General features: G+C 37.7%; 24 protein-coding genes across 35 annotated transcripts; 10 read left to right on the top strand and 14 right to left on the bottom strand.

Moving 5' to 3' along the window:
- The first annotated feature begins 15923 nt into the window (after positions 1 to 15923).
- On the top strand, positions 15924 to 17513 carry LOC126371592 (catalase-like). Its single transcript, XM_050016911.1, has 2 exons — positions 15924 to 15971; positions 16092 to 17513. Exons 1-2 carry the CDS (start codon positions 15924 to 15926, stop codon positions 17511 to 17513), a joined length of 1470 nt encoding a protein of 489 aa, XP_049872868.1.
- Positions 17514 to 24571: 7058 nt separating this feature from the next.
- LOC126371507 (secretory phospholipase A2 receptor-like) lies at positions 24572 to 30021 on the bottom strand. The gene is made up of 6 exons (XM_050016822.1): positions 29881 to 30021; positions 28336 to 28458; positions 27531 to 27668; positions 26514 to 26708; positions 25690 to 25941; positions 24572 to 24968 (listed from the first exon to the last, which is right to left on the bottom strand). Exons 1-6 carry the CDS (start codon positions 29915 to 29917, stop codon positions 24736 to 24738), a joined length of 978 nt encoding a protein of 325 aa, XP_049872779.1. The 5' UTR covers positions 29918 to 30021; the 3' UTR covers positions 24572 to 24735.
- Positions 30022 to 55924: 25903 nt separating this feature from the next.
- LOC126371591 (uncharacterized) lies at positions 55925 to 59943 on the bottom strand. The gene is made up of 3 exons (XM_050016910.1): positions 59908 to 59943; positions 58031 to 59389; positions 55925 to 56803 (listed from the first exon to the last, which is right to left on the bottom strand). The coding sequence occupies exons 2-3, from the start codon at positions 59384 to 59386 to the stop codon at positions 55925 to 55927; spliced, it is 2235 nt and encodes a 744-aa protein (XP_049872867.1). The 5' UTR covers positions 59387 to 59389; positions 59908 to 59943.
- A 164067-nt stretch (positions 59944 to 224010) lies between these two features.
- On the bottom strand, positions 224011 to 228674 carry LOC126371494 (cAMP-dependent protein kinase catalytic subunit 1). The gene has a single exon (XM_050016806.1). It carries the CDS (start codon positions 228331 to 228333, stop codon positions 227272 to 227274), a length of 1062 nt encoding a protein of 353 aa, XP_049872763.1. The 5' UTR covers positions 228334 to 228674; the 3' UTR covers positions 224011 to 227271.
- Positions 228675 to 234082: 5408 nt separating this feature from the next.
- On the top strand, positions 234083 to 237916 carry LOC126371556 (protein IWS1 homolog). Its single transcript, XM_050016884.1, has 3 exons — positions 234083 to 234240; positions 235438 to 235637; positions 236506 to 237916. Exons 1-3 carry the CDS (start codon positions 234215 to 234217, stop codon positions 236634 to 236636), a joined length of 357 nt encoding a protein of 118 aa, XP_049872841.1. The 5' UTR covers positions 234083 to 234214; the 3' UTR covers positions 236637 to 237916.
- Positions 237917 to 238222: 306 nt separating this feature from the next.
- Positions 238223 to 284856, top strand: LOC126371449 (ionotropic receptor 25a). Of its 2 annotated transcripts, XM_050016747.1 has the most exons (14): positions 238223 to 238280; positions 238692 to 238828; positions 238913 to 239062; positions 239489 to 239791; positions 239871 to 240285; positions 240584 to 240698; positions 241030 to 241269; positions 241494 to 241882; positions 268206 to 268409; positions 269842 to 270027; positions 277543 to 277761; positions 279820 to 279933; positions 283817 to 284057; positions 284703 to 284856. In XM_050016747.1, exons 1-14 carry the CDS (start codon positions 238240 to 238242, stop codon positions 284820 to 284822), a joined length of 2874 nt encoding a protein of 957 aa, XP_049872704.1. In that variant the 5' UTR covers positions 238223 to 238239; the 3' UTR covers positions 284823 to 284856. The 2 variants fall into 2 exon arrangements, with proteins under 2 accessions (XP_049872704.1, XP_049872705.1); XM_050016748.1 differs by lacking the exon at positions 238692 to 238828 and having other exon boundaries at positions 238224 to 238280.
- Positions 258966 to 260337, bottom strand: LOC126371534 (uncharacterized). Its single transcript, XM_050016861.1, has 3 exons — positions 260126 to 260337; positions 259713 to 259778; positions 258966 to 259299 (listed from the first exon to the last, which is right to left on the bottom strand). The coding sequence occupies exons 1-3, from the start codon at positions 260335 to 260337 to the stop codon at positions 258966 to 258968; spliced, it is 612 nt and encodes a 203-aa protein (XP_049872818.1).
- Positions 284857 to 285675: 819 nt separating the features above from the next.
- LOC126371481 (leucine zipper putative tumor suppressor 2 homolog) lies at positions 285676 to 406278 on the bottom strand. 2 transcript variants are annotated; one of them, XM_050016792.1, is made up of 7 exons: positions 406051 to 406278; positions 388310 to 388416; positions 305390 to 305516; positions 298656 to 298773; positions 288661 to 288771; positions 287083 to 287302; positions 285676 to 286673 (listed from the first exon to the last, which is right to left on the bottom strand). In XM_050016792.1, the coding sequence occupies exons 2-7, from the start codon at positions 388394 to 388396 to the stop codon at positions 285969 to 285971; spliced, it is 1368 nt and encodes a 455-aa protein (XP_049872749.1). In that variant the 5' UTR covers positions 388397 to 388416; positions 406051 to 406278; the 3' UTR covers positions 285676 to 285968. The 2 variants fall into 2 exon arrangements, with proteins under 2 accessions (XP_049872749.1, XP_049872750.1); XM_050016793.1 differs by lacking the exons at positions 388310 to 388416; positions 406051 to 406278 and adding an exon at positions 347244 to 347490.
- A 215-nt stretch (positions 406279 to 406493) lies between these two features.
- Positions 406494 to 414582, bottom strand: LOC126371465 (uncharacterized). Of its 3 annotated transcripts, none has more exons than XM_050016771.1 (4): positions 414423 to 414582; positions 413616 to 413979; positions 413187 to 413275; positions 406494 to 412194 (listed from the first exon to the last, which is right to left on the bottom strand). In XM_050016771.1, the coding sequence occupies exons 3-4, from the start codon at positions 413268 to 413270 to the stop codon at positions 410308 to 410310; spliced, it is 1971 nt and encodes a 656-aa protein (XP_049872728.1). In that variant the 5' UTR covers positions 413271 to 413275; positions 413616 to 413979; positions 414423 to 414582; the 3' UTR covers positions 406494 to 410307. The 3 variants fall into 3 exon arrangements, with proteins under 3 accessions (XP_049872728.1, XP_049872727.1, XP_049872729.1); XM_050016770.1 differs by having other exon boundaries at positions 413616 to 413982; positions 414423 to 414581; XM_050016772.1 differs by lacking the exon at positions 413187 to 413275 and having other exon boundaries at positions 413616 to 413982; positions 414423 to 414581.
- A 1530-nt stretch (positions 414583 to 416112) lies between these two features.
- On the bottom strand, positions 416113 to 429933 carry LOC126371455 (mitochondrial proton/calcium exchanger protein). The gene is made up of 7 exons (XM_050016758.1): positions 429776 to 429933; positions 428082 to 429304; positions 427133 to 427415; positions 423573 to 423720; positions 421439 to 421712; positions 418381 to 418554; positions 416113 to 417216 (listed from the first exon to the last, which is right to left on the bottom strand). Exons 1-7 carry the CDS (start codon positions 429819 to 429821, stop codon positions 417061 to 417063), a joined length of 2304 nt encoding a protein of 767 aa, XP_049872715.1. The 5' UTR covers positions 429822 to 429933; the 3' UTR covers positions 416113 to 417060.
- Positions 429934 to 435877: 5944 nt separating this feature from the next.
- On the top strand, positions 435878 to 621523 carry LOC126371530 (probable oligoribonuclease). 3 transcript variants are annotated; one of them, XR_007567053.1, is made up of 4 exons: positions 435878 to 436029; positions 436107 to 436345; positions 437044 to 438113; positions 621514 to 621523. XR_007567053.1 is itself a non-coding variant. In XM_050016856.1 (3 exons), the coding sequence occupies exons 1-3, from the start codon at positions 435954 to 435956 to the stop codon at positions 437407 to 437409; spliced, it is 681 nt and encodes a 226-aa protein (XP_049872813.1). In that variant the 5' UTR covers positions 435878 to 435953; the 3' UTR covers positions 437410 to 438787. The 3 variants fall into 3 exon arrangements, 1 of the variants encoding a protein (XP_049872813.1); XR_007567054.1 differs by lacking the exon at positions 621514 to 621523 and adding an exon at positions 619700 to 619709; XM_050016856.1 differs by lacking the exon at positions 621514 to 621523 and having other exon boundaries at positions 437044 to 438787.
- Positions 450973 to 455267, bottom strand: LOC126371589 (BTB/POZ domain-containing protein KCTD12). The gene is given in 3 exon segments (XM_050016909.1): positions 450973 to 454536; positions 454539 to 454610; positions 455228 to 455267. Coding segments are annotated over 3 exon segments (852 nt in total). The 3' UTR covers positions 450973 to 453796.
- On the bottom strand, positions 455697 to 460044 carry LOC126371555 (acylphosphatase-2-like). Of its 3 annotated transcripts, none has more exons than XM_050016882.1 (4): positions 460003 to 460044; positions 459792 to 459882; positions 457673 to 457782; positions 455697 to 456166 (listed from the first exon to the last, which is right to left on the bottom strand). In XM_050016882.1, exons 2-4 carry the CDS (start codon positions 459852 to 459854, stop codon positions 456049 to 456051), a joined length of 291 nt encoding a protein of 96 aa, XP_049872839.1. In that variant the 5' UTR covers positions 459855 to 459882; positions 460003 to 460044; the 3' UTR covers positions 455697 to 456048. The 3 variants fall into 3 exon arrangements, with proteins under 3 accessions (XP_049872839.1, XP_049872840.1, XP_049872838.1); XM_050016883.1 differs by having other exon boundaries at positions 459999 to 460017; XM_050016881.1 differs by lacking the exon at positions 460003 to 460044 and having other exon boundaries at positions 459792 to 459992.
- On the top strand, positions 460227 to 461608 carry LOC126371540 (succinate dehydrogenase cytochrome b560 subunit, mitochondrial-like). Its single transcript, XM_050016866.1, has 4 exons — positions 460227 to 460285; positions 460365 to 460418; positions 460500 to 460735; positions 461225 to 461608. Exons 2-4 carry the CDS (start codon positions 460396 to 460398, stop codon positions 461509 to 461511), a joined length of 546 nt encoding a protein of 181 aa, XP_049872823.1. The 5' UTR covers positions 460227 to 460285; positions 460365 to 460395; the 3' UTR covers positions 461512 to 461608.
- LOC126371460 (transferrin) lies at positions 461542 to 491778 on the bottom strand. Its single transcript, XM_050016764.1, has 15 exons — positions 491673 to 491778; positions 490142 to 490244; positions 485840 to 485979; positions 480142 to 480260; positions 475028 to 475187; positions 471417 to 471574; positions 468756 to 468960; positions 468274 to 468436; positions 466537 to 466663; positions 464909 to 465093; positions 464594 to 464681; positions 464370 to 464448; positions 463182 to 463283; positions 462086 to 462348; positions 461542 to 461777 (listed from the first exon to the last, which is right to left on the bottom strand). The coding sequence occupies exons 1-15, from the start codon at positions 491731 to 491733 to the stop codon at positions 461685 to 461687; spliced, it is 2046 nt and encodes a 681-aa protein (XP_049872721.1). The 5' UTR covers positions 491734 to 491778; the 3' UTR covers positions 461542 to 461684.
- LOC126371523 (probable E3 SUMO-protein ligase RNF212) lies at positions 492663 to 502148 on the top strand. Its single transcript, XM_050016844.1, has 8 exons — positions 492663 to 492855; positions 496955 to 497019; positions 497780 to 497899; positions 498320 to 498449; positions 499172 to 499281; positions 500152 to 500235; positions 501311 to 501375; positions 501947 to 502148. The coding sequence occupies exons 1-8, from the start codon at positions 492750 to 492752 to the stop codon at positions 502095 to 502097; spliced, it is 831 nt and encodes a 276-aa protein (XP_049872801.1). The 5' UTR covers positions 492663 to 492749; the 3' UTR covers positions 502098 to 502148.
- Positions 506522 to 512297, bottom strand: LOC126371588 (spidroin-1-like). The gene is made up of 5 exons (XM_050016908.1): positions 512285 to 512297; positions 511838 to 511870; positions 509488 to 510201; positions 508598 to 508890; positions 506522 to 506668 (listed from the first exon to the last, which is right to left on the bottom strand). The coding sequence occupies exons 1-5, from the start codon at positions 512295 to 512297 to the stop codon at positions 506522 to 506524; spliced, it is 1200 nt and encodes a 399-aa protein (XP_049872865.1).
- On the top strand, positions 572765 to 762573 carry LOC126371473 (serine proteinase stubble). 3 transcript variants are annotated; one of them, XM_050016785.1, is made up of 10 exons: positions 572765 to 572900; positions 599050 to 599135; positions 680082 to 680165; positions 755763 to 755927; positions 756225 to 756644; positions 756913 to 757170; positions 757625 to 757817; positions 758611 to 758908; positions 759125 to 759274; positions 761670 to 762573. In XM_050016785.1, the coding sequence occupies exons 2-10, from the start codon at positions 599114 to 599116 to the stop codon at positions 761808 to 761810; spliced, it is 1731 nt and encodes a 576-aa protein (XP_049872742.1). In that variant the 5' UTR covers positions 572765 to 572900; positions 599050 to 599113; the 3' UTR covers positions 761811 to 762573. The 3 variants fall into 3 exon arrangements, with proteins under 3 accessions (XP_049872742.1, XP_049872741.1, XP_049872740.1); XM_050016784.1 differs by having other exon boundaries at positions 680082 to 680180; positions 756225 to 756638; XM_050016783.1 differs by having other exon boundaries at positions 680082 to 680180.
- Positions 762574 to 785600: 23027 nt separating this feature from the next.
- On the bottom strand, positions 785601 to 832437 carry LOC126371513 (uncharacterized). Of its 2 annotated transcripts, none has more exons than XM_050016833.1 (2): positions 832008 to 832437; positions 785601 to 786624 (listed from the first exon to the last, which is right to left on the bottom strand). In XM_050016833.1, the coding sequence occupies exon 2, from the start codon at positions 786611 to 786613 to the stop codon at positions 785714 to 785716; it is 900 nt and encodes a 299-aa protein (XP_049872790.1). In that variant the 5' UTR covers positions 786614 to 786624; positions 832008 to 832437; the 3' UTR covers positions 785601 to 785713. The 2 variants fall into 2 exon arrangements, with proteins under 2 accessions (XP_049872790.1, XP_049872789.1); XM_050016832.1 differs by lacking the exon at positions 832008 to 832437 and adding an exon at positions 791369 to 791473.
- A 13548-nt stretch (positions 832438 to 845985) lies between these two features.
- On the bottom strand, positions 845986 to 846861 carry LOC126371587 (uncharacterized). Its single transcript, XM_050016907.1, has one exon. It carries the CDS (start codon positions 846859 to 846861, stop codon positions 845986 to 845988), a length of 876 nt encoding a protein of 291 aa, XP_049872864.1.
- Positions 846862 to 848846: 1985 nt separating this feature from the next.
- LOC126371514 (uncharacterized) lies at positions 848847 to 860042 on the bottom strand. Its single transcript, XM_050016834.1, has 6 exons — positions 859871 to 860042; positions 856855 to 857012; positions 854768 to 854902; positions 852313 to 852517; positions 851315 to 851459; positions 848847 to 850292 (listed from the first exon to the last, which is right to left on the bottom strand). The coding sequence occupies exons 1-6, from the start codon at positions 859956 to 859958 to the stop codon at positions 850127 to 850129; spliced, it is 897 nt and encodes a 298-aa protein (XP_049872791.1). The 5' UTR covers positions 859959 to 860042; the 3' UTR covers positions 848847 to 850126.
- A 45239-nt stretch (positions 860043 to 905281) lies between these two features.
- On the top strand, positions 905282 to 906942 carry LOC126371551 (uncharacterized). The gene is made up of 2 exons (XM_050016876.1): positions 905282 to 905416; positions 906468 to 906942. Exons 1-2 carry the CDS (start codon positions 905365 to 905367, stop codon positions 906836 to 906838), a joined length of 423 nt encoding a protein of 140 aa, XP_049872833.1. The 5' UTR covers positions 905282 to 905364; the 3' UTR covers positions 906839 to 906942.
- A 58727-nt stretch (positions 906943 to 965669) lies between these two features.
- Positions 965670 to 974438, top strand: LOC126371511 (GATA zinc finger domain-containing protein 14-like). Its single transcript, XM_050016828.1, has 3 exons — positions 965670 to 965759; positions 966050 to 966186; positions 972824 to 974438. The coding sequence occupies exons 1-3, from the start codon at positions 965696 to 965698 to the stop codon at positions 973529 to 973531; spliced, it is 909 nt and encodes a 302-aa protein (XP_049872785.1). The 5' UTR covers positions 965670 to 965695; the 3' UTR covers positions 973532 to 974438.
- Positions 974439 to 990405: 15967 nt separating this feature from the next.
- On the top strand, positions 990406 to 1058290 carry LOC126371483 (uncharacterized). Its single transcript, XM_050016795.1, is given in 10 exon segments — positions 990406 to 990557; positions 1028296 to 1028584; positions 1033446 to 1033484; positions 1033487 to 1033548; positions 1039601 to 1039809; positions 1043721 to 1043861; positions 1047501 to 1047703; positions 1049335 to 1049519; positions 1054294 to 1054417; positions 1056163 to 1058290. Coding segments are annotated over 9 exon segments (1284 nt in total). The 5' UTR covers positions 990406 to 990557; positions 1028296 to 1028374; the 3' UTR covers positions 1056274 to 1058290.
- Positions 1058291 to 1129163: the final 70873 nt, after the last annotated feature.

Below are 1129163 nucleotides of genomic sequence, written 5' to 3'. Positions count from 1 at the left end.
TCACGCTTATGAACTTGTCAATAAACATGGTGAACGATGGTACGTGAGATTTAATTACAGAACCGAACAAGGTTTGAGAAATCTCACTACTGAACGGGCATCAGTAATACAAAGTACCGATCTTGACTACTTTTCTAGAGACATGTATAACAACATTGAAAACAAAAATTACCCATCGTGGTTACTGGAGATGGATGTTTTGTCTTTGGAAGAGGTGCAAAAAGTTGATTTCAATCCATTTGACACCACTGTCTTCTGGAAACCAGGCCGCTATATTACTGTACCGATAGGGCGTTTAACGTTCACCAGGAATTCTGACAACCAGTTCAGAGATCAAGAACAAGCATCGTTTAACCCTGGCACTTTGGTGCCAGGTATTCCAGGCCCAGTGGACACATTAATGATGGGCAGAAGGGTAGCATACCGAGATGACTCAAATTATCGTATTGGACGTAACCATTTGAAGGCTGGAGTAAATGCACCGTTATACGCGAAGACTTATCTCCGTGACGGACATCCTCCGCTTGGGGATAATGGTAGAGATGCTCCAAACTATTATCCGAACTCTTTCAACGGGCCGGTGCCTTATGTGGATGATCGAAGACCACGTGAGCAATTGGAAGTTCTCCATACAAACGCGGTAGACTTGCAGTATATGGCAGATTTTTATAATCAATGGCTTGATGATGGCGGCAGGACGCGGCTGGCTGGGAATATTGCATTGGCTCTGCAAATTGTTACTGAGCCAACTCGAAGCAGGATGATCAGAATGATATCCCTCATTGACCCAGATCTACAAAGTCGACTCGCTGCAGCATTGACTCTAGTAGCTCTTCAGCAAGCAAGCAGTGGATAGCTTATACAAATATAACATTGTCGTAATATTTCTTGGCTCCTTATCGGTTTTGCTATTTCTTATTTAAGTATATTAATTTGCAACAACCAAAATGATATGAACTTTTACTTTTTAAGAGGTCATTTTCTGGAAATACACATAAATCTTATCTCCATAATTTCTCGCAAATCTCGCAATATAATTGACTTGGTAAAATTGATTTTGTTTGTAATGCACATAGTAACCATGTTCTCGTTACTCAAGTCTGCAGCTTAGAAAAAACGTAAGTACCTATATACATATTATATTATATAAAGTTTATACATATATAGGGTTAGGGGCGTGATTTATGTATATATAACATACCCTAACCCTAACGATCTGGAGGTTAATGTGAACGTATGTAAGTAGTTATATTCTTTACAAAGCAACTACATGCAAGTATTCTTTCACACAGCCATCCGTTTTGCAAGCCGGTTTTCATCGTATACGTTTTTTTTATATGGTGTAGGCCATCATACATATATAATAGTCGTATGAGCGTGTCCAGAAAATATATAAATAATTATTTGAAAACTAAAACTTATCCGAAAAAATGGACCTTGAAAATGGATCACTATAGCAAAGCGCAAATTAGAAAACTACTTAGTTAGAAAGATACGTTTGATATGAGTCTTCAGATGCACAAAATAGTACGGGAAAGGTAGGTATAGGTACAAAATGATTCCTTTAAGAGACAATGCTTAGTAGGTAGTTTAAGTTAAGAATGAGAGAAGCAAAACTACAAATTTTCGAATAATCTTGGATGGAACTTCCTTGACCATTTCAGTACACAAAGACAAGGACGCTACTATGCGTCAGAAAAGGATTCCGTTAAGAAAAAAAAGAGAAAGAAGGATTTTATATCAATATTCGAATACTCTCTGGTTAAAAAGTTTTTATGACCGACGTGACGTTGTTAATTCGTCACATATTCCGTGAAAGATATTAAAACATTTTTTATTATTATTCTCTTTCTGATTAATAAAAGTTTCCTCCGCTAATACTACACCCCGACCACAGGGTCGATTAATTCTTTCAAATATTTTTCCTCTCAGACGACGCCCTGAGCCGAGGTTCGCGCCCAACTGGGCACCCTCAGGCCCGTTGTCTTAAACATTGTACCGAGTGAGAGCCTTCTGCGCTCGCCATTTGTCCGGCCAAGTAGTTAATGTCATCTGCGGCAAATCTACAATAAGTTACGTTAAAAAAAAAGAAAAGACAGGCAAACATAGAGTGACACGAACCTCCGACGGACCGGAGCGGACAAGTCACCACTGGCACGCGTATTTACTTCTCCCTTTCATAGTCCGGTCAATAAAGGAGTCGTAGAGTGCGTGAGAGGAATCCTAAGATTTTTCGTCAGCAATGTGTTCAAGGTGTTTAGAGAATTAACATACTAAAACTCTTCTGAGTCTTTGTAGCATTTGTTAACAGAACTATAATGAATCGAACTAGTGAGAACAAAGGTCAAGCTAGAGCCAGGGTTTGAAAGCGGTCACTTTACCATACTAAGGACCAATCGGTACCGTAATTTCCTACTGGTATATAAGCCGGAATTATTAAACTGTAGCCTAACCTTAACTGTTTTCAAGCCCCAGCTACATCTAAATACTCAACAAAGAATGGAATCAATAACATTGCTGGCTTCAAATTACGATTCGACACTAAGATTTTTGTAATTATTTACAACTGCCTTCTCAGTTGTGGTAAGTATTTTGGAAGTGTTAGGTATCTACAAAGAAAGACTTATAGACACAAAACAGCCTGATGAGGAATGGTATCTGGGGCTTAAAGATTTATTATAAAATGCTGATTACTAAATAAAGACAAAGCTATAACTGACGAAAATAGTATTTTATGCAACAGTTGTATAAGAAGGGTCAAAAAATGCGAGTGGCGTGAGTTGCGATGTGAGCCTTGGCGAACATCGCAATAAGAGACGCCACGAGCATTTTTTGACCTAGTTATACAACGTTGCATACAATACTTTTTCTACGACGACGGAATTTTAAATGAAACAAAAATTATACAAAGAAAAATTTTATTTATAAAAATTATTTTCCAACGCGCGGGAAAATGGCGGCAAATGTATACTTTTTTTATAGTATATCTATGGCACCAAACAAAGTAAAGGTGCCAGTTTCCAGGTCAAAAAAAAAAACAACAACAATGCTTTTTTGGCGACATTATAGTACAGTTACACTTTGTAAACAATGCTTTTATAGGCCATAGAGCGTACACTTTTTCAAAGAGTTTAATTATGTATGTACTATAAGAGCGACCATAGTACACCCTAAACTACGAGGCCCTTGCTTCCCTGCGTGTACGTCCCTTCCCGGTGCGCGGGCGGTAGGGTTCAGCCTACAGTGTTCAGTTCCGCAACGTCGAGCGGCGCTACCGCGTGACCTATTGACATTTTTTGTAAATTCTTAAGTTATTCGAAATAAACTAAGTGAATACAAGTTCTCGGTGTTTCCCTTAAAGTTCAGAAGTGAGATGAAGTCATGCTTACAAGTTAAAATTCGATTATAGTGCTAGAAACATGAAAATACATGTTCAGGAGTATCTATTTATTTTGTCGTAAGGTCGCGCGAGCTGGCAACATCGCGCGCGCGGTTCGATTACTTGATTTGTGTGTGCTCGTTGGTACCTAACACGTGCTTGTGCGTTTTATGAGTGAATTACAGTTTGTTTTCCACTTAATTGTGTTTCTGCTTAAATAAAAACAATTGTTTTAATATTAAAAGAGTGTATAGTGAGTGCGGAAATATGAGAAGTCGTGATACAAGTGAGGAGCGTGAAAATCAGCTCCGTAGACGATTATTGTTCGAATTAGAGACTCGCCGGTTATCGAGACGAATACAAGAATTGGAAAAGGAGATATTTAGCGTTCGTGAGACCTGGGGTAGGTCGGTGCCTGTGGCTGACGCCGGTAATCAACAGTATGTGGATATTCAGCAATCGCCGCCGTCGCCACTTCGCGCGGGGTCTGGCCCCGGCGCGGGCGGCGCGGGCGTGGTCTCTAGTCCGGCGCGGGCTGGCGCGGGCAAGGATTTCGACCGCGAGGCAGGGACGCCACCACTACCTACGGGTTGGACTGCACCAACTCAAGGAGTTAAGGGATATTTCACCGCTCCTCTGTTCGAGTCAACGCGGCTGTCGAGCGCGCCGCTGCGAGCGCCTACGATGAACGCGGTTGCGCCGCCGTCTGCTCCGGAGGGAGCGACGGAGGCTCTGCCGGCCTCTGTGTGTGTGTCGGCGAATGCTGCGCCGTGTCCGCATATCTCCGTGCGCGACGCCGCCGGCGGGCCGGTGCCGTCCGCCGCTGGGAGCAGCGCCGCGCCGCCGGCGCCTGCGGTTCATCCAGGTTTTTCTGGTATTGGACTTTCTGGGTATGTCGAAAATTCAACTAATTTGCCGTCACTTAGATATGTCGGTCGTAATGACCCTATACCGGAGTTCGATCCTAAAACATCTATGATTACTATGGAAATGTGGATACGTAAAGTAGAAGGAATAGCCAGTATGTATAGTTGGGACGAAAAGACAGTCATGTTTAACTGTTTGTCGAAACTAAAAGGTTACGCCCGTCAATGGTACGATCAGTTGCCTGCAAATGACATGAATACGTCATGGCCCGACTTCAAAACAAAGCTTTTGACTGCCTTTCCGTCCCACAAAAGTAAATTAAATATGATGCGTGATTTAGTGAATATTGTCAGGCAACCCGACGCCGATTACCTGCAATTTTATTACGATAAATTAGCGCTGGGGAATGCATGCGGTATTCCGTCGCCTCTGATAACCGAGGCGATTATTGGGACAATTGGTAGCGATCTCGTAGAGGTTGGGGCGGTGTCCGCGGGCTGTACCGACCCTAATAAACTATTAAATTACTTGTCATCGCTGAGGGCGACTATGCGTGTTACAAACCGATACGGTGGCTCTTACAGCACTAAAAATGAGAATGTCATCAAGTGTCATAACTGTAAAAAACGTGGACATACTGCGGCTCGTTGCACGTATAAGATTCGCGACAAATTAGCTTCAGTCTGTAATTTTTGTGGTAGAAAGGGGCACCAAGAAAATAATTGTTTTACAAAAATGCGTAAGTGCTCTTACTGTAACAAAATGGGACACGTTAAAGAAGATTGTTTAAAATTGAAAAGCCGTAGGTCTTCCGCTGCGAATACTGATGCAGGGCAATCGACACATACAGTGCGTGTTATTCAGGATGCGTCAGGTGGTTCAAAATATTATACGACGGCGAAAGTGAACAACGTGTCTGTTTACAGTTTCATTGATTTTGGTAGCTCATGCGTCACTATAACCGAAACCATTGCGAAGCAGTTACATTTAAATGTCAATGAGTGCAATGGTGTCAATGTGATTAAGGGTTTCGGCGGTTCACAAATAACACCAATAGGTGAGAGTTTGATTAACGTGACGGTAGACGAGGCTACTTGCGAGGGTATTAAGGCGTATGTTGTTCCGGATTATGCACAGGATTTGGGCCTGATTATCGGTCAACCTTTTACGGAATACTACAACGTTTACGTACTAAAGACACCTACTTCTTTGAAAATATATAATGCTAATTACTTACACGAATTACCGAAATCAAATATCTGTGAAGATAATGAACGCGTTAAGTTGTGTGCGCAAGAAAACATTCAATTGCAGCCTGGTGTGAATAAGATAGTCCTGTGTTGCACCGATGTATCAGGTCCCATTTCAATAAACAACACTGAGACTTCGAAACCAAGGTCTGAGTATATTATACCGGAGAGTATTTCAGAAATAATTGAAGGTCGGTTGGTCGTAAACGTAATTAATGAAGGGAATGAGGTGGTAATGATTCCAAACGGTAGCTGTGTTGCACGTGCGACTGTCGCGACGGGTGATCTCCAGTCATATAAAGTAGGATCAGACTTGGAACCTTCTGTTGTTGCGACCCTTGAAGACATTCTTCAAGAGTTTTCGGAATGTTTTTCGGGTGATGAGAATAAAATAGGGAAATGCGCCGTTAAAATGAAAATAGAATTGACTGATAATAAGCCTGTATATTATCGTCCCTATAGAATGTCCCTTGAGGATCGTCAGCTTGTACGTAAGATGGTATCAGAACTCTTAGACAAAGGCATTATAGAAGTTTCAAACTCACCTTACGCCAGCCCTGTCCTTCTAGTGTCTAAGAAGACAGGAGAGAAGCGCATGTGCGTTGACTACCGCGCTCTAAATAAGATAACAAAGAAAGAGCGCTACCCGCTCCCGTTAATACAAGATCAGCTAGACCGCCTGTCAAATCAACGAGTATTCTCTTGTTTAGACGTTACGTCCGCGTATCATTGCGTACAGATTGATGATGATAGTAAGGAGTACACAGGATTTATTACACCCGATGGACACTTCCAATATACTCGAATGAGTTTTGGTTTGGTCAATGCCCCATCCGTCTTTCAAAGAGCGATGGACGATATATTAGGACCGCTTAAATTCAAATTCGCTACCGCTTATCTTGATGACATAATTATTTACGCCGAGAATAATGCCGATGCTTTGGACCGTCTGCGATCGGTTCTAGAGAGGATTCGCGAGGCTAATATGACTCTGAGATTGGACAAATGCTCTTTTCTTGTGTCAACTGTCGAGTATTTGGGTCACGAGGTGAGCAACGGTGAGGTAAGACCTGCCCAGCGCAAGTTGAATGCTGTACGCGATTTCAAAGTTCCTGAAAATGTGCACCAGGCGAGGCAGTTCATGGGGCTCGCGAGTTATTTTCGAAAGTATGTCCGTAACTTTGCATCTATTGCGCGTCCCATCACATTACTCACAAAGAAAGATCAGCCTTGGGCTTGGGGTCAAGGTCAGCAACAGGCGTTCGACGAATTAAAATCAATTTTAATCAGTCGTCCAGTATTAGCACTATTTAATCCTGAGTATCAAACTCAGGTACACACAGATGCCTCTAAAGTCGGTCTTGGTGGGATTCTTCTCCAAAAGCAACCGGATGAGTCTTGGAAACCTGTCGCTTACGCCAGTAGGCAGACCACCCCAGCTGAGCAAAAATATCACAGCTATGAGCTGGAAACGTTGGCGGTGGTTATGAGTCTCCAAAAATTTAAAGTGTACGTCAGCGGTATAAAGTTCACAATCATGACAGATTGCAACGCTTTGCGTTGGACGTGGACCAAGCGCGACTTAAACCCTCGTATCGCCAGGTGGTGGCTCGAAGTACAGGGTTATAATTTTGATGTTGAATATCGAGCCGGTAAATCTATGGCGCACGTTGACGCGTTGAGTCGTAACCCCGTAGAATCAGTCATGCGTTGTGTAGAGAAAGACTTAGTTGAAAGTTTACAAAGAGGTGACGACTCAATACGATCAACTATCGAACAGTTACAGGACGAACTCTCAAAGAACAATACTAGTGGTCTGGCTCGAGATTATGTCGTTGAAAACAATGTTTTGTTCAGAAAGGTTAATGGCGAAAATAAGGTTGTCGTACCGCGGTCAACGCGTTGGTCACTCGTACAGACTTTTCATGACAATAATGGGCATGTAAATTACAATAAGACGTACGATGCAATGAAAAGTAAGTACTGGTTTAGTGGCATGCGCCATTTTGTACAAAAATATGTTCGTGGTTGTATCTCCTGCCAATACGCTAAAAAGCCTACAGGTCGTCAAGTGGGACTTTTACATTCGATTGAAAAGGTTGCAGTTCCTTTTCACACAGTACACGCTGACCATCTCGGTCCTTTTTGCAAAAGCCCAACGGGCAAGATGTATATCTTAGCCATCATTGATGCGTTTACCCGCTACATTTGGATCGAGGCGGTGCGTGATACTAGCTGTGAGAAGGTATTGCAAACATTTGATCAGTTCATAAAAACTTTTGGTCTGCCGACCCGCATCATCACAGACCGTGGTAAAGCGTTCGATTGTCATGCTTTCAAAAAGTATTGTGTTGACAGGCAAATAAAGCACGTAATGACAGCTGTTGCTAGTCCTAGGGCGAATGGGCAAATTGAACGTTTCAATCGCACCATTTTGGATGCTCTAGTGGCCTACGTTGGGGACGATGATCAAGGCAATTGGGAAAAATATCTGCCAAAGGTTCAACTAGGCATAAACTCCAACCAAAATAATACCACACGTAAATCGCCCATGGAGTTGCTGTATGGTTTCCGCCCGCGTCTTTCGGGTGACATTGTCGTACCTACACGTAACGATATGTGTGAAATGAGGGAGACTGCCGCTACTCGTTCACGGGAGGCGGCTTACCAAGCGAAACAGCGTTTTGATAAAACTAGACGTGTAGAAAAGTCGTTTAAGGTCGGAGACCTCGTGCTTGCTGAACGTAAGATTATCCGTAAGGGTCTTCGCAGTGGCAAATTGATACCACGATTTGATGGACCATATGTTATTGTTAAAGTTTTGCCTCACGACAGATATGTACTTAAGAGTACAAATACTCGTGGTCGCCCTTACGAGAACGTTTTCGCAAGAGACAAACTAAAGTCTTTCCGTTCGTCTAGTGCCGATTCAGATTAATTTAGCACTTAAGAGTGATCGGGTTGCCAATCTCTAATTTGTGATTATGTTGTACTCGGATTAAGAACCGAACCACTTTTGTTTGATTGATTCATTATTAGAGAAATTGTCTAATAATTTGTTATTAGAGTAATGATGATTTTGTGTTATTAAATTGTCTATGATCGATCATCATTAATTATCATAACCGTTTACCAGGCCTGTACTCACCGTTAAGAGGTAGTGAGTTGAGATGACAATGAAAGTGGTACATAGACGTCACCTTAAGAGGTGGTCGTTTGTAAGTCATCTGGATACGTGCGCACGATAAAAAGACAATAAGATAACCGAAGAGGTTTTCCTGTAATATACGCATGCGGCCTTTCAGAGGGCAAGACTTTTACGACGGGATGCTAGAGGTGAGACCTTCAGAGGTGGACCATCTGTTGCTAGCTTGCTGTTCGCTGGCCTTCGGAGGCTAGTAACCTTCAGAGGTTTGTTGAACGATCACGAGAATGAAGTGAATATTACCCGTCCATTGTCAGCCTTCAGAAGCTGACTTCACCCAACTGTCAATGTTGGATCCCAACCTTCGGAGGTTTAATCATCTGCTTTCAGAAGCCTACTGTTCCCAATCTTCAGAGATTGGTGAGGCCTTTGGAGGCTGTATAAGATTTCCCTTTAGGACTTCTGCGCGGGACGCGCAGATATCAGGATGGCCGACTATAAGAGCGACCATAGTACACCCTAAACTACGAGGCCCTTGCTTCCCTGCGTGTACGTCCCTTCCCGGTGCGCGGGCGGCAGGGTTCAGCCTACAGTGTTCAGTTCCGCAACGTCGAGCGGCGCTACCGCGTGACCTATTGACATTTTTTGTAAATTCTTAAGTTATTCGAAATAAACTAAGTGAATACAAGTTCTCGGTGTTTCCCTTAAAGTACTTATATTAGACTTTTTGGTTATTTAAATGCCAGATTAAAGTAGAGGAGTAGAAAAACATTTTTTTCTATTTAAAACTTATTTATGAATTTTCATCAAGGATTTATCACGTTTTTCTATGACGTCACAGTGTGCTTTTACGTACAAATTCCATAGTAATTTCGTGTTTCGACGTTTAGTTAAAAGTACTGATTTGGCTAGTTGGAAACTAGCCTATTGCTGTCAGTTTATCATTAAAAAAATAGCTCCCTTGATGAGGTTTTCTTTTTAATTTACCCATTAATTCGCACTAAATCCAATTTGCACAAGTAAGCGTGACGGCATATATCCGGAGCTAGACGTACCTATATGCTTACTTGTGCAAATAAGAATTTGTGTAATTACTTAAAATTGTGCGTGCAGCGGTTCCCAGGTATGTTGAGGTTTTGTGTTTCGAATTATCACTCAAGAATGTAGTGAGAGCCGGTTTTTTGGTGGTTTTTTTGTGTTGCATATCAACATTACAACACACACATTATATCACACATTACATTCACTCGCTCTTTGCACTAACATGATAATCTTTGCATCTAATAAATTAAAAAAATAAGTTGGCGGTACTTGAGCCGTGGTATTCTAGTTGGAAGAACGGTTAACTCTCTTTGTAAGGTCGCAGGTTTAAATCCATCACGACGCTAAACCAATGACTTTCAAATTCATGTTTTGATTTTAAATTATTATCAAATGCTTAGCGCTAAAGGCAAACATCGGGAAAAAATCCACATATTTATTCAGGAAATTTGCATCAATATTTTCCAGTAAAAAGCCAGAATTAGCAATCAGTACACATTACGAGTATCTAAGATATTAGTGGTGCTATTTCCTGTAGACACCATCTAATTTTATTTTTAGACCTGTCATTTTCTTATCCGCCGATAACAAAAATGGCGGGCGATTGATAGCTGTTAATTTTATAATTGAATTAGTAAATGAATGAATAGCCCAGGCGAATAAAATGGGTATCTCGCTAATATGCAACCCGACTAACGTGTGCAGTTAACTTAATTTTATCGGGTTTTTGGCGTACAGAAAATTTTTTGAAAGTTGTTTTAGATTTGTGCCAAAAATTGACGTGTGTTCCATACATTTTATGCATGTCGATTACCATTCCCTTTTCTTTTCGGCGGATATGAAAATGACAAGTATAACTTAACTAAAGCACATAATAACGGGTCCTTACCGCGTGTAAATGCGGATATGTGACTGTGAGTATAACTTAAAATAAAATGTTATGGTATTGACGAGTGTTGTATTATTTATCTATTTTATACACTACAGAACTTCTAATCATGGATAAGGACACGGCGTATTTACTAATAAGGTCTAATTACATAAATTGTACCTATCATACAATATTAAAAATATATAAAATTAAAACTTCCTTTGATTTCTCTGCTAAGCGTAGATTTCCTTGTAATGCCACAGCTAAACTAAAATTTTTGCTTTTTAGTAATACCTAACTATTTTCTAATCTCTAATCCCTATGAGTACCTAATTAGAAAATAACCTTCAGCCACTGCACTGTTGACAGGAAGTCCAAAGATTAAAATATAGGGAACTGAATTATGACGGGTGATAAAACCAGCATCGTCGATAGAGTCGAGAGAAAATTAAATCTAAAACAAAATCTGACACGGACGGGATGGGCTCTTGTCAAGCCGGCATGAGCGTGTTAACCATCACACCACCGGGTCGTCCTCCTGTCCATACGAGATTCGTTTTAATTTTCTCTTTGTGAGTTTCCCTAAGAACATGTGAGTGCTGCATCCCCAGTCACTAAGCTGCTGAACATAATCTATACGTATTTCATTACCTTCCAGTCCAGTAGAAAACGTACACATTGATAATAGAACATATAGGCTTGCCCCCTATTACATGGGACATAATATACATGGCTCTCGCGGAGTAGGGTATTAGTGATATCGTAACCAAACTTTTGACGGATGATTCTGACCACGATCGCAAAAGTATGGACTGAAAATTATTAAAAAGAAATACTAACATTTTCATGAATTTTCTGACGGGAAATTCGACTTTATATAATGGCATATATTGTATGGCTACCTGTAAGTGCTTTTACGGCGTGGAAGTGTCATTGTAACGAATACTGAGGGGCATCCCCCTCAGTTATCATTGAGCCCCTTATTCTGAGTTAATATCAGGTGAAATTTTCCATCGCAAAAGTAAAGAATTGAAAAAAATACATGAGTTATGCGACGGAAAATTCCACTTGATATTAACATCAAATCATGGCCTGATTCATTCCCTTCCAATATTCGTTACGATTTCACTAACAACCTGTATACTATACACCTCAGCCTACCCGTCGGGGATACAGGCATGATGTTTTAAAACCGAAATAAGGCAAAGTATATTAACTTTTTATAGTTTAAAAGTAACATTAACATGCAATGAAGTTCCTGTATACTCGGAAACGAGTTAAAATGCATCAAGTAAGAAACTGTTTCTTTCATATACTGATCAGAACCATGGCGCAAGCTGGTCTTTTGGTGTGTTTATTAATAATAAATTATGCTGCAGGATATATTCAGAACAACTCATCCCTAGCGCCAACAGAAACACAACTGCTGGATTTCAAACTACGACACCCGGTAAGTGTACCCTACTTTATATTCTAATTCAACCAGAAGGTCACATCAAAGCAATTCATCTAAAAAAGCAATATTGCTATTTGACATTTGTTGACTTTGCGCACTTACTTTCTTTTAGTGTCGCTTTTTTAGACCCCAACGGTTGCGGTATACGGTGTACTTACCGATTTGATGGACCAATAGGAAATCGGTACACCTTAACCGCTTTCAAGCACTTTGAACATCTCACAAATCACAGATCCGGAAAATTGGTACAAGTGAGCCATTAGGTACTTATTTAGTATGAAGCCGCAAACAAAATTCCACTTTTCCTGTTTTCTCGGCTCTGTGAGCATCAAGCTTATTAAATAATTTGTAAGAGCAAAGGACGATGAGTCAAAACGTCTCCCTCCACCAACAGATTCAGACATATCTCATTCGAAGCGTCTTAGCAGTAGTAAGAATACCTCCACCAATCCGGAGTGGAGCAGCGTGGTGGAATATTATGCTCCATACCCCCTCCGGTTGAATGAGGAAAGTCTTGTGCCCAGCAGTAGGATGTATAGGGGCTGTTTATTTTATGTCGAAATACGTTTAGCCGGAATACGGTTTTTACATATGATTTTATTTGTGATTGTATTTTGTTTTAGAAACCAGTCGGGCTACTTACACTGGGCTCCGGATCAGCAGTCGATGTTCGCGACTTGGTCAGTATCAACTCAGACCTGCTCCGAGCTGACTACTTCTTTGACTCCCAAACTCACATTGGCGGAGAAAGAGTACCAGCAAGAGTTGTTCACCCTAAAGGAACCGCTTACTGGGGGTACTTTGAAGTGACAAATGATGTCTCCAAGTACACATGCGCTGATGTATTCAACGGTATTGGAAAAAAGACCCCAGTGCTAGGAAGGCTTTCTGTAGGCATCCCTGAAGCTGGTGGCACGGACGTATCAAGAGATCTCAAAGGCTTCGTCTTGAAATTCTACACTAAAGAAGGAAATCTCGATTTTCTTAATCTACAACTGCCTATGTTCACTTTCAATGATCCCATAGATTTTGCGCATATAACTCACTCAATTCGTGCAAATCCACGAACTAATATCATAGAATCCTTCCCCACTTCACTTATGGATGTTCTGAGTTTGCGGCCCGCTGCATTGACCGGACTACTTTATTTATTTTCGGATTACGGACTTCCTGATGGCTGGCGCCACATGGATGCCTTCCCCATACATACTTATGAACTCTACAACAAACACGGTGAAAGATGGTACGTCAAATTTAACTTCAGAACTGAGCAAGGCTTGAAGAACCTGACAGCTCAAGAGGCAGCGCAGATACAAGCTACTGAACTCGACTACTTTATCAGAGATATGTACAATGCCTTAGAAACTAAAAATTATCCATCTTGGAGGCTAGAAATGGACATCATGTCTTTAGATGAAATTCAAAGTCAAAGTTACGATCCGTTCGAAGTTACAGGTTTCTGGAAGAAAGGGACATACCACACGGTACCAATAGGTCGCTTAGTATTTACTAGAAATTCTGAGAATCAGTTTAGAGATCAAGAGCAGGCTGCGTTTGATCCATCTAATTTGGTGCCAGGTATACCAGGGCCCGTAGACGGGTTATTTAGAGGCAGGAGAATTGCTTATAGGGATGATCACAATTACCGTATTGGCCGCAATCATAAGAAAGTTGGAGTGAACGCGCCATTGTACATGAAGTCATACAATCGTGACGGACACCCTCCAGTGTGGGACAATGAACGGGATGCTCCCAACTACTACCCGAACTCTTACAATGGACCAGTACCCTTCGTTAACGATATTAGGCCTCGAGACCAGATGCAGATATTACAACCCAACGCGGTAGATCTGCAGTATGCTGCAGATTTTTATAATGAGTGGAATGACGCAGCAGGGAAACAACGTTTGGCTGACAACGCTGTCACCGCACTATTAACCGCAACAGAACCAGCACGCATGCGCCTAATCAAATACTTTGAACTCATCGACAGTGATTTAGGTCATAGAGTCATCAAGGGCTTGAAACGAGCCCTCAAAAGAAACCGTGGATAATGATTTATATACATATAAGTAACATATTTGACAATATGGCTGAAGACAATACCAAGTTTTCTACAAATCGCTTTTCAATTTGATCTTTTTTCTATTTTATGTTTTACTGCACTATTTTAAGGATGTTGTTTGTGTTACTAAAAAAGGTTTTAAACAGCTTACCTGCTTGTTTTTATTTTCAACAATCGTATACATATATTTTGAGGTATTCAAAATGAGCCTTTCGAGTATATTATACCTACTTCCGGCATACCCAGAGCACTAGTAAAACTATCCCACCCAAATTGGAAAATATTTCACTACGGTGACCAGTCAAACTCATTTAAATCAAACATGAAGAAACGAAGAAGGCTGCAGAAATCCCTTACTGTAATTATGACGTAGTTCTTTTTCGTCATCTCTCTATCTCTCTGTCATGTGTCATAATGAAACATTCAATTCATTTTATCAAACATCTCGTATGAAACTAACGACTTATGATTTGCAATAAGTTGTGGACTTCGTCTCTAGCAGCTGCAAGTTGTTTTTGGATTACTTGTCTGCCCACCCCATCAGAAACTATGGGCGTAAGTTTATGTATGCAACTTACGTGTTTATCTAGTCAAAGCAACAAAGTGAATTGGTTTATTTCATTAAATTCTGATATCGTATCCATCGCAGTACGGTGGGTCATCCCAGTGGATTATGTAAATAGCGTTCTATAAGCGTGGGTTATTCCATGCCCGTTGTTTTGGAAAATCTCCGCCCCGTACGCTTGCTGTCCTATCCCTCTCATATCTACAATAATACATACACATATCTACAATAATATCTACATAAACTTACAACCAGTCTCTCTTGAAATAATTATAGCCTTCGTTTTCTATTGCTGAAGCGTGAGTACTCTCTTCTTTTCGTGTAGGTGGTTGACCAACCTCAGTATCCCCAGCGTCAGGGGTTATAATTGCGCCTCCAAAAGCCTCTGGCTCATGTACCGATTACATACTAACTTAAGTAAATAGTAGCAGGGGCCGACTGCTTAACGTAATTTTACATTCGGACAATTGAGTGATCAGCCTAGAGTGTCCTAATAAAAGTAGGGATTCCAAAGTCACCATTGAAAATTTTTTTTTCCATTGTTTTATAATGACAAACTGTACAGTCAAACCACATAATGATGTTCTAAGATACAATGCTGGTTTAAGTATATCTACTTGTGTTACAGTATAATTGATTACATCCTTCGATTTCCCTCTAACTGTATCCAGCAAAGTAATTACAGTGTTACCGATAAAGGTCAGTCCTCGAAATTTAGTAACAAGCTAAAACAGATGCAACTCACTGCCTAATGTAAACATCAAGACAGGTTGCAGCCACTATTCAAATTGGAGACCTAACTGTGATGAATCATAAAGTGACCAATTGTCAATCCAGCGCTTATACTTCTTCTGAAGCAGCTTTGTGTGTGCAAAGGCTGTATATCACTAGGATATAAACGCTGCCTCACCTACATACACTTTAGTGGTGGCGTGAATGTAGGGGTGCCACAATGGTGTTCTAGTGAGATTGTCATAATGACCCTTAATCACTGAATAAAACAAATATTTTCTGTTAAAGGCCCATCTGCCTAAAACTTCTTTTCTCAGTCCAACAATGATATTGCAGATTTTAAATTTAGAAGCAGCATTAATGGTTGGTATATTTAACAGAGCATACAATTATCTAGGTAAATAGACCATTCTAATTATCTAGATGAACTAGATGAAAACGTATCAGCAATCAGTTACTTAGTTTTTTAACATGGCTCCACTTGGTGGTCTGGTGGTGGTGTGTTTTTTATTTCTAAAATGCGCCTCAGAACGAATTCTTAATAATTCATCTATGTTACCAACGGAAACACAACTATTAGAATTTAAACTGGAACATCCAGTAAGTACCTAAATTATTTTTACTGATTCAGTGTAATTAAAATTAATTTGCCGAAACTTTGATTACGAAAAATAATTGTAAATACTTAATTAATTACTTTTGTTTTGTGGTTTGTTTTAGAAACCGATTGGGTTACTTACTCTGAGCTCCGGATCACCAGTCGATGTACGAGACATAATCAGTTTTAACTCTGATCTATTGCGGCATGACTTTTTCTTTGATTCTCAAACTCATACCAGTGGAGAGAGAGTGCCGACACGAGTTGTTCATGCGAAAGGAACAGCTTACTGGGGACACTTCGAAGTCACACATGATGTATCAAAGTACACGAGCGCTGATGTGTTCGATGGTATCGGGAAAAAGACTCCAGTCTTGTCAAGGCTGTCTGTTGGCAATCCAGATCCAGGAAGCTCCGACGTAGCAAGAGATCTGAAAGGTTTTGTCCTAAAATTTTATACAGACGAAGGAAATCTTGACTTTTTATGTCTTCAACTTCCCGTTTTTGCTTTCAATGATCCCATAGACTTTGCTCATTTTACGCGTGCAATTCAAAGGAATCCACGAACCAATGTCCTTATTCCTACCCAACTATGGGATATAGTTTCTTTAAAACCAAAAGGATTACTCACTGCTTTCTATTTGATGTCAGACTACGGAATTCCGAATGGTTGGAGATACATGGATGCCTTCCCTATTCATGCTTATGAACTTATCAACAAGCACGGTGATCGATGGTATGTCAGATTTAACTTCAGAACTGAGCAAGGGTTAAGGAATCTTACGACTCTAGAAGCAGGAGCTATTCAAGCCACTGAACTTGACTACTTTATCAGAGATATGTATAATGCCATAGAAACTAAAAATTATCCTTCTTGGAGGCTAGAAATGGATGTTTTATCTATCAATGACGTTCAAAAACTTGATTACAATCCTTTCGATGTGACAAGTCTTTGGAAAGAAGGCACGTACAAGACCGTACCGATTGGCCGTTTAACATTAACTAGGAATTCTGACAATCAGTTCAGAGATCAAGAACAGGCGGCATACAATCCAGCCAATTTAGTTCCAGGTATTCCAGGTCCTGTGGACGCGTTATTTAGAGGCAGAAGATTCGCATATAGAGATGATCATAACTATCGTGTTGGACGTAACTTTGACAAGGTCAGTGTTAATGCGCCTAAATACTCGAAATCATACATTCGTGATGGACACCCTCCAGTTTGGGACAATGAAAGGGATGCCCCCAACTATTATCCGAATTCATACAACGGACCGGTACCTTTTGTAGACGATTTGAGGTCAAGAGAACGTTTGCGAGTGCGAGAGAGTAATGCAGCGGATTTACAAATGGTCTCTGATTTTTATAATCGGTTGGACGAGCCTGCTAAACTACGATTAGTAGGGAACGTTGTTCTGGCGATGAGTCAGGCAACAGAACCTACTGTGAGCAGGGTCGTGAAACTGTTTGAGCTCATTGACGGTGACTTAGCTAGTCGGCTAATTGCAGGTTTGGTAACCTCACGCAATCAGAACAATGGTTAATGATAACACAAACTGCAAAACTGACATTTCAGATATTTTTATTGTTAATTGATCCTGTTCATATTCAATACAAAGTTGCTGATGTATAACAAAGAAATGTTTCGTTACCAATTTCATGCACATTAATAAAGAAACTTTTGTTGACGCGTGCAATACAAACGTGGAGGTAGCTTATTACACGCATTCGTATCTTCAAAGCATGTGTGAGTAGTTTTATTGCGACTCATTAATATACCTACTTGGTCAACGGTTACTGCTTTGGTTGTGCTCAGACAATTTCAGCCGAAGTCATACTTATATAAGTAATTATGACATTTCATGATACTGATTTGAACAATTTCGGTTCTTCGATAACAAATCATCGTAAGTATGAATAAATGCATTAGGATAGTTATTTAACTGAGCGTGTCTTAGAGCACAATTTACAAAATTATAGTTTTTACTTCGAACTTATTTTAATTTTCCTGCGGCTGCAAAGTAGCTAAGAATAATGATACATAAAAGGTGCTCCCTCATCGGGAGTATTCGCCTGTAATGTAACATTTATGATTCGAGTTTGATTATTCATTTCATTAATGCCTCACTGAGTGACATTAAAAAATTTGTTTCTCCCCCCTCGCTGATCGATTCTATTGCGTTACATTACAGGCTCGTAAGGGAGCACCTTTATAGTCCGCTCAACGAACTTCATAAACACGCTGCTTATTTAAAAGGCAAAAATGAAATGAAATTATTAATAATAAACACGAACCCTGGAGTTGTTGTGGGATGTACTCTCATAGTGCACACATGGATAGTCATCGGTTGGCCTACCATCACCTTTACATATTTTTTTTTTTTGGAGAATACTGCGTTTTATTTAGTGTGAGCCGTGGTAGCCCATTTGGTAGAACGCTGATTATAAATGATTATCACGTGCTCAGCGGTGAAGGAAAACATCGTGAGGAAACCCACATTCCCGAGAAATGCATTTTCGGAGGTATGTGACCTAACCTGTATTGGGCTATTTTCCCTTTGTTGGAAGGTAAGACTTCTGTAAAAAACCGGTCAAATCTTCAGGTTAGGTAAACGGACCTGTGAAAAACAGATGATGGTGACTCTACATGTTAGCTTCCACGTCGAATTCGAGAAAGGAATGTCCGCCTTTCTGTGTCAACGTAAGTTACATGGACTTCTAACAAACGGACAATACTTAAACTGTTTATATTTATAACCCAGCCCATCATAGATAAAACGTAACGTAACGTAGAGCTGCCTGTAGGCTTTGACGATTTTTATAACATCACTGGCTTTTGCCTAATGTACCAATTTTTAGCTTCCTACTTTGAAAATTGGGAAAAGTTCCATATAAAAATCCACCCCCTCTTTGAAGGGGTTGGAGGCAGATTACAAAAAAAAATGATGCACGATTTTTTTGTTGGTCACAAATACGCCGCATACCAATTTTTAGCTTTCTACTTTGCGGAATGCTCCATACCAACTTCGTCCCTCCATTTGAGGAAAGTGGGAAGGTTAGAAAGAGATAAAAAGTAGGTACCCTATGTAACTCCCCATTCCTTCAACTATCTCCACTTAAAAAAACACGTCAATTCGTCGCTCCGTTTTGCCGTGAAAGATGGACAAACAAACAGACATACACACTTTGCCATTTATAACATTAGTATGGATTCTGGAGCTAGGGTCGAGACTGCAATTTCCATTCCTAACGATCATTTCACAGCTGAAGAAATTACGGCGGATAACTTGATTTGTCCGCTTTCTTTGATTAATTCCCTCTAGTCGACTTGATGAAGTTCCATCCAATCCTGTTTGAAATTTTTATGTTCTAACTCAGCGGATTCATCGTTACGTCTCTAATCCGTATTCAACTGGAGCGATTGTTTACTTTCTAACATAATAGGCAACAGCCTCCGTGGTATGGTGGTTAGAACATGTGTCTCTCGATCTGGAGGCCCCGGGTTCGATTTCCCGGAGAAAAAACAAAAATCACCTTGTGATCTCTAGTTTGGTTAGGACATTGCAGGCTGATCACCAGATTGACCAAAAGTGAGATCTGTGCGTCAGAGGGCACTTAAATCAGTCGTTCCCGACTACTATTTAATTGTCTTGGATCTTTGGCGTTTCAATTGTAACCCTCACACCAGGGTTGTTGAGATCGACCCCACAACATGAGAGAAGAACATAATGGGCAATGGGTTGATCAATTATCACTATACGATTCATAGCGATAACAAAAGAACAGGATTTTAAAGAATTAAAAAGATTGACTTTTGTAAAGAAAGTGAACTAAAATCGATCTTATTTCTGTAAAGGGGTGTTAAAAGGGCCACATCGAAGCAATTCATTGAAAAAACAAATTTGCTTTATGACATTTGTTCACTTACTTTTTTAAGTGTGCAGTGCAATTTTAACATTAAGTAATTGGCTCCGCCATTTTGACGCTAATGTCGTGCAGTGGCACCTGACCCGCTGGAATTTGATGTATTTTCAGATCTACCTATCTTGTTCTTCTATTTGGGTTGTGAGATTATTGATCAACCTCAGCAACTCTGGCTTTAGGGTTTTTATTAAGGCCATAGGCAACTGACATGGCTCATGTAGTCGAGACCAACGGCTTGACATATCCGAAGCACGAAATACTGACCATCACATGATTTCGGTCTGCAATGCCCTTACTAAGCTAGAGACAAAGCGATTTTTTGTTAAATTGGCCCTCACCGGGAATGAAACCCTGGACTTTCGACTCCTTCGCCAGTAGACGAACGAGATCTACACCTATTAAATAAGTCCTTACATGGATAATGATAAATCATATTAATATATAGATATAGGTACTATTATGTTGTTTTTCGATATGATTTACAAGATATTGTATCCGCAAATGTCAAACTGCAATATTGCTTTTTTTATGAATTGCTTCGATGTAGCCTTTTTAACCCCACTGTACAGCCTATTACTAGTATATAAACCAAATTATCCTTCGCTTAGTTCGTCATATTTCCGAACTAAGTAGTTTTGTAATCACTTTGAGTCGCGCCATCAATCAAATATATTGAACCACGCCTGGTAATCCTAATGACAGTTTGATTGTTGGATCTTACTGCGAAGATATTACATTCCGAAATTGTGATTGAGGTATAGAATGTGGTTTAGGAGACGGCAATACATGAGATCACGCCAATTTCCCATAGCGGTACGTACAGACTTGGTGGAAGATGGCTCGCGTACCTGTGTTTCTCCTTGTACTGGAAGGCGCACAATGGTGTTTTACCTGAAGGTAATCCAGCTGCTCCCCCAAATGATTTCTTCTATTGTGTGGGTTGTAAGAGAAAGTCCAAAGTAGCACGGATCATCTTACCTCTGGAAACATCGGTGATCAGCATGTAATGTCCTAACCAAACTATGAATCACAAAGTCAACAACATCTCTCTAGCATTATCCCGTTTTTCACAGGGCCCGTTTTACCCAACCTAAAGACTTGACAGGTCCGGTTTTTTACAGAAGCGACTGCCTGTCTTACCTTCCAACCCGCGAAGGGAAAACTAGAACAATATAGGTTAAGTCATATACCACCGAAAATGCATTTCTCGGGAATGAGGGTTTCCTCACGATGTTTTCCTTCACCGCTGAGCAAGTGAAAATCATTTATGATCCAAACATGAACTAGAAAACGAATTTGACAATAGCCTACCATTCTACTACTGGCTTACGGAGGTCGTTAATACACTGAAGGACAATGAAAACAAACAAGCACAACAGACGGCACTGAAAGAAAAAAATCGTGCATACTAAAATCTCGTTCTTACTGTGTACGTATAAGTGCGAGCGGAATACAGTCCTGAAGTAAGATCCAGAGAGGGTGAGGTCACCGTTCAAAATGAATTGGACGGGGGAGAGAGTTACCGTTCTATACGTAGTATCATTCATTATTCTGTGGCGAACCACAGACTTAGCCAATAAAAGTTTACCATCTCCCATAGATTTCAATTCACCGTCACATTTATTCGAGTCTCCCTTTAACCCTTAACGTTTATTTGAATTTCCCTTTGAGCCCCAACGTATTCCACACCCGTTTATCTTGCAAGGGAGGGCTATTAATTCTTAGATAGCATAATACATCGCATCTAAGATTCAAGCTCAGTAGGTAGCACGCTGACAACATAATTAAAGCACATAATAACGGGTTCTTACCGCGTTTAAATGGGGATATGAGACTCCCGACATTTCGACACTGTTGCAAGTGCCATGATCACGGGATGACTGATGAGATTGGAGTGGAGTGTTGGTGGCACTTGCAACAGTGTCGAAATATCGGGAGTCTCATATCCCCATTTAAACGCGGTAAGAACCCGTTATTATGTGCTTTAATTATGATAATAACCGCGTAAACTTAAAACAACGCTGACAACATATCCTGAGAATTTAATTTAACTGGTATAATCCAAACCAGAGTAATGCCCCTTGCGCTTCGCTTTGCTCGTCGTCGCGGGAGCACTCCCGTGCCCCAGATCGTCACAGGTTAGAAAACAAAACATCAACATGATGGATCACATAAGTAGTGAAATATTTTATCATCAAAAATACAGTACCTATCACGAGTGCAGATTTGCCTTCTTGGTTTCAATAAATTCACCGTAGAATACGAATTCACTACAAAAGCCTATGACGTCAGTCGGTGTTTATTTCAGGGTTAGACAAAACGAATGGAGGTGCGGCGATAAACATTTGAAATGCTAAGCAATGCCCGCTGGTTGTCACCGGTATTTCTGAGCGAGGGTCAACATTCGGAATTCACGGTAGGTATGTATAGAGGGTTGGTATTTATACGATACAGTTCGCAAAATTCATAATTATTTTTCAGTTTTTTTTTTTAATTATGTTCAATTCTATACTTTTGCGATGGAAAATTCCACTTGATCTATCCGTATCCGTTACGATACTGAGAGGGACTCACTTACACCCCTTACAAGAACATACAGGTAGCCATAAAAGTAGATCTGCGTGTTGCCATGACCATGATTCTGAGTTGATATCAAGTGGAATTTCCTGACGGAAAATTCGTGAAAATTCCACTTGATATCATCTCAGAATCATGTTCTGAACTATCCCTCAAAGTTTTCGTTACGATACCTATGACTTAAACGTTTGACTCTGTATAATAATTATTCTTCAACAATAAGATGCTTCTAGCTAAAAATTTCACAAGCAGTTCACTACGAGTCATCACACAAGTCACCAAGTTATTTATCATGAATAAGGCTCACGAGCCGGGGCTCCCGGGTTAAAATCCCGTTGGAGATACATCACAAAAATCACTTTGTGATTCCTAGTTTGGTTATAGGACATTAAGCTGATCAATTGATAGTCCGATAGAAAGATGATCCGTGCTTGGAAAGGCACGTTAAGCCGTTGGTCCCGGTTACTACTTACTCATGTAAGTTAGTAGTCGTATCGGGGCCTTTGGCAGCTCATTAGTAACCCTGACACCAGGGTTGATGGGGTTGGTTATCCGCTTCACAACCCACATGATAGCAGAAGAAGAAGACCCTTTTCCATATTTTATCACCGTTGTAACCTTCGCTGGACTTCCTCGGATATTTCAAGCCTAAAATTCGCTAAATCGGTTCAGCCGATTTCGAGTTTTAGGGAGACTAACGAACAGCAATTCATTTTTTCATCTAGATTTTAAATAGGCACTTCAAAGACAAAGGGGAAGTTAGCTAAAAGCTAATTAATCTTCATAGTGGAGTTAATAAAACCGGAGCTTCCTAACTAACTTCTTATTTGCCAGGAACAAGTCCGATTTTGATGGGATTTTTCTTTTGTACGGGTAGTTTTAGGTAGGTAGCAAGGTAAGTGAACCCTGTGAAAAACGGCATAAAACACTAGGGAGATAGATAGTTTAACCTTATATAAAGGTTTATTGTTAGATATGCGAACAACCTTTTGATCACCTACCTTGAAAAGGATCTAATTTTATTTTTAAATAAAGATTCATAATTTAGGGCTTTCAGTGAAACATGGACCTTTTTCTAAAAATAGTTCTTTTGACCGACGAGGCTGATGGAAAGTAGCGACGCGGTTGGCAAGCCACGAGAATGGAATGGCCTAGGTATTTTACTTATTATGTAAAATAACAACCACAAATATAACAATGTTTTATAGAATTCTTTCGTGCGGGTGAGGTGGATTACCAACCCCATAAACCCTGGTGTCAGTGTTACTACTGAGCCGTCATAGGCCCCTGACATAACTCATGTAACGACTACTGAAGTCCTTGAATAGGCTCCGGACACAGGTTGGCCGCTGCAAGGATAATATCTGCAGGTGGGGATACCTGGTTAATGGTCGTGATGCGAGTGTGGCGTATCACCACAAACTATGGCTCACCTTTTATGATGTCCTTAATACCCTAATACCTGCACTATTAAAGACCTTCACGAAGCCACTGACAATGCCGTAAGCGTGGCCAATTATTGGTCAGAAAAAATGTAACATCGATCGCCATCGACTCGCAAAGAAGAAGAAGAAGAACGACTACTTACTTACATCAGTAAGTAGTAACCGGGACCAACGGCTTAACGTGCCTTCCGAAGCACTGATCATCTTACTTTCGGACAATCAGATGTTTTATGGTATAGCAGTGATTCGACATGAGTAGGTATAATCACACCGATATGAACTCATCCTCGTTAAGCACAGTTTTCACCCAATGCCTATTTGTATTATTATTCTTTATTCTACGCCTGTAGTCTTCTTGGAAACTAATACAGATTATAACATAAACATTTTCAGCGATTCTCAAGTTTAATTCGAATAAGCAGAGGACAAACTTTCTCTCATTCTCATCTCTTATCCCATATACAGTCATGAGCAATATTATAATGTACCCACTTTAGGACTCTGTCGCACGAACATATTTGACATTTAGTGAGACTTACAGTTCAATTTGTCAAAAAAGTTAATGTGACATGGTACCAAAGTGTATACATAATATTAATGCTCGTGACCGTACTGATTAGCAGAAATCCGTTTAATAATTAAAAAAGAATTATAAATGTTGTTTCTGCATCCCTTGTCACAAATATTATTTATTACACACGATATAAAAAACAATTAAACATATACAATGAAGATCATAATATAATCCGCCCGCATATAACAGCAATTTCTTCCAACCGACTAGTAGTGGAAGGTAATAGTAAAATTATGTAAGTAATTGTTACTGTTGGCACACATTAAGGTCTTGGTACTGTGATTCGTCAGATATCATTTGGGCCGTCTTTTCGCAGATGAATGCGAATTTGACGTCACACCAGATATCATCCAATAGTGCTGTCCGGAATATGGCACCACAGAAGGTCTCGAACTGAACAGGTTTATTGGCAGGATGGCCAGAGTGATCAGGTTGTCCACCAGACCACTTATCGTACCCAGCTGCCTTCAACGACTGTCCTGAAAAGGTTATTAAAGGGATTAGACGGTTCCGCAAACTATAGCCACTAGCATAGAATAAGGAATAATACTACGCCACTAGGGAGTTACGCCCTCAGCACTAAATTAGACGAGTCACCTGTTAACTCACATCGGCGTGTGAAGCGGTCGCACCAAGACTTTCTTTATGAACGTCTACCTTTTTACTCCATTTTCATTAGAACATTTGTTAAAATCCATACACACACACACACACAATGGCTCCGTGGTTCAGTGGTTGAGCGTTGGGCTCACGATCCGGAGGTCCCGGGCTCGAATCCCGGTGGGGACATATCACAAAAATCACTTTGTGATCCCTTGTTTGGTTAGGACACTACAGGCTAATCACATGATTGTCCGAAAGGAAGATGATCCGTGCTTCGGAAGGCACGTTAAGCCGTTGGTTCCAGTCACTCTTTACTGATGTAAGTATGTAGTCGTTACATGGACCATGTCAGGGGCCTTTGGCGGCTCAATAATAACTGACACCACGGTTGATGAGGTTGGTAATTCACCTCACAACCCACACGATAAGAAGAAGAAGATTAGGACATTCTTATGAGCAAAACCCGTCATATCATGACGATAAAGCTTATGATGTTTATTATGATAAGGCTTAAGCACAGACGTCTGTGCGTAAGCGTCATGATGATGATGAAATTTAAAAAAACTGATTTCAATTTAATAAAGCAAATAAACCTACCGTTTATAGTCAACCATCCGCCTTTTTTGCCCCAGTCCAGGAATCCGATCATGGCGGAATCTTTGAATTGCGAGTCGATTTCTGATTGAGGGTGCTTCGCAAACAAGTCGTGTAACACTTTAGCTTCCTCTTGGCTATTAATGACTGTCAATTGTGCGCCTTCCCCTGCGCAAATACCGGCTGCTTCATGCCAGGTCCTGCCTTCTTTATGGAACTTGTAACAGCTGCCAGTTGCACTTTCGAACCCATACCCTGAAGGAAAATATGCAATATTGGTGAAGCAAAGGTAAAGCCAGGCGCGCACTACGAGTTTTTCGCCGCGCGGCGGAAAAAGCAGCCGTCAAGTGCGCGCAATACAATTTAAAATGTTTGGTACAGTTTTACAGTGCGACACTATGCCGCTGCTGTTTTCTGCCGCGCGGCGAAAAACTCGTAGTGAGCGCCTGGCCTAAGGCAATGTTTAAGATCAATCTCTAGAATCTTGTTCATGAATTACACTAGCTGATAAGATTTACATTGTAAATGTACAAGTTTATTTTGTATTCACTCCCATTTTTAGGATAAATGTGACAGATCCCTTTGAAGGTATCTTAATCAAAAGTACATTTCCCAAGAAACCATAATGTGATTCTTAACAATTTTTACAAATACAAAATATACTTTATTGCACCAAAATAAAATGAAATATTTACAAAAGACTCTTAACTAGATACGTGGCAATTTTTTGTTGTCGTTTATAGAATTTTGTTGTTTTGTGGTGCGTTTGTGTAGGTGTTAATGGAAAATAATATAAGCAAAGACAAAAACATCTATGACTAACGTACCTTTGTCTGAAGTTCCACATAGACTGTTGTAAGGGATGTTCTCGTATTTCTTATAGCAAAAGTAGGGGTGTGCGTTACTCCTGTTGGTCATATCGATAGAACCATCAGGCAGCAACATGTAGCTGTCACCGATCTCTTCAGTGCATTTTCCCCGTTTCACATGCCACTTTGAAGGGATCTTAGTTAGTGGTACTCCTGAAAAAAAGTACACCTTCAATTAATGTTTTGTTTTTGATAATGAAACTTGTTGTTAGTTAGAAAGTAAGTCAAGAAAAACTGTGCTAGTGTATAAAATAATTACTGAGAATTTTCACCCCTACTTATTATACGGGTGTGTAGAGGCGGTCTAAGCAAAATATTTTGGTGGTGCTAGACCTCACAGTGGCGCCGCTCAAAATACAGTCTTTTTCGATTAGTTTACGGCCACTGAAAAATACCTACTTAATTAAATCTTTTAAAAATGTCGTTTACGGCCATTAAATGTATGAGTTGTATGTGCCCGCTAAAAGGTCTAGTACGGTCACGAGCATTAATATGTATACACTTTGGTACCATGTCACATTAACTTTTTTGACAAATTGAACTGTAAGTCTCACTAAATGTCAAATATGTTAGTGCGACAGAGTCCCAAAGTGGGTACATTATATTGCTCATGACTGACAAGGTTGTACACAATTATGGCGATACTCACACGACGCACCTACATGGCAGGCACGTCATCATTACCAGCCCATGCCCTATCGATGGATAGGGAGATCGGCCCTTAAACCATCACGCGGGCCCAGTGCGGATTGGTGGTTATTAACGACTGCTAGTGCAGCCGGGGCCAACGGCTTAACGTGCCTTCCGAAGCACGGAGGAGCTCGAGATGAAAACTCCTTTTTTTGTGGTCACCCATCCTATGACCGGCCTTTGCGAAAGTTGCATAACTTCAACAATCGCAGGTACATGGACAGCAGGCAGGCAGGTGCATCGTGTGAGAATTGCCTATACTTCTGACGATAAAGACATACATACCTGAAATGGAATAGAAGTAACCCTCAGAGTACGTGTCATGAAACCCGGTGAACACACCGCAGTGGACATTATTCCTGTTAATCATCACAGTCATCGTTTCCAACATCTCAGCGTCTTCAGGAGATGCTAGTTCTGCACCTAGAAGAATAAATACAAGGTGTTAGTGTCATCATCACTAAAACTGGGATGGTTCAGACCCTGTTTCTTTTGCGACGGAAAATCACTTGATATCAACTTAGAATCATGGTCTGAATCATCCCCCTCACACTCCTAATTAATCTTTAATCTAAATTACTATAAAATATATTTACTTTATTTTGAGTTTTGTTTATTTGTTTGAGTTTTATTTAATTTTGTTTTTCTTTCATATTTTTGTTCTGTAACTGTTTTGTTTATGGTGTAAATAAAGTTTTATTTTGAAATAAAATAATATAATACAACAAAACAAGGTATGCTCAAAAGTAGCACATTTCAAGGTTAGCCGCGCCAGCCTCACCCTCCGTTGCCATTTGAAATTTCAATACATCATCAATTTATACTTACGTTATTTAATTGTTAGAGGGACATATTTAAATATTAATATATATTATAATATATATTTCTTGAAAAGAGAGAGCCTAAGATCGGGGGAATGGAAGAAAGGGAGAGAGATATTTGCCCTGCAGTGGAATAGCGTAAACTATAAATTTCAATAATAATATAATGTAAGGCTTCGGCCCTATGCACTCATTCCAAAAATCCGGGACTCCATAGTCCCGAGATATGGAAATGTAATACCAAGCATACGTAAGAATTATGAACTAACCTTCACTTTGACACCTCATTCGCGCTGTCTCCCAGTTTGCCGGTATACGATGGAGTTTCAACCAGCCATTGATTCCGTCGAAGTATTTGTAGCCCGTCCGCCATTCTTTCGAGCCGGTTACAACTGTAGTGTAAAATAATATCCCACAATTATAAGGCTAATACACAACTACAAACAAAAATACAAGGAAAATAACCCTAATCAGGGTTTCACGAACTCCGTAGTTGCTACTAAGAATCGTCTCCTTATAGCGAAGACCACGGAATAGAAGAAGAGGTTGAAAAGATCCTAACCTGATTTTGTATGAGAACCCCTGTCACCGATTCAACCCCACTCCGTTTTACTACTTACTACTCCTGCAAACATCTACGATAGCTCTACTGCTTCTCAAATTCCATTGCTACTTTACCTTTATCCTTTATGTGATAGGCTGCAATGTTATCATTTCGTAAGTTACTGCTTACAAAAGGACTTTTTGGATAAATAGCCGATTATACTAAGGTTTTTAGCTTTTCTGTGATAAGGAGAGATCTCCTTGCATGATAGTCGATATTTAATTTTTGCCCCGCAGGTTATTTTACCAACTAAAAAAAGGGATGAGTGGGTTGCAAAGTTGGAGTAGTCGCGCCCACTTAGCCTTTTCTTCTATTTCCGGCCAAGTAGTTAAAAAAACCTTTCTTCAATTCCATGGTGAAAACCACAAAAGCGCCTCTTTGTAAAATAACACTCGGACATGAAAATGAACGAAATGAAATCGAGGTTTTATTGAAATAATCACATCAGAATGTGACTTTTCCATATTATGACACTTACGTGGTGTGTTTACTATAGGACTATACATATATCACTCTTATAATAAATAATACTAGACTTTATAATCCCTGGATATGGATGTTCGAATCCTCACATAAAATAATGTGGCAACACTAGATTTCAGTTTTTAATTCGACCACAAGATGGCCATTCTATCAATTTTTACTTCAACCTCTTTACTTACTCACTCAACATGTAACTATAATATTATTAAATACAGTCCAAATTTAACTTTTATGTGCAATTTTATTTAAATTAACTCCAGCTCCGCACAATGGAAATAAATTATAATAATAATTACCCATTTATTTCAGGCTATAAAGGCCCGAACAATAAACAGGTTAACTTAAGTACCTATACATTAAATAAACTAGCTAGCGGCCAGCGACTTCGTCCGCGTCATGATTTTAACTTTAAAAATGACAAAGTTTCATACATACTTTAAACCCCTTGGGGGTTGAATTTCGCAAAGTCCCGTCCTAATGAGAACCGACGTCCTAAAAGGAACTTCCATGCAAAATTTGAAACTAGGAAAATTTGTATTTTATGAAATTTCTTGGATTTATCAGTGAGTTCGCTTTAATAGATGATCAACTAAAAAATAGTTTCTGCATGTCGGTTCAGAGTAGGTCGTACTAAATCTTTTTAAGGGCATCCCCAATTTGGATAATATACGTCCTTCTAGGTCTTTCTCTGCCAGTCCTACCATAACATTCAAAGAAATTTACTTACTTGTAAGACAAAGCAAAATCGCACTGTATTTTAACATTTTAGTAATAATAACTATTTAATTACCACAATTTATCAACACATTCAGTTAAGGAAAATATATCGTTAATTCTTTCTTATAGACTGGCACGTCAAGCAATCGAGTACGCCTTATAAACTGGATTTTATCATATTATGTGGTTGTTTTCTATATGTAAATGTTCATACGTATGTTGGTATATAGTCTGTCATTACGATCATTCACAGGTTCACCTCAAAACTCAGTAACTTAAAAATCAAAACTTTTTTGGATTTAAAATACTGTACGGTAAGAACAATTGATGCAGATTTTTTATACAACTTGACCCCTGTCATGGGGGTCATGGCCCTGGTTGACAGGTTGGATCATGGATGGCCAGTGCAATATTATCTACGGAGATGGGTTATCTGCAACCCGGTGACAACCCCCCCCCCCCCCCCTCTAACATAAAAGCTGGATATCCCTCTGTATAGGTCACTAGGGTCCATTAATTATTTCAAATTATTATTATAATCACTTAATGTTTTAAGGTTTCAATAACGATACTTACATAAATCGAAAGAATTTCGCAAGGACAGGAGGGCTGCGGATTCAAATTCCATCCGAGTATTTTTTTTTTCGATTTAATTTTCTCTTTGTGAGTTTCGCTAAGCACGAGTATGAGTGCTATAAAAACAAAATAATAAGTCACGCCGAAAAAAATCCACTTAAAATGGATATGTACTGGATATTATAAAGATTTAAGATACACACTTTGCCTCGAGTGTCGCTTCTCAATAGTTACCTATAGTTATGAGGATATTAACATCTGACAGGTTAGTCCCTCACGAAACAAGTTAACGCATCAACATGAAAAAAGTAGTTCTGGTTTTCTAATGAACTTGAAAACGCGAACTGTTTTTATACAAAAACAAATTGCCAAGATACTTAATAAATACCTAAGTGAATAAAAAATGTCAAATAGCAAGTCTAGTTAGTGGCTTCCTCTTTGGAAGTTTAGCGTAGTATATTTGCCCCAAAATAAATGTAGAGATTTTACGTCGAAAGGATAGCAATTAGTGATGTAACGAATATTCGTATTCGCAAAAAGCATCAGAAAAAATACCTTTTTAAGGTAAAAAGTCACCATCTTTGTATTTGTGAATCTTTTCTTTTTACACTCGGTAAATATCATTGAAAATATCGTAGACCGAAAAACCTCCACAGATTTTAGGTTGAATTTAGTGTAGTGTAAAATTAACTTCGAAAGACGTGCTAACCAATATCATTTTTGGCAAGTTGTCCAAGTTTATGACAAAAAACGACATGGTTCAATAAATAAATAGATAGCTGCGCACAATATCCCACGTTGTGGGAGCAAAATAATATATTACACAAAAACGGCAGACCAAATCCTTAAATGGAATAAAATAACAATAACATTTGGATAAGTAGATCACGTGGCGAATATAGAAGATAATTTTGGGAAAAAGGAGACCAACTCGACCTTGAAGTAACAATATTCCTGTACAGGTATATAAAATCATAGTCACATTTAAATAGGCTGTCACCTAGGAACCTCCACCTAAAAGGGACTCTCGCCAGAACAAGCAGAACTGGTTATAAAAGTAACTACTTAGCTGAAAAACAAACACTTAGATTGACATGTGACGCCGCATGAAACTGTTGTTTTCTCCCATAGGCATATTCCAAATAGAATTGTTAATTTATCAATTCGTATTTGTTAATGTTGTCTATGTTAACATTGTCAACATTTGCAATTAAAATTAAAATGGCTTGTTATATTCTGTTGAAATTCAGATTTAGACAAACCCGTATTTGAGCAAAATGATTTTTTGTCTTTATAAAGTTATAGGTAAAAATCCTTATGAATATTTTATGTCTTATCCTTATCGGTTATCGTAATTATAAGTATTATCAAAAAATACTGAAGTTAGTGAAGTGTGAGTGAGTGTGAAGTGAAGTGAGTCTGAAGTGAAGTAAGGGAGTGGGTTTCATATCAAAAGTGAAGTCTGAACACGTGCGGCTTTCATATATCTCCAAACCCAGTCCTCTGAGTACAGCCCTGGTGTTTGTTTACTTAAATAAAATACTCAAGTGTCACAATCGAGCCTATAAATGATGAAAAGTCTTTAAATAAGGGCAAATCCTTAGAAAGTCACCTTTCAAAACTTGGTTTTTCGGAGCCTTTGTTTACCCTAGCCTTTACACCATAAGGTAGAGTTATTTTTAGCAATGACGTTGGCTCCCGTGGGTAATAATAGACTTGTTTTTATAGGGTAAGATGCCCCACCTGTTAGAAGTTTAGGAGTGGTTTATTAGCGTCGCGTGTTAAACAAAGCTTGAGTTCTAAATGGACAGATTTATTTATACAATGAGAAGGGTTATTTAAGAATGTATTTATTTTTATAATTTTATTTACAGCAAAACAGTAAATGACTGGTTGAAAAATAAATTACAAAATTTTAACAGCCGGTGTAAAATTAACCAACAATTATTTTTTTTTCGACTTAATTATTTACTTAATTTATTTCAAATTTAAGGACTATGTAAAAATGATGCCAACGTTTGATCACAGTACATACTTATTTAATAATCTCTAGTTTGACCATGTTTATTGATGACGTCATAACATAATTTTCGTTTTGTTGTTTAATAAAAAGTATCTCATTTGACTACATGGGTTCTCATCGAGTCTAATCTGTAGTGACTAACTAATTGGTCTGGAATCCGGTTGCCTAACATAATAATAAAAAATGTAAAATAATAATTTATCCGCACTGGGCCCGCGTGATGGTTTAAAGCCCGATCTCCCTATCCATCCATAGGGAAGGCCCGTGCCCCAGCAGTGGGGACGTTAATGGGCTGATGATGATGATGAATAATTAATAAGACGTCATAAGAACCACCTGAAGGGTATGGATTTTTCCTTTTTAACCGTACGCACTACTTTGGGGTACACATACATACATCGGGTCCTAACTGTTAATATTGTTGATAAAGCATATTCGTGAGCCGCGGTAGCCCAGTTGGTAGAACGCGTGTCTCTCATTTTATGGTCACAGGTTCGAATCTAGCACAGACCTAAACCAAAGATTGTCGAATTTGTTTCCAAATTCATGTTTGCTTAGTGGTGAAAGAAAAACATCGTGAGGTAACCCACATTCCCGAGAATTGCATTTTCAGAGGTCTGTGACCAAACCTGTATTGGGCTGGTTTTCCCTTCGCGGGTTGGAAGCTCATACAGGCAGTCGCTTCTGTAAAAATCCGGACCTGTCAAATCTTCAGGTTAGGTAAGCGGACCCTGTAAAAAACGGGATAACGCTAGGAAGAGAGGAGAAAGCTTAATATTCTTTCTTGCAGCTTCTTTTCTGGCTATACAGGTTGTGAGAAGCTGCAGTAGTTATGTAAAAATTGGCAATTCGAAGTGTGAATTTGAATTTGAATTCGTCCCACTGCTGGGCACAGGCTTCCCCTCATTCAACCGGAGGCAGCATCAACGATATTCCACCACGCTACTCGTAGGTGTGCGGAGTGGTTAAACAATCAAGCAGCACAAAAGACATACCCACTGGCACCTTATTTACGACCAAAGAACCTCTATCTGTGTACGATGTATTTGCTGACACTCCAATGGAATATCTCATAAGGACCTTCCTCACAGAGCGATGTCTTATTATATATTGTTCTTGAATATATATTGTTTCTGTTTTATTTAAAAATATATACTCTGCAATTTTACAAAAATTATGTTTCGCCAAACTGCAAAACAGTTTGTTGGCGAGCTTAAGCACCCAATATAAATTAAGCAGCTTATCTATACTTCTATATCTAGTCTATTCTAATATTTATAAAAAGGTGAATTTTGTGAGGTTACAGTATGTTTAACAAAAAGGTCTCAAAAACATTTCATAAAAACAGGTTTACTTATATTCGCAAAATCGATCAGTTGAGCCAATTTAATTTATTGTCAATTGTGAGCCCCAGATGTTTTTGTGTGAGCCCCAAAATTTTTGTTAGTTTGCGAAAATAATACACCTAAATATTACTATTTATCGGTTTTAAAACAATATTCCTCTATCCGTTTTCCTGTAGTAGTGCATCAACTTTTGTATGGAAAACGGATCACCTTAAAGAGTTTCTACAACAGGATAATTCCCAGGCAGACTGCTTAGGATTATACTTGTGTGTTTGGAGTTTTTCGTCGAGCTCTTTCAGACGATTTTCTTGGATGGTAAGTATATTGAAATCGTCAACTGTTTTTATATTGCACGAATCGCGACGCACTGCGAGGAGGGTCGCATTATGTACACATGAAGGATGCCTCTACAATATAAGGTTGAGGGGGAAGAGGCGACATTTAAACGAAATAAAATTTCCCTCGAGGCCTCCCCTCCAGTTTTCTCTCAACCTGTAACCCGAGAAGCGCTTTTTACGAGAGTTTCTTTTTCGGATATAATTTCTATGTGCGATAGAATTTTCCTATTTTATGAGACTTGAGACAAATGTGCGTATCCAGCTCTAGTGTTATTTTATGTTTATTGTTCCGTCGTTAGTTTAAGTTGTTTATTTTCTACGATGGATGTGTATGTGTAAACGTTATTTCTTTATGTACGATAATCCTTAAAAAAAAAACAGAGTATCGATACGGTAGAAGAAGACTTACACAATTTGCATATACGTAAATATGAAATATTCCGTTGCGCCGTTGGTCCCGGGGTATTAGCCCTCCAACCCACCAACACGCACTAAAGTAGCGTGGAGGAGTATGCTCCAAACCCCGTCCGGTTGATTAAGGGGAGGCCTGTGCCCAGCAGTGGCAGGTATATACAGGCTGATATTGTTATGTTATGAAACATTAATGTAGGAAAGTGAAAATACTATGGAAAGATAATGAATGGGAATTGGATTGTTTATGGTATGAAAGGAGGATGGTTAATAAATGGGACGTAAGGCAGTTTTAAAAATAAGAAAGGAGAGTCTATGTGCAATGTCGGTCGGGTTAGAGGATTTTGTTAAAATATAAGGATTAAAGATATTAAAATATCCCGTGTTATTTCTATATCCCACATTCATCCATTTATTAAGTAAGGAAGAATATCAATTTAGATAAAAATCAGACTTTCCCTAAACCACCAGAATTAGAATTGGGTATACTGCACCAATTAGGCTAGTTGCCAAACAGAATAGATGTTAGATAGTACTGACCAAGGCAAAAAGTTAGAAGTAGGCACTCGTATAACCATGGTCACATAACTACTTACATATTGACCAGCCATTCTCACAATCTTCTTCTATCATGTGGGTTGTGGGCTGAAATACCAACCTCATCAACCCTGGTGTCAGTTATTATTGAGCCGCAAGGCCCTTGACATGGCTCATGTAATGACTACGTACGTCAGTAAGTACCAACGGCCAAAAAAACCGGGACCAACGGCTTAACGTGCCTTCCGAAGCACGGATCATCTTACTTTCGGACAATCAGGTGATCAGCCTGTAATGTTCAAACCAAACTAGGGATCACAAAGAGTGAGCGAGGTGATTTTTGTGATAAGTCCCCACCCCGGGACCTCCGGATCGTGAGCCCAACGCTCAACCACTGGACCACGGAGGCCGTATTCTCACAATGATATTCTTAATTTTTCTTTAGAGAAGTGCTTCTAAAAGCACCACGCCTATATGTCCAAAAGTATAGGCAGCAGTGTACTTAATAGGATATTTGACAAACATAAATTAAAAATTTCTAATCTAGAAATAAAAGCCAGTCTAAGATGATCAAAAATCAATCTCATTTTACTTTCCGACTTATATCCGAATTTTATTTTATGAATTAAATAACAATGAGTACGACGTTTGACCGCTTTTATTGATGACGTCACAGGAGAGTATTTCCATACAAACTCCAAAGGAAACTTTCGTTTTCACGTTTCGTAAAAATTATCTCATTTGTCTAGGTTGTCAAGTATCTTTAGTACACCCATTCCTCGCTAGAGTTATGTTCGTAATAATGTAAGTGATTTAACTTCAGTGAAAACATAACAGTAACAATGATTTCTTAATGAAATGACGTTGAAATGACATTATTTTATTTGCTGAAACAATGGTGTAGTGTATTCGCCTCAATCTAAACCGCTTAAACGCTTGAAATTTGGCATGCAGGTACCTTAGTTAACTTAAAGCTTAGTTGCAACAGGATATTGCAAAATTCCCACGGAAACGGGAGTTAGCGGGAAAAAAACATTTGTATGAAAAAATCGAAACCGCGTAAGATAGATGTTTTCAATCTAGCATGCATGCATACCTTAGTAAATATAAAGTTTAGTTATTTTGAAAAATGGGAGTTAGCGGGAAAAAAAATTGTATGAAAAAATCTAAACTGCATAAGTTAGATGCTTGAAATTTGATATGCACTCCCACACACACAAAGATCTCTCTTTTATTGTTATAAACGTGGCGTGTTCGCCACGCGGACGAAGTCGCGGGCAAAAGCTAGTATAATATATTATTATAATTTAAATATCAGCTCGCTGCCACACACTACGTCTTCACTCCAAGTCCGTACCGTCTCGAGTACTAATATGTATACACTTTGATACCATGTCACATTAACCTTTTTGACAAATTAAACCGTAAGTCTCATTAAATGTGAAATATGATAGTGCGACAGGGTTCCAAATTTGGTACATGATATTATATTGCTCATGACACATTCACCAGTACTGTTCACTTTTAAAAGTGTAGCCATCGCGTAGTACATTACCCGAGTTGACAGAATAATAATTTGAATCGATAATATCGATTCAAGTATTTTAAATTATATATTTAATTTTACGTGCATGTAGTATTTTATTGCATAACATTTAAATTGTTATTTGTAAGTAGAACAATTATTAACTCGCTCAACGATATTATTCGCAGAGCACTCGTTGCGGCCAATGTACCAGCGGTGCGGGAGCCGAATGGCATATTCCGTTCGGATGGTAAGCGTCCAGATGGAATGACGCTGATCCCTTGGAAGTTTGGCAGATCTTTGGTATGGGATGCCACTTGTGGCCACTGGCGTCGTCGCATCTGGACGGTACTTCGTCTCGCCCCGCGGCAGCGGCTATTGCGGCTGAGTCCTTGAAGAGGAGGAAGTACTCGGGTCTGGCGGGATCATTCCTTTTTGTCCCATTTGCAGTTGAAACGATGGGTCCTTGGGGTCCAGAAGCAAAAATATTTGTTAAGGATCTCTCAATGCGTCTTATTGGGGCTTCGGGAGATGCTAGGGCTGGTAGTTATTTCTGTCAGAGAATTAGCCTGGCGATTCAGAGGGGTAATGCTGCCAGCCTGTTGGGCACCTTGCCTCGATGTGACGCATTGGAGGAGGTGTTTTATTTATAAGATGTGTTTGTTTTGTTTTTAATTGTTTGATGCATTTTAATATTATTATGTATTTGATTTTTTAAAGGTAAACTATCACACAAGTATGATATGGAATATTTAAAGTTTCTTTTATATTATCATCATTATGTTTTGGAATCAATTGACTACTTGGCAGTTTACGGAAAAGTATTTAAAAATTACAAATGATTATTAATATGAAATTATTAAGTAAATATTTTCTTTGTAAATATGTTTTTCACTTCTATAAGTACTAAGTATACATTTTACGCTTTACAATGTTACATTCAAGTACATTTTTTTAGAAGTTTTTTCATCATTTTTCTCAAGATTCCCATTGGCATTCAGAATTTACTTTTGAATAGTTTTAAGACAGTAATTTAACTGAAACTTTGTAAAAAAAATTATTAAGGTTAGTAATTATTTAGAGGATACAAAGGCATGGGATTATCTGTCTGGAAACTGATATTAGGTAGCCTAATTATTAAATTGTATAACAATATTTTATGTTTTTTTTAAAGAATGTTTAGGGCCCTCTACCGAGTTTTTTTCTTGCAGATTCTTTTTCCGGGCTATGCAGGCTGTTAGAAGCTATAGTAGTTTATGGCAGAAGAGACGTTCGTTTTTTTAAAAAAAAAACGATTCAAAGTGTTGCTATGAATTAGTATGTGGGTAGTAGCTATAGCAACAGAAGGATTAATTTCATCCTGGTAAGTGCGAGGTTCCGTTGTAGGCATAGCCGATCAGGTCTACAAACCTCTCGAGGCGACCTTGAAAGGACGTTGAACTTGGAATTAGACGCACTAGAAGACGCATCTAATGCTCTTATTAATGTATAATTTTATTGTGCTCTGTAACTGGTTGGACTAAGACTGTTGGACATATTAATAATAATAAAAAAATACTTTTAAAAATGGAACTCGCGCATAAATATTATCTACGGCAATACAAATGTCACTTCGGCAAACGAATACGCATTCAAATCTTTTTAAACGTTGGGAATTAAACGTTGCTGGTAAGGAGTGGATGTCTCTACTATATATCTTCGGGGACACAGTGTGGTGCTGTTGTTTTTAATACGCATATCTGCAGACTGTAGTGCCGTTTCTTTCAGCCTCCGGATTAGTTACAGGGGATCCGTTTTATAGCTTTTTTTTGTAGTATTGAACACAGCGCCATCTCGCCTTGTTCGATGTAAGGTCCGTGAGCATCGACTTGCTATCGTTGGGCTCCGCAGTCGACGACTTTCCACCAGTAGCCGGAAGATGGCGTGTGCCGATATTATACGGAAGGCTATATCTTGGAGTCCCTTGTCAAGTAGCTGCTGAAGAATGTTGGTGTCAATATTTAACACACGTCGGGAATTTTCGGTGTCTCCTGTCCTTGGACTTGTTAATAACTTGCATTTTGAGTGTGCGACGGCGGCGTCATCTAACGGACGATTGAGGTCGTACTAGCTTTGTCCGTGACGTAGGCGTTGAATTGGGCGATTTATATAGTCCTGCGCCTGCGAGCTGCCGCATTCCCCAGACAGCGCTCCGCCGAGCGGGTGTGTCCACACCTTCGATTTTTAGTGTGAATTTCGGGTGAGAATTTGTCTTTATAATGCGTTATACTTAGCATTTTAATCGTAATTATCAGTATCGATATATGTTGTCATTGTTTTTCTTTTAGGCGGTTTATAAGCGTGTGACCGGTGGCCCGCAACTCCGTCGCACGCGCCGCCAAATCTTCGTAAATTTTTATTCTGGTAAGTAAGTTATACATTTCTGTCATCTGTCGTGACTCGTGAGGGTTAGTGTTTGCGGTCAGGATTCTAATGTGCGATTTGTTCCGAATAGGTGTGGTTTTGGTGTCCGTGGCGTGGACACGTTGCTCCGCCATTTTGTCCCAGCGTCGTGGCATCGACGTCATCGTACGTTGGCCGCATACGTGGCTTCTCGACCTCCGACAGGTGAGTCTTTTTATACGATTTTGGGGAGTTAGTAGGTTGTGCCTCCGCCCCTAGAGGTTTAATTTACCCCTGTGCGTTTTGTCCGCAGGAGGTGTTTTGGGGTGGCTGTTTTGAGACGTCTGTTTTGAGATGGCTGTTTTGAGATGGCTGTTTTGGGGAGGTGTTTTGCGAAGCTGTTTTGCGAAGGTGTTTTGGGGTGGCTGTTTTGAGATGGCTGTTTTGCGAAGGTGTTTTGTGACGGCTGTTTTACGAAGGCTGTTCTGTTCTATGACGGGTGTTTTGTACAGCTGTTCTGCTACAGCTTATTGGTAGCTGCTCCTAGTCGGCTCGGCTTCCTTCCCGCCGCCGAGGGCAAACGAGCTAGGGAGGTTTTTATAATACCTTTCTTATTTTTTTTAATAATGCTTAACGAATGACCAGTGGCCTTGAATACCTGGAATGAACCCTTAGGATTTAAAAGTTCCAAATACCTATTTATATTTTTGTGTAACTTTGGTTTTCTTAGTGATTAATAAATTTGAGTAAACCCATTTGCTTATTTCTTATTTCATACATCCATTCTTCTTCTTCTTTTCATCATCATTCTTCTATCATTAAATTTTAAACATTACATGGCGCCCGATTACTGAGGTCTAAAGGTTCAGGGTACGCCCCCGGTCTTCGGTCTTTCGCTCGAGGATCGGCTGGTCATTCGTTGTGTATTTTTTTGGTAACGTGTAAAAAGAACAAATTGTGTGGTGGTGGTGTTTCTTCATTTACCCCCTAGTGAATAAGATTTATCGTGTTCATATTGATGTGTGCTTTAAACGAAACAAGTTAATTTACATATACCTACTATTTTGTATAACTGTGTTTTTAAATTTACATTTGCATTATATATTTCTTTTGCTTTGCATACTTTTAAAGTTTGGACTTTGAACTCGTATAGCATTTTATAACATCACATTGTTAAAAAAATTTATACTGCGTTGCAGCTATTTTTCTGTATTATTAAACTTCTTTAATTGTTTCTTAAAATTTTGAGCTTACTTTTTTGTTTTTATCACAAATTTGCTTTTATAAAACAAAACATTATATACCCTACAAAGGTTTTATTTTAATGTAACTTTAAATTTTTAACATTCTTGAGTAAAATTATTATTGTTGCTAGTTTACTGCTTAGCTTTGCTATACAGCTTTTTTCTTCAAAATTTTATGAAACTTGGCGTGAGTTTAGAATTATATTTTTGTTTTATACCCTCAAGGTTTATTTACAATTTGTAAATTCTTTCAAATTATGCAACAATTCATAAAATCATTTCGGCCTAATTTAAATTAAACATTTAACTTGCTGTCTAGTAAAATTATAGTTCTTGGTTGTATAACCACGGCTATACATAAGTACCTACATGCTTGTTATCTGTCTTGCATTCCTTTTGAGCTTATAGCAAATAAACTGGTTTTGTTTTTTTATACGCTCGTTAGTATTACGTGGTACAATCTTTTATTGTTGAGCTATTGTTTGCTAAATAGTTTTGTATTCTATTACCGGATAATTTCTAATCTTTTCAATTGGATTAAATACGATATATAAATAACATTTATACATTGTTAGTTTTACAAATAACTTACTTTTTTACATTTGCATTTTGTTTATTTGCATTTATTTTTACTTTTCACGTAGGTATTTAGTTAATGAAAATATACTTTGATTATTTTTTCTTTAAAACTTAGTACTTAGTTAAATCTTTGTTAAAGTACATTGGTCATTCATTTTTTTTAAACATGGCATTGGAAGAACGTTCAATTAAATTGCATCTATTACGTAAAGATGAAATAGTTTACGAGGTATTATTTCGTGGTGCAGGGCCACCACTTGTACTATACATCTTCACATTTTGAAGGTGTGGGTACACCGGCAGCGTTGGGGAATCACTTAGGTTAGGTTGTCTTTTAGGTTACTTGTTGTAGGAGCCGATTTACTGGTGGACGCGCGGCCGCTGTGGGGCTCGCCGCGTCGCCACTGGCGAATTGTGGCCTATTATATTGTTGACGGTGAACGTGTGGGTATTCCCTAGGTTCCCCACACTGCCACTGTCGACATATCCAGTTATTATTATTATTTTTTTTTATTTTTTTTTCTTCTTTATAACTTTATTCCCGAGCAGCTTGCGGGTGGACGCGCGGCCACACCGGCGGCACGCCGCGCCGCCATCAACAAGTTGGGTCGATTTTTTTATATTTTTTTTTTTTTTCTCTTTTTTTTGTTTCGCGTTAGGTAGGGATTAGTACCTAATCGTGTGGTTTGTTGATGGTTGGGGTCGAGCACTCACCAATAGTAAGGTGAGGTCACTTCCCCGCCGTTTTAGGATGTTGAGGGAGTGGTAGTTGTGACTGATGGCTGTTGAAGTCATTAGTGTTTATTGATGGTTGGGGTCGAGCACTCGCCAATTGTAAGGTGAGGTCACTTCTCCACCATTTTGAGATGTTGAGGGAGTGGTAGTTGTGACTGATGGCTGTTGAGTCATTAGTGTTTATTGATGGTTGGGTTCGAGCACTCGCCAATTGTAAGGTGAGGTCACTTCTCCACCATTTTGAGATGTCGAGAGAGTGGTAGTTGTGACTGATGGCTGTTGAAGTCATTAGTGTTTGTTGATGGTTGGGGTCGAGCACTCGCCAATTGTAAGGTGAGGTCACTTCCCCACCATTTTAAGATGTTGAGGGAGTGGTGGTTGTGACTGATGGCTTTTGAAGCCGTTAGTGTTCGTTGGTGGACGTAGTTATTGCTACGGACACGTATTGTTGTTGTAATGAGTCATTGCGACTTGCTTACCGACATGTTTTTGGCGCTCGTATGCGCGCTATTGATGCGATTTCTTGGATGCGAAGTATTTCTTGGATGCGAAGTATTTCTTGGATGCGAAGTATTTCTTGGATGCGAAGTATTTTTTGGATGCGAAGAATTTCTTGGATGCTATCAGATGTTGTTGTGCTCATGGTGAGCACGAGTGGTTTATGTGCCGTCTCGGCAAGTTTTTAAGTTGTGCGGCCTCTGCCGGCAATGGCATTTTTGCCTTTATTTTTTTTTCTATTCTTTTTAAGTTTTTTTTTGTATTTCTAGGATTTTCTTTTTACTGTTTGTACTGAATGGCATTTTTTTGCCTTTATTTATTTTCATTGCTATAGTTTTACTTTTTTATTTTAAATTATTTCCCTTTCAAGTTAAACTTGAATATTTTTGTTGAGGTTTGAGTTTTGGTTTGTTTGAGGGATCAGCTGGAGGGCCAGCTGGGATTTCCTCGTTTGTTTTATTTTTTTAATTATTTTTTTTCACTCGGAAATCCTTTTGGGTGGGGAGGTATTGTAGTGCCGTTTCTTTCAGCCTCCGGATTAGTTACAGGGGATCCGTTTTATAGCTTTTTTTTGTAGTATTGAACACAGCGCCATCTCGCCTTGTTCGATGTAAGGTCCGTGAGCATCGACTTGCTATCGTTGGGCTCCGCAGTCGACGACTTTCCACCAGTAGCCGGAAGATGGCGTGTGCCGATATTATACGGAAGGCTATATCTTGGAGTCCCTTGTCAAGTAGCTGCTGAAGAATGTTGGTGTCAATATTTAACACACGTCGGGAATTTTCGGTGTCTCCTGTCCTTGGACTTGTTAATAACTTGCATTTTGAGTGTGCGACGGCGGCGTCATCTAACGGACGATTGAGGTCGTACTAGCTTTGTCCGTGACGTAGGCGTTGAATTGGGCGATTTATATAGTCCTGCGCCTGCGAGCTGCCGCATTCCCCAGACAGCGCTCCGCCGAGCGGGTGTGTCCACACCTTCGATTTTTAGTGTGAATTTCGGGTGAGAATTTGTCTTTATAATGCGTTATACTTAGCATTTTAATCGTAATTATCAGTGTCGATATATGTTGTCATTGTTTTTCTTTTAGGCGGTTTATAAGCGTGTGACCGGTGGCCCGCAACTCCGTCGCACGCGCCGCCAAATCTTCGTAAATTTTTATTCTGGTAAGTAAGTTATACATTTCTGTCATCTGTCGTGACTCGTGAGTGTTAGTGTTTGCGGTCAGGATTCTAATGTGCGATTTGTTCCGAATAGGTGTGGTTTTGGTGTCCGTGGCGTGGACACGTTGCTCCGCCATTTTGTCCCAGCGTCGTGGCATCGACGTCATCGTACGTTGGCCGCATACGTGGCTTCTCGACCTCCGACAGGTGAGTCTTTTTATACGATTTTGGGGAGTTAGTAGGTTGTGCCTCCGCCCCTAGAGGTTTAATTTACCCCTGTGCGTTTTGTCCGCAGGAGGTGTTTTGGGGTGGCTGTTTTGAGACGTCTGTTTTGAGATGGCTGTTTTGAGATGGCTGTTTTGGGGAGGTGTTTTGCGAAGCTGTTTTGCGAAGGTGTTTTGGGGTGGCTGTTTTGAGATGGCTGTTTTGCGAAGGTGTTTTGTGACGGCTGTTTTACGAAGGCTGTTCTGTTCTATGACGGGTGTTTTGTACAGCTGTTCTGCTACAGCTTATTGGTAGCTGCTCCTAGTCGGCTCGGCTTCCTTCCCGCCGCCGAGGGCAAACGAGCTAGGGAGGTTTTTATAATACCTTTCTTATTTTTTTTAATAATGCTTAACGAATGACCAGTGGCCTTGAATACCTGGAATGTACCCTTAGGATTTAAAAGTTCCAAATACCTATTTATATTTTTGTGTAACTTTGGTTTTCTTAGTGATTAATAAATTTGAGTAAACCCATTTGCTTATTTCTTATTTCATCAATCCACTTTCTTCATCATCATCATCCCCTTAAATTTTAAAACATTACAAGACACACATATACCACAAAGAGAAAAGAAATCTGACTAGGAGGAGACTTGAACCCGTAGCTCTGGTTAAAGCGGGACGAGTATGTTAACTATTACACCACCGGGTCCTCCTCCTGTTCATGCGAAATACTTTTGATCTATGTATCATGATTAAGCCTTCGCCAACTATTTCTGAGTTTCCCTAAGTAGGTGTGTGCTATAAAAAACAAAAATGGGGTGAGTAGAGCCACAAAGAATCAGAAAACATTTGGTAGACGATTTTAATACGCAGTCCAAAGGTAGATTATAATGAACCGTATGGTGGCAGACAGAGATAGGCGATCAGCCTATGGAAAAATGTCAATGCCTCTGTCAGTTTTTGCAATATGCCGGAAAGACAAGTAGGTGAGGATCTATGAAGGCCACATTGAAGCAATTCATCTTAAAAAGTAACATCTATTTATTGGTTTTTGACATTTTGTTGCGCACTTAATTTTATATGCGCCAATGTCAAATTGCAAAGTTGATTTGTAGATGAATAGGCTAGTTTTCAACTAGTCCAATCAGTTACTTTTTACTAAACGTCAAAACACGAAATTACTATGGAATTTATATGAAAAAACCCGATGCGACGTCATAGAAAAACGTGATAAAATGTCGGACTTTATTATTATGTTTTTCTTGATTAAAATTAATACTTACCTAAATAAGTAGGAAAAAGAAAATGTTTTTCGTTGGTTTTAGATCTGTCTTTATTTAGTAATCAGGATTTCATAAATTATCATAAACCAAGTACACGACCCAATTGTTTCTTCGATCCCCTAAATAACGTTTCGGTTTTTTGTTCACTGTCAGTCTATCAGAAGCGAATGTAAGCTTTTCAATAAAAATAGTCAACCCTGATACCAGGGTTTATGAGGTTGGTAATCCATCTCACAACCTACACGATAGAAAAATAAAAATAGTGAAGAATTGTCAACTTACTGCTTTATCCTGTATCCATCCGTTCACACAGAGACGAGCAGCACGAGTTTGTGTCTGTCTGTGGATGTCACTTCTAGTGAAATTAACTTCGGGGTCCGTGCGTGACGTAGGCGTGGGGGGGAACCTCTCCCGGGACACTTCTGTTCGTGCGTTAGTTACTTCTGCTCTTTCATGAAGTTTCCCAAACTATGGGTCGTGAACCACCGGTGACCCACTGACCCGTGATAGCCCTGTTTGGAAAACGTGTGACTTACATATAAGTGACCTGGGTTCGAATCCCGGTTCGGGCTCTTAACCACTTAATTCGAATTTGTGAGTTTAAATTCATGTTTGGATCGTAAAAAATTGATTTCACGTTGTTTCCAGGATTCGTGTCCGCTGAATGGCAATAGGCTTTTGTCCTCTAATAAATGGGACTTAAACATAGCTGGGAACACATCCAGGTGTATATACAGGGTGTTAGTGACATCGTAACGAAAACTTTGAGGGGTGATCGAGGCCATGATTCTGAGATGATATCAAGTGGAATTTTCCGTCGCAAAAGTATGGAATGAAAATAATTAAAAAAAAAACACAAAAAAATTCAGGAATATTCAGACTGAAAATTCCACTTGATATCAACTCAGAATCATGGTCTGAACCATCCCCCTCAGTATTCGTTACGGTGTCACTAACACCCATACCTACTTGTATGGCTACCGTATGTACTTGTGTGGGGTGTAAGTGACATCGTAACGATTACTGAGGGGGATGATGCAGCTGATTATTCTGAGTTAATATCAAGTGGAATTTTTCATCGCAAAAGTATAGAATTGAAAATAATTTAAAAAAACTAAAAAAAAAACATGAATTTTGCGACGAAAAATTCCACTTGATATTAACTCAGAATCATGGCCTGAATCATCCCCCTGAGTATTCGTTACGATGTCACTAACACCCAGTATTATACACCTTTGCCTACCCCTTCAGGGATACAAGCGTGATACTATATAAGCAAGTAAGTACCTGACATGGATCTCTTGACTTGTGGAAAACTACGAGATAGAGATAGTTCAGAGAGTAAATGAAAAGCGGTCTCCCGGGACCCTAATGGAATGTTTATTTGCTCATACACTTTAGTTAAGTGGTTTCATGGTTGATTCTCTCATACAGTTGTTTATTTTGTTTTTCAAGGTGCTTTATTGGTTATAATAATTATAAATGTTGACTCATAAAACATAGCGAGAAACAAAACATCAATTTAACATCTCTGGGCTCTCACCCGGTACAACGTTTAAGACAACAGGCCTGAGGGTGCCCAGTTGGGCGCGAACCTCGGCTCAGGGCGTCGTCTGAGAGAATTAATCGATAGCGATAAGCGCTGATTGAGGGAAATCGTCGACCACGCCGGCTTTTATGAATATGTGGAGTATATAAACCTACGTGTATACTGGAATTGCGCTCTTTCATAATAATATTTCTGCCATATTTTCTATACCGTAAACTGTGTAAACATTCCAGCTCTTTGAACAAATAGGTCACCTTTTATAAACAAGCGAGACGGTGTAGTACATTTCGCACTCGGTTTCTAAAGGGGTAAGGCGAGTAATTTATAACTGTGTACGTATTTTTGTATAATATACCTATTTATCAGTTTAATAAGCACTACACAGAGGCGGGATTTCTAGGGATTTTATTAATCTGTATTATAGCAATCTATACTGTGAGCAAAACAAAATGCGATCGCGCATGTAAGCATGCTATAGCGTGCTAACAGAATAGATGCGGTTCAACCCTAAAAGACATTAATGTATAATATACGTTACCATAGTAACTAAAAGGACATTCGGCCTTCCGACTTTAAATAATTCAAATAGAGCACATTCTTTTGTTTTTATTTCAGTTTAGTATCCTGACGACCCGATTACTCTAGCCATACGAGCAGAGCCCAATCAGCTCGCGACAGAAGACACATTTCTTGCCGCTTCTCTCCAACATAAGTTATCTTGAGCCCTGAACCAAGGTTTGCTCAAGAGACAGTCTTCATGCATACATATAATTATAATAATAACATAACACAGCACTGCTCATTGTCTGCCTTTCTGTGAAGTACGTGCTAACCTTGACACCCGTGGTAACTTTGAACTATTTTTTCAAACACATAATGCCATGAAAAAGTATTGTTTTAATCACTTTCACGGTTTTCGCGAATAATCAATCTTCTAACAATCGCTAGTAACAAAGTTGATTCCCCACAGTGAATGGAAACCGAAGAAAATCCACAATCACTACTATGGTCACGTCACAAAAAATGCTATGAGCTGATTGCCAACAACTTTTCAACCACAGACCATGGCATAAAGAATGGCGTCTGAAAGCCTCATAAGAACAATTTACTTATCCTTCGAAATATTAACAAGATCAAAACATGTCAAGGTCGCGTGTCAAGCCAAGTTCAAGAAACAGAACTGGCGAGCCGCACCGTGTGTAATATTACACGAACCATTTGGAGCCACTTTTGACCCCCTCATAAATCAAAAACTATTTCACATAAACGTATCAAATTTGGCTTATATATTGAGACTAACGAAATACATATGTGTTATAAATTTCATAAGTTTATCTCAAACGGTTATTTAGATATTAATGTCCAAAAATCCTCATTTTTATCATTGACTGACTGACTGACTGACCTATAGATCAAAATTCTAACCCAGTTCCAGATGACCTAGAGAGTTAAAATTTGGCATGCAGATAGGTAGTTAGATGAATACAAAGGAAAAAATATAAAACTGGCAATTTTTAAATATTTAGATTCTATTATGAACGCTTAACTAAAATACCTAATGAAGAATGTTACTAAGTATGCCAAATCGCTTGAAATGATATCTCAGTAAAGTCTGTATGTATACATGTGGGAGAATACTATTTTATTATTTTAAATCATTATTATTTAACATTTTACATTTAAAAAATATATCGAACGGAACGTTGAAACGTTCGACGTGTGGGGTGTTCCCCCACCACTCCCATTCGTGCCACTCCGTCCGTGCACTTGCTGCGACCAGTCAGTCTACGTTTGGTCGCCGGCGAAGCAGGTTGTGTTCACTTCATTGTGTTGTCAGGTGTGATGTACAACTTACTATATTTTTAAGACGTAATAGTTACTTTATAAATTCTACATTATTATTACGTATAACTGAATTATTTCGCTTTAATGATTTATAAATGTCTAAGCTTTTGCTTTATTGTCATAATTCTATTTAAAAATTATTCGTATGAGTGATTTTGAAAAATATATAGATATTCAAGATATTTTTGGTTTTCCTTTTCCTTTATCTCACATCAGAAGTGGGATATTGATAGAAATACATTATTAACCACGTGCCCTTTCGAGTTTCAGGAAATCATAAAGAACCATTATGGCAACCAACAAGGATTCTGCAAGGGAATGTATGAGAGTTTCGGATACTTCGAGAACCGAGATTACCATGAACTCGCCACCCTCGCCTATCCTGCAACTACGCTCTGTGCCGCCGCCGCCGCTGCAACCAAGCGTTTCAGTGGTCGAAGACGACGCTGGCCAGGAAGAAGCTGCTGCCTCAACTTCTAATGAAAAGGGCGGTAACTTTGTTCCTTTAGAATTTATGAAATCCATGATGACCGAAATGATGAATACGATTGTTCAAACTACCTCGAGGGCATTTTCTACACCGGCTGCTGTGCCACCATTGCCCCGGGCTAGGAATCTAGAACATATTTATTTACCGATATTTGACCCCGATGATCGTACCGACACAGTACAAGTTTGGTGTCGGCATGTAGAAGAGTTAAAACTTGAATATCAACTTAACGAGCGCGAAACCCTAAATTTGGCTCGAAAAAATTTGAAAGGTCGAGCCGCAGGCTGGGCTCGCCGCAATTACACCACGTTAACAACATGGCAGGAGCTAAAACAAAGTCTTGTTGAAACCTTTGCAGATGAAACCCGATTCTATGATGACCTGACTGCATTTATGGACTATACGAGCGACAAAGCTAGCAGCCTGACGGAGTATGCTACTCGAAAATGGGAGCTTGCAAAAAAGGCTGTTGGCATTGAGGTGACCGAGCTGCATTTAGTTGAGGCCGTGATATCAGGTATGTCAGACTTTCGTATTAGATCAGATTTGTTGCGGCTGACACCTAAGACATTACCACAACTTATTCAAAGTTTAAAATCATATAAGCGAAAACACCCAATTTCTGATTCCGAACATAATATACCTCACAAAAAAGCGAAGTTTAATACTTCTGATTTCAAACTTCGACGTTGCCAACGATGTTTCAAATTAGGACATGTACAAAGGGACTGTCGGATTGTTTTAAATGAAACAAGTCCATCATCAAACCCATCAACCTCCGCTTCTCGACAACCCAATGTACAACCGTCTAATGTACAGTCTTCCAACAATCAAAGTCGACAAAACGACAGGGGCTCTAGGCCAAATGTGATTTGTAATTTTTGTAAAAAACCGGGTCATAAATTTGAAAACTGTTTTCAACGCCTTGGTAGACAACCGCAAAAAGAAAAAGCAATAAACTCTTTGAAAATCGGTTCCAATCGTACCATACTGGCTAAAATAGATAATCGTGATTTTTTATCCCTCGTGGACAGCGGTGCCGAGTGTTCTTTAATGCGTGAGAGTATTGGAGAGTCAATTAGTGGCAAAATTGCTTATGAAACTACCTTGCTCCGTGGTGTTGGAGAAAATGCATTCTGTTCTACGCGTAAGAAAACTTGTCTGACCTGCATTGATGATTTGAATCTGGAGCTTGAATTCGTGTTGGTACCGGATCACTACATTCAGTATGATGTTTTACTTGGCGATAATCTTTTTGACATTCCTGGAATTCAAGTAGTTTTCTCTAAGACTGGAACAAAAATTACTAAAACAAGTTATACGATCAATTTTGTAGAAAAGTTGGACTTAATTACCAATATAGATACTGATGTCAACCCCAAAGCAAAAGAACAACTGATTGTTCTTTTGAATTCCAACTCTGATCTTTTTACCACGGGTAATTCAGTTAAGGAGGTTACTACTGGACAGTTGTCAATTCGGCTTAAAAACCCCGACAAGACTGTTCAACGGCGACCCTACCGCCTCGCGCCTATTGAAAGGGAAAATGTCAAGAAGATTATTCAAGACCTAAAAGAAAACGGTATTATCCGCGAAAGCAAGTCACCTTTTGCCAGTCCGATCCTATTGGTTCGCAAAAAGGATGCTTCATACCGCCTTTGCGTGGATTATAGGGAACTGAATACTAATACTGTACGTGATCATTTCCCTCTTCCAATAATAGATGACCATATTAGCAAACTTGTAAATGCAAAATATTTTACGGTGCTGGATATGGCTGCTGGTTTCCACCAGATCCCAGTGGCTCCGGATTCCGTGGAGAAAACTGCATTTGTCACGCCCGACGGACAGTATGAGTTTTTACGAATGCCGTTCGGGTTGTGCAATGCTCCATCTGTGTTCCAGAGAGCCATCAATGCAGCTCTTAAACCATACATTGATAATTTTGTTCTCACTTATGTTGATGATGTGATAATTTTCTCCAACACTATTGAAGAGGCTTTAGAGCAACTGAAAAAGGTTCTTGACGCCTTAAAACACGCCGGATTTTCTCTCAATGTCAAAAAATGTAAATTTCTTAAAAATGAAATTGAGTACTTAGGCCGCATTATTTCAAACGGTACCGTTAGGCCCAGTTCTGGTAAAGTTCAGGCTCTTATCAACTCTCCTGTCCCTACAACGGTGAAACAAGTCCGACAGTTTTGCGGTCTTGCCGGTTATTTTAGAAAATTTGTTCCTAACTTCTCACAGACAATGAGCCCTTTATATGATCTAACTAAAACCGATTCCAAGTGGAGCTGGACATCAGAACAAGAAGCAGCTAGACAAAAGATTATTCAAATTCTGTCTGCTGAACCAACGCTGGCATTATTTGACCCAACTAAAGCTATTGAGCTTCATACTGATGCCAGCTCTGCGGGCTTTGGAGCGGTTTTACTGCAGAAACACGACGATGGACTCAAGGTCATTGAATATTATAGTGCGCGAACGACAGACGCTGAAAGGAGGTATCACTCGTACGAACTTGAAACTTTGGCTGTGGTCAAAGCTATAAAGCATTTTAGACATTATCTATTTGGCCGAAGTTTCAAGCTTGTGACTGATTGTAACTCCTTAAAGGCGTCCCGCAGTAAGAAAGAGTTGTTACCGCGTGTGCATCGATGGTGGGCGTACTTACAATCATTTGACTTTGAGATTGAGTATCGTAGAGGAGGGCGTATTCCTCACGTCGATTTTTTAAGTCGGAACCCGGTTATAATTAGCATCAACAATGTCCTAAATTACAACGAATGGCTGGAAGTTGCACAAAAAGTGATGCCGAATGTAAACAACTTATTGAATCAATCGAGGACTGCACTGCTGATCAAAAATCAAATTATGAAGTGCGTGACGGGCTTCTTTATCGTATTTACAGTACAAAAGATAAAAAAATCAAGAAATCACTGTTTGTCCCTAAAAGTTACCGATGGCATATGATTCAAATTTATCACGATTCTCTTAAACATCTTGGATGGGAAAAAACATTAGAAAAAATCCGCGAGCAGTTTTGGTTTCCAAACATAACAAAAAATGTCAGGAAGTTTGTCAATAATTGTCTTATTTGCAAGGTTAACAAAAGTCAATCCGGTGCCCGACAAATATCATTGCATCCCATTGATAAAATAGCCGTACCCTTTCACACGGTGCATATGGATACAACGGGGAAGTTAAGTGGTGCTAAACTCAATAAACAGTATGCCGTAGTATTTATTGACGCGTTTTCAAAATACTGTTTCATAAAACCGGTTACAAATCTCTCGGCAGCTGCCACGTTAAAATGTCTAAGGGATTTAATTTATACTTTTGGTACGCCAAAAAGACTAATATGCGATCAAGCTGCATCATATACTGGAAAGGAATTGCGTGATTTTTGTAAACTTTGGTCAATTGATTTACATTTTATAGCAAGCGGTGTCAGTCGAGCAAATGGTCAGGTCGAAAGACTCATGAAGGTTTTGACGGATTGTTTCACGGTTCACGAGAATACAACCAGGAGAGGCTGGAAAGATGCTGTAGGAGAAATTCAGTTGGCAATCAATAGTTCTTTTAACAAAAGTACCGGTAGCACTCCTTTCCAGCTTCTCATGGGCTGCAACCGGTCACCTCCTGCAATCTCTGCTATTGTGAATGACATTGAACGCTTGGACTTAGATGTTTGTCGAGAGTTGGCTAAGAAAAAAATGGATGTTTGCGCTGCACAACAAAAAGAACGTTATAACAAAAATAAAGCCAACATTGTTCCTTTTAATATTGGTGATACTGTCGTGATCAAACAAAATCCGCGATCAATTACCAAACTTGACAGCAAGTTCAGGGGTCCATGTGTCATCACCGAGGTTCACGATAATGAGAGGTATACCGTAAGGGTACACAATACTGGGAATACATTATATGTTTCACATGACAATTTAAGACTCGTCTCTCATGATATGGGAAACGAACTCGCAGAATATTTAGAAAGCGAGGATTAAACACAACTGGGTTATGAAGTCGTTTGATTGCGTGGTATACCTCAGAGTGCTGGCCAAACTTTTGAGGGATACTAAACAATTAATACTTCACCTCTAACCTCGAACTTTGACCGCGCCCATGTAGCTTTTTACCGAGGTCATTAGACTGTGCTCATGTGGTTTTTACCGAGGTCATTCATATTGTGCAGACCGTGTCCATGTGGCTTTTTACCGAGGTCATAAGACTGCGCCCATGTGACTTTTTACCGAGGTCATAATTATTGCACGTGCCGTGTCCAATGAGGATTTTTACCGAGGCATTAATGAATATACTTTTCAATAGTCATGCCATGCAGTGATGGCTTTTACCACAACTTATTTGAATTAATGATGGTGATTGTATTATTTTACTCTATCAATTATTTTTGTATATTCGCGAGCCCTTGGCTGCTTGTCAGAATGGCCGTGTGGGAGAATACTATTTTATTATTTTAAATCATTATTATTTAACATTTTACATTTAAAAAATATATCGAACGGAACGTTGAAACGTTCGACGTGTGGGGTGTTCCCCCACCACTCCCATTCGTGCCACTCCGTCCGTGCACTTGCTGCGACCAGTCAGTCTACGTTTGGTCGCCGGCGAAGCAGGTTGTGTTCACTTCATTGTGTTGTCAGGTATGATGTACAACTTACTATATTTTTAAGACGTAATAGTTACTTTATAAATTCTACATTATTATTACGTATAACTGAATTATTTCGCTTTAATGATTTATAAATGTCTAAGCTTTTGCTTTATTGTCATAATTCTATTTAAAAATTATTCGTATGAGTGATTTTGAAAAATATATAGATATTCAAGATATTTTTGGTTTTCCTTTTCCTTTATCTCACATACAAATACACTGGTTTTTGTTGCAGTCAAAAATACTTAGAAGTTTTGATTTTATAGGCACTCAAAGTTTCGAAAAATACCGAGTCCCGCTAACAGTCACGTGACCGCTTGTGACGTCACAACGCGTCAAAACTAGCCAAGACAGACCTTAGGCTACAATACATTATCTCATGTTATAAGAAGATATTTTATGTTATACTGTTACTTATAAATAAATTCAGGACTGACCATTGAACTTGGCACCCATTTAGATCTCACTTCTTTTGTCGTTGAAGTCAACAATCAAAGCATTTATATCATTGTATTGAACTTGGCTGTCATTTCACATTTATGTTTTTGATTGGATATATTTCTCACAATTTCTTGAGTTATGAAAAAACTACTCTTCGGCAAAGTGCGAAAACTTATCTTAAATTATAATGTTTAGAATAATCGAGTAAGAAAAACAACTATTTTTAGACTGTGCGTTGAGTCTAGACATAAGGGTGGTGGCACACGAGTGATTTAAAATACCTAATAGCTGACACCCACGTCTATGGGAAGCTCAAGCGTAATTAAACATCTGTTGGTTACAAGAAAACCTTCACCCTCGTAGTTCGAACTAATAATTATCCATGTACAAATTACTTTGTCAGTCCGTTTATCCTTCATGACATGTAGGTAGATATATTAAAACCCAGAGACCGACGTAGGGATGTATTTAGGAACGGAAAATTCCACTTGATATTAACTCAGAATCATGTGTTGATTCATTCCCCTCAGTGTTCGTTATGATGTCACTAACACCCTGTGCAAGTAACTACTACAACGGAAAAGTACACAATTAGTTTACTATTTTCGTAGGGAATTTCGCCACACTTGAGTTCCTTTCCTAAGATGAATATAGAAGCGTTTTTCCCCCGAAGGGTAAAAAACGTATATTTAGGTTTCAGCCGTAAGGCTTGACCCACTGTGAGATAACCCTTTTGAAACATCAGCGCCATCTAGTAGTTTATCGTGGAAACATACGGGTGTATCCGCTTCCGGCGGCGAGTCAGCGCAGTGGCAGGGAACGTCAGTTTAATTCCTCAGTACAAGTTTGAATTGAGGCGAGAAGGCAACAGCCGGCAAGTAAATTAATATGTGGGTCAAGCCTTACGGCTGAAACCTAAATATACGTTTTTTACCCTTCGGGGGAAAAACGCTTCTATTTAGGTGTTCGAGCCTTCGGCTTGACCCACTGTGAGATGTTTAATATCTGCCGGTGCTGACTCTGCGTACTGTGACTTAAATGATTATTAGATTTAGATTCAGTTGACAGGAGTAATTGAAATGCATCATGAATAGTAAAGTACATATATAAGTTTAATCAACAAATTAGGTAACAAAAAGTACTTAGTAAAAACAATAAATTATTTCAAAATAAACTCAGTCAGTCTTATGATAATTTGTACTAATTAGTAATCACATGAAAAGTTTATCAGTCGATCCTATATAGGGGTAAAAGACCGTGACATGCTTGCAAAAGGCGTGGAAACAGTGTTCTCCCTTGGTTCAATATTTTTGAAATAATGATTCAAGAATGTCTGCGCACTACGCCAATTTCCTTTGCGTAGAACCTCATCCATATCCAAATTTCTGTTGGTCCAGTTATCTGTAGCCACAGCCGATCTGAAGCTACCTGGGGAACCCCTGATTTTGGCGTCTCTCAAGATTGATCTTAGCCAGCCAGCTATGACTGATCTCGATGCAGCTTTTACTCTGCCTCTTGTTGTAATAAACAAGTTTGTTAAAGTCGCGTCCGCTCTTCGACGATGATTGGATACTCTCATGAGTATAGGTATCCAGTGGCAAAGGTTGAAATTGAGTTCATCATGCTTCGAGAGGCTCCAGCCCGACTGCCGATAGTTACAGTTATCGGTTTTTGAGCCAAAACGTGGCCAGAAAATAATTTGACTTTCTGCGATGTGACAGTGGTCTGCATCTATATGCAATAGTGTTAAGTCGTGTATGCGTCGCCCCGATGCTAGAAGTAGTAAGGTAGCTACACGTTGAGATACCTGGAACAGATTTGCGTCGTCTATGCGTGTTTGTGAAATCCAGCGCAAAAGATCTTCTACGTTCCATGTTGAAGGCGCTCTTTCCGGTGGTCTTCGTAACAGAATAGCTTTGATTGTCTTCTTCACTAGCGGATGATCGCTCAATGGTGCTGTCAGACTGGGTTTTGTAAAGGTAGCCACCGTGGACTTGTGAACAAGTATAGTTTTGGGTGCTAATTTTTTAAACTCGTGCAAGAAGATTAAATATCGGGCCAAATCGCTAGGACTAGGCGTTGATGAGGATACATTTTTGTCTGCACACCACAAGAGCCAGTTCTTCCATGCTGGGCGATAGGTCTTCATCGTAGACTTCCTCCAAGCTGTTTGTAAGAATTCACGTTCACTGTCGTTCCAGCCTATTATTTCGTCGGACCAGCCCGTATTCGCCAGGCCTCTAAACACATGTTCTGTACGTTGCGAGGTGGTAGGTTGGTTCGAAGATCTATCAGATGAGCTTTGAGATTCCGGATCTGGTAAGGTGCTCGTACTGCACGCTTTTTCACCTCTGCTCTCCAGAATGCTTTCTCCCATTTCGGTGCTATTAGTATATAGTGGCCGAGGGAAGCATTCAGGTGTTGCAGTACTCGAGGAATTAGAGCCGGGGGGGGAAAAACCCAACCCAGGTCGTAATTCCACGGTCTGCTGAGTGCGTCCGTGAACTCGCTCATGGTGTCTTTCTGGTCCTCGCTTACGTATCTGGGGACTACTGCGGACGCGTTTGTCGCAAACAGGTCGATTGTCGGAAGCCCCATCCTTTGGAAAATTGCTTGCTGGGTCATTGAATCGAGGTGCCACTCCTGTTGAGTTTTCAGTCTGGATAAACTGTCGGCAAGACCGTTGTACCTGCCCGGTAGATACTTTGGTACTATTGTGATCTCGTGCAGTAGGGCTAAGTTCAAAATTTTGGTTGCGATGTTCAGGAGAGTCATGGATTTTGTACCACCTTGTTTTCGTATATACGAGGCTGCAGTCCGGTTGTCTGTTTGAAACAAAATGGTTTTCCCTCGGAGTTGTTCCGACTCTCTTTGCAGTACTTCTAATAGTGTCCAAAGCTCTTTTCGATTGCAGTGCCAATGTACCTGAGAGCTGTTCCAGCAACCTGACAGATGTTTGTTGTCCACTATTGCGCCCCAGCCGATGTCCGAGGCATCGGTGGCTACGAAGGCTGATGGTGGGGCAGTTTGTATTGTCGACGTTTTTGTCAAATTTTGAAGCCACCAGCGCAGTTCCTGTTTTACCTGGTGTGGTAATTGAAAACTCCTGTATTTTTCTGTGTCTGGTAGAGATTTTGCTGCGATCTGGATAAGTCTGCAATGAAGGAGACCCAGTGGGATTACATTGGTCGCAAAGTTTAGTTTACCCAACAGCTGTTTTGCCTCCATCCAGCTCCATTTGTCTTTGCGCAGCGTGTTTAAAATGGATGATTCTATATTAATAATTTTAGACAGTGGCAAAATCTTTTGATTTAATAAGGTATCCCAGTCTATACCTAAGTATTCTATTCGAGTCTTAGGCTGTAGATCAGTTTTATCTGCGTTGATGTGCCAACCCAGATCTTTTAGAAATTGAACGGTCCAGTTCGCCTGGTTCGCTAACAATGTAGCGTCGTTATTCATAAGTAAAAAGTCATCGAGATATACGATAACTCTGATTCCCCTTTTACGGAGTAGTGAAGCTACCCAGTTACTAATTTTACTGAAGATAGATGGAGCGCTTGACAAGCCAAAGGGTAGGCAGTTCATGTTGTAGATTTTACCATTGAATGCCAAGGATAGGTATCGCCTGTGTGATTTGAGTATGGGGATGTGGTAATAGGCGTTTGAAATGTCTATTTTTACCAGGGAGTCTCCTTTTTGTATTACTTGGGAGAGCTTCCTAAGGCTTATTAGTCGAAACTTTGGGGGATGGACAAAGGAATTTAGGCGTTTCAGATTAAAGATCAGTCTGTGAGAACCGTTAGGTTTTTCTCTTAAGAATATAGGTGATAAGTAACCACTCTTAAAAATGTTTAAGGAAATCGCACCCATGTCGGTCAGTTTGGAAATTTGTTGGGTCATAGCGTTCGACGCCCTGTTTTGAAATTTTTTCCCATTTTTAGACGATAACGTCGTATGTGGCGGTTTACAAATAAAGGGTATACGGTAGCCTCTAACGACACTGAGGATCGTTTCTGAAGCGCCTAACGATTCCCACAGACTAATCCTTTCTCCGAGCCTCCCTGCGCGAAATACCTTAGATTTAGGGTTTTTTCGTTGAGTTTTGATTTTGACCTGTTCTAGGTTTGTTGTTGTTTCCTGAGGTTTCTTGTTTTGGCCGAAAATTCTTCATCGGTGGCTGCTTCCTATTGTAAGCTTTCCCGTTTTGAGATTTACTTTGACCCTTTGAAGTGAAAGGTTTCTTTCCGGTTTTGAAGCCGGGAGTTGTCTTCCTGGGGAAGAACTTGTGTGCCCCCCCTGATTTTTCACCACTTCTGATAGTTTTTCGTCATCGAAGAGGTGTGTATCTGAAGGCGGGATGTCATGTAATATCTCGTTAAGAATCTTGTTCGGTGATTTGTAAATCTCCCGTCGCAGCTGAATTATTTCGGCCCTCCGGCCACATGTGTACTGAAGGAGACCATCGGAGATTTTCCGAAAAGTGCTGTCGGGAGCCAGGAGGTGCTTCTGTATATCCTGTTGAGCCTTTGCATCTAATGTTTTACAGATCTCTTGGAACGCTTTCCTCTGTAGGAGCAATCCGTGTGTTATTGCACCTAAAGTGAGATCTGTTTTTTCTAATTGTGCAGTTGAGTTCCACGAAGGCGTTGATGTAGCCAGGAGGTTGTTAACCTTGAGTGCTCCAAATACTGGGGTAGCGTGGAACGTTTTTTGTACTTCGGCGTAGCGTACATTTTTCCAACCCTCGTCATTAAGTCGTTGGCATCTACGCCCCTGTTCGACTAGCCGATGGTCAGCCTTTGCTAATTTTGGTTCTGCTTCAACTGTTGATGGTGTGAAGTCATAATTGAATAAATTTTCGACACTGCTAGCTGCTTTTAATGCTGCTAGCTTTTTTTCAGCTTCTGCAATTTGTGTTGTCAGCAGTGCTTCCTGTGTGTCTTCGGCGTCAACGGCACTTTTTGGGATAACGTTAAGCGACGGTGCCGAAAAATTTGTATCAGAAAGTGTGCTTTCGGCATCTGATTCGGATTCATCCGCGATACTTTGCTCGCTTCTTGACGATAGGGTAGAAATCTGAGCGGCAATGCCTTCGATTGCCTGAGTCTGATTTGCGAGAAGGTCTACCATTTTTTCAAAAAATGACTGCTGTAGTTGGGGATCACTGGGATCTGATTCGCGGCGAGGTGTTTTGGCAGCCGACGAGCAGCCAGGTTGAGGTGACAACGAGCTCCGTTTTCTTGGGGAGTTCCCTCTTACAGAGGTAAGCTGGGGTTTCAGTGTTTTTACTGTATGCATGAAGACATCATACGACTCTTGATGAATTTCCTCCATAATTTTGTGCGGAGCGTACAGAAGCGCTCGTCCTAGTGGCCACTGAAGCATCATCCTTTTGATTATGCGGTATTTTTTCTCGGAGAGGGAACAGTCATCCGGTGAGTATGCCAGAGCTAGCCTTGCGGTAGGGACGGCGAAGCGTAATTTTGCTTCAACAGCCGGTGAGATTGATTTTCCGAAGAGGTCTGAATAGGATACATTTTTCACCCCCCATGAACGCCAGCCGTCCGGGTATGTATCATCAAGGATATCGACGGTTCGTTGAAAAAAATCCTTTCGATCTTGAGGGATTAGCTCACAGAGAGCACCCATTGTTGTTAGATCCATGGCCTGAGAAAACAAATGAAACACCATTTGTAAGAGTTTACTTTAGGTTTGTCGAATCATCGTGTGATGTATGATGCGACTAAGTGGCCTTATTTAATGCGAGCCGTCGTGCCATCTAGTGCCTCCAGTCGCATCATTTGACGCGACCTGGTCGCGCCATATTATGCGACCAGTCGCACCCTCTAATGCGTCCAGTCGCATCCCTTAACGCGACCCGGTCGCGTCATATTGTGCGACCGGTCGCACCATCTGATGCGTCCCAACAATGATTGTTGCATTATGGAGTGCATACGTTCTGATACGACTAAAATTCGTAATCAGGTTGTCGTTCGTTGCGAGCCGACAACAACGTTGGGATCATAAATGGGTAGCATGTGCCGAGGGCGACATGTATGTAATTATGTATGCACAAACAATCTTTTGTTTTTTTCTTTTTTCTTTGTAGGTTATTTCCCTAATAAACTAGGGACACCCACGAGACGGTAAGTAGATGTGTATATTTCATTATAATTTCTATTTACCTGTGATATTTCGATGTCGTCCTGTGAAGTAGTACTCACTACCGACGACGCCGAGATTCAAAAGCGTACTGAGGAATTAAACTGACGTTCCCTGCCACTGCGCTGACTCGCCGCCGGAAGCGGATACACCCGTATGTTTCCACGATAAACTACTAGATGGCGCTGATGTTTCAAAAGGGTTATCTCACAGTGGGTCAAGCCGAAGGCTCGAACACCTAAATAATAAATTATGATCTAATAACTCTTCACCTAAAAACAATTTTTGCTCAAAGTAAGCCAATAACGTGGGAAACGGGCAAACCACTGAAGGCCTGTTCCATTCATATTGATTCCACCCACGACACGAAGCTTAGTCGGTCTTGCTTACTTTTATGAGGCTTTTGACACAGTACACACACTGACTGGCAATGTGGTAACTTGTTTGTGTTTTTGACGTATTAGTAACCACAGTACGCCTGGGAAACATTGGCGCTATCACGTTGGGGGAATTAAGTTGAGCTACTTCAAACAGCTTCAACCTCGCCTTCTGGTAACTTGTCGCGCTGTTCACTCTGACTGGGATTACGGGCGTGAGTTACATCGTTGTTATTTAAAATTTTGCAATGTTATATTGTACCATACACCTACAGTAACACCTGGCAGAACGATGCCCAAGACAGGGAGGGTTGGAAAGAGAAGGGGGAGGCCTTTGCCCAGCAGTGGGACATCAATTAAGCTACAGAAAAAAATGAAAATATTGTGACGTGTATGTGTGTGTGTGTATCTCTGTGTGTGTGGGGCGAAAACCTCACCCCATACGAGTCCCCATACGGGTCTCTATACGGGTCTTACTTCGTCCTAAACGGTCATAAGCCGCTAAGAAGTAAGGGGAGAGCGGACAGTGTCTCGCTCGCCTTGCACGTTAGGCGGCGGAAAGACCCCAACAAAATCTTACAACTTACCAATAAATCTTAGTTCCGGCTTTTACTGTTATTTTGTTTAATGTTTTTTTTTTATTGACGTGACTTATTGTAGATTTGCCGCAGATGGCATTAACTACTTGGCCTGACAAATGGGGAGCGCTGAAGGCTCTCACCCGGTACAACGTTTAAGACAACAGGCCTAAGGGTGCCCAGTTGAGCGCTAACCTCGGCTCAGAGCATCGTCTGAGAGGGAAAATATTTGAAAGAATTAATCGACTCTAGTGGGTCGATATCGGGATCTTGATAGTTTAATGTCAATAGCATATTAATCTGAGACTCAAAAACAAGCTAAGTTACCGTTTCTCTACACGTGTTATCCTTTCGGCTATAAATAAAGTAACTAGACATTTCCCTAAGGAATGGACGAGTTATTTTAGGCTGTAATTGCCGATTTTGGGATAAGCCTTCAGATTATATTTTTCTGTAACAGAACACGGGAACTTCCAATAACGAGTTGTAATTACTTAACGGAGAATAAGTATTTGCTGAGAAAATATGGATTATGTAATAGGTCGTGAACACAGTGGTGAGCTGTTCCCAGGAGTAGAAAAAGAGTTTTATTACCTATGCAAATCTCTTCTTCTATCTTCTGGTGTCAGGGTTACAATTGAGATGCTAAAGCCCCCTGATACGGCTCACGTAACAACTACTTACTTATATTAATAAGTAGTAACCGGGACCAACGGGTTAACGTGCCTTCCGAAGCGGGTCATCTTAGTTTCGGACAATCTGGTAATCAGCCAGTAATGTCCTAACCAAACTAGGGACCACAAAGTAATTTTTGAGTTATGTCTCCACCGGGAATCGTACTCGGGACCTCCGGATCGTGAGCCCAACGCTCGACCACTGGCCCACGGATGTCGTTATGCAAATAGGAACAAAGTACAAGATAAAACAATTGAAAGAAAATGAGCAAGTGTCCTTACTATTAAAGAGTTTTTACAACGAGAACATTCCCGCAATCATTTATCGTAAATGTGAGCACTAATATTCAGGGTGTTAGTGACATCGTAACGAATACTGAGGGGGATGATTCAGTAGTTCATATCAAGTGAAATTTTTCATCACAAAATTCCATATTTATTTTATGCATTTTTTTAATTGTTTTCAATTCTATACTTTTGCGATAGAAATTTTCACTTGATAATAATTCAGACTAATCAACTGAATCATCTCTCTCAGTATTTGTTACGATGTCACTTACACCCCATACAAGTATGGGTGTTAGTGACACCGTAACGAATACTGAAGGGGATGATTCAGACCATGATTCTGAGTCGACATCAGTGATCATCTTACTTTCGGACAATCGGTTGTCCTAACAGATCACAAAGTGATTTTTGTGATATTTGTTTTGGGAACCTAACCCGGAACCTCCGGGTCGTGAGGAAAACGCGCTTCATGTCCACGAAGGCAATTTACCAACGTCATGAAAGCACGTGTGCTTGTTGAATATACGTTTTATTATTGCTATAATGAATAGAGCCTTCATTTTTAGAATATTCCATCTATTTAAAGGGATAATGGACGTTTGTTAAAACCATTATGTTATAATTCCGACTAGAGTATGTAATCAAAGTAATTTATCACTTGTAAAGAATAATAGATAACTTTTTAAATAGATTGCTAGGCACGTGGAACTGAGCCATTAAATAATAATAAAACCATATAATAATTCATCAATCTTCGTCACTTATTTAGTTTCAGACACTCTAATTCAAGCATCTTTTTTTACCCGACTGCGGCGAAGCAAAAAAGAGGGTTATGCAAAACGGAATAAACTGAATTGAAGTTCTTACACCACGGCGTCTATTTCATCCCCTACTTAATTACATTTACCACGTTGTCCCTAACTTTAGCAGTTAAATCAATTAATCACAAAGTTCACCCCTCTGTGAGGACTATGTAACTTTTTCAAGGTTCGCCATACTTCAGGGTTTTTAGTCCTAATAACATAACATATATGTAGTTTATGTAGTCGAAAGTGTATTTTTATATGTACAAGTATTCCCATGCTGCACTATCCCGCTATATTATAATATTCAATATCTCCTATACTTAAAGGTTGCCTGGAAGAGATTGCTACTTAGCAATAAGGCCGCCTATTGTACTAACTCTATTTCTCTTTTGTTTTGTATTTTCCTGTTTGTGCAATAAAGTATTTGTTATGTTTGTTATGTCATAAGCAGCTTTTTCCGTCCTATCGCCGGGCCTAGGTGAGATTTCTGATCATGCCTATTTCCCGTTGAGGTAGGCAGAGATCAAATTCCACTTACTACGATTCTGACTAAGAAAAAATATATCGAAAAAAAATCACAGTACTCACACCCTGTACAAGTACATACAGGTAGCCGTACAAGTAGGTATTGATGCTAGTGACAGCGTAACGACTACTGAGGGGGATGATACAGACCATGATTCAGAGTTAATATCAAGTGGAATTTCCTGTCAGAAAATTCATGAAAATGTTAGTGTTTTTTAAATATTTTCAGTTTCATACGTTTGCGACGGAAAATTCAACTTGATATTAACTCGGAATCATGGTCTGTATCATCTCTCAAAGTTTTCGGTACGATGTCACTAACACCCTACTCATGTGTTTATGTATGTACTTACAGCTTTTTATGATTACGTACGAAAATAATGTCACTTTTCCCGCTATTTTTTTCCAAATAAAATTTCTTTTTATTTCATAACCAGCTAACAAATGAAGCCTAATAAAAACTGCGAGAACAAGGCATTAAAGGCGGGAGTCCTTTGCAGTTACGCAAGAAAAACAAGTTACATGTCGCCAGCGCGGGAGTATCGATCCTGGCATTAACCTTGGAACCCGGGATCAACATCATTGGCGCTTCACTAGTGGATGCTTTTGAGACAATTGCTAGATTATTAGTAAGGCTTGCTTAGTAATTATTACCTAATCTGTGGTAAGGCGCAATATACATTTAAAATCCAAACGAGATTTTTATATATGCTATTGTGTCTGGAAATCTAGGGCTGGCGAGGTCGCAGATTTACCACAGATTAGGATCATAATCATAAACGTAAGAACTTACTATATACCTGCTTGAATTTTCATCCATAATTGGATCGTGTACTAGGTTCAAGATAAATTATGAAATTCTAATTACAAATAAACACAATTCTAAAACAAACGAATTTTTTTTTCTATTTAACTTATTTATGAATTTAAATCAAAAAAGCGTAATAATAAGTCCGACATTTTTAAGTTTTTCTACCTCTGATATCATAGTGCGCTTTTTCGTACAAATTCAATGGTAATTTCGTGTTTTGAAGTTTAGTAAAAAGTTACTGTTGGTAGGAAACTAACCTATTTTACACATTTTTTGAATAAAGAATGAATGGAATATAATTTAAATACAGAATTCTACAGATATTTAAATGAAGAATGAATGAAAAGTTGTAAATACAGATTGTCATGTTTACTAAAAGTCACCAGACAAGTGATTTGCAGCCACACTTGGTATGAAGTCCTAAGATCAAAAATAAATAAAACATAACATAAATAAGACAGATACATTATAAATATTATATAGTCCTAAGATGGACATGATGAACTATAATGGTGACAGCACAAATTTTTCAGTCCAGCAATTGGTAAGTAAAACAAAGGAGATTGACCAAAAGTGGTCCAAATGTCCACCACCAACGAGCGTTATGTACCAAATAGACCTCTAAATACCGAGTAATAAATACCAAACCGCTGTCAAAAATATGCTGTCAGTAAAAAGTTATGGCTAAATGAAGAATCAAGTCTTTTAACCTTTTCATAGGAAAATATTTTCTACAACTTTGGTCAATGTCCTTTTTCAAAAAGATCTGTCCATTATCCTTTAAGCACATGTTTTTTATCAATTCACTTAAAAAGCTCAGAAGTATTTGCTGTCTTGTAATAAGAACTGTTCAAAAGGGCACGTTTCCCTATGTCTTGTAGTCTAAAAATACATTTACGGGGCGTAAAAGAAGATATAAAACTATAGTAAGTTTTGTAGGTGAGAATAAAAACGAATTGGCTCGTTTTGGCTTATTTGTCACCGAGGATATGGCCTCGAGAATCGGCGGCTATATTGGAAAATTATAAAGGTAAGTACTTACATAGCTTGCAATGTCGCCGGAATTTTCATTCCTCTTCTCGTTTCTATTTGCAGTTATTTGTCCGGCCAAGTAGACTATGCCATCTGAGGCAAAACTACAATAACAATAAGTCAATATAATTGTGATAATGCTACTGCTCTCAGGTGGGGAGGTGCTCGTAATCAAACAATTCAGAAATTCACTTGAATAATGTTATATTTTTATGAACAATGTTCTCTAACTCTCCAACTTATCATAGCAGATTCCCGCAGCCGAACAAAATTCGCGCGACCGGCTTTTTAAAAAGCAGAAAAACGATCCCGTTCAAAAAAGAAGAATTCAAAAATAAAAACAAAAGAAATGATATTCCAGTTCGAAATAAAAAATAAAAAAGTCGTGACACAGATTCACGACTTTATTCCGTCTGCTATTAAGTTATAAAATCTAATAATAATTAAATAAACATTACTGATCCTATCAAAATTTATGAAAACATTTAAATTTTATGTCCGCAAAAATGTATCTCTCCTTCCGAGAAACTGTCAAAGATATACAATACAAGGAACAAAAATAAAATTGATACCCAAAATTCTAGATTAACTAAATTATTTCGAATTTGTTAGAAAATAAATTTAAAGCTCATGTGAAGCTTACTTTATGTAAAAAGCTTATTATATAAGATAAACCCTAAATGATAAAATGCCTGGTATTAAATGTGTTCCTCCATCTATTAAATAACTTGGAATGTATACCTACATTGATTTAAAAGATGTGTTACTGTTTTAGTTTCTTGTCATTTCTTCTCCTCAGCCATAACACCTTGCGAAATTGACCTTCAACAAGTTTATCTATGATAATTACGTTGAATAAATGATTCTGATTTCTGAACCAGGTGCAAAAAATCGATGCAGTAACATAGGGAAGTGAAATTGGGTCGCAAACGATCGGATGACAGTCGCTTCTGCTAAAAACGGTCTAGTAGAAAACTTCAAGTCTTCTTCTATTGTGTGGGTTGTGAGGACTACCAACCTCATCAACCCTGTTGTTAGAGTTATTATTGAGCCGCCAAAAGCCGCTGTCACTGATGGTACCTAATCATAACTAGTAACATACATGTGGGATTCGGGTTTGCTCAATTAAACAGTATGCATTTTAAACACTTGTTTTATTTCTTCGAGTACAATAATTCACACCATCATCGTCTACAATCCGCCATCGTCTATCTCTCTCTTCTCCTTCCCTTCTCACTCTTTCTATCACTCTCTAACTCATTGCATCCCTTTTATACTCTATGCCTTCAGAGGGATTAAAAAGGCCACATCTAAAAAGCAATAAGTATTGCAATTTGACATTCGCGCATATCAAAGTAAGTGTAGTAAGCTGAGCTGTAGGCCATCTACGGGGTCCGCTGCGAATATAAAAATAAACAGTCCCCGACCAAACAGCGGCAGGATTAGCAGAACGTAGCGGGTAGCTCACTGGGAGGAGTAACCTATAAAATGCTACTTAGGTTCTATGACGAACTTGTGACGTAGCGAGTAGGCACCGCTACTTCAAAAGCGCACCCCTGATGCCGGGCAGCAGCGGTATCAATACTGGTTGGAGGCCGTGGAAATGGATTCTGGTAGGGCTCTAGCTAAAACATCACCGATTGAGAAATTGGTCGGTGTACTGCGGAACGGAAGGCGATTAGGGCAACCACCGTTCTACACGCCCTATCTATCATGGAGTAATGAAAATGGAGGCGATTTTTCCACAGACAAGAGCGCAGCTCTTAAATAAAGAAAGAGAGAGCGCAATGCTAACAAATGTCAAAAAGCAATATTGCTTTTTTGGATGAATTGTGTGGCCTTTTTAACACTGCTGTACTACTCATGTCACTCGTCTACTTCTCACACAACCATCTCAACTCACCTATCACTCACTCAGCCAAATGCCCACATACAGGGTGTTAGTGACATCGTAACGAAAACTTTGAGGGATGATTGAGACCATGATTCTGAGATTATATCAAGTGGAATTTTCCGTCGCAAAAGTATGGAATTGAAAATAATTAAAAAAAAAAACAAAAATTTTCATGAATTTTCCGACTGAAAATTCCACTTGATATCAACTCAGAATCATGGTCGGAATCATCCCCCTCAGTATTCGTTACGGTGTCACTAACACCCATACACCTACTTGTATGACTACAGTATGTACTTGTGCGGGGTGTTTTTCATCGCAAAAGTAAAAAACTAAAAAAAAACATGAATTTTGCGACGAAAAATTCCACTTGATATTAACTCAGAATCATGGTCTGAATCATCCCCCTGAGTATTCGTTACGATCTCACTAACACTCTGTATATGCCTATACATCCAGTCTTCTTAAAAGTCCAACATTATAATTTCTATCTCCAGCACATTCAACGTTTGACTCGCGCACGGCGTCAAAAGAATATATTCCGGCTCCTGCGATGAAAGCCACCTTTGTAATGTGGTCGGCTAGACGGTTTCTCCGGAATATTTAAACGAAGCCTACCTGCTTGCATAATAGGAACATACATAGATAATTAGGTACTTTCCTAGGTCAAAGATAAATTATGAAATTCTGTTTACAAAATAAAGATATCTAAAGGTGACAAAAAAACGTTTTCTTTTTTCTGTTTAACTTCATCATCTCTAACTAGCATTATCCCGTTGTTCACAGGGTCCGCTTACCTAACTTGAAGATATGACAGGTCCGGTTTTTTACAGAAGCGACTGCCTGTCTGACCTTCCAACTCGCGAAAGGAAAACCAGCCGAATACAGGTTAGGTCACATACCTCCGAAAATGCATTTCGCGGGAAGTGGGTTTCCTCGTTTCCGCTGAGCACGTGATAATCATTTGAATTTGAAAACAAATTCGAGAATCATTGGTTTCGGCCTCTGCTAGATTCGAACCTGCGATCTCAAAGTGAGAGGCAAGCGTTCTACCAATTGGGCTACCACGGCTCCCACGGCTCCCACGGCTCCACGGCTTTTTCTATTTAATTTATTTATGAATATTAATCAAGAAAAATTTATAATAAATGCGACATTTTGTCACGTTTTCCTATGACGTCACAGGTTGCACCAATCAATTACTAATCGCGTCAGTTCGTTGCTCCGTTTTGCCGTGAAAGACGGACAAACAAATTCAAATTCAAATTCAAAAATATCTTTATTCAGTAGGTAACATAGTTACACTTTGAATCGTCAATTTTTACATAACGAACGTCTCATCCGCCTAAAACTACTGCAGCTTCTCACAACCTGTATAGCCGGGGAAAAGAAGCTGCAAGAAAAACCTCGGCACAGGGCCCTAGACGTTCTTTAAAAAAAAAAAAACATAAAATATTGAGTAATTTAGCTGCCTAATATCAGTTCTCAGACAGTTAATCCCATGCATTCATATCTTCTAAATAATTACTAACTTTATAATAACCTTTTTTGTAAAGTTTTTGTTTAACTACTGTCTTAAAGCAGTTGAAAGGCAAATTCTGAATGTCAATGGGAATCTTATTGTAAAAACGTATACATTGCCCCTTAAAAGATTTAGTAATCTTATGTAATCGACTGACTTGTAAAGCAAGTTTATTTTTATTCCGGGTATTAACAATGTGCCGATCGCTATTTTTTGCAAATAATCCTATATGTTTTTTTACACAAACAAACAAACAAACACTTTCTCATTGATAATATTTGTATAGATGATTATCTCTCTATTTGGTCGTTCTATATGTTTATATTCACATAGGTCCCTACTAGTCTAACTATGTAGGTAGGTACTACACAAGGACACAAGCCAATCTAGTGCCCTTGGCCTAATTTCGCACACTCTAAATGAAACGTCACCAGAATAACTTAAGGTCCGGTTTCGAATGAGTTCACCCGTTCCGTTGGTTCATTTGAACTAGTTAATTTGGGTTCTAAATTGCAGATACTTAGTTTAACATCAATTGTCAAAATAACAACAAACTTACTTATAAATGTTTTTTTTTGACGTGACTTATTGCAGATTTGCCGCAACTGACATTAACTACTTGAGTGGAATAGATAATATGAAAGGGTATAAACTACAGACTACAAACTACAGTAGTTTGAGCGTTGGGTTAACTATCCGGAGGTCCCGGGTTCAAATCCCGGTGGGGACATATCACAAAAATCACTTTGTGATCCCTAGTTTGGTTAGGACATTACAGGCTGATCGCCTGATTGTCCGAAAGTAAGATGATCCTTGCTTCGGAAGGCACGTTAAGCTGTTGGTCCCGATTATTACTTACTGATGTAAGTAAGTAGTCGCTACATGAGCCATGTCAGGGGCCTTTGGCGGCTCAATAGTACCCCTGACACCAGCCTACTAGTGTGACGTCAGTGTGATGTCTGACGCCTTCCGATTCAAGTCTAAACTATGTTCGAGGGAGGGTGAGGTAAACCTAGCTCAGACGCTGGTGGGGAGCAGAGAGTTGCCGTTCTAACAACGACCTGGGATAGACATTTAGAAGTCGCCATCGCCGGACACGGCTTGTACGCATGATGATGAGTATTTCCTTATTATATGATTAAGTATTGACTTATAAATAGTGACGTAAATAGTAGCCGGGACCGAGTAATGCGTCCTCCAAATCACAGATCATTTTCATTTCCGACAATTGGGTGATTGATTAGCGTGCAATTTCCTAACCAAACTAGGACCTAGCGGGCCGTTATCCGATATTGTATTAACAAAATGTCTCGTAAAATATACGAAATAGGGCTCACATCGCACAAATAATAACCTTTATATTAAACATCGTCACTGGAAAGGCATAACTTACATAAGCTCCAAAATATCCTAAAATAATAGTCCATGTTATGATATCTATTGCTTGACATAGAAATTGAAAAAAAAGCAATATAATCTTACGTTATGTATGATAAAAAACGAAAATAATACTTTAAACGGCTTTTTATTCAAATAGCATTTTGGCGTTTACATATTTTCGCCTTTTCAGTGACGACATGATTATAACATTTTGCACGTGTCGAAAGATGTCTATTAGGACTCGTTTCCATTATGGCATCGTTATTACGACGGAGAGACTGGTGAGAAAAGACCATCCTGCATCAAGTGGGTGGGCAAAAACCTTACTCGCTGATCCGCAGCGGGTCGGTGTAGAAATTTTACGTTTTAGATCTCTCAGTTACCTCTACGACAAAAATAAATTCCCTCATTCAGCGCTTATCGCTATCGACCCACTAGGGTCGATTAATTCTTTCAAATATTTTTCCTCTCAGACGACGCCCTGAGCCGAGGTTCGCGCCCAACTGGGCACCCTCAGGCCTGTTGTCTTAAACGTTGTACCGGGTGAGAGCCTTCAGCGCTCCCCATTTGTCCGGCCAAGTAGTTAATGCCATCTGCGGCAAATCTACAATAAGTCACGTCAAAAAAAAAAAAAAAAAGACAAAAATAAACCAGATCACTGTTTTCAAAATAAAACATTTTTACTTAGAGATGTAACAAACAGCCTCCGTGGTCTAGTGGTTAGAGCGTTGGACTCACGATCTGGAGGTCCGGGTTCGATTCCCAATGGGGACATTGTCGAAGTCACTATGTGAGACTGTCCTATGTTGGGTCCGAAAAAGTAAGATGATTTCGTGCTTCGGAAGGCACACTACCCATTGGTCCCGGGCTACTAGCCCAAACTCCTGCACCAACCCGCAGTAAAGCACCCCCTCCAGTTGATTGAGGGGAAGTCTGTGCCCAGTAGTGGGAAGTATATAGGCTGTTTATGTTTATGTAGAGATGTAACGAAGCGAAAGTGTATCTAGTGCAAACCCGCCATCTTTGATCTTTGCATATTTTCCGCTACGCACCTTGGTTGCCTGGTAGAAATCGCTTTAAGCAACAAGGCCGCCAATTGCCATATATTTATTTAAGTCTTTTGCAAGTCATTAATTTGAACAAAAATGAATATGGAAAGATTATAATTTTAAATATGATTATGATCACAGACTAATAAGAAGATACGACGATTATGATGTACCAGTGTTCGAAACAGCTTTCCGTAATGTCCGCCTGCCCTTACGGATATTTCTCGTAGGGATATCGTGACGTCATTCTGTTCTTATCTGCAAAATAAACGGACCTCCAGTTACGAACAGCTGTTGTCTATCTAGCTTATAAATGGCAATAATAAATTTGTATTTTGTTATACGAACTTTTGGGCGATTTAGTGAAATATTAGTCAAAAGTTCTGTACATAAATCAAACTATATAGGTCACTTAAATTTGCACGAGGCGTACGCCCGTAATCCCTAATGGGGTGGGCAGAGCCAAAAGCAATCAAAGACACTGTTGATATCAAGTCCTAGTATGGATATGATAAACATTGTTTAACCCCGATACCGACCCCGCCGGCGTGGTCGATGATTCACCGATTATCGCTATAGACCCGCTAGGGTCGATTAATTCTTTCAAATATTCTTCCTCTAACACAACGCCCTGAGCCTAGGTTCGCGACGCGAGGCGACGTACTTACTTATATAAAACATTTAAATTCTGGTTTTTCAATACTGCTTAAACTAAGGTTCTGTAAAATATAGAAATATCATTATTCTTATATCGTGTGGGTGTGGTAGAATAACCACATCATTATCATATCATAATTAAAAGTACTTAACTACTTATCATAACGAGCTCTTTCAAAACTAATTATTATAATTAGTTAAAGTTTTAATGTAAGTCTTGCCTCTTCGTTACTTTATCTATAAAAATGGTAAGTGCTTTCTTACCGAGCGCAAAAGTATAATTTCTTTTTAACGAACCTGTGAAAAGGTCGTTAAACATTGTAATAACGCTCGTAGCGACAAAAACTTCCCTATGCAATTATTACAGAAATTAAAACGGAGACAATTTACTCCCTCTCAATGGAAATGGGTTCTGATCAAAATAAAAAATATATAAGTAGGTACAATGGTGCTAATTCCTGTAAACACCATCTAATTTTATTTCATTTATACCTGTCATTTTCTTACCCGTTGAAAAAGAAAACGACGGATAATCTTCTTCTATCGTGTGGGTTGTGTGGTGAACTACTAACCTCATCAACCCTGGTGTCAGGGTTATTATTGAACCGGATAATCGACAGGCATACATTTTATAGAACACACATCAATTTTAGGCAGAAATTAAAAAAAAAACACTTCCATAAACATATTTGCATATGAGCGAGAAGCCTATTTTATTCACCCGGGTTAGGGTCGTAAACCGAGATTTCCAGACACAATAGTTAAACAATGGGGTTTGGATAAGACCCTAAAGCAGTGATAACTTTTAGGTTGTAGCCACATTAGCAATAGCTATTTTAACGTAACATAATATATAGAAACTTATGCCCGTAATCCCTAATGGGGTTGGCAGAGCCACAAGCAATAAAAGACAACTTGCAGCCACAGTTGATACGAAGTCCTAGTATGGATACGATGAACATTGTTTAACTCCGATACCGACCCCGCCGGCGTTGTCGACGATTTCCCTCATTCAGCGCTTATCGCTATTGACCCGCTAGAGTCGATTAATTCTTTCAAATATTCTTCCTCTAAGCCGATGTCTGAGCCGAGGTTCGCGCCCAACTGGGCACCCTCAGGCCTGTAGTCATAAATTTTGTACCGGGTGAGAACCCTCAGCGCTCCCCATTTTGTCCGGCCTAGTAGTTAATGCTATCTGCGGCAAATCTACAATAAGTAACGACAAAAAATAAACAACATACACATACATACATAAACTCACGCCCGTAATCCCTAATGGGGTGGGCAGAGCCACAAGTAATCAAAACAACTTGCAGCCACTGTTGATACGATGTCGTTAGCTGGATATGATGAACCTTATGGTGATAAGGGATCAGCCTATCGCCCATAACATTAGTCCATCATGTTAGAGGACACAATCCCTCTGTCGGTTTTTACGACATGCCCGGGAAGACAAGCAGCTGAACGTTTTCTATGTTTTTTATTTGCTCCCAGAACAGCATAGAAGCAAAAAATAAACAAAAAGATGAACATTGTAGCATAACGTGACAAACAAATAATCCAAGGCAGATCCAATTATCTTCCGGAAGATAAATGATCAATTTGGTAATTTTGACGCAGTTGAAATCAATTTATACCTACCATCATAACCTCAGCAATACCTACCAAAACACCCATTAACCTGGATCAGTTTTCATACCTATCAAAATCATATTCAACTACAAATTGTCTATGAGGAACTTTCCAATCAGCGTTCCCCAAAAACACGATAGATGGCGTTGTTAAGTTTTTCAACTTCTAATTCCATGGAACACAGACATTTATGCAACTTTCATTTTTGTTTTTAGGTATAAATAATGACCCTTTCTATTATACCAAGGTACAATTACAACTTCCACCACACCACTTATTATTCTGATCAAAATAAAGAAAAGCAATGTAGGTAACAACATCATTCTATACATAATGTGATCCAAATATCAAGCAACGATTACTTTTATATATACTTCTACCACTACAATACATTTCTGAATAATGATGTACCACCCTATTACTCTAGCCATAGAGGCAGCCAATCAGCTCGCGACACCAAACACTTCAGGACCCCGATACCGACCCCGCCGGCGTGGTCGACGATTTCCCTCATTCAGCGCTTATCGCTATCGACCCACTAGGGTCGATTAATTCTTTCAAATATTTTTCCTCTCAGACGACGCCCTGAGCCGAGATTCGCGCCCAACTGGGCACCCTCAGGCCTGTTGTCTTATTGTCTTAAACGTTGTATCGCGTGAGAGCCTTCAGCGCTCCAATCTACAATAAGTCACGTCAAAAAAAAAAAGATGTACCCCAGCGATGAGAAAATAGGCAATTATCACGTTAAAAGTGAACAACACCATCTATCGTGTGTTTGGGGAACGTCGATTGGAAAGTACCTCATGCATCTTTTAAGACTTCCCCCATTCTACTACGAACTAAACACTTTCTAAACTAAATTAAGATAATGTGCCAGTTTCCAACTAATCAAATCAGTTACATTTTACCAAACATCAAAACACGTAATTACTTTTTTTATGAAAAAACAACCTGTGACGTCATAGAAAAACGTGATAAAAAGTCGCACTTATTATTACATTTTTCTTCTTATAATTCATAAATAATTTAAATAGAAAAAAGAAAACGATTTTTATCGCCTTTAGATCTGTTTTTAGTAATCAGAATTTCATATTTTATCTTTGACCTAAGGGCCTTATCTCACTAGGACTCCATGGTGGCACAACCACTGTCGAGTCAACAAAATGTATGCAGTTGTATAAACGCCTGTTGTTGTACACGTAACACAATCAACTGCATACATTTTGTTTATTTTGTGTGGTGACGTCACCATTGTGTTCTAGTAAGATTAGTCGTTTCGTCTCTTACACGTGCTGGAGACACCCCTTGTTAGTATAACATAAATCAGTCTTTACGATCAAGGTTAAAGGAACTATAAGAGAAAAATCCCCAAATAGATACGTCTTTCGTTTCCCTAATCACAGCGCGGAACACTAAAAACTGAAGCCGAATCTGAGGCCGTATTGGTCGGCCTTGATCTTGTGACGTCACTACCCCCTCCCTTGCGTAAGGGGTTCAAGGGGGAGGGGTAGAAACCCCCCGCACCTGCGCTGCCGAGGGTCGGATACGGATTACCGGATTTGGTATATTGTACTAAGTCGCATACGTTTTCCTTTGGGAATCCAATTTTGTACCTTTTTATTCAAATTAGACAATTTATGTGCTTTATAAAGATACCAACTCTTTTTGTGATTAGATCGGGATGTTAGTTTTATTACTGTGTTGTAAGGGAAAAGAGGCCAATATTGAGAGTTATTGAGGACAGAAGAGGCAAGATGATTGGACACTTAATAAAACACGACGTATTTATAAAAACATTGTAGAAGGAAAGCTACAAGGTAAAGAGGGAAGACCAAGAAGAGCTTATATGGAACAGATTAAAGAGAAGGTGAACGTCATGTCTTATAAGGAAGTGAAGGAATTGATAGACAAGAATTGAGAATGCTACACCGATAAGAGAGTGGCTCTTATTAGTCAATGTAAGAATAACACAAGCAAGCACACATCAACGAAAAAAAAATTAAGTTTAAGCATACAACTGTAAGTGAAGATTTCCATTCATTCATAATACACAGGTATCTAGTATACATACCCACTCCTCGCCAGCTATGTTTAAGTTCCATATAAGGGTATGAGCCTATTGCCATTAACCAGACACATATCCTGAAAACCACGTGATATCAATAATATTATGATTCAAACATGAATGGCAGTGGTGTGTGTATAGAATCTCTCTCTCTCTCTCTCTCTCTTTATTTAAGAGCTGCGCTCTTGTCGGTGGTGTAATCGCCATTCCTCTCTTCTTCCCGCCAAAACCTTCACCTCCTGATACGACACGACCTGCACCTTCTCTTTTATTTGTTTCATAAATGTTCTCCTAGGTCTACCCCTTCCTTTCTTCCCTTCAATTTAATTATAGAAGGTATATAGAATAGCAATCCAAAATAAGTCCAAATATGTCCATCTGTAAATCCTTTTAAACAGACAAAGCCCGAATGCGGATTAAAAAGCGACAATACAAAAAGCCCGATAAACTTTTCGATCGAGGTGCCGAAGTTAAATGAAGACGTTTCCAAGGAAAACCTTTTTTGACCGGGAAAATTTAATCGTAATAATTGCGTCGCTGGGAAGGCTTTTTTGTCCTGCAGTTGGCATTTACATATCGCTTCTTTCTGTCGCGGCCAGATTGAACACTGTCTGTTTTCAGTATGGTGAAAAAAATCATATCAGTCATTAAAAATAATGTAGTGTGGTGATTATGTACATAAACTGCCTATATACGTCCCACTGCTGGGCACAGGCCTCCATCAATCAACCGGAGGGGGTATGGAGCATACTCCACCACGCTGCTCCACTGCGGGTTGGTGGAGATTATGTATAACGACGAAATAGAAGAAAGTGGTTGGAAGGGCCAAGTGAGTGCGAAACGCGCGCCATACAAGTATGGGCAAAATAGTTCATACTTCAACTTCGCACTATTCGTCCGCAAACTTAACGACCCACGGAGCTCCGCGATAGTAGGTATATTAAAAGGTCGTCTTTGCATTAACCAGCAGGGCAAAAAATCAAATATCAGGTATTATGCAAGGAGATCCCACCTTATCACATGAAACATAAAAAACCTTAGTATGATCGGCTATTTATTTTACTCTAGCCATAGAGGCAGCCAATCAGCTCGCGACACCAAACACTTCTGGACCCCGATACCGACCCCGCCGGCGTGGTCGACGATTTCCCTCATTCAGCGCTTATCGCTATCGACCCACTAGGGTCGATTAATTCTTTCAAATATTTTTCCTCTCAGACGACGCCCTGAGCCGAGGTTTGCGCCCAACTGGGCACCCTCAGGCCTGTTGTCTTAAACGTTGTACCGGGTGAGAGCCTTCAGCGCTCCCCATTTGTCCGGCCAAGTAGTTAATGCCATCTGCGGCAAATCTACAATAAGTCACGTCAAAAAAAAAGGCTATTTATTCAAAAAATACTTTTGTATACAGTGTCTTACGAAAACTAATGATACAATTGCTATCATATTATATATTCAAATTCAAATTCAAAAATATCTTTATTCAGTAGGTAACATAGTTACACTTTGAATCGTCAATTTTTACATAACGAACGTCTCATCCCCCTAAAACTACTGCAGCTTCTCACAACCTGTATAGCCGGGGAAAAGAAGCTGCAAGAAAAACCTCGGCACAGGGCCCTAGACGTTCTTTAAAAAAATAAAAATAAACATAAAATATTGGTATACAATTGAGTAATTTAGCTGCCTAATATCAGTTCTCAGACAGTTAATCCCATGCATTCATATCTTCTAAATAATCACTAACTTTATAATAACCTTTTTTGTAAAGTTTTTGTTTAACTACTGTCTTAAAACAGTTATAAAATATACATTGCCGGTAAAGTGGCTATGGAATTTGAGAAGCAGTAGAGCTATCGTAGTTATCAGTTTGCAGGAATAGTAGTAAAAGAGAGTAGGATTGAACTGGCGATAGCGGTTCTCATATAAAATGCGCGTTAGGGCCTCTCTCTTCTACTCCGTGTGTATAATACTACTTAAGTCATATAATGCTAAGCTAAGTACAGGGTATGTGCGTAGGTCGTACCCAATGGATGGGAGGTCTTACAGTGATTTATAACCCGTCCAGTGCGCAAACGCCAACCTGTCGAGAAAAATCCCTCCAAATTAGTTTCCTTGCACGATATACTAAGTACTTTCGTATTATGCGTCGTAATACTTGTACGTGATATGTTTAAGAACATTACTCCAGTGGAATAAAAAAGATACGGATACTACATTACGAATACATAATTTTACACAACATAAGGTCTCGACTGTATTTATTTATTTCAATAGGTATCTTTTCACGGCTTAACGTGCCTTCCGAAGCACAGATATCTTACTTGATTTTATAACTTAAAAATATGTGTAAGTTATACCAACAGATACCTATTGAAATAAATAAATATAGTCGAAAGCTTATGTTTTGTAAAATTATGTATTCGTAATGCGTAGTATCCGTATCCGTTAAGCCGTTGGTCCCGGTTACTACTTATTGATGTAAGTACGTAGTCGTTACATGAGCCATGTCAGGGGCCTTTGGCGGTTCAATAGTATAGTGGTACTCCACCACTCAACCCACACGATAGAAGAAGATAAAATTAAAAAAAAAAATCAAGTCTTAGGTTATTTCTTGTACTTAAATGTGCTCCAATTACAGATACACATGGCATTCACAATTACAACAACAAAACGTAATGTATATGAGTATATAATAAATATGTATGAAACTTAAACAGAAATTATCTTATGAAAACAGCCATAAATCTTCATAACAAACATAAGAGTTAAAATATATCGTAAACATCATTCATCATCATTAACAGCCTATATACGTCCCACTGCTGGGCACAGGCCTCCCTTCAATCAACCGGAGGGGGTATGGAGCATACCCCACCACGCTGCTCCAATGCGGGTTGGTGGAGGTGTTTTTACGGCTAATAACCGAGACCAACGGCTTAACGTGCCCTCCGAAGCACGGAATCATCTTACTTTTTCGGACAATCAGGTGATTCAAGCCTGAAAAGTCCTTACCAAACAAAGGACAGTCTCACAAAGTGATTTCGACAATGTCCCCATCGGGAATCGAACTCGGACCTCCAGATCGTGAGCCTAACGCTCTAACCACTAGACCACGGAGGCTGTCGTAAACATATGTAACAAAAATAAGTCTTGTTGGAAACAAAAGAATTAAAATTAAAAATGCAAATGGAAAAATGATCATTATGTACTTAATGATGATACAATTTTCCCAATTGGGGCGATACATACGGTCACGAGCATTAATATGTATACACTTTGGTACTATGTCACATTAACTTTTTTGACAAATTGAACTGTAAGTCTCACTAAATGTCAAATATGTTAGTGCGACAGAGTCCTAAAGCGGGTACATTATATTGCTCATGACTACATCGCATCATGAAAAAAGCACCCACACTTCACCGAGTTATATGTTGTTATACCAACATGATGGTGCGCCACCGAATCGTCGTCTATATTGACTCATTGGTAATAGGGTAGTTTCCAATTATTCCAATCAGTTACTTTTTACTAAACGTAAAACCACGAAATTGTCTCCTATTTCAGGTAATTTGTATACATTTTTCAGACATTCTCTATGGACAAGTGTCTTTTCTATACTTGACCCTGGCAGTAATGGTTGTCTACTATACGACGTCCGGTTGTCATAAACCATGAATATTTTAGATAAGACACTTTTATAAAGGACTTGAAATAAAGAACATTGATAAATACTCACACAAGACGTGGCTTCGGCTTTATTAAGATTTGGACATGACAAAAAAAATACATTAGACGACGGCTGCACGGCTTTGCCTTTGCCTTTCCCCAAAGGGATAAAAAAGTTAAAAAAAATAAGTTTATATTTATATAAAAAACGTTGGTTTTTTAGCAACGTCATAAAAAAAACCTGAGAAAATGTCGCACTTATTATTACATTTTTCTTTATTAAAATTCATAAATAAGTTAAGTAGAAAAAAGAAAACGTTTTTGTCACCTTTGGATCTGTCTTTATTTAGTAATCCGAATTTCATAATTTATCTTTGACCTAGGAAACTACCCAATTCCCCGATTGAGAAGCAAGCCGTTGTACCCGTTGTACCACAGGACCACAGTGTGTTTATTATCTTATTATTGTATGTCGTTTCCATATCTCGGGATTATGGAGTCCCGGACTTTTGGAAGGCGTGCGTGGGGCCGAAGAAAACACGTGGAGGCCCCTTAAGACAATTTAATCTAAATATTGTGTGACACAAACCGGTGATTATCCCTGTATGCACTATGGGAGTGCACCCAAAGACAATCCCCGGTTCGTGTAGGACTATTGCAGATTATGGGAACAAAGGGAACTGGGCTATTGGGTTGAGGGTTACTGGACCGGGACACTGGGGTTATGTGGGCCTATGGCGCCAGCTCGACCAATGTTGGTAAACATGGATAAAATGAGCAGGCGGTGACTCGCCTCTCACTGGATGTGCCACCCATCTTATTATTATTAAGTAACTAAAACACACCATTGCAAAAATATACACAGACCACGTTTGCTCAATAAATTAAAGATATTATATCTAAGAATTTCGTTGAAAAAGCTCATTCCATTACGCGTAACGTAAATGAAAAACCTCCGTTTTGCTCACAATTCATTACGTGCTCGTCTAATTTCCTTAGCACAATACCCTTAGGGTCCGTACGAGCATTTTCAAAAGAATGCCACCTCCATATTTCAAGAGGCTTAAGCTAAATTTATTAATTTGACACTTGGTAGGTAAGTATTTGTTTTATCAAATGGAAATATGAATTTGAATAATTATAACAGGCTACTTACTTGACTTTTTAGGAAACGTCAAAACGAATGTTTTCTTATGAATCTGTATGGAAATACTATCCTGTGACGTCATCAATAAAAGCGGTCAAACGTCGTACTCATTGTTAATCAATTCATAAATAATATTCGAAAATAAGTCGAAAAGTAAAATGAAATTGATTTTTGATTATCGAAGACTGGCTTTTATTTCTAGATTAATATTTTAGAATTTATCTTTGACCCAGTCAAATACCCTATTGTCTAATAGCAATACTTATGACTACTTTTGCTCCCTTCCATACGTAGGAAGTAACGTAACATGACATATATAGTCTAATAATCGTACGTACCAACTCCCACTGCTGGGCATAGGGGAGTCTCAATCAACCTGAGGGGGTATGGATCATACTCCACCAAGCTGCTACAGTGCGAGTTGGTGGAGAGATTTGGGTTAGTAAAAGGCTTAACGTGTCTTCCAACACGGAATTCATCTTACTTTTTCGTAAGTACAATTAATCCATACGCAGTCATCATCATCACCAGCCCATTAACGTCCCCACTGCTGGGGCACGGGCCTTCCCTATGGATGAATAGGGAGAACGGGCCTTAAACCACCACGCCGGCCCAGTGCGGATTGGTGGTTATTTACGACTGCTAATGCAGCCGGGACCAACGGCTTAACGTGCCTTCCGAAGCAAGGAGGAGTTCGAGATGAAAACTTTTTTTTTTGTGGTCACCCATCATATGACCGGCCTTTGCGAAAGTTGCTTAACTTCAACAATCGCAGACCGAGCACGTTGACCATACGCAGTATTATAGTTTATTCTTTGTTAGCTTATACGTTTCTGCCTTACATCACCGCTTCACTGAAAACCATTATAAGATTTTAATAGACCTTTTAAAAGTATGAAAAAGGTTGTTCACAGAAAAATAGCGTGCGAAGGTCTTTTGTGTGAACCACTTCGCGCATCAGAGTTTGCTGAGCACTCATCTCGGAGAACTATAATCGATGTGTGTAATACAAGACGGAATCGATTCTTGTATCGATAATAATATTATGTGTTTTACGTAGGTAAGTACATACATACTTATAGCTGCTTACTGGCCGATGTAAAAGCTTTTACTGCCATTGAAATAATGAAAATTTGCCGCAAGTTGTCTTTTGATAACTTGTGGCTCTTTCGGACAATGGATCTTGTGGGAGTCGAACTCAGGACCTCCAGTCGCTCAACTACAGGACCAAAGGGGCCGCTAAAATAATAAGCCTGTGATCTTCTTCTTCTTATCGTGTGGGTTGTGAGGTGGAATACCAGCCTCATCAACCCTGGTGTCAGGGTTACTATTGAGCCGCCAAAGGCTCCACACCAAAGGAGCCACATCAGGGGCCTTTGGCGGCTCAATAGTAACCCTAACACCAGGGTTGATGGGGTTGGTAATCCACCTCACAACCCACACGATAGAAGAAGTCGTTATTATTCAAATGCCACTTTGAAACGTGTTATGTCAGAAAAGCAAGTTAGAACTTCGTATTATTAATAAAACAAAGCGAAATAATATAAGAGAGGGGAATGGTTCACATAGAAGAGCAGAGCGATTGGAATCTTTCGGATCGTGGGATTTGAATCACTCTTTTAGCTCAGCAGATAGCACTTTTAGTTCAGTAACATATAAGCCTTATGGTGTTAGCGGACATTATAACATAAACAGTCTATATACGTCCCACTGCTGGGCAGAGGCATCCCCTCAATCACCCGGAGGGGGTATGGAGCATGCTCCACCACGCTGCTCCAATGCGGGTGTTTTTTACCGGCTAATAGCCGGGACCAACGGCTTAACGTGCCCTCCGAAGCACGAAATCATCTTACTTTTTCGGACAATCAGGTGATTCAAGCCTGAAAAGTCCTTACCAAACAAAGGACAGTCTCACAAAGTGATTTGGACAATGTCCCCATCGGGAATCGAACCCGGACCTCCAGATCGTGAGCCTAACGCTCTAACCACTAGACCACGGAGGCTGTTAAAGCGGACATTATAAAATACATATTATCCAGTAGTTCTTCCTTACAAGCTACATCGAGCGTAGCTATCGTTCTCGCTCACTCTCTTGCGTGTATATATTGTCGTCTCTGTCGATTAAAACACTTAAGCGCGCGAAGAACCGCGTGATTTTTAAAGAGATATACGCTCGGCGATGAGCCAGTGAGAGAAATAGTCACTGAAGATATTATTCAAATAAATATTATAACAATATTCATTGTCAGCACCCTCAATTTTGGCTTTCTGCATACAACTCTTGGATGGTAGCTGGTATCCTTAGCTCAGTTTTAAAACTTTTAGGGATAACAGCTGTAACTACATACTTATAAATGTAAACTAATATTGTCATATATTTAAGGCTTTAAAAGATACAAGTACAAATAAAGATATTATGTTATGTTAGCTTACTCAGTTAAATCGCTCACACGCTCTGTACCCATCACTAAATTAAATGCCTCGCTTCTGACTCGCTGTTTTAAAGCATGAAACACGTTCCCGCCGACTTTGCACAAAGTTGTACATAACTTATTATAATAACCATAAAATGGCGAGAGAAGTTCCCCCTTTACAATACGGGGTGGTTTAGGAATGTGCTGGAACGTGACGGGTTCTTGGAAACTTGTCGTACACTCGCCATGGGGACAAGGGAACCAAGTTCCCGTGAACTTCCATAAAGAAGTTTGTTGTTAACGTTTATAAAATCGACAGAAAAAGAAACGTTTATTGATACTTTCAATTTCCATGAGACGTTATAAAATTCATATCATCAGTGAGTAGAACCAAAACTTCTAACTCAAACTTAATAAATACCATATATATTTCCATACATTGGAGGAGCTCGGTGTCTCAGCGGAAAACGCGCTCGATCTGCGATTGTTGAAGTTAAGCAACTTTCGCAAAGGCCGGTCATAGGATGGGTGACCACAAAAAAAGTTTTCATCTCGAGCTCCTCCGTGCTTCGGAAGACACGTTAAGCCGTTGGTCCCGGCTGCATTAGCAGTCGTTAATAACCATCAATCCGCACTGGCCCGATCTCCCTATCCATCCATAGGGAAGGCTCGTACCCCAGCAGTGGGGACGTTAATGGGCTGGTGATGATATTTCAAACTCCAAAGAAAACTTTCGTTTTGACGTTTCGTTAAAGTATCTCATATGATTAGGTTGTCAAGTAGCCTATTGCTAAAGGAGGTAAGTATTATCGCCCTCCATATAGTAAGGGACCGGTGTTTAGTTCGGGAGGAAACTTCTCAAAATTGCTTTTAGGTTAAGATCTGGGCATATTCCATTAAAGAGCTTGGCTTACTTAATGAAAAAAACCTCTTCCCCAAACTGCGAAGTTTGTGGGAAGAGGGAAGATACGTACCATATCTTATATGAATGTACTCGGAATGTCTCACAAAGGCTGTTTTTATTTAAACATCTAAAAATTAGGAGTCAGAATAGTGATATAGGTATCTTGGAGGCCTTTTTATCAGAACCTACGAGCAGAGAATCATATTTGATTTATGTTTTCATTCACAACAGCATCACATCTTAGGCTGTTGTGGGTGGAGGCATGAATTAAATATGATTTTTTATCAGTTTTAGTCAGTCTTGATCGATGGGGCTGGCATAACAAATTTTGTTAAAAGCCCAAAAAAAAAAAATAATAATAAGGGACCTTCCAGGCTATGGTTTCCAAGAACAGAATAGATGGCGTTGTACAGATTTAACGTAAAATTACCTGTTTTCTCATTGTTCAAAAATATAATGTAACGGCATAGGTTTATATGAAAATAATTGCTTGATATTTGGATCAGATATAGTAGGTATAGAATTATGTTGCTACGTATATTACTTCTGTTTAATTTGATCAGAATAATAATGGGTGGAAGATATATTGAGCCTGGGTGTAATGAGTGGGTGTCGTTTATACCCAAAAACAAAGATAAAAGATGTATATGTACGGTCACGAGCATTAATATGTATACACTTTGGTACCATGTCACATTAACTTTTTTGACAAGTTGAACTGTAAGTCTCACTAAATGTCAAATATGTTAGTGCGACAGAGTCCTAAAGTGGGTACATTATATTGCTCATGACTGTATGTCTGTAGTCCATGAAATTAGAAGGCTAAATGAAGGCAACTCTGTACAGTTAAATAAAGACCATCTATATCTTTGGGGAGCGTATCTTGGAAAGTCGCTCGAGGAAAGCTTTAGCTCTTGTCTGAATGGAATATTTCAATATTGACAATGAAATATGTTCAGTAGGAAAGCAATCAACTAAATTCATTCAACAGGACATACCTATACTTACAGTATTACTAAAACTGTTAGGTAGTGTCAGCAGGACCACATGCTTGAAGCCACATTGATACAACACTTGTATTACGCACTTTAAAAAAAACATAGACAGTCCATCTACATCTCACTACTATGGGGGCGGTGTCATAGGGGTCATGACCCCCGCGTTGGCGACAGGTTGAGTCATGGGTGGCAACTGCAATGTTACAATGTTATCAAATTCTCTACGTAGATAGGTTGTCTGCCACCTGGTGACACCAACCCCCCCATAAAAGCTGAATCCGCTCCTACAATCACCCAGAGCGTATGTTTGTAGTAACAGGTTAGTAGAAACACATTTCTTACTTTGCCTTTTTGTAATAATCAAAAAACTTATTTACAAAAACAAAACAGTATCTATAACCTAATCGAAGAGCGCCTTGTCCAAGCTTGATAGGTATCGAATCGCAAATCCATCCATCTTCTATATCAACAACACTAACATTACAATCTTCATTTAGACTGAGAAATGTAAATAACATGCCCTACGCGCGCCCTTTAACAAGGTCAAGTGCGCCGTAGTAATTTAAACCAGCCTTCAGTGCCTGGAAGATTACATTATCCAAACGCTCTGGCTAGCAATCGCTCGGAACAAAACAACAGGCGATAAAACACACGCTTCCATGCGTTACTTGAAGCCATAGCCGTCTAATGGAGGAGACAGTCTTTATGGGTGGAACATAAACTGCCTATATACGTCCCACTGCTGGGCACAGGCCTCCCCTCAATCAACCGGAGGGGGTATGGAGCATACCCCACCACGCTGCTCCACTGCGGGTTGGTGGAGGTGTTTTTACGGCTAATAGCCGGGACCAACGGCTTAACGTGCCCTCCGAAGCACGGAATCATCTTACTTTTTCGGACAATCAGGTGATTCAAGCCTGAAAAGTCCTTACCAAACAAAGGACAGTCTCACAAAGTGATTTGGACAATGTCCCCATCGGGAATCGAACCCGGACCTCCAGATCGTGAGCCTAACGCTCTAACCACTAGACCATGGAGGCTGTTTATGGGTGGAAAGTTCTCCCTTATTATAATATATTACACCTAAGAGCGTAATCCGTGTGTCTTTTTGTTGTTATACATGGACTTGAAGGAATAAAAGAGTACCTAACTACCTACTTTGTTTAACCCTGAGGTGACATACAAGATATAGGTACTTAAGTACCTTGTTAATCGACAGACGAGAAATATGTCTCTCTCGCACTTACGGTATACAACTTAGTACGAAAGAGACAAAAGATACAAACAAACACTATACACAAAACAGAACAGCAAAGGACTGGTGCTATCTGCCGTCGTCTTTTTCCAACTCGTTATAATCTGGGATTCTTCAAGGCTAGAGTGAATAGGCTTTTGTTTGGTAAGCGTAATCCACCCTAGACCACATCCTCAGTTACCATCAGCGAGCTTATATTTAACAAAAATGTATAATGTCACTCATACACACAAAATAATTCCATTCATTTATTCATTCATTCATTCATTACAATTTCGTTGTCGCATTGGAGCAGCGTGGTGAAGTATGCTCCATACCCCCTACGGTTGATTGAGGAGAGGCCTGTGCCCAGCAGTGGGATGTATATAGGGTGTTTATGTATGTATGTCACTCTAATCATTTCACTTTTTATAGGGTATACGTCCAACTCTAACCACGGTAACGATACCCTACCTGGGCAAACTCTACCACACTATTCGGTGGGCAAGTGAAATAAATTCTATTATCTAAGAGACAACTTATAAACTGTCGTCTCCAAAATTGTACCGGCCGAAAATCGAACTTAAGACCTCTATTATAGATAATCATTTCACTTTTTATAGGGTATACGTCCAACTCTAACCACGGTAACGATACCCTACCTGGGCAAACTCTACCACACTATTCGGTGGGCAAGTGAAATAAATTCTATTATCTAAGAGACAACTTATAAACTGTCGTCTCCAAAATTGTACCGGCCGAAAATCGAACTTAAGACCTTTATTATAGATAATCATTTCACTTTTTATAGGGTATACGTCCAACTCTAACCACGGTAACGATACCCTACCTGGGCAAACTCTACCACACTATTCGGTGGGCAAATGGAATAAATTCTAATATCTAAGAGACAACTTATAAACTGTCGTCTCCAAAATTTTATCGGCCGAGAATCGAACTTAAGACCTCTATTATAGCTAGACACGTTATAATAAACGAAATGAAATAACATTGCGTCAGCTTCGTACCCAGTTATTCTCAAAACAAAAAGAATAAATTTCCTTTTGCTGACTATACCTACATTCAATAGAAAAGGCTCTATTTCAAGAATCGATCTGGAATCATGAATAATAGATGCAGAGGATTTGTATCGAGTGTGGCAACACTGACAACCAATACTTAGCCGAGTATGTTCGACGATATTCCATTACAAGTTTATAGTCTATGATTCTCGTAGGTTATTTCGTAAGTAGGTAATATGTTTTGACAAAGAGAAATTTAAATCGAAAACAATTCTGACTCGGACGGGGCTTGAACCCGCAGAACATACAACGATACTGATGATACGGTCACGAGCATTAATATGTATACACTTTGGTACCATGTCACATTACCTTTTTTGACAAATTGAACTGTAAGTCTCACTAAATGTCAAATATGTAAAAAAGGCGAAAGATTTATACGTTTTGATGGGAAACAGGGTCCTAAAGTGGGTACATTATATTGCTCATGACTGAACATAGATCGAAGAGTGTCGCATGGTCAAGAGGAGGACCAGGTGGTGTAATGGTTAACACCCTCGTCCTGGCTTGATAAGAGTTGCGGGTCCAAGCCCCGTCCGAGTTAGAATTTTTTTCGATCTTAACTTTGTTAATTTCTCTAAGCACACGTTAGTGCTATATGTATAACAAATTGCTATATGTACATATGTACAGTGCTATATGTACATAAATTCTTAAATTGTATTCTTATTCTTATTCTTAAATAAACATAAATAAATAAATAAACAAAAATCCTTTAATACTTATGTTTTTTTTATTATATTAGTTACTTTGTATTTCGAAGAAAATAAGATTATCTTTATTAACACGGCTTGTGGAAGAGCCGTGGTAGCCCAGTTGGTAGAACGCTTGCCTCTCACTTTGAGGTTTCAGGTTCAAATCCAGCACAAGCCTAAACCAATGATGCTTATAAAAAGCACATATGCAAAGAAAACAAAACAACTGACGTAGCCTTAATAACAGGAACTTGTAAGAATATTATCTTCAAATGATTAAAAGAATTCTTCAGACTGGGATTCGATGACATCCCCTTAAATAAGATAAGAAAACGTCTACACAGGCAAAATATCTTAGGTATCCTTGGTCGACCTTTAATTTTTTAGGATTTTTATTTTAAAATAGGGTGCTGATTGGGTTTGATAATACGAGTAGATAGATTGATGAATAGATAAAATACTTTATTGAGCACAATGGACACAAAATACAGAGATAAGGACAACATAATTATACAGAAAAGCACAACAGGCGGCCTTAGGTTACAGGAAAATAGGATCTGTTTCTTAACTTTCTGATGACTGTCTGAGGAGAAAAATACGTGATAACCCTGTTCAGAGATCGCGTGGCTTACATCGTAGAGTCACAGGTTCGAATTCTGGTTACGATAAAAAAATATGAAGTTTAATAAGCACCACAACTGCTTACCTAGGTATATTTTATTGGTGGCGCGGTGGTGTTCTAGTGAGATATGGCCCTTAGGTCATCACTAATTTAAGAGCCACGCTCTAGTCGGCTTAGCATTCCTTGCTACTTTTTAGGGAAAAATAGAGCAGTGGTTTCCCTCTTGCATTCCGCCCCGCAATACTCTATCTGACGCGAGTGGAATGGCGTCCAGAGCAGTAAATTTCAAAGCCGTACCAAGACTCCTGTCCTCCGCCACTGAATAGTACTGATAGTTACTGCTTCCCTCTATCAGGTTCTAAGTTACAGTCCCTGGGATTACCTTTCTGTGGCCCTTAGGTACCTACACAAAATTACTATAGACCAGGTACCTACATCATCATGCCTCACTAAAATTATAAAGCAAACGATCTCTTTTGTACAATATTACCACTTTCTTGTTTTTCTTTACTTCTTTTTTTTCTGTACAGTGTAAATTCTAAACATTTGACCATTTATTGAAAAAAAAAGGCAAACAATATGTCGTCTCTACCAGTTCACTTGAAGTTTAGAACCTTTCGAAGAATCTTTAAAGTAAAACGAACCCGGCTGGACAAGGGTTAAGAGTTTATTAAAACTTGGGAAAGCTGCTCATTGGAATCGGCTTTAAAAGTGAAATACCGCACGGAAACTCTCAGACTGTGACTCTAGTAAAAATATTGCTATAACTTCTACACAGGATTAGAAGTAATTAAAAAACACGTAAGTTGGCACTTAGAATGCGTCCAGCTGTTTTTCGTTTCGAGTCTTCTTTCGTGTAGGTTGTGAGCAATGTGAGGTCAATGACCGACTTCATCACTCACGTTCTTGACATGGCTCACGTAACGGCTACATACTTACTTAAGTAATCAGCTGGAACCGACTGCTTGACGTGCCTTGTGTACTGGTCATCCTACTGTCAGACAATCGGGTAACGTCCTTAAATTTTTTTGTGATATGTTCTCCCCTGAATTCCTATCCAGGACCTCCCGATCGTAAGCCCAACGCTCAAGTACTGCACTTAGGCCGTTCGTCTTTCTTCTAGAGTCAAAGGTCGTTTAAGGAATTGTGTTTTCAACACAAATAAAATAGACCTATACATTTTCACTCTACGTGACTTACGAGGAAGGTACAGACCTCCGACTTCCGACAACACATAAGTAACTCAAGTAGATATTTTGTTTTTATTGCACGCTTTCGGGCTTACGGAAAACTCAGTGTGAAAATATCGAGTCCAATATTTGTCTATTCGTATCTACCCTGATTGTGACGACAAACCATTCCAAAATTGACTAGAAAACAGAAACCAATAAGTTCTGAACCTGCTAAAAGATATCTAGTAATCCATCAACCTTCATTTCGCTACGGTAATGACAGATAAATGGAATTCAGTCGTTTATGCCACAATTGGAAAGCTTTCCATTCCATTAGCAACGTCCAGCAGTAATTGCACCCATGGCGTGTCATTGGGAAAACAAACCTTCTACTCGTCACATCGACGGGTGGGCGCTGCCAGTGACAGGGTTTATGCAAGCTATCATATTATATACCAGTGATATTTTTAGTGTTTCCTGATAATCGACTTTATATTGATTATTTTCTAAATAAACTAGCATTATCCCGTTTTTCACAGGGTCTGCTTACCTATCCTGAAGTTTTGACAAGCCCGGTTTTTTAAAGAAGTGACTACCCGTCTGACCTTCCAACCTGCGAAGGGAAAACCAGCCCAATACAATTTAAGTCACCTCCGAAAATGCATTTCTCGGGAATGTGGGTTTCCTCACAATGATTTCCTTCACCGTGTCGTTCCAGCACGTGATAATCATTTGTAATCTAAACGTGCATTAGAAAACAAATTAGACAATCATTGGTCTAGGCCTGTGCTGGATTCGAATCTGCGACCTAGCAAGCGTTTTACAATTATATTGAACTAGCGACCCGCCCCGGGTGCAATGCGGAGGAAAAAAAATGAAATTATTTACGACATCACAATAAAAACCTCAAAAATAACAGTATTTCTTCAATATTTAATGGATATTATTATACATATAAACCTTCCTCTTGAATCACTCTATCTATTAAAAAAACTGCATCAAAATCCGTTGCGTAGTTTTAAAACTTTTTTGATATCTGAAATCTTTAAAACTAATTTATATCCCTATATAGGGACAGAAAAAGAGACTTTGTTTTATACTATGTAGTGATATCTAATAATTGCTAGATATAAACGATTATATCGATAGCATTGCAATTATTTTACATTCAGTCTATAATTATTAAGTGCACCCAGGTGGCCACATTGGATTTTAAAATTTTCCTTCATAGAATAAATTTCTTTGTTTCCTTTGTTCTTTGCCGCCTTATTAAAATTTTTATCGCGTCTTCTTTTAAATAATATTTTAAACTGTGCACCGGTAGAAACAGACACATAATTAAGTAGTGTTGAAACACGGTCCACCAATGAGGCGTGACACGTGAAATTTATTTAAAACCGTAACGTGAATTTGGTGCAGAATATTAATTACTTACAGTACATTTGCGGAAACATTTTGCTTTATTGACTCTTTTTACTTTGTTTCTAAAGTTTACGAAGTAATAAATATTACTAAAAACTTGTAAACTCCCTTAAAAACACACACTTGGAAAAAAAAGACTTTTCGACTTTATGAATGGCCCGAACATGATTTTTAAAGTGTACTTACTTATATGAAGAAATAAATATGAAGTAGACTGTTATTGATATCAGTTGGTTTCCAGGATACAATAGGCCTGTGTGGATTGGTGCCTGGTACATTAGGCTCGCCCCCTACTACATAGGACTTAAACACAGCTGGCGAGGACGTAAGTACTATTCACCTCTTCCTACTCCTTCAGGAATACAGGCGTGATTGATGTTACAATTATGACGCAATACATAATCATTATCATTAATTTAAGAGCCACTTGTCGGTCTAGCATTCTCCATTCTTGTCTATCAAATGCCAATTAAAAAATAATAATAATAATAATAAAGTTTATTCAGGTAAAATCAACGACACACATATACATTTACAACATTAAAATATACACACATTGACATTAATCATAATTAAAGCACATAATAACGGGTTCTTACCGCGTTTAAATGGGGATATGAGACTCCCGATATTTCGACACTGTTGCAAGTGCCATGAAAATTATGGATCTACCTACTCCACTCCAATCTCATCAGTCATCCCGTGATCATGGCACTTGCAACAGTGTCGAAATATCGGGAGTCTCATATCCCCATTTAAACGCGGTAAGAACCCGTTATTATGTGCTTTAATTATGATAATAACCGCGTAAACTTAAAACAATGTATTGACATTAATATTCAGTTAGAAAACATAAAGGTATATGGGTGCCGCAGCTCACCAAAAAAGGCCAGGGTTCAGTGAAAATTTACCCAGAGGGCAACACTGATTCAATTCAATTTTTTGAGGGCAATTCTTTCACGACCTTCGCCTTCTTTTTAATCTGTTCCAAGTAAGCTCTTCCTTGTCTTCCCCTTCCTCTCTTTCCTTGTAGCATCATAGAAGGGAACTTTGCTTCATAGAAGTTCCCTTCTATGATGTTAACGCAATACATAAGGAAGCAAAATAAGCATTCTTTCAGATACTGTTGTTTCTATTGCCCTTCACAGGGGTCATGGGACTAAAAGCCATTTTCTGTTTCTGTCGGCCGTATCTCGAGAGCTTTAGGACAACATTTGTTGCATGCGAAGGTCCTTCCTAATAATAAAATAAATCTGAGTACTCGCAAGGATCTCTATGTACAAGAGAAGCTTTCCTGGATACTTTCACCAAAAACAGTATAGATGGATATATGGATGGATGGATGTAAGTACGTAGTCGTTTTATGAGTCATGTCAGGGGCTTTTGGCGGCTCAATAGTAACCCTGACACCAGGGTTGACGAGGTTGGTAATCCACCTCACAACCCACACGATAGAAGAAGAATATAGATGGCGCTGTTCAGTTTTAACGTGATAATAACCTATTTTCTCATTACTCTCGGGTACATAATTATTCCAAAATACATTGTTATGGCAGAAGGATATATAAAAATAATTGTTGCTTGATATTTCGATCATATTATGTAAGTATAGAATTATGTTGCTACTAGTCCGATCAATAAAGTGTTTCTAGAGTGCGTGGGATCCTATAGTTTTTTCTTCAGGAATGTGTTCAAGGTGTTTAGGGAGATAACATACTAAAAATCCCCGCGTCTAGGGGGCGAGCCGGAGTGGGGGAGGGGGAAAAGGTCCCACTTTTGGGTTTTTCGCTTATATCTCAATAATGGTGCGTCCTAGAGAAAAAAGTTCTACCATTGAATAAAAGGTCATAAAATTATCTAAAACATTGTCATTATACACTTTTCTAAATTCCCACCCGTTTTCGAGCTACGGGCTCCTGAAGTAAGTAAGTAAGAAGTAAAAAAGTAAGTAAGTAAGCAAAGGTAAGGAAAAGGGTACCTTTATCCAAAAAGGTGTAAATAGTTTTTGTTGCGAGCTGATTGGCCGCCTCTATAGCTAGAGTAATTGGGTCGTGAGGTATAGTGTCAATATAGTGTTATCAGTAAAAGCAACGTCAAGGATGTTGTTCAACACCTACAATAAAGCAAAGGTCATGGGAATTACCGGAGTTTATTGTTTTTCACCTATCTTATTAATCCCACTGCGATATGAGATAAGTTAGTCAAAGTCATTGTGCGTTTTCGATTGAAAAGAATAGTAATGCGGGTGTTGTAAAAATGTACTTACATTTAAGTGATTATTCATTTGGTATTTGTGTGTGTTATGAAACAAATAAAAGAGAAGGTACAGGTCGTGTCGTATCGGGAGGTGAAGGTTTTGGCGGGAAGAAGAGAGGAATGGCGATTACTCCACCGACAAGAGCGCAGCTCTTAAATAGAGAGAGAGATTTGTGTTGGGACATATTAAAAAGCAATAGGGGGCGGCCCAAAGAGACCGGACGACGTTCGGTTGACCGAGACTTAAAAATTCTTGGCATATCATGGGAGCAAGCTACAGAGGCTACAAAAGATGGCGAGGAGTGGAAATCTGTTATTCGAAAGTAATTAAAAGATAACTGTACAACTTCTGTTGGGCTGAAGGGCTGGTGTGTGGTGGAAGTACGATTGAAGAAGACCACGATTTGTTGGTAGCACTTTCACGTATAATTTTATAATTATTTTGAGTACAATGCGAACGATGTTCGATAAATCAATACAGCGAAATTATATTTAAAAAAATTATGACAGCTATAAAAAAAGGAGTTGGTTGTCAAATTGACAGCCAAAATTACGTTGGTAATGTTGGTGTTTCCAACAATAACTTGCAGCCATTTTGATATGAAGTCCTCAGATTAAATTATGAACCGCATGGTAACAGATGCCGAACCCATCACACAAAATTCGTTTACATTATTCATCGACTTTCCACGCTGCGTTCCTTAAAAACAATATAGATGGCGTTGTACAGAGTTTCCTTCGTTTAACCTTCTAATTTCATGAATAACAAACATTGCATTATTTTTTATTACACAGGCACAATTACAACTTCCACCCATTATTATTCTGATCAAAATAAAAGCAATGTAGGTAGCAACATAATTCTATACAATAATGTAATCCAAGTATCAAGCAAAAATTATTTTTATATATGCTTCTGCCTATTACTTACATTGTATTTTGTAATAATTATGTACCCGAGTAATGAGAAAATAGGTAATTATCACGTTAAAGCTGTACAGCGCCATCTATATTGTTTTTGGTGAACGTAGCCTGAATATTCCCTCATTAACTAAAGTGATCTATTAAGGTAAACGAAGCTCGGTCCACGCTCGTATTGGTATGGTACGGGGCCGAGAGGGACCCTTTTACTTATACATTCATCATCATCAGCCCATTAACGTCCCCACTGCTGGGGCACGGGCCTTCCCTATGAATGGGTAGGGAGATCGGGCCTTAAACCACCACGCGGGCCCAGTGCGGATCGATGGTTATTAACGACTGCTAATGCAGCCGGGACCAACGGCTTAACGTGCCTTCCGAAGCACGGAGGAGCTCGAGATGAAAACTTTTTTTTGTGGTCACCCATCCAATGACCGGCCTTTGCGAAAGTTGCTTTACTTCAACAATCGCGCACCGAGCTCCTCAACACAACTTCTACGTACATTATATAGTAGTATTTGTTTATTCTCTTCCCTCAATCAGCGCTTATCGCTATTGACCCACTAGGGACGATTAATTCTTTCAAATATTTTTCCTCTCAGGCGACGCCCTGAGCCAAGGTTCGCGCCCAACTGGGCACCATTAGGCCTGTTGTCTTAAACGTTGTACCGGGTGAGAGCCTTCAGCGCTCCCCATTTGTCCGGCTAAGTAGTTAATGCCATCAGCAAATCTACAATAATTCACAATTAATTCACGGAAACCACATGATATCGCGAGTCTATTGCCATTTACCGGGCACAAATCTTGGAAACCACATGATATCAATTATATATGAATTCAAACTGATATAGTCGAATTCAATGCCGTAGAGCCCTAGCCGGGAATCGAACCCGCGACACTAAAACGTAAGCCGCGTGTTTGTGTATGTGGATGTAACCAGATTCAACTCTCCAGTTACCTACTGACGGACTAAAAATTTTACTCGTCAATTAAATTTAAAAATAGTAAGTTATAAACCGCTCTGGAAGATAAACGCAAATTATTTATAACTGTGTGCTAAAAGATTACACAACTCTATATTTAGAGAGATATGCAATCGTAAACATGACGAAGGTAAACTTTATATTTCAGTAAGTACGTTGTTATAATTAGAAAACGTATTTATCATGCTTCACAGGGGGTTAGTGACATCGTAATGAATACTGAGGGGGATGGTTCAGACCATGATTCTGGGCTGATATCAAGTGGAATTATCCGTCGCAAAATGCATGTTTTTTTTTGGGTGTTTTAAAATTATTTTCTTTTCCATACTTTTGTGACTGAAAATTCCACTAAAGTAAAGTAAGCAAGTAAGTTTAGTATAAAGTAAGTACCTGATTTGACTAGTTGGAAAGTAGCCTATTTCCGTACCACCATAGGAACTCTACACAGGGAGTTAGTGACATCGTAACGAATACTGAGGGGGATGGTTCAGACCATGATTCTGAGTTGATATCAAGTGGAATTATACTTCGCAAAATTCATGTCTTTTTTTGGGTTTTTTTAAAATATTTTCTTTTCTATACTTTTGTGACTGAAAATTCCACTAAAGTAAGCAAGTAAGTTTAGTATAAAGTAAGTACCTGATTTGACTAGTTGGAAAGCAGCCTATTTCCGTACCACCATAGGAACTCTACACAGGGAGTTAGTGACATCGTAACGAATACTGAGGGGGATGGTTCAGACCATGATTCTGAGTTGATGTCAAGTGGAATTATACTTCGCAAAATTCATGTCTTTTTTTTTTGGGTTTTTTTTAAATATTTTCTTTTCTATACTTTTGTGACTGAAAATTCCACTAAAGTAAGCAAGTAAGTTTAGTATAAAGTAAGTACCTGATTTGACTAGCTGGAAAGCAGCCTATTTCCGTACCACCATAGGAACTCTCGGCTTCAAAACTAATAACAATTAATTGTACAAAAACAACGGTTTCTCAAAAGAAACTACGGGCCAAGGACACAAACGAAGTAAATGAGGTGAACGTACCAGTTTCAGGGCCGATAAGGGCGGGGCACACGATAAAGGCCAATTCAAGGCCTGACAGAAATACTTGTATAACTACTTTATTTCTGGTAATTTCAACAGGTGTCGCTACTGTCGCGAGAAGTAAACTAACTAGGTACTAATACATAAACTCAAGCATGGGACCGCAAGTTCTGAGTAAACTATGTGAAATAACTTTTGATACTAAGTGACATGAATGATAAATTGTTTATATTGCCCATAGCCCAATTTAATCGTCACACTTGAATTTCGTTTTAACAAAGAATTTGAATTTGGAACATTAATTACAAGATTAAAATTACTTTTATTTTTTACTATTTATTATTAAAGAACAATAACCTTCAATATCAAATTTCCAAAAGTTTCATAATTTTAAGGCAACTTTTTCTAATATTCGCACACCTGCCGAACGCAAACTTTTTCCTAGACGAAAATATTATAATGTCTGTATGTTGGTACCTACGTAGTTTTTAACGATAAATAAAGTTCATACCATGTAAAAGGTTTATATTTTATGCTGCCAAATAAACAACACACGGAAACAGTTTCTTTGACTGTAATGTTATTTACTTATTACCAACTCTTTATTAAAAAAAGAATATTTTTTATTAAGAAAACTTGCTCTAGTGGCCGTGGTGCTAAGACATAGTCTCCTGAAGGACCTATTCTACTACTCCTACTAATATTATAAAAGCGATTTAATGTTTGTTACTCTTTCACACTCAGATCATCTTGCGATGGATATCTGGGGACACGGTAGAGCCCCAGTCAAGACAAGCAAAGCGAAGCGCAAAGGCATGGCAGAACACTACCTATCTTATCTAAAAACTTTTCGCCGATTTTTTTAACCCTCATAACTCAGGTTTGGTTTAGACTTACTGATTTTTAGATGAATTGCTTCTATGTGGCCCTTTTAGACCCCTAGTTCATTCAAAAGCGACTGCCATGCGACACCGAGCTCTCTTTACTTGATATCTCGAGCCTAAAATAGTTGCAGTAGAATGAAATGAATGGCGATCCGTGTCCAGCAATAGACATGTAATGTGTTTACTATCAAATCCATGAATAGACCGAGCCCATGCATCGCCGACACAACCGAATAGACGCCTTATTACAAACGAAGACTAAAGTTAATACCAGGTTTAAAATATAATCCGCCCCACAAAAGAAATCACAAGACAAGAAACAAGAAACATTTATTGAGAAACTGTGTAGGTACATACATGCAGGTGTCGAACATTATAAAATTGTCTCAACAGCATGTCCATGTCTGATGTAGGACGTAGACACAGACTCCGTATTAAATGAAGAATAAGAATAACATAATTTTATTGCCAGTAACTATTTACAATTGTTATAAGAACTAGGTAATTATGAATATTACGAATACGGGCAAAAGGAAATGGCTCAGCTCGTGCTGTGATGGAGCCATGCTATGGCGCCATCCAGCGCTGGTTTTCAGTAATTTCCTCTTCCTGGGATATTGTCTGGAAGTAATTGTCAAAGGACTTTCCTAACTACGTGCACTAAAAACAATACAGACGCCGATACGGCTTCAACGTGATAATTGCATATTTTCTCAATACTCGGGTACAATGATGTGATGATGTGATCCAGCCGATTTCGGCTACGGCGACTGCTTCAACTCCGACGTTCATGTGCATGGCTTATATAGCCGATCTTATTGGAAAAGATCCTCGCACATAGTGGGCATGTGAGTACACCATTTAAATATGCATAATTGATCGCCGTAGGCGGTCGGGCTTTCAATTCATCGCGCTTGGCGTCAAGCTCTAAGCGCCGTCGATGTTCAAATTCATAAACTTTGGTGTGAACCAAAGCTCTCCATTCCGGGCGATTAGCGGCTAGATTTTCCCACTGACATGGCTCAATGCCGCAATCATTCCAAAATACAATGTAATGGCAGAAGTATATATAAAAATAATTGTTGCTTGATTTTTGGATCAGTTTATGTATCTAATTATGTTGCTACCTATATTGCTTCTCTTTATTTTGATCGGAATAATAATGGGTGGAATAAGTATATAATTGTGCCTGGGTGTAATAAAAAGGGTCATCATTTGTACCCAAAAACAAAGATAAAAAATGCATATGTCTGTTATCCATAAAATTAGAAGGTTAAACGAAGAAAAATCTGTACAGCGCCATCTATATTGTTTTTGAGAAACGTAGCCTGGATAGGCCCTCATTATTAGGCGTTGTCAATTAGTTCCATTAAGATCCGTGGACCTCTTTTGTGGCGCTTCTCTACTCTTTAGCCTTCATTTTGTAATGAGGCGGCTAATGTTTGACTTTTCGCATAGAATCAATTCCATTACTTATTTTACTTCATCATCACCAGCCCATTAACGTCCCCACTGCTGGGGCATGGGCCTTCCCTATGGATGGATAGGGAGATCGAGCCTTAAACCACCACACGCGCCCAGTGCGGATTAGTGGTTATTAACGACTGCTAATGCAGCCTTCTGAAGCTTGGAGGAGTTCGAGATGAAAACTTTTTTTGTGGTCACCCATCCTATAACCGGCCTCCGCGAAAGTTGCTTATCTTCAACAATCGCAGACCGAGTGCGTTTACCGCTGCGCCACCGAGCTCCTCATTTTACTTACCTACTTACTTTTATTAACTAGCTGAGGCAATGGGGGAGGGAGAAAAGTGCACCTATTCGTGACGCTTACGGTACGGTCATGAGTACTAATATGTATACACTTTGAAACCATGTCACATTAACTTTTTTGACAAATCAAACCGTAAGTCTCATTAAATGTCAAATATGATAGTGCGACAGGGTTCTAAAGTGGGTACATGAGATTGCTCATTACTGTACAAGCGATCGCGATTAATCGAACTTTGTCGGGTGGTAATTTATATCTGATCTATTTGTCATATGTATAGCAGAACCCGTTCATATGTTGTTAGTTACTCGTCTAGAGATTGTATGGTTGATGATGCCATGTTTTAATGAATAACAATGACGTCACATCACATGTCTGTCCGCAATAGGCGAAACATGACAAGTCGTGGGCGTAGGTGTTATTGGTAGGAACACTCATATTTATCCCAAAATATATTTTAATTTAAAGGTCACGTACGGTAAGGTTGACACCCTTAAAAGATATACACGCATGGAAGATTCTTGGAAAAAGATCGACCTTTTTATTGTTAGCTTCGCAAGACAGGGAATAACAGAACATAAGCTTACGACTAAACCCAACTACACACACACTAGTCTGGACTATATAGAGCCCTGTGCCGAGGTTTTTCTTGCAGCTTCTTTTCCCCGGCTATACAGGTTGTGAGAAGCTGCAGTAGTTTTAGGCGGATGTGACGTTTGTTATGTAAAAATTGTCGATTCAAAGTGTAACTATGTTACCTACTGAATAAAGATAATTTTGAATTTGAATTGAATATCCCAACGGGACAGTGAGAGGGATCTATCGCAGGATGATCTAAGTACCCACACGTCAGCGAACATTCTGTTAGACCAACGTAATACGTCGACGGTCGACACACATTTAATGGTCTGGTTACTGGTAAAGCAGAGAATATTTTTAAATAAAACCAGTTTCTGTTTTATTAAATTATTATAGCTTAAGTAATGTTTGTAGTACGATGAAAGAAAGAAGAAAGAAAATCATTTATTTTAGAAAAAAATAGGTAACAGTAAGTATAGAGGAGCGAACAAAATAATTTTAAACCCTATCTCTAAAAAGGGACATCAGCTCAGCAAAATGTTGGAGCGCTCCAACATTGAGGGTGTGTTCAACGCTGATTTTGAAGCTGTGTTGAAAAAAAATACTAATATATAAAAAAAAATGCTATTGATAGGAAATACTTGTGATTGGTATTCACCTCAGTTAATCTTGCGATGGATGTACCTCGAGTACTCGGGAGCTTACGTTATATTATGTTGAAATTATACAAAGCTTTAAAATAGTTTTTTGTTACGCAAATACTTAGTCTCAGTTTGTTTTAGGGTAGACACCCGTAGGTACTTTATATAACAATAATATACAAAATTTTCACGACAAAAGTACTACGGAAAATAAAATGTTCTTTCCGAACGTGTTTTATAACAGATTTTTTTTATTTTATTTTTCTATTTGATTGATTTTTTATTCGAAAATTCAAAAATTTCAAGCCATTTTTGAAAAACAATCCATATCTCACAAAGAAAAAGCTGTCAAAAATGTGCACATAACTATGACGTCTGTTCTCATTTTCGTTGACGAAGCCATATACAGGGTGTTAACACCGGACCGATTACTGAGGGGGATGATTTTCCATCGACGGAAAATTCCATACGATATTAACTCAGAATCATGAGCTGAATCTGTATTCGGTACAGTGACACCACGGAATAGAAGGAAGAGGTTGAAAATATCCTAATGCGCTTTTTGTATGAGAACCCCTGTCACAGATTCAACCGTACTCTCTTTTACTACTACTCCTGCAAACAGATAACTACTATAGCTATACTGCTTCTCAAATTCGCACTTTATCAGCAACATAAATGTTATGTGATAGGCTGCACTTTCATCCTTACTTTTACTACGGCATACAAAAGTATTTTTTTTTATTTTTTCGATCATAATGTTTTTAGCTTTCCTGTGACAAGGAGGGATATTCTTGCATGATAATCGATATTTGACTTATTGCCCTGCAGGTTATTGTAAACACGACGACCTTTTAATATTATTTTCGCGGAGCTCCGTGAGTCGTAAAATTTGCGGACGAGTGGAGTGAAGTATGAGCTATTTGCTCATACTTGTATGCCATACTTGTATCACTCACACCCTATAGATAAGTATGTACCTACTACGTCAACCGTGTTGATTCCTTCTACGCACATTGGACCCCAAGGTTTACCTACTTGGATTTCAAATCGATACATAATTCATACTTGGCTAAGCATTTGCTTATCGTACCGAACCTTAAATAGAATAGGCACAATAGTAGGTACCTACTTCTGAAAAGGAATGTTAGGACCGCACCCATACGATTATATCTCTATACTTTAATTGAGAGTGATTTCCGCTTACCTAACCTAAAGATTGGCAGGTCCGGTTTTTTACAGAAGCCACTGCCTGTCTGACCTTCCAACCCGCGAAGAGAAAACTAGCTCAATACAGTTTAGGTCACATACCTCCGAAAGGTATGTCTCTATGTCGGTTTTCCTCACGATTTTTTCCTTCACCGCTGAGCACGTGATTATCATTTATGATCCAAACATGAGTTCGATAATCATAGATTTAGACCCGTGCTGGATTCGAACCTGCGACCTTACAGTGAGAGTCAAGCGTTCTTCCAACTGGGCTACCACGGCTGCTTATAAATTTTAATCAAGAAAAACGTAATAATAACATTTTATCACGTTTATCTATGAAGTCACAGTGTGCTTTTCCATGGTGATTTCGTATTTTGACGTTTAGTAAAAAGTAACTGTATTGATTAGTTGGAAAGTACCCTATTAGGGGTCTAATTCATACCATAAGGCCAGGTTTGAATCGAATGATCTTCAGGCGGCTATTGAGATCTGTATCGAGTCGAACTTATGAAATAAATTATGCTCCACTACACACGTGGACGGAGCGTACTTACTTACGCACTTACTTCTATATGCGCAAATGTCAAATTTCATTTACTTTAGATGAATTGCTTCAATAATGGGGGGTTTTTGGACCTCTAAGTATTCCCGCCGAGTAGTTAATAACATCTGCTGCAAATCTACAATAAGTCATGCCTTCTTCTTCTATCGTGTGGGTTGTGAGGGGGATTACCAACCCCATCAACCCTGGTGTCAGGGTTACTATTGAGTCGCCATAGGCCCCTGACATGACTCATGTAACGACTACGTACTTACATCAGTAAGTAATAACCGGGGCCAACGGCTTAACGTGCCTTCCGAAGCACGGATCATCTTACTTTTGGGCAATCAGGTGATCAGTCTGTAATGTCTTAACCAAACTAGAGATCACAAAGTGAGTTTTATGATTTGTCCCCACCAGGATTCGAACCCGGGACCTCCGGGTCGTGAGCACAACGCTCAACCACTGGACCACGGAGGCCGTCAAAAAACAGAAGATGGGAATATCAACCATAGAGCAACACGGGCATTTATATCCAGGCGTTGCGTTGCGGTGAGCTTATATCAAGATTAAGGGAGCGATTATTTCGGTCGCGACACGTAGAGGGCTTAAATAGATCGTAGACACGACATGTTTATCGCATCTGTCTTCCGGGTACACTAATAATCTCCCTTAATATATTTATAATCCGTTATATTGAGTAGCTTTTATAAATGAAATCATATGTACTTACTTCATTTTTCTTTTTTCTTACAGGCTCGGGCTTGAAACGTCTGAACTCGAGTTTGGATCGTAGATAATTTATATCAAGTGGTTTCTAGGTTTCATGCCCGGTTAATAACAATATATTCGCCGTATAATTTACCATAACTGACGTAGAGTACCTCATCGGAACGCTCATCGGAATGCTTTTAAAACCAGCCCTGGTTATAACCACAAATAGTAGTAACCGAGCCTAGTAAGTAACCTTGGTTCTAACAGCTGCTGGCTACTAGGTCAAAAGGCTCTACCGCAGTCGAGTAGCTTGGTTTGTAAAATGGCTCTTGTAATGTCAGAACTGTGCCTAGTGGCAGAATGTTATGTAATTATACCTACATAACATAACATACATACATAAACAGCCTATATACGTCCCAGTGCTGGGCACAGGCCTCCCCTCAATCAACCGGAGGGGGTATGGAGCATACTCCACCACGCTGCTCCAATGCGGGTTGGTGGTGATAGTTGGTAATTATACCTATGAAAGAAATAATCATTTTCTCCAGAAATAAAAAATAATTTAATTTATATCGTCGTTGCCAATTTAAAATCTATGATGTGCAATTGAGTAAATTTTATAGAAATTAAAAATCTTTCGCCTGATTTTTTTTTGTATGACTGTGTGTTAAAAATATTAAAAAATAACAGATATTTACGTACATAAGAGTTTGTACTAAATGTTTTAGGAGCAAAATAATATTCGATCATGACAACAAATAAATTTTTGAGGGCGACGACACATCATCATCAGCCCATTAACGTCCCCACTGCTGGGGCACGGGCCTTCCCTATGGATGGATAGGGAGATCGGGCCTTAAACCACCACGCGGGCCAGTGCGGATTGATGGTTATTAACGACTGCTAATGCAGCCGGGACCAACGGCTTAACGTGCCTTCCGAAACACGGAGGAGCTCGAGATGAAAACTTTTTTTTTTGTGGTCACCCACCTGTAATATACAGAAGACACATAAGAAGCTTTAAATTGGCAACGACGTTATATAGAATAACGCTTAAATATCTAACGCTGAAATCTCTTAAAAACTCACTGACTCACTCCTCACGAAATCTCATCAAGTGCCAGGGGTCCCAAATTTTACACGGGGAACCCCCATGGGGAACCCTCTTAGAACGTAGGTGCTTAATAAAACAGGATTTTGCGAAATTAATCCCCTAAAGGGGTAAAAAGGGGTGACAAAGTTCGTACCTATTGTTTTAATAGAACCGTTTCCAAATTACGAGAAAATACTCATTACTTAAAGATTATTAAAATGTATTTAATTATATTTTCACAAACACGCTCCGAGGTCCGAGTTCGATTCCCGACGGGGATATTGTCGAAATCACTTTGTGAGAGTGTCCTTTGTTTGGTAACGACTTTTCAGGCTTGATAAAATAAGATGTTTCCGTGTTTCGGTGGGCACGTTAAGCCGTTAGTCCCGGCTATTAGCCGTAAAATCACTTCCACCAACCGGCAGTGGAGTAGCGTGGTGGAGTATGCTCCTTACTCCCTCAGGTTGATTGGAGGGCCGCCTGTGCCCAGCAGTCGGACGTGTATAGGCTGTTTATAATTAAAACACATAATAACGGGTTCTTACCGCGTTTAAAGTAGGGATATGAGACTCCTGATATTTCGACACTGTTGCAAGAGACACAGGATGACATCCCGTCTCATATCCCTACTATAAACGCGGTAAGAACCCGTTATTATGTGTTTTAATTATGATAATAACCACGTAAACTTAGGCTGTTTATGTTATGTTCTATTAATTATATTTTTAACAATCGTTACACGTCCATTATTGTTTCACCTATCTGTCTGTCCTAAAATGGTATGATGCGTAAAATATACTGATATACTTTCATCACTCACAAATAAATCAATAAATGGTGTCTAAATATCATGGAAATCTGTGCCCAACAGGGCTAACAATTTAATTTAACAATTTATTACGTCGCGCACGTAATTAAATTATCAATCGATTCAATAAATTTTGTTCAAATCAATAAGTTTATTTCCCTAACATGCGTGGCACGTGATTTTGTTCGTATTTTGACAGAACGACATGACTTATTTGGGTCCACATATTGGTACCAATTGACAAAACGACATAATGTTATATCGTCAGAATCGAAAAAAATACCGTGGTTAGCCCTGCTGATCGCTATTAGATTTTTAATGGCCAACCGCAACACGGACCTCCGTTGCCTTATAGTGAACACCAGATAAGCCCATTTCTGATGTGATTTTTGTTAACAAAACCGTAAGGTTTTGTCTGTTGTAAAACAGACACGCTTTTTTCAAACCAGGTATTTTTGTTGTTTTCATTTTTACCCGGAATGAAATATAATAATAAAAATAAAGTTTTGCGTAATAATATTATATCAAGATATGATAAACACATTTGCGGAAAACCTACAATAAGTCACGTCCAAAAAAATGTGACAGGGCGACGAAATGTGGGAGTATTATAAGGAGAAGCCACATAGAAATAAGATCACTTCGGTGTAATTGAAATGGTCTATAAAACTTGTATACGTATGACGTAATGCAAACCTTATTTTCTACTTTTAAAGTGTTACGGATACTTATGCAGCTTCAGTTGACTCTTATACATGCAAGCGATTACCGCGCCCTAAAGCGGTTGAAATTCCTGGTAGGGATTATGCTGATATTTTAGAAGAACATAACACAAAACATAAACAGCCTATATACGTCCCACTGCTGAGCACAGGCCTCCCCTCAGTCAACAGGACAACCGGAGAGAGTATGAAGCAAACTCCACCACGCTGCTCCACTGCGGGTTCGTGGAGGTGTTTGGGCTAATTGCCGGGACCAGCGGCTTAGTGTGTCTTCCGAAGCATGGAATCATCTTACTTTTTCGGAAAGAATTTATTTGCTAAATCTTCGATCTAAGGTTGTTCACAAACGCAGCGTTGTTCTAGCGTTTTATATCCGACGTGTGAAAGTCGTCTAATGTATAAACATGTGTTGCGTCAACCGAAAGAAGCGGGTCACGCCGCGTTATAGTGACGGTCTAATTGGAACACAACGTACACCTCGCACAACCATTCCCTCGCCACACACTGCTTTATTCAAAACACATAAGGTCCAAGGTTGGAAAGGACGAAGTTGCGAATAAGTAAATTATAAAGTTGTACTTTGCAAATCGTGTAAATTGAGAAGTTGCTTAGTAATGTGTGACGTGACAAAAGCCTACGTTTTGCAGGATTCGTTGGGATAAGAAGAGATTTGACACGAATAGGAGCCATGCCAATGGATAGTAGGTACTTATTTGCAAAGTTTGTTACTCTGGTAAGACTTACAGTAAGTTCAAGCACAAAAGTACATACATATATCAAGCCTATTTCCCACCGGGGTAAGCAGAGACTATAGAATTCCATTTGCTTCGATCCTGAGACACTTCTCTTGCTTCCTCCACGTTCATCAACCGCTTCATACACGCACGCCGTTTCAGAGTACTAAACATTTTCTAAGACATCTCCAATTTGGTCAATGTAAATCCTTCTATGTCTTCCTCTGCCAGCCCTACCATCAACTTTCGTTTTATATACCTACCGCCTAAGCACAAAAGTAGCAACTCCAATAAACAAAGATAAAATTAAAACAAAATTAAATGTTAAAAGTACCTGAGTATGAAATAAAATGGCATTTCAATTTAAATTTAATTTACAGCAACAATTTTACTTTTCGAATCTCGGCATAATTAAATAGCAATTGAAAAAATCTAAACGATTCTATTTATGACAGTAATTTTGTCCTTCGCATATTTGAGCAAATTAAAACAATTTAATTCAAACTTATTTTCATACTTCACAGGTACGCAGTCCACTTAAAATTTACAACTGGGAAAGTCAATTACGTCAAAATGAACACCGTGATTCGACTCCAAATTCAAATTAACAGTCACTCGAAAATGTTCCATTCATTTCTCAAATTCATTTTCATTCCATTCAGGCGGCTCACGTCACGCTCTTTCAATTTTAAATCTGGTATTGCCTCGATTTAATGTGTTGATATCGATATAATCGACTCTTTTTGTCATTAATTTGTTTCAATATAAATGGTGGTAAAATTATATCTGCGATACCACAGTTTTAAAACTCACTCGTTGTTAATAGTCACTCTTATTTGCGGATTTTGGTTATAGTAGAGCGAGAAAAAAGTGAGAACGTTTATGGCGAGGTACCGCCGGGACAAAGGTATGCAAAACTCATTAATATTCAAGTTGCCAAACCAGCTACTCGTATATAGAAAGATACTCAAACTGACGACCTTTGGAGGTCGACTGCTCCGGCGGGCATTAAAGTGGCACATGACATTTGCTAACATAACTATTCCGATTTAACAGTCTTTATTTATTCAAACTTCAATCCGTCGCATCGTATATATCCACGTCAAATATTTGGTTTGATTAATTGAAACGTTTTATTTACACGCATATTTGTTGTTTTACTGGGTCAATGTGTTTTATATGTAGGTAAAACCTACGTCATGGGTAGTAAATAACAATGATCATTCTTAACAACAAAATATTAGCATTCCAATTCGCCTTCTGGTGACAAAGTGCGCTCTTATGGAGAGCACTCTGCTATATCCTTACGAAACCGTCTTGAAGATCTTGACGCCAAACGCCAGATCCGAAAACCTCGACCCAAGCCCTCCTACCAACACTTATAACTCAAATGGGACTCTCTATTGTGCTTCTTGCAACAGGACTTTCAAAACTAAATTTGGTTTTGCTAGTCACGCCCGCGCCCATGCAAGAGCCCAGCATGCTCTCTTGCTGCTCTTGCATGGGCGCCCTTAGGTGTCGCCGTCGACGGACGACGGATACGTCTGGGAGGACATCATCATCATCATATCCTTGCAAGGAAGTTACTGTAGCATTTTAAGAGTGAGCATTTTGGCAGTTACGCAATTATGGTGAATTACAAGTGCATTTTTCACTAACACAGTTGGTTCGACCATTATAGACGGCGGTAAGGCCTATCACGTTGGTTTAACAGAAAGCTCGATGAGGCGTGGGTACGTATTTAGTTCATTTTGCAATTGATGTACCTACATCTGACTACCCCGATTGGAATATAGTCGTGAGCTTATGATATGTTATATTATATTAGACTTCGAATCATGAAAATGATAAGACATAACAGCTTATGTGACCGACTCATATCCCGGAATACGACTGATATGCCACCCGCCCAGAATTTTCTGCATTTTTTTGTCGGTTAAAACACGGGTTTTTTAAAATGTAAGTACCCAAAGTGCTAATTGGTTGAAGCGCCAAAAAGTAGCTTCGATTAATCTGAAACCTAGATCAGTCGACGCGGAAAAATTCGCTGATTCCGAATATATTATATATAAGTCAATTTCGCCCAAAATGTCGCTTAAACCCATTTGCCTTTTAACCCTCTATAATATATATATTATAAATAAAAATACTGTTTTAAAGCTGTCTGGTATACAAATATTATTGCTCTTCTATAGAAAATGTCATTACTTGAACATGGTTTAATTTCATGCGTTTTGTTAGAAGTCGTGAGCCACAGGCTAAAAGTTAACTAGCATATATGCAGTGTTTCTGAGAACTGTTGTTGTTTAGTTTCAATCTCCTTTAACTATAATTACTGTGTTATTGCAGAAGAATAGTTACTTATCACATTACTAATTTAAGAGCCACCCTCTTGGCGGTGTATCATTCTCCATGCTACTTTTTTAGGATAATATAGAGCAGTGTAGTGTAGTCTGTGTGTGTGTGTGTGTGTGTGTGTGTGTGTGGGTGTGTGTGTGTACTGTGTGACCTTGTGAACAACGGGATAATGCTAGGGAGATATTGATGATGATATTATTATAAACTAACTTAACAACAAAACCTTATGTATGTCACAACATAATTAGGAGTACAAAATGACACATCAGTAATAGTTGGGATTATAAATATCCCGTAGGTTCATATATCTCTAAGTATCATGTACCAAACATCACCATTTTCGTTCACAAAATGTATATTTATACATACATATCGAGGGTTGAAAGGCAAATGGGTTTAAGCGACATTTTGGGCGAAATTGACTTATATATATATTCGGAATCAGCGATTTTTTCCGCGTCAAATGATCTTGGTTTCAGATCAATCGAAGCTACTTTTTGGCGCTTCAACCAATTAGCACTTTGGGTACATTTTTAAAAACCCGTGTTTTAACCGACAAAAAAATGCACAAAATTCTGGGCGGGTGGCATATCAGTCGTATTCCGGGATATGAGTCGGTCACATAAGCTGTTATGTCTTTTCATTTTCATGATTCGAAGTCTGTTAAAGCGTTTTCCCTGACAGTGTTTTGTTATAGATAAGTCGGTTAAATCATTTGTCCTTAGACGAAACGAAAATAGATTTGGCGCTTAAATCTTTTTGTTTTAATCCAGATTTTATAAATATTGTCGCTTCAACCGTTTTGCCTTCGACAGTTTAAAAGTAAAATTGGCACTTGAACTGTTTTGCCTTTACCGAAAATATTCATAGAATTTGACTTCAGCTATTTATGCTACATTTTTTTAATTTTTTGTCGTATAAAACAATTATCATTTTCTTTTGAAAGGACTTAAAACGTTTTTCCAAAACAAAAAAGAAATAATGTTAACATTTCAGTCATCGCAATTTTGTATGAAATCTTGTGCCCGCATCACTTCAACATATCAAAATAAGTATGGGCAGGTCCTGGTTGGGCAGTTCACACAGCTAAAAATTACGATTGGGAAGACCGGGAGTGTGCGTGTCATCATGTCACCCAAGCCGTATCCGTTGATGGTGACTTCTATTTGTGTCTATCCCAAGTCGTTGTTGTGGTAGACTTTGACGTGGCTAGCGGAACCGAACTTCGAATTGAAGATCTGGTCACATGGCATACAATCAAGCTGGCCAGCCGAGTTTACCGTGTAATTGTAGGAAGGTTTCCGTTGAGTTTTCCGTATTTGGCGTCTTGGACTAAGATTTTTGAGGACTATATCACGCGCCATTCCAGGTTCAGACACGCTCATCCCAACTATCAGTTGTCATGTTGAAAGCCACATGGTTGCGCTTGAGTACGTCTTTGTACCGCAGGTATTGTCCACCTTGTTTACAGTTCCATCTAGACACCTCGAGATAGAAAACCTTTCTGTCATCCATTCGCATGACGTGACCGCACCATCTTAGGTGATGTTTTATGATGAGAGCTTCTATTCCGAATATGCGAGAACGACGTAATACTTCTCTTATTGGAAAACCATCTTGCCGCTTTATGCGAAGAATGGACCTTAGACATTTAAAGTGTTACGTATCAAGTACGCCGCTGAGACTTTTTACACTAATATTTTAAGTTTTCCAAAGGCTGCCACCGCACCTGTTATCCGGGCTGGCTACTCCGATGACTTTAGAGTCATTTCATATTTGAGAACCCAAATATTTTAATTTTGAAACTTCCTCCAGCTCAGCGCCCTTTAAAGCAACATTGGAAGAAGCTACATCCCCGGAGCATCCTCTGGATGGTTATTTTAAAAGGGTTTTGCACAAAACTATGAATATTCTGGTGTGTGACTTAATTGAATCGGCCATTCCTCGGCAAGTTTGGTTAACTGACGCATAGATGTGAGACGTGAGAGATCAAAAATGATCTTATTCATTTTAGCCTTAATTTTAATTAAGCTATAAATAACAATTCCACAGAGCATCCCACTTATGCGTGATACAGAAGCGATATATAAAGAAAATAGACTAGGAACCATGGCTCCATGTGTTATGACATAGCCTTGTTTCGCGCCGTAGGTAACGACGAATAGCTCTGAAAAGTTACTTCTAAATCAAACTGTCGTCATCATGTCGTCATGAGATTGTCGTATCAGGATAAGTCATAACTTTTCAGGACAATCTGTTTTCTTTAGAGCAATCCACAAGCCGCGTGAAGCCTCACGCAGCACATAACAACGGCCGATGTTGTTCAAGCCTTTTTGCCTGAATCTGTTTAATAACAAAACCGTACCCCCATATCTCTGTCCGGACAAAATCATCATTGGGTTTCCGGAAGTACCATTTCTGCATCACGGGATAGAATAACGTTAAGGCTAAAATTTAATATCGATCGCCATCGCTTCGCAAAGAGGAAGAAGGTTAAAATCATTCTAGCAGCTGACTCCCATATCTTCAGGATGAGTTTGTATAACCAGTTATTAATGTGTAGGCATATTATACAGTTCAGATGGTATTTTTGATGTGTTGGTATTCGTCATCCTTCTTAGCGCGGTAAGAAGTTCTTTAAAGGTCGGGGGTGCCGCTAGATCTTAAGCGAAACCCCTGACCTTGTTGTAACAAACTCGACCGATTTGTTGTAACAAACAAGTCAGTGGTATTACTATTGGGATTTAAAACATCGTTAAAATGTGCCTAAAGCGCTGCTAGTAAGTCTTTCTGATCAGTGAGACGTTGGGTCTTTTCCTTGTTGTAGATTGAAACTCTCTTCAAAGTTTGTGGCCGAAAACAGTCTTGAAGCTGTCGAAAATCTACCGGAACTGGATTGATAGGAATCAGCATAGAGCTGAATTTCACAAGCTTATTCCACCCGGCATTTGTTTTTGAGACATATGGTGACAGAAAAGCCCGCCTGTAGTGCCCCACGAGCTGATTTTTACGTTGGAACCATTGCACCAATCTTAGTTTTGCGGTCTGGTTTACCAACCAATAACTTCGGTAGAGCAGCGCACAGCTATGCAAATGCTCGGTAAAGGAACACCATCTATATAATAATAATATTATTATCATCTATATTATCTCATCGACAGATGTGTCTGCTGCGATGTCCGACGTATCTCGGTTCTAAAAGCATGATCGAGTTCTGTTATTGTTTGTCGCGACTTCGACGGTATCTTATGGCCAGCTCGACGTGGAGGTCTTAGGCGCAAATGTAACAGAAATTTTGATCAAACAAGTCGCTGATCAGTCCATCCCTGGCCGCCTCTTAATATGAGAGCAATCAGTACTTCACTGAAGTCTCTCCTAAGACCGCGTACCATCTAGTAGGAGCCAGTGCTTGGAACTTGCATCCAGGCACGTGGTCTTAAATTTTTCAGTAAATCGGAAACAGGTTGTGATAGTGAGATTAAACTCAGCACAGAGTATAAGCATATTAAGACTTTTTCATAAGCTTTCAGTTGGTGACAGTCATCTGTCATCCGCCATCATACACGGTTTACCATTTGTTTAAAAAGTCGAATTAAGCATGTGTAACAATCTTTATGATTATAGTCTAGATCCTGTTTCTTAATGAAATCGATTTAGTCATTATATCCGCCATGATATTTCCTAATATTGTAAGGTACAAATATCTGTAAATGCCTGGCCCGAATAAAATCTCTCCCAGGAAAAACGGCTTAAGGACCGACTTTATTTCCGATCTTACTAATATTTGGATTTCATACAATTGAAATTAGTAGCGGATGGTCACTTAAGATATTTTCCTTCCCTGTCATACAACCTTTTATGGAGTTTAAGCTGCTTTGCCTCTAGTCTTCTTTTTTTTAAGAAGTCGTTTAACTCATTTAGCTTTAGTCAAACTAATAAGTGAGAGGTTTCTTAAAGCATTTTGCTTCTAGCCAATATTTGGCTCTAGTGGATATCAACCGTTTTTCCTTCAACTGTAATTTAGTTCAATTGGGGCATTTTGTATTAAGCGACTTCTAAAATCCATAACTGATGTGTTTTTCGAACCAAATAAATACAGAATTGTGCAACGTTTAATTTAAAATCATTCTTAGTATTTTGAACACTTTTGATTCAGTAGTTTTTTTTATATGAATTTTTTTCGAAAAAATAAAACTTTAAATGGCTCTCCTGTAAAGTTCACAAAATGTCGCTTAAACCCATTTGCCTTTCAACCCTCGATATTCACACACAAGCATTGTAGAGGCGATAGGCAGAGTGGCAAACTATCTTATGAGCAAGACAATCCACAAGCACTTTAGCCCCCGCGGCACAGCAATCGCATCGCGCGCTATGTTATATCGACGGCTTCGACCAATATCCGTACAACGTTTATCTGCGCAGATGGCATTCGCTGCCTTTATTGGTCAAAGCCGTCGATATAAATAGAGCGCGACGCGATTGCTGCGCCGCAAAATGACAGGTTTCAGCCAAATGTGAGTCTAAAAGGTCAAATTGATGCAATTCATCTAAAAAGGAATATTGAAAGAAAGAAAAAGAATGAGAGAAAGAAACGTTTATTATAAAGGGACGCCACAGTAACAAATATAAAACAAATAACAAATATATAAATTCATTTATTGCAGATTAACATATCCATATCTAATAAATTAAATTAATACAATTAGCATTCAAATTTATGATTAACAATTTAAAAAAAACTACTATATAAAATTAAAATCCAAGATGGCGGCCTCTACAAATATATAATATAAAACACGGAGTAACACATAACTTACAATTAAAAAACATAATAAAAACAACTTACACGAGAAATACAAATAATTGAGTGTATGGACTGGTCAACGATGGTGGTGGTGTCCTTTATAAAAGGGCCTCATTCAGCATATATATTTATATATTGCACTTTGACATTTGTGTATAAAGTAAGTACATATAAATTTATCGATGATACCTTTTTAACCCCATAGTCTCTTATTTTGGAGAGTACGTTTATGATTAGGTAACTACACCATTACAATTTAATGGTATAGAAATGACCATTTTCCAATCAGTTTAACTTAACCTGTTTCAAAGGCAAGCTATTAAACGGGCTATATTCCATTGTTACAACGAACAATTGCTACAGCAACCATTGATGTATATTATGTTACTATAGTAACACCTAGCTACCGTGTTGGGCTGATTTTCGGGGAAGCCTGTGCAAAATTTGACATTCCCATGGCAACCGAAGCTGAATATAAAAAAGAAAACGTTTTTTTCACCTTTAGATCTGTCTTTATTTAGCACTTAATCAGAATTTAATTTTATAATTTATCTTTGACCTAGGAAACTACCCAATAGGCTAGTTTCCAACTAATAAAATCAGGTACTTTTTACTAAACGTCAAAACACGAAATTACTATGGAAGTTGTATGAAAAAGCAACATGTGACGTCATAGAAAAAAAATACAATATGTCGCGCTTATTATTACATTTTACTTTATTAAAATTCAAGTAATCAGAATTTCATAATTTATATTTAACCTAGGAAACTAGGTACTCGATTTTAATTGAACGGAAAACAATAGACTTCCTTCAATAAATAGAGTTCATAAAACACTGTAGTCTATCGTCGTCTAAGGCTGCCTGTCCATTTAAGCGGAGCGAGCTTGCGGAGCGGTGAAAGGGATAAATATTAACCAATAGGATTAACCAATCTCTGTCCACTGCAGCTGAGCGGAGTTTTTATGCAATCCTATTGGTTAATATTTATCCGTTTCACCGCTCCGCAAGCTCGCTCCGCTTCAATGGACAGGCAGCCTTATAATGAAAACCACGTAAGCGCTTTTTTAAATCACATTCAAAACCTTTATACTTTTTTTTACTTGATACATCCGGGTAAAAAATGAAACCACCAATTTTTACTTGCGTATTACTAGAAATGTGATTCTTCAAAAATCACATGATTAGAGTGACATATCTGTCGTCTCTTTCACACTAGGCGATTACTATATCTCTGTCCTGCTGTCTAATCTACTTACTTACCTTGCCTACAGACTGTTTGTGACATATCATAACATCATTCACTATTATATAAGCTATGGTCTGAGCACCCGCCACCTCACGAATCTTCATATCCATCTTAGGACTACGTATAAAAAGCGACTGCAAGTTGTTTTCCAAATGCTTGTGGCTCAGTCCACTCCACTAGCGATTACGAGTGTGAGTTTAAGTATGCATGCATCAAAGCATATTGCTATATAGAAGCAATCAGAAATCAAAAATCAGAATCATTTATTCAACGTAATTATCATTGATAAACTTGTTGAAGGTCAATGTAACATTTTTGAATTAACGTCATTTTGCAAGGTGTTATGGCTGAGGAGAAGAAATGACTAGAAACTGCAACAGCAACACATCTTTTAAATCAATGAGAGTACATTATACAAGTTATTTAATAACTAGAGGAACACATTCAATACCAGACATTTTTACCATTTAATCTTTATAATAATGGGTGAATTGCAAAAGCGAAAAAAAAACTTGTCTTGGCTGAGAACGGTAGTGCAAAGTTCTGCTAAATGATTTTGAATATTTTTTCTGGGTAAAGTAAGTAGTCCTCTACCTTGGCAAAAAAAATTATTCAGTTTCAGCAACTGTAACACGCTGAAAAAATTTTTTAAAGTGTCATTTTATCATTTCGGTAGCTTGTCCGTAACCCATTATCGCTTATAAAATGTCTTGCTCTACAATTATTTTCTATTATTGGGATTTAAATTGATAGAATTTCGTTAAATTATTAAATAATCTAACAACAAAAACTATTTCTGTCTGTTTACCTTCCTTCTCATAAATTTGACAGGCAGTTAAATTTTGTCCGAAAAAAAGTTATCATTTCAGAGGACAGTAAGTTTTGATAGAATAACTCCGTCAACATTGCGTCTATGACACCTCCTTACCTGCCAACACCTCGCATTGGTTCGGCTCGACCGCTAGACGTGAACATACCCGTCACAGCGTGTAATGGTTTCCCGCCAAAAAAAGAAATTTATCATTTCGGTGATAGGGGGACAAAAAAAAATCAGTAAAAAATCATTTCGGTAGCCATTATAACTCGTGTTAGATTAGTTCAATTTATTTCATATTGATGTGTTAAATCGGCTGCAAGTACTGTTTTGTTTGAGAAGTGTCGATTTTTCGATAGTTATTTAAATTCACAGTTTATACAAAAATAACCTGTTTTTTATCATCTCGGTGTTATCATTCCGGTGGATTCGGTGGACTGAAATGCCAATAACAGTCCATGGGAATGATAAGTAACACTGAAATGATAAAACCGTTAAGTTTTAGAGATCCGTGTGTTAAATTTTAGTTTCGAATTAGGTATTGTTTTAAGGGCCTTTTTAACAGTTCTGTGGAGCTATTTTATTTTTTCTCGAGATGATCTCATGGTTTTCCAAAACCATTCTGGGTGATTGGAAAACGTCATATAACCTATCAAACTCCTCTTTCTGCTTTTCTCGGTAACCTTGAATACCCAGACTTATCCATTCTTTAGATCCTGGTGGACACTGGCCTGGATAAAATAGTTTACACCAGTGTCTACCGATCGCACAGCGGTAACTCTGAGACAACCAGGTTATTCACCTACCTCAGTAGGACAGTGGAGTTGGCACGGCGGAGGTATCTCTCAGCGCAACTTGTTCTTCTCCGGGACTCCAACGCCCACCAGCAAGAGTGGTTGTTCCCATTCCAGAAGACCAACCATGCTGGCAAAGAGGCGCAGGCTTTTGCCATGTGTGGCAAAATCTCTCACATCTGGTGAATTGCGTTACAAAGATACCTAACGTTGCTAACTATAGCGCCAACTGCTTGGACCTTTTGCTGATAACTGATCCGGACCAATATCAATCTCTATCAGTGACTTCCCCCTTGGGGACATCCGACCATTGTCTGGTGAGATATGTGTCTGTCTATTCCCCACCTGATTCTAGCCCCAGACGATCGAGGCAAATATGGTGACACACGCTAGCAGATTGGGATGAGATGCGGCACTTCTTCGCATCCTATCCTTGGCGTGAGGTTTGCTTTTCTTCAGAAGACTCGACGAGCTGCGGAGATGCCATATTAGTTGTCAGGCAATGGAATACTCTATCCCATTTTCTGACATATCATCTGACGATAAGGCTCGCTCATGGTACATCGCGGAGTATGCTAGTGCAGAAGCTCTAATCAATCCGAATACCGGATGTGGGCTGAAGTTAGCTCCTAACCTGCGGGCTCTGAAAAAATCCCTGAATACCGCTGCAAAGTCTTGCAAGAAGACAATGCGCAGGGCACGTTTCGACAATATTGGCCAAATTGATGCCAAACTGACTGAGCTGGTAGTAAAACCTTTTAGCCGCTAGTCAAATCGGTCGAAGCAAACTTCTGCCGTATAAAAATGCTTCGCACTCTAGACGTGAATAAGGTCAGTAGTCCTGATGACATCCCAGCAATAGTACTGCGGAACTGTGCACCTGAATAGTCTCCTACTGACACGCCTCTACCTGCTCTCTCTGGGTTCAGGACAATTCCCGAAACCTTGAGCGAATCCTGAACAACCGCCTCCTGGCGTACCTTGAAGCCAACAATTTACTCAGAGATAGGTCAACTGATGTTCTTCTTGTGTATGCTACACGCTTATGGAGTGAGGCAATCTAGAATCAAGGCGAGGATCTTGTTGTGTCCCTTGATATATTCAGGATCCCTTCTAGCCTATGTAATTGGATAGATAGGGATAGATTGATTCGGGTAGTAGTTGATGGGTGCTTGTCTGATCTACATGCTATTAATGCCGCAGTCCCTCAGGGATCTGTTCTCTCCGCCACGTTTTTTCTATCAATGATCTGCTGATTATGCCCGGTATCTTTAGGCATGCAGACGATAGCACAATGACGGAGAGATACATGTCCAATGCACGCGTAAGCACCAGATATGATAGTGCCCTCAGAGAGGATCTTGTGAATCGTGTGAAACTGCCCCTTAAGTCCGTCTCAGACTGGGGTGACAACAAGTAGGTTGGACTCAACGCTTCCAAGACCCAGGCGTGTCTGTTCACCGCAAAACGGAGTCCTTTCCTCCTGACTGGGACTTTCCGGAGTGAATTACCAACTATCTCGAGCTCTTGGGTATGGATATAACTTCCAACTCGTTATAATCTAGGAGACTTCAAGACTAGGGTGAATAGGCATTTGCTAGGTAAGTGTGATGCACCCTAGACCACATCGTCATTTACCATCAGGTGAGATTGTGGTCCTACGTGAACCTATATTATTTAAAATAAATTTTAGGTAAGTAATAAAGAAGCAATGACAATAGCCACAAAAAAGACATATTGACAATAAGCATCATCCCCCTAGCATTATCCCGATTTTTCACAGGGTCCGCTTACCTAACTTGAAGATTTGCCAGGTCCAGTATTTTACAGAAGCGACTGCCTGTCTCACCTTCCAACCCACGAAGGGGAAACCAGCCCAATGCACATTAGGTCACATACCTCCGAAAATGGAATTTTCGGGAATGTGGGTTTTATGACGATGTTTTTCTTCACCGCTGAGCATGTGACAATCATTTCTGATATAAACATGAATTTGAAAATAAATTCGACAATCACTGGTTTAGGCCTGTGCTGGGTTCGAACCTGCGACCTCAAAGTGAGAGGCAAGCGTTCTACCAACTAGGCTACCACGGCTCCACATATTGACAACAACTAAATGCAACGAACAACAATCTATTACTATTAGTAAATAGTATTAAACTATTTTTTATTTAGCAAGTATTGAAGTATTTATCTAAGAATGTATAAATCGATCTCCAACCCGCAGTGGAGCAGCGTGATGGAGTATGCTCCATACCCCCCCCCCCCCCCCCCCCGTTAACTGAGAGTAGGCCTGTGCCCAGCAGTGGGACGTATATAGGCTATTTATGTATAAATCGAACTTCACTTTGTACGGAACCCTAGCTAAGCAGCACAATTTTTCTTGACTGTATCATTTCGGTGGGTTAATTTCATTCCAGTGGACTCATTATCATTTCAGTGTACATTTATATCATTTCGGTGTACATTTATATCATTTCAGTGGGTACTTATCATTTCAGTGGACTCATAAAAATTCAAATTTAAATATCTCAGTAAGTTTCGATCGTATTTAATGCCCACTCACGCACATAATTCAAAATGGGTTAAAGTTTTATTTGTCGTCAAATATGTGAAGAAAAGTATTAAAATAAAAAATCTCACCGAAATGATAAAAAAATGAGACTTGTTGAAATTCACCCTAATAAGCTTTTTTACATAAAGTAAGCTTCACGTGAGCTTTAAATTTATTTTCCGACAAATTTAAAATATTATCTGGTATTTTATTGTAAAAACGTATACATAACCCCAAAAAAGATTAATTTAATTTACTTAATCTAGAATTTTGAATAGTAATTTTATTTTTATTCCTTGTATTTTAAATATGCCTTTCACAGTTTCTCGGAAGGAGAGATAAATTTTTACGCTATTTTATGTAAACATAACATAACATAAGCTGCCTATATACGTCCCACTGCTGGGCACAGGCCTCCCCTCAATCAACCGGAGGGGGTATGGAGCATACTCCACCACTGCGGGTATTATGTATTTTGTGTAAATACATAATATTTTCATAAATATATTGACTTGCAATTAACCCATACAAGCAGTTTTACATTGGCGCATATAAAAGTAATGTCGACAAATGTTAAATAGCAAACTTGCCCTGAATCCTAAAAGTTGATAATGGTTAGTATAAAATCCATTGGACACGAGACTTGGCAGTTCCATTTTGTTATTTGAAGAAAATCTTTCCTTTTTGTAACGGACTTGAGTGTACAACGCTTTGCAATGCAAATGGATTTCTAACAAAGACTAATGGTGTGAGTGCAGGGTACCAGAATAGTTTGGAGTTTTAAATTTCAACCGTCCGTCTGTTGTTTCTGACCTACAGAAAATGACCTGGATTGTTCACTAACCTTGAAGCTGGACTGGCAGCGAATAAAAAACAAAGAAAATGCTAAATATATGGTCTCCCAGGTTCATCATGTTTCTTTCTACACTGGAATAAATCATAGTGAAAACCGTGCGCCATTTTGAAAAATCACGTAAAAATTGAGTCCACAATTTCTGCAGAGACATCCTAATTATAATTTAAGTAATACCTGTCATTTTCGTATCCGTAGAAAAGGAAAGGGACGGATGATTGACAACTTTTAAAATGAATGAATAACCCGGGCATATAAAATAAGCATCTCGCTCATATGCAACCCGTTTGACATGTAATTCTGCCAGGTTATTAGCCAAATGTAAAATTTAGGATGGGTTTCTTTTTTTTAATTTCTGCCTAAATTTGACGAGTGTTCCATACATTTTATGACCGTAGATTATCCGTCCCTGTCTTTCTCAGCAGATAAGAAAATGACAGGTAAAACTTAAAATTAAATTAGATGGTGTGTACTGGAATCACATGATGATGATGATGAATGAGGAGCTCGGTGGCGCAGCGGTAAACGCGCTCTGTCTGCGATTGTTGAAGTTAAGCAACTTTCACAAAGCCGGTCATAGGATGGGTGACCACAAAAAAAAAGTTTTCATCTCGAGCTCCTCCGTGCTTCGGAAGGCACGTGAAGCCGTTGGTCCCGGCTGCATTAGCAGTCGTTAATAACCATCAATCCGCACTGGGCCCGCGTGATGGTTTAAGGCCCGATCTCCCTATCCATCCACAGGGAAGACCCGTGCCCCAGCAGTGGGGACGTTAATGGGCTGATGGTGGTGGTACTGGAATCAGCACCTAAAACTAGCGTGTCTATTCCGAGCTTTTGTTAACAAAAGTCATAAAAACGAATGTGATTTTTGAAAGACACTATAAGGCATATATTTACATAAGCTCTTAGTATTTTAAGCAACATTGCTATACTTATTATTACTTATTGCTCGGTGAGGTATGGGTCCCCCGCTGGCGTGGTCCACGACTTCCCTCAATCGGCGCCTACTAGGGTCGATTAATTCTTTCAAATATTTTTCCTCTCAGAGAACGCCCTGATCCGAGGTTCGCGCCCAACTGGGCACCCTCAGGCGTGTTGTCTTAAACGTTGTTCCTTCAGCGCTCCCCATTTGTCCGGCCAAGTAGTTAATGCCATCTGCGGCAAATCGACAATAAGTCACGTCAAAAAAAAGGTGAGGTATGGGTGCTTAATTTGACCTCTGACTACCCTAATTGGGATATAGCCGTGAGCTGTTATGCTATACTTACAGCGACGAATATAGATGGGAATGACTGGAAAGCACTCGGCTATCGATTTTCCGCCAAACAAAATAAACTTTTCCCATTTAGTCTTACCAGTGTAAAGATTGTAATCACAATTGTTTTCCTTTTAACTAAGTATAGGTACTTATGTTTGATTATATTATATTGCCTACGTAAAGTTCTATTTTGTGACCTTTCAAGGTCACTCACACGCTGTAATATGTATCTACCTACAGGCTTTTGTATGTGATTATGATTGAAGTCCGAAATGGTATAGTTAATTTATTCATCTTCGTCTTCCTACCGTTATCGCGTTTTCACAGGGTTCGCTTATCTAACTTGAAGATTTGACAGGTCCGGTTTTTTACAGAAGCGTCTGCCTATCTGACCTTCCAACCTGCGAAGGGAAAACCAGCCAAATACAGGTTAGGTCACATAATGTGGGTTAACTCACAATGTTTTCCTTCACCGCTGAGCACGTGATAATCATTTATGATCCAAACATGAATTCGAAAACAAATTCGACCATCATTTGTTTAGGTCTGTGCTGGATTCGAACCTGCGACCTCAAAGTGAGAGTCAAGCGTTCCACCAACTGGGTTACCACGGCTACTCTGTTTCTAAATTAGTATTCATAGCAATTCGAAAATGGACGGTTCGGATGGTAGAATAGATGGATGGATGGCCCAGTAGGGTTCATCCCTTCCAATTCCGCTCAAATGGACGCACAAACTAAGTCTGCAGAGTAAGAAAAGTTAGGTAAACATAATTAAAGATGCTTAAGGAGCGGCTAAAGTGTTTAATCAACGCGGGAGAAGTTTGCTTCATTAGGACGTGTTCACTCATTTACAGCGAACGTGATCTAATGAACCTGCCCTATTTATTATCACGCTAATATATTATGGAGTAACAATAATAATATCTTTATTTTACTGAAAAGGCCTTAAATATTTTGATCGCGTTAAATTTGGGGTTCGGGGGATTTCGGGGGGGGCTCGCGTCAGACAGAATAGCGGGGCGAAAGATAAGAGGACCACTGCCTAAAAAGTAGCATGAAAAATGCTACACCGACAAGAGCGTGGCTCTTAAATTAGTGATGTGATGAAATTCGGGGTGACACGGTTCCCCATTCGTAGTCTACCAATTTTTACATTTTGGTGGTGCCTCAGTGGTGCTTCGGCGGGGACACATCACAAAAATCCCTATCCCGATCCCTAGTTTGGTTAGGACATTACTGCTGATCACCTGATTGTCCGAAAGTAAGATGATCTGTGCTTCGGAAGGCCGTTGGTCCACGTTACTACTTTCTGATGTAAGTACGTAGGTATTACACGAGTCTCAATAATAACCCTGATAGCAGGGTTGATGAGGTTGGTAAACCACCTCACAACCCACACGATAAGAAGTTGTGTCCTAGTGATAAAAATGACGATGATGATGTCATTCATATTAACGTGTGTTTTGTGTTGTTATTGTTACTACTTAATGATTCAAGTTAATAGTCGTTACATGAGCCGTGTTAGGGGCCTTTGGCGGTTCAATAGTAACCCTAACACCAGGGTTGATGAGGTTGGTACACCAACAACCCACACGATAAGAAGTGGTGTCCTAGTGAATTAGGGCTTTTATTCCCTTAGTCGACTTCTATGATACACCTAAGATGGTATATGTATAAGCGACTGAACGTATTCTATGTTTCTTCTCAGTGTTTATTTTGTTCTACCAACCCTGTAAGATATACACTAAAGTAGTTTTCAGTACTAGGTGCCTTACCCACTCTACAGCCGGAGGCACAAAGTTTGCTTCATTAAGACCGTGTTCAGCTGGGAACTTCCTCGGCTTCTGATTATTCAAGACGTGAACAAGTTCCGTTATTTATCACCTCACCACGTGACTTGCAGGGGAGGCAGTATGATTAAGGAATAGTTTTATGAACCAGTAATGTTATAATAGTTCTCTCTCTTTATATAAGAGCTGCGCTCTTGTCGGTGGAGTAATCGCCAACGCCAATCCTCTTTTCTTCCCGCCAAATCCTTCACCTCCTGATACGACACGACCTGCACTTTTTATTTGTTTCATAAAAGTAAAATAATGTATAATGGTTATCTCTGTCGAAATAGGCAGAGGCAAACTTTGCAGACAGATTTGGTATTTCAATTTTTAGATGCATAAATAAACCCCTCCCTTTTCTCCTTTACTCCATTTTGAAGTGTTTGTTGTCGCTGATTGGCCGCCTCTACGGCTATAGTAATCACCGATACTTTTCATTACCATCCCTAAACGGGATTCATTCGCAAGGGAATAGGTACCAGCGAATTTCGGTGGTGCGGACCCAGTCCAGCATAGAAACATATATACATTACTACTTATGTAGTAAACCTTGACTACCATCAGCCCCACGACCACGATCTATTTTGGTCACTGTTGTTATCTAATTTGAGTTACATTTATATGTTCCAAAGTCAAGGGCACGTGGAATTGGACACGTAATAAAGGTTGAAACAAATGCTGTAGTCAATATCAAATAGGCTATTATCTAATAACCTTAGACGTATTGTTATGTAACTTGTCGAAAAGATACGAACGAACACGAACATTTGGTTCATAAATAGGGACAAGGTAAGGTATTTATTGCTTTCCTGATGATTTTACGGAGGTCTTAAAAGCAGAGGAAAGTACCCCTGTGTGTGTGTGTGTATGTGTGTGTGGGAGGTACCCTGCAAGGGCACTACGCCATAGTCAACACAAGTAAGTTTAATTAACTTAAAATTTAATAAGGACATAACGAAAACAGAAAAAATGACATAAACAATAATTTACCTATATACGTCCCACACCTGGGTACAGGCCTCCCCAGGTTGGTGGAGGTGTTTTTACGGCTAGTAGCCGGGACCAACGGCTTAACGTGCCCTCCGAAGCACGGAATCATCTTACTTTTTCGGACAATCAGGTGATTCAAGCCTGAAAAGTCCTTACCAAACAAAGAACAGTCTCACAAAGTGATTTCGACTATTTCCCCAACGGGAATCGAACCAGGACCTCCAGATCGTGATCCTTGTGCTCTAACCACTAGACCACAGAGGCTCAAAGTCGCATTAAATTCTAGAAATATTATAACTACAAGAAAGAACTTGGGCTACCGAAATTGCCAACTGTGTCAAGGTCGCAAAACCGCCAAAACGACTACATATGTTGCCAAAAAGGAAAGAATATTTCGCTAATGCTGTAGTTTCCAGTAAGTACATCAATTCCTGGCATTGTCAACTATTTAAAATACATACAATACAAGGAACAAAAATAAAATTGCTATCCAAAATTTCTCCACGACGATCGGTCCCGCGCTGCCCGCATCCAACGGCTTCCCGGAGATCCTTGGGGGAGGCCTATGCCCAGCAGTGGGCGTCGTACGGCTGATGATGATCCAAAATTTTTGGCTAAGTACCTAATTAATTATGTTTACGTTTACAATAATATACTAGACAGTATTTTTAATGTGTCAGAAAATAAATTTAAAGCTCATGTGAAGCTTACTTTATGTAATGATTAAAATTCCTAGTATTAAATATGTTTCTCTAGTAATTAAATAACTTGAAATGTTTACCTACATTGATTTAAAAGATGTTCCTTTTGCAGTTTCTAGACATTTCTTCTCCTCAGCCACACCTTGCGAAATGACGTAGATTCAAAAATGTTAAAGTGACCTTCAACAAGTTTATCTATGATAATTACGTTAAACAAATGATTCTGATTTTGAATAAAAGAAATTAACAAAAACACCAATTATAGAGCCTCTCACACACACACACTACACACTGTTTATGTATACACTTTATGGCACCAAAACAAAAGAAAATAGTTACAAAAGAGACTTACCTAAGTAACTAGGTTACATGGCAAATGACGGATATATACGCTTAAAGCGAATATCGGTCGGGGAATCCAGGTACCTAGCAACTTCGAAGTGTTATTAAAACATGTGACGTATGCCGTCCCGAAGGGTTCCGTCCGTACCATTGACTAGGTAAACAACAGTAGGTATTAATATCGAGCAAACAATTGCGGTAATTGAAATCCCATTATGTGTTTCTTTTATTTTGGTTTTAGGGCCTATTTGATGTAATATCGGCAACAAATACATATAATAATATAATTTGTCAAAATTTCAACTGTCTCGCTATCGTGATTCAAGTAATACAGACTGGTGACAGACGGACGGACAAACAGACAACGAAATCTTAGTAATAGGGTACCGTTTTTATCTTCCGGGCAGGGAACTGTAAAAAAATTTAACCTAACACAGATGGCAACAATCCTTTTAACATTCCCTAAGATGTACCCATTTATGTGTCCACTTGTCATTCCACAGTCGTAACAAAAAAAAGAAAAAGCAGAAAGTTCTTAGTATTTTGAAACTCCACGAAGAAAATAGAGTTGAAACTGTTGAAAGGTCAAGGTCAAACAACATCCACATTACCGATAAACGTACTTAATACTTGTTAATAAAGGCATTTTTTTCTCCTTTCAGAAATATTCGACTTTCGTGTCACATGAATATTGGTATTGAAGTAGCTACTAGCTACTCATTACAAACGCGATAGTATGTCTGTTTGTTCTACTTTCACGAACTCTTCGAAAATATCTTTATTCAGTAGGTAACACAGTTACATTTTCAATTGTCAATTTTTACATATCGAAAGTCTCATCCGCCTAAAACTACAGCAGCTTCTCACAAACTGTATAGCCGAAGAAAAGAAGCTGCAAGAAAAACCACGGCACAGGGTCCCCGACGTTCTTAAAAAATTGAATGAGAAGTGATATTATAAAGTCTACGCGCGCAAAGTCACGGCCAAAAAACTAGTTTAATATACAGGGTGTGTTAGTGACATCGTAACGAATACTGAGGGGGACGATTTAGACCATGATTCTAAGTTTATATGAAGAGGAATTTTCCGTCACAAAATTCATATAGAGGTATTTTTTAATTATTTTCAATTCTATACTTTTGCGATTTAAAACTCCACCTGATTAACTCAGAATAAAGGGCTGAATCATCCGTTACGATGATTCAAACTATGATTCTGAGTTGATATCAAGTGAAATTTCCTGTCGAAAAATTCATGAAAATTTTAGTGAATATCAACACAGAATCATGGTCTGAATCATCCCTCAAAGTTTTCGTTACGATGTTACTAACACCCTGTATAGTTCTAAGTTAGCGTAAAGACTCGTGAGAAAATAAATTCATGAGGTATTAGTGGGAAGTGTGATGTGAATAATATTACGTTATCGAGGTCAAAGATTAACTTACAATGTGTCTATGCCTATATTATATTCTCAGTTATATTGTCGAAGTCAATTTAGGGATTTCGATATGCCTTGATATCGTGTTCACTGTATTACATCTAAAACATTATTTTACAGGTACTATTAGTACCATATACATTACTTATGTACAATCAAAGAGCAAAAGTTCAGTCCTGCGCCCAGCGAATTATTTGTAAATAGTGGTGAAATTATGAAGCATTCGTTGATGAGGAGCTCGGTGGCGCAGCGGTAAACGCGCTCGGTCTGCGATTGTTGAAGTTAAGCAACTTTCGCAAAGGCCGGTCATAGGATGGGTGACCACAAAAAAAGTTTTCATCTCGAGCTCCTCCGTGCTTCGGAAGGCACGTTAAGCCGTTGGTCCCGACTGCATTAGCAGTCGTTAATAACCATCAATCCGCACTGGGCCCGCGTGATGGTTTAAGGCCCGATCTCCCTATCCATCCACAGGGAAGGCCCGTGCCCCAGCAGGGGGGACGTTAATGGGCTGATGATGATGAGTTGTCATAATTATAAAATTTATGATTTTGTAGGTGTTTTTGGTCTATTACAGAAAAGACATGCCATTAGGCTCTGTACTGTAACCGCGCCGTACGGTCTGTACGGTTGTTTTATAAATCCATATTTAGATTTGCTAACGTCTTAACCAGTTACGTGTCGTTACCGAAAATATTCCCACTTTTAGAATGTTCGCGACCGTAAAAATGTAAAAAGATTAATTATACTTAATACCTTACCTTTAGGCACATAAAACCAGAGTACAAGAAAGAACAATTTGAAAAAGAAAAGCTGGCAGTGTCCTTACTGTTCAAGAGATTTTACAACGGGAACATTCCCTCTTTGGGAACTTTCCTCACTAGTCTAAACTCTGTCTATCCAAAATTAGTTGACCCTTATATCTCAAGCTCTTAACCTGTAGCAAAGTAGAACTGGACTATCGATTAGGTCTAAACTGAGGTCAGTTTGAATCTCGAAACTTACCAATTCAAATACTAAAATGAACTTTGCCATTTCATAGTGGCATATATAAAAAGTAGATAATAATTATCTTCTAACAAAAAACACTTTTAGAGACTGTCCTTTGTTTTGGTATTACATTTCAACCCACATAATAAAACCTATCATGACGCTCTTTTGTTTTGATTGGGCTTGCTTATATATTTACGATTAGCATTTATATTACGTCATAAACATTATTTATATTATAGACGTTATAAATTATCATAATAATATTATGAAGGAAAGAGAGGAAGGGGAAGACCAAGAAGACCTTACATGGAACAAATTAAAGAGAAGACGAACGTCGTGTCTTCTAACAAGGAAGTCAAAGTGCCTATGCTAGACAAGGGTGGAGAATGCCACACCGAAAAGGGCGTGACTCTTAAACGAGGGACTTTTCAGACCACGTCCTCCAAGAAAAATACAGATGGCGCTGTTCAGATTTAACGTGATAATTACCTATTTTCTCATTGTTCGGGGTACATAATTATTTAAAAATATAATGTAATGGCTGAGGCATATACAAAAATGATTGTTGCTTGATATTTGGATCAGATATGTATAGAATTATGTTGCATGCTAGTTATATTGAATGTTAAAGTTAGTGATTATTTAGAAGATATGAATGCATGGGATTAACTGTCTGAGAACTGATATTAGGCAGCTAAATTACTCAATTGTATACTAATATTTTATGTTTATTTTTATTTTTTTAAAGAACGTCTAGGGCCCTGTGCCGAGGTTTTTCTTGCAGCTTCTTTTCCCCGGCTATACAGGTTGTGAGAAGCTGCAGTAGTTTTAGGCGGATGAGACGTTCGTTATGTAAAAATTGACGATTCAAAGTGTAACTATGTTACCTACTGAATAAAGATATTATTGAATTTGAATTTGAATTTGCTTCTCTTTATTTTTATCAGAATAATAATGGGTGGAGGATGTTGCGCCTGAGAGTGTAATAACAAGGGCCATACCCAAAAAACAAAGATAAAAGATACATATATGTCTGTTATCCGTAAATTTAGAAGGTTATACAAAGGCAAATCTGTACAGCGCCATCTAAATTTTTTTGGGGAACGTAGCATGGAAAGTCCTTCACTAATGATGATGAAATTATCGAAGGCATTTGCTGCTGTTTTTCATCATAATGCCGACACGAAAATATTAAAGGAAAAAAAGACGCATTACGTAATACTCGAAAACATAGAGTCTATGTCATCCTTAGACAAAAAATACTTAGCCTTTTCAAAAATGCTCATTGAAAAGAATTCCAACTGAGTGCACCTATCGTCATTCCCTTAGCGTTTTCCCCCTTTTCACAGGGTCCGCTTACCTAACCTGAAATTTTGACAGGTCCACTTTTTTTATAAAGGCGACTGCTATTCTTACCTTCAAACCCGTAGGGCAAACCAACCTATTATAAATATAGGCTAGGTGACATACCTCCGAAACGCATTTCTCGGGACCACTCCATTAGGCATCACTATCGAGAGTATAATCATCATCTCCATAGCGTTATCTAGTTTTCACTGGATCCGCCTACTTAACCTGAAAATATGACAGGTCCGATTATTTACAGAAGCGACTGCATGTCTGACCTTCGAACCCGCGAAGGGAAAACCAGCCCAATACAGGTTAGGTCGCATACCTCCGAAACGCATTTCTCGGGAATGTGGGTTTCCTCACGATGGTTTCCTTCACCGCTGAGCACGTGATAATAATTTATCATCCAAACATGAATTCGGAAATCGGTTTAGGCCAGTGTTGTGATTCGAACCTGCAACCTCACAGTGGGAGTCACCCATTCTTCCAACTGGGCTATGGGTCTTTTAGTATTGAGCACCTCTGAAATATTAAATATTCAGCTTTTAAAGACGAGTCCAAACTAATTACTTGCCAAGTCAATGGTCTTGTTCCGTTAAGTGGAAATTCATAAAACGGTAATTAAATCCCTTTACGAGAATTATTTGGAAAGGATCTTAATGTACAAAAAGCATTTATGGCGTTACGAAATTGCTGTTGCATGAGATAGGTATTTTATTATAGAAAATAATATATGTTTCAGAAACGGTCAATTTATTGTACATATTGTTTAGTTTCGTGAAAGTGTCCCACTGCAGGAAAAAAGAAAAGAAAGTAATAAATTGGTGACACACAACAGCCTCCGTGGTTTAGTGGTAAGAGCGTTAGGCTCACGATCTGGAGGTCCGGGTTCGATACCCGATGGGGACATTGTAGATATCACTTTGTGAGACTGTCCTTTGTTTGGTAAGGACTTTTCAGGCTTGAATCACCTGATTGTCCGAAAAAGCAAGTTGATTCCGTGCTTCGGAGAGCACGTTAAGCCGTTGGTCCCGGCTATTAGCCGTAAAAACACCTCCACCAACCCGCAGCGGAGCAGCGTGGTGAGAGGAGGCCTGTGCCCACCAGGCCTCCTCTCAATCCTCTAAATGTGGGACGTATATAGGCTATTTATGTTATGTTTTATGTTAAATTGGTGAAATCAAAAGGACTCGAAATTGTTAAAGTGTTACATTGTACGTTTTCTTTTTATATTTTCTTTAAAGATAAGATGGCTACCATAAATTATATTCATACATACGATCACGCGTATTTCCCGTTGTGGTAGGCAGATACCACGGAACCCTGGTGTCAAGAGTTATTATTGAGCCGCCGAAGGCCCCTGATATGGCTCATGTAACGACTATTTATTTACATCAGTAAGTAGTAACCGGTACCAACGGCTTAACGTGCCTTCCTAAGCACGAATCATTTTACTTTTTGGACTGTCAAGTGATCAGCCTGTAATGCCCTAACCAAACTAGGGTTCACAAACCGGGATTCGAACCCGGGACCTCCGGATCGTGAGCCCAATGCTCATCCACTGGACCACGGAGGTCGTTCTTGCTAACATGATGTAGCTGGGGTGATCACCAGTCACCATATCCATCTTAGGACTTCGTACCAAATGTGGCTGCAAGTTGTCTTTCCACACTTGTAGCTCTGCCCACTCTATTAGGGATTACGGGCGTGAATTTATGTATAGATGTCATGTAGGCATGGCTCTAATTTTTTTTTTCCAAGAGTATTCACATGCTCATATAAATCAACCCGCGTTTCCTGACTAGAGTAGATTTCTATGAAAATATACGCAACAGCCCGAATAAATTGGAATTGATTTATAGGTGAAAAATACGTGTGGCTACAAAATAACCTTACAAATTACACGGACTGGTGAAGGAAAATGTTGTGAGGAAACTTTAGATTGAAGGTGAAAGGGGAGATTATTAGATACTTCGAAAAGTTTCATTTACCTTTAACGGATACGGTGTGTTCACAGCTGTACACCGTACCATATCACATTAACTTTTTTGAAAAAATATCTGCAAGTCTTTAAATGCTAAATATGTTAATGCGACAGGGTTCTGAATTGGGAAGGAGTGGAATTCTCTGCCGTTTTCTGTATTTCCGAATGCATACAACGCGGGTGCTTTCAAGGCCAGAGTGAACCACCTTCTGGGCGAACTCGTTTCATTCAGGCCTCGTCAATGCCTTCGGGCAAGTCTGGGACCTAGAGCAAACCCATCAAAGGTAAAAAGAAAACATGGTTTTGCTCATGACTGTACTGGTACAGTCATGAGCAAAACTGTACCAGTACAGTCACAATATAAATAAGTGAGTACAAGAACTTTCAAGCCGTCGCTCATATGCTTAATGGTCCATTATGTTATAAGACAATTTTTTTATGACTTGCCCTGGAAAATAAGCAGCAGATCGCGCTGTTTTTGTTCGCTCCCAGTCCAGCAGTCTGCAAGTTTTAGAAATTAATATAAATACTTTCTTACCTAAATCAAAAAATTCACACATACAGACAGGCAGTCGCTTTTTAGATTTGTAAAAGTCCAGGAGGATTAAAAAGGCCATATCGAAGCAATTCATCTAAAAAACGAACAACCGTAAACAACAACAATAAACGAACAATCGTAAACAACAACAATAAACGAACAACCGTAAGCAACAACAATAAATGACAAACGTGAACAACAAACGCAATAAACGTTTTATTATAATTATTAAAGGAATATTGCAATTTGACATTAGTAAGTATTCTTTTTTTGACGTGACTTTAGTATCGTAGATTTGCCGCAGATGGCATTAACTACTTGGCCGGACAAATTAGGAGCCCTGAAGGCTCTCACCCGGTATAATTATAAGTGGGCATGAAAGTAAGTGCGCAACACTAACAAAGTCTAAAAGCAATATTGCTTTTTAGATGAATTGCTTCAGGTTAGGTAAGTGGACTCCGTGAATAATGGGATAACACTAGGCAAATGAAATTAAAACAAGAAATTATTTTGGGCTCTTCAGTAAATTAAAATATAATGTCTATAATCCACGCGTGAGTTCGGCGATCGCTCGTTCCCTCAAGGTCTTAGATTTCATTAGCTGCCTGACCTTCCGGCACGCGTTCAATACTCAACTGACCGATAGAATTTGTATTAGTATAGCTTTCTTTACTATGGGGTTTTCACATAGCTAGAACGGCAACTTGCATAAAAATTTGATAAAGAATTCTATTGAACTGCATCAGGTGATTGTAATGGTAATGATAACTCATTTGATAAGAAAATAACAATATTACAGTTGTTTTTGTTGTTATAGGTAAATAGTACAGCAGTCTCAGTCACATTATTGTGACATGCAAAATCATTTATCATCATCTAAATATACTTTACCAAATTCACCATCTATTTTTTAATGTACCTATTTAGGCAATCATCGTTTTTCCGAATACAAACGAATGATATCTTTTTAAATCAGAATTAGTCGGAACAAATAAATTTCGTGAGCGTAGGAATGACAACGTTCTTTAATAAATAGAATAATATTATACTCGTTCTTATTTTGAATGCCCAAGGCATTTTGTAGTTATAATAAATACCACAGAATATATTTTACTTTAGAGACGTCTTTAATGTTTTTGATACCTAGCCTATCTATGTTCTTATTTTAAATTGAAAATTATCAAGTTTAGGGCTTTGCTTATACCTACTTAATATTTATCCCCACTGGGACCAAAATAAACTAACGAGATAAGTAGTTAATATTAAAGGCAAGTTAATAGATATCATATTAGTTACTATTTAATACGATTGTATCTTCAATTTTGTACATCATCATTGAATAAAGAATAATACTACGTACGGTCACGAGCATTAATATGTATACACTTTAGTACTATGTCACATTAACTTTTTTGACATTGAACTGTAAGTCTCACTAAATGTCCATTATGTTAGTGCGACAGAGTCCTAAAGTAGGTACATTATATTGCTCATGACTGTACTTATAGAACGGTAACTCTCCGCCCCGTACCAATTAACGGGCGCTTACCTCACCCCCTTCGGGGACATTTCATACAAAACACCTCGTTTTACACGGATACTACACATTGACGTTATCGTACACGTGCACCTGTGAGTGTGACATCTGACGCCATACGATTGAAGACTAAAGTAAGACCGAGGGGAATGAGGTAAACCTAGCTCAGCCGCTGGTGGGGAGCGGAGAGTTGCCGTTATATACGTAGTATTATTCCTTATTCTATGTTAAGCTGATAAAGGAATAAGGGGGATAGCGCGGATTGTGGTGTTGATTCCATTAAGTACACACAATTTAAGTTTATTTTAAGTTATACCTGTCATTTTCTTATCCGCCGAAAAGAAAAGGGACAAGTAATCGACAAGCATAAAATTTATGGAACACACTTCAACTTTTAGGCAGAAATTTTAAAAGCCCTCCCAAAATTTTATATTGGCCACGTCAATCGATTGCATAATATGAGCGAGATGCCTATTTTATTCGCCCAGGTTATTTTTTCATTTTAAAATTTACAGTTGTCAATCATCCGTCCCTTTCCTTTTCGGCGAATAAGAAAATGACCGGTATAACTTAAAATAAAATTAGATGCCTGCAGGAATGGCCCTGATTCCTTGTGTCTCGCTTTTTACACTTCTAATTTACATTAAGTCTAAATTAGACATCAAAACTCTTAGAACACTAAACTTCCTTAAAACGTTCTTTTCAATACTTCGGCAGTAGGTACAAACTCTCTTGCACTGCATTTCATTATCGCGAAGAAGAGATCTGATTAAAATTTCATTAAATTTCTAACATTATAGCGAGAGCGGAAACTGCTGAATGTTTTATCTACCAAGGACTTTTATTCCATTCCCAGATTACCCCAGTAGGTAGACACCACTAAACTGGCGGCCAACGATTTACTACACATACAATATAAAAACTCTTTATTGCACTTAAAACATATTAAAAATACATTGGTTCTAATTCCTACAGACGCCATCTAATTTTATTTTAAGTTATACCTGTAATTTTCTTATCCGCTGAAAAAAAAAGGGACGGGTAATCGATAGGCATAAAATTTATGGAACACACGTCAATTTTAAGCAGAAATCCAAAACAACCGTCTAAAAATTTTACATCGGCCAATAACCCGACAGAGTTACGTTTCACAGCACGTCAAACGGATTGCATACCAGCGAGATGCCTATTTTATTCGCCCGGGTTAATCATTCGTTTTCAAATTAACTTGTATTGGATACTACGTAGGTATCTACCCTAATATAAAAACAACTCTTCAATGACATCAGAGCATTTTATTGTGAAATGGCCAATCAGATCGTTTTATGACCAACATTTACATAAACATAAACCCTGTTCGTCCCACAGGCCTCTCCTCTATCAACCGGAAGTGGTATGCATACTCAACCACGCTACTGGTTCAGTACGGGTTGGGTGTGGTGTTTTTACGGCTAGTAGCCGAAACCAGCAGCTTAAGATGCCGTCCGAACACCGAATCATCTTACTTTTCCGGACAATCAGGTAATTCAGCCTACAATGTCCTAGTCAACCAAACTAATGACAGTCTCACAAAGTGATTTCGACATTAACCCCATCGGTAATTGAACCCGAACCTCCAGATCGTGAGCTCATCGCTTTAACCATTATACCACGGAGGCTGTTAAAAATACTTAAACCTCGTAAAAAAGTTGAATACTATGTCGCTAGGCTGCATTTTATACAGGGTGTTAGTGACGTCGTATCGAACACATTCAGGAATGATTCAGGCCATGATTCTGAGTTGATATTAAGTGGAATTATCCAAAAGTATGGAACATAAAATAATTTGAAAAAATACTAAAATTTTCATGGATTTTGCAACAGGAAAATCCACTTGATGTCAACTCAGACTCATGGTCAGAATCATTCCCCTCAGTATTTTTTTAAGATGTCACCAACATCTTATCTACTTGTATGTACATCGTAAGACAGCTCATTATTCTGAGTTAATATCAAGTGGCATTTTCCATCGCAAAAGTATAGAACTGAAAATAATTTAAAAAACACAAAAAGTACGTGTTTTTCTGTATTTGCGACGAAAAATTCCACTTGATATTAACTTAGAATCATGGGATGAATCACCTCCCTTAGTATTCGTTACGATTTCACTAACTCCCTGTATTTTTGATCTACTATCATTACCTATAAGTATATTACGGTGTCTACTGGAGGTAATCTGTGATTTCAACCCTTAACCACGGCGGCTGTTAAAGTATGGATTAACTAGAAGCTATTTCGAGACTCAGTTTCATTAAATTTTATTTGACGATAATCCAAGCGAAAGAAAATTACGGTTTTGTACCCAACGTTAGCGAAACCAGACGCCGCCGCCAGGTAAAAGGTAAGAACGCAATTATTTCAGTTACAAATAAATTGAGAGCCCTCAACCCTACCTATGGTTTGGCTAAGTAGTAGTACGGTAACGAGCATTAATATGTATACACTTTGGTACCATGTCACATTAACTTTTTTGACATATTGAACCGTAAGTCTCACTAAATGTCAAATATGTTAGTGCGACAGAGTCCTAAAGTGGGTACATAATATTGCTCATGACTGGACTTACTTACTTACCAATCTAAATGGCGAGTTGAATCTTTATTAGTAGTATACATATGAAAGTAGGAGTTAAAAGGCCACATCGAAGGATTTCATCTAAAAAAGCAATATTGTAATTTGACATTTGCGCATATAAAAGTAAGTGCGCAATGCAAATAAGAGACGAACTTAAAAGACTTACACTGATAAACGATGATCTTCTTCTATCGTGTGGGTTGTGAAGTGGAATACCAACCCCTCAACCCTGGTGTCAGGGTTATTATTGAGCCGCTAAAGGCCCTTGACATGGCTCATGTAAGGACTACTTACATCAGTAAGTAGTACCCGGGACCAACGGCTTAACCAACGGCTTAACGTGCCTTCCGAAGCACGGATCATTTTACTTTTTGGACAATCAAGTGATCAGCCTGTAATGCCCTAACCAAACTAGGGTTCACAAACCGGGATTCGAACCCGGAACCTCCGGATTGTGAGCCCAACGCTCAACCACTGAACCACAGAGGCCGTTAAGTACTTACACTGATAAACAACGTTTACGCGTACGATATCGTATGTGGAAAAATGCAATAAAAGTCACGTCAAAAGGTAATACTTAGAAAGCTCAGACTCGCCCACTTTAACGCCAGGAGGCTAGATTAATAAAGCGTAGGCAAGTGTTCACAAAGTTCCTGGCTTCTGTGAGGGTAAGGGAGTGGGTCCGGCTGAACAATAGCCTCGACAGGGAACGGACACAAAAGCTTTGCATCTTGTGAGTAGGGCAACCACACGATGTATTACATATTACAATGTTTATTTTATTTATATTAATCTTGTAATATTGTATGGCTCAGGGGCCTATGGTGGCTCAATAATAACCCTGACACCAGGGTTAATGGGGTTGGTAATCCACCTCACAACCCACACAAAAGAAGAATATTGTATGATTTTTTTTTACATTTAATTTTTTTTCAACATTTCTAGTAAGTACCTACGTCACCCTTAGTTTCGTTGTAAGTGGAGTCTTACAGAGTGTATTTTATCCTTTGTTACCTATTTTAATTATATTTTGATCATTTCAATTTAGTTTTAACGTTATCAGTAATTCTCCATATTTTGTCCTGAACGGAGACTTAGATAGTACTTACTGTTGTTAATGAACGTAATGAGCATGATTCTTACGATACAGGCTTTGCCTAGTGTGTGAGTATGTGTTAGTTTGTAGATATTGTCTGTGAAAAACGTAAACTCAGTAAAAATTATAAACATACACTTAAAATGTAATGCTGCTTATGTAAAAAATTGTACCTTTTTTTCTGAATAAATATTATTATTATTATTTTATTATTATTTATATGTCGAAACAGTCCTACTGAATAGAGATATTTTTAAATTTGAATTTAGAATTTTTTGAATAGACAATCCCGATGGTCACCCTAAATTCTCACCTCAGGCGAGTGGTGCCCCATATTCCGCGTCGCATGCGCTATTTTTGCGTGCCCCTCTTAACGCCCACAAAAGCCTTCCTATTAAACGTACCTCTTTTGATACACAGTCACCCTATTTTCGCTTTCAAGCTTACACAAGACATGTGTCATACAGTTATTCTTTTAAATAATAACTACTGAAATAGTAATGCTTTGATCCACGGATCTTCAAGCTACCTTAAATAAAGCAGAAGTCCTAGAATATATTACGCCACTGCTGAGCACAGGCCCGAAAGGTATGGAGACTATAATAAACAAGTAAAAAACTAAATACAATTTATTGTATTTTGCTGTGCAATAACAGAGGCTAAAATACAATAACCTATAGTTTTTTACTCAAATGCAACGAGGGACTTTCTAGGCTAGGTTCCTCAACAATATATAGATGGAGCTGTACAGATTTGCCTTCGTTTAACCTTCTAATTTCATGGATTACACTTTATTGCACAGAACTTAATTTTAACAATCAGACATAACACATGAATGTACGGTGACTCTTTTACCGTGCAGGCCGTCAAACTGTGGAACGGGCTACCCAGGGTCACTCGGGAATGTGACACGGTGGGTAGTTTTAAAAGGAACTTGAAGGATTATTATCTGAGTCTTGCTTGAGTTGAATTAGCCGTATTTGTATGCATTTACTTATTTATTTAGGTATATATATTGTATATAGTGTGTATATTTATAAACCAATATAGAAAGTATATAATATGTTTATATTATATTTATGAAATATATATTATATAATATATAATTTATTTAAATGTGGTTTGTAGGTTTAGGTTAATATGTTGTTTTGTATTAGTAAGTAATTTCTAAATAATTTGTACGCGTATGTATGTCTATCTATATAATATTATACGTTGAAAGTCTCTCTTGTCATACGTGACAGCTGACCTACGGGTCAGCTGGAAGAAATCTCTTTGTTTAGAGATAAGCTTGCCTGTACTATCTGTTTTCTTTGTATGTTTCTTGTGTCTGTTTTATTGTGTACAAATAAATAAATGAATACAGTACAGTTTGGCGGCCATTATTGCTCTAGAGAAATCTCTTCCAGGCAACCACTACCAGGGAAAAAATCATTTACTAAACTTGGACGCGGGATGGTGTAACAAGAAATACATTTTAAAAGTACTTAAGCTAGAATTAATATAGCATTGTCAGAGCTTCTTATAAAAAATATGTGTTGTTTTATACTTAGTGCTTAATTTAAAATGAACCTCATCTCGAAATAAGATATTTCTTTAATTAAATTGTTCCGATTGTTTGGTAACAATCACAATTCTATTTATACATTTTTGAATAAAGATTTTTACCTTTTGTACAGGAAAAGCGATTGTAATTTCCATTTTCAATTATTCCCTTTTTTGAAAAGCTTCAAAAGTTTTGTGCATGTTGACTTTTCCCTTTTCAGAAAATGGCACGTGAAGAATTTGTGCGGATTAAACCAGTTTCGTAAGACATACCTACTCAGCTTTTTTGTTTGTACAAGTTTCTAAGAACTAACAAAGTGTTCGGTAAGCAATTCATTTCAATAGCAAGTGTTATAGCTGGAAACAGCCATTAATTTCACACTCACCGGGTCGGGGCAAAAATACTTTAGGAAATAATTTATGGTACTGGAGAAACTTTATAATATCTAAAGTTGATAAGTAGTTTAAATACTGCGAAAATTACGGGACAATTTAAAATTATTGGATTATATGAAGCTATTCTCTTAATCATTTTATGCTATACCCTCGTAAGCCCTGGGGTCCTCTGAGAAGGACCAAATAATTGTAGTCATAAAGGCCGAAGGTTTTGAAATAGTTTGTTCTAATAATCAACGAAAGTACTTTTAAAAGTACCAAAACTTTGCCTGACAATTTAATTCAAACCTTTGCGCCGAGTGAGAAAAAAAATATTTTGTCTATGAACTAGTTCATTCAATTTCGTGAATAGGTGGCTTTAATAAAAAAGAAGTATGTATAACTTGTCGTAATTTGTCATTTTATTGGTAAAGATGGTGCGCACACGGCGATGAGGTAAAAAAAAAATCAAGTTAATAATCGAATTTCGTAGTTTTTCATACACATTATTTTCAGAAATCGCAGGTAATATAATAATCAACAACATGACATAGTTATTTTATCAATTTCGTTTCGATATCGTTAGCAATATGAAAGCAAACTTTTTTAGTCCTTTGCAAGGGACTTTAGGTGTCATGTCCGGATATTTTTCAAATACTTTTTTAAATTGTTATATGTGATTAAATCATACCGATATAGACTGACTTGCTTACGTGATCTTATTATTAAAAAAAACTACCGTCTTCATTTTATTTCCTTTTTCCTTCTAATGATGATCAAAACTGACACCATGAATTAATTTCTTTCCTAATAATAAAAACCTAATGTACTTCCAGAGGGACTAATCACAAACTACATCATAAAAACTAAAACTCGTTACTTATTTTATATTTAAATATGTAAGTATATACACATATTTATGATGTACAAATAGGTATGTATGTTAATGAAAAAATACATAACCCTTTATAATAATAATATTTTTAGATTTTACTAAAAGTAGTGACTTAAACCGGGAGTCCTTCTGGAAGAACTAAAAAAAAAACCTACTTTTTTCAAAAATGTCTTCTATTCATCCTTACATAGGCCTCCACTTAATTTGAACCCGATCGGATAACTCTAACACTTTAAAATTTGTACTTGAAGTGCTCGGCCTTTACGACTACAAAAATTTGGTCCTTTTCAAGGTACCACCGTCGTTTATTACTTCGAAATCGTAATTATGCTTCGGCGTTACGAGGCTATGGTAACTTTTTTTCAACACGACGAAAAAAACATAAGACATGGCTGTATGGGCATAGTTCCCTTTGCCTTGCCATTCGGGGAAAACCAGGGATCACAAAGTGATTTTTCTGATATGTCCCCACCGGGATTCGAACCCGGGACCTGCGGGTCGTGAGCGCAACGCTCAACCACTGGACCACAGAGGCCGTTAGTATAATAAGTAATTGATCTGAAATCATTTATTAAAGATAGTTTATTATGAACATCTCATTCTGCCTCTGATCATAAATATTTAAATACTTAATAGAAAGAGTGTGAATAAATCACTCTGTCACACGAATGACACACATGTTATTTATGTAGGAAAGTGAGAATACTGTGGAAGGATAGTTAATGGCAATTTGATTGTTTAGGGTATGAAAGGAGGATGGATAATGAATGGAACGTAAGACAGTTTTAAAAAGTAAGAAAGGGGAGTCTTTGGTGCGTCTGAGGATTTTGTTAAAATGTAAGGAGTAAAAATGCTTAATAAGGAGTAACGATATTTAAAATATCTTATTGTTATTTCTTCCCACATTTATATTATTTTGGGGTCTTATTTATTAAGACAACGAGCTCCGATACATGTTTTATGCAAGATTTGGAGATAAAATCTATCCGGAACATGTCTGAGCAGTCATTTTATCAATTCAACGTAATTATCGTGTATATACAAGAAATACTACATCATATACATACATACATGGCGGTTAAACACATAACCCTCCTTTTTGCTTCGCCGAAGAAGGGTAAAAAGATTATGCAATCAGCAGAAAAAAATATAAATCCAAAACTTAGTTCTTGAAGAGGCTACCCACAGTTCGCAGAGGGAATTCTGAGTTAATTCACTAACTCTAAGTGGTGCACTCACAGCTTATCAAATTCAACTTAGCTAAAAGCTGTATTACGTAGATGTAGACTTGAAGCTGCAATGCATCCGTAAGTAATTACATCGTAAAGGGAGTACTATACTCACTAGGCCCAGCGAAGACGAGGCATAAGCATTGATATACAATTACAATGTTTATACCATGATAATATGCACAATGTAATGACTTAAAAAAAAGAAATAAAAAAGGAAAAGGTTGAAAAGGTTTAATACGATCTACTCTGAACCGGCGTGCGTGTATGAAGCGATTGATGAATGTGGAGGAAGCAAGAGAAGTGTGTCAGGATCGAAGCAAATGGAATTCTATAGTCTCTGCTTACCCCGGTGGGAAATAGGCGTGAGTTTATGTATGTATGTATGTATGTCATGACTTAGCAGAAATATGATATTTGAGCTTCTATTTTTGCAACTTTTTACCACGCACTTCCCCATGTTGCCAGGTTGGCGTCAAATCGCGCACTGCGGAAAAGTACTGTCAACGTCGCTATATTAACAGTAACTTTCCCGCTTTTTGAGCGCTAATGTTCAATCTACGGTAGTTGTATATCAAGGGCATAACATAAGCTCACGACTATATCCCAATTGGAGTAGGCAGAGGCACATCCATCGCAAGATGAACTAAGTACCCACACCTCACCGAGCTTTCTGTTACACCAACGTGATAGGTGGTAAACCGTAGCGCCGTTTATAATGGACGAGAGGACGAGGTATTTAGGTCAAAACGAGCGATATGCGATCGATCTTTGTGGTGTAACGGGTCTAGCCTAAGATACCCAAAAGTAAATTACTAATTTACACAATTTCCAAATGCAATCATCATCTCCCTAGCATTATCCCGTTTTTCACAGGGTCCACTTACCTAACCTGAAGATTTGACAGGTCCGGTTTTTTACAAAGGCGACTGCCTGTCTGACCTTCTAACTTTGGTTGGTAAGGACTTTGATTGCGCGTAAAAGTAAGATGATTCCCTGCTTGAGAGGGTACGTTAAGCCATTGGTGCCGGCTATTAGTCGTAAAAACACGTCCATGCCCCCTCCGATTGATTGAAGGGAGGCCTAAGCCCAGCGGTGGGATGTATATAAGCTGTTTATGTGTTATGTGTAAGTATCAAGAAGCGTATATTACACTCCACTACAACTTTACCAAGATGTTATCGCTATATAACTGGAGGTCGTCCTTCACAGTTACATAATCGCTCCAGTTAACTCTAATAATGAGAACTTGCACAGATGTGACTGTGAAGATGTATTGATAATCTTGAAGTCTTTCAAGGGATGATTTCATTTTCAAGGCCGAAAGAAGAATGCATTTGCTTTCGGTAACACAATGGTAGGTTATGCGTAGTATCCATAAATGACGCGTAAGTAGTAGAAAATTACTTAAGAGATATCAGATGACGGATATCGGATGACGGATATCGGATGACGGATATCGGATGATGGATATCAGATGGTGGATATCGAATGACGGATATCGGATGACGGATATCGGATGTAGTGCATAAGCTGCCATACAAATAGTTCTACGACCTAATCAGATCCGTCATTTACATTCACGACCTCGAAATCGTCGAAAAAGACGTAGTTAGTGTGGCCGCATTATCGATTAATCGATTATTTCATCATCAATTTAAGAGCCACGCTCTTGTCGGTGTAGCATTTCACCATGCTACTTTTTTAGGGAAAAATAGGGCAGTGGTTTCCCTCTTGCCTTCCGCCCCGCAGTACTCTGTCTGACGCGAGTGGGATGGCGCCCAGAGTAGTCTATTACAAAGCCATACTAGGACCCCTGTCCTCTGCCTCTGAATAGTACTGACAGTTACTGCTGCCCTCTGTCAGGTTCCAGGTTACAGTCCCTGTGACATGCCCCTTCCGTCCTGCATTGCCGTACCGATGGCTCCCATCGATTATTTACCTCTAAATAATTTATTTATGTGTAAATATAAATAAACTTACTTGTAAAATATATTTTTAAGTGCAATTTTCACTAACACAGTTGGTTCGACCATTATAGAGGGCGATGCGGCTCACCACCTATCAGGTTGATCGAATAGAAAGCTCGGTGAAATGTGGGTACTTAGTTCATCTTGCAATGGATGTACCTTTGCCTACCCTTATTGGGATATAGTCGTGAGCTTATGTTATGTTGTTTTTTACAGCAGACTTGAGAAAGTGACATTTAACGAGGAGACGGCTAGCGTAATAAAAAAAATCATAATAATAAACTAATAATAATAATAATACCAACATACCAACATTGGTCAAGCAGGCGCCATAGCCCCCCTAGCTCCAGTATCCCGGTCCACTAACCCCCAACCCAATAGCCCAGTTCCCTTTGTTCCCATAATCTGCAATAGTCCTACACGAACCGGGGATTGTCTTTGGGTGCACTCCCATAGTGCATACAGGGATAATCGCCGGTTGGTGTCAAATCACATTTAGATTAAACTTTCTTAAGGGGCCTCTACGTGTTGGCTTCGGCCCCACGCACGCCTTCCAGTCCGGGCCTACAATAATATACTTATAATAATAATATATATTTGCAATAGACTCGGGCCAAGTCTAGGAAGTTTTGAAAGTAATTTATGCGTCCGATTGTAGCAATTGGCCCATTGTTGTAATCTTCGTGATGAGCAGCCATCTTAATAACGACCTGAATTAACCGGGGAGGATTAATAGGCTAAACAGCTGATGGATGCTGTCAGCAAAAAAAGAATGTTTCAGATGAAACTGGATTATATAGAAGTTTTTCACAGAATACCATCGTCGCGGCATAAGCTGAGTGAGGTACTTTTATTCGGGACACCATCCACTACACATGAGTAGGCCGACATGACATCACATTTAATTTAGGTATGACTTTCTGTTGTTTTTTTTTTCTTTATTCTTATTATTATTAGACTGTTTTGTTTTATTTTTGTTTTTTTTTATATTTATATATAAAAAATGTGAAGTGTGTGTAATTCGATAATTCGACAATCAGGTTTAGGCCTGTGATGGATTCGAATCTGTAACCTCAAAGTGAGAGGCAAGCGTTCTACCAACTGAGCTACCACGGCTCACTCAGGCTTTGAAAAACTGCAAGAAGAATTGGAGTTCTTTCTGAGAATGTTTTTAAATAAAATATAACCATAACAATGTTTTTGCAGACTCTACTGTCGCTACGTGAAATGTCTGGTTTAAACCGGTCTATAAATTGTGAATTAATTGCAGATTATACTCTGTTCGTAAACGTGACCTTCAAAATAATAATTTAAAAATTCAAAATTCAAAAATATTTATCTTTCAAATTAGGTTACAAAGTTAGCGCTTTTTGAACGTCAAAAATTAAATTAAGTACATAATTATATTATGTAACTAGCTGTAAAACTAACTCCTGTCAATCTGGTGTGTAGTATACTCCACCTTGCTGGTCCACTGCGTTTTTTTTTAAAGAGACTTATTGTAGATTTCCCGCATTTATAGTATTAACTACTTGGCTGAATACTTCTGCATTGAGAGTTGGTAGTGAAACACTCTTACATGCAAAAATTCACGCCTATCTCCAACCGAGGAAAGCAGAAACATCCACAATTTATCGATTATCCTTACACATACACACATTAAACCAAGTCACTGCTTCTATCGTGTGGGTTGTGAGGTGAATTATCAACCCCAAGGCCCCTGACATGACTCATGTAACGACTACGTACTTACAACAGTAAGTACGTAGTAACCGGGACCAACGGCTTAACGTGCCTTCCGAAGCACGGATCATCTTACTTTTTGGACAATCAGGTGATCATCCTGTAATGTCCTAACCAAACTAGGGATCACAAAGTGATTTTTGTGATTTGTCCCCACCGGGAATCGATCCCACTGGACCACGGAGGCCGTCATCAAGTCACTGCCAGTCATACTCGAAACTATCTTTATTCATAGATACACCCATACAAAAGTTCACTCCCGTAATCCTTAATGGGGTGGGCAGAGCCACAAGTAGTAAAAAGATAAAACAAGTAGATGCGAAGTCGTAAGATGGATATGATGAGCCTTATGATGACAAGGGATCAGCCTATCGCCCATAACATTAGTCCATCGTGTTACATTATCTTTATGTGTAAATAGCAACGGAAATAAAAAGAAAACTAAAGGAATATCATTTATACTAAAAATATACACAACGAAAAAGAAAATAAGTACATAAAAGCAAAGCAAAAATAAAATAAATTAAAAATCAACGACCGATCTTGGTGACAGCGAAAATTTTAGAGAGAAAACATAAGACAATCACACCATAATAGAAGAATAAGATAAAGAAATTCTTATATACGTACTAAGGAGATTATATATAATTTATAAAAAGTAAAAAATCCATTTAAAGAATGTTCGTGCGTCGTTTACATTATGAATGCATGGAATTAGCTGTCTGGGAACTGATATTAGGCAGCCAAATTACAAAATTGTATAACAGTATTTTGAAAAAAGAACGTCTAGGGGCCTGTGTCGAGGCTTTTCTAGTAGCTTCTTTTCCTCGGCTCTACTCACAGGTTGTGACATGCTGCAGTAGGTAATTTTAGGCATTTTCCTTTTCAGGCGGTGGGAGGGTATGCGGTAGGCATTTCCCCGAGAGTTTTAGGCGGATGAGACGTTCGATGTGTAAAAAAGACGATTCAAAGTGTAACAACTATGTTACCTACTGAATAAAGATATTTTTGAATTTGAATTTGGATTCAGTTGGCAAATAATATAATGGTTAAATAAAAACATCCTAATTAGAATCAGGATCTTTTACAAAAATATTTTAGTAGGTTTGTCTACTCACGGGTATGGTTATTTTTATATTTAAAATTCATATAGGTACTTACTTTCTCATTCATATCTACTTCAGGCAGTTTAAAAACTGCGCAATTCCTTTCAGAGCGACCCTTTTCTTCAAAGAATCTCATCCAAAAGCTGTGAGATTATACCAGCTCTATCCAGAGCGAACCAGTTTGCCCGCAGTCTGTTTGCCTGAACTAGTTCAATCTAGCTGCAGGTGGCTCCTACGAGCTAAACGCAGCTTTTTTTTTGACGTGACTTATTGTTTTGCCGCAGATGGCATTAACTACTGGGCCGGACAAATGGGGAGCGCTGAAGGCTCACACCCGGTACAACGTTTAAGACAACAGGCTGGGTGCCCAGTTGGGCGCGAACCTCGGCTCAGAGCGTCGTCTAAGAGGAAAAATATTTGAAAGAATTAATCGACCCTAGTGGGTCGATAGCGATAAGCACTGATTGAGGGAAATCGTCGACTACGCCGGCGGGGTCGGTATCGGAGTCCTGAAGCCGTAGCAGCATTTTGGGCTGACAAACTATAAATTAGGTAAGTACGTTGTTCGACTTGTCATCGACACGAAAGAATAAGGTTGTCAAGTAGCCTATTTAAGACCTGGTTTCATACATAATTCTTGCAAAAACTCAATTCATGGCTGCCATTTAATATAAACATTTACATACATATCATCATCCTGAGCAAGTAGTAACACCGTTCACACTATATCACCAACTAAACAATCACCCCTATTACTGTGCTATTAAAGAACAATACGATTTCAATTACAATTCACTCCATGCAAATTTACAGCATTACCTAATGGGTCATACTAACATTCGCAATTCGCAATGTTGCAGGCACGTATTTAGGATTTTGAAAGGATCGCACAGTGTTTGCTTCTAAATAGGTTGATTTACGTACAATTAGATTCACCTGGGTGTCTATAAGGCCACATCAAACCAATTCATCAATTAAAAGCTATATGGTAATTTGGCTGTTGCGCATATAAAACTAAGTGCGCACTGTCAACACATATCAAATACTTATCAATATTGCTTTTTGATTGCTGTGGTCTACGAATAGATACTTATACAAAATAACTACTACTTACTTATAATTGGAAGCAACGATGGTGAATACCGGTGTACGGACAAACCAAAATTGGTTTTTGTTGCACCGTCAACTGTAAACAATTGAATTAAGTACTGTACTTATTTTTAATAAATAACTAATAATAATACGTATATAGCCCTAATTACGTTTTATGTTTTGTGCTCATTCCATATTTTATTTTTTACCTTTAATTACCTACTTACCTTTTATTGTGAATGTTATGTACGCTGTAATTGTTACCTATTGTATAAATAATGTTATAATATATGTGGTTGTACTTTAATAAATATACAAATAGATAGATACATAAGTACAATACAATCTCATTGTCACAGAGTCCGTTTACCTATCCCGAATACAGCTCAAACACTCCGTACTAAAATCTCGTTTTTACATAGATAGTGGCCCCGATTCCTGGAGACACCGCCTAATTTTATTTTAAGTTATATCCGTCATTTTCATATCCGTCGAAAGGAAAGGGACGGATGATTCACAGCTCTTAATTTTAGGAAGAATGAGTAAATGAATGTGTCGGGTTATTGACTGATGTAAAATTTTTAGACGGTTGGTTTAGATTTGTGCTTAAAATTGACGTGTGTTCCATAAATTTTATGCTTGTCGATTACCCGTCCCTTTCCTTTTCGGCGGATAAGAAAATGACAGATATAACTTAAAATAAAATTAGATGGTATTTACAGAAATTAGCACCAGTGTGCGTGGTATTAACCTAAACAGGCAGTCAAGCAAGGGCAAAAGTTTCTTCTACACGTAATAATATATTGTTTATTCTATGCCGAAGGGAAAATCAGCCCAATACATGCCAAGTCCGTCGGGCCTATTGAACTGGCCCAAAATCTCCCTAAATACGTTCAACCAATCTTGCTACCTCTTAATTGAGTCATTCATTGATCAGGTTCACCAATAAAAAATACGTCAGACTGTAAATTATATCAATTCGTTGACAACAATAGGATTTTTAATCGAATAGTGGTGGAAATTAATCTCGGTCCGTCCGACGCTGTAGGCGGGTGTCAGAGAGGCAATTATTGGCGTCATTGTAGGTTTGACGTCAGTATTCTTGTTAAATACTTACTAGGTATGCTCTGTTACCATTATGTGTATTATACAATACAATACAATACAAATACACTTTATTGCACCAAAATAAAAAGAAATAATTACAAAAAGTCTCTTAACTAAGCACATGGCAAATGGCAAATTATAGGTAGCTTGTGGAACCCACATTCCCGAGAAATGCGTTTCGGAGGTATGTGACCTAACCTGTATTGGGTTGGTTTTCCATTTGCGGGTTGAAGGGTCAGACAGGCAAAGTGTAAAAAACTTGTCAAATCTTCAGGTTAGGTAAGTGGACCCTGTGAAAAACGGGATAATGCTTATTGTAGATTTGCCACAGATGGCATTAACTACTTGGCCGGACAAATGGGGAGCGCTGAAGGCTCTCACCCGAGGGCCGTAGCTATTAGCTCTATGTTTAGTTCATTCCTCTTCCATTCATATCTGTCTGTCGTTATCTTAGTATTACACATACCTATCCTTCTTCGCAGAATCTATCCACACGTTCTTGGGTCATTCCCGGATTGCTCCTCAATCGAGGACCGACGGTTCGAACACCGGTACCGGACTTGCACTTTTGAAATTTATCTTAAGTACTGTTTTCACTAACACAAAACCGGGTGAGAGCCTTCAGCGCTCCCCATTTGTCCGGCCAAGTAGTTAATGCCATCTGCGGCAAATCTACAATAAGTCACGTCAAAAAAAAAAAAAAAAAAAAAAAAAAAAAAAAAAAAAAAAAAAAAAAATTTGGCGTGGCCATTATAGACGGCGATACGGCTCACCACCTATCACGTTCGTCAAACAAAAAGCTTGGTGAGGTGTGAGTACATAGTTCATCAGTTCAAATCGATACAGTCGAAGCTAAAATTAAAACCGTTGCATTGTTAAATGGCGGCATATAGGCTTGTTTCAAACACGGTTTCAAAATAAATATCGAATCTGAAATTGGGTTACGGCGTGAGTGCTATCTACTGGTGATTTTAATCAAAAAAATATATAATTTTAAAAACTTAACCCGACTACGGAAAATTCACGCTCTAAAAAAATATAGAAAATATTTCTCTGAAATTCTTCCGAATAGTGATGTTAAGGAGATATCCGTTATGGTTTCACGCGCGACATGTATATCCTAAATGTTATACTTAACTACCCTATATTCTTTCCCAAGGTATAACCTATCTCTGTGACAAATTTCATCGAAATCGGTTTAGTAGTTTTGGCATGAAAGCGTAACAGAGAGAGTTACTTTCGCATTAATAATATTAGTAAACATAAGTATACATTGATATTGAAATGAATAATCGTATATTAACGTTGCCTGCCGCATATCGCAAATCCGTTCCGATTATAGCGCAAAAAGGGATTTAAAGATTTCGCACCGTCTGCATTACTCGCAGAACGAGAAAAGTGCTGAATGAAAATGTTTTATCCATCTCACGTTTGAAACTTCGCTATCTTGCATTTCCAATTCTACACCAATATCTTCTTTGCCGTCTTTAAAAAATGTAAACTGTAGTTCATCTTTTAAGCTGTTTCTATTGCTAAACTGGAGAATAAAATACATAGAAAGCATTCAGTTAAAAACATAGCTTCATTAACTTACGACTGTAATCCCTAATGGATAACTGGCAGCTTTTGATACGAAGTCCTAAAATCGGAAACAAACATCGCGAAGCATATGCTCTGCCATGATATAAGAAGACCAGGTATGCTCAATCCTATGACAAGCTATCTCTTTGATGACGTAAGTTTTACCACTGTGTTACCATTAAATTGGTGTCTCCAACATTCCAAGGACGTAAATGTTATTATTGAAAATTAAGTGAATTACTGACTAATATATTTAATTACTATTACTCGTCACATATGTAAATAACATTAAAACTGTATGTAAATGTTTTACTAAAGTTCAAAATTTCCTTGCACAGCATAAAAACATTGGTCGTGGGTAATTTATTCTTTAGAAAATGGCAAAGCAGGGTGGGATGACGTAAGCTGGGCTAACCTTGAAATGTTAGCTGTCACTTTTGAGCATACCTGGTTTTCTAATACCATGTGCTCGGCATGCCATGCGCCGCACGCCTCGCAATTTGTGTACTTACCTACATATTCGTGGCGAGGCATGTGATATTTTGTAAGGCGTGCGGCGCACGGCGTGCGGGGCACATGCTTAGCTATGTATATTAAAGATGAATAACGATAAGAATCCATGTAAAAAAAATACATAATACCTCTGTCGACTTTACGACACACCCGGGAAATTCCATCCGGAATAGATTGGACATTACATTCGATTTTTGATTCTAAAAATGTAAATAATATCTTCCTTGACAGGTTAAATAAAAGCATAGTTCTTCTGTTGGAAGAGATCGAGATTCCGGGACGACTAGGTATAACTAGGACACATCTAGTTTTAGACACGTGTCATTTCTAAGTTGTAGCAGTGTGTCGATAAATAGTGAATGGACGCAGCTGGCGATGCGTGGATGTCAGTGTTCATATTTACACACCCATTGTCTACTCATTAAAGTTTTGTATGTAAGTATTATGACTTTGTGACATCTTGATCTTGGCCGCGCTCTAAGTAGGTCAAGAGCTATGATATTACATTATATACTAGTAGGTAGATACAGTTACTAAGCTCTTCCAGGCGTTTCATCATCGCGGTGAAAAAAGGTGCCCATATTGAAGCTATTCACCTAAAAAGCAATTTTGCTATTTGCCATTTATTGTCATTGTATTACGCAATATACGTAATTGTCAAAATGCAATATTTGCCTTTAACACGATTTAGTTTGATAGCCTTTGAGTGTTTATTTTAGGGGTTAAAAAGGCCACATCAAAGCAATTCATGTAGAAAAACAATATTCCAATTTGACATTTGCGCATATAAAAGTAAGTGCGCAATTCAAACAAATGTCAAATAGCAATATTGCTTTTTTAGATGCATTGCTTTAATGTGGCCTTTTTAACCCCGCCCCAGATCTGTCTTAGAATTCGTCTATATCAGAATGGTTACAAGTCGCTGCCTTACAGTGGATTAGTGAAAACTAAATACACATTCAGATTTGATTTTCTTCAACAAAACCTCATTTCAATACTCAACTTTAAAAACCGACACCATCACATTCGTTTACTTAAGATCGGTATATATATGTAAAAAAACATGCAAAGGACAATTTACTACCTTACGTTATAACATTACAAGCGTATACAACATTCAAGTAAAATATTAAATAAGTAATAAAAAACATGTACACCACGTTTGAGGTAACTAAAAATTAGAATTACATCATCACAGCCTAGATTAATTCTTTTATTTCGCAATTGTTATCTGCCAAGAGAAACTATATTGATTTTAAAGACGTGAGGTCGTCTCATGCCCCAGAACACATTTGTCTCAGAGCAAGGTCACTAAATCATACAACTGAACTGACAAAAATGTAAGGTGAAAAGTTCAGAGACAATATGACTGGCTGGTAGCCAAGATATGCAAGTTATTTGGTGAACAGAATTCACCCATTTATCGTGAAATCTAAGTAACATAGTACCTATATCTGTATAATGATTTATCATTATCCATGTAAGGACTTATTTAATAGATGTGGGTCTCGTTCGTCTACTGGTGGAGGAGTCGAAAGTCCTGGGTTTCATTCCCGGTGGTAAATTCTAACAAAAAAAAAACGCTTTGTGAGACTGTATCTGGTTTGGTGAGGGGACGGCAGGCCGAAATCATGTGATTGTCAGGAAAATAATACGATTCCATGCTTCGGACACGACAACCCGTGGATCACAACTAGTATACTAGTTATATGAGCCATGTCACTTGCCTATGGCCTCAATAATAACCCAGAAACCAGAGTTGCTGAGGTTGATCAATAATCTCACAACCCAAATAGAAGAACAAGATAGGTAGATCTGAAACCACATCAAATTCCAGGGTCAGGTGCCACTGTACGACATTAGCGTCAAAATGGCGAGATGAATCAATGTTGAAATTGCATATTGCTACATATACTACCCATCCAGTACTATTTGGTACCGAAACTAAAAAGTCTAGTACCTTTCTCATTCAAAAGTATAACACTGTGACAAACATTTACAAAATGTACGTCAATCAGACAAACAGTCGCTTTTGTAAAAAACAATAAAAAAAAACCCGACCAAAAAAAGTACTCAATTATTATGACAAAAGATTAAAAATTCTAAACCCTATAAAAAGCAAAAAATAACTTATCCCACATATTCTTGCAAGAAAAGTGAGCTTGTAACATTCCAATCACACTTAACAAACGACCTGAGGACTTTGAAGACCTGAACCGATTTCCACCAAACATAGCTAAGAACAGTCTCGACTGATATACCTTCCAAACAAAAAAAACGCATTAAAATCGGATCATCCGTTTGGGAGCTACGATGCCACAGCAGACACATACACATTTAGACACACACACAGACACGTCAAACTTAAAAATCGGTCCTGTCACATCTTCAGGTTAGATAAGCGGACCCTGTGAAACACGGGACAATGCTAGGGAGTTGATGATGATGTTGCTTATGTGTAGTTTTTTTTTTAAATATATTTGGTACTTATATAAAATCTTCAAATTTACACACACACACACACACAGTGTTTCGCACAGTGTTTGCTTCTAAATAGGTTGATTTACGTACAATTAGATTCACCTGGGTGTCTATAAGGCCACATTAAACCAATTCATCAATTAAAAGCTATATGGTAATTTGGCTGTTGCGCATATAAAACTAAGTGCGCACTGTCAACACATATCAAATACTTATCAATATTGCTTTTTGATTGCTGTGGTCTACGAATAGATACTTATACAAAATAACTACTACTTACTTATAAGTACTTATAATTGGAAGCAACGATCAGCGTTACCAACCCTACTGTTTTAACAGTAGATTTGCTGTTTTCACATTGATGACCATGTTTTTACAGGCCAAGTCCGTCGGGCCTATTGAACTGGCCCAAAATCTCCCTAAATACGTTCAACCAATTTTGCTACCTCTTAATTGAGTCATTCATTGCTCAGGTTCACCAATAAAAATTACGTCAGACTGTAAATTATATCAATTCGCTGACAACAATAGGATTTTTAATCGAATAGTGGTGGAAGTTAATCTCGGTCCGTCCGACGCTGTAGGCGGGTGTCAGAGAGGCAATTATTGGTGTCATTGTAGGTTTGACGTCAGTATTCTTGTTAAATACTTACTAGGTATGCTCTGTTACCATCAAACTCCATCCATCCCACACGTCTCCATCAGACACGTCAAACTTAAAAATCGGTCCTGTCACATCTTCAGGTTAGATAAGCGGACCCTGTGAAACACGGGACAATGCTAGGGAGTTGATGATGATGTTGCTTATGTGTAGTTTTTTTTTAAATATATTTGGTACTTATATAAAATCTTCAAATTCTAGCGATCGAGAGACGTCTCAAACTGCATATCTAATGCACGCCCCCGGGAGCGACTGATCTCGTTACGATGCTGACTTATTCATGAGCGCAATCTAACTGTGCAGCCTCCGAACTAGGGCGAGATTTCAAATTCACACATCCCGATTTGTAAGCAAGATTAGGCTACCTTCATAACTGGCACTCAGGTGAACTGGTATGTTGTGACTAGGGAATGCAATCCCGACTCGAGATTTCAAATTCGAGATCCCGCGGGATTGGAAATATCAATCCCGCGAGATCCCTAAATCTTCGGGATCTCGTCTAGTTCATAAAAAAATATAAAGTTAGGATGGCTAAAAACGATGAAAACTGAGGATAGTGATAGTGAGGTTAATTTAAACAAAATATTTTTTGAAAGAAAACTAAAGCCTTTATTCTCAATATTACTAACTAAATAATTATGTTTTCTTTGGAAATCAGCATAATCAAAACAAAGAGTATAACTCAAGGATATCCGCCCAATCCCGTCAATCTCGAAATGGAATCTCATCATATTATGCTTCGGGAATGATCACGAAAAATTTTACGAGATCCCTCGACATCGCGATTGCATTCTCTAGTTGGGACTGTTTAAAGTATTGTGACCTCTTGGGTATGTTAGAATATGCAGATATAATTGGTGATGTGAATATCCAGTGCGGCTGCAAGTTGCATTGTGGCTCTCGCCATAACTCGGACACTCCATACAAAAAAACGCGTTCTTCCCATGTGGTTTTACATCGTGCGCGCTCCCTTACTCCTTGACGGCTTATCTACAGCTTAAAGAAACCAAAGGGGTGTAAATCAAGCCCGTATTGGTGCAGAGCGGAGAGTGCTTCTGTACATAGTATTACATTGTTAATACTCGGAATAAAAATAAACTACCTTTACATGCCAGTCAATAAGATTGCTATTGACATTTTGAATGTTATGAAACATTTGAACAGAAACTTGTAAGAAAGCTTATTACCTGTATATATACATAAACTGCCTATATATGTCCCACTGCTGGGCACAGGCCTCCCCTCAATCAACCGGAGGGGGTATGGAGCATACTCCACCACGCTGCTCCAGATCGTCGGTCCAACTTGTAGCGGGCCTACCCACTGAGCGTCGTCCGACACGTGGTCCAGAACCCTTCCGTCCCAGCGGCCATCGGTTCTCCTCGCTATGTGTTCTGCCCACTGCCACTTCAGCTTTGCAATTCTCCGACCTATGTCGGTGACTTTAGTTCTCCTGCGGATCTCCTCATTTCTGATTTGATCGAGCAGGGAAATACCGAGCATAGCTCTCTCCATTGCCCGCTGAGCGACACCGAGCCTCCTCACGAGGCACTGAGGTATTTTGGACTCGACTCATAGGCAATTCATATTTAATTTGTATTTTGTTGAAACCAATAGACAGCGATATAGTTGCAGTCCGTTAGTTTTATTTGCCTATCAAGGATCCTAAACACCGTGTGTTTGGTAAACTGGTTACAATATTTTTTTCCCAGCTAACTATAAATTTAATTTGTCAATAAATAACTAAATGCGACTTGGTTCTAAACTGGACAAATATGTTATCAGATTCATAATCAATTATTGCTTAAATCAATACTTAGCTGGTCTAAATCATAATAGGTATTCTTCGTTTTCATTCGTCCCCTTTCAGCTTTCGTCAACAAAGTAAAAATCTTCAAAAAAAAAACCAACATTATATTCTTTTAAAATAACTCTTAAGAAGCGAATCTAGATTCTTCATAAATTCAGTTAAGATAGTTCTTCCCCTCCGGTTTCCCTTAGGGGATATTCCGTGGCCTGGTAAAATATAGGTCAAGCGTGAACTGTTCAAATAGAGGCCCTTTGAGACGACGAATGAAAAGAATTACAGACTAAGTAGACCAGTGGTACCGCTGTTATAAATAGTATAAAAAATTATCGACTGCATAGGTCACTTTTGCACGCTTTTTTAATTATGTGATATGGGCACTTCTTCAAATGAAACCAAATCGAAAAAAATACACTTTATCGCACAGAACTGAATTTTAACAATCAGACATTACACATGAATACAGTACAGTTTGTTCGGCCTTATTGCTCTAGAAAAATTCTCCTATCGTGTGGGCTGTTAAGTGAATTACCAACCTCATCAACTTTGGTGGTATTATTGAGCCACCAAAGGCCCCTGACAAGGTTCACGTAACGATTACTCACTTACATCAGTAAATAGTAACCGGGACCAACGGCTTAACGTGCCTTCCGAAGCACGGATCATCTTACTTTCGGACAATCAGGTGATCAGCCTGTAATGTCCTAACCATAACCATACCCGGGGCCCGATGACCTATAATACAGGTTTCCACCTAGTATAGGCATCGGCCCTCCACAAAGAGATGCTGTACTCTTAACTATAAGTCAATTGTTACTGTATTTGTCTTTTTGTGGATTCTAATAATAAACTTTACTTTACTTTACTATATAAAAAGTCTAAATCATGGGCATAAAGTCAATAACATTAAATCAAAATATGCCAGTAACGTTTGCATGAGCGAAGGTTGAGCTACGATGCAATTAGGACTTAATTACATGGCACTATCGTCATTATTTCTATTGCCTACCTCAATCATGCGAACCTATTTATTTATTATTTTTATTTTTTATAATAATGCAGTGCTAAAGATTAAGTAGAGTTTTGAGAAAGAACTATTTAACGTTAAAGAAATGCCATCTAAAGAAAATCTACAATTCATTACGTCAAAAAATGCAAAATCGAGATCCTTTCAAATGAAGAATGAAAAGAACTAGAAACTACGTGCCAAATACAAGTACCTCTATAGTGTATAAAACTGTCGACTGACTGAATAGTCACTTTTGCGCGGTTTTTAATTACGTAGCGTGGGAACTGGAAAGAGGACTTTTGTGTCACGAAAACGTGAAAAACCTAGCGTGACACAGTTGTACTTCACTACTAAACTGAGAGTGAAGAAAAAAACAGAATTCATTTAACTGCAACATCCCGAGCTTATGGTAAAAATTTACTTAAGGTTTCAAACATTGCATGTTCTCCGCACGCCATGCGCCGCATGCCTCGCTATGTGTGTACAGTCATGAGCAATATAATGTACCCACTTTAGGACTCTGTCGCACTAACATATTTGACATTTGGTGAGACTTACAGTTCAATTTGTCAAAAAAGTTAATGTGACATGGTACCAAAGTGTATACATATTAATGCTCGTGACCGTACCTTCGCGAGGCATGTGCTACGACCATAAAACACAAAGCAAAGCGCCTGGCGTATGACGTATAGCGTCCATCTCATGATTTCGTTCCGGACACTTCATACAAAAATAACTCGCCTAACACGAAAGGCAGACTGTCCGCTCGAGCTCCCTTTCTCCATAGCGGATTATGGCCATTTACACTTAAATGAAGCGCTCGAATGAGGAGTTCGGTGGCGCAGCGGTAACGCGCTCGGTCTGCGATTGTTGAAGTTAAGCAACTTTCTCAAAGGCCAGCCATAGGATGGGTGACCACAAAAAAAAAGTTTTCATCTCGAGCTCCTCCGTGCTTCGGAAGGCACGTTAAGCCGTTGGTCCCGGCTGCATTAGCAGTCGTTAATAACCATCAATCCGCACTGGGCCCGCGTGGTAGTTTAAGGCCCGATCTCCCTATCCATCCATAGGGAAGGCCCGTGCCCCAGCAGTGGGGACGTTAATGGGCTGGTGACGAGACTTAAATAAGACCCAGCGGGGCGTGAGGTAAATCTAGTTCCGAACCGATACGAATTGGTGCGGGGCGAAGAGTGTCCGTGTTACATACATACATACATAAACTCACGCCCATGTTCCACAAATAATCAGTAGACTATTTCCAGCCACTTTTGATACATAGTCCTAAGATGGATAATGATGAACCGTATGGTGATAGGAGATCAGCCTATCGCCCATATACGTAGATTCATCATTTTTGGTATTTTCGGTAGTGTCCGTGTCTCACACATTATACTTATTATTCTTTATTTATATATTTATACTTATTATACTTTTTGGCTTTGCCCAGAATGGTAAAGATTGTATTACGTCCATGTTTGGCCTATCAGATACTTCAGAAAACACAATGGAACATTCAAAATTTCTTGGAATGACACCAGACAGGTTTACGGCCTACCCCATTAAGAACAATACGTTCGTACCTCGGTGGATTATTCCGTTACTACCCACACATATTGTTTAAAATAACAAACGGCAACTTCATAGCGACACAGTCCTGAATTGTCAACAGACACCTGATAACCGTAGCCCTTACCGCTGGAACTCACTTGAAACTCACTGTATTCATTTATTTTCAATAGCGCTAACCACAGCCCGACCGTGACCTCTAGAACAACAACATGAGTAAAAACAAGGTACTGCTCTACATTTCGATAAAAAACTAAACTACAATTTGATAAACACCTTTCCGACAGCCCCGACAATCAATCAATACTAATTCAAAGAAAACAGAGCCAATCTGTCCAAAGACTTTGCTTACCACGGCATACGACCACGGCTATATACTAAACATTACTATTCGGAAGAATTTCAGAAGAATATATACCTATTTTTTTGATTAATACTTTTTAGAGCGTGATGATCTTCCGTTTTTCTTAAGAAAATTATTTTTCGCCCTCAGTTTATGACCTCTAGAGGGCGCCACATTACATTTAGCGTGACGTCACATAACCGGACAATTAGGACGCTTCTAGTGACACCTCATTTGTTACATTTTGACAGGTGATTCAAAGTACGGTTGGAACAGACGTGCACACACACATACATACATAGCGGTCAAACACATAACCGTCCTTTTTACTTCGCGGTAGTCGGGTAAAAATATGCGGAATTAACATGATAATTAATCCCTCACCTCAACACGTCATGGCAATCCCTCGGATTAATCCCATACATTTAATCACTGTCACAGTCGCTTTCCGAAATCGTTTGGAACTTGGCTGGGCCCCTTTAGAATTTCGGTGCGTAAAATTCGAATTGTCTTATATTAGACAAATAGTAGGGGATAGATTGGCGCCCGCGACATTAAAAGAACTCGACGTAAACAGAGTGGAAAACAATTATTTTGCAGATAAACGTTGTGGTTAGTTAATGAATCGCCGGCTTTTATAATTACTCTTCTTTTATTAAGAATAATGAATAGTTTCAAATAATAATTATTTATTATTAAAGGACGCTACACACATAGCAACAATGCAATGGCATCAGGAGAACAAAAACACTTACACAAAATTACTGAATTATAAAAGATATACTCTCCCAGTCCCAAACTAAATGAAAAGACCTCACTCAGCATAAGCCGCGGCGTGACCCACGACGACGCTGGTATTCTATGGACTCTGCTGAGTGAGCCACGAACATCGCGCTCCATACGCTCTAACTATACAAACCCTGAGTTCCACGTTAGGCAAAATATGGGGATTGCTCGTTTCGTTACTATCATGGTATAAGAAGAAGAGAAGGTATGCTCAATCCTATGACAAGCCGCCAATGTAGCCCTTTGATGACGTAAGTGGTACCACTGTGTTACCATTAAATTGGTATTTCCAACATATCAAGGACGTAAATTTTATTATTGAAAATTAAGTGAATTTTGACTAATGTATTTAATTACTATTACTTGTCACGTACATAAAAATCATTAAAACAGTAAGTAAATCTTTTACTAAAAGTTCAAAATTTCCTGGCAAAGTAAATATAAAAACATTGGTCAAGGGTAATTTATTTTTTACAAAATGGCAACGCAGGGTGGAATGACGTCAGCTGGGCTAACCTTGAAATGTTAGCTGTCACTTTTGAGCGTACCTGGGGGGTTAAAAAGGCCACATCAAAACAATTCACCACAAGTGCAAGTACACAACAGTGCAAGTATACAAGTGGAAATTCAATCAACGAGGAATGAAAATAATTTAAAAACACCAAAAAGAAATCATGAATTTTCGACGGAAAATTTCACTTGACATTGACTCAGAATTATTGTTTGAATCACCCTTCAAAGTTTTCGCTACAATGTCACTAACACCCTGTATACTTACGTACAATTAGGTACTTACATGTGTAATCTATGATATGCGGGGTGAAAACGGCCAAATCGACGTAATTCATCTTAGAAAGCAAAATTGCAATTTGACATTGTGAAAAAGTAAGTGTGCAATGGCCTGAATCCCCCCCTCAGTATTCGTTACGATGTCACTAACATCCGGTATAGATACCTACATACTCTCTTTGTGTATATAGGCGTCTATAAAGATAATAACGAATCTTAAATTCGTGGCCTTCAAGTATCGATTTCGTCAACGCGTTGATCCAACTTGATAATTTATGAATAAATACAGAATCACACGTTTGCATACGTTATTAAGTTCTACAGACGTTCTAGTAGATACGACACGTGATTGGTGATTTGTATGACACGATTTCTCAATTTCCAATAATATAGCTATAAAAAAAGAAGTAAAATAAATTGAATCGAATTGAAAGCATAAATACTATAGTTGCTTTTGTGTTGGACGGGGATTGAATTAAAAAAATAATTATTTTTATTATTATTAATATATAGCGTTAGGCTCACGATCTGGAGGTCCGGGTTCGATTCCCGATGGGGACATTGTCGAAATCACTTTGTGAGACTGTCCTTTGTTTGGTAAGGACTTTTCAGGCTTGAATCACCTGATTGTCCGAAAAAGTAAGTTGATTCCGTGCTTCGGAGGGCACGTTAGCCGTTGGTCCCGGCTATTAGCCGTAAAAACACCTCCACCAACCCGCAGTGGACCAGCGTGGTGGAGTATGCTCCATACCCTCTCCGGTTGATTGAGAGCAGCAGTGGGACGTATATAGGCTATTTATGTTTATGTTATGTTATATTATTAATAAGTAGTATGAGGTATTCTTTATTCTATGCTATTAGTGGTCCAATAGTTGAGCGTTGGGCTCACGATCCGGAGGTTCGATTCCCGGTGGGGACATATCACAAAAATTACTTTGTGGTCCCTAGTTTGGTTAGGACATTACAGGCTGATCACCTGATTGTCCGAAAGTAAGATGATCCGTGCTTCGGAAGGTGCGTTAAGCCGTTGGTCACGGTTACTACTTATTACTGATGTAAGTAGTCGTTACATGAGCCATGTCAGGGGCCTTTGGCAGTTCAATACTAACCCTGACACCACGATACGATAGAAAAAATATTACGAGTGTGAATTTATTTATATATGCAACAAATAATAGCAAAAAACCTAACTCTGCAAACAAGCAAATTCATGTACCTACCAAACATTTCTATGAAAATAACCAAAGAATAACAAATGTTCGTGTACTAAATGAAAAATGTTTCGATTCAGAAATACCTATTCTATAAGTGACTGACCTTTAACGACTTTGAAACTATACGTCTGAGTATAGGTACTAGTATCTAGACATTAGAACTCAACGGGAGAGATTCAGACAATACACTATAGACAATAAATCTGCCACTTCCTCTCTTTATAACTCTCTATAACAAATGCCCGTGACTTCACTTCACTTTTAGTGCTGCTGATTTCTGTACTCACCATCAAATTTTTCATCTCAGGTTAGTTTCCAACTAGTTAAATCAGTTACTTTTTACTAAACGTCAAAACACGAAATTACTACGAAAGTCTGAAAAAGCACACTGTGATGTGATGTCATAGAAAAACGTGATAAAATGTCGGGCTGTTACGTTTTTGTTGACTAAAATTCATTAAAAAGTTAAATAGAAAAAAGAAAATGTTTTAAGTCAAATCTGCCTTTATTTAAGTAGGTAATCAGAATTTCATAATTTATCTTTTAACCGATTAACCGATCCCAAGGACTTTATACACCCGTAGGGCATGTGGGTGTGTCACTGTGACACCTCCTAGAACATGTACACTTTCGCACGCGCACACACACGCATATGTATGTATATGTGTGTGTGTGTGTGTGTGTATGTGTGTGTGTGTATATGTGTGTGTGTGTGCGCACGCGCGTACACATGTGCATGAGTATATATATGTGTATGAATATATATGTCACTCATAGTGCTATGGGCAAAAATTTGATAAATTTGATATTTCGTTTTGTTTTACTCTGAAAATCTTTAGATTACACCTACTTAATTATGTGTTTTCTTTATAGAAGTCATATTTGTTTATTACTTATCTTAACTCACAAACTGTACCTACCCCTTGGGAATTGCGAGACATTCCCGCCACAAGTATCCTAGGATTACTTAATGGGAGGTCTCGGCCACGATGTAACTAAAATTTGTGAAATAAAGAATATTTTTTCTTATCTTTGATATAAGAAACTACCACAATAAATCACATAAAAAAGCGACTACATTCTCAATGAAGAACTTTCCCGCTTCCGTTCTTTAAAAATCACATAGATGGCGTTGATCAGTTTAGGAAGTTGTATGGTTATAAAGTTATAAAATAAATAAAGTCCCTCATTGGACTAGACAGAGGTACATCATTTCTCTTAGCCTGTTAGACCAACATGATCAGGCCAGCTGTTTCGCCGTGTATGACACAAACAAACAGTTATTACGATTTTGTTCTTAGTACTTCAAATAATAGCTGACAATGGCCCCGATTCCTGCAGACACCGCCTAATTTTATTTTAAGTTATATCCGTCATTTTCATATACGTCGAAAAGGAAAGGGACGGATGATGCACAGCTCTTAATTTTAGGAAGAATGAGTAAATGAATGAATAACCCGGGCGAATCAAAAGGTACGTCGCTGGTATGCAATCCGTTTGACGTGCTGTCTACTTAACTGTGTCGGGTTATTGACGGATGTAAAATTTTTAGACGGTTGGTTTAGATTTGTGCTTAAAATTGACGTGTGTTCCATAAATTTTATGCTTGTCGATTACCCGTCCCTTTCCTTTTCGGCGGATAAGAAAATGACAGATATAACTTAAAATAAAATTAGATGGTATTTACAGGAATTAGCACCATTGCCTTTGATAGTTCGTGGTGTGGGGTGATGCGGTTTGACAAGCAATTTGACAATTACTAGGTTCGAACCCACTGTCAGTTCTGGAGTCCAAAGATTCAATTACTTCGGGTCGGGGTTTGGGACACGGCGAGGAGAGATGAGAAACACAGCCCGGTCTGTATAGTTTATACCAAAATGTTACATACGCTCTCGAGTACATATTAGGGAAGTCAGAGGTACATTCATCGCAAGATGAACTAGTAACTCTTCACCGAGCTTTCTGTTAAAACAACGTGATAGGTAGCCGTATCGCCGTCTACAGTCGAGCCAACTGTGTTAATAATAACTGTTCTTGTACTAAATTCGCGTTAAAGCCTTTCCAACTTTTGTCTTCTATTAGGTACATTGGTATAGGTATGTCTTTTGTAAAAACTGACAGAATTTCCAATAAACGTAGTAGGTACTAGGGTGGTACGCTCACGAGTACTAATATGTATACACTTTGAAACCATGTCACATTAACTTTTTTGACAAATTAAACTGTAAGTCTCATTAAATGTCAAATATGATAGTGCGACAGGGTTCTAAAGTGGGTACATAATATTTCTTATGACTGTACTAGGTATAGGGAGAGCGATATTGGAGGACTAGTTGGATCGACGTATTTGAAGAGCCAGTGAGCTGTAAAATGAAATAGGCTTTGTATGGCCATCGTCCATAGTACGATGTGATGAACCAACCGAATGAAAAATTGCACAAGGATTGGAATGCTATTTACAGATATATATATTGTTTTGTTAAACGAACCAGGTGGACTACGGTGACGTGCATTAATATGTATACACTTTGGTACCATGTCACATTAACTTTTTTGACAAATTGAACTGCAAGTCTCACTAAATGTCAAATATATTAGTGCGACAGAGTCCTAAAGTGGGTACATTATATTGCTCATGACTCTACATAGATATTTAATAAGTCATTGCGTAGGTATTTTTCTTTCCTGTCGAAACCATGAGTTCCCTGTCTATGAGATAAAATATATAACAGCCTCCGTGGTCTAGTGGTTAGAGCGTAAGGCTCACGATCTGGAGGTCCGGGTTCGATTCCCGATGGGGACATTGTCGAAATCACTTTGTGATTTCTGACTGAGACCGTCCTTTGTTTGGTAAGGACTTTTCAGGCTTGAATCACCTGATTGTCCGAAAAAGTAAGATGATTCCGTGCTTCGGAGGGCAAGTTAAGCCGTTGGTCCCGGCTATTAGCCGTAAAAACCAGTGTTCGGAAAACCCATTTAAAAAGTTAACCGATATAAAAGGTTAACAGATTCAATCGGTATCCTTTTATTACGGTAACACGTTAATCTGTTAACCTATTGAAACCTGTTAACACATATCAAGGGTTAACCTCGGTTTTATAGGTTATTACTAACGAAGAGTAAAATATTAAAACAAACTCAGCTGGAAAGAGAAAGATGGGTATAAACGGGAAACAAGCGTTTTTGAAGAATCGGCTATATTCGACAAAATTTAATGGAATCGGCTAAAATCGTCTGGATTCGAGTAAAATTTACAAAATTGATTGTAATCGATAAGGATGGCTAGATTCCACTTCACTCGACTGGATTCCAGGTTATTCACCTACCTTAATGACACATCGGAGTTGGCAAAGTGGAGTTGGTAATGCGGAGTATAGTATCCCTCAACGCAACTTTTTCTTCTGAGGGACTTCAACGCCTACCATCAAGAGTGTTTGTACCCGTTCCAGCAGACCGACCATGCTGACAAAGGCTGACAAAGAGGTGCAGGCTTTTGCCTTGTCACTAAGTTTCTCACAGCTGGTAAATTGCGCTGCAAGGGTACCTGACGTTGCCAACCATACCGCCAACTACTTGGACCTTCTGCCGACAACTGATCCGGACCGATATCAAGTATCAGTGACTTTCCTTTAGGAACTTCCGGCCATTGTTTGGTGAGATCTCTATCTGTCTATCCCCCATCTGATCTTAACCGCAGAGAATCCAGGCGAATATGACGATACAAGTTAGCAGACTGGGATGAGATGCGGCACTTCTTCGCGTCCTATCCTTGGAGTGAGGTATGCTTTTCTTCAGAAGACCCGACGAGCTGCGCAGACTCGCATACCGGGTGTGGGGTGAAGAATATACCTGCAAAGCTCCTAACTCTGAAGAAAACTCCGAATAACGCCGCCAAGTCTTGCAAGAGGACAATACGCGGAGCTCGTTTCGACCATATAAGTAGGCCAAATCGGTGCGAAACTGGCTAAGTACCCAACTGGTATTTATCTAGCTAATTTCTGCTGTCTGTTGTTGCCGCCATTGCTGAAACCTGATGGATCGCTGACCTATACCGCGCACGAGAAGGCAAATTTATTTATCTCCTCACCTGCGACTCTCGTCTAGATGCTGAGAACAATATTCCACCTAGTGTACCTCCTTGTGATCTGGCAATGGCAATACTGGGCTGAAAAAAATTTGAATGCCATCGAAACTACAAGAAGAAGAAGAATGGCAGAGATCTGTATCCGGCAACATGAGGTCCTAAAAATGCTTCACATTCTAGACGTGAATGAGTTCCGTGGTCCAGATGGTATTCCAGCAATCGTACAGCAGAACTGTGCACTTGAGTCGTCTCCAGTACTGACACGGCTCTACCGGCTCTCTTTGGGTTCAGGACTAGTCCCGAACCCATGTAAGATTGCCTATGTGCAGCCTGTGTCCAAAAAAGGTAGTCGTGCCGTGCCGACCCTGCTAACTACCGCCCCATTTCAGCGAACTTGAACAATTCCCTTCTAGCGTACCTTCACCAACGATCTATTTAGTGACCGCCAATTTGGTTTCCGCCGTAATAGGTCAACTGGCGAATTCTTGTGTACGCTACACACTTGCGAGGCTCTTGCCGTGTCCTTTGATATCACAAAGGTTTTTGATAGGGTTTGGGAGAGTCTTATTGGAAATATAGCCATAGGCTTATTGGAAAGCTTCCGGCATATGGGATCCCTTCTAGCCTGTGTAATTGGATATCTGACTTCCGGAGGAATAGACGGATTTGGGAAGTCGTCGATGGGTGCTCGTCTGATTTACATGGTATTAGTGCCGGAGTTCCTCAGGGATCTGTTCTCTCTCCCACTATCTTCCTGCTCCAGATCAATTATCTGCTGATTTATGTCCTATGGGTATGCAGACGATAGCACAGTGACGGAGAACAAGCACCAGGGATGTCAGCGTTATCAGAACTTGTTATCATAATCTTATGAATCGTGTGAATTTGACCCTTAAGTCCGTCTCAGAACGGGGTGACAACAACTTGGTCGAATTCAACGCTTCCAAAACCCAGGCATGTCTGTTCACCGCGAAACGAATCTGGCTCCAATGTTCCGGAGTGTACCCATTAGTGATGTACTTAACGAATATTAGCATTCGCGAATATTTTTTGCAGATATTCGTATACGCATTCGCGAATGTCTAAAAATTTACATTCGTTACACCATCACTAATATCTACGTCAATTACCAACTATCTCGAGCTCTATGGTATGGACCTAATTGCCAACCTAAACTTCGGCTGCTACACCGAGTCGATAACAAAATTGCAGCCAAAAATCAGACATCCTTTCTAAAGTCAGATGATACTTCCCCTCAGAGCAGTTGCTCGATCTATACACAGCAAAGGTTTGTTGTTGTATGGAGTACTGCTGTCACCTTTGGCAAGGCTCTGCCAGCTCTCGGTTGGCCGCTCTCGACTTGGTGGAGCGTTGAGCATTAAAGCTCGTAGACAATGAGTCGTTAGTGAAGACTCGACTCCAAAGTCTAAAACACAGACGAAGGGTAGCGGTTTTTTATAGGATACACTTCGGTGTGCGGTTTAGTGTGTGCAGGAACTTCATGAGTTAATTCCACCCACACTATTCCATCTTCGAACAACTAGTCGTCGGCAGACATTTCATGTTGTTGATATACCACCAATCCGCACTAAGCGTTTTGCCTCTTCCTTTTTGATGCGAATAGCAAAGGACTGGAACTCTCGTCTGCATTTCCAACTCGTTATAATTTGGCATTCTTCAAGGCTAGGGTGAATAGGCATTTACTAGGTAAGCGTGATTCACCCTAGACCACATCGTCCCATACCACCAGGTGAGACTGACGCGGTTTTCAAACGCGGTCAAACGTGAGCCTATACGTATATTATTAATAAAAAACTGTCGATTTCAGTCGTTTCCAGGCGATTTTGTGGAATCCAGTCTAGTGGAGTGGATTCAAGTCATTTGTGTCAGTTTAAGTCCATTCAAGCTGATTGTGACGATTCTAGGTGCTTGTCAAATCCAGTCCATTTTAATCGATTCTAGTCGAATCCAGTCGATTCCTCGACTAAAAACTAGACTCGATTCAAATCTTTAAATTAATATACGCATCATACAAAACCGTAACGTACCATACGCCTAAACCATGCGACACGGACTTCATCCTATGGCTACATATTAAGATGCATCCCAATTCCATCTCAGATCAGAGTAATATTCAAGATCACTCAAACAAGTGAGTTAGAGAGCGTTATTATATTGTCTAGATTCCATGACGACTACCTTCCGACTTCATACTAGTAACCACATCTTGCGTCATTTTAAAATGGAGTTCCTATAACCATCTGGTTACCATCAGATCTTGAATACTAACCAGAGCTAGAATGCTCGTCAAGGCAAATTATTTTAACATCGAGTTTCTAAGTTGACAATACAAATGACCACCTGGTCATCATCACACCCTGAGTATCAACCAGCAACAACCACCTAGAGTCAGAGTTCTCATCAAGACAAATCAAACAAACCCAAACTTGGAGGTCTTGCGTCATTTAAATTTCGAGTTCCTACCTTTTGGTTATCATCCAATCCTAAATACCAACCACCAATAAAGTTCTCATCAAGACAATTCAAACAAGCTCAAACTCGAAGGTTACGCGTTATTATAATATCGATTTCCTAACTTATGACCACCTGGTCATCATCAGACGCTGAATACCAACCACCAAAGCCAAGTATAGCTAGAAGGCTCATCAAGACAAATCAAACAAGCCCAAACTCGGAGGCCTAGCGTTATTTTAATATCGAGCTCCTATCCTTATAACCACCTGGTTATCATCACACCCTGAGTATCAACCACCAACAACCACCTAGGGTCAGAGTGTTCATCAAGACAAGTCAAACAAACTCAAACTCGGCGATCTTGCGTAATTTTTTTGTCGAGTATATATAATAACTAGATGTCGCGTGGTTCGCTCGCAGCAAGCTGCTCGCGTGTCTTGTTTTCCCGCCATTTTTTTACCGCGATAGAATTTGACCAAGACTAAAATAGGTCTCGTGAAATCAAAAAAGTTCTAGGTGCTATAGTTTTGCCAGGCCGTAGGGTGTCTCCCTGATGCGGAGCAGTTTTCCAAGATGACGTTCCGATCACACCCCTATACATCAATTTTAACTCTGCGACATTTTCTGCAAAAAACAAAATTTTGTATGGCGGCCATCTTGTTTTTCCGCCATTTTGTTTTTTTTGTCACTGGCGATTGGATTTGACCAACAATTAAGTAGGTTTCGTGAAAAAAGAATCGTTCCAGGTGCGATAGATTTGCCAGGCCGTAGGGTGTCTCCCTGATGCGGAACAGCTTTCGAAGATTGAGAAACTTTTCCGTACTCGACAAGACACTCCGATTACATTCCCACACATCAGTTTTACCTCCGGGACATTTTCTGGAAAAACAAACTTTTGTATGGCGGCCATCTTGTTTTTCCGCCATTTTGTTTTTTTTTTCACCCACGATAGAATTTGACCAAGATTAAGTAGGTATTGTGAAAAAAGGATCGATCCAGGTGTGATAGTTTCGCCAGACTGTAGGGCGTCTCCCTGATGCGGAGCAGTTTTCCAAGATCTGGAAGTTTTCCCATACTCACCGGAAGATTTGGATCACACCCCCATACATCATTTTCACCCCCCGACACTCCTTCTGGGAGAACAACTATGTCAGTCAGTCAATAGGTACATGGGTTTGTAGCTATATAATATAACCTGGTCATCATCGGACCCTGGATCTTTCCGTCATGTCTACAAATCTTCTCGTAATTATCACCTATCAAACAAAAAAAAACGTAACCAAATCGGATCATGCGTTCTGCAACTACGTTACGACCTTTCCGCGTAGCGTCGCTGGTTAAAAAGTAAACGTCGAAATAGTAAAAAACAAAGCGCGTGGAACGATTAAACGACGCCGACAAGTGCCTGCAGGTTACTTGGCGCAGCGTTGCCAGCATTCGTTTCGCACGACGGAATGGCAACATGCAAAAATAACCGTTTGTAAAGCGGTTAACCTATCATTCCTGTTAACCTTTAATTTCTGTTAACAGTGTTCGCATTAACCCCCTTGATAAAGAATACCGAAATGTTTCGGTATACGCCTGTACTGTTAACACATATTTATTTCGGTTAATAACCGAATTATTTCTGTTATTAACCCTAACCGGAGGAACACTGGTAAAAACACCTACACCAACCCTCAGTGGAGCAGCGTGGTGGAGTATGCTCCATACCCCCTCCGGTTGATTGAGGGGAGGCCTGTGCCCAGCAGTGGGACGTATATAGGCTGTTTACGGGATAAAATATGACTTAGAATAATATCATACATTAAAAATAAACATATGCAAAATACTGGCCTGAAGAAATCTGAATTCCATCGAAACGACAACAAGAAGATATCATTCATTTATTCACTGAGATCCTATGGTTCAGTGGTCCACCGGCTTGCTTCTAACGGGGAACGCCGATTCGAACTCCACCAACGGACTCACCGGACTTGCACCAACGAGTTATTAATATATCTAAGGTGCAGTTTTCACTAACACAGTTAGCTCGACCATTATAGACGGCGATACGGCTTACCACTTATCGTTGGTCTAACAAAACGCTCAGTGACGGGTGGGTACTTAATTCATCTTGCTTAGTTCACCTCTGACTAAAGTCTACCTAGCATAAATTGCATGTTATATAAAACTGTGATTATTGAATGTGTTGGAGTTGGAGACTCCCGCGGACGCGTTCCCAGGCGGAGAGATACTGTGCTACTGTCATAGAATGAAGAATAATACTACGTATAGAACGGCAACTCCCCGCTCCCCACCAGTGGCTGAGTACCTCCCCCCCCCCCCCCTCGAAAATAGTTTAGTCTCTTACTTCAGTCTTCAATTGTATGGGCGAGACGTATCTGTGACGTATCACACACACAGAAGCGCGCGTACGGTCACGAGCACTAATATGGTATACACTTTGATACCATGTCACATTAACTTTTTTGACAAATTAAACTGTAAGTCTCGTTGAATGTCAAATATGGTTGTGCGACAGGGTTTTAAAGGGGGTACATGATATTACTCATGACTGTACTATAACGACAATGTGTAAAGGGGGTGTTTTGTTTGAAGTGTCCGGGGTGTACTATTAAATGGATCGATTTATACTCCATAATACTCAATAATTCTGTATACGTGACTATTATATCTCAAAATTAAGCCGATATATTAATAATATCTTCAGTCGCCTTTATATTATTATACCATTGTTGGGCATTTCATATCTCTGTAGATTATTTGGTGGCCGTGACTTTATACCGAATTAGTGTTGATTATCTATTCACAATGTTATTGAACGCAACAATATTGTGAATATATCGTGGTAGACACTTTTACTTCTTAATATTTCTAATTTCAGTTTCATTACTTCTATCTGACAGCCTACACAAAACTTAACTGGCCACTTATCCGGCATATAACTCAGGTTCTTCTTCTTCTTATCGTGTGGGTTGTGAGGTGGAATACCAACGTCATCAAACCTGGTGTCAGGGTTATTACTGAGCCGCCAAAGACCCCTGACATGGCTCATGTAACGACTACATACTTACATCAGTAAGTAGTAACCGGGATTAACAGATTAACGTGCCTTCCGAAGCACGGATCATCTTACTTTTTCATTATTTTATTTTTGTTTTATTATTACGCACTAATACAAAGAAACAGCCATACTCTCACGTTCACTAACACAAACACGCTAACTCACACACACATTCATACATACACACGCACACATGCATACACAAAAATACGTTGAAATTTATTATTATACTTTCTTTAATTTTACTTTTTTACTGTATTATTTACTAATTACTCTGCAAATTTTTCATAATTGTAAATTTAACTGTTTAATATCTGGAGGTGGAGACCTGGTGTCCTATATGACAGGTTTTACCTAGTTTAGGCACCAGCCTCTTCTCAAAAATTGTATGCACAAACCAAATGTCTTTTGTTATGGATTCTTTTTGTAGAGGAAATAAACTTTTTACTTACTTACTTTACTTACTTACTTTTGGACATTCAGATGATCAGTCTGTAATGTCCTAACCAAACTAAGGATCACAAAGTGATTTTTTGTGATGTGTCCCCACCGGGATTCGAACCCGTGTATCAGTAGAAAAGGGCAATTGCGAATCGGATTTGCATGCGGAGTGTCCCGCGCACAGAAAAGTTTGTAAATATCTGCGCACCACCCAAAACAACCTGTAAGTAGGCTAAAGGAAATTTTTATTGCGTAACCGAAGTAAGACGAGTTGACTAAGTAGGTAGGTATTAAGGAAAGTTATTTTGACCGGACGAGTATTCTCACCATAAGGGTTCCTTTTTACCATTTCGATCATCATCATCATCACCAGCCCATTAACGTCCCCACTGCTGGGGCACGGGCCTTCCCTATGGATGGATAGGGAGATCGGGCCTTAAACCACCACGCGGGCCCAGTGCGGATTGGTGGTTATTAACGACTGCTAATGCAGTCGGGACCAACGGCTTAACGTGCCTTCCGAAGCACGGAGGAGCTCGAGATGAAAAATTTTTTTGTGTGGTCATCCATCCTATGACCGGCCTTTGCGAAAGTTGCTTAACTTCAACAATCGCAGACCGAGCGCGTTTAACGCTGCGCCACAATTATCAGCAAGTGATGAAACAGTTAGCTCTTCTTTCTGACGGAAGTGACCTAGTGACAGTGTTAATGATTAATCAACATCACAATATTTGTAAATATTCTTAAAACAAAAATACTTAAGTACTTAATCAATATTTTTTATATAAGTTACTTAAAATAAGATAGCTCAAGTTTATCTACTCACGGGAGGTTATCTTGGAAAAATAAACCGATACTAAAAATAAATCGATATAAGGTATGAAGCACTACCTACTGATCGATAAGTCGATCATTGACCTAACAACCTACACGAGAAAACAAGACGAAAGGAGTCCTTACCTTTGCCCAGTGTCATAGAATAAGGAATAATACTACGTATGAGGCGGAGCTTAACAGCCTCTGTGGTCTAGTGGTTAGACCGTTACGCTCACGATCTGGGTGGGTGGGTCTGGGTTCGATTCCCGATGGGGACACTGTCGAAATCACTTTGTGAGACTGTTCTTAGTTTGGTAAGGACTTTCCAGGCTTGAATCACCTGATTGTCCGAAAAAGTAAGATCATTCCGTGCTTCGGAGGGCACGTTAAGCCGTTGGTCCCGACTATTAGCCGTAAAAACACCTCCACCAACCCGTAGTGGAGCAGCGTGGTGGAGTATGCTCCATACCCCCTTCGGTTGTTTGAGGGGAGGCCTGTGCCCAGCAGTGGAACGTATATAGGCAGTTTATGTATGAGGCGGAGGACAGGAGTCCTAGTACGGTCACACTCCGGACACTTCATACAAACAACCTCGTTTCACACAGACACTACACATTAACATTATCGTACACGCGCATCTGTGTGTGTGATATCTGACATACGATCAAAGTCTAAACTATGTTCGAGGGGGGGTGAGGTAAACCTAGCTCAGACGCTGGTGGGGAGAGGAGAGTTGCCGTTCTACACGTAGTATTATTCTTACTCTATGCTACGGCTTTGAAATAGACTACTCTGGGCGCCATCACACTCGCGTCAAACAGAGTACTGCGGGGCGGAAGGCAAAAGAGGAACCACTGCTCTATTTTTCCCTAAAAAGTAGCATGGAGAGTGCTACATCGACAAGAGCGTGGCTCTAAATGAGTCGACGTATGAACGGCAACTCTTCGCTCCCCACCAGCGGCTGAGCTGGGTTTACCTCAACCCCCTCGGTCTTGCTTTAATCTTCAATCGTATAGCGTCAGACGTCACAAGCACAAATGTGCGCACACGATAACGTCAATGTGTAGTGTCTGTGTAAAACGAGTTTTTTTGTCTGAAGTGTCCGGGTTGTGGTATAGACCAAGTTACCGTAGTAACATTACCATACAGGTCCAGTGGTTGAGCGTTGGGCTCACAATCCGGAGGTCCCGGGTTCGAATCCCGGAGGGGACATATCACAAAAGTCACTTTGGCATCCTTAGTTTTGTTAGGATATTACAGGCTGATCAACTGATTGTCCAAAAAGTAAAATGATCCGTGCTTCGGAAGCCACGTTAAGCCGTTGGTCCCGGTTACTACTTACTGATGTAAGTCATGTCAGGGGCCTTCGGCGACTCAATAGTAACCCTGACACCAGGGTTGATGAGGTTGGTCATTCACCTCACAACCCACACGATAGAAGAATAAGAACCGTTTATGCTAAAGATGCAACAGATGTTTTCCCATACAAACAAAATTGAAAATTGATTCGTGTAATGCTTGACGTAATCTGTGTCATTTGTTTCCATTGCTCTGACGTCTCGTGACGTACGCGTCAGCAAATTATGACAAGTAATAAATCAATGGCACATCGTTGACAGTAATTCGTGCATTGTCTGTATAGAATAGTTTGTGGTCGTCAGCTGTCGTGTTTCCATAATTTATATTTTAAGTAGTGCGTTTCATTCATAGTTATGGAAAAACATTCTTTGGTATTGACATAAAATGTTAAACGTGCTTTTATTCAGTAGCTAAACGGCCCCCATAGTCCAGTGGTTAAGCGTTGGGTTCACGATCCGGAGGTCCCGGGTTCGAATCCCGGTAGACACATTTTACAAAAATAACTTTGTGATCTCCCAGTTTCGTTAGGACATATTACCCGAATGTCCGTAAGTAAGACGATCCATGCTTCGGAAGGCACGTTAAGCCGTTGGTCTCGGTTACTACTTACTAATGTAAGTTAGTAGTCGTTACATGAGTCATGACAGGGGCCTTTGGCGGCTCAGTAATAACCTTGACACCAGGGTTGATGATGTTGGGACTCCACCACAGCCCACACGATAGATGAGATTCAGTAGCTTCTAGCTACTTACTTGCAAGTAAGTTACTACAGTATTAAATTAGTAGTTAGTAGTTGCGTCATAAGATTTAAATTCATCATCATCAGCCCATTAACGTCCCCACTGCTGGGGCACGGGCCTTCCCTATGGATGGATAGGGAGATCGGGCCTTAAACCATCATGCGGGCCCAGTGCGGATTGATGGTTATTAACGACTGTTAATGCAGCCGGGACCAACGGCTTAACGTGCCTTCCGAAGCACGGAGGAGCTCGAGATGAAAACTTTTTTTTTGTGGTCACCCATCCTATGACCGGCCTTTGCGAAAGTTGCAGCCCGAGCGCGTTTACCGCTGCGCCACCGAGCTCCTCCAGATTTAAATTAAATACTTATTATGAACAACTCATAGTCTGAATACTTTGTTTAGTTTGAATGAGGGACTTTCCAGACTAAGTTCCTCAAAAACAATATAGATGGCGCTGTACAGATTTTCCTTCGTTTAACCTTCTAATTACACGGATAACAGACAATGCATCTTATATCTTTGTTCTTGGGAACAAATGATAACCCTTTTTATTACATCCAGGCACAATTTCATCTTCCATACATTATAATTCTCATCAAAATAAAGAGAAGCAATATAGGTAGCAACATAATTCTATACATAAATGTGATCCAAATATCAAGCAACACTTATTTTTATATACAGGGTGTTAGTGACGTCGTAACGAAAACTTTGAGGGATGATTCAGACCATGATTCTGAGATGATATGAAGTGGAATTTTCCGTCGCAAAAGTATAGAACAGAAAATAATAAAAAGAAAAACAAAAATTTTCATGAATTTTCCGACTGAAAATTCCACTTGATATCAACTCAGAATCATGGTCTGAATCATCCCCCTCAGTATTCGTTACGGTGTCACTATCACCCATACCTACTTGTATGGGTACAGTATGTACTTGTGCGGGGTGTAAGTGACATCGTAACGAATACTGAGGGGAATGAAACAGCTGATTATTCTGAGTTAATATGAAGTTAAATTTTTTATCGCAAAAGTATAGAATTGAAAATAATTTAAAAAAAACTAAAAAAAATCATGAACTGAATCATCCCCCTCAGTATTCGTTACGATGTCACTAACACCCTGTATATAATTAAATACCCGAGTAATAATAAAATAGAAAATTAACACGTTATGGCTCAACAGCGCATTACAACAGTAGCAATTGGCAACATAGCAGGAGAATTATTTTTTTATCCATGGTAAGCGAAGAAACAAGAACAAAATCTATAATGCCTTGTATTCGTGTTTTCGTAAGTAATGTAAGATGAACTATGTACAACGACATGATTGCTGATATAAAAACACCTGTATCTTTTATCTGATATGTAATCGTATCTACTTATGTTTTTTGTACATTTTAGACTTTGATGCTTCTCATGTCCGCGAAACCAATAATGCCTACATTGAAAAAAAAAATATCACGGAACTATGTCACATCACTAATTTAAGAGACATACTCTTGTCGGTGTAGCATTCTCCATGTTTGTCTATCAAAGGCCAATTCTTTCGCCTTCTCTTTAATCTGTTCCATGTAAACGCTGCTTAGTCTTCCCCTTCCTCTCTTTCCTTGTAGCTTCCGTTCTAAGTTTTTAATAAATTCGTTGTGTCTTATTAATTGTACAATCATCTTGTTTCTTCTGTCCTCAGTAACTCCCAATATTTGTTTCCTTTCCCTTACATACTAGCACTTCTTCATTAGTAACCCTTTCCGTCCAATAAGTTGGACTTTCCATCGTCCTCCAACACCACCACCCCAACTCTGTCGCGGGAAATAATAAATAACGACATAATAACACAAATATTACAACTTTTTTTTCTTTATTACAAACTGCTACCAGCATTTTTCCAATCCAAACCCAGCATTTTTATGGTGTTTGATGGAACTATGCATTAGGGGATTATTACACGACACCACAAACCGACGGGGTTGGCGGTGAAGTGGTTTGTTGGTTACATTGACTTGCATGTAATATATTCATTCCTAACAAACGAGCTTCGGCTGTTCGCACGGACGAGACACACTAAGCAAACAAGTGCAAAGTAAGCCGTGTTGTATCTGAAAATCAGCTTTTGTTCGTAAGAGCAAAAACTTGCGCTGAGCTATGACCGATTTGCGCTGCTGCAGCACACATACAGTCATGAGCAATATAATATACCCACTTTAGGACTCTGTCGCACTAACATATTTGACATTTAGTGAGACATAAAGTTCAATTTGTCAAAAAAGTTAATGTGACATGGTACCAAAGTGTATACATATAATGCTCTTGAGAGCTTCGTCTCTGTTGATTGGTTGTCTGTATCTAATCTTTTTCTTTTTGTAATCATGTGTGTCTGTTGATCAAATAAATGTTTTTATCTATCTATCTATCTAAGTTAATGCAAGTGCACGCGATACTTGACCTACGACATACTTCCTTACCGCGAGGATCACTGTCAGCTGCGCATGGCCGGATCGTGAATTTGTGGGGCCCTGGGCTGAAACTACTTGGGGGCCTATCTTAATACTCAACTAATAGCAAAAAATATTTTAACAGAATTTTTTTTTCAAATTATGGTCTACTTTTTAGCGGGATCTGGGGGCCCCTTGTAACCCCGGGGCCCTGGGCTGCAGCCCAATCAGCCCATAGGTAGATCCGGTCATACAGCTGCGGCACGGATGTAATGATCATTATCTATCCGCGCGGATAGGCGGTAATCCGTGCGGTCAAGCGTCGCTGCGCCTAGCATCGCTACAAAATCCGCTTAACCGCGGCGTCGTGTGGGAGTCTCATTATCTGCTAGTAACATAACTGTTTCATAACTGTTGTTGTGTTTGTCTGTTGAACTTTTCAGGCTTGAATCACCCGATTGTCCGAAAAAGTAAGAAGATTCCGTGCTTCGGAGGGCACGCTAAGCCGTTGGTCCCGGCTATTAGCCGTAAAAAAACACCTCCACCAATCCGCATTGGAGCAGCGTGGTGGAGTATGCTCCATACCCCCTCCGGTTGATTGAGGGGAGGCCTGTGCCCAGCAGTGGGACGTACATAGGCTGTTTATGTAACATAACTGCTTAGTTCACAAATAATAATCTTTGATAAAACATTACAAAACATAATACCTACATAATAATCACTTATATTTTGTAAACAATAGTTAACATGTTTTTCAGTGCAATTTTATACGCATAAATCACATAGCTTAGATCTTCAAAAAATGTTTAAATCGTGAAACATGATAAGTATCACCTTAGGTAAGTACCTAAGCCCATAATCCTTATCGGGGTAGATGGGCCACTGGTCAACTTGTTGAAAAATACATATTACCAAAACTGAATGATTTTAAAATTATGTTCCGATGAGCATTTTCATATTGCTTCTTTGTTGGCCTGAGATAGAAATAAAATTTTAAAAAACGCTACTTATCTTTTCGAACATGTAAAAATCGACCGAGGGATTATATTATTATTTTTATGACCATGGACTTACCTACCACCAAACGGCAAATTCATGTTAAAAAAACTTTGCATGTTTTGAATGAGAATGAAATTTGGATGTGAGTTTATATATGTATGTATGCTTACTAATTTAGAAATAACATAACATCTGCTCAGGATTATATCCCAATTGGCATAGTCAGAAGTACATGGGAAAATGAAGTAAGTAGTAAACGCCTCACCGAACTTTTCCTATATAGAAACTACATATTCTTATATGTGTCTGTGTATTCTTGTATGTCCTGTACAAAACTTTCTTAAGTTTTGTACAGGTTTATTTGTAACAAAAATACAGAAACATAGTATACACTTTGGGAATGTATAATTATTTAATCAGTAATTTAAAGAAAATACATTAATATTTTACCTCTTATAGCAGAAATAAAATAAAGTCTCAGAAATAATGGTATGAGAAAAAGACTAAATTATTTACGTTTTACACTGAATCCGCTACACGTACGCTTTCTAGGTATCGGATATAAACTGACTAGGGAACATACGCTCTTAAAACAGCACACACAAACAACAAAGTTTGTTTGTAAAACAGTTTCTGTGTTTACTTTTGTGTTTCTGTTTTTTGTGTGTCTTAATCTAGAGACAACTTTTTATAATTCCCTCAATCTTTGGCCTTGGTCGTTGTACGTTGAGCCTTCAGCGCTCCCCATTTGTCCGGCCAAGTAGTTAATGCCACCTGCGGCAAATCTACAATAAGTACGTCAAAAAAAATTGGCCTTGGTCTACATTGTTCAAATGTTCAACACAAAGAGTCACTCATCTCCATAACCTTGTGCTTATGACCGACTCTCAGACTTTTCAGTCTTACACATTTACATTAATACAATTCAAATTGACTACTCCCTACGTAACAGTTACTTCAAAATGGGACGAGTTACTTAGAAATTTCATGATATTTCAGCTAAAAGTAGGCTTCGGGGTCTCATAACGAGGGGAACAAAGTATTTTTTACAGAAACTCCGTTTATATATGATGATGATGTTTTTAGAATTATTCCGGGAAATATTGAAGTTCTGGGGGGTTAAAATGGCCACATCGAAGCAATTCATCTAAAAAAGCAATATTGCAATGTGACATTTGCGCATATATATAAAAGTAATTGCGCAATGCAATCAAATGTCAAATAGCGATATTGCTTTCTTAGATGAATTGCTTCGATGTGGCCATTTCAGCCCCCCAGATCCTAAAAGTTTGAAACAATATAAGTACTTATTATGTAACGAATAGGAGAAAATAAAATCGCATTCTCATGATGTAAACAATATGACATGATAATGATTGACAGACGACGTCTCATTGTGTCAGTTCCCAAAGGGATTCTCATAATTGTAACACGTGCATAATAATCTTATAGCATTGCGTATGTAGACAAAGAAGAAATATATACTGCACTGAATCCCACACCAATCTGCTTTTCCTACTGCCGCTTAAAGGAACAGTTCGAACTCGCTTGGCTCTTATCATCATCAATCAGTCCACATCGTCCTCCTTTTTGCACCATCCTCTCCGGTGCTGCGCTAACCTCATCCACAACTTTCCCGCCATTACAACGTTGTCGCCTATCATCATCATTAATTTAAAAACCACGCTCTTGTCAGTGTAGCATTCTCCATTCTTGTCTATCAAAAGCCAATTCTTCAAAGCCAAAATGACTTCCTTAAACACGACGTTCGTCTTCTCTTTAATTTGTTCCATGTAACCTGTTCTTGGTCTTCCCTTATTCAATTTCCTTCTGTTTTCCCTTCTATGATGTTTTTAATAAACTGGTCGTCTTTTATTAAGTGTCCAATCATCTTATCTCTTCTATCCTTAATAACTCTCAATATTTGTCTCTTTTCACTTAGTCTTACTAGCACTTCTTCATTAGTGACCCTTTCCGTCCAACTTATTCTTCCCATCCTCCTCCAACATCACTACCCCGACTCTTATAACGGAAATAATAAATAACGACATAATAACACAAATATTACAACTTTTATTACTAACTGCCAGCATTTTTCCGATCTCAACCCTGTGGTTTAGTAGTTAGAGCGTTAGGCTCACGATTTGGAGGTCCAGGTTCGATTCCCAATGGGGGACACTGTCGAAATCACTTTGAATTACCTGATTGGCATATTAAGCCGCTAGTCCCGGCTATTAGCCGTAAAAAACACCGATAGTATAGACAAAGATATCCACCGAATGATTGTTTGAATGATTTAGGAAGAATTATTGATTGATTGATAGTCGTTTTTTGGCATCACTAGTTAGCTGCTAGTGTTACAACGCCGGAGCAGAATTCAAATTCTATTCTTAAAATACATGCATTCATTGCTACGAAGATAAGATATCCAAAAATATCGCGAGTGACGCAAATAGCGAATTTCTTCGACTTTCGTATTCGCACCGCATTGGGTTACCTAATCTGGTGCTAGTCGAATCGCGTATGCAATTTTAACTACAAGCGCCATACTTGGCGAACCAGGGGTATTCGTAAAAGGAGCAAAGTCGGTACGAATACTGGTTTGAGAACTTGAAATATCACCTGATAATACTTGCCTAGTGAAATAATAATTTTACCATAATACATAACCGAGGAATATCCGTCGGGGGCTGCCATTAACCCAGCTAAAGTTTTTCTAGTGTCGTGAATACAATTATTGAAGAATTGTAGATGTTTAACGACGACATAAAATACACTTATGAGTATGATTAATTTTTTGTTGAAATTTTATATAGAAAAGGCAGCCCCCTACGGATATTCCTCGGTTATGTATTATGGTAAAATTATTATCGCTACATTTAAGTATATCTTCGAGAAACAGACACGTTAGGAAAAAACTGTAAACATCCATATTCATTGTTTAGGTACTTAAGTATTATCTATTACCGATGTCTCGAGATATCAACTCTTTTTAGAAAGTATTTTTAAGTCTAATATAATATTTCGTTACATAATAATTGGGTTAAGTCGGGGGTTTTGAGTTATTTTATTCTTTTTCGATGAGATTTTTACCGTCGTGGGTTTTTTGCAAAAATTTTAATTTTGCTTAATTTTTGTTTAATGTCATACTACTTACTATATTGCCACTTTGGGAGCATTCCCGAGAAGGGCACATCTACTCGTATTTGTGTTACCGCTTACCGCATTCGTAAGTACCTATAGGTAGATAAATATAATGTCAGGTAGGTCTCTAGTACCACTTTGAATTCTCTACATGCCTTAACAGTCGAGTGGTGTACTCAAACTAATCTAGGATTTAGTAGAAATGTGCCTTGTAAATAAACTATTAAGACGCCATTCCACCGGCTTGCTAGGCTAAGTTAGTTTTAGTTAAGGAATGTGAACTAATCTAAGTCAGAGCATAGGTTAGTAGGATTTTGTTAGGATAGGTTAGGTTAGCTCAATGAACTGGGATGGCGTAGGGGTGGGGATCTTCCCCGGGACGCGCTTTTAATAGCAAGTGTGAGGGAAGCGCCGGTGCGTTCGTCAGAGATCCCGGAGCTTCCTGGCATGCGCAGCAGAGGGCCATCGGAGGAATTTTAGTCGGTAAGAGTCCGACATAACTTCGTCGCTCCCCCGGGCGGCGAGGTATCCATGAGGATTTCCCCTTCGTTACCAAAAAAAGCAGCAGAGTTACTATTGAGCCGCCAAAATCGCTAAAATAGTTCGTGTGCATCTTATCATCAAATTATAATCTTACTTTCTGATAATCGGGTGATCAACCTGCAATGTCCTAATAAGACTAGGAATCACCAAGTGATTTTTGTAATATGTTCCCACCTGGAATCGAACTGGGTACCTACATATGGAGAGACTAACGGTCTTATCACTAGACTAAGGCCGTTATGTGTTAAAATTCTACGATTCTAAAGAACGCAAACGATATTACGAATTCTTAAGTTCTAGCTATTTCCATCCGTTTGAAAAGCGCTACAGAACTCCAATACAATTTAAACAATTTTCCACATGGGAATTCGAATAAGCATTCAATAAACGAAGGATCTTTTTGTTGTATAACCGGAGTCTCATATTATTCTTGTAAAGTTTCAACATTAACTTTGGATGAGGAGCTATTTTCTTTCAGAGAATATTGGTTATTGAATTCAGGGTAGACTCCTTTTTGTTACTGAAAACTTCGGGACTCATTGGTGCTTTTTCTTTTGTTTGTAATTTCGTTGCCAGACAGACTAATAAATGGAAAGGCAATGTTTTTCATCCAGCGCTTATCGCTTTCGACCCATTAGGGTCAAAAGAAAAAAATGACCCGGGCGAATAAAATAGGCATCTTGCATGCAACCCGTTTGACGTGTGCTGTCATCTTAATTCTGTCGGGTTTTTAAAATTTTGGGAGGGTTTTTAAATATCTGCCTAAAATTGAGGCGAGGATACTTAGTTCATATTGCTTTGGATGTACCTCTGACTACCCCGATTGGGGTATCGTGAGCTTAAATTATATTCTTACGTTCTGTTCAGGATTTCTGCCTGCTTAATGACAACAGGCTCGCCCCCTATTACATGGTACCTACTTAAACATAGCTGGCGAGGAGTGGGTATATAGGTATACATTACGTCTCTGCCTACCCCTTCGGGGATTCAGACGTGATGAAACGTTATGTGATACTTACTGATTCTAGTGAAGAATTGTTGACCAAGAATGAGTCACAATTAGATTGCATTTTGTTTGGGTTTACTGAATGTTTCCCGGAAGGTGTTCTTAAATGATGGTCTGTGTTTTGATTCGTTACATCTGTTTTGTACGCTGGTACAATAAACATTTCCTGAAACTCTAGTACTTAAGTACTTGAATGGAGTTTTGTAGAAGAAAATATTAATCTGGCGCCACTGTATGATTTTGTGCCCGTTGCTGCGGAGACCTTTGGCTGCTGTGGGGCAGACACCCGAATCTTCATTTCAGATTTAGGTCGCAGGCTCAGGGAAAAAACGGGTGACTGTCGCTCCGGTTCGTTCTTGGAGCAAAGGTTGGCCATTGCTAGTCAACGCGGCAATGCGGCGAGCATTATGGGCACCTTTGCACCGGGAACGGTCAGGGGCGGGTAATTTATGGACTAAGTTTTCTTTAATAATTTTATTGTTAAATTGTATATGGTGTACTTTATCCTAATAATGTATTCATTGTTTTACCCAAACTCTTTACTAGACTCTACTAAAAGTTGTTTGAAATCCTACCTTCATCAATTGTAATCCTGTTTTAGAAAAAAGCCGAGCTTTCAAAATAAATCAGGGTACATTTAAATAGTTCACCTAAAACACATTATTGCTATTTGACATTTGTTGCGCATTTACTTTTATATAAGCAAATTTTAATATCATATTGCAATATTGCTTTTTCGGTGAATTGATTCTATATGGCGATTCTAATCCTCAAGCACTAAGTAGCTAAGGTTTCCGTCGTGTCAAAATATCCTGGAATCTTTAGTCTTTTTGCAAATATCCACTTAAAACTTATGTATGTTACCAAATTACGTATGGTCTCATTGGGTAGTTTCAAAAAGACCAAACTATTCTGGAATATTCCACTTCAAGTGCTCTGAGACTCTCTCTGCTGCACTAATCTTATACATATTCAGACCGCATTTTTAAAGCTTTCCACACACATAAGTGATCCAGAGGATTTACGAGCTGGGAAGCGGAAATTCGTCTGAAGCGAATTTCTGTGTGAAATGTGTTTATAAATTCCAAATTCGAATATTACAAAAAAAGAACGCAGTAAGTACCCACAACCCCGATGCCACGCAGAGGCGCAGCCACATAAGTTAAACAGACCTGGGTTAAAAAGGCCACATCAAAGCAATTCACCTAAAAAAGCAAAAAGCAAATTTGACATTTGTTTGCATTGCGCACTTACTTTTATATGCGCAAATGTCAAATTAACCCCCCTGGTCTGTTAACTAATGATATGACGTCCAGTGCTATAAAACTCATCCAATGCATATCTTAACTACTTAATGCTGGAGCTATTTTCAAAGCATCACTTTTTGGAACAGGATTTATGAATGACAACAGAATTAGAAAGTCATGCAGGGGAAGTTACAGGATTTCGTTAATCAGTCAATGTTTCAAGTAAGTATTGCCTAGGTAGGCAATAAAGCGTGAAAATATACATGTAAAATTCCATATTGGGTGTCAGCCATTTTCACTTTCGCATTCCGCAGTCAGACAATGACATAATTATGTGTTCTTGTCATGCAAGTTGTGAAAAGTATCGTGTGATTCTCACAGGCTTACATAAAGCCATTAGTCAGTAGGACTCCGTGGAAGTGCCACCAACAAAATGAATGCAGTCGTATAAAGGGTATCTCACCTAGTTGCTCAACCAATTTGTTACCGGTCACCAAATCACGAGTAATGTCTAATCAAAACTTAAGCGGCAAGGTGCCCTAGTGAAATAAGCTCTTAGACAAACTGTAGCCTAACGCCTAATAGTCCACTTAAACAGGTTTCACCCCAAAAGCTCAATGCATAGGGCATGCGATGCCCGCCATGAAAGTCGCACAAGTGAAATGTGTGTCTCCGGTTTAACGTCGACTTTAGACGCACACAGAAATCCTGTATTAAACTAATTCCTGCTTCTCGCTTCAGAACTCACCCTGTACTGCCTCTTTGTAGGTTGCAAGTGTTTAGCCTTAGAAGCCCATCAGGTGATAAATCGGTTGCAGCTCAAAATCTGCCGAGATGCAACCATTTCGGCATTACTTCTTCTATCACGTAGGTTGTGAGGTGGATGACCAATCTCATCAACCCTGGTGTCAGAGTCATGCAACAACTACATACAAACTTAGGTAAATAGTAACCGACCGACTGCTTAACGTGCCCTGCGAAGCACGGCATAACATGTAAGTTATTCAGTTATTAATTACTGGTCGATAAGGAAGTGAGAGGTATAACTTAAAATAAAATGCAGGATTCAGGGCCAAATGTGGACTTATTTTAGCTGAATTACTATTGTTGCAATATTCATTGTCAGCACCCTCACTTTCTGCTTTTTGTATCCAACTATTGGAAGGTAGCTGGTGTCCTTAGCTCAGACTTTCAAACTTTCCGGGATATCAGCTGACTTATAATAATTATGTCACAGTCTGTAAATATGAACTATTATTGTCATATGTGTTGTTATTGTCTCTGCTTACCCCAGTGGGAAATAGGCGTGAGTTTATGTATGTATGTATGTATTGTCATATATTTAATGCTTTTTCAGTAAAATAAAGATATATTATTATTATTATTATTATTCTTTATTTCTTTCGTTGGGAGTTAAACACGAATAAAGCAACCGCGATAAAACAATACGCGATATATCCCACGTAGTAACTAACGAACAAGTTTATCTCGTTAGACACAGATGATATCACTGACGTGTGATCACTGCCGGGAGCGACTGATAGTGCCTACGCGGTTGATAACCTGTCCGTGTAGCTTTGTATCACATATTTAATTCCACAAGTTTACTGCATTTATAAAATAGGCTGGAATGTTTCCAAAAATATTATGAAACGAAAATGAACCAAAAATGCAATTATTTCAGTGGTTTTTTTTTTGACGTGACTTATTGTAGCTTTCCCGCAGATGCCATTAACTACTTGGCCGGACAAATGGGGAACGCTGAAGGCTCACCCGGTACAACGTTTAAGACAACAGCCTGAGGGTGCCCAGTTGGGCGCGAACCTCGGCTCAGGGCGTCGTCTGAGAGAAAAAATATTTTCTCTCAGACGACGATCGATTAATAGCGATCGATCGATAGCGATAAGCGCTGAATGAGGGAAATCGTCAACCACGCCGGCGGGGTCGGTATCGGGGTCCTAATTATTTCAGTGGAAAAAAATATTGTATGTAGCGTGATTAAAGTTGTGTTTTGAACTGTACATGCAAATGACAGACGAGATATCAAGCCACTTGCCGTAAACAGACTCCCGCTACGGCGAGTCTGCGAGAATCGCCGTTCGGAGAGTCGCTGTCAACGCTACAATCCGTGTTTATCGACAAACTGCTTGCACGTGAAATAACATCATTATCGATGTCGCAGATTGTATAATCCGCTCTATTACATTACGTCTAGCCGTTTTCAAAAACAGAACCGTTTTGTAACGCCGTTGCCTTTTGGTCTTCCCTTCCGGTTGGGATTACTGGTATGAGTTATAACTGTTTAGCTGTCTGGGGGTTTAAAAAGGCCACATACAAGCAATTCATTTAAACAGCAGTATAACAATTTGTCATTTGCGCATATAAAAGTAATGCATAAAAGGACATTTTATAACATTTTTGAAATTATAAAGAAATAAGTACCTAAGGGGCAAGTTAATAAAAAAATGTTTCAGCAGCTGTTGCCTAAAATAGAGTCAAGTGCTATAGACCGCAGCTACTATCTTAGTGTTATATTTTAAACACAGATTCGTGAAACAACCTAAGTTTAATGTTAAGATGAAATGTTAAGGACAGAGTTATTCTGACGTAAAATTAAAATCTATATGCCATATTTTTGTATGAGTTAATTACCTAGGAGATCAGTGATTTTTTATGCAATGATGTGTGTGTGTGTGTGTGTGTGTGTGTGTGAATGAGTGTGTGCTAGTAAGGTAGAAACAGTTCCCTTTCTTGCCCTACGACAAGTTTTCGGATCGGTTTTAAGCCACTAGACAAGTAGGGTGTTCGTATCCATACAAATGGGTGTAAAAGTAAGTGCGCAATATCAATAAATGACAAAAAGCAATACTTATTGCTTTTTAAATGAATAACCTTTTTAACCCCCCAGTTCTATTTACAGTGCTCATTATTATTATTTTCTTATTGAATTATTATTATTTTCTTATTGAATTTGAATTCGGAACTAAACATTGCATTGCTCTTTTGTTTGAATTCCCGCATGAACAAAACAACAATGAAATAATTAGTTCTAAATTCAAATTCTGATACAGGGCAAATCTAGTAATTGTTGAACATGGAAAATAGCATTTATTTGTATTTGAAATGCCGAGGGACATGACAATAACATATTATTTAGCAATGATTTGACTGTTTTCACTTTGTTTATTCACACTCACACATGTAACAACCATTCTTCTTCTTCTTCTCTCGTGTGGGTTGAGGGGTGGATTACCAACCCCATCAATATACTTAGTATAGATACTTACTATATTACAAATTACTATAGAGCCAAAGGCCCCTGACATGACTCATGTAACGACTACTTACTTACATTAGTAAGTAGTAACCGTGACCAACGGCTTAATGTGACTTCCGAAGCACGGATCATCTTACTTTCGGACAATCAGGTAATGTCCTAACCAACTCATGATCATCAACTCAAGATCATCATGTAATGTCCTAACCAACCTAGGGATCACAAAGTAATTTTTGTGATATTTCCCCACCGGAATTCTAACCTGGGACCTCCGGACCGCGAGCCTAACGCTCAACCACTGGACCACGGAGGCCGTTATGTAGCTATTGGTGTACAATATACAAAAGTAACATGTAAATAATACTTATACTATTTTCAGCAAAACAGTCAAGAGTACAGAGGACGTTAACGATGACTGGAATGGAGTTGAATATTGAAAATTGAACATTCGATGAACGGAGTCAACCCGAGGCGACCGACGCGCCGGAAGAACTCCGGGGACACTAGTGATGGGACACGGTAACAGCTTAATTAAGTAGATACGTACCTGGTAATACAGGGTTATTTTCAGTTTATTCCCAAAAACGTATCACATTATATAATCTGTGGTTATCGGTGCAGGTTACACATTTAATTATCGTAATTTTATTGTCGTAAATGATGACCCAAATAAAGTGAAAAAAGAACATAATCATGACATACTATTATAATACCATGCTATTTTATACCGGGTGCTTTCAAGCAACCTTCTGGGATCCATCTTAGGCCTCGTCAATGCCTTCGGGCAAGTCTCGGGCCAAAAACTAAACCATCAAAGGTAAAAAAATTACACTCAAAATTCACGGATGTTATTCTCAGTTACACTACTCATTTAGTGCCAAAAGACTTTGCAATTAAGTATAAACTATAGATATAGATAATCAACTAACCAAGCGGTTAATTAAGTAGGTATCATGATTTATTTTTGCTGGCTGTATTTTTTATGATAGTAAATCTTTTCAGTGGTTGAATCTTATTTATTTATTAAGGTTTATTGTACACAGAACAGAATATAAAACAATTAGACTAACCCAAGACAGACAAACCTTTCTGAAGAATCTTTTTTTATTTTAATTCAAGTTATAGTTAGTGTTAGTTAGTTAGTTAGTTTAGTTTTTGTGGTGAGAGTAATAAACATTTTTATTTATTTATTTATTTATTTATCCTTGGTCCACCTATACCAGTAGTAATTTGAACTTTAAAAATTAAATGTCAGCTACACTAATCGAATAGTAATGAAATTACAACCTTCGATACGAAATTGTTTCGCAAATAACACGTACGAAGCATTTTGATTATTAATTACAAAACTTGATTACTACCTACCTACTTACATAACACAAAATAGCCTAAGTATAGCTGCCATCATCACCATTACTAATTTAAGAACCACGCTCTTGTCGGTGTAGCATTCTCCATGCTACTTTTTAGGGAAAAGTAGAGCAGTGGTTTCCCCCTTGCCTTATGCTCCGCAGTACTCTGTCTGACGCGAGTGGGATGGCGCCCAGAGTAGTCTATTTCAAAGCCGTACTAGAACTCCTGTCCTCCGCCTCTAAATAGTACTGATAGTTACTGCTGCCCTCTATCAATTTCCAGGTTACAGTCCCTGTGACTCGCCTTTTCCGTCCTGCATTGCCGTACCGATGGCTCCCATCTCCGCCTCTGCAACCGTTGAGGTCTTAACCCGTGTCCCGGGGCAAGGGTTCTACGTTATACCCCATAGGTCTGTGTATAATATGTTCAAATAGTCCCAATGCTGGACACAAGCGCTTCCCTCAATCAACCTGAGGGTATATACCCTCAGTATGCTCCATATGGAGCATACGCCACTATCCTGGCCCACTGCGGGTTGGTGGAAGTGTTTGGGGTGACCAACCCATTTGCTACAATATATAACTATTTTTATGTATGTAATAATTATTACTAGGAAGCGTTGGAAAGTTGACCTGGAAGTTTTTGACCAAAAGACAAGTAAAGAAGAAGAAAAAAGAAGTAGAAGAGAAGAGATTGCTCCGGATAGAAAGAGATGAAAAAGTAGGGGAAGCCTTCGCCCAGCAGTAGGATACAATAGGCTAGAAACAACAAAAATACCTGTAAATTCAAAACATAAATTATTTCAAATTACAAAATTATGTTATATGAAGCAGAGTAGGTAGGTAGCTAATAATAACTTTACAGCGCAATTTTATGAACCTAAAACGCATTATTCATCATAACACTAACTTTTATATTAAGGTAGGTAAGTATAAATCATGTACATTTCCTGTTTACAGAAAACTTAATCAAGTTAACTACCTACCTTGGTTGATTTGCTTTTGTATTTCTCATAACATGTTCCGTAGCTATAGTAAGTGACAAGATTCTATAGAATATTACTAAAATAGAATATTGTCATCCAATGTACTTTCTGTTATGAGAAATTGAGAATAACAATGAGGATCATTCCAGGCGACGCGACGTTTCTAAAAAAATACCGATGTCGCTGTACAGTTTTCCCTTCGTTTAACCTTCTAATTTCATGGATAACAGACATAGGTATGCAACTTTTATCTTTGTTATTTGGGTATAAATGATAACCCTTGTTATTACACACAGGCATAACACATCTTCCACCCATTATTCTCTCTCTCTTTAAGAGCTGCGCTCTTGTCGGTGGAGTTAGCACCATTACTTCATACATAGGGCGTGTAGAACGGTGGTTGCCCCAATCGCCTTCCGTTCCGCAGCACACCGACCAATTTCTCAATCGGTGATGTTCTAGCTAGAGCCCTACCAGAATACATTTCCTCGGCCTCCAACCAGTACTGATACCGCTGCTGCCCGGCATCAGGGGTGCGCTTTTGAAGTGGCGGCGCCTACTCGCTACGTCACAAGATCGTCGTAGAACCTAAGTAGCATTTTATAGGTTAGCCCGTCCCAGTGAGCTACCCACTACGTTCTGCTAATCCTATCGCTTTTTGGTCGGGGACTGCTTATTTTTATATTCGCAGCAAGCATTTCTGATGGCCGTTCCAATATCCGCCACCTGTGGACCCTGTAGATGGCCTACAGCTCAGCCTACTACAATTATTTTTATATATGCCTCTGCCGTTAGATTATATTTTTGAATAATTGTGTACTTACCCCTAGTAATGAGAAAATAGGTAATTATCAGGTTAAATCTGAACGCGGAACCATCTGAACTCGCACGAAACTCACTACGACAAACCGCACTCACTGTGTCCTCACGTTTTTTCACCACATTAGGCCGTTTCAAGCTTTTCGTAGTGAGTTTCGTGCGAGTTCAGATGGTTCCGAACATTCCGATATCAGAAACATAAACAAGCGGCAAAGAAAGAGGGTAGACAGATATGTCTGCCCGTAGAAAATTATGGATCTACCTACTCCACTCCAATCTCATCAGTCATCCCGTGATCATGGCACTTGCAACAGTGTCGAAATATCGGGAGTCTCATATCCCCATTTAAACGCGGTAAGAACCCGTTATTATGTGCTTTAATTAGAATGAAGAATAATATTACTACGCACTGTTAGTTTTAGATAAGCGATTATGTAAAATTTGCATCCGCCTTCTACGGATACTTCACAGCATTAAGCCTTATCTATTATTTATTACCTGTAACAATAAATACAAGCTTTACTTTTACTTATCTTCTTTTTAATCATTTTAATATCTATTATATTGCTCTGTCATAATTATATGATCGAAACTAGGTATCATAGGTATTCATGTATTCTTGGATTAAGACATTTATTGGAAGGCCTAGGATTTTGAAATAAATTACGTTTTATCATTAAGTAGGTACGTAATTCAAATGATGGACTTACGTGATCCAAATATCAAGCAACAATTATTTTTATATAATGCTTTTGCCATTACATTGTATTTTGGAATAATTATGTACCCGAGTAATGAGAAAATAGGTAATTAACACGTTAAAGCTGTACAACGCCATCTATATTGTTTATGGTGAAAGTGGCCTGAAAAGTCTCTCATGAACATAATCGATACACGTAGCTACATCCCTAAACTCTCCGCGCGTGATGTAAGGACCCTATACATAAATACATGAAGCTGTATACAATTATAACGTTCTTTAATGCGAAGTTTCAATAAGCACCACCTGTCTCCGGTTACAGGTAATAAAATTGATATATGCGTCTCTCTTTTTGTTACAGATTGGAAAGAAAAGGACATAAAATAAGAGGAAATTGCAACGACCGATTTTGAAGCAACAGAGTTCAATAATTTCAGGATATTATTGAGGAGCTCGGTGGCGCAGCGGTAAACGCGCTCGGTCTGCGATTGTTCAAGTTAAGCAACTTTCGCAAAGGCCGGTCATAGGATGGGTGACCAAAAAAAAAGTTTTCATTTCGACCTCCTCCGTGCTTCGGAAGGCACGTTAAGCCGTTGGTCCCGGCTGCATAAGCAGTCGTTAATAACCACAAATCCGCACTGCGCCGGCGTGGTGGTTTAAGGCCCGATCTCCCTATCCATCCATAGGGAAGGCCCGTGCCCAAGCAGTGGGGACGTTAACGGGCTGGTGATGATGATTATTTATTGGAGTACCTAAGTATGTGTGATACAGCCAGCATTCTATTGAAGCAGAGTACAAACTCTTCACATACCTTTCTTTCTGACCGTCAATCATTTTAAATTTCGAAATTCTCATTCCATTCCGCATTTCCTTTCATTTTACGTTGACACATAGCATCCCCGACCTTCATAAGAGCAACATATATTATACTGCTTACCTCTGGCCGTGCCCTCTAATTTTGGATTCTGACCATTAATACTTCACTGTATCTTATATCTAAGCATCATTATAATTTCTCTAAGAAGTGCTATTAATAAACTAGGATATTCCTGTAGGTGTTACTATTTTCGTCGTTATTACTAGGGGGTTAAAATAGCCACATCGAAGCAATTCATCTAAAAAAGCAATATTGTAATTTGACTGTATTTGTTTGTTTGAATTGTACTGTATTCATGTGTTATGTCTGATTGTTGAAATTCTAGTTCTGTGCAATAAAGTATATTTGATTTGATTTGATTTGATTTGATGATGCATGTGACTGAACTTCTTCGTATTGTGTCAGTCGTGCGCAACACGCAAATCATGCGATGAGATTAAAGTTTGATTTCATTATTCAATACCTATTGTTCGTTTTAAAAACTTAAAAAGAAATAAAAGACTACATTTGATTATTTCTACGCACTACAAGTTAATCTGTCAAGATTTTTGCTTACCAAAGGTTGTCTGATAGAGACTGATAAAGGTCGTCTTTGACCACTGTATCGACTTTAACTACACACCCTTGATGAAAAGCAGCTTATTCTTCAGTTCCGAGCTAGCTGAGCTACCTACATAACCCAGCCCAGCGGCTGATTGATGTAGCGAAGCCTTAAGAGGTTACTCCTCGAGACTGAGAGGCCTACAAGCTTTAGGTCTTTCAAGCTTCGTGTCTCCAGCACACTCGTTGCTGAGCTGCTTCACGTAGACTTCTGGCCAGAGGGAGTGGTCCGATGCTTCAGGGAGGCGAAGACGAACAATGCCCTAAATAGTTTATTTTAATCATAATTATAATATTGTATGTATTCTTAGGTTAAGGTATATATTGGCCCCGATTCCTGCAGACACCTCCTAATTTAACTTTAAGTTATATCTGTCATTTTCTTATCCGCCGAAAAGGAAAGAGACGGATGATTGACAGCTCTTTTAGGAAGAATGAGTAAATGAATGAATAACCCAGGCGAATCAAAAAGGTATCTCGCTGTTATGCAAACCGTTTGACGTGTGCTGTCAACATAATTCTGGCGGGTTATTGGCCAATGTAAAATTTTTTGACTGTTGTGTTAGATTTGTGCTTAAAATTGACGTGTGTTCCATAAATTTTATGCTTGTCGATTCCCGTCCCTTTCCTTTTCGGTGTAAGTATAAGAAAATGACAGACAACTTAAAATAAAATTAGATGGTGTTTACAGGAATTATCACCATTGTATGGACCTTGGTTGCCTGAATCAAGTAAATAAATATCTCTCCTTTTTGCGTCACCGTAGTCGAGTAAAAAGTATCCACCAACCCTATAAAATAGAGGTCGTTTAAAAGTCCTACTCACCTCATATGATATGATACAAGTATAGAACGATTCGCTCTAGTAACCAGCCATATAGGGTAGAACATACTTGATACCCCGACGGTTACCAGCGGTGCATATCGTGCCATACATGTATCATATAGAGCTAGAGATGGAGGCTGGAGATTGAGGTCATATAAAATGTCAATCTTCGTCCGCGTGGAACGTCTTCCATCCGTGGAATTGCCTAGGGGCTGAATTTCCAGAAATCCCTTCAATGTAAAATTGAGAATTCGAAGATTGCCACCTCTAGCGGGGAGCACCCGTGCTGGCATTCAGGCTGACGTCACTATATTTTACCCGACTGCGGCTAAACAAAAAGGAGGGGTTATATGTTTGATCGCTATGTATGTATGTTTGTGTGTATGCACGTCTGTTACCACCTAACTTCTAAACCACTTGCCAGAATTTCACAAATGAGGTGTCACTAGAAGCGTCTTAATCGTCTGGTGGTTATAGGCTATGTGACGTCACGCTGAATTCAATGTGGCGCCTTCTAGAGGCCATAAACTGAGGACGAAAATATTTATTTTGGTATCGAATGGTAGTGTCTTAGGTATCATATGAAAACGCTTGATTTGTACATATTACTAGCTTTTATTTGCGGGTTTCCTTGTATTCACTCGATATTTACGTTGAATTGATAATAATGACTGTGACGTTGCGTAAAAATCAAAGTGGCCCCCTCTAGAGAACATAAACTGAGGACGAAGACAAAAAAAAATCCAAGACTATCATGTTGGGTATCAAATGAAAGGGAAATCAAATCAAATATATAAATATATAAGTGTTTGTCTAAGTTAAAGTGTACCCCAACATGATGTAAGTGATGGCAACAGAAGACATTATTAAACTTTGCTCTCAGTTCTGAAGAGAATTATGTTACAAATGTATCAATCCACAAATACTCATGCGACGCGCTATGATGGTTGATATGACGTTTGTTTCGCCAATCAAGTTTCCTGTTAATATATAACTACGAGTATATTGCCTTTATTTAGTAATCGGAACTTCATAATTTATCATTTACCTAGGAAACTCCATCCACCACCATCGTTGACCAGTCCATACACTCAATTACTTACTTGTATTTCTCGTGTATGTTGATTTTTTAATATGTGTTTTGATTGTAAGTTATGTGTTACTCCGTGTTTTATATTATATATTTGTTATTTGTTTTATATTTGTTACTGTGGTGTCCCTTTATAATAAACGTTTCTTTTTTTCTTTCTTTAAACTACCCAATTGTCTCGCCCCCGGGTGTACTATAACCCTCCCTCAACCCCTTGGACACACAGGCGTGATGCTAAGTTTTATTAAGATGATGTCAAACACTTATTGCCTAAAAAAATAAAAACATAAATATTGTCTAATATTGCTTATCACCAGATTATCCAAAAAAGTAAGATGATTCCGTGCTCCGAAAGGCACGCTAGGCCGTTGGTCCCGGGCCCAAAAACCTCCATCAACACGCTGCAGCGTGGTGGAGTATGCTCCATACCCCCTCCGGTTGATTGAGGGGAGGCCTGTGCCCAGCAGTGGGACGTGAATAGGCTGTTTATGTCATTTTATGTCAAATATTAAGTAGGTACTTGATATTCAGCATAGATGTATTACTATGATGATCAAGCAGTACGGAGAGCCAAAGTCTGAGAGTCGACATATTGTTTTATTATGCTTCGTCACGTTAATATTCCAATGGTTTGTAGGTCACAAGACCGTGCCACATGTCGGCATAAATTCATGAAATCTGCAGAAAAATATCTATCTAACGCTGATCATCTCCTCGCATTATCCCGTTTTTCACAGGGTCCGCTTACTTATCCTGAAGATTTGACAGGTCCGGTTTTTTACAAAAGCTACTGCCTGTCTGACCTTCCAACCCGCGAAGGGATAACCAGCCCAATACAGGTTAGGTCACATACCTCTGAAAATGCATTTCTCAAAAATACAATGCAATGTCAGAAACATAGGGAGAAATAATTGTTTAATTCTTTATTTTGATCCGAATAATTATGAGTGGAAAATATGCTGGGGTGTAATAAAAAGGGTCATCTATTTATACACAAAAAAAAGATAAAAAATGAATATGTTATAATATCCGTGAAATTAGAAGGTTAAACGAAGGAAAATCTTTACAGCGCCAACCATATTGTTTTTCAGGAACGCAGGCTGGAAAACCCCCCATTCCTGGTCCTCATGCCAATTATGCGTTATTAGTTTTATAGGTACTTAGTTTATAATTTGGCAGACCACAAAGGGTTACGTAGCCTAGACAACATAACATAACATATAAGCTCACAACTATATCCCAATTGGGTTGATCAGAGGTACATCCATCGCAAGATGAACTAAGTACCCACACCTCACCAAGCTTTCTCTTAGACCAACGTGACAGGTGGTGATCCGTATCGCCATCTATATGACAATGGTCGACCAAACCGTGTTGGTGAAAAATACAAATACATAGTTTTACACACATGGACGAAAGATACAGTACAATCTGGCGACAATTTGTTCAGGTGGGGTTTCTCGGATGGCTCGGACTTAAAGTGCAAGTGCGGCACTGTTCCCCAAACGATGGAACATCTTACATCGTGTCCTGCGTGCCCGAACTGTACGCAGGAGGATCTGATGAGCGCTGCAAATAGCGCCATACTTGTTGCCAAGTTTTGGGCCGATACCATTTAGTTTGCCAGCGATACGATAAGAAGAAGATTGCTAATCAGCAATTTCTTCCAGGCAACCAATGGCAAGAAAATACTGCACAAACTGTACTTAAGATAAATTAAGAAGATTATTTATTATGATAAGAGAAGCACGGTAGAATAGGTACTTTATTGTGGCCCTGCCCACCCCATCTGGGATTACGGGCGTCACTTTATGGATGTAGTAGTCATGTTTGTGTTTTTATTGGTCTCGTGACTGAAATAACTAAAGTGCGGACACTAAGTGTCCTGTAGTTAACAGTTTTATGTGCATCGTTAAAGATTTTAAACCGCATGAGGTCATGAAAGATTATTCGCCTATTTTTGTAAGGTGCATGACCAACCTCATCAAGCCTGGTGTCAGGGTTACTCATCACTAATTTAAGGGCTGGTGTTCCCTTCGCTGATTGGTAGGTTGTAGGTAAATTGACTGTAAAAACGGGATAACGCTAGGGAGACGCTGATGAACTTGCGAGGAGTGGGTATATATAATACTGTATACGTCTGCCTACCCCTTCGGGGATAGTTGCGTGATGTTATGTTACTATAGGGCGCACCAGCCTTGAATACTAAATCCTAATCCGGCGCTGACAAGTAGGTACCTATACAAGACAGTCGTTCACAACCACATGACAAGGAAAAAAACAAGTTTTGTTTCTACAGTTTCTAGATACCTAAGCCACAAAAAATATTATTGCTACTTACAGACAAAATATGAACAGCGTATTCGTTACTCCTAAACAAGCAAAAATCAAAGACCAGAGTCCGGTTCGGAAGCATACCTACTCCACCACGCTGCTCCACTGCTCCAGGGCTAATAGCACACCGCACATTATACAATCAACCTCGTTTTACACAGACATCACACATTGTCGTTATCGTACACGCGCATCTGTGTGTGTGTGTATGTGTATGTGACGTCTGGCGCCATACAATTGAAGAGTAAGCTATGTCCGAGGGGTAAACCTAGCTCAGACGCTGGTGGGGAGTGAAGAGTTGCCGTTCTATACGTAGTATTATTCCTTATTATGTGCTAGTAGTTAACCCAGTAAATAATCCTACCTACTTAATGGCCCCGATTCCTGCAGACACCGCCTAATTTTATTTTAAGTTATATCCGTCATTTTCATATCCGTCGAAAAGGAAAGGGACGGATAATTCACAGCTCTTAATTTTAGGAAGAATGAGTAAATGAATGAATAACCCGGGCGAATCAAATAGGTATGTCGCTGGTATGCAATCCGTTTGACGTGCTGTCTACTTACCTGTGTCGGGTTATTGACTGATGTAAAATTTTTAGACGGTTGTTTTAGATTTGTCCTTAAAATTGACGTGTGTTCCATAAATTTTATGCTTGTTGATTACCCGTCCTTTTCCTTTTCGGCGGATAAGAAAATGACAGATATACCTTAAAATAAAGTTAGATGGTATTTACAGGAATTAGCACCATTGTTGTACCTGTTGTTTTAAATTTTTTACCAAATGTATACCAAAATATTATATTCCTTCTATTACCTACTTAGTAACTATATGGATAGTATATAATTATCACTACATTGTCACCCGCGCCGAGAACCCCCGTCGTTTCGCTAATTACCTTTCGCATATAATTAGTCTCATAATGTGGTCATTAGCGCGTCATAGCCAGCTGAAAACGTTTTCCCCGCAATACAACGAATGTACGTCAATGTTTCCGATTGCTTTTGTGGTGATACGTTTGTATCAAAACTAGGTACCTAGGGACTTGTCTTACCATCAAGTCTGTTTATAACTTAACGTAAGTCCGAGGTGCGTCCATCGCATGATTCATGGTATAAGAAAACCAGGTATGGTCAAAACTGACAGCTAACATTTCAAGGTGACGTCATCCCGCCCTGCGTTGCCAATTCGTAAAAAAATTATTATTCACGACCAATGTTTTTATATATACTTTGCAAGGAAATTTTGAACTTTTAGTAAAAGAATTAAATACATCAGTCAGTAATTCAATTAATTTTCAATAACAATATTTACGTCCTTGGAATGTTAGAGATACCACTTTAGGTAATGGTAACACTTACGTCATCAATGGACTAGCAATGGCGGCTTGTCATAGGATTGAGCATACCGGACCTGATCACTTTTCATATGGTCCATCATGTTAGAAAGGACACAATCCTTCCGTTAGTTTTACGATATACCCAGAAATATATTGTCTTTATATTCACTCTCAATCCAGCACGTGACAATCTAAACCAGTCTAAACTAAACCAAAGATTTTCAGGTTTGTTTTCGAATTCATGTTTGGATCATAAATGATTATCACGTGCTCAGCGGTGAAGGAACATGTGTCGTGAGGAGACCCACATTCTCAATGCGTTTCGGAGGTATGTGATCTAACCTATATAGGGCTGGTTTTCCCTTCGCGGATTGGAAAGCTTGACAGGCAGTCGCTTCTGCAAAAACCGGATCGGTCATAGATGAGGTAAGCGGACCCCGTAAAGAAAAGAGATGTTAATATGGCGACTGTAGGAAAAGTTTTCACTACCTAATTTTGCACTATGTAGATACAGCATGTGCAAAGACCGGATAATGGCCGAAAATCCGAGATAAACAAATTGGCGCATCGAAATGAGGCTCATTGTGCCAACCAATGTGCCGCAGTTTTGGGACAACCTTGCCCATTAGATACGAGATATTATCACAAAACATCGATTGTATACGCACACGAGTCAACAAAACACGGACGTTACATCGTCTAGTAATCATAGATTAACCGATAAGTGATAACATAGCGCGGACAGGCTATGTAATAATTGTTGCTTGTATTAAGCGCACGCCACTTCCTGATAGATTTCGGGTGTCGCTGAAAGAAAGAAAATATTTATTATTAGAGGACCCTACTGCATATCCTTCCAGCCGTATGGGGACAAGTCTCCAATCTAAGAGCGCTTAAGATGCGCTTTTATATGGCTGTCGTAACCGATCTGAGCAGTGAAGGTATGACCACATTCACTGCACGTCAGCACAACTCCAATATAAAAAAGTCATACACCTAGGTGTTCACAGTATGCCTCCATTGCGACCGATCGTGGGCCAGTATATATATATATATATATCCTCCACCAACCCGCAGTGGAGCAGCGTGGTGGAGTATGCTCCATACCCCCTCCGGTTGATTGAGGGGAGGCCTGTGCCCAGCAGTGGGACGTATATAGGCAGTTTATGTTTATATATAAAGCAAAAGAGGTATTGGTCGAGATAATCATATGGTGCTTGTGGACGGCCTCAATAAATGGACTCCACTCAGCAGCTTAGTGACGCACGAACATCGCGTTCCATCATATTCGAAAGTACACCATAGGTCCATCCGTTCCTAGTTCCTGGAAAGTAGCCTTTAACCCTCCATAAGTGCGATCAATGATCTTAGTAACATTATTATAACATCAACGGTTTCGAACTGAGTGCAGTGCTTCCCTCGTGAACAAAACAACAATGACGTACTTACTTGTTTCTAATTTAAAATTTTGATATACTTACGATAAATATTCAGAAATGCAATGATTGATAGAAGCACTGTACCTATGTGTCACTTTCCATACAAAATCGGTTTAAACTTGCAGCAAAATGAGATCAATCGTGTATTTATCACTCTCCCATTTAGTTGACCTACTCCTTTAACAGTACCAAATCACGCGTAAAAAACAAAATTACCTTACACTCCATACCTACGCTACATTTTAATGGCTTTCTCGTTTCCTAATCTTCCGTCCTTCAACATCTCCATACGTAGCCATCAAATGTGAACAAGTAACAGCCCCAGTTAAGGGGGCATCCATAAACAACGGGGTGTGGGGGGGGTCAAATCTCACCCAACCTTCTGGCAAATATCACGTAATTTGATGCCACAAGAAACAGTCTACAATTGTAGTTTTTAACTCAGTAGTCGTAAATAAAAATTAAGGATTTTTTGTTTAAACGCGCATGATACTTGATAGTATTACAATCCAGACTATAAAACTAATAAGCAAATTTGATCTTTAACCTTAACTAATACCTAAATAAAAAGGTAAAAATAAAGAAATAAGGTAGGTAAAAATAAGTAGGTAAGCAAATAATTATTTTTAAATTCAACGCAATCAATTACAGACTAATTAAGTATTTACCATTTAAAAATATCTCACACAAGATTTGGGGGTAGAATCGCAAAATCACTTCGCGTAATTAATGGACGGCCCCCAATGCTTCTCGTGTAAACTCTTACGACGTCTGACCTACATTATGTGACTGCGACTAAACATAAAACTTAACGACGAATAAAATCTAGTTGATCGTACTATTGAATTTCATTACTATTGCCCTCATAATAATTATTTTAAGGACTTCCCTTTCAGCTGAATCCACTAGTTTCAGATTTACGGTCAATTAGCAAAAAATCTATTCGGTAGATCGGCATCCGTATGAATATATCCGTATTTATAAATGCGAATGCAGATGCAGCTCGAGATAAAAACTTTTTTTTTGTGGTCACCCATCCTATGATCGGCCTTTGCGAAAGTTGCTTAACTTCAACAATCGCAGACCGAGCGCGTTTACCGCTGCGCCACCGAGCTCCTCAAATAACCAGTCCTCAATATACCAGTAATTGGAAAAAATATTACAAATATCAGCAACTGGTGAAAGTGGGTAGTTCGAAGTCATTGAAACCGCGATGCTTACATCATAGCGTATATTATAGTTTTAAATGATTTATTTTAAAATACATTGATCCCCATATAAAAATACTTTTATCACCGTGTGCAATCGAAAATATAATGCAAAGTGATACTTACTCGAGTGTTGTTAGTCATTTCACATTTCGGGTTAACATGCAATAAACTCTGGGTCGCGAGAAGCTCTTAACATAATACTATTTACCGGTCAAGCACCTATTTCAGCAAAATGGAGCTTAAAATGTACACAGGGCTTGAAATATAACTTCATCTTCTATTTGTGAATATTCATCGCTTTTACGATCACCCTCGATTTATGGGTAGTAATGAAGTCCCAGTTTGGGCGCCAATAACGTTTTCTTTAAGTGCTATGTGTACTGAAGTAAGTGAGTAAGTATGTTCTGTTATAAAGTTAGTGATTATTTACAAGATATGAATGCATGGGATTAACTGTCTGAGAACTGATATTAGGCAGCTTAATTACTCAATTGTATACCAATATTTTATGTTTATTTTTTATTTTTTTAAAGAACGTCTAGGGCCCTGTGCCGAGGTTTTTCTTGCAGCTTCTTTTCCCCGGCTATACAGGTTGTGAGAAGCTGCAGTAGTTTTAGGCGGATGAGACGTTCGTTATGTAAAAATTGACGATTCAAAGTGTAACTATGTTACCTACTGAATAAAGATATTTTTGAATTTGAATTTGAATTGGCAGGAGAGAGAATGTTCACGCATTATTAACACATAAGTCTAAAATTGGATGTAAACTCACACATAATTATGTAATAGGAACCTAAACGTATCCATACGAGATCTCTATGTAAGTACCCATAAAACTTACCTAATACCTACCGGATAAGGTGAAACAACTTATAGGTACATTTTTAATGAAAAAATGATAATTCCATGGATATTATATCAATGGATATTTCTATAAATTCCTGCGACAGTATAATGAAAGGTTTATTACTATACTATCTATTCGTAATAGTTATAGGAGCCGCTGTAGCCCAGTTGGAAAAACGGTTGACTCTCACTGTAAGGTCGTAGGTTCGAATCCAGCACAGAACTAAACCTAAGATTTTCGAAATCATTTTTCAAATTCATATCTGGTGAGTGATTATCACATGCTCAGCAGTTTCCTTCTCCGCTGCACATCGTGAGGAAACCCACATACCCGAAAAATACGTTTCGGGGGTATGTGACCTAACCTGTATTGGGCTGGTTTTGCCTTCGCGGGTTGAAAAACGGGATAGCGCTAGGGAGATGAGTAATATGGATAGATACGTCTACCTCAACAGAAATGGGATCTATCCAGGATCTATCGAGAAGTGTGCGATCATCTACTATCAACTTTTATTTCCTATACCTTTGAAACTCCAAATAATACATACATATATAAACTCACGCCTATTTCCCACCGAGGTACGCAGAGACTATGGAATTTCATTTGCTTTGATCCTGACACACTTCTCTTGCTTCCTCAACATCCACCAATCGCTTTATACACGCACGCCGGTTCAGAGTACATCATACTAAACCTTTTCTAAGGACATCTCCAATTTGGTCAATGTAAGTCCTTCTAGGTCTTTCTCTGCCAGCCCTACCATTAACTTTCGCTTTATATATGGTTGTTATTATACTGGTTGCGTTGGAAGAGCGAGGCATTCCCATCACAAGTGTCATCTGACTACTTTAAGGGAAGCCCCTGTAACTTGTTTGTTATAGATTTACAGAAATAAAACCCTTTTTATTTTTTTTATTATTTATTTATATACCGCTTTCGCAATTCTATTATCCTTCATCCGCTCTACGTGTCCAAACCAACCTAACATTCCCTTTTTCAATCTTAGTCACATACCACCATAAACATTTATTTTCTATCTCTCTCTCTCTCTCACCCTACAAAAAAAAAAAGGGATGAACGTGGGTTTAAGTATTTGACAACCAAGCAAAATTGAATCAAATTATCATCATACAATTCAACTGAACTTTGCTGGGCTATCAAATACATCAACCCACCTTCCCTGGCTTATTTTTTATTTGTAAGGTGGTATGTCGTCTTTTATACCACATCCACATTCTTTTACACCAGTCTGTCTTATCACACCGTTTCTCACTCTATCACTCAACTCAAGTAATAGCCGAAATAAATTCCTCGAATGCGATTCAATGACTCACTAAGACGCTAGACTAATAGCGACCCAATTACTTATTGTAGGCTACCAGTCCAATTCATCATTGGCCTATATCAACCTACTTGTTAATGGAGTAAATAGACCTTTTCCAACGCTTGCCATTGAACCTCTCGCTTTTTTATTTGCCTGTAGAAGATACAAAATACTCTGCTCAAAGCAACCATTTAAACCTTCTAATTTTAAAGATGAAAGGATACGGTACTTTAAAGAGATACGTCTCACCAGCCAGTGGTCTAACAGAAAGTTCAGTGAGGTGTGGGTACTTAGTTCATCAAGTAATTAATAAGTAATTCTTTATTGCACAAATACATAAGTATAGGGCATGTATAAACGAATATAATAAGCACCATAGGCGACCTTATTGCTAAACAGCAATTTCTGCCAAGCAACCTTGGGTTTTATCTTGTGATGGATGTACCTCTGACTACCTCAATTGGAATATAGTCGTGAGCTTAAAGAAGCTTCAACCGAGTGTGTTTTCGCCTTAGAACTGAAAGACCAAAATTCTTCCGCATAGTACGTGCTGTCAGAATTTTCAGTTTTGTGCAGAATTATAATAGTAATTAGAATTATAATACTAATTCAGATCATCCAGAACAGTTAAGGATTTTTGTTTTGTTATTTGAAAAAAGCTATTGACGTCAACAATAGAATTCGGGCGTAAAAACCTTCTGTGATAATGGTTATAATTCTCTTGAACTGAATTACTTACAACTGAATATTCTGAAAGCGCGTACGACGCAGGAGAATTTTGATATTCTGGTACCTTAACAGCTTCCTCCCCTTTTCACTATTTTTTCTCTTTACTAGTGCTGAGGGTAGGGAGTCTAAGTTTGGATCTCTACCAGCGTAAATGCTTAGCCAACTAAAAATGTTCACGCGCAGATGACCTTTGGCCGCAGCGTCACTGACCTTCATGTAAGAATCTGTCCAAACTTGGATCTTCTCTTCTTCAAATACCATCTCCATCCCGAAGGTCTGCGACCATTTGTTCATATGTCGTTCTGGCTTCAGTCAAGCGAATTAGTTGATCTGCAGTGTCGACCTTCAACCAGTCTCTTACACTTTAAGTCCACGAAGTTCTTCTACGTCTTCTTCTTTTTGTTCTCTTCCAAATTCGAATGTACCTACCTATTGGGAATAGAACAATTAATTTGTATGAAACTCCGTCGTATAAATACCATAAAGTTTCCACTTCGCACTTTGATTAGGCGAGTAAATTAATGTAATATTTCATTGCATCACGCCGTTCATATTGTTTGCAAACAACTACTGCTGTGGCATTAAAGAAATTAATCGAATTAATAGTCCCGCCACGATCAATTAGAGCTGTAATTGTGGCCATTTGAACGAGACTAAACTGAGGTAGGTACGCAATTATCAACAGCTGTGTACTGTGGTCGAATCAAAACAAACCAACAGAATACTTCTCTCTTTTTAGTCTCTAGCTTTGGAAAGAGAAAGGTATATGGCTAGTGTTGCCAAAATTGGTATTTCTCTGGCTTCTATATCCGTTACTTAATCAACACGTGGAGATCTTATCATAGTAATTACGTTTCATATACCCAATTGCTTTTATCGCGATGGACAGACTCAATTTAGGCAATTTTGCTTTAGTTTCCATTATGGAAGGGCCTAGCACCGTAATTGCGGTATGTGTAAACAATTGAATTTTAAATAAAATTGCATTACATTACATGTTGAGAAGTTCTTTGCCCTAACTCTTTTCTTCAACCTTTTTTTGACGTGACTTATTATTGTAGTTTTTCCGCAAATGGCATTAACTACTTGGCTGGACAAATAGGGAGCGTTGAGGGTTTTCTTCAGCCGTAAGCCCAGGACATGTTCCTTATTATTAATTGTAATCTCTGATGACTCCACTTTGATTATAACATACATAAACGTTATGTTAATAAAACCCCAATATAAATTATACTGAGCTAAAAATATAAGTTTGTAAACTAAAACCCGACGACGGAATATCACTCTCTAAAAAGTAAGAAACAAGAAAATATTTCTCTGAAATTATTCCGCATATTTACAATACATAAGAGCAAACCAAGTAAATATTGAAATGAAACAATAACAGCCAGAAACAGGACTGAAATACATGTCCTTATTTGTTTTATTCAAATCAGGTTCGCGTTAAACCATTATCTCATGACGAGATTGTAAATGTCAGGATAAAACAGTTGCTTCAAAGAAGTCAGTTTAATGTCTTGAAGTAGAGAATTCTAGCCTATCTAACTGCATAATTAATGAAGAAGCTAATTGCTTCGTGCCAATTAATATAATATTAATGGCTAAGGGTCAATCCCTCCACCAGATACCTAACTAAACTCGAAATGACGAAACGAATTGAATCTACCATCTCCGGTTGATTGCGGGGAATCCTGTGCCCAACAGGGGGCGGTATATAGGCTGTTTCATCATCATCAATTTAATCGCTCTTGTCGGTGCAGCATTTTCCATGCTACTTTTTAGGGAAAAAAAAGGACACTGGTTTCCCTCTTGAAAAAAAATAGGGCAGTGGCATAGGCTGTTTATGTTAAGTTTTTTCTTCTAAATGGAAATGATAATACCAAAGCCAAAGGATAAAAGACATAATGGCTGGACAGATAATGGGTATGAGATATATCTACTTTTGGCTTGTTTGACGTGACTTATTGTAGATTCGCTCTGGACAAATGGGGAGCGTTGAAGGCTCTCACCGGCCGAACCTCGGCTCAGGATGTTGCCTGAGAGTATTAAATTTAAAAGAATGCATCAACTAAAGCGGGCCGATAGCGATAAGCGCTGAACGAGAGAAAACTTCGACGCCAGAGGGGGTCGGTATTGGGGTCGTGAAGTTGTCAAAATTGTGGTACATAATGCTATGAAATATCTGGAATTCGGATACACTCGAGCTATGGCACATAACTTTCGAAATGAAACAGTGTGTACGTACACCCCAAAACAATCAAATCCAATCAAATATCCTTTATTGCACAGAACTAAATTTCAACAATCAGACACAACACATGAATTCAGTACAATTTGGGCGGCCTTATTGCTCTAGAGCAATTTCTTCCAGGCCCACAGTGTCAGTGTTACTAAAATACGAAAATCAAAGAATGTATTTTTTGTATGTGTATGAGTCTGTGAACCTTGTAGATGGCGCTGCAACTGCAATCGAGCAAGACAACGTCTGTCGTTATTTATAATACGGTTCCGAAGAAGTTCTATAAAAAACCACGGAAACGCCATAACAGATCACGTGTTAGTATTAGTATTTAGTACACGTTTACCGATAATATCTAATTTATTAATGTTGGCACAACGCCGGAGATATCAACCCTACACATATACTGAGTGTATACGGGTAGCAGGTTATTGTTATTTAGCACTATTATTCAGAAATTATATTCTGGAACTTTACAACCAACCCTATTATCGATTACGTAATTGCTTATTTTGATGAATCGAGTGGAAACGACCATTGAAAGGTCACAGGAGTTCATATCGACTCAGTCTCTGACACCAAATAAATAATTAACTCGGGAATAATGCCAATTCTGTCATATAAATAAACTTGTTTTACGTCAACGTGTTCGATATAACAATGGATACATATAATCTAATGTATTGTACACAGTAGACGCGAAAACTGTAAGAATGTGGCGTTGGTCCAAAATAAAAATAAACAATAGCTCTTTGTCGCAAAACAGTACTTATAACTTCTGTAGCCTATGAACTTGGCTGCATGATATGAAACTTTATGAGGGACCGTGGTTCCTTTAGCTATATATTTTGACATAAAATTCCTCTTGATAACGTTTTATATTCTCAGAAGCGTTCTCAGCAACGTATACAAAAAAAAACTGGGGCAGAAACAGTCAAAAGATACGGGAATTTCATTTATTCATTCTGTTAATGTTTTTCCTTATTACGATGAAAAGCAGGTCAAAAAACAAAGGAATATCCAGTTTCGTGCATTTTTTTGGTCCGGCCAAGTAGTTAATGCTATCTGCGGCAAATCTACAATAAGTCACGTCAAAAAAAAGGTGCATTTTTTTGTCACTAAAACAACACAAAACTTTACAAGGAAAGTAAATTAGAAAAAACCTCCGACACAAAATACGTGCCTTTAATAATCGAAATATATAAGTCAATTTATGCTTACTAGAATACTTTTTTATTATTTATTACCTGCCCCCTACAAAATTATTGTGTGATGCTCTGTCGCGGAGCCACCACCTCCAATTCAGTTGAAAACGATATAGATTACTGTACGTACCATGTACATAGTGTACGTGAAAAGATTTTATGTGTACGTGCTATAATTAGAAAGAAAACAACAAATTAAAGTGGCTTCGCTGGAGAGCATACTCCCCAGCGGAGCCACTCAGTTTGCATACTTCGAGATGTTTTCTTCCTGTAAATTGAAGTATAGTTTGATGTACGTACTACGTACATAGTGTACGTGGAAAGATTTTATGTGTACGTGCTATAATTAGAAAGAAAACAACAAATTAAAGTGGCTTCGCTGGAGAGCATACTATCTAATTATAGCACGTACACATAAAATCTTTCCACGTACACTATGTACGTAGTACGTACATCAAACTATACTTCAATTTACAGGAAGAAAACATCTCGAAGTATGCAAACTGAGTGGCTCCGCTGGGGAGTATGCTCTCCAGCGAAGCCACTTTAATTTGTTGTTTTCTTTCTAATTATAGCACGTACACATAAAATCTTTTCACGTACACTATGTACATGGTACGTACAGTAATCTATATCGTTTTCAACTGAATTGGAGGTGGTGGCTCCGCGACAGAGCATCACACAAATTATTGCATCATCCACGCTCAATGCCAACGGAAAGACATTGGTCATTATGAACTCTTAACTCAACGGACTTGGCATCTATCTGAAGCTTAACACACAGAAGTGGTAATAAGCGTTCCGGGCTGGAAAGCGGGAGTGTGAATGAAATTACGTCGTGTCACGCCAAAACTTAGCATACAAACCACTTTAAATGTAAGAAAAAACCGCCCTTAACCTTAGCCGTCCACTTCACCGTGTCATACCAGGACAGTATCCGTCCCAACACAGGCAAAAAAATATTCTTTATATGAATTTCTATAGCGCAACGCCCACTTACGAGTAGTACCTACCGTTCCGAAACCGACCTAGACCGTAGCGTGTCATCCAAGATCTGCCCATGATACCCGTACGGTCAAGAGTGGTAAATGTGAAATATGATAGTGCGACAGGGTTCTAAAGTGGGTACATGATATTGCTCATGACTGTATACGGGTATAGAACAGGGTTGCTCTGTTGCAGTGGGCATAGTAGCGTCCGGCACGCGCCGGTGCGTGCCGGAAATTGATGCAAACTGTCAAAAAACGGAAAGTAGCGTATTTGGGGCATATTCTTAGGAATGAAAGATACCAGCTGCTTCAATTAATTATGATGGGCAAAATTGAAGGGAAAAGACGTCGAGGGAGGAGGAAGAAGTCATGGCTGCGGAACATCCGCGAATGGACCGGCGTTACAACCGTAGAACAGCTGTTTCGTCTTGCTTCTGACAGAGAAGAGTTCTCAAAGCTGACGGCCAACGTCCAGTAATGGACAGGCACTAGAAGAAGAAGAAGAAGCGTCTCAGCTACTCTGTGGAACACTTTTCTTACGATTACGCAGGATGATATCCCAACCTTCCTTCTACTATGGGAGCGCGCACACGGGACGCAAGCTGGGCATCGTAGACAATTATTCGGACGATTACTAACATGATATGCCGTTTCCGAGCATGTTTCCAAAGTGGGAATGTCCCTGTAGTAGAAACTCTTTAATATCAAGATGGCTGCTTTTTTCAAATTGTTCTTTCTTGTACTCTGTACCTATCTGCCTAAAGGTTAAGTAATATAGCTCATTATACAACTTTTGTGCCTTTTTATTACCAAACGCACGTCACTAATAGAATAGAATAGAAATAGTTTATTATAAAAGGACGCCACACACAAAAAGAAAGACAACAATATCATATCAAATTTCCACTAAAACAGTTACAAAAAAAGCAAGAAGGATGTTAGTCGAAATGATCATAAGGTGGTGGTGGACGTCCTGAGATAAAATAGCCTCACTCAGCACAAGTCGCGGCGCGAACCACGACGCTGATATTATGTGGACCCTATTGGGTGACGCACGAACATCGCGTTCCATAAACATGTGTTAATGGTGTACATACATTATAATATAATACCAAATTACTTTAATAGAAATAGTGTACATAAACAAATATTATCGCAAAGATGTTGGTATACATAAATACTTAAGGTTAATTACCGATACAAATTCATACGAAAATGCGTCTCAAGTGCGACCTGCTTAACTCCCCGCTAGCAGCGAGCACATCCAGGTTACTTAATAACTACGACTATACCTCAATGGAGTAGTCAGAGGTACATCCATCGCAAGGTTAACTAAGTACCCACAACTCGCCGAGGTTTCTGTTAGACCAACGTGGTAGGTGATGAGCCGTATCGTCGTCTATAATGGTCGAGCGAACTGAGTTAGCGAAAACTGCACTTGAGATGTATTGATAACTCATTCGTGCAAGTCCAGCCGAACCGGTTCCCCCAGTTTGAGAAGCAAGCCGGTGTATTACAAGTACACAGTGACTATCATACTACATACGTGGCTCTCTCCCTAGCATTATCCCGTTTTTCACAGGGTCCGCTTACCTAACCTGTAGATTTGACAGGTCTGGCCTTTTACAGAAGCAACTCCAACCCGCGAAGAGAAAACCAGCCCAATATAGGTTAGGTCACATACCTCCGAAATACATTTCTCGGGAATGTGCGTTTCCTCACGATATATTCCTTTACCGCTGTGCACGTGATAATCATTTATGATCCAAACATACTACACAGTTGTTACTTAATCAAAATCATGAACCACTAACCTTCGCGGATGGGCACGAGGAAGCGGCATCTCGGGCATTGTTCCAGGGCTACAGAGGTATTTACGACGAACAGCTGTGATAATAAAATTGCACACTACACTAACTGGAACGTCTGGTTCCACGTCACATCCTGCCAACTTCGGAACCCTTCTCACGGCGCGATCGCATATATGCGATTTTAGTGCAAAGACATAGACTTCAGAATAATACTGCGCATAGAACGGCAACTCTCCGCTCCCCACCAGCGGCTGAGCTAGGTTTACTTACCTCATAGTTACGCAAAGATGGCGGCGGTGGGTAACTTCTTCTATCGTGTGGGTTGAGAGGTGAATTACCAACCTCATCAACCCTGGTGTCAGGGTTATTATTGCGCCGCCAAAGGCCCCTGACATGGCACATGTAACGACTATCGGGACCAACGGCTTAACGTGCCTTCCGAAGCACGGATTATCTTACTTTTTGGACAATCAGGTTATCAGCCTGTAATGTCCCAACCAAACTAGGGATCACAAAGTGATTTTTGTGATATGTCCCCACCGGGATTCGAACCTGGGACCTTCGAATCGTGAGCCCAACGCTCAACCACTGGACTACGGTGGGTAACTTATGAAAGAAATAAGCCTAAAACAATTTATAAATTACTTAACCTAATTCACTCTAGTACTCTCGTTAACATAATAATCTCCGTTGAACTCCCTTGTTGTAATTATTTTTTCTCCATCGCGTCTTTCTCCGCTAAATGTCAACTGCTTAATGATCCTTCGCGGCTAAAAGCCGCATGAGGGCGCCACCGTCACATGCTTTGTTTTTTTTTTAAATACGATCAGATTTACGCAATATCGCTAGCATTTATACATGTAAATATATAAAATCCTAACATGAGCCATGGAGCTTTTGCTGACTTTCTGGAGATGGTCGTCCACCTCACAACTCACACGATAGACGATGAATTGCATCGCGCCGTGAGGAAACTCGTTTCAGCGGTACTGTCAAACCAAACTGCTAAATATGTATTCCTCATGTTTAATTCCGAGGATCAAACGTGAATCTGAAGAGCGATTTTTTCAACAGCTTCGGAAAGGGGACATGGAATTTTAAATCTGATATTATAAATGTATTTGGACTTCGAGTTTTCGTTGGGTGCTGATAATAAAATACTGCGGTTGTTTACTAATAATGACATTAACATACCTACTAGAAAAACACACAGCTTACGAGCCAAGAACAGTGAGGACTGACCTACCTACCTACTCCCCAGTCGTTACTAGTCTTGTAGGTAATGTGATGATGTGTGTAAGAATTTAACGGGAGTTGAAACACAGGTACAATTCACGTTGCATTCAATTTTTAATAAAGAGAAAGAGAAATAATAAGACAAAACCAAGGGGTTGTCCCATTAACGTTCCCACTGCTGGGGCACGGGCCTTCCCTATGGACGGATAGGGAGATCGGGCCTTAGGTAAACAGTGCGGATTAGTGGTTATTAACGACTGCTAATGCAGCCGGGACCAACGGCTTAACGTGCCTTCTGAAGCACGAAGGAGCTCGAGATGAAAACTTTTTTTTGTGGTCACCCATCCAATTCAATTCAATATTCTTTATTTGCATACTATGATGGTGATCCTATGACCGACCCTTGCGAAAGTTGCTTAACTTCAACAATCGCAGACCGAGCGCGCTCCTCCGTACGGTCACGAGCATTAATATGTACATACACTTTGGTACCATGTCACATTAACTTTTTTGACAAATTGAACTGTAAGTCTCACTAAATGTCAAATATGTTAGTGCGACAAAGTCCGAAAGTGGGTATATTATACATATTGCTCAGTACATACACATAAGACGCCTATTTCCCAATGATCAAATATACGTGATCACTTACTACTATCCTGACTCCTGACACTCCACTTTCGCTTCTTACACTCTCATCATCATCAGCCGTACGACGCCCACTGCTGGGCATAGGCCTCCCCCAAGGATCTCCACGACGATCGGTCCTGCGCTGCCCGCATCCAGCGGCTTCCCGCGACCTCCACCAGATCGTCGGTCCACCTTGTAGCGGGTCTACCCACTGAGCGTCGTCCGACACGTGGTCGCCATTCCAGATCCTTTCCGCCCCATCGGCCATCGGTTCTCCTCGCTATGTGTCCTGCCCACTGCCACTTCAGCTTTGCAATTCTCCGAGCTATGTCGGTGACTTTAGTTCTCGTGCGGATCTCCTCATCATCCTCATCTTACACTCTCATCAAAGACTAATCCACCTACCTTGATATGAATATTTAAACGAAGAAAAATAATTCAGCTAACCATGTTTCATTGTTTACTTAATCCCATTTAAGTATCTATCGTTTTGAAACATCAAACACTTGAAATCATAAGAAAAGCCTTACCTATATAAACATCAGATATATTTAGATCCAGAAGCGTTTAGTTCGCTTAATCCACCCACTGGAGTACTTATAATATATTTGAAACCACCCACGCTAATCATAATTCAAAGGCTTATGACCGTTTAACTCCTTCACGACTGTTTAGCTCAGTGGACTTTTTCACAAAACTGTCTGTGTTTTCTCGGAGTATATAATACGTACTACTATGCCCATATATGCCTACATATGCCTCATCTGACCTCTCCTTCAGTCGTATCGGTTTTCCGTTCCACTGAAGCAAGGAGGGGTAAGACGAGTGTGTGCGCCTGCGTTTTGCGCGAACGTCTGCGCACCTTAATATATCCTGCGTACCTGACCGCTTCTGTATAATATGTGATTGATTGATCAATCAATCAATCAATCACATATTATACACCCAATGACGGCCTCCGTGGTCCAGTGGTTGAGCGTTGAGCTCACGATCCGGAGACCCGGGTTCGAATCCCGGTGGGGACATATCACAAAAATCACTTTGTGATCCCTAGTTTGGTTAGGACATTACAGGCTGATCACCTGATTGTCCGAAAGTAAGTAGATCCGTGCTTCGGAAGGTACGGTAAGCGGTTGGTCCCGGTTACTACTTACTGAAGAAGTAGTAACGAAATAGAAGTATGTAGTCGTTACATGATGGCTCAGTATTAACCCTGACGAGGTTGATATTCCACCTCAAAACCCACACATAAGAAGATACACCCGATCCTCATATTCATATACAAAGTATCTATTATACTATAACTTATAAATAACATAACATAAGTCCACGACTCCATCCCAATTAGGGTAGTCAGAAGTACATCCACTGCAAGAACTAAGTACCCACACCTCGCCGAGCTTTTAAACCAACGTGATAGGTGGTGAGCCGTATCGCCGTCTATAATGGTCGAGCCAACTGTGTTAGTGAAAACTGTTCTTAACATAAATTAACAACTCATTAGTGTAAGTCTAATACTGGGGTACCTACCTACTAACCGGCTGTCCTCTTCAGAAGCAAGCCTGTGAACCACAGGACCACAGTGAATGTCATATACTTACAGGGGCCTGTTTAATAAAACTTCTCTCTCTCTTATTAAAATTTAAGAGCTGCGCTCTTGTCGGTGGAGTAATCGCCATTACTCCATAGACAGGGCGTGTAGAACGATGGTTGCCTCAATCGCCTTCCGTTCCGCACACCGACCAATTTCTCAATCGGTGATATTCTAGCTAGAGCCCTACCAGAATCCATTTCCACGGCCTCCAACTAGTACTGATACCGCTGCTGCCCGGCATCAGGGGTGCGCTTTTGAAGTAGCGGCGCCTACTTGCTACGTCACAAGATCGTCATAGAACCCAAATAGCATTTTATAGGTTAGCCCGTCCCAGTGAGCTACCCACCACGTTCTGCTAATCCTGTCGCTGTTTGGAATTTGGTGTTCATTACGTAGCTAATATGAAACTGAAAAATATTCGTGATCACACACTCTGCAATGTACATCAAATTGTCATTGTAATTTACAATTGTAAGTTTTATTAAACAGACCCCTGGTGACAGCTCGAACCGGCGCTCTCCGCTTGGAAAGCAAGCCGATGAACAGGACCACAGTAACTATAAATACTTACAATAAATGACGAAAACAGACAGCATATACATAAGTTACTTGCGTCTACTGCTGACGCGATAGCATGACCCGTTACGTAGTCGCAAGTATAAATAATGGTCTTACGCAACAATGACGAGCATATAGTGTCCGACACGGAAGCAAAACAAATGTCTCTCGTACGTCAAATGAAATGTCACCCAAGTCTAAAGTCTGTGCACCATAAATCTAGACAGGATAGAGAAATAATATTGGCAAATAAAAGACTTAGATACACATAGACTCGCTTGCAATCTTCACATGAGGAGCATCTCCACAAGTCTGAGAAGGTAACTTATTCTCGATAATCTGTGCTTCGGAAGGCACGACAATGTATAAAATCGGATCCGACAGACGGATCAACTGGCCCCGGAAGTATGTAGTCGTTACATGAGCCATGCCAAGGCCTTTGGGGGCTCTATAGTAACTCTGACATCAGGGCATAGACTACGTTATACGTAATAATACTACGTTTGAGGAGCTCGGTGGCGCAGCGGTAAACGCGCTCGGGCTGCGATTGTTGAAGTTAAGCAACTTTCGCAAAGGCCGGTCATAGGATGGGTGACCACAAAAAAAAGTTTTCATCTCGAACTCCTCCGTGCTTCGGAAGGCACGTTAAACCGTTGGTCCCGGCTGCATTAGCAGTCGTTAATAACCATCAATCCGCACTGGGCCCGCGTGATGGTTTAAGGCCCGATCTCCCTATCCATCCATAGGGAAGGCCCGTGCCCCAGCAGTGGGGAAATTAATGGGCTGATGATGATGATGATGACTACGTATAGAAGGGCAACTCTCCGCTCCCCACCAGCGAACTTAGTTTAGACTTGAATCGTATGACGTCAGACGTCACACACACAGCTGCGCGTGTACGATAACGTCAATGTGTGGTGTCTGTGTATAACAAGGTTGTTTGTATGAAGTGTCCGGTTGAATTATTTGGTGCATTACTCTGGGCGCCATCCCACTCGCGTCAGACAGAGTACTACGGGGCGGAAGGCAAGACGGAAACCACTGTCCTATTTTTTACCTAATAAAGTATCATGGAGAATGCTACAACGACAAGAACATGGCTCTTAGGTTAATGATGATGAATTACTGCAAACAGGTAACCCTCTTATCATGTGGGTGGTGGAGTATGCTCCGTACCCTCTCTGGCTGATTAAAGAGGTCCTAGGGCATTCAATCCGAAATGGAATACTCCAATATCGTAACTCCGGAATCTTCCGATTTTGTAAGCCCTATTCTACGCTCAGTCGCAAGACCTAGGTAAGTGCCTATAATAGGTTATAATTTTAACCTTTGTGACGCAGTATATAGTACCATATTGTCTAACAGATAAAGAACGTTCCCACATTTATTTGTCATTTTGTCTGTGTCGTACTTATAATAATGTGTTTCGACCTTGTCTGCGAGTCGCGAGCAACTGTCTGGCGATATTTTAATTCTCGACATTATGGTAACGGAAAATGTTTCGCTACTCTACACAAGATTTGAAATATACTTTATTGCACTTAACGACCAGTTACATAACAAACATGAAATGGACGTTTACAAGGGAAGACTTATCTGTAAGAGAGATCTCTTCCAGCCAACCCAGAGGTAGTATAAGAATATCTGCGGGAGAATAAAAAGAGACGCAATATTTGAAATACATTATAATAATTATATCTACATAAAATAATAATAACTAAGTATATAAAAAACAGGCTATGGGAACACAAGTATATACCTAAGCCACTATAAATATAATACACATATATAAATACATATATTTGATGTAATCGGTATAATTAAGTAATCTCATGCATTTTAAATCAAAACTGTTTATAGAAAAAAGTAGAATACAGAGTGTTAGTGATATCGCAACGAATACTTAGGAGGATGACTTAGACTATGATTCTGAGTTAATATCCAGTGGAATTTTCCGTTGCAAAATTCATGAATATTTTAGGGTTTTTTTTTAATTATTCGTTCCATACTTTTGCGACGGAAAATTCCACTTGATATCAACTCAGAATCATGGCCTGAATCATCTCTAAAAGTTTTCATTACGATGTCACTAACACCCTGTATATTAAGCTCGAGTTTATTTAAAACCTATTTATCAATGTTATTAAAATTTAATACTTAGTTGCTAACGGGATAATGTAAGGAAACTATAGGTATAATAAGTTTCTTTATTATTCGTTTGTAATAAATAATATTTTCCCTTATTTGCTCTTATTATAGAATATTTTATCAAATTATTGAAGCAAATATTGTATTAGCTTATAGCTCGCAATATTAAGTTACATATCTAACATAACATAAATATTAAAAGCCTGCATGCGCCTCATGCCTCCTCTCTATAGAAAGAAAGAAAGAAATAAAGAAAGAAAGAAAGAAAGAGAGAAAGAAAGAAAGAGAGAAAGAAAGAAAGAGAGAAAGAAAAAAGTGAGAAAGAAAGAAACATTTATTACCCGGACCAACCGGTCTATCAACCGGACGGGGTAGTACGTACTTCACCACACTTCTCCAGTGCGGAATAATTTTGTGTGGTAATATTAGGCAAGCTGTTACAAGTCTTCATGATATCCCAAATTACTTTACTTTAATAGTGATTATAGACCATACTGATTAAGTACTATAAAACCACCCTAACACCAGGGTTGATGGGGTTGGTAATTCACCTCACAACCCACACGATAGAAGAAGAGAAAATATCCTATCCAAAGGTAGGTGTTTACATGAATAATTACCTTGTGTTGTAATAAGTACTTATTGCAAATACCTTTATAATACTTTATTCCACATTTCAAAGTCCGTTTAAGTCTTCTTCTTCTTCTCCTAATCCTTTTATCTCCTGTTGGGATGTAGGACTCGAATAACAGATTTCCACTCCTCGCGATCCTTTGCAGTCTCTGTAACTCGCTCCCATGACATGTCGAGAGTTTTCAACTCTCGGTCAACCGAGGGTCGCCAGGTCTCCTTGGGCCGCCCCCTTTTGCGTTTTCCACGCACTCAGTCATTTTAATTACTAAAATAAACAAAAGCAAAAGAAGCGCTTTATCAGAGAGGTGGGTAAGCGGCTAAGGGAGCAAGGTGGCGACTCCCGGTCCGGGCATTACCTAGCGCAGCATATTTATCTCGCTATCCAACGGGGTAACGCTGCGAGCGTGATTGGCACATTCGGTCGAGAGGTGGTAAAAGGGAGCATCTTTAATTGTGCTTTTTAATTAAGTTTTAGTAGTATAGTTTTAATTATTTGTAATCTTAATGCCTCAAGTAAGTTATTTTAAGTTATGTAAATGTTAATATATCTTATATTTGATTTATTGTAAACTATGTGTTTAGTTAAATAAAAGTATCTGTAAATAAAATAAAATAAATGGTACTAATGTAGCTGTCTGTGTATTTGACTAGGTACTTGGCCGGACAAAAATAGGGAGCGCTGAGGTCTCTCACTCGGTAAAAAAAAATAAGACACCCAGGCCTAAGGGTCCCCTGCCCAGTTCGACGCGAACCTCCGTTCAGGGCGTCGTCTGAAAGGACTATATTACAAATCACGCCTAGTCAGGTGGCATTGGATCACTAAGACTAAATCTTAATGCACACCGGAGGCGCAAACGCCTAGAATATTTTCGAGGTTTGTATGTAGGTACGCTCTCACATAAATTCGGCGCGGCGCGTTTTCTTACAAACTCGCGCCTAAGTCTGTGTGTAGAGAGCTTAAATCTGAACATTATAGTAGCTCTACAAATTCGTCAAATATAAAGAAATATGCAAACAGAGTTTGCTCTTCCGGTTGATTGAAGAGCTGTGTGCAGCAGTGGAACGTATTATCTTATGTAAATAAATATAGTGACTCATTTCGATTATACTTGAAAGCTAAGTTTACGTTTCTATATAAACAGCGCTGACCCTCCTTCTAACGATCATGACCATCGCACGACGGTCGCCGCGTCCTTCTGTGAACCAAGAGCAATGTCGGCGTCCAATATTAGAAGTAGGAACATCTTGATATCCGTTGAATAGCTGCCAAGACCCGACGGACAGAAATACTCGAACAATGTCATACATTAGCGAAATAACAGTATTTTTAAAAGATAATCCAAACCTATCTTATTTGCGTCGAGAAGCTTTTCTTCGTCAGTCAGGTTATTTACTAGCTACGTAAAATCATAATTTTTCCACTATCATAATTTTAATTTCACAGGTTTCTTGGTTCTTCTCCAATAACAGATTTAAATGCTAAAGTTATGTACTGCCCGGCGCCTGCACAGAATGTCATGCGGGATTTGAAATACAAACAATAAGTGTGTGGAGGAAGTTTAGCACGTTTATTTCGCGATTTATTAATATTACATCATGTTGATAGGTTATGAAAGGGGAAAGTATACTTATAGAAAACAACATTGTCCTAGGCAATGAATAAGTAGATAGTCTTCTTCCATCGTGTGGGTTGTGAGGTGGATTACGAACCTCACCAAGGTTATTACTGAACCGCCAAAGGCCCCTGACATGGCTCATGTAGGTATCGACTACTTTACTTACATCGGTAAATAGTAACTGGGACCAACGGCTTAACGTGCCTTCCGAAGCACAGATCATCTTATTTTCGGACAATCCAATGATCAGTCTGTAACAAAGTGATTTTTGTGATATGTTCCCACCGGGATTTGAACCCGGGACTCGAAAGATCGTGAGCACAACGTTCAAACTACTGGACTGCGGAGGCCTTTGAATGAAAGAGTAACATAAATATATTATACATCAATGGACCTAGGCGCACGGCGCCCTCGGCACTCGCTGTCACGAGACATCTATTTAAAAAAATCACTTTTAAAATAACACGCCAGCCAGGATGATGTGCCTAGAAAAGGTCGCATCATCACAGTACCCACATCTTTAGGTTCTACATCTGGGTGTATAGAACAAACACAGCCTATCAAAGCTGTGACAATAAACACGAGGAAATACACTATTAAACTGCTTGGTACTAAAAACTAAAAACAAAAAAAAAACTAAAAATAAAACTTGGCAAGCTGATATTTTTGTTTTTTCATCAGCGCGTGTTTATCATAGTTATTCAAATAAGAGTAAGAACGAAAATAATGTGACATCGCCGCATCCAAGAACTGCAGTAGTATGAAGTGTAAAATTTTTATTTATTGATTTATTTACATATCTAATGGTTTACTGGATACAGGAAAACACAATTTAACAATAAGAAAAGTCACAAAATGCGCTTCTATTACCTACTATTACATTCGTAAGTATGTAGCTTAAATAGCTTAATTACATGCTGGACTAGGAGTAAATAAAGACATATTAACTAAACGCGTTCAGCTGTTTATCTTCCCGGGCGTGTCGTAAAAACCGACAAAGGAAAAGAGTCCTTTCTAACATTAAGCTGATCACCTGTCATCATATCCAGCTTAGGACTTCGTAACAAAAGTTGCTGCAAATTGTGATTACCATTCGCTCTGCCCTTCCTGATAGGGGAAACGAGCGTGAGTTAATGTATAATAATCATAATCATTCAGTTAATCCCGTTTTTAAAAGTACGCGCAACGTCAACAAATATCAAATAGCAATATTGCTTTTTAGATGAATTGCTTCGATGTGGCCTTTTTAACCCCCTGGTCATATTAGTATTATCACAAAGTATAGGTTTACATCTTCTTCTTCTTCTAGTGCCTGTCCATTACTGGACGTTGGCCGTCAGCTTTGAGAACTCTTCTCTGTCAGAAGCAAGACGAAACAGTTGTTCTACGGTTGTAACGCCGGTTCATTCGCGGATGTTCCGCAGCCATGACTTCTTCCTCCTCCCTCGACGTCTTTTCCCTTCAATTTTGCCCATCATAATTAATTGAAGCAGCTGGTATCTTTTATCGCTTTATCGCGCCGTTACTATGCAGGTCTTCAGAATTATTTCAAAACACAAATAACAAAAGCGGCTCGGTACAGGTTTGTTAGACGTCCTATGGGTAATAAGGATAACGGACTTGAAATACTTACGTATCTATCTATATTTAGCACAATAATTACCATGCTACTGAAAGGACACAAGTTCCCCTTAGCAACCGGATGGAATATCACTGCTATATGAATAACTAACTTTTGCCTGCGGCTTAGCTCGCATTAAATTCGTAACACGGTTACCCTTTCCTACCTTGAAAACTGCTAAAAGTCCCATATAAAATTTCACCCCCTCTTTGGGAGCAGATTTCCAAAAAAAAGTTTGCATATTTTTTATTAGTCACTCATAATCCGCATACCAATTTTCCGCTTTCTATCTTAAAAATTGCGGAATACTCCATACAAACTTCCACACCCCCTTTTAGGGAAGTGGGGGGGTTAGAAAGAGATAAAAGCAGCCTATGTCACTCTCCATCCCTTCAACTATATCCACTTAAAAAATCACGTCAGTTCATTGCTCCGTTTTGCCGTGAAAGACGGACAAACAAATAGACAAACACACACATACACTTTCGCATTTATAATATTAGTATGACTGGATAGTGTAATAGATAAATTTAATCGATTTATAATAACTACGTGCAGGAATGGAAACGTTTCATTCAATTATTACCTTCCCCATCAAAGTAATTACCTGAATCTAATTAATATGGAATTACACTATGCATTTTAGAGCAAGCTATTTCGATACTATAGACACTATAAATAAAGTGGCTCAATATAATTGTGCGCGACTAATTGGATAAGCAAGCAAACGCGATAATAATAATTTCCGTCACAGATTAAGATGGAAATAATGTCAATTTGGTTGCTCCATGAAGGAAATATTTTATCAATATTAATTCATCTATCTACAGAAGGCATTTAAGCAGACACGTGCCTCCATCTATACATGACCGTTAGTACCGTTTGGCTCTTGCAAAATTTTTGAAAACTAAAATAATATTATGACCGTGTTATTTTTTGATATTTTTAAATCTTCAAACTTAACTTTGTTTGCAACATTCAAATAATGTCAACTCGAGTGTCGGTATAATAGCTAACGTCATATATTTGCGTCACGTGTTTTTGAATATATCGCAGATTAAGTGTAGCATTTGTTATTTTGCACATTTTAGCCGAATGGATGTTGCGAAAACAAAACATTGTAATTGTAATAATTTGATAGTGAAATTGTTATGAAAACACCCGCGACCTCGAAGGCGCCCTCAGAACGGGTCCCGCTTTATCGTCCGCGATAAGATACCATCGTCTTTCGACAAGGAGCCCGATAACTTTTCAGTCGGCCCCTTATCTCACGAATTCGTACATTCAACTTGAAATGATGAACAATTACATAAATTGTGCGACAAAGACAAAGTGAAACATTACACAAACTCTTTCTATCAAATGGAATATTAATTTGGATAGGTACTGACATTTCCGGTGGAAAAGAAACCATTCAGCAAAAACATTATAATAAATCCAATTCCATTTCTATAAGGAAGCCTTAGAAGACAAAAGAATCAGTCTAATGTCCGAACGAAATGTCGCTTGCTGTGAACAATTCAGTTTAGTGTAGGTAGGAAACACTGGTCTTTAGACCAACGTTTCCCAAATTGGTTTCTGCGGAATCTAGGGGTTCCGTGGTAAAGTTACCAGAGTTTCGCGAAATTATCAATTTTTATTTTTTACAATACAAATTCAAAGCACATAATATACAAGAAACATACACTCACGCCTATTTACCACGTACGTTTTTATTTGTAATCATTTGGTATGGGGCTCCATAAAATACAAAGTGTTTGGTGAGGTTTCCATTACCAGAAAAAATTGGAAACCCCTGGTGTAGACAGTAGCGAAAGATTCTCTTTGACTCTGACAAGCCGCTATCGGATAAAATAATACCCGAAGATAAGCGCCTGTCACATAATGACGACATCCTTCAGCTGTGTGCTCGCTGTGTTGACAAAACGCCTTAGAAGCCTTCTTATGTAACAAGAAACGCATTAGTTACGTTTAGTGTCCCAAGAGCACTTGGACATGACTCTTCTCAGTGCTCTATTCGTTATAATGAAATGTTACCTTGGTCACCTTGGAATATAAAAAGCGTATAACATTATTGCCACATTCGTAACTACGCCCAGAATAAAATTAACCAAATTATGTTTGACTTAATCTCCTTAAAGTAATAACGTATGTTATCCATTATATTATGTTCCCTTAACTTTATCAAGATTGACAAGACAAGGCTAACTCAAGGAGCGAGAAAATCCCTCCCGCCTCCTCCTGAAATTGCCGAGGATGACGTCGAATATCAGATTGTAGGCGTCACAAAATTAAATTCGATATCTACTGCGACCTTTGCAAACTGGGACAAAAAGGTCTTTGCAATTTTAGATGTGGATTCTCTGAAACAATTGCAAGATAATAAAGTTTAAAGAGTTTCGACGTCGCGAGTTTCTTGACGTATTTCTTAGACCAGCGGAATAAAATTAGCGACGCAGTTAGGTAGATACAAATGAAGACCTATAAAGCGACCCAATAAAATCCAAGTCGTCATTAGCTATCTCAACATATGCTGTTGTCCTAGGTCACAAGACACAGCTACGTTATTGCTATGCTATGTCCATATTCACACGATACCTTATAAGGACAAGTCATAATGAGGCCAGTAGGCGTGTTATCTAAATAATCACTGGCAACAAATACCAGAGTGGGCAAAACAAAAATATACTTATTTACTAAGATGAGAAATATCTTTAAACAATCTCAGTGAATACAAACTGCGGGCAATGACTAAATAATATAAACTGATGAGTCAAACCTTAAACCGTCTCAAATAACCTCGGTTTTGAAATTAATGTTGTAAGCGCAAGTATCGTAACAGAAAAAAAATGTAGATCAAAGCAGTTTACAAAACAGGTCCTTATGATTTACAGAAAATGAAAATATACAAAAGAACAACTGTTCAAACAAAAACGAAACAAGCCACCGTTCGCCTAAATGTCAAGAATACCTTTCGGCAAGGAAACCTCATACATTTTCCAATAACTTCCTTTGGTTTTTGTTGGATGTTATTATAGGCAACCCAGTAGTTAAATAAAAACAAAATTGTGTTGTGAAAGATAAGAAGGGCGAGTACAAAACCTTGAACGTGTCTGTCGACCTTACCGTCGTAAAAAGATCGCTTCGTGGAGCACTTCGCTTTACGAGCGAGTTATGGAAAATATGACGACGAATCTCCAGCTACTCTCCACCCATAAGGAAAACATAACATTTTGGAAGACTGTACATTATAATGAATGAGATGAAACGGAAGATATCTAAACTTCACCTTGGCTTTTATTACCATGTTTGAATGTGAAAATTAACATGTGTACGCTGACGTGTCGGCGAGTGGAAAAACGTACAATGTACATCTGGCGAACACAGGCAGAGAGAATGAAATATGTAGCAAATCCTCCACCTGGCAACTTTAAGACGAGCCTTGACATTTCATCAATCCCCGTTTTAAGAAAAGGTCGCTACTAAAAGCGAGAACGTCTCAACACTCAACTGTTTCATGCAACACAGTAATATCAGCGGATAGTGAACTTGAAGGGCGTACCGTTTTGGGCATATTTCCAAAACAGTCTTCGCCACGAAAATCAATAAGCCTTGAATCCTCGTAGCGGAACATTTTGAATAAAGAATGAACCGTTTCTAACAGACTAGAGTACAGTACATAAGTATAAAAGACTAATAATAAAGTGACCGTGATGGGACGTGAAACTCACGATAAATGGTGTAAACGTACATAAATGGTAACGGCGGCGGGAGTCGAAGTTAATAAACAATTTGTTGTTCCATTAGCGTAAATTAAGTGTATCTACATGCCCTCTAATGCGTTTAAAGAGGATGTAATTGTTGCCAGTCCTTTTTCATTAGTCGAGATTACGCGGCACTAGCCGCACACGCACAGACACACCGAGTATACACGTAACCAACGCTTTCTCACAGGCCCAAGGTTGCGACACCCAGTTACAAGAGAACCATTATCAGACAACACACCCACTAGCGTATAAAACAACCATGCAATATTTAAGCTACTCATCTGACAAATTCCGTAAAAACTTTTGAAGTTACTCAGCGATGTTTTAGAAAACATTTCGATATTTATTTAGAACACCTACGGTTGTTTGGCACCTTCTGAATTCAAAGCATAATTTTAAATATGTACGAATCACTAAATATTAAATATCATTGCCATTTATTTCTGGAATGCTGCCAACGTTGAAAATAAGCAAAACATGTTAAAACTGCTGCCTGTTTCCATAGAATAAGAAATAACACTACGTATAGAACGGCAACTCTCCGCTCCCAGTGGCTGAGGTAGGTTTAATCGGTGTTACTTTAGTCTTCAATCGTATGGGCGTCAGACGTCACACACAGAGATACCCGTGTATGATAACGTCAATGTGTAGTGTCTGTGTAAAACGAGGTGTTTTGTATAAAGTGTCCAGGGTGTGCTGTTGTGTAACGTACATCACTGCAAAGATAATGACACGTCATTCCGGCTAAGACAGTCAGCTTTTCTGCGGAATCAGTCCCAGTCGTTACTATGGACTTATACATCGGCACGTGTAGCTAAGACCATGTTTCAAGCTAAGAGTCTATTGTGTGGAACTATAATGATTCCTTTCATCCCACAACGAGGATCGCGTGCGAATCAAACCAGTGCCCAGGAATTAGTCGCATTGAATGACGTTGATAGGTACTCGAATGACGTTATTATTTAAAACATTCTTGAGTTTTTGCTAAAAAGAAACAATAGAATATACAGGGAATCTAGGACAAAATATTACATAATCTGCTACCCAAATATTGCGGGGTTATTTAATCGCATCGTAGCATAAACAAACTCATGTTCATTGAAAGATAACATGAAAACATTTTGCAATTTCCAGAGTACATTTACCACAACGCAGTTGACTCAAAACATAAATTACCTTCCTACTTGTTCGAGTGATTCAGAAGGTAAATAGCACGAACACCTACACGAATTCATTTAACCCTGAATTTTTAAATATTGCAGCACTGCCAAATTAATTTATTAGCTGCAGAACGCGCATATTTAATAATAAAATTGCAACATAGCGCTATTCTTAGTCTGGATGTTGAATGTCCAAAATATGTAGACATTAGAAAATCGTAAAATGTGAAGTTTTAGCGTACCATGAGTTTTAGTAGGCGTGAGTCTGTGTATGTTGTTTAACATGAACTCGGAGCATGAAATATCATATCAGGTACAAAATTTTATCACGAAGCGAAAACGGTATCTTTTGTTGTAACTAAACAAGCATTTACCGACAGACAGGCATGTTTAAATTGGAGACGATCAACAAAAAGATCTAGATAACGAGTGTAATTTTCAAACATTCACATTCCGGACGAGTTTTATCGCTCAATGGATGTGTCTAATTAGTGATGAAAAACTGTACCAATGATAATTAGATCGTATTCTTAGAACAATCGTCGTTATTCGACAAAAGTAATGGAAAATAAGATTGATGTGATGACAGCAACACTCATGTATGAACTACGAAACATCAAGGATGTTCAGGCCAATTTCGAAACAACTTCAATGACCTTTGTAAAGGAAATCTTTTTCATATCATCGTGTAAAAGGATCTGAATTTCTCCAAGCGCAGTGTGGGTTTGGTATGAGTATAAAACAATTCCTTTGTCTGCGAGCAATGAGTGCGACGATTCCAGTTTATTAGGAAGCAGCATATTAACGCGCCGCGCCACGCGTCGGTGCCGTGGTTCGCCCAACGCAACGTGAGAACTCTAGGTACATCGCTGTAATACAATTACCTTTGCCCTTATGCAACACTTCATTTTACAAGTTATACTGCCAAGCATCGTTTTGCTCATCTTTTTCCTTAAACTCCACATAGCGCGAAATGTTGTGTGTGTAATGAATAATGTGCTGTATATTTACAGCGACTCGACGAGTTTTTTGTAGGTGTCGATAAGAATATAGTAGCAATATAACATATTTCACGTTTCCTACTGATAAATGCTATCCTAGGCATAAAGGAAATACAACTTTTAACTAAATAGGTACACCATGAAAGATGTTTCGTACATTAGAAGTATGCCACATGTGTAATATAGATAATGTATCAAGGTAATATGCAGACGGAGCCAAATGCTAAGGATAGAGCGTACTATCAACAAATCGCTATTTTGCGGTTCAAACACTATGCCACGGCTGTTTTAACATTTCATATCGACAACTACTTCCTTGCTGCGTCACTTAAGTACTACTTAAATCAAACAAAAGTATACTGTTACATCGATATTTTAATTTCATCGTAATTTTATGGAAGATCAATACATGGTGACAAATAATTACTGAAATTAACTGACTTTTTACACTTGAACTTTCAATGCTATAGGCACTCGATATTTAATAGATCTATACGTGAACATTTTAATTATTAATACGCACAGATATAAAAAGACGACTGTTCGCAAATACACATACTGTCACACTAATGTTTATAATATCCAAAATGGCTTAAAATGTTCACATTAGAACGTCCACATATTGTGTCGATGAGTAAGTAGTGAAGCTACTGGAATGAAGGACTGCAATATATCCAAGCTCTGATATCAAATCACCTAATTACCGGGGACACAATCACTCTAGAGTTATATACAATGACAGTAACAAAGGGTACACCTCAGAAATTCCTTTACTTGTCCTTATTATATTTAAATACGATTTAACAAAAATAGAGGTCGGCTTCAATCTACTAAATTGCGGCTGCATAAGGATCAGAGGACACGTACAGTCTATTCAAACGCTTAGAATATCTCGTACAAAACAATGTCCAAATGGTGAATGTCACTTTCTTACAAAAACAAGTGATTACAGCTCTCTGATGAACTAGACAATAGAATTCTCATTGAAAAAGTATCTGCTTAGAACAATAGTAGGTGATGTGAGAAGCGATTCCAAGCTTCACATTATTGAAGGTCTATCAAGTAACAGCTGTTGGAAAGTACACACTTATCGTTATCGCTTATTCCAATCCATTTTAATCTTACTTTTGTAAAACTTCAAAAGAAACTAACTATACTTAGTCGATCTAATAATCTAGTAAAAATTCTAAAGCGTTGGACACCGAGCTATGTTTCTTATTAACACCACTTTAGAATGTCGTATGAAGAAATTCATAAGGTGGAAGTGACTAGCTACTTGTTAACGATTGATTGATTCGATTGGTAGTTCGAGTTAAAATATTATTTACTAAGAACGGTGCAATTGAGAAGTTTGAGCGTGTCTGTGCGAGGACAACTTGAATTGCGTAACCACTGACTATCAAGTCGCACCTGCTATAAAAATTACGAAAACTAACGTGAGTTGTACATGTCCATAATGTGTTTTTGGCATCGACCGTCACGCAACGCAGTCCCCTGCACAGATACACTAAAATTGACTCACGCGAACACTGGAGTGCCCTTCACTGGTGTATGAAAATATAAAATTACATTATAACAAATGATCACGACAAAAAATATCCAAAAGAATCTTAACAAGACAATGAATATATACAGGTTAGGACCATCTATTTCGAAACATAATTATGGCACCAATTAATAAAATACAAATAATAAGAAATGTAGGTTGATTCAACTACAATCTTTCCGTAATAAACATTATTATCATTTTCAAACAATAACAAACTTTTGACCCAGACTTCACCAGTTAAGACATTGTTTTCACATTTATTTTTAGTGCTTAATTTCATAAATATTAAAGAGAATAAATACACATAGTTAACTGAACATGCGTTTGGCTAGGAAAATAATTTTTTAGCAAATGTTGGACATTTAATAGGGCACCAGATCAACATTGATTGCACAAATTTTATAAATTTACATTGATTTATAGAGATAAAGAGTTCCTAAGTATTTGATATGATTCTCGTCCAACATTCTACATCTGACTGTGGACTGGTCAGACCAGGACAGACCAACTAAAGGCATGCATCAAGTGTATTCAGGAGTCACGTCAGTAATACAAGAAACGTGCACAGATTGGTTAAGTAACCATCCCAGGATATTCAACCTAATGACTATTACCACAGACGCGCACAATGTCTTCACAATGTAAAATGCACTACAAATAACTAGATATTTATTTGTACAGCCTGGATTCAAAGTTCTACATCTAAGAGCTAACAAACTTTATAGTAAACATTGCCAGTTTCCTTACTCCACGCACGCCGAAGAATGGTGGGACTGAAGTATCAGACACAGATGTATTGATTCATTACACTTACACTTATTGATAACATCAGTCTCAATGACAAGATATCGCCATAATGGCATTTTAGAGATTTACTACTAAGAAGTGTTAACATATTCCTATACATAATTGGAAATATTTCAAATATAAAAATTCTCTCATATAATTCAATTTGTGCTGGAGTGTTGCAATGTATAAAACACATTAAACACAACCTGAAATATTCACCTCATTACATATGGGAATATGTTTGAAGGTATTAAAATTTATTGCTTCCATAAACTGATGCTAGCAATAAGTCTGAGCAGTGAGCAGCTGGCCATGCAGCACCAGGCGGCCGGACCCACAGGCAATGGGCTACATTATTTCAAGTTTCCACAGCAAAGTACAGTAAGTCTACTAAATAAGGAACTATACAAATTAACTACACTTAAATCCAAACAAATCCTCACATCAGATCACAAACACATAAGTCAAAATTGCACAATAGTGAACACAACTACATACAAATATAATAAATTAATCTCTTCAATAAATTTGATGTAGTTACAGTTCCTTAAATAAAATATCAACTGATACAACAATATAACTTCTATAAATAAAACCAATAACGAAATGTCAATTAATTAAAACTTATAAGTTATATAACATTCCACGAAGATAAGTATTTTTAAGAAATTCAATTCAATATATCGACTAAAAATTAGTGTTTGAAATAGCTCTAAATCGATGGTTAAGTGATGCTTATATAGAAATCCATAAATCGTATTGTGAAGATTAATCTTAAAAAGCAATAAGAAATATTTGATCATGATACATAATTTACAAAATTGTATGAATTCCATAAAATCAATAAAAACATATTAAATAAGGCTCACCACACCCCAACACTAATGACAGTGATCTACAAACATAATTAAAGTAAGAGTTTTATAATGACATTGAGTGGTTGGAGTGATGTTTGGGTAAAGACATTGGTAGTAATGTATTATCTCGGGAATATCACCAGAACAAGGATCACTTAGCTTCCTCTATCTGCTCTATTTTATGTCAACTCGAAAGGGCACTAAGCAAATGAACGCCACCGAAATATCGGAAATCAGTTCTACTATCGTCCCGCCGACACTCCAAGTGCGTTCAGGGTGTGACCCCGCGCGACAGCGTCCATGGCCACTCGGAGCCGCGACTGAGACGTGCACTCGTCACCGTTCCACGACATGGTCACGGAAGATTCACTAATACAAAAACCTACTCACGGGAGAATCCGCGCGCAGGCAGCGGCCGCGCGCTCAGAACTCGGCGAACTCCTTCGCACACTTCTCCGTCGATGAGATACGTAGCGCCTCCTCCTCGTAATCGTCGAAATTGCTCGTGTCGCCAGGGCCCTTGCAGCGCGGGATGAATGGTGCCTCGATCTTCTTTTGGAAGACAGCGATCCAGTCGGTGCTTGCAAACCACTTGTGTCCTTTGATATCGTTCACGCCCGCTTTCAGGTTGCCGTAACGCTTTGTCAAATCCACCTGCAGAAGGTTACGGAGGAGGTCTTTCAGGTCAGACCCGAAGTGGGAGGGAAAACGAACTTTACCCGACACGATTTTCTCGTAGATCTGAATGGGTTGGTCGGCGAAGAAAGGCGGATACCCCGCTGCCATCTCGTATACCAGCACTCCCAGGGCCCACCAGTCGACGGCCTTGTTGTACCCTTTCGAAAGGATGATTTCTGGCGCGAGGTACTCGGGTGTACCGCAGAGGGTCCACGTGCGGCCCTTGACGCGCTTCGCGAAGCCAAAGTCGGTGACTTTGAGGTAACCCTGCGAGTCGATGAGCAGGTTCTCGGGTTTGAGATCCCGATAGATGAGGTCGAGGTAATGCAGATACTCGAAAGCGAGCACGATCTGCGCCGCATAGAAGCGCGAGTGCGGCTCCGAAAAGCGCCCCACCTTGCGCAGGTGCGAGAACATCTCGCCGCCCGGCACATACTCCAGCACCATGTAGAGGTTTGAGTTGTCTTTGAAGTGGAACTTAAGGCTCACCAGGAACGGGAAGTTGATTGCCTGCAGAATTCGCTTCTCGTTTAGCGTATGCTCCACCTGTTTGAGTTTAACCACTTTCTGCTTATCTAATATTTTCATAGCATAATATTCTTTAGTCGGTTTATGTTGGACTATCATAACTCGGCCGAAGGACCCCGTGCCGAGGGTTTTTATCCGCTCGAAGTCGTTCAGTCCGGCGGTGTTGGTAGGATTCTTCTTCCATTTCTCCTCGAAGTCCTCTTTGGCCTGATCGAGGAACTCCTTGACGCTTTCGGCGGCGTCCACCTTCTTGTTGGCGGTGGCAGCATTGTTGCCCATGGCGCACACCACTAACTAGTTCACAGCCTCGATTCGCCGTTATTACAGGCCGCCTTGTTGCACTAATCGATGCCTGCCGTGCGACCGAGAAACGGGGCAGGTCAACACAAACCGATTTCAAACACGTACATTTCTTAGTTTTGGGAACACGATTACACGTCACAAACGACACTTGACACGGGCACACATTGACACTATTAATTTGAAAACGAGAAACCCCAAAAAATTTTTCGTCACATTCACAAGAATAAAATGGCTTCCACAACCGGACTCAATCGACAGAGCGAGATCGAGCGAACGATTTGCTCACGGGTGGCGGTCAATTATGCGGGTGTTGCCAATTGAAGGCAAAGAATCTACCAAAGTTATGTCAAACCTACCACCAATAGAGATGCTATCATTTATTTGACTCATTCAGTGTACTATATTTTTTTTAAACTTGGGCGCAAAATAGACGCGCATTAATTAAACTATATATATATAAATGTTATATATAAATATATAACTATACCTTCAAAAACATTATTATAATTATTATTAGTGTTAGGTTATAAAATATAATCAACTATTTATTTAATCCAAAGAGGAACAAAATATGATATTTCTTAATTATTATCACAAAACGTGCGCAAAGTACCTACCTAAAAACAATAAAATGCATCAAAAATTCAAAATTGTAAATTCTGTTATATAGACGAATTTTATCTACGAAAGATGTTTAAATAATATTTTGTTTTTAAGTATACCAATTAAAACTGGCGTTATTTGTGTAGTTGATTGAATCGAAAATGAAAACTAAAAAATAATATGCACTGCAGTATGTAGATCAATGATTATTATAACAATCCTATGTCACAGATGAACAAATTAAAAGTGTTTATTATTAGATATCCTAAACTAATAAAGTTATGAAATTGATTATTTTGTTACATTCGTGAGATTGGTGTGTTCAATGACTAGAACTTATTCTTATCTGACATCATTAACAATTACTTATTTGTTTCTCGAAGTGCCATCATTTTTCTCCTGAAAAGTGCTGTAGTGTTGTATCGTTCTAAATCTTTCATTATGTATATTTATGTATATTGTATTTACTTGTCTGTATTATTATTTCTTACATACTAAGCTCTGTATACCGGTTTACCGGTAGTACGCAAGAAACATATCTCTCCTCTCATCTCTTATCGACCCTTAACTTGACAATCTTGACATTTTATAGTTCTATGTAAGACGAAGTGTGTATTATAAACGAAACAAATATTTACGTGATTACACGTCGTTACGTAGCCGTAACGTAATGGTAGTCCATTATATTATACTTTCGCCCTCGTGTTCGCATATACATTTTCGAACTGGTTCAAAAAATCACACGAATCATTATTTTACCTTTACTACCACGTTGTAATAGCTTCTCACAAATAGCAACACATTAGAGAAAAGTGTCCTCAAAAAAAGTGCTACTAGATGGCATTATGAGTCTCGTTGTTGCGCAGTCGACAACCAACTTGCGTGCGCATTTCTATAGATAGCTATTATTAATAATGTATGATGTATCTATAAACATTATGGTAGGTATCTACCGTGTTTATCTACAACTACCTATGTATCTTTTCCTCACATTGATATTTGATCATTTTTTCCTCAGTTCTTTTTAATCTTTTATACCTAGTAGATAGATGCCTAGTTAGACAGATACCCATATGAAATTTTCTAATTTTCGATATACGTACCTACCTAACTACTCATACATAGGTACATATATATAATACCTAAATAAGCCTTAAATATAAAAATGGGCCTTCCTACCTACCTAACTATTTGAATTTAATGGGTAGCGTAGGCAATATTTATTTTAGATTTATAGGTACATAGTGATTAGATCTAAGTACCTAGTTAATGATTACCTTTATTAAAAAAATCGTAGGTATTCATAAATAGCTAGGTAGTTAGTACCTACCTACTTATGAATACCTCTATGGTTCTATGATTCAATCAAGACTTCAACGTAGGTACAAGACCTGCATAATTAGGTATTTTGGAGAGATTTTGCGTCGACAGACAGATAGATGGCGTACCTAGTACTGAACCCAGAATATGTTCACGTTCTATAAAATTAATAATTAAGAAAGGAAATCAGAAATCACTACGTACAATTGAATAATGGAATGAAACATAATGAAATATTGCAATGACTTAGATACCTATTTTTATTAACAGAAGAATTTATAGTCCACAGTATCATATAGCTAGTGGTACCACAAGTACCTAAAAAAATATGAACTTGCAACTAGGTAGGTACCTACTTTTGATTTAATCAGTACTAAAACTTAAGTTAGGTACCTACGTAAATAATCATAAATGACAGATTATCCACCCATCACCATCAAGTTAATCACGCATGATTTCAAGTTCTACAAGTATGGAGTGGAATATTATGAATATTCGTTTGGTATTCGGCAAATCGATACGAGAACCGAATCAAATATACGGTTTTAGTGCCATATATTCGGCATAATTAATTTCTTCGTGTGAATAGTAAGAAAATAAAGGTTTTGTAAGAAAATGAACTGTTGATTAAAATGTATTATTAACTGTTCTGAAAAATATTTTATACTACCTTTCGCGACATTTTCACTATCCATCATTGAAGATTGTAGTCAAACACACGCCTATTTAAAAAAACACTTCAGAGGTATGTAAATAGACAGAATAAAAAAACGCCACATCAAAGCAATGCATGCATCTAAAAATGCAACATTGCTTTTTGACATTTGTTGGCATTGTGCATTTAGTTTCAAATGCTGAAGTGTCAAATTACAATACATAACATACATAAACAGCCTATACACGTCCCACTGCTGGGCACAGCAAATTAAATTAAAAAAAATACAATATTCTTATTATTATTTTTTCAGTCAAATTACAATATTGCTTTTTATTTATAATGAGTTATTTCGATGTGGCCTTTTTAATTTCTGAGGTTCAAATAGTTAGACGAAGTGCGGAACCGTATAGTTCGGCCGAATATTCAGTTCGGTTGTTCGGTAATAGTCAAACCGAATAATATTATGTAAGTATTCCGTAATAGCTCTGGAGAACGTGTGACTTCCATCGTAGTATCGCGAGTTCGAATCCCAAATCGGGCTCTAAATTCGATTTTGTAAAGAATTCATGATTGTCCAGGATTTGTACCGTGGTCTCGCCCCCTATAACATGGGACTTAAACAAGGCTGGCGTATTCGTTCAGGGATACAAGCTATGTTGCATGCATCACTACAAAATATTAACCCTAATGACACTTAATTTAATTTTAGGTTATACCTGTAACTTTCTTATCCACTGAAAAGGAAAATGACCGATGATTGACAGCTGTTAATTTTAAAATGAATGAGTGAACGAATGGATAGTTATCCATTCGTTCAAACATCAAAAAGTGATCTCGCTGATATGCAACCCATTTGACGTGTGCTGTAAACTTTATTCAGTCGGGTTATTGGCCGATGTCAAATTTTGAGAGGGTTGTTTAAGATATCTGCCTAAAATTGACGTGTTTTCCATAACTTTTATGCTTGTCGATTACCCGTTCCTTTTCTTTCTTCTTTCTTTAAAATAAGACATTGGAATAATTTATCCATTGTAATAATGATGATTGATGAAACATTATTGTGGACGATGTATTGTTAATTTTATAATCCGACCTAGGATTTCGTAATAATTAACAATCTTCAAGTTGACTTCTGATTAATTGCCGCTCTGCCCACCCCTTTAGTGATCATGGGTGTGATTTACTACGTAGTAACAAGGAATACCTACTACGAACGCATATACGATTACTAACAACATTAAATAGGTAGAAAAAATACTTTTCAGTTAAAATAAAGTCGGTTCTGCATTCAGTGAATTTAAAACTTTATTGTGTATCATTAAGAGTTTTTATTCTTTCTAATGCTAGCATACGGATTACTTAGCTGCCAAGGTGATAACGAATAGTAGTTATACCTACCTACCTACCTAATATATTTACTTGCATAGTAACCAAGTCATAATGGTAGAAACAGGAAACTTACTTCATTTATTTAAGAATCCACCTTTTTAGACTGTAGCTTTTTACGAAGCAAAGTAAATAGCCTATAAAGAAGATTGCAATAAGAATGCTACCTATACCTACCTACTTATTCCGATCGGGCATTAAACGATCAAGTTTAATTCTAATAGCATAATGATACGTTTAATAGCATAATTTAGCGTAACACCTATAAAGTAGGTAACATTTCTGATTCAATGCGGTCAATCTTTCGACCAGTACCGGTATGTGACCGGCTTCCCTATAACCACTTTTTTCTACTCTGTGGTCACATTACTGGGCTAGAGTCTTTACTTTAGCCCTTGTGCAAAATGACGCGGCATTTTCGACCATTCGCTATAAAAGCACGTGAAAACCTTCAGATCACCGACCTATGAGCAGGTAGGTACTTATCTGTTCTGGTTGACGAATTCACATTCTGACGAAATCACCAGAGTGCCAAGATTTCTTTCCAAAGCCAACGACCGGTCCATCAACCAACTTACACGAAAGCTCCTACGACTTCCATGGCTTTTATGGCAATGAAACAAAGATCAAATTTCAATGTCGTCTTAGTTTCGAAATGAAAACATAAAGCGGTTTCGAAATTTCCGCTCAGGTTGATGGTTTTCTGGCTCAAGATGTGAGTGAATCCGAATCACATTGGCGGAAAATAAACGCATGCTCATTGCAATTTATTTAATCTATTCGACCAAAAACTGGCAAAAAACACTAACAAGCTCATAGGTATTACAGATTTACATTTTTATTTTCTTGTTTTTAAGGAAACATATTTTTAAGTTCGGTAGGTAACCTATGTAGGTAGGTATTTAAAATCCGCCGGGCAATGACCTCTACATGACGCACCACAACTCCAAAGTCACGAATTTTGCACGACTTTTGTGAATATTTTTACGATGCTCACTCATTCTTTATAAGCCTAATCTACGGCAGCAAATTGTTTCTTGTAGGTTGTAGGCCTACAGCCTAGCGGAGCAGAATTTAGTTATCAGTAGGTAGGTACCTACCTATCTACCTACTTATAGCAATCAGTGCACCTTATCACCTTATTTGCCTACATGCGATTAGGCATAAAACTTGCGTAATCAGTTGTATTCTAATCAAATCCAGATAAGACGATAATAAATGTCAAAGGTGTTACTAAGTAGGTAGATTACCTTACTAAGTAGTTACTTACCAACATATACCTATAAGCAGGTTTTTTTTAAATAGGAACTAACCTAAGTACCTAGCCTATTTTTTTTTAATAAAACTTCCCTTCCCTTACATTCCCAGTTAAACAACACGAAATAGGTACCTATTTACCCAGTAGGTATCAAACCTGTCTAGTATACCTACCTAGTATTTGATTTGTATTTAGGTAATATAGGTAGGTAAGTATTGGAAGAAAATATAAAATAGGTCCTAATTATCATTAAAATTGCCAATAATTTCCTGCGCGGGAAAGAACAATATTTTTTATAACGATTGTATTTTGAAACAGGACAGAGCAAGGTAGATTATTCTTGCTTGTCTTGTGGAAATTCAAGGTTATTTGAAAAGAACTTGTGTTTCATATAGCCATCTCTGTCAGCATAAGTAAACAGCTATATTTTTCTCTCATGCTAGTGACGTACGCGTGCAAACTTCATTCCATTGCGCGGCCCCTCGAGGCGTCGCGCACGATATTTTCCTCTTTCTTCCTCCTTCATTTAGCCGGTGGTGCTTGTGCGGTGAACATTGTTGTACGTTGTGCGTAACACGTGCTTATTTTTGATTCTTCTTTCAAGTTTTCCACAAAAAAACTAAAAACTTACAATGGCAGACGCAGCCGTCGAAAAGAAGTAAGTTTATTTAACGTTTTTCAGTCAATTTTGTTTAGTTTAGTGGGTTTATATTTTTGGCGGCTTCGAAAACGTGATCAAAATGGCTTCCTTTTCGGAGTGTGATATCCATGTTTTATGTGTTATTCCTATTTATTCGGTGTAATTTCTTGTTAAAAATTTTCTAGTGAGTGACTTCTACCATAGTTTCATGTTGGTATGATTACTGTTGATAGTTTTGTGATGCTTATTTAGCGACGCCGATAGCGATAAGTACACGCGGGAAAATGTTGTTTCGCAATTGTTAGTATTTTTATGGTGATTTATTGTTGTTATAGTGGTGAAGTAGATAGTTTTATATCGATTTTGAGTGTTGGCGTCCTTGGGATTGATTAATTTTACATAGAGTCGCGTATTACAACAAGCGACAAAGTTGAAAGCACGCCGGGCGGTTGGCGCGGGGCGCTGGGCTTGGGGCAAGATGGCGCTGATGCGCGGCGTGCCGGCGCGCGGAGCGTCACCGTTCGCCGGTGCGCGCTCGATTTGAATTTGCCGAGACCTGAGTTTCGCAACTCTGCTGCGGTTACGTTATCGGTGCTCGCGAGGGCCGCGTGTTGTCATTAGTTATTTTTAACGCTTTATGGAGTTTTGAAGCTTGTTTCTACTGGAGCGAGTAACGTATTCATACAGCGGCTTACGTTCTGTTTCCTACTTTACGTACTGTTACCGTCTGTTGTAACTTTCCCACATTACTTGCGCAACAGTCACTTGTTTTTGTTCCGTCAGACTTTTCCTTTTACACCGCCCCACTTGGCGGCAATGCGTTCGTAACACTGTTATATTCCGTTACCAACCGGCCGTGCCGCTCAACCATTACGTTACTACGTTAACAAGCAGACTTATGCATTCAAACATTAGTTAGCTGTTGTTTATACCTATCTACATTTTCGAAAACTCATTCTATTCATTACGCTGTAAATGGATAGGTACGTACCATACTTTATTTGTCAATTCACAATTAAGGTATGTAAAGTTGATTCAACAAGTCCCTTCATCCATCCAATAAAAGAATCTTGTTTAGAAATACTTGTATGTAACCTTGCAGTCAGCCTTAGTATAAACAACTTATAGTTTACATTACTGACATCATTCGTTGTATCAATAATCTAGTAGAATATCACATCATAGATGATTAAACAGATTATTTTATGTTTTCAGGGATGCCGCTCCCGAGGAGGTGACCTCAACAGAGACCAAGGAGTCTCCAGTCAAGAAGTCCCCTGCCAAGAAGGTTGCAGAGGCACCAGAGAGCAACGGCAAGGAGGAGAATGGCAGCGGGGATGCACCAGATGATGCTCCTGCTGAGAATGGAGATGCCGAAGAAAGTAATGATGCCACAGAAAATGGTGATGCCACAGGTTGGTAAACCCTGTCCTACCTTTACTATTATTACTCCATAACAGCTTTTATTCAGAAAAATACAGCAAGATAGTGTATGGTCACGAGCATTAATATGTATGTATACACTTTGGTACCATGTCACTTTTACTTTTTTGACAAATTGAACTGTATGTCTCACTAAATGTCAAATATGTTAGTGCAACAGAGTCCTAAAATGGGTACATTATATTGCTCATGACTGTACACTCCGACACAATATAGTCCACTTCAACATTCTAATTTAATGTCATGTCAGTCCAATTACCTAACTTTAATAATATTTATAACTTCATCATCAGCCGTATGACGCCCACTGCTGGGCATAGGCCTCCCCCAAGGATCTCCACGACGATCGGTCCTGCGCTGCCCGCATCCAGCGGCTAATATTTATAACTACACCTTATATTTTATTTTTAATGTTGAGTTATGTTCATCAATCAGTATCAGTAAAATTATATAAGCTAAAGGTCATTTATACTAAATTCAAACAATATTATTATTTACATAAATCAGTATAAACATAACTATTCAAATTGGTGTCATGTCCCCTTGAAAAAAATCATGATAAATGATAACAAATTACACTTAATCATACATTTACTTTTTGTTTTCAACTTTTTGTTTAACTTTTCATGATAAAGCAGGTACCTATTTAGCTTGTCTAACTTATTATTGGATTAAAAATCATAGCCATATGTAAATCTCGGTCGACATTTTTAACCCGCCAAGCTGGTTGCCACTCGTTTACCGTGCCGCCGCGACCTTGTCGGCGAATTTATAAATGGCGAATGTAGGGCGATTTATTAAGCGCGGTCAGGTTTTAATTTGGCGTGTTTTCGATTACAGAAAAGAAAGAGGCCGCCGTGAAGAGGAAATCTGTGGCCGCCGACAACGGTGAGGAGAAGACCACGCCAGAGAAGAAGGCGAAAGTAGCGGAGGAGGCCCCCGCCCCCGACGTCGAGGAGGTCGCAGCCTAAAACCACCCGCGCGCCATCGCTTGGTTTACTGCAATGCATCTACGTTCATTAGGGCTCAACTCCCCCCACACACTAACATATCCTTTTATACTACAGTATATTTCATATGCCAAAAACAATTTATACAGTTTTATATGTCGATCTGATTATTATAGACGAGTTGAGCTCTTTTGTGACCACACTTATGTTTAGGTTTATAATACATTGTGTATTAAACTTACCTGTGAAGTACCTGTAAAGTGTAAATTAATGTTGATACTGTCAGTCGCGACTAAGACGTGCATCGCAGTGAACTGATCTCTCGCTCGGACTAGGTGTTGTATGCTGTTTTTGCGTATTGGTGTCTATTTCAACAGACTACTGTAGAGATGGGTTTATTGAATTGATGAAAGTTCAGCCTAAGTCGGTATTGGATACTTCATTTCGCCAGTAAAATACTGCCAAAGTAATTCATTCACCCCGAGTGAAATCAATTCAGGATCCGTTCTGTGAACGACGCGTTTTAATAAAAACAGCTTCCGAAAAACAAGGATTTATAGATAAACTAAGATTAATTAAAATGTTTAGATAATTCAGTTGTAAATTTAAGTTAGCCGTTAAATGTCGCACATTTATATATTTCATAGGCATTATTACTTAACCATTTAAACATTCCTTTGACACTTCGGTTATGGCTTGCTTTGTGAACAGCAGGAAGCTTCCCCGTGTGTCGGGGAGAGTTTGCGTCGTGCGACCCTTGATGACTCTAATATCTGTCTAACTTAATAGGAGTAAATTCATTCTGGCGCACGGGGTTGAACATAATACTAAGTAAACCGTTCACATTGCGACATTAATTTTAAGTTTTGGAATTTAAAGTTCAAAGTTGACAAATAAGGTGATAGTTCATATTGACATACTAATTTTGCGTGCTATTTGTATTTTCTTATGGATGTCTTTATTTTTCTTAATATTATCCTGTTTTTCTAATTTATTTTTGCTTCTCATTTATTATATGTGATAGACACAAACCTCGAATGTAAGATAAACCTTTATGGAAACGAATCTTTACTATTCCCAACAAAATAACACATTGTGTTCTGTGCTAAGGGATTAATTCTTTAAGATTTTGACTAACTTTTTTCAGATTGTAACTACTTAACGAATTCGAACTTTAAAATTTTGATTCAAGAGTACATTTAGTATTAGATTATTGTAGCGTGTACAGTTCGGCACTTTACTTCTCTCACTGTGGAGTTAGTGTTTGTAAAACGTTTCTGGCAATAAAATAGTCCAATCAATTACTTTGTTTCTGTTATATTATCACCAAATACCTATGTGACTTTACCTACAATCTAAGAATTATACATAACACAGATGATGCTCATTGACGTTCTGACGTATTCAAGGCTTTGAATTTACACCATACTGCTAGTGGTATCACAAATTTGCCCTCAAAGACGTGCCAAGTTCTAAGTACACTAAACTCGTTGAGAAAATAATTTCCGAGGTAGTTGGACCGCTGCCATTTTCTTTTTATACAGTAAAATTCCACCATAGAGTATTGATGTCTGTCACGCCTACACTATTAGTGATAGACTGTTGCATCGTGGATGCATCCAACATGACATTTGTGTTTACCAACAGTAACATAATATTGCACACGTAAGACAAGCTTACTTTTTCCCAATTGGGGTAGGCAGAGGCACATCCGTTGTTTAATGAACGAACTAAGCACCCACCCTTCATCGAGCTTTTAGTTAGACCAGCGTGATTAACCACACCACACCACACGTAGACTCAATCCGTTTTTTAACTTGCTAATTATTATGCATGTCTCTGTCATAGTGAACATGTCTTTATTTCTGAAGTTATCTGTACAAAACATACAGTGCCACTAAGTAACATTTCACAACCCATCATTACCTTGTTAAATTATGCACCGTAACACAAACAAACAATGATATTAAAGTAGTGAGCATCGGTCATTTGGTATTGATGGATGATCCACACGAATCAAGGTCGGACATCGCCGTGGAAACTAGAAAGTACACAGACTGTGCCCTACCCTTTCAGCTTCAGTCGGAACGAGGGGGCGGCCAAGCATAACAACACGTATGGGGTCGGATTGACTATGTGGCCTTTACTAGCTTTAGCGGTGCTTTCGATCTTTCGTAGTACATTTTCGCAGACAACACAGAACATTAACGTTTGTAAGTAGAATAGATTGATTCGCGCGTTTGGCAGTTATTTGAAAGCAACTGGCACGTTTGAAAACTCCGGAATTTCATTTCCAGTGTTGATCAATGAAGAAAACAATGCGTTGGCAGAGAAAGCGTTTGAAGTGGCGAAGGAGTATGTACGGCGAAACCCGAGTTTAGGTCTTGCTGTGGACCCGATTATAGTGGTGGGCAACCGCACCGATGCTAAAGCCTTCTTAGAAAATGGTAAGAGAAAAGAGCTTACAACGTGAGACAGGTCGCTTTATAATTCCTAGAAGAAACCCAACACAGTCATGCTCCTATTCACATTTGCGATAACGAAGTAGGTACTAGGAAATATATGTACTTAATCTATTATTCTGTGCGCATTTTTCTACTTAAGAGAGAAGGTCCTGTGTGTATGTGGAGCTGTGTGTGCGATAAACAGAAAGAGAGGTGGGCCTTTCCCCAGCTGTGGGATCTTGTAGGCTAGATTAGATGAGAGAGAAGGTATCTTTCTTTCTTTGAAGGGTTTTTCTGTTTTCTGGCTTTAAAATTCTGGCTTTGGAAATTAGTAAGTTACTCGTAACTTTGTGTGAATACTTACATCTCGCCAGATCTAATTATGTATACTAGACCGAGACCTACAGTGTATTAATATGAAATCTTCAGTTTGCAGAAAGTACAACGACATGTTGTCAGTGAAGAAAACGCCTCACGTCGTCCTAGATTTTACTATGACAGGCGTCGGGTCTGAAACTATAAAATCGTTTACAGCAGCATTGGCATTGCCTACTATTTCTGGATCATTCGGTCAGGCCGGCGACCTCAGGCAATGGCGGTCGCTGAATGCCAATCAGACCAAGTTCCTACTCCAGGTGATGCCTCCAGCCGACATCCTGCCAGAAGCTATAAGAGCTATAGTTACTAAGCAGGATATTACCAATGCTGCTATCATTTTCGACGAATACTTTGGTTAGTAATCTTGTGTTTAGATATCTTACCGTAGGTGGTTTCGTTACTTTCCATACATACTTACCTAATTCGTTTTCAGTAATGGATCATAAATACAAGTCTCTCCTCCAAAACATTCCGACTCGCCACGTCATAACGCCGGTAAAAAGCTTCAATAAAGATGATATCAAAACTCAATTACGCAGTCTGCGGGAATTAGACATTGTTACCTTCTTCGTAGTTGGCAGTTTGAGAACTATCAAGAACGTTCTAGATGCAGCCGATGAAAATCAGTATTTTGGAAGGAAGACAGCTTGGTTCGCTCTATCTTTAGATAAAGGGGACATTAGCTGTGGCTGCAAAGACGCAACGATAGTGTACATGAGACCAACTCCCGATGCAAAAAGCCGCGATCGTTTGGGAAAGATCAAAACTACTTACAGCATGAACGGAGAACCAGAGATCACATCCGCTTTCTATTTCGACCTGTCGCTACGCACATTTCTCGCAGTCAAGTAATAAAACTATTCCCCACATACTTTTTTAGATATTTTATTTAAAGGAAGACAGATTGAATGGTTACAGAAAAAAAAAATCATGACCTTCAATTAGTCTGAAATCCGGCCATTAAGATTTTTTTGTGTCGTTTTTAGTAGATTTGTGGCTTTATGAGCTAGTAAAACAGTTGGAATGGAACAGCACGAATTGTTTCCTTCACCCACCACATTTATTCGAGTACTGCTGCACTCATTTCATACCACGTGTTTTGAAATATCTTATTATAGCAGGAGAGTTAAAATTATGATTTTCCAGATCTCTACTGGACTCTGGCAAGTGGCCAAATGACATGAGATATATTACTTGCGACGACTACGACGGCAAGAATACTCCTAACAGGACCTTGGACCTCAAGTCTGCCTTTAAAGAGGTGTGTTGACACGGTTACGGTTTTAGAATCCGATATCTAGGGTATCAAAATGCAGTAGGTAGTGATTACGGGAAGCCAATGTTAGTCGACTGTTGACCTATTTACGAAATGGTCGTAGCAAAACGATCCAAACCATGTTTCGAAAATGTGGCACTTATGATGAAAGACAGGCATTATAATATTAAAAATCTCATGTAGCGGTATTTATAGCATAATCTTTGTAAAACGCCCCCACCCGACAGTCATTAAATTCCAATAAGATATTTTCGTGCATGATCATTGACTATCACGCTTGTTTAACTATAGCATACACGAGTCAGTAACCTTTCAGGTCAAAGAAACGCCGACCTACGCCCCGTTTTTCATACCCGAAGACGACCCTATGAGCGGGAGGAGTTATATGGAGTTCAGTACGGATCTATCCGCAGTGACGGTGAAGGATGGGGCATCTATTGGCAGCAAGAGCTTGGGCTCTTGGAAGGCGGGTCTGTCGAATCCACTGTCGCTGACTGACCCTGACAATATGAGCGACTATTCAGCCCAACTCGTGTACAGGGTGGTGACAGTAGAGGTGGGTAAATGACCTCTGCTATTGTGAAATAGACGTCAACACGATAAAATTTAGGCGGCTTATCAACAACTGTGCAAACACTGTCATTCTTATGTCTTGACTGAACGTTTCTGACGCGACGGCAAATGTTAAAGAAGTTAATGAATGCGTTTCATTTTACGAGAACTTTTACAAAATATTTGTATGCTCGTAAAACGTTATTAACATTGACATTCTATTTTTAGCAAGAACCTTTCATAATAAGAGACGACGAAGCACCGAAAGGCTTTAAAGGCTATTGCATTGACCTCATCGAAGAGATCCGTCAAATCGTTAAGTTTGATTACGAAATCACGCTGTCACCAGACGGCAACTTTGGTACCATGGACGAAAACGGCAACTGGAACGGAATTATAAAGGAACTGATCGAAAAACGAGCGGATATAGGTCTGACATCTCTTTCAGTGATGGCAGAAAGAGAAAATGTTGTAGACTTCACGGTACCGTACTACGATTTGGTAGGAATCACAATTCTAATGAAGTTGCCTAGACCTCCAACGTCGCTGTTCAAGTTTCTAACTGTTCTGGAGAACGACGTGTGGGCTTCCATTCTGGCAGCGTACTTCTTTACCAGGTAAGAATCACGATATATTGATATCACGTGATTTCCATGATTTATGCCCCTGTTAATGTCAATAGGCTCGCCCCCTTTTAACTGGGAGTTAAACATTACTGGCGAGAAATGGGTGAGTATAATACACCTCTGCTTACCTCTTCGGGGGTACAGGAGTGATGTTATGTTATGTGAAGAATACATTATTATTTAAAAAACAAATACTTAAAGGAATGGCTACAAAAAATATATCTAACCGCAATTCTACTAATAATACAGAGAACTCAGAAACATGTTTAAGAGTTAGAATTATGTTATAGTCACTCAAATTTGGTAATATCTCGATATAGCCTGGTCTTATTATGGCATCAAGTATAAGTACTTGACTTTTAAAAGGAATTACCTGATTCATAACTATGACACCATAAACGAATTACTCACATCTTGCGTGCTATTGAGCAACTCATGGTTGGTCCTACGTACCTTGTACCTGAAAACTATTAGGTTCAGAACAAGTTCCATTCAAGATCTTTTATGTTAATTATCATTGAAAATGTCCCATAATCGTTGTATTAGCTGAGTGTAACGTCATGGGTAATGGGTCCGTGACACTATGACATTTATCATCCGTCTTCCGATCGATGTGACCACCTGCCTTCACAATTTCTTACTTATCTGATTTGGGAACGAGGTCGGTGCCGGCGTGTTTCCACGTTCATCGCACTGTTTTATGAATATGTTATTATCGTAATGCTCGTGTCAAGGGGAGCTCCACGTGGACAACGCTGAAGTATAGCTAGCTAGCTATAAACTACAGCCATAGTGTAAACGTAACGGTAGGCACGCTACATACACGCGACCGAGTAGGGTATGTGTGTACTTAGGCCGCGGCGCGAGAATTATGACGATCTATTTGGGTCAGCGCTCGTATAGTGATTGAACGTGTAGCTGCGCTTGTGTGGGGTGAACCTACTGTTTTCTTTGTACTATACCAGACTATATAGCTAAGTATAGCTGCTGTGATGTCATGTTTCCGACGTTGTCTATTTGTCCTAGTTAGTGTTGGGTTCTTACCCGGAAAATTCCCGCGTTTCGGGAATTTTCCCAATTCTGAGGGAAAAAACCCGAAAAATTCCCATTTCAAGGGAAAATATTTTTTATCGCATATATTTGTATTAAAAGTAAGGATTTCCAACAAAGACCATTTAAATATAATGTATGCCTACTTATGCCCAATTTATTTTCTGTCGTAGTGTCGTATGAACTCTTAAAAAACTAAAAGGAGATCATCGGATTTCGGCCCAGAAGTCAAAGTGCCGGCCAAAAAATAATATTGCTATATTCCGTTAGATCTTATCCGTATGAGCATTTATTACTATGGCACCAAAGCTGTAGGGTCAATATCTTCGGTTTTATTCGATTTTAAAAAACTGTATTTTTCATACATTTATGGTGAAAATGTAAAGTGCCGGCCAAGTAACAATAATGGTATTATCCTTAGAACTTATCCGTCTGAGCATTTATTACTATGGCACCAAAGCTGTAGGGTCAATATTTTCGGTTTTATTCGAATTAAAAAAAAACTGAATTTTCATACATTTTTGGTGAAAATGTGAAGTGCCGGCCATGGAACAATATTTGTATATCCCGTTAGAACTTATCCATTTGACCATTTATTATTAGGGCACCAAACGTCTATGACCATTATTTAGACTTTTTTGGACTTTACGTTATAGTTTCTGTGTGAAAAGTGCCGGTCAGCAAAAAACACATGTCAAAGCTATCGAGAAGATACCTGTAAACATTATTCACTATGACAAAAACATGTATGACCATTAATTAGTTTGGCTTTTGTTGGATTTAAAAAAAAACTTGAATTTTGTTTCATTTTGTATAATTCAAAATAAAATATAACAGGCGCGTTATTTAAAGGATCGTCAGAATGTTTATTACTATGGCATTAAACGACTATGACCAATATTTTTCGGCCGAGTAGCACCAGGACATTGTGATAGGCATACTTGCAAAGTACAACTACCCGACTCCTGTTTTCCCTAACAGATACTTCAGACGTCATGCCAAAATACGAGTTTCGTCACTAGATGGCAAGCTGATCTTTGGAGGGTGGTAACCATTTACGGTCAAGGTGAATCAATACCATAATTCAACCTAAACTTAGGCCGTAACGTTGAGTCGAATGCAAAAACTACAGCCAACGTCATATCTAAAATCAGATAGTATTAATATAGAAGTTCACCTAACAACACTCAAAACAAAAACACAAAGTATTTATCTGACTAATAACTAGTCATTGGGAAAGCTCTGCTTGTTGTCATTGTTAAAATGTATAGAAAAAAGTTTTTTTAAAAAGTCCAATAAAAGCCAAAGTCGACATTTGGTAGTATAGTAAAAATACGTTTCAAGTCGTTTACCAAAAGATTTGACTTATTTTGTTTCGCTGGCTGACATTTTCCCATTTGAACCAAAACGGAAAGAGAGACGAATAAAAAGTCAAGATAACGGTCAAAAATGTTTTGCGCCAGATTATTAAATGTTCTAAAGGCCCTTTTTAATCCGCCGTACCGCATTTTTTACCCAAAGCACTTTATTTTCATACAAAATAAATAAGAAATGAAGATTTTTAAAATACACTAAAAGCCAAACTAATGGTCATACAAGTTTGGCGCTATAGAAAAAAATGTTAACAGGCATCTACTCGATACTCTCAACATGATATTTTTGCTGGTCGGCATTTTTCACATTTGAACTAAAACGTAAATTCCAATAAAAGTCAAAATAATGGTCATAGAAGTTTGGCGCTATACTAATAAATGTTCTAACGGTCCTTTGTAATACGCCTGTATACCTCTTTTTCCCAACGGACATAATATTATTTTTTACAAAATGTATGAAAAATCGAGATTTAAAATCCAATTAAAGCCAAACTAATGGTCATACACGTCTGGTGTCATAGTAAAAAATGTTCAGAACAATCTACTCGAAAAGTTTGACACATTTTTTTTCTCTGACCGGCACTTTCAAATTTGGGCCGGCCAAAGTATGGAAAGCCGACGATCTCCTTTGTAATATATTTTGAATGGAATGTTCAATTTTAATAATTCCATGCAAAGATATCTACATATTATAGGATATATAGGATGCTTTTGGCACGAGAGAATGTCATCATCGAGGAGCAACATGGTTTTGTGCAAGAAATTGGGAGGCACGAATACCTACAGATATTATTTACTTGGACTATGAACAAGCTTTTGATCGAGTTCCTGTCACACGATTGATTGCTAAATTAGAGCCCTTTGGAATCAGAGGCAATGTCGTGAAGTGGATTAGACTTCCTGTCAAATCGCATATTCTCTGTGCGCATCGGAGAATCATACTCTGTTCCCAGAAAAGTCCTCAGCTGTGTGCCGCAGGGATCGGTGTTAGGACCTATTTTATTCAGTATCTACCTTACAGATCTTAAACATGGTATCATGTCTGATATATCACTCTTTGCAGATGATACGAAAATAACGGGGAATCCACTTATTAGCCATAATATAATCCAAGATGATCTTGATAGAGTAATTGCTTGGACCCGAGATTGGCTAATCACAAGTAGTATGTTATTGGGCATTCTAGACCATCGAAGTGAAGGGATTCGCGAAAATGTTCTTGGGCATTCTAGACCATCTTCGTTCAGTCGGATCGCTCGAGCGCCAACGCGCTATCGCGCGCGCTCTCGCGGATCCCTTCACTTCGATGGTCTAGAATGCCCAAGAACATTTTCGCGAATCCCTTCACTTCGATGGTCTAGAAATACCCAATAACATCGAGTGTGGTTCTTAATATTACGATCAATCGGTTAGCAACTACAACACTCACCAGTATAGCACGAGTCGATTTCATATCACATTTTTTTGAGTCTAGATTTTTGTCCTGGCTTTCTAGACCACTTTATCGTTAAAACACAAAACTTCACTTCGTTCGCTTGCGTTCACTCCGTTCCGTGTGGGGTTTTAACAATAAACTCGTCTAGAATGTTCAATTCACAAATTGAAAGTAGGTATATTCACACAACAATAAACTGTTTTAAAATAATTATCTAATCGACAACGTAAAACAGTATTACCACCGTTTGTGGTTGTCACAATTTCGAATTAGAATGCTCATAACCTACGGGACAGCATATCACATCAATATTTAAGTTTAAATAACATTGCGTCAAGAAATACATTTCATTGCTGTAAAAGCTATAACACGCAATAGACAAATTGTCATCGCTTTATACTTATAATGAAATTTGTGAAACAGAAACATGCTTTGAAACTACCTGAAATCTGTCCTATATCGAGCTCTGACACTCGACGTCATGGAAAACTATTGCCGAATACAATAAGGTGCATTATTTGTGGGCCATCTAATTGCGGCAAAACTAATTTAATGATTGGACTTTTATTGCATAAAAATGGTCTTCGTTATAGAAATTTATATGTATATTCCAAGTCTCTTTGTCAACCAAAGTATGAATATTTAGAAAATGTGTTAAAAATGGTACCGGGTGTATCATTTTATAAATTTCATGAAAAAGATGAAGTTCTAAGCCCGCAGGAGGCTCGTTCGAATTCTATAATTATATTCGACGACGTCGCCTGTGAAAATCAAAACAACATGCGGGATTATTTTGCTATGGGGAGACATAGAAATATAGATAGCTTTTATTTAAATCAGACCTATACTAAGATTCCTAAACAACTTGTTAGAGATAATTCAAATTTGATAGTATTATTTAAACAGGACGATATCAATCTAAAACATGTATACGATGAACATGTAGGCACAGACATGTCGTGGGCACAATTTAGAGAAATGTGTTCAAAGGTATGGAGTAACAACTATAATTATGTAGTTATAAATAAAGATTGTGGAAAAAATGAAGGGGGGTACAGGAAGATGTTTGATACATTTATAGTTTTTGACTAAACTGAAAATTCTGTTGTCTATCTCAAGTATGATAGCGTTCTCAACTTTGTCATCGTCAACCATATATATTTATAAATAGTATCACTTTAACCTCATTTACCTATTCGTCTCTACGCTGTACAAAGCAAAACACGTATTAAGCTATCTCTATAATGGAACAATCGTTAAAAAGACAGATAGTTAATGCTGCAGAGGCAGTGAAAAAGAAGGTTCGTAAGATGAGAGATATCCAGTCGGATAATGAAAAAGCACTGGAAACCGTTTTTAAGCCTATAGTTAATCCACTTAATCAAATTTTAAATAATTCCATGAATAACATAAAATCTAGTGGAGATGACTCTTTTGCTAATGTACAGTTGGATAAAACATTAATGCACAAAAATGCTTCTTCAAATGTAGAGGAACAATCTGATAACACCACCGAAGAAGATTCAGGGGATGAAAGTATTACAACTGATAATAATATAGATGAATCTTTCAAATCTATTGAATCTCATGGAAGTCCTCATAAAAATATATCGTCATGGTCTCTTTCTCCGGAAGTGTTTGAAGACGTTCCATTTGGTGCAAGATATGAACGTGGGAAACTTATGCTTGGCTCAGCCCGGTTGGTTATTGATGATAAGCAAATGTCAATAAATGGATGTATATATCAAATTACACCAGGTCTAAAAGAGTTACTATTCAAAAAAGTTCCTGATTTAAGCCTAATATCTGAAAACGATAAATCATATTATAAACAAATGTTAATAGACACAAACGCTCATCGACGAGATTATGATCCAAGAAAACCTATAAAAAGCAATAAAGGAAGGAAATATTTACAAATCATAAAACCAATGTTCAAATTAGCTCGTTCTATATCAGCAAACAGTACAGATGAGAGTGTTGCTAAAGGAGAAGGCTTACCAGTATTAAAAAAAATAAATAAAAATGTTGATTACATTTATTGGGATGATCCTAACGAATTAGTTGAGCGATTAAAATTATTAGTAGCTTCGCGAGAAGCTGGCAACACAGGATTGGATAATGAAATGATTTCCATAATAGAAGAATTGACAGAACGGGGAATTATCACCCAAAATAAAATATTAAGTGACAAAATATACCATTTTAGCAAGAATAAATAAATAGAGAAACACATGATTATTGTTTTAATTATAAACCAACCTTTCGTTAATTCAGACTATTAAAATGAATATTGATAAATTCGGCCACCACGTACATAAAAGGATGCGTTTATCCGACGTATTAAATTTTAGCGAAGAATCAGTACTTAAAGTAGAACACGGAGAAATCAATTTACATTTGAATAGAATGAGAGGTGTGAAGACTCCAACAGAATCCGATGATGTAGTGAATAAAGAATATGTTGATAAAATTACAACTAAATCTTACACAAAGACAGATGTAGACTTACTGATAAGTGCTTGTAGAAGCAGCATTCTAAAAGACGTTGATTCAAAGTTAAAAACTTTAAAAGCAGAGTTACCAGACGTTTTTGATCAGTATTTGAGGAAAAAATATAGCGAAAAGGTGAAACAACAAAATGATTAAAGAACAAGTTGTAAATGAAATTCACAGACCGGCACGAAGAAATTTTATTCGCCGTTCTGTAATATTAAAAGGAATTGATGATCTATGGCAAGCTGATTTAATTGATTTAAAACATTTAAAGAATTATAATAGGGGTCATAATTACATATTAGTTGTTATAGACTGTTTTTCAAAGTACACGTGGGTAATACCGCTTAAAACGAAGAATAAGGAAGAGGTGACTCGTGCTTTTGAGACAATAGTCAAGCATTCTTATCGAAAGCCTATCAACTTGCAAACTGACCAAGGAACAGAATTTTATAACACCATTTTTCAAAATTTAATGAAATCTTTATCTGTTAACCATTATTCAACATACTCTACTAAAAAAGCTTCTATTGTGGAAAGAGTTATAAGGACATTGAAAACCAAACTATACAAACTTTTCAGTCTTAATGGCAATTACAAGTGGGTAGGAATACCGTTAAATAAAATCGTGTGTACCTACAACAATACTAAACACCGTACTACACAGTTCAAACCAATCGACATCAATTATGAAAATGAACCAATCATAAAAAATAATATAATGAAAATCGGAAAAAATAAATTAGAAAAAAATGGTCATAAATTTAAAGTTGGTGACTACGTTCGTATAAGCAAATATAAAAGTAGTTTTAGCAAAGGATATACACCTAACTGGTCTACAGAGATATTTCGTATTAAAAAATGTGTAAATACGAAGCCAGTCACTTATCAAATTGAAGATCAAAAAAGTAACGAAATATTGGGAGGCTTTTATGAACACGAATTACAAAAAACTGCTTATCCTGATGTATATTTGATTGAAAAAGTTATTAAGAAAAGAGGAAATCAACTATATGTGAAATGGTTAGGTTTATCACAGGAAGAGAATAGTTGGGTTAACAAAAAAGAGATTGTTCAATAAATAGAACAGTTATCTCTATCTATTTTCATTATGTTTGTACCCATGCAAGGAGGAGGACTAATAAATAGTTTAATAAATAATTTACCGTTTGAGTTACACCTACCAGGTTACAACTATTGCGGACCCGGGACTAGGTTAAAAGAACGATTATTGCGAGGTGATATAGGTGTTAATGAACTTGACGAAGCCTGCAAACGCCACGACATAGCATACTCGAATTATAGTGATTTACATAATCGTCATCAAGCAGATTTACAACTTTTAAATATGGCTAAAGCACGACTCAAAGCAAAAAACGCTGGGAAGGGTGAAAAACTCGCATCATGGCTGGTCAGTAAAGTTATGAAAACAAAATTAAAAACGGGATCTGGTATCACAAGTTTTAAAGGTTTAGTTTCTCGAATAAAGTCACACATCAAGAAACTGAAACCTAAAGATAATAAGTCAGTGGTAAAATATGCATATTTAGCTGCAAAAAAAATCTTTAAAAATCATAAACATAAAATTCGTTTACCACGTGTTATACCTATACCGAAAACAGGAGGAATTTTACCATTAATTCCAATATTTGCTGGCTTATCAGCCTTAGGCGCTTTAGCAGGCGGTGCAGCTGGTGTTGCTAAAACTGTAAATGACTATAAAACCGCTCAACAGAACTTGCGTGAAACAGAACGTCATAATAAGGTGATGGAATCGGTTGCAATCGGTAAAGGTTTATACATGAAACCTTACAAGAAAGGAAACGGATTATTCATAAAATGTACCAAATCTTGATGAAAGAGCTACCTAATCGAGCATTAACAAATATTGATATTATGAAGTATGCCAAAAATATTCCTTATTTTCGTGCTGTTTATATGAAAGATAGGTTGCCTAAAATGCCAAAAAAAATTGAATGTGGAATTATTAATTTAGACAATTCAGAAAATGAAGGAACTCACTGGGTTGCTTATGTAAAAATAAATAAATATTGTGAATATTTCAATAGCTATGGGGATCTTAAGCCTCCACTAGAACTAATAAAGTATTTAAAGAAATGTAACATATATTATAATTACAATAGATATCAGAATTTCAATAGTGTAAATTGTGGTCATTTGTGTTTGGCATATTTAGTTGACTTTTGGAATAAATATATATAACATGGAACATTGTTTTATTTTATGTTAATAGTAAAATGTCCTTCACACTGTCAATTACTGGTAACTCATCAGCTTTATCGACTTATTATTCACCTGCAATACAGCTAGACGGTGAATATGAGTGCGCTTTGTTGTATTTATCTACATTTAATTCGATTCCTAATATCGATAAAAGAAACAACCGATTTATATATGGTGATAATGAATTAATTGAAATACCTGAAGGAGCATACGAGCTACAAGACATAAATGATTACTTGAAGGAGAAAATAAAAGCATCTGCCTTTAATCTGCAGTGTAATAATAATACTCTACAAACCTCAATTTTTTGTACAAAAGATATACATTTTGATAAAGAAAATTCGATTGGTAAGTTGCTAGGATTTGGAGCACACGTTCTAAAAGCAAATATAATGCACACCTCTAAACACCCAGTCGACATTCTGTCAACAACGGTGGTAAGAGTTGAATGTGATTTAGTAAGCGGATCATATATTAATGGAGAACCTAGTCACATTATACATGAATTTGCTCTTAATGTGCCTCCTGGATACAGAATAGTAGAAGTTCCTAAAAACATTATTTATTTCCCCGTCAACCAAAAAAGTATCAGCTGCATACATATAAAATTATTAGATACTTCCAACAATCCTATCAACTTACGTGGTGAAGAAGTACAGCTGTATTTACATCTCAAGAAAAAATGATCGACTATAATAAATACACTACACAACAAACTAAAAACATCAGTCATCGCCGAACTATCTGCAAAGATACAGCCAAGAAGAAGGCAAAGTTAACTAAAGAAAACAAGGACTTTTTAAAAGCAATTGGGTTGTTAAAATGAATATTTTAGACATTTCTTCAAAGCCTGCTTACGACAACACAATAGATGGTGTCGAATACCATTCCTACAAACCATATATAACAAGTTTCAACAGGAATGATGAAATTCGAATACCTATAAACCAGCAAGATTTATGTATTTTACCATCAGCAAGCACTTTGTATTTGGAAGGGGTTGTAAACGTCCTGAAGCCTGGCACACCAGAACCGATATCGGCATCAAGTATTGAATTTACAAACAATGCTTTACTGTACTTATTCCAAGATATTAGGTATGAACTCAATGGAGTAGAGATCGATAGAGTTAAAAACGCGGGAATTACAACTACAATTAAAGCTTTACTATCTATGAATCAAAGCGATTCACGTGTGTCTAAAGTATGGGGCTGGGATATTAATGGTACTAAAAATGTAAACAATGGACGTTTTTCAGTTTCCATTCCTCTTACTCATATTCTTGGCTTCGCGGAAGATTATAAAAAAGTAATTATTAACTGTAAACATGAACTAATTCTGTTGCGAAGTAATACGAATCTCAACGCAGTGAAACTTAATACGGGTGAATACGTTGAAAATGTTCACATTGATAAAATAGTATGGCGTGTCCCTCATGTAAAAGTTTCTGATATAGAAAGGATTAATTTATTGAAACTCTTGGAAAAAGATCGTGGAATTCAATTAGTATTTAGGAATTGGGATTTGTACGAATATCCTTTACTTCCACAGACTACAAAGCATACCTGGTCTATAAAAACGTCTTCTCAAATTGAAAAACCAAGATATGTAATTATAGGATTGCAAACGAAAAGAAAAAATAATGCAAATGCAGATATGTCTAGATTTGACCACTGTTACTTGCGTGACGCTAAAGTCTACCTCAATTCTACTTACTTTCCGTACGAAAATATAAATGTTGATTTTGCCGGTTATAAAATTGCTTTATTATATGAACAATATGTGAGATTCCAACAGTCTTATTACGGACGGCGAGCAGATCCTTTGCTAAGTGCTAAAGAGTTTAAAGAGATAGCTCCTCTCTTCGTCATTGACTGCTCACGCCAAGTCGACAATCTAAAAACAGGATCCGTGGACGTTCGGGTTGAGATAGAAAGTGACGAAATTATACCTGACGGAACATCTGCTTATTGCCTCATATTAAACGATAGTATCATTGAATACAAGCCTTTGAGTAATATAGTAAAAAAACTATCATGAACGACATTGTGATCGTCGATCTTTTGGGGTTTAAAGTTAAGAACGATTTTATTGTGAAGGAATTGGCTATAGCATATGCTGAATATACAGTAATGTTTTTAGTTAAACCCCCTAATCCTTTTAATTATTTAACAAAACAAGAAAAAAAACAAGTACGATGGCTAGAGGCAAATCATGGGATTTACTGGAGTGAAGGTTTCATTGACTACCGTGAATTTAAACGTATAATTGTACCATATTTGAATAACAGAAAAATAATTACTAAGGGCTTAGAAAAAGTGAAATGGATTAATGAATTGTGTCCTACGTGCACGGTAATAGATATTGGTTCTAAAGGATGTCCTAATTTTATGAAACTGTGTGATATCTATGATAAAAATAATTCTATGACATGTGTAAATCATTCAAAAAAGTGTGCTATAAAAAGTGTGGTATGTGTAAAAAAATGGTATTTCGAAAATAATATGTACTTATTTGATTTATTTAAATAAAAAGTAAAATATTGATTTATGATTTTGTTTCATTTAACGGTTTTCTAGTAAAACAACGAAATTTGAAAAACACATTTTATTTATTAAGTTCATAAAACTGTTTAAAGTACAATAGATAAAAAAATATATTTTGAAATAACAGTTACCATATTAACTATTTCTACTATATACATTAAATGTTTCCATAGCTTGTAGTACTCTGACATTAGTCAGAGACTTTATTTGCGATGGAATTTACTGTGTTGTGAATACACGAAAATGCGATTCCAACATATTTATGAAATAATCGCATGTTACATATAAATACAAGTACTGTAATTACACAATGTCTTTGAAATATTGTTAATTAATTTTTCAGTCTGTCCCAATATATCATCATAACTATCTTTTACCATATATTGGGCTTTCACTAAAACATCACTTTTTTCTTGATTTTCACTTGTATTTGAAGCACCTAAATCCACTATGCTGATTTTAATTAACTTGGTGGCTTTCTCCGCGTTCCGATTTTGCACAAATGAAGATGACTGCTTCCATTTTCCGCATTTAACTTTAGATTTAATTATCTTCCTCTTCTTCTTCTTATCACTTTTCAGCTTTTGACTCTTGTTATCATGAGGCGCCGTCGATTTTGTGGTAGTCGCTTGAACAGGATACCTTTCATCGAAGTCAGCAAGCGGATCTTGCGCGTAAGGGTAGAATAAATCATCTTCGTTAACGTTTGTTAAATTATTCGACATGTTCTGAAACAATAAAACGTATCACATTAATTTATGTATAAAATAAAATACAAACATTTGATTTTATTTATAAAATAAACCACAGTACTTACCAAAGTACTTAGCAGGCACCGCTTTTAGTGCTACACCTTCGAAATTATGATGATGATTTTTAACCGTCAACGGTGTCTACGTCTTTCTCCACGAGTAACTGAAAATACAATGACAGATTAGACTATACCCCTCAACACATATAAAATAAAGTAATAGGTAGTTTATGCACACAATAACACAATAAACGAATATTACCTGTTCATACTTATTTAAGCTACAAGTTTCAACTTGTTCACCCAGCTCCTTTGACATCAGGTAACATGAGTACAGCGCGGATGCCAGCACTCGATCTTCTTTATCATGCGCGCCGTATATACTTCTCACAAGAGTTTTTTCTTTGATCTTATCTCCATCTCGGCGAAGACGATGAATTTGTATTGATACTGTAAATTTTGGGACTTCATCCCCCACTATAGCGAGAAAACTCATTTTCGGCATGGACGCGGACATTTTCGAAGGTGTTGCACTAACGAGAAGCGAAATAGAAATGAAATAAATTATGATGCAACGTCGCGGTCGCCGCGTTGCCCCGCACATATGCGCCTTCTCATGTTACCGCACGTGCACACTCAAAATCGCTTAGGTTTTCATTGTCGCGTTGTATTTCACGTTAACAAGTTTAAACATGAAAAATGGAGACTAGCGATTATAATTAAAGGAAGTATTTATCTAAGTACTTATTTCATCACACTAATGTTATAAATGCGAAACCCCTAAAGAGCTGAACGGATGAAATTTGGTAGCTAGATATATCACATAGCTACCGCATTAACGCAAAGGCTACTTTTTATCCTATAAATTTTGAATCTACGGTGATTAATTTCAATGATTGTGCAAGACAATATAGTATACTTAGGTATCCAACATGTCGGTACTCGTTGAAACAGTAAGACCTTCGCCACACTTGGCGGAAATTCCGACGCCGAACTTCCGTTGCGGTAAATAACCTGCCTGTGTGTGCCTGCTATTTGTAATTTTTATACAAATATTTGTATCGGCGTTCCGTTGCGGAAGATCCACGACTTAATTTCCATCAAGTGTGACGAAGGTCTAAGTTACCTGTCTGGTGATTTGGTAGGTATGAATAAATGAAACTATTATGTATATCATATTCTTATTTATTTTCTCCACTGCTGCTAACTTTTTATATAACAATCGTCATCATCTTATATTATATTTTTATGTTTATAGGTACCTACTTACAACATAAAGTATACTAACCTAAGTATTTACAAACAAAGAGTTCTAAGGATGATTCTTTCAGGGGTAATTGTTACATAGGTATTTTTACTTTTCTCTCTTAAAAACGAGCTTGCAATCTTCGAATAGATTATGAATCTGCTACATAAACGACTACAATTCCTCCCACTGCGAAGAACAATTTATGACCCCAAGCAAGGGTAGTCACTTTATCAGATTCTAACAATCGCTTATCATCGTTGCTAGAAAGAGCTATTTTATTTACTTTTTGAGTGAAAATTTCATGTTTAATTGATTTAAATAGAACATTTTTTTTGTAAACAACATCACCATTGTATAACACATGTTTATAGTCTGATACGCTCAAACCATTAATTACATTTTTTTTGGTACCCTTCGCCTTTTTTATTGTTTTGTTTAAGGTTTTAATACAGTAAAGCTTTGACCTTAATCCTACAAACTCTCTAATTATTTGTCCACCCATTTCGTCCTTGAATAAACCAGGAATCTTTTTATTAACAATAGGTAAACCAAATTCATTTTTTGGGTTGTAATTGCTTGTGTCAAAATATTTTAAGAAGTTAGTCTTCAAATCTTGGTAAATGTCATCTGTATGCACATTATATACGAAGCTATCAGTATCGGTATAGCACAACTTAATGCGGTTTCCATAAAATGGTTTTATTTTTGAGTAATGGAAATCGTACATATGACTTTTTGAGAGTTCAAGTACAGCAAAACCAATATAAATTGGTTTGTCAAGCACAATCTGTGAATGTTTCATCTGTATAGCTACCAAATTCTCAGAGAATATTGAAGCACTATGGAAATTGGGACTTGCTATTAAGGTCTCTGCGCCAGTACATTTTTTAGTTAGATTATTTTTGTCTGACCACTTATTAACCAATCGTACATCTACTCGTTGTTCTGTGTTCTCCAAAGTTTTTCCAAATATGCTGTTGTTTAATAATTTAAAAAAATCTTGTTCAAAAGTAGACTGTGCTTTCTGGCGAAGTTGGGTGTTGAGATCTATGTATTTTTTTAAAAAGTTACTTTGATTAAATGTTATAGCTCTATGAATCTTTTTCAACACCAAGCCATGTTCTAAGCATTTTTTTAGATGTACGTAATGAATAACATAATTGTATTTATCATACAAATTAGGTATTAATTTTTTCGATTTTCCTCTGGGTGAAATAATTTTTTCAGGACAAAATGGAAAATCATTATGTTCATCATGTAAATGTGAAGGGTACGATAAGTCCACCTCAAGAATAAAACCATTTTCAGAGTCATCCATAATATTTAAAATATTCGACTCTAAAGTTTTTAATTCAGAATCGTTCACAAATCTGAAGTTTGAATGTGGTAATGTTTGGCACATACTGTATCCATATAAATTGTTACAGTCAAAGTAAACAATATATGAACTTGGGTGAGATGGATCAAATGTTTCCAGATATTTATGATTTGCTTTAACATGTCGTTTAGAACACATGCAAACGCCACCGCGTATACCTTGCTGTATCATACGGTAAATTTCTAAATCAGTTACAAGTTCTAAACGAACGCCTGTTTTAAGGAGCATTGCATCAAATGATAGACTCGGAGCCGTAAGATAGAATGCAGGATCGAGTTGGTAATATTGTTTACATGTAAGTCGGAAATTTTCATAGATATCTGTCAACAAAAGTACATCTGTTATCAAGTACAAATCAGTATATTCACCCATATTGGTTAATGAAAATTTTAACCACACTGATTGAGCGTGCTCATAATCCTCATCTGAGATCGGTTCATTGGTAAGAGAATTGTAAAAACAGTCTTTGGGAGGCAAACACTTTTCTTTATATCGTTCCCAGTTACACATATAATCGTAAGGGTATACGCCCTTTCGAGTAAGCAAATTAAAGTGTTTTTCATCGGGATAGTAAGATTTTAAGTATCTAAATTCATCGTTTTTTAAAGTCGGGGTTAGTTTTTCTAAGCTAGTTCCCAAAAACTTAAAGGAATCTACAAATCGTATCTGAAAGCTATCGGTATCGGATATAGACACAAATTTCGTGAAAGAAATATAATTTTCTTTGGTTTTAGGTATGACCTTGATGGGTCCAGGAACTTTAGCAAGCTCCTTAATAAAAAGATGACAGTCATAACCTGAAAGATTATGAAAGAAAACAGGTAAGAATTTGGGCACTTGAAAGTTCAAATTACATTGACTGTGAGCCGCACCGCGGTATTTACCAGTTATGTGACAATGGTCTCTAACTTTATCCATAACCAATAAACGCTCGCATATGTGACAAGTTTCGGCATTTTCAAAGTTTAACGCATCACTTTCTGTAAAAACCATAGGTACACTATTACTTAATACTGCGCTTATCCTTTTTGCATCGTTGCAAATTGAATCAACAAATTTGTCAACACAATCTTGTCCTCGGTACGATGTAATGTGATTATATCGTTCATCTACAGTACAAACAAGATGATAAGCAAAAGCTACGGGCACGTGCTGCTGATGAGTCACTGTGCTTGACTTGATAGGATCATTTTCACAAGTCTCGTAGGGTACGAGCATTGACTCAAAATCTGCATAAACAACAAAAGGAACATTTTGTTTTCTGTTATAATTTTTGAACTCTATAAATGACCCTTTTGGGGGTAATTTAGTAGCTACACCTCCACAACTATGAGAACTTAACTGATCGGTCGAGTTGAAAAATAACAAACAATGTTCGCAAAAATACAACTTACCATGATGTTTAGAAATTTGACTTCTAACTAGTCGCGGTAAATCCTTGATTAAACAGTAATGTGACATATTACCTTCCTGTAGGTACAGTAGATGAATTACTTTTTTATTTAATGGTTCAGATTTGTAAAGAGGGCCGATAACTGTATTATTATCTTTTAAACCGTAAACAAAAATACATATTTGAGGGTTGTTAATTTCAAATTTAGCTATGTCTGAAAAAGTAACTGGAAACGATATATCCTCTACATTTAAAACGTCTTTGAAATTAGGATATGACGATACTCTATCAGGATGAGATTTAACTGGGTATAAAGCAGCTGTAACTGACCACAAAAAGCAAAAACTGTCTTCGTTTTTTATGTTTACACACGCTTTTCTGGCTTTGATTGGTGCAGGCAAATCAATGTGACCTGACCCTCTTAATGGTTGATATTTATTAATATTCAATTCTAAATGGGAATTATGTAAGAAGGTCCAACCACTATCACGTTCTTGAAATTCACATTTTTTTCTCATCAAACTAATTTTCACTTTGTTCATTAAACTATCAAAGTCATAATTTTTATAGAGAGTATAATTTTTAGTTCCAAAAGACTTTATTTCCTGAGAATCATTTTTTACTAAAAGAAAAACAGCAAAATGTTCAAAATTGAGTTTTATACAGTCATTTTCCTTGAGAGACAAATCAATTAATGTTTTGATTTTATTTTTTATATCATCAAGAAACCGATCTAAAGAATTATGACCATCCAAATCTGGTGATAATATTCTGTATGAAGCTATTCGGTTGCGAAATGCGGACTCAATTAATTCAATCCCGTCGCTAAAAGGAGAAATATTTTTATTTTTATGGTTAGTGCTTCGTAAATGCCCCATCCAATGAACACGATCTACAGAGACTTTACAAACTGTACAAAACACCATTTTTGATAAGTATACTTTAAATATACAAAGAAAATGCCTCGCCTTTCATACGCTAACGACATAAAATTGCAATATACACAATGAATGTATGATTTACAATTATAATTTCATAGGTATTTGGTTGAAAATTCAGTGGAAAAAACTACTAAGTATCTTAAAGTGAAGTTATATCAATGAACAGCAGCAGTGAGAGAAAAGGTTGTAATAAGTACCTGAGTAGTAGGTACTTATTACTATTCGCTTATGAAGACGGGCTCACAATCTTCAAATAAATTATGAATCCGCTGCATAAACGATTGCATTTTCTCCCACTGCGGAGTCCCCCGATCTAACTTTACTTTAAGAGTAACTTCAGCCTCTTTCCACCGCTGATCTGGTTTAGAGGCAACAGCTTTCTCGGTGTTATACACCCGGAACTCTATATAGTACTCGCCAGACTGGTTGACGAGCTCCCGGCGCACTCGACCGTTGGGGACGCGGCTGGTCAAATAAGTCTGCAGCACTGCAGACTTCGACGTCCCCGAAGTTGCTCCCGTCTCAAACCCGAAGAGTCCTCCAGGGCCAGTACTGGAAACCGAAAAATACGAATAAGTAATAATTTATATAGGTTTAAAGGAACAAAGGAATAGCTGCACAAACGTCTCCGTCACCTTATTTTGAACTATGTTCATCATAATGATATTGTTCGTAATGTGTATAATGAATTATGGAGTGTAATAAAGATATCTACACAATTATTGAACCAGCTGTCCGCCCCGGCGTCGCACGGGTGCTCGGGTGAACAAAATACATAGGTATACGAGTAGCCTATGTTCATCAGAAATAATGTAAGATTCTAATGGTGAAAGAATTTTTCAAATCGATCCAGTAAGTTTCGGAGTCCATTCGATCCAAATACACAATTTGACAATCAAATCTTTCCTATTTATAAAATTAATAATGTAGACAAAATATGTAGAAAATTAGGTTTTGTTACATACCTCGATGAATACGTTGCGGTCGCGCCTGCCTCGTCGTTGGCGCTCGAACGCGACTTCTTTTTAGAACTGTAACAATAATGTTTATATTGAAACGATGCAAGTGTTACCGCCGTGCGCTACGATTTCCAATTAGAACGCTCATTATACCCATTACATTATTTTTATATTACTTTTGTTACTATTAATCAAGATACATAACATAACATATAATTATGCATGTATGTCAAAAGGGTAGAGATAGGGGATATGTAAGTTGTATTTGCAAATAGCGTAAAATTATCTCGAATAAAATAAAAGTAAAGTGATAGATATTAAAGTACCTATTTAATGTTCCACTGATGGGCACGACTGTCTCACTATTAACTTCTCTCAAAAGCACACAAGATTAAAGATAATCATATTATTAATCTTACCTAGTAGGCGTTGGGGTCGACTCCGCCGGCTTCCTCTTGCTCGCAGGCTTCTTTTTCAACACTTTTAGCGCAGACGTAGGCGCCAGCGGCAGTTGGGAGTCCGAACCGGATGAATATTCGTAGTTAGACCTGAAAATTAAGAAATCGGTTAGGTACATGGTATTTAAAATGTTGTGTAAATTTATTATGTAAAAAACTCCAACATAATACATAAACTAAAAGTAAATGTAAATACTTACTAACATTTTAACAAACTTTCTTGAAGAAAAGCACTGAAGATGAAAATAACACGGATGAGGATACCACAATTGTGGACAATTGGGAATCGATCAAAGGAATGAGTAAAGTTTAATGATTTTTCCTATTTTATAGAAAAACAATACAAATCCGTGCAAAACTGAATTATGCAAAATAAAACCTTAAATGCAAGACAATAACGGATTATGCATTGCATATTTCAAATTTTTGCATTTTGGACGCGTAGTCATCGCTAAAATGCTTAGTTGCTATTCTCACGAACAAACGAGTTAGTCGCAACACTTTGTAAAATGATACACCGCATATTCATATTAATTAGGTATTTATTACACAGACGTAAACTTACACCTATTTCCGATGACGCAGTACGACGATGGCTCAGTGGTTAAGAGTTTGATGTTCAATGTAGGTATATGTTACAAGTTCGATTCTCTACATACATTTTTTTTCTGACTAAATTATGTACATTGAATATAAACGATAATCTTACGAAGAGGAATATCATGAATATACCTGCATACTGGTTGTGATGATTATATAATCACGATCTAGTTGTACATTAGGTAGGTACCTAAGTTGTAATGAACAAGGAGTGCAACGTTTCAATACTGATATTTTAAATAATATTAACCTTATTTCAACCTGCTTTGAATCGAACAATAAGTCGAACGTTATAATCACCATCATCATTACAGTTGAACAAAAACATAACAATATTTGAGTAAACGCAAAGCATTGATTCTGCATGATGAATCAAAAGTGAAAACTTGTTCACCTTCTTCATAATGTATTGTAGGTAAACCTGTACCCTGCAATAAAAATAATTTATCAAGCGAAGTCAGTAACTGAAACTAGTTGTTTATTAAAAAGTTTCCCACGAGTCAGAGGATACCTGATTGATATAATATATGGTATAGTATAGCCCACATTCCTCAATGCATACGAGGCACAATCTGTGTAATGTAATTCAGTATAGATTTTTGCCTTGACCGGGCATGACAAGTGAGCTAGAGAGTGATTTTGATTCTTTTATAAATAGTTAAATTAATTGATCACACTATTAGGAAAAAGCTTCCGCTATGGGAATTATATCATGTAAGTCAAATTCATTATGTTATTACAATTTGCTGTCCTTGAATCTAATTACGACTCACGCCAATTTGGACAGAATTTCTGACACCCATGTGGTAATTTTTGGGTCACACATTGTATCGTCACTTTTATGTCTAATTCTAGAGATCGTTGAGCCAATCTGGCATTGAATGACAGAATCGAAGCTGTTCTTGAATTTAATGACGACTCGCGCCAATCTGGATAGAATTTCTAACACCCATGTGGTAATTTTTGGGTCACACATTGTATCGTCATTTTTATGTCTAATTCTAGAGATCGTTGAGCCAATATGGCATTGAATGACAGGACCGAAGCGGTTCTTGAATTTAATGACGACTCGCGCCAATCTGGATAGAATTTCTAACACCCATGTGGTAATTTTTGGGTCACACATTGTATCGTCACTTTTATGTCTAATTCTAGAGATCGTTGAGCCAATCTGGTATTGAATGACAGGTTCGAAGCTGATCTTGAATTCAATGACGACTCGCGCCAATCTGGATAGAATGTCTGACATCCTTGTGGTAATTTTTGGGTCACACATTGTATCGTCACTTTATATCATAATTCTAGAGATCGTTGAGCCAATCTGGTATTGAATGACAGGACCGAAGCTGTTCTTGAATTCAATGACGACTCGCGCCAATCTGGATAGAATTTCTGATATTTTCGTATGGTACTTTGTGGGTCTCAAATTATATTATCACTTTAAGTATATCATAATTCTAGAGATCGTTGAGCCAATCTGGTATTGAATGACAGGACCGAAGCTGTTCCTGAATTCAATGACGACTCGCGCCAATCTGGATAGAATTTCTGATATTTTCGTATGGCACTTTGTGAGTCTCAATTATATTATCACTTTATGTCATAATTCTAGAGTTCGTTGAGCCAATCTGGTATTAAATGACAGGACCGAAGCTGTTCTTGAATTCAATGACGACTCGCGCCAATCTGGATAGAATTTCTGATATTTTCGTATGGCACTTTGTGAGTCTCAATTATATTATCACTTTATGTCATAATTCTAGAGATCGTTGAGCCAATCTGGTATTAAATGACAGGACCGAAGCTGTTCTTGAATTCAATGACGACTCGCGCCAATCTGGATAGAATTTCTGATATTTTCGTATGGTACTTTGTGAGTCTCAAATTATATTATCACTTTATGTCATAATTCTGGAGATCGTTGAGCCAATCTGGTATTGGATGACAGGACAGCAAATTGTATAGAGACATGAAGCAATCTGCTAATGAATTTGACTTACAGGAAAAAACTTGATTCGAACACGGACAGACCAAAATAATTTTCTAAGTGATATTATACTTGTGATATTAAATACAGTGATATGAAATCCCATGATGACTCGAGCTATACTGGTGAGTGTTGTAGTTGTTAACCGATTGATCGTAATATTAAGAACCATCGATGTTATTGGGTATTTCTAGACCATCGAAGTGAAGGGATTCGCGAAAATGTTCTTGGGCATTCTAGACCATCGAAGTGAAGGGATCCGCGAGAGCGCGCGCGATAGCGCGTTGGCGCTCGAGCGATCCGACTGAACGAAGATGGTCTAGAATGCCCAAGAACATTTTCGCGAATCCCTTCACTTCGATGGTCTAGAATGCCCAATAACATACTACTATCACATTAAACGTAGACAAATGCACTGTGTTGCATGTTGGCAGTAACCACCCCACGTTGAGTTACACCATTGACTCAAAACCTCTCGAGTGTGTTAAAAAACAAAATGACCTTGGCATAACGATAACACATAATCTAAAGTGGGACGAACACATTATTGGAATCACTAAGAAGGATAACTCCCTCTTATACATAATTAGAAAAGCTTTTTATCATATAGATACGGAATTGTTTCTTAGGCTTTACAAAACTTACTTACGTCAGATGGCTGTTAGAACATGGGTTTCAAATATGGAGACTTTACTATAGGAAGGACATTGCACTACTAGAGAGAGTCCAAAGAAGAGCAACAAAGATGGTGACAGTACTGGCTGGCCGGAGTGGACCTTAGCGGGGGCCGCAGGACTCTCACCTCTGGCTTGCCTTCATTGGCCAGCCAGAGTGGGGCGTTAGAGCTATACGCTCGCAGGGTGGAAGTGAAAGATGCATAAGTCGCGAGTTGATAAGGCGGGTAAACCGCCTCGCAGAAAGCGGTGTACACCTCTTGACACCCAGAGATGCTCACAACCATGTTGCTGCCTTGCCGTCCAGTCGCGTCGGCTAGATAGGTGGCCCAACCAGTGAGTGACGAGTCACCGCCTGCTCATTTTATCCATGTTTACCAACATTGGTCGAGCAGGCGCCATAGTCCCCCATAGCCCCAGTATCCCGGTTCACTAACCCCCAACCCAATAGCCCAGTTCCTTTTGTTCCCATAATCTGCAATAGTCCTACACGAACCAGGGATTGTCTTTGGGTGCACTCCCATAGTGCATACAGGGATAATCGCCGGTTGGTGTCACAACACATTTAGAGTAAATTGTCTTAAGGGGCCTCTACGTGTTGGCTTCGGCCCCACGCACGCCTTCCAAAAGTCCGGGACTCCATGACAGACCCGACCCGAGACATGGAAACGAGATACAAATAATAATAAGATTAAAAATAATTAAATAAAAAATATTTTCCCATGATTCGGGAATTTTTCGGGTGTTTATTTTATTTTCCCATATTTTCCCGATATTTTTTCTTTCCCACCCAATTTTTTCTTTCCCTGCCCATCACTAGTCCTAGTGCTAGCGATTATCGAGGTAGTGAGAAATGGAGGCGATCTGTCGCTAGGCGAGTTTGGAGTGGGTAGGCGTAGGCATTTTAATGAGTCTTTTGACACATACTGTCCAAAATTATCGCAATGATAACAGATATAACTCACGCGTGTAGACCCTAGTGGGGAGCGCGGAAGTATGCCACTAGAATAATTCTAGTCACAACGCTTTGTAACCTGTCTTGTTGATTACGAAGCTAACTAACTAAGAACCCTAATAAGGGCCATCAGGGGCCATTGCAGACACAACAAGCACCTATATAGAATGGCGCTAACTAGGTCCCCTATATACATGAGACACAGATAATATGAGACATAGATAATACTGGGGGCCGTATAATGGACCTCTGGATGTCATGAAGCTCCCAAATAGACCCTAAATCATCATTTACTAGGTACCTAAGCGTGTTCCGCCTTAGACCATTTTCTGATACAATCTCACCTGATGAAGATTGTCGTCAAACGCAAACTTACTTTATAATAAAAAAGTCCCAATCCAGAAGAAAAGAAAAGTAAAGTATAACCTATGTGACTTAACCTAACCTGACAATATCGCTGGAGGGATTATTTTAGAAAAAGTCTTTTTGCGAAACGGAATCGATTGTTGCCCAGAACACGTGGCCTGACTACTTTATCAAAAAAAAAAAACAAAATCAAATATAGGTACTTTATTGCACAGAACTAAATTTCAACAATCAGACATAACACATGAATACAGTACAATTTGGGCGGCCTTGTTGCTCTAGAGCAATTTCTTCCAGGCAACAAACATTTACAAACAACAACTACTACTACTAGGTACTTTATCCATAGATCATCTAGACTTTATCCTACTGATTGGACGATGGGTAGTTTGGTTCGAGTAGTTATAGTTCATCGCTTATTGCCCGCAGTAGACCACGCATTTAGCTACACACTGGTGCTAATTCCTGTAAATACCATCTAATTTTATTTTAAGTTATATCTGTCATTTTCTTATCCGCCGAAAAGGAAAGGGACGGGTAATCGACAAGCATAAAATTTATGGAACACACGTCAATTTTAAGCACAAATCTAAACCAACCGTCTAAAAATTTTACATCAGTCAATAACCCGACACAGTTAAGAAGACAGCACGTTAAACGGATTGCATACCAGCGACGTACCTTTTTGATTCGCCCGGGTTATTCATTCATTTACTCATTCTTCCTAAAATTAAGAGCTGTGAATCATCCGTCCCTTTCCTTTTCGACGGATATGAAAATGACGGATATAACTTAAAATAAAATTAGGCGGTGTCTGCAGGAATCGGGGCCATTACGATGTGTCACTTACACACGTAGTACTATTATTTACTCTGTGCTTACACTCCATACAAGTACGTTAACATCAACATTCTAAGACCCGAAATTCTTATCTAAATATAGGTATGTAAGCTGCGTAATTTAATTAACATCCGTTCCTAGAAGGCGAGCTTATCCGCCCATATACCTACCGAAATCCGGACATGTAGGTAATGGACATTACGTCAGTTAGGAGTTCTCCTTTTCAACGTACCCGTAACACGCTACGGTTAAGCTTGGTGTACACAGGGTCGGTAAAGCGTTATAAGCGGGCCGTCACGCTAGTAATGTAAAAATACAAAATTTTTCATTAATTATCCGGCAGGAAATTCCACTTGATATCAACTTAAAATCATGGTCTGAATTATTCTTTGTTACGGTGTCACTAACACTCTGTTTATAGCCATAGAGGCAGCCAATCAGCTCGCGACACCAAACACTTCAGGACCCCGATACCGACCCCGCCGGCGTGGTCGACGACTTCCCTCAATCAGCGCTTATCGCTATCGACCCACTAGGGTCGATAAATTCTTTCAAATATTGTTCCTTCCAGACGGCGCTCTGAGCCGAAGTTCGCGCCCAACTGGGCACCCTCAGGCCTGTTGTCTTAAACGTTGTACCGGGTGAGAATCTTCAGTGTTCCCCATTTGTCCGGCCAAGTAGTTAATGCCACCTGCGGCAAATCTACAATAAGTCACGTCAAAAAAAAGAAAAGCTCTGTATATAAGTAATCATTGATAGTACCTTGTGTCTTAGTTATTAGAGTATTGAAAGATTTTCTTTACGTCTAACAGTGGCCGTAGATGAAACAAAATATTTCTATAATAATTCTTCAGTATCATTTACACCAGATAGAAAGAAACATGATTCTTACATGCATATATCATTCTCGAAATGCGTTTCGGTGGTATGGACCTAACTTGTATTTTACTGAGCTGCTTTCCTTTCACGGGTTGGAAGGTCAGACAGGCAGTCGGGTCTGGGAGAAACCGAAATTTTCAGGTTAGACCTCTCTCTCTCTCTTTATTTAAGAGCTGCGCTCTTGTCGGTGGAGTAATCGCCTTCATTACTCCATAGATAGGGCGTGTAGAACGGTGGTTGCCCCAATCGCCTTCCGTTCCGCAGTACATCGACCAATTTCTCAATCGGTGATGTTCTAGCTAGAGCCCTACCAGAATCCATTTCCTCGGCCTCCAACCAGTACTGATACCGCTGCTGCCCACATCAGGGGTGCGCTTTTGAACGCGCCTACTCGCTACGTCACAAGATCGTCATAGAACCTATGTAGCATTTTATAGGTTAGCCCGTCCCAGTGAGCTACCCACTATGTTCTGCTAATCCTGTCGCTGTTTGGTCGGGGATTGCTTATTTTTATATTCGCAGCTAACCATCAAATAATGATGGCCGTTCCACTATCCGCCACCTGTGGACCCCGTTGATGGCCTACAGCTCAGCCTCCTACAGGTTAGACCGGACCTTGTGAAAACTACACTATCTATAGTATCTATCACTTTGGTCTAACAGAATGCTCGGGTGAAGCGTGGGGAACTCAGTTCATCTTGTGATGGATAGGTATACTTCTGACTACCCCATTTAAATGGGCTAGTGGCCCCGATTCCTGCCACCGAATAGGAAAGGGACGCCTACAATCCTTATGTACTTATAATAAGTTAATGTCAAAAAAACCTTTGTTTATTGGAATTACTAATTCAGTTTCAGTAGTATTATACTGTAGTTCACATAATTAATAACAATTGTCATTGACATTTATGTACCTATACGTCCAATGTCACAATAATACGCTCGTTAAATAGCTATTGTTGTTTGAAATTATATACCTACCTACTTGTAACAAGGCTTGACTATGAAGCTCGATGGTTTTAATGAGAATCAGGTCATTTTAATTCCCATCCCATATTAATGATAGTATCAGTTATCATGATCAAAAGTCCGAAATAAAATTGAAATGCGGTGGTTATTGTTATAGTTCATTTACAAATATTTATTTACGTATAAAAGGTACACCAACAGCTAATACGATATTGTGCTATTACTGCACTCGCCAAAAAGTCCGCTCCTGACTAATTCCGGCCAAGTAGTTAATGCCATCTGCGGCAAATCTACAATATGTCACGTCAAAAAAAAAAGAAAAAAAAATCATAATCATATCATAAACTGCCTATATACGTCCCACTGCTGGGCACAGGCCTCCCCTCAATCAACCGGAGGGGGTATGGAGCATACTCCGCCACACTGCTCCACTGCGGGTTGGTGGAGGTGTTTTTTACGGCTAATAGCCGGGACCAACGGCTTAACGTGCCCTCCGAAGCACTTTTTCGGACAATCAGGTGGACAATCACTTTTTCGGAGAATCTTACTTTTTCGGACAATCAGGCGATTCAAGCCTGAAAAGTCCTTACCAAACAAAGGACAGTCTCACAAAGTGATTTCGACAATGTCCCCATCGGGAATCAAACCCGGACCTCCAGATCGTGAGCCTAACGCTCTAACCACGAGACCAAGGAGGTTATCCCAAAAAAAGCAAGGACCACAGTGACTCACTTATAGCTTATAGGTAATTTTCAACGAATTCCCTTTCAGTTTCCTAATGTGGGTGTTCGACAAGTGGAGTCCGTACAGCTACCAGAACAACCGCGAGAAGTATAAAGATGACGAGGAGAAGAGGGAGTTCACTCTGAAGGAGTGCCTGTGGTTCTGCATGACGTCACTAACGCCGCAGGGAGGGGGGGAGGCGCCGAAAAACCTGTCTGGCAGGCTGGTCGCTGCTACCTGGTGGTTGTTTGGGTGAGGATATTATTATCTATAGGTAGGTCCTATTCTTCCTCATTCGCGCGGGTTAGGGTCAATGACCGACCGGATCACCCTGGTGTCAGAATTGCTATTGAGCCACCTTGACATGGCTCATGGAACAACTATATATTTAATCTCTTCTTCTATTGTGTGAATTGTGAGGTGGATTACCAACCCCATCAACCCTGGTGTCAGTGTTATTACTGAGCCGCCATAGGCCTCTGACATAACTCATATAACGACTACGTACTTACATCAGTAACCGGGACCAACGGTTTATTGTGCCTTCTGAAACACGGATCATTTACTTTTGGACAATCAGGTGATCAGCCTGTAATGTCCTCACCAAACTAGGGATCACAAAGTGATTTTTGTGATTTGTCCCCATCGGGATTCGAACCCGGGACCTGGATTGCATTTGCATGCAAAGGTGTATGTTGAAGTAATTAACAAGAGTAGATCGAGCTAACGCATCGCAACCAGATATTTCGCAATGGTTGCAAATGAAGCCGATATCCTATGTATAATTACGATTTATTCCCGGACATGGTGTAATTTTGTTTCATTTACAAAGAACGTATAGTTTGGTTTTCCTTTGTCCATATTGTTACATAACTGAGTAATATATCACAAAATAACACTTAGGTAACTAAAACACATAATAACGGGTTCTTACCCGGGTTCGGGTTTAAACGCGGTAAGAACCCGTTATTATGTGTTTTAATTATGATAATAACCGCGTAAACTTAAAACTTAGGTAACTGTTTAAAAACTCTTTTCAAATGTAGGTACTACCTATTTGTACTATAGGTACATATAAGGGTATAATTTAACAAGACAATCAAGACATATACTTTAATATATGTATTTAAATACCGTATATTCTGTTATATTCAATTACGTTCATACATTGTCAATTATTATCGTAGTGAGCTTGATTTGCATAATATTATAATATGATAAAATGGACACTTGAGAAATAACTTAGAATTCATGACATGCGCAAAATGTGCTTATATGTAATAATAAGGAATTTACCTTTGATACTAGAGCCTTCCTGCTAAATTGTAAACTTGTAAGCTATGCGATATTGTAAACTTTCAAACATGTTCTATTTTTAAACACATAATTATCAGGTTCTTGCCGCGTTAAATCAAACATTATGACTAACCTGGTATTACGTGTTATAATTATGTTAATAATCGCATAGCCTCAAACAATGTATATTTTTTGAGTTATTCTTGTGACAGTACGGTCACGAGCATTATTATGTATACACTTTGGTACCATGTCACATTAACTTTTTTGACAAATTGAACTGTAAGTCTCACTAAATGTCAAATATGTTAGTGCGACAGAGTCCTAAAGTGGGTACATTATATTGCTCATGACTGTACTTATTATACAGATGTTATTTTGCCCTCAGCTTCATCATAATAGCCTCCTACACGGCAAACCTGGCAGCGTTCCTGACAGTCTCCCGCCTGGACACCCCCATAGAGTCACTGGACGATCTGTCCAAACAATACAAGATACAATACGCACCCCTCAACGGCTCCGCGGCGATGACATACTTCGAGCGAATGGCTAACATTGAAGTCAAGTTTTATGAGTGAGTGATAAGTACATTTTTACCTTTTCTACATGTCTACATAAACTTACGTTCGTAATCCTTGGACTTCTATAACAATATGATGATCCATAACGTCGCCTTAGTGTGGCGAGGTAAATCGTGGACCGGCGATTGGTTTGATGAAATAAAAACACAAATATGCTGATGAAGCTGATCTGCGTGTAATAAACGTTTTTGGCACTTGAGATTACAATATTGCTTGTACGATATATCACGATATAATTACGTAAATAAAATAGGCGTAAGAGTCGACTAGTTGGTACGGACATTGAACAAAGAAGAAGGAATGACAGTTGAGAGCAAAGACAATATGTCTACATAAAAAGTAATGTTATTAATCTATGGTCTTATAAGGGTGATGCATACACGGTCAATACACGGTCAATTTCCAACACTTCCCCTCACGCTTATAAGGCCATGTGTCAAAGATAGAGACTACATAAAATTCTTATACCTAACAAGCCAACATAACATTGGGTATTACATTCTTTAGAGGAAACTCTACAACACAGGAAGTTCCCTAATATAGCATCAATTACATCAGAGAGCTTCAACGTAGAGACTCAACTCTATTTGGTACATAACATATCCATCACCTATGCTAGATTCATACTATGGATAAACAATGAATGCTTGCTAGAGCCTAACGGTTTGGTGAGTACATCTGCAATCATATGCTCAGTTGGTAAGTATTTAACTGTGATTACATTATTCTGTACTAAGTCCTTAATATAATGATACCTTACATCTATGTGCTTAGTACGTGTATGACTGTACTCTTTAGCCTGTAGCAACTTGTGTGCACTCTGATTATCGTTGTATACTTTAATGTCTAAGTTTCTATTCAAAATTTCAAATAAAAAGTTCTTAATGAAACATAAATCTTTACAGACATCATTAATTGCCAAATATTCAGCCTCTGTGCTAGAGAGCGCTACACAACGTTGCTTCCTAGACTCCCAATTGATTGTGTTATTGCCTAGCTTAACAATAAAACCAGTATAAGAACGCCTGTCAATAGGATCGTTGGCCCAATCAGCATCAGTGTATGCAGTTAAACACAATTCACCATTACTGTTTACAAATAATAAAGAATAGTTAATTGTTCCTGATAAATACCTAAGTATGCGCTTTGCCGCGATCCAGTGACTCCGATTGAACCTGGTGTTATACTGACTAAGTTGGCTGCACGCATAAGCAATATCTGGCCTAGTGCAGACCGAAAGGTACATGAGACAACCCATAAGCTCGCGATAGTTATACCTTTCGTCACATAACTCTTCATCAGAATCGTCAAACTTATAATTTACAGCCATGGGTGTCGATACAGGCTTACAATTTGTCATACCAAACCGCTTGAGCAGTCTCTTAATATAATCCTTTTGATCAAGTCTTAAAATGTCTTTCTCTCTAGTTACATTAATTCCCAAACAACTTTTTAAATTTCCCAAATTCTTACAGTCAAATGTTTTTATAAGCAAATTAATTAACTCATCTTTCAGCAAATTGTCATTGTAAAATATATAAAAGTCATCGACATATAAAGCAATCACAATCATTTTCTTATCACTAGTCTTTCTTATATAAATAGATGGTTCTAACTTACTTTGATGGAAGCCATTCTCACACAATAGTTTATTTACCTTTTCATACCAAATTCTACTAGCTTGCTTAAGGCCATAAATACCTTTTTGCAACAGACAAACCTTATCTTTGTCACCATTATGAAAGCCAGGTGGCTGATCCATATAAATGGTTTCTTTCAGCTCACCATTGAGAAAAGCAGTAGCTACATCAAGATGTTCAATATTTAAATTTAATTCACATGCTAAAGAAAATAAAATTCGCATGGTACTATGTCTTACTACAGGTGAAAATGTCTCCTCAAAGTCCACACCGTGAATTTGAGTAAAACCCTTGGCAACGAGACGCGCTTTGAATTTCATAAAGTTACCTGACGCATCCGTTTTTGTCCTATAAACCCATTTACATTTGACTATATTTTTGTCATGAGGCCTATCAACTAATACCCACACTTTATTAGCTATTAGAGAGTCATACTCACTCTTCATGGCAGCAGACCATTCAGCACACTGTGCACTGTTCATGGCCTCTTCGTATGACTGAGGGGTAACTGAACTTTCCTCAGGAACCTCACGTGCGACCATAGAAAAGTCTGTATCAAAGTCAGTATACCTTAACGGCGGTTTAGACCTAGTAGAACGTACAGGTCTCGTAGATGGAGCAACGGATGTGCTAGGCGCGGGCACAGCTTCCCCTGCAGATGACGGCTGCGGCGCGGGGGCACACAACGAATCATTCAAGCCAAGCGCTGCATTGTCCTGCTCTTCATCATCTTCACTGCCAGTACAGAACTCTTCGTCGCTTCCATCTGAAAAATGCATGGGATTACATTTTAATATTTCATTTTCATAAGTCTGACCATTATTCACGTCTTCATTATCAATATTAGGGACATCACAAACACCGTTAGATAAATTATTATTGTCATTTGTATAATTATTAGAAATGTCACATTCATAATATAAATTATTATCATTATATAATTCATTAAAATTAATATTTGCCATGTCCTTGTAATATTTATTCTCTATAAAAACCACATTCCTAGACACAATTACTTTATGAGGGTTCAAGGGGTCCAGCAATCTATAACCTTTACTAGTAGTACTATAACCAACAAAAATGTAAGCCTTGCTCCTAGCATCCAATTTACGACGTTTTTCTTTAGGTATAAGCGAATATGCGATGCATCCAAAAATGTGAAGGTGACTAAGATCCGGCCGTGATCCAGTCCACAACCCCTCAGGTGTATGTCCCGCCAAAGCAGCTGTGGGACTTCTATTCTTTAAATAGACAGCAGTCATAACCGCTTCCCCCCAAAAGCGCGGGCAGAGACCAGCATCAATTAATAAGCATCTCGCTTTGTCCAAAAGCGTCCTATTTAATCGCTCAGACACACCATTTTGCTGCGGGCAATAAGGCACAGTAGTTTGATGAATGATCCCCTCTTTTCTTAAAAATTCAGCAAACCTACTATTACAGTACTCAGACCCATTGTCGGAACGTAAAATTTTGATATGCAACCCCAATTGTTTTTCTACTTCATTTTTAAATGTAATAAAATGATGCATTACCTCCGATTTATTCTTCATCAAATATGCGTACGTCTTCCTTGTGAAGTCATCTGTGAACGTCACCATGTACTTCGCACCTCCAAAGCTTGCCTCTTGCATAGGGCCAGCGACATCACTATGGATTATTTCTAAGGGACAAGTAGCACGTGCAACCTCGTCGGCGGGGAACGGCAAGGCAGCTTGCTTCCCAAGCAGACAGGTTTCGCACTTGACATCTTTACAAACCTGAAAACACAATCCAGTTGCTAGATCGTCCTTTAAAGCACACATTCCCTTTACCCCTAAATGCCCCAAGCGCCTGTGCCAGACCTCCATTGGCAACATCGGCACAGAGGCAGCGACCTTAGCACTACCTGCTTCTTGTCTATCACACAAGAACATTGAGTGCACTTTTTGCGAAGTACCAGCTAGACTATACCTATCCCATTTATAAAGACCATTAAAACTAGATGCGGAGGTAATCGGGTTGCCAAGAACTTTACAATCTTTATAAATATTACATCTATTCTTATTGAACACCACAGTCAAACCCTTCTCGGTTAGCCTACTTACAGACAGTAAATTAGTAGTCAAGTTAGGAACAAATAATACCTTTTCAATCTTGGATCCAAATGAATCATCCAATTGGATTTCACCAACACCCTCTGCAGCTAGAGACTCGTTATTTGCTAGTAAGATCTTGTTCCCTTTGATCTCCTTATAGTTGCTCATCAGTTCCTTATTGTTACACAGATGATTGGAACAACCGGAATCAATATACCAGTCACAACTCTTCACGAAGAAAGCGGTTGTCTCCATTCCCGTAGCGAGGAGTGAGTGATTGACGGGCTTGTGATCACTCTTCTTATCACGTCGCATCTTGTAGCACTTGCTCTTGATGTGACCTTGCTTCCCGCAGTAGTGACACACAATCTTCTTCACGACTCCGCTCGTACTGGATGAATAATTCTTCTTGTTTGTATAAAAAGCAGCATTCTCCGTGTTGTCAGATTTTCTTTTTCTAGATTCCTCTTGCAGTAACCGTGAGCGAACAATCTCACTGCTTAAATCACTATTGGTCATGCAGGCAGTTTCCAAGTTAGAAACCAAAGCATCAAATTCTTCAGGCAAACCACTTAGAAGAAGTTCGGCAATTTCTTTGTCCTCGATGACTTTACCAATGTCAGCTAACTGGCAAACCAAATTCATTACAGATTCTATATAGCGAGACATTGAACCGAACTGACAGTATTCAATTCTGTGTAGCTGACGCAATAGCAAAACACGCCTATACAGACCTTTGTCCTGAAATATTTTCTCGAGGTTAGTCCATGCCTCCTTAGCTGTATTAGCATCACGAACGTGTTGATGACATGAGGACATAACACTCAATCCGATGCGGGCCAAAGCACGACCGTCGCGCGTGGTGTCGGTATCCGTTCCTTCTACAGTTTTCCATAGGCCCTCCAAAGTTAGCAAAAGCTTCATCTGATATTTCCACACATGGTAATTTTCCACGCCGCGCAGTTTCTCAATATTTTGTCCTGCAAAGGCGACTGGAACATTCGACAACGTGTTACCATTATCTTCATTGTTTGACATTTTGACATAAGCGTGCTCAGTTCACACGAGGCATGTAAAAACAGGACGACGGGAGCACGGCGACCAGCAGGGAAGGCGCGCCGACAAGCTCACCGACAAAATGCACTCCGATGAACAGCCACCGCTGAAACCTGCACACAAAGGTTAGGGCATAAACCAATCTAGGTATGCTGGGCCCATAACCTGTGGCGAGGTAAATCGTGGACCGGCGATTGGTTTGATGAAATAAAAACACAAATATGCTGATGAAGCTGATCTGCGTGTAATAAACGTTTTTGGCACTTGAGATTACAATATTGCTTGTACGATATATCACGATATAATTACGTAAATAAAATAGGCGTAAGAGTCGACTAGTTGGTACGGACATTGAACAAAGCAAAGAAGAAGGAATGACAGTTGAGAGCAAAGACAATATGTCTACATAAAAAGTAATGTTATTAATCTATGGTCTTATAAGGGTGATGCATACACGGTCAATACACGGTCAATTTCCAACACTTAGATATAGTGAAAAATCAGATTCTCAGGTGATTTTCTTGAATGAAACTTCGATTTTTCTCATATATTTTCAATCAGTTTAAAACTAGGATCACAAAGTAATGTCCAGGATTGAAACTAACGTGTCTAGTCTTATGAGAGGGTTTGTTAACAAAAATCACATCTGAATGTGATTAAGTTAGTTAGGACATTACAGGCTGATCACCTGATTGTCCGAAAGTAAGATGATCCGTGTTTAGAAAGGCACGTTAAGCCGTTGGTCCCGGTCACTACTTACTGATGTAAGTAAGTAGTCGTTACATGAGCCAATGGTAGGGGCCTTTGGCGGCTCAATAGTGACCCTGACAACAGGGTTGACGAGGTTGGTACCCCACCACTCAACCCACACGATAGAAGAAGAGAAGCAGTTGGTACACCGGGATTTTGAGCCTTCTTAAAAATTCTCTCATCTGTTTAAGGACGTTTCTCCCCTTCTATCAAAACTTTTATTTATATATTACGGGGGACATATATATAGTCCCTGCTAACTCCGATGGGAAATACGTGTGAGTATATGTGTGTATATTGACTGGGGAGTAGGTGGTAGTCCTAATGGGGTTATAATTTATTCTAAGTTTTTCTTTCTGAATATTGCAGAAATTGTTTATGTTGGAGGCGATGGTCGCTCCGGTAAATAAAACCTCTTCGATATGTTAAAGTGGACTGTATTATATTAAAAAACTACGAAATGTTTACATAAGTAGCGAGATATAAGAAAACGTGCCTCGTCGGCAAAGTCCGTGGCGTAAAGTCCTGTAATATTGCCATTGGAAAAAATGTTACAGTAAAATTTATAATATAGACTTTGATGTTGCCAACAGTCTAGTTATAATTATTTGCTTTAAACCCCTTATTGTATGAATTATCTCGAAACGGGCAAGCCACATATTTTGCAAACGTGTAGAGTTTGTGAACTTTTAGTGTTTGTATTGTTAGGGAGTGTAGAGTTAGAAGCTTGGCTCTACATGCTATCTGACAACTTTTTGACACTGCGATCGATATGATCCCGTCTTGGCAACATTTTACATAAAAATATTTTTATTGGGATCTATTTTACATTTTATTAAATTCTATAAGTAAATTGTTAAAACAGCAGGTGTTAAAGTCATTCACCTCAGCATGTGCGGGCAATTCAAATAGTTGAGCAATAAAGAGAGAAGACAATGATCGTCTATACATGCCTATACATAGAGTACCTATTGTAGTAGCTAAGTGATTACATGCCCATACATAGTGCGAACTTCCGTTTCTAGTAAACGAACTAAAAAGGACCTTTGTTATTGTTACTCAAACGGATTTGAGTTGGTGTCAAATTGAATTTTAATTTAGTTAAGTTTAAGAACTTTTTAAATTAGTTAAGTTTCTTACATACTGCGAATTCAAATGTAAACCGTTTTCAATTTTAAAAATCAATATATTATATTGATTTCAATCCATTTCAACCGTTATCAATTTTAAAAATCAATATATTATATTGTTTGAACGGTTTACATTTTATATGACGGTTTATATTATAATAATGATGATGAACGGTTTATATTATAATAATGACGTAGGTAGGTATATAATCTACTTTCAGATTATACCTACCTATACCGTTTTATTTATTTATCCGAATCATTATGGTCTGAATCATCCCTCAAAGTTTTTGTTACGATGTCACTAACACCCTGTGTATCAAAAGGCACTTTAATGTCAACATTCTCGGACTCGAAATTCTTATCTAAATATAGGTAAGTAAGCTGCGTAATTCAATTAACATCCGTTCCTAGAAGGCGAGCTTATCCGCCCAAATACCTACCGAAATCCGGAGTCCGGACATATAATGGACATTACGTCAGTTAGGAGTTCCCTTTGCTCTCTTACCTCGGTGGGAAATAGAGACATGAGTGAGTTTATATATGTGTCGAAGCATCATCAGAACGGAGGGAGGGAGGTAGTAGGGAATTTATACCGAGCAAGGTGGTCTAACTAAACTCTATTCATTATCGTATGATTTTCCATCTTCTGTGTGGGCGTTAGAAGACAATAATGTACATCATTATAAGTATCACAGTCATTTAGTTACTTCCGCCACCTGTCGTCGAAGCGTTGCAACTTCATGACGGAAGTGTTGTCACTTCATTTTATTTTCCGATTTGATCAACTCCGACATATGTATTAAATACCTATTAGTGAGTTGGTAGGTAGTTAAAAAAAACCATTTCCTCCACAGGATATGGAAAGAAATGAGCTTGAACGACAGCTTATCAGACGTGGAACGCGCTAAGCTGGCCGTATGGGACTACCCAGTGAGCGACAAATACAGCAAGATGTGGCAGGCGATGAAGGAGGCTGGCTTGCCCAACTCCATTGAAGAGGCCGTGCAGAGGGTGCGAGACTCTAAGAGTACCAGTGAGGGGTTCGCTTGGCTTGGAGATGCAACTGATGTGAGGTCGGTATACTTTTTCTTTTCTTTTTTTTGTCCCACAAGATATACAACAAACATAGCCACCGTGGTATAGTCATGTAGTACACCGGCTTGCTTTTCAAACGGGGAGCGCCGGTTCTAACCCCGGTACCGGTCTTGGACCAATGAAACGAGATATTTATCAAATCAAATCAAATATACTTTATTGCACACAACATACAAAACAAATTTACACAAATGGATGATAGATACAGTACAATCTGGCGGCCTTATTGCTAAGCAGCAATTTCTTCCAATAAGTAGTAGTAGTAGGTGTAATTAATTTATCCTCTGCAGGCTCGACCATTACAGACGGCGATATCACCAGCTAAGTATCACGTCGGTCTAACAGAAAGCTCGGTGAGGTGTACCCTGACTACCCCATTGGGATATAGTCGTGAATTTACATCATGTTTATGTTATGTATACAAGCGGAAGGGGCGACCTTTGCCCAGAAGTTTGGGGTCTTTTAAGGAGACAATTTGTTACAAAGAGATTAACCATAGTAAAATATATCAATGATTTTATCTCGGTAGATAAGACAGACACACAGACATAAAAATTTATCGATTATTTTAAAAAGCGAAGTAAGTAATATTACCGTACAGTTCCATAATTTTACCGTCTTAAAATAATCGTAAGTAGGTGTAGGTATGTTGTTTATTTAACTTTTCATTGAATATGAATGCGTTTGAAAGTCGTGCATGAGAAATGAGAATAAATTTAAAGTTTTATGCTTCTCAGGTAGTACTTTATTACAGCTATAAAAACGTTATATTGCAGTTTCTACGCTGTGTGATCTTTTAAATCACGGAATAGAAGAAAGGGCCAAGTGACCGCGAAATGCGCGCCATTCAACTACGGCCAAATAGTTAATTATATTACTTCAACTTTGCACTCCACTCGTCCACAAACTTTACGACACACGGAGAGCTCCGCGATAGTATAATAAAATGTCGTATCGTGTATTAGAACCTACAGAGTAAAAAATCAAATATCGACTATCATGCAAGGAGATCCCTCCTTATCACGGGAAAGCTAAAAACCTTAATAATAATATGATCGACTCAAAAAAAAAACTTTTGTATGAAAAGCCACTTTGGCTATGGCATTTGAGAAGCAGTAGAGCTATCGTAGATATCTTTTTGCAGGAGTAAGTAGTAGTAGTAAAAGAGTGGGATTGAACCATCAAACTCATACAAAATGCGCGATAGGGCCTTTCCACCCTCTTTATTTTATTCCGTGTTTTAAATCATGCTTCCTCAGATATTTTAAATTAATAAAAAAAAACATTAGGTATAATGAGAACTATTTAGAGACAAATGTCTGCCAATTTACTTTAAAAAGATAGAATTAAGGAATCAAAGGATAGAATAAAAACAAAATTAAAAAAAATATTAATTAAGAAAATGGCTTCTTTTCCCGCCTTTTTCTCGCTCGTTTTTCAGTGGCTAGAACAATCATGTTACGGCTAGGTACAAGTTGCGCCATCTAGTTAAGACGTGGTGTACTAATTTAACTAGGTGATTGCTGTTTCAGTTTCAGCTTGAAACCTATTGATGTAGGTATAATAATTAGGTTGAATGAAACCACCCTACACAATTAGGTACCTACCATCTCACGAATCGGTTTTTTTACCGGTAAAGTCCAACATTATTTTGTTACGTGTGCTTTTTTCCGTTTCATTATTTTTGACGGACTTCATAAAACGATGACCTGTTAGTAGGTAGGTAGGTATATGTCATAGAACATACAATAATACAGAAGCTATTAGGTATGTTTCAATTTTCAACATATACTGTATTTTTGGCTCCCATCTACCATTCTTCTCCTGAAATATTTTTGTTCAAGGATATTTCCCTGGTGGTCCCGTATTATTATTTTTTAACATGAATTATTGTCATGTCATGCATAATTGTTACAGCTTCGCTGGCAAGTTGGCATGCATTACCTGTCCAGACAAATAGGGAGCGGTATTTTTTTAATATTTAGGTATTTTATAGAGGTTTTTTACCTTACTCTAAACATGTGATTAATTTGCAGATACCACGTTTTGACGAGTTGTGACCTTCAGATGGTAGGGGACGAGTTCTCCAGGAAGCCATACGCCATCGCTGTCCAGCAGGGGTCGCCGTTGAAGGACCAGTTTAACAATGCGTAAGTAGCCCTCATTGATACCTATATGTATAAGTACCGTAGATTGAGCATAAGCTCTCAAAAAGTGGGACGAAAAGTTAGAACAGAAGTAGCAATGCATGCTCTGACATTCCGTAGTACATGGGATTTAAACATAGCTGGCGAGGAATAGTTGTTGTGTATTGTACCTATACACCTTTGCCAACTCTTTCAGAGATACAGATGTGATGCTCTGTAGGTATATACAAGTCCAGATCTTAGAATTGATCATTCCATGAAGTGTTCGATAATTTCATGAAATGGTCATATTTCACCCTAAACGCGGCGCTAAGAGTGCGATACACCGGGTTCGATACCCCGACGGACATAGTACATCACAAAAAGCACTTTGTGATCCCTAGTTTAATTAGGACATTGTAGGCTGATCGCCCGATTGTATTTACTTATTGGTAAGATGATCCGTGCTTCGGAGGGCACGTTAAGCAGTCATTCCTGGCTACTAAATGTAGTCGTCACATGATGACGTCACACGGCTCATGATGAGGTTGATCATTGGTCTCCCACTTATAAAGAAGAGAAGACGAACATCGAAAAGAAAACACAATAAATATTTCAATATTCAGCGCTCTGAGATATTTCAGTCGCTTAAGAAGTCACTAGCGAAAGTAATATTGGACGATGGAGGGGTTAAAGCGGCTAAAAGATAAAAGATTTTACCATAAGTATTTTAATATTAAGCGCTCTCGGATATTTCAGCCGCTTAAGTAAGTCACTCGCAAAAGTAATATTAGATGATGGAAGTGAAATATGAAATACTTTACCTATCAGTTCTGGTGTATTAGTTCCATGACGCGTAGTTATTGGACGGTGTATGCAAATTACCGTGAAAGGTGACCGTAGTGACATTAGCTTCTGAATAAATTGGACACTGACGTACTATAAACAAAGTCTTTTTTTTGTAAATATATGTACACATTAAGTTATGTATACACATAGTACCGGGTTTCCACTGACGCGGAGATGGGCGGAGAAGAGCGGAGATGTGCGGATTTGACCAATCACAGCGTTCGAAAGAGCGAATAAGGAAGACGCTCTGTTACTCTCTCCCTCACGGTGATTGGTTAATTCCTGCACATCTCCGCACAGCTCCGCGTCAATGGAAACACAGCCTAATAGTAGTGTCAGTGCGTTCCCTCAAATTAAAATGTTATGACTGTTCAAATAAAATGCAATATCGGTTATTCAGAGTCGTTATACGTTTTCGCTTGTGACAAGATGCGTCGCCGTGGACACTAAAAAGGTGACTAAGATTGGTCGTGTATTAGGTCAATGTAATTGGATCTATTTTTTTGCATCTTTAATGTCTTGCAAACACGATCGTTCGTAAACAAGAAACGTACGTGATCAATTCTTATTTGCTTTCTAGTTTATTTGATGTTTGTGTTTGCTTACACATTTGTATATTTCATGAGCGTATGATTGTCGTGACGGCCTGTTTTTAACCTTGAACCATGTTTACTACATACAACGCTTATATGTATATAGCATCACACTTATATCCCCGAAGTGGTAGGTGAGCACTATAATTTTTATCAAAGTTGACAAGTAATTTGTCAAATGAATTAAAAATGCTGACTGGCAATAAGTTCAAAATTAACCTAACGAAATGGCTTATGAAGAAATGTTGCTACTTACTTATAATTTGCATGAATATTTTAAAAATAAAAATAATTAAATTTAGTAATAAGTATAATTTTCAATAACAATAAGTATCTTCTTTTCAATGTACCAATTTTTAATTATTATTTTTTCAATATTTGTACGCCTGCATGCAGGCCGATCACATCACATCACTATCATGTAAATTATTTTACCACCTTTCTGTATATTATGTGTTCTCGCAAATAAATTGATTTGCGAGAGCGAGAAAGAAATTTCATACGACATTTAGTGGTCTTAAACTGTGAGCAATAGGCTCATCCCCTATTTTAGAACTTAAACATAGCTGACGAGGAGTAGATAAATATATAAAGTATTATATTATTATTTAGTATTGTATGCTTAAGTACCATGTTATAGAGGGCGAGCCTATTGCCAACGAAGACTAAGGAAACGCAGCAGGTGTAAAATATAGCCCGCGCCACGCATGAAGTCCACCCACGGATGTTAATGAAACTAATTGACAGGTCATAATAATTTTATGCAGAATCTGCGACACCAGGGTCGCGGCTGCGAGACTTCTTTCGTGGCGCGGAGTTAGTCTAAACCTGCGGGCTTAACACCATAAGCACACGACTCTCTGTGCACGTTACTTTCTGTGAAATACTGTGAGAGAGTGACGGGTGACGAGAGTCGCACGCTTACGGTGCTAAGCCCGCTGGTATTGTATTAAGTCTTCGTATCTTCTTCTATCGTGTGGGTTGTGAGGTGAATTACCAACCTCATCAACCCTGGTGTCAGGGTTACTATTGAGCCGCCAAAGGCCCCTGACATGACTCATATAACGACTACGTACTTACATCAGTAAGTAGTAACCGGGACCAACGGCTTAACGTGCCTTCCGAAGCACGGATCGTCTTACTTTCGGACAATCAGGTGATCAGCCTGTAATGTCCTAACCAAACTAGGAACCACGAAGTAATTTTTGTGATATGTCCCCACCGGGAATCGAACCCAGGACCTCCGGATCGTGAGCCCAACGCTCAACCACTGGACCACGGAGGCCGTTCTGGCCGAGTCTTCGTATTGTAAAGGCTAGGAGTTAAATTTGTACAAAATTATAGGTAGCGCCTGAGGTTCCGTGTTATGTATAATGTCTACTACAAAGTTGCTGTACGTATACTATGTAATCTACACTTCCACATTTATGTAACAATTGAGGTAACAATGTAGGGCGCACGGAAATGCAGCGCCATTGCCTAGTTGGTTGTAAAGATAACTGGTTTAATAAGTTTTATTTGTCATACCCCGGAAACTTCGTATAAAGAAATCTTTGTTACCGCGTGCCGCTTTAGGAGCAGATACGAGTGAAACAGACAGTCCTCACTCGTTAGCGGTTTACGGCCGTGGTGTGAGGTAAATCTAGAGGAAGAATGTATTTACAACCTGATGATCTGTGGTCTTGTGGAAGGTACATCGGCTTGCTTCCCAATCTAGAAGCGCAGGTTCCTCGGTACCAAACTTGCACCAATGAGTTATGTTTTCTCTAACACAGTGGGCTCGACCATTATAGACTGCGATACAGCTCACCGCATATTACGTTGGTCTAACAGAAAGCTCGGTGAGGTGTGGGTACCTACTTAGTTCATCTTTCGATGGATGTACGTACCTCTGACTATGTTATATATTATATACTGACACTAAATAACCTTAACTTTTTCTGATAGATATCAATCACCCGTCACTCTCTCACAGTACCGCACAGAATGAGACCGACGAACTCTGTCGCGGTTAGAAAGAGTCTAAGCCCACAGATTTACACTAACTCCACGCCACGAAAGAAGTCCCTCAGCTGCGGCAATGGTGTCGCTGATTCTGCATAAACTTGTCAATTAGTTTCATTAACATCCGTGGACTTCTTGCGTGGCGCGTGCTATATTTTATATTACTCTCCTTATCAATCTACTTTCTTCAACAGTATCCTCCAAATCCTGAATAAAAGGATTTTTTTTACAACCTGCTGGTCTCTGGTCTTGTGGTAGGTACATCGGCTTGCTTCTCAATCGGAGAGCGCCGGTTATAACCCCAGTACCGGCCTTACAGGTTATAGTTGGCTCGGCCATTACAGACGGCGATACGGCTCACCGCCTATAACGTTGGTCTAACAGAAAGCTCGGTGAGGTGTGGGAATATAGTTCATCGGACTAATTATATGCTGACACTAAATACCTATTTCCTTCAACAGTATCCTCCAACTCCTGAACAAAAGGAAACTAGAGAAGCTCAAGGAAAACTGGTGGGTGAACAACCCTAAGGCGATGAAGTGCGAGAAGCAAGACGACCAGTCTGACGGGATCTCCATCCAGAACATCGGTGGCGTGTTTATTGTCATCTTCATCGGTATTGGCCTCGCCTGTGTTACGCTGAGTCTGGAGTACTACTGGTATAAGTGGCGCAAGAGACCTACTATTGGGGATGTCACGCAGGTTTGTATTCCGATTATGGAACGAGTAAAGCGTATGTGGACAGGCCTGCTTCTGTCAGGGAGATCATAAAACACTTGTTTCTGTAAAAAAGTTACATAAACTCTTTATTTTTCACTTATTTTCTACCCTCTGCAATTGGAATACCATTATATTTAAGTTTATGTGTAATACAAACTGGACTTAAAAAATTAAGCAAAATTAAAAAATTTTGAAAAGAACCCACGACGGTCAAAATCTCATCGAAAAAGAATAAAATAACTCAAAACCCCCGACTTAACCCAATTATTATGTAACGAAATATTATAATAGACTTAAAAATACTTTCTAAAAAAGAGATGATATCTCGAGAAATCGGTAATAGATATACTTAAGTACCTAAATAATGAATATGGATGTTTACAGTTTTTTCCTAACGTGTCTGTTTCTCGAAGATATACTTAAATGTAGCGATAATAATTTTACCATAATACATGACCGAGGAATATCTGTCGGGAAGATATAGACGGGTAGAATATAGAAGATTGTTTGGAAGAGGTGTCTCCTGGATAAATGTTCATGGTTATATAACAAACCCTGGCCATCCAGATAAGTCACCTCAGGGAAATCCAGACAAAGTGATATAAAAAGCTATTTTTTTCTTTCCAGGTGGAACCGACAAAGACCACAAGAAATAACGTGGAGAGTCACGGCACCAAGAAATTTGGCGAAGGATTCTCATTTCGATCTAGAAACCTAGGCTTATCCGACTTGAAACCTAAGTTCTGAACCTAAGACCTTAATATTATAGATACCTATAACCCATCTACCTAACAACAAATCTCGATCTCTATTGTTTGAGAATGCAGAGGTATTCTTCATGTGTTCAAATCAGTATTTATATTTAGGTAAGTACTTATTTATCGTCGCCCAGTTAGCCCAGTCCCAGGAGCCGTGATAGCCCAGTTGTTAGTACGCTTGCCTCTCACTTTGAGGTCGCAGGTTCGAATCCAGCACAGGCCTAAACCAATGATAGCCGAATTTATTTTCAAATTAAAGTTTAGATCATAAATGATTATCACGTGAAGGAAAACATCGTGAGGAAGCCCACATTCCCGAGAAATGCATTTACCTAACCTGTATTGGTCTGGTTTTTCTTTCGCGGGTTGGAAGATCAGACAGGCAGTCGCTTCTGTAAAAGGCCAGACCTGTCAAATCTTCAGGTCAGGTTAGCGGGCCTCGTGAAAAACGGAATAATGCTATCGAGATGATGATTTATTGTCGCCTTGTTATGAATACCACGTTTTAAGTGTATTTTCGAAAAATCACATCCGAATGTGATGTTTCATAACAAAACCGCGCAATAGACACGCTAATTTCAATCCAGATAATAAATTTTAGTCTCAATTTTCATTCCGAATGAAATTAATTGTACGAAATCGGGGTTTTGTTGAAGAAACTTCAAAATGTAATATTTAAAAAATGCTCTTAGGTACGTGGTTTTAAGGCGAAATTATATTATTATACTAGATTTAAGGTCTTAAGTATTGTGTAGGTTCTGCTCCAATAAAGTATGTTTTAATGCAAGTGTGTCACCAATAAACACATTGACCAATCCTGTGTATCATTTCCAAAAAAAAACTTCTATTTTCCAAAATAGATTTATTATCTACAATAACTTAAGATATTTTTATGAAAATCGCATACGTTTATCGATAATCGCCTTATAATATTAGTAAATGTACAATAATTTAAACTTTTACGTGATACATTGTCATTGTCAGTTGAGTATTATCTATCGTAGTCTAAACAAATACTGACAACTAACCGAACCACAGGCAAGAGACCGGAGATACTCCACAACTAAAATTAACTATTTACAATAGAAAAAGATAGCCTTGTCTATATAAATATTAAATTATTAATTTGGTAATGTTACAACTCTATTGTCTTTCCGTGTTTGTTTATATTCTTCATGTTTTTGTTGCATAGTTCGAGTTCTAGTCTTAAGCCGTCGACTTCGGCCTCAAGGGTACGCGAGCGCTTAAACATTTGGACGTAGTTCATTTGTAACTGCTTCTGGTATCTTAGTACTTTGTCTTTCTCCTCGGACCATTTTCTCCTTTCGTTGTTGAACTGTGTGTCTTTGCTCTCGAGTTCGCATTTGAGGCGATCGACCATGGCGCTGGCGGGACACTGGTCACCGCACGGGTCGGGAAGCTCTCCGTTCAGTCTTTGGACCTCTGCGTCTTCTAAGGCACTGTCGCTTGATGTCCAATGGTACTCGTTGGTTTTACACACGTCGTATATTCCCCTCATGGTTCTTCCGCACTCGATGCCTTCATAACCGCTGAGGGAGACGTCAGATAGCTCCTGTCTCAGCTCTTTTAGTTCGGTTTTTAGTCTCTCTATTTCGTTTTTACTGGTTTCTTTGTTCTTCGATAATTCTGCAACGTTTTCCCGGAGGTCGGTGCTGAGTCTGTCCACTTCGGACTGGAGTCTGTTGACGGTCTTCTCCTTTTCCTCCGACTCTGCTCGCAGCCTCATGATTTCTTTCTCTTTCTTGTCGAGGGCCTCGCGCAGCTGGCGGCAGTCGGCTTTCAGGGTGAGATACTCGTGCCCCTTGACGGTTTGTTCGTTCTGAAAACAATAAAATAAACGGATTACGAATGGAATAAACATACATAAACATATAATGAATTAATTCATTATACTAAATACGTCTGTGGTCTGTTGCTTTTATGTATCATTGTTATAGACACGCATTCACATATTTTTCTTAAGCTTAGATTTAAACTTTACCGCGTATATTACAATTATGGCGTTGACAGCGACTCCCCGAACGGTGATTCCCGTTACGGCGAGTCTCTTTACAGCGAGTCTCTTTACTGTTTGACGTCGCGTTCGCATTATTTTCTGAATTTCCTGTCGGATATTCATAGTTTTGCAACGAGAAATTCCACTTGATATCAGCTCAGAATCATGATCTGAATCATTCCTGAAAGTTTTCGTTACGATTTCACTAACACCCTGCATGTCTATCTCTTACCTGAGCATCCTTAAGCTGTGTTTTGAGCAGGGCGATCTCGCCAGCTCTCTGGCACAAGCTCCACTCAGTATCCTCCAGGCGTTGTCTCAACAAGGCTCTGTCTCGACGCACTCTCGCCAGTTCTGCATCACGCTCGTTGGTTCGCGTGTTGTAGTTCTGCAGCATGAGGCCTCTTGGCGCCCGCAGCCGCACCTCGTGGTTGCGGAGGCGGTCGGTGGTGCTGGAAAGTGGGAGAGATGTGGGTCAATGAAAGGGTTAAATGACGTGTGGTATGAACTGAACAAGTATGGCAGGGCGAGGGCGGCGCCGTGATATTCTATTTAATGAAATGGTCGAACACATCATGAAATGATCAATTCTACGATCTAGGGGATTAAAATGGCCACATCGAAGCAATTCATCTAAGAAAGCAATAATGCTATTTGACATTTGTTTGCATTGCGCACTTACTTTTATATGCGCAAATGTCAAATTGCAATATTGCTTTCTTAGATGAATTGCTTCGATGTTGCCATTTTAACCCCCCTGGTCACGACATCCACATACTGAATACGGTGTACGTCTATTGGTGGACGCGTCATGTAGAGTGCTAGATGCGGAAAGAGTGCTACTTGACAACCTAGTCAAATGAGATACATTTTACGAAACGTCAAAACGAAAGTTTTCTTCGGAGTTTGTATGGAAATACTGTCCTGTGACGTCATCAATAAAAGCGGTCAAACATCGTACTCATTGTTACTTAATTCGTAAATAAAATTCGCAAATAAGTCGAAAAGTAAATGAGATTGATTTTTGATCATCTTAGACTGGCTTCTATTTGTAGATTAGCATTTTATAATTTATCTTTGACCCAGTCAAATACTCAATTGGGTCGTGTACTAGGTTCAAGATAAATTATGGCATTCTGATTACTATATACTAAGACAGATGTAAAACTAACAAAAAACTTTTCCTTTTTTCTATTTAACTTATTTATGAATTTTAATCAAGAAAACGTACTAATACACATTTTGTCACGTATTTCTATGACGTCACAGTGTGCTTTTTCATACATAGTAATTTCGTGTTTTGAAGTTTAGTAAGCTGATTTGACTAGTTGGAAACTAGCCTATTCCGAAGATTGAGTTCAAGACTAGAGTCTACAGAGTCTAGCAGTAGATGGATATTGATCTCCATGCAAAATTAATCGTACACAGAATTTCACTTTCATGCTTTTATTTGCTCGCACTTTGCCGTGGGTGTGTCGCTTCTTGTATCTATCCCACATTTTTAACAACACAGACAACATAACATAACATCATGCCTGTATCCCCGAAGAGGTAGGCAGAGGTATATAGTATATACAACTCCTCCCCAAGGTTAAGTTCCATGTAATAGGGCGCGAGCCTATTGTCATTATTATTTAAAATACAATACAATACAAAAAATCTTTATTGCACTTAAATCACATTAAAAATACATACCACAGACACATTTTATTGCCATCAATTATCTATGGTCCAAACATGAATAAACAGACCCACATTTTTCCTACACTTTTAGTCTTATTTTAATGGTAATTTTATGGAGATATCTCACCTATAGTCATGTTGGTCCCGCTCCAGCTCTGAAACTCCGGAGTCGGCGGGCGAAGGCGCGGGCGCAGGCTCCTTGTTGTCCCCGCCGCTCAAACCCGAGCTCGACTTTGTACTGGAAAGAGGATACATTTTACATTAATATATATGGTCTAATAACCGGTTATACATAGCCACCCTGTATGTCTCTCACTGCTGGGCACAGGCCAGACATCGAAGGGATACAAGATCATATTCTGTTCTTGCTTCACTACAGGTTGGTGGACAAACAACCAAACTTGGCTTTAAATTTTGTTTCGTTGCCCTGCCCATTGCTCTGACCTATAATATAATTATCAAGCCATATAATTATCAATATCACGATTCAAAGATGAAGGACAAGAAAACATTACGAGAAAACTCTAAGTACACTAAATAGTAGTTAATCTGTCGTTTTACTGTAGGTTGCTGTAACTTTTATACGCAGAAAAGTCTTTACCACGATTTTAAATCGAATATGATCGTACTGTAATAACCAGTATCTACACGACAAACCTAGTGAAATGTCGCTTGAAATCGTAGGAAAGTGGCGCGATTTCTTTTGTCCATATCAGATCAGCCGGTGCTTCCTGGTAACGCCGTCGCGTGCTGTCGACAAAAATTTTGTCGGATCGCAAACGCAATCTCACCAACTATAGGTAACTACACCGACATAATATCGGAATTCACTGCAGAAGATTGCAAATAAAGACAAAAACAATTCGTTATGTAAGACGCCAACTCCTTCACCGGGAAGCGAACATCGCGTCATAAAATGAACTCAGAAACGGGCCACACACGACACCGAAAACGAAATAAATAACAATAAAGTCAATTTCCCGATAAAATACTTTTAAAATCTGATTATAAAAATGTCCAAGTATAATAAATTGGTCGTAACTCATAAATTCGACAAGCAGAAAATGATCAAGTCAACAGATTGGTTGTAAATCCTGTCGTCTAAGTATTAAGGTCTTAAAACATTCGATTAATGATTGCAATAAATCGATGATAATGCCATGCCAGTGCAATGCTGAGTTGTAGTTGAAAGTTAACGGGGCTTAAGGTCGAGATTGTTACATGAGACCGAAGGATAAAATGTCACACACATACAGGCAAGCCTTTAAGGATATCCGCAGTTCTAGGCTAGATTCAACAGAAATTTTAGTGTTAAGAGTGATTAGACTATGTTTTAAATAATTTTTAAAAGTTTTTAAATAAGCTTCAGTGTAGATTTTTTTTTACAGTTTTACATTCAGCCATTACAGTAAAAACCAATACCAAACAAACACATAGGTATAGTTAAGACATAACAATTATTATTATAACTATAATAAAAAGTAAATAACTAGATAAAAAGTACTCCGTGATATGTGGGTTTTGTTTAAAAAAAGGAAAATTATCCAGAACCAGAACTCTACATGGCTTAATTACATTTTCGACCAATCACAATCGCGAATTATCACGTAAGGCGCCAAAACGTCAACCGCCAATGCTTATGATTGGTCAAAAATACGCGCCATTTTTAAATCCGTGACGCAACCCTCATTCTTTTCGCCGTTATCTCATCTTTTTAGCGTTTACGATGGCTACGATTGTAAATTGCGTAAAATCGCGTTGGCTTGGAACGGTAAAGGCAGTTCGCGCGTTTTATTATGCAGTTTGTTGCACCGGATCCGTTGAAGTCGTTAGGCTACTTTAGCTGAATGGTATCGAGAAATCAGGTGCTTTAAAGGCGCACTTAAGTCGCCCGGGTTTAGTTGGTTGGATTCATTGAAGTTTTAATCTTTTAAATACAATATTTCATAATCCTGTTTTTTTTTCAATTAATTCGGGACTAAGCGCCTAGGATATACGTACAATAAGTTGTTTCTCAGGGCAAATCCAAAAGTATTCTTGATAAAATATTAAACTTACTTGAAATTGTCTTGGGTTTCTTATTAGATACTTTAATAGGTATACTTCAGTGCAAGCCAAGCTAAACCAAAATTCTACATTCGCCATGGGGATTTTCTAATTCTTACCAACACAACGGACAAATGGACTCTACTGTGCAATTATGCATATTGGGACTCTGATATTAAATGTAGAGTGTAGAGCAAAATGACGTCTGCGGATTTCTCGTTTTGTCGATGCCGATATTAACAAGTTACTTAGAATAGAATAGAAATAGTTTATTATAAAATTGCGCCACCCACAAAAAATACAATAACATCATATCAAATTTCCACTAAACAATTACAAAAAAAGCGAGACGGATGTTTGTCGAAATAAAAATAAGGTGGTGGAACTCGTAGGTTCTAATCACCGTTCTTATGGCACACATCCACGGGGAAGAAACCGAACTATCCATAGTGCATTGGCATTGTGAGCGTCGCACCGTCGCGGTCCGCGGGCTGTCTTGCTCCAGCGGTGGACCGTGGAACCATCTACATATTCCACGCTCATTATACAAGCAACGTTACTCTGAGGCTTCCGTGTCGGCTTGAATCTATCTCATTGAGATGCGGAGATTACGAATGTTTGGATGTCTTACGTGTTTGCTATATGAGGCGCAAACATACCCAGACCACACCCCGGACACAACACATTGATGTTACCGAAGACGCGAGTCTGTGTGTGATGTCTTACGCCCATAATAAATGTCTGATTGAAGACTAAAGTAAGGGGTGAGGTAAACCTAGCTCAGCCGCTGGTGGGGAGCGGAGAGTTGCCATTTTATAGGTAGCATTCCTTGTTGTGGTGGGCTCTGATCTGGCTGGCTAAACCGAACTTCGACTTGAAGATCCGGTCACACGGCACATTTAAGGAGACGCTGGATACGGTTTGGACGACATGATGATAAAGATTATTCCTCATTCTATGACAAAAAAGAAAGAAAGAAAAGAAAGAATAAGAAAGAAAAAAGAAGAAGAGAAAAGAGAGGAGGAAGAGTATTTAAGTAAGTAGATTTTTTTTCGCGCTTGTCGCAAAGGGTTATGTTGGATCGGAAGACCAAAGATACTTTTCTCCGCAAAATTGCTTGCTCTTTTTTGCGTTTCATACTGACAGATTTTGTTGAAAATGTCGTCTTTTCGGAGAAGAGAGAATGCTATATTTGCTATTTCATAAAGTATTTTTTCGCGCAATTGTTCTATTCATCAAAAAAATAACATAATACATCGTAAAATACTAGTCTGACAGTATCGTTCCAGTGTATGTAGGTATAAACATGTTTAAATAACCAGATGTGCGTTGTTATCCTAATTTCATGCTCTGAATATTTGTAAAAATCGTATAAGAGGGTCGTAAACCGTGTCATTATGAAAATATGGACAAAATGAAGCTTCACGGTCAGTTCACATGCGGGTAATGTCATCTCCTTGGCCCGTCCAAGGAGACGGGTACCTTGTCGGTTTTGTCCTACTAATGATGCTAAGGTGACGCTGAAGAGGTCATCATCATCATCAGCCCATTAACGTCTCCACTGCTGGGGCACGGGCCTTCCCTATGGATGGATAGGGAGATCGGGCCTTAAACCATCACGCGGTCCCAGTGCGGATTGATGGTTATTAACGACTGCTAATGCAGCCGGAACCATCGGCTTAACGTGCCTTCCGAAGCACGGAGGAGCTCGAGATGAAAACTTTTTTTTTGCGGTCACCCATCCTATGACCGGCCTTTGCGAAAGTTGCTTAACTATAACAATCGCAGACCGAGCGCGTTTTCCGCTGCGCCACCGAGCTCCTCGCTGAAGAGGTAAAGTTATTTAAAACTTAACCTATTAAAAACAAATAATAATTACCATTTTTTTTTAATTTGGAGCTTAAACATAAGATAAAAAGTATACTACAAATCTATAGAGAATTTCTTAGAAAAGCTAAATGCTTCTCGTTTTGGATCCGGAAATGACTTTACATATTTTTTGCTGAAGCTTTTTGTGCTGCCAAATGCCGCTTTAGTTTGCTAGTTTTTTTTTAATTAGAATTAAATATAACATAAGCTCACGCGTGTATTTCCAATGGGGCTATTCAGACGTTGGCACGATGAACTAAGTAGGTACTCCGTATGGGTACTGGGTTTCAAACGTGGATAAGTAGATATGATTTAGGTACTTAATTCTACCTTCTGAATGGTATTTATGACAATATAACCTACCACGTAAATATTCTCGTCTATCAAAATAAATTTTATTAATTTTACTAGAAGGTATCCAACTTTTGCGTTATTAGATAAATAAATACTTAATCAGATTTGTAAGCACCCAGGTCTTAGATTATTTACTTTGGTAGTGCTGTAGCATCATTTTATTTTAAATAAAATACAAGTATTCTCCACCAACCCGCATTGGAGCAGCGTGGTGGAGTATGCTCCATACCCCCTGCGGTTGATTGAGGGGAGGTCTGTGCCCAGCAGTGGGACGTATATAGGCTATTTATGTTTATGTATATTCTTAAATATGTACCTATGTTCCTATATATTAGTGACTTAATATTTAGGACGCGTTCGCACTTCATTAGAGTCATCAATTTTAGCAAATGACTCACATATTGCTGAAGGAATTTACGAGCAGGACTGTACTATGACCAGATGATCAACATCGTTTACATGTGGCGACGGTAACCTAAATATATTTGGTTGCAAAACGGGCTATGCTTTGAAAATGGAGCGGATTTGAACGTTGATAAAACGAATATTGTAAGTGATAAAATGTGCTTTTAAGTACCTAGTACCTACTAAGCAGTTTTATTGGATGACATAGAAAAAAATGGTACTTAGAATACTTACATACCTAGTCTGCCATAAAAGTAAAAAGAAAAAGATTTAAAAAATGTACTTTACTTTAATCCCTACCCCTACTAATATTATAAATGCGAAAGTAATCATGTCTGTCTGTTACTCTTCCACGCTAAAACTACTAATCATATTGTGATGAAATTTGGTACTGAGATTAAACTTTGAGAAAGAACATTAGATAGTTTCTTTATTACATTGGGGTGGAATAAACATATCGCGCGCGACAACCTAAATCCATGTGGACGAAGTCGCGGGCGGAATACTAGTCTTACCTATACAAACATAATTGATAAGTGCAGTAAAACTCTCTATATTCGTAGTTTAATTTCCAGAATTGATAAAATTCCAGTACCTCGTTAATCACAGCAGATAATGATTACTCATTAAGAATCGTATAAGCTGAAGTAACATAGTCCTTCCTAATTACGAAACAAGGTTGAAAAACTGCACTTAGTTTGCGAAACACCTTCAGGCCGTGATGGTACGATTATGTATGAGAATGCAAATCACGCATGCGCGGTGGGGCGTACTTCCGCGCATCTCAGCCTCCATTGTTGCGACTCTAGCGTATGCTATCTACATCTAGGAGAGTTTCACTAGATCTCCTAGGGTAACACTCTCGCTTCATGACGCAGGTTTCAAGACTGCATATAACATTACAAACATAAATAGCCCATATACGGCCCACTGCTGGGCACAGGCCTCCCCTCAATCAACTCGCGCAGTAGTTTTTTTCACTTAACATGAATATGTATTAAATTCTACTTGATATTAACTCAGAATCATGGTCGGAATCATTCCCCTCAGCATTCGTTACGATGTCACTAACAGCCTGTATAGTATACCATAGAGCTCAGCGCTCGCTATCTGTTCGGCCAAGTAGTCAACGTCGCGTACAAAAGTAGTTTTAAAGGAAACAAACATTATCGTCGGAATTCACTTTGTAAAACGACTCCCTTTCCTTTTCAACCAACAAAAACAAAAAAAAATCATACTCACATTTTTTTCTTTTCATCGTAACCGCGCGGATCGTAAAACCGTCTAGGCATATTGAAGCCAATTGAAAAAAAAAAACTATTTCGAATTTACAGTTCGAAAATAATAAAAGAAGTTATCATAGCAGATTTATAGAGCGAGGAAGTTGCTAGTTTCATGCCCTCTTGATAAGAACTGAACGGATATGATGGTAAAGTAGTGTACTTTACCCATACAGTATAGTCAGTAGGTATGACTGAATGTTTATATTTTGCAATGCAGCGCTGACTAATCATAATCAATCATTGCTATTGTTTATTTCATACATATTTAAACAGATTTATTTTCATTTCTTTATTTTACTGATGTGGCTGAAGACTGGCAAGTCAATAAACAATGTATCAGTCATACTTTTCTAATACATGCATAACTCATACGTTCATGATCAGAGTGACTCTTTCGTACTAAACTGTTAACGGCCTCTGTGGTCCAGTGGTTGAGCGATGTGCTCACGATCCGGAGGTCCTGGGTTGGATTCCCGGTGGGGACAAATCACAAAAATGACTTTGTGATCCCTAATTTGGTTACGACATTACAGGCTGATCACCTGATTGTCCAAAAAGTAAGATGATCCGTGCTTCGAAAGGCACGTTAAGCTGTTGGTCCCGGTTCCTACTTACTGATGTAAGTGAGTAATCGTTACATGAGCCATATCAGGGGCCTTTGGCGGCTCAATAGTAACCCTCAGGGTTGATGAGGTTTTATACTCCACATCACAACCCACACGACAGAAGAAGAAGTGACAATTAAATTACCATCATTGACATAATTACGTATTCATTTAAATTAATTGAATACTTTCTCTACTTTCAGTCATCACACGCATATCACTGAGTCTTGTAATAAAAAGATGTTTTTTATACCGGCTCATAACTACGCACTTACGTCCATTAACACGTAACTTTCAATTACATTTAGCACTTTAGACTGAAACTTTACGCCTTGGCCTGGATGTTCAACCACAAGCCTAATTTATAAGGTCTTCAATTCTAGTCTAAATCACTTTTTAAAATAGTTTTTATGCTAACCTTACCTTTGCATAGGTCATGAATTCTACGCCATTCCTTTTTCAAAACATCACAAACAAACACTTATTTTTTTTTAAAGAAAAATAATTTTATTTTTACACTGACGTTATGAAGGTCTTTTAATGTTGAAATTACTTAAATATTATATGAAACTTAGCGTGCGATACACGCGGGCGGAGTGAATCGTTCTATGTGTGATACTACACTGTTTGAAGAGCGCGTGCCGGCGCTAAAATGTCGCTTGACGATTTCAGTTGACTTGAATGGAATAATATTCTGGTTACACTCTTTGTACGGAGCTTTGCTTCACATTTTCATTGTAAGGATTAAATGACGCATATTTTATCCCTTTTTGTGAAACAAACTGGCTTAAAAATGTAATCAAATAAGCCGTTTAATATATGTATGTATAACTGAAGCTCTTTCGAATACTTTTGAAAGTTACTGAGATATGTGACATTTATATCTTTTCTGGCTTTAAACACACCCCTGTCGCCGTTTGGAAATAATTTACGGAGGGGTTGGTAATTTTAACCACTCCCCTATGTTTGACTTTGCTAAATAAAGAAAGGTGTAGTTTAGTAGTATTTTAGGGTACGCACGAATAAAACAGTTAATTTATTGTACATATATTCCGATTTCCATTGATATTAATGACTCAGATTTAAATAGACGGACCTATTTATCTATAAAATATTTTTTTTTAAATAAGTACTAAAACTCTAAGTCTAGATAAGTTTTTTTTCCTAGTCTGGAATGTCCCACTGCAGGGCCTTTGCCTCCCTTTTGAGCTTTCACTTCCTATCCTGAGCAATCTCTCTCCATTCCATGTCAAACGCATCCAGGTAACATTTACAACTAGAGAATAACTTAGTGATGTGGGTGATTTGAAAGTAATGTTTTTCTCTAGCAATGTAGATCATTGACGATATTCAGAACTTAGAACACGCAACTGATTGCAAATCTAGAATAATGAATTAATTTAATTGTAAGTCGACATATTTACTTATCGAAGACCACCTAAATCTAATACCTTTGGTAAAATATCCCAAAGCTCGCAGTTAAGACTGCTTTATTAACTGCTGCCTAGTGTTTTTGGGTACAAAGAAGGACTTATACTCCAATACTTAAGTAATAAATATACTTAGGTCATTTGACTACAGACCTACAATATTGACTAAAGTGAAAGCAGCATTTTACTGTCCGGCGGGGAGTCCATTCACGACTGTTAAGGCGCGTCGTCACGCGACTGGCGCGGCGTTAATAGCTTTAATTGCAGCTTACTCGATCATTTGACAGGCTACACTGGTGAAGCATTGACAACTCTGTCTAATTTGGAAACGTGCTACATGTGGGAACTATAATTCTAATTATTTGTCATGGCTTGCAAAATATGTACGTGCTTAGTGAAGTCAATTAGCAATTAATAGAATTTAAATGAGAAGACCCGTCGAATGTAGGTTTCTCCAGCACGGCACACAACTCCTTGAAAAATCTTTAGAGAATGCCTGTTTGGTATCATTTCAAACAAAAACTAAAAAAGCGATTGCGAAAACTAGGCACCTATTACGCACCGTTCACTAAATGTATTAAGCACGGCTAAAGCTTGCCACAAACAGCTCAATGCAGTGTGGCCTAAACCTTACACTAACTATTCATAACAAACTCTACTGAACAAGCAAGTTTCTTTTCAAAAAATAAATAAATTCAATATTTCATACACTAAAAAACCTAGCAGATTTTTTTGATGATTATTTGCTGGTTACAAAACCGAGTGGGATGACCTGGCGTGTGGCTAACGATCCGATAGCAAGTTAAATACTATTGCGCAAACATACCATTGCATGTAACAGATCACAGCACCCGATAGCACAGATACTACCACGCCATCCGTTCAGATCTCTGATTGTGGATGCTACTAATTTTATTACGCACTACTTTATTGTGGAGTGAAATTAGAAGTTAGCTAGAACAAAACTTCGAGGCGTTCGCTGTTATATTACTATTACATACCTACATCTATGTTATGCTCATATAAAAGCGAAATTTTACTGATTCTCTCATCACGAAAGTTCAGAAAATACAACTGCTAGAGTCTCAACTTTTGCATGGAGGTTCCTTTTTTAAACATAACGTACTTAAGATAACATGTTCTTTATCGTATGGTAAAGTCTACATAGTCTACTTTCTCTCTAGGAAAAAAAAGAAAATTACAAATAAGTACTAAAAAAAAAATACTAAAACACGTACGCCGCCTACGTTTTAAATACTTACTTAAAACATTCCAATTTTCGTTTTCTTCCCAGAGAGGAAGTAGACTATGCCTTTGTCTAAAATAATAGACCAAATAACCTCCTATTATATACACATTACCCTCACATTATCCCCACACATGCACACACATTTCACATTTTACATTTCTCAGATTTTCTTCGTCATACTTATTAAATGGAATACTGCGTACTGGCCGAGCAAACTGCACACAATATGGTTATCTGTATTAGACAATTACTTAGAAGTGGTAATTATACGTCGCGTATATTAAAGAATCATTCATCATAATTAAGATCATTGGATTTGTTAAGAAAAAGTAAATTATAAGTGCAAATGTTGAAGCGTATAGAGAATATAGGGTAGCGACTGCATTGGTAGAGCGGAGCGGATATGGCGATTAGCGATTAATATACTTATGAGAAAAATACTTGAGAAAGTTTCCTTTATCTGGAGCTTTTTATTATCTCGTTGGAGAATTCTTTCGTTCGGATACTTTTAAAATCATTAATAAGGAAAATAGTTGATTATTTTTCTTATACTGTCCTAAGTAAGTACTTTAAAAAAATAATAACCGTGGCTGACTCATTCATAAAGAAGATAATTTACACACACGTAATGCAAATCTAATTACGTAAGAATTATTAATTGACGGTTTTTACAGATAAAAAAACAAAATAACATTGATATTTAATAAATAATAACTCTATAATACATTCAAGTAAGTATCTGTTTAAATGGCTATTGGGCCAAACCCTCCACCAATCCGCAATAGAGCAGCGTGGTAGTTTTCCCCACACCCCCTCCTCCTGTGTGGGGAAGCCTATTCCCAGCAGCATTGGGACTTATATCAACTGTTTATGTTACTTACACGATAGCGGAGTGATGTCGCTGGTGCAGCGGAGCGGAGAGCGTGGCGGGCGGCAGAGCGGAAAGCGACGCTGGTTGTGGGGACCCACACCATCGTGCCTCGCGGACGTCTGACGAACCTGCCAAATATATGGCAACTTCTAAGAAAATAGAGTCGATTTTGCTGCAAAAGTCCTTAACCATGAAAACCCATGAAAATGTGTGTGTGGTACTTAAAACTTTGCGTTTGATCTTTAATTTAAATATTTATTAATTATAATACTGCTATGTTGACAACTGACTAGGACAGAAGGAAAAATATAACGCAATCAGCTCTTTATCTTCGCAAATATCTACCACATAAGCGCCTTTTTTAAAAAAATAACAATCTGATTTGATTTTCTTCAATCAAACAATCAATAATACTTTATTGCACAACAACATATACAAAGGACATAAACATACGAATAAAAAACATAAGCACAATAGGCGGCCTTAATGCTAAACAGCAATTTCTGCCAGGCAACCTTCAACAAAACCCTCGATTTCTTTTAATTAATTTCAATCTGGGCAAAAATATAGACCATATATTTTTTACCTGGATTCTATTGCGATATTTTGTCAATAAAATCTCATCCGAATGTGATTTTTCAAAAAGGCGCTTGTGGTGTAGCATGACATCTTCGCGGCAAGCGGTCATGCAGCGACGAACATACCCGACGACCAGCGAATACCTACGAGCGGCGCGGCGACGCCTATAAATACCGCAGCGCGCGCGCGCCTTCTCTCAGTTAGCTAGCGGCCTCCGTTGCGATAGCATAGCAGTCCTACGGATCGGTCGAAGGTTGACAAGTGCGATAGCTATAGGCAGTCCACTTGAAAACCTAAGTTGAGGCCAGGTTCGCGATAGCTATAGGCAGTCCGTCCTGTAACCTCCAGCTAGGGATGCTCATTTTCAGGAACACTTGCATGATTTGTCAATATTACTGTCTGCAATATAAACACTAACTGTCAATTGGCGTTTTATGAATCCACCTACCTTTACATTGGCGCCCAACGAGAAAAACCTACTAAAAAATACAACTACCCTCACAAGTCACAATATGAGTAGAAGTGTAGAAAAGGAACAAGAAAAAGAATTGAAGGTAGAAGAACATAATAACAATATCATTCAGTTGACACAAGAACAATTCATTATGTTGCTAAACAGAGTACCGACAACATCTGCTATGTCGAATAAAAATTTTACGCGTTGCTCCTCGCTATTTTATGGAGAACGCGACGACCATATTAAGGTGGAACAATTCATCGACGCTATTTGCATATTTAAAGACGTGGAGAAGATGACCGATGACGAAGCCTTAATCGGATTACCCATGCTCCTTAAAGGTGAGGCAACGAAATGGTGGCAAGGTGTTCGCTCGGATATCAAGACTTGGTCTGCGGCACTACAAGGGTTGAAGTCCGCCTTTGCTCCTAAACGACAACCTCATGACATCTACATAGAACTCTTTGCGACTACCCAAGGTAAAAATGAGACCATTGATGAGTTTTTGTGGATTAAAAGCGCAGTGCGTTCTTTCATATTTGGATGACTTGATAATACGGTCAAATACTTTTGAACAACATTTACAAGATCTCAAAGAAGTATTTGAGAAATTAAAACTATTTAAGCTACGAGCAAACAGAGAAAAATGCATATTTGGGTGCTCTAAAATAAAATATTTGGGTCATATAATAGTTCCCGAAGGTATTGAAACAGATGAAGAAAAAATCACAGCAATATTGAACAGACCTGAGCCTAAAAACTTGAAACAATTAATTTCATTTCTCCAAACTGCTTCATGGTATCGACGATTTATTGAAAATTTCGCTGACATAGCACTACCTCTGACCAACCTTACAAAGAAACAAACAAAATGGCAATGGGAAAACGAACAAAAAGAGGCATACCAAACACTGAGAAAAACCTTAACATCAGCTCCAATTCTGAAACAAGCGGATTTCAGTTTGCCTTTTAAAATTAAAACAGATGCAAGTAATTATGCGATCGGTGCAGCTTTACTGCAGGGGGAGGGCGACCAAGAGCATCCTATTGAATACGCAAGTCGCCTGTTATCTCCAGCTGAAAGGAATTATACAGTAACTGAGAAAGAAGCACTAGCAATCGTTTGGGCAATAACAAAATTTAGAGGTTATATCGAAGGGTCTAAATTCCTAACAATTACTGACCATCAACCACTGAAATGGTTACTCAACTTGAAATCACCAACTGGAAGATTAGCCAGATGGGCTCTGCAACTCCAGCCTTACAATTTAGAAATTAAATATTGTCCAGGGAAAACAAATGTTTTAGCAGATACTCTTTCAAGACCTCCGTGTGATGACAATGAACATAACGCAGATACATGTGACATTTGCACAGTACAAATCGACTTCCCAAAACAAAACGAACATAACATACGAAATGAACAATCTAAGGATGAAGAATTGCAAGTCATAATTAAAGCATTGGAAGATAAGATAGAATCAGAAAATTATATACAATGGTCTAAACGAGGATACCTTCTGCACAATAGAGTTTTGTATAGATTTACTCCAGATCAAGAGGATGACAATGCGAAACTCGTAGTACCGAAACAAGAAATACATAAATTATTGGAATCCTTTCACGATGCCAAAACAGCTGGTCATTTGGGGATAGAAGGAACAGTAAAACGTATAGAAAATAACTTTTACTGGAAAGGTCTACGAAGAGATGTTATGAAATATATAAAGTCATGCATAGAATGTCAAAGATATAAGCCATCAAACCAAAAACCATCAGGGTTGTTCCAATCGACTTCAAACAATCAAAGATTTGAAGTACTTTCAGTAGACTTATTTGGTCCGCTTCCGAGAGGATCGAAAGGTGAAAGATGGATACTTATAGTAGAAGATACTGCATCACGTTGGGTAGAACTTTTTTGCATTGACAGAAGCTACAGCACAACAGTGCGCCCTAACTTTACTAAACGAAGTGTTTTTACGTTACGGATTACCTCGTAGAATATCAAGTGATAATGGTACACAATTCGTATCAGCAGTAATGCAGCAACTGACATACAGTCTAGATATACAGCAATTTTTAAGTCCTAATTATCATCCAGAGCCTAACGTCGTTGAACGCAAAAACAGAGACTTGAAAAGCCAATTAGCTATAGCTGTTCAAAACAAACACAGTAATTGGCCAGAAGCATTACCCGCAATACGATTCTCAATGAATTCAGCTTTTAGTAAAAGCACTGGATTTTCAGCAGCATATCTAACTTTTGGAAGGGAGATGAGAACGCCATTTGAAATAACACATAATTTCAGTGAAGTTGTTCAATCTGAAAATTTCATTCCGGAAATAACTCCACATCTACGACGCCTGGCGAAAGACTTGATTATCGCTAAGGAAAATGTAGAATTTATGCAAGATATTAATAGAGCTAAAGCAAATCAAAACCGCCGTCCAGATCCAGGCTATTCTAACGGAGACTTGGTACTAATAGAAACACATCCAGTCAGCCGTCAAGAACAACAATTTACAGCCAAATTTGCACCTCGTCGCGATGGCCCTTACATTATAACAGGCAAAATAGGAAGTACGATATACGAAGTTGCCAACAGGGATGATCCAAAGCAAGTTGTCGGAAGATACCATACGTCTGCAATTACCAAATTCATGGAAAGAGGCCCTGTAACGGCGACACCTGTATTACCGATTAGACGACGAGGTCGCCCTAAAAGGATTCCAGATTTGGGTCCTGGTACTCATTCGGGACGTTCATGAGCACCAGAGGGGGAGACTGTAGCATGACATCTTCGCGGCAAGCGGTCATGCAGCGACGAACATACCCGACGACCAGCGAATACCTACGAGCGGCGCGGCGACGCCTATAAATACCGCAGCGCGCGCGCGCCTTCTCTCTTTTGGATTGCTCTGTCCACTCGTCCGTGTTCGGGAGCCACAAATCTTCGTCTACCCACACACTGACGCCGTTGACGAAACAGAAGCAGGGGGGGGTATTTTTATCTTAAAATACCCTCCAGGATTCCGCGGCTCCAATCGGCATCACCGTTGTCGCACCTACCACCCCCGGCCTCCCACCAGCGGGTCTCACCGGGGAGGGTGTGATAACGCGTGCTCTGCCAGGCGGACCGCCAGGCTCCGCACCAGTGGACAGCCACACAGCCACACTTCGCATCCATAACCAAACGGGGAGAGCAGGGCAAGAATGGCTCCCCCAACCACCGCCGGAGTGACGAAGCGCAGGGCGCGCACCTTCTTGCCCTCGCGCGTCGTCACCACACCAGCAGCCCCCAACCTACCGCCGCCTCCGCCGCGCCTCACCGGCCTAGGCACGCGAATGTCCCCCTTCCCGCTGCTGCCGGGAGCAGGAATTACTGCAAGGAGGACCACTACGCCGCCTGAACACCAGCGACACCCATCCCAGCCTGTGGTGAGGACCATGCCGCCCGTCGCACTCTCCATGCCCTCACTGGACATGGAGACAACGCCGCCACGCTCGTACGCAAGTACAAACCCATTCTCGCCACTGTGCGAGTTGGAGAAGACGCCGCCGCGCTCATACGCCGCCGTCTTGAACACGAACCCAGACTCGCCGCCGCACGCGCCTCCACGTCCGTCCCTCCGGACGACGCCCACGCCGTCGCCGAAGCCCGTCCGCCTTCAGCCGCCGCTCGCCCCAGCGAGCAAGAAGATTCCGCCCATCGTGGTGGACCAGCTGCCTGACTGGCCGCACCACTTCCGCAAGCTGCGGGAGGTGCTCGGCCACGTCCCCAACGCGCGCCCGTACGGGAAGGGTGTGCGCTTCATGGCGAAGACCAACGAAGAGTTCCGGCTTTACCAGCGCTACCTTGCCGGCCTGGAAAAAGCGACGGGACTCTCCTGGTTCGCCTACGCCCCCCCGGCGGAACGCGCCTTGAAGCTGGCCATCAAGGGCCTGCCCATGGAGACCAACACCGCCGAACTGGAGGAGGAGCTGCGTAACCGCGGCTTCGACCCCCAGTACATCCGTCCCATCCAGGGCAGGGTGGGCGGAATCTTCTTTGTGGAGATACGACGGACACTGGGCTTCCAGTCCATTTACGCCACCACCGAGCTCCTCTGCATGCCCGGTGTGAAGGTTGAAGCATGGAGGGGACGCAAAGGAGCCCCCCAATGTCACCGCTGCCAGCAGTTTCGGCACAGCAGCCACAACTGCCACCGACCGGCGGCCTGCGTTCGCTGTGGCGAGAGCCACGCAGCGAAGGACTGCACGCGACCCCGGGAGGTACCGGCGACGTGCTGCAACTGCGGGGGAGCCCACCCTGCAAACAGCCCTTCTTGCCCTATCAAGTCGCGCGAGCTGCGCAACACGAGGGCAGGCACCGCGCCCTTGACCGGCGCAAGAAGAGCTGTCCCAGCAACCTCCACCGTGGACCCAACCAGCGAGCCGACAGCGAGGAGCTCGCTCATGGCCGCGGCGAACGGCCCAAACGGACCCAAGCCGCAGAGGAAGAGGCGCGCCCATAAAAGGGCAACTCCCGCCCCCACCGCTACCACCACCGCCGAGCAAATCGCCGTGGAACCCGTCCCGCCGCAGCCCTCTACATCAGAGACAGCAGCCGCCGCCCCTCCAAAGGGGAAGAAGGCGAGGCCCCGAGCGGAGGCACACGCAGACACCGCCAACGAGAAGTTGGAAGTGTTGGAGCAATCTATCCAGTTGCTCCACGACATCCTGGCGGCCATCCGCACAAGGACTGACCCAGTGCCCATCATCGTGGGAGGCCTGGCATCCCTGCTGGGCCAACTCACCGGTGGGCACTGACTACAAACACCGGACTGGACCGGGGCTGCCCACATCCACTACTCCTCGTCGAGTAGTTAGGATCGTGGCCACCCCCCGGGGGATGAGTTGACGCTTCCAGTGGCAGTGGAAGCAGTCCTCTCCCCCCCTCCAGCCGACTCGACACCAGCTGCCCCGGCGACGGAGCAGCTCACCGGACTCGACACCACCGCCAGCTGACGGGCGCTCACTGGGCCTCCCCCAATGGGGAACCACCCGGTGGGCTCGACCTCGCTGGCGGCACCACGGAAGGATAACATCGTGGCTCACGGAGGGGCGTTATCGCCCGCCGTGTCCCAAACCCCGTGACACGCCCGTTTTTGCGGGCGGCGAGCGCAGCCACATCAAGGGGGCTCAGCCCCGAGGATGTCTCCCCGCCGCGGGCTTCGCCCGCGACGAGAAGAAACCCGACGCCGCCTTCTCTCAGTTAGCTAGCGGCCTCCGTTGCGATAGCATAGCAGTCCTACGGATCGGTCGAAGGTTGACAAGTGCGATAGCTATAGGCAGTCCACTTGAAAACCTAAGTTGAGGCCAGGTTCGCGATAGCTATAGGCAGTCCGTCCTGTAACCTCCAGCTAGGGATGCTCATTTTCAGGAACACTTGCATGATTTGTCAATATTACTGTCTGCAATATAAACACTAACTGTCAATTGGCGTTTTATGAATCCACCTACCTTTACAGTGGTATATTATGGCGATGATATGTCGCAAAAACCGACACAGGGATTGTCTCTTTTCTTAAAGGAAATTGGTCCTTTATGAGCTGATCCTGTCAAGATACTGTAAGGACTTCGCGTCAAAACTGGTTCCAAGTTGTCTTCTGTTTAACTGGCTAACCACCCCTTTAGGCGTTAGTTTATGTATGTATGTGATACTCACTGCCGTAGAGCGTCATATGGCTGGGCGGCCGACTGGCGAGCACTGGGGTCGAGCCATACCGCTCTCCTCCCGCGGACAGTCGCCCACCTAGCGGCTTGAACGCTATCGGACGGATTACTGTTTTGCCCTGAAACGATGAAATACATGTTATTAATTATGAGTATACAAAAACTCGTGAGGAGCTCGGTGGCGCAGCGGCAAACACGCTCGGTCTGCGATTGTTGAAGTTTAGCAACTTTCGCAAAGGCCGGTCATAGGATGGGTGACCACAAAAAAAAAAGTTTTCATCTCGAGCTCCACCGTGCTTCGGAAGGCACGTTAAGCCCTTGGTCCCGGCTGCATTAGCAGTCGTTAATAACCATCAATCCGCACTGGGCCCGCGTGGTGGTTTAAGGCCCGATCTCCCTACCCATTCATAGGGAACGCCCGTGCCCCAGCAGTGGGGCAACGTTAATGGGCTGATGATGATGATGATAGAAAAACTCGTAATTATAAATGATTACAATGGCTCCGATTCCTCCGATTTTATATTAAATTATCTGTCATTTTCTTATCCGTCCAAAAGGAAAAGGACGGATGATTGACAATTGTCAATTTTAAAATTAATGAGTAAATGAATGAATAACCGGGTTAAAAAAATAGGCATCTCGCAGATATGCAATCCGTTGGACGTGCAGTCAACTAAATTCTGTCGGGTTATTGGCCAACGTAAAAATTCAAAAGTGTTGTTTTTCTCCCTAAAATTGACGTGTGTTTCATAAATTTTATGCCTGTCAAATACCCGTCCCCTTCCTTTTCGGGGATAAGAAAATGAAAGGTATAACTTAACATAAAATTAGACGGTTTGTACTGGAATCAGTACCATTAATAGTCTAGTAATTCAACAATTTTAGCTTGCACAGTCGGAAAATCTAATAAAAGTAGTTGATGAGCTCGGTCATTGATCTCACAACCCACTCGAGAGAAGATCGGGATAAACACATAATAATATATTTTGTACAAAAATGTCGTAATCAATTTATAAATAATAACAGTTCTAAAAAATAACAGGTCCGATACTTAGTTCATCGCTATTATGACGTTACTATGTCCGCAGTCTCAAGCAATTTAAACATTCACCTAGCGTATCTAATCACACACACATCCAGAACAAGAAATGTGTGGTCAATCTTTTACTTAGCGTTTGTTGAAAAAAATATTGTGTGTTATTTAACTTTTTCTTGTAGAACTAAAAACTGAACTGAACTGAATACTGGGATCTAATTATCATTATTATTTAATTAAATATAATTGTCATTTTATAAAGGAAACGATAACTAGTCAGTTACAAGAGCTTTTTCCATTGTCTATCAACTACTCATTTTTTTTTTTTGACGTGACTTATTGTAGATTTGCCGCAGATGGCATTAACTACTTGGCCGGACAAATGGGGAGCGCTGAAGGCTCTCACCCGGTACAACGTTTAAGACAACGGGCCTGAGGGTGCCCAGTTGGGCGCGAACCTTGGCTCAGGGCGTCGTCTGAGAGGAAAAATATTTGAAAGAATTAATCGACCCTAGTGGGTCGATAGCGATAAGCGCTGAATGAGGGAAATCGTCGACCACGCCGGCGGGGTCGGTATCGGGGACCTGAAGTGTTTGGTGTCGCGAGCTGATTGGCTGCCTCTATGGCATCAACTACTCATAACATAACACTAACTCACAATTATATCACGATTGGGGTAGTCGTAGAGGTACATCCATCGCAAGATGAACTAAGTACCCCCGCGTCACCGAGCTAATCAACCAACTCAACAAATCAACTCTCAACTTTTAAACAATGGAAAACGGTACTAGTTTTAATGCACTTTGTAAGCACAGACTTAGGTGATCGTCTGCATTTGTAAAGAAGTTCAATAACACACAACTCATAAGTCCTTATACAGAGTGTTAGTAACATCGTAACGAATACTTAGGGGGATGATTCAGACCATGATGATTCTGAGTAAATATCAAGTTTCTTTTATATTCTTGATATTAACTCACAATAATTAGCTGAATCATCCCGCTCAGTATTTGTTACAATGTCACTTACACTACACCCCGTACAAGTACATACAAGTACGTATGGGTGTTAGTGACACCATAACGAATACTGAAGGGGATGATTCAGACCATGATTCTGAATCGATATCAAATGTCGAAAAAGTCATGAAAAATTTTATATTTTATAAAATTATTTTCAGTTAAAATATACTTTTGCAACGGAAACGATTTACGATGTCACTAACACCCTGTATTTATAATAGTTAACAAGATAAATGAGTTAAGGTTACTCTAACAATAACATTTGAATGGTTAAACGAAATTTTTCCCCACATTAGTCACCGTTGCCTCCTAATGGTGGTCTAATGTAGCTATCTGGCTGTGTGTGCACGGAATCGGCATTTTGTGCGCAACGCACAAATGTCACGACTTGGGAAAGGTTACAGTTTTATGTTTACGACATGACATGGCCGTGCAGACGGCGTTCTTATCATGCAGCACTGATGAATAATATAATGCCTCATAAAAATACTTAGAACAGTTTAACGGCGCCTTATTATGAAAACTACTAAGCGCCCCTTTGAAAAATCACATTTGTAAAACTGCACAATAGACAAGCTACTTTTAACCTAGGTAAAAAATGTGGTCTCAACTTTTACTCAAAGAAGAAAGAAAGAAAGACTAATTCAAAGAAATCGAGGTTTTGTTGAAGAAAATAACATAAGAATTGAAAACCTAACTAAACATGTCCCAATAATTGTGGTAGTCAAAGGTACATCCATCGCAAGACGCGGCTAACTAAGTACCTCACCTCACTGAGCTTTCTGTTAGATCGACGTGATAGGTGGAGAGCGTGGAGAGCTTTATCGCCGTCTATAATGGTCGAGTCAACACATACGTACGTCTATACGCCTAAAACCTCAACCGTTGCTATCGTTACATCATTTGGGCCTGGGCCTTTGGCAGCTCAATAATAACGCTGACACCAAGGTTCCTGAGTTTGGTTATCCACCTGACAACCCATACGACAGAGGAAACAGCATGCTGTCTAAGTAAGTTGTACAGATCAAACGGAATAGGTAGGTTCTCTCACGCCGCAGACGCAGACTGATAAAAAACAAATGCCTCACAGGCAGTGACGTCGAACACTGTCTCGGAGATAAAAACGCATGTCGCGGTACACGCGATGATAAACTTGCCTCCACTGATGTGTCAACAGGTTGTCCGACATGCTAACATGTTATGTCGCTTAGTGGACACTGGTTAGCGGTTAGACTTGGGGCAATATGTTCGTTCCTTATCAATCTTATCAATTTTTTGAGGAAAAATCAATTTGGGTAACTTAACTATTAGTAAAACGTATGGACTGTTTAAATTCAATTTGGGTATTCTTCTTTATGTTTTCCTAAATTATCAATTGGTAACATCATAAAATATATTTTCGACAAAACTCGGACATGCGACAGAAAGCCGTCACGAAATCAGAAATCATTTATTCGCTTAATAACTTATTGAAACTGTATTTTTGTTGATGAATGTTGGTAAAGAGACTGTTTTGTATGTCCCACACAGGTTGTAACAAGTTTCTTGCGTTACGTAGTGAAGTAAGTACAAGACAACTTAGAAGACAATACGCGAGCGTACTGTACCAACTTCCTTGTCATGCCTATATTTATAAAAAAAAATGTTATAACATGTGTGTCATAATTTTTGACAAATTACCAAAAAAATTAAAGCAATTATACGAGTATATAAAAGAATTTAAGCATGAATTAACTAAATGTTTATTACATAATATGTGTTTTTATAGTGTCAATGAATTCTTTAACTTTAGAATATTTGCATTCTTGCAGGTAGAATAGAATAGAATATGTTTATTTAAAAACTTAAACATCTAATACGTTACTGGCGGACCCCGCACTAGAGAAACCCTGTATCGAGGAGGTCCTGAATATTTGTTATTAGCAAACTCTTTTAATACACCGGCGAGCTAGCCTTTCATAGTAGTAAAATGCACTGTTTTATTTAGAATAAGATGACTTTGTGTTCTTACAAATAAATGATTGATTATGATTTTTACTTTACTTACTAATGTAATAAACTACTTCAATGAGATATTGCTTACAAGAGGAAAGTCCGTGTTTTGCGGTCACATGTGAGCAGGTAGGTACGGTGAAAGATGAGAATGTATAGAACCTTTATAGGACCGCGAGCTGGGTGGCTCATAGATGATTTATTGTACGGAACCACGGCCTCTATTAGATGCTATTACCAACCTGTTGCTGTGAAATGATACGACACGACTCTAGCTTGTGAGACATTCGTACGGAATAGCTATATTGAGGAAAGTATGTAATGTGAAGGAGATAGAATTGATTAATGACGATATACCAGTACTGGGGGGTTAAAAAGGCCACTTCCAAGGAATTCACCTAAAAAGCAATATTGCAATTTGACATTTACGCATATAGGTAACCTAAGTGCGCAATGTCAATACATATCAACGAGCTTTTTAGGTGAATTTGGCCTTTTTGACCCCCCTGATGAAGATCAGAGGGTAAAAGTTTCGCATCGTACGCGACGCCAGAATTTTCGGTTTTATATGGAATTATAATCACTATCGCAGAACACAGGTAGAGGTTTGTTTTGTTAATTTGAAAATATTAAAAGCCGGTTGTGCAGCTCATGTCATTAAAACATTATATATTTAGTTAATTATTTACCATAACGAAGCTAACCTACATTACCTATGTTATTTTTCTTATCTGTTTACGCATTTAATCATATTTCAACATATAAACTTCTAAGTCCCAGTAGTAGACACACCAGACAGGCACTTTAAAGAGAAGAAATGCGTAATATAAAAGCTCGAAAGCCCTGGCAGTAATAACATACGTCTTGACATGTAAGCGTCCATTCAACTTCATTATCCTATCAAAGCAATCCTTGAGACCCCGCCCACGACTAATCGTTCCAAAAATCTAAATTTGCATGTCACTGAGTGTATCTGTAACAAACAACTGATTTGCGAAACCCGCGGCGGTCTCCCACGCTCCACCAAGACCACGTGTATCGTCCGATTAAACCGGCCTTTTGTCTCTGTCTAACAATGTAGAGATAGAAAGAGATGCGGTTGGCGTGATTCAAAATCGCCCCCGGCGAGTCCCAGGCTCGGACCCCGAAACCTCGGTGTAAGAATTTGTTCACAGCAGGAGTGCCAGTTTTCGGTCATTTCTGACCGTCTTTGCTCATTTTTGCTTAATTATTTCCTCTTGCACGCCACTCGGCATAGCCCGAGGTGTTATGCGTTCCAGCGAATGGTACGAATTCATCACGAAACTGCACTCTTAACGGATATTCGGGATATGCAATTTGAGCGGTCATGCGATCATCTGCTAAATTTTGTCTTCAAAATTACAGATTTTAAAGCGCGGTATTAATTTAAATAAAGATAGAGTTTAGTCATTCCTTAAAACTTGTTTAAAACGATGCATTATTGTGTGTAAAATGATTATGGCGTCTACTAGGTTATTTACATGCCAACTTGAGACGTGTGACAAAATCATGAAAAACAAATGACATTGCTCAAAGTGTAACCGGTCCGCGGAAGTTCGTGTTGCTCTATGAAATGTACTGAAGATGGACGAATGAATTGACGAGTTTTAATGAGTTTAAACCCCATTATGCAATCAGAATCACTGACGCGGTATATGCCTTGTACTACTTTCAAATTGATCGATTGACATTAAGTTTCTGGGTTCTTTTTACATTGAGGAAAGCCAACCTTTTGCCAAAAGACTAAACAAACCCCAACTCAAAAGGTACAACAGGAACAGTGAACCGGGAATATTTCCACTTTGGGAACGTTCTCGGCAGTAAAAAGGCGCACAACTTATGTAAAAAGCTTTATTCCTAACTTTTAGGCACATAGGATCAGAGTACAAGAACGAACAATATGAAAAACAAAAGCAGCCAATGTCCTTACTATTAAAGAGATTTTACAACTGGAACATTCCTAATTTGGGAATATTCTCGTGAATGGCACATCACTGAACGGGAACCACAGTACATAAATAACAGCTAACATCATCGTCGAAGGCAGAACAGTTAGGTACATGTTGCAAATGCACTCGCATCGAAAGGACACGAGTGCGGCGTTTGATTGTGGCACACGCTCGTAAATTGGGTGATAACAATCGACATGAGATGCTGTACAACGTACAACCTACACAGCCGAGCATCCTTCCCATAGATTAGTTGGAAAGCCTTTACAGAACCGTCTGTGTCTGCATTACCCGGCCTTACCGTCTTATTTTGGTCTTACGCGCGTCGTATTAGGACGCATACGGAGTTATAGTACACCTATAGTTATACATTCATCATTTCTCTAGAATTATCCCTTTTTCACAGGGTCCGTTTACCTAACAAGATTTGACAGGTCCGGTTTTTAATAGAAGCGCCTGCGTGTCTGACCTTCCAACCAGCAAAGGGAAAACCAGCCAAATACAAATTAGGTGACATACCTCCGAAAAATGCATCTCACGATGTTTTCCTTCACCGCTTAGCAAGTGACCTATTCGGGAGTCTCACATCCCTGATTTTAACCCTGTAAGAACCCGGTGTTATGTGTTTTAATTATCACCTATGGTTACTTGGCGTGCTTGAGGGAACGGTAAGTACTTCTCTTTGTTTTTAAAGTAAAGCTGTATTTATATCATAACCGACACTTCCTTGTCAAGCCTATCAACAAAACTATTTTCGTTGCGTCATAGTTTAATAATAAACTGAATACCTAATAACGGAAATAAATAGTCACATAGACCATACACAAAAAAAAAAAATAGATTTGATAACTCCCTTTTATTCGAATGATATTATCATTTTCTGCAAATCAAAAAATAATTGGACTAGAAAACTAATTTAAAAATATAACTTTTCAATGGGTACCTACTAAATTCTTTGCTCCACTGGGCATCAAATAAAAAGAAAAACATTGGACAATAACAAAGTTTCAGTTTAATTTTAAAGAAAAGATTCAAAAGGAAATAGAGATAAAATCGCTTATAAATTGAGGGCAGAAATCACTAGGTAATAACTGTTAGGGGATGTTTAAAAAGCCGGTTTTATTTTTATCGAGGACCATAATGGCACGTGCTGAGCAGATGTGAGGTATGCATGCATTGCTATGCATCTGCCGATTCGTCATAGCCTGCAAATAGTGAGACGATTAATTGTGGACAGGGATGTAGCTAGGGGTTATTTTGACAGCTGAACCCGCACAAACATTCGATATTAGAAAAATAAAGCAATAAAGAATATGGAAATCAGTAAGCCGAAAAGTGTTCCTTGATATCTACGAGATCGGGTTAACAGAAGAAAACATTGCATTGCTAACATTAGTTGTTATGGGTAAAACTGGGTAAAAAGATACCTATCTGACTTTTTATAAAAACTAAACTGAATGATTGAGCATAATGCATCGTCGTCATATATTTCCTAATTATAATATTTAGAGAGGTTTAAATTTTTAGAGATCGCTCTTAGCGATAAGGCCGCCTTTGCCCACCTTAGAATAAGTTAATCCTGTAAATGTTTTGTAAATTTGTGTGCAGTAAAGTGTTTTATTATTATTAATATTTATTTCAATGTCATTTCGTGGTTTCCCGGATTTCTGCTCTGTTGGTGCTGCGAGGAATGGGTGTTTAAACTATACACTTCCACCTATACACCAACTTCAAAAATTATGGCATTGTTCGTATCATCCCCGTAAGCGTATTCTGACGGCGGACCTGATAATACAGCACAAGGGATGTTTTTTGTTCAACTTTGCGTTACAGTGACAAAAGGTCGAAAGGAAAAGGGCGCAACTAGGATATTTTATGTTGTCACAAAAAAGTATTAATACAGTTACTAAATTGGCACAACGCGGGTCATAATAAGGGTATAAAGTGAAACAAAATATCTTTTGCTACCTAACGGAGAAGGTAGGTGTATAGGAAATGGTGTTATGAAAATACAGGTATGTTTCAGAAATTTATAAAGTGGTGTTTACCTGAAGGGCACAGCTAGATGTTATAGACCGGTGAGCATGAGACAAAGAAAACTCCCTTGAATTTGTACAATGTATATTTTTAAATCTACAAATTTCATTAACCATAGGTAGGTCAAAAACCCTATGGAGGGAGACAGGTCGCGCTTTGGTCCGTCAGGTTAATTGTCACTCCGTTACAACCATGGGATATCACTCTGTTTAAAACACTGTCCGTACACCTGTAGGCACCTCACTTACTCGAGGACCTCCGACTATCAGGCCTACCTGAGGCGTTCCGGAATACCGTACAGGTGATGAGTTGAGGCCGGCTCAGGCCAGGGCGTGCTGGACGATGGCGGCGCAGCGGGCCAACTGTTACGCAGCTGGCGGGCTGCACGTCCACCGGTCAACCTCGCAGACCTTCACCGGGCCTTATCCGGTGTGTTGACAAAAGGAGAGGCGCGGCACTTCCACATGCGCGCCGCACAAAGGAAAGCTTCGACGTGCAAACAACCAAGGCAAGCTCCGCCGAAATGAAGCTTGAAATAACTTGCAAACGCAGAAGAAAACAGTAGCAATCTTCATTCACAAAATTTGTTGAAATAGTCTGATCCAATCATAAACTTCTTCTTAGATTAAAACTTGCAAAAACGTTAAAACTTTAAAACGTTAAAACTTAAAGAAAAACTTTTAAAACCCCATCTGCAACAAGGAATGGCAATGATTAGCATGTGGTTCAGCTGACAGCGTGGCAGGGCAACTCACGAGTGTAAAACAAAGAAAATAACTTACAGGTTCATCCGGGATAGTTGGGCATCGCTCGGATGAAACCTAAACCCACCCACTGGACCTTAGGCGATGGGATTTCAGTGATGTTGCTGAAAACAAGGACCTCGAGGTTATCACAAAGTTGGTGCAAAAATATGCACGAAGAATTGCGAGGACTCACCATCTCGGTTAAGTTATTTATTTAAATCGAGACATCGGCTCTTGATGTCGCCGATAAATCGTGGCTTTTAATTTGCCCACATTATTGTTACGGCAGTGGAGTCTCCGGCGCTCTCGCGACGTCCCCACTTTCCATAACCTGTCTCTCAGCTCAGCCAGCTGTCAGTCTGACACACGAACCCACAATATTGCCAAACTAGAAAAAATCTACCAAACCATAAATTCGCCGAATCAACGACAACAATCGATCGACTTGTTTGATCCCAAAATTTAAACAATATAATTATAATATATCAAAATAAATGTTGCAGATAATTTTAATATAATAATTTTTGAAGAAAATAAAATAATTAAAAATATTCGGGCCCATCGATAACCCTGCAGCGCCATCTGTGATTTCCTGCGGGTAAAATATAAAAACAACGTTATATCGTCAGAAACCACAAGATGTCGCTACAAGGCTCGTTGGTCCGAAATGCTTCGTTACAATACCCCCCTACCCACGAGAGGTTTCGAACTGGGTGAGAAACACGGCTGCCCTCAGCCATAGAGCCTGGGGCGCACAACCAGTCTAAATTTAAAAAACTGTCTTTAAAGACGAGACGACAAAACTATTCATAAAAAAAAAAGTAACGAAGCACAACTCAAACATCTAAACGGCACGACCCTAAGCACAACAAATATTACCCCGACCTGTTATTCATCACCATTCATTGATCACCTTTCATTTCTTTCATATAGTAGCACCCAGTATCCATTTCACTGGGTGTCACCCACATTCATACCCCTGATGAGCTGACGACTCTCATAGTGTCACTCGATACCCCAATTCTAAAGACAAAGCCAAATAACAAAACAACAGTTGCTAGAGGCTTATTTAAGGAGTCACTACCCGCTCCGTCGAAAAACAAAAAAAAAAAAAATAGTCAACCTAATGAGGTTTCCTATTTAAATGTATTTCTAATAAATGGCTACTATAATGCCTAAAATAATGTTGACACGTGCAACATAAAAAAAACTATACTTAAAACTTGGCTATAACCGCCTAAACAAAAAAATATGAAACGCTAAATTGAGCGTTCATAAAACCGCTGCGTTGCAGACGCTAGTGTGTATGGGCCTTATCAGCGCACACATAAACACACTAAAAACATTAAACATAAAACATCTATTGGTAAATGTAGTTATTTTAAATCAAAAGACTCAATTAATAGTCTTTAACTACATAAAAAAAAATTGTTTGTCATAAATAGGCTGTTACTAGGCCACTTACGACACAAGTAACCACACCATTATTTTTATTAATAAAAAATGTTATGAAGCTAACTAAGAACAAGAAAAATACTAACTTTCTTTATAAACGTAAATTTTGAAATTGAGCCAAAACAAAGATCCAAGCCGGTAAAATGTTTTTAAAAAAAAATACAACTAGGGGAATACAGGGCAATTCGGAAATTAAACTTTTATATCCTTTATGTGCCAAGAACCTAAGTTCTTGCCACTAAATGAAACTAATTCGTACACCAAGGGTGATAAAACTTTTTTGACTACGCACTGCTCGTACTTCGGGGCAAGTTTCGAGGCTTTAAAATTAGCGGCGTCACTCTGTACGTACGTTTTCCGCCACACTACTTGACCTTCGCGCAAAGTATTGACGTTACGGCGTCGCAGGTTGTAGTACTTCGCGTTCGTCGTGTGAGCCTTCTCGATATTAACTCGAACCTTATTAAAGATATCCTGAAGGACCCCAAATTCACCCGCATACTCGTCCCTTGGCATAGAGACCTCATATTCCCTGTCATCATTATAAAAAGAACCGTTAATAATTGGTTCCCGGCCATGGACTAAAAAGAATGGGCTGAAACCAGTGGTTTCGTTCACCGCACTATTTAATGCAAACTGCACCTTAAATAAATTTAGATCCCATGTCCTATGATCGTCAGCTACATAAGACGAAACAGCTGTCATGACTGTTTTGTTATACCTTTCCACCATGTTAATCTGTGGCGTGTACCTAGGCCCGTAGTGAACTCGTGGAATATTGTACTTCTTGAGAAGGCCACTGAATTCTGATCCCGTGAATTGAACCCCATTGTCGGTAATTACGGTTTCAGGAATCCCGTGAGCTAGAAGCACATAATTCTCAAAGTTTTTAGCTACTGCAGCACTAGTCGCTCGACGAAGTGGAAATAACATGGTGTACTTTGAAAAACAGCATGTTACTACTAAAAGGTGCATATAACCCGAACGTGATCGTGGAAGAGGTCCTACCAAATCTACGGATACAGCTTGAAATGGCCTATAGCACTGCTTAGGCTGACCCATGATCCCAGGAGTGAGTTTGGTCCTGTGCTTATAAGCGGAACAAATACGGCATTTGTTGACAAAATCAAGCACGTCGCGGTACATTCCTGGCCAGAAATACCTCAAACACAACCTACGGTGCGTTTTAAACACTCCGAGGTGTGCCGAGGTCGGTGGTTCGTGGTTTTCGGACATGACCTGCAGACGGTTTGACTTTGGCACAACAATCTTCCAATCAAACTCCTGAGTCAGGGCATACTTACCCTTGCTGTATCGTAGAAGAGTTCCATTTTCGACGCGATAATTGGGATAATTTTTAGGATAAGCCGTACAACCAGAATAAACCTTATCATACCACTCATCTCCGGTTCCTGCATTTGGAGCATCGATGGCATCCACATGCAGCAATCGTGAGAGGGCATCAGGGACGACATTATCCTTCCCTTTCCTATGCTCGATTTTAAAATTAAATTGGGATAACCTACAACCCCAACGAGCTAAGCGTCCCGTAGGATTCTCTAAATTCATGAACCACCTAAGCGAAGCGTGATCTGTTACGACGGTGAATGGTCTACTACCCAAATATGGTTCAAATTTCTCAACCGCGTACACAACTGCTAACGCCTCCCTTTCGGTAGCACTATAATTACGTTCGTTTTTATTAAGGGATCTGCTGATATAAGCGATAGGGCGGTCATGGCCATCAATATTTTGCGCTAAGACACCTCCTACGCCAAAATTAGATGCATCGCAGTGAACTGAAAATGGTTTACTAAAATCAGGGCAGGCTAAAATTGGAGCTGAGACTAAACTGGTTTTTAAAGTGTCAAAAGCGTTTACTGCGTCTTGGTTCCAGATAAATTTTGTTTTTGAGCTGGTAAGAGCGTGTAAAGGTGCCGCAATGGTGGAGAAATTCCTGATAAATCTACGGTACCAAGAACAAACACCTAGAAAGGTTTTTAGTTCTTTCGAACTTTTGGGTACCGGAAACTCCAGAACAGCACGAACCTTATCGGGATCCGTTCTAAGTCCAAACTCATCCACTACATAACCCAGATATTTTAAAGAGCTGCGGAAGAATTTGCTCTTCTCAAAGTTGATAGTTAAATTGGCGCTGTGTATCCTATCGTGAAGTCTCTTTAACAGAAGTATGTGTGTTTCCAGATCTTCAGCAACTACTATAATATCGTCTATGTATACGAATATCATGCCTTTAGTTATGTCACTGCAGAAAGGATGTCCAAACAACATGTCCATGAGCCGTTGTTGGCGAGCAGGAGCTCCGCATAGGCCGAATGGCATAACTTTGAATTTAAACAACCCCCTACCAGGCACTGTGAAACTCGTCTTCTCCTGTGAGCTAGGGTCGAGTGGAATTTGCCAAAAGCTCGATTTAAAATCCACAGAACTGATGTACTTGGCATTCTTGAGGCTATCTAATATCTGGGGTATGTAGGGAATGGCATAAGCATCGCCTTTCGTCACAGAGTTGAGCCTCCGGCAGTCCAGACAAAATCGCCATGTACCGTCAGCTTTAGGAACCATAAGGACTGGATTGTTCCAAGGACTCTCGCTCGGAGCGACGACGTCCAACTCCAGCATCCTGTCCAATTCCTTATGTAGTTCCTTCTGCTTTTCCGGTGACATGGGATAAGGTCTACACTTGACCGGTGGTGCAACCCCAGTGTCGATGACATGCTGAGTAAGATGCGTCCTACCTAAACCCTTGCGCTCAAAAGAAATGTCATGAAATTTTGTTATCATAAGCTCCGCTAACTCCTTGTGGTCGTTGGGAAGACTGTCATAAGCTTGTATAGAGTTGACTGGCATTTCTAAGAACTTTTGTGGACCTCTCATGTAGGAAACACTTTCAAAAATTTCTGGCATTAAATTGTATGCCCGCCAAAAGTCTACGCCTAAAATAACATTTAGCTTAATGCTGGGTATTATAAAAAATTTCAAAATTTTGGTTACTCCATTAAATGTAATGGGCAACATTAAAAATCCTATTGAGTTACACTGGGAACCATCCGCAACAGTAACATTAGTTTCTTTCCCAGATTGCACTGTAAAACCTAAAGATTCAAAATATGCATGTGCTCCATTTCCTATAATTGAAATTGCTGCACCTGAGTCCAGCAATCCATAAATTGACAAATCCAGGACATTAAGTTTTAAATATGGTCGAACATCATCATCATTGGGCTCGAACAAAACGGAAGCTACGTTGTTAAGCTTAAAATAATTAGTTACTACCTGTAACCATTGTTTCCAATCCCCATCTTCGACCTTCGATGGAGGATCGGCGTTATTGTCCGAGCAACCTAGTTTTTTGGGTTGTTACATTTTGGGCACGACCTTACCGTAAACCCTAAATGACCGCATTTAAAACATTTGACTGTCTTGTCCCTACACCTTGCGGTTGAGTGAGTAGACACTTTACATCTTTTACAAAAAACTAATTTGTTAGCCGCAGATTTTGTATTAGGATAACTACTAGGCTTTTCCTTACTTGGCGGTTGTTGCTGCCTAAAAGTTTGAGCCTGAATTGGTGGCTGAACTGCCGAGACCTGTTCCGTTTCCCTAACATCGGCGGATTCGCTGACTGGCATAATAGGTTTTGTTTTGCCTTTATAAACGAAATCATTATTTAAAATAGACTGCTTAGGTGGTTCGACAAACAGCTGTGTCATTTGTCGCGCAGATTCTATTTTTCGGCATTTTACTTTTAATTCAGCTATCGTAGTTATGTCGTGCAATGCTAACTGCTCTCTAAAAACGGGCCTAATATTGTGTGTTAAAATTTCCAATTTGTCATTATCCGAAAGAGGTCGTTTCAATTGTGAAAACATACAGTTCATAACTGCAAAATAGATGTGTGTTGGTTCATCCTGTCCTTGGGTGCGAGCTCTAATCTCCCCCAGCAAACGATATTCAAAATCAACGGGTGCGAATTCTTGGACTAAAAGCTCACTCAATTCCTGCCAAGACGAAACCTGCTCCTTAACACCTCTGTACCATAGAAGACCTTGGTCCGAAAAGAAACAAAAGGCGGACTTGAAAAGTACATTGTCACTAACTCCGAACGCTGAGGCGCGTTCACCTATCGATTGCAAGAACGTATGTGGACTCGTACGGCCGTCGAATTTAATGTTCCACTTCATTAAATCAATTGCTGAACCATCTGTCCCTTTTCCCCTGTTTTCCTCTTCTGGGTCGATGACGTTTTTTGTTGACAACAATTTCTCCAATGAGTGACCGCAAGCTATAAGATTTTTATTCAGCTTCAATTTTATGTCCCTATCGACAGACTCCGTGCATACCACACGCTCAAGACGGTGATGAAGATGATTATATAAAGCCCTAGCACGCATAAGGTGATGACGTTCCCTAGACTTCACTGCTAAATCAAGTTTTGCCTGCAGCTCCTTCAGCTTTTCGGTGATGATTGGGAATTCTGCCTGTGGTCTTCGTTCATCATCCATTATTTCATCCGGAGAGAAACCAGTGATCAACTCCCTAAGCTGTTTCTTCAATTTGAGAACAGTATCAGCTGGTGCTTCTGCACGAATACTCACCTCATATATTAATTCATCACGGAGCAGTGAATGTAAATAAACAGTTTGGATATCCATGGTTGTGTTTCAGAGTTATAATTTCAAGATTGAAAAGTGGTTTGAAGTAAACTGAAGTAAATTTATGTTTCAAAATGTACCCGTCTGCCTCCAAAACTTATTTTCTAAAATATGTACTAAATTTTCATTAAATATAAACCAAATAACTGTAATTATCACACAACATCAATTCTTAGTTTATTCCTGTAAATAATTTTCAAAACAATAAAAGAAACAACAGTGTTTTATATTAATTTTGTTTAAGGTTATGTTTATATTAAGTAAAAGTTTATTTTCAAGTTGTAATATGTTATCAATCAATATGTAAAGATGGTAAAGGAAATTTACTACTGAATACTCAATAAAGTTGATGATGAAAGACAGTTCTATAATTATTTCTATAAAAACAAATAAGCAAAATGTTTGCCAAGCAGCGGCAACCTGTCAAGATGATGATGAAACTAAGTTACTTAATATCAATTTCCACTCAATGTCCTGTTGTAAATGTTAAAAGAAATAACTAGAAAGTAATATATTATAATTGTTGTTAAATGTGAAATTGTTTTTTTAATTAAATATGTTAACAAAATTTTATTGTTGGTAAATTATTATATGTCCAAATTTTACCTATAAAAAAAAACAATAATGATAAATAAATTGCTAGTATGCATCAAATTATGTTACTAATTGTTTTTAGCCTGTAATTATACAAAAGGTTAAAAAAAAGTAAAGAAAACACAAATGTAGTAATAAAAATGACAATAAGCCCTAGACCAGTTTGGTCATAAAATTGGGTTTAAACTTATTGTAATAAAAACAAAATAAGTAATTAAGTTAGGTCTCTAATAGGAGGCCTAGAACCTTACTTATGCTAAGACAAAACACAACTTAACCTAAGATGCAAACAAAACACAAACAATTCACACAAAATCCCATCACTTTTAATAATAAAAAAAAAATACACTGTTTTCACAAAATTTATTCTTAAAGTTTATGCCAACACCACTTATATTCTAAAATGGTTGTACAGAGCGACAATTTCACCAAGAAGGGCGCCACTGAAACACTAGATTTTTGACTACCTATATAAAAAGGTAGGTAAAGTAGGAAATGGTGTTAAAATACTGATATGTTTCAGAAAATTTATAAAGTGGTGTTTACCTGAAGGGCACAGCTAGATGTTATAGACCGGTGAGCATGAGACAAAGAAAACTCCCTTGAATTTGTACAATGTATATTTTTAAATCTACAAATTTCATTAACCATAGGTAGGTCAAAAACCCTATGGAGGGAGACAGGTCGCGCTTTGGTCCGTCAGGTTAATTGTCACTCCGTTACAACCATGGGATATCACTCTGTTTAAAACACTGTCCGTACACCTGTAGGCACCTCACTTACTCGAGGACCTCCGACTATCAGGCCTACCTGAGGCGTTCCGGAATACCGTACAGGTGATGAGTTGAGGCCGGCTCAGGCCAGGGCGTGCTGGACGATGGCGGCGCAGCGGGCCAACTGTTACGCAGCTGGCGGGCTGCACGTCCACCGGTCAACCTCGCAGACCTTCACCGGGCCTTATCCGGTGTGTTGACAAAAGGAGAGGCGCGGCACTTCCACATGCGCGCCGCACAAAGGAAAGCTTCGACGTGCAAACAACCAAGGCAAGCTCCGCCGAAATGAAGCTTGAAATAACTTGCAAACGCAGAAGAAAACAGTAGCAATCTTCATTCACAAAATTTGTTGAAATAGTCTGATCCAATCATAAACTTCTTCTTAGATTAAAACTTGCAAAAACGTTAAAACTTTAAAACGTTAAAACTTAAAGAAAAACTTTTAAAACCCCATCTGCAACAAGGAATGGCAATGATTAGCATGTGGTTCAGCTGACAGCGTGGCAGGGCAACTCACGAGTGTAAAACAAAGAAAATAACTTACAGGTTCATCCGGGATAGTTGGGCATCGCTCGGATGAAACCTAAACCCACCCACTGGACCTTAGGCGATGGGATTTCAGTGATGTTGCTGAAAACAAGGACCTCGAGGTTATCACAAAGTTGGTGCAAAAATATGCACGAAGAATTGCGAGGACTCACCATCTCGGTTAAGTTATTTATTTAAATCGAGACATCGGCTCTTGATGTCGCCGATAAATCGTGGCTTTTAATTTGCCCACATTATTGTTACGGCAGTGGAGTCTCCGGCGCTCTCGCGACGTCCCCACTTTCCATAACCTGTCTCTCAGCTCAGCCAGCTGTCAGTCTGACACACGAACCCACAATATTGCCAAACTAGAAAAAATCTACCAAACCATAAATTCGCCGAATCAACGACAACAATCGATCGACTTGTTTGATCCCAAAATTTAAACAATATAATTATAATATATCAAAATAAATGTTGCAGATAATTTTAATATAATAATTTTTGAAGAAAATAAAATAATTAAAAATATTCGGGCCCATCGATAACCCTGCAGCGCCATCTGTGATTTCCTGCGGGTAAAATATAAAAACAACGTTATATCGTCAGAAACCACAAGATGTCGCTACAAGGCTCGTTGGTCCGAAATGCTTCGTTACAAAAGGTCAATTGAAACGAATATTGCGATGAAAAACTTTTTGTTTCTTTAACGAGGGTTGGATTCTGACAAAAGAATATGTAGTTTAGGTACCTATTTAATAGTTTATTTTTTTAAACAATCACTTATAGCTTCACTTATTAGCGGCAATCAGGTAGCTCAAAACGTCAACAAGTCGTAAATACAATATAAGTAGTAAATAATTTGTCAAAAATAAAATTAATAAGCCCGACATGAGACAATAAACCACGATACACTAATTACGCACACTAAAATATTTTACACAAAAAAATATTAATTTAAATAGTGATGCGCATACGACATAAACACACGTACATTAGCAAAATTGTTTAAATTATGTTGTTGTGTGTTTTATGGAAAAGAAAATTGACGAATCCTTTGAAATGGTTGCAAGTCCAAAGGACATTTGTATCCAAACGAACAGGCATACAAATGGAAAACACCAATATACTTGATAACAACTGATGATGCAGCAAAATACACACTTATAACGACAGCGCATAAGAACACTTTCTCAAAATCACTTTCTACGTCACAAATACATCGGAAAGATAAGAAATAAAAAACCACAGATACAAATGTAAACAATACGAACAGAAGACATGACATTGAGTGATCGAACAACATAGCCGGAACTACAGATATTACTTTCGCTCGGAAATTCGCATAAAAACAGCCTCCGAGCGATCGTTCTCTCAGCATATGGCTGTGAGTGGCAAAAAACACTTTTTCCAAACTCACGATTTACATATTCGAATTCTGTTATTCAAATTAACCCAAAATTGCAGCAGAAGCAAATGTATTATTATTAGTGTTCGATGACTTTATGGCATTTCATTGTTTTCAATAATTTTTAATTTTGTAATTTTAAGGGGACACCAGAAATCCTTTTTTGTTTTCTAGACAGTAATTTAACCTGCCTGGTTGTCTGGAAGAGATTGAATAAGGCCGCCTATTGTACTCATTTTATTTTTCTTTTGTTTTGTATTTTGTTTTTTCCTGTTTATGCAATAAAGTATTTGTTAACTTTAAAATATTTGGTTGCATCCGAAAATGTAAGTACTATTACGTAGCATTTCTTATTCTATACTACTCGAAACATTATTATAGGTATTATGAAGGTTCTTACGTAACACTACCTAAAATAGATAAGAGGGCTTTTGCCATCACGACTTTGAATTCTGCAAATACGTAACCAATACAACGGACATAACTACCATATCTTTAGATTATAACTAAAGGGCAACTATTTAAATTATATTCCATGTTACTATTGACAAAATAATAACATCATGGGAAGGGAGGATAGAAGGAAAGAGTGGAAGGGAAAACCAAGAAGAGCTTATATAGAACACATTAAAGAGAATGACGTGTTTCGTATTAGGAAGCCTAGACAATAGAAGAGAATGCTACACTGACGAGAGCGTGGCTCTTAAATTAATGATGATGATGTTACTATTGGAGTGTTGTGCGGACGCTATTTAAAAATCTGTCATATCTTAGCAATCAGCAGCACACGTCACAGTACCATAAAACAATCGTTTCTTCCATCCTCTATAAACCTCAAAGGCCTCAAACCAAACATAGTTCCTGAACAAACAATCAACATCTGACTTGTCAGAACAGGTATCCGTACGTTTTTGTAGGCTGGAGAAAGCCACGAACACCATATCGCCAGATTATCTACAGATTTATCGGAGGTATTGATAAACTGGTCCCGTTAATCGATTCTCTAGTGACCTAGTACTTATTAAATTTAATTATCTTAACGGATTTTCGATTGTGGCTCATTGATTTGATGATGCTTCTGCCACTTGCAAACAGTAAGATAATATTAACCTGTTTGACAGAGTTATAGTTGATCTTGCAATAACAGAATCTAGACGACTAAGAGAATAAAGCAAGGGGGTTAAAAAAGACCTCATAGAAACAATTCATCTAAAAAAACAATATTGTATGCGTAATGTCAAATAAGAATATCGCTTTCTTAGATATTTTTTTTCAATGTGGCCTTTTTAACTCCACTGATCTTAAACAGAAATCTGATGACGATCATAAAATTAAAAATGAGTAGAAGGAAGAGTTTTTTGATGTGGATTCCTTTCGTACAGTTATAAAAGATGTATTCAAGGGCCAAGCGAACAAATACATCAATACACGTAATAACAGTACATTATTATAACAAAGAAGTTTCGATACACACTGAATAGTCCACATTAGTGAAATACACAGGCCTTGGCACGGATATGTATCGTGACGAGACGTAAGTACCTAATCGGATTAGAAGTGATCACGACCAAAACCGACGTTTTGGCAATAGTAGCCGAACAAAACCCATTACACTTCATTGTCTGAGTAACCCGATACGGTTAGGTTAAAGTTGAAATCCGCAGTATGTACTTGGAAAGACTTAGAAACAGACACTTTATTTGCTTTTATGGTTGGTACTCACTGTATTGGTTAGTACTCACTGTATGGCTTCCGTGGTCCAGTGGTGAGCGTTAGACTCACGACTCGGACGTTCCGGGTTCGAATCCCGGTGGGGACATATCACAAATATCACTTTGTGATCCCTAATTTGGGTAGGACATTACAGACTGATCACCTGATTGTCCGAAAGTAAGATGATCCGCGCTTCGGAAGGCACGTTAAGCCGTTGGTCCGGTAATTGCTTACTGATGTAAGTAAGTAGCCGTTACATGAGCCATGTCAGGGGCGGCTCAATAATAACATTGACACCAGGGTTGATGAAGTTGGTAATCAGCCTCACGACCCTCACGATAGAAGAAGACTGTATTGGTTTGTCAGGGAACAAAATGAACGTTACGTAGTTCAATTCTATCTGGAGAACTAGTCAACCCAATAGGGAAGTTTCCAATTAGTGAAATCAGTTACTTTTTACTAAATGCAAAAACACGAAATTATTATGGAATTTGTATGAAATAGCAACCTGTGACGTCATAGAAAAAGTGACAAAATGTTGCACTTATTATTACATTTTCTTTATTAATATTTATAAATAAGTTAAATAGAAAAATAATACTTTTTGTTACCTTTACCTAGGAAAATACTCAATTGCCAAAGACATCAAACTGAAATCTTCGAACTGACTTGATGCAGGTTCGCTCAATAATAACTTATCATTTATTATTATTATTTAATTTTATATATTTATAATTTTCTCCGAAGAGGTTCAAGTGGCACGGGCCGTAGCCAAGTGCTTTTATTGTTTCAGAAATAAAAACTTCCTGACGATGCGGCATGTATTTAGAATTACTGCTTTTTGAAGAAGTGTGAGTGTGGATGGATGCATGTTGAGAGTTTGGAGACTAGTGTGAAGTGTTTTAGGTATGACGCCTGTGGTGGATACAACGATGGGTACCGTTTTAACAGTTCTTACTTGCCACTGTGTTTGGATTTCTATAGCAAGGTCGGTGTATTTGGCAATTTTTTCAGCATGTGTAGTAAGTAAGTTGTGAGTATTGCATACGGCTATATCTACAAGCAATACGGTCTGATTGATTTTGTCAAATAATAGTATATCCGGTCTATTGAAATGAATTATTATTATATGATTAAAAAGTAGGAAGGATCTATCTTTATAAATACAACATTATACACATGCTATTCTATTCTGATAGTACATTTTGTACAAACACAATGGCCCCGATTCCTGCAAACACCGCCTAATTTTATTTTAAGTTATATCCGTCATTTTCATATCCGTCGAAAAGGAAAGGGACGGATGATTCACAGCTCTTAATTTTAGGAAGAATGATTGACTAACGTAAAATTTTTAGACGGTTGGTTTAGATTTGTGCTTAAAATTGACGTGTGTTCCATAAATTTTATGCTTGTCAATTACCCGTCCCTTTCCTTTTCGGCGGATAAGAAAATGACAGATATAACTTAAAATAAAATTAGATGGTATTTACAGGAATTAGCACCACTGTCGCAATAAAACATTTTTGTTTTATACAACAGTAAGGTAAAGCCGAAACTACCAGAGGATTTACGAGAAGTGACTAATCAAGTTAGTTGAGTAGATAGATAGGTGAAGGCACTTTGTGTATAGGTATAGAATAGATACACATCTAGGTATATAACGATAATCTACTTTAATCTAGATGTAGGCGATGTTACAGATAAAAATCTTTTATAAAAGGTAATCCAGTTGTAACTAGTCTGGACTGGACTAGAAGAAGAGTTGCTGATACTAAGTCATTGTGACGTGTAATTATCACAAATTACAGTAGAAACTCTAATTGATGAGTAACAATACATCTGATGACTGTTCCTTGTTTGAACATCACTGTAGTTGCGAAACTCGAATCGGTTTCGCACGTTAGTCTATAGCATGGCGAATGTCGAAAGACTCTCCTGTTCATTCGTTAATCGCAATTGATCTTCGTAAACAACTGCTATTACCCACATGGATAGGTTTTGCAATAGCTGGTGTTGTATTGTTTTGACATAGTGGGTGTATAAGACGGCTATCGAGTCTTTAGTACCACTTTGTACATTTCATGTACTTGTTACCTAGTTGTTATTTCGAAGGACCTGTTTGAATCTAAAACTAACTATTTTAAGTCTGAATCATAGAGAAGATCTTTATGACTTTATCTTGAACCACAACATAAGACAATAGAACAAAATAGCATTATGGATATTAAAAGCTTGAAAACATTGCATCACGCAGAGTTAATGAAGTTTACAACAAAAGAAATACACATTAGGAAAGTTACCGCAAATATAATGAGCTATTAAATAAACTTTATGATTATTGTAATGAAGACCCCTAATGTGAACTATGAAACTTTTACTGACACCGAAACGAATCCGCATATCCGCAGAGAACAATGACCAAATAATTGCATTTCATTAAGCACAGAGCTCATAGAATGACACAACAATGGAGCTAAGAAGGCGTCACGCTTAGTTTGTTTAGAAGAAACAATAAATAGACCGGTGGGCAGATAATTCGTTACAACGTTACCGCAACACAATTAAACATCAATATATCGAGAAAGTTGATAACAATCATGCATAAACGAGCAGAAAGCAATTAAAGTCGATAGGAATTATTAAATAGCAGGTTTATATAGACGTTGGCGATAAATCTCGCATGGAAGCGCAGATAATATAGAGAAAGACAGATTATCTACCGCTGTGAATGAATGACATAAATATTATGCATGGGATATTATTGACAAATTTTGAACCTAAGTCGAGGAGTTGAATAATAAATAGACATTTATGAATTGAAACGAAACAATACGTTCTAGCGAATCAATATTCAGAATGAAGCAACAAGTTACCAATACGAGTACGTAAGTGTCATCGGTACATTGATAAACAAGTCATTCCTGAGACAACTGCGTTACCTCATGCGATTATTTATAAGACAAAATCTACATGCAGACGATAAAGTTGTGACAAATATTTCAATTGAGACGGTATCGTGGGTGGAAGGTTTGCCTTATACAGTGCGATTGAATTGTCAACAGAAGGGAGTAATAAAATTTTGATTGCGCTGTCACCGCCTGACTCGGGTTGCTTATAGAATTTTAATCAAGATGTCAAAGAAAGTAAGAGCATGTGTGAAGATTTTCGTTAATGGATCCGCTTGAAGAATACAAAACAAACAGTTAACATTCATTAAGTGTGTGAATCGGCAAATCTATGCACGTTCATTAATAGTCGCGACGCGTAAGAACAAACAAGATCGATGAGAACAATGGCTGACTTATAATGAATAGGTAATTATTCATCTGATATTTACAAATAGTATTCTTTCGTAAATCAAGCTTTACCGTCTACCTTTCTTATAAATGACCTATATCTATCAAGGTCCTTCGCATTTAAGCAAATTTAAAGTTACTGAGCCTCACAAATAGACTTGTCAAGTAGACACTTAATCTAGGTGTAGTCGTAGGCGCAGCAATCAGCGAGCTGCCAGTGAGACAAGCGTGAATAATCCGAACGTTACACACATTAGCCCGCAATACAGGGCTGCTGTCAGGAGGAAATGACGTGGTTGAAATGCAACAACAAATATTAATAGTGGCCGTGTGGGAACCCGTGAATGTGGGCTGATAGGAGAAGACGGCGGTGATGGGCAAAGGCTTGACGTGATCGATGCTTCATTATGCGAAGATTGTAGAAAGCTAAAATGGAAAAATGAAAACCGGGTTATAGTATGCACGTAAGTTATTAATAGGTTTGAAGACCTTACCGTACGTTATAAAGTGAGTCTAAGAACAGATTTACTTATTGGAGAAGCCCACTATTGTATTTTTGTATTATCTACTCCTCTTTATTGTACTGTTTAATTATGTGTATTTGATGTATGACACAGAGACCATTTCAACTTTGGCTTGAGACGAAATATTAGTATTGCACAAAAATTTGAAGTAACCATAATAAAATTAGAAGGGACTGTAATCTATGATGATTTATGACAGACTAATACAGCCCTCAGACAGTATTGCCACATCGATGTGCCCTCGTATCGTGATCCAGCTATTACTAATACGCACTAATATGCGCATGATTGCCGGTCGTAAATATTGATAGAGCCTCACGTAGTAATTATCGACCACCTTTCCAATATCTAACAATAAATCTTCGTTCACTATGACACGGGATATAATACATGAAAGATGGTTGTTAGGAAATAAGTATTTTATTTTACAATTCCAGTTGAATACAAATCCAAGCAAAGCTAAATGGAAAAGTGATTATTTGTATGTCATTCATTACCTCCGTGTATGTGAAAAATTGATTAACTGCAAATAAATCATGAGGAATTCTAATAACCATAAGCTTCATCTGCAAATGCTCGGGGATGAGGCAAAACTTGTAATTATAATTAATGGTTCGTATTTACATCTTATCCAAAGTGATTATCAAGCTAAGCGAAATAAATACAATTACGGTAGGTCTAGAATGCAATAAGTCCCGCTAAACCTTAGGCCAATAGGGTTTCATGTACAGGTTAAAGGGGTAAACTTTCTTACTTAACTTTCTTATTTCTGATAACGATATCATGAACTATTTATACTACCTGATAAATGAGTCCAAAAAAGCCAAACACGAACCTATAAAAGACATAAAATCTTTTATTTTAAATAAAACACATGAACTGAAGAATAAGATCATCGAGTTAAAAGTAGATTGTCGTCTAAAAAACCATAACAAGACACGAGCACAAAAACCCGCAAAATGCACTACAGAATTTAGTCTACAAAAAGGAATGTCCAAGAAAAGTAACCCAGTAAAAAAGGACTCCTAACGGTGCAGCATAGATGTTGGCAGTAGGCAAGGTGCAACAGGTTCGTACGTTGAGATATGCTAATGCTCTCGGCCGGTGGTCCTCGATGCGCACAGATATAAGACTACATTGTCTCGTTGATCTCTCTATAGCAAACAGGAATAATGTGGGCAAGGAAATCGGCGCGCATTCAGGCGTCATACCTGCTAAGTGCTCACTTGTGGGTGGTAATTCCACTGTTTGCGCTTCCCGTGAACGTACTACTTTTGTAATTGTGAAGGTCGTTTGGTGATGTTTTTAGTTTAGATTTAGAACGTCTTCCTTTAAATATTCTATTGTTTAACAATCCGTCTATTTTTTAGTTCCTTTATCACCTATTAGCATTTAATCGTAGTGTAAGAGTATAAGGATTTGTTTCTCAACAATAATAATGTTGTGTTCTATACGGCTATGCATTCATAAAATAACGTTATGCTATCTAGATACAGCCTACTTGTATCTCTTAATGTTTTGAAATTTCGTGGAATGATAGGTACCGTAATAACACTAATAAGTATGCAGTTATGCATCTGTTTAGCATTGGAATCTATTCACTATCGTTAATCTAATAACTGAATACATTGTAGAGATAATTTCTTCGAAATCGTACGAATATCTTTTTACATGAATAGTCAAGTGTTCTGTATAAGGCTGCATACAATGGGGACGATTAATAAAACATTGTGGCTATCTCGGTTGACGTCGTGCGGTGGCTATCAGACGGTTACCTTACGAAGCAAGTGCTTTCAGCTCCGCTTTGTGGGTCATACGGACAGCACTCAGATATTTATATATGCGTAAAATTTATATGCACAGCCTATCTTACCGGAAACTTCGACCACGTTCTTTACAATAAAGATGGTCTCGATATTAAAAATAAAGTCAGAGAAAGGGTATCTTGTTGTTACTGTTATGCACGTGGGATAGTACAATTTGCATACATAAACATGAAAAATATTAATGTGGAATATGTTTGTGAGACTGGATAGTCTACATCATCTACCAAAGCTTAGAAAGTAAAGGACGCCAAGAATAAAGGCAGCACTTCATCTGTTACAGTTACACTTGACACAACAAACAATGAAGTTAACAAATCGGTGCGAAGCCAACAGTAATGACCAACCAACATTTGTTCCATAACATCGGACAATTTATCATCATCTGCCGTGACCGATTTGATTTCAAAAGCAAGTGTGAATTTAGGAAACATATCCTAATACTTACATCTGTAATATTTACGACATCAGACGATTGGCGATGATGACGGATGATCGCTCACCCACAACATGCAATTCCGTAAAATTGGGATCAGTCACGGTGGACGGACGTTTCTTAGAAGTTAAACGCATCGGAGCTATGAAACGTGGTCGTTTAGACGCAATAGATTTTTGTGGAATATTTTTGTTCGTACATTTATATAGTTTTGAAAATAGTTTTTTAATAGGAGTTAAGTTTATTTGTAATTTCTGTCGTGTATTGTAGATAGGTACTTCTGATGTTTTTGTATATCCTACCTAGCAACAAACTAGATTATGGATAGAAATATCTAAGGCTAGTACTTAAATACCGGGTGTTAGTGACATCGTAACGAATACTGAAAGGGATGATTCAGACCATGATTCTGAGTTAATATCTAGTGGAATTTTCCGTCGCAAAATTCATGAAATTTTGAGTTTTGTTTTTAATTATTTTCAATTCCATATTGTGCTTTTAGCTGCATAGAACCCAAATTTCAATAAAAAAAACAATAATGACAAATTATCGAAAATTTTCGATGTAATGGAGACAACAGCTGCTCGAACGGGTCAACGGCCACACGCACCGCGCCGCGCGCCCCGCTCCGCACGCCCCGCTCCGCGCGCCCCGCGCCGCACGCCGGCGGCGCGGCGGCGGCGCGGCGGCGGCGCGGCCTACAAAGTAGGCACTACGAACCGATCCTATTTCTTTCTCTGTCTATCGTAAATTATAAATTTATTTTATTCTTATTCTTAAATGGACGGATAATCAACAGGCATAAAATTTATGGAATACACGTCAATTTTAAGCAGAAATCTAAAATAACCGACAGAATTAAGTTACCAACGAGATACCTTTTTGATTCGACCGGGTTATTCATTCATTTACTCATAGGAATCAGGGCCATTATCTACCTAAAACAGTTGAAACAGTAAATAATTGTATTCTTTGTTGTCATTAGAATAACTAACAACCAACTAACACAACCACCACAGATTAGGTAATTAGTTACCTACTATGTCAACCATCCACCAACTTAGTATGTAAGTACCTACGCAAAACCTCGCTACACAAAAATCGAAAATAAATAAATCTTTTAGATCAATACCCATTATTGTTACAAAGCAAGACCTATCGGTACTATCGCTAGTATCGATCTAAATGTACTATCACTACTTTCGATAGTTTAGACAATTTTCAAGTTCAACAATTGATAATCTACCTATCGATAGTTCGGCAACTCCGCCGCGTAGGCAATGTCGGCATGTTCAAAGAAAAAAATTGTCCGAGTGGAGTGATCTTATTTTTCTTGTTACATGTTGGTACCGTACCGAGGTACTAAGTACTAAGTTATTCGTGGTTTTAAATCTCATTGTTAAATCATCAGTAAAGAACTAATTAAACCTATCCTGTTCTGTGTACAATATTCATGTAACGGCTGCGTGCTTACATAAGTACCTAGTAGACGGGAGCAACGACTTAACGTACCTTCCGAAGCACAGATCATTTTACTTTCGGACAATCAGGTGATCAGCCTGTAACGTCCCAACCAAAGGCCTTATAAACAGATTTTTGTGATATGTCCCCACCGGAATACGAACCCGGACCCTCCGCATCCCATCGCTCAACCACTGGACCACATAGGCCAAGAAGGTTCTAAGACATAATTAAAGGATCCTGGGACGCAAGACCTCCGAGTTAGGGCTTGTTTGATCTGTCTTGATGGATACTCGGACGTGAATAGCCTCACGGATCAAGGGCAACGCGCGCCAATAAAGTAGGCATTACGAACAGATACTAGGTATTTCTTTGAGTTGATAGGTATCAAGTGAAGTTTCCTGTCGCCAAATTCATAAAAATAATAGATTTTTTTCAGTCCCATATTGTGTTTTAAGCTGCATAGAACGCACATTTAAAATAAACAAATAAAAATTACTAATTATTAAATTTTATCAATGTCATCAATAATAATAATAACGTATCTACAACTTCAGCTATGCGCAGGTGAATAGCCGGCGCACGGGTCAAGGGCAACGCTCGCCAATAAAGTAGGCATACGAACAGATACTATTTCTTTCTCTGTCACTTGCACCATAAACATACTTCTCTCTCTCTCTCTAGTCGTCGGCTCGACTCGGCCGCGGCCGGTGCGTCGTCGGCGCCCTTAGTCGGCGCCTTTGATGCTTTGCGCTAACGCCGCCGCCGCGCGCTTCCGCTCAGTCGAATACTAAGCTTGACCCGAATCGCGTGATGTTTTTCGAGGATATTTTTTTCGTGTTTGTGAGTGTTTGTTTCATTCTGTAAATGAGTAGTGTCGACTATGATGATAGATCATAGACCATTTACTGCGCAAAATTATGGAAGATTGTTGATGTTTATTAAAGAGCAAGGTGTTGTGTTTGTGAGTGCGTGTGATACCTACCTACCGCGGAGGAAACGCGATGTTGCATACCTACGTGACGTGACATGTTCTAGGGTACCTACCTAGGTACTTCATCCGAAGGAATAACAATTAAGGTAAGGCAAGAGTAGGGTTTTTATTGTTAATAAGTTAGGAACGTTTTAATAACTGGTAGGTAGGTACCGTGCGTGAAAAATCGTGGCAGTAGGTGTTCTACTTCAACAAACAACATTTTTAAACGTTGAACCACTACTAAGCATCTAAATTGAACTAAAAGAAATATCACAGAAAAGTTCGGAGATTCAACTGCTTAAACAAGCCGTCCAAGATTTAAAAGATGAGCTCACCTCAGTGTCGCAATCGCTAAACGAGAAGATTAATAAATATGAGACAAAAATTAAGGAGCAGGATTATGAAATAACAAACCTGAAAACTTCACTTCAAATCCTTCAGCAGTCTGTCAGTGACGATCAACAAAATACTCTCAGAAACGAACTAGAGATAGCCGGTGTTCCTGAAGCTGACAACGAAAACTTGCACCACATCGTCATGCTTACTTCTAAAAAGATTGGGGTGGACTTGACTGATAACGACCTTGACAACATCTATCGCGTAGGTCCTCCAAAAGGGAAAATTCCACAAAAGTCTGATTTCAAACTACCACGGCCAATTGTTGTCAAACTTACGCGTAGAGTGAAGCGCGATGAATTATTGAAAGCTTCAAAACACAGACATAATGTCACGTCAGAAAATATTGTTACAGGAGTCCCTAACAAATTATACTTTAATGAAAGATTGACTAAAGAAAGACGTCTATTATTTCGGGATGCAAGAAAAAGGGCGAATCAACATGCGTTTCAATTCTGCTGGACTCGAAACGGATCCATCTACGTTCGCAAACGGGATAAAATGCCCGCCATTCATATTCGAGACACCCAGGACTTGGACTTGCGAGTGGGCCCCCCGACAGTCGACGTCTCTACAGTTGAAAACTATAAGATTCAAAATAACTAATTTCTTGCTTTGTATTATGTTTTTTCTAGCAATTCTATTTTTCACTTCACTCATCACACTCAACACATTCATTATTCATTCAAAACACCTCGCCCCTATACATCACACCATAGATCACCCTATAGCACATCTCGTCTCCACAAAAATACATACCGCTGTCACTAATCAGTCGAGATATCTACAATTGAATACTATGAGATACAGAACAACATACTTTCTGCTTAGCATTAACCGCTTTTTATCTAACTTGTTTGTAATTCCATACGTCCTTCTCATTCTCCTCGGATGCGGTTCATGTACAAAACATTTAAAACCTATTCAAATAGTACACTCCTCCCATATAAAAATACATACTGCAGCATTTAATCCGATAGCCCTATTTAAACGACTTAAACAAACTATACGCCTAGCACCAACTCAAACACCTTCCACGAGTGTATTACACTCTTCTAATAATCTCCCGAATATATTGTTATATAGTTTTAACTTAATCTTCCCACTGAGTCACCTGACATTCATTGAAACGCGTGTCCTATACTCCGACTACATTAATAATAACATTAAAAATGACCCCTTTAAACAACGATTTTTTAACCAATATTGACAATCATGTTTCAATTGAATGTCAGCTCACTGACTCACTAGAAAACTGCTCGAAACTCTTGACAGATAATCAAAATTTCAGAGTGTTATCTTTCAACATTCGTAGTATCCAGTGCAACTTCAACCTATTTGAAGTTGCGCTTCATCGTTTGAACCTATCATTTGACGTGATTATTCTGACTGAATGTTGGCTAGCACGAGGGGCTATCATTGGACAACTTCCGGGATACAAGTCCTATAGTACAAATGTCAACCTTAACAAAAACGGTGGAATAGTAGTGTACGTTAAAAACGAATGGAGTGCCACTGTGTCCGAACCAGTGTTTCAAGAAGCAGAATGTCTGTGCATTGAACTCTCAGACTCAATAACTATAATAGCTATTTATCGCTCACCCTCGTTTAAACAAACAAATCAATTTATACAATCACTTGACAATATATTAAACCAGAATAAAAATAAAAGAATAATCCTGACAGGAGATTTAAATTTAAACATCTTGAATACTACCAACGTATCTATCTCTGAATATATCTGTCTTTTAGCCGAATTTGGGTTAATGCCTGCAATCACTGCTCCGACAAGATCCTCTTCTTGTCTCGATCATATTTTCGTTAAAGACTCTTTCCAAGAACCATTAGGGATAGTTTGTAGGACGGACATTACTGACCACTACTTCGTTATGATGGCTACATCCATCACAAAAAGCAAACATGTAAATCCTAGGAGTACAGTTCGCAAGTTAAACTATGAAAAAATTGCGGCCGAACTTAAAACGAGTGACTGGACTACTGTTACAACAACCGAAGATGTAAACGAAGCACTAAACGTGTTTTACGACATTCTAAAAAAAACTATAGATCATAATTCCACCACTCATCAAATTAGTAAAAAAAAAGTCATTTTAAAAGCCTGGATCACTCCAGGTTTAGTTAGATGCATGAGACACAGAGATAAACTACACATTGAAGTAAAAAAACACCCTAATGACGAAGTCCGTAAACTGGTTTACAAGAGATACCGAAACTTTTTAACAGATCTTCTCCATAGATTAAAAAGTGAATACGAAAGCAGAGAGCTCGAACGTAATAAGAATAACCCAAAAGGCCTGTGGAAAGTTATAACAGATATAAGTCAGCGTCCACCAAAAGATACCACTCCCACAGACCTTATACGTGCCAAACCTAGCTCAAGAGATTCCCTAAATCATTGCAATGAATACTTTTCAAATATTGGTAAGAACCTGGCCAACAAACTTTTAGACAAACTGAACAGAGTCCAACCAGTGGTAAACTTAACCAACTCCGCATATAACGCCAGTGACTCATGTTTCTTCCAACCTACAGACGAATGTGAAATTGAAAACCTCATACTAGGGCTAAAGAATGACAGTGCTCCTGGAGCGGATGGTATTGGTCCTGCATTAATCAAAGAGGTTCGGGAATATATAATTCCACCGTTAACCCACATCTTTAACCTTAGCATTTCCTCAGGAGTCTTTCCAGAACAATGGAAACTGGCCACTGTTGTTCCCATATATAAAAATGGTCCTAAGAACTCTCCGTCAAATTATCGACCGATATCACTTTTAAGTATTTTCTCCAAACTTCTCGAGAAAATTGTTAATAAACGAACAGTCACCTTTTTAGATAAACATAATTTGATTTCCGATTCACAGTACGGGTTTCGGCACAATAAGTCAACTGAGGACGCTGTAGAAGCTTTGGTCAGATTGATATCTCAATATCTAGACGAAGGACAAAAATGCGCAGGGGTCTTCTTAGACTTAGCCAAAGCCTTCGACACTGTATCAGTACCAATACTCCTAGGAAAACTCGAAAAGCTAGGTATTAGAGGTCACTCTCTGTTATGGTTTGAAAGCTATTTAACTAACCGACGCCAGTGTGTTAAGATAAATAACGAGTTAAGTGACGAACTCCCAATCGAATACGGTGTACCACAAGGCAGTGTATTAGGGCCGACACTCTTTTTAGCGTATATTAACGACATCCACGCAAACGCTCCTGCTAACACAGATGTTATCTGCTATGCTGATGACACAGTCTTGCTTTTTCACAATAGAACCTGGTCTGATACTCTTGATAATGCAACGCGTGGCTTACAAAATACTAACAACTGGCTAGAAAATAATCTTCTTACATTAAATACTCAAAAAACTAAACTCATCTGTTTCCACAAAACCCTGGCTTCAGCTCCAGTTTCACAGTGTAATATTAAGCTTCACTCTTCATGCTCAAATTCTATCCACTGCACATGTCAGGAAATTGAACGCGTTGATTGCATTAAATACCTAGGTACTAATATTGACCAAAATTTATCTTTTAACCAGCACATCTCACACTTAATATGTAGAGTCAGAAAACAAATATATGTTATGAAGTTACTTAGAAACTCCGCAAACGTCAAAATTCTTACAATGGTTTACCAGTCCCTCTGTGAATCTATCATAACATACTGCAACAGCGTATGGGGAGGGAAAGGTGTCACGATTATGCTAGAATTGGAAAGAGCACAACGGTCCGTACTCAAAGTCATGCTAAAAAAACCATTCTTATACTCTACCAGTGCACTATACGCTGATGCTAAAGTTCTCACCGTGAGACAATTATACTTATTAAAATCGACCCTGCTAATGCATAGTAAGGTACGTAGATCACAAGACTTTGAGGATCTTTTAAAAAAACGTACGTTTAGAGTCATACTCCCTCAAGTTAATACATCATTTGCCCGTCAATTACCAGAATTCATGCAGCCTTACATTTATAACCAGGTAGCCAAATACTGCAATATTCAACGCTGCAACCAACGTGAGGCTAAGACTAAAATTAAAAATTGGCTGTCTAAGCTATCGTATGACGATACGGAAAACATAATTAAGTCTCTATCGTAACACTTTATACGTACTCTAACTCACACACCCACACACACTCACACACACACACACACACACACATACACACAAACATTCATCCACATTCTCACAATCACGCACACTGACACCTCACATCACAAGACACTCATTTCATTACTATTTTCTATTATGTTCTATTAACTAGTTTTTTAAGTTTTCAGTTCTTTTTTTTTATTGCACTTTTATCTTCTTCTTTGTCGTGAAATGTGCCATATAAAATGTAAGTCTTTTATTGTTTTCTATTACTTACTTACTTTTGTTTATTCTAAATTGTATATTAATATCTTATAATAGTACTGTTATGAAAGGCTAGCTCGCCGGTTTATTTAAATATGTTTGGTAATAACAAATGTTCAGGACCTCCGCGATACAGGGTTTCCCTAGTGCGGGGTCCGCCAGTAATGTATACATGTTTAAGTTTTTTGATAAATAAACATATTCTATTCTATTCTATTCTATTCTAAATACAAGAGAATGAAAACTCCTACCTAGATATCAACATCGTATCTCACACGCGTAACGTAGCCGCGCGTAAGTTTAGCGTCTGTGTGGCGCGTTGTTCGACTTACATTGCGGCACAGTAAAAATTGAAAATCTTAATTAAACATTTGCGACAAGAAAAACACCCACCATCGTTTTTAGTACAATAAAATAGGCGTTCCATTTTTTTTTTCGTTACGATGTCACTAACACCCTGTATAATGTTAAAGTTGTGTAGGTGGTTGTTATTGACTCTTAAGTTTTACAAGTTTATGAAAAACTTACGTTACAGCAACATCAAATTGAAAAAATAAATAAAATATTAACAATAAAGTTTCACAGCTTCTTGTATTCTGTCCGTATCTTTGACAAACGACAACCGACTCGTGACCGTTGCAAGCTGAATGAATCCGGAGACGTCGGAATTCGTGAATTTAATGCCACATTACCGCCAAATGCCGAAGAATGCACCTTTGTCAAAACAAAACCAAAATCTGGAGTCTCATCTCATGGCGTGGATAACGAATTAGTGATAGCCACGGGTAGCCTAGCCATTGAGGCAAAGTGAAAAGACTTCGTTACAGTAACCACTAAGCACGTGAAAAATTAGTTTTAATATTACAGGCCAAAAAATACTGCAGTAAAGTCATATATAGACACGAAAGCGATAAACTCGTGAACAGGATTTCCAATATCGATAAAATGAGCAATGTTGGTTCTTTATGAAAAGTATTCCAGCAACAATTGCAAGTTAGTACAATTTCAAGTACATAGAATAATTTGCATATCATTATAAATTATCAGTATTATCAAATAGTTGAGCAGCGACAGTGTCGCGGCGGCACCTTTGTTGCGGCTAGTTCCGTGCGAACAATAGATACGGGATAAAGTTGTATTTACTGTAATTGATACTGCCTGGCGCCATTCCGGAGCTTGAATTATTACCAATAAAGCGATGGCTACTAGTTATTGTATATTGTTAACAGATGTTAGTTTAGGGAGGGTGAGTTCATTGTTTTCATATTTGGAATCTACAACATTAGTTAATGTTAAACTTTGTCAGGTCCTGTTTATGGTGTAATATTTATTACAAACAAAAAGGTTACGTAAATAGATTGATTAACACTATGAATATAAGAGACAACTAATAATTGATGGCACAATCACCTTGATGTGATAATGAATAATACAAAAGCGTCCAAAGACAGAACAAAATAAAATCAACCGGGAAATAGAGCCATCATAAGCGGCACCTAAGAGTTTATTTATCACAAGTTTAGCGACACAATAGACAGCAATTACTATTAGACGCTAGGTATGATCTAGTTCGTGACTAGAGAACTAAAATCCGCCACTAGTAGCTGCCCTTGGACCATATCCACGCACCTTTGTATCCAAAAGGTCAATTGGAAAGTCTTAGTCCATATTAAATCAGTCTACTGATTCTCTATAGAGATTCTTATCATATTGATGACGTAAACTGATTCATATTCAAGGCTGATGAAGCAATTTTTAAAATCTAATGGCTTCAATAATGTAATTTTAGATTTATTGAATGATGCTTTTAAGAAAAATGGGAGTGACGAAATGAGTGCAGTAACACTTGATATTAAAATAGTGAAAAATTCGGTTCCCATTGACATAGCTTTAACGGGTATACTTTAATTTGATGATGAAAAAGATGGTTTTGAAAACCTAATGGACTAGACTACACTATATTCTTTACGATAAATAAAAAAACAATCAACAACAACTGAACTATAATACCTATCTACTTATGGTTGTATAGCATAATCTTGACAGAACTTGCAAATGAAAAGCTCAACGATGATCATGGAATTTGTATTGTAATAATTACTGCAAAAACCGATACTGCATAATACGGAAACTAAGCTATTCAGAAACAAGCGTAATGAGCATTGTGAGAAACTAAACTACGAACAAGTGCTGCCTTTAATGTAAATCCAAGTCATGTAATTGATCTTGTACGCCGCAAACCGAGTAATGCCCGTATAAATCTCTGCTCATCGAATTAAAGATTAAAATTTTGCATAAAATTATAATTTTACGATAATTGAACAAATTAGAATTTGTTCAGTGACCTCTAAATTAGACTTTATCGACAATAGGTCAGCTGGTTGATGTCGATCAATAATAGACTGGGAGCAGTGTACATTTTTTGAATACATATAACCCGACCTTAACGAAAAACATAAAGAAAAAAATATCAAAGCTAATCAGTGTAAAATTTTGGGCTTGGCACAAGAATTGTTTAATTCAGGTCGGTTGGTTCCGCGAAAAACTTTAATTATAAAAATAAAAGATTCGATTTAAGAATGGTCTTCGGATGCAAAAAAGGAGCGAGTAGCTACGACCGACTGAGCCATATCTAAGGCCACATTTGTACAGAATAATAATAAAAGTAGTTGAACAAACCGTTGGCTCAATCGCCTCGTCAGACCGGGTTTATTTATGTTAATCGCCATGAATGAGATTAAACACCACCGGAGCAAGCCAGTGATTTGTGGGTGTGACCGGAAGAGCGATGAGCCCAAAACTCAGTGTTTCAAACGGACGCGAGCCCAATCGGTTTGGGCTGATCATAAAATTTCTCGCTTCTGAACAACGTAGGCGAGAATCGCTCGTTCATTTCCCAAATAAATCTAACTAGTAGCCTCATTCGATTTTTATCGTAAACCATTTTGGTTGTTTTCGATGGAATAAGCACCTTTCTTTTATAATACCAGCAAATTTATGCGATTGCTAAGCAATAAATACACTTTCGTGTCTGTTCTAGTCACGACTAACCTCCTTACGGCCTATAGGCCGTAGTTTAAGATAATCGACCAGATTTCCGTATTTCCCGATTGGGCGATCGCCTATTGTCTTTAAATATACTTTTTCGATTGCTTCACGGTTAGGTGATTAATTTGTTTGTAATCAGTAACATCAGTCAAGCGTCAAGAGAATCACTCCCACGACCGTTCGCAACGAGGCGAAGATGTTCCCACTGCAGTGTTATTGCACAATACACCAGAGAAAAGTCAAGGACATTGTTCATGCAAGTTACCATTACATTATTTTTTGCTCTATAGCCTGATCTGTGAGGAATTTTTGCCATATTTTTCGGGTCAGGAAGCGAAAACTACCTCTTTTGGTAATTTTAATTTATAGTGTCACAATAAACTTTGTGATAAACAGTTTAATTTTGGGCAATTCTGCTGCAAATGTGACCGACGAGGCCTCCAGATTTGTCTTAATGTTCGAGACGTGTACAGCGACACAGATTCATTGCACTCCCATTACAGACCAAGGTTGTTTTTTACACAATGACCCAAACACTCTGCTCTAATTGTAATCACAGGCCCATTTCAAACCTTTTTGCGGTCATCTGTGTTTTTTTTCATAATAATTACAGTGATTGCTTGTTCCGTACAAGGCAGACACAAGTTGATGGAAAATCTCTCACGGAAGTTGATAGCTATGCAAAAAATTACAATTCATATTCCCATCGTTATATTGATGATTAATATTGAAACTGATAGCGATGGAATGGATCTTCACGGGCCTCTTAGCCTCGCCGAGTTGACTAGCGTAACGAAAGGACGGACGGAGAAGTAAAAAACTTACAACGTAGAGACAATAACGAAATGCAGATAATACAGTTGACAAAGACATTTGGAATAAAATGGCTGTCACAGTCTCAGCTAATTATACGAATTATATAGGTGACGAACGACGAGAAGGTAAATGTAGCTAAGACAATATTTTAATAATCAATCTTAAAAAAATGATGTAAGGATACCTCAGACAACATAATTGTAGTAATAGTTCTAAATCAAGGAGACCCTGGGAATTTTGCAATCTTTTTGTCTAAAACAATATCGGAAGGAGTGACTCACTGCCTGCGCCCCCATACATAAAAATCCAACTCCATTAAAACCAATTCCAGAAACCGTCCAGTAACTCTCTAAATAGACCAAACAGTGAGTCATACGAGTTAAGTTTTATGTTATTCTAAACACATTGGCTTTGTTAAGAACCCTACTGACCTGAAACCGAGTAAACCAATAGAACCGGCTGGAGCTTTCGATAATATACTGCTGTGCCACATAGGTGAATGAACATTTTTATTGAACAGCATTCGAGATCAAAATGACTTTCAGAATTCTGGTTTATTTCTAGCGGTCTGCCAAATCTCATCGATGTAGGTGATTAGAGGGCAGGTGTTCCAAAATGTGTATTGAATTCCGGGAATGTTTAGATGTGTCTGCTTTGCTGACGGAAGTGTGTTTTATTCTTGTCAAATAAATATTACTTTACTATATTAGATCAGTCGGTACCGTCCAGGGAGTAGTTTTACCTCATGATGTCTTTCGTCAGTTTGTTCGATAATGACTTTTTTTTAATTACAGAAGAAAGTATTGGTATTATCATTACATGTTGTCAAACATCACTTCGAAAACAGGTACTCAAATCAATTAAGACCACAAATCAAACGGAGAAAAAGTTAGTCAAAATTGTCACCACGTGTTCGATATTGGCGCTTTTAACACTGGTCCCATGCAGGACGTAGTAACAGCAATTTGGAAAGGATCGAAGGACTCGCCAGACGCGGCTGCCGGTGAGTCACGGGATGACGTCACCAGCCGGACACCTCCAGATCCCGTGCGAACTTCATTTGAATAGCAGCAAGGCAAGAATGTACTGTTACCGTGAATTATTATAGTATCACCGGCTATAAACACTTTGGATGAGAATGCGATCATATTTGATAAATGAGCACCTTTAACATAACATAACATAACAAATACTTTATTGCACAAACAGGAAAAAACAAAACACGCTACACAACTAGCTTAGCTTAGCAGCTAGCTTTAGTGCAAACACGCTACGTTTGGAAATTAGGAACATTGAAAACGAATGAGATCATGCTCTATATCACAGTCACATATTGGTAACCCTCCAGTAGTATCTACCAATAGTATGTCTGTAATATGACAATTATAAATTAGGGTTCAAAGTCAGGGATAAACTTTAATTCAATGAGTTTTTTGTGATACCAGTAAGTATATTACAGAGATTTGAAACATACTGTGAAATCTTAAAATTATATTTATCTTACTGATATAATTACTGATGTGATTTGTTAAAATCTTTGAAGTACAAATATTTTATAACTACTTTTGCTTTTAATAAAAATACTGTTATAACCAGCTTCAAACATTCACCGGATGAGAATGCGATTATAATTTGATTAGGGCTCCATTTGGTTCCTTACAAGTATAGTACGATGAACGCCTGAGGGAAATTCTTTATTTAATGGAGGACGATGTTATAATTTAAAGGAATGCTGAAGCAGGTTTATTTTGACAAAGTGAGGAGTTTATGTTCATTATGGGTTCGAGCCACAGCACTAAATACACAAGATAGGTTGACTTGTAATAGGTAAATTAAATAATGCTTCTTATTATTCAACAACATAGCGTTTCAATTGTTATTACAACAATAAATACAAATTAACGATAATGTGATCAGAATGATATCAAGGTTTGTAATTCATAAGTACATGATACGCAACCTTGAATGAATAAGCCTCTATTATAATAAGACAAAGCCATACAATTTAGGCAGATAATTGATATACTAAGGACAGTAGGCTGGTACAGAGTACAGAGACCAAGTAAGAATGATAAAAACAAAACAAGAAGTGAGTCAGAACTTAAATGACAACTTAAAATAAGAAAAACTTCCAATGACCACATTCCTCAAGTCTATTATTGTGATGTATTATATTAAAGATACTTAAAGAAAAGTAGGTTAATTGTAATGTAACTCGATTTTATGGTCGTCACTTTTGACATTTACGACCATCGAACTATGCTAATACACGTTGTTTACTTGTAAGTTGGAGTTTATTGAAAATTCTATGGTGAACAATAAATTGAAAATGATGATATGAGTATCTTATTGGAAGAAAATAATAAAAGGGATTTCTTTTTGATTTGAAGGTGCTCCGTCACTTTCGAAGTGAGTATTATGAAAAGGAAAGATTACATTTTGTTGACGAAAACGTTATTCTCTGAAATAGCGAGCTTACTGATCGAGTCTATTGTAAAGACTTTTGAAAACATTTTTTTAGTAATGTAATTAGTCGCCCGCATTCGTAAATAGATGCGGGTCAACGGTTAGCTTGTTATTTAAAGGCTCAACGAAGAAAATGCTGAACAGTAAAAAATAGAAGACGTGAAGTTGACTTACGATCCCTATGATTAATCATGCTTGATTGGTTTTTAATAATACTGGCCTTTATCAGATTACATGTTTTATTTTCAACGATAAGGTCTTGTTTAGCACAACTAATGATAACAGGTTTACAAAAAACTAAACTACTTTCGAATATAGCTGATTGTGTTTCGCAAAGGTTTACAAACTACTAATCGCAATGCACTTAAGCCTATGGAAGTCTTAGAGCCAAAAACAATAGGCGTCATTTGTGATGATAATCGGAAAATAATGGTAAACACAAAAATAATGATAGTGAAAGTAACCAATGAGCTTTCAAACTACGAATAATGAGGGGTATCGCACATATTATCACAATTTTGAAAGGGGAGAAAGTTCGGCCATGAAAGAGAGTACGGTCGTTCGTCAAACAAGTGTTCGGCCGAGGCTTTTTAACGCATAAACAAGATCAGGTAAGCGATAGTCGGTCTTTTATTTTAAATGCTTTTGTCGAAAGTTATCGAGTGGTAGAGAAATGGGCTAAAGGAATATTGATGGGCAGCACGAGTCGAACAAGGATTGATAGAATTGCTGTTTCGAATTCAAAATAACCGATAAGAAACCAATATTCTGACGATAACTTTCTGAAAAACGCAGAGTTGTTGGAAATGTTATCCCCGATTTCATCCGTAGGTATTTTAAAGGTCTACGTGGAAGCAATTCGATTTTCGGGTATCAAGCTATATGTAAATTAAATATAAGAATCTTATCAGAACCCTGACTACGTACGATGGTGACATTCACAGTTTATCTCAAAGTCAATATTGAATGAAACGGTCAAAACGACTGTAAATTTAACGGTCACTTTATAATCATTGATGTTCAAAATCAAGCATGGGGTCATAAAATTTACTGATGACTGAAACTGATATGTGCTCGATATTACCTAATAACTAACCACGAGAAAGAAACTGGTAAGCATTAAATTATTTTAAGATTCGAATTAGGTACTTAGAAAATGAAACCAAGTTATGTCCAATCGAAAAGTAAAAACGCAAACAAACCCAAAATATTCATAGAATTCAATAGTAAACAAAACAGAGAAGTAACAGCTAACAAGCTAAGCGATAGCACCTTGCGTTACTTGCTCTCATCCCCGAGATATAAATAGATCGGTATCGATAATTGGTTATATAAACACCCAAACCTCGTACGTGTGAAAAGTTACAAGTATAAGTTAACAATGTAGATGACTTGAAAATTTGGATTTTGAGCGTGACGGATATTGGCTTTTTAAGAGGGTGGCCTCTAAGAGAGCCCCAATCTATCGACGAATACGTTTCTATAGCTCCTTTGGCTGAAGTAAAAGTGACCAGATAAAAAATAATTTAATCTAGTCTAGCCTTAAGTCACTCGTTTAAATGCTTCAGCAACGACGAGAAACTGAAATACTCGTATCTGATTACAATGTCTTTAACAAACGTGATGCTCTGCAAGACAACTCATCAAACAATGCAATGTCATAAAACAACGCAACAGCCTCATCAATATTATGCAGCACCGAGTTACGTGTCGTTCGAACTTGAACTTGCCTTCCGTTGGCGATCAAATATTTACACTAGCTCATTCACTCGGCGTGCCACAGGAAATACTCAATGACATACAAACAACTTCTGGCCAATAACCAGGAAAAGAAATTCAAACACTGCTTAGAGTTAAGGTACATGTTCATGGATTATACAACGACCGTATGTTAGTAGATGCTACTTCGAAGTGTATTTACAGAAATGTCTACAGTGAGAAAGATAAAATAAATATTGACAATTTTGTTTCACGCGTCTCATCTCAACAATAATAATGGGACTTGAAAATTTTTGTCGGTAATCCGCGGAAAGTGGGCGCTGCTATCAAAAGTAGTACAAGTAACTCGGGTTACTTATTAACAGCCACTTTATCAATTTATAGCCTCCACTCGATTTATTAACAGCTGTAAATCTTTTGACCCCAATTTCGTAAATTAAGATTCCTTTGTAATTTTATCACAACTAAAAAGTAAAAAGGTTAACGAGCCGGGGTCCATTGCAGAGGAAATTACTCAACAAAAAGCTAAATGCCAGGGGAAATGTCGAGCACTCACCTCGTATACAGACGTCATGTTGCTGTACCCGCTTGTTTTGTTTTGCAAACTGGAGCGATCACAATCTAATCACACATTTCACTGCTGACGAAAGTCCAATAATACTGTGTGTTTGAAAGTTCACGACAATGAGTTGTAAGTTTAAAAAAAGTAAACTGTCAAAGTTCCCGCCACGCGTAAAAAAATAATAAAAGGCAACGGCGCGGCGCGTTGACGCAGCCTACTCGGGCGCGTGTGACACGTTCCGTGTTTAGGATCGGCACTGAGCGAGCGGCCGGCTGAATGGAGCGGTGGCGCTCAGCTGGTATGCTCAATGAACCATACGAGTTCGGAGGTCGATCATCCTGACCCCATGGATTAAAGTTTCTCTATTACCCTACAAACCTACAACACTGCCCAATACGAGTATGTGGTTGACCCGACGTTTTTAATTCAAGTGTCTACATACAAGCCAACTTGAGTTGGCTCTGCGATTTGGGAGAGAATGAGTTGAAGTAAAAATAGAAACGGCATTTTTTACAAGTTGCGGTACTCGTTATCTAAAACAACTTATTTTCGCATTTATACAAATTAAAAATAGCAGGTCATTATTTTTGTCAAATAAACGCGTTGACACGTTTGCAAAAACATCAAAGTAAAAAGCCTCTATGGTTTATCGACCCGATTCTAGCATTCGGCGATCGAGATGTTTTTGCGAGTGACAGACATCGGAGTTCGTCGACTGGGCTCTTATTTGTCATAGAACCGGTATCCGCACAATCTGATGAAGCCGAGTCGTGCGATCCCTCGCGGTGAAGTTGCAGACAATTGATTTCGAAATTAATAAATCCCGCATCATTATAATGGTTGGACGGAATTGTTGTCTCAAATATTGAAACTAATCAAAAATAATTTAGATAATCGCTTCGAAATCATAATGTAGCCTACATTATTTCGTTAATGGAATTAAATAAGGATTCGATTTTATTTTCAAATTATTTTTTTTATGTCGGTTTCATTTTTTCTTTGTCTACATTCAATTTTAAAAATTAGTACCCCTTATACAAATACAACGTTTCTACTTGTTTTGGCTTCTTGTAAAAATTGACTAAGGGATGACGACCTCTCTAAGATGATCGATGCCTAGGTACCTACTCACCGTGGTTCACGACTTCAGAAGTTAGACTTAATCAGCGATCATGAGGTCTGTCATCGGTCTCACTACCCATACGAGCGAAAAACATTTAGTTAAGCCAGATCTGCTACAAATTGTTTTCTTCTTCTAGCTTCGTCACACTTTGACAACTCATGTCTGTTGTAACCTAAGTTGTCAGAGTGTGACGACGCTAAAAGATGTGTGAATTGGTAAAGAAGTGTTTTGCTGTATATATTTCCCTAGGTTGCGCCGTTATTACAAGCCGAACGCGAATGTTATGTTACATTGGACGATGTTGCAGAGCGTTACACCATTGTTCAAAGCAAGCGAAATGGAGCAAAAACTTCCCATTGCACCGCTGGCATCGCATTACCCGGCTTCAAATCGTCGGTTGCGTTCAACTGTTTGGTTTTTGTAAGTCTGTGTAACGAAGGTGTGTGATGGTTGATGGGCCTAGTTGGCAGTCACTAATTTACCTGAGTCTAAATATCTTAGTAGAATACCGCGGTTGGAAGAGCTTTTTGACACGACTGAGGCGAAGGAAATTAAAGGAGAGTTATTAAGAATGAATTTGCGTACAATATACTTAAATATATGCAAAAAAGAACCGATGTTCATCTTCTAAATAGGCAATCTTCAAAGCGTCAACAGTTTCCAGACATAAAATATCTAATTTGTCTTAGTGAGATGATTATGTTTGTTCTATGGTGACTTTCTCGAAGAATGCGGGGTATAGCCGGAATTCGGGTTTTTAAGTTCAATTTTGGGTATCGCCTGGTACAACATTGTTTCAACCAATTACGATTTTCGACAAACCTTTTTTTTATTTTATTTTTAAACCCCATAAAATTTCAAGTTAGAACTAATTGGTTATCTTTTCAAAGATACAAATTAAATACATTAAATTACCTATTGGAAAGGGGGACGGGTCTCATACAGTTACAGTCCTTTGTCTAATTAGAGGGTACATAATATTACAACAACAGTTTGACATTACAGTGACAATTATTTTCATCAGATAACACACACATAATTTATACAACAACAATAGGCTTTCATATTACTGAAATAATGTTACTCAAGAGAACGCGCCATCTTAGCCCTTAGGCAAGAGCTTGAAGTAACTAATAAACAAAACCCGGTTTCCATAATAGTGTTTCCGAGTTTATCAAACGTGGGAACAGAGAAGTCCGTTCGTTTATTGGCAATATTCCGATGTCCGTACTCTGCGTCTCGGCGTATGCAAGCGGCGCGGCGCGGGCGCAAGGCGGAGTATCGATAGAAATCTTGATGGACAGATATAATGGCGCCAGACGGTAAAGACGCACTACGAGCTTTAGAACTGCCTTATATAGAAGGCTATGTCTACCTGGCTTGTGTTTATAACAGCATTTCTACTGTACAAATTAAAAGGGTTTTATTAAGTTTGTATACATTGCATAAAGAAGTTAATTGATTTGGATGAGTTAAGATTTTTCAAAACTAAAATTACAATAATAAATTTCGAATAAAAAAGATAGATATTCTCAAAGACTATTTCTAAAAATAATAAGGATTGGTTAGATACATCCGGATTACAATACCTACATCACTTTATTTTAATTAAATTTAAAACGTGGCTGCCTATAGATCCCCCGCGTGAAGCCGACGCAGCCAATGATTCCATAAAAAGAACAAAACTAATTTAATTTAATCGATAGCGCATAGCACTGCAGCGAATAGAATAGTTGCGCGTGCCTATCGGCGGATCTCAGCGCAATATGGCGCCACGACGACGATTCTAAATCACCTGCTTAGAAAAAACAAGGCATTATCTGTGGCAATTCATTATTACGATAGAGATAAAGGCGGCATTGGACAAAGATTTATTTATGGCTTGTTCGTGGCTGGAAACCACCCCTGACATCGTAGATATCGGCATTTAGATGCGCTCTGCCTGCTTGTGTTCATTTGGCTCGAACTATCTCGAGATTCTTATTGACTTTACATCTGTAAGTTCGTGAATCTATCTTTAAATAAATCAAACTGTGCATAAAGTCATTCGCTCATTTTGTAAGATAATTTGGATATTTTTAACACTCATGCTTTATGCTAAATATTTTGAGTATTCACCTCGTAATCAATGCGGTATCGGACAACTTTCACGTAACCTACCTTTTTTCCCAAACACGAGAATGTTTGGTCAGTCTTCCGTCACTAAAGCAAAAATGGTAATTTTATAAATTCAAAATTAATATACCTAGCAACATTACAATGAGGATTCCATTTCGATATTTTGTGGTGTGTAAAATGAAAATACTCCTAGATTAGCCAACGTTTTTTTTATGCTAAAAGGTCAAATAAATAAACTGATTTGCTGTAATCTGTCATACCTAACAAAGGTTCAACCGCAGCATTTCCTTTATTAAATCAATGCGGACGCGAACGTTCTTGACCTTATAACCTGTCAGTAACATGATATGCTGATACAGACTGAACCCACCGTAGCTTGTCAGCACTGTTGCTCTACAGGGCTTCAACTGACGTCCACAGACTGAAGCCTGGCGAAGTAAGTGTTGCCAAGAATAGCGGAACGCAAAGATTTTTATATGGAGTGCCCGAAGTGTGCCAAATTCAAATTCAAAAATATCTTTATTCAGAAGGTAACATAGTTACACTTTGAATTGGCATTTTTTTCATAACGAACGTCTCATCCGCCTAAAACTACTACAGCTTCTCACAACCTGTATAGTCGGGGAAAAGCAGTTGCAAGAAAAACCTCGGCACAGGGACCTACGTTCTTTTCGGTCGAACAGTCTAAAAAAGCCACGTCAAAGCAATTCATCCCAAAAAGCAATATTGCAATTTTACATTTGCGCATATAAAAGTAAGTGTCAACAAATGACAAATAGCAATACTACTTGTTTAGGTACAAGTGGCCTTTTTAAATCCCCAGAAGTCACCATTGATATTGTGAATTATTATTTTTTACCAATGTTGTGAAACATAGTTCAGGCCACTGAGCCACCAATCAGGTGTTTATACTTGATTGATTGAAGCAAATTAAGTTCTGTGATTCAAGTTATGAGTCATATTATCAAGAAATTGTTTGGGGGCGTTGCACTAAAAACTAGTAGGTATTTATTTTTTCTTGGGAGGAATGTAGACGATAAACATAGAAGACTTGAAGAACAGGGAAGAAAATATGATTTTGGAATCTTTAAGTGGTAAATCCTCATTGAAGTCGTAGTTTTTTGAAATATAATATAATCACTACAAAGACACAAAAAAGATAATGAGGAAGATTATTAAGTTTTAACTATTTAATCAAAGTTCCTGATACGAAAATACACGCGCGAACTTTCATTACAGAATTTAATTTATTTTTTATCTCAGCTGCTTATTTGGATGCCAATGAGCTTTAACGAGCTAATAATTACCTCAGGCAAATATTTTTGACTAATTTATGCAAATATGGGGACTCAAATTACCTAGCACTTAAAGAGATTGGATGTGAGGTGACGCATACGAGAGCCACCTACCTCATTAAGATCACATAAATAATATTAAAGGAATATTTTGTGCAAATATGTACGAAGGAAATTTATTTAGCGGCGAATGTAGGACAAAGTACAGGATATTTGCGCTTAAGATGTTTGGAGACGGCGAGCAGACCTATATGGTCGCGAAATAAGTGCAAAACTCGAAGTAACTTAAATATTAGCAAAATTAAAATTCCCAATTGTCGCTTTTTATGTATACGTATACATAACAAGTTGCAAATGTTAAGCAAACAACACTTAATACAACACTGGTGCTAATTCCTGTAAATACCATCTAATTTTATTTTAAGTTATATCTGTCATTTTCTTATCCGCCGAAAAGGAAAGGGACGGGTAATCGACAAGCATAAAATTTATGGAACACACGTCAATTTTAAGCACAAATCTAAACCAACCGTCTAAAAATTTTACGTCAGTCAATAACCCGACACATAAATTTACTCATTCTTCCTAAAATTAAGAGCTGTGAATCATCCGTCCCTTTCCTTTTCGACGGATATGAAAATGACGGATATAACTTAAAATAAAATTAGGCGGTGTCTGCAGGAATCGGGGCCATTGATAAGTTTAAATGAAATAAGATTTTGAACAGATACCAAATTGATAATTGAAACTGAAAGGAGAATGTCTCTACATCTAGCTTAAAATGATTATTGCTTTTTAGCACAAGAATTGTGCTTCTTTTGTCAATTTGTAATTACTATATTGTGTTATATGTGTCTTAAAGAGTTATATTTTATTATTATATTTACTTATTTACGCAGATTGTTCTAAAAACTCCACCTCATTATTTTCAGTGTCCTTGAACGGCCACCTGGTCGGGTCTTGTCAAGTCACGCTGCCCCACGTGCGTCGGGGTTTCTCTCGCAAAACCTTCTTTCTGATCCGGTTTACGACGACTTTCTACAGATTCCCACTTCGTACCCTTAAAAGTGCTAATGGACTTTATTGGCGATAACAGCAACAAGACAACCCGTTGAAACCTTTTGTCATGCACATCGTGATTCAACTGTTGACAACCATTAAACGGTTTTATTTTAGAAGCGTGAATTTAACGTTTTGTTGAAAAGGTTTTTAAATGATGACGGGTTTGTCTGATTTTATTGTGTTAATGCAAAACGTGCAGCCTACTTATGAATTCACATTCTCTGTTATATATTCTGTGCGTTGTGGTGTATAAGGTTATGTATTCACGGATTCATGAGAGAATGCTCGTTACGTAGGTTTTGTATTATCTATGCGCCTTTTCTAACTTTTACTTATAACTTTTTATTTAAAAAAATAGTTTATTTAAAAATGCTGGGTATACCCCCAGCACGCTATCTACTATTATAAATAATAGCGCAAATGCTACGTGACGAAGAAAATAGACATTTCTGTAAAAAAAAGTACATAGCTAGGTTAAATGACTTCTATTCTCCAGGATCACGAAATCGATTTTAGTGACAGCTTTCACATTTTTCTGGCAAAAAAATTAGAAAACTAGGTTGTCTAGAGGATGGCTTAGATGAAATATACCTACTTAGAAGTAAAACTTATTATATTACGTAGGTACTTCTCTAAGCCACGTAAGCCGTGGGAGCCCAGTTGGTAAAAGGCGGTGAAGGAAAACATCGTGAGGGAACCCACATTCCCGAGAAATGCATTTTTGGAGGTATGTGATCTAACCTGTATTAGGCTGGTTTAACGTTCGCGGGTTGGAAGGTCAGACAGGCAGACGATTCTGTAAAAAACCGGACCTGTCAAATCTTCAGGTTAGGTAAGCGGACCCTGTGGAAAACGGGATAATTCTAGGGAGACGATGATGATCTAAGCCATGTAATCCTACTAAGTCCGTAGTAAAGATCCTGTTTGCATATCAAACACGGCAATTACTTCTTAATCGATTCCATTTTATTAGACTTGTTTGCTTTAATAAAATATATATTATCAAACTTGTTCTGTCGTCTCGGTGTTTATCCAGACGTCTAATAACGTCATAAGCGGATTAAATTTCAAAAAATAATAATTAATAACTTCTACGTATAATATAGAAAAATTAAGAATGTTTTAGAATTCTGCGTTTGGCTTAGAAGATGATAAAAAGGGGGCCTCTTGAACATCCTAATGTGTGTTCCTTGATATTTGGATGAATTTATGTATAAAATTATGTTGCTACCTAGGTATATTGCTTTTCTTTATTTTGGTCTGAATAATAATGTGTGAAAGGGCTTTTATTTTCTACCCAAAAACGATGACAAAAGATACATGTAGAAGGTTAAATGAAGGAAAATCTGTACAGCGCCATCTATATTGTTTTAGAGGAACGAAGAAAGACCCTCATTGGTGATCTCTGATCTAAGTAGTTATAGGTATATTGGTCTAAGTACTTAAGTCAGGTCAATGCCCTATGACGTATTTGCTGTATTTACCTCTTGCTAAGTAAGATAATTGAATTAACACTATTTTAGCGCAAAAATGTATTTCAGTGACAAATTATTATAAAAACTGCATTTATTTCAGGTAGGTACCCGTATTGTAAGATATAAAAATTACAATTACATATATGTCAATTTAATGTCAATTTAAAATTAAAAATTTCAATCCAAAATTTTTAAATAATAATGAAATCAAAGTTAAAATTATTAAAATCAAAACTAAATATAAGTACTAAAAATTCAAATCATAATTATTAAGATGAAACTTATTAAAATAAAAAAATAATTAATAATAACAAAAATAAAACACAAATATAAAATAAGTATAACATTTACGGGGTTCTTGTTAGGTGCCGATATAGTTGCAACTTCTCCTCGCTATGTGTCCTGTCCTGCCCACTGCCACTTCAGCTTTGCTATGTCGGTGACTTTAGTTCCGATGGCCGATGGGGCGGAAAGGTTCTGGAGTGGCGACCACGTGTCGGACGACGCTCAGTGGGTAGGCCCGCTACAAGGTGGACCGACGATCTGGTGAAGGTCGCGGGAAGCCGCTGGATGCGGGCAGCGCAGGTCCGATCGTCGTGGAGATCCTTGGGGGAGGCCTATGCCCAGCAGTGGGCGTCGTACGGCTGATGATGATGATAGTTGCAACTAGCTAAAGTATTTGTACTGTGCAACAGTTAAATAAGTGACATATTTGATCGAATACTATACTGCCGTAATAGGTAAAACTAGGTGATAAGGAAGACATAGTAGAATGTCTTTTATATGAACGCATAACACAAACACAGCATCACACCAGTATACGCGAAGGGGTAGACTGTAGGGTACATATACCTACACACTCACTCATTGACAGCCGACGACCCGATTACTCTAGCCATAGAGGCGGCCAATCAGCTCGCGACACCAAACACTTCGGGACCCCGATACTGACCCCACCGGCGTGGTCGACGATTTCCCTCAATCAGCGCTTATCGCTATCGACCCACTAGGGTCGATTCATTCTTTCATATTTTTCCTTTCAGACGACGCCCTGAGCCGAGGTTCGCGCCTAACTGGGCACCCTCAGGCCTGTTATCTCAAACGTTGTACTGGGTGGGAGCCTTCAGCGCTCCCCATTTGACCGGTTAACCCTTTCACGGACAGAGACCATGGATCATTGATGGTTCATAATAGGTTGTATGGCATCTTGAAATCGGAACGTCCATAGACGTTCTGTACTTGAAAGTGTTAAGTAATTAATGCCATCTGCAGCAAATCTACAATGAGTCACATCAAAAAAACCTCATTACCAGCTATGTTAAGTAGGACGGATGTAATAAAGGGCGAGCCTATTGCCTTTAACCAGGCACAACTATGAAAATCTAAGATCCAGACAAGAATTCCCCCCTCGGGTTACCCCGATTCATCAATCCACACACATCACACACCACACTCCACATTCATCAATCGTTTCATACACGCACGCCGGTTCAGAGTAGATCTTTTTTTTTTTTTGACGTGACTTATTGTAGATTTGCCGCAGATGGCATTAACTACTTGGCCGGACAAATGGGGTGCGCTGAAGGCTCTCACCCGGTACAACGTTTAAGACAACAGGCCTGAGGGTGCCCAGTTGGGCGCGAACCTCGGCTCAGGGCGTCGTCTGAGAGGAAAAATATTTGAAAGAATTAATCGACCCTAGTGGGTCGATAGCGATAAGCGCTGAATGAGGGAAATCGTCGACCACGCCGGCGGGGTCGGTATCGGGGTCCTGAAGTGTTTGGTGTCGCGAGCTGATTGGCTGCCTCTATGGCTAGAGTCAGAGTAGATCGTACTCAACCTTTTCTGAGGACATCTACAATTTGGTCAATATACGCCTTCCATTATTTGGAACTTAAACATAACTGGCGAAGAGTGGGATGTACTGAGCACCTCTGCCTACCCCTTTGGCGTGATGCCATGGTATGTTATAGACAGTAGTATGCAATGTCTAGAGACAATTAACTGTACAGAGTGACTACTGACGTCACAATTTTGGACACCTTGCATTTCGGGACCTCCGTGCATGTTCGTGTGACAAGAAACAGTGATATCCAGTAGAAGCCCTATCCCGCAGGTGATACGTGTGGTATTGCACCAACCGGTGTTATTAAAAAACGTCGTGACTTTCGGTCACGCCGTCATTTCGTGAGGTGTCAAGTGACACGCGCGTTTAACGTGCGCGAGCGCATATTGCGCCGAATACTAGGTACTGCTGAAATCGATTTAAGTACATTGTTTTAAGTTTACGCGGTTATTATCATAATTAAAGCACATAATAACGGGTTCTTACCGCGTTTAAATTTTTTCGATTTAAGTAAACTAAAAGTACTTTTTATAAAAAAATGTTTATGGAATATTTTATTCCATAAAAAAAAATAACATTGAAGTATCGTCAGATAGAAGAACTGGTTCTTCTGTCGTGTAGGTTATGAGATCAATGATCAACCTTATCAACCCTGGTTACTATTGAGCCGCCAAAGGCCCCTGTACATACTTACATAAATAGTAGCTGGGACAATCGGGTGATCAGCCTGCAGTGTCCTAACTTAACTAGGGATACACATTGTTTGAGGTTTACGCGGTTATTATCATAATTAAAACACATAATACCGAGTTCTTACCGCGTTATTATCAGGGATATGAGACTCCGATAGTTCAACACTGTTGCAAGTGCCAGGATCACGGGACGACTGATGAAATTGGAGTGGAGTAGGTAGATCCATAATTTTCTAAGGGCTAACAGTCGTCTCGTGATTATAGAACTTGCAACAGTGTTGTAGAATAGAATAAAATATGTTTATTTATCAAAAAACTTAAACATACAAAAAAAGTATACATTACAGGCGGACCCCGCACTAGGGAAACCCTGTATCGCGGAGGTCCTGAACATTTGTTGTTACCAAACACTTTTAAATACACCGGCGAGCTAATATCGGGAGTCTGATATCAATGATCGGTGATGGTCTCGGCATCAGGGGTGCGCTTTTGAAGTAGCGGCGCCTACTCGCAACGTCACAATAAAAAAATAAAATGAAAATTGAGAAATTGGTCGGTGTACTTCGGAACGGAAGGCGATTGAGGCAACCACCGTACTACACGCCCTATCTATGGAGTAATGGCGATTACTCCACCGACAAGAGCGCAGCTCTTAAATAAAGAGAGAGAGAGATATATATCAAACGACAATAACGCGGTAAGAACCCGGTATTATGTGTTTTAATTAGGATCACAAAGTGATTTTGTGTTTGTATCCCCATCGGGATTCTAAAACGGGACCGGGGAAAAACTATAAAGTCTTAATTAAAGGCTTAGATTATGTTCCAGTTAGTAAAGCCTGGAGGAATAATACGAATCTGTTTTCAAAGTTCAATAAAATTGTGAAATGATGGTTCACGATCGCAGTAAGCACTTAATCCCCTTCGGAGTCCTGCACGACTTCATTCCAAAGGGTTAGATTACGCACAAAGCACATTTATTACTACGATAATGACTTCACAACAAATAGTCCTAGATGCAACGCGAATAATGGCTATATTCTATCTAAAAGCGTAATCTTTGAAAACAAATTGCTCTCTGAAGGACCACATTAATTTATTTTTATCATTCCAAGAAATAATTGCGACCATTGCGTATATTTATTGCGTGTAATCGGAAAATGTGTAATTACTTATTTTTAGCGGCCATTTTAGTAACCTGCAACCAATCATGTAGCAAAGTAAATTGACAGGTAACTTATTAAATCGCTAGATAGGGTTTGCCTTAGGTGAAATAAGACCAATTAGAACATATAGATTGGAGTGCAGACAGATATTCATTCATATTACTTCTCATTTGTGTCTCTGCGACATTTAAATGGTTTAAATGAGGTTGTTACGCATTTAAAAGGCATAACAACTAAGCGTGGCATAAATAGGTAAGCGGAATTATTCAAATCTTTTCATCTTTGACGATAAAATATTTCTTTATCTAATAGAAACTTAAACGTTTTTTAACGATGCATTTCTACAAAAGCAAAAATATAGGTATTTATAATGTCCCTAAAATCGCTGTCGGAGTGCAATATCATTTTATCCATAATTTTGATTTTTAAGGCAATCTTTTTGGAATTTACGAAGGAAAAAGAACAAACGGATTAAGCCTAACAAGTTGAGTTTGTCCACTAAAAATAATCCTTCTAATCATTAAACCTTATAAGTGAAACCAACAGGTGTTTATCACGTATTTATGCTGTCACTATTAAGTACCTATATTAAGTAATTTAAAACATACGAACAAAAATGAATAACGATTTTCAAAAATGGTATCTAAGTGTCCAAAGATTGTATTGAATTGTGTCACCTTAATCAAATAAGTACCACTGCCCTATTTGTCCCTAAAAAGTAGCATGGAGAATGCTACACCGACAAGAGCGTGGGTCTTAAATTAGTGATCGAATCAAATAAGTAAGAAAAATAAGTCGATAATCTTAGTCGTTATACTTTCATTAAAAAGGACACCTTATTGAGTCAGTATTTTATAATTATTAGTTACATTCTACGGGTAATTCTATCACCTAATAGGAACGCTTGGGAATTTGTTATGGAGAAGAAGTGTATACAATACATTAAAAATCACAAAAGTCCATTTTGACGTTTTATTAACGTCATATAGTTCCGTTTTCTATGAGCTTGATAACTGTCAAAATGGATTTGAGTGTAAAAGGCACAGAAACACAAAAAGTAACACACAACACACACACAGAAACTCAAAACAACAGAGTGTGTTTTGTGTAACAGAAAGTTCGGTGAGATGTGAGTACTTAGTTCATCTTGCGATGGTACCTCTGGCGACCTGGTACCTCTGGGATAGTCGTGAGTAGTTTATATAAGTTGCGCGTAACAGACGCGGATGAATCTGTGTCTATCTCAACACTTCCCTAGCGGGTTTCAATTGTACTACACCGTTCCGATAGCACCAGTAAGCCGGTAACAAACTAACGGTCCCTAAGTGTGCCGATAGTTTTCCAGCAAATTTCCATCGGTTGGCCGTGGACCGTGGTACCTTTATTGATATTACATCTACCGTTACCGTGTGAGGAAGGGCCATTTTATAGGAGCAGTGTAGATAACGTCTAGCTTAGTGTAGGTAAGTAGATTTTGGCCGAGAATGTGATGTTTCTGAGGTTCTTATGTCGTAGGTAATTTAAGAGTATATTGTCTTCTTCTTATCGTGTACCCTCACGTGTGAGGTGGAATACCAACCTCATCAACCCTAGTATCAGGGTTAGTACTGAGCCACCAAAGGCCCCTGACATGGCTCATGTAACGACTAACTACATACTTACATTAGTAAGTAGTAACCGGGACCAACGGCTTATATTGTATAAGATAAATATACTTTATCGAGCGAAAATAATACAAGGTACATGTTATTGTTTGTGTTTATGTTTGTGGGCTCAGATTTCCGCAAGTAAGTCAATCTAATTTCTTCCAGAAACTCCGAAGCGTCGGGCTTTCACAGACTTCGCGGAGCGACCCCTTCCTTTGAGGATTTGTACCCGTTGTGCTGTCACTCTCGAGCACTCCAGGATGACATGGGACGCAACACAGGAGGTAACAGAAGGTACAGAAAACTGCAACACATTATACATCATAACACATAGGGACCGCCGCATATCTAGAGTAATTGGTCTTATTATAGTTGTCTATATTTTTATAAATGTAAAATTGTAAGCCTATGTTCAATAAAGATTATTATTATTATTACTTCTCCTGCAGAGTGTGCGGTAGAGTTTGCCGCTCTAGGATTGGCTTGCACAGCCATGAAAGAAAGTGCATTTCTTCGAGGCAATGACGTCATAAATCGTCTGAGTCAGACGTATAAGGCCAATGATGATGATAAAACATCCTAATACGTCCTACTACAGGGCACAGACCTCCCTTCAATGTACCGGAGGGGGAATGAAACATACTCCACCACGCTGCACCACTGCGGTGGAGCTGTTTTACAGCTAATAGTTGGAACCAACAGCTTACCGTGCCCCCCGAAGCACGGAATCATTTTATTTTTTGGGACAATCAGGTGAGTCAAGCCTGCAATGTCCAAACAAAGGACAGTCTCACAAGGTGATTTCGACAATGTCCTCCAGATCGTGAGCCCAATGCTCTAACCACTAGACCACGGAGGCTGTTCATAAATCGTTTTTTTATTTATGTCATCAATGGACATACGTAAAAAATGATTAAACGAATCACATGTATGAAGACTTTGATGAGAGTGGAAGCAGCGAAAGTGGTGTATCAGGATCGTAGTAAGTGGAATTCCGCAGTCTCTGCCTACCCCAACGGGAGATAGGCATGATCTTCTGTATGTATTTATACATACATACATACATACATAAACTCACGCCCGTAATCCCTAATGGGGTGGGCAGAGCCACAAGTAATCAAAGACAACTTGCAGCCACTGTTGATACGATGTCGTAAGCTGGATATGATGAACCTTATGGTGATAAGGGATCAGCCTATCGCCCATAACATTAGTCCATCATGTTAGATGACACAATCCCTCTGTCGGTTTTTACGACATGCCCGGGAAGACAAGCAGCTGAACGTTTTCTATGTTTTTTATTTGCTCCCAGAACAGCATAGTGTATGTATTTATGTGTACGTTTATATATTTTTATATTCTTCTGTACGTTTGGCCATATCATGAAGTAATCATGCATTTAGTTGCTCATATCGTTAAACGTTTTGTTCGTTCATTGATCTGCCCAAACCAAATCATGATGTGGCCAACGAATGATATTCTATTTCACGAAATGGTCACATTTCATGAAATGGTCGAGCACATCATGAAATTATCAATTCTACGATCTGGCCACGACATATACACAGATCTTCATGTGAACTGATAAAACTCGAATTTTCTCTGTAATAGACTAGTATAGATTATCTAGCTAAGTCCTACTTTCGTAAAAAGTCAACTGATTTCACATAAAAAAATACGGAACAAAGATTTCGAAAAACGAAACGATCTAAACGCAACAGTTGGTAGGATTGAAAAAAATGGATCTGATATTTACAAAGAAACTATGGGAACTTCCGATGGAGATAACATCGTGAAATAATATACATTCCGGGTAGGTAGCCTCTGTATGGGCCACGGTAAATCGGTAAACTATGTTTTCCTATTGTTCTGTCTGTGTTATACCTACATAAACTCAAGCCTATTTCCCACCGGGGTAAGCAGATACTGTGCCATTTGCTTCGATCCTGACATAACTCTCCCGTTCCTTCCACAAAAAAAAATAACCCTCATCTTTATTACAATCAGAGGTAATCCCACATTTTTCAATAGCATAAACTTTTAGGAGTAATTCTTGAATAACACTCCTCTATGATCCATCATTCAGCGCTTATCGCTATCGGCCCGCTAGGGTCGATTAATTCTTTCAAATATTTTTCCTCTCAGACGACGCCGTGAGCCGAGGTTCGCGCCCAACTGGGCACCCTCAAGCCTGTTATCTTAAATGTTGTACCGGGTGAGAGCCTTCGGCGCTCCCCATTTGTCCGGCCAAGTAGTTAATGCCATCTGCGGCAAGTCTACAATAAGTCACGTCAAAAAAAATCTCCTGTATGCGTCTGGAGCCAAAAAACATCTAGTTTTCCTCCTGCACAATTCCCATAGCCGTTTAACATCACATTAACACAAAACATAGTGGAATCCGAACACAATATGGTGGGAAAAGCAATAATCTTCTTATATCGGCTGCGAGTCCTGCCCAGTGCGTGTGCGAAGTGGAAGGCGACGCGAAGGTTCAAGTTCGCTTCCTTAATGTGCAACATGCATGACAATGAATTACTGGAAGTGGCTTGTCCGGTACGATCGCAGACAAAATCAGTCCAAAAATATATAGGTATATGTGTACGTATATGTACGTAAAGCAGCAAAACACCTCCACCTTCGCAGTGGAGTAGCGTGGTGGAGTATCCATACCCCCTCCAGTTGATTGACGGGAGCCCTGTGTCCAGGAGTGAGACGTATACTTATATAGGCTGTTTATGATAAAGTTATGTATGCTATGAGATTGCCATGCATACAACCTACTCGAAAAACGAATAATTACCTACATAAAATTAATCACTTTTAAAGATTCACTCATTAATAAGGTATAACTATTCTTTTACCCTCTTTAACATGTCAGGTAAGATTGTGGTCAAATGCGACCCGTTAAAAATAGTTTTCTATACATAAAAAGAAGTCCCCGTAATATTTTTTTACAATCTGCACAAAATAATAAGTAACTAGGAAAGTTGTTTCACAACTCCATGCGCTTTAAATAAATTAGCATGGTATAAATAAAACTAATTAAAAAAAATGGGGACATGTCAAATCAACAATATTTCGCACAGCGACACCAACTCTACTTAGTGTGTAGGTAAATAAATCAATATCATAAAAATTTGTTTAACAAAAATACCGTTCACGACTGACAAATTGACAATATTACATTGACATTGACACCAACCACGCCCAGCCGACGACATGACACATCTAGTTACACTTTACATCGGTGTCGTGCAGACAATGCACATTGTTAGTTTTTATGCAGTTTTGCACACAATTTATGCACGTAGTTGTTACTTGTCAGCAGAAGATTGGTAGACACTCTCTTTTTTGTTTTGTCATGTTTATTTGAAAGAAAAGATGAATTGGTACCTAGTACTTAGTACCGTACGTGGATAATAATTCAAATTCAAAAATATCTTTATTCAGTAGCTAACATGCATAACGAACGTCTCAACCGCCTAAAACTACTGCAGCTTCTCACAACCTGTATAGCCGGGGAAAAGAAGCTGCAAGAAAATCTTTCTTTTAAATAAAATAGATGACTGTTATACCTAGTAATAAATTACAAATATAAAATAATTTACTTAGGTACGTAATTCCACAAGCACTAAGAATGAGTTTACTACATTAATTTATAGTGTATAAAAATGGCTAACAGATTTTTAAAGGTAAATTAACTTACATACAAAGGTCAACTAGGCTCAAAGTAAAATTTCGGAAGGATTCCTGCGCACTGGTAAAATTTTTATTAGCGATTTTCAACATAAATTGCTTCCATGCGTCCCATGGACGCTCTAAGGAGAAGACTCCACCACGCTGCTCTAGTGCTGGTTGATTAAGGATAAATATTTTATTTTTAAATTAGTTTCAATTATGGTCGATGTTACAGGCAATAGGCGAGTAACAGAATCACGATGAAAGGTAACATCTGCACATTTTTATATGAAGTCGTTTTTCTAAGCTATATAGACAGATTTACTCAGGCTCGCGGCACTAAAGTTCCACCAGACAACACACAATGGCCGACATCACAATGGCTGTGATAATTTACGTCTACAATTTTCTTGTCCGGGTGACGGGATGATTCTGTGTCGTTCCTCCCTTATTACGTTATATTTTATGTTATGTTACTTATTTATAACTAGGACTTGAATGTCACGCGACAGAACTGTTCAGGGGCTATAGCCTATCTAATAATAATAATTCTTTATTGTGCAAGACTTGTACAAGTTTAAATTAGTTAACACTTAGGAAACATCAGTGGGTAAAGATTGTACACAATTGTTAAACTCTGTTGATCAAAACTAAGCACAAAGGCCTGTATCTTGGAAAATCAGTGTTCGACCACACAAGTTGAGTTATATACGAGTAAACTATTAGTGCTAGCATGAGTAAGTCATGTCACAAGATAATTAGTAAAGGGGTTGTAAACGATTGTGACAATCGTCAGTGATAGTGATAAACGTAATGACAATTGACCCCGACAATTGTTTTACCACGCGCGATGCAGGTGATTAAAGATTACTAAAAGTTTGTTTAATGCACCTAGGTGAATTAGCTCAGGTGAATTGAGTTTACGAAGGGCAATTGACTATACAATCGTAAAAAAAATTCAGTTTCTTACTTTTGCAACGCAGAATTCAACATGATTATCAACTTAGAATCCTGCTCTGCATCAACCCTAAGGCCAGGCGCGCACTACGAGTTTTTCGCCGCGCGGCAGAAAAAAGCAGCGCCATAATGTCGCACTGTAATACTGTACCAAACAGTTTTAAATTGTATTGCGCGCACTTGACGGCAGAACCACCGCAGCGGCGCAGTATTACAGTGCGACATTATGCCGCTGCTTTTTTCTGCCGCGCCGCGGCGAAAAACTCGTAGTGCGCGCCTGGCCTAAAAGTTTTCGTTATGATGTCACTAACACCCTGTATTTTTTCAGCCCCTGGCATGGTGCGTTCATTGGACTGGGACATCATCATCCTCCTGCTCTTATTCCACTCTAGGTGGGTTCAGTAGAACATGTATTCCTCTTCCATTCAAATTCAAAAATATCTTTATTCAGTAGGTAACATAGTTACACTTTGAATCGTCAATTTTTACATAACGAACGTCTCATTCGCCTAAAACTACTGCAGCTTCTCACAACCTGTATAGCCGGGGAAAAGAAGCTGCAAGAAAAACCTCGGCACAGGGCCCTAGACGTTCTTTAAAAAAATAAAAATAAACATAAAATATTGGTATACAATTGAGTAATTTAGCTGCCTAATATCAGTTCTCAAACAGTTAATTCCATGCATTCATATCTTCTAAATAATCACTAACTTTATAATAGCCTTTTTTTGTAAAGCTTTTGTTTAACTACTGTCTTAAAACAGTTGAAAGGCAAATTCTGAATGTCAATGGTAATCTTATTGTAAAAACGTATACATTGCCCCTTAAAAGATTTAGTAATCTTATGTAATCGACTGACTTGTAAAGCACGTTTATTTTTATTCCTGGTATTAACAATGTGCCGATCGCAATTTTTTGCAAATAATCCTATAAGTTTTTTTACATATATTAAGTTTTCAAAGATATATTGTGATGCCAAAGTTAAAATATTAATTTCTTTAAATTAATATTCATTTCTGTCAGTCGTCATCTCAGTACTCACACCTTTCACACACATATTATATCCTTACACAATCCATCCACACTGTCTTGTTTCGTCTCCTACCCCTATATCCATCCACATTGATACTCATAACTCTCCTCGTTATATGCCTTTTATCGTGTGGGTTGTGACGTGGAATACCAGCCTCATCAACTCTGGTGTCAGGGTTATGATTGAGCCGCCAAAGGCCCGTGACATGGCTCATGTAACGATTACTCACTTACATCAGTAAATTGTAACCGGGACCAACGGCTTAACGTGCCTTCCGAAGCACGGATCATCTTACTTTCGGACAATCAGGAGATCAGCCTGTAATGTGATAAGAAGAAGATCCCTTCTCATTACATGCCCATGTGCCAACCTGTTGCTCCTCAATTTCGCAAGTTCATTGGCCTGTGGCAAATAAAGAAAAAATAAAGACTCCGTTTGTCATAAAATATATGTTCCTGAATGAGTACCGAAATAAAAAATCGTCAAAAAAACTGTGCCAATTTAATGAACGAAATTCCCCCTATTGTACTCTTCTATTTCTCTTTTGTTTAATTTTTTCCTGCGTGTGAGCTACGGTGATAGCTGATATATAATGTGTACTGTATTACCTACTATATGAATGAAAGACATATACTTAGCTTGAGAGAGAGATTTTTGTAAGACATAAGCCCAAAAAACAAAAAAAAAAACAAGATAAAAAAGTTGTCAAAAAGAAGAAATATAAAAAACATGTAAAAAGACCATAAAATCTGTGAAGAGTTCGCAACACTGTGTGCAATAAAGTCTTTATTATGTTATATTATGAACATTAAATAATGGAATTAATTATTATTAATTTAGGGTTAATTTAATGTGTGTATATTTTAATGTTGTACATGTATATGTGTGTCGTAGGTTTTACCTAAATAAACTTTTTCATTATTTTATTTTTTTAAATTAATCATCCAATATTATCACAGTTCGGTATTGGAAGAGTTAATAACTAGCATGTACTTTCACTGTGGCCTTCAACAACATATGGCACTTGGCCATAGCTGACTCGACTTTCTCGGCCGCCAGGTGTCATTGTAGTCCACATTCCTACTCGGTCCACTCGAGTGATCTATAGGAGTTTGATTTCCGATGCATATGATTAATTTGATGCTGCAATGTGTGTCATACAAGATTTTGGTTTGGGAACTCAGTGGGGACATATCACAAACATTTCTGGCCTAGTTCGGTTAAGAGATTGCGGGCTGATCACCCAATTATCCCTATGTAAGATGATCCGTGCGTGGGATTGCACCGTAAGCAGTCGGTATGTACGAGCATTAATATGTATACACTTTGGTACCATGTCACATTAACTTTTTTGACAAATTGAACTGTAAGTCTCACTAAATGTCAAATATGTTAATGCGACAGAGTTCTAAAGTGGGTACATTATATTGCTCATGACTGTACTTAGTAGTTAACATGAGCCATGTCGGGAACTTTGGGCGGCTTACAACCCGCAAATACAAGTATACTTTATTGCACCAAAATAAAGGGAAATATTTACAGTCTAAGTCCATAGCAAGTGGCGGCCTTATCGGTTAAAGCGATTTCTTCCAGACAACCATATGGCGAGGAAATATATTAAAAGAACCCCACTTGAAAGAAGAGGACTTAGATTTTCTAATTTTTACCTACTTAAAAGCATCTTTTTAATCTTGTATATCAAGAGGTGAAGTACCTAATACTTGCCCAAAAACTGCACCATGTGTCGAGTAGGTGTGGACGTAAGGTGTGTGTGGTGGGGCACGAGTGCCCCGGGCGAGGCCACGGGCGACTACAGCGAAAGTTTACCAATCATCGCGGGCACGCGGTCAAGTGCAAGGAAAGTATGGGACAGGTTACATCTGTTCTGGATGTCTGATGCTGACTATTTTATCCGGCCAAATAGTACAACATAACATAAACATTTATTTATTTATTTATTCACAATTTACATATACATTACAGGCAATCCCAATTATAACTAGCAATAGAGGCGGCCAATCAGCTCGCGACACCAAACACTTCAGGACCCCGATACCAACCCCTCCGGCGTAGTCGACGATTTCCCTCAATCAGCGCTTATCGCTATCGATCCACTAGAGTCGATTAATTCTTTCAAAATTTAGTTGTTTAGAGCTCGAGGCGAAATATACTACTCTAAGCGCTATCTCAATCGCCAGAGTACTACGGGGCGAAAGGCAAGAGGGAAACTACTGCCCTATTTTTCCCCAAAAAAGTAGCATGGAGAATGCTACACCGACAAGAGCCTGGCTCTTAAATTAGTGATGGGGAGTTCGAGTCGGATTTCGAACCCGTGACACTGCGATGTCTTAACATGCGCATTTTGCAGACAAACTAAATCCGAAATAAGATTCTACACATCTCTATCTATAAAATGCATCTTATACCTACAAACGCACTTGATATATTAGGACAGTTTCCAATAAAACAATACTAGGCTACTTGACAACCTAGTCAAATGAGATACTTTTTACGAAACGTCAAAACGAAAGTTTTCTGTGGAGTTTGTATGGAAATACCGTCCTGTGACGTCATCAATAAAAGCGGTCAAACGTCGTACTCATTGTTAAGTACTTAATTCATAAATAAAATTCGAAAATAAGTCGAAAAGTAAAATGAGATTGATTTTTGAACATCTTATTCTGGCTTATATTTCAATCAGTCAATCAATAATACTTTATTGCACAACAACATATACAAAGGACATAAACATACGAATAAAACATAAGCACAATAGGCGGCCTTATTGCTAAACAGCAATTTCTGCCAGGCAACCTTAGGGTGAAAGAAGATTATTCATTGGAGCACGGGCTGGTGCAACAAACATAATTATAATGATACCAACATAACAAAAAAAAAGAAAAGAATAATAAATAATATATACTTATCTAAAGAAATAAAAAATAAAATATAAAAAAAATAAAAAATATATATTTCTAGATTAGCATTTTATCATTTATATTTGACCCAGTCAAATATCCAATTATAGAAATTGGATATTTTTTTTTTTTAATTGGTCATCTTGGACATATATTTGGGCCTCTGATTATTTTGGGATTTAAAATTATAGTTTTGAGTCAAAATAAAACTAAGTGGTTTTAGTCTGTTGTTTATACTATACTGCAGTACGTCAAGTGTTATCTTTGTGTGTTAATAACGGGAAGTACCGGAAAGCACTGACGGGATGACGGGGTTATGGTGTGTTTGAACGGCGGTTTTATGCGCCGTGAAGTTGGAGATCTTCGCATTTTTGAGGGGATGCCTGCATCCTTTAGTCCCCGGAGAGTCTACTTCATGTGCAGTGAAAGAAGAAAGCGAATATTAATTTATTAATTGGTGCTTGTGTTTTTGAGTGAAGTTGTGTTGTTGAATTATCTACCCACTGTGTTTTATCAACGATCGGTTGTTTACGTATTGACGTCGTTTGGTGTAACCGTTCCGGTTTTTCGCTTGTTGCTGCGCGTCAGTTCTTAGCGCGTTTGGTATTCTGCCAGCTCAAGACTGTTAGTGGCCTAGTGGGTCTCGGGTTCGTATCTACCGGATGCCAGTTGCCGTTGGTGGAAGGACTTTTTTATTGTTATTGTTTTTTAATCCCTTTTTTTTTAATTTTTAATATTGTTTAGTATGTTTGTGTATTTTTGTTTTTAATTGATTTTTATTTAATGTTACCTAATTGATTAAATATTTAAAATTTTACTTTTAAGAATAATTATTGTTGCTTACTGTTGTGAGGTTACCTTATATTTATTATTTCTTGATGAACTTTGTTTATGGTACTTATCTAGTTTTCTCCTTATGTAGATTAGTTGGAATGACTTATAGTTAGTGTTTTGGGTTTGTTTTTGTAGTAATGTTGGTATCTAAAGTTGTTAGTTTTATATTTTTATTTCTTGGATTACTTATATTATTTTATTTTAAATCAGTCTACTTTTTAAATAAAATACATTGACTATACATCTTTGATTTTTGATTAAGTATTTATTGAAATTTTAAATATGAATGATTATATTGTATTTATAAAACAGTGACTTGTATCGTTTCGTTTTTTAAAATATGGTACTACTCGTAATTATTGTTTTTTGTTAATGAGTATGGTTTAGTTTCGACTACAACTGGTGTATTTTATTTGTATGTGACAGCTTACAATGTCTACTTCCCAGCCAGTCCCGGTACCATCCACTTCAGGAAGTAATTCTGGTGCCCTGTCTTTGGGCGGTCGTGCGAGATGTAATCAATGCAATGAGCCACGGTTTTTCAATAGCATCAGGGGTTTAAAAATACATAAGGGGCGGATGCACAAATCATCTTTATTTATATCTCAGCCAGTTGGCACTGTTGCTCATGTTTCTTCTAGTCATGCCGACGGTAGTATTGCTCCCAGCCCTGGTCGAGCCGAGCCGTTATGGAAGTTGTTGGGAGATTTAAAGTGTAGTTGTCCTGTGTTGAAGCGTGTACCCCGTGGGGCCAGAATTGCGGTTGCCACAGCTTTGAGAAAGGCAGTCGATATGGTTGTCTCTGTCAACAGTGCAGTCAATTGGAGTAATTTATTGACTTTTACTTTTAGAACTTTGCATGTGGTTAAGGGGAACGGGGAGACAATCTCTCTCACACAAAGGGTGAAAAATAATTGTGAGTTTCCCCATGATTTCGGGGATTTCTCGTTTTCTCGTGGAACAAATTTAAATGGGCAGGATATTTTGAAGAAGATCGAGGCCAAGTTTAATGACGGTGATTTAAGAGGGGCGGCCCATTTGGTGTTTTCGTGTGATGAGTTTGCACCAGTTACTCGGGAGACCTTGGTTGCCTTGGAGGCTAAACATCCGGCTCCTGTGGTGTCCTCGCAGTTGCCTGTTCCCCCGCAGCCGTCGGATGTGTCACCTCAGGCCACAGCGGAGGATGTATTGGCCGCAATATTGTCTTTTAAGAGTGGTTCTGCTAGTGGCCTTGATGGTCTTTCCCCGCAACATCTTAAAGACTTGGTGTGTGGCTCGACGGGCGATGTGGGTAAATCTCTCTTGAACAGTTTGGTTTCTCTTGTAAATATAATGTTATCGGGGAGGGTGCCTTCAGAAGTTACTTCGGTCTTATATGGGGCAAACTTGTTTGCACTTGGAAAGAAGGATGGGGATGTGCGGCCTATTGCTGTTGGAAACACAATTCGTCGTATTGCCTCCAAGGTTTGCTGTAGGCATGTTCTCCCTCAACTTAGCGGCTCCTTCCAACCAAAACAGTTAGGTTTTGGTTTAAAGAGTGGCTGTGAAGCAGCTGTGCATGCAGCCCGCACTTTTGTTTCCGAAAATGAAGGAGCGGTATTGCTTAAGGTTGATGTCAGAAACGCCTTTAATACTCTTGACCGGAGTGCGCTTTTGGGGGAGGTTAAGGAGCATATACCGGCGATATATCCATATTTGTGGCAATGTTATGGTGCTCCTTCTTCTCTGGTGTATAGAGGTTCCTTGATCAGCTCTGCGACAGGTTGCCAGCAAGGAGATCCTCTAGCTCCGGCCGTTTTTAGTCTGGCGATAAATCCCATAATATCAGCTCTAAATTCTCCTTTTAACGCATGGTATTTGGACGATGGCACTTTGGGTGGGGATGCTTCGATGGTGTTGAGGGATCTGGAGGGCCTGGTAACTTCGTTTGCGGGCATAGGTTTACGTTTAAATTTTTCTAAGTGTGAGCTTTTTATTCGTTCAACTGTGCCCTTAGACCAGAGGGCTGAAATTATAAGGAATTTTGAAATGGTGGCTCCGGGCATTAGGACTTTGGGGGAGGGTTCTCTGCGTTTGTTGGGGGCGCCGGTTTTGGACGAGGCTGTTCCAGCTTTCGTAAATGATCACATTCATAGTTTTGGTGAGTCTGCGGAGCGTCTTTACAATATAAATGCCCACATGGCGCTCTTCATTATTCGGTTTTGCTTGTTTGTGCCTAAGTTCATGTATGTCTTGAGATGCTCTAGGATTTGGAAATTTCCTGCTCTTACGTTAAGGTTGGATGACATGATTCGCGAGACTCTTTCCAAAGTGTTAAATTGTGACTTAGGTGGCAAAGCTTGGGATCAAGCATCTTTGCCGGTTAGATTTGGTGGTTTGGGAGTCAGGAGGGTTTCTGACGTGGCGCTTCCTGCTTTCCTTTCATCTGCCTATGCTTCCAATCATCTATTCGGTAGTATTGTTAACCCATCTTTGGGTTCCGTGGAGATTGGTGGTTTGGTGGAGGCTAGGGCTGCTTGGGTTGTGGCTAGCGGTGGGGACGTTCCGGTTCATCCGAGCTACCAGAGGCTTTGGGATGAGCCACTTTGTAAATTGGCGCATTCCCGACTCCTGGAGGGCTGTGATAATACGGTCGATCGTGCGCGTCTTCTTGCTGTCTCTGAGAGGGAGTCCGGTTTCTGGCTTCAAGCATACCCATCGGCTAATTTAGGAACGTTGTTGAGCAACAGTACCCTCTCTATGGCGGTTGGCCTTCGTTTGGGGGCTAGGACTAATGAACCGCATAGATGTTGTTGTGGTGAGGCCGTCAATGAGTTGGGTCATCATGGCTTGTCCTGTCATAGGAGTGCCGGTCGCATATCCCGTCATGCCTCGCTCAACGATATTATTCGCAGAGCACTCGTTGCGGCCAATGTACCGGCGGTGCGGGAGCCGAATGGCATATTCCGTTCGGATGGTAAGCGTCCAGATGGAATGACGCTGATCCCTTGGAAGTTTGGCAGATCTTTGGTATGGGATGCCACTTGTGTGGATACCCTGGCGTCGTCGCATCTGGACGGTACTTCGTCTCGCCCCGCGGCAGCGGCTATTGCGGCTGAGTCCTTGAAGAGGAGGAAGTACTCGGGTCTGGCAGGATCGTTCCTTTTTGTCCCATTTGCAGTTGAAACGATGGGTCCTTGGGGTCCAGAAGCAAAAATATTTGTTAAGGATCTCTCAATGCGTCTTATCGGGGCTTCGGGAGATGCTAGGGCTGGTAGTTATTTCTGTCAGAGAATTAGCCTGGCGATTCAGAGGGGTAATGCTGCCAGCCTGTTGGGCACCTTGCCTCGATGTGACGCATTGGAGGAGGTGTTTTATTTATAAGATGTGTTTGTTTTGTTTTTAATTGTTTGAATAAATAAATTACTATTATAGAAAATTCTACTAACTACTAGTACAAGCGCTGCCCTAATAAATAAGTCCTCTTGCTTCATCCATTAACCGTTACACCGAGCAGTAACTCCACCTTACTTACTTCATTAACTCCCTTTGTGCTTCAATTAACCGCGACAGTGCGACCGGGCCCTTAATTATAATAATTCAATTTAATTGGTTCAATTCAATTGGAAGAGTTAAAACCCGACTGTGAACGGGAGGATTCACGAATCAATTTATGTGAAATGCGATTTTGTAATTGTATAAGGTTTAAGAAAAGTGAAAGAATTGGCTTTGGACAGAGAGTCAGAGATAGACAGAAAAAGCTACAAGGACAAGAGCATGGCTCTTATGGTAATAATAATAATAAAGAGGAGATAAACTATAGTTTAAAAGAGAAGAATAATAACAATATCGTTTATTTCAGATTTAAAATCCATACATTAAAATAGATACCACAAACAATTAAAATAGTAAAAATCAAATACAAATTAAACAATTTAAAATTAAAAATCAATAAAATCACATTAAAAACAAATCAATAAATAAAAGCAAAGTGGTTCTACGCGGTATGGTGGCCTATCCACACCTTAAGAAAAGGTGAGTCCCACCGGTCCACCAACGCCCTCAGGATGCCGTTAGGGTTGTCGCGCGTCCTCGCTAGAAAGGAAGCGCATCGCTTTCTAATAATGGCTGCAAAGCCGTCAATATGGGCTTCCGCGAACATTCCCGACGCACTACAACGCCGCGGCAGCCCCATCAGGACCCTGAACGCGTTGTTGTATTGGACGCGCAGGTCGCCGTATGCCCGCCGTATGCGTATGTAATGGAATAGGCATAACATGTGCCATCACTCCTGTATGCCCGAAGGGGTAGGCAGTGGTGTAAGGTACATAATAAATATACTCCTCGCCAGCTGTTTAAATGCCATGTAATAGGAGAGCTTGTTGCCGTTAACCAGGTACAGATCCTGGCAACCACGTGATATCAATTATCTTTGACCCAAACACGAATTCAAAACCATGAAGACGAATTCAGCGTGACACTATGTTGTAAATTACGCATTCTCCAAAGAGCTATCCTTCTTATAGGTACAAAGATCAGATAATTTTAAACAAAGTGGTTTTTTTTTGTTTTGGTTTTCCCCGAAGGGTAAGGCAAAGGGAACTATGCCCATACAGCCATGTCTTACGTATTTTTTTTCTTGACAATTAATGAAATGATGAAAGGTGATGATGATGAAACTTAAGTCCCCACCCTCGGAGTAGACTCCTACTCAGAACCCCAAACGAATTAACTCAAAAGTCCGCATAAACTTTTGAGTTATGAAGCGGCTTGTTGGCACGAAGCGAAAATAGGTAGATACACTTTGTTTATTGAATATTCCGATATAATAACACTGTCGCGAATGTTTTCCGACCAACTTAATGCGATCATTAACCACAAAACACCACTTCGTATTAATTATTTAGATTATTCAATGAAGAAAGCAACTGTCCCGTTCCCGTTCCCGCCAAAAAGCCTTAAACAAAGTGTACAATGTACAAACTATTGTGTTCATTGGTAGGTACTTTAAAGTAGTTTATGTATCTGTCTCATGCTATAACATTCAGTAACAGTAACAGTTTTGCCCAATAAAAAAAACAAAAGAACCCTCTGACATAACGTTCGGTACGAGTATTTTTTTTTAATACGAGATAACGCTATTAAGAGCAACCGCGAAATTCAGTAGGTATTGAATGGAGCACTTTCGTCTGCAATGGGTCCTATTCTTATTTGCAATACACGCTTTCACTGCCGGTCGATTGATGGCTACAATATTCTGACTGACGAAAATATTGTAGGAGTGGTTTGTAAACCACGGGGTTACGGTTGGAAATGACGGCAAACTAACTGTTGAAATTTTGACAGTTGCAAAAAATACACTTAAAACAAATGAAAGTATAAGTTTGATATTTATGTACTTACATTCATAGACATATAGAATAGAATAGAAAAAGTTTATTATAAAAGGACGCCATACACAAAAAAAAGACAACAACATCGTATCAAATTTCCACTAAAAAAATTACAAAAAAGCAAAAAATCTTACATTTAGTACTGGGGTAAACAGAGTTTACGGAATTACATTTGTTTCATTTGCTTTGTTCGATATTTATGTAGGTAATACTTTCTTCTTCTTCCATCGTGTGGGTTGTGAGGTGAATTACTAACCTCGTCAACCCTGGTGTCAGGGTTACTATTGAGCCGCCAAAGGCCCCTGACATAACTCATATAACGACTACGTACTTACATCAGTAAGTAGTAACCAGGGCCAACGGCTTAACGTGCCTTCCGAAGCACGGATCGTCTTACTTTCGGACAATCAGGTGATCAGCCTGTAATGTCCTAACTAAACTAGGACCCAGGACCTCCGGATCGTGAGCCCAACGCTCAACCACTGGACCACGAAGGCCGTTTTTAAAGAATAAAGAATAAAATAAATGTATTGCCAGTAACAATTGCATTTGCTATAAGTACTAGGTAATTATGAATATTACGAATACGGGCAAAAGGAAATGGCTCAGCTTGTGCTGTGATGGAGCCATGTTAAACTTTATTATAAATACACTAAACTGGAGATGGTATTACTGGTGGATATACTATATATCCCTTCCCACCTTCAGGAATACAGGGGTGAGGCTATTTTGTGTCGTATATTATGTTGTATAAGGCTAGGCCGGTACCGCTGGGCGCCGTCGACTGCCACCAACCGCGTGCTTTAGAATCGCACCTTAACCCAAATAAAGTTACGCAACACGGCGCCACATCGATCTCCCGTGGCTCACGACCGTCCCGGAGAGACGGGTGTCAGTCAATTTTTCAACTGGAATAGCGAAAGTATTGTCCGTCGCATAACAAACCAGTGTTCCGAGCTTTATAAACATTGGCCATTTAAGTTTAAAACTTCGAAGCCTTCTTTCTAAGGCCCATTCACGGGATTCAATTTGTATCGCCAATGAATAACAAGTTCGTATACAGTGTGTTAGTTTAGGTACGCCCTTGTGAGAATGGGTTAAGTCTATATTTACTTATTTAACCCAGTCGTCAGTTGTTATCCCGGGCTTGTAAAAGTAGACGAATGGTCATATTTCACTAGGGCCTTAGCTAAGCTCCCTCATTGCGAAACCCAAAAACTCACATTTTGGTTTTTTATACCGATTGAATAAGAAAATAAAGATCGGTATCCATATCCACGGATCTTGCCAAATATCCGGATTCAGATACGTATCCGCGGATATACCTTTTTAACGATCCGACACATCACTAATAAGTACTTACATAGAAATATTAAGTAGGTACTTACTATAAAAAAATTATATTTGTATGTATGTTATGTATGTATTTGCATGTATTTATTGGTAAGTTGTACTTATAGTTTGTACCCGCAATCTTTCAATTTTTACATTTTTCCTCACCTTATGGTTGTCTGGAAGAAATCGCTTTAAGCGATAAAGCCGCCATTTGCCATGTACTTAGTTAAGAGTCGTTTTTATAATTATTTCTTTTATTTTGGTGCAACAAAGTGTATTTGTATTGTATTGTAAAGATTTCGTCTATAAAAAGTACCTAGGCACCTACAATTTTTATAATAACATCCTGTAGTAACTTATTTGTTATATAATTGGTAACAAATGTTTTACAGTTACATTAAGTTACGCTGGACCTCTCCAATTTCTCTTTTAGCTTGACATTTGAACTTATTTGTGCTTTGGGCTTTGTCAAGCATTTGAAATACGTGATGAAGAGTACAACTATATATTATCTCTATCGTGTTGGATGTTTCTCTATCTTTAAGTAGGTACCTTACCTATCACTATGCGGTTCGTCATATCCTTCTTAGGACTTCTTATAAAGAGTGTCTACAAGTTGTGTTATGTTTACTTGTGGCTCTGGCCACTCCATTTAGGATTACAGCCGTGAATTGAGATACCTTTTAAATAGCAAAATAAACTTAGTCTATCCGAACTTATTACGGGCGCCATAACTCCACAAACATGTGTTTACGGGTGGCAGAATAATGGAAAACCTTTGCCTACTGGGTTCCAGTTTGTGAGGAGTGGAAGTGTGCCGGCAGGTTCGTGCGGTCGTCTGCCCTACTTATAGTCGGTGCTGGTAAAGGTAAGCGCAGACTGGTGGGAGAATCACTGCGACTTGCGACTGGACGAGAAGGTAATTTGCGACTGATACAATATATGAAGGAAATTTATTCCAGATGTAATCTAGAAGATTTCAGTTCAAGAGAAGATTTTTTAAGCGCTCATGTATAAAAATGCTCTGTTATCGAGGAGGAAGATCATGCACCTACTCGGAGAGTGACGTATTTAGATTAAATTATTTAATAGGTACACAAAACGTAAAGACCGTCAAAACTATGCGCGATTAGTTCACTAATCAATACGAGTTAATAGACCACAACCGTGAAATTGCTGCGTTCTACAACCGGTTGGCAAATATTTATTATTATTTTAATATCAGCTAAACAAAGTCGTGCCAAACTTGAACTATCGTTGTGAATAGAGCTTTAAAGCTTACTTGATTTGCATTTCATCCGTGAACTACTTTGCTTTGGATCTGCAACTGCATTTTAAAACTGTTCCTATCACTGTGCTGTTGATTTGGGTCACTTGTTGGTTTGTTTCTATCTATAGATAACGCAACTATAAAATACTTCTAAATCAACTAACTCATTCAAGTTATACTATTGTGAATCGTTAAGTCAAAAATCATTCTCAATATCTCCGGTCACAACAATGTTCAAAATTGCAATCGATTCTTTTGACTCCTTAACATTTATACTTACAAAAGTTTATATTATTCAAAATATTAATCCAAACAAGGTAATAGACCTGCAAAACAAAAATAAAAAAGGACAAGCAGAAAGGGAAATAGGCTACGATAAAAAACCAGCCAAATCCAGTTTGAAATCTCACGAGAATGACTGTATTGACATCAACAACACCCAGATGCATTGACAGCCACAATATGACTGCAGAGACGGGTTTATTTCTGCTCCTGTACAACCCTGGAACCAATTAGACAGACAGACAGAAAAACGAAAAAAAATAGGAGTAGTGAACCTTGATTGGTGGGTCCCAATTAGGGCGAAACTCTCCAAGTGCAGCGGGCAAAAGGAAAAAGACGTAAATAAAAATACTGAATAGAGCACGACACAGACAGATGCCGACTATTCTGTTGCACTTTGAAGGAATAAAAATTACCAGGATGTTTGTACCTGTGCGTATTATTTGGAGAATAACGGCCTCTGTGGTCCAGTGGTTGAGCGTTGGACTCACGATCCGGAGGCCCCGGGTTCGAATCCCGGTGGGGACATATCACAAAAATCACTTTGTGATCCCTAGTTTGGTTAGGACATTACAGGCTGATCACCTGATTGTCCGAAAGTAAGATGATCCTGGTTACTACTTACTGATGTAAGTAAGTAGTCGTTACATGAGCCATGTCAGGGGCCTTTGGCGGCTCAATAGTAACCCTGGGTTGATGAGGCCGGTATTCCACCTCACAACCCACACGATATGAAGAAGATTTGGAGAATACGAGTACGTGATTCTCTTAGCAAAAGGTCTTCTATGTATTGTAGGGTTAGTAGATACTTCACTCGAATCTATGACAGCTGTTTCCGTTAATTTTGATCTACAGTGATGACACAAATATCGTGGTCCGGTAACTGTGTAATTGACTAAAATTTAAGTTGTCAAAATAACAATAAAAAGCGTATGAATTTTAGCAGTTATAGACAACAAAGTTGCACAATTAGGCCCCTGAATTCCTTTGACACCATCAATAACGAAGCTGAAGGAGATTTTGTAGATAATACTTTTCCAAGTACGTACAAAAATCAACTCGAAACTATTTCGTGAAAGCGGTCGTTTTATCGCCCAGAGCTGCATTGCCGTATGTCGCCTTGTAAAATGTATAGAATTTAGCTTTTTTATATTTATTTATTCGCATTATGTTCGCTGAGGCTCAGAAATCAACGCTTCGACAAGTAAGGACGGCGGCATCGCATGCGCACTGCGGATGCCAATTTATCGATAACCAACTGACGGGTAAATCTATCGATATTTTCAATTAGTTGTGATCTACACACAATGGGACGATGCGGCCATTTTTGCTGTAATTGGCCTGTTGATCTAAAGGTATCCCTATTTTAAGTACTGGATACTGAATTAAAGTTTTTACTCATTTTGCCAAATGTTTACGGATTTGATCGGATTTGATCGGATTTGATCGGATTTGAGTCGGATTTGATTTTGATAATAATGCAGGCAGAGATAGATATAGGCCTAGAAAAAGCCAAGTCTTTATAAAAGTTTAATAAATCGTGAAGGTATGTTGTATTGTCGTAAGACCGAGATTTCCAGACACAATAGGTAAACAATGTGGTTTGGATTTTAAAAAGGACATTCGGTTTTACGACTTTAAAATAGTCTTATCCTTTCACCCGTTTTTGTCTACGTTCCATGTTTCTTTAGAGAAAATAACCTATATCCTTTTGTATACAAGGTCTATGATCCATTTGTTTTCCTGACCAATCTATGGTATGTCTTTTGTAGGTCGATGCCCTTTGCCATCGGATTGAACGCGTCCATTCTGATTGGTATTGGCAGAATTGGTGTTCGTTGTTAACTTTACGACTTGTAACTATCATAACCCGTGTAACTAATGAGATGCAAAAGTTCGTATCATAATTGGATTGTAAAGGTCCGTCGTAAATGTAGATACCGCTCAGATGCGGACATTGATAGATGAATACTTGGCAAAGGCTGATATTGCCTAGTGCCTAGCTAGCGCGATTCCGTGTAGAATTACTTTCTTGTTGTGTACTTCGTTAATTAGGAAAATAATGTTGGGGATGTATAAATGTTTAGGCTAACTGCGAATATAAATAGAACACTCTGAATTCAGGTAGGTACTAAAGTGAACTACCTAAATATACTTCAGAGGGGTTAAAATGGCCACATCGAAGCAATTCATCTAAGAAAGCAATATTGCTATTTGACATTTGTTTGCAATGCGCAAATGTCCAATTGTAATATTGCTGTTTTGGTAGAATTGCTTCAATGTGGCCTTTTTAAACCCCCCCCCCCTCCCCCCAGTTCTTTTAAGGGAATGAAAAATTTAATTATGGATTCCCTTTAGAGTGAGTAGCGCTACGTCGCGTCTTCAATTGTTTGTTCAGTTAAAAACACAATTACGGTTATTTTCAGCTCAACACAAATATACATTATTGTTATTTTAATGTAAATGTATATACCTATATACAATGCTTTCAAACTATTTACTATTTTCAAACATGTGCAAGTAAATGCCGTATTTCATTAAAACACCGTGAAGACGCAACCATGCTGTTGTATAAACGCTGGTTCTGTGTTGTCTTCTTGGTTGTGCAACAAATAAGACATGCTTTTTTTTGACGTGACTTATTGTAGATTTGCCGCAGATGGCATTAACTACTTGGCCAGAAAATTAAGACATGCACCACGTGTCAACTGCATACATTTTGTTGGTGGTTGCACCTTGGTGTCCTTTAAGTAAAATTATTATTAGCCACTACAGCGGTTGTTGATAATCTTTATCTAGCAAAAGCACACTTTTGTATGCAGGCTATTTGCGTATAACTATTAAAGCAATACCCAAGAGATATCTCCATTACAATGCGTACGATAAAGTGATCAAGGCAACTTCAATTTTATGTCTTACAAGCTTCAAGTTACATGTTCATATATCAAGGAGAAGCTGCTAATTGGCGTTTTGCATAGAGCTGGACGTTACTGAGGGTTGGGCTTTAATTAGTGGCGCGTGATCAGATCTGTGCAGGTTTACAGTTAGCCGAGTGTGTGGTCTGCTTGATAAATGTCTTCGAGGAGGCCAGTAACAGCTACTGGGGCTAGTGCCGATTCTTGTAGACTTGTGGTTTAGCTTAGTACTACACAGGGCACGAAAGTTCGTCGGTCCTGATCTACTGACGTTTAGTCGTTCATGTCTGAAGCGTGAAGACCATTGATATCTAACTGCTAGTTGTAACTGTAGAATCAGACATCATTTCTAAAATTACGAGACAAATGGCAGTAGAACGAGGATAGTAAATTTCTCTCTATCTAATTTATAAACCTTAACTCGATTGTCAAACATCTCCGCGGGACCACGAGAAATGCCCCAGTTTCGAGTCCTATTTCGTGCACCATAACTTTCCTCGAGATTGGATCAGCGTTAGCGCACGATTTAGAAGCAGTTTGTCATTGGGAACTGCCATTGTAGGTGCGCGCGCGCGTGGGCGGGAGGTGCGCGAGAAATATGGCGGCGACGCTCCACGCCGCGCCGCTAAGTGGAACGAAATGGCTCTCCTGCAAACTCCACCGATAGCCATAAATAAATTGCCCGCACATTGCTACGTGTTAATTTACCAAGATTATCCTCGCCCATTCCTCCATCACACGCTGACAAAGAAAAATTGTTCAGCCACAACATCCCAAGCAATATTAATACATCCGCTGGTTATTACACAAAAAGCTCCCCGAGGTTTATCTTCCGTTTCTTGTTGCTCTCACATCCGCCGCGCGCTAGATTGCAGTTTTCTATAAAATAAAAGGCAAATAAGCATAATCTTGCGCCGTCTAGAGGTCAGGCGTGCGCTGCCCCGCATTGTCTTCCAATAACCGAGGAATAATGCTTCATTCTGCCCTTTACCAGCTCCGAACAAAGCACCCTATAAAGGGACCTACATTCTAAAATTGACACTACGAGACTAACACCCATGTTGTGAGCATTGTATGCAACTATGTACGCCGCGCTGTCCGCACTAAGTAGGTTCATAAATAAAGATTGCACCGACTTGGAAACCACTTTATGGCTCTAAAACTGTAGAATTGAAAGCACAGCGCGGGTGTCTCGGGTGTCTGAATGGATGCTCGGTTTGGTTTATTTACGTGAACAATTTCTGAGAGTAACGTCCGAGGAACAACGGGCGATTGTGCGGTGGAGCTAGGAACTAGGAGGTGAAGGTGAGTGTACACTTGCGGGGTGACCGGTCACGGGCCGGCGTGTGCGTCGGTGGTTTTACCTACATAACGGTATCGCCTGCTAATTAGTGCTTCAGGTAATGTAGCTAACACGTCCAGCTGTTAGCTAACACGTCCAGCTGTTAGCTACATTACCTGAAGCACAACGTTACAAGAATCTGTTTAAGGCTAATTGGCTAGTGTGAACAGCGCGTAACAAATTAGTTTCTTATCTGAAGGATCTTAGACTTTAATCCGGTTATAATGGTCAAGTTAATTCGTCGATTACTTGAAAACTGAGAATATAAGTAGAAAGGAAGTTGGATGAATGGGTACTTTCGTAATCTAAACCATTAGTTTCGCTATTAAGGCGAGAACAAATAGGTAACAGAAATAGTGTTTGCACCAGTAAGTGCGCCATAGCTTAAGTATTTAAGCGTGCAAGCTCAGTGTTTATGCTGCCATTCATTTGTCAAAAGATTTAGCATCAGTTCCTGAACGCCTTCCGAGAAAATTGTATTAAAGCATAGCCTAGGAAAATGTGCCATCGTGTTGGCAACACTTTATGTTTGTGTGCCCTGCAGTCACTGTCATGGGATCGGTAGGGTTACTCTCGTTTGGGTCTTTGAAGGCATTTTATACGTCATAAGCTCACGAATAGTCTACATCCAACTCATCATCACCAGCCCATTAACGTCCCCACTGCTGGGGCACGGGCCTTCCCTATGGATGGATAGGGAGATCGGGCCTTAAACCACCACGCGGGCCCAGTGCGGATTGGTGGTTATTAACGACTGCTAATGCAGCCGGGACCAACAGCTTAACGTGCCTTCCGAAGCACGGAGGAGCTCGAGATGAAAACTTTTTTTTTGTGGTCACCCATCCTATGACCGGCCTCTGCGAAAGTTGCTTTACTTCAACAATCGCAGACCGAGCGCGTTTACCGCTGCGCCACCGAGCTCCTCCACTACTAATAAATAATTAATAATAATTGCTTACTACTGAAACAACAGCCTCCGTGGTCCAGTGGTTGAGCGTTAGGCTCAAGATCCGGAGGTTCCGAGCTCGAATCCCGGTGGGGAAATATCACAAAAATTACTTTGTGATCCCTAGTTTGGTTAGGACATTACAGGCTGATCACCTGATTGTCCGAAAATAAGAAGATCCGTGCTTCGGAAGGCACGTTAAGCCGTTGGTCCCGGTTACTACTTACTGATGTAAGTCAGTAAGTAGTAATTATATGAGTCATGTCAGGGGCCTTTGGCGGTTCAACAGTAACCCTGACACCAGGGTTAATGAGGTTGGTAATCCACCTCACAACCCACACGATAGAAGAAGAACTACTGAAACACGTTTATTGGGAACCTATTTATTTTCTGATGGCATTCGTTTTCTATCTGACGGCATGCGAGGGAATTTCCAGGCAACCTTTTCCAAAAAATATGGATGGCCCTGTAAAAAATTGCCTTCGTTTAACCTTCTAATTTCATGGATAACAGACATACTAATGCATCTTTTATCTTTGTTTTTGGGTATAAACGATAAACCTTTCTATTACACCCAGGCACAATTACATCATCCACCCATTATTATTCTGTACAAAATAAAGAGAAACAATATAGATAGCAATAATTATTTTTATAATGCTTCTGCCATTACATTATATTTTTGAATAATATGTACCCGAGTAATGAGAAAGTAGGTGATTAATACGTTAAATCCAGACAGCGACATCTATATAATTTTTGAAAAGAAAAAAAAAGTCCCTCAGTGTACTTTCCACTACTTACTATTTTTAAATATTTTTTTTGTTTCAAAGTGTCATTGAGTTTCAAAGTTATCTAAAAATATACACTTAAGTAACGAAAATGTTTGACTCCCATCAATAAAAAATAATGCGAACCAATGTTTCAGACAATACAGGAATAGCCCGCCTGTACGCTTCTAATAAGAGGCTAAAGCTCAGTGAGGGAAGCAACGCAGGCAATTTATGGATGTAAGCAGATTGCGCGAGGCGGCGGCGCGGGCGCATAATCTGCTACGTTCGCCAGCGGCTGCGGCTGCTTGCCACCAGGGGCGGAACTGGGCAATCTAGGGCCCACTGATAATAAACCAAGGCTTCGGTGCACTAACTTAGAACCTATTTAGGTTCAACTTTAGGGCATAATATTATGCCTACTTACTTATGTATGGAAATTAAATAACGTTGACTATGGTTTCAAAAATACGTAGCGGTCAAACACATAACCCCTCTTTTTGCTTCGCCGAAGTCGGGTAATTAGTAACAATATACAGCCTAAACATGTTTTATTTTATTTTTCTGCTGTCAAAATAGAAATTAACAAATTAAGGGGAAACTTAAATATCTAATGATATTAAATTAAAAATTAAATAGGTATTTAAAATGTAAATAAATAAATAAAATAAAAATCGTTTATTTCGGACAAAGTTCATAGAATGTTAGTATACAAATGACTTATAAACTAGTGTTAGTAGGACATTATTCGGGCGATCATAAGTTCTAATTATAGGGTGTGAAGCTCCATCCACCTTTTTAGAAGGGGGAGTCCCACCTATCTTTTAGAAGATATTTTTAATAATTACTTACTTTAAAAATCTTACATTAATTGTGTGGGAAAATTAAAGGTGGTGAATTTGGGACCCCGTTTTCTCGAGGACTCCTGCTCAGTCCCCAGGCAGCTACGCCACTACCAACGGGCAATTGCTACGATTTGCGATAGCCGCGCCGCTCGAGTTTTAGCAAATCGTTATAGAATCAGATTATACCGTACAAACTGGTTTCTTTCAATGCGACCGGTAAATTGGCTGTGTAATTGGGATGGACAGGTGCGAAATTAAAAAAAAAGTAAATATATACCTATATAAAAGTCTAACGAAAATGGAACGTGCTGGTAAGCATGTTATATCAATTATCTATGATCTAAACATGAATTTAAACTCATAAAGTCGGATTGTATAAACTTGTAAAGTTTCAAATTCAAAATTCAAATTCAAAAATATCTTTATTCAGTAGGTAACATAGTTACACTTTGAATCGTCAATTTTTACATAACGAACGTCTCATCCGCCTAAAACTACTGCAGCTTCTCAGAACCTGTATAGCCGGGGAAAAGAAGCTGCAAGAAAAACCTCGGCACAGGGCCCCCCTAGACGTTCTTTAAAAAAATAAAAATAAACATAAAATATTGATATACAATTGAGTAATTTATCAGCCTAATATCAGTTCTCAGACAGTTAATCCCATGCATTCATAACTTCTAAATAATCACTAACTTTATAATAACCTTTTTTGTAAAGTTTTTGTTTAACTACTGTCTTAAAAACAGTTGAAAGGCAAATTCTGAAGTGTTTTAGAGTCCAAGTCGAAATTCGAACCCGTGACACCGTTCTCCGAACAGCTCTCACGGGTCGATGGTAAGAAACTAAATAAATAAAATATGCTAACGATATCGTAACCATATCGTAGTCGTTACATGAGTCTTGTCAGGGGCCTTTGGCGGCTCAATAATAACCCTGACACCAGGGTTGCCGAGGTTGGTAATCCACTTCACAAACCCACACTAAAGAAGAAGAATAAAATAACCGTTACAATTCGTGTTTGAATTTCCGGCCAAATAGGTAGTGCCATCTGCGGCCAATCTACAATAAGTCAGGTCAAAATTAAAAAAAAATCGCGTTTGAAACATCTCCGCGTTTGTCTTTTATCGTAATCTGAATATTAACTTATTCAAATACAAATATACTATAAAAGAAATAATTTCAAAAGAGTCTTAACTAGGTACATGGCAAATGGCGGCCTTATCTCCTAAAGCTATTTCTTCCAGACAACCATAAAGTGAGGAAAAAAAAAATAAAAAAATAATAATTACAATAAAAAATATTATTAATTAATATTCATTCATCATAACCATCTTGTGTATTAAAAGTAGCTGTAAGTTGTGTTTTGATTACTTGTGGTCCTGCCCAACCCATTAGGAATCACAGGTGAATAGATAATAAACAATGTTAGACCCCTAACTACGTTACTATAACGTCTTTTTTGTTTAGAAGTCTTGTTTATTTCTTCAAAGTCGTATTTGGTTAATAGGAAACTTTCCTACAAACATTAATTAAACTGTGAAACAGTACAAAAGACGATTGGAAACAAAACAGAACAAACAAAACTAAACTTTTGTTTCTTGAAAGTTCCCAGAAAGATTAGTTTAGACAGAGGATTATTTTTCAACAAATTGTTGGCTAAGATTGATGATGTATCGACACCATCCAGTCTTTCCAAAACTATTTCATTCATCATGCAAGTCGAATTTTTTACCTTAATGGAATAGCGTGGTGGAGTATGCTCCATGCCCCCTCAGTTAATTGAGGGGAGGCCTGTGCCCAGCAGTGGGACGTATATAGGCTGTTTATGTTATGTAAAAAATATTTATTTAAAGTATATTAAATACAATTAATAAAATTTATATTTAATATTATTTTATTAGTTAATTATGTTATGCGTAACTCATCTAACGGCCTCCCTGGTCCAGTGGTTGAACGTTGTGCTCACGATCCGGAGGTCCCGGATTCGAATCCCAGTAGGGACAAATCACAAAAATCACTTTGTGATCACTAGTTTATTTAGGACATTAAAGGCTGATTACCTGATTGCCCAAAAAGTAAGATGATCCGAGCTTCGGAAGGCACGTTAAGCCGTTGGTCCCGGTTATTACTTACTGATGTACGTAGTGGTTACGTAAGGGTCTTCGGCGGCTTAATAATAACCCTGATACCTGGGTTGATGGGGTTGGTAATCCACCACACAACCCTCACGATAGAAGAAGTATAACTCATCAGTCTAACTCAAAATACATAACATTACACGCCTGCCTACTTTTAATATTAGGTACATCAGAAGAGTAGGCAGATAGTACAGTCATGAGCAATATAATGTACCCACTTTAGGACTCTGTCGCACTAACATATTTGACATTTAGTGAGACTTACAGTTCAATTTGTCAAAAAAGTTAATGTGAAATGGTACCAAAGTGTATACATATTAATGCTCATGACCGTACTCAAGGCCAACTCTCCTCTGACATAATATGATTTACGTTTTTCACGTGTCACTTTCCTCTTGATACCGTTAAACCTTTCGAATTGCCGATAAGTAAGAAAGTCGCCGAAGAAAGACCGATCGCCGGCTTAATTTCATATGTAAATGGTAAAAACGTCTTGTGAAACGGAACGCCGAATGTCACCATACCGACCGCAACGCATTCGACAATAGGGCACAGAACAATGTTACGCGCAACCGCGACTAGAGGCGTCATCGTTATAATTATAACAGCATCTTACTCTACCACACACACACACACACATTAGTAACTCTTCATGTTATTTCTATAACAGATGCATTCAGCCATAAACAAAATAACGAATAAAAATGTATAGGATTGGAGTAGGCATTTCGTAAGCTGTGTTAGTCTGTGTAAAAATGATTAAATGCATCTTGGTTAGGCATTTAGTTAGTAGATCTCTAATAGAAACAGCATGTCATAGTGAATGGGCATGGAACTTGAATGTATCTGCATTTATACAATACAATACCAATTCACAAAAGATACATATAACACAGTAAAATAAATTAAACAAACGTAAAAAAGGTATAATGACGGAGAATACAAATAACAGGCCAGTGTCTCCAGTGAGTAACCTAGTGAATATGTTGCGCCTCTCCGATCGATTGGGGTAGGTTTATTCCCAGCAATGAAATTTAACATGCTGATACTTATGAATTTGTCAAGAACTGAGGTCTACGTTAAACAAGAATGCAATTACAACTACGTAAGATCGTCTATGCACCGATTTTGAAGACGGTTAATAATTATTACAACTTCCGCCTCTAGTAGCGACCGAGCGTAAACTTCCGTGCTCTGCGTGTTGAAGTATGGAAATGAGTGTCTTCTTGTCTAGACTGCAGCATAGTTTATCCAAAGATGGCATACATTGTTGAAGGGAAACCGTGTCTATGCAGATAAGGTGATCATAAAAATGAATTTTTGGTCAATACCTCTTTATTGTAAGATTCGCTTAATATGGTACGTTGTCGTATAGTAAAACAAACTCATAATTGTAAACTTAATACTGTAAACACATAGAAAATCAATTATGAATGCGACTATATGTCTCGCACCAGTACGAACTCAGAGCAAACTCCGACAAAACATTTCTCGGAAAACAACGTAGGTATTTCCTTCACCGCACATGCAACAATAACACACAATGGCCCCGACTCCTGCAGACACCTCCTAATTTCATTTTAAGTTACATCCGTCATTTTCTTAACCGACGAAAAGGAAAGGGACGTAGATGATTGTCAACAAGTTAATTTTAAAACTGCTGCAGCTGGTATGTAATCCGTTTGACGTGCTGTCTACTGAACTCTGTCGGGTTATTGGCCGATGTAAAATTTTTGTTTTAGATTTCTGCTTAAAATTGACGTTAATTCCATAAATTTTATGCCTGTCGATTACCCGTCCCTTTCTTTTTCAACGGATAAGAAAATGAAAGGTATATCTTAAAATAAAATTAGATGACGTCTGCAGGAATTAGCACCAATGACTTCGAAAACCATCGGTTTAGTTTAGAGGTGCATTTTAAAGCAATAAACTGAGGAGTCTTTCAGTACTTTACTCCCATCCTGTAAATATTATCTCTAGTAGTCATAAAGGTGTGTACTCACGTTCCCGAGGAAGCCGCTGCAGGGCTGTATGGGCGGAGGCAGCGGCGGCAGCTCCGGCGAACGACGCGCGTCCTCTGTCTGACCCATGCTTTATACTTCAAGCATGTCTGGAATAAAGGAATAGGTCTTTAATTTGGTTACAGTATAATATATAGGGTGTTAGTGGCATCGTAACGAATACTAAGGGGGATGATTAAGACCACGATTCTGAGTTAATATCTAGTGGAATTTTCCATCGCAAAATTCATGTTTTTTTTTTATTTATTTTCAATTCTATACTTTCAACGATCGAAAATTCCACTTGATATTAACTCAGACTAATGAGCTAAATCAGCCCCGTCAGTATTCGTTACGATGTCACTTACACCCTGAACCAGTACATACAGGTAGCCATACAAGTAGGTATGGGTGTTAGTGACACCGTAACGAATACTGAGGAATGATTCAGATCATGATCCTGAGTTGCTATCAAGTGGAATTTCCTCTCGGAAACTTCATGAATATTTTTGTGTTTTTTTATATATTTTCTGTTCCATACTTTTGCGACGGAAAATTCCACTTGATATCAACTTAGAATCATGAATAGAATATAATCTTTATTTGCTTTAAACACGGTATACCTACAGAGATGGAAATAAATTATACAGGTCCATGACATGTTTAGCCAAACATTGTAGCATGCAAAATATAAAAATATAACAAATGAAGATAACACAATAATAACAATGAAATGAGGTCAAGAGATTACAATAATAAAAAGGAATATCATCATCATCATGGTCTGAATCATCCCTCAAAGTTTTCATTACGATGTCACTTACACCTTGTATACTACACAGTACAGACGGCAAGGGAACCGTGCCGCTCCCGGCGCTATTTCATATTATGAGGGCTTGGACCAATAGTCGTACGAAGTTTATCCACGTATAGCATCCCTAGACTAGACTTTGAACAGAACCCATGCGGCACTGTTCATTACACGCTTATAAATGTTTTTTATTGACTTTTATGACGTTTTTCACTTATTATAAGTAATGAAACAAAAACAACGATTATTATGTTTCTCGCATTAAATTATCTATTGCAGAAACTGCAATAATTTGCTCCATAGACAAAACTTAACTTCCGGCAAGCAATATCTGAGGCAAATGAATAAGTAAGCCACGTTAGAATAAATTTGAGGAAACATACCTCCTGCTTAGAAACTTACTTCCTTAATCAAGATAATTACAACAATAATGGATAAGACCCCAATTATTATTGATATCACAGGTAAACTCTAATTGTGTTGCAAAAATATTGAATCGATTAGTAACACTATCTAATTGTGAATCGATTGATTGGATTTTAAACGGAAATCGATTTACTAACACGTCGTTATTGAATATAACCGACTTTATTGATAGGTATTTAAAACAAAATATTTGATTGGGGTTTTGAGGTAAGTATACAAAAAAGTATTGTAAAATCGTCGAGCTAGTCTAAAAAAGCGTACCTACATTTTATGAGTGTTAACTCTCAGTACAACATAAACAGCTAGCCAACATACGTCCTATTGCTGGGCACAAACCTTCCCTCTATCAACGAGAGAGGGTATCATCATCATCATCAGAGAGGGTATGGAGCATGCATAATAAGTGCACACATACATATTTACACGACGTATGTGTTGTCTTAAAACTAATATAATTAATAACAATGGAAATAAATAATAAATTTAAAGAAAAACTGTTGAAATAAAACACATCACTGTTTAAAAATAGTAAGTAAAACAATTTCTAAAACAAGATATATTATACTTAATGAAGCGATGGCATGCCAGGACAAACCCAAGACGGTTTATTGGTATGTCTGCATTATTCCATGATATGTAAATTTTTTTGGTTAAAAAAAAAGTACTCTACCACGCTGCAAAAGACCTGTAAAATGTAAGTATGTGAATCGAACGAACGACTGTTATCTGCGTTCTAGATTCAAAACTATTTTGTTGTAGAAAAACTAGAAACGACACTAAATATGATAGGATTGCGGACGTATTGTGCCGATATGCAGATTATTCAACGGTTTCGGTGGCCGAGGTCGTTTGTTCACCTCTTAATAAATGTCAGAAACTAAATTATTGGGATTGAATCTTCTTCAACAGATTTGCGTTTTATTCATCTTTTACTCAACAGCAGCGCAACTCCATTGCGATTTTTTCCTAGTTCTGTGTGCATCGGCTAAAACTTACGATACCTATGCATAAATATCTCGGATGAACAGTTTTACGCGTCCTCTAAAGCCTACCAACAAAACCTGTCTATTCTGAAATATGCCATAGGTATTTCTTATCTACTAAAGTTGAACCACGGGGTTGAACACATCAATAAATGTCATATTTAATTATCTTGTAAATTGAATTGTGAAATTAGGTTCTAAAGTACCATTCATTCCGTTTGCCTCAGCAAAGCAAACACAGGATATTACTAAAATATTCTAATCAGCAACTCGTTTTTGCATACCTTTGCACATTACCTCATTTTGTGGTGCAACAACAACTATTAATTACAGTATGCAAACGTTTTTAAAGTGCAAATGTAATATACTGTAAACAGTCTTACAGACCGCCCACTGGCAAAGACACTGGCGTCTTTCGAGCGTCGTCGTTATGCCAGCGTCAGCGCGACGTCTACGGGACGTCGACGCCGCGACGACGCGACGCCAGGGCCGCGTACGCTCGGCGTTCGTCAGCCGGCCAGCGCTCGAAAAACGCTAGTGTGGGGGGTTTCTTACGACTTGTTTCAGTTACATTATTAGGTATATGAGATAGTCAAATGAGATACTTTTTACGAAATGTCAAAACGAAAGTTTTCTTTGTAGTTGCTTAGATGTACATACATACAAACATAAACTCACGCCTATTTCCCACCGGGGTAAGCAGAGACTATAGAATTCGATTTGCTTCGATCCTGACACACTTCTCTTGCTTCCTCCACACTCATCAATCGCTTCATACACGCACGCCGGTTTAGAGTAGATCGTATTAAACCTTTTCTAAGGGCATCGCCAATTTGGTCATCGTAAGTCCTTCTCGGTTTTCTCTGCCAGCCCTACCATCAACTTTCGCTTTATATACCGCTTCTTTTTAGTGCTTAGATGTATGCAGATGAAATCCTGCGTGTTTACTAGTATTTACAATTTGCCAACCGGTTCAACAGATTGGGGTTTCCACTATCGTGATTTATTTAATGGATGAAGGCTTCTGTGACCTTGTATAGACATTCAAAGGCTTAAATATCATTGTCATGCCTAATTATAGCTACTGGCGATGTCGAACTCTATCACGCACTCTATCATTTGATTTACGTTACTTTTGTGAAGGGTTCGAAGTAATTCTCGGACTTTATGTTATTCTTTATGTTGTTTTTGTTAATGTTTCTGTAACAATATTTGCATGCTATTGTTGATAGCTGATAAGGAGAGACTTTTATGGGCATCCATCTATTAATGTACCCTTTTCAAAAGCAAATAAAGAGTATTTCTATTTCAAATATATTTTTATTCAATAGGTAACATAGTTACACTTTTAATTGTCATATTTTACATAACGAACGTCTCATCCGCCTAAAACCAATGCAGCTTCTCACAACCTGTTTAGCCGGGAAAAAGAAGCTGCAAGAAAAACCTCGGCACAGGACCCCTAGGAACCCTAGACGTTCTTTAAAAAAAACATAAAATACTTATACAATTTAGTAATTTGGCTGCCTAACATCAGTTCCCAGACATTTAATCCCATGCGTGTATATCTTCAAAAAATCACTAACCTTATAGGTAATACACTTTTTACAAAGTTTCTGTTTGTTTATTATTTAATTACTGTCTTAAAAGGACTTAAAATACATATTACACTTATATACTTATATTGGCATACGACAACGCTTCACTAAATTTTCATACTTTTTAGAGCGTGATTTTTCCGCAATCGGGTTTTAGTTTTAAACTTATTATCTTTATTTCTCTGTAAAATACATAATCTCTTTCAGATCATCTTTATAAATAGATATGCAAAAACGTACAAGAAAACTAAATAGAAAGTAGCCGAAGACGATGTAGCAATCTCATCCCGCTCTAGATTTTCAAGTCTAACAAAAAAAACACACTTCCTGTAAACTATATTACTTATCTATTTGCATAAAACCATGCACCGTGTAACTTATGCAAGATTGATAGATTTATGAACAAAAACGAGGAGGTTGTACAATAACAAGTGCAATTTACTGATATAACGATATTATATCTATTTTGTTGACCGCTTACGATGTTTTTGTTACGGAAATATGTTGTGTAAATTGCGCAATAGCAGATAATACTTTTGATAGTATGGTTGCTATGCTGTCTGTAGGCATAGAATAAACAATACCTTCTTCTTGTATCGTGTGGGTTGTGAGGTGGAGTACCAACCTCTACAAACCTGGTGTCAGGGTTACTATTGACCCGTCAAAGGCCCCTGACATGGCTCATGTAAGGACTATTTACTTACATCAGTAAGCAGTAACCGGGACCAACGGCTTAACGTGGCTTCCGAAGCAGGGATCATCTTACTTTCGGACAATCTGGTGTTCAGCCAGTAATGTCCTAACCAAACTAGAGACCACAAAGTAATTTTTGTGATATGTCCCCACCGGGAGTCGAACCCGGTACCTCCGGATCGTGAGCCCAGCGCTCAACCACTGTGTTAACCTTTATTCTCTACTTATAAACCTATAGATAAACAGTTTCCCAAGTCCTAGCAGCACTCAAAGATTTTTTCTTTTTCCGGACGAGCATTAGACGCGACGGCCATTATTAATGCTCCGATAAAAACCGAACAACTTCGGTTGCTTCGTAATTGCGCTTGCGTACAGCGTCTCAATCGCGGAGGAATTCCTGTTGTTTTTTTTGTTCAATTTTGTAATAGAGTTAGGGAATTCTTCGGGCAAAGGGCTGCTGGCTGTTACACGGTCGGAATGGTTTTATGAATGGGTGTGGCAGATGAAGGTAACTATAAAAAAGTTAATTTTAACATTCCATTGATACACTTGTAGGTGCGTATCTAGTGAAGTATATTTCTTGAATGGGCTAAGATATGAAGGGGAACTCAGCTTGTCAGTATCAGTAGGTACAGTATTTATGGATAGGTACGTTTTTGCATTTATTTTTGTGTTTATTTTAATGTTATTCTGTGACCCTTTTAATGTTTTGCTGCTTTTGTTTCATTTCTATGTTTCGCTGACGAGAAGTGGGTATGTATAATTCATAATTCATTTATTCGCTTTAAGAATGGTAAGTACAGTTTGCAGGTGGCCAGCATTTAGCATTTTTAGTTATGAAAATTATAACATGCGAATAATCATGTCAAGAAGATACACAATTATTAAAATTAAAATAACATACATACATAAACTCACGCCTATTTCCCACCGGGGTAAGCAGAGACTATGGAATTCCATTTGTTTCGATCCTGATACACTTCTCTTGCTTCCTCCACATTTATCAATCGCTTCATACATGCACGCCGGTTTAGAGTACGTAGGTCGTACTAAACCTTTTCTAAGGACATCTCCAATTTGGTCAATGTGAGTCCTTCTAGGTATTAAATTAAAATAAATTAACGAAAATAACAATTAATCTTAACAAATTTCAAAGTCATTCATTACAAATCTACACACCTCTGCCTACCCCTTTAGGGATACGTGCCTGATGCAATGTTATGTTTTTATAACTCTGTGACTCCTTTCTTCCGTTTCAAATATACTCCATCTTCGTGGAAGCGTTTGATCTCGTTTGAAGCTATTTTCAGACACTGTTGATGTTTTTATAATACTTAAACGAAGCCCTTCCGCCATGGACGCAAGAGAAACAAATCTTTAAAACGACTGATGTTTTTCTTAGATAAAGTATTCTTTACCCATAAGAACTCGACCTTCCTAATGGGGTCAGAGGTACATCCATCGCAAGATGAACTAAGTACCCACGCCTCACCGAGCTTCCTATTAGACCAATGTGAAAAGGTGGTGAGTTGTATCGCCGTCTATAATGGTCGAGCGTTAGCTCGTCTTAGTGAAAATTGCTCTTAACTCATTAGTGCTGGGTCTCAAGTCTGGTACTGGGGATAGAAGCGGCGGAGAAAACTGAAACCTACTCAGACATCAGAAAACAGAATCATTTATTCAACGTAATTATCATGGATAAACTTGTTGAAGGTCAATGTAACATTTAATTTTGAATTTACGTCATTTCGCAAGGTGTTATGACTGAGGAGAAGAAATGACAAGAAACTGCAACACATCTTTTAAATCAATGAGGGTATAATTTACAAGTTATTTAATATCTAGAGGAACACATTTAATACCAGACATTTTTATCATTTAGGTAATCATTCATCTTATAATAAGCTTTTTTACATAAAGTAAACTTCACATGAGCTTTAAATTTATGTTCTGAGAAATTCTAAATATTATACTGAAATACTGAAGACTGTCGTAAAGAAATATCTGCGAACTCCCTCAGAATTCTTTTAATAAGTTTGTCTCACTCGCACTTAAGAAAGAACGAGATTTTTGTGTGTCGTGTCCGGGTTATCACCCCATTAGGGATGACGGGCGTGAATAAAATACATACAGTTAAATTCAAATTCAAAAATATCTTTATTCAGTAGGTAACATAGTTACACTTTGAATCGTATTTTTTTACATAACGAACGTCTCATCCGCCTAAAACTACTGCAGCTTCTCACAACTTGTATAGCCGGGGAAAAGAAGCTGCAAGTTAATTCAGTTAAATAACCAAAATTCCTGCTAATTTATCACATAGTTTGTAACTCAGAAGTACCAGGGAAGTATAAATAAGAAGAGTCTAACAAGCATAAAGCGTCGATACACGGGTGGTCGGCAGTCCGAGGTGATAAATAAATCGTTATCTCGATCGATGCGCCGGAGTCGCCGTGAGAACCACGATTGATACCCAACTCTAGTTACACGCGTATAATTGTTACACTCTCTATAGAAATCTTAGAAGTAATAAAAGTGCTTTCTATTTATCAAATAGGTTTTTATAGTTAAAACGTTGGTTTTTTTATGTACCTATGTACTGAAAGTAATGTTGAAAAGTTAAGAATTACCTTATGCCCAGCAGTGGGACGTATAAACATACGCTGTTTATGTAGGTATGTAATCCCTTTAGACAACAAAAAGTGTTGGATGAAATTTCAAGACATACAATACAGAGTGTTAGTGACATCGTAACGAAAACTTTGATTGGATGATTTAAACCATGATTCTGAGTTGATATCAAGGTGAATTTTCCGCCGCAAAAGTATGGAACTGAAAACAATTAAAAAAAACTAACATACAAAATAATTTTGTGATGGAAAATTCCATTTGATATTAACTCAGAATCATTGTCTGAATCATCCCCCTTAGTAACGAATTACGATTTCACTAACACCCTGTATATCCAAAAACGGCTACGAATTTAATTTTGGAAAGTTCAAAACGAATACAGAAGATACATATATTAATTTTATGATATTATGACCGTATCTTTTACATTATCATAATACAATATTTGTGGGTGGGCTCTATAAAATAACAGAAGGATTGCTTTTTAAACAACGACTTTTTGGTAAGGATCACTTTACAATGGATTGAAGATGGAAGATAAAATGGAGGCCGGTGAGCTTCATACATCATCCATCATATAATACTGTAAACTACAAATAACAATTTGACGGGTTTTTTACCTTCTCATTGAACATGAAAACAGTAATACTAAGTTGGACCAAATTGGAGATGTCCTTAGAAAAGGTTCAGTACGATCTACTCAAGTGGACGAAGCAAGAGAATGTCAGAATTGAAGCAAATGGAATTCCATAGCCTCCGTTTACCCCGGTGGGAAATAGGCGTGAGTTTATGTACATGGGTGGCGAGTTAACATCGTGCTCGGCGCACGAGACGTTGACTAAACGTAGTGACTATATTCTCTTTGCCGTAGACACTTTCGTTCTCTAGACGTCATTCAAAGGATGATGTGCCTTGAAGATGTCACTTCATCACAATACCATAATATTTTGTTATTATCTTCATGATATGGGCTATCGGTTACAAATAACACTGGTATTACAGTTGTGTTTGTATACATTAATAGTTATCTTTATGTTTGTTCCAATTATTCCTGCATTAATATAACAATTGAATGTACAAATACCTAGCTATATGTATAAATTGTTATACTTATTGTAAAATATTATACTCGTATTAGTAACTCACTCTGTAAACGTATATATCCTCTCGTTTGACATTAGATGTCAACTGTCAACTCGAGGATTCGCAGTCTGTGGTTACCGCCAAAACGTATGGCTTTATTACTGATAGTAATGTTAAAATTATATTTCTATTTAATAAAAGTTTTACTTGTTCTAACAATTTAATTCGTTTTCCACAGTGAGCTTAGATCAACACTATTGTTGGTGGCTCTAAGCAACCTACCAGCTTTTTCTATCGAACGGTCGACATAAGAAAAAACTTGAAACCTAACACAAAGCGACTCTTAGGTTTCTAGGAATGACAGAATACATTTTCCTCTTCAAATTCTAAGAGTTCGTAAAAGACACCGCGTTCGTCTGTCCGTCAGATGCCTACAAACAAATACCTACTTCTACCGACGAAAATTCCGGTGGCGCCGACGCAATGACCGACAAATAAGTTTGACAGAACGCATTTCATACACATTGAAGTACATTATAAGCTCAACGACTATACTTATTCAAAATGAGGGACTTTCCAGGCTATTTTCCCGAAAAACAATATAGATAGCGTTGTACAGTTTTAATATGAACATCACCTATTTTCTTATTGCTCGGGTACATAATTATTAAAAATCACAATGTACTTAAATGACAAAAGCATATATGCTTGACATTCTTAAAACAAAACTTGTCCTAAATGTAACGTCTTTCAATATTATCTGCTAATAAGAAAACATCTTTTCATCGTACACACGGAGCGGATAAATACATCTTCTATCGTGTGGGTTGTGAGGTGGAGTACCAACCTCATCAACCCTGGTGTCAGGGTTACTATTGAGCCGCCAAAGACCCCTGACATGGCTCATGTAACGACTATCTACTTACATCAGTAAGTATTAACCGGGACCAACGGCTTAACGTGCCTTCCGAAGCACGGATCATCTTACTTTCGGACAAACTGGTGATCAGTCAGTAATGTCCTAACCAAACTAGGGACCACAAAGTATTTTTTTGTGATATGTCCCGAATCGAACCCGGGACCTCCGGATCGTGAGCCCAACGCTCAACCACTGAACCACAAAGGTCAATAAATACATTTTAAGGGTCAACCTATTTTGGTTTTCTAGTACGATTTTTCATTTTGCTCATTGGTAGGCATTTCAATTAGGCACGTAGATTGGATGCTTCAGATAGGTCAAAGTTCCGCTTGTTCTCTCTTATACCGTAACACCAGGAGATAAGCTCCAAAAGCAGTCACGATGAATAGGCTCAGTACGGTCGACATAGAAATTCAATGGAAATAATGAATACTTGCTAAATGTTTTCTTTTTTGTTTTTCTTTTGTTAGAAATTAAGACAATTATATTGTGTAAGTTATGTACGTAACTGTGATTTACATATTTACGAGAGATAATTGGTATTAATGTATAAATGTAAACCATGTGGCAGTACTAATTAAATAAATAAATAAATAATATTGACACCAACGGTTGCAGAGGCGAAGATGGGAGCCATCGGTACGGCAATGCAGGACGGAAGGGGCAAGTCACAGGGATTGTAACCTGGAACCTAACAGAGGGCAGCAGTAACTGTCAGTACTATTCAGAGGCGGAGGACTCGAGTCCTAGTATGGCTTTGTAATAGACTACTCTGGGCGCCATCCCACTTGCGTCAGACAGAGTACTGCGGGGCGGAAGGCAAGAGAGAAACCACTGCCCTATTTCTCCCTAAAAAAGTAGCATGGAAAATGCTGCACCGACAAGAGCGTGGCTCTTAAATTGATGATAGAATAGAATATAAATCATTTATTTTAGATATAAGTATTGGTATAACAGTAGGAGTGAACATAGTAATTACAAACTTATTTCTAAAAAGGGACGTCAGCTCAGCAATATGTTGTGACACTCCGACATTGAAGGAGTGCCACAAAACGCTGATTTTCAGCTGTGCCCCAAAAAGCACTAAAAAATAAAATATAAATGCTTAAATCTAGATAATCAAAACAAATTAAAATTAATGAGCTGTGTTAATAAAGTGTGCATGTAGAGGGTGTAATTGCGTATGTTCGTTAAGAGGGTGTGTAATAATGCGTGTGTGTATGTGTGAATAGGGTATATGTCAGTATGTGAGACATATGGCCCGGATAGTTAGGATAACTATAGGTAAATTATGGTCGCGTAAATAAATTGTTGCTGGTTGTCATACAATTATGAAACCAGTTAAATATGAAGATAAGGTTTTGCGTATAGAGAGTAGGAGGTAAAATAACAATTAAAATTAGAAGATAAGGATATTTCTGGATAAGGGTATTTTTGTCAGAATGTCGAAACTGTATATTAATTACAAATGTCTTAATTTTATTTTTAAACGAGATAATGATGACGAAACACGACACGCTATGAAGTCCGTTAATCATCAATTTCATTTTCTAAGACCTAAATAACGTTACTTTACCGGCTTACGGCCATAAGACTAAAGCTAAAGACCGAGAGGGGGTGAGGTAGGCGACAAATACGAATTGGTGCGGGGCGGAGTTACCTTTTTTTTGACGTGACTTCTTGTAGATTTGCCGCAGATGGCATTAACTACTTGGCCGGACAAATGGGGAGCGCTGAAGGCTCTCACCCGGTAAAACGTTTAAGACAACAGGCCTGAGGGTGCCCAGTTGGGCGCGAACCTCGGCTCAGGGCGTCGTCTGAGAGGAACAATATTTGAAAGAATTAATCGACCCTAGCGGGTCGATAGCGATACGCGCTGATTAAGGACGGAGAGTTACCGCTCTACACGGAATATTATTGTTTATTCTTTGCCCAAAGCCTCGTCCGTTGCTATCGCTACGCAAGTGCCGGTGTGACAAAGGAAGTCAATTTGATCGTGGCTCGTGACTCATCCGTCTGCCGTGATTATCTGACATGGACCCTCGTGAGTGACTCCGGCTTGCCATTGCGAATAGGAATGAGGTTGTGGGTACGCTGCTTTAGGTGAAGCTTTTCATTATTAGGTACTTTATTATATGCGTACGGCAATCAACTATACATATTTAAATGGTGTACTCACATTTTATTTTATTTTGTTTGGGGAGCTTACAGCTTAATTCACACAATGTTACACTTCATCATCATCAGCCGTACGACGCCCACTGCTGGGCATAGGCCTCCCCCAAGAATCTCCACGACTATCGGTCCTGCGCTGCCCGCATCCAACGGCTTCCCGCGACCTAGTGTTACACTTAATATTAAGTAAAGGCCAATTACAAGCTACCTACCACAAATAAATGAAAAACAGTTATACAACAAGACAAGTGAGCGGAGATGTAGAAAAAAAATTAGATTGAATGAGCAATTTAGCAAGAATAAAGCCCGTTATGTATGAGGATCTTTTCCAATATGATTGGCTTTATAAGCCACATGCGAGCACATGAACGTCGAAGTCGAAGCAGTCGCCGTACCCGAAATCGGCTGGATCACATCACCCACTATTCCTCAAAATGAGAGTGAATAGGCATTTACTAGGCAAGTGATAATATTTTTTTCTCTTAACTATTTTTTATTTATTTCAAACTTTCACCTATTATAAAATGTACTTACTTATAGGTGAGATGGATTGGTCCCAGGTTGTCTAGGTAGCAATATGACTAACTACATTAACGTCCTAAATTTATATACTTAGCTTGATTGACCATATCTTATAACGCCGACAAGTCAAGTGCAAAATGATTTAAACAATTATGGTCTAATGCAAACTTATTTTCATAAAAAATAACACATTATAACATAATCTCACGACTATATCCCAATGGGTTAGTCAGAGGTACATCCATCGCAATATGAACCCAACATGATGAGACCAACTGCTTTGTGTTGTTTTTGTTTTAAACATAAAATATAAACAGCCTACATACGTTCCACTGATGGGTACAGGCCTCCCCTCAATCAACCGGAAGGGGTATGGAGTATGGAGCATACTCTACCACGCTGCTCCACTGCGGGTTGGTGGAAGTCTTTGGGCTAGTAGCCGGGGACCAACGGCTTAGCGTGCCTTCCGAAGCACGGAATCATCTTACTTTTTCGGACAATCAGGTGATTCAAACCTAAAAAAAAAGGAAAAAGTTTTTTTTTTATGAAAATATAACAATTAAAAAGGACTTCCAAGTATCCCGGTTCTGTGCGAGCTCTATCCAGTCTTTTCGATAACACAAACAACAACACAACGACACCGATAACTTTAAAGACCTGAGGCCTTTGCTCAGCATGGGATCATACAGGCTAATAATAATACATATAATTAAAAAGGACTAGATTATATTTTGTTCTAGTTCCAGTTAATAGAGAGAACCAATTCAAAGGTAAGCCAACCCGATAGGCTAGGCAACAATGGACAAGAAACACCACAATACGTGTGTTCTTGGAACTAGGAAGGAACGAGACGTGGTGCCGGCTAGAGTTACAAGACTGCCTGTTTCGTCTTGAAACGATGACAGGGAGGGAATAAGTATTATAACATTTTATTTTTTTCCCCTTTTTTTGCGCGCAATCTATCACCCTTGGATAATAAGCACTTCTTGTGGTGTATAGGTATCATTTTAGGTAAGCGACCAGTGTCGCTTCCTATTTTGGGCCTAAGCTTATAACATAAGCTCTCGAGTATATCTCAATTGAGGAGCTCGGTGGCGCAGCGGTAAACGCGCTCGGTCTGCGATTGTTGAAGTTAAGCAACTTTCGCAAAGGCCGGTCATAGGATGGGTGACCACAAAAAAGTTTTCATCACGAGCTCCTCCGTGCTTCGGAAGGCACGTTAAGCCGTTGGTCCCGGCTGCATTAGCAGTCGTTAATAACCATCAATCCGGACTGGGCCCGCGTAATGGTTTAAGGCCCGATCTCCATAAACTCACGATACATACATACATAAACTCACGCCTATTTCCCATTGGGGTAAGCAAAGCATAATATGTGTTAAGAATTATATATTTTAATCTGTATTTATTCATAATAACGTTGAACCGGTGCGTTTTCTGACGTATCGCTAAGTATTAAGTTGTGTAACTGTTATATTTATCAGTTACAAATACGTACCTGTGATTAAATATTATGTTGTCGGATGGCAACTCGGTACGTCAGATTTCGGGCGCCAACGGACGAACGTGAAGTAAAGATATTAAAAACTTATATCTAATCCGAAAAGTGTATCTTCTGAACTTAAAATATGGAATTCCATTTGCATCGATCTTGGCATATTTCTCTTGCTTCCTCAACATTCATCAGTCGTAAAGGAAACGTAAATAAAAATCCTCTTCTAAGTATATCTGAAGTGGTACCTGTCCTGCAATCCATGAGATTCAATCCGTTGCTATTTGATATGTGCATGCACATATCTAGTAACTTTATATTCCGCCGAAACACAACCTGAACAATGGGAGCCAGTCTGCTATAGTCACTTCGGCTTTATATGAGATATCCAATGGTTTGGTAATAAAAGGAATCAAATAAATCTATGCCAATCGTATTCTAAAACATAAGTAAGTAAATGCCTATAGCTATATACCTAGTTAAATTACTCCTTCTTCTTTTTCTATGGTGTGGGTTGTGAGGTGAATTACCAACCTCATCAACCCTGGTGTCAGGGTTATTATTGAGCCGCCAAAGGCCCCTGACATAGCTCATGTAACGACTAGGTACTTACTTACATCAGTAAGTAGTAACCGGAACCAACGGCCTAACGTGCCTTCCAAAGCACGGATCATCTTACTTTTTGGACAATCAAGTGATCAGGTTGTAATGTCCTAACCAAATTAAGGATCACAAAGTGATTTTTGCGATATCTGAGTCCAACGCTCAACCACTGGATCACGGAGGCCGTTAATTACTCCTTGGATCCATACTAATATAGTAAGTCTGTCTGATTGTTATTCTTTCAAAATGTTACCTAGTGGAAATATTACCCCAATTTAACGCAAGCGAAGCCGCGGGCTAGTACTTAGATAATTTTGTTAAACGGGGTTGTCAACAGACAACCCAACAATATTTTTTTTTACTAATATTTTTACAATGGCAATTTTAGGTCTCTCTGCTATGTGTGCTAATCAAATATAATTAAAAAAAAAAAAATGATCCCTTTAATTACTATGGTGTGCTGGATAGATAAAAAGTGGCAAAGTCTGTCTTGTTGTCATGGACATAATATGTCACGCATTGTTATGTAAGGATAACCAACGGTTTAGTAAAAATACAAGCCTGAAAATAGCAAAACAAAAAACCGTAACGCAACATAACACATTAAATATCTCACACTCAGTAGCATGCAAATCGACTGCGATTATTAATCACATTAACGTAACTCCAACATTCATAAAACCATTGCGTTTAAAAACTAAAACCCAACTTTGGAAAAACCACGCTCTAAAAAGTATGAAATAAGAAAATATTTCTCTGAAATTCTTCCGAATAGTGATGTTTAGGAGGTAACCGTGGTCGAATGCCAATCTGTCCTAAGAATTTGCTCACCATATGGCCCCTTTTTGCTTCACTGCAGTCGGGTAAAAATGATATAACAGCTCGTATCATGCATTTCATCAGAGATAAAAGGACGTTCTTTCTAGAGCGATTTCACTTAAGAACAAATCTGTAAGATCATAACTTATGGCTCTTTACGTAATTTTAATCCTGCAGTGAAAGGATACTTTAGCGAGGCTAAAAGGAAGACTTATTACTAGCCCAACGTAACTTGAACTCTGAAATCATACTAACTCCGTAAGTTCCTAACCAACTTGACGGGTCTCTATTAAATTGCCCGTTACTAATGCCTAAAACACGCATTGAGCACAAAGAACAATTTTGTATGATACCTCAGATACGGAGATAGACCTAACAAAAGAGATGGACGGACAGACGGTATGGTTCTTTAAACCTCTGCCTATTACTGACAGCAAAAGGAATAGTCTTTTTGAAATATTATGCAATAAACTTGTTCAGAAATTTTCATAACTATTCTGTGCTTCGCCTTTCGGAATAATGCGTTTAATAAAGATAAAAATACAGTCTGAAATTAGCCCTGGAATTATGGACAGGTTGAAGCGTGAGAACAGATGTGGCTTCATAAGTTATAGAGGTAGTAATTGTCTCAATAAGACCTTAATATTATTATTGTTGCTTTTAACAATAGCGTTTTATATCGGCGAGAGTGTACAGCCATATTTAGCAGCTTCGTCTGTACCTCCACCCCTATTTTCAGAGTGCCCGAGCGCATCCCACCTTCACAATGGCCAACATGAATAAACAAAACAAAGCTAGGCATAAGGCTAGCAAATCAAACAGCTTATTAGCGGGGTAGATTGGCGATAGCCGCACAAGTCCTGCCCACAGCACAGACTGTAATTACCCCTATTGTCCGCGAACCGCCATAAACACGACGTGTGTTTCAAAGATCACAGATTATGCTCCGATCTTTTTATTTGTAGCTAAAGCTTGAGACTATAAGAAGAATACTATAAGAGGTGGAGACTGGGGTCGCTAGGGATGGGTCCGGAAAATTCTCATCATCATCAGCCCATCAACGTCTCCACTGCTGGGGCACGGGCCTTCCCTATGGGTGGATAGGGAGATCGGGCCTTAAACCATCACGCGGGCCCAGTGCGGATTGATGGTTATTAACGACTGCTAATGCAGCCGGGACCAGCGGCTTAACGTGCCTTCCGAAGCTCGGAGGAGCTCGAGATGAAAACTTTTTTTTTCCCGGAAAATTCTCCTTTGTAGAAAATTCTTCTCTTAAGTTTGTGTACATAATCAAATTACTGAATGTAAGCCAGATAATGCCATGCTCGCTGGTCGCTAGTTACGAACCAATTTCGTCATTTACCGTGAGTCACTGTCTAACAAAACGAAATAACAGCAAAAAAACATAAGGAAGAAAAAGACAAACATTCGAAACAGATTGGTAAAACGATATTGTCGATCGTAAATACTGGCGGCTAAGCGTTCCGAAGACGCAAGTCACAGTCCGTTACAAAGACCATGTAATAAATGGTTAAATAGGTAATACAAACGGCGGCCATCCAGTTTTGTGTGAGAACAAACGCCGTAAGACCCGTTTTCCGATCTAGGCTAGCCTTGGCTACACGTGAGACAGGCTAGACCTCTGACACCGACCACGTACAACTCGTAAAATGCACAACTTTACTTGGAAACTACACAGTAAATATTGGAAGTGTGGGTCAAGTTAAGATGTACAGACTTCTTAAAGCGTCTGCTAGAAGTGGGTGATTAGAATTAATTATCTACGCACTAAACACGTTTTGTTTTGAATCGTAAAGTTAATTCAATTCTTTTAGAACAATACGTTGGAATTGGAAAGTAGGTGGCCAGGTAAGTATACTTAAGCACCTACCTATCTATTTGCGATTGCACTTAAATCTTGAAAGTGTAGATATTGATTAAGTACCTACCTACTTATTTCGCCTAGTAAGATGCGACGATAACCAATGGATGATACGCACAGAACATTATAAGTACCTAGGTAGTTAGGTACTTAGTAAATTAGGTATTATTTATCTCTGGTAATAGTAAAAATCGCCCAAAACCATAACAAATCTATGGCAATTGCTAAAATAAGAAACTAACAAATCCGTTTATTAATTGGGATAGTTATGTAACTATCGTAACTAACACGATTTTTAACTAAGGCGTAAGTAGGTGTGATTGAAGTGGAGGCAACAGTGACGATTTCTAGTTTAGATAGATATTTTTATGAATTTGCAATTCCTAACTTAAACTTGTAGCTGTTGTTTATAACGGTTCTTGACTTCGAGTCTGGTAGGTTTATGATTGCCATGTGTGTTTTATACCTATAAGTCGCTAGCCACCTACCGAATAAGTGTTTTGAATTGAATTTAGTTTGTGCAGTCAGCAAAAAAGCACTACACTAAGGTAGGTAAATACATAATACAATCTTCATTAGAACTACGTAGCTACCTATTGCCTAGGTTTGCTGTACCTATCTACGGTTTCTTAGATTACAATTTGAGGACCTCTCATATCTATCGTGGTTTATGAGTTTCAGTGATCTTATTTCTTTTATAGAACGGTAGGTGCCTATAAAACAAATAAATACCTACCTACCTAGCTGCTTATTGTCCCGGAAAATTTTCACATGATTTTGATTGTCTATGAGCTTCAGTTGTTCTATTGGATTATCCTTGTGGAAAATATAACTTCGCATATTACCTACCTATATTTCCTTCGCCAGTAAATTCTATCGTGTTCAACTTAGATAGGTATACCTATAAATAAATGTTTACTAACAAAACATACCTACTCTTTATGAAACTTCTAAAAGGTAAAAGTTGCACAGGTAAAAGTTGCACAACTCATCACTGCTGAACGTAAAAACCGTAAAAATAAAACTTTAAAGCAATACTACAACGGTTAATTTTCAAAAACCGTTCAAGTTACATGCAAAAGTTCGAAAATAAATAAAAGCTTCTTACCTCAACAGAAACGAAGAGAGCAGAACGATAATATTATTTGCAACACCAAAAGTCCAGTCCGGTAATTCACTGTTAAATGTTCGGGGCACAAATCACAAGCAAAGTTCGTATCACTGTGGGTCCGGCGAGTTATAATTCGTGTGTAAGCTCGACGTTGTTTGGAACGGCCGGCGTCTCGTCTCGTCCACCGCGGAGCGCCGCGTGCATTTCAACCGATGAAAGTGTAAACCGAGGTTTTTGTATAGCGCTCTCTCGCTTCGCCTCGCTCGTGGGACAAGGACCGCGCACCCGCCACCGTCAAGTTTGGCTTTTTGAGTTGAGTGGCGACTTCGCCCACTGTTTCATTGTTATTCTAATTCTCGAGACTCCTTTGCTCAAAAGAATGTCCAACATGACAACCGCGAAGTTTCTCTACAGGGAGTTTGAGAAATAAAATGCTCAAATGTGGATTGTTTATTTTTATTTTCTTCCCATATGTGGCAAGAACCAGAGTAGTGAGCACAACCTAACATTATGAAAATGGTAACTATTTTCAGGGATAACCACTTCTACACAGATGGAGATTTACAATCAGAATAGTAAGGATTTGAAGACCATGTACAATTTGAATCCAATATTATAAATATACTATTTCATCTACATTTTTACAAAACAGGTGCCAATATACAAGTCCACAATATATTTTTTTTGGTGCAGTATTAGAGATAAATTACCAAAACATACAGTAAAAATAAACTGACAAATTAACAATTATTTTCAGTGACAAACAATGCAATATAAAATTCTGTTCTTTAGAATAAAGGTACATACACAAAAAATGAATTTAGTACATTTGGCACCAAAAAAGATGTGAAATCCCTTGTGTACTGCTCCTACTCCAGTGTATAAGATACATTTTTAATCTCTAATGAATTTACGAAATTCCAAAAAGAAACAAAATGATATAATTTGATATGAAGTATTATTATAACAAATATGCATGTAACCAAGGCACTCAGCTATCGGTTACAAACCCACTTGTCGGAGAAGAGAGCAATAACAAGATTTTAGAAATTTCAATTGCTATTATGAATATTATATTTTTGTAATTTTCTCTTTTTAAAACGTGTGCTGGATAGCTACGTGTCCAAAATTTATAAATGTGTTGCTCTCAACTCAACGCAAACATAGAACAAAGATTCGCTGGTGAAACATGTTATAAATATCGAAATACATTGTTACGAAGAAAAGCTCTCGCCACTAGATACTGTGTGGCTTTAAGAAAGTGAAATTGTGATCTTGGGGGACTAGTATCTACCGAAACCTCTTGCACTATATAAGTGGCTATTTAGCGTCACAGTCAAAAGTGCAAGTAGTATACTTAAATAATTTTAAAGATACGACATCAATAATTCTGTTAAAGCTCACAGACAAGTCTCATTAATCATTCTTAACAGCTTATAGATGTCCCATCTCTTAAGTTTGCGACAGCTTGATGTTTCGCTGTCCCCACGCAACTACCGCAAACTCGGTCAACAGTCGTAGTTGTTAACAACTTCGATATCCACAGATGTTCTGGATAGGAGTCCACAAGTGCATAAGCACATTACATTAGATTATAACTAATCAAACATAATATTATATGCAAACTTGACTCTAGTAACATTTTTTTTTGGATTTTCTAAACATTTTTTTTATCGAGGTTCTTTAGCGAATATCGTTAATGGAATAAGTACAAAAATATAATGAAAGTATGACACAAAAATCAAAATGATTCTGTGATGGACAGATAATGTGATTACAAAAATGAAAGTGAATTAATTAGTTGAAATGAGTTTAAAATATACCCAACCATACTTATGATGATACTTTACATATAACAGTGAGGCATTTCTGTATCTGAATATATGAAGCATCGTGAACAGCTGGAATGTTCACTCGTCAATTATGTTACATTTCAATATACTTTTATTCAGATAGAGAAACTAATGATGGATTAGTGAACATAATGATAACATTTGCAAAGAACTGAATATGTCTATACATTAATTTCACAATATACTAAATATATACAATAGTAGCCTTCCAATGTATTTTTTATGTAATGGCATTTTTTTTATCGTTTTTTTCGTTTTCAGTTATTACAAACGGAAGTAAATCACACTACAGAAAAATAAAATATATAAAACACGACACATAAAGTAGCAAAGTTTGCAGGAATATAAAATTTTATATTAAATTTTAACTAGGCAAGGCTTTAAACGAAATAAATATAGTACGTGCGGGGCCGCGCAAGGCGCCGTCCGATAGACGGGAATAATTCTACCCCCATATAAAATGAAAATAATACGAAAATATAACATATACACTTCCTATGTTTTACATAAACTATAAACAGTTACGCCTATATGAACTGTTTCAATCCATATTAGGAGCAGTAGAATATGTTACAATTACTTCCACGACCGTTCACCATCCCCGGCCCCGTGTAGTCTTAAAAGACATTTTTTGAAGAAAATATATCAGTTTCAAACGTGTCGGCGCTCGAGAATGTTGAACGGATAAATAAAGAGTACGATACAATATTTCTCGATCGTAGACACACTAGAAGGCGGTTGCCTCCGACTAACAATATCCATCTTTGTATAAAAGTTCTTAATTACACTATTTGGCTGACGGAGCGGCGCGCCCGTTTCGGCCGCGATCGCCTCGCGCCGCCGCCCTACGTTACATTATGCGGCTACTCAATAAAATCGCCGCGTATAAAACTTAAGACATATTGGACAAACCATTAAAACAAACAGTCCAATGTCTTACACTCTAACCACATATTACCAAGCCGCACCTCTAGCTGCAGCTTTGATCAGCAAACAACACTGCGTACGCCTCACGGAACACTATAGCGCTCCGCGAGTCGTGCCCACTGCCGTAAGAGAGATGCGTCTCGCGTCCACGTCTCTTCACATAATGTAGTAACAGAAAACAGAACAATTTCTTTGCCATTTAAAATTTTTAATGAAAATACGGGTTGCCAGAAACAAACGAAAGAATACTAACAAAAATAAAAATTCCTGCACTACTTATTTTACATTAACAAATTATTAAACAACTTTGGACGATATTATTGTAAGAATTATATTAGAATCGTCCTAATGTGCCCGGAGTGGAATGCTGCCGCTTATGTTGCGTTATAATAAAAATAAAAAGCAGACATTTTCGTAATAAAAGATTTAAAACCAGAATACTTAAAGTTCATTTTATGCTAAAGTTCAAGTAAACAGTATTCCATGGAATACTTCATTAAAAAATCGCAGACATCAGTTTCCGCATTAATCAATCTCCACCAAATATTTGTTGATCATGTCGCCGGCCGCAGCATTCCACCGCGCACCCTACATCAATATCAAATCTACAAAGAAAACATTGAACTAAACGTAATGTTATATATACTCCTTCCCAGAATATCTACAATCATAAGATATGTTAGCACGTTCTAGCCTTTTCACATGTCTATCCAAACAGGAGAACAATTTTAAGGCTTTGCTAATTTTATCCTATTTATTATTGCTAACTTCCCTTCTAATGCCACTTGAAAGAGTAAAACAACCCCTGAAGAATGAACCGCAAGCGCGATGTCGAGGCGCCTCGATCCACCTCCGCGGGCGCACTACTTCAGTAAACATAACACCTTCCATAACCAAGGAGAATATATACACAGAATGCAGCTCGATAGCTCGACACAGGAATTAAGCTGCCACCTTGACACACTATTCGCGCTACACTAATTGCAGTTTCATGATTATTAATTTTAGAGGCCGCTTCACTTCCTCTAGTTACACAGAGATAGCACGAAATTGTCAATTACGTCATCGACTATATTTCCAATTAGTATGTCAAGATGGCCCACAATCACTACGAGAAAGTATGCGATTATCAAATAAATATCTGACAATGAGACGGCCGATCCCGAGCGACCTTCAATTTTCAGCATATGAGGATGTTTCGGAGCCCGAGTTCTGAGAAATTTAATACGAGTTCAAACTGAAATTTTAAATTAAATATATTTAAATCCGCGATCGAAGCGCAACACACGATTAACTACGAGCGTTTAAAAAGAAACATAAAACGGCTCAGGATTTACAATAAGATTCCCGAAATACATGCGCCATAAACGAAATATAAGTCATAATTATAGGGAAAAACTTAAAAATTTAAAAACGTGATTAGATCGTAAAGCGAACAGGGATTAAATTTCTCAGTAGATGTGCGGGGTCGCCCTCAGCGCGTGAGCGGGCGGTCGCCGGCGCCGGCGCAGCAGTGCAGGAAGCGCGCGTGCGGGTGCGAGCAGCCGGGCGGGCGCGGGCCGGCGGCCGGCCAGGCGGGCGCGCCGCGCAGCGCCGCGCTGTGGCGCCGCTTGCGCTCCGCCGACACCAGCGCGTCCTCCACGGCCGCGCGCGCGTACTCCGCGTGCGCCGCGCTGATGTCGCCCAGCAGCTCCTCCCACTCGCGCGACAGCTCGTCAGGCGGCGGCGCGGCGGCGACGGGCGCGGCCGCGGGCTCGGCGCGGCACGAGCCGCAGCCGCCTGAGCTCCAGATGCCGCCGATGCCGCCGCCGTCGCCGCGCGGCTTCTTGGCCGTGCCGCCGCACTCGTCGCAGGCGCCCCACGCGCCCCTCGCCACGCCCGCCGGCCCCTCCGTCTGCGCGGCCGCGTCCATCTGCCGCAGCGGGAAACGCAGCCGCAGCCCGCGCGCTTCGCCGCGCCTGCGCGTCGCCACCACCGCGTCGCCTCCCGCGCGGTACTCGCAGTAGCGCTCGAGAGACGTCTCGAGGTAGAGGCCGCCCGACTCGCTTCGACGGAACTCGACCGGGTCGAGGTCGCCGCGGATGTCGAACGTATCTCCGTCGACGTAGCGCGCGGCGGTCTCGCTCTCGGACTCGCGCCGGATCGGGCGGAAGTGCGTCCGCGCGGACGTGAGCAGGTCCTCGCGCTCGCGGGACGGCGTCCGCCGCGGCTCCTCGGCCCGCTTCTGATCGGCGGCGCCGGCGAGCGCGGGGCGTTCCTTCTGCCGACGCGGCGGCACCTCCGCGAAGCCGCTGCGGTCGCGGCTGTGGTTGATCGCGGTGAAGGAGCGCATCGTCTTGGCGACGGTCGAGAGCGCGTCGTAGATCTCCTCGCCCTCGTAGAGCGAAAAGGACTCGATCTCGCGCGGCGCGGGCGGCGGCGGCGGCGCGTCGGCCAGGTTGAGCGGCTTAAAGCGGTCGTGGAGCACCTCCACGATCCTAGACGGCGACTCGGTGCGGTCGACGGTGGGGAAGCCGTCGTTGGACCATATGCTCTCTGTGAGAGATATCAAACTGCATTTCTCGGCGGACGGATCGGCAAACAAGTGATCGGAGGGCGAAGACAGCAGGTCTTGGAAATCGATCGGAAGATCTTGATATTCGTCATCGGGCGTGTTCTGGTCTTTAGACCACAGGGCCTCGATACTCCGATCGAATTTGGCTTCGAATTTCGCGTACAGCTCCTCCTCCATGGGGGTGAGAACCCTGGGCTTAAGGTCTTCATTGATGACCCACTCGGTGTCGAGATCGAGGCTGTCGTCCCAGTCGGGCACTGTGTTCTCGCTCATTCTGATCTTGACTTGCGTGATTTCCTTTATTTCATCCGTTACGGTGTTCTCGCAGGTACCATAGCCTTCGTCCAGTGCAATAGCTCGGATGAACTCCTTGACTGGGTCTTGTGTCTCCATGTCCCAGACTCCCTCGTGCGTCACCCACTCGGGCAGACTCTCTTTGCTATCGAAAGACCTACTGTAGCTGTTGCAGCGCTTCTTGTTTTTCTTCTGACCGTGGTATGAATTGCGTCGCTCTTTTCCAGATGAGAACTTTTTGTTTTTAGTATTCCAATCTTTAATTAGTGGCTCGCTTTGCATTTTGACGTTAGGATCTTGCGCTGGTTTGCGACACCACGCCGGCGGGGGCAAGTAGTACTGCAGGGGCTCTTCACCTTTCTTCAGAGCCGGGAAGGCAGCGTAGTATCGACGAACAGCTTCACTATGTTCAAAGTTACACGTTGGCATGCCTACTCGAGACGCGCTTTCTTGATCTTTGATGTCTTGGAGTCTGGTGCACAGCTGGTCCACAATGTTGTCAAGATTGGCTTCCTGGAAAGAGATTTGTCTTCTTTGAATAACAGACTATTGGTAGATTTATATAATGAATAATGTGGGGAGTGGGGAGAAATTGATTACACCATTGAGCAAGACTTTTAGTGCTATTGACTATTTAAGATAAGATAATGTGAAGTCTCCTTGATATGAAATGTAAGTTTTTTTTGAGTAAAAGTAGTACCAGATTATAATAGCATAAGATAATGTGTTATTTAATTTTACTACAAACATTAATAACAGGTTTGTTAAATATGGGCAGTTAAGATAAGGGAAACAATTCCATAGAAATTACAATGATAAGGAAAAGTCATGAAACTAAATAAATATAAATAGTGAGTAATGTACATAATTATGATAATACTAAAACTGTATAAATCAATCCCATACAAATTTTATAAAAAGCTCAAGTACTTTGGTCTGAGTAATTAACTTGTCTTTTGGTAATCAGTAACCACAAGTGCTTCATCTAGAACATTGAACGAAAAAAGCAACTACCATCCTTGAATGTCACGATATTAAATGAAAATTATTAGCCCATTAAAGTTAACTCAAAATTAGATTTGCTGGAGGTAAAAAAAGTTAAAACCACTTGATTTCAAAAATCTCCAAGTAAGTTTTCAATGGAATCACTTGAGATTTAATGTATTCAAGTGTTCTAACTAAATAGGTAATAAATAACTCAGTCACAAAGTACACAATTTTCTAAATCTAATATGGTCACAACTTGCACTAGTGCGCTGCAAAATTATACATAGAATGATTATGTAAATAAATTATAATAGGCAGCTGAACAATGGAACAAAGGAGGAATACAATACTGTCAAACTAATGTGCATTCAACTAGGGAACTCAAAAAAATATAGGTGCAACAGCAACACTTTATATAAGGCTACATTCTCAAAAAAAAAAAAAACAAAATCACAAATCCGCTTTCAACAAATCTACTCTATGTATTACAAACAGTGTATAATAGATGCAAGACAGACCTTTCGGTAAGGATTCTTATAACTGTTAGTCTTCATTTTATTCCCACTGGCACGGTCTCTTTGTAATGTTATCGAGCACTGCATATCCTCTTGATAGCACAAAAGAAACATTAATAAATTAGTAAAACTACCACAGCTGCAATTTATTACTTGTTTCTTAATTAGCAAGCAGTTACCTAATGTTACACATACTATGTGCAGCTAATTTATAATTGTGCTTCAATCATTATTTAATCTATATTTATAGTAAACAATAAAGTCAACAAATATTTTTGAAGGATAATAGGGTTAACGACCTGTTTACCCACAAATGACTAGTATGGTAATATACCCTCACCTATGAAATATTTGTGCAGTTGTTATGATGACATTGGCACAACATTTCGATAAAATATTGTTGATGAGAAAAAGTTTTTGTGTGTTAGTTACCTGCGTGAAGTGTGTAGGTATCAGATGGTGGAGCGAGGAGTCTGGGGTTCTCTGGAAGTGGCAGGCCGGCAGGCGCACGCCCGGCTGTCTCTCTTGTGCTTACGCATCCTGCCCTTGATAATTCCGGTCGCTATTAAATACCAACATTGTGCTCAAAAATCGAGGGTCCATTTTTCAATTGCCTTGGGCCGTGAGATATGAATCGATCCTTTTAGATGCTTCGTTACTAATACATCCTTAATTTCTTTGGCCTATTCTTTGCTAGTGGTTCGATTTCGTATAAGGCAGCGCTTTGTCGCACTTAGAATGTATGCAATCGCATTGTCACTAGCTCTAATGAATGACGCACTTCGTGCACCCCTTACTTCTGGAAAAAGAAGATATAAATTATGAACATGACATGCCGCGTTGTTTTCATGTTAGTAAAGGTCATCGCGACCGAGAAGGCCACTGGGAAACTCGTGCAGAGCCATGCCCGTCTCGGCCCCGCGCTAAATGGGTCGATGGCGCCAAAACGTCATCGCATACTACAGAGTGGCGATGGTAAGAAATAAATATATAGAAAGGAGGCCCTAACGCCCCCAACACTGCCCACCACTGGCTGCGTATTATCGACTAACAAAGAACATAATGCGCGTATCGTAAATCGTTAAAATCATTTTGCACTGAGTCATACTCGTAAGATTGCAATGAAACGATGCAATTTCACAACAAGGCGACAGTATTACATGATGCACTTTCACTGAGGACGCGAATTCTACTTCCGTGTTGGCAAGTTAAAACAATTAGATATGAGATAGGGCTTACCTTATGCAGTTTATTGGGGTTAATTTATCATGTTACAACTTATACACACACACCCCACATGAAAAAAAACATGGCAGCCGTAATGAGTGAGTGAGAGTCGAAAATTTTTATTATTTTTGCGCAACTCCGTCAAAAGACAGAAATGACGTCTTGCCATCGACCAATAGCATTGTTTCCCTTTTCAATTTCGTTAAAGATGGCGGCCGGAAAGCCCGTGATTCAATATTTCAACGCCATGATTCGTGGAAATTATGAACGGCATTTTCTATTGGACAATGATTGACTGCCATAACCAATGACAATCTAGAATCTACACCGGAAATAGTTGCTTTCGCGCCATCTATGCTCACCGCCAAATTCAAATGGGGACGCCAACAATAAAATTGACCTCGGCAAAAGAATAATGAAACAAAAACCTTGACCTTGTAGTTTTTTGCAGCAGCCTCCTGGAATCCGGGTACAGGTAAAGCATAAACCTGTATGTAGGCACTTTTTTGTTTAATTCGTTACTATTATATTATTAGTAGGTAACAGAAATTTGATGTATACGGACCGTACAGTAGTATGGACTAAAGGGCACACGGAGGCCCGTGTTTGTTGCTTTACGCTACGAATTTAAACTCCAAAAAAAATGTATACGAGCACTGTGCGGTGCTCGGTTTGATGACAGCTGCAAACCGCTATTCAAAAAGCTTGGCATCTTACCACTGCCCTGCATGTACATTAGGGAGGTATGTATATTCGTGGCATCAAATCCCAATAATTGGAAAACCCGGGGTCAAATGATTCAGAGACAAACAAGAAGGCATATTATGAACCTGCTGTATCAACCTCCTGCCCGGAAATATATTTACAAGAGGAACATATCAAATATGTGTATAGTTATTTATAATAAACTTCCCACCGTATTTAAGAACATGACCAAAGCTGCTTTTAAAGTTAATTTGACAAAATGGTTGCTACAACATTGCTTTTATAGTATTAAGGAATTTCTAGATTATAAAAACTAAATTTTGACATTGTTAATTAGAGTTTTATTATTATTATTTTATTTTATGATTGATTTGTATTATATAATTATTATTTAATTGTAGATGCATGTAGCAACAACATAAATTTGCATGCTTACTTGTAAGCTGAAAACATGGACTACTGTATACAATTACATCTGTAAATACTGTTTTCTGGCAAATAAATTATTCTTATTCTTTCTAATAAATAATGCTTTACGGGACCAAGAAACATAATCAACGACTCTCACATTGAGGCATTTCTTTACTACTGTAGGTAGGCCTGTAAAAAAATGATCATCATCATTCATCAGAGCGTGGTATGGTATATAAATAGGTAAATTATTTGAGGTAATGGTATTTTAGGCCAGTCAACATAATGACGTCTGCCCAGTTCAAACACCTAGTGTCATTCATCTGTATGTAGTACTTACTACTCCCGGAACGACGACCCAGTCATTTGTAGATACTATAATTATTCGTCGATTTAATAAACATGCATAAAACTCCAAAATTGTTGAACTATCTATTATATTATTAATACTATTTTCTTACAGACGTCAAATCATAATTTCATAGGGTCCAACATTCTCACATCAATATGAATTTATATAGGTACGTTAGGTACGTGTACGCTAATATAGTACACGAGACTTTCAAAGTTAAAATAAAACGCAATATACGTCTTACGGTCTTTTTCTTTATTTTTGTATATTATTCATATCTCAGCACACCTAATGCAGCTATACAGTTGATTGGCAAAACTTCGGTATGTACTTAATATACGATCAGTCGGTACCTTACTTTTCATGAAAAAATATTACATAAATACCTCTTAACATACACGAATTGAAAATTTAAGAATAGAAGTAACAGATACACCATACTGGTTCAATATAACGATTTTAAACTGGCCAATTTATCTTAAATAATAAGTATGCGGTCAAAGTTTGCATTAGATGTGCGACCTGTATACCGGAGGCGTTAGAAACCATATCATTTGTTATTAGAATATATACAGCAGGTCTCATAAACATGCAATATAATATGTTACATTAATACTTATATCAGTAACCGTAACCCATAATGAATCGATCTCGGACAGACGCACCAGTAGCCTGCTAGTTTGTGCAAGTTCCTAATTACAATAATGTGCTAGGATGGCACTCGTACCTTCACGAGATATTGAATAAATAAAAGCTTCAAAATTTCATAAATACCACTTATCATTTTGGCTCTGCCGATTTAAAAACCACCCTCGCACATTCGTGTAAACCAAACATACAAAACAAAAATCCTTATAACTGAACAGCAATCACAGAAATGCATGAAACAATAAAAATCTCAATAAACAAAAAGAATCAGAAACAAATAACAGACCAACAATTAGTATATAACTTTGTACGGGTGAAAAATCAAGAGTTATGTACACTATGTGTAATTGATTATTTCTTTACAAAAATGCTTATTGTCACGGTTAACACGTAACTACTTTTATATGCGTAGTTGTCGTTATAATGAAGTACTTTACACTGCCATCTATGCCAATTTGCGTGTGACAAACCAGTATCGAGGCTCGAGCAGTTCCCTAACATGACATATTTACACCTTGGCTATAGTTGTGATGTTCAGTGGCTCTCTGGCCGTTTACTGCTGTCCTCTGGCTTGGTCTTGGGGACTATGTCTTCAGTGCTCTTTGGCATAGGGGGCTGATCGCCAAACTTTTCTACCGCCTTCTTCATTTCCCGCCGCCGCTGCGCTTCTCGGATGATGTCGAATAAACTCTGAAACGTTGAAATAGTTGATTCAGTTCTCAATATTGTTTAGTAGTTGAGATAATAACTAGAAATAGATCACTAACAGTGAAGTTTTATAATTTTAGCTTGGAGTAAGGGTTTTCCAAATTGTCCAAATCAGATCTAGTCGATTCAAAACGTGGGTATATACTGAACGCCTACCACAATTCATTATCAGCCCATTAACGTCCCCACTGCTGGGGCACGGGCCTTCCCTATGGATGGATAGGAAGTACGGGCCTTAAACCATCACGCGGGCCCAGTGCGGATTGATGGTAATTAACGACTGCTAATGCAGCCGGGACCAACGGCTTAACGTGCCTTCCGAAGCACGGAGGAGCTCGAGATGAAAACTTTTTTTTTGGTCACCCATCCTATGACCGGCCTTTGCGAAAGTTGCTTAACTTCAACAATCGCAGACCGAGCGCGTTCTACCACAAGTAATTAACGACAAATTGCAGCCACTGTTGACACGTCATAAGATGGATATAATAAACCTTGTGACAAGGGATCAGCCTATTGCCCGTAACATTAGCAGCAAATAATAATACTATGTATAGAAAAGGGCACTCTCCACCCGGCACCAATATGAGCTTGGAGCGAACTTGATTCTCCTCACCCCCAATAGGGGCCAATGTATTTAAGCCGGAAGCTGTTCATCAGTAATGAAGCGCGCGCCAACTGTCACTCAGCACGACGCGGTAATAACATAAATATACATAACATAAATAGCCTATATACATCCCACTGCTGGGCACAGGCTTTCCCTCAATCAATCGGAGGGGGTATGGAGCATACTCCACCACGCTGCTCCACTGCGGGTTGGTGAAGGTATTTTTTACGGCTAATAGCCGGGACCAACGGCTTAACGTCTCGAAGCACGGAATCAACTCGTTTTTTCAGACAATCAGGTGATTCAAGCCTGTAAAGTCCTTACCAAACAAAGGACAGTCTCACAAAGTGATTTCGTCAATGTCCCCATCGGGAATCGAACCCGGACCTCCATCCAGATCGTGAGCCTAACGCTCTAACCACTAGACCACGGAGGCTGTTAGTAACTTTATGAAAGCTGAAAGTAATTTTATGTTTAGAATGGCTAGCTACTAGTCCATCATATTAGAAATGACTCAATCAAGGGAGACTGTTTATTACCTTCCCCTCAGTATCAGGCTTGTCCTGCTCCTTGGCCGCGGTGGCCGCCTTGTCCAGCGCCTTCTGTATCTTGCTCTCAACCTCCAAGATCTCCTCTTTGTCCAGCAGCTCTATCAGTTCTGCCATCTGCTTCTCTGATAGGTGCACATGCTCGTTGCCAATCACTTCCAGCATCTGTGGAAGTGAAACATAACATAAGCTTATGACTATATTCCACTTTTACGCGGTTATTATCATAATTAAAGCACATAATAACGGGTTCTTACCGCGTTTAAATGGGGATATGAGACTCCCGATATTATCGACAGAACGTCATTACATCCCCAGACTCGTAAAAGAGGCTATTGAAATCAGAAAACATAAAAATTTCAACAGGGAAGACGGGTTCAAATTATCGAGCATGTGGAATCCAGTAGTAGGTGTTGTAAAAAGCTTGGAACGGCCTAATGTGGTGAAAAAACGTGAGGACACAGTGAGTGCGGTTTATCGTAGTGAGTTTCGTGCGAGTTCAGATGGTTCTGAACATTCCGATATCAAAAACATAAACAAGCGGCAAAGAAAGAGGGTAGACAGATATGTCTGCCCGTAGAAAATTATGGATCTACCTACTCCACTCCAATCTCATCAGTCATCCCGTGATCATGGCACTTGCAACAGTGTCGAAATATCGGGAGTCTCATATCCCCATTTTAACGCGGTAAGAACCCGTTATTATGTGCTTTAATTAAGAGGATATATCCATCGCAAGATGAGCTTTCTGTTAGACCAACGTGATAGGTGGTGTGTTAGTGAAAAGTGCACTTAAGATAAATTAATAACTTATTGGTGCGAGTCCAGTACCGGGGTTCGAACCGGCGCACCACAGGATTATAGTGTCTCCTTTCATTTATTTGGGGAAATGTAATGTAGCTCTATAGTCTTGAAACGAATTTGAATAACCTGAACAGAAGGTTAAAGAGGTCACATTGAAGCAATTCACCTAAAAAAGCAATATTGCTATTTGACATGTACTGACATTGTGCACTTACCTTTATATGTGCAAATGTCAAATTGCAATATTCTTCTTTAGATGAATAGCTTTGACGTGTCTTTTTTAACTACCCAGCAAGATCTGCACTAGAACCGCGGCGCGAATTATATCGAGGGCTTGGAACACTAGCTGTACGAGGTCTATCTTCGTAGATAGCATTCGCTGCGTCTATTGGTGGAAGCCGTCGATATGTCACGCCGCTGCCGTGCAGACCCTACAACTTTTCATTTAATATTTAAACAATAGATATTGATCTTAAAGGACACGCTTAGAACCTAAGCTCTGGTTTACTAGCTAACAAAGAGAAAGTACCTTTTTTATCAACCACTAAATTTCTGAGCACACATATGCGACGACCACAAACAATGACTATCATTCTAAATATAAGGTCATGTGATTATTATTTTTTTTATTACGCCGGTAGCAAAGCCAATGAGGGACATTCCAGGCTAAGTTCACCAAAAACAAGATAGATGGCGTTGTACAGCTTTAACGTGATAATTAATTAGGTGCCTATTTTCTCATTACTAGAGTTCATAAATACCATGTAATGGCAGAATCATAATTGTTGCTTGATATTTGGATCACATTATGTTTAGAATTATGTTGCTAGCTATATTGCTTCTCTTTATTTTGATCAGAATTATAATGGGTGGAAGATGTAATTGTACCTGGGTGTAATAAAGAGGGTCATCATTTATACCCAAAAAACAAAGAAAAAAGAAGCATATGTCTGTTGTCCATTAAATTCTGTACAGCGCCAAATATATTGTTATTGAGGAACATAGCCTGGAAAGTCTCTCATTAATTCTTCCTGGTAACTTTTGATATTTCCTAAAACAATGTCTAACAGTAACAGGGGGTTAAAAAGGCCACACTAAGACAATTCACAAAAAAAAAAAACAATATTACAATTTTATTTCTGCGCATACAAAGTAAGTGCGCAATGTCAATGAATGTCAAATAGCAATATTGTTTTTAGATGAATTGCAACAATGTGGCATTCTTAACCCCCCAATAACTAACAGTAACTGTTCTAAACAAAGCATAGTTATTTTGTGATAATATTTGTTGGTAACAGCAGTCAGTGACAAAGTGACAATTTAGTTAATTATACAGCACTTTTCTTATTGTTTCCTTTTAATTGTTTACCACATCGATTTTCGCCCGATTTGGGATTTTGACTTTTGCACCGATTTTTACTTGTAGTGCAGGTTTCTTTGTGTCCATTTTGTGTGCATGTATCCAATCTATCTGTGAACGGCGTAAAAGTGAAACACTAAAGTGAGATTATAAAAAAAAATCTCTTTGAAATCAGACCTGAGTGAACGTTTTTATTCCGCGATCAAGTTCAAAGGGCAAATATTTTTATGACAAGTGAATAATAGTCATTTTCAATATTTTTAACCCTTTCACGAGCAGAGACCATGGGTCATTTATGGTTCATAATAGGTAGTATGACACCTAGGAATCGGAACGTCATTAGACGTTCTGTCCTTGAAAGTGTTAACTCAGGATGAAACAGAGATACGTAAATTGCGAAAGTGCAAAAGGGACATACTAAAAAGTCCGTCTCGTTCAGATGTAATGTCAAAGTACCTACAATGTGTCTATGCTACGGTTTGTTAGTTTTAAGGAATGTGAACCTTCCTTAAAGTTATAATATTACTTCCATGCCTGCAAGTAATAATTGTTTTGAACTTGCGACATCTCTTATTCTCGTAAGGTCGAGATTTCTTATAATATGATAGTTAAACGATGGGGATTTTAAAGGAACTAAAAAAAAAATTTGGTTGGTAGATGGTTAGCACTGAATAAGACGCGACGAATTTATTTAGGGGGGAAAACCCAGAAGAGCTTACACGGAACAGATTAAAGAGAAGGCGGACGTCGTGTGTTATAAGGAAGTGAAAGAATTGGCCTTTGCTCGACAAGAATGGAGAATGCTACACTGACAAGAGCGTGCCTCTCAAATTAGTGATGATTCGGTCTTACGATTGTAACTTCAACGCAAAGTTTGCAACTCACCTTCAGAACATCGTCCACCTTCAGTTGTCCGTCGAAATCGTCGTCAAGTCTGCCCAGCACGTCCTGAATCAGCTTCAGTTTCGCTTCGTCAGGAACCTTCTGTAGACTCTTAATGGAATGCATGAGTTCGTCAATTTGGATGAGTTGTTCCTTAGCCTTCTCCGGCTCAGTTTTTGTCTGTTCTAAGGTAGATATTAAAGCCTTCTCTTTGCTTTCTAGTTCCACTAGTGCGGCGTCAAGCTTGCTTATCATGTTGTTCACGGCGCGATACAATCTGGAAATAATTTGGCATGTGTTACTAATGTGAGATTCGTTATGAGTAGATTGTGTTGGAATGCGATGTTGACTTTGTATATGATTTACATCAGAGAGACAAGCAAGAAGCAACTTTCAGCTTGTCTATATCCCAATTGGGTAAAGTCGTGACCTTATCTTATGTTCTAAAAAACGTAGTTTAATATAGCGCCAGACACTTGCCGGACGGACTGGCCGGAGTACAAACAGGACCGAGATAAATGGAAGTAAGGGAAGGTCTTTGCTCAGCAGTGGTATCTTGTACGCTGGATTTGTTTAGATTAGATTTAAGTTTAAAATAGCACATCGCCTTATAGTGTAAACCATGTAAGCGCCTTTTTGAAGAATCACATTCATAAACCCCGATTTGATTCAATTAATTTCATCCCGGGTAAAATTTTAAACATGTGTATTGGCAGGTTTTGTTAACAAAAAAAGGGGCTATCGTGCTTTTCTATAAGGCATCGATATTGAAATCAATTTTAAGAAATTATTAATTCATTGGTAGATTTTATCATAAACCACTGCCTCCGTGGTCCATTACTTGAGCGTTAGGCTCACGATCCGGAGGTCACGGGTTCGAATCCCGGTGGGAAAATATCACAAAAAATACTTCGTGATCCCTAGTTTGGTTAGGTCCGAAAGTAAGGTGAACTGTGCTTCGGAAGGCATATTAAGCCGTTGGTGCCTACTTACTGATGTAAGTAGTCGTTACATGAGCCATGTCAGAGGCTTTTGGCGGCTCAATAATAAATTAATAACCCTGACACCAGGGTTGATGAGGTTGGTAATCCACCTCACAACCCACGCGATAGAAGATCATAAACCGAAAAATTGCAATGCAAATAAGTATATTGAAAACGAGATAACTAGCAAAGATGATTATCTAACTCCGCTCTACATACAGTTAAACTTCTTTAACAGTAGTTAGTAAAGTACACAATGTGAGCACCGTAGATTACTGATAAGCTCAGATAATGTACGCACGGAGACAATGTCATACGATGAATGGAAAGGTCATGATGACACGCTCACTGGCTAAATTGAAACTGAATAGTATAGTACCAGTGTTGCCAGGTGCACAATAAAATCATACAATAATGAGGATAAAAACTACTTATTTCTCCCATCAGGTGTCGCTACTTCTTCTCTCGTGTGGGTTGTGAGATGGATTACCAACCTCATCAACCCTGGCCAGGGTTACTATTGAGCCGCCAAAGGCCCCTGACATGGCTCATATAACGACTACTTACTTACATCAGTAAGTAGTGACCGGGACCAACGGCTTAACGTGCCTTCCGAAGCACGGATCATCTTACTATTTGGACTGTAATGACCTAACCAAACTAGAGATCACCAGGATTCGAACCCGGGTGCTGGAACTACTCACTGATGTAAGTAAGTAGTCGTTACATGAGCCATATCACGGGCCTTTGGCGCCTCAATAATAACCCTGACACGAGGGCTGATGAGGTTGGTAATTCACCTCACAACCCACACGATAGAAGAAGAAGGGTCGGTCGCATTTTGGACGCGTTTTTGTAGGAATTGCAGTTCGCCTGAACGTGACGTGACCGAGTTGATATGACGATTGAATCCCCAAGCAGATACTTCAACTTTATGGTTGTATGGCAACCGGTCGTCACCAAGCAGATAATCTAAACGCTTATAGGGACACCTCATTTGTTAAATTCTAACAGGTAGTTTAGAAGGACGGAATAGACGTACATACACACATAAATACATAGCGGTAAAGCACATAACCCTCCTGTTTACTTCGCCGCAGTCTGGTATTTAAGCAACATTCCCAATACTGATGAGTGTTCAGTTCACAACACACCTGCGAGCGCCCTTAGTAAGCTTGATGTCGGCTTGCTTGGTCTTGACGATCTCCTGCATCTCCTTCACGTCCTCGCTGTACTCCGACAGCTCCGCCTTCAACTCCTGGATGCTCTCCTTCTCAAGCAGCAAGGACTTCTTTTGTTCCGCTGGAAATTAATAAAAGAGAGACGTTCGTCAAAGAGGCGTATTTTAGCTTATTTTTTGTATTTATGTTTTCCGTATCAACAGTGGCCCGAATTAGATAATACATACATACATATAACGATATAACTGTCTTGTGCGATATGAGAATAAGCAGTGTGTTTATGATTTCAAACCATAACCTGTTTGCATACTAATAAGAAAATGTGTTGCTCCCGTGGGGTAGAAACTAGAAACATAAACGTGCGTGAGGTCCTTCTATTGAACTGCGAATTACTTATAGTTTGCTTCACTAAGCCCTTCCGCTGTCAATTAGTAGATAATGTATACATTATTTTATTAATATACATATTACTTATCACTTATTCTATACAATCTACATACATACATAAACTTACGCCTATTTCCCACCAGGATAAGTAGAAACTATATAATTCAGTTTGCTACGATCCCGACAAATTTCTCTTCTCACACTTTTCTATACGATGTAAAGTGGAAAATTAGTTCAATTTGTGTCAAAACGTCCATGCATTCTAACTATCCCAAGTCCTACCTACTTGACAAGTCAAAATCGGTAGAGAATCGAAACCATGAAATAGATACAATTCAGTATTGACCTGAGCTGCGTGTGTGGTGTTACGCCACAGACTATGGCTCATCTGATAACTTGCCCCGCGTGCCCTGATACCTGCACGCGAGAGGGGCTGATGAGTGCCACCGAGGATGCTGTTCGAGTGGCGGAATACTGGGCTGAAGAAATCTAATGCCATCGAAACGACAAGAAGAAGTATTGAGCTACGTGTGCATATAGATGCCGAAAATAAACTAGAAAAAGTTATTTAAATGAGTGCATGTTGAATATTTTGAATTACAAAAACACGTAACTTAGATGGTTTCCGATATCATTGTGTGCACCGTATACGCGTTATGTTATGTAGTCGTTAAACACGTTATGTTACGTAATGGTTGGAAAAGTACCGGTGAATAATGACTTTGGAAACAGCAGTGGATGTTGTTGCAGAATTCGAGGTGAAAATACTTGTAGTAGACAAGCGGCTCCTTTTTCTGGTGGGCCACGAGATTCTTTTATAGATAAATGATTATATCCGACAAATATCTTCAACACTATGTGTGATCCTCTAACCCACAATAAAACAGGGAGAAAAGATTTAAATCCCTTTTCTATCCTCAAACCAGACGACATATTGCGAATGCGATATGGAAAGATTAAATGAATTTCCAAAAATAAGCTCAATTCCGTCACCTTTTCCTAGAATGTCTAAGTCGTAAGTTCATAATATAAAAAGAAAATATGTTTTTCAGTTTAAAAAGTTTTCTAAATGAGCGGAAGCGGCAATGACCGGTATTCTGCCAGTAGTTGAGTTACGGTGTGAAAATACGGAAGTATGTTACAGAGGAAAGGTCAAACTCCTCATGCGTGGGTCGACGTGACATTGGCACGTGGATAGTTTAAAAGAATAGCTTTCGTGCAAAGTAATAAGAATACTTACTAGTAAACTGAAATAGAATGCCTGTTCGAATAGGTTGTTAACCACTGCATTATAGCGAAAGAAATTAGCATATTGTGTACAGAAAACCATAGAAATATTATAGATAAATAATGTATTTTCTACTTGTTAGCCCATCATAAAGCTATATAAAACTAATTTTGTATAGAGTTTGACTGTGTAGTTTAGATAAAGGTAATTCTAATTCTGTCTTAGCAAATGCCGAATCTAAAACTTTTATTCCGTTGGACGAATATTAGGGGACCAGTATGATGTGATCCGTTTGTGTAGACGAAAGTAATTCGGATTTAGCAAGTGTTATGATGCATGTGCCTAGCGTGGCGTGTTGTGTCTGTGATATGGTATTATTTATATTGAGTCATGTTGTAGGTATATCACGTGTTTCATGTCGGAAGATTATTTATCTACTTCCGATAAAGTAAATTTATAGAGACATTTGTCCAAAAAGAAATCAATATTTTTGTGGTTTACCTACACATTTATAAACTTTGACACCACAGCTATTTTACATACGGATATTAGATAAGTTATCTTATCAATATTTTGACTGAATCGGCCCACTTTCCCCATATAGCCGTCTTATTTATCAGAAGACCTTGAATAAGAACAGCTGCTTCGGAAAGTTTTGGCAAAGCGCGAAATGTGCAGCAAGAACTATTAGAGGATTTACCAAAATAAATGTGTTGTAAGTTCTTTACAATGCTCCATAGAATCTGGAATAGGTATTTTAGATGTGTTACTTTACACACGTACGTATAAAGAATACCACATACAAATATAAGTAGGTACTTATTATTATTAAAGTGGAAAATTATAAACTGGAAGTGCTCGCCACTCGTGTTTTAGTCACCTTCAGCTCCTGAATTGGCTCATTTAGTAGGTAGGTACCTACTAGCTTTTCCCCCGCGACTCAATTCGTGTGGACTTCGGTTATCGTGCGAAACATGTAATTATTTTCCACCCACTTTTCATCGCCTTATGGGATCCTAGAGTCTCAAACTATCTTCATACCAAGTTTGGGTACAGCTTTAAGCGTGAAAAGCTAACAGACAGACAGAATGACTTCCGAGTTTACGACTTATATTCGTACGGTCACGAGCATTAAGTATACACTTTGGTAGCATGTCACATTAACTTTTTTGACAAATTGAACTGTAAGTCTCACTAAACGTCAAATATGTTAGTGCGACAGAGTCCTAAAGTGGGTACATTATAATGCTCATGACTGTACGTATGGATTTCCTCGACACATGCGTCTGTGCCAAATCGAAGACCAAAAACAAATGTAAAGATGTATAAGGCTTATGATGTTGATATAAACAAAAATATTCCGCTACATCATGCGATATCGAACTTGAACTGGATTCTGAAGTGTCATGGATCGATGCCAACTTTACGAACGCTCTGTGCCATGCTAGACTATGCGACGTCGTTACTCATTTAGTAATTATCTTCACTCTTAAAAGATGTCAGTGCCACAAACACGCATTATTCACACATGCACACGTCATAGGCTCTGGGTTAGAGTATGCTTCGGCTCGAACTGAACTATACACTAATATCTGGTTCTTTCATTAACTACGAAACTTTTGGGAAATAAACAGTGTAATTCTATCATGCAATGTTCGAATTTACGCTAATTGGTCATTAGTTCTTGAAACAACATTGAAGTACATTTTCAGTGATAACTTGATAAGGAATATTGGTTCAAAGTAATGTGAGGTAGGTATGAGAATGAATTATTTTTGTATTAAGATGTGTTGTAAGAAATATACAAGTGAATTATGAAAATATTTTTCCTCATTGATACTCATGCAAAGTGATCATAATACTTTGCATCAAGCTTTATTTGATAATTAAAAACAATATAAAATTACAGTAAACTCACCCAATCTCTCTAAAGCATCTTCGATGACTTCAATATCCTTTCCTGAAAGACCTTTTTCTTCTTGACTCTTAGCTTTAGGTTGTGGTGTGTCAACTTCAATAATTGGTGCCGTATCAACCATAGCCATTTGTTTCTCTACATCAAGGACCGTTGCCTTGTCTTCAAGCAACTCCTTTTCTCTCTTCTTGGCCTCGAGAAGCTGCTTCTCTCTCTCTGCTTCTTGCATCTCTTTCTTCTCTTCCTTAATGATTTGTTCTTCCAACTTAATGGCTTCCACTTTGGCCTGAAATTTTTGAGATTATTATTTAATTAAATTTACAGTTCATTTAAGAGCACATATTTTACCTACTTTTATTGAAACAGTCTATATGAGTCACAATGTATTCTTGTTCAGTAGAAGTAGAGTCAAGGTCAGCTAAGATAACCTGAGTAGAATTTAATTTGAAAAATGGGCTTTTTGATTGATATTATAAATAAATAGGAACTAATAGTAAAATTTAACACTTGTGTACTGTCACCAAACATGGCCACCAAACAGTACATGGCTCGAATGGAATTGAGAAAAGTATGCAACATATGAAATTAAAAGATAAAATCAACCTAACAAATATTAGGGTAAAGAGACCAGAGTAGAAGACGTCACATACAGCAAGAAAGATAAAATGGAAATGGATTGGTCACACAATCTGCAGTAAGAAAAACAAATGGTTTAAGGACATCACTTTGTGGTATCTACAGGATGGAGGAAGGGAGACAGAGGAAAAGATGGGAGGATAAACTCTGTTCTCCACCAAACATTCCACGTTGATAGAGGGGCTTTTCATGAAACAGAACTTATACTTAATATAATAATAAAATTATTTTGATATAATTTATGAGGGAATCCACAGAGTACTGAAATGGGTAACAACAACAAAGCAATATGTAACAAAACAAATAGAAATAATACCTTGAAGTCAAGTTTGCCTTCTTTTTCACCAATGGCAGCCTTAGTCTGCGTGGCAACTTGTTCTGGGAGAGCAGAGATGGTTGCTTTCAGCTTGTATGTGGTTGGCACGTGGTCGGGCACCATGAGCGCGCGCGACAGCAGCAACAGCGACGGCGGAACCTTCTCGTTTAATGACAAATCCAGCCAGTTCCTCAACTCCTTCCTCAAACGCTCCTCTGACACACCATAAGCCCTCATACCCCTAGTCTTACAAGCCTGCTGTAACTCACCAAAGTTCAAACTATTTACACCCTCTTTAGCTATCATCTTATCATCGGCAGCTAAAGACCGCAGCTTCATTTTCAAATTCCACCGCAGCATTGCACTCGTGCCAATAGTGGCTACATTTAACACTTTACACAATGCAATCAAGTGGGGCCTCTGTAGAGAGTCTAAAGTGATTTCATCTTCAAACAATTTGGAGAATTTCATTATCTCTTCACTAGTAGCAACATCACCTGATGTCCTGATTCTGTGGAAGAAGTTGGTAAACTCCTTTGCCAGCTGGGAATGTCTGTTCCTAGCCTGTGGAGCCATTTGGTCCAGGGTCTCTTGGAAGAACTTTGCCATTTCCAGTTTCACTTTTAAATGTTGCTTTAGTTTAGCATCCTTCTGATCTCTACTCTCAAAAGTAGATGGCAACATATTGGGAAACATTCTAATAAAGAATGGCAGAGTAAATTCCAAGAATGGCACTGCAATGAAAACAATAAATGGTACCATTCTAAACAAGTCACCGATTGTGGTGACTAGAAGCCTGTGTTCCCTTCGTGTTAATGAGTTTCCTCTTAAAATTTTGAACAGAAGTGTAATTGATATTCTGATTTCAAGGAAAAGCAGTTTAAAGCCGTGATAGTAGTGTCTCAATTCTGCCATGATTCTCTCTTTTAGGCTTTTCTTGGGAGGCACAGGTTGTGGCTGTTTTTCTTTTTCCTCTAAGCCTTTTTTTATTGTTTCAACAGTTGCTTCTACTTTGGAGGATGGTTTCAATGGTTCCTTGTCATAATAACAACTCGTTGTTGTGATAAATCTGAGGTGAGGTGACCGGTAATATATATTTTGATTAAGGGCCTTCTGAGTGACATCATGTCGTAGTCCAACAGGTTGGGTTGTGTAGTAGGATAGCGACCTTGATAGAGTTATGTATGGAAAATTTTGATACTGCTTGGTCTCCCATAGTAAGGCTAAAAAGTAACAAATTGTTAGTTGAATGTTACATGGCGACAACATAAAAATGTAATTCTTAACTTATTCCTTCAAAATAAATACTGTATTATCAATCATGCATGATTCAATATTTGTTCTTAAATTTGAAACAACATAAAAGTATTACAGTACAGTTAATTTAACAGGATCCACGGTAATCCAATTATTCTTACTGTAAACTCTAATAAGAACAATTACAGTTAGCCTATATGTGTTGCATCAACCATGTGATGATGATGGACATAACAGTATAAACAAAGGAAATAACCACTTATTTTGGATTCGAAACATGGTGTTATGTTAACTTTGAAAAGTCTACTATAACAGCAGTAACATAACCGTTACATAAATATTTTTCGCGATGAAGTCATGAAATAATCAATCAAAACCTTTAGGTTTGTGGGAGGTTAGAAAACTAAAATGTTTAATGAATATAAAGTATTACTTACTTGATTTCCTCAAGCACCGACAGCGATTCAGGATTATTCTGTTCATGTTTACTTCCTGAGTAGTTAATAAACTGGAAAAATGGGAAAATTTTACAAAAACAAAATCAACCTTTACACACCATGACAGACAGTCGTCTATAAAGATAACACAGATAAAATAATAGATAAAAGTAAGGTTTGTCTATGCATGTATTCTCTATTTAAGGGTCTGTTTGCAAGTGCGGTTAAAAAACAATATAATGGACACTTTACTACACCAACACCAGTAAGTAATAAAAATAGTAAAATGGAAACGTGTATTCGATTTTCACAGACGTTTTGTAGGTTATTTTCTATCTCTATTTGTTTAGACCAGACCAAGAGAGAAAGAGGTGTGTCGAGAAAGGGCGGGAAACGCCGTGTTCAGAGGACGTAGTTTTCAGCGCTAAAATTTTAAAATTATTATTTTCGCGATAAGGATTGGTTTTTCTTAGTATAATTTGTATATATCTTATAACTTACTTGTATAGTTTATTATTTAAAAGTGTAGTTAGCTGTATTCACATCGGTAAGTCTTTTAATTTTTTTTTGGCCCCATGGGCGATCCGCCCGACGACCCAGGGGGCACGATTCCCCCTGAAAGGTCTCAACAAGAAAATTTCACTAAACCTACTAGCATGGACATATTAATAGATGTGCTGGAGTCATCAATGGACACTGATTGCTCTACTTCGGCACCGACTTCTAATAAAAGTCGCAAACGAGCTACTCCACGTCGCGTTTGTAGTACCTGCCACAAGAAAAAAAGACGACAAGGAAAGGAAAGCAGTCCAAATGACTGCCACTGTCTTTTATTAAAAGACGAAATAGACCAAAGTACACAGCTTCGGAAACATCAGGCCCCTCAGGAATCTGAGGCTCCTCATGGGTCGCAAGTCTCTCAGGTATCTAATGACTCACCGGTATCCAATGATCCGTCAACCCGTATTCCTATCGGTCGCGTGTCGTATGAACCTCTGGACCGTTCTCCATACATTGTTCATGTTAAAAGAGAAACATCATCCAGTAATGATGGAGTAACCCTTCACCCTGTTTCTTTCGGCCGTTTTTTAAAACGAAACAATATTCAAGGTATCGTCAATGGTAGCTTAAAAAGGATAGGACGAAATCGAATTTCCATGGAATTTTCCAGTTACATGTTTGCAAATACCTTCCTATCTAATCAGAATTTACTAATGGAGAAATTTAAAGCTTTTATTCCTACTTTCAATATCACCCGAATGGGAGTTGTTAGAGGTGTGCCCGCAGACTGGTCAGATGAGGAGATCATTGCAAACATTACTGTCCCTATAGGTTGCGGTCCTATTATTAAAATAAGGAAGATAAAACAAAAAATTACAGTTAATAATACTACGGAATACTTATTCAAAGGTACCATTGTCGTCACTTTTGACGGACAGGTACTTCCTACTCGTGTTTATATGTGCTATACAGCCTTACCTGTGTCTCTTTATATATATCCTACTGTACAATGTTACAACTGCTGTAAATATGGACATGTAAAAAATCAGTGTCGCTCAACCCCAAGGTGCTCAAAGTGTGGTAAAGGGCACACTAGAGAGTCCTGTGATGTAGAGGAGGAAGAATATAAGTGTTGTTTGTGTGGAGGATGCCATGAAGCCACAAGTAAGAAATGTTTAGAGTTCAGCAGACAGAAAGCCATAAAAGAAACCATGAGTAAAAGTTGTGTATCATATATGGAAGCTGTGAAGCTTCACCCACCTGTTTCCAGAGTTTCGTATGCAGAGGCCTTACTTACTGCTCCACCCTCTCCTTCAAAAGCATCTTCACCTTCCAATTCACCATCCACTCCCAATAATTCTAACTTCTCAACACAACAAAACAGTTCCCATTCTTATAAAAAGACAGTCTTCCTCAAGCCCAGGTCAACCACTTCCTATAACCCTAAGGGTTATGATCATATTGCTCATAATGAAATAATTAGACAACCCACTTTAGATAAAAGCAAACCAGTTTATAGTGGTGAGCCTAGTGAAACTTCTAAGACATCTGAGATTATAAAAGAATTAATAAAGTTACTTTCCACCTCTACTACTATTTCACCGTCCAACGTTGCCTATATCATAAATGTTTTATACGAACTTACAGCAAACACCCAAGATGGACCTAAAAGCCAAGGCAATACAATGGAATTGTCAAAGCCTTAATAGTGTTAAGAAAACTGAACTGATTTATCTTATAAATAAATATCAACCTTTTGTTCTATGTCTCCAGGAAACATGGTTTAAGCAGGATACAATTTTTAAAGTTCCTGGTTATTCCTGTATCCGAGAAGATAGACCTCATGAGCATGGCGGAGTAGCCATACTCATCAAAAATTCCCTTTCTTTTTCTCCTTTCACCCTTCCTCCTCATGACAGCAACATATCAATTGTTGCTGCTATTGTAAATAACATTTGTTTTATATCTGTATATTTTTCTCGTCCTAGTGTAAGTATTTTTGTTGAAATTAAGAACATTCTTAGCCTCTTACCTAAACCATTTGTAGTCATGGGAGACTTTAATTCACACCATCAAAGCTGGGGCTGCTCTACATCTACATATTATGGTAATGAATTATTAGGCATTCTGGATTCACTTAATCTATGCGTATTAAATACTGGTTTAATAACTCGTCTTGGAGGCCCTCGGCAGGAGCCTAGTGCTCCAGACTTATCTATTTGTACACCTGACCTTGCATCTCTTCTCTCATGGGCCCCTTTGGAATCAAGACTAGGTAGCGACCATTATCCATTAGTAATTACTTTTCCCTTTAATAAACCTTCCAAATTAGTAAGAAGAACTCATTTGAAACACAAGCTGGCAGATGCAGACTGGAATTTATTTAGTATTAGAGCCAAGAATAAATTAGTAGATTTACCAGAAATTACGCAAAACAATGTGGTAGACTGTTCAGAAAAATTAGCTACAATGTTAATCGAAGTAGCTAATGAAACCTTTCCCTTAAAGAGTAATTCTCCTGAATGGATCCCATCTCCACCATGGTGGGATGAGGAATGTACAAAAGCAGTTAGACAAAGAAAAGAGGCAGAAAAAGAGTACTGTTTATGTATGTCTGATTATAACTTTATTATTTATTCTCAAGCTGCTATTTCTACACAGATTCTACTTAAAAAAAAGAAATATGATGGATGGAAAAAGTTCTGTCTATCTTTATGCCCAAATGTAAAGCCGTCTTTAGTCTGGCAGAATATTAGACGGTTCAGGTCCGTTTTTAATGACTCCCAACAAAGTGTGATATCTCCTATTCTTGCTGAACAGGTCATGGATCGTTTGGCTCCTCCATCAGCCCCTGAAAACTTTATTGTTTCTCCTTTTACTGATTTACCATTCAATCCAAATAATAATATTCAACATGATGACATGAACGCTCCATTCACTTTGCTAGAATTGAAGGGTGTTCTCTCTTATGTTAAAGATTCGGCTCCGGGCGAAGACGGTATACCATACTCCTTTCTCACCCACCTTGACGCTAATGGCCTTAATTATTTTCTCACAATCATAAATTATGTCATTTTCACTGGTGTTATTCCAAACACTTGGAGGACTCAAACATTAATCCTGTTATTAAAGCCAAATAAGTCAAAACTTGACCCTGCTTCCTATCGTCCAATAGCCTTATCTTCAGTCTTGCTCAAAATAACAGAACATTTAGTAAAAAACCGTCTAGAATGGTTCATTGAACATAATAAACTTCTTTCTGCTAGTCAGTTTGGATTTAGAAAAGGAAAAAGCACATTGACAGTTTGGGTATTTTGACCACAGACATACGGCTAGCTTTTTCTAGAAATGACTCGGTGGTTGCTGCTTTTTTAGATATCAAATCCGCATACGACAATGTAATTATTTCCATACTTCATCAGAAATTATTATTATTAAACATACCATATGTATTGAGTAATTTCATTATTAACATGTTATCCGAAAGGTTTATTAAATACCGAGTGATGAATGAAGACGATTCATGGATATGCAGGACCGTCTGGAAAGGTCTACCACAAGGTTCAGTTTTAAGCCCTATATTATATAACTTATATACCTATGACTTAGAGAATTCATTGTATGGATATTCTAACGTCCTGCAATATGCAGATGATTTACTGTTATATGTTTCGGGGCAATCTACGGAGGATATTTGCGGCTCTCTTTCATCTGCACTATCTAATCTAAAGATATGGTTAGACAACAATGGTCTTAATCTATCTCCATCTAAAAGCTCTGTGGTTCTTTTTACTAGGAAAAGAATTCACCCAGATGTAAATGTTTTGTACAATAAATTGCCTTTACCCGTTAACAAACACTACAAATTCCTGGGAGTTATTTTGGACTCTAAACTTTCTGGTGAGCCTCACTGCGATTATGTTCTGAAGAGATGTGAGCGTAATCTAAATATTCTTAGATGCATTTCTGGGGTTTGGTGGGGAGCCCATCCGTTTACCATGAAACTCCTATACAACGCTCTTATAAGGAGTGTTCTTGATTACGGATCATTTCTGTTACATCCAGGAAATGTAGGTCCTTTTAGAAAGTTGGATGGCATTCAATCAAAAGCCCTTAGACTCGTAACCGGTGCGATGAAATCTAGCCCGATAAATTGCCTCCAAGTTGAGTGCTGTGAAGCACCCTTAGCGTTGAGACGACAATATCTGTGCGATAGATTTTTCTTTCGAATTTTGCAGATTGTAAATAACCCTTTATTCACTAAAATTGCTAGACTCTCTGAGGAAATTGTTTCCTCATCCTATTGGGTTCATAAAGATCTCCCTTGTTTAGTTAAAAGTTATAAAAGATTCAATAATATAGTTGCCCCGACTTATCGATCTTCCTTGTTGCCCTTATATCAACCTAGTTTTAGTTGTCTCGTATTAAAGCCTACCATTATTTATGATTTTATTAAAAATGATTCCAACCAAAACTTTGAATTTAGAAATGCTGTCAACGAAAATTGGTCTGACACACATTGTATATACACTGATGCCTCTAAGCATTCCGGTAGAAGTTGCGTCGGTGTGGGAGTCTATCACTCTCAATTCAATATTGTACAGAAAATTAAACTTCCACCGGAGACATCTGTCTTCACAGGTGAGTGTTTTGGCCTCTTCAAGGCATTGGAGTACATAATTTTAATGAAACTACAAAAATCTATTATATCTACTGATTCTCTCAGCTCTCTGCAGGCAATAGAACGCTTTGCCTTTAAATCTCACAAACAGGTCCCTTTAATTTTTTCTATCAGAGATTTGTTGTTACAATGCAGGGTGAAGGGTTATAATGTCACTTTGGCATGGATTCCAGCACACGTTGGTATAACTGGTAATGAAAGGGTGGACCGATTAGCTAAGGATGCAGTTCTTTCTGGAGATATTTTCCCTTACAACAACTTTAGTCACGACTTACAGAACTTACCTGACATATACCTAAGAGACGCCTGGAATGTGCTTTGGGCTAACAACATGGCCAAAGGTAAATACTACCGTGTTATCCAAGAATCGATCCCAAATAAACCTTGGTTTTTTAAATCAGGCTTAGGTATTGATAAAAGAGCAACCTCTGTCATATGCAGACTTCGCCTAGGGCACGTCTGCACTCCAGCACATCTATATAAATGTAATATTATATCCGATCCATCTTGTTCCTGCGGTGAATATGGAGATGTCAATCATATTTTCTTCTCCTGTCCCTTAAATGACCATTCCAGTTTTATTACCCAATTGCTCCATATCCAAGTTCCGCTCCCTACTTCTATTTCTTGTTTACTTTATTTAAATTGTTCTATTGTATATAAAACTATTGCCCTATATATTGCTAAAAATGATATTAATTTATAAAAACATGTATTTGTAAATATGTAATTGTAAATAACATGTATATATTTAACTAGAATATCCCAAATTCCAATCCTGTTTCCCTTCATTTTATTACCGTATTTCTTTTCCATATCCACGTTTCCCTAACTTTAATTCCTTGTATTTGGCTAAATGCGTTGTGAAGCCATTACCAAAAAAAAAAAAAAAAAAGCGGTGTGTCACTGTCACGTTAGGTTATAACTTGCTTATGGATGGATTTTGGCTTTGATTTTGGCTAACTTGTTTTTAGAATTTTGTAATATAGATACTAAATGAATATCTTGAGACAAACTGTATTTTCTAGCGTTGGTTTTATAACAAAATCAATAATTCGTCCAGTTTCAAATAGTAAGTATTTAGTTAATAACATTTAAATTGAAACATAAACAACCAACAAGAAAATTCTGAATATTTTTCTGTTTTAGGCAGTAATTTGATGTCAAATATGGATATTACTACGGTTAGAGGCGGGGCGAAGAGAATAGTATGGGTAGACTTGGAAATGACGGGTCTGGATATAGAAAAGGACCATATACTGGAGATTGCCTGCTTGGTTACCGATGCTCAGCTCAACATAGTTGCTAAGGGCCCCAACCTTATCATACATCAGCCAGATGATATTCTAAGCAGCATGAACCCTTGGTGCGTCAATCAACATGGTGAGGTACAGAATAAAACATTTTACTGGGCTATTCAAAGGTTAGGTTAGGTAGGTTCAGTAGACAATTCGCAGTATCCCTACCCAAGATAGATATGTGACTCTTTCAAGTCATGATTTTGAATTTTTATGGTTATGGAATTTATTCTAACTTGCTGAGATACTAGACACAATATATTTTACATTGTGTATGGCTGAGATCTGCATTATGGCAGATAATGATAATTACTGACTGACTGGGAGCGAATAAAAATATAGAACACGTTCAGCTGCTTGTCTTCCCAGGCATGTCATAAAATCCGACAGAGGGTTTGTGTCCTTTTTAACATGATGGACTAATGTTATGAGCGATAGGCTGATTTCTTGTTGTCATATGGTTCTTATCTGCCTTAGGACTTAGGGTGGTATTAATAAACGAATCTCAGCTGAGACTGCCCTCAAGATCATGCTCAACTCTCTGTTTTTATATGAGAACTGTCACATTGACATGATCTTGAGGGCAGTCTCGAAGCTGAGATTAGTTTATTAATACCACCCTTAGTATCAAAAGTGGCTGCATACACCCCATTAGATTATATGGGAGTGAGTCTATGTTTGTATGTACATATGTATCATAATCAGTAGATATCACAATTGTTGGTGTTTACTTTTTACCTAATGTTCTGTAAATTACAATGTTCCATAAATATATTTCATGGTTTCAGAGTGGACTGATGGAGGCTAGCAGGAAATCAAAAATTTCTCTCAGAGATGCTGAAAACCAAGTTTTGAAATTTGTCACTTCTCATGTGCCTGAGAAGAAGTGTCCCTTAGGAGGGAATAGTGTTTACATGGACCGATTATTCCTCAGAAAATACATGCCAAGATTTGATAATTACTTACATTACAGAATCATAGATGTCAGCACTATAAAGGAACTAGCTAAGCGATGGTACTCACGGGAATTCTCAAGGATACCACAGAAAAAGTTCAAACATCGCTCCATAGATGATATTTTGGAAAGTATAGAGGAATTGAAGTATTATAGAGAGAATATTTTCAAAAATGTTGATGCGGATATAGAAAATTGACACTTGAAGAGGCAGTCTAATTCTAGACTCACCAGTTGTAGAAAATTATGTTAGATAATTTTTACTATTGTGTTTCGTGATCAATGATTGAGTATTTAGACATGTTTGTTATTTGATAGTACTGATGTAAATCAGCTATCGACACAATACAGGGTGTTAGTGACATCATAACGAATACTAAGGGGCATGATTCAGACAATGATTCTGAGTTAATATGAATTGGGATTTTCCATCAGAATATTCATGTTTTTTTTTTGCGTTTTTTTCAATTCTAAATTCCACTAGATCCCCCTCAGTATTCATTACGATGTCACTTACACCCCATACAAGTATTTACAGGTATGCCATAAAGTATGTATGGGTGTTAGTGACACTGTAACAAATACTGAGGGAGATGAGTTAGACCACGATTCTGAGTTGATATCAAGTGGAATTTCCTGTCGGAAATTCATGAGAATTTTAGTGTGTTTTTTAAATTATTTTCCGTTCTATACTTTTGCGATGGAAAATTCCACTTGATATCAACTGAGAATCATGGTCTGAATCATCCCTCAGTTTTCGTTACGATGTTACTAACACCTTGTATAGTTTATTTTCAAGGTCAACTATCGATAGTTCGGCAACACTAGTGAGTGAAAGATATAGAATAATACATGATTATTACAATTTGAACTTTGCATCTTTATAAGAACTGATTGACTATTGTAGTGGCATGATATTTTTTGTTTAGATTTTAAAATACTTAGCTGTCCAATTAAAAAAAAACTTCATACTGAAAACTTTATAAGATGCAACTTATCTGATACCCACGTATAATAAATTGTAAAAACCTACCTCATTTATGTTTCAGAATATCTTAATAATTTTTTGGGTTGGTACCTAAATTTTACATTTTATAAATTATTGTAATTTTTTTGTCTAGAGTTTAGGTAGAATTTATTTCACACATGAAATAAATACTTATTTCATAAAACTATACTTACTACTTATTATTTTATATCATCATCAGCCCATTAACGTCCCCACTGCTGGGGTACGGGCCTTTCCTATGGATGGATAGGGAGATCGGGCCTTAGTGCGGATTGATGGTTATTAACGACTGCTAATGCAGCCGGGACCAACGGCTTAACGAGCCTTCCGAAGCACGGAGGAGCTCGAGATGAAAACTTTTTTTTGTGGTCACCCATCCTATGACTGGCCTTTGCGAAAATTGCTTAACTTCAACAATCGCAGACCGAGCGCCACCGAGCTCCTCAATCATCATTTTATATAACTATACTTATTACATAAAACTAACTTATAAACTTATTTAATAACATTATGTTCCACTGCTGACAAAATTAATTAATTAAAATACCAAAATGAAATGAAATATTTATTTCATTGTTCAATTATTACTTATTTTAGTTTTTACTTATTTACACACGAATAAAGATCATTGTTAAATTATAACATAGCATCACGCCGGTACCCCCAAAGGGATAGGCAGGGGTGTATAAAATTATACACGAAATCCTCGCCAGCTATGTATCATTCATTAGTATCAACTTATTTTATGTGAATTCTGATAAATTTTCTGCTACCAGCGTAATATTTTTTTTTAATAATATGTGGTTCTATAGAGTAGCCAAATTCCTCTGTTTGCTTTCTGAAATACAATCACCATAAGGGCTCTTTTTTACCATTTTGTTACAGAACAAAATTAGTACCTAAGTAACTACTCACTTTATTTCAATGTGGCCTTTTTAACCCTCAGTTCATGATAGACATCTACGAGCATTTTTTTCTTTCTACAAAGAAAGCTTTTCGTGTTCAATCACAATTTAGCACTATCGTGTCGTGTGAAGTGAACTCATGAATAGGTGCCTAGACATACTTGGCTCGGGTTGTGAACTTGTGTGCTATGAACACCCTCTGAATAGTGTAGTGTAGTGACGTAGCTAGGCGTTTTGGCGTTCGCTTTATGCATTCGATTCGAAGTCCGTGTACTTATAACAGATCCGAAGTTGAGTAGATCTAAATGATCCAATGTATGCATACATCCGATGTCCGTCTACCGATATCTCTTAAGTAATTTTTACCATCCATCATTTACGGACTCGGTGGATGTAAGTAGTAGCACCCTTACAACACACCTTGGACCATAGAGTAATAATACTACCTATAGAACGGCAAATCTCCGCTACCCACCAGCGGCTGAGCTAGGTTTACCTCACTCCCCCTCGATGCTTTAGTCTTCAATCGCATGGGCGTCACACGTCATACACAGAGTTACGTGTATACGCGATGACGTCAATGTGTAGTGTCTGTGTAAAACGAGGTGTCTTGTATGAAGTATTTCTGGGGTATGGCCCCATAAAGAAATCGTGATTCCGCACACCCCGAAGTGCTATATCCCCTGTCCGATCCCGTGTTTTTTGTCCACTACTCACTACTGGTAGCACTACAGGCGTAATAGTAGGTACGACTGTACCTAGGAAAAAAGGGGAATATACGATCCCGAGCGACCCGATTACTCTAGCCATAGAGGCAGCCAATCAGCTCGCGACACCAAACACTTCAGGAACCCGATACCGACCCCGCTTGCGTGGTCGATGACTTCCCTCAATCAGCACTTATCGCTATCGACCTACTAGGGTCGATTAATTCTTTCAAATATTTTTCCTCTCAGACGACGCTCTGAGCCGAGGTTCGAGCCCAACTGGGCACTCAGGCCTGTTGTCTTAAACGTTGTACCGGGTGAGAGCCTTCAGCGTTCCCAATTTGTCCGGCCAAGTTGTCAATGCCATTTGCGGCAAATCTACAATAAGTCACGTCAAAAAAAAGTACTACGGGCAAAAAACGCCGATGGTTTATTTCATTATAGGAAAACACGTGTGACCAGAGTTGCACTATAATAAGGGTTATTTTTAAGGGTTATTTTTTAGTTTACCATTGTGGTCAGGGTTGTTAATTGTGAGATCAATCCTTCGTTCTCATTAATATTATATTCTCAAAATATTACATTCGCAAAACATTACGTTCGCCAAATATTACCTGTACAATGAAACAGAAAATAATGTAAAAAATATCAACTATCCGCGAAAGGCACCGACAGGTGCTCATGGCCCATGCTCATTTAACGACTACATGCAACGTGCTCTCCCAAGCAGGGACCATCTTATTTTCGGACAATCGGGTGATCAGCCTGCAATGTCCTAACCTAACTAGGTATTTCTAAGTGATTTTTGTGATACCGGAATTTGAACCTCGGACCTCCGGATCGTAAGCCAAACGCTAAACCACTGGACCACAAACGCCGTTACCATGTTGGCACGAAACACAAAAAAAAAATCATAATGGAGCGTTCTCCATACTCCCTTCGATTGATTGCGGGGAGGCCTGTGCCCAGCAGTGGGACATATATAGGCTGTCCCACTGCTGGGCATACCTATGCTCTGTGATGTGCCGTTCCCGGTAATATTCCCAAAATATCTTCCCGTTGTAAAAACACTTTAATAGTCACTGTAAGGCCTCGGTCTCGAATTTTGCGGGCAGCGGAGCGGCAGCGGCGGCGGCGCGGGAGAGGGGCGGGCAACGCATACCTGTTCTCGAAACCAGCGGGCAGATCGCGCGGCACTGTAGCGGTGTAGTGTTGTGTTCGTGGTTGTGTTGTCGACATTCGCAAACGAAATGTCTGAAAATCGGCGACAACGGCGTTTTTTATTTCTTCCCATAAACGATTAATTATTCTTCTATTTTTATGGTTCACATCTTTGCTGTTCTATATGGGTCTCCTCTCAAAGATTGCCGAAATAATTTGCTCTTGCACGTCCGAGGACATTTTGATACCTACGTCACGAAAAAAAAGTACAACACTATACTACAATGCAGACGCGCAACGGTCACCGCTCGACTGGAGTGCACCGCTCGTTGCCCGCCCCCGCGCCGCTGTTTTCGAGACCCGGTCCATTTGACGATACGCATAAGATCCTGCCGCTCCCGCACCGCCGCCGCCGCCGCCCCGCTGCCCGCAAAATTCGAGGCAGAGGCCTAAGGACACTGGATGGTTGTTCACTGAATTATAGGGATATACACATTATTACCCTGCGTGCTGTTCGCACTTAAGTGCCTACTTACAAGCACTGTTTCGTAAAAGGCAAGCAATTTCTCAAATAAATAGCCGTTGGGTTAAACTAAATAGTATAATGCCTACCGCCTAGGTCCATTTTGCCAGTATTTCAGAGGCAGGTAATCAGTGGAAAGTAAAATATTTATGAGTCGGGTCGCGGGTTGGGTCGGCTCGGCTAAAACGTTTCATTTTGCTCGGAAATGTGGCAATGTACAGTATATGAGTTCACGGGTACACACCCATTTGGGCTAGTCAAAGGTGCCTACATCCATCGTAAGATGAACTGAGTATCCACGCTTCACCGAGGTGAGTCCCATCGCCGTCTAAGTATAATACTTAGTCGAGCCAACTGTGTTAGTGACGATTGCACATAAGCACACCCCAGACACCTCACACAAAAAACCTCGTTTTACACAGACACTACACATTGACGTTATCGTACACGCGCATTTTTGTGTATGACATTTGACGCCCTACAGTTGAAGACTAAGGGTGGTATTTATAAACTAATCTCAGCTTTGAGACTGCCCTCAAAATCATATCAATGTGCCAGTTCTTATAGGAAGGGCAGTCTCAGCTGAGATTTGTTTATAAATGCCACGGTTTGAGGTAAACCTAGCTCAGCGGCTAGTGGGGAGCGGAGAGTTGCCGTTCTATACAATTCACAGCCCCTTTTGAGTACTTAAAAGTACTTACAGTCTTGTTAGAAATTTTCAGGATGTGCACTTGCATACCTTTCTCGGGAATATTCTATCTTTCGGAACGTGCGAACGTTCCCGGCAGTAAAAAGGAGCAAAAGTTATGTAAAACAGCTTAAGTAATTACTTCACCTTCAGGCAAACAAAACCAGAGTAAACACTTTTGTTTACTCTTTTGTTTTCAAATTGCTCTTTAGCAATTTGAAAAAGAAGAGCAGACAGTGTATGAAAGAGTTTTTACAACTGGAATATTTCCACTTCGTGATGTGTGAGACGATTTTCACAACAATCCCTTGTCTAGCGACATCATATAGGGTGTTAGTGACATCGTAACGAATACCATGATTCTGAGTTAATATCAAGTGGAATTTTCCGTCGCAAAATACATGGTTCTTTTTTAGTTTTTTAAAATTATTTTCAATTCTATACTTTTACGACGGAAAATTCCATTGCTATTAACTCCGAATAATAAGCTGAATCATCCCTCTCAGTATTCGTTACGATGTCACTTACACCTCAAACAAGTACATACAGGTAGCCATATAAGTAGGTATGGGTGTTAGTGACATCGTAACGAAAACTGAAGGATGATTCAGACCTTGATTGAGTTAATATCAAGTGGAATTTGCTGTCGGGTTCACCCTGTATACCAGTGAAAGTCATTGTTCCAGAATAAATAAACATAGTTATTTTTGAATCACTTACGTAATTTATTTAATTTAGGTACGTACCAAAGTACCACGGTAGTAGGTACGGTTTCGCTAGACGTGTTTACGATATCTCTGTACGCTACAAATATATATAAATCAAAGTGACAACCACGGAGCCATTACCATGCATATGTTTGCGAATTCATAAACATTTTTCCAGATAAAAACAGGCCTGTCTTGCTTATGAAAAGACATGTTTTTCTGTTTTTTTTTTGCTGTATAAACGGATACAGATCACGTTCGCATGTCGGGTAATGGAATCTGGGAACAATTTTCGTATTATAGGTATGAGTATGTTTGTTTAGAAGATAAATTAACGCCTGTCGTTGTATTTTTAACGAAAATTGGTTTCGGAAAATGGTTCTCCACACAAAATTTTCGTTTAGCAGCACGTGTCAGAGTGGTACTGTAGTAGATAGCAAGCACGTAGGCGGATGGTTATGACAGACATTGCTAACTTTGCTTGGGTACAAATTTTTGAGTCTTGATTATTCAGGTCGGACCGCGATGCGTATAGAGTACCAGCTCGTTTTGAATGGGTTGTTTGAAGAACTCTTTTTGTAATGGGTCGATTCGGACCGCAGTAGTTTCATGGGGTAAGTACATTTAGTTTTACCCTGTAGCCGGTGTCGATCTATTATCATCATCACCTGGAATAGTTGGTACCGCTTCAACTACAGCGGTACGAAACAACCCCTTTAAAAGAAGCATTAAACGATTCACACCACGGTCCGAAAAAAACTAGAACCAAACTTTTACTCTGTAGCATATACATAGTACCTACCTACCTATTATAGGTATAATTTCTGTGCAGTCTACTTGGAGTAAAAACTAAAAATTACTCACAGAAAAAAAAATGGTTGCCGAGATTAGTCCGAACATCAGATAGACTTCCTTTTATGCACATAGCATTGATCACAAGTATTGATAGATAGATACATACTGTACTCACACCTGTTATCCCTAACGGGGTAGTTAGACCCGCAAGTCCTTTCTAACTAGCCTTCAAGAGCTAAATGAAGGTAATATTTTTCGTCAAGCGAGGTTAGTTCGACTTCACCTTCGACCACTTTTTTATCTGTAAAGACAAAGTTATTTTGTTTTTTCCTAGCTACAATAAAGACAGTTGTTGTGGAAATGTCAAAGCAGCATGTAGTAAAGTAACAGGCGGACTTGAAGCGGGCACTTGTTGATATTTTGCTTGTTTATTCAACCAGCGAGGCAACCCCGATGAAACCACAGATATATAAAGTAAATGCTTACCCGTTTTATTGGTTGGATTCGAGCAATATTTTAACTTGTCTGCGGGTTTTTGATCACGTTCGACATGGAGGTCAGGTTCGATTTCCGTGAGGACATAACCGAAATCACTTTGTGGTTTTTGTTTTTTCTTTTTTGTTTTAGGACATTGCTGGCTGCATCACCTGGCTGATTGTCCGAAACAGTAAGACGATTCCGTGCTTCGGTGGTACGGGCTAGCAGCCCAATACTGATACCGACCGCCTGCGTGGTCGACATTTGCCCTCACTCGGCGCTTATCGCATTTATTCTTTCAAATACCTAATATACTATAATGTATAATCTTTTCCGTGGTGGCCTACTACCCCAACGGGAAATAAGCGTGATCTTATCTATGTGTGTGTACTTATGTATGTGTAATCCTCTCAGATGACACCCTGAGCCGAGGTTCTCTCAACTGGTGACCCCCATGTGTGTGTTTTATACTGACTCCTCAGCGCTCCCCATCCTGTTCTCTGCCTCTGAATAGTACTGACAGTTACTGCTGCCCTCTGTCAGATACCAGGTTAAAGTCCCTGTAACTTGCCCCTTCCGTCCTGCATTGCCGTACCGATGGATCCCATCTCCGCCTCTGCAACCGTTGAGGTCTTCACCCGTACCCCTGGGCAAGAATTCTACGTTATACCCCACATTCGTTACATCTAAGGGTCCTAAAATAGGTTTAAAATAACAGATTTGGATGACCGGCGTGCGTGTAAGAAGCGATTGATGAATGTGGAGGAAGCAGGAGAAGTGTGTCAGGATCGAAGCAAATGGAATTCTATAGTCTCCGCTTACCCCGGTGGGAAATAGGCGTGAGTTTATGTATGTATGTATGAAAGTTGTGCCTTAACATACTTAGTTGCGTTCTCTATTTTACCCTCATCATCATCAGCCTATTAACGTCCCCACTGCTGGGGCACGGGCCTTCCCTATGGATGGATAGGGAGATCGGGCCTTAAACCATCACGCGAGCCCAGTGCGGATTGATGGTTATTAACGACTGCTAATGCAGCCGGGACCAACGGCTTTACGTGCCTTCCGAAGCACGGAGGAGCTCGAGATGAAAATTTTTTTGTGGTCACCCATCCTATGACCGGCCTTTGCGAAAGTTGCTTAACTTCAACAATCGCAGACCGAGCGCGTTTACCGCTGCGCCACCGAGCTCCTCACTATTTTACCCTATAAGTACTTAAAATGAATTCTCGTTTTCCTTCAGTTGATTTATTACCAGATTATTGTTTTCGAACTTTCAAAGTAAGTACCTATTTCATAACTGCCTTTACATTGAATGATTTATCTGAAACGGTTGAATGATAAAATATATCGAGTTATTGTTTCTGCCGGTTACGTATTATGCGTACCTTATTGGAATATTTGCGAATAGGTGCGTAATAATAATAATCTTGTATAGTTTCTTACAAATTTATGTGGTATTTATTATACAGGGTGTTAATGACACCGTAACGAATACTGAGGGGGATGCTTCAGACCATGATTCTGGTTTAATATCAAGTGGAATTTTCCGTCGCAAAATTAATGATGCTTTTGTTTTTTAAATAATTTTCAGTTCTATACTTTTGCGACCTACCGGGTGAGAGCCTTCAGCGCTCCCCATTTGTCCGGCCAAGTAGTTAATGCCATCTGCGGCAAATCTACAATAAGTCACGTCAAAAAAAAAACTTTTGCGACGGAAAATTCCACTTGATATCAACTCAGAATCATGGTCTCAATCATCCCTCAAAGTTTTCGTTACGATGTCACTAACACCTTGTATACATAATTCAAAACTATACCTATTACTTATATTGTTCATTTCCAGTCTTAAAATCAAAACAAAACCGCGTCAAGAAAACATAAGTAGGTGCCTAACCTACTTACTTAACTTACCCTTTCTACTTATATTGTTATTAAATGCAAATTTTGTAGATTAACATGTAAAACTTTACTAGTTAAGGTCGCTTATGATTTACAGCCGACTTTAACCTTTAAACTCACCTTGAGACTTTCTTGATAAAGTGCCAATGTTACAGTGGTACAGCGTTCACATCAGACCGATAGTAGAAAAAAAAATCCATTTTCGTAGCTGGTTATGAAACATGGTTACAAAAACGACAAGTAAATTCCATTATCGTAACTGGGTATCAAGCAAGAAAAAAAATCCATGTTCGTATCTGGTTACCAAAGGTCAGTTACGAACGTGGATTAAAGGGATTAAAGGATGGGGACGAACGATTTAAAAATACGAGCCCAGATAACAAGCACGCGCAATCAGCGACTGACAATACGGCTACCGTGAAACTGGACGGTCGCGGCGCAGCCACACTTGATTGACACCCATAATGGTTTACACTCGGAAGTACCTGCAACTATTCATCACTTACGGAAGCCCTGTACGGTCACGAGCATTAATATGTACTTATACATTTTTGACAAATTAAAGTAAGTCTCACTAAATGTCAAATATCTTAGTGCGACAGAGTCCTAAAGTGGGTACATTATATTGCCCATGACTGTACGTGTTTGTGAAGTTTATTTTGACCCTTATACATTGATCTCGTATATCAACAAATAGACTACCAATCTCTGTTAAAAAACGTCCGCGGCGCATCTTGTCACTAAGCGACGGCGTGTTCATGTTGTTTTTTTAGTGTTTTTTAATTATTTTGAATTCTATACTTTTGCGATGGAAAATTCCACTTGATATTAAATCAGAATAATCAGCTGAACCATCCCCCTCAGTATTCGTTACGATGTCACTTACACCCCGCACAAGTACATACGGTAGCCATACAAGTAGGTATGGGTGTTAGAGACACCGTAACGAATACTGAGGGGGATGGTTGAGACCATGATTCTGAATTGATATCAAGTGGAATTTTTAGTCTGATATTCATGAAAATTTTTGTGTTTTTTTAATCATTTTCAGTTCCATACTTTTGCGACGGAAAATTCCACTTGATATCGACTCTGAATCATGGCCTCAATCACCCCTCAAAGTTTTCGTTACGATGTCACTAACGTTACACCCTGCACACTTTTTTTTGGAGAACGCAGCCTGGAATAAATTCTATAATAGAGGCACATATATTAAAGTTGCCAGCGGTAGGTTAGCTCTGTGTGTACCCACTACAAACCGTATTACGTAGCGTGTGCGCTACAAGTTCGTAGCAAGAACTTTATACGGACTCGTAGCCCGTAGCGTAATGTTCCCGTTGTAAAAACTCTGGCTGCATTTCTTTTTCAAATTGTCCTTTCTTGTACTCAGATCTTATTTGCCTAAAGGTTGGGTAATAAAGCTCTTTTTACATAAATTTAGCGTCTTTTTACTGCCGGGAATGTTCCTAACCTACTTACTTAGCTTACCCTTTCCTAAATTGAGATTTTGCCGTTTGCGTCTAGTAGCTGCGTCGTAGACGTAGGCTGTTCATGACCAGACATTGCCAAATTGTTGCCGAAAAAGTGGTGAATTGTAAATCTGGCTGCGTGTTTATCTCCCAACAAGATTTGTTGGAAGAAATTAGACAGAAAAGAAAATATGAAGTTTGTGAAGACCTTTCAATTATCCAGATCTAGTCCTTTTGGAGCAGTTTACCAGATTTTCAATTCATCAGATTCGCAACTCACCAGATTCGCTGCTCTGGTAAACTGCTCCGAAAGGAGTCTAGCCTTTGCAGTTTAATTGACAGGTACAGTCAACTTCTTCTTCTTCTAATCCTTCTATCTCCTGTTGGGACGTAGGGCTCGAATAGCAGATTTCCACTCCTCGCGATCTTTTGCGGCAATCATATCATTTACAGTCATGGGTACACCATATTCGTATCGGGCACCGAGGCAGACTTACCTCACCCCCTGGCCGTAAGCCAACAAGTCGTCTTACTCCTTGAGGCTAAAGTAAGATCCGGAGGGGGTGAGGTTGGCGCCTTATACGAACTGATACGGGGTGCAGAGTTACCGTGCTATCGTCGTCAGTCGTCCCCCTAGCATTATCGCGTTTTTCACAAGGTCCGCTTACCTAACCTGAAGATTTGGGACCGGTTATTTACAGAAGCGACTGCCTATCTGACCTTCCAACCCGCGAAGGAAAAATCAGCCCAATACAGGTTAGGTCACATACCTTCGAAAATGCATTTCTCGGGAATGTGGGTTTCCTTCACCGCTGAGCACGTGATAATCATTTATGATCCGAACATGAATTCGAAAACAAGTTCGACAATCATTGGTTTAGGCCTGTGCTGTATTCGAATCTGCGACCTCAAAGTGAGAGGCAAGCGTAACCAACTGGGCTACCACGGCTCTTACTGTGCTATCTTCGTAATATTCTTTATTCTATCGTTACGTGTTACGTGAAGGGGCGCTATAGGAACTATTAATCGGAAAATGTAGGTAACGATAGCATGTAACCCACATCATTACCGCTCCCTCACGTTCGGAGGGCAATTTTCTTACCGATCCCCCTAACGTAACGACTAGACCTATTCAGGGTGTTGTGTTGAGTTCTTTCATACGGTGTTATGGGTTGGTTAGTTGCGTAATTGGGCAATCGGTGCTCAAGTCCGCATGGGATTTTCGAGGCAAACGGTTTATTGAATGTAACACGTTTCGTTTTATAGATTCTTATGTAAAAATGTTTCCGGCATTAAAGACGTCGCATTTTAGGTAATAATTGGCCATTTTTTTACCTGGATTGAAACTAGCTTGTCTACTGTCCTGGTTTGGTTAACAAACACCACATAGAAGGTGATTTTTCAAAAAGGCGCTTAAGTACCTGGTTTAAGCACTATAAGGCGAAGATAGGTAAGTTGCTGACAACCCACTCATATGCCTTGCAAATTCTTACTTTACAATATTCACTTTTTATACATATATGGTTCGAATAGTAAGTATTACTTATATCTTCGAGATTATGTAGGTACCTAGGTAACAAAAACTAAACTATAATTCTTCACTAAGGTACGATTTCGATGCCTTCATTTCCAATAAACGATACCCTACTCAAAACACAGAAGTCCCTGATGTAACGAAATTTAATTTACTTACTTATGTGTCCAATGTGAGCTACGTATAAAGAGTTATGAAAATCCCTTTCATGTGGTTACTGAAATGGGAAGTCGCGCGGAACGCTTGGTACATAAAGGTCGCCAATAATTTTAGGGCAACCCCTTGTGATCAAAGGAATATTGGACTGTCAGGTTATGGGAGGAAGAATAGTTATACACTCACATACCCATACATGCATTAATTCGCTCTGTGGCCTTAACCAAGTTGCAAACGATTACGAAAAACGGACAGTGACAGGGATAAAAATGTACGGTAATAAGGTGACATGTCAATCCCAATAAACCAATAACAATAGCCGTACGATATCCACCCACGTAGATAGCATTCGCGTCTATTGCCCGAAACCCTGGATATAATCGCAGGGGGTTAGCCAACTTGCAAACGATTTCGATAAGCCATAAGGGGACACAATTATCTATGACAACGCGGCGCGGCCGTGCAGAGCTTGCTGCGGACAACTCGCAGCGATAATATCTGCTTGACTATCTGACGCCTATCTTTAAAGAAAAGAGGAAATATAATCATTCAGCTACCAACAAGATAAACAGAACTTATTAAAAACAAATTAATACCGAGACTCTACCTCAAAACCTTTGTTCTCGCTAGTTCGATTCATTAGTTCGATCGTCGAACTAGTGAGAATTAAATAATTCGACTGCAAGTATATTAATAGTAAATAATACAAACAGATTAAATAATACAAATTATTGTCAGGTCACCCGGAAGTCGTCCACTATACCATATTGTAAGCCATAACGCTGAACTTCAGATAAACGTCGCGTCGATGTGAAACCTTATAAAGGTACCTATTTTGTCCTGTATGTTTGTGTGAATCTACGAACAAATAATAAGGTGTGAATACCATTCCGGGCTAATCTACAATAAGAAACGTCAAAAAAGCGACGTAGGCTATATACAGTTGTTAGTGACATCGTAACAAAACCTTTGACGGATGATTCAGATCATGATTCTGAGTTTATCAAGTGGAATTTTCCGTCGCAAAAGTATGGAACTGAAAATAATTTAAAAAACACAAAGAATCATGAATTTTGCGATGGAAAATTCCACTTGATAGTAACTCAGAATCATAGTCTGAATCATCCCCCTCATCATTTGTTATGATGTCACTTACACCTCGCAAAAGGTAGTCATACAAGTGCGTATGGGTGTGAGTGACACCGTAACAAATAGTAAAGTGGATGATTCAAACCATGATTCTGAGTTGATATTAAGCAGATTTTCCTGTCGGACAATTCATGAAAATTTTAGTGTTTTTTTCAATTATTTTCGGTTCCATACTTTTGCGACGGAAAATTCCATTTGATAACTCAGAATAATGGCCTCAATCATCCTCATCATAATGCTTTCGTTACGATGTCACTAACACCTTCCTATATAGGTACGTCGATCGTGTCGTTTCGATGTCCATTATGAGTAGGGTAAGTTAGGTAACGATTTTGAAAGGAAACGCCTGGCATAACCCGGACGTATCAGAAAACCTCCGACATTTTAGTTACAGAATGAAAATGGAGGTAGAATCGAGAGTCCCTGGTGGTGGTAGACGTAACTATGCAATTGTAAAATAGACTGCCGTGTATTTGAATTGGTGCGTTATGCAACTATTTTTATAAGGTTATGCATTTCAGGAACTTTTAACAATCAAAGACATGAGCTTAGATTTTTGTAACTAAATTTATTCCCAAAACTATTTATTCATTTAGAAATTCTACAAGTAAGGTCAAGTCCAGTTTCAACACTGTTTTTGTCTTCTAGTTACAAGATAAAATTACATGCACATCACAACTGATTCCTTACCATACACTTTAAATGTAAAGTTAAAATTGTTATGTCCAATAAACTTGTTATGTTACCGTCTCTAAGTTACATAAATTCTCTAAACAATAAAACATTGATTTCTAACACAATCTTTATTTATTTAAACTACCTTAACCTACAATACATTACTTATAATATTATTTTCTCGATTATATTCTCTTTCGCCTTTCTTACGGCGAGTCTTTAAAATATCATAATTTATTGAACATTTTGTTAATTATCTACTTTTATATGGAACCGCCATTAAACGGCAGAAAATGTTATTATAAAAGGTAGATAACAATGAGATCGTTCAATGCTTTTAGCATTGATTCAGCCTAAATGCAATATAAAGGTAACCGCACACTATCTAACTCGTACTTCCGAGTTTCCGAGTTAAGAATTCTCGAGCGCATCGCTTTACGTATAACTTATTACTCCGAGTTTGCAAATAGAACATCCCTGAGGTGTGGTAAAGTGTACTATTCATGAAATTTACTTTCTATACCGATTGATATCATATACCTTTGATGGTTATTTATGCTTAAGCTTTTGTTTATTAATAGACAGGATGGTAGAATTCTTCACTCAACCTACGTCCTAAATTCAATTTTAATAAGAATGACTGTCCAATATCTAAAATTTCATACGTATTATCGAGTTCGTAACAGTTTCATGTTTATTATTATTTCAGATCAAAGAGCTCAATAACTCAATTTATGTGGTCAAGATAACCGTGAAATTGAAAGCAATTAAGAGTAAAACGTTTCTTTATTTTTCCAAGTTTATTTCGTTGCGTGCGTTTCGTTAAATTACAGAATACGTAATAGTTCTTTACGTTAAATGTCAAATTCAAAGCATTTTCCGTAGCCAAAATAACTGTAGATTAGATAGGTACTTACCTACTATCGTAACATGCGATGTTCTATTTTTTGAACATGGAAATCCAATTATTCTGTTATTTTTCCATTAGGAACCCATTACGTTTTTTTGAAGTACCTAATGGCGTCACTTCATGAAAATTACGCATCGAGTTTACGCATTTACCTACTATTTTTTCCAAGAAATTAAACAATCTTTACAGAACGTAACGAAATAATGGTTTAACATTTAATTTCTTTTCTAAAATTTTCCTTGAAAGGAAAGGCAAATAGGTACCTTTTATCCATCTAAGTATTACTCCAGCTACGTAAATGTCTGCCATTTTTCAAATTTAAATTCCGACTACAAAATGCGCTCAAAAAATCTTGAACTCGGGCTCGAAATTTCAGACAATTTTCGTTTGTCTACTTTGTGCGAACTTTAAGCGGAAGATTTTTGGAAGTTCAGCTTAATAATTTATCTAATGATATGACTGCGATCACTTACAATGCAGATTATAATCAGATCTAGGTATGTGAAGTGGTTCAATATTGTATTTTAGTAATTCTTCCATTCCAGATTCTAGATTCAAAATTTACGCTTTATAATGGAACCCATTTTGATGTACCTAAATACTTAACTCATAGCATTTAAAACGAATCCCAAAACGTAGAGGGGAGAAAATACTTTTTAGGAATTTGCAAACGTTCATTTACCGAACCAACCCTCATAAAGTGATGTTGATGATTTCCGAAGTTACCCAAGAAGAATATTGCAAATACAATCTCGTTGTTTGTTTCGGAATATTAGCTCCATCACTTTCTACCACTTCACAACCCCAAAAGGCATAAGGAACAGCAATAACAGTATAGGTTATCGCAGCTGTTGAATGAAACTGAGGGAAAATGTTACACAGGGACTTGTTAAACAAATTCCTAAGCTAACGACCTAACTTGGCGGAATTGGGTAACTGGCAATACTTTCCTTAACTTCGCGAATAGCTTTCATATTCCAGAAATAATTGGCGTCGTTATCTTGTTAGATAAAAGTTTTACGCCCTGTGCTCCAGCGATTGAGTCAAACTCGAGTTTTACACCCAAAGATAAGGATCCTTAACTACTTTCTTTAGGTACGTTTCATTCGCGCTGTCCTTACATGACTATTTACTTTGAAGTTCACTTTAAACTTACTGCTATTACTCTATTATGTAGAAATGTCTAGAAGAATAAATAAAATGTATTTCGATCACAACGCATCGTTCAGTACGTAGTAATACTCAGATGTAGAGGTTTCTTGGCATCATAAGTATCGTTGAAAACAAAACCCTATGAGAATAGGATAAAATTTATAATAATTTGGCATATTCATATCAAAAGAGATGGCCCACGCAAGTTTTTTTTTTTCAAAATATATTACATATAAGATATTTATTTATAAAGTAGGTATAAAATAATTAGGAAAATACATTAAGTATGTCACAGTACATAAGATAGTCCTAAAAGGAGATAACTTTTATAACTACTGTATTTTATATTTTTACATTTAAATCTACCTATTTGTTACATGATTATTATTAAGGTCTGATTTATTTATCTACACCAATATAATAAAGATATATATATACCGGGAGACTTTCTGAATTAATAAACAAACTACTTCGATACGGGAATTACTTCACATTGCCTTCCAAACTCAACGCGTTTCGTAATGTTTACATGTAAAGAAAACAAACGGAGCTAAATAAGCACACCGCTTTACCTTTCACATCATTTGCCACATAGATTGCCTTCTCCGTGCCGTACGGCGCACGTCAGACGGTCGTCAGCTGATTATCACATGTACTAGCGCCGAAGTTAATCTCGCACGAACACAAATTCGTTGTAGTGGTTCCAGCGGTTCTCTTCGGAGTCGACGCCCGGTTTGAGTTCGGCGGCGCCGCCAGCCGTGCCGCTGCCGCAGCTGCCCGTCAGCTTGAAGCCGTTCTCCTGCAGCATGTCGAACGCCTGCTCGATGAATGAGTGCTTCAGGAAGAACCTCGACGTATACCTGTCCGCCAGCCCGTGGTCTGGATCACGACTCTCGTTCAGCGTCTCCCCAAACACATCGCGGCATAGGGTCACCTTCCCGCAGACGAGGATCCGCGACAACTTGCGGAATTTAACGTCTGCGAGGCCGTCCCGACCGAACTGGAAGCTGCCCCGGTACCCGACGACGATGCAGCCTCGCTCGCGGTTGGCAGGGCGCGGGTCCGAGTCCCTGACGGCGCTCTCGAGCCCCGGCAGGCGGTAATGCTTGGCCTCCCTCGCGAGCCGCTTGTGTTCCCGGAAGCACTCGGGCAACACGAGGCCGCCGTCGCGGAGGTAGTCGAGCACGTACCGGAACAGCACGCCGTCGCGGTCGAAGAAGATGCGGCCGCGGGCGTCGCGCGGGTGCTCCGGGTCGGCGAGCGCGGTGGCCGGCAGCGAGTCCGGCTCGCGCAGCAGCGTGTCGCGCGTGGTGGCGTAGTGCACGCCGCCCACGTTGAGCTCCAGTACCTCGGGCGGCGCGTCCGCCATGGCTGGGGGCTGAGGGCGCAGTGCCGCGGCGGCTGCGCGCCTCCGCCCCCCCTGACCCACTTTCCGCGCGTCTCGGCGCCGCGCGACCCATCAATAACGCACGCCCGGGTTACTGACTTGAACGTAATTATTTCCTACCCTTTCGAGCGAAAACTCCTCCGTAAAAGCCTTCAAGGTCGAGTCTATTGTTAGCTAACAGATGGTTTATTATCCCCCGATACTCGGGAGAACGTTCTAATATTTGAGCGGTTTCCTTTATGGACCCGCGAGATGGGATTTCCACGTAGCACATAAATACCAAATCTTAATCTTGTATGCGTACCTACTTGCTGATGCCGGTTACTTACCTACTCAACTTTGTCAAATTGATGTGTATCTGTCTCGGGAGAGTTAATTTGGGAAGAAACTTTTAAATTACACCTCGGCGTCTCGAGTTGACACGCACGAAAAAGTTTTAACAAACTTAATATCGTAGAACGGAATCGTGTGAGCCGCTATCTAAAACATTTAAGCTCATCGTTGTGCGGTAACAGCGTGCAATGCAATCATACACTGAAGCTTTGTTTACGCACGCTTGAATTTTACAAAGCGATACCGTGGGGAGAATCGTTTGCTTTGCTAAATCGACTGGAGTTATACTGGTTATACCGAGCAAATATCGTTTCCAGAGCACTGTACTTTGATTTTATTTCTACGAGCGAGAGTTTATTTTAATTTTAAATTAATTACCATCTGAAAAGGGCACAGAGAGGCGTAAATTTTTACTCATTACTCGAGTAATGAGGACAACCCCTTTTATTAGAGCCTCGGGAAATAAGCTTTTGTTTTGTGCACAGGGATGAATGTTGACGCGCGGACCGAGTGAAATTAAATTTTTATTACACACTCAATTTTGTAACGTACGGTTGTTAGGATTAAGTAATTGTAAATAAATAAAACAATGACCTCTGTGGTCCAGTGGTTGAGCGTTGGCTCACGATCCGTGAGTCCCAGGTTCGAATCCCCTTGAAGACATATCTCATAAATCACTTTGTGATCCCTAGTTTGGTTAGGACATTAAAGGCTGATCACGTTAAGCCGTTAGTTCCGGTTACTACTTACAGATACGGCGGCTCAATAATAACTCTGACACCACGGTTGCTGAGGTTGGTCATCCATCTCACAACCCACACGATAGAAGAATAAATAAAACAACGGATTTGATCCTTAACTTTTTATATTGGAGGAATTTAGGCAAAACACGTTTTAAGTCGGATTTGAAAAGCAATCAACAACTGTTGGTTAACAAATTATTTTTTCTTCTTCAACTTCCGAGTTTTGTTGACCGTATATTTTAATTCAAAGAACAATTTGTAGCAGTTGCAAGTTGCCTTGAAAGCGATGATGAATATTTCAAAACGCTTTATTTACACCGAGAGAATCTTCTTTATAGTAATACTAGGTGGCATTTTATGAATACAATATCACAAGGGTTGTTTATATTAACATAAGAATAAATACTTACAATAACATGAGAATAAATAGTTAATTGAAGTGGGATATTGAGATGTCTAATCCTTCCTTATATCGAAGTTTTCGAAGGTGAACTCTGTAATATCCTTCATGTTACGGAACTCTGCCTTGTCTATTTGGCTGCTGGGGCTTCCCTTAGTCTTCAACCATTGCATCCTAAAAGGAAAAATAAATTGATTTTCATGGCTACTATAATTACTTACTAACCTATATTCGAGCAGCTTAAGTCTATTCCAGAAATTCCAGAACCTATAGCATAGAATAAGAAACAATTCTACGTACCGTTAATAGAAAATGTAAATTTTAGAAAGGGTAATTTAATGTAAAACCCTCAGTAGTTTTTATATCGTAAATAAATTAATATTGCACGCACCCAAACTATATAAAACCTGATACAGGAAACGATTTGTTTTTAAAGTACCGAACTCTATTTAAACTATTTCAAACTTTAAAATATTTCTATTCGGTAGGTACCTAATAAGTATAATTTAATTATATATATGTTTATAATTTTTTACATAAATATATCTTCTATCGTCTGGGTTGTGAGGTGAATTACCAACCTCATCAACCTACCAACCATGACAGGGGCGTTGACTTTGGCGGCTCAATAATAACCCTGACATAAATATATTATTTGTCGATTATGCTTGTAGCTGTCATGGGAGCAAGCTACATAGGCTGCAAAAGATTGCGAGGAGTGGAAATCTGTTATTCGAGTCCTATGTCCCAAAAGGGGATAAAAGGATTAGAAGAAGAAGGAGAAGAGATACTTCTAGTTCCTTGACCTGTACCGCCAAGGAGAAGTAGCTGCAAGAAAAATCTGATAAAACGCGCGAGTTAGATATGCAAATAGACGAGATTTTAATGAAATTTAAATTATTGCGGTCTTCGAAATCAATTTTCTCTTATCCGTCTTAAAGTAGCAAGACTGAATGTTCTTGTAAAATCAAAACTACATTGTTTTTGCATCTGGAAATCTCGATCTTAGGAGGTAAAGCAACAAGTATCTACTATGCTATTTTATCCTACTTTATCACGTCAAAAGCTCCACTTATTGACGTATCTGATCTACAGAATCTTAGTTCTGATTCGGTTTATTTTAGCTAAACGCATACGCAAGTAAAACTATTGCTACTAACACTCTTCTATTGCGTCAGAGACGTATGGTGTGCGGACAAGTAATCGACAGGCATAAAATTTATTTTACTCTTCCAAATTTTTATATTTGCCAATAATCCGACAGAATTAAGTTGACAGCACACATTAAACGGATTGATATGAGCGAGATGCCTAATTGATTCGATCGGGTTGTTTCTTATAACTTAAAATAAAATTAGAAATTAGCGTTTGTTTACCATATGGTGCGCAATAAATACTTTGACTTTGAAGATGTTTGCAGGAATCGGGGCCAATATAAACTCAATGATTATATCCCCATTGGGGTAGTTGAAAGTACATTAATCGCATGATTGACCAAGTTGTGTTGGACCAACTTGATATGTGGTGAACCGTATCTTCGTCTATAAAAGTCGAGCCAACTGTGTTACTGAAAACTCCACTTAAGACAAATTGATAACTCATTGGTGCAAGTCCCGTACCGGTGATCGAACGAATGAAGAAAGTCCCTAAATAGTAAATAGTGCGAAAATATAAACTTACATGTTCTCCACCTTTTCCGAGGGCCCCTGCATGTGACCCAGCACAGTCCCTTTGGATGTGTTCATGCACCAGCCGCGAAGACCCAGTTTCTCAGCCTCTTGCTTCGTATACTGCCACCAAAGAATATGAATGTGACGTCAATTTATACCAACATTCGTGCTGATTAGTTTTAATATTATAACAGTTCTAACCTAGCTCTATAATCTGTTTTACATTCGTTGTAAGTGAAGTGACTTTTAGCGCTGCTGACGGACTAAACTTATTTTTTTTGTCCAGATCATGAGGCGAATGTTCTGATTGCTAGATCTCAGTATTTACACATAACGCTTAGTTTCATAAACACGAAGAGCTGTCTAGCCCATCTTACCCGTCTGGGTAAGTAATTAATTGAGATTCTACAGGTAGCTTGTTGCCTGTTGCTTATTTTGGATAGACGTTTATAACGAAGCGGTCTACACACGGGAACAGACACTGACAGGCACTTTTGCTGTCAAATATCTACCAACCCACAGTGAAGCGGCGTAATGGAGTACTTAAATGTACACTCTACGATCGATGTAGAGAAGCCAGTGTCCCGCAGTGGGAAGTTTATGTTGGTTGTCGAAAGCGAATCGTTTTAAATTTGTAAGTGTTTTTAAGAAGAAACGAAAATGGTATGTCAGGATTGTAACAAGTCGAATTCCATGATCTCTGACTACAGTGTCTATCTTATGTGTGTATTGTATTTATAACCTTACCTAACTTGCTTCAGAAATCGTAATCTAAAGTAACTGTTTGTTTATCTTGCGATGGATATACCTCTGTGTCTATGTGTGTATGTGTCCATCCCAATTGGGATATAGTGGTGAACTTATGTAAAGTAACTGCAAAATATTCAAGGTACCATGCGAAAATTTACTCCTTGAACAGTTCCAAATATTTCGAAATCAACGGCTCTTAGACTCATCGGATTCCTTTCGTTCTTCTGTGCCATTCTTGTTTGCAGTTTTTGTTGTATTTCTGAAGTAAGGGTCACTCAGCCAGGCTGTGGCTACCAGGGCGAGACAGGGTGTAAGCATGTAGGTGCCTTCAGTCTCCGCTCAATAAACAGAACTAGGATACGGTAGGCAATCTAGTGCGCAGGGTGTTATATATCCAAGTACAAAGTAATTGTTGGAAACCGAAAAATGCGCGTGCAAGAAATCCCTCAGACCTCAACGCAGCCTCGATTTACAAAATGGCTGAGCGCGGCTACATCGGGACTGTGTCATAGTGCACTTCCTCTTTTATTTAAACTAAAAGTTGAGTAGGTAAGTAGATACGCCCGCGTTCTCTAGGTCTGTGTATTTGTTTCACTAAACTTACGAGTGAAAACGAATTTATTAGGTTCGTTTGTGGGATTCGTCGGACACACTGTCATTTGCCAGCTTAGGGTTAGCAAAGAGAACCGGAATGCAAAGCTTACTGAAAATGATGACGATTTTCAATGAAAACTTCCATTTTATAGACTGACGCTACGTCGAGGTACCTTGCGGAAGTAGACCCCCTGTACGTTGCCAAATACTTCGAAATCTACGGCCACTGGTCGCGCCCTTTCATTCTGTATGATCCGTTGACGCGATAACTGACATTTTGTTGAGTTACACCCCGTTTTTACTTACAAACCAATTAAAAGAAAAATAGGTAAATTGGCTAGGACTAAGAATTTTCTTTCTTTCAACTTTCTATGTTTGATTTGGTGTATTGACAATCTATTTTTGTTCCAATAAAAATTCAAAAGTTGTCATTTCTGAACATTTCTGAATGCCATGTCATGACCATCCTTCCCGCGCAAAAGGTTTTCTTGGCCATCTCGTGATTTCGACTTCTTATCATCGGAGGTCCGTGTTGAACATTGAATTATTATTTCAAATGTAGAATGTACCTAATAATAATTCGATATTTTCCTCCCGTTAAATCAGTGGTAATAAAACAATAAGGATTTATGAGTTTTACCCAATGCGATATAGGTAGGACCCGGAAATCATAATCCGGTAACCTCAGTTTAAAAATGAAAACATAACCTACAGAGGAAGCGAATGGCTTGTTAAATCTTGTTAACTTATATTTTAGAAAACATTACAATAATTTAGATGCTTACCTTTCTAAAAAATACTCCTTGAACCCGACCATGCACCTCAAAGTCCAGCGCTCGCATTGCCATTGTAGAAGTTGCTGTCGTGAATGTGGTGCTGTAAGAATTTCTCAGTACGCTTGACATACACGTTATAAGGAGTAAACGTATCATTTTTTATGTTTTAATTCTGACCAAATAAACTAAAATTTTGAATAATCTTATTAAAAATACCTACGCAATCAGCTGGTGGTGGCAAGCCGATGCGAAACGTCGCGTTTTTCTGTTTTGATTTAACTGAATAGTTCGAAAGTGATAGCATGATACTAAGTCTCATATCTTTTATTCTTGTTTCTTTTTACGATAGCGTTATCATTGTACAAAACAGACACATAATTCTCGTTTTATATTATTGCGTTTCGTTAACATAAAAACCAAGTGAATTTGATGTGTAAAACCATGTGTAACGATACGTTTTTGATTGACAGTAAGTGTCATATGAAAGTTCGTCAGACTCAGTGGTGAGTGAATTTTGTTTTGATTTTCTCAAGAATTCTCAATAAATTCGGAAATTAACGTTGATATTTGTGTGTGTTGCAGAAGCCTACGACGTTCTCCATAAATACAAACAATGGCTCTGTTTTCTTACGGCAGGTATGTTGTCAATAATTATTATGTAACCCTGTTAGGTTGTTTTTGCAATGTTGTCTTTCTAAACGAGAGTGGGGTTTGCAGGTTGTGTGGAAAGTCGATGCTGGCTTCTATAGGTAGGGTTCCTACCGTGCTGAGCTCGGCTCAATATGCCCAAGCCGCGGCGGGAGCGCCGAAAATCACGTTCAAGAAGTACGAGGAACCGAAACAGGAGCACTTCGATATTAAAAATGAGCGCCTGAATAGACCCCTATCTCCACATCTTTCAATCTATCAAGTACAACTCACCACGACATTGTCTATTACCCATCGTGCTACAGGTAACTGAACATTATATTATCCATAAAATCAGCATTACAAATAAAACTTACACTAAAGAGAAATGTCATAAATTTTACAAAGTTCATGTAATAAACTAGACATAATGAATGATAGAATTATTAGATTATTAGGTCTACATCAATAAGTCTGCATAAACTCACAATACTGTTTTAATGGGACATCTTGGATTGAGTTACCTATAAGACAAAATTCAGTTTTAAAAATACTATTCTTCTTAATAATTTTTACTGTTTCTGATTGTGTTTGTATTGACTATGGTCATTTATACTGACTAACTTTTTAAACAATTAATTGCTTTATGCAATTAAAATGAAACAGGTTATAAGAAGAGAAAAACATAATAGACTGTTCTAGAAAGAAATGATAGTGTGAAGTGATGAGTAATTGATCATTTTATATTATTTTCATTATATCATATTCATTATTCTTATTTAGATGCATTATAATTACTAATTGAATTATTTCAGGTATCATGCTGACTGGGTATGCCACTGCCCTGGGGCTCGGTGCTTTGGTATTGCCGAATGACATTTCCCATTACATCACCATGATTGAAGGTCTGAACCTGTCACCGGCAACTCTTTTCATACTTAAAGCAATTATTGCCTCTCCCTTCGGTTACCATCTTGCCAATGGTGTCCGACATTTGTACTGGGACACCGCTAGAGGCCTATCCCTTAAAGAGGTTTATTCAACGGGATATACAATGCTTGCCGTTGCCACCGTCATCACACTCGCCTTAGCAGCATTATAATTTTCCTCAGTAGAAATTGAAACTCAAAACTGAATTTCTGTATTAATTATTTATTAATTTTGGAATGTAAGTATTATGTAATAAAGTTTACAATTCAGACTTTGTTTTCATTAGTAGTTAGTAGTCAACTTATCTTAGGTTAGATCTTAAACTAATTGGTCATTTATGCTTGTTTATGCGACACCGCATGACGAAATTACGTCGTGAATCGATTTGAACTTTTCAAAGTCCAACTTTTCTGTTGTAGCCAGTCCTTTAGCTGCGTTCTGAAATTCAGAATTACTTTTTAAAATTAGAATTATTTATTGAATAATCACGGTTTCATTTTTTGTGATTATAATTATGTTCTACTGTGTTTACCATGCACAAATATGCAATTTTTTTACCTTTTAAAACACATACTACGTACACACACGGCCAAAATTTATATTGGGGTAGGAAGAGCCATAAGAAAATAATTAGAAATTGCTTTATTAATTGGCAGAAATAGCTATAGAGTAATACCCGCCTTTTTTATGATCAAAGTTGTTGTTTTTTGGATTTCAGTCGTACTATTTAATTGTTCATTACTTACACTGAAAATCACGTTATTATTCTTCAAGTATTCTCCGTAAATGTTGAATAAATCGGTCCTGTCATCCAAAAGTTCAGCTAGGCTCAACGGGGTATGTGCAATCGATACGTCTGATAGGAAGTCTTTAGCTGACAGCCAAGTTCTGGAGGGGGCCATGACGATGTTGCAAGTCGCGAAGTTAGCTAGAGCATCACGCCCGCCGGCGTCTCGGTTAAGGCAGAGAAGCTCGAACTGTGACGCGTCGTACTTGGGTAACTCCGCACCTGGAGAAGATATCTGGTTAGGTTTGTTTGGTGTAATAAAAGGTCTTATTATACAAATAAAGATCTTGTAAAGTAACACTAAAAATCTCTAAAAATCAAAAAATCTTGAAAAATACGTAAGCGTCATTCTGTCTGATGTGATTTTCTTCAACAAAACCTTTATTTGTCAACATAAATCCGAAAAATTCCGAAATTTTCAATGTGATTTTTCTAAAAGTGGTTTTTACTATAAGGCAACGTAGTTAGGTACGTACTAATAGGGTTTTTATTTTGTTATTTAGGTACTTTTCGGAAAACCAACAGCTACTTTAAACATACGTACATACGTACATATAGAAGGTCTGCCAGCATTAATTATACAACATTAAATACAAATAAGGTAAACAAGCGTAAACACTAAATATGTATTTCAAAATAGTCTTTCTTTTGGGGATGTCTTAACCGACTTCGAAAAAGAAGGGTAAGTTTGAAACTTGGCAAATAACCGCCAGTTATCAAACTTATCAACATAGAAGACTTACTCAATTAGAAGTGCAACTTTTTTTTAACGTGACTAATCGTAGGATACGTGTAACCATGTAGGTATACTACGTATGTTAAACAATACCTATGTACAGTCATGAGCAATACCATGTACGCAGTTTAGAACCCTGTCGCACTATCATATTTAACATTTAATGAGACTTACGGTTTAATTTGTCAAAAAAGTTAATGTGACATGGTTTCAAATTGTATGTACATATTAGTAGTCGTGACCGTACGTACTTTTAAGTAAAATCCAATATTTATACAAGAATCTCGACGTTACAGTCAATATTTGAGCAAAGACTTACTGGAAACGAAGGCGATGTCCCCGCGATTCTCCTGAAGACATTTCAATGGGCTGTTGTCGTTATCGCTTGAGCATTGCTTCTTTAGATTCGCGACGTTTGCCCCTGAAAACAAATTTGCTTGAGATTGGCGAATAAAGCTTAAGGAATTGTCTAAACAGATTCTTTCCTCTTCACTTAAAATATTTCCGTGTTTCGATTGAGAATGATTTATGAAATCCGTGATAGCCCTGTGCAGAGAACATGTGACTTACATCGTGGTATTACGGGTTTGAATCCTGGTCCAGGCTCTAAACTGGATTGGACTTTATGAGTCTGAATTCACATTTAGATCATAGATTTCCAAACCAAAATGTAACTGCATTGTTCATTTAGCTTGGTTGTTCTGTCTCCAACATTTACAGACTAAATAACGGTATCTGTGGTGGTGGTTGAACTTTGAGCTCACGATCCGGGGGTCCCGCGTTCGAATCCCGGTGGGTTCATATTCACTTTGTGATCCCTAGTTTGGTTAGGACATTACAGGTTGATAACCTGATTGTCCGAAAGTAAGATGATCTGTGCTTCGGATGACACGTTAAGCTGTTGGTTCCGGTTATTACTTACAGGTGTAAGTGAGTAATTGTTACATGAACCATGCCAGGGGCCTTTGGCGGCTCAGTAATAGGTAATCCACCTCACAACCCACACGATAGAAAATAAAGTAAATATTAATATAGGTACCTACATATATTTAGACAGAACGTAAGCAATTTTCTACCCCTGTTTAGAACGACAGACATCTTTTGTTCTTCATTATTGTCACTTTGGCTATCGTCTATTAGGTATTATGATGTTGGTAGTCTATTGTGACTTGATATTGATTTTATCGTCTCTTAGAACACCCTAGTGGTCTGGTAAACTTGATTTTAATACACTTTAGGAAATCTTTCTTCACTATTTTTACTATGAAGTAGGTTACAGAATTTTAGATGAGTCGACATAGATAAACTCACGTCTATTTCCCACTGGGGCAAGCAAAGACTATGGAATTCCATTTACTTCAATCTCGGAAATCGTCCATTGCTGAACATAGGCCTCTCCCAAGGGTCACCACAATAACCGATCTTCTGTTGCCCATATCCAATGTTACACACATACTGACTTATATTTCTTGCTAAATAAAAAGTCGAAGTAGTCCAAAAAACCTACCTGTAGGATTGTTTTCAGGTTTGTCAACACCAGGCAAACATAATCCTCCAGAGAAATAGTCTCCCAGATTCTTTATGCACTGAAATTACAAACATTCATTGATTATGGAATGGCGTCATAGTCTCCCAGATTCTTTATCTGAATACACAATTAGTCATAGATTATATGACGTCATTGTTTCTTCATTTCTCGAGGAGCTTGGAGAAGTTATCGTAAATACTTACTTGATCAGAGTTGATCGCTTTCTTGTTGATAAGGTAGTACAAAGGAGCGTGAAGGCCACTGAAGGTTCCGAAAGAACTGTGGCATGATCTGAAAAGCAATGATTGATCAATCAGATTGAGATGTACCTCACGGCTTAACAAGGACACTTGGGCATAGTCCTCGCCTGAATCAACTGGAGCATACTCCACCACGTTGCTCTACAGCGGGTTGGTGATTTTTAAGAATACGGGATCGACGACCTAACACGAAGCATTCGAGCAAACAAATGAGTCTCACAATGTGATAAGTGATAGCTTTATAAAGCACAGTATTACCTCTTCCCCCTCAAGTCTCCAATATTGTTATACTGCGATCCCTTTTTGACAACAGCTACTGCGTAATTTGGCGTCTTCTTCTCTCCATACACTTCGTGGAAGACGGGATGCAAGTTGTACCTCTTGGAAGCCGCCGCTACTCTCATATCGTCGACAGACGCTAGATCTGATCCATTATCTTGTACCTGTGTTGAATGTTCAGTATAAAATGCGATGATTTATATCTATGATGTGATATATATACTTATACTTAGTTATAGTGAACCACAGAGGCCTGTGTTATGTGGATATCTGGATTATGTAACGACTTGATTTTTCACAGAAACAGAAAGCTGATAGATCTTTTTGTTACAAATAAATTGTGCCTTTCGTCTCTCTTTATGTTGTCATATTGTATTTCTGTGTTATCCTGTTTACAATAAATTATTAAAATAAATAAATCTCGGTGAATTGTGGGGTGAAGCTCGGTGAAACTTAGTTCATCTTGCGATGGATGTACTTACTTCTGACTACCCCAATTGCGATATACTCGTGAGCTGGTGTTATGTAATATTATTTTTTCACGTAACCATAGTTGCAAAGCGGATATCGACAATATCCTCATTGGAAATCGAACCCATTTGTAGCGGGTTGAACAATATTTATAATTTTAATTGCAACAAGATTTGTTCGTGTTTCAAGTTGAGAATACCTAAACATTACAAAGTTGTTAACAAGTTACAACGCAATCTGATTATAGCAACGTAGAAGACGTTTTACAAAACCTCTCTCCTGAGTTTGAAGCTGTTTTATTATTCAGATCAAGAATGACGGGAAATTATTTAGTTACGCTTTAGCAGCGTTTATTTATGCAGCGCTTGGTTTAAACGAGGTTAGGTGCTTGAGAGTTTACGGCCCTTTTATATTCAAAGCTTTAATCATCGATGCATCCTGTTTCCTTTCAGCTTTAAGTTAAATTAATCTAATATGGAATTCAAAGATAAGAAAATAAAAGCACTTCTAATAAATAAATATTACTCGGCACTCGTGAATATGTTAATCTTCTTATTGTGTGTCGCTGAATCGGCTATTGACCCAAATAAACAGTGCAGGCATATACCGAATCGTTTCAGTTTTCTTTATACATTGTTTTAAGTTTACGCGGTTATTATCATAATTAAAGCATATAATAACGGGTTCTTACCGCGTTTAAACCCATACCGGGTTTTACCGGGTCATCCCGTGATCATGGCACTTGCAACAGTGTCGAAATATCGGGAGTCTCATATCCCCATTTAAACGCGGTAAGAACCCGTTATTATGTGCTTCAGTTTTCTTTATCAAACGGCTAATACAAACACTGTTAACATAATTGAATATGTTAATAGGAATTTATTAATGTGATGTGTTTAAAGTGATGTGTGTGTAAAGTGCAATTCCCTACATAACATAACATAACAAATACTTTATTGCACAAACAGGAAAAAACAAAATACAAAACAAAAGAGAAATAGAATTAGTACAATAGGCGGCCTTATTGCTAAGTAGCAATCTCTTCCAGGCAACCTTTTCACCCTACCTGCCTATTCCTAACGTGTAGGAGGCCCATTGAAACATTTTCCCTGTTAGACGTGAAAGCTTATACGTACACTTTTAAGGCAGTCATCTTCAGAACTCTCCTGCACACAGTCGAGCCTCGGGCGGATATCTCGACTGAATGCAAACACTGACATCGCTCGGCACTTGGCGAGCGCCACGTTTGACGTCACGCACAGCCTGCAAACGGAATAGGTTATCAGGGGACGTTTAGATATTGAATTGAGGGATTCACAAGTGTTTAGTGCAAAGAGGAGTGTGTTGATTCTTAGTAAGGCGTGGGAATTTATTATTTTAGCCACATTTGACGTCTTGCACAGCTTGCAAACGGAATAGGTTATCAGGGGACGTTTAGATATTTAATTGTAGCCACGTTTGAATTGTAGATATCAGATATTATAATTTTAGCCACTTTTGACGTCATGCATTGCAAGCAAATGTAATAATAAGTCCTAAATCAACAGTACAGATATTGAATTGAGATTGATCATAGAAAGTACAATGGAGGATAACTGAGTTGAGAATTCGAGATTGAAGCAATTGGAAATTCTTCGTCTCCGCTTAATGAATACTAACGCCGAGACAAGTTTTGGGCTTTAGGTACTTCAAAAGACATAGCTTCGAAATTTAGCCATGATAAAAGTCTTAGGGTGGTGTTCATAAACTAATCTCAGCTTCGAGACTGCCCTCAAGATCATGTCAATGTGATAGTTCTTAATTAAAAGCAGGGACTTGAGCATCATCTTGAGGGCAGTCTGAACTGAGATTAGTTTATTAATACCACCGTTATAGAGTTTCAAATGACACGTTCAAATGACACGTTCAAAAGGCGAGTCAATATTCAGAGGTAGGGACGAATATTAAGTAATATCGGGTGCTGTCGAATCAGTAGATAGTCATATTCGTTTCGCGTTCTCGATATTAGGAGGGTGTGTTCTATTATACCTCCGATTATGGCCATTAAGATAGTGGTAAATGGCCGACCTAATAAACGGAATGACTTTCAAGGCTTCAGTAAATGATTGGACTACATTTCATTTTTTGTCAATTATGCGTCGATGTTTGACATCACTACATTTATATATTTATGTGTTTGATGTAAAATGCAACGACTATCCAATTTAGTTAGATTGTATTTAATAAAATATTATTTCATACTTTTTATCTGACAGATTTTGAAGTAGGTTAACTTTTTTGTAAATTAGGTACTTTTTATTTGCTACCTAACAATGTTTTTTGGTACCAGAGACTGTTGGTTAGTGGTACATCTTGTCTTTTCTCAATGACCTCTGTGAAGTTGGTCTTCATCAAGTAGTAACGGCCTCCGTGGTCCAGTGGTTGAGCGTTGGACTCACGATCCGGAGGTCCTGGGTTCGATTCCCAGTGGGGACATATCACAAAAATTACTTTGTGGTCCCTAGTTTGGTTAGGACATTACAGGCTGATCACCTGATTGTCCGAAAGTAAGACGATCCGTGCTTCGGAAGGCACGTTAAGCCGTTGGTCCCGGTTACTACTTACTGTGTAAGTACGTAGTCGTTATAAATGAGTCATGTCAGGGGCCTTTGGCGGCTCAATAGTAACCCTGACACCAGGGTTGATGAGGTTAGTAATTCGCCTCAAAACCCACACGATAGAAGAAGAAGAAGAAGATCAAGTAGTCAGCTGGTTTGATCTGGATATTGTCAGCTACTTGCTCGATCTGGATGTGGATCTCCTCCGATAGACAAAGCACTTAGGCTTCGTAAGAACGGGTTAGCGCTATACAAATAAAAAAAAAACGCTTATACCTGACAACAGTCTCAGGCACACCATGTCCTCTCTCAATGACCTCTGTATAGTTGGCCTTCTTCAAGTAGTCAGCTGGCTTGATCGGGATGTTGTCTGCGACGTGGTGTATCTTCTCCGATAGACCCAGGACTTGGGTGAACCATTCCGGCTTAGTCGCTGCTCCTGAGATATTATTGGATGTTGTTAGAGAAAATATCTTGGAATTTTTGGTCTTCTCATTTTTTTTTGGTTTTATATCAGATTATTCTGGTCAAGGCAGTTTGGTGTTTTTTCTAAGTGGATATTATTTCAAATGTCCTTTCCTAAATGCTGAACTATAACTGGGTAATGGGGAATTCAGAATATCAAGAGGCAGCGAGATGTTCTATTGTAGCTGGGTACTAGTGCACTGTATGAATATTGTGTATGATCTCGTCAGAATGTTTCAATGTTGTAATTTTGTTTTTCCAATTGCCAACAAATAACACACAAATAGTCTTACCTGCATCAGCGAGTTGCTTTATTTTCTCTCTCAAGGGAGACAGCTTGGCCAATACATCGTTGTGCCCCAGCAACCCTTGCCAAGGCCTAGCTGCCCACGAACACGCCTTCTCCTTGATAGGCCTCTTGGACCCGTCAACGCATAGATAAGCAAAGTCTTCAGGGTTCTCCGAAGACTGGCTGGCCGGTATCGTCCCTACTGGGAGCTGTAATGTTTGCGGAGGCATTAAGGAAATTTGATATATGTTACACATTATATTCGACAACATTACGTGGAATTGTATGCTCGGATGCTTCTTTATTTTATTGTATGTTTTCTTGCGGCCTGACGTTCGCGTTCCGTGATTTGGGATTGCCAAATGGGATAATCATGTACTGTTATGAATATGTAACGAATTAGATTTCTCGAGCATGAACCTTTTGCTTTGGTTACGGGCGTAATAATAAAATATTAAGGACTATGATGTCCCGGAGGGCTGTATTTGTCCTTATTGGACTGATTCTGATTGGATAGTGCCTTTTGATTACGTTCACATGACCGGTTGGGATTGTTATGATTGCTTAGACCTAGTTTTATTTGATTGGGACCAAATTGGATGTGTTCGTTATGGATTGTTGTTCGCTATGTCTATTATTTTGGCAAAATGAGTATAATATTTACAACACGATGGGATTTTATCTACGCTAAATTAAAATTGAAGCCGGTTAGGCGCACAGAGTACCGAAAAATCCAGTGATTTTGTGAGGATTTATGTCAATTATGTTGTAGGATTTTTGGGATTACGGAATTCAATTGTTCGATAAAATATATCGTACTCGTACTTAATAGAATTTAATATTTCACGTGATAAAGATTTACTCACAGTAGATAGACACATATTTTGGTTTTGGTAACTAGCTTACGAAAATATCGAAACATGGAGGAATGTAGACAATTAATGCGTATTATAATTGCGACTTGTGAAGTAGGTACTTCCCAGGTAGCACACTGGCTGATTAAATGTCGAACCTGCCTCTTATTTAAGTGTAAAAGTGTTATATAAGATGTTTAATGGTTTTTTTAGCTTCCATAGGCTGTTATGAAACTTTGAATTAAGTTAGTTAATCAATGGTTGGTAAAAGGTACATCTAAAATACGTAATTAAGCTGTGGACTGCATACGAGTTCATAGTTAGTGTTTTATAACGTTTTTTGCTGTTGAATGGCTGAAAAATATTCTTTTATAACGGCAGCTGGTTAATGGTACGGCCCAGTGGTGTTCTAACGCTTAAAGCTGGTGAAGGCATCTTTTATCAAGCTTTTACACTACTTGTGGTCTATTTTGAAACCAATAAACAGACTTCTGGTTAAAGCTGTAAAATAAATACTTTAAATAGCCTGCAGCTGCTTAAAATACGTTAAAGTATAATTTAATTACTCCTGAAGCTGTAAAAGTGTATCGAGTCGTATATTTTAACAGCTTGGATTGCAAAGCTGTTTTGTGTAATTTTACAAGTGGCTTATAATTCTTGTAGAAACCTAGTGTCATTTATGCGTACTTTTATAAAGATTATCACATTCCGGCAAACCCTTATGGAACTTGTTGCTCTTGATGACTCAGGTTTGGACTGTGATCCGCCATTCAGGACAAAGGATTTTATATCCCAGGTAGCACAAAATTGCTTATTATATATGATTACAAGTAAAATTTTACCAAAAGCTTTTTCACTCGAAACTTATCTACACATTTCTTTCAATATAATTAAATAATTCTAAGTGCGCATCAATTATTAGTTATAAATTAGTATATACTACACGATAAAGTTGCACTCGCAATCTGAACTTATTATAATAATCACTGGTTCAAGTTACCGTAACTCGAAGCAGTAATATTTTAATTAAAAATGGATGCCCTGTCGCTGTTGAATAGAAACTTATTCTTCTGTCGTTAAAAATTTAACACCAGTTAGTTAACAGCGTTAGAACACCACTGGGCCGTACCGTTAACCAGCTGCCGTTATAAAAGAATATTTTTCAGCCATTCAACAGCAAAAAACGTTATAAAACACTAACTATGAACTCGTATGCAGTCCACAGCTTAATTACGTATTTTAGATGTACCTTTTACCAACCATTGATTAACTAACTTAATTCAAAGTTTCATAACAGCCTATGGAAGCTAAAAAAACCATTAAACATCTTATATAACACTTTTACACTTAAATAAGAGGAAGGTTCGACATTTAATCAGCCAGTGTGCTACCTGGTTTTATATGGAAAGCTGAAAAAAACGTTTCAATTGGATACCGGGTACGTCAAAAGCTGCGCAAGCGCTGGATATGGTAATCTTAAACAGAATGAAACGTTTCGAAAGTGTTTATTGCAGCTTTAATTAAGCCTTTATTAATGTAAACCACAGCCTATTTTCAGCCATTATAATACCAAAGGCTGGTTAATTTGGGGCCCTTTTTGGCTGAAAAAGCGCTTTTTCAGCTTTAATACAGCCAATTTAAATACCGTCATACAGCATTGATATTCTTAACCAGCACTTGTTCAGCGCTTATGCAGCAATTTTGTGCTACCTGGGTTACCAGTCTTTTATCGAATTCAAAAATATTTGAATTAAGTAGGTATAAATTAAATATGCAGTTTTCATAATAATGACGATATAACGACGACTTACCCCAAAGAATTTCCTCACGTAAATGACTTTGGTAAAGGCAACCTCTCCACCGTTATGAGCCAAACACCTCAATGCGCCTTCATACCCGCTGTAGTTGTCAGGGTAGTCACACTTTTGAGGGTCCTCACACAATGCACACAGCTGACTATATTGTGCCTCTGAAAATATAAAATGATATACTTACATAACATAAACAGCCTATATACGTCCCACTGCTGGGCACAGGCCTCCCCTCAATCAACCGGAGGGAGTATGGAGCACACTCCACCACGCTGCTCCAATGCGAGTTGGTAAAGTTGTTTTGTTTACGGCTAATAGCCGGGACCAACGGCTTAACGTGCCCTCCGAAGCACGGAATCATCTTACTTTTTCGGACAATCAGGTGATTCAAGCCTGAAAAGTCCTTACCAAACAAAGGACAGTCTCACAGAGTGATTTCGACAATGTCCCCATCGGGCGAATCGAACCCGGACCTCCAGATCGTGAGCCTAACGCTCTAAGCACTGACCACGGAGGCTGTTAAAATGATATTAATAAACTATTTATTTGCGGAATGATTAGGTATGTATGCTCCATACACCCTTCGTGGAACGCTTTTTGACTGGACGGATTTATTTTCGCCATTCCTTTTTACCATTTTAGTACGGAACCCTAAAAACTATAAACCCCTGTCCGTTTTTTCCTTAGTTAGCTTTTAATATCCCTAAACGTGAATTTCCATTTGGTTATCTAACAACAATCGTATAACAGCATTTTCCTTTGACCGGGCGTGCATTCTGTTTTGCCCATCCACAGATATTGCACACAGGGTAAATTTAATTGCAGTTCTGTGCAATTCACTGACTGTTCGTGGAATTAGTTTGCAACCCGTTTCATAATGCACCGCAATTGCGTTAGTGTTTTAGCAAGTTATACGCGATTTTCACTAGTTTAATATGACGGACTATTCTAACTTATATTTGTTGGTATTTTAAACTAACAGCATCTATTGTCAGTTTTGCTTTGAATACATTGAGTCTTGAACGGCTACCGTGATCCAGTGGTTGAGCGTTGTGATCACGATCCGGAGGTCCCGGGTTCGATTCCCGGTGGGGAGTAATCACAAAAATTACTTTGTGATTCACTAGTTTGGTTAGGACATTATAGGCTGATCAAAAGTAAGATGCTCCGTGCTTCGGAAGGCACGTTAAGCCGTTGGTCCCGGTTATTATTTACGTAGTACGTAGTCCTTACATGAGTCATGTCAGGAGCCTATGGCGGCTCAGTAATAACCCTTACACCAGGGTTGATGGGGTTGGTAATCCACCTCACAACCCACACGATAGAAGGGAAGACTGAGTTAGTGCGTTTTCGTATCCAAATACGATCCGAGACCGAGAATGACGGATAATAGAAAGTTCCTTAGAGATATCGGACCCCGGATATCGGATGTAGTAATGCGATCCGTTATTTGACGGACTCGGATCGATTGTATTGTGAAAATACTCTTAGAATGTGAATATTCTTTTCTTTATTAGACTATGAACACTGGTTCCAAATGTTCAAATCTAGAAACGCCTACAGTAACAATATGGGCAAATTGTTAACGGTTTGACGAACAATAGTGGTTTGAGTGAAAGAGAGTTTGGGAATATTTAATAGATTGAAGGTTTAATAAAGCGTTTGAATGAAATAGTAAATGGAAAGTAAAGTAATAGTAAATGTAATATATTCAGAGTAGAAAAGGTAAAAAAGTAGATATAAATTCCAATTTTAATTTTTTATACGCTATTATTTTACACTGGTATATGAAGCCTAAAACAATAATTATTACTTTGACATGAATCTCTAAATTAGTTCCTGTCTATACAGGTAAATGTTCTGAAATTGAAAAGGCCAGCGTATAATAGAATTAATGGTGTTTGGTAAAAGCTATATTTTCTCTTGTAACATTTATCAGGCAAAGAATAGAGGCAAGTCCTGCGCTTATCACAATACAACGTGGGACCATAATGCATTAATAGGGGCACAGGAACTTATACAATGATATATTTATATATCAGGTACTAGTAAATAATTGGTGTGTTCGCATCATACAGAACATAAGCTCACGACTTTATCCCAATTGGGGTAGTCAGAGGCACATCCATCGCAAGATGAACTAAGTACCCACACCTCACCGAGGTTTCTGTTACACCAACGTGATAGGTGCCGTATCGCCGTTTATAAAGGTCAAACCAACTGTGAAAACTGCACTTGGGATAAATTAATAACTCATTGGTGCAAGTCCGTTATCGGGGTTCGAACCGGTGCCCCCCATTTGAGAAGCAAGCCGATGAACCACAGAACTACACTGATTATTTAGTGTATTCGCATGCTTAACGTTTTGTCGACCGTGACTTCGTCTATCATGAATTGAATCAATATTTTGTTTCTTTCTTTCTATATATTCACTTAGAGTTAGAGTTTAGAGTAATCTAACTCTACTCTCTTAACAAACACTAACTCTCTTAATTAACTCTCTTTACTCTAGAGTAATATACAGGGTTTGTGTGTGCTGTGGCAAGTACGTATAGGTGTTTTAGTGACAACGTAACGAATACTGAAGGACTATGGATTCAGATCATGATTCTGAGTCGATATCAAGTGGAATTTCCTATCGGAAAAGTCATGAAAATTCTATACGTTTGAGACGGAATGATATCAACTCAGAATCATCTGAATTATCCCTCAAAGTTTTCGTTATGATGTCACTAACACCCTGTATACAGGCACGTCGTAGCTTACCATCAGTTGAGATAAATGTTCATACGCTTTTCAATAAAAAATATTGAAGTAAATAAACTTTTTTATTATTATTATTTTAAGTATATTCCGAGTGACCTTTCACTCGACATATATCATCCTTCAAAAACTTTTCTCATAAAACCTTTGTCAAATGGAGGAATGGAAAACCGCAACTAAATCCGACTTGTGTTTGTCCATTTACAAACGAGTAAAAAGAATGGAAAGACAAATGTTGCCATTTAAAAATATAAAAGCAAAGAATAGATGTTTCTACATTGTTTTAAGTTTACGTGGTTAATATCATAATTAAAAAGACATAATGACGGGTTCTTACCGCGTTTAAAATAGGGATATGAGACTCCCGATATTTTAAACGCGGTAAGAACCCGTTATTATGTGTTTTAATTGTAATAGATGTTTCGTTTTCCAACTGAACTGTTTTATTTCAACAACAATAGTTGTTTTATCTATAACTTATAGAAATTATCCTTTTTTTAACCTGATTTCCATAATTCTGCTACTTTATAATTTAAATAATATGTGTTTTATTACGGTTCTATAGTTTATGTTCGTGTTAAATACTATTTCATGCACACAGAGTCGGGAAAGCGGAACAAGCGACGATGTATTAATAATATAAATATGATTCAAAGATAAATTCGTTGATAATTTATGTTACAAAATGGATTTGATTTTGTCAGATCTCAGTTGTCCACCTATAGAATAGGTCTACTGTGCGGGAGATTTTGTATGAAGCGGTAAAAATAATTCCGTGAAGATTCCCTGGCTCGGATCGCTTTCCCGACTATGTACGCAGCAAGAATAAGAGTTTGAAGCAAACTTACTCCAGGCAGCATTCGTCTTAGGATCCGGGGACCACTTGCCGACGATGCAGGATTTCTCGAAGAATGTAGACAGGGCTTTCAGTTCGTTCTCCTTTGGAGATATGCTGTGATCGTTCATTTTGGGGAATACTGCTCGTTTCATCATCATAGTTAGCGGGATCTGGTGATAGAAAAAGATTGAGTCAAGCCGCAAGCGCAAATTGCACATTCGTAATACTATTCCATACCTAATGCTTTATTGTGTTCATCAAGTTTCGAATTAATTTATAACTAATTGATGGAGCGTATTGCTGTATTTATCATGACAAAACGGCCATCATAGCGTGCCGCTAATTTAATTTATGAAACTCTTATATTACTTACACACACATTTATACAAACATTATTTAAGTATGTATATAATATCTTCTATAAGTATATTTAAATAATCTCAGAAATTACAAATGTCAGGAGACTCTTGGAATATTGGTGGTCACCAAGCCATCTTAGTGGCCTTTTTTGGTTTTGCAAAATTCAACCTCTAAGGGGGTGGAAAGGGGTGGAAAAGTTTTTATGAAACTTCTATAGTTTTAATAGTAGGATTTCACGCGAATGAAGCTGCCGGTAACAGCTAGTATTTTACTAAAAAATACGTACACCTTTTAAGTGTCCTGTTTTCACTTGCTAAATATACACAAATCTTTTACGAGTTGAAAGGTCGTTTCTGTAAACAAGTTGTGAACATTACCAGTTATCCTTTAAAGCAATCCTTGTAGAGCTTGTTTGACTTGTCTACGTATTTGTACAATGCAAACAAAGGCAGGTTTTGTCAGACCGACAGTGATGGATGATTAAGAGGAACACTATTTACATTACTCGTGTCTCTAGACGAGGCGTGTATCATCTACCTTTATTCTGAGAACCGTTATTTTTCAAAAGCTCTCATGTTCAATTGGTTCAGACACAAGGGCAAACTATATTTTTTATCTCCCAATAGAATTGTCCCAATAGAGTTGTAGGTTAACGTCGTGTCTTACAGGGAAGTCAAGGAATTGGCCTTTGATAGACTGGAATGGAAAATGCTACACCGACAAGAGCGTGGCTCTTAAATTGATGATGATGATGAATAAAATTGTCGACGGTTTGTGAGGACAGGGGCCTGTTTCATAAAACATACAATTGTAAATTACTAAGACAATTTGATGTACATTGCGGAGTGTGTATTACAAATATACAAATATTTTGCAGTTTCAAATTAGCTACGTAATGAACACCAAATTGTCGTTGTAATTTACAATTGTAAGTTTTATGAAACAGGCCCCAGGCATCGATTTGATGAGTTCGTTCCCCTGATAATGGAACCGATAATCGAAATCCATTTTCCATCGCCTGATTTGGCTGTGGACTGTGGACATAATCCAAGCGAAACAAAAACCTTGTGGAATACAAAAGTATGACGTAAGTAAGTATAAGCTACTCTGGGCGCCATCCCAGTCCGTCAGACAGAGTACTGCGGGGCGGAAGGCAAGAGGGAAACCACTGCCCTATTTTTCCCTAAAAAAGTAGCATGGAGAATGCTACACCGACAAGAGCGTGGCTCTTAAATTAGTGTTGTGATGAGGTAAATATACAGGGTGTTAGTGACATCAAAACAAAAACTTTGAGGGATGATTCAGCCTATGATTCTCAGTTGATATGAAGTAGAATTTTCCGTTGCAAAAGTTTGGAATTGAAAATAATTTAAAAAAAACACAAACATTTTCATGAATTCTCCGAAAGGAAATTCCACTTGATATTAACTCAGAATCATAGTCTGAACTGAACCATCACCCTCTGTATTCGTTACGGGGTCACTAACACCCATACCTACTTGTATGGCTACCTGTATGTACTGGTACGAGGTGTAAGTGACATCGTAACGAATACTGAGGGGGCTGATTCAGCTCATTATTCTGAGTTAATATCAAGTAGAATTTTCGATTGCAAAAGTATTATTTTCAATAATTCTTTGCAATCAAAAATTATAGAGTTAAATTATAGAATTGAAAATAATTTAAAAACACTAAAAATAATAATAATTTGCGACGGAAATTTCCACTTGATATTAACCCAGAATCATGGTCTGAATCATACCCCTAAGTATTTGTTATAGATGATGTCACTAACACTCTGTATATGCCATAATGTAGGTAAGTATATTGGAGATTGGATCGTATGTATACGTGCACTGTGGTTATGTCCTTATTGCGTTATTCTCTTGTCCTGATTGAATTACAGGGTCTGATTGAGCATGATTACGTGTGACATGTTGACATTGACGCGTGTTATCTCACGCTCGTATTGATATTCAAATTACCGCTGGAAATGTATTGAGCTTCGTATGAGTTTGTTACCTAGGTTGTGCTGTGGTTTATACGATTGCGAAGAATGATTGCAATTTTATTATACTAGTTTGTTTTGATGAGCCAGTGGCAACGCGTCATGAATACACACATAAAGTGTCGTCGTTGGTAGCGCTAGCAATAAATTATTAGTACTAGTAGAATTCTCAACGATTTTGGAATAAGATTTTCTTCTATGCTGTTCTGGGAGCAAATAAAAAACATAGAACACGTTCAGCTGCTTTTCTCATGTCGTAAAAACCGACAAAGGGATTGTGTCCTCTAACATGATGGACTAATGTTATGGGCGATAGGCTGATCCCTTATCACCATAAGGTTTATCATGTCCAGCTTATGACATCGTATCAACAGTGGCTGCAAGTTGTCTTTGATTACTTGTGGCTCTGCCCACCCCATTAGGGATTACGGGCGTAAGTTTATGTATGTATGTTTGGAATAAGAATTTCATTATGTACGCGAAATGTGAATCGACCACAGTCCGTTCCAGAGGATAATGCATGCAAACGTATGCAGGTCAGATCGGCATTTACAATTCGAATTTACAGCATTTTTAGCTTTTCAATCCTATCTCAGGCAAACCAGGCTACTTTGAAATGCCCCTGAGGAAATGGAATTTAAGTGGCTCTAAACTCAGGTAAAAAGAAATGAAATTCTCCTTCTTTTACGATTCCAAGTAAACTTGGCATTCAACATATAAAATTCCGACCCCACTCTGTAAAATCTCTGAGGTAGGTCTTAGTTCACTGGAGTTGGAAACTACGTGAGCGGAAAGCTGATTCTGTGGTGGAATAAAGCAATGTATGGGCGCTATTGACTTTCAATTTCTGATTATCGCGTATATGAAGTGAGCGTTTATTTTACGAGAGGAAGTTTGTTATTTTCCGTACTTATATTACCTATATACTTGAATTTCCATTTTAGTTGTGCCTGGGAAAATGATGGTTTATGACGCCTAGGACGATAAATGTTGTCGTAAAATAGATTTACCCGTTCAAAAAGTACACACATACATATATAAACTCACGCTTATTCCCACCGGGGTAAGCAAAAACTGGAATTCCATTTGCTTCGATCATGGCACACTTCTCTTGCTTCTTCCACATTCATCAATTGTTTCATACACGAACGCCGGTTCAGAGTAGATCGTACTAAACCTTTATTAAGGAAAAAGTAATGGTATTTCATAAAAAAAACACTAACCTTCTTGTTTGAAATAACAAAGAAAACTTAACTTTTGATAACTTTTTGGTTTTGTCTAATCCATAAGGGCCTTACCTTCGCGATCCCGAGCGTCACTTTATGTATCTACTAAAATGAAAAAAATGTTTGTTTATAGCTCAAGGCAGGTGCAGAAGCCGAGGCATATTGCGTAAAGAGGGATTGGTCGGAGATCGCGCAATGTCGAGAGGAGTGGGAAAATCAATGGCGGCCTTCGCTCAGCAGTGGGATCGAATAGGCTACAAAAATATGTGACTACACAACTAGGTATGTATTTACTAGCAACAAAACTAACAACAGATAATAAATTTTGATAAAATATTACAAAATAGTTTTGTTACATTCTTGCAGACAAACTGTTTAATCAGTTTTGCATGGAATTTCTAAACTGTATATTTAGTACTGATTAAGATTTAATAAATAAATAATAATATAAAGAAAATTGTGTAAGTCACATTTATTTTTTGTAATAATAACCAAATACTTTTTTAGTTTATGTTTGTTTTAGTTATGAATAAACGGAATGCAAGAAAATCAGTCGTTCTATATGAAGATTTCGTTGCACCTTTGTAATGTACTTGTCTCTCTCAAGGCTTGTGAAGCCAACGTTGTGGAAATATCACCTGTCAATACCAGCTTTAGAGTTGGCTGAGCGTAAATTGAAAAGCTTTGTTGTTTGAACCCAAAAACGAAATGCCAGACAAGTTTTTTAGTGCCAATAACATAGCACTTAATTTGCTACCTAAGTAAAAAAACCTTTTTTGCATAGTGTACTTGTCAAGCCAGAAATAGAGTCAATAAATAGGATTTTTTACAATAATTAGGTATTTTTTCTTCTGGTTTGACAAGTACACTGCTCTACTAATTGACATAAGTATTTGTGACACGAAATCTCGGTTGTTTTACAATTAATCTCAAAGGCTTACACTAAGGTGTAAGACTAGCTTTTGCCCGCGACTTCTTCCGCGTGGAAGGATTTTCCAACTATTCCCGTTCCCGTGGGACTTTCGGGAATTCTTTTCTTAGTGCACTTCTACGGTACCTAAGCTACGTCCCTTCCAAATTTCAAGTGCCTACGTTTAGCCGTTTAGGCTGTGCGTTGATATGTCAGTCAGTCAGATTCTCCTTTTATATATTTAGATTATTTCGCATCTTCCTGTGTTGTTTTTATCTTTACTAATTACTTAACTAGATACCTACAGTTATTACGTAAGTAAATGTTCTTTGATGTTGGTATTTACACTTATTTCTTCATGATCTGGCCAGACAGTTCTGCTCAAAATATGATTTATGGTGACTGTTAGGTTTATAGACTGAAGGTTTGTGGCAAAACTACCGTAAATCTCAGTAAATGACAAATATGATAGTGCGACAGGGTACTAAGGTGGGTACATGATATTGCTCATGACTGTACATTTCTACTTATATACATATACGTAAGTATTTTTTCTTTAATTATAATTTGCAGAGCGTACAAAACCCTTTAGAACGTTGTATAGTAATCTGGTATCTTACCTTGTACCCGACGTTTCTATTCACCCCGGTATGACAGGACTTCAGCCCTTTGAGTTGGTCCAGGTTGGTAATTGGTTGATCTTTATGTACCACTATCACGGCTTCGTAACGGAATTCCGCTGAAATTATACAATTATAATATTGTTTTATTTTGTAATTTAGAAAAGTAATTCACCAACACACAGTTGAGCAGCAGCATAGTATGGAGTACTAGATTGAGGGGAGGTCTAAGCATAGAAGTGGGACTATGTATGTATATACTTATAGCGTCCCCAAATAGTGAAAGACAAGTGAGCGCCATTTTGAAAAATCACATTCGGATCTGGGGGGTTAAAATGGCCACATCGAAGCAATTCATCTAAGAAAGCAAAATTGCTATTTGACATTTGTTTGCATTGCGCACTTACTTTTATATGCGCAAATGTCAGATTGCAATATTGTTTCTTAGATGAATTGATGTTGAAGAACACCGCGAATAAAGCCTCGATTCCTTTCAATTAATTGCAATTTTTTTGTGAGTAACAGTGTGATAAGACAGAGATGTGGTGTAAAAGACGATATAGTCACTAAGATTGAGAAGGGAATGTTAGGTTAGGTTAGGTTAGTAGTTGGACACGTAGAACGGATAAAGGATAATAATAGTATTGCGAATGCGGTATATAAAGCGAAAGTTGATGGTAGGGTTGGCAGAGGAAAACCTAGAAGGATTTACATTGACCAAATTGGAGATGTCCTTAGAAAAGTTAGTACGATCTCCTCTGAACCGGCGTGCGTGTATGAAGCGATTGATGAATGTGGAGGAAACAAGAGATGTGTGTCAGGATCGAAGCCAATGGAATTCTATATAGTTTCTGCTTACTCCCGTGGAAAATAGGCGTGAGTTTATGATTATGTATGTATGTCATTTTTTTTAAGATGCCACCCGAGTGTAATTTTTCAAAAGTTATGTGGTTTCCATAATAAGGCGATGTAAGGCTGTAGGTATTTATATTATGTGCATCAAGTGAATCTGTTCAATTTGTATGAACCAGCTGACGTGTTCCGATCCTTTGTGCTATACTGCTGTATAGCTGTGATTTCTGCTAGTGAATATTCTAAAACTAGGTCGCAGAGGTACCTAACCCAGAGTATTTTGTGTATATTTTATGCCTCTACACTGCCAGGTCTAATTAGACAGAGCTGACCAGTGTCCAGTTAGTAGTGGACCTTGTTTTTGATGTTTATTTTTACCTAGAGCGTTTCTTTAATTGTCTTTGCACTACAGTCATTTAGACAGAGTGACTGAAAGAATATTAACGGAATAGGGGTGTTAAGAAGGCCACATCGAAGCAATTCATCCAAAAAAACAATATTGAAATTTGACATTTGCGCATACAAAAGTAAGTGCGCAATGCAAACAAATGTCAAATAGCAATATTGCTTTTTTTAGATGAATTGCTTCGATGTGGCCTTTTTAGGCCCCCGGATTTTAAAGTGGTAGAGTCGAAAGAGGAAGGCTTAGGCGAACATACTGCGACCAAATTCAAGATGTCTGAAGAAGTGCCCAGTATCCTGCCTACCTAAGTGGGAAATGGTTGTATGTATAGTCCGAATAGTCATATAAACTTAGTGTGCTTGCAGGATAAAGAACCCCGATACTGACTCCATCGGCGAGGACAGTCATGAGCAATTGAGCAATATAATGTACCCACTTTAGGACTATGTCGCACTAACATATTTGACATTTAGTGAGACTCATAGTTCAATTTGTCAAAAAAGTTAATGTGACATGGTACCAAAGTGTATACATATTAATGCTCGTGACCGTACAACTAATTCCCGCATTCAGCGCTTATCGCTGTCGGCCCACTAGGATCGATTAATGACAAGTATAATCTGAGCCCAAGCTTTGCGCCCATCTGGGCAGCCTCAGACCTGTTGTCTTAAATTTTGTACCGGGTGAGAGCCCTAACCGCTTTTGTGCATTTGTCCGTTCAAGTAGTTAAAGCCATTTGCGGCAAAACAATAAGTCACGTGAAACAGAGTTTGTGGCTCACCAGTCACCATATAGTAGGAACTATACGATGAGCCACGAGGGGTGGAATGGACAAATATAAGTAGCTACAACCGGGAGATATGCCTGTTGAGACCATTCATAGGTAGATATTAAGCCCATTAACGTCCCCACTGATGGGGCATGGGCCTTCCCTATGGATGGATGGGGAGATCGGGCCTTAAACCACCACGCGGGCCCAGTGCGGATTGGTGGTTATTAACGACTGCTAATGCAGCCGGGGTCAACGGCTTAACGTGCCTTCCGAAGCACGGAGAAGCTCGAGATGAAAACTTTTTTTTGTGGTCACCCATCCTATGACCGGCCTTTGCGAAAGTTACTGAACTTCAACAATCGCAGACCGAGCGCGTTTACCGCTGCGCCACTGAGCTCCTCTCTTGCACTTATAATATTGAATAACAGTGAAAAGTTACGAGTTTAGCAGATGTATCCGTAATATTTTATGCTATAACTTTAAGCCACCATCATCTTCATTATGATGGTCAATAAAGCCTCGTAGATAAAAATGCTATTAATTGGAGCCACTTGTACTAATTCGTGTCGTCAAGGTTATGTTACCATAACCTATTCATTCTTGACTGACACACGTGCCAGCTGTTTGTCTTCCCGTGCAAGTCGGAAAATCCGACAAAAATATTGTGCCCTTTCTAATATGATAGAAGTTGCAAGTTGGTGCTTCGATAGAGCTTTAAAACTCATGAGATTGACTCTATATAGTCTAGCTATCGACGTTTATCAATAATATTTTTTTTTTTTGAATGTTTTAAATTTATAACCAGTTATTGGTGCGCAATTTTTGTGGAGCAAAGGAATCTTATTCAATTTCGCATTCGAACACCTAAGAAGAACAATACTGGGCCTATTAGGTACACAGAATATTAATCTTATTCTAATTCTTATTAAGTATTCTTATGGATTTTTTAGTTTAGAATAATGAATTCAAATTAAGTATATAAAAATAAAAATATCGGGAGTCTCATGTCCCTGTTACAAACGCGATAAGAACCCGTTATTATGTGTTTTAATTATGATAATAACCGCGTAAACTTAAAACAATGTATAAACCGTGATTTGCTCAAGTATCTACTTATATACTACTTGTAAATAGGGTGGGTGACAATTTAGTTTCTCTAGCAGCCGTTCGTGTATCAACAATATGAATACAACAATCGATTGAATCTTGAATCGATCAATTCAAAAGAGAGACAAGACAATAATTTCTTGTTCACAGATAGTGGGTAACCAGTTGTTCAGATTACATACATTAATTTGTTTGGCCCAAAACATATCTTGCTGTTCAAACTTTCTCCCATTCAAACTTCGGATATTACGTAACAACCATTATTCGATCGACCCGTTTCATTCTATCTTTGAATTTAAATGAGTAAATGTTGTTATACCATCAGTCCTATATAGACAGGCAAAGACATTACAACATACAGCCATTTCAATAATAAATATCCACAGAGTAAGTTGGTATACCTGCTGGGAGTATAAAATAGGGAGCGTAAAAAAAGAAATAATTATGCTTCTTATCGAATTTTAAGTGGAATTCAATTTACGATGTCATTAGAAGATTATGTAACAGGTTCCATTAATTTTATTCAAGTGTTTTAGCAATAAAATCTTTTCTCTAATCTACGTATAAATGGGATATAATAGTAAGTGTATTGGAAACATTCGACATTTAACTTTTTTTTATTTCAGATGGATTTTTTAAGTAGATTGTAGCAGTGTTACTACAAAACACAAACTAAAAATAAACTAGGTTTGAAATAGTATTTCGCGCCACGAAAGAAGTCGGCGGATTTTAATGAAACTAACTTGACAAGTCATAATGATTCTATGCAGAATCTGCGACAGTAGCGCCGCGGCCTTCGGGACTTATTTCGTATGCGGATTATATTTTAAACATAGTTTATCTTTTAGTCTTTGTTTTGTAGTAACACTGTATATGTTTTTGTTGATCCTATCTTTATATACAACAAATTATACCGGTTCTCTTAGAATTACTATTTAGTTATGTACTATTATGTCTACACGTTGTACCTAATTACATAGCATTTGAGGAGCTCGGTGGCGCAGCGGTTAACGCGCTCGGTCTGCGATTGTTGAAGTTAAGCAATTTTCGCAAAGGCCGGTCATAGGATGGGTGACCACAAAAAAAAAGTTTTCATCTCGAGCTTCTCCGTGCTTCGGAAGGCACGTTAAGCCGTTGGTCCCGGCTGCATTACATACATAACATAATAATAATAAGCTAAAAATAAATAAGGTGTCTTTGTTTCTAAGTGTATTAAAACTAACAAATTAAACTTACTGACAGCAATGATACTTTCTAAAGAATTTTAGTTACAAAGAATTAAAAAAAATTGAAGTAAGAAGCTTTTTTGAAAACGTGCATCAGTTGAATTTGAACACGAATTCAATGAAAGCCTGCCAGCTTTTTGGAAGATTAAAATACTTGGAATTTTTGCTGCTTATTTACATACTTGGTGAAGATAAATTAAAGGTCCGTCGATAAAGAAAACAAACCATAACTCTGAAGATTTCTTGCTTTCTAACTTTTTAATTAAATAAGTATATTAAGACCACGTGTAAAATCTACAGAGTAATGAGATTGTCAAGATAAGGTCACCCTTATTTTTAGCATCAAAAGACGTCATAAAGTTGAAAGGTCTTCCCTTAACTTTCATGATTCTAATGGATCAGTACGAATGGGCACGAAAATTAAATTTATAGGTACAGTTCAGTAAACCAATTGGGTCAAGATAAATTATGAAATTCTGTTTACTAAATAAAGACAGATTTAAAACTAACGAAAAACATTTTCTTTTTAAACTTATTTATGAATTTTAATCAAGGAAACGTAATAATAAGTCCGACATTTTATCACGTTTTCTATGACGTCACAGTGTGCTTCTTCATACAAATTCCATAGTCATCATCATCAGCCCATGAACGTCCCCACTGCTGTGGCACGGGCCTTCCCTATGGATGGATAGGGAGATCGGGCCTTAAACCATCACGCGGGCCCAGTGCGGATTGATGGTTATTAACGACTGCTAATGCAGCAATTCCATAGTAATTTCGTGTTTTGACGTTTAGTAAAAAGTAACTGATTTGACTAGTTGGAAACTAGCCTGCTTAGGCTGTAACTAAGTACCTACTTTTACTGTCAGTTAACTGGTGGTGGTCACAGGACTTAGTGTCCTGTTTGTAGCGTAAAAACTTTTTTTTTTAAATTTACCTACTTCATTTCTAGGAGATTTCCGGAAGGACCACATTTACTTCAATGTGTAGGACCCATTTGAAAAAACGCTTAACTCTCATATACGAATCCATCACGGGCATAACTAAACCTATGGTATTCGAATTTATTTTCATATTCATGTTTGAATCATAACTGAAAAGCGGAGAAGGAAAAATCGTGAGGAAACCCACATTCTTTAGAAATGCGTTTGGGATAAGTGACTTAACCTGTGTGGTTTTTCCCTTCGCAGTGTGGAAAGTCAGATCGGCAGTCGCTACTATGACAGATCATCTGTTAAATCTTCAGGTAAGGTAAGCGGACCCTGTGGAAAAAAGGGGTAACGCTATGGAGGGATGTTTGATGTGTGTTGGTGTGAGTACACCAAATTATCTTACCATCAGGTTCATCATCAGTCCTGTACTCTTGGAACACGACGAAGTCTTGGTTGGGGAATTTGGAAGCCACGTACATGTCTTCAGGGTCCACTGGCACCAGATCAGCTTGCCGCTGCTGTACGTAGTACAAGCATTCCATTCTGAAACAAAATGTGGAGTTTTTCTTTGCAAGTACTTACTATTCGGCGGGGAGCGCGGGGAGTGAGTGAGGAACCCCGATACCGGATTTGCACAGTTATCATTAACACAGTTGGTTTAACCATTATAGACGGAGCATACCTACTGCTCACCACTTATTACGTTGGTCTAAAAGAAAGCTCGGTGAAGTGTGGGTACTTACTTAGTTCATCAAATCAAATATACTTCATCTCTCTTCTCTCCATCATCTTTCTTTTTTTCTTCATCTTTTTTCTTTTCTTTTTGTATTCTTCTTTTTCCATCTTACGACCGACGTACCTTTGTCTACCCCAATTGGAATATAGCAGTGAGCTCATGTTACTTACTATTGTAAGTCCAATAATAATGTTTTCATAAGCATAACTGCTCTTAAGACAAGCCGGCGCTAGCAAGCCGATGAACCACAGGATCACAGTGACTTCTATGGAGTTAGTGAAAAATTATTCCTGTTGGATAAGTCACTCTTACTATTAACTTTGTCCACGTGGAAGAGGAGATAATAACTAACCCCGCATGTAAGTTTAAGTAAGTTGTCGAAAAGCTCTGCTTTCAAGAGACTAAGAAACTGCCGACTTGGAGAGTTTTGAAACTACGCCCAAACTTCAGCAGCTACTAATGCTTCACTAAAATCCCTCTTCGTCCCTACTACTTTCGCAAGCTTCAGAATTTTCCCCCATTTTCTCAGACGTAAGCACTTAAGTATAAGTACGTATACATAACTTTAGTTTGCGCGTAGGTATCTTAGTTATAAAAGAGGAAGAAGTCTCGGTAATGAGAGCTTACTGCATGTTTTCACTTTCGTGATACAGTAGATACTTACCTATTTAATCCTAAGGTAAGTGAGGAATACCATGGTATAAGAGGACCTGCGGGCTTAGCTTAGCGCTTCGACATTCGTCACCCGTCACTCTCTCACAGTACTGCACAGAGAGAATGAGAGAGAGAGACAGATGATCTCTGTCACGGTGAGAAAGAGTCGCGTGTTCACGGTGCTAGGCCCGCAGGTATGCTCAATCCTATGACAAGCCGCCATTGCTAGCCCATTGATGACGTAAGTGTTACCATTCAATTGGTATCTACAACATTCCAAGGACGCGAATTTTGTTATTGAAAATTAAGTGAATTACTGACTAATGTATTTCTAATCTAATCTAGCCTACAAGATCCCACTGCTGGGCAAAGGCCTCCCCTACCTCACTAATATAATGTAATGTATTTAATAGCCCAATAAATATTTGTCACGTTTACAAAAATCATTAAAACTGTAAGTACGAAAAGTTTTTATTAAAAGTACAAAATTTCGTTGCAAAGTAAATTAAAAACATTGGACGTGGGTAATTTATTTTTTACGAAATGGCAACGCAGAGTGTGATGACGTCAGCTGGGCTAACCTTGAAAATGCTAGCTGTCAGTTTTGAGCATATCTTCTTATACCATGAAGATTACGATTGTTTATATTTGATCAAATTTATTAACATAAGACCTCAACCCATACCTCACTGAGCTTTCTGTTAAACCAACGTAATGGGATGCCGTATCGCCTGTACTAATGAAAACTGCACTTAAGATAAATTAACTCACTGGTGCAAGTCCCGTCCGTACCGGGGTTCGAACTGCCGCTCCCCATTTGAGAAGAAAGCCGCAAAAACACAGTGACATATTGATGAGTGTATCCAAAAGAAACGTGGTGGTTGTTGCCAATAGGTTTGCAGTTTTGTTTAATGGACGAAAGTATCTAGTAAGTAAATCGTTGTTTATCCCTCATTTGAAACAGTACAAGGTTTAAGCGAAGAAATAGCTAGATCCCTGGCTCTACATCACTAGCAACGGAGCATGTGCCTTATTTATGACGATCATTTGTAAATTTCATACATGAGCCTTGCTTATCACGTAGAGGTGGGATGAGAACTGAATGCTATAGTCTAGGCACGTACAGCCGCTATATGGATTGAATGCAAAAGTTGGATTCTGTCTTTGTTCCCAGTTGGAAATTGAATGAAAACACCATACCTACTGTTTCGGCTAGGTGCCGCACAGTGCCGCTGGTGCCGTGAAATCGAACTGGACGGCACTATTGTGTGGTATCCGTTTATTTGTTTCTATTTTACGCCCCAGTTGATACACCGAATGTTTTCGAAAAACAACCAGGTTTTAGATACAGAGCTGAGTGTGTTTGCATAAATACTGCAGTTCTCATATCTCTACAATTTGTTTTGTTTCTTTAGATATAAGTTTTTTTTTGACGTGTCTTCTTTTAGATTTTCCGCAAATGGCATTAACTAATGAGGGACTTTCCAGGCTACGTTCACCAAAAACAATATAGATGGCGTTGTACAGCTTTAACGTGATAATTACCTATTTTCTCATTATTCAGGTACATAATTGCTCCAAAATACAATGTAATTTCAGAAGGATACTTAGATAAAACAATTGTTTTTGTATATCCTTATTTGGATCACATTACGTATACTTAGAATTATGTTGCTAACTATATTGCTTCTCTTTATTTTGATCAGAATAATAATAGATGGAAAACGTAATTGGCCATGCTCGGTTTTTGTAAAAGTACAGAAAGCTGAAAACCATTTCGAGATAAATGAATTTGAAACAACTCCCTATATTTACTTTTTTTATTTTTCAGTATTTTTGAAGATATTTTATTAAAACGATTGACCTTTATTTGACCTTTGTAGCAAGATGCATAAAAATATGCCTTTGCCTGCTTACAAAAAGTTCATTTTTATGACAAGTGGTATTGATAGTTGACACAAGTTGTTGATGAGGTTATATTCAAATTATTCAACAAGCTATTCTGTTTCTGTCTGTATTCTTTATTGCGATGGCGACTAGAACAGCTAATTTCGAAAAAGCCGACTCTCGTAATTTAAAATAAATATGTAATTAGGTACACATAAAGTAACGTTTCAACAAGGTTCATCTGTGTTTGGCGAGATGGACTGAATTGGACTGACACTCACTGACAGTTCAGTATTGAACTGACAGTATTGATATTGACGCTTTTTTTTTTGTAGGCAAAGGCATTTTTTAATTCTTGCTTTAGTGACATCACCAAGGGTGAAATTATAAGTGTTTCTAAAAAATAGGATTGATAAAACATAAAAATATCGAAACTGGTTCCTTAAAATGGACTATATTTTCAAAACAAATTATAAAACAAATACATAAAAAAATCGTAGCATGGCCAATTGTGCCTGGGTGTAATAAATATTCATTTATACCCAAAAACAAAGATAAAAATGCATTATGTCTGTTATCTATGAAATTAGAAGGTTAAGCGAAGGAAAATTTCTACAGCGCCATCTATACTGTTTTTGAGGAATGTAGCTTAGAAAGTCTCTCATTGGCGCGCTGAGGGTTCAAAATATCATATTAAACCTGTGTTGTACCTGTACTGTCTGTTTTCTTTACGTTGCGAGTATGTTTCTTTTGTTTGTTCTGTTGTGTGCCAATAAATAAATAAATGAATCTGTGCAAAAATATAAGTAAGTACGTAAGTATAATTGAGTAGGTAAGTACCTACCTCAATTTATAGGTAATGCAATGATCTCTAAGAATTTTAAGTTCAAGGTTTGACACTCGTCTTATTTGCAGATAAGTTATCTTAGTTCATAGGTACGTTGTAATTTTAAACATAAGGCAGTTTACCTATATTGTATATTTTTCCTAAGTATTCAAGTTGCCCAAACTAGGGACAGTCTTACGTAGTGATTTTTTGATAAATGTGTCTTCACCGGGACTCGAACCCGGGACCTCCGAGTCGTGAGCCCAACACTCAAGCGTAGGGTCACAGAGACCGTTGACGGGTAAACCAATTTTGTTTTAAATTTATTTATTTATTAAATCTTAATACTAAAAATACAATTTGTCAATGCCCTGCAAAACTGTTTAAACAGTTTGTCTACTATGTGTAGTATATTATTGTACTTATTAGTTGTAATTAGGCTATTACGAGTAATGAAGAGCAGCCTAGCCGGTTAAAAAGGCGACATTGAAGCAATTTGTCAAAGTTTGTAAAAGTAAGTGCGCAATGTCAACAAATATCAAATAGCAATGTTACTTTTGTAAATGGATTTTCAATGTGGCATTTAACCCCCCAGAACTCACCTGTCTCTAGCCGGTACACATTCTAACACCGCTTTGCTCTTTGTCTCCACATCCAGCATTTCCTGGCAAGCTTTCAAATGCTGTTGAGGCACGCATATTTTGTCTGAAAAGTAAAAAAAAATATATGTTATTATTATAATTCATCCATACAATAGGCAAAGGTACTAAGGCATACAGCCTCGTTTTTTTTTACCTACATGTTACTAGTTTCATATGAAAAGGAAAACACAAGACATGTTCATCTATTATGTCATAAAAGGGAAGGGAGTAAAATCATTATTCATTGCTAGACAAAAAGTTAGTTTTTATTGCCTACTTTTTACTGCATCTACTTACATTTTTTAAAACTGTACCCATCACAAAAAATAAGGCTGGAGTAGGTCAAAAACCTCCAAAAGCGTTTTTTTGATAAGAATAATTTATTAACAACTGGTTAACATGGAGACTTATAAAGTTTAATGCTCTATGAAGTGATATATTAAAAATAAGAGATAAGGTAAATTGATGTAAGATTTATGCAATTTAGGTATTATTTAAGAATTATTTATAAATACACGAGATAACCGGTTGCCGGCGATAAACTATTGAATAATGCTTTAGCCGCCACACCAATAAAAAATAAACAAGCGGTGAAGTGTTTGAGTATTTGATAAATCAAAGCACCTAAATAGGTATTCAAATATTACCATAAAAGTTATTTTTAATACTTAGTATCTAACATACTCAGTAATAAACAACCTACCTAGTTAGGTAATTACTACTCTAATTTAAGTAAAAGAATTGGGTATTCAAAGATAAATTATGAAATTCTGATTACTAAATAAAGGCATACCCAAAGGTGACAAAAACGTTTCCTTTTTTTCTTTTTAACTTATTTATGAATTTTAATTAAGAAAATGTAATAATAAGTGCGACATTTTGTCACGTATTTCTATGACGTCCTGCTTTTTCACACAAATTCCATAGTAATTTCGAATTTTGCGATTAGTAAAAAGTAACTGTTTTGACTAGTTGGAAAGTACCCTATTAATACCTTCACTTTAGTATTTTTACCTATACCTTGAGCATAATACAACAATAAGTATAACTGGCAAAGTATTAAGTTAACTATAATATTTACTTGCGTAAGTATAAACAAAATAATACTTAAATAATAGCTAATCGTCTGAGAAAAGCTAATGGGAAGTTGGAAAATCAGATTTTGCATTTGAATTATTTATGTAGAGCACACATAAAAATAAAATTAAAAATAAAATAAAATAATATTATTAAGGACACAAAAAAGAAATTAATTCAAAAAAAATATTACGTACCTATTTTATATTTACTTTTCGTAAACAATATTACTTTTATACTTACAACGTTATAATTTTCGACACTATTTTTTTTAATTATTGGTTTTAGAAAAATCCCGTAAGATTTTCAGACGCATTTTTTTTTAAATTTCTTGTTTATGAGGTTATGGACTTAGGTATGACATAGGCAATAAATATAGGTATTTAAAAAAAAGATAATGATCACAATAACATACATGAAGTCTTGCATTGGACGGCACTTAAAGCTGCCAGTACGATAAAAAGGCGCAAAGTCATCTTTGCGCGTGCGACGTTCGCGACCGGACTAACATATACTGAGCGCACGCTTCTCTTATATCCATTGGCATTATTATTATGCCTTTGTCTATCTTCTTTTTCTCGTGGTGTGCTGAGACTTTGACACATGCACGCAAGGTTTATTATCTGTGGCTTTTTGGGTACAGCGAGTTTGGTAGACAGCAGTACTTTTTTTAAATAGATGGGTATTGCTAATGTTAATATCGGTAATATTTGACAATAATAAACTAGTCGTAAATAAGCGTTTGATTTTTTGTGATTTAAATTAGTTCAGGTGGTTTTTCGTAGGAAGGTAGGTAGGTAGGTATAATCTCGAATCAATAAGTAGTACTTGTTAACATAAATCATACTTTATAATATATTATGTAAGTAAGCTACTTAAAAGTTATACATAAAACGTATAACAGTTTACAGTATCTAATATACATTTTTAAGACCTAAGGACATTTATTTCCGCGGAACCCGCAACCACAACATAAGTCTAAAATTAATCTGTTCATTTTTATTTAAATCGTGTAATAAATTTTACAAGAAACATTGGCTCCTTTGCGTGTTCACATTTTAATAAAGAACTGGTAGAGAGAAATGAAACAATAAGACCTAAGCTATTCCATTCGCAATGAAAATTACTTATTTTTATTTTGTTTGTAGAATATGTAATAAAACCTTTTTAGAATTAAGTTTTTACTGGCCGTATTTCTCAAAAACAAAAAAATTGTAAAAGCCATTTAAAAATAAAAGCTAATTAGTTTTGCTTGTTTAATTTTTAAGGTTATTTTATAGGTTTTTCGATGTTCGTGCCAGCGACAGATATTAAAAGTAAATAAAAAAGAATGTTTTTTCAGAACTATTTAATAACGGGTACTAAAAAGTACCTTATTTACTTTATCAAAAATGGCGCGCGCTCCGCTGTTTTAAAGCATGACATGATAATTCAAAGAAAAGTTTTGTAAAGTTTAATAAATGCCCGGATCAAGTGAAATTGGGATGAAACAATGGATTGGATTCATTGTAATAAGTGTTTTGCTCAGTTAGAACCTGGAATCACTCTACATTTGACATCATGTGGTCATATGTTTTGCAACAATTGTTTGGAAAATGGTTTGTTTTTATTAATTTTTGTTACTCTACGTTTGTGGCAAAACTCCGTATTTTTAATTATTTATTACTATTTATGGTAGTGTAGATTTATTTATGTTAAACACAATTAAGTAAGTAAGTACATACCCAAGTAGCAACCGATTGTCTTAAAAGAGAATTGTAGATATCTTGAAGGCAAGTAGACTAAATCAAGCCCTTGTCTTGGATAAGTCTTATATGTCTCCAAGATATCCCTCAAGATGTCTTGAAGACACAGTTTAGTAAAAGTGGGCACATACTTTAACTCTTATACAAGACAGACTTAAGACAACGCTAAGTCAGACTTAAACCCTACTTTAGACAATGTTCTTGCGTATTCTAAACTTAGAATTCTTGTAGTATCACTTAATACCAAGAATGTATACTTGAAGATATCTACAATACTTAGTTAAGACTATAGGATTGAATTGCACTGAGTCAATTGTAACTTCACGAAGTAAAACTTCAGGTCATACTTAAAACGATTTTTACTTCACGCGTCTTTATTTTAGAATATAATGGCGAACATTTACATTAACACAAGAAATGAAGTCTGTAAGAAAATGGCGACTAAAATACTAGTTGTTATTTTAACAAAAGGTTATTCCGCCGTTTCACATACAGGAAATTATAAACGCATGATTGTTTCTCGTGTAAAATCGATAGAAAGTGTTAAAAAACAGAAGGGCCTTGAATATACCAGAAAAATAATAATAAAATTTGTATTGATTATTCAGCAAATAAAAAAAATGGTGACATATGGTACAGAGAAATTCATTTTCTATTAATATGTGACAGCTGAACGCAGTAATTGTTACTACAACAGAAATATTATATTAATTTACTTCAGTTTTTGACGATAATATTGTCAAAAAAATTACTTGTTTTCTTCCTGTAAGTGCAAAATGGCGTTAAGTAATATTTTTCTAAATGAAGTAAGACTTTAGAAACAATTGATTTCGTAAGAATCAGTTTAGAAAAGTAAAGTCAAGTTGCACTTCATCAAGTACTAGTTAAGATAAATTTTACTTCAATTGTCTAGGAGTATACCCACTTAAGACAAAAAGTATTTAGTGAATTCCTACTTAAAACTCTTATATCTAAAGTGATCCTCTATTTTGATTAAGTGAAGTAATGTCGTAAAATCATGTTTGTTTATTTTGTGCCAGAATTAGCTATGTAACAAGTAACAATTAAAATCGAACGAGCTTTTAAAACGTATGGAAAGTATGTTTGTTTAAGAGGTAAGTTTTTCGACTCGTGGAAGATAAACAATATTGTTATGCTAAGTTCTTACTTGGATAGGAATGTGATTTACTTAATTGTTTAATGTTTATCAGAAATGGAACTAACAAACATAAACTCAATTTGCTAATGAGTCTCCGCGCATACATTCTTATAGGCTACCTACATGGTTCGCTGACGCAAAGTAGGTACGATCACCGCGCTTCTAATTGCCAACGGAAACAATGTAATTATTGTAAAAATTTACAAGTGTCCGTTGAATATTGTATATACGAAGAACCCTTGCAATTTGATTAACGTCGTGTGTGTGCGCGGTAGTTTCTAATCCCACCTAAAACATTATTGTTAAAAAAGGCGGCCAAATTCCCGATGACTTTTATCAAGCTAAAAACATATTGGAATCGAATCTAATGCCCACTTTAAATGCATTTAACCATACACAAAACTTAAAATATATTTATGATTGTGAATAAAGCTTAGTTAAAAATAGGTACATTTTTAAAATTATTAAAAGAAATAACGAAAGAAGAAAGAAAAGTATCTAGACACGCGGTAGCGTGTCAAGCCAAGTTCAAGAAATAGAACTGGCGAGCCGCACCGTGTGTAATATTACACGAACCATCTGGAGCCACTTTTGACCCCCTCATAAATCAAAAACTATTTCATATAAACGTATCAAATTTGGCTCATCTATTGACACTTGCGAGATACATATGTGTTCTAAATTTCATAAGCTTATCTCAAACGGTTATTTAGATACTAATATCCAAAAATCCTCATTTTTATCATTGACTGACTGACCTATAGATCAAAACTCTAACCCAGTTGCAGATGACCTAGAAAGTTAAAATTTGGTATGCAGATAGGTAATTAGATGAATACAAAGGAAAAAAAAACTGGCAACTTTTAAATAATTAGATTCTATTATGAACGCTTAACATAAATACCTAATTAGTGCCTGTACCTAACTATAGATGTAAGAATCAGTAAGTAATCAAAACTCATGACAGCCGGTCTTTTCGTGGTAGGTATGTAGATTAACTTAACATAACATATAATCACGCCTATATGCCCTATCGGGGTAGGCAGAGCACTAAGTGATCATGGAACCACTTGATGCCACATTCGACAAGTACTATGAGGGTAGGTAAGCAAGTTGGAACATGTGTTTAGCGGTGATAGGTTGTCAGCTTTTCGCCCACGATACAACACAACTCTCATCCATTTTACTGGCATATTTTTTTTTAACTTAACGTGAATCTTAAACAAGTTTAATAGGTATTCAAATGTTTTATTTTTATAAAGTCGACTTTCAGTTTTGAATTTGTCCTTTTAAAAGGACCCACGCGTTACGAGGATATGTACTTACCTACAAAAAGTAATGATATCCAATCAAAAACATAAATGTGAAATGAGAGCCAAGTTCAATATTATCGTTAGCAAAGTTTGTTAGTTACAAACAAACTCAATTTGCTAACGAGTCACCGCGTATACATTCTCATAGGTACTTACCTACATGGTTCGCTGACGCAAAGTTGGTACGATCACCGCGCTTCTAATTGCCAACGGATACAATGTGATTTTTGTAAAAATTAACGAATATCCGTTGAATATTATATACACGAAGAACCCTTGCAATTTGATTAACGACGTGCGTGTGCACGGTAGTTTCTAATTCCACCAAAAACATTATTGTTAAAAATGGCGACCAAGTTCCCGATGACTTTATCAAGCTAAAAAATATTGGAAGCGAATCTAATGCCCACTTTAAATGCATTTTACCATACACAAAACTTAAAATAGATATGTTTATGATTGTGAATGAAACTTTGTTAAAAATAGATACATTTTTAAAATTATTAAAAGAAAGAATGAAAGAAGAAAGAAAAGTATTTATTTATTATTAGACTAATAGGTAACTACTTTTAAATTTGAACTTAGCAGGTTTTTAATATAAAACTCGATTTTTCATGGTGTAGTGTTGCCGTGCGCTTAGACTAGGTTAGACTAGTTTAATCATTTTTGAGAAGATTTGTGCGAGACGTGAGCCGATTTGAGCGGTACCTGGGCCGCCACACGCCGGATCGGAATTGAAAAACAGGAACTTACGATTTTTTGACAAAATTAAATGATTGTGTTATACTAATCGATAGAAAAAAATTGATAGCAATGAAGAAGATATCGCATCGCTAACAAAAACAGTAGGATGTGCATTATCACAGGTTAATTTTCTGTATTTAATTTTCTGCCTTCGAAAACCACCACTTTTTATTTTTTGTTCTTCCATCTTTCTGCTTGCTTCTATTTCGATTATATCGTCCAGTGAATAGACTTTTCTTATGTTTTACTTATTGTAGTCAAAAACGAATAAAACAGTCTTGTATAAGAGCAACAAATAATCTTAACTAATCTATTCTCAAAGCTTAGTATTAAAATTGCCTTAAGTATATCTAGGCAATTCATTTTTTACTTTACAAGACTAAACTGATACTTCAGTAAATCAATTTAGTATTAAGTGAGCCTTCAAATAATCTGAGTAAAGTAAAAATATACTTTTAGACTTAACAGTAGGCTGAGATAAGACTAAATAGATTTGAGAATACTTAACTTGGTTTTGTGTATTCTAAATTATCTAAAGTAGGATTTGTTGAAAACTATATAGTATTAAAGAAGGAAAAGAATTTATGAAGTCCTAATAAGTCCTATTTGATTTGGATAAATCTCACTTTAGCTAAAGTTTAGACATATATGACTTAATCACAATTCTTGTTTGCTACTTGGGTAATAAGCAAGCAATATTTGTTTGCGTAATTTACAATTGATTTCATTATTTTAGGCGTCAAGGAAAGCACATGTATCGTTTGTCGTATGCCATGCTCTATCATGAAGTTGGTTCCAGATGTAAGTTCGAGCATTTGTTATTATTAATTAGTTAAAATGTTTAAAATATAGTTCGCTAATTGTTGTTAGTTGTAATAATAACTTTATATGTGAATGTGATCGTTAGCAATGTCACAGAAATAAGAAAACTTTATTAACTTTTTTACGCATAAATAAATAAGGAAAATAGATTAGGCCAACTTGCCCAGTAGGGGTAACGAGCGTTGTTTGGATGTATCTGGCTTAAACTTTGTGTTCAGACTGGCTAAGCATAAAAAATACTTAGGCCCCCACTAGACATCAATGTAATTACAAAACGAAGACTAAAAGATGAACTAGGTTTAAAATATTGTCCGTGTCACGAAAGAAGTCCCGCGGCCGCGGCGCTACTGTCACAGATTCTTTATAGAATTACTATGAAGTGTCATTAGTTTCACTAAAATCCGTCGACTTCCATCGCGGCGGGGTTTATTTTTTTAAACTTAGTTTATTTTTAGTCTTCGTTTTATTTATTTATGCACATTGCATTTTACTTTTCTATGGGTAAGTAGGTACAATTACGATCCTTAATTTGTCTTTGAAGTATGTTGGCATGCGACTGGTGTGAATGATAACATTATAACAGTTTACCTACTGTATTTTACTCACTCTCTTCTTCTTCTTTTAATCCTTTTATCCCCTGATTCCCTAGATTTCCAGTCGGAGCTTACTCACTAGGAAAGAATAAATCGTAAAGACACATTTCCTGATAAATCTCAGTTAACTTTGTGTATTTTCCCAGATGAACCCAGAAATTCAGGATTACTTCACGGAACCAGAGGAGATAATAAGGAAGTCCTGTGAAGTTCTGCAGTTTCAGAGGCAACATAGGAGACGTTTGCTTTCGTATCTATTGCAGTCGGTAAGGTCTTTCATTAAAGCCTCCGTAGTCCAGTAGTTGAGCGTTGGGCTCCGAAGGTTCCGGGTTCGAATTCCGGTAGGGACATATTTTCACAAAAATCACTTTGTGATGCCTAGTTTGGTTAAGACATTACAGGCTGATCACCTCATTGCCTGAAAGTAAGATGATCCGTGCTTCGTAAGGCTCGTTAAACCGTTGGTCCCAGATACTACTTACTGATGTAAATAAGTAACCGTTACATGAGCCATGCCAGGGCCCTTTGGCGGCTCAATAATAATCCTGATAGGTACCTGAGGGTTGATGAGGTTGATAATATACCTCACGAAAGACGAAATATGCTAGGATATTTTTTCATTCACTTCCGGCATTCGAAGAACTACACAGCAACATTGGTACGTAAGTACTTACGCGTTATTTCAGACGAAGAAGTTCTACACGGCGCGTACAGAACTCCGTCGGATGACGGAGCTCTGTCAGAAGCAGCATCAGCAAATCAAAGACTATCAGAAAGTCATCAAGGGTCTTCAGGCCCAACTTGCCAACCAGTCTAGTATGTTATAATTATAGTTATATTACTTATCGTCAAATTATAGTGAAAAAACACGTAAGCGGCATTTGAAAGAACACATTCGGACGTGATTTTTGGTAACAAAACTTGGCAATAGACAAGATAGCTTTAATCCAGATAATAAATTGTCTTTACCCGAAATGAAATACGAAAATAATTGAAAGAAATCTAGATTTTGTTGGAGAAACTCACATCATAATGTGATTTTTCAAGCGCTTGTCTTCTCCATATGGCACCATTCTTTGAAAAATATATCTGGGGCCTGTTTCATAAAACTAACAATTGTAAATTACAACGACAATTTTGTGTTCATTACGTAGCTAATATGAAACTGAAAAAAAAGTGATCACAGACTCCGCAATGTACATCAAATTGTCATTGTAATTTACAATTGTAAGTTTTATGAAACAGGCCCCTGACCGTTTATTAGCCCTAATATTTCACCGCCAAAATAAAGCTTTACACCCGCACATAAAAACGTCACCGCCTTCCAGGGTTGGAGATCTGGGAACGCGAGTTGGTATAAAACGCGCCATGTCTGTGTGAACGCATGCGTACAAACTCGAACATACAAAATGCTCGCGGGGCCACCTACCACAAAACAAAACATTGACTCACAGACACAAATATTTGTAGTGTGTTATTCACCAAATCTTTCACCGTCAATACCTTATTCTCGTGCCAAACTATGTATCTGTTCACAGAGCAAGTATCCCCGTTCAACGTGCCGATATCACCCACCGACCACATGTCTCCAAGCTTCGTGCAGTCCACGCCAACTTACAAACGACCAGCTAAGAGTACTCCTTACAGCGTGAGTATTTATTTGTTTAATTATTTATTTGTTTGTTTTATTTGTTTGTTTTTTGTTTGACCTTAGATAGATATAAAGTTACATAGAAAAGAATCGATCGACTGATATATCACTATGCTCATAAACGTCACAACACTAGCTTACAAACTTTGACAGATCTAATTGTTACCGCGCATTTACACAATTGCAAAATGTTATCTTTATTGAAATATAATCGCTAATTGTACTGAACTGGTTGTTCTGTTTAATAATATACATAATATAAACTCACTCCCGTAATTCCTAGATTTGAAGATAATCAGAAGAGTTGCAGTCACTTTTGATGCTAAGTCCTAGGATGGATATGATGTACTGTGTCACACAGGTGACACGTGATCGCTATGGTCATAATCAAATCAAATCTACTCAGTCATCACTCATTCATCCACTCTCCTGTCGGTTTTTACGACTTGAGCGAAAGGATAAGCCACAAAACGAGTCCTATGTTTTATATTCGCTGCCAGTCCATAAAAACTTGTTTAATACAGAAAATATAATGTTTTAGTTAGAGTAGATTGAATAATATAGATATATAGTTCATCTATACACTCTTCTTGAATATATCATTGAGAAAAAATCTCTCGGGAATGCCCTGAGAACTGCTCTGGGACGCCATGAAATTACTAATACAGGTGGTCGTTAAGAGCAGCCGTACACATTGACTGTTGTTAAGACGCTTACTGTGGATGTATTTTGGTAATGAGTATAAAGAGGAACCACTCAACTATCTACTTATCTCATGGAGTAATACTTACAATTTTCCTTGTATCTTCGGGCCTCCGGGACTGCCCTGAACACGGCATGATACTAATAACACATGGTTGATAGCAGCAGCCGTATCAATCCAACCTCGTGACCCCGGCGCGCATCAGTAAACAGCGCTCTAACGCGAGCAACTACAGCGCTCATAGCCAGGTATTGTGTTTTGTGTAATATTTAGGATTTATTTATTATTTATAAATAATTGGGTACTTGACTGGGTCAAAGATAAATTATAAAATGCTAATCTATAAATAGAAGCCAGTCTAAGATGATCATAAATCAATCTCATTTTATTTTTCGACTTGTTTTCGAATTGTATTCATGAATTAAGTAACAATGAGTACGACGTTTGACCGCTTTTATTCATGACGTCACAGTACAATATTTCCATACAAACTCTAAAGAAAATTTTCGTTTTGACTTTTCGTAAAAAGTATCTCATTTCACTAGTTCGTCAAGCACCGGGCCTATCACGTTGGTTTAACAGAAAGCTCGGCGAGGTACCTATGTACTTGTTTCATCTTGGGATGGATGTACCTCTGACTACCCCAACTGGGATATAGTCGTGAGCTTGTATGTTATACACAATTTACATACATACATATATAAACTCACGTCACAGGTCCGATTACTCTAGCCCTAGAGGCGGCCAATCAACTAACGTGGTCGATGATTCAGCGCTTATCGCTATCGGCCCATTAGGGTCGATTAGTTCTTTCAATACAAGTGAATTTCCAATTGTAAGCAATTTTAAGTGAAAAGAAAAAGTGTGATATAGAAGAAATAACCAAACACTAAATATATATAGTACAGAACTAGAATAGCAAGTCAATTTCCCTGTGGAAGTCTGAATACTGAACGAAGCTTCTAAAGCATTGAACCGAGGGAATGGTAGAATATTTTTAAATTCTTGCTGTATTCGTACTTGGTATCCTCTTTAAGATAGTATAAACTCTTTAATCCATTTGCTGAATACATAAGCTCACGACTAAATTCCAATTGGGATAGTCAGATGTACATCCATCGCAAAACGAACTCACCTACACCTCACCGAGCTTTCTATTAAACCAACTTGATAGGAGGTGAGCCGTATCACCGACTATTATGGTCGAGCCAACTGTGTTAATGATTAGCTGGATTAAATGCATATTTGGACTTAGGAAAGATACCCAATTTGACATGAACTGAATTGTACACATGAATGTATAGGGTATTTTTTATATTCCAGCGATCAAACACATCGAACAAGATATCGTCGACGGTGTTCACACCACCTACTCCCGAGTCGGCAGGGTACACGAAATTTTTAAAGAATCTCTAATGGTATCCGAACTATACACAGATTGCGACGCCTATGCGAATGTTTCAGGAAATACTTTTACCTTTTTTCCGTAAGCGGTAGATATTTCTAAAATTTCCAAAGGCTGACGCGGACACATGCTTTATTCTGTCATCGTTAAAAAAATAAGTTCATGAATCGAAGTTGATTGCTTTAACTAGAGCTCCAAAAATATTTTATTTGCTCACTCTCGTACAAGAATTTTATGAAACAGTCATACGCTTCCCCTTTTTTACGATAACGCATGTGACTGGAAAAATAAATGCAAATCGTGCCGCGATTGGCTGAAATTGTGCGATTGATATTCGAATTGTGAATCGTTCCATATTTTTTTTCTGTTTTCATCATCGTGCTATTATTGAATATTTATTATTCATAAACGCTCGGTTGAGATTGTTTCGCGCCAGTTACTTATTTTGTTTCTTTTTCAGGAAAAAAAAAAAACGTTTTGTTATAAGGAGACTTTATCTGAAAGTATTTTTATTTTATAAATGGTGTTTAGATTGATTAATTTATATTTTCTAGGTCTCTAAGCCAACACAGCAATGAGTCGGGGTATTTCTCCATCAGTCCTCCAATGAAATTTTCGTCAGGCGTTCTATACTGTAACGGTGTAGATGCAAAATGTTCCTTTAGAACTAAAAAGAAAACGCCATTTTCACTTCGTTCTGTTTAGAAGTTGTTATTTTTGTTTTAAATACTTACGATGTTGCAATGGTGTCTTACCAGTGAGTAAAAATGCATGAACGCATGTTTCTAATAAAGTCTTATAATTCAGATTTTGTTTCTTATTTCATATTACCTATTTAAATACGGTTGGTACCAAACTAATATATTAATTATTATTGTTTATCAAAACTTGTTCAAATAAATCAAAATATAAATTATTTTTTCAATAAGTAGAAGATTTATAATCTTTATGCGCAAGGAATTCCCGGTATCTAAGGTCAGTACAAACATGATAATTAAAGATAAGTAAGAATTACTATACGTAATTTCATCTAAACGTTAACAGTGTTGCCTATACTGACAAACTTAATTTTGGTTTCACAGGTCTTAAATTAGTGCCTTCCTTGACTTACAATACGTGCAAGAAAGAGAAGCAGATAGTAGTTAAATTCTGACAGTTAGGTTAGACGTTAAGTGGGAATAGACGTGCAAACATACATACATACATAATCAAACACATAACCTTCCTTTTTGATTCGCCGCAGTCGGTTAAAAAATAATTATAGGTTCTAGAGCAATACTGTTTTCGCTACCCAAAGCACATCCCGGACGGACACTTCAAAAAACTACTACACATTGACGTTATCGTACACGTGCATCTATGTGTGTGTGTAACGTCTAATGCCATTAAAGAGTAAAGTAAGACCAGGCGGGGGGGTTAAACCTAGCTTAGCCTCTGGCGGGGAGCAGAGCGGATACATTCTATACGTAGTATTATTCCTTAGTCTATGCCCAAAGCACAAGTATGTTGGTGGCATATTTCAAACCTCACAACTCCCACAATATTCCACAGGTCGTGTTACCTAGAATATAATGAACATTTCAGTAAGTAAAGACCCCTGAAAACGAGAGTTCTCGTATAAAATAAGTAAATGGGCAGCGCAGACAGTTTTTATAGCTTTAATGTGGGTTTTGTCGTGCAAATGTTGATTTTATATCGCCTTATTTCTCTTTTTAAGTTCCGAGCTCCGACCTTAGGGATAGCGCTATTAATCTTTAACTCTCATAAAGAAAAAAGGTGAATTCGGAATAAAAGGTGCTTTTGGTCGTAATTTCTTAGCGCGGTGACGTTTTTTCGGCATGCGTTTTGTTTCGTTTACATTATACCAAATAAAGAAGACATGTACGTGCATAAACTCACGCCCGTAATCGCTATTGAGGTGGGCAGAGCCCATATAATTAAGAGACAACTTGTAGCCACTCAATAGGAAACCTTAAAATTGATGTGAACATAATGGTGTCAGTTGATCAACTCATCGCCCGTGTAATGGTCCAGTGGTTGAGCGTTGGCTCCCGATTCGGAGGTCCCAGGTTAGAATCCTGATCTTCTTCTCCTAACGTGTGGGTTGTGAGGTGGATTACCAACCCCATCAACCCTGGTGTCAGGGTTACTACTGAACCGCCAAAGGCCCCTGACATGGCTCATGTAACGACTACTAACTTACATGTGTAAGTAGTAACCGAGACCAACGGCTTAACGTGCCTTCCGAGGCACGGATCATCTTACTTTTCAGACAATCTGGCGATCAACTGGTTATGTTCTAATCAAACTAGGGATCACAGAGTGATTTACGTGATATGTCCCCACCGGGATTCGAACCCGGGACCTTCGGAGATCGTGAGCCGAATGCTCAAACCACTGGACCACGGAGGCCGTTCCGAGAATCCTGGTGAAGACATGCCTGTGAAAAAAATCAGTTTGTAGGTTGATCACCCGACCGATATTCTACTCTTGGACAACAGTCCTGTCAGAATATTCACTGCAATGTTAAAATTGTTTTTCAACGAAGCAATTTCTAGCTCTTTTCTCGTCGCCATAATAATACCGGCGTAATGTAAGAAAGTATGATGTAACACCTCTATTATGTTGTAGAAGTGACTTTACAGGGCTTTTAGTCACTGTCTGAGAGTCTCCATTATATCCCGTGGTCTCTCGACTGCTATAGCCAGCTTTTAGTGCTTTAAGCAGGTAAAACAATGGCCTATTTTTTTAGTTGGTGATTAAGTAATTTTGTAAAAAGGTTCGTCGCCACTGGAATATAGAATTGGGTCGTGTAGATACTAGGTTCAAGATAAATTATGAAATTCTGATTACTAAATCAAGACAGTAGAACTAACGAAAAACATTTTCTTTTTATTAACTTATTTATGAATTTTAATAAAGAAAAACGTAATAATAAGTCCCATATTGCGTTTTTCTATGACGTCACAGTGTCCAATTCCATAGTAAATTTGTGATTTGACGTTTAGTAAAGAGTAATTGATTTGACTAGTAGCATGATATTTGCAGACCTCACTTTCATTGTGATCTGATCTCGTACTAATAACATACTTTTAATGTCAATTTTAAGTAAGCATGGAAACTTATGATGATGACGTTATCATATCATATTTAAATCCCGCATCACACTTTAATAATTCAGCCAACCTTTATATTAAGTATGAGTCTGTCTGTAGGGCGTAGTCGTAGTCAGGCGGTCAATTTGTAGTTTTCTTGACTAATTGTGGCTCTGCCTACCCCATTAAAGGCTATGGGCGTGTGTTTCCGTATGTGAATGTTTATTCATTATACGCCGTAGTGTATAACTATAGATTGCTTAATAGTTACTATGAATAAGTATTAGTCTTAGTTTATTTTGATCCCAAATCAATAGGTACCTACCCAATGTACAGGTTTTAATTTTCTGTTTCCTAATTTTAGGATAGTTATATTAGGTAGGTATATTATCATCATTGGCCTTGTACGTCTGTTTCAGACGATTTATGACGTCATTGCCTCAAAGAAATGCACTTTCTTTCGTGCCAGGCAATCCAATCCTAGAGCGGCAAACTTTAGAGGTATATAAACTATTATAATTATTACTTGTGTTTTGTCTTAGTAGTCATAAGTATACAACATAAAGCTTAACTCTACTTATAAAGTTTGGGGTGTTATAATATTGCGACAATCAAATAATACCGTAGCTTTTTACAGCTAAGTAGAGAGTGTGTGACTGGATTGAAATTGGCTTAGTTGCAGTCGGACTAATTGCTTAATTAGCTTAACAGCACCTGCAGATGCCATTTAGTTTTTGGCTTAAGCTGCTAAAGCTAAAGTTAATTGCTAAGCGTGTTGTGAACAAAATAAAACGGGTACATAATATATAGATAGTTACTTAGTAAAATAGGAAATAAATAAATTAAAGTCTCGTCTTCACTAGGCGACATTTGTCGACCGGCATCTGTCAAACATGTCATCCATCATTTGGGAGATGACACAATGCGTCTAGGGAATAAGGTTGGAAAATATTGACCTTCAACTAGTTTATCCATGGTAATCACGTTGAATAAATAAAAAAAGAAAAAATCGAAAAATAAAAAGCGTTTCTTAGCGACTCAGTGGATGGGCAAGATACCCTTGTTCTGCTGGTAGCCGCTGCTAGCCTAGTGTTCGTGGATGGAGTGGCCCAGTTTGTTGATCTTCCCAAGTTATTGTCAGTGTCTATCCAGTCAGCTAAATCAGCATATCGCTGTTTGTAGTTGAGTGGCCACAATGCGTCCAGCAGGCCTAACATGCGCAACGTGATAAAATTATCGATCAATTCATTAATTTTGTCTGTAAATTTCCACTCCTCGCGATCCCTTGCATCCTCCGTAGCTTGCTCCCATGACATGCTTAGAGTTTTCAACTTTCGGTCAACCGAGCGTCGCCACGTCTTTTTGTCCGCCCGGTTTGCGTTTTTCACGTGCACACCAGGTCAGAGCTCGTCGAGACAGGTGTTCCACAGGTCTTCTAAGGATATGACCAATCCACCGCCATTTCCGTATGCGGATATCAGCCTCCACAGTATTTTTCCCAGTCAATCTCCACAGTCTGTGTTTGTAATAGTTTTAGGCCAGAAGATCTTTAATATTTGCCGTAAGCATTTATTAACAAACACTTGGAGTTTGCCGGTTAGGTCTTTCCGGTTAAACCATGTCTCACACCCGTATTGGCAGACTTAACGTTGGAGGTGAAAATTCTCAGCTTTGTTCTTCGTGATCTTCTTCTATCGTGTGGGTTGTGAGGTGAATTCCCAACCTCATCAACCCTGGTGTCAGGGTTTGAGGGCCGCCAAAGGCCCCTGATATGACTCATGTAACGACTACTTACTTGATGTAGTGGACGATCTTCAGACCGGCTTTAGTTGGCAGAATGCGGCTCTAGCTTGACTGATGTGAGTCTCGACGTCTGCCTCCGTGCCTCCACCGGCATCCCAATGCCTAATAATTGGTCTATCATGTAAAAACACACTCCTCAGTGTGTCCTGGGAAATAAAACAAGAATAATTCCAAAAGTCAAAAAGCGTTTATTAGCGACTCCTTCGTGGCCTCGTAGCGTCGTTTCTTGGTTTAGCGGCGGTGGATGGGCAGGATGCCCTTGTTCTGCTGGTAGCCACCGCTGGCCTCCTGGTGTCCGTGGATGGAGTGAGCGCCCAGGTTGTTGAACTTCTCCAACTGCTCGGCCCCACCTTTGTAACCCTTCTGCAGGAATTCGCCCTGGAGGAAAGATGTAGGTAACTAAGTAGGTGCCAATTATATTTTACCGCATCACAAAACACAAAAAAAACTTCGTGTAGAATGATTGTGGATCTTTTTCTTTCTATCATATTTGCGATGAATATTAAAGACGAAAAAATAAACATAACATAGCATCATGCTTGCATCTCCGTAGGGGTAGGCAGAGGTGTTTAGTATATACAGTACACCCACTCCTCGCCAGCTATATTTAAATCCTATTTAATATGACTGACTCTTAATTGCAAAATATTACCTACTTACGTACTCTACTACTACGTAATATAATCCACAACGTTTAAAAACTCAATTCCAAATCTTTTTTCGAAGTTTATTTTTCATTTCTATAGTATCGACTGTCATCATCTCCCTAGCGTTATCCAGGTTTTTCACAGCGTCCTCTTACCTAACCTGAAAATTTAACAGGTCTGGTTTTTTGCAGAAGCGACTGCCTGTCTGACCTTCCAACTCGCAAAGGGAAAACCAGCACAATATAGGTTAGGTCACATACCTCCGAAATACATTTCTCGGGAATGTGGGTTTCCTCACGATGTGTTTCGTCACCGCTGAGTACGTTTCATTTATGATCCAAACATGAATTCGGAAACATTGGCTTAGGCCTATGCTGGGATTCGACCCTACGACCTCAAATTGGGCTACCACGGCGACCACGGATAAAGTTTTACGGTTGCTTTTCTTATACAAGTTACAAAGTCAAGGTCGATTTAACTGCTAGTTAATAAATAAATCTGAATTGATAATTATGCATGGCATTTATCGTCCAAGTATGAAATCAGAGGCGTTGTGGTTTATGAAACTAAGTAAGTACTTTACTTAACAGTTTCACCTTTTTGTCATAAACTGTCTGATAGGATATCTGTCACATAAGTGTCTGATACCATTATTATTGTGTTATGTATCATCACTTATTTAAGAGCCACGCTCTTGTCAGTGTAGTTTTTCTCTACTTTTTTAGGGAAACATAGGACAGTGGTTGCTCTCTTGCCTCGTGTGTTATGAACCTATGTTGATCATTATTTGAATATCTATATGGACTGACTCACTCATCACCAAATCTCAGAAACTACAAAAGCTAGCAGTCTCAAATTTTGCATGGGGTTTCTTCTAGGACGTAAGTGCTCACTAAGACAGGATTTTGCGAAATTCAACCCCTAAGGGGTTAAAAGTGGTACAGATTGTATGAAACATCTATAGTTTTAATAGGTGGGTTTCACGCGAACGACGCCGCGGGTAACAGCTAGTGTAATTAATATAAGTTCTAAATACCTAGATGTTGATATAGTTATCAGCAAATGATCAGATAATATTGAACTTGCCTTAAATACAAAGTCTAATGATGACTGTATAAGTAAGTAATTATTTTCGTAGTAAGTATTGATTCAAATAAATAAATTTCCTTTAATTGTATAATTAAAGGCATGTAATTATACAATTAAGGGTAAAAAATAATTCTATTCGGGTTTGTTTAGAATTATTTTTCAATAAAAATACTTAATTGAATTCTTATTTAATCGGATTCTGGTGCCTTTCAGACACAATACGCGCCGTATTATTCTGATGACTTCATCAAAATGTATGAAATGAACAAAACAAAAATCGGCCTTGTTTGTTCTATAAGTACTTAACACCTAGTGATTTTGATTCCGTATATAACTGAAAATTCTGACAACGCGTATGATGCGAAAGAAAACTCGTTTTCTCTGTCTGGTTTCAGCTTCAGTTGTAGTTTTCTCCTTATTGTGAAGGTTGTGAGGAGAATACCAACCTCATCAACCCTGGTGGCAGGGTTATTACTGAGTCGCCAAAGTCGAGTAATGTCTTAACTAAACTAGGGATCACAAAGTGATTTTTTTGTGATAAGTCGGGTTACTTAAAAAGTACATCACTTACCTTGTTCCCTTTAGCGTCATCAATCTTCTGTTCGGAATGATGATGTCCTTCCTTGCCCGCTGCGTTGGCATCCAAGATCTTCTCCTCGTGAGCACCCTTAAACCCTTGATGAGCGTTCTCACCAAAGGTTCCAGCATTTTGCCCTGCTACCTTATGGTCTGCTTCATCATGAGCCTCATCGTAGAAGCTTTCAGTCTTCTCTTCCTCGTTCTTGACGCTGGAGGTCTTGAAACCCTTGCTAGTGTGCCCCTTTTTGTGGCTCTTGGCTTTCTTTAGGGATTCCTCGTTGGCACCTGGTTAAATAAAAAGTTAATTGATTGGTAAGCAGCTAAATATATACCTATGTAACTACCTATATCCAGCAGTGGATGAACGTAGGCTGCTGATGATGTCGGTGTAGCATTCTCCATGCTACTTTTTAAGGAAAAATAGAGCAGTGATTTCTTTCTTGTCTTCCGCCACAAATGTTAATGATGAAGAAGCATAAAAAAATGGACACCTATCGGAAAACCGTCACTTTAGTACAAAGTAATAGTGACGAAAATAGTTAGTCTAAAATATGTGTAGGTACTTATCAGGATGAAAGACAATGGACTTCCATAATCACTGCTTACCCTGAAGAAAGTAGGCGTGAGTTTATGTATGTAAACATGTAAAATAGGTGTAGGTATGAGTATTAAGATGACACAGCTGCTTTTCTTATAAAAAATATCTACTAACTATAATATCCTATATAATTGAATATCTTATAAAATCCTGATCATTATCCTGAGCCCATTATCGACACCATTAGGTGCCTAGTTTAAGTTAATGTTCGGAGTTTAAATCGAGTTTAATGTTTTGAACATTTCAAGTACTTTAACGGCTCAAACTTAAGTGCTACGACTTACCATGTTTATCGAACTTCTGTCCGCCTTCGTAGAATTTCTCGTCACCAGCGGCTTTCTTCTTAGCTTCTTCATCTTTGTAGTAGCTAGAATCTCCTTTCTCAGCCTTAGCAGCAGCGGCTGCTTGCTGGAACCCCTCCTGACCATGCTTCTCCTCTTCCTCAACTTTTTTCTCTAATTTCTCCAAGTTCTGATCAGCGCCTTTCTTCTGAGCTTCTTCATAAGCCTTCTTGTCGATGAATCCGCCGCCGACTTGAGCTCCTAAGATTGGGTGGTAGAGTAGGCCTCCTCCAAGTCCCAGGCCGCCGACCCCCAAGCCGCCGATGCCTTGGTTGATGAGGCCGACGCCGTTTCCGACGCCCACACCACCACCAACACCCACACCACCAACACCCACACCTCCTACACCTACGCTGCCAAGCCCGCCTAACCCGAGCCCGATTCCTTGCCCCAGTCCGATGCCCCCGAGCCCACCGATCCCCAACCCCTGACCTAACCCAAGTCCACCGACGCCGTACCCGCCTACACCACCAACGGTATTAAGCACAGTAGACGCTGCTCCTTCGATTTGTTCCGGATAATCTTCACTTTCTTCTACTTCGTATTGGCTAGAGAGCGGCAATCCAGATCTTGCTTCCTCGCCGATCTCGTCCAAGCGCTCATTCACGTAATCAAAAGGTGTCTTCTCATTCTCGGCGAGGTTCGCTTTATGAAACACTTGCGCCATCGCCAACGTGGCAAGGGCTAGAATGAAAAGTTGTGTCAACATCTTGTAATTTACCGATCGTTACCAAAGTGAGACTGATGTCATTTCGGTATCGCGACGCTAATTTATAGTAAGGATAAATTCGGTGGAACGGAATGGTTTTTGTGTTGGGGTGTGATAGTTTTCACGGCGGTGTCTGTCAGGTCGTTTCCTTCCTGTGGTATTGTTTTAACTGGTCCTAATGAGAACGACACCTCGGGTACAATGCTGGCTGAGACCTTGCGTTCCAGTTCACTGGACTCGACAGCGGGCACTGGCGCTGCTTACGCAACAGCCTTGTTATGGGTGACACCATTTCTTTATGAAAATTTAAGAATGTTATACATTTTTTGGAACCATTGTAAAAACAACATCCCTTCTGCGTATTGATTTTCATTCTCGCAGAATTTTGGCTTGATTATATGCAAAGATTTTAATTTCAGCAGCAATTTGCGTCGGTCTCTGTCTGGCTTAAAGTAAACAACAGCATTTGTAATTGTTAGCGTGTTAGCTTTCAAAGTTAAAGTATGCAACCTCAAAATGTCTGTCTGGTAAGTTAAACAGAGTCCTAAAGAGTTATCTAATTAAAGCAGCCGCTTATAAATAACTATTAAGATAAACAAAAAAGCCATTTTGCAACGTTTAATAAATTGCTGATTAAGTATATTGGCCGTATTGGCCTTGGTTCTGATCGGACGATTTCACGTTATTGTTTTCACGCTTAAAATATATGTCGAGGGCTCAAGCAAAGGTTATCTTGCTATTATATGAAGTATGAATGAGTCACCCGGTTTTGGAAAAATAGGAAGTACCTGAACCTTGCCCTGTAATAGAAGCCCTATCATATCTGCAAAATGGGTAATGTTCCATTGAATTTTAACACAGAGTTGAGCTCAAAATTAATATTAAGTTTACAAGTGTGCCATACCGTGATCAGGGGGGTTAAAATGGCCACATCGAAGCAATTCATCTAAGAAAGCAATGTTGCAATTTGACATTTGCGCATATGAATGTGAGTGCGCAATGCAGACATATGTCAAATAGCAATATTGCTTTTGTAGATGAATTGCTTCGATGTGGCCATTTTAACCACCCAGATCTAGGATATTTTAAAGAAAGACCAGGTCTAAAGTACTCTAAACCGGCGAGTATGTATGAAGTCTTTGACGAGTGTGGAGGAAGTGAAGGTGGTGTGTCAGGGTCTTAGTAAGAGGAATTCCGTGGCATCTGCCTACCCCAATGGGAAATAGGCGTGATCTTATGTATGTATCTGTATCTGTAAGTGTGCCATCGTTTATGTCATTAGAGAAATTGATGAACTTTTGCATGCTATAGACTATAAGCTATATAGATTAAAAGCGACGTTATTAATTCCATAATATCTGTAAAACCCTGTTTAATGTGAATAAAACATTTGAATTTGAATCTGAATGCTTGTAAAATGCGTAATTTCCACGATTGAAATTGAATTTCGGTGCTGCAAAACGAATGACAAGTACTTATAGGTGATGTATGTACATCGCCATAGTTTCCGCAGTGAATTCCAGTCGGTTGCAATTAATACGCTCTATTTGTTGACTGTTACCTACGTTGCATCGTCATTATAACAAGCCGTGGATAATAATATACCAGTAAAAACAACTAGTTTGCCATACATAATGGAATCATTTAAAAAGTGGCATTAGTTAAATTACTCATAATCAGGCGAGTATGAGTACTCTAATGTCACTTTTTACTTTCTTTTTACTTCTCTGCCTTGATCTTGAGATCTTGACGTACAACGCCAAATACGGAAGACTCGACACAAGCCCTCCTACAACTATACATTTAATTCTGCTGGCCAGTTATTCTGTGCGCCATGTGGCCGAACCTTCAAATCGAAGTTCAGTTTTGCTAGCCACATTAGAGCCTATCATAACATCGACCTGGGATAGACATATAGGAGTCGCCGTCGCCGGACACGGCTTGGATGATGATGATGACTTCTCTGCCTAGAGACCACGGGGGCTCTTCCCCCATCCCCCATAATAAAATCGGCCAGGAGGCCGAGTTGACGTAACGTCATCATCATCATCAGCCCATTGCCGCCCCACTGCTGGGGCACGGGCCTTCCCTATGGATGGAGGGACGTAATGTATTTTTCTATTAATTTTCTTTGGTAAACTCTTCTTCTTCTAAAACTGCCATACCCTATCGGGCGTCGGCGACCACCACCGCAAAGTCTTCCCTATTCTGGGCCAGTCTGGAGAGCGTTGCTGCGTCCCTATTTTCAGTCCATTTCTTAATATTATCAAGCCAATATATCCTCCTTCTACCCCTTCCCCGTTTCCCATCTATTTTCCCTTCCAAAATTTCCTTCAATATGCGGTATCTGGTTTAGTATAGTGTGTTTGGTAAACTGGGCCCCCTAAAATAAAAAGCAATTGTTGAAATCCGTGCTGGCTAAAGAGCCACCACGGAACTCCACTTACTACGATCCTGACACACCACTTTCCCTTCTTCCACTCTCTTTAAAGACTTCATGCATGCTCGCTCATAGAAAAAGTTATATTATTATTTTATTAAGTGATATTTCAGTGAATGTGAAGTGATATTTCACCTGATTCTCTGAAAAAGTAATATGATTCCGTGTTTCGGAAGGCACGCTAAACCGTTGGTCCCGGGCTACTAGCCCAAATACCTCCACCAACCCGCAGTGGAGCAGCGTGGTGGAGTGCTCTATACCTCCTCCGGTTGATTGAGGTAGGGCATGTGCCCAGCAGTGGGACGTATATAGGCTGTTTATGTTATGTTTATGTTTATTTCAGTGAATAAATTATGTCATAATAAAAATATTCAGTAAAAAATTAAAAGTTTTTTTTAATAGGTTTGGCACTGGATATATACCTAATTGAAAGTTCGTTTTGTTTCTTATCATGTCAATTATCTAAGAAGCTAATATTGCTAAGTAGTACCTATCTAAGTATCTACTAAGTTCATATTAAAGTCACTTTTTAACACACAGTTTGCATTATTACATGAAACTGTTTTTAATTTTCTTTTATCTTTCTTTACTTAATTGCTGTAGAAAATAATTAAGTATTTACTCCTACTTACTTACTTTTTAAACTGTTTAAAACATTCGTCAGCTATATTGGTTCTACCGGTTTTATCCAAGCGCCTTAATAAATATATAGAGCAACGAGTTTGTAATTTCACAACAAGGCAGCTTTGCTACTTATTCTTGGCAGGCGTAGATTATGTCGTAATCTCGTTATTTAGAGCAGAAGCCTTGATTATGAAGGTGGTTTATTTAATAATTATAAAGCTGGGGAGAAGCTTATAGGATAGTTATTACGGGTTTGTGGTTTTAACATCTAAGTTTATATTAAATAAGAGTAGGGTAAATAGGTGATACCTATGAATTAAGGTCTTAACTTTAAGGTAAACTATTGTTTTAATTTATAAGACTTTGGTTAATAAGTTTTTAAGTTAAAAAAATATGTAGTATCGTCTTAACATAACAAATACTTTATTTCACACACAGGAGATACAAAATACAAAACAAAAGAGAAATAGAATTTCTTTCAGGAAACCTTTTAATAATAGGGAATAGGGAGATATTTAATATAGTGGAATAGTGCAGCATGGGAATACTTGTAAGTACATATAAAAAAAACAAAGATAGATACACTTACGAATACATAATAATAAAATAATATACATAACTGTTATAATAAATAAATCGATCTTCATTATCATCTGCCTTTATCGTGTGGTTGATTCCGTTTATCGCGGGGTTGACTCACTTAATCTTCTTATCGTGTAGGTTTTGAGGTGGAATACCAGCCTCATCAATCCTGGTGTCAGAGTTATGATTGAGCCGCCAAAGGCCCCTGACATGGCTCATGTTACGATTACTCACTTACATCAGTAAATAGTAACCGGGACCAACGGCTCACCTAATTTGACCATTTGACAGGTCCAGTTTTTTTTTATAGAAAAGACTGTCTGTCTGTATAATTTTTGACGGTTTGAATGAATGTGTTTGAGTTGCTGGTTCAAATCCCGTCCGACTCAAGACTTTTTAGATGTAATTGTCTCTTTATGAATGCATCTGTTTAGCAAGTACCTACTTACCCAGTCAAATAGTTAATGCTATTCGCTGCAAATGTATAATAATTCACGTCATAACAAAAACCGAAAGCAAATGCTTACACCATGAACTTTGTAAGGCGTCCTCGTATTTGAAATTACTCCCTACCTCCCACGAAACCTTTCACGCACAATATCAACTAAATTATCTTTATTAAATGGACAGAAATTCGCAACACTTTTTCAGGAGGCAATTTAAGGCTCTCGCCTCATGTAGAGGATTTTCTTTGCCGCGGCGCCATCTTGAACGCCTAATTTAATTCCGTCACCTTATTTCGTCCTTATACGTCTAAAATGAAATTTTATTCCTAAAGAGTCTTCAGCCTTCTTGCTCATATAGGTAAGTAGGTTCAAATATTTTCGAGTAGATATGTTTTTTCTCTATACTCCTCTTTAGAAGTATTTAATGATATTTTCCCCGGAACATAAATGAAGCGCTATTTTGTTCCGGGGAAATAAATAGGTACTCAGCTCAAGGGAACAAAAGCCGTGTGAGGTCACGGGTAGTTATTATGCAAAATGACACTGCAGGATGTCGTTAGGGAAACATTAAAGAGAAAACTGGGGATAATTAAGAGTAATAAGAGATTGTTAGGAAGCTGGAAAATGTATGTAATTTCCTTATAAATTAATATAAATTCAAATATCAGTACTTTATTGCACTAAAAAAAGGTTAGCTTGTCTGCCGGTACACTTCGGTGAGTGTGCGCTGGAACTTCACGAGTTAATTCCACCCACTCCATTCCATCTACGGACAATGACGTCTACGTCAGGAAGCATTTCATCCTTATGTTGTCGATATTCCGCCAATCCGCACTAAAAGTTTTGTCTGTTCCTTTTTGATGCGAACAGCAAAGGACTGGAACTGTCTGCCTTTATAATCTGGGAGTCTTTAAGGCTAGAGTGAATACGCATTTGCTAGGTAAAACTAAAACAAAATATTTAGTTACAAAACAGACTTCTTCTCTTGTGTGAGCTGTCAGACCAATAATCGACCTCATCAACCCTGGTGTTACGGTTATTATTGAGTCCCAAAAAGTGCATTTTATTTTTTGAGACGTGACTTATTGTAGATTTGCCGTAGATGGCATTAACTACTTGGCCGGAGCCAAAAAGTGCATGGCAAAAGCCCTTATCGCTTATAGACATAGTAAGTAATTAATTTAAGTTCTTCTTCCCAGATTTCCTGCAATAGATATCAAAAATGTTTGCTCACCAGGGAACCAATAAAGTAATTGAAAAAGTCGAAAAATTGTATGAAATCTTGGATGAGAGTGGAAAAAGCGAAAGTGGTGGGTCAGGAATACAGGATCGTAATAAATGGCTTCTGCCTACCCCAATGGGAAATATGTGTGACCTTATTTATGTATATAAAAGTCGGAAACGGAAGTACGTCATCTGTAAAAACATATGCAAATATAATCGTGATACAGCCATCACTCGAATGAATCGAAACTCGAAATATGAATGGCAATGTATCTTGTTGTCTATGAATCAAATCTGACGTGTTTCTCATCGCATTGTGTCATTGTGGCTATGATAATAAGGACCTTTCTCTTTATAACACGTACTGCAGTTTTTTGCACACTTGCTTTCTACAGAGCAATACTGGCGTTTGGAAAGTCCATCGCTTTATGAACTTTAGAGTTTAGAAGTTAGTGAATGCACACGACTTCATTCAATTGTTACTGGTTTGATGACGATGATGTATCCTGGGACGTTACCCTAGTTGCTGATATTATTTTTTTAAGAAGAAATACAAGACCTTTTTGTAAAACAAACTGTGATTAGATATAGAAGTGTAGATAATGTGTTTAAGCTCTTGGCGAACTGTTTTGCAGTTTGGCGAAACATAATTGTTGTAAAACCGGTTATGCGCATCTCCCGATGTTTTAAATAATTCTCAATGGCATTTAAGAAAATTGGAAAGCTCATAGATGTATATAGACGGAAGCGTTAGAATGCCCAGTTTTACAAATAAAGGTTTACAAGGTTCGTCGGAGACAGCACCATACATAGTTTTTATATAACTTTTGGGCAACAAATCCGTCCGGCCAAGTAGTTCATGCCATTTTCGGCAGATCTATAATAAGTCACAAAAAAAACTTTTGCCACTCGACTAAATATTATGGCTTGATAGTATTCCCGACGACCCGATTACTCTAGCCATAGAGGCAGCCAATCAGCTCGCGACACCAAACAGTTCAGGGCCCCGATACCGACCCCGCCGGCGTGGTCGACGATTTCCCTCATTCAGCGCTTATCGCTATCGACCCACTAGGGTCGATTAATTCTTTCAAATATTTTTCCTCTCAGACGACGCCCTGAGCCGAGGTTCGCGCCCAACTGGGCACCCTCAGGCCTGTTGTCTTAAACGTTGTACCGGGTGAGAGCCTTCAGCGCTCCCCATTTGTCCGGCCAAGTAGTTAATGCCATCTGCGGCAAATCTACAAATAGTCACGTCAAAAAAAAAACAAAAAAAAAGTTTGATAGTAAGTATGCATATACTACGGCAATTTTCACGCGACGCAAGGTCGTAAATAGTATGGGTATTGTATGTAATCCGCTGATTCTTAACACACGAAACCGCCTCGCCGCGCGGTTTACTGCTACAAAATCCGCGGCGTGAGAGAATCGCCTTAGTTATTTATATATATATATTTGTACACAATACGACAGACAAAGGGAACCTACATGTAGAAAAGTGAGAGATATTATGGAAGGATGATGAATGGCGATTTGGTTGTTTACATAAACAGCCTATATACGTCCCACTGCTGGGCACAGGCCTCCCCTCAATCAACCGGAGGGGGTATGGAGCAAACTCCACCACGCTGCTCCACTGCGTGTTGGTGGAGATTTGGTTGTTTATGATACGAATTTAGGATGGTTTAATGAATGGGACGGAAAAAAGGTTTAAAATATAAGGTGGTTGTCTATTTATTTTATTGTCGTCGGAATGTAAGGGGCATCAATAAAAAGGAGTCAAGATAATTAAAATATCTCTTTTTTATTTTATATCCCGCATCCATAACATAAACGACCTATATGGGTCCCACTGCTGGGCACAGGCCAACCGGAGCGGGTATGGAGCATACTCCACCGCGCTGTTCCACTGTTGGTGGAGGCGTTTTTAACGGCTAATGGCTTAAATGTACATAGAAACAGATAAGTTAGGCTAGTGGTAAAAACGATCATTGCGCCATTGATCTGTTTACGAATACACAAAAACACAATTTTTTATCAAATCATAGTTAACCATTCAGAAAGTGAACGTTTTTAATTACTTAAAAGATATTTTAATTATTCCAGATTTGATTTGATTTCGGAACTTTCTAACGTAAGAAAATTAAAAATAAATTGAAGATATCTATTAGAATCATTTTATTGCCAAGTATGCTCTATTCAAAACTCTTCAATCATTTTATTGCAGGTAAGTACAGACATTTAATATCATTGCAAATAAACATTAAACTATTGAAGATTTATCGTCAATCAACCAAAGTGCGCTTTCTAGACGGCAATGAGTTACCGAAAAATTACCGACGATGAACTTTCTCCGAACGACATTCGTTGATAGAATTGCCTATACTACCCATAAGCCTGGCTTTCGACGTAAACTTTTTTTCGAGGGGAAATGCCTTATGCATGCCCTCTCGCCGCGAGGGCCGCAAGAGGGTTATTTCGGGCTCTCATCGACTAAAACCCCCCGATCATACCCCGGATATTCCATAAAAATATCCCACTGATGCACACCATCATCATCTTACCGTGTGCCTTCTGATGCGTAAGGGCGACTTAATCCGCGGTTCCTTTCCATGTAAGACCCAGAGGGTAGTGTTGTTAGATAATCGACTGTATATCGATTAATAATAATCGATATTTTTTTAAGCCTCCAAATATGCAGTATCAATACTATCGATAGAGAAAATTCTACAATTATATCGATTGTAATCCTATAATTCGTGGCTGACTTTGCAAATGGACGTATTTACAATATTTTGCTAAAATAATTTATGTATTATTGACAATAGCAAAAGGTGCAAATCAGATTCGCCAAAAATTTCAGATACGTCAGTTAGCGACATCAACGACGAATTGTTACATAATACAATCGATTTAATCATAACTATTGCAATTATTTTACAATTGATAGTGTCGATTATATCTAACAATTACATTATAATTTATAATCCACATAATTGTAGAATTTTTAATCGATATTATCGACAGATATATAGATTATTTAGGGGTAAATAATCGATTATTCGGCAACAATACCAAAGGGGCTGAGGTTGGCGTCCGATACTATTTGTGCGGGACGGAGAGTTGCCCTAGTATTATTCTTTATAAATAAGATAAGATTCTTTATTTGCCATAAATGCAGTGTGACAAATGTTACAAAAATATAGTTTACCGTGCATTTAAATTATATATTATAAATCATGCAAATAAAATTTAAAATAGAAAAGTGTCAATAATAATCATACAAAGGTCCTATAATGAAATTAATCGTTGTACAGATTTAAATAAATGTCATTAAATAAATTCACATAAACAAAATTTAAATTTATAAAAGTCAATAAAAGAATAAAGAAAACTAATAAAATAAAAATAGTAGTACAAGTTTTGGGCCGATACAATTTAGTTTGCCATCGACACGATAAGAAGAAGTAGTACAACAAAAATATTATAATTATATTTTTATAATAATTAAATATAAATATAAAACATAAATATTTTATATATTTATTCTATGCCCCGGTGTCCTTACCACAGTCATGGCACCAGAGCTATATGTACTCTCCGAGACAAATCTACAATAAGTCACGTCAAACAGAAATGATAAGTGGGTCCGATTGTTAATTGAATTCTTTCCGATTCAAAGCGAATTTCAAGATTTGAAGTGGCTGTCATCAGTAGCTTGATTGCTATTGACGAGATCCGTACTAACATTATAAATGCGAAAGTAACTCTGTCTGTTTGCTACACCACTGAACAGACAACATAGCCGCATCATATAGTATCACGCCTGTGTTTATTTATCTATTTATTCGGGACAACAACAGCATAATTATTTGTAAATTACAGCCTTGAGATTACAATTATTGCCAAAAATCTATCCACTTAAAAATCATAGCAAAAAAAATGGGAGCAGCAGCGTTGCAATTACAACATTACTTAATTGAGATTTTATGCACGAGAAAAATGTTTAGTATTTTTAAGAACACTTTTTATGCGGAATATAATATTAAACAAACTAGTTAATATATACTGAATGCATGTTTATAGTTTCTGAACAGGGTTCAGAAGGCTAGATTGAATCATTTCATCTATAAAAGCTATATTTCTATTTGACATTTGTGCATATAAAAACTAGTAAGTAAACTAGTAAATTGCTTCGATGTGGCCTTTTTAACCCCTACGTGTTGTCACTAGGTGAAAAACAAATTACCTACCAATGATGTTTTTAATTTATTGTTCTTTGGTTATATACTTTCAGCTAAACACATAAGTTCATAAATGAAAAGTACAGATTCAATGTACGGCCTTATGACGTTTGTTCTGTGTGTCAATTAAGCGTGAAGAAGATTAAAAAGAACAAAACCGTTTGAATTAGTGGAGTGAAATAAATGGAGCTACAAAAACAGTGACAGTGATGTGTATAACAACACGTGGACAGAGTGTCTTCCCCTTCAATTAAATTAAGATGATTCAGTGGTGGTATGTTACATACCCCCTCCGGTTGATTGAGGGGAGGCCTGTGCCCAGCAGTGGGACGTATATGGGCTGTTTATGTATAATAATATGTATGTTTATGTTCAGTGGACAAACAGAAATAATATTTTACTTATAGTAGTTTAGGTTAAAGATAAATTGCTTATTAGCTTGTAGGCTAGATATAGCTAGGGTATTCTAATGCTATATTTCTTTTTATATTTATAAATTCTTTTTTTTAATTAAAATATTTAGTTTAGAGAACGAGATTTTTATTAAACGTTAAAACATATTTTTTTTACAAAAACTTAACAATTAAATATTCTTAAACTTAACATTACAAATAATTAAAACTAAACTACTAAAACTAAAAACAAAAAGAAACAAAAGTACATAACTACAGGCTCAATCAAAAATGCTTTGTTTTAATAAAAAAAATAAGAGTGAAGAGTGATGAGGTAACAAATTCACACAGTTAGGTACTTTCCCATTTATAATAATTAAGTATACGCAGCTACCTTCGACGCAGACGAGGTCGCGGGCACAAATCTAGTGATTTATACAGCAACTCTCGAGATTGAGAGGAGCTGTCATCAACTGATTGCCATTGAGGGGTATTAGATAAATGGCAGTTCATTTATCATCTGGCACTCGGTGTGGTGTGGCGCTGACAAGGGTATGAAATCACTGGATTTCAATCAGCCTATTAACTTTTTCTCGCTTTTATTATGGTTTATCAAATTGATTTTCGGATAGATATATGGCTGTTGCGATTTTTTTTTGACTTACACAGGGTCAGGTGATGTTATTTTTTGGCTGAAGGGTGTTGCATCATCACGCTTGTATCCCTAATGGAGAAGGCAGAGGAGTATAGAGTACGGTCACGAGCATTTATATGTATACACTTTGGTACCATGTCTCATTAACTTTTTTGACAAATTGAACTGTAAGTCTCACTAAATGTCAAATATGTTAGTGCGACAGAGTCCTAAAGTGGTACATTATATTGCTCATGACTGTATGTTGCTGTAAAATCGCGCAGTACGGTAAAGGTATTTAAAATCGTAAGACTCACTAAGTGATGGTGGTAAATGTCCGAATTGTTGTTCCATAGTCATTCATTTCGGACTTTCACAGGCAGGGACCAGATTAATGTTGTGGTTTTTTTCTTCTTTTTTTGACGTGACTTATTGTAGATTTGCCGCAGATGGCATTAACTACTTGGCCGGACAAATGAGGAGCGCTGAAGGCCCGGTACAACGTTTAAGACAACAGGCCTGAGGGTGCCCAGTTGGGCGCGAATGTTGTGGATTTACTATTGAATGTGGGTTGCCTCACGATGGTTTTCTTCACCGCTGAGCACGTGATAAACATTTAAGAATGCATTCGAAAATCATTGGTTCTGTGTTGGGATTCGAATTCGTGGGACCTCTCAGTATCAAGCGGTTGTTCAACTGGGCTACCACACACAAACACACACACAAACACACACCAAACACACACACAAACACACACACAAACACACACACAAACACACACACATACACACACCACACACACACACACATAGACTATTCAAATTTAGGTTACAATCTCAGAGTGATAAACTTTACATCATTGACTTGCAAAATCTGACGTTTACATGACGGGACGACGCTATCGAGTTTTAGAGCGCGTAAGATATTGACATGCAAACAGGCCACGTATTACAATCCCAATTACCGGGGATAGCCTTCAGCTGTCTCTTTAGTCCGGCCAAGAAAAAATATAATATCTATAAGTACGGCTGCCGTAAGAAACACCTCCGCCGACCGGCAGTGGAGCAGCGTGGTGGAGTATATCCATATTAGGGAATGCAATCCCGACTCGACATCGCAAATTCGAGATCCCGCGGGATTGGAAATATCAATCCCGCGAGATCTCGAAATTTGCGGGATCTAGTCTAGTCCATAAAAAAATGTAAAGTTAGGATGGCTGAAAACGATGAAAACTGCTTGTTGATGAAAGTCAGGTTAATTAAAACAAAATATTGTTTGAAAGAATACAAAAATCTTCTTTCTTCAATATTACTAACTAAATAATTAAGTTTCCTTTGGATATCAGCATAATCAAAACAAAAATTTTAACTCAAGGAGATTCACCCAATTCCTTCAATCTCGAATGGGATCTCGTCATAATATTATGCTTCGGAATTGAACCCGAAAAATTTGACGAGATCTCGCGAGATCCGGACTGCATACCCTAATCCATACCCCTTCTGGTTAATTAAAGGGACACCTGTGCTTAGCAGTGGGACGTATATAGGCTGTTTTTGTTGTCTGTTCAGCATTGTATTGAAGGATTGCTAGCGGTTCTTTTTAATCCGATTTAAACGCCCGTTCAACCCGTTCCACCTATCTGAATATTTCACGTAGGCGGCAATATATCCTAACTACTCGCACGTCCCTATGAATCCACGATCGCGGACCAAACCGTAAATACCGTCCATGTTATTGTCACCGGTTTCACAGAAACGCGTATTACATCTTCTTATCTGTACCGCGAATAATGCGACAATAAATAACTGCTAAATTGACAAGAAAATCCAAACTTCATAGCGAGGTTTCTCATGGCGCGATGCAATTCGTACGATGTAGAAATAAGTGACGGTAGACAATAGTGTAGATGAGATCATCTACTTTATATTCTAATCTAGATACTTACCAGAAACAAGTGACGATTTGAATACAGGGTAGATGCGGTCATCTATCTCATATTGTAATCTAGATACCAGAAACAAGTGACGATTTGAATATAGGATAAATGAGGTCATCTACCTTATATTCTAATCTAGATATAGGTGACGAGAGGTGACGAGACAGAAACAAGTGACGATTTGCTAAATGTGGTTTAAGCAATTTTACCCTAAAATCGCACAACGATGCGATATCGGATCGCGCTTTGTGGAAGGTATTTGCGATCCGAATCTGCGCGATTTTCGTCCGGTCTCTCATGAATGTTTCATACTGTGATTTCTCACTTTCCTCTGGCCGTTTTCGCAGATTCCCGAGTAATTCTTTAGCACGGTTGTAATTCGCAGTCATTTTAGTTGTTACTGTTGTTAGTCGACGCGAAATTATTAATTTAAACTCGCTGGAATGCTGCGCTATGCGCAGAGAAATTTTCAAGACCCTCAATTGTTTATTGGATTTTCGTCCATCGGTGGAATACTATACAGGTTGTGAGAAGCTGCAGTAGTTTTATGCGGATGAGATATAAAAAAATACAATTCAAAGTGTAACTATGTTACCTACTGAATAAAGATATTTTTGAATTTTCACGTTACTTTCTTCATAGCGTGGTGTGTAGTAGGAACAGAAACAGAATAAACTTCTTTTCACATCAATCAAACCATATATACATAAATAGCCTATATACGTCCCATTGCTGGGCACGGGATTCCCTTCAATCAACCAAGAGGGGTATGGAGCATATTTCACATCGCTGCTCCAGTGCAGGTTAATGGAGGCGTTTGGGCTACTGGCTCAAAACCAACGACTTATTTGCCTTAATTTTTCAAGCCGCATAAAATAAATACCTTTGGAAACTATTAACCTAGATTACCGTAACTGTATGTTTGATACCCTTTTAGTTATACAAGACTTATGCCCTGCACTAACACTTGATTGATTTACCAGCACATCTCCCAAGAAATGAACCTACAACCTTGTAATTGCCGTCCCCAAAAACAAATTACCTGACGTGCAGCACTACAATTACAGACTCCGCTTTCCCTCCTCGGTGTTGCCAGCGTTTACATCGTTTTAAGTAAATAATAACAAGCCTCCACGTGTATGGGGTAATTGGCTTGAGGTAAAATCGAACTTCATACACTGCGAATTATATGCAAGCCGACAAGCTGAAAATTACCGTGTCCGTAACCATCAATCAATATAAACTGACTGTTCAATTTAGTGCTGTGCTTTCATACACGCACGAGACATACAATGCTCAAAATACATTACCAACCATTGTCGAAGTTTGTGGGTGGAATTATGTCTCGTCAGTTTTGAAGTGAATACGGTAAAGTTTATAATTTTCTGTTGAAAGGGAACTAGGAAGGGAAATATGAAACAAGATATGACAATGTATGAAATAAAAGCAGAAACCTTCGTCTGTCATGCGGGTTGTGGGATTAATCAACCTAAATCAATCAACCTTTGTGTCAGGGATACTATTGAACCGCCATAGGCCACTGACATGACTTATGAAAGGACTACTTACATACTTACTTAAGTTAATTATCGGGGCTAATTAACAACTGCTTAACGTGACCGCCGAAGCACGGATCATCTTACTTTCGGATTATTACCTACAATGTCCTAACTTGTAACCAAACTAGGGATCACCAAGTATTTATTTTTAACATAACATAACAAATACTTTATTGCACAAACAGGAAAAAACAAAAAACAAAACAAAAGAGAAATAGAATGAGTGCAATAGGCGGCCTTATTGGTAAGTAGCAATCTCTTTCAGGCAATTATTTTTGTTCTTTATTCTATGACAAATGCAAAAAGAAAGCATATTGTGTAGTATCCTAGGTCAAACATAAATTATGAAATTGTGATAACTAAATAAAGACAGATCTAAAGGTGACAAAAACGTATTCCTTTTTATATTTAACTTATTTATGAATTTCAATAAAGAAAATTGTATTAAAAAGTGCGACATTTTGTCATGTTTTCTATGACGTCACAGTGTGCTTTTTCATATAAATTCCATAGTAATTTCGTGTTTTGACGTTTAGTTCCGGCGAAGTAGTTAATGCCATCTGCGGCAAATCTACAATAAGTCACGTCAAAAAAAAGACGTTTAGTAAAAAATAACTGATTTGACTAGTTGGTAACTACCGTATTGTATGCACCATTGACCAATTTTCGCCGTTTGCCCTTTTTAAGTTGCAAAGGCAAACGGCACAAAAACGACGAGTAGCTAAATCTCCTCATTCCTTTTTATCACACAACAAACGTCCCACAAAGGCTTCGTTAAAGAGCTACTCTACGCCTTTATGGTTAAAATTACCTCCTTCAAAGTAAATTAGGTCATATTCGCCGCTATTACGCGTCACTTGTTCTGTAACAACCTCAGCCGGTTGTCTTAAATTTTGTACTGGTTACACCTCTCAGCGCTCTCTATTTTTTCGGCCAAGTAGTTACTAACCTTTAAATTAATCGATACGTAAAAAAATAAATATAAAAACAATACGCGCCACACTTAGGCAGTAGTTACTGCGATCATGTCTTTCAAATCAAATCAAATCAAATGCCTCGTTATAATTATTAATCTTTTCTTCTTTTGACAAATTGAACTGTAAGTCTCATTAAATGACACATGTGTTAGTGCGACAGAGTCCTAAAGTGGGTACATTATATTGCTCATGACTGTACATTCGATAGAGATTGCGAGCGATATTTGTATCTGTTTTCTTTTTATTCCGAAATGATAAACATTGAACAAGACCCAAACATTTCGTTTATGAATTCCTAAGGACAAAACGAAAAACCTATTGAATTTCAAAGGCGTAATATGTAAATTGACGGACGATATCTCAACCCAGATGACTCGAGGGTCGCGTACAACCATTCAGGGATTGAAAGCAATTTTGCGTCTGACCTCCATGTTTGATCCCTGAATGGTTTCGAATTATTCCGATTGAAAAAGTCTTGGAAGATGTCGGGATTTCTTTTTATTGTAATCGGAACTTTATTTGAGTTTGAAAATTCTTTTGAATTTCATTTCGTTTGGGTTTGGTCCCGTTTGAGTTTGAATCCCGATGGGGTAAATATTTGTAGTAGATATGATTGGAATTTGTTTTTTTTTTGTGCCTTTTTACAGTATTTTACTCACAAAGGGACTCCTCAGACATTATGTGAGGGAAATTGAATTATACACACTAATATCATAAATGCGAAAGTATCACTGTCTGTCTGTTGCTTTTTACGCTTAAATACGCTGAACTGATCGTGATAATCTATCTTCTAAATATATAAAAGGAGAAACTGATTGACTGACATATCAACGCACAGCCTAAACGGCTAAATTTGGAAGGGACGTAGCTTAGATACCGTAGAGGTGCACTAAGAAAGGAATTCCCGAAATTCCCACGGGAACGGGAATTAGCGGGAAAATTCTTTTGTATGAAAAATCTAAACCATTCAAGTTAGACGTTTTAAATTTGGCATGCAGGTACCTTAGATACCGCAGAGGTGCACTAAGAAAGGAATTCCTGAAATTCCCACGGGAACGGGAATTAGCGGGAAAATTGAAATTTGATATGCACCCGTACCCACACAAAGATCTCTCTTTTATAACACGCCACGCGAACGAAGTAGCGGGCAAAAGCTAGTATTGGATATGAAGAGAGCCGTGGTAGCTCAGTTGGTAGAACGTTTGCCTCTCACTTTGAGGTCATGGGTTCGAATCCAGCACAGGCCTAAACCAATGATTGTCGAATATGTTTCCGAATTCATGTTTGGATCATAAATGATTATCACATTCTCAGCAGTGAAGGAAAACATCGTGAGGAAACCCACGTTCCCGAGAAATGTATTTTCGGAGGTATGTGACCTAACCTGTATTGGGCTGGTTTTCCCTACGCGGGTTGGAAGGTCAGACAGGCAGTCGCTTCTGTAAAAAACTGGATAATTACTCAGGAAAGGACGTAGGATAGTTTATATTCCGAAAATCAACCCTTAAACAAAAGCGGGTGGCTTAAAAAGCTTAAAAAGCGGGGTGGAACAAATTGTACCGCTTGATAACTGAAGTCCACTCAGACTGTATCGCAGGCGGAAAGCTAAGTAGGTATATTATATTAATTTTGTAAAAGTAAAAGAGATTTAGCTCTAAGACTTTTATAAATCTTTTTCCTCTGTTCCGCAAAGAACTTAAGTCTCTCAATTAAACTTGTCAGCGTCTTAATTAATTAACGAGCTGGAAAGCAGCTTTACATTAATAAAACCTGGCTCACCTGGTTTTTACTTCATTCGATAAGTTTTCCTGGGAAAACTGAACGTAAAGAACCGCTGACAACGACCGATACTAAGCGCCTATGCGAATGAATCCATAAATTTTACAGTAGAAAAGTATGTATGAAGCAAAAACAGTGGAATTCTACATTCACATAGACAAGATACATTATAATCTCACAAATATCTCTACTCGTTTTTATATAATTTTTTGTTAGTTTTAATTTTATTATGTATATACATCAATGGTTTGAAGAAAGTTCATATAGAAATAAACAGCGTATTTTATCTCTTTCGTTTGTAATCAATTTGTTTGTCTGAGTCTCATATTATTAATAATAAGTAAGTCTGGCACAGAAATACCGCATAACACACTTTACACATAAAACGTATGAATACATACAGGGTGTTAGTGACATAGTAACGAAAACTTTGAGGGATGATTCAGGCCATGATTCTGATATCAAGTGGAATTTTCCGTCGCAAAAGTATGGAACGGAAAATAATTTAAATAAGCTCTAAAATTTTCATGACTTCTCCGACAGGAAATTCCACTTGATATCGACTCAGAATCATGGTCTGAATCATCCCCTTCAGTATTCGTTACAGTGTCACTAACACCCATACCTACTTGTATGGCTACTGTATGTACTTGTATGGGGTGTAAGTGACATCGTAACGAATACTGAGAGGGATGATAGATATATAGAGATATTCTGCAAAGAGAACAGAATAGAAAATCAAAAGTTGACAAAGAAAACTGAAATACAAACTGCACAAAGTGCAATACAACTTTTGTTCAGATTTCTATTGAAGAAAGTTGTTCATTGAAAATTTTCTCTTGGTGGTTGTGATCCTAAAGCTACATCCAACAAAAATACATTATTGCATTACTTTATCATAGATACGTATGGCGTATTGCCAGTCATTTTACACTTGCAGCCTGTGGACCAACTATACGCGGAAGGCATACAGGGCACTGCGTGTCCAATACAATAATGCGTTCAGGGTGATGCTGGGGTTGCCACGCTACTGCAGTGCATCGGGTATGTTTGCCGAGGCACGGACAGATGGTTTCGATGCCATCGTGCGAAAGCGAATAGCCTCACTGGTGCGGCGGGTGCGGGGCAGCGGCAGCGTCCTCCTGAATAGCATTACGGATAGGGTTGACTGCCCTATGGTTAGGCACTGGATGAAGGCACTAATAATGCCTGATTCTGGTGCATATGATAAATAATGATAGTGTGTTATATATAGGTGTTGTACTACTAACATAGAATTAAGTGTCATTGTTACTAACACTTTAATATTTAATTTGATTGTTAACTAACCTAGTAAGTAAGTGCATTGTTACTAACAAATTATGGATGTATACGTATTATCCGAAATAAATTGTTTTGAATTGAATTGAATATACGTATTGAGTACACATCATTTGAGGTTTACTGTAATTTGTTTTATAAATGTTTGTATGTTTTGTTTGTGCTTTGATTTGATTATTGTAAAAATTCAAGACAATGCTGGTATGTCATTTTAAAGATAAACTTGTAGATGTTGATATCTACGTTGACTCTCAAGGTGTTATGGTTGAGGCAATTAAATGACAAGTACCTCAACAGCAACAGCAACGGTATGTGTTCCAGTAGTTGAGGATAGGGCTCACTATCTGGGGTTCGATCCCGGTGGGGACAAATTATGATAATCACTTTGTGATCCCAGTTTGCTTAGGATATTACAGGCTGATCAGGCGATCGTCCGAATCATTAGTACCGGTTACTACTTGCTGATGTAAGTAAGCAGTCGTTGCATGGGGTTTTGGCGGCTTAATAATAACCTTCATATCAGGGTTGATAGGGTTGGTGCATCCTGTGGGGACAAATTTAATGATGATAATCACTTTGTGATCCCTAGTTTGCTTAGGACATTACAGGCTGATCGTCTGATCCTCCGAATCATTAGTACCGGTTACTACTTACTGATGTAAGTAAGCAGTCGTTGCATGGGTTTTTGGCGGCTCAATAATAACCTTGATACCAGGGTTGATAGGGTTGGTGCACCCCACAACCCACACGATAGGAGAAGAAGAAACAACGCAGCGAGGCAGTGACATTTCGTCACGGACTTACATTGCGTAATTATACGTCACTATGCCTTTCTCCGCGCCACACGCCACACACCAATCAAGACAGACGTGTTCATTTAAAAGAAAGCACGCGTTGCTTTACTGATTATATTTATTTAATATTGGTTCTGATTCCGGCGCACACCACCTAATTTTATTTTAAGTTATACCTGTCATTTTCTTATCCACCGAAAACGAAAGGGACGGGTAATCGGTAGGCATAAAATTTATGGAATACACGTCAATTTTAGACAGAAATTTAAAAAGCCCTGCTGATTCCGGTACACACCACCTAATTTTATTTTAAGTTATACCTGTCATTTTCTTATCCACCAAAAAGGAAAGGGACGGGTAATCGACAGGCATAAAATTCATGGAACACACGTCAATTTTAGACGGAAATTTAAGAAGCCCTTCCAAAATTTTATAGTGGCGAATAACCCGACAGAATTAAATTGGCAGCACACGTCAAATGGGTTGCATATGAGGGAGATGCCTATTTTATTCGCCTGGGTTATTCATTCATTTTAAAATTAACAGTTGTCAATCATCCGTCCCTTTCCTTTTCGGCGGGTAAGAAAATGACAGGTATAACTTAAAATAAAGTTAGGATATGTCTGCAGGGATCGGGGTTAATATGCGTCTTTAGAGTTTTTATCTTGCGGACAGAAATACCTAAATGGAAGAGCAATACATGTTGTGCCGACCACACATATAGTGGGACAAGAGCAGGAGGATGATGTACCTAATTCTTATCTTGGTTGTACATGTTAAGAAAGTCAACCAATTGGGTAGTATCCTAGGTCAAAGATAGATTATGAAGTTCTGATTACTAAAGTCTAAATAAAGACAGATATAAAACTGACGAAAAACATTTTCTTTTTTCTATTCAACTTATTTATGAATTTTAATCAAGAAAAACGTAACAATAAATCCGACATTCGGACAATCGGGTGATCACCTTATGATGGAATCGAACCCGAGATTTCCGGATCGAAAAGACAATAAGTGCTTCGGAGGACACGCTAAGCAGTCGGTTCCGGCTACTACGAGTACTTACCTGACTGAGTACGCAGTCCTTACATCTATGAGAGCCATGTCAGGGGCAGTTGGCGGCTTGGTAGTGAAGTAACAACCCACACCAGTGAAGCAGGTAATACACATTAAAGGAGAATTTATATGGTCCGCATCGACTTCTAATCCCTTTGAACGAAACGACACATTTCGGCCAGATAATTAATTAATGTCAAGAGGTCCATAAGGCAATTTATTCGCTGTCGGTTTTAGCTTGGGTCCTTTTCTGAAACCTTCAGGTAATAAGTAGTATGATGGTTTAATAGCATCATTTTTTTTTAAACGTTTTCGAGATGTACCTATGAATTCGAAATTTAAACAAACTCTTTTAAAGTATGTAAAAAGCAATAACCTTTTTAAAGAATGTCAAAGTAATAAGTTAGTGTCTTCATCTTCTATCGTGATCGTGTGGGTTGTGCGATCTGTGACCAACATTATCATCTCGTTAGGGTAACCTGAACCCCCAAACGCCCCTGACAAAGTTCATGCTATCTGCCAGGTAAGTTCTGGATAACCTATAAAACTTATCTTTTAGTAGTAAAACAGGCCCTTAAAACATAAACGATAAAGTACACAAAGAAAATACCCGAAATTATTTACATTACACAAAAGTTTATCAGCCCAACAAACACATTCACAGACAATATTTCCATACAATATCACAGACAAAGCATAATTGATTAAAATAAGCATAACACCGATGGTCGTACGCTTTTGCCAACCGTAACGTGCGGTTTTATTTTCCCTCCACACTTGACACAGGGTTGAAATTGCTGTGAATTGTTGGTAGAACAGTTCGTGTGTGGAGAAAGCATTGCGTTTATGAAAATAATAGTGTTCGCGTCGGTTTAATTAGCGGATAGTGCTACGGCGGCGTCTGCGCACGCTCCGATTGATGCGCTGGCCGAATTCTGTTGCTATACCGTGTCAGACTCGTATCATGCCCTGGTTCTTGACCGATAAGCTTTGATTACAAGCATTTTAATTACCTCTTCTATCGTGTGGGTTGTGAAGTGGATTACCAACCCCATCAACCCTAGTGTCAGGGTTACTATTGAGCCGCCAAAGGCCCCTGACATGGCTCATGTAACGACTACTATCTTACATCAGTAAGTAGTAACCGGGACCAACGGCTTAACGTGCCTTCTGAAGCACGGATCATCTTTCTTTCGGACAATCATGTGCCTATTGCCATCAACCGGGCGGAAATCCTGAAAACCACGTGATATCAATTATCTGCGTTTGGATCATTCCAAACACTCATAATGTTGAGTTTAGTGGTTTAGAGCCCGAGCGAGGATTCGAACCACTAATATTAAGTAAGTAAGTCACTCGTTTTCCGAACACAGCTATCACTGTGGCTATCACGGATTTCACTTACTACCTCATGTGTTTACTGCGATATCGACGCCCTGAGCCGAGGTTCGCGCTCAACTGGGCAACCTCAGGCCTGTTGTCTTAAAACGTTGTACCGGGTGAGATCCTTCAGCGCTCCCCATTTGTCCGGCCAAGTAGTTAATGCCACCTGCTGTAAATCTACAATAAGTCACGTCAAAAAAAATAATAATAATACTGCGACATATTAGTCCAGCCAAGTATTCCATCCAAGGAAATTCTTCAAAAAGCCCGAAAGAAAAGTGATTATGTAGAAAACAATAATATTACACATCCTTAATTTGTATAAGATAAAAAATTACGTGTACGCGTACGTATTTTTTAAGTGCAATAAAGGGTTTTGTATTGTATATATTTAACGGCTCATATTATTAAACCACACTGAATCAACTTTAATAATATGTGAGGTCTTGTAAATAGGTATTATAATATAATTACATTTTAAGCTCATCATATTTTGACAAACTTCCTTCTTTGTAACGTTCAAAAACCGCAATCCGTTTTGAGTAATAAAATGGCGGACCGATTAAGTATAAGTAGTTTTTAAATTGGCATCGGTGGCTTCTTTTTGAAAATATTAAATGGATGTGGAATTATTGACCAATGAAATTAAAATTCATTAAACATCCCAGGATTTATTTTCTTATTTTTTTTTACTTTCTCCTTTCGTTTTATGATAAATAAAAATAATAAAAAGGCAATGAATTTGTGTTTGTATTATGTAAATGCGCTCCATAAAGGCATACGGAGCGTTGCGCAGCTGCAGTGCGCCGGCGCGGGCGATGCAGCAGATAGATTCAGTTCTGTGCACGAGCCGTTTACTTGAGTAAACTCACGCGCACCTAAAGCTTTGCTGGATGAGCTAGATACCGAAGTTTTAACAAAAGTAGGTAGGTAGTTTTTTTTTGGAAAAGTATGAAAAACCTAATCTGGCATAATTATAATATCCACTTTCCGTAAAGTTGTGTGTATTCTAACTAGTTTTCCTTTTAAGACAGTATTGTATGCCATTCGATGTAAATTTGCAATACGTCACGTTAAAAAAGGAGGCTTTTTTTTTCTTTTTTTGACTTATTGTAGATTTGCCGCAGATGGCATTAACTACTTGGCCGGACAAATGGGGAGCGCTGAAGGCTCTCACCCGGTACAACGTTTAAGACAACAGCCTGAGGGTGCCCAGTTGGGCGCGAACCTCGGCTCAGGGCGTGGTTTGAGAGGAAAAATATTTGAAAGAATTAATCGACCCTAGTGGGTCGATAGCGATAAGCGCTGAATGAGGGAAATCATCGACCACGCCGGCGGGGTCGGTATCGGGGTCCTGAAGTGTTTGGTGTCGTAGAGTAGTCGGGTCGTCGTTAAAAAAAAGGAGGCGAAGGAGAAGGAGTTTATATAAATGCTTTCTACAAGACTGCGCCAGTTTCGTTCATGCGCGGAAATAAAAAAAAAGGCACCAATCGCCCATACTACTCACCGAAAGCCCTTTGTTACCTCATCCAGCGACTCTACATCCCTGAACATAATATGGCCAATTAAGCATTCGAAACTTGAACTTTCATTGTTTGTGTTTGTAGATTTTAGATAGTTGCGTGTAATTTATATTACCATAATTACTATTGTGCTAATGTCTCAGATAAGTTATGTTCAAATGACTTAGCGGGTAATCTGCCTGTTTTTATCAAGCAAGTATGTATTTTGTTATTAAATAGATTAGGTTTATAAAAAAGGCGTCTGATAGTTATTTTATTTTTTCTACTCCTCTACTTTAATCTGGCATTTAAATAACCAAAAAGTCTAATATAAGTACATACATAATTAAACTCTTTGAAAAAGTGTACGCTCTATGGCCTATAAAAGCATTGTTTACAAAGTGTAACTGTACTATAATGTCGCCAAAAAAGCATTGTTGTTGTTTTTTTTTTGACCTGGAAACTGGCACCTTTACTTTGTTTGGTGCCATAGATATACTATAAAAAAAAGTATACATTTGCCGCCATTTTCCCGCGCGTTGGAAAATAAATTGGAAAATTTTTGTGTTTCGTTTAAAATTACGTCGTCGTAGAAAAAGTATTGTATGCAACGTTGTATAACTAGGTCAAAAAATGCTCGTGGCGTCTCTTATTGCGATGTTCGCCAAGGCTCACATCGCAACTCACGCCACTCGCATTTTTTGACCCTTCTTATACAACTGTTGCATAAAATACTTTTTTAGTTTACTTACTTAGTCTTGGGGCAGTCGAAAGTAAGATCGACTACCTACAGAAAATTGATATCACTAGGTTTCCAGGATTTGTGCCTGTTTAATGGTATAACGCTCGCTATTACATACATGGGAATTAAACATTTCCAATTGCAAACAAGCTTGTACTTAATTGAAAACGCATTTTTTTGTGATGGAATAACACGATTTTTTCTCCTTTATTTGTACTGTAAGGCCTTCCTTCTTGTCGATTTTAAAGATTTAAGGTCTATGGGATGTATCCCATAGGTTTTGATTCCCCTACGTAATGTATCTGTGGTTTGCGTTGATGTAGAAGCTTGATTTTTCTACAGCTTCAAGGGTCTGTAGCCATAAGTATTAGATGTCAATATTAACTTGGTACCTCTAATCTCAAAAGTAAAAAGTAAGGGTTCCACTAAATTTTATTATTTATTATTAAAAAAATATATTATTTATGAAAATAAATAAATATTTTCACCGGTTCCCGATAAAAAGGCCTTGACAGACAGACGGATAAACATCATAGTCATCCTATAAGTGGAACCCTTAGTATTTGCTTTTGACATTAGGTTATTACCCAAATAAAACATTAACCTAAAAAAGATTGCCTCTTCCTTTTTGATGTGAACAGAAAAGGACTAAAACTACTATAATCTGGGAGTCTTCAAGGCTAGAGTGAATAGACATTTGCTAAGTAAGCGTGGTCCACCCTAGACCACATCGTCACTTATTATCAGGTCACATTATGGTCAAACGCGAGCTTATTTCATATAAAATAAAGAAATATAGTACAATTTATAAAATAATAAAATATAATAATATGAATTAATGCTTAAGAAGAATTACGTAGTTTACTAGGTCAAAATTAAATTATGAAATTCTGATTACTAAATAAAGACATCTAAAAGTGACATTCTTTTTTCTTTTTCTATTTAATTTATTTATGAACTAGCTTTTGCCCGCGACTTCGTCCGCGTGGCGTGTTATATAAGAGAGAGATCTTTGTGTGTGTGGGAGTGCATATCAAATTTCAAGCATCTAACTTATGCAGTTTAGATTTTTTCATACAATTTTTTTCCCAATAACTCCCATTTTTCAAAATACAGCCAAAAATAAACTTTATATTTACTAAGGTATGCATGCATGCTAGATTGAATCAATTGATTGAATTGATTTTTTTTTAATTGATTGTTCATTGAGTTTTAATTTTAATACACACTTCCTCTCTTCCCTTCAACGTTGCTGTGCCCTACAGGGTCCATGTTTTAGTTCCTATGCCTATGTAACACCCCATTGTACTACATGGAATGCAATAAATAATTTAATTGAATTGAATTGAAAACATCTATCTTACGCGGTTTCGATTTTTTCATACAAATGTTTTTTTCCCGCTAACTCCCGTTTCCGTGGGAATTTTGCAATATCCTGTTGCAACTAAGGTTTAAGTTAACTAAGGTACCTGCATGCCAAATTTCAAGCGTCTAACTTAAGCGATTTAGATTTTTCATACAAAAGGATTTTCCCGCTAATTTCCGTTCCCGTGGGAATTCCGGGAATTCCTTTCTTAGTGCACCTCTACGGTATCTAAGCTATGTCCCTTCCAAATTTCAAATGCCTACATTTAGCCGTTCAGGCTATGCGTTGATATGTCAGTCACTGAGTCAGTCAGTTTCTCCTTTTATTTAGATTTGATTTTTTCATACAAATGTTTTTTCCCGCTAACTACCGTTCCCGTGGGAATTTTGTAATATCCTGTTGCAACTAAGCTTTAAGTTTACTAAAGTACCTGCATGCCAAATTTCAAACGTCTAACTTGAGTGGTTTAGATTTTTCATACAAAAGGATTTTCCCGCTAATTCCCGTTCCCGTGGGAATTTCGGGAATTCCTTTCTTAGTACACCTCTACGGTGTCTAAGGTACCTGCGTGCCAAATTTTAAACATCTTACTTGAATGGTTTAGATTTTTCATACAAAAGGATTTTCCCGCTAATTCCCGTTCCCGTGGGAATTTCGGGAATTCCTTTCTTAGTACACCTCTACGGTGTCTAAGGTACCTGCGTGCCAAATTTTAAACATCTTACTTGAATGGTTTAGATTTTTCATACAAAAGGATTTTCCCGTTAATTCCCGTTCCCGTGGGAATTTCGGGAATTCCTTTCTTAGTGCACCTCCACGGTACCTAAGGTACCTGCATGACAAATTTCAAATGTCTAACTTGAGTGGTTTAGATTTTTCATACAAAAGGTATTTCCCGCTAATTCCCGTTCCCGTGAGAATTTTGGGAATTCCTTTCTTAGTGCACCTCTACGGTACCTATGGTACCTGCATGCCAAATTTCAAACGTCTAACTTGAGTGGTTTAGATTTTTCATACAAAAGGATTTTCCCGCTAATTCCCGTTCCCGTGGGAATTTCAGGAATTCCTTTCTTAGTACACCTCTACGGTATTTAAGGTACCTGCATGACAAATTTCAAACATCTAACTTGAATGGTTTAGATTTTTCATACAAAAATATTTTTCCGCTAATTCCCGTTCCCGTGAGAATTTCGGGAATTCCTTTCTTAGTGCACCTCTCTACGTTATCTAAGGTACCTGCATGCCAAATTTCAAAAGTCTAACTTGAGTGGTTTAGATTTTTCATACAAAAGGATTTTCCCGCTAATTCCCGTTCCCGTAGGAATTTCGGGAATTCCTTTCTTAGTGCACCTCTACGGTATCTAAGGTACCTGCATGCCAAATTTCAAACGTCTAACTTGAGTGGTTTAGATTTTTCATACAAAAGGATTTCCCTTCACTACTCTGCTCCTATTGATTGTAGCGTGATGAAAAGTATACTATGACCTGTCCAGGAGTGTGAAGAATAATTGTACCAAGTTTCATTAAAATCCGTCCAGTAGTTTTTGTTTCTATAAGGAACATACAGACAGACAGACAGACAGACAGACAAAAATTTTACTGATTGCATTTTTGGCATCAGTATCGATCACTTATCACCCCCTGATAGTTATTTTGAAAAAATATTTAATGTACAGAATTGACCTCTCTACAGATTTATTATAAGTATAGATTTTAATAACGCAATAATAACTACGATATTTTGTCACGTTTTTCTATGATGTCACAGGTTGCTTTTTCATACAAATGTCATAGTAATTTCGTGTTTTGACGTTTAGTAAGAAGTAACTGATTTGACTAGTTGGAAACTACCCTATTGCGTCCAAGACCAAACGAAGCATAAAACTGAATAGCTCTTGTCATCTAGTCCAGTTCAAGCTATAATGTGGGACAGACGTCGATAAAGCAGAGCGATTCCTAAGCCCATCGCAACCCCACATTCTATACCTTAACGTATGCTATCCCAAGAGAGAGAAACACCGGGCATTTATCGTCTTATCTCACTAACGAGTTGTACTCGCAATCTGTCTCGACGATATAATCGGAACCACTACCATTGGATTTCTTTAACAACTCGTCAGTTGTATGAAGTGACTTGCACGTGAGTTTTGTAGAACATGTTGAACGTTACCTATGCTATATTTAGCCGAGAAAATGAGAAGCGCTCAAAGCTTTTGCCCGGTAAATAGAAAAACAACATTTAATTATCAACAATATTTTCTCTAATTGGTATCCTTACAGTACAGTTTGGAGACCATCGTCTAATTCTTGGTCGAGATAAACCTGGCCAATTATATTAACTCACTTACATTTATATTACACAGGTAAAAAAATTACGAACATTTTAATTGGATATAAGTACAAGAATGAGTTCTAATAAACTGTTAATAAGAAGTTTGTTACCTGCGGAGTTTGAAATAAGGAAGTCGGATTTTTTAAAGATACGACCGCCTGACTGCCAGCATTCGAACCCGTGACGCTGTGGTATAAGTTACGGGTTCTCCGAACAGGGAGATTGCGGTTTCTGGGATCTCTATCCAGCAGATAAGCTATCAGACAGTTTACAATCAAGTGACAAAGACCACATGTTCAGCAGTAGTGGCGGATGATAACCGATGCGTGTCCAAGCCGGCTCGTCACGAGGGCACAAAGCGCGCCGAACCTACAGTTCTAATTGCCGCTAATCATGGACACTATCTAGATTCTTTCACTGCTTGTTAGTGCTAGCAGGCGGGGATCTAGTAAGGCCATGGGATATAGTTAGGCCTAGGATATAGGACCTTGGGACGCTTGTTTTTCTGTCGTGTGGATTGGCGGTCGACGATAGGGACTCACACTTACGGAGTGTAACGTAGAACCCTTGCCCAGGGATACGGGTGAAGACCTCAACGGTTGCAGAGGCGGAGATGGGAGCCACCGGTACGGCAATGCAGGACGGAAAAGGCGAGTCACAGGGACTGTGACCTGGAACCTAATAGAGGCCGCAGTAACTGTCAGTACTATTCAGAGGCGGAGGACAGGAGTCTTAGTACGGCTTTGAAATAGTCTACTCTGAGCGTCATCACACTCGCGTCAGACAGAGTACTGCGGGGCGGAAGGCAAGAGGGAAACAACTGCCCTATTTTTCCCTAAAAAGTAGCGTGCAGGATGCTACACCGACATGGGCGTGGCTCGTAAATTAATAATGATGACCGATCACAGCTATCCTGGTGTCAAGATACTCTTGATATGGTTCGTGTATGACAGCTATTTAAATAAATAGTACTTAACCTGAAACAACGACTGGGAAACATGGAATCACGCAATGTCCTAATCAAACAAAGGACAGTCTCTGAACGCCTAAATCGACCTCAAGGCCATCGTATCGTGAGCCGAAAGCTCTATCCACTGGGGAAAGCCTCTTACTCAGATCTCTCCAAGAGACTCAGAAGGGAAAAAAAAACAAAACAGAGACTCATTTAGTTCTCTTCTTCATTTTGGAAGTACTTCGCTTGGAATGGAATTCTATAGTCTCTGCTTACCCCCGTGGGAAATAGGCGTGAGTTTATGTATGTATGTGTGTTCGCTTGAAAATCTAGTATTGCTCGGGAAGTTGTAGGTGTATCAAAAAGTCTTCATAACCTTTTCCAGCCATTGCAGGACCCTTAAATAACTTTAGAACTCGCTATTATCATCCCTCCTTCCAGAACTAACAGTACTCCTATATTGCCAAACACATCAAGTTTCCTCTGCTGCTTGCCCTATCCGGCCCTGGCTAGGATTGGTATTGGTATTGGTATTCGCGGGCCGGTTTCCGCAACTCGACGTCTGTGCGCCTATTTTGCGTGATACCTGAAACGGCTGGATTACTCCAGCCAGCCTAGTTCCCCAAGGAAGTCTAACAGTCCTTTGACGTTGCTGACCACCTCGGGGAGGCACCCCGTCAGGCCGAGGTGCCTGGCCCGGTAGTTGGCGACTCCTCCACACTCCAGTAGAACGTGAGCCGCTGTCTCCTCCGCCTCCATGCAGGCTCTGCACAGGGGGCTGTCAGTGACACCTAGTGTGAACAGATGTTTGTTGAAGGCACCGTGACCAGTAATAACAGCTGTTACCTGTCTTAGTTGAGACCTCTTTAATTTCAGAAGTCTCTTGGAGAGACGGCTATCAATGTTGGGTAGTGCCATCTTAGCCTGCCTGCATTCCTTTTCGGTGGTCCATAGTTTGCTGTGTTTGTTGGCGACTCTCGTCCGTAGCAGCGAACGAACCTGTCCGAATGGGATCGGCAATATCGGCTCCGGACCGATGGCCGTTGCCTCCGATCCCCTTCTAGCTAGCTCGTCCGCCGCGTCGTTACCTCTTGAACCGCTGTGTCCTTTGATCCATTGTAAAGTGACGTGGTTGTACTTACATACTTCAGTCAGTGATTGGTGGCAGTTGTGTATGAGCCCTGAACTAATGCAGTAGTTGTTGAGGGCTTGTAAAACTGCCATGCTGTCCGAGAGTATTCTAATGGAATTGTCCCGTACCTGCCTGGCCATGATCGCATTTGCCGCTAGCGTGATGCCCATACACTCGGCCTGGAAGACGGTGTTATGGGAGCCAAGCGGGACCGATATTGTCATGTTGAGGTCTTCGGAAAATATACCTGAACCAGTACCGGACCTTGTTTTCGATCCGTCTGTAAAGATCCTCAGTTCTCTCAAGGTTAGACCTTCACATAGGTTGTCGTCCTCGTATAATTGAATTTTGTATTTTTTGTCAAATACAAACTGTTTCGGAATCCTGTCGTTTTTGGCCTCCAGTACTGGAAAGTCCTGGTGGACTTCCTCCAAGATGGTTGCATGTGGGATTCTACTGTGTTTCCAAAGTCCAAGGGTTTTTAGACGTACCGCAGAGATCGCTGCCTCCTGTTCTATAAATAGGTGTAACGGTGGTACGTTCAGCATGGCTTCTAAGGCTGCGCTAGGTGTGGTCGTCATGCATCCAGTAGTTGCCGTTAATGCTAACCTTTGGAAACTTCGGAGTTTGTCGATTACCGTGATCTGCCTGGTGCGCGGCCACCAGACCAGGGCGCCGTAGCTCAGGATCGGTCTAATCACCGTAATGTAAAGCCATAATGTAATTTTTGGAGAAAGTCCCCATTTTTTACCTACCATTCTGCGGCATTGCCAGAAGGTGATGGCTGCTTTCTCGAATTTCTTGTTGAGGTGGATACTCCAGTTTAGCTTGCTGTCGAGAATAACACCCAGATACTTGACCTGTGTAGCAAGTTGGAGTTCTGTTTGGAACAGCTTCGGTATCTGGTAGCTAGCACCAAGAGCTCGTTTTCTAGTAAACATTACTATTTCTGTTTTGTTAGGATTTACCGATAAGTCGTACAAACCGCACCAACGCTCCACGATACGCAGCGCGGACTGTGTTAGCCGGCAGACGGTCGACGCTTCCTTCCCTTTGATGAGAATGGCCAAGTCATCTGCATAACCTATGGTGTAGTAATAGTTGTTGTTGAGATTGGTGATCAAGTCGTTTATTACCAGGTTCCAGAGTAGGGGTGATAGTACTCCGCCCTGTGGGCATCCCCTGGATACCATGGCAACCTGTTGTTCACCAGAAAATCTTACCACTCTTTGACAGAGCATGTTGTTGATCCAGCCGCTCAGCATTGGGTCCGCTCCATGTTTGGCCAGAGCCTTGTTAATGCTGGAGAAATTGGTTTTGTCAAAGGCTCCTTCAATGTCAATGAAGGTTCCGAGACATATTCCTTTTTCTGTTATAGCTTCCTCGATCCTATTCACAACCATGTGTAGTGCCGATTCTGTAGATTTACCTGCACTGTACGCGTGTTGATTGCGGTGCAGCGGAGTGTGTTTGAGAGCGTTGTCCCTCAGTTCCCTGTCGCACAGTCTTTCCAAGGTCTTCAGCAGGAACGACGTGAGACTTATTGGCCTGAAGGATTTAGCGTCTGTATAGTCACTCTTACCTGGCTTAGGTATAAATATCACTTCCACCTCTCTCCATCCCTTCGGCACGTACCTATGTGCTAGGCACGCTCTTAATATATATGTTAGTCGTTCAGTGACCACGCGTCCCCCCCACTGTAGTAGTGCTGGGAAGACGCCATCCGGCCCCGGCGCTTTAAAGGTGTCGAAGGATTGTATGGCCCATTTAACTTTGTCTACTGATACTACCTTGTGTGCGGTGTACCAGCATGTCTCTGTGGGTGTGGTTATTGTGTCCTGCCAGTTGATTACCTCAGTCAGTTCGCAGCCCGGGAAGTGAGTCTCTAGGAGGGCGCGATGAGTCTCAGCTGGGGAGCTAGTGTAGGAGTTATCGGTTTTCCGGATTGAGCCCAGGTCAGTGTTGTCCTGTTTGGACAGCACCTTCCTTACCCGATTTGCTTGCTCGCAGATCTCTATGCTGCCGCAGAAGGTTCTCCACGAGGCAGAGCTCCTGAATCTGATACGTTTTTTGTACCTGGACTTGGCATCCTTATAATTGTTCCAATCGAGGTCAGTACTAGTATTCATTGCCCGGTTGAGTAAACTTCTGACCTTAGTTCTCAGCCTCTCCAGTTCCGGGCCCCACCAGGGCTGACCATTTGTGCGGTTCGGCCTGGGTAAGGTCAGTGGGCATGCAACGTGGTAGCTGTCGATCATGGTTGTAGTGATCTTGGTTACCTGTTCTTCTATTTGTAGAGTGCTCTCCAGATCGTGGGGTAGGATGTCGCACGCAAGCCTGCTGTTTACCAGCCGGGAGTACTTACCCCTGTCAGTCTTGCGAGGGTTCCTCTTCGGAGTTGTGGGTTTGACTGAGGCTTGCAGGTTAAAACGGATCCACCTGTGGTCGGAGCACGAGGCTTCGTCAGAGACGTGCCAGCCGCTGATTAGGCTCGCCGCTCCTTCCGTCGCCAGAGTCAAGTCAATAATGGTTCTACTACGTCTATTGATGAAAGTAGGTTCGGAGCCAATGTTTAGCAGACTTAAGTTTGTGGAGAAGAGATACTCGAAAAGTTTGTTACCTCTGTTGTTGGAAGACTTCATACCCCAGAGTGGATGATGAGCATTGGAGTCAGTGGCGATGACCAGTTGGATGCCACCTTCCTCACAGTAGTTCACCAGTCTCACCAGTTCGTAGGGTGGAGCTTCCTCCTCCTCAGGCATATATGCCGAGGCGAGGACTAGCTCTGGGATGTTTGAGTCTTCCTGTGTGACCAGTCTCACAGCACAGAGGTCTCTGGAACAGAATTCTGTTAAAGGCTGTGCGTTTATGTTGTTAGTGTATATGATACACGATCTGGGTGTGTCGTGATCTGTACAAAATACGATCTTACCTCTGATATTGAGAAAGCCGCGTATACGGCCGCGCCTGATCCATGGCTCTTGGATCAAGACTACGGCTGCGGGCTGGTCCTCCACCCATTTCCGCGTTTGAGCCGTCGCAGTCTCGCTGTGGTGGAGGTTGCATTGGAGGATGGGTATCTTAGGAGGAGAGGACGCCATCATCGGACAGCAGCTCCCCTTCACCCACACCCCCCAATTGTAGGCCAGCGAAAAGTCCCCCAGGCCATTCATCACCAACCTCTGGATCCAGTTCATCAGACAGTACGTCATCTGTTCCGGGATCCAAAGGTGGCGCTTCCTGGACTGGCGGAGGCGGTGTCCCCGCTGCCTCCGTAGGGGAGCTCGTGGAGACCGTCGGCGCAGGCCCCGTAACTGTTGAGGCCTGCGACTTCACGCTGGCGGTTTGTGGCACTCCCAATCCCAGTCGCTCCGGTGGAGTGTCGATGTATTTTCCCTTGGCCCCCTGGAATTTGAGGTACACCGACCCAGCTCCATAGGCAAGCCGACGCCCCTTCCCGAGGACCAACGGGACCACATCGTCTGGGATGGAGAGCACCACAAACGTGGACTCTTCTCCGTCCTTACCCTTCTGGTAGTCGTGGGAGTGTTGTACCCACCTTCCCACGTGTGCCCAGCGATTCTGGTAGTTAAGGGTACTACCAAGAGTGTGGGCATCTTCCCACCGTCCGGGTATGAGGATACCGCAGCGAACCTTCCTCGGTATTTCCGAGAAGCGCTTCGCCACGATCTCCTCGCCTGTAGGGAGTCGTGTCTCCGAGATGGTTCTCTGGAGCCACTGGAAAGAAGCCAGATCCTCACAGCAAAGCTTCAGGAGGCCTTCGGAGAAATTCGGTTTCCCGTTAAACCTAGGCCCCTGAACCTCCGCCGGTAGGGTCATGGCTTCGGCCACCACCTTGTCGACGATGGCTCGTTCAATAAAGGCAGCCTCAGACCTGGTGAGGTAGCGGTTGCTGACAGTGGTAACCGCACCCACAAGATCTGCTGCCGCCGCTGCCGCATAGCTGCCAGCCCCTGTTCCAGGAGGACGCTCAAGTCGCTGTCTTTTGGACTCACCCCTCGGAGAGATAGTCTCGTTGGGCCGGGCCCTCTTGCCAGCGGCTCGTTCGACCTTGGTCAGTCGGTTGCCCGGCTTCCCGTGCCTTGGAGCGTTATCGCCATCCAGACGGCTGCTGGGCCCCGGCCTCGGCTCGGTCGGTCGGTTTGACCCGCTCGCCCGGACCGGACCGACAGGCCCAGCCGTCGTCGGTAGTTGGGCACTGGCGGGTATGGGCGTAAAAGACGAAGAAGCGACCGCCTTTGCAGCCTCACGAAGAAGCCTAGCTTTTCGGCGTTGTTTCTTATTCTTCTTCGTCCGTTTTCCGTCGCTCTCAGGGGAGTGCAACGATGCTGTCTGTGCCGCGGTCGAAGGGGGCTCGGTCCTTTGAGATTTGCCCTTCTTGCGCGGCCCAGCCACCAGCCACGACTCCCCCGGGGGGTTGAGCGAACGGGAGGGATGGGCAGGAGTAGGAATTGGTGGTGCAAGGAAGGGGCCCGCCGCCACGGGAGCGGCCACTGGTCGTTTCCACGCGGTTTTAGGTTTCCCTTTACCACCGGTAGGTTGGGGGGGGAATCCTCCTTTGGAGGTTGTATGGAGCACCGTTTCAACAGCACCCGAGAGGGCACTGACTCCGGTGGCGGTTTGAGTTGTAGCCACCAGAGAACTGGTGTCTACAACTTGTGACTCTACATTATAAAGGGGCGACTTGGTATCCATGTTCGCATGTAAAATAAAATTCATCCTTTCGGCTTCCCACCCTCCACGGAGCCCGCACACTTGGGAACACCTTACTCACAAAAAGAATTCAGGCGTTAGGACTACCGAAAGGATATAGGGGCGCAAGAGTGGTTTCTGTCGCGATATCCGGAATATGGATACGGCCGTCACGCTCGACCAGTCGCAGCCGTCGTGCCGGGAGTTCCCCTGGCTAGGATATAGAGATAGAACAAAGATACAGTAGAGATAACGATGAGATTTATTTAATAACCTCACAGACGCGACACAAAGACTCCGCCACTTTGCGGAACTAACCTAACCCACTCACGTCTCGAGAATGGCGAGACAAAATGCACTTTTAACCCGATTACAATCTCTAACTGTTACAAATATAGATAATTACTACATTGCTGGCCTAGTACTCTAAAACTTGTGTTAATAAAAGCCTTAATAGCCTGTGAAAAGAAACGCTATTGAATTGACGAAAAACTGAAAGGCAATGTCGCTGGAGCGTTACTTTGCGGTGTTTTTTTTGTCAAGTTTTTTTCGATTGAATTTGTGCCTCGTCGTACACTCAATCGCCTATTAGGTACTACAATTAATTAAATCGATGTTATATCGTCATAGAGCTTTATTTTTTTATATTTCACTTATCAGTTTTTTATACTTAGTATTTAATACTTTTGTCCGGTCAAGTAGTTCATGCCATCTGAGGCAAACCTAATAAGTAAAAGTCACCTCAAAAACGGCCTGCGTGGTACAGTGGTTGAGCGTTAGGCTCACGATCCGGAGGTCCCAGGTCAAATTTCGGTGGGGAAATAACACAAAAATTACTTAGTGATCCCTTGGTTAGTTAGGACATTACAGGCTGATCACATAATTTGTCCGAAAGTAAAATGATCTGTGCTTCGAAAAGCAAGAGAGAGCAAGTCGTCAGTAAATGGGTCTTTGGCGGTTCAATAATAACCCCGACATCAGGGTTGATGAGGTTGGTAATCTACCTCACAACCCACACGATGGACCACAAGAAGACTTCAAAAAAACAAAGATGTTAGCGCGGATGAGCTATGCTCATGCCGCGTACTTCGGCATTCAACAACCCGCGTTACCGCGCGGATCACTGTTGGCTACGGTATGTAAAGTACATAGTTTATAAGTACATACCTATTTAGTGTAGGTACTGATCAATAGTCATCTACGTGACGAGACGGAAAACCGCGCGGCGAGTCGGTAATCCGCGCAGCGAGTCGGTAATCCGCGCGGCGAGACGGTAATACGCGCGGACGAGTGAGCTAACAGCGTCGCCGCGCGGTGTACCGCTACAAAATCCGTTTTACCGCATCCGCCTGCCGCGTCGTTGCGCAACTTTATGGGATGACGATCACAAAGCATAAATAGTAGGTAAACAATCTTGCAAAACAATAACTAATAATGTTATTTTTACCTCGAGCCTATCTTTATAGTTACAGATTGTTAATTTAATCCACGCTTTCTACACAAATGAGTGAAAGTACCTTGTATATTTTTTATAACTCTTAACTGTATAGTGACTCACTCTTTTTCTGTATTATGGATGATAGTGTGATTGCAAAATTTGATATTTATCTGTAAAAGTTATGTGTATTACGTTAGAGATACGCTATTTATATTTAAAATGGAATTGCAAGATCGTATCTGCTTCATACTAAGCCGTATCATTATACAATTGTTTCGTGGAAAAGCTTTTTAGATCTTGAAAATAACAAATAGTATTTTGTTAATGATAAGTTGACAAACGAAACCTTCGCATGGTGTAATCAGATTAAAAAAAAAAACATATACGCACTATTGTGTGAGTTGTGAGGTGAATTAACATTCTCATCAAACCTGGTGTCAGGGTTATTATTGAGCCGCCAAAGGACGGCAAAGTAAGTAGTAACCGGGACCAACGGCATAACGTTCCTTCCGAAGCACGGATCATCTTACTTTTGGACAATCAGGTGATCAGCCTGTAATGTCCTAACAAAACTAGGGATCATAAAGTGATTTTTGCCAACGGTCTCCGTGGTCTAGTGGTTGAGCGTTGGGCTCACGATCCGGAGGTCCCGGGTTCGAATCCCGACGGGGACTAGTCTTGTGAACGCAGCGTTGACAGCAGCAACGTAAACCCAAGCCAACACCGATACTATACCTACTTTTCGAAACAGGGATTTTTGTACAAAATATATGCCATATAAGACTTGATTACTTACTATAAACCTTGTAAAAGCGAATTTTTACGACATCTCCACAGGCATCGTATACTGCCATGATTTATCGGAACTTTCTAGATAACAATCGTAAAATCGTAAATATCCGGTTCATCAACACATGAAATACATCCTTGACTTTTATTACCACTTCAATTGAGTTTCATTTTTACGCTATATCGCTACCGGATGGAAGAGACAATCAATAATTTTATTTTCTAAACGTTTTATTTAGTAATAAACATCTTATTTAGTTTATTTGGAAATTTCTTTGTGTATTCAAAAGGATTAAATATAAGCTACATGTGGGACTTACATTGACCAAATTGGATATATTATGTCCTTAGAAATGGTTTAGTACGATCTACTCTGAACCGGCGTGCGTGTATGAAGCGATTGATGAATGTGGAGGAAGCAAGATAAGTGTGTCAGGATCGAAGCAAATGGAATTCCACAGCCTCTGCTTACCCCGGTGGGAAATAGGCGTGAGTTTATGTATGTATGTCCATGTAAGCTCTTCATGGTTCTCCCCTTTTTCTATTTTCTTGTAGCTTGTTTTTCGAGAATGCTACACCGAAAAGAGCGTGGCCCTTAAATTAGCAATGATTCAAAAGGGTATGGTTCTGTTAGGGTTCGTAATGTTTTTTTTTTTGTTTTTTTTTTTTTTATTATAACTTAACAACAGACGGAATAAAGTTGTGAACCTGTGTCACAACTTTATTATATTTAATTTGAAACTGGCATATTATTATTTCTTTTGTTTCTACTTTTGATTTCTTCTTTTTTGAATGGGAACGTTTTTGAAAGGTGGTGGCGGGAATTTTGTTCGGTTGCGGTAATCTGCTATGAAGAGTTGGAGAGTTAACATTGTTTATGAAAATATAACATTATTCAAGAGAATTTCTGAATTGTTAGATTAAGACGAGCACCAGAGAAATCGAGGGCAACCCTAAATTTTATAGACACTTTTTTTGTAAGTACTTAATTTTAATTACATTATTATGAATTTCAACAGCGCAGAGCGGCGGCGTCTTATTAAATATATGTTTCTGTGTTGTATTATTTAACAAAGTAGACTACAACAATATACAGAATTAGTTTGAACAAGCATTATTTATCTTGACCGGGGGCAAACAGATTCGCAGCATGTAATAAAGTCGCCCACACACGGCGCAGACTATCATTTACTATTACTCCTAGATTTGTTAATGTTCATGTACCTACGCGCCGGCCGTCTTGAATCTACTGACCTCGATAAATTACTTTATATTACATGATGCAACAATCGAGTCTCCTCCACACACACACATACACACACACACACACACACACACACACAGTAGTAATTAGATAAGATAAGAATAAATTTAGCAAAATTTGTGAATAAAATGTAAAAATAAAACTATGCCACTCAAATTATTAGATCAAACTGGGAGTGAAGAGCGATGCCTCCTAACACAGACTTTGTAGTCTAAAAGGAGTCATCAAAATGTAAAATAAAATTGTAACTCTGTTTTTACTAATAAAGACATTTTATTTTTTAAAATTTAATTTACTGTTTTTCTGGCCAAGTAGTTAATGCCATCTGCGGCACATATACAATAAGTCACGACAAAAAAGAATGTGGTGTTCCTGTGGTTCACCGGTTCAAATTAAAATTCAAATTCAATATTCAAATTCATTTATTCGTCAACATAGGTAAAAAAGGGTTGTTACAATATAATATATGTCGCACTATGTCGCACCTTTCGGTATACGAATTTAAAACATAACAGATTATTAAATTACAAATAAAATTATTAAATAAATTACAATAGCATTCAATATAATAAAAATAGAAAATTAACAATATATTGGAATAAAATGGTCTTTTCAATTCAAACGTTAGAAGTTATAATTATGTCAAATAGGTAACATTAAGGTAAAAAAATAAATAAAATAAAAATACAAATGCTAGTAACTTAAGAAAGTTGCACAATGGTGTACTTAAATCTAATTCCACTTCCCACCAAAAAATTCCCTAATATTATAAAATATATATTTTATCAATCAGAAATGCTTGTAATTCCGGTTCCGGTGTAATGCCGGTTTGCTTTTTGTTGCCGATTCGAACCCCGGTAACCGGACTTGCACCAATAAGTTATCACTTTCTATTCTTAAATATGTGATAAAGAGCAAACCCATCTTAATTAAAAAAAAAAAAAAAAACAATATTTGTTACACTATGTACAATATAAGGTTGTCTGGAAGAAATCGCTTTAAGCGATAAGGCCACCATTTGCCATGTACAGTCATGAGTAATATAATGTACCCACTTTAGGACTCTGTCGCACCAACATATTTGACATTTAGTGAGACTTACAGTTCAATTTGTCAAAAAAGTTAATGTGACATGGTACCAAAGTGTATACACATATTTATGCTCGTGACGGTAGTTAGTTAAGAGTCTTTTTGTAATTATTTCCTTTCATTTTGATGCAATAAAGTGTATTTGTATTGTACAATAATGCTATTTATTAATTCAAACTGCATTTGTTTTGAGTATCAGATCAATTTGAATGCGTGTGCCGCACCTTGGATGCATGATACGAGGGATCGTGTTTAAGTATAATGTTATTTGAAATGTTTATTGATCGATACTTATACATAATACATAATTCCTGTAGATACCACATAATTGTATTTCAAGTTATAAGTACCTGTCATTTTCTCATCTGCTTAAAAAAACGGGACGGGTAATCGACAGGCATAAACACACGTCAATTTTATGCAGAAAATCCCTCCCAAGATTTTATATTGGGCAACAACCCGACAGAATTAAGTTGACAGCACAGTCACTTTCTTTTAAACAAATATGTTTTGGACGTAGTATTATTCCTTATGCTATGATTCTGGTTTGTATGTTTTTAGCTAGGTATTCTAAAGATTATATCGAATTTCCAGACTACCAATATTTTGAGATGCCTAGATTGCTTGATGGTTCACATTTTCCTTCGTCATTAACTTGTGTCAATCAAGCGGTGTCAGCGAGCGATTGGAGCGTCTTTTTATCACGGCTGCCACGCTTGAGTGATCACTTAGTTCATAAGGATTAGCTTAGTAAGGATTAGTGGGCGAAAAAGGAGACAGCCCTTTATTAAGAAGTCTAGATTGTGGAGAAAGAGAAAATTTTGTGTAATACTTACTCCCAATATACTCGGAAACTGTTGAATTGTAATTTTGGCTAACATGTTCGTAGAATCACACCTATTATTATTTTGTCTCTATCTCTAATAGAGCGAAGAAATGACAATAAAATGAAACAGCAACACATCTTTTAAATCAATGAGGTATATAAATATACATCGCAATTTATTTAATAACTAGAGGAACACATTTAATACCAGGCATTTAATAATTTAGGTAATCATTAATCTTATAATAAGCTTTTTAAAATAAAGTGTCCTCTAACATGATGGACTGATCTTATGGGCGATAGGCTGATCCCTTATCACCATAAGGTTCATCATATCCAGCTTACGACATCGTATCAACAGTGGCTGCAAGTTGTCTTTGATTGCTTGTGGTTCTGCCCACCCCATTAGGGATTACGGGCGTGAGTTTATGTATGTATTTATGTTTAAAATAAAGTAAGAAAAATTAAGGTATTATTTAGATTAGAGTATAGATACAGTTGGCTTGGCCGTTATAGACAGCGATACGGCTCACCATCTATCACGTTAGTGTAACAGAAAGCTCGGTGGGGTGTGGGTACTTAGTTCATCTTGCGATGGATGTACCTCTGACTACCCTTTTGGGATACAGTCGTGAGCTTATGTTGCGTTGTTATGTCACTATATCTAATTTTTGTGACGTGATTTTTGTAGCTTTGCCGCAAATGGCATTAACCACTTGGCCGGGCAAATGGGGAGCGCTGAGGGCTCTCACCCGTGTTTACCTAAAATAGAAAGCCTGTATACATTAAATATTCAACAAATTTAACTCGACGCCGCTTCTACATTGACAAGCCCTGTAAATGAGCGCAATTTTGGAAGCCCCGTACTTCGACAAAGGGCTTATTTAAGCCTTAATTAACATATTCAACTCCTACTTCGTAAATTGAACTTTATAAAGGTTTAAATTAGCTTTAGAAGAAGGTATTTTACTAAAATAATCAATCTATGTATGATTCTTATGGTAGCCCCTCAAACATTTAAAACACGTTTAATTTTATGCCTTTAATTACAGAGCTTTATCGGAGCATCCAAGTGGGATTTGATTTGTATTATGTTTGATTCAAATTAATGGTAAATAATTACATTGTACTTTTTAAGTTCAAACAAAAAGTACATAAGGTATATTTTTGATCATAGATGTCACAACCCACACGACAGAAAAAGAAGAATAAAATAATGTTTACTTTTTACAAAATTGCCGAATTGCCTTTTAATATATTTATTTAAGAATCAGAAAATTGAGGATATTATTCTTTAATTTATATTTTAAGCTCTTCCTTATGTTTAAATATCAATTGAGCGTTTTCCTTTTGCCCGTATTCTTATTATACTTAATAAGTTCCCAAAGAAAAATGAAAACTGTTTTCTCCATTCTATACTTAGCCTGTATCCACCCACTGCTGGGTATAGGCCTCCTCTCTTTCACGCCATCCTTTCCGATCGTTTCCGGCGTACCTTACAATAATTATCATCCGACCATCACGCTGGTGGTCTGCCTCGATATCGCATTGGTCCATTTGTTAACTGTTACTGGCAAAAAATATATACTCTTCCAGAAATCGCGTTACTTAAAATTTCTGCAAACCCATAAAATTCTCTTTAAGTAAATTCACGTTTAAAATGAAGGAATTATTTTGACGTATTACGAATTGCTTCACATGTGTGTATTCTGAAACTTGCCAAGTATGAACGTAACCGGGTTACCAAGTTATGTGGTTCCCCATAGTTCTCATAGCTTGTGATTATTACAAGAAAACATTATTATATCAACCACATAGCTTGACCTACTCTGTCGGCATCGTAAGATTTATTTATAAAGTTATAATTATTATGCTTGGTAGATGCTACTATTTATATGGAAAACGTATGCTATTTATTTTCATATATTCTTTGTATATTTTCTTTTCCTATTTGATTCCCTTCTCCCGCATTTTCAATATACCATTTACAAAAAATCTGTTTTAAACAAATCCGTTTCAAGGTGTAACCATGTTGTCTACTGAACAAAGATATATTTTTTTACGTTGACGAAGCTTGTGTGGATTTCATTGACTGCTTATAACAAAATTTTTGACAAATCCTGTGGTAGAAGCCTGGTCAGTGTGTTCTTTTTTTCAAATATTGTTTCCAAATTATTCTTTAAATATTTTAAATAACAATAGTAAAATTAAATATTTACTTAAATAAAATTTAAATATATTTTTGATAAACAGAAACCTAATACTAAACCTTGACCTTTCACCTTGTACAGAAAACCACGGAAGCGGCCCTTTAAAATGATTTGAACTACATTATTAGGTCTGTAGATTGTGGTTATATTGTATAAGCCACACCAATCTTGTCAGGATTATTACTACAATAACAACCCTGACACCTGTGTTGATGAGTTTGGTAATCCGCCTTATAACCCATACGATAGACGAAGGATTATTACCATTATTGAACCGCCAAAAGCAGGCAAATAAGTAACTAAATATTATTGAAATAATGAAAGGTGATTGTCACAACCGTAATCTGACAACTTTTACGAAATACTATTAAAAAAAGCTTAAACCGTGTAATTGGTTACGTAACTCATTAATTTCACTCATAACGTGTTTCCGTTACGAAGGAAATAAATCTTGTTTTAATCTGTGGTTATTTATCAATAGACGAGTTGTTAAAACATACATACATGAGCTCATGCCGGTAATTTTTAACAGGGTAGGCAGAACCACAATCTTCTTTTGTGATCTATGTCATTTCGCAAGGTGTTATGGCTGAGGAGAAGAAATGACAATAAAATGCAACAGCAACACATCTTTTAAATCAATGAGGGTATACATTACTATTTATTTAATAACTGGTCGACGATTTCGCTCATTTAGCGCTTATCATCATAATCCACCCACTAGAGTCGATTAATTCTTTTAAGTATTATCCTCTTAGACAACGCTCTGGGTCGACGTTCGCGCCCGACTGGGCACCCTGAGGCCTGTTGTCTTAAATGCTACATCGAGTGAGAGCCCCCATTTGTCTAGACAAGTAGCTAATGCCATTTGCGGCTTCTCTACAATAAGTCGCGTCAACAAAAAAAGCACCCACTCTTGGCGCGCTATATGTTTAAGTCACATGTAACAGGGGGTGAGCCTATGGCCTAATGGCCATAGCATAGCATATACCGGACACAAATCTTGGACACCGCGTGATTTCAATTACTTATCTATGATCCAAATATGAGTTCAAACCCATAGAATCGACTTCAGTGGTTTCAAACCCGAGGCGAGCAACTTAGAAATAGTTATGCATCCTATATACCCACGTTTATTTCCCATTGGGTTAGGCAGAGAACACGGAATTCCACTTACTACGATCTTGACACACCATTTTCGCCTCTCTCATCAAAACCTTTGTATAATCGCCGGTTTAGTACTTTGAAAAAATATACTGAATTTGATCAAAAATAGATTCAAAAGCAGCTTGTTTGGGATGAAAATAAATATATTATAATTCCCTTTATGGCGTCGTTTGTCACTAATTAGTTCACCATGTCCGATCACGAGCATTAATATGTACATGCACTTTGGTACCATGTCACATTAACTTTTTTGACAAATTGAACTGTAGGTAAGTCTCACTAAATGTCAAATATGTTAGTGCGACAGAGTCCTAAAGTGGGTACATTATATTGTTCATGACTGTCCAACTTTTCATTAAATCTAATCAAATATTCTTTATTGCAAACACACACACACGAAACATTACCACGATTACGAATTTATTTATATATTAAGTACATTTATTTCTACATTATTTATGGAGGTGTTGAGCGACGCTCCGCGCTTTTTAAGGTCTAAGGTAAGATCATAAACGTGACCTTAGGATTAAGGAGCTTAAGTAGTCTTCATGTGATCCTGAACAATAACAAGTCAGGCTAAAAAACAGGAAAAACCCCAGTTTTATTATTACCCTCCCAGTTTTTGTCAGCTTCATGAATTTCCGGCTCGACACAAGTTGCGGCCGTCACGTTGTCACATTTACGTCACAATGTCGCATTAACGTCACAATGTCGCAACTACGTCACGTGACGTCACACACAATGTGTTGTGTCAAGTGATAAATGTTCTCCGCTGTAGAAATGAGAATTTTACGGATGCCACCCTTTATTGCTTAATGTTAGTATTAGTGTGTGCTTTTCGTGTGTGGGCAGTAAAAAGGCACATAGCTTATGTAAAAAGAGCTTTATTATCGAACTCTTAGGCAGATAAGACCACAGAGTACAAGAAAGAACAATTTGAAAAAAAAAAAAAAAAAACTGCCAGGGTCCTTACTAATTAAAGAGTTTTTACAACGGGAACAGTTTGTACAGCCATGAGCATTATCATGTACCTACTTTAGAACCCTGTCGCACTATCATGTTTGACATTTAATGAGACTTACGGTTTAATTTGTCAAAAAAGTTAATGTGACATGGTTTCAAAGTCTATACATATTAGTCCTCGTGACCGTACGTTAAGTCATACAGCTACAAATATTAATATTATGTAACTACTAGCAGTCTACTGGGATATTTTATCTACATAGGTACATAAAGTCACGCTCCTGTTCCTATTGGGGTGGCCTGTGACATAAAGCGCTTCTTATTTCCAATTACAAAGTTCTTCATTTTAGAAATGAAATGCAGTTTACACATAAAATTCTATATCCTTTATACATAATGAACTCCAGTAGAAACGAAAAGTAGTTTGTGCCATAACGGCCTCCGTGGTCCAGTGGTTGAGCGTTGTGCTCACGATCCCGAGGTCCCGGGTTCGAATCCCGGTGGGGACAAATCCCAAAAATCACTTTGTGATCCCTAGTTGGGTTAGGACATTACAGGCTGATCACCTGATTTTCCAAAAAGTAAGATGATCCGTGCTTCGGAAGACACGTTAAGCCGTTGGTCCCGGTTACTACTTACTGATTTCAGTACGTAGTCGTTACATGAGTCATGTTAGGGCCAAAAAATAAGCCTGACACTAGGGTTGATGGGGTTGGTAATCCACCTCACAACTCACACGATAGAAGAAGAACTTCGTGCCATATGCGGTGTTTACGACGGGCTAAGTATTCCTTTTTGATGTGTCATTTTTATTCTGTTGTTTTTTTCCTCTACTATTGTCAAGTCTTCAATAAATTCAGCTAAAAAAAAAACTCAGCATGGAATGGTTTTGCTTTCGATATTCGATGTATGTACTCACAACATACGGCAAATCTACGATAAGTCACGTATAGGTAAACAAGTATAAGTAATACTTGTAAACTATTATTAAGGGGTTGCTACCTACCTAGGGGTTGCTTTGGTTAGTACCTGATTTGTTTAATTAATTTGTACTATGTATAAAACACGTGAATCTTCAAAAGTGACTTAAAAAATCTACTAAATAAAGACCATATAAATATGTATTGTGCAGTAGGAAACATAATTCTTAGACTTACTCTTGGGTTTATTGTGCAATAGTCGGATCTAACAAGCCATTTTCATCTTACTTCATTTACTTTTTCCACTTACATTTCTGACGCGGCACATTCATCCAGTTTTCCTCTTACAAAGTCTTTCGTAAAAGGAAAAGAAAAGATAAGAAAAGATAGGACTGTAATAACCTAAGAGCTCTTTTGTCGAAAGCCAACGTTCAGTGGAATTACTAGGAACCTACGGTCTATCGCATGTGGCCTAGATTCCTGGTGAAACAAATGACTGTCGGATAAAATGCTTCCAGGTTCGGTTAGGCGGAGTGCTGTGATTAAAAATTCACTCTTTATACACACAGAAGCGATCAGGGCCGGCACTCGCCTTCAAGACACGAGTGAAAATATTCAGGGTGTTAGTGACATCGAAACGAAAACTTTGAGGGATGAGTCAGACTATGATTCTAAATTGATATCAAGAGAAATTTTCCGTCGCGAAAGCATAGAACTGAACTTAACAAAAAAAAAAAAACACTACCATTTTCATGAAATTTCCGGCAAGAAATTCTACTTGACATCAATTCAGAAACATTGTCTGAATCATCCCCCTCTGTATTCGTTACGGTGTCACTATCACCCATACGTACTCGTATGGCAACCTGTACGTACTTGTACGGGGTGTAATTAACAACGTAACGAATACTGAGGGGAATGATTCAGATCATGATTCTGAATAGAATAGAATAGAAACTTTATTTGCGTCAAACATAGTGAATAAGGTGACAAAATGGGTATTAGAAGTAGGTACAATACATGTTTCGCCATAACAATGTTGGCATGCAAATGTCATTATATATGTAGACAAAGGTACACTTATTTACACTAAACTTTTATATAATAACAAAAAAATACATTACTGCAGAAATTCCCTGACAGAATAAAAATTACGTTCATTAAGCCATTTATATAATTTTGTCTTAAATAATGTCAATATCAAGTGGAATTTTCGCCTTTACACAAATAATACCAGAGTACAAGGAAGAACAATTTGAAAGAGAAAAGCAGCCACTTTCCTTACTATTAGAGGGTTTTACAACGGGAATATTCAGAACAGAAATCTGTCGCACCACTCTACGGCTTCGTACTGTTTGGGTTGCGGAATTTGGAAACACGCGCAGGCCAAGAAGAATGAGTTTATCAGTCTCAAAAAGTGTCTTTTTTTGACGTGACTTATTGTAGATTTTCCGCAGGTGGCATTAACTACTTGGCCGGACAAATGGGGAGCGCTGAAGGCTCTCACCCGGTACAACGTTTAAGACAAAATGCCTGAGGGTGCCCAGTTAGGCGCGAACCTCGGCTCAGGGCGTCGTCTGAGAGGAAAAATATTTGAAAGAATTAATCGACCCGGGTCGATAGCGATAAGCGCCGATTGAGGGATCAAAATGTGTCTTTCTCCTGGCAAAGTCCAGCTGCTGTGACCAGCTAACTACTAAACTATGTAGGCCGTGAAAACAAATGACTGTCGGTTTAAAAATGTTCCTAAGTTGGGTTTGGCCGTGGATACGGTACGGTACGGTAATTAAAGGTACGCGGTCCTTTCAGTCGGTAAAGGTTTACCCGTGTTGTATTATGTAAATGAAGAATTGGTTCCTAGAGTTGCACTTTCGTTTGTTTTGGAGTGGATTTTGTTAGTACGGTCACGAGAATTAATATGTATACACTTTGGTACCATGTCACATTAACTTTTTTGACAAATTGAACTGTAAGTCTCACTAAATGTCAAATATGTTAGTGCGACAGAGTCCCAAAGTGGGTACATTATAATTCTCATGACTGTACTAGTAATTAGATTATAAATAACTTAGTGCACTTAGTTGTTTGCTTATTTAAACTAGTTTAGACCTTAGAATAAAAAATAAATACCTACTTACTTATAGAACAAGAACTCTTCTCCCAGAACCAATTCGTATTGGGCACCGATTTCACTCCCTCTGGGTCTTACTTCAGTTTTAAATGGCCGTATAAGAGAGAGAGCGCAGAGGACTGCGCCTCGCTCCCATTTACGCGTTAGGCACAATAAAAACTAGATTTTTGTACGGAGTGTCTGAGTTGTGCTTAGACTTCTTCTACAAATTTATTTTCTAACCTAACCTAAATTTCTTGATGGTGAATTTGTGAATGAAATAAAGAATTTACTTTTATTTAGGTATAGGACCCGAGACCCGCTTTTTTGCACTGGGGTCGTGGCAACCACTGCTGCCTGCAGGACTTCGCGTGGAAGCTTTAAAGTGCCTCCTTACGACGGATCCTTTTCGTGGGCGGCGTATAAAATGCAGTTTGAGGCGATGAAGAGACTGCATGGTTGGGGCAGCGAGGAAGCCAAGGGATGTATATTGTACGAGGCCGTCTTGTTAGACTTCTTGGTGTTCCGGGTTCGATATCCGTTCGGGCTTTTTGAAACAAACGTTTCTCGGATCTAGCATCTGCAGTAGAGTAGCTTAAGGAGTATCCTCCATCTCTGCGGTCTTGTCGGTGGAGTAATCGCCATTACTCCATAGATAGCACTATCTACACGCCGGTGTAGAACGGTGGTTGCCCCAATCGCCTTCCGTTCCGCAGCACACCGACCAATTTCTGAATCGGTGATGTTCTAGCTAGAGCCCTACCAGAATCCATTTCCTCGGCCTCCAACCATCAGGGGTGCGCTTTTGAAGTACGTCACAAGATCGTCATAGCCACTACGTTCTGCTAATCCTGTCGCTGTTTGGTCGGGGACTACTTATTTTTATATTCGCAGCTAACCATCATATCTGATGGCCGTTCCACTATCCGCCACCTGTGGACCCCGTAGATGGCCTACAGGTCAGCCTACTACCCACCATACCCCGCCGTTAATGTAGCTCATGTATAAGTTATACTTAGATATCTACCTAGTAACTACATCGCAGATTCTAAACATTTCTAGAATATTCCGTTTAATAATAAAACGTAGAACCGCTTTCAGTTGAATGGTGACTTCAAATTGAAGTCCAAATCGCTTTAGAAATCCCAAAGGATTGGATTGTTCGGGTAGTCATAATAGGGAGAATAACCCTCTACTACGTAATTTATAGCCAAAGTACAATTTCTAATCCGTCTTATTTAATTAAACATGAAACTTAAACGGATTGAACCAAATTCAGTTATCATTTCAAAAGATCTCTTTTGAATTGGATTTGCGGATTTCAATTTGAGAAATTGCCATTTATATTTGATTTATCAGTAAGGACATCTTTGAAATCGTTGTTATAGTAGGAATGTTTGTAACAAAGGACATTCGGGTTACCATCGCGGATTGCCAGTGGCGATGGGGGTCGTAGTTGCTCCTCATCCTTTTATTTCTGGGTGGTTGGTGTACCGCGGTGTTAGTTAGTTAGTGGGCTCTGTTTTCCGCATTTAGACTCTAAGATGGCCCATTATGAGTGCTATTGTTGACTAGTGACTACGTAAGCCAACCTAACTCCTTCCAGAAGCTCAGAAGCCTCCTGAGGTGTTTACAGGTTTCGCGGAGCGACCCTATTCCTTTGAGGATTTGTACCCGTTGTGCTGACACTCCCGTGCATTTCAGGATTACATGGGAGGCAGTTTCTTCTGCATTCAAACAGCCTCTACACAGTGAGCTGTCTGTTAGCCCTCAATTGAAAAGATGTTTATTGAGTGGGCAGTGACCCGTAATGCTGCCCACTACTATTCTATATGGTGCTATGGTGTACTAGGTGCTTATTGTTCCACCTTTTCTTCATTTGGGAACAATCCCAGAAACGGCACATCACGGCATATAACAAGTTGTCTTCAGTTAATTTGTGAATCTCTTCACCCCGACTGATCAAGTTCGAGAGTTGCGTCTGCGATGGATGCATATTAAGATTTATGATAAGAAGTGAAACCGCATCCCCACCCCAAGCCTCTGCTTCACCTTCCTCAACTTCCCCACATCAATCGCTAATTGGGATAGTCCTCTACCCCAATAGTTGTGAGCTTATGTCTCGTTGTCCGGCTTTCCAAGAGCTGCGGGTTCAAATCCCGTCCAAGTCAGACGTTTTGATTTTATTTTCTCTTTGTGAAGTTCTCTAAGCACGCGTAAGTGCTGTAAAATAAAGCCCTTTTTGTTATGTTATGTTATGTTATAAGGTGTGAAAAAAAGGATGCGAAAAGAGATAAAAAAGGTAACGTTTACCACCAGAACAATACTTTCGTTCCATGAAAGGTTGTTAAATAAAACCCGCAGTAAACTTTTGAAAGAGAAACTTTATGCCTTGTTTTACTACTTAATTATGAGTTGACGAGATGATAAGCTCAAATCATCGACGGTATAAGCTCTAGACTGGAAATAACAGACGAACTTATGTCAACTCATCCGGCTAATAGATCAGATGTAAGATGCCGCCAGTTCGACCAATCGCGAGCTCTCCGCGACCTTTGGACGTGTTTAGCATCTTGAGTGAGCCAAAAATTGAGGCCCACGACCTCAGTGGTTCAGTGGGTGAGCGTTACGCTTACGATCCGGAGGTCCTAAGTTCGAATCCAGGTGGGGGTATCACAAAAATCACTCTGTGGTCCCTAATTTGGTTAGAACATTACAGGCTGATCACCTGATTGTCTGAAAGTAAGACGATCCGTGCTTCGGAAGTCACGTTAATCCGTTGGTCCCGGTTAGTACTTACTGATGTATATACGTATACCTAGTCGTTACATGAGTCATGTCAGGGGCCTTTGGCGGCTCAATAGTAACCCTGACACTAGGGTTGATGAGGTTGGTAATCCACCTCACAACCCACACGATAGAAGAAGTGAGCCAATCAGAATGGAGCGTCCTGTTTCCCTCACCCCCATTACCTCAGCTAGTTGTCAGAATTAATTGTACTTATGGGGAAATTACAGTCTTAAAAAACAAATATGGCATCATAACATAGCATGATGCCTGTACCCCCGAAGGCTAGGCAGACGTGTGCAGTACACAAGGTGTTAGTGACATCGTAACGAATAGTGAGGGGGATGATTCAGACCATGATTCTGAGTTGATATCAAGTGGAATTTCTTGTCGGAAAATTCATGAATATGTAAGTATCTTTTATAAGTATTTTCAGTTCCATACTTTTATGACGGAAAGATGAGAGATTCTTCAGAATATTGTATGTAAGGTAACTTATGAATTATTCTTCCCCCCTCCAATGAGGAATAAAATGAGCATAAATTGTTTTAAAACTAAATATAAATCAGCCTTACTAAAAAAACAATTAACTGCAGAAAAATTTAAACATTCCTACTGGAAAATACTCAAGTTAAAAGATCATTTTTGATAAAATACTAACCCCATTCATTATATTACTGTTAAAATAGTTTACTTCTGACATATATATTCATTCAAACACAATCTAACCCAACAAACACGCTTACACACGCGCGCACACACACACACACACACATACACACACACACACACACACACACACACACACACACGCACGCATACGCATACACACACACACTCAAGAGTACCTACTTATAATTTTAATTGATTGTCTTTTTATTGTCTCTTTTTTCTACCTAAAGCTACTGTATAATTCTATTTAATATCATCTAGCCCTCGTTGACAATTACTTCCGCACAATATCTCAGGAAGAGGAAATGACTGAAAACCAGCGCTGGATGGCGCCATAACATGGCTCCATGGCAGCACAAGCTGAGCCATTTCCTTTTGCCCGTATTCGCAATATTCATAATTAAGTACTTAGTTTATATAGCAAATGTAAATTGTCACTGGCAATAAATTTATTTTATTCTTATTCTTCTAATCCTTTTATCCCCTGTCGGGATGTAGTGCTTTAATAACAGATTTCCACTCCTCGCAATCTTTTCCTTTAATCCACGTTCGTAACTGATCTTTGGTAACCAGATACGAACATGGATTCTTTTTCTTGCTTGATAACCAGTTACGATAATTGCAGCCTCTGTAACTTGCTTCCATGACATGCCGAGAGTTTTCAACTCAACTCCGAGGGTCGTTAGGTCTCTTTGGACCGCCCCTTTCTGTGTTTTCCACGAACACACCAGGTCAGAGCTCGTCGGGACGGGTGTTCCACAGGTCTTCTAAGGACATGACGTGACATCAACCTCCACAGTATTTTGCTCAGTCAATCTCCACAGTTCTGTGTTTGTAATAGTTTTAGGCCAGAAGATGTTAAATATTTGCCGTAAGCGTTTATTAACTTGTGAATTAGTACCGTTAAAATCCGTGAATTTCTTTCGTCGTGCGGACTTTATTTTAAACCTGGTATTTCCTTATTTAAATTCTTCGTTTTGTAAAAAGTCCTTTGGCGTCTATTTAGCCGCTTCGTCGATGACTCTAATAATGGTTTAACTGCGTCAGCTATCGCGAAAGTTGATGATGATCAGCAAAGCCGTGGAAAAAACCGCATACGTCTAGCTGCAAGTGTTTTATTCAATTTCTCTCAGGCCCTACGAGTGAGTGTGATGACGTCTGGGTAAAGGCTTGGATTCATTGTCGAACTTAATAATACTTAGGTGAACATAAACATAACAGCCTATGCCAGCCTGCACTTTGTATGTAATGTGTCACAATTTGTTGAATAAACATTCTCTCTCTCTCTCTCTCCTATATACGTCCCACTGCTGAGCACAGGCCTCCTCTCTATCAACCGGACGAGAATATGGGGCATACTGCACCACGCTGCTCCACTGCAACAATTATTTTTATATGCTTCTGCCATTACATTATATTTTTGACGAATAATGAACCCAATTAGGAAATTATCACTTTTAAACTGAACAACGCCTTCTATCTTGTTTTTGGTGAACGTAGCCTGGAAAATCCCTCAGTAGTGCATCGATATTAGTACTTACCCCAATACCAATAGGGGTTGTAACATGTTTTTGACGACTGTTGCGTCGCTCAGAGCTGTCTCACAAAAAAAAAAGTTTCTATGCATTTCAATACACATCACTTTACCTATAAAAGATAATCTCAGCATTATCGTCCAAACAAATCTAGTAAGCCCAGATGTTGTGTCAGTGTACACAAGCCCTGGAACACATGTTAACACATAAACCTACCGTAAAGGGACCTGAGATCTTAGATAAAGCTGCAAACTGCAGATTTACGGCACTTACCCACAAAGCTAGTGTCCAATTACCTTTTTTATAGTTTGGTTGCAGTAAAAAGCACAACGTTCGGCAGGCTATCACACCGTAGTGTAATTCTTTGCCTTTTTTATTGCTGAACCAGATGGCATTAAATACTTGGCCGGACAAATGGGGAGCGCTGAAGGCGGTACAATGTTTAAGACAACAGGCCTGAGGGTGCCCAGTTGGGCGCAAAGCTCGGCTCAGGGCACCGTCTGAGAGGAAAAAATATTTGAAAGAATTAATCGACACTAGTGGATCGATAGCAATAAGCGCTGATTGAGGGAAATTGTCGACCACGCCGGCGGGGTCGGTATCGGGGTCCTGAAGTGTTTGGTGTCGCGAGCTGATTGGCCGCCTCCATGACTAGAGTAATCGGGTCGTCGGGATCGTATATTACGTCTTTCGGACGCCGATACTTTTCATTACCGTCCCTAAGCGGGATGTTTTTTGCTGAACGATACTGTTGCAGTCCTATAGAGATCACTCATACAAACAATACTTACTACTTATGACAGTTTATTTATTTATAATATGTACACAATAAAACAGACTCAAGGAACATACAAAGAAAACAGATAGTACAGGTAAGCTTATCTCTAAACAAGAGATTTCTTCCAGCTGACCTACAAACACACACACACACACACACACATACACACACAGTATACAGTTAATCTCTAAACTGCATCCGTCTCGAGATAATTATAGTCGGTTAAAGTTATTTTTTTACATTCAAATGAAAATAAAAAAGATTTATTTTGCATTGCCTTTTTCATTTACACCAACATACGAAAGCTATGACAGTAATATCACTAAGAACAACAAAAATACCAAAAAAACATAATAATAATTCGACTCCATAAATATCAAGTCCTTATCAAAAGACACGATGCATTGTCTGCGCACAAACGTATCATATCCATATTAGGAACTTCTTGTACAAATGGCTACAAGTTGTCTTCAGGTTGAGAAGAGAAATGGAAATTTCAGATTAAAGTACATTTACAAATCAATTGACACTCATGATGGAGACTAGTCTTAACTCGAAGCAACTCTGAGAAGAAAGTGTTAAGTATACAGAATAAATATCTGTTTATATTTAAAATAAACTCACTTTTTCCATTATAAATAATTTTGTTAATTTCCTGATACGCGAAAATAAATAATTTCCTATTTCCGTGTGCCCGTCATTCCATTCCATCCATATAATTTTGTTCCATGAGGAAATTCAAACAAATCTATCCATAATAAACGATTTTTATTAATATATTAATTTTTAGTTTACTTATGTATAAAGTGTGTAATTATGTATAAATAACTAAATCAATCTTTACTCCACATCAACTTCGTAATAATAAACTCTTTATTTAGATTTCTAAGTTCGAATATTTGGTCTAGAGTCTAGACCATAGAATAAGGAATAACACTACGTATAGAACGGCAACTTACAGCTCCCCACCAGCGGCCGAGCTAGGTTTACCTCACCTCCCCTTAGACGTCACACAAAAAAATGCGCGTGTACGATAACGTCAATGTGTAGTGTCCGCGTTGTGGCTAGACGACAATGAGTTAGTGAGTGAGTTAGGACTTTTTAAAATATGTGCTTATTATAAAGAGAGACTTCGGACTCAGGTGGCCCAAAGTGAGGAAAATTTGTTCAGGTGGGGTTTCTTTGATGGCTCGTGCTTAGTTTTTTCTTAAAGTGCAAGTGCAGCACTGTTCCCCAAACGATGGAACATCTTACATCGTGTCCTGCGTGCCCGAACACCTGCACGCAGGAGGATCTGATGAGCGCTGCAAATAGCGCCATACATGTTGCCAAGTTTTGGGCCGATACTATGTAGTTTGCCATCGACACTATAAGAAGAGATAAAGAGAGAACCTCAGTAAAGTGTAGGCACTCTACTTAGTTCATATTGCGATCAATTTACCAATTTTCCTTGTACACTTAACTTATTAATATCAACGTCATGTGGTTGGTAGCAGACGAAACGGCTAATTAATCGCCTGTCACTTTCACTCGCGTATATTTTTTGCTCCAAAATTATCTCTCTGTCCGTTGCATATGGCTACATCAGATGTTATCAGTTTGTTACGCTCATGTTGTTACATTACATTTAAGTACACTTATGACGAATTGATAGTGACCTTTCTAAGAGAAATGTTCGGGGATAATAATTTGCTCATCGTTTCCTCTGTCACTCTAATGTGACTAGTAAATTAGACAGGCGAGTAGCCGCTGAGATAAGCATGGTCATCTAAAATCACTTTTGAATGAGGATACAAAATTCCTATTTCCCTCATCAGGTGTCGCTACTGTTGAGTTTTCTTAAATTTTCACAGTTCCCCATAGTATATGAGTAAACAAACATTGTTTTGGTTATATTTTTACACTATAACTCTTTACGCAGCGTTTAAAACTGCAAACCATAGTGCTATATTTGTTCCCTAAAGATCGGAAAGAAGAAAACTTATTTTCAATCAAAACTGCCTTTTTCCTACTGATGGCTTTTCTTTTTTGCAATTCATCCTTCAGACGGGATACACTCCACGTTGCTCCACGTTTCATAGCAATTTATCACGGTTTTTAGTTGGACAGTATGGAGATCTGTCAAAATTTCTAAGCGAATGTCCGATTGAAGTTTTCTTGATGTTCTGATTGTTTTTCGTTTCTTTTTTGTTGTGTATTATGATCTTCTTCTATCTAATGGGTTGTGAGATGGATGAGCAACCTTATCAACCCTGGTGTCAGGATTGTTATTGAGCCAAATGCTTCATGTAACAACTGCTTACTTACATCAGTCATAATAAATGTGTACTATGTTACGGTGTTAATTAAAGAGAGATATGTTACAACTTCTATTGCGTGGTTTATTGACCTCGGTGTCTGGTAACCTGGATAATAACTTATTAACCCTTTCACGGACAGAGTTCATGGGCCATTGATGGTTCATAATAGGTAATGTGACACCTTGGAATCGGAACGTCATTAGACGTTCTGTCCTTGAAAGTGTTAAACTGACAGAGGCCCTTGACATGGCCCATCTTATTTGAAGCAAGGCCGAACGTCTGCAAGTGCCTATTCTTCAATTCATGATCTGTGATAGTCACAGCAATAATGTTAGAGTACAGAACAGATAAAGTCGATTTTTGTTTTTGAAAAAAAAAAAAAACGGATGCCATCCAGTGACGTTGTGAAATCTTCTGATGACATCGTCAGAATTATTCAAATTAACAAAAAAATCTAAAGTACTTGTTCTGTTCGTATAAAACAAAAAAAACGCGTACGTTGCGGAAGTATTCGGGTCTGCTTTTAGCTTTAAGGACTTATTTTAAGACACATACATAAACTCACGCCAATTTCCACTAAGGTCAGCAGAGACTATGGAATTTCTTTTGCTTCGATCCTGAGTCTCTTGCTTCCTCCACATTCATCAATTGCTTCATACACGCACGCCGGTTCAGAGTAGATCGTATTAAACCTTTTCTAAGGACATCTCCAATTTGATCTATATACGTCCTTCTAGGACATTTTCTTTTTTTTCTCTTCTTTTTACTTTAAGATAATTCATCAAAATTATATGTTGATTGTTTTCGCTGTGAATGTTCGCAATGTTACGCTTCTGTGTAATTAGGGAAAGTGACAAGTAAATTTGACAGCAACTGCTTTCCCGATTGAAGGAGTGAGACGGGATGATAGTCCATCACTTTCACTAACACTCGATACGAATGTTCCTACCGTACTACAGCTAATAGTAACGACCTCTGTGGTCCAGTGGTTGAGCGTTGGGCTCACGATACGGAGGTTCCGGGTTCGATTCCCGGTGGGGACATATCACAAAAAATACTTTGTGGTCCCTAGTTTGGTTAGGACATTACAGGCTGATCAACCTGATTGTCCGAAAGTAAGATGATCCGTGCTCCAGAAGGCACGTTAAGCTGTTGGTCCCGGTTACTACATATTGATGTAAGTAAGTAGTCGTTACATGAGCCATGTCAGGGGTCTTTGGCGGCTCAAAAGTAACCCTGACACTAGGGTTGATGAGGTTGGTAATTCACCTCACAACCCACACGATGGAAGAAGACAGCTAATAGTGTTACAACAAATCGCGATATGGCTTGATCTAGGTTCATTGGGCGGTAATGTGACAGGGAAAATAAAAGTTGTTTCTAAAGTCGACTTTTTTGAACTGGATTTAATATGATCAGTTGTTTTTTTATGTTAAAGCCTTACAATACAATACAATACAAAAACGCTTTATGGCACATATAAACACAACACTAAAAACAATTACGATCTACTCTGAACCGGCGTGCGTGTATGAAGCGATTGATGAATGTGGAGGAAGCAAGAGAAGTGTGTCAGGATCGAAGCAAATGGAATTCTATAGTCTCTGCTTACCCCGGTGGGAAATAGGCGTGAGTTTATGTATGAATGTAAGTATGAACTAAAAACAATTACAAAAGTGACAGGAGAAGCACATTCGGCGGCCTTATTGCTAAACAGCTATTCCTTCCAGGCAACCTTAGGGTGAAAGAACTTGCTACATATTGGAGACGGGGACGGTGCAACACAGGTATAAGTAAATAATGCAATATAACATAAAACGATCTGCCTTAGCCAAGTTGCAAATAATTACGAAAAACAACAGTGACAAAAACATTATGGGATTGACATTTTGTCACTTTATGTCAATCCCATGCATGTTTATCACTGTTACTGTTACTTTTATAAGAGCCCTCAGCGCCAACAGCATCCGTGGTCTAGTGGTTAGAGCGTTAGGCTCACGATCTGGAGGTCTGGGGTCGATTCCCGATGGGTACATTGTCGAAATCACTTTGTGAGACTGTCCTATGTTTGGTAAGGACTTTACAGGCTTGAATAACCTGATTGTCTCAAAAAATAAGTTGATTCCGTGCTTCGGAGGCACGTTTCGTGCACGTTAAGCCGTGGCCGTGGTAATTTCACTTTAATTTCTTCCACATGTTATAATATTATTTATATTATACGTAATTAAATATTATTTACAATATAAAATTATCGATTAGTCAACTCATCAAGTTGATTAGGTTTTGAAGATCGATTATGATAGTAGATTTAACTGCAAATCACCAAGAAATTAAATTGATTTACGTCTTGATTGACTTCAGAGATTATCATCATCATATTATTAAAGGAAGTTAGATGATAACTATACACATTTATAGGTAAAATATGGTAACTACTAATGGTTTCCTCTTTGTGTTCATTAAGATTATATTTTATAGCAGGAAACTATAATTATATAATTGCGAATTGCGGACTTCACACGCTATCGAAATTGCGCTATTAGCGAAAGTCGCGTCATGTTTTCTGCCGATCTTCTTTTGTTAGTTTTTCTACTGTCTATAAGGATAATGCACACATACATACATAAACTCACGCTTATTTCCCACCGGGGTAATCAGAGACAATATAATTCCATTTGCTTCGATCCTGACACATTTCTCAGACTTCCTCCACATTCATCAATTGCGTCAAACACGCACGCCAGTTCAAAGTAGATCGTAATAAACCTTTTCTAAGGACATCTCCAATTTGGTCAATGTAAGTCCATCTAGGTCTTCCTTTGCCAGCGCTACCATCAACTTTCGCTTTATATACCGCTTTCGCAATTCTATTATCCTTCATCCGCTCTACGTGTACGTATAAGGATAATGATTTATCTATAATCATACAGAATATGAATCCAATGTTACCAATATAAATTAAATGAATCCAGTCGATTTAGGACACAAAAGTATTTATCAGTCTTCATCATCATTATTAAGTTAAGACCCACTTTCTTGTCTATCGAAGGCCAATTTTTTGTCATTTTCTTCTTTCTTTTTCTTATTATTATTAGGTGTATAAAATAAAATAATCAGCCTACATACCTACGTCTTATTGCTGGGAACTACGCTGCTGTATTCCGGGGGTATTGATTATCCACTATTAGTGGTATTTTTTCGAGTTTTAAGAATTCAGACTTTAAAGAGAATAGAATAGAAATAGTTTATTATAAAAAGACGCCACACACAAAAACGAGACAATAAAATAATTTAAAATTTTCATAAAACAATTTAAAAAAAGTAAAACCGATGTTCGTCGACATAAACCGAAAATAGAGGGTAAAATAGAAAATAAAAAAATCTTTTAAAAAGCTTAGAAAATTACCAAAATATTAATTTTCGTCGCCTTATTGTGAAGATCTCGTAAGCGTTTTTTTGAAAAATTACATTCTGGTGTGACTTTTGTTAAAAAAATTATGTTAAAAAAACAACAGACACAATTTAAAAAAATCTCTTACGAGATTTTTAATTTATGGCGACGGTAACCATCTTACTTACTTTTCGAGACGGATTTTAAAAGTAATTTTCTTGTAGAATGAAAAAGCTGGGTCCCCAGCTATGAGGGTGAAAAGTTGAGAATTTCACAATGATGAGATTTAACTTTTACTGGGCATATAAAACTTTTTTCTGGGATATTAAAACTTCAGCAACTTTTTACCATTTTTGCGCTTAGGAGGGTTCCACGAATATTTTAATATTTATTGAATAATTTATATTCAGATGAAGATGACCTTTGTGATGTTATGGCGACAATAAGGTCGCTTTATAACCAAATCTGAAGTCTCAGGTTTGATTTTCTGTCGTTTAGGACAGTTCAAGTGTAAACAAGAGCATAATAAAAACTCACACGTAATGCCAGAGGCCTCTGGTGGCTAAACAGTAACTCTGATACTAGGGTGATGAGATCAGTCATTGACCTCATAAGAAAAACCATGATAAATAAAATACAGATAAAAAAAGGCAACGAAAGGGCTATAAAAGGTACATCGCAAAAAAGCGTACTTCTTTTTGATTCTGCTTTTGTGCAAAATTTTATTGGGTGATTGATGAAAAAGGGCATTATTATTTAAAATTAAATAAATAAATTAAAATAGCGCATGCGCGCTCGTTGATGTCTATTGTATGAATATACTTGCACAGTCTCGATTTATTTATTTTTGAAAATTGATTGTATTGAGATTTTTTGGAAGAAGATACTTATATTAGGTATTATTAAAAATAATATTAAATAATCATCATAATAGTGATATTTTAAACGTTTGCCAACTTCATGAAGAACATTGGCGATTATCGTTTCTTGTATTATTAACTTTTTGTTTCGTGACGTAAATGTTTTTGTGTCGTGTAACGGTTCCTTTCTTTTACGAAAAAAGATAAATGACATGAGATGCTGAGTGCCTTGACTTTATTATCTGTGGAACTCTGCGCCCTGTGAAGTGATGTAACGAGGTTTTTTTTTGCTCGTAAATGTTTTAGCAAAGCGCGGAGGTGTGTACAAATACTGTACGGTTACGAGTACTAATTATGTTACACTTTGAAACCATGTCACATTAACTTTTTTGACAAATTAAACCGTAAGTCTCATTAAATGTTAAATATCATAGTGGGACAGGGTTCTAAAGTGGATACATGTTATTGCTCATGACTGTATCTGAGTTGCAAAATACTACCATTTGAACTTGACTTGGTAGAAATTTACCCTTTAGTATTGTGCGGTTGGTAGTCCACCTCATAACCCACACGATAGAAAAAGAATACCCTCTAGTCTAGTAATGAAGTGTACCCCCGTACAGTCATGATGAGTAATATAATGTACCCTCTTTAAGACTCTGTCGCACTAACATATTTCACGTTTAGTGACACTTACAGTACAATTTGTCAAAAAAATAATAATGTGAAATGGTACCAAAATGGTATATTGATGCTTGTGGCCGTACCATTACTTCATAACATCATACACCACCATACCGCTCCATTGCTGGTTGGCGGAGGTGTTTCGGCCTCTCAAAGTACATAATATCCGTAACATAATATCTTCGATTACCACGCTGAATTGCGAAAGTGCATTGATAAGATTGAGTAGGGTACGTCTTACGAGATGTGAATCAGTTGACCCTTTAAAGTGAAAGTACTCGGCATAAAGTGCTTGATAACAGAACCCGCTAAACACAGTAAAGATAAAGATTTGTATTGTGTATAAATTTAGTAACATCAGTTAAAACGTGGGTAAGTACAGTCATGAGCAATATAATGTACCCACTTTAGGACTCTGTCGCACTAACACACTTGACATTTAGTGAGACTTACAGTTCAATTTGTCAAAAAAGTTAATGTGACAGGGTACCAAAGTGTATACATATTAATGCTCGTGACCGTACATACTTGGATTATTGTTTTTTAGGAAGCGTAACATTAACCACGTTACAAATAAAAAATAACCAGGAATGAACGTGGGTTTAAGTATTTGACAGTCAAGAAAAATTGAATCCAATTATCATACAACCGAACTTTGCTTGGCTGTCAAATACTTAAACCTATGTTCATCCCTAGTTTATTTTCTATTTTTTGTAAGGTGTAACCACCTTATTGAATAATATAACATGACATATGTATATCGTGGCCATATCATAGAATTGATCATTTCATGAAATGATCGACCATTTCATGAAATGGTCGTATTTCATGAAATAGAACAACATTCGTTGGCCACATCATGATGTGGTTTGGCCAGATCAATGAACACAAAACGTTTAACGATATGACCAACTAAATGCATGATTACTTCATGATATGGCCAAACGTTAGCGATCATATCGTAAAATAGTAACATTATCCACCGGTAGTGGCGCTGGTGTCGCTTTGTTTATGTTTTGCATAATGGCGGCGGACAATAATTATTCTTGTGTGAACGCGAATAATACGAATAATAATGAGCAAATACAAGATAAAAGTGCATTGAAGCAATGTTTTGACACTAAGGTGAAAAGAAAAACTCGTATTAACAGTAGACAGCAACTTTATTTTTATTTTTAGGTTATATGGCAAATAATGAAGGTCGAGTGACCACGCTACGTAAATCAATGGACTATTATTGGATTTCAAAATATGATATAATTAAAACTGCGAATGAAGCGATATTAATTTTAAAAAAGAAAAATATAGACGATCCTACTGTCCGTAAAGTTTCTTTTTTTTTGACGTGACTTATTGTAGATTTGCCGCAGATGGCATTAATTACTTGAAACGGGATTCTATTAAAACGCATAAATGTTTTTGTCATAATTTAAATTATCATAATCCTTTTTTTATATTTTTTACAAGGCATAACAGTAGGTTAGGGTGCGGCGGGCGCCGCCAGTATGTTTATCTTACACACGAAAAGTATACTGAATGATGACCAATGGCATGAAATAGTTTCAAAAAATATGACGATGACTTCAAAGCGAGATGCAGTTACGGCGTATATGTCAACTACATCAACACTCCGTTAATCGAAAATGACTTTTTAATTTTTATTTGAATTTTAAACATTTTTATACTTTGTACTAGAGTAATACATTATTTCCTACCTTATTTCGCGTTTTTATTACACCACTTATCATGGACACCCTACATTAATGATATGGCCAAACGTGGATGGAAATATCATTAAACGCTGACGTTGGTCAGTTGAAGTTGGCCATTTCATGAAATACGACCATTTCATGAAATGGTCGATCATTTCATGAAATGGTCAATTCTATGATCTGGCCACGACATGTATATGTCAAAGGGCCGCAGTAACAGTCAGTACTATTTAAAGACGGAGGACAGGAGTCCTAGTACGGCTTTGAAACAGACTACTTTGGGTGCCATCCCACTCGCGTCAGACAGAGTAAAAAAAAAACTACCCTGTTTTCCCTAAAAAAAGTAGCGTGGAGCATGCTACACCGATTAGAGTATGGCTCTTAAATTAGTTACGTGAACATGACATAACGTTGTAGGCAGAGATGTGTAGTACATAAATTCTCAATACCCACTCCTCGCCAGCTATATTAAGTTCCATGTAATAGGGAGCGAGCCTATTGAATGAATGAATGAATGAATGAAATATTTATTTCTATTGCCATTAACCGGGCACAAATCCTGGAAACATGGATTTAAACTAAAAACAGGAATCCAGTTCTGAAAGTTCTTTATAAATCCAAACCCCATTGCTTAAGTATTGTGTCGGGAAATCTCGGCCTTACGAGGTTAAAATGAGAGGCCAATTTTCCTCGAGACAGGACGCGTTAAAAATGTACACGCAGCCATAATTCGAGGTCTGATTAGAACCACTTTCCCGTTTATCACTTGTGATTCTCGCCCCTCGTAAACTGCAACAAAAGTTAAGCGGTTTCATTCCACGATCCCGTCAGTGGATCATTTCATTTCACCGATGCGCGGCGCGGACCATTCAGTTGGGCTTGCGCACCATCGTCGTCCGCACGCGACTCGCGCGCACCTTTCCCCGCCTCCGGCCGCGACAACCAGTGCTACTCAAATAAACACCTGTGATAGTGACATGGTTTTGTGCCCATATCGGATTCCGTTACGGTGTCATTAAAAACGTAAGTGTTTATAAAAAATAGTTTACCGCACCGTTTAACCGCAATAGTGCGATTAAAGTTTTAAATGGAGCAGACTATACGCGACAAATTTATCACGCGATCAGATACACAAACCCAATTCCGATTGGCGATTAATTAACTATCTGCGTTTCTAACATCGTGCACGTATTTAAATTATTTAGAAATCCGAGTCATCGGTTGCAAAAAATGCACGAAATCGGCGAAGCGGCGCGGGCGCCGGCGACGCGATCTCCACACGATGGGGCCGCCGCTCCACTGGAAGAGACTAAGATATTATAAAAGAAAACAGTAATAATAAAAGCGAACTGTAATGTTGTCAAAACAAATTAGATTTATAACAATTGCAAGACAGAAATTCATTGACATAGAAAATAAAATAATATCGCTTAATATATTTAACAACAGCAAAAAGTCTATTCCAAATATAAAAAAATGTTTAATTCTTAGATATTTCAACAGTACACAGAATATAAGTTACAAATAATTAGAAACATTCGTTAATTTATATTTCCAATTTAGATTTCTTCTATAAAAAATAAACCGCAACAAAGTTGCAATCTTTTTGCGGCATGTGTGTGCGCAGTGTGCGCTGTATCATTTTATTTTGTCCGTTAACATATTGATAATCATCATATTTTACTGTCTGTAAAATTAATGGAATCGGACGAATGAGTAAATATTTATAACAGACACTAAATTAACTAAAAGATATTAATAATGGTTTATCTTTTTTTATCCGCGAAGGAAGTAATAAATAAAATGAAAAGTACTTACATTAATAAAACAGGCACACTGGCCTGTAAAACTATCGTATTACAAATTTTATATTACAAAATTTAATGTTTTTCTAAACTATGAAAGTTAGAGATTAAGAATGAAAAGACATAAGTATATAACTTTATCAGTTTTCTGTGTAACAATTAAACTATACATTAGTAACATTTCGAGATCTTTTTTATTTCGAAAGTTTATCTTGTATAAGTACTTAAAAGTTATTATGAAAATATATGTATATAATTTCATATGTTTTACGGTATCTGTATATTACGTATAGTAAGTAGTAGCTTAGTTTTCGGCCAAGTGGTTTATTTGCGGCAAACCTACAATAAGTCACGTCAAAAAAGTAGCATAGTAAATTATAGAGATAATGAAACAATTAGTATACTGGAAGAGCTCAGTATTGCGCAGAGACATATTTTGCATATTAATACGCTTTTCCCTGTGTATGAGCATATCTAAGCAAGTATTTCTGCGTAACTGCAGTAGGCCTCTATTCATCGATCAAATCGATTTGTATCTTTCCACTATTGGGTACTTACAGGAAGTAGGAATATTTAAATATATATTTTACACGTTAGGAAAAATCATAACCCATCATTTAGGGGCGTTAAAAAGGTCACAAAGTTGAAGTAATTCAGTTTAATGCGCGTATAAAATTAAGTGCACAATTTCTTCCTAGCATTATGATTATCCCGTTTTTCACAGGGTCCGCTTACCTCACCTGAAAATTTAACGGGTCCGGTTTTCAACAGAAGCTACTGCCTGTCTGACTTTTTCACCCGCGATGGGAAAACCAGCCCAATACAAGTTAGGTCATGTACCTCCTGTATACAGTATAAAGGTTAACTCACTTGGCTGCGCAACCAATTTGTTGCCGACAACAAAATCCCGAATATTTCCCGCTAGTGGTGCCGCAACTATTATTTCCTAATGAGTGTCTTTACGAATTCTCCAAATGTAATGAACTATCTATAAAGGCAAAATCATCTGATCATTTGCCACTATAAATGTTAATCATCTTCTCTTCTATCTATTCTCTTCTATGTGGGTTGTGAGGTGGATTACCAACCTCATCAACCAACAGGGTTATTATCGAGCCGTCAAAGAGCCCTGACATGGCTCATGTAAAGATTACTACTAACTTACATCAGTAAGTAATAAGTAACCGGAACCAAAGGCTTAACTTCATCATCTTACTTCCGGATACCCAGGTGATCAGCCTATAATGTCCTAACTAAACCAGGGCTCACAAAGTGAATTTTGTGATAGGTCTTCATCGGGATTCGAACCTGGGACTTATCTTCTGGTGACATGCCTACCGGGATCACGAAATAGAATATTTTCTTATTCTTCTTCTATCGTGTGGGTTGAAAAGTGGATTACCAACCTCATCAACCATGGCGTCAGGGTTACTATTGAGCCGCCAAAGGCCCCAAAAAAAAAGTAAGGTAAGGGTAAGGGGAAAAGGGTATTTTCTTATTAATATTATTATGGGTTAGAACACTACTCGACAGTCTCGTTAACTAATAATTTTTCTTCAACTAATCACTATTGAAACTCATCATTTGAATCACTTTTTAGATTTAGCTTGATTATCGTATTTCGTCTGTTGTTGTACGATCATACAAATGACGTGTCGATAAATAATTGAGTAGCCTTTTTTCACTTCTGTATGTTATATGATTTTCTGTTCCTGATCTTTGTGAATTTGTAAGTATACTTTGACCTTTATCTGTTTTAAGCATTCTATTACCGGTGCAATATAATATAATACAATTTCACTATAAATTCTTAAACCATTTCAAGAATGTCTTGCTTACATTACATCGTAGTAAATTAAAAAAAAAATGCGATATAAAAACTGGACGCGCCGCAGCGACACGTTGGCATATCTAGGCTCATTATTTCCATGCGCACGAGTCGAGTGTGTTAGTGGTGCGCGCAGTGAGAGTTAGTATGCCGACCTCGCCTAGCCGAGAATTATCACGCATTTACGACTTATACTGTAATGATTTATTATTAGCCCAATTTTATGTATGCCGGCTTCTGTAGTCCGTTGTTTTAGATAAGGAACTGCGCTGAAAGTGTGTCAAGTGATCAGCCGTAGGTTTTTGGGTGAATAATTTGTTGAAATGTCGTATCTGGCAAACTTGTAGTGAAAAGTTCATATTTTTAAATCGGATGACTTAATTTTACTGTTTAATAAAAAAAAATTGACGTCATTTATTGTAGATTTGCCGCAGATGGCATTAACTACTTGACCGGATAAATGGACGCTGAGGGCGCTCACCCGGTTTAAAATTTAAGACCACAGGCCTGAGGGTGCCCAGTTAGGCGCGAACCTCGGCTCAGGGCGTCGTCTGAGAGGAAAAATATTTGAAAGAATTAATCGGCCCTAGCGGGTCGATAGCGATAAGCGCTGAATGAGGGAAATCGTCGACCATCGGGCGTCGTCTGAGAGGACCATGTTTGAAATAATTAATCGACCCTAATTCCGTACTAACATTTTTATTGTATATAAAACTTTGAACCCACATTCTCGAGAAATGCATTTCTGGAGGTATAAGACCTAACCTGTGTTGGGCTGGTTTTCTCTTCGCGGGTTGGAAGGGCAGACAGACAGTCGCTTCTGTAATAAACGGACCTGTCAAATCTTCAGGTTAGGTAAGCGGACCCTGTGAAAAACGGGATAATGCTAGGGGGGTGATAACTTTGAAAATAATGTAAGTGTAACTTAATGAAATTAACATGGGTTTGATTACTTTTTTACAGATTTTTTATTATTTATTGTGACAATCCTGTGAATAATAAAGTACCTGTCTGTTATGTTAGAGTATTTAGAGAAACTTACAATTAGTAAGCAATTGACAAAAATCGCAACCACTTTTAAAATTCGTTCCATATAAGAAGCCGCATCATGAATCATGATATTATCATCCCAGTTTTTGATCGATTCACATAATCATTAAACTCCTTAAAGCTTTATTTTAATTAGGAAATAATACAGGATTACACAAGCCATTATATGTAGACTTCCTTATGTTTCCATAGAATTACCAGCTTAATAGCGTCTTTTCATTACTGCCTGTAATTGCTAAACCAGCTATTGGATCTAATGAATACGCAGTCGTCCTATTAATTAGATAAAATTGCCTGCGCCTAGGCACGCATTAGCTTACTATCACTGCAAATTGTGGATTTTCTAGTTAAAAATACATATAGGCATGAAGAGGGATTAGTCTTTTACGAGTAGCTGAGTGTATTTAATTGCTTAGGTCATAAAGTTTATAGTCACCTGAATTTTAATATCTTCATTAGCTGTTTTCCGGATTGGTTGATAAATGTTCCTCATTATAAATAAACAGCCACGAGTAAAAGTCGATATTCGCGAAGTATGTCTTAAGTGTTGCCAACATGAAAATTTAAATATCCGCGGAACCTGTTGATGACTTAATTAGAGTTCATTAAAAGATAAAATATTTACCGTTATATAAATTATAAATTTTTTTGATTGATGAATGTGGAAGCTAGAGAAGTGTGTCAGGATCGAAGCAAATGGAATTTCATAGTCTGCTTACCCCGGTGGGAAATAGGCGTGATTTTATCTATGTGTGCATGTATGTACAAAATCCCGAGTAAAATTAAAATGTTACTCGGGATTTTGTATTTTTTTTTCAAATCTATATTAGTTAATGAAAAATATACAGTCTCATAGAAAAATAAAAAAAACCTTGAAACAAAAAGGCTTAAAAATGCTTTATTCGAATATTTACGAAGAAAAAAAATATGAATATTTCATTCAAAATACTTATTACAATTAATTAATTGTATGTATCGTTATTATAATTGTGACTTGAACTGTACAAACAAATGACAGACAGACGCAAGGAGACTCGCTCGGGAGTCTACGTTCGGGGACGACAGGGTAATTATAATTAGGGTAGGGGTAGGGTAATTATAACATAAACAGCCTATATACCTCTGGTTGTTGAGCTCTCTTTTCATTCATCGGAGGGAGATTTAATGAATGGAGCTCCCCTGGTAGTTGCGGCTTCCGAATACATCCCGCGTAGGGACGTTACTGAAAAGTATCGGTGTCCGTAATATACGATCCTGACGACCCGATTAATCTAGCCATAGAGACAGCCAATCAGCTCGCGACACCAAACACTTCAGGAACCCGATACCGGCCCCGCCGGCGTGGTCGACGACTTCCCTCAATCAGCGTTTATGGCTATCGATCCACTAGGGTTGATTAATTCTTTCAAATATTTTTCCTCTCAGACGATGCCCTGAGCCGAGGTTCGCTCCTAACTGGGCACCCTCAGGCCTGTTGTCTTAAACGTTGTACTGGGTGAGAGCCTTCAGCACTCCCCATTTGTCCGGCCAAGTAGTTAATGCCATCTGCGGCAAATTTAAATAAGTCACGTCAAAAAAAAATTAATGGAGAGTGGGGTGGAGGGGGGGTGGTGTTGAATGCTTAATAAGTAACTAAAAAAAATATTTTCATGAGTGTCTACTAGAGAAGTAGCTATATGAAAATGTGCAAATCTTTAACATATTTATTAATACATAATAGTTGACAATAAGTAACTAATAATTTGCCGCATCACTATCCCATTTACGGTAGAAAATTTGCATTTGCAGTCACTTTCCTACTCTTTGATTACCACCCGCTTAAAGTAATAAGTAGCCAGTGTGCAATTAGAATTTAATTAGAAATACTTTAGTTTTACCGTTTCCGTAAGCCAGACTCCGGATGGTCCGTTTTCTCCGTGCTTAATGCTGTACCGTCGGTGAAAAGTAATACAACTCGAGTTGTATCACTTTTGAGTTATTAGCACATAGTTCATGTTCAAAAAATTTTCTTTCTTTCTGTCTAATTCTCGTAACTGTAGCTATTATAAATACGGAGATAATTTTTGTGTTTAGTTATATAAGTACTGTTTGTGAAGGATTCATGCTGTTATAATACGTGTAACATAATTCATCTTAACTTGCATTAAAGTGAAATGAAGATTTTCATTAAATATTTTGGTGTAAGTAAATGCAACTCAACATATATTAAAATACACGCAATCCTTGAATTCTCACGGTCCGTGTTTAATGATATAATTTTAGTTGTAACATCAAACACCAAATTATTTTTTTCGTGAAAAGTAATATAAATTAATATATATCAAAATATTTCAGAAAATACGATCTTGGATATCAATAACGTGTCGTGTATAATGATACATACAAGTTCGATTCCATGCGCCACCAGTGTGTATCCTAGGGTGACCTCCGCATAAACCTGTCTATGGGAAGACATTTTGTATAGAGCCACAGCAAACCATATCTGATCCGCATTGCGGAATAACATAACATAACATAACATAACATAACATAACATAACATAACATAACATAACATAACATAACATAACATAACATAACATAACATAACATAACATAACATAACATAACATAACATAACATAACATAACATAACATAACATAACATAACATAACATAACATAACATAACATAACATAACATAACATAACATAACATAACATAACATAACATAACATAACATAACATAACATAACATAACATAACATAACATAACATAACATAACATAACATAACATAACATAACATAACATAACATAACAAATACTTTATTGCACAAACAGGAAAAAACAAAAGAGAAATAGAATTAGTACAATAGGCGGCCTTATTGCTAAGTAGCAATCTCTTACAGGCAACCTTTAAGTATAGGAGATATTGAATATTATGTAATATAGCGGGATAGTGCAGCATGGGAATACTTGTACACATAAAAATAAATACACTTTCGACTACATAAACTACATAATAATAATACACATAATTATAATTGTTATAATAAAAATAAAATAATAATAATATTTTTGTTTTGTTTTGTATGATATTTTTGTAATCGAATACAAATTTAATAATGTTTTTGCGTAATAAGTAATTGGTATTCACAAGAAGTTCCGATTCAATCAACACGAATTGCTTCGAGTCTCTTTGAGCGTCGCGAATCGTTCCGTTTTCGCGGAACTACTCGTATTTATTACATTTTATACACTACAAACTTATTCTAACTAATACAAATACTGCCGTTTCTAATTCATCAATGGGTACGTTGACTTCTGACGTCACTTTTGTAACTTCTAGTACTTATAAGAGTAAGGGTGCTAGTAAGATTAAGGGAAAAGAGGCAAATATTGAGAGTTATTGAGGACAGAAGAGGCAAGATGATTGGACACTTAATAAAACATGACGAATTTATTAAAACCATCATAGAAGGGAAGGTACAAGGAAAGAGAGGAAGGGGAAGACCACGAAGAGCTTACAAGGAACGGATTATAGAGAAGGCGAACGTCGTGTCTTATAAGAAGGTGAAGGAATTGGTCTTTGATAGACAAGAATGGAGACTGCAACACCGACAAGAGCGTGGCTCTTAAATTAGTGGTAATGAGTTTATATGGCTAAAAAAAAGAAAGATTTACGTAACCGTATGACCACAACTTACTTGGCAGAGAAGTAATGATGTGACCTTACTTAGTACTCGATTGTGGAGACGAGGTGAGTGGGTACCCATATAAATTCACGCTCGTGATTCACAAAAAGACTAGATAAGCATGATAAATGAGTAATACCGAATGATAGGTGATCAGTCCATCTCTAAATCTTCTTGTTTCCGAGTCGATGGCGATCGATATAAAATTTTTGCTGACCAATAATTGGCCACGCTTACGGCACTGTCAGTGGCTTCGTGTATCTCTAAATAATTTTAGGAGTTGAATAATTTATACTAGTGTATCATTATTCGAAAATATATACATAACATAATACATACATAACATAGCCTATACAAGTCCTTCAGCTGGTAAAAGCCAACCCTGAATCAACAAAAAAAAATGATAATTACTATTTTTCACAGAAACTTAAAAGCCTAACCTAAAGTAGGGCAAGTCCGGGATAAATGGCCTCAATGGAGAGATGGCTAATCGAAAAAATCATAGAACCGTCGATCAGATATTCCTGGAAACTGTTTTATTCGCTTCGGGTCGTGTGTGAACTTTTATTTTTTTTATGCGTTCTCGTTACAAATTGTTAATTTAATTTAAATAAAATACATATTTTTGCAGTAACGCGTAAAGTTTTCTTCAATAGGGTGTAAGAAAATCAATGGCAAGCTATTCCTGACTTACCCTAAATATTTCTTGAAATCATCAGCTTAATTTACACTATAAAAACTACATACACGATTCAATTAACTCAAGCTGGAACTCCGCGAAACATGAATTATGAAACAAGATATCGTGACAGTCATTCAAAGTACAATATTACTGCTACTCAATATATAACCATACACTCATACATACATACATTCTTATCCGCGATCAAAGATGAGCTAAAATTACACTCAGACAAATTTTCTTTACGCTTTCTCTCTTACTCGAGTCATAACTTACGTAACTTAAAAAGTAACTTACTTAATTTAAAAGGGTAAAAGTGAACATTTTGATGAATGAAGCGAATGACTTATCACTTTTGTGTGATGGTGAATTATAATGAAAGTGCATTTATGCAAAAGTTGTTGAGTATTTGACAATTATTGTGATTCGCGAACTTGTTTCTTGTTGTGTAGATTGAAAAGGCTAGTTTCCAACTAGTCAAATCAGTTACTTTTTACTAAACGTCAAAACATGAAATTACTAAGCAATTGTATTAAAAAGCACACTGTGACGTCATAGAAAACGTAATAAAATATCGAACTTATTACTCATTTTTCTTGATTTCAAATTCAGAAACAAGTTAAATAGAAAAAAGGAAATGTTTTTCGTTAGTTTTAGATCTGTCTTTATTTAGTAATCAGAATTTCATATTTTATCTTGAACCTACGAGTAGTTACACTAGTATTTTGTATTTACCAATGACAATAAGAATGATTAAAAAAAAGAATAAGAAAGTATTTTCAATGGTTATTTTTTCAGTTTTTCAAGCTTTTTCGATAGACAATTTATAACTACGTAAAACTTCAAAAGATCAATTCAAATATCAGATTATCATCGAACAATACTCATAGATCCAAGACGTCCATTTCACGTTAACAGTTCACATGACTCGGTACCATTTGATTGTATTTCAATTACACAGGTCAACGACACGAGAGACAAAAAAGTGAGGTCACAGAAACAATTAATTATTTTTTACTTCGAACTTTTTTTGTAGATCAGCTGATATGGCGAAAAGGTTTCTTTCTGATTTTGATTTTTGTGTGTGTCAAGATCGGAGCAAATGGAATTCCATAGCCTCTGCTTACTCAGCGGGAAGTAGGCGTGAGTTTATATTATGTATGTTTATATCTGATGTTCATCACTTATTTTCTTGATTTACTTTTCTCTACATAGTTGACTCGATCATTATAGACGGCGATACGGCTCTCCACCTATCACGTTGGTGTAACAGAAAGCTTGGTGAAGCGTACTTAGTTCATCTTTCGATTGGGTTATAGTCGTGAGCTTGTGTTAGTTATGTACTTCTGTTTAATTGTCACTGTGTTTGCAATCTGCCGTGAAATATACTTTAACTGATCTAAATGCGGCCTTTATTATATTTCTAACACAATCGGTTTTATAAAGTGGTGTGAAATGTACATAAATAATTACTAATTGTTCGCGAAATTTAAAAAAACGCCTAATGCCGTTATTTTTCAACTAGGTGAGAAATTACTTACAAAAATTTGACTACCCCGTTAGAAATATGTGAAGATTAAAAAAAAATGTCCCTGTTTTAAACTCACTTTTAGAGATCCGTGGTCCGAATAAACAGCCAAATTAAAATCCTTGACCGACTCACCCTTGACCCGCAGAACTGAATTTGCTTAATTAGTGGTTTTATAATTAAGGTTTTAAATTATACATTTCACTTAACTAACGACGTGATTATTTTATTTATTTTATTTTATTTTATTTGGGTAGCTTACAGCCTTATTATCCGGCGAATATCTAGAATTCAGTTTTTATATCTCATTAGTATAAGAATTTAGATTTTGGCATATATAAAATTCTTGACCACACTTTATTTCAACGTCTCTTTTATTCCTATCTGATGGCAAATCTAATCTTTTTAAAAAATCCACTTTATTGCAGTTAGATGTCTATATTAAAATGCGATGAAGTCAAAAATAGCAATAAAAATACGTATCAAATGTTATGCGACTTGGTCCGCGTTTAAATGTGTGTAAAAACGTTCATTGTTCGTGCTGTATGTACCTTTGTTTTTTATCTTCTACGGCCCTTCCCGGGAAAAAGGAATCTAGTATTTTGATGTAATTATTTATCTTCTCTCATGTGGCTTTTTGAACGGCCAAGTAGTGAATGGTTTGCGACGTTCGCTGCCGCAATATGACTATATGAAAGCGCTCTTAATATAGAATATGTAGCGGCACAAAAGTATTTCATTTGCAACAGGTATTAGCAACTTCTTTGTAAATTCATTTATCGATATACCTTCTATTAGTAATCAAATAAAATTAATTTATTATTGTTAGTAATCTCACCCAACCCATAGGTTATGAGTTGGATTACCAACCTCATTAACCCTCAGGGTTATTATTGAGCCACCAAAGCAAAAAAAATAATAATAATCTTTTAAAATAACTTCTACAAGCAACACACGTCAATTCTACAATCATTTACACTTTATCATCATGTATATATACTTATAATTATACAAGGATTAACCCAAATTAACTGTTTTTATGCAAATTCCCAAATTTACATAATATAGTATCTATGAACTATAAAAACTGCGCTACAATTTTACGCTTAGCATCAGTTCGGCGAGTTTCTAATTTATTAATAGTTTTATCTAAATGGCTATTAATTATCTTTAATTAATGATCCAATTTCCTGATACGGTCAGCGGTACGAGACTAATAGTGTTTTAGCCTGTGGATCCTCGATGGGAAATTACTGTTTTTGGGGTTCCGTAGGCAGGGAATACAAATGAAGTATGTGCTGTACGTAATTGGAAAACGTTGCCAGCTGTGCTAAATAAAAAATGCCAGTCTGATGTTCATATTAAACGGGACCTGCTAGGGTTAGGGTGTTTGTATTTGAATTTAAAACAAAATTTGCTTTCTGTTTATGACCAAGACAAACATAAATATTTTAGCTATAGCAATACTAGAATAGTTTTGATAGTCTATGGCTAACTTAGTTAAGAAAACTCAGTATAACAAAATGGTGTAATTTGTTGTGCCTTAAAATGAATATCGTGATTCTATAAATCCGCCTTTTTTCTGTGTTGCCTTCATCGAGCTACTCGAAGGACTTAAAATTATATAATTATGTAGGGCACACTTTCTACATGGATTGAACAAAAGTGTCTTGTTTATAGAATTCTTCTACCTTATGGATTGTGAGGTGACTTACCAACCTCAGCAACTCTGGTGTCAGGTTTATTATTGAGCCGGCAAAAGCTCATGGTTCATGTAACGACTACGTACTTACAGCTATGAGCTATTAAGTTTAAGGTTTGATTTATAAGTTGTTCAGTTACTTACACTAGTAAGTAATCGAAGCTAAGACGGAAGTGTTTGAACACCAGCTAGATTGGCTGTAATCTCTACTTAGGAACTTGTCTGTGGATTACCTTATTCCGATTCTAATGTCAAGGGGATTCAAACCATGTCATAATAAAGTTCATCATAATCCAATTGCGAACTTACGTGCCTACCAATGGCTTCAAATTGTCTTTTAGTGATTTGTGGCTCTACCTATCGTGGAATATTTAAATGAAAATTACGCGTAAAGGTACAGTTAGGTTCAGTTATTTTCAATAAGTAAATACGCACAATTAAATGGTTGTAGTATATAAATTAATCTGTATTTTTATATTTTGACTCGTTTAATTTAAATAATTTTACATACGGAACCGCCCACACAATTAATTTTACTACCTCTTCGCCAGTTCTAAACCGAATCATTTCCTTCCCTCTCAGTTCACAGTTAAGTAAAAGATAGAATTAAGTAAACGGTTTGTCTCGTCAGCTTACCGCAGCTCAGTGGCGTACCCAGGGGTGTCACTCAGCCAGGGGTGGCAGCTGTGAAAAAATAAAACTTCCACAAAACCATGCATTGGTTTTTAATAATAACTCACTTAGGATTGAGACCTTTTTAATCATGTCATCTTTTCATATAATCTGTGAACCATACAGACAATACGTAATGTTGTGAGTGTTATACTAACCAGGGATTATCCAAGTTGGAAATGATTTCGAAAAGCAACAGTGAAGCAACAGTGACAGTGTTAAAGTTAACATAAGGTGACATGTCATCATCATCTCCCAAGCATTATCCCGTTTTTACAGGGTCCGCTTACCTAACCTGATGATTTGACAGGTTCAGTTTTTTACAGAAGCGATTGCCTGTCTGACGTTCAAACCTGCGAAGGGAAAACCATCCCAATACAGGTTAGGGGGGTTAAAAACGCCACATTGAAGCAATTCACCTAAAAAAGCAACATTGCAATTTGACATTTGCGTATATAAAAGTAAGTGCGCAATGCAAACAAATGTCAAATTGCAATATTGCTGTTGCAGATGAATTGCTTCGATGTGGCCTTTTTAACCCCCTAAGTCACATACCTCCGATAAAGCAAATGCAAATGCATAAGGTGACATGTTTATCCTATACATTTTTATCACTGTCACTGTCGTTTTACATAATCGTTTACATCTTGACTAAGGCCCCTGATTCTTCGTCATTTTCAGTTTGTCTACAGGCGATGTATCGACTTCAATTGTTTTAGTATTATTAAAAGGTCAACGATCCGCGGTCTGTGTCCCTGCAAATGTTCAATCAGAAGAAACACGAATGCTTGGTCAAGGTTGTTTTCCGGTATTTTGATTTTCTCGAATTTTATTAATATTCATTCTTATGGTGACACCACGGTGACCTCACCGGGTGCCAGCTACTAGATACGCCACTGTCGCATCTTAGGTATAGCTTTAACTTAGATAGCTGTTAACTAATGAGTTGTGAGTCGACGCGGCACAAATTGTGCAGTTTATCGGCCCTGTTTATGTTATATTAGCATCCTGTTTGGTAGGTACGAGCTGTTGCAGCGTGTAGATACATACATACATGAACACTCGTCAGTAAGGATGAAAGCTAATAAGGATTCTTCCCAATCTTACGCGTAGTGTCAGTTTTGGATGCCATCCAGCGAAATTACGCGTCAAATTCTTCTGATGAGACCACAAGATTTTTTCAAATTAACAAAAAATGACCTTATCTGTTTGGTAATAGTGAGTATAAATCCATATCAGTGGCCTTTGGAGAACCAATAATAACTCTGACACCAGAGTTGCTGATCTTGGCCATCCACCACATACAACTTTATAAAACTGAAAATTCTAAAGGTGCGTACGATGGGGAAGAATTTTGGTTTGCTTTGGTTTTGTTATGGTTCCCTAATGGGGTAAGGCCACAAGATGAGAAGTTAACAGTAACTATTGATATCTCTAAGAAATCCATGAATGGAGAACGACCTTTGGGCCTTTGGGTCTTATTCCACGGTTTATCAACTTTAGCAATAATTGTTTCTATCGTATGATATATTATCACGTTACCCATTCTTTTAGGATAATTTTATTGACTATGGAATTCCATTTACTTCGATCCTAACACACTTCTCTTGCTTCCTCCACATTCATCAATCGTTTTATGTGTATAAAACGCCGGTTGTAAATTTTGGTCTTGCAAATAATATAATATATTTTACTACTGAGATAAAGCCGCCTTTATTAAGTTACCAGTCATTTAACTCTGTCGCAGTAGGTGGCAGTACTGTACTCGTTTCTACTTCTCACGCTATTTTGTAATACTAAATACTATTACTGTGAGGTCTCGCGTGGTAAGTTCTGTGAGTGATTTATGCATTTCACTCTTATCTCGGTAATAGAAATGTTGTAGGGATTATTATGTTGAGGGAATAGAATCCCCGTCGAGAAAGGGCATTGGCTTAACTGGCTACTGTAGTTACTTACATGTTTATTATTTTCACCATCTGTATATCGTTGCCTTATAACGATATAAGTACCTTCTTTTTGTAAAAAAAAATATTCTATTGTGATTTCCTTCAATTAGTTTTATCCCGAGTCGAAATTGAAACCACACATTTTTACCTAGATCGAATAGTTTGTCTAATGCAAGGTTTTATTAGAAAAAAAAAAAACCACACCTGACTGTGGCACATCAGGCTTCATCATCTCCTTAGCGTCATTCCGTTTTTCACAGGGTCCGCTTACCTAACCTGAAGATTTGACAGGTCCGGTTTTTTACAGAAGCGACTGTCTGTCTAGCCTTCCAACCCGCGAAGGGTAAACAAGCCCAATATAGGTTAGGTCACATACATCCGAAATGCATTTCAGACAACCAAAGGCTTGTTGTCTTAAATTTTGTACCGGGTGTGATCCCTCTGCGCTCCAAAAAAGGTCACTTTAGTACCATGTTACATTCATTTTTTGACGAATTGAATTGTAAGTTCCGCTAAATGTAAAATATACTAATGTGACAGGGTTCTAAAGTGGAAACATGTTATTGCTCACGACTCTAGACATTTATTAAGAAAATTGCATTTCGAAACATCGACACTTACACAGTCTGGCGAAAGGCCTGTCAAAGATACAAGCCTGCATTTATGCCCCGTCTTGTAAAGTTATAAATTATGAACATAAGTGGCTAATTAGTTTACATTTGTGACAGAATTAGGTTACTTTGATTTACGCATTGCTCTAAGATTGCTATGGTATAGCTTAAGGTACCTACTTTTGCTTCTTTAAGGCTAATTTACATTAACTTAGTGTATAGGAGAGTATTTTAGTGCAACTTGAATGGCAAGTGCTTTAGTGCGCTGCGAGTGAATGTTTACGTTTCTTCCAGTAGAGTATCATTTCGATGCCACAACTCTATTTTGATTTTAACTTGAAAGTCAAGTAGCTGTACTTAAGCAAGTAGCGTTTACATATTTCAACTAAAGTACTATACAGGATGTTAAGTGACATCGTAACGAAAACTTTGAGGGATGATTGAGACCGTGATTCTGAGTTGATATCATGTGGAATGTTCCATCGCAAAATTCATGATTTTGTTTTAGTTTTTTAAATTATTTTCAATTCTATACTTTTGTGATAGAAAATTCTACTTGATATTAACTCAGAATTATGGTCTAAATCATCCCCCTCAACAATCGTGACGATATCACTAAAACCCTGTATATATATTTTTTCTTTGCTCCGTAGTCCAGCAGAGGAGATAATTACAAAAAACATGCTTAATAATTACATTAATTCGCTTACAAAGTGTTCAAACCAAAATTTACAGGGTAAATGCACCAGTCACCGACAGTTACGCGAATACCGCACAAGGTAAATGTATCATTGTTTGGCTACCCTATATGACTTATATAAATGTGCAGTTAATGAACGTAACCGATGCGAAAACCAATAACCAAAACGAGAGCGTGCTGTATAACTGCTTATTTATTGAATATTGTATCCGTATCACGCCTGTATCCCCAAAGGGGTAGGCGGAGGTATAAAATATATACACCTACTCCTGGCCAGATATGTTTATGTCCCATGTAATAAAGTAGGACAGAAGAGGCAAGATGATTGGACACCTAATAAGACACGACGAATTCATTAAAAACATCATAGAAGGAAAGCTAGAAGGAAAGAGAGGAAGGGGAAGACCAAGAAGAGCTTACATGGAACAGATTAAAGAAAAGGTTAACGTCGTGTCTTATAGGGAAGTCAAGGAATTGGCCTTTGATAGACTGGAATGGAAAATGCTACACCGACAAGAGCGTGGCTCTTAAATTGATGATGATGATGATGTAATAAAGGTGAGCGTATTGCCAATAACTGGGCACAAATCTTGGTTTTCAAACTAATAAAGCCGAATTCAGTGGTACGTTAAGCCGTTGGTCCCCTTTGTACGATGACACTGATAATAAATAAATAAATAAATAAATAAATAGACACTAACACCTTGTATAATATTTTTTTACACTTATATAACTAACGGAAATCTGTATTCTGTCCTTATTAAGATGTGTTCCTGATTACGAAGTTTCAGTAAATTATACAGGATGTGTAATTTTAAACAACATATAACTCGGTCCAATTACAAAGCTTGAAAACAAAACAAAAGCAATGTCGCGCGGAGTTCGCGGTTTATCTTATTAAGGCTTAATTGTGCGACATATTGAAGTGACACATAATTATGAGAATGTAATTAACGGTTTTGCATGTTATATACATACAGCTAAGTTCCAATCCTTAGCACCAGTATGTCGGTATTCTACATACTGCACTTCGGGGAGTATGCCCGCGATCTACACGAGCTCATTCCACCATCCCCCTTTTATCTCCGGACTTCCAGACGTACTGCCGGGTTCCATCCCCATTTGGTGGATATCCCAACTATTAGCACAAAGCGCTTCGCATCGTCCTTCATTATTCGCACTGCTAGGGAGTAGAATTCTTTGCCGTCTTCTGTATTTCCGAATGCATATAACCCGGGTGCTTTCAAGGCCAGAGTGAACAGGCACCTTCTGGGCGAGCTCCATCTTAGGCCTCGTCAATGCCAAAGGAAAAAAAAACGTAAGCTTACTTATACAGGGTGTAACGGAACATGGGTATCAAGCCGAAAGGGGACAAAACTATACCTTATGTAGATCTTCTCTGCAAAATTTCAATTAAAAAAAAAAGACTTTTGATATTTTTTTCAAATTCAATTAAAAAAATATTTTAATATTCCCAGCATGTAAAAAACGCGGCACAGCACTATTGAGGTCACTGTTCTTAATCCACTCAAATATTGGCACTACACAAGTCTCCTAGCGCGCCCTGCTCGCCTGGTACTCGAACGGCCGCGATACGTACGAAATATACATCCCTAATGGGGTAGTCAGAGGTATATCCATCGCAAGATGAACTAAGTACATCTATAAATGGTCTCGTGTGTGTTATTGAAAAACTGGACTTTATATAAAATAATAACTGATTGTTGCAAGTCCCGTATCGGGGTCCGAACGGACGCTCCCTGTTTGAGAAAGAAGCCGGTATATTAACATATTTATACATTAATGGAGGTGTATTACTATAGTAATATAATATGATGTATACATCTGGGGATGTATATAGGCCCATATCGAAAACTCTATAAGTCGTCGTCCAACTCTCACACCCATTATTCCCATCAGGACAAGCTGAGCCACAAACTATAGAGAAGCAAATACATCGGATTACTGCGTTTATGTATGTGTACAACTTCAACATAAGCTTCCAATTCCTGTATAAATTATGCAACTATAATACTAAATACTAGTAATCACGGAGCAATAAATTAGAGGAGTTGGCATTATGAATGTGTTTCGATTATGAAAACTCCGGCCCATGACGTCACTAAAGACGACCGGGGCTTACGTCACTACCTTTCTTAATGCTTCGTATACTCCACAGAGTTCTTACTATAGAGAGATGCCGCGGGAGCATAGCCGGTTGGTCCGAAATATGCACAAAACAATCATATTATATAAAGCAACTATCGTATTATAAAACATTCCACATCATTCATTGCCAGATATATCGATGACAAACGGCAGATATATCAATGTAGCAGTCCAGCCAGAAATATCTAGTTTGCAAGCGACATGCGGTCCTCGTGTAATTAGGTCTTAGGGCACATATTTCTTGTTTCTATGATCTGTGAACAAATAACAAAAACATACAACTTATTCTATGTTTTTGTTTGTGTGTCAGGACCGAAGCAAATGATTTGAAATGAAGAAATTCCATAGTCTCTGCTAACCCTGGTGGGAAATAGGCGTGATTTTATGTATGTATGTATTCTGTGTTTTATTTTTTTGTCTAGTGTTTTCCACGTAGTTACTGCCATTATGCAATGCTGCTACGTTAAGTGAAGTCAAAAAATATGCCCACTCCAATTGCGTTAAGTTAGTCTCTCTTTCTTACATCCGTGTAAATAGTAGACTGCACACCGTTAATATCTTTAGTTACATTACTGTATTTGCACCGCACAGTGCATGCAGAGTACGTGGATCAATACGTTTTGAGACGTGATCTACCTCTGCTGATACCGTTGCGTCGGTGTATCAATAACGCATCAACGGTGTACACCGGATTCTTAACGGCCTCTGTGGTCCAGTGATTGAGCGTTGGACTCACGATCCGGAGGCCCCGGGTTCGAATCCCGGTGGGGACATATCACAAAAATAACTTTGTGTTCCTAGTTTGGTTCCCTAGTTTGGTTAGGACATTACAGGCTGATCACCTGATTGTCCGAAAGTAAGATGTTCCGTGCTTCGGAAGGCACGTTAAGCCGTTGGTCCCGGTTACTATTTACTGATGTAAGTAAGTCATCAGTACATGAGCCATGTCAGGGGCCTTTGGCGGCTCAATCATAACCCTGACATCAGGGTTGATGAGGCTGGTATTCCACCTCACAACCCACACGATAAGAAGAAGACTGCATTCTTGCACATATGCAGGCTATTTCTGCTACTTTGTTTAAGTTCAGACAACGCGGGACTTACATCACATGATGATAGAAAATAGATATCACGTGGTTTCCTGGATTTTTGCTCGCCCTCTATTACGTCGGGATTAAAAAAATCATCGCGTCCAAGCCGTGTCCGGCGACGGCGACTCCTAAATGTCTATCAATAAACATGCAGGAATCATCTGCGCGTGAGTGTATTATAGTGAACAAGTAGTTGCGCTGGTACAAGTCCACTCTCTCCTCAACCACCCGGTGCCGATGGACCGGACAGCCGGTACGATCAGCAGGAGGCAGAGGCCGTATGAGATTGGCCACACGCCACTAAAAGGATCCAGACGTGCGCCCTTTGAGGCATTTCCGATTTGCATTGCCCCTGGCCTGGCTGTGGAAGCCGGATGCGATAGCCTATCGGTTTTGCTCGCCTTCCATCACCGAAAGGGACTGATAACGGTGGATCATCCATAGACTGACTGCACCAGTGACATAGGCCACCAGTGGGCGGTGGGGTCGTCACTTCCCGAACATAGCTGGCGAAATGTGTATTTTACTACAAACCTCTGCCTACCCCTTCAGGAACACGGGACTTATGCTTATTTAAAAAAAAACATTTTTTTTTTATATATTAACACCATTTTATTAAACTAAATCGCGAACACACGTCTAAGGTTCCACACATTAAAAGTAAATGTTGCGAATGAATAAATCGTTTTTATAAAAATTGCGAACAATGTAAAAGGAACTTTCTGTTGTGAAATGTAAATATGAAAATAGCTTGTCATCGTATTCAGTAAACAGTGCACAAAATTGCAAGTGCTTCGTTCCACATTCAGTACCTACTTTTGACCATTTGAATGGACTGAAATTATTTATTCACACACTGTCCATTAAGTCTTCATACTATATTTCCTACACTAACTGTACAGCGATTGTTTTGTTGGAATGAAATATATTGTACACCAACGATCAACGAAAAAATCATAATGCAATGCGTTCAGCCGATTATCTTGAAGCGTATTTCCTATTTTGGTGGGCAGAGCCACAATTCACTAGGAGACGGCTTTCAACGAGTCCTAGGGCGAATATAACGAACCGTCAAGTGACGGGTTACCAGCCCATCAACCATATCTATAGATAGTTCATGAAAAGATACTTGGATTGGATGAACAGTTTTATATTTTTCTTTACTCTTCATCAAGTAGAAAACTTAGGGTATGCTTAGACGCGTCGCTTACATGAGAGTTGTAGAAGCGTTTGTTCTTCTGAGGGATTATATTTGAAAGAATTAATTGATCCTAGTGGGCCGATAGCGATAAGCGATAAACAAGTGAAGTCCTCAACCACGATGGCGGAGTCGGTATCGGGAACCTCAAGTACTTATTATCGCGAGCTGTATGGCCGCCTCTGCTGGATTGATTGGATCATCAGGAAACGGTTGAAGCGTATCTCTATGTATGCAAAGAAATGACAAAACGCCCCGCCTCTGTCTCTCGCGATGCCACCTCGATTTACCAGTGACCACTCTTCAATTTATTCCTAAAGAAAACCATGTTTTGACACTCCGCTTTTCCTCTCAGACGACGCCCTGAGCCGAGGTTGGCGCCCCACTGGGCACCCTCAGGCCTGTTTTCTGAAACGTTGCACCGGGTGAGAGCCTTCAGCGCTCCCTTGTCTGGCCAAGTAGTTAATGCCATCTGCGGCAAATGTACAATAAGTCATGTCAAAAAAAAAGACACTCCGCTTGTACGTCCGTGTTTCGACGAGCCACTAAGGTGACCACTAAACACGATCACTATTGGCTAAATCAGGACATTTGAATATAAGAAGAGATTCTGACCAGATAATGTTCGGCTAGAAATTCGATCTACTCGCTAAGCGCAACGGCAGTGTGTAGTTTGCAGAAACACATATAATTTGCACACCGCAAATCGTACTTATTACTATAAAGTGGGTCCACGTATTGTCTCGGGGCCGCCATTATTGCTTTTTTACTTTTACCACCACACAGGCAATAGCTGTGAATTCATCCGCAATCCGTCACTTTGCTGATTGTTTTTAACCGACTTCAAAAAAAGGAGGAGGTTCTCAATTCGTAGGGATCATATTTTATGTATGTTCCTCGATTACTCGAAGACGCCCGGATCGATTTGGAAAAATATTTTTTTATTCAAAAATGGTTCCCAGATGGATTCGAATCTGCGATCTCAAAGTGAGAAGCAAACGTTCTACTAACTGGGCTACCACGGCTCTCGGTTCGAATCTAGCACAGGCCTAAACAGATCATAAATGATTATCACGTGCTCAGCGGTGAAGGAACACATCGCGAGGAAAGCCACATTCCCGAGAAATGCATTTTCGGACGTAAGTATGTGACCTAACCTGTATAGGGCTGGTTTTCCCTTCGCGGGTTGGAAGGTCAGACAGGCAGTCGCTTCTGTAAAAAACCGGATCTGTCAAATCTTCAGGTTAGGTAAGCGGACCCTGTGAGAAACGGAATAATGAAGGGAGATGATGATGGTTCCCAGATGATGGGATTCCAGATATATTTTTTTGTTTTTTAGTTTCTACATGTTTTTCTAATGCGCTTTTTGTGTTTTGGTACGAAGCATACTGTGCAACTGATAAATAAAAAGATAATTTACCTCCATAGTTTCTCAACTACCTACACTTTACCAGATAATAAGAAATAATACTATATATAGAACGGCAACTCTCCGCTCCCCACCAGCGTCTGAGGTAGATTTACCTCACCCCCCCTCGAACATAGTTTAGACAAGAATCGTATGGCGTCAGACGTCACACACACAGATGCGCGTGTACAATAATGTCAATGTAGTGTATGTGTTAATCGAAGTTGTTTGTATGAAGCGTCTGAGGTGTGACTTTACACAAATAAATCGAAACTAGAACACCTTGGTCATTGCTCTGACTATTTACAGCCAAAATATTGTCATTTTCGCACGGAGCGTCGCATGCGCAAACATTAACGACTGTCACGTACAGTTATTGTTGTTGAGCACGCGCCACTGTTTAGTTGCTCTCGTCTAATGTACGCTGACCCCTGACTTGATTCATCCGATGACATTACACGCGGAATTCAACTGATGACGTCATAGTTTTTTAAATGTATCAATACATTAATTGTCCTTTATGTGTTCACGATAGTTATTATAAATACATTTATACATAAACCCACGCCTGTTTCCCACCGGGGTAAGCAGACTATGGAATTCCATTTGTTTCGATCCTGACACAATAGTGATAATAATTCCATCAAAAATATTTTAATTGCGAAAGTGTATGTGTGTGTATGTTTGTTTGTCCGTCTTTCACGGCAGAACGGAGCTACGAATTGAAGTGACGGAAAGTGACATAGGTTATTTTTTGTCTCTTTCTAACCCCCCACCACCCTAAAATGAGGGTGGGGGGGTGGAAGATTTTATGGAGAATTCCGCAATTTTCAAGCGAGAAGGCCAAAAATTGGTATACAGACTCTTAGTGACTAACAAACAAATCATGCATCATATTTTTTTTGGAATTCTACCAAAGAGAGGTGGAGAAGGAGACTGGACACGGCCCATACGAAATTAACCCAGGCTCAGGCAGAAATGACCAGTGTCCTTTACTCTGTGTGACGCTTCGGAGGCGTTTTTCTATTTATAATAAATTGCATGTTGTTTTGTGTTTGTTGTTATTTTGAAAATGAGATAGTAAACATAATATATTTTATGATTCTATTTGCCTTTTTATAGGCAGTTAACGGTATAACTTATTGCGATATGGTTTCCTCTACAGGGTTTTACGAGCGAAAGTAGGCTCGGGACCTCGGGTTGAAACCTTGTTTAAGACATTTCAGTCTGCTTAGCCCTTAAATAAATACCTAGTTAGTATCATCATACGGTTCTGGAGGTTCAGAAGAAAGTAAAATTATTGACCCTTTTTAGGGTTCTTTCGTTTTAAAAAGAAAAACGGAACCTTTATAAGATCACTTTGTTGTCTGTGCGTCTGTCCGTTTGTCCGTCTGTCAAGACCCTTTTTCTCGGGAACGCGTGTAGATATTAAGTTGACATATATTCTTGTTCTTATTCTTATTCATACATATCGAATACTTAATGTCCACGGTTCCTTGAAGCTGTAAAAAAATCAAGCTTCTAATCAAGGCAATCCAAAGATGCGGCCATTTTTAGCCTCATTTTCATACATTTCCTAGGGGAGTCAAAACCTATGAAGTACTTCCCTTAGACCTTAAATCCAAATTTTTAGTAAGAAAGAAAGTCTAGTACAAGTTAAGAAAAAAAAACCGAAATACGTAAGTTAAGTAATACTAATACGTAAGTTAAGGTATGTTGTTCCATCACAGACACATAGGTTTTGCAATTACAAACTTATTTGACTATGTTCATTCATCGTGGGTTAAGTTAGGTTAGTTACAAGAGAAACAAGTAAAAGAACATTGAATACCGTTAAATGCACGATTTATTCACGAAAGTATCAAGAGTTGAACCGTAAAAATAGTATACATTTTTAGGGATCCGTACCTATCGGAACGAAACGTAATTAGTTAAGCCTTTACCGTTGTCTTATGTGACTTCGTATTCTAAGTCAAATCAAATATACTTGTTGACACACACATACATACATTTTTGAAATAAATAAAAAAAAAACATTATAAACAATTATTCGCGAGAAAGATAATTGGCAGACTGATTGCTCTACAGTAATACTTCCAGGCGACCAGAGACAAGAAGTATTTATTGACAGTACTTTCTTCTACCTATAAAGACCTGTTTCTTTTTACATTTTCTCAGAATATGTGTGACTATAGTGCAAGCCAAATAAATGACCAAAAATTAATTTTTCTCTTGTGTCGGTTGTGAGATGTCATGAAACTAATGATCCCTAAAGGAGTGAAAGAAAATACAATTTATTCACACTACTAAAACATTACTATATTTATTGACACAAATTATATCTTGTGGTGATACGGAACCCGCAGTGCGCGAATTCGAATTTACTTAGTTGTTTATTTTTCTTAACCTAACAGATCATGGATACGGTTCTTCACAAAATAGTCACTTTACAATAAATATAACGTTCAACACGGTTGAAAAAAGCCTTTGAATTCTATTGCAGAGGTTACTCGAACATGAACTATTATAACCATTTAAGTTATTGTTCGGTTTCATAATGGAATTGAATGCTTCCGAAGAACAGTGCTTGTTACCCGCTGTTATCTGTAGTTGTGACAATATGACATATTTCTCTTCTTTTTGCTGTCATCAGACCTTTATACGACGACGTTTAGACGTTCTCTCTGTCAGTACTATTCAGAGGCGGACGACAGGGGGCTAAAATGGCCACATCGAAGCAATTCATCTAAGAAGGCAATATTGCTATTTGACATTTGTTTGCATTGCGCACTTACTTTTATATGCGCAAATGTCAAATTGCAATATTGCTTACTTAGATGAATTGCCTCGATATGTTCTAATATGGCTTTGAAATAGACTACCCTGGGCGCCATCCCCCTTGCGTCAGACAGAGTACTGCGGAGCGGAAGGCAAGAGGGAAACTACCGCCTTATTTTTGCCTAAAAAAGTAGCATGCAGAATGCTACACCGTCAAGAGCGTGGCTCTTACTAATATTTGTTTGTTTTTTTTTTTGGATTGTGATACCACAGAGTAATGAGGATAAACTACAGGCTCAAACGTAGGCGGCAGCACTGTTAAGCGTCCCTAAATTATGACAGTTTTCCATACTGTCCAGCTAAAATTCATGATAAATTGCTATAAAATGTGGACCAATGTGGAGTGTATTTTTTACTGATTCTGAAATAAACTGTACAAATAGCAACTTAGATACCTTCACGAATCCACAATGCTTCTGCTCTGTAAAAAGAATTAAATAGCTAACCCAAAAAACCGTTAAACACACAACAATACCCGTTTTCTGAAAAAAATAATAATGCCGTAACAAAATTCAATTTAAGTTACCAACAGCACCCTGACCAAATGCGTATAATTTTTTTGCTGTCTAAAAGACACGCCTCACGGGCGTTCTTGCTCCGTTGCGTCGTCGGAACGTTATGATTTCAAATCAAAAAATATATTTCCATCGTGTGACAAAATCACGTCGTGTCGATGTGATGTGTATGTAATGTATATTGAAAGGTTTGTTAAAATGTCTGTGGGTTGATTATTTCACCGCTCGTAGACTGTAGTAAAGAAACGCTGATTGTTTTGCCACTTCGCATTATAATTCACTTTAAGTAGGTAATTACAAAGGTTACAACACGTTCGACAATAAGAGAAAGATCGATGAATATAAAATTTATTAAAAAAGTAAAGAATTAATATTTTTTTATAACCTTTTTTTTAAATGTATTTTTATGTTGTAATTGTCAACAAGGTTCGTCAACGCTCAGATATCGCAACGGACAACTCATCGTGTGGACTCACTCTTATAAGTCAAATGGGTATGACTTAGCGTTCTTCGTATTCTAAACGGTCTAAGCAGGCACATCCAATTTGCGTATACGCAATAGATAAATGCGGATACACGTGTTGCTAAACTGACTATTCTTTACAACGCCAATTTTTTGTCTGTCTTCGTCTGCTGTGGCACAAGCGAGTCCCGTTTGCAAAGGCGATAATTTCAGTTGGTCTACAAAAAAATAAGTATGTTACTAATACATATATAAATTCACACCCGTAATCCCTAATGGGGTGGGCAGAGCCACAAGCAATCAAAAACAACTTGTAGCCACTGTTGATACGATGTCCTAAGCTGGATATTATGAACCTTATGGGATCAGCCTATCGCCCATAATCGTACCTACAAATAAAAGCCAAAACCCTTTTTTAAATAATCGAAGAAGATCCTTACGAGACATTGTTTGAGGTTTACGTGGTTGTTATCATAATTAAAACACATAATACCGGGTTCATACCGCGTTAAAATCAGGGATATGAGACTGCCGGGAGGGTAAGAATCCGGTATTATGTGTTTTAATTATGATCCTTACGATTCCTATAAGTAAATAAACTTTCGTATTTTAAATATCTTCGAGGGCACACCAAAGTAATATAAACATCAAAGACAATAAAATAGAATAAAACGTTGCATCACCAAGAGTGGGCGCGTTTTTGCGCGTTACGCTCGAGTAGTGATAAGATTGGGTGAAATGTGATACGGGATTTGGATCAGTGGACGATACTATTTGGGTCAACGATTGGCATCCATTTCTTGAGGATTTTCCTTATTTTATGATCTTTTTCTCTTGTATGGGTTGAGAGGTGGATTACCAACCTCATCAATCCTGATGTCAGGGTTACGATTGAGCCGCCAAAGGCCTCTGACATGACTCATGTAACGATTACTTACTACGATAAATCAAACACTTTGTGTATATTTGGGGGGCGAATAAAAACGCAGAATATGTTCAGCTGCTCAGGGGCTTTAGCTAAGTTGCAAACGATTATGACAATCGATATGTTGCCTTGTAAATCCCAGTATTTTTCAAAGCTGGTGGATTAAAGGGAGACCTGTATCCAGTAGTGGGTCGTGTACAGTCATGAGCAATATTATGTACCCACTTTAGAACCCTGTCGCACTATCATATTTTGACATTTAATAAGACTTATGGTTTTATTTGTCAAATAAGTTAATGTGACATGGTTTCAATCATTTTATGTTTGGGATAAGAAGTGATAATGTGTGTTTGTTTGTCGCAGGGCGTGTGTGTAGTGCTGTGCGCCGCAGGAGCGGTGATGCGCCGCGCGCGCCGGCGATCGACACATGCATGCCGCCCGCGCACCCGGTTAGTACAATACATTTTTTTTTAAGTAAGAATGACATTTTGTATTATTAAAGGCGGCACAATAACGAAAAGAACTTACTTGAATACCATGACCTATTTGTCTAGGTACACATGTGGGAACAATGCAAAAGAGAGAGAATAGACTCCAAATAGATATAAATAAAATAAACTTATACAAAATAACATAAAAAATAAATAAATAAGGTTGTTGATCTGTTTACTCATACGGTGGTGGACGTTTTCAATTCTAAGTACAAGTTATAATAACTTCACTTAAACATTGAAATTACACCTATTTATCCATGACATTTTTGACATTATTTAGGAAATATTCCCGGGTATCATATAATAAGAATAATACTACGTATAGAAAGGCAACTCTTCGCCCCACACCAATTCGTACCGGACGCCAACCTGGATTTACCTCACCCCCTCTGGTTTTTACTAAGTCTTACATGGCTGTAAGCTGTTAAGGAGTAAATGAGACCGCGTGCGAACTGTCTGTCTCGCATCTTACGCGTCAGGCGACATACGGTAAATGAGAATGAGATTTTTGTATGAAGTGTCTGGTGTGTGCCTTAAGCATAGTACATTGTAACACGATGCGACTCTATTACCCCACGTTTGTCGCTAACAGAATATCAGATGCAATTCACACCGCATATGCACTCATGAAATATGCAATGCATGCATTAGATGCTGGAGACCATATCTACTGCAGTTTCAGTTGCAAATTGATACAAAGGGTGGTAGGTATAATAATATCATTGCATTTGGATAACAGATACCTATTTGCGAATATATTTGTGGTTATCTATTTTATAATGTGTAGAGGTGTAGGAACAGCCTCAGTGGTCTAGTGGTTAGAGCGTTAGGCTCACGATCTGAAGGTCCAGGTTCGATTACCGATGGAGACATTGTCGAAATCACTTTGTGAGACTGTCCTTTGTTTGTTAAGGACTTTGCAGGCTTAAATCACCAGATTGTCAGAAAAAGTAACATGATTTCGTGCTTCGGAGGGCACGTTAAGCCGTTGGTCCCGGCTATTAGCCGTAAAACACCTCCACCAACCCACAGTGGAGCAGCATGGGGGTATCATCAACCAACCGGAGGGGGTATGGAACATATTCCATACCCCCTCCGGTCGATTGAGGAGAAACCTGTGTCCAGCAGTGGGACGTATTTTGGGGCTTTTGAAACCGAAATCGCGACGCGTAGATAAACCACTGCATTTTTTAAAATCAAAACGCGTCTAATCTATATGTTAACGCTCGTATATATTTATATTTGTCTAAATTTTACAATATGACAGGTACTTACAATTAAATTAGATGGTTTGTACTGGAATCAGGAAGGGGTAAACCTAGGAGAACACTTATGACACAAATAAAAGAGAAGGTGTAGGTTGTGTCGTATCAGGAGGAAGGATATGGCGGGAAGAAGAGAGGAATGGTGATTACTCCACCGACAAGAGCGCAGCTCTTAAATAAAAAGAGAGATTCTGGAATCAGCACCAATATTGCTGCAAGAAGTCGTAGTGTGTAAAGGGTCTCCTGTACACTTGGCTAACTTTTCTTCAATGATAACTTACGAGTAATTCGTAGGTAAAGTAATGACATGTCATATGACATTTCCACATGAGCAATGCTCAGTCATCTAGATAATAAGCATACAACAAACCAATTTCCAAAGCAAACGGTGTTTGAGTTTTCTACACCGATGTGGTTCCGATGTGAATGTGGTTGTGTGTGTGTGTGGTGTGTGTGTGTGTGTGTGTGTGTGTGTGTGTGTGTGGTTCTGTGTGTGTGTGTGTGTGTGTGTGTGTGTGGTTCTGTGTGTGTGTGTGTGTGTGTGTGTGTGTGTGTGTCTTCTCTTCTATCGTGTGGGGTGTGAAGTGGATGACCAACTTCAGCAACCCTGGTGGCAGGGTTATTTGATGTCGTACTAATTGTGCGTTATTTTAGAATAGAATAGAAATAGTTTACTATAAAAGGGCGCCACACACAAAAAAAGACAACAACATCATACCAAATTTCCACTAAAACAATTACAAAAAAGCAAGACGGATGTTTCTTGAAATGATCATAAGGTGGTAGTGGACGTCCTGAGATAAAAGGGCCTCACTCAGCACAAGTCGCGGCGTGAACCACGACGCTTATATTATGTGGACCCTGTTGGGTGACGCACGAACATCGTGTTCCACATGTGTTAATGTTAATTTTTGCGATAGTCTTCTTATACCATGCATCAGGTGATGCGTCTGCTCGCTTGACCCCTGCTTTATGAAAATAAAAATAATAATATCAAACTGCCCCATTGACTATAACCTCAGCACGAACAATTTAAAGTCACAACCTATTCCAAATGTCTCCACATGGTCCAAATTGCTGGCAGGCAGTCGACTGACTGTAACCATGGCAACGAACGAGTTATGACCCGCAATATCCAACGCACACCAAAACTGGATCGTTCATGTAATTTTTTAAACGTTCAAAGTGTGGGTGGTGACACGTTTGGCTAGTTTTTGGGTCACACGCAGTTTATTCGGCATCTTTTTTGAGGTGTTAATGTACGATAAGGTGCAAAAGTCCAATCAGTTTCTTGCAAAGTAATATGTATATTAACTGGTTGCACTTAAGACTTTCTGGTTACATATCGTTTCTGTAATATACCAAAAACATCTACAAAACATATTTTTTTATAATTATGACAACGAATGGTTCATAAATTTTACCACTGTTTACCAATAATTCGCTGGCTTCAGTGACCGAACTTTTGCTCTTTGATGGTACAAGCATAAAAGTGTGATTCAGTATGGGTCTGGAATGAAAACCTATCATATTATTATATAGTATAATGTTCATCATTTTATCTTTAGAAAATTCGCCTACGGAAGTATTCTGGCTGTACATTCCAATGTGGCTTAAGTACGAATATAAGTTTACGTAACGTTTACGACGCCCGTGGTCCAGTGGTTGATTTAGGCTCATGATTCGAGGGTCCCGGATTCGAATTCTTTGTGATCCCTAGTTTGTTTAGGATACACAGGCTGATCACCAGATTGTCCTAAAGTAAGATGTATCCGCTACGGAAGGCATGTTAACACATGTAAGTACGTAGTCCTTACATGAGCTATGTCAGGGGCCTTTGGCAGCTCAATAACAACGCTGACAACAGAGTTGATGAGGTTGGTCATCCACCTCACAACCCACACGAGAGAAGAATCAAATCAAATCAAATCAAATATATTTTATTGCACTCAATATACAAAACAAATTAACACCGATGATGATAGATACAGTACAATCTGGCGGCCTTATTGCTAAGCAGCAATTTCTTCCAGGCAACCAGTGGATAGGAAACATTATTACAATTTGGTGCGGGACAGTGCAACATCTAGTATAAAATAATAAATACTATAAATAAAAAAACAAATAAAAGTAAAATAAATAAATAAAAATAAAATAGAAATATATAAATATGTATAATTACATACAGAAGTTTAGTAGATCTTTCAAAAAAGATAACATTTTACAATAGTTCAATGCGTGGTAAGAATTAGATCTGTCAAAGTACATAAACTAGTGTCATAGAATAAGGAATAATACTACGTAAAGAACGGCAACTCTCCGCTCCCCACCAGCGGCTGAGCTATGTTTACCTCACCCCCCTCGGATCCACTTTAGTCTTCGATCGTATGGGCGTCAGACGCCACACACACAGCTGCGCGTGTACGATAACATCAACGTGTAGTGTCTATGTAAAACGGGTTTTTGTATGAAGTGTCCGCGGTGTGCTAGTGTTGTGATGTTCATTAGCATAGTGATGTATCAGTCGAGATTAGGTTGATCGATTCTTTTCTAACAGTATGCACTATTCCAAAAAGTCCAATCTACGGACAGACAGGTAATACGAGATGGCCGCCAATATTTATTAGAGCTGAAATAATTACTTTAACCTGCTTACTTGTAACTGTCTTCATTATCGAGTGCCTTTTTATTGACGGATTAACTTTTCTGGTCTGGGCTATTAATAGAAGGTGTTCCGACGCGTTAGAGAGGCGAAGACGAAGTATAAATTCCCCAAATAATTTATTTTAATAATTTTTATTTTATTTATTTATTTTAATTATGTTTTATTTTGGCTTGAATCAGCTAATTGTCCGAAAAAGTAAGATGATTCCGTGCTTGGGAAGGCAAGCTAAGCCGTTGGTCCCGGGATATTAGCCCAAACACCTCCACCTACCCGCAGTGGAGCAGCGTGGTGGAGTATGCTCCATACCCCCTCCGGTTGATTGAGGGGAGGCCTGTGCCCAGCAGTGGGACGTGTATAGGCTGTTTTTCGTGTTTTGACGTTTAGAAAAAAGTACCTTATTTGACTAGTTTGAAACTACCCTTTTATGCCCGGTTTCTGGCAATAGGCTCGCCCCCAAATAAGACAGTAGGCATGAGGGCGTCGTCTGAGGGGATTATATTTGAAAGAATTAATCGACCCTAGTTGGTCAATAGCAGTAAGCGCCGAATCAGGAAAATCGTCGACCACGCCGGCGGGGTCGGTATCGGGGTCCTGAAGTGTTTGTTGTTGCGAGCTGATTGGCCTTCTCTATAGCGATCAGACCATCGCCCTTAGATACGTATAGACGACACGGTTAACAGACTCTCTCCTGTCAAGAGTTTAGGTTACCAAAAGCAAATAAAAATATAGAAGAAAATCGAACATTCATTTGTTTTTCAGAAAACTTTCGCCCTTTGTTGGAATCGACGGGGCTTATCAAATAAATGCCATCAAAAACAAATTAAAATCCATCAATATTTGCATTGCAACAGGTCTACCAACATAACCAAACAAAACATCTTACTTTCTTTTATTTAGGGAAAATGTTCGGCCCTTTCTAACTCGGTAGACGAAAAAGCAAACAATTTTAACATAAACGGAAGAAAGCGAATTTCACGACATATTCATTACTAAGATAAATAAACAAGAAATAACAATACTGATTGAGGTATAACAGTGTTTGTCTACCTAAAATTGAATTCACGTACTTACGGGTTTGTGGGTTGAATTCCAAATGTCGTTATAAGGCAATTTTCCTCACAACAATAGGTACCTACTAACGAAATTTGGTTTATTTGATTTGTTAAGTAGCTGTGTACGTTGTGGCATGTAAGAGAATGGTAACTGAGCTAGCTTTCATTTTTTATTTAGTAATTTCCTCGGTTTTTATTAGAGGAATTTGTAAATTAATTTTAACTTTTATAAAATGTTTTATTTTCTAATATATTTCGAATATATTGGTATTGTTTTTTGCAACAAATTCCGTATATATCATGTTTCATTCAGAATTAATTTAATTTCCGGATTGCTACTAAACTAGCTTATTTTTTTATCTAATACTTTCCTTGCTTTTAGTTGCACGAATGTATAAATTAAATTTAATTTTCAATCAGTCGAATATATTGCTTATCATTTTCCAACTTTATCCTTATTTTCAGTCTCATTAAGAGTTTGGTTCAAAATCAATTTTCCTTTTGCAAGTACATTATACATTTTGATTATGAGTTTACGGGGGACAATATTTAAGTAAATACGCATTTATCGAGAGATTGCTTAGTCTGACATAATAATGTATGCCCGTAAATGTTACTATTCATACGCGTTATGTGTGAAACTCGATTAAAATAAAAACATTTTGGCATTGGTTTTGTGTATGTGATATATTTTTTTGTGAATTTTCAACTAATAAAATAATTTGAAAAGTGTCAATAAAATAATTTGAATTAACCCAATTTTTCTATAAATAAAAACGAAATAGGTACTTAGATACTGTGAAAGGTTGAATTAGTTGTTAGTACAAAACCCTGGAAAGAAAATGATAATGAGTTTAATTCCCGTAGAGAAAATAAAAAAAAACATTATGAAGTAATTCAAGGTCAGTGAAATGTGATATCCCTGTACTTGGCAAAGTCCAACTTGGCACTGTTACAACGACACTACATTTTATATAACAGAGGATGACACTGCCTTCTGTACTAGACAGTAAAATTGTCCTGATATATTCCATTTCTCAACTACAAGGACCTATAAGGAAGTATTTACACCGTTTAACCACAGTTCTTATCCACCCACTTTCAACTACAAATCTTCATAGTAATTAGTACGGACGTTCATATCTTCCTAACTTATTCTGTTTTAAAACCGGTAAAGGCTACAAAGTTTTATGTTCAGTCGGCCATGATAGCGGTTAACAATTATGGGGATTTATTGTGGCATTGTGTGCTGGATTAATTGCCCGCTGGTCAAGTTAAAAGGTGCCTTGAGATATAAGATGGGTATTTAGATGGCGCGCTATTTCTTGCCGGGTGTCGAGGGGCGTTTAGACTTGTGACTTGGCGAATACAGGCGTTTAGTAGTGACTCATCATCTCCCTAGCGCATAGCGTTATCCTGTTCTTCAAGGGGTCCTCTTACCTGATCTGTAGATTTGACAGTTCCGTTTTTGGTAGAAACCAAGTTCCTGTCAAACAGTTGCATTGTGTTGCTTGTTTGTTAAATATTACAATTTACATAAGATTTTAGGTAAGGCTAAAGCATTTTCTAGTTCAACTGGTCCTGAGTCCTGAGGTCTATTATTGGCTGAGAAAAAAAAAGTTGAAGTGTTTTTATTGATTTTGACGAATTTATCTTTTAAATTCGTCGCAATATGCAATCCAATTTTGTATAATAATTATGATTTAAACAGCTGTGTATAATTTCGCTTACTTTACAATAACACGATTGACTTGTAATATAATGGAAAACTATGAAAGTGGATACAACAACACAATAAAATATTTAAAGTTCATTGATTAAAGTTCATGCTTCGTTGAGCGTTGCTTGTACTTAGTACGTCTAAACGTACCTCGGATATGGTATCAGCACTTTAGAAATTGCGTGCTTTTATGTTGATGATATAATTTATTGGAATGGATCCTTGCTTAAGTTCTAACTTATTACACTGTCCGAACGTTTTGAACGATAAATTGCAGATTAAAGATGCAATTCTGTTTATGGTGAACTAGGCCAAGTTATAAGTTAGGCGCTATTAATTTTACTTAAGTATTTATTAACTTCTTGTATTTCGACGTTTAATACTCTTTTTTACACAGGGGTCGTGGCTCACGCTGCGGCTTATGCTGATCCTATTATTTCTGGAAGCCATGAAAAATGATTAACAATCCATAACATTTTTGGTTATTACTTTTTTATTACTGTTATTTAATTTTTTATTTACCTTTCAAACATGATTCCATTTTCGAAAAGCACTGTTTTCGCGCTGGAGAGGCAGAAATAAGGTAGGTAAGTACACTATTGCACAACGGTAGGTTTGATAAAAAATAAAACATTATACAATTATTCCAAATTCAAATCGTTCAGTCTATTTAAAACAGAAGAACAACTTTTTACAGTGCATAATTTTATTTTAAAAAAGTTTCCCTATTCAGCCAACAACCGTTTCATTCGACTTTGTGTGTGTAAAAAAGTATAAAAAAAACAATGATGGAATAGAATCGATACGTTCGGTTAATATATCGTTCACACCAATGCACACCGGTAGATAACATCTTTAGCAACGTTAGACCGGTTCTTAGTTCGGTTTATTACCTCCCGATAGACGGCTGGGAGGGATGACAGACAATGTTATAGGGCTAACCTTTGGATTTTAATTTTCTCATCATCATCATTAGCGTTATCCCGTTTTTCACAGGGTCTGCTTACAAAACCTGATAATTTGACAGGTTTAGTTTCATCTTTGGATGAAAATTTGTTTATAAGTAAATTATTATAATATGAAGAAAAACCTGTTAGAATTCTTCTTTTTAGTTAAATTAGATTTGAGTCGAGTTGTTCCTTCACTCGTTTATTGTAAGTAAAGTAATTATTTTTATACTCTAATTTATTTAACTTCGCAAAGCAGATGATTCTTGCTAGATATGTCATTTAAAAAAAAAATCCTTCCTGCAGGTATTCTAGTCCACTAGATCAAATTCCTACACGAAATTTTAAGCGTTTGAGCAATTCGGTGCGGTGTTATGATTCTACGCCTGCCCGACTAACATGACGTGTTATTATGTAATGAATTGTCGGCCTCCATGGTCCAGTGGTTGAGCGTTCTGCTCACGATCGGGAGGTCCCGGGTTCAAATCCCGGTGGGGACAAATCACTTTGTGATCCCTAGTTTGGTTAGGACATTGCAGGCTAATCACCTGATTGTCTAGAAGTAAGATAATACGTGCTTCGGAAGGCACGATTCAATTCAATTCAATTCTTGATGAATGGCTTCTGTGTGGTCGGAAGGCACGATAAGCCGTTGGTCCCGGTTACTACATACTGATGCTGATGTAAGTACGTAGTCGTTACTTGAGACACGTCAGGGGCCGATACACGATAGAAGAGATGTAATGAATTGACACTCAGAAATTCCTGGGTCAAAATTGTCTTCACCTACCGACTGTTTCGTCCTTTAAACATTTCTTTTATTCGTAACAGAGTTAAGACTGATAATCACGATTGTCGAAATGATTTAACCGTGTGCGACATTAATGTCCAACTAAAGAGCAAAACTCTAATATAGATGCTCTTTCTAGATAAAAATGGTTAATTTTGTTTGCAGATGTAAATCGAACAGTTTATTGGTTATAATGAAGGAATTTTACTGGTATAGTGCAGGTATAAGACTTTATTTTAATAATAGAGATAATGATAATTGTATATGCGTACATAATTAATGTAATGGATTAAAAAAAATATGAATAATCAAATCACACAGTGGTGCTGTGGTGGTGTTACACACCATCTAATTTTACTTTAAGTTATATTTGTCATTTTCTTATCCACCAAAAAAGAAAGGGACAGGCAACACCTAGACCAAAACGCAACCTGGACACTCCATACTAAAATGATGATTTTACCGTGTGTCGCTTATCTCCGTGTGTGCGAGTAAGACGGATAATATTATGCGCGTTCTTTTCCTTGTTAACGACGCACTCTCATCAATCAAGCTCGCTTCAAGTTCGTATTGGTGCAGGGCGGAGTGTCTCTTCTACACGTCAGTAGTATTAGTGTTTATTCTATGTTAAAAGTCCAAAAACCGTTAAATGATTCAGGATTAATATCACAACTTACTTACGCCTTGTAAATGTACACTTATTTAGAATCGAACACTTTATTGAGTGTTAAACAGGTCGTAACGAATGCGCACTAAACACATCGGTTTATTACAATCACTAGGGTAATTTGTCCAATGAACTGCCTCCATTTATTTCTTTGAACGCGGAAGCCCGTGTTAACATCAGTGTTACTAAAAGCTTAATAGGAAATTAAATTGTTTAATAATTTTGTAGCCGTTTATCCTATTATAAGGAAATTAGATTGACCAAAGCTGTATGGGAATTGGTCCAAATATCCACTAACATAAACATAAACTGCCTATATACGTCCCACTGCTGGGCACAGGCCTCAATCAACCGGAGGGGGTATGGAGCATACTCCACCACGCTGCTCCACTGCGGGTTGGTGGAGGTGTTTTTACGGCTAATAGCCGGGACCAACGGCTTAACGTGCCTTCCGAAGCACGGAATCATCTTACTTTTTCGGACAATCAGGTGATTCAAGCCTGAAAAGTCCTTACCAAACAAAGGACAGTCTCACAAAGTGATTTCGACAATGTCCCCATCGGGAATTGAACCCGGACTTCCAGATCTTGAGCCTAACGCTCTAACCACTAGACCACGGAGGCTGTTAAGTACGAATCACTTAAATACGAATATCACTATATTCTACCGTATCGTGTCATAGTGACGATATGACTCATGTCATCACTATGACATGAGTCATGTCGATCACTGGTCTCACAACACAAACGAGAGAAGAAGAAAAGAATATAAGCATGACTGTAAAAGCATCTCAGAGACTTGACCACACTACATTACACCTAGTAAAATTCATAACCAATCTATAAGTGCATTCATTTTCTCACTGCATCGACGAAAGTATGAGTTCAGTAATTACATAGTGTAATAAAACAAGAATCGAACCGGTACATTATTAATGGTTTTGTATTAATACCTATCTAAAATAGCCCTAATAAAAAGTGAAAACTTGTTTGCGAACATGTGTCTAAGCGCAGCTCAATGTTTGTGTTATGTAAAAATTAAGTGTCATTGACTTTAATGCCTTGTTTGTATGCAATTTTACCATGTAGTTGATGAAGAGTTCATGGGAGACAAACTAATTAATTCTTCTCTTATCGTGTGGGTTGTGAGGAATAATAAAGATCTTTTTTTAGTTGTTCTCGACAATGTACATAGGTGGGTTACATAAAATAATGCACAATTGAAGGGTATGTACAGTCACGAGCAATATAATGTAACCACTTTAGGACTCTATCGCACTAACATATTTGACATTTAGTGAGACTTACAGTTCAGTTTGTCAAAAAAGTTAATATGACATGGTACCAAAGTGTATACATATTAATGCTCGTGACCGTACGAGTGGAGACTGGCGCCCGAAATAAGCCAGAGCCTGTGTTTCGAGATCACCAGTGATCCAGATGTACTTCACGGATGGCTTAACATAAATAGGTACCGAACTCATTGAATAGAGATAGAGGATTAAGTACCGCACACTGGTGTCAAGGTTATGCAAGGCTCACTGACATGGCTCATGTAACGACTACGTACTTACATCAGTGGTAACCGGGACCAATGGCTTAACCAATATTACGCAGGAAGGAAATATGTATTTCTATTGAAAGAAAAAGCCATTTTATCAATTATTAAATACTTTATCTAATTCACTCTAGTACTCTCGTTATACTCCGTTGTTGTAATTATATTAATATTTTTCAGGGTTGATGAGGTTGGTAATTCACCTCACAACCTACACGATAGAAGAAGAAGAAGAATATTTTTCTCCATTACGCCATTCTGCCCTAATGACAACTCCTTCGCGGCAAAAACGTTCCACTATTTATTTTTTAATATACGATCAGATTTACGCAATGGATAACACTTTTTTTTATTATTAAACGTTATTCATGTTCAGACGTGGTAACAAAACCTTAGAATGTATCTGTTATATCTTAGAAGTCTATTAAGAATCCATGTAACTTAATAAAATTAGCGCAATTTGCAACTGGACCTTAAAATTCATCGTTTATTAGACGAAATATTGGTATTATTTTGTAGCAATAAATAGTATTGCTTGTAATACCAACAGTCGTTATTTACAATTATTCTACATTAAGCTTCCAATTAAAATGAGATTTGTAAAAAAATATCCAAAGGCCCAACCGATAACCAAACTAACGACGTGTCTGTGATATAGCTATTTGTGCATTTGGTTATCTTTAAGTTTTACGCGAGAGCATAAATATCTGGTGCATTAATTAATCAAGAGACACACTTATTTACTAATCAAAGGTTGATATTGAGTCAGACTCAAAGATGCTTTCACGGACTAGAACTCTATTTAAAAGTAAGTAATAAATTTGTCGTGATTCATTCTTTTTTTAAGCATTTAACTTTTTTTAAGCTAACTACAGAAAAAAAATCGCTCTTCCTAATACTTAGACAAAGATAAACACAAAGCAGGTGGCAAAATTCGAAATTTCATTGACTCGAAAAAAAAACCGTCTCTAACAGACCGTCTTTGGCTTTAATTAACTAAAAACCAGTGAAAGTGACGAAAAAGGGGCGAAGTTTTTTCGAAAAAACTCTTTCGAGAAAAGTATTTCCACGTAATAACTGTCACCGTTGTGTAACGACTGTCGCTTTCGGAATTAGCAATGAATTAATTCAAACCCGTGACGCGAATGTTTAAGTTCGGTTTTTACTGCGAACGTGACTTGCGAGTTATCGAAATTAACACTTTTAATTGGTTGTGAAACTAAGCGACGATTTGTTTTTATTGACAGTTCTATTGTTAGATTAAATTTATGCACTTGTAAATAACGCGATTTGATGTGATGCTTTGGGTACGTAACGTTATGCAATTGAGTATGTAATTATAGTGTTAACCTGCCGGTAAATAGCATTATACCCTCTAAATTGCTTCGTAATAATGAACTGAAGTATGAAGTAATTTAAACTAACGGAATTATTATATATGTTACTGTCTTTATCTTAGTTTGCTAATATGGAGTACCACAAGGCTCATATCCAGGACTCTTGTTTTTTGTATTCGAATAAACAGATTTATTTTCGAATAATGTGAGTCATATATCGAAAAAAGATGACCTAAAAATTAAAAGGCGATATTGAGAACGAGCTTCTAAAACTTGATAACTGTGAAGTGAAATTGATGCCAATATATCAAAATTATTGTAAGTTGTCATCACGACACGAAGAGTGCTAATATTATAATATCTATTATGAATATTAATTCTCCACACCCACTTTAAACTTAATTTATTAAAATTAATAAAAGCCAACCGGTATATTAAGTTAATATTAATTTTACACTTATATTTTGTCACATATTTCAATTACATCGTACATTAATAAATTGCCCCATTTTGGTTCTTAAATTAAGTTGATAAATATGGAAGTTCCACAGTACTTATTATTACCACATATTGTATATCTATGCTATTGAATAGATGGATATAAGTTATCTACTGCTTACGAACAATTAAGTGATTAGTTTCAGTAGATACCGGTCACTATCTGTCAAAAAAATATGTTAGCTTTTGTAATGTAAAATACTTACCTTTAGTATCATTATTATGTATGCAATATAATGTATTTTCCAATTCAAACTATGTAACAACGCCCAGGTATTGTCTTTTCCCACAGTATAAATTTTATAGTCGGACTTTATAGATATTTTACGGCAGTGTACGAGTCTCATGGCCATATAAAAATTAAGGGTTGAACCGTATAAATAACTGTCCGGAAACTAAATTTTAACTATTGTTTAAACAAGAACAGTAAGTAAAACTTTAATGATGATACGGTCAATAACTGGAAAATATTTTTTGCACAGATAATCAATTTCTTTATAGGACTATCAATGCGTACAAAACGGCAATAAATAACTATTTATTACACGCTAAAATAATATTGCGCTCCAATAAAACGGCCAATTTATAGTAAGTATTTTATAAACGCCTAAAATCCCATTTCTGCAAATTTATTCAAATTTAATGAAAGAACCGAGGAGAATTCTTTGCGAATTATTCAAATTTCTAAAATTAGAAATGGCTGTTTGTATTTTCTTATTTTATAGCTAATGCGATTAGTTCGGAAAAAGTTCAGCAAATATGATTAGCTTTGGCGGGAAAATAATCTGATAAGTAGTTTAAGTAAATTGGTTTGAGACTAAGTAATTAGTTAGGCTTGAAAGCAATCTACGGTTTATAATGCGTAAATGAGTAGAAATTAAACAGTATTAGACAGATAGAGACGCTAGTAAAAGTTCATTACCTAATGAGGTTACTTATAAAAATATTAAATTTGAAAGAAAAAATAATAACAATGATTCGAATAAGTACAACTTGTATCCCGTAAATGGACCATGTTAGTATTCATAGTAGTTATTAGTGTAAATCGGAGTAACTTATAAAACAGATAATCCATTCAGTCCATTTCTATTCACTGCTTCGTGATGCCTTTAAAGACATGAAAACCATGAATTCGACAGGATATTAACAAATTCAAATTTCATTTTAGAAGGCCCCTAAATTTACACGAACGAAACAATTATACAGCAGTTTAAAGCAAGTTAAAAAATAATACATTTTTTGTCGCCAGGCGTTAATCCCAGTCCAATAAAACGTAATTGCGTTCGCTCGGTCACAAAGAGCCATTCATTTCATTCGTCCAATTGGTTCCATTCTCTTTTCGGTCGCGTCCATTATCGGCCAATTTTCCGAGGCGCCATAATGGAAATTACGAAAGAAAGAGTGATAAAGAAAAGGCGTGTCAAGTGAGTGTTGCAGGTAAAGTATTAAAACAGACACGTTTGGTAATGCTTGGTTTTACTTAGGCCAAGATACTAATTATACAAAATAATGAAAATGTGTTTTATTTACGATAAAATAATCTCAGTATCTGCTATTCAATAATAATATAATGTACTATAATCAAGCTGAACTATTTTTACTGTAAGTATCGGTTCAAATTAACTAAATAAAAAAATATCATTTTCACAAAAAATCTGGAGTAGGACAATAATACATGCACTTACCCTGTAGGTGATACAATATTACATGATAGTGAAAAAATATATAAATAAACATACGTAATTATAACTACAATCAATAAATGTTCACTACATCGACCTTTGCATAATCTAGTATTTTTTCCATCGCATCTTTGTAGTTTAACCGTGACATCGTATCGGCCACTTTCTATGGCGCACTCATCTTATTGTGCCTGAACGTGCGCCCAATATTTGTTTTTGTCAACTGAAGCCAGACGTTCCACTGTTTGTACACGTTTTAAGGCCATTTTCGCTTTCGTCCGTGTTGCGGGGCAAGGTGTAACTACGGACAAAAGTGGGTAGAGCTGAAAAAAAATATTTACAACGAAAATATTTTTTTAGGTCAGTTGTCGTTAAGTATAACGTGTTGCATTTATGTTTGCATACTTAAACAGTTTGAGAACCAAAGTAAATTTGAACGTTTTACATTATTTTGTGAATTTTTATCGCGAAAATAATTACTTATTCAATTTAATACAGAGTGTTTAGATGCAGTTTGTGTGTTTTCTTTTTTTTATTACATAGAGGATTTATTACCTTTTCATATTCATAAATATGATCTCGCATAGTTTGCTTTCCAGTCTTTTTCAGTCCATTATGTTTAGCTAAAAGCTTTTAGTGTAATAGGGTTTGTTTAAAGTTGGAGTCTGTTTTGGACTCTGTTTTGCGATGAATAGACACGCCTGGATCTTGGAAGCGTTGAATCGAACGAGGTTGTTGTCACCCCAGTCTGAAACTCTCTGAGACCACTGACAACCCTGGTGCTTGCTCGTGCATTGGATATGTCTCTCCGTCACTGTCCTTTAAGTAGCAAATGATTACGACAGGGGACAGTAAAATGTTAATTTTATAAAACAAACAAACATAAATATTACCGTCACTGTCAATTGTCATAATTGTAATGTTTCTTTACCAGAACGCTCATTAAAAAGTTATTCTTTAGTGATACGAGTATACTTATTGATATTAATTTATGTTTATTTTGTATTCTTAACGCGTTTTTTCTTTCCAGGTAAGACTGTCGCCTGTGACTGTACACTGAGTCAGAAACAGGGCAAGTAATCGGATATTAAATTGTAATATTTGATTTGCCGTTACAAAAGGCGGCTTAATAGGTTGAGCGTCATAAAATAAATGAGAAAGTCGTCTGATCACTAAACTAACCAAACCTAACACAATACGTGATGGTTTAACTTCAGCTGGGTTGGTTTTTGTCGTGGTCTTTTTTGTTCTATATAATATAATTCATCAAACAACCATCTGCACAAAAAAACATCTTTCTACTATCACTAAGTCAAGTCAATATTTAAAAAAGTTATTATCCTAATTTAACACCGACTGGGAATCGAAGCTAGGTCTCTGGTTTATTTGTCAAAGAGTCAAACCATTACACCATAACCACACAATTATTACGATGGTATATTTGAGATGCTTATATTTATACAAATTACACACAAAATTCACGTCTCTCAACAAATACAATGTAGCCAGCAACAATAGGGAATTCATTAAAAGATATCGATTTAATTCTAATCGAGTGTTATCGATGCATCGCAGTGGCATCGATAGATGCTTATCGATACCATCTCGAATAGAATGGCCGTTGTAGCTAGCTACTGTGTTACTACGGATGGTATTTGTGCCACTGATAGGCTACTTAATATTGACCTCTGTGATCTTTCCGCGACCTCTCTTTATGGTTATTATAAAATAAAATGTATATATCTGGCGTAATATTTAGGGGATAACATAGTATTCAATAGCGGTACGGCGGCGTGCCGTTGTTTTTGCTCGACTTGGCGAGGGTACTGCCCCCAAATACATTTTAAGCAGCATATTTGAAGAGATATTATTTACCCGGTAAAAAGGTGCAGTATGTCTCACGACTAGGTATATTCCTAATTGGGGTAGTCAGAGGTGCATCTAACGCAGTATATACTGAGTACCCACGCTTCATCGAGCTTTCTACCGAACTCCGTGGTCTAATGGTTGAGCGTTGGGTCCACGATTCAGAGGCCCCATGTTCAGATCCCAGTGGGAACATCATCATCATCACCAGCCCATTAACGTCCCCACTGCTGGGGCACGGGCCTTCCCTATGGATGGATATGGAGATCGGGCCTTAAACCACCACGCGGGCCCAGTGCGGATTGGTGGTTATTAACGACTGCTAATGCAGCCGGGACCAACGGCTTAACGTGCCTTCCGAAGCACGGAGGAGCTCGAGATGAAAACTTTTTTTTTGTGGTCACCCATCCTATGACCGGCCTTTGCGAATGTTGCTTAACTTCAACAATCGCAGACCCAGCGCGTTTACCGCTGCGCCACCGAGCTCCTCCATATAATAGGTTAGTACTTAGATGATTTCTTAGACTACCGGAGATGAAAACTTTTTGTTTGTGGTCAAAGTTGCTTAACTTCAACAATCGCAGACCGAGCGCGTTTACCGCTGCGCCACCGAGCTCCTCAGCATGTGAGGACATACTGCACAAATTACTTTGTGATCCCTAGTTTGGCCAGGACATTACAGGCTGGCCGTTCGTCCCGGTTGCTACTTACTGCTGTAAATATGCACTCGTTACATAAGCCATGTTAGGGGCTTTTGGCGGCTCAATAATAACCCTGACGCCAGGGTGGATCAAGTTGGTAACACCCACAACCTATACGGTAGAAGAAAAAGAAGATCGAGCTTTCTATTATGTAGCCATAAGCCATCTATTATTGTTATGGTAGAACCAACTGTGTTAGTGCAAATTGCACTTACGATATATTATTATTATGATATTGGTGCAAATCTGGTACCGAGGATCAAATTAAAAAAAAATAAATCAAAAATATCTTTATTCAATAGGTAACATAGTTACACTTTGAATCGTCAATTTTACATAACGAACGTCTCATCCGCCTAAAACTACTGCAGAGATCGATCCGGCGATTCCCGTTTGAGAAACAAGCCGGTGAAACACAGGACCACATTGTCATAATTAAATATTCTTTCTTTAAAAGCGTATATTAGGATACGTGGAATATTCTAGACCTAACATTTTTTTATTTTCCTTATTCTAAGGATTCATTTTCCTTTTGTAATATGCCTTTGTTCAAACAATCAATAGAGAGCACAAAGCCCTAGAAATAATTAATTAAAATCTTTTGCTTGAGCGAACCACATTCTAGTCATAAAGCTTCAGTAAAAAAAAAAAAAAATTGGATCTCATTTTAAGTCTAAAAAGTTTTGTCTATGTTAATAAATAATTTAATAATAGAGAAAGAAAAAAATTGTTAAAGTCGAGGGAACTTTAACAATTTTTTCTTTCTCATTAGTACTTTTATACTACTAAGTTCATTTAATTAACTTTTTCGATCTAGATATGTTTATCTACAGCCGTAATATGGATCCGCCATAATTGGATAGTTTCCTATGTCAAAGATAAAATAATATATGAAATTCTGATTACTAAATACAGACAGATCTAAAGTGACAAAAAACGTTTTCTGTTTCTATTTAAATTATTAATGAATTATAATAAATTGAAATGTAATAATAAGTGCGACATTATGTCACGTTTTTCTATGACGCCACAGGTTGCTTTTTCATACAAATTCCATAGTAATATCGTGTTTTGACGTTTAGTAAAAATAACTGATTTGACTAGTTGGAAACTACTCTATTATTGCGTCACGTCACAAATGTTACGATACATCACGTTCTCCAAATACAAATGGTGGAGGAAAATATACCAAAATAACGTATGAAAGTACAAAAACAGGATGGAAAACCACCCAAATGAAATGTCAGTGGAGCTAATGAGAAACCCAAACACTATTTTGAGACGAAAGAGGAAAGCACCACAAGATTTAATCAAGTCCCATCCTTTAGGACCACCATTTATTATTATTATTTTTATTTATTTATTTATGGTGGTCCTAAAGGATGGGACTATGGTTCCATGCCTTGAAAGTCTGATAATAGTATGGAGAATGTCCTTGATGACAAATTGCAGTAAAAAGAGGCAGATGCAGTAGAAAAAAAAACATATGCAGCCGTAGCATGAATCCTCTATCATTATAGCGTGTTTCCAATAAATGAGACAAGTCTATCATTATTATAAATGTATTTTTATTGCTAGTTAGGTGATTTATCGCGTTTCGCCCGATACAAGCGCAGCATACTACGGGGCCTGACGACTTACACACATTAAACCCACGCTTATTTCACACCGGGGTAAGCAGTGACTATGATTTCGGTATGATATCTATCACTATTTACATAAAGTCACACCTAATGGGGCGGATACATGAATAATTTGTACGTATAACTTGCAGTAACTTTAAATGAAGTCTTAACATAACATAACAAGTATTTTACGGGACACACAGGGAACACAAAAATACAAAACAAAAGAGAAATAGAAAGAGTATAATGGTCAGCCATATTGCTTAGTAACAAGCTCTGCCAGGTAATCTAACATAGATAATATTATGATGAATGTTTTAACAAGCAACTGAGCGCTTTCTGCTTTTTTTCACTCCCTGTCTAGTATAGGACCCAGCATTAGCGCAATGTTAAATAAATAGATCAAGTATTTAGATATTAAGCGCACAGATAACCCTAAGCTCTCTTCATTGGACTCATGCTAAATACCACACATAGGTAGCCACAGCACTACATTGTTCCCTGCTTAATTAGACCACATTAACTTCACTATACTACAATGTGGATGATTAGCTCAGTGTGTTAAAGTGCCTGCCTGCTGGAATGGACGGTCTGGAATCGATTTTCTAACCTATAAAATTATACTATTACATTGTTTGACGTTTACGCGGTTATTATCATAATTAAAACACATAATACCAGGTTCATCACGGATATGAGACTCCCGGAATTTGGTATATATTCGGTATAAATATGACTGAGTCATCCCGTGTTCATGGCACTTGCAACAGTGTTGAAATATCGGGAGTCTCATATCCCAGGTTTTATCCCGGGATGAACCCGGTATTATGTGTTTTAATTACCTATAAAATTTACAGGTCTTGTAAAAAGTTGTTTGGTGTAACAAAAGGGTTAACCCATTCATGAGACGGTTATTACGTGACTTGCCCGAGCTAGGACCCTATATCACTAAGACACGATGAAAGCCGGCAACAAATTCTTGCTATATCATTTGTGAGATATAGGTGTTTTAGGTGCGCGTGCTTTTTTAACTACCGGTGTGACACTGAAGTTTACGAGGCTTTTGATCAGGAAATAGTTTATTAACCTAAATCATCTCCTTTCAGTGCCGTCTTTTATCGGAAGCATCGAAAATTACATTCCGTAACATTCCTGTGCAATGGCGATCATTGTAGTTATCTTCACTTTATATGCAGTATAGGAATATACTAAAAATCTTAATTTCATTTTAAGTTATATCCGTCATTTTCTTATCCTCCGTAAAGGAAAGGGACGGATTATTGACAACTGTTAATTTTAAAACCAATGATCACCCAGGCGAATAAAATAGGCATCTCGCTGATATGTATCCCGTTTGACGTGTGCTGTCAACTGAATTCTGTCTGGTTATTATAAAATTTTGGAAGGGTTTTTTTAATTTCTGCCTAAAATTGACTTGTGTTCCATAAACTTTATGCCTGTCGATTACCCGTCCCTTTCCTTTTCGGCGGATAAGAAAATGACAGGTATAACTTAAAATAAAATTAGATGGTGTGTAATCCAAACCTTTTTTTAGAGATTCTTAAGCCTTACTTCTGCCTATACTTATCATACTGCAAAATGTGGCCAAGATATACACAATTTCCGTCGCCTTAGCTGGTTCATACGAAACAATATACAGCATAAACATTCATAATCCTAATCCTTTCTACATCCGAGACGTCCTACATACCCGACATTGCGACTGCACCCGCATTATTCTCTAATTAAACCACATTTATGACGTCTATACCACTATCCCAGCTTAACATACTTCTGGTAAATATGCTCCTTGTTGTTCTAAGCCCATTGTTTGGATTGTTTTGAAGTTAATATCACATGACAAGAGATCCTAAGTAGTAAATTATAAGTGCGAGTTTTAAGAACATTTTAAATAATGTAAAAGAAAAAACGTCTTAGTAAAACGACTAGTTTTCTGTCATTGATATTGTGCTTTGTGTTGTGTTCTTCAAGAATACACTTTTCAATCTTTCTTTCTTAAAATGAGACGCTTCTGGTGCTTGACTTGGAGCAATTAAAACAAAAAACGCGTTCAGCGACTTATCAAATCATTATATTAAGTAATTGTAATGACAGCTGGATTCTCTCTCTTCAGATTTTGGAGTAAGTATTGTAGTGTATTGATATTGCTATCCTTGTCTCGAGCGCATACGTCATCTGAATACAAAGCAAGAGAAACAGTCAGTCAATGCAGGACGGTCTGCCTGTACAGAGTGATGGTGTGTTGGCGAGCCAAATCATGGCAGTATACAAAAGGTGTACTCTACAAGTATCCTTTTCTTTTTATTATCAGGGAGGCTAAAAAAGCCACATCGAAGCAATTCATCTAAAAAATGCAATATTGCAATTTGACATTTGCGCATATAAAAGTAAGTGCGCAATGCATACAAATGTCAAGTAGCATTATTGCTTCGATGTGGCCATTTTAACCCCCTTGATTGCCCGTGTGAAACCAATTTCAAACAACAATAGGTATAAGACGAACTTTCTTAATTCTTTGTTTAACAACCTGAACTTTACTGTCTTCATGTCATATCAAGGTAATAAAAAAGTAATTTAATACAAATGCACAAGAAAGTGATTTTAGTAATTTTGGTCAATTAACCCTCTCATTTCGTGTCACTTTGACCCGAGTCGATTTCAAATTATGACAGATAGTATCAAAGGTGACTTTCTAATAAAAATTAGGTGTTTTTTGTACCAAATTAACATTAATGATATTAGTTTAGCTTTATAAATCGACCGTATGAGAACAGGTTATAACGTTTCACTTTTTTATTTAAGAAACAATAAAACTGTCACTCTTGTCATTGATTTTAAAATTAGAATCTAGGTTTTTTGATCAGGAAATAGTTTATTAACCTAAATCATCTCCTTTCAGTGCCGTCTTTTATCGGAAGCATCGAAAATTACATTCCGTAACATTCCTGTGCAATGGCGATCATTGTAGTTATCTTCACTTTATATGCAGTATAGGAATATACTAAAAATCTTAATTTCATTTTAAGTTATATCCGTCATTTTCTTATCCTCCGTAAAGGAAAGGGACGGATTATTGACAACTGTTAATTTTAAAACCAATGATCACCCAGGCGAATAAAATAGGCATCTCGCTGATATGTATCCCGTTTGACGTGTGCTGTCAACTGAATTCTGTCTGGTTATTATAAAATTTTGGAAGGGTTTTTTTAATTTCTGCCTAAAATTGACTTGTGTTCCATAAACTTTATGCCTGTCGATTACCCGTCCCTTTCCTTTTCGGCGGATAAGAAAATGACAGGTATAACTTAAAATAAAATTAGATGGTGTGTAATCCAAACCTTTTTTTAGAGATTCTTAAGCCTTACTTCTGCCTATACTTATCATACTGCAAAATGTGGCCAAGATATACACAATTTCCGTCGCCTTAGCTGGTTCATACGAAACAATATACAGCATAAACATTCATAATCCTAATCCTTTCTACATCCGAGACGTCCTACATACCCGACATTGCGACTGCACCCGCATTATTCTCTAATTAAACCACATTTATGACGTCTATACCACTATCCCAGCTTAACATACTTCTGGTAAATATGCTCCTTGTTGTTCTAAGCCCATTGTTTGGATTGTTTTGAAGTTAATATCACATGACAAGAGATCCTAAGTAGTAAATTATAAGTGCGAGTTTTAAGAACATTTTAAATAATGTAAAAGAAAAAACGTCTTAGTAAAACGACTAGTTTTCTGTCATTGATATTGTGCTTTGTGTTGTGTTCTTCAAGAATACACTTTTCAATCTTTCTTTCTTAAAATGAGACGCTTCTGGTGCTTGACTTGGAGCAATTAAAACAAAAAACGCGTTCAGCGACTTATCAAATCATTATATTAAGTAATTGTAATGACAGCTGGATTCTCTCTCTTCAGATTTTGGAGTAAGTATTGTAGTGTATTGATATTGCTATCCTTGTCTCGAGCGCATACGTCATCTGAATACAAAGCAAGAGAAACAGTCAGTCAATGCAGGACGGTCTGCCTGTACAGAGTGATGGTGTGTTGGCGAGCCAAATCATGGCAGTATACAAAAGGTGTACTCTACAAGTATCCTTTTCTTTTTATTATCAGGGAGGCTAAAAAAGCCACATCGAAGCAATTCATCTAAAAAATGCAATATTGCAATTTGACATTTGCGCATATAAAAGTAAGTGCGCAATGCATACAAATGTCAAGTAGCATTATTGCTTCGATGTGGCCATTTTAACCCCCTTGATTGCCCGTGTGAAACCAATTTCAAACAACAATAGGTATAAGACGAACTTTCTTAATTCTTTGTTTAACAACCTGAACTTTACTGTCTTCATGTCATATCAAGGTAATAAAAAAGTAATTTAATACAAATGCACAAGAAAGTGATTTTAGTAATTTTGGTCAATTAACCCTCTCATTTCGTGTCACTTTGACCCGAGTCGATTTCAAATTATGACAGATAGTATCAAAGGTGACTTTCTAATAAAAATTAGGTGTTTTTTGTACCAAATTAACATTAATGATATTAGTTTAGCTTTATAAATCGACCGTATGAGAACAGGTTATAACGTTTCACTTTTTTATTTAAGAAACAATAAAACTGTCACTCTTGTCATTGATTTTAAAATTAGAATCTAGGTTTTTTAATTTCTATTTTTTAACTATTCTTTTTCTTCGTTATAATTATGGCCAGACTTATGCATAAAATAATTTATAAAACTTACAGTTTCTTATTTAATGACTTCAGTATTATAACATAAGAGGATTTTACAAATGCAGTACAATTAAGAAATATGTGAGACAGAACTTACATTTTGTATAACACGACAACAGTTTCACTTATCTATTTGTTGCGCTTAGTAATGTTAATATATTATTATTCGCCTTACTATGCGACTTATGATTCTATGATATAGAGCAACACGGGCTTCCGGCGGCTCTATGCCATTGATACTATAACGAACACTAATTATTTCTAATGTATTTGTTGTGCCTATATACAACGAGTTGTTTCATAATCACACGGTTAGAGTATGATTAATATTACCAACCGGGAATGTGTATTGTGTATTGTGTGATTGGTCAACTTTTTATCTTAAAAATACATTATATGTATAACTACAAAAATCGTATGAAATCAAAAGCATATTTGAATTAAGATGATTTATAGCTTTGTTATTCTAAAATGTAATCCTTTTAACTACTCAGTTACTTACGACATTCGAATGTTTACGTTACATTTACAATGTAAAATGTAAACTTTTGTAGTGAATATAAAGTCGTGACTTTAGCCGTCGCTTGGGGCTCGAGTCGTCGTGTTATACGGAATGTAACCTAGTCCAACGCGCGACTAATGTAATAACTTGGGAGTATTAGTCGACATTAGTTCGAGACCATCGAATTTTATTGCTGCGGCGACTAAGTTTCGCCAAATAAACTTGAAATACATTTGCGAAAGTTCTGTAGTTGGTTTCTCATACTCGGATACTTTATATGAAAGTACTAGGTGTTAATACTCGATGAAAAGTAGACGATTTGTTCATAATGGTGCTAATTTCGGCACACATCATCTAAGTTTATTTTAAGTTATACCTGTCATTTTCTTATCCGCCGAAGAAGAAAGGGACGGGTAACCGACAGGCATAACATTTATAGAACACACGTCAGTTTTAAGCAAAAATTTAAAAAAATCGATACCACACATCAAACGTATTGCATACCGAGTTATTCTTTCATTAACAGTAGTCAATTATCCGTCCCTTTCTTTTTCGGCGAATGAGAAAATTACGAGTATAACTTAAAATAAAATTAGGAGGTGTGTGCAGGAATCGGGGCCAATACAGTATTAAATTTATATATTTTTACGCTGTGACGTTTTAGTCAGTCTGTTTTATGTTAAAACTCAAACAGGGTCTATTCGATAGTATTCAGTCTAATATCTCTTTATTCCTTAATTTATTTACTTATAATAAGTTGTCAAGGAAAAAAAATAATTTAAAATTTTAGCAGATGGACCTCTGCCTATTCAATTGCATAATACGTTCCGTAAAACTAAGGTAACTTATTGAATACAAATCAGCTGCGCAATCACGGATCTTACTATTACCACATTCTCCATATTATTTTCCTCAAATGAATCATTGGGTTTACCAGAAAGAACAAAAGAAATGTTTTATTGAAGAAACAATATTTGTACTTACCTAAATATCTTAGTAAATACGAATGAGACAGACAGTCGACGTGTTCTTCCTTAGGCTGCGTTTCCATTGACGTGGAGCTGTGCGGATTTGACCAATCACAGCGTTCAAGAGAGCGAAAAACGAAGACGCTCTGTCACTCTCTTCCTCACGGTGATTGGTCGATTCCTGCACATCTCCGCTCATTTCCGCACTGCTCCGCGTCAATGGAAATGCAGCCTTACTCCTTAGCGGCTTACGGCAATTTAAGTTTATGTTATGCATACCTACCTTGAGTAAAAGATGTGTTGCTGTTGCAGTTTCTTGTCTTTTCTTCTCCTCAGCCATAATACCTTGCGAAATGACGTAAATTCAAAAATGTTACATTTACCTTCAATATGTTTATCCATGATAATTACGTCGGATAAATGATTCTGATTTCTAATTGTGGTATTAATAAACGAATCTCGGCTAAACTGCCTTCAATGTCATGCTCAAGTCCCTGTTTTTATATAAGAACTGTCACATTGACATGATCTTGAGAGCAGTCTCAAAGCTGAGATTAGTTTATTAATACCGCCCTAAGACTAAAGTAAGACCCAAAGGGGGTGAGGTCGGCGTCCGCAACGAATTGGTGCGGGGCGGAAAGTTGCCGTTTTCTACGTACTTAGTACTCTTTATTTTATGACGTAAGTGACATTGTGAGTCTTCTGTTTGAGAAAATAGGCAGTCAAATATCAGGAAAGGTTAAGCACAGTCGCCAGTAATAAATAAAGTCCGGTAGTCTAAGAAATCATCTAAGTACTAACCTATTCAGTGCTTCATGAAACAATAGTATTTGCATACTTGTAGAATATTGAGAAACTAGGATAGCTAGAGATCGGTATGAATCCTTAGGAATGTTAGAAAATGAAACTGGATTGGATGGAAATTAATTAAGTATATAGTACAATGGTGCTTTATATATAGGATGGTCGTTTTGACTATACCATGAGCCATATCGTCGCTGATGTTGCGAACTGACGTATCTGCAAATTTTGGCGTAACTGATTTGCATGTTTTGCGATTGTCAATAAGACACAAATAACTTTACCAAACAAATTGCCACATAATTGCCTTTTCGAAAAATTACATTCGAATGTAATTTTTGTTAACTAAACCTCGTATAAGACAAGCTACCTAGCTTGTCTTATACGAGGTTAATCCGGGTAAAAAATCGTGGTAAATTTTTACCCGGACATTTATTATTATTATGAGCCGTGGTAGCCCAGTTGGTTGGACGCTTGCCTCTCACTTTGAGGTCGCAGGTTCGAATCCAGCACAGGCCTAAACCAACTATTGTCGAATTTATTTTCGAATTCATGTTTGAATCATAAATGATTATCACGTGCTCAACGGTGAAGGAAAACATCGTGAGGAAACCCACATTCCCGAGGAATGCATTTTCGGAAGTATGTGAACTAACCTGTATTGGGCTAGTTTTCCCTTCGCGGGTTGGAAGGTCAGACAGGCGTCCGCTTCTGTAAAAAACCGGACCTGTCATATCTGCAGGTTAGGTAAGCGGCGGCCCTGTGAAAAACGGGTTAATTCTAGGGAGATGATGATGATATATTAATTATTATTTATGATAATTGAAAGAAATCGAAATTGTTGAAGAAAATCACACCCGACTGTTATTCTTCAAAAAGGCGCTTTACAATAGGGCGACGGAATGCTCACTTCCTTCCCACGGACTCCCAGAGACGATACGTGGCCAAAATGACTAATATACCTTCATATAACACTTAAAACATGCCGAAATATTAATTGAAATTCAACATCTACCGACAAAATAGTTGGTAAATACACGCGTGACTTGAATCTCGTTGTTTGTCATACAATGCTGTTATCTGACTGGATCAATGTCAATGTATTATTGCTTATGAGATTAACTTCTCAACAGTTGTTAAGGTTATTCAAATCAAAATCAAATCAAATATACTTTCATCATCATCATCAGCCCATTAACGTCCCCACTGCTGAGGCACGGGCCTTCCCTATGAATGAATAGGGAGATCGGGCCTTAAACCACCACGCGGGCTCAGTGCGGATTGGTGGTTATTAACGACTGCTAATGCAGCCGGGACCAACGGCTTAACGTGCCTTCCGACGCACGGAGGAGCTTGAGATGAAAACTTTTGTTTTGTGATCACCCATCCTATGACCGGCCTTTGCAAAAGTTGTTTAACTTCAACAATCGCAGACCGAGCGCATTTAAAATACATATACTTTATTATTAAATATAAATATACTTTATACCGAACTAAATTTCAACAATCAGATATAACACATGAATACAGGAATACAGTACAATATGGGCGGCCTTATTGCTCTAAAGCAATCTACTACTAATCTACGCAACCACTACCAGGAAACAAACATTTACAAACAACTTGGATGCGGGATGGTGCAACAAGAAAGAAATACCTAAAAGTAAACAGAAGTTAATATAATAAATACTCAATATAATTGGTCTTCTTCAGTCCTAACCTAACTCAAACCTAACTGAAGTACGTACTTACCTTAGTAAAGCCCATCCTAAATAAGTACCTACTTAAGTGATTCTTTACATCAAAATTCTCAATTGAATTACTGATAATAATATTTAAGTCTAGATACAACATGATACCAACCAAAACGTACTAAAGATACAGTATATTTTACCTAATTTTCAATTAAATCGAGCCCACGATTGAGGTTAATCTCTTTAAAACCAACCTCTGTTTTACGACTCTAATTTAGTAAAGTGCACTAGATTATTTTAACAACGCGATAAAGTATCACCATTTCATCAAACATTTCTTGAGGCAGTAAAAGAAAATTTGCATTTTATAAAGCTGTCGTCATATTTCTGATTAAAATCAAATATTGCGCTTCAACAATTCCCGAAATTTGTTTAACTTACAAAAAACTAATTTGGAATAATTTATTACATTGGTTTTAGTTTGAAAGTAAAGTTTTTGAGATTGTTTGAAGTTTTGATTAATTTGAAAATAACAATCAACTTTATTCTGTGCCTACATAGCAAAAATATATTTGTAGGTATTTTTGTCGCGTATAATACTATTAATAATATTTTATTCTTCCGTGCTTTGGAAGACATTTTAAGCCGACTGTCCCGGCTATTAACGGTAAAAAAACACCTCTACCAATCCGCATTGGAGCAGCGAGGTGGAGTATTCATACCCCTTCCGGTTGATTGAGGGCAGGCCTGAGTTTAGAAGTTGGACGTATAAAGGCTGTTTATGTTTATCTATTTTATTCTTATTGTGAAACTCAGAAATCCTTACGTCTACTATGTTCTACCGATGGTGTATCTTAAATAAATAAATAAATAATCCTTATTCGGCGTTTATCACTATCCGCCTACTAGGGTAGATTAATTATTACAAATATAATCCTCTCATGACGAAACCATAAGCCGAAGTGTCATAAATTTTGTACCGTGTGAGAGTCCTCAGCGTTCCCTATTTACCCGGCCAAGTAGTTAATGCCATATGCAGCAAATCTACAATAAATCTTGTTAAAAAAACATAAATAAGACTGTTGAAAAAAGAACCAAAAGTTATTGCATTCACTTAGACGCGATACATAAATGAAACGTGAGCAACACATTTCCAAGCGACGTCATAAATTCACACAAGCTCAGTGCCGATTAGTCGATAATGGTTAATAATAGCACTGCTGCGCACTTACCGCGGCGCAGACAACCCTGTCAGTAGACAACAGTGTAAGTAAGCAAATGGGACGGTCGACCCCGCATTCACTGTTCTAGCTACTGCGATACATAGTGCCTTGAGAACGGAAAGCTTGTGGGTGAGAAAGATATCTTTCTATCTTTCTTTATTTATTAACTAGCTTTTGCCCGCGACTTCGTCCGCGTGGCGTGTTATATAAGAGAGATATCTTTGTGTGTGTGGGAGTGCATACTTATGCAGTTTAGATTTTTTCATACAATTTTTTTCCCAATAACTCCCATTTTTCAAAATACAGCCAAAAATAAACTTTATATTTACTAAGGTATGCATGCATGTTAGATTGAATCAATTGATTGAATTGATTTTTTTTTAATTGATTGTTCATTGAGTTTTAATTTTAATACACACTTCCTCTCTTCCCTTCAACGTGGCTGTGCCCTACAGGGTCCATGTTTTAGTTCCTATGCCTATGTAACATCCCATTGTACTACATGGAATGCAATAAATAATTTAATTGAATTGAATTGAAAACATCTATCCTACGCGGTTTCGATTTTTTCATACAAATGTTTTTTTCCCGCTAACTCCCGTTTCCGTGGGAATTTTGCAATATCCTGTTGCAACTAAGCTTTAAGTTAACTAAGGTACCTGCATGCCAAATTTCAAGCGTCTAACTTGAGTGGTTTAGATTTTTCATACAAAAGGATTTTCCCGGTAATTCCCGTTCCCGTGGGAATTTCGGGAATTCCTTTCTTAGTGCACCTCTACGGTATCTAAGGTACCTGCGAGCCAAATTTCAAACATCTAACTTGAATGGTTTTGATTTTTCAAACAAAAGGATTTTCCCGTTAATTCCCGTTCCCGTGAGAATTTTGGGAATTCCTTTCTTAGCGCACCTCTACGGTATCTAAGGTACCTGCATGCCAAATTTCAAACGTCTAACTTGAGTGGTTTAGATTTTTCATACAAAAGGATTTTCCCGCTAATTCCCGTTCCCGTGGGAATTTCGAGAATTCCTTTCTTAGTACACCTCTACGGTATCTAAGGTACCTGCATGACAGATTTCAAACATCTTACTTGAATGGTTTAGATTTTTCATACAAAAGGATTTTCCCGCTAATTCCCGTTCTCGTAGGAATTTCGGGAATTCCTTTCTTAATGCACCTCTACGGTACCTAAGGTACCTGCATGACAAACTTCAAACGCCTAACTTGAGTGGTTTAGATTTTTCATACAAATGGATTTTCCCGCTAATTCCCGTTCCCGTGAGAATTTTGGGAATTCCTTTCTTAGTGTACCTCTACGGTATCTAAGGTACCTGCATGCCAAATTTCAAACGTCTAACTTGAGTGGTTTAGATTTTTCATACAAAAGGATTTCCCTTCACTACTCTGCTCCTATTGATTGTAGCGTGATGAAAAGTATACTATAACCTGTCCAGGAGTGTGAAGAATAATTGTACCAAGTTTCATTAAAATCCGTCCAGTAGTTTTTGTTTCTATAAGGAACATACAGACAGACAGACAGACAAAAAATTTACTGATTGCATTTTTGGCATCAGTATCGACCACTTATATCACCCCCTGATAGTTATTTTGAAAAAATATTTAATGTACAGAATTGACCTCTCTACAGATTTATTATAAGTATAGATTTAATTTAGGTTATTCAGGGAAATATTAATTTATCTTAAGTGCAGTTTTCACTAACACACTTGGCTCGGCTATTATAGACAGCGATACGGCTCACCACCTATCACGTTGGCCTAACAGAAACCTCGGTGAGGTGTGGGCACTTGCTTCATATTGCAATCGAAATACCTCTGACCACCATTGCTTATGTTATTTGTAAAATTTAAATTCTGCCAGATTTGTACTTGTAATGATAGGTCACCAAACCGGCCTATACCTATAACATCATGATAGTAAAGATTCTTTTTCTATCGTGTGGTCTATAAGGTTGATTACCAACCTCATCAAACTTGGTAAGAGTTATTATTAAGCCGCTAAAGGCCTCTAACAAGACTCTTAAGACCACAATTACAAAATAAAGAAACTTAGAAGATATAATAATTTTGTATCTTAGCTTCCCATTCCCCATAGCTGTGTGTAGGTCTCTGCTTCATCTGCCATGTACTGCGCATCAAATAAGCTACCGCGGCTGCGCGCGACGATCTCTATCGCAACACCTACTAACTGAATACTTATTGCGGCATTTATATAATATTGAAATTGGAAATATTATTTCAGTTGATTTGCTTAGGCTTTGAGTAGATGGTTGATTTGATTATTATATAAAAGCTGGTTAAATCTTTTTTTTTTTTAAACACTTAGAAAAATTGTAGATGTCCTTAGAAAAGGTTCGGTACGATCTACTCTGAACCGATTGAAGAATGTGGAGGTAGCAAATGGAATTCCATAGTCTCTGCTTATCCTGGTGGGGAATAGGCGGAGTTTATGTATGTATGTGTTTAAAAAAAGAAAGGGCAGTATCTACTGCCCAGTATACAACTTTTCAGGTTTCCACGGTAACCTGACCATTCCGAATTCTCCTTAGCAGCAAGGTCCACCGTAAATCGTCACAGTGAAAAATACCGTCTCAGAAATATATCTTGCCGTCGAATTGTATTCCCTCTTGCAGGCTTGACAAAAGACCCGAAATGCGTGGGCTTCGTCGATATCTGCTTGAAGAATAGTTCCGATGTGGGGCGGTGACAACTGCCCCGATAACAACCCGTTGTGGGTGATAAGTGTTCGTAGTTGGTTTTTGATCATTTGTTACTAGATACTTTAGGAGGGACTGTTTTATTGTCTTTTGTTTTAACCGCTTCAATAAATATATTTTATACCAGCGGTCGTCCGCGACTACGCCCGCGTGGTTTTCGGTTTCCGGTGTGAGAATTTCCGATTTTTTCAATGATTAAATTTAGGGTATAAACTCTAAAAATAATTTCAAAAATCGTATATAAATCAATCACTACACAGCCCTAAACATAGGTTATTTTTGTGGAACCATTTAAGATAAACATTTCCGTCATAATTATCATAGTATACATTACATAATATGCGTAACGGTTTTGTCAGCGCACGTCAGAATTGCTCGCAAATGATAGACTTTTCCTACTTATCGTATACTACAATATCTTTATAAATTGTAGCCTTTGTGTTATTTTTGTGTTGAAGCTATTTTCTGTAAAGTTTCATTAAAATCCATTCAGTAGTTTTTGGGTGAAAGAGTAACAAACATCCAAACATTTATACTCACTTTCACATTTATAATATTAGCAAAATATTTGTGACTGGATTCGAACCCCAACTTTAAGTCATAGATCGTTTCCGTACCTACAGAGTTGAAAAACATAATATAACATAGAAGCACGGCCCGTATTCCGAAGGGCAGAGGTGTATATCATACAGGATGTTAGTGACATCGTAACGAATACTGAGGAGGAAGATCCAGCTCATAATTCTGAGTTAATATCAAGTGGGATTTTCCGTCGCAAAATTCACGTTTTTTTTTCAATTTGTTATCAATTTTATACTTTTGCGATGGAAAATTCCACTTGATATTAACTCAAAACTCAATTTTTGTGACTTTTAAATTATTTTCAGTTGCATACTTTTGCGGCTTGATATCAATTCTGAATCATGGTCGAAATCATCCCTCAAAGTTGTCGTTTTTGGTGAAAGTAGCCTAGAAAGTCCCTCATTCAAATAGGCAATTCTAGTTGGATTGGCAAATGGTTCACATTTAGCATCGCGTACACCTTCAGCTTAAATTTAAATGGTTATTCCTACAGACTCATTAATTATAACAGAGAACAACAAAAACAGAGGTTTACATTTTAGGATAAAACCGTTCCGTTTTACACCCTTTCGTTTTTGTTTTGTTTCTGGCAGGAATTTTCAAGGCATTTGGCTCAACTCAAAAAGATGACAAATACAAACTATACATAAGTTGTTATCTCGTGGTCCTTTTACTGCATTTTTTAACGTGACTCGGATGACATTCTGTACTTGTCCGGATTGCTACAACCGCTTTCCCTAAACAAGCTTCCCGTTACCAATTTACCATAGTGGTTAGGGTAACATTTATCAGCGGAGTTCATTTATTATCTAACATTAAGTATGCAGATTACGGGACTACATCTGAGTATAATTTCTCAATGAACGCGTAGTGAATTGTGATCCGTTGACCTTAATCACACGCAGTTGAAATGAACCAGATTATAGAATGCACTCGATTCTGTTGTGAAGGCGTGGAGAGTTAGTTTTGCTAGTAGTATGTTATTGGGCATTCTAGACCATCGAAGTGAAGGGATTCGCGAAAATGTTCTTGGGCATTCTAGACCATCTTCGTTCAGTCGGATCGCTCGAGCGCCAACGCGCTATCGCGCGCGCTCTCGCGGATCCCTTCACTTCGATGGTCTAGAATGCCCAAGAACATTTTCGCGAATCCCTTCACTTCGATGGTCTAGAAATACCCAATAACATCGATGGTTCTTAATATTACGATCAATCGGTTAGCAACTACAACACTCACCAGTATAGCACGAGTCGATTTCATATCACATTTTTTTGAGTCTAGATTTTTGTCCTGGCTTTCTAGACGTTTTTATCGTTAAAACACAAAACTTCACTTCGTTCGCTTGCGTTCACTCCGTTCCGTGTGGGGTTTTAACAATAAACTCGTCTAGAATGTTCAATTCACAAATTGAAAGTAGGTATATTCACACAACAATAAACTGTTTTAAAATAATTATCTAATCGACAACGTAAAACAGTATTACCACCGTTTGTGGTTGTCACAATTTCGAATTAGAATGCTCATAACCTACGGGACAGCATATCACATCAATATTTAAGTTTAAATAACATTGCGTCAAGAAATACATTTCATTGCTGTAAAAGCTATAACACGCAATAGACAAATTGTCATCGCTTTATACTTATAATGAAATTTGTGAAACAGAAACATGCTTTGAAACTACCTGAAATCTGTCCTATATCGAGCTCTGACACTCGACGTCATGGAAAACTATTGCCGAATACAATAAGGTGCATTATTTGTGGGCCATCTAATTGCGGCAAAACTAATTTAATGATTGGACTTTTATTGCATAAAAATGGTCTTCGTTATAGAAATTTATATGTATATTCCAAGTCTCTTTGTCAACCAAAGTATGAATATTTAGAAAATGTGTTAAAAATGGTACCGGGTGTATCATTTTATAAATTTCATGAAAAAGATGAAGTTCTAAGCCCGCAGGAGGCTCGTTCGAATTCTATAATTATATTCGACGACGTCGCCTGTGAAAATCAAAACAACATGCGGGATTATTTTGCTATGGGGAGACATAGAAATATAGATAGCTTTTATTTAAATCAGACCTATACTAAGATTCCTAAACAACTTGTTAGAGATAATTCAAATTTGATAGTATTATTTAAACAGGACGATATCAATCTAAAACATGTATACGATGAACATGTAGGCACAGACATGTCGTGGGCACAATTTAGAGAAATGTGTTCAAAGGTATGGAGTAACAACTATAATTATGTAGTTATAAATAAAGATTGTGGAAAAAATGAAGGGGGGTACAGGAAGATGTTTGATACATTTATAGTTTTTGACTAAACTGAAAATTCTGTTGTCTATCTCAAGTATGATAGCGTTCTCAACTTTGTCATCGTCAACCATATATATTTATAAATAGTATCACTTTAACCTCATTTACCTATTCGTCTCTACGCTGTACAAAGCAAAACACGTATTAAGCTATCTCTATAATGGAACAATCGTTAAAAAGACAGATAGTTAATGCTGCAGAGGCAGTGAAAAAGAAGGTTCGTAAGATGAGAGATATCCAGTCGGATAATGAAAAAGCACTGGAAACCGTTTTTAAGCCTATAGTTAATCCACTTAATCAAATTTTAAATAATTCCATGAATAACATAAAATCTAGTGGAGATGACTCTTTTGCTAATGTACAGTTGGATAAAACATTAATGCACAAAAATGCTTCTTCAAATGTAGAGGAACAATCTGATAACACCACCGAAGAAGATTCAGGGGATGAAAGTATTACAACTGATAATAATATAGATGAATCTTTCAAATCTATTGAATCTCATGGAAGTCCTCATAAAAATATATCGTCATGGTCTCTTTCTCCGGAAGTGTTTGAAGACGTTCCATTTGGTGCAAGATATGAACGTGGGAAACTTATGCTTGGCTCAGCCCGGTTGGTTATTGATGATAAGCAAATGTCAATAAATGGATGTATATATCAAATTACACCAGGTCTAAAAGAGTTACTATTCAAAAAAGTTCCTGATTTAAGCCTAATATCTGAAAACGATAAATCATATTATAAACAAATGTTAATAGACACAAACGCTCATCGACGAGATTATGATCCAAGAAAACCTATAAAAAGCAATAAAGGAAGGAAATATTTACAAATCATAAAACCAATGTTCAAATTAGCTCGTTCTATATCAGCAAACAGTACAGATGAGAGTGTTGCTAAAGGAGAAGGCTTACCAGTATTAAAAAAAATAAATAAAAATGTTGATTACATTTATTGGGATGATCCTAACGAATTAGTTGAGCGATTAAAATTATTAGTAGCTTCGCGAGAAGCTGGCAACACAGGATTGGATAATGAAATGATTTCCATAATAGAAGAATTGACAGAACGGGGAATTATCACCCAAAATAAAATATTAAGTGACAAAATATACCATTTTAGCAAGAATAAATAAATAGAGAAACACATGATTATTGTTTTAATTATAAACCAACCTTTCGTTAATTCAGACTATTAAAATGAATATTGATAAATTCGGCCACCACGTACATAAAAGGATGCGTTTATCCGACGTATTAAATTTTAGCGAAGAATCAGTACTTAAAGTAGAACACGGAGAAATCAATTTACATTTGAATAGAATGAGAGGTGTGAAGACTCCAACAGAATCCGATGATGTAGTGAATAAAGAATATGTTGATAAAATTACAACTAAATCTTACACAAAGACAGATGTAGACTTACTGATAAGTGCTTGTAGAAGCAGCATTCTAAAAGACGTTGATTCAAAGTTAAAAACTTTAAAAGCAGAGTTACCAGACGTTTTTGATCAGTATTTGAGGAAAAAATATAGCGAAAAGGTGAAACAACAAAATGATTAAAGAACAAGTTGTAAATGAAATTCACAGACCGGCACGAAGAAATTTTATTCGCCGTTCTGTAATATTAAAAGGAATTGATGATCTATGGCAAGCTGATTTAATTGATTTAAAACATTTAAAGAATTATAATAGGGGTCATAATTACATATTAGTTGTTATAGACTGTTTTTCAAAGTACACGTGGGTAATACCGCTTAAAACGAAGAATAAGGAAGAGGTGACTCGTGCTTTTGAGACAATAGTCAAGCATTCTTATCGAAAGCCTATCAACTTGCAAACTGACCAAGGAACAGAATTTTATAACACCATTTTTCAAAATTTAATGAAATCTTTATCTGTTAACCATTATTCAACATACTCTACTAAAAAAGCTTCTATTGTGGAAAGAGTTATAAGGACATTGAAAACCAAACTATACAAACTTTTCAGTCTTAATGGCAATTACAAGTGGGTAGGAATACCGTTAAATAAAATCGTGTGTACCTACAACAATACTAAACACCGTACTACACAGTTCAAACCAATCGACATCAATTATGAAAATGAACCAATCATAAAAAATAATATAATGAAAATCGGAAAAAATAAATTAGAAAAAAATGGTCATAAATTTAAAGTTGGTGACTACGTTCGTATAAGCAAATATAAAAGTAGTTTTAGCAAAGGATATACACCTAACTGGTCTACAGAGATATTTCGTATTAAAAAATGTGTAAATACGAAGCCAGTCACTTATCAAATTGAAGATCAAAAAAGTAACGAAATATTGGGAGGCTTTTATGAACACGAATTACAAAAAACTGCTTATCCTGATGTATATTTGATTGAAAAAGTTATTAAGAAAAGAGGAAATCAACTATATGTGAAATGGTTAGGTTTATCACAGGAAGAGAATAGTTGGGTTAACAAAAAAGAGATTGTTCAATAAATAGAACAGTTATCTCTATCTATTTTCATTATGTTTGTACCCATGCAAGGAGGAGGACTAATAAATAGTTTAATAAATAATTTACCGTTTGAGTTACACCTACCAGGTTACAACTATTGCGGACCCGGGACTAGGTTAAAACAACGATTATTGCGAGGTGATATAGGTGTTAATGAACTTGACGAAGCCTGCAAACGCCACGACATAGCATACTCGAATTATAGTGATTTACATAATCGTCATCAAGCAGATTTACAACTTTTAAATATGGCTAAAGCACGACTCAAAGCAAAAAACGCTGGGAAGGGTGAAAAACTCGCATCATGGCTGGTCAGTAAAGTTATGAAAACAAAATTAAAAACGGGATCTGGTATCACAAGTTTTAAAGGTTTAGTTTCTCGAATAAAGTCACACATCAAGAAACTGAAACCTAAAGATAATAAGTCAGTGGTAAAATATGCATATTTAGCTGCAAAAAAAATCTTTAAAAATCATAAACATAAAATTCGTTTACCACGTGTTATACCTATACCGAAAACAGGAGGAATTTTACCATTAATTCCAATATTTGCTGGCTTATCAGCCTTAGGCGCTTTAGCAGGCGGTGCAGCTGGTGTTGCTAAAACTGTAAATGACTATAAAACCGCTCAACAGAACTTGCGTGAAACAGAACGTCATAATAAGGTGATGGAATCGGTTGCAATCGGTAAAGGTTTATACATGAAACCTTACAAGAAAGGAAACGGATTATTCATAAAATGTACCAAATCTTGATGAAAGAGCTACCTAATCGAGCATTAACAAATATTGATATTATGAAGTATGCCAAAAATATTCCTTATTTTCGTGCTGTTTATATGAAAGATAGGTTGCCTAAAATGCCAAAAAAAATTGAATGTGGAATTATTAATTTAGACAATTCAGAAAATGAAGGAACTCACTGGGTTGCTTATGTAAAAATAAATAAATATTGTGAATATTTCAATAGCTATGGGGATCTTAAGCCTCCACTAGAACTAATAAAGTATTTAAAGAAATGTAACATATATTATAATTACAATAGATATCAGAATTTCAATAGTGTAAATTGTGGTCATTTGTGTTTGGCATATTTAGTTGACTTTTGGAATAAATATATATAACATGGAACATTGTTTTATTTTATGTTAATAGTAAAATGTCCTTCACACTGTCAATTACTGGTAACTCATCAGCTTTATCGACTTATTATTCACCTGCAATACAGCTAGACGGTGAATATGAGTGCGCTTTGTTGTATTTATCTACATTTAATTCGATTCCTAATATCGATAAAAGAAACAACCGATTTATATATGGTGATAATGAATTAATTGAAATACCTGAAGGAGCATACGAGCTACAAGACATAAATGATTACTTGAAGGAGAAAATAAAAGCATCTGCCTTTAATCTGCAGTGTAATAATAATACTCTACAAACCTCAATTTTTTGTACAAAAGATATACATTTTGATAAAGAAAATTCGATTGGTAAGTTGCTAGGATTTGGAGCACACGTTCTAAAAGCAAATATAATGCACACCTCTAAACACCCAGTCGACATTCTGTCAACAACGGTGGTAAGAGTTGAATGTGATTTAGTAAGCGGATCATATATTAATGGAGAACCTAGTCACATTATACATGAATTTGCTCTTAATGTGCCTCCTGGATACAGAATAGTAGAAGTTCCTAAAAACATTATTTATTTCCCCGTCAACCAAAAAAGTATCAGCTGCATACATATAAAATTATTAGATACTTCCAACAATCCTATCAACTTACGTGGTGAAGAAGTACAGCTGTATTTACATCTCAAGAAAAAATGATCGACTATAATAAATACACTACACAACAAACTAAAAACATCAGTCATCGCCGAACTATCTGCAAAGATACAGCCAAGAAGAAGGCAAAGTTAACTAAAGAAAACAAGGACTTTTTAAAAGCAATTGGGTTGTTAAAATGAATATTTTAGACATTTCTTCAAAGCCTGCTTACGACAACACAATAGATGGTGTCGAATACCATTCCTACAAACCATATATAACAAGTTTCAACAGGAATGATGAAATTCGAATACCTATAAACCAGCAAGATTTATGTATTTTACCATCAGCAAGCACTTTGTATTTGGAAGGGGTTGTAAACGTCCTGAAGCCTGGCACACCAGAACCGATATCGGCATCAAGTATTGAATTTACAAACAATGCTTTACTGTACTTATTCCAAGATATTAGGTATGAACTCAATGGAGTAGAGATCGATAGAGTTAAAAACGCGGGAATTACAACTACAATTAAAGCTTTACTATCTATGAATCAAAGCGATTCACGTGTGTCTAAAGTATGGGGCTGGGATATTAATGGTACTAAAAATGTAAACAATGGACGTTTTTCAGTTTCCATTCCTCTTACTCATATTCTTGGCTTCGCGGAAGATTATAAAAAAGTAATTATTAACTGTAAACATGAACTAATTCTGTTGCGAAGTAATACGAATCTCAACGCAGTGAAACTTAATACGGGTGAATACGTTGAAAATGTTCACATTGATAAAATAGTATGGCGTGTCCCTCATGTAAAAGTTTCTGATATAGAAAGGATTAATTTATTGAAACTCTTGGAAAAAGATCGTGGAATTCAATTAGTATTTAGGAATTGGGATTTGTACGAATATCCTTTACTTCCACAGACTACAAAGCATACCTGGTCTATAAAAACGTCTTCTCAAATTGAAAAACCAAGATATGTAATTATAGGATTGCAAACGAAAAGAAAAAATAATGCAAATGCAGATATGTCTAGATTTGACCACTGTTACTTGCGTGACGCTAAAGTCTACCTCAATTCTACTTACTTTCCGTACGAAAATATAAATGTTGATTTTGCCGGTTATAAAATTGCTTTATTATATGAACAATATGTGAGATTCCAACAGTCTTATTACGGACGGCGAGCAGATCCTTTGCTAAGTGCTAAAGAGTTTAAAGAGATAGCTCCTCTCTTCGTCATTGACTGCTCACGCCAAGTCGACAATCTAAAAACAGGATCCGTGGACGTTCGGGTTGAGATAGAAAGTGACGAAATTATACCTGACGGAACATCTGCTTATTGCCTCATATTAAACGATAGTATCATTGAATACAAGCCTTTGAGTAATATAGTAAAAAAACTATCATGAACGACATTGTGATCGTCGATCTTTTGGGGTTTAAAGTTAAGAACGATTTTATTGTGAAGGAATTGGCTATAGCATATGCTGAATATACAGTAATGTTTTTAGTTAAACCCCCTAATCCTTTTAATTATTTAACAAAACAAGAAAAAAAACAAGTACGATGGCTAGAGGCAAATCATGGGATTTACTGGAGTGAAGGTTTCATTGACTACCGTGAATTTAAACGTATAATTGTACCATATTTGAATAACAGAAAAATAATTACTAAGGGCTTAGAAAAAGTGAAATGGATTAATGAATTGTGTCCTACGTGCACGGTAATAGATATTGGTTCTAAAGGATGTCCTAATTTTATGAAACTGTGTGATATCTATGATAAAAATAATTCTATGACATGTGTAAATCATTCAAAAAAGTGTGCTATAAAAAGTGTGGTATGTGTAAAAAAATGGTATTTCGAAAATAATATGTACTTATTTGATTTATTTAAATAAAAAGTAAAATATTGATTTATGATTTTGTTTCATTTAACGGTTTTCTAGTAAAACAACGAAATTTGAAAAACACATTTTATTTATTAAGTTCATAAAACTGTTTAAAGTACAATAGATAAAAAAATATATTTTGAAATAACAGTTACCATATTAACTATTTCTACTATATACATTAAATGTTTCCATAGCTTGTAGTACTCTGACATTAGTCAGAGACTTTATTTGCGATGGAATTTACTGTGTTGTGAATACACGAAAATGCGATTCCAACATATTTATGAAATAATCGCATGTTACATATAAATACAAGTACTGTAATTACACAATGTCTTTGAAATATTGTTAATTAATTTTTCAGTCTGTCCCAATATATCATCATAACTATCTTTTACCATATATTGGGCTTTCACTAAAACATCACTTTTTTCTTGATTTTCACTTGTATTTGAAGCACCTAAATCCACTATGCTGATTTTAATTAACTTGGTGGCTTTCTCCGCGTTCCGATTTTGCACAAATGAAGATGACTGCTTCCATTTTCCGCATTTAACTTTAGATTTAATTATCTTCCTCTTCTTCTTCTTATCACTTTTCAGCTTTTGACTCTTGTTATCATGAGGCGCCGTCGATTTTGTGGTAGTCGCTTGAACAGGATACCTTTCATCGAAGTCAGCAAGCGGATCTTGCGCGTAAGGGTAGAATAAATCATCTTCGTTAACGTTTGTTAAATTATTCGACATGTTCTGAAACAATAAAACGTATCACATTAATTTATGTATAAAATAAAATACAAACATTTGATTTTATTTATAAAATAAACCACAGTACTTACCAAAGTACTTAGCAGGCACCGCTTTTAGTGCTACACCTTCGAAATTATGATGATGATTTTTAACCGTCAACGGTGTCTACGTCTTTCTCCACGAGTAACTGAAAATACAATGACAGATTAGACTATACCCCTCAACACATATAAAATAAAGAAATAGGTAGTTTATGCACACAATAACACAATAAACGAATATTACCTGTTCATACTTATTTAAGCTACAAGTTTCAACTTGTTCACCCAGCTCCTTTGACATCAGGTAACATGAGTACAGCGCGGATGCCAGCACTCGATCTTCTTTATCATGCGCGCCGTATATACTTCTCACAAGAGTTTTTTCTTTGATCTTATCTCCATCTCGGCGAAGACGATGAATTTGTATTGATACTGTAAATTTTGGGACTTCATCCCCCACTATAGCGAGAAAACTCATTTTCGGCATGGACGCGGACATTTTCGAAGGTGTTGCACTAACGAGAAGCGAAATAGAAATGAAATAAATTATGATGCAACGTCGCGGTCGCCGCGTTGCCCCGCACATATGCGCCTTCTCATGTTACCGCACGTGCACACTCAAAATCGCTTAGGTTTTCATTGTCGCGTTGTATTTCACGTTAACAAGTTTAAACATGAAAAATGGAGACTAGCGATTATAATTAAAGGAAGTATTTATCTAAGTACTTATTTCATCACACTAATGTTATAAATGCGAAACCCCTAAAGAGCTGAACGGATGAAATTTGGTAGCTAGATATATCACATAGCTACCGCATTAACGCAAAGGCTACTTTTTATCCTATAAATTTTGAATCTACGGTGATTAATTTCAATGATTGTGCAAGACAATATAGTATACTTAGGTATCCAACATGTCGGTACTCGTTGAAACAGTAAGACCTTCGCCACACTTGGCGGAAATTCCGACGCCGAACTTCCGTTGCGGTAAATAACCTGCCTGTGTGTGCCTGCTATTTGTAATTTTTATACAAATATTTGTATCGGCGTTCCGTTGCGGAAGATCCACGACTTAATTTCCATCAAGTGTGACGAAGGTCTAAGTTACCTGTCTGGTGATTTGGTAGGTATGAATAAATGAAACTATTATGTATATCATATTCTTATTTATTTTCTCCACTGCTGCTAACTTTTTATATAACAATCGTCATCATCTTATATTATATTTTTATGTTTATAGGTACCTACTTACAACATAAAGTATACTAACCTAAGTATTTACAAACAAAGAGTTCTAAGGATGATTCTTTCAGGGGTAATTGTTACATAGGTATTTTTACTTTTCTCTCTTAAAAACGAGCTTGCAATCTTCGAATAGATTATGAATCTGCTACATAAACGACTACAATTCCTCCCACTGCGAAGAACAATTGACCTTGAAAGAATCACCTTAAGCAGTACAGCCAAAAATTGATTTATGACCCCAAGCAAGGGTAGTCACTTTATCAGATTCTAACAATCGCTTATCATCGTTGCTAGAAAGAGCTATTTTATTTACTTTTTGAGTGAAAATTTCATGTTTAATTGATTTAAATAGAACATTTTTTTTGTAAACAACATCACCATTGTATAACACATGTTTATAGTCTGATACGCTCAAACCATTAATTACATTTTTTTTGGTACCCTTCGCCTTTTTTATTGTTTTGTTTAAGGTTTTAATACAGTAAAGCTTTGACCTTAATCCTACAAACTCTCTAATTATTTGTCCACCCATTTCGTCCTTGAATAAACCAGGAATCTTTTTATTAACAATAGGTAAACCAAATTCATTTTTTGGGTTGTAATTGCTTGTGTCAAAATATTTTAAGAAGTTAGTCTTCAAATCTTGATAAATGTCATCTGTATGCACATTATATACGAAGCTATCAGTATCGGTATAGCACAACTTAATGCGGTTTCCATAAAATGGTTTTATTTTTGAGTAATGGAAATCGTACATATGACTTTTTGAGAGTTCAAGTACAGCAAAACCAATATAAATTGGTTTGTCAAGCACAATCTGTGAATGTTTCATCTGTATAGCTACCAAATTCTCAGAGAATATTGAAGCACTATGGAAATTGGGACTTGCTATTAAGGTCTCTGCGCCAGTACATTTTTTAGTTAGATTATTTTTGTCTGACCACTTATTAACCAATCGTACATCTACTCGTTGTTCTGTGTTCTCCAAAGTTTTTCCAAATATGCTGTTGTTTAATAATTTAAAAAAATCTTGTTCAAAAGTAGACTGTGCTTTCTGGCGAAGTTGGGTGTTGAGATCTATGTATTTTTTTAAAAAGTTACTTTGATTAAATGTTATAGCTCTATGAATCTTTTTCAACACCAAGCCATGTTCTAAGCATTTTTTTAGATGTACGTAATGAATAACATAATTGTATTTATCATACAAATTAGGTATTAATTTTTTCGATTTTCCTCTGGGTGAAATAATTTTTTCAGGACAAAATGGAAAATCATTATGTTCATCATGTAAATGTGAAGGGTACGATAAGTCCACCTCAAGAATAAAACCATTTTCAGAGTCATCCATAATATTTAAAATATTCGACTCTAAAGTTTTTAATTCAGAATCGTTCACAAATCTGAAGTTTGAATGTGGTAATGTTTGGCACATACTGTATCCATATAAATTGTTACAGTCAAAGTAAACAATATATGAACTTGGGTGAGATGGATCAAATGTTTCCAGATATTTATGATTTGCTTTAACATGTCGTTTAGAACACATGCAAACGCCACCGCGTATACCTTGCTGTATCATACGGTAAATTTCTAAATCAGTTACAAGTTCTAAACGAACGCCTGTTTTAAGGAGCATTGCATCAAATGATAGACTCGGAGCCGTAAGATAGAATGCAGGATCGAGTTGGTAATATTGTTTACATGTAAGTCGGAAATTTTCATAGATATCTGTCAACAAAAGTACATCTGTTATCAAGTACAAATCAGTATATTCACCCATATTGGTTAATGAAAATTTTAACCACACTGATTGAGCGTGCTCATAATCCTCATCTGAGATCGGTTCATTGGTAAGAGAATTGTAAAAACAGTCTTTGGGAGGCAAACACTTTTCTTTATATCGTTCCCAGTTACACATATAATCGTAAGGGTATACGCCCTTTCGAGTAAGCAAATTAAAGTGTTTTTCATCGGGATAGTAAGATTTTAAGTATCTAAATTCATCGTTTTTTAAAGTCGGGGTTAGTTTTTCTAAGCTAGTTCCCAAAAACTTAAAGGAATCTACAAATCGTATCTGAAAGCTATCGGTATCGGATATAGACACAAATTTCGTGAAAGAAATATAATTTTCTTTGGTTTTAGGTATGACCTTGATGGGTCCAGGAACTTTAGCAAGCTCCTTAATAAAAAGATGACAGTCATAACCTGAAAGATTATGAAAGAAAACAGGTAAGAATTTGGGCACTTGAAAGTTCAAATTACATTGACTGTGAGCCGCACCGCGGTATTTACCAGTTATGTGACAATGGTCTCTAACTTTATCCATAACCAATAAACGCTCGCATATGTGACAAGTTTCGGCATTTTCAAAGTTTAACGCATCACTTTCTGTAAAAACCATAGGTACACTATTACTTAATACTGCGCTTATCCTTTTTGCATCGTTGCAAATTGAATCAACAAATTTGTCAACACAATCTTGTCCTCGGTACGATGTAATGTGATTATATCGTTCATCTACAGTACAAACAAGATGATAAGCAAAAGCTACGGGCACGTGCTGCTGATGAGTCACTGTGCTTGACTTGATAGGATCATTTTCACAAGTCTCGTAGGGTACGAGCATTGACTCAAAATCTGCATAAACAACAAAAGGAACATTTTGTTTTCTGTTATAATTTTTGAACTCTATAAATGACCCTTTTGGGGGTAATTTAGTAGCTACACCTCCACAACTATGAGAACTTAACTGATCGGTCGAGTTGAAAAATAACAAACAATGTTCGCAAAAATACAACTTACCATGATGTTTAGAAATTTGACTTCTAACTAGTCGCGGTAAATCCTTGATTAAACAGTAATGTGACATATTACCTTCCTGTAGGTACAGTAGATGAATTACTTTTTTATTTAATGGTTCAGATTTGTAAAGAGGGCCGATAACTGTATTATTATCTTTTAAACCGTAAACAAAAATACATATTTGAGGGTTGTTAATTTCAAATTTAGCTATGTCTGAAAAAGTAACTGGAAACGATATATCCTCTACATTTAAAACGTCTTTGAAATTAGGATATGACGATACTCTATCAGGATGAGATTTAACTGGGTATAAAGCAGCTGTAACTGACCACAAAAAGCAAAAACTGTCTTCGTTTTTTATGTTTACACACGCTTTTCTGGCTTTGATTGGTGCAGGCAAATCAATGTGACCTGACCCTCTTAATGGTTGATATTTATTAATATTCAATTCTAAATGGGAATTATGTAAGAAGGTCCAACCACTATCACGTTCTTGAAATTCACATTTTTTTCTCATCAAACTAATTTTCACTTTGTTCATTAAACTATCAAAGTCATAATTTTTATAGAGAGTATAATTTTTAGTTCCAAAAGACTTTATTTCCTGAGAATCATTTTTTACTAAAAGAAAAACAGCAAAATGTTCAAAATTGAGTTTTATACAGTCATTTTCCTTGAGAGACAAATCAATTAATGTTTTGATTTTATTTTTTATATCATCAAGAAACCGATCTAAAGAATTATGACCATCCAAATCTGGTGATAATATTCTGTATGAAGCTATTCGGTTGCGAAATGCGGACTCAATTAATTCAATCCCGTCGCTAAAAGGAGAAATATTTTTATTTTTATGGTTAGTGCTTCGTAAATGCCCCATCCAATGAACACGATCTACAGAGACTTTACAAACTGTACAAAACACCATTTTTGATAAGTATACTTTAAATATACAAAGAAAATGCCTCGCCTTTCATACGCTAACGACATAAAATTGCAATATACACAATGAATGTATGATTTACAATTATAATTTCATAGGTATTTGGTTGAAAATTCAGTGGAAAAAAACTACTAAGTATCTTAAAGTGAAGTTATATCAATGAACAGCAGCAGTGAGAGAAAAGGTTGTAATAAGTACCTGAGTAGTAGGTACTTATTACTATTCACTTATGAAGACGGGCTCACAATCTTCAAATAAATTATGAATCCGCTGCATAAACGATTGCATTTTCTCCCACTGCGGAGTCCCCCGATCTAACTTTACTTTAAGAGTAACTTCAGCCTCTTTCCACCGCTGATCTGGTTTAGAGGCAACAGCTTTCTCGGTGTTATACACCCGGAACTCTATATAGTACTCGCCAGACTGGTTGACGAGCTCCCGGCGCACTCGACCGTTGGGGACGCGGCTGGTCAAATAAGTCTGCAGCACTGCAGACTTCGACGTCCCCGAAGTTGCTCCCGTCTCAAACCCGAAGAGTCCTCCAGGGCCAGTACTGGAAACCGAAAAATACGAATAAGTAATAATTTATATAGGTTTAAAGGAACAAAGGAATAGCTGCACAAACGTCTCCGTCACCTTATTTTGAACTATGTTCATCATAATGATATTGTTCGTAATGTGTATAATGAATTATGGAGTGTAATAAAGATATCTACACAATTATTGAACCAGCTGTCCGCCCCGGCGTCGCACGGGTGCTCGGGTGAACAAAATACATAGGTATACGAGTAGCCTATGTTCATCAGAAATAATGTAAGATTCTAATGGTGAAAGAATTTTTCAAATCGATCCAGTAAGTTTCGGAGTCCATTCGATCCAAATACACAATTTGACAATCAAATCTTTCCTATTTATAAAATTAATAATGTAGACAAAATATGTAGAAAATTAGGTTTTGTTACATACCTCGATGAATACGTTGCGGTCGCGCCTGCCTCGTCGTTGGCGCTCGAACGCGACTTCTTTTTAGAACTGTAACAATAATGTTTATATTGAAACGATGCAAGTGTTACCGCCGTGCGCTACGATTTCCAATTAGAACGCTCATTATACCCATTACATTATTTTTATATTACTTTTGTTACTATTAATCAAGATACATAACATAACATATAATTATGCATGTATGTCAAAAGGGTAGAGATAGGGGATATGTAAGTTGTATTTGCAAATAGCGTAAAATTATCTCGAATAAAATAAAAGTAAAGTGATAGATATTAAAGTACCTATTTAATATTCCAGTGATGGGCACGACTGTCTCACTATTAACTTCTCTCAAAAGCACACAAGATTAAAGATAATCATATTATTAATCTTACCTAGTAGGCGTTGGGGTCGACTCCGCCGGCTTCCTCTTGCTCGCAGGCTTCTTTTTCAACACTTTTAGCGCAGACGTAGGCGCCAGCGGCAGTTGGGAGTCCGAACCGGATGAATATTCGTAGTTAGACCTGAAAATTAAGAAATCGGTTAGGTACATGGTATTTAAAATGTTGTGTAAATTTATTATGTAAAAAACTCCAACATAATACATAAACTAAAAGTAAATGTAAATACTTACTAACATTTTAACAAACTTTCTTGAAGAAAAGCACTGAAGATGAAAATAACACGGATGAGGATACCACAATTGTGGACAATTGGGAATCGATCAAAGGAATGAGTAAAGTTTAATGATTTTTCCTATTTTATAGAAAAACAATACAAATCCGTGCAAAACTGAATTATGCAAAATAAAACCTTAAATGCAAGACAATAACGGATTATGCATTGCATATTTCAAATTTTTGCATTTTGGACGCGTAGTCATCGCTAAAATGCTTAGTTGCTATTCTCACGAACAAACGAGTTAGTCGCAACACTTTGTAAAATGATACACCGCATATTCATATTAATTAGGTATTTATTACACAGACGTAAACTTACACCTATTTCCGATGACGCAGTACGACGATGGCTCAGTGGTTAAGAGTTTGATGTTCAATGTAGGTATATGTTACAAGTTCGATTCTCTACATACATTTTTTTTCTGACTAAATTATGTACATTGAATATAAACGATAATCTTACTAAGAGGAATATCATGAATATACCTGCATACTGGTTGTGATGATTATATAATCACGATCTAGTTGTACATTAGGTAGGTACCTAAGTTGTAATGAACAAGGAGTGCAACGTTTCAATACTGATATTTTAAATAATATTAACCTTATTTCAACCTGCTTTGAATCGAACAATAAGTCGAACGTTATAATCACCATCATCATTACAGTTGAACAAAAACATAACAATATTTGAGTAAACGCAAAGCATTGATTCTGCATGATGAATCAAAAGTGAAAACTTGTTCACCTTCTTCATAATGTATTGTAGGTAAACCTGTACCCTGCAATAAAAATAATTTATCAAGCGAAGTCAGTAACTGAAACTAGTTGTTTATTAAAAAGTTTCCCACGAGTCAGAGGATACCTGATTGATATAATATATGGTATAGTATAGCCCACATTCCTCAATGCATACGAGGCACAATCTGTGTAATGTGTAATGTAATTCAGTATAGATTTTTGCCTTGACCGGGCATGACAAGTGAGCTAGAGAGTGATTTTGATTCTTTTATAAATAGTTAAATTAATTGATCACACTATTAGGAAAAAGCTTCCGCTATGGGAATTATATCATGTAAGTCAAATTCATTATGTTATTACAATTTGCTGTCCTTGAATCTAATTACGACTCACGCCAATTTGGACAGAATTTCTGACACCCATGTGGTAATTTTTGGGTCACACATTGTATCGTCACTTTTATGTCTAATTCTAGAGATCGTTGAGCCAATCTGGCATTGAATGACAGAATCGAAGCTGTTCTTGAATTTAATGACGACTCGCGCCAATCTGGATAGAATTTCTAACACCCATGTGGTAATTTTTGGGTCACACATTGTATCGTCATTTTTATGTCTAATTCTAGAGATCGTTGAGCCAATATGGCATTGAATGACAGGACCGAAGCGGTTCTTGAATTTAATGACGACTCGCGCCAATCTGGATAGAATTTCTAACACCCATGTGGTAATTTTTGGGTCACACATTGTATCGTCACTTTTATGTCTAATTCTAGAGATCGTTGAGCCAATCTGGTATTGAATGACAGGTTCGAAGCTGATCTTGAATTCAATGACGACTCGCGCCAATCTGGATAGAATTTCTGACATCCTTGTGGTAATTTTTGGGTCACACATTGTATCGTCACTTTATATCATAATTCTAGAGATCGTTGAGCCAATCTGGTATTGAATGACAGGACCGAAGCTGTTCTTGAATTCAATGACGACTCGCGCCAATCTGGATAGAATTTCTGATATTTTCGTATGGTACTTTGTGGGTCTCAAATTATATTATCACTTTAAGTATATCATAATTCTAGAGATCGTTGAGCCAATCTGGTATTGAATGACAGGACCGAAGCTGTTCCTGAATTCAATGACGACTCGCGCCAATCTGGATAGAATTTCTGATATTTTCGTATGGCACTTTGTGAGTCTCAATTATATTATCACTTTATGTCATAATTCTAGAGTTCGTTGAGCCAATCTGGTATTAAATGACAGGACCGAAGCTGTTCTTGAATTCAATGACGACTCGCGCCAATCTGGATAGAATTTCTGATATTTTCGTATGGCACTTTGTGAGTCTCAATTATATTATCACTTTATGTCATAATTCTAGAGATCGTTGAGCCAATCTGGTATTAAATGACAGGACCGAAGCTGTTCTTGAATTCAATGACGACTCGCGCCAATCTGGATAGAATTTCTGATATTTTCGTATGGTACTTTGTGAGTCTCAAATTATATTATCACTTTATGTCATAATTCTGGAGATCGTTGAGCCAATCTGGTATTGGATGACAGGACAGCAAATTGTATAGAGACATGAAGCAATCTGCTAATGAATTTGACTTACAGGAAAAAACTTGATTCGAACACGGACAGACCAAAATAATTTTCTAAGTGATATTATACTTGTGATATTAAATACAGTGATATGAAATCCCATGATGACTCGAGCTATACTGGTGAGTGTTGTAGTTGCTAACCGATTGATCGTAATATTAAGAACCATCGATGTTATTGGGTATTTCTAGACCATCGAAGTGAAGGGATTCGCGAAAATGTTCTTGGGCATTCTAGACCATCGAAGTGAAGGGATCCGCGAGAGCGCGCGCGATAGCGCGTTGGCGCTCGAGCGATCCGACTGAACGAAGATGGTCTAGAATGCCCAAGAACATTTTCGCGAATCCCTTCACTTCGATGGTCTAGAATGCCCAATAACATACTACTTTTGCTGCATTGGTTTTATAGTTGCTCAGTTTTGGTGTAACATTTTTGTTTTGGTAAAATTTTTCCTTTTTTTTTGTTAAACAATGTAAGAACAATTTTATTGAGCACAACTAAAGAATTATATTCTAACGACGACACGCCCATTTTGTAATATAATCAACTAATGTAATCTATCAAAAATTTTACTTTACAAAATAGGAACAGTAATTTAAACTGACACATTTAAACTTAGATTATTATTCAATTCCCCTATTCCTAGTAGTCTTACCAGTTGAATTACTGGGAATTTTCTTCCCTTTCATCTGAGCTTAAACCACGAAATCATATTTAAAATTTTAGCCTAAAGATTCATTTAAGTTTTTATATGCCGAGATAGATCGTCTTGAGCTGAACTTCATAAAACTTTAGAATTTGTGTAGTCTATTGCACGGATTTAGATGATTGCTTAATTACTGCTTTAGTGATTTGGGATTTTGTGCAAATATTTCTAAAGCATCATTAAGTTATATAGTGACAGACGAGTAATCTTTGAGTGAGACGTAAGCTACCTTCCTATTAGAGCGATTTTTGCTCAGTCGCCGTTGACACGTTTGCCTGGAAATTTGTTACACATTGTCTACTCAAGTAACGGCCTCTGTGGTCCAGTGGTTTGGCGTTGGACTCACGATCCGGAGGTCCCGGGTTTGTATCCCAGTGGGAACATATCCCAAAAATCACTTTGTGATCCCTAGTTTGGTTAGGGCATTACTGATCACCTGATTGTTCGAAAGTACGATGATCCGTGGTTCGGAAGGCACGTTAAGTCGTTCAACCCAGCAGACATCTCAGGGACCTTTGGCTCAATCATAACCCTGACACCAAGGTTGATGAGGCTGGTATTGCACCTCACAACCCACACGATAAGAAGAAGACTACTCAAGTCACAATAAATAGAATCACAGCCCCAAGATAACCACGACCGATGGCATTAGACGCCATACCTGCAAGCTTGTGATTAAATTGTAATCGAGTGCGTTTGTTTGTTGCACCACTAGTGATCCTATCTCTATATTGTTAAGGTGATTATTTCTCGTACAACGGTTGCTGTATATCATTGGAGGAAATTTTATAGTCACTTGTACAATTTGATACTGAGATATTGCAGTTTAATCTTATGTAAACTTATCAGTTAGTTTTAGCAGTGTTTATTGTAGAGTGTGTCACAGATTCAGATAAAATATATTTTTCTAAAATATTAATTTGGCAGTATCATTAAGTGTTCATATTTTGTCATGAATAATTTCAATTGTCTTAAAGTCAAATTCGTTTATTCAATATCCCCGCTTTACAATCGCGTGTTCAAAGATAACGCTTCAAGCTTCTTTGTCAAAGGCTTCGATGAAACATTAATTGTCGTTTGTTTATGATTCGTTCCCACCGTGTCGCCGCTTGTTCTACATTCTCCTTTTTTGCTACAAACGTGATGGCTGACTGACCCTCATTTGTTTACTTCTAGTAAAAGCAACCCGATTTCACGGTTTTTTTATCACCAAACGTATTGAGTAATTCGGGACAATCTACACTTCTAAAAATTTACTTTCTTTCAGTATAATCTGCTTTTTTCGCATGATTTGTCTCATCAGAGAAAGTCAGGAGTATTATGGGGAGGTCACGAGAGGTTTTATCTTTGATCTTTATTAAAAATTGTTTCCAAATATCGTGTTAGATCGTAGAACAAAGAGGCAGATAGCATTGGAATGGCAGTGGAAATAGATAAATTTCTTTCAGTCGTGCGTCGATTGTCGATTCAACTATTCAGAATGTCGGCCGGTTATAAATTTTCCCTGCTGTTGGACGTGATGTCTCCGATATTGAACTGTCTGTGAATTTTTGTGATAAAATACTGCTGGTAATTGAATTCCAAATCGATGGGTGTGGCTTTGGCGTTAATGTTTGTTCTTAAGCTCCAGGTTGTCATTACGTTTTTACGATTTGGTCGGTTTGCTTAGTTTTTTAAGCAATAACTTTTAAAAACAACTTACCTTAATTTTATTACTGATTAGATATAATAAACGAAATAGCCTCGAAATTAATAATTTATAAAAGGGGCGTTTTTGTTTCCAAACAATATTTCATTTAAGATGATGCTAGCAAAGGGCAAGACAAATAACCAATTAACACTGGCCGGCCGAAAAGAATTAACAAAAGAACTCAAAGGGTTCTGCGGTTGACGGTTAAAAATTATTTCAATTTTTCACTAGCGGTCCCTCTAGACCCGATGGCAATATATTTGGGAGTGAAAGTAATCGTACAATAGGTGTACCTAACTAGAGTGAATAGACAATAAATTTGAATAAGACACTCGTTTAAGATGGTCGCTGATTAGACAGTCATAATATTGCCAGTTTCAAATGTTAGCTGCCACTCACATTAGATGTGAATGATTTGCGTTTTGCATACAAACATCTCACTGTTGAAAGTGTATTAACCTCTACGATAGATAACTGAATAAGGCGACTTTTGTGGGTTCAAACTATTTTTAAACATGCAAGGGAAACTATCAATATATTGTTTGTACATACTATACGCAAACTAAACTATAGTGAAAAGAAATAAAACATTTGTGATTTTATGAAACGGATTGGTATCATTGTTGTTTGAACACAAAAATTCAAGATGCTAAGTAATTCGTGCATACGGAGTGAAAAATCACTAGTAGATACTCTAGTACTCAGTAGTGGCATCGCCGTTATTTATATAACACTAAAACAATTTCGCCAGGATCAGTCTTTTTTGACTGGTCTTGAAAGAGTAACTGGCGTCAAAGCGGATATAATTATGCAAACCTCTCCGTCCAGACCACACAAAAGACCCAACAATGACTTTCCTTACTCAATGTGAACAGATCTTAGTCTGCTAAGAGAAATTTTGCCGTCTGCATTGAACACGTCAATCTTGATATGATATTTGAAAGCGTTGAGTAACACTATGACTTTAAAGGTATGAAATTGAGCTATCTTCGCCATATCTGCGTCTTGAGTGCCTCTTACTTGAGATTGTCTTACCATGTCTATATTTGAAGTTTGAACGAACTAGCGTCTTATATAATAATTTTTATGAGCAGTAAAAACAATTTTATGAACTTAAACTTTTTACACTTCTTGTTTTTATTTAGCTCTATCGGTCTTTAAGATGTTATTAGTTTTCCTGTTATCGTAAAATCATTTTATAGATACAAAGAGCTTTTAATACATAATGCTTAGTTCCTTTGAATTTTAAGATCCCTTAATCAGTTGTTATTGATCATAAAACTATATTGCATTGTATAATAACATTTGTAATTTATAAAACACTAACCTTTTATCAATATAAATTATTTCTGCAATTTTTATTTTGGTTGCTTTTAGGTACTAATTGGTATTTCATTTTCTTTAATTCCGCCATTTACTTGGTCGACAACTTAATTAAGCACATCAAAGTACTTAATATTCATCGTTTTATGATAATCGATAACGATTTTATTCACATATTAACCTGATAAGACGAAAGCCCAGCCATTACCAAACATGGTTTCTCAAACGCTAATGAAGTCGTAAACATCGAACTGAATAAACATGTATTAGTCATCAGCTTGTTGGGTTTCGGAGATGTAGCTGTTATCGAAAAAAAAACTTTCAAGTGTGAGTCTTAACATGCATTAAAAGTATTCCGTAATGATTAAAATCAGAAATCAAAATCGAATTTTCATTTTTAACATTATGTAATGTAAACTAATCTAACTTTTATTGAAAGCCTAAATTTACAATCGCATCATGAACATTCGTTTATTTAGAAGTATTATGTTATTAGTACTTTGGATTTGCTGTTAATGACCAATCAACCAATGTTTAGAATTTTACCTCAATTTTTTTAAATATATTATGTAGAATAGCATAACAATGAATAAATGTAATGCAATTTTCAAAGAATTATGTAAATTCAGATAGACGTCTAACAATTTCAAATACCAGTTACATTTTCGTCATATTTGCAAGGTAATTAAAGCACATAATAACGGGATCTTACCACGTTTAAATGGGGATATGAGACTCCCGATATTTCGACACTGTTGCAAGTGCCATGATCACGGGATGACTGATGAGATTGGAGTGGAGTAGGTAGATCCATAATTTATCGGGAGTCTCATATCCCCATTTAAACGCGGTAAGAACCCGTTATTATGTGCTTTAATTATGATAATAACCGCGTAAACTTAAAACAATGTATATTTGCAAGGTACTCCAAATCCCCTGTCGATCGCACCAAAAGATACTGGAAGATCGGTGAAGATGGGCTATCAGTCTGTATGTAGCTCGTACGTCTGGGCAGTAAACTTATGTGTACAGTGTAAGTTGTGAAAAAAGAAAACTTGCAATCTCCTTGCCGTGTGTGAGCGAGAACGTTTCGCTCGACGATTCGCATCAACGCGTGGCCACTACCATGAAATCACGTCAACTTCTCGCATGAAGATATTTTTAGATCTAAAATTATCTGTTATAGGTTTGATATTATTTATAATAATGTTAAATATGATGACACACAAATTGTATGGACAACTTTACTGTTTGACGGTTCAGAGCAACCACACGTAAGTATTAATTATTTCCATAAACATACACGAATTTTATCTATCACTGGAATCTATTTTGGAACAATTCATGTGTCTATTTTGAATGAATTTTCTCTTTCCATCTCTGCAAAATTATATTTCACTTACCTTCGTCAGTCAACCTACAATAATCGTCGTGAATACAAAGCACAACTAGAAGTCAGTAACAGTAAAGTTTTAAGTGAACTCGAAGACCCGTCGTCGGAAGGAAAGGCGCTCCGTTTCATATCATTTGAATTTTGCATAAAACATTAAGTCTCCGCGCATCTAAAATATATTACGTGCATCCGAACACTTGCTAGAATATTTATATGGAACGGATTGAGACTGAATGGAATATTAAGTAGATCAAAATTTTGAAGATCTGCTTGATATACATTGAACGTATCAAAGAAATAACATTTTTGATGAAACAATATATACGTATAATGTTTTTGCTTGTTATATTTCGGATTTCTTTGTAAAAATCGAGTTAATTAACGAAAGCGGCATATTATGATCTGCCCTTAAATGAGATAGATAAACATAAAGAAAGGAAATGTTAATATAGATAATGGAGCTGTGGATTCAATTAAGCTTACAATAATAACAATATAAAAGAAAACATATACACAACACGTGGAATACACTTTTAAATTAACACTTAGCCAAATTACAATTACACACTTTCCAAACTGTGTGACGTAGGTATTAGTTTCATCACACCGTGTGTAATTCAAATACGTTTGTAAACCACTAACACATGTCTGTAAACAGTGACTCGAAAGTAGGTCCCAAATGTTTCAAGACGACATGACTCACAGTAGGGGATTCACTAAAGTTTCGATTTACGACAGAAAGTTTGGAGGTTTCGGAATTACCTGTGTATAATAAACCAAGTCGAGTATTTCTTGGAAGAATCAATCGAGATACTCCCGAGCCCGACAATGGCACATAAAAATTCTGGCTTGCCGAAAACTGGGACACCTATAAAACATTTATGGGATAAAAATATGCAGATCCGACAAAATATGGCGAGGGGTTTTGATGACACGGTCCGGATAGGCTGTTAATTTGATGTATTGTCATCTTTTTTTCTGTTTTATGAATATTTTTAATTTGAGGGGTTTCATAGTCATTGTGATGAATCTGGTTTTTGATTTATGACTTTATGTGTCCCTCGGGTATATATTTCCTTCGTATATTTTATTTGTTTGCTACCTAACAAATATTGACTTCATTCAGGTTGATTTATCATCGTTCCGTTTCACCTTAAACTCTGATGTTGATATAGCAATCAATAGCTCTTTTTACTTAAATCTATAAAATAAGCCATATGATTAAATAAATAAATCAAAACTTACTCAAAACCAATGTCATAACTGATTTGATAGGTCATTTAATTTATACGTAATTTTATAATTCGAATAGAACCAATCCTAATTTTACTACCGGAAAGGGTAATATCTTCTTGCTTCAATTCCATAATTCGGTACGCAATATGAAATTATAATAGTAAAATGATTAAGCCTGGATTAAGTTTATTACTTATGTTTAAAGTGTATCATAGTTATGATATTCCACAATGAGGGTGTTTGAGGCTGATAGAGATATATTATATTGTCGTATCGCCTGGTCTACACTACTTGAATGTTGTATACGCCTGTAATGGTATAACATACGGTCATTGTCCGTTGAATTTTATTCATGTAATTTTTATGTATATACCGATGGTGTATCTTAAATAAATAAATAAATAATCTAAAATGAGAAGGATATTTTTTACAATAGAAAAGTGAATTAAAGTGAAGGGTCTGTTTTAGGGGCGATTTTTTTTATTAAATATTCGACTTCTTGTAACAGTGCCGTGTCAGGAAATAATAAAAGGGGGCCAAAGATATACGATAAAAAAAAATTAACTGTCGAGTTTGAGTAAAAACAGTTCATTCAGCAAATTTTGCGCTGTCCAGCAAAAATGGGTCTAACCTATAAATCTCTACGCTACGTATTTAACGGAGCTGTTTTGCGGCGCGGCGTTGCATAGTAATGACTGGGCAACTATCGCGGCTAGATTAGAATCTCTGATCAGTCGAAAGTCTAGTTAGAGGGCTATAGGACAGGTATTATGTATGGCTTATTATAACGCTGTCGCGAAGACGCCGACTAAAGGCTCGTGTAGATCAGTGAAATCTTAATACATATTCAAGAAATCTTTAGAACATGGACCTTAATGTCTGGAAAATATCGTGCGGCGGATTTTAACATCTTCATTACCGTGTCTAAGATAAACCTTCTCTTTTCATTGCAGTCGCGACAGCATTATAATTAAATTTTGTGACTAGGTAATTATGATTTGATATCTTATGAAAATTCTCGTCATAAAAATGAACGATAGCCAATAAGATATTTTCATGTACTCTCTAAAGTTTTTTACGAAAGACACTTGAAATAATCTTTAACTTTTTATCGGACTGAAGCATTTATAAAAAAATGATGTGTCAAATCTTCAGATTAGGTAAGCGGACCTGGTGAAAAACGGAATAACTAGGGAGATGATGATGACAATATGTTGAAGAAAAAAAATATCAATGGAAAACAGACGACAAGCCAACAGAACAGTAAGAAGGCCTCGATTTTGTCGCGGTACTGAATCAATCCGACCACCTCATAATTCTGTACGGAGTCTTACTTCTAGTGTGACAGTCTGCCGTCGTAAAGTTCTCCGGCACTACAACCTCATAAAACTGACTCTGATTGGAATTTAATGGCATTTTAATTAATTTGTTGAAGAACTCTCTACCGTTTTGCCTTCGATAATTAATTTTCTCTTTGCCCTATCGAGTGTCCGTAAATTATGAGTGCCCGATTATGGATCTAATTGGTCTCAGGTTTATTTGCGAGTAAGGTTCAAGTTTGTTGGCTGATTACTTTGCAAGGTAATGCAATATGAAGATAACTTTCTGAATTTTGTATAAAATAACTTCCTGATTTTGTGTTGGATAATATTACTTTTCGTATGACCTCAGACATTTTTAAAAATAAATAATAGTATTTCGTAGAAGAATTTATTTACTATAGCACATTGTAATGTTTATACAAGAGTGCAACAATGGTTAACAAAGGAATAAATTAGTTACGCTCTCGTAACACTTTAACAGAACCAAATGTTCAATTTCCAGACGCTTTTAACTTTATTGTAACTATACTCTACTTAACTTTATAATTAAAGTGGCCAAAAATATGAATACATTCACTTTTTACTACTGAATTATTTTTACACCATGTTTCAAAATTGGGATAATTGGACTAAATATTATAGAACACTAAACTGTCTTCTCCTGGTTAAGTATTTAAAAGAGAGTCAAAAATAAAAGTTGATGCACTTTTGGACAACATACTGGGTGAATATTCAATGAATATTCGTAGAATGATAAAAATGTCAAATGACTGTTTATTTACCCCTGCTTCCTATCATGCTGTGAAATATAAACCAGACGACTATAAAGTATACAAGCCATACAATCACTCTGTTCCAAGACAACGGCAACTCGACACGAGGCGTACCACCGAAGGCGTTAACCATCTAAATCATCACACCATTTCCTTCCAATCCACGAAAGATGTATCGGAATAAATTAGCGTTTCCCATAATCGTTTAAATAATAGTCATGTTATCTAGTAAATTAACTGGCTCCTAGGCTAGGCTATCTAACATCATGCCACGCCTGGCCGCTGTAAGGAACCAGGCCGGCCAATCAAATAATAAACTGGATTCTAAATGCGTTCTTGGGTTTCTAAGGGCAAAATTTGTAGCGTGGAATTTTGTAATGCGTTTGACAAAGTGGATAAAGAGCGCGTTTTGGTAATATAGTACTGTTGTTGTTTTTTACTTTCGGTTTTGGGGTTTACTTAAACGAAATCAGCAAGCAAGGCGGTTTATGCAATAATATATTAACATACTTTTATTCATTTTTTTTTAAATCGGGTGTAGGTGCATGCTGAAGATTATCTTTAACATTATTTTTTGGTTAATTAACATTGTGTGCATCAATTTTTATTTCATTTGTAAAAGAAAATACTTTCCGACTTTTTGCTAGTGTTTTTGAACATTACCATCTATTTACTTAACTTCCCTTATTCATCAGGTGGTAGATATTAACTAACTATCATTTATTTGATGTTGAAATTATATAAAAGAGCCCTATGATCCAAGTACACCATCGAGAAACTATAACGAAACCAATATAGTGCGTGGGTTAATTTTGATTAATGGCGTAGAAAACCTGTACCAGGCTCAGGTAGGCCTCTTTTCACTTTTATACCCAGGAAGTAAAAAGATACAACAGGTTCTTGCTTCTTGAAACCTAGTTGCTGTTTCTCATGCCAACCTGATATCTCTTCGAGAAAAAAAGTAAATCATTCCAAGTTGCTTTTTAAGGTAAATTAATAAAGTAATCCAATAAACTGTGACAAGTTGTATGAAACAGGTTAGGGTTGGGTTGATAGGTATACTTTTACGTCACTTGTAATTGGAATGTTCCCATCATTACTTATTAGTGAAGTGGTGTGGAATGTAATTAGATGCAGCGTCGGAAACATTGGAGTTAATTATGTTGGTGTGATTAACACGCTCCTGACCTTATCCCTGAAAATAAGTATCAAATATTTTAGGCAAATATAATTCTGATAGTACGTTGCAAATAAACAATACTGAATTTAGATTTGGGAAATATAAATTTCTCTTTTATTATAACAGGTAATTTTGATTAAAATATTAAAATCGAGAACATTTTAGACATAACTTTCTATGGTGGTTTCTAAAAGACAATTATAACCAACGTTGTCATTATAGTTCACAAGGCTGTAAAACAGTGAATCGGTGGGAGAGTTTTATCCTCTCATGATCGGAATTCTCACTTAAACACGCTACTAACCCTGCCTACAATAGACTATCAGACTGCACCTAATACTTATCACAATCAAGCACTACAACAGTGGAAAAACTGGAACACATCGGAAATAGGTTAGTGCGATACACGATAAGGTCCATTTCTAATGGGGCGATTTATCGTATGTGCACTACCAGTTGCCTTATTAAGTGAAAACATGTCCGACATGCGATCGTCGCAGGCGCAGTGGAAATCACGAAGGAATTATCGTTTATCTAGAAAAGAAAGACATGTTTTCCTCGGTGGCGATTCGATTAAATCTTTCCAGTTACGAGTTGTGATTCGGATTATGTGGGTTAAGGAAATCGGGCGTTTCTATTTTTGTATCAAGTTACTAAGTTCTTAAAGCTTTAGTTCTTATTGTTTGTTGTAATGTTTGCTAACAAATTGTTCTTTCTGTTACAGGTAAGCAAGCAAATTGAATAATTAGTCACGTGATCATCATACGTCGAATAAGTAAGTTAAATCGGAAGGTTCAAAATTGTACAACGGAATTCCATTATTGCTGACCATTCATGCTTCATTGGTTCAAACGAGGTTTACATAATATTATTGCTCAGTAAGTGTGTTATCTAAGCAAGAGATCATTATAACATACTCTAATGCGTCAATGAGTATGATTTTAAACTTTATGTGCTGATGGGATAGGTGACAATTTCATTTCACTCAGCTTTGTTAATGTTTCCTCCAAATCTTTATCAATCATCTAACTATAATGACAACAAGAATTTTGATATAAATGTTCATAAATTATAGTGTCTGAGTTTATAAATAAGTTTATTCCTTAAGATCAACCTAGATCGAAAGTCGTGAGTAACGTCTGCAAACACTTTTCTTTCTCAGGCTGTAGATAACAGACTAGTAGGTTTATGTTATCGTTTAGCATCATAACGACCGACATCTAACATCCATTCAATCGCTCAATAAAATCTTATATCAAGAAAAAGTAAAAAGAAAGCGTGGTGCCGTTTCTAGGGATCTAAATCTGTGCATTGACTGGAAGAAATCTTGTCACAGCAAACGTCGCTATGTCGTCGTAATTCTAGTTGTATCGATAATGATTATTTACTTAGCAAATTAGTTAATGATGTTGCTAAAGATATAATTTGTAAGAATGAAACGTCTTGAAGTCTATCCAGTTGCGTGTCTGTTTGAGATGGAGTAAGGTGTATTTAAAGCAATTTAGTGATTTCAAAATTGGCATCGAATTTAGATCTCGAATCAACCGAAACGATTCGATTTCTAGTAGTGATAATGAATTTTTTACCCGGAGTGTAGCAGTTATTCTTGTTGGATAAAATATTCGGAAGAGAACGGAGTATATTCTGTAAGTACACAACGTTTGAGAACAAAATACAGTTATTGTATATAATATGACTTTGCACTTAGCTTATTAATTATATTAATGGCGGTCATTAAATTTCTTCAAATAATTTCTTCACGGACAATCTGTCAGTAGTTACGACTGATTTATTTAACCGAGACATTGATCTTTGAGTGAGATATAAAGTGTTCAAGATACTGAGTTGCGTGTCCAGTTGATATAGATATGATTACTGTAAGAAGGCGTGAGAATTCTTATATTAACTTTGCTCACGCCGTATATCTAGTATATCAGTTTATTATTAAAGAACAGGTTAGGAATATAGATTTTTTCAAATAAGTTAAGGCTGGTAAGCAATACAACATTTTTTTAATTTTTGAATATAAAGCCTTATTGATGCAATATAATTATCTAAGAATAAAAATAATATATTTAAATAGTACACACACAAACAAGCTCACAACTATATCCCAATTGGGGTAGTCAGAAGTACATCCATTTCAAGATCAACTAAGTACTCACACCTAACCGAGTACTGTACTTACTTAATATATTTTTTTTCGAAGCAATTCATCTAGCAATTCATCAATTCAATTAATAACTCATTGGTGCAAGTCCGGTACCAAGGGGTATATTTAGATGAATTGCTTAAATGTCAAGGAAACAGGGGGGTTAAAATGGCCACATCGAAGCAATTCATCAAAGAAGCAATATTGCAAATTGACATTTAAGTACGCATATAAAAGTAAGTGCGCAATGCAAACAAATATCAAATAGGTCAGAGTTTAAAAATGCCTTTAAACTTCCTGACCTGTTTTCTTCACGTCTCACGAGAGCGCCCCGCAATACCTCTATGATCCAAAATTTCTTATCCCATCAGAAACCACATATCTCTGAGGAGAGGACTGGTTATCCCCATAGCGATTGGGGTTGGATCCTAAACTTGATTTGCGCCCGACCTTTGGACCCTTTATGACTGGATATCGCTACGTGTACTCAGTATTAAATGGGTGGAAATTAATTAATGTTTTTATTGTACACGCGTATATGTTTATTTTTCAGTTGATTTTATTTCTGGCAACATTGACGTCAATATTTAAAAATGTTTATTGATTAACTATAGCAATTCTGTGAAACTTGGGTATCAATATTATTTTCATCAACCCGCAGTGGAGCAGCGTGCTTTTTGCGGTTGATTGAGGAGAGGCCTTTGCCCAGCAGTGGGACGTATATAGGCTGTTTATGTTGTGTGATCATATTAACACAATTGCCTGCCAAAATCCACAAATGTGGTCAAATGTAACATCAAAAGTTACTTAACAAATTACGGTAAGCGTATTACCGTAATTATTGCTATGAAAAATTTGGGCAATTCCACAATAACAGTCACCAGCGTCATTCTCCACTTCTGTATTATAACGATAACGACATTGTCATTACTTATCCCTACTTTCCACTCCCATAGTTACGTCCATTAGCTTATTATGTGCCGTAATACCCGGTAATAGGTGAACAATTTGTCACACAATACGACAAGGGCAACCAATTACCACCTCACCAATCTTCCACAAGCCGTCAACAGTGAAAGTGAAGATGATTTACAAACTTACCTTTGCCGTCCAAAAACCTCCCAAAACCACCCAACTTTCTTCTGCATTTATCTCAACAATGCAATTCGTGTGATTTTGAATGATTGTAACAACGTACGGTGCTAAAGGTAACTTTGTTCTGCTGTCAGTCATGTGTTGAGAAAGCGCATTGGCGCAATTTACTTGTCAAAATGTTTTGACGAATTTGAAGAAAGCAAAAGGGATTTATGAGTTGTGGTAGTAATGGCGTGAATAGAACAAATTGGTTTCATGGGTGGTTTAAAATAGATTCAGGTCCGTGGCTTATGGTATTCCTACTGGCTAGCATGTTATTTACCTTAATATTTATGTTGGTAGTATCAGCGTGTACGAAGGATCAGGTAAAAGTTAGCATTTGGTTATATGGTGTAAGCCATTGCTTGGGCTACTCACGTAGGTATATCTTACCATAGAGAAAAGTGTCCTATTTCTGAGCTATTTTCACTCAACTTCCTGCAATTTATTTAAGTGCTACATTGACATGACTGAATCAATCCGGATGAAGACCCTTAAGGTTTCTAATTCCAAGAACCTAGTAAATACCATTACTCCTCTTAAGTACCAACTCAATGCAGTCCGTGGTAAAACAACCGCTTTGTAAAACTAAAACGGACTGCTATTAAAACCCAACGACTTTGGCCGATAAGAGATCACAGCTATAAAATTATAAAAGTTTGTTCTTTATTGCCCACTCACCATCCACCCTTCAATTTCAATGATCCCATTCATTACGTATTTATTAAAATTTACCATCGCTGATCCGTAATACCCGTATTTAAACTCTTTAAAATGCTTACTTTCGTTTTTAAATCTACACATGTTGGCCACGGAATAGGCGTAGCCGAGTTATTACGGACAATAGTGGATAATAATAGATCAGCACGGGTAATTTCTCCACGGTATAATGGTATGACGGGACATCTAATTTGAAGTTAAACGATCATTTGAAACGCTTCCGATTTTCCAGTTTGTTTTCCAAAGAATGAAAGTACATTTTCACTTGAACGATGGTGGGTAATTATCTCGGCTGTTCAGATGATGTATTGGCACACGCAATTCGTTCCGTGCTGGCAGTTGCTGGTCGAAAATGCGCGGAATCTCCAGTCGGATGCCTGTCTAGCTGTTGATTTAAAGGCGAAATTGCTGTTTTCGATTCTTTGTTGCCGGTTTTGGCGCGATCGTTAGTGTAAATTTTGTTGCTATATCTAATTTTATCAGTATCTTCATTTACTCTATTTCTTTTCTTTTATTTATGTATTCATATTCCATACAGTCCAATGAACTAAGTGTATCCAGGTTGTGTCCAGATTAATGTATCTATCCTTCCGGATGAGATCTCTAAGCGTTGCCTTGGCTATCGAGGTCTCCAATCAAATAGTTAATATAATTTTAGACAAATGTAAGCAACGTAAAAAGTTATTTAGGAATTCACAAATACTGTAAATGGTAAATTTAACGACAAAGGGTGTCAAAAAGGCCACATTGAAGCAATTGACCAAAAAACAATTTTGCTGTTTGACATAACTGGACTTACGTCAAACTGCAGTATTGCTATTTAGATGATTTACCTACTTCGATGTGGCTTTTTCGACCTCAAGTTCCTTCTTTACCCTTGTCCAGTTACATTTTATATCTATTATTAACGACAAAACCATTTATCCTTTATCAATAAACCATCAGAGTTTCCCAAGAGATATGGTAATTTATTTCTGCATATCTATCATGTGCAGAGTATATCGATGAAGAGTCTCATGGTCGTTGATTGGTTCGCACGTCTGTCTATCCGGCACTCAGCGCGACACATGAGATGTACATGGATAGGAGGGTACTAGATGCGGCTTAAATTATTGTCAATATTCAATAATCTCCAATAATAAAAAAAACAGAAACAATCTCCAGATCCAAACATGAAATCGTGAACAAATTCGACAATCATTGGTTTAGGCCTGTGCTGAATTCGAACTTCGCTTTATAAACCTGCAATGCAAAAACGAGTTATGATATGCACTTCAGATAATATTGTTTGTGTCATTGCAGTATTTATCTACAATAATATATAAGTAAGTACGTTTATTTTTTTAATAATGGGTACGATAATATAAGTATGTTTACTTCTTTTAAGTAACGGGTTTTATATAGAAAAGTCTTCATCAACAAGTACCTGAATGTAAAACTTGAAGAGCTCTAAATATTTAATTTAAGAATTTTGATAAATGACGTGGGATATTTCTATGAATACGTAGGTATTTTTTTAAAAGAAGTTCTCAGTTGCAGTCGTTAGATACATTTTATATCTGTAACACTCTGTCGCTGCTACCAAGATTTCCAGCGAGCTATTTTAAAAGAGCTTTAGGCTTCATTACCTCAGTATAATGAGGGTTGGACCCGTTTCTCTTGTATGCCAATGCTTGCACCAGTGAACTGAAGTCTGTTTGTTTATTTAAGGTTTGTTATTTCTTTTTTTCCATTATTTACTAGTAGCTTTTCGCCCGCGAATTCTATAGGTTCTGTGGGTGATACTACGTCAATCACTGAGTTTAGGTCCATATACTTACCTATGTGGCAATTTTCATCAAAGTCGATCTATCAGTTTATGAAAAGGCAACAGACACTTAGACATATAAATAATTCCTTAAGATTAAGTAAGGCCTAAATAGGTACTTAGGCTGCCTTTTTGCAAAAAAATAAAGAAGTTTTTAAGATAATGTTAAGCCCAATGATTATGTCTATTCCGAGAAGTATGCCCATCGAATAACACAGAACCAATATGCGTTCTTCCGTTTGGGCGTTTTCAATAAAAATTCCTGTCTCCTATTAAACGAGACGAATATTTATATCTATGACGACATCCAGAGATAGGGTTGCCCGTTCAAAAAAATATAAAATAATTATAATTATTATACAACTTGTTTAATAATGTATTTATTTGGATAAGAACATGTATAATTTTATAAACTTATGCTTATAATTCTTAGTACGAAATTTTATGACACATATTTTTTGTTGCTTTTATCTAAAATTAAACATCACTGAAAACACGTATACTAAACAAGGTAAAAAGTTATGTTTATTTTTTCTGTCTGAAATTATTTTTGTGTAGATAAAATGTAACTTAAAGTAAAAAAAATAATATTTCTTAATAATAACCTTTCAGACGATAACGTTGTAGGCATCTCCAGGCAAAACCGTCCTAACCCGCAGGTTAGATAGAATAATCTACTAAATTGTGAAATCGGGATGAAACTGGATTTATCCGGATTTCGGATAGACAGTAACCCTATAGGGGTCGATCCGTCCAACTCTCTCCAATAAAAAGGGGCATTGTCAGTCAGATCACTTTACGAGGGACATTGAGGGGCCAAGAGGTAAGAGATAGTCTTGCGATCTTTTAGGTCAAGTCCGTATATTGTCAAGGTTATAAAACATCATTAAAGTTTCCTTGACAACTTGACTTGTGATAATAGCTGACCTTTTTTCTGATTGTACAGCCACCTATTGTGAATGTACATCATCCAGGACCACAATAAAACACACATAACATAACATAAACTGCCTATATACGTCCCACTGCTGGGCACAGGCCTCCCCTCAATCAACCGGAGGGGGTATGGAGCATACTCCACCACGCTGCTCCACTGCGGGTTGGTGGAGGTGTTTTTACGGCTAATAGCCGGGACCAACGGCTTAACGTGCCCTCCGAAGCACGGAATCATCTTACTTTTTTCGGACAATCAGGTGATTCAAGCCTGAAAAGTCCTTACCAAACAAAGGACAGTCTCACAAAGTGATTTCGACAATGTCCCCATCGGGAATTGAACCCGGACCTCCAGATCGTGAGCCTAACGCTCTAACCACTAGACCACCGAGGCTGTCTCTATAAAACACACAAAAAAAATAAATTAAATCGAGCTGTTCCAGTTGTTCACAAACCTGACGCTGGCATTCAATATAAATGATTATAAATACTTATTTATTTATTTTACCCGTGGCTTTTGAGACTGCAGGTCCTTTCGGTAGTGAGGCGAGGGAATTGATCAGGGAGATCGGCCGGAGACTCAAAGTCAGAGGGGGTGACCCTAGGTCTGAGTCTTACCTGGTCCAACGCCTGTCACTGGCTGTGCAACGGGGCAATGCCGCTAGTGTAATGGGTTCATTTGGACCAGGTCAGATTCAAAACACTTAAACGTCTAGTTGGACGTGACGAAGTTACGTATGTTTCTGATTCTCTACATAGTTTACTTTTTAATTTCGAAATTGTAATGTGTTTATAATTTACTAATTATTAATTATAATTTATTGAAATAGTAATTTAAATATATCCTTTATTTTACTATTTAGCAAAATTAAACAAATAAAATAAAATAAATAAAAATAATTTATTTCAGACAACGTCCATATTACACTATACAAATTTAATATTTAATACAAATTATACAATTTAATATTAAATACCTTTAGAAGCGAATTAACAGAAAATTATTAAGCTTAAGCTTTATTATCATTTATAATAAAGAAGATTTTTTATTTGCTTCAATTGAAGAAGATTGAGCATCTAAATAATCTGTTTCTATGAATACCTACTACTCCTCAATTTTAAGAGACTGGAATATCAAACGTCATAACTTGATTTTCTAGTAGCTTGTTTAATAAATATAATGTCGAAATAAATACACTATCCATCATAGATACTTTCCCTACTAAAAAGTCCCATAACTACACAAAAACAATTTTAAAAGTTATTACACTTTCCTTACACTACTCAACGCACTTGTGAGCGCCCGTATGTCTATCAAACTCAGTTAAAACAAGTTCCATCTGCGTTTATAGTGATTTCTCTTCTCCGTTCGTTTTATGGCCCAACGCCTTAAGTAGCCATGAATCTTGTTACAAAATAGGGAATTGGTGTAGTAATGTTTAGTGTCGTAAAACTATATCTTTCTCTTGGTGACGAAACACACTTTCACCTTTAATCCCGCGAACGTTTTAGCGCAGTAGACTAGACGCGTTGACTGGCCGAGTAGCGAACGCCATTCGATGCAAATCTATAAAAGTCACGTTAAAAAGCAACACAACTTTTTAACAATAAAATCATCTTCATCTCCTTAGCGTTATCCCGTTTCCCACGGGGTCCGCTTACCTAACTTGAAGATTTGACAGGTCCGGTTTTTATAGAAGCGACTGCCTGTCTGACCTTCCAACCCGCGAAGGGAAAAACACATACTTCCGAAAATGCATTTCTCGGGATTGTGAGTTTCCTCACTATGTTTTCCTTCACCGTTAAGAAGAGAGGTGTATAAGAAAATCATCATCATCATCAGCCCATTAACGTCCCCACTGCTGGGGCACGGGCCTTCCCTATGGATGGATAGGGAGATCGGGCCTTAAACCACCACGCGGGCCCAGTGCGGATTGGTGGTTATTAACGACTGCTAATACAGCCGGGACCAACGGCTTAACGTGCCTTCCGATGCACGGAGGAGCTCGAGATGAAAACTTTTTTTTTTGTGGTCACCCATCCTATGACCGGCCTTTGCGAAAGTTGCTTAACTTCAACAATCGCAGACCGAGCGCGTTTACCGCTGCGCTACCTAGCTCCTTGTATAAGAAAATATATTCAATTAAATTCTTACGAAACTTAAAGTTAAACGATATTTATGTGCGACTAATTCTACTTTAGTAGTATGTTTCCATAAAACTACCATCACACTAGCATAAGTACACGTTTAAGTAAATATTTAGCTTGCGACACAAAATAATCGTGCGAGACAAAATTTTAACTGGCATTTTATGGAGTATTGCATCAATGAATGAACATACTATTACTAAGTATTGAAGATACATTATCGTAACTTTACGGCCATTTATATGTAAACGAGGCATAATTTAATCTACCTATCGGTTGCATCAGCAGGTACCTTTGGTATTTGGTTTTTGTATACCCGTTTGGGAAATCTTTATACATACATAAACTCACGCCTATTTCCCACCGGGACAGGCCGTTAAAAGTTGAGAATTTGCAAAAAAATGATCATAATCATTCATAACCAGCCCATTAACGTCCCCACTGCTGGGGCACGGGCCTTCCCTATGGATGGATAGGGAGACCGGGCCTTAAACCATCACGCGGGCCCAGTGCGGATTGGTGGTTTAACGACTGCTAATGCAGCCGGGACCAACGGCTTAACGTGCCTTCTAAAGCACGGAGGAGCTCGAAATGAAAACTTTTTTTGTGGATCGAAGCAAATGGAATTCTATAGTCTCTGCTTACCCCGGTGGGAAATAGGCGTGAGTTTATGTATATATGTATGTGTATAATCATAATCATTTATTTATCAGCATTTAACTTTTGGTCTACATTTTTAGATATTTTAATTATAACATGCAAATAGTAAAATACAATTGAAAATTTAACCGGACTAGATGGGTTCTACACAAAACTATAATTATGACCAACGTTATGAATATTTATCACTAACTTAATTAAATTTAAAAGTATTACAATAAATACGTGAACTTAAACCGCCACAGACCTACCACATTATGCAGTTTATTAACACATACATTTTGTGGTGACAAACTACCACACATACATACATAAACTCACGCCTATTTCCCACCGGGGTAAGCAGAGACTATAGAATTCCATTTGCTTCGATCCTGACAGACTTCTCAACAAACAAACAAACTACCAGTAGTAAGATATTATTATGACCCTAACAAGGATAGCTTTAAGGTTCTATAAACGGATGAAAATTCATCCTTATCGGAAAAACCTTCGCTTTGATACAGCCTAATCTGAATAATATGAAAGAAATATCCGCATTATACGCGGATATAATCTTATTAAGTTTATCTTTCTTCAAATGGGATATGGCATTTCTTTTCGAAGGGTTTCTTTTGTAAGGATTATTGTCCCTTTTATTCATATAGATTTGGTTAGGTTGGTTGGAGGTCCATAGGATAACGGAACCCTAAGCTGGTCTGATAAGGATTATGGAAATGCGAATATTGTTTTTTTTTCTATTTCCTGTGTTTATTATTTGGTTCTGCGGACGAAATGTAAAAGCACTTAATCCAAGATTTATTTGCGTCTTTGTTCAATTTCAGCGGGGGTGAGGCAAAACTAGATCGGCATCGACACGAATTGGTGCGGGACGAAGTGTGTCCGTTCTATTGAGAATAGAATAGAAATTGTTTATTATAAAAGTTCGCCACACATAAAGACAAGACAATAACATCACTTGAAAATTTTCACAAAACAATTACAAAAGGCTTAGGAGGATGTTCATTAGAATTATCATAAGGTGATGGTGGACGTCCTGAGATAAAAGGGCCTCACTCAGCACAAGTCGCAGCGTGAACCACGACCCTGGTGTTATGTGGACCCTGCTGTATGAGGTACGAATGTCGTGTTCCATAAATATACGTTAATATTCATACATAGATTAATAAAGTATTAGATAGATAGATAAAATACTTTATTGAGCACAATGGACACAAAATACAGAGATAAGGACAGCATATATAGAAAAAGCACAACAGGCGGCCTTATTGCTTATGCAGCAATTTCTTCCAGGCAACCTTATTATTTTGTATTCTATGTAACCATGTGCCGAGGTTTTTCTTGCAGCTTCGTTTCTCCGGCTATACAGTTTGTATAAGCTGCAGTAGTTTTAAGCGAATGAGACGTTCGTTATATAAAAATTGACGATTCAAAGTGTAACTATGTTACCTACTGAATAAAGATAGTTTTGAATTTTAAATTTGAATTTTGTGACGCTCTATCTTGACATCTGATGATTTCTGACTCTACCCACATTGATAAAGATCGCGGCCGTGACTTATGCCTATGTCTATTCGTTTAAAACAATCAGTTCACCTTACAATAACCTCGTAACATGCGTAATTGCGTGTAGCAGACAGTAAAATATTCCACTAGGATAAACGTTGGCGATAAAGGTTCCGCTAATGAGTTTTTGATAGTTACCTGTGGACGGAACGACGCGGACGACTGGAATTCATGGTATTTACATCTTATCGTTAGTAGATTTGCCACGGGTTTGCTGATGTTTTGCATAGTAACCTGATGTCTTTATAAGCTTCGTGGAGCGCTGCATTTAAACTTAGGCATATAATAAAGAGCAATACTACGTATACGGGGAGCTCGGTGGCGCAGCGGTAAATGCGCTCGGCCTGCAAAGGTCGGTCATAGGATGGGTGACCACAAAAAAAAAGTTTCCATCTCAAGCTCCTCCGTGCTTCGGAAGGCAGGTTAAGCCGTTGGTCCCGGATGCATTAGCAGTTGTTAATAACCATCAATCCGCACTGGGCCCGCGTGGTGGTTTAAGGCCCGATCTCCCTATCCATCCATAGGGAAGGCCCGTGCCCCAGCAGTGGGGACGTTAATGGGCTGATGATGACTACGTAAAGAACGGTAATTCTCCGGCCCGCACCAATTCGTATCGGGCGTAGAGCTCACCCTCTCTGTGTCTTACTTTAGTCTAAGGAGTGAGGAGAAAGCGCGAATTGTGTCGCTTGCTCCTACGTGTTAGATGGCACACAGCGGTAAGAATTAGTGTCTGGATTGTGGCATAGGTGCCGAAGCAGTTGAAGTCAGTGGTTTAGAGTCCAAACCGGGATTCGAACCATGACACTACGATGAAAGTCACGCGTTCTCTAAACAAGGTCATCTCTGATGAATCACTACAATAGTATAAAACAAAGTCGCTTTTTCTGTCTCTATATCCCTATGTACGCTTAAATCTTTAAAACTACGCAACGGATTTTGATGCGGTTTTTTATAATAGATAGAGTGATTCAAGAGGAAGGTTTATATATATAATAACATCCATTAAATAGTGGAGAAATACTATTATTTTTGAGGTTTTTAATTTTTTCCTCAGCATTGCACCCGAGCGAAGCCGGAGCGGGTCGCTAGTTAACTATAAATGCTTCCAATATAAAGCCTATATAAGTTTCTACTTCATAGTTTCACTCATGCATCAAAGTTATCATCCACAACTTCGAAGCCCAATGTAGTTTTTGAACTAGTTTCGTGTCATGATGCAGTCACAAGCGAGGACAAAGCGATGTCGCGAACTGGGGCCAATTTTTAAACTTTCTCAATAGATTTTGGAAGGTAATAAAGTTGGATACAAGTTTCCAAGTTTACGAGAAATAGACGACAATTTAGTCAGGACCTCCGGATCGTGAGCCCCACGCTCAACCACTGGACTACGGAGGCCGTTAGGCCGTTTCAAGTTAGGTAAGCGGACCTCGTGAAAACGGGACAAGGCTAGGATCTCCCTATTATTCATTGTATTTATTCTCATCTGAGAATAACGTGAGAGTTGAATATTTAATGCGAATTCTAAGTAGTTAGTTTTGACCGCCCCTGTAATCTAGTGGTAATTTAGGCTCAGTAATCTGGAGGTCTGGGTTCGATAACCGATGCGATGGGGACATTGTCAAAATCACTTTGTGAGGCTGTCCTTTGTTTGAATCGCCTGATTGTCCGTAAAAGTAAGATGATTCCTCCGGTTTTACATGCTTTGGAAAGCATGTTAAGCTGGTTGGTCCTGTGCTTAGCCCAAACACCTCCATCAACTCTCAGTGGAGCAAGGTCCGTCTGATGATTGAGGGGAAGCTAATAGTGGGACGTATATAGTTTACTTTTATTCTTCTTCTTTAATTATGTTATGTTGCTATTAGTTTGAGTTGATTGTTCAAGATTTTTCGGAAAATCTAGACATTGTCTCAATTTTACTTTAAAGCTTCACTTTTCTCTTTTCTCACTCTTTTCAACAGCAGTTTTACCTATTAAATTATCCCTACTACAAACAAATTCTTGTTTTTATATAGATACTTACTGTTTGTTTTAGAATACGATAAATAAAGATAATTTATTCAAACAGTTAAAAACAAAACAAACACACCTCATAAATAAAACACTCCTCCAATGCGTCACATCGAGGCAAGGTGCCCAACAGGCTGGCAGCATTACCCGTCTGAATCGCCAGGCTAATTCTCTGACAGAAATAACTACCAGCCCTAGCATCCCCCGAAGCCCCGATAAGACGCATTGAGAGATCTTTAACAACACGACAAACGAACAACAATACGATAAATTATTATTTAAGTACTCGTTATTATTAAAAAAAGTTCGTGTTTGAAGTTTGAAAACAATTTCTGGTAACGAGTTAGGTATTTTCGAAATCCTTTTCGTAATTAAGAATTTAAAGGCTTTAACTTTTCAATTTGTGCAAATTATTTCGTAATTACTTTGTGTAGTGAAATATTAATTATAATACACCTTATAAATTTTGTAGGCCCAAACATAAAACATCCTTTAAAACACAAATTCCATTTTATTGTAGCTTTGAACTCAAAGAGATTTTGGCTTAATTCGATTATTTTAAATTAGTTTCTTACTAAATGAGTAATTAAAGGACTTGAAAGTTGGTTGAAAGATTACAGCCCGGCACTCCATACAAAATCTCGTGCTTACCGTGTGCCTTTTAAGTATATGCGTGCGAATGAGATAGTCAATGCGTGCGCGCTCCCTCACTCCTTAGGTTGTATTGAGGCGGGGAGAAGAATATCCCTTGTTAGCTCTTCTTGGTCTTCCCTTTCATCTCTACCTTTTTATGTATCTTACTACGATAATTTTAAGAAATAATTATTTACACCATAGACAAAATAGTTGCATTACAGATTAATATTAGAAACTAGCTTTTGCCCGCGACTTCGTCCGCGTGGCGTGTTATATAAGAGAGAGATCTTTGTGTGTGTGGGAGTGCATACTTATGCAGTTTAGATTTTTTCATAAGTACAATTTTTTTCCCAATAACTCCCATTTTTCAAAATACAGCCAAAAATAAACTTTATATTTACTAAGGTATGCATGCATGCTAGATTGAATCAATTGATTGAATTGATTTTTTTAAATTGATTGTTCATTGAGTTTTCATTTTAATACACACTTCCTCTCTTCCCTTCAACGTTGCTGTGCCCTACAGGGTCCATGTTTTAGTTCCTATGCCTATGTAACACCCCATTGTACTATATGGAATGCAATAAATAATTTAATTGAATTGAATTGAAAACATCTATCTTACGCGGTTTCGATTTTTTCATACAAATGTTTTTTCCCGCTAACTACCGTTCCCGTGGGAATTTTGTAATATCCTGTTGCAACTAAGCTTTAAGTTTACTAAAGTACCTGCATGCCAAATTTCAAACGTCTAACTTGAGTGGTTTAGATTTTTCATACAAAAGGATTTTCCCGCTAATTCCCGTTCCCGTGAGAAATTTGGGAATTCCTTTCTTAGTGCACCTCTACGGTACCTATGGTACCTGCATGCCAAATTTCAAACGTCTAGCTTGAGTGGTTTAGATTTTTCATACAAAAGGATTTTCCCGCTAATTCCCGTTCCCGTGAGAATTTTGGGAATTCCTTTATTTGTGCACCTCTACGGTACCTATGGTACCTGCATGCCAAATTTCAAACGTCTAGCTTGAGTGGTTTAGATTTTTCATACAAAAGGATTTTCCCGCTAATTCCCGTTCCCGTGGGAATTGAAATTCCTTTCTTAGTACACCTCTACGGTATCTAAGGTACCTGCATGACAAATTTCAAACATCTAACTTCAATGGTTTAGATTTTTCATACAAAAGGATTTTCCCGCTAATTCCCGTTCCCGTGAGAATTTTGGGAATTCCTTTCTTAGTGCACCTCTACGGTACCTATGGTACCTGCATGCCAAATTTCAAACGTCTAACTTGAGTGGTTTAGATTTTTCATACAAAAGGATTTTCCCGCTAATTCCCGTTCCCGTGAGAATTTCGGGAATTCCTTTCTTAGTACACCTCTACGGTATCTAAGGTACCTGCATGACAAATTTCAAACATCTAACTTGAATGGTTTAGATTTTTCATACAAAAGGATTTTCCCGCTAATTCCCGTTCTCGTGGGAATTTCGGGAATTCCTTTCTTAATGCACCTTTACAGTACCTAAGGTACCTGCATGACAAATTTCAAACGTCTAACTTGAGTGGTTTAGATTTTTCATACAAAAGGATTTTCCCGCTAAATCCCGTTCTCGTGGAAATTTCGGGAATTTCTTTCTTAGTGCACCTCTACGGTATCTAAGGTATCTGCATGCCAAATTTCAAACGTCTAACTTGAGTGGTTTAGATTTTTCATACAAAAGGATTTTCCCGCATTCCCGTTCCCGTGAGAATTTCGGGAATTCCTTTCTTAGTGTACCTCTACGGTATCTAAGGTACCTGCGTGCCAAATTTCAAACGTCTAACTTGAGTGGTTTAGATTTTTCATACAAAAGGATTTTCCCGCTAATTCCCGTTCCCGTAGAAATTTCGGAAATTCCTTTCTTAGTGCACCTCTACGGTATCTAAGGTACCTGCATGCCAAATTTCAAACGTCTAACTTGAGTGGTTTAGATTTTTCATACAAAAGAATTTCCCTTCACTACTCTGCTTCTATTGATTGTAGCGTGATGAAAGGTATACTATAACCTGTCCAGGAGTGTGAAGAATAATTGTACCAAGTTTCATTAAAATCCGTCCAGTAGTTTTTGTTTCTATAAGGAACATACAGACAGACAGACAGACAGACAGACAGACAGACAGACAGACAGACAGACAGACAGACAAAAATTTTACTGATTGCATTTTTGGCATCAGTATCGACCACTTATCACCCCCTGATAGTTATTTTGAAAAAATATTTAATGTACAGAATTGACCTCTCTACAGATTTATTATAAGTATATATTAGAAAAGGAAGAAAAAAAAGCAATGTAATGTTTTTTTGTAATTTTATTGCGTTTCATTAAGTCCTCTTTACCATCCATGGCAATCGTATTGCCGGCCATGATTCATACCTTCAAAGTCCTTCCGGCCATTCTTCTGGCCATCAATTCTCATGCACCATCGTAAATATTGGCGAGTGCGCACGTTATCGGCATGTTTAACAGCTCGCACGACCCACTAAGCATTATCAAAACTGGGCCAGCAAAAATACAGGACGGAATAAATCTTTCTAAATGCTGTAGGGACCTCTACGGTACCTATGGTACCTGCATGCCAAATTTCAAACGTCTAGCTTGAGTGGTTTAGATTTTTCATACAAAAGGATTTTCCCGCTAATTCCCGTTCCCGTGGGAATTGAAATTCCTTTCTTAGTACACCTCTACGGTATCTAAGGTACCTGCATGACAAATTTCAAACATCTAACTTCAATGGTTTAGATTTTTCATACAAAAGGATTTTCCCGCTAATTCCCGTTCCCGTGAGAATTTTGGGAATTCCTTTCTTAGTGCACCTCTACGGTACCTATGGTACCTGCATGCCAAATTTCAAACGTCTAACTTGAGTGGTTTAGATTTTTCATACAAAAGGATTTTCCCGCTAATTCCCGTTCCCGTGAGAATTTCGGGAATTCCTTTCTTAGTACACCTCTACGGTATCTAAGGTACCTGCATGACAAATTTCAAACATCTAACTTGAATGGTTTAGATTTTTCATACAAAAGGATTTTCCCGCTAATTCCCGTTCTCGTGGGAATTTCGGGAATTCCTTTCTTAATGCACCTTTACAGTACCTAAGGTACCTGCATGACAAATTTCAAACGTCTAACTTGAGTGGTTTAGATTTTTCATACAAAAGGATTTTCCCGCTAAATCCCGTTCTCGTGGAAATTTCGGGAATTTCTTTCTTAGTGCACCTCTACGGTATCTAAGGTATCTGCATGCCAAATTTCAAACGTCTAACTTGAGTGGTTTAGATTTTTCATACAAAAGGATTTTCCCGCATTCCCGTTCCCGTGAGAATTTCGGGAATTCCTTTCTTAGTGTACCTCTACGGTATCTAAGGTACCTGCGTGCCAAATTTCAAACGTCTAACTTGAGTGGTTTAGATTTTTCATACAAAAGGATTTTCCCGCTAATTCCCGTTCCCGTAGAAATTTCGGAAATTCCTTTCTTAGTGCACCTCTACGGTATCTAAGGTACCTGCATGCCAAATTTCAAACGTCTAACTTGAGTGGTTTAGATTTTTCATACAAAAGAATTTCCCTTCACTACTCTGCTTCTATTGATTGTAGCGTGATGAAAGGTATACTATAACCTGTCCAGGAGTGTGAAGAATAATTGTACCAAGTTTCATTAAAATCCGTCCAGTAGTTTTTGTTTCTATAAGGAACATACAGACAGACAGACAGACAGACAGACAGACAGACAGACAGACAGACAGACAGACAGACAAAAATTTTACTGATTGCATTTTTGGCATCAGTATCGACCACTTATCACCCCCTGATAGTTATTTTGAAAAAATATTTAATGTACAGAATTGACCTCTCTACAGATTTATTATAAGTATATATTAGAAAAGGAAGAAAAAAAAGCAATGTAATGTTTTTTTGTAATTTTATTGCGTTTCATTAAGTCCTCTTTACCATCCATGGCAATCGTATTGCCGGCCATGATTCATACCTTCAAAGTCCTTCCGGCCATTCTTCTGGCCATCAATTCTCATGCACCATCGTAAATATTGGCGAGTGCGCACGTTATCGGCATGTTTAACAGCTCGCACGACCCACTAAGCATTATCAAAACTGGGCCAGCAAAAATACAGGACGGAATAAATCTTTCTAAATGCTGTAGGGATGGGAAAAGTTGTTTTTTTCATGTGGATATATGAAAATAGAAAGAAATAAAGAAACTTGTATTATATAGGGACACTACAGTAACAGTTACGTAAGTAGTAACCAGGACCAATGGATTAACGTGCCTTTCGAAGCATGGATCATCTTACATTTTAGAAAATTAGGTGATCATCCTCTAATATCCTAACCAAACTAGGGATCACAAAGTGATTTTTGTGATATGTCCCCACCGGGATTCGAACCCGGGACCTCCGGATCGTGAGCCCAACGCTCAACCACTGGACCACGGAGGTCGTTATATATAAAAGCATTTATTTCAGGCGATGCCCATAAAAAGTTACACACAGACAACATAATTTCATTAAAATATAGACCTCCTCTCTTTCACGCCATCGTTCCCGGTCCTGTGCAAGTCTCGTCCATTGCTTTCCAGCGTGCCTTACAATGTCATCCGACCACCGGGCTGATGGTCTGCCTTGACTTTACCTACAACTTGTTTGTTCTTTTACATCCATACTTAGGCACAATATTTGCTGTTCGTTCGTAATTTGATATTCATTACAAATAGAAATAAAAAGAAAACATCGTGAGAACGCCCAAATGCGTTTCGGAGGTATGTGACCTAACCTGTATTGGGCTCGTTTTCTCTTCGCAGGAAAGTCAGACAGGCACTCGCTTCTTTAGTCAAAAACAAAACAAACCTGTCAAAAATCTTTAGGATAAGGGGAAACGGGATACCGCTAGGGAGGTGATGATGGTAACGAGTAGAATAGCCAGCCAATTTTAAGTAAAATATTCTGTCTTCTAAGTAAATTATTTCATTCATAAATATAATTTCTAATAGAGTTCAAATAATTGATTAAGTAAGTAAAAAGAAAAATCGTTGCGTGTAATCACAACACTATTTTCTTTTCTTATTTCGGTACACTTGCTTTTAACCTTTTCCTTGTTTTCTCAGATGAAAGCGTGTTTGTCTGACCAACACTTACTTAACCTCTTTAAATACTCGACAAAATTCAGTCATATCTTTTTATACACCCCAGCCTCTGTATGTTCTGGTAAAAAAACTTGGAACAGAAATTATATGCCCAAAACTTTCTGTGACAAAATAATACACATATCAAAGTCAATCTGGTTTACCTGGTGTCTTAGCCAAGTTGCAAATAAGACAATCGAAAGCGATAATTAAAATGTATCGAATTGATATAAGGGACATGTCCTATACATTTGTATCACTGTCACTTTCGATTGTCAAAATCGTTTTTTTTTTGTTTTGGTTTTCCCCGAAGGGTAAGGCAAAGGGAACTATGCCAATACGGCCATGTCTTACGTATTCTTTTTCTTGATGATTAATGAAATGATGAAAGGTGATGATGATGAAACCTACCCTCGGAGTAGACTCCTACTCCGAACCCCAAACGAATTAACTCAAAAGTCCGCATAAACTTTCGAGTTATGAAGCGGCTTCCTGGCACGAAGCGAAAATAGGCAGATACATTTTGTTTATTGAATACTCCGATATAATAACACTCGCGAATGTCTTCCGACTAACTTAATGCGATCATTAACCACAAAACACCACTTCGTATTAATTATTTAGATTATTCAATGAAGAAAGCAACTGTCCCGTTCCCGTTTCCCGCCAAAAAGCCTTGTCAAAATCGTTTGCAACACTTCTCGATTTGACTAGTTGGAAACTTATTGCGTCTTTTTGCACAAGCTCAAACCAATGATTGTCGAATTTGTTTCAGAATTCATGTTTGGATCATAAATGATTATTACGTGCGCAACGGTGAAGGAAAACATCGTGAAAAAGGACTTTCGGAGGTATGTGACCTATCGGTATTGGTCTGGTTTTGCTTTCGCAGGCAGTCGCTTCTGTAAAAAACCGGACCTGTCAAATCTTCAGGTCAGATGAGCGGGCCCTGTGAAAACGGGATAACGCTAGGGAGATGATGAGTATTTTATTTGAAGTTAACTAAATTGATATAATTTTATAATTTTGGTTTAATTTTATATAGATTTTAATCCTTTTTTTTTTTCTTGTTTTTTGCTGTACCTACCTGTACCCTTCCAGGTCCATTGTGTAACACTGTATCAATTTCAACAACTGTTTACCTTAATATTGTGTGAATGTACAATATACACTTTGACTTTGACTTATGTTTTTCTTTTCACTCTTGTTTAACCAGAGAACTTTGACTCCTGAAAAAGGGTAGGCTGACCATAAACTAGTACTTTAAGGTAGTATAAAATCTAGATGGCAGTAACAGGCAGTCAACTGATATCGTAAGGCCAGCGGTTGGAGATTTCCTTGACGATGCGCGTGCGTCGTAAACTGTAGCCAACGCTTTGTAAGGACTTTTATGTCGATTTATGACCACTTGGTCGTTAGGTAAATGGACTAACATTTCGACCGTAAAATCTACCTCAGATTATTTATATGGCGATTAAAATGTGGACTTTAGCATGCCAAGTTTAGGTTACTTTAGCGTGAATGGCGACCGCTTTACAATTTCTTGCTAAAACACCATCCGAATATTCCAGAAGTACAAAAATCTCGTTTTTAGCGTGCGTTTATAAAGCTACGCTGAGGGCTGTTATCTGGTACAAAAATTGACAACAAGCCTGAGGGTGCCCAGTGAAAAAAATAAGTTTGTGTATTAATGATTAACCCTTTAGTTTTCCAATACAAGTATGACCCTCCACACTATTAGGTTTCCCTGTGCCCTCTATAAAACCTTGTTAATTTAATAATATATGTTACATATACCGGTAGAAAATGTTCTGGCTTATTATATTTAATTACCTATCTATCTTTAAGGATCTAATGTGCAAGCTGCATCATCATCATCATCATCAATTTAAGCTCTTGTCGGTGTAGCATTTTCCATTCCAGTCTATCAAAGGCCAATTCCTTGACTTCCCTATAAGACACTACGTTAACCTTTTCTTTAATCTGTTCCATGTAAGCTCTTCTTCTTTTTTTTCTGTTTCATGTTTTCTTAATATATAAAATAAATGAAAGAAATCACCTTTTATACTTATATCGTGATTTACCACATACCTTTACCACCTCCTGAGAAGTGACGTTTTGTGTGCGATTGTGTGGTCAGAAATGTCGCGCTGGTGTAGGGTTATTTGTTTTGTATGTTGTGTGTAATAAAGTATATTTGATTTGATTTTGATTTGCTTCTATAATCATCACCATCATCAGAAACCTGTAGACTCACAAGTGTTGCAACGATAATCTACTGCAGATGTAGTGACCAATGCTGTTTGTTCTTCTTCTTATCGTGTTGGTTATGAGGTGGATTACCAACCTCATCAACACTGGTGTCAGCGCCAATGATGTTAATAAACCCATTTAATTGTTTCAGGTGTGGTTGTGATGTCATGGTGGTGTGCGCTCGCGGTGGTCGCGCTGGCGGCGCCCGCCCGCCCCGCGCCCCGGGCGGGCAACGGTGAGCAATTTTACAGTGAGCATCCGCACTCTTACTCACCCCGGTTCCACTAGCTTTTGCTTGCTAGATTTCCTTATAGAATGGTGCCAGTTTGTCTTATAAAAGGGTGCCAGTTTCGCTTTTAAAAGGTTGCCAAAGTGCCTTTTAAAAAAGTATTAGGTAAATAATTTCTATTTTAGAGCTTGCCATTTTTCTGTATAAAAATGCAAGATTTAATGTTAGTATGGTTAAGGTTATTGCAATTTTTCATTAGAAATGCAATTCTTTTGTTCATAGCGAATAATTTATAAACTTTATTGTAAATGTTAACAATAAAGTTTTATTTCGGCTAACCTCATTTGTTTGTTAAAAAAAAATATATAAATGATTTATTTCGTAGTTTGCAATTGATGTCTATGTATCTAGTAATACTTTATAAAGATTATTAATTATAAATTAAAGTGGAACCGGGGTTCTTCCTTACACGATAAGGAGCTTAATACGTAAGTAATTACTACTTAAGTTCGTTATGCACACTATCTAATTTCTTCATAACACCTACTCACTTACAACAATAAATCTTTTGGAACCAGAAGTATAATTCGTAGATAGCACTTTTAGAAACACTACTGCATATCTACATTATCCCGTTTTGCACAGGGTCCACTTACCTACCCTGAAGATTTGACAGGTCCGGGTTTGTTACAAATGAGACTGCCTGTCTAATCTTTTAAACCCAAAAGGAACTCCATCCTAATTACAGGTGAGGTTTAGGACACGCATACCTCTGAAACGCATTACTCAGGTACAGTCATGAGCAATATCATGTACCCACTTTAGAACCCTGTCGCAGTATCATATTTGACATTTAATGAGACTTACGGTTTCATTTGTCAAAAAAGTTAATGTGACATGGTTCCAAAGTGTAATATCTTAGTACTCATGACCGTACCTATGTGAGTTTCCTCACGATGTTTTTCTTCCTTGCTAAGCACGTGATAATCATTTAAAATTCAAACTTGAATTCGAAGTCAAATTCAACATTGGTTTATGCTCGTATGGATTTCAACCTGCGACTTTACAATGAGAGTCAAGCGTACTTCCAACTAGACTACCACGGCTCTACACTACAATACAATTAAACAGTGTAACTAAATATTAGGAATATATAGGGTGTTAGGGACATCGTAACGAAAACTTTGAGGGATGATACAGACTGTGATTCAGAGTTGATATCAAGTAGAATTCTCCGTCGCAAAGGTATAGAATTGAAAATAATATAAAAAGAACTCAAAATTCCACTTGATATCAACTCAGAATCATGGTCTGAATTATTCCCCTCGGAATTCGTTACGATGTCACTAACACCCTGCATAAGAAAGGTCTACTTGGTTACTATTCAAACAACTTTTACCTTATAATGAATGTAGTAATGTATACGTAGATATGTAACACATTGTATCCACATTCCTTGCCTTAGTCTGAATATTTTAGCTTAAGTAATTTATTTCTGGGCACACCTGATACGGTATTCGCATTCAAGCCGATGATCATTGCTCCTTTACGCTTTCTTATCAGGACTAGAACATCCTAGCGATGTACTAAAGTGTAGTACCTTCCATATCCATATGCCAGGCGTACTATCAGCTGTAAAAGTCTAATCAGTTTGTTGCAAAGTAATAGATCAACAGACTGGTTGCACTTAAGACCTTCTGATTACATGTCGTTTTTTGTAATACACCACAAACACCCACAAAAAATAATTTTTTTTTAATTGGCTACTTGACAGATTTCAGTTAAGTATTTTAAAAATTACAAACGCTAATTTTATAAATTTTAAAATATTTTATTTTTAAAGAAATTTATATATATTTAAACAATTTTTTCTTGAATTATTTTGGTTGGTCACGTGACATTTTCTCCAGTGACGTCACATGTCAACAAAAGAAACTGTCAAACAGTACAAGTTAAAACCTGACATATAGTTTTTATTTAGTTTTATTAATTTTGTGAAAATTAAATATTTCAAAATAACCTTTATAAAAACCTATTGGATAATTATTGCGGAATGATAAACTACTATATCATATCCGACATAATATTTCATATTACATTGTTACACCTGTCAAGTCTCTTCTCTCTTCGATAGAAGAAGACTGTGAAGTAGCCAATTGTGACGACTATGGTTCATAATTTCATCACTGTTTACAAACAGCTCGTTAGCTCAGTGGTTATGACGCTCGAGAAAGACGAGTTGAAGACTGTATGATCGTAGTATCGAACCCTGCCTTTCATCGCATTTTGTTCATTTGTATTTTTTTTGTAGTATGTTTTATATTATCATTTCTTCGATTAATTCTTAGGCTGTGATTGATCTTTTACCCTTCGATTGTATAAAAAACAACGCACTCAGTGGATAGTGTAGCGAGTCCTTTCACCAACAACATTGACAAGAAGGAAATATAGAAGAATATGTAATAATTTTATTTTTCATTACAGTATTATGACAGTCATGTACTTAAGTACGTATCCTATCTCAAGTATCTTTATTGGGATTACAATTTGTCAATATTCATGACAGAATAAAGGGAGACATTAGTTTGATAAGGGTCGGACATACGCCAATAACAGGGATTGACCCCTCGTTAATGTTTGAAACAAACGCTTTTGTTGTTATTAGCTGTCCTAAAATATCATTTACTCCCTAGCATTATCCCGTTTTTCACAGGGTCCGCTTACCTAACCTAAAGATTTGACAGGTCCGGTTTTTTACAGAAGCGACTGCCTGTCTGACCTTCCAACCCGCGAAGGGAAAACCAGCCCAATACATGTTAGGTCACATACCTCCGAAAATGCATTTCTCGGGTATGTGGGTTTCCTCACGATTTTTTCCCTCGCCACTAAGCACGTGATTATCATTTATGATGCAAACGTGAATTCGAAAACAAACTCGACAATCATTGAGGCCTGTGCTGAAATCGAACGTGCGACCTCAAAGCCGTCCTAAAAATATGTCTTTGTGAAAAATAAAGGGAAATATATTATTTATTATCAACCAGCCCGCATCATCCACTGCTGGAAATACGCTTCCTCCATTTTGCACCATCGTTTCCGGATGTAAACAAAAACAAAATAAAAAAAACAAAATCATCATTAATTTAAGAGCCACGCTCTTGTGTAGTATTTTCTATTTTTATCTATCAAAGGCCAATTCTTTGACTTCCTTATAAGATACGACGTTCGCATCACTTTAATTTGTTCCATGTTAGCTCTTTTTGGTGTTCCCTTTTCTCTCTTTCCATCTTCCCTTTTATGAAAACATATCCTTTCCTTTCCTGACCGTATTCGGCCACAGCGACTCGACAACTAATGAGAGCGTCGTTCGTGTGCTCTCATGTATGAAAACATATAATAAGTAACTAACTAAAATATTACAAAACAAAAACAATCGGCTTCGATCAACCTATTTTTGACCGGTGTAAATACAGACTATGGTATTCTATTTGATTGTATTTGTTTTTTTTTGTTTGTAGAAACTTTCAACACCTATTTTACACAACAACACTGTAACAAACTGTCTTAACATTTTAACGACTAAGTTAACACCCGAGAAGGGTGTAAATCCAAGATTAACACTTCGCTTCTACGTCAATTTCGACCTAATTGCACTGTTAACAAAACTGAGTTAAATTTTATTGGGAGACATCAAAATTACTTGAAACGGGAGCAGATAATTTAGTTCGATTTGTAGTATTATTGCTAGAAGTTGAAAGCTTACAGATTTTTAGTGTTTAGAAGGTTGCAGTTCAGAACAAGGTGCTATTAGGTTAAGAGTAATTAAGACTGACCACTTTTAAGAACATATTTTCTTGAGTTAGCCAGCAGGCCTCTTCTATTGGTATTGTAGGTACATTGATATGTACCAGATAAATAACAACATTATGTATAAGTATTTGCGATCCATTTTCAGCGAGTATTTCTTTTTATCCTTGATCGTGCATAAAACATAACTAGGACTGTTTATTTGTATGTAATTCCCATACAGCATCAATACATGTCATAAATAAATAAGTATAAATACATACTTGTAAATATAAACATAAACAAGGTCTTTACAAAACAGAATACCAACGAAGCGGGTCGAGGAAGAGCAATAAAAATGAAACAACACGGCGGCAAATTGAAAAGGAAATTACAAAGAAACTGAACAGGAACAATTGCACGCTATAAGCGAACTTTCACAAAGCATAGAATAGAACAGAAGTGTGCAACACACATCAACAAAGAGAGAATTTCATAAAAGAGTTGTATGTCGCTTTTCTGATATAGTAGAGTGTTGGAAAACATAGATGCAATGCATTCAGGTACTTATATTATACCAGAGAAATCAGAATCATTTATTCGACGTAATTCTCATGGATAAACTTGTTGAAGGTCAATGTAACGTTTTAGAATTTACGTCATTTCACAAGGTGTTATGGCTGAGGAGAAGAAATGACAAAAAACTGCAACGTTGCTGTTGCAGTTTCTTGTTACATCTTTTAAATCAATGAAGGTATTACAAGTTATTTGATTACTAGAGGAACACATTCAATACCAGACATTTTTATCATTTAGGTAATCATTAATCTTATAATAAGCTTTTATACATAAAGTAAGCTTCACACGAGCATTCAATTTATTTTCTGACAAATTTAAAATATTATCTGGGGCCTGTTTAATAAAACTTACAATTGTAAATTACAACGACAATTTGGTGTTCATTACGTAGCTAATATGAAACTGCAACATATTTGTGATCACTAACTCCGCAATGTACATCAAATTGTCATTGTAATTTACAATTGTAAGTTTTATGAAACAGGTCCCTGGTCATATAAGTTAGGAGTCGCTATGGCCATGTGGTTCTTGGGCTTGCTTCTCACACGGGGAGCGCCATTTCGAACCCCGGTAGGTACCGGACTTGCACCAGCGAGTTATTACATATACAGTTGGCTCATCCATTATAGACGACGATACGGCTCACAACCTATCATGTTGGTCTAACAGAAAGCTATGTGACGTGTGGGTTAACTCATCTTGCGATGGATGTACCTCCTACCTCATTGGGACGTGTTATACAGGGTGTTAGTGACATCGTAACGAATATTAATGTTGGCAATTTCAAAAAAGGAACGTTACGTCACTTTTTAAGAGAAAAACGTTTTGGCGGGTGTTCCGTCTGCGACTACGAGGAAAGAAAAACAAGTGAAGACGATTATTGTCGAGAGAAGCAAAAACTGAAAGACTATTTGTTGTATTCTTTAGTATAATATTTCTTATTACAATTTGTAGTATATAATTATACAATTTGTCACATTTACAATTTAACAATAAAATTATTAAAGAAAACTTAGTCTATAAATAACCCGCCCCTGACTGTTCCCGGTGCAAAGGTGCCCATAACGCTCGCCGCATTGCCGCGCTGAATAGCAATGGCCAACCTTTGCTCCAAGAACGAACCGGAGCGAGAGTCACCCGTTTTTTCCCTGAGCCTGCGACCTAAATCTGAAATAAAGATTCTGGTGTCTGCCCCCCAGCAGCCAAAGGTCTCCACAGCAACGGGTACAAAATCATACAGTGGCGCCAGTGCTACGTATTTTTCCCTTTTCCTCTCAGCAGCGACCTCAGCTGCCGCTGAAGGAGAGTGGACGGTGCGACTGAGGTGACTGGCAGCGACAGTACTGACGCAAGTAGCGTCCCAAACTAGGCACTTGCCATTTTTCCAAGGCACCAAAGTCAGCCCATCCGGCCTTTTCCCATCGGACCTACATAGGCCCGGCGGCTCAAGCACGCAGGGAACACTCGCTGATACTAAGGCTCTCCGCACAATATCATTGAGTGCATGGTGACGTGAAAACCTCCCCGCGCAACGTCGACAACTCAGTGCGTGATGGCCATCAGCCTCCACCATGGAACCGCAGGTGCATATGTGGGGTTCACACACCTTGCAACCCAGGCGGAAAGCTACCGCCACGCGCAACGACTCATCGTCCAATAAAGTGCCTAAGTGAGGGGAGGGTAATGCGTGCAACCATGCCCCAGATTCAGGTTGTGAAACCGCCCGGAGTCTAGCCAAAGATGCCCCACTAGCATGTGCCAGGAGCTGACGCTCGATCCGCTTTGCTCCAATATCATCCCACGCACGCTGTGTAGCGGAGATAACAGGGGCCGATACACCCGGATTGAGGCCCCCCCAGACTGCCAAGGCATCGGACACATAAGGCAAACTTTCCCCGCCGCCATTACAATTAAGAATAGTAGCGACAAGGTCCGCAACCCCATGCGCCGACGCCAAAAAAGCCGGCAAACCCACATCCCGTGCACACCGCACTCCTAAACCGCCATAACGAATCGGAAGAGCCGCCTGCACCCATTGATCCTCATCAAAGGATACGTTGAGGACGGACTCAACCGCCGTTTTTAAGACTCCATCAAACGAATATACCTCCACTGGACACTTCCACGTGGGGGAGGTCCTTAGCAGGTACGTAATCTTCGGCACAGCAAAACACATACGCAACAAAACAATTGCCACATGCGCGGAAAGATCTTTAAGACGTTCCTGAGTGGTAAGAAGAAGACGTGTGCGAGAAGAAAGAGCCTCAGGAACTCCATCATGGAAAATAGGAGACCCTAAAAGGGTGAAATCTGAAGCAGACAGTTCCTTAAGACCTGGCAGAATAAAACCAAATTGAGAGAAGTGTGGACGAACCTCATTACTACAGGGGAAAAATTCACATTTGGAGGGATTCACCACTAGACCCAGGTCTTTGAAACGAGGGATAAGTGTCTCAAGATCCTGAAGAACGTCTTCCGGTTTCCCCCCAATGGTGCCATCGTCTAAATACCAGATGTTCAGGGTCGATTTGAGTTCAACAATAATTTTGTGAATAGCCAAGCTGAAGATGAGTGGCCCAAGTGGATCCCCCTGCTGGGCTCCCACTTGAGAGTAGATAAGGTCATCGTTAAAGAATAATTTAGACGAAGGTTTATAAACCTGGTGAAGAAATGGATAGAGCGAAGGAACCTTCTCCTTAACCTCACTCAATAAAACGTCTCTTTCCAAGGTATTGAACGCGTTGCAAATGTCAAGTTTAAGCACAATGCTGTCCGAGTTCGAAGGGTCCATTACGTACGACCGCGTAGCGTGGATGGCCGCCTCACAACCCAGACGCGTTCCGAACCCCAACTGATGTGGTTGCAGATAACCGGCCATCTCCTCCTTCACGGCGCGACATGCCACCTTGGCCGCCAGACGACGAAAGACGCTACCAACTGCGATAGGCCGTATACCTCCGTCTTTTTTGGTCAAAGCGCAGAGAGAAGCACCGTACAGGTATGGGCACACCAGAGGATTTACTTGCCCGCTGAGCAAAAAATTTGTTAATTTAGCCAAACACCCCAAAAGTTTCTGACCGTTTTCCCCAGCTGACACGGACGTTAACTCTTTGAGGTGGGCAGGACGTAACCCATCCAAGCCCCCAGCAGAGCCGCTATAAAATGAGTTAAGACCGGACACCACCTCTTCTATAGTCACTGATACCGGGGTTAAAGAAATTCCTGGCTCAGGTGGGAAATCAAGAGGACGGGATGGAGCTGGGTGCTTCAATCTTAAAGCCGCTAAAGTGCTGGGTTCCTGTCGCGCGTACGAGTCCTCCGATAACAACAGACGCACAGCCCCCCTAAGATCCCCCTCAAATACCTTAGACTCGATCATTTTCTTAGGTGAGCGCACCTTACGGTCCAACTCCAATCCCGCGTTATCGGCATAGAGGTTTGAATCGAAGGAAGTGACGTTAGCTTTGACTTTTGCCGTCATGTTCCCAGGAGAATTTTTAGCTGGTACCCTTAACCCAACATAGGCAAAAGAAAGCAATGCCTCCCAATTCTCCACCCCATTAAGATCTACACAGGAATCGATAATTTCGCACAGCTTTCCGGCAGCCTGATTACGAGCACCCTTGGGAACGTGCCGAAGGACCGGAATACACCCTCTCAGATAGACTATCCTATCCAGGGAGCACTGGCTCGGCGCTGATGACAACGGTGCCTGGCTCGCCGAGGGAACCGCTGTGTTAGTCGAATGGGCTTGTGAGGCGGCAATAGGATGACGTATATCCTTATGTTTACGGCCAATATGAATTTTAAGGCCATGTGAAGTAAAGGACCGCGTTGACCCAAGGCAGTGAGGACAAAACAGACGAACCGGCAAATTACTCATTCTCTTAACTTTAATAAAATATAATTGGAACAAAACAATTAAAAAATTGAATCCCCTAAAATGAATTTGCACAAATGGATAATAAATAAAATAAAAATTTCAATAATCAAATTAACTAAAAATTAGATGTTAAAACATTCGAGAAAAAAGAATATAAAAAAAAACCAAAACACAGACGAACACTTAACAAACAAACAAATCTGCAATTATTAATTAAAATTATTTGAAAATATCACAGTAAAGAAAAACTAAATTTACTAAATTGACCAAAAATACAAATAAAGAAAATCCATACAATGTAAGATATAAAATGTCAATAAGTACCTACTAAAAGAATATGCACTCACAGGCTTCAGGGAAAACATAAAATTAAGAGATTATTTCCAACAGGAAATAAAATGTTAAAAAGATAATTACGGCAAATATTTTCATACAAAAATAAAGCCGAATACAAATTTAACACAGGTTCAATCAAAGTCAAATTAAACATAAGGCATGTAAACGGTGCCTTATCGTCAAAGTACTTAATAAAAAATACAAATTATTAACCATTACGACAAATTAAAAACAATAAAGCTAAAATAGAAGGTAATGACTCAAACTTACAAATACTCATAAGAAATTAGCAAAACAGAGGTTCCGACCTGGTCCGCATTCATAGGCAAACTATTAATTACGAGTAGGTATTGCCGCCGTTGTTGCGTAGACTGTTGCAAGTGGTATCTTATTTTACGACGATGCGTCATGCGCTCGCTGGTCTAGCGGCACAAAACTCGTCGCAAAATCGCAGCGGACGCGAGCTCGAGTCCAACAGAATCTTCAAAACCAAAAGAGTGTGACTCACACAATGACGACACACTCGCTGCAAAGTCGGCTGGTTGAGAGGTCCGAGTCAAAAACGCAATGGCCGCCACCTCTTAAGGCAACTCTCTCAAGAAGAAACAGGAGGCGCCGATACCAAGCTTCACGTCACCTGATGTCGTCACGAAGCTCGAACGAGAGATCCGATGCACCACAGCAATGGCCGCCGCACTTAATGGGAAGCCGCCCGAGTTGAAAAAGGAGGCACCGATGTCCGACCACGGAAGCACAGTACTTGGTACAAAACTTCGTATTCAAAATTAATAAAATAAAGATTTGAAAGTAATAGATGGACACGTCCACTCACGACCAAAGTCGGAGAGAATTGAATCATCAACCCTGGTGTCAGGGTTACTATTGAGCCGTCAAAGGCCCCTGACATGACTCATGTACGACTACTTACTTACATCAGTAAGTAGTAGCCGGGACCAACGGCTTAACGTGCCTTCCGAAGCACGGATCATCTTACTTTCAGACAATCAAGTGATCAGCCTGTAATGGGGTCACAAAGTAATTTTTGTAATATTTCCACACCGGGATTCGAGCCCGGGACCTCCGGACCACGGAGGCCGTTGATGAATGCTAAATAGTCTTTGTTTCAGAGTGTCATGATTGCATGAATAGGCTGGTCACAGTTCATCATTTATCTTCCAACGCCATAACCAAACGCAGCTGTTATGCTGTAAGTAGATCAAAATTCTTCCGCATCTTACGCGCTGTCAGAATTTCCAGTTTTATATGGAATTATAGTCACTATCACACTACAGAAATTTTAAAAATTCTGATACAATCTAGTGAAATTGCGCGCCGAATTCATCTGATGACGTCATCGAAATTTTTCAAATTAACAATAAAGAATTTTCGTCTGTCTTCAAACTTATATTCTCATCTCACACCAACACAGGTCATAACTCATAACATAACATGCGATACCTCTCTCTGACCTTTTGAGATAACACACGTGCGATAAGGACAGAAGATAGTGAAAAGCGAATTGGTTTCACTTTCATACAAATTACCACCTGGTGTGTTCGACAGAACGCTTTATTTGGATGAGTCCCTTTTGATGGATTAAGGTAACCATGATGATCTATCCATAGAGATTTCCTTGGAATCTCAACGATACGTTAATAGTAACGATGGCATTTATTAGGCTTTGTCTAAAGGTGTTTCTTGTCTGGAGTTGTATTTGTTTTTTTTTAAAGTCGCAATCTGTATCTGTACGATTATCTATGCTACAGACCTAATACAATCGTTTGTCATTGAGGGACTTTCAAATCAAATCCAATCAAATATACTTTATTGCACAGAACTAAATTTAAACAATCATACATAAAACATCCAGGCTACGTTCCTCAAAATAAATATAAATGGCGCTGTAGTTTTTTATTATTTACTTATACCTGTATTGCACCGTCCCCGACTCCAATATGTAGCAAGTTCATTCACCCTAAGGTTGCCTGGAAGAAATTGCTATTTAGCAATAAGGCCGCCGATTGTACTTCTCCTGTCACATTTGTTATTGTTTTTTGTGGTATGTTTATATGTGCAATAAAGCGATTTTGTATTGTATTGTATTTTTTCTTCGTTTAACCATCTAATTCCATGGATAACAGACATTATGCATTTTTATCTTTGTTTTTGGATATACATGATGATCCTTTTTATTACACCCAGGCATAATTACAACTTCCACCCATTATTATCTTGATCAAAATAAAGAAAAGCAATAGGTAGCAACATAATTCTATACATCCAAATATCAAGCTACAATTATTTTTATATAATTATGATTCTGCCGTTACATTGTATTTTGGAATAATTATATACTCTAGTAAAATAGGTAATTATCACGTTTCAACTGAACAATGCCATCTATATTATTTTTGCTGAACATGCCAATGAATTGCTAGTGATACGTCTCATTGATTATCAGGATTGTCCCATTATTTAGATAATGTATGCAAATCCTACAAACGTGTTAAGCCGTCTAACATCTCTGCTCTTACTTTCGATCGATCCACGTTCATATACGGCGTTTATGTTAATCATTGTTTGAATATTATCAACGTATTGTCTCAGCACTCGAAGAAAAAAAGAAATGTTTGAAACACAAATAGTGGATTTGCATTCAAGAACTTTCGCGTTTTATACAAGGTCATGTTTATAGTGTAAATGCTCTAAAATGAAAATAATTTCTCACAATTATGAAAGTTAAATACATACTTACTTACCGATTATTTTTGTTACAGCTTCTTTCACTGTAAGGTTGAAATTGCTTTGAAGAAATTGCACACCGCACTCTAGGTGCTATTCGAAATGACCTATTTATTAGCGCGCACGTATCGGATTATTCCGAAACAATGTGCATTTGCTAAGTTGCAAACGAATATGACAATCATTATGAAAAAACTGATAAAAATATAATGGGGTTCATATGCCAAAAAATGTATGTACATTTTTATCACTGTCACTGTCGATCTTCTATCTTCTATCGTGCGGGTTATGAAGTGGATTACCAACCTCATCAACAGACCAACCTGGTGTCAGGGTTATTATTGAGTCGCCAAAGGGCCTTGACGTGACTCATCAAACGACTACTTCTTTACGTAAGTAATAACCAGGACCGACGGCTTCCGAAGCACGGATCATGTTACTTTCAGACAATCAGGTGATCAGCCTATAATGTAACCAAACTAGTGATCACAAAGTATTTTTTGTGTTATTTCCGCGCTGGGATTTGAACCCGGGACCTAAGACTGTCGGGACTGTCGATTGTCATAACCATTTGCGACTTAGCTAACTATGTATTTACAACTTAAAAATAATTACGAAGAGAGCTATTCTTTAGCTTTTACTTGGGTATGTTTAATTGATTAAGTTTCTAATACATTACCAAGATTTTCGGTCCCTTAGATGTTTCACGGGGCATTTTATTTCTCTTGTTTATAGCTTGTTTGATGCTGATTGTTAATTTGCTGAAATTGCTGATATCCCATTAGCTTTGTTTTGAAGTTGATGGCTGCTGATTTCGTAAAAGGAACGGAACCTAAGACGTACAAAAACAGCTGATTTCCGTCCCCCTCTGTTCTGCATTGATTGATATCTCATTTAAGAGCCACGCTCTTGTTGGCCTAGCATTCTCCATGTTACTTTTTGGCGAAAAATAGGGCAGTGGTTTCTCTCTTGCCTTCCACCACATGAAAATACATTTCTCGGGAATGTGGGTTTCCTTACTATGTTTTCTTGAGCACGTGATAACCATTTATGATCCAATCATTGGTTTAGGGCTGTGCTGGTTTCGAACCTGCGACCTCAAAGTAAGAGGCGAGCGTTCTACCAACTGGGCTACCACGGCTCTTGTGTATTGTTCTTCTGTGTTGTTGTCTTGATTATGTCTGCGTGTCTGTCTGTGAAATTACGCATCAAGTATTACTACCCGCATTGCAAAGCCTCACAGCACTTTGGCTCACATAGATCGGTCTCGGAACGGATGATAGTTACACTGGATTGCGGTGAAATCTGCAGACATTTCTGTCTTGGAGCAAAGGGCTTTGTGCCACTGCTATAGATTGAGAGAACAGATACGCACAGACATTTAATACTTACTAAAACTAAAATTTTGACAAATACCGGAATATAGAGCTGTGATAGCCTAGTTGGTAGAACGCTTGCCTCTCACTTTCAGGTCGCAGGTTCAAATCCAGGACAGGCCTAAACCAATGATTGTCGAATTTGTTTTCGAATTCATGTTTGGATCATAAATGATTATCACGTGTTCAGCGGTGAAGGAAAACATCGTGAGAAAACCCACATTCCCGAGAATTTCCAGCATAGCATTTCCAGCGAGCATTTCCAGAGATATATGACCTAACCTGTATTGGGCTGGTTTTCCCTTCGCGGGTTGGAAGGTCAGACAGGCAGTCGCTTCTGTAAAAAACTGGACCTGCCAAATGTTCAGGGTAGGTAAGCGCACCCTGTGAAAAAACGGGATAATGCTAGATGACTAAAATATTGAAACATAAATAGCCTATATTATATGTCCCACTGCTGGCCACAGGCCTCCCCTCAATCGACCGGAGGGGGTATGGAGCATACTCCACCACGCTGCTCCGCTGCGGGTTGGTGGAGGTATTTTTACGGCTAATAGCCGGGACCAACGGCTTAACGTGCCCTCCGAAGCACGGAATCGTCTTACTTTTTCGGACAATCAGGTGATTCAAGCCTGAAAAGTCCTTACCAAACAAAGGACAGTCTCACAAAGTGATTTCGACAATGTCCCCATCGGGAATCGAACCCGGACCTCCAGATCGTGAGCCTAACGCTCTAACCACTAGACCACGGAGGCTGTTAAAATAAAAGTATTGAAAATCGCCCCTAAATTCGGCCCATGCTGATGTATCTGTATGATAAGTCTTCGCTGTTTGTCTTTTGCCATGACAATTCCGTTAATATGTTATGTCTGCTCCTCTTAAAGTATTAAATGTCTTTGCAGTTACGACGAAATGAACGTATAATGATGTTATTTTTTTTGCTGGTAGCATAACGTATAACATAACCTCACGACTATATTCCAATTGGGGTAGTCAGAGGTACATCCATCACAAGATGAACTAAGTACCCACAGCTTACCAGGATTGAGCTTTGTTAGCAGAAACCCTTGTCATGGCTCATGTAGCTACTACGTTTTCGCATAAGTCTATATTAAATGAAGTAAGTACTTAATTAGGTTTACTAGAATTCTAGGTACTAGGCTAGGTATAGCCGTTAAATTATACCTAAACCTATGTTAGACTAGGTATAGTCTAACGGCTTATCGTGCCTTCCGCAGCACGGAATCATCATACCTTGAGAGTAGTCAAGAAATTCAGCCTGCAATTTTAACCAACGTGATTTCGACAAGGTTTTATGGACAATAAAGTGATATTATATTGTATTCGGCTTAAATACATTTATGATTTCAATTTTAGATCTCACCTAGCATCGTAACGGCGCAAACAGTCACACACCCCATAAAAACTACACATACCAACAAGTCACTTCCAGCGAGTTTCCCTCACTTCACACCATCATAATGGTCAGTTGGTAATTGTAGTTTCCGCGATGTGCAAACAGTTTCACCATGTGGAAAGCTGGTCAATCTTAGCACAGTTAGAGAGAGGCTACACGGGCGCCGCTGTTCCGTTGCGTCGTTGCAACGCTACGACTTTAACGTACCGGTTCCCACAATATTGCGACGTCGCAACACATCGTGTGTTGTAGATGTAGACAGACTTACATCCATCGTAGATAATATACTCACAACGCATCCTATAGCATACTATCTCGATGTGATTTAGATATATAGTGATTGTAATAAGCCCACGACCGTATCTCCAATTGTGGCAGTCAAAAGTATAAACCATCGTTTGATCAAGTAAGAATCCGCGTTTCACAGATAAGCGCGATGGGCGGTGAACCGCTATAATTATTTATAGATTACTATGCTTGTAATTGGAGATTACAGCCACATTGTAACATTCTAATGTTTATGTTTACATAATATATCTATTATTATTATTATTGTGATTGAGAAAGGAACGTTAAGTTGGTTTGGACACAGATTGGATGAAGGATAAAAGGATTACGAAAGCAGTATATAAAGTGAAGGTTGGTGGTAGGACTGGCAGAGGAAGACCAAGAAGGACGTACATAGATCAAATTGGAGATGTCCTTAGAAAAGGTTCAGTAAGATTTACTCTGATAGCGCGCGTATGAAACGATTGATGAATGTAGAGGAAGCAAGAGTATGTCAGGATCGAATCCAATGGAATTTCATAGTCTTTCCTTACCCTGGTGGGAAATAAACGTGACTATCTATGTACTCGTATGTATGTAATATATCTATTTCGCCGCTTCTACGTCGCAACGGACCCGCAACGCGCTGTGTGGCCTCACTCTTAGGGAAACTTTCGTAACTAAAGCTTTGTCTTCAGAGTTTGCACTTGCACTTTAGGGCTTTTAACTTTGAGGCTTTGTGGGCAGCGTAGAAATTGCTTTCTGATCTTTTGTTTCTGATGATAGGTACTTTTTTGTGGGGAGAGCCACAAGTTATCAAAAGTTAACCCACAGATACATTCTTATTAACGGCCTCCGTGGGTCCAGTGGTTGAGCGTTGGGATGGTGTCTGTCATAGACTAAAGACGCAGCCATTATTATTAGGAGGGTTTTCGTATTGACTTGTGCGCCCACCCAGCTAGATATTGCTCCCGTAATTGTATATACCTATGTAAGAATATAAGTGACCTCCGTGGTCCACTGGTTGAGCGTTGGGCTCACGATCCGGAGGTCCCGGGTTCGATTCCCGGTGGGGACATATCACAAAAATGACTTGTGGTCCCTATTGGTTAGGACATTACTGGCTGATCACCAGATTGTCAAAAAGTAAGATGATCCGTGCTTCGGAAGGTACTTTAAGCCGTTGGTCACGGTTACTACTTACTGATGTAAATAAGTAGTCGTTACCATGAGCCATGTCAGGGGCCTTTGGCGGCTCAATAGTAACCCTGACACCAGGGGTGATGAGGTTGGTACTCCATCTCACAACCCACACGATAGAAGATGAATGTAAGTATATAAATAGTCTCGATAAAAATAAAGGTCCACACCTAGTTTGAACTTGTTTGTTGAGTTAAAACCAGCTGTATTTGACCGCGCAGGCGCGATAGATGAGAGCCGCGCCGTCTGCGCCTGTGCCGCTTCAAATGAAAGTGACACCTGACACGGTTACCGTGAGGTAACTGCCGAATGTTTATGTATATTTTGTTAATTTATAATAATTTCCATTTTTCTTGCGTTTACTGTTATTGATGACTTATTGCTGCTGCTTAGTATTCTATAATCTGTGACCGTACTCTTAAGCGAACTTTTACGATAGAGGGGGGTTAAATAAGTCACATCGAAGCAATTCACCTAAAAAAGCAATATTGCTATTGACATTTGTTCACATTGCGCGCTTACTTTTATATGCGCAAACGTCAAATTGTGGCCGTTTTAACCCCCTGACTAGGATGCGACTACGACTGTTGTCTGAATATCACTTTACAACAACAATATTTTCTTATTTCATTACTTTTTTATTACGATTAAGTTTTTAAACTTATTTTGTATTGCCGTCTGTAACCAGCCTATTATCTGTAGATTATTTACTAAAACACTCAGGGCCAAGACTGTTTTAGAACTCAATTTATTTAACAAAAGACAGAAATTGCTTTTCATAGTAAGAATTTTATAGAAATTTTTATTTTCACAGTGGGATTTGCAAGGAAAAACCTATTCATTCTGCCTAGTTCTCTCACTGATTAAGTTTTGCAGTTGTTACGCGGCTACAGAGGAAAATTTATGAAAATTTTATAACTAGAACTTTTCCTGTAGATTTGTACTTATTTGAAAATGGCGGCGGGAGGTCGGATTTTTTATTAGACATAATTTCGAAGACTGTTTTCTTTTACTAAAACGTGTGCTATAAAGAACTCAAAGAACACTAATAAAAGTAAAACATGGCATGATTAAACAGAGGCAAAACATCATAAGTGCCACGTAGATACTTTATAAAGTAATTCATGTTAACATAATAATTACAATGAAAAACTTTTCTTGTTGTTATTAAATGGTTAATTGTATAACTTGAAGTTGACGCTACCATTTTATTCACCGATAAGCTATCAATTAGAATCTGTCAATATACAGGGGCCTTAGCCAAGTTGCAAACAATTATGACAATCGACAGTGATTGAAAAACGCAGGTATAGGATCGACATGGGTGACATCGCCGCCTTAGTTATAAGCGGGTTTGCCGATCAGATCGTGTAGTCTAGTCTAGTGTAGGCGGGCGTAACCATGGTAACCACGATCTCGAGCGAGTTGGTGGAGAGTAACCATGGTAACCTTGACGCATCTAGCCCGATGGACAGGGTAATGTAATAACCGCTATAGAGAAATCCACTTACCCGGGTGAGTTTTGACTTTAAAAAAAATCTACCCAAAAATACATACTTATGCTTTATTTTTGCGAACGCAATCGGGCACTATCTGTAACCGCGGGAAAAAATGATGCAGGCGACTTCGAGTGAGTTTGTTCCTGTCAGTCATCCTGAGGCTGCGTCAGGGATGGTTGCAAATTTTGACCGGCGTCTTCTTGAAAATTCACATTCGGATGGGATTTTTGTTATCAAAATTACGCAATAGAATAGCTACTTTCAATCCAGGTACAAAGTCGTCTCAATTTTTTGAATGAAATTAGTTGAAAGAAATCGAAGTTTTGTTAAAAAATTCAAATATCCTGATGTGATTTTTAAATAGGCGTTAACGTTGTTTTTACTATAAGGCGACGATATTACACAGATAACTTCATGTTATCGTTTTATGGAATAGCCGATAACTTTTTAAATAATCAAGTAAGAGTAAGTACCCATACCATACCACCTGTAGCCGGTCAAGTCAAACCGCAGAGGTCGCGTCGTGTACACTAAATCGTGATGCAAACCACAACACCTCAAAATTCATTACCGAGGTAAATAACATACATAAACTCACGCGCATACTGCCTAACGGGGTCAGCAGAGCCTTAAGTAATCAGAAGATAATTTGCAGCAACTTTCGATACGAAGTTCTAAGATGGATGTCATGAGCCTCATAGTTCTTCATTGTCCTAATGGTCCACCATGTTGGAAGGAAGACAATCCTAACATCCTTAAACATGCACCAGTCCTTTTATCTATCCGAATTCTTAACGCAGTTTCCAAAGATGTAGATTTGTTTCACTGTGTCAAGACACAATTCACGAGAACTACATTATTTTACACAATAAAACAAACAATAAAATAAATTTATTTATTTATTTAGGTACACATACAGCAATAAATAAAAACACAACAACAACAAAATAAAACAAACAAACAAAAAAACAACAATAACAATAAAATAAATTTATTGCCAGTAATAGTTTAGTTTTAAGTTTGTTTTAGTTTTTATTTAAGTAAGGTGTAAATGTTATGCGTGGAGGAAAAGCGCCTTCGAAAGTCCAGCAAAGCTAATCATCTTTTATGGGTTTAAGCCGGCCAAGTGGCTACATCTTCACCTGTGGCCGACGAAAGCGACAATTCACAGGCTTTACTGAATATATTATTTACACTAGCTCTAGAGATTTACTATGACCCAAAACATCGTGGTTTATGTTTGGGTTTTGAGTTTGTTTACGAGAAATACGCAATTTTATGTATGCTTACACGCATACATTATTCCAGAGCCGGCTAATACTTAATTTCTACAGTAGCGTTAGAAAAATAATAAGAGTAAATTGAGTAAATGTATTTATTATTTATAACCAATATTGTAGCAATTCTATGCGCTACAGTGTAAAGATAAAGTATAATTAAGCATTTAAAATTATAATTTAAAAATGGAAAAGTAATTAATTACTTTATTATAATAATATGCCCACTACACTAATTGTTATGAAAATTAGTTTACTTATATATTAATGTATAATTATATACACTTACTATATTTAAAATATATTTATCGTTACCTAAGTTTGTGATTTGTGCGCATTGGATTGTCCCGAGTCAAAAATTCAAAATTCAAAAATATCCTTATTCAGTAGGTATCATAGGTATCATAGTGCAGTAGTAAAACTGTTTATTTTTTATTAATAATTAAAAAATGACCCGTAACAGCTTACTAGCAACATAATCGTTTATAAAAAATCGTGTGTTATAAATAAAATAACTGCCGTTTTCAAATCCTTTCTTATTTAATTTCCTTTCAAGTTTCTTTGCAAGGTATTTTCTTCTAAAACCCTTTAGTAAACTAATGAAACTAAAACCTTCCGCGTCAAAGTTTCGCTATCTCATTAAGCATCTATCTCACTCACACCATTGTTTTGCTCATTAAGGTGAAAAGGAGAAAAGCGTTGGGCAGTGGTTAATAGGCAGCACACACGGAAGACACGTTTGTTTAGCAAATTAGTATGTTTGCCATAGTTACGTAAAGTCCCTTTGTTAGGTTACCGCGAAGGATTACTTTTGTATCATAACGGCACAATATCTGCTCGTTCTTGTCGATTGGAAGTGATCGTAAAACACAATACTGTCTGTGGTCTGTGGTGTGGGTTGTGACATCAATTCTGGTGCCAGGGTTACTATTGAGCCGCCAAAGGCTCCTGACATCTCTCATGTAACTACATACTTAAGTAAACAGTACCAGGGCCCACTGCTTCACTTACCCTCTGAGACACTTATCATCTTACTTTAGGACGATTGGATGATCAGCCTGCGGTATCGTAACCAAGCAAGGGATCAGTGGGTGATTTTTAGCCGACTACCGCGAAGATTTGATCGCTATGTGATATTTCTCTAATGGGTGTAAAATCTGGAACCTCCAGCAGGTTTAACATGCGTAACGTGATAAAATTATCAATCGATTCGATAAATATTGTCGATATCGATAAGTTTGTTTTTTTGTCTAACATGCGTGCCACGTGATTTTGTTCGTATTTTGACAGAACGACATGACTTATTTTGTTGGCACTAATCAACAAAACGAAATAATTATAATATCGTTAGAATCGATAAAATGACCGTGACAAATATCACGTTGCGCATTGTAGACCTGCAGATCGTGAGTAGCGATCGCGATCGGAATACAAAATAGCGCTTTGGAAAAAAATGCAGCTTGTAGTAACTCAATTCATTTTTGACGCAATAGGGGGATTAAAATAGCCACATCGAAGCAATTCATCTAAGAAAGCAATATTGCAATTTGACATTTGCGTATATAAATGTAAGTGCGCAATGCAAACAAATGTCAAATAGCAATATTGCTTTCTTAGATGAATTGCTTCGATGTGGCTATTTTAACCCCACTATTGTGTCAAAAATGAATTGAGTTACTACAAGCTGCATTTTTTTTCCAAGCGCTATTTTGTATTCCGATCGCGTCGTCTGTGTGTAACAATCACAAGTAGACGCACAATTGTAATCACGCTATTGTGCCAAATGAGATAAGATTGCCGGTGCCACTTTCAACAGGCCTGTCTTTATTTATTTACGTATCTCGTACCTTCATTCAATTACTTTGAAGGTTCTACGCAGATTAGATTGAAACCTGTACAGTCTTGTTTGTCATTGGATCTTTATTAGATTATGTAAGCTTGCGGGATCAACGACCTCCGTGGTTTCAGTGGTTGAGCGTTGGGCTCACGATCCGGAGGTCCCGGGTTTGAATCCCAGTGCAGACACATCACAAAAAAATCACTTTGTGATCCCTAGTTTGGTTAGGACATTACAGGCTGATCACCTGATTGTCCAAAAGTAAGATGATCCGTGCTTCGGAAGGCACGTTTCGCCGTTGGTCCCGGTTGGTAATTCACCTCACAACCCGCACGATAGAAGATAGAAGAAGATCGACAGTGACAGTGCAAAAATGTACATACATTTTTTGACATGTGAACCAAATGTATATTTTTATCATTGTCAGTGACGATTGTCATGTGGATCTACTAGGTTAGTTTACTGCACTTATATCGTCTAGAAGCGCTTTATCAGAGAGGTGGGCAAGCGGCTAATGGAGCAAGGTGGCGACTCCTGGTCCGGGCATTACCTAGCGCAGCATATTTCCCTCGCCATCCAACGGGGTAACGCTGCGAGCGTGATGGGCACATTCGGTCGAAAGGTGGTAAAAGGGAGCATTTTTAATTCAGCCTGTAGTTATGTACTTTTGTCTCTTTTTGATTTTAGTTTTCCACAATTTAATGAGTTGCCAAGTTAATTTTCACAAATTAATACGAGTGCCCCACCACATCATGAAGTTATCACAAGCAATACCGTAAAGATTGCATCCACAGTGGGCACAAAATATACAAACAGTAGGATAGCTTTATATAAATAACCTTGTGAAATATTTACTAACATACCGTAAGCTCACAACTATATCTTAATTGAAGTTGTCACAGGTACATCCATCGCAAGATGAACTAAGTAATCTAAGTACCCGCACCTAACTGCTACAACGAACTAAGTAACATACTAAGTATTTTTATAAATAATTCATTTTTTAAATCTTCATTGAAGTTCGTAACCGGTAGTAACAATTGTTAATTTTATCATATTTCAACATCTGCGGCATGGTGAAGTCTTATTTTTTTTTGTACCCGGGTTTGTCAGATCATGTATTCTTCGCCATCTGTTTGAAAAAAGTAAACTATAACATTTTGTCACCAATGTCAGTTTTCCACAATAATTGTAGCTATTCCACTGCTTCAATTTATTCAAACTGCTAGGTTGTTCGCATTATACGGTGCCCTCGATATTTGAACTTGAACCTGTCTTACTGCTCGACGTAAAAGGAGACAAAAAGGCGCCGCTCTTGCTTGCAATTCGTTAGGTTATTCTGTTTCACTTGCGGGTTTAACTTGCTATTTTATTGTCAAGTATAATGTTTCTTTTTAAAAAGGGGGGGGGGGGGGGTAAAAGATTGAGGTTTTTAAATTAAAGAATAGAAACAGAGAGAGATTGTAGATTATTCTTCTCTCTCTCTCTTTATTTAAGAGCTGCGCTCTTGTCGGTGGAGTAATCGCCATTACTCCATAGATAGGGCGTGTAGAACGGTGGTTGCCCCAATCGCCTTCCGTTCCGCAGTACACCGACCAACAGCCGATGATGATGAGCCGATGCCAGCAGCGGTATCAATACTGGTTGGAGGCCGAGGAAATGGATTCTGGTAGGGCTCTAGCTAGAACATCACCGATTGAGATTATTCTTAGCCGGAATAAAAAGATGCTTAGCAGTGGGCTCTTTTTTACGCATTTAGGCATATGGTTGACCCATTTATTTACCTAATGTCCGCCATTTAATTCAGTCTATTGCTACAGGTGATTGAAAGCACCATGCTGATGAAACTGGTTATGAAAACGTAATATTTACTGCCAGATGTGTTTTTCTTCTTGCTACTTGTGAATTAATTCCAATATATGGATTGGTGAAGCCAATAAAACCTATTAGCCCGGTTTTCAAGTCAAAACGCATCAATCTTTTTTATTGTGTAGGAAAAACAAGAACAGACGGACAGTCTATCTCGTTTCAGTGTTTATAAGGCTGAGCGTCTGCTAGAGCGGAATCGGAGCGGTCGAAGTGTAGGAATTTCTCGCTATATATTACTGTTACCGAACTATAGATAGTTTGACTCATTCACACGTCATTCAGCAATTATCGCACCGGCCCATTAGGGTTGATTAATTATATCTAATATAATCATTTTAGATGACGCCCTGAGCCAAAATTCGATCCAAAATGGCCACCCTCGAGCTAGTTGTCTTATATTCTGTAAAAAAAATCAAATCAATTTGTTTGCGAGAACACATAAAAATACAAAAAGGTGGTGGTGGTGGTGGTTATATCGGGTGACAGCTCTCATAGCTCCCAATTTGTCCGGCCAAGTAGTTAATGTCATGTGCGGGAAATCTACATCAGGGGGGTTAAAATGGCCACACCGAAGCAATTCATCTAAGAAAGCAATATTGCTATTTGACATTTGTTTGCATTGTGCACTTACATTTATATGCGCAAATGTCAAATTGCAACATTGCTTCCCCCCACCCCCTCATATAAAAATAATGCTCCGTTCGATCCATCCGATCCGATTCTGTTCAAGTGGATATACAGCTTTAGATGCAGAGCCGCGATGAAACCAGCTCTTCTAGTTGTCGTCTGGCCGTTCGTCAAGTTTTCACATGATAAAAACGTATCAGCTTAGAAAGTGAATAAGCTCATAGATTTTATAGCCCAAAGATTTATTGATGAACGAACAGACTGATTTAACAGAGACTAGATAACATTCAAATCCAACAGCGAACTCGCAGTTATGAGTCATAAAAGCTAGTTTTCAACTTTCGCTTGTGTAAATTTTAGTTGTAAAATTGTTAGTTATAATTGATACCGAGTTTTTATTGATTGACAAGTACTATAATTGCTGGGTTGAGTTTCTATTTTAGGATTACTTTGTTGATCACCTGTCGAAGGCAGAGTGTGCGGTAGAATTTTCCGCTCAAGAATTCGCTTGCACAATATGACAAAAGAGCATCGCACCGCTTCACTTTTCGACCATATTATCATGAATCGTCTGAAACAGACGTATGATGCTTAGTTCTAGTGAGGCGCCTAGTTTCCGAGGAAACAGTCCATCTTCGTCATGTACAGTAGTCAGTAGTCAGAAGCAAATAGTGTCAGTCACGGTATACATATAAGTACTTAGCAAAATCCGGAATGTCCAATAATTAGGGATGTTCAAGGTGGCCGTATAGATAGTAGACCAAAATAATCGGCACAATCGCACAATCTGCGTGTTCAAACAGTTGGTAACAACCTAATCGTGCAGATTCGCGAGACGCCTACAATGTCAATTATACCGTCGTAAATATGACAAAACTCACTGCGCCAATGGTATCCAAGCAGTCAAGATGTTCCAAAATATGTGGACTTATGACGTCGAAATAATGACGATAAGGGCCCTATCACACCATGTATGCAGTTGTATAAAGAGTATGTCACCTGGTTGCGTAATCAACTTGATATCGGCCGTTGCGCAACCATGGTGTCATAGTGAGATAGGGCACTAAAGATTTTTTTTCCACGGTGGACCTGGTTGCACACCCCGGACACTTCATCTCTCACACCCCGTTTTACAGAAACACTACACATTGACGTTATCGTACACGCACATCTGTGTGTGTGACGTCAGACGCCCATACAATTGAAGACTGAAGTAAGACTTTAAACTTAGCTCAGCCGAAAGGGAGCGAAGAGTTGCCGTTCTGTACGTAGTATCCTTCTTTCCTTACTCCCTTCCTCCCTTTTCTTCCTTTTTTTTCTTACTTTCTTCCTTCTTTCGTTGCTTATTCTATGCCGTTAGTGTAGGTTCCTAAGGGTTGCTCACGTTTGGCCACGATCTCTTTTGTTAGTAAGTGATGATGTGGCTTGTGGTACAACACGGTTACTATGTCAAATGAATATAAGTGCATATCCACTCAAGCTTCGGAAACCCCAAAAGATTATGTTTCGGAAACACAGAATGCGGTAGGTTGCTCCTGGGTCCTTTCTTTTCTCGTGTGGGTTGTGTGATCAGTGATCTTATCAACCTTGGTGTCAGGGTTGCTATTGCGCCGCCAAAGGCCCTTGCATCATATAAGTCTTCCTCTTCTTTCTTTTCTAAAATCCAGGTTAGTTCGTTAACATCAAATTGAACATTAACATGTCTTTGTTCAGTTACCCTTGCATCAATAAAGTCATGCCTACCTTTGTTCTCAATTCTCATCATCTAATCTCATCCGATATTCATTTCTCAAGGCATGACCACCTATTGAATTCGTCACTGCATTAATCACTGTCATTTTCAATCACACTATAATGTTATTAAAGGTATGAGAAGTCAATGGACTTTTATTATGGCAACTAGCGTTTGGTCGTGACTTTGTCTGTGTTCCTTTTTGTTTTTTTTTTTTTATTTAAAATGTTTTCGATTATTTGTAAGCCTATCCCGAGAAAGTAACTTGATGTCCGTTCTTGGATTTCAATCTACCTACGGCCCAATTTTAGTTCTAAAATATATGAATGCATGAGAATAACTGTCTGGGAACTGACATTAGGCAGCCAAATTACTAAATTGTATAATAATATTTTATGTTTTTATTTAAGCACATCTAGGGCCGTCTGCCGAAGTTTTTCTTGCAACTTCTTTTCCCTGGACATACAGGTTGTGAGAAGCCGCTGTAGTTTTAGGCGGATGAGTTGTTTGCTATATATTCTTTCTTTCTTTCTTTCTTTACAAAATGACGAATAAAAGTCTAACTATGTTACCTACAGAAAGAAGACATAAATTTTGAATTCGAATTATTTCTATTCATTTGATTATGAGACATAGTCATCTACGACTCACGATTGATTGATCACTTTAACTGATTGTAACATTTTTGTGTCTATTTTTACAAATTAGTGGATGGATTTACGATCGTTTTGGAACTTTTACTAAAGCCAGACGCACACAGAAGCTTAAAATTCTGACCCTAATATTACGCTATTTCTTAAACAAAATTATGTATATAAAGCGGTTAATCAAATAACTCTTCTTTTTGTTTTGCTGTTGTCGGGCAGAATCATAACGTGGAGAGGTTTCATAATAGAGATGCACAAACGCATATAAATGGACTGTATAATTATATCATTAGAAAAAAGTAGCGCGCGACAAGGTTTAGGGCCGTGTTTGGTTTATGTCCGGTGATCAATCTCGGTTCTAACGATGATGAATGATCATCGACACAGGTAGGTATTATGTAGATTATACCTCAAGTAAGCTGCTTATGCAATTATATGTGGATGATTCATTTTATACTTTTAAAAGATTAACGGCTTCCGTGGTCCAGTGGTTGAGCGTTGGGCTCACGATCCGGAGGCTCCGGGTTCGAATCCCGGTGGGGACATATCACAGTTTAGTAAGGACATTACAGGCTGATCACCTGATTGTCCGAAAGTAAGATGATCCGTACTTCGAAATGCACGTTAAGCCGTTGGTCCCGGTTACTACTTACTAATGTAAGTATGTAGTTGTTACATGAGCCATGTCAGGGGCCTTTGGCGGCTCAGTAATAACCCTGACACCAGGGTTGATGGGGTTGGTAATTCACCTCATAACCGACACGATAGAAAATTTTATGGGATTAATAATGTGTGTACAGATGTAACTATGTATTTTGGTACTCTGTTACAGCCTATAGTTATCTAATAATTACTATCTAAGAGAAAATCTGCAATAATCAGGTCAGGGTATAGTATTCATGAGCGTAGTATTCATGAGAAGAGAAGAAAGTTTAATTTTGGTTGAAAGTTTTTATCTTTTTTTGGTTTTGTTTTTTTTGGTATTTATATCTTTGTTACGGAGAGGTTAGTTTGGAAGTTATATTCGTTTGTTGTTCTAAGTTTAAGTGATGATATTTGTAAGAGTAATTAGTATAAGTGTAAACTTATTCTTACTTATCCATAACATCCATTACTTAACCTTAACTTTACTTACATTCAATAATTGAAAGTAACAATACTTTCACATTACGTATATATTAGCTTATTATTATATTGGCCCAATGGCCTCCTTGACTAAAAAATAAATAAATATCTATTCTAATAAATCGCGAAATAATACTGAATCAACAACAATTTATTTTATTTTTAATTACTTGTATCATACTTGTCCTTACGAGATTCACTACTATTCCACAAAATTAATTCAAGTATAATACATATAATAATATTATATTTTTTGTCATAGTAGAGAGTAAATATTCAATTAAAATAATTTCTACGGCTTTAAAATAAAAGCACTTATTAGCTTTGATTGGAACTTGTATTAGTAACAGTTACCTTTAATAGAGATATAAAGTTTTAATGGCTTAGTTATGAAAGTAATAAAGGTGATATTACTTTACCCTTTTCTATCGTTCTATATCGTAACTGTAGGTGCGTACATAATTATTTAATTAAGAAATAATATGTGGTAGGATTTCGCTTAATTTTAGTATAATATATAGGTTTTGTGTATATACATTTATAAATATTACCAGCAAGAGACATCTAATCTAAACTAATCTAGCCTACAAGATCCCACTGCTGGGCAAAGCCCCTCTTTCCATTTTTCACGGTCCTGTGCGTACTCCGGCCAGTCCCACCGGCAAGCGTCCATGTCGTCACGCCATCTCTTTCGAGGTCTACCACGACGCCTGTACCCGTCATGTGGCACCCAATGCGTGACGATCCGCAAGAGACATAACATAACATAATAGTAAAACTATACACGTCCCACTATTTGGCACAGGCCTCCCCTCAATCAACCGAAGCGGGTATAGACCATACTCAGCCACGGTGCTCCACTGCGGGTTGGTGAAGACTTTTTGGGCTAGTAGCCCGAGACCGGCTTAACTTGATTTCCGATGTACGCAATCATTTTACTTTTTCGGAAAATCAAATCATTCAACCTGCAATTTTCTGGCCAAACAGGGACATTTAGTTGGTTTTATAAAGTATTCCAATCCAAATCATTTATTCAACATAATTATCATGGATAAACTACTTCAAATCTACGTCATTTCACAACGTATTATGATGTCTGAGGAGAAGAAATGACAAGAAACTAAATATATAGTAGCAATAGCAATACATCTTTTAAATCAGTGTACATTACAAGTTATTTAATAACTTCAGGAACACATTTATTAAACCAGGCACTTTTATCATTTAGGTAATCATTAATCTTTATAATAAGCTTTTTTACATAAAGTACGCTTCACATGAGCTTTGAATTATTTTCTGACAAATTCAAAAAATCATCTGGTATTTTATTTTAAAAACGTACCTATCATCATCATCAGCCGTACGACGCCCACTGCTGGGCATAGGCCTCCCCCAAGGATCTCCACGACGATCGGTCCTGCGCTGCCCGCATCCAGCGGCTTCCCGCGACCTTCACCAGATCGTCGGTCCTATACACAAACCAAAATAAGAAGATTTTAATTTACTTAATCTAGAATTTTGAATAGCATTTTTTTATGAAATAAATCAATATTTAATATTATTTATTTGCATACTGGTGTACAAGTTGGTAAGTTAAGATAGTTGGTAATCTCTTGCATTTAACATCTGATTCATTGCTGATTTCAGAGAACCTTTATACGATTTATTTTATGGCTTGTCTCTTAACCAGCTTTGAAATCCCATTTGGATTGACAAGCTCCACATTATAGTGACGTTGTTGATCAATTTCTCAGTATTGTATATGGCCAGTAAATGATTTCCAGTACTTCCTTATAGCTGCGGTGTAAACTGAATATAAATCAAGGCAATTTGTACTGAAATTCATTCTATTTAATTTCCTTTTAACTGGTCATTACCACAAAGGCCTTTGTGGTAATTTCCTGAAACTAGTTAACTATTTCTTATTGTTAATCTTGTAGTAAAGATTGATGATGATTGATGATTGCTGATATATTACGTAGGTAGATATGTTACAATTTCAGTAGGTATATTTAGGTAATCGTACAACCCCTGCCAGAGTGAAATGATATCTAGTCGCTTTGGAATAAATTATATATCTTTAATGCTAAAACACAAAGACTAATTTATTAAAAACAGGTTTCGTCAAAAAATTAATTAAAAACAGTCAATGAAATCCACACAAGCTTCGTCATATTTTGTCTTTAATGTACATATAAATGGTTTTTAAATGTTTTTTTTTTGTTTTTATAGCACTCATCAGTGCTTAGGCGTCGGCTTGATGACGTTACATAGATGAAAGAATTATTTTTTATTTGTTTATTTCAAATCGGGAAACAAACAGCTTAAATAACAATTTAAAAAATGCAAATAGTTTGTACATTAGCCAATGAAGTCTCCACTTATAACTAATACATGCATCACTGAGAAGTAGACAGAAGCAATAAATAAATTAAGTAAGCAAGCAAGCAATACAAAAAAAGAAAGAAAAGTTGATGCTACATCTGTTCCAACGTTTTGAGGGCAGATACAAATTTATTGTGCTTAAGATGAAATATGTCAATGCTATTGTATTTATCATTATATTTGCTACAAGTTCTAACTATAAAACGGTGCTTTAGGTAATTCGTTCTGCAAAAAGGAATAGCAAAAGTGTCAGAATTGGGACGAAGTCTAACGCTGCGACACTTAAACAAGAATTTCGCATGGACAGGAGGAGGACCCGGTGGTGTAATGGTTAACACGCTCGGCCCGGCTTGACAGAGCTGCGGGTTCAAGTCCTATCAGAGTCAGGATTTATTTTAGAATTAATTTATTACTTAATGTAGTTACTCGCATATTGCTACCTAAACAATCTGAGACCAACCCATCTAGCCTACCCGTCGGCAGAATTATACAAAATCAAATTAGGTTTCCTTATGATTTTTAGCACTACCGCTATATTGTTAAAGTTAAAAATAAGAAAGTCCATCGTGATTTTTCGCAGATGCAAATGTTTTGAATAAAATGTTTCAATAAAGATTGGCAGCATGTTGAGAAGCTCCTTTTTGAAGTCGGTTAAAAATAGAATATCTGCATTCTCAACTATGCGATATGTCTGCTATAATCGAAGGTCCTGTCCCCAAAGGAGTATAAATTTAAAACATAAGTACCTTGATAAAAGTGTAAAATTCTTAAGTTTAAATTAGATTTTTCGCTTAACGTTAAGCCTGATTAGCATTCGGTAATAAATCCTGCTAAGTAGGATTTCTTCCGTAATTTATTTGCAAGGACATTTAGGAGGCCCAGGTGCTTTGAATTTATTTGTCCCTATTATTCTAAATACGACCCTTAATTTACTGTTTTATTCGGAAAATAATTTTAATATACAGGGTGTTAGTGACATCGTAACGAAAACTTTGAGGGGTGGTTCAGGCCATGATTCTGGGTTGATATCAAGTAGAAATTTCCGTCGCAAAAGTATGGATTGGAAAATAATTAAAAAGAAAAGAAAAATTTTCATGAATTTTTTGACACGAAATTCCACTTGATATCAACTCAGAATCATGGTCTGAACCATCCCCCTCAGTATTCGTTACGGTGTCACTAACACCCATACCTACTTATATGGCTACCGTATGTACTTGTACGGGGTGTAAGTGTCATCGTAACGAATACTGAGAGGGATGATTCATCTGATTATTCTGAGTTAATATCAAGTGGAATTTTCCATCGCAAAAGTATAGAATTGAAAATAATTTAAAAAAACTAAAAAGAAAACATGAATTTTGCGACGGAAAATTCCACTTGATTTTAATTCAGAATCATGGTCTGAATAAACCCCCTCAGTATTCGTTACGATGTCACTAACACCCAGTATATTTTTTGTTGTTCTGGGTTTGTCGATTTGGAGTAATAAACCAAATAAACTTACGCTTGTGATCCCTGACGGTTTGAGTAGGGCAAGTAATCCGAAGACAACTTGTAACCACCAAACAAAGTTCTGAGTCATGTCTTCTCTATTAAAATGGCCAAAAACTGCCCACACTGGACTACATAGTTCTGTGCGATATATCAAATGAAAAAAAAAAACTTAAAAAATGAAAAAAAAAAAAAAACTATAGTGCTAATATCTAATTGTCAAAAGGAATAAGAGAAAAATCACTACCTACAAACTTTTTTCTCGTATATTATATACGAAAAGCTGCAAAAGTCCAATCAGTTTCTTGCAAGTAATAAATTAACCGGTTGCACTTAAAACGTCCTGGTTACAATATGTCGTTTCTGTAAAATATACATTTTATAATTATGACAACTTTACTAATGGTTCATAATTTCACCACTATTGACCCTGTTTACAAATAATTCATTGGGCTCAGTACTTTTGCTCTTTAATTGTACCTACAGTTAAAAACAATATCATGTAGGTGATACCCACCGTTAGAACCCTTTCTTATTAACAAATTTGATATTTACTAAGAGTTACAGTTCAATTTGTCAAACAAGTTACCTAGTATGACAAGGTACTAAAGTGCATACAAGTGCACACTTTAATGTTTGTGACCGTACTATAGTATCCTTTCTTTTGAAACCCTCAACAATTGCAACGTGCATTACCCACCAACACATTAGACCCTTGCTTATCAACACGATGTTCGGTTCGTGCTTCACTCAAAAGGGTCCTCATAATATCAGCGTCTTGGTTCACGCTGCGACTTGTGCTGAGTGAGGCCCTTTTCTCTCAGGACGTCCACCACCACCTTATGATAATTTCGACGAACAATTGTTTTGCTTTTTTGTAATTATTTTGTCAAAATTTTAAATGAGTTTATTGTCTTGTTTTTGTGTGTGGCGTCCTTTTATAATAAACTATAATATAACTATACTATTTATACTATAATATTTATAATAAACTATTCTATTCTATTTTTATGAATATACAGCTGTTCCTAGGTGCAAAAAGCGTATTAAGCGGCTATCTAATCGTACGATGTACGATGTCGTCGGCACGAGCGCCCGGCTAACTGTATCGCGGATGAAAGTGAACTCGGTGCGGTGGGGTAACTCCGCGATGTACGGCGTGGTTTAAATCATTAGCGTGAGTGTCCATTGTTGGTGACGGTACGAGATTTCTACGTACATAAACCCTGGACTGGGAGAATAAAAAAACATAGAAAACGTTCAGTTTTTTGTATTCCCGGACCCGTAAAAACCAACAGGGGAATTGTGTCTTTTGTAACACGCTGGATAATTGTTATGATACGTCGATCCCTTGTCGCCATCTTCATCATATCCATCTTAGGACTTCGTACCAACAATGGTTGCAATTTGTCTTTGATTATCTATGTCTCTGCCCAGACCATTAGGGTTTAGGGGCGCGTTTATGGAATGGTTCATTAAGCCTCTCTGTTTTTCAACACGCCTTTGTGTTTACCTTCGGGATAAGCAGAGCCTATGGAATTCTATATGCTTCGATTTATTAATGTAGAAGAAGCAAGATAAGTCAGTAGACTTATCTTGCTTCTTCTACATTTATCATTCATCATTCGTTTCTTATACGCGCGGCGATTCAGAGTAGACCGTACTAATCCTATTTTAGGAAAATCTCCAATTTGGCCTTACGTTCGTCCTTCTAGGTCTTCCTCTGCCATCCCACCAAACACCTTTGCTTTACATACCGCTTCCGTAATCCTATTATCCTTCATCTGCTCTATGTGTCCAAGCCAACTTAACATTATTTTCTCCACACACCACAGTCCTTTGTTATTCCACTATTATAATACTTAATTTAACACCGAAGATTCTACGCAACCCGTATCGCTATGAAGGGTAAAAAGGTTAAACAATAATAAAATTATGTTACTTAAGTAAGTAATTGCTGAGTTTATTTTTCAAAGCTTGCTAATTGTCTGGATTAAGATTTGAAAAAAAACTCAGCAATTCACTAGCAGATACCTTTTTTGTGCCAATGAAAGTCTAGTCATATTTTATACTAGCTTTTGCCCGCGACTTCGTCCGCGTGGCGTGTTATATAAGAGAGAGATCTTTGTGTGTGTGGGAGTGCATACTTATGCAGTTTAGATTTTTTCATATTTTTTTTTTCCCAATAACTCCCATTTTTCAAAATACAGCCAAAAATAAACTTTATATTTACTAAGGTATGCATGCATGCTAGATTGAATCAATTGATTGAATTGATTTTTTTTTTAATTGATTGTTCATTGAGTTTTAATTTTAATACACACTTCCTCTCTTCCCTTCAACGTTGCTGTGCCCTACAGGGTCCATGTTTTAGTTCCTATGCCTATGTAACACCCCATTGTACTACATGGAATGCAATAAATAATTTAATTGAATTGAATTGAAAACATCTATCTTACGCGGTTTCGATTTTTTCATACAAATGTTTTTTTCCCGCTTACTCCCGTTTCCGTGGGAATTTTGCAATATCCTGTTGCAACTAAGCTTTAAGTTAACTAAGGTACCTGCATGCCAAATTTCAAGCGTCTAACTTAAGCGGTTTAGATTTTTCATACAAAAGGATTTTCCCGCAAATTTCCGTTTCCGTGGGAATTCCGGGAATTCCTTTCTTAGTGCACCTCTACGGTACCTAAGCTATGTCCCTTCCAAATTTCAAATGCCTACGTTTAGCCGTTCAGGCTATGCGTTGATATGTCAGTCACTGAGTCAGTCAGTTTCTCCTTTTATTTAGATTTGATTTTTTCATACAAATGTTTTTCCCGCTAACTACCGTTCCCGTGGGAATTTTGTAATATCCTGTTGCAACTAAGCTTTAAGTTTACTAAAGTACCTGCATGCCAAATTTCAAACGTCTAACTTGAGTGGTTTAGATTTTTCATACAAAAGGATTTTCCCGCTAATTCCCGTTCCCGTGGGAATTTCGGGAATTCCTTTCTTAGTGCACCTCTACGGTACCTATGGTACCTGCATGCCAAATTTCAAACGTCTAACTTGAGTGGTTTAGATTTTTCATACAAAAGGATTTTCCCGCTAATTCCCGTTTCCGTGGGAATTTCGGGAATTCCTTTCTTAGTACACCTCTACGGCATCTAAGGTACCTGCATGACAAATTTCAAACGTCTAACTTGAGTGGTTTAGATTTTTCATACAAAAGGATTTTCCCGCTAATTCCCGTTCTCGTGGGAATTTCGGGAATTCCTTTCTTAGTGCACCTCTACGGTACCTATGGTACCTGCATGCCAAATTTCAAACGTCTAACTTGAGTGGTTTAGATTTTTCATACAAAAGGATTTTCCCGCTAATTCCCGTTCCCGTGGGAATTTCGGGAATTCCTTTCTTAGTGTACCTCTACGGTATTTAAGGTACCTGCATGACAAATTTCAAACGTCTAACTTGAATGGTTTAGATTTTTCATACAAAAGGATTTTCCCGCTAATTCCCGTTCCCGTGGGAATTTCGGGAATTCCTTTCTTAGTGCACCTCTACGGTATCTAAGGTACTTGCGAGCCAAATTTCAAACATATAACTTGAATGGTTTAGATTTTTCATACAAAAGGATTTTCCCGTTAATTCCCGTTCCCGTGAGAATTTTGGGAATTCCTTTCTTAGTGCACCTCTACGGTACCTATGGTACCTGCATGCCAAATTTCAAACGTCTAACTTGAGTGGTTTAGATTTTTCATACAAAAGGATTTTCCCGCTAATTGCCGTTCCCGTGGGAATTTCGGGAATTCCTTTCTTAGTACACCTCTACAGTATCTAAGGTACCTGCATGACAAATTTCAAACGTCTAACTTGAGTGGTTTAGATTTTTCATACAAAAGGATTTTCCCGCTAATTCCCGTTCTCGTGGGAATTTCGGGAATTCCTTTCTTAGTGCACCTCTACGGTATCTAAGGTATCTCCATGCCAAATTTCAAACGTCTAACTTGAGTGGTTTAGATTTTTCATACAAAAGGATTTTCCCGCTAATTCCCGTTCCCGTGGGAATTTCGGGAATTCCTTTCTTAGTGCACCTCTACGGTATCTAAGGTACCTGCATGCCAAATTTCAAACGTCTAACTTGAGTGGTTTAGATTTTTCATACAAAAGGATTTTCCCGCTAATTCCCGTTCCCGTAGGAATTTCGGGAATTCCTTTCTTAGTGCACCTCTACGGTATCTAAGGTACCTGCATGCCAAATTTCAAACGTCTAACTTGAGCGGTTTAGATTTTTCATACAAAAGGATTTCCCTTCACTACTCTGCTCCTATTGATTGTAGCGTGATGAAAAGTATACTATAACCTGTCCAGGAGTGTGAAGAATTATTGTACCAAGTTTCATTAAAATCCGTCCAGTAGTTTTTGTTTCTATAAGGAACATACAGACAGACAGACAGACAGACAGACAGACAGACAAAAATTTTACTGATTGCATTTTTGGCATCAGTATCGACCACTTATCACCCCCTGATAGTTATTTTGAAAAAATATTTAATGTACAGAATTGACCTCTCTACAGATTTATTATAAGTATAGATGAAGTACTCTTAACCAACAACATATTTATATTTATATTTGAATAAAGATTAATATTATTATGTTGATACAACTTAAACAAATTATTTCGACCAAATTTGGTACCATAAAAACGGTCATTGTGACTAAACCTTAAAAGATAGACATATGCCGTCGCGGACTTTTTTTTAGATCATGTATAGAGGAATAATTCTTTCATACATATTTTTTGTGTATCTTGAACCGTTTTCGCAGCGCACGCAAAGAAAGCCTTCAAAAATGAATAATTTTCCCCGTTTTTTACACATTTACCGCTCTGTCTTTGCTCCTATTGGTCATAGCGTAATGTTATTTAGCCTATAGCCTTCCTCGATAAATGGACTATCCAACAAAAAAAGAATTATTCAAATCGCACCAGTAGTTTCGGAGATTAGCGCGTTCAAACAAACAAACAAACAAACAAACTCTTCAGCTTTATAATATTAGTATAGATAATATTAGTATAGATTACTATACGAGACACGTAAAACAATTGACCAAATGAATAAAAATACTGTTGAAACACATAAAAATCTGTTTTTGTTTTGTTTTTATGTTATAATATAACATATTATATAATTTAACTCATATATAACTTAAATAAAATAAGAATTAAGGAAATATAATAATGTTAGTTATATAAAAACGAAATCTATTGACTGCTATATTCCTCGGCTGTATACTTATTCCAACTGGTGCAGAAAATCATGAGTTATTCTAATCTACAAGCTTTAGTACGCTATAAATCATTATTGTATGTGTCCATTGTCATCCGGGAAAAATAACTGTTAAAGCACTCGGACAGCTATTCAGTTTACATACAGATATACGGTAACTCAAAAACAATAACTCATGCCTGTAATTCATATTTGGATTCACAGACAAAACACCTACTGTTTTTGTTGCCTTATTACAAGTCAACAAGAGACAACTTTGTAGTTCTAAAGTCATAAGCTAAACTGGCTTTTATGAATATTATATTTATATTTTACTTTGCCTAAACCAACGATTGTCGAATTTATTCTCGAACTCATGTTTCGATCATAAATGATTATTATCACGGGCTCAGCGGCGAAGGATAACATCGTGGGGAAAGTCACATTCCCGAGAAATGCATTTCGGAGGTATGTGACCTAACTTGTATTGGGCTGCTTTTCCCTTCGCAGGTTGGAAGGTCAGACACACAGTCGTTTCTGTAAAAAACTGGACCTGTCAAATCTTCAGGTTAGGTAAGCGGACCCTGTGAAAAACGGGATAACGTGAGGGATATGAAATGATACCGCGTGGTTTCTAGGATTTGTGCCTGGTTAATGGCAATAGACTCGCTCTTTATTTCATGGGACTTAAGCAGCTGGCGAGGTGTGGGTGTATACTAATTCTACACAGTCCGTCTGTTAGAATGTATACTAAGTATACACTATTATAAACACCTTCGAGGATATAGGCGTGCTGCTATGTTGTTATGCTATGTGTTAATTATAAAACAATTTTGAAAAATTTGATCAGACATTAAGCGACATAAAATAAAAACTATGAGTTACTTACTGATACCTGTAGCAAGCAATGTCTTCAGGGATCTAGCTCTGCTATATAGTATATCACATTTTGATGTCACTTATGTCGTCAAATGGTTTGAAGGATTTACAATTGATCACATTACATTGAACTGAACTTAGGCCATTCTATGTGTTTTTTTACTTCTACTGTTTAAGAGAAGAACACTTTACACATTATTAGTGTATTTGTGTATGTATATGTGCTTCCTTACTAAGAGCAAAATGCCGACAAGAAAATCTCAAATCTGGATAGTATACAGAGCTGAGATTAGAATCCCAATTCTCGTCACGTCTCATGTAAATGTATGCGAAGGTAACACTGTCTCTTTCGAGATGTTACAATGAGTTATGGAAGGTAATGAAAACAGTGTGCAGAATACTAATCGACTTTCAGTTTGTATATAATTTGGACTTGTTTACATGCAAATTGGTTCTGTTTACATAAGCGAAATCCGGACAAGTTTGGGGTTATGTAACATTTTGGATTGGATAAGTTTGTGGCCCTATCTTATTACTAGGACACCATGTGGTGCAACCATAGTCACGCCTCCAAAAAAATATATGCAGTTGTATACACGCTCACCTCAACATTCAACTGCAGTCAACTGCATACATTTTGCTGGTGGTGCTACCATAGTGTCCAAGCGATATAATCGATGCCTCGCTGGGCGAAGTCCCGGGCGAAAAAATATTGATTGATTTGTTTGGTCTTTTTTGGCCATTTGTAACTTTGTTTTCATGTGTAAAGAAATAAAAGCAATTGATTTCTTTACATTTGATAAAAAAGAACTAAGTGCAGTATTAGATCCGTCATAACAATACCATGATGACGTCCACCCGCGTACAATGGACATGCGCACCAGCGAGTGGCGTGAAATTAAACGATGCAATTCACGTAGATCTGCTCAGATAGGCAAACTGGCCTGTGCCTAGTTACGGCTTGCTTACAACTTCACGCCGTAATGACCGCTCACGTATATTAAATGAGCATAGAAGCTTAGGGGAGCAATTTTGATAATAAAGTAAATAGATAGTGCTCTTGTTAGTATGGCAACACCGAATTGCTCTGAGTGTGGTGTGGTAGAAGACGTGTATCACATTCTGATGGAATGAATCGGAAAGATTTAATTTACACAATATTTACAATAATTTAAGATTTCGTTGGCGGATACATTGCTTTGACGAATCTCTTGTCAAACGAAGCCAAAGCACTTTATAAATTAGTGGGCTTGAATTTAAGGTATTTATTGTATTTAGTTTTTAGAACCACTTTTTTGTTCCTATACAGAGCGACACAGTTTCTATTTGTGACTAAGCTCTTAAAATTAAGATATAAAAAGAAGTTAGATATATTTTGTAATTCTATGTCTACTGACTCCCAATTCCCAATTCTATGTCTGTCTGTCGGTAGTACTGACGAAGTCTGTGGTGGATTTACATTCTGTTTTTATTATTATTATTTCTGAATATATTAAATATGGTTATTCTATGTCTTAAAAACCTATTTTCAGTCTGTTGTCTGTCTTTATTCGTATAAAAACATTCGCGATCTCTTCTGTTGCTTAAAGTAATATCTGTGGTAATATAAACACACCGTGCATATATTTCTGAAAAGAAGTAATAAAAAGAATGTGGCGTAACATAATGATAGATAACAGAATGCTCAATGAAGTGTAGGTAGTTAGTTCATCTTATGTTGGATGTACGTTTGACTAACCAACTTGGGGTGTAGTCTTGAGCTTATGATGATGATGATGATAATGATGAATAAGTTTCAACCGTAATAAATTCATTTTTTAAAGCAGGAACATTCAATCATTAAATTCTATATTATTCGTAATTAAAGTTTGTAGTGAACTACTTACTTATACGCTGTCTGTACCATATCTGCCAGACAAGTTCTCGATAAACTATTAGACTCAGAAAAGAGGAATCAGAAGGCAGTGAAGAAGGCTAGTATTTTTTTTTAAGTGCAAACATTTTTAAAGACGTATAGATAGGTCTAAGGGCCAAAACTCATCGAGACGCCATTCGCACGTCGCCGGCGCGCGGCGATGGTCGCCATACAATTCATATTGAAATGTATGACGACGCTTTCGGAACTTGACGACGAAGCCATTTCAACATAAACTGTTTAGCGACGTTGTCGGCGACGTGGCTTAGGTGTTTCAGTGACTTATCAATGACGAAATACCGGTTTGCAGTAACAATTTCGGTAGATTTCTGTGTTTGGGAATACTCCTAGTAGATACCAAACTCCCAAATACAGAAATCGGGAAAAATGTTATCCAATGTATAACAAAGGATAATTTGTAATTATTAAGGGTGCTTACAGACCATGGATGATAGTGTCGATGACGGCGTCGCTCTGAGTCGAGGACGTCGATATCATTGTCGTTAGTCTGTAAGGGGCATTAGAATCAGTAAATTATTTTTTGGCTTCTTTTTGTAAGTAAATGTAGGTCCGTAGTATGCTTAAAAAATAATCTGTTGGTACTTCATCATCATCAGCCCATTAACGTCCCCACTGCTGGGGCACGGGCCTTCCCTATGGACGGATAGGGAGATCGGGCCTTAAACCATCACGCGGGCCCAGTGCGGATTGATGGTTATTAATGACTGCTAATGCAGCCGGGACCAACGGCTTAACGTGCCTTCCGAAGCACGGAGGAGCTCGAGATGATTTTTTTTTGTGGTCACCCATCCTATGACCGGCCTTTGCGGAAGTTGCTTAACTTCAACAATCGCAGACCGAGCGCGTTAACCGCTGCGCCACCGAGCTCCTCCTGTTGGTACTTACTTAGTCACTAAGTTTTATTTATCTGTACTATGTTCTCCCACGTAGAATGAACTATGAAATAAATATAGGCTGACGTTTTCTAGGCAGTTATAGGTGATTACCATTACCATGTTGGGCATTTCAAGCTTTCGTACGCGACTACTTTTCCCTATTCCCTTTAACAGTCAATATAATGAGACTATCACTCTTCAGAATCCAATGTGACCACAACAACAATAAAGAAAGGGGTTTGGGAAATAAAATCTCTACTAAGAAAAGGTTTTTCAAATCTGTCCTAACTACTACTATGCACTTTAGAACCATGTCACATTGAAATATTTGTCACACACTGGCGACATCCGCATAAGCGCGAAACTTGATGAAAACGATAAAGTACCTACAGCTAGTTGATCCTTTAACGTACCTAGATATATATTTCTTATCTATTTATAAAATGAGACTATACTCTTTAGAGTCCTACGATCACAACAACAATAAAGTAAGGGGTTGGCAAATATTTTTTTTTATTGTTACGTAAATTTTATTAATGATTTTTAATTTTAATTTCTGTTTATAATTTTTATGTATTTGTACTTTTATTTTTTAACGATTTTTGTACTTATTTAGTGTTTATTATTATTTATTTTTTCTATGGACGTTATTATGGTCTGAAAATAAATTATTTGAATTTGAATTTGAATAAAATCTCTAATAAGAAAAGGTTTTTCAAATCTATCCTAACTACTATTACTTCACTATATGTATACATGCACTTTAGAACCATGTCACATTAAAATATTTGTCACTTACACTAGCAACATCCGCATAAGCGCTGATAAACAACTGCTGCAACAGCTGTTTTCCAACTACTTAAATATTAATGTTAATGTGTGTATATGTTGTAAATGTATATGTGTGTCGTAGATTTTACCTAAATAAACTTTTTTATTATTATTATTAAACATGGTACAGTACAGGTAGTTGCTCCTTTAAAGTAGTTATCACTGATTAATTTATTTATAAACAAGAACAGCTAATATAATACAACAGTCAGTAAAAAAAACAGCGCGGTAATGAACCTTTGTCAAAAAAAAAACCTCCAGGAATAGTGAGGGGTAACGACTAGCTTTATGTTTTATGTGTGACTTTTTGAGAATATTATGTTAGTAAAATAAGAATTACATCAATAATTATAGGTACACACAGCATTTACAGTCTTCTTCTAACGTGTGGTTTGTAAGGTGCGTTACCAACCCCATCAACCCTGGTGTAAGGGTTATTATTGAGCCGCCATAGGCCCCTGACATGACTCATGTAACGACTACATACTTACATCAGTAATTAGTAACCGGGACCAACGGCTAACATTTGCAGTGTAAGACGACGAAATTGTTCTTCTAATGTTGTGTTGGAAGAAATAGCTTTAAGCGATAAGGCCGCAATTTGCCATGTACAATCAAAGAGCAATAGTTTAGTCACTGAGACTAGAGAATTATTAGTAAACAGTGGTGAAATTATGAACTATGAGTTGTCATAATTATAAAATCTATGTTTTGTAGGTGTTTTTGGTCTATTACAGAAACGACATGTAACCAGGAGGTCTTAAGTGCAACCAGTTAATTTATTACTTTACAAGTAACTGATTGGACTTTTGCGGCCTCTCGTACCTACTTCAGTCACTATTGTAACTATTTATTTTGGTACAAAAAAGTACTATTAGGTACTATAAAAAAAGTACTATTATTAGTAGTATTTGTACTGTTTAGGTAAATAAGTGTATGCTATATAGTTACAATATACTTATACAAACATACCAAAAATTTTAAATTGTGTTGGTGATTATAAATATTAACATTGCGACATGGTTCTAAAGTTTTTACAAGTGAGATCTTACTACAATGCCAATAGATCTTTCAATACTAGAAACACTAACATAAATAAACAGGTTATCTAAATCGAACTAATTTAATTCCACAATAACAATCTAATAGATTGCTTCTAAGACTGGAAGTGGCCTATTCAACGTTCAGTTTCTAGTTTGACATTAAATTACTTGGAATTAAGGTGTAAAAGCTACAACTCCCTTGAGCGTTCCATTCTAGGCGGATTGGGTCGGATTTAGGGTTAGGTCGTAATGGGGGTACCCTATTAAGAATGAAGCCTAGAACAATGTCTTAGAAACAGTCTCTGAACTGTCTTTGTTGTGGTTCTTGGCTTAAATTAACGTCGGCAATCCGCCAAAGACATAAGTAAAGTTTACCCCAGATTTGTGTCCAGGGTCTTTAGGCAATTTGCAAACAATTATAACAATCTACTTACAGTGATATTCAAATTCAATTCAAATTCAAAATTATCTTTATTTAGTAGGTATACAGATATTTACACTTTGAATCGTCACTTTTACAAAACCGTCTCATCCGCCTAAAACTACTGCAGCTTCTCACAACCTATAGCCCGTTTAATTTTCAATTTTATAATATGAAATTATAATTAAGTCCTATCACAGTAGTCATCATTGTTTTGTTTTTTGGAAAATTCTCATGACGTCATTCTCCGTTCTAATCTAAACCGAGCTTTTGAAAGTGTAGTGTAAAAATTATCCACGCGTAATTCCGTGACCCTCTTGTCCGCGCCTGCGCAGGCAACAATCTGCGTTTGGTATCGCCCTGGGATACAATCAAACACGGTCCAATTGGAACGATACCAGTACCGACAGCACCAATATATATATATATATAAATAATATATTCACTTGATATCAACTTAGAATTATGGCCTGAATCATCCCTCAAAGTTTTCGTTACGATGTCACTAACACCCTGTATATAGACTACGCACGCAGTACAAACTCAACTCACACCAGTATTTCTATTTGCATGTCCTTCAATCATCGCATTTCCGAATGCAAATGAATACTTATTTCCAAGTTCATCAATTATTATATTTATCGTGTATCAGAATTTGAATTCCGAACTATGTAGGTACTTCAATGTTGTATTGTTTTGATTCCAGCAGTTCTGAATTCAAATTCCGATAGTTCTAATAATTTGATGAACATTAAAATTTGTATTCTGAAATGCGATCAATGCCAAGGGGCATTGCGAAAATAGAAGCACTGCAACTCCTCTTTAGAAGTAAACTAAAGTTTCATAAATAAAATAAGCAGTTTTCTAATTTTTTTTTCCGTACTTGCAGCTTTTGATGTTAAAGTCCTAAAATGGATTACTGACAGTATGGTGATAGGTGATCAGGGGAGTTAAAGGGCCACATCGAAGCAATTCACTAAAAAAGCAATATTGCAATTTGATATTTGCGCATATAAAAGTAAGTGCGCAATGCAATCAAAATGTCAAATAGCAATATTGCTTTCTTAGATGAATTGCAATAATGTGGCCTTTTTAGACACCCAGGCCTTTGCCCGTATAATAATGATACATCGTTATCGGCTTTTACGACGTGCTCGGAAAGATACACGTTTTATGTTCTTTATTCGAATATTGTTTTTCTGATAATGTTCAGATATCGGTTGGGCCTAGTTTGGGAACCTCTGCTTATTAATGTCATTATACTCATGTGCCTTACATTATACTGTGTTGTATTTCTCAGAAAACAAATTTAATTACATTTACATTTTCAATTTCTCTGTCGACGGTACAAGTAACTTAGTGTACTTATTGTATTATTGTTCCAATCTTAACTTGAAGGATTCGATATAAGCACGTGTAACCTTATTGCTTACTTATTATTCATACTTCGTTTGAAATTGGAACACCGCTCGGGTTAATAATTTCTGTTAGCCAGTAAACAGCCATCTAGCCAGTGCTTATTATCTTTAAAAAAGGAAAAAATATTTTTAATTAATATTCTCAAGCGGGAAAAAGGAAAAAAATATATATTAAAGAAAAAGGAAAATATTATTTTTTTTCGTCTTTTAACTACTCAACTGTAAAATGTTTAAAAAGAATCCAAGGCAAAACTCCAACGAGGAAACTCAAAAATTGCGACAGAAAATTTGTTGATTTGTTTTTAAAAAGTTTCAAATATTTCCTGAGCTTTTTGTTTAACAAAATCTTGGAACTCGTTTCTAAAGATTTGTATTTCAAACAAACTCAAGCATTTTTGTACAGTAAATCCATAGAGAAATTGAAACAGCGAACGTTCCTAGACTTATAGGTAAGTATTGTGGCTCTCGCTCAGTCTTGTCTGCCAAAAGAAAGAAAGAATCGTTTATTATAAAGGGACACCACAGTAACAAATACAAAACAAATAACAAAACAAAACAAAACGGCTACATAACAATTCACAAACTAATGCAAAGTAAACCTTGATTGACCCTTATAAACACGGAACAATTTAATCAGCGCCCAAATACAGTTTGCCCGAGCCCGCAACTCAATCAAAATAGTTGTCCGACAAAATCGTAACAATTTTCGTCGGCCATTTTGTAATTATCCCAGAAACGGGGACTAACGACGTCGACTCGTGTTATGGCGAATAAGATTCCTTCGATATGTGATTCGGTACGACAATTGTTTTTAGGGTGTACTTACACATAATGGTTTCGAGCCGTGGCTGCCCAGTTGGTAGAACGCTTGCCTCTCACTTTGAGGTCGCAGGTTCGAATCCAGCACAGGCCTAAACCAATCCGTTATAGATCTACTCAATACCAGCGGATAGTATAAGTTGTTATGTTACGTCATATGTCACTGCAAGATAAAACTTAACGTTAGTCGATCAATCTCTCCCTCTTTCTTTCTCTCTCTCTCTCTCTTTCTCCTATTGTGTGGGTTGTGAGGTGGATGACCAACCTCATCAACCCACATTGGGTGGATGATCAATGTATATTTAGTTTTTTGATGTGATTTATTGTACATTTGCCGCAAATGGCATTAACTACTTGGCCGGTGCTGAGGACTCTTACCCAGAAAAATAACCAATGTGTACCCATCTTTAGCCAAAACGAAATGACAATAAACTTTTATTTCGTCCATACATTGGTCATATATTTTCTTTTTTGTTGGAGGTAAATTAACCCTTGCCGAATGTTTAAGACGTTTCATGTTGTTCTCGGAATCTTTAAAAACAAGAATGTTCTTAATTTTGTTTTTAAGGACATGAAAGTATCCTGTATTCGTATTATGTAACGTTAATGAGATGTTTTAAATAATTAATGAATCTTTGAAAACAGATTAAATAATTTGTATTCGTGATAGTATGGTGTTAAAAGAGATGATTTCCTTCGATATATTTTGTTGTTGAATTCAAATAGGTACTTTATTTGTTCACAATTCGAAACTTTTCATGCTAAAGGTTTTACAATTAATTATATTAAGTCATAGTCGCATGCTGCATTATCAGTCGTTAATAACCATCAACCCGCACTGCCCGCGTGATGGTTTAAGGCCCGATCTCCCTATCCATCCATAGGGAAGGCCCGTGCCCCAGCAGTGGGGACGTTAATGGGCTGATGATGATGATGAGTCATTGTCGAATGGATATCGATAGTTAGGTATATTAATATACGGAATTCATTAGGTAATGACGCTTTGTCCTTTTGTCGTTTGCTGGTATGATGTTTAAATTACTTTAGCACACACGGAATAACCGCATACCTCCCTACCACATATTATTATAGAACACTAGCTTTTGCCCACGACTTCGTCCGCGTGGCGTGTTATATAAGAGATAGATCTTTGTGTGTGTGGGAGTGCATACTTATGCAGTTTAGATTTTTTCATAAGTACATTTTTTTTCCCAATAACTCCCATTTTTCAAAATACAGCCAAAAATAAACTTTATATTTACTAAGGTATGCATGCATGCTAGATTGAATCAATTGATTGAATTGATTTTTTTTAATTGATTGTTCATTGAGTTTTCATTTTAATACACACTTCCTCTCTTCCCTTCAACGTTGCTGTGCCCTACAGGGTCCATGTTTTAGTTCCTATGCCTATGTAACACCCCATTGTACTACATGGAATGCAATAAATAATTTAATTGAATTGAATTGAAAATATCTATCTTACGCGGTTTCGATTTTTTCATACAAATGTTTTTTTCCCACTAACTCCCGTTTCCGTGGGAATTTTGCAATATCCTGTTGCAACTAAGCTTTAAGTTAACTAAGGTACCTGCATGCCAAATTTCAAGCGTCTAACTTAAGCGGTTTAGATTTTTCATACAAAAAGATTTTCCCGCTAATTTCCGTTCCCGTGGGAATTCCGGGAATTCCTTTCTTAGTGCACCTCTACGGTACCTAAGCTATGTCCCTTCCAAATTTCAAATGCCTACGTTTAGCCGTTCAGGCTATGCGTTGATATGTCAGTCACTGAGTCAGTCAGTTTCTCCTTTTATTTAGATTTGATTTTTTCATACAAATGTTTTTTCCCGCTTACTACCGTTCCCGTGGGAATTTTGTAATATCCTGTTGCAACTAAGCTTTAAGTTTACTAAAGTACCTGCATGCCAAATTTCAAACGTCTAACTTGAGTGGTTTAGATTTTTCATACAAAAGGATTTTCGGGAATTCCTTTCTTAGTGCACCTCTACGAAATCTAAGGTATCTGCATGCCAAATTTCAATTGTCTAACTTGAGTGGTTTAGATTTTTCATACAAAAGGATTTTCCCGCTAATTCCCGTTCCCGTGGGAATTTCGGGAATTCCTTTCTTAGTACACCTCTACGGTATCTAAGGTACCTGCATGACAAATTTCAAACATCTAACTTGAATGGTTTAGATTTTTCATACAAAAGGATTTTCCCGCTAATTCCCGTTCCCGTGAGAATTTTGGGAATTCCTTTCTTAGTGCACCTCTACAGTATCTAAGGTACCTGCATGACAAATTTCAAATGTCTAACTTGAGTGGTTTAGATTTTTCATACAAAAGGATTTTCTTGCTAATTCCCGTTCTCGTAGGAATTTCGGGAATTCCTTTCTTAGTGCACCTCTACGGTACTTAAGGTATCTGCATGCCAAATTTCAAACGTCTAACTTGAGTGGTTTAGATTTTTCATACAAAAGGATTTTTCCGCTAATTCCCGTTCCCGTAGGAATTTCGGAAATTCCTTTCTTAGTACACCTCTACGGTATCTAAGGTACCTGCATGCCAAATTTCAAACGTCTAACTTGAGTGGTTTAGATTTTTCATACAAAAGGATTTTCCCGCTAATTCCCGTTCCCGTAAGAATTTCGGAAATTCCTTTCTTAGTACACCTCTACGGTATCTAAGGTACCTGCATGCCAAATTTCAAACGTCTAACTTGAGTGGTTTAGATTTTTCATACAAAAGGATTTTCCCGCTAATTCCTGTTCTCGTGGGAATTTCGGGAATTCCTTTCTTAATGCACCTCTACGGTACCTAAGGTACCTGCATGACAAATTTCAAACGTCTAACTTGAGTGGTTTAGATTTTTCATACAAAAGGATTTTCTTGCTAATTCCCGTTCTCGTAGGAATTTCGGGAATTCCTTTCTTAGTGCACCTCTACGGTACTTAAGGTATCTGCATGCCAAATTTCAAACGTCTAACTTGAGTGGTTTAGATTTTTCATACAAAAGGATTTTCCCGCTAATTCCCGTTCCCGTGGGAATTTCGGGAATTCCTTTCTTAGTACATCTCTACGGTATCTAAGGTACCTGCATGACAAATTTCAGACATCTAACTTGAATGGTTTAGATTTTTCATACAAAAGGATTTTCCCGCTAATTCCCGTTCTCGTAGGAATTTCGGGAATTCCTTTCTTAATGCACCTCTACGGTACCTAAGGTACCTGCATGACAAATTTCAAACGTCTAACTTGAGTGGTTTAGATTTTTCATACAAAAGGATTTTCTTGCTAATTCCCGTTCTCGTAGGAATTTCGGGAATTCCTTTCTTAGTGCACCTCTACGGTATCTAAGGTATCTGCATGCCAAATTTCAAACGTCTAACTTGAGTGGTTTAGATTTTTCATACAAAAGGATTTTCCCGCTAATTCCCGTTCCCGTAGGAATTTCGGAAATTCCTTTCTTAGTACACCTCTACGGTATCTAAGGTACCTGCATGCCAAATTTCAAACGTTAACTTGAGTGGTTTAGATTTTTCATACAAAAGGATTTTCCCGCTAATTCCCGTTCCCGTAGGATTTTCGGGAATTCCTTTCTTAGTGCACCTCTACGGTATCTAAGGTACCTGCATGCCAAATTTCAAACGTCTAACTTGAGTGGTTTAGATTTTTCATACAAAAGAATTTCCCTTCACTACTCTGCTCCTATTGATTGTAGCGTGATGAAAAGTATACTATAACCTGTCCAGGAGTGTGAAGAATAATTGTACCAAGTTTCATTAAAATCCGTCCAGTAGTTTTTGTTTCTATAAGGAACATACAGACAGACAGACAGACAGACAGACAGACAGACAGACAGACAGACAAAAATTTTACTGATTGCATTTTTGGCATCAGTATCGACCACTTATCACCCCCTGATAGTTATTTTGAAAAAATATTTAATGTACAGAATTGACCTCTCTACAGATTTATTATAAGTATAGATAACGATTATCATTAGAAGATGACGTCGTGTTAAAAAACCCAGTGTCCTGTTCTAACGACCATAACTGTTTAGAAAATTACGAATCCAAATGCTCTATCGTTTTTTTCTTAAAACCCGACCATAACGAAAAGTCGTCATTTAAAAAAAAATACTTGCGAAAATGTACTCCTTAATTCGGCTAGGCTATATCAATTTTCTTCCCACACATCCGCAAGTCATTGTAATTAATTTAATTTGAAGAAAAAATGTTTGAAAGCATGAAAACGTTTCCGGACGAGGATATAGATAGCATAATTTTATAAATTAAATATAACTGTATCATAATAATGATTGTAAATTATGTCTTTTAACTCATGACTACCTTTGTATACAAAAACTACACATCCTGTTGGAAGTAACGGCGTCTGAAGGAAGTAATATACGATCCCGATGACCCGACTACTCTAGCCATAGAGGCAGCCAATCAGCTCGCGACACCAAACATTTCAGGACCCCGATACCGACCCCGCCGGCGTGGTCGACGATTTCCCTCAATCAGCGCTTATCGCTATCGACCCACTAGGGTCGATTAATTCTTTAAAATATTTTTCCTCTCAGACGACGCCCGGAGCCGAGGTTCGCGCCCAACTGGGCACCCTCAGGCCTGTTGTCTTAATCGCTCCCCATTTGTCCGGCCAAGTAGTTAATGCCATCTTTAATAAATCACACCAAAAAAAAGGACTTGATAAATATGTTTGGAAGAAAAATGTAATTATCTGTTTCGAGTAAAGCATAAAACATAAAATCTACTGCCTTTTTCATGCACAGTACATGTACAAATTGGTTCAAAGTTCATTAACGGCTAAAATATCGACTCTTTACAAAATAATATTAAGGCAATAGAGGTTCCTCCTATTGTATGGGCCTTAAACATACCTGATGGGGAGTGGGTGTAATACTATCTACCTACACTTCTGCCTACCCCTTCGAGGAAACAGCGTGATGCGATGATATGTTTTTCTTCTACGCCGATTAAGATTACAGACAGTATAAACGAAGTAAAATAATATCTGAAAAACCCGCAAACAAATTATTAAAATTCCACGGAAGCACAAACACAAAGCTTCAACCACATAATACGCCATTAGTCATTCATAACTAAACGCTATCCATTGGCAGGTGTCCAAGACTGACTCAACCTCTTGTGCATGGAAAAGCAGCAATGAATAATGTAAGGGTAGGAAGGTCGACCACCGGTGACATAGCGGCTTTAGCCACACTCATTACCTCGGCTCATAACTGTCTGCTGACAAGATGATATAGCATGGAGATGGCTTCTGAAGAAAATTTTACCATGCATTTTAACCTAACTACACATTGGCTCCGATTCCTGCAGTCACTTTTCATTTTCTTATCCGCAGAAAAGGAAAAGGACGGATGATTGACAACTGTTAATTTTAAAATTAATAACGAATGAATGAATAACCCTCGCGAATTAAATAGGCATCTCGCTGATATGCAACCCGTGAGACTTGTGCTGTCAACATAATTCTGTCGGGTTATTGGCCAATATATTTTTTTAAGAGGCTTGTTCAAATTTCTGCCTATAATTGACGTGTGTTCCATATTTTTTATGCATGTCAATTACCCGTCCCTTTCCTTTTTGGTGAATAGGAAAACTAAAAAAAAAAAATAGACGGTGTGTACTGGAATCAGCACCACTGGAACCATGTCGTATTAAATTATTTGACCGATACCCATACAATCCCGAATCCCGAATCGAATCCCGGTGGGGACATAAGTATCACAAAAATCACTTTGTGATCCCTAGTTGAGTACTAGGGATCACAGAGTGAGTTGTAGTTTACCATCACTAAAAAGTAACCTGGACCAACGGTTTAACGACCACATAGTCGTTACATGAGTCATGTCAGGGGCCCAATAATAACCCTGACACAATAATTATACTGGGTAAATTGTGCAAACCTCAAATTCATTCAATTAAACATTTCTGAATAGATACTAGCTTGTTTATTGCAATTTGATAGGTTTCATGAACAAACACACACACATACACTTCTGAATGTGATTAATCGAGAAGGCGCTTACGTGGATTTCACTATAAGGCGTCGATATTGTCTATTATTCCAGTCATGTTATAGAATCAAAGTGCAATATAAATTAAATATCACTGCGTATTTCTTTTACAAGAGCTGTCTCCATACAAGCCAAGCTCTACTATGAACGGGCGGTGGGTTAAATAAATCTGCTATTACATAGTGGCGCGCGGCGGTACATGTAATAATGACGTCATCAACTCCGGCGCATCAGCTGCTCTGATCCACACGGCTGCATCCATAATGTCAGTATAGGGTATTCACCATTCTGCAGTTTTAGTTAAGGCGTCATAGAAAACTTTTTGTCACTATATCACGTTGGTCTAACAGAAAGATCGGTGTGGCGTTGGTACTTAGTTCATCTTAGGATGGATGTACCTCTGACATCCAAATTGGATATAATCATGAGCTTATGTTATATATTACCTATGTAATGTTTCGTACTTTACCGTTATGTATGTGTAAATATAGCTTGGTGCCACACAAATACTTGCGTGATCTTGACAAAACAAAACATCAAATCAAATCAAATATACTTTATTGCACAGAACTAAATTTCAACAATCAGACATAACTCATGAATACAGTACAATTTGGGCGGCCTTATTGCTCTAGAGCAATTTCTTCCAGGCAACCACCAAAAGGAAACAAACATTTACAAACAACTTGGATGCGGGATAGTGCAACAAAGAATAAATACCTAAAAGTAAAACTAAAGTTAATAAATTTAGGTTGTCTATCTTCTGCGACATGCCCGGATAGACCAAATAGGAACTGAATTGTCAAATATGGTAACCGGTTTCTATGCGAATGCTAAAATCACTCTTCTTCTATCGTGTGGGTCGTAAGGTGGATTACCAATCCCATCAACCCTGGTGTCAGGGTTATTATTGTTTTGCCAAAGGCCCCTGACATAGCCCATGTGACGACTACAAAAATCACTTGTTGAATTCATCATTTTGTGCCATAATGTTGTTATTAGAATATATTTAAGCAGAATTCGTAATCTCAGACAGGAGAACTGAAAGTAGAAAAATAACTGAAAATAACAAATAAAAAATGAAGTATACAAAATGCAATTATCAATCAAAGAACAGTAATGATTTGACCACAATGGGTACCGGTATTTATTTTATTTCACTCTTGTACTGTACTGAGCATCCATCCTTCATTGTATACTATACCACATAAGTTTTACTCTGTAGACAAACCAAACAGATGTATCAGTACACAGGAATATCAAAATTGTCTACAAAATCTTTTTGCGCTGGTGTACAGTCGCTCTTAATTGATACAGGCTTGTTCGGTTTTTTACCGCCATTGTGATGATCTTTCTACTTTTTTCCAACATAAGAATTAATTGATGCCCAAATATAAATGAAATCAGTCATTCCGTTACCCATTATATTTCGATTTGCGGTACCGATATTGTCATTATTTTTTAACGAATCATCGATCCTTTGTCTTTTTTGTTCGCAGGAGCTTTTTGTTAGCATAAAAGAATTGATTTCTTTTTTTGTATTTTAATTGGACTTTGTTCTTTTGTGATTATGCTACTGAGGCGCGGCCTGTCTCATTACTTCGTGTTTCCCGGAACCTTTTTAAGACTTGTTTTCGATAATAATTACGCGTATAAGAACTTCGCACCTCGTTTCTCAGGCAAAATTGCTCTTATCTGCAATTGACCATAGCAATCATGTAAGTTATGTACATAGTTTAAAATATTGGAAAAACAGTTTAACTTACTTATAACATTAACATGTATTCAAACATATACCTGATATATACTTTACCCATTAATTAACTACGTACGTAATTTGATGTTTAAATGTTTGAATGTGTTAAATCCTAAAAAGATTAGCGGAATTAGTGTTAATGTTCATAATATGTTTTCAAATGCACAAATTTCAATTATTCAATTGTTCAAATTTAAATTCTAAAAAGGAACTCTTAAAGAAAAAAGCTATCAAGACCACCGAAAGCACATTCATAACAGATTCTGATAAAGTCATTCCTCATACATTTTGATCAGTTGACGCCTACTAGAGCCTGAATAATCACGGTCCTAAGGGCTCGTTGTAACGGCAACAGACAAAATGATATTGATTATGAATACAGATACCAGTTTGTTCAAGGCGATTATTAAGCTTTAGATTCTGCCAACTAGGGCCCTTCCCAAGTAGCATTCGGGGTTCTATATAAGATGTCTAGTCGTTCACATGTACTCTACAAGCTGTGTATGTCAGCTGTATATGAGCTGTATAGCTTGCTATAATGCTTTTATTGAACCAGTTTGGGCACAAATTAGACAGCCTTAAGTTCACTATGGCTGTACATTAGAAGTATAATAGCATTATAATAGCAGTTTAAGTAGTAACATCGGACTTAAGGCTGACTTACGGCACTATATGGAACGCAGTGTGAACCATACAACGTACATGAGTGTAATAAAGAGTAATAAGTGGCTAAATACACAGCCTTCACAGTTAAAATCGGACAAAAGTACTCCAGTAAGCTACCTTAAATTCACTTGTGTCCTAAATTATTTCCACATTTTAATATATTAGTTTGACAATTGTACGGAGTGCACGGATTCGGGGCAAACTAATAACTCCGGCGGATTATTATTATAATATAACACGCGATTAGTACCTGTTTTATATACCATATCATGTTAATGCCATGGGAATGCAACTTTATCGTGAAATGTATACATATTGACAACTAAAAATTTCACGCGCCTCTGTAAAAACGCTTTATTCATTTTGAAATATTTAAAACTGGCTGAGAGGAAAATTTACATTTTCAGTTTTTGATATTTTATTGCCATTATAATTATACTACGGTAATTAATTTTAACATGAAACCAAAACTCATTCGCTCTATCTGCGTATTTTGTGATAAATCTGCATTAATCTTGTAGATTTATTTGGTAAATATTTTAGGTTACGTAGAACAAAATGGTGGAAATGAAATACGGCTATGTGAACTGTTATAACTCCTATTTAATGCGGTGAGCGTATATTAGGTTCACATGTGTTCTGTTAGAATGCTGTTATCTATATGAAGTCCCACATTTGTACCACTACAGCGCCAATGCCAATTAATTTATTCTAATGTGAACTTATGTACAGCTTTAAGATGTAGTTCAGGACAATTGTGTATCTTTAATTCTTTCTTCAAATACTGAAATTTTAGAGATCCGCAATAAAAATTATTAATGGCCGTTAAATGCCCAGTTAAAAATGCCCAGTTACTTATAGTCAAGTATGAATACCTAAAGTACAAATTTTGTAACAAACTAACAAAAATCACCTTTTTGTGTGAGACTCACAGTTGGCGTCAGAGTATTTACATTACAAAAACACTACTCTGTTCAAGGAGGTATTTAAAATAATGTAAACAAACTAGATAAACAGAAAAGGACAGAAAATAATTTGTTTGCAATCACCATTATTTTGAAGGGAACTTTCAGGTTCAGGCATAATATTTTCCTCTGCATCATGTACGGAACCACCAACAACGGTTGCAATGGCGCTTGGGAAAAAGTGTAATAGAATATCACATTCACATTCATGTTCAGCTTACAGCAAATAAGAGTAGTACTTGTGGACAAATAAACTGCTATTGATGTTAATGGACAACACAATGGTCTTTCTAACAGCCTAGAGTCCACATGTGAATCATTTAAACACTTCTGTACAGATAGTAAAAAAAGGTTATTTTAAGTATCACAAACAAGTCCTAATACAGCTACTGGCTGTATAACAGTCTAAAACAAGTAAACATAACAGCCTTTGGCTTTATAAATGACCACAAGTGTTATATTAAAATGCTAGCTCTATAACATCGAACAAATAGGCCGTTAAACAGCGGTTGCCGTATCTCTACCCTCCTATAATGCTCTTAGTCAGAAAGCTGACTAAAGGATAGTTGTTAGAGTATTATAACACCCATAATCGTATAAAAGTATTACTCTACACTCCTATACGTCCCTTAGACAGGTATAGGTGTAATTAATTGCAATAATGCAGCTAATACATCACGAGTGAACTGTAGTAATGCTTTAAGTTCACCTTGGAACTAAATGTGTACTCTTAAATGGAACAAAATGCTACTTGGGTTACTATGGTAGTAAAAACTGTGGTTAATAAATAATTTCCCTTGGAGAAGTGTGCAGTAAAATATTATGAGTAGCTTATTTATGTGGATGATGGCTTTGTTGATTTTTGTGTCAGAAATAGTAGCTACTCTGGAATTTGCAAACGTTACACTATTTAGTACTGTTGAAAAAATACTTCTTTAATGATTTCTTATGCAATCCTTTGGGAAACTCATTACAAATCTTGCTATCTGTTGACAAACACGGAATCTCTTTCTTCTTCTCAGCATTTTAGTTACAATTTTGTTGTGCTGCAAAAAAGCGTAAACCAATTTCCCTGTCTTCTTCTATTTCGACAGCATATCCTCTGGGATTTGCCATCATCCTCAAAGATTAAAAAAAAAAGTTGAAATGTTTATCCTCTTTTCAATATGTTCAGTCAAATTGTTGGTGTGCATAGAATATCTTGAATATAGCAACCCCCTTGTCTTCTTTGTGTAGCAGATCTCTTGCCGTAGCACATCTTTTGAAATTATTATTTTCCATAATATTATATTAGTGAAGTTATTTTACCAATCTCTGTTAGGATGTTTTCTCAGTGAGAACACTGCGTAAGGTCCTCTAAGAACTCTCCACGTCCTTGGTATTTAACGGTACTCAGGGTCTTAATAGCAACTCGCTGTGAAGCCTCGAAGTTACGGCCCAAGTTTGTTAAAATCACCCGACAACCTCCACAGTCACGCACAGGTTTACGTATAAGCGTAACTTTGCGTTAATTTATAAAGCGTGTGAGGCGACTGTGAACAGTAATGACAGGAAAGTGTAGCAACATTGTTTTTTTTTGCATGATAGGCACGCTTTTGATCACAATCTAACCTGATAGTAAGTGATGATGTGGTCGAGAGTGGGACATGTTTACCTACAGTTACTATTCACTCTTGCCTTGTAGACGCCCGGTGCCCATATTTTGGGTCATTTTGAAGTAAATAATTTGGTTGCGATTTGTTCAATGGGATTAGCCCAGTCACAAATGATTTCTAAAAGCGACAGTGACAGTGAAAAAAATGTATAGAACTGACTTTTTACTGCTCATTCTAATATAATTCAGGTCTCTTAATATTGTAACCATACCATAGATCTACATTTTTGGTAGTTTTAAATTGGGCCTGTGATTATGTATAAAAATTAAAGAAAAGTATCACTTAAAATCAATGAGAGTAACCACTTCTGATCTGTATTTATATTCAATTAACAAGATTTCGCTATATCTACAATATAATGTCTTATTTCATTAAATACAACGCTTCTGTTGTCAACGTTGTCGCCATGTGTTAGCGATTGAACTCCACTTGAAACTCCATAATATATTACTACAGCTGACACACAATCAATAGTTTGTAATTTGATACTGATACGTGAGTGAGTTACTGCTATTAATAGATGGATTAGTTAGGATTAGGTGTGAGCGATATTACAGTTGATAGGATCAATGTGAACGATGATCAGTGTTTACATGGTATTAAGTTGCTTTACGTTAATTGATCAATCATGTATCAATTTATTACAATTGTGACACGTGATTCGTTTTGTAGGGTTATATTGATGACGCTACCAATAATGGTCTTTAAAATATAGAATGATAACTTTATCTTTTTTCAAAGTTTTGCTATGAAATTTCATTTGAACATTCTTTACTTCGTTTCGTTTCGTCTCACGTTTTGTAACAAGAAGAGAAATTCAGAATAATAATGTTGCTGTAAACAATACTCAACATAAAAGTCATGTTTAAAATAATGATGTTTTATTTTTACGGATTATTTCTAACAGTAGAGTATTCCTAGTATTAACGAATAGAAGCATGATAGCCCAGTTAGTAGAACGCTTGCTTCTCACTTTGAGGTCGCAGGTTCGAATCCAGCACAGGCCTAAACCAATGATTGTCGAATTTGTTTTCTAATTCATGTTTGGATTATAAACGATTATCACTTGCTCAACGGTGAAGGAAAATGTCGTGAGGAAACCCACGTTCCCGAGAAATGCATTTTAGGAGGTATGTGATCTGGGCTGGTTTTCCCTTCGCGGGTTGGAAGGTTAGACAGGCAGTCGCTTCTGTAAAACACTGGACCTGTCAAATCTTCAGTTTAGGTAAGCGGACCCCGTGATAACGGGATAATGCTAGGGGATGATGATGATTCCTAACAGTGACAGTATTATTTTCCATTTGATTCATTCTTACATTTCAAGACTTTGCTTCCCAATCACACAACCACTAGGAATCATAATGACATAACCAGCCTCATCACTGTAATACAGACTCATTTGCCCAACAATAGAATGGCTATTTTCCTCGTTCGACACAATATATGGAAGTACGAGGCTTAGATAAACATTTCCTATTGTTCCTTCAAGTAACGTACCTAAACGAATCGTGAGTGGATTTCTTTTTTATTGGCTCATATTTGTCTTGGATAGTTAGATCTTGAACCTAGTTCTAGTTAGGTACTAGCTCTATTTGCCCTAAGCATAACGTAATAAGCTCACTACTATATCCTAATTGGGATAGTAATCTCACCGAGCTTGCTGTTAGACCAACGTAGGTGGTGAGCCGTCTAGTAAATAATGGCAAATATAGTGGCTGATTTTTCTATCTAACGTGTCTGCAATATTTTGCTAAAGAAGGTGTGTCTTATTGACAATATCAAAACGTGTAAATTTTTGTTTGAAGTCCAATTATCTTCTTCTTATCGTGTCGATGGCACACCAAATAGTATCGGCCCAAAACTTGGCAACAAGTATGGTGCTATCTGCAGCGCTCATCAGATCCTCTTGAATGCAGGTTTTCAGGCACGCAGGACACGATGTAAGATGTTCCATCGTTTGGAGAACAGTGCCGCAATTATAATGTCCATTCTTTACTCTTACTGACTTAGGAACAAGGAATTCTTTTATATGAATATTTTTAAAGAATACAAGAAACAAGGCACCATTATGGAACCTTAAACAATGTTTACGAAGTAATCACCTATTTACAATTGTCGTAATATTTTCACTCTCAAATGAAACACCTATTAGAGTTTAGGCCATTGCAAAAACAACGTAATCTGAAGACAAACAAAAAGCGTACCAACTTAACTCAAACAACAAAATTGCTGCATTACGCAACATGGCCGTCTTCGGCCACATTTCGAGACACGTCACAATTACTAAAACCTCCTGTTTTCAGTCCGTGACATTACTTTGGCCTTAATAAGTTACGTTTTACGGGCCTTTTTGTTTTTTCCCAAACAATGGTCATGACGAAACTGCCCTTTTCGCAATTTTTTGGTCTCTGCGGATCCAAGTTTGGAGGATGAAAGCGTGTTTTTATGACCAAGAATCCTTTGTTTGGACAAATTAGGGTTCTCGTTTTGTTAAAGACACATTTTTGACGTGTGTTTTTGTACATTATGTTTCACGTTCCCCAACGGGTTTTCAGTGTGAGCCGTACTTATGTTGATGTTGTAAAATGTTGATTAAATGTACTCAAAAGCTCTTTGTGTAGTATGCTAATGGAAGTTAGACCGTATAACGCGCAAATGAAAATACGATGTAGATGAAACTAAAAGACCGTATTATTTGCTTTGCATTTTCCATTCTTTTTGTACTGTATTTGAAAATACAAGCGACACTAGAAATACTTATTTCGACATTTAACGACTGAAGGCATTTATTTCAGAAAAAAGTGTCAATTAATTCTCCAAAAGGACCATTATTACAGCAGTCAAGACGCTTAAAGTTCCTCAATTTGCATACAATTTGTATGCGCCGTGCGAGAGCAGAGCTAGTTCATTCACGTTCTTCATGGTTATTCAGAAAAGGTCATCGATATCCCTTGACAATTGAACCTAGGTATTCAAGTCTCGACTGCAGGTTTAGTTAATCTACAATCCATTGCTGCTAATGCACAAGGTATAAATATAGAAGCTAGTATAGGAAGATCAATGGAGGTTGCGTAAGGAAATAGAAACGTATGCAAGTCACGTACGGTTCGTCTGCTTGAAAGCGAAAGTTCTTGTCCAAGGGACCGTCGGGTATTCCTCTCATGTAGGCCCATTCATAAATCACGAAAGCCTTACGGAGGATCATTGCTAATTTGTGGGTACGGCAGACAGTGGTAATTCCACTGGGCATAGTTTGGATGAAACGTTTTTAGCGCAAAAAAGTGACTTATCACGCAAACAAATTGCAAAACATAAATAATAGCCTATAATGTATACGTCCCATTGCTGGTCACAGGCCTCCTTAATCAACCGGAGAATGTATGGAGCATACTCCACAACGCTGCTCCACTGCGGGTTTGCGGAGGTGTTTTTTACAGCTCATAGCCGAGACCAACAGCTTAACGTGCCCTACGAAACACGGTATAATCTTATTTTTTCGGACAATGAAGTTCAAGCCTCCAATGTTATTACTAAACAAAGGACACTCTCACAAAGTTATTTCGACAATGATTGTGAGTGTAACGCTCTAACCACTAGATCACAGAGGCTGTATTCCAGTAGTCATAAATTAGTATTTATGTCTTCCTTTCTCGTGTGGGTGTGGGGAGAAGAAGAAGAAATATATAATATATGTTGTTGCTTAATTATGCCGTTGGTCCCGGTTACTACTTATTGATGTGAGTAATCGTTACATGAGCCATGTCAGGGGCCCTTGGCGGCTCAATAATAACTCTGACACCAGGGTTGTTGATAATTCACCACACAACCCACACGATAAAAAAATATGTATGTAAATCTTGTTTCAACACATTTCGAATTCGCACGTTTTCTATATCGCAATTTCATTGAAATCGTTTGCAGCCTCGTGCCAGTAATATCAAACTAAACTCAGAAAATCTAATTTTACGATACTAAAGGTTTTCTGGGTATGAGGGATATTTTCGACAATTTATGTGAAGCACTACTTGACTAAGATAACCATTGATGTATAATATGTGGCTATAGTTACCGATAACTCGAGAATGCTGATTGATTTTAGAATACTGGCACAAGGTAATAAAATAAAAACATTAAAACGAGTTAATCAAGATTTGAATCCAAAATTCGTACCGGCTAATTGGAAATAACGCAATTCTTTAAAAAAAGTATTCAAATGAGTGAGTTTGAATTCATGTTAGGATCATTGAATAATTTGCAATTTTTTTTTCATTATTATCATTTATTTTACTCGGATAGAAATGTTACTTTCTTCCTTGTGGATAAAAGTAAGTAGTATTAAAACACTTTCTTCTCTTGGTAAGAAATGTACTATTAATACATCTAAAGTAGATGACATAACACAAACTAACAGAACCAACGAAGCCCAATTCGTTCAAACATTTGTATTTGTTCGCTTCCACTTCCCTGCATGTTTCTCAGCATATACCCAAATCACGTTGTCTGTCCACGTCATCGTTCCAGGTCGTTCCTCAAACGTAGAGTATTTGCTTAAGTGGTTACGACATGATGGAACGGTTACTCTCGTATTTGATCTATGTTCTCGTACCTTCCGGATTAAGAAAGGTAAAGGTACATTACATTTACGCTATAAATATACAACGATGCTTATACTAAAATGTTCCCGATCGCAAAGCTTAGAAAGCAAAATAATTATGATGTAAAGAACGCTCTCTATGATTGGAAAGAACAGGTTTTTTAACATGTTTATTTTTAACCAAATATTAAATTTCTCGAATGAGATGATTACCTGTCGATGAATTGTTATATCTACGGAATATGTAAGTACCTACTAAACAACCAAATCCTATAACTAATATGTACATTTAATTATAAAACCGTTGAATTATTATGAACAAAAGAACGGAACCGAAAGGTAAAACGCCAAAAATGACATAGCAAAATCAAAGTTATTTGAAATTCAAAATGTACCTCAAATTATTTACCCTTTCCGATTCATCGGGCACAAAACATCAGTCCTTCATTCATCAACAAACATTTATAACTCCGACAACAACTTTAATTCTATCCCGGGAATATTTTCCTTTCCGTTTTCCTATCTGGATGCGCGACTTCCTGACAGATACGCGTCTAGGGACTGACGAGTGGGAACCAAAAGTTTGGTGGAGTTTGGACGGGTTACATCAGGGACTGATTGTGGAACTTTACTGACTTGGGAGATATGTCCGAAATTCTGGATTTAGCAAAGACACTTGAACTTTTAACTTTTATTTTAAAGTGAGCAATATTGTATGGTATTCTTAAATAGAAATTCGTTCTTTTTAAAAATGTTGCAAACCAATTTATCAGTAACTTTATGTTCTTACAAAATATAGATTAAGTTAAACGGAAAAAGGTCACAAATTATTACAAAACTTGTTACAGTATCCAATATCAAGAAAAAAACGAGATTAAGAATAAATCTGATAAAGGGATGTTGTAAATGGATTTGCAGGTTATCAAACCTAACTCCACGCCTGCTCCTATGAAAGGCATTCCGGCAGAAGGAAACTCATTTACCCCGGAGATTGTGTTCCGGCGAAACTCTTCATTTTGTTTGCAATGTCGTTTTCATCAAGGAATTCGGATGGACAAATATTTCCTAGACTTCGGTTCTTGAAAATTACTACTTCAATTTTCAAGTTTGCAGTGCAAAGTTTATCAAATTCTATTTCTCTGATGAGGTCTTTAAGATACCTATTAGATGTAAGGAATCGTAGAAGTTTTAATTGAATGGAATTCTGAGTGAAAATTGTGGTCTGCACAAGACCACGAAATAAAGATAATGTTTGAAATTGTTCAGTAATAATTTAAACAGGAAAATTATTCTAAATTGGGCAGAAAGGAAATGTAGATGAATAATGTTTTATTTTCAGTAACATGGTTTACCTTAAGTAAGGCGGGATGTGGAGGTTGGGCTGCAGTTTTTTTTAATGTTTTAAATAAATAAATAGGACACGGTGTAGTTCGAAGGAGTTTCCTTCTATAATTCATGGTTTATTGAAAGAATTGTTATACTACAACACATTTACCTGTGATCATCCAGGCCTAAATGGATTTGAATTTTGTATTTGGTAGGTTTGACTATGCCACGGAGAATTTTTGTGAAACTTTGTCATGAAAAGCATTTTCCTGGATTAAAATATGGTAATACGAGTAATTCAGCGTAAAACTTTCTTTATAATTATTTTCTGTTAAACGGTTTACGACCCCATGTTGCTTGACTAAATGATAAAAAAAAACATTTTGAAATAGTATATATTTCGTTTGATATAAGTAATGAAGAAACAAAACAAGACCTTGCATTTTATTTATAAGACCCGTAATATTACATCGTTAATAACATTAATCCACATAAATGTAAATAACGAATACATCTGTCTACTCCTTTAAGCCTATCAGTAACACTGTGGAACACTGCTAATCCATGACAAACGATGAACCCCGGACCCTTGCTGTGCTAACAACCTGTTTCCATCTTAATCCTCTTACGAGTACTGGCTGAATTGTAGTTGGTTTGTAGGGCAACAAATCCGTACACTGTCCGTTGAGTAATAAATATCGTACAAAGACGATGAATGCGATTACATCCCTTTCGTTGTATCTATAAATCATTTGCTTTCTGTGGACAATTAAATTACTTAGGAACCTCTTTGCTGAAATACTGTGAGTGGTATATTTATGGATGTAATGATATTTGTAGGTTATCTTTGGCTGATGCTTTCTTTTATCTCGTAATTTATTTTCCTTATGATTTCATTAAAAAAAAAAAATAAATAAAAATATTTATTTACTATATTTATTTAATATTTATTTATTTTCATTAGGTACGTACTTATATCTACGAATATTTCATCGTCACTAAAAAACCATTCTCTCCAACAAATTATTTGATATCAATCTTACGTTTCGCTTTTTAATCTTGATTGATGGTTTTTTAATTCCATTATCTTCTCCGAGCCAATCGCTTTGATTGAATTTGTGAAAAATGTATCACTGCGACGCGACAATACCGGAACCATTCGTCTCTTCAGGCGTTTCCTTATTTTCTTCTATTGTTTTGGCTTTATCTTCAACGAACGGTTCTTTTGCTCTATCGTTTACAGTTTCACGGACTGTATGTAAATCCAGAGTTAATTCTATGTCGGCCAACAATTCCGCAAGTTGTCTGCTCGGCAATAAATACCGTATAAAGATGATCACCGCCCGAACACACTTTCTCGGGGCGTCGTCGCGTGCGCAGATCCCATCGACAGAACTAGCAACATTAAGTTATGAGAGGATTTCAAATGCGAACGTTTTGCTGATATATTTGTAGATGTTTTGAATAATACAATGTGGGTGGTGATGTGACGTGATTGGAATATTCACAGACTAATATTTATGAGAAGGTGGAAGTAATAATGTAGTTTCGCCGCCTATTGTACTCTTTCTATTCCTTTTTTGATATGTAAGTTTGTATTTTTTGTGTGTGCAATATAGTATTTGTTATATGTTTTGTTGATGTTTTTGGCAATGCTGAGTGGATGCAAAAAGTATTAAACCACAGCGTAGTTTGCTAAGACAACATTTGATTCAAAGACTAGTTTGAATCAAATGTTATTTTTTTTTTTATTTTTTTTTTATTTATTTATCATAGATACAATTTAATGCTACATTTTAAATAGTTAACATCGGAAAATAATATCGGTTGACACAATTTAAATATGTGAGTGGCGTAGTTTCTGAGCATTCAAATACGTTTTCGAGAATGTCGCTACCTCATCCTCTTTCCTGTACCTTACACCACGTCATAATAAACCGGTAGCCAGCCAACTCACAATATATTCCAAACAATTTATCGCCATTGGAAATTATTTCTCGATGAAAATCCAACCGGGTACAAAATACGACGACATCAGGCCCGTAACCAGTTTTACTCGGGACGCAAAATGTAGGGGTTCAAAATATCGGGACACAAAATGTCGTGACCCGTAATAATGTGCCGACGGGACTTGAATTTACACATGTCGTTCGGTCAAAATTGGCAAAAGATAGGGTTAGTACAAAAATATAGGTTCAAGTTGTAATATTCATCTAATTATTCGCAAATCCAGTCAAATAAAGATCTTTATTCATTTATTAAAATAAAAAGGGTAACATTTAACCCCTATTACATATTTTTTTTAAAGTTAGTCGCGTGTACGTTTTCGACTTTTTATTATTAATTTGAAATATTGATAACCTAGTCGTCACACATCATCACACTTACGCACAAACCTCTCTTCAGCTATTGGGATTTATGGAGCATCCACCACGATGCTCCACTGTGGGATTGTAGAGGTATTTTACGGCTAGCGGCGGGCCGCGACCAATCGTAAAAAAAAAAAAATAAGTTTCAGAGAAAAACCGAATCATATTTTATTTCCAGATGTGGTAAAACGTTTGGGTCCCTAGAGGTAGGTATTTCATAGTTTACTATGATAGATGACAATCCGAAACCTTAGAGCTTTTATATTTTTGGCATTGTGTGCTTTACGACAAAGACCCAAGGTTTGAATATTATTTATTTTATCATACTTTATGCTATAGATGATTTAGACTTATAAATCATTCTTTGGCGACGCGCAACTGCTAAGACTATGACTTGTTATAAGTGTGACTATAGTAATATAGCAGTATAGTGTAGTATAGTGTATATGTCGCAGGGATATGATAAAAACGGGGATTTGATCAATTCCCTAAGGGATTTGATCAAATCACGGAAGATGTTAAAATAACAACACGATTTTATCTTTTCCCTAAACAAATCTAGTGAATTGAACAAATCCCTAAATTGGTTCAGTGAAATGACAAAAATAATTTTGCTTTGGTATTTTATAGGTTTATTTGGTAAGATATACCTACATAATTATGATAATCAGGTGTGTGTAATACAAGGAAAATATTGATATAAAAAATCACCATTACTTAGAACAATTTTTTATTTTTTGAAAGAAAGAACAAAAATTTCTTTGAAAAATAAAACATATTTTAGTTGCGTATGATATGCCTATTTGTAATAATCACTTATTAAAACACTAGCTTTTGCCCGCGACTTCGTCCGCGTGGCGTGTTATATAAGAGAGAGATCTTTGTGTGTGTGGGAGTGCATACTTATGCAGTTTAGATTTTTTCATATTTTTTTTTTCCCAATAACTCCCATTTTTCAAAATACAGCCAAAAATAAACTTTATATTTACTAAGGTATGCATGCATGCTAGATTGAATCAATTGATTGAATTGATTTTTTTTTTAATTGATTGTTCATTGAGTTTTAATTTTAATACACACTTCCTCTCTTCCCTTCAACGTTGCTGTGCCCTACAGGGTCCATGTTTTAGTTCCTATGCCTATGTAACACCCCATTGTACTACATGGAATGCAATAAATAATTTAATTGAATTGAATTGAAAACATCTATCTTACGCGGTTTCGATTTTTTCATACAAATGTTTTTTTCCCGCTTACTCCCGTTTCCGTGGGAATTTTGCAATATCCTGTTGCAACTAAGCTTTAAGTTAACTAAGGTACCTGCATGCCAAATTTCAAGCGTCTAACTTAAGCGGTTTAGATTTTTCATACAAAAGGATTTTCCCGCAAATTTCCGTTTCCGTGGGAATTCCGGGAATTCCTTTCTTAGTGCACCTCTACGGTACCTAAGCTATGTCCCTTCCAAATTTCAAATGCCTACGTTTAGCCGTTCAGGCTATGCGTTGATATGTCAGTCACTGAGTCAGTCAGTTTCTCCTTTTATTTAGATTTGATTTTTTCATACAAATGTTTTTCCCGCTAACTACCGTTCCCGTGGGAATTTTGTAATATCCTGTTGCAACTAAGCTTTAAGTTTACTAAAGTACCTGCATGCCAAATTTCAAACGTCTAACTTGAGTGGTTTAGATTTTTCATACAAAAGGATTTTCCCGCTAATTCCCGTTCCCGTGGGAATTTCGGGAATTCCTTTCTTAGTGCACCTCTACGGTACCTATGGTACCTGCATGCCAAATTTCAAACGTCTAACTTGAGTGGTTTAGATTTTTCATACAAAAGGATTTTCCCGCTAATTCCCGTTTCCGTGGGAATTTCGGGAATTCCTTTCTTAGTACACCTCTACGGCATCTAAGGTACCTGCATGACAAATTTCAAACGTCTAACTTGAGTGGTTTAGATTTTTCATACAAAAGGATTTTCCCGCTAATTCCCGTTCTCGTGGGAATTTCGGGAATTCCTTTCTTAGTGCACCTCTACGGTACCTATGGTACCTGCATGCCAAATTTCAAACGTCTAACTTGAGTGGTTTAGATTTTTCATACAAAAGGATTTTCCCGCTAATTCCCGTTCCCGTGGGAATTTCGGGAATTCCTTTCTTAGTGTACCTCTACGGTATTTAAGGTACCTGCATGACAAATTTCAAACGTCTAACTTGAATGGTTTAGATTTTTCATACAAAAGGATTTTCCCGCTAATTCCCGTTCCCGTGGGAATTTCGGGAATTCCTTTCTTAGTGCACCTCTACGGTATCTAAGGTACTTGCGAGCCAAATTTCAAACATATAACTTGAATGGTTTAGATTTTTCATACAAAAGGATTTTCCCGTTAATTCCCGTTCCCGTGAGAATTTTGGGAATTCCTTTCTTAGTGCACCTCTACGGTACCTATGGTACCTGCATGCCAAATTTCAAACGTCTAACTTGAGTGGTTTAGATTTTTCATACAAAAGGATTTTCCCGCTAATTGCCGTTCCCGTGGGAATTTCGGGAATTCCTTTCTTAGTACACCTCTACAGTATCTAAGGTACCTGCATGACAAATTTCAAACGTCTAACTTGAGTGGTTTAGATTTTTCATACAAAAGGATTTTCCCGCTAATTCCCGTTCTCGTGGGAATTTCGGGAATTCCTTTCTTAGTGCACCTCTACGGTATCTAAGGTATCTCCATGCCAAATTTCAAACGTCTAACTTGAGTGGTTTAGATTTTTCATACAAAAGGATTTTCCCGCTAATTCCCGTTCCCGTGGGAATTTCGGGAATTCCTTTCTTAGTGCACCTCTACGGTATCTAAGGTACCTGCATGCCAAATTTCAAACGTCTAACTTGAGTGGTTTAGATTTTTCATACAAAAGGATTTTCCCGCTAATTCCCGTTCCCGTAGGAATTTCGGGAATTCCTTTCTTAGTGCACCTCTACGGTATCTAAGGTACCTGCATGCCAAATTTCAAACGTCTAACTTGAGCGGTTTAGATTTTTCACACAAAAGGATTTCCCTTCACTACTCTGCTCCTATTGATTGTAGCGTGATGAAAAGTATACTATAACCTGTCCAGGAGTGTGAAGAATTATTGTACCAAGTTTCATTAAAATCCGTCCAGTAGTTTTTGTTTCTATAAGGAACATACAGACAGACAGACAGACAGACAGACAAAAATTTTACTGATTGCATTTTTGGCATCAGTATCGACCACTTATCACCCCCTGATAGTTATTTTGAAAAAATATTTAATGTACAGAATTGACCTCTCTACAGATTTATTATAAGTATAGATGAAGTACTCTTAACCAACAACATATTTATATTTATATTTGAATAAAGATTAATATTATTATGTTGATACAACTTAAACAAATTATTTCGACCAAATTTGGTACCATAAAAACGGTCATTGTGACTAAACCTTAAAAGATAGACATATGCCGTCGCGGACTTTTTTTTAGATCATGTATAGAGGAATAATTCTTTCATACATATTTTTTGTGTATCTTGAACCGTTTTCGCAGCGCACGCAAAGAAAGCCTTCAAAAATGAATAATTTTCCCCGTTTTTTACACATTTACCGCTCTGTCTTTGCTCCTATTGGTCATAGCGTAATGTTATTTAGCCTATAGCCTTCCTCGATAAATGGACTATCCAACAAAAAAAGAATTATTCAAATCGCACCAGTAGTTTCGGAGATTAGCGCGTTCAAACAAACAAACAAACAAACAAACTCTTCAGCTTTATAATATTAGTATAGATGTAGCTGATTTGTGGCATCGTGAATTACAAAAAAATTTCGTGTCTAATACAATCCCTGTAATATTATTTGCATCTAGTGGACCCCTGTCTACTTTTGGTACATCAACCAAAACGGTGGAACCAACTAATACCTATATCTTTGAATTTCTTAGAAGAAGTGTCTTTCATTTTATCAGCAAATCTTTTTAAATTTTGTGAAGAATTACTAAAACAACCTTTAAAATACCAAAGCAAAATTATTTTAGTCATCAAATCCCAAATCCCAAAAGCCATAGTGATCAAATCCCTTAGGGAATTGATCAAATCCCCGTTTTTATCATATCCCTGCGACATATATAGTAGTATAGTATTATTATATATCAATGTTATAATGGTTATATAACTGTCGTGAGATCATTAGTTTTACAATTCATTACTTTTAGGCTGATGTGACGATCGTTATGTAATAAATGACGATTTAAAGTAACTAAGTTACATACTGAATAAACATAAGTGTTTTTATTTGAATTAACATATCACATCAACTCAAATATACTTTATTGCACACAAACAGATTATCTATACGAACTTGTATACTTAAAACAATAAGAGTACTAACAAATATAGTCTCATTGAAGCCTCATTGCTCTGAAGCTATTTAATTTTCTTCCAAGCGACGACAGGCGACTTCAGATACAATGCATCTTAGGATCGTAATAATACGTTACCAGTTAAAGTTCAACATTCTGTATATTATTATGTTCTAAATGGACTTTCCAGGCTATGTTCCCCAGAAAAAAATATATACGTAGATGGCGCAGTTCAGAGTTGCCACTCAGTTAAACTCTCTAATTTCATGGATAACAGACACCATGCACCTTGTATATTTATTTTTGGGTATAAATTATGACTCTTGTTATTACACCCAGGCACAATACATCTTCCACCCATTATTATTCTGATCAAAATAAAGTGAAACTATATATTGCAACATAATTCTATACGTGTCTGATGCAAATATCAAGCATGAATTATTTTTATTTATGCCTTTGCCATTAGATTATATTTTTGAATAATTATTTACTCCGTATAATGAGAAAAAAGGTAATTTTGAACAGCACCATCTACATTTATTTTAGGGAACGTAGCCTGGAAACTCTCGGATTGACCTTCAACAAGTGTATCCATGAGAAAAACGTTGAATAAAATGATTCTGATTCTGAGACTATTTCCCTTCACGCTTCATTGCCTTTAGACAGAAGCACGTCTAAATTCGCTCCTGTATCAATAATGTCTCCGGGCACCACATATTACGGAAACATGGTCTGCTTTAACCTGTTCGGTGTGCGATACGGTATTTATTGTTATTGAAACATGTAGATAAAGTGAGATATTTCATCGGTTCGGTTATTTGTAGACGAGTTGTATCGTGGTGGCGTAAATGTGTCATTGTAAAAAGATGGCTTTAGATTTGCTAAAGTGGTAAAGATGAAGTACAGAAAGTCGCTACAATGTATTTAGTTATGCGTGAATACGAAACTTGATGAACATAACAAAGTACAGCTATTAGCTCCTTTAACATAGTTATGAATTGATACGAAACATGAAGATAATAAAGTGCCGCACTAGCATTGAACTTTCGTTTGTGAAAATGGGGGTTTGCTTAGAAAAGATATTGAAAATAAAGAACTAACAGTTTCGACATTCTCTAACAATTCATAGTAGTGCAACATTACTGAGATGTGAGTGACTTTTTTAAAGTGTCTATAAGTATATAAATATAAATAATAGGTTTTCTTTTTACAGCCTAATTTATGTACACTTTTGGGGAAAAGACCTCCTTCCCTGTCTTGGACATAATAAATTCTGCTAGATGTTCCGGAAATAATAGGAAACAATCTTCGTTAATAATTGTATCTGTTTCTCTGCATCTCCTGCAGTGACTGTGTCACAAGTTACATAACAGTCCAATTAAATGCCTTGATATGAAAGGTACATTTTTCTTTGCAAGTACAATATATCACAGTGAACTCCGGTCGTTAAGCACATTTCCCTTGTTAGTGACTAGCTTTTGCCCGCGACTTCGTCCGCGTGGCGTGTTATATAAGAGAGAGATCTTTGTGTGTGTGGGAGTGCATACTTATGCAGTTTAGATTTTTTCATATTTTTTTTTTCCCAATAACTCCCATTTTTCAAAATACAGCCAAAAATAAACTTTATATTTACTAAGGTATGCATGCATGCTAGATTGAATCAATTGATTGAATTGATTTTTTTTTTAATTGATTGTTCATTGAGTTTTAATTTTAATACACACTTCCTCTCTTCCCTTCAACGTTGCTGTGCCCTACAGGGTCCATGTTTTAGTTCCTATGCCTATGTAACACCCCATTGTACTACATGGAATGCAATAAATAATTTAATTGAATTGAATTGAAAACATCTATCTTACGCGGTTTCGATTTTTTCATACAAATGTTTTTTTCCCGCTTACTCCCGTTTCCGTGGGAATTTTGCAATATCCTGTTGCAACTAAGCTTTAAGTTAACTAAGGTACCTGCATGCCAAATTTCAAGCGTCTAACTTAAGCGGTTTAGATTTTTCATACAAAAGGATTTTCCCGCAAATTTCCGTTTCCGTGGGAATTCCGGGAATTCCTTTCTTAGTGCACCTCTACGGTACCTAAGCTATGTCCCTTCCAAATTTCAAATGCCTACGTTTAGCCGTTCAGGCTATGCGTTGATATGTCAGTCACTGAGTCAGTCAGTTTCTCCTTTTATTTAGATTTGATTTTTTCATACAAATGTTTTTCCCGCTAACTACCGTTCCCGTGGGAATTTTGTAATATCCTGTTGCAACTAAGCTTTAAGTTTACTAAAGTACCTGCATGCCAAATTTCAAACGTCTAACTTGAGTGGTTTAGATTTTTCATACAAAAGGATTTTCCCGCTAATTCCCGTTCCCGTGGGAATTTCGGGAATTCCTTTCTTAGTGCACCTCTACGGTACCTATGGTACCTGCATGCCAAATTTCAAACGTCTAACTTGAGTGGTTTAGATTTTTCATACAAAAGGATTTTCCCGCTAATTCCCGTTTCCGTGGGAATTTCGGGAATTCCTTTCTTAGTACACCTCTACGGCATCTAAGGTACCTGCATGACAAATTTCAAACGTCTAACTTGAGTGGTTTAGATTTTTCATACAAAAGGATTTTCCCGCTAATTCCCGTTCTCGTGGGAATTTCGGGAATTCCTTTCTTAGTGCACCTCTACGGTACCTATGGTACCTGCATGCCAAATTTCAAACGTCTAACTTGAGTGGTTTAGATTTTTCATACAAAAGGATTTTCCCGCTAATTCCCGTTCCCGTGGGAATTTCGGGAATTCCTTTCTTAGTGTACCTCTACGGTATTTAAGGTACCTGCATGACAAATTTCAAACGTCTAACTTGAATGGTTTAGATTTTTCATACAAAAGGATTTTCCCGCTAATTCCCGTTCCCGTGGGAATTTCGGGAATTCCTTTCTTAGTGCACCTCTACGGTATCTAAGGTACTTGCGAGCCAAATTTCAAACATATAACTTGAATGGTTTAGATTTTTCATACAAAAGGATTTTCCCGTTAATTCCCGTTCCCGTGAGAATTTTGGGAATTCCTTTCTTAGTGCACCTCTACGGTACCTATGGTACCTGCATGCCAAATTTCAAACGTCTAACTTGAGTGGTTTAGATTTTTCATACAAAAGGATTTTCCCGCTAATTGCCGTTCCCGTGGGAATTTCGGGAATTCCTTTCTTAGTACACCTCTACAGTATCTAAGGTACCTGCATGACAAATTTCAAACGTCTAACTTGAGTGGTTTAGATTTTTCATACAAAAGGATTTTCCCGCTAATTCCCGTTCTCGTGGGAATTTCGGGAATTCCTTTCTTAGTGCACCTCTACGGTATCTAAGGTATCTCCATGCCAAATTTCAAACGTCTAACTTGAGTGGTTTAGATTTTTCATACAAAAGGATTTTCCCGCTAATTCCCGTTCCCGTGGGAATTTCGGGAATTCCTTTCTTAGTGCACCTCTACGGTATCTAAGGTACCTGCATGCCAAATTTCAAACGTCTAACTTGAGTGGTTTAGATTTTTCATACAAAAGGATTTTCCCGCTAATTCCCGTTCCCGTAGGAATTTCGGGAATTCCTTTCTTAGTGCACCTCTACGGTATCTAAGGTACCTGCATGCCAAATTTCAAACGTCTAACTTGAGCGGTTTAGATTTTTCACACAAAAGGATTTCCCTTCACTACTCTGCTCCTATTGATTGTAGCGTGATGAAAAGTATACTATAACCTGTCCAGGAGTGTGAAGAATTATTGTACCAAGTTTCATTAAAATCCGTCCAGTAGTTTTTGTTTCTATAAGGAACATACAGACAGACAGACAGACAGACAGACAAAAATTTTACTGATTGCATTTTTGGCATCAGTATCGACCACTTATCACCCCCTGATAGTTATTTTGAAAAAATATTTAATGTACAGAATTGACCTCTCTACAGATTTATTATAAGTATAGATGAAGTACTCTTAACCAACAACATATTTATATTTATATTTGAATAAAGATTAATATTATTATGTTGATACAACTTAAACAAATTATTTCGACCAAATTTGGTACCATAAAAACGGTCATTGTGACTAAACCTTAAAAGATAGACATATGCCGTCGCGGACTTTTTTTTAGATCATGTATAGAGGAATAATTCTTTCATACATATTTTTTGTGTATCTTGAACCGTTTTCGCAGCGCACGCAAAGAAAGCCTTCAAAAATGAATAATTTTCCCCGTTTTTTACACATTTACCGCTCTGTCTTTGCTCCTATTGGTCATAGCGTAATGTTATTTAGCCTATAGCCTTCCTCGATAAATGGACTATCCAACAAAAAAAGAATTATTCAAATCGCACCAGTAGTTTCGGAGATTAGCGCGTTCAAACAAACAAACAAACAAACAAACTCTTCAGCTTTATAATATTAGTATAGATAACGATAACATAATATCCCCTTTTCCTCCCCATACTATAGGGACATATGCTTTTATTCAAGGGTGAGTATTTACTGAAACAATAATATATAATAATTGTAAATGCGGAAGTCATTCGACGGAATGTGAGCCGCTTTATATAAAATTTGCTATGGAGATAGATTGAGACATAGGGGAAAATAAGATACTCAATCATGCTGGTTTCTTGTTGGTTGCTAAAAAAACTGAACCCGACAGTCTGCTTCTAAAATTGACCCAACCAGACCACTAAGCAAATCCAAGTGTAAGATGCCTTGTGAGACTAGAGACATTTCGCCTTCGAACAAAGTTAGCAAAACAAACGTCTAAGAACAAAGTTATTTCTACCGAATCCAAACAATTCGTGTAAATCCTAAGTAGGGACTGAGGAAGCAATTAGGAAACTAGCATTTGTTAGTTCTTGACAAGCTATAAGTTCCATTTTCGTTTCAAATTCATTTGCAGAGATTTTCGGTATACCTTATGTAATTAAAAACAGATTTAGAGTAAAATATTTCTTCTTGTTAGGGACGAATCTCCAAATCTGTTCCAAATTCAAAAGAAACTGCTTTTAATTTTCTGATATTAATTTCAGATTTAAAAACAGTCTTTATCTTAATGACTTTTTGAATTCTGGAATCCTGGGACCAAAACGGTTTCCAATTTCTTTTCATAATTGCTGTTTATCTGGTTACGTAACTACTAACTAGAAACAAACTTCACTATGTTTGGCGTTGATCCAATTGTCCTAAATACTTAAAAAAAAAACCACGTAAGCGCCTGTTTGAAAAATCATATTCAGATTAACAAAACCACGCAATTGACGCGCTTGTTTCAATCCAGGTAAAATTAATTGAAAGAAATTGAGGTTTTGTTGAAGAAAATTATTTTTCAAAAAGGACGGTTACAGATTTTTACATTACAATGTGAATATTGTAGCAATTTAAGTCCAATAGCTTAGAATTCGTAATCAAAGGTTATTTCTAAAAGAGCGTTTCTAGTGAACTCTTTTTAATATTTTAAGCTATACCGTATTACTTACTTCTGAAATTTGTAAACTGGACACCGGCACTGGGCAGTTCGGCAAATCAGTAACAAACTACGTCAAAAATCAAAAATTTGCTACGAACTCCAAACATAATATAAAACCCTTTAACAATTCCAACACGATTTCATTCCAAATAAGTTTTCCGACACCAACATAGCACCATTTACCATATTTTGCGAGTTATCGAACTCACGTGAAGGCAGTTATTCGTCCGAATCTTAGCAACGGTACATAGATGCATCGACCGCCTAGGGCTGGACCACCACACAAATTTATTGTGCTACTCCCTCGTGTGATTTACAATGGCCAACGTGCTGGCAACTTGCAGATTAGGTGCTAGTGATGGGGTGGGAAGTATTGGCTGGTTTGTTACTGTTATTGGATATTAAGTGGCTACCTTCAATGGGTTTTATCTAGTATCTAGGTCGTATAGAGTACGAGTGGCAGACAGAATATTGTCAGACTCATGTAAATTACACTGTTATAAATTAATAAAATTATTGCTGTTTTTGTAAACAAGTTTAGGGACCAATCACACCACCAAATCTAATTATTTCAGTCTTGTGAATATTTTGCGACACCTATCCGGTATCTTCATAAAATTATGTTTGTCAAAATGTATTTCACCGTTTCTTCACATTTATATTTGCAACTTGATCACCGGTAACTTCTTAGCCCTTTACGTTCTTAGTATCTGAGTATTGATATTAGCTGGTACATTCTGAATCACATTTCTTGAGCGAAATAAGCAAAATAATAATATCTTTCTTGTGATTAACTAAATATCTAATCCGCCATGCTTGTTTACCAAAATTGTGCTGTCTTTGTCCTTTATGTTCTAAGTATCTGAGTATCCATATTAGCTAGTACATTCTGAAAGCACATTAAAATTTCTTGGGAGAAACAAGCAAAATAAAAATATCTTTCTTTTAAATGAACTAAATATGGAATCCGCCATGCTTGTTTACCAAAATGTTTACTAGATAATTACCTACCTAGTCCTTTGTTGTATTTAATCCCAACACTAGAAGGATCACAACATTTAGCGGGAAATAAACAGATGATTTCAAAAGTGGGATGCAAGCTATGCATTTGGACGATTGGTCGACCATAGTAAAGTACTTGCTTTATATTGGAGCGTGACTCGGTGAGAAAAAATAATGTATATTCTGCATGCGGGTTTAACTAAACTTTGTCATAATTTTTTCTGGTTTTATGGCTATGAATACTGTTAAAATGAGTATAGAAAAAGCTGCAACAGATACACTGGAGCTAATTATCGTCACTATGTCGTAGATTGTAGAAAAAAAAATGCTGGTTTTGTACACTTCGGGTTATATTTTTCGAGGCAACGTCATAAATCGTCTGAAATATACGTATTAGGCCAATGATGAAGATGATGATTATATTTATTATTGTAGTCATTTTAGTCAAAGCGTTTTACACATTTAAAAAAAATAAAGAAGAAAGAAAGAGAAAAATATATCAAAATATGTTTTACCTTAATGGTGCAGTTTTTATTGGACAAATGCGGTTTTTAAAGTAAGTACTTTTGGAGATGGTGAGCCTTTTTCTTTAATAATAGAATCGTTGATACCTACTGACGTAAGCTGGATAAGGAGAAAATAATTTCTACTTACTTTTTAAATGATATTTTTACTCATACCAATGCAAAATTATGTTAATCAAATTTTGTCCGGCCAAGTAGTTAATACCATCTGCGGCAAATCTACAGTAAGTAACGTCAAAAAAAAATGTTAACCAAAGAAAAGAGAGAGCATTAAAATAATACATAAATTCTTGTCAGTAATGAAAAGCTGAGAAATAAGTAAATTAATTAATTACCCTTCATTATGCAACTGCTTGTTAAGGAGTCTAATTAAACACTCCAATTTAATTAAAGCAGGCGGCCTGCTGAGATGAAAAAGCAATTTGTAAAGAGTATTTGCTCTAAAAATAAATGCAGGTGTAAGCATAAATAAGTATAGGTCCGTTTGACTTTGATGTTGGTAATTAAATAATTTTGTTTATTTTGATTTTCAATGTACTTAAGTCAACGTATTTGCATTTAAGTATTGTGTATAGATTTAAACGTTATCAATCATCAACAAATATTCCTATAACGTAAATAAAATTAGATATGCTATTAGTGTATTTGTATATTTTATCAATGGTGTCCCAAGTACTACGCTTCTAAATCGGTACTACTAGCGCCATCTCTATTTGTAGCCGTGTAAACATTCGTCACTACGTAGAGTTGCAATCTTGCAATGAACATTGTAGAGACGGCTTCTTGGTTTACCATCAGCTGAATCAAAATCTCACTCACAGATGGCGCTTATTGTCTATTAACTATACGCCCGTTCTTCTACTGAACCATAAGCAGTTCCGATGTGTCGGTAGATTAGTGATATTGTAAGTGGATTAGTGGGACATTAATTTTGAATTTGAATGGAATTTTTATATCAGGTGATTTTGTAGGCAATTTCAAAATTCTCATCATCCATCACACACAACTGCGACACACACTCATACATAAAGCGCAACACTTTTTTTTCTTTTTAACAGTGTTTTACTGCCTAGAAAGTTTCTCCTACTTTCTCGTTACAACCTTTATATATTTACTAAACTAACTACAAAATTACTTTAAAAAAATCATTCATTATCTTTCTCAGGTTTTCACACACCACACGAATCAATTTCTTTCTTTTCGCTTTTTCTTTCTAGAAGCAATATTGAACCTTTACTTAAGTAGTGTTTTTTTTTCTTTTTCAGGTTACCAGATGTCTCGCAAGTCTTGCACAGCGGGGGGAGCGCGAGGGGCGTGCATGTGGGTGCAAGAGTGCAACCGGGCAGGCGGCACCCACGCGGGGGTGTGTGTCGACGGATTTATGTTCGGGTCCTGTTGTCGACTACCCGACAAACCGCTTTATGTCGAAGGTTGGTGAATGGATACTCTTGATCAATGTAGTCAAGAACAACTGGAACTTCAATGGATAGATTAGAAGCCTGTATGTCCTATTATATCGTAGAGATAATGGGCAGGTTATGGGCGAGATTAGTACCAAACGGTGGTAGGAATAATAAAGGAGAAGTCTGTCAAAAAAGATAATTAGGTAGTTGCAAAAGTGCCACACAGAACTAGAAGTCCAAAAAATAAGTGCATATTTATAACTTCTATTTATACCATAATTCACAGATGAAAATCAGTAATAATAAAATACTTTACCGTTTCAGAGACACACAGTTCTGTCACACTGACGGACCGGCCGTACTCAGCGCCATCTAGCGGCGCGCACAGCACAACGCATCAAGCGCCAGAATCATCTACACAAACCATCGCGCGGCCCAACACACAAACGCAACGGCCGTCATTCATGACCAAGCCGATAGATGGCGCACCCTACAGTTACAGGCCGCCCGAAATCAATTTACCTTCCCTAGGAAATTTAGATTCAAATAGCGAACAAAATAGTGATATAGTTAATAAAATAACTTATAACAGTGTAAATAAGTACCAAAATGTAAATAGGCCGAGCGGTGAAGTGGAAACTAGTCCCCACAATAAGATTTCGTCTAGTCTTAGCATAATACCTGGCGCGCGGCCCATGGCCGTCTCTGAGCAACATGTTGACAACAGCATCCCTTCAGGTAAGAGTAAGTTCTATACTTTTGCCGTAGATGGTGCTAATTTTTAATTTACAAAATGATGTAATAAATGCGAGTCTGTGATATTCTTTTTGAAAAAAAAAAGTTATCGTTACAATTTTTAATTACTCACTGTTATCTACACTAGATCAGACTTACCAAACATTGTCTATCCTATTTTTTGTCCATTTTAATAAAATACGAATTCATTTTATAAAAGTTCCTATAGAATATTACGATATGAATAAACAATATTTTTTCATTTTCCTCATTCCAGCCCAATTCATGTCGCGGCCGAGCAACCTTAACACGATCCATTGGCAGGCGACGACAGAACCATCATTTATCACGAAGCCTCGTCCAAACTGGGAGAAGCCTGCAGGGAAGCCGAAACCCACAAAGAAGTTCACAACGACTACAAGCAAGCCACACAAGAACTATGTGAAGCCTAAGGACCCGTCTTCGAATATGATCAACAAGACGGACGAAGCGACCCTCGCGCCGATTCAAACCACCGCGGCTACTAGTACTGTTGGTATGTATTGGTTGCGCGAAGGCAGACATTGGAGGTCAGAGTACTTATCTTAGAGAAAGACATTTTAAAAACTTATCCACTAATGTTTCATCGATATTTATTTTAGTAATGACGAACGCGAATGTTTTTAGATCTCCGATGTTTGCCGGTATTCGCGTTTACTTAGATATACGTAGGGGCCCATAAAAAACATGAGAAGCTATAACATTACTGAGTTTTAGAAATAGCAGAATCATTATTATACTTTTCAGTTCCTTGTCTTTTTTGTCTAAAACCTGACTATAAAATTTAACATTTGTTCCACTTCACTTCTTTCCCTTTTTCCAATGACCAACTTGACCTTGCCTTCAAGCACAGTATTCTATATGAATTATCTATGACCTTACCTTATTTCTATATAACTGTCTAGCGTGACCAACACTTACTTACCCCACTAAAATTGTATAAATTCCAGAATGTGGAGTAACATCAATGTGGCCACGTCCAGAGACCAGGATAATGGGCGGCAAGGACTCTAGTTTCGGCAGATGGCCATGGCAGGTGTCCGTTAGAAGAACCTCCTTCTTTGGCTTCTCATCCACTCACCGGTGCGGTGGAGCCATCATCAATGAAGGCTGGATAGCCACTGCTGGACATTGTGTTGATGAGTATGTATTATCTGCCTATGTATAGGTCGGCATGGATCTTGTGGCACTTGAATGACATTAACAGGAGGGCGCTGATGTGCTCCATCTCTATATATTCTCCATTTATAACATAAGCTCACTACTATATGGTATTGGGGAAGTCAAAGGTACATCCATCACAAGATGGACTAAGTACCTAGCTGCTGCTTTTTGTTAGGCCAAAGTAATAGCCGTATCGTCATTTATAACAGCAGTGAAAAATGACGTTTATAGAGGATGTGGCGGTAGTTTTGATTATGCACATGCTAGAAGATTCTTGTCGAGTATAGTCAGAGTTGACATTCAAATGGATTCGAATTTAAAATTTCTGTCTATGACGATTAAACTGAAAATAATTAATGAAGTCATTAATCTATTTAAGCTTAATTTTAAAGTACTCGTGTAGATTACAATTGATTACTCAAAGAAGATTGCATTAACTATGTTAACCGTTAACCATTAATAGATTAGTGCAATTACTAGCCAATTAGGATATTAATTAGGTAAGTAGGGGGAATAACTAAGCAGGAAGATGACTGTCATTAAAGTATTTATTAATGGAAGGAAATACTAACTGAATGTTGTTTTTATAGCACTCACCCGCGCTTAGGGAAACTCACAAAGAGAAAATTAAATAATTGAGAAGCTATTGATTGATTCCTAGTTGGGTTTTTTTTTTGGATTCTCCGCTAGTCTCATGTGCCATCGATGCGCGAGTTTGATTCAATGTGATGTTCAAATAAGTATTTTAACAACAAATCTATTTCCATTTTAGCTTGCTGACGTCCCAAATAAGGATAAGGGTTGGCGAATACGACTTTTCATCAGTTTCCGAACAATATCCTTTCGTCGAACGCGGAGTTGCTAGAAAGGCAGTTCATCCGAAATACAACTTCTTCACTTACGAATATGATCTGGCTCTGGTCAAACTAGAGTCTCCAGTTCAGTTTGCGCCTCATATATCGCCAATTTGTCTACCAGCTACCGATGATTTATTGGTGGGAGAGAATGCAACTGTCACTGGATGGGGACGGTTGTCTGAAGGAGGCGTGCTGCCTTCAATTTTGCAAGAGGTAGGTTTTTGAAGCAATTTATACTTTATAATCCTTTAACTGAACTTAGCTTTAATTTATAGTTACGGAAGATCTTCATAAAGTCCATCTACCAAGCTTATGTTTACAGATTGACTTAGAATGGTATCATGCTTATTCGGTAGGTGTAGGTTCAGCCTCTATGTATCCATCTGTCACATTTTACTAATCGAAGCTCTTTGTTTTCTCACGTTTCAGGTGCAAGTACCGATAGTGTCAAATGAGCGCTGCAAGTCCATGTTTCTGCGAGCCGGCCGTCACGAGTTCATCCCCGACATCTTCCTATGTGCGGGCCACGAGCGGGGTGGCCACGACTCCTGCCAGGGGGACTCGGGGGGGCCTCTGCAGGTGAAAAAGACAATGAAACTAATAATATACGCCCGTCCCACTGCTGCGCATGGGGTTTCATGAGCATATTCCCCAAAGCTGTTCGACCGCGTGATGGTGGATTTTTATGATTCATAATCCATTTATTTATAATTCAATCAAGTGGAGGTGTCTGAGCAAATGGCCAATCCAAATTGTCACCAAGTCGTGTTATGTTAAAATACTTTCCTCGCGAGAGCCCTCTCAGCACTCCACATTTGCCCCGCAAATGTGATTGCCAACTACACAGTATACACGGATATGACAAAACTGTTGGAATAATTTACAAAATCGTTTTTTATAATGTTCAGCATCTCACAAGTTTATTTTCATTGTGTATAATAATTACTTATTTAAATTCAGATTCCTAATAATTCCTTACTTACACGTTTCACTTTTCTCAGTAGGTATTACCGACCATACCGTTTTCATTTTCTTATCATGATTTGAATATCGATATCCTAATTGTGAATTCTTATAAATAGGTAGCTTGATATTCACCAAAATAAATTCTTAGATTGGCAATTCGTCTCTTGTCTAGCGTTTTTCTCGTTATTCTAAAGTATCAATACTTAATTAATATGTTCAATATTCGACGTAAAGTTTTACCTCCTAACACCGCAAGTGAAAAATTTAAATAAACGATTTAAGTAAAATTTAAATTTATGTAAGTAGGTACAATACAATGGAATCATTTTTTTTTACATAACTAAGATAATATAAAAACAACATAACATAACATAACATAACAAATACTTTATTGCACAAACAGAAAAAAAAAACAAAATACAAAACAAAAGAGAAATAGAATTAGCACAATAGGCGGCCTTATTGCTAAGTAGCAATCTCTTCCAGGCAACAATACGGAAACAAAGACTAATAAATAACATAATACTAATATCATCTTTATTGCTAAAAATATTATAATACAGACATCGTTGGCGACATCGTAACGAATACTGAAGGCGATTATTCAGTGGAACTACTCAGAATAAAGGTTTGAATCATCGTTTCGTTACGATATTATTAACACTTTCTATAACACGTAATATAATGTAATAAAATATATTTATTTCCATGATAGTAACCGATATATTTTTCAAAAAATAAGTAATTTGTTAAGTATTTTAACGTTTGAAAACCAATAAATTATTGAACATTTAGCAGCTATTATAAAAACAACAAACGATCAAAAACAATTATTGACAATGTCATTGTTTGTAGATTATCTGGAAGCTATTAAATGAGACATTATTTCTACAATACAAACTGCCTAACCCATTGCCATAAAGTTGGTTAACCAACAGCATCAAACGCAGAGAATAATGGCAGATTGCATAGCTATCAAAATAATAATTGTATTTCCTAAATCTGACATTTGGGTACAAATGTTGATGATAATATTCTGCGGTTTTCCTTTCAACTCGTTTAATATCAATAAGAGTCAAACAGTTACGTGGTATAGCATTTAAATAGGTAAGTAATTAATATAAACGACCTATCATCACAATATATAAAATACGTTGAATATGACAATTATTATTATAATGCTGCAGCAAAGGAAATCATAGCAAGTAACATATTTTTTGGTTGGAATGAATCGAATCGGCAAAAATGTTAGAACGACCAAAATACAAAACATATCTATTATATGCGTTAATAAATACGCTAAATTATAGGTGAAAGCAAATCGGAGATAAATAACTGAAACAGTATTAAATTGGCATTTATTTGTTCCATTCAATGGAGTTTTATCCATTTACATGAGTTCGCATTGCAGTTATGTGGTACTAAATATTATTATAGGCGAAAATAATATAGGAAGATTAAAATTTACGAGAACGGTTTCAATTTTGTTAGAGTTTTGAGCTAAGTGGTAGGTATAATTGCGACTTTCTCCTAATGGGGTAAATGGATATGGGAGGGATATAATAAATATGAAAATAAATAAATCTGACTTAAATTTGTTATATGCCTCCGTGATGTAACTACAGCATCCCGCAGTGGCAGCGTTTTACAGAGGTGTGATAGAGTATTCTCCGTACCCATACCGATTGACATGAGACGTATATAGGCTAAATTTTAGTTTCATAAAATATGAATGGGCGTAAACCCTCACGTAAAATAAACACACGACTATATCTGAATTACACACATTGTAGTTAGATGTACATCTATCGTAAGTTGAACTAAGTAGCTACACCTCACCGAGCTTTCTGTTAGACCAACGTGATAGATGGTGATCCGTATCGCCGTCTATAATGGCAGAGCCTACTGTTTTAGTGAAGTTTGCCCTTAAGATAAATAAATAACTCATTAGTGCAAGTCCGGTAACCGCAGTCCTTGCTATATGTCAAATAATATTTTTTGTCCACAGGTCAAAGGCAAAGATCAGAGGTACTTCCTAGCTGGCATCATAAGTTGGGGCATCGGTTGTGGAGAGGCCAACCTACCAGGCGTGTGCACAAGGATATCTAAGTTCGTACCTTGGATATTACAAACTGTGAACTCGACCTGAAATGTTCAAAATTGAACGAAGAAAGTGTTGAAGACAGTGAACAAGTGTACTTTAAAACAGACGATGAATCGATACGAAAGACGATACGAGTTAAAATTAAGTGCAAGTTACCTTCAAAAATGTTGATGAATGTCAACGTTTTCTGAGGCGTTGCGTAGTCCACGGGAGGCTATACAGAGCTTGCTTTCTGTACCATCCCTACGAAGCTTTAGTGATATATCAGGCTTGGACTATTATAAACGCCCTAAACGACTGCTCGTTTAAAGTTTTAGACGCATTTTGTACTGGTGCCCATGTACTTATTGTACAACTTATGTAAATAAAAGTACTATTTATCAATTACTTCACATAAAACGTTACGATTTTGTAAATAATCTTGCTTAATACTCTTGCCTTTGATTAAGTTTTGTATCTTATTTACAGTATTATTTACTCATTGTTATACCTTTTTACGCATATTCTGTGTTTTTGTAAATAATTCTGTAACCTTAGCTATTAGTTCTATAACTGCCTTAGTTTTAAACACTGTAACCTTTCTAAACTTAGTTTGTGTATATGCTATAATAATATTGATTTTGTTATGTGAGGAAATGAAATTACCAAATCACTGATTGTTGACATACTTCCCTAGTGATTCAGCGAAGAGAAATGTTTTATTATGTAAAGAATTTTGTTTGAATGAATAGTTTATGATGTCGTTGACTAAATATGTTCGTTTGCACAGTAACGTTGTTAATGATTAAATATTGAAATATTTTACTAATTTTGTTTCTTATTTTCTTATAATCATATTGACCTTCGTACCAACGTTGGTTTTCGCCCTTCTATTTTAATAGTACTTTCATCTTATCAATATTTATTACGCTCCTATTTTCGTTCTCATTTTACTCCCACATATTAATAAGACCTAATTGCTCTTTTAAATATATTGGTTAAATGTATATAAAGCTAAATATTCATGAATTCTGATCTTCAAATAAAATCGAAATTTCATAGTGATTACAAATCGACAAAAAGACGTGACGTTTTTATGTTGTGATGTCCCGTGGTCTTTGCCAACCATTCGATAACTTACATATGTAAACTCACGCCTATTTCCCACCGGGGTAAGCAGAGACTATGGAATTCCATTTGCTTCGATCCTGAAGTACTTCTCTTGCTTCCTCCACATTTATCAATAGTTTCATACACCCACGCCGGTTCAGAGTAGATCGTACTAAACCTTTTCTAAGGACATCTCCAATTTGGTCAATGTACGTCCTTCTAGGTCATCCTCTGCCAGCCCTACCACTAACCTTCGCGTTGGTAACTTACTTAAAAAAAAAAACAAAACAGGCATGATCTTATGTACAGTCATGAGCAATATAATGATCCCACTTTAGGACTCTGTCACACTAACATATTTGACATTTAGTGAGACTTATAGTTCAATTTGTCAAAAAAGTTAATGTGACATGGTACCAAAGTGTATACATATTAATGCTCGTGACCGTACTTACGTATACGCACGTGGCTTTATACCGATGTGAATCCTTCAACCTCCTCCAACCTCCAGTACAAATAAATAAATACTGTTATTTGTTTTCCCTAGCGTCCCCACAAATCTACACGAAATCCAAACAATTCCCTTACATAATTGCAGTTTAAACAATTCATCACGGTAGATTGTGGTCGCGGAATTAGGTCCCCATACATAGTCGTGTGGTCTGACCACAAATTCCACGCCGGTCGTTAGGACCGAGTATTTAGGTCAGAATTGTAAAGGGGCGAATGAAGCTGCACGGGGCAATTGACAGACTGATAGACACAACTCACACCCCTGAATCCCTAATGTCAGGGTGCTCCAGAGAGGATAAAACTAAAAGACTTAGTCATCAGAAAATAGTTTTTTTTTGACGAAACTTTTGTAGGTTTGCCTCAGATAGCATTCACTTCTTTGCCGGATAAATAGGCATCGCCAAGGGCTCAAACCCGCTCAGAAGATAACCTGCTGCCATGCTTGGTACTGAAATTTTAAAATAATCTAGAAATAAAGTGTCCAACAACGATAGTTGTATTGGTCGACTTGAGTAATTTGTTAATGGGTATAGTCTGTGACGTGATAAAAAATACCCTTTTTTTTGACGAGACTGATTGTAGATTTGCCGCAGATGGTACTGGAAGGTACTAAAGGCCTGTAAGCAGTGTATGTTGTGGAAATGTTTTGGTAGGTACCTGCATTTATAGAAGGTCTTCTTGTTAAGAAAACATCCTCGGTTCATGATAGGTTTTCTTTTAAGGCAACTTGAAAATTTAGAAATTTTAGCCCTATAGCAAGTGGTTTATATAAAAAGTGTTAAATAAATCCAAATTAAATAATTATTACATAATTTATTGCATAATAAGTAAAAATAACATTAAAAAATTACAGATTTAATCTAATTTAAAAGTTTTCCTTAACTAGCTGTACTTAATTAAATAACAACATCGGACTAACATTTGTACTTCTTAATAATTTTCAAACGTAAAGTGGGTCATAAATAAAATTAAGACATTTGATTCAACATAAAAACATTCGCAAGAGAATAAAACTTATATTAATTTATAAAATATTTGAATAGCAGCAGAAAAACGATTAATTAAACAATAAAGCAATGCATTTTAACAGGAAATACCCCATTTGATAAATACGAGTAATTATGATAAGGAAGTTGTCATTCCGAAGACATTAACGCGTCAAATACTGTTGTTGTCTTTAGAGCAATAACTGACTTTTTAAGTAAACAAAAATTATAAACAATAGGCAAACAAACAAATTGTAAATACAGACGGTATAAGTAAGGGGAGTAGATGTTTTTTGTTATAAAGTATATTTTTAAGGCCAGCACATCCCAAACGTTTCCATAGGAACCTGCAACCAAGACTGGAAATTTGCCACCGATGTATCTGAATTCATCATCACGAAGCCTCTGTACCAAGGCGATGTGATTCCATCGTAGTAGAACAAAACCTCTCTCTTCAAATCTTCACTGCAGGCCTCAAACCCTGGATGGATAGTACCCGGGGTATTCCTACAGATCACGTTGTTGAGGTGTGCATCATACATAGCTATAGGTCTATTAGTGTGGCGATCAGGTGCTTTAGGCACACCGAATTCCAAGTCGAGGATCCATTGTGCATGACTGTCTATATCCGATTCGCTACAAATCAAATCAATTAGGGGATTTGGGTCTACGTCCCTCACTCTAGCTGTTGGGAATAGTTCCTTAGGCAAGGACAAGTAACTCTCGGGATCTAAGGGTTTTCTTTGTCTCGGTACAATTTCCGACCCTCTAAAAACATTATCATAGTTAGGCTTGTACTGTGGCATATTCATTGGAGATATGTAAGGCCCCATCATAGGGTTGGCAAATGTTGAAGACGTTGTTGGTCCATATGGTGCAGTCAACATTGGAGGACTTATGGTAGCGAAAGTTGTTGTTGTTGGATATGGCAATGACATACCTCCTGGATAAGTCAGTGTTTGTTGGTAAATCAAAGGTTTCGTCATAATCCTTGGTCTGCCTGATTTTTGCCTAGATTCTGTCTTTTGGTTGCTACGCTTCGTACTTTTTGGACTCTCGCTACTTTTAACCACTTCTAGTTCTTTCATAGATTGCATTTTTTATTCTTCTTCGATTCTCAAGCGTAATGTTTAAATTCTTCAGTTATGTATCATCAAGTACATCTACAAAAAAAAAAAAAACACTTTATGCAAACGCTTCGTTAATTTTATCAAATTAAATTTAGAAAATAATATGTAATGCTTTTGTACTTACTTGTTTCCTGTAGTAACCACGTATAAATACACTTTATAATAAATTAATAGTCACAACAAGACAACTACAATGTATTAAATTATAAATTCACACCAATCAGGTATACTTTCGTCAAAAAATACTTTAAAATAAATACTTCAAAAATGTGCGAAGGGACCCAATTGCCAAACGTAAATGAGGGTTTTGGTTCGAAAGTTATTAGTTAAGTAATAGGAAGTGATGTTTATTAACTGATTATACTCATTTGATAATTATGAATAAGGACTTTCCAGGCTACGATTAGTATAATGGAGCCGTATATAATGTAGTAGTATAATGATTAGTCCTTAATGACGTCACAAAAAAAAATTCCTCAAAAAAAAATTTTTTTCTCATAAAAATTCCTTACTACAACTTTCTATAGAAGGACTAGGTTAGCTTTGTTTTTTTTTGGACGATCAAAAATCGAAAGCTATAAGACTTTCAGACAGTTACTTTCTTTAGTTAGGCTTTCAGATATAAAACAAAATATGTTTTGAAGTATATGTGTTTAAGTAATTTATTAATGTGTGCGTATATGCTTGTTAAATTTAAAATTTTACAGCTAATGTACCTACCTACCTACAATTGAAATGTTTTACTGATTCCGCTTCGTCTGGCTCAGCCTAAAATTATGTTCCGTGAAAATGGTTCGCTACTAACGATCATCCATTGTGCGAGGACTTATACTCACACGTATTTTATTCTACAAGAAAATCGATTCGTAATTCTATCAATACTCTCACTACCGTGTCACGGACAGCGCCATCTAGCACATAGTTTATGAACCCTTAGTTTGATTACAATGTCAAATCTCAATGTCAAAGATATTTAAAAAATTAACGAAGTAACCAAAAAGCCTAATAGATGTCGCTAATAACCAACGCCAATAAAAGTGAACACCGAGAAGGAATGAACGACGAACTCGACTTTTGATTTCCTCTCCCGATGTTTTTTTTACTTTTTATTCAATCCTTCAATCCAAATAAAAACAATTCAATCCTTAAAAAATAAGACGCCCTTCTAAACAAAACAGACCCGTACAGGTTTAAGTGAAGAGCGAGATCAATTTCTACAGTTCTGATAATGTATTTCTTGAATCCGAATTATTAATAGGTCATGTCAAGAGCATACTCGTACCTACTCGGTTTAATGTAGCAACTGTCAGAAAAAAAATCATTTTCTTGTTATATTAACACACACTAGACTAGGCTACTAGATATTTCAGTAATTGGGCCCACCATTTTGACGGTAATTGTAATCTATAGGTATTTCTGGCAATTGGCCGCCATCATACATTTACAGCTAGTACATTTCAGTCTCAGCGGAATGGTCTGAAACTGAAAAACTCCAGTTTTAGGTTTAACTGAAAACACCCGTGACAGAAAGCTAAATAAAAAATCAAATCTTCTACGACACGGGTTTATCCCAAGGGCCTGTGACCTCTGCCCGACTTGCCGCTTCAGGTATTCAAAACTGTTTCAGTTCAGTACAAATTGCGAGAAAATGTTAATACCAGTGAAAAATATCGTAAGCTTTAGGGCTACAGGGAATATACAAATAGATTGCTGGGGACATCTGTATGTATAGTTACGCAATTTATGGAATTAAATTTTGCTCAATTTGTAACAGTGAGTTGTTTGCATGGCCCAGTTGCTACTTACATGAATGATTAATATAATGTTCACATATGTGTTGGTAAAGTCGTTGACCTTATTCTTCTTCTCTGGTGTGGGTTGTGAGGTGGATTACCAACCTGTTGTCATGGTTACTATTAAGCCGCCAAAGGCCCCTGACATGACTTATGCCTTCCGAAGCACGGATCATCTTTCTTTCGGACAATCATGTGATCAGCCTGTAATGTGCTAACCAAAGTAAAGATAACAAAGTAATTTTTGTGATATTTCCCCACCGGGATTCGAACCCGGGACCTCCGGATCGTGAGCATAACGTTCAACCACTTAACCACGGAGGTCCTGACCTAATTAAGCCATACAAAAGAAGAAAAGCTCTGGTGGAAATCGTGCACTGTAAATTTATAGGTTATATATAACTTTGAGAGTTAAAAAGGCCGCAGCGAAGCAATTCATTTAAAAAAGCAATATTGCAATTTAACAATTTGCGCATAAAAGTAAGTGCGCAAAGCCAACAAATGTTAAATAGCAATATGCTTTCTTAGGTTATGATGTGGCCTTTTTAACCCCCCTTGTCTCCTATGCTAGAAAAAGGTGGTTAAGTGGTTTTCATTATAAAGTGAAGAAACTGTGTTGTTGTGGCTCCATTTAAACTAGCATAGATTATCTAAGAAAACGTCTCTTCGTGAATCATATTGATGATGCCGCATGGAGTGAAACAAAAATACCCTTTAAGCACCAGACTAGGAGTAGGTGTAATCTTTATTTCCTGTGAAATGTCACGGATGCGGCCGCATGGAACTCCTTTGGTCTTAGATCGTGAGCAGGCGGCGCCACGTCCCTGCATGAGCTGGTACGAGCGACAAACTGATGAGGCGATTTGATGTTTGCAGTAAAGGTAAGTTGCGGTAAATTTGTTAGCGGACTTTGGAATAAAAACAGATGAAAATACATAATAACGGGTTCTTACCGCATTTAAATCAGGGATGTGGAACTCCCGATGTCCCTGATATCCATATATCCCGTTATCCATATCCCTGATTTAAACGCGGTAAGAACCCGTTATTATGTGTTTTAATTATGATAATAACCGCGTTCCGTGCTTCGGAAGGCAATTCGGAGGGTAATAACCACCAATCCGCACTGGGCCCGCGTGATGGTTTAAGGCCCGATCTCCCTATCCATCCATAGGGAAGGCCCGTGCCCCTGCAGTGGGGACGTTAATGGGCTGGTGATGATGAATAACCGCGTAATTCTAAAATAATGTACAAAAACAGATGATAAAATAATGATATATAAGATCACGTCATTCACGCCACATACTTTCACTTATCTTTTTTTTTTCACTTAAGTATCTTGGTCTTTTCGCAATCTGCCGATAAGGGCTATTGCAGTTTGCAAAAAGACCGAAGAGGTTGGCGTCTGATATGAATTCATGCGAGATTCAAATTCAAATTCAAAAATATCTTTATTCAGTTGGTAACATAGTTACACTTTGAATCGTCAATTTTTACATAACGAACGTCTCATCCGCCTAAAACTACTACAGCTTCTCACAATCTGTATAGCCGGGGAAAAGAACCTGCAAGAAAAACCTCGGCACAGGGACCTAGACGTTCTTTAAAAAAATAAAAATAAACATAAAATATTGGTACACAATTGAGTAATTTAGCTGCCTAATATCAGTTCTCAGACAGTTAATCCCATGCATTCATATCTTCTAAATAATCACTAACTTTATAATAACCTTTTTTGTAAAGACTTTGTTTAACTACTGTCTTAAAACAGTTGAAAGGCAAATTCTGAATGTCAATGGGAATCTCATTGTAAAAACGTATACATTGCCCCTTAAAAGATTTAGTAATCTTATGTAATCGACTGACTTGTAAAGCAAGTTTATTTTTATTCCGGGGAGATGGAGGGTTGCCGTTCCAATATGAAGTGCTATTCCTTATTCTATGGCATTGTGGTGGAGTATATTTAGCGAGCGAGCGATGTGGTCCGGTCGAAGTAAGCGTGTCCTAGGTCTATGGTGCTAAGCGATGAGGAGAAGTAAACCGTGTAGACCGTTGGAAGTTTCACATCAAACCAGCTCGTCGCGTATAACTCGCGTCAAACAAAGCGTTTGAGACCAATTGCTCGTCCGTCCTTTGTCTTGGGAATGTCGAAGTTTGCGCGCCAAAGAAAACCTCGCTCGTACGTGATCATGTGACCGCAACTGAGAATTTCTAAGAATTTCTGAGAAACTGGAGCTTAGGAGCGTTTTGTTTATTTATGGAACTTACATAATGTATATTCTGATGAAGTGAGCAGAGGCAATAGTGCTCAAAAGACAATATTCTGCAAAGTTTTTGGTATGAAGTCCTGATAGACGGATGGATAAGAGGTGAGAGGTCTCAGCGCTCCTAATTTGTCTAGCCAAGTAGTTGTAGTCATATGCTGCAAATCTACTCACTTACTTAGTCTTACTTACTTTCTTAGTCACGTCAAAATAAATCCTATAAGACGGATTATGAGGAACTTCATTATACTTATTATTTACGGAGATATGAACATTTCACGAAACACAACTTTTTTTAAACTTTTTTCTAACATCATGCCAAGAATGTAGCTTTACAACGCGTTTTGCGTTACAATACAATTTTACTAGCTATAAAGACAACAGACCAGACCTTTTATTTAGATAGTATGAAATAAACAGGCTTAATTTGATTGTGTTGTGTTAAATAATCAAGTGTACCGAGGGTTGAACGTTTGGCATAATTGCATCCCATTGTGTTTGTTGTGGCGCAGACGAGCGGGTAAAAAAACGCAGATTCTTAAACATCTAAATTAATATGCACACTATATTTGTCACAAAACAAAACTTTTAGTATATCTCTAAGATATACTTAAAAAAGCGGCTTTATCACTGAAAGCCATCTCTACTTAATTTTCTCATTTTTCAATTTCAGAAAAAAGGTTGGTACTTACGTATTTTTAACGAGTTAAAGATTCATTGAAGTTACCTAAGCAAATGTTAACAAAATAAATGTGATCAAACTCTACCTTCTCTGTTCTGTGTTAGTGGTTATAATCTTGAAAAGTCTGACAGCGCCAACGACGCGGAAGAATTTTCTTCTCCTTTCCTCCTTGTAAAATCACGTGGGAGACAGAATAAGAAAAAAGATGCGTTTGTAAAACTGCCAGTGTACGCGCACATAATTGCGTTGCAATATCCATTACTGTAAAAGTTGATGTCCAATCTCGGAGCGTCTGTTGATAAAACGACAACGATGATTGCTGGGCGCTGCAGCTTAGGATAATGACAGGATATCAGGGCAGCTGGATTTATTTATTTAAGTTTATTATGCACAATAAAATAAGCAATAAATAAGCGTTAAGCCGTTGGTCCCGGTTATTACTTACTGATGTAAGTACGTAGTCGTTACATGAGTCATGTCAGGGGCCTATGGCGGCTCAATAATAACCCTGACACCAGGGTTGATGGGGTTGGTAATTCACCTCACAACCCACACGATAGAAGAAGAAGAATAAATGAGCAATGGAAATAAAAGAGCCGTGGCAGCCCAGATGGTAGACCCTTCACTCTCACTGCGAGGTCGAATCGAATCCCGTGCTGGGATTCAAATTTAGATAGATAAAATACTTTGTTGAGCACAATGGACACAAAATACAGAGATAACAACAACATATACAGAAAAGCACAACAGGCGGCCTTATTGCTCATGCAGCAATTTCTTCCCGGCAACCTTTGGGTACAGGAAAATTTTGTACAAGTATAATAAATTAATAGCGGGTTAGTGTATTCTAACAGAAACTATTATTTATTATTATAATATTATTAATATAATTATAATAAATATCAAATTATAATTTATTTATTTAATTTATGTGCTCACAGTGCGATCCAAATTTAAGATCAGTTTAAAGAACTTTATTCTCATAAAAAAACTATACATAGTCACTTAACATGAGAACTAAATGTTTTTACAAAAGATAGATAAAGTGCCGTTGAGCAGGCAGAGAGGGTATGCATATAAAATTTACCAAAAACAAGAAATACATCGCTTTGATACGTTGTTTACAAGTGTGAGTGAAGTATGACTACCTAATGACTACTTAAGATTTAAACATGAATCATTGGTTTAGGACCAATGATTTTCAAATTCATGTTTAGATCTTATTTTTTTATCACCTGCTCAGCCGTGAAGGAAAACATCATGAGGAAACCCACATTCCCGAGAAACGCGTTTCGGAGGTATGAGGCCTAACCTGTACAGGGCCGGTTTTCCCTTAGGGTTGGAAGGTCAGACAGGTAGTCGCTTCTGTAAAAACTGGACCTGTCTAATCTTCAGGTTAGGTAAGCGGGCCCTGTGAAAAACGTGATAACTCTAGGGAGATGATGATACGAGTAGGATATTTGTTAGAATTAAGATCACAAAATAAACTAACGCACAAGTGAACAAATTCTTTACGAGTTAAGGTGAATGCGCACATAGACGTGCCGCAGGGACCTGATTTTTTTTTTGACGTGACTTATTGTAGATTTGCCGCAGATGGCATTAACTACTTGGCCGGACAAATGGGGAGCGCTGAAGGCTCTCACCCGATACAATGTTTAAAACAACAGGCCTGAGGGTACCCAGTTGGGCGCGAACCTCGGCTCAGGGCGTCGTCTGAGAGGAAAAATATTTGAAAGAATTAATCGACCCCAGTGGGTCGATAGCGATAAGCGCTGAATGAGGGAAATCGTTGACCACGCCGGCGGGGTCGGTATCGAGGTCCTGAAGTGTTTGGTGTCGCGAGCTGATTGCCTGCCTCTATAGCACCGCAGGGACCGCACGCGCCGAAGTAGTCGCATTTTGCGGCAAAATCTAGCCCATACGGCGCGGATAGGTGCGCGACGTTGCATACGATTTCATACAAAGATTTAAAAAATGCAATGTTAGAGAGAATACACAGCTGAAAGCGTGTGACATTCTAATGAAAATCCAATGCAGAACATCTAAACTAAGACTATTCAGAAATAAACAAATAAGTTCTAATTTAGTACTAATTTAGTGCAATAGCAAGGGAATTACATAATTAATTATTCAAATCAAATGCCGCCGAATGCTTGGAACGCGTCAATTTGCGAGTATTCATCATGCCCAAATAGAAATTTTGCATGTGCATATTTAATTAAATTTATGAATAATTTATTTCAAAATGTTTACTTAATCTCATTTTATGGAATTATAACGGCCTCCGTGGTCCAGTAGTTGAGCATAGGGCTCACGATCCGGAGGTCCCGGGTTCGAATCCCTTGATCCCTAGTTTGGTTAGGACATTACAGGCTGATCACCTGATTGATCCAAAAAGTAAGGTGATCCGTGCTTCGGAAGACACCTTAAGCCGTTGGTCCCGGTTACTACTTACTGATGTAAGTAAGTAATCGTTACATGAGCCATGTCAGGGACCTTTGGCGGCGCAATAATAACCCTGACACCAGGATTGATGAGGTTGGCAATTCACCTCACAACCGACACGATAGAAGATTTTGGTACTCTGTTACATAAACAGCCTATGGATATCCAATAATTACAATCTATGAGCAAATCTGCAATAATCAGGGTATAGTATCTATCATGAGCTGCTTGTGACCAAACCCCCCAAATGAGTTTCCCTATTGGACATTAGCTTCGGACGGCATTTACTTGGCCAGACACATGGGGAGCGCTGAGAGCTCTTATACGGTACTGCTTAGAAATGATTACTACAAAAAATCATTAACTTTGTATATGTATAAAAATTGGGTCGAAAAAATCCCTGGTCGAAGATAAATTATAAAATTCGAATTACTAAATTAAGTCATATCTAAAGGTGACAAAAAATGTTTTCTTTTTTCAAATTTAACTTATTTATTAATTTTAATTAAAAAAATGTAATAATAAGTGTTTAGTTATTCATACAAATTCCACAGTAACTTCGTGTTTTGAAGTTGAGTAAAAAGTAACTTATTTGGTTCATCATATCCAGCTTACGACAACGTATCAACAGTGGCTGCAAGTTGTCTTTGATTGCTTGTGGTTCTGCCCACCCCATTAGGGATTACGGGCGTGAGTTTATGTATGTATGTATGTAACTTATTTGACTGGTTGAAAACTACCGTGACTTTATCAAAGATGAATTTATAAAACGCTAATTTAGAAATATTTTTTTTTACTTATAACTACTTGGCCGGAAGTTTAGAAATAGAAACCAGTCGATGATAGTCTAAAATCTGTCTCATTTTTCTTTTTGATTTATTTTCGAATTTTAAAATGAGTACGAAGATTGCTATTTAGGGAACTCATATCCATGCGGTTATGAGTAAAGAAGACGGTGGGCGGCAGCATACAGTGGACGGTCCACGCAGCATATAGTCGTACCGAGTGGAAAACCATAACCTGTGGTGCGATCCTCAGCAGTGAGGGAACGACGAAGAAGAATGAAGTTTGCCAGCTTTTACGAATGACGACCCGATTACTCTAGCCATAGAGGCAGCCTATCAGCTCCCGACACCAAACACTTCAGGACCCCGATACCGACCCCGCCGGCGTGGTCGACGATTTCCCTCATTCAGCGCTTATCACTATCGACCCACTAGGGTCGATTAATTATTTCAAATATTTTTCCTCTCAGACGACGCCCTGAGTCGAGGTTTGCGCCCAACTGGGCACCCTCAGGCCTGTTGTTTTAATCGTTGTACCGGGTGAGAGCCTTCAGCGCTCCCCATTTGTCCGGCCAAGTAGTTAATGCCATCTGCAGCAAATCTACAATAAGTCACGTCAAAAAAAAAAATCGAATGACGTCATACCGCAGTATTTCCTTACAAATGGGAAAAATGTATGTCATTTGATGAGATTGTCAAGTAATCTAATTCTATGTCAACCTGCGAACAAACCGATTTTATGTGAATAGCTCATTCCCAACCATATTAATATTCGAGAGCTACCGAAATAGTCAACAGAAAGTTTTGATTAAAACCATCGTATTCGAGTTTGACAATTAATTATTTTGGGAAAGCTTTTGTAATTGAAATATAAAGTGAACCCCATAATGTTTTATTCAATTAGTATGAAATAGTAATTTTATTTCAAGACAGATTTTTAGTATCACTAATTACTACTTTATTATGGACTCTTTTTTAATTTCGCTACATACATGTATTTTGCAAGTGGTATTCATGGTCTTTATTTTTTCTTTTTAAGTTCACAACTGTTATACCTATTATATGACAATTATAATGGTTTTTATTATATTGCATAAATAAAACATCTTCAGAACATAATTTATAATTTTAGGATAAAATTAGTGTAATTATCTTAAGTGTAGTTTTTAAAGGACATTTTTTTTAACTTTTCTGAAGAATTGGGAAAGAAAATCTATAAAATTCGTTCAGCTGCAAAATTTGTCCCCACCGGGATTCAAACCCGGGACCTCCGGATCGGCCTCCGTGGTCCAGTGGTTGAACCTTGTGCCCAAACCCTTGATATTCAAATTTTCAAATACATGTTTGGATCTATGATTAATGCTTCGATTAGTCAAATTATTCAAATTATTTTTAAAAAGCAAACCCAATCTATTTAATTGAGGAAGCAACTTAAATAATACAATTTAAAGTAGCACGGTCTCTAAACACTTCAGAACTCCGATACCGACCCCGCCGGCGTTGTCGACGAATTTCCTCATTCAGCGCTTACCGCTATTGTCCTACTAGGGTTGATTAATTCTTTCAAATATTCTTCCTCTCGGACGACGCCCTGAGCCGAGGATCGCGCCCAACTGGACACCCTCAGGCCTGTTGTCTTAAAGTTTGTACCGGGTAAGAGCTCTCAGCGCTCCCCATTCGTCCGGCTAAGTAATTAATGCAATTTCCGCCAAATCTACAATAAGTCACGTCAAAAAAGAAAAAGTCTAAACAAGAAAAATGTCTGTCACAACAAGATGGTATTTTTGGATTATCAGATAATAGAAACTGTTTACATAGAAGAGTTGTTGTTATCAGGAGAGATGACGTCAAAGATTTGGTCGTATTAGGGTCACAAGAATTAAAACGAATGGAAAAGCGAATGCCTAGAATACTACATTCATCCAAATGAATATGCCGTGGCCAGGGGGGTTAAAATGGCCACATCGAAGCAATTCATCTAAGAAAACAATTTGACATTTGCGAATATAAATGTAAGTGGGCAATGCAAACAAATGTCAAATAGCTTTCTTAGATGAATTGCTTCGATGGGGCCATTTTAACCCCCCAGGTCGTAGAATTGAACATTTCATGATGTGTTCGACCGTTTCATGAAATGGTCACATTCCATGAAATAGCCAACTTAAGTTGACCATATCGTTGAAACGTCAACGTTTAATGATATTTCAATCAACGTTTAGCCATAACATTAATGTAGACGGTGTCCATGCTATGTTGTGTAATAAAAATGCGAATAGTCGATTAATTTCTTAGGTTCAAAATTATGTAAAATTTGTTCAATTACATTGATTCATCGATTATAATACCAATCAAGTTTTAAATAATAATATAGTCGACACCAGCGCCACTAACGGTGGATAATGTTACTAATATTACGATATGATTGGCAACGTTTGGCCATATCATGAAGTAATCATGCATTTAGTTGCACATGTCGTTAAACGTTTTGTGTTCATTGATCTGGCGAAACTACATCATGATGTGGCCAACTAGTGATATTCTATTTCATGAAATTATGATCATTTCATGAAATGATCGACTACATCATGAAATAATCAATTCTAAGATCTAGCCACGTCAATTATATCAATCAGTATGGAATTTCCATTCCATGACTCATTCAATAATATTAGAACATAAAGTTGGCTTAATTTTCAAAAAAATCTATCATAAGTTGAACACCACAACAACAACTTCGACTTATCTATCTTAATTTTCTATATTCAAGTGAAAAATGAACCAAGCCTATTCCAGAAGTGAAAACTTTTTGCACCAAGGAGCAAATCTCTAAGGGCCAGACCCTGTACGCATGCTGATAACATTCTGGCAGGCTGAAATAATTTGCTTCGGGAGAATAAATAACTAGAAATGTATGGCCTTTGTATTTACTCGGATATTACGTGCCGAAACGACCCCAATTTAGTGTTTGTTGCTTCAATAATATTTATTTTTATAATAATATAATTTGATAATGGTACTAATTCCTGTAGACATCATCTAATTTTATTTTAAGTTACCTATACCTGTCATATTCTTATTCGACAAAAAGGAAAGGGACGGATAATAAGGATACTAGGTAGTACAGTAATTCTACTTTCATAGGTACCTAATTAGGTAATATAAGTAAGACTTTTGCGATGAGAAGAGGATTTCTGTAGGAAATTATATTTGTTGAATCACGTGCACAATATAACTTCTATCACAAAATATGTTTTTCGAAAAGATCAAAAAGAGACTCGTTGTCAAATTTTCTTTTTCTCACTCTAATGAAGTCTTGATCATCATATACCTATTTGTATGTTCCACAATTTGTATCTATCTCTGTAATAATGTTGATCATTTTCATCAGAAAATAAAAAATTGCGTCTGTATTTTCTGAATAAAAATATATCTAATATCCTTCGCCTGATTTTGATTTTTGCCGCCAATTGATTGGTTGCTTATTTGAGTTAGAATTATTTGTCTGTAAAATACCATCCTTCTTTTTTATAAAAAATACCTACTTACTTGTTATCATTCAAGTTATTTTTTTTTTGCGAACCTCGGTTCAGAAAGTCGTCTGAGAGGATTATATTTGAAATAATTAATCGACTCTAGTGCGCCGATAGCGATAAGCGCTGAATCGACGCCGGCGCCGGCGGGTCGGTATCAGGGTCTTGAAGGAGGTATTTTCCAGGCTTCTTCAGACGGCTTTCCTCCGAACAATATAGATGGCGCTGTATAGATTTTCTTTCGTTTTACTCTCTAATTTCATGGATAAATACAGACTCATACATCTTTTATCTTCGTTTTTGGGTATAAGTGACCCAGGTACAATTATGTCTTCCACCCATTATTATTCTGATCAAAATAATGAGAAGCAATATAGGTAGTAACATAATTCTACATACAGGGTGTTAGTGACATCGTAACGAATACTGAGGGGGATGACTCAGACCATGATTCTGAGTTAATATCAAGTGGAATTTTCGATCGCAAGATTCATGATTTTGTTTTTGGTTTTTTTAATTATTTTCAATTCTATACTTTTGCGATCGAAAATTCCACTTGATATTAACTCAGAATCATGGTCTGAGTCATCCCCTCAGTATTTGTTACGATGTCACTAACACCCCGTACCAGTACATACAGGTAGCCATACAAGTATGTATGGGTGTAAATGACACCGTAACGAATACTGAGGGGAATGATTCAGACCATGATTCTGAGTTGATATTAAGTGGATTTTCCTGACGGAAAATAATATTGATTATTTTTGTTTTTTTTTTTTATTATTATCTGTTCCATACTTTTGCGACGGAAAAGTCCACTTGATATTAACTCAGAATCATGGCCTGATTCATCCCTAAAAGTTTTCGTTACGATGGCGATCGATAATTATTATTTTTATAATGTTTTTGCCATAACATTGTATTTTGGAATAATTATGTACTTACCCGAGTAATGAGAAAATAGGTAATTATCGCGTTAAAGCTATATCTATATTGTTTAGCCTGGAAAGTCACTCAGTGTTTGTTGAATAAATCGATTCAATAACAGATGGTGTGCCAACGTTGTTAAGCTAGCATCGCTGCAATAAGTAGCAGTGTTTATAATATATAAAATTGATTAAAAAAATAGACTACCTGACATTCTAAATAAGTAGTTTGTGTGAGAACATCCATCTCGAGCCAATCAAAAGTAAAATCAAAACATTACTTAAACGATACCTTTTAGTCACGGCCTAGCTAATTATAGTATAATTGGTGGTGTGTATTATGTATTTCCCACTTACTCTACATATTAAGTAAAAAATAAAGTGATAGGTACACAAATTTTCAGTAACAGAGTTGGCTCGATCATTACTTATAGACGGCGATACGGCTCACCACCTATCACGTTGGTCTAACAGGAAGCTTGGAGGTTCGGATACTTAGTTCATTTTGCGATGGACGTACCCCTGACTACCTCAATTGGGATATACCTAGCCGTGAGCTTATGTTATATGATGTAAAATAATATTTAATCATTGGCCTTATACGTCTGTTTCAGACGATTTATGACGTCATTGCCTCGAAGAAATGCACTTTCTAATATTTCATTATTTCATTTTTTTTTCTAATATTTACTAGTACACACTATTTCATCAGTTTTGCGGGGTACTGCTAAATTTGCATATTTAGTACTTATTTAGATTGAATAAATAAATACTCTTAGTCTAGTAAGGAAGCGGCTAAGAATGTTCACATTTTACAATACTTTCAAGCGCTCGTGCAAAAATTCCGCATCAAATTCGTCATATGCAAGAATGCAGGCTAGTGTGAATCGGTTATAAATCGGAATAATGTAAATTTCGCAGATGCAGTGTCTGTCGGAATCAGCAAGGAGCTAAAAGTTAGGTATCGTCCGAGTTGGAAAGTTTGCCGCCTTGTTGCCTCCTGTATTTCACGGGCCATTGGATACCAGTTCGGATGTAGGATTGGATGGATACGGTTTAACTTTACCTTTTCTGGGCTTTGTTTGACGTAGTGTAGGTAAATGTGAACAATGTGGCTTTTGTGTAATTTCAGAAGTGTACGTCACTTGTAAAAAAGTTCACTTAAAGTTGGTGGTTTATAATATAATATTATTATATAGACGCCGATACGGCTCACCACTTACACGTGTTCAGTTACCAGTTGGTCTAACATAAAGATCGGTGAGGCATGGGTGTTGGAAACATTAAGTTACTTTAATAAGAAGATAATAAAAGACATAAAGTTGTAACTTATATGAGCCCTGGCTTGGTAAGGACATTATAGGCTGATCACACGAGTGTCCAAAAGTAAGATGATCCGTGCTTTGGGGGCACTACTGATGTAAGTACATAGTCGTTACATGAGCCATGTAAGGCCTTTGGTGGCTCCATAATAACCCTGACACCAGGGTTGATGAGTTTGGTTACCCACCTCACAACCCACACGATAATTCATAATTCATAATTATTTATTCGCAATAAAAATGGTATTACAGATATGATTGTTTGATTGGTTGGTTTGGTATTGGTGATTGGAGAAGAAAATAAGATTAAACTATATCCTCGAGCGCCCAAGAGGGTTCTAAAGCAATGTGATGTATATGTTGAGCCGACGTCTTCTAAAGAGTAAAAATTAAGGTTTAGAAATGCCAAATAATAAACCTGACACCAGGGTTGATGAGGTCAGATATCCACCGCACAACCCACACCATAGAAGAGTCTTTACCAAAAATACACAGAGCGTGAACCGTTCATTTACCATCGCATTAGGTACTACAAACCTTACAATCCCCGAAAGACCAAAAAACATGTCAACTTCGACACTTTCCTACTCTTGTAAAAAGTTTCCATCGCCGCACATTCTGCCTCAATAGTATTCAAAAGACATCCCGAATCCTCGAGAGACACATTTCGAAAACAAGATATTTAAGGATGTAACTTGGAAAATTGAAGCACGCCTTTGGGGATAGGAACACAATATTACGCCCCGAGTATTTTGAGGTGTTTGCATAACAATAAACTTAGATATTTGATTTTGGGCCGCGAAATGTGTTATAACGTTTTGAATGTTTGATAGTGGTGGAAACGTTATCTGTGTATTTTTGTGCTTGGATTTTGACGTAGATGGTGTAGTATTTTTTATAAATAATAACTTAAAAAATAAGTTTTTATCTTACATACATAAACTTACGGTAATCCACAATGAGTAGGACAGAGCCACAAGTAATCAAAGATAATTTTGTTTTTACGAAGAATCTAATGATGGCTGACAAGGGATCAGCATATCGCCCATATTAATTGTTAGTCATGAAAAAAAGGACGCAATCCCTGTGTCGGATTATACGACATGACCGAAAAGACAAGTATCTTTTATCTCCCAGAACAGAATAGAAGCAAACAATCTCTCTATCTTACAATTTGTCTTCAATATATCTAGTGTTATTCGTTTTATTTATTATATCTTTGCACGCTTTACCCAGTATAATAATTATATGTAAATTATACATAGGTAATTATCCTTTGAGAAATCTAGCTTCGCTGAAGTGGGGTCCATAATTATATGTTCAAAGCAATGCTTGACTTTTTCAAGGATCCAATTAGATATTGCCAGGTTAGTACATAATATAAGTACACTTTTTGAAGAAAACTTATCGTTTTATATACGAATGTGAAAGAAAATAATAATGCGTATATTATACCTAAGTATATAACCGTACAATTTTAATACTGCTAGTTTATAATAAATCTAGTGAGATTGTAAATAAATTAGAAATTATGAACAGGTACAAAAATACGATTTAATGTCTGCTTTTCTCTTTCTACAATTTTTTTTTAATGTTTACTTATCAAAATTTAACAGTTTATAAAATCTATCCGTGGGTACCGGTAAAATTGTAAACGAATTTGCACGCAGCTGCCCAGACGTATCTGGCCATAAATCAAATCAAATATACTTTATTGCACAGAACTACATTTAAACAATAAATAAAGTAATAAAAATAAAGTTATAAATTAAGTAAAGGTGTTAAGATAAAAAGATTTTAGTTAAAACACATTATTCCTACATAGAACTAGATTTTAATAGAGGCTTTCAAAACTAGTATTTGGGTCAGGCAGTTAACATTCTAAAAATATTTTAGCAACTATACTCAATGAGTGATCACAGAGCACTCATCATCACTAATTTAAGAGCCACGCTGTAGTCGGTGTAGCATTCCCTGTGCTACTTTTTTAGGGAAAAATAGGGCAGTGGTTTCTCTCTTGCCTTCCTTGCAGTTGTCTGTCTGTGATCACTAATCGCCACTAAATGACAAAGAAGTAGCCTGAAACAAACCTTATACTCATACAGATATAGACAGATACAGATAGGCAAAGGCTTCTGTAAAAAACCGGACCTGTCAAATCTTCAGGTTAGGTAAGCGGACCCTGTGAAAAACGAGATAATGCTAGGGAGATGATGACTCATCCTACAATACGACGAACTTCTTAACGTCAATATTCTTTAAATAATATAAATATCCATCTACAAAATAAATAAAATATGAAGAACATTAAACAAGTACCCTACAGTCAGCACGTGTGACAAAATCTATATTGTTACGTGAAATCAAGAGCTCTTGAACTACGCTTTCAGCGGCGCTAAATTAATTTGTGCTGCTCTCGCCGACCCTCCAGCGCAGCGCCTGAAGCGTTGTAATATCAAACACACGCGATGAAAACTCGAGAAATATTATGTTTGAAAATACGTTGGTGGATTTGTGTTAAGGGTGTAGGGACCCTAGTCTAGCTTAGCACGTATAGCAGATTCAGTGTAAAACGTAAATAAATTTGCCTTTTTCTCATTTATCATTATTTTTGATGCTTCAAGAAGTAAAAGACTAAACAATAAACAAAACATTTACAGAACGAAAATAGAGTTATCAAACAAAACAAAAATAAACCTAAAAGAAACAAACAAAACTCGAAACAAAACAAATTATATAGAATTAACACTTAAAGTAAATCTTACTTAAAAAGCCCGCCTTCAATCATACCTGGCGCAAATATACCCATAACGCTGGCTTTTCGCGTTGAATAGCCAGCGATAGGCGTTGCACCAGGTACGATTCTGAGCGGGGATCCGCACCACTATTCCTGAGGAGATAAAAATTAATAATAATGTATTTTCTTTAAATTATTGATTAAATATAAATTCACGTACAAAAAGTATTTACTATGTTTCTATATTTTATGTTACAAATAAACGTAAATAATCCTTTACAAAACTTATAATATAATAATTTCTATTAATAAGTAATAAAAAGAACCTTAAAATAGGAAGTTAACGATAGCTTCAGGTACAGAGTAAACCTGAAGAAAAAAAAGAGTTTATAATTTTTTATATTGTATGTAGATTCTCTAGACCTTCAAGTAGTGGCAAAAAGGTGTAGAGCTCATTTAGCTTAGTTTATCTTATGACAAAAAATATATGTTTCGATCACGAATGAATGGTGTGGCTACACTAACGCCATCTGTTGTCGCCGGAAGTTACGTAGCGAGGATTCCAACATCTTTAAAATTATGAAACAGACGTAAAACCACTAGAGTAATCAGGGGTGCTATTCCCTAAGGCGGTGGATGTTGTCTGCGTTGCGGTTAAGGCTGACAACGTCAGTCGAGTAGCCTGATATTAGATACGCTTTGGCTGAAGATCTTAGGTCTACAAGAGCACGTCAACGCGTCTTATATAAGGTATATTCTATCAATCATCTGTGACTCATTAATAAATGTTACTACAGCACTAGTGAATACCCTAATGATACTGATGTTACTATTTGAAAGCTTCCTCCTCTCTTTTAAACTTCTATTTTGTTGTGCCCGAAAGGGTCTATGATGTGAAACTCATATATGTAACTTACAAACTTGTACACCATCATAGTATGCAAATAAAGAATAAAGAATATTGCATTTACAGAATAATATAGCTGGGCTAATAAAAAATAAGACCGCAGCCAGACTACTGATCGATAGTTAACCGATAGCACATCCCGGACATTTCGATACGCCTCGTTTTACACACGCGATCGACATCATCGACTGAACTATCAATACTCTTACTATCGGCATAGAATTAGGAATAAAACTACGAATAGAACGGCAGCTCTCCGCTCCCCACCAGCGTCTGAGCTAGCTTTACCTCACCCCCCTCGAACATAGTTTAGACTTGAATCGTATACCGCATCTGTGTGTGTGACGCCAAACGATTCAAATCTAAACAATGTTCGAGAGGGGGTGAGGTAAACCTAGCTCAGACGCTGGTGGGGAGCGGAGACTTGCCGTTCAACGTAGTATGATTCCTTATTCTATGCCGATAGTAAGAATATCGATAGTTCAATAGATGATGTCAATAGAGTTTTGATTTACTCCTCTCAAGAGGCTTGGTAAACATCTTACATTATTGTATTGTCTCGTCTAGGAATTAGTTACTTAATCTAATTAATATTTGAACTACATAAGATAGGGTTTAGAGGCACAAGTCAATGTATGTATAATATTAATTTGTAATGTAACCTACTATAATTTAATAATGTACCAATTTAATATAAACCAATTACTCTTTCCGCGAAGCACGGGTAATCAATCCTAACCCATAATTAAAGACACGTGAATCTGTTTAAAATATCAAATTCAAGATTAATTAACATGAGTGATTAGCAAGTCAAAATTTTCGTACTTAATGATTTTCAAAATATTTGAATTGCCTTTCAAAATGTGTAAATGTGTCCTAACGACCTCCGTGGTCCAGTGGTTGAGCGTTGGGCTCACGATCCGGAGGTCCTAGGTTCGATTCCCGATGGGGGACATGTCACAAAAATTACTTTGTGGTCCCTAGTTTAGTTAGGACATTATGATTGTCCGAAAATAAAATGATCCGTACTTCGGAAGGCACGTTAAGCAGTTGGTCCCGGTTACTACATACTGATGTAAGTATGTAGTCGTTACATGAGCCATGCCAGGGACCTTTGGCGGCTCAATAGTAACCCTGACACCAATGTGGAAGAGATTGGTGCTCCACCTCACAACCCACACGATAGAAGAAGACTAAATGTGTCCTTATGTTAATTTAGCAAAGCATATCGCATAATACAGAATGTTCCTAAACTGATAAAACATCAATGTTTTTCTGCATCGTACACGCTGGTTGAATTTTCACTTTTGTGTGGTGTTATAATCACTATCACAGAACAGAGAAGGTCGACTCTTGTTTTGTTAATTTGTAAAATTCTAATGGCATTATCAAAATAATTCCACGTATAAATCATGTAATGTCGCTGGATTGTATCCGAACTTTTCAAAATTAACAAAATAAACATCGATTTCCTTGCTTCCTGGGGTTGCCTCATTTTATGTTGTTTAAAACAAGAAATAAACACTTTTTTACTTTCTTTGTTCTGTGATAGTGATTTTAGTTTCATGTACTTACTCAACGTTTTTACAGCGCCTACGATAAGAAAGAATTTTGATTTGCTTTCAGCATTAATCAACAGGGACGTAAAGAGTGACGAATTTAATGATTCTTGTCTTCTTAGGTGCGTCGTAAAGTTGACAAAGGATATTTTTTAAATAAAATGTGTTATGATTGATAGTATCTAACTAGCCCTTATATATATTGTTAAGAAGAGAGATGCAGTCACTCTTTGCTGGTAGTCGTTAGCCAAGAATGACTGCTATCTCTCTTCTGATATTATTTTGAAAATACTTAAGTAAATTTACTATGTATTTGACTGTGAATCATCCTACATGGTAAGTGTAAAAATAAATAATATGTAAGTATATGCTCCATACCCCCTCCGGTTGATTGAGGGGAGGCCTGTGCCCAGCAGTGGGACGTTTATATGCTGTTTATGTTATATTACTTATGTAAGTTTTTAACAAGTTTGTCGATGAGCGATAGGTAGTCATACTTCACTCACACTTGTAAACAACGTATCAAAGCGATGTATTTCTTGTTTTTGTTAAGTTTCTATATGCATACCCTCTCTGCCTGCTCAACGGCACTTTATGTATCTTTTGTAAAAACATTTAGTTCTCATGTTAAGTGACTATGTATAGTTTTTTATGAGAATTAAGTTCTTTAAACTGAGTTTATTAGATTTCAGCGTAAGTATTTATATTTTTTTATCGAATGTTAGAGTATTTACATGATCCTTAAAGATTTTTTTTTTACGTGACTTATTGTAGATTTGCAACAGATTGCCGGACAAATGGGGCGCGCTGAGGGCTCTCACCCGGTACAAAATTTAAGACAACAGGCCTGAGGGTGCCCATTTGGGCGCGAACTTCGGCTCAGGGCGTCGTCTGAGAGGAAGAATATTGGAAACATTTAATCGACCCTAGCAGGTCGATAGCGATAAGCGCTGAATGAGGGAAATCGTCGACCACGCCGGCGGGGTCGGTATCGGGGTCCGAAGTGTTTGGTGTCGCGAGCTGATTGGTGGCCTCTATAGCAAGAGTAATCGGGTCGTCGGGATCGTATATTACGTCGGTCGTCGGTTTGTGATTTGGTCGTTAAAAGAAAACATTAGAACATATTTGCTGAAAAATTGATTTAATATAAATGCTAGGTTACAAAAGAGTTACATCTTTTATATCTTTCATATATGTTACAATAATATTATAATTTATTACTGTACATTAAATCATATTGCACAAATACTAATTGTTTTAATCTCATTGCTTATATTTCAGTCTACAATATTGACTTTAATGTGTTCGAGGAGTTTCGATTTCGTTCGATTAATTTTCTTATATTTAGGATTTGCTTTGACCGATCTTCTTATACTGCTTCTGGTCATAACTCTGTCAAATACTTCTTCACTGGTGTCTTCGCTCCCATCATCGGAAAAATGATTATTCATACTATCATTCATTTGCTTAGGTCTTATCAGGATAGGTTCTGGGCCATCAGACAGCACTGATTCTTCAGTAACTTGCCTCTCATCATCGCTTGTAGGCCTATCATTACTATACTGACGGGTAAGCAGTCTCTTATTCACTACAGGAACTTCTAAGTTCTTCTTTGCTTCTTCCTTCTTCTTTGATCCTTCTCTAGTGCTAGGCTTATATTTCATAGGAGAAAAATCTACTCTACGTAGGAAACTTATTGAGTCAGCAAATCTTCTACTGCATTTCCTTATTGTCTTAGCCTCTGTTTTAACTTCTTCTGCCTTTGTGTGGCTATCTTCATTCTCCATAGCAACACCCGAGTCCGAATTATAGTCACCTAATGTGATTTCCGGTATTATAAACTCTTCCTGTGTCTTCGCTTTTAATTTTGCATTTAATTCTTCGATGATTTCTACTTGTTTCTTAATAATTTCATCTTTCTGAGCTAATTGTTTGGCTACTGCCTCTGTTCTATGTGCTAAATTTATTTCATAATTATGTAATTCTTTAGCTAAGAATTCTAATTCCTTTTTCCTATTCAGTTCTAGTTTCTTGACAACTTCTGTATGTTTTTGCAACGCATCTTTTAACTTCGTTACTTCTTGTTTATGTGACGTTGTGAGAAATTTAATAATATTCAAAGCCTCTTGTAATGTTGAAGGTTGTAATATATTTTCCTTCTTAACGCTCGCTGCCATTTCTTTATAATCTGTAACAAAAGAAACACTTTGTCAATAATTACGAAACTTTTTGAAACGTCGCTTAACGACGTTGCATGATAATAGGTAAAGAACTCTTTACAAATTGGACCATCAATTAGTGTTATAACTGCAATACAAATAGAGGGAATCTTAATGATTATTTTATTGAGCAACTTGTGAAAGTAACACCAAGAGTTATTTGCGATACTTCGGTATAATACATCTAGTAACTAATCAAGTATTTCTTGGACCCTTTATTATTGTAAACGCGTCTAGCAATTTATAAAACATTATGTTACACCTCGTAAGGTACCATGTGACATATCGGAATAATTCCCCGCATACCATTCCCTCGTGTTTATACAAAATATCTAGTCGACTACATGTGTCAACTATTCAGTCGGTCACATAGATATTATAACAGTCTTATTGTTCTGTCCAGCACAAATGACCTTTTGAAAACAAAACTTGTGCTATTTTTGTTTCATGTCCTTCTAACTGTGAACAATATGACAATGCATCATTGAATTATTAGTTTGGATATTGAATACTTTGTCGTTGTTCAAGCGGATAATTGTTGAATGGTACAGGCTGTGACCTAATAACCGAATCATATTGTGTTACTTTGACAGCGGTCAAATCTTGCGATGGTTATTTTCACAAAATCATTACAATTAATTGCTGAGTACCACGACTACATAACGTTTGGTATAAAGCTAATACCGTTACACTATAACATAACGTTATGATTCCAATTTTTTTAATGCGACTAAACTCTCCCTTTTGCATTTTGTAATAAATTTACAGTTTGATAGTAAAAGCTGGAATATTTTCATAAGTAACTAGGTAATCTGTAAAAGCATTATTAGTAAGTTTATTTGTGAGCAGATATTTGATAACTGAGGCGGAAATAACAACAAAAGGATCGTTATACATTTCAATGTATACCACATAAATTAAGATACCTTCAACGTATATTACATATCACATCCAGTACCTAATAATTTAACAAGATTTACAAGTAATGTGCTTGTATATATTTTCATGTGCCTTTAAACAAAAAGGGCACTTTTCCTAGATTCTTATGTTGTTATCATTATATTCATCATATCCTATCAGGTTCACACATACATAAGAGTACGAGAATCCGTATTAGCAATCCCTAGTGGCTCAGTCCTATCCACAAGTAATCAGAAGGCAACCAATGGAAGAAATTTCTGGTACTTATACAAGAAGTAAATAAATAAATAACAAATACGCAGCAGCCATGATATGAAAAGAATCCTGTGACGAAGATGTTGCACCGTATTGCTACAGGGGTTACTAAAGCCACATTAAGGCTATTTATCTAAAATGTTGCTATTTGATAGTAATATTGCTATTTGACATTTGAAACTTAATTTTATATGCACGAATGGCAAATTGCAATATTGCTTTTTAGATGAATTTTGCTTCAATGTGATCGTTTTAGACCCCGTCTATAATCAATAATATATAAAAGAACACAATTCGTATGTTCGTTTTTGTGCATTTTTATTGGCAGTCCACATAGAAGCTTAATATTATTAAAACAGACGACGATATTAAATTAAATATCTATCTCTACATCGATGGTTTATCAATACTATTGTATTTTAAATATATTGATATATGAATGTATTCGAAAGAACACTATAGGCAGCAGATTGACAGAATATTTTTTCAAGCAAATCGATGAATGTTTTTAGACTAAAGCTATGTCCAGCACAAGAAGATATTTTGTTTCTTTCATCCGTGCATTAATTAGTGAATAACGTAGGACATATATGTTACTTTGATGTAGATACCTTTTGTATACTTACTGACGAAATATAACAGATACGGAATTTACAAACAGACATTGTTTGGGTATATTAATGCATCTTTTAAATAAATGTGTGACTTAAGGGAAGGTTTATAATGCTGCGAGTACCACGTCTTCTATAGATATTGATTGGAGTCCTAATAGTTATAATAATTATAGAAATGATTACATAATATTACACAACGAATCTATTGATCCTATTATACATTTTTACGCTGCATGAGGGAATCGTCAACCACGCCTACGGGGTCAACATAATAATAGTAATAAAGATTTATTTTCAGACATTACAATCCATAGGTGTAAGTAAATACAATCTTACATGGCTGCCTGTATGGCTAGAGTAATCGCATTGCCTGGATGAGTTTAGTATAATAATTTATGAATAAAAGTTCAGCATTTACTTTTCTGGATGCCTTTGAAAGGGACCAGTAAAACATCTGCGTGGGTATAGAACTGTGGAATAAGAAAGGGGTGGTTCTTAAAGACTAGAGAAAAAAAGTATTTCAACAAAACATGTAATATTTATAGTCTTTAATGACTAAAGGGAAGTTTTTTTAAGGCATTAAGTTTTGTGTTGTTTGTTTGTATAGAGCGTGAGTACTACTAGCAGTATTGCTTAAACTACTTATGACAACATTAATAACATAAAAAAAAACAAGTTGTTGAACAACTTTGTAACTCGGATTATTCCAACAAAAACTTTAGGTCTCACTTTATGCTTGTATTTATAAAGTGTCCAATTGACATTCTTATCAGTAAGAATATTTTAAGACTAAAGAAAATTTATCACGCCTAATACGCCGGAAACAATTGTGACTTCTTTTTATCTAATGATTAGAATATATATTAAGATACGATTAATAAGGTGCATGAAAGTTCATGTGAGATAAAATACGAATTAAAATTACCACGTGGTGTTTATCAAATACATTGTATAAAAATCCCATATATCCGATATATACAGATATTTGGTTTATTCAATTGCCTGCGATTTATACTACTACGACTTGCATTTGTTTAAGAATAAAAGGCAGTGAAAATAGAAAAGCCATGTAGAGTCGCAAATATAAAACAAAATATACATGAGACTGAAGATTTTTTGCAACAATGATGTTTTTCTGCTAAAGTTGAAAGAATAGCGGTAGGCGTAGGCGCTAGTATATGAGTACCTAGTAGAAAAAAAACAAAAGAAACACTACACTGGTGTAGTGTTTCTTTTGTTTACAAATGTAATTTTGTTTACATTTGTAATACAAATGTAAGAACATACCTACGTAGTAAACTACACACATAAGTATTTACCTACATATATGTAATTAAAGCAAATAATAACGGGTTCTTACCGCGTTTAAATGGGGATATGAGACTCCCGATATTTCGACACTGTTGCAAGTGCCATGATCACGGGATGACTGATGAGATTGGAGTGGAGTAGGTAGACCTACTCCCGTCATGGCAGTCATCCCGTGATCATGGCACTTGCAACAGTGTCGAAATATCGGGAGTCTCATATCCCCATTTAAACGCGGTAAGAACCCGTTATTATGTGCTTTAATTATGATAATAACCGCGTAAACTTAAAACAATGTACATATATCTAGTTGTTATAGTACGCTGAATGTCATATCCGAGGTGCTTTACATTTTTTTACTTGACTCTTTGACACATCTGGCCATGTAGTGAACGTCATAAGCTAACCATAACCAGTGCTGTACGTTCCCAAGAATGTTCCTACTTTGGGTAAGTTCCTGGCAATAAAAAAAAACAACAAATCTTACGTCAAAAGAGCTTTATCAGCTGATAAAGAGATGAGACCAGAGTACAAGAAAGAACAATTTGAAAAAGAAAAGCTGCCAGTGTTATAACTATTAATGAGTTTTTACAGCCGGAACATTCCAATTTAGGAACGTTCCCAGAATCGGCACATGTCTGACCATAAACACTTCCAGGTTATTCACGTCCTTAGTAGGTATACTACTTATATAATTAACCAGCTTTCCCATTTCATGCTTCTAACTTAAAAATTACAAAATTTCATACCGATTTTCAGGTCGTTTTTTAACCCTAATTTAAATAAATTTCGCAAAATCTCAGCACTTACGTCCTAAAAGGTGCCCATACAAAATTTGAGACTCCTAGCACTTGCAGTTCCTGAGATTTCGTTATAATTGATTCAGTCAGTGAGTCAGTGACCTTTCGCTGTCTTATAGTATATTATTATAGTAAAGTAAACTAGTATAACATAGTATTTACATTAGACCCTAAACTTTGAACCTAAACACCGGTACAGAAATTGCCAAACTTGCATGAGGCATACCCACACCCAAGGCATACTTCAACCAACTAAGAACAAGTTCGGCTAACTTTTTCAATTACCTAACAACTTTTCCAATTTTCCAAACAAGTAATTGATACTAGATATAAATAATTACTGTAGTTCAATCATAATTGCTTTTAGCGTAAACTTGATAGTTGATGAATAGTTTCAATATAAGCTATCTTTAAATCTTACAAGATAGGCATTAAATAAATATTTAGGACTTATGTTACGACTTACACCTCGTACAAGTACCTACAGGTAACCATACAATTAGGTATGGGTGTTAGTGATAATGTAACGAATACTGAGGGGGATGGTTCCATGATTCTGAGTTGATATCAAGTGGAATTTCTTGTCGGAAAAATCATGATATAAATACGAGTAAATAATTCTTTACAGTAAAACTAAAGGCAAATATATACATTATATTTTTTTTTATCACGAGTGGTTTTGTAAGACTTCATCAACACAGGTATCAGGGTTTTTATGAATAAGTATTAAATAATTGTTGAATTATTTTGAAAATTTGTAATAATTACTCAAGAGAACTAACTATATGTAAATTAAAATAAACAATAATAGTTACCTCTTTAATAAAAGATCCAAAACAATCCACAAAACTGCACTGCACACAAACTATTCGCAATCAACCTTACTCTACTATGCCCGAATGCTGACTGATCACTGCAAGTGCCATCACATTAAAAAGTTACCATTCAGTACCCTACCTGCCTAATGACATTACTCACGCGCAACCCATTGTCATTACAAACTAACTCTTGCGCCAACACAATAGAACACCACAGGTACTTTCAAAACCGCAGCGTTATCTTTGCTTACATTACGACACAATAGAACAGGTACCTATAATAAGTTTTATAACAAAAAGGTTTTCGCTTCCCAGGAAGACCCAAGGCTACGTCACAACACCTGTGTACCTCTCGTCGGTGATTGGTGGAAATGGTGATGACGTAGACAGGTCTAGAACAAGTTTGAAGTCCGTAAAGTACAGTCAGGGAATGAAAAGGTTCGTCACTTTAAGGTCAATTTTCGCTAGCACTGCAAGAATCATTTTATGCCAACATTTTAATAAATGCCATATTTGTCATCCATCAAATAAGGTTTTGCATTATCAACAAAAATCATTACATTGACGATGATTTTTTTCATAAATATAATTGGCACGTAAAACTAATAAGCTGGTTTTAGTTTAACAGACTTTTCAAATTTGCTATAGATATAAAAACAATGTTGCTGCAAGCAAATTTGAACTTTCTAATCGAACAGTTAATATTTCCGGGAGAATTTTTCAAAAGGTAATAGGTATGGCTCGCAACCTCGCAACGAATCAATTTGAAAACTGACAATCTTTTCGGGCAGTGACTGTACTTCGTACCTTTGTAGAATAATTTTGTGATAACGGTACTAAAGACTTGTTGCGACAGGTTGATTCCAGTGTGGGAAACTAAGAGAAAAATGTTGTTTGTAATTAAAGTCGTTAATGTAATGGTGGGAGGGTCGATCAAGGGATAATTGATGCTGCATTTCTTTTTGTTAAGTACTTTTTATAGGACACTTGTATGCCAGGAGTTTATAAGAATATTTAAAATAAAAGTTAACAATCGATGGATACGTACGAATCTATCTACATTTAAGTAATAAATACATTTAGTTTCAAAGACTAAATTCTTCTACTTATAAATATAATAATTATTGGTAGGGTTAAGTTAATTACCACGCGATATTATGATACTGATTATTGTAATGACTTCGTAAATCATCATGTTAATGTTAATTAATAGTTAATTATTGAAGCTTAAATAGCTACATCGTTTAAAATTATTATATAAGAAGAAATCTCAATATCTTGAACCGAAGTTCGCGGCCACGGTCGCCTTCAGGCATATAATGTCGTCCAAATGTGTGTGTGTGTAATGTCCAAATTGTACTGTATTCATGTGTTATGTCTGATTGTTGAAATTTTAGTTCTGTGCAATAAAGTTTATTTGATTTGATTTGTCGTGTTAGTTTTTTTCGCATGAGTTGCCGCCATATTTGCTTTACTTACAAAATGAATGCAGTTGTATACTTATACGCTATCTCACCTACTGTTGTTGGCTGCGCATCCAACTGCATTATACTAAATTTTTATTTTGTTGGTGCGGTGTTCAAATGTTTAGCATCCCACAATGGGACTTTTCGCAGCTTTTAAGGTAGGAAACTAAAGTTTCCCTTTAACCCGAATTTAACGCGAGCGAAGCCGCGGGCAAAAGCTGGTGGGTATATATTTTAGAACGTGACTTCTTCTTCTTCTATCGTGTGTCAGGTGTCAGGGTGACTATTGAGTCACCAAAGGCCCCTGACATGGCTCATGTAACGACTACTTACTTACATCAGTAAGTATTACCCAGGACCAACGTGACTTGAAAGCAAAAATATGGTTCCTAATCACGTTGTCTCCATACTCACACGATAACCCTTCATCAATCTTAGGATTACTTAGTACTGTTAGATAGAAAATAATCGATCGACTTAATATCGACTGATACATCACTATGCTAATGAACGTTAGAACACTAGCTTACGTACTTTGAGAGATTTACTTGTTAGCGCGCATTTAGATTTTCTTACAATGTTATCTCTTCTTAACGGCCTCTGTGGTCAAGTGGTTGAGCGTTGGACTCACGATCCGGAGGCCCCGGGTTCGAATCCCGGTGGGCGCACAAAAATCACTTTGTGATCCCTAGTTTGGTTAGGACATTACAGGCTGATCACCTGATTGTCCGAAAGTAAGATGATCCGTGCTTCGGAAGGCACGTCAAGCCGTTGGTCCCGGTTACTATTTACCGATGTAAGTCAGTAATCGTTACGTGAGCCATGTCAGGGGCCTTTGGCGGCTCAATTATAACCCTGACACTATTGTTGATGAGGTTGGTATTCTACCTCACAACCCACACGATAAGAAGAAGAATGTTATTTTATTGGAAAATATTCACTTCTTGTACTGAAGTTGTCATTTTGTTTAATACTACTTGTCATAATTATTGTTTGCATTTTATCTGCCGATTATTTCTAGCTTTATCCACCCCATTAGGGAAGTGAGTGTTGTTACTTATAGTATAATTATTTAACTTGTCGTTAAATTAAAAAATACTGCCAATAAAAATATCAACGAGCAAATATTATATTTAATTTCTTGGAAAAAAAACCTTACTGTATTAAATAAAAGTGTTTTCGTCGCAATTTTCCTCTTCAAATATTAAATTCGAATATCGAACTAAACAAAAATGAATTTACAACTGCCGTTATTTACGTAAAAATTAGGCATTACGTGGAATTTTGCACTTCCATGGGTCCACGAAATTATTCGTTCTATATTCGGAATTTATTAAACTGAACAAAAGTTTGTAATTGACTAACTTCTTACCGCTTCGTCGAGGGCTATTAGGTGACCATAAAAGATTTCTATTATTTCCTAGATCTGCAATGTACAATAGTAGTATTGCAAATGCAAATACCAAACATATATAATAGATTTTAAATCTATGGCCCCGATTCCTGCAAACACCGCCTAATTTTATTTAAAGTTATATCCGTCATTTTCATATCCGTCGAAAAGGAAAGGGACGGATGATTCACAGCTCTTAATTTTAGGAAGAATGAGTGAATGAATGAATAACCCGGGCGAATCAAAAGGTACGTCGCTGGTATGCAATTCGTTTGACGTGCTGTCTACTTAACTGTGTCGGGTTATTGACGGACGTAAAATTTTTAGACGGTTGGTTTAGATTTGTGCTTAAAATTGACGTGTGTTCCATAAATTTTATGCTTGTCGATTACCCGTCCCTTTCCTTTTCGGCGGATAAGAATATGACAGATATAACTTAAAATAAAATTAGATGGTATTTACAGGAATTAGCACCATTATGTCTGTTAATTCAAAAAATATAATTATTATACAAGCAACCAAATAAAAAAAAATCAACAATCGGCAGCTATTTTCAAATCGATTAGTTCCTTCATTTTTCACTAGATGGCGCTACTTGCATTTTAAAACGCGGTACCAAAGTTTTCTTTGCGTTTCTTGGCAATTCCTATTGGATTCTTTTACAATTATATCGATGTTTTAGTGTTGAAACTAAGATTTATCTTTAAAGGGTTTTAACCAGTCACTTGACTGGTTAATGCCTAAATTAAATGTAGTATCGCCACAAAATCAGCTATTGATACTAATAGCTCAGCTAAAATAGCTTAGTTTAAATTAATAGCAATCCTTTCTAATTCGGACCATTGGATAATAATCGACATTAGTCGATATAAAAAATAATAATAATAACACTATTAACACTAGTGAAAACATTTACGTACATAACTTTTAATCGAAGTTAAACTTTTATTTACACCATAAACAAAACAGTTACAGAACAAAAATATTTGAAAAATATGAAACAACAAAAATAAAATTAATTTGTTTTTTTCTTTAATTTTTTTTTATTTGTTAATTTAATTTAATTAAATTTAATAATATAATATTCACCTACCTACGAAAAGGCGAGAAAGTTGAAATTTCTCCATTTAAAATACAAAAGATGACTTACTTAAGACTATAGTATTCCAAATTGCTAGATAACATTTTACCTAGATCATTATTATAATTATTGTCCTCGTCGAAAAATTACGTTTGTGTTTTGTTTCATACTGTACAGTCAAATGGAACAACAGTTCGGAGCCTAAAAATTCTTTTAATCCTTTTATACCCTTGGAATGTTGGGCTCGAATAACAGATTTCCAATCCTCGCAATCTTTTGCAGCTTATGTAGCTTGCTCCCATAACATGCCGAGAGTTTTCAAATCTCGGTCAACCAAGCGTTGCCAAGTCTTTTTGGGCCGCCTCCATTTTGCGTTTTCCACGCAAAATATTTTTTTAATAAAAAATATTTTAATAAAAAATATTATTAATAAAAAATATTTTTTTTTAATAAAAAATATTTTCATTAATTATTATTTATAATTAACTAAATGAATAGTTTATAAAACATGATAACATATAAGATAAGCTTACGACTGTGTTCTAATTGGATTAGTCAGGGGAACGCCTATCTTAAGAAACAATAAAAAATATTATTATTGCGTATGGCAGACAAAAATAAATTCTCCTGCGTGGATCATATATAAAAATAAAAAATATAATAAAGTTTCTAGGTACATACTATTTCACCTAGGATACTTAATATACTTTGTAACAACACTAGAGATCATAAAGTGATTTTGTAATTAAGTTCCCATTGGGATTCGAACCCGGGACCTCCGGATTGTGAGCCCAACGCTCAACCACTTGGCCACTGAAGCTGTAGTGAACTAACAATGTGCCTTTTCGCTGTTGTGCCGTCTTGTGCCACATTATGTGCCGAGTAGATCTACTTATTTTTTTGTTTAGTTATTTGTGATTGCTTTTGTGCACAAGGAGATGCATACATAATTTGCTTTTTCACACTCTCTCATGACGGTATGTATAAACTAACTATGCAAGTTACTTCACACGAACCACGTACAAGCAGCCACGTAACTTTCACGGCGTGCGATCTCATTTTTATATTAGCTCCTTTATCACAAACTTCGGGAGTATCGCGCTATTCGGCGAAGTTCCTCCGTCGATTCAGTTCCGGACTTTCCCGGATTTTAGCGGACTTTTCCGTATTTTCCGGACCTTGGGGTCGTGACCGCGGACTGACGTGGAAATTGTTATCGAGTTTGTGATGAAGTTCCGGGTTTATGGTGTGACCGGAATTAGGATAAACGGTGTTGTGTTTTAGAGAGAGATTGGTTATACGTCATTATATATTTTTTTAGATTATCGCATCGAGTCCTGGCACTCACCACGTATCATGTAGCTCTAAAAGAAAGCTCGGTGAAGTGTGAAGTGTTAAATTGTTTATGATAAAGGGGTCTCTACGTGTTAGCTTCAGCCCCACTCACGCTTCATAGGCGCGAAATTTGGAAAAGACATACAACAATGATTACAATAAAATATTTATTTCAGACACAGGACTATAATGTGTTTGTTCAAACTGCTTAAAAAACTAAAGTGAGTAGGTAACAGATGATTAATTAAATGACCGGTCTGCAATGCAAAGAAAAAAAAAAAGAAATAAAAATAAAATGTATTGCTTAAAATACCCCATTTTATAATATCCTTTACTATTTTTATTATAACTAAACATAACATAACATCAAGCTTATTCTCGAAGGGGTAAGTAGATGTATTTATTATTTTGTTACAATTTGGTAGCGTTACTAAATCTGCGATATATTTTACCAGTTGTGAGTTTTATGTCTAATTCCTACGGGACTTAGGTGTTGCCAGTTGACTACAGAATTACCCGAGCACGTCATAAAGTGGAATGAATTATTTTCCAATGAGAGAACTCAGTTACACGTGATTGGTCCTGAGGGATAAAAGTTTCAATATGAAACGGTTAGTGCATCTGAGGTGTAACTTGCAATTACAATGTTGCTAACAACAAATTATGGCCGTTAAGTGACTACAAACAAAGATAGAGGCAACTCACGCTAGTAATGTCTACGGGAGTGGGCAGAGCAACATGCTGTTGGAAGACAACTTACACTTGGTGTTAGCCAAACCCTTTATTAGGGTACTAGTGACATCTTAATGAATATTAAGGGGGATAATTCAGACCATGATTCTGATAACTCACTTGATAACAATTTTCCGTCGCAAAATTCATGTTTATTTCGTTTTTTTTTTATTATTTTCAATTATATACTTTTGCGATGGCAGATTCCACTTGTAATTCAGAATAATGAGCTGAATCATCGCTCTCAATATTTGTTACGATGTCACTTACACCGTATCTATACCGTGGTCCAGTGGCTGAGCATTGGACTGACGATCCGGACGCCCCGGGTCCGAATCCCGGTGGGGACATATCACAAAAATCACTTTGTGATCCCTAGTTTGGTTAGGACATTACCGGCTCATCACCTGATTGTCCGAAAGTAAGCTGATCTCGTTCGGATGGCACGTTAAACCTTTGTTCCCGGTAAGTAACTACTTACTGATGTAAATAAGTAGTTGTTACATGAGTCACGTCAGGGGCCTATGGCGGCTTAATAATAACCCTGACACCAGAGTTGACGGGGTTGGTAATCCACCTCACAACCCACACGATAGATGAAAAAGAGTTACAAACGTTTAACGGTTTAACGCTAATCCGGTAATATAACACACAACACAATATGTTCTCCAAAAAGATTAATTTAAGTTAATTTAAACAATTATTTGAATGAATAATACATATAAAATCCGACCATTTGCATATGATTTCAAAACAAATTATTGTCCATTGTCCCTACCTGCTTAAAAAACGCGTACTTAAACCTTTTATTTTAACGATGTGAAGCCCGAAAAATGGGCCACCATGATGTTTTATGTGCCATCCGATGTATCATGTCAGCACTAAAAATATAATAAAAACACGAAACATTTTGTGAGTTAGATGTAGTTGTAGATACTAGTGTTCTGAAGTGAAAAAAAAAAAATATTTGACTTGTTTACAGTTTAATATTTCTATTTCAATGTCATTTTAAATAGCGAAGTCCACTTTTTGACGAAAAAAATACTCATATAACATAAGCTCACGGCTATACCCAATTGGGATGGTCATCAACCTTGGTGTCAGGGTTATTATTATATATTAAAGGCCTCCGTGGTCCAGTGGTTTGAGCGTTGGGCTCACGATCCGGAGGTCCCGGGTTCAAATCCCGGTGGGGACATATCACTAAAATCACTTTGTGGAGGATTAGGACATTACAGGTTGTCACCTGATTGTCCGAAAGTAAGATGGATGATCCGTTTGTTTGTTTGTATACTCTTTATAGCTTTAAAATACAAAGAAAATTATCCGTGCTTCGGAAGTCACATTAAGCCATGTTTTTGACGCCAGGGTTGTTGAGGTTGGTAATCCACCTCACAACCCACACGATAGAAGAAGAAGGGTTATTATTGAGCTACTAAAGGCCCCTGACTACACACTTGACTACTTACATACTTATTACTTAAGTAAACGGTAGCCGAGACCGACTACTTAAAGTGCCCGCAGAAGCAAGGATCATCTTACTTTCGTACTATCGGGTTATCGGCCTGCAATGTCTTAACCTAACTAGGGAGTCAAGTAACTAGGGAGTAGGGATTTTTGTGATTTGTTCCGTCCGATTGTGAACGTCCGATTCTTGAGCCTAACGCTCAACCACTCGACCACGGAATTGAGGTGTTTTATGTACTTAAATACTTTACGTTGCATAAGGTATCTTCCAAAGGCAGATTGAACGTTTCTTGCCAAATTCAGGAATTAGTTAGTACGGAGTCAGCGACGGAAATAGACAATGAAACCAGATCCAAAAATAAGTCGCCCTTGGGTGGTTCCTAATCCTCTCCCTGTTTCGTTTTCCTCATTATCTTACGGAACGCTAAAATCGTCTTTCTCTTTACGGGTTACGTTTAGCCTTCATAATGATAGAATGGAAAATAAATCCTGGAAATATGCGAAATTCGTTCAATAACAATATAAATATTTGGTTTCAGGCCCGAACTGGCCGTAAAAATGATGCATGCGTCGACGGGTCGAATTATGGCTAAATTGGGTAATTTTTCCCGGGTTTAATCCCATACCGAAGTTTATGTTTAGGTCAGAATTTTTATTAGGGTCCAGAATTGTATTTAAATGATTTAAAAGGCTCTTAAAGAGTCCGCTGCTTAATTTAATTGGGTAATACCAGCTTGTTTGTTTATTACGTTAAAACATATGTTTTTTATAAATTTATGTATTTTTATTTGCCCGGGTTATTCATTCATTTTATAATTAACATCTGTCAATCATTCGTCCCTTTCCTTTTCGGTGGATATGAAAAAGACAGATAGAAATTAAAATAAAATTAGGATGTGTCTTCAGGAATCGGGTTTTCTGAAACATAATTCTGTAAATAATAAAGTCTCAATATATGAGCCTTTGATACGTTTATGTGAAACAGTTTTTGATTTATGAGGGGGTCAAAAGTGGCTCCAAATGGTTCGTGTAATATTACACACGGTGCGGCTCGCCAGTTCTGTTTCTTGAACTTGGCTTGACACGCTACCGCGTGTCTAGATTGTTATATACTAACAAACTATGTTTATTTTTTTCACATGGCTTATTGTAGAATTGCCGCATATGGCATTAACTACTTGGCCGGACAAATGTTTTGTATTTTACTTTCCGAAAGCATTTCCATTCTCAAAGTTTGCTAGTGCAATGGACTGGAAAATTCAGAGATGAAACTTTTATTGGGGTCTGCGTAAATCGAGCGAAATCGAATATTTTCTCCACCAGCAAAAAACTGTAATACAGCGTGTTAGCGGCATCGTACCGAATACTGAAGGGGATGATTCCGAGTTAATATCAAGTGGAATTTCCCGTCGCAAAATTTTCAATTCTATACTTTTGCAATGGAAATTTTCTTTTGATATAAATTCAGAATAATAAGCTGAATATTTGTTACGATGTCACTTACACCCCGTACAAGTATACAGGTAGTCATACCGGGTGTTAGTGACTTCGTAACGAATACTGAGGGGGATGATTCAGACCATCATTCTGAGTTGATATCAAGTGGAATTTGACATGAAAATGTTGTTTTTTTTTTTAATTATATATCGGAATCATGGTCTGATTTATCCCGCAAGTTTTCGTTACGATGTCACTAACACTCTGTATATTTGTCTATATTTTTTCCTTTTCTTTTCTTATTACGTGGAAGGTAAATCAAATTCGCCCAAGCTCATGTCGGTGCGGGTCGCAGTACCCTTCTACGAGACCGTAGTATTTATTATTGTTTATTATATATTATCTTGCTTAGAAAATTCTAAATATAAAGGTAAAGATAATTTATTTACTTAAACATGATAAGATAATATAATGCTTTAAAAACCGGCGAACTCTAAACCGGTGAGCATGCATGAAGTATTTGATGAGAGTGGAAGAGACGAAAGTGCTGTGTCAGGATCTTAATAAATGGAATTCCATGGTATAATGCTTTGGAAACAGAGTGCAGTTTACGCTAGTCTTCCCCCGATACCGACTCAGACAGCATGGTTGACGATTTCCCTCATTCAGCGCTTATCGCTATTGACTCTCTAGGGTCGATTCATTCTTTCAAATATTCTTCCTCTTGACGACGCCCTGAGCTGAGGTTGGCGCCTACCCTCAGGCCTGGGCACCTTAAGGCCTGTTTTTTTTTTTATTTTGTACCGGGTGAGAGCCCTCAGCGCTCCCCATTTATCCGGCCAAATATTTAATGTCATCTGCGGCAAATCTACAATAAGTCACGTCAAAAAAAATCTAGTCTTTCCTGGAATGTCACAAAATCCCACCAAGGGATCGCGTCCCTACTAATATCATGATTATCTCCGCTTGCCTAACCTGAAGATTTCACAGGTCCTTTTTACAGAAGCGACTGCCTGTCTGACCTTCCGTCCCGTGAAGGGATAACCAAAAGGGATAACTTATCTCCGAAAGGGATATCTCGGGAATGAGAGTTGCCTCAGGAAGTTTTTTAGATGGTGTTTTTGTTAATATAATGGAAAATCGTTTATCATCATATCCAGCTTAGGATTTCGTATCAACAATGGCTGCAAGTTCTTTTCCGATTACCTTGTGGCCCTGCCTACGCCGTTAGGGAATACGAGCGTGAATATATGTATGTATGGAAATATAGTGAGGCAGTTTGTTCCAATTCTTCGCTGTTGGAATTGTTTCAATTCAAACAAATCCGGTCCAAGTAAAATTGTTAACCCATTCATAACATTGTATGTGTATGTATGACGGAGCTGTGAAGTTACACTTAACTTCTGGCTTGAAGTTTCGCGAGCATAAATTTGGTTGCTTTAATATCGCAAAGGCTCGTAAACGCTATTGGGGTAGACAGAGCCATAAGCAAACCTTCGCAACTTCGCGACATCTCCGAAAAGTACAAGAAAGCCGGCTTCGTTGGTCTGGGCTAAAAAGACCTCCTGATTATGTGGGTAATGTTATAGCTAATCTAAATATACCAGGGCTTAGACCAAGAGGACGACTAAAAACAAGATGGGCGGATGTGGTCAAAAAGGACCTGTGCATGTGCATACATACATACATACATAAACTCACGCCTATTTCCCACCGGGGTAAGCAGAGACTATAGAATTCCATTTGCTTCGATCCTGACACACTTCTCTTGCTTCCTCCACATTCATCAATCGCTTCATACACGCACGCCGGTTCAGAGTAGATCGTATTGAACCTTTGCTTTATTTTCGTATTGTGCATGTGCAATGTCTCCGAAAACGTCACGTCCGGTAGGGCGAAGTGGAAGAGAAGTACGAAGAAGGCGTACCCCACCATTAGAGGGAATAATAAATGCCAAGGAGAGATAGAGCCATTAGCAAACTTTATTACACAAGGAAGACTTCTAGTTGTCTTTGATTACTTTTGGCTCTGTCTACCCCATTAGGAATTACAGGCGAGATTACATGTATGTGTGAATGAATAATCGTAACTAAGCGTACAATTGTAGTGTCTTATCTGCAGTAATTCCATTAAATAGATTGTCTGGAATCATGTTAAATTTGTTCATGCGTAGGGAAGATACTCTGATGGATAAAGTTATGGGCTTTGGTAAAAGTTGATGAATTCAGACATCTTTGAACAATCCCGAAGGATTCAGCATTCAAGTTAAAGGGATTTTCATGTTATTAAAAAGTGCCAACTCGTATAATAGATACTAAACTTATGTGACTAACAAATACTTCATCATCACTAATTTAAGAGCTACGCTGTTGTCGGTGTAGCTTTCTCCAAGCGGCTTTTTAGAGAAAAATAAGGCAGTGGTATCCCTCTTGCCTTCCGCCTTGTAGTACTCTGTCTGACGCGAGCGAGATGGCGCCCAGAATACTCCATTTCAAAGCCTAGGATTCCTGTCCTCCGCCTCTGAATAGTACTGACAGTTACTGTTGCCCTCTGCCAGGTTCCAAGTTATAGTCCCTGTGACTTGCTCTTTCCGTCCAAAACCACGGACAAACACCAAAAACAAAAAAACTTAGTAATCTAAAAAGATTTTTAGCCGCCCACTGGTTAAAAAGTCCATAATGCAATATTTCATATAAAAACCAATTTCACATTTGCGCATATAAAAACTACTGAGTGAGAGCCTTCAGCGCTCCCCATTTGTCCGGCCAAGTAGTTAATGCCACTTGCGGCAAATCTACAATAAGTCACAAAAAAAGCATATAAAAGTAAGCGAATGAAAAAGAGCAATGTAAACAAATGACAAATAGCAATATAGCCTTCTTAGATGAATTGCTTTGAAGTGGCCTTTTTAACCCCCCTGATGAAGAGACAATGGTTTGTAGTGTTCAAATTATAGTGTCATAATCCGCCTGTCAGTTTTTACGACAGGATCGAGATGATCCGGAGTCCTATATATATCGTTCACTCCCCGTCCAGAAGTTCAAATTCAAATATTTTGAATCAGCAGGTAACGCTTTCGACAATTTTTACATAATGTAAATCTCGTCCGCCGAGGAAAAAAGCTGCAAGAAAAACCTCTGCACAGGGCCCTAGATGTTCTTAAAATATAAACATAAAACCAAATACTTATTTAACACAAACCAATAAATATCAAAGCAAATAGATATCTGTCAATGTTATTGCAAATGCAATTAATTTCTACAGTAATAATTATTACGGTTCTAATTATGCACAGGATTGTACTAATCAGGGCTATGTATTCTGCAGGATATAGAAGCTAGTATTATATATAATAGATATTGATAATAATATCTACAGACATGCATATAACTGATATTATTAATAAACGCTATTTGCTTCTTATAATATTGCTAGGAACTAAGAATGTGATTACTTACCTAATACCATAGAATAAGGAATAATACGGCAACTCTCCGCTCCCCACCAGCGCCTCAACTTGACCCCCCCCCCCCCCCCCCGACATAGTAGTTTTTAATCGTATGGCGTCAGACGTCACATACACAGATGCACATGTACAATAACGTCAATGTGTGGCGTCTGTGTAAAACGAGGTTGTTTGTTTGAAGTGTCCGGGGTGTGCTGAACCATTACATGTAAGTAAGTCCTTCTCCAGGTGACGCGATTTACACGCGTTGTCATACCACAGAGTACTTAACATCGTACGGATACAGACGCACATCTCCCAGCATGCACGAATCTATAAAGTAATCAAATTACTGTATGGTATGAAAACGCGAGTAAATCGCGCCTTCTGAACAAGGTCTAAGCTGATCTTGGTCTTCCGCCTCCTCTCTTTCCTTCTTTAGACAATTTTTTTAATAAACTCGTCATTCGTAACTCGCTGTGTCGTGTCTTATAAGGAAGTCAAAGCATTGGCCCTTGATAAATAAGAATGGAGAATGCTACACCGACAAGAGCGTGACTCTTAAATTAATGATGGTGAATACATTTCACCTATAATTCTTCTGTCAATACGAATAGTTCCTACTTTGCACACCTAAATTACCACCCACTTGTAAAACCAGTCCAAAACTCCTACAAGTTATGTCTGCAAATATTGTAAGAGTTATAATAAAATACTTTTACGACCCGACGTTTTGGCAAGCCAACACGACTCTGTCAAGCTATATGGGATTCAATTTATTTCATTTCTGAAAAACCCGAATGCAGTTGTCTTTCGTTCTCCAACCGATTGCTTATCTAGGGTGCTCGATTGGCTGCCATCCAAATAGATTTGTTGAAGACGAGTAAAGAAGGATAATTTAACTTGTTTGTGAGACGTACGGTTAGGGCTGTATCACTTTAGATCTTCTTCTATCATGTGGGCTGTGAGGTGGAACCAACCTTAGCAACCCTGGTGTCAGGGTTATTATTGAACCGCCAAAGACATGGCTTTATGTGACTTTCGAAGCACGGATAATTTTCTTTGTATTTTATTTAAAGCAATAAAGAGTATACAAACAAACAAACGGATCATCCATCTTATTTTCGGACAACAGGTGATCAGCCTGTAATGTCCTAACCAAACTGGGGATCACAAAGTGATTTTTGTGATATGTCCCCAACGGGATTCGAACCCGAGACCTTCGGTGAGTCCAAAGCTCAACCACTGGACCACAGACGCCATCGTTTGAGACATTTAGATCGCTTTAAATTTAGCCTATGGATTCTCATATTGTCAGTAGAATTAATGAAGCGATTTACGAGTACTATGACAGTCCCCGTATTTCGAAATTGGAATAGAGTAACCTCTGAAAAAGAATTCAATTAATATAAATTATGAGTTTTCCGATGCTTATCATACCGGACTTGTTGTGAAATCCGACTAAAGGCCATCATATCTCACTAGCAGAGCTCTATATCTCTTTAGAGCTTTAGCCCTTATTATCGATCGATTGAATAAATTTGGTCAAAATTGATGTTTGTTTTTTTTTTCCTTAACATGCGTGGCAAGTGATTTTGTTCGTATTTCGACAGAACGACATAACTTATTTCGGTTCATATATTAGCACCAATCGACAAAGCGACATAATTTTATCGTCAGAATCGATAAAGTGACCGTGATAAATTTTTATCACGTATGTTAGCTCTATAACGGAGCCTTCAAACTCCTCACGTGTCTATTTGGTTGCGCTACTTACGAGACACCAGTGACATCGTATGCAACTTGGCTAACACCCCAGGGATACCTGGGGATACCAGGGATGATGATGATAATCATCATCATCATCATTATGAGCTGTACGACACCCACTGCTGGGCATAGGCCTCCACCAAGGCTCTCCACGACGATCGGTCCTGCGCTGCCCGCATCCAGCGGCTTCCCGCGACCTTCACCAGACCGTCGGTCCACCTTTTAGCGGGCGCCCCCACTGAGCGCTTTACCCCAGGTATCAACTGCATACAAAAATATTTTTCCCGACAGAAAATGTTTGTGAAGTGAGGGTAGATATACCTACAACACTTTCGCAATGACAACCAGTCGCGACGCCAGTCTCGTGACCACAGTCGCTGCAACGCAGCCATAACTTCGAGAAAAACAAATTGCTCGATATGGCGGGGGCACAACCGTACCCCCAGATTAATAAGGTGAGTATTTTTTACCTAGAGTGGGATATGGGCTGGAGAATGATAAGGATAAGGTTTTCCAGTTTGACACTGGACTAAAGTAATTAAACTACGAATCTTCTTGTGAATAAATAGTCGTACTGAATTAACTAGGCCTGTTTGTGTACCAATATTAATTGCAATGCAAATGCAATTTACATTTGCAAACATTTGTTTTGCTTTGATATATATTTGTAAACACATTTCCATTAACACACATAATTATTTCGTATTCAAAGTAGCCAGAGAGTATTGAATTGAGTGCGAATTGTTCGATTTCAAAATTGTATTTTACCATTTTGGCTCATGGTTAACAGCCTCTGTGGTTTAGTGGTTAGAGCGTTAGGTTTACGATCTGGAGGTCCGGGTTAGTTTCCCAGTAGGGGACATTATCGAAATCACTTTGTGAGACTAATCTTTGTTTGGTAAGGACTTTGCAGGCTTGAATCGCATGATTGGCCAAAAACGTAAGATCATTTCGAAGGGCGCGTTAAGCCGTTGTTCGCGGCTATAGCTATAAAAACATCTTTACCAATCCGCAGTCGAGTGGCATGGTGGAGTACGCTCCATACCCCCTCCGGTTGATTGAGGGGTGGCATGTGCCTAGCAGTGGTACGTACATCTCTCTCTCTTTATTTAAGAGCTGCGCTCTTGTCGGTGGAGTAATCGCCTCCATTTTCATTACTCCATAGATAGGGTGAGGGTACTTACATAGGCTGTTTATATATGCACGTACAAAGTGACAGGAGAAGATCAAGCGGCGTCAAATTCCTTCCAGGCAATCTTGCTACATGCACCCTTGCTTCCACCTTAGGACTTCGTCGAGGAGAGGAGCTACAGCTGTTAACAGCTACACATTGCTTTTTGATTACTTTGGACTGCGTATTTGGGACGTGACTTTATGTATATGTGTTTGTAATCAAAATATAACGGTCATATCAGTAAGACATATCATAATAGCCGCAGTAACCGCGGTCCCGAATGCACACACGATGCATTTGCAACGTAATATCCTGCAGCTAATGAGACGTGAATGCACTGATACCATTACTGCGCACTAGACTAGGTGGGATACCAGACCCAACATACCGTTTTAGTCTGGCTTTCAGACATTCAGAATTTGCCTTTCAACTGTTTTAAGACAGTAGTTAAGCAGAAACTTTACAAAAAAGGTTATTATAAAGTTAGTGATTATTTATAAGACATGAATGTTTGGGATTTACTGTCTGAGAACTGATATTAGGCAGCTTCTTTTCCCCGGCTATACAGGTTGTGAGAAGCTGCAGTAGTTTTAGGCGGATGAGACGTTTGTTATGTAAAAATTGACGATTAAAAATTTAATTAATTTACCTGAATAAATATATTTATAAAGAATAATTCCTTTAACGTCCTCCGTGGAACTGCACATAACTACACATACTACGAAATCACTCAATTATAAGTATTACACATACTACCCCACTTGGCATACACACGCACACACACACACACATGTCATACATCTACTTAAAAATCTACACATTTTTTTCTTTAGTTACGGTTACTGTTTGTTAAGTATGTAAATTAGATTAGGGGGTTAAAATGGCCACATCGAAGCAATTCATCTAAAATGCAATATTGCAATTTGACATTTGCGCATTTAAAAGTAAGTGCGCAATGCAAACAAATGTCAAATCGCTTGATGACAACCGAACGCTTCTTCGTGAACGCTCTTATACATCGCCATGTGTTTGAAATAATCGCGTGACAAGCGTTTCGATAAAGACGTGTTAATAAGGAAAGTTATTGCAAAGTAAAGTTAAGGAAAGTGTAATATCTATCTTTAGTTGTGATACCAACAGTAACAGGTGCCAACGATGCTTTAAAGCATAACTACCAAGAGCCTCTATAAGTTTTGACGACTTGCGACTCTAGGTACCCCATAAAAGGTTACAGTCTACTTTTTATTATGTACGTAATATTCAACTTACAGGTCTAGGTATCACTTCACTTGCACTTCACAGTGAAGTTTGTATGAAAACGTGAGTTTCTGTTTCTGCGTGCAAACGAACTCAAATATTTAAATATATAGTCGCGAGCTTATTATTTTCCCTATTTCGTCGTTTATCGTTAAAGCAGAGAAGTATGTCAGGACCGAAGCAAAATATCCATCACTAGATGAACTAAGTACCCACACCTCACCGAGCTTTCTGTTAGACCAAAATGATAGGTGGAGTTGGCTGTTCTGTTTTAATTAAGTCAAATAATATTCTATGCCTTCTACGTATTTCCAGCTTCGACACATAGCGTGATAAATGGGCGCAGATATGAATAGTTTCTACGTAATTAGTCCTGGCTAGAGCTACCCTGAACTTCTATTTGTGTTACGTATTAAGCTTAACCAGGAGTACTCGTACATAATAAAGAATAATACTACGTTTAGAACGGTAAATCTTCGCCCCGCGCCAATTCATATCGGGCGTCGGGCTAGATTTACCTCACCCCCTTTTGGTGATCATCACTAACTTAAGAGCCACGCTCTTCTCGTAGCATTCTCCATGCTACTTTTTAGGGTAAAATAGGGCAGTGCTTACCTTCCGCCCTGCAGTACTCTGTCTAACTCTCGTGGTGTTACTTTAGTCTAAATTGCCGTAAGGTGCTTAAGAGTAAAGAGAAGCGCGCATGAACTATCTATTTCTCTCACACTTAGTACAATTTTTGTATGGAGTGACCGAGGTGTGTAGGGATTCTAAAAAGTCTGTCATGACTTTGCCGTGATCGCAATTTCGATTAATGTACCTATGTTATAGAAAAAGTAAAATACGTCGTTATTATGCTAGCCGGTATATCGCGAAGGTTTTTATATTTTTAATGTAGCTTTTGGTAGGTACATCCATAGTGTTATCTGAGACACAAGTCCTCGGAAGACTTTTTACGAAATCATTTTTTTTGTCGTAACTTATCTTGGCCGGACAAATGGGGAGCGCTGAGGGCTCTCACCCGGTTTATGAAATCTGCGTCACCTAATTGTTCGAAAAGTAAATATATCTACTTTCTGGTTAAGGTATATTAAAACAGAGAGTGATGAAGTAGGTAGGTAAGTCTTGGCTATCAATTACTTAATTAATAAGTAGTCGTTACACGAACCATGCCAGAGTCCGTTGGCGGCCCAATAATATATTTGGTACACTGTTTTTTTCTTTTCATTTTTTTATACTTATCTTATTTGTATCTATTACAAAACAAAATTCACAACAATGATAGATCACGTATTATGTTCCGTTTACTCTGGAGACTTAATTTGATATTTATCCGCCCACGTGGCAAAACATCTGCCAACTTGCGTAGGATGTTTCCAAAAATAGTCGACGGTACGTTGGCCGTAATATTGTTATAAGGCTGGTTTTCCCTTTCGATAGGACGGTCAGATTGGCAGTTGTTTCGGACCTGTCAACTTTTGAGGTTAGGTAGGCGGACCTTGTGAAAACGGGATATCGCTGGAAAAATGACGATGTCGCTGCTCATAATCAATCACTCAATAATACTTTATTTCACAACGACACAAAAACACAACAACAAACATGTTGTGTTGTTGTGTCATGTTCTGTGTTGTTGTTATGTTGTCATAATAACATTTGCAAACAGTAAGTAAGGTAATATTATGATGTGATCTCTTCTAGGCACATCACCCTGGCTGGCAGGTGCGTTAGGTACTTATTTAAAAAGTTAATCTTTGAATGACGTTTAGAGTCAAATCTACGGCGCCCACGATGTAGAAGAGAGAGGTTTGAAGGGCCGAGAGAACGCGACTCGCGCGCCAGAAGTATGAGCAAATAGTTCATACACCACTCATCACTCCACTCGTCCGCACAATTTACGACGCATGGGGCTTCGCGATAATATAATAAAAGGTCGTCTCGTAGGGCAAAAAATCGAACACTGACTATCATTCATGGAGATCCGTCCTTACCACAAGACAGCTAAAAACCTTACTATGATCGGTAATTTATCAAAAAATGACTTCTGTATGCAGTATCTATACGAAAAGTAATGTTAATATATATATATATATATATAACATGTATATGTGTATATGTTAATATATATATATAACGTTCTAACCACTAGACCACAGAGGCTGTGTGTGCGTTAAGCCGTTGGTCCCGGCTATTAGCCGTAAAAACACCTCCACCAACCCAGGGGAGGCCTGTGCCCTGCAGTGGGACGTATATAGGCTATTTATATTATATTATGTATTACGTTTTCCTCGATTAAAATTCGTAAATAACATAAATAGAAAAAAGAAAATGTTGTTCATTAGTTTTAGATCAGTCTTTATGTTAGTAATCAGAATTTCATAATTTATCATAAACCTAGTACACAACCCAATTCCAATTATTTCCTTTATTGACTCTTTTTATTTGTTTTCAATAATTCGTAAATTTGTAAAAAAAAGATCCGTGAAAGAAAAGTAGGAGGCACCTTTCTTTAGACCAAATTCACGAATCCTTAAACAAAACGCTCCTTTATAATCCAAACAATGTATTTCCTGCTTAATTACCCTAAGAGAAAAGTCTTAACCTCTTCAAATAAGGTGGATATTTTTTATGAATGCATTCCATTATGTTTTGGTGCGTAGGAAATAAAGCACAATTTGCGGACAATGCGAACAAAGCACTCCTGCTCTTGGTGGAGAGATTTGGGACAAGCGTCTCTCGTACCAACGCGTAACATTATATGATGTAGAAAATGAATCTCTTTAAAAACAGCACTAAATCTTGTAAAAAAATAATTATTGCAATACGGTCTAACAGCCTCGGTGGTCTAGTGGTTAGAACGTTAGGCTCACGATCTGGAGGTCCGGATTCGATTCCCGATGGGGACATTGTCGAAATCACTTTGTGAGACTGTCGTTTGTTTGGTAAGGACTTTTCAGGCTTGAATCACCTGATTGTCCGAAAAAGTAAGATGATTCCGTGCTTCGGAGGGCACGTTAAGCCGTTGGTCCCGGCTATTAGCCGTAGAAACACCTCCACCAACCCGCAGTGAAGCAGCGTGGTGGAGTGTGCTCCATACCCTCTCCGGTTGATTGAGGGGAGGCCTGTGCCCAGAAATGGGACGTATATAGGCTGTTTATGTATGTATATTGCAATACGATTTGGTAACATAACTAAACGAATATTGTACAAGTCAGACAACTAGATGTCGGTAGGCATTGTCACTTACTATAGGTGAGATTGTGGACAGACGCGAGCCTATTTTATTTAAAAAAATCTTCCATATATGCGAGTAAACTTGATAATCTCCTTTATTTTGAAGTTAGTAAAAGTATTTTTGACATTAATAATGTAACAAATTAATCTCAAATAAAATAACTTATGTCTATTCTTAGCTTATTGTTGATAGCTATTTGACATGTTATATCAACTATATTGATAGGTACTAAATAACTTGTTGAGAAGTTGATAACATATTTTTTCTTCTTTTGTTGTGTGGTGCCAGAATTTTCATTGAATTACCAAAGATAAAGTGTATTTATTTTTTTATAGGCACATTAACTTATCACATACATCATAAATATCTAATAACATGATCAAGCGCCAAAAACACACACACTTACTACATATGTGACTTATTACATATGTGCACAATGCCTTTAGCGCTCCCCCATTTGTCCGGCCAAGTAGTTAATGCCATCTGCCGCAAATCTACAATAAGTAAAAAAACCGTATTTGCACGTAACACAGATCTAATTGGTATGTACTGAAATCAGCACCATTTTCAGACTAGAATTCTCTTTTACCTATTCGTATATTCGGGGCCCATAATACGCCAATTCCAATGGAAATACGTATAATATATATCAAGGTACGCTTTCATAGAACAGTCGGATGGTTACATTGTTCAGAACACAAGTAGGCCTGAAAAAAGGGCCGCGATTTGATGGAAAAACTCCCGGCAATAAGAAGATGAGACCTCTCTCGAGAGACCGCACCTTCGGGTGTGGGGTGAGTCGTAGCGGAAACAAATATACAACAATATACAAAAATACATTTTTATCACTGTCACTGTCGTATGTCATATTTGTTTAACTTGGCTAACCCCCTGGCCAAAGTAATTTTACCAAAAAATTACAGCTTATACATACGTGAACAGTTGTAAAAAAAAAATCGTGAAAATTAAACACATTTTAAGAACCCGTGACAGCTGATCACGTCAAAAAAGAGATTGAAATTTTTTTGGTAACGCATGACAAAATTAAGAATTACCTTTATTGTAATTTTGTTATAAGAAATATGGGTATTTCATCTAAACATAGAGTACATTTTACAGCAATAAAGTAATTAGGTAATTAGGTATTGAGTAGGAATTTCAACAGACTGGCAGGTGATCTAGACATTGATATTTTTTAATACTAGTTGCACTGCGGCAAGGCGTCTTTTAAGTCAGAGATTCTTCGTTGAATAAATCAATAACCTTTTGCATTGTGTTCTACCATATTAATTACATTATTATTATTTCTTGTGTACCTTTTTTGTAAGAGCTCTTTATAGCATTTTTTAGTTAATTTGTGTATCTTGGTAAGGACCTGTAAATGACTGTTTGGTTTTTAGTACTAACTATTATTTTGTATCGTTACCTGTTGGTCCTCCAATAAAAAATAAATAAATTAAATAATTTGTATTTGTATATTATGCTGCCTGTCATATATACATACAGACCCGCCCCATATATGATATGGGTTAACCCATATCAACCGTTAATTCATTGAGAAGTGATGATATTAAGTCTTTAGTTTGGCTCGCCTTGTACGTTAGGTAGGTACTGTTAACACACGTAACAAGGAATAATGTTCAACAGTGTAAATTAGGGCCCCACACCAAACCTTACCTTTATTTTCAGTCAGACCCTTGTGGCCCGTTTGACACATTCCCAAATCAGGGCCGCAACAAATATAACTTAGAAGACACAGTTGTCTTTATTATGGATTATGTAACGTTTGGGAATTTTACTTTGTGTTGTTTAGACATAGGAAAATGTATCCATTAATTCCTTACTCGGAGCGAGTTTTACTTGAGAACGTACAAAGTGTTCTTGTGAGAATTTTTAGAGCGATACTTGGGTTTTCCCCTCGAGTTTTCCAGTGGCATTTTTCGTATAGGTAATATTCTTCTTTCTTTTTTTAGGTGAATATTCTTCTTTCGTGTGGAATGTCAGATCAATGATCAACCACTTCAACTCTGACAGGGTTACTTTTACCATTGAGCTGCCAAAGAGTCATGTAACGAACACATACTTAACTAGGTAATAGTCGAGATTGGCAGCTTAACGTGCTCTTTGAAACACGAAATCATCTTATTTTCATCAGGTGATGTTACCCAGTCAACAACCAGGGACAGTCACAAAGTGAAATACCTCACCAGGCGTCGAACCTAAGACCTCCGGATCGTGAGCAAAACGCTTAACTACTAGGCCATGGACGCCATTAACACTTTCATGAGTGATGATGCAAAGTCCTCAGATAGATAATGACAAACGGGATCATGACAGGTGATCAGGATTTCCGCAACATTCATCGTGTTAGAGTAGACACTAAGTTGGAGCAGCCGGGAATACCCGGTGGTCCCACTAAACTGGCAAAATATCTCACATTACATAAGCTCACGACTATATCCCAATTAGGGTCGTCAGAGATACATCCAGCGACAGATGAACTAAGTACCCACATATCATTGAGCTTTCTGTTAGACCAACGTGGTAGGTGTGCCGTATCGCTATCCATGGTCGATCTGTGTTAGTGAAAACTGTACTTAAGATAAATTAATAATCCTGCACTTTAGATTAATTACTCATATTCTCGAAATCGAAAACAAAAATAACTCCCCAAGACCAAAATTCATACGCATCGTGCGCCCTGTAGAACTGTTAGCTTAATATGCAATGATAATCACTATTACATTAAGTACTTACAACATAATTAAATTCGATTAGAAGGTCGATTTTTATTAATAATAACATAGTTTATTGAACATAGACTTACAATTTTACAATAAAAAATACATACAACTATTAAATGACCAATTGCTGCAGATATGCCGCGGTCCCTGCACTAAGTTCAGCTTGTATCGCAGGGGCCAGATTACGATTTCGTACGTTAGGATTTACATAATGGACACACTACTTAATAGATAACTACTTACTTATAACAAAAGACACATTTTGTTTTGTTAATTTGAAAAATTCTGATGACATCGTCAGAAGAATTCGGAGCATTAAAGCACTGGTTGGCATTCGAATTTTTCAAATTAAGAAAACAAACTTCGACCTTGAATAAAACAAAATTCTGATAGCGCGTACGATGCGGAAGAATTTTGATCTGCTTTTAGCAAGCTTTCAGCATATTTTTATATAGCCAATTTTTATGGCAATACCTGGGATAAAATCCAGCTAAACGCATTTATGGTAGTTTCGTGTAGAAAAAATACTATAAAAAAATCCTTGTAATTAACGGACCTCCTAAGTTTGGAATTCTTACGAATGACGCTACGATTACCCAGCGTTTTCAATAGATTCAGTGAAGTACTAAAGTTCTCGTGCTATACTCTCATTTCCTAATTAATACTTTGTTTAATACCAGTTTGAAAACTTTGATTATTCACTGCCAAGTTTTAACAAAGGTTTTAAATTCTAGCGAAGTTTCGGAATGTCAAAGGGTCGGTTTGTGACCCAATTCCTTGGACCCTATTGTTAATGGCGTTGCGTTCAAGGCTAAGTTTAAGCTATCGCTACATTGGTGCTAATTCGCCCAGGTTATTCATTCGTTTTAAAATTAACATGTTGACAATCATCCGTCCCTTTCCTTTTCGGCGGATTAGAAAATGACGGGTATAACTTAAAAGAAAATTAGGAGGTGTCTGTAGGAATCGGGGCCATTGTCAGCGTCACGCTCGTTTCGACTGACAGAAGAAGAACAATAAAATGTTTGTTTCAACGCAACCATGCAAATATTGTAAGCATTATAAACCTACAAAACCAATTCATAATGAGTGAATTGGGAATGACAATTTCTGTTTGAAGCTGGGGTTTCCATTTAGGACGTAGGCGCTCACAACGACGGTTATTTTGCGTAAATGGACCTCTAAGGACGCAAAAGCAGTGGCAAAGCTTGTATGAAGCATCTATAATTTCAATAGTAGGGTTCACACGAATGAAAACCCGGGTAGCAGCTAGTACTCGTAGGTATATTACCAGTTGCCGTACGGTTCACAATTGGGTAGTATCCTAAATTCTGATTATTAAATAAAGACACATTTTAAACTGCCGAAAAAAATTTCTTTTTTTACTTTTTTATGAATTTTAATCTATAAAAACGTCAAAATTAGTCCGACATTTTATTACGTTTTTCTATGACATCACACTGTACTTTTTCATACAAATTCCATAGTAATTTCTTGTTTTGACGTTTATTAAGAAGTAATTGGTTTGAGTAGTTGGAAACTACTCTATTGGGGTTAGAGGATCCATCGCAAAGATGAACATAGTACTCACGCCTCTCCGAGCTTTCTGTTAGACAAACGTGATGGGCGAAACTGGCCTATTACCACATTTATTGAGGGATTGTGTCCTCTAACATGATGGACTAATGTTATGGGCGATAGGCTGATCCCTTATCACCATAAGGTTCATCATATCCATCTTTGGAATTCGTATCAACAGTGGCTGCAAGTTGTCTTTGATTACTTGTGGCTCTGCCCACCCCATTAGGGATTACGGGCGTGAGTTTATGTATGTATGTATGTATTTAGGATTTAGGATTGGTTATACTGCATCCATCATTATGGGGATTAAAATATGTGTGAGTGTGTTATGAAGTAACTGTTTAATAAATCTTTTACGCGCCGCAATCAACAACTTTTCATTACAGATAGTAAATATATTTTTTTCATACACAGGTTTGAGGCTTCGGAACGGTAGGAAACCACACATGTTTAAATTATTACAGGTTGAAAATAAAAGATAAATTACACTTTACAGAAGCGATATTAAATAAACATCGAATGTTAATGAAAAGCTGCAGTATACCTAACGAAAAATTCGCAATGAAAATGATTTTATGAGCGAGCTGAAATTGATATCTGTGATACCGATACCTTTAATTTGAATATTTGTGGTAAACGTAGTTTATCCAAAAGCAAATTTGTAATTATTATTTTATCAAAGGTAACCAAATAATATTATAAATCTATCTATCTATTCAGCCTGTATCCACCCACTGCTGGGTATAGGCTTCCTCTCTTTCACGCCATCTTCATCCGATCACCGGGCTGATGGTCTGCCTCGATATCGCATACCATCTCTTAGCCACCATTCAGTAACAGCCTTAGTCCATCTGTTGTCTTCCCGTCTTGCCAAGAAAAAATAATAAGATTTTTAGATTTTATAAATATTTAAGTTGAAATATAAAAAAGGAAATGTTTTTGTCACCTTGATCCGTCTTTATTTAGTAATAAGAATTTCGTAATTTACCTTTGACCTAGGAAAATACTTTATTTTTTGACCTAGGACTTTAGCTAATTGTTGCCTAGTGGATACGAGGCCTTGTTTCACTTCCCAAACTTCCTTCTCGAAACTTCGCCCAAGTTCTGTTTTACACAAAAACATCTTAGAAAAAAACACTCACTGTAAAGTCATAAAATTTACCTTTCACGCGGTGACGTCGTAAAAAACACCCATAAATTCTTGCGATGAATACGAAGTGGCATATTTTGTTGTAAATAATATATGGCAGCAAATGGGTTTTGTTCTACTTTCGCTAATGCTTACATGGGATAATACAGAGAAAATCATGTACTTGCGAATTTATCAATTTCAAGGTGTGATTGACGCATTAAAATATTAATGATTTCGGTTGGAATTCCAAATTAGAGTTTTTATGTGACATCAAATTTCATAGGTATAAGAGAGATATGGTGTAAAAGATGATCCCATCAAAAACGTAAACGTGAAATGAGAGCCAAGTTCAATATTCAATATTATGATATAGCTATGCCTTATGATTAAAGAAGTGAGAACTAAATTTAATTTAGGTATAAGTTTCTGTGTTGGTTCTCCATGTTCTATATAGAAAATATTTCGTGTGTGCGTTATATTTTGTCTTTTGATGTGATGTCATTGTAATGTATAGGTAATGTGTACGTCTAGGGCCCTGTGCCGAGGTTTTTCTTGCAGCTTCTTTTCCCCGGCTATACAGGTTGTGAGAAGCTGCAGTAGTTTTAGGCGGATGAGACGTTCGTTATGTAAAAATTGACGATTCAAAGTGTAACTATGTTACCTACTGAATAAAGATATTTTTGAATTTGAATTTGTATATGTAATCCGTGTCTGTAGTGTCCTAAATAATAAATGTTTCTTTCTTTCTTTCTAAATGGGTGCCAAGTTCAATGGTCAGTCTTGAATTTTATTTATAACATAACATAAAATATAATTTCTTCTTATAACTTAAGATAATATATTGCAGTCTAAAGTCCGATTTGGCTATAAGAGTCATCATCATTAATTTAAGAGACACGCTCTTGTCGGTGTAGCATTTTCCATCTTACTTTTTAGGGAAAAATAGGGCAGTGGTTTCCCTCTTGCCTTCCGCCCCGCAGTACTCTGTCTGACGCGAGTGGGTCGGCGCCTAGAGTAGTCTATTTCAAAGCCGTACTCGTATTAGGACTCCTGTCCTCTGCCTTTAAATAACACTGACAGTTACTGCTGCCTTTTGTCAGGTTCCAGGTTACAGAGTACCAATCATAAATAAAAATAAATAAATAAAAATGTACTTTGCAATTGCTTATAATAAATAAAACAATTATTTTTATTCTTAATCTTAAAAAATATGAGTAAAACCACTATTTTTCTATCTCTGTTTATATATTATACTCTATTTCTCTATTTATATTTAAGAACAAAGAAGAGTTTAAAAACAAAAGCTTACTGACCTTTCCAAGTAAAATCTCCATTGTGTAAATAGTGTCCGCAGCTGGAAATTCGTGCCTAACAAGTTTAAAAAATGAAACAGTACAATATACTAGAAAAACATTTAAATTTCTGAGTTCATTTAGATAAATTAGATCAAGGCCAGTGGGCTTTATACAACTTTAAATATTAATTCAGTTTGTAAGAAAAACATATGAAATATAAATGAGACACGACGGAAAAGCGCTTAATTAATTTGAGAATATATAATAATCACATTATGAAAATTTACGAAAGACTTGACCGTTTGGGGTTCTGGACTATATTCCAGATTAGCGTAATCCGAGGGAGTCTAAACTATGTTCGGGGGAAGCCTATCTCAGACACTGCTGGAGCGGAGAGTTGCGTTCCGTTCCGTTCTACACGTAGTAATTATTCCTTTTATTCTATAACCTCGGTGTGCGTTTTGTGCGTGGGTGGTGTGCTCCACAACAGCGTCTGAGATAGGCTTTCCTTACCCCCCCCCTCCCACCCCGCCTCTCCAACATAGTTTAGACTTGAATCGTATGGAGTCAGACGTCACACACACAGATGAGTGTGTACGATATTGTCAATGTGTAGTGTCTGTGTAAGACGAGCTTGTTTGTATGTAGTGTCCGAGGTTCCTGTAGATCAATGTGATAGGCGGTGGACCGTATTTGGGGTAAGTATTTAATGCTTACATACGCAAGGAAAGAGAGGAAGGGGTAGACCTAAGAGAATATTCATGAAACAAGTTAAAGAGAAGGATTGGGCTGGAAGAAAAGATGAATAGCGATTTCTCCACCGATAAGAGGGCAGCTCTTAAATAATAAGATAATTATCATCATCAATTTAAGAGCCACGCTCTTGTCGGTGTAGCCTTTTCCATTCCAGTCTATCAAAGGCCAATTCCTTGACTTCCCTATAAGACACGACGTTAACCTTTTCTTTAATCTGTTCCATGTAAGCTCTTCTTGGTCTTCCCCTTCCTCTCTTTCCTTCTAGCTTTCCTTCTATGATGTTTTTAATGAATTCGTCGTGTCTTATTAGGTGTCCAAGCATCTTGAGAGAGACTCGAGGCCTTTGAAATGTGGTGTTGGAGGAGGATGGAAAGAATAAGTTGGACAGAAAGGGTTACAAATGAGGAAGTGCTAGTAAGAGTAAGGGAAAAGAGACAAATACTGAGAATTGTTGCGGACAGAAGATAATTATAAGTACCCTAAAATAACTGTTTAATATTAGATAAAAAGAAGTAGTAAATTCTGGGAATGGTTATTCTGTAGTAATTGAGTACTATTTTAAGAAACATTCTAAGAAATATTCATTGTCCTCAAGAAGACCCTTTTTCTAACCCAGACAGAGATTTTTGTCTAGTTTATCTCATATTCATTTAAGTACTGAGACGACGACGTGAGTGACAGAGAAAGAGAAAGATGGTTACAACGGCCTGCATGGTCCAGTGGTTCAGCATTGGGCTCACGATCCGGAGGACCCGGGTTCGAATCCCGGTGGGCAAAAAGAGATGGAAGGAAAAAAAATGTTTGTTTTGTTTTTTGTGTAGGGCAGGAGGATGATGAAGATATCTCACACTACTTTCTGCTACCTATTAATTATAAAGGATAGCTACCTTATTGCGGCACATAACCCGACTACTTGTTTATGGCATACCCACATACGTCTGCCATAAACCTACGCCTTTGTATAAGGTTGCCTTATTAACCCGTAGTTTATACCTACTGTTGGTTACTTTCTTATTTAAATGCAGTCATTAAAGGCCACTTATTCCAGCTTTCTGTATATACCAGGTTATGCTGACAGCAGCAATAAAAACACTTAATGCCGACGTCATTACAACAGACATTACTTAATGGAGATTTACTTGAATACTGGGGCACGGCATTGGGAAGGAAAATGTCTGAACGCTGTCTAGAAATGTTGTTTGTTGGTGGGCGCGTCAGCCTATTCGCTGGAGGCAAAACATGCAGAACATTCGTTTTACTAACCGACTTAATGAAGAGGAGGTTCTGCTTCGATTTAAATTGATCTATAATTACAATGCATTTACTCGGTCGGCGGCCTCCTTGTGGCCAACGCATCTTGAGAATGCTGAGAACGGGCCAAAGCACGTGTCGATAAAATATCTTTGGTGGTGATATTTTTCGTGTATTGCGTTTTTTTTTGGGGGGGGGGGGGGGGGAGTTGCCAATATCAGCCTATCAGCCAAGACAAAAGCACCCTAGCTGCCAGCCCCGCATCTACAGGGGAGTAACTGGATTGGGCACACCTGCCCTGCAAATTAAACCTCTTAGTGGCCACATAAAACTCGTATATTTAATGGGTGGTCGTAAACGACATTTTTAAAAGATTTAATGAGGTATATTTCGGTGGCCGTAAACTAATCGCAAAAAAACTGTATTTTGAGGGGCGCCACTGTGAGGTTTCGCACCACCTAAATATCTTGCGAGGGCCGCCGCTGATTGGCTGCATGTGCCCGTATAGTCGACTGGAAAGTGGTATGTATACCAATACCTTACTGCATGACTAAACTAGCCGCATCCTAAAATGGCCCTTTTGACATAATAACGTACAGATGTTTTCTGCTTTAATATTGTCACTTGATGTGCGGGACAAACGTCAATACTACCATCAAAACTAACTCAATATTTCGCAGAAACAGTGTTGTGTTTGCAGCTAGTTACGAACAGATCTGACACGCTTGACATAAAGACAAGCTATTTTACAAAACGCGACGCGATTTCGTTTACCATCATGTTTACCTTCGCATTTTACTACGCACCCCTAAACGTAATATCTTGGGGTCCTTGTTTATTACAATGATTAAGGCCGAACGCTATACCTCGTTATTAAACTCTACTTGCTTGTCGTACCGCTGACCTCAAAGATTACAGTATAATCCTGAAATATTGTATCACCTAATCGAATACGGTAGTTTCCAACTAGTCAAATCAGTTACTTTTTACCAAACGTCAAAACACGAAATTACTACGGAATTTGTATTAAAAATCAACCTGTGACGTCATTGAAAAACGTGACAATATGTCGCACTTATTATTACAATTTTCTTTTTTAAACTTCATAAGTTAAATAGAAAACGTTCTTTGTCACCTTTAGATCTGTGTTTATTTAGTAATCAGAATGTCATTTATAATTAAGCTTTGACCTAGGAAACTACACATCGGTGATCCGTTTAGTTAGTTAGTGGGCTCTGTTTTCCGCATTTAGACTCTAAGATAGGTAATTCGTAATATCCTTAGGAATTGGCCTCTCTCTCTCTCTCTCTCTATCTCTCTTTATTTAAGAGCTGCGCTCTTGTCGGTGGAGTAATCGCCATTCCTTTCTTCTTCCCGCCAAAACCTTCACCTCCTGATACGACACGACCTGCACCTTCTCCTTTATTTGTTTCATAAATGTTCTCCTAGGTCTATCCCTTCCTCTCTTCCCTTAAATTTTTCCTTCTAAAATGTTTGTTATAAATGAATCGTGTTGAATCGAGTGGCCAATCTAATAAGAATTGGTAGAACTTAGCAAATTAAAACTTAAAATTACCATGCTATGAGATTAGCTCCAGATTAAGGTCAACATAGTTACTCCCCACCAACTCGCTCGAGATCGTGGTTACCATAGTTAAGCCCCAATTTGCTATTAGACTTCACGATCCTGATCGCCGCGCCCGTGACCTTGACGCATCGGGCAGGGTGGTTGACAAATGTAATAGCCGCTTATGAAGCGTATAGCATGAGAGAACCAACTGTGCTCAAAAATGACAGCTAACACTTTAAGGTTAGCTTAAAATTATCGATCGATTCAATAAATTTTTCGAAATTGATAAGTTTTTTTTCCCTAACATGTCTGACACGTGATTTTGTTCGTATTTTGACAGAACTACATGACTTATTTGGGTTCACATATGAGCGCCAATTGACAAAACGACATAATTGTATCGTCAGAATCTATAAAATGACCTGAAATTATATCACGTTGCGCAAGTCACTGGTAACTTAATATTTTAATCATTGGCTAATTTTCGGAGACTGATAAAGTTATTAAAATCTCAACTAGGGTCTTCCAAAACAGTTGTCTGACTGTGAGCGAGTTGAGAGTAAGGGTTTACGATACTCGGCAGGGTACGGCGCGCTTCAGATCAACTTAAGCTGGATTCTACAAACTTGTTTATCGCCCAGTGTAACTTGATTGCACGCTTCGAGCCATGTGAGTGTGAGAGGTGCCTATCTGAAGAATGACCCATCGTAATTTACTTCTATCTATCTATATCAGCCTAAATTCACATCCAATTTTGGACGTAGGCCTCTTCTATGTTTTTTAACTTCCGACGATCTTGGGCTATCGGCATCCAGCCTTATTCTGCGTGCCGCACGATGTCGTCCTTCCATATCATTGGTAGTCTTCGTTTCGGTCTTGTGAATGCACGTGGGCGCCACTGTAACAATCTCCGGGTCCATCTTTCTTTGCTTATTCAAGCAATGTGTCCCGCCCATCTCCACTTATTTATTTATTTACGTGGCTCACGATCTGGGGGTCCGGGTTCGATTCCCGATGGCGACATTGTCGTAATCACTTTGTGAGACTGGCCTTTGTTTGGTAAGGACTTTTCAGGCTTGAATCACATGATTGTCGGAAAAAGTAAGATGATTCCGTGCTTCGAAGGGCACGTTAAGCTGTTGGTCCCGGCTATTATCCGTAAAAAACACCTCCACCAACCCGCATTGGAGCAGCGTAGTGGAGTATGCTCCTTACCCCCTCCGGTTGATTTAGGGGAGGCCTGTGCCCAGCAGTGGGATGTATATAGGCTGTTTATGTGTAAAAAAAACTTACTTTACGCGCTCGTTGCTATGCGCCTTGTAATCAACAATTCCTAGGCAATGGGGGTTGCCAGATCTGACGCCGACAGAATCATTATTATGTGCACTCCTACTGTGTACCGACTTATATTTAAAATAAACGATTAATATTCTTTTATATTCTATTCTCTAACTACCCCAATTTGGAATATAGTTGTGACCTTATGTTTTGTATAATACCACCTGCCTGAGGTACAGTCACGAGCATTAACTTTGAACTTTGGTACCATGTCACATTAACTTTTTTGACAAATTGAACTGTAAATCTCACTAAATGTCAAATATGTTAGTGCGACTGAGTCCTAAAGTGGGTACATTATATTGCTCATGACTGTACATACTATAAAATGCGAGCTCAGGACGCTAGCAACATCGACGGTTATTGTTAAATCGCCTACACTGGGACAGATACTTTAAGGGTCGGGTTTAGTCTAATCAAAATAAAATTAAATGGAAACCTCATTTCGAATTATTAATTATTAATTTTATTATGTCCCGTAGGATAATTCAATTTTACAGTAGCTATTTGGAATGCCTTGTGTTTTATTCCGGGGTTTTAAGTAGATTTGAATGTCCGGGTATTTTAAGAATTTATGATTTTCATTCGTTCCTCGTGGTCACACCATTTTCTTCTATCGTGTGGATTGTGAGGTGGAGTTCCAACCTCATCAACCCTGGTGTCAGAGTTACTGTTGAGCCGCCAAAGGCCCCTGACGTGGCTCATGTAACGACACCAATTGTTTTGTGTTTTGGAGACACCATTTTAAGATTCATACTTTTACTTAACTTCAAACGGGGATTTAAACAAGTACTCACATATTATATACTATGTGTTATGAACAGAAATTAAAAAACGTAAACATGAATCATCTCACTCATTGTTCGGTATGTCACTAACAACCTGTATACAGGGTGTTAGTGACATCGGAACGAAAACTTTGAGGGATGATTCAGGCCATGATTCTGAGTTGATATCAAGTGGAATTTTCCGTCGCAAAAGTATGGAACGGAAAATAATTTAAATAAGCTCTAAAATTTTTATGACTTCTCCGACAGGAAATTCCACTTGATATTGACTCCATATCATGGTCTGAATCATCCCCTTCAGTATTCGTTACAGTGTCACTAACACCCATACGTAGGTATGGGTGTTGTATGGCTACTGTATGTACTTGTATGGGGTGTAAGTGACATCGTAACGAATACTGAGAGGGATGATTCAGCTGATTATTCTGAGTTAATATCAAGTGGAATTTTCCATCGCAAAAGTATAGAATTGAAAATAATTTAAAAAAACTAAAAAAATAACATGAATTTTGCGACGGAAAATTCCACTTGATATTAACTCAGAATCATGGTCTGAATCATCCCTCTGAGTATTCGTTACGATGTCACTAACACCCTGTATACTTACACTGCGTGCGCCCTTCGGGGATACAGGCGTGACGCTGTGCAATGTGGTTATGAAAGACATCAGTACACACGTACTGATGGGCGAACGATACCCGTGTGGGTATTCGCCCATATTTACATAATGCGATATCATATTTAATTATCGTTAAACCGATTTGTGGCGAACCACTGTTTAAGCTCACTACGATAGAACCAATCCAACGGATTTAAATCGTAAAAGATTTATTTTAAGCTGAAAATCCTGTGTTGTATAATTCCTCATTATTGCATTTTAATTCAATTAATTAATCCGTCTGCTATCAATGTTTATATTTTACTAGCTTTTGCCCGCGGCTTCGCTCGCGTTAAATTTGGGGTATCACGGTTCAAAGAATAAGGCAGCTGTACTTTTGGATGGTATCAAATAGTATGTGTAGTACCAATGTTTAGCTTCATACCATGAAAACAGCAAAAGTCTTATATATAATTTCACCTCCTCTTTGAAGAGGTTGGGTACAGATTTCAATAAGAAAAATGATGCACGAGTTTTTAATTAGTCACAAATTTTTAGCTTTCTACCTTGAAAATTGCTGAATGCCCCACACGAACTTCAACCCCCCATTGTAGAAAAGTGGGAGGTTAGAAAGAGACAAAAAGTAGCATATGTCACTCTCCATCCTTTCAACTATCTCAATTTAAAAAATCACGTCAATTCGTCGCTCTGTTTTGTCATGAAAGACGGACAAACATACAAACAGACACAGACGCACTTTGCCATTCATAACATTAGTATGGATATCTACTAGATAAACATGAACAGGAGAAGATACGTGGAGGCTGGAATGGAACATGTTCGACGGCACAAATTCGGACCTTATTCAGGATCCCTCGCGGAGGGTCCCTGGCTTTGACTCCAAGCGAAAAATCTGGACACGACTGAACCGGTGTAGGACCGACTATGGAAAGTCAAACCATCACCTATGTAGATGGGGCTTAAAGGAGTCACCATACTGTGAATGTGGTCACCCGGACCAAACCATATCTCACATAGTGAACGAGTGCCCTCTGCACCGGTTCCCAGGTGGTATAGCCGAGCTGCATTGTGTGACGGATGCAGCAGAGACTTGGTTAAGAGAGCTTAAGCTGGATATTTGATCCAAGCAGGATATTTGTCTGCATACGCAATAATAATAATAATAACATGAACAGGAGGCAAGCAATTCTATATTGCTTTTTAAGATGAATTGCTTAAATGTGCCGTTTTAAACCCCCCAATCTCTATAATATTGTCCTAGTTAGGGAATGCTAAGACAGACTATTTTTTCGGGAACAATCGGGACTAATCCTAATATGACGAGATCCCATTCGAGATTGACGGGACTATGCAAATCTCCTCGAGTTATACTTTTTGATTTGATTATGCTGATTTCCAAAGAAAACTAATTATTTACTTAATGATATTAAAGAATGAATATGACTTTTTTTTTTTTTTTTCAAAAAATATATATTTTTTAATTATCACAAAGAAACAGTTTTCATCGTTTTCAGCCATTCTAACTTTGAATATTTTTTTTTTATGAACTAGACGAGATCCCGAAAATTTCTTGATCTCGCGGGACTGATATTTCGAACCCCACGGGATCTCGAATTTGCTATCTTGAGTCAGGATTGCATTCCCTACTAGTATTACCTACATGTGCAAAACAAAGCTAGTTTCGAACAAAATCGATAGAGCCACAGATGTGATAGGAGTTTAAAATGTTCTGAACCATCGCCTTTTACGCCCGGGGAAACAGCAATGGTCTCATTTTACAGCCAATATAACTTGATCTGCCTATCCTTACTTCACATTATTCCTTAAATACCTTTGGTAAATGACCATTTATATTTTATTAAAGTCGATGCAGGTTTATGTTTTAAAGATTTTGAATCGGGTCGTGTATTAGATTCAAGATAAATTATGAAATTCTGATTAATAAATAAAGACTTATCTAAAAGAAACGAAAAAAAAATCTTTTCTCTATTTAACTTATTTAAAAAAAAAAACAAGAAAACATAATAATAAGTCCGACATTTTATCACATTTTTCTATGACGTCATAGTGTAGTTTTTCATACAAATTCCATAATAATTTCGTGTTTTGTCGTTTAGTAAAAATTCATTGATTTGATTAGTTCGAAATTAGCCTATAAATAAAATTGTAAAATAAAAAAAACTTGTTATAGATAATTTTATCATTATTCTTTGTACTTATAGTAACATTTCGAGTCCTTTTCATTTCGAATCTTTATCTTGTGAAGCATGCATAAAAAGTCATTATAATTTAAAAGTTTATTAATTTGTTTGGCATGCCAGTGTACTATATTCTGTCATCCGTGTATATAAATGCACAGTTTTAGGTCATATTAAAGTCAATTCCTATACTATTTTTGTAACGGTCTCCCCTTATAGTGAATGCAGCGCTTAAAATACCCGGCGTCTAGTTTCAGGCTCGTAGAGGTATAATGGTCTGAGAGCCCTACTAGGTTTATGGTAATGAATATTGCAGCGCTCCTCCAAAGCGCTATTTTGTGCTGGAAAAATCTATGTATAAGGAAAGATTTTGTTCTACATACATAAACTCACGTCAGTAATCCTTAATGGGTTAGACTGAGTCAGTAGTTACCGGAACTTGCAGCTACTTTTGCTACCATGTCCTAGGATGGGTCTGGACCTGGCAAATCTTCGTTAGGTAAGCGGAACCTGTGAAAAAACGGGATAATGCTAGGGAGATGATGTCCTAGGATGGGTTCACCCACAGACTGATCATCTATCACCATACAGTTCAATGATGAACCTATCATATCATATAATGATAGATGATCAGCCTCATCTACAGTGACATTTCACGTAACTTCACATTGGATACATGAATAATAGACCTGGATTCAATGATTAAACTACCATAGATCACCTAACCACCAACCATAGCGGTCTTCTATCGTTGTAGCTGGCGATACGGCTCACTATCTATGACAATGGTCTAGCAGAACGCGGTGACGCGTGGCTACTCAATTCATTTAGCGATGGATGTACCTTCAAAACATACATGGCCTCTACGCAAGGATGACACACAAAATCGTGAAGCGTTCCAAAATTTTTTGGGATAAAGGCAAGAGAGAAACCACTGGCCTATTTTTCCCTAAAAAGTAGCATGGAGAGGAATGCTACACCGACAAGACCGTGGCTCTTAAATTTGTGATGATCATGATGGTACCTTTAAAAACTGGAATCGCTAAGTGGGACGTAAAGACGCCAGATTTAAATGGAGTTGAGCTGGACATGTTTGTCGCATGCGCCCTGAGCGGCGGACACGGATCGTCACGCATTGGGTGCCTCATGACGGGTACAAGCGTCATGGTAGACCTCGAAAGAGATGGCGTAACTACTTGGACGTTTGCCGGAGGAACAGACCGGAGTACGCACAAGACTGGGAAAAATGGATAGAGGAAAGGAAAGGTGCCAAGCAGTGGGATCTAATGGTACCTTTGACCAAATGGTACCAATTGGAAAAAACAAAACGTAAATAGAAAAACGGCTGAACTGCATGTTCCCCCACTATCACAAGTAAATTCACCTCCGTGGAGCATTAGCGGGCTTTGCAGATAACGAAGGTTGCTGGTCGATTTCAGAATTTAGATTCTGAGGTTGTGTTCAACAAGATACATTATTCTTTACTTTTTATTTATTTCTAATCTTGAAATCTGTTTATTTAAAAAAAGAATATGTTTATTTGTTATGTCGTTTCGTAAATTATATACAGTGTGTATGATAAACGCTGATTAGCCATAATACGGCGTGTTTTGTTTCAGATTGGTGATCAGCTTTAATGTCGTTTTCGTTTCCATGACAGAATGTTGAATTATCCATCTACTTCAGCTCACCAAAGCCTTTTTTTATGTGACTTATTGTAGATTTGCCGGAAATAGCATTAACTACTTGGCCAGAATCTCACTAAACCCATACTTAGTTATCAATATATGGAACCAGCTAGCAGGTCGTTTCACGCCGAAGTTATGCCCCAGTGGAAATTGTCAATGTAGCTTTATACAAAGTGCCTATCAAGATCAGAATGTTGGCACCACCTGGGTTTTCCTATACGACAATGACTTCCATGGACCTGGTACATTTAGCCAATTGGTACAGGTAATATTTTACAGATTTCATCTAGGTAATTTTGTGTTTCCGAAACTGAAGTGAGTGATCCTAAACTTCGAGAGATTTAGACATAAAAGTCACTATGGTCATGTGATACACCAGCATGCTTCCCAGTTGGGGAGCGCAAGTTCGAATCCTTGTACTAGACTTACACCAATGAGATAAATTTATCTTTAGTGCAGTTTTCACTTACACAGTTGGTTAGACCTTTATAGACGGTGATACGGCTCACCACCTATCACGTTGTTCTAACAGAAAAGGAGTATGTGTGTATGTGGTGTTTAGTTCATCTTGGGGCTTAAAGGAGTCACCATACTGTGAATGTGGTCACCCGGACCAAACCATATCTCACATAGTGAACGAGTGCCCTCTGCACCGGTTCCCAGGTGGTATAGTCGAACTGCATTGTGTGACGGATGCAGCAGAGACTTGGTTAGGGGAGCTTAAGCTGGATATTTGATCCAAGCAGGATATTTGTCTGCCATACGCAATAATAATAAGTTCATCTTGCAATGGATGTACCAATGACAATTTGGTTATAGTCGTGAGCTGCTGATGAATGAAAATATATTTAATGCGTTTATACTCTTCTTCAGTAGTTTAGTATTCTCGAATAAAGGCTATAATTTATTATTTTGAATACCAGTTGCATATCTCTCTGGAATTTATATAACAACCTGTTATCCTTACATAACGTCATAATGTATCCTTCGTCGTTATTTAGCTAGAACATGTAAATATATATAACATAATAAATAATTTATGTTAAAATCTATACAGCACGTAGATGCGGAGCAAGTTTTATGCAACTAGTTTCAAGTAAGCTGCACATTATCTGAATTTATAGGCGAAACTCGCGATAGAAAATTCTAAGTATGTGCTATAACAGTTTCGTAAGAGTTGATGGTGGTAACTTACAGTTTGTTATAACATAACATGAGTTGTGGTTGGAATACTTATAGTGTTATGTTTAGAGTGTTATTAAATTAAATTTAGTTACATAACATAGCATACCCCAACGACCTCAACTGTGGCAAAGGCGAAGATGGGATCCATCGGTACGGCAATGCAGGACGGAAGGGGCAAGTCACAGGGACTGTAACCTGGAACCTGACAGAGGGCAGCAGTAACTGTCAGTACTATTCAGAAGCGGAGGACAGGAGTCCTAGGCTTTGTAATAGACTACTCTGGGCGCCATCCTACTTGCGTCAGACAGAGTACTGCGGGGCGGAACTGGCGGAAGGCAAGAGGGAAACCACTGCCCTATTTTTCCCTAAAAAAGTAGCATGGTGAAAACGCTGCACCGACAAGAGCGTGGCTCTTAAATTGATGATGATGATGAACATAGCATAAACAGCCTGTATACGTGTGACTGATCGGCACAATGTCCGTCAGAGGGTAAGCGCGCGTCACAAAACAAGTCCCGAAGATTTTAATGAAACCAATTGAACTTACCTTTAAGGTATACTGAGTCTCTGAAGCCATGTCATGGTCTCATATTATAAGTCATTTGGGACCCCTAATCGAGAATGTCGTCTAAGGACTACCTCCTTTCCAACATGATGGACTGATTTTCGGTCCATCCATCGTAAAACTTAATAAAGTACCAAATGTGACTGTTGTATGCCTTTTAACTTATTTGTCTCGACTCTCCCCCGCATTATGGATGCAGTATTTTTCTCTTATATTTATATAATATCATCTGGCGGGGAGTAGGAATGTATGCTAATACATCTCTGCCTAACCCTTCAGGTACCTACACAGTCGTGATGCTTTGTAATGTTGTTATTTTTCCCTGACTAGTTTGTGGCAAAAGTATCCGTAACATCCTAAGACATAATCGAGTAAGTACACAACGAAATTACTTACAAGACTATGATTAAATTAGTCGAATGCCTCAGAGAAATCTACGAACAACAAAATTCTACGATTATCTTTGGCCCTTCGGTAAACCAAGGTCTCGTTTAGTAGACGGCGCATGGCGGAGCGTTGAGCGGAGATTACAAAAAAACTTTCGCTTTTTCAAAAAAAGTCTTTTTGACAAATCACATTCCAAATATGATTTTCTTCAACAAAACCTCTATTACTTTCAACTAAGGAATTTCAATCCGGGTTTTAGAACACATTGAAACTGGCGTGTCTTGCGAGGATTTTGTAGCAAAAATCACATCGTCATAATTAGTCATATTAATTAAAAAACAACTTACCTATAGCGTTCACGCAGAATGGATACACAATAATAATTGAATACAAAACAAATACATTTTATAAACAAAGACAATAAAAAATAAAAACAAAAGGCTATTGCAGGTTGCAAAGAAAACAATAACAGTGTATTCACTATTATCTGTTCTTCTTTACCTATTGGTAGATAGACAAGGCCTAGATAAGGAATTAGAAAATAAAGTCAATATTTACTGATTTGATTTCGCACTAATTTCCAAAATCAACTCTTTGTAACTCAGTAAAGTGGAACATTGGGATTTAGCTTTTAGTAGATATATTTGATTTCAACTCGGCTTTGTATACAATAGTTTGTTTAACCAACTGTCTGAGCAAATGTAAATATTTGACTTACTTATTTGTTTTACAAAGATTAACTTAACTCATTCAACCATTTTTATTTAAACGACTATTTTTACTAACACTATTAATTTATTAACATTACTTTTCCTAGAGTACAGAAGAAAACTACGCTTGAATTTCATGATGAAAATGTTTTTGCTTAATCTTATCTCTCATCTCTTTTACACTTGACTCTAATATTAGATAAACAGCTAATAATGTGTACTGTTGGGAGTACAACATTCATCACTTACTGAGAATAAGATAAATATCTAAGATAATACTAATAATACAAATATATGTAGGTACATCTTCTCTCATGTGGGTTGTGAGACCAATGATCGACTAAAGCCCCTGACGTGGCCCATGTAACGACTACATACTTACTTTTATGTATAAATAGTAGCAGGGACCGACTTCTTAACTTATTTTTGGACAATCGAGCGATCAGCCTGCAATGTCTTAACCAAACTAGGAATCACAAAGTGAGTTTTGTGATGTGTCCTCACCGGGACTCGAAGCCGGGAGCTCCGGATCGTGAACTCAATGATTAACTGGACTACCGCTGTTTTAGTGGGTACAGTAACAGGGTGTTACGTTGTGTACAGTATCGAGGACCTAGTTTGCTCAAATCGGTAAGAGAAAGCTCCAGTAAGTTACAAATTATTTTATTTTATTAATGTGAAAGGTTTTATTTACAAGTTTAAAGATTAGGCTAACCGCGAGAGCTTCAGGAATCTATATTAAAAATAAATGCAATCCCTGATCACGGATTGAACGTAAACGTTAGGGCTATAACTCACCGAGAGAAAGCCACGATCGCTACGTCGCCAAATAATTTATATTAAAATGGCTTCATTGCTAACGCGTCGCCAAGTAGCTGACGCGTCGGCAAGTAGCTGACGCGTCGCCAAGTGGCTAACGCGCCACCAAGTTGCTAACGCGTCGCCAAGTGAAACGCATTTCAATATGAATTGTTGGCCATCGTCGTCGGCAACGTAGACTTAAACAAGTCAAAGTTACAAATAATTTTATTACTTACGTATACAATACTTCGAGTTCACCAGAATGTGTTGTGCTACTTCAAAATGTTGTTAGCATCACACGTGTCTGAAAGCAAAGTTAACTCAAAGTTGAGTGCTTCTCTTGCCTTTATCTTTTGGTAACTCTAAAATAATAGGTACAATTTACATTTGAAAGGTTGTAAGTACCTATATGTACGAAAATGGTACCGTAATACATGTCCCAATGTAGGTAAGTATGCAAATGTTATGGTAGATATCTATACCTTTAATGATAAAGCTTAAAGTTATTTTTGTACCGTCTTCTTCTCATACCATGTGGGCTATGAGGTAAATTACCGACCTTATCAACTCTGGTGTCAGGGTTATTATTGAGTCGCTAAAGGCCCTGAGGTGACTCATGTAACGACTATGTGCTTACGTTAGTAAGTAGTAACGGCTTAAAATATCTTCCCCAGCACGGATCATCTTACCTTCGGACAAACGGGTGATCAGCCTGCAATGTCCTAACCAAACCAGTGCCCAAAGTTATGTTTGTGATATGTCCTCACAGGGCCCTCCGGAACGTGAGCGCAATACCACCACCACCACCACCACCACTTGTTTTTGTTCCATGCGCAATATATATATATAGAGAAAATAACGTCAAATCTATAATCTATATATTTGTTTATTTGTAATATATTATTATAGATTTGACGTTATTTTCTCCCTTATTATATTGAATAACAGCTCAAAGTACATAAGCACATACCTTATACAACTCATTCTCAATTTTAATATTCTTTGTCTCTTTTCAAAGTCCAAAAATTAGTGACTATAATTACCAAAGCAAACGTACAAAAAGTCACGTCAAAAAAAGTATCAAAACCGCAAGTCCTCTTAAACCGCGCCAAATGTTTTGTCAAAATCGCCGGATGATCAAGTGTAACGTCCCAATCACTTCAAAAGCCCGGATTACCCCATCGCTCCATATGCTTTTATCCCAAAAGTCGCTCATTGCTAATTTGCAAAGCCTCCAGCGTTTGCGGACCTTTACCTGAATCCTTACCTTTCACCTCTGTTAACATTCGATAAAACCGTACCCAATTTGGGCAAAGCTTGTTGCCCGTAATAAATCTATGTCCCAACCCGGGAATTCTGGCCGTAGTTCGAATGCCTTACTTTATCGGAAACTGGACAGATTAAGCGATGGATTTCAGGTGGGTGATAATTTGTCGAGTCCGTTCATTGATTTGTGGCTTTTGACTTTGAATGTATTTTTTGGGGTTGTTTACATTTATGTGAGTAGGACGTGTGTTGGTTTTTATATATTTTTGTTTCCTTACTTTCGGCCTCGTAGTATACGCAGACATTTTATGTTTTTTTCTTGTTTCTCTTAATCCGGATATTATTGCTGTTTCAAACATTAAGGTGTGGATTCCCTTACCATAGTGCCTAATTGTTTGTTTCCTTTGCATCCGTATTTAATTCTGAGATCAAAATCCACACTTTAGTAAACTAAAAACTCCAGTACGACATCGCCGGCGTGGCCGACATTTTTCCTCATTCAGTGATTATCACTATCAGCCAATTCGGAGCCGAATTTCTCAAACACAAATCCCTCTGACGACGCGACGACCTGAACCGAGTTTCGCCGACTGGACACCATGAGGTCTGTTGTCTGAGAGGAAGAATATTTGAAGGAGTTAATCGTTAGACCCTATAGGGTCGATAGCGATAAGCGCTGAATGAGGGAAATCGTCGCCCACGCTGATAGAGTCGATATCGGGGTCCTGAAGTGTTTGTTGTCGCGAGCCGTTTGGCCTCTTCTATAGCTAGAGTGATTGGGACATCAGGGTGGTATATAACGTCCTTTTCGTGCCGATACTTTTCTGTACCGTCCCTAAGCGAGATATATTTGGATTATGCAAATACCAGGGGATTTGGATGATGCGGAGCAGAATCGAAACATCGTTTTGAAGCTAATTTGAGCCATTGGGCAATGGTTGGCAGACCTAAAAATAATACTTAAAGGTGATTATGTATGCTCCTTTATAGACGTCTTGATTACTCACGCACGTGAAACTTTAGTTACCTACCTTCATTAATTAGCGAGATCTGTGACAAAAGCCTCGTTAGAACTTACTCCGTAGTCTGTTTAGGATAACTTATTTATGTTGGCAAACTTTATTATAAATGTACCTATTTAATGTGGTATATGAATATAACAATATTCATGATTATATTATATATTACGACGGTGTTAAATGTAGACTTTTGTTAACAATTTGTTGTGTTAACAATGGATTCTAAAAGAACATTCGGTCTTTATTGTAGACTACGACTTTATTGTTGAACGAAGAGGGATTACTATTCGTAAATGTAATACTGGGACTTGCGCAGAAGTTCAGTTGCAGTTTCTTGTCATTTATTCTCCTCAGCCAACATTTTGTGAAATAAAGTAGATAGATTAAAAAATATCTAAGTATTATTTACCAAAGTTTATCTAATAAGGTTTAGGTATAACATTTTATAAATTAAATCATAATAAACATATAAAACAATACTTAACACATAAGTGCAATAATATTGTTAAAATATACATAAATATCAATTTTATCACTGACTAATTATTAAGCATGTTGTCCTTTCTACCAGTTACAGTGCCCTTACCGGGTCCATTTTGACACTATAATGCTTACTTCTATGTTTTTATAACAGCACAATTTGTACGAACACATGGTCGCAATAAGACATTTCTATTTCTATGGTTTTAATGTTAACTTTTTCTTGACGATGAAGCGCAGAAAAGCGCTATGAATCAATTGTAAATCATATACTCAGTGAAGTAAAGTTGTGACTGTAAAAAATCTATCATTTATATTTATCCTAAACTGAAAAAAACTACAAAATAATAATTTACAAACACTTAAGTGAAAAAAAAAAATAGGAAAAATATAAATAATAGAGTTAAATAACGGAGGCACGTTAAGCCGTTGGAACCGGTTACTACTTACTGATGTAAGTGCGTAGTTGTTACATGAGTCATATCAGGGGCCTTTGGCGGCTCAATAGTAACCCTGACACCAGGGTTGATGAGGTTGGTAATCCACCTCCCAACCCACACAAGAGCAGAAGAATAATAGATTGGGTAGAGTTACAAGTAATCAGAAGACTAGACAGCTACTTTGGTTACAAAGATTAAGCTTTCACGTTTTTTTTGTAATTGAGTATTTGTAGCAGGTCACTGAACTGCAAAATAGGTAAATAACAATTGTTGAAGGTAACTAAGGTACCTAAGCTGAGTACGCGTAATGAAAACGACAAAGCGTTTTCCCCTCGTATTATTTTTCATGTAGCTTTTGATGGAGTAGGAAGTACCTAAGTGTCTAATTATTCCTATGTATAACACGCATAATGAGAGTGGAACATTATTTTCTTTTAATTAACCTAAGCTACGTCTTCTTGAAATAGGAACTCATTATGTCGATGCCATTAGGGGTGTCGATTATCACTGTCAGCGGTTGAATAGACTAATACACTACCCCACCTGCGGACCTACGAAGGACGTAATATACGATCCCGACGACCCGATTACTCTAGCCATAGAGGCAGCTAATCAGCTCGCGACACCAAACACTTTAGGACCCCGATAACGATCTCGTCGGCGTGGTCGACGATTTCCCTCAATCAGCGCTTATCGCTATCGTCCCACTAAGGTCGATTAAAACTTGCAAATATGTTTCCTCTTAGACGACGCCCTGAGCCGAGGTTCGCACCCAACTGGACACCCTCAGGCCTGTTGTCTTAAACGTTGTACCGGGTGAGAGCCTTCAGCGCGCCCCATTTATCCGGCCAAGTAGTCAGTGCCATCTGCAGCAAATCTCCAATAAAAAAAACCTGTGGGCCTAGCACGCTAACTGCGCGAGTATAGCGAGTAAATGTCAAAACTTGCTCGCGACTTGAATATGAAAAGTGCGTCACACAATTTCACACAAATGATGTTAATAACTAGCAATTTTCTATTTTTTTTACCAAAACAGGTATGTGTTTTTCCTTTTCTTGGCTTTTATTTATTTATTTATGCTGTTTACAACAATAACATTATGGCCCCGATTCCTGCAGACACCACCTAATTTTACTTTAAGTTATACCTGTCATTTTCTTATCCGCCGAAAAGGAAAGGGACGGATGATTGACAACACTTAATTTTAGGGGGAGTGAGTAAATGAATGAATAACCCGGGCGAATCAAAATGTACCTCGCTGGTATGCAAACCGTTTGACGTGTGCTGTCAACTTAATTCTGTCGGGTTATTAGCCAATGCAAAATTTTTATACGGTTGTTTTAGATTTCTGCTTAAAATTGACGTGTGTTCCATAAATTTTATGCTTGTCGATTACCTGTCCCTTTCTTTTTCGGCGGATAAGAAAATGACAGATATAATTTAAAATAAAATTTGATGGTGTTTACAGGAATTAGCACCATTTTTTTTATTGGCGCGGATGTCTCTTTAGTTGAGTGTATCAAGGACCTTATTTTATATCGCGTCGCGTCGCGGCCTGTCGCGCTTACATAGCGTGCTGGTTTTATGTTGTGTCCACTGCATACATTTTGATGTTGACGCACCTATGGTGGCTTTACCATTGTATTTAAATTGTAATTAATCCGCACTACTTATATAAATATTCTCTAATTATACTTTTCAGTCTTCTCTTGGATACAAAGTAGTTTCATGCTGCTTATGATTCTTTATCCCATTGCGGAACTTCAGGAATTCATTTGTTATGATTTCAAAAGCATACCAATGTAAGCGTAAGATTTCTCGAGAGACATTTTTTTTTATTTTTTTCTTTTATTTATTAAACCTTAATACTAAAAAAATAATTTGTCAATGCCCTGCAAAACTGTTTAGACAGTTTGTCTGCAGGAAAGAGTCTCTACTAATAATTATGAAGTTATATGTAATAGTAATTTTGTAAGTAGGACACACATACACAGTGAATGTATCACATTAATTTACATGGCACCAAACATTACGTTTCAATAATCGGTCCTCTCTCCGAGCTTTTGTCATCGATTATTTAAAAAAAAACCGGTCACGTGAGAGTCTGATTCGCGCACCAAAGGTTCTGAGGCTTAGATTTTATCGCAGAAAACGTATTTTCTCTATGTATACCTAGAAATACCTCTAGGTCGCGATTAGCTTACTAAGTGCAAAAAGTTAGTAATCGCAAAAACTATTTTTTCCGTTCAAAAAATTGTTTTCTCCAAACATTGACATTGTTTTACCAAATGCAAATAAGTTTGTAATTGCAAAACATGTTTTTATTTTGTTCGGAATAAAAATACAAATTTACGATTTTCGGATTTATTTATTTATTTATTTATTATTATTATTTGTTTATTTATTTTTCCCTTTATTTGTGCCGAAAGTTTACTGGGGTTTCCTTTTAAGTAACAAAGTGTCTGTGCAGAAAAACTCCGCTCTTCCTTAATATATTTGTATGGAATGTATGAAAATGTCTTTACGTTTCCAAATGAGATCATGACCTCTTCCTTGGCTTTCCCTTTTTCCTTGTTTCGTTTCTTAATACCTACCATATGGATACCTACCATAATCATAATCTAAATATATAAAAGGAGAAACTGACTGACTGACATATCAACGCTCAGCCTAAACGGCTAAATGTAGGCACTTGAAATTTGGAAGGAACGTAGCTTAGGTACCGTAGAGGTGCACGAAGAAACGAATTCCCGGAATTCCCAGGGGACGGGAATTGGCGGGAAAATCCTTTTTTATGACAAATCGAAATTGCTTAAGTTAGACGCTTGAAATTTGCATGCAGGTACCTTAGTTAACTTAAAGCTTAGTTGCAACAGGATATTGCAAAATTCCCAGGGGAACGGGAGTTAGCGGGAAAAAAAAATTGTATAAAAAATAATCGAAACCGCGTAAATTAGATGCTTTCAATCTAGCATGCATGCATACCTTAGTAAATATAAAGTTTAGTTATGGGTGTACTTTGAAAAATGGGAGTTAGCGGGAAAAAAAATTGTATGAAAAAATCTAAACTGCATAAGTTAAATGCTTGAAATTTGATAAGCACTCCCACACACACAAAGATCTCTCTTTTATAACACGCCACGCGGACGAAGTCGCGGGCAAAAGCTAGTCTAATATGCAGTTGCAACGAATCATATTCAATTAATTCAATTAATTATATTAAAAATAACATAACATAAGTTGCGACTATATCCTTTACCCCAATTCAGTCAGACAGAGTATATTCATCGCAAGATGAACTAAATAACCACACCCTACCGGGCTTTTTGTCAACGTGTTAGGTGGTGAGCCGTATCGCCGTCTATAATGGTCGACCTCTTTCTTGGCTTTTCTTTTATCCTTCATTTGTTTCTTATTACCTGGAGGCCTAGTATAATCATATAGTCCTCCTTGTCGTATCCGACAATGGCGACCTCAGTCTCTTCTCTCGTGCGCTCGAATGTGACTGGCAAAGCCAAACTTTGTTCTGAAAACCCGGTCACATTGGAGGCAGAATAGCTGTCCATCCGAGTTAAAGGTGTAGCTATAGGTGGGTTTGGGACGATCCTTGCGTTTTTGGCGTTTTTCGTCGAGCTCTTTCAGACGATTTTGTTCAAAGTTGGCCACCCCTGTTTTGACACAGTGACGCCAATCAGGTCTTAAAACAGCAAGGTCCTCCCAGCGTTCAGTGGAAATATCGCAGGCGGTCAGGTTACGTTTCAAGACGTCCTTGTACCGCAGATATTGTCCCCCGCGTTTACGCTTCCCACTCGCTAGTTCGGATATATATTCATCGCAAGATGAACTAAATAACCATACCCTACCGGGCTTTTTGTCAACGTGTTAGGTGGTGAGCCGTATTATATCGCCGTCTATAATGGTCGACCTCTTTCTTGGCTTTTCTTTTATCCTTCATTTGTTTCTTATTACCTGGAGGCCTAGTATAATCATAATGAGCGATAGACAGTTTGTGACCTTCAGTTCAGTTCAATTTAGGACCTAAAGTGGATTGTAATAGGTTTCCTTAACACGTTCACTGTGTAACTGTAAATTAGATATCAACCCCTCACGTGCAATGTCAATTTTTAGATATTTATGTACATGTGCCACAAAAAATGTGCCCGACATATGGGACATACACAAAATTTATTGCCTCATATGTGGTTCATACACACTGAACGTGTTAAGTTGACCGCCACGACACTATGCCCCGGCTGGTTGCAACATTTTTTTTTGTTTTTCTAACTAAATAATAATCTTCTACCATTTTATGATTTAATTTAGTCTCATAATTTCAAATAGACAACTTAATTAGTATCATCAGCCCTACAACACGAACAGGAATAAATGCCGTTAATTAGGCTATGTTTGTGTTCGTCACAACTTCAAATGTGCGAGGTGCGAACGCCTAGCCGACGCAATTAGCAACGTTGTGTTGATCGCATACGAATTTTGTGTCAACGTTTTCAAAGGAAATTTTGTAATGCCTGACAAAATGTGAAAGCAGATAAAGATGACATGTGTTGCTGTTATTTTTTTGGAAGATTAATTACGTCTATTCAAAATATAGGAAGCTATGATGCCTATTTTTTGGACATCTTGATATTTTTAGTAATTCAAGTTGCCGCGACAATTCCGTCGTTTTATCAGGGTTTTTTTTTCTAAATATAAAGCTCACGATTCGTTCATTAAGGGTAAAAATAAGAGAATGAATGTAAAAATGTTCCGGACTTTGACGTAGGAGCACAGAATAAGGAATAATAATACGTATAGAACGGCAACTCTCCGCTCCCTACCACACCAGCGGTTGAGCCAGGTTTACCTCACCCCCCCCCCCTCGGTCTTACTTTAGTCTTCAATCGTATGACGTCACACACACAGATGCGCGTGTACGATAACGTCAATGTGTAGTAGGTACCTGTGTAAAACGAGGTGTTTTGTATGAAGTCATCATCATCAATTTAAAAGCCACGCTCTTGTCGGTGCAGCATTTTTAAATGTTACTTTTTAGGGAAAAATAGGGCAGTGTATGAAGTGACCGGGAGTTAAACAGTTCATATTATCGAAATTATTTATCTAAAAAAACAATATTATTGCTTTTTGACATTATTTTGTTGGCATTGCGCACTTACTTTTACATGCGTAAATGTCTAACTTCAATATTGACTTTTAGATGAATTGCTTCGATGTGGCTTTTTAACCCCTAACTAGATCTTTTATTTATTTATTTTTTTACCTATACAGCTGGTGTGAACCAGTATAATTGGTGTTCCAATAACTCAACTGAAAACCTACATGGATCACGGGATAAAAAAATGCAATGAAATAGCAAGCTCTAACGGTCTCGACGTAAAAAAAAAGAATACTTGTGGGTTTCCACTTTAGGTTTGGCCAATAGAAATTCCGCGGAGTTCTGTTCTCGAGTAGAATTTATATTGAAAAAGGTAGAATCGATATTGAAAGGACAATAAATAAAATAGTTTGCGCTTCACATAATCGACACTTTCAAACGTGAGTGTTTTGTAGCGAATTGGATCCATTAAATAAATAAATACATTGGTAGTTAAATAAATACTTGTATTTTTTACCTCTCCTTGTTCCTTCCGTGAAAAGGTGGATTTATAATGCTATTTAAATATATTTTCATGGTGCCTGTTCGCACAGTTGGCTCGATTAATAGACGGTCATACGGTTCACGACCTGTCACGTTGAAGTGTGAGTACTTAGTTCATATTGCGATGAATATATCTCTGACTGCCCGTCCGTGGACACTATACGTTTTTATGTGGGATAAAGAATTTAAGGGATATTCAATTTATCTTCACTACATTTGCTTTCTCCTTTTTACAAAAAAACAAATGCACCTTTACATTCCCCAATAATCCACCCTTTTTATTTTTAAAACAAAACAATATACTTCCCTCCCATTCTAAATTCATACCATTATTATTACGTATGGCAAAAAAAATATCCTGCGTGGATCATAGCTTAAGCTCCCTCAACAAAATTTCTGCCGCATCCGTTACCCAATGCAGCTCAGCTATGCCACAGAAGAGGGCACTCAATTCATACGACAAAACAACCAAATCCCCATTCATTATCCTTCCATAATATTCTCTCTTACTTTCTTATCAATCTTACGTTCCGTTTACTATCCTACATGTGTTGTGCCACTGGTAGGCCATTATGTAGTCAGGAAAGGCTTTTTATGCGGTGTGTACCCGAGGACGAATTTCTGAATGAGGTAGACATGGTATCTATGTATTTATTTACGTGACTTAATAGATTTGCCTCAGACAACACACTATTGAGGGTTTTTACATGCTATGTTCCCCAACAACAATATAGATGGCGTTGTACAGATTTAACATGATAATTACCTATTAACTCATTGCTCGGGTCGGATACATAATTATTAAAAAAAATGTTATATGAAATAAAATGTTGCTTTATATTTGGATCAGATATGGTATAGAATTATGATGCTACCTATTATTGTGATCAGGGGGTTTAAAGTGGCCACATCGAAACAATTCATCTAAAAAAGTAATAATGCAATTTGACATTTGCGCATATCAAAGTAAGTGCGCAATGCTAACAAATGTCAAACAGCAATATTGCTTTCTTCGATGAATTGCTTCGATGTGGCCATTTTAATCCCCCAGAATAATAATGGATGGAATAACAAGAGCCATCATTTATACCCAAATACAAAGATACCTAAAAGATGCATAATAATTATGTCTGTAGAACTAATTTATTATATACGGAGTTGTGTAGACACAACTCATAGTGGTAACACTTACGTCATCAAATGGCTAGCAATGGCGGCTTTTCATAGGATTGAGCATACCTGCTTTTGTGATACCATGGGTACATAATGATTTACACCGTTATCTACAATTACGATTTCCCTCAATCAGCGATTATCGCTATCGACCCACTAGGGTCGAATAATTCTTTCAAATATTTTTCCTCTCAGACGACGCCCTGAGCCGAGGTTCGCGCCCAATTGGGCACCCTCAGGCCTGTTGTCTTAAACGTTGTACCGGGTGACAGCCTTTAGCGCTCCCCATTTGTACGGCCAAGTAGTTAATGCCAAATCTACAATAAGTGTCGTCAAAACAAAAAAAGTTATCTACAATAGGTATATGGAAATATGCGTAGTAAATACCTTTATTCCAGTTGTCAGTGTGCACGGCGTAGGTATGCGGTTGGAAATAAATAATCCTTACGGGGTAGAAGTCCGTATAATATTATACTCCACACGATAAATTATACAACAAATATACACACAACGCACACAGAAAGAAGGAGAACAGTAACGGAAAGATAGGCAAAGCGTAGCACGAACACTAGAGAACAGCACAGAAGATACAGCAAAAATTAACAACGTAGCGAGAACAAAGGAAATTTTAAGCTCAAGCAGCGTGCGCTTCGCGTCGAGATAGGTATCTGACTGGCGCCACGCAGTCTGCGCCGGCGCCGCGAATCGACCGGCCTGACGTCACACAGCTACGCCCGAGGTGAGAACAAAGAAACTAGTTTCGCCTCGAAGTTTCCACTGATGTACGGCAACAGGTGCGGCCGGACGATCAGCTGATGTTAGGATGAATATCGTATGTAAACGCTATTCTACTTGTATTACGATACTATATTATAAATATATTATACATTATATTATCGTATATATTTGTGTTGTTGTAACTGTTTATTGTATTGTGTATTTTATGTATATTTATATATAAATCATAATATTATTATAAGTAAGATAATGTTTTATAAAATAGGTAATATATTATAATTATTATAGAATTTATGTATTGTACATAAAATGTAAATATATTATTATGAAGTAGGTGAGTAGCCTACACCACCCCCTTCCAGAGACCGTCAAGGGCGGTAAAAATCTGGGAATCTAACATGACGTCCAGAACGAGTGGTACGCTCTGTGATCGGATTCGGTGGCGGTGGTTCTTCACGATAAGTGTCATCGTCGGTGGAAGTCGACAGTATGTAAGCCGGCTTAAGGCGGTCTAACGATACTGTGACTTCTTTACCCTTGATGAGAAGTTTATAAATTTTGTCACCCCTACTCAGCACCTTATGTGGGCCAGTGTACGCTGGTTGTAGCGAACCACGTACTGTGTCTTCACGCAAGAAGACGTGTTCACTAGTCGGCAGCTCCTTGAAGATGAACACCTTGTCTCTTCTATGGCGTGAAGCAGGTGCTGGTCGCAGTGCCTCAGCGAATGAGCGGAGACGGGCGGAAAATTCCGATATGTCGGTGGTTCCACCGACACCGCTCTCAAAAAATTCACCAGGGAGGCGTAAAGGTTCGCCATACACCAGTTCTGCAGAGGAACATTGCAGGTCATCCTTAAAGGAACTGCGGACTCCGAGCAAAACCCAAGGCAAGGACTCGGTCCACCGGTCATTTGCATGGCACATAATGGATGCCTTTAATTGCCTGTGGAAGCGTTCCACCAGGCCATTGCACGCTGGATGGTAAGCGGTCGTCCTTTTGTGCTCAAATCCAGCTAGCTTAGACAAGCACTGGAATAGGGCAGACTCGAACTGTCGACCGCGGTCTGTGACAATGTCCGTGGGACAACCAAATCGGGCTATCCACGTGGAGAGCAAAGCCTTTGCTACTGTTTCAGCCGTGATGTCCTCTATCGGCACGACTTCCGGCCACCGAGTAAACCGATCAACGGCTGTTAAACAGTACCTAAAACCTTGCGATAGTGGCAGTGGACCCACGAGGTCTATGTGGACTTGCTTGAAGCGAGCACGGGGCAAGTTGAACGTGCCGAGTGGAGCAGTCACATGACGGCTAACCTTGGCGCGTTGGCAAGACAAACAAGTTTGTGCCCAGGTCCTGCAGTCTTTCCTTACTCCTGGCCATATAAATCGCTCTGCAACTAATTTGGCTGATGCGTTAGGGCCAGGGTGGCTGAGGGAATGTAGGCTGTCAAAAACTAGCTTGCGGTAAAATTTTGGTACATAAGGCCTGGAAGTCGGTGTACTGACGTCGCAGTACATTGGTACGTGGCTTCCAGGTACGATACGTTTTTCTAAAAGCAACGATGAACCGCCCTCCAGCAGTTTCGCTAGCTCCGGATCGGAAGACTGGCTGTTCGCTAGTGTCGCTAGGCTAACAGGCACTTCCAGTTCCTCAATACGGGACAAGGCATCGGCCACGACATTGTCTTTGCCGGAAATGTGCCTGATGTCCGTAGTGAACTGAGAGATAAAATCTAAATGTCGGTACTGCCTAGGCGAACAGTTGGTCTTCCTTTCGTGGAATGCGAAACTGATCGGCTTGTGGTCAGTGTAGACAATAAAGTGCCTCGCTTCGAGCATGTGCCTAAAGTATTTAATAGCCTCGTAGATGGCTAGTAATTCCCGATCGTAAGGAGAGTATTTTTCTTGCGATGGGCTCAGTTTACGGGAAAAGAACGCCAGTGGCTGCCATGTGTCATCCTTCAGCTGCTGTAAGACTGCGCCTATCGCCTTGTCTGAGGCATCCGTCACTAAAGCTAATTTTGCCCCACAGTCCGGGTGTGACAACATTGCAGCGTCAGAGAGGCAGTCCTTAGTGGCGTTGAAGGCTACCATGGCTTCACCTATCAAGTTTATTGGCTGAGATCCCTTGACTGCCCCTGCCAACAGGGAGTTTAGTGGACCTTGGATTTCGGCTGCTCGTGGGAGGAACCTACGGTAAAAATTTACCATCCCCAAGAATCGCCTGAGCTGCCGAACGTTGGTGGGAGGGGGAAAATCACGGATGGCTTGAATTTTGGAGTCCAGTGGTCTGGTGCCGCTTGCTGAGATACGGTATCCCAAAAAGGTTACCTCAGGGACCCCGAAGACGCACTTGGAAGTGTTTATAAGCATGCCGTAATCCCTCAACCTACTAAAAATTATCCGAAGATGTTCCTCATGTTGCGCGTCGTCCTTGGAAAATATAAGGAAATCGTCCAGATAACAGTAGACGAAATCCAGCCCTCTGGTCATTTCATCCACGAACCTCTGAAAGGTTTGTCCCGCATTCCTTAGCCCGAACGTCATAAACGGGAACTCAAACAACCCGAATGGAGTCGTTATGGCCGTTTTGGGAATGTCTTCTGGGCTGACAGGTATCTGATTGTACGCCTTCACTAAGTCCAATGTACTGAATATCTTGCAATCCGTTATACTGTGAGCAAAATCGTGGATGTGCTTAATCGGATACCTGTCAGGCACAGTGCGGGCATTCAACATGCGGTAATCACCGCAGGGACGCCATCCGTTGTCCTTTTTCGGGGCTAAGTGCAAGGGCGATGACCAAGGGCTTTCAGAAGGTCTAGCTGTACCACTAGACAGCATTGACCGAAATTCCTCTTGGGCGATTTTCAATTTATCCGGCGCTAAACGTCAAGGAGAGCATGCAACTGGGGGACCTGGTGTCGTGCGGATGTGATGTACCGTGTTGTGACGTGTAGTGCGGTGTATACCAGCTGGTCGAGTGATTTTGGGATAGGCGTCGAGGATCCGATGAAACCTCGTGTCGCCAGTCAGCACCTTAACCGAAGATATATTATCTAGCTTATGATTTACTAGTATTGCGTTAGCACATAACGTGGTGGTATTGTCCATCAAACGCTTGTTTCGGCAGTCTACAATTAGGTGGTAGAAATTTAAAAAATCTACGCCAATTATTGGCTTTGTAACATCGGCGACAATAAAACGCCAGGTAAAATCTCTACGGAGGCCGAAATCAAGAGTGAGGTGAACAAAACCATACGTATTTATATCCGAGCCATTGGCAGCACTAAGCACGTAATCAGTCCTCGCACGACGATCACGCAGTAAAGATCGGGGAAAGACACAGAGGTCGCTACCGGTGTCGACCAGAAATTGCGTCTTCGTCGATCGGTCGGTGACGAACAGGCGACCAGAAGAAGTTGGGCAATCGTCAGCCGCCATTAGCGACTGCCCCTGGCATTTTCCGCCTTGTAGTCGCAGGGACGGATGCATCTATGTGCCTTCTCGCCATGTTTCGCATGGTACCAGCACAGCGGGAACTTCCGGTAATTGGACTGGGATCTCGATGTGGATCGGCTACGACTCTGTCGCCTTCCGCGCGACCGAGAATGTCTGCTGCTGCCACCACTCAACTGCTGGAACTGCCTGCGAAGCTCTGCAATCTCGCGAGTGAGGTCACTCAGCACAGATCCCGGTATCCCTGTCTGCTGAGTCTGGCTTGTCGACGCTGCAGCTACCACCGGTGAAGAGGGTGCGATGTCGTTGACCCTGTCAGCCAAGTCCGCCAGGTCGTCGAGTGCAGCAGATGATGCCTGACCAGCTAACACCGTCTGGATGCTTCTAGGTAGGCGACTTGTCCAGATGGTTTTAATGAAGTCGTCGGGCACGTCGTCACCAGCAAGGCTCTTCAGATGTCGCAGGAACTGCGAAGGCTTGCGGTCACCTAGCTCCTCGTGCATCAGAAGCTGCTTCATCTTCTTCTCATTGGAAGCGGAGAGGCGCTTTATGAGCTCCGTCTTGAGCTTCTCGTACTTGCCAGTTGCGGGTGGTCGCACGATAATATCCTTCACCTCTCTGGAGTACCGGTTCTCTAGCTGTCCCAACACATAATAAAATTTGGTGGTGTCGCTGGTAATTCCGGAAATTAGGAACTGGCCCTCCACATTCGCGAACCATATCTCCGGCTCCTCTGGCCAAAACGGAGGAATCCGTACACCGACTTTATCAACATCGATGTTGACGGATGGTGTTGTGGAAACGCGATTTCTGACGTCAGCTGGGTCGTCGCTTCGTGCGTCTCTAAATTCCTTCTCCATGTTCTATTGGGGTCACCAGTATGGAAATATGCGTAGTAAATACCTTTATTCCAGTTGTCAGTGTGCACGGCGTAGGTATGCGGTTGGAAATAAATAATCCTTACGGGGTAGAAGTCCGTATAATATTATACTCCACACGATAAATTATACAACAAATATACACACAACGCACACAGAAAGAAGGAGAACAGTAACGGAAAGATAGGCAAAGCGTAGCACGAACACTAGAGAACAGCACAGAAGATACAGCAAAAATTAACAACGTAGCGAGAACAAAGGAAATTTTAAGCTCAAGCAGCGTGCGCTTCGCGTCGAGATAGGTATCTGACTGGCGCCACGCAGTCTGCGCCGGCGCCGCGAATCGACCGGCCTGACGTCACACAGCTACGCCCGAGGTGAGAACAAAGAAACTAGTTTCGCCTCGAAGTTTCCACTGATGTACGGCAACAGGTGCGGCCGGACGATCAGCTGATGTTAGGATGAATATCGTATGTAAACGCTATTCTACTTGTATTACGATACTATATTATAAATATATTATACATTATATTATCGTATATATTTGTGTTGTTGTAACTGTTTATTGTATTGTGTATTTTATGTATATTTATATATAAATCATAATATTATTATAAGTAAGATAATGTTTTATAAAATAGGTAATATATTATAATTATTATAGAATTTATGTATTGTACATAAAATGTAAATATATTATTATGAAGTAGGTGAGTAGCCTACAGGTATGTACATAAATGTAATTAATATTATGAATGTGAAAGTTTGTGAGTATGGATGTTTGGATGTTTGTTACTCTTTCACGCAAAAACTACTGAATGGATTTAAATGAAACTTTACAATAATGCAGCTTATACATCAGAATAACACATATGCTACAAATTATAAAAATATTAAGTAAATTGTGAAAAATGTGACGATAAGTGTCAAGTAAATAGGAAAATTCTACCATCTGCAAGCAATTCTGGCGCTGAAAAAACACATTATTATGTTATGTATGATGTGATGGAAAAGTTTATCTTAAATGGTCCTACAAAAATAGCTGTGTAGTGATTGATCTATATACGGTTTTTTGTAATCATTAAATTTAGAGTTACCCTAAGTTTAATCAGTTATAAATCGGAAATTCTTACCGCGGAAACCGAAATCCACGCGGACGAAGCCGCGGGCGGCCCTGGTTAAGCATAAAGCAAAGTTTAATATCAATTAACAAGATTTTAATAAAGAAGCTCACACGACGTTGGAGCTTAATTAATTAAGCCCCATACATTACCTACATGTCAGTTGACATAATGAGATTTTAATTTGATTGCTAGTATAAAGTTCCCTTAGGGATTGCATGGTTAAAGCTACCTCGCGCGTCGCGATAAATACTTCCCGTGTTTCAACCAATAAACGCAGCTACTCAACAATCAACGAACAAAAGTCAACGGCCTCCGCGGTCTAGTGGTTTGAGCGTTCGGCTCACGATCCGGAGGTCCCGGGTTCAAATCTCTGTGGGGACATATCCCGAAAATCACTTTGTGATCCCTAGTTTGGTTAGGACATTACAGGATGATCACCCTGATTGTCCGAAAGTAAGATGATCCGTGCTTCGGAAGACACATGAAGCCGTTGGTCCCGGTTACTACTTAATACTGATGCAAGTTAGTTACATGAGCCTGAGGGGCCTTTAGCGGTTCAATAGTAACCCTGACACCAGGGTTGATGGGGTCGGTAATCCACCTCACAACCCACACGAACTTAGTCCTCGGGGATAACTTGCTGGCAGATTATAAAACCTCATAAGAATTTAAATAAAGAACAGAAGTTTATGATGAATTATTTTTTATTTTTACGTACATACATACATAAACTCACGCCCGTAATCCCTAATGAGGTGGGCAGAGCCACAAGTAATCAAAGACAACTTGCAGCCACTATTGATACGATGTCGTAAGCTGGATAAAATATGATGAACCTTATGGTGATAAGGAATCAGCCTATCGCCCATAACATTAGTCCATCATGTCACCGAGGACAAATCCCTCTGGCGGTTTTTACCCGGGAAGACAAGCAGCTGAACGTGTTCTATGTTTTTTATTTGCTCCCAGGGACCATAGAGGCTAGCACTAACGCTACAAATGAAAATATAATAAGTACAGTCATGAGCAATATCATGTAACAACTTTAGAACCTTGTCGCACTATCATATTTGACATTTAATGAGACTTACGGTTTAATAAATTTGTCAAAAAAGTTAATGTTACATGGTTTCAAAGTGTATAAATATTAGTACTCGTGACCGTATGTGAACAATAATTTAAAAATATATAGTCCGGTACATAATTTTATACCTTTTAACGAATATGGCGTATGAACGGTATTATGTGCAACATTTCAAACACAATAAAGAATTAAATAATGAATAGTCTTAGTATATTTATTGTAAGTACAAATATATTACCTACTTCTTGCTATAAATTTTCTTTTGTATACAATCATAGGAAATAATAATCCGAGCCACAGAATGAGGGACTTTCCAGGCTAAGTTCCCCAAAAATATACAGATGGCGCTGTTCAACATTAATGTAATTTGTAATGTTGTAATGTTGTGATAATTACGTATTTTCTCACTGCTCGGGGTACATAATTATTCAAAATTAAAATCTAACGGCAGAGGCACATATGATAATATTTTTAGCTTGATATTTGGATCACATTATGTATAGAATTGTGTTGAAACCTGTATTACTTCTCTTTATTTTGATCAGATTAATAATGGGTGGAAGATGTGTTGTGGTGGGTGTTATAACAAGGGTCATCATTTATACCCAAAAACAAAGATAAAAGATGCATATATCTGTTATCCATGAAATTAGAAGGTTAAACGAATACAAATCTGTACAGCGCCATCTGTACTTTGATAGGTAAAGCAATACTTATATAATAATACGACGGTCTCTGTAGAACAGTGGTTGAGCATTGATCTCACGATCCGGAGGTCCCGGGTTTGAATCTTGGTGGGGTCACAAAAATCTCTTTGTGATCCCTACTTTGGTTAGGACATCACAGCCTGATTACCCGAATGTCCGAAAATAAGATGATCCGTGCTTCAGAAGGCATGTTATGCTGTTGGTCCCGGTTACTACTTACTGATGCAAGTACGTTCGTTACATGAGCATATGTGGCTCAATAATACTCCTGACACCAGGGTAGATGAGGTTGGTCATCCACCTTATAACCCACACGATAGTAGAAAATATATTTATGATACTAATTGTGTTAAAACAGGTACAATGCTTCCAAGATCTGGTGCATAGTAATCGGGTTTGATATTTGGATGTGCCAGCATGTCTTCTGTTGTATGGGTTGTATGTACTAATAATGTCTTGAAACCAACTGCTTTGCCCAGGCCTATGTCTTGCTCGATCCTGCAACGGTCAGAAAAAAACTTATAATAAATAATCAAATTGATTAGAAAACTACTGATAACATATATAACGTATCTGAAAAATTAAATACCTACAAATAAACAAAACTAAACTCTGTTAATAGGAAATATTTGTATGGACAGGAGGAGGAGCTTGGTGGTGTAATGGTTAACGCATTCGTCCCGGCTTGAAAAGAGCTGTGAGTTCAAGTACCGTTCGAGTCAGAATTTTTCGATTTTCTCTTTGTGAGTTTTCCTAAGCATGGGTGAGTGTTAAAAAAACAAACATCTTTTTGGACAAGAAGTATTTGTTTGGACAAGATTAGGGCCCGGTGGTGTTATGGTCAACACGCTCGTCCTGGTACTTTTGATTTATTTTCCCTTTTTGAACAATATCATGGTACAATAAAACAAGTTATGCTCAAAAGTGACAGCAATTATGTCAAGGTTAGCCGCGCTGACGTCATCTCAACCGCCATTGCCATTTTGTAACAAAATAAATTACCCACGAGTAATATTTACACTGTGCAAGGCAATTTTGAAATTTTAGTAAAAGATTTACTTACAGTTTTAATGTGATACTAATTAAAAAGGTTAGTAAGTAATTCGCTTAATTTTCAATAATTAAATTTAAGTCCTTGGAACGTTGGAGATACCAATTTAATGGTTATACTCATGTAACACTTACGACATCAAACGGCTGGCAATGGCGACGTTTCATAGGATTGACCATATCTAGTTTTATTAAACCATGAATAATAATTATGATGAACCGTACAGTGATAGGAGAACAGCCTATAGCCCATTATTATGGTCCAACAAGTTGAAAGTAACATAATTCCTATGTTGGTTTTTAGTACATGACCGGAAAGAACACAAGAAAAACACAAAAATAATGAAAAAAAATAACAAAAAATTAAAAAAAAACACAAAAAAATAATAGGAAAACACATACATAAGAACTGCTTCTGCAGCAATCTAAAAAGGACAAAAAGAAGAATGATAGCACAGAAAATTACTTACATATCTCCTATAAACAAAACTCGACTGGGATCTGTGATGCCCGCTCGTTTCATTGCGAATTCCCCAAACATTTTGCCAGGCTTCCCCAAAGCAATGGGTTCCCGTTTCACAAAGTCTGATACTATGTCTGAGAATACTCCCACGCCTGAAAATAAAGATTTTGTTCTGCTAAAACTGTACGAAGTTGTTATTTGATCATCATAAACTTGCTTCTACAATTTACCTTACAAAGTAAATGAATTAACTGTGTAATGGTGATTAAATTGTGGTCACAGCCTGTAACTAAAGATAGTCCACATTTTTTCCTTATAGTCATTTATATTTAAGTTTTCCAGGGAATATAAACTGATGGTGCTGATTCCAGTACACACCATCTAATTTCATTTTAAGTTATGCCTGTCACTTTCTTACCCGCCGAAAAGAAAAGGGACGGGTAATCGACAGGCATAAAATTTATGGAATACACGCCAATTTTAGGCAGGAATTTTAAAAACTCTCCCAAATCTTTATATTCATATAACCCGATAGCATTAAGTTCACAGCACACGTCAATCGGGTTGCATACCAGGGTGGTCAAAATGGCCACATCGAAGCAATTCATCTAAGAAAGCAATATCGCAATTTGACATTTGCGCATATAAAAGTAAGTGCGCAATGCAAACAACTGTCAAATAGCAATATTGCTTTGTTAGATGAATTATTTCGAGGTGGCCATTTTAACCCCCCTGATTTGCGCGGGTTATTCATTAATTTTAACAGTTATTAATCAATCATCATCAATAAGAAAATGACGGGTATATCTTAAAATAAGTAGATATGCCAGAGGCAGGAATCGGGGCCATTAATTGTTTATTCCTTTTCCTAATTTGTGTAATTAATCTACTTATGACGAAACGAATATCCTTTATTACTAGCTCAGACAACCAAATCCGATTTTCTTTTCAAAAACAAAACAACTGCCGTTTTTTTTAAAAAAATACCTATCCAAAGACACTTACCTAAACTAACGCCCTTCGTCAAGGGAACCAGTCGATCAGATGCACCGTTGATAAAGTGTACTTCCGGCCTTTTGAGGTAGGTAGAGGCTTTGTAAAGCTTGGGAAGGTTGATTTTGAAGTCGCTGTCAAACACCACGGCACCTATATTCTCATCATCTTCGAGGAACTGGACGAAATCTGCGTAAAAGTCTGGGATTTCTTCTGGCTAAAAAAAAAACTTTATTAAAGTTCAAAGTTGATAAATATGTTATTTATTATTAATTTATTTATTTATCGTTGCTACAATTTAATGTTACATTTTAAACACATATTGGTGCTAATTTCTGTAAATACCATCTAATTTTATTTTAGGTTATATCTGTCATTTTCTTATCCGCCGAAAAGGAAAGGGACGGGTAATCGACAAGCATAAAATTTATGGAACACACGTCAATTTTAAGCACAAATCTAAAACAACCGTCTAAAAATTCGCCCGGGTTATTCATTTATTTACTCATTCTTCCTAAAATTAAGAGCTGTCAATCATCCGTCCCTTTCCTTTTCGGCGGATAAGAAAATGACAGGTATAACTTAAAGTAAAATTAAGAGATGTCTGCAGGAATCGGGGCCATTATACTAGTACATCTTATACTAAAGACAGTATAATCAATCGCGACACCCAACGAAGTTGCTCGCGCAGCACAGACTAAGTAAGATGTAAGTACCTAGTATAAGGAAATGTATACTTTATTATAGTTGGTGAAATATAATATTATGTGGGATTTACTGCTTCACCAGGAAAACTGTAGAGTGAAAATTGTTACCAAGCTAAGGCGTGTCGACTTGCCTCATTCGTATTATAAAAATATTTATAAAGGAAAGAAAACAGAATAGAATAATTTCAAAACTGCGCTCAACTCACATTCGGATGCGATATTTTTTGTTAACACTAATATAGATAAGTAGGTACCTACACCCCGGACACTTCATACAAACAACCTCGTTTTATAGACACTACACATTGACGTTATCATACACGCGCAATTGTGTGTGTAACGTCGGATGGCTGACAATTAAAATACCTAATTTTACTGTCATTATTTACTTCGGTAGGTAGTACTACTAATGTCGTACTTACACACCTAACAGCCTATATACGTCCGACTGAGCACAGGCCTCCCCTCAATAAACCGGAGGGGGTATGGAGCATACTCTACCACGCTGCTCCAATGCGGGTTGGTGGAGGTGTTTTTACGGCTAATAGCCGGGACCAACGACTTAACGTGCCCTCCCAAGCACAGAATTACCAATCAGGTAATTCAAGCCTGAAATTACCAAACAAAGGACAGTCTCACAAAGTGATTTCGACAATGTCCCCATCGGGAATCGAACCCGGAAAAATCGAAATCTATCACTAGACCGCGGAGCCTGTTTTGGAATCGGAGAATGTCGTACTATTTACTATTAAACCTAGCTCAGACGCTAGTGAAAAGCCAGTTGGCATTGTATAGGTACGTAGTTTTATTCCTTATTCTATGCTACGGGGCTATATTGAGAAATTCATTAAAAAGTTTGAGGCCGCGCAAATACAAAAGCTAGCCTTTCGTTGATAGACTTTCTGAAACAGGACAAGCGATCTGTGTGTAGAATATTTATTAATATTATCTATTTATTATCTGAGCTACAATCAGTGAAATTAGAAAAGTTATTCACTAACCGAGTTTTTGTTACGAATGTATGTTGTTATATGAAATATTTTATGTTGTAAGTAATTATGTTTTAGTATGTTTAGTCACTATCGTTTATTGGGGCCTGTTTAATAAGACTTTTTTGTAATTGTAAATTACAATGACAATTTGATGTACATTGCGGAATTAGTGATCACAAATATTTTGCAGTTTTATATTAGCTACGTAATGAACACCAAATTGTCGTTGTAATTTACAATTGTAAGTTTTATGAAACAGGCCCCTGATCCACCGGCTTGCTGCTCAAACGGAGAGCGCCGGTTCGAACCCCGGCACCGTACTTGTACCAATGAGTTATTAACTTATCTTAACACGTTCAATGCCACACGGCCCACAGGTGAGCCACGAGATAATACTCATTCATCTAACTCTCTTCTAACAGTTTTATGTGAAATTGCTGCATTGTAGCCTGTAAAACGGGTTTAAATCGAAAACCTCTATTGGTTCACGGGTGACCCCCGCTGAATAGGTCAGTACAGTTTGGCTCACCCGTGTCCCCTATTGCTTGAATGAACCAACCAACGTTTTTGCGTGGCGTTGAACGTGTTAAGTGCAGTTTTCACTAACACTGGTGGCTCGGCTATTATAGACGGCGGTACGGTTCACCACCTATCATGTTGGTCTAACAGAAAGTTCGGTGAGGTGTGGATACTTAGTTCATATTGCGATAGATGTACCTCTGACTACTCCAATTGGGATATAGTAGATAGCTTATGTTCTGTACTTACACCACTCTCACATTGAAATCCGTGCGACTGCAGTACCCGTATGGTTTCCACGCATGAAACGCAATATATTTTATTTTTTATATTCTGTGACTTGAGATACTCGGCAATTGCTGTTGATGGAATCGTGAGTTTTTCCTGAAAAAAAAAATATAAGATAAAATTACTTAAATGTTTTTTCTTTATTTATGTGCAATTCAAATTTGTAATTCGTTTTTTTATGCAATTTATGTTTATTAATATAATTCTCATTATACATAGACAAATGCCGTGAGAGCACAGCTGATGGGATCGAAATATGCACAAAACGATCATATTATATGAGGCAATGATTGTATTATAAAAATTTCCACACCAATCATTGCTTCTTTAGTATAGCGCGACTACAACTAGCGTGTGTGTAACTACGCAATGAGCGGCGCGTATATCGATATAGTGGTCCAGCAACAAATGTCTTGGCGCGGCCGCTTTACACGCCGACGTGAGTTAACAGCATGTGGACTCGCATTATGTAGTACTGAGGACATAGCTTCCCTGTTTGCTTATGTAGCTTTAAGCTTTACGTAAGTAATGTGTCTGTTTCCAGAAGTATATTTATAATAAGGAAGGGAATCTTCTTCATCTTGTAATAAGATACAAAATAAGTATAATAAAAAGGCACGTTTCTTCTTCAGTCTAGAAAGAAAGTAGGCAAGTGCTCATTTAATAACTCTTTATGAAAGCAAACTGCTTATTGCTGCTCGTATATCGAATCGAGTGAATATAACGAAATGATTCCTCATTTTTCCTAGCTATTGTGTGCCAAACTGCTTCTTATTGCCATCATAATTCAACCGTCCAATTATTTTCCTACTGAACAAACTCATTATATCGGAAATAAAAGCCAGTATTCGTGTCTAAGTTAGTGAGGCCACACGGCTTCGTTGCGTTGCGATGCCTGAGGACAATATTTTATAGGGATAATCATGTAAGCGTCTTTTTGAAAAATCTCATTAGGAATTCAGATGTGAACTTTAATAAAACCTCGCAATAGACTAGTTAGTTTGAATCGAAGTAAAAAATGTGGTCTTAATTTTCATTTCAGAAGATGATGAACATAACAACTTGTTATTCATTATATGAGGTTAGTTTGACTGCTTCACTATGTATACTATACTATGTATAGTATGAAACAAAGTCGCTTTTTCTGTCCCTATATCCCTATGTACGCTTAAATCTTTAAAGATTTAAAACTACGCAACGGATTTAGATGCGGTTTTTTTATTTCTATTATGTATTTTCAATTCTGTACTCTTGCGATAGAAGATGCTTGATATTAACAGAGAATCATGAACTGATGACTTCTAAATCATCCATCAAAGTTTTCGTTACGATGTTACTAAACACCCTGTATAAATTATATCATAATATTATAATAAATAACAACGATATGCCGCACGGCGCGTTGCACTCGCGACAATGTTGTAGTACACGGAAGGTTGATATTACAACTTTGCGATGACGCAACGGACCAGCAAAGCCCGTGTAGCCTTTGTCTTATTGGACCGAAAAAATAATGGAAGACAATTATTAATAGCAAATTGGTAACTTTATATTTATTGTTCGTTAGTGAAGAAAATGAATCAAGTTACCAGACTCATCAACAAACAACCAAAACCGATTATATTTTTTTTCCCGGTTCATGTTTTTTTTGCGTGGTTTGCCGCAAATAGCATTAACTACTTTGCTGGAACAATTTCAGCTTAAGTACAAGGAGTGTCCTAATTGCTTTTACTTTTGATTGATATTACCTTTATTATTAGCATGATTAGAATGTTGGAAGGAGAGAGTAATTGCACCTTGTCGAGTGCGAAAGAGACGAGGAATATGTCAGATTTTTGCGAACTTAGGGACTTAAAAAGCCACATTAAATTACTTGAAAAAATATTGCAATTTCACATTTGTTCACATTGCGCACTTATGTTTATATATGCTCAAATGTCAAATAGCATTATTACTTTTGTGGATGAATTGCTTCGATGTGGCGTTTTTAACCGCCCTGGTGCAATAATTTTCGTCTTCGAAACAGTATAAAATAAGATAACACTTACAAACCCATCATCAATGCCAGCTGCTTGAAACTTTGCCTCATAGTTTTCCTTTGTTCTCAAACTGTTATTTGACACGTAGTGGACTGTCTTCCCTAGTTTCTTCATCAACTCGAAGAATTTTCCCGATCCCGGCAGTGGAGCTGCATTCCATATTACTCCTGTAGAGAAGATAAAATCAATAAAATAATAATATATATAATATGTTGGTCTATAAAATAGACCTACTTACTTATCCATTGTATTTAATCTTTAAGACTTGTTTTTTCTCTCTTTCGTCATTAACATGATCTCATAATTCTTAATTTAAATTTGTTTTTGTTGACCATAAAAAGTTATTGCCTGTATATCATACAGGCATACATGATTATGCCTGAAAAGGGAGAATTTTGCGAGATGTAATTTGCAACTATAAGTGTACCATTTATTTATAACTGTACCTAAATTTATACACAATAAAAATATTTATCTTTACCAATCAGACACGATAATACGATATAAACAGCGAGGCTTAACGCAACAAATTCTGGAAGTTTATCCGCATCGATGCAGCTGCGATATTTGCAAGAATTTTACAACTTTAGAGATGTCCAGCAGATTATATTTCACAATGTTTATAACGACAAGATCTTTTATGACTCGACGATACTCTGATCTCGATGATCATGCATTCATTTGTAAAAAGTGTTGAGTAATAGACGCGTGACTCTTTTCCATGAGAATCACCTCCCATGCCGTTTCCGACCTATTCCTATTTTAGCCTGGCGGTCTTGCATCTTACGTCAGTAAGACTTACAGATATAGGGTACTTTTTCAGATTCAATCAATGTTTATCTAATGCAGTCCGTTCCATTGCTCTTTGGCAAATCTTGAGTTTACAGTATTGGCACTTTGCCAATAACCAAGTCTTGGGAAATATATGTTAGATATGTTTTCTTACTGTGTATTGATCGATTTTTCTGTATTTCTTGAGGTATTTTTACGCGTCACATTTTTGGCCAAGTTAATGAATTTGACATCATACTTAAATATCAAATTGACCTTCAACAAGTTTAAACATGATAATTACGTTGAATAAAATGATTCTGATCAGACGGACTTTCCCTAGACTATCAAAATCAGTTTTTTATATATCTATTTCCCCATGTATTTTTTTATCCTTGATACAATTTAACTTTAATTTAATTTAATTTTAATTTTTGTTTAATTTTTGTTTATTTGTTTAACGATATCAATTTTGATAAATATTTTCTCTTTACATATGATGGTGACGATGACATAGGTACATACATAACTCTTACCTATAATCCTTGGGGTGGGTTGAATCACAAGTAATCAAAAAGCAGCCACTATAGATACAAAGTCTTAAGATGGATATTATTATGATGAACATAAATAAGAAAATACTGAAAAACAGAACAGGGATTCAAAATGCCACGTCGATGCAATTCATGTTAAAAAAAAACATCATCGTGTAATATAAAATTAAGTGCGCAATGCAAACAAATGTTAAATGGCATTTAATAATTATTGCTTTTTTAGATGAATTGCTTCGATGTGGCCTTTTTAATCCTCTAGATATCTTCTGACAACTTAAGGTATTTGCTAACACCAATGTGCAGTTTTGGAGTGGGTAGAAAATGATACGTCATTGCTAATGACTTAAATGATGTCAACATAAATCTGATGTACTTACTAAACTTGAATGTGTGATATGAGTGCGAACACTCAGAACGAGTCAGAACTGATAAGATTACACATACTTATCTGTGGATATTACTCCATAATGAAAATTTATGCGCCTTTATCATTTATTCCTACATTAATCATTTGTTTTAAGGAAACCTGCACTAATGTCTTATTCGATTTTCGGAAATTTCAAATCAAAATAAATTGTTTCAAGAAGCCGGTTCTATACTTATATATGTATTTTTCGTGGGATATTATGAAGTTTATGTAAATAAACGTTCGAATATTCGATTTGTTTTTTAAAGCTCTCATCCGTGCTTAGGGAAACTCACAAAGAGAAAATTAAATCGAAAAAAAATCTGACTCGGACGAGACTTGAACTGTTCAGCTAAAATTATTTTGGATATTTAATTTTCTCATTGTGGTGTTTGAGTAATTAACAGAGAATACAGTAATGGAAAATATAAGAAACAACTGTGGAGTGGAGTGTGGGCGATGGGTTGATCACCTATCACCATATTATTTTTTTCACCGTATCCATCAAATAATTTTGTATTACAAGTGGCAGCTTTTTCTTCTGATTTGTTGTCTGACCGTCTATACATAGCGTAAGCTTTTTACACAATAATATTTTTATTATGTTTCTCATTACTTGATAGCTTAGTGTCTAATTGCCACCTTATTTCTTCAAGTAACCAATTATGTCTATCATTTATTACCATAGTCTTACATACTACAGAAATTTATGAAATAATTTTAACTATCTCCACAATATCATCATCTCCCTATGGTTATCCCGTCTCATACAGAATCCGCTTACCTAACCTGAAGATTTTTTACAGAAGCAACTGCCTGTCTAACCTTTCAACTCGCGAAGGGAAATCCAGCCTAATACAGGTTAGGTCGCATTTCTCGGGAATGAATGGAGACTTCCTCACGATATTGTCCTTCATCGATGAGCACATGATAATCATTTATGATCCAAACGTGAATTCGAAAACAAATTCGAAAATCATTGGTTTAGGCCTGTGCTGGGAATTGAACCTGCGGCCTCACAGTGAGTCAGGCTTAATTCAAACTTGGCTATCACGGCTTATTATAATCAGATCATATATAATTCAGGAGATTTTATGAAAGAGTCTTATCATGTCTAATAGGTATGTATTTTTTCGGTGTACAAAACCACCAAAATGAAAAATCTTTATTGAAACAATTACTAAAATTGCACAATACAATATGATATAAAAATTATCGCGGATTATTTCGTCACACACAGACGGCTCATAATCATAACATAACCTAACCTAACCCAAACAAATTTGATACTCACCGTCGCAATCCGAGAACACATGATCGAACGAATTTAAAAACTTTTTAAACTCTTCCGGTTTCAATTCACACACATTCACTGGTTCCATATCGATTTGACTATCGATTTCACAAATCGAACAACACGTGTGGCCCTAACCTAGTATTGTTACCAACTGTGCGCTTGCGTCACTCGTACGTTAATATAACGCGTGCTACAGCGTTGTGTCACTTCGGTTTGGTCACAGATAACTACTTAATTATATGATCTTGCTTTTTTGTGTACTTACACTTTGCTATAGAATTGTTATTATTGTTTAAATTATTCACTTACTGTGGTAGGTATTTAGTTAAAAAACGCGTCGTATTACAAGTGCCTATTCAAAGATATGTGTTAATTATTAGAATTTATTCATAATTTGAATGAGTGCGAACAAATAAAGTGGTTTAGTATTGGGCTCACAATTCGGAGGTCCTGCTCTCGATTACCAACAGGGACATGTCTAACAAAACACCACTTTGTGAGACTATCCTTTCCTTATACATTGTTTTAAGTTTACGCGGTTATTATCATAATTAAAACACATAATAACGGGTTCTTACCGCGTTTAAATGGGGATGGGGATGGTTTTTTCATTATGGATCTACCTACTCCACTCCAATCTCATCAGTCATCCCGTGATCATGGCACTTGCAACAGTGTCGAAATATCGGGAGTCTCATATCCCCATTTAAACGCGGTAAGAACCCGTTATTATGTGTTTTAATTATCCTTTCCTTGTTCAGAACATTTCACGCAGAAATCTCTGTCTTGTCCGTAAAATAAGATGATTCTGTGTTTCGGACGGCACGTTATGCAGTCAATCCCGGTTACTATTTATTTAATAGTCGTTTTGTAAGTGAGGTTGCCATCAACAATAACCCTGAACCTTTTTTTTACATTGTTTTATGTACTTTTTTTTTGACGTGACTTATTGTAGATTTGCCGCAGATGGCATTAACTACTTGGCCGGACAAATGGGGAGCGCTGAAGGCTCTCACCCGATACAACGTGTAAGACAACAGGCCTGAGGATGCCCAGTTGGGCGTCTCTGCAACCAAAGTTGATGGAATCAGTCATTGATTTCACAACCGAAACGGGAGAAGAAGAGAAGATGTAGTCTATTAAGTAATAAAAAATGTCTGTATTTGGGTCGTTCTTCTTTTTTATCGACAATGATCTGTCCTTCGTTCTGCTTCTGATAAGTTATGTTTTAGAATTTTGTTTCATGTTTCCATTGTCCAAAAATATAGTTATCTTATTATACTCAAAATACAAGCAAAATACTAATCGGTTCTTCAATTAGTCCTTAAAGAAGCTTGATTGTTTTTCACAAAATTCTGTGACAGAGTGGTAAATTAAAATGCTGTCTCCGATGAAAAGGGCCACTCTGTCACAATATTTTTTGGAATGTGTCTACAAAGAAAAGTATGTTACCAAGATAAAGAGAACCTCTAAATGGTCCTCTACAGACACATCTTTATATGATGTTTTAAAATATTTAATGCCGTTATAATTTTAAAGATGTTAAATCCGATAAATTGAGAAAATGACTTTTTATTGTCGATAAAAAAGAAGAACGACCCATTTATAACATTATTTCATTATTAAAATTAAACAGCGCACCACTTATCTAACGTTATAATTATTATCGCTACACGTAAATCATCACCTCCCTAGCATTATCCTGTTTTACAAATGGTAAGCTATCCTGAAGATTTGACTGGTCGGTTTTTTACAGAACCGATGGCCAGTCTGACCTTCCAACCCGGGAAGGGAAAACCAGCCCAATATAGGTCAGGTTAGGTTAGGTCCGAAAATGCATTTCTTAGGCCTGTGCTGGATTTGAACCTGCGACCGCAAAGTGAGAGGCAAGCGTTCTATCAACTGGTCTACCACGGCTCTTATCACGTAAATAAATAAGTGCAATTATAATGCCAGTTGTATTTGAAAAGAGATAACTATCTAAAATGAAAAATATTATCAGGACTAGCTCAAGTTCTCCACGCAAGTTCATTTCCATTGGTAGACTTATCGATCATGAAACCTGTTTCAGCTGCTCTGTCCTTGAACCTTTGAATCAGCTGTTATGACGTCACTGCGTCGTTTTCAGCTTGATATAGTACATGCCTATCGTTATAATTATTTGTACTTACTGACCCTGATTCCACTGCACACCATTTAATTTTATTTTAAGTAATATCTGTCATGTTCTTATGCGTCGAAAAAGAAAGAGACGGATGATTGACAGCTGATAAATTTAGAATGAATGAATGACCCGGGTGAAAAATAACAGCTGTTTGTAACCTAAATACCATGCACAGAATAAATTTCATTTCATTTCATTTCATTTAAATCAAATAGGTCATTCGCTGATATGTTACCCGTTTGACGAGTTGTCAACTTGAGAATTGAGAGGGTTGTTTAAATTTCTGCTTAAAATTTGCGTGCGTTTCATAAATTTTATGCCTGACGATTACCCGTCCTTTTCTTTTTCGTCGGATAAGAAAAAGACAGGTGTAACTTAAAATAAAATTAGATGGTGTGTACAGTCATGAGCAATATCATGTACCCACTTTAGAACCCTGTCGCACTATCATATTTGATATTTAGTGAGACTTACAGTTCAATTTATCAAAAAAGTTAATGTGACATGGTTGTAAAGTGTATAGGTAATATTAGTAGTCGTGACCGTACTGGAATCATGGTGAAATAATTGTATCGTTATAATGATAACGAGAATAAATAATATACTTAAGTAGGTATGTCACGGGTTTCGTTAATGAAGATAAATCTTATGATAATAATTATGCACAATTATAGTGTTAGGTACTCATTTGAATAACAGACGTGTATTGTTAAGAAAGCGACAAAATCTTATTCAAGGTCGAAAATTGTTAGAGTTCGGACCTGAAAGTACTTTCAGCAATAATTTCAATATGATCCTTTAGTTTCCTTAGCAACATGCCAGGATGAGAAGCAAAAATATAATGGAAAAGATTCAATAGGTACCTACATGATTATTATTCAATTTGATATGTATCGGCACCTAAATATAAATCTATTTCGTAATTCTACCACAATAAGATTATGAGCCGAACTTATATCTGATATCCAAAATTTATTTTTAAATATAATCCTTTGATCTGTTTAGAAATGATTCGGAAATTCATAATACTAAACTCGGGTACTTATAAATTTACTTCTCCAACTTAAGATTCAAAAGTTTTATTACGTCAGGATCAAATCAAATTGCTCCCCCCTAATAGGGGGTATTTATTTCTGGAAATTTATATAAAATATGTACTTATTTAGAAGTGCGTCGAAACAGCCTTGACTACCTAGTGGTTTTACTAAGAGAACTGATTATTAAACTGCAAAATATATTTTCTTACTCATTTAAAAATATGACGTGATTAATTTTATAGGAGTACAGAAAGATATACCCTAGTGTCATAAAGACATTTTAGGAAAGTGTATTTTTATTTAAAAATTTTAAAAATAATTTTGGCTGAAAGAAAGATTAGTGAAGTTCTTTGATTTTCATAATGATGCAACAGCTTATTCAAGAGATCTCTTAGCCTAATGTTAACTATGTATTTATTGCTTAATTTTACTGAGAAACTCCACTCCTGCTGTCTAACGGAGAAAGTAGTCTTGTGGCGTTTCGATTGCTACACATTTTGTGTCCTTTTTGTAAAATACACATTTTATTTTATCAACAAAATTAGCTTTAACCACACATTAGCCCACATTCCCGAGAAATGCATCAGGTATGTGACCCGACCTGTATTGGGCAGGTTTTTCCTTCGCGGGTTGGAGACAGACAGGCAGTCGCTTCTATAAAAAACCGGACCTGTGAAATCGTCAGTCTAGATAAGTGGACCCTGTGATAAAAAGAATAATGCTAGTGAGATGATGAACAAAAATGGCTGTAAAAAAATAATTCTAAGTAAGCGGTACTCCTAAATCAATGAACCCACATTTTAATTAAAACTTCAAATTTTTCAAACTTTTGAGCGTTCAAACATTAAACGATCCCAAAGGTCAAATACAAAGGGCGATTCTCATTATACCGGTCTGAATTCGTGAAATTTTAATTGACAGCCATGTACAACATGGTACCGGTATGGTACCGTATTTTCGTGTCGGGACCGAATTTCTCCACTCGCTTGCGTAACAGGAGTTTGCACTCTGTTCGCTCAGGTGTGCCAAGTTATGAGGAAAATGTTTTATAGTTGGAGTCCTTCGAATATTTTCCGATGTTTAAAAGGACAAACGCATTACACACACGCACGCATACACACACACACACACACACACACACACACAGACGTATTCACATTTCACAAAATCGCAGAATTTTAAATTGCAATAATACCTGCACGTCGGTCTAACAGAAAGCTTGGAGAGCTATAGGTACTTAGTCCAGATGTACCTCTGATTACCATGGGGTAAACATAACAATGGTGTTATGTTATGTTGAGGAAAACCTCTTCCTTTTTTGAAGTCGTATTAAAGCTCAGGCAGCATAGTGTATCGTATACAAACACATTTGAATACGTCTCAATGAAATATAAATATAAATCGAAAAAAGGGTACATTAATAGATGGATATATGTAAGAGTTTTTCCTTATCAACTACAAAGAATGACATTCAAATATTGTTCTATAAGCTTTATTGCGCACAATCAATTTACAAAGAAATTTAACATAATGTACATGAACAAAGGCGAGCTCAACTCAACAGTTGAGTTTTCTACCAGCAAACCTTTATAAAGTAAGTAAGTAAGTAGGCAGTAGGTAAGTATATCTGTTATGTAAGATCACGTATGATGCTGCAATGCATCTTGCAACTTGTTTCAGGAAACTGTCTTCTCTATGCGGTTGGCAACAAGAACGTCCCGGTAAGTATCCCTTTATTTTTTTAAGTACACATTTTTTTATCCCTTTCGGGGTCTTTAACTACCTAATCTTCTTCTATCATGTGTCCGTGGTCCAGTAGTTGAGCGTTGAGCTCACGATCCGGAGGTCCTGGGTTCGAATCCCGGTGGGGACGTATCACAAAAATCACTTTGTGATTCCTTGTTTGGTTAGGACATTACATGCTGATCACCTGATTGTCCGTAAGTAAGACGATTCGTGCTTCAGAAGGCACGTTAAGACGTTGGTCCCGGTTACTAATTATTGATGCAAGTAGTCGTTACATGAGTCATATCAGGGGCCTTTGGCGGCTCAATAGTAACCCTGATACCACGGTTGATGAGGTTGGTAATCCACCTCACAACCCACACGATAGTAAAGGAAGAAGAAGACAGTCCAGGCTTGTTTTATGAATTCGTTTTCGATAGCTTTATGCACGGTCACGAGTACTAATATGTTTACACTTTGAAACCATGTCACATTAACTTTTTTGACAAATTAAACTGTGGGTCTCATTAAATGTCAAATATGATAGTGCGACAGGGTTCTAAAGTGGGTACATGATATTGCTCATGACAGTACAAGCAATTAGTAGGCAGACCAACCAACTGCAAAGTTTCCGGCTGTAGTTTTTAATACAAGGAAATAATAAAAATAATCTCTCCCCATCAGTCTATTCTAAAATGGCCATGATCTTTGACATTCGATAGGAAATGATCAACCAAATCGATTTCAGCGTGGATAAACGCAATGATTGGAGACCATTTTGAACGGCAATTGTTTCGCTTCGACAGTCTTCTGTTTTAGCATTGCGAATAATTGCCAATTTCATGCAATTAGATTGAGAATTATGTTATGGTGTCTTGGTCTAATTATAGGAAATGGCAGCCTGTGACGGGAACAGAACAAAAAAATAATCTTGAATTTAATGTCAATGTCAATGAAGCTATGAGGAAATGTATTTAATGTAAGTAAGTATCTAATTGTAGTAGGCTTAGATGTAGGCCATCTATCGGGTCCAAAAGTAGCGGATAGTGGAACGGCCATCAGATAACGATGGTTAGCTGCGAATTTAAAAATAAGCAGTCCCCGACCAAACAGCGGCAGGATTAGCAGAACGTAGTGGGTAGCTCACTGGGACGGGTTAACCTATAAAATGCTACTTAGGTTCTATGACGATCTTGTGACGTACGAGTAGGCGCCGCTACTTCAAAAGCGCACCCCTTATGCCGGGCAGCAGCGGTATCAGTACTGGTTGGAGGCCGAGGAAATGGATTCTCTTAGAGCTCTAGCTAGAACATCACCGATTGAGAAATTGGTCGGTGTACTGCGGAACGGAAGGCGATTGGGGCAACCAGCGTTCTACAAGCCCTATCTATGCAATAATGAAAATGAAGGCGATGATTACTCCACCGACAAGAGCGCAGCTCTTAAACAAAGAGAGAGAGAGAGAGAGAAGTATATCTAATATTAAAGTATAAGTGTATCGGATAACAATACACAGAAAAATGATTAACGCTACGAAAACTAGGTTCTTTTGTATGAGTTTCTTTTATACCATAAGAAATACCCGACTAAGAGCAAAAGAGTGAAGCATTGTTTGGACATCTAATAAAAGGACCTCTTTGTCCCAAAATAATACGTTACTAAGTTGCTAGGTAAGTGAACTTTGATAATTAACATAAACGACTCAAATTTCTCTGGGCTCGCCAAGATAATGGAAGCGTACTTCCATCATGTTTACTAACTAAGGTTTCTATAAGAATTCCGTGTCCTTGTAGTGGTGTGCTGGTAAAAATAGCAGGTAATATATCTAATAATATTAATAATATTATTATTATTTTATTTAATTGATTGTTATTGTAATTGATACGGACACTGTCTGGAATAAAGCATTTTTTTTTATTATGTTAAAATAAATATTCAAAAGTAATAATAGGTATGTGCTCATTATGGTGAATACTGTATAAAGTAGAATCGGATTTCCAGACACAATAGTTAAACAAGGGGATTTGGCTTTTAAAAAGCGTCTGATTCTTAGGAGGCTAAAAGTAGAATGAATTATTTCACCCTAAGGTTGCCTGGAAGAAATTTCTAAAAGGCCGCCGATTGTAGGTACCTCTTCTGCCTCTTATGTTACTGCTGTGTTTATCTTTATATTACATAAAATTATATGATTAAGCGTTTTTAATTGAATTGAATGTTCTTCTGTGATTGTGTTCTTTTTAACATGATGGATAAAAGAAGGCTGATCATTTGTCATCATGAGGTTCATCATAATCCATTTTAGAACATCAGTGGCTACAAGCTATATTATATTACTTACTTGAGTTGTTGTGTATGCATGTGAGAATTATTTTATTTCAATTTTTTCAGAGGAAAAAAAAATCTACTTATTGGTGATATGGTGATATTGTTAATTATTCCACGAATATTTTATCCAGTTACTTTACAAATCGCAACCCTAAAAAGTAATGTCTCATCCCCACTCAACTTTCTCACTAAATATTTTCTTCAAAGTTGAAAGTTTTAATAGGACTCGACAGGCGAAATTGACAAGAATTCTTTTGTTGACGCCTTGGGTGTCCTTACTGGTAGGTAAATAAAAAACATTTTTTTTCTTTTTTTATGCTTACACAACCGTGTTTCCTGTACATTTGAGGGCGTTATCTCTTAGATCATTAGGGACAAAAAATGAAATGGACGTCTTTTGTAGTTCACGTCTTTTGCAGATTTTAATAATTCTGGACGAAATTATTATCTGAAATTATAAGGATGATACCTTTTTAAGTACTTTGGTAGGTAGATGATTTTAGGTATGATTAAACTGTAAAATATCACTAACATGTAAGTAAGAGCAAGTCTGTATGAATCAAACATATTTTTTTTAAATGACAACTGATTTTCATAACCGTTCTCTTAAGACCGATTCGCCAGTAGACTATAATTCGTCAACAGGGTCATTTATTTCCGTTTCCCAGTACTATTTCACATGCGAACATTTTAGCTATGAATCATCTAAGCACCTATAGATAAGTAGCTGGGTTATGTTTTTTAATAACCCAAAAAAAAAATTCGCGCTCTTTTCTTTTCGGGGTTTCGTCATTTATACCGCCCTTATCTTTGCCTTTTACCTGGGGGACGGATATAGCATCAATTTTTTCACCTTACCCTCAATAAGCTTACTTTCATGTATTACATTCTTTTCATACATAATCTTTTCACGTCTCGTAAGTTTCATACATGTAGTTTTTCATCTGAACTGAATACCTTACGATGTCCCTATGAATTATTGGCACGGTTAACCTCTTGGGCTAAGTTACCCCCATCTTTTAAGTTTCTTATTCAAACTATAGTACTGACAGTTACTGCTGCCCTTTGTAAGGTGGCGGGGGTATTCAGATGTTGAAGACAGGAGTCCTAGTATGGCTTTGAAATAGACTACTCTGGGCGCCATCCGACTCGTTATCATTAAGCAGAGCTCTGCTGTGTGCTCGTCATCAGGCAGAGTACTGTGGGGCGGAAGGCAAGAGAGAAACCACTGCCCTATTTATCCCTTAATAGTAGCATGGAGAACGCTAAACCGACAAGTGCGTGGCTCTTAAATTAGTGATGATGATGATGTTTGACCTAGGAAATTACAATTACTTACCTATAAACATTTTTTAAGAAGCGCTTGTTCTACAGCTAGCGAATAATGAATTCTGAGATACTGGGAAAATATCGATACTTAGATTGAAGACAACCAGCAGCAACTCCTGATATTGTAGTGGTTAATTGGAAGTAATTGCTTTAGAACTTGCGTTTGAGCTTGTACGATAATTATGTTTGTGTATGTTTTGTAGGTACCTACTTATACCGGGTGTTAGTGACATCGTAACAAAAACTTTGACGGATGAATCAGAGCATTATTTTGAGTTGATATCAAGTGGAATTTTCTGTCGGAAAATGTAAGTATGTTATTTTTTTGTGTTTTATTTTTTATTTATTTTCATCACGAATCATCTTCAGTATTCGTTACGATGTCACTAACATGTATTTTGATTGATTTAATAATATGATAAATTGCAAGGAGTTTACAAAGCTAAATGTAAGCAACTTACCAAAAAAAAGCAATTTTGCTATTTGACATTGACAATATTGCATTTTCAGATGAATGGCAATTTTTTCCCAAGATCACGATATAGTTCATCGCTAAAATAGATAGTTCATTACTTTAAAAAGGACATTTACGGCTAGACTTGAGTAGTTGAATTTTGAGATTGATTTATTTGTGGTATCAACAATGTCCCTTGAGGATCGGATGAAAAAGTAAATACTCAACCACAAATAGCCATACACCTATCAATCACTAGATTCGTATACCAAATAATACAATTAAATCATGCATGAATGATGTAGAGTCATACCACAAGTGTATTGGCTGAATGATGGATTAATTAACGTTAACTGAGTTCACAAACGTAATGTATGTATTGTATTATTATTATATTATATTATACAGGGTGTTAGTGACATCGTAACGAAATATTTGAGGGATGATTCAGCTCATTATTCTGAGTTAATATCAAGTGGAATTTTCCATCACAAAAGTATAGAACAGAAATTAATTTAAAAAAGCTAAAAAAAACATGAAGTTTGCGACGGAAAATTCCACTTGATATAAACTCAGAATCATTGTCTGAATCATCCCCCTCAGTATTCGTTACAATGTCACTAAAATAAATTTGGGATTTTTTATCTGTGTATTACAAGACCCGAAACACGAGCGGCCACACGGTCGTGTGACGTCACATTTTACAAAATAAACAAAATCTATCTGTCAGGTTTCAAGTTATTATTTTGACAGTTTCTTTGTTTGTTGAAATGTCATGTCACTGGGCAAAATGTCACGTGACAAACCGTTTTTTAAAATAAAAATAATTTTAGAAAAATATGGCTTTTTTTTCTATTAAATAAGGAAATTTTTTTCAAGGAAATAAAATGTTTTAAGAGGTATAAAATAAGCGTTTGTAATTTTTAAAATACTTATCTGACAGCTGTCAAGTAGCCAATTATGTATTAGTAACAACCTACTAATGTTTAACATTTTCTGGTTTTAGTTTGTCTTTTTCCCGGTCTACTGGAAGGTATTTCTAAGAAAAATAAGCTGAACATTTTGTCTGTTTTGTGAGTAATCGACTTGTCTATTTGTATTTCTTTTTATTATGTACGATAAACTGTTAAATAAATGAAATAGGTAGACAGGTTTCTTTCGAAAATTCGAATTATGAACATTTCGTGAGAAGTTACGCTTATCGAAGTTATTGCTATTCGTATTCATTAGGCGCCTGACGATAAAATTTTGTTGCATCTGTTCTGTTAGATTGTCTCCTAAAAACAGGTCATCCCAACAAATTAATAATAATAATTCCAGGAACTTCCTCGAAATTGTTTAGATTTCAGAAATAAATATCCGGCAAATTGAATTTAAATTAACCTTATTTTATTATGGACCGCTTTATTCTTTCTGTTCCATTTCTCTGCATACTACGCGGATGCTGAATTTTAGAATTTTTCTAGTGACGAATTCCGGGCACATCTACATAGTGTCGTAACGTTCAGTCAAACAGCAACGCTGTTTTTTTAGCACAAGGCTTCGAGTGCTACGGTAGCTTTCGAAATTCAAGTGGAGCAAGGGACGCTCAATTTATACTGCTGGATTGTTCTACACCAATATGTACCAGTACTTGTGAACATTGGTAACAATACTAACGACACTATTGAACCACTAGAACTGCGGCCAGATACATAGGCACATACTATACATAAGTACAGTCATGAGCACTATCATGTACTTACACATTTTAGAACCCTGTCGCACTATTATAAAGACTTACGGTTTAATTTGTCAAAAAGTTAATGTGAAATGGTTTCAAAGGATATCCATATTAGTACTCGTGGCCGTACTCATTAAACCCGTAGACAATTTATCAGAAGACAATTGAGAGCCAATTTTACCCGACTACTGCTTATGTGTTTGACCGCTATGTGTGTATTCACGTCTGTTCCAACCTAACTTCTAAACCACCTGTCAGAATTTAACAAATGAGGTGTCACTAGAAGCGTCTTGATTGTCCGGTGGTTATACGCTATGTGACGTCACGCTGAATTCAATGTGGCGCCCTCTAGAGGACGTAAACTGAGGACGAGAATTTTGTTTCGTACAGTTGTGTGTTGGGTAGTAAGTAAAAGGGCTTAATTATATAATACAGACATGCACATATAACTAACTTTTACTTGCGGTTTTCTTGTATTTACTCCATAATTAAGTTGAATTGATAACATGAGTGCTCAGACACGGGGGGTTAAAATGGCCACATCGAAGCAATTCATCTAAGAAAGCATTATTGCCATTCGCCAATTGCACATATAAAAGTATTGTTTAAATATTGTTACAATATTGCTTTCTTAGATGAATTGCTTCGATGTGGCCATTTTAGCCCCCACTTTCCGGATAGGTTTTATCTCCAAATATTGCATTAAACACGTATTAGTAGCACGTTATCTTAATAAATAAGACCTCAAAGTAGTATTAATAAAAATAATATATAAGTTCAAAAACTAAAACCCGACTACGGAAAAATAACGCTCTAAATCTATGAAACTAGAAAATAAGTATATTTCTCTAAAATTCTTCCGAATAGTGATAATCAGATGATAGCTGTGTATGCCGATCTCCTAAGAGTTTGCTTATCACAGCATACGACCACGGCTGTCACCTAAACATCACTATTCGCATTAATAGGTGAGTAAGTACGCAATGCCAACAAATGTCAAAAAGAAATATTGCTATTTTTAGCAAGATTGTTGCCTTTTTAACCTTTCACTGGAATAGGCTACTTGACTACCTAGTCAAATGCGATACTTTTTACGAAACGTCAACACGAAAATTTTCGTTGGAGTTTGTATAGAAATACTGTCCTGTGACGGCATCAATGAAAACTGTCAAACGTCGTACTTATTGTTGCTTAATTCATAAATAAAATAAAATCAATCAAATCAAATCAAATATACTTTATTGCACACAACATACAAAACAAATTAACACAGATGATGATAGATACAGTACAATCTGGCGGCCTTATTGCTAAGCAGCAATTTCTTCCAGGCAAACAGGTAACCAATAAAATTCAAAATTACGTTGAAAAGTAAAATGAGATTGAGTGTTGATCATCTTAGACTGGCTTCTATTTCTAGATTAGCATTTTATAATTTATCATTGACCCAGTTAAATACCAAATTGCACTAGCAAATTAAAAGCATACCAGAGTACCAATAAAGCTTTTTTAAACCACTATGGTGTCAGTGGCGGAATCCGCCACACCAAAATAGGAAATTGCTTCAGAGAGAGGTTTCATTCGAATATTTTTGTGAGAAATGTCAAATGGCTTTTAGATCTTTTTGTGAGTGGTGGCGGTCCTTTGCTATTTAACCAAAGGTGAATAAGTCTGGAGCCATTTATTACGTATTCTGTCAAAGTATGCACGTATTATTACACCCACTTACTGTCGCGAAATGGATTTTGGGTCAACCGTATTTTTCTTATTCCCCCTTTTACGCAAAGAATTTGTTATAATACCTAGACCAAATGGTACAGCGCTTTATTTGCCGTTTCTATGTGGTTGGCTGTACAAAAGTGTACTATTTAGTCTATGTAACTTTTACCATATATATTATAGATTTTTTGTACGTACTTCCCGTGGTAGCCCAGTTCGTAGAACGCTTGCCTCTCATTCTAAGGTCGCAGGTTCGAATCCAGTACAGGCCTTAACCAGTGATTGTTAAATTTGTTTTCGAATTCATGTTTGGATCATAAATGATTATCACTTGCTCAGCGGCGAAGGAAAACATCGTGAGGAAACCCACATTCCATAAATGCATTTTCGGAAGTATGTGACCTTACCTGTGTTGGGCTGGCATTCCTTTCGCAGTCGCTTCTGTAGAAAACCGAACCTGTCAAATCTTCAGGTTAGGTAAGCGGACCCTGCGAAAAAACGGGATAAAGCTAGGAAGATGACAATAGACTTTTTAAAACCGTATCGAAAAAAAAAGAATATCATGTAGATTTGTGAGGATTAAAAACAAACTAGCGTGTTGGAAGAAAGTGGTGTACATGAAGAAAGATACATTGATACCCTGTCAAATGACAATCAACATTAGAATGGACATGTGATAATAATTACGTTTGATATAAAAACAAATCATGGAACTCTTTAATTAAATAGAAGAATCGATTTAATTTATTACCTGCAGCTTTTTCCCAGTAATACTACTTTTGAAATGAAATGAACAAAATGTGACAAAAAGCGGACTAAAATGTAACAATCTCGCGCTTCACTTTCCAATACTCAATTCGCCACGTCTTTTCAAAGAAGCGCTCAGAGCAGAGAAGTACTACTAAAGGTCAACCTTTCATTGGACAATGGGGAACCGACTTTATTGTCAGTTTGAAATTGTCCTCCTGACATCAAAGGCTGACAAATTGTCAATTTTCAAACCGTTTACCTGTGTTTGAAACTGTTTGATGGCTGGTCATGTTTTGTGTTATTTGACAACCCATTGATTTCGATTTGACCGCATATTTGGATCGGGAGCAACAGTGATCAAGTGTTTTGATTGTGGTATAGCACAGGCCGTCATTTATGGATTTGTTTGCATAGAAATCTGTTGTTAGTAATACGAGCAATGGTTGCATTTGCATCGCGATTACCTACTGAAATGATCAACTGCTGACCAGAATCGTTTTAAATGGGTAGTTCTTCGAACGGAGGACAATGGAGCGCAGTATGCTGGGAGTGAAGAGACAGGATCGTGTTAGAAACACCATCTTGCGCTCAAAGACTCGCATAGCGGACGCGACCAAAAAGGCTGCAAAGTTAAAGTGGAAGTGGGCCAGTCATGTTTGCCAAATGCAACATGATAGGTGGTCAAAAGTTGTCACGGAGTGGACAACTCTTGGACGAATAGGCAGAGGCAGACCCAGGAAGCGATGAAGAGACGACCTGGATGCGTTTCAGATGGATTGGAGAGAGATCGCTGAGGACAAGCAGAAATGGAAGCTCAGAGAGGAGGCCTTTGCCCAGCAGTGGGACAATCCAGGCTAACTAAAAAAGAAAAAGTTCTTCGAACGCCGGAACTCAATCAAATATCCTAGAATCCTTTCTTTTTGCAAATATCCAGTTCCATGCATTAAGAGCTCAACTTACTGGAAGTTTTAACTGGATATTTGTAAAAGACCAAAGATTATACGAAACGAGTAGGTAACGGCCTCCGTACTCGAATTCCCGGGTTCGAATCCCGGTGGGGAGATATTACAAAAATCAATTTGTGTTCGCTAGTTTAGTAAGGACATAACAGGCTAATCACCCGATTGTCCGAAAGTAAGATGATCCGTGCGTCGGAAGGCACGTTAAGCCGTTGGTCCCGGTTACTGGTTTGTTAAGCAATGACAAAAAAATATTCAGAATGATTTGGAGGATAGTAAACTTGTCTTAAAGAGTTGAGAGAATGCTGAATTTAGTTCATAACCTTCCCATACAACTTTTATGTTTGTTGATATAAACCGATGTATGCTTCACGCGAGAGGGATGCTTTTTGTCTCGTGATTGTAAATCATTCACCATGCTCAGCAGACTATTAGTGGAATCAATAACGCCGGGGCTTAATAACTGAACTTTGAGACCCTCTGACAGACAAATGGACAGACAAAAAAACGGTTTAACAAGAAGCCGTCTCTATAAAGAATCTTTATAGATATAGAAGTACTTATTATCCATGTTTCGCTCGAATAAAAAGTCATTTCTTTTTTATTTCATTAAAATATTTATATGCGCAACTCAAGATGTTTCTGATTATAAATTATATAAAAATCTAAGTACCTCTACGAAAGAAAAAAAATTATCAAAATCGGACATGTTCCTGGCAAGTAAGAAGTGAAACCCTTAATTTTATTAACTTCACTATATATTAAAATCATTTACTCTGCTCATATCGGGCCAAGTAGTTAATGCCATCTGCGGCAAATCTACAATAAGTCACGTCAAAAAAAAAACAGGTGAACGCCGGTGTACAGATGAACCAAGACTTTTTTGTTGCACCGCTGGCAGTTAAATTATTTTCTTATATTCTGCTTAGTTTTGACAAAAATAATAATTTACTTAATACAAAATAAATTGATGCATAGTTTCTGAAATAACCCGTATTCACTAAAATTATTAAGTTCTGAACTTTGTGCGAATCCAAAAACAGTGTTGGTCGGAGTTCGAATCCAATTATCACGTTAATTTAAATTTTGCAGAAAATCGCTTTTGGTAGTTTTAGATCTCCAGTTTCGTTGTATTATTACTTGTATATAGGTAATATGAGCATTTTGGGGATTGATATTCAATTAAGCGGAACCCGTGTAACCTTTATTAATTTACAAATTGCTACGAAAATAACAACTTGAAAGTCAAACATTTTGCCTTTACTGTGAAGTTTGTGGCCTGTCTTTGGTTTCGTATTTTTAGCCATTTATTTTAGATTTTCAGCAGCTTTGTGCTCAAGTGGTTAGAGCGTTGAGCTCACGACCTGAAGGTCCGAGTTCGATTTCCGATAGGGACTTAGTCGAAATCACTATGTGAAACTGTCCTTTGTTTGATAACAAATAGATATTGCAGGCTTGAAATACCGGACAGTCCGAAAAAGAAAGGACATTCCGTGCTCCAGAGAGCACGTCAAGCTATTAGTGGGTAATGGCTTATAAAGATGTGAAATTTTAACTCTGTAATTCTGAACTGAAACTCCTAAAATATGAGCTAGTCATATCGCAGATTGGCCAATCCTTCCATCATGATTGATGGCTAATCAATATCTCACAGGATAACATTCTATCGTATGGGTTGTGAGGTGGATAACCAACCTCAGCAAAATAATAAGGTTATTATTGAGCAGCCAAAGGTCGCTAATACAGATCATGACAAAAATAATGATTTTGACAACACCGCGAAAATAAGGAAGGAATCCTCACGACAACAAAGAATGTAGACCAAAACTGAAAGCGAATGAAATCGATTGAAGGCCGAGCAACCAATAAGAGTGCAAAGCTCGTCCAGTCAACAAGTGAAAAGTAAACGTTTGCTCTAATCAGACGCAAAAAGTTGAAGCCAACTCGCTACGTGATGTAAATACTACGACATTTCACAAATTGGACAGATCTAAAGTTGGTTTAAAAACTTGTCAAGCGGTAGGCCTGTAAATGCATTGAGGGTTCCTTGTTATATCGGAACTCAACAGGTCGAATATCGGCCCCCGTGGTCTAGTGGTTGAAGCGTTGGCGTCATCAAATGCTAATTTACGGTGTGGCTAACACCACTTCTAAATTAAAGTTATAATTGCCTACTTACATTGCAAGCTTAAATCACCTGATTGTTCGAAAAAGTAAGTTGATTCCGTGCTTCGGAGCAAACGCTAAGCCGTTGGTCAAGGCTGTTAGCCGTAAAATATCTCCTCCAACCCGCAGTGTAGCATGCTCCACTTAGGTATGTATCATATTATGGAGCATGCGTGGACGGGATAGCAAGTACTTATAAATTCTACTAATGATATTATCTTAAATACGTTACTCCCAATAGAACAGAAGAAGAAAAGAAAAGAAAATGACCAAGTTACATAACATAGGCTCTCGACTATATCTCAATTGGGGTAAACAGAGGTACATCTATCGCAAGATGAATAAGCAAGAACATGAAGAAGATAGGAGAAGATAAAGATGATTAGCTTTATGTCGAATAATTTTATTTAGGTAATGTCAGTATAGTCACAAATCTCTCCATAACTTCCTTGACGAAGGAGTGCACTTCGGAAGCTGATGGCTCCAATGATTGTTATTGATAACCTGGCAACTCATCCCTAATGAGGATAGTTTCTAAAGAATAAACTCGCTGCTTCATCGTATTCGTCTTTATTCCTGATGGATTACTAGAATACTGACTGACCAGCGACATCTTTCATATTACGTAAGCAAAATCGAATTTGAGGTTGAAATTCTAAACTTTTCGTCTTGTAGGTGAAACTGGTATAAGCCAGAAAACGTTTCGCATTTTCTTGTCATGTATCATTAAAATTCTAGCATATTTGCAGGATTTTGAAAGCTCAAAAGACATGAATAAGCTGTCTTTGTTTCCGTTAAGATACTTTTTTGCTGAATTAGACGACTCTCGCGAAATTTCTTGTGAATTTTTCTGTGTGTAAACGCTAGTTAAAACGGGTCGTTACCATCAAATTGTACATTTTAATTAACGATGCAATAACAAAACAGAAAACCATTTAAAAGCGGAACCTTAGCAAACTAAGTCCCCTAAAACAACTGTTTCCAAGTTGACGACCTTCTAAAACCAAAGCAAGCAGAAACGAATTGGCTTTAATAAATAGAGCTGGCAACTTTTTTAAAACAGCATAACACTTAAATGAATCGTCGCAGTCGGTTAAGACCTAAGTAAACAGAAGCCTACGTCGACGCTTGGAAAATTTCGACGCAAATGGAAATGGTAAACATGGTAGAGGAAAATTTTTAAACGGGAAACATTTTCTGTTTCAACGTTAAGAGCCGAATAAAAAAACTTCTCCACTGTGGGTGCTTGATGCCCACGTGTACTGTTATCCTGTTAGCTTTCGAGATCTAGGGGCTTAATGAAGTTATCTTAGCTAAGTTTCAATTGTTTGGGATTAACATAAGGTGATGGGGATATGTCGATAATATACTTCTAGGTAAATGTTATTCGTCTTCACAGTGTTGTTTTTTGTAATCGTTTACAACTTGGCTAAGACTCCTGGACGACGCAATAAAATTCTACTTATTATATAACCATATTTTATTTGCATCAATAAACTTGTGTGTGTTACTTTTATAATTTTACTTCTTTTCATAAAAAAATCACTTGATTTATCGAACTATAAATGAAACTATCCTGTTCCCTATATACTTTTAGTAATTTGCAAATAATATTCGATGCAACACACAACACACACACACACACTTAAAACAGTAAAGCGGACCCTCTGAAAAACGGAATAATACTAGGGAGATGACGACAACAAACAGTTAAAAGCACAACTTCAGAAACATTTGAAGGGCCATCTTCACAGCAAAACATTCTTCTCTAAAATGTCTGCGTATTATAAAACTTTTATTTCACCATAATCCCGGGGAGGTATGGAAACTGGCAACATGCTTTACGGTAATGGACATTGCATACTTTCCTTTTGTACATTTCTGAGGGAATGTTTTAAAAATGTATTAAAATATCCGCATTTTGGCCTTAAAGTAGAATTTAACGGAAAAGTTTATGGAATAGTAAATTTTGATGGTTTTATTAAATGTAAATGTATTCGAGAAAGTGTGTTTGAGGAAAGGAAGCTTAGCTACAGAATATTTACTGTACTGTGTACTGATAATAAAGTGATTACAGTGAAAGAAGGAAAGAAAGAAAAAAAAAGAAATAAAGAAGGAAAAAAGAAAGAAAATAATTATTCTGCAAAAAATACATCATTACGGTAGTTAGTAATTAACAATAGAATTATAAATAATGCCGAAACGGCTGCAGCTCAGCAAATGCCATAGCCTAGTCGTACCCAGATTATGGCGCTGATTATGTACTAATAATGTATGTAAAATAATTACAGTGATATTAGTAATGTGTTTGTGTGCAGTGTTTACAAACACAGCTACTAGAGATGCCGTCACTCTTTCTTGTAGACTCTAGACATAAAAACAATTTAGGTAAAATAAATCTAACTTATAAATCAGTCTTACGTTTTGTCCCCGATGCTACGCGTCAAGACATAAAGATAAGCAGAACGCATATTTCATACAAACTAAAGTATTTTCTTGCAATCCGTCAAAACTCGGTTGACGGAATACATCATCGCAAACGAGAAAAGTTTGATTGGAGGAAAGCTTCAGAAATTCATTAGCACACGCGAGCGGTCGAAACGAAATTACACCGTGACCAATAACTTAGGCGAGTCTATAGCAAATTAAAGAAATAACAAAAACATTGAGCTTTGAAAAGTGCGGAGTACCATTGTCAGTTTAAAAATGTAAACATTAAGTTGAGTGTATTGCTAATTCATCAATTCAGCTGTACTTATTCACTGACTTCAAAAAAAAGCAGGTTATGAATTTGATCCATATGTATGTAATATTACACACACATATAAAAGTCACACGTGTTTTGAAGCCCAAATAGACTAACATATACAAATTTTGTGTAATTCCTTATATTAGTCTAAAATAATTAAATTACATTATCATTTACGTAAATTAGCAACGTAAATGTGGTAAATATAATTTAATTATTTGAAAAAGTTTTCGAATCTGCATCATTTCATTTATGACCTGGAGTGAAACCTAACATACCAAGTTCTTCTTCTCTTCTATGGTTTGAGTTATTGAGCCGCCAAAGGCCGCTGACATGGCTCATGTAACGATTATGTAGGTACTTACAATCAGTAAGTAATAACCGGGACCAACGGCTTAACGTGCCGCATTCTTACTTTTGAACGATCAGGTGTTCATCAGTGGTATACCAAGTTCATATAAATTATCAGACAATTGGATACAACACATTTCAAATTGACCTCTAAGTCCTATTTGTAAACAACACTGGGTTGTTGTTGAAGTATCCAAATTCAATTCAAACGACCACTATCTTCAAAGTGTTTCACCGTTGAGTCGAATTGGTATTCGACTGCTTTAGAATAGTTACGAGATATCAACACGCTTTCCTGTGTAGTTCTATGTCAAACTTAGTCGTGTCTCTCGTTAGCTGCGTGCAGCATCATTTGTCGCTTGGCTGACGTTTGATTGGTATTCCGCAAGATTGGAATCCTTAATTTTGGACAAAGAGAAATTGGTCGTTCCGTTATTTGGATAATGCAGCAGAGCATATAAATGTCTTAATACATTGCGACATCCATTACGATAATCATAGTTTAATTGAGAATAAACAGAAAACATACATCATTCATGTTGGTTGGTTGTTTCGCATAACGGGTGAAAAAAAACCGGGTGTGTAAATGAGGCAACAAAAAACAAAAAAGAAAAAAGTAAAAAAAGAGGCTCAAGTGGGACTCTCTATTGTGCTTCTTGCCACAGGACTTTCAAAACAAAATTTGGTTTTGCTAATCACTAGCTAAGGGTGTCGCCGTCAACGGATACGTCTGGGAGGACATCATCATCATCTTTTTTAATAAACGAGGCTAATATTTCGAGAACATTACCTATACATCGATTGCAAGTCATATAAAGCGTTTTTTTTTAATATGGCAATGGGTCGCTTAGGAGTACGACCATTCTGCCAGTGTCGAAGTGATCAGAAAACAAACTGAAAAAATTTGACAGGTTGATTAATTTTAAACTGTAGGTAGAAAGCTAAACCTTAAGTTAACCTGCAACAAGACAAAACAGGACGTCACAAAACGTTTATCACAATTTAATATTGTATTTACATATCGAGGGTTGAAAGGCAAATGGGTTTAAGCGACATTTTGTGAACTTTACAGGAGAGCCATTTAAAGTTTTATTTTTTCGAAAAAAATTCATATAAAAAAAACTACTGAATCAAAAGTGTTCAAAATGCTAAGAATTATTTTGAATTAAACGTTGCACAATTTTGTATTTATTTGGTTCGAAAAACACATCAGTTATAGATTTTAGAAGTCGCTTAATACAAAATGGCTCAATTGAACTAAATTACAGTTGAAGGAAAAACGGTTGATATCCACTAGAGCCAAATATTGGCTAAAAGCAAAATGCTTTAAGAGACCTCTCACTTATTAGTTTGACTAAAGCTAAATGAGTTAAACGACTTCTTAAAAAAAGAAGACTAGAGGCAAATCAGCTTAACCTCCATAAAAGGTTATATGACAGGGAAGGAAAATATCTTAAGTGACCATCCGCTACTAATTTCAATTGTATGAAATCCAAATATTAGTAAGATCGGAAATAAAGTCGGTCCTTTAGCCGTTTTTCCTGGGAGAGATTTTAGTCGGGCAAGGCATTTACAGATATTTGTACCTTACAATATTAGGAAAAATCACGGCGGATATAATGAGTAAATCGATTTAATTAAGAAACAGGATCTAGAATATAACCATAAATATTGTTACACATGCTTAATTCGACTTTTTAAGTATATGGTAAACCGCGTATGATGGCGGATGACAGATGACTGTCACCAACTGAATGCGGGCAATAAAAGAAACAAATAGCTTTGAAAAAGACTTAATATGCTTATACTCTGTGCTGAGTTTAATCTCACTATCACAACCTGTTTCCGATTTACTGTATGAAAAATTTAAATTCCGATTTACTGTATGAAAAATTTTATATGAAAAATTTAAGACCACGTGGCTGGATGCAAGTTCCAAGCACTGGCTCCTACTAGATGGTACGCGGTACTAGGACAGACTGCAGTGATTGCTCTCATATTAAGAGGCGGCCAGGGGTGGATAGATCAGCGACTTGTTTGATCAAAATTTCTGTTACATTTGCGCCTAAAACCTCCACTTCGAGCTGGCCATAAGATACCGTCGAAGTTGACAAACAATAACAGAACTCGATCATGCTTTTAAAGCCGAGATACGTCGGAAATCGCAGCAGACACATCTGTCGATGAGATAATATAGATGATAATAATAATAAATAGATGGTGTTCCTTTGCCGAGCATTTTTATAGCTGTGCTCTGCTCTACCGAAGTTATTGGTTGGTAAACCAGACCGCAAAACTAAGATTGGTGCGATGGTTCTAACGTGAAAATCAGCTCGTGGGGAACTACAGGCGGGCTTTTCTGTCACCATATGTCTCAAAAACAAATGCCAGGTGGAATAAGCTTGTGAAATTCAGCTCTATGCTGATTCCTATCAATCCAGTTCCGGTAGATTTTCGACAGCTTCAAGACTGTTTTCGGCCACAAACTTTGAAGAGAGTTTCAATCTACAACAAGGAAAAGACCCAACGCCTCACTGATCAGAAAGACTTATTAGCAGCGCTTTGGACACATTTTAACGATGTCTTAAATCCCAATAGTGACTTGTTTGTTACAACATATCGGTCGAGTTTCTTACAACAAGGTCGGGGGTTTCGCTTAAGATCTAGCGGCACCCCCGACCTTTGAAGAACTTCTTACCGCGCTAAAAAGGATGACGAATACCAACACATCAAAAATACCATCTGAACTGTATAAATGCCTACACATTAATAACTGGTTATACAAACTCATCCTGAAGATATGGGAGTCAGCTGCTGGAATGATTTTAGCCTTCTTCCTCTTTGCGAGTCGATGGCGATCGATATTAAATTTTAGCCTTAACGTTATTCTATCCCGTGATGCAGAAATGGTACTTCCGGAAACCCAATGATGATTTTGTCCGGACAGAGATATGGGGGTACGGTTTTGTTATTAAACAGATTCAGGCCAAAAGGCTTGAACAACATCGGCCTTTGTTATGTGCTGCGTGAGGCTTCACGCGGCTTGTGGATTGCTCTAAAGAAAACAGATTGTCCTGAAAAGTTATGACTTATCCTGATACGACAATATCATGACGACATGATGACGACAGTTTGATTTCAGAACAGAACTTTCAGAACTTTTCAGAGCTATTCGTCGTTACCTACGGCGCGAAACAAGGCTATGTCATAACACATGGAGCCATGGTTCTTAGTCTATTTTCTTTATATATCGCTTCTGTATCACGCATAAGTGGGATAGTCTGTGGAATTGTTATTTATAGCTTAATTGAAATTAAGGCTAAAATGAATAAGATCATTTTTGATCTCTCACGTCTCACATCTATGCGTCAGTTAACCAAACTGGCCGAGGAATGGCCGATTCAATTAAGTCATACACCAGAATATTTATAGTTTTGTGCAAAACCCTTTTAAAATAACCATCCAGAGGATGCTTCGGGGATGTAGCTTCTTTCAATGTTGCTTTAAATGGCGCTGAGCTGGAGGAAGTTTCAAAATTAAAATATTTGGGTTCTCAAATATGAAATGACTCCAAAGTCATCGAAGTTGCCAGCCCGGATAACAGGTGCGGTTGCAGCCTTTGGAAAACTTAAAATATTAGTGTACAAAGTCTCAGCGGCGTACTTGATACGTAACACTTTAAATGTCTAAGGTCCATCCTTCGCATAAAGCGGCAAGATGGTTTTCCAATAACAGAAGTATTACGTCGTTCTGGCATATTCGGAATAGAAGCTCTCATCATAAAACATCACCTACGATGGTACGGTCACGTCATGCGAATGGATGACAGAAAGGTTTTCTATTTCGAGGTGTCTAGAAGGAACTGTAAACAAGGTGGACAATACCTGCGGTACAAAGACGTACTCAAGCGCAAACATGTGGCTTTCAACATGCCAACTGATAGTTGGGATGAGTGTGTCTGAACCTGGAATAGCGCGTGATATAGTCCTCGAAAATCTTAGTCCAAGACGCCAAATACGGAAAACTCAACGGAAACCTTCCTACAATTACACGGTAAACTCGGCTGGCCAGCTTGATTGTATGCCATGTTACCAGATCTTCAATTCGAAGTTCGGTTCCGCTAGCCACGTCAAAGTCTACCACAACAACGACTTGGGATAGACACAAATAGAAGTCACTATCAACGGATACGGCTTGGGTGACATGATGACACGCACACTCCCGGTCTTCCCAATCGTAATTTTTAGCTGTGTGAACCGCCCAACCAGGACCTGCCCATACTTATTTTGATATGTTGAAGTGATGCGGGCACAAGGTTTCATACAAAATTGCGATGACTGAAATGTTAACATTATTTCTTTTTTGTTTTGGAAAAACGTTTTAAGTCCTTTCAAAAGAAAATGATAGTTGTTTTATACGACAAAAAATTTAAAAAAATGTAGCATAAATAGCTGAAGTCAAATTCTATGAATATTTTCGGTAAAGGCAAAACAGTTCAAGTGCCAATTTTACTTTTAAACTGTCGAAGGCAAAACGGTTGAAGCGACAATATTTATAAAATCTGGATTAAAGCAAAAAGATTTAAGCGCCAAATCTATTTTCGTTTCGTCTAAGGACAAATGATTTAACCGACTTATCTATAACAAAACACTGTCAGGGAAAACGCTTTAACAGACTTCAAATCATGAAAATGAAAAGACATAACAGCTTATGTGACCGACTCATATCCCGGAATACGACTGATTTGCCACCCGCCCAGAATCTTGTGCATTTTTTTGTCGGTTGAAACACGGGTTTTTAAAAATGTACCCAAAGTGCTAATTGGTTGAAGCGCCAAAAAGTAGCTTCGATTGATCTGAAACCAAGATCAGTCGACGCGGAAAAAATCGCTGATTCCGAATATATATATAAGTCAGTTTCGCCCAAAATGTCGCTTAAACCCATTTGGCTTTCAACCCTCGATATATTAAAGCGCTTTTAATGGGCCAAAATTGGTGCAGTTTTAATAACGTTTCGATTATATTTGAAGATTTCGATTCAAAACAATAATGACAGTGATTCCGCTGAAGTTTTTCTAGAGGGATCGACGCGTTAATAAAAACTTGGCACAAGTTTGGAGTATGGTCGTACATGAGAACCAGGCCGAAACTGACTTAGTACTCGTACTTCCTTAATTAATTTCCCAAAAGTTCGATTTACAATTAGTTTCGCAATTTTGTGATAAGGAATTTTAGTTTGGGATAGATTTGTTGTAGATATCACGTTTTAATTAATCGATGTTCTTTTTAAATTTTTATTAGAAACGAAATATAACCAAACGATAAAAGCACTCAAATATACTGTCCTAGTTACTGGGAAGAAACTATCTTATTTATTTTAGTTACGATAAACCTCAGTCAAGCAAAGTAGGAGAAGTCGTCTTTTCATCCTTATTTTATCGTACTATATTTTAATAAGAAAAAAACTAGCAAACAACATCAAAGCAGATACTATCAACATACGGAAACACCTAGTTTCCTTACAAAATGCTGCCTGCACTTCTCTCTTTACATGTGGCTGGGAAAATCCAACAGGAGCTACGTTTAGGACCGCGAAAGTAATGTCGGCTTCACGGTCTGCGCTCCGCTGTGTGAAACGCTAAGAATTTGCGCCGACATGTGCACATCTGCTCTGACATAGACGTGTAAAAGTATTATGGGAGTCACCAAAAGTTCGTGTAACTGTACTGAGTTTATTGAGCAAACGGCTAAAGGGTTTTAAGCGATGTTTACTTATTACTTATTGTTGAAATGCCAAAAATATTTTTAACTGCATTTGCTGCTATCAAAATTTTTACCCATATTTTTAAATATAATAATATTATAATAACCGTAAGAATTTTAAATACGTATAAATAAATGCCTATCAATTAAATACTGTTACAAAATGTAATTTCAAACACTTGATGAATGGGAATGTTAAGGTGGTTTGGATACATAGAGCGGATGAAAGATAATAGGATTACGAAAACAGTATAAATATAAAGCCAAGGTTGGTGGTAGGGCTGGTAGAGGAAGACCTAGAAGGACGTACGTTGGCCAAATTCGAGATGTATTTAAAAAAGGTTCAGTATAATCCACTCTGAACCGGCGTGCGTGTATGAAACGATTGATGAATGTGGAGAAAGCAAGAGAAGTATGTCATGATCGATGCAAATAGAATTCCATAGTCTATGCTTACCTCGGTGGGAAATAGGCGTTAGTTTATGTATATACATACATACATAAACTCAAACCTAAAATGTATAAAAAAAGATATACCCCTATTACCCCTACAATGTAAAGATTACCTTTTGTTTTTATTTTAAGAAAAGCATAACACATTTTTGACATATATACTTACAATCTACTCTGTATGTTAACCTAATAAGCCGTCCAAATAAATTAATAATAATCTACCCAGCCCTACAGGCTGTAAGTAGGAAAGTACCTTCTGGTTTCCATGCTAGCTCTCGTTAAAGGATGGAACTTTGCTGACGTCAGGCTATATTTTCCAATTATATGAACAGCTTGTGTGCCTTGTGTTGTCATGCGTTTCGGGATTATTTTTGCCATGGACTAGGGTGACCACAAGTCTGAAATTTGTCTTTTTAGATTTCGGGCTGTCAATTGGCGGCATTGTTAATATTGAATCATTAGAGTCTATTTCAAAGCCGACTAGGACTCCTGTTCTCCGCCTCTGAATAGTGCCAGTTACTGCTGCCCTCTGTCAGGTTTCAGGTTGCAGTCCCTGTGACTCGCCTCTTCCGTCCTGCATTGCCGTAATGATGGCTCCCGACTCCGCATTTGCACCCGTTGCGGTCTTCACCCGTATCCCTGGGCAAGGGTTCTACGTTTTACTCCCGTACGTCTGAATCACTATCTGAACTCAGCCACCATCACACTTCGGTCTACTGAAGTAAGAGGCGCCCTTCCCCGCAGCAAGGATGCGCCGAACATGAATTGCCCCAGTGTAGGGCATAGAAGATAACTCTGCCCCCCCCTGGGGCCAGGTTAATGGTCTTTTATAAAACCAAAACCAAAGGAAAGTCGTAATTACTTTAGGTACTGACAATAATTTGGGCTCTAGAAATATGAGCTGTAACATTGTTTTTTTTTTAACTTTTGAACGTTCCCTGAGGATTGATAAAGTAAGTATTTTAATTAAAAAATATCATACTCGCCGTGCAATATTGTGCCTTGAAAAAAAATCTACTTGAATGTTATGTAACACGAGCCGGGACATATCGTCTGCTCAATTTTTAAAGCGATTTCATTTAAAATTCAGTAGCACTTGAACATTGAATTTTTGACACTGAAAGGCGCATTTAAGCCCAAAGTTAAATAAAATTCTGCCAGGAATTTTAAATGAATGCCATACTGGGCGTTCAGGCTCTGTTTTCGGTTGTCGGCGTTTGATATGGTTTTAGTTTGAAAGTGTCTGGTCATTTCAGGTTTAGATACGAAATGCAAATATTTACTGGTGTTTAACTTTGCATGGTATTAGCAAAATTTTTAATGGCATCCAAGGTCCAGCGTTGGACTCACGGTGCGGAGGGTCTGGGTTCCGGGATGAAGGCTACACGACACTGAAGGCTAATCATCCAATTGTTAATAAAAATAGCAGAAGGAGAAAGTTGTGGACAAAGGTAGGACAGGAAAGGGTGGTGAAGAATGAAGAAGGCTTATACCCATCAGTGGGATGCGGGCTGGTTGATGATGATGATACTACGTCTTTAGGGTAAAAGCCCTCGATGAATGTCATTGAGGGCCATTTAAATGTTGTTAGAAAAACAACCAACTCTACTGTAACGGACTTGTTGATCGGCGGGTTGTGGTAATAGAAATTAAAACGAAATATTTAATAAGAGAAAAGCCAAAATATAATGTAAAATATAACAGTAAGGGAGCACCGCAGAAAGTCAGCAAGAACAAAAAACGTATGAAAAAAATAAAACAAAAATGACATTCCATGACAGGCCGGAGACCAGCCAGTCGTTGCCCTACTAAAGAGTTCGCGACATCCACATAAAAATGATTTGTATATTACGAGCTCGCCTGTACATTTATAGTCACTTGGGGACTTTGCACTCCTTTTATCGATCCCAGATAAGTACATGCTAAGAGGCTTATTGCACCGCATTGAGTTGCTATAGTAACTTACTTTTCAGTTCTGTACTTTGTACTAACTTGTTCTTTTTCTTCTATCGTGTGGGTTGTGAGGTGAATTACCAACCCCATCAACCCTGGTGCCAGGGTTATTATTGAGCCGCCAAAGACCCCTGACATGGCTCATGTAACGACTACGTACTTACATCAGTAAATAGTAACCGGGACCAATAACTTAACGTACCTTCCGAAGCATGGATCATTTTACTTTTTGAACAATCAGGTGATCATCAACCTGTAATGTCCTAACCAAACTACAAATTGATTTTTTGTGATAATTGTCCCCACCGGGATTCGAACCCGGGACCTCCGGATCGTGAGCCCAACGCTCAACCACTGGACCACGGAGGTCGGAGGTTTTGTACTTACTTAATTTAATTACTTAAGGAGAAAATACTGCAGGACAATGAGAACAATGGAACAATGGAATTCTATAGTCTCTGCTTACCCCGGTGGGAAATAGGCGTGAGTTTATGTATGTATGTATGTATGACAATGAGGAACTTTCCAGATTACTTTCACCAAAAACAATACAGATGGCGTTGTACAGCTTTAACGTAATAATTACCTATTTTCTCATTACTCTGGTACTATACTTCACTATTTCAAAGTAAAATATAATGGCAAAAGCATATACAGGCTTTTAGTAACATAGTAACGAAAACTTTGAGGGATGATTCAGACCATGATTTTCAGTTCCATACTTTTGCGCCGGAAAATTCCACTTGATACTCAGAATCATGTTCTGAATCATCTCCCTCAGTATTCGTTACGATGTCACTAACATCTAGTATAAAAATAATTGTTGCTTGATATTTGGATCACACTATAATAACATTTCAAAATTAATAAATTTTAGCTAGCATCAGGACGTTTTATCTAAACGTAACATTGTACTTATTCATCATCATCAGCCGTATGACGCCCACTGTTGGGCATAGGCCTCCCGCAAGGATCTCCACGACGATCGGTCCCGCGCTGCCTGCATCCAACGGCTTCCCGCGACCTTCACCAGATCGTCGGTCCACCTTGTAGTGGACCTACCCACTGAGCGTCGTCCGACACGTGGTCGCCACTCCAGAACCTTTCCGCCCCATCGGCCATCGGTTCTCCTCGCTATGTGTCCTGCCCACTGCCTCTTCAGCTTTGCAATTCTCCGAGCTATGTCGGTGACTTTAGTTCTCCTGCGGATCTCCTCATTTCTGATTCGATCGAGCAGGGAAATACCGAGCATAGCTCTCTCCATTGCCCGCTGAGCGACACCGAGCCTCCTCACGAGACCCATAGTAATACTTATTACTTACACCTATACTTATACTTATATTACCCATTATGTATATGTAACTTTTTACGTCACTTCGTTACGAGTACCCTATAATTGCGTTAGCGAACACCAAACGAGTGGAGCTGTCGCAGTTCAAATACCCCGGCGTTAGATTCTGATAGTGGCCATGCATATTCATGTGCACCGCGGGTGCCATGCTATGCTTGTATGCATGCGTTTTGGGCACTATATAGGGCGCTGGATGGCACTATACAGAGTGTTAGGGACATCGTAACGAAAACATTGACGGATGATTCAGATCATGATTCTGAGTTGCAACCAACTGCAATTTTCCGTCGCAAAAGTATGGAAGTGAAAATTTTTCGACAGGATATTTCACTTGATATCAACTCAGAAGTTAGTGGCATCGTAATTAATATTTAGGGGAATTATTCAGCTCTGGATATTGAGTTTATATCAAGTGGAATTTTCTTTCGCAAAATTCATATTTTTTTTGTGTTTATTTTTAATATTTCCAATTCTATACTTTTACGATGGACGGTACGATATTAGTTACACCCTGTGCTGTAAAAACAAGTGGGTACATCTCTCGTGTGAATATTGAGAAGAATGACCGACCATATCAATTAAATTGTGGTATCAATGTTTTTATTCAGCCGTCCAAGACACTGACATGGCTCAATCAACTGAAGATATGTCGATAATTCATTGATATATCGTTAAGCAGGTTAAGGCGTTGGTCTCGGTTATTACTTACAGATGTAAGGTAGTAGTAATTACAGTCGTTACAATCGTGTCACCGTTGATGGGGTTGGTATTCCACCTCACAATCCTCACGATAGAAGACGACTAATATATCGTCATTCTTGTGCTGTTTTTTTAGCAAAACCCCGTTATGTTACAATTAACTTAAATCCGGGTAAAAAATTACCAGTTGTTTTACTTGGATTGAATTTAGCTTGTACATTGCGAGACTTTGATAACGAAAGTCACATTCGAATGTGAAGGCGCTTATGCGTATGTTTACACTGAAGCAGCGTCATGGAGTATCTTCCCTCCGGTTGATTGAGGCGTCCTTTGTCCAGCATTAGAACGTAAGTACATAAGCTATTGAAGTATGTAGAACGTTCTTTTTTTATTTGTACACAATAGAACAGACACGAGAAATATACAAAGAAAACAGACAGTAAGTAAGCCTATCATATAGTTTATAATTTTTATAAGAAGATTGCAAGTGGAGTAAAGTGAGGTTATTACTGTAGTCTGTTCGTATTTTTGAAGTGTGATTTACAATGGTGGTGCAAATAAAGTAGCATTAGGTGGTCAATAACAAGCGGGCTATTGCATATTCATGGTGGCTACCGGCAACCACAAACTGTGACATTGTTGTTGGGGGACGCTGTATATTAAATTATAAGTGTATAAAAAGTCTAAAAAAATCGCACATGACTACTTAAAAAGCTTATTATAAGGTTAATGATATATTCACGTTTTTGGTCACTTATTGAAAATCCCGTGTTTACCATAAGCATTACCATTTACCAAAATAATTCCTAAGCTTATTATTTACTTTTTGCATAACTATTTATTTTATATATTGGATTACCCATAATAAATACTACCTTATTGTGGAAAATTTGTTAGTAAGTATAATTCGCTTTGTATTCTTACCAAGCACTGCCTATTGACATAGTATCCTATAGTATGTAAACGTTTGTGTTTTACAGATAAGAAAATGTATTATGACGGCTGTATAAAATAAATGTAAGTATTTGTATATTATTATTATGATAGGTCAATTAGGAACATGAATCAATTGTGGAAACTATTATCAAAGTTATCCTTAATAAAGGCCATGATTTGACCTAATTGGTTAAATATGGTAATTGTATTATTAATAACTACCCCTTTATACTTTATTTTATTAAGTTGCATTTTTGTTGTTCACTCTTGACATTTTGTGGTGGAAACTTTGTTGTTATATAGCTGTTTGTGTCTTAATAAAAAAACATCTAACACATACAGTCAAACACTCATAACGCAAACAACTCCGCGGTCCACAACTAGTGTGTAATAACGTTACTATAATGACGTCATTACTGCACACCGGTGCAATGAAAAGGCTCGTTGCAATTAAATTTAATACGATACTCCATTTTCGCAGCGTTCAGAGGGAGGCTTTAAAACGTGCGTTTCGGTTAGGGTTGGGACAAGTGAGATTTTATATACTTTGACCAAAATAAAAATGTATTTTTATTTATGTATAATTCGTAGATGGAAAGCCTAAATAAAAACTAACAATGAAAAAAGTATTAATAAAACATTTTTTTTGTTTTCAATTTATTAACAGTGCACTGATTGTACAGGATAACACGAAACACAATTTTAGAACCCGTTTTTTTAACAATGCAATTATTTTATTTGCAATAACTGCAAATTTTAGTATGTTAAGATGCTTTTCGAATATGAATAGTTTCTGCTGTATTTCTGTGTTTATGTGGCATAAAAAAATGACACGCTTCTATCTAGGAAGAATCCTAAGGAGCCTAGGTTTTTGTTGTCCTCCTTGTTCGGGCTACTAACCCAAACGCCTCCAACTCGTAGTGGAGCAGCGTCGTCGTGTAGGCTCCATACCGGTTGTGTGAGTGGAGGCATGTGCCTAGCAGTGGGACGTAGGTATATATACTGTATAATGTGTGTTCTCTTACTTTTTCGGACAATCGGTGATCCAAACGTTTCCTTACCATACAAAGTTCTGTTCTTTAGTCCTGTCCAGTTGATTGAGGGGAGGGCTATGCCCAGCAGCGGGACGTGCCTACATAGGCTGTTTATGACGTATATTATTTATTAATTCATGATTAACGGCCTCTGTGGTCTAGTGGTTGAGCATTGGACACACGATCCGGAGGACCCGGGTTCGAATCCCGGTGGGGAGATATCACAAAAATTACTTTGTGATCCCTAGTTTGGTTAGGACATTACAGGCTGATCACCTGATTGACCGAAAATAAGATGATCCGTGCTTCAGAAGGCACGTTAAGCCGTTGGTCCCTGTTACCATTTACTGATGTAAGTGAGTAATCGTTACATCAGCCTTGTCAGGGCCCTTTGGCGGCTCAATCATAACCCTGACACCAGGGTTGATGAGGCTGGTATTCCATCTCACAACCCATACGATAAGAAGAAGAAGAATTCATGAGTCTGTTTTTTGATTTAGATTTCTTTTAAGAAGGTACTTTTGGCTCAATCGAAGTTATAAAATGTTTAAATTCAAAACAAAGCTTCGGTCACTTCACTACCACAAACATTACTTTCGACGAGATGGTATGCTCAACTTTTTTTTTGCTTTTAACGTAACAAACTTTACTGGGGCTTTACTTTTTTTGCAATATGAAATTGAATCGTGCAACATTTCAAGACTGATCCTGTGACTAAAAGTCTGAATAATAATGTTTTTTAGTTGAAAAATATAGCGTTGTAAAATAAATGTTTCAACGTACAATGTTTCATGTTGCATCCTCGAACATTTTGTGAAAACAACTACAATTGACGTAAATATTGGGTTCATTATACTCAAGTTAGTATAGTAAACCAATGATTGTCAAATTTGTTTTCGAATTCATGTTAAGATCATAAATGATTATCACGTGCTCAGCGGTGAAGGATAACATCGTGAGGAAACCCACATTGCGATTTTGGAGGTATGTGACCTTTCCCTTCGCGGGTTCGAAGGTCAGACAGCCAGTCTGTAAATAATCGGACCTGTCAAATCTTCAGGTTAAGTAGTCGGACCCAGTGAAAACAAGATAACGCTGTGGAGATGATGATTATACACACGCTAGTAATTCCTAATGGGGTGGTCACAACCACAAGTAATCACAGAAAACTTGCAGACCCATTTCGATGTCCTGAGATGTATATTTTACGCCGTTTTATGGTGATACTCAACCCATGCCGGATGAAGAAATTAATTGATATTCACCTAAATATTTTTCCTAAATAAGTAGTAAAGACGATAACTCTTAGGCCCATTGCGCACTGCGACTTTTTGCAGAGATGCTGTCGCGCGTTCGCATCATCAATATGATCGATACAGTCGCGACGCTATCGCTAGCTGCATCACCCATAAATCAGATTCATTTATTCATCGTAATTATCATGGATAAACTTGTTGAAGGTCAATGTAACATTTTTGACAATTTAACAATGTAAAATATTATATTATGAAGAATATTATGAAGAAAAGAGAACCGAGAGGAAATATGATTGGCCACCTGATACGACACGATTCATTTATAACAAACATTATAGAAGGAAAAATTGAAGGGAAGAGAGGAGGGGATAACATTTATGAAACAAATAAAAGAGAAGGTGCAGGTCGTGTCGTATCGGGAGGTGAAGGTTTTGGCGGGAAAAAGAGAGGAATGGCAATTACTCCACCGACAAGAGCGCAGCTCTTAAATAGAGAGAGAGAATATTATTATAACCGATATCGGCCAACACGGTCGCGCGTTTGCATCGATACAAGCGCGAAGATGCAACGCAAATGCAAATGCGACTGAAGCACGTTAGTAGCGATGCTAGCACGCGACAGCATCACTACAAAAAGTCGCCGTGGATGGGGGTTAAGTTTCATGCAAGTCGAGTAAGACCACATCGTTAGAAATTCCTGAACTTAAACAACAATTCTCCATTTACTTTTTAGTTCTTGCTAGCGAGGGATTGTTTATAAGTGCTTAGCCGTTAGCGTAGATGTTCGTAAAAAGTTGTGTCTGCAATTATTTTCCACTGCTGTACTGGCATTTGGCTGTACTGCCAGTAGTGAAGGAAATCTCGTATTTGAGTATAATCTTAAAAGACAATCACTTTCTTCAAACATATCGGACTATCTAAGTAAATATATGGGCAAAGAGGAAACCTGACACCATAATGGTTCATGAAATCCACCGTAGAGGGTCAATCAAATACCAAGTGGCTACTTCTGACGACAAGTGACGAGAAACGACACTAATTTTGGCAATGTAAACTTTATTTATGTATATCAACGGTAAAAAGCATACCTGCTGTAAACCACACCCTGGTAATTTCTTTTTATTTTTGATTCGGAATTAGAAATAAATTCTGCGTCGAATGGTCCTATTCCCATGGTAATAAGACAGATACACATTTTTGTACAGCGTTGGAATTTCGCTTATTTTTCCAAAAAGACAACTGAACATTTGCTGTAAATAGCTTTAAAAACAGCATTTTTCTGTGATAGTGTTTTTAACATTAGAAACCAATGTTGTTGATAAGTAGGCTATCAAAGAAAAAATGCTGTTTTAATGCTATTTACAGAAAATATTGATCAAAGGTGTACTTTGTCGAAAATCTTCGAGAACAGGATCATTAAGATGAGCAAAAACCGTGAATGTTTCACTCACACTGATTACGATCTGGGTTTCAGTGTTCATCCATCATGCTGTCAGGGTAGCTCAACCCTTCGTCGAGACTACCAGTTCGAATTTGAGTAAAGGACGACTATAAGGCCGTATTGCGGTAATATTTTATTTGGCCTTGGGAAACATGGCAATATCCTCTTACAGATGGGTAGCATATGACTGGTTTATTGGTAAATTGTGAAAGGTCACTTTGTTCTCTTCTGAAATGATGAGTTAGGTTATAAAATCAAATTGCCGTTGGATATTATTTTTTCTTTATCCGGCCAAGTAGTTAATGCAAATGTACAATAAGTCACGTCAAAAAAATATATTATTTTTGTATAACTTTTTTCTTATACGTAAAAACGACTAATTCTGTGAAAATTATTTACCGATGTATAAGATTATTTTATTTATTTATACATTTATTGTCACAAAACATTGTTACAACATTATTAGTATGACGTCGTATCCAACTCTGGGATTTAATTTTGAGTCAGATGTGACATTCTATAATTAAAGTATCGTAAAAATAAGGCATTGTTCAATTCAATATTCGATCAATGGTGTTAGGTGAAATAAAAAGAGGTCAGAAGGCTCAAGTAGGAATCTGTTCTTGGTACATATTGTATTAAAACAAATTATGTAGCTATGAACATGACTTCAACCTGAAAGCCGTGGTAACCTGGTTGAAAAAACGCTTGATGCTTGAGGTCGCAAGTTCAAATCCCAGCACCAGACTAAATTATAATTTTCGAATTTGCTTACAAATCCGTGTTTGCATCATCAATTACTATGTGCGCAATGGTGAAGGAAAAAATGTGAGGAAACCCACAATCCCGAGAAATGCGTTTCTGTATCGGGTTGGTTGTTCTTTCGGGGATTGGAAGGTCAGATGGGCAGTCGCTTCTGTAGAAAACCAGACTTATTAAACCTTCAGATTAGGTAAGCGGACCCCGTGAGAAACTGGATAACGCTAGGGAGATGATGGTGGACATGACGTAATTCCTTTTATTTTTATGTCCCAAACTGAACGCAACTAAAGTTTAACCCTTAGCTCGTGTCTATAAATCCCAACAAGCAAATCAGATACTTTCGCAATAAGCTCGAACACAATACATAAATAAAACTAAACAACTTTTCTTATACACAAATAAAACGGGGAACAAGCAAAAAAATCGTTAACAACCATCTGTTAATAAACGTGTACCTAACGACCTAAAACTTTGACTGTTATTTGGGTATACGAATTTACGCAAATTCGTTATAGGCCGGCAGTTTGTATATTGAATTCCAGTGAAATATGGTCCGGGCGGCGTTTTATTTTGTTTGCCTTTTTTTTGTAATAAATAGCGTTAGTTTTAGTTGAAAAGTACCTGGTTCAATTCATTTTGTCCATGTTTGCACGAGGTGTTGCTTCCATGTTAGATCGAGAGCGAACAAAAGCTGCATAGGTGCTCGTTTCAAGTTCCCAATAATAGTCGGGAACACAGCAACGCAGCATTGTTCGGCTATAGTGCAATGGCTCAAATAGGCTAGTTTCCAACTAGACAAATCAGTTTCTTTTTACTAAACGTCAAAACAAGATATTACAAAGAATTTTGTATGAAAAAGCACACTGTGACGTCGTAGAACAACGTGATAAAATGTCGGACTTATTACGTCACCTATTAAGTCAAATAAAAAATAATAATGTTTTTCGTTAGTTTTAGATCTGTCTTTGTTTAGTAATCAGATTTTCATATTCTTATGTTATTTTGAACCTTGTTCACGACCCAATTGGCTTTTAATCGTTTCTTTGATTCTGCTCCACCCAACTCCCCTAGTAGTTGGCTTTCGAATACAACCTGCTTAGAGACGGTACTGATAAATATCGGCGCCCGAAAGACGACTCAATTACTCTACAACAAACACCTTAGGATCCCGATACCGACCCCGCCGGCGTAGTCGAAAATTTCCCTGAATCAGCGCTTATAATGGCGCACTAGAGTCATTTAGTTCTTATAAATATAACCCTCTGAAACGACGTCCTGAGCCGAGGCTCTAGAATAAGTTTCGTCAAAATAAAAAAAGGCCAAATAAAGCTATTTCACCAATACCGTAGAAAAGAATAATACGGCTGCGTAATGAATAGTAACTTTCCGCCCCGTAGGTACCAATTCTTATCGGGTACTGACCTAGCCCCGTCTGGGACTTAGGTACTTTAGTCTAAATGACCGTAAGGCTTAATACGTGGATAATGTGGTTGATTGTACATGTACTTATGTGAAAATATCCTACACCTACTGTTAATATATAATTTATTATCGCTCGATTTGTTTATTAGCGCATGAAAATAAATAAATAAAGGCTGCATTTCCATTGACGCGGAGCTGTGCGGAGATGAGCGGATATGTGCAGGAATCGACCAATCACCGTAAGGGAGAGAGTGACAGAGCGTTTTTGTTTTTCGCTCTCTCGAACGCTGTGATTGGTCAAATCCGCACATCTCCGCTCTTCTCCGCTCTTCTCCGCTTTTCTCCGCTCTTCTCCGCCCATCTCCGCGTCATTGGAAACCTGGCCTAAGTAGGAGTAAGCGGGACCGCGCGCGGACTTTCTATCTCGCTCGAATTTTGACAGTAAACCGGTATTTGGGGCGCATCCGGGGAGTGTCAATGGAGTTGGCAGTACCTAGAATATTGCCACTTTATTACCACTTCAACTAGACCGGAATAACACGGGTCACCACCTCCGTGATTTGTGTGCTTAGGGTAGCGGTCACTCACATGTAGAGGTTCACTTCAAATGAAAAATCACTGGTATTCACCTCTGACACACTTACACTCTTCTGATCTGCTAACTAATCTTTGTTTAAATAGGCGTGATATTATCTATGTATGTATGTAATAATTATGTATGTATTGACTTAAAATTCCGAATCAAAGTTTGTAACGTGTCTTAATTGTAGCTATTACTTTTTTTGTGACTTTTAGTAGATTTGCTACAAACGGCACTACTTGGCCGAACAAATAGGGAGCGCCAGGGCTCTCATCCGATACAAAATATTAGACAACAGGCCTGAGGTACAGTCATGTACCCACTTTAGAACCCTGTCGCACTATCATACTTGACATTTAACGAGACTTCCGATTCAATTTGTCAAAACAGTTAATGTGAAATGGTATCAAAGTGTATACATAAGTACTCGTAACCGTACTTATTATGAAGTGGTGTACGAAAGACGTAAACACGCGTCGTTTTCTTATCTGCTTTTATCTCAATTGAACTATATCACTCAGAATGGTTTTCTTTTGTCAAGCCAAATCCATGTCACATACACTACATAATGATTGCGACTTGAAACCACTGAACTAGAGCTGTCACACGGCATAGAATAAGGAATAATACTACGTATAGAACGGCTACTCTCCGCTCTTCACCAACGTCTGAGCTAGGTTTGCCTCACAATTAACAAGGTCATTGTTTAGTGTTGAAAGCACGTAAACCGTTGTTTTATTGTATATCAGTTTATTATAAAATAATGTTCGAATTTTGAAATTGGACGCCGATGTCTTCTTTCATCTGATTCGAATATTGCTCGCGGCGCCGGCGCGCCATCGTGGCGTCTATAATATAAATATTTTCCTGTAAATGTTTTATGAATTTGTGTGCAATAAAGTGTTTTTATTATTATTATATTTATTTTTCATGGTAATTGTTCATCAAAACATTATAATCATTTTCAATAAAATTTAACCTAGGATAAGTGCTTAGTGTAAAAAAAAGTGAATGCAATTAATTAGTTCTGTGATTTTTTATGTCAGGTGTGAAAAGCCTATCTATTTAACCCTTTCACGGACAGAGACCATGTATCATTAATGGTTCATAATAGGTAGTACGACACCTTAGAATAGGAACGTCCGTAGACGTTCTGTACTTGAAAGTGTTAATATTGTCAAATATTTATTGGTCAATTTATTTTGGTAGTGATTTGTGTGGTAAATTAAAAAATAAATATTAACTTATGATTATAAAAGCTTTTTTCGTAAGTAGTACTACCTACCAAAGTTCAGTAATGAAGGTTAAATTAGGTATTGTCACACACGCATCACACGTAGTTCCGTGTGTACGATAATGTCAATGTGTAGTGTCTGTGTAAAACGAGGTTGTCTGTATGAAGTGTCCGGGGTATGACATGGTTTTACACGATTCAGACATGATGAGTTCAGTTCATTTGGTGGCACGGTTGTGGGTTCGCCAAGTTTGTAAGCGAAGATTTTGCTTCTTACCTACAAACATACATACTTACATAAGATCTCGTATATTTCCCAGTTTAGAGTAAGTACCTACTATTTATTTTTTATTTTTTTATTTTATTTGGTTTGTGCATACGATTTTTGAGAAGAGGCTGGTGCCTAAACTAGGTAAAACCTGTCATATAGGACACCAGGTCTCCACCTCTAGATATTAAACAAAACAGTAGTGTTTACCTGACCTGTGTTTTCATGTTGTTTCTTTTGGTGAGATTTTAGATAGTTATTGAGTGTTGCATATGTTTAGTATTTAGTTGGGAAAATAGATTTAAACACACTCATTTTGATTCATATCATATTTTATATTTCTGTACATAAATTTCTACACGCCATTAGGTATGAACCTAATCTAATGGCGTGTAGAAATTTATGTACTGGGTCACCATATGTCAAGCCAAGTAGGTAATGCCATGTGCAAAGCTAAGGCACGTCAAAAATAAGCGGTACCTATACAGAGCACGAAATCTTACTTTTAGGAAAATCTTCTGATTCAGCCTGTTATCTTTTAACCAAAAAAAGTACAGTCTCATACATCCATAAACAGCTTATCTACGTCCCACTGCTGGGCAAACGCCTGGGCAGACAGAGGTATGGAGTATACTTCACCACGCTGCTCCAATTCGGGTTGGTGGAGGTTAAACCCGGCTAATAGCCGGGGCCAACGGCTTAACGTGCCCTCCGAATCATCTTACTTTTTCGGACAATCAGGTGATTCAAGACTGAAAAGACGTTATCAAACAAAGAACAGTCTCACAAAATTTATTTTTTTGTTATCATCAGGAACCCTGGACATCCGAATCAGGGTTTCGAGAACTGAGCTCTACAGAGGTAGATAAACGAATTCTATTTTTTACATCATTTAACACAACTGAAAAGAAGTAGATTTTTATAGGACTCACCCGTGCTTCGGCGTCGGATTAATGATGATACATAGATCGAAAGAATTTCGCATGAACAGGCGGGGGACCCTGTGGTGTAATGGTTAAAACGCTCGTCCCGATTTGACAAGAGCTGTGGGTTCAAGTCTCGCCCGATCAGTTTTTTTATCGATTTCTTTTCTATCGTGTGGGTTATGAGGTGAATTACAGCCCTGGTGTCAGGGTTATTATTGAGCAGCCAACAGCCTCTGACATGGCTCATGTAACGACTACTTACTTACATCAGTAAGTAGTAACCGGGACCGACGGCTTAACGACTATTTACTTACATCAGTAATTAGTAACCGGGACCAACGGCTTAACGATTTAATTTTCTGTTTATGAAAAGAACTTGTCTCACTTCGTAGACTACGCATTGAATCGGCTTCCCGAGCATCGTTGCGAGTGTATTGTATTCCAAGCGCGGCCCTGGATAAGGGGCCTGGAAATTGTTTTACGTGACACATTATAACGAACGAGAGTTCTCGGCGAACGTGATCGAAATCACTAAAACTTTGCCTTGGAAAGATTTTAATTCTGTCAAGCCTGGTTTTTGGTAGGACCTTTATCTCATATATGTATATAAATGGAAACGAATGGGCGAATGGACTTACATAGAGGTAGTTTCTACTTACTGCTGAGGTTTTTCTTGCAGCTTCTTTGCAGGTTGTGAGAAGCTGCAGTAGTTTTAGGCGGACGAGACGTTTGTTATGTAAAAAATTACGATTCAAAGTGTAACTATGTTACCTACTGAATAAAGATATTCGTGAATTTGAATTAAAAAAAATTACAAAATTTCAGGCTTGAATCACCTGATTGCCCGAAAAAATAAGATGATTCCGTGTTTCGGAGGGCACGTTAAGCTGTTGGTCCCGGCTATTAGCCGTAAAAACACCTCCACCAACCCGCATTGGAGCAGCGTGGTGGAGTATGCTCCACACCCCCTCCGGTTGATTGAGGGGAGGCTTGTGCCCAGCAGTGGGACGAATATAGGCTGTTTATGTTATGTGTTATGTTATGTTATGAATTGAATAACTCCGGCGGGAAATAGGCGTGAGTTACGTTTGTATGTATCACGGAATAGAAGCAAGAGAATGGAAAAGCCCTAACACACATTTGTCAGACCTGCAACTGATAACTACGATAGCTCTACTGCTACTCAAATTCTCATTCTATCGTTATTTTTCGTAAGATACCCAAAAATCACACAAAAATATTTTTTTGCCTAAATAGCCGACGATGCTAAGGTTTTTAGCTTTCCTGTAAAAAGGAGGGATGTCTTTGTATGAGAGTCTATATTTGATTGTTTGCTCTGCAGGATATAATGCACAAGACGATCTTTTAATATACTATTGTGGAAATCCGCGCGTTGTAAAGTTTGAGGACGAGTGGAGTTCATATTCGACGTATTAACTATTTGTTCATACTTTGTTTGGCGCGCGTTTCACGATCACATGGACCTTCCAATCTCTTACTTCTATTCCGTGGAATGTATGTACATAGAGTCACATAGGTAGGGCACATCCACAAGCAATCACTTTTGATGCGAAGTCCTAAGACGGATTTAATTAACGGTATGGTGATTAGCCCATCGCCTATTATAAGTGCCGTATGTAATAAGTTTCGAGGAACTCGGTGGCACAGCGGTAAACGCGCTCGGTCTGCGATTGTTGGAGTTAAGCAACTTGCGCAAAGGCCGCTCATAGGATGGGTGACCACAAAAGTTTTCATCTCGAGCTCCTCCGTGCTTCGGAAGGCAAGTTAAGCCGTTGTTACCGTGTTAACCCTGACACCAGGGTTGATGAAGTTGGTAATCCACCTCACAACCCACACGATAGGAGAAGAAGAAGAATACGTCGAGTGACCTGGCATTCTAACGGTCACAACCAAACAGTTGATGATAAACAAGTAATATAAAGATTTGATTCTATAATGCGTAGGATTATAGGAGAATCTGCAAATACTTTATAATATTTACCTCTTTCAATTTAAATGAAGGGAAAGAAAAATATTAACTTAAAATCTTTAACGAAATCTAAAAGTTACTCGGAAATTGAGTTCTAAAATAAGTATTTGCGATGTTCTGATAAAATCCGGATTAAAATTGAATCCTATTACGATTTTTAAATCTATTTCCTTATCATCTTATTTTTTCCCCAAATAGGTACAACATTTAAAAGTGCTTTTATTAAAAAAAAATTACACTTCAAAAAGGAAATGCTTTCGGAATAAATTCAATTTATCGGGTAAAAAATAATTTTATTGAAAATCTGGATTGAAACTTAAGTGAATTGCCATTTCTGGCATGGCATATTACTTTGGTAGAAGAATAATTATTAATTTCAATTAATTTAAAATATTAATTAAAATTATTTTAGATCATATTTTAAATAATTTAAATAACAATTATTCTTCACATTTTTTTTGGAATAATTATGTTCTTATGTTCTTAGTAATGAGAAAATAGGTAATTATCACGTTGAAGCTGTACAACGCCATCTATAATAATATAATATTATACAGGTGTTAGTGACATCGTAACGAATACTAAGGGGGGTGATTTGGACCATGATTCTGAGATATCAGGTGGAATTCAGGTGATATTAAGTAGAATTTTCCGTCGCAAAAGTTATATTTTTTGTCATTTTTAATTATTTTCAATTCTATACTTTTGCGGTCGAAAGTTCCACTTGATATTAATTCAGAATCATAGCTTGAATCATCCCTCAAAGTTTTTGTTACGATGTCACTAACAGCCTGTATATATTCGTATTATTTTTTTGGTGAATATAGCCTGGAAAGTTCCTCATTCTTAACTCTCTATCCACCCCATTAGAAATTATGTGTATGTGTAGGTATCTAATAAATAAATAAATGACAAAATATAACAAAACATTCCAAATCATAGTACTTTAATGCGATTAACATCGGATTCATAATGAATGAACATTCCTCGTCCAATCCAATCCACGATTTAGCGTAATTGTGGTTGACTGTGTTCTTAATTTCATCGTCATTCAATAATTCTATCGGATACAGCTGTTAGCGGAATATTGTTTCAAATATAAATACTTTTGTATTTTATTTTATTTATTTCAATACTTGTTTTGTATGTGTGTGTATAGTCTTTTATTTATTATTATAGTTTTCTCTGATTATGGTTAGGTATATTTTTAGTATATATGGTTTATATTATATTGAGTATTTATTAATATATGTACGTATAGTATAGAGTATTTATTATATTAACTTTAGTTTTACTTTTAGGTATTAATTTTTTATTGCACCATCCCGCATCCAAGTTGTTTGTAAATGTTTGTTTCCTTTTGGTGGTTGCCTGGAAGAAATTGCTCTAGAGCAATAAGGCCGCCCAAATTGTACTGTTTTCATGTGTTATGTCTGATTGTTGAAATTTTAGTTCTGTGCAATAAAGTATATTTGATTTGATTTGATTTGATTTTTTCATTGACATTTATGAGTTTTCGAGAATCGATAGGTGCGAGTTACTACGCTGTGAATATAAAGTTAGAATAGTTGTTTTAAAATGTTGTACGTCTACATTCACATTTTAATATTATTTGTATCAAAATATCATATTTTTTGTTTACGAATATATTGATACTTTTACGCGGACTTTTATTGCTTAGTTATAATGCTAAAAAGTATTATAGTTAATAACATTTTGTGTTGCAGTTACAAATCAATCTACGTTAATGTCAATTATGTTTTGAAAATAACGTACATAAAGAGCGTCTTTACAATATCTACGGCCCGGGCGTAGGGCTCTCTTCAATCAATTGGATGGAGTGCAATAACCATGGGAAGTATATTTTAATATAAATAAACAACGAAAAGCCATTATTATAATATTAATATGGCTATTAGCTCCCTAAACCGGCTCCATTTTCGGTCCACTTGCGTTTCCAAAGCAAACATTAAAGCTTTTCACAGTATAAATATCCCTGTGCATAATTGGCGGAATCAGGTGTGTGTACCCATGTTTGGACTTCGCCACAAATTTGCAGCAAAGTCACACCTGTGGTCAGGCCTAATTTTCGCAGTTTCGTAAGGTGTCCTTTCGGTGGCCATTGTCCCTTTTGTGGTCACGGTCCCTTTCTATTATTCTGTGTGTTATGAACTGACGAGTGACTCTGAATTTTGAATTTGTCGATGGTTCTACCGGGACCGCAAATATGTCTATAAGTTGTGGTGTGACAGTGTTTTTGACCACTATATCGTTTTATATGATATGTAAAAATAGGCGTTCTGTGGTGGTTTTAGAAGGGCTGCTACTGTTAGTTACACTCAGTCTGACTGCGAAGTAGTTATCTTTTTAATGTGAATTTCTTTAAGTGGCTGCAACTAGTGGTTTCGTTGGAAAAAAGTCCATCATACTTTGAGCAGCTTAATTTTTGATAATATTGTGATGTACAGTCTCCACTGAATTATGTTGACAAAAGCGATAATTAAAACCTGTTTTCAAAATTTCGTCTAATGTAATCTGAGTATAGTATCTATGTCTATAAGGTGGAAGATTAGCCTACGTATATATAGCATGATGTAGTAAATGTTAATGTGTAAGGAATATCTTTATCAAATAACCGGATCTCACGTAACTCTGATAAAATCTTAGTTTTTAATATGATTAATCAGTTACCGTCTGATTAATTCAGTCTGAGTGCTAAATCTGAAAAAGTCGTTTTTATTTTTTTTATATAGTGATTATAAAACAGATTCAAAGGAACCGGGTGAGAGCCCTCAGAGCAAGGAATATAAATTATTTATTATCAAAGGACGCCACACACAAAAACAAGACACACACTCAAAATTATCACAGAGCAATGACAAAAAAACATAAAAGACGTTCATTAGAATGATCATAAGGCGGTGGTGGGCGAATGTAATTTACATTAAGTCACGTCAAAAAAGAACGGAATTGAAAAATGTTCCCAGATACATTCAAGGCAAGAGTGAATAGGCACCGGGTTCTAATCCCGGTGGGGACATACCACAAAAAATCACTTTGTGACCCCTTGTTTGGTTAGGATATTACAGGTTGACCACCTGATTGTCTGAAAGTAAGATGATTCGTGCTTCAGAAGGCACAGTCCCGATACCGGTTATTACTTTTTGAGTCATTGTAGAAGATAGTAAATAACACCTTTCTTATACAAGAAAACAGACCTGGGATAGACATTTAGGAGTCGCCGTCGCCGGACACGGCTTGGACGCGATGATGATGATGAATAGGCACTACTTGGGTTTACCTTAGACCATCGGTGGTTAACCAGGCAGCATCGTGGTCAAACGCACACAAATCTTTTAATAAAAATAACGTGCTTTTAGTAGGTATTTGAATTATTTTGGTACCCACACCGACCCCGCGGATGTGGTCGACAATTAACCTCAATCAGCGCTTATCGCTATCGACCCACTAGCGTAGATTAATTATTTTAAATATTTTTCCTCTAAGCCGAGGTTCGCGCCCTACTGGGCACCTTCGGGCCTGTTGTCTTAATCGTTGTACCGTGTGAAAGTCTTCAGCGCTCCCCATTTGTCCGGCCAAGTAGTTAATGCCATCTGCGGCAAATCTGCAATAAGTTACATCAAAAAAAAGGTACCCACATCACGTGGCACGTTTTCCGCGCTACCGCACCATAAATTTCCCATAAATATTTTAGTTATGTTACCTACCTCAAAAAATGATTATTAGTTCAGAGTTGATGACTTAAGTACCCACTTATATTTTTAAGCAACATTTATCTACGGATCCCTACGAAATTATCAATGTCGGTAACTTGAATTGATTAGGTATTAGTGCGTTGATACACATCTCGATAATTATTCACATTGATAAAATATATCGAATCCTGTTAATGTTTTAAAAGCGTATGCAAATTATTTATTTCAGTCATTTCGTTGTATGTTTCAATCACAAAAATGGCAGCCAAAGTATTGTCTTTCTTGCTATTAGTAGCTGTGGCATCTCAAGGTAAAATGTTTTTGTGTTTAGTGGCACCATTATGGTTCATACCATACAATATCAGGAGTCTGGTGCATTTTTGTTTCTCTTAGTTCAAGTTTTCGGTGTTCTAGTGATGTGTCTATAATAGTGACTTACCGATAAGGGTTACAGTCATGAGTTAACATAACATTAGCTCACAACTATACCCCAATTGGGTTAATCAAAGGAGATCCATCACAAGATGAACTACATACCCACACCTCACCAGGCTATCTGCTAGACCAACGTCATAGGTGGTGAGCCGTATCGCCGACTATAATGTTCAAACTATCTGTGTTAGTGAAACAACTGTGTTTCTGGTGACTAAAACAGTGATTAGGGTTACATACAGTCATGAGTTATGTTAATAAAGAGTTTTTAATTTTACTGCGCTTTCCAGGATTGATAATGATTCTTATTTTAAAATGTCACCTGTCGAATGAAAATAAAGCTATTGAATCTTACGTATGTATTTATTGTTTATACTCTATTTGGTTGGCGCGGAACTCGTAGTTCCGAATCTCTGACTATATTTTGTTACCAAAACCGATTTTCTTTTTGTAGTAGTCTGAATTTTCAAATACTTTCAAATATTTTTTTAACACCCGTAATCTTTGAATTTATTATGCGATGTGACGATCAATGTTGAGCTCTACAAATCTCATCTCCATAAACGGCCTCCATGGACCGTGGTGAGCGTAGGGCTTACGATCCGGAGGTCCCGGGTTCGAATCCCGGCGGGGACATATCATAAAAAAATACTTTGTGATCCCTAGTTTAGTTAGGATATTACAGGCTGACCACCTGATTGTCTGAAAGTAAGATGATTCGTGCTTCGGAAGGCACATTAACTCCCGGTCCCGGTTATTACTTTTTGAGTCATTTAAGGGGCTTTTGGCGGCGCACTAGTAACCCTGATACCACGGTTGACGGGGTGGGTAATCTACCTAACAACCCACACGATTGTAGAAGATAGTAAATAACACCTTTCTTATACAAGAAAATTACTACCTGTTTCAAAAAAAAATCTTTATTTCAGGATATGCCCAGACTATCAACGAAGTAGCCTTGGATGACCAACACGTCTCCTTCATCTCCCACCCACTCTACGCGCGAGTTATCACCATCCCCAAATCCCCCTTCGACACTCTTCTTGCTTGCTACATCACCTTCCCAAGCGGTGTCATGTATGAAGCCTACCCTAATAGCAACATTCCCTTTGAAGACATCATGTATGCCAGTGCTACGCCACCTTTCAACACATGCGCTGTAGGGTTCCGAGGTGTGCCCGCTAGTAGATCAGGATCGTATGAGCTTCGGTCTTTGGTTCAACATGATGCTGATACATTAACTTTAGCCCGGCAGACCTTCCATTTGACTATCACTGAGAGTGAAGTTGGGATGCCTTAAAAGTAATTCTTGTAATATTTGAATTTTTAAAACATTAACGAAAGAGGAAGGTTTATTTATTTAAATTCCTTTGTATTTTCAACTAATAAAAACATTTTGAAAATTGTTTTTTTTTTTTTTGAATCATCGTCATTTCATCATGCCTGCACAGACTTTTACACATGTAGGTATCTGGGGGCATGGGAGTGCTCCCGCCAAGACGAGTAAAGCTAAGCGCAAGGGCCTACCCTTGCCGTTTTGCTACCATCACATGAGTATGAAAAATCTATTTCATGCCGTCATCATGGGCAATAAATTTATAGACTGTTCATTGGCGTTTTGTTATACTATAGTTCTTGTAGTAACGAAACGGACAAGCCTCATATTTTATCTAACATGTAGAGTTTGTAAACTTAGGAGTTGTTAGTTAGGACGCGTAAATTTAGGAGCTTGGATTTTTGACATTGTAGTCGATATGATTTCGTCTTGGCAAAATTTTACATGAAAATATTTTTTTGGGATGATTAATAACAAGAGCGAAAAAATAAAAAATATCTTGCCATTTTACTTATACTATAGCTTTGAAAATTTTTATGCGATTCGCTATTTTAGTTGTTTTGTAAACAAAGTACTTTTTTGTTTACTTTTATAATTATTAACTATATACAGACACATATCTAATGAAATTAAAAAAAAAACGATATCAGGCCAAGTTCTACCGCTTTTATTCGTATGCTGATATTGCACGATTAATTCATTTTCGTCCTAATCTTGATAAAATAACCCGAGATAAAAAAATATAAAATAAAATAAAATTAATAATAAAATAATTAAAATCAGAAGTGTTTCATATAAGTTTTAGCTATTTATTTTTATATTATTAAAACTAGATGTCGCGTGGTGCGCTCGCAGCAAGCTGCTCGCGTGTCCTGTATTAGTTCGAAGCTTTGTATGGCGGCCATCTTGTTTTCCCGCCATTTTTTAACTGCAATAGAATTTGACCAAGACTTAAATAAGTGTCGTGAAATCAAAAAAGTTCTAGGTGCTATAGTTTTGCCAGGCCGTAGGGTGTCTCCCTGATGCGGAGCAGTTTTCCAAGATGACGTTCCGATAACACCCCTATACATCGTTTTTACACCCGAGACACTTTCTGGACAAACAAAAATTTTTATGGCGGCCATCTTGTTTTTCGGCCATTTTGTTTTTTTTTTCATCGGCGATAAAATTTGACCAAGATTTTATTAGGTTTGGTGAAAAAAGAATCGTTCCAGGAGCGATAGTTTTCCCAGGCCGTAGGGTGCCGCCCTGATACGGAGCAGTTTTTGAAGGTCGGGAAGTATTTCCATACTCAATATTACATTTTGATCTCATCCCTCTTACATCATATTCACCCCGAGGCATTTTCGAGAAAAACGAAAATTTTGTATGGCGGCCATCTTGTTTTTCCGCCATTTTGTTTTTTTTTTCACCGGCGATAAAATTTGACCAGGATTTAAATAGGTATCGTGAAAACAAAAAAGTCCTAGGTGCGATAGTTTCGCCAGGCCGTAGGGTGTCTCTCTGATGCGGAGCAGATTTCAAAGATCTAGAAGTTATTCTATATTGAAGTCGACGTTCCAATGATATCCCCATACACAGTTTTTACCCCCGAGGCATTTTCAGGAAAAAACGAAAAATATGTATGGCGGCCATCTTGTTTTTCCGCCATTTTGTTTTTTTTTCACCGGCGATAAAATTTGACCAAGATTTAAATAGGTATCGTGAAAACAAAGAAGTCCTAGGTGCGATAGTTTTGCCAGGCCGTAGGGTGACCCCTGATGCGGAGCAGTTTTCCAAGATGCCGTTCCGATCACACCCCTATACATCAATTTAAGCTCTGAGACATTTTCTGGAAAAACAAAAATTTGTATGGCGGCCATCTTGTTTTTCGGCCATTTTGTTTTTTTTTTTCACCGGCGATAAAATTTGACCAAGATTTAAATAGGTTTCGTGAAAACAAAAAGTTCCAGGTGCGATAGTTTTGCCAGGCCGTAGGGTGTCTCCCTGATGCGGAGCAGCTATCGAAAACCCAGATGTATTTTCATACTTGACATGACGTTCCGATCACATTCCTATACATCATTTTTACCCCCGAGGCATTTTCAGGAAAAACGAAAAATTTGTATGGCGGCCATCTTGATTTTCCGCCATTTTGATTTTTTTTCACCGGCGATAGAATTTGACCAAGATTTAAATACGTTGTGCGACAAAAGAATTGTTCCAGGTGCGATAGTTTCGCCAGGCCGTAGGGTATCTCCCTGATGCGGAGCAGGTTTTCAAGATCGAGAAGTATTTCCATATTCAACTTGATGTTTTGATCACACTTCCTATACATCGTTTTTACCCCCGAGACATTTTCTGGAAAAACGAAATTTTGTATGGCGGCCATCTTGTTTTTCCGCCATTTTGGTTTTCTTCTACTGTGTGGGTTGTGAGCTGGATTACCAACCTCATCAACTCTGGTGTCAGGGTCACTATTGAGCTGCCAAAGGCCCTTTGTAGCGACTACGTACTTACGTCAGAAAGGAACCGCAACCAACGGCTTAACCTGCCGCAGCACGGATCATCTTACGTTCGGTCAATCGAAACTAGGGATCACAAAGGGACTTCGTGATATGTCCCCAACGGGATTCGTGAGCCCAATCGTGAGACCTCAGGATCGTGAGCCCATTGCTCAACCACTAGACCATGAAGGCCATAGTAATATCTCCATAGTAGTCTTCGTTTTTTAATAAGCGGTGACGTCCGGAAGTCGGGTCGCACCTTTCCCTCAAAAATGTGCAAAGGGAGCGATGGCTGGCTTTCGCGACAACTCGTGATCGGGTACTGCGTATGTGGACAGGCCTGCTTCTGTCAGGGAGCTCATAAAACACTGTTTCTGTGATAAAGTCACATAAACTCTTTATTTTTCACTTTCCTTCCACCGACTGTAATTGGAATACCATTGTATTTAAGTCTATAACTTATGTAATACAAACTGGATTTAAAAAAAAGAAGGAAAACATGAAACAGTAGGACTAGGGCCCTGTGCTGGGAGGTTTTCTGGCCACGTCTTTCCCTCAGCGTTACAGATTCCGATGTGGTAGTAGTTTTACAGCTAGTCACATAATATTTTTTTTGTAATTTAATTTTATTGACGTTCAAAAAGCGCTAACTTTGTAAGCCAATTTTGAAAAATAAATATTTTTGATTTTTTTTTTTGAATTTTTGCTGGTTGGTGTCTGTTTCAGGATATGCCCAAGTGAACCAGGTGGAGTTATCGGAACAACACGTGACGTTTATCTCCCACCCACTCTACGCGCGAGTCATTTCCATACCGAAATCTTTCTTTGACACTCTTACCGCTTGTTACTTCACCATCCCCAACGGTATCATGTATGAGGCCTATCCCAATAATAACATTCCTTTTGAAGGCATCACTTATGCTAGCGCCACACCACCTTTCAACTCCTGCGCTGTAGCTTTTACAAACGTACCAGATACTATGTCAGGGCCTTATGAGCTTCGTTCTTTAGTTGAACATGACGATGGTACTCGGACTTTGACGAGGCAAACGTTCCATTTGACCATCATTGAAAGCGGAGTTGAAATGCCGAAGAAGTGATTCTCGAAATTGTCACGTTATTTAATATTAATTAATCTACATCATTAAATTGATACTATCAATTACATTTGGTTTGTTAATGTTTATGTTGTATTGTTAATAAACCCAATAAGGTATTGAAATTACAATTATTTTTTTACATATCTTTGTCTACTCAGGATTTATTTGAAGCCGTGGTAGCCTGTTGGTAGAACGCTTGCCTCTCACTTTGAGGTCGCACGTTCGAATCGAAAAATTTGTTTTTGAATTCATATTTGGATCATAAATGAAGGTGAAGGAAAACATCGTGAGGAAACCCACATGCCCGAGATACGCATTATTGGAGGTATGTGGCCTAACCTGTACAGGGCTGGTTTTCCCTTTATGGGTTGGAAGGTTAGACAGACAGACCTGTCAAATCTTCAGGTTAGGTAAGCGGACCCTGTGAAAAACGGGATAATGCTAGAGACATGACTCACTTAGGATTTATAATTAATTTTAAAACGTTGCTACAACGCGATTTCCTATGAAATATGCAGTGTTTGTTGAAGAAAATATTCTTATTTGGTATCATAGTCAGAATTGGTCGGCACTAGTGAACATCTGGACAGCTGTCGAGTAAGTTGTTACTAAGGTACCTGGTCTATAGTTTACAAACTGCCTACGACCGTAACGTTACTATGCTGTTGGCATTACGAAAGTCATATATTATTATAATTTCGACTGTAATATACTATTTTGTTCTCGCAATATTAAGGGGTTTACACCATAGACTTTGCCGACGAGGCATGTTTTTCCTTTGTCTTTAAAAATAAAAAAAAACATCTGTAAAGTCTTAGTCTGTAAATAATACTCTAGTTTTTACAATGCAGTCCGCTTATCACCATATCGAAGGAGTTTTATTTACGTGGAACTATCACCGCTTCCAACATTGCAACACTGAACTTTTAGAATCGGAATTCCCCATTTCTAAATTAACAAACCGTAACATTCTCTGATAAAATAATTAAAAGAAAATTTGATGCTTCATTTCTTAATGCCTATCCTTGTATTTGTATTTTTATCCTTGTATTTTCTTGCACAAATTTACCACACCGAACTTTTTAATTTATTTACGGCGTTTTTTAATAGCACAGCACTCATCCGTGCTCTGGCCAAGAAATTAATTGACAAGAGCTGCGAGTTCAAGTCCTATACGAGTCAAAATTACTTTCGGTTTAAAATTTATCTTTACGTCAGTCGCAACACAGAACTTGAACAAGCTCGGTATAACTATTAAGTAATCTGCCACTATGACTGGTGCAGCCAACTTGCTCCTGCAGTCCCTCTGGGCAGTCAAACTGAATTGGTTTATGTCTACGTGCTCCTCAGGGTTTTGGCAAATTTAATGTTATACTTGACTTTAGCGACGCTTTTAGCCTGGCTGGTAGTAAAGTTTATGTTGTGCAGATTTTTTTTTATTACAGTGGCTCAAACTGCATTGAAGCAGCATGGAGAAGGATGCTATGGGAGGCCTGTGGCTAGCAATGGGACTCAAAAATCTCGGGAATAAATCACGTCAAAAAACTGCTTCGGATATTGCTTCTGGTTCTTCTTCTTTCTTTCTTCATTACTTCACCATTCTAATTTCTAGAGACTCATTCAGTAGATGAAAGGCAACTTAAAGATTATCATTATCCTAATATTAAATTAATTTATATGTCATACTTTTTATTATACTTTAAGGCCCGATCTCCCTATCCATCTATAGGGAAGGCCCATGCCCCAGCAGTGGGGACGTTAATGGGCTGATGATGATGATAACATAAGTATTTAATGAACCTGGTTGGAACTGTGGGTCAATATAATAGAAAAAAAAACTGTCAAATAATATATAGTTAATGCCATTTATACATTGTTTTAAGTTTACGCGGTTATTATCATAATTAAAACATATAATAACGGGTTCTTACCTCGTTTAAATGGGGATATGAGACTCCCGATATTTCGACACTGTTGCAAGTGCCATGATCACGGGATGACTGATGAGATTGGAGTGGAGTAGGTAGATCTATAATTTTCTACGGGCAGACATATCTGTCTACCCTCTTTCTTTGCCGCTTGTTTATGTTTTTGATATCGGAATGTTCGGAACCATCTGAACTCGCACCAAACTCACTAAGACAAACCGCACTCACTGTGTCCTCACGTTTTTTCGCCACATTAGGCCGTTTCAAGCTTTTTACAACATCATTTCATCCCGTGATCATGGCACTTGCAACAGTGTTGAAATATCGGGAGTCTCATAGCTCCATTTAAACGAGGTAAGAACCCGTTATTATGTGTTTTAATAATGCCATTTAATTTGCAGCAAATCTTCAATAAGTCAAGTCAATAAAGCCAAAGCCACATTGAAGGTAAAATGTCAGCAGTTAATACACTACCCCCAATTCCTTCAACATTATTGTCTTAATTTCTACACAGTTGTTTTTCTTTAGACTAGATTCAACAATCTGTCAGACGATTACACTAACTTTACCTATTTTCTCACTCTTCCTACAGCTTTGCTTTTAAGCACTGTATTTTTAATGCGGCCAATGATGTATCTAGGGGGATACGGGGTAGTTAGGGGTGACACCTGTAAGAAAAAACTTGGTTGAAACTGTTTATCCTTAAAAGTGTAATGTATTTTTTTTTATTTTTAATGCAGGTGCTTACGATTGCGTCTGCTGTATTCTGCGCGAGTCATTTGGTTAAACAGTTGCCCAAATATTTTGTCAGTGTCAAGATCACCAAGTACTCGTAAACTTACCGATTTTGATGAGATCAATTCGGTAGTAAAATTCTAAAGTAGGGTGAGTCTGTTCATTGATCGATTTAATTTGTGATTTTCATTTATTTGAACTGTCGTGACTCTCAGTCAGGAACACACATTTCCGAAAAATGTATGATACCTAACTAACTGTATTGGGCTGCTCTTCTCTTCGCAGGTTGAAAAGTCAGACAGGCAGTCGTTTCTACATAAAACCGTACTTGTCAAATCTTCAGGTTAGGGAAGCGGACTCTGTGAAAACGAGATAACGCTATAGGCATCTCCATTAAGTGAGATTGTGGTCAAACGACGACCTATATAAATTAAAAAAAAAAACAGTATTCAGTCTTGGAGTGACATCGCGACGGTAGTCACCCTCTCTAGCTTCGCCCCTGATGCGGCACTCCTTGTAAAGTGGAAAGTTTAAGATACTGGACTTTGATGCAATTCTAAGATGTAAATAGCTCTTGTTTTATTTAGAACTGCAGTCGAAGTGAGTTTTTCTTCGCCTTTAAAACAATTGAAGAGTCGTCTGGGAGTTTCTACGATTTTATATTTTTCTGCTTTCAAAGAATTGACCGTTTGAGTGGGGCTTTAAAATGTTGTAATACCTATTAGATTTAAATCCTGTTTGTTGTTTTTGTCATTACTCTGTTCGACACGATTGATTTAAACGTGGAAACTCGAGTCATTTAAGATTTTGGATTCAGAAGACAAGGCTTTGGCCTAATAAGTATATTAAATGAGAGAGATTAAAAACTGAAGACAAGGCATAGGCCTATTTTGATCGTGATTTTCGAATATTAAATTACTAAAGTCAAGGCTGTATGGTCCTCAGATCTTTGGTTGCCTTATATTCGGCGAATTTAAACAACACCAACAATTAATGAGAAAATGTTACACCTACATTTATTTACAAAGTAGCTATAGTAACGAGAAGTAACTGCGTAGTTTCTGATTTATTGATCAAGATGTCTAGGCAATACTTCATGAATAAATATAATTTTACTGTATTTCCTCTGGAACAGTTAAAACAAGGCTTCGTAACGAGAAACATGTTAAAACTTTCACAATTTACACCCGGAAACATGACGTCGTCCCTTGGCTTTGTAATATTTAAACTGACCATCGCTTGTGGAAAGGAATATTATAGTGACAGATTTGTCCGTATATTTGTTTGATTGATATGAATAAATTATATTTGGTAGTAATAATTTTTAAAAGCTTCGTGCATTTCAATCACAGATCATAGAAACAAGGGAGATAATTAATGCCCTAAGCACAAAATTACGCGAGTCTGCATGTCACCTGTAAACTCACATCGGCGTGTTAAGCAGCCGCACCAAGACATTTCTGGCTGAACCGCTACATCGATTTTCCCGCCGTTCACTGCGTAGAAACATAAGCGCTAGTTGTGGTTGCGCGATACCAAATAAGCAATGAATTATATGAAAAGTTTTAAAATACGGTCTTTGACTTATATCAACAGTGGCTGCAAGTTGTCTTTGATTACTTGTGGCTCTGCCCACCCCATTTGGGATTACGGGCGTGAGTTTATGTATGTATGTATGTATGTTGACTTATATAACATGATCTTTTTGTGCAGATTTTGATCCCACTGGCTATGCTCCCACGGTATCTCTCTATACTAAGAACTCTCTGATTTTAACTGCGTTGCGATGGTTTCGACCAATGGACGCATCGTATGCTATCTACACCGATAAAAATCGTACGGCTATTGGTCGAAGGCTCGACTTAATTAAAATGGCGCGCGGCGCGGTTGCTGTGCCGCGGAGGCTGAGAGTAAACTCTCATACGGCGTTAAAAACTATGTCATTCATAAACAAAGTCGCAAGCAGGCACTAGTTTTGTATGAATAACGTTTTAACGTCAGAAACAAAGTTAACGTAAGTGCCTTTGAACAGAAAACAGCCTGAAAATTGTTAAGCATTGTTAAAACTAGTGAAACTAAAGCCGGGCACTCATCCGGGTGTGAACTTTAAGGCATAGGAGAGAGCGATTCCGAATTTTTTTATTTTTTTGAAATCTAAATTCATAACCACATGCTTACAATTACACTCCACTAGAGTCACAAAAAATAGAATACAACATTTAGCCCATTTTGATACGTAGTCCTAAGATGATCCAATCAGCCCATCGTCCATTTGATGGATCATCATTTAAGACATGACACAATTCCTCTCTGACCACTCTCTCTTACCTACCAGATAAAAAACAACTTCTAAGCTAAGAAGATAGATAGATAGATAGATAGATAGAATCTTTATTTAGGTTTAAGACGTTACATAAATTTCTTAATATTAAAATTAAGAAGCACTCCCTGGCCATTTGAAAATTTGTATGCAACATTTTGTATACCTCTGACCTCTTATAAGTTGTGCTCGTCTGTTTTCGTGTGAGAACACGGCACTCGGTCCACACGACCAGTCTCTTTCGAGTGGTTAACGATAGAACAAATTGGATAAAAATATACTATCACGTTGCGGTTAGTAGCTCTTTAAAAGTAGGGAAAAGATAAAATAGAGGTAGAAACAACATTATTTGACATTGTTACATGTGCACACATCTTTCCGGTGGACTGAGAGTAAAGAAACAATATAGTACGTTCAATTTAAAATTGATTTGCTTCAATGTGGCCGCAATATTACAATTTGACATTTGCGCATATTAAAGTAAGCGCACAATGTCAACTTTAACAAAATTACTTTTAAGATTGAATGTGTGTTTCAAATGATTTAGACCAGTCAGTCCTGAAATGTATTTGTAACAACATAAAATATAATTTCTTTTTATAACTGAATATATTGTAGCCTAAGGTCAAACTTGGCTCGTTTTTATACACCTGATCTGGCGTGTAATGACTAAGTACTTAGAAGACGGGAATACTGAGTAATCTGCGAACCAGTTTTGAGTATTTACTATAATACTATATTTACTATAATTGAGTATTTTAAGTCACAGTTGTTACTTTACAATAAGGTGACAATTTATGCCCAAACTCAAACCGAAAATTAAAGATGGACGCACATTGACAGAATTGGAGATGTCTTTTGAAAAGGTTCAGTACGATCTTCTCTAAACCGGTGTGCGTGTATGAAACGATCGAATGTAAAAAAAAATCAAGAGAACTGTGTCAGGATCAAAGCAAATGCAATTTCATAGTCTAAGGCATGAGTTAAAGTGAGTCTAAAAATAGGCATGAGTTTATCTACGTATGTATGTGTCAAACCTAAAACATCTTTAAAAAATGATACTCCAGTACAAAATTCAAATTCGAAATTCAATAAATATAAAAAAAATAACAAATAATATGACTATTATTATTAAATATTATTATTTGTTTTTTGTAATGTGAACATAATCTTTTATTTTTATTTTAAGAAAAGCATAACATAATTTTGTCAAATATACTTTACAAACCTATAGCTAGGTAACTTAGGTATCTCTTTCTCATTATTTAATGAGCTGGGCTCTTATCGGTGGAGTAATTGCTTTTCCTCTCTTTTCTTCGCCAAATTCTTCACCGCCTGATCACACATACACACACACACGAACACGATCACACGATCTGCACCTTCTCAATCAATCAATAATTCTTTATTGCACAAACACATAAACTTAGGACATGTACAGACGTACTCCTGTTTTATTTAATTCATAAATGTTCTCCTTTGTCCCTTTCTTCTCTTTCTTGTTCATGTTCTTTATAAACCAATCGCGTCGTAACAGGCGGCCAATCATATTTCTATAATTATAAGCTAAGATATATTATACTTAAAGGCTATCACATTATGTCTAATTATATCAGCGATAACATAATGATCAATACGTAAATTGCCTGTAGGTATATATGCTCCTGCTGAGGCATAGATATCTTGTCATAAATCAAACATAGCATAGTCCACCACACTGCTTCACTGCGAGTTGGTTGATAGCTCGGATTGGTTAACCATGCAACCCGACGGGCTCATCAGATTGGTCCGTGGCAGGTTGATAACATAAGCGAGCAAACAACCTCCAAAGTAAATAACTTACCTGTCGTGGAATATTTTATTTTAACGTTTTCTCTTATATGCGCTGAAAACTAATAATGAACGGTAAAGTTGGAAATCCGCTTCAAACCGGTTCGTATTTTCCATTGTATTTGTTTTGTTTCTTGCTGCTGGTGTACTTTTAAAATTGTTTTATTTGATTTCAATTCCATATCGCGGCCGGCCGTAAGTATATCGCGGGTATACGCAATCGAACGCGGTAACAATCGCACCGCGCGTGAAAGCGCAACCTGTGCAGACTCGGCTGCTTATTATATGGGGCACATCAGAAAATATATGGATAAATGAGACTGTAAGTAATTTATTAAGTACATAGTAAAACTAATTTATAAAGAAAATGTCAGTATAGAGATGTTTACCTCACATTCTACAAGATTACATTCTATTCCCGATTTAAGACTCTTATTCCTGATATTTGACTTAATAATAAATGAATGAAGACAAAAAATGGCTCTGGCCTTCGAAAACAATTTACTGAAGACAAAGAAAACATTATTCAAGAGATTACATGAAGAAAACTTTCATTTGACTAGGCTGTATGGCTATGTCCCTTTGCCTGCTCCTTCTCGGGGCAAACTTAATAAAAAAAATGTCTATGCTAAGATACTTATTTGTTCCTTATTTCAGTAGAACAAATTCAAAACTAAGTATTAGTGCATTCCTATACTGCAGAATATTGTCATTAGCTAAGTACAGACATATCAAGACTTCTAGACCATCGACTTACGTTGCATAACAGCAAATAGGTAAGCTGTGTTAACTGTTTCTTTTTTTATTTAAGAGCTGCGCTCTTGTCGATGGAGTAATCGCCATTACTCCATAGATAGGGCGTGTAGAACAGTGGTTGCCCCAATCGCCTTCCGTTCCGCAGTACACCGACCAATTTCTCAATCGGTGATATTCTAGCTAGAGCCCTACCAGAATCCATTTCCTCGGCCTCCAACCAGTACTGATACCGCTGCTGCCCGGCATCAGGGGTGCGCTTTTGAAGTAGCGGCGCCTACTCGCTACGTCACAAGATCGTCGTAGAACCTAAGTAGCATTTCATAGGTTAGCCCGTCGCGTCCCAGTGAGCTACCCACTACGTTCTGCTAATCCTGTCGCTGTTTGGTCGGGGACTGCTTATTCTTATAGTCGTAGCTAACCATCATATCTGATGGCCGTTCCACTATCCGCCGCCTGTGGACCCCGTAGATGGCCTACAGGTCAGCCTACTACTTTCACTGTTAGGTTAGGTTAACTGTTTAGGTTCAGTAATCTTAAGTAATAATAACCTACTCACCTGAATGTAATTCCAAGAACCTACTCACCTGAAGTAAAGACTTGGCCATAGAATTCCAGGGAACTATCTGAGCGCCCACATAAAACTGCATTCACAACCATTTAATTGCAGTTCAGTAAAGTTGAACCATAATGACTCTACTGACATGCTAATAGCGCTCATCAGAACCCGTTGTGCAGTTTTAAGTCCCATGTGACGTCTAAAGGCGGATACAGACATTGCGAGGCATGTCAGCATGTGCCCTGCGTGCTGCACAACATGCTATGTGAAATATGTGCGTAGCTACCCCACGCTCCGCGAAGAATATATACCGGGTGAGAGTTCTCAAAATTCCCCATTTGTCTGGTCAAGTAGTATGCCATTCTGAAAACAGAAATCAGAATCATTTATTCAACGTAACGACAATATAGTTAATTAGAATTTTATTAATATCTTATTTTATGATTGATTTGTATTATAATAATTCTTATGTAATTGTAAATGCATGTGCACAACAGCATAAATTTGCATGCTTACTTGTAAACAAAAAACACGGACTACTGTTTGTATTTACAGATGTTATTGTGACATGGTACCAAAGTGTATATTTACATATTAATTCTCGTGACCGTAAATGCTGTTCGCGCCGTCATATCACAGATTACTTAATTGTTACTAAGCCGCATGCCAGCCTGAGCAGACCAGAATACTCGAGCCTGCGCGAGCATTTTGCCACTCATTCTGTGCTGACCCTAAGGAAAAATCTTACCGATGAATAGTTCGTTAGCTTTCTTTTGCAACGATTTCAGGCCATTTCATGCTTGAAATTTTACCTTTTTTCGCGGAAATGGTTATGTAAAAGTTTTTAAAATTAGAAACGTTTATGAAGTGAAGTCTTTCATTTGTTAAAAGCTCTTAAATAAAAGAACAAAAAACTTTCTTTTTGTGATTAGAAAAAGTTAACTTTCTTGTTCTCTGTGACAAGAAATTCAAAACTGCAGACTTTTACTTCAGCTGAATGTTTTTTTTAATGAATTTTGATAACAATAAAAAATGTGTGATTTAAAGGTTGAAAGCCAGTGCTTACTGGAGAGAGAGAGAGAGAGAGTCCTGGTTGAAATGGAGGGTGGCCTTTGCCCAGCAGTGGGACACTTTAGGCTAGGTTAGGTTAAGTAAGAGGCTTTTCTTGCAGCTTCTTTTCCCCGGCTATACAGGTTGTGAGAAGCTGCAGTAGTTTTAGGCGGATGAGACGTTCGTTGTGTAAAAATTGATGATTTAAAGTGTAACTTTGTTACCTACTGAATAAAGATATTTTTGAATTTGAATTTAAGATAAGATAAGATTTAAAGGTTAGACATGATTAATTAAAGTATGAATCATACCTATAACATATCATTACACTTGTATCCCACTGGTAGATAGAGGTATATAGTATACAGGATGTGACATCATAACGAATACTGAGAGGGATCATTCAAAGTTAATCAAGTGGAATTTCCTGTCGGAAATTTATTGTGACTTTTAGTGTATTTTTCAATTATTTTCAGTTCCATACTTTTGCGACGGAAAATTCCATTTGGTATTAACTCAAACTAATGAGCTGAATTATCCCCTTTAGTATTCGTTACGATGTCACTTACAACCCCGTACAAGTACGTATAGGTAGCCATATAAGTACGTATGGGTGTTAGTGACACCGTAACGAATACAGAGGGGTATGATTCAGATCATGATTCTGAATTCATATCAATTGGAATTTCCTATCGGAAAATTCATGAAAGTTTTCATACCTTTTAATTATTTTCAGTTCCATAATTTTGCGACGGAAAATTCCACTTGATAACCCAGAATCATGGTCTAAATCATCCCTCATAGTTTTTGTTACGATGTCACTAACATCCTTTATACACCCACTCCGCGAGCCTATTGCCATAAACCGGGCACACATTCTTAAAAAAATATTTATTTTTCAAAATTGGCTTACAAAGTTAGCGCTTTTTGAACGTCAGACATAATTAAATTACATATTATGTAACCAGCTGTAAAACTACTACCACATCGGAATCTGCAACGCTGAGGGAAAGACGTGGCCAGAAAACCTCCCAGCACAGGGCCCTAGTCCTACTGTTTCATGTTTTCCTTTCTTTTCTTTTAATCCAATTCTAGAAACTAAGTAACATGCACCTTTCATTTAAATATGAATCCAAGCATGCTTGTACAGTGAAGAACTCTTGCTTTAAAATGGAGCAAATATAATTACAATGTACTGAACTGAATGAAATTAAGCAAAAAAAGACAATTTCCAAAGGGCGTCATCTTATCAGTCTAAATTGCCATTCTGGATAAAGCTTCCAAAATCAGTACCCAGTTTCCAAATATTGGAATCCACGAAACGTATAAATCGTGGATACTCTGTTCAGAGAACGCGTGAATATATCGTAGATTTAGACTCTAAACCACTGAATTCGACTGTATGAGTTTGAATTCATATTTGCATCATACATAATTGATATTACGTGGTTTACAGAATTAGTGTCTAGTTGATGACAATAATTATATTGTATACCTATAAGCTCGCCCCTATTATATCACCATCACTAATTTAAGAGCCACGCTCTTGTCAGTGTAGATAGATAGATAGAATCTTTATTTAGGTTTAAGACGTTACATTACGTGTAGCATTCTCCATACTACTTTTTTGGAGAAAAATAGGGCAGTGCTTTCCCTCTTGCCGTGCCCTCTTATTACATAAAAAAAAAGTTTATTGCAGTCACATTTGGTACATAGCATTAAGTAAGGGTTGGAACCTCTTTTTAAGCAGGCATATGCTTGTATTAGGAGACTTCGCTCTACGATAACAGTTTTAATCATCATCATCAATTTAAGAGCCACGCTCTTGTCGGTATAGCATTTTCCATTCCAGTCTATCAAAGGCCAATTCATTGACTTCCCTATAAGACACGACGTTAACCTTTTCTTTAATCTGTTCCATGTAAGCTAGCTTCTTGGTCTTCCCCTTCCTCTCTTTCCTTCTAGCTTTCTTTATATGATGTTTTTAATAAATTCGTCGTGTCTTATTAGGTGTCCAATCATATTGCCTCTTCTGTCCTCAATAATTCTCAGTATTTGTCTCTTTTTCCTTACTCAACAGTTTTATATTTGTACCTTTTTCATAAATTATAACTTATAATACAAAATTTGGCATGCATTTAAATCTAAATATATCAAAGGAGAAACTGACTGACTGACATATCAACGCACAGCCTAAACGACTAAACGTAGGCACTTGAAATTTGGAAGGAACGTAGCTTAGGTACCGTAGAGGTGCACTAAAAAAGGAATTCCCGGAATTCCTACGGGAACGGGAATTATCGGGAAAATCCTTTTGTATGAAAAATCTAAACCGCTTAAGTTAGACGCTTGAAATTTGGCATGCAGGTACCTTAGTTAACTTAAAGCTTAGTTGCAGCAAGAAATTTCAAAAATTCCCGCGGAAACGGGAGTTAGCGGGAAGAAACCTTTGTATGAAAAAATTTAAACTGCATAAGTTAGATGCTTGAAATTTGATATGCACTCCCACACACACAAAGATCTTTCTTTTATAACATGCCACGCGGACGAAGTCGCGCGCAAAAGCTAGTTTAACATAGAACTTAAAACATAGTTGACGGGGAATAAATACGTCTGTCTTGCCCTTTGAGGACGAACGAGGCGTGATTCTATGTTAAAACAGAGGGCTCTGTCAAAGTGGTCGCTCTCAATCGTTATAACACGTTATAATTTGTAAGGAGTTATTAGCCAATAGTTACTGCTCGTTTTACGACCGGCCATGCTTACATTGCCAATAAACTTGAGTCGTAAATCGTGTACAATAACGTATGTGTAACTTACATGTGTTTGATTGTGTGGAAAGGTTTGATATCGCAGAAACATTTTTAGGTGGAAACAATTTTGTTATTCGGGAAATGAGCCTACTCGAGTGACGCACTTAATACATAAAACACTTCCGTTACGCGTTAGTACGGAAACATAACACAAACATAACATCGTTATATCGTGGTTTTTTTATACCCGGTTAAAGGAAAGTTTCAGTTGATTGAAGGCGAGCCTGTCAAACCAAGTCACATTAACTTTTTCGACAAATCAAACCGTAAGTCTCATTAAATGTCAAATATGGTAGTGCGACAGGATTCTAAAGTGGGTACATGATATTGCTCATGACTGCCAAAAAAGTCAAAAGCCATATTGTCAAAAAAGTTAATGTTACATGGTTTCAAAGTGTATACATATTAGTACTCATGACCGTACCTAGCAGTGGGACGTATAATAGACTGTTTTTGAGTATGCACTAGATATCTTAAGTCAAATAAAACTTAATAAACTTTATTTACACCTTAAACAAAACTGTTACAGAACAAAAATATCAAACAAAACAAAAATAAAAGTAAATAAAACTAAAACAAATAAACAAAATTCAAAATAAAATAGTTATGTACAATCAAATTCAAATAAAGTCAATTGTAAGTCAAATTGTTACTTTTATTACAATAAGGTGATAATATACGCACAATTAAACCTAAAATAAAAGAAGGACGTACATTGACCAAATTGTAGATGTACGTTCAGTACGATCTACTCTGAACTGACGCGCGTGTATAATAAATACGTTTGATGAATGAGGAGGACGAAAGAGAATTATGTCAGGATCGAAGCAAATGGAATTTCATAGTCTCTGCTTAGCTCGGTGGGGAATAGGCGTGAGTTTATGTATGTATTATGTTTCTTTTTTAACTACCATACATCCTTGCTTAAAACATAATCCAGAAGTCAGAGGTACATCTGTTGCAAGACGACCTAAGCACCCACACCTCAACGTTTTCTATTAGACCAATGTGATAGGTGGTGAGCCGTATCGCCGTCTAATAATGGTCAAGTCAACTATGTTAGAGAAAACGGCAGTCATGATAGATTAAAAACTCTTTGGTGCAAGTCTGATATCAGGTTTTGAAGCAGCACCCGTTTGAGAAGCAAGTCGGTGTACCACAGGACCACATTGACTTCCAAGGCACGTTAATAATCATCATCATCATCACCAGCCCATTAACGTCCCCACTGCTGGGGCACGGGCCTTCCCTACGGATGGATAGGGAGATCGGGCCTTAAACCACCACGCGGGCCCAGTGCGGATTGGTGGTTATTAACGACTGCTAATGCAGCTGGGACCAACGGCTTAACGTGCCTTCCGAAGCACGGAGGAGCTCGAGATGAAAACTTTTTTTTTTAAACATTTATAATAATAATAATAAAATAATATGTATAATGTACGTTTATGTATAATCTTAATTCAAACAAACGATTACTATTATTGTAGAAGTGTCAACCGTTCAGTATATTGATTATTCTATACGACGGAGAATCTGAACAATTTCCTCCGTTGGAAAAGCCATCAGAATCGACACGGAAATTTATTACGTAATAAAGCTGACAAAAGCTCGTGTCGAGCAAATCGAAGACTTGTAGAAGAAAAATCTTACGTTTTTGCCACCATAATAGTGTGTGTGTGTGTGTGTGTGTGTGTGTGTGTGTGTGTGTGTGTGTGTGTGTGTGTGTGTGTGTGTGTGTGTGTGTGTGAGAGAGAGAGAGAGAGAGAGAGAGAGAGCGAGCGAGACTGTGTGTGTTTGAAAAATTCATGATTCAGTTCCATACTTTTGCGACGGAAAATTACACTTGACGTCAACTGAGAATCATGGTCTTAATCATCCCTCGAAGTTTTCGTTACGATGTCACTAACTCTACATTATAACAAACGATGTTTTTATCACTGGAGTTGTGGCGTCCTCTAATGATAAATATTTTCTTTCTTTCTTTATAAAAAAAAATGTGTTTGATTTTTTGAAACTTGATTTACCGTCCACGTTTCCATTATAGAAGGATCAAAATTTGTGCGGCATTAAAACAATTGACGATTTGCGCACTTATACGAAAGATTATTTAAAGAGACAGATTATTGTACGAAGTGTCAAAACATCTATAACATAATGAATATTGACGTCGTCGAAAATTGGTTGGTTCGAACTTTTTGTTACATGTCTGACACTTGCAACCCTAAAATCGTATATGCATGCAATATCCCTTCATGCCGCGAAGAAGGTTCGTAAGAATAATGATGAGTTTTCATATGATTTACATGTTTATGATCTAGACGTAGTTCGTTTTTGGTAAGTTAAGCTAGTAAACGCGCTCGGTCTGAGATTGTTGAAGTTAAGCAACTTTCGCAAAGGCCGGTCATAGGATGGGTGACCACAAAAAAGGCACGTTAAGCCGTTGGTCCCGGGTGCATTAGCAGTCGTTAATAACCACCAATCCGCATTGGGCCCGCGTGGTGGTTTAAGGCCCGATCTCTCTATCCATCCATAGGGAAGGCCCGTGCCCCAGCAGTGGGAACGTTAATAGGCTGGTGATGATGAAGTTAAGCTAGAAGTCAAAAAGACTTGTTCATTTTCTGCTTCGAAGGAATAACACGAACAGTTTATTACACCGGATATGGGGCATACTCCACCACGCTGATCCACTGCGGGTGGACTGGCAAATTTCAAAGAACATTATGAAAAAATAATGTAATGTCGCTTAGTTCTACAATGTAGTCGTTAATGTTACAGCATAAACAACATAGAAACAAACTTCAACAGAACTTATATAAAAATATTCTCGTTGTCACATAAAAATGAGTACTCACATCGCCCTATCCGCACCATTAATCCACGACATATTCCGTCTCTCTCGCATTAAGAAGATTACCCGAAAGCAAAACAAAGATGGAAACACATACGGCACTGGTAAAAAACAAGGTAATTAAGTGAGGGGTAATTTGTTACCCGGTACGTCGTTTTTATTACCCAGTGCCGAGTGCATTAGGTTTTTTTTTAAAGTGCCGGGGAGAAATATCGGCGATACAACTAAATAGACGCCTGTTGTTTGATTTTTCACATTTAATCTAATCTGTCAATTAGCTGAGGTAGGGGTGGTGGTGGATGAGGGACTCTGCGTCCTGATTGGCCCATTTAAGATCCTATGAAGAGAGCTATGCTCGGTATTTCCTTGCTCGATCGAATCAGAAATGAGGAGATCCGCAAGAGAACTAAAGTCACCGACATAGCTCGGAGAATTGCCAAGCTGAAGTGGCAGTGGACAGGACACATAGCGAGGAGAACCAATGGCCGCTGGGGCGGAAAGGGTCTTGAATGGCGACCACGTGTCGGACGACGCTCAGTGGGTAGGCCCGCTACAAGGTGGACCGACGATCTGGTGAAGGTCGCGGGAAGCCGCTGGACCAATCGTCGTGGAGATCCTTGGGGGAGGCCTATACCCAGCAGTGGGGGTCTTACGGCTGATGATGATGATGACAACCTAAGCTACCTATGGTCACGGAAGCGATCGCGCCTGATCGGATGTTCTGTATCTCATCTATTTTGTTAGTTGGATGTTAAGGCAGTGGCCAGACATACGTCGATCGATGATATATCGTGACCCGGGTCGATAATGACCCATTCGATTGACGATTGAGTCCAATGATTTAATTATTTTGGTCACCAAAGACAAAGATTGGATAATAAAATAATTCTTTCAAATATATATTATTAATTTTCCTCTCAGACGACGCGACGCCCTGAGCCGAGGTTCGCGCCCAACTGGGCACCCTCAGGACTGTTGTCTTAAACGTTGTACCGGATGAGATCCTTCAGCGCTCCCCATTTGTCCGGCTGAGTAGTTAATGCCATCTGCGGCAAATCTACAATAATTTTATTCACGTAAAAAAAAAAAAGAATAAAAAAAGATAAGTTTGAAGATTTCTCATAGATAATTACATTAATGTGTCTGTCGCGGTTCAGAAATTATCTATGGAATTAAGCGATCTCAGTCACTCGATCGATCGCGAATATGGCTTCGACCCAGGTCTAGCTGTTCGTTTGTCTGTCATTAGGGGTCTAGATGTTGTAACGTCGATGTCGAGAAATGATACCAACTTATCTCTAGTTTTCCTTACCCCTTTTCTCTCAATACCGCTGCAGTTAATTTTGTGACCAAATAGAAGCTAATAGTTAGTGGGTTGTTTGCTTTGGTAGGAAACGTTGATACCTAGTTCGAAATTTTGTTATCTGTTTAGTTAGCTTGTTTCGTGTTTTCAATAGAGCCTTACGCAGTCGCAGACGCGGTAATTATGTTGATAACACTCTTTTTAATGTAACATGTGATTAACAGATTGTACAAGCAGTAAGTCCCCGGTCTCAGGAGTGACAGAGTCATCTTCTTTGCCCTCCACTGGGGCAATTCCTGATCGGCGCGTGCTTGCCGCGGGGGTAGGCGCCTCTTATTTCAGAAGGCCGGAGTGAGATAGTGGCTGAGTTCGGATAGGGATTCAGACGTAAGGGGTATAATGTAGAACCCTTGCCCAGGGATACGGGTGAAGACCTCAACGGTTGCAGAGGCGGAGATGGGAGCCATCGGTACGGCATTGCAGGACGGAAGAGGCGTGTCACAGGGACCTACCTAGAACCTGACATAGGGCAGCAGTAACTGTCAGTATTATTCAGAGGCGGAGGACAGGTGTCCTAGTACGGCTTTGAAATAGACTACTCTGGACGCCATCCCACTCGCATCAGACAGATTACTGGGGGCAGAAGGCAAGAGGGCAACCACTGCTCTATTTATCCCTAAAAAAGAAGCATAGTGGATGCTAAACCGATAAGACCGTGGCTTTTAAATCAGTGATGATATACAGTAGGTATGTCTGACTATCTCCTCTGGATTATGGCCCTAAAACGTACAATGCATGTCAAAATGTCGACTGTAAGCTCAGCCGAGGCACTCAATATAAATCACATTCTTACCTTGTACCGTCTAACACGCAAATGGTAGAAAGACAGACAGTTCGCGCCTTACTTCTAAGAGTTTAACGGCCACAAGGTCCAGACGGGGTGAGGGTTGCGCCTGATGCGAGTTGGTGTGATAGAATGCATTCAGTTACATGTTTTCCCTTCCCTCTCGAGCCTGTCCTCAAAAAAAGGGAAGGTGTTGTACTTTTTCTAATACGATGATCCATATTACATGGGTTATAGGCTGATGAAATTTCAACATACGGTTCATTATTTCCTTCCCAGAGGAGTTAAAAAGTTCATCGAAGCAATTCATCTAAAACAGCAATATTACATTAGTTATTAAGTTGCCTTTCATACTAACCCCTATGGTTGTGTTAATGTCTGAAATAAATATATTTGAATTTGAATTACATTTGCGCATATGAAAGCAAGTGCGCAATGCAAATAGCAATATTGCTTTTCTATATGGATTGCTTTAATGTGGCCTTTTTAACCCCCAGGATCAAATTTTTGCAAATTATCGGTCAATACTTGAGGCTTTGTTCACCAAATTAAGGATAAAGGGCTAATTTTATGTTTATGAATGTTTTTCAGTTAAATTTACAAGGTAAAAAGGGAACAATTCCTCAGGAAAAAATACTTAGTCCTATTACATCCACTGTTATGTTATCTATTCACTTTAAATTTGTGGTAATATAGACCTTAAAGCCCTTGACCCACCGCTGGCCAAGAAGCGATTAGCTGAAGGTAGACTATTTCCACCAACCACAAAAATAAATATATTTTTTTGCAGGAATTGGGAATTTTATGTTAAGTTATACCTGTCATTTTCTTATTCGCCGAAAAAGAAAGGGCCGGATTATCACGTGCTCAGTGGTGAAGGAAAATATCGTGGATAACATTTCCGAGAAATGCTTTTCGGAGATATGTGACCTAAACCTGTATTTTTGGGCTGGTTTTCACGGTTGGGAGTCAGACCGGCAGCGAGTTCTATAAAAAAACTGCATCTGTCAAAAATCTTCGGGTTAAGTAAGCGGACCCTGTGATAAACGGGACAACGCTAGGGTGATGATGATCACATCCACCATAATGTCAATCTTATAATATTTTTGTAGATTACACTGTCACAATTTCTAATCTATCATGTAATTTGGCTACCCCCGAGAACTACACACTCGGTTCTCGCAAAGTCCTACGTAGTTTCTAACTCTAGGGAGTTAAAATGGCCACATTGAAGCAATTCATCTAAGAAAGCAATATTGCTATTTGACATTTGTTTGCACTGCGCACTTATTTTTATATGCGAAAATGTCAAATTGCAAGATTGCTTTCTGAGATGAATTGTTTCGATGTGGCCTTTTTAACCCCCCTAATCGCTTCTCGCTCGTCGTCGACGGTGGTACAAGTGCCTTGTGCCAGTCTGTACTTTTGTTCCACCCGCATTTCGATTACGGCGATGTCATGGTAGATTATGAGGCCCTGGTACTTCATTCCCACAAAGGCATGTCTCGGTGGAAGATTTCAATGGAATTCTCTCTAGTGGGAGATATGGTTTTTCGTGAATATATTCATATTATATTTTAGAATACTTATTATAATAAAAAGCCAATATGTAAATAAGTAGGCAAAAATAATATTATCAAACACAGAATATATACCGACCCGATATTTTTTTATCCTAAATTCAAACTAAACTACTCATAAATTAAGTTTCGTATTTACATTCTAAATTATTCAAATCGAGGCGAATAGTAATTCTTTTGATAATTAAATTAGTTTTTCTTTTAAAATATTTAAGGCACCTTTGTTAACCTCGGCTGTTATAGTAAACAGATTACTACATTAGCTTTCTTGACACGTTTCTAAAGTATAAAATTAGATTTATTTATAAAAGTAAGTAGGTAGATATTTTATTTATTTTTTAGAAAACGTGTAACCTTTTGAGAACATTCTTGTGTAGAAGAAAAACTTACAAGAAGAATATATTTATGATACATGTAGGTATTTTCAAAACATGCAATTACATAAATTACAAATACGTAGGTTCAGAGTAGATCGTACTAAGCCTTTTCTAAGGACATCTCCAATTTGGTCAATGTAAGTCCTCTTAGGTGAAAAAAAAAATACAAACAAAATCCATTATGCTCCAGTGGAGGTATATAAATAACAAACAAGCGTTCAGCTTTAATGTATTTTCTCAAATGTCACTAACACCCTGTTTAAATAAATAAATACTCAAGTGGAAGTGCGAGGCGCTGCGTCCTGTCGAACATGGTGGATCATCTGTAAGAGCGATAGGCTGATCCCCTATCATCATAAGGTTTATCATTATCCACCTTAGGACCATGTATCAAAAGTAGCTGCAAATAGTTTCTTGATTATTTGTAGTTCTGCCACCCCTTTGGGAAATACGGGCGTGAGTTTATGTATGGATGTATGTAAGTGCGAGGCATATGCCTCAAACGCAATGCGACGCACGCCTCGAAACGTGTGTACTTAGACGTTACACATATTCGTAGTAAGGAATGTGCTACGCATATTACATATCCGCACCACCCAAATCCCCTGGTAGTTGCGGCTTCCGAATTCATCCCGATTAGGGACGGTACTGAAAAGTATCGGCGTCCGAAAGACGTAATATATGATCCCGGTAGACCCGATTACTCTAGCCATAGAGGCAGCCAATCAGCTCGCGACACCAAACCCCGCCGGCGTGGTCGACGATTGCCCTCAATCAGCGCTTATCGCTATCGACCCGCTAGGGTCGATTAATTCTTCCAAATATTTTTCCTCTCAGACGACGCCCTGAGCCGAGGTTCGCGCCCAACTGGGTACCCTCAGGCCTGTTGTCTTAAACGTTGAACCGGGTGAGAGCCTTCAGTGCTCCCCATTTGTCCGGCCAAGTAGTTAATGCCATCTGCGGCAAATGCACAATGAGTAACGTCAAAAAAAAATAAAAAAATATTAAGTGTTTTTAATTTATAGTTTTTTATTCTTTTCTAAAATTTGTTTTGTGTGTTGTTACAATCGTAGTTAAGTGGAATGTACTTGTTTATGTATTCTTAATTAATTAAAATAAATTCCTTTATTTGTTAAAAAAAAAAAAACATGTTACATAGGCGAGCAAAGTGTTCCGCGTATGGCGTGCGGGGCACATGCTTCGCAATGTTTTTATCCAGTTTTTACTTGTGGCTTTGTCGTTAGATGTGAGTTTGTGTGTACTTATGCGTACTAATAAATGAGTATTATTATTTAAAACCTACATACATTTAAGGTAATTATTGTATTTAGTTTTTAAAACCATTTTTTTGTTCCGATACAGAGCGACATAGTTGCTATTTTGTGACTAAGCTCTTAAAATTAAAAAAAAAAAAAAAAAAATTTAGGCTGCCCAAGTTGTAACTGTATCCATGTATTATGTCTGCTTGTTAAAGCTAAGCTCTGTGCAATAAAGCGTTGATTTGATTTACACCAAATCCAGAATTCGCCTAAAATAGAACACTGACCGCCGTTAAAATTTCCAAGGCAGGAGATGAATTGGTTTGTTATTCAGAACACGGTAGAGGGGATTTAGAGGCAATTCCCTTTTTGATCTCTCTCGTGCAAACAACAGAAGTCTGTCGTAGCAACAGACGGCGGTGTCTTTGCATAAAATATTAGACGCGCTTCTGGGCACGGACGCTTTGACGGACTTACGGAGGTATATTTTGGACGAAGACACTTCAGATTGTAAATATTTGAAAATATACATAAAATGGCTCTATTTAGATGGATAAAGCGACTAGTGATCAGAAGGGAAGTTGAATTTATTATTAAGCCTCTCTTAACACACTAAAGTCACTGTAGGTATTATTGAAAATTCGATGTCGACCCATCACGTGCAATGTTATTTTACGATAAGCACATTGGAATGAATGTACTTACATAGACAAACTAAGGCAAGAAAAAAATAATCTGAAAAGCCATGGGACATGCACGTATGAATTTCAAATTTTTTGCCTCATATGTGGTTCATGTCTGAAAATCAGCATTGTGGCTCTCCCTCAATGTCGGAGTGTCACAATATATTGTTGCTGAGCAGACGTCCCTTTTTAGAAATAAGGTTTAATTATTATGTTCACTCCTAGTATGTACCCATACCTACTTATCTCTAAAATAAATTATTTCTATTCTATTTCTATTATATTCATGTGGTGATAGGTGTGTATTTGTGGTTTATGTGTTGTGGAAGAGAGGCCTTTGCCCTGCAGTGGGACATCAAGGGCTATTAATAATAATATGTGGTTCATACACAGTGAACGTGTTAATATTATAATTTTCGCGTTCGACCACAATCCCTGCTGGTAAGTGATGATATGTCCTAAGGTAGAACACGCTCTACTTATAGGATTTTTTTGATGCAATAACGTATACACGGTGTTAGGGACATCAATCAATCACACAATGACATATACAAAGGACATAAACATAAGAATAAAAATAAGCACAATAGACAACATCACACCAAACCACACGCATCGAACCATCGACATCGACACCGTACCTAACACTTCTTCTTTGCGAGTCGATGGCGATCGATATTAAATTTTTGCTGACCAGTAATTGGCCACGCTTTGTATTGTCAGTGGCTTCGTGAAGTTCTTTAATAGTGCAGGTGTTAGGGCATTTAGGACAGCATAAAAGGTGAACCATAGTTTGTGGTGATACTCCACACTCGCACTCTTCGCAACCATCAACCAATGTGATCGGTCCTCACCAGGACCAAACCAAACACTGAGGGAGATGATTCCGACCATTATTATGAGTTTATATCAAGTGGAATTTTCCATCTCAAAATGTAATCCGCTGATGCTCATAAATAACAAATCCGCGACGTGTGAGAATGGCCTTCAGATAACCTTTCGGGATGGCATACAACTGAAATCATTTGTTTTCTCACTATTCCCATTAAAAAAAAGAAGTATCAAACAAAAAAAAGTAAGTGATTAGCAAAGAGACTCGTTCCATTCGAACTTTTACACACTTACTTACATAAATAATAAAAACGAAACAGTTTCCGTGTGTTTTCCACGTGATAAACTACCAGGGTTGTTAGGCCTGCGATTTTTCTCATCTCATTGATATGAATTTGTCAGGAAAGCCTCCGACACAGCTCAATTTATGCTGGCCATTTCAAAGTTAACCAGACCATCAGTCCATAGTGGTGGTGTGTAGTTAGGATCCAACTTGGTAACTTGTGTGGTAGCCCTCGGGCATGTTGGCAACCCTAAGTTTATTAACGATCTCTGTGGGCCACTGGTTGAGCGTTGGGCTCACCATCCGGAGGTCCCGAGTTCGATTCCCAGTGAAGACATACTTGAAAAATTACTATGTGATCCCTAATATGGTTAGGACATTATAGGCTGATCACCTGATTATCCGAAAGTAAGATGATCCGTGTTTCGGAAGGCACGTTAAACCGTTGGTCTCGGTTATTAGTGTTATTACTTACTGATGTAAGTAAGTAGTAGTTACACGAGCCTTTGGCGGATAATAGTAACCCTGACACCAGGGTTGATGAGGTTAGTACTCCATCTCACAACCCACACCATAGAAGAAGATTAAGGGGTGACCTTTAGAGTTATCAATTTTTTAAGTCAAGTAGAATATCGTCAGTGATTTTTGTTTTTTTAGGCATAGCACTTAGAAGATGGGAAGGCTTCGAAGGGGACTGGCAAAACATATGCCTAGATGAAGAATTGTGGAAGAGGAGAGGGGAAGCTTTTGCTTGGCAGTGGGAAATGATAGGCTGGAGAAAAAGAGGCGATGCTCTTTCACATGTTTAGGATAAAGAACTAACATAGAAAGAAGGTAAAAAATTCGTATGACTTGGATTCGAACCCGTAACTTTGTCATTCCACTATTGAAGACAACACATACAGGGCCGTGGTGTAGTAAGTAAATAGTATAGTAGTAATAATAAAAAGCTTATAAGTATTAAGTCAAAACCGTTTGAAACAAGAGGTTAAAAACATATTTTCTTAAAAAGAACTATTTCGCTCCAAAAATACCAACATTGGTGTTTTTGTAGCGACAAAATATATAAGCTCGGTCATAAATTCTAGATTTTGTTTTTCGTAAGAATACAAATTCAGGCCCACATTTTCTTTGATACTTGTTATTCACTATTTTAATAAAAACAAAATACTAACGTACTTAAGTCTTACATAATTCACCTCGGTATTCACCTTCCCACAAAGCCCTATGTCTAGCTAATGAGGCACTTTCGAGGCTAGGTCCCCCAAAAATAATATAGATGGCTTTGTCCAGATTTTACGTGATAATAACCTACCTATTTACTAATTACTCGGGTACATAATTATTCAAAAATATACAGGGTGGCCCAGAAGTTCAGGTTCAAAATGAAAAATTAGAAAGAGGGGCTCATTAGCTACCAGAAACACCCCCATGTATGTTCAGCAATTATTTACGGTTTAGGAGATATGACCCATTTTGTACCTTTTTCTAGATTTTCTACCTTACTTCAGAAATAATCATTTTGTCGCTATCCCTTTCTTAATAATTATTTTATTTTACTTCACAACTATGCCTAAGGCGGTGTACCGCTCAATCAAAGATAAATCAAAGTGAAATCAAAGATAAAAAAAAAGTTATCGGAAGTCAAAGTGAGAATTCGACCAAAATTGTTACAGTTGTTAAAATTTCGCCGAAGAATAATAAACAGATGAGATTGTCATGGACACTAAAAGTATTTCTAAAAACTACTCCATTTAATAGGCTTTTAGAAACATTAATAAAAAGTACCCTTAATACGGGCAAAAACCTAAGTAATTAGCCCTCAAAGATTGCAAAACAGACAGATTTGAAGGAAAATTTGACATTCTCATACAATGTAGCTGCTACTTTCTAACGTTGACGAAAATTGACGTAACAGTCATGCGACGGTTGTGCGCATCCTCAAAAAATGGACCTCGTTCAGCATAAGCTATCAACTGCAACTTTACAAAGCTTCAAAATAAATTCAATTATGTCAGCAAAAACTCCCTTACTTTCGACTTTAAAACGTATATACAGTGAAGTCCGTCAAATATTGGCATAGTGAAATGTTGAGCCGCATATCGCCCGCGGGCAGACGGATTGGGAGAATAAAACTTACAGACAAACAAAATTTAATCCCTCACGCGACGGAGAAGTCACACGGGACATGATGAAAATGTCGCGGTATTTAGTGAAAAGGTCGTGGGATGGAGTAAATCGTGTCAGCAGAGGGCTTTTAAGGCTCAGTTACGCCTAATAAGCCACGTCGGCAATTATACTTTATTATAAGTACTAACTATCAAGGCTGCTCGCCTGGTTGTCCGAAAAAGTAAGATGATTCCGTGCTTTGAAGGCACAAGCCATTGTTGGTCCCCCCTCCGATTGAATGAGGGGACGCCTGGGCCCAGCAGTGAGACGTATACAGTATACAGGCTGCTTATGTTTTGTAAGTACTAAAAAGCAACAATATAGGTACGTAAAAGAGAAAAAGTAAATACTTGTTAATCCACTACTGACTTCCTAGCCTGGGATCAATAAAAAATGCCGTGAAAAAATATCAGTTATTAGTTTCTCAAACACAGACAAATAAAAATACTAATAGATAATAATCATAAGTCAGGGATAAAAACTTTCTTATTATTTATATTTTTATTTTATGACCAAATTGAAAAATGCTGTGAACCAAACTAAACTTACCTGTAAGTTTTTATCATTTTCGTTTACGAAGTTTTTATGAAGAGTGATGTGTGTAACTTAATAATAAACGTCTAACCGTCGTTTATTTGGCGCCAGCTTCATGGCTTGTTCTAAAAGTTATATTTTTTTATATCGTAAGAAAATAAAATTATTATTTTATAAAAGATTATACAAAAGTTTTGCCTTGAAAATACTTACTTTTTTCAAAATTAAAACCACATTAAATACATTTTGTAAAAAGACATGTTTCTAAAATGAAAAATGAAAGCTCTTCTACACATAATTTCGCCCGCTGTTTTCTTTTATATCGAAAATAATATAATCCGTCAACAAAAAGCTTGTTGCGAAAATTAGTTTATATATTATTATTATATTTTATACGTACTGAAAAGCGTGAAGGGAATATTTTACAACTATTATGGAAAGAGTGTAAAGATCAAAGCAAATGGAATTCTCTGCTTTCCCCGGTGGGAAATAGGCGTGATTTATATAATATGTATGTGTGAAATCATAGAAGAGAAGCTACAAGGAAAGAGAGGAAGGGGAAGACCAATAAGAGCTTTCATGGAAAGAGAATGCGAACGTCGTGTCTTATAAGGAAGAGACAAGAATGGAGAATGCTACACCGACAAGAGCGTGGCTCTTAAATTAGTGATGATGTATGTATTATGAGGAGAAGATAGATATTGAAGTAGCCTTTTTAGACTTGATCATCGTTCATAACGTATGTTTTCTTAAGTAAAATAATACGCAAAACGACAAATTGATTTTCGAGTGAATCTCGTAAACAAGGTGCGGAGCATTGAATTTATGGTGTCGTTACTGTTGAATGTCCTTAAATGTTGGCAGTACCCCATACTATGTGAGTAAACAAACAAATATTGTTTTGGTTTGTTATATTTAAAAATGTGACATGGTTTCCAAGTGTATACATATTAGTGACCGTACTTCTTTAAACTCCCATAGAAATACATTCCTATGACCAGCCAGTAAACGTAAACTCTCAGTAAATAGTCACCTTACCCTTATAAATCTAGTTCTATTGGCTTTATTTGACATTGGCAAAATTTATTGGGTGCTAAACGCGGAGCGGGTCGGGGGATAATTTATAGTACAACACGTTAGTTTGATCAAGATAACGTTGGATTGAAATGAATTAGCGGTTTTCTTTTCCTTTAGGGCAGAGGGTGGGGGAGGGGAGATAGGGATCTCGCTATGTACAGTATGTTAGTGACACTGCGCCGTACCGAATACCGAGGGACGTGTTTCAGCTCAAGGGGAATTATCCGTCGCAAAATTTATTTATTTTCCAGTAGTTTGTTTTTTAAATAAGGTATTTTCAATTCGGCGGTTACTCCACCGACAAGAGCGCAGCTCTTAAATAGAGAGAGAGAGATTTTCAATACCGTACTTAACTTGATTTTAACTCAGAATCATCCCCCCCGCTCGTGTTTGGTACCGTACCACTAATATCGTGTACTGGACTAAATGTGCTAAAAGTAATACTTCATCGCATTTCATGTCATTTCATTTCATCTCATTTCATCTCATTTCATCTCATTTCATCTCATTTCATCTCATTTCATCTCATTTCATCTCATTTCATCTCATTTCATCTCATTTCATCTCATTTCATCTCATTTCATCTCATTTCATCTCATTTCATCTCATTTCATCTCATTTCATCTCATTTCATCTCATTTCATCTCATTTCATCTCATTTCATCTCATTTCATCTCATTTCATCTCATTTCATCTCATTTCATCTCATTTCATCTCATTTCATCTCATTTCATCTCATTTCATCTCATTTCATCTCATTTCATCTCATTTCATCTCATTTCATCACATTTCATCTCATTTCATCTCATTTCATCTCATTTCATCTCATTTCATCTCATTTCATCTCATTTCATCTCATTTCATCTCATTTCATCTCATTTCATCTCATTTCATCTCATTTCATCTCATTTCATCTCATTTCATCTCATTTCATCTCATTTCATCTCATTTCATCACATTTCATCTCATTTCATCTCATTTCATCTCATTTTATGCATGTTAGTAACGAAACGAAAACTGGGAAATAATTCAGGCCATGATTCTGAGCACACCCTGTAAATAACAGAAGTATTCTTACAATGGTTTTACACAGCCATTTATTTCAATACATTTTGTACACTATTTTTATTTACGAGGCAGGTCGTTTATTCGATATACGCTTTAATTAACACTGAATCCAATGTTATGTAAAACGACATGTACTTGCACTTTAAAAGCCTTTACTGTTTCTTGTAAAAGCTTTAACCTAGTTGCAAACGTCAGTGTTATCGAATAAAATCACTTATTGTACTGAATTGGTCGTTCTGTTATACTACTTACACTAGGTACCTTCTTTTTCCATCGTGTGGATTGTAAGGTAGATCATCCACCCCATCAACCCTAGTGTCAGGATTATTATTGAGCCGCCAAACGCCCCTGATAAGACTCATGTAACGACTACATACTTACATCAGAAAGTAGTAACCGGGACCAACGGCTGAAAATGCCTTGCGAAGTACGGATCATCTTACTTTCAGACAATGAGGTGGATAGTAATGTCCTATAACCAAAGTAGGGATCACAAAGTGATTTTTGTGGTCCCCACAAATAATGGTGGTGGTGGATTCGAACTCCGGAATGTGAGCCGAATGCCCAACCATTGGGCTACGGAGGTCGATAACCTAAACCATAGTATATCAGTTAACCAACGATATTTCAGTACGGGTTGACTTGATCTGAATTCAATTAAATTATGCAGATCGCGCGGTGAGGCGCTGCCGGTGTCCGAAGTTTGTTAACGGTGTAGGTATTAGTAGGTTAGCATACTAGTCTTCACTTCACTATGTTACAGACATGATGTATTGTTAGTGTCGTAACGAACACGGGGGGTGGGGGGGATGATTCACACCATGATTCAGAGTTAATATCAAATGAATTTTTTGCCACAAAATACATAATATTTTTTTTTAGTTATTTTCAATTCTATACTTTTACGATGGAAAATTCCATTTGATATTAACTCAGAACAATGAGCTGAAATAACCCCCCACAGTATTCGTTACGAAGTCACTTACATCCCGTACAAGTACGTATAGGTATAAGTGACACCGTAACGAATACTAAAGTACATACTAATTAAAAAAGTAAATACTAATTCTGACAAAGTTTAATATATAAAATAATTATTCGAACTTAAACACAAATGGTCGTGGTGGTGGATTCGAACCCAGGACCTCCGGATCGTGAGCCCAACGCTCAATCACTGGACCAAGGAGGTCGTCGACACTCCCGTGATCAAGACGAATCTAAGGATACCTCATCCATCAAAATCCATCAAGCCGTGAGGGCACTGGAAGCCACAAAGAAACAGATATAATATACTTATATATACGTACATACACTTGAAAAAAATTACCCTCCTCCTTCGGCAGTCGGGTAAAAAGTTAACCACAAGTATTACGATCAATAAAGTGTAGTCACCAAAAATACCAGCGACAACGGAACTGGTGAAATTCCGGATCGGATTTTTAATTAAAACTTGAAATAGTTGGTACAGTCGACTAAAAATAGCTGGGAACAAAGGTCCGTGGCCTAGTATTGTAGGTTGCCCGGGAATGGCACAAAGCCAAAGAATCTCCTTATTGCTTGCGACAGGGGTGCTCAAACTGGGCAAGTTCTTACAACACTTTAACAATACAATACAAATAAACTTTATTGCACCAAAATAAAAACAAAAACATCTAAAACTCTTAACTAGGTACCTAGCAAATGGCGGCCTTATCGCTTAAAGCGATTTCGAGGAAAAGTTTAAAAATAGCACAACATAATTGCATACTTAGTGACGTGCCGTTCTCGGGAATTTTTCCAAAATGGGTCTTTAATAGAAAAGACATTGGCTGCTTTTCTACTCTGGTCTTTTCTACCTAAAGGTTAGGAAGTAAAGCACTTTTTATATAAGTTTTGCGCTTTTTCACTACCAGAAACGTTCCTAAAGTGGGGACATTCTCGGAAACGGCTCATCACTGCACAGAAAATACAAAATAAAACAAAAAAAAACAAAGAGCATAAAGCAGAGCACCCCCAAATGTTACTGATATTTTTAACGGCGGGTAATTGAATGTTGAAATCGTTGGAAATGTCCGGTAATCAAACTAATTCTTACTCATAACTACTAATTCACAATTGCTCCTACTATCGGCTCTATTATGAGATTAACAATTTCATATACTTACAGAAAAATAAACATAGAGAATTTGTTGCTTATACAAAACCGCGTCACTCCACCCGTGTATTTTTTCCCACAGTAATACACATGTGCATACAAACTCGACAATTATAAAAATTTCCGCCCCTTTGACAATCTGGGAACAACCTGTATATCCATTAAGCTTAATTTAAGCAAACGCTTTGTTTTCTTTCAAAGCTAAGGGGTGTGCTGTCGACAAACAGGGGTGCATATAAGTTTGAATAACAATGGTGTACAAGAATTTGCTCTCGCGGAATTCAATAAGACGCCAGATCCAGTTAAAATATAATAATAAATACATTTTATTATATTGTTATCGACGAATAAGTTTGCGGTGACGGGTAAACAATATTTGAGCGACATTTTTATTTATTGGGTATTGATTTTGTAACGGATTTTAGACGGTTTCATTTACGCAGGCAGGGGATTCTCTTAAAATGCATAAATGTTTTTGTCATAATTTTAATTATCATAATCCTTTTTGCATAACGTTTTTCCTTTCCCATAATAACATCTAGGAATACTGGTTTGTTAGGTATAACTTATTTTTGGACTAATATTTGTTGGTATAAATTTGATTCGCATATAAATAGGTCTCCATAATTCTTTTTTAAAATAATAGTCTTTTGTCTTAATATTTACAAGGCATAACAGTAGGTTAGGGTGCGGTGGGGTGGCCCTTGGGCCACCCCTACGCCGCCAGCATGTTTATCTTACATACGAAAAGTATACTGAATGATGACCAACAGCATGAAATAGTGTTAAAAGATATAAAAAGTCACAATCATGAACCAAATGCAGTCAAGGAAAAAGTAAGTTTCAAAAATGTTCAAAGTTGTGCCAAAACTTTTCTTATTCGGAGTATAGTTTTTATGCTTATAATAATTATGCTTATAGTAGTTATGAGTTTCAAAATTATGCTTAATAAGTTATGACAAATTAATACTATGCGTAACTAATAATAGGACAAGTAACAGTATGCCATGGTAAATTATTACATAAAATTTTATGAGTAAAAATAGAGAACCCGCATTGATGAAAATCACGACGATTATATGGTGGACGTAATATAAAACTGGATCTGAAGATATGACTAACAACTAGGAGAGATTGGTTTTGATCCCAGTACACACGATAAAAGTTTAAAATTCCTGTCATTTTCTTATCCGCCGAAAAGGAAAGGGACGAATAATCGACAGGATAAAAAATATGGATCACACGTCAATTTTAGACCGAAATTTAAAAATCACTTCCAAAATTGTATATTGGTCAAGTCGAATTTTCCGTCGAATATTAACTAAGAATCATGGTCTGAATCATCCCCCTCAGTATTCGCTACGATGTCACTAACACTCTTATTGAATATACTACTCAGAAATATCAAAATACTCAGTAAAATTACACAGAAAACTGTGGTAACGAAACCCGTTAGCGTATCTGGCATACTGCCAGGCTCACCTGAAAAACAAATGTGCCTGAAAACGGATTAATTTTAATAAGAATGTAGAAAGCCTGTGATTTATTCGACTGAAAGAATATAAGTATTCATTGCTGTACTTAAAGCAAATTGAATTTTAAATGTAATTTTTATGAAACATAATTACTCAACTCATTATGTTGGCTCATTTCTGATTTAAAGGTTGTAAGGGCCTGCATTCATTTTGTTGGTGGCGCGACTATGTTTGCGCGACCATGTTGTCCTTGTAGAATTATGTCCTCTGTTCTTTCAAAATAAAATCGCTATTGCTTTACTAATGTAATAAATGCTCTTTTTTGGACTTGATGAACCATATAGTTGTGGTAACCGGCCCATATTATAGTCCATAAATGGGGGGGGGGGGGGGGGTAGTAAGAGTTAAAAAAAAAGTATACTTAGACTCTTTTTTTTATGACCTGAAAAACTGAGAAAGAGCGTAGCATGCTTATCATCTAGCGATTTAATATGGCTATAATATGGGCCGGTAACCACAACTATATGGTTCATCAAGTCCATCTTAACGTGTTCTCGGACAGCTTCGAAAGGCAAGAGGCTAAAATCTCTCTCGTACATTTTTACTGAACTCACTTGGATGTTAAAAAGCTGAATGCAGACTATGTTCTTTTTAGGTCCCGGTGAGACCCCTCGGCACTCCCCATTTGTTTTTCCAAGTAATTAATGTCATAATAAGTCATGACAAGAAAACAATTAACAGGTGTTTAAACAAATAATCGGAAGTATCACACGTCTTTGTCAGTCTATAAGTATTCCTAAAGCCTCGAAGACAAAATGCGTAGAGGTTCTAATAGGAAAAGTTAGAAATTGCTAAAGTTTAATGGGACCTTTAGGTATTGTGACAGTTTACAAGCAGCAAAGTTGTTAAAGTGCTTCCATTGCAATTATACGGGTTATCTATTCATCACGTTTAGGAAGGGAACTATTTACGAGGCACGCGAATTAGGTTCGTTTACGAACAACCAGATAATTATAAGTAGATAATCAGTCACTACTGTGGCCCTGTATACCGGCTTGCTTCTCGATCGGGGAGCGCCAGTTCGAGCCACGGTAATGGACTTGCACCAATGAGTTATTTATTTACTACCACGGTTACCTGGACCATTATAAATGGCGATACGGCTCATCACCTATCACGTTGGTCTAACAAAAAGTTCGGTGCGTACTTAGTTCATCTTGACTACCCCAATGAAGTACCTAATCGGATAACAACTTACAGTCAATTTCGATACGACGTTATAAAATAGTTAGTCGTTAGTTCATGGTAGGGCTCGCAGAGGAAGACCGAGAAGGACTTACATTGACCAAATTGGAGATGTCCTTAGAAAAGGTTTAATACGATCTACTCTGAATCGATGTGCTTGTATGAAGCGATTGATGAATGTGGAGGAAGCAAGAGAAGTGTGTGAGGATCGAGGCAAATGGAATTCTAGAGTCTCTCTTTACCCCGGTGGGAAATGTATGTATGTGTTATAAGATAATAAATATGATAAATCGTATGATGAATCTCATAGGTGAACAATTTGCTACTGTCTATAATGTAGATGAAAGACGAATAATATGATGAGTCATATGGTGCTCCAATGAACTAAAGAACAGAATCACTCTGTCTTGAGGAATGTCGTAGTGGCACTTAATAAATTGATATTTAGCGAGAGTACAGTTCAATTTGTCAAAAAAAAATGTGGTATGGCAAAAATAGAGATAATTATTGCTCGTAGAGATAATTACAGTACTTACTACGTTTTCTGTTCTTAACTAGCTATAAACACGTGTTATGCAAATATTATTTTTAACAATAAAAATGATTCGGCCCCACCAAAGGTGTATGCCTTTCAGAATTCCGGGATCCGAAACTTCTTAGGCCCGAGATACAATCATAACTTTATTAATAAATGTATTATTTTTAATATTTATTGCTTTTCTTACTTTCGTTGTTAAATTACTTCGGTGGATATGGGCAACCTGGAATGGGCGAGAAGATTTTGTCTCTGAACTATTTAAATCGGAATGTTAAACATTTTAATACAATAATATTAAACATCTTAAGATCCCCAGCTTTGAGAATACCAAACTCTACTTAATCTGTTTACACTTAGTTCTCGATGTTGACGGAAGGAATCTCTCCAAAATAGTTTCACGAACAAAGCGGTCCAAAAACTTTGCATTGCCCTAAAATTTATTCAGTGATAATCTGTTGAATAATCGATTGGGGTGTGCGCCCTTGGCAGTAATCCTTGTCTAAAATATTAAACAGAGGTTAAACTCTGGCCTCTTTCAACAGTGTTCGTCGATTAGGGTCCAAAGTCCAATTATGTCGGATTATGTTATACGAAGTGAAAATTTCTTATGATTCATTTCTAGCGATACAATATTAGATATTTTAGTATTACGATAATAAATTTTAAAGCGTCCGGGTTTTGTAGCAGATTTACACTGGTGATGACGATAATGATTAAGATGATGACAATGAACCAAATGTAAAATGAGTATTTGAAATTATGGAGTTTAAACAAATAAAAAGATCTTTATTATTAAAAAAAAATCAGTAAATGCGCTTCTTTTTAATAAAAACCCCTATCTAACCTAAATAGTCTTGAAAAACTGAAGCATAAAATAGACATAAACTATTTAATCAAGTTGAAAGAACTAGATATAACATCAAAAGTAGTACCGATAAATGAAGTTGTGGCAAACAAAAAACATATTTGCGAAGAGAAACTCCGACTACAAAGTAATGAAACAGCATAATAATCCACTTCGTTCAACGCAGAACTCGTAACTATGAAAACTCACTACTAAAATTTAAACCTAGCAGAATGAAGAATAAAACCTTCCAAGTTCTGTTTAAACTTGCCACTTTTTTACTACACAATAAGAATTAAAAGACGCTGAAATTTACTTGGGGAAGGAGGAAATTTCGTTGTCTTAAAATTTATATCGCGTTACCTGAAGAAACCTTGGACAAAAACCGGTGTCAGAAACAAAAGTTTATTACACTATCTGGATGCAAACGCTTCTTCATTTATCTTTGTCGGCGGAACTTCGAACTTGGGAAGTATTTAGTGGGAAATTAAAGACAAATTTTGGGAGAATGTCTTTTTGCTGGCGAGGTTAATTGTTCTTGTTTCGCTTGTGTAACTTTTGTTGCGTTGCTGCCAACTAGCTTGACGGAGTTGCGAATAAATGCTAGTTAATCTCCTTCTGTATTATCGTGGTTTGGCAAACTGAGAAGTTTTGGTTTCGGATGATGAATTTTGGTGGATGATTGTGAGAAATCGTTTCTGTGCGCATAACGTTACTAACAGGGTATACAATAAATACTCCACATGAAAATGATATAATAATAGACGCGTTTATTGATCAAGCGATCACTTCGTCTAAAGGCGTATTACAAACATTTTGAGGCATGGACCTCGCACGCCATATGCCGCACGCTATGCTATGTTGAATGAATGTGTGCGAAGAACATGCCTCTCCACGAATATAAAGGTACACACATCCTGTCGCAAGCGGCGCATGGTGTGCGGGGCACATGTCTCGTAATGTTTGTACATGACTTATAACACTTGTGCAGTATGAAGCACCTATAGGTAGTTTTTTCTTGACGTGACCTATAATGCAGAATGCTTCGCATTTACTGAGTACCTACTTACTTGTTCGGAAAAAAACCGGTTCTCTGTGCTGTTTCTCGGTCATACAGAAATGAAAGTAAAAAATACTGCAGCACGAAGCAATATTGTTTCAACAATCAATAAAATCCTTACAGAGTAACAATTCTTTAAGTGTTAGCATTTCTTTCTACTTATTTTTCCGAGTTAAGGCGTCTTTGTTAGAACAAGTAAATAAGCGTAAAGCTTGATGAGTAAGTAACATTATTAAACCTATTTTTTTTTCGCCGGTATGAAAATTTTATCAAATAACCAAGGTAATTTTCGTTAAGCTGTTGTTATAGTCCTATGTAAAGAGAGTTGAGAGTCCTTTATTGAGAGAGACTGTTGGTACCTAATTAAAAAATCATTACTAAAAATCTAAGGTATTTTTTTTAAACTTTTATCGGATCATGTCATAATTATTCTTTAGAAGAGAGACAACAGGCATTTCCTTCGTATTTGTATCATCACAAGGGAAAATTTCGTACTGAATTTTATGACGACGTCGCATCGCTTCGTATGACACTTCGTTATGACGTAAAGGCAAACAATGTAATGTGTGGCCTTACTCTTACACCTGGTAGCTTTGAATTTAGCACCTTGAATCTAATTGCATATACGAAGTTCCTGACAGTCACTGTAATAATTCCAAGCAACCATAACGTCTCAAAGAGACAGTCATCGTAATTCTGGGCAGCCGCAGTAACCGCAGTATGCGTCTACATGGCGTTTATATTGCATTGTTATATACATGAACTTACGCCCGTAATTCCTAATAGAGTGGGCAGTGCAACAAGTGGTCTAAAATGGCACATTCAACTAATTAATTTTAATAAGCAATTTTGCTATTTCACATTTTTCTTAGAATAAAGAATATAACTCTCTCAACTCTCTCTCAATACTAACTCTCTCTCAATCTCACTGTAATGCGCAAGCGTGAAGTAGCAATATTGCTTTTTCCCTCAATTTGACCTCAATACTTATTGGAGGAGAAACTTGAGAAGAGTGGAAAGATCAACATACATATATACATAAACTCACGCCTATTTCCCACCGGGATAAGCAGAGATCCTGGCACACTTCTCTTGCTTCCTCCACATTCATCAATCGCTTCATACACGCACGCACATTCGCATTCATATTCATAATGCACGAAAGATCAAGAGAAACCCTTTTCCCGGCAGTGAGTATGAATAGGCTAGATAAGATAAGAAGAAGAGCCGAATTGCTCCAATGTGGCCTCCGGCAAGTAGTTAATGCCGCCGGCCAAGTAGTTAATACCATTTGAGGAAAATCTATTTGAGGAGCTCGGTGGCGCAGCGGTTAATGCGGTCGGTCTGCGATTTTTGAAGTTAAGCAACTTTCGCAAAGGCCGGTCATAGGATGGGTGACCACAAAAAAAAGTTTTCATATCGAGCTCCTCCGTGCTTCGGAAGGCACGTTAAGCCGTTGGTCCCGGCTGCATTAGCAGTCGTTAATATCCATCAATCCGCACTGGGCCCGCGTGATGGTTTAAGGCCCGATCTCCCTATCCATCCACAGGGAAGGCCCGTGCCCCAGCAGTGGGGACGTTAAAGGGCTGGTGATGATGAGGAAAATCTATAACTTCAATGTGGTCTTTTCTGACCTCCTGTAGAGAACTTCGAGGAAGTTTTGAATGCTACTACATTATTAATGCTTGATCAATGCCGATCTGCCTTAAGTGTACGTACACTTTATATTGTACAGAAGGTAGATTGTGAAAAAGTTGTTTGCGATCCTCAGTTGTAATGGGACATTCTTTTTATTTTTTTGACAGGTCTTCGTCATCTCGGATGAAAGTTGCTACTTGGCCAGACTAATTAATAGTTGTTTACATAATATTGAGACACTCGCTAAAAAAATAAGATAACAAAGTATAGCATGTTCATTATTTGTTACATAAATTAATTCTACGTACGTACTATTGTATTGTAATTTTGAACGAACATATGTCAAAGGGACATCACCTCGTAATTCTGTGCAACCATATTCAAAGCAGTAGGCATTGGCGTGGCGCTGATATTGCATTGTTGATGCTAGCTTAATGCTGATGTGCCTGTCTAAATTGTTGAAAGTTATTTAATATTAATTTCTTTAATCTTCCTTATCTAATGAAAATAAATTTGAATTAAAAAGCATCTTTCTCATCATCTTAATATATGTACCATTATTAAACGTTGCTATATGCCCTTCGTGTCCAATATCTACTGCAGTTGGATTAAGATAAGATAACTTTTTGCCTTTTTCTTCTTTTCCATTTCGATAGCATCATAATAACCCTTAGCCTTATCCTTTATAATACTCTTGAATATTGCTTTCCACTCGTTTCACTATTATTTGTTATCATTTCTGTTTTTTTTTTTAATTTGAGTTCAGCTTTGAACTCTTATTTAAGTATGTTCTTTTATTTATTTATTCTCTATATTCTATTTGTTTCACGTGGAAATGTGAATTTGCTTTATATTACATTCATTAATGAACCAGAGACGCTTTACAAGTGTTTACGTCGAAAGTTTTAATTTACTTAGTTTTAAAATCTCTGTTTCAACCCCATCTGCAGTGAACAAAGCTAATCCTTATCCGCCTCCAAAAAGATTTCTATTTATTACTTCGTCCGACTAAAAACTTTTGTGTTCCGCATTCGCTTTGTCCAAGACAGCTTTAAGAAAACAGTTTAGTTGTTTTTCAAATAAAAACAAATCTGGTCCGTCCAGGGGTTTAGTTGGGCCAAGTTTGTCCGTAGCCTTATTCCATTTGTCTCCGATCCCAAAGGACTTTACTGCAGATGTTTCAATGTTTATGCACCAAACTGCACTTTGAGATGAATAATTCCAGCAAAACACAGTATTATGGTAATATTTGAAATCTGTACCGGTTTTGTTGGCGTGTTATTTACTATACAAACAAGTACAGAGATGGAATACAGATATGGCGATACTGTGAGAAAGTTTGTGCTTATGCGTGTATGATTTGTGTTTGTAGAATTAGACTAGCTGTTACATTTTGTAGCAATATAACGTTGCTTTTACTAGAGTTTGTTTTTGTTATTTGCAAATAAAAGTTATAATATTCAGACTAAATTAAAATAAGCTTGCAGATTAAATATTGCATAAGTATACAGGGTGTTAGTGACATCGTAACGAAAACTTTAAGGGATGATTCAGGCCATGATTTTAAGTTGATATTGTGGTAACAAGTGGAAAATTCCACTTGATATTAACTCAGAATCCGAATCACGCCCCTTAGTATTCGTTACGATGTCAGTAACACCTTGTATAATAGAAATCAAAATTGACAGACACAAAACGCGGTGCCAGCATTTGTTTCATCATGATCATCATCATTTAGGGATTCAATACTCGGTGTAGCTATAATTTTCTTTATGGTAACTTCTGTTTCCAACCCCTATGGTTATTACGGATGCGTTTTGTGTCTGACAATTTTGATTTCTATTATACAGGGTACTATGTGGTTTCCAGATAGTCAATGATCTCTTATTAGTCGTCTTCTATAACGTCATGAGGATGACAAGTATCATCTTTGGCAGCTAAACGCATTTTATGTTTTTAATTTATCTGCTTCCAGTCCAAGGCGACAAAAAATGATACTTTACAGCAATTCATCTAAAAAAGCAAATGTGCGCAATGCCTACAAATGTCAAATAGCAATAAGTATTGGTTTTTTTGGATGAATTGATTGAATGTGGCCTTTTTAGATCCTCAGCAGAGAAGAGCAGAAAAGTTATGAAATCAGTCTATAAATAACAGAAGACACAAGTTAAATGGTGAACCAGTGAAGTTACTAAACATGTATGGGGAAACCCGGGTGAGAGCCTTCAGCGCTCCCCATTTGTCCGGCCAAGTAGTTAATGCCATTTGCGGCAAGTCTACAATAAGTCACGTCAAAAAAAAAAAAAAGTATGGGGAAATGTTGTCGGAAAACATTTAAAAACAACAGCGCACGAACAGAAATGTTAGATGACAGACATTTAAGATTTTAATTAAGATATGACTTGTAAATTTATTCTCATCCCAACTGTAATTATAGGGCGTGTTTACAAGCGTACTACGAATGAGTTATTGCCTTTCAGTTTTTATTTTCACACTAAATTAGCCATAAAACATTAAAAATGTGAAGACCCTGTGTTGAAACAGAGAAGCAATTTATTTTACGTTGACAATTTGGTGTAAATTGCTTTATATCATCAATTTTCGGCGAAATTTTAATTACAAGGGCTGCTACTAGAAAATTTACAGTACAATAAAATAATTATTATTATGTCAATCATAATAAAATAATGTTCCATTTTGAATATCTACCCTTATCATTGATTATCTAAGGCAGTTCTTGCATCAAATTCTTTCTACTAAGCAATCTGAGTTAGCAAAACCACAAATCATCAACATTGATATATATTTTTTACATTAGCTTGCCATTTGGTTAATAAAATTGATCTGCATTGAATATTATTAACTGTATGGCGACAAAGACCACAATAAGCATTTCATCTTAAACAGCAATTTTGCTATTTGACATAATTATTATTACGTCTATTTTTGTCGCAATTCCTCAGTTTTCCACGGAAAGTCGTTAGACGCGAACATGAGACCAGAATTTATTTTCAGACCTTCTGATTATATAATAACCCTCGCACCAAGACACTTCACTTCCAAAACAGTCTCCCTAACGGTTCACGTTTAATACAACAAGAAACAAAACCGCAGTTCTTGTTACGAACCTAGAAACTCTGGCACAACCCTTAATCACGGGTTCACGAGTCGTCTCCAGTCGTATTTCGTATTGGAAAGGAAATTAAGTTGATATCACCTCGTTACAATCTCTTGAATTACTTTCCTGAGTTCCGCTGAGGAAATCACTAACGTTTCAAGGACGTTTGAATTCACTTTGTGTTAGGGAATCACCTGAACATTTGAATGCGGAATTATTGGAAAATTATGTAAATCCAGATTTAAGTTTTTGTAGCTATCTAATAAATAACGTATGTGACTTGATACTGTATTTGAATGCTGGCTGAAGTAGCCAAGATATTGTTTACATTCGCTGTCAGAAATTATTAAGGCATACATCTGTGAGGATTTTTAAAATTATTTGTAAACTTAGCTTCCTTCGGATGTTATGTACCTACTCCCTCTGAAGAAGAGGCTTTTCACGTTAAATCCATGACATTAGCAGTCTAATGTGTATACAGGGTGTTAGTGACATCGTAACAAATACTGAGGGGGGTGATTCAGACCATGATTCAGAGTTAATATCAAGTGGAATTTTCCGTCGCAAAATTCATAAAAAATTTAGTGTTTCTTTTAAATTTTTTTCAGTTCCATACTTTTGCGACGGAAAATTCTACTTGATATCGACTCCTAGTTTCCCAGTTTCTATTTAGTATTTACCATCTTCATACGTAATAAGACCCTTTCTGCAGAGTCTCAGAGCTCTGGTGTCTGATTGTGACAGTAAATTACTCGCTAACGGCACACCACTAATTGGTGCAGCACTAATGTGTCGAACCTGAAAATATTGTGGAGATTAAAGAGAGAAATGAACGCGGATTGCCGGCTGTAAATCCTTTTGCTGCCACTAAAGTTCTAAACCTTTCCAGAAGTTTTGGGACAGGAAAATGATATACATAAACAGTCTATAAACGTCCCACTGCTAAGCAAGGGTCTCCTCTTAATCAACTGGAACATACTCCACCACGCTGTTCCACTGCGGGTTGGTGGAGGAAAATGAAGTTAACGAAAAAATTAAGCAACTTAATATAACACATACTGTCATTGCTCAGTGGGTATCGTACTTAAGATAAATTAATAACTCATTGGTGCAGGTCCGGTACCGGGGTTCGAACAGCGTTCCTCGGTTGAGAAGCCGGTGCACCACAGGGCCACAGTGACTTAACACACACACCACACCATAGCACATCCACAGGAAATTTTATATTAATGCGGAATTTTATATTAAATTTAGTACTATTTTATCTATTGATAAAATACTTGTATTCACCTGTCTTGGCAATTCTTGGAAAATATTACCACAAAAAATGTTAAAGATGAAAAATCGCTCGTAAAACGTGCAAAACATAGAACTTTTCTCAGACCGTAAGAAATAAAACTCAGGGCGTTTCACACAGCCAGCAGTGAGCAAGACGGGTATCAAATATTCAACATCTACATCGGACTTCAACATTTTGTGAGCAAAAGTTTGTACTCTAGTTTGATATTAAGATAAAAGCAAGCTTACTTTGTAGAGGTCTGAGCCTAAAAAACAAGGCAGAAGGTACTTCTATAAATAGATAACGAAATATTTACCAATAGGAATAAATTGTTGGTTGTATATTATGAAAAAAAGGAAAGCGAATAAAAAACCAAAATCGCGTTCAGTTGCTTATCTTTTCGAGCATTAGGTTAACGCGCAAAATCATCAATGCTCACCCCGGTAGGAATTACGGGCTTGAATTGTATCTACTAGCCTAACCGTACCGCACCGTAGCTGACTGATTTCAAATCCGGCCAAATTGTGTAGGTACTGAGCCAACTATAGCTATACAATCATCATCAACAGCCTATATACGTCCCACTGCTGGGCACAGGCCTCCCCTCAATCAACCGGAGGGGGTATGGAGCATACTCCACCACGCTGCTCCAATGCGGGTTGGTGGAGGTGTTTTTACGGCTAATAGCCGGGACCAACGGCTTAACGTGCCCTCCGAAGCACGGAATCATCTTACTTTTTCGGACAATCAGGTGATTCAAGCCTGATAAGTCCTTACCAAACAAAGGACAGTCTCACAAAGTGATTTCGACAATGTCCCCATCGGGAATCGAACCCGGACCTCCAGATCGTGAGCCTAACGCTCTAACCACTAGACCACGGAGGCTGTCTATATGAGCTATACAATAAGTTGCGTCAAAAATAGACCATAAGCTCACGACTGTATTCCGATTGGGGTAGTCAGAGCTACATTCATCGCAAGATGAAACAGTACCCACACCTCACCGAACTTTCTGTTACACTATCACGTCAAAAACGGCCTCCGCGGTCCAGTGCATCCGGATGTCCTGGGTGCGAATCCCGGTGGGGACATATCATAAAAATCACTTTATGATCCTTAGTTTGGTTAGGACATTGCAGGCTGATCACCTGATTGTCCGAAAGTAAGACGATCCGTGCTTCGGAAGGCACGTTAAGCCGTTGGTCTCGGTTACTACTTACTGATGTAAGTACGTAGTCGTTACATGAGTCATGTCAGGGGCTTTTGGCGGCTCAATAGCAACCCTGACACCAGGGCATATGAGGTTGGTAATCCATCTCACAACCCACATGATTGAAGAAACAAAAACAAATTACTGCTTACCACACTTTTAATTTGGAATGCAGTGTTGCCATCACAACCTAAATAATATTTCCCCTATGGCAATATTTTCATGGAAATGTTAACGAAGAGTAGTGGCAACTGTTCGAAAGCTCGTGAATAAAACGGAACTTCCGAAGTTACCACCGTCAGAAACGCTGATTGTACAGTGTACAGACGAATAAACAAATACCTGCACCTCATTTGAATATAGTGCTGAGGGATTCGAAGTGTGGCCGTTTCGCAGCAGTTTTTGGACTGCGCATCATTGTTACCTAGGTACTCTTGGCCAGTAGAAATAAAATAGGAATACAAGATGTTAGTTACATCGTAAAGAAATCTTTGAATAACGAGTCAGGCCATGATTCTGAGTTGATATCAAGTGGAATTTTCCATCGCAAAAGTATGTAACGGAAAATAATTTAAAAAACATAAAACTTTTCATATTTTTTTAATAAAACCTCGTCTACTTGTATGGCTACTTGTATGTACAGGGTGTAAGTGACATCACACATGATATTATTGAGTATTAACTCAAGTATTAGCTAATTCCACTTGATATTAATCAAGTGAAATTTTCAATCGCAAAAGTAAAGTAAGGAATTGAAATTTATTTAAAAAACACAAAAAATACATGAATTTTGCGACGGAAAATTCCACTTGATATTAACTGACTTGCCCGTTCCGTCCTGCATTGCCGTACCGATGGCTTCCATCTCCTCCTCTGCAACCGTTGAGGTCTTCAACAATATCTCAGGGCAAGGGTTCGACATTTTACCCCTTAGGATTGGATATCTAACTATAAACCGACATAATACTAGATGATCACCTACCTACTTAAACAAAACTACTTAGTTATTTCTTAACCACTTGTAGCTTAGCACATTAAGGATCACGGCCAAATACTCAGTACAATACAAATGAACGGAAAATTTCTAAAGGAGCTCTAACGGGAACCTCGAAATGAATCAGGAAGAGATAGCTAGAAAGCAAGAGAAGGCAAGTTAGAGAAACTTAATCCATTTTATCGAATGGTGCCGTACCGTGTAAACACCCATTAAGGAACTGACAGGGTGTGGTCTCTATTACAGCGGACTGAAATGGGGACTGACCAATGTAAACAAGCAAATTGTGAGGTAATAAATTGGTTGTTTATGCTACGAGGATCGGTCATTGAGATTGGTTGGTTTTGTTAACAAATATAGCGTGAAGCAGCGATAGAAAATATAAGGCATTAGTTTCTAATTGGTATAAGTATGTACTTTTTGAAATCAAAATGTAATCTTCAATCAATGACAAATTCCAGTGTAGGACCAAACTGAACTGTTATTCATACTATGACGGCACTAAAACAAAGAAAAAAGGTTCAACCAAAATCACAGTGATTTTGGAGCAAATTATTAAGCAAACAAATATTTAACTCATTCAATTCATGTGACAATTATTAAAAACGACGTAAAGTACTAAATATGTATACCGCTAGGTGTCATTGATTTAAATGCGGTCAATTTTACAAAACATCAAGGTACAAAATTATAATGTAAAATCTGACAAACGTTAAATCTGTCAAACGTAGACAAGAGAAGAATATGTCAAAAGTCGATTAAACGGAAATTAAAAAGTCAGGTTTTTGTCCGTGCAGCATTATTCTTGTTCCTTATTTAAAATAATAGACATTCATTAATGATCCTCGTACTGCTTCTGCATCATTTTTTTTTTAATGATAATTGAACTCTTGCGTTGAAGTTGGAGGAGCTCGGTGGCGCAGCGGTAAACGCGCTCGGTCTGCGATTGTTGAAGTTAAGCAACTTTCGCAAAGGCCGGTCATAGGGTACCCACCCTAACCACAAAAAAAAAGTTTTCATCTCGAGCTCCTCCGTGCTTCGCAAGGCACGTTAAGCCGTTGGTCCCGGCTGCATTAGCAGTCGTTAATAACCATCAATCCGCACTGGGCCCGCGTGGTGGTTTAAGGCCCGATCTCCCTATCCATCCATAGGGAAGGCCCGTGCCTCAGCAATGGGGACGTTAATGGGCTGATGATGATGATGAACTCTTGCGTCTACGGAGCTCCTTCCTGACTAAAACACCACCTACGTAAACCGTATATCTATTACACCTCTAAGTCGTTCCGCACCCTAACCATACCATGTCCAAGACAAATTTCCAACGTGCCTAATTGTGCTAACATTTACTCCCTTAATCACGTACAATGAATGGACCGAGCTATAAATAAGGCAAGATCTCTGGACCGTGGTTCCGTTGGATATAACCCCGATAAATTGCCCAACCTTATTACTTTTATCGCTTCTGAGGCGAAATAATATAACGGATTGATTAAATATAATAATAATGCGATAGATCGGTGTTTTGTTGAATATAGTGGTGATGTAAAGGACTTAGTAGATGCTTTCATCATCATCATCATCATCAGCCGTACGACGCCCACTGCTGGGCATAGGCCTCCCCCAAGGATCTCCACGACGATCGGTCCTGCGCTGCCCGCATCCAGCGGCTTCCCGCGACCTTCACCAGATCGTCGGTCCACCTTGTAGCGGGCCTACCCACTGAGCGTAGTCCGACACGTGGTCGCCACTCCAGAACCCTTCCGCCCCAGCGGCCATCGGTTCAAAGATGCTTTAGATGAACGAGATACAATAAAACACAAAAGTAAGGTTACAATGAAAACACAATTACAATTCAACAAAGATTTACTTACTTCTTTGTTGTATTAGGATCAAGAATAAACAACCAATGTAAATAGTGTTGCTGCTACTAATTATCGCGAGTGTGTCGTAAAAGTCGAAAGGTATGTTTCCATGGACCTAACGGCCTCTGTGGTCCAGTGGTTGAGCGTTGGGCTCACGATCCGGAGGTCCCGGATCGAATCCCGGTGGGAACATACCCCAAAGTCACTTTGTAATCCCTAGTTTGGTTAGGATATTAAAGGCTGATCACCTGATTGTCCGAAAGTAAAAAGATAGGTGCCGTTGGTCCCGGTTACTACTTACTGATGTAAGTTAGTAGTCGTTATATGAGTCATGTCAGGGGCGTTTGGGAAAAAAAAAAATTCAAAAATATTTATTTTTCAAAATTGGCTTACAAAGTTAGCGCTTTTTGAACGTCAAACATAATTAAATTACATATTATGTAACTAGCTGTAAAACTACTACCACATCGGAATCTGTAACGCTGAGGGAAAGACGTGGCCAGAAAACCTCCCAGCACAGGGCCCTAGTCCTACTGTTTCATGTTTTCCTGGCGCAACAATAACCCTGACACCAGGGTTACTTGGGTTTGATGAGGTTGGTAATTCACCTCACAACCCGCACGACAGAAGATGGATCAGTCGATGGGCGATGGGCGAATCATTTGTCATCTTAAAACGAATATTCGAAGCGTTGATGCGGGTTTAATTATTGATAACTTTAACAACTGTTGAAAATTATCATAAAACCTGTGATAGCCCTGTCTAGGGAACGCGTGACTTACATCATAGAGATTCGAGTTCGAAGCTCTTAATTTACCGAATGTGTTTGAATTCGTAGATAATTGAAATCACGTCTTTTCCACCATTTGTGTCCAATTGGTAATAGGTTCGCCCCTTATTAAATGGGTCGCAAACACAACTGGCTTTGAGGGGTGTATTGTATAGGTAGTGTGAACTGCACCATAGTGCAGTTCCAATATACTATGTATTATTTGATAACGTAACATATTACGTTATCAAATAATAGGGTAGTTTCCAACTAGTCAAATCAGATACTTTTTACATAACGTCTAAACATGAAATGACTATGGAATATATATGTATGAAATATAATGGAGGGGGGTTGCGACAGTGGAAGAATTAGGAAAAAACTTACAGTTTGTCTCGCCAATGTTAAATCCAATATTGTTTTCACTTCATAAACACTCACAATCGTCGGGAATGCATTCTATGTAGGTTTTACTTAGGTTTTGAGGTTTTCTTTAATATTTGATGCGAGGTACTTGCGTCGTCCGCGCGGCAATCGGAAGAAGTGGTTTCTTTTTAAATATGGCGGTCGTTCCGTCTGTCCTTGTCAAATGTCAAAGGGAAAGGGCGGGAATTTCAAATGCGTGGGAAATGTTTAAATAACGAACAATATATGAAAAAGCAAACTGTGACGTCATAGAAAAACGTGACAGAGTATCGCCCTTATTATTACATGTTTCTTTATTGAAATTCATAAATAAATTAAAAAGAAAAGAAAACGTTTTTTTGTCACCTTTAGATCTGTCTTTATTTAGTTATCAGAATTTCATACTTTAGCTTTGACTTATGAAACTACTCATTTGTCATTCACGTGGCTATGTGTGTTTATGTATGTGTGAATCTTGTAATAAACGTATTTAGATAAAGCGGATACAATAGTAGATTGAGGTTAGATGGGGGAGCCTTTTAAGGATTCACTTGATGAAGCTTTTATGTTGTCATCGTCAAAGTCAGAGCAATCAGCTAATGTATTGCTCATGTACTCGTCCTGGGATGGACCGTTGTTTTTGTCCGGCTTCGATAAAGAAAAATAATAGATGAAAAGGTACGTACTTATCTACCTACTCGAACAATGAGTTATAATAATATAGTATATTTTATTATGTTGGATTGTATTAATATATGAAGTATAATTACGATTACCTACTATAGATTGTTTTAAGTTTACGCGGTTATTATCAAAATTAAAACACATAATAACGGGTTCTTACCGCGTTTAAAATAGGGATATGAGACTACCCACTAATTTCACAGAAGAAAATTAAAGAATTACCTTGGTGGTCCAGTGGTTGAGCGTTATGCTTACGATTCGGAGTTTCCAGTTTCGAAACCCGGTGGTGATCCCTAGTTTGGTTAGGTCGTTACAGGCGGATCACCTGATTGTCCAAAAAGTAAGATGATCCGTGCTTTGGAAGGCACGTTAAGCCGTTGGTCCCGGCTACCTACTATTAAGTAAGTAGTTGTTACATGAGCCATGTCAAGATCCTTTGGCGGCTCAATAATAACCCTGACACCAGGATTGATGAGGTTGGTGATATACCTTACAACCCAAACGGTAGAAGAAGAAGAAAATTAATTTATGTTATTTCAGCAGATTTTGCATCGCTAGGTTCTATTAATATGCAATAATAGCTCACTGCTGTTAGTTCAGTTAGCTCCATTTTAGTTTAATTTCTATTAAGTATTTTTTAAATAAGACAGGGTGTGAGTAACATCGTATCGTATACTGAGGGGGATGATTCAGACCATGATTCTGAGTTAATATCAAGTGAAATTTTCCGTCGATAATTAATGATTTTTTTTTAGTTTTTTAAAATTATTTTCAATTCTATACTTTTGCGATGGAAAATTCTACTTGATATTAACTGAGAATATTGGGCTGAATTATCCCTCTCAGTATTCGTTACAATACACGTAGCCATACAACTAGGTATGGGTGTTAGTGACACCATAACGAATACTAACGGGGATGGTTCAGACCATGATTCTGAGTTGATATCAAGTGGAATTTTCAATCGGAATAATTTTGAATTTTTTGTGTTTTTTTTTAAATTAATTTCAGTTCCGTACTTTTGCGACGGGAAATTCCACTTGATATCAACTCAGAATCGTAGTCTCAATCATCCCTCAAAGTTTTCGTTACGATGTCACTAACACCCTGTATAGGTTCGCGTTCGACCACAATCTCACCTGATGGTAAGTGACGATGTGACTTAATATTCAATATTATTTTATTCAATATTATAGTATATTCATGTATTTCATCAAATACGCATCGTCACGTTTCATAACGCCCTTTTTAAAATTTTGCTACATATATATAAATATGTATACAGCACATTCCATTCATAAGTAACGAGTGGACACGGAAAGCTACTTCTGGAATACATCGATAATTCATTCGCCTTGGCATTGTGACTTGAAATGGTTCTTAGCTCCAGTGCTAACTCTGGAAGACGCCATTTCCTTTTAAATTGTTTTTTCCTGACAGCATCTACAATTTTGATTAAAGAACCTTAAAAGCTTGTTTCAATATTAGTCTTATAGAATATCCTGGCGGGCAAGGGTCTGATAGCAATACTGCCGGAAAAGTATTGGCATAGAATAAACACTGAAACAACATATAGAAAGGACATACTTCGCCCCGCACCAAGACGCCCCGATGAGACCACTCATAGAGTAGAGAAACAAACAGACGGGACGTTGAGTCAATTTTGTCTCGTTGTCATCGACGGTAAGACATGAGAAAATTGAGCAAATGCTACGAGATTTTTTAATAGCTTCAGATATTTAAAATCATCAGCGCCCGAAGGACGTATAATATACGATCCTGGCGATCCGATTACTCTAGCCATAGAGGCGACCAATCAGCTCGCGACAACAAACACTCCAAAACCCCAATACAGAATCCACGCGGAGTGGTCGACAATTTCCCTTATTCAGCGCTTATCGCTATCGTCTCACTAGGGTCGATTAATTCTTTCAAATATTATAATCTCAGACGACGCTCTGAGCCAAGTTCGCGCCCAACTAGGCACTCTCAGGCCTGTTGTTTTACATTTTATACTAGGTGAGAGCCTTAAGTTATCCATTTGTACGGCCAAAAAGTTAATGCCATTTGTGGAAAATCAACAATAAAATAAATAAATAAAATAGATGTAACTGTTTTGATCTTATAAACTTTCTATTCTAAAAGAAATCGACCTTTTCTGTTCTGTGGGGCCTTTTTAGTCTATTTAATCTGTAAGCCGATAAGGAGTAAGGGAGCGCGCGCGGCCTATGTGTCTTACTGGCACGTAGGTATAAAGCGGCACACTGTAAGTACAAGAATGAGATTTTTCTATTGAGAGTCCGATCTGCATTGGCTAGATTATCTTACAGTTATCTGCAAGCGATCAAATAAGGCATATACTGCCATCCACCTCTGCCTAATGTTTCCACGTTAAGGTACAATTTTAGTAAATAAACCAATCCTTTCCCAAAACGATTCGATTACCCTAACGTCGCAACAAAAAAGAAACGAACGTAAAACACAAAAGCTACAAAAGAAAAATTTCACCTTTCATTTAAACTAAACAGATATCGGCACAGGGGCAATAATATGGAGATTTCTCGAAGAAATTTAAATAGAGAAGTATGGTCTATCCTCATTCCGGCTTCGTTCGTAAACAAATTCAATATGCATTTATTCGGAAGTCTGTGGTCTTCATTTGAATAACTTTAGAGGATTTTGCTCTATACTTTTTGGTGCTGTAAGTTATAGACTAGGTCGGAATCGTCTTAAATTATTCACGTTCTAAAATTGGAATAGTTGGCATCGGACGGGATCGAAGAAAAATGCATAAAATAAAGAGAATTCCAACGGATTTCCGTCGGTATTTTAATGTGACCAGTCTATAAAATGCATAAATGCAGGCTTAAGCTTTTGCTATGAGGGAAATATTATTATAATAGTCGTGTAGGATAGTCCATAAATATTCTGTCCGCAACAGAGATTACAATCGCTCCATCTTTATAGGTATATGCGGCCAACGTATCGTACATATTATTTAGTTTTGTATTTTGTAAATTATGTGTTGGTACTTTTTTGTTGATAAAATAACGATTACAAAAAATACGTTAATCTCAGGACTTTGTGTTAAAGCCGCAAGTTATTTTCTGATTACCTGAGGCTCTACACGACCAATTAGGGATCGCGGTCTTGACTATATGCATGTACAGTCATGGGCAATATCATGTATCCACTTTAGAACTCTGTCGCACTATCATATTTGACATTTGATGAGACTTACGGTTTAATTTTTCAAAAAAAATTAATGTGACATGGTTTCAAAGTGTATACATATTAGTACTCATGACCGTACGTATCTATTACGAAAATTTTCGAAGTTACTCCCTGTTCCTTCATAACATTACGTTCGACCAGACAGTTCAATCCGGTACGCACCATGTTACGACCATAAACTTTTCCTTTTACATTTGCCTAATCGTGTTCCGCAGTCAATGGCTCGTTGCGCCATGATTTATAGGTTCTGTGACAAATGTGGGTTTAGTCATCTCGTAATCTTCAAGCCTTGAGTAAAAAGGCATTTTCTTGGACAAGAGATATTTTTGCGTTACTTGTTATTTCTTAAACGTTGTACCGGGTGAGATCCTTCAGCGCTCCCCATTTGTCCGTCCAAGTAGTTAATGCCATCTGCGGCAAATCTCCAATAGGTCCCGTCAAAAAAAAAACTTTACTTATATTAAAGAGGGCGAAGTACGTATTATTAGATAGAACGCCTATTTAGTTCAGTTCAATTAGTGTTTATATATTTTATAAATAAAATTTTACAATACCTTCAATGCGCGTTACGAATTATGTTTGTCAAATTACAAAAGATAGTGTAGAGACGTTTATTGGAATAGTGATGTATCAGTCGAGATTAAGATCGAATCTGTTCTACCTGAGAGTAAGTATTTTAGTGTTTACATGAGTCATGTTAGGAGCCTTCAGCCGGAAAAAAGTACCCATAACCACACGAGGGAAGAAGAAAAAAGGGGTCGAGATTGTACTAAATCTCATCGGCTAGTAAGTAACGAGCCTATCTGGACCACGCATGTCAAATGCCTATTCAGTCTAATCTTGTTTTTTTTTTTATTAAATCGTAGTACTAAATATCAATGCCCTGCAAAACTTACTCCTAGTTTATACTATCTCGCAGTCCTGCAGCCAACTGCGGGACAGATATGCATAATTAAAAATGGGAGAACAGCTGTTAACAGAAAGTGAGCCGTGGTAGCTCAGTTGGTAGAACGCGTGCTTTTACTTTGAGGTCGCAAGTTCTAAATAAACCAATGATTGTCCAATTTGTTTTCGAATTCTTGTTTGGATCATAATGATGTCATGTGCTCAGCGGTGAAGGAAAACTTCGTGAGGAAACCCACATTCCCGAGAAATGCATTTTCAGAAGTGTGTGATCTAACCCGGACTGGGCTGGTATTCCCTTCGTGGGGAGCTCAGACAAGCACTCGTTTTTGTAAAGAACCGGACCTGTCAAATCTTCGGGTTAGGTAAGCGGACCCTGTGAGAAGCAGGATAATGCTCGGGAGATGATGAGCAGCATAAGAGGAACAACTTGATAGCATTCACATATTAAACGCATAATTGTGATATAACACACGTGTTATTCTTTGACGCCCGTAATGCTGATCAGGGTAGAAGGAAAAAGAAATCGATTAAAGATGTTTATTCTCTTCTTTTTAGGTGTGACTTTTAAGTGGCTAATGCGTTTTGTTTTCGAGACTTATTTCTCAAAGTGTAGTGTAAAGCTAGCCCAAATTCAACTCCCGTCTATAATTTATAGTGTAGTGTGTAGTGAGGGTAGTGTGTGTGTGTGTGTAGTGTAGTGTATTTATGTTTATAGTGCAAGCCAAAATTATATTCTAAGTAGTTTTATCCTACATAGTGTCATGGCGGAGGATAAGAAAAGGTTTAAGATAATTCTCAACAACACAGAATGGCTTTTTCGACGAAATATAACAAACACACATTAACTAACCATACTTAATTAATAATTTTGTTAATTTGTTTGTATGAATCTATACCGATTTTATAATATAATATAGCTTAAAGTGTACGGTCACGAGCATTAATAATGTATAACACTTTGGTACCATGCCACATTAACTTTTTTGACAAATTTAACTGTAAGTCTCACTAAATTTGAAATATGTTAGTGCGACAGAGTCCTAAAGTGGGTACATTATATTGCACGTGACTGTATGTACCTATGTGCATATTTTTCGATTCAAACATGCAAAATGTAATCTCGTTTTACTATTCGGTCAACACAACTCGAACATGAGGGATAGATTTTGTTGTTTTATGTTAAGCATGTTAATATGAAAGAGTGACTCATAAACCATGTTTACGATATGACAAAGTAGATTCGTTCTCGTGTAATATACTGCGTGTACGTGTGTAATATCACTTTCAATAAAGAAAAACGATAAAGTCTGCATGTGATTTTTTTACACGGACGTCTCGTGTTTGAGTGATAAGGTGGCGGGGAGTGCGATTGCCTGATTGGCGGACTGAGACAAGCTTACTCCGCCAAGAAGAAGAAGACAAACAAGACAAGGAGAAGGCAGTGAAGGTGAACCCTCTATTTCATTTTTTTGCCGTACGTAAAAGTCCGCCAATCAGCTCGGCTCTTCACCTAAAGCGGCGACAAGAACTTGCGCGCAGAGAAACAGAAGAAGACATAAGCGAAAAAAAACTTTTGCTTATAAAAAAAAATGTTCTTTTTTTATTGAGGCAGTACAACAAAATAAGTACAAATAAAACAATAAAATAAAATAAGATGTGATAAAATAAAACCCAGCCATCTTTTATGTTGTCTTTCGATGTATGTACCGCTGACTACCCCAATTGGGATATAGTTTCGAGCTTATGTTATATTTATGTTATTTATTATCATTACGCTATTGTATCTAACCTAGATAATTCTATAATGTAATACTCGTGTTTTAGTACTTAAATAAATAAACGGCCTCCGTGGTCTAGTGGTTGAGCGTTGGGCTCACGATCCGGAGGTCCCGGGTTCGAATCCCGGTGGGGACATATCACAAAAATCACTTTGTGATCCCTAGTTTGGTTAGGACATTACAGGCTGATCACCTGATTGTCCAAAAAGTAAGATGATCCGTGCTTCGGAAGGCACGTTAAGCCGTTGGTCCCGGTTACTACTTACTGATGTAAGTAAGTAGTCGTTACATGAGCCATGTCAGGGGCCTCTGGCGGCTCAATAGTAACCCTGACACCAGGGTTGATGAGGTTGGTACTCTACCTGACAACCCACACGATAGAAGAGAAGAGTACTTAAATAGGGACCACTGAATACATGCCTTACACAATTTCAAAACTACGAATTCTAAGAATCCATTGAAAGCTTACGAGGCAACCCAAGCATGGTCGCAAATGTATATGCCAAAATGATAAAACGTTACATAGTTTGGGTAAAATACAAATTCGCCGAAATTGTGAGATGGTTTTTTTTAAATGTTAGTCTATATTAGCCCAGTTGGTAGAACGCTTGCCTCTCACTTTGAGGTAGTTTGTCGAATTTGTTTTCGAATTCAAGTTTGGATCATAAATGATTATCACGTGCTCAGCGGTGAAAGAAAACATCGTGAGGAAAACCCGGATTTCCGAGAAATGCATATTGTGAAAAACAATAATGCTAATGCTAATGATAATGCTATCCCGATGGGAAATGATGATGATAATTAAGTAATTCAATATTTGTTAAGGGAAGATTCTGAAGTATTTTTAATTTGGTAAAATACCAATAAGACAAGTACAAAAATATTGTAATATTAAGTAGAACATTTTATTTACTTTATTAGTTTTTCGATGACGACGCTTTACCCTTATTTTGTCCTTTCCGGATATGCCTCGGGCAGTGTGTAGGCGTCTCAAGAATGGCCGCAACCCAGATTTATGAGCCAGTAAACTCGCGAGTCTATTCATTTTACGAGTGAATTTCATCAGTTCCCCTGACTTGCTTTCAGTTATCTTTATTTTTGTTTTTACGATGAACGCAGGCGAGATTTGGAATATTAAATTGAATAGGAATAGGTTCAATTATGATTTTGGAATGACGTTATTGCGAACCCTACTTTTCAGGCCGCAGGCGTTTTTGAATGACGACGTATTCGAAAATTCATTGCATTTTTCACTGTTTATTTTAAAGTACATTTATCAACACTTGTTTGTTCTATCGGATATTTGATTTCAAATATTGTTCAATCAATTTTGGCATAGGTTTTTTCAATAACACACAACAAACAAGTTATTATTTGTATTGCTCTATACTGTTCTGTATAAACCAATATATATTATAATATAGTCAATGTTAAAACGAATGAATAACCCGAGCGAATAAGATAGGCATCTCACTGGTGTGCAATACGTTTGACGTGCTGTTTACTTAATTATGTCGGGTTATTGGACGATGTAAATTTTTAGACGGTTGTTTTAGATTTCTGCTTAAAATTGACGTGTATTCTATTATAAATTTTATGCCTGTCAATTACCCCTCCCTTTCTTTTTCAAGGGATAAGAAAATGACAGGTATAACTTAAAATAAAATTAGATGGCGTCTGTAGGAATTAGCACACACACTTAATAAACCAATACGTAAAAGGAAGATTTTTATAAGTAGGTATGATCGGGCTGATCTTATGAATCAATTAATTAACCTGGATGCGATAATAGGGTGAAAAATTACCCAGACAAACCCGAGTCGAGTCAAATCGAGTCCCTATTTGTAAATAACCTCCACCACCACCTTATGGTTATTTCGACAAACATCCGTCTTGCTTTTTTGTAATTGTTTTAGTGTCCCTTTATAATAAACTTTTTTTATTCTATTCTATTCTAAATATTTAATATTTATATAAGTAGGTAAGTACCTATATTTCAAAACAGTTATTAGTAACAAGGAAACAGTGTAATAAAATTACTTACATTATATGTTTAAACATGTGACGTAATTTTTAAAAACTAACTTATGCACGTGACTATGGTTGTATTTCAATTTTTTTTACTGTTTCTATTATTAAGCATAGATAAAAAACATAATAACGGGTTCTTACCGCGTTTAAAGCAAGGATATGAGACTCCCGATATTTCGACACTCACAAGTGCCATGATCCCGGGATGACTGATGAGATTGGAGTGGAGTAGGTAGACCCATAATTTTCTACGGGCAGACATATAAACCGCCTATGCCCAGCAGTGGGCGTCATACGGCTGATGATGATGAGACATATCTGTCTACCCTCTATTGCCCCGTTATCATGTTTTTTTAATTATGATAATAACCGCGTAAACTTAAAACAATGTATTAAGCATAGAGGTAAGAGATTCATAGAATAATGTCAAATATCAGTAGGTAATGCTATTTATCACGTTCACTGTGTATGGACCACATATGAGGCAATAAATTTGAAACTCATACGTGCATGTCCCATATGTGGGCCATTAGGGAAAATGGGAAAATCCGTTTTCAGATTGTTTTATTCTTGCCATAGTTTGTCTATGTACATTAATTCTATATTAATTCATATTTTGTATAAAAATATGAAATGTCATTTATTAACGAAGAGTGTTAAATAATTATAAAACATATTAATGTATTATGGCCATATTACATCAATATTGTTAAGATGTTGCTTTATTTTACCATGTGTTGACAGTAATTTATTATCGTTTATTATTATTTGGCGTTCTTCTTCACCTGTCTCCTTTTTTTAGTCTCTATAAACGCGTTGCAATGTCTGGGTGAAAAGTTTTAATATTGTCATTATACTTAAGTGTTTTTGACGTTCTATGTTTTTTCTTCTCTCTGTCTTTTTTCTAGCTGGCCAGGAATGGGTGTATATAATATACTATATACCTCTGCTTGCATCTTCAGGAATACAGGGCGTGTTGCTTTGTTCTGTCTTTCATATTTATTAAAATACGTCTATATTCGATTACAAAAATATTTTCGCATAGATATTATTTGAATAGTAGGTACCTACTTATTGTATTTTATATCGTCATCATATTAATGTGGTGGTTTACCTCAATTATATATTTAAACTTTATATAAATAGGCGTGTTGTGTAATTTGTTAGTTATTCGCAATGCAATTAAAATGAAACAACGCATAAGAATTTTATTGTTCGCTTCATGTGTGTTCAGTGCTGTTATCGCTGAAGGTAATATTATGTTTTTCTTTTATAATTTTATCATTTATTTTACCGAGTATTAATCTGCTAGCATGTAATTTGCTCTCCAACATGATCGCTGATAAACATTCCTTACACAATTCTTCATATTATTCATCTAAAGTCAATAATAATGGGACATTTCTTGTCTGATGAATTGTAGACTCATAAACTGTGTACTTTTTCTGTTCTTTATCGATATTGCCTTTACGTGTCATAACTGCTTATTTGTTTTGATGTATAACTATGTATTATCATCACTACTTTTAATTTGATTTCAGGTCCCACTTTAAATGAATCCACGGTAGGTATTCACTTAAAATTAAACAAAGATGGCATATTTCGTCTTGATCAAGACAACAGGACAGACAATAACTTTAAAAATTATCAACGTTCTCAACCAGTAACATATATAAATTGTAATGGTCAGGACTGCCAACAGATGTCGCTGGCAACCTCATTTTCAATATTTTAGGTTTGTTGACATTTCGTTTGGATCGGAGGGTAGCTGCCGCGAACCTTCAAGTTTCTTTGTCTGACAGATAGCATTAATACGGAAATTGTTTTCGCAAATCAATGTTGTGAGTTTGTTTCACGACGAATTGGCGATAGTCTTCATCAGTTTTCATCATATTTTGTGCGTTCTAATAAGTTCCTGTCACGGGGTAAGTTAGTTGTTATTTTGTAGCAGTTGAACAGTAAAAATTAGTGTCACAAAGTAGTGCGACTTCATTTCATAATTACTTGTTACAGCGTATGGAAACGCCCTTTTTGGGTTATGATAAAGTGATTGTGATCAAGTACCTCAAAGTTAGTCTGCGGTTTGGAAGGCATTTCGGATTTTATCTATGACGAGGAATAATCTATTGCACTGAAGATTCATCGAACGTAGCCGGCCTTTTCGCCGCTTTAATTGAGAACGCGGTAGCGCAGCGGTCTAGGGACCGTCGTACCACTCTGCGGCACCCGGGATCGAATCCTCGCGGGGTTCAGTTTTTGAATAACTTTTTTTTTGTTTTATTTTATTTTATTTTTTTTGCTTTTAGCTAAGGACTAATTCCTAACCTACATTTTATAAGTTAAGCACCTGTACGGATATTTACACTTTGTTTATTGTTTTTTCCTTACATGTTTTATGTCACTTGATGAAATTTATCTTTAGGCGCATTCTTTGTACTTTATCGTTTGAGGCTAGAATATTAGTGTTTGTAGTTCCACATTTTGCAAATGTTTTCACTATTATATGTGGTACATTTTGGTTACAACTGTTGTTTTTTTTTGAACTCAACCGGGATGTTACACCCCTTACATTGGCGCCCAACGGGTATTACAACAGTAAATGTACAATAGGTTGCAGACAAAATGTACCACTCACTATTACTTATTAATTAGTGGCTAGTATTTCTCCGGCGATTATAAACTACTACCTACGGTTGTTTAAACTTATTTTGTTAAACCTGATTGATTTGCATTGGCTTTATGTAGGTATAAATACTATTAAGACATAAAGACCTAACGGTGGCTAATTAACGAAATCAGGAATTGTTCACACTTGTATGTATAAAATGGATGTTAATTCATTACTCAAGGATGAACTTGAATTTGAGTTGGCTTGTAGGGGTGTCACAGATTGTAAAACGGTGAAATCTATGCGTAAAATCTTAAGACAAATTTTTAGTCAAGAAACAACGGGTGAATCTTCTATACAATTTAAGGTTCCGCAGTCATGCCTTGCAAATCCTTCAACTGAACTCACAACTTGTGAAATTAAGTTAAGAACTTTGTCAGATTCGTTGAATGAAATAATAGGCGTTCCGGAGCGGTCAGTCATCAGGCGTATTCGTTCTCGTTTACTTCATGTAGAAAATCGTTGCAAACTCGTCATTCCTGTTGAGGAGGGTGATACTCTTAAACAGATAAACACTCTGGGGAAGATACGAGAAATTATGGCGTTGGCAGATTCTCTTTCAGAGGTGGAAGACGAGGATGACTCAGAAGGTTTAACTGAAGAGGATAAAGAGATTTTGCATAAATCCCTAGGAGAGGAAGCTCTTAAGGTCATACACAATATAATAAAACCTGGTCCTAGATACAATAGTTCACCATTAGCTTCTACCTCCAAAACCGTTCCTCGTGGCGAGGATGACGTCAATAAAAGGAAGTTGGTTCCGCTCAAGGATTGGGGTGTTAAATTCAACGGAAAAGGTAACATGAGCATAAATGCATTCTTGGAAAGAATCGACGAGCTCAAGGAAGCACGTAATGCTAGTAATGACGACCTTTTCCGCTACGCCATTGACCTCTTTGAGGAGGACGCTCTCATTTGGTTTAGAGCCAATCGAGCAAACGCTTCTAACTGGAAGGAATTGGTAACCCTGCTTATATACACCTTTCAGAATCCGTATTATCAAGATGAATTGCTGTCGGAGATAAAAAAGAGAACTCAAAGCAAACACGAAAATGTTTTAATATACATTTCAGTTATGCAAAATATGTTCAACCGCTTACCTGTTAAACTGAACGAGTTCCAAAAATTAGCAATTTTGACCAAAAATATTCAACCGTATTTTCAACAAGCTATCTGTAGGGATACGTTTGGCACAGTTGTTGAGTTGACTGATGTATTGAGGAAATTAGAGCAAACAAAAATAAATTGTGACAACTTTGTAGAACCAGACCAACGTTTAAGATCATTGGAACCAGACTTAGCATACCGGGGCAAGGCTGACCAAGTTTTTCTATTGCAATCGCGTCATGAACCTGGAAGTCATGAGTTCGCCACTCGTATAAAATGCTGGAATTGTAGAAATGTAGGTCATGGTTTCAGAGACTGTAAACTACCGCGCCAAAGAATGTTTTGTTACAAATGTGGACGTTTCGGGCAAACAGTTAAAAATTGTGTTTGTGGTAAGCAGGGAAACGGAAATGCGGAGGCGATGCCTGTCGATTGCCCTCCGTAAAATCATTTCCAGTCTTTAAGGAAAACAATTGGCAGGATTGGCTCGTCTTGATCTCTAATTATTTCACAACGGGAGAAATCTGTAACATAAGTAAAAATGTACAAGACAAACGTTATTATGCATCAGTTAAAATAATGGATAAACCTTTCATGGGGTTGCTCGACTCGGGCGCAACGATTTCAGTCATATCGAGTAATCTTTACTCAAATTTAGTCAAGTTAGGTCTCAGAGCTCATCAAATATCGCAACAAATTATCACCATGGCAGATGGCACTCCTTACTCAATTAATTCAATGGTTCATTTGCCCGTGCAATTCGGAAATGAATACAAAGTTATTTCTTGTTATATTATGGACAAGTTGAATCATGATTTAATTCTTGGAATGAATTTTTTTGAGGTCTTTTGTTTGTCAATTGGTCACATCAATGATTCACGTTTGGATGATCACATTTTGACAAGTGAAGAGGTCACACAACTCGATGTTCCTCATGCAATCATATCACGCGATGAGCTCACAAGAAAACAGCAGCAGGAGCTACAAGAGCTTATAAAAACCATGGAAGATGAAGTGGGAATAGGCCTCGGTAGAACGACACTTATACAACACAGAATCGATACTAGAGATCACTTGCCAGTAAGTCAAAGACAGTATCCGTTTGCACCACCCATTATGAAAGAACTGGAAGAAGAAATTCAGGAAATGCTTGATAAGGATGTCATTGAGCCCTCGTTTAGTTCTTGGCGTTCTCCAGTATTGTTAGTAAAGAAAGCTTCAGGAAAAAACAGATTATGCTTAGACAGTCGCCAACTAAACAAGATCACTAAAAAGGATTCATATCCCCTGCCAAGAGTAACCAATATATTAGATAGTTTAAAAAATGCTCAATTCCTTTCAACAATCGATTTACGTTCGGCTTTTTGGCAAATACCTTTGGAAGAGTCTAGCAAAGAGAAAACGGCGTTTGGCTTGGCAGGAAAAGGTCTATATCAATTTAAAGTTATGCCGTTTGGCTTAAATAATGCTTCTCAAACGCAACAGCGTCTGATGGATCGGCTATTCATAGGACGAGAAGGTAAAGTATTCACCTATTTGGACGACATTGTTATTTGTAGTAGTAACTTTGAAGAGCATTTGAATACTTTATCTTGGGTAAAGGAACAGCTAAAATCTGCTAAACTTACTGTAAACATGGAGAAGTGTGAGTTTGCGAAATCATCACTGAAATATTTAGGCTATATCGTGGACAAAGAGGGTCTGCGCACAGATCCGGAAAAGGTTAATTCAATATTGAACTATCCTCGGCCAACCACTTTTACAGAGTTGAAACGATTTATAGGGTTAGCCAGTTGGTATCGTCGCTTCGTAGAAAATTTTGCAATAGTGGCCGCTCCTTTGCATGACTTAACAAAGGGCAAAAAGAAAGGAAAGCTCATTGAATGGAATAAAGAAGCTGATAAAGCCTTTATAGATTTGAAAACAGCATTAACATCAACGCCAGTATTGAACACTCCAAATTTTGAGTTACCCTTTATCGTACAATGTGATGCCTCTAACAGAGGTACAGGAGCAGTTCTTATTCAAGAAGAGCAAGGTGTTGAAAAACCCATAGCATACACAAGCAAAAAGCTTTCCGATAGGGAATGCAAGTACTCTGCTTCAGAAAGAGAATTACTAAGCGTTTTACACGCTGTAGAACAATTTCGGCCGTACATTGAGGGCAGTCACTTCAAGGTTATAACTGACCATAGTGCTTTACAATGGCTGCACAAAAACAAAGATCCACATGGTAGATTGGCAAGATGGGCCATGCGGTTACAACAATTTGATTACGAAATAGTTCACAGGAAAGGCAAGGATAACATAGTGCCAGACGCATTATCAAGGGCAATCACGGAAGAAATTGACATTATTGAAATTAAAGAAGAAGACAAAGATGAGTGGTATAGAGCAAAAGAAGATCAGCTTCGTAACAGTAAGGACAATTTGGATTGGTTGTACAGTGAAAACAGATTATGGAAATATTTGAAATTGAAACAATTTCCTGAAGAAACAGATAGCTGGAAATTAGTTATACCAGAAAAACTGAAAACTACAGTTTTAGAAGAATGTCATGATTGCCCCACTGCCGGACACTTAGGCATTAAGAAAACCCTGAATAGAGTAAGACAACGATATTTTTGGCCTTCACTAATACAAGATGTTAAGAATTACGTAAAGAAGTGTGAAGTCTGTGGTAGTCATAAGCCAGTACAACTTAAGCCAACCGGAATGATGGGTCGTCATAAAGATGTCTCGAAACCCTTTCAAATAATATCAGTAGACTTAATGGGCCCTTTTCCCCGATCTAAAACAGGAAACACAATGTTGTTAGTCGTGTCGTGTTGGTTTAGTAAGTTCTGCTTTTTATTTGCCATAAGGAATGGCAAAGCAACAACCATTACGAAGATAATGGAAGAGCAAATATTTTTGATTTATGGATCGCCTGAAGTGATAATTTGCGATAACGGGAAGCAATTCGTGGCAAATCAATTCAAAGAACTAGCAGCCAGCTATGGCGTAGAATTATGGTATACCCCATACTATCACCCTCAAGCAAACCCCACGGAACGTGTCAATAAGGTCATAGGAACAGCCATAGCTTCCTATGTCAATGACAACCATAAAGAGTGGGATAAATACATTCCGCATATAGGCCATGCCATTAGGACGGCAGTCCATGAAGTGACGGGAAAAACCCCATCATATTTGTTTCTTGGGCGAGAAACTTCTACTCATGGCAAAAAGCCTACTTGTCTAGACAAGGGTTCTACCCTAAATTTTGACAGAGATGCCATAGAAGGGAACTTTAAAATTAGAAATGAAATATTTCAGGATGTCTCCAGCAGATTAAAGGAAGCTTATGAGGTAAACAGTCGGCACTACAATTTGAGGCGTCGTACATGTAATTATCATGTCGGCGAGGTAGTTTGGAAACGGACAAAACATTTGTCTAATGCAGACAAGAATTTTATGTGTAAACTATCTCCTAAATATGAAAAAGCTGTTATCTCTGAACAATTATCGAGCGATGTTTATAGACTAGTTTCCTTAAGAGGTAAAGATTTGGGAAAATGGCATTCATCAGACCTTAAACGGTTGATCCAATGATCTTAATCGTTAATGAATCCCTGTTGGATTCTTTTGAGGTGAGGGGATAATGTAATGGTCAGGACTGCCAACAGATGTCGCTGGCAACCTCATTTTCAATATTTTAGGTTTGTTGACATTTCGTTTGGATCGGAGGGTAGCTGCCGCGAACCTTCAAGTTTCTTTGTCTGACAGATAGCATTAATACGGAAATTGTTTTCGCAAATCAATGTTGTGAGTTTGTTTCACGACGAATTGGCGATAGTCTTCATCAGTTTTCATCATATTTTGTGCGTTCTAATAAGTTCCTGTCACGGGGTAAGTTAGTTGTTATTTTGTAGCAGTTGAACAGTAAAAATTAGTGTCACAAAGTAGTGCGACTTCATTTCATAATTACTTGTTACAGCGTATGGAAACGCCCTTTTTGGGTTATGATAAAGTGATTGTGATCAAGTACCTCAAAGTTAGTCTGCGGTTTGGAAGGCATTTCGGATTTTATCTATGACGAGGAATAATCTATTGCACTGAAGATTCATCGAACGTAGCCGGCCTTTTCGCCGCTTTAATTGAGAACGCGGTAGCGCAGCGGTCTAGGGACCGTCGTACCACTCTGCGGCACCCGGGATCGAATCCTCGCGGGGTTCAGTTTTTGAATAACTTTTTTTTTGTTTTATTTTATTTTATTTTTTTTGCTTTTAGCTAAGGACTAATTCCTAACCTACATTTTATAAGTTAAGCACCTGTACGGATATTTACACTTTGTTTATTGTTTTTTCCTTACATGTTTTATGTCACTTGATGAAATTTATCTTTAGGCGCATTCTTTGTACTTTATCGTTTGAGGCTAGAATATTAGTGTTTGTAGTTCCACATTTTGCAAATGTTTTCACTATTATATGTGGTACATTTTGGTTACAACTGTTGTTTTTTTTTGAACTCAACCGGGATGTTACACCCCTTACAAAATGATAGTAAATCTGATGAGAAGTACGAAGGGGAAAATGATGACGGTGTTCGTGAGCGAACGAATAACCGACCAATGGATCAAGGCACAAGATACCATCATTTTAAAGATACACCTCATCATACTTTTCATAACAATTTCCGCAGTAGAAATTATAAATATACTACTGACAGAAACAGTTATCTTAGAAATTTTAATACAAATAATCACAACACACATCATTATAGTAGAGGTGATACAAAAAACTTTAGTAGTGAAGAAAATGATAATAACGAGCGTGATTCATCTGTAAGATATAAAGGATATCACCATCAAGATAAAAATAACGAACACTTTCTAAATCGTAAAAATGGATTTCATAACCGAAATTATGATTTCCGATACAATATGCATTCTAAATTCCATAATTTCCATCAGAAACCAAAATTCAATAGTCGAGATCAAGATTCCAGAAGAAAAAATAACGAGGACGATGAAAATGGAAATTCTGAAATTCATCATTTGCATCGGGATCATCGATTTAATGATCGAAATCATGACTCTAGAAGAAGAAATTATGACAATTCTGAAAATGGAAATCACCAACATCATCATTTTCGGCATAATCAAGGATATAATTTTCGACATGAAGATTCCAAAATGAGAGATGATAATAGAGATGGGAGTTCTGAAATTCATCATTATCATCACAGATATCGGTCAAGATTATAGAAAAATGTAAGAGACTAGAGAAGGCAAATTAAATTCAAATCAAGACGTAGTCTACTGGGTAAAATAAAAAGCTACTCTAATAATTTGAAGTAGCATCAGACATTTTAAGAACCAGATATTAAGATAAACAGCCTATATCCTCAATCAACCAGAGGGAGTATGGAGCATACTCCATGTACCACGCTGCTTCACTGGGGATTGGCGGAAATATTTAAAAGATGCTTATTTATTAACTTATGTTCTTTTTGTGATTAGTCAGTTGGCTAAATAAAGTATATCACAGGCTAGGTACATTTTTTAAAAGAACTAACCAAAGACAGCTTCAAAACATTCTAAATTATTATCTTACCAACGAAACCAAACATCCTGTCCCCAAGGTCTGTGCAAGTTTGATTCAATCCAGATGCACTATAAATCATGGTCTGTCTTCACAAGCTATAACTTTGTTACAACTTCCACAAACTTGGCATACCTGACTACGTTGGATTAATTAAAGGATTCCATAACAACAATTATCTTTGAATAACGTCTAGTATGCTCGTAAGTGAAACGGATTGTCTTTTGAGTTGGAATAGTGTCTGATTATGAAGTTTAGATGTAAGACGAGAAGGTATTTAGTAGGAGTAATTAGATTGAAGTTTATCGCTTGTTCTTCTCCGCTGTTTTGATATTAATATGAAGTTTTAGAGTAATATGTGATCAAGTCTTAAAGTGAGGAAAGACAATAAGTAAGTTTTAATTAGAGTTTGCTCATATTAATTGTAGTTTGGAACTTACGGTATTATTAGCTTAAATTTCACTTGTTTATGATTTAAGGAACGTTCTTTGGATACATCCTGTTTTTCAAACAAAGTTCTGAATTAAATTACTGTTGCTAAAATGACATAAATAAAGCATTTCACAATGAGTGTTTACTATATTGTCGTCTATAATACTCTAAAAACTTAAACTTTAGTAATCAAATCCAAAATCCCAATTAATCAAATTAAAAGAACTGTGTATCCAAGTAGTAACAGAATTTAATTTCGACGTCGTGGGTTTGATTAAAAACGCGGATGTTTTGTCTTTGCTACGAGTGACGAAGCCAGGTTTAATCTGGGATGGTGGTGCCAGTGAATCTTTGTGATTTCTTGAGGAAACTTTTGTTTTTACATTCGAATGTTCTAGAACTAGGCACCCTCAGGCCTGTTGTCTTAATAGTTAATGCCATTTGCGGGAAATTTAAACTAAGTCACGTCAACAAAAAAGGATGTTTCAAATAATTAATCGTAAGATGTTTTTTAGTTTCTGCTTACATTTATACCACCAAAAAATTTAAAAATCGGAGTTACTCATGAAACACTTTTTTTAACTCTTCTTGACTTTCGGCTTATTGTCATTAGTTGTCGAAAAGAAAATTTCTGTTTTGGGTTTTGGAATGTAGATAACTAAAAGATGGAAAAGATTCCTAAAAAGCATAGCGTCTAGTAGGTGTCTCAACAGACAAGAAGTCAAAGGTAAAATATTAAACTCTGAAGGCTTTTGATTAAAAACGCAGCGCCTTTGTCCTTGCTGCCAGTGACGACGACTTTAATCTGGGATCCTAGTTGTGACTCATTTCTCGAGGAAACTTTGGTATTTACAGTTGGAGTTTTGCGTCTTATGCCAAAGTGTCAATGAGTGTAGTGTACTTCATCTAGATAGTACTATTTTTGATTTCTTTTCTAAAAAAAAACTTTTGCATCTATTGTGTTCCGAATAGGTCTCTTCGCTAGTAACCGTTCTTCTTCTACCGTCTGGGTTTCAGGTGCATTACCACGCTCATCAACCCTGGTCTCAGGGTTATTATTGAGCCGTCAAAGGCCCCTGACATGAGTCATATAACGACTACCTACTTACATCAGTAAATAGTAACCGGATCCAACGGTTTGTCGTACCTTCCGAAGCACGGGTCTTATTTTCGGCCTGCCAGCATCAATTTAGCCTGAACGCCCTAAACAAATATAACGTCCCCCCCTGGATTCGAACCTGGGACCTCCGCATCGTGAACCCAAAACTCAACTACTGAACCATAGACGCTGGTGCTGGGAGAGTATCTATAGACTTAAAATTCATCAAAAATTGAAAGTATAAATTACATTTTTTCCCAGAACATTCCGTCGAAACGTCGACGAGTATATAACTTTCTTGGAACCGTTATTGCAATTCACAATACAATCTTGGGAATTTGAATCACCCAGAGGCTATTTTACTGTAATGCTTTCACGTATGCCGTCAACGCCATCTAGTATTTCATTCGGGGTCCATAAAACCCATTAAGTTAAAAATAAAGCTGTATTCACGATCCTCTGTGGCCATAAGTCAACTACAACTCGGCGACAGGACAATGCATAGAAAGTAGGCTTGCTATCACTTGCAGGCATAAATTCTAGCTTTTGACACCTACTAAAATTGTATTGTCATCTTTTTTTCTACCTTTACGTGAAATATTTTTGGCCGCAACACAGAAAAGTAGGTTGCAAGAATAGCCTACACAAGAGTACACTTACATTACAATGCACATTGTGCCTTTTCTTGCCATGGCATCTTTCATGCTATTCTTCTTCTCTTCTATCGTGTGGAATGTGTGTGAGGTGGAATACCAACCTCATCAACCCTGGTGTCAGGGTCATTATTGAGCCGCCACATGGCTCATGTAACGACTACGCACTTACATCAGTAAGTAGTAACCGCGACCAACGGCTTAATGTGCCTTCCGAAGCACGAATCATCTTAGTTTTTGGACGATCAGGTGATCAGTCTGTAATGTCCTAACCAAACTAGGGATCACAAAGTGACTTTTGTGGTTTGTCCCCACCGGGATTCGAACCCGGGACCTCCGGATCGTGAGCCCAACGCTGCAACTGTAGTCCAGTGAGGAAGAGGAAGGTCGTTATGTTTCATGCTAAAACCCACCCTCAGTAGATTTAAATATACATATAAATTTTTTCATTAAATATTTCTCACTCTAAACGGTCCGCGGAGGTCTGTGTGACCCGTGGTACAACCGGTACAACAATACAATACAATACAAATACACTTTATTGCACCAAAATAAAAAGAAATCATTACAAAAAGACTGTACAACACAACTACTACTACCCAACTACCTAACTAGTTGTACCAAGAGTAATCTGATGCTACAACTAAATACAGTCGCTAAATACATACAACCAATGCGAAAATGCATTAAAATTTTTAATTTGGATTCAAATTTAATTAATAATGCTAAAAGACAACTGTTTTATTACATTTATTTATATTTATTCAAATTATTTACAGAGTACAGACCACTGAAGCAGGCATTATAAAATTGAATAGTTACTTCTCCAAAAACTTTAGCCAATTTTGTAGTTCATAAATAATTTTGTAAGATTGATGACCATTTAAAATAAGCACGAACGGTGCCTTTTCTTTCCACATACAGCATTCTAATTATAAGCAATTTATTCTTCTATCGTGTGGGTTGTTAGGCGGATAACCAACCTCATCAACCCTGGTGACAGGGTTACTATTGAGCCGCCATAGGCCCCTGACATGACTCATGTAACGACTAGGTACGTATTTACATCAGTAAATAGTAACCGGGACCAACGGCCCATTAATTAATTTTATGTTAGACTGTTTTACGCTTTTTTATAAAAATAAGTGAAATAATTAAATAGAAAAAAAATATCAAGGGCCACAGTATAGAGAACGTGGTGAATGAAGCCATTCCATAATATTGATAAAGTTTTGTCTATTTTCACTACCAACATAATAATTAATAATTTATTACTTTTTTTTATTATTATTCACATTAATTGTTTCATAGAGAATGTGTTCAGTTCTACCAAAGGACGGTTGCTCATCGGGAGAAAAAAACCATCTGGTACAACCAGCTGTAACAAGCGATTGTACCACGGGTCACACAGGCGCGTAGGTCCATACTGCTCTATAACTCTAAAAGATGTTGACATCAACAAAATCTATAAGTATATAAGTAAGCCTGTTAACAAAAATAGTATTAATAATGGGTTATTAGATTGTAGGACGTTTGATCTTCATGTATTTGTAAGTGAACGTAAATGATAGAAAACAAAAAATAACATTATCATTCTATTAGTTCTGCTTCGAAACGAAAGCAATCTAAAAGTCTTAGGTACAATCTATTTTTATATTTAAGAAAATATAAGTCCAAAAGCTTCCCCAGAACCTTTGTTATTTCAATAAATGTTGGTACTTAAGTCAGAATTTTACGTTTCAGTGTTGGAAGAATAACAGCCTTCAATAGCAAAACAAAGACTTCCATTAAAATGATAATGCCACCCGTATGATTCGAGGACAATACGATTTTTTATTCCAAACGAAACATTTTGAGCATAAGTTTTCTTGAAGCGGGTAGGTAAGAAGCATTTTTGAACGCTACGTCTCGTCGTCTTGCATAAAACATTAGTATTTATTTAAATATCATCATCTTCCTAGCATTATTCCGATTTTCACAAGGTCCGCTTATATAATCTGAAGATTTGACAGGTCCCGTTTTTTACAAAAGCGACTGCCTATCTGACCTTCCAACACCGCGAAGGGAAAACCAGCCCAATACAGGTTAGGTCACATAGGTACCTTCGAAAACGCATTTCTCGGGAATGTGGGTTTATCAAAAATATGTACCTACTTATTTAGACAATGGTACTGATTCCAGTACACAACCATCTAATTTTATTTTAAGTTATACCTGTCATTTTCTTATTCGCCGAAAAGGAAAGAGACAGGAAATCGAAAGGCATAAAATTTATAGAGCACACGTTTTAGGACGAAAAAATAAAACCTTCCCAAAATTTTAAAGTGGTTTTCACAATTTTCAATTACCTGATAGAATTAAGTTGCAGCACACGTCAGCTGTGTTACATATCAACGAGATGCCTATTTTATTCTCCCGGGTTATTCATTCATCACTCATTCACTTTAAAATTAACAGTTGTCAATCATTCGTCCCTTTCCTTTTCCCCGGATAAAAACATTACATGTATTTATAACTTAAAATAAAATTAGTAGGTTAATGCAGGAATCGGGGCCAATGTTTTAACTACAACACTACTATCTACTATTGTACAATATATATTATTGTAACAAAAGATCTCTATTATAACAAAAAATTAATATTCTGTCAATCTTTACTAGACTGGGAGCAAAAAAAAAGAAAAATACGCGATTATTATCATAATTACAACACATAATGCTGGGTTCTTACCGCGTTAAAGTCAGAGATATGAGACTTCCGATATTTCAACACTGTTGCAAGTGCCATGATCACGGGATCACTGATGAAATTGGAGTGGAGTAGGTAAGTAGATCCATAATCTTCTAACGAACATCCTTCTTTGCCCCTTGATTTTAACGCAGTATCAACCCCCGGTGTTATCAGTTTTAATTATCATAGGTTTTATTTTACAAAATTTTTTGTTTGCGAATAAACTTCTTCCTAAGTAAAGTCCTATTTTCTATTGTAAGTACCTATTTCAAAAACTGCGCATTGTGTGAGACGTGTGAGCTTATATTTTTTATTGTTTTACAGACAATTTAATCTAAAAGACGGGCCCTTGCTGGAAACAACGTGACCCAAAAAATTTGGTGTTTATGTTAATGTCAGTTCGTGGACCTGTGAAATTAAAGGTCTGAAACATATGACTCGTGATATGTAAAATTCCGAGGAGATAGGTACATATTTGGCTCTGTGTGTTGTTTTTTGCTTTTACACCCGTACTTACACTTTGTTTCAAACACGTGTCGAGTTACTATACCTAAGTATGTATGTATATAATACCTACATATATTTAAGTACCTAGTCTAATAAAAAATATTAGAATAAAACTTAGCCAAGAAGTGCCAGAAGCATCTATGCTGGTCTGGGAGGGAATAAAAATGCTTTCAGCTACTTATTACTACTTAGGTGTTATCCCGAACATGTATTTTGTTTTGTTTCAAATTATAATTACTAAAACCAAACAGTTTCGTCGATTTTCTTTTGTTTATTTTGAAAAATCCAGCGTGTTCGGATGTCACCCAGTTTGCTGTGTTTGACATAACGCGCCCTCTTTTTTATAATAAATAATAAAAAATCTACCTTACCTGTTCCGTAATATCCTGATTCAGCATTATAAGCCGGCAAAACACTCAAAAATCACTTTGTGGTCCTTAGTTTTGTTAGGATATTACAGGCTGATCACTCGATATTATACTTAAGTAAGATGATCCGTGCTTCGGAAGGCATGTTAAGCCGTTGGTGCCAGTACTACTTAGAGATGTAAGCACGTTGTCGTTATATATGTATGTAAAATATGAAAAAAAAAAAACTTCTTTATCTCTAAGCTATCCCGCTGCTGAGCAAAGGACTCCTCTTTCCTCTTCCACAGTTTCTCATCCAGGCAGATGTCTAGCTAGTAAAAAAAAGTTTATTTAGGTAAAACGTACAACACACATACTCATTTCTTTTTGCTAGTCTCCTTCAAAGGCATCCAAATCGTCTCTCCATCATCTTTTGCCTGCCGTTGTCACAAAATCCATCTGTAGGACCATATCATTGCATTGGAAATAATATTGACGCAGAAATAATGTGTAAGTAGGTAAATAACGTAAGTACTACACCTAATTGATAAGGTTACCACGCAAAATATAAGAAAAGTAAATAAATATCAATCTAAATCCACTAGCTTAAGATCGATTGTCTAATTGGTCCATCTAATCGTCTGGCCTAAGGGAGTGTGTCCAATCTATCACTCATACGTAGGGCTGGGTTTTTTTGAACGTCTATGAGATTAGATCCTTTTTTATAGTGATTGAACGGACACCGATTATGTTGGGCGAAGTGGTGAGTCTATCAATGTTTTGTAAAAGAAACGTTCCGTGACATACATGATGTAACTTACTTATTTGTCTCATCGTAATAACAATTTTATTTATAGGTCTGTCCCGCATTTACTGTAATTATATCCTATTCCTAAAGGTTGCCTGGAAGAAATCGCTACTTTAGCAATAAGGCCGCCTTTTGTACCAGTTGTTTTTCTGTAAGTATTAAGTTTATGAAATGTGTTTCTTTTTTATGCATTAATGAGTTATTGTATTGTATTATAACAAAATTAAATATGGCGCACTATTGTCAGTGTCATCACCATTATAGGGTGAAAACTTTTATAATCTGTCGTAAAGCCTCGTATCTACTAGGCAAGTCGTGCGGCTTGTTGATTACGTACACAATATACATAAACAGCCTATAATACGTTTTTCGGACAATCATGTGATTCAAGCCTGAAAAGTCCTTACCATACAAAGGACAGTCTCACAAAGTGATTTCGACAATGTCCCAATCGGGAATCGAAGCCAGACCTCCAGATCGTGAGCCTTACGCTCTAACCACTAGACCACGGAGGCTTGTTGATTATTTAGAGAGTATTGTTAGTTGAGCAGCAATTATTATTGTTGTTGAATGGAGACGCGACACGCAAAAACACTAGTTCCTCTGGCAACATGTTGTCGGCAACGAACGTGTAGTTTGATGCGTAGACAGACAACGTTATTAAACAAAAGTTCCTCGCTAACTTTAAACATGTTAGACAACATTGGTGCAATATCTCGTGCGTCAAATTTTGCCAAGTGAAAACGCGGCTTAAGGCTCAGATGCCAAACATTATTTATCTATTGTGTCTGTAAATCTGAGCTTTATTGCCGACCCAGTCAAATACCCAATTCTCATAAAGAAAGCAAATTACGAAAAAGATTTATGATGCTGGTGTAACTGGACGAGGAAGAAAACCTAATTGTACGTACCAGATCAGATCCAGGATGTTTTAAGGAAAGACCGGGTCAAGAGTGCTCTGAGAATGCATGAAGTCTTTGATGAATGTGCAGGAAGCGAAGGTGGTGTATCAAGATCGTAGTAAGTGGAACTGCATGGTATCTAGCTACGCCGGGCACCAGTTTCTCCTGGTGGCCGTTGAGCGTAGGCTAGGCGGGAATATAATAATGAAAATAGTGTTTACAAAAAGTAAAATCACTTACCAAGGGGTCGCGCGGGAACTAAAACTATCACTCACCAGTTTTCGAATGTTTGAAGTGTTATGATGTATTTTTGAGTTGTTGTGTGTACAATAGGTGTGTTTGTGGCACAAGGGGGTTGAATAACGTCAGCGGTTTAAACAAAAACAAAATTGCGGGTGCGGAAAAGTTAGAAGGCACGGATTGTAGCCATTTTGAAATTGGCAACCAAAAGTTAAGTCGCTCGCCAGAGGGCGCTGCAGTAGTGATACCACAGGTAAAAAATAATGCGATAACGTTAAAAATAACTAACGCTAATAATGGGCGTTACTAGTATCAAAAGGAAAATAGTACGTATAGTATAGAGAGAGTATTTATTTATTATATTAACTTTAGTTTTACTTTTAGGTATTTATCTTTTGTTGCACCATCCCGCATCCAAGTTGTAAATGTTTGTTTCCTTTTGTTGGTTGCCTGGAAGAAATTGCCCTAGAGCAATAAGGCCGCCCAAATTGTACTGTATTCATGTGTTATGTCTGATTGTTGGAATTTTAGTTCTGTGCAATAAAGTATATTTGATTTGATTGATTTGAAAATAAACGTTATATACCTCCTCTATATATGTCTATATTAATCTTGCTACATTTTTTTGAATAAGCCAAAGCTTTCCATCACCTGTGTCTTTGTTATGATCTTATCATCATTTAAAATTAGCGAAATAGAACAGTCCCAAACGATGGTGTTTCCATCCCAAAGTGTAACATTGCGTGAAACCATAACTCAGTGAGTTCCAATAGAGAATTAAGATAGATTGCCAATCCACTATCCAGTCCATTCTTGCTGTAAGTTCCTTTTGTATCTACTTACGTCATTATCTACGGATTGCATAACATAACATAAATTCACGTCTCTATCCCAATTGGTGTAGTCAGAGTTAAATTAACGATGATGAAGAAGCCAAAAATACTTCTATAACAAAGGGACACTTTTGTACACTCACATACATACCTACATAAACTTACACCTAATTCCTACTGAGGTAAGCAGACTATTGCATTCCATTTGCTTCAATCCTGACACACTTCTCTTGCTTCGTCCACATCAATCGTTTCATATACGCACGCCGGTTCAGAGTAGATCGCACAAAATCTTTTCTAAGGACATCTTCAATTTGGTCAATGTGTTCTCGTAATCCTATTATCCCTCATCAGCTCTACGTGTCCAAACCAATTTAAAATTCCCTTCTCAATCTTAGTCACTATATCGCCTTCTACTTACACCATGTCTCTCTCTTATCACCTCAAGGACCTAATTTCTACGACATTAATCCTACTTTCATACTTCTACCGCCATATCCAACATCTATACTCTTTTGTATGTGCTAATTATTATTGTACTTACCTATTATCTCGATAAAAATTGCGACCGCAAATTATGTTTTTTCTGTTTGCGAATAGGTATATTAATTTGCGGTTTTACTTAAACGCTATGATAATTGATAGCACACCAGTATTAAACTATTTATATGAAAGGTAGAATATTTATTATTCAAACTGAATTCTAAATTTATCCGCGTACATTTATCCGCAGTATTCCTCCCTTGAGAATGTGGGTTGGGGTATATAACATATAATTTGCATCGACCACTCTATTGACATTGAATACCGAATAGAATCCATTAGCAATAATTGGAAAATATGTTTAAATTTGAAAGATATATTGCTGATAATTCCTGTAGACACCATCTAATTTTAAGTTACACCTGTCATTTTCTTATCCGCTGAAAAAGAAGAGGACAGGTAATTGACAGGTATAAAATGTATGGAACACAAGTCAATTTTCGGCAGAAATTTAAAAAGCCCTCCCAAAATGTTATATTGCCCAATAACCCGACAAAATTAAGTTGACAGAACACGTCAAACGTCCCTTTCCTATTCAGCGGATAAGAAAATGACAGGTATAACTTAAAATAAAATTAGGATGTGTCTGCAGGAATCGAGTCCAATTATACCACGTCACGTGATAATTCCGACATGAAATTCCACTTGATATTAACTCAGAATCATGAGCTGGATCCTTCCCCTTAGTATTCAGTACGTCGTCACTAACACCCTGTATTTAGATATCATAAATGCCTTTCACAGGCGTGAGAATTCTTGATTTGTTAGTATATTTCCTAACAAACTTACCTGGCTCTTACAAGTTACAAAAAAGAAAATCAAATATTTGTGTCCAACGTTTCGGTACAAACAGAATCACGCCGACAAATAGGACGGGAATAACTGTATCAATAAAGAACAATCGAGTCTTGGGCCCAAAACAATTCAGTTACTTCCTCGCTGGAAACGTAACCTTAGCCTAATGTATCTTTATACTTCTAAGACTATAACTTCTATTTACTCCTTAAAATGGTTGAGTAATAAAAAGAGAAAATATGCTACACTACTGTAGTATTACTCTTATAACATTTTTTTGTACCGGTACCTCCGGTTTTTTTTATACCATCACTTCAGGACCCCGATACCGACTTCGCCGGCGTGGTCGACGATTTCCCTCAATCAGCGCTTATAGCTATCGACTCACTAGGGTCGATTAATTCTTTCAAATATTTTTCCTCTCACACGACGCCCTGAGCCGAGGTTCGCGCCCAACTGGGCACCCTCAGGCCTGTTGTCTTAAACGTTGTACCGGGTGAAAGCCTTCAGCGCTGCTTATTTTGCCGGCCAAGTAGTGAATGTCATCTGCGGCAAATCTACAATAAGTCACAAAAAAGAGGTTTTTTTATAAAAGCGACTACCTGTCTGGCAATCCAATCGGTTAGCTCACAGTCACAAACCACTGATAACACAGTTCTCTGCTACGTGTGTTTCATCACGATGTTTTTCTTCACTGCTGGGGCATACGATAATCATTTAAGACAATAATTGACGGGAACTACTGGATTTAACCCTGCGAACTCACAATGACAGTCTAGCATTCTTCTAACTAGTCCACTGTGGTTCATGATACCTTCTCTCTCTATTTAAGAGCTGCGCTCTTGTCGGTGGAGTAATTGCCATTCCTCTCTTCTTCCCGCCAAAACCTTCACCTCCCGATACGACACGACCTGCACCTTCTCTTTTATTTGTTTCATAAATGTTATCCTAGGTCTACCCCTTCCTCTCTTCCCTTCAATTTTTCCTTCTATAATGTTTGTTATAAATGAATCGTGTCGTATCAGGTGGCCAATCATACTTCCTCTCCGGTTCTCTATAGTCTTCAATATGTTTCTCTTTTCTTCAACTCTTTCCAGCACTTCTTCATTTGACACCATTTCAGTCCAGCTTATACCCATGATACCTTAACATAAGGAATATTTCTAAAACTACACTAATATACCTCTAGGTAAGTTCACATACTGAAATGAAGCCGTACTTATATAAAACAGCTGTTTAATATAAACAACAAGACTTAATGGAAAAAGATTGACCCCAAATTGAACACCATTGCACTACTTTAATTCAGGCGCTGAGCTCGCCATATTTTAAAGCCTGAAGTCATACAAATCCCATTAGTAACATCTCTATAGTTACAATTTTGTAGCATAATATAGTTCTCATCGAAAAACCGAAACATATCCGAGTTTTTGTTCAAAAAACACCAGTCAAAAGGTAAAATAAAAGGTAAGTAGGTCGCTTAATTTTACAACCACATTACATAATATAAAATAAATAACATACGTACGGGCCTTCCCTCAATCAACTGGAGGGGGTATTTTACAACCATTGAGTTTTACAGTAGCAATCCCTTTACTAACCACGCCACTGTTAAGTAATATAACTACCTAACTACATTGCCTGTAATTTGGCTGTTAATTTTAAGGGCTTGTTATATTTTCGTAGGTACTTATATAATTTCGTAACATATACTGACTGTTACTGCGCACTATAAGTACTATTCAGAGGCGGAGGACAGGAGTCCTAGTACGGCTACTTTGGGCGCTATCCTACTCGCGTCAGACAGAGTACTGCAGGACGGAAGGCGAGAGGGAAACCACTGTCCTATTTTTCTCTAAAAAAGTAGCATGGAGAATGCTATTTTTTTTTTTCTTTTTATTTTTTTTTTTTGACGTGACTTATTGTAGATTTGCCGCAGATGGCATTAACTACTTGGCCGGTTCCATAGATGCAAATAACTTAGATACCTAATGGAATATGCAGGAATCAAGTTTTCTGAAGCTAGAATCCAATAGGCGTTATTCACACGATCGCATACCAATGTGGTCGGCAAGGTATGTAAGCCGTGGACCTAACACACGCATTCTGCCTAGCCGCGCGGTGCGTCACCATAGAATATGCAAATTAAAAAATATCTGTATTCAATAGTGTTAGGTAATTCCTTCAATAATTCCTTTTATTTAAGGTCGTAGACGTAGGCAAGTTCTAGACACGTCTATTACAGGATTACGGGGCGTGAGTGTAATGAATGCTTTATAAAACACACATAACAAGGAGAAACAAAACAAAACAAACAAACAAAACAATTAAAACACATTATGGTGCTAATTCCTGCAGACACCATGTAATTTTATTTTAAGTTATGACCTGTCATTTTCTTATCTGCCGAAATCTTAGTAAAAAAACTATTGGATAATTAAAACACATAATAATGTGTGTATAGTCTATTATATATTATTACAGTTTTTTTAGATTATGGTTAGGTATATTTTTAGTATTATATTATATGGATTATATTATATTGAGAATTTATTATTATTATTATATACGTATAATATAGAGTATTTATTATTATTAACTTTAGTTTTACTTTTAGGTATTTATTTTTTATTGCACCATCCCGCATCCAAGTTGTTTGTAAATGTTCGTTTCCTTTTGGTGGTTGCCTGGAAGAAATTGCTCTAGAGCAATAAGGCCGCCCAAATTGTACTGTATTCATGTGTTATGTCTGATTGTTGAAATTTAGTTCCGTGCAATAAAGTACGTATATTTGATTTGATAATAACGGGTTCTTACCGCGTTTAAATCAGGGATATAAAACAATGTATTGTTTACATTACTACATACATACATATTTCATATTTACTGTCAAGTTGCCTATGATATGATGTCGACGCGACTAAATAGAGGAACCCCTTAATAACATAAACAATTACAAGTCTTCCTTAAACTTCGGTAAGTAAGTATAATTAATGCTGCTAAGGAATTAGGATAGAACTTAAGGTAAACTTAAATTGAAACCGAGCATTAATACCGTGTCCTGGATTTACTTTAACGACAGCTTGGAAGCAATTCTACATCGTTTAGGTGTTAAGTGGAGTTGTAATCGGATGATGTTATGAACTTCTTCCTATAGACAGATGTTCTTAACACAGTCATGTCTGTAATTTACACCTACATTTTATTAACGTGATTTGATATATAACCGTAAACGACACTAACATCAAAAATGTAAAGTAATCAACCTCTTTGGTTGACATCGGACTTGCTCCACCACTTTAACGTCTGGCAGGTAGGTTTCCTGATAACCATTCTAGAACTATTTTCAAACTGATATGAAACAGAAAATTAAATAACTTGTAATGACCTACATTGATTTAAAAGTTTTAAGTCAGTCAATATAAAATTTCGAAAGAGATTTTTAAACTTTTGGGCAAAATTGACGTGTGTTCCATAAATTGTATACCTCTCGATTACCCGTTTCTTTCCTTTTTGGCGGATAAGAAAATGACATATAATTTAAAATAAAATTAGGAGGTGTCTGCAGGAATCGGGGCCAATATATGCCACGTCACGTCATAATTCAGACGCAAGGTAATAAATTATTCTGTCCTAATGTGTATAACAAAAACGATAATTTGTTAAATTAACGACGATCATTATTTAATTCTATCTCATTAAACATCAAAGTAGGTCGGACGTATATAACATTAAAACTGGTTATTTGGTAAATACTGGATACCGGACCAGCCCATTAACATGACCGGGCAAAGATACATTTAAATTCATCACCGGAATTACGTTTGCTTACGGAACGGGCATCCTTCCAACTTAATTTGATCTACCGTATTATGGGATTAAAGTCTTAAATAGGATGGGACATACCGGCTAGAAATTTGGAAATTTCGGAACTGGTTATCCTGTCTTTATGGTTTTGGGATTGACTAAAGAAATACTTTAAATTGCGTGCTGCATTATCATCCGGAATCCGGACAATATCCTCTCTGTTAGTTTGAGGTAATAACCAGTAACCATTACGGTTCATCCATCACACCTATTCATCTTAAGACTTAATACCAAGAAGAGAACTAGAGTCTCTCTTAAGAAACATATAAAACTAAAGTTGATCTAATGCTGTAACATCTGGTTTTTCGTGCATCTGACCGCGAAATATGAATTTATTAATAATCTTCAGCAGTACAAAGAAACATTTCATTGTCTCGATTCGTGTATTTTCTCAGGAGCGCCAAAATTGTTTTGAATTTTGTTTCGGCAATAAAATCCGGTGGGTTTTCTATTGGAATTTTTTAATTACAAGTTTCTACCTGAATTTTTTTCAGTGGGGATTGTATTATTTTTTATGTACTTACCTACGGAATTTTTTCGTATAATTTAAATACCAAATGTATCTTTATTGCTTTTTTCATTTGGTTTTTCTATTAGCTTCTTTTAAGCGGTGATAACTGATTGCTTTTTAGGTTACGGTAGCGATAAATAAAATGTTTGGATCTATTTGATACCTTTAAGTCATTCATAAGAGATTTAAGGGAAAGGATTCATGGAGAGATCACATTTAGTTGATGCAAACCAATGTGTGTATGCTTTCACAGGTTCACTTAAAGGTAAAGACAAAATATGATAACGAATAACATTTTTGTTTTCTGCAACGTCTGACGCCGATACTATTGAAGACTAAAGCGAGGTGAACCTAGCTCAGCCGCTGGTGGGGAGTGGAGAGTTGCCGTTCTATACGTAGTTTTGTTCCTTATTCAAAATGAACAATGTTATGTACTGAATGAAGATATTTTTGAATTTGAATTTTAAAATCATATACCTATTACAGACGTGACTGTAGATACTTATAGACCTAATGTAGTTTACATAAGCATTACCTACTTACTTATTAACGGCCTCCGTGGTCCAGTGGTTGAGCGTTAGGCTCACGATTCAGAGGCCCCTGGTTCGAATCCCGGTGGAGACATATCACAAAAAAAAAAAACACTTTGTGATCCCTAGTTTGGTTAGAACATTAGAGGCTCATCACCTGATTGTCCGAAAGTAAGATGATCCGAGCTTCGGAAGGCCTGTTAAGCCGTTGGTCCCGGTTACTACTTACTTATGTAAGTATGTAGTCGTTACATGAGCCATGTCAGGGGCCTTTGGCGGCTCAGTATTAACCCTGACACCAGGGTTGATGAGGTTGTTATTTCACCTCACAACCCACACGATAAGACAAGAAGACCTACTTACTCCTTAACGAGAAAACTATAATAATTTCGAACGCGTTCAATTTTCTTACTTATAAATTCAATTTTAGTTTCACTAATCTCCAAAGTAATTAGCTTCATACTAACGAGGAGTGGAATATGGAAGCTAATCTTTGATTTTATGGAATTTCTAATGGATCCAATATCGATCTCAATTCCCAAGCTAGATGACTCTACAATTTATCTAGCTTCTACGCTTTTAATGAGTTCGTACAGTTAGGTAGGCAATTATAAGCGAACTGGTTGAAGGGTGTTCGTTATATAGGTACGGTCCTGATGACGATTTATAAAGCCATAGGGGCGACCATCATAGAAGGAAAACTAGAAGGAAAGAGAGGAAGGGGAAGACCAAGGAGAGCTTACATGGAACAGATTAAAGAAAAGGTTTTGGAAAAAGGGAAAAGGAATTGGCCTTTGATAGACTGGAATGGAAAATGCTTCACCGACAAGAGCGTGGCTCTTAAATTGATGATGATGATGAGAGGCGACCAATCAACTCACAGTATAGTCGAAATCGACACGCGAATTTCTATCATCAGCGCTTGTAACTTTAATTGTTTCTCGATATAACTTCACGTGTTTGAATTTATGTTTGGTTCATTTATTTGGTATCATGTGTCTTCCAGGATTTCATCATCTCCCTAGCGTTATCCCGTTTCTCACAAGGTCCGCTTACCTAACCTGAAGATTTGATAGGTCCGATTTTTTACAGAAGCGACTGCCTGTCTGACTTTTCAACCCGCGAAGGGAAAACCAGCCTAATACAGGTTACAGGTTCACGGACCCCCAACCACCTCAGGGATTCAGGTGTGAAGCCGTATTAGATATAATTTCAGTCAATTAATGAATAACGTCTCAGACAAATCTTCAATTACAAGTCACGTAAAATAAATGAATTGTCATTTAAAAACTCGTAACACTGTTTTTTCATAAAGTCGCTAACCTAAGCTTCGTACCTAAAATATTATAGACACGAGTAGGCTTAAGACAAAGAAGCACTAAAAGCAGAATAGGTACAGGAGTAACATATCAACTAGAACTAACTAGAAAAACCCTTAACTATCCCTTAACTAGAAAAAGGACCTGTACATCCGATGTTTACGCATGAAAAAGTTATTTCATTACATACACGTAATCATGCGTTTTAATAATAAAGAATTTCAGTTTGAAAATCTACTCCGTGTTTTACATGGTAATAACTCATTATAAACACTAAACAAAATAGGTCAGAGTCCAAAATTACCTATCGTCGATAGCAACTACAGCTTATTACAATAAAGTAGCCTATACACTGCCTGTCTATTGATGGCTGAAACCAACCCCTGTTGGTTTGCGTTCAGTCTTTTCCCGACCTCCGAGTGAGACGCACGCTCGTCGACGCTCGCTTGCTTAGAATACATCCAGTATAAACTTACACCGTAACGGATTCATGTGAATTCGAAATTCGAACATAATTCTGTGCCTGTGCGACTTTTTGTGTTCACAGAAGCGGATATTTTACTTACGATTCACGTAAGTACCTACCTAAGGTTTTGGATTTATTTTCAGTTTGTGGTTTTAGATTTAGGCAGGTCGTTTGTTCAGACTTAATGTTTTTCTACACGGTTTCGATGATTTTATAATAAAAGGTTTTGTGATTATTTTTGTTCATTAACTTTCCTTAGATATAAGTAAATATAGAATCTCTGTGTGTGTATTTTATCTACTTATTGAGGTAACGAAACGCTGTGATTTTCTTTCCTCTCTTTATGAATTTCCTGTGGAGGAAAGCTCTTACTAATTAGACCGGTAATTAATTAATTATCGAAAAGAACTCGGTACGATTTTCCAGTACCTATGTATGCTTTTGAATTAATCGTAGAATTAGTAAATATCTACTTGCTTTCACTTCGTTCTATGCTTTCTAATTAATAAGGAAAACGTAATCTTCATTTTATTCCGAATGAAATGACAGTTACTTTGTGTAAGTACAATCATACGGGATTTTATATAACAAATTCGCCTGGGTTGTAATATTTACTCTACAAAATTTTAGGAGGAATTCAGAGCCTAATAAAATAAACTCATAAAAATCAATTATGTGGTCTATACGTAAAGACTAATTTAAGAACTAAAACAGATTTTTTTTTAGCATTACTAATTAGGGAATTAATATGAAACCCCATCGTTAACATAAATAAATAGTCTATATACGTCTCACTCCTAGGCACATGCCTCCCCTCAACCGGAAGGGGTATGGAGCATACTCCACCACGCTGCTCCAGTGCGCTCCGTATAGCAACTGACTTAACATGGCTGAGGTGTGTATACAAGGTGTTAGTGACACCTTTGTTTTGTTGTTTTTTTTTGTGAAAGAAAACGTTGCGGTATGATTCAGACCATGATTCTGAGTAGATATCAAGTGAAAGATTTCTTGACAAAAGTATGGAACTGAAAATAATTTAAAACAACACTAAAATTGTCATGACATTTCCGCAAGGAAATTCCACTTGATTTCAACTCAGAATCGTGGTCAGAATCATACCTTTCAGTTTTCGTTACGGTGTCACTAACACCCGGGAGTACTTGTATGGCTACCTGTACGTACTTGTAAGGGGTGTAAGCGACATCATAACGAATACTGAGAGGGATGATTTAGCTTATTATTCTGTGTTAGTAACAACTGGAATTTTCCATCGTAAAAGTATAAAATTGAAAATAATTTAAAAAAAACTAAAATAATATGAATTTTGCGACGGAAAATTCCACTTGATTAATATCTAATATAATATTATTTGATAAAAATGTAATCCTATTGATCAAAGTCCGAATCATCCCCTTAGTATTCGTTGCGTTGTCACTAACACTCTGTAGGTAGGTACAACACAATACAACAATGCTACCCCTTTGGGGATATAGGCGTGATGCTACGATATAATGTGAACATAACATAATACTAAATACTAAATACAATGTAATACATGTCAAAATTTCAAAATACGTGTTGACCTTAACATGTACGGTCACGAGCATTAATATTATGTACATACACTTTGATACCATGTCACATTAACTTTTTTGACAAATTGAACTGTAAGTCTCAGTAAATGTGAAATATGTTAGTGCGACAGAGTCCTAAAGTGGGTATTATTGCTCATGACTGTAGGTCTAGTCAAAAAGACCGCTCCGAATCGCACCCGGTGGGAAAGTGCTCATTACGTTGGTGGCGTTTCCGCGCTGGACTGCCAGCGAAATGTGCTGCAGCAGTTACGATTCGGCGCGGGGGTCACCTCCATACATACGATATAATTGATATGAAAATATTTGCCTATTCGACTGTTAGGCTATCTGACAGTTTCTTAGCATAAAATCAAAACATTATATTAAGACTTCGTCCGCGTGGCGTTTTATAAAAGAGAGATCTTTGTGTGTGTGCATATCAAATTTCAAGCATCTAACTTATGCAGTTTAGATTTTTTCATACAAATGTTTCTTCCCGCTAACTCCCGTTTCCGTGGGAATTTTGCAATATCCTGTTGCAACTAAGCTTTAAGTTAACTAAGGTACCTGCATGCCAAATTTCAAGCGTCTAACTTAAGCGGTTTAGATTTTTCATACAAAAGGATTTTCCCGCTAATTCCCGTTCCCGTGGGAATTCCGGGAATTCCTTTCTTAGTGCACCTCTACGGTACCTAAGCTACGTCCCTTCGAAATTTCAAGTGCTTACGTTTAGCCGTTTACGCTGTGCGTTGATATGTCAGTCAGTCAGTTTTTCCTTTTAAGTATATATAATGTTTTGATTAAGTATATACGTAATCTTCTTTTTGTTTTAATATTAAGTATATACGTAATCGTTTCGTTTCGTTTCGGAACTTTTCTCTAGTCTTGACATTATTTCCTCATGCCTAGTTTTCTTGATTAAAAGTTGATCGCGATAATTCTACTAACTTCGACCAATCCCCAGTAGAGTAGCGTTGTGGTGATCTGTATCCATACCATAAGCTCACGGCTATATTCCTATTGGAGTATTAGGTACATCCAGTGCAAGATGAACTAAGTACCCACACCTCAACGAGCTTTCTGTTAGACCAACGGAAAATGGTCGAGCCAGCTGTGTTAGTAAAAACTGCACTTATGACCGTTTTCTGATATGCGCAAACGCGCGCTAAGCCGTTGGTCCCGGTCCCTGCCTAATAATGTAAGTTAGTAGTAGTTATATGAGCCAAGTCAGGGGCCTTTGGCGGCTCAATAGCAACCCTGACTCTAGGGTTGATGGGGTTGGTAATCCACCTCTCAACCCACACTAGAGAAGAAGACACGTTAAGCCGTTGGTCCCGTTTCCTACTTACTAATGTAAGTTAGTACTTAGTAGTTATATGAGCCATGTCAGGGGACTTTGGCAGCACAATAGTAACCCTGACACCAGAGTTGATCGGGTTGGTAATCCACCTCACAACCCTCACGATAGAAGAATGTATAAACTCCGAGTTCACTAATAGGCTGTGAATATAGAGGTCAAGTAATGTGGAATGTCGTTTTAGTAGCTATTTAACACGCAATTGGGAGTTAACTAACGACTTCTTTCAATGAAAATGTACCGCATATTTCTGAATTCAACGAGGTATAACTTATGAGTGTAGCAGTATAAGAGAGAGGTCACACGAGGCAACACGTCGTTGCGGCGTCGCAACTGGCTGTCAAATTTGATCGCCAAGAAAACATAACCTATCGTCGAATGTCGTTTGTCTTATGAAAATTTATATTAGAATGTTAGTGATATCGTAACGAATACTAAGGGGGGTGATTCAGACCATGATTTTATGAAGTGGAAATTTCCGTCGCAAAATTCATGTTTTCTTTTTCAGTTCTTTTTTTAAATGTTTTTATTCTGTTTTGTTTTTTTATTGTTTTGTTTTTTCCATACCCCTTCCGGTTGATTAAGGGGAGGCCTGTGCCCAGCAGTGGGACGTATATAGGCTGTTTATGTTATGTTATTTCTATACTTTTGTGGTGGAAAATTCCACTTGATATCAACTCAGAATCATAGTCTGAATCATTCTCAAAGTTTTCGTTACGGTATCACTAACACTCTGCGACATCGCAACGGATCCACACCGCATCGTCTGGCCTCGTTCTTATTCATAGTAGATTTCCTAGATAGCTTTGGATCGACGAGTGCTTGGCTTTGAGCTTGAAATCAGCAAAGAAAAAAGTAGCAAAAGTTAAAAAGTAAAAGATAGATAGTCTAAGCCATCTAGTTAAAGTCCCAGTGGTTTCAAAAGTTGGTCTGGAGTTGTCACAGAACTCCAGAGGCCATATATCAAGGTTCGCCCCTGCAACGGAATTCTATTGTGGTGAGAAATTTCCTAGTGCTGTATTGCAGATGTCGCGTTGATACCTAGAAATGTGGATAAACAATACACAAGATGCTTCTGGACCTAATACGGAATGTTGTGTTGTTCGGAGGTTACTAACATAAGTTCACGACTAACTTGAATTTGAATTTGAACTAAGTATATCCCAATTGGGGTAGTAGAGGTATACCCATTGCAAGATGAACTAAAAACTGACACCTCACTGAGCTCTCTGTTAGACTAAGGTGATAGATGGTGAGCCGTATCGCCGACTATAATGGCCGACCCCAATGTGTTAGTGAAATCATTGAGACAAATTAGTGTGATTACTATCGTGAGATTATTATTCTCTTGTTTTATTTTTAAAGTATTCCTTTATCCACTAAACTTTTATGAAGGTTTGACAGGTATGGTTTTTATATGGAAGCCTCTGCCTGTCTGAGCTCTTAGCCCGCGAAGGGATAACCAGCCCAACGTTAGGTCATATACCTCCGAAATGAATTTCTCCGGAATCTGAATCTCCTTACAAAGTTTTCCTATAATCCGATAATGATTTATCATGCAAACATGAATTGGAAAACTGAAAATCATGCTGAGATTTGAACTTGCAAACTCACAGAGAGAGAGCCAAGCGATCTTCTAATAATAGAAAGTGCTACACGGGTGCTATTTTATTTATATTGAATGGTCTTATTTGACGCTTTTATTTATAACCTATTCCCTACGGAAAATTTGGCAACATCTTTAATTCACTTTATAATTTGTTGACCCATGTCTCTCTTCCGTGCACGGTTGCCATTTTAATCCTGTACATCTTTATACTCCCATAATATAAATTTAACACATCTGATCCCTAATTCATTAACGCATAAGTATCTACTTTGTTGGTTTGGGACTCCGAAGTTCCCAAGTACAAACCTAAAAATATCATTATCATGAATTTAAGATCAGCGTTCTTATTTCTAATTGCTGTGGCATTTTACATTGTCTATCAACGACCAATTCTTTCAATTCCTCATAAGATCTGATGTTCGTCTTCTCTTTACTTTGAACAAAGTAAGCTCTTTACTTTAATACTGTGGCGTTCTAGGTTTAATTGGTAAGTGGTGTACTGGTATTCTAATTAAACGACCACATAAAGTAATATTTAAAAAGTTTATTGTTTTTCACATATTTACACGTTTTACACTTTTAATGTTATTATTTAAGTTTTATAAATCACTGTATTTTTTGTATTGTAATTATAATTGTAATTAACTTTTTAACACAAGAAAATATTAATCATGCATCCATTTTTGATGCTAAGAAGGAAGTCTCCGAACAAATACATAATATTTATCGATATTCTACTCTAAACCAGCGTGCGTATATGAAACGATTTATGAATGTGGAAGAAGGAAGAGAAGTGTGTCAGGTGTCAACAAATGGAATACCATAGTCTCTGCTGAACCCGGTGGGAAATCGGCGTGAGTTTATGTATGTATGTAGTTAACGATATATCTTTCTTTTTTGTTTTTATAGCACTTACCTGTGCTTAGGGAAACTCACAAAGAGAAAATTGATACGAAAAAATCTAACTAGGACGGGAGTTTAACCTTAGCTTAGCTTAGTTAGCTCTTGTCAAGCCAAGACGTTCGGCGTGGGCGCAGCTGCGGGTTCAGGTCCCGTACGAATTAGACTTAAGCTTGTTTGTTTTTGTAAGCTTCTTGGTCTTCCCCTTCCTCTCTTTCCTTCTAGCTTCCCATATACTTGCACACAACATAACATAAATAGCCTATATACGTCCCACTGCTGGGCACAGGCCTCCTCTCAATCAACCGGAGAGGGTATGGAGCATACTCCACCACGCTGCTCCACTGCGGGTTGGTGGAGGTGTTTTTACGGCTAATAGCCGGGACCCACGGCTTAACGTGCCCTCCGAAGCACGGAATCAACTTACTTTTCCGGACCATATATGATGTTTTAATAAGTTCGTCGTATCTTGATAAGTGAATTGATGATGTAGGAATCTGACTGTCTTCTTATTTAATAGAAGGAATTATTTTCTCGTGCATTATAATTATGTAGTAGACGTAATTTACACTTCTTTCCTGTTTGACAGGTTTTTCTTTTTGTTCAAATACAGTCTTGGTCTTCTATCGTGTGGATTGTGAGGTGGATGATCAACCTTAGCAACCCTGGTATCAGGATTAATATTTAGTTTTGACCTGCCATTGAATTATAGAAAACTAGTGATCTGTTTATTGATTCACGTCTAAACCGATGGAATGATTCTAATGAAAATTGGCAAAGACCGAAATCCAGAGATAGATTTTCTAAACAGGGCCTCAAAAGACCTTAGCGAGATTGTATTTTAACGAAATCTACGCAGTGAAAGTAGCGAGCAGAAATGTTTAAGATAAAAATTATAATATACATATTTTAAAAGAAGTTTCACTAAAAAAGTCGACCAAAAAGTTAAGAAAACAAGAACAATGTAACCACTGACTTCGATAGTTTTAATTTCCTTTCTTTTTCTTTAGTTCCAAACTTTTTTTTTGAGATAGGCATGATGATGAGTATGTATAAGTACGTAAAACTAATAATAAATCTTAAATCACACAGCCTCCGTGGTCTAGTGGTTAAAGCGTTGGGCTCACGATCTGGATTTCCAGGTTCGATTCCCGATGGGGACATTGTCGAAATCAGTTTTTGAAACTGTTATTTTTTTGGTAAGGATACTGAGGGTTTGAAAAAGTAAGATGGTTCCGTGCTGCGGAGGGCACGTTAAATCGTTGGTCCCGGCTATTTGCCGTCCACCAACCCGCAGTGGAGCAGCGTGGTGTAGTATGTTCCGTACCCTCTCCGGTTGATTGAGGGGAAGCCTGCGCATAGTAGTGGGACGTACGTAGGTCGTTTATGTTATGTTATTCACAATGATCGATTGTAAGCTTGGAGAATTGTTAATGTACGTACCTATAAGTACATAATCAATTTGTATTTCCACAAATACAGATCGTCATCTGAGAGCTTTGTCTTTGATGTAGATAAATCTGATTATATATATCTATACGTATACTGGGTTCAACTACAATTTCTTAGATAGTGCTAGGGATATCTAGTTACTTACCTCGTTAGTGGAGATCACTTTGGTTTGTTATGATTTAAACCTGGTAGACGTTGTCTTACGAGAAATGGATAACAGTACAAACTAGTTTTGGTTAGTTCGTCTTGTTAACGATTTCTGAGAAATCTTGACCTATCATGTAAAGCTACCACAAATTAGTAAGGTCACGAGCATCAATATGTATACACTTTGGTACCATGTCACATCAACTTTTTTGACAAATTGAACTGTAAGTCTCACTAAATGTCAAATATGTTAGTACGACAGAGTCCTAAAGTAGGTACATCATATTGCTCATGACTGTACACCATTTCTAATTATTTCAATTAAATATACATAATAAATAAATAAAAAAAAAAGCAAATAAATGATTATGATTATTGATTATATTATGATTATGAAAAGAAAAATGAATGTTGTTTTCCCCAGCTGCGCCTTCATGAATTAAGTTCAAAAGTGTCAAAGATTATATTTATTTAAATATAAATAAATCCCTGCTTTGAATTCTTTATATTTTATTTTTAAATAAATATTCATATTTACTTACAGAAAAATAAATATAATAATAATATTATATAAATAGAATGTACTGAAATAGTATATTTATTTTAAGACACAAATTTTGCTATTTCAATAATCCGTAGCCCGATAGATGTTCGGAAAACTTACGTCATAGTGTCGTGAGTTCGATTCCCGGTGCGGGCTCTAAACCACTGAATTCGACTGAGCTTGATTTCGAGTTTGGATTGTAAATCTCTAAATATATAAAAGGAGAAACTGACTGACATATCAACGCACAGCCTAAACGACTACACGTAGGCACTTGAAATTTGGAAGGGACGTAGCTTAGGTACCGTAGAGGTGCACTAAGAAAGGAATTCCCGGAATTCCCACGGGAACGGGAACTAGCGGGAAAAAACATTTGTATGAAAACATCGAAACCGCGTAAGATAAATGTTTTCAATCTAGCATGCATGCATGCATACCTTAGTAAATATAAAGTTTAGTTTTGGGTGTATTTTGAAAAATGGGAGTTAGCGGGAAAAAAAAATTGTATGAAAAATCTAAACTGCATAAGTTAGATGCTTGAAATTTGATATGCACTCCCACACACACACAAAGATCTCTCTTTTATAACACGCCACGAGGATGAAGTCGCGGGCAAAAGCTAGTAGCTTATATGACGTGGTTTCTGTGTGCGCATATCGGTCGTTGGCTTGCCTTTTACATTAAACTTAAACATGAGGAGTGGTATATACTATACACCTCTGCCTACCCCTTCTGGGATATAGGTGTGATGTTAAATTATGCTATGTAAATTTCAAACAATTTTAATCTTCTTTCAATAATAAAATAAATTATGTTTTCGAAGGTGAACTTGCTTTTGATTTTGTTTCATAAACTTATTTGGGCTTTAATATGAATTCGGCATCAATTCTTGCAATACAAGTCTCAGGATTGCAATCATTTTTGAAATTCTAAGACGTCAATTGGGTATACATACATATATAAATATATAAACTCACGCCGATTTCCCACTGGGGTAAGCAGGGACTATAGAATTTAATTTGCTTCGATCCTGACACACTTCTCTTGCTTCGTCCACATTCATCAATCGCTTCATACACACACATTCAGAGAAGATCGCACTAAACCTTTTCAAAGGACATCTCCAATTTGGTCAATGTAAGTCCTTCTAGGTCTTCCTCTGCCAGCCCTACCATCAACTTTCGCTTATTGGGTGTATTAACCAATAAAATTACAACATCATCATTTTACATTTTATTTAAGTACCATAAAACGCCATCACAACGGAATCGGTCTAGCAAAAGTATGGTCTAACGAATCGCTTCTGAATCAATAGCTATTCAATCAGGGATCGTTATCCCAGCCATTTGATTCAACCATCTGACAACAGAATCAAGCATTCCATACCAGTAATTCCAGAAATGCCAAAGTACGAATGAACCGAAATTCAACTTGGTATGGAATGAATTGTTGGATTTTGTCGGAATCGAAAAGCGAAAAGGTACAGACGACCGATCAGGTGGTCTAAAATCACCACATTGAAGTTTTAAATTAATTTTAAAAGTAAGTGCGCAATGTAATTTCAAGTAGATTCGTCGTATTTTATTTAAAAGAAACAATACAAACCTCTTCAGTCAGGATCCAAGCAAATTTAATTCCATAGTCTCTGCTTACCCCAGTGGAAAATAGGCGTGAGATTATGCACGTATGTATATTATGTGTATAAAAAATACTCTTGAGTCTAGAAATACTCTTGTCAATTTGATGTCCTTGGAGCATAGCGTTGGAAACTCTTGAGTGGATCCATGTGTAACTATGTATAGTATTATATTCCTGTCTATTGACTACACGTGTGTCGACATGTAAAAATCTTGCTGTTCTGCTACTCCAAGACTATAACTAGCCTTTATTTATTCGTCTAATAAATGTTATTGAATCACCCAACTCATCCTTGGATTTAAATAATATACCTCAGGTAATTGTATTATTAAATAGATTTACTAATTGACGCTGTTGTTACCTTTATGGAGAGAGCCCTTCAGAGTTATAAATAAGAAATAAGACAATGGCAGACAATGATCATAATCTGTCTTAACCAGTTCAAAGGCAAATCAAAATACGACCAGCAATTAAATACCAAAAACAATTTCAGTTATCACTGCTTTGAACTGGATTTATGCTACGCCAATTCGCTCGGCGTCATTCGCCACAACTTGTGAAACAAAGGAATTGACTAGAGCACTACGGTATAATAAATTGGAGTCGTGAATTGCGAACAATAATAACTTTCATTGCCTCTGTTAACGTGGCACCCCCTATTGTTCGATAAATGTCTAATTCATTAATCTGTTCGTTGCTTTCCATTGGAATTATGACAGCTCTGTTTGCTATAAAAGCTGTACTGTTGAATTTGTAAGCCAGTAGGGAAAAATAAAGGAATTCTTCCTGGCGCGGTGGTATGCACAGCTTACAACAGTTGTGTCAGTTGGGGCTTAGCTTTGTTCGTGTAATCTTGGAAACTTCATTAGCGCGTTTAAGGTTCGCCCTTATAATTGTCTAGCTTCACATTCCAACTGTTGTAACATTGTGTATTCTTTGTAACTCTTTGAAAATGCTTTATAATATTATATATTTATTTCTGAACTCGCAACATACATAGGTAAATAACATAAACAGCCTATATACGTGCCACTGCTGGGCACAGGCCTCAACCGGAGAGGATATGGAGCGTACTCCACCATGCTGCTCCAATGCGGGTTGGTGGAGGTGTTTTTACGGCTAATATCCGGGACTAACGGCTTAACGTGCCCTCCGAAGCACGGAATCATCTTACTTTTTCGGACAATCAGGTGATTTATGCCTGAAAAGTCCTTACCAAACAAAGGACAATCTCACAAAGTGATTTTGACAATGCCCCATCGGGAATCGAACCCAGACCTCCAGATCGTGAGCCTAACGCTCTAACCAGTAGACCCCGGAGGCTGTTGAATTCACAACATTTCATTTAAAATGCCTACCGATTTTATTTCGTTTTCGAGGAGACACGTTAAAATGTAATAATTATAGTATAAAAGTTGTCAGTTGTGTTTCACTAAATAATGGCCCCGATTCCTGCAGACACCTCCTAATTTTATTTTAAGTTATACACGTCACTTTCTTATCCGCCGAAAAAGAGAGGGTTGGATGGTTGCCAACAAGTTAATTTTAAAATGAATGAATAACCCGTGCGAATAAAATAGGCATCTCGCTGGTATAGAATCCGTTTGACGTGCTGTCTACTTAATTCTGTCGGGTTACTGGCGGATGTAAAATTTTTAGACGGTTGTTTTAGATTTCTGCTTAAAATTGACGTGTATTCCATAAATTTTATGCCTGTCGATTACCCGTCCCTTTCTTAATCAACGGATAAGAAAATGACAGGTATAATTATAATATATATAGTTTAAAATAAAATTAGATGGCGTCTGCAGGAATAAGTACCATTAATTGGAAAATTAAATATTTCAAGATATCTTTTTACAATGACGACTTGACAATTTTCTTTTAAAAGTCTATTATAAGATAAGATATCAAAATCTGCACAGTTTCTTAAGATGATTTTCGTCCTTCACAAATATTTTGGCCCTCCAAAAATATATTGTGACTCTTATGTTTGTTTGGCGGATATTTGATTTTCTTTCGGCTGCTGTATTTGTAGTGTGTTTTAACAAAAATACATATTTTTTCGTTGAGTTTTTCCGACAATCGGTCAGCAGTTTTTGTGTAAGCCCCATTTACTTTCACAAATTACTTGACCCAGCTGGCTTTCATTATAAAAAAAACCCGTTGTGGTAAAGGAGGGTGTTTTGCTCCAGGTACTACTTATACCTAGTCATAAACAGCCTATACCAGCCTGCTGGGCACAGGCCTCCCCTCAATCAATCGGATAGGATATGGAGCATACCCCACCACGCTGCTCCAATGCGGGTTGGTGAAGGTGTTTTTACGGCTAATAGCCGGGACCAACAGCTTAACGTGCCCTCCGAAGCACAGAATCATCTTACTTTTTCAGGCAATCAGGTGATTCAAGCCTGAAAAGTCCTTACCAAACAAAGGACAGTCTCACAAAGTGATTTCGACCATGTCCCCATCGGGAATCGAACCAGGACCTCCAGATCGTGAGCTTGACGCTCTAACCACTAGACCACGGAGGCTGTTACCTAGTGCATTTGGGATTTTAGATTTCTAGTGGAAATGTCCGTCGTACCTAAGCAAAAGTCTAACACCGAACGCAGGGATAAGTTTCGCTTTTAAGACGATCTTACCTGTAGATGTTTATGTAGCCTAAGAACACGCTCACCTAGGAAATACGTGTTTACTTTTATTTATTTATTTATTTATTTTACTTTTAATCAGAAAACACAGAATAAATAATAAATGCATATTATCATCTTTCGTCGTCTTCCACGACGCCGTCGACCAGCGCACACTGCTCAGGTTGAATGTGACAGACTTGTCCAGCTCATTCCCAATTTAGACTGACGGTTCAACGTTCCACATTAGTGATTCCATTTTTAGTTTTGAAAAGAAGAAGGAGAGGTCTAGTATTGGAATCTTGTAGGCTAGATAAGACTGGATTAGAATAAGGTGGAGATTTGTACTTAGCATATAGATACTAGTGATTTTATTTACTATACTATTCAGCTGTTAATCTTCCTCAAAGTAAATAAATAAATATACTTATTACATTTTTCACTACAACTACATTAAAATACACGTTTTAAAAACAAAATGAGTACAAAAACCTTCAATCTCAGCATTATACAGCCACGTTTCCAATGCTTACACTTCACTAAAGTTGAACGAAATATTCAAACTGATTTCAGCAAATTAAACTTTTAACTGCCTCAATTTTTGGACGAATTCGTTCCTCGGGTGCGGAAATTTATGCAAATGGAGTCACTACAACAATCACCAAACACCGCAACTTGACCTACTGACATAAGGGGCAGATCCTTGTGGTATTACCCCAATCTAGGCTATGCTTTGTCCTCTGAATGGCATAATTGAATTACTGTTTTCACTCCTATTCTCTTTCACTAAATTCTTGGCTACCATTAGTATTCTGACGCTATGTTGGATACGGATTTACCATCGAATATGCCTGAGTACCTAGTTTGGTATTCTGTTTTGTAGGTTATTAAAGTGTAGATACTAGAAGTTACTCTGTACAATGCCTCTAATAAGAAAACTTAGTAGGTTTTCTGAGTTTAAGATTTTAGTCTGTCTCTAACAAAATACCTACATCCGCGTTAGTGTTTGTTTTCATTTTATACATAGATTTATTAAAATAATAATAAAAAAATATTCAGAAAAAACATTAAGTACTTAAAACTATTTTCAAACAATCATCTTCAGACAAAGTATTGGTACATATTTTAACTGTTATTAAACATTCTTACAAGATTAGCTGTAACTCCTGCACTAGGCTAAAGCCCGTATCGCAAATGTCATTTGACTTATTATTTTCTTAGACGTTGGATTAGGCAGGGATCACGGAATTCCACTTACTACAATTAGTACTTACAAGTAATTTACTCTTACTCTACTTATCTGTTCTCTTCTTAATCTCAATAACTTAATTTTTATTTTCAATTTTTATTTTGCCTTTATCTAATATACTTCTAAACTGTTTTTCTCCGACCTCCTTCGTTTTCTCAGACGCTAACAGAAATTATATATGAAATAACATTTCTTGTTCCTATTTTTATTAAGACGCGTAACTTTCAACAATAAACAATTGAGTTGGTAACATGGCAACTTGTGGGTCCAATTATGGAATAAAATTTTAATTAGGCCCTTTCTGAGTTGTGGCTTTTCAGTGAGAGACTAAGAGGTTGTTTCAATAAACGTTACCTGGGAACGTTAATAATAAATGCCTCTGAATTTGAGCGGATCGTTATACTACCAACAGCGACATGCTTTTAATTAACATTTTGGTAAACGTCAGGACCGCCTATGTATTATCGTCAATTGTAACGTAATAATTATAATAAAAGGCATAAAAAAATAATTGTACCTAAACAAAGATGAATTGTACCTACAATATTTGAGTGTTAAAAAAAGTCTCACACACAAACCATTTAGACATCAGCACCGCCAGTGTATTTCTATATCTTATTAATGGCTAAAACCTACCATTCTGAAACCTGTACCAGTAATTTGTACCAGAATTGTACTTGAGAAAACGTGCAAAATATAATCAAAATAATCATCTGGGTTCAGAGCAAAATAAAAAATTAAATTTGTATGATCAAAACTATACGATCACCAACAGCGGTAAGTTTAACGTCGCTTTTTGACGTGGATTAATTGCTACTATGGTAACTATACTGAAAGAACTGGGGGTTAAAAAGGCCACATGAAAACATTTCATCTAAGAAAGCAAAATTGATATTTGATGACATTGCGCACTTACTTTTGTATGCGCAAATGTCAAATTGCAATATTGCTTTTTAGATGAATTGCTTCGATGTCCTTGAGGAGTCATTATCGACCTTAGATTCTAATGCAAGCGAATTTTTAGTCTAGTCACAAAAAAAATGAGCTATCAGTTAATATGTCATTTGTAAATGCATTTTAATTATTAATACTAAGCTTTCATCCACGATATCTGTTACCTCGGGAGGTTTATTGCACAAAATTTATTCTATACACTTTTTTCATGGCCTAATGAATCTCTATACCAATCATCGAAATCGAAGTACTTTTATTTTACTTTTGTTTCAGTACAGACAGATATATTTTAAAATTTTTGTTAAGTAATAGCACGGTGTAACAGAAAGCCATTAAAACGAATTCGACCTCAGTTCTTTTGTCTGATTTCCATCATCACGGAAACCAAAACGTATTCGATGTGATAAGAGCCTTAAAATATTGCCTCTGAATTACTTATTCTGAAAGGCCTCCAAAAGCCGTGCCTCCTCATACAAATACTTGTTATCAAACAGCCACGAAAGGAAAATTTCAGTGGGTAGTAATGATAAAGTCACAAAGCTGAAAACTCGAGGGAGAAATAAAAGAAATATGGACATTGAGTAACAATAATGTATTACAATACAATACAAATACACTTTATTGCATCAAAATAAAAAGAAATAATTACAAAAAGTCTCTTAACTAAGTACATGGCACATGGCGGCCTTATCGCTGTGTGTGTTTGTGTGTGTGAGTATGTGTGTGTGTGTGTGCGTGCGTGTGTGCGTGCGTGTGTGTGTGTGTGTGTGTGTGTGTGTGTGTGTGTGTGTGTGTGTGTATGTGCGTGTGTGTGTGTATGTGTGTGCTTATTGTTGTATTGTGGTGGGTGTATTTAAATTACCTGTATAGTGTAATGGCATAGAATAATAGGTACTACATATACGAATAAACGGCCCCCGTGGTCCAGTGGTTGAGCGTTAGGCTCACGATCCGGAGATCTCAGGTTCGAATCCCGGTGGGGACAAATCACAAAAATCACTTTGTAATCCCTAGTTTCCTTAGGACATTACAGGCTGATTACCTGATAGTCGAAAAGTAAGATGATCCGTGCTTCGGAAGGCACGTTAAGCCGTTGGTCCGGGCTACTTACTGATGTAAGTACGTAGTCGTTACATGAGTCATGTCAGGGGCTTACGGCGGCTCAATAATAACCCTGACACCAGGGTTGATGGGGTGGGTAATCTCACAACCCACACGATATAAGATGATATTACATATAGAACATACTGTTCACACTCCGCCCCGCGCTAATTTGTATCAGGCGCCGACCCCCCCCCCCCCCCGGCTCCTATTTTAACCTTAAATGGCTGTATATAAAGGGGGACAGCGCGCGGACAGTCTCACTCGCACTAATGCGGCACACAGTAAGAATGAGACTTTTGAATGGCGTGTCCGGGGTATTTTAATGCTTTAAGCCGGCTTCAATTCCGGATTTAATATTTTTAAGAAATTAATTATTCTCAATTCCTCACGAATTTCGGTCTGAAAATAAAGCACAGCTATTTTTAACATTCGTATAATTAACTAATGCTTTTATTAGTCACGAGAGGGGCAAATTCAGTGGGCCATAATGATAAAAGTTCGTAGGTAAAGTAAAAAAAATATTTTTTCATTAAAATAAAACAAAGCCAAACGAACAACTTGTGTATAACTGCTTGATAAATAAAATTCAGGATATTTATAGAAAGTTTTTGGCTTTTCTTGACCTGTTAACACTTTCACGCACACCGACCATGGGTCATTGACCGATTCATTCGTAAAAGAGTATCGTAATAAGTAATTGGAATATGAACTATTATTTTTAATGTAAGTAAATTATTGTAGATTTGAGGCGTATGACATTAAATACTTACCCGGAGATCGGGACGTCGCCCGTAGACGTTCTATCCTGGAAAGTGTTAAGAGTACTGTAAACTGGTGGGCTGGTGGGATAAATAGTTGGATGAGAACGGAAGAAGCGAAAGCGGTGACGAGATCGTAAGAATCCTACCCCAACAAATGTAAGGGTTAGCCTGATGTACGTATAGATAGAATAAATCTTCTTTTATCGTGTTAGGGTTACTATTGAACCGCCGAAGGCCCCTGACATGGCTCATGTAACGACTACTTACTTACATCAGTAAGTAGTAGGTGATCAGCCTGTAATATCATATAACCAAAATAAGGGATTTTCGTGATGTGTCCCCACCGGAATTTGAACCCGGGACCTCCGGCTCGTGAGCCCAACGGTCAAACCACTGGACCAAAGAGGCCGCGAGAGAATAAAATGAAATAAGATTTACGAAAATTTTATTTACTATGTGGGTATAAGTAGTAGAGTTAGAAGAAGGCGTACATAACGCGATTAGATCCAAAATGTTTTAAAGAAAAGCCAGGTCAAGAGTACTTTGGACCGGCCAGTATGCATGAAGTCTTTGATGAGGGTGTGTCAGGATCGTAGTAAGTGGAATTTCGTGGTCCTTGCCTACCCCAACGGGATATAGGAGTGATCTTAATATGTACGAACGATTTATGGTCGTATACCTTCTACTATACCTTATACCTACCCCTCTACTATACCTCCTTCTTCTATACCTTATACTCTATAGGCCGTATACATTCTACTAATTAAAGCACATAATAACGGGTTCTTACCGCGTTTAAATGGGGATATGAGACTCCCGATTGGGGGTAAGAACCCGTTATTATGTGCTTTAATTATGATAATAACCGCGTAAACTTAAAACAATGTATATTCTACTAAGTTACACTCAAACCTTCTGTCAACAGCTAGAGGAATAGCATAACCTCTCCGTTTACACGTTGCTTGTGTTTTGGCTAATTTCCAATTCAATTGTCAGAGCTGTCAAACGGAATGTACGAGGGGAGGTCAAAAAGTTCGCGGAATGGAGGGGTTGGAGGGGGTTGGTTTACTCGTACAGGTAGCCGCTAGTTGCACACCTCATTAACAGTATATGTACCAAGTTTGAAGCAAATCGGGTCATTAACGTTTGAACTATCGACCAGCAAACAAGTGAATCGGGAAGAACTCAGCGAATATGGAGAAAATTGAACACCGCGCCGTCATTAAGTTCCTCACCAAGCAAAGAAAATCCGCTCAGACGATTTTTCAAGAGCTGTTAGCAGTTTACGCGGACTCTGCCCCTGGTAAAACCATGGTTTACAAGTGGCATAGTCTTTTCAAGCAAGGAAGAGAGTCGATTGAAGATGACCCCTGCTCCGGACGGCCCATTGAGGCCACCACACCGGAAATCATCGAAAAAGTAGAGAAACTTGTATTAGAAGATACCCACTTGAAGAAGAAGCAGCTTGCAGCAATGGTCGGTGTATCCGAAACAAGTATTTTAAATATCCTACATCAACATCTTGGGATGACTAAGGTCAGCGCAAGATGGGTTCCAAGAATGCTCACGCCACTTCAAAAAAGCGAGCGTGTCGAGTGTTCTCGCCAGTTTTTAGAACTCTGTGGAGAGAATAAGGAAGAAGTTATGGCCCGGATTGTTACTGGAGATGAAACCTGGGTTCACCACTATGAACCTGAGTCGAAGCAAGAGTCGATGCAGTGGCATAAAAAAGGCACACCTCCTCCAAAGAAGTTTAAGGTGTCACAATCGGCCGGAAAGATCATGGCCACTATTTTTTGGGATACAGAAGGTATTTTGCTGATTGATTATAAAGATCGTGGTGTGACTATAACGGGACATTACTACGCTTCTTTACTGGATAGATTGAAAGAGGCTATCAAGGAAAAAAGAAGAGGAAAGCTGTCAAGAGGTGTGCTCCTTTTGCACGACAACGCACCCGTCCACACGTGCCATGTTGCGACGGCTGCCATTCACCGATGCGGGTTCGAAAAATTAAACCACCCGCCTTACAGTCCAGACTTGGCCCCCAGCGATTATTATTTGTTCCCAAAAATGAAAAAGGAACTGCGTGGACGAAAATTTGGCGATGATGAAGAAGTCAAGTCTGCAATTTCGGCCTATTTTGACAGCAAAGAGAAATCTTTTTTTTATGATGGAATAAACAAATTATTTGATAGATCCGGAAAATGTGTTAAGATTAAGGGAGAATATATTGAAAAGGAAAAATAGTTTCGTGTTTAATTTCGACCCCCTTCCCCCTCATTCCGCGAACTTTTTGACCTCCCCTCGTAACTGTGATGGCTGAGCGACTGTTGTTAAAATGATAATTTACATATCTTCCGCAAACCGTTTGACGTGTGCTGTCAACTTAATTCTGTCAGGTTATTGGCCAATATATAATTTTTGGAGAGAATTTTAAATTTCTGCATAAAGTTGATGTGTGTTCCATAAACTTTATGCCTGTCAATTACCTGTCTCTTTCCTTTTCGGCGGATAAGACAATAGGTATACTTCAAATAAACTTAGATATTTATGCTAGACGCCACCGCAGCTGATCGGGCCGTCGTCAGTGCGTTGTATTTATCAATTCTGTTATTATTATTTTATGATTTTGGTTTGTTTTGTTTTGGTCTAATAATATATTTTTTAATCTTAATGTGGTTTCTGTCTTATCGTAATTGTAATGTCCGAAAAAAAGATTGTGTCAAAATTTTCGGTACAATGTTATAATTATAGTAAATACACACGTATATTCTGTTATAATATTTATACGTGGGTATCAGTTTTACCCAGGTATAAGTGAAGTACCCTAAAGGGACTTTTAAGTAAGAATTCGCGCTAGCAAATGCTTTGTAGGTTGAATTTCAAATCTGTTCTTTTATCCGCTTAACTAAATAACCCTTAACAGGGTCGTGCCTATTAAACTAAATAGGTCTTTATGACCAGGTGAATAGTACCTACGCTATTGTATTTCGTATTTCTTATTATTTCAGCTGCTATCTCAAATACACGAAGGTGAAAGTCAGCTCTCTAAAATAATATTAAAGAATTTATTTAACAAAAAATATAAAATTACTTTTAATCATATTTGTGAAGAAATTATTTCAATACATTTACAAATACTTATGGAAGTATTAGACAGACTTTTGTTACTATTAGATTATTTATGTTTTTCAAAAATATGCTGTAAATGAAACCAAATTGTAAATGACGATTTCTTTTCTGATCTTAGTAAATTCTTAGGTAGAGCTCAACAGACTACTCAATACTCATTAGTAAATGCACTACGTACCTATACAAAATTACTAGATTAATATTGAAGTTAAAAATATTTCTACTATTACTACTTAAATAATAGCAAACATAAACATAAACAGCCTATACACGTCCCACTGCTGGGCACAGGCCTCCCATAAATCAACCGGAGAGGGTTTGGAGCATACTCCACCACCTGCTCCACTAGGTTAGGTTAGATAGTATGTACTAATATGTTGTTAATAAACGTAGGTAATGAAAATGATTCTTACGATACAGGCGTTGCCTAGTGTAAGAATCATAGATATTGTCTCAGATAAATGTAAACTCAGTAGGTGTACACTTGCACTAAAAGTGTAATGCGGATTCTGTTAAAAATTGTACCTTTTTTTACGTGACTTTTTGTAGATTTGCCGCAGATGGCATTAACTACTTGGCCGGAGATTTTTTCTCAGAGTAAATATATTTTTCTTTCTTTAAAAACAGCATTCAACAGTTTTCTTCTTTCGACAGTAAGATGCGTCGTAAACTACACAAAAAAAAAAAACTCTTTCGCTTCAATGGCTTCTACGCTCCAATAGCCCATTCGATCACCCTTAACACGCCCACGAAATCACCAAGACCAATTTGAGAAATCACTTTCTGTCATGCGTATTTTTATGATAATATCCGAAAAAGAATGTGAAAAATGTTATACAGTAACTTCTTCTATACGCCAAAGGCTCTAACATGGCTCATGTAACGACTACCTACATCAGTAAGTAGTAACCAGGACCAACGGCTTAACGTGCTTTCTGAAGCACGGACCATCTTCCTTTTTGGACAATCAGGTGATCAGCCTGTAATGTCCTAATCAAACTAGGGACCACAAAGTGATTTTATGTTGCGTTTTAGTGATCACGCGTTATTCGTTCCACCACTTATTTGTATAAAGACTACAACTTCAAGTGTGGTTGCAAGTCTTCCGTGTGTGTCTTCCTGTGTCTTGCTACTCTACCCACCCTGATAAGGGTTAAGGAAAGTGAAGACAATGATAGACGATCTGTTTAGTCGTACCAATTCAACTTATGTACTCACTTTGTCACCATAGCTTTAAATTGGTACGTACTCTAGAGTTGATGTACTATTTCTATACATATATACATACATGCCTATTTCTCACCGGGGTAAGCAGAGACTACGGAATACCATTTGCTTCGATCCTGACACACTTCTCTTGCTTCCTCCACATTCATCAATCGTTTCATACACGCACGCCGTTTCAGAGTAGATCGTACTAAACCTTTTATAAGGACATATCCGATTTGGTCAATGTACGTCCTTCTAGATAAATCCAGCCAGCTCTACCACCAACCTTCGCTTTATATACCGCTTTCTTAATTCTGTTATCCTTCGTCCGCTCTACGTGTCCAAACCAACTTGGCATTCCCTTCTCAATCTTAGTCACTGTCTTTTATACCACATCTCTCTCTTATCAGACTGTTTCTCACTCTATCACTCAGTTTAACGCCACAGATGCTACGTAACCATCTCGTCACTATTTCAATACGAATAAACATCTGACTTTGTAGTGATACGATTGAATATCACCTGTCACTCGCTCATGTTTGTATAAAGAAGCTTGTCGTAGGGGTAATATGGAGGATTTACCTATAATGTTTGTAGAAGAATACTTTTTGGGTACCATCGGGTTAATGCTTCAATCTATATTCATTTGGTTGTGAGGGAAAGCTTGGTAAGTAATAGGAGGTAGGATAAGGGTTGGGGACGAGAAATATTTTTCGTGATGAGAAATAAAAGCCTATGTACTTCTCGTTACTGACGTATGATAGGATAGTAATCGTAGATTTGTTCTGTGAGAGCTGGTAATGTTGTTGATCTTCTTATCATGTGGGTTGTGAGGTGGAATATCAACCTCATCAACCTCGGTGTCAGGGTTATTATTCAAATTCAAATTCAAAAATATCTTTATTCAGTAGGTAACATAGTTACACTTTGAATCGTCAATTTTACATAACGAACGTCTCATCCGCCTAAAACTACTGCAGCTTTTCACAAGCTGACATAGCTCATGTAACGACTACATACTTACACCAGTAAGTAGTACCCGGGCCTTCCGAAGCACGGATCATCTTACTTTCTGACAATCAGGTCAGGATCAGCCTGTAATGTCCTAATTAAATAGGGATCACAAAGTGATTTTTATGATATGTCCTCACCGGGATACGAACCCGGGGCCTCCGGATCGTGAGCCCAACGCTCAACGACTGCACCACGGAGGCCGTTATGTTATTGCAAATGATCAGATACCAGAATAATTTATTCAACGTAATTATCATGGATAAACTTGTAGAAGTTCAATTTAAAATTTTGAATCTACGTCATTTTGCTTGCCGTGTTCTGGCTGCGGAGAAGAAATGACAAGAAACTGCAATAGCAACACATCTTTTAAATCAATGTAAGTAGGTATACATTTCAAGTTATTTAATAACCTGACGAACACAGTCATTAAATTTAATACCAGGCATTTTTTATTTCATTTAGGTAAACATTTATCTTATTTTTAATACGGTTTTTTACTTAAAGTAAGCTTCACATGAGCTTCAAATTTATTTTCTGACAAATTCAATTCAACTTATGTACTCACTTTGTTAAATTATTACAGGTGATTATTGTAAAAACGTATACATAACCCCAAACGAAATGAATTTAATTTACTTAATCTAGAATTATGTTACCGTTTTCTTCCAAGTACGGTGCTGACGAATATAACGAATTAAATATTGTAACGATTGAAAAAGATCTCATTTTTGACATTTTTGTTATAGAAAAAAAAAATTCGTCTCCTGCATCAACGCTGCTCAAATTGTAATGTACTTATTCATGTGTTATGTCTGTAATTGATATTGTTGAAATTTAATTCCGTGCAATAAAGTATATTTGATTTGTTTTGATATTTAAAAAAAAAATACGCCAAAACCGTAAATTATAACAATAAAAACCCTTTTCAAGTTCTCAATAAATCTTCCCGAAAGTTCACGACCCTTTAATGAAAAAAATTACGGCTTTCACGGTTTTGAAATTTGGAATCATTTTCAGGCAGTTATGAACTTATTTACCCAAAATTCGACGTGATAACGGGAATCCCTCAAAAATTTGGCAACACCCAACGAATTATTACCCCCTCTCTTTACCCCAAATGAGGGTCCGTGAAAACCACTGGGTTATAATCGTGAAAAATGAGACTTTAACGCCTCTCCCGCATATGGTTACAGAATGAATTTAGGGTTGGCATACCTACAAAACAGTAGTATGAAAATGCGGGTCTTTATTTCATGTGAATTAATATATTATTTATTACTACATACATACATAAACTCACGCCTATTTTCGACCGGGCTAAGCAGAGAATATGGAATTGCATTTACTTCGATCCTCACGCACTTCTCTTACTTCCTCCACATTCATCAATCGTTTCATACACGCACGCCGTTTTAGAGTAGATCGTACTAAACTTTTTATAAGGTCATCTCCAATTTGGTCAATGTATTCTAGGTCTTCCTCTGCCAACCCTACCAACAACCTTCGCTTTATATACCGCTTTCGTAATCCTATTATCCTCTATCCGCTCTATGTGTCGAAACTAACTTAACATTCCTTTCTCAATGGTGCTAATTCCTGTAAATACCATCTAATTTTATTTTAAGTTATATCTGTCATTTTTTTATCCCCCGAAAAGGAAAAGGACGGGTAATCGACAAGCATAAAATTTATGGAACACCCGTCAATTTTAAGGACAAATCTAAAACAACCGTCTAAAAATTTTACATCAGTCAATAACCCGACACAGGTAAGTAGACAGCACGTCAAACGGATTGCATACCAGCGACATACCTTTTTGATTCGCCCGGGTTATTCATTCATTTACTCATTCTTCCTAAAATTAAGAGCTGTGAATCATCCGTCCCTTTCCTTTTCGACGGATATGAAAATAACGGATATAACTTAAAATAAAATTAGGCGGTGTCTGCAGGAATCGGGGCCATTCTTATACCATACACCATATACGTCTTTTACACCATATCTCTCTCTTTTCTCTCTGTTTCTCACTCTATCACTCAATGTAACACCGCAGATGCTACATAACGGCGAGGTCGTTATGCACTATTTCTATACGAATAAAATTCTGACTTTCATTGCAACTTGGCTAAGTCCCCATAATTAGGTATTTTTGTTTAATTATCGATTTTATGATTTTTGAATAGTAACTATTGATTATTTTTCTGGATTAATATTGTCTGAAATAAATAAATATAAATAATTAAAGCACATAATAACGGGTTCTTACCGCGTTTAAATGGGGATATGAGACTCCCGATATTTCGACACTGTTGCAATTGCCATGATCACCGGATGACTGATGAGATTGGATTGGAGTAGGTAGATCCATAATTTCATCAGTCATCCCGTGATCATGGCACTTGCAACAGTGTCGAAATATCGGGAGTCTCATATCCCCATTTAAACGCGGTAAGAACCCGTTATTATATGCTTTAATTATGATAATAACCGCGTAAACTTAAAACAATGTATAAATATAAATTCGAAAAACGACGGTAATACTTAGCATATTATTCGTCACGGCAATTCATTCTTTGCAATCGTTTGTAACTTGGCTAAAGCCCCAAGGATTTTATTCTATTACTTTAACACAATAGAGATACAGACATAATATACAAAATATGACAGTCGTTTTTTTTTTTTTTGCAATTTGGTTAAGGCCCCTACCATGTGTGCCATCGCGAGATTCACCACCTCTAACGTGTAACAGTAATCGGATCATTAGAATCGTATAATACATCCTTCAACGATGGTATAAGGCTTCTGGTTCGGATGTCGGGTACAATTCAACTGATGGCTCCCACTGTATTGTGGTCTGGGGCTTATATCCGTTTCTGCATTGTATAGTTGTTATGTCGTTGTTGTAAGTGCTATTTGATTTGCGAATTCGAAACTTGGCCGTCTCTTCAGGGGCTGGTGAAGTACCTCGTATCGTTGTTTGATGTTCGAATTAACTGTCTGAAATGTTAGTACCTAACTTATTATTAGACGCGTTGCCGGAATATATGTATGTATATCTAATCTTCTTCTATCAAGTGGGTTGTATGGTGAATTACCAACTTCGTCAACCCTGGTGTCAGGGTTATTACAAACATCATGGTTCTAAGAATTTTACTGATACAAAGAAAATTACAAAATTCTCTGTATGGACAATTCTGAACCGGGCGTAAGTGGTGAGTCGGAAGAAAGCTTATTCAATATAATAATCTTCTTCTATCCTACAGGATAGAACGACCTACAGGTCGTGAGGTGAATTACCAACCTAATCAACCCTGATGTCAGGGTTATTATTGAGCCGGTAAAGGCCCCTGACTTCGCTCATGTGAGGACTACTCACTTACATCAGTAAGTAGTAACCGAAATCAACGGCTTAACATGCCTTCCGAAACACGGATCATCTTACTTTTTGGATAATCAGGTGATCAGTCTGTAATGTCTTAAGCAAACTAGGGATCACAAAGTGATTTTTGTGATATGTCCCCACCGGGATTCGAACCCGGGACCTCCGGATCGTGGGCCCAACGCTCAACCGCTGGACCACAGAGGCCGTTTATGTCTGATGAAGCTGACGGACTGTCATCATAACATACATTAAGAAGTACTTTAGATAAGAATAAAAAAGAAAAAAATATACACTTAATGACGCAACACACACATAGTAACAATACAATGACACTTGTTACTCTATTTTGCAAATACACCTTTGTATTATTAAATGTACATTGTTTTAAATTTACGCGGTTATTATCATAATTAAAACACATAATAACGGGTTCTTACCGCGTTTAAATGGGGATATGATATGGGGAGACTCATATCCCCATTTAAACGCGGTAAGAACCCGTTATTATGTGTTTTAATTATTAAATGTAATATTATCCTTTCTAGAAACGAAAGTTATTTCCCTTGCGTTATCCCGTTTATCGCAGGGTCCGCTAAAGTAAACTGAAGATTTCACAGGTTTGGTTTTTTACAGAAACAACTGACTGTCTGACCTTCCAACCCGCGTAGGGAGACCCAGCCCAATAAAGGATAGGATACCTCCTAAATCTACAACAAGTCACAAAAAATCCCCAGCTAACTTTCAAAAATACGTTCCTAAAACCTCGGATATTTATCCTTAAATCCTAATAAAAGCCCTTCAGCTTTCACCACTAGTAACACGGTATTTGTTAGGTCATAATTCACGAGGTTAATGTGGCAAACTTTCCATGGAGGTAGGGTAGGTACATCAATATTCCAATCACAGGCGGTTACCGGCCTCCGTAGTCCAGTGGAAGAGCGTTGGGCTCACGATCCGGAGGCCCCGGGTTCGAATCCCGGTGGAGATATATCACAAAAATCACTTTGTGGTCACCTGATTGTCCGAAAGTATAATGATCCGTGCTTCGGAAGGCACGTTAAGCCTTTGGTCCCGGTTACTACTTACTGATGTAAGTATGTAGCCGTTACATGAGCCATATTAGGGGCCTTTGGCGGCTTAATAATAACTGTGACACCAGGGTTGATGAGGTTGGTATTTTACCTCACAACCCACAAAATTGACAACGAGTTTATTTAGTTTCGATTTATCAAATTGCTTCTACCCTGAGGGATACGACCCACCACATATCACGTTGGTCTAACATAAAGTTCGGTGAAGCGTGCACTCAGTTAATCATGTGACGGATGTATTCTACCTAACCTAATTAATTGGGTATATACCATCGAAGGTATTTATGAGCTTATGTTGTGTCCAGCTGTAGTTAACATTCAGCTCCAATTTTAAATACGTGTCAAATTCACATAACATTCATTCGAATATAGAACACCATTTAAGCAAATTTAAAAAAAAAAACACTTTGATATGTTCATGTAGAATATTTTTTGTATTTATTTTATTTTGTTTAACGAAAACATACAGCTTAAAATAACACACACGAATATAGGTAGGATAACACACCTTTTTAAACAAAACTTCGATTTTATTCAATTAATTCCATTTCGGTAAAAAATTGAGACCACAATTTTTTATCTTATTGAAACTTACGTCTATAGCGAGATTTTCCCATCCCATTTGGATGTGATTTTTCCATAAAGGGCTTACGAGGTTTTCACTAAAGGACACAATGCCAAATCAATATTGTATAAAAGAAGGTAAAATACAAAATAATTTGAAATCGAAAATGTACCTTTCAGGATAAGAAAATAGAGGTTAGAATAGCATACAGGAAGTAATATCGACATGGTTTTACTCGAAATTTCCTTAATGCAATACGTTTGTCACACCCCCCCACCCCTGCCCCCCATACTTATCACTCGAATTCTGTATTTGACAAGCTACATCCTAATGGCGCCCACACATGTCGTCTCGGTTAATGGGAGATGAAGGGTGTACAATAAATGCATCTGCGTACGATATTATGTGTCATATACCTACACACAGAACTTTCTACAGTCTTTGTTTCCAAAACATTATAGTTTTGCTGCCTTATTACAAAAACGATGACAAAAGATAATTTATTTATTTATACACAATTTACATAGTCCTTACAGGCAATCCCAATTCGACTATGTAATGCATTTTATTTACATCTAAATATATAAAAGGAGAAACTGACTGACTGACATATCAACGCACAGCCTAAACGGCTAAAGTAGGCACTTGAAATTTGGAAGGGACGTGGCTTAGGTACTGTAGAGGTGCACTAAGAAAGGAATTCTCGAAATTCCCACGGCAACGGGAGTTAGCGGGAAAAAAACATATGTATGAAAAAAAAAACATTCTCATCTCTGAATCCCAGACGAACGCTTATAGGTACTTTAGGGTTAGCCTCCTCTGATCGTATTTTCCTAAATTTATATTAAACCAAATTATCATAAACTAATAATCTAAAAATTAATAATAATTAATTGTTTAACTGAGCTACTTATACTCTAAACTCATTTAAAAATTAAGCATTTTTAACCTTTCTCCCACACATACAAAGATCTCTCTTTTATAACACGCCACGCGGACGAAGTCGCGGGCAAAAGCTAGTATATTATATTATAATAATTTACCCGGTTTAAAATATAGTCCGCAGCATTGGAAGTTCATCATCGTAAATAAAAATAAAATAAAATAAATCATTATCCCGTTTTTCACAATTCCGTTTATCTAACCTACAGTCTGACCTTCCAACCCGCGATATGAAAACCAGCCCAATACATGTCCTAACATGTAAGGAAAACATACGGGAATGGTTTCCTCAACCATACCTTACCTACCACCGTACCTTACGTTACCCATAAAATACCCCACATAAACCTTACTTTACCTTTTTTCATACGTTGGTATACATTTTAAATCGTGTTATACGAGTAATTGCTCTTTACCAATAAGGCCGGCTATTGCGCGTTTGTGCATTAAAGAGTTTTGCATGGTATTGTATCGCAAACACTAAGTAGGTATAGTAATTCTAAGTAGTATTATTCTTTATTCACAGGACACTTCAGAACCCCGATATCGACCCCGCCGGCGTGGCCGGCGATTTCCCTCATTCAGCGCTTATCGCTATCGACCCATCGTCGATTAATCCTTTCAAATATTCTTCCTCTCAGACGACGCCCCGAGACGAGGTTCACGCCCAACTAGGCACCCTCGGGCCTGTTGTCTTAAACGTTGTACCGGGTGAGAGCCTTCAGCGCCAAGTAGTTAATGCAATTCGCGGCAAATCTACAATAAGTCTCGCCAAAAAAAAAGAAGTTTATTATTCACATGTTTAGTAACACAAGGTGTCAAATTAAAATTCAAAAATATCTTTATTCAGTAACATAGTTACACTTTGAGTCGTCAAATTGTGGCTAGTGTAGTGACGCAACTCGGCAAGAAATGAAATGTCTCTTCTCATTTAAGAATGTCAAAACAAAAAATGGCCTCCTTTTGTCAACCACAACGTGATATCGAGATAATCTAAGTAAGGAATATCGGACTATTTTTCAAGCCGCACGAAATTGGACCCTTGAGTGTCAAAGGGAAAGTTCCTTTTTGTTTCGGACAATAGAAAGGCAACGAGCGTTTTAGTTTTATTTTCGCATTTGCTCATTTCGAATTTGGAACGTTCCACGAAATCAGCAAAAAATAAAATACACCGAAATTAAAGCAACTACAATAAATATGAATTTTATAAATAAGGATTATGATTATTTTACCTGCTTTTTATATTGATATGCTACTTAGTTATAAGCTTTTATTGTTCGTCTTTGTAATGTGTACATTCAACTAGCTACAAGTAGGTACTTTACTAGGTTTTTTTTATTTGTAAGTTACATTATTATTATGTTTGGACCATAAATAATTGATGTGGTCTCCAGGAATAAAACATAGTTGGATAGGAGTGCGTGCGTTAGACACTGCTGATTTTGAGTAATCAGGCATGTTCTTATGTTACATTATTACATTTTATTACAGAGAAGCTCTAATAGATTATATTTTTTTACATTGTTTTTAGTTTACGCGGTTATTATAATATATTGGCCCCGATTCCTGCAGACATCTCTTAATTTTACTTTAAGTTATACCTGTCATTTTCTTATCCGCCGAAAAGGAAAGGGACGGATGATTGACAGCTCTTAATTTTAGGAAGAATGAGTAAATAAATGAATAACCCGGGCGAATTTTTAGACGGTTGTTTTAGATTTGTGCTTAAAATTGACGTGTGTTCCATAAATTTTATGCTTGTCGATTACCCGTCCCTTTCCTTTTCGGCGGATAAGAAAATGACAGATATAACCTAAAATAAAATTAGATGGTATTTACAGGAATTAGCACCAATATGTCTACAATAATATATTATAATATATACTATGTATGTCGCGGTTCGTTAAGCCGTTGGTCCCGGCTGCATTGGCAGTCGTTAATAACCATCAATCCGCACTGGACCCGCGTGATGGTTTAAGGCCCGATCTCTCTATCCATCCATAGGGAAGGCCCGTGCCCCAGCAGTGGGGACGTTAATGGGCTGATGATGATGATGATGTATGTCGCGGATATGTCTGCCCGTAGAAAATTATGGATCTACGTACTCCACTCCAATCTCATCAGTCATCCCGTGATCATGGCACTTGCAACAGTATCGAAATATCGGGAGTCTCATATACGATTTAAACGCGGTAAGAACCCGTTATTATGATTGATTTTTATTCATGTTAGTATGATTATTGTGTAAAGTTTTTCCTATTTCTGAGGTAAACTTAGCTCAATATAAAGCGGTATTAAAAGCGAAAGTTGATGGCTTTAATATGGATGGATAGGGCTAGCAGAGGAAGACCGAGAAGGACTTACATTGACCAAATAGGAGATGTGCTTAGAAAATGATTAATACGATCTAATATGAACCGGCGTGCGTGTATGAAGCGATTGATGAATGTGGAGGAAGCAAGATAAGTGTGTCAGGATCAAAGCAAATGGAATTATATATTCTCTGCTTACCCCGGTGGGACATAGGTGTGAGTTTATGTATGTATGTATGTACTTAGCTCAGCCGCTGGTGGGAGCGGTGATTTGCCGTTCTATACGTAATGTTATATTCCTTATTCTGTGGTTGAAGTAGGGGAAGATAAGCAGCTGAACTCGTTTCATGTTTTTTATTCGCCTCCAGCTTACATACAAGCTTCTCCTTTTGTATCTAATGTAATATCGGTTTATTTACCAAGCTATACGAAATTGGACCCTTGAGTGTCAAAGGGAAAGTCATTTTTGTTTCGGATGGGTCTTATAAAAAATGCGTAACCGGAATTGGTATGTTTTGAATTTGTCGCCGCAGGAAATCGAATTACATTTTGTAATTGAAAAACGTCCTGCGTTTGTTGTTGTGTATTAAAGGATATAATTCAATTATTTATTTAATTTAATATAATAATGAAAAATATTTGAAAGAATTAATCGACCCTAGTGGGCCGATAGCGATAAGCGCTGATTGAAGGAAAATTGCTTAAGACCAGAGCTAGGTGTGAGTATGAGGTCCGTCTAAGAGGACACAATTTACAGAGAAAGAAAGACATACTTCATAAGCTTAGTTCCCGACTTTCCTCAAGATAATAAGTGCCAAAGAGACCATTACTTTTGATGTGTGCGGGCAAAATGAGGGTAGGTCAGGATGTATTTTATCTTCACTTTTTGGCGAACGAAAGTGGTATAGGGCTGCTACAGGCTATTTAATCAACGATGAATATATTGAATGTCATCATACTACTTAATACTATACAGGTAAATGCCAAAGGTATTCTGTCTGTCGTCTTTTCAAGCCGCTGAACAAGATTTGTATAAAAAAAAACATTAGATAGATGAAAGTCCAGCCCCAAAGCGCGAATTATATCGAGGGTTTCCATCAATAGTCGTCCGATGTTTATTGGCGTAGATAGTATTTGTTAGGTCTATTGGTCAAAGCCCTTGATATTATTTGCGTCGCGCGCAGTTACTGTTCCGCGAGGGCAGAAATTTGATGTGATACCTATTAACCGGAATGCAGCGTAGACGCAGATGCGAAGCCGTGGTAGCCCAATTGATAGAAAGCTTGCCTCTCACTTTGAGGTCGCAGGTTCATATGCAGCAACGACAATCAATGATTGTCGAATTTGTTTTGTTTTCGATGTTTGGATCATAAATAATGATCAAGTGCTCAGCGGTGAAGGGAAATATCGTGCGGAAACCCACATTCCCGATAAATGCATTCTCTGAGGTATGTGACCCTACCTGTATTGGGCTGGTTTTCCCGTCGCGGGTTGGAAGGTCAGATAGGCTGTCGCTTCTGTAAAAATACCGGACCAGTCAAGTCTTCAGGTTAGGTAAGCGGACCGTCTGAAAAACGATATAATGCTAGGAAGATGATGATGATTATAATGCAGGCGTAGACGCAGCTGCGGGCGGAAAGCAAGTATAAATATGAGATAACCTCCACTCACGCCTAATTCTAATACAAGCAAAGATTACCTTAAGTATATTTGGTTCGTTCATTAACACAGGTTAACTAAATAAACGAACAGCATTTGAAAAAAAAAAAGAATTCCGTTCACTTCTATCGGTTTATATGTACTTTATTTCTCAAACCGGGACATGCAATACATTCTCTGACCGTCGGAACATTGGTCTATAAAATAGGACATTTAGTGGAACAGCAACCCTAAAGTAGAGTTATAAATTTTTTATCATTTTTACGACCTCTCCTTGGAGCTAGGAAGCTCAGTTTTGGTCTGTAATTAAGTCAGCTCTCTCTGCGTGATGAGTATAAAATACATTTAGTTTATGTTACCACCAGACTTTGAAAATACTATGTTTTTTACACTTACTTAAACAAGTTTTTCATTTTTGCTCGACTGTGACTGAATTCGTACAATTTTCAATAATAAAATCTAAGTCCTCGGAATGTTGGAGATACCTACCAATTTAATGGTAACACTGAAGTACGTCATCAAACAGCCGTTTGATGACGTCTTTTCATAGAATTGAACACACCTTGTTTTATTATACCATGATAAATGCGAATAATGGTGTATGTCTGTTACTTTTTCATACTTTAACAGCAGAATCGATTTATATGAAATCTGATACCTAGGTAGATTGAAACCTTCATAGAATTATATGCCCAAAATCATATCTCAAAGGAAAGAAATTAAAAAAATATATATAATTAAAACACATAATAACTGGTTTAAATCAGGGATATGAGACAATAGATATTAAGACACTGTTGCAAGTGCCATGATTACGGGATGATTGAATATCAGGAGTTTTATATCCCTGATTTAAACGCGGTAAGAACCCGTTATTATGTGTTCTAATTATGATAATAACCGCGTAAACTTAAACAATGTATAAAAATATATATATGGAAAGAAAAATGTAATGTCGCGCGCGATAACCGAACACGCAAACGGAATGCGGGGTAGAAAGATATTTTAAGAATTTTTATGTAGTAACAGCCCTTATCGCTGATTCGCTACTCGTCTTATCCATCAATATCTCACGACTAAGGAGATAAATGACGGATTCTCTCAAACGGCGGTGACTATACGTGCTAAGGCACAGCCTTACATGTTAAGTGTTCGTACATGAGAGGTACTCAAGCAGCTTTGAGGGCTCAGTTGACATCATGTGAGATTTACGAAGGCCCGTTTGATGGATTAAGACGATGTGCTATATAAATCGCATTAAGTTAATGCAGAATTTCAGGATGTTGTGTAATATTTTAATATAACATATAACATAAATAGCCTATATACGTCCCACTGCTGGGCACAGGCCTCCGTCAATCAACCGGAGGGGGTATGGAGCATACTCCACCACGCTGCTCCACTGCGGGGTTGGTGGAGGTATTTTTAAAGCTAATAGCCGGGACCAACGGTTTAACATGCCCTCCGAAGCACGGAATCTATTTTGTCCGACAATCAGGTGCTTCAAGCCTGTAAAGTCCTTACCCAACAAAGGACAGTCTCACACAGTGATATCGACAATGTCCCCATCGGGAATCGAACCCGGACCTCCAGATCGTGAGCCTAACGCCCTAACCACTAGACCACGGAGGCTGTTATGTGCGTTGCTTTGGAGATAACTGATAGGATATAAAATTTATAACCTACATGTCTATCAACTTTTTAAAGATAAATGTTAATATAACACACACATATCAACACGACTGTATCTCAAGGCAGAGGTGTATAGAATATACACCCACTCTTTGCCAGCTATGTTTTAAGTCCTATGTTACAGGGGGCGTGCCCACTCTAACAATATAGAGGTAGAATTACAACATTAAGCAATTGGTCTCGCCAATTTAACACTAATCATTAATCGGACACAATTCCTGGAAACCAAGTGATTTTTTTATCAAAGCCTTATATCTAGTTCACATGCAAACACACTCAAACACAGACACGCAAACAGACATTCGCTCTCTCTCACACACACACCACACACACACACACACCACACACACACACACACACACACACACCACACACACACACACACACACACACCACACACACACACACACACACACACACACGCGCGCGCGCGTTATTTTTAGCTTGTTAAATTTATTAAAATTGTTAGCTGTGTTTACCTTTAATTGGTTACGCATTTAGAATAACACCTATGTTTGTTGAATAAGTGTAGTAATAATGTTGTAACTGTTGGTAAATCTAATAAATTAAAAAAAAGAACAAAACCGATTGTGCTTTCTTGTCACTTTTGTAAAAAAAAATAATGTTGTGTTTATATGTGCAATAAAGCATTTTTAAGCGATTGAGAAGGGAATGGTAAGTTGGTTTGGACACATAGAGCGGATGAAGGATAATAGGATTACGAAAGCAGTATATAAAGCGAGGTTGGTGGTAAGGCTGGCAGAGGAAGACCTAGAAGCACGTACATTGACCAGATTGGAGATATCCTTAGAAAATATTCAGTAGGATTTACTCTGAACCGGCGTGCGTGTACGAAACGATTGATGAATGTGAAGGATGCAAGAGAATGTCAGGATCGAAGAAAATGGAATACCATAGTCTCTGCTTACCCCAGTGGGAAATAGGAGACAGTATGTATGCATTTATGAGGAGCTCGGTGGCGCAGCGGTTAACGCGCTCGGTCTGCGATTGTTGAAGTAAAGCAACTTTCGCAAAGGCCGGTCATTGGAAGGGTGACCACAAAAAAAATGTTTTCATCTCGAGCTCCTCCGTGCTTCGGAAGGCACGTTAAGCCGTTGGCCCCGGCTGCATTAGCAGTCGTTAATAACCATCAATCCGCACGGGGCCCGCGTGATGGTTTAAGGCCCGATCTCCCTATCCATCCATAGGGAAGGCCCGTGCCCCAGCAGTGGGGACGTTCATGGGCTGATGATGATGATGATGATGTATGTATAAAAAGCGATTTATAAACGCAATTTGAATATTTTTAAATTTTTATTCATAAGCGGTTAGTCTATTAATTACATCGAACCCGGGACTTCTAGTTTGATAGACCTTGTCACATTAGTGTTTTTGAGATAAGTCGATATATTACAGACGTGAAATTGTGTTTGTGACAGTAAATTTGCCCTTATTTCTTGTTATCCAACATAAAAATAAGCAAAAAAAGAACCCTTGTCAATTTGTTTCTCGATTACGAAAGGTTTGTAGTAAATTCGTGGTAGTGTATAGTTTTGGTACATTTATTTATTTTTATTTATAACAAAATGGTTGCCCATGACATTGTAAATATACAATGGTGCTGATTTCAGTGCACACTATCGAAGTTTATTTTAAGTTATATCTGTAATTTTCATCCGCCGAATAAGGAAGGGACGGGTAATCGACAGGCGTAAAATTTATAATTTTGGCAGTCATTTAACTTAAAAAAAAACATTGGCCTATAACCAGACACAATAGGATGTTTAACTGGGTCAAAGATAAAATATAAACTGCTAATTTAGAAACAGAAGCCGGTCTTCGATGATAAATAATTAATCTCATTTCACCTGTCGACCTATTTTCAAATTTTATTTATGAATGAAGTAACGATGAGTACGATGTTTGACCGCTGTAACATATCGACTTATCTCAAAAACACTAATGTGACAAGGTCCATCTAGAAGTCCCAGGTTCCATGAAATTCATACAGCACATAATAAACACAAAATTAAAAACAATTACCGACAAGCCGACAGAGGGATTGTGTCATCTAACATGATGGACTAATGTTATGGGCGATAGGCTGTTCCCTTATCACCATAAGGTTCATCATATCCAGCTTACGACATCGTATCAACAGTGGCTGCAAGTTGTCTTTGATTACTTGTGGCTCTGCCCACCTCATTAGGGATTACGGGCGTGAGTTTATGTATGTATGTATGTATGTAAAAACAAATACAAAATGACAAGAAAACGCAAATGGCTGTTTTTAATCATTGCTGTTTTATTGATTTAAATAAAATTGGAAATAAAATAAAATAACTATATAAGGGACTGGAATCAGCACGAATCTAATTACAAGTTGTAATTTTGATGATTTGTGTGTTTGTATAGGAATTAAAGGCGTTTCGGAACGCTGAAATATATTTCATTTCATTTGACATTTGTTGTGGCGGCTGGAACGCATGACATTCATATCATAACCGTTGAATACATTAACAATTCATGAATTTGTCTGATTATTCTGCGTGCTTTTTGCGGTATGCGCAATTTGTCTCATAGTGTACTGTGGTTTGTGTTATTATATCGTCACTGGAAAGGCAAAAATACGTAAGCACCAATAGGCTATTTCGGAAAAAAGTCATTCAAAGATTTTTTTTGTTTCTTTTTTAACGTAACTTTTTACCCATTTATCCAATTAATATGACGTCAACGTAGGATTACATAGTTTTATTTTATTTTCTATATCTAGTAATACATTGTAACATTGTCTACAATATTACGATATTGGCGCTTACGTAATTTTGGTTTTCCAGTGACGATATGAATGCTATTTAAACAGAAATATATTTCAGTAATAGCATATTGCTATCTAAAAATCTACCTTGTAAGTACATACTCTGAATGAGGTGGGTTCAGGTCAAAGGTAAATTACGAAATTCTGATTACTAAATAAAAATTTCTTTTTTTTATTTTAGTAACTTATTTTAGTTTTTTTTCTTAAACAGCCTCCGAGGTCTAGTGGTTAGAGGGTAGGCTCACGATCTGGCCCCGGGTTCGATTCCCGAAGGGGACACTGTCGAAATCACTTTGTGAGACTGTCTGTAAGATGATTCCGTGCTTAGGAGGGCACCCGTTGGCTCGGCTATTAATTATCTAAGCCGTTGGTCCCGGCTATTAGCCGTAAAAACACATCAACCAACCCGCATTGGAGCAGCGTAGTGGAGTATGCTCCATACACCCTCCGGTTGACTATCGGGAGGCCTGTGCCCAGCAGTGGGACGTATGGCTGTTTATATATGTATGTTAAGTAATTTATTCTAGAATTTTAATAAAGAAAAATATTATAAGTGCGATATTGTGTCACATTTTTCTATAACGTCACATTTCATACGAAGTGCGAAGTTATTTCATGTTTTGACGTTTAGTGAAAAGTACTTGATTTAACTAGTTGGCAACTATCCTATTCTGACTAGCAAAATTAGGAATTTAGTCGTGAACTTATGGTATGCTATTATTATTGCTTCTATGCTGTTCTGGGAGCAAATAAAAAAACATAGAAAACGTTCAGCTGCTTGTCTTCCCGGGCATGTCGTAAAAACCGACAAGGGATTGTGTCCTCTAACATGATGGACTAATGTTATGGGCGATAGGCTGATCCCTTATCACCATAAGGTTCATCATATCCAGCTTACGACATCGTAACAACAGTGGCTGCAAGTCGTCTTTGATTACTTGTGGCTCTGCCCACCCCATTAGGGATTACGGGCGTGAGTTTATGTATGTATGTATTATTATTGTAGATAAACGCGTGTTACACATAACCTACATAACCCATCCCGGTATTTTAATTAAATGTGACCTTCAGACAAATGATTAGTTAAACGAGCTGAAAATTACAGCCTTATATAATTGTATAATCCAGTATTAGTACCAATTACACCCTCCCACGCAAGTTATACAACCAAATTGTTCCAGCTTCATAAAGGATCAATGTAACCTTAGGGAATTAGTCGATCGATTGAGAGTACTTACCTACTTTATACTTTACATATAGTAATTAGTGTGTATGTTGTACAGTCATGAGCAATATCATGTACCCACTTTAGAACCCTGTCGCACTATCATATTTGACATTTAATGAGACTCACGGTTTAATTTGTCAAAAAAGTTAATGTGACATGGTTTCAAAGTGTATACATATTAGTACTCGTGACCGTACTAGAGAATTCTGTCATACGTATATATACGTCAGTTTAATGGAGGACGTAAAGTGAATGGTTGAGTTCTTAAATGGATCAGTGCATTTCAATAAGGTTGGAAATCTCTTGTGAAAAGTACCTAATAGAACTTACATAAGGTGTTAGTGACACCGTAACGAATACTGAGGGGGATGATTCAGACCTTGATTCTGAGTTAATATCAAGTGGAATTTTACGTCGCAAAATTCATGATGTTATTTATAGTTTTAATTATTTTCAATTCTATACTTTTGAGATGGAAAATTCCACTTGATATTAACTCAGAATAATGAGCTGAACATCCCTTTCAGTATTCGTTACGATGTCACTTACACCAACACAAGTACATACAGGTCGGCCATATACAAGTAGGCATTGGTGTTAGTGATACCGTAACCAATACCTACTGAGGGGGATGATTCAGACCATGATTCTGAGTTGATATCAAGTGGTATTTCCGGTCGGAAAATTCATGAACATTTTAGTGTTTTTTTAATTATTTTCAATTCTATACTTTTGCAACGAAAAATTCCACTTGACATCAACTCAGAGTCATGGTCAGAACATCCCTTAAAGTTTTCGTTACGATGTCACTAATACCCTGTATGTTGTTACCTATACTATGTTACACTTTATTGACTCTATTTTCTATTGTTGCAGATAAAACAATGCAAAGCAGAAAACGGCAGAGGAAGAGAAGAGTGAAGCGAAAACCTGGACCGTATTTAGGGAATACGTGATGCTTCGGTTGACTATGGCCCTGCCTATGTGTGGCCCTGGGGTGAGGGGGCCTCGAGGGCCCCGAGAGTTGTTGGTGATAGTGTTACTCCTGTGTTGGACGATAGTTTGTGACAGTCAGTGTCCGAAGTTCGCTGAGAAACCTCTCGAAACTAGAGTGCAAGACGCTTCCATAGTTTTTAGGGCAGTTGTAGTACAAACACACTATCAGGTGAGTTGCTATGGTACTTTTTTTTTCTTTTTTTATACCTTTGATGGGTTTACTCTTGGCCCAGTCTTGCCCGAAGGCACTGACGAAGCCTAAGCTGGAGCTCGCCCAGAAGATGCCTGTTCACTCTGGACTTGAAAGCACCCGGGTTATATGCATTCAGAAATACAGAGGATGGCAGAGAATTCCACTTCTTAGCAGTGCGCATAATGAAGGACGATGCGAAGCGCTTTGTGCGAATAGTTGGGATATCCACCAAATAGGGATGGAACCCGGCAGTACGTCTGGAAGTCCGAAGATTAAAGTGGGATGGTGAAATGAGCTCGTGTAGATCGCGGGCACACTCCCCTAAGTTTATTAACCGACTTTAAAAAAGGAGGACGTCAGCATTTATTTTTACCTGACTGCGGCGAAGCAAAAACGAGGTTATGTGTTTGACCGCTATGTATGTATGTACGTCTGTTCCAACGTAACTTCTAAACCACCTGTCAGAATTTAACAAATGAGGTGTCTCTAGAAGCGACTTGATTGCCCGGTGGTTATATACTATATGACGTTACGATAAATTCAATGTGGCGCCCTTTACAGGAAATAAAAGGACGATAAAATTGGGTATCAAATGAAATGACTTAATTTACACATTTCAAATTTGTACATATTACTAGCTTTTACTTGCCGGTTTGAATAGAATAGAATAGAAACTTCTCCTTTTCTTCTTCTTCTTCTTTTTTCTTCTTTTGATTGCATTCACTCGATGATTGCGCTGAATTGATTACATAGTTATGTAAGCAGTTGCTCAGAGTTTTTATCTCCAAATTTTACATAAAACACATCATGGAAACAAGTTACTTTAATAAGCAAGACTCCAAAATAATATAGATGAAAGTATAAGTTTAAAAACTAAAATCTGACTACGGAGAATTCACGATTTAAAAGTATGAAACAAGAAAATATTTCTCTGAAATTCTTCCAAATAATGACGTTTAGGAGATGCCGCGGTCGAATGCCAATCCGTTCTAACAGTATGCATACCACGGCACATAGTTATTAGTATATAGTTATATTATTATATAATATATTTATGAGCGAGCGAAATCAAAGATGACCAACTCAGTATTAACGTATAATAAAAAGTAAAAGAACACTTAATTATAATGTGAAAAACCTTACTTTACACCCCTGTTGCTATGCGCCATATAATCAACAAAACCTAGGCAACGGTGGTTGCCAGATCTGACGCCAACAATCTCTCTTTATTAAAGAGCTGCGCTCTTGTCGGTGGAGTAATCGCCATTACACCATAGATAGGGCGTGTAGAACGGTGGTTGCCCCAATCGCCTTCCGTTCCGCAGTACACCGACCAATTTCTCAATTGGTGATGTTCTAGCTAGCCCTACAAGAATCCATTTCCTCGGCCACCAACAATATTTATATAACTCAATAGGTTTCTATGTGACATTTATACAAACCTGATTACCAGATAATTCATGTCATAGAGGCAGCCAATCAACTCAAAACAAACACAAACACTTTACCGGGCCTTCAGCACACTCCCCATTTGTCCGCCCAAAGTTAACGCCATCCGAGGAAAATCTACATAAACATACAAAACGTAACGTCAAAAACAAAAGAGGTCATCTAGATATCGTATACGCGAGCCATTTAATCACAAAACACTGTGGCTTTGGCAATAAAACAACATAAAGCAGCCTGAATAGTCTAAAGGCGAAATGGGATTGCCAGTGCACAGGAAACCAATCAGGCAGTCTGACTGACATTTTGTTTGTCTTTCTCCCTTGATAATTACAGTCACAAACAATGTGCAGTCACTCTTGGTATTCCATTTCTAAGCCAGACAGAATGAAAACCGTTTGTTGACAGGACCAACCCAATACCGTTTTTATTTTTTTAACTAAATATGATACTGGAATGTCACGAATATATGGATCGTGTCTTTTCTGAAACTGTAGAGCATTATCAAATAGGTGATGGGTTGATATGGTTCACCACCAATCACGTTGGTCTAACGTAGATACGACTTTATGCATAGAAGAATCATGTTAAAAACGAAAAAAGTTTTACACTAAATACGAGATTCTTCTTTTGCGAATAGGTTGTGAGATCGCTGGTTACCCTCCAAAACCATAGACATATCCGCAAACACATTCTCTCCAATCTAGACTAAGCGATGGGCATAGAATCGCCTTATAGAGAAGACCACGCAAGCGACTTTTTGAAAAATGACATTCCGATGTGATTTTTGTTAACAAAACCTCGCTATGAACACGCTATTTTCAATCCAGTTAAAAATAAATGAAATTTATTGAAAGAATTCAAGGTTTTGTTCAATCCGCTTACGTGGTTTCCACTTTTAGGCGATAAGTAAGCATTGTCTAATTCAGAGTGCAAAACCGGAATTTGTAAGGCTTTGCCCACCCTCAATAAAATACATTGAGCTATTGAGCCACAGGTTGTCAGGACTACACGTCTGAACTTCTTATATAGAAATATATCTTGAAAAATAAAGCGTAAATAAATGTAGCAGCTATACAGTACGCGTGATAAATGGTACGGAGTATCTCTGATCCCGACCCGGTTGGCGTCAGCTAATATCCAGCGATACAACAAATAGTTGCCGTTAACGCCAGGGCCGGTACTAGGATAGGGCCTGCGTATGGTGTTAGTGATATCGTAACGAATACTGAGGTAGATGATTCAGATCATAATAAATTCTGAGTTAATATCAAGTGGAATTTTCCGTCAAGGGGGGTTAAGAAGGCCATTATCAAAGCAATTGATGTATAAAAGCAATATTATTTATTTATTTAATTTATAAAAAAAATATATAATATAAAATATATAAAAAAAATACATAATAATATTGTATTTTGACTGTTGCGCGTTTGATGTGACCTTTATCAAATCCTCCCCCCCCACGTCTACTAGTTTGTAGCTTTAATGGCCGAATAATTTACGGCGTCTGCGCTCCAGTGGTTGAGCGTTAGGCTAACGATCCGGATGTCCCGGACCATATCACATAAATCACTTTTTGGACCTTTTTGGGTTAGGACATTGCAGGCTGATTACCAGTTTGGCCGAAAGTAAGATGATCCATGCTTTGGAAGGCACCTAAGCCGTTGGTTCCGGTTAAGTATGTCGTCGTTAAATTAGTCACGCCAGGAGTCTTTGGCAACTCAATAATAACCCTGACACCAGGGTTGATGAAGTTGGTAATCCACCTCGTAGCCCACACGATATAAGATGGCAGAATAAGAGCCAAGTTATACCCTAAATCCGACCCTGGCGGTTCTCACACGAGAGACAAATTGCGTCATTATTGTTTTTCATTTGCGCTCGATCCAAGCCTCTTTATGGCGACCCCATTGGAAAAGTAGCGCCCTGCCATGTCAGTGTTATCTTTAATAGGAGGGATTAACCTTATTTGACCGAAATATAATAGAGTTTATTTATAGACTACTTCTTATTCAGTTTTCTACTTGACTAAAATTATTTATTAATTTTGTTCTGTCTATCTTCGGAATCAAAACTCTTGGGTTGTAATTCGAAAAACGAGTTACTTATTTATCATTTTACTGCTTGAATCCAGAAAAGCTACAGAACAGGAAAAAGAAGGTGGAGCCAAAAAGATTGGCTTTGATGAATTAGAATCATGACTAGTCGTGTTTGTTTTACCAACATATTTACCGGATTACTAACTATACTACCGAATTCTCATTCTGTTTCGCTTTCCGACCGCATTTAAAGTTTTTTCGTACTTATATCTCATTTAATTTCAGCACTTTTGGTTCTTCAAATCTCATCGAATTCTTCATACCTGCTCGCCAGTGTTGACTATACGTGCAATTTTTAAGAACATCCTCAATTTATTATGTTAAAATAGGCTTTCTTCTTCCGACTCAACCAGTTACGCCGGGTTCAGAATCGTCCTTCCAGATAATTTTGATACTTTCTTTGTGTCAGTAAAATTCTCAACATCCCATAACAACGATGATGTATAAAAATATTGCAAGCATCAATATTTCTTCCTCCAAGACTATTTCGCAAAAGGGACTTACCGGTCATAATTTGTTTCCTGCTTACGAAGTAAAAGTAAAACCAGCCATGTTGTTAGGTAATTAAGACTATAATTTATTTGGCGGAAGAAACGTAATATTATTTGAGTATTATTTTCACGTTTTCTGGTGTCATAAAGAGTTATTAGTTAGAAGAAATGGCTAGGTATATTTTTTGTATACTTAAATTACTTGTAGGTTAAGGCAATGTTACGAGGGTCAATTAATTCTTTCAAAGGTAATCGATTCGAGGCCTCAACTGGGCCTTTTATTTTAATTTTTGTATCAGGTGAGAGTTCTCAGCTTTCTCCATTGTCCGGCCAAGTAGGTAATGCCTTTTGCATCAAATCAAATAAGTCACGTCAAAAATGACAGCTTGGTTGTTTTTAGGGTTGGCAGCGGAAAAGGACGTACGGTCACGAGCATTAATATGTACACTTTGGTACCATGTCACATTAACTTTTTTGACATATTGAACTGTAAGTCTCACTAAATGTCAAATATGTTAGTGCGACATAGTCCTAAAGTGGGTACTTTATATTGCTCATGACTGTACATATAGGGACATACTCTTAACCGGCGTGCTTAAGTATATGAAAAAATGAATGAATGAGGAGGAAGCAAGAGAAGTAAGGCAGAATCGAAGCAAATGGAATTATATATATAATAAATGCTGCCATAATTACACATTTAAATGATGAAGATCCAATGACTTAAAAAGCTACTGTCCCGCTTATCAGCTAATACAGTCTATGGTGTCTCTAATTCATTATGTTGTCTCCTTGTTTCAGAGCAAGACATTAGACTTAGCACTAGTGTCGATTATACAGGGGGAGGCGTAGAATTATCGTCAGTCAGTCAGTACGCTGGATCACCGTACAACACAACTGACAGGTAAGTCAATTATGACAGTTGATAAATGTGTGGAAACACAAAACCAAACAAAGACTTAGCATAAAGGGACCATTGGATTAAAATAAGGGGTTAGTGACATCGTAACGAATACTGAAGGGGACGATTCAGACCATGATTCTAAGTTGATATCAAGTGGAATTTCCGGTCGGAAAATCAAAAAAATTTTAGTCTCTTTTTTATTTATTTTCAGTTCCATACTTTTGGCGACGGAAAATTCCACTTGATATCAATTTAGAATCATGGCCTGCATCATCCTTCAAAGTTTTCTTTACGATGTCACTAACACCACTGTACATATTTAACTACATTACTGTCTACGACAACATTACTCATGATTAATTAGGAGCAAAATAACAGAATGCTTTCAACTAAGTACTTCTTCTTCTTCGTGTGGGTTGTGAGATTCATTGACGTATGACTAAACAGGTTGGTATATAAAAGGAACTACGTCTCTTTTATACTAATACATAACATATACTACTTACATTACTACTAATAACGCGCAAACTCATAATGCACACTATCCACTATCTGCATAACATTTTTACATCTATAAGTGGAATTTTGTAAAGGCTTCTCAATGGCATTCCTTATTGGAATCAGTAAATTTTTAAACTGTCCGATTTTTTATTCAACAAATGCCATTGAAGACATAGAGTTACTACTACCGTAGATTGAACAACAGCGCTCAAAAAGTGGGACGCAAAGTTACTGTTAATATAGCGACGTTGACAGTACTTTACCTCAGTGCGCGATTAGGCGCCGAACTAGCAACACGGGGAAGTGCGTGGTAAAAACTTGCAAAAATAGAAGCTCAAAGCGAAAACAGACGGATGGAACGATCAATCCAAGTCACAGTATAACCCGACAGCGTTACGAAACACCACGCGCTATTATACGTAATAAAAAGGATGCGTACTTTCTTAATTTGATACGATTTTATTAAATGTATATTCTGCTGTGTACGAATGTATAGCTAAACAAGCGCTAAATTTTTAGCTTACAGTAGTGGTAAATCAATGATTGAAGAGCTTAACCGACAAAGCCTGGCTCTTAAATTTGAATGAGTATATATTATATTATAAGAGAAGGTGCAGGTCGTGTCGTATCGGGAGGTGAAGGTTTTGGCGGGAAGAAGAGAGGAAAGGCGATTACTCCACCGACAAGAGCGCAGCTCTAAAATAGAGAGAGAGAGATTATATATTACATTTCTAAGGGTTTTGTTAATAAAACAATCCCATCAGAGTTCATCGCACCATATGGGAAGGTAATATAATAACTAATGTTGGAAAAAAAAAAAATGTGAACATGAATCTGTTTATTCAAACTAACCTTACAAGTTTACATAAATATATTGATGACATGGGTCGACAAATAAGTAGGTATACGTAAATTTATTATTGTACCTGGCTCTATTTCCAATCCATATTCATAGTTTCAAGGTTTTTGTAGTAATAAATCACCATTTGTGTACCTACGAAAGCAGTTCGGCCTAAATTGAAACCTTGGGAGACGTTTTATTTATTACCAACTATAACATAGCAACAAGTTAGCCAACTTGAAATGTTCTTTTTTCTCGCTGAAATAGGTATTAACCAACGCGCGGAACCGAGACGTTTCGCAAGTACATCTACGTCTTCCTTGACGCAAGATACTCGTGATTTGGACGAGTTATTAGTGACGAATTTTTTTTTTCAAAAAAAATATCAGTCGAATTATTTGAAAAAAATAAGATCTCATACATGGTGTTCCAAAGATCATTCACCATTCGACTGATTATTTTGTTTAGCGCGTCTGTGTGTAACGCGTGAGATTCATGTTTTTTTTTGTAACTACTTCAAGTAAATTAGGTATTATGATTAGGTTTTTTTACATTTTTGGTTAAGACTAGTTATTCATTTATATTTTCGAACAACATTTTTGTTTGTTTTCTTCTCTTCATTGGAATAATTTGAACCAGCTGATTTCGACAATAAAATATTTCGAATACTAGCCCTTTCAAAATAAATGATCATTCGATTGAATCATTCAATTTCACGGATTGTACGTTAGCAACTGTAGACATACAAACATTTGCCACTTGGCTAGTCCTCAGCTTCGCAGGCGACACTAGTGTTTGATCACTTACAGCGTTCAACTGATACTTCTTACTAGGTTTTATAGTTTAACAGTTACGTATACGCCTATGCCTATAAAGCCGCCTATTGTACTCATTCTATTTCTCTTTTGTTTTGTATTTTGTTTTTTTCCTGTTTGTACAATAAAGTATTTCTTATGTTATGTTATGTAAACGTTTGAAAAAACAGTGCTACAGACTGTTATAATATTTTATTTATTTAAGTACCTACCTATATATTGTTAAGGAATTCAATATCATAATGTAATAATATTTCTTTACGCCAAACAGATTGTTGGTGACGAAAAATCCCACTGATATCAACTCCGAATCATGGTCTGAATCATCCCTCAAAGTTTTCATTACGATGTCAACTAACACCCTGTATACAAAATATTCACATAATAGAGTAACAGGTATTAGAAAAGAAAACCAAAAAAATGAATAAACAAATAATAAAATTATAAAAAAGTCATCATCAGCCCATTAACGTCCCCACTGCTGGGGCACGGGCCTTCCCTATGGATGGATAGGGAGATCGTCCCTTAAACCTTCACGCGGGTCCAGTGCGGATTGATGGTTATTAACGACTGCTAATGCAGCCGGGACCAACGGCTTAACGTGCCCTTCCAAAGCACGGAGGAGCTCGAGATGAAAATCTTTTTTTTGTGGTCACCCATCCTATGACCGGCCTTTGCGAAAGTTGCTTAACTTCAACAATCGCAGACCGAGCGCATTAACCGCTGCGCCACCGAGCTCCTCATATATAAAAAAGTAAAAAAAAGTAAAGAAATATTATATTTTTACAATTAACAATCAAACTGTAAAATACATACATACATACATAAACTGACGCCTATTTCCCACCGGGGTAAGCAGAGACTATAGAATTCCATTTGCAAAACTGAACTGTAAAATAGCTTACGATTATATTGTAAATTATAGTCGTAAGATTACAATTAGTGCCAAAAAGAGTTATCCACTTGAAAATCAATACAAAGCGAGAGCAGCAGCGTTACAATTACAATACTATTTATTATTTTAAGATTTATGCAGAATGAATCAGTGTCAGTTTATTCTCGTAGCGAAATCGCATATCTACTTGTCTCATGCAGTTTATATGAATAGATATAAGTTATTTAGTTTGACTCAAAGGTGTAGTTTTGTTTCCCTATCTCATTACGACACGTTGATTGCGCCAGCAACGAAGTGTATGCAATTATATGTATAAAAGGCGCCTTCTGGTTGATCAACCAATTTGTTACCGGCAACCAATCCAGAATGGTTTCCCGCTGGTGGCATAAACGTCCTCGTGAGATAGGGCCTTTAAAGTCTGGGATTGACTGTATCCAATATGTGTTTAAGGATTTTCAGTCTCTTGTTTTTTCTTAAAACCATTAGTGAAAAAGGGTTTTGGGCTAGGTAAACGAATTGGATATCTGGAGATTGGATTCAAATAAAAACGTAAGGAAAATGTTAGAATTTCTATTCGTGTGGATAAAACATAAACTGTTCTCATGAAAACACAATCATAATATTACACATACATACATACATAAACTCACGCCCGTAATCCCTAATTGGGTGGGCAGAGCCACAAGTAATCAAAGACAACTTGCAGCCACTGTTGATACGAATTCCAAAGATGGATATGATGAACCTTATGGTGATAAGGGATCAGCCTATCGCCCATAACATTAGTCCCATCATGTTAGAGGACACAATCCCTCTGTCATAATATTAAATAAACATATTTTAATATTTAATTAAAATTTTATAGTACTGTTAGATAACATTTAAAGTTTTTAATTCTTGTATTGATGTTGTTGAAACCAAAGAGATTTCAGAAGTTTCAACGGATTTTCTTAAGAATAAGAACATAATAAGAATAAATAAACTTTATTGCCAAGTCTTTCCGGTGCACCGCGCGTCAATTAGAGTCAGTTAAGATAAGAGTGAAGAGCAAATTTGCAGCGAATGAAGCATGAAAAACAAAAAGTAAAAGTACTTACAGAAATGTTGGCTGCATTGCGTTTACTCAAAATATTATAATAATATTTTATTTATGTTTTGAGTTTCATTTTGAATTTTTGATTTGTTTCTTTTTCAGTAGATTAAGTAAGTCAAGGAAGTTTATATCAGCATTGACATTAATGTCGATCCAATTTATCTATTCTACGAGTATTATATTTTATAGTCCCGCCTTTCTGACCTTGCTAGATTTTTATCTTCCTCAAATCAATATTGTTCTTGTTTCAATGGGTTAGCTATGTTTTCAAAGACTCTTTGCTGTGTTTTATAAACGGTTAACAAAGCAAACGAAGTGAAAGCCACCGCAGTATAGAAAATGATGAAGTTTTGCCAAGAAGGGTGTTGGGAACACGCAAAACGTTTTCGTGTGGTACAAGCTTAGAGACAACAGAGATTTTGGTATACCCTCCACAGTTGAGAAGTGTCACTGCCCGGCTTTTGGACGTATGTCTGTGTGTTCACCTACACTTGTCAGCTTTATTTTGTGATATGTAACCTTCAAGTAGAGGTTTGATTTCACTAGCTACATCACATCCCACCTCAACAACAATCCGGCGTAGATATATGTAGGAGTTACGGTCACTAAATGCGGTTTGGGACGAAATGATGATGATGTTTATACAGTATATTAATGACATCGTGACGAAACTTTGAGGGATGATTCAGACCATGATCCTGAGTTGATTTCACGTGGAATTTTCCGTTGCATAAGTACATATGGAACTGAAAATAATTAAATAAAAATTCTATTGGTATTAACTCAAAATCATGGTCTGAATGATGATTCAGAAGGGGGATGCCCCTTTAGTATTCCTTATGATGCCACTAACACCCTGTATAGTTATTAAATATATAATAGTGTCTTTCCACATTCTCTGTTCTCATCTTAACCCACACCGTAACACAGAAGCAAGCTAAAGATTAGTGCGGAACTCAATTAAACCTGCAAAGTTCGCGAGAGATCGCGATCCGTATAATTAAATTTTCCAACAAAAGTGCCGCGTGATCGGAATGTATTTCAGTGCAGTATTCGCTTACATACTATTATTACTGGTATGACGGAAATTCAGAATTTTAAATGTAGAATGTACGGTCTTATTTAGAAAATCATAATCAGGAAAATTTTGAACTTTTCCCTTATGTTTTTTTTTTGGATTTGTTGTCATTAGTAGTATTTTTTCTTCAAATTTTAGGTTCAACGTTTCTAGACTTATTTCAAAATAAATTGCTTTTAACATTTATTATGCCCAAATTAGGAATTTCTTCTTACTTCTCTTCAATAATTTATAAATATAATATATTTACTCGCAAAGGTAATTACTTTTACACTTACCTGCTTAAATGTAACATTTATTATTACTAATTATACTACTACTGAATTGTTACGTTGCCTTGTATTCCTTGAAATCTGTTTAAGTATGTACAAAGACTAATTCCCTTATCTGACGATTCAATGAACGTTTCAACTTAGCTTACGGTTCAGTAATTACTGTAAAGCTATTCAAAATCAACTTTGTTTTCGAGTAATATTCCTTTTGTTATGACTTTTGGTATTTCATTGTTATTAGAAAATTCATGAACATCTCTGTAAGTAATGTTTAATTTGTTGTGACGTGACGTTTATGTAATAATTCTCGAAAATCGAAATCTCGTGAAGATCGTAAAGAAATGATTTAAATTCTACATAGACGGTAATATAACCGATCAAAAGCCTCACACAGATCCGAAAGTAATCATAAGGCAACTTGCACTCTTAATACGACGTCTTAATATGATTATGATGAGCCGTGGCAGGGTACTCTGTTCATCGTCCATAATATTATAATGATTATTATAAACTTACCTATACGTACGTATTTTAACAACGCTTTCTTTTTATTCCAGACAGGTGAACCTAAAAATAAGTCCACAATTAGGCGACTGTTTCAATTGGAGCATGGCGCCGTCACAATCAGAGTTCGTAGTCTTCGCGCGAGTCTCCGACCCGGCTGTGGACTTAGAGACGACTCCTCCTGACGGACCGTGGTTAGAGGCTACGGCATCTGCGGTACCGTGGAGTCTCGGAGTGGATATCGCCATTTGGAATGCTGTTGGTTCGTATCAGTTTTTTTCTTGTAGTTTCGCATTTGACCACAATCTCATCTTTATTATATTACGTGTTTCTACCGCATAAACTTTTTCTAACTTATCCTGAGGAAGTATGGGCCCAATACGCTGTTCTACATGCTGGGCTGTTAGAACATTTTTCATTCGTGTTTTGTTGAAGATCTTTAAAATATTCTCAGGTTTGCTTCAGGGTATTTTCTTCACTATTAAACGCGTGTATATTAGCTGTAGTATGCTCAACTGATTTTCTGATATGCTGCTGCATACGTTCATATACATACTTCTTGACTAGTTTATGCGTATGAAGAAACATATCATCATCATCATCAGCCGTACGACGCCCACTGCTGGGCATAGGCCTCCCCCAAGGATCTCCACGACGATCGGTCCCGCAATGCCCGCATCCAATGGCTTCCCGCGACCTTCACCAGATCGTCGGTCCACCTTGTAGCGGGCCTACCCACTGAGCGTCGTCCGACACGTGGTCGCCATTCCAGAACCCTTCCGCCCCAGCGGCCGTCGGTTCTCCTCGCTATGTGTCCTGCCCACTGCCACTTCAGCTTTGCAATTCTCCGAGCTATGTCGGTGACTTTAGTTCTCCTGCGGATCTCCTCATTTCTGATTCGATCCAGCAGAGAAATACCGAGCATAGCTCTCTCCATTGCCCGCTGAGCGACACCGAGCCTCCTCACGAGACCCATAGTAAGCGGCCACGTCTCACTGCCGTAGGTCATCACTGGCAACACGCACTGGTCAAAGACTTTCGTCTTGAAGAAACATAATAGGTACCTAAATACAGGGTTTGTGACATCGTAATGAAAACTTTAAGGGGTTTAAAAACACAAAACATCAATAGTGTAAAACCACTAAAATTCATAAAAAAAATTGAGTTTTTTTTTAATTTTCTTTTCATTTTCAAACTTTTGCGACAGAAAATTCCACTTGATATCAACTTAGAATCATGGTCTGAATGATGTCCCTCAGTATTCGTTACGATGTCACTAACACCCTGTATATTTCAAACGCAATGATTATATAATCATCATTGGTATTCCACTAATACACGCACGAAATTCTCTAGAGTTTGGTGATATGCTGATTGACTAATTGATGCATGAAACTATGATATTATGTTACTGAAATAGGTACGTGGGATGATTATTTTCTGCATTATTAATTACTATACTACGTATGTCAATACTAGCTCTGTTGAATATTAAAACATGAGCGATTTATGTATTGTGCTGTGTATGTATCGCATAATAATGTATTACTACATTTGTAATTTACTGGATACCTTACATTTCACTACTCCCATCGACTTGGTCTGCCCACATTAGAAGAGCATTACTTTTATCATGCCACTTCTATATTGCTTCCTTGTTGTACCTTCATGTATTGTATCTTCATCCACTTCTAATCTAATCTAGCCTACAAGATCCCACTGCTGGGCAAAGGCCTCCTCTTCCTCTTTCCATTTTTCGCGGTCCTGTGCGTATTCGGCCAGTCCCACCGGCAAGCGTCCAAGTCGTCACGCCATCTCTTTCGAGGTCTGCCAGGACGCCACACACACCACATAATAATATATTTCTTCATCCACTTAATAATATATTTTATTTAACAATCACAAATAGTATGGGCAATTTGCTTGAAATATAATACTTACTTGCTCATTATTATTAGTATTAAACGAGTCGATCACAAATACCGTTCTCAAATTATGATCATTAGCGGTGATTTAGATTCGAAATATTGTATCATAATACGTCTTTAAAGTACACATGTCATCGATAAAAAGATGAAAAGAAGGAAAATAATATTATCAAACATACGTCCCATTCAGGTATAAGCCCCTTCTGAGACGAAATCAAATCAAAATCATATCAGCTCACTGAACTGGAAATATTAAAAGGACTATATAGATCAAAGGTAAAAAGGTAGAGGACTGCACTATTGAGAATGTTTACATGGCAGAAATTAAAACACGTTTGTACTGGATTTTATTATGAGTTCTTCTCGCAAAGTTCTTATTTTAATTATACAATAATGTTTCACAGTTCATACTTTTTCTACATCACAATTGCTTACGATTGTTCTTGAGGAAATCTGTCTGTATTTGATAAAATAAAATCTAGTTAACCTCTCATATGCCGAGATACCAGACACAATAGATTTTACATTGTGTCTGGTCGAGATCCGCGTTCCGGCGTTCGAAAGATTAAAGGATTCAAAAAAATATATAGTTAGTGCTCCTGAATATCTAAAATAAAGAGAATCTGAACCACAACGTGAGGGCGGGCGTAAACGCAGTAGGTACCAAATCCAACGATATAAAGTACTCAGTTCATATAGTAACACATCATACCACAACCACATACCATTCAAATATCGCAATTCTCGAATCAATTCACAATCTTAATACAAAAAACAAATATACAATCAAATTGTAGAAAGTTTTCTATATATTGATAGATGAACGTTGTTTGCGTCTATTGGGAATTATTGCAACTCTGCAGTTCCACTTCCTATCGTAGTTTGCCAGCAAAAATTCCCGACGAAGTTTTAATTCCATTTGAGTAGAGAATTTGTTTGGCTTTGGTCAGATTTCGAGTTCAGTTGAGCGCGTTTGTTTGAGCGTTATGGTGTGCAGGATTTAGATTTTTGTTTATTTAATTTTTTACAGATCTTTATTGAATTGTGAATCAGTCGAAATGTTTTCATTTATGTGTTTTTTGTGAGGTAGATGTGTAGATTTTTGTCCAGTTGTTTGTTTTATTTTAATATCTCTGACCCAATGGATGGTTTGTTGTCTGAGTAAATAAAGTTTTAAATTGAATCGAATAGATTGTTCATCACAATAGTTTAAATATTATGTTTGCTTGTTATACTGGGAATTCAATATTAGGAAATAATAATTTATACTTACTAATCAAAATTTGTATGAAATTGGTATGAATCCAATATTTATAGTAATTTTAGTATGAACTGATACCTAGGTATTGCCTTCCTTTTCAGCAGGAATGTCTACTACTATATAATCAATTGTTCCTGAATATTATTTTTGTCCTGGAAAATCGCAAAATCGTATGACTCTTGTAGATTTAATCCGTTCAACAAAATTGAGCAACTTTCGATGCGATCATTCATTTACTGGTGACAGTTTGGTAGTTTCTGTAGTTCAGAAGGCAAAAAAAAGAAAATCCGGCTATTGACACTTTCAGCTGGCGTTAAGCTTGTTGAATTGGCTAACAGCACAAAGACCAGGTTTATTACCTGACTGTTGGGTTTCTTGACATTTCTTCCTCTCAGCATTATTTGGTGAAACCTCTATATATAAGATCATGCCTATTTATCGTTGGGGGAGACAGACACCATGAAACACTGATAAAATATAATTGTTGAATTCCTCGTTAACAAGTTTATCTTGATGATTTGGTAAATTGTGTCGTTGCCTCAACAGTAATTATGCTTTTTTATAGAATTAACTTTAATTATATTAGAGTCACTGTGACCCGGTGGTACAGTGGCTTGCTTCTCAAACGGGGAACGCCGGTTCGAACCCCGTATCAGACTTGCATCAATTAGTTATTAATTTATCTTAAGTGCAGTTTTAACTGACAGTTGTCATTATCATAATAGTTGTCATCCTAATCATTATAGACGGCGATACGGATCGTAATAGATAGCTCGGTGACGCGTAGGTACTTGGTTCATACGTACCTCCGGCTACCCTATTGGCATATATTCTTAGTGAGCTTATGCTATAGTATGTTTCTTTTTTGTGAATACATAAAAAGATCCCGACGAGTTGAGAACCTCCTCCTTTTTTGAAGTCGGTTAAAAAAGTGAATTTGTATTGTGTTGCATAAATAATTTTGGTATTTGTTTTTGTTCGCAGGTTGGGCCGGGTGGGGTGAGTGGGGTCCTTGCAGTAGAACCTGCGGCGGAGGTTTACAGGTCAGGAGGAGGTACTGCTCGCGAGCCACCTGCGAGGGCTATGGAGAGCAAGGACGCTCCTGCAACTCTTTTGATTGTGAAGGTAAGCAATATCATTCTAAGCAGTAAGAAATAGAATATGTCGGCTCTCATTGTCTCTACTTATTACTATTTAAGTTACAAAACTCGGAAGATACAAATATTTTTGGTCTTATTTTTATACGTTTCGTAGACATAGAATAATGAAAGTTAAAAAAGAAATACTTACAGAACAAGCAAAGCAAAAAATCAAAAATATTTTTGTTGTTCTATCAGAAAAAAGAAATATTAAAACCTAGATTTCAAAGTTATTGACAGTTGGCCAACAATCGCGATCTATGTTGATGTATATACAGACAACACAGTTAGTCAAACAGCAAAAAAAAAAAACGGTGTAAAATAAACCATTTCGCAAATACATAAATAAAATACTACAAGCTTTAGTATAAATTATAAAGCAAAAGTAGAAACAATCCTAGAACTCAAAAATGTACCTAATAAAAATGCTTCAACGAACAAAACTCATTTGATTTGTAAAATTCCATCCCACACATTACATTAAAAAATTCTTTGTTGAAGTTTCAATGTCAACGATCACACAACGATAACATATATATAGTTATTTTTGAAACCGTAGCATGAATATTTCATAAGATCACATTGAGTAAAAGAATCAATACTATTATTATTAAGTATTGCTAGATAACGTAATGTAAATTGTATGATATTGCTATTACTGTAATAAGTTACTAGATACTACCTACTGCAAATTCTAATTGCCCGTCCATACGTCTATAGAAGTTATCTAATCGGTAGGTAAGAAGTAGCAATGATTAGCATTTACTAAAATTCTAATAACATGCGTGGGTGTGTATGACAATATGTGGGTGTGTGTCTGAAACTCTTTTTGTTACATGTTCACACTTAATCTCACTGATGTGTAATTTTATGTTACTTATTTCTTCAACCTTTGAACCAATTTCGAAGATGTGAGATTTGAAAATGAGACCAAGGTATAGAACATAATTTTTTATCCGGAACATCACCTTTTAAGAGGATTGAAAACATCTGCCGCGCGCGATAATCGAAGTTAATTCAAACAAAGTCGCGAGCGGAAAACTGGTTGCTTTATTTTGGACGGACAATGCTGTACGCGCTCTACGCGTAAACACGAGCCTAACCGTCTGTGACCTTTGATTCATAAAACTTTCACAACACAATTCCAAGTAACGTATGTGTTGAGTGCCATTATAATTTATCATTAGAAATTTCATACAAAACGGGAATTTTACATGCAGGGAGTGAATAAAAACATCAAATCAAATCAAATATACTTTATTACACACAACATTCAAAACAAATTAACACAGATGATGATAGATACAGTACAATCTGTACAGTAAAACATAATTATTTTTACTGATTTTCTTCGTAAAAACCGACTGAGAAGATTCATTCAGTCCATTTCAGAGATGCAACATTGAAGCAATTCATCTAGGTATAGAAACATTTGATGATATAAACTAATAAACAGCCTATATACGTCCCACTGCTGGGCACATGCCTCCCCTCTGGGGGGGGGGGGGTATGGAGCGTACTCCACCACGCTGCTCCAATACGGATTGGTGTATTGCGCAATATATTTGCGAATATTAAATTGCAATATTGCTGTTCAGATGAATTGCTTCAATATGACATTTTTAGAAACCCTGCTCATATTGTATTGTTACTATCCTCGTAAGCCCTGGGGTCCTCTGAGAAGGACCAAATAATTGTAGTCATAAAGGCCGAAGATTTTGAAATAGTTTGTTCTAATAATCAACGAAGGTACTTTTAAAAGTACCAAAACTTTGCCTGTCAATTTAATTCAAACCTTTGCGCCGATTGAGAAAAAAAGTAATTTGTCTATGAACTAGTTCATTCAATTTCGTGAATAGGTGGCTTTTATAAAAAAGGAATATGTATCACTTGTCGTAATTTGTCATTTTATTGGTAAAGATGGTACGCACACAGCGACGAGGTAAAAAAAAATCAAGTTAATAATCGATTTTCGTAGTTTTTCATACACATTATTTTCAGAAATCGCAGGTAATATAATAATCAACAACATGACATAGTTATTTTATCAATTTCGTATCGATATCGTAAGCAATATGAAAGCAAACTTTTTTAGTCCTTTGCAAGGGACTTTAGGTGTCATGTCCGGATATTTTTCAAATACTTTTTTAAATTGTTATATGTGATTAAATCATACCGATATAGACTGACTTGCTTACGTGATCTTATTATTAAAAAAAACTACCGTCTTCATTTTATTTCCTTTTTCCTTCTAATGATGATCTAAACTGACACCATGAATTAATTTCTTTCCTAATAATAAAAACCTAATGTACTTCCAGAGGGACTATTCACAAACTACATCATAAAAACTAAAACTCGTTACTTATTTTATATTTAAATATGTAAGTATATACACATATTTATGACATACAAATAGGTACGTATGATAATGAAAAAATACATAACCCTTTATAATAATAATATTTTTCAGATTTTACTAAAAGTAGTGACTTAAACCGGGAGTCCTTCTGAAAGAACTAAAAAAAAACGTAATTTTTTCAAAAATGTCTTCTATTCATCCTTACATAGGTCTCCACTTACTTTGAACCCGATCGGATAACTCTAACACTTTAAAATTTGTACTTGAAGTGCTCGGCCTTTACGACTACAAAAATTTAGTCCTTTTCAAGGTACCACCGTCGTTTATTACTTCGAAACCGTAATTATGCTTCGGCGTTACGAGGCTATAAGATTCATCATATTTGTCGTGTGACGCCTGACAACGTAAACGTGCAAGACCCGAAGTACTATACACAAACAATAAAGCCACTGCAATATAGTAAAACAATAAACAATGTCAGTTTCCATTTCAATATGAAAATCGCAATTTTTCCAGTACTACAAATATGAACAATAGCTATCGTACATCTACCAAATGTGTCTGTGACATTTGATGATAAATTGCTACGAGGCATGCAATGTGTTGGTTGTAATACGGAATTACGTTTCGAATCACATCTGTCTCAATATATCTTTGTAGGTCTATTGACGTATAACCTTAACGCATCGGTAGTATCCTGTTAATTAAATAAATATGTTAACTTTTTCGTTTATGTTTATTGGGAATACAATATCAGCTGAATTTAAACAAGGTACGACTCGTTATAGAATTTATTAATCAATTGTATCATCTATTTCTATATTTTATGTAGGAATGGTAGGCTAAATGAAACGGAACGTTAAGGTGTGTGATAGAGAGAGTGATGAATGAGCGAGAGAGTAGAGAGGATTGCGGAATGACTGGGAATGGCAGTTGGTTGTATTTTTTTTTAAGTCGAACATGTAATTTTAATAAAACCGAGTTAGTACAGAAATATAATCGTTTTCAACAGTGTCCTGTGTCCTGCAAATTTTATACACTTTCTAATTTTCATATTTTAATGTACCAATGATTCTGGGCAGCATTGCTTAATAAAAAACTATGTCAACTTACCTAAATACAAGAATTCGTCTTCTCAAACAATGTTATTTACAAACACTGAGCACATATACCCTTGTAGGCATTAATAGTGAACATAAATTAACGTGAGTTGATAGAATAGAGAAATGTCTAGCTAGCATTTATTGATTAATTTGTCCACAGGAACAATAAATCCTCTTGCTCCGGGAGCCAGAAGAAACTTCCACCCAGCACAGGCAAGATGGGGTCCTGTGGCAGACAGACCACATGCCTTCAGCCTTAAACCCAACTCCTACATCTGGATAGCATCATCAGAACTCTTCCCTGCTGGCAAGACATTCCCAAGAGAGTTTACACTGTTCATTTCTTTGAGGTTAAGGCCCGAGGTGAGTTATATTTTTATTTATTTATTTATTAATAGGTTCTGTGATGTCTGCCTTTATATCGTCTAACCATTGAGAATACCGGAGACCGTCTAGAGGACGTTTTGACCTTGATCTACAATGTATTTTTAGCAATTTTTAGGAAAACGCTAGGTTAAATCCAATAAAATATCCTTTTCCAAATATGTACCTACTAAATGACAACATTTCTAATCATTTCGGGTAAGATTCAGAAATACTTCCGTTATTCCTATTACGGTCGCCTTTACCTTTCAAGACTCATTCTTCAAATACAAATCCTCAAAGACTGAGATTAAAGTAAATATACATTTAAGCTTCAACGAAACAATATTCTTCATCTCTTAAATCTTTGGGAACTTTCATTGTTTAAGCTATTCATAAATTGCTTTCTGTAGTAGGTATTATTATTCAAATCACATCCTACAGAACAGTTTTAGGTACTTGTGCCTCGTTTGCGAATGAAAAGATTATTCAAAGTTATTTGTCCCTTTGCCGAAACTTATGGTTTCAATATTCCAAGTTGGAAGTTGTCACGAAATTCTGAACTATTTCAAACAATGAAGTTCAAAAATTACGAATGATGTCAAAATTATTTTAATTTATTCTGCGAAAGTACAAAAGCTTTGTTTTATTTTATTTATAGAAGTTACGGAGATAGTTTTTATTTGACAAAGCTGGTTTCATTTAATTGGTATTTGGTTGGCAACTAGAGTTCGAATTACAATATGAAATAAACTAATCCTAAAGACAATGATATAATTGATATAAGCAAAATAAGTACATATATAATTTTAACGCAAAATAGACGCAGGAACTGAAATTATACTTATATTAAAACAAAGTAAAAAACACTGCAAATAAATGTCAAGTATGTACCAAGTTTAAGTAGATACATAGTTATGATAATAACAAAGAATGATTTATTGTAACGAAATTAACAGTAGAAGCCTAGAAATGTTCAACAACTATACATGAATAGAAGTGTTAAGCTAAATTCCAAGGGCTGTAAGTACAAACCTTCATGTAATTATGCAAGTAGTTACAAAGGTATTGTTGTAAGGATCAAAACTTACAATGTTAGACCAAGAGAAACTTGCGGACTTAAGTTTCCTTGAATATTAATACCACGACCAACGGACGGGCCACGTGTGTTTGACAATGTTATGAAATTAATTTCTTGTTTACTTACTATCGTGGAAACTCACCTGGAGGATGTTTCAACTAATTAATTAGTTGTATTGCATGAAGGAACTGAGTAACGATTGTTTAATGAATTTCCGGAAATCGCGGTATCTAGAATATTTTAGGAAGTTAGGTCATTAGTTATTTCTAATTTAATTAAAAATTCGGTAACGTTACTGTTTTTTTCAATGGCTGCATGAGGATAATGTCACGTATAATTTGAATTTTGATATTTATTTTTTTATTAAGAGTGCTGTATAAAAATGAATGTTTATCTTTTGTTAATTCAATTTCAAGTTTCAAATTCTGATCTTATAAGATATTTTTGTCGGCTAATGTGTACATCAGCACAAAAAATAAGACGCCTGCATTCCTAAGTTAACGCGATTTTTCAGAAACCTAAATTCTTAACTTAGCGCATTCTTTAACAGAGCGGCGGTTATGGGCAAGGCACACTTTTCTCACTGCGCTCGCGACGACGAACAGGATCGTTCCTCTCCCTGGAGTTGGCTGGAAGAGGAGCAGCCAGGCTGGTGCACGCTGGGGCAGGAACTTCAAGGTCTATATACCTTGCAGTGCCGCTATATGACTTCCGCTGGCACCATATTGCTATCAGGTAAATTATTTTTCGCTGCTAGCTGACCGTCAATGTTTCCGATTTTTGCTAAACTAACGTTATCATTGTAAAAAAAATGTGAGATCGATGACTGACCTTACCAACCCTTGTATTAGGGTTCTTATTGTTCCTGTTTTTGAAATAAGGTATTACTTAGGCAACCGATTATTGTAAATGTTGACAGGTTATATGGTATCGGTCGTCATTAAAGGCACAGTCGCACAAAATGGTCATTTTTTTGACTGATTGGTTACTAAACAATACGAGTATGTTTTCTACATGAGGATAAAATATATTTTTAAAGGAAAGTGGATCACAGACGACCTCTGTGGTCCAGTGGTTGAGCGATGTGCTCACGATCCGGAGGACCCGGGTTTGAATCCCGGTGGGGACAAATTACAAAAGTCATTTTGTGATCGCTAGTTTGGTTAGGACACTACGTACAGGCTGATCACCTGATTGTGCAAAAGTAAGATGATCCGTGCTTACTTACTGATGTAAGTATGTAGTCGTTACATGAGTCATGTCAGGGGCCTATGGTGGCTCAATCATAACCCTGACACCAGGGTTGATGGGCTTGGTAATGCACTTCACAACCCACACGATAAAAGAAGATGAAAATGTGACTAAAAATAAACGAATTTATTCCACAGCTTGAAATAAATAAAAAGCACTTCATGAAAATTTAAACGAGGTAATATATTTGATTACAACAAAAATTACAACATGTAAAATAAATAACACTGGTTTTTGGAGCAAAAATACTGTTTCCAAAAAAAGGAATGCGAAAGCAAAATCCAGAAAATGGATCAGCAGAGCGTGAAGATTAATGCCTTCGTAATTTGCACAAAACAAAATATACTTACTCCGTTTTCGCTGCCTTTGGCTCCTAGTGTAAATAATCTTTAATTACCCATTTAGGTTCGGTTGGTTTCAAATTAAATCTGCTGAAGAATGTAAATTCACGATAAGAATAATTTTCTTGAAATAGATAAGCGTCTCTTATCTCTATGATTGTTTCTTTTTGTTGCAATATACAGGGTGTTAGTGACAGCGTACCGAATACTGAGGCGGATAATTCAGCTCATGCTTCTGAGTTAATATCAAGTGGAATTTCTTGTAGGAACATTCATGACTAATTTGTGTTTTTTTTTTAATACATATTTTCAATTCTTTGCTTTTGCGATGGAAAATGTCACTTGATGTTAAGTCAGAATCATCAGCCGAATCATACCCCTTAATTCATTACGATGTCACTTACACCATGTAAAAGTACTTACGGGTAAGAATGGGTATTAGTGATATCGTAACGAAAACTTTGGAGAATGATTTTGATCGCGAGTCTTGAGTTGATATAAAGTGGAATTTTCTATCGAAAAATTAATTGATATTTTTTAAATTATTTACAGTTGCAGAACCTTTGCGACGGAAAATTCCACTTGATAGCAACTCAGGATTGTGGTCTGAATCATCACTCAAAGTTTTCGTTACGATGTCGCTAACATCCTGTATTATGTATATGGCTCACTTGAAGTCCCCCCGCGTGGTCTGACACCTGTACTCGGGAGAAGCTTATGAATGCCGCCAAGAATGCTTTCCAGGTGGCAAAATACCTTGCTGAAAAATCTGAATTCTATCAAAAAAGAGATAAGAAAAGACTGTCAATAGTACCCAATTGAAAACAATCAGCTAAATGAAATCATAATTTTCAGCTTCATATTATTGTGTTTAACGAGCGTAAATTTCCCGATCGGGGCTGTTCTGAATCATATATATTGGCTTATGTTAGTGGCTTTAACGACACTCGGGTCATTTGAATAGCTTTATTACTATTATGTCTGTTGTTGATTACCGCAGGCTTCATCTCTGTCCTGCAGTCGTCGTTAGTAGAGAACGGCACAATTTTAACAATTGTCAGGCTAAAGTAAAATTCAGTATTGACCATACATTGTTTGAGGTTAACGCGGTTGTTATTATATTAAAACACATAATACCAGGTTCTTACCGCGTTATTATGAAAGATATGAGACTTGAAGTTTTGACAGCCAGAATCCATGCCAACGTCATGTTTACGCAATTATCTGGACCTATCTCCTTATTTTTTACCATCTTAATCGCTTTTTATACATAATATGATCACGTCTATTTCTCGTTGAAATATGCAGTCACCACGGAGTTTCACTTACTGTTTCACGATCCCGATTTTTTTAATATCTGTGACCCAACACATTTTCCTATTACTTTCGCTTCTACTACTCTCATCAAAGTCTTCGTGCATGCTCGCTGGTTTAGAGTACTGTTAACTGGACTTTTCTTTAAAACATGATGGATTTGATTAAATTTTATGTTTTAATAGTTCTCTATAAAACTACTTATAAAAAAATATTTTGGGACTATTCCATTTCTTTTTCTAATTATCTTTCAGGCATCTTTATCTCATAACAATAACTAACCGTTGTAATATCGTTATGAGACTACCACGAGATGTAGTTAGACGTTATCATTAAACTATATACTCCGACATCTCATCTTTCCCCTAATTCATTAAGTGTAATATGACATTAGGTTTAAGTGTATGTACGAATAAAGGATCCTCGGAACATCATAAGAGACGTACTTAAGAAAATCTCTTACGACAGAGCCCGTCTTTTGTATCTTTCGAAAGCTGTTTATTATGTTAAGAGATGTAGGGTTTGAAAATGTGAGAGAATTTTCTCTGTTGTGTTTACTTATTTACTTGATGTTATTATACTTTACTGGGTTTGAATCTGATTTATTTTTAAATTATGTTCGTTCCAGGCTTAGTCTTGGAATAAGGGAAAATGAAATAATATCGTGATAATGCCACAAGTTATAAAATCTCATTTACATCGTCTAGGGAAAAATGTTGTCGCTTTCTTTACGTGATTACAATATGTTACAAAATTGCGACCCACCAAAGAGCAAGCGGAGGTCCGTTTTGCTCTATGCGGCATACACGTTATCGAACGCATCGCACAAATCCAAAACTCTTTGCTTTGTCTGTGGATTTTTTACTGTTCCACATTGAGATGAATAAAACGTTTAATTGCCTGTGAATTTTCTTTTTTAAAGTGACTGTTTCCACATTTATATTTATCACAGTTCCTTTGTTTAAATCACTGTTAACTTCACATTTTCTGTATTCGACGCCATTGTTGTTGCAATGTCAAACAGGGCTACGAGTGTTTTAATACTCACAATGAGAACTAGAAGTCGTCAAATAGGCGGTCTTTGACACGCTGTATGCCTAATCGTGTTGATATCCTGATAAAGATGTAAAGGCCTGAGATGATGATGATGAATCGTGTTGAAGAACGTAAAGCTCTACATTCCGGCGGATTATCATACACTGTGGTTAATTGTTGATCGTCGCCCGCAAATACCCTCTGCTGGGCACAAGCCTCACCTCAATCAACCGGAGGTGGTATAGAGCATACTCCACCATGTTTCTTCAATGCGGGTTGGTGGAGGTGTTTTTTACGGCTATTAGCCGATACCAACGACTAATCGTGCCCTCCGAAGCACGGAATCTTACTTTTTGGGACAATCAAGCGTGGAATGTCCTTACTAAACAAAGGACAGTCTCACAAAGTGATCTCGACGTTTCCATCGGGACGCTGTTACCAACACGATAGCTACGTAATGTCAGTAACGTAATAATTATTGACGGGTTTTACCAAGCTGTAATTCCTCAAAATGTGTTCATGCGAATAATCTGTAAGCCGCAGCTTTGGGCTTCGAGTGGCTTGAAAATGGTATTTCCACGATATTTCGCTATTAATAGTTGGAAAGCAGTAAACCTATTGGTAAAAACATAAATGCATTCGATGGCAAAACCATACTCTACAGGTATACAATATCATCGAAACTACTCCTGTTGATTATTTCCATGCCATTTAGATCGATATTGTTGATAGGTACAATTTGTGGTTGATTCTAAAATCAGTCTATCAATTCAACTTGAAAATCCCAATTTTGAAAGAACTGTATGTTCCATTAAACGAAGCATGGTAACATGCCTTGTTCATTTGATAATCCAGTTCTCTTCTCTCTTGTGAGTTGTGAGATCAATGACCGACCTGATCAACCTTGGTGTCAGGGTTATTGTTGAGCCACCATAAACCCCTGACATGACTCATGTAACGACTACATACTTGGGTAAATAGTAGCCGAGGCTGCCATTTACTGCTTTTGCTTGCTGCTGCTTCTGCTTTATTGTAGCCTCCAAAGCACGGTTCACCTTCCTTTCGGATGATCAGATTAGCAACCTGTGAAGGCTTCGCTTTTATTTGTCCATCCATCACAGTTTTCAACGAACTGCCACCAATCTGTTCTTCTTCTTCTTATCGTGCGGGTTATGAGATGGATTACCAAGCTCATCAACCCTAGTGTCAAGGTTATTCAGCCGCCATAGGCCCCGGACATGGCTCATGTAACGACTAGATACTTACATCAGTTAGTAGTAACCGGGACCAACAGCTTCACGTGCCTTCCGAAGCACGGATCATCTTACTGTCGGACAATCAGCCTGTAATATCCTAACCAAACTAGGGATCACAAGGAGATTTTTGTGATATGTCCCCACCGGGATTCGAACTCGGGGTCATCGGATCGTGAGACCGGTCAACCACTGGGCCACAGAGGCCGTTATTATTTGACTATTTGCTTCGACCCAGTCACACCAGTTTATCTATATCTGTTCTCTGGTCTTTTTTGTATGTATGTATTTTACCATACATTTTTTCATCAACAGTGTTCACGACGACAACACAGTCCGCGCTTACGTCGACTGTCGCTGGCTTCGCACCGATGTCCTTGAGAAAGATGCCCTTGATACTCCGAGAGACGCCGACTTGATCATTGGCTATCTTTTCTCAGTAAGTATATTCATCATCATCATCAGCCCATTGACGTTCCCACTGCTGGGGCACGGGCCTTCCCTATGGATGGATAGGGAGATCGGGCCTTAAACCATCACGCGGGCCTAGTGCGGATTGGTGGTTATTAACGACTGCTAATGCAGCCGGGACCAACGGCTTGACGTGCCTTCCAAAGCACGGAGGAGCTCGAGATGAAAACTTTTGTTTTTTGTGGTCATCCATCCTATGACCGACCTTTGCGAACGTTGCTTAACTTCAACAATCGCAGACCGAGCGCGTTTACCGCTGCGCCATCGAGCTCCTTAGTAAGTATAATTATTACCAATAAACTTGATATCTTGAGTGTAGAACCTTCTTAAAGGATAATGTCTACTTATTTTGGACGGACAATACGTTATTTAATAACTTACGCCCTAAAACGGGACTATCCAAATGTTTACAAAGGACTGTTTTACGTATATAAAACTAACATGTGCCCGCAGCTACGCTCGTGTTAAATTCGCAATTCCTTTTGCTAATGTACCAATTGAAAACTGCGAAAACTCCCTCTTCTCTCTCTCTCTCTCTCTCTCTCTGCTCTTAGCGATAAGGCCGTTATTATTATTATCAAAACTCCCCCATATAAAATTTCTCCCCCTCTTTGAAGGGGTTGGCAGATTTCAAAAAAAAAATGATACATGATTTTTTTTTTAAATTATTAGTCACTTATAGTTCGCATACCAATTTTTAGCTTTCTACCTTGAAAATTTCGGAATGATCCATACTGACTTCCACCTCCCATTTAAGGGAAGTGGTAGAGGTTGAAAAGAGACATAAAATAGTCTATGTCACTCTCCATCACTTCCACTATCTCCACTTAAAAAATCATGTCAATTCGTCACTCCGTTTTGCCGTGAAAGACGCACAAACAAACAGCCAGATACACACATACACTTTTACATTTATAAAATTAGTATAGATATAATTTTTTTTTTTTCAAATTTTGTCTTGTTTATTTTGGAAACTGTCCAAAATATACTTCAATTGTGATATCTGAGTGTCTGTCTGATTTGTTGAAGATTCAAGTTGGGTAATGAAACGTGGAGAACTTTGATTTGTGAGTGTTTGTTTTGAGTTGCGAATAAATTGCTTTAATTTATTGTTTGACCTAAAACTTTAATTCGTAATGTTTTTGAGACAATAAGGGAAAAATATTTCGAGTTTTTTGGCTACCACTGCTTAACGAGCTCTTGACTTGTAATGGGGTTCTTTATTCAACACTGAAGTTCTTCAGTCCAAAACTGAAGGTCCTTTCTTAAATGAACTTTTTGTTTCAACTCGCTTAAAAAACTGTTTTGATAGAATAGTATCTGATATATCAGCTAACACGACGTAAGCTTACGAGTATATCCCCATCTCCTCTTCTCCTATCGTGTGGGTTGTGAGGTGAATTACCAACCCTATCAACCCCCATATCCCCATAGAGATATATACATCGAGAAACATCGAGATAGTATAACGATCATAACATGAACTAAGTAAGTTGGTCCCGGTTACTACTTACTGTTGTAAGTAAGTAGTCGTTACATGAGCCATGTCAGGGGCCTTTGGCGGCTCAATAATAACCCTGACACCAGGGTTGATAAGGTTGGTGATTCACCTCACAACCCACACGATAGAAGAAGTAGTAAGTGCCCACGCTTCGACTAGCAACAGCTTGTTTGAAGATGAAAATACTAATTACACAATGCATTTTTCAATAGGGTGATCTGGAGCAACTGGTGTTAGTCCCGAAAGCTGGCCAGGCACGGAAACAGTGTTCAAGTCAAGTCAACGGATTGTCTACTCCCTACTTTACACTGCGAGATACGTAATGTATGCAAATTATAGAAAAACACTGGAAAAATACCTACATTCATATTGTGCAGAATTTCTTCACAGGAAGTGTCAGTGTGTTAGTGACGCTACATCGAATAATGAGTGCGATGAATCAGTTCATGATTCTAAATTTATTATGAAGTCGAACTTTCAGTCGCAAAAGCATGAAACTAAAAAGAATAACATTTTCATGAGTATAGCGACAAAACAGCTGAATCATCCCCCTTAGTAATCGAGATGTCAACGGTATCACTAACATACTGCTTATTAATAAATATGGAAACCAAGTATTAAGATCACCCAGATGGTATAAAACTAGCAAGAACATATTTTTTGACCTTTGGGTATTCTGATATTTATTTTTTCTAACATCAGACAATTCCCTAATTATTTATTTTATGATAATAATAATAATTATCCTATTCTATGTTTTATCATTTATCTATAAATCTCCTGTATTAGTTTTTTAATATATAATTTTATATTTCTACTCCTCCAAGAAGTCAAGATATTTTGCGCAATGTCCGTATGGTATAAAGCTGATTTCCTTTACAATTGGAGCAACTGTAAATTGGAAAAGAATCTTTCAAAAAGAAAATTTTATCGAGAAATGTATGTAAATTAATGAATATGTAGGTAATGTGATTGCGTTGCAAATTGTGCTTTCATTTCTAGCACAGTCTACTTTGTCAAATAAGATTTCGGTTCAATCCTTCGAATGGATTTCTCTATGTACTTACCCGTTATTGCTTTTCTTTTTTATAAGTACTTCAATCATGTACTGGAAATATATCTGATACGCTTTAAAAATGTAAGCGGATTACAATAATGTCAGTTTTCAATCGTATTTCATTAAATCATTCCTTATTTAAAATTACTTTATGAATTTATAAACATGGCAGACAGTGAATGTAATTCACTCGAATTACATTGTGGTATGTATATTATTATTATAATTTATATGTTTATTTGAGATTAACTTTGGCGTTTTAGGTTTTATATTACACATATTATATAATAAAGAGGTTGGAAATTCCCTAATGCGCATATTCTATGAAAACGGAAGTCGCCGGGTAAACTCTACTCTGTTTTACTACTGCTCCTGCAAACAGATAACTACGACAACTCTACTGCTTCTCAAATAGCATAGCCACTTTACCGGCAATGTATATTTTATGTGATCATCACCATCAATGTAAGAGCCACGCTCTTGTCGGTGCAGCATTTTCCATGCTACTTTTTAGGAAAAAATAGGGCAGTGGTTTCCCTCTTGCCTTGCGCCCCGCAGTACTCTGTCTGACGCAAGTGGGATGGCGCCCAGAGAAGTCTATTGCAAAGCCATACTAGGAGTCCTGTCCTCCGCCTCTGTATTTTATGTGATACTGCCTACAAAAGTTTTTTTTTGATAAATAGCAGATCATAGTAAGGTTTTTAGCTTTCCTATGGGATCTCCTTGCATGATAATCGATATTTGATGATGAATTTTTGATATACTATCGAGGAGCTCCGTCTGTCGTAAAGTTTGCGGACTTGTAGCTCATACTTAGCCTTTCCAACCTCTTTCTTCTATTCCGTGGTGAGAACACTCCAATTCTCGGTTCAAACATTATTTCAATTTAAATTATAATAATATATACCCATGCTTACTCATAGCAATAATTTAATATTCCTTCACTACAAGTGAGTAAGTACCTAATAACGGTACTACCCATTTAAGTTATTTTATGATAATATATATTATTAATCTTTGTAATCATTATATTTTGTCTTTCCTGTAAATAGTTATCAACGTTCTTTTTGATATTATATTATTAAGATGTTTTTAAAAAATGTGCGGACATTTCGGTTAAGAATATTAAATTATATGTATAGAAAAATGGTAAACACATACAATAACTATAAGGAAATAATATTAAATATAGACTTCAATACTTGAAATAGAGTTTCTTACAATGTAGTTGGCCTAAATGTACATAAATAATAATTTAAAAATGTGTTTTGTTTAATAAATTCTGGTCGGTAATGTTTAAGAAAAATAAATATTAATAATTTAATTTAAAAAAAAAATGATAATAAGTTGTTTATATTTAAGTTACGTATAATCATTTGTATGATCTCTATGTTCTAAGTTCTTTGGTATATTTTGTGAGTAAGATGTTATTAAAACCCGTTGTTTATATTTCTCTTGAATAAGTGAATAAATGACTATTATATTATTTCGAATTTAATGTATTAATCTTTCCTAATAGTGGTCTTTTACCTAAGATATGTGTAAGAAATAACAACTATAGACCGGTACTTTGGTTATACACAAGACGCAATGTTGATAGCACGTCCGTGCCGCACGGACGATAAGAAAATATTGAGTCATAGAATAAAGACTTGTACTACGTTTAGAACCGCAACTCCACTCCCTACCAGCGGCTGAGCTAGGTTTACCTCACCCCCTCGCTGTTACTTTAGTTCCATCGTATGGACGTCTGACGTCGCTCACAGATGCGCATAGCGAGATGTTTTGCAAGAAGTGTCCGGGGTGTGACTGAGCGGACTGCGCCCCACCACTTTCTCAGCATATTGCTGCAATCTAAAATGTGGGTAAAGTCATTCTAAGTTAAGTATATTATACTCTAAATGCTTCGGAAACCAACTTCAAAACGGCCTCTGTGGTCCAGTGTTTGAGCGTTAGGCTCAGGATCCGGAGGTCCCGGGTTCGAATCCCGGTGGAGAAATATCACAAAACATTCTTTGTGATCCCTAGTTTGGATAGGACATTACAGGATGATCACCTGATTGTCCGAAAGTTAAATGATTCGTGCTTCGGAAGACACGTTAAGCCGTTGGTCCCGGTTACTACTTACTCATGTAGGTAAGTAGTCGTTACATGAGTCATGTCAGGGGCCTATGGCGGCTCAATAGTAACCCAGGGTTGATACACGAGAGAAGGAGAACAAACTTCAGAGTAAATACAATGTTCAATGCTACACTAACTAATCATAATCCACCCCAAAGAATTAACACGTTAAGGTGATTCCAATAGAGCGAACTTAGATCAGTAATTATTGCGCAAACCCAAGGGAACGTAGCCTACGAATTAATCTAATTTGAAGGTGTTATGTAACCCTGGTAGCAATATCAATATCGTCTGCGAAATGGCGAAGGTCAACCAAAACATCAGACACACGTCAACCCATGTTGCCAATGTCGTTTGTTACAAAGTTAAGCCTTAATTCTTTATGAAACTCATCCATCTTTGGCATTACTTGGGGGAAGTTAATGCGAATAGAATTGTGGAACTGCGCAAGTTGCACGCACATGTTATGGCTTTCTACAAAATTATACATTAACAGAAACTCGCGACTGCGTCCCAATCGGGGTAGCGAGAGTTCCTTGGTGAAAATGATGACAAGTAACCATCCCATCTCCGACAGTTTTTTCCTTGTCGTGACTTATTGTTTATTTGCCGCAGATGGCATTAACTACTTGGCCGGACAAACTGGGAGGCTGAAGGCTCTCACCCGGTACAACGTTTAAGACAACAGGCTGAAGGTGCCCAGTTGGGCGCGAACCTCGGCTCAGGGCGTCGTGTGAGAGGAAAAATATTTGAAAGAATTAATCGACCCTAGTAGGTCGATAGCGATAAGCGCTGATTGAGGGAAATGGTCGACCACGCCGGCGGCGTCGGTGTCGGGGTCCTGAAGTGTTTGGTGTCGCGAGCTCATTGGCTGCCTCTATGGCTAGAGTAATCGGGTCGTCGGGATCATTATTTTTCATTATTCGTGTAATGCTCTGCGTATCCAATACAATAATGCATTTAGGGCTCTTTTGCGGCTGCCTCGGTACTGCAGCGCGTCGGCCATGTTCGCGGAGGCGGGTGTGGATGATTTTGACGCTGTCTGGCGCAAAAAAACCGCATCCCTGCTGAACAGAATGCGGGTCAGTAGCAATGGAATCCTGGCTGCAATTGCTAATAGGTGTGACAGCCCTCTGATATTGGACCTCAAAAAGCGTGTCAAATCCCCTCTAGTTATAAGGTACTAACATAAGTTAAGTGAATTGTACTAACAAATAAATGGATCTGTGTTGTCTTTAATAAATAAATAAATTATAATAATTATTATTATTATTACGTCCTTCGGACGCCGATACTTTTCAGTACCGTCCATCGCCGATAGCACGTATCATAATTATGTTAGTAAGGCACAATCATCAAACCAAGTGTTGTGTACATATGTGTGTTTTGGCCCTAATTTGGTCGATGAATAATTTATTATTAGCGGCGATATTTCCTGTATCGTTAGCGTAAGAACTAGTGATGTGCCAGATCGTTAAGGTACGGATCCAAATACGAGTACAGTCATGAGCAATATAATGTACCCACTTTAGGACTCTGTCGCACTAACATGTTTGACTTTTGGTGAGACTTACAGTTCATTTTGTTCAAAAAATTTAATGTGACATGGTACCAAAGTGACCGTACGGATATTTGGTGTCTAGATCCGCGGAGACGGATCTTTATTTTGTTATTCAATTGAAAATGAAATGAAAAGTGAAAGTAGCCTTTATTCACTAACAAAAGTTACAAAGTAGTTAGTAGTAGATTTTCTTACGTTTAATTGTTAGTAAGTACAATTGTTATCTAAACTTTTATATTAATATTTATTTACTTAAATCAGCATCCTTAACAGTCAGGTTTTCTCATGACATAGGCCTCTTTTAGCTCCCTTCATATATCTCGATCTTTTGCTAGTCTTCTCCAATTGTTATTCAATTAGTAACTTTCTAATATATTGATCTCGAAGATTTGAACTATTGGTTTTCTCATTTTCTGTATGAGATATTTATGTTATGATATAATATTGATCTCATAGACTGATGCTACCCATCTCCCGCCTAGCTCTGCACACCAATAGCCCACTAGTTATGCCAATCAAAATATATCACCACCTTCCTGATACTATTAAAAATGAAACCAACGTTAATAAAATTATTTTATAAAACAACTAAAGCTACTACTTATCACTAAAAATTATTACAAAGTCAATGAATATATAAATGATAAATTAAAATGAATAATTTTGAATAACATTTTATAAATTAAATCATAATAAACATATAAAACAATACTTAAAATATAAGTGCAATAATATTGTTAAAAAATAGTAAGTATAATAAATACAAATTGTATCGCTGGCTAATAATTAAGTATGTTGTCCTCTCTACCAGTTGCAGTGCCCTTACCGGGTCCATGTTGATACTATAATACTTACTTCTGTATTTTTATAACACCACAATTTGTACGAATACATGGTCGCAATAAAACATCTATATTTCTATTTCCATTATAAAGACAGTTAATCTATAACTTTTCAATCATGTACTATTGTTATGGTGCCAAATATTTGTTCTTTAGAAGTCTCTGAATTTACCTAATAGATTTTTTGACTCTGCCTGACCACATTATGATAATAACAGAGAAGCATTTCATTCTATCAATAAGACACTTTCCAGGCTACGTTCACCAAAAACAATATAGATGGCGCTCTGCTGCTTTAACGTGATAATTACCTATTTTCTCTTTGCTCGGGTAAGTTACATAATTATTCCAAACGGCCTCCGTGGTCCAGTAGTTGAGCGTTGGGCTCACGATCCGGAGGTCCTGAGTTCGATTCCCGGTGGGGACATATCACAAAAATTACTTTGTGGTCCCTAGTTTGGTTAGGACATTACAGGCTGATCACCTGATTGTCCGAAAGTAAGACGATCCGTGCTTCGGAAGGCACGTTAAGCCCTTGGTCCCGGTTACTACTTACTGATGTAAGTACGTAGTCGTTATATGAGTCATGTCAGGGGCCTTTGGCGGCTCAATAGTAACCCTGACACCAGGGTTGATGAGGTTGGTAATTCACCTCACAACCCACACGATAGAAGAAGAAGATTCCAAAATACAATTTAATGACAAAAGCATCATCATCATCAGCCGTACGACGCCCACTGCTGGGCATAGGCCTCCCCCAAGGATCTCCACGACGATCGGTCCTGCGCAAAAGCATATATAAAAATATTCCTTTCTTGATATTTGGATCATATTATGTACCTATAGAATTATGTTGCTACTTTGGATCACATTATGGATACAATTATGTTTCTACCTAAACTGTATTTCTTGATTTTCATCAGAATAAAAATAAGTGGAAAATGTAATTGTGCCTGGGTGTGATATAAAGGGTCGTCATTTATACCCAAAAACAAAGATAAAAGATTCATATGTCTGTTAATCATGAAAGTAGAAGGTTAAACGAAGGAAAATCTGTGCAGCGCCATCTATATTGTATTTGAGGAATGTAGTCTAGAAAGTTCCTCATTGAAAATTATTAAAGTACAGAATCGGTAAGTTACATTTCCCTCGGACATTCGCAGATACGATTTGTAGCACAGTGACTTCCAACATATTAAATATAAGGATACATAAACCCACCCCTATAATTACTGGATGGGAAGACCTACAAGTTGTTACAAGACGTCTGCAGCTCATATTGGTATTAGCGTCTTAAGATAAATAAAAATCATCATCGTCATCTCCCTAACATTATCTCGTTTTTCGCAGGGTCCGCTTACCTAACTTCAAGATTTGACAGGTCCAGTTTTTTAAGTTTTCAGTTTCGCACTCTCTCTAATAGGGAATAAGCATGACCTCATCTATGAATGTATGTAAAAGTTGAAATTTGAATCCATCCACAAGCCGACAATTTTTCCCGCACTGCAGATGGTTCTTAGTCACGTCTAACGTCAGGATTGGTGTTTCCCCAGCTTAACATTAGACAGTATATTTTCTATTTCAACTCCTACCTCAGTTTTACATTACTTACTTATTTGTTTTTTGCCTTAGATGTTAAATTCCAAAGACACTTTTTTTTTGGAGACGACTTTATATTGGCTTGCTTCAGATGACAGGTCAAAACAAAAGGCAAACGAGTTGCCATCCACTCAAAAAGAAACGTAAGTAAGTACTTTGCAGGACAAAATCCACATTGAGCTAAGACTAAGGCGTCGCCCAGAGACACTCGGGGCGTTGCGTGGGCGTGTGGAGCATGGCGTGGCGTGAGCTGCATGGCGTGGCGTGTGCAGCATGGCATAGCGAATGCAGCATGGCGTAGCGTATGCAGCATGGCGTGGCGTGTGTAGTGTAGCGTGGCGTGTGCTACGTGGCATGACACGGCGAGTTGTGCGTTTTCTCACACTAAAACATACACGGCAATGTTACACTTCACAACAAGTGGCTGCAAGCAGTTGTAGTATGATTACTTTTAGCGTCGCTCTCCATTCCACATTGATGATTAATCGCGTTAGTTTATATAAAATGTATTTATATGATATTTGTGTTTCAATCGATGGTAAGTACTGTTTTTTATACAAGACATTTTTTTCTCAGTAAAACATTTTCAATCAAAGAAATTCTCCATGTCAATTTTTTTTAGCAATTATTTTTCAAGGCAGTAAACATGCAATTTATTTGACGCTGATCTTCCTATATACGATCACAATCTCTCTGAAGAATTCCAATTACGATGGAGTCGGGCGTGAGTGGAGTGCTAAAATGTTCCTACTTATGTTCCAACGTCAGTGAGAACGTCGTGACTGGAAATGGCAACGCAATTTGATTGGAATCGGTATTAAATAGGTATTATTGGAGAAGAAAAACAAAAGCGACCCGACTGGTGCCACCAGTACCAGAACGGAAGTACGCGCAGTAAAAAGAGCTCACGTCGAACGACCTACGGTCCGGTGGCTCGTCTAACAATCTAGGGAATTAAAAAGGTCACATCGAAGCATTTCAAAGCAATATTTCTATTTGAGGAGCTCGGTGGCGCAGCGGTTAACGCGCTCGGTCTGCTATTGTTGAAGTAAAGGAACTTTCCCAAAGGCCGGTCATAGGATGGGTGACCACAAAAAATTAAGTTTTCATCTCGAGCTCTTCCGTGCTTCGGAAGGCACGTTAAGCCGTTGGTCCAGGCTGCATTAGCAGTCGTTAATAACCATCAATCCGCACTGGGCCCGCGTGATGGTTTAAGGCCCGATCTCCCTATCCATCCATAGGGAAGGCTCGTGCCCCAGAAGTGGGGACGTTAATGGGATGATGATGATGATTTATATTTGACATTGGCCTATATAAAAGTAAGTGCGCAATGCAAACAAATGTCAAAAAGCAATATTGCTTTCTTAGATGAATTGCAACAATGTGGCAGTTTTAGACTCCCAGGTCTTGCTAAGCGGAGACGTGAGGACAAAAAGTATGGCATTTTTTGGTAACGGGGGCCAATATCCACTAGGCCTAGGCAAATAGGTAAGATTTGGTGAAATTATAAAAATCAATCGCCCACATGCTTCTGTAGGTATTTGATGCATCGCCAACACCTAGATGCCCACAATAGTTGTTGGCAAAATCCAACAAATTATATTTTTTACTTTTTAATGTATAAAATGGCAATACTTTCTCTCTTCTTCTTCTGCTTCGGTCGACTGCAACGTGTAATTTCTGCGTAAGTACCTAATTGAAAATATAATATAACGTGGCCTTTTTTTGGCGTGACTTATTGTAGACTTATTGCATTAACTACTTGGCCGGAGGTTAACTCAAAGTCGCCGTATTATTTACCACCTTCTTCACATCAGGCAGAGCACAACAACAGCTGTGTGCGACAATAGAAAAAAAAAAATTTTATAACTTATAGTCCTTTTCAGTGTGCAATAATAGTCACTACATAGTGTAAAACAAAGTCGTTTTTTCTGTCCCTATATCTCTATGTACGCTTAAATCTTTAAAACTACGCAACGAATTTTGATGCGGTTTTTTTTTTAATAGATAGAGTGATTCAAGAGGAATAGAGGAGCAGAGGGAGAGGAGGGGGAAGAGGGTACGGTTTATATATGTCGTTGCGCAATAAAGTATTATTGATTGATTGATTTATATGTATAATAACATCAATTAAATAGTGGAAACATACTGTTATTTTTGAGATTTTTAATGTGATGTATATAGAAAAAACTCGCAATTAAAACTACGTAAGTAATACAGTTAAATGTACGAAACCCAATGATCCTTTCGCCAGTATCATACTTGCACCAACGATCTTATCTCTCTGTCTCATAATACCACTTCCATGACTCAACTTCTTACGCGAAGTAACGCCTAATATTTATTATTAGATTGCGATGCCGAGTCGAGTGCCTACTAAATCTCGGCGTACTATTTATGATACGGACGTGCTAACAACCGCCATCTTGCCGCTTGTACAACTTCGCTTTTGTTTAAATGCACATTGCGGCTGTAGAAGTTGTTTCGAAGAAAACCGATAAAGTATCGATCTAAAAAGTTCGATGTTTGACAGAGGCGGATCCAGGGGTTAAGAGAAGGATTGGGCTGGAACATTGAATAATGTAAGCTCACGATGATGTCACAAGGACAGTAACCTGGAACCTGACAGAGGGCAGCAGTAACTGTCAGTACTATTCAGAGGCGGAGGACAGGAGTCTTAGGCTTTGTAATAGACTACTCTGGGCGCCATCCCACTTGCGTCAGACAGAGTACTGCGGGGCGGAAGGCAAGAGGGAAATCCACTGCCCTATTTTTGTGAATGTAAATGCTGCACCGATAAGAGCGTGGCTCAAACATAGCAATATAAATCCCAAACAAAGGCACACCCATCACAAGATGAACTGGGTACTCACGACTCACAGACTTTCTGTTAGACCAATGATAGGTGGTGAGCCGTATCGCTGTCTATAGTGGCTGATCGAATTGTCTTAGGAAATACTGCGCTTAATATAAATTAATAACTCATTGGTGCATGCCCGGTACCGGCGCTCTCCGTTTGAGAAGCACGCCGGTGAACCAAAGGATATATTTCGGGCTTGAAAATATTAAATTTATTTATTTGACAGTTTATTGTACACAAAACGTGATGTAACGAAAATTCGACTAGGACAAGACTGATAAACGGTTCAGTTTATTTTTATATTGTAGACATGCTAAGAAAGTTGGACAATTACAGGCAAGAGCAGGCCGTAAATAGCTTTACCTCGTCGAGTTGTAACACGCGACTGGGAGATGTCCTCGTAACTCAGTTTATATCTTGACAGATATAATCCTATTTTGTGATTGGCTAAACACGAATAAACTTAAGGGAGTTGTCAGATTCAACCAATAACAACAGGATTTCTAAATGTCATTATAGAAACGGAGTTACTCATATCCTGTCTTTACCCTAAGCTGAAGCGCCCATCAATCTCCTAACTGAGCTACCATGGGTGCCTCTCTTTCTCTCTTTCCTTCCATCATCATTTCTATGATGATTTAAATAAATTCAACAGCCTCCGTGGTCTAATGGTTAGAGCGTTAGGCTTACGATCTGGAGGTCCGGGTTCGATTCCCGATGGGGACATTGTCGAAATCACTTTGTGAGACTGTCCTTTGTTTGGTAAGGACTTTTCAGGCTTGAATCACCTGATTGTTCGGAAAAGTAAGATGATTCCGTGCTTCGGAGGGCACGTTAAGCCGTTGGTCCCAGCTATTAGCCGTAAAAACACCTCCACCAACCCGTATTGGAGCAGCGTGGTGGAGTATGCTGCATACCCCTCTCCGGTTGATTGAGAGGAGGTCTGTGTCCAGCAATGGGACGTATATAGGCCGTTTATGTTATGTATGTTATGTATTTATGATGATTGTAGAGGCGGACTTAAATGCTTTTGAGCCTAACAATGCAGCAATATAATAGGTAAACATTTTCAACTAACAATCACAAAATAGCCTTCTTCGTATTTTCCCAGTAAATTGCGCAGCTCGACTGCAGTTAGCTAGAAGTTTATTAAAAACAAACTCACAACACACGTGTGAACTTCAATGAGGTTGTAACTTAGTTGCAAGTAGGTTGAGCGCTTGCCCAAAATGATCATTCGTGTAGGTTGCAAAATCAATGACCAACCTCATTAACCCTGGTGTCAGAGTTACCGCACAAATGCCCCCGACTTCGCTCATGTAACGACTACATACTTATTAAAGTAAATAATAGCCAGGACTGATTGTTTAACCTGCCAGCGCAATTGCCAGAACCAAATTGTTTTTGTGTTCCTTTTTATATTCCAGAAAGTTTTTTAAATATTATTTCCGCTATTTGTGAATATTTATTTAGGAAGCCTTTTCAAAATTCTTAAAGCCCCGCGCGGCATCGTTTCAGTGTTTGGTATTCTTTTTGGCATAATCTTTAAAAACTTTCGTTGATCAACGGAGGTAGGTGAGGTTCGATTCCCTTTTTTACCGTTGTTACCTTTTAGCTATGTTCATGTTAATTTATAATAATTTAAATTACTTAAATTGCATTTCCTACTAAATTTATTTAATTGTTAGCGAGTTCCTCTCCTTTTTATCGCTACACTTCCTACGCACGGGTCACCTTACTTTCGGACAATCGGGTGATCAACCCGCAGTCATAGACATAACATAACATAAACTGCCTATATACATCCCACTGCTGGGCAGTCATAGAATAAGGAATAATACTACGAATAGAATGGCAACTCTCCGCACCCCACCATCGTATAAGGAAGGTTGACACCCCCTAGAACATAGTTTAGACTTGAATCGTATGGCATCAGACGTCACACACACAGATGCGCGCGTACGATAAAGTCAATGTGTGGTGTCTGTGTAAAACGAGGTTGTTTGTATGAAGTGTCCGGGGTGTGATCAAGTCATTTTTGGCGAATATCAGATGCAGCTACGGGTCTTATTGACAACACTGCTCGCCTCGATAGGGGTAGGGGCGTGAAAATATGTTATGGGTCCGCTACTGGCGCAAAGTTTCGTACAAGGTTTAGGGGAAGTCAAGTAAGAAATTTTACGTTTAAGCAGAACCAATTGGCTCGAAGGCATGAGGAGAATTGAGACCGTATTTCAACGCTTTCGCGTTTTATTTCAAACTTACTTAGGTTAGTTTACGAAGCGTTTCCTCTTTTGTAAACAAGAGTATTGTGTAGTAGTTTAAACCGGTTTGAAGCTGATTCGACACGGATCGTGTAATATTATGGAAATTGTGTTATATCATTTAATGTACGTCGGTTCTAATCTATAATTGGAGCCGTGATAGGCCAATTGTTCAAAACGTTCTACACGTTTGACTCTCACTTTGAGTTCGCAGGTTCGAATCCAGCACAGGCCTAAACCAATGATTGTCGAATTTGTTTTCGATCTCATGTTTGGTTCATCAATGATTATCATGTGCTCAGCGGTGAAGGAAAATATCGTGAAGAAACCCACATTCCCGAGAAATGTATTTTCGGGAGCACGTGACCTAAGGGGCTGGATTTCCTTTCGCGGGTTTGAAGATCATGGTCGCTTCTGTAAAAAACTGGACCTGTCAAATCTTCAGGTTAGGTAAGCGGACCCTATGAAAAATGGGACAAAACTAGGGGGATGATGATTCTAATCTATAATTATAAATAATTTGTTATTTGAAAAGGTATAATTATACTTGTAAATAATTAAGAACAACCTGATAGTCTGAAAAATTAAGATGATTCCGTTGCACGATAAGCCGTTGGTCCCGGCTATTAGCCGTAATATACCTACGTCTCCGCCAAACCTCAGTGGAGCAGCGTGGTGGAGTATGCTCCATAATCCGTCCGGTTGATTGAGGGGAGGCCTGTGCCCAGTATAAAGGCTGTTTATACATTTTATATTAAAACATAGATAGGTCTTGAAGTCAATTTCAAATATAGCGAATACCGTTTGAAATAATTCTGCATTATGTAAGCGTAAAAATATCCGCTAATAATTTGTGGGTAGACGAAAATATTTCTGCATATTTTTTGTCAATCTACCGTGACTTGCGATGTGACGGTCAGTTCATTATCGGATGCGTTTGTGGACAGACGGTTTTGACGGATATCTTATAGACTCTGTTAGTTGCTAATATTGTGAACTACTGTGACAACCGAAGAGCATTGCAATCGTACTCATGCAATCGCTAGTTCTAATATAGGACTTTATCAAATACCTACAGACAGCGCGTCTCTGTGGAATGCCGATTGTAAAGGTAGGTGGAGTTTTTAGTAATGAGTTACATCATGTATTTCTTTCATATTTTTACCGAACTATTTTATCTTAAAAGAGGGATACAAATGTCTTCGTGTAATCAAATTGTGATTTAGTGACATCGTAACGAATACTCAGAGAGATAATTCAGCTCATTATTCTGAGTTAATATCAAGTGGAATTTTCCATTGCAATAGTGTAGAATGGAAAATAATTAAAAACATAAATAAAAAAAATATTAATTTTGCGACGAAAAATTTCACTTCATATTAACATAGAATCATGGTCTGAATCATCCCCCTCAGTGTTGGTTACGATATCACCTACAGCCGGTATACCATCACGCCTGCCTCTAAATGGGTTGAGTTGTATAGTATATACACCTTTTCCACGCTAGCCTGATTAAAGCCTATTTTTTTCTTTAAATGCTTTATTAGCGTCAACTCACTATAATTATCTCGTTTTCACGGAGTTCGCTTACTTATCTTGAAGATCTGACAGGCAAAAGTTTTTAATGAAACAATTCTCCTTCTATCGTGTGAGTTGTGAGGTGGATTACAGACCTCATCAACCCTGGTGTCAGGGGTATTATTGAAATGTCACTCTCCACGAAATGTCTCCATCCCTTCAAATATCTCCACTTCAAAAATCATGTCAATTCGTCGCTCCGTTTTGCCGCGAAAGACGGACAAACAAACACAGTCACACTTATACACTTTCCCATTTATAATCTTAGTACATAGCAGTTTAAACTACACCTTATTAATTTCCATAGTTACAATTTTAATTAACTGTCCCAACACTCGTTTACCTTTCCGACCTGTCTTCTCCTAAAAGTATCAAATTTGTTTCTACTCACCTTTTGCCATCTACCCGAAAGTTGTTATTTTTGGTGTGGGTACCCCCATCACCTGACGAATAACCTTCTGGCTTGAAAACCAGTGATGTAACAGATATGAAGTTTTGGTTTCAGATATTATAATCTTTTTAACGGTTTCGGATACGCTTATTATTTCGGATTATCCGTTAGTTTCAATTACAGAAATTGTATTTAAAAGTAAATGATTTCACGAATAATCGTTCAATGAATGATTACTCAGTAACGAAGCAATATAATTAATGGGACAAAAATACCAGAAGTAGTAAAATAACTATTTAACAGGACTTGGGGGGTAAAAAGGCCACATCGAAGCAATTCATCTAAGAAAGTACTTAATATTGCAATGTGATAATTGCACATATAAAAGTAAGTGCGCAATGCAAACTAATGTCAAATAGCAATATTGCTTTATTGTGAGTAATCTAATATTTTCTGCAGACGAAACGCGGTATTGGTTCGGCCGGGCAGAAACAAAATACGATCATCCGCAACTATCCGAAAGTTTTGTGTCGGTATCAGTTACTTACAGATAGTTCTTATTTCGGATATCCGATAGTTTTGGTTTCGGTAACGAAGCTCAGTAACATCCCAGCTATAAACACAGTACAAAGTTCTCAAACTCGACTGGCCCACATCAAAACACGGAAACATCAAATTAATTAAGCCGACAAAAACGTCAGAAACAATATTCTAAATTGAAGTCAAACGTAACAATTCTTCAACTTTCAGGGAAATGAGAATTTTGGAACATCGAGAATTTGAATTTGTTTTCTTTATAACGAGTATGTACGCAATACGTGTCGCCGTGGTAGCCCAGTTGGTAGAACGCTTGCCTCTCACTTTGAGGTCGCAGATTCGAATACAGCACAGGCCTAAACCAATAATTGTCGAATTTGTTTTCGAATTCATATTTGGATCATAAATTATTATCACGTGCTCAGCGGTGAAGGAAAACATCGTGACGAAACTCACATTCCCGAATAATGCATTTTCGGACATATGTGACCTAACTTGTAATGGGCTGGGTTGGAAGGTCAGACAGGCAGTCGCTTCAGTAAAAACCGGGCCTGTCAAATCTTCAGATTAGGTAAGCAGACCCTGTGGAAAACGGGATGACGCTAGGGAGATATTGATGACTATGTAAGCAACGTAAGTCGCAATGAGATTTTTTGAAAGTTGTTTTAATACCACAGAATAAATATAGTTTACGTTATTTCAGGGGCACATGGGTCTGATTTTGTGGACAATTTTTTTCAACATTTATCTCAGATTTTACTCCATATAACATTAGCGCTTACAAACTATGCCAACTATAAATCCTAGTTGATTCGTAAGAAAAAAAGTAATATTTAAAACAAAATCATCTTGTCTGACTTCTCAACTTCGAAAGTAAAGTTTGGAACAGCAAAAACGCTAACAAGCTCATAGACGGGATAAAACTTGTTGAAAAGGAGTTTTGAAGTTCATACTACTTTCTGTTAAAGTTTTAATCCTGCACTGTAATTATGGTTTCAAAATTTAATAGTGAACTTTTAGTTTTTCACGTTACAAAAGGTTGAACAAAAAATGTTCTTCGTATAGTTTCGTCGTCTTAGCTTGAATGTTGAATATTCATATCGTTAATTTCAATTTAATTAATTTTGTATGGTTCACTCGTATTTTATGTACTTAGGACAAAAAGTGGATACAAACATTAAATGGCATGCTCCCCTCATGTCTTGCATATGCACCGCATGCTTCACAATTGGTGTACCTACCTTTATTATTTTATAGGGAGGCATATTCTATGCTAAGCTAGCGTGAGGTGTGCGGTATGCGGGCACATAACTCGCAATGTTTGTATCTGACTATAGACGGTTGTACGTAATCCGATGTATTAGTTTACATACAATTAAAGTCACTTTTACAAAACGGATAAGTACGACGTCATCAAAAATTGACGTTATTTGTACTGTATTAATAAATATTTTTTTCTAATAATACAAGCTCGCGTTTAGCCAAAATCTCACGTGATAGTAAGTGACGATGTAAATTGATTTATAATTCTAATAGCGTGTCCGATGTGGAAGGATTTTAGTGAGCGTTTTCTTGGCGATATTACGACAGATGGACTTGTCACTTTCATAAATTATTCATTTTTTTGATATTCTTTAAATAAAGAACTATAAATACTTATTTAAATATAATATGCTTCACACGAAGCCAGCGCCGCGCACGCTCGGCGTCGACGCGACGTTGCGACGACGCTCTTAAACATACTTATAATATATTATACTTATCTAGAGTTTTAGACCTCGAAGAAGAGTCCTGGAAGAAATGTAGGAAGGCCTTTGTCCAGCAGTGGGACACTGTAGACTAAATAAGATAAGATAAAATCCAAAGTATGTCCAATGACTCATCTTAGTTTAATTTAAGAGAAAGACAATTTGTTTACGTATTTCTTTGCACATAATTTTTTTTATCTTTGTTTTTCTCATCTATGTCACCGCACTTATTCAAACGAAATTGTTCTTTTTAGGTAATCTTCTGACTGAACTTGGGTGGCAGAGAATTCATTCTAACGTATCTTCTTGTTATCCGTAAAAAACTATTCCACCAATTCGAACTATAATTCTAACTTAGTAAGGCCTAGATTTCCAGACACAATAATTAAACAATGGGGTTTGGATTTGAAAAGGACTTTTTTTAAAGGGAATTTTGGGTTTTTTTTTTTTGGAGGAACGAATGAGGAGAAAAAGGGGTTTTAAAAGATCTTACGACTTTAAAGTAGCACTCCTAGTAGTACTCCTGGCTCTAGCACTATGCTCGTATTAACTAATTCTGCGTTTGCATGTTTGGGTACGACTACAAATATAGAGCGTTGGGCTCACGATCTGGATGTCCTGGGTTCGAACTCCCCACCAGCGGCTGAGCTAGGTTTACCTCACCCCCCTCGCTGTTACTTTAGTTCAATCATATTATTATGCACGTCAGACGTCACACACAGATGCGCATGTACCATAGCGAGATGTTTTGCAAGAAGTGTCCGGGGTGTGACTGAGCGGACTGCGCTAACACATGGCTGCAATCTAAAATGTAGTTAAAGTCATTCTAAATAAAGTATGTTATACTCTAAATGTTTCGTAATTCAACTTCCTTCGTCAATCGGCCTTCGTGTTCCAGTAGTTGAGCGTTAGGCTCACGATCCGGAGGTCCCGGGTTCGAATCCCGATGGGGAAATATCACAAAAATCACGACATTACAGGCTGATCACCTGATTGACCAAAATTAAGATGATCCGTGCTTCGGAAGGCACGTTAAGCCGTTGGTCGCGATTACTTCTTACTGATGTAAGTAAGTAGCCGTTACATGAGCCATGTCAGGGATCTTTGGCGAACAGGGTTGAGGTTGGTAATTCACCTCACAACCCACACGATAGAAGAAGATTCTGTACCTTTATCTGGCGTTATATCTAGATTTTACAATATTATTCTGGTCGTCCTTTCATCTTCAAGTAAATATACTTCACTTTGTTCAAAGACTGACTTATAAAGGTAATTTGTTGTCAGAATAAGACTGGGCTTGCTTTTGACTCACGTTTGGATTTAGTTAACAATTGTCAAACAAAATGAGTATCTGTGTCTAAATTGTATCGTTGGACCTGACTTTATATGTCCTTCAATATTGTAGAACATGTCTTTAAAACACATTTTATAAAAACAACAATAAATTAAAAACTATTCTGTAAATTATAAAATAATGTATTCGTGATGTTAATCATGATAACCATAGTATTATCATCTCCCTAGCATTATCCCGTTTTTACATGATCCGCTTACCTAATTGACAAGTCCGGATTCTTACAGAAGCGACTGCCTGTCTGACCTTTTAACCCCCGAAGAGAAACCCACCCCAATACAGGTTATACATTGTTTTAAGTTTACGCGGTTATTATCATAATTAAAACACATAATAACGGGTTCTTACAGCGTTTAAATCGAGATATGAGACTCCCGATATTTCGACGCTTTTGCAAGTGCCATGATCACGGGATGACTGATGAGATTGGAGTGGAGTAGGTAGATCCATAATTTTCTACGGGCAGACATATCTGTCTACCCTTTCCACTCCAATCTCATCAGACATCCCGTGATCATGGCACTTGCAACAGTGTCGAAATATCGGGAGTCTCATATTCCTGATTTAAACGCGGTAAGAACCCGTTATTATGTGTTTTAATCTATATTCGTAGGTTTCAATTACAATACAGGTTAAGTCACATACCTGTGCAAATGCATTTCTCGGGATTGTGGGTTTCCTAACGATGTTTTCCTGAAGAAAGACGGTGAACCGCTGAGCACGTGATAATCATTTATGATCCAAACATGAATTCGAAAACAAATTCGATAATCATTGGTTTAGGTTTGTGCTGGATTCAAACCTGCGACCTGGCCACCAAGGCTAACAGTACCTTAGTATGAAAAATAGCAAAAATATTGACAATAAAGTAGGGAATTTTCGTTTTGCAATTGCTTTATCTGAAAACAATTTAATATTACCTTCGGTACACTACAAAGCAACAATTCAAAATAAACGAATTGGCTGAATTCTTTAAAACAATTAAAAATCTCTTACCTTTGTTATACATTCCTTAGTTTTTAATAAACTGTCTCGAAACAATTTCAACTTATTCATTCTTTAATTTTAAACTTTAATAAACTTTTAAAACTGAGTTGAAGATAGTAAATGGAGTTTCTTTTCAAAATGAAATGAAAAGCAAATCTGATATTTAAGTACTTACTTTATTTACAAGTGTTATTAATAAGACTTGTTAAAATGTAAAGTAATTGGATTTAAAATTTGAAGATGATTGTTGTTGTAGCTCTAAGTAAGTACCTATCTACGTAGTTTGTATAAAAAATATGGTATCTTTGATTAAGAACTTTATTTTATTAACTATGGTGCTCTGCGTGGAATACGTCAAACAGATGTGCGTGTAGTATAACGTCAATGTGTAGTGTCTGTGTAAATTGAGGTATTTTGTATGTAGTATCTGGGGTGTGAGATAAGTGAAATTGTATAAAAAGGTATAAATGTAAAATGAAAATGTCCCGTGAAATCGTGTCAGCGTTCAAACACAAACAATGGAAAGACCAACATGGGTTTCGCAACGAATTCCTGCGGACATGCGGGTTTAAATGGGAAACGACTTTAAATACGAATGATTCTCGTAGATATAATTAGGAACAATTTATTTATTTATTTTATTTACTTTTCTAATTTTACATGACAATTTAAAACCGTAGACTTATAATAAAATACAAGTTACTAGTATCCAAATATAATGCACAGAAATTACGACAATCGGATCCAAAACTGTATGGTTTGCAGTAACAGTCCCTAAAAGCCTCGGCCTGTGGCAGGACTAGTCACATAGGTGCATCTTATACGAGCGGTTACGTTATGATTTTGATTTTTTTTTAATTGTAATTAAATACTTTTATTATATATGGAAAACCAACAGCTTACAAAACAAAATATACTTAAAAATAGCAACAGAAAGCCAATTACAGGTTTTCGCTAATAAAATCAGTATAGATAAAATCAGCCGTGAATTGCTGACAGAAGAAAGATACAATCTTACACTCTCTTTATATTTTTTTTACACAAACTCACGCGTGTATTAAATAAAGTGTACTACCTACTTATCGCCACCTTATAGTGAAAACCATGTTTTTTAAAAATTATAACAAAAATACACACATAAACACATTAGCGCACGAAATTAGTATTACTTTACAAACATTTCTTAAGATTATTCTTAGTATTATATTGTTTGTTATATTTCTTTTTTTTAATATTGCCTATCATTATTCTGATTGAAAAAGTTTCATTAAAACCCCCGCTTTTTGCCCTTCAACGATACCTCTACCTACTCTTCTGGTAAGCAGAGACTATGGAATTCCATTTGCTTCGTACCTGACACACTTCTTTTGCTTCCTCCACATTCAACAATCGCTTCATAGACGCACGCCAGTTCAGAGTAGATCGTTCTAAACCTTTTCTAAAGATATCTCCAATTTGGTCAATGTACGTCCTTCTAGGTGTTCCTTGAAAATACTAACGAAAAATTACCCTCGCACAGACAAGCAATTTTCACACATTAAACATACAGGGTGTTGGTGACATCGTAACGAAAACTTTGAGGGATGATTCAGACCATAACTCTGAGTTAATATCAAGTGGAATTTTCCACCGCAAAAGTATAGAATTGAAAATAATTAAAAATCCAAAAAAAATATATACATTTTGTGACGAAATATTCCACTTGATACTAACTCAGAATCATGGTCTGAATCATCCCCTTCAGAGTTTGTTACGATGTAACTAACACCTTGTATAGAGCGCCTAATAGGTTTCGTGTTATTTAAATGCGTTATTTAAATTTTCACTGCACAGGGTTAGGAACGTAGTCACACGGCTATACAGGTTGTGAGAAGCTGCAGTAGTTTTAGGCGTATGAGATGTTTATTATGTAAAAATTGACGATTCAAAGTGTAACTATGTTACCTACTGAATAAAGATATTTTTGAATTTGACTCATTCCGCTTTTCTTAGCGGAAATAAGTAGTACGTTTTTGTTTAAATCGTTTTAAAAAAGGAATCATTTCAATATATTCACTGCTTCCATTCCACAAAAGATTTTGAATACTTTTTTCGAAAGCAAAACCCATCCAGTGTCAAAATTTACGCGCTCGCGATTCGTGAGGACGAAGTTGAGCTATGATCTCAATAAGCTTGTGCCAATGCTGAATAAAATGCCAAGCCAACTTTGGACCTACGCCAATTTTATACCAACTATATGTCACTTGTAGCTGAAATCGACACATGCTCTGAATCTTTTCCGTTTGGATTATGATTTGTTGCCTCTTGCATGCGAAATGCCGAAATTATTTGTAGTATGTATCTTTGAACTGGTTTTGGACGGAATAGTTTGCATTTTATTTGACAGAAGAATTTTCTGTCTTTGTGCAATTTCGCTAAGTAAGAAAGAAAGAGACGTCTCTATTTAACTCCACAACTCCGGAGTCAACATTGCAGTACGAACGAATAAACTTATTGTTATTTTACGGAAAGGTACGCGGTAATATCAACTCTATATCATTGACTACCTCCAAATTTCCAAGGTTTAATAATGATCTACATTTTTCAAAAACGATTAATATGTTGGGCCAAAAATTTTACTCTGTAAGTATATTTAAGACACGAGCTTTGACTCGCTTTCAAAATAAATAGCATAAAATAAACTTAATTGTTATTGCCCACACGTGTATGATTTTTTTTATTCACATCAACACACATTCCAAACATGCTCTTAATACTTTTAAAGCGTTTGTTGATATAAACCGATTTGTTTGGGCTCAAACATTTTAAACCCCTTTACAGTCTATCCACTCAATGGAAATAAACACATTGTCATGTTTTTATTTATGTATTTTACTATGTCTGTGGCGAATATGGTTTGTCACTTTTCACCACCAACGTAATACTTACTTATTGGTTACTTACTTATTGGTACTTACTTAGTTTTAGAGTCGACTCGAGGCTTGATGCTTTTGCCCCTACCTAGACTCGACCGCGCGCGTTCCTTGAATCCGCTACGACGCCGCTACGATGCAGTTACGAGGCGACTACGACGCTGCTACAACGCCACCGCGGAGCCATCGCAAAGCCACCGTCACACCCCGGACACTTCATGCAAACAACTTTGTTTTACATAGACACCACCACACATTGACGTTATCATAGATAGACATCTGTGTGCATGTTCATCTGTGTGCGTCGCATGACGCCGAGAGGGGGGGTACCTCACTGGCTCAGACGTTGGTGGGGAGCGGAGAGTTGCCGTTCTATACGTAGTATTATTCCTTATTCTATGCCATCGTGACGCCGCGCCGCGACTCTGCCACGACGCCGCCTCGACTTGCCAGTGAGTGCACTGCCCTTTATTCCAATAAAACTTAAATGCGACGCACCGCTGTTAGGTCTTTGCTTTAATTTAACGCCGGTGCCGCACCGAATCTTAAACGTACAATCAAAGAGCAAAAGTGCAATCACTGAGCCCAGCGAATTATTTGTAAACAGTGTTGAAATTATGAACCATTAATAATTGTCATAATTATAAAATTTATGATTTGGAGGTGTTACTGGTCTATAAGAGAAACAAAATTCAACTAGGTGGTCTTAAGTGCAATTAGTTAATTTATTACTTTGCAAGAAACTGTTTGGACTTTTGCACCTTATCGTACATTAGTGACGCGACGCGCCTTATAAATTCGAATCGTGTTAATTCTGCGAGGGTGGTTATGATTTTCTCACGATGTTTTTCCTTAACCGCTAAGTGACATTTATAAATTCATGAATCCAAACAAGAACCTGACCTGACTTGAAATACCAAACCGTGATCTTACTATGTAAGACTCCGCTCTCTCAACCAGGCTGTCATGTTCGTCGGCCTTTATTTAAGTTCCTTATTTATCTATAAAGGTAAACCAGTGATTGTCGAATTTGTTTTCGAATTCATGTTTGAATCATAAATGATTATCACGTGCTCAACCGTGACGGAAAACTTTGTGACGAAACCAAAATTCCCGAGAAATGCATTTTCGGGGGTATGTGACCTAACCTGTATTGGGCTGGTTTTCCCTTCGCGGGTCGGAAGATCAGACAGGCAGTCGCTTGTGTAAAAAATTGAACCTGTCAAATCTTCAGATTAGGTATGCGTACCCTGTGAAAAACGGAACAATGCTAGGGGGATGATTTATGTATAAACTAGCTTTTGCCCGCGACTTCGTCTGCGTGGCGTGTTATAAAAGAGAGATCTTTGTGTGTGTGGGAGAAAGGTTAAAAATGCTTAATTTGATTATTTTAAATGAGGTTATAGTATAAGTAGCTCAGTTAAATAATTAATTGTTATTAATTTTTAGATTATTAGATTATGACAATTTGGTTTAATATAAATTTAGGAAAATACGATCACAGGAGGCTAACCCTAAAGTACCTATAAACTTTCGTCTGGAATTCAGATATGAGAATGTTTTTTCATACAAATGTTTTTTCCCGCTAATTCCCGTTCCCGTGGGAATTTCGAGAATTCCTTTCTTAGTGCACCTCTACAGTACCTAAGCTACGTCCTTTCCAAATTTCAAGTGCCTTAGCCGTTTAGGCTGTGCGTTGATATGTCAGTCAGTCAGTTTCTCCTTTCATATATTTAGATTTATAAGTATCTACTTCTACTAGGTTTAACATATATGATACTCCAATGTTATTTAGAAGTGGGCTTTACACTTGCTTTGAACATGAGACTGGCATCATGCCATCATGTCCCGCGGTATTTATGTCATGTGGCGTATATGTCCCACAAACTATTGTGGAATGGGATTCTGTACGTTCTTAGGTGAAGTTACGCCTAAGTATACAAATAGTTTCAATTCATATTCTATAAAATATATATGATATGAGGAGCTCGGTGGCGCAGCGGTTAACGCGCTCGGTCTGCGATTGTTGAAGTAAAGCAACTTTCGCAAAGGCCGGTCACAGGATGGGTGACCAAAAAAAAAAGTTTTCATCTCGAGCTCTCCGTGCTTCGGAAAGGCACGTTAAGTCGTTGGTCCCGGCTGCATTAGCAGTCGTTAATAATCATCAATCCGCACTTTGCCCGCGTGATGGCTTCAACAATACTAATATAAAATATATTATACATTATGAAATATACACACGTAAATGTTTCTTCCATCGTGCGAATGGAAAGTACGACACGAGTTGAGAATTTTAAAGTTACAAAGATCGTGGCAGATACGCCCACAACAGGGTTTCGTAAACTATACGAAATTCTTAATGTATTTCAATCAGGGAAATGGAAATTGGAGTTTAAAAAATTACAAATTTTGAAAGCAAAGCAATTTGCAAAGGTCACGAGAGAAGTTTAGTCATGTCAAGAAGCTTAATATACAGAAGTAAGTACTATAAGGACCTCCGTGGTCCATTGGTTGAGCGGCTCACGATCCGGAGGTCCTAGGTTCGATTCCTGGTGGGGACCTATCACAAAAATTACTTTGTGGTCACTAGTTTGGTTAAGACATTACAGGCTGATCTCCTGATTGTCCAAAAGTAAAATGATCGCAAGCCTATCGCTCTATAACCAGACCACAGAGGCGGTTCTACTGTAAAATTATAATTATTATCTGTGATATTACATCATACTGACCTTTCGTTTTAAAAGCTCAAAGTTCTTTTGGATATTCTTCTTGTACATCGCATTGTGTTATAGACTCTATACATACAATAGAGGCTTTGCATTTGCCCACTCATAATAATAAAATTACACCATATTTCATAACGCCTCTTGGGAGCAAGGGCTTGTCATGTAATTTTGTTTGCGCCACAGCGTATTTGCCTGTTTAAATAATGGAGCCATTTTGATTGAATTATGCAGGGAAGGTTAGATAATATGTTTTTTAGGCTATCTTCTATCCGTGGCTTATATGCTGTAGTTGGTAGAACGTTTGCCTCTCACTTTGAGGTGGCAAATTCGAAACCAGCACAGGCCTAAACTAATTATTATCGAATTTGTTTTCGAATATATTATATTGCCCCTTAACCTCTCATATGCCGAGATACCAGACACAATAGATTTTACATTGTGTCTGGTCGAGATCCGCGTTCCGGCGTTCGAAAGATTAAAAGATTTAGTGATTTACAAAACCTAGGAGCGACGGAATTTGTGTTTGTAAATATTAAATAAATACTATATACTTAAATAACAAAAGCTCACGACTATATCCCAATTGGGGTAGTCACAGATACATCCATCTGAAGACGACATAAGTACATACAGCTCACTGATACTTAGCTTATAAAAATGTTCGACCTTACAAAATAATTCCCTTTCCACGGAGAGAATAAGACAATGAAACCACAAAGTACATAATCTAACATGACATTTCTATAGATGGATGGCTCTATCATAATTTTTCTTCATAACATAGTGATTCGATCTTTTAGGGAGGCGATGACGAGTAGGGAAGTGATATTTTATTTTGAACCTGTTAAGTATTTTTGCGGAACTAGTAAACAGTAGGTGTAGTAAAAAGTATAGAATATTCTGAACTAGGAGACGGATATAAAACCCACTAGCTTCACTTTGGTCACTAGAGTAACCAGGACTATTTGTCACCTGCATCTTGGACACTGCAGTATCCACTATCCACGAAGTGGCACTCTACAAAAACAATCTATCTTCCTTATTCCGCAAAAAAATGTTTGCACTGCCATATGTCGTTGTTTTCTCGGTTAATTAATTCATAATCAATCAATTTAAGACACCATAGTACCCACGGTGAGCATGAGTTATATCAATTTAGGTGACCTTTGGCGACTAATCCGAGTAATCGAGTAGTCGAGGTCCGTTATTCACCTCATAACCCACACTAAAGAAGATAATGCTAATTCAGAAATGAAGAATTAATTTTCTTTGGACGTGATTTATTGTAGATTTGCCGCAAATGACATTAACTACTTGGCCGGGCAAAAGGAGAATTAGCTAGGTACCCTCCTCCGCGGCCTAACGGCCATTAACGGCCTCCGTGATCTAGAGGTTGAGCGTTGGGCTCAGAATCCGGAGGTCGCAGGTTCGAATCCTGGTGGGGACATATCACAAAAATCACTTTGTGATCCCTAGTTTGGTTAAGACATTACAGGCTGATGATCTGATTGTCCAAAAGTAAGATGATCCGTGCTTCGGAAGGCACATTAAGCCTTTGGTCCCGGTTACTACTTACTGGCGTAAGTAAGTTACATGACCCATGTCAGGGGCCTTTGGCGGCTCAATAATAACCCTGACACCAGGGTTGATGAGGTTGGTAATTCACCTCACAACCCACACGATAAAAGAAGCTAGGTATTAGGTCACCTATTACTACTCGTACACAATGCAAGCACCGTTACCCCACTAGCAATAACCGACCGATTCAACCCCGTCGGAGGGAGGGTATTAATATCACCAGATTTATTTCTGTGACCACAATCTTCTGACCGGCCATATATCATGGTAAGCCCCGGCTTTCCTCGCCTTGAGGACATCACAACGTGAATTATGGTCAATGTTATCTGATGCGGCTTTCTTGACCGCCTCGTGTTGATGACGCCCTGGTATACGCGAATGAAGTATCTATTATGCGGGTTGTAATTTATTGGGGTTTTTCTAGTTAATATGATTATTTATATTCTTCACTATAGTTTTACCCTAATCGTAAACATATTAATCTTCAAACGGCGCAAGCGTAAATAGCAATAGGGTAATCCTGTATAACTTAATGTTAAAATGGTGATCAAAAATAAAATAGATTACATTAAAAAGTTTCTAACATGACTGGGTCAAAAATACCTAAAACATTGCATAATTTTGATGTATTAATACTTAGTGGAAGAAGTTCTACAGTTTCAATATAACATTACAAACAATAAATTTCATTTGTTTTTTTGACAAAGTTCCAATTAAAAATAAATAAAAATAAAATAAAAATATTCTTTATTTCACAAATTTTAGTTACATCGTGGCCGAGACCTCCCATTAAGTCCAATTCATTCATAATTTCATATCCATGACCCCGTAAATGTACAAATAAAACTGACAATTGTTTTACATCACTCTACGCGTCCGAACCCGGACAATAAAGTAAACCCTTAACCGAATTAAATGGACTTAGAATATGATTCCTTACAAACGTTTGGTAGATGATGAATGGTTCAAAATATGGAACCATTTGAAAAATGATTTTCGAATGTATCGCTACGCTTGCCGCGTAGTCACAACGAACGCATGCTGCTACGATGTTTGCTACGCCGTAGGCCAGTTTATTTATCTCAACACATTTCCTGTGTAGACAGAGATAGTACTGGTTGATACAAGTACGTAATTGATAAGAAAATATTGTACATTTTTTTCTTTTCTTATGTAGGTTGTAAGGAAAATGATGGACCTTGTCATTGCTGGTGTCAGGGTTACAATTGTCAATGACATAGCTTATGTAACGAGTCGACTACATACTTGTTTAAGTAATTAGTAGGCGGAATCGACTGCTTAGTGTGATTTTTGAAGCACAAATCATTTTACTTTCTTTGAGTGATTTTTGAGAAATGACCCCACCGGAAATTGAACTTGACACCTCTAGAACGAGAGACCGACGCTCTAACTACTAGACCACGAAGGCCGTTAATTTTCTTCTAAAGTACGTCTATATTAATTTGTCAAGGTAATAAAAGTCGAAGGAAACAGGCGACAAATATCGCGACGACAATATCACTTCATACCTACGTTTCTTGACCTAATTAAAGAGTTAGCTACTACGGCTGGGGTGAAGGCACTAAGAAGCAGTGCTAACTTAGCCGGGTAGCACCAGTGAAACCTGACCCTTTATGTCCCTTGAAAGCAATTTAGCACGTACTAATCTCTATGCTTATGCTTTGAGACGCGGGTCTAAGTTAATTGGTCATCGTTTCTAATATATAGACGTACTTGCACCCGTTTGATGATATTAAAGTTGTCTGAAGGCATCTAAATGGATTACTTGACGTAAATTTTAAGCCTTAATATAATTACGATGATAATATAATTTTGTAATTAAACATCTTCTGTTATTTTGTATATACATAAACTCACACCAGAAATAAAGGCGAAGCTGGCTGTTTCGTTGTTTTGGTACAATGAAGTTTTTTTTATAGCACTCACCCGCACTACGGGAATATTAGCACGTTCACCGTGTAACTGAAAATTAGATATCGACCCCTCACGTGCAATGTTATTTTTCTATAAACACTAGGGCAAGAAAAAATGTGACCCACATATGGGCCATGCACGTATGAGTTTTAAATTTATTGGCTCATATGTGGTTCATACACAGTGAACGTGTTAACCTCCCATCTGTAGAGATGCAGCACCAACCCGCTATACGGAGCAGCATGGTGGAGTATGTTCTTACTCCTCTGGTTGATTGAGGGGAGGCCTGTCTTCAACAGTGAGACTTATATGAGCTATTTACGAGAAATGTTGTGTTTCGAAATACCAGACTGACAGTAAATAAATTGCAAAAGTCTGACTCGGACGGACTAGACTTGAACCCGCAGCACTCGTCAAACAGTGACGAGTTTGTTACCTAAATACCACTAGCTCCTCAAATGTAATTCATAATTCGTATCCGTTTGAAATGTGGTACAATATTGGTCTTATAAATATAATTCGAATTTATTTTCGAATTCATGTTCGGATCATAAAATGAGTATCACGCGCTCAGCGGTGAAGAATAACATCGTGAGGAAACCCACATTTTCGGAGGTATGTCACCTAACCTGTATAGGGCTGGATTTTCCTTCACGAGTTGGAAGGTCTGTGCTCGTTAGAAATCTTCAGGTTAGGTAAGCGGACTCCGTGAAAACGGAATAATGGGAGATGAAATATAAAAAAATACACACTTAAAATTATCGTTATTCCAAAATCTATTCGAAACATACAGTCTACAATAAACGAGCCAACTGTGTTAGTAAAATTGTGTTCTGTACCAAGGGTTTTCAATAATTTACTCCAAAACAAAATTACCTAGACTAAACATGGCGCAAATGAGACAGAGTTCATGAATACTAGATTGTTGTGTCTGGCAAGGATATGGTGACATTGAGTATGTAATTTAATAAAATCCTGTGCAATAAAATGTATAATGTGTGATGTGATGTGTGATGTGTATGTGTGAATGATGTATCGTTTTAAGCGATAAGGCCGCCATTTGCCATGTACTTAGTTAAGATACTGTTTGTAACTATTTCTTTTTTTTTTGGTGCAATAAAGTGTATTTGTATTGTATTGTATTGTAAGACCATTATAGAGGGCGATGCGGCTCACCATCTATCACGTTGATCAGAAAGTGAGGTGAGGTGTGGGTACTTAGTTCACCTAGCCATGGATGTACCTCTAACTACCCCAAGTGGGATATAGTCGCGTTTAAAATGACTATGAAGTATATTGTTAGCGTAATTGTTTGTGAAGCCAAACGCCTTTTTTTCATTGCAATTGGTGGGTTGAAGCAATTCATCTAAGAAATCAATATTGCAATTTGACATTTGCGCATATAAAAGTAAGTGCGCAAAGCAAACAAATGTCAAATAGCAGTGAATTGCTTCGATGTGGCCATTTTAACCCCCCTGTTTTCTGTGTTAATGGCATTTAGATATTTCTGCCTACTTTTTTTAGACCTGCTTTAGCCTCCATCCAAGTCCATCGTAATAATGTGGCCTAAAATATGTATAACTACATTAACCGTACACAAAACAAGGTGGTTAACTTTGAAATTAATTTTGTAACAAGAAAAAAGTTAGTCACAACGCTTATAATAAGATTAAAATTTAATCTTAGGATGAGAAACTCCGTAGCAGATTAGATGTCCTGTTTACTTTAAACATTAATTTATTTTTTAATTTACATAAGCTGGTATTAGAATTATTATATATTTTTGGGTGACGCAAAAATATATTTTTAATACTTCACCTTCCTGTCCTTTAGAATTAATTTTAGGTTGAATGTAAGTAAAATTGTAAGTTTAAGTGGTTTAATATCGCAAACTAATTTATTCACTTGTCTAGATTTATTTTTATTTTTCAATAAAAGTTCAGTAAAAGTAAGTGACGATGTGGTGGTTCACGCTTAGCTAACAAATGCCTATTCACTATAGCCTTGAAGACTCCCAGTTAGAAAAACAGACGACGGCAGACAGTTCGACTCCTTCGCTGTTTGCAACATTTTTTTTTTATAATTAGTTGGAAGTTTTAATTATATTATTCATTTAATACATTTTTATAAGGTCACTCTGGTCTTGTGGTACTTATATCGGCAGGCGTTACATGATTTATTGTAATTTGAAGGAACATCACACACACACACAGACAAAGGGATTGTGTCCTCTAACATGATGAACTAATGTTATGGGCGATAGGCTGATCCCTTAGCACCATAAGGTTCATCATATCCATCTTTGGACTTCGTATCAACAACAGTGGCTGCAAGTTGTCTTTGATTACTTGTGGCTCTGCCCACCCCATTAGGGATTACGGGCGTGACTTTATGTTGTAAATTCTTCTTTTGTTTAATACGCAAGTACCTTGCTTTTCAAACGGGGAGTGCCGTTTCGAACGTCGAACCGGATTTGCATCAAAGAAGTATTCATCTACCTTAAGTGCAGATTCCACTAACAGTTAACGCAGTTGGCCCGACCATTATAGATCTATCGCATTGGACTAACAGAAAGCTCGGTGATGCGCGGGTACTTTCATCATGCGATGGATGTACCTCTGAGCCGAATTAGGAATATAATCGTGGACTTATAGTTTTATTGTTTTTAGTAAAATAAATTGTGAAGTAAGTAATAATTCAAATTCAAATTATTTAATTCGGACTGTATCCATATATGTTAGTAACAAACAACTTATATTCTAATGTTAGTAACAACTTATACAACTTAAGCTAATACACACGCGCGACCCTTGGCACAGTAGCGTGCAGCTGCATCCAGCGCTTCAGCAGCGGGGAGTCCCACCGGTCTGCTAACACACTCAGGATACTGTTCGAGCTGGCGCGCACGCGGCGCAGCAAGGAGGCGCAACGTTTCCTCATGATGGTATAGAAGCAATTAATTTGCGCCTCTGCAAACATTAATGAGGCGCTGCAATAACGCGGCAGTCCGAACAGCATCCTGAATGCGAAAAATGCTGTAATTATTATCTTCTATGTTATGAATTCCAATATCGACTAAAATAAAATAAAAATTAACAGTATCATGCTTAGATGATTCCGTGCTTCGGAGGGCACGTTAGCCGTTGGTCCCGGCTATTAGTCATAAAAACACCTCCACCAACCCGTAGTGGAGCAGCGTGGTGGAGTATGCTCCATACCCCCTCCGGTTGATTGAGGGGGGGCCTGTGCCCAGCAGTGGGTCGTATATAGGCTGTTTATGTATATATGTAGTACCACGCTTGTATCTCCGAAGGAAGAATATTATCAACTAGTAAGGTGCTTAAGTAAAAGGCACTTTGAAAAATATCGACCCTGCCTTTTTTAATGACTATTAAGGCCTAAAATTCATGTTAGCCAAATATCAAAATTAACATAATTATTTTGCAAAGATTTGAATCGTTTATTTAAATTCATAATGAATTCTCATTGTATATTTGTATAATGGCGTACTTCAAAAGGAATTTCCGATTTATTATTTCCGTAATACGTCGTAATCGTGATTTATTTCTCTCCTTGTTGCGTTGAGTCAACAGGAGTGGAGGCAATTAGAGGAAATTAATTGGCTTCTGCACTCTTATAAGCCGATCGGTTGGCAGATATTGGTTATTTGTGAGAATTTGATGGTGAACGATGACTTTGATGTTATCTACTTTATATTTCCATATTTTGTTATAAATCCTAGCATAACAACATTTATAAGGAAGGAAAGATATTAATAATCCAATACTTCTTCTACAAATTTACATTCCTCCAGATTCCTAATTCTTTGCCACAAAAGCGAATCCCCGACCTGAGATCACTCCAGGTTTAACCTACAGATGTATCCATACATAATGTAACTTACATTAGCACTCAAGTAAATCCGCAAAAACGTGAAAATATAAAATCCCTAGCAAGGTTGGAATCTGAAAAACAAGTGAAGACGTTAAGGCGAAGACGAGTATTATCTCTTTTACGCACCCAACACTCAGCATTGGGGGTATTAAGGGGGATTATACGAGCAAGCACGTCAGCTCAACGACTCCTGGTACAGATTTGAAGAAAATCGCCGTGACAACCTGCTTATGGCGCGAAAGTGATGGCTGAGACACAGCGGCGAGGAAATTGGACAATAATAAGGCGAGTTATTCACCTGACGCATGTCGTAACGAATCTCAAGCGTTACACATGATTTGTTGTAAAATTTTGAAGCAGCAAAGGAACTCCGAACTGTCATCGCATTTTTTTTTAATAAAATTACAACTCACAGTCGTGTCTTTTGTGCCATTTGTAATATTTTTCTTTTGTCGTTAAATGATCGTTTGCACTTTAGCACACGGATGTACTTTTACTTTACAAACATTTCTTAAGATTATTCTTAGTGTTATATTGTTTGTTATGTCTCTTTTTTAATATTAATATTGACTATCATTATTATTGTTAAATTTGACAAAGTTTCATACTAAACTCCCGCTTCTCGCCCTTTAACGATACCTCTAAAGGGTAAGCAGAGACTATGGTATTCCATTTTCTTCGATCCTGACACACTTTTCTTGCTTCCTCCACATTCATCAATCGTTCCATACACGCACGCCGGTTCTCGGAGTAAAGTTTTTAAATATCGAATATTCTCTAAAATATATTAGTGTTACTAAACCTTTATTTATTAAATTTTGTACTTACACAGGATAACACAGAAACACAATAAGACAACATGAAAAGAAACAAAAGGCACAACTTATTTCTAACATACATATTTTCTTCTAGTAGGCCTATGAGAGTGAAAAATTAACGAGAAGAGGGCAGATAGCGTGTACAAGTATAGGTACACATTAATACATACATAATAAATACACTAACCGCAACAATTAATATAATACCTTCTTCAGTTGTCTGATTGTGGTAAAATAATAAAAAAAATATAACCGGATGGGGTCATTTTGATTATTCGCACACTTACCAATCTCTGTGTCCTGGGTGCCATTCACGGAATCTTGGATAATTTCCCTGTTGAGATTTTTCCCCAAAACAAGCCTCGACAGTTTTCTCTAGAGATATCCCAAATCTTCACTAAGCGTTTTGCTTCGATCTACTAATATTTTGGTGTTCCGAATTTGGGAAGGCAGGCATTTTTTAAGGGATTATTTTGCTATGCCTTATTCATAGGGGTCCACCAGTCGGAGACTTCTCCTGCACAGTGTGTGGTAGAGTTTGCCGCTCTAGGATTGGCTTGCACAGCCATGAAAGAAAGTCCATTTCTTCGAGGCAATGACGTCATAAATCGTCTGAAACATATGAGGCCAATGGTGATGATGATGATGATTCAAAGGGGTTATTGCTCTTTAAGTTTAATCGAGATGCCTATTTTCGGCAAGGTACTACTTAGAAGACAAGAATGTTTGGGAATAACCCTCTGGGAATATTAGATAGCCAAATTACTGAAATTGCATAACAACATTTTTAATACAGTCTTGGGTCCTATGCCGGGTCTTATCTGCCGAGTTTTTCAAAAAATATATGTGTATCTATGAAAACGAGTTCGATATATTTTTGACTTTGAGTTTAATCCTAGTTAACACGTGCACTGTGTATGAACCACATATGAGGCATTTAAAACTTACACGTGAATGCCCCATATGTGGGGCACTAGGGAAAATGGAAAAATCCGACGACGGGAGGCTTTTCAGATTGTTTTATTCTTGCCATAGTTTGTCTATGTACATAAATTCCAATGTGATAATCGATAAATAACATTTCATGTGATAGGTCGATATCATTTTCAGCTATACAGTAAACATGTGAGGTTTTTTCTTCTATCGTGTGGGTTATGAGTTGGATTATCTAGCTATGTTATATGGCTGTTTGAAAATACAGGGCCCACACATTATAATGTTTTTAGAGGAAGTGACTTATTGTAGGTTTTCAATAAATACTAGGCCGTTCCCTATAAAATACTTAGTACTTACTTAGTCACTGTTTACTTAATGCTTTTGAACAGAAGCGTCGAGAAGAGCTCGATTAAAAACGCCATAAGATGAAGGCCCGATCACCTGCGGCCATAATCTACAACTATATTGGAGGTGTGCTGACGTGCAGTGAATGTGGCTGTACCTTCACTGCTCAGATCGGTTACGTCAGCCATATTATATCGTATCTTAGGCGTTCCTAGACTGGAGACTTGTTGCCACGGCTGGTATGATATATTGTCTATTAAATCGACTTCATAAACTCCTGAAAAATCCAAATAAATTACAGAACAACAACTGTTCTTTATCGTCGTTAATTAAATCAAATAGACACTTTCGACCTCTAAAAGACGCAGTTTCATCGCGTAACAAAATGGCGGGCAATAAATTAAATGGGTAAAGAATACGACGAAAGAAAACATTAATGAAGTAATTTGTCTTGTCTCGAGAAGAATTAACGATAGTCGCTTCCAGTGCAACGTCCGCGACTTTAGTTCGCGTTCCTTTTTTGAAAAGAATAAAAATAGATGAAAAAGAAAATTGTTTTTCTTGTCTTTGACATCGGAACGGTTTTTATTTGAAGTTGAAATTTCATAAATCGAACGATAATTTCTGTAAAAAATCCTTTGAGCAATTAAAATAAAACTGTTCGTCAATAAGTAATATTATTAGGTACTTATTTGCGATCGACTTTTTCGGAACTTTTCTTTGCTTCTATATATAGAACGCTTTCAGTTAATGGTATATTTTTAAACGTAACATAAAAAGAGAATCGTGGCGATATGATTCTTGTATCGTGTGGGTTGTGAGGTGGATTACCAACCCCGTCAACCCTGGTGTCAGGGTTACTATTGAGCCGCCAAAGGCCCCTGACGTGGCTCATGTAACGACTCCTTACTTACATCAGTAAGTAGTAACCGGGACCAACGGCTTAACGTGCCTCCCGTAGCACGGATCTCTTACTTTTGGACAATCAGGTGATCAGCCTGTAATGTCGTAACTAAACTAGGGATCACAAAGTGATTTTTGTGAAATGTCTCCACCAGGATTTGAACCCGAGACCTCCGGATCGTGAGCCCAACGCTCAAGCCACTGGACTACGGAGGCCGTTAACATGAATTGAGTCTCATAAAACGGAATTTAGTGTCTGAGAGCCTTAGCCGGGATTGGAGACTTTGACACTAAGGTGGAAGTCACGCGTTCTTAGTGTCCGTGGCGAGATTCGATCCCGTGCGTGACACTAGGGTGTAAGTGTATTTGATTTCTCCGAAAAAGCCTGTCACAGATTCGAATAAATTAGTAATAATAAAATGTATTTATTGTTCTAAACAACTTAATAACTAATTTGTACAATTATATGATAATGCTAGAGATTAACAATTTTAAAGCACTGCTGGCACTTACAATAGGTACAACCTGTGCTGTAAGTACCAGCTTCCATTTGTACAGTATTATATATTCTTGAGTTGAGTGGAGTTCTAATACAATTAATTATTTATATAATTTAACAACGAGGTGAAAAAATAGAGAATAAAAGAAAATATGAAACTTATTATAATAAGAATTGTTCAAGCTACTTCGTGTGTAAGAATGTGAGTGTGTGAAGGTGTGTATGTGCGTGTGAGTGTATTTGTGTGCACGTGTGTGTGTGTGTGTGCATGTGTATGTGTGAAGTACAGATTTAAAATATCATATTATCTAACACGGTGTATTAAATTTTCAGTTTCGTCATAGTTAAAATGTAATAGCCAACCTATGGCTATTATTTTGCATTCATGAACCGTTTTAGAATCTCATTCGTCACGTTTTCACCCATAAATATTATACCTAAGAACACGTAGCAGTGCGTCATAAATACTGGCGGCGCGCGCTAACTGGTCTAAATCTAATAAAGGCACTACCTCTTTTTTTGTTTCATATTTTCGTAAGACAGAGCGAGGAAAGCCTCCCCGTTTTCATTTTGATCAAGGCCAAAGTAAGATGTAAGATGTTTTTTAGCGAGAAAAGTTTATGGGTAGTCAGAGGTACCTACATGCGTCGCAAGATGAACTAATTTTATTTTCGTAACAGATAAGCTAAGCTAAATGAGTCCTACGCCTTTGTGCTACTACTTCAAGGCCTAGAAAACCTCCAAGCAATCTTCTTCTTCTGTCGTGTGGGTTGTGAGGTGAATTACCAACCTCATTAACTCTGGTGTAAGGGATATTTGATTATTGAGCCGCCAAAGGCCCCTGACATGACTCATGTATTGTAACGATTACGCCAACAAAACAAGAAGAAATATTACTAGCCTTCCTTTTTTCTTCAGGTTTATTCTTTGTCTGACAACTTCCTATTTTTATGACTTATTATTACAAACTACGTAATAATAGAAGGATAATTTTGTAAAGGTTTATTTACGTTTGTGTCAAAACTACAGAAACTTGGTAAATAGTTTTGTATGGGAATGTATATTTAATCTATAATTTAAAGAAAATATTATTTATTTTTACCTTTTGTGGCACAAATAAAGTGAAGCCTCAGAAATAATGGTAAATGAGAAAAAGTCTATATTATTTAGTCTATATGTTAGTGCGACAAAGTCCTAAAGTGAGTACATTATATTGCTCATGACTGTACTTATGTTATAATAATGTAATATGAAACTTTGGCTCTCCGAAAACATTATCAAGAGTCACTCAGCAGCTCATTCATTGTCACGTCCCAGTAATGTAATAAACATGGAATTTTTCCCATAAACAAAACACGCGTCTGCTTTGGTGTGAATACAAATTCCATAATTGAGGAAAACAAAAAGTTATTTTAGTAAGTAATGATGTTTTTAAGGTGTAATATACTCTAGCTGTACATAAACTTAATTTGCACAGTGATCGTAATAGTCGATTGGTGTTAATATGTGAACCCAAATAAGCAATATCGTTCTGTCAAAATACGAACAAATCACGTGTCATGCATGGTAGGGAAAAAAAAGCAAACTTATCGATTTCGACAAAATTTATTGAATAGATCGATAATTTTATCACCGTGCGCATGTTAACCCTGCTGGACACGGTCCCTCTGTCGGTTTTTACGACATGCTCTGGCGGAGAACACAAACAGAAAACATTTTTCGACGAAACTCTCGGGTATTGATTCTGCAAAGTTAATCAAGGTGGCTTGTAAAAATTTGATTGATGGCTGGCTGACTTTATGAGAAAAAAAACCGGCCATGTGGGGTCGGACTCGCGCACAAAGGGTTCCGCACCATTGACTAGGTAAACAACAGTAAAATTCCGTCGCTCGATTCCATCTAGGGCTCGCGGAGGATGTGGTCTGCTATGTGTTCCCAGCAGACCACATAAATACGGAGGTCAGGGTGGATTGCTCCTCCCATCTTGAATACAGGGAGTGTCTGATTCGGACAGCGCTGACGGGTGCACGGAAGAATGTGTCAACGTCCCCGGACACCCGCCAATCGGCGAAGGCAGTGGAACACCGAGGAGTTTTAGTGAGTAGGAGTCTCACATAACCCAGTCGCTTTCCCCGGGCGGCTGGGTATCCATGATGGATTTCTCTTCGTAAAAAAAAGGTAAACAACAGTAGGAACACAAATATAATATTGCCTACCTTTTACCATTATTGATATCGAGTAAAGAGGGCAAAAAAATCGCGTATGTCCTATGGCAGCCTGCCTTAAATATTTATTTTGTTGTTAAAAAGTTGTTGCACGTCGTGAAAAACCCACATTCCCGAAAAATGATTTTTCGGAGGTATGTGACCAAACCTGCATTGGGCCGGTTTTCCGTATGCGGGTTGGAAGGACAGACAGACGTCACACACACAGATGCGCGTGTATGATAATGTCAATGTGTAGTGTCTGTGTAAAACGAGGTTGTTTGTATGAAGTGTCCGGGGTGTGGTAATAGGGTCATGTTTTTACAGTTTGGGTACGGAACTCTGAATGAAAAAAATATGCATGCTCGAATCACCTTGCGCCGTGGAAAAGTTTTTAAAGCGTATTTTAGTTTATTGGGCCATTAACGTGGATAACAGCGTGAATAAAGTTTTAGTCGTAATGCTACTTAATTTTATGAAAGTACTCCCAAACAATACGCCGTACATCGAACAATGGACCTAAAATATTATTACTTATTTGAACGGCCTCTGCGGTCATCTTCTATTCTGTGGATTGTGGTGGATTACCAACCTCATCAACACTGGTGTCAGTGTTACTATTGATCCGCCAAAGGCCCCAGACATGACTCATGTAACGACTACTTACTTACATCAGTAAATAGTAACCGTGACCAACGGCTTAACGTGCCTTCCGAAGCACGGATCATCTTACTTTCAGAGAATCAGGTGATCAGCCTGTAATTTCCTAACCAAACTAGGGATCACAAAGTATTTTTTGTGATATTTCCCCACCGGGATTCGAACCCGGGACTTCCGGACCGTGAGCGCAACGCTCAACCACTGGACCACGGGGGCCGTTGGAACATTTTTGTTATGAGCCCAAACAGTTTTGCAGTCCATTTTAAATAACAGTCCCTCGCTCAAAATTACTTCACAAGTGCCAACCGGATAGAGCAAAAGTCACGTATTATGAGTTTTAAAATTGAGTTTCTGAACGTTTCGTAATAAGGAGTTGACTGGGATGAATAGAGGACTTTACCTTTGCGTTCGAGAATATTCCAGTTGGCGATATAGCCATTTATCGCGTAGGTAGACTATTGTATTTACTGCTGGCACGTGCCTGCGCTGATTTTGTTTACTTTCCTTCCCTATTTCTCTTATTATAGGCGACTGTTGATATAGGTACTGTTCATCACAATACATATAGAAAATATAATAAAGACAATATTTTATTTTTGTTAGTAAGTAGTAACATGTACTTTTGCATTTACACTGTATGGCGTTCACGTAGGTGTAACGAGTATCATCAACATCATCAATTTAAGAGCCACGCTCTTGTCGGTGTAGCATTTTCCATTCCAGTCTATCAAAGGCCAATTCCTTGACTTCCCTATAAGACTCGACGTTAACCTTTTCTTTAATCTGTTCCATGTAAGCTCTTCTTGGTCTTCCCCGAGTATCAAATGAATCCAAAATCTCAGCACTTGATTTTTCCAGGCGGGTGTCAGTTTCAATATTCTTAGTCAGTCAGTTTTAATATTTTCGTGAAATAAGTGAAAAACTAGTTTGTAAGATTAAAGAAAATGTAAAGATAAATAAAATTCTTGAAATGAATTCTTGTAATAAATATATGGTTTGTAAGTAGTTGCTTTTCAAAATTCTAGACTAAGTAAATTAAAATCATCTTTTTTGGGGTTATGTACACGTTTTTACAATAAAATACCAGCTAATATTTTAAATTGTCAGATAATAAATTTAAAGCTCATGTGAAGCTTAGTTTATGTAAAAAAGTTTATTATAAGATTAATGACTACCTAAATGATAAAAATGTCTGGTATTGAATGTGTTCCTCTAGTTATTAAATAACTTGTAATGTATATTGGTTTTTAAAAGATGTGTTGCTGTTGCAGTTTCTTGTTATTTCTTCTCCTCAGCTATAACACCTTGCGAAATGACGTAAATTCAAAAATGTTACATTAACCTTCAACAAGTTTATCCATGATAATTACGTTGAATAAATGATTTTGATTTCTGATTTCCTCTTGCCTTCCGCCTCGCAGTACTCTGTCTGACGCAAGTGAGATGGCACCCAGAGTAGTCTATTACAAAGCCATACTAGGACTCTTGTCCTACGCCTCTGAATAGTACTGACAGTTACTGCTGCCCTCTGTCAGGTTCCAGGTTACAGTCCCTGTGACTTGCCCCTTCCGTCCTGCATTGCCGTACCGATGGCTCCCATCTTCGCCTCTGCAACCGTTGAGGTCTTCATTGGTTTTTAAAAGGTGTGTTGCTGTTGCATTTTCTTGTCATTTCTTCTCCTCAGCCGTAACACCTTGCGAAACAAAAATGTTACATTGACCATCAACAAGTTTATCCATGATAATTACGTAGAATAAGTGATTCTGATTTCTGATTGTACACGTCATGATGAAAACACTTCCGCACACTACGGAATTAACCGCGCTTTTAGAATTTTCAATTTTATGTGGAATTGTTATTATTATCTCAGACCAGAGCAGTCGAATTTCGTTTCCTAAATCGGACGCCATGCAGTGACATTACGAGTACGCTTCGAATTCTTCTAATGACACCATCAGTTTTTATGTTTTACATTGGTCTGGTTTTTTTTTGACGTGACTTATTGTAGATTTGCCGCAGATGCCATTAACTACTTGGCCGGACAAACTGGGAGCGCTGAAGGCTCTCACCCGGTACAACGTTTAAGACAACAGGCCTGGGGGTGCCCAGTTGGGCGCGAACCTCGGCTCAGGGCGTCGTCTGAGAGGAAAAATATTTGAAAGAATTAATCGACCCTAGTGGGTCGATAGCGATAAGCGCTGAATGAGGGAAATCGTCGACCACGCCGGCGGGGTCGGTATCGGGGCTCTGAAGTGTTTGGTGTCGCGAGCTGATTGGCTGCCTCTATGGCTAGAGTAATCGGGTCGTCGGGATCGTATATTACGTCCTTCGGACGCCGATACTTTTCAGTACCGTCCCTAAGCTCATTTGTTCTGGGATAACCGAAGTCGCGAGCAACAGCTACTACTCATAATAAAACCCCACACTTTTCAGGATGCAATATGGGCGTTGTTTGAAATATTGCTGGTATCAGGGATGTTATGGATATGAAATTTCGGATACGAATTGTATACGGATATAAAAATGATTATTATACCGGATACGGTCACGGATACGGATGAATAAATTATTTCGGATTATCTGTTAGTTCCGGATAGTTTCGGTTACGGATATTATTTTTTAAGGGATTTCAAAAGGAAACTACAAATAGGTACCTAAATTATGTTATGACGACAAAAGAAGAAAAAACAAACAATGCGCGCGGCTTGTGTATCGGCACTGGCAGCGGCCAGCCGATCAAAACAACTTGTCAACACGTGTCTCAATTAGGCTCCGCCCCTATCCGATATTATCCGAAACTTTTATTTCGGATTCGGTTACGGTTACGGATGATTTTTTTATCGGATATACGATAGTTTCGGTTACGGTTACGGAGCTCCCTAAAATCCCTGCCTAGTATCGTGTTCGTAACAAACTGCCATCATTTATAACGTTCAATAACAATGTTTCCGGTCATCACTCATAGCCAAGTTTCAATTGTAACGAGGGAACTCATCGTGATTCTTTTTGGGGATACGCTAGAGAGGTATAGTGGGGTTAAACCATTGACAGCCTTATTACAAAGCGAAAACTAAATTTTACAGGGTGTTACTGACATCGTAACGTACACTAAGCTCATTATTCTGAGTCTCTGCCGCATCCGTCACACTAGCTCGGCTATGGTTTGATCCGGGTGACCACATTCACAGTATGGCGACTCCTTTAAGCCCCATTTATGTAGGTGATGGTTTGACTTTCCATGGTTGGTCCTACACCGGTTCAGTCGGGTCCTGATTTTTCGTTTGGAGTCAAAGCCAAGGAACCTCCGCGAGGGGTCTTGGTTAGGGGAGCTTAAGCTGGATCTATGATCCACGCAGGATATTTTATTTTTGTCTGCCATGCGCAATAATAATTATTCTGAGTTAATATCAAGTGGCATTTTCTTAAAAAGAAAGCCCCTCATTAGTTTCAAAATACATGGTAACTTTTCGAGACGCGGACTAAATTTTAGACCTTTATGATATTATTATCATTAGTCGTCGTTTTGGGTCGGTGAACGTTTACGACTCTACTAAGGTTTTAAGAGTCTTAGATGGATCATTATAATGGTGAACCGTATTGTGTTATCCTATAATGCGAAATGAATGCAGATTATCTTTTGAATCGGAGGACACTCGCTACTTGTACGGATAGATACGAAGCCCACTGAAAAGTAAAAAAATATATATTTTTTTTGAGAAACCTAAACAATACAACGAAATGAAAATAACATAGCTCAAATTATCCCACCAATAAACAAACACAATAACGGAAACAGACAATGGCACGATTCACCGCAAACACAAAAAAAATGACGCACGACAAAATCAGAATAATGCGCGTTTTTTTCCTGTGAAATGTGGAATAAAAATTTCCAGACCACACGGCGAATTTTATAGCTTATTCAAGGTAAAACGCATAACAAAATATTGAGGTATGAAAAACGACAGCTTATATCAATTTGCGCAGCAAAAAAAGATATATGTGGGCGAGACTGGGTAGAACTTTTATTATTACAATAGTATACATGGCTAGTGACACCGTAACGAAAACTTTCGAGGTATGATCCATCACAAAATCACTAACATTTTCTGACAAGACATTCCATTTCATTGCAACTCAGAATCAAAACACATAATGTGCACACATATAATGCGTTATTATGTGTTTTAATTATGATAATAACCGCGTAAACTTAAAACAATGTACTCAGTATCAAGGTCTGAATCATTCCCAAATGTTTTCGTTACGGTGTGAAACTCATACATGTAACTTACAAACTTGTACACCATCATACATACATACATACATACATACATAAACTCACGCCCGTAATCCCTAATGGGGTGGGCAGAGCCACAAGTAATCAAAGACAACTTGCAGCCACTGTTGATACGAAGTCCAAAGATGGATATGATGAACCTGATATGGGCGATAGGCTGATCCCTTATCACCATAAGGTACACCATCATAGTATGCAAATAAGGAATATAGAATATAATAATAATATACGTACCCGTACGGCTAACTGTACGTACTTGTACGGGGTGTAAGTGACATCATAACAAATACTGACCAATTGATATTAACTCAGAATCATTGCCTGAATCATCCCCCTCAGTACTCGTTACGATGTCACTAACACCCTACATTATAGAGTACTGATTTTGATACTTATACCAAGCTGAATGAAGGAGGATATTTACAAGGAACATACGGTAACATGTTAATCCCATATAATATTTTAATCACTGTCACTGTCGCCTCTTCCTCATTCAGCGCTTATCGCTATTGACCTACTAGGGTTGATTTATTCTTTCAAATATTCTCTGAGACGCCCTGAGCCTAGGATCGCGCCCAACTGGGCACCCTGAGACCTGTTATCCGGGTGAGAGCCCCTTTGCCCGCTAAGTAGCTAATGCCATCTGCGGCAAATCTAAAATAAGTCAGGTCAGGTAGGGTTGATTTATTCTTTCAAATATTCTCTGAGACGCCCTGAGCCTAGGATCGCGCCCAACTGGGCACCCTGAGGCCTGTTATCCGGGTGAGAGCCCCTTTGCCCGCTAAGTAGCTAATGCCATCTGCGGCAAATCTACAATAAGTCAGGTCAAAACGTGACTGTCGCTTTGTGTAATTGTTTGTATTTCTTTACGGCTAGTAGCCGATAATAGCGGCTTACGTGCCTTCGGAAACGGAAAAAATACAGCGTCAAATCAATACGTCAAATAATAATATTACTGTCCTTTAATTTTTCCTTCCTTGTGATTCAAACAGTTACTCGCAAATTTTTTCCCTAATTTTGCCAGTAAGTGTATTTTTCCCTCACCTCGCATCCCTTATAAATCTCTTGTCGTGACAGCCTTCAGTTATGCTACAATGTAATATACAAACAGTTCAGTAACTCTATAAAAGCCTCCGTTATTACTACAGAGGCGGTCGTATTGCTTGGCGTTGTATATTTATGGTTTCTGTTGTGAAGTTAGTACTATTACTTATGGTGTTTATTAAATATTATTATTATTAGTGTTTAAAAAATAATAATAAAAAAAATGTTTTTATTTAAGGTAAAAACCCAATAATTACAATGTTATTAACATGATATTATTATAAATATAACTGTATAATACATACGACAAGTTATAGTGTATAAAAAACAATTGTAGCTTAGTGTACAAACTGCACTTAAATACATTTATAATGACATAAAATAAATTATTAAATGTGTTCCTGATTAGAATCGCTCGTGATTTGACTGTTTCTCCTCGAAACCTACAGTGGAACAGCTTGTGGAGTGCCGATCAGTGCAGTGGAGTTCATATAGAGAGCGTACGGTCACGAGCATTAATATGTATACACGTTGGTACCATGTCACATTAACTTTTTTGACAAATTGAACTGTAAGTCTCACTAAATGTCAAATATGTTAGTGCGACAGAGTCCTAAAGTGGGTACATTATATTGCTCATGACTGTACGTAAAGCACACCTACGTGTGCGTGCTATTGTTGTTTCTAAAACCTAACAAACTCCAACCATTTATTAAATGCTACTTATGGTGTGTATCAGTAAAACCGCGAATAAATCAAAACGGATCGTGTGCCCTTTTTGTGGCTTTATGTGTACGAGAGGTTGAAAAGGAAAACAATACGCGTATGGTACTGGCCCGTATTATATTTTACACGTCATGTGGAGAATAAAAATTCGTTCTTTTGTGATAATTTACGGTGTACGGTTTTTATGGCCGAAATACAACCGATGTTTGTTTTTTTTAGTCTACAATTTTGATAGGATGGACAATAATAACTTTTCTATCCAACTTAAAATAAACAACTTTCACAATGTATATTTGAACTGGGATCTAAAACAGCCGCCACAAAGCAATTCATCTAAAAACAATATTGTAATTTGAAATATATACTCACTTTTATATGCGCAAATGTAAAATAGCAATATTGCTTTTTAGGTGAATTGTTTCAATGTGGCCAAATTGTTTGAATTATGACGAATTATTTAAGTAAATTAATGAACAATTCATTTAACACACACAGCACATACACAAAAAAAAAAAAAAATATAATACTTACCTACTTAAAAGTTTGCCAAGATAAACTTAATAAAATATTGAGCATTTTTGCAAAGTACTGTGTATATACTTACTGTACTTTTATTAAAACTTATTTGTACAAGAATATAAATAAATAAAAATAATAATAAATCGCATGTCCCTCTATAAAGTAATTTTACAACAGATGTTGTTATATAAGTAACTTGCCTAATGACTTTCTCAAGCAACAAAATATTCGTTTTGAAACTAAAAAGAATTTATGACTGTGTAGGTATTTCATTGCGAAAATTCTTCAGTCGTCGAGCGATGAATACGAGTGAAATTGTTATCATGAAAAAATATATGAGTAATACCGCATAAAGATGTGACACACGGTTGACTGAGGTTGGCGAATATTATTTTTATTTAATGGGGAATGAATGAAAAAAACTAAAAGTAAATAAAATTAATCTTTTTCTATGAGTAGGAATAACTTTTTTCATTAAAACAAAAATGTTTCAGATTTTACGGTTACGTCAAATCGTTATAAAAAAATAAAACGCTTTTTTCCCGTCATTAGGTCTATACTACGTCTGTATGAAAGATTTCCATAGGCTGTCACTTAAAAAAGGCTCATTGACAACTGACAGTGACATCATAAACATAAATGCTCGCTAAAATGATCTCGTATTTTTCTCGCATTGTAAAATTCGCACAAATGCTCATTATAAGTGAATGCTCAAGTTTAAGTTGCAACAGATTGTCACAATCGACAGTGACATTGATACAAATATATGTTTTTTTGTTTTGGTTTTCCCCGAAGTGTAAGGCAAAGGGAACTATGCCCATACAGCCATGTCTTACGTATTATTTTTCTTGATGATTGATGAAATGATGAAAGATGATGATGATGAAACCTAAGCCCCCACCCTCGGAGTAAACTCCTACTCCGAACCCCAAACGAATTAACTCAAAAGTCCGCATAAACTTTCGAGTTATGAAGCGGCTTCCTGGCACGAAGCGAAAATAGACAGATACACTTTGTTCATTGAAGACTCCGATATAATAACACTCGCGAATGTCTTCCGACTAACTTAATGCGATCATTAACCACAAAATACCACTTCGTATTGATTATTTAGATTATTCAATGAAGAAAGCAACTGTCCCGTTCCCGTTTCCCGCCAAAAAGCCACAAATATATGGGTTTGACATGTCACCTTATGTAAATTCTATACCTACATTTTATCACTGGCACTTATATAACGTCATTGCGCGTTTTCACTCGAAATCATCGACCTATCAAAATTCTTCTACCAACTGCCTAGCAGCTCGCAGTCCTTGCCGCCCGTATACCACAACCCTCAAGCACAATGTATAGGAAAAGAATATGTTCTAACGAAGCTTGTCGAGCCAGATGGTGCGTTATTTTATAAGCCCATTTCCACCTCCATTCAGACACACGTGCTGTTATGTTTTATGAACGTAGAAACGAAAATCATAGTAAAAACCAGAAGGGTATATGGCAGGGTTTTCTGTTGAAATGGTGACTTATGTTCTGGTTAGTAATGATACATATTTTATGGTGCGTAGTGTTGTATGCGGCCTACATGATCTGTTATCTTCTATCGTGTGCGTTGTGAGGTAGTTTACCAACCCCATCAACCTTTGTGTCAGGGTTACTATTGAGCCGCCAATTGGCTTAACTCATGTAACGACTACGTACATACGAGTACATCAATAAGTAGTAACCGGGACCAACAGTTTAACGTGCTTTCCGAATCATGGATAATCAGGTCATCAGCCTGTAATGTCAAAGTGATTTTTTTTTATTAACCTCCAGATCGTGAGGCCAACGCTCAACCAGTGGACCACCGAGGCCGATATTCTGCAGTGAAAACGCGCGATTGTGTTACAGTCCTTTCTGTTGGTTCAGGAAAGGCATGTAACGTCATTGCCTTATAGTGAAAACAACATGTGTTTAAAAAAACATATTTAGATGTGATTTTTGTTAACAAAGCCTCGCAATAGACAAGCTAGATTCAAAACACATTAAAATTCGTGGTCTCAATTTTAACCCGAAATGAAATCAATTTAAAGTAACCTAGGTTCTTTTTAATAGGTATAATCATAGTTATCTGAATGTAATTTTTCAATAAGGCGTTTGCGTGATTTTCAGTATAAGGCGTCGGTAAGTTTCTTCATCAAACATCATCATCTCCCTAGCATTATACTGTATTACATAATCTGAAGATCTGACAGGTCCGGTTTTTTACAGAAGCGACTGCCTGTCTGACCTTGCCACCCGCGGAGGAAAACCCAGCCCAGTACAGGTTAGGTCACGTACCTTTGAAAATGCATTTCTAGAGAGTGTGGGATTCCTCGCAATCTTGTCCTTCACCACTGAGCACGTTATAATCATTTATGATCCAAACATGAATTCGAAAACAAATTCGATAATCATTGGTTTAAGTCTGTTCTGGATTCGAAGTTGTGGTTGGAAGTTTCTACATCAATATATTTTGTTACATAATATAGGCTCGCGTTTGAACACAATTAGAGGAGTAATAGTAGGCTACTCTGTACCCATTATGATCGCTGAAAGGATGCTTGTGACCATTAGTGCGATTTCATAAGCCGACCTGAAATGAATAGTCTATCGTCCGATAATATACCATATTTGTTTCTTTGTGAAAGACAAATATAAGCCCACCCACCCTTTTTTTGTCTTGTAAGCAAGAAAGATGTTTCCTATTACTTTTCGCGTCTGTGGTTTTATTTGTAACGAAGACAAAAAGAAATTGTAAGTTCTTTTGCTTGATTTCTTGCGTGGTGATTCGTAAGCAAAAAGGGCTATGCATAGAAAGCTGTTTTCTTACTAAGTGCCTATTTTATGTATACTTACCTTATTTTACTTTCAGACATACATACTTTGGTTTGAAAAAAGAAGTAAAGTACCTACTAAATACACACTAAAGTTCATGACTTTGAACATCAACGGCGCTTAAAGCTTAATGCCAAGTGCGATTTATTGAAAGCCCGACCACCTGCGGCGATCTATTATATACAGGGTGTTAGTGACATCATAACCGAATACTAAGGAAAATGATTCAGAACTTGATTCTGACTTAATATTAAGTATTTTCCGTCGCAAAATTGAAGTGTTTTTGTGTTCAATTTCATACTTTTGCGATAGGAAATTCCACTTGATATTAACTCAGAATAATGAGCTGAATCATCCCTCTCAGTATTCGTTAAGATGTCACTTACACCCCCCCCCGTATGGGTATTAGTGACACCGTAATGAATAATAAGGGGGATGATTCAGACCATGATTCCGAATTGATATCAAGTGGAATTTTCTGTCGGAAAATTCGTGAATTTTTTTGTATATTTTTAATTATTTTTCAGTTCCATTCTTTTGCGACGGAAAATTACACTTGATATCAACTCAGAATCATGGTTTGAATCATCCCTCAAAGTTTTCGTTACGATGTCAGTAGCACCCTGTGTATTTAAATGGTGTGCCCACATGCCCGCTGTGTGCGAGGAGATCCAATAAGATTAGTTATATAAGTCACATGCGAGCACATGAACTTCGGAGTTGAAGCAGTCGCCATAGCCCAAATTGGCGAGATCTCATCATCGTGACATACATGCAATAAACTCACGCCTTTTTCTCACCGGCGTAAGCAAAGACTATAGAATTACATTTTTTTTGATCCTGACACACTTTTTGCCTTATTTTACTGAGATTTTTTTAACGACTTGAAAAAAGGAGGAGGTTCTCAATTCGACACCGGCGCAAACTTCAAAATTATAAAATTAATTAACTAATTGATAATACGTTTTTATTACTTTGTGCGAAGTAAATTTATTTATTGCTTTTTAGTTTTGCGTTCGAAGTCGGGTTTTTGTTAAAAAAATATTTTATTTTACTTACCTTTTTATTTAAGCTTATACACCGTAGAGTCACGTGAAGTCATGACTTGTGGCTCTATACCCGATTAGGGATTATAGGCATAAGTTGTGTCTGTCAGGAAGTTAATTCAACCTAATGGAACTACTTTACTACTTCTTTCCGCAACTATAATTAGGAACGAGGAAACGTCTGTTTTCCTCATACATTTTTTTTCGTCTCTACATTAGTTTTATGATCGTGCTTTCACTTCTTTAATTATTTGTTTCATTAAGTGAACTTCCTCACGACGTTACCGATTATAATATCGATGTGCGATTTTAGGGTTAGTAGACTACGTTCCATGCTACTCTTTTAGGGAAAAATAGGGCATGTATACGTTTTTACAATAAAATACCAGATAATATTTTAAATTTGCCAGAAAATAAATTTAGAGCTCACGTGAAGCTTACTTTATGTAAAAAAGCTTATTACAAGATTAATGATTACCTAATGATAAAATATTAACTCAGAATATCTGGTATTGAGTGTGTTGCATTGATTTAAAAGATGTGTTTCTGTTGCAGTTTCTTGTCATTTCTTCTCCTCAGCCATAACACCTTGCGAAATGACATTTTAAAAATGTTCAACAACAATTTTTTTTTTTTTTTTTACCTTCAACAATTTTATCCATGATAATAATTACGTTGAATAAATGATTCTGATTTCCTCTTGCCTTTCACCCCGCAGTACTCTGTCTGTCACAAGTGGGATGGCGCCCAGAGTAGTCTATTACAAAGCCATACTAGGACTCCTGTCCTCCGCCTCTGAATAGTACTGACAGTTACTGCTGCCCTCTGTCAGGTTCCAGGTAACAGTCCCTGTGACTTGCCCCTTCCGTCCCGCATTGCCGTACCGATGGCTCCGATTTTCGCCTCTGCAACCGTTGAGGTCTTCACCCGTATCCCTGGATAAGGGTTATACGTTATACCCCGTAGGTAAAGTAGCATGGAAAATGCTGCACCGACAAGAGCGTGGCTCTTAAATTGATGATGATGAGAATACGTTCCCGCGGTTATTCGAGTGAGTCTATTTTTTTCGGGTACTTATGGTGCAATATGTCTCGAACACGAGTTTTCTCCGCATAGGCTCCGTATGAACGATAATAGTTTTTTATATTGCCAATCCTAAATTCAAGAAAATCTTTGCGAATCTATGGGAATAAACCGGGTGGAATTCCGTGGTGCCTACGGGAAAAAGGCGTGATTTTATGTAAATATGCGTCATACAAGAAATGTTTAAACGCATCCTTAGGATACCGGTAACAGAGGCTTGACCGTTTTTGAGGACGTCATATCATAACTCATTATTTCATAGATGTTTCATGTTAACCGATAATCCGTGTACAAAATTAAAAAAAATGCTTTGTCTCTTAAGTGAAAAAAACGTATTTTTCCACACTGTTATTGAGCGGGACAAGTAGCCTTTTCAGGCTGTTTAGGTGAAAAATATTTTAATTCAGATATTGATGGTCAAACATAGAGCAATTTCCAATACATAAATTCACCTAAAAGAAAAAAAGTCTATTACTGTTAAGTGCACTACAAACACACACAATATAAACATAAGAGCCTGTAAACACTACCGGTATTGTAACAGAAACCGGTACCGGTAAGTCATATGTCAAAATGTCAAAACAACACGAACCCACGTTACGACCTGTCAATATCATGCGGGTGCTTAATGCATTGTCTTTTTTATGACGAAATTGCTTATTCATCCATATTGTTTAGTAAAACAAAGGTCTAAGCCGTTTTCGGGTTAATACCTACGTGGATTTGATAGGTTTTGATTTTTTTTTTAGAAAGCAACCATGTCGTTCACGTGGTTGTCTGGAAGAAATCGCTTTAAGCGATAAGGCCGCCATTTGCCATGTACTTAATTAAGAGACTTTTTGTAATTATTTCTTTTTATTTTGGTGCAATAAAGTGTATTTGTATTGTATTGTATTGTTCCCGCCAAAAAGCCTGATTGGATTAGATTTGAGAAATTTTCATTTTAAAAATAAAATAAAATCATTTTATTTATGGTCATACTTATGGTAGTTTCATGAACAGGGTAATTATTATTCTATATAGAAGCGTATGGTTACCTTACCTATACATTCTGTCAAATATGTGACAAGGTTTTTTAACGTTTCTTTAGAAATAATTATCTTTTTTAGTCTTTTATAAAAATTGATTCGTCACTTGGGTTCAGTCATCACTAATTAGGGTATAGGGGTGGGTTGGAAGTAGAGGTAGGCAAAGGCACCTATCACGTTGGTCTAACGGAAAGCTCGTTGAGGCGTGGGTACCTGACTTTGTGTTATTTATTTTTATCGTGTGGGTTGTGAGGTGGATTAACCTGTATTGGGCTGGTTTTCCCTTCGCGAGTTGAAAGGTCAGACAGGCAGTCGCTTTATATAAAAACTGGACCTGTCAAATCTTCAGGTTAGATAGATAGATAAAAAACTTTATTGAACACAATGGACACAAAATACAGAGATACGGACAACATATACAGAAAAGCACAACAGGCGGCCTTACAGGTTATACAGGTTGTGAGAAGCTGCAGTAGTTTTAGGCGGATGAGACGTTCGTTATGTAAAATTGACGATTCAAAGTCTATGTTACCTACTGAATAAAGATATTTTTGAATTTGAATTTATTGCTCATTCAGCAATAAGTGGACCCTGTGAAAAATCGGGATAATGCTAGGGGGGTGGGTTGTGAAGTGGGTTACCTCATCAACTCTTGTGTTGGGGCTATTATTGAGCCGTCTAAGGCCCCTGACATGACTCATGTAACGACGACATGTTTACATGCAGCCAAGACGTAAGTAGTAACCGGGACCAGCTGCTTAACGTGTCTTCCGAAGGAATCATCTTACTTACGGAAAATCGAGTGATCAGCCTGTAATTTCCTAACCAAATTTAAGACTGCAAAGAGATTTTTGTGATATGTCCTCACCGGGATTTGAATCCGGGACCTCAGGATCGTGAGCCTAACGCTCAACCACTGGACCACAGAGGCCGTTACTACGTGATATACGTAATATTTGTTTTGATTTTTGAAAGTACTCATATCTACGGTCACAAGTACTAATTATACACTCTGAAACTTTGTCACATTTACTTTTTTTTACAAATTGAACCGTAGGTCTCATTAAATGTCAAATATGATAGTGCGACAGGGTTCTAAAGTGGGTACATGATATTGCTCATGACTGTACACTTTGTACAACCCATCTTAACCGTAATTACACTACCAGTTCTCACTACTACAGAATGTGCACAGTGCATTTAGCTAAACAATGGCTCAGCAATGTCATCAACTTGACAATACCGGTATTCCGGTTAACCGGTCCCGGATAATCCCGGGTGGAACGTTCCGCTCAGATCAGTACCGTTATATTACCGGTACAAATTGAACCGGTAACATAACGGTACTGGGTTTAGTTAAAGTTGGACGTGATGTGTAACTAGGCTTCGAGCTTAGGTGCTTGCTAAGTTAAAATGAAATCTGTATGTATATAATAATATCTCCTAAGATCCTTCTAGATTTACGATTGATGAATGTGGATTAAGCATGAAAAGTATGTCAGGATCGAAGCATTCCTATAAATGATTCTATATATTATACAAATCATTAGTTAAATTAAGCGAATACCTAAGTACAAACCAGTCCTTTACTTCGTTCAACCAAGCTATAGTTTCCGCGGAAACTTATCTCAGTCAAGCTGTATTGGTAGTCAGGAGCGCATGCAAAAGCAATTAAATTTTATATCCCCACTATTTGCCGAGAGTGCGTTGTGTGTAGACTTACTTATATCTCAATTGCAATTCTGTAGTTCTCAATATTGCGCTTGAGTTATCTGAAGAACTGGCTGGTTCAGATGTTGTGTTTATCTTGCTTTTAAAGTTTCATTTGTCAGATGGTCTGGGAGATCTTTGTCGTTATATTATTTTTTAACTTTTCTCTCGTATGACTCCTCCATTATTTTCTTAAGTCCACACCACCATTCTCTTTACATGTCCAAGCCATCTAAGCAGGCTTTTGCAATTTTTGTCAAAATACGATAGTTTTAGGATTTCTTAATTTACCTATTTTTTGTCTTTGCCAAATAAATAAATTAGACTAAATAAAAATAGAGTTGATTTTGCTGATAACAGCCTTACCTGCCTTTAAATTTTACATTCACAGTACTACTTAGAACTTTAAAAAAAATATTATAATTATAATTATTTTATTACCACAGTGGCCCCAATTTCTGCAAACACCTCCTTATTTCATTTTTAGTTGTACCTGTCATTTGCTTATCCGCCCAAAAGAAAAGAGACGGATTATTGACAACTACTAATTTTAAAATTAATGAATAATCCAGGCGCTTAGAGTGTGCTGTCAACTTAATTCTGTCGGGTTATTGGCGAATATAACATTTTGGAAGAGGTTTTAGAATTAGAATTATGTTGCTACCTATATTGCTACTTTTTATTTTTATCAGAATAATAATGAGTAGAAGATATAATTGTGGGTGTAATAAAAAGGGTGATCATTGATACTCAAAACCACACAAACGATGCATATTAATATTATCTGCTATCCTTGAAATTAAATGGTTAAAAAAAGGAAAATCTTTACAACGCCAACTATACTGTTTTTAAAGAACTTAGTCTGGATATTTTCTCATCGTTTCATTTACGCAGTTAGGTAATATTTTTAAACATGTCGCATTGTAGTACTTCACATATTTTATATTATGACTACTCATAATAAATGAGAGAAATGCTTGAAATTCATTAGCGCTGATTGCAGTGCACACCATCTAATTTTAAGTCCTGCCATTTTCTTATCCGCCAAAAAGCAAATGGACGGGTAATCGACAGGCATAAAATTTATGGAACACAAAAAAAAATGTGATTGTTGTGTTAGTTTGTTCCATAAATATCTTTTGTTTAACCTTTTAATTTCAAGGATAACAGATATATTAATATGCATCGTTTATGTGGTTTTGAGTATCAATGATGATGACCCTTTTTATTACACCTACAATTATATCTTCTACTTATTATTATTCTGATAAAAATAAAGAGTAGCAATATAGGTAGCAACATAATTCTATACTTAATGTGATCCAAATATCAAGCACCAATTATTTTTATTATATGTTTCTTCCATTACATTGTATTTTTGTATAATTATGTACCCGAGTAATGAGAAAATAGATAATTAACGCATCTCAATAGCGCCACCTATACATATTATGTTTGGGGAACGTGTCCTAGAAAGTAACCTAAACCGTACTAACTTAACCTAAACTGTAACCGTAACCTTACTTAACCCCCTACTCCTATACATAAAACACACACACACACACACACACACACACGCACGCACGCACGCACAGACCCTGGCATACACATCATATCACATATACACACATGCATGTCAAAATTCACACGTATGAAATAGCTGATAATGTATCGAACTATTTTCATTTTCATTTCTCTTTTGTTTGTCATTTTACATTTTTTTAAGCCTTGGAAGCAGCGTGGTCAGTACCAACACGAGCATATCAAATTGCTTACTGGGAGGTTCACAATTTTGTTATTGTATAATACTGGAGAAAAATAAATTTATTTCATTTATTTATAGAAAGGCCCTCATTGAAATCTTTGTTACCGCAGGAAAACATTAGGGAACGATTTTCCCTTCATTTCAAAATTTACTGACGCTCTTAGCGAATCTATATAAAATTAATTCCAAGATCTGGGATTTTTCCCACACTCACCGGGAGGTCCCGATGACACCCCCCCATACAACATCATTTTCACCCCCCGACACTCCTTCTGGGAGAACAACCCTGTCAGTGAGTCAGTCAGTCAGTGGGTTTGCAGCTATATATAGTATAAAATATATATTTTGGGCTAGCGGCCAACTGGGCACCGTGTTTTAATTTTTTGTACTGGGTGAGAGCCCTCTGTTTTCTCCATTTATCCGGTCAAGTAGTTAATGCCATCTGAAGCATACCTACAAAAAGCAAAAAATATATTTTTTCTTGTCTTCTTATCTTATCTACCCAAAAGTGTCCCACTGCTGGGCAAAGGCCTCCCTCCATTTCTTCCAGGACTCTCTTTCTTTTTTTTCTAGTGTGAAACCTTAATATACAGCGCTCCAGCTCACACCGCTTCCTCGGTTCTATATGAATCAAGCTTAAGTGCTTTTCTGTAAACGTTTTAATATATTATGACTGAGAAAGAATAACGCATTTCATAAAAACGACTTAATAAATCCTGTGCACCTCCTTAAGTGTTCTGGTGGAGTTAATTTCACTAGCTGTAACGTCTATAGTAAATCACTTTTAAATTTTATGTCGCCATTCTCACTTTGAATGCTTAAGGATTTTTGTGAGTTCGAGATTAGATGGGTTTGTGTACTTTATGAGCTGTGAATGAAGAACGTTTATTAAGTTAAAGAAAAGTAAGTAAGGATGTTTTTCACGGGGTCCGCTTACCTAACCTGAAGATTTGACAGGTCGGTTTTTTACAGAAGCGACTGCCTATCTGACCCTCCAACCCGCGAAGGGAAAACCAGCCCGATACAAGATCGGTTAAATACCTTTGAAAATGCATTTCTCGGGATTGTGGGTTTCCTCACGATGTATTATTTCACCGCTGTGCATGTGATAATCATTGGTTCAGGCCTGTGCTGGATTATAACCTGCAACCTCAAAGTGAGAGAGCAGCGTTTTACCAACTGGGCTACCACAGCTCCCTCGGGAAATCAGCAGTATCAAGTGGCTTTTTAAATTTGGAACTAGACCTGTGCGAACGCGCCACCACCACCGGACCATTTACGTTCGCGCCGGACGATCAGCCAATTTTAAACAGCCCCCGCGAACAAAGTACTACAGTGAAACTGTGATCCATGATAGGCCAATTGCGAAAACACGTGACTAACATTCTAGTAGCATAGGTTGGAAACCCAGCTAGAACTGTAACCCACTGAATTCTACTTTATGAGTTTGGATTCATGTTTAGATAGTAGATAATTGATACCCACGTGGTTTCCAGAAATTGTGCCCGGTTAATGGCTATAAGCTCGCCCACTCTTACATGGAACATACACATAGCAGTGTATAAACTATACACTTCTGCCTACCCCCTTTGGAGAACTAAGCGTGATGCTAGTCTGAAGTCCAGTAGTAACGCGGCTCTATCGGTTCCCTAAATATTGAAAACACAGAGTATTCTTATGTACCGTACTTACAACAGTACTAACAAGTAATCAGAGAGCGCAGTGGAACAAATTAATGTTGGTACTTATGACTATAATTTATTCGAGGAAATCACTTTTAGCTCCATTTATATCCAGTGATAGGACAGTTCACCGGTGTAGGATAGTCGCAAATCAATATAATTATATTTATGAAAATAATAGCCCCAATTCCTGCATACACCTCCTAATTTTATTTTGAATTATACCTGTCATTTTCTTATCCGCCGAAAAGGAAAGGACGGTTGATGGTTGGTTGAGGGATGTACGTAAAATGTATCTCTCCTTCCGACAAACTGTGAAAAGCATACTTACAATACAATGATAAAAAATAAAATTGCTGTTCGAAATTATATATGAAATAATACAAATTCATATTTTTTAGATTATGTATACGTTTTTATAAGAATATACTAGATAATATTTAAATTTTTTAGAGAATAAATTTAGAAATCATGTGAAGCTTACTCTATGTAAAAAAGCTTAGTATAAAAATTAGTGATAAAAATGCCTGGTAATAAGTGTATTCCTCGAGTTATTAAAATAAGATGTATTGTATTCCTACATTGGTTTAAAAGATGTTTTGCTGTTGCAGTTTCTTGCCATTTAGTACTTATTAAACGTACTTTATAAATTCCTTACTTTAGATATAAGTAGTCAGAGATACATCCATCGCAAGATGAACTAAGATCCTCGGCTCACTGTAAAAAAAAACAAGAATAAGTACCGATTTTATAATAATATAATCAAACGCTTGATCAAAAATCCATGATAATAACGTTGATTTCTGAATACTAAGAAGTCATAGATTAAATCCGTTAAGCCGTTGGTCCCGGTTACTATTTACTGATCTAAGTATGTAGTCGTTACCATGAGCCATGTCAGGGGTCTTTGGCGGCTCGGCAATAACCCTGACACCAGGGTTGATGAGGTTGGTATTACACCTCACAACTTACACGATAGAAGAAGTCTTCTTATTGATAACACACACGATAAGAAGAACAAGGATAGATTAAATCGACGATCTCAAGTACTCAATTATCACTTCGCACAAGTTTAGTCATTCGTACGACGCAAAAAGAACCAATTGAATCGCGCATTTTTATTTCGATTTTCATAGCACGTGTGGAGTTGATCAATTTGAAAAACGGCTAAAAGGCAAAAGGCTGTATAGAAAATATTCATCAGTGTACAGTCACGTTTGGGTACTCTTGACGTCCGCTTGGCTATCGAGGTCGTGATGCGACTGCTAACTGCTGAACGGGCCTGGGAAATACGGTGTATCGCGAAAACTTAAATATTTGGGGACGTGAATCAGAAAATAATTGGTATATTTCGAAGAAAAATAATAAAGGAATAAATAATAATGAAATATATAATAATAACAATAAGATATAATAAAATAAATAATAATGTAGTACTTAGTTTTTATCAAATAAAGAAATCTTATCCTTATTTTTTGGGTGTAAAATTTATTTCGCAACGCGTCGTGTCTGTCAGGTCGGGGAAGTCAGAGGTACATCCATCGCAAGAAGAACTAAGTACTCACACTTCACCGAGCTTTCTGTTAGACTAACGTGGCAGGTGGTGAGCCATGTCGCCGTTCGCGCCCAACTGGGCACCCTCAGGCCTGTTGTCTTAAACGTTGTACCGGGTGAGAGCCTTCAGCGCTCCCCATTTGTCCGGCCAAGTAGTTAATGTCATCTGCGGCAAATCTACAATAAGTCACGTCAAAAAAAAAAAAAAACCATGTCGCCGTCTATAATGGTCGAGTCAACTGTGTAAGTGAAAACTGTTTTTAACATAAATTAATAACTCATTGGTGCAAGTCCGGTACCGGAGTTCGAACCTACGCTCCCCATTGAGAAGCAAGCCAGTGTACCACTGAACCACAGTGACAAGATTTAACTTTAGTTTTATCCCACAATCTTACCTATCACATTATGATGAATGTTGTGTTCACTTGTAATTGGCTTACACATTAGTACTGTTATACTTTGTTTAATTATGTCTTAACTAAATGTTATAATGTGCATAGCTGTAAGTGATTCATTGAATTAATAAATAATTCACTTGGCCATTGGCTATTTTTAAAACTAAACTGCACTATTATTTCTTGGCTAAATCATCGTCTTGTAACTAATATTTTATTTTTACTTATACAATAAATATATACTTAATATTTTATTCATACAATGATACATATCATTGTATGGGTGTGGGATGTGTCTATTATTTTATTTTATTTTTTCTTATTTTATTTTACTTTTTCGCGCTACACTGCACCTGTACAAGTGTACTATATCCTCTGCCGAAGGTAGAGATCGCTCTTAGCTATAAGGCCGCCTTTGTCCACCTTAGAATACGTTTATCCTGTAAATTTGTGTGTAATAAAGTTTTTATATTATTATTATCACTTACTAAACTAAAAACTTCGTGTTTTTGAGTTACATCAGTTCATCTCTTGGACGACATATTGTGCTAGCGCTTACCATATTTGGAACGACTTGATGACCGACTTGAGTCTCCATGATAATGGAATAGAAGTTCTATTACACGATGTTCAATTATTGGACATGTACTAATTTCTCTGGGGCAGAAGGAAAGAGGGAAACCACTGCCCTATTTTTCCCTAAAAAGTAGCATGGAGAATGCTATACCGTCAAGAGCGTGGCTCTTAAATTAGTGATGATGATGACTAATTTCTCAGCTTCCATTTACATTATGCTCATGATCCCTACTGGGTTGAGCAGAGACACAAGTATTCAAAACACAGGTTGCATGTACTTTTATACAAAGTTTTAAGACGGATAACTACTTGGCCGGACAGATGAGGAGCGTTAAGGACTCTAAATCAGTACCAAATTATATGCTATTTACTATATAATTAATTGCTCTTACTTTAAGATTTGTATAGTTATGTATATTTCTAGTGAACTATTGTATTGGGATAGTCTTGTAAAGATAGTTCTAGAACATTGATAAATAAATAAATATAAAAAATTTTGACTATTTAACCCTTTCACGGGCAGAGATCATGGGTCATTGATGGTTCATAATAGTATGACACCTTGGAATCGGAACGTCATTAGACGTTCTGTCCTTGAAAATGTTAACAGGGCTGAGGGTGTCCGGTGACAGATGGATAAGATGATGTACCGGTAGTTTAATTTATAATAAGTTCAGTGGTAGTGAGTTTATTGTGTTACAAGTTATTCATAAGAGTACTTTTTTTTAAAAACACTGTTAGGTAGGCTAAGGTATCCGGCCAAAAAATTTACGTTCCTACACCAAGCCTTAAAATAGAAAAGAAAAAAGCAACAATTGACGTGTAGCCATCGCGTGCGTATATTGGCAAGAACCTAAAAAATAGTTTATGAAATGTGACAATAAACGTTTTTTTTTTTCTATTTAACGTATTTGTGAATTTTCATAATAGAAAACCGTAATAATAAGTGTGTCATTTTGTCACACTTTTCTGTGATGTCACAAGTTGCTTTGTCATGCAAATTCCATAGAAATTTCGTGTTTGGACGTTGAGTAAAATGTGACTGATTTGTGATTGGAAACTTCCCTATTGCCCTGACAGTAGCGTTGATGAGGTTGGTATCCCACGTTACACCCACGCAATAGAAGAAAAAACACGTTTGCTTTAAAACTAAAAGCTAAGTTAAACTCCAAGACATACTAGTAAACATGTATGGTGTACGGTATTGGTTTCAGAACAGAAACTCAATAAAAGGTGTCATCGGAACGGTAACGCCACACAAGAACAATAAGATTAAGAGCTTGCTCTTTCAAAGGACTAGGTGGAGTCTTCTTTAGTAATCCATACAGCGGTGTGACACCGCAGTGTAATACCCGCGTATTCTCAACCGTTCATCATCTCAACAGGGAATACTCAATATGAGAATACTCAACGGCGTCTCTAGGGAGATTGATTTGTTTGATAGTTCGTCCACGAGATTCGCAGAAACCACATTATCCTATTGATGTAAAAGTCTTTGATAGTTCTAATAAAAGAAAATTGTATCTAAATTTATTATATCTAATTTGTATTAATTCGTAAGATTAAGTTACAATAATTCAAGGATTTGACATTGTTTTATATGAATAGCATGACATGTTTCAAGCATTATCGACTTGGGATTTTATCTGTAATGATAATGTGTTTGTGATCGTAGTGAATAAATAAATAATTAAATAATCTCCTTTACGTACTTCAGAAGGCACGTTAAGCAGTTGGTCCCGGTAACTACTTACTGATGTTAGTAGTCGTTACATAAGTCATGTCAGGGGGCTTCAGCGGCTCAATAGTAACCCTGACACCAGGGTTGATGGTGTCGGTATTCCACCTCACAACCCACACGATAGAAGAAGATCATCTTCCTAGCATTATCCCGTTTCTCACAGGGTCCGCTTACCTAAGCTGAAGATTTGACAGGTCCGGATTTTTACAGAAGCGACTGCCTGTCTGACCTTCCAACCCGCGAAGGAAAAACCAGCCCAATGCAGGTTCGAAAAATGCATTTCTCGGGAATGTGGGTTTCCTCACGATGTGATAATCATTTATGATCCAAACATGAATTCATAAACTTTGGCAATCATTGGTTTAGGCCTGTACTGGATCCGAATCTGTGACCTCAAAGTGAGAGGCAAACATTCTACCAACTGGGTTACCACGGCTTCGTCACATTCTAAAACGTTCATCATCATTAATTTAACCACGTTCTTGTCAGTGTAGCATTATTGTCATCAAAACACGGTAGTATCCCCGCCAAGTCGAGCAAACCGAAACGCAAGAGCATAAGATGAAAAAACTGTCACCATGGACGTATGTAAGGTAACAAATTTATTGACTTTTTATATACATTCTGTTACATAGTTCATAGTAAGATTTTTTCGGATTTATCGACATTAGCTTTAGCGTTGTACTTAAACGATTGATCTTCGACACGGCCCGCCAAAGGATACAAGGAGAAAACTGAAGTTTTCAATTTGTCAGCGACGGTGTAACACGCAGCCTTGTTAAATGCAACGGACAAAGTTGAATCCATTTTAAAGTTAGTTCCGTCGGGGCTTTTAGCGCAATAAATGCCTTCCTTCCTCCACTTTCTTAAAAGTTTCCTTTAAAACAAAAAGATTCGCTCCTACCCCAGAACCGTAGATTTAAAGTGAAAAATTTGCTCGTCTTGCGATACATTGGGAGTACAATTTGCCGAATGTAAAGAGAAAAGCAAGCTCAATGAAGCGTGAATTTACTACCTTCTCAGTTCATCATGCGATGAATTTACCTCCATCTACCACAATTGGGAATGTAATCGTGAGCTTATATGTTATGTCTAATGTCTATTTAAAAGAGAAGTTTGTGATTACATTATACTTAATAAAATAAATAAATTAATATATATAATATATAATTTATTTATTATATTTTATTAATATATAAAGAAAAATACTTTCGCTTATTTAATAATAAATTTTTAAGTACTTTTTAATTATGCATAGACGCATTTTTAAGTTTAAATACAGGAAAGTATGCTCCGCTGGGGAGTATGCTCTGGGAGCCAATTTAATTCGTTATTTTTTTGTCTTACTATAGCACGTACGCATAAAATCTTTTCACGTACACAATGTACGTAGTACGTACATCGATCTATGCTTCAATTTACAGGAAGAAAACATTGCGAAGTATACAAACTGAGTGACTCCGCTGGGGAGTATGCTCTGCAGCGAAGCCAGATTAATTAGTTGTTTTCTTTCTTATTATAGCACGTACTTACACATGAAATATTTTCAAGTACACTATGAATATGGTACGTACATTAAACTATATCGTCTTCAACTGATTTGGAAGTGGTGGCCCTGCGACAGAGCATCACATCAGAAATACGCTTCGTTGAAGAAAATAAATAACTATGATAATATAATGACATTTTTACATTGTTTTAAGTTTACGCGGTTATTATCATAATTAAAACACATAATAACGGGTTCTTACCGCGTTTAAATCCGCGTTTTTATGTCTGCCCGTAGAAAATTATGGATCTACCTACTCCACTCCAATCTCATCAGTCATCCCGTGATCATGGCACTTGCAACAGTGTCGAAATATCGGGAGTCTCATATCCCCATTTAAACGCGGTAAGAACCCGTTATTATGTGTTTTAATAATGACATTTTTTTCGTGTTCAACAAACACAGCAAGAACATTCTTAACTATCATGGTTTTTAAACTCAGTATTATGCTAAATTACAAATGAATTGAAAAGACATAAATGAATCATAAAGAACATAAACATTTGCCCGTTCATAAAGGATGAAAAGTAAATCGCTTTGTTCCATTGGCTACTCGAAACGGCCTTTTCAGTACTTAAAACTATTTTTACACAACGAATAACTTCTTTTAGTGTTCAATAAAGTCTAGGGATTCCAAGTTTTTCCAATCCGATTTAGTACGCTCTGTCTTTGATGTAAAAGTGGAATATATTTTTTTATTCTAAAGTCCGATTTGTACAAAGTAAACTAAGCCTTTCTTTGCTTTTTATTTTAGGACTATAATTTATTTGTATATGAATCCATTTTTAAAAGTCTGAGTAAAAATATAAGAGGCTATTATGATGGCCTGTTGCGGATTCATTGCACGAAAAAACTCTGTTTTTGTAATAAATATACGCACTCCTAGCATTCCACCAGAAAAGCATAGAAGCAAATAACCACAGCAAATAATTTTCAGTTCTTAAACCGGGTTTGAAACAATTGAAATGCGAAAATGTTTGAGCACACCTTGGTCACTTTAGAAAAAAAAACTTCGTTTTACACAGACACTAATATTGACGTTAACGTACACGTGTGTGTGTGTGACGTCTGACGCTCCTTATGGGCTAAAGTAAGACCGAGGGGGGTGAGGTATACCTAGCTCAGCCGATGGTGGGGAGCGGAGAGTTGCCGTTCGTACGTATTATTCCCTATTCTGTGGTTGGAGGTAGCACATGTTAGGTAGGTATGTGTTGAAAACTTTCACACTACAATTCTAGTCACTACAAAACTAAATTACTTATTTATTTAAAATCCCAGCAATTCCACCACGACTAATGGAATTGGTAGTGTTCGTAAATAATTGAAGTCTTTCAGATACAAACGGAATTAATTCCAAGATAAACTGTAGAGAATAGGCTTGAAATACTTGTTGTGTCATTGCGTCATTTCTAAGAAGTACAGGGGGGTTTCAAAAGCCACATGGAAGCAATTCAACTAAAAAAGCAATATTGCTGTTTGACATTTGTTTGCATTGCGCGCTTACTTTTGGGGTACCGAACAAAGCATAGTACCCCGCTAGCCACAAGTTGGTAGTGTGACTAGGGATCGACGATCCAACAGTGTTGTGTTGGAAGTTGTATATATGCGTCTTGCTGTGTAAACTTCGATATCGCGTTTCACGACTGCTTGAAGACTGCATTATTGCATGTGGCGCCATCTGTTGCGTGTGGGCGGAACTATGTGGCCAACTAGTTGGGCCCGCCACACAATGAAAAAAATGTAAGTTTAAAAACTAAAACCTGACTATGAAAAAATCACGCTCTAAAAAGTATGAAACAAGAAATAGGTGTTTTTCTCTGAATTTCTTCCGAATAGTGATGTTTAGAGGATAGCCGTGGTTGTATGCGGTGGTAAAAAAACTCTTAAGACAAATTGGCATACGACTACGGCTATCTTCTAAACATCACTATTCGAAAGAATTTCAGACAATAATACCTCCTAGTTTCATACTTTTTAGAACGTGACTTTTCCGTAATCGGGTTTTAGATTTTAAACTTTTATTGTTTTTTATACTTTTTAGAGCGACATTTAAGAGCGCTGGGCACAGGCCTTCTCTCAAACAACCGGAGAGGGTATGCAGTTTACTTCACCACGCAACTCCACTGCGGTTGATGGAGTTGTTTTTACGGCTAACAGCCGGTACCAACGGCTTAGTGTGACGTGCTAAATACGGAATCATCTTGTTTTTTTTGGACAGTGAGGTGATTCAAGCATGCAAAGTCCTTACTCAACAAAGGACAGTCTCACAAAGTGATTTCGACAATGTCCCCATCAGGAATTGAATCTGGACCTCCAGATCGTGAGCCTAACGTTCTATCCACTAGACCATTGAGGCTGTTGCACGTAATAAATACAAAAAAAAGGAAATAAATTATATTTATTTTCTTAAGTTTCACAACATCCATTACTGTTTAAAGCTCTTGTCGATATTAAAATGAGTCACAGCCTTCTAACAACATTAGTTTGAACAGCATTTAATTACAGTCGAGCAGGTGGAGTATTTGGGATTATAGTTTGTATACTCTCATCCTGTAAACCCTCGTATTATGTGCTGCTAAACTTAATATATTGTTTGCGAAACAAAGGTTACAATTACGGGTAACCGGTTATTATGAAAGGTGAATTATGTTTTTGGATTTATGCTTTTCAATTGTTTCAGAGCTTTAGTGAGAAATACCATGTTCGAGAAATATCTAAATTTGGAATCGCGTTTGTTATTGTGCTATATAAGCTTTAAGCCTTATGTTTAAGCCTTAAAAGTATGAAACTGTTACTCTCTTTTGAACTTACTTTGTTACTCAGCTTATGTTAGCAATCTTCTACCACGTGGAACGCAATTAATAATCAGAAGAAGTACATAAAACTCATTCCGTTGCTTATCTTTTTTTTTGTTTCGTTTTTTGGCTTTTCTTAAAAAAAAATAATCCCGATAGGCTTACATCGTAGTGTGACGGAAACTATTTCGGGCTCTAAACCACTGAATTCCATTTTGTGATTATGATTAATGTTTGGATCATGAGCAAGTGATTTCACGTGTCTTTTTTTTAAAGAATAGTGCCCCATGGATGGCAACAGACTCGTCCTCTATTACATGGGACTTAAACATAGCAGACGAAGATGGGTGTATATCCTGTATTCGTTGGTCTACTCCTAGCGAATTGGCTTGCACAGCCATGGAAAAAGGTGCATCACTTCACGAAAATTATAGTTACGAGTCATTGAAAGACGTGTAAGGCGTATGACTCCTATGCTGGAGAAGCAGAGTATGCGTGTATTAAAAACCGACACAGGGAATATTACAATTCAATTCAAATTCAAAATTCAAAAATATCTTTATTCAGTAGGTAACATAGTTACACTTTGAATCGTCTATTTTTACATAACGAAAGTGTCATCCGCCTAAAACTACTAACATGCTAGACCATTATAATGGACGAGGGTTGATGACTGAACTGTTCATATATCGCTTACAGAAACATTTCCTTTTTAATTTCATTTCATTTGTTTGTAAGAATTTAACAAAAACAATTTCTTGAATAAAAACATGAGAAAAGTTCCGAAATTCTTTCATAAAGAAGTTGCTTGCAACCAATAGGTAAGTACATTGTCTTCCATCAGAGTCTGATGCAACGTCACTTTATCTTATTTCAATCGAAGCTTATCTCTTTCACGGTTATTACATCCTACCCAGACGCCATTGAAAATCACTTTCCGTCAGGGTTCGTTAGCTTTATCTTTTGAAGATAAATCGATGGGCAACTTGACGATTTACTTTGAGAAGCTTTGTTTGAATCACTGACTTACTTGCGTGCAAGTTGAAACCCAAATTTTGCGATGGAAAATTCCACTTGATATTAACTTAGAGTAATGAGTTGAATCATTCCCCTCAGTATTTGTTACGATTTCACTTACACCCTGTACAAGTACATACCAGTAGCCATACAAGTAGATAGGGTGATAATGACATCGTAACAAATACCGAGAGCGACGATTCAGACCAAGAATCTGAATTGATATCAAGTCGATTTTCTTGTCTGAAAATTCTTGAAAATTTTAATGTTTGTTATTTATTTTTCATTTCATACTTTTACGACGGAAAATTTCACTTGATATCAACTAAGAGTCAAGGCCTGAATCATCTCTCAAGGTTTTTGTTACGATGTTACTAACACTCTGTATACATAATATATAGTATAATAATATTATATAAGATCACGTTGGGATAGGTTACCTTGGAATTCCACTTAGTACGATCCTGATACACCACTCTAGCTTCTTCTACTGTCAGCTAAGTCTTCATGCATGCTCACTGGTCTATAGTACGTTTTTCTTAATTTTTTTGTTTATTTTTTTATGTAGAAATATGTTGTAAAAATAAATCATTATTAATTATTTACAGATGGGCTAGCTGTTGTATGCAGCGTCGTTCGCGTCGATTTCAGTTTTCATGGTAAGTACACTTTTTTCCCTATGTCTGGATAATACCAATGCCTGTGTCTAGGTATCCCTGATAACTTCATGTATTTCATGATAATTATAAGCGCGAGAAACAAAGAGAAAAGACCATGTTCAATTGAATATAATGTTAGACAATAGTAGATAAAAAATATTACGAAAGAATAGAAATAATTTATTATAAAAAGACGTGTATAAAAGAACAACACACAAAAACATATAATACAAAGAAAATTTGTTGAAAGAAAATTTACATGTTTTTGAATATATGTCATTTAGTTAAGGTGTCACGGTTGTAAAGAGTTATTATAACAATGGATAACCGAAAATTCTTATAATTTTAGGTATTTCTTGTAAAATCCATCATTAGAATAACTATTCATAACATAAATATTCACTTACTTAATCATTAAAATTCATAGTTTACGTAAGTGAACCTCGAATGATCTTATACTGCCTATTAAATAACTACAAAATATTGACATTTTAAAGAAAGACAGAAAGAAAGAAAGCAAGACAGAAAGAAAGAAAGAAACATTTATTACTTCCGGACACCATAGACACAGACAGACAGGTACATTGCATTCAACACAGGACAGAAACCACACGGAAATCAATACACAATAATCAATATTCATTTTCCAAGTTACTCGACAGTGTCAAGTAAATGTTAAGTACACAGTGTAAACGAGGCTGCAGCATTAATACGATATTCGTGATACCCATCAGCAATTACACAAAGAATGAATGATTTTTCAATTTGATTTAGATGGTGAAAAATAAGATAAAATATTTAAAAGAGGCCTGTTTAAATACGTTTTTATAAGCGGAAGGAAAAAAGTAAAATTCTTGGTAATATACATTTTTAAATTTAGTCGTTTGTTCATCATCATGATTAAGAGACACGCTCTTGTCGGTGTAGTATTCTCCAAGCTACTTTTTTAAGGAAAAAAGTATGGTACTCCAACAGGAGCCTGGCTCCTAAATTAATGATGATGAACTATAATATTTAATCTAATTTTCCAAATCCGTCCAGGCGTCTTCTATAATAATTCGGAGAACACACATAAAAAATATAAAAAAAGATCCCGACGAATTGAGAACCTCCTCCTTTTTTGAAGTCGGTTAACAACACAATACAAACACTCGGTTCGTGATAGCGACGCTCACGGTTTCTAGCTCTTAAACCACTGAATTCTTGCGTTTGGATCATAAAAATGTATACCACTTGGTTTCCAGGACTTGCGCCCTGTTAATGGCTATAGGACTGGCCCCATTTTACATGGAACGTAACCATAGCTAACGAGGAGTGGGTAAATATATACCTCTATAAACATAAAATTTCATTTAAATACGCTTTATGAATTTATTTGTCTTTAAGCAACTTTCGCAAAGGCCGGTCATAGGATGGGTGACCACAAAAAAAAAGTTTTCATCTCGAACTCCTCCGTGCTTCGGAAGGCACGTTAAACCGTTGGTCCCGGCTGCATTAGCAGTCGTCATCAATCCGCACTGGGCCCGCGTGATGGTTTAAGGCCCGATGTCCCTATCCATCCATAGGGAAGGCCCGTGCCCCAGCGGTGGGGACGTTTATGGGCTGATGAATATGATGTCGACTTGTCCACAAAAACTCATACGCAACTAATAACAATAGGCGGTCTTATTGCAGCTATCTCTGTCAAGAAACCCCACGGCATTTATTCTCTAACTTTACTATCTCGAGACTTTTAAAACTTTATAGACTCGCGACAGAAGGGCTCAGAAGTTTAAAGTTTATTAACCATTTTTATGAAGTTCTCCGTTATTGCGGAAAGATAAACTTTGTAGTGTACAGTATATTATTTTAAACGAATAAAATGTTACAGTTTATTTTTAATATATTTACTTTTGTCATAGATCAAAGAATAATACTAAGTGCGGTAACTCTCGGCCCCGAACTGATTTATATAGAACACCTAGCTAGATTTTCTTGACCCCCTTTACACTTACACCCACTGCTGGACATAGTCAAGTCGCATTTACATTTCTTTTTTTTTGTATTTCTAATTCAGAATACAAGTACACATTCTACAACAAAATTATCTTATCGTCCTAAAGAACACAGGTAAAAACTAGTAAAATAATTATTTTTGTTTATCCACACGGAGAAATGCTTCCTGCGATAGTTGTACTTCTGACTACCCCGTTAAGATATAGCCGTAAACTTATATTTTTATTACAAGGAGAGAAAATGTATTTTTAAATCTGTATAACACTTTAGTCTACGTCAAACTAATCCGCACTTTCGGAACACATTACAAAGTTTCCGAATTTCACAATTCTGAGCAAAATGGCTTTTTCTCCAGAATTAATTAAGATTTTATAGGGAACTAACTGTACCCGCGACTTTGTTCGCGCGTAACATGTATTAAAGGTATAAAGCCTTTTATTTTGCCAATAAGAAATTGTTTTAAGTATTATCTTCTTTTACATTTTCGGAGGTATGTGACCTAACCTGTATTGGACTGGGTTTCCCTTCGCGAGTTGGAAGGTGAAGCAGGCAGTCGCTTCTGTAAAAAACCTGACCTGTCAAGTCTTCAGGTTAGGTAAGCGGACCCTGTGAAGAACGGGAAAATGCGGGAAACGGGATGATTATGTTCTGGGATGCCATGGTGGCGTGACCACAGTCACACTACCAACACAATGTATGCAGTTGTACATTGTAAAGGGTACCAAAATCAACACCAGAAATTAGAATCATTTTTTCAAATTAATTATCATGGATAAACTTGTCGACGGTCAATGTAACATTTTTGAATTTACGTCATTTCGCAAGGTGTTATGGCTGAAGAGAAGAAATGACAAGAAACTGCAATAGCAACACATATTTTAAATCAATGAGTGTATACATTACAAGTTATCTAATAACTAAAAGAATACATTTAATACCAAATTTAAAGCTCACGTGAGTAAAAAACAGTAAAACTGTAAGTAAAAACACACACAGCTTAATTAAGCTTAGCTTATATAAGTAAGCTTCTTTACTTAAAGTAAGCTTCACATGAGCTTTAAATTTATTTTCTGACATATACCTCACGTTGTATCAGCTAGGTTGCGCAAGAATTGTTTGTTCACTAATGGTTCTCATGAAAAAGGGTGATTAAAGATAACAAAATGAAACATAAACTACTATAGTTACAGTTCATTTATGTTTCCTTAAATGTTCTTTGAAATCCGTTGAGATGTTTCGGAGTGTAGTTAGAAGTCTCTCGACAAACATTCAGATAGCTGCTAAAAAAATAAGTAGCGAAACAATAAGACACGTAGAATTCATTAAAAACGTCATAGAAGGGAAGCTACAAGGAAAGAAAGGAAGGGGAAGACCAAGAAGAGCTTACATGGAACAGATTAAAGAGAAGGCGAACGTCGTGTCTTATAAGGAAGTGAAGGAATTGGTCTTTGATAGACAAGAATGGAGAATGATACACCGAAAAGAGCGTGGCTCTTAAATTATTAGTGATGATGATCTTAATAACTGACTGAGGAGCTCCGTGGCGCAGCGGTAAACGCGCTCGGTCTGCGATTGTTGAAGTTAAGCAACTTTTGCAAAGGTCGGTCATAGGATGGATGACCACAAAAAAAAGTTTTCATCTCGAGCTCCTCCGTGCTTCGGAAGGCACGTTAAGCCGTTGGTCCCGGCTGCATTAGCAGTCATTAACAACCACCAATCTGCACTGGGCCCGCGTGGTGGTTTAAGGCCCGTTCAAGGCCATCCATAGGGAAGGTCCGTGCCCCAGCAGTGGGGACGTTAATGGGCTGATGATGATCTAAACAATAAGTGTCAACTACTGAACTATTCGGCAACTCATTCGAATTTATTCCGAATTCACAGACAGATTTTATTTACATTATAAATACGTCGCGTCGTCCCGATTCATTGGAATGGAATTAAAAAGAAATAAGTGATACGAGGTCGGGATAATGCTTTTGAAGTAGCTTGTTATATTTTAATTAGAAAGTCTAGCTTTATGTTACAGTCTGCTGAATTTCTTCATTCTTTGCTGTTTACAAAGGATGTTACAAATAAGTAGACAAAAACAAAGTACTTAGTTATGTACGTACGAGATTCAATGTTGAAAACAACTGTGGAAAAATCAGGAAACAGACTAAACAACACTTTCTCTATTTATTAGAAAAAAAAAGAAAAATAAAATATGGAAAGTAGAGAAGGATTTTTTACTCGACTGCGGCGAAGTAAAAACGTGAGTTTTGTATTTGACCGCTGTGTATGTATATGTTGTTTGTATGTATGTATGCACGTCTGTTCTAACCTAACTTCTAAACCTCCTGGCAGTATTTAACAAATGAGGTGTCACTAGAAGCGTCTTGATTGTCTGGTGGTTAAAAGGCATATGACGTCACATATGACGTCACACTAAATTCAATGTGTGACGTCAATGTAGCGCCCTCTAGAGGACATAAACTGAGAAACAAAAGTTTTTTTTTTTCAAATATATTGTGAACATAATCCATTGGGTTGAGTATGAAATGAAAGAGCTTAATATGTACAACATATTACTTGCGTTTACTTACGGGTTTCCTTGTATTTACTCGATAATTACGTTGAATTAATAACATAGCTGCTAAGACACGTTTCGGATAGATTTTATCTCCAAATCTTGCATAAAACATGTACGGGAAGTACGTTTTTCTAATAAATAAGACTCCAAAATAATATAAATAAAAATAGAAGTTTAAAAACTAGAACCCGACTAGGTAAGTAGATTATATTTCTCTAAAATTCTTCCGAGTAGTGATGTTTAGAAGATCGCTGTGGTCGTATGTTACCACGACAATTATATCGAAGAATTATCCTATAGACGTACCAAATGCTATCTACGCAGATAAACGTCATACGGTGTCAACTGCATAAATTTTTTACCGTCTTCAAAAAAGGAAGAGGTTCTCAATTCGACCGTATATTTTTTTTAGTGAGGTATGGCCCTAGGATTATAGATACTGTTTCTGTCTCTCCATCCATTTAAATGTCAATCTGTCTTATTAACATTAGTTTTATTTCTGGCATAGAAGAACCTCTTCCAGGCTACGTTCCTCAATAACTATATAGATGGCGCTGTACAGTTTTTCCTTCGTTTAACCTTCTAATTTCATGGATATTTTAATTTTGGTTTTGGGTATAAATGATGATTTTTATTACACAATTACATCTTCCATCCATTATTTTAATGATCAAAATAAATAAAAGCAATCTAGGTAGCAACATAATTCTATAAATAATGTGATTCAAATATGATGCAAAAAATATTATAATATATACTTCTACCATCACATTGTATTTTTGAATAATTTTAGAATAGAAATAGTTTGTTATAAAAGGACGCCACACACAAAAACAAGACAATAACACCACTTAAATTTTTCTCAAAAATGTACAAAAAAAAGCAGAACGGATGTTCTTTGAAATGATCATAATGTATCCAAGGATGATTATGTACCCGAGTAATGAAAAAGTAGGTAATTAACACGTTAAAGCTGTACGACCATCTATATTGTTTTTGTTGAACGTAGCTTGGAAAATTCCCAATGGATCTAGGTATTATATTTTTTTTTTTTTATTTTGTTCAAAACACTTTACAAATTATTTTTTTACATAGTAAAAGATGCTTATCTAAAAGCCTGAATAAGGCTTATGCGAGAAGCGAATGAAAATTGCTCCCTCGTTACAATAATATCGTAACATTACGTTACATCTTTAGAACCCAAGTATAAATTCTTTAAAGTACGTTTACATGTTTTTATGTTAGTAAGTATGTCCGTTTGTTTGTCTTTAGGTAACTTATTCAATATATCGGGTAATATGTATTTCCACGTCCACATGCCATATGCGTTATTAGTTTTAGGTAGTTTGTAGGTAGGCAGGTTGCATAAGTTACGAAGCCTATCGTGTCTAGAAGTTTTAGTTATTATAATCTATAATTAGTTATTATAATCTAGGTATTATAGATTCTTAATCCGCTATGGATTACAAATCAATAACGCTTTCATATCGCTAATTATATTTACCTGGACCTCTGTTATTGTTTCATTGTGTCCACCGAGTGGCGTGTTGACAATACATCTCCATGCTTGATTGATTGCATACTAAATGTTGTTTGTTGCTCTCATTCTCCAATCACTAATAAATTCCATCAAACGTTGCGTGTGTTTGCTGTGAATTCACGTATGTTATTATCAACCGGAGGATGTATGGAGCATATCTATACCCCTACTCTACCACGGCGCTCTACTGCTGGCTCATTGAGGTGTTTTTCTTGCGGCTAATACCCGGAACCAACGGCTTAATGTACCTTCTGAAACAGGTGATATCCTCAAAGTACGGGGATCAAACCCGAACCTCAAGATCATGAGCCCAACGCTTAGACTTCACGAAGGTTGTTACTGTCTTTTTCTCATAAACGCGTGGTGGTATCAAGTTGAAATAACATGTGATACTAATATCTTCGGTGTCTTAAAGCTGTATAAAAATTAAGCTTCTATATGAATACAATCCGAAGATATAACCATTTTTATCCATACATTTCGCGATTATAAACTAGTTACCGACTTAGTTCCACTCATATCCAACAGATGGCAGTAGTGGCAGGGTCAAATGCCGGGTATGTACGGTCACGAGCATTAATATGTACACTTTGGTACCATGTCAAATTAACTTTTTTGTCAAATTGAACTGTGGGACTCACTAAATGTCAAATATGTTAGTGCGACAGAGTCCTAAAGTGGGTACATTATATTGCTCATGATTGTACTAACTGAAAAACTTCAGTAGTAAAACTCAGTGCGTGAGTCGGACTCAC

Source organism: Pectinophora gossypiella, chromosome 12 (assembly GCF_024362695.1).
Source record: "Pectinophora gossypiella chromosome 12, ilPecGoss1.1, whole genome shotgun sequence".
NCBI classification, from domain to species: domain Eukaryota; kingdom Metazoa; phylum Arthropoda; class Insecta; order Lepidoptera; family Gelechiidae; genus Pectinophora; species Pectinophora gossypiella.
Note: the sequence above shows the minus strand (reverse complement) of the source record. Positions and strands in the feature narration are given on the sequence as shown.

Bases quoted from the DNA above. Each gene is read 5' to 3' on its own strand.
- LOC126371592 (XM_050016911.1), top strand. From the start codon at position 15,924: ATGTTACCAACGGAAACACAACTATTAGAATTTAAACTGGAACATCCA. The intron at 15,972-16,091 runs GTAAGTACCTAA...GGTTTGTTTTAG, and splicing joins AATTTAAACTGGAACATCCA to AAACCGATTGGGTTACTTAC.
- LOC126371507 (XM_050016822.1), bottom strand. From the start codon at position 29,917: ATGTTAAAATACAGTGCGATTTTGCTTTGTCTTACAA. The intron at 28,459-29,880 runs GTAAGTAAATTT...TTTACACTACAG, and splicing joins GATTTTGCTTTGTCTTACAA to TTGTAACCGGCTCGAAAGAA. The intron at 27,669-28,335 runs GTTAGTTCATAA...TTATTCTTCTAG, and splicing joins AATGAGGTGTCAAAGTGAAG to GTGCAGAACTAGCATCTCCT.
- LOC126371591 (XM_050016910.1), bottom strand. From the start codon at position 59,386: ATGGATCTAACAACAATGGGTGCTCTCTGTGAGCTAATCCCTCAAGAT. The intron at 56,804-58,030 runs GTGAAAAATCAG...TTACCACACCAG, and splicing joins ACGAAAAACTATCAGAAGTG to GTAAAACAGGAACTGCGCTG.
- LOC126371494 (XM_050016806.1), bottom strand. From the start codon at position 228,333: ATGGGCAACAATGCTGCCACCGCCAACAAGAAGGTGGACGCCGCCGAA.
- LOC126371556 (XM_050016884.1), top strand. From the start codon at position 234,215: ATGGCAGACGCAGCCGTCGAAAAGAA. The intron at 234,241-235,437 runs GTAAGTTTATTT...TTATGTTTTCAG, and splicing joins GACGCAGCCGTCGAAAAGAA to GGATGCCGCTCCCGAGGAGG. The intron at 235,638-236,505 runs GTTGGTAAACCC...TTTCGATTACAG, and splicing joins AGAAAATGGTGATGCCACAG to AAAAGAAAGAGGCCGCCGTG.
- LOC126371449 (XM_050016747.1), top strand. From the start codon at position 238,240: ATGACATTTGTGTTTACCAACAGTAACATAATATTGCACAC. The intron at 240,286-240,583 runs GTAATAAAACTA...ATGATTTTCCAG, and splicing joins CGCACATTTCTCGCAGTCAA to ATCTCTACTGGACTCTGGCA. The intron at 284,058-284,702 runs GTTTGTATTCCG...TTTTCTTTCCAG, and splicing joins CTATTGGGGATGTCACGCAG to GTGGAACCGACAAAGACCAC.
- LOC126371534 (XM_050016861.1), bottom strand. From the start codon at position 260,337: ATGTATTATGTTGGAGTTTTTTACATAATAAATTTACACAACATTTTA. The intron at 259,779-260,125 runs GTAAGATTAATA...TTATTGTTACAG, and splicing joins TCGACCCCAACGCCTACTAG to TTCTAAAAAGAAGTCGCGTT. The intron at 259,300-259,712 runs GTATGTAACAAA...TTCGGTTTCCAG, and splicing joins ACCGCAACGTATTCATCGAG to TACTGGCCCTGGAGGACTCT.
- LOC126371481 (XM_050016792.1), bottom strand. From the start codon at position 388,396: ATGGGTCAGACAGAGGACGCGCGTCGTTCGCCGGAGCTGCCGCCGCTG. The intron at 298,774-305,389 runs GTGAGTATCACA...TATATTTGGCAG, and splicing joins CCATATGACGCTCTACGGCA to GTTCGTCAGACGTCCGCGAG. The intron at 287,303-288,660 runs GTGAGATATCTC...CCCACTTTCCAG, and splicing joins CGGGACCAACATGACTATAG to CACCACCGACCGCCTCCGCA.
- LOC126371465 (XM_050016771.1), bottom strand. From the start codon at position 413,270: ATGCAGTGCTCGATAACATTACAAAGAGACCGTGCCAGTGGGAATAAA. The intron at 412,195-413,186 runs GTCTGTCTTGCA...ATCTCTTTCCAG, and splicing joins ATAAGAATCCTTACCGAAAG to GAAGCCAATCTTGACAACAT.
- LOC126371455 (XM_050016758.1), bottom strand. From the start codon at position 429,821: ATGAACAGAATAATCCTGAATCGCTGTCGGTGCTTGAGGAAATCAA. The intron at 427,416-428,081 runs GTATTATTTCTA...CAAAAATTTCAG, and splicing joins AAGGCAAACTTGACTTCAAG to GCCAAAGTGGAAGCCATTAA. The intron at 421,713-423,572 runs GTGTGTTGTGAA...AATTATTTCCAG, and splicing joins CTTACTAAGGGCGCTCGCAG to ATTGTATCGCGCCGTGAACA.
- LOC126371530 (XM_050016856.1), top strand. From the start codon at position 435,954: ATGAATATCTTGAGACAAACTGTATTTTCTAGCGTTGGTTTTATAACA. The intron at 436,030-436,106 runs GTAAGTATTTAG...TTTCTGTTTTAG, and splicing joins AATTCGTCCAGTTTCAAATA to GCAGTAATTTGATGTCAAAT. The intron at 436,346-437,043 runs GTACAGAATAAA...TCATGGTTTCAG, and splicing joins GCGTCAATCAACATGGTGAG to AGTGGACTGATGGAGGCTAG.
- LOC126371555 (XM_050016881.1), bottom strand. From the start codon at position 459,938: ATGATACGTTTACTCCTTATAACGTGTATGTCAAGCGTACTGAGAAAT. The intron at 457,783-459,791 runs GTAAGCATCTAA...CTTTGGTGGCAG, and splicing joins AAGGAGTATTTTTTAGAAAG to TATACGAAGCAAGAGGCTGA. The intron at 456,167-457,672 runs GTAAGTTTATAT...TTTTCCTTTTAG, and splicing joins TCGGAAAAGGTGGAGAACAT to GATGCAATGGTTGAAGACTA.
- LOC126371540 (XM_050016866.1), top strand. From the start codon at position 460,396: ATGGCTCTGTTTTCTTACGGCAG. The intron at 460,419-460,499 runs GTATGTTGTCAA...TGGGGTTTGCAG, and splicing joins GCTCTGTTTTCTTACGGCAG to GTTGTGTGGAAAGTCGATGC. The intron at 460,736-461,224 runs GTAACTGAACAT...GAATTATTTCAG, and splicing joins TATTACCCATCGTGCTACAG to GTATCATGCTGACTGGGTAT.
- LOC126371460 (XM_050016764.1), bottom strand. From the start codon at position 491,733: ATGACTTTGCGCCTTTTTATCGTACTGGCAGCTTTAAGTGCCGTCCAA. The intron at 480,261-485,839 runs GTAAGATAATTT...GTATAATTTCAG, and splicing joins GACTGATGATGAACCTGATG to CGGAATTCCGTTACGAAGCC. The intron at 471,575-475,027 runs GTAAGTTTGCTT...TTATATTTTCAG, and splicing joins TAAGACGAATGCTGCCTGGA to AGGCACAATATAGTCAGCTG.
- LOC126371523 (XM_050016844.1), top strand. From the start codon at position 492,750: ATGGATTGGATTCATTGTAATAAGTGTTTTGCTCAGTTAGAACCTGGA. The intron at 492,856-496,954 runs GTTTGTTTTTAT...TCATTATTTTAG, and splicing joins CAACAATTGTTTGGAAAATG to GCGTCAAGGAAAGCACATGT. The intron at 501,376-501,946 runs GTACACGAAATT...TATATTTTCTAG, and splicing joins CCTACTCCCGAGTCGGCAGG to GTCTCTAAGCCAACACAGCA.
- LOC126371588 (XM_050016908.1), bottom strand. The intron at 508,891-509,487 runs GTAAGTCGTAGC...TTATTTAACCAG, and splicing joins ACAGAAGTTCGATAAACATG to GTGCCAACGAGGAATCCCTA. The intron at 506,669-508,597 runs GTAAGTGATGTA...TCTTTCCTCCAG, and splicing joins ATGACGCTAAAGGGAACAAG to GGCGAATTCCTGCAGAAGGG.
- LOC126371473 (XM_050016783.1), top strand. From the start codon at position 599,114: ATGCATGCCGCCCGCGCACCCG. The intron at 680,181-755,762 runs GTGAGCATCCGC...TTTCTTTTTCAG, and splicing joins CAACGGTGAGCAATTTTACA to GTTACCAGATGTCTCGCAAG. The intron at 758,909-759,124 runs GTAGGTTTTTGA...CTCACGTTTCAG, and splicing joins TGCCTTCAATTTTGCAAGAG to GTGCAAGTACCGATAGTGTC.
- LOC126371513 (XM_050016833.1), bottom strand. From the start codon at position 786,613: ATGGCAGCGAGCGTTAAGAAGGAAAATATATTACAACCTTCAACATTA.
- LOC126371587 (XM_050016907.1), bottom strand. From the start codon at position 846,861: ATGGAGAAGGAATTTAGAGACGCACGAAGCGACGACCCAGCTGACGTC.
- LOC126371514 (XM_050016834.1), bottom strand. From the start codon at position 859,958: ATGGAACCAGTGAATGTGTGTGAATTGAAACCGGAAGAGTTTAAAAAG. The intron at 857,013-859,870 runs GTGAGTATCAAA...TCTTCTCTACAG, and splicing joins TGTGTTCTCGGATTGCGACG to GAGTAATATGGAATGCAGCT. The intron at 850,293-851,314 runs GTAAGTAATTTT...TGACCGTTGCAG, and splicing joins GTTTTGTTTATAGGAGATAT to GATCGAGCAAGACATAGGCC.
- LOC126371551 (XM_050016876.1), top strand. From the start codon at position 905,365: ATGGCAGCCAAAGTATTGTCTTTCTTGCTATTAGTAGCTGTGGCATCT. The intron at 905,417-906,467 runs GTAAAATGTTTT...TCTTTATTTCAG, and splicing joins AGTAGCTGTGGCATCTCAAG to GATATGCCCAGACTATCAAC.
- LOC126371511 (XM_050016828.1), top strand. From the start codon at position 965,696: ATGAAACAACGCATAAGAATTTTATTGTTCGCTTCATGTGTGTTCAGT. The intron at 965,760-966,049 runs GTAATATTATGT...ATTTGATTTCAG, and splicing joins CAGTGCTGTTATCGCTGAAG to GTCCCACTTTAAATGAATCC. The intron at 966,187-972,823 runs TGTAATGGTCAG...CCCTTACAAAAT, and splicing joins AACCAGTAACATATATAAAT to GATAGTAAATCTGATGAGAA.